The 1,153,433-nt window shown below is 40.4% G+C and overlaps 13 protein-coding genes and 2 long non-coding RNA genes across 54 annotated transcripts; 8 read left to right on the top strand and 7 right to left on the bottom strand.

Moving 5' to 3' along the window:
* Nucleotides 1-116,019: 116,019 nt before the first annotated feature.
* IFNGR1 (interferon gamma receptor 1) lies at nt 116,020-144,525 on the top strand. Of its 2 annotated transcripts, none has more exons than XM_075748259.1 (7): nt 116,020-116,235; nt 131,949-132,063; nt 132,478-132,650; nt 134,132-134,292; nt 135,506-135,704; nt 136,733-136,848; nt 143,364-144,525. In XM_075748259.1, the coding sequence occupies exons 1-7, from the start codon at nt 116,148-116,150 to the stop codon at nt 143,856-143,858; spliced, it is 1,347 nt and encodes a 448-aa protein (XP_075604374.1). In that variant the 5' UTR covers nt 116,020-116,147; the 3' UTR covers nt 143,859-144,525. The 2 variants fall into 2 exon arrangements, with proteins under 2 accessions (XP_075604374.1, XP_075604375.1); XM_075748260.1 differs by having other exon boundaries at nt 116,033-116,235; nt 135,506-135,683.
* Nucleotides 144,526-155,322: 10,797 nt separating this feature from the next.
* On the top strand, nt 155,323-161,687 carry IL22RA2 (interleukin 22 receptor subunit alpha 2). The gene is made up of 7 exons (XM_075748209.1): nt 155,323-155,580; nt 155,884-156,090; nt 157,022-157,172; nt 157,977-158,155; nt 159,415-159,584; nt 160,064-160,242; nt 161,331-161,687. Exons 2-6 carry the CDS (start codon nt 155,994-155,996, stop codon nt 160,217-160,219), a joined length of 753 nt encoding a protein of 250 aa, XP_075604324.1. The 5' UTR covers nt 155,323-155,580; nt 155,884-155,993; the 3' UTR covers nt 160,220-160,242; nt 161,331-161,687.
* Nucleotides 161,688-190,205: 28,518 nt separating this feature from the next.
* Nucleotides 190,206-214,968, top strand: IL20RA (interleukin 20 receptor subunit alpha). 3 transcript variants are annotated; one of them, XM_075748258.1, is made up of 7 exons: nt 190,206-190,512; nt 204,261-204,359; nt 206,214-206,392; nt 207,071-207,246; nt 208,670-208,814; nt 209,380-209,519; nt 212,091-214,968. In XM_075748258.1, the coding sequence occupies exons 2-7, from the start codon at nt 204,286-204,288 to the stop codon at nt 213,012-213,014; spliced, it is 1,638 nt and encodes a 545-aa protein (XP_075604373.1). In that variant the 5' UTR covers nt 190,206-190,512; nt 204,261-204,285; the 3' UTR covers nt 213,015-214,968. The 3 variants fall into 3 exon arrangements, with proteins under 3 accessions (XP_075604373.1, XP_075604371.1, XP_075604372.1); XM_075748256.1 differs by having other exon boundaries at nt 190,207-190,512; nt 204,230-204,359; XM_075748257.1 differs by lacking the exon at nt 190,206-190,512 and adding an exon at nt 203,267-203,487 and having other exon boundaries at nt 204,230-204,359.
* Nucleotides 214,969-243,213: 28,245 nt separating this feature from the next.
* SLC35D3 (solute carrier family 35 member D3) lies at nt 243,214-248,521 on the bottom strand. The gene is made up of 2 exons (XM_075748208.1): nt 247,973-248,521; nt 243,214-246,727 (listed from the first exon to the last, which is right to left on the bottom strand). Exons 1-2 carry the CDS (start codon nt 248,406-248,408, stop codon nt 245,898-245,900), a joined length of 1,266 nt encoding a protein of 421 aa, XP_075604323.1. The 5' UTR covers nt 248,409-248,521; the 3' UTR covers nt 243,214-245,897.
* Nucleotides 248,522-253,836: 5,315 nt separating this feature from the next.
* PEX7 (peroxisomal biogenesis factor 7) lies at nt 253,837-299,617 on the bottom strand. 3 transcript variants are annotated; one of them, XM_075748207.1, is made up of 10 exons: nt 299,419-299,617; nt 298,319-298,376; nt 296,682-296,832; nt 293,135-293,212; nt 292,698-292,806; nt 281,814-281,920; nt 281,303-281,416; nt 277,079-277,134; nt 268,295-268,394; nt 253,837-256,410 (listed from the first exon to the last, which is right to left on the bottom strand). In XM_075748207.1, the coding sequence occupies exons 1-10, from the start codon at nt 299,540-299,542 to the stop codon at nt 256,342-256,344; spliced, it is 966 nt and encodes a 321-aa protein (XP_075604322.1). In that variant the 5' UTR covers nt 299,543-299,617; the 3' UTR covers nt 253,837-256,341. The 3 variants fall into 3 exon arrangements, with proteins under 3 accessions (XP_075604322.1, XP_075604321.1, XP_075604320.1); XM_075748206.1 differs by lacking the exon at nt 253,837-256,410 and adding an exon at nt 256,462-257,639 and having other exon boundaries at nt 296,682-296,760; nt 299,419-299,615; XM_075748205.1 differs by lacking the exon at nt 253,837-256,410 and adding an exon at nt 256,469-257,639 and having other exon boundaries at nt 299,419-299,611.
* Nucleotides 299,618-306,066: 6,449 nt separating this feature from the next.
* On the top strand, nt 306,067-415,316 carry MAP3K5 (mitogen-activated protein kinase kinase kinase 5). Of its 2 annotated transcripts, XM_075748194.1 has the most exons (30): nt 306,067-306,916; nt 340,364-340,503; nt 343,493-343,516; nt 352,841-353,034; nt 353,300-353,468; nt 354,467-354,573; nt 358,015-358,185; nt 363,680-363,792; nt 370,171-370,330; nt 372,992-373,145; nt 375,820-375,927; nt 381,238-381,287; nt 386,288-386,383; nt 387,744-387,825; nt 389,792-389,925; nt 394,323-394,450; nt 395,263-395,399; nt 396,055-396,160; nt 397,047-397,204; nt 397,679-397,856; nt 398,656-398,676; nt 399,758-399,935; nt 400,036-400,204; nt 403,184-403,369; nt 406,993-407,098; nt 408,614-408,854; nt 411,668-411,780; nt 412,685-412,797; nt 413,678-413,754; nt 414,574-415,316. In XM_075748194.1, exons 1-30 carry the CDS (start codon nt 306,514-306,516, stop codon nt 414,632-414,634), a joined length of 4,077 nt encoding a protein of 1,358 aa, XP_075604309.1. In that variant the 5' UTR covers nt 306,067-306,513; the 3' UTR covers nt 414,635-415,316. The 2 variants fall into 2 exon arrangements, with proteins under 2 accessions (XP_075604309.1, XP_075604310.1); XM_075748195.1 differs by lacking the exon at nt 403,184-403,369 and having other exon boundaries at nt 306,070-306,916.
* Nucleotides 415,317-418,035: 2,719 nt separating this feature from the next.
* MAP7 (microtubule associated protein 7) lies at nt 418,036-539,489 on the top strand. 8 transcript variants are annotated; one of them, XM_075748204.1, is made up of 19 exons: nt 418,036-418,209; nt 432,054-432,203; nt 485,763-485,831; nt 491,128-491,205; nt 503,013-503,176; nt 503,981-504,092; nt 507,394-507,504; nt 512,878-512,991; nt 516,428-516,576; nt 519,162-519,277; nt 519,689-519,969; nt 523,744-523,927; nt 525,809-526,004; nt 527,550-527,651; nt 527,940-527,990; nt 528,087-528,144; nt 530,579-530,717; nt 536,139-536,365; nt 537,050-537,859. In XM_075748204.1, the coding sequence occupies exons 1-19, from the start codon at nt 418,164-418,166 to the stop codon at nt 537,058-537,060; spliced, it is 2,358 nt and encodes a 785-aa protein (XP_075604319.1). In that variant the 5' UTR covers nt 418,036-418,163; the 3' UTR covers nt 537,061-537,859. The 8 variants fall into 8 exon arrangements, with proteins under 8 accessions (XP_075604319.1, XP_075604312.1, XP_075604311.1 ...); XM_075748197.1 differs by having other exon boundaries at nt 418,055-418,209; nt 516,452-516,576; XM_075748196.1 differs by having other exon boundaries at nt 418,055-418,209; nt 523,747-523,927.
* A 287-nt stretch (nt 539,490-539,776) lies between these two features.
* On the bottom strand, nt 539,777-572,988 carry LOC104640013 (uncharacterized). The gene is made up of 16 exons (XM_075748189.1): nt 568,820-572,988; nt 568,176-568,471; nt 566,589-566,815; nt 563,680-563,799; nt 562,613-562,732; nt 561,370-561,489; nt 555,697-555,819; nt 554,566-554,648; nt 553,205-553,330; nt 552,308-552,353; nt 551,202-551,335; nt 546,903-547,031; nt 544,676-544,790; nt 543,627-543,761; nt 542,278-542,403; nt 539,777-541,444 (listed from the first exon to the last, which is right to left on the bottom strand). The coding sequence occupies exons 3-16, from the start codon at nt 566,812-566,814 to the stop codon at nt 541,323-541,325; spliced, it is 1,725 nt and encodes a 574-aa protein (XP_075604304.1). The 5' UTR covers nt 566,815; nt 568,176-568,471; nt 568,820-572,988; the 3' UTR covers nt 539,777-541,322.
* Nucleotides 572,989-573,037: 49 nt separating this feature from the next.
* Nucleotides 573,038-598,872, top strand: BCLAF1 (BCL2 associated transcription factor 1). Of its 14 annotated transcripts, none has more exons than XM_075748177.1 (14): nt 573,534-573,664; nt 579,138-579,276; nt 580,327-580,400; nt 582,465-582,588; nt 583,423-584,328; nt 585,788-586,459; nt 586,574-586,743; nt 589,466-589,571; nt 590,512-590,596; nt 591,310-591,485; nt 592,647-592,827; nt 596,329-596,475; nt 598,145-598,354; nt 598,502-598,872. In XM_075748177.1, the coding sequence occupies exons 4-14, from the start codon at nt 582,485-582,487 to the stop codon at nt 598,505-598,507; spliced, it is 2,763 nt and encodes a 920-aa protein (XP_075604292.1). In that variant the 5' UTR covers nt 573,534-573,664; nt 579,138-579,276; nt 580,327-580,400; nt 582,465-582,484; the 3' UTR covers nt 598,508-598,872. The 14 variants fall into 14 exon arrangements, with proteins under 14 accessions (XP_075604300.1, XP_075604290.1, XP_075604301.1 ...); XM_075748181.1 differs by having other exon boundaries at nt 582,462-582,588; XM_075748185.1 differs by lacking the exons at nt 573,534-573,664; nt 579,138-579,276 and adding an exon at nt 573,038-573,176 and having other exon boundaries at nt 586,313-586,459.
* A 4,487-nt stretch (nt 598,873-603,359) lies between these two features.
* On the top strand, nt 603,360-613,091 carry MTFR2 (mitochondrial fission regulator 2). 3 transcript variants are annotated; one of them, XM_075748173.1, is made up of 9 exons: nt 603,552-603,873; nt 604,410-604,541; nt 604,921-605,025; nt 605,260-605,384; nt 607,409-607,626; nt 608,733-609,033; nt 610,537-610,723; nt 612,256-612,385; nt 612,513-613,091. In XM_075748173.1, the coding sequence occupies exons 1-8, from the start codon at nt 603,811-603,813 to the stop codon at nt 612,352-612,354; spliced, it is 1,230 nt and encodes a 409-aa protein (XP_075604288.1). In that variant the 5' UTR covers nt 603,552-603,810; the 3' UTR covers nt 612,355-612,385; nt 612,513-613,091. The 3 variants fall into 3 exon arrangements, with proteins under 3 accessions (XP_075604286.1, XP_075604288.1, XP_075604287.1); XM_075748172.1 differs by having other exon boundaries at nt 603,553-603,873; nt 612,256-612,389; XM_075748171.1 differs by having other exon boundaries at nt 603,360-603,873; nt 612,256-613,091.
* Nucleotides 613,092-631,334: 18,243 nt separating this feature from the next.
* PDE7B (phosphodiesterase 7B) lies at nt 631,335-810,083 on the bottom strand. Of its 3 annotated transcripts, XM_075748191.1 has the most exons (14): nt 809,938-810,083; nt 809,706-809,820; nt 749,345-749,405; nt 667,545-667,628; nt 653,197-653,348; nt 651,871-651,934; nt 650,164-650,259; nt 648,385-648,485; nt 646,756-646,887; nt 640,791-640,882; nt 639,581-639,725; nt 637,505-637,601; nt 633,350-633,430; nt 631,335-632,797 (listed from the first exon to the last, which is right to left on the bottom strand). In XM_075748191.1, exons 2-14 carry the CDS (start codon nt 809,724-809,726, stop codon nt 632,580-632,582), a joined length of 1,344 nt encoding a protein of 447 aa, XP_075604306.1. In that variant the 5' UTR covers nt 809,727-809,820; nt 809,938-810,083; the 3' UTR covers nt 631,335-632,579. The 3 variants fall into 3 exon arrangements, with proteins under 3 accessions (XP_075604306.1, XP_075604307.1, XP_075604305.1); XM_075748192.1 differs by having other exon boundaries at nt 809,706-810,032; XM_075748190.1 differs by lacking the exons at nt 749,345-749,405; nt 809,706-809,820; nt 809,938-810,083 and adding an exon at nt 713,868-714,545.
* A 57,172-nt stretch (nt 810,084-867,255) lies between these two features.
* Nucleotides 867,256-869,839, bottom strand: LOC142601280 (uncharacterized). The gene is made up of 3 exons (XR_012834882.1): nt 869,680-869,839; nt 869,011-869,145; nt 867,256-867,746 (listed from the first exon to the last, which is right to left on the bottom strand). It is a non-coding gene; the product is annotated as an uncharacterized LOC142601280 (long non-coding RNA).
* Nucleotides 869,840-881,595: 11,756 nt separating this feature from the next.
* LOC142601000 (uncharacterized) lies at nt 881,596-914,276 on the bottom strand. Its single transcript, XR_012834545.1, has 5 exons — nt 913,922-914,276; nt 892,635-892,740; nt 892,422-892,506; nt 889,785-889,912; nt 881,596-889,163 (listed from the first exon to the last, which is right to left on the bottom strand). It is a non-coding gene; the product is annotated as an uncharacterized LOC142601000 (long non-coding RNA).
* Nucleotides 914,277-973,391: 59,115 nt separating this feature from the next.
* AHI1 (Abelson helper integration site 1) lies at nt 973,392-1,074,479 on the top strand. Of its 7 annotated transcripts, XM_075748167.1 has the most exons (26): nt 973,397-973,554; nt 979,316-979,383; nt 980,435-980,553; nt 987,340-987,950; nt 988,517-988,674; nt 989,732-989,933; nt 990,428-990,620; nt 992,204-992,299; nt 993,719-993,904; nt 995,666-995,818; nt 998,084-998,216; nt 999,192-999,315; nt 1,001,586-1,001,815; nt 1,003,826-1,003,929; nt 1,004,504-1,004,622; nt 1,007,682-1,007,812; nt 1,009,116-1,009,256; nt 1,011,244-1,011,446; nt 1,025,244-1,025,361; nt 1,050,170-1,050,228; nt 1,055,699-1,055,764; nt 1,058,076-1,058,238; nt 1,059,671-1,059,747; nt 1,060,696-1,060,799; nt 1,070,061-1,070,140; nt 1,073,281-1,074,479. In XM_075748167.1, exons 2-25 carry the CDS (start codon nt 979,374-979,376, stop codon nt 1,070,092-1,070,094), a joined length of 3,534 nt encoding a protein of 1,177 aa, XP_075604282.1. In that variant the 5' UTR covers nt 973,397-973,554; nt 979,316-979,373; the 3' UTR covers nt 1,070,095-1,070,140; nt 1,073,281-1,074,479. The 7 variants fall into 7 exon arrangements, with proteins under 7 accessions (XP_075604278.1, XP_075604282.1, XP_075604280.1 ...); XM_075748163.1 differs by lacking the exon at nt 1,060,696-1,060,799 and having other exon boundaries at nt 973,392-973,554; nt 1,059,671-1,059,771; XM_075748165.1 differs by lacking the exon at nt 1,060,696-1,060,799 and having other exon boundaries at nt 1,059,674-1,059,771.
* Nucleotides 1,074,480-1,101,024: 26,545 nt separating this feature from the next.
* Nucleotides 1,101,025-1,129,746, bottom strand: MYB (MYB proto-oncogene, transcription factor). 4 transcript variants are annotated; one of them, XM_075748160.1, is made up of 16 exons: nt 1,129,512-1,129,746; nt 1,125,584-1,125,701; nt 1,123,923-1,123,994; nt 1,123,176-1,123,268; nt 1,122,554-1,122,774; nt 1,120,790-1,121,024; nt 1,119,921-1,120,001; nt 1,119,422-1,119,526; nt 1,117,839-1,118,096; nt 1,116,419-1,116,784; nt 1,114,715-1,114,857; nt 1,114,200-1,114,314; nt 1,113,988-1,114,113; nt 1,113,191-1,113,301; nt 1,112,462-1,112,569; nt 1,101,025-1,102,466 (listed from the first exon to the last, which is right to left on the bottom strand). In XM_075748160.1, exons 1-16 carry the CDS (start codon nt 1,129,532-1,129,534, stop codon nt 1,102,350-1,102,352), a joined length of 2,292 nt encoding a protein of 763 aa, XP_075604275.1. In that variant the 5' UTR covers nt 1,129,535-1,129,746; the 3' UTR covers nt 1,101,025-1,102,349. The 4 variants fall into 4 exon arrangements, with proteins under 4 accessions (XP_075604275.1, XP_075604277.1, XP_075604274.1 ...); XM_075748162.1 differs by lacking the exon at nt 1,116,419-1,116,784; XM_075748159.1 differs by lacking the exon at nt 1,119,422-1,119,526 and having other exon boundaries at nt 1,129,512-1,129,677.
* Between the last annotated feature and the right edge of the window lie 23,687 nt (nt 1,129,747-1,153,433).

Genomic DNA, 1,153,433 nt, shown 5'->3' with positions numbered 1-1,153,433 from the left:
TCATCTGGCCACCGGCTCCATCCATCTCTCTCCATGAGCAGCCCTCTTCCTCCAGCTGCAGCATCTCCTATTCCAGCCTTCACTGCTGTGGTTGTCTCACCTTGCCATTGCATCTGCCTGACCATCTGTTGAATCATGTGCAATATAAATAACAGCTAGTGACAAATAATAGCTAAGGATACCCTCCTGTAGTAGTCTGGTGGCCTTACTGGACATCCGCCACTTCATAGCATTTTCTCATTTTACTTTGCAGGTCACAATTATATGGTAATATAAAAGGGGATTGTGATATTAAAGGGGATTGTAACGTTAAAGTAGTTTAAAGTCTTTGCGTTACTCTATGTATAATTTTTATATTTTTCCCCCGAAGTGTTTGCTGTTATTCAATTCCCCTTGTTCCTGGCTGTGATACTCTTCTGTGACTGGAGAGACCATAAAATAGGCCTTCATTCTATGCTTCATCACAGCATGAAAGATACCATACCAATTGCAATGGGTAACAGAAAATCAGGTTTTAAAACCAAACACGTTTAATAATTTACACCAGGAAAATGCCGAGAAGAAGTGAGAGCAGTAGATTTCTCTACACTCCCTTCAGCTAAGCCAAAAGCATTTTACCCTTCTCTGCACAGGAAAGCAAATTATTTTTAATGTAGATTATAGAGAAGGTGAAAACCTGTCTGAATGTATCTGGTCAGTAACAGGACTTTATCTTCACTGAGACCTCTAACCCACACTTAGATATGGACTCGGTCATTGAGGTGCTCAAAACACGTTGTAGGTAACGTAATGGGCTGATGTTTCATCCAGTAAAGCCGCGGACAGCTTTGCTTAGAGGCCAGTAGTGGAGCTGCAGCCTCGCAACAGGAATTTGTCCTCGGCTCGCATCTTTCTGGCTACATCTGAATGCCGAAAATGAATTACTCTAAACATAGCTCTGGAGCTAATTGATGGCACAGACGCATGCCAAAGTAATCTTTGAGCAGTTGTAATGGTCCTAATGGTGAGCATAGCTGAGTGGTATTAGAAAAGCTTTGTTTTTCACTTTCATTCCTGATTCGGTTCAGGGATGTTCACAAAGCTACTACATTTGACAAAGTGCTTGTTTTATTCCCCAGCTGCCTTGAACTAACAAGCTGATGACAGATTTTCGGTACAGATGGGATTGTTTGAGGAAAATATGCCTAGCAAGCAGGCTCACTTTTTAAGCAAAGTTATTTCAGTTTATCATGCTCGGCTCTCAAGGCATGTGAGCTTCTCCAGCAAGGGGAGCTGCTGGGCTCAGCTCAGGGGAAGGATGGAAGCAAGTGTCAGAGTTTTTCTGCCTTCTAAGGGGAATTTCCAGTTCTTTTTTTTTCTATTTAAGATGGCTTTGCACTCAGTGGCTGAAGGTGCTCATTTCTGCAGGTCAAAGATGGGCAGGTGTTTCCTAAACGCCATGTTTATTCATGCCCCCGCTCCGGCTGCAGAGCTGCCTGAGAGGATGCTGTCTGCCCCTCCTCTGCTCAGCTCACTCCTGTGGAGACCCTGTAGCCCACCAGCATTGAAGACCACAGTGACTGGCCACAAAGAGATGCCTGAGATGCCGTACAGCTGAAGCTGCCTGGCCACAGCTGCAAGTGAGCCTCCCAGGGGCTCTGCACCCTCTTCATCCGTGCTCGAAGCTGGGGTATCTGTGCAGCAGCCTGTAGTCAGCAGTCTGGGGGTATATGTGATCGAAACACCTCTAATCGCACTGCTGACACCAATTCAGTCCTTGACCTTTGATAGGGCTTTGCAGATATGTACAGGTGTGGAAGTTATAAATGATTGGCTACTCAGTTTATCTGGTCAACTGGAACTTGGAAAGGCACAGAAATTGGTGGCGTGGACCAAAATCCCAGTGCCAGAAGCTCCACAAATAGGTGGCATTGATCTGGAGGGGGGAAAAGCATCCCTGAAGATGCTCATCCTCCCTTCCTTCCGCACACTCCTCAACACACACAGCGCACATACAGTGAGTTTTCCTTCCCTCTTTTCCCTAAGCCATCAGGCCAGCTCCATGCGTTTCAGCATGACCGTGGACACCACTTGTCTGTTTTTGATGGGGATTTTCAGGAAAAAACCCCACCAAACTAGGTTGGGTTAAAACTGGTTAAATCCCTCAGGACCTCAGTAGTATTTTAAAACATATGTGAAGGGGAGGAACCATTTTTCACACGTCCTAAACAATATAGCTGACATATGGACCATTCAAAGGAAATTTTGTTCAGGCCGTTGGCCATGGATGAATGGCCTGGCTTATACAGTGGGGACCCAAGCTACGACAGGGATCTTCTCCCAGCAATTGGGTTTTCTAGGTAGCAAGAGCAGGTCCTGTAGATGTAAACCACGCTGCAGGCTCTTGAAGCCAGTACCAGACTCAGGAGCCAGCTGGAGGGGCAGGGGTGGGCTGGGGTGGCACAGTTGCACGGGGGCAGGCTTGGAGTGTGCGGGGGTGCGGGCTGCGGCACCCCCCCACCCTGAGCCTGCCCCAGCAGAACCAGCCCCACTTTTGCTCCTCTCCATCACAAGCTTTCTCCTGGCCATGTTCACTGGTGCTTGCTGTGCCAGCCACTGCTTTACAGTAATTGGGTGCCATTGCAATGCCGCAGGTAGATTCAGCATCTCAATCATCTTTCTACTAAATACTTCCAAGGCCCCAGAGAAACACCTCATAAATCTTTTTGCTCCCTCAGGAAAAAAAAACCCCAAACACAAAACAAAACCAAACCAACAACAAACCGCAAGGAAGTTCAGGGAAATAAACCCCTAAATCGAATTTCTTGCTTTAAAAGTGCTTTACATATATCACCACCAACCAGCATGTAAATTTTAGTCAGCTACTGGACTAGTCTTTTAAAGAAGTTGAAAAATGGCCCTGCGTCCTCAAAGGACACACCTGTTATCTGAAACAGTTTTTAACCAGCTTGTTAAGCAGCTTTGACAGATCAAAGACCCCGGACAATGGGCACAAACTTTAACAATAGTTTAGCCTTGAGCAAAAGCTTCTGTCAAAGCAAGGCTTGTGCCAGTAGTATTATGGCCTGCAATTGAAAATAAATTTTACTTGAATAAGTACCTCAGCCCGATCAGAGGCACTGCCGCCAGGGAGACAAAAGCAGTTGGGGATAAGTTATTGACTCCACTGACAGCATGAATGAAGTTCATTATGCCAGCCCACTCTTGGTAAATGTGTCAGGTTTTAAACTGAATTAGGTGGCAGGTGCACGGACCATTTTCCTGCCCCCCTTGAGACAGTAGAGGGCCAGCCATCACCTGATTCTACAGACAAATGTTTAGATTTGGTTTTCATATCGCACGGGCACAAGCGACAGCATATTTAAATCATAAATAAGGCTTCCTACGAGCCCTTGCCTATCCCCCTCTCCCTCTGTCCCCCATCACTGGCTGGCTGTGCTCCCGCCGTGTTGCTCACTGTTTGGTCCCCGCTTCGCAGCACCCACTACAGCCCCCGTTCTGGTCCCTCTTCCTGCCTGCCGCAGGAGCGTGCAGGATTTGGGGTTCCACAGCCCACCTCCGGGGTCCAGCCCCGAGCCAGAGGGAAGCTCAAACCCTTCTGCTCCCATTCAAGTGACACAGCACGCAGCTGGGCCTTTCTGCCTTCAACAGGGTCTGGATCAAGCCCTCCCGTAGCTGATATTATGTCATATAGATGAGCATAAAGAGATTGAATCCAGACTTCCAATATTAGCCTCCAGAAAGACTTTCTACAGTGAAACAGTATTTAATCCTTGCAAGCATCTGATGACAAACATCACTGCAATTTTGCAGAACTGCAGGCTGGATCAGAAGTGATATGAAACATATACATATATCTATGTGTGTATATATACATACAAAACCCCATATAACAATACAAATGCATCTGCATATTTATCAGTGTTTAAAAATTTCGCCAGAATTCAAAGAAACAAGGTGATAATGTGCCATGATAATTTGATATTCCTCTGCTTTAAGACTGAACTGCAGTTTTAAGGTATATCTTTTATTTATTTTTCATCTGCATATTTTGCTTGAAAACATTTTGGTTTATAGTCTGCCAGGGCCTACAAGGATAATGCAAGATCAGCTGAACTTCAGATACTTTGGATGCCAGCTCTCATTACTTAATCATGAGACACAGGACTATTAAGACTCTTAAAAATGAAAGCCTCGTTCTCTGACCAGGGAGGGAAGAGTTGGCATATGCCTTTGGCTGCATGCCTTATTTACGTTAATGAGCAAGTAAGATTCCTTCCCCCTGTGCCGGAGCTAAATATCCCTTCTCCTGAAACTTTTGGGATCTGCTGCCTGTTTGTTTACAAAGGGGAGCCTTTTGCTTTCAGACAGCATTTTGGGCACACTTGGGTATTTTTTTGCACTTGAGTTACTTAAATGACCTTAATTCACTTAAGAATGCCTTTGTAAGCCTGAAAATGTCCTTTTTTTCCCCCCTCTACATACTGAAGGTAAAGGCTTTATGGTTGTCTGCTTAATACCATACACCAGCCTCTGAACTTTAATAAAAAATGTTTATCCCCTTTCTCCAAGGGTCTCAAAGGGCTGAACAAACACTAGCTAGTCCTTGCAACATGCTCCTGAAGAAAAACATTATTGCTGTTCCTCAAAGCTGAGAACGAGTTCAAAAAAAAGAGTGATGAGACTTGCCCAATGTCACCAGCAAGTCAGTGGCAGATTCACACTCCAGCGGGTGCTTTCACCATCAGATAGTGCTTCAGCCCTCTAACAGGACATTGCTAAAGACACATTTGGCTCTGTTCACGGTTGAATTTAGTACACCTGTTAATATGGACATATCAAACCCTTTCTTTTTCTGGCTCCAATACAAATAGACCCAGGAAGTCTCACCCATGGACCCCCAATAAGACAAAATGTTTCTTTCCCCCTTACTCAAATCTGGAAAAACAAAGTAGGCTTATTCTTCAGGGCTATCTAAAGACTGCTGTGTGTCAACACACAAAATCATTTCTCACAGTGGTATCACTTGCTGGATATGTTCCTTCCCTCCAACTACAGCAGATGGTGTTTCATAGTTGGTCACAAATGGCTGTCAGCAAGCGTTTGTCTGCCTGCCAGTAACCTGTAGTTTGGGGACTCCCTCGGAGAGTGTACCAGCACTGACTCTGCTGATAGCAGCATCTGAGAAAATGATCCGTCCTTTCTTGTCAGGCACAAAATTAGCCATCTCACTTTCAAACTGTTGACAAGGGGGATATGAAAGAAATAAGGGCTGTGCCGGCCCAGATGATGTTTCTTCAGCTCTGGTTCGAGGCAGCTAGCGCTGACTACAGAGGAGAAGCTGCCTTTGCCATGGCGAATATTGACCTCTGGTGAAAGATGGAGATACGAGCGTGGCCCCCTCCTGGTATCAGAATTTTGCATGGCATTTCCACCACCACCTTTCCCAAGCTCGGTTTAGTTTCCCAAGCGTTCTCTTGGCCAGCATTAGCAAGGAGGAGGAGACAACCTTTAGCGACATTGTCCTGTAGCAGGAAAAAGCCTTCGACCGGCTAAAGGTCCCTGCGCACCAGCCAGGTTTGCTGCTGGCTTCACGTGCACGGGGAGAGGGCCGGCAGCCAGCCCAGCGTCCACCATGACTGCAGCCTTGCCCGGGCACCAGGGACAGGAGGGACAGGGGAAACAGGAGACAACAGTGACAGAGACCAAATACTTCTGTCTCTGTCACCTGAGATGATAGAAAACGGTTTTGGAAGCTGTGCAGCAGCTTGTAACGGCAGCCATTACCTTGCTGGTGCACACCCACATTTCAAGCACACGCGGCTACAACCCCAAATGATTTATTTCAACAGAAATCTTAAAGATGACCCTGTGCAACAGAGCCAAAAGCTCTTCATAGCAGCTATCTCAGGGTCTTCTGCCTGTAGAGCAATTTCCATTTAAAACCCCAGGTAGGGTCTTGGCTGGTAAGCTCAGCTGGCCTCACTTTCCACCTGGCTTAGCCAGGGCAGGGGTCCCCTCCAGGTACATCACCTGCCTGGTGGAGGGGATGCATGTTACTCACGACTGGATGGCACCACCATCAAAGGGGTCTGGCGACAGGGTGCATTCCCAGCTCTCCAGCTTTCACGTACGTTGGGAAGATGATGCATGTATCAATCCTGTGTAGTAAAAATCCTGCATTGGTCAGGGGAAAACCAGGTTGTATTGGCGCTGTAGTTACTACAGCTAGTAATTTCGCTGCTCCAGTTCTGTCCCGCTAGAAGAGATTTAGAGAAAATCCAGTTTCAGAATTTCCTTTTCACAAAGAATTTCTGCTATTGCAAAATTCCTATTCATCCTAAATGTAACCTCTGTGAGAGAAAGGTAGATTGAATAAAGATTTAAGTCTTCCAAAAGAGAAATTATAATTGCTTTGGAAAACATCAGAATGCTCCATCTGAAAAGAAATATCCTACAAAAAGCCTGAACTTCTTAGTTTCAACATCTTTATTTTTGTCACTGAACTCATGTTAAAAATAAAAAGTACTAAACAAGGCAATAGTTAAAAGTCAAAACGAAGAGCTTGGACCTTATTCAGATAAAACCTTCAAGTCTTCAAAAAAGGAAATATTGTGGTAATTTGATTTTATTACGATTGGCAGCTCCCCATAAATCCCCTTCTTCCAGTGCAAATTTTGTTTTCAAATGAACATTTTCAGCTGCTTTCTGGAATATTGATAAACAAACTCAAACTCATACAATAACTACACAACACCAATGATAACAATTACCCAGAAGAAAAAGGACATGAAAATTTTGCTTAGCTGGAATCAGGCTAGTAATGAAATTTCAACTACTTCAACAAAATACATTCTTGCAGGCTACTGAAGGTGGAATCTACAAGCAAAGCTGAAAATCAAGCCTCCAATCATAGTCCTGTTGCATATAATCTATAACTATATAGCAAGTTTCCATTTTCCCTGAGTTTCAGCCAGCAATGGATTTTTATTTTTCATTTTTGAACAAGTCTGTTTCTGTTCTTCTCCTTTGGCTACAGAGATGTTTCTGAGAAAACCAGAGACAGAATCTAGCTGAGGCAAGGCCATCTGCCTGAGAATGCGATGAGACTTTAACTCAGGTGCCCAGTGAGAATTATGGAAACGCCTGTTTCACTACTGGTCAGAATGAGTACAAAAGGAGAATGATGACTAGATTAAGCTTGATCCTCAGTAGGTGTCTTGTGCCCTGGCTAGCATCCAGCAACATGTTTGAGCATGCAGTCTGAGTAGGACAGCACAAACATCAAAAGTGAAGTACATGTACAAATATTCTCACCACATTTTGGTTGGGAAACTTTCTAGAATATGGCTAGGAACAGTTGACTGCCTCCTTACATGGGTATGTATAAACCCAGCTCAGCTACTCTACTCTGCTACCTGGTAGGCCATTAAGCCCTGTATTTGGTTTGCCCAGCTACATTATTGTGTTTGTGTGTGTGCTGGCCTTATGAACATGATGTTCATATCCTTGACCACTGAGAGATAGACTATCAATAACTTAATGACAGACAAGTCCAATATCTGCAGCTTCTTTTTTTTTAGGGCTAAAGTAGAGGGCATTACGCAATAAGTAGAGTAGTTGTTTCTTAGAGAGCACTGCTTCACACAAAAATCCAAAAAGAAAAGTCTGTTGAAATCCCCCCAGAGCCCAGCATCTTTCTAACAAGGGGCATCCCCTCTTGGGAAAATCCATGGGGGCAGAACTTGCTTTGTGGATGTTTTCAGAACATATTTTCCCCTCTGGAAGTACAAAAAGGGAGAGTAAAAGAAATGAGCGTCTGAAAGACTGGAGAATGCATGTGGCCAGGTGAGTCTACATCTTCCCAAACTGCCACCTTCTGCTGCAGTGTGCAAAGCACACACGCTTAGGGAAAAGTGCTCCCCGGAATCAGTATCTTCACTTTTTATGTTACCTTGTTGATTTGGCTAAGACCATTGGTGTCTGGAGACAACATAGTGGCCACTTCAGATCTGATTTAGTCAGAAAAAGAATTGAGCCACTTCAGAGCAGTGTGGTCCACTGTGCGGCCCGTCATTGGGACCATTTTCAACAGCAACTGCAATGGTCAACAGAGTTGGTTCCTCTAGCTCAGTGGAAGGCATACGCAGAGTTTTGCATGTCACTGATTTGATCAGGAGAGCTGCCCTGCACCAGGAAGATGACATGGCTGTTGAGGCAGTCTGTAATGCTCTCATGTGCTACCTCTGCTGCCACATGCAGTGAATCATGCGCTAGGCCAGGGCTCTGAAGGCAGGGATGGATCTGTGGGCTTACACGCATCAGGAAGTCCAGTAGTACCGCATCTGAGCATCTGGCTCATTTTGGGCACCTGAGCATTTGAGCATCTGCCTCAAATTGGCAGTGGCGGATGTACAGGATGAACAAGAGTAAGGCTGTCTCATGGATTTGGTTGGGACAAGAAGATGACGAAACAGTTAAAGTTAGTTCGGGAAGACTAGTGCATTTGTGAGTTTTACTACCACTCCATAAGCTGAATATTTTAAACATAGCTTCCTAGCTCTAGTATCTACTTTTTTTCCCCTGCATTTCTCACTTACTTTATTGGGTTTGTTATCTTTAGTCAAGCTGGAAAAAGTCTTTTTTTTTTTTGTATGGGAATTTCATTAGCTTTTTGATAAAGCTGTCAAGGAAAAATACTGGTACTCTGCCATATGGAAGCATTTATTCACTACCAAGTATGTAAATTAGATTACATCCTTGATGGCAGCTGTGTTAATTAGCATATCTTGGTCTCCTGCTTGCTAGAACTGGACCCAAAGTTTTGGGGGTTTTTTTTGGTTTTTTTTTTTCTTTTTCTCTAGCTACTCTTGAGGCCTTCACAAAACCCGTTAACCTGACCAGATCTGCCTCAGATCCCTGCAAGAGTCCCTCTGGGAATTAGAAATTCCTTGTAGCGTTTACCCTCTGCCAGGGTCTCTCCGGCTGAAGATCTCGGTGGGGCTGAGGGGATTAATGGGAACCCCTTTGGGGACTGAGGAGATCTGCTTCACAACATGGCTTTAAAAGTTGACTGGTGTCATTATGAAGCGCAGAAGCTCTGCAAAAGCCCTTGAGTTAATTAGGGGAACTTGCCAAGGCCTGTCAGGCACTTGGTGATCGGCATTGGATCCTTCAGACTTTTGGCAAAGCTTCAGGGACAGCAACATGCCAGTGAAAAGCTCTTGCTGTGCTAAGTAACCACAAGCACATTCCCCCAGATTTACCACCATTTCTTAAAAATAGTAAAAGCAACAGAGCAATTAATGAACTTCACAGCAAACTAGGTCTGATGCCTCTTGTCCTCTCTAAAACTTGACCCCAAGCCCCCCAAAATTAATCAAGTGGTAAACCACCCTATTTTTCCAAGGTCTTTGTTGCAGTTTTGATGGAATAATTTATATTGGTTAAAATAGAAGTCTCTTGCACCCTGACCTGACACATTCGGAAAGCTTTAGAAAGATATTTGAATATGCATCTTGAAAAATCCTTGGAGTGAAGATTGGTACTTTACAGCATAAAATAGGGATAATTTACCTCTGGAAAATCCATTAGTCTCAACATAACACCTTGTCAATCATTTACCAGCCAGGGCCTATAGATATTTCCAGGATAGCAGATGTTCACTTTTCATGTAGAGTGCCATGTTTTCATCAAAAAATATAGATATTGTTATCAGCAAGACAAAATAAACTTAGAAGTAGGATGTGGTTGACAGCAGCACCAATTCTTCTCAAGAACGGCACTTTGCAGAGGAGACATGAACCAGAAATGCCAACTGTTTGTCATCTTTAGTCATAACACCATTTACAAAACTGAGGATGATAATGTTATTATTGCAGCTAAATTTTTACCAGCTCCCATATGTTCAGTCAGGTTTGGCCTTGTGTGCAGCAAACAAAAGTTGACAACGTTGTTGATAGTGTTAGGTCTAAGGAACATGTCCCATTATGTGCAGATGTGTTACCCTCTGCTTTCATCAGCTCAGTTATAGGATGCTGGCTAACGATGCTCTGAGCTTTTAATTTGATGCCTCTTCCTTCACTGCAATATCTGATGTGTATGTCCAGTCTCATGATGGAATTGAACAGATACCCTCCCATCCACAGCCTTATTGCACCTTGCCCTGCTTTCACCTGTCCAACCAAGAGCAGCAGTAGAGGAGAAACTTGAAGGGAGTTTAGGAGATCATCAGCCTCATTCTGCAAACATTTCTATGGAAAGACTCCTGCAGGCAAACCACCCTCAGCAAACACAGTGCTCGGCAACAAAGTTTAAGGGCACTGAGAAAGAAAAGTAAGTCTCTCCTTTGCAGCCTCCACTCAGGACACTATGTCTTGGATTAGCATGTAAGGGATAAAAGTGCTTTCCAGCACTTTTGTTTTGCAGTCATTTTCTGAATATAGACATTATTATTATCCAGGTATTTGACCATCATAAAACATATTCTGGTGCTTTCAATTAATTTTAAATTGTGTTTCAGGGATTGTTTGCCTGATTTGGTATTTTCATGGAAATATTCTGCTTCATGCCCTACATTTCACTGACTGAAGACACTACTTGTGGGCGGTTTTGTACATGTCTAAGTACATACCTGCAAAAATGAAACTTCAGATGTGAGCTCAGTATGACATCCCCAATCTTTTCCTTATTTGACAACAGCATGAGGATCAAGACAGTTTGGGGCTTTTAGTATTATACAGGCCCAGACTGCTTCCTCTGTCACATGTGCGCTTGCCTATTGGCTGACCATGTCACACATGCCTACACATTTCAATACCTACAACTTGGCTGGCTTAAGATGTTCTTGCTCCATTCACCAAAACAGCAAATATCTGTTTTGGTCAGATACTCAAGCAAAGTAAACCCATAGTAAAGCCAGATATTGATACTTAACTTCAGTAGCCCAAGGTGTCACTTGATGTGAGGATGGATTAGGAGGTTGTAAGCAGGTGGTAGGCTTCCCTTGCTGCATGAGCCCACCTGCAGCCTTGCATTTGTACGGCATTGATGCCAAAGGTTTGTGGCCCATGATTCAGGCTCCTCAGTACTACTCTAAAATTGCTGTTACTGTTGATTAATGATGGTGAAGACGATTCTTACACTACTGTTAATGCTTCAGGAAACTGAAAGTCTTGCATGAGATGTATGCACAGGTCATAGTTAAAGGAATGAAACATCCATTTTCTTTATCTCAAACTTACTTTTCAAACTCAGTTCTCCACCAGTGCAAGAACATGTATTTCTTTCCTTCTGTGAAGATACGTTTGCTGCTTCCTCCTTGGTCCCCAGACTCCTTGAACATTCTTGTCTACTCTTCCCTAACTGGTTGTAATACTTGAGCTGACTGGTACAACTGGGAGTGAAACTATACTCCTTCATACTCTCTACCACATTTAATTAATGCTCTGCCTATGCAGAATGACTCATTAGATTGGTATAAAATTTATGGTAATACCAATGAGCATAAGTATTGATACTTAATGGCATTGCAGAACAGAAGTTAATGAGTATGGGGAAATCCTAACATACAGCAGAAATAGTTACTTCCTCAATTTATTGATGTGGATTCTGGGGACTGATTAGCTTAAGTATTAATTAAAAGGTTAACTATGACTCCTTCACCATACCATTTCTTCAGCTTTCTGCCTTGGGCCCATTTACTTACTCAGCTAAATACTTGTTTGATATCATTACAGTTCAGGACAGTATTTATGCCTGCCTTTAACTCCAAGTATATATCAAAGTACTCTTCTAAATACAGATGTCTTCTCAAATTGGGTTTTTAATTTCTATTTGATACAATTTTTTCCCTTCAGTTACTGTTCAAGAACTGTTTTCCTTCTTTAAAGATCTGTACAAATAGGAAATAACAATAATAAAAATTTGTGAGCCTTTTTCTTTCCAAACTAAAAAAAAAAAAAAAAAAAAAAAGTTACACGTCATTTTATTAGCACCAAAAGCCAGATGTTCTTTGCTGGTTTTAAGTACCCTGAGTTGTATCTGTTCACTGAAGTTTAATACTGGGAAGAGCAGTCAAGTAGTTCACAAGGTTTGCTCTTGCTGTTAATTTTTTGTATTAACCATAAACCAGTTTGCTCTCTTGAAAATAACAATTTGTACAGTGGTTAGAATCAATAAAGGGAAAGACATTTTGCAAAGCATTTCGAGGAGTTTTTCAGCTATAAACCACTCTCACAGAGACAACAGGGATTACTAAAATAAACTACTTTGAATTATACTACTAAATGAAACTCAATTTCTTTCCCGATCTATGCTATTTTACAGATTTTCATATTGCAACCTACCATTTAAAATTGTTTTCCAAATGCCAATGCCCATATGTAGAGCCTTGGAAGTTCTGGGCAGCGTAATGATGACAGCAGCACTTGTCTACCTGTATTTTGTCTGACAGTGTTTACCACAGGGCAGAAGCCAGACCAGAGGTTGCAAAGGCCTTTTCCATGTACTGCTGTGAGAAAACCAAAAAGACAACTGTTACTGACTGTTGAGTCAATCACTTCATTTTTTTTTTTTGCTCTTGCCATATATGCAATATTAGTAGCACAGGAAAATCAATTTGGAGAGAGTAGACCTGCCAAAATAAATCCAAGTTGTAACCCACACCTCCTTTAAAACAGAGAAATGGGAAATTGCAATTCCACTGAAAAATATTAGAAGTCAAACTCTTACACACTGAAACACACAAAAAGCATGTGGAGGGGGGGGGGCAGGGTTTGTATATACTAATTAGGTGCAAAAATTTATTTTAGTTCAGGTAAAAATTGTCATTGCAAAATTATGAAAGCTTTATTTTCATCAAAAGTGTGACCAGTAGTCATACTATGACGAACATCTTCTAAGAAATGTTCTAACAGAAGCCAGACGTAACAAAATCTCAAATTTCAAAGGCTTGAAATTTTGCTGGAAATATTTTCTGTAACACTCACGCTAATATGCATGCAAGCGTATATATGTGTGTAGTCAGGCGTGTGCATGGGAATGCACTCAGTTTCCATGCAGATGGGCACCAAATTTTGTGGTGAAACAACCCATCCGTTGAAGATGAGGCAATGCTTCTCCATCCCTAGTCGCTGCCTGGTCCCTGCCCAGGACTGTCTGCTTCTCCCCAGGGATTTGCCAATGGTGCCTCAAGCAAAACCACAAAAGTGGCTTTGAGAGGGATCTTTCTGGCTGATGTCTTTTCTGGCAAATCTTTCCACCTCTTAAAACCAGCTGTGTTCCCTGAAAGGCACAGTTAGTCAGGACCTCATGGACTTTGCAAACAGATCATCTTTGAATATCTGCTGTCCCCTTTCTCTCTTAAATGACATTGGACTGGGAAGGTCCTCCTGATTAAAGTCCATTCCCAATTATTACACATTATTTCACTGTGTGATTGGGACACTGGTGTTGCCTCCTGTTAGAACTGGAGATCTGCTGAAGAGCAGAGCAGGTCGTGCCATGGGCAGCCGTGGGCAGTGGGAAGCAGCGTGCCAGTGCAGGACATGTATCCTGTCTCGCCGGGGTCAGCTGGTTGCAGCTGAAAAGCTTCTGAGATTAAAGAAAAATCACTGCAGAGGTGCTCAGGAAGCACAGCGAGCATAAGCCTGGCTTTTTCTGGTTTCCCTTAAAGGTATCAGCCCTCAGCTCCAGGGAGGCAGCATCAGTTTTGTCAGTCAGGAAGCATCTTCCCCAGCAAAGATGTTGGTGAGCAGCGTGTGTGTTGGTAGAGCGTGCTGTGGGAGACTACCGCGGGCTGATATGAGAGATGATATCGGAGATTAGTTAACCGTATGGGCTGAGTCCCCGGGGAGGTGTGTGAAATGAATCAGATTAAACAAAATTGATAATGTGAATACTTAATCAAACAGACAAAGGTAGTCTGCACAGCTAATTAGGGGCAAATAGAGTGTCCCTCTTGTACCTCATTTAACTGACAAATTGTGCAGACAGTTTTAATGGGAGTCTGTTTAGCAAAGAGAAGGCTGTACAGTTGACAGCTTGGCAAAATGTGGTTTCTGTAACACCACATGATGCTTATGGAAATTAGCCTGGTGCAGCTGAGCTCCGAGTAGGTGAGAGCTGCCCAAACTCTAGTAAAATGGTAAAATGGACCTTTTGTAGGCCTCTGCTCCTGACTTCTTAAAGGGACCTAGCCACTTTTCTGCAAGCTGGCAAGCAACATTTCTGAAGAGATGTAAAGGATCCTTACAATACCAGAAAGGACCACTTTTGTAGCCAAGGTGGCAGATAAAAAACTCAGACTACATCACCTTAGCTTATTGCAATTTTCTGGTTGGATTCTTTGTAAAAATAAAGTCACTTGCACAGCTTCTTGGGAGGCGTGTAAATATGAATTACTGTCAGTGTTTTACATATGAAGAACATGCCAGTGCAAAGCTCTCAGCTGAGTCCTGCAATATGGGCCAACTCCCGGGCCAGGCTGAGGGCTGAGCAGTCAGCCAAGCCTGGGGCCACAGCCCATCTTCTCGTGCAGGAGGGTCTCTGCTGCATCATGGAGTGACGCTCAACAGATACAGGTCTCCACTCTGTTAAGCCCTGAGTAACACAGATGTCAATCTTTTCTCCATTTTCTGATAACCCCTTCCTCTGCATCTGTCTCCTATTCTTCTTCAAAATAATCATATCCCTTCATTGCCTCTCCTTGTGTGTCCCCAAGGCCCACATGTCTAGTCCTCTTCCAGGGAAGATGAAGATGTTTAGATGTGTTGTAAACTCTGATGACAGACTTTATAAACATGAGTTGGAGACTGAGTCCTTCAGGAAAGTGAGACAAATGGTCAACCCTGGCTAGTTCTCAGTGGCCTTCACCAGATCTTATGTGAGCAGTTGCTGTTGCAACTGCAAAGTGCCTTGCTGGTAGGGGGAGCACAGCTAAACACATCTTAAATTTGTGAAACTGTATTCAGGCTTCTTCTCGAGTTTTGCATCTGCATCTGTTTATAGGTCATAATTTCTAGCATGATAAATGGGAGACTTGCAAGAGGTTTAATAAGGGATTTTGAGCAAATCTGTGTTGGTTCTGCTCTAAAGACTGCTCTGTCTTACGCTGGGTGTAATCAGGAGCAAGGGCAGGGGGACGTCCTATCCTTACAAGACCAGCTAAGGATAATACAAGTTTTGCTGGGAGTAATTTTCTGGGACGTGGCACCTTCTGTGGTTAAGCCTCTCTTTTAGTTTCACTGGCCACTAACTATCACAAGAATTTCGTGAACGTGTATGAGTACATCCATGGGTGTGCACATCTGGGTGTGTACATCTGTAAGCACACACATGCTATGTTCACTCAGACAAGCTATACATTTTGATCATAAAATCAGCATGCTGTAATGCTCAGAGAGGGAGAAGTCTGAGGCTGTAATGTGAACAGTGACTATTCACTTGATGTTGGCCGTTTCATTTAACTCTTCTGTACCTCAGTTTCTACACCTACAAAACAGGATCACCCTTGCTACCTCAGGGGACTATTAGAAAGAAATGACATCTTCACCACGATCCTTGGTGGTAAAGCACAGGATCCAGCATAGGTCAAATTCCTTGCTAGTGAGAAGTGGATAGCGCAGCCACAATTGTGTGTTCAAAGTGTCCAGGAAGAAAGTGCAAAGCTCAGGGAATTTGTGGCTTCTGCTTTTGTGACTCATTTGGGAAGCATGTTAGTTTCCTTCCCTTCCGGCTGAGTGGCGCTTATCACCTCAGCACTGCAAGGACTTCAGCAGAAGAAAAATTGAGTGCCGTCATCTCTACAATAGCGTGGAGTGTTGTCACATTTGACATGTGACTCATGCTTAAACATCATCCACTGTTGAAAGGCATGAGTTTATGATGGAACATAAAGATGGTAAACGCATGCCCTGAACTGAACATTTCAGGAGTGAAGTGTATTATATGTGTAATAAAGCCGCAAAGATGAGGCACTGCCTGGAGCTAATGCTTCGGCTGAATTCACTTCTGGAGCTCTCCTTGTGAAGCTCTGTCCTTGCAAGGAAAATCCTAAATATGGAAATTATAGAGAAACTAATTAAAAGGTGGGGAAAAATGGAAATTATTTAATCAAACTAATATTACATGCCAGTTACAAAACTTAAAATTTGATCCTTGTATAATTGTGGATTATTTTGGCCTGTTTGTGCTAGGTTTTTCTTTCATATCTTCTCAAGAAACCTTCATAATATGTTAAGCCATTCATTTCATTTATTAAATAGTTTCACATAATTGGGCAGAAGTCTGTGTAAACCAGCAATTCCCATTCTGGTCCCTAGTGACGTGACTTACCTCCACTAATGTGAAATGGGGGTAATGGAAATTTCCTACAGTAATACAAGTGTTTGAGTGGGGCAGTTAGCATGTGGAGAACCAAAGAAGGAGGAAGGAAGGAAAGGATGAATGAGAGAATGAAGGAACGAACAGGCAAAGCAACAAAAGAGAAAGAAATAGAAATTTTATGGGGAAGCTTCTGTCTGAAGGCCCCAAATCACTCTCCTACACCTCTGAGGAGCAGCCTTACTGTCAGGTGGACACAATCCAGCTATAGTAGTGGCTGAAAAAGCCTTTGGGAAGCAGGAGGATTTCTTTTTTTAACCTCTTCTCCAACTTGTTAAAGCCTAGGTAAATCCCACCAGCTCCCTCACGAAACGCTTGCCTGAGCAAAAGTTTTTCCAGAGCATTTCATGAGTCTCACATAATTGAAATAGGAGGGGGTTTGAGCCTGCTTCAATAGAGCGGTTTGAGTTAATTGATAAACCTTCCCTTTTTATTATCAGTGCTACCCTTCTGTCTGAAAGGCAGGAAGATTTCCTTGTGGGATTTGAGCAAATATTGGAAATTGCAGTGGCAAATTAGCAGGGGCCACAAACCAGAAGTGACAGCTCAAGGAGGCTGGTGGAGGGAGTGGAGCAATCCCTTACCAGTAGCAATTGGCCAGACTTATCATATGGACTAATCACAACAGAGCTGGTGAAATAATGGGCACCAGATGTTAGCGCTTTGTAGACGTTTGCTCTCTGGAGACCAGCTCTGCCAAGCGAGCTCTCCGGGAGCAGGAGCATGGCTTTCTCATCTATTAATAGGACAGGGGGCTGCTGGTCAGTGCCTATTCCACATATCTAATTGGTGACGCTACAGCCCCTTTCCCCATCTTAAGGAATATTTGCATTCATGAGGAGCATTTCCATGGCTTGTATGCCTTAGATTCATGGCACTTTGTTTTGTTAAGAGATTCTCATGAACGAGTGAGTGAAAACTAGTCATGCAATAGATCAAATCATTAGTGCTTGCCTCCACAGAGATCTTTAATAGGGATGCTTCTTTGCAAAGTGCTGAATATGCCCCCACAAGTCTTCTACAGCTGCAAAGATTTTACTGGCACAGTGAGTAGGAGGGAATGGGGTGGTACTGTTTCCCCCAGGTGCTTTGCAGACAAAGCCCTAAACTGCTCCCCAGAGCCCAGGAGATGCAAATCTAGACAGGGAGCAAAGTAGACTCCTCTCTTGCTCTTACGTGTCGTGCTCCGAGACCAGGCCTGGCCATGATCTAGCCTTATAGGATTAGTTTACGCCTCTCTAATTATTTGTAGTAAGCTTGTTTGACAAGACAGAGATTTGCAGCTTTCTTCTGCTAAGAGCGCTGCCACCAGCGCTGCTGTCAGCTGCAGCACGCTGTGCCGTGCCGTGGCTGGGAGGGACGAAGAGGGTGTGGATTAGGTTTTGTGCAGGGGATCAAACCTAGCTAAGCAGTCAACCTGGTGGGTGGGCAAAAAGGGTTGGGGACCTTGCCTAAAGCAGAGGTGGCGCAGAAGACAGTCACAGAGTTAAATATTACTGCTACTTAAAATAGGATGAATATATCTGTAAGCCACATTTGCTGTGGTTTGTTCTAAGAGAGCCACATCTGCACTGTGGGCCCCATCGGTGCCAATGCAGGGCACAGAGCAGAGCTCCTCCTCCCCTCTCTCCAGCACCACAAACCAGCTCTGCTTTTCTCCCCTCCTTTTTCCCTTCCCCTGCAGTGGGGACTGACTGGTTTCAGTTGGACAGATGGGAGCTGCCTCTCCTACGTGATCTGCCCATCTCCCAGCACAGGGCTTCCTAGGCTTTTTCATGGGCAGAGACCCATCTCTGCAGAGGGAGTATAACGTGAATGGCCTTTTAGGATATTGAGCAAACCACAGAAGCTGTTTCCTGCAGTTTAACAATCTTCAACCAAAGCATCTTACAGGTCCTGACCACTGTGTCCAAAAATCTGAGGCGCAGGCAGTTCTGTCTCCACTTATCCATGTACTCCTTGGCTGAGAAGAAAGGTGCTCTGATGGGGAAGACCTATAATCCTAGCTTACATACTCATAAATTATATAAAAATTACAGAATTATAGGAACAACCTTAGATATTTTTAGTGGAAATATATACTATATGGTTCGAGAGACATCAATACATTTATGTGAGTAGGGTGAGTAGGACCACAGGGCTTCTGAGTCAGAATGGGCTTGTCTATGACAGGAGGGAATGGAGGTGCCACTGCCCCATTCCTACAGAAAGGACCTGTCATCTCTTCTCTGTGAGTTTCTGTAAGCAAAAGTGAGAGGGTAAAGCTTGGAGCTTATAGAGCAGCTTTCAAGAGTAAATGGCAACCATTAACTCTTCTGTGACTTCTAAGTGAGATTTCAGAGCTTCTTTCTTTGCTTATTTGATGCTCCTTGGCATCAGCAGGGTTGGCCAGAACTTCAGCACCTCCCTTTTGGGCATCATGAAGGCACCTGGGTTTCAGAAAACACTGAGTGCTTTCTTTTTGAAGACAAAGAGAACTTCACATTTTGCTTACTAAGGAGGCCAGGTCACGCCAGGCATTGGAAACCGTTTCTTACTTATGAGATCCCAGCCCCTGGGTTTTAAAGGGAATGGCAGCCCCAGAAGAGCTACCCTCCTGAAAGGGACACTGATGGTAGAGATTATTGGTCATGTGGCTCCACTCACTCATAGCTGGCAAGGACCTGGCATCTCATGGAAATTACATGTTACTAGATTTGTTATCGCAGCCATTAGAACTAAATTAATTTGGATATGCAACTCACTGTTCCTGAATAATGCACGCACTTACTTTTTACCATCACCTTTAATATTAAACTACATTCACTTCACTTTCTTTTTTTTCTGCATTAAGATTGCAGCGGTATTTATTTATAAAAGTATGAGTAATTTTTGTGTGTGTGAGAGAGCTTAGAAAAGCTGAATTGGTGGAGACAGCAAAACTGACAGTTTCCATTTAAATGCCAAATGTCTCTTAACTTCAATCTGCATTTAAAACAAAAAAACCCTGCAAGACACAGACATTCCTTGCAGTCATTGATGCTGTTCCTGTGGTCGCCCAAGAGTTGTAGTTTTTTCTGTTGACGCTTCAGCTCAAACGATCAAACACCAAATACTTCCCCCTGTATCTGGATTAGCGATCAGTTGCCATTCTCCGGCATATGCCAGGAACATCTTTCCCTCCCCTCTACAGGATGCTGCATTTCAACTTGAAACAGCGACTTAGCCTTTGCGATAGAAATCACCAGCCCGATGATGTCTGGTGGCCCGATGATGTCTGGTGGACATTGGCAGGAATGCCCCAACCAAAGAGCTGAGAAGGGAAAAAGTCAGAGGGTTTCTGTCAACTCCTGACAGTGGCAGGAATGTCCCCTTTTCCTGACGAGCCGCCTTTCAAGCATTGGCAGAGCCATTACCAATTCTATGGCTGCATTTCCCCGCATTTGGGGCCATCTGTCTTTACTCCTTCCATTCCAAAGTCAGAAAAGAAAATTATTTTCACATTAGCAACTCATTAAATGGCCTCAAACTTGTAGCACAATCACTGCTGGAGCCAAACCCATTGTTTTTACACTTCCAACTACCTACTTGGAGGCATTGTTCAGAGAGCGGGGTCTGGCTTGCAGGACCTTCTGTCATGCACATGGGCAAGTGGGTGGGGTGGAGCCCTGTCACCCTCATCCATCATTCTCCATCAATGTCACCACCACCTGCAGAGGTATTACCCCCAGTCAGTCACTCACACGATCGTTTATTTCTGTCCATCAACATGAGCAGAAGGAGAGGATACAAGCAGTCAGTATCAAAGCTGGTAAGATTCCTAAGGCTTGTTTAAGACACTAGAGATATGGAAGAGCGTCCAATGATGTAGGGAAGTTGCACTTTGAGCTTAGTTTCTCAGCACAAAGAAGCCCTCAGGAGGTCAGGTACCGTGTAGATACTCACCGTGAAAACGCTCAAGGCTATTGCTGATTAATCCATGCAAAAATACAGTGCCTTTGGCCAGGGAAAGACAGAAAAGCTGTTGTTTCAGCAAAGCTGTGTTTCAGCAGAGTATCACCACCCACTTTTGCATTTCTTTAGTTCATTCTCAGAATGGAAACAGACGTTTCTTTTGAAGATCTGGCTCAAACTCATCCTGACATCTCATTCAAAACTCCTCGGTTTCCCCTCCCTGGAGTGAACTACTTACTACCTCACTAACTGAAAGTGCCTGACAGGCGGGCGCAGGGGGAGCAGGATCCCCACCAAAACCTGTGTGCGATACTGCCCCACCAGCCCCTCAGCAGGCAGCCTTGCTGGGGAGGGCAGTGCTGACCTCGATGGCCAAAAAGTATTCAAAAGTATGCTGAAGAGCAGCAGTGGGAGAGCTGTTTGCGTGGGCCAAGCCACAAAAGAGCAACTACGTTTCTGTGCTGCTTGGGTAAGCCCATGCTAACATCTGAACAACTTTTAAAGCTTCAGCCTCTGAACCGGCAGCTGAAATCCTCTTTGCGAACAGCCCCGAGCTCCCTCAGCCTGCCCAGCAGCTTGAAGCAGATGGTGGATGTGGTACCCTCTCTCCACAACTTTTCCAAAGCGGTTGTGTTACTGCAGCTTTCCTGAGAGCTGAGGCAGGCCTTGGGAGATGCAGCTGCATTTCAGAGGCTGAGCAAAACATTTCCTGCATTGCATATGAAAAGCCTTCTGGGAATCAGAGGGTATTAATCAATTTTAAATGTACCATTCCTTGCCTTTAAAAATCAGAACTCCTTGCACATTGTGAAAGCCTCCCCGAGCCCTTTCTGTCCCTGGAGTCGATCACTGTGAAATGAGGACACGTCGCAGCATAGCTTATTAGGGGAACTGGGGTGTTTCCGTTTGTTTGGATTTGTACAGAAAAGGGTTTTTCACGGGGGCTGTGCTTTGACAGTCTCGTCCTCCCCCAGGCTGGTTAGCATTTAGCAAGGAGCGGCTGACAAAGCTCCTGGGCCACGGAGATCCACAAGGTGCTTGCAGCTGGCACAGATACCTCATTAGAAATTCATTTTTTCCTGTCATAATAACAAAGTGCAGAGCAGCGGTGGCAACATAGTTTCGTATGGGAAAGCACACAAAAGGGGACAGCTGAAAGAAGCTGTGCTTTTCTCCTGTATTTCCAGCCCGACAGAAGCATCTTCAAAGGGAGCAGCCTTGCCCGTCCGCCGCACCCTCTTGGCCTGAATCGCTTGAATGGCATTTTATACACCTACTGCACCCTGGGGCCAGCCAGCCTCTGGGAAACCCATTCACCCGGCCCCGCGCCTTCTCCCGGCGTTTTGTTGTTCCCTACCCCGCGGAAGCAGCGGGCAAATAAAAATGACACCCCCAGCTTGTGAGCATCAGCTCCCTCACGAGCATTTCTGAAACCGTGTTTCCAGGCAAGTGGAGCAGACTCGGTTTGTTTTGGGGAGGGTGGAAAGCCTCCCGAAGCAGAGAATGATTGCAGTCTAAAATCTCCTCTCTGTTTATTTGCACGGTGAAAGTGAAGAAGTAGATTTAGGAAGGCAGAAGTGAAAGGAGAGCAGCATTGCTGCTGTGACTGTCGCTGCTGGGATAACGCACAGGCGGGTGCTAGCGAGGAGCCTAAACGGTCACTGTGGAGATGGATTGTGGCAATGAGTGACCCTTGTCATGCACAAGCACCTTGATCCACCTCCCCAAAGCTAATGAAAGAGGTGAGTGGGTTTCTGAAGGACAGGAGATTTCATCTTCTTAAAAATGTAGAGGAGAAGCCTGACAAAGATCATGTTGCAAAATCTTGGCTTTATTTCTCTCCCCACCTTTTTCTTTTCCATCTTTCCCTCCTATTTTTTTCTTTTTTTTTTCTCCTCGCATCACCACATGTATTAGAAAAAATAATACATAAAAAATACAGGATGGAGGAGAGAGACAGAAAGTAAACAAGCAGCATGGAATAGGGAAGGCCTGAAAGCCAAGAACTGGAACTCTTCAAACTAAGTAGTTACAATTCAGAAACTTCCCTCTCATACATGGATCAAAACTGTATGTACAAATTTCCATTTTCAGAGAAGGGCTTTTTTCCTAAAAAGAAAAAAAAAGAAGACAATAACAGATCCTGATACAAAAATCTAGTCCGATTTGTGTCACGTATTAAACACTGGCACCTCACAGTCACGCCACTCCTCCCTAATGCGGCACCAAGAAGCCTTTGCAGAAGTACAGCAGATGAATCAATTTTAATCACTCAGCCTGGAAGAGAAGCTGCTGGGGGACAGCACCAGGCAGACCACCGGGGCAAGTGCAGTACTCGCAGTTTTCTGTCAGAAATGTGAATCCCCACTTTTCTTTATGTGGCAGCCCAGAGATGCCAGCATCAGAAATCCTGGGCGGTGGGAACATGAAGGGAACTGCAGACCGTGAGACAGTGACCACTAGGAAAACCTTTAACACATTCCAGGAATACTGTCATCCATGCAAGAAAAATCTATAAATGCCTTTTCTAGTCAAGAAACCAACTGCCAGATTAAACCATGAGGCATTTTTGCTATAGACATTGGCAATAAAGTTATGTTCAGCAAATGGGGATTCACTGTAGCTTGGATAAATGTTCGAAAGTGCCCAGATGTACTAACTCTAATTTTAGGCACTCTGAGAGCCATTATGTAGCCCTCCAGAGAGCTCTGGCTTTCTCCCCTGCCTAAGTGGATATGGACCAGGATGACTATCTTAACTTCAGGCTATTGTAAACTTAGACTCTTCCGTCCCTCAGTGTCACATTTCAGAAGTAATTTAGTCAAGGGTATGGAGCATCCTTCTAAAAATAGTCACTTATGGCACAACTAGTAATCAGTAAGCACAAAGATATTTGGGATATTCTGAAAGTGAGTTCCTGGGGAGGGCAGGGATGGGGGTACCGGGCTGAATGTGATGATGAAACTCGAAGAGATAAACAAAGCGAAGGCATCCACCACTTTAACCTGTGACAGAAATTTAAGAAGTGTGAGGGGTGGTGTAGAAGAGGGTGTCTACCAGGCTGAGCAGGATGCACAGTGAAGGGGAGGTGCTGACCTTAGCTAACTTGAGCTCTGCAAACATTTGGGTTTTGCTCTCAGCTCATCGCTGCGGCCCCATTTATTCTTTGTTTGTCAGGGGATTTCCAGAAGGTCCCTTGTTCTGTCTAGTAGTGGTATATCTTGGGGGGTCGTGAATTGCTGTCTGGGGAGGTATCCATATTGCCATCCATCTGCAATAAGAAGATTGGCTAGATGAGAGGAAACAAGACTAATCTGTTAAATTCTGGGTGGAATAATTTATCTGAGACATTGATCATCTGGGCAATTTCTATGGCTCCCCAGATTGAAACTGAACTATAGGTGGTTTACATGCAGCAGGCATAGAATATGCTTATGTGAGGGCTGCAGGTGACATCTATGCTAAATAAAATGCACCATCACCACGTTTTCTGGTTCCAGGGCTAAGTGGCACAATGACGCTCATGTCCAAACGACTGAACAGTTTTCATCCCAGGCCTGCATGACCTAGTTCACAGCACCCTCCAGGGACAATCCACGCTTCATACTGTCCTCCAAACTGAGGCATTAGCTAGGAAAGCACTGCCTGACTCAAACAGAGCTTTGCTGAGACAGGTACTAAATACTAACTGGTGGGGGTGACTATGGGTGAGTGCCTGAGCCCACACTCTGACCATAGTTAATAGTTTAGACATGGCCACCCGGTCTCTGATAGATAGCTATCACGCAGAGGAGCAAAATAAAGGGTGCTTGTATAGAGGCATGAAGGGATAACAATAGATGGTTGACCAAGAGAAGTCTTTCTCCTTGTAAAGTAATGTATTGGATCTATAGATGAATCTGCTGCATTTGAGAAGACTTCTTACAGAAACCGACAGGTCAATATACCAACAATTAGGAGATGGCAAATCATTCAGTTAAGCTAAAACAAAAGTGAGTGCAGGATTAATATCGGAAAACAAAGATTTAGCACATGACACACTTGTCATGAAAGGGTTGAAGTGACCATGAAAGTTCCTTTGTCAGATTGTCAGAAGCACAGAGGAGCTGGAGCATGAATTGGGTAATATTCCAGGTGTGAGACCATTTGGCTGCAATGGAAAAGACTCATTCAGAGCATGGATTTAAGCCTCTGTTCACTCCAGCCCCTAACAGGACACTGCTCAGTGAAGAGCTGGATGCTTGAGAGGGATGCCCACTTTTTCCAAGCAAGAATCAGAAGTGGTGTCCTGCTAGAAATATGAGAAATCTGAAAAAAGCATGTATTTCCACAATGAAAAACACTTACCTGCCCATTTCTAACTCATAGCATCCCTGCAGAAATTCAGAGGTATTGGGTAGGTGTTGGGTACATAACACTGGCTGGGATCAAGAGCTGCTTTACAGATGAGTGTAAAATTCCCCAGACCAACATAACACAAAATAAAATCCTGCTAGTTCCCAGTACCTCCTGGGCAGGAAGAGTTTCCTCTCATTGCTGGTCTGCATCCCTTGACTTGAGCTGTACTCTTGCTGATGAGGTGGATCTAGCGATTCCAGATGGGCTCAGAGACCCTCACTCTGCTCATACTTGCAAGTACATCGTGCTGAGTCTTTACTGCACCAGTTGCACTGGTTAGTTGTCAAGTCCATTTGCATCCTAAATAACATGGTAAATAACGTGGTAAATTCCATAATCTGCAGCAGTCAATAATGGCTTAGGGGTATCACATCCTACACTGAGCGCGGCCACCCAGCCCTATGTGCTTGTTTCCCTTGTTGTGTTTAGGATGGAATGAGTAGCGTACGCCTGCCTGGTGGTGCCTGCGTAACATGGGCAGAGCAGCAAGCAGAGACCGTGGGGAGGGACCATGTGGGCATGTAGGTAGTGATGTCGGGATGCTGTGGTTGCTAATGGATGTCCAATAAGCGGCATATAATCTTATTTGTCAGTGGTTTGACTGGTTTATTCTGCTCTCAGTCCTAGATGGCTCTGTTTTTGTGGTTAACTGCTAATATTCCTTTCTGCTGCTTCTTTCCCACACTGCATTAGACTTGCATGGGGAAAAGGGAAAAAGAAGAGGTGCAAATTGTCACAGGTAGAGCTCAAGGGCATTACTTCTCATATGGCATCTCGAGAAGATGTCCGAGTTAGGGGAGATGCTTCTCCTGTCCTTAACCCAGAGGGATGAGTACTCAGCTCACTTCCTTGGCATCTCCGACAACCTTTTTGAAGGTAGACTTTTACGTAGATTTGGAGACCTGCAGATGGAGGTCTTGTGCAGTACACCCAAGGCAGAACATAAGGATTGTAAAATTCAGCCTCAATGTAAAAATACATCTGTAACTTCATGGTCAAACATGCCTGCGAAAGCCTGCCATGCTCTCACATTGCTTTCGTCCTTCCCCAGCCACCACCTCCATTCTCAGCAAAGGCACCTGGGAACAGAGGCAGCTCATTGCCTGGCACCCAATTTGTGACCGAGCCTGGTGGGTGCTGTTTGCACAAAGTCCCACTCTGTGCTCCGTTTCTGCCAGCCTGGCGCTGCCGTGCACAAATAAAAGAGCATCAGAAAGTAATCTGGACCCTTGCCTAGTCGAAATCTGTATTGGCTTAGTCAGCTCAGGAGTGAGAAGAGGCTTTGAGTAACATTCGAAGGTTTCTGGAGTCTGCGGTGGACTCCAGCACCACTGAATGCAGTGAAGGTAATGGACCAGGAGGTAAGACTTGCAGTCCAGTCTTTGGCACCCCCGATCACCAGCAGCCACAATGTGTTCGTGCCCCCAGGGAATGGAGCAAATGACGTTATAGTAACGCGCGGCCCTTTGACATAGCGGGCTGCCTTTTAATCCTGGGTAATTGCAAGTGGGCGTCAGCCCTGAAGCAAATAATGTTGTGGGTTTTGTCCCTAACTGACTCCGCGCCAATGTAGTTCACAGTGATATGAAACACAAAATTCCTCTTGAAGAAAACAGGGCAGGATCAGGCCCAGGAGGAGGTGGGAAACTGCTGCCTGAATTGCACCACATTCCCCTTCAGCCCCTCTCCGGGCCCATTTCGGTAGCGCTGTGGAAGGGGTGCTCTCCTGCTGCTGTCAGCTGCGGGGGTTGTTTGTTTTCTTCGGCATTTTATTTTTGTACATTATTATTAATTAATTTTTTTGTGGCCTCGAGTGTAACTGTTTTGAAAGTAGCAGACCCCGAAATTCATTAAATGTGTGAAATGACGGGAGAAAAAGTGTGAAATTGTAACAGTCTGTTTGGGGTTGATTAATAGAAATGTCTCCTGACAATCCGCAGGCCCTTCCGGGGGTCACTGGAACGGAGCAGCTGTAAAGACAGCAGGAGCAATTTAGAGGCTGCCCGATGGGGGCCGTGCAGATTTCAGAACAAGTGGGGAGAGTCCCATGCCCTTATTCAGGCCAGTGGGAGACGACTGGCCACCACGGTGTCACGTTAACATGCAGATTAGCCCGAGAGGTGCTCCCACTGGCCTCGAAAGGGTTATTTTGCTGTGAGGGAGGTTATAGTTGTTACTACTGTTTTCAGTCCTCCAGCAATGTCACCTGCAAAGCTGTTTCTGCTGTATTGCCGCATCTCCCTGGCTGCACTTCTGCTAAACAGCAAAGCGCTAGCAAGGAAAAAGCCCTGCGGTAGAGAGCGTTCACCATCGTGGTGAGGCTGGGGGGAGACTGCTTTGCTTGCTTTCCTCCTCAGTGGCTGAAGAGTCACCAGCCAGGGCCCGAGCTGGGGCTGGGACCGGTGCTCCGGCTGATGCTGGGTGAAGTCCTCAGTGGCGAAGGCAGCCAGCACCGAGGACCAGGGAGGTTGGATGCCTGTGCCCGTGAGCAGAAATATTTCCCTGGCTCCCACCAGGCACCCCAACCTGAACTGCTGACTTTTTCTTCTTCTTCTTCTTCTTCTTTTTTTTTTTTTTTTTTTTTTTTTGGAGCAGTTCTATATAGCCAAATGCTTTCACCCTAAGAAAGATACAAAAGAAAACATCAAAGTAAATGTCCCCACACTGACATAAGGCTAGAATAATGGTGACCTAGTAGCTAAAGACTGGGACGAATACTGAAAGTAATTCACTCCCCTCCATAACAATGGGGCATGTGTGACAATGATATATACCAGGAGGCGAGGAGAGCCACTTTTGTTGGGTAGCGATACCCCACAAACCCAATTGTAGGGAGATCAATACTGTCATAGGACAATCATCAAAGACCATCAGCTCATCATATTTTCATACCATAAGCAGCTCAAGGCGCCGGGGCTGCCTCTCCGGCAGAAAGCCCCGCACGGAAATTTGAAGGGTGTGAAATCGACATGATTAATAATTATAGTTATTAGCACATGTACCAGCTGCTCATGTATGGCTTAGCCCGTGATTTATGGGGCCATAAATGCCCATATCTGCTTCTGACGAGGAAAGGAGAAGGGCACACAGTCATGGGCAGAAAGCCTCGTCCCCAGTGCCAGGAGCTTTCCTACCCCCACCCCTGACAAAATTAAAACAACAACAAAAATGGGCCAAAAAGTCACCCCTGCTCCACAGCAATGGAAGGAGCCCTTTTGTTCGCATGTCTGCCTTAACGGCGGCTGAAACCTGTCTGCTCAATGTCCCCAAAGCCTTTGAAGTTTGGATCCCAGTTAACAAGGGCTAGAGTTTTCCCTCCCCCATGCAACTTCACGCTGTTGCCAGGCTGCAAACAATCACCATACATATTACAGATGAAACCACGAGGACCAACAACAGAAGAAGCAAAAACTAATTGTCTAGGTGCCAGAAGTTAAAGCTTTTGTTTCCAAATGTAATTTGATTCCCCTCTCTCCCACCTCCCCCCCAGCCCCACCATCCAGTTACAATGTAGTTCATCATAGAAAATTATTTTACTTTGACACGATCTGAAAAAATGGTTTGAAACAGCCACATACACAATATCACCACCCTCCTCCAGTAGATATGACAGGGCATTAACTCTTCTGAGGTTATTCTTGACTTCTGAAGACTTATGATACTGGTTTTTTTCCCCTTTCCAGAACAAGAAAACCTGGTTAGTGCTGCAGAGAAGAATCACAACCTGCCACTGCCCGTAAATGTGCAGAAATGAAACAAAGAGAGCTGCAGACCTATTTTTCCGTAACGTTCATAGTGATGGACTAGCCATGTATTGTTCTCAAGCAGAAGCCGAAGTCGGTGCCCCATCCTAGGGGTGCTATTTCCAGCTGCATGGAAGTCAGTAGTAACACCGCACCCCTCCTCTGGATCAAGTGATAGCAGGGTGTATGGCAAACAGACCGACTGTGTCCCTGCTACATCCTGTGAAATCTTGTGAGCCATGCCATTTCATGAAGCCTGACCTGGTGGGCTAGAAACTTCAGTGAGATGAAGGATTCTCTGAATGATGAAGATGAGTACAACTAAGAAAATAACACAGCACAGCAATGCATCTCAGAGGCTAAAATGATATCAAGATACAGGAACAGCCTCCAGCCAACACTGGAGTTGGGATGTGAGAAGGGAGAGAAAGGGAGTTATGTCATATTTTCTATCTCTTCTGTTCTATAAAATGGTGACCAAACGGTGTATTGGCAAATGCATGGCGATGCCAAAAGGACTACTAAATTATTCTGCTTTTAAATGAACTCCATGTAGTTCCCGTAGCTCAAGGTGGAGGAAAGACCAATGTTAATAAAATAACTTAGTATAAATAATTTATTCAGTGAATCTCATAGAATGGATTTCTATTTCTTTTCCTTTGGGAAACAGTACTTTGGACCAAAAAGTTAGTCTGTGTTCATGTAAAAGTTTTTGTTAAAAAACTAACATATTCTAGGGGAAGAAAACACCTTTCATAAATATTTACTCAAAATCAGTGGTTTTCCATTGAAAAGCTGTTTTAGTGGGAAAAATTCACCAGTCTTCAAATGATGTTAGTTGACATGTTCGTAGCACGCTTACCTATTATACCGCTTTCCTTCAGTATTGAAATGCTCCCTTCAAAGAGCTTGTGAGTTTCTCCCTGTCTGTATTTGTTGGCCCTTTTGCGTGCTCAGGAAGGCCTGATTTTGAAGTGCAAGCTACCAGTGGTAACTTGGATGCCTAGTGTTGCCCATTTCCCCATGTATTGCTGGATCTGTATCCTAAACAAGAAGATATTAGTCTCAAATTTTTAGTGGCTGTGCTGGTTTTGGCTGGGATAGAGTTCATTTTCTTCACAGTAACTAGTATGGGGCTGTGTTTTGAATTTGTGCTGAAAACAGTGTTTATAACCCAGGGATGTTTTCGTTACTGCTGAGCAGTGCTTACACAGAGCCAAGGCCTTTGCTGCTCCTCACCCCACCCCACCAGCGAGGGGGCTGGGGGTGCACAAGGAGTTGGGAGGGGACAAAGCCGGGACAGCTGACCCCAAATGACGAAAGGGATATTCCACACCGTATGATGTCATATAAAGCATATAAAGCTGGGGGAAGAAGAAGGAAGGGGGGGATGTTCAGAGTGATGGCATTTGTCTTCCCAAGTCACCATTATGCATGCTGGAGCCCTGCTTTCCTGGGGATGGCTGAACACCTGCCTGCCATGGGGAGTGGGGAATGAATTCCTTGTCTTGCTTTGCTTGCGTGCGCGGCTTTTGCCTTCCCTGTTAAACTGTCTTTATCTCAGCCCACCAGTTTTCTCACTTCTACCCTTCTGATTCTCTCCCCCATCCCACCGGGGAGGAGTGAGCGAGTGACTGTGTGGTGCTTAGCTGCTGGCTGGGGTTAAACCATGACAGTGGCCTGCCATGACATTGGATAATGACCAAGCTATAGCCAAACACAAGCTGTGCTCAGCTCTGACACAGCCATTTGGTTGAGTACAAGAATAACTGGGTGAAATATGAGGGCCAGTGGGCAAGGGTCAGAGTAAACAATCTAATGCTTCTTTTTCATCTTCCATTGCATAAATGTGGGAGCCTCCCACAGTGACCCCACAGATGTGGGTGCTGCATCAGGTGGAGAAGCCAGCCTGGGTTCAGATGGAGAATCTCCAGTGTCTGCAGTGGGCCGAAGCCAGCAAGGGGGTGGCTGGTGCGTACCATCAGCAATGCCAGGTTCCAGCACAGCTGCATGCAGTGAGCCCACCAGCTTTTGGTTTCTTCATGGAGAAGCAGCATTTTCTCTGTGGACTCAAAACACTTGCAGTTGGTTCTGTTCTGATGTGATTTGTCGATTGACTTTTTACTCATCCCATTCTCCTGAAATAACCCTACAAAAAACCCTTTCCACAAAGTTATCTTGGTCTGTATGCACATGTGTATGTGTACATGTAAAACAGAAAGCTATGAAGATATAAGGTAGATTCTCAACTGCTTCATGTAAATCATCTCGCTGGGTTTTTGCAGAGATCAGCACCAGAGATTCTTTGTACTGTCCCCTTGGACATCCAAGGTAGATGGGCGTCACAGCTTCTTCAGCTTTCGTATTATATGAGTGTGTGGCAAGAAGCAATCAGATTTTTTTCTCCAGATATGTGAATATCTACCCATAAACATGGGCACATCTATGTATAGCTTTACCTACGTCTTAAGTATCAAAAAAATCTTAAATATCAGATTATAGTGGAATATTCCATCCCATCAGCCAGGCTTATTATATGGGGTGACAAAAGCCATCGGCAAGTATGAGTTTACTGACTTTTTTGATGAAGTTTATGTGTAGAAGCATGTAAATATGTATGTGAAAATCTGTGTGCATATATGTCTGCATTGTATGTGTGTATATATAGCACATACAATTTCTCCGCTGAAAAGCTGAGAGGAGAAGTAAATATAGTGACCAAGAAATATCCTATTTAGGTAAAGTAAGGTAAGCTAACTTATGTATTCACACAGAAACTGTGAAATCTGTACTATAGGTTTTATAGTTATTTGTTATATTTAGGATGTAACCCAAAGGGAATTATTGAGAAATGGTTAACTGTTGGTTGTATTCAATCACTAAATTAAAATATCACAAAAGCTTTTTTCCTGTTTTATTCATTTACATATGGCCTGTTTAGATTTAATTCTCAAGCAATATGACAATATATATTGCTTCACTGAAACAACACTAATTTTCATTGCTGAGATTGAAATAGACTGAAAAAAAATTTGTTCTTATGCAAAATAAGTGATTTTACAATACATTGATAATATCTATTTTACAGCCAAGGGAAGGAAATGGGAAAGAAACCTTGTTGCACTGTGGAAGAACAAGATCTCTCTCACTTCCTAACAAACAAGTTAAAAAAATAATGGAAAGGTCTCACAGTAGGTCTGTAACCTGGATGCATGGCAGGTGATAAATGGGGAGAGCCACCAATGGAGCAGAATAATGAAAGAAAGCCTGTGAAATAACTTTGGCTTCTGGTTATTTCATCTGATTTCATAACAGTGCTGTATGAGACAACTGGAAGATATTTTCTGAAGGTATGATTTTATCTAGTGTTTAGGAAAAAGAAAAGGAAGTATGTGACTACCTTAGCAAAAGCATTCAAAAAGAATACAGGAAGAGGGAATTAGATGACAGAATGGCCAAGGAAATCTTTGAGGTAGTTGTCTAGAAGAAACTATATCTGTTTATACGCAAATATGTATGTGTGCCTATGCATGTGTATGCATATTTGAGTATATGGAAATGATCTGCCCTCATTCAATAACCTCTTAGGTTACCTTTCAGATGAAATGAGTCATCTCTACCTGATGTTAGTATTTCTACTTTCTTGACTGTCTTATCTTGAGCTTTTGCTGTGCTCCATCCAGATGGCTGCACTGTGAAAGCTGTCCCCTTGCACCTCTCAATCCTGCCTCTTCCAGGCATAGGTTTTCTCAAATTCTTCAGTTTATTTCTCCTGGACTTATCAGGAGTCCAGAAAGAGATTAAGAAATGAAGCACTTATTTTAAGGTGGGCCAGGCAGGATTCAGAATTTGTAGAGGAAGGGAAATTTAGTAACAGATTTTAATAAAGATTTTTATTATCAGAAGATAAAGTCAATAAAAGTTCAAAACAATTTTAGTGGCCAGTTGGACCCTGGTTGCCTATGTGAAGGGATATGACAGAACATTTATTGGATTTAAAGAAAGTGGGGAGAACCCAGAGAAAGGGCTGGAGATCAACAGGTGCTGGCCTGACAGGGGGATACAGTTAGAAGTAGGCGCAAAATATCTAAACATCACTGCTGGAAAACAGAACTCTACAAGGAGCATTTATAGCAATTCAACACCAATCAATCATAACTATTTAACTAGTTCAATAATATGTTACCCAGCTAGTCTGCAATTTTCCTAAAGAACAGTTATGCAGAAATGGGCATCTGCTCAGATCACCCAATTCAAAACAAACCATTTGCATAGTAAATATTTGCAGAGGAGCAAGTGGGTGGGGTTTAGGCAAGTGCACAGATGAACATAAAAATCAAATATGGCTAGAAAGAAACTAGGCTTAATTACTGGAGGAAAACAAAACAAAGCAAAGCCCCCATATTTCTTCAACTACTTTAAAAAAATCAGTGCAAATATCTCCAATATATACATTTACTTCTTTCCAGGGTCATAATTTTTTTCCTGTTCCTCACTAATAAAAAGGAAATTGTGGGCTTGTTCCAGCACCCCGCACTATTTCATTTGCAAGCAAATAGTTTGAGAATATACATGTGTGCTTCTGTGGGTACGCAGGGAGGTGAGGGTGGATGGCAAAATGCCAGGGTCTACGGCACTGTTCCCAAGTAAAGTCTGTTGCACAATGACACTTAGTTTAAAAAATAGCTACAGCTTTTTTAATAGCAGACGTTCACCCAGACACCGCTCTTGCACCGAGCCTCAGCATGTATTGTGGGAAATTCAGTGGCACTTTTTATCTCCCATGGTCTCCTTCCAGCTGTAATTTGTCCATCACTAATGTGACCAACAACTTATTACATGAAATCATTCAAAAGAAATATCAGTTTCTGTGCTGTTTCCATAGAGTTCATGGTAGAGTGGCAATGGATGAAAATGTGTTAAAAATGGTTTGACTAGACTCACTTGTTGATTGTGGACAGCTCAGAAAAGCCTGTGAAAGGGAGAGAATTGACCAAAGAATGTCAAAATTATCAGAGAGAGGTCTAGAAAAGGGGAAAACCAAAACCCTAAACAACTCAAAACCAAAAAACCAGCCAACTTTCCTGGATCTCAAGACAAAGAAATTAAGTTGGAAGGTTGTAGGAGAGAAAAGGAGGACGAGTGGCATGGCAGCCTATCCAGGAAAAGTCATTGTAGCGAGATCCTTGGCATGTTCCCAGCATGAGGAAATGAGATGAACATTTAATCCAAGCACATTCTTCATGGGGCTTCTGCCTCTCTTAGCAGCACAGAAGCTCATCCATGGTGAGGAGAGTATAAGCGCAAGGTCTCTCTGCGTGACCTCTGCATGGCAATATGTAATGGTGACATATTAAATATGACTAATATTTTCTTCAGAACTGAGTTTACAAAAATACATGATCAGCTGTGGTCAGCAAACAAGACCATAATGTGGTGTCTATCACAGCACAAACAGTGTATTAATGGAGCCATTAATCACCATCAAAACTGTATTAGGAGTGAAGATAGCCAAAGAGAGCTTAACTGACAGCAAGTGGCCATAAACCTGTCCAAAACCTAATTTGATTACCATCATACCAGCATCTGTGCCACTTATGAGGGTTCATTTTTTTGATGAAATTAAGTAGACAAGTCATTCATGCGTATAATAGACATCTAAATCACGGTAAACATGTTGTTGGCAAGAGAAGTAGTTAAAGAAAGTGGGAGATTGTTTTGCAGGTGAAATTTCAGGCAAAATGCACTGCCAGTGTCACAACAGTTGGTTAGAAAACCGTTGTCAAACTCATCTTGCCAAGCCGTGAGTGAGAAATGTTTTGGATCCACGTTCAACAGAATAAACGCTGCTGAAAGTCAGGGGATGTCGGGAGCCTCTAGCTATTTACAAGAAGGACGGCTTTTGCCAGTATAAACTCTTGCTCTTTATCGGCAATAAATATTCCCTACAAACAATCTGTTTTATTCATAGACAGTTGGACCCATTATGTTTTGGTCTTGACAGACGGGACAGTAGGATGCTGCATTTAAATGACACAGACTGTATAGGAATGTATTTCCAGATGATGACTGAGCCTGGAGCTTCCACATAAATCAGGGGAGGAAAATTATTCTGTAAGAAATATGCTCAGATTTCAGCCTCATAAATACAGAGAGAAACGAAATTTTCAGGGCTTCTTAACTTTTATGTGAGCATTTTAATGATTATTTTAGGCAGCTACCAAGAAATTCACGTTTACTATTAGCAATGTTATGCACATGAGAAATCTCTCAGGAAAGTAAAATGTAAGGTTGTCCCGCCTACACATAACTAAGAGGCTCAAGTCTGAAAAGTTCGCCATTTTGGAGGTCAGGGATAACTGGATTTTCTGTCAGAATAAAGCTGTCTCATTGCCGAAATGAATATAGACTAAAAATCAGTTTTCCCACTTGCTTTACCATGCAGCCAATATAGGTAGGGGCAAATGTGTAGCTGTGGGCAGAGCCACCACTGGAAGGAAGGGAGGAGAGCTCATAGCTGAAACAAAAAAGTATTTGAGAGCCAAGCAGACGTGTGAAAATGTGTCTGCTTTAACTTGCCACCTTTAAATAGACTTAGCACGGCTGGCGATCTTAGGCCACTTCAAATGTATCCCACGTAGGTGCTGTACATATGCTGAATGCATAATATAATTGAATATGGAACAGGAAGGGGATCAGTCCCCAGAGAGGGAGATTGTTTCTTCAAACGAGACGTTAATGATAGAGTGAGTGACATTTATCTCCAGTCCTTTTATGAATCACTGAGATGCAAACAGTGAACACCTTGCCTTTGCTGTGAGCTATGCCTCAAGCCATGGGAAGCTGCCTGCCATTCACAAGCCAATGCCTTGTAGGCAGCTCCATCTTACCTGAGTTCGCAGATGGGCCATTCCCCAGGTGGGTCTGGCAAAACACTTCTCATTAATCATTGCTTAAAGCCCTCTCAGTGGGAAGACCTCAGGTTAGACATCATTTGGAAACAAATTGGGTGAAAAATAGCTCTGACAATAAGGAGGCCACACAGAATTCCCCTGTGAGAGCTTCAGCGGTGTGAAAACAGACTCTTCCAGGACACTAAATGATCTGTCAGTTAGCAAATGACATTATAATCCAGTTTTATGCCACAGACAAATCAAAGCCTTTGCTGCACTTCCTCATTTTCCCTCTATTTTTCCCCCTTTACGTCCTTTAAAGTGACTGAATATTTGAGTTAGAGGAGGAAAGAAAAGGATCTGCTACAGAATTTACAAAACACACCCTTTATTTTCAGTAAGGTGAAATAGTATCAGATTTTCCATGTTAAGTGGTACACAGAAAACAAAATATTGCAGAAAGGAGACAGAGTGTTTTGGTCTGTGGGTCAGAAAAGAGAGACTGAGATTTCTGTTTCTGCTGTGCCCCCTGACTGTGCTCCCAGTCTTCTTTCACTACCCCTTTCACTTTTATGGGCAGAAATCCTGATTCTGCACATACCTAACTTTCTGGAGACAATGGACTTAGTGACATGCTTAAACAAAAGCTGTGCTTATGCACCTTAATGTTTGAATAGCAACGATGCACTTGCTCACCTCACGGAAGTGGGACTCCTACCTGTACAGCACCCTGGAGACTTGAAGAACTATTTACAGTGAGACTAATCTTAGAGAAAAATTAAGGTAGAAGACAGTTGAAGGAAGTCATTTTACTTTGTCCAGAACACATTCACCAGACATAACTGTCCTGAAACTGAAAGAAGTGAACCCTGAATCCAAACCTACTTCCCAGACAGGTAGCCAAGTTGAAAACACTTCCAGGGGACAAACCTAAGTCTTGCAGTGTTGTCTTGTTGCCTCTCTTCTCCTTCTACCATAATTAACAGCAGAAACCCACCCACAATCTACCAGACACACCACAAGTCACCAGCAGGCTGCCCAAGTTCTCCATTGCTGCTGGTACTAGCCAAAGGGTGCAGATGTCCACAGCCCTTCCTGGCAGTGGGGTTCCCTCTTTTGCTCTGGTTTGGATGCATGCACTGAGGTCATGTTGGAGTCATTTTTAAAATGAAGCTTTAAAATGAAGCATGGACTCAAGTGCTTTTCTGAATGGAGGTTACAGTAACTATTTCAAAGCAAAATCCTTGTGCACTCAAACAGTGGTCCTGCACAGCCTGGTTATTCCCTGTTAAATCATAGCATTCATTCCCAAGTGCTGACCCTTCATGCCAGTGGTAATTCTGGGTCCCCAGGGGCATTAGGTGTTGACTAACTCAAGTAAACCTAAAATCTGTGTTTCTTCTCTGCCTCCAGCATTGCTTTTTTTCTCAAATACACACAAAGGTTCATAGAATCATAGAATCATAGAATATCCTGAGTTGGAAGGGACCCATGAGGATCATCGAGTCCAACTCCTGGCTCCACACAGGACCAGCCGAATCAGAGCATATGACTGAGAGCGTTATCCAGATGCTTCTTGAACTCAGTCAAGCTCGGGGCTGTGACCACTTCCCTGGGGAGCATGTTCCAGTGCCCAACCATGCTCTCGGGGAAGAACCTTTTCCTGATATCCAACCTAAACCTCCCCCCGTCGGAGCTTCATGCCATTCCCTCACGTTCTGTCACTGGTCACCAGTGACAGGGAGGAGATCAGTGCCTGCCCCTTCACTCCCCCTCATGAGGAAGCTGCAGGCTGCAATGAGGTGTCCCCTCAGTCTCCTCTTCTCTAGGCTGAACAAACCAAGGGACTTCAGCCTCTCCTCATATGTCTTCCCCTTTAGACCCTTCACCATCCTTGTTGCCCTCCTTTGGACACTCTCCAATAGTTTTATGTCCTTTTTGTAGCATGCAGTACTAGAGGTGAGGCCTCACCAGCGCAGTGTGAATTGATCCAGGGCATGGACAACAAAAAAGAGAGATGGCAAGTGTGCAGCATAATTCACCCAAACTGGATAGAGGAGCAAATTGTAATGTGAGGCAAGTCAGACATCCTTTACTGAAAGACATGGAGTCAGCTGTCACACACAGGCATGGACACAAGGGGCTGAAGCATAAATGGAAATTGTTAATAGGTTTTGCTTCTTGATGATGCCTCATACTGCTTTATCTACATGAACACCTAACATATTACACTAGAAAGGGTTAAGAGCTAATTTTTTAATGGATTCCAGCTATGAGCGCCAGTGTCATTGCATGATGTAAGAAAGTTTCTTTCAAGTGTCTCCATTCACAGTACTAACACGACAGGTCTTGGAGTCTGGATAACAGAAATTTCCAGCAGTCTGAATCCAGACAGGTCACTGTCAACTGGCGATCATCACCATGTTGCAGTCTTAACAAATATTTTAAGACTCAGGGGCTGTGCAAAAATCTGTTAAGATCTGATCCCTTGCTTTTGCCTTCCCACTGAAATGTTCCTAAGGTATTTAAGACTCCTTGCTCTCATGCTTTTGCCCAGAGACCTTTCTGTCAGCTTTTTGTCTGGAGTGAATCAGTGGCTTCTGCCACAGGTCTATCAATACTTATCATCCCTTTAGGCTGCCTCACCTTTCTTATCCAGGGCTTCAACGTAGACCTCAAAGAATGGTTGGCCCAGATACTGAGTTCATTTTTCTTTCAGTGTGGTTCAGCCAGAACATGGGTGAAGGACTCAGTGTGGTCCATACTGGAGTTCCTCTCTGTGCCCTGTCTGTTGGTACCCTCTGTCCAGAGCACACCAGAGTGTCCCCCAGCATGAATATTTGTGAAGAAGTGATAACAATGTCAATTATTTAGCAAACACACAGCCCATCTTCACCATTTCTTCCTGCTCTAGGCATCACCTTGCACCACAAACAGCCTTGCTGAAATAAAGCTTAAAATTGACAGTGTTTCCATGGCACATTGCTGTCAGATTTCCAATAATGGCCTCAAGGTGTGGAGAAAGGGACACTGATCCAGCTCTTGTCCCATCTCAATATGTTTGCACCTCTCTGCTGGCCTCTGGAAATGATGGGGATGCAGCCAGCCTCACTCATCACACAGAATTAGTGAGCATGTGAGTGTCTTCGCATGGCAGCCCCGCACAGCAGTCAGCAAGTAAGAAGATTTATTGCTTTATTTGACACTCTGTTATTCACTAACTGAGCATGACACATCTGGGACTAGGAACCATCTATTTGACATCAATGAGCCTTTTTTGCATTGATTGAGTTTATCCAGTTCATGTCCAGAATACAAGGAACGACTCCCAAAATGGGCTGGAATGGGAGCTGCTGGTTTTATTTTTTTTCCAGGAGAATGAATACGATGGGCAAGTGACCTCACATGTTATAGAGCAAGGAGAGGTGATGTCAGTCACTTCAGGACCATCCTTCTTGTCATGAGGCACCATAATGATGAGAAACCATTTCTTTAATGCTGATGGACTGGTGGGGAAGCACAGATCAAAATGCCATAAATAATAACAGCAGTGTCTGGGCTCTAAGTGAAATGAAATTACGTTGCCCAGCCCATAGATAAGACCATGCAGGACATGAGTTGCACCCCTCAGGACATGATTTTCCATGTGTGCTCGCTCTGCAGAGCTGGGAACAACGATCACCCATGATTGCTTTTTCCCTTCCCTAACTGGCTGGGCAAGCCAACCCGTGTGCACAGGACCCCAACTTGCTCTGAACTATAAATAAAATATGGAAAATCAGGAAAAACTTACCAATCTTACACAGAGCTTATATCGAGCCCTGAATGCAGTTTGGTTGCATAGGCAGCTTGGGCTATCGCTGGACTAATGAAGGAAGCAATCTTTTGTGCAACACCGACAAGCGAACCCCTCACTGTTTTGGCATTAAATCAGAACCCTTCCTAAATACTTCAAACACTTCTGTGAACCCCAAAGGGAGAGCTCATGCTTCCTAAATGGAACATTTTAATTTTTTTCTTACTTGTAATTACTCCCAAGTCTGTAATTAAACTGCCCCCTATGCTGATAAGTTCCAAGAAGTTTTTGTTGCTGCTATTTTGCAGATTTAAAAAGGGAATTTGCTCTGCAGGTAATTTTAACCTGTAGTTTTGGCTCTTTTTAGCTACTCCATCATGAAGAAGAACATTTTTCCCTCCTTTGTATGTACATGTTGATACGGCAATGCATATCCAAATTATTCTGCAGAGAAATTATAGACAGGAAAGGGAGAGAAAGAAGTGAGCTGTCAATAGTAAAATATGTCAGTAATCAATCTCCTGTTTTAAATCTACCCGTGCTGCCTTTTGGTTTGGAGTGCACTTAGCGCTCATCAAAGCCGACAGGGTGGCAGCACTGGCAGGCAGAGCTGTCCCGTGATGGTGCTTCAGGGACTGAAGGAGCAACCAACTTGGCATCTGAAAAAGTCAGTGGTCTCCTCTTCCATCATCTGATATGCTTTTCACTGGGGAGCCAGTCTCACCTCTTCATAAACCAGTTCCTCTCTCCAGCAGACCTGCCCCCTCCTAGCAGCTTGCAGAAATAACACTGGGCATTTCTAAAACACAAATCCCAGCCGTGGTTCAAAGCCATGCTGTGTCTCTAAGGCAGGTCTTACCAGAGCTACTCACTCGGGCTTTGCCACTCTGGAAATACCATGCCTGATCACACACCAGCTCCATCTAGTCTATTATTGGTTGTGGTTGGAATTTCCTACTTTTCCTTTTCCTTTATCAATTATCTTTCTAAAACAGGTAATCCCAGACTTGTCATTTGTTTTGCTATAAAAACAGGTCCCAGCACTGGTCTTGATACTATTCCTGTCAATTTTTCATTGTACCTTAATATTGTTTCATTCACTGCAGTTGCACATTGATATTTTTCCTTTAATATGTATAATATTTTTCCTTTAATAAACTTCTCAATTCTAGGCACCACAGTTCTTTTACCAATGTGCTATGTGTTGTCTTGCATGGGTCTTTAGTTTGAAATTATCTGCAAAGGAAAATTATAGAAGAAGAACCATTTGGTTTACCTAAAATACTTCATCTACGCAAATGTGACCAAGTTGCAATTTCAGATTTGTTTTTTCTAATTATAAGGTGTAATATGGCACAACAGAGCATTTGAAGACAATTTTTTTTTTTAAGAAAATCTATTCAAATGCAAGATAAAGATTTTATTTCCCAATGCTTCAAATGGAACAATGGCAGAATTTTCCTTTCTCCAGTTTTTTTTTTTTTCCATTTTCATCAATTTGAATTGATCAGATTTTGTGAGACAGTTTGTGGAGAACTATTTAGTCCCAGCACCAGTATTTCTCCAACTAGCTTTACAATGTGAAACCTAATGCAAGTAACCTTGGGAGAGCTCATCATTAGATTGTGTCACGATGACAAAATGCCATTTATTCTTTGTTTCCTGTCTCTCAGCAATATTTTTCATTCCTAATTCTCAGATTCTTTCATAACATTTTATGCTGGGCCATATGGAAAGGCTGACACTATTAGATGAAGGAGCTCTCCATTATTTTTTATGATGTTGACACATTCAAATGATGATTATGTGCTGGACCATTTTTGTATCTGTGAGTTGCCATCTCATAAAAGCTGAAACATTCTGAGAAGTAGAAGGTTTCAACAAACTTCTTCCATAAGCAGTTAGATTTCCAGTAAAGCTTCTCATACATACTACTTTGTATATGTGGTCAGTGGATTTCATTTCAGTGGAACATGCTGTCTCTTAGGCACATTGAGTATCTGTGCACTGGACCACTCCTAGGCTGGAGACCCCTAGTTCTTCCACTTTGGAAAGCTGTGAAGCTCCATTTTATTTCATGAAGTTCCACATCTATTTCCAAAGACAATATAAAAATTCTCATAGGCATGAATCCACTTTTATAAATGTCAAATTCCTCCACATTGTTTCCACCAGTTTACCAGATGCAGATGTAAGACAGATTACCTCAGTCATTTTGTAGATCCAACATCTGGTGCTCTATGGCTTTTGGATTAGCAACTGTTTTCAATGTTTTTCTTATGTCTTTCTTACTTAAGTTCCACTTAACTTATTAACCCACTCATCTTCTGGAAAGAATCACAGTAGCAGCAACATCTAGCATGCCAAGTCAACATGCCACAGTATTTGGGGGTCCCTTGTTTATCAACTGAGTCTGGTAAGCGACATTTTTTTTTATGATGAGGTGTCTCTGTTACTTCTACCAAGCTCCCAGTCTCTGAGATTCCTCAGCTTTGTCACTAGAAAACAGCACACCCAGGGCAGACCTTGTTGTGAAAAACTTCGGCAGTGAAGTTTGTTGGAAAGACAGCTTTCCTACCGGTTTGGGTAATCAAGGCAGTCAGTGAGGGCTGAACTGCTTCTGATTTTAGACTATTTCCAGAAGTTTGAGAAGTATCATAAACTAAATCCCAAATCCAGATCAGAAAGAAGGCAGGAGAATACCTCTGAAGAGAAAGGAGTTGCAGCCTGGAAGGACACAGATGTCCCACGGCAGGGAGTCTAGGCATCAAATGGAGGTATGGAGAGCATAGGGAGGCTCTTTGAGATACAGAAACCTGAGCAAGGCAGGCACTGAGATTACTGAGGAGCACAATAAGCTCTCACTGAAGGCTTCAAAGTGGAGAGAAGAAAAAGGTACTCATGATACACAGAGAAACACAGTTCCTAAAGGAAATTTAAATCCTGGCAAACTCTGGCACATATAACCACACACAAAGTCACACATACAACAACCTACCCCCAACACCCAATGCATGTATTTTTAGAGCACAAATGTAAAACAAGAAATATTTGTATGGAAGAGAGAAACAGATGTGGTAACCCTTCCCCGTTAGGGGAAGTGACTATTTACCCTAATGCTTTTGTCTGGTTGCACCTGTGATGAGGTGGGTTCTGTCCTGCTTTCATTAAGTGTGGAGAAGGTTGTTTCTTGAGCAATTATGGCACAACTTCACCTTTTTCATAGCTCACAACCAAACTCAAGTCACAAAGGACACTACTACCGGTCTTCACCTTCTGTTTCTGTTGCCCTTTTTGTGGTCAGTGGAGCAAAAACTAAAGCCAGACTTGCACAGCTCTGTGGCTAAGAGGCATTCAGAAGGACAGCAGAGAAAACACAGCATTGCAATCCCTCTGCTGCTTTCATGCTTCTGTTTGTTGGCTTGCATCAAGAAGACCCATAAGACTGGAGTTTGGTAAGTCACCACAGAAATAAAGATCGGAGAGAATGTGTGTCTCAGGGAAAGGAGATGACTTTTCTCAGAATGTTTTGCTGGAGTCAACAGAAAGACGGGACTCCCATAGGCTCTGCAGCACACGTCACGTTAGCAGAAGTTGTAAATCAGCAAAATCAGTGAAATTCTGGATTTGGAGTAAGTCCAGCACAGACCAAAAGTTGTTACACATGGACATGTAGCCAAACTGTGGGTTTTTTTAGTCCTCTCAGTTAATTTTTGCTGCTTTGGGTTCAAACTTGAAGTTTTCTGTCCTGCAGGGGATTCCTACCAGTTGCTTCTTAAACAAAACCAGCATAATGGTTACCACCTCTCACAGTCATATAAAGTTCTTAATCTAGCGTCACACCATCTATGTGAGGTAAAGCTCCACTTCAAGGAACTTGAAAGGTGGGATAGGTTAAAAATTCATCTTTGTCCATGCAAGCTGAAATAAATATGTAAATAAGTAGAAATATGGTCTTCACTGCCATTCAGCTGATGATTGCTTGAAACAAGAAGGAGCAAACTTGTTTGGACAATCTGATGAGCGTCCTTAGTCCTCTTCCACCAGTCACTTAGGAAACAGGGGAAAATATTTCAACACAAGACTCATTTGATTGCTTAGCACATTTTCTTGATTCAGAAGTTTCTGAACCACCAAAGTGGTAAGGACCCCCAACTTTTAAGATGCTTTTTCATTGTATGATCAAAGTAAGGTTCATAAAGAAGTATTGTGTGTTCTTGATGTCTAGTGCAATACAGAGTCTTCATGTCATCTCTATGCAGGACCTGAAATGCAAATTAGATAAAACATACTTCATGGTGTAGAATATACCCTGCAACGTAAGAAAACTCTGGAAAGCTTAATGAAAAACTAACAAAACAGCCTCTTAAGTATCTCATTCCCACATGACCATATGCAGAGAGGGCTGTTGCTGGGAATCACAGTGTGTGAGCGCCGTACAAAAAGCATATTCATTGGGTTGAGGAGAATGTATCTGTCTATCAATAAATGTCTGAATGTTTGAGCCTTCTGTGCTCATGCCTGAGACCTCTCTCTCTCTTACCGTACTGTCTCAAATCTTACATCAATCTGTCACAACAAAACTAAGTGATCTATTTTTGAGTTCAGGGAGGGATTAAATCAAATTGTAGTTCATACTGATCAAAACCCTAAAGCTACACTGCTGCTGTCATTAGGGTGATCCTGGGGTATGTGTATCCAGACAGACGTGCTCATGAGCTAAGGGATTATAAATAGGAAGCCCATGAAAGCAATTTTAGGTGGTAGAAGAGTCTCAGGAGATAAAATCTCAGGAGAGGCATTTCTTTTTCTTTGGAAAGAAAAGTCATTTCAGTTAGATTAGCTATTCCTGTTGCTCTCCACATCTTTTTTCTTTCTGGATATGAAAAAGGCTTTCAGAAGGCTTGCACGCAAGTGGCAGTCACTAGGAGTAAGGCAATCATTCCTATATTAGCTAGCAAGCAAAAACATTTTGGGTTATGGCTGGTGTGAAGCAAGGCTCACAAAACTGCCAGTGGGAGACAAAAGACTCACAGCTGTCCAAGGAACAGATCCTTAAGGTTCCTATGCGTTAAGCACGCTCCTGTAATTCCTTTTAAATTGCATGCATTTATGCTAAAAGTCTTCTACAGACTGTTTTCCATCAGACAAATGTCTTTAACTCTGGATATGCTACAAACAGTGATTTCAAGAGTGAGCTCAGAGTGTTAACACTATTAGGAATTAACCTCTCTTTTTTCATGATGTTACGTGATTAAAACATCAAACTAATTTCAATGCCAGAAATGTGTTAACTGCTGCTTTGTGCCTCCAGCTGTGCTGAGCCCAAATGCACTACGTAGGGTGTAAATCAGTCCTTTGAGAATAATGATTAAGGGTTTTTTTAAAGATTTTTTTTTCTTTCCTACCGCAGCGTGGAAAGCAAAAGGCAGCAAACAGCTAGGGAGAAAGGTTAATTCAGGATGGTGCTGGGCAGGGAAGGATGGAAGTATTTGCATAGAATAGCATCTGGAATCTATATGTCCTCAAATACTTTGAGAGGGGAAGCAGTTTTCCACATTCATTACAGCCTGGTAAGGAAGAGGAGAAAAGAAACAAGGGGGGATAGAAAAGAAACAGGGGGACTCCTTTTGTATCTGTGTCCAATATGGTTTCTTTTGATTTTTCATTCTCCATAGTCAAGAGCTCCCCATGGGTTCTCATCTGTTACTCAGGCTTTGCCATACCTGCCTGCCTGTGTGAAAATGGCTCAGCTGCTGGCGCTGGATGAGGCTAACAGATCACATCTATCTCTCTGGCGTCTACTGAGCACACAGGGCTCCAAGGATCAAGCCCTGGACAAGAGCACAAAAGCAGGTCTGTATAGAAGCAGCCAACCTTCTGCATCGTCCGCGGCTCATTGTGTGGACACCGGAGGTCAAAACTCGCCCGCATTCCTGCTTTCCCCACGCGGTTGTGTCTCTGTGTGTGTGTGTGTGCGCGCGCGCGCTCCTGTGTGTGTGTGCTCCTGTGTGTGTGTCAGAGTGTGAGCAAAAGGCACTGCAAGGTTACACCACGGTGTTGTTTTCCTTCATCATTTTGGGCAATAATTCATAGGATGAAAGACATTTCAAAAGCACTGGGAATGTGCATATGTATATTACATATAGGAATAGCGATAGCTAGCTAGCTAGCTATATGGATGGAGATAGAGACGGAAATAGAGATAGCAATAGAGATACATCCTTGCTTGCTTAAAATACAGCGATTCTGGACAGCAAGTGCAGATTAAATGGACTTTCACGTTCTGATAGGTAGGTAGTAAGAGCTGCCTGTCTTTCTGAACTTGCATTCAGAAAGGGAAGGAGAAGAATGAAGTAAAAAATGCAAATAAATGTATATGCTTACCCATGGGTGAGCACGGGTCTGCTGACAGTAAGAGGGATGGGATGAAAAAAGTCTGAGAAACTGGAGAAAAAATCCAAAGTAAGCACAGAAACAAGATTATTAGTGACAAGGATCAGGGAATGCATATTTGAAAGGGGAAGAGAAAACTTTCAGTTCTGTGGAATAGTAGCAGAAGGGGGGGAAATTAATAGCAAAACAATGAGAATATCTATTTTAGTAGTTCCCCCTTTTACATGAGTTTAGATGAGTTCAGTAAAACAACGAGTTTACAATAACCAGTCAACATCCCTCTGAGAATTTACGAGTCATTAATTTGCAATATTTTCCAAACATAAGCAAATCAGCTAAACTGGAAAAATTAGAGAGATTGAATGCCTGGCATTTCAGAGCTGGAATTTATACCTGCAAGTTTTCATGCTACACCATGGGCATCAGGGCTTCCCTCTTTCCTCTGAGCAGTTCCTGGGGAGATTTCACTTTTCCTCTTCCATCTGAGCTCCTGATCAGTGTCTTTTCCTGCAGTTGCTATTTCTGCAAGACATCCCTTTCCAGTCATCAGAGAGAGACGTATCAAGTAATCAAGGGAGCTTGCTTTCTCAGTTTGGTATATTTTTAAACTATATTTGATAATATTGTATTATCAAAGAACCTCAGAGCTCATATACATTTTTAACTTCTACTCTTCCTCCCTCCTTTCCACTCACCCTCTTTTCTTCCCTTCCTTTCCTTCTCTTTCTTTCTTCCTTTTTTCTTCCTTTTTCTCTTCCTTTTCTCTTTCTCTTTCTTTCTTTCTTTCTTTCTTTCTTTCTTTCTTTCTTTCTTTCTTTCTTTCTTTCTTTCTTTCTTTCCCTCTCTCCAACCCCTCCTTTTCCCTTCTTTTCCCACTGCCTCTATAGAGCTTTTCAGTCTCTGTAAACGAGCAACCGAAGAAAGATTTGCTGTCCCATTCGTTCCGCACTGCCCCCATAAAAAGCAAATATTTTCAGGTTGACTGAAAGTTTAACTTTGTTATTTTTTTTATTTTTAAAGAAAATCCAGCGTGACATGGCACGCGTTGGTGCCCTTGCCACTTAACAAATTACTTGTTTTTTTGACCTAAGTTAAATGCTGTGCAAATTTCCCTTGTCCATGTTTTCATTGTGTGCAGACTTCACTGATAAAGAATAAAGAGCTAACTTGTTGCGACTTTTTAGCCAGAGCTTCCTTCATTCACAACAGATTTTTTTCTACTATGTCTTTAACGACACAAAAGCCTGGATCCTCAGCTGATGTAAACTGGCCATTGCAGGATTGCCCTCCGAGAAGCCGTGCTGCTTTACACCAGTTGTCGGTGGCCTGGGACGTTCAGGCAGGGCTCCAAGGTGCAGCAGCGTCTTCTTGCCTGGCCCTTCGGTTCCCATCCCAGGGGACAAATGTGTTTTACCAAAGTAAATCATCACTGAATGCTTCCCCACAAGCCACCAAAATGCCAGTTGCGTAGGTATTGATGAAAATCTCAAAACTTTTGTTGTCTTTGTAAACACAAAACCCGCTTTTCCACCAATCCAGCCTCTTTCGCTGGTGAAGCCCAAGGGCTGGTGTCCCCGCAGGCAGCTGCCAGCTGAGCCCAGCGAAGCCGCTCCGAGGGCTGGAGCATCAGTGGGTGCAGGCTGCCATCCCTGCCCACGCTGCGGGCACCTGGGGGACAGGAGGGTCACAAATAGACCCGGCACACTGCCCTGTAGGTGACTCTGGCTTCGGGACAGGAGCTCCACCAGAGACCTGGAAGAGCTGGGTGTGCCCTTCATGGTGCAGCTCTGCCCCTCCACCACAATAACTTAATTGCTATACTTAAACCATTCGTCCACTCAGCCTTTGCAACTGAACTGGCCGTGCACGAGCTCACCCCCTCCTGTCAACCCTCTTTTATTTTCTCTAACATGCCATTTAATTTTCAAAAGAGAGAACTACTGGATAGTTATAAATCTCTGCTCTCTCCCCGCCCGACCCGCAGGCCCTCTCACCCTGCGTGCCACTCTACCTCTGCCAGTGATTTAGGGCGGGGGGTCAGCCTGCCCCACCACTGCTGGCGGGTGGTCCGGCACGGGGAGCAAGGTGAGGTAAAGTCTCCTTCTGCGATGCAGCGGCGGCGTTTCATTGCTGACCCCTTGGAGACTCCTGTGACAGCCCTGCCCGTGACAGATTGCTGGCCCAACAATGAACCCTTTGTGCCCTCCCATTTCTCCTGCAACCTCAGCTTCCACCAAAATTGCACCATCCTCAAAATTTTACTTCCTCAGGAGAAAGCAAAATAAATAAGCACCGCTCATCTTTCTTAGGAACTGGACTCCTTCAACTGGGAAAGACCAGGACTCTATACAGACTTTTTTCGTACTGCTGCATCACAGCAATGTCTCTGCAAAGCTGTTTTGGAATGGATAAATCACCTTGCTTTCCCTTTTTTTCTAATCCTCATACACGTTCCTTTCCAGAGATGTGTGAAATAGTTGTTGCTGCCGAACAGAAACAGGGTTTGGGGCCAGAACATCAGCAGCTGAAATGACATCTTATTTAGTAGCGTATCACTGCTTGTTTTTACGAAAAGAGACAAGGGTTCTCCCGGGGACACCTTCAAAGCCTGGGCATATGGGCAGTGACATTAGCCATGTGAGAAGTTCCCTGAGCATTCTGAATTAAAATTATTTTTGTAAATGTTGGGGAAGAAATTACATTTATAGCATTTAAATTCTGTGCCTGGTAATGTGAGCATGGGGGCCCTCAAGGAGGGTCTGTGGTCGCTGGAGGCAAAACGCCGCAGGAGCAAGCAGGTGGCAAGAGGCTTGCCTTGGCAGTAATCCCGGGGTCTCTTCTGCTGCCCTCTCCCCTAAGTCTATGTGCTGTACCCCTCACCGTTGTTTTCTTTCCCTTGGTCCTTTCTGGTGTTGGTCAGGGTGTCAAGTGTCTGCGCTGGGAGAAGGAATGGGTTACAGAGGAGGCTGTCCCAGAAGGGTGCTGTGAGCAGCAGTTAGGGCTGGCTGGAAACTGAACCCATGGGTCAGGGGAGGGAAAAGCTTTTGGGGGTGTTTTTGTGATTTTTTCACTCTTTTTTCCAACCAACTGTGGTTGCTCTGACCTCTGTTGTATAATGACACAGGCACTTCATTATCCCAAGTAATTGGATTATCACTTGGGGTAGTAATCAGTGTCCTCTTTTCCATAAGCAGTTAATGAGGTTCAAAGGGATGGGAGATGGAGTTAACAAAGGATGAGACAGCAGACAGAGCACATCTGTGTCCTGGTCACCGAGAAGGCAATGCAAGGAAACTTAGTTTGCTTCTGCTTTTCTTTTTCCTCTGGTCACTGCTGCCTTTCTCCATATATTATCCCACACTCCTGCTTACCATGCAGCAAGAGGAGCCCCGGGGAGCTCTGTGTGTGTGTGTGTGTGTGTGTGTGTGTGTATACAGGTGTGTCTGCATGCGTGTGTGTGTACATATGTTTGCTAAGCTTGAACTTGAGAGACAGCTTTCCCAGGAGACTTGGAGGTGCAATACTCTTGGAGAAGGCTCTGCATTTTCACCAGAATAAGCCAAACAGAAGGTCCTCTCTCCCCCTGGCTGATCCCTCATACGGGGAAGGCCAGGGCCACACGTGAGGAGACCAGGGCTCTGGCCCGGCAGCTACAAGGCTGCGCCTGTGCCAGCTCCTGCCCCACCTCTCCAGGCTCAGCCAGGCACTTCCAGGATTTCAGATGGCAATGGGGTTTTGGGACTGACATCACTAACTTTACGTTAATCTTCAATTTGATCAAGACATCAACCAGGTGCCTTTCCCTCATCTCAGAAGTTGGCTTTCCAGTCCTGCCATCTTAGTAGAGCTACTGGAGGGGAGTGAGGCTAACTATGTATAAGCAAATGGCTACATCAGGGCTTTCTCAGCAGGACTTCAGGAGCTCTGCTATGAAATTGCCGGTACCTGCCTGCTCTGTGACAGCTTCATTTGTGCATTTAGTTCCCTTGCATTGCAAAATCAGCCCATCCTCTCCTTCAACAGCCACGACTTTTCCTTATGAGTCTGCAAGGTACAATGATGGACACCTATGGAAACTATTCTCACCGGCAACTTTTCAGAAGCATCCGCCTATTTTAAAGTAAGGATTTATTTTGTTCAGGTGATTGCTTTTATCCTAAAAGATATTAAAATCCTTTTAAAATCTATAATTATATATACAGTGTCTATATACCTCTTACTGTTAATAAACATGGGAAATAAATAATTACTATGGACAAAGAAGTTAGGAACTATTCTCATTGTTTCTAGTCAGGCTGCTTTATATGTTGCACTGTGAAATCTGTAGTGGGATGATCAGAGACCTGCCGTGCTTGGGCTCCACATTTTTGTCTCATCCCAAATGTGTCATTTGTGTTGACAAAGAGTCTTTACTTATGTATAGGTTTAGCACACGCTTAATTTCAGAAGAAGAGTGACAGTGACCAAATCAATCAGATCACAAATCGCTTAAAATATCAGATTTTGTCCTTGAAAGGGATATGCTGTGCATTAGCAGAAAGTTGTGTATAATGGTAAAAGCAGTGAGGTGCCAGGGAAAGGTAGAGCCTCAACAAGACAGGCTTCCTAGCCAGACAGTGTTTTGATAGGATGTGCATGGTGGTATTTCTATAACACTTAAAGAAACATTAATTATGGTACTTGATATTTTCTTTCCTTCAAAGCCAACAGCAGAAAAATAAGGCACTTACTTATTTAAAACCAGAACAACAACAAAGAAAGAAAGAAAACCAGCCCTTCACAGGGCAGCCAGTCTGGGGGCTGTGTTGAGCTGGAAACAGCCTAAAGCCCCAGGCAAAGCCTTCCCTTTGTGACTCAAAAAACATGCAAAAGGACATCTTCCAAAACCACAGTTCTCAGCCTCTGCCGTGTAAGTTTGTTTCCGTCCTGGATTGTGTGGAAGAGATTGACAACTTGTAGTGTTGCATCCAGGCAGGGAGTGAAGCTCTTTATGTATTAACTACAGCTTGCAGTCACTTAAACCCACTGACCCAATCTGTGCCTGAGGACACAGCGCGGTCACACTCAGAGAGGTGCCCACAAGGCCAGGCAGGGTAAGGGAAGAGCCCTGAAAGGGACATGACAGCAAGCACTGAAGTGACAGCATCCCTCTCTTGGGCTGCCCGGGCTCTGTGCTGGTGCCAGGGGAGGCCTCTTACCTCCCTTATTAAGTGATTCGGGAGTTCACATCTTCGTGACAGCACCACTGGCACCTCTGCACTGGCATGCCAGCAGTTCACCTCCAGAGTGTGCCCCAAAAGATGGGCAATCTTTTGTTGACCACGTCAATTTTCAACACTCTGCCCCAATCTTCTTAATCAAAATCACTTCAAAGACCCAAACCAGATTGATTCACATGTGAACACTACCCAAACTGTCTTCCAAGGGGGCAAATACTTGTCTTGTGTTCCTTTGAACCTACTGTTGCCCGTTTACTTGTATTTACTTTGCGTGGCCTACGGCTGAACCATGGAAATTAGAAAACAAACTCCTATTCAGCAAGTCATGTCAAAGGTGACTGCTATGCCAGAGAGTCGACTGTGGGACAAACATTCCCCTGATCGGAGGCCTCTTCTGCAGCGCTGCTGTCTCCACAGTTACATACCTGTCTGCAGAAGCCTTTAGTTTATCTTGTCTATGCTGGAAGTCCTAGACGATGCCATCAATCTGAGAGATGAGAGGGATGCTCCTTTGACACTCGCACAATGGCTGCGGTGCAAAAGAAAGAAAATCAGGTCCCCTGCGAACCGCCTCCCTTTGAACCGCGCCGGGCGCGGCAGAGCGGTCGCCATCTTCACGCCCAGGTCTTGTGAACTGAGAGGCGAGCGGGAGAGGGTACCTCGCGCCTCTGCGGGGACTGTGGGAGCTGCAAGGTGCCATGAAAACACAAACTGGCTCCTAGTCTTCCATCTGCATGAGCCAGGGGGGCTGGCTGGAGCAGAGGGTGCAAACCTCCCATGGGTGCAGCAAGGTGAGGGAGTTTAAAATCTGTATCTTTAAAACTGTGTGTTTCCCAAGGGCAGATCACAGCCCTCTGGGCTCTGCCCTTCCGCCCCGTGGAGACAGGGGCAGGCATCTCGGCAGCTCTGCAGATGGTTAAACCCTGGTAATGAAATCTCGAAAGCACCTAATGGCCTTGGGAAACAAATGCTTATAATAATAATAATGGCTTCATTTAGATCTCATTTACCAAAGCTCCAAGACAGAAAAATAATCCAAATACACTTTATTGCAGAGCTCTCTAACCCACTTCCAATGGTCTTAGTTGTGTTGCTTTAGCAGTCAAGTGATTTTTGAGACTTGCTGGCAAGACCAAAAAAATACAGCAGTATAGCTTGTCAGCAAAACAGGATTTCCTGGGACTTTCTTAGTCTTCTAAGGCCCTTGGAGGAGCTTTAGAAGTATTACAGGGCCATAAAAGGGAACTGGATGATTTTCCAGCTAGCAAGCTACTGCTGAGGTTGCATGGAAGAATAGAAGGCAGTGATGCTGCACGGTATAATACAATCCCCAAACATATCTGAGCATCTCAGTGCACTTCAAGCCAAGATATTGCATTCGTGCCTCCTCGCCACAGCACTGATGAAAGCTCTCTGCTCCAACTTGCTAATCCTCCCAGCTCACAGCGGCTTGGCTGCCCTGTGCCCTGGCAAGCTGCAATTCAATAAACTTCACCCAGATCAGTCAACTACCTTTCACCAGTGCGGTAACAACCAGGACTGTTACAAAAATGGGGAGCCTGGGGACCATATGGTCACACTGTACTTTCCTCACGGAGTATGGTAGAGCATCCAGTGCCTCAGCCCAGTGAAGTTAACATGAGACTGGAGAAAAATGCTAACCAGGAACCAAAACACTACCACCAACTACTTTGTACTGATACAGTTCAAAGAGCAATCTGAATAGTAGAAGATATTTACATGTGAAAATTCATAAAGCAGATTTGGAAGGCCAGTTTGTCTGTCTATAGAGGAGTACATTTGGCTCAGGATAGTAATTTCCCCCTCTTTGGCTATAATATGTAGGTGAGTCCTTGTACCAGGAAACTACATCTTGAATGCAAAAAGCTTTTAAGAGCAGTGTCAAAATACGTATTTTAAATCCACATAAAATCTAACTCTTCTCACATAGACCAAACAACAAATATTCCTCCTGTGACACAGAGATGCTGAGGTGCAGATAGGCTAAACATGCATGAGGTTCCCTAACCCTTTCAGCTTTTATGCCCTAGACTCTAAAGCATATCAAACACCACAGAAGAAACGGTAGCAGGACACAGCACCACTCCAGCTCTGCCATTGTCCCATCTTTATATTGTTTTATGTGTGGAGAGAAAAAGAACAGTAGAGAGAAAGGAAGGGAGAAAGCTCAAATGAAATGGTAAAATATGAGGAGAGCTTTCAGAAAGAGTAGCTCTTTTTGACTCGGCTCCCTTTTTTTTCTCTTTCTTGAACAGAACAGAGTTGGTGCCACAATGGCTCTGCAGGTTTCCCTCCATGGAGCACAGCTAGCCACTGGCCCTGCTCCACGTTCCCCGTTGTGCCAATACCCGAAGAACGGCCACTTGCCCTGCGCTGGCACGCTTTGCTTTGAGCAAAGTCTGGTGGCCCCTCTCTGGTCCCGCAGCCAGCCTTTGCACTGATGGCCTTAGGACGTTAGAGGCTTGCAGTGAAACTGGAAAGGGAGCAAACATTATTGGGTTTCAAAGAGTCACATGTGCCCACTTACTGCTACACTGTGCTCTCTAGAAGTCTCCCCCAGATAGAGGAGCCCAGCCTAGGTCTGGGGTTTCTGCATAAAAAGCACATGTATTTGGAATTACAGCCATGAATTCTGTAATTGGTGGATCTCTGGGATTTCTACACAAAAGTGAGAATGTCAGTTTCCGGCTGACTTTGCTATATGAATTATGAACCAGCCCAGGCAGAGCCAGCCCTCCTTGCTCTGATGGTTTCAGACAGCACTGCTGCTTCTGGATGTCAGCACATAGTCCAGTCGGAATTCTAAATTGTGATGAAACTGCGAGAAAAGGGACAGGGTCCCAAGCGCAGTTCCTTGGAACAGCAGCTCACAGTTTTCATCCTCCAAAGTGGGCTGAGTTATCAATTCAAAACGTATAAGTTGCATCTGTAACCATAGCTAGAGAAAGGCAAACAGGTCGGACTGACAGCTTTTGTTGCTGCGTTTACCTGCGTGCTGACAGGCAGAGAGCTGGGTGGCTTACTTGAGGCAAGCAGCCCAGAGATGGGTTTGCAGCAGGCACTTGGCCTCTGGCCTGACATGACAGCCGCCAAGACCTGATGCAATGCAATGCAACGCTGCATTACTCCCTTACATTTTGAGGCTGAAAGTAGGCAGAACTGTTGGTTTCCTCCCTTCCCCCCCATTTCTCTATTTCTGGTTCTTTAAGCCTCTTGCTTTTCTGCTGCTCTGCCACCAGGAGAGTGAAGCTGTGGCCAAGATGAAAACCGAGCAGTAACTCTGGTGCTGGGGCTGTCCTCGCTGGCTTGCAGGCACAGCATCCTTCCTGATAGCAGCCTGCAGCACAGTAACCAGCTCCCTCTTCCCTAAACCTCCAAATAATTTCCTGAAGCTGAGCCCTGCAAAGCAGCATTCGGCCACACACAATAAACTCTTGCGTACCCTCTCCGTCCGGGGGGGGCGGTCCTGGGGCAATAGTGCAGCGCTTCAAAACCATGTGAGGCTGCCTCTCAGTTACCGGGAACGCTCAGCCCTCGTACGTGCTTCAGCATTTTAGAAATCGCAGGGTTTCATCGCTGCGCTGTGTTTAGCTTAGGGAGCGCAAATAAGTTCCCCGAGACCCATCGTATGGTTAGTGCGAGCCAATGAGCAGGCTCACGGAGGGCACCACTTGCCAAAAGAGCAGATGTGTCCGAAGCCTGTACCAGTTAATTTCGTGACCTACTGAAATCACTGAGAGATTTATACTGCTAATTACTGACTTTGTTTCTGGTTTAATCATCCTTTCCTTCACCTCTCTGTAAAGCCGAGAAAGGAAAAAACACTGATAAACATCTCATTTTAGTAGGATATTGTTACAAATATAAGCACATGAATTAAAAGATATTTGGGGTTTTTGGAAAAAAACATTTACAAAGAAAATATTTTAACTGAAGCTTTTAATTCAGCAGTGAGGCATATCTTTACTTCCTTTCCCAGCCAGAATCTTTCATGTGGTGAAAGCAAAATGATTTAAAAATACTTTTTTGTGTTCTGGACATGAACAAATGAGCTGCAATAGACTGAAATTTCTCATAAATGCCCAGGAAAATGAATGACAGGGATGAGAGGCTGTCAAAATGTTACAAAATACGCTAGGTCCTTGATTCTGAAAGTTTTACTCCCTTTGTAAATAAATATAGCACATAATTTCACTGAACCTGGTACAGTTTTTTATACATGCATAAAATCACCATGTGGCAGGTAGTCTCAGGGAGCGTGTCAACCTAATCCTATTTTCTGTCTAAATGGTTCGTTCTATGATTTGCTCGGGCTTTATATGCTTCACTCCCCCATGCACCCTGATCCTGGGTTCCCATATTTTCCACCAGTACTGGTGCTGGGGACACCGTGTAAATGTACATGCAAAAAGGCCTGACACTGAACAGTGGATTAATAGGCAGAACAGAAAATCTATGCCTTAATTTTTTGCATAGCAGATCTGGCTTTGAAACCGATTCTTCCAAAAGCCTTGGGCAAGTTGCTCAAACCTCTCTCTACCCCTCAGGAGGGGCAGCGGTTCTTACGGAGCCGCTCAGCAGCCTGGTAACGCCGACAAGCTGCCACCCCCATCACAGAACAAAGCCCCTCAGTGCCCATCTTCTTTCCCCCAGGAGAGATTCAGGTTGCTGGAAAGAACATGTAGTGGGCCAAAGGCTGTGTTTTGACCTTCTCACTGCAAAGGCTGCAGAGAGCAAATGGGGAAACCAAAGGCAACGCAACATGTCCCTCTGTGTGTTTTACTTCAGCAGCTGCATCACTTGGTGCGCTGAGCGGTTTAATGCCTCCAGGCCCCGAGGCAGCGCTGCTTTTTGTGGGTTAGGCTAAGGAAGGCAGGACTGGCACCTCCGGTTCCGATTTGTTCCTGGTAGACAGCAGATGCCATGCCTCCTGCTCCTATCAGTTCTCTTCCCACCCACTTTCTGGGCTTGCCTTGCACCTGAGGTTTGGGAAAATGAAGAACTCTCTAAGAAAACTTGAGTTTAAGGACCGAAAGGCCTCTGTTTCTCCTTCCTGCATATTCAAACCCTCCCGAGCTGATGGCCTGGACGTCAACACGCGAGTGGCACCAAAGCACCGAAGCAGCCAGTCCCGACTGCCTCTCCAATGAGGAGCAATGGAGATGTTTATGGCTCCCACGATCTCCTCCTGCCGTGCCCCTGCAGTTAACCGAGGCGCAGAGCACTCAGTCCCCAAACCAAACCAAACCAAACCAGTGCCGCAGACATCAGCGCACGGCGTAACCGGTTGTTTCCCCAATCCGGGAAAATTTGTTGTCAGGGACTTAACTCTCTATGAAAGGAATGTTGTTTCATTTCAGAACCAGAGATTTCCGACAAGACAGAGCATGAGCTTTCTGAAAGGCGAGAGCTTTTTGTTTTTTTCTCACAAACATGCTCAGACATAGCTTTCCTTTCAGCTAATTAAGCTGTTTTAAAGCAAACTGGTCAAACAGTGACATCGTGGTGGGGAGCCTTGGAATCAATTGCATGATATAGAAGGCAGGACATTTAAAGGGTGACTTCTGCCATTGTTTCCCCTGGCTGAATCTTTTCTACTTGGTCAATGCTGCCAGAGTGACCCTATACAATTGGGAGAATTCAAAGGCACTGACCTCAAGAGATGCCATTAAGAAGGCAACTGCAGAATAAGATTTCATGGTTGGGAGTCAAATTTACCTTCTCCTTCCATGTCTTGATGCTTGCAATATTTTATATGTATGTTTTCTTCCTGTCATTAGCATATTGCTAAACCAGCTAAATAAAAAGAGAAGGCAGAGGTAAGGCAGCATTGGCAATAAATGCAGCTTGGCTGTATGGGAGAGCGGCACCGTTTAAGCTGAAAGTGAGAACTACAAACAAATCATCTCCTGGCATTAGAGTGGTTCCTTCGGCTTCGTGACAGTGAGTGATTGGTAGGAGTAAGATTCACTTTGCTAGCACAGAAGATGGACTCTGCCTAGCATATATTTTGCTGAACAGAGTATGACATCCATTGTTTTTCCAAGCTGCTGGATATAAAATTGGTGAGTTTCAACATCTGCCAAATGACCATACAGTTTCCCATGTGCAAAGAATAGACAAATTTGAAACATTCTTCTAATAACCAGAAGTGCTGGCAAAAATGGGTTCCTCGCTCTTTTCTTTCCAAGGACATCAGGGAGGCCATTCAGTCGGGCAACTGACACACAAAGAAACCTTGGGAAATCTGCAAACTGGGGAGCCGCTGCTGCAGCCCCAAGCAAAGCCATGTGGAACACAGTGGCCACAGCTAGACAAAGTTTCCCATGCCACTGGAGACATGCTCCATCCAGCTGTTTTCAGCGTGGCCAAGGAAGCTGAGGCTGTGCCGAGATTTACAGCATCGGGCTCCCTTTCCACAAAGACATCAGACATGGTGGGTTTGCCCCGTGTGGTCAGCGCACACAGACAAAATGGAGGTGGTGCAGAACCATGTTGCAACGTGTGATGAACAACCCCTACATGTACATTGCTGCTCCTCAAGAATCTACCCGCAGCCCAGCCACCCCTCCTGGACGTACCCTGTGCCATTGCCCTCCTGCACACACCCCTTGCCACTGCGTGGAGAGTCTGCATCCCCTTGGCCAGAAGGTCTCCTGCAGGATCAGGGGGATCCACCACCTTGCCGTGCCGCATGAGGAGAGCAGTGCCCCTGCCAGCATTGAGGGGCTCAGGACAAGGTTGTTCTGGGGCTCCCATACGGTTACACAGAGCATCTCTGTGGGCGTGGGGCTGGCTTGCACCTGCATCCCATATTGCACATGATTTCAGCGGGTGCAAGGGGAATCTCTTTTAAACAGGATCACGACATCTAAATATCCTCGGGTTACATTGCGGGGGAAACCTACTTCAGCATGCCCCATGTGGAAACAATATGTGATTATTTGCTCCAAAACCCATCTGTGTCCAGCAGAGACGGTCTTAACTCTGGACCACGGCTGCTCCCAGCCCAGCCGGGTGGCAGGGCACATGTCTCTGCCCAGGGAGCCCTCTGCGCCAGGGCATCGCTCTGCCGAGTCAGCCCAGCCCAGCCGAAGAACAAAGCTGCAACCACAGCATCAGAAGAGGTGGAAGGTGATGGAGGCTGTCGAATCAGAGGGGGCTGGTGCCCCCACACACCCCACAGCCAGCAGCTCTCCTGGAAAGACATCGCAGCTGGCTTTAAGCCATTGGGATGGGCAGAGGGACCCGTCCACGGGAGCATGTCAGCACTGGGCCGCCCATTTCCCCCCGTGTGCACACGTGTGTGCTGGCACGCGTGGGCATCCTGCCCCTCTCCGCGGCGCCGAGCCCTGCCGTGCGCCCGTGCCTGCTGCCGCTGGCCCCCCGCTCCCCTTCCTGTGATGTCGCATGTTCAACATGATGACTTGCTCTATAGAAGCCATGTGTTGTCATAATGTAACATCATTAAACAAAGTGTTTAGAGCAGTTTTCGCAGAGCCAGAACATGAACAACAAAACCAGCCAATTACAGTGTCATTTCGTGTAGTTGTTAAGGTTTCAAATGTCTCCAACTTTCTCTGGTAGGCCATATTGAGCATGTCACAGCGAACATCTGAGATAACGATTTGCTAGGCAATGTGCAATTCTCGCCTTTTTTTTTTTTTAATATCCGAGAAGAAAGAGTTCTTTATAATAATTTGGCTCAAATGTCTACACACATTGCTCCAGCGTCTGTAGCAGCATGTGTTTCTAGGATTGTTCTGGAAGAGAAAATGCAGAAACAGCAGGGAGCAGAAGATAAACAGGCAATTCGTGACTCATTAAAACAAGCATTGGTAGCCAACATTGTGGAGTGTGTGAAGGCCCCAGATCCAACTCGCCTATAAACTTTTTTTACCAGCTGGACTTAGCATCTGTCAGAGTTTGGAAGGAGAGATAATCTGGTACAAATGATTTCAGTGTGTCGCATTTATTAACCTGCCACCTTACATAACACTGCTGATTGGGAACTGGGGGACCGGCTTGAGCAGTGACACAGCTTATTGTCCAAACGGTACGACTTCGCTATTAAAGATGCCGTCTTTCCTCTCTCTTTTTAAATTGTAATGAAGACAATAGAGCAACTGCAAAAGAGATAATGAAGCAAACTTAAAAAGCGGCGCAGTTTTTAGAAATGCGCGTGCCAAGACAATATCCTCAGTAGGTCTTTTTTGCTTTGCTTTTTTTTTTTCCCAGACCCCACTTTACTCCACATGCTCAGAAAACTTTTTAGCCTATTTGTCACAGGAGCTGGGACACACACCTCCGAACAAAACAAACACCCCATCTCACTGCCCCAGCTACTGCCCGCCGAGTGCAGTGTTATTTACTGCCCGAATGGCTCCGAGAGTGGAAAACATCGTGGACGTCATGGCAGGCTCAACACCCCACATAAAAATGCACATGATTTTTTTCAAAGCATTTTAGAGGATTGAAAATATGTTCTCCCTTTTTAATGCAGTTTCTCTCATTAAGGGCCTGATCCTTCTCTAATTAACGTAGATGGAAAAATTCCTTTTGATTCCAAAAGGGAAAAGGCTGGTGCCCGGTGCTCCGCAGGAACTGCTGGCTTGGCAAGAGGAAAAAAAATCCATCAAAAATAATATATATGTTTATCCTAGTTTGGGGTTCAGCTCTTTCCAGCTCGCTGAACACTTACTAGGGACTACTTGACAAATAGAAAACCGCAAAGCGGTGTTTTGCTTCTTTTCCAGATCAGATGCCATGAATTTCAAATTAATAGAGATGTTTACTTGCTAATACAAAATTTACATGTATTAGCTTATAAAATATGAATATGCCAGTTTCTTGTTGCAAAATACAGTGTTGCCATTTAAAAAACAAAAACTGCAGAGACTTTGGGAGGAAAAAAAACCAACACTCAGGCTTAGGAATACCTCACATTTCATTTCGGTTAGCCTATTATTTGTAGTTTTGAAACTTTATTGGTCCCCGATCTAATCTTTTCTGAGTATGAAAACATTAACATATGGTTTAACACAGCACAGGGCTGGAAAGTCCATATCCCAAATGCACATTGTATGCAGGGTGACATTCACACTAAATATCATCCCACAGGGTCTGTACTCCATTTTACCTGGGATTGGAGAGCCATGAAATCTCTGGAAAAGTTGTTCATGAGTCTGAACCAAATGGCGCGCAGTGTACTGAGATACTAGCAGCGTGTGCTGCTGCCAAAGGTTGTGGCTCAAATGTCTCTCTAAGTAACATTAAAAATCTGCTGCTTCATGCCTATGAATTTCAATATTTATAGCGTTCAATAAAATGGTCCACTGTCAGAGAGAGATGTGCCACTGTGCACTCTCTGAGCAGATGGGCTGCAATATGGCACATTTACATGGACCAGCTGTGGAGTGCAGAAATGAATGCTGGTCAGAGGCAGGCTGGAGGCACCACATCTGGAATGCAAACAGACCCGCCTCTGCAGCCGCCGGGATGTTTCCCGAGCAGGACGCGCTCTGATTTAGGGCCGCTCACCAGTGTACCTTAAACTGCATCAAGAGTCCTCATTAACACAAGAGACTACGGTGAGGTTTAGGGCCTGGAGCTTCTCTGCTGGGCATCTGTTAGAGCCCGGGGATGGCACTCTGTAGCCTGGCGTAGAGGCGCCCCGGGGAGACATTCTCTCCTGTACCACGTTACGGGCTAAATTTAACTTCCTTTTTTTTTTTAAGTCTCTCTTGTACAGTGTTGTATACTGAACGCCTTCCGATGCAAGCAGTAAACAAGCTTCTCTCGCCTCCCACCCCTCTCTGCACCCCCCTCAGCGACTGGGGAATCTGCTAATACTCTGAAACTTAATTGATTTTTTTTTTTTTAAAGCAGAAAACAGTGACTACTCCAGCACCACATAAAAAAAGAATGAAGTGCACGTCTGCTTTGTTTCTGCAGTAAAAGGGGATTTTTGAACCTTTAGATCACAATTTCTAGAAAAAAGGCTGGTGGCCACTTTTACATAAATCATTTTACACTGCGCTTGGGCAAAATCCTGGAGCCTCTGAAGTCAATGGCAGAATTCCCACTGATTTTCAGTAGAGTTAGGTTTTTGCTCAATTAGAATAAATAGACCTTAAAGTGGGTATAAAAAATAATTTGCTCACATATTAAGGCCCCTCTGTGCTTTCAGAGCGGTCTAATGTGTCCTTAGTGTATATAAAAATCGTATGTTTAAATCAAAAGGACAGAGGGAACGTATATCTTTGATTCAGCACCGAAATAATCAAAACCAAATTAACATATCTGATATTGCAAATCAGACCTTCCCATTTTTCCAAATTAACGTATTTCATCACTACATTTTACTTTTATGGAAGTGTTAGTGTGTGTTTGGGGGAGGGGGGTGGAATTCAGGTGTGAGAGATAAATTCCTTTTTGAAATCCAATATTCTTTGGCATTTCAGCCTTCCCAGAGCTAATACCGAGGACGCTGTGCCAGCTGAAGTGCAGTGCTGCCCAGCTCCTACTAGCCTGCTGCATAGCAGCTCCCCCCTTACCTGCCTTTGGAGTACGAACGAGTACGAGAACATGTCCCTGAGGCTGAACGTGCAAAGTCAGAGGGAAGAATCGGTGCTTTTCTCCTAGGGAGTTTTCTGCCCCTCCTCTCCCCCTCCTCTTACCTCCCGCCCTCTCGCCCCTGCCATTCACAGGTTTTTAGAGCATTTTTAAAGGCTTGGCTGGTTTTAATGAATAGGCACACAAAGGGGGAAATAAACTGCCCGGTTTATGATTGCTTCTGTCATCTCGCTGGAGGAAGGCATGACAAGAACTAACAGAAATATGGCTTTAAAAAGAGCATTGCCATGCATCTACCCTATTCTTTTTCATCATTCCTGGGTATCTGTGACACTGTGAAGCCGAAATATACTGACGAAATCCATTGCCAACACATACACAGCAAAGACTCCGTAATGTAGAGTACCAATGTGCATTTTAAAAATTATGGTAAGAAACAGATACCTGTACTTTGTGCCCAATTCTGCTCTCGGGGAAGTTAATGGCAGAGCTCCCTTCGACTGTTGGGGGGCTGCAGCTTGGAGCCATCTTTGTTCTTCGATTAATAATTCAGAGTACATCTGAAATCAACCATCCAGCATACTCTGAAGATGCTCAGGGCACAGCGTATCGCACATCAGCAATAATACCCCAAATCTGGTTGGGGCTGAATAGCTGTGGCCTCTTGGGGCAGGTCCTGGGGACTCTCCCGCTGCACAGCAGATGATACGCTGCAGCGCTGCTGCTCTTTGCTCTGCCAGGGGACAAAGCACACATTATATGGTGGGGTGGAGGGCACTGTCAGAGAAGCAGGGGATTAGGATGCCAGCCCAGGAGAGGAGAGCCCCTGCTCAGCCACTTAGCGAAAGCTAAGCTGGGGGAACCTGGGGATGCATGAGGATTTAATGCACACACATTCAAACCATTGAGGATGCGTGGACACGCATGGATATCAGGTAAAAGCCCTGAGCATCTCTTCCAGAGACCTTAGCAAGAGGGCAACCTGGGTCTGAGAGGAGGCTCAGCCTCGCAGCTAGCTGGTGGTGTAGGCATAGCCCTGGTTTCTCAGAAGGAAAAGTCCTGCCCCATCGCGGGGAAGCTGCAAGGATAATCATACAGCAGGTTGTGAGGTGCCTCGGGACCATGGCCACAGGGCCGTATTCACACCAAAAATACATGGAGGGCTTGATGCCCTTTAACTAATCAAAGAAAGCTTAGGTAATCGGAAGCAAGGCTCGCAGCATCTGTGTTATTGTAGCCTCTCAGATCTGTTAGGGCAATTTTAATCCAGATTTACAGGCATCACCTTCCTCCTCCGCCAGGCAAATCAGTGGGACCCACCTGAGGTGGAGGAGAGCCCTCAGGCCAAGTGAGCGTGGCTGAGCAGCTCCCAGCCGGTGAGAAATAAGTTACAGTGTTTGGAGCCACTATCTGTCTCTTGCTGCCTCTGCTCGAAGGCGACAGACAGAGCCGTTACCGTCACAAATCACTCCAACGCTGGATGTCCATCAGGCAAGCACTGTTCCATGCTGTCTGGCGCAACATGTGCCTGTCATGGACTGCTGCACATGCAAGTTTTCCCATCTTGTAGGAGATATTTTGACCATATCCTTCCTGACAAGAAACAAGTCTATTTATGGCTAGCTTCTTTTCATAAATAACCCAGCCCTTACGACACTGCACACACGTGTGTATTTGGCTTCTAGTGTTATTTATTATCCTTTTTTTTTTTCTTTTCTTTCTTTTCCTCTCATTGCAGAAGCAGCTCAGGGAACTCATAAGTTTATTAAAATTGCTGTAAGGAGTTTTACAAGGACTCAGACCTCACGGTCTATTTGACCTCAAGTATTTTCTGCCAATAGCAGCATTTGGTTGCTCAATAATAAACTACATAATCCTGGGTGCCTGCACGGTAAAGCGAGATTTTCTGTTCTGATCAAATTACACGCAGTGGGAAAAGACAGGTGTTAGGGAGTTACTGACAGATCTCAGATGTTCTTGCTGATCCCCAAGACTTGCTGAGTCCCAGTTCCGAGCTAAATGTAGAGTAGCCTGTGGGCTAATCTAACTTACGCTCTTCTGGCAGTGGTCGCTGGAGGGGCTTCTGCCCGCTGATGATGGGCTGGATGAGACGAAATCACGGGCTATATTCAGCCACAGACTGTACCTTCCCCATCTGACAGTAGCACGAGTACTAAGTACCCTTTTAGTAGTCTTGATTTTACTGAGAAGAAAGATCTGCTAATGCTTTCTCCCCACTCACGGTGCAGAACTAGCGCAGCCCAGGGAAAGGAGGTGGGATTCTGTGCATCCAACAGAGCTGCTCAGCAAAGTGGCTTGGAGGGACTTTTTTTTGTGGTACTGGTGGAAATCTGTCAGCAACTGTGAAATCAGCCTGACTTTAACGTTCCTCCATAGCTTGCAAAGGAAAAGGTACATTTTTTTTCTTATAAAGCAAGTACATCTCACCTGGAAATCAATGCAAGAGAAGTGCAGAACTCTATTCTTTCTTCCAAGCCCTTTCTGATGGGAAGGAAAGGAGGTACCATGGTGCGCTGCAGTGTTTGCTGCATGTTGGGAGAACACAAAAAAAAGGTTGCCGACGTTTAAAACAGATTTGTTGCACTAGTGTCTGCAATCCCATTTTTGGTGCAAACATTAGGGATCAAGTTGCTGCTTGACAAGTGGTTTGTGAAAAGCAAAAGCGTCACAAACCATAGCTTGAACCAAGACAGCGAGGAAGGCCAGCACGTGCTGGCCAGCAGAATCCGGCATGACCAAAGAAGCACCAGTGGAGCGTGGTCCATATGTTTGTCCTGCTCTTGCTGCTGAGCAGAATCCTGCTGCACCAGTTTCAGAGCTTTGAAGGCCAGAAGGGACCATTATATCACGCCGTCACCAGCCCTGGCTGGGGCTGCCCAGGCAACAGATGGCTGAAATGTAAGCGAAGCTCATCAGGAGAAAGAATTTCTGCTTTATAATAATTTTTCAGGGGGAAAAAAAAAAAAAAAAGGCAGCAACCCAACCCCAGGAAATCCTAAAACTCTATATAAAGCTTTAACGGTGGAGGGAAAAAAAGCCAACCCTGAAGTATTTTGTTCTGGAAGCATCAAAACATGATGTTTTTAAAACAAATCAGGCTCCTCTGGGCTCTTAGCAGCTGTCAGACTGTCTCATCCCCCTTTTAACAGTGGGAAGATTTTCAGCCGTAGGAAAGTGTAATGCTGGTAGCGGGGGGGGGGTACTTGAGTGGGTCAGGACATTGCTGAAGGCTCAGACCACGCTGCTGCAAAGCTGTGTCCCCTCAGAGGAGCTGTGGACTGCCGTCACTCACAGAGCTGCGCAGCACACCATACTCTCTCCAGGTGGCAGAGCTGGTGTTTAAGCTAGCAGGGAGGCAGCTGGGACGGTGGGGGAGATCACCCTGGACTGGAGGCCAAAATAGTCCCAGGCCAGCTGGGTTATCTGCCCTTTCGGCAAGGTGGCTTCCCAGTGCTGAGAGTGGAGCAACCTGGTGGAGACACCTCAGCTAGCGTGGGCATGACCAGCCCCAGCCATCGCTCCATCCATGCCGCTCAGCATGGCGGCCAGCCTCTGCTGTGCCATGCCCCACATGAGCACAGAGACCCTGTTGGAAATGTGCCTGCCAAGTCATGGTTAACCCCCAAGTGCAATTCTTGCAAGAAATGTCTCCCTGTAGCGCTCACGAGCACCGCAGCCCCCAGAGGCACCGCAAAGGTGGCCCACCCAGGGCGGAAGACCTGGCATCGAGCCGAGCCCCCACGCCTTGAACTGCTTTGGCAGCAGTCTGGCTGCAGCCTGCACAGCGTCCGGGATCTCACCCCGCAACGACGCAGCCCTCTGTGCCAGCATCTCGGTGAGGCAGCCCTCACCCCTCTCCTTTCTCTGCGGCACTGGGATGCTGCTTCTCCCAAAATCAGAGGTCGGAGCGAGGCTTCCACAACGGTCTGACGCTGTTTTCATTTTGCACTTGGCTGGATAATCTGAATAAAGCTGAGAGCGCTGTGGGGACAATGAGAGAAAATTCATTTCTAAAAAAATACGGCAGTGTCAGGAGTGTAGGGTAGAAAAACCTGCCCGGGTCTGCTGGCTGGTGGGGGGCATGTGGCACTCCCCGCTACCTAATACGTTAAGCCTGTCGTAAGCGAGGCACAGGACTTTAAAAGTTAAATAAAAGTCTAAAGGACTTCTGATGGGCAGCTGATTTCTGCAGTGACTCTTCATCTCTCGGTACCTGTACTCTTTACTTCCACATTTGGTTCTTCCTTCTTGACTTGCAGGGCAACAACCCTTCTGCTGTGCCACAGCAAATTCCCCTGCTGCTCACAAATCTTCCTGCAGGTAATCCCCTTCAAAGGAGGTGAGGAGCAGACCAGAGCCCCAGCACTGTGGTGCTTTACGCCATCAGCAGGGTCCTCCACACTTAGAAATTCATACCAGTCTCTGGATTTATCTTAGAGCTGGAAATGAATAATAGAACACAGTAAATACTCACTGGGGAAAATTCAAACAGACCATCATTCATGTGCTAAATTTTTCCCTAGTATCTATCGTGCTACTACTTACTGACCAGAAAGACTTTGCACAGCAGTAAAACTGTCTCCCTATGGTAAAATGAGAAAGAGGGTAGGAGGTATAGAGAATATTTGCATTTAACTTCATCTCATGGAGACAGAACATTAAATGCTATTTGATAACTTAGTCGTAGAGAAGAATAGTAGAGCCATAGGCCTTTTTTCTTTTTTTTTTTTTTTTTTTAAAGATGTAACTCTTTTAAGAGTCCCCTTAAGAGCGCTCAGTAGGGTGTGTCAATATTGCTCCCCATGGAAATCATATGGTTTGCCTATGCAGACAGTGAATTGTTTTGTGGCTGTGAAATATTGTGTGTTGCCCTGTGAGCAGTGGAGCCAGTGGCTCGAGGAACCGTTGTTGAGACTGACAGTTACATTGTGCCACTGAATAGTGAAACGGCAGAATCAAAAACTCAAGTGGACCCAGACAGAATGTCCTGACCTTTAAGTAAAAGGCTGATTGGATATGGTGGGAGCTCCCCTTCATCTTCCACCATAATCCATTACACCTTTCTTGGCAAACCCTCGTAATTCATGTAGCCGCGCAGATACATTTCCCATAGAATTTTTTTACATGCTTATCATTAAATTTATCTCTTATAACTTACTTGCCTTTGTATGGTCCAGTTGCGACGTGAAGTGTCAGCTCCCTATGTTGAAGCATTCATAGCGTCCTGCCTAAGGAGTAATTCTGCGCCTTGCAGTGTGAAAGCCCAGCAATAATAAATTTGTAGGAACCCAGTCAGAAGGAAAGTTTCTGCAGCACAGAAATAAATATGCACAAAGATAATATATAATGACCTGTAGTGGAAAAATAACACACCCCAGCCACATGAAAGCTGTGAACTTTATTACACTAGGTCCATATTTTACATTTGTCTGAACTAGACTGTGAAGTATTTTGGGCAGACACTTTTTATGTGTCTGTAATGTGCCATGCACAGTACGTTATAAGTAAGAAAGAAAATAATAATAACATTATTAATGCTTGCTGCTAACTCTACTTTAGAAAGGATCGATGTTACATAAACAAAAGAGAACAAAATCGTGTTATGTCAATCTTCATTTTTAGTTTCAGAATTGATTTTTACCAGTTTGAACAGTTTACTTAAATAACTGTTATGTGTGCTGATAATGAAATATAGCAGCATGGAAACATACTGATTAATTTTTAATAGAACATTACTAGCATGTGTGGGAAAATGAGTTTCCTTCTATAAATATATTGCCTTGACCCTGGAAGTCAGAACTAGTACAGTTTGTACCCAGCGCTTTTTTTAATGACAGAGTAAAATGCATATTCTATATCTCCATGTCAACTGTGTTTTTTCCTTAGAAACACATGAATTTGTGGACACATTTTTTCCCTTAAAAACATGTTTAAGGACTGACTGTCCCTTTTTCACTCCTTAAAATAAGCTAATGATCTTTATTTTTGTGGGTTTGAGTGTGAAAGCCTTCATGCGGGCCACCCTGCAGGTTTGCAACACAGTGTTTCTATTAAAGTCCCACACACCAATTTTGTATTATCATACATATAAAGGCATATTCCTCTGTATGAGGCGATATATACAGATACTTTATTTGCCTGGATGCTGTATCTTCTCTGCGGATGGGTTATCCTGTTATACGCACACTTTCCTCTTGCCGGATGGTATGCGCTTTACGCTTTTGCTTTGAATGAAATTGTACGACAGCTCCTGACATGTCTGAATGTGGCACTGGCATTTCTTGCATCCCTCTTCTGCGAGAGGCGAGAATCTTCAAACTCAATTAGCATTTTAAAGAATAGGTTCAGTTTTGTGGTCCATTAAAGTCAGCTAAATTGATGCACTGCATGTCTTTATTTCAAAAATAAAGCTGAACAATTAAAGCCCATGTCTCTTTGCTCAGCTTTTGATTCCTCACAAAGCTTTCCCACTTGCTGCCTTTGGATGTAATGTTAACAAAGTCAGTTAACATCAAGAGCAGCGCTAACAGGCATGGCACAATTCCTTGTTTTTGCTCAATCAGTCTGTGTTCAAACTATCAGTTTGATTTATTTGTCCATGCTGACCCTTATTCACCACTTAATTATCCCCGTATAATGTTTCAAGAGCCTCCTGACACAAAGAGAAAGACAATTGCCGATGTTCTGTGGAACAACTGTTGACCTGATGGCCAAAATGATGACTGCGGGTCGAAGGTTGGTCTCCTTTTGAAGGACCCACTCCATTCTTGAGGGCTCTGACCAAAGCCACTTAGCCCGGGTGCCGCTGGCACTGGCCAGTCTGCTAGCCCCCCGGTCCTCGCAGCGTGCCTGGGGTCAACCCAGCCGGCCCGGCCAAACTCGCCAGCGGACAGCCTCCTCCTAGCAGCAGATTATCTGCCCAGAGAGCCGGGGTGTTGAGCGGGCAGTCGGTGGGCTCGCTCTGATCCCCTCCGCCCCTGCTCTGCTCCAGCATCGGCACACGATTTAACTGGAACTAATCCTGACATCAAATTGCCAAAACCGAGATCAGTGCCACGTCCTCTAGCAAAACCAGATGCTGCAAGTACGATGGTCTCCATCATCGCCCCTGAGCAAAGGGGCTGGCCCTTCTTCTTACAGCAAAGGACGCTAGTTTAAGGTTCCCAATGTATATGCTCAGCCCCATGCCAGAGATCGTGCACAATGACCTCCATTCATCTGGAAAGCGTCCTTTCTGCCGCTCCAGCTTGGAAACGCTGAATGACATTCCTATTCGTTTCCCATTCAAAAGCGAATAATCAACTAATAGGTTAATTTTGACAGGACACTGGCATCTCATGGGGACAGAGGGCATGATCCGCATTTTCAGGGAAGCTGAAGCAGTGCTCGGGAGCTGGGGAAAGAAGGGGCTGAAGTGGCACGGTGTGAGTCTGGGCGTTAGCTGAGCAGCTTGCGCAGGCATTTCAGTTGTCGGCTGTCAGGGGCTGTGCAGGGATAAAATCTGGCCTTCTTTTTAAAAGCAGTAGCTATCCCAGGTGGAAGCAGTCAGGGCACATTTAGTTAAGGGGTTTTTTTTCAAATAACTGTCCTTCCCTGAGCATCTGGGGTTTATATTTTAGTGCATTTACACCATTTCAGACCTGTGTGTGAATTCTATCAGATGAAGATGTGCTCAGCTGTAAAGGTCTAGCATCTTCACCACCACCAGGTAACACCTGATTAATTAGCCCCATGCTCCCTGTGCCAGCAGGACCTTTCAGCCACACAGAGACAGTGAGCCAACTCCTCTGTCATCCCTCATCTCGTTCTCAGGTGTCATTGCTAAAAGAGAGTGTGAACACGTTTATTTCTGGCTCACTGATCCCTGCCCATCTTTACAGCCCCAAGGAGGACTGGCAGGCACCACAATTAGGAGCAGATTTTGGGCTGCTCCGGGTGGGATCAGCATGGTGCACAGCCAGCCCCAGCGCAGAGGAGTACACAGCCTAACTCGGGACCTCCCCACTCACTTACCAGTGCTTATAGCTCCCAGTTACCGCCAACCATCTGAGCCACGGCAAGGGTGAAACCACAGAGAAGTAACATGGCAGCCCGGGTGTTAGGCCACAGCGTTGGGTTTGCCAGCTCATGAGAGTCTGGGGCATAACACAGTTGATGCTTGGCCTGCCGCTTTCTTTCAAAACTCCTGTTTGAGGAGAAGTGGTCATACATTAGTATTATTGTCATCTGAAAGGCTTTTATGCTTAGTTGTCAGGCAACAACATTTGATGTTTTCACTTGTAATGAAAACTTAAAAGCTGTCAAAGAAATATTTTGGCAAGACAGAGAAAAATAATTTTCATTGGTCTTTTCCAGGAGAGAAATAAATAAAGAATTCCCAGCTGTCTTTATGAAATTCTAGACATCTAATTGTTAAGGCAGGATGCCGTCAGCTCTTCACTGGTTCTTCTCTTGATGTCCCTGGGAAATAACCCTCCATAATCCCCAGCGCTCGTATGTTCAAAACCCTGTTCGAGCAGGGACTGTTCCCGTACTGACGCTGCCCGCGTAGCTGGCCCTCCAGACAGTGGAAGAAAAAGCAGGTAGTTGCCATATTCCCTGTGCCACAGAGGTAGATTGGAGCAGAGGATGAAGTGTCCAGGCTCACAGAGCTCCAGCTGGCACCTTCGAAGACCTGGAGGCTGCTGGAGTATGAGGGGTTTTAAGAGACTTGCTCAGGCCACATGGCAAGTGTCTGTGCCAGGACGGGACCTTCTCCTCAAAGCCTTGTGTGCAACACACGGTGGCTGCTGGCTGTTCCCCATGGCAGGGACCACCAGGTCTCCTCCACCTGCTTCCCGCAGGTCAGCAGCAAGAGCTGGGTGCAGACCCCTGCCTCGGGTCCCTTCAAAAGCAACCGAACACCACGCAGTGCAGTTATTCATCCAGGTCTCCCCCTCGGCTCCAGATGAGGGGCTGGGCGGGATGGCCGAGCTGGGGCACGGGGTGGTGTGGGCAGAGGGGCTCGTGCGAGAGCTGGGAGCACAGGCAGGGCTGGACCGGGGGATGCTGTGCTCTGCCGAGCACGGGGCTGCCAGCAGACCGTGCCCAGCACACTCGGTTTCTTGGAGGCCGTGCCTCCGAGGAGGAGCTCGCCGTCTCTCCGTGCTGCAGCTGTGCTGGCGTGAGGCTCAGCACCAACCCGTTTCCACGTGATGGGCCTTGGTCTGAAATCCGCAACTTTTATCAGTGCTAGAAAAATCAAATTATGGCTATTTTATAGTACCTAGGAGAGGGCCAAGAGTTTCCCTGAAAGCTCATCTTTCATTTTGAAAAGAGCATCTAATCACTTAGGGGCAGAATAGCAGGACAGGGAAAGTCTCAAACCTTGTCTGAAAGATGGAAAATTTATGGCTGCAAAGGGCAGCGTATATCAAAGAGCTTTTGGCCAAGGCTCGCCAATAAAGCAATTCACCTACTGGGTGATGTGAGGACAGAGCAAGATGAAAGTAAAGTTCGATCATTTCTTCCCATCGCAACAAAAAGGTTGATAAAGAATATACTTGATATCAAACAGAGCTTCCTGCTGTCTCTAGTTACCTGGGAGTTTGGAGCCTGCAGTTTGAATAATGTTTCCTCCATAATAGGGTTGACAGCAGAAGTGTGGAGAGACTGATGGGCCTTCATGCAGGCTCAGCTTTTGTAGTTCAGGCTCATTCTTTATTCTCAGAGTGGAGCAGATAATAAATGTGTAAATAAATAGTTACCAATCTTCTGGCACGGTAAAATAACTAGTTGCTTTCTTGTGCTGCAAAAGAATTCAATCATACCGATAGTAAAACCACATGGCTCGCAATGTTTCACTCACTTTGCAAATAGCTGGGGAAAGTCGTTTGCATCGTTTGAGACAGAGTGTGGGTAATGCTAAAGGCATCTGCCAACGGGACTGAAACAAAACAGCCACCACTCTAATATGGGAAAGTTAAGTGCTTATAAAAAAATTACAAATTTTTTACTTCTTTCTCCCTTTTGTTTATAAAAACAAGTCCATGCTAAATTCTAACTCAGTCTATTAGCAGATTTCTTTGTTTAATATGAGCTCTGAGGAAATTATAACAGAACTGAATTTATGTTAAAAGCCATGGTCCTTTTTATAAAAGTACTGGGATTTCCACTTTCCTGCAATGGTTGTTGAGCTCTGGGTTTATCACACCAAGTTCTTACACCTGGGAGAGATTTCTGTCCCTTAGTTCCACAGCAAAGCAGAGTCACAGTGAAATATTTTAAATGTTTCTAACTGGTTTTTTTTTAGGGAGTTATACAGCATTTAAGCCAATGATTTTAATGGCAGGTACAAGCTAAAATAATGCACAAATGCTTTGGATGTGTCTGGGAAAATTTAGTATTTCAACAATTATTTTCCATTAAAATGTGAGCAGAAAGAGCACTGTTCATAATTTTTAACTGTTTGCTGCAGCTCAGTCCTATCTTTAAACAGGCTGCTGCGCGCTTCTCTGCTACACCGGGGCAGGTCAGGGTTGTACTAATGAAAAGATGCCGTCAGTGAGTACAGTACTATTTTCAGAGTGCAGTTAGATGAGATAGATAAACTGGGTAGTTTTAAGGAGATGTCCAAGAAGATGAGAGGGAATACACCCTGTGAAATTCTTCTAAATTAAAGCATAATCTCTGGGGAAGACCTTTAGAGACGACTGGAAGTGCCATTATTCCCCTCAGCTTGGTGCTTCAAAGGCATTTTTTTTTTTTCTTTTCCTTCTGTGGGGAACTTGTTCTCAGGCAGCTTGAAATGAGAGCTGGCTGAATTTTTCCTTTTTCAAAAAGTAATTCAAATGAGAACTGATTCTTAGACATAAAATTATTGCAGAAAAATCTCTTTATCAGTATTTATTTTAATGGAAGAAAATGCAAACTGATAAAATCTAAATACTTTCTGTAAGATTTTTCCTTTTTCTGGTCAACTGATTTTTTTTTAATCCACAGCCAAAATGTTTACCTGAAACTGCTTTTTTTGAAAACTGAAGCATTTACTGTTTCAGTTTTAGTTCCATAGTGACAACAAAAACATAAAACACTGTAAATTTTGACAGAAATAAGAAAAAAACCACCACAAACAAGGAAAAATAATGCCCATTTCCCACTCAGCTGTGCTGACCAATATCTATCTTAACTCATTTGTAAAATACAGCCCAAGATAATATGGGTCCAAATCTGCAAAACTGCTATGTCTTTTTCTTATCCTGGTGTTACACAAAATGCTTCTTGGTCTTCAAAGGGCAGTAGCCTGTGCGAACGCAATCAGAATTGCTCCCTACAATTTCAGGTGGCAACTCAGCATTAGCAGCATCCTCGACATCAAATGGCTGAAGCCCACGCTTAAAGTTAAATACAGCCTAAATGCAATGCTAAATAGCTGCAGTGACACTTCATTAATTAGTAAATGAATGCCTTTAGCAAATAGCCGGTCTGCACACCCGGTGTCTGTTTCCTCCACGGATCTCTCCAGGCAGTATTAGCAGCTAGAGGAGTAAATACACGCACAATGGGTGCGGATTTGACTGCCTGTGTCAGTGCCCATTTAGGTGATGCGGTAAAAATCTTCTGAAAGGCGTCGAGGAGTTGATCTGTGCAGTAGCGTCATAAGCTGCCATTACGCCGGTCTTACGAAGGAGCGAAGAGCTTGTGCTTAAGGTAGTGGTTTTCTTTAAACGCGTGTCTTTCTGACGGGGCGGCCACCAAACCCCCAAGCTCCAAAGCGGAGGCTGGAGTGAGGTCTTTGTCTCGGGAGTGCACCGGGGTGCAGCAGCCCCGGTGTGGGGAGCTCTGTGCCTGTGCGGGAACGGCTGGAGCGGAGCTGCAGGAGGAGGAACGCATCTTTTCTGCGAGGGAGAATTTCCCTGAGGGGGTTTGTAACGTCCGTGTTATAAGCAAAATTTTAAAACGCAAAAGTGAAAGTGGATAAATAGGATCTGTTTTACTCCAGCGACTAAATTTTTGCATTCTTTGGGGAAGAGGGAACAAACTTCCATGCTGCCATAAAAAAAAAAAAAAAAAAGTATCTTGCAGATCCAAAGCTGTGAACACTGATGGGAGCTGGAGTGAGAAAATGGGACTTACTGGAAAATCCACTTACAAGCAAACAGCGCTATGATCATTATGGAGACAGGATCGCACCCTGTTTGCAGAGAGACTCCCTGTCTCAGATAACACATGACCGCATGCTCAGTCTGCTTCCCTTATCTTCAAACACTGCCCAAAACCAGAGGTGGGGCACTTCGGTTCCAACATGAGAGTTCTTCCCACCAGTTTACTACATGCTCATGTCCACAGAGCCTGAGAGATACAGCCAGATTTTGGGCCGTTTGAAGTCTGAGGCTCAGATCCAGGACTTCTCTCCATTGTCCTGGCAGGTTATTTTCCCCTCATCAAGACTCCTAGTGAACTTTCTCCCAGGCTTTGTCTGATTTCAAAAATAATTCTTTGACTGTAAAGAATAGAAGTTTCACCATAAAAATCACTGTTATGGTCCCTCCAGCTCAGCAGCTGGGAAGCTGAAGGCACATGGGCACAGCATCCGTACAACAGAGAAGAGCTATTTTAGGGATTTGTTCCAACTTCTGCTTAATATAGATGTGCTGGCACAACCTTGTGCTGGCAGGTGAATGCTGGTGGAAGAGCCTGCAATTAGAACAGCAGAGCTCTGCTTCCCCTGGGAGGGCCACAGCAGCCCCCGAAGCTCCAGCAGAGACCTGGGCAGGATCCAGCAGCCTTTTCTTGCTAGGCTCTCTACCAGAAAACCTGCCAAGCACAAGCCCTTCTCTCAGGCTCTGCTTTCTAAAATCTGCCAGACAGGTCAGTATCTCTTTCTTTGATTCCTCAAGGCAGCAAGACAATACTTCACGGAGGTGGGCACTTGGGTGGACAGTCTCAGTTTGAGATCTAGTGATGCAAAGTACTAGACCACATTATCTTTTTTTTTTTTTTTTTCTGATCTTTTTCTGATTGTAATGAGGTGGCTCCCCCTTCAGCAGGATGCTGCCAGGTTGCAATCAAGAAAACATCCTTGAGCAAAGGGGGAGTGTTTTGATGCCCAACCTTGCTCATCCCCTCGCCCGGCTCAACGCACACCCCAGGCAATGCTGGCGTCTCCCCTGGGGCTGCGCCTGTGCTAGCACGGCATGTGGGGGGTCTGCTGGCCTGGGCGCTGGATGGCCCTGTATGGCAGTTCAGGCAGTGACACCACCCCAGGAGTGAGGATTTGGGGGTCTGGCTCCTGAGGGCGAGTGGCCAGGGCTGCCCATCCAACGCTTGCCGGGAGGACCGGGCACAGCGGGGGCTTCCCACCAGCCTGGGCTGCCAGCCGAATAGAGTGCTGCGCTGCGGTGCCTGCCTGCCCACCAGCCTGTCTGAAAGCAAGAACACTATAATTAAACATGAGATTTAGTGCCTCGCTGGATCGGGGCCTCAGTTATTACGAAGTCACGTATTTCTTGATGATTGGCAATAGTGGAAGGATGTTTATGCCATTTAATCATTCAGCGAGGAACAAATGTATTAGAGTCAGAACAAAGCAAATGGTTTCTAAGCCTTTACTAATACTTTTGTGTATTTTAACTGGAAGTAACTGGATAAAAATTATTATTTAACAACCCTAACTCTATCACATATCCTAAAACATATGCTTTATACATACTTTTTTACATATTATTGTCATGCTCAATGCAGCATGAATACTCTGTAAAAATCATATTCTTGTAATTAGAGGACATCATGACTGCTCCAGAGATATGAAAGACAAACTGCCTTATATAGCCTATGAAAGATATTTTTCTGCATACTGCTTTAGAGGAACCAAGCAGTTAAAACATGTGAGCTGCCGTCTGCCTTTCTGAAAGTGCACAAAATCAGTTTATTGTCAACACATGTCAATATATTTACTTGCACTGAGGAAATGGCTTCTGTTGATTGTTTTCAACCAGGCTGATGCCTGTATGCCAGATTTGCAAATCAAATGTTACCACTACTGTGTTTCTGGCAGAAGAAATCAGAGTTGTAAATGGAGTACTGAAAAACATCTTTCACAGTCACCTGACAGCATTTACAGACAGGGATATGAGAATGCAGCTTTTTTCCAGAGAAGCAATGGTGAAATTCAGGCTTATTTCCACTGGAGACATTTCAGGAGGCTGAGGGGCAGTGCTGGAGAAAGTACTCCCAGCTGACTGAGCCTTTTAGCTATAAATTGTCCTGGGATGCCTTTATGTTTAGCTTTTGGCAGTAAAGAGAGACGTGGTAAGAAAGCACCAAACTCAGCAGAACTTCCGAGCTGTTTACAAGTACCCTCTACTGGTTTAAGGGAATTGCACCTTACTGCAAATGTAAGCAGCACATACTTCCACCAGGCCAAGACTCATGGACTTATGGACTGGAGCAATGCTGGTTGGAAGGGATCCCTGGAGGTCAGGTTGTCCAGTCCCCCACTGAAAGCAGGACCATCACCAGCACTGGATCAGGTCAGCTGTGGCAGTTGTGCACTCATCAGAAGACTAGATGAAAGTCTAAATATAGCTCATCTGTAAGTCTTTAACCCACTTGTGTCTCTATGAATGTTTCCATTTGCCTTGCTTTCACGACATGCGATCCACCAGCATGTGGTTTGGAAGAGGAGCAATGACAGCGGCAGGCAGGGGTGACATTGAAGCTTAACTACCCGGAAGCAGTGGGATCCAGCATCAAATCTGGGAAGCACAAGGTTTCTCTACTAATTGCCTTTGCCCATTAGCAAATCCCAGAAGAATTAGCCTTCCAGAAAAACAAAATATCTCACCTTAAGCTTGAAGTTCAACGGAAGCTCCAAAAGCTTTTTCATGACAGCCACTTGATTCAGATTTTCCGTGAGTGAAGAGAAGGTGCATGTTTCCTCTGCCATTATCACTCCCATCTCAAACACTCTCTAACTTGTAATTATTCCACCTTAAAACACAGTGCAGCACAGCACAGTTTAAGTGCACACACATCCAGGCAAGTTGCATGTAAGCACCAGGAGCGGGGTGTGCAAAGCAGAGTGGAGCAAATACAAATAATTTCGTGTACGTTATACGAAACTCTGTACAAATACTTTGTTTCTTTAAGTCTACAGCATTCTACATGATGTTCAAAGACATTCAGCTTTTAATTATCCCAAATGGGTTTGATGCTCTTGAATTCGATGGGACTTTTCCCTGGGCGGACGGTCCATGTTCGGGACTGGAGCTTGTTACGGCAACAGAGTCTGGAAAACAGCATGTGGAATCAGTCAGTACCAGTGTCTAGAAGAAGAATAGGCTTGGTCTTGAATGTTCATGTTGGATATTGTCTGAAAAGTTGCCCATCATGTTACTGCTTGGAAGCTCTGGCAGTCGGGGATGACACGCTCCGGCTTCCCTATTAGCCCCCCTGCGCCGCCGGGACAAAGGGAACTGCAGGCTCCCAGCCAAGCACATACATTTGCAAACTGCCGCCAGTCAGTTCCCAAGGCCAGGGGCTGGATGCCATTGACAAAGAGATGTGAACCGCAGGCGTAGCCCGCTCTGCTCTCCCTGCCGAGCGAGTGGCGCTTCTCATGGAGATCTATAGGGCCTGCTCTCTCCCCCTCACTGACTGCAAAGGGCTGGCCAGGACCCACTTCTGATTTTTCAGGTTTTTAACCAGTCCCTTCCACACGGCACAGGAGTCACCAGAGCATCGTACACTCCTTGCCAGCATCCCCTTCAGCCACAGACCTGTGTGGGGATATTTGTCTGCCAGCACGCACAACGTTGCATTCTCTGATCCACAGCGTGGGAGATCAGACCTCGATAACCCTGCTGGAGACTCGGTCTGTTGGTGTGGGTAGATGTGAAGAGCAGCGGCACAGCAACAGATGATCTCAGGAAAAGATCACAGAGCTGTGTGAAAGGCAGGCACCTGGCTGACTTTTGCTCACTTGACTTTCACTTTGCTGCTTTCCTCCAGTAGCAGCCCGTAGGGCTGAAGGGATACGGAGAGGAAATTCTCTATGAACTGTAGTTTCCACCTGGAGATGCCCAGCATCCAAGCTCATCCTCCTATTATGCTGCTACCCCAAACCACCACAAATCCAAACAGAGGGGGTTTTTGACAGTGAAATTAGACCTGAAACTGGCCTGAGCTAATACAGGCCAAATTTTGGCTTGCAATGAGATGAATTACCTGGGCCTCAGCGTAGCCTGAGAAGTAAGGAAAGCCCTGCCTTTCCCAGGGAGGTGGCCCGGCCAGCCAGTACCTCTTTCTTTGGAGAGAACCTGATGGGTGTCCAGCACACGACACCAGCCCTGCAAAGGGCAGCCACCATGTCACCATGCCTCCCGCTCTAAGTTTAGTTGCTCAGTGCAAGCAGGTGGAAAATGACCTGACAAATGTTGCTACTGGGCCACATGAGAGCAAGATCCAGGGGAAAAAACACATCTCCAAATACCCTGTGAGATGACACGTGAAATTCCTGCTTGTCCTGTCCTTAGAGGGGTCCAGGGCACAGGGAAGGGTGATGCCCTGTGTTTAGAGAGCAACCAGAGCACAGGAAACCCTTGTCTCCAGCACTTAGCTGGCAGCACATGCTCTCCCCATCACCTCCACCCTTTCTCCCCACGTCTTCGTTTTTCCCATCTCTGTTCTGGGCCCTACTTCTTTCTGAGGTGCTCCAGAGGCACGAAGGGGACATGCTTTCTCAATCCAGCATCGGCACTAACTCCTGGGTGGCTTTTCACTAGCAATTTGCCTGTTAGCTGGGACACGAGTGCTAGGACCTGCCACACATGCTTGATCTTCCCAAGCAGGACACGCCACGACACTGTACCTAATGTCAGCTGGAGACAGAAAGGGTCTTTTTATTAGGAGGCTGAAAATACTAACCCCGCTTGGAGGTTGTGTTATTCATAGCATAATTACTTCCTTACCCAGTGACCTTGACTTGACAGGGCTTTACATGTGGTTTTTCTACAGTTTCAACCACACTTAGCTGAAACCATGAGAAAAACCATCCCAGACCACAGCTATTCCTGACCCAAGAACTCTTCTAGACTGCAGTTCTTGCCATGAATGCCTCCCACGCACTCACAGCACTCTTGCCTTTCCCTATCTGGTTATGAAATGGTGGGTTGCAACACATCCTCCTTCCCTGGTCATCAGTCAGGCCACCCCAGCATACGCAGCCCACTCTTGATGTACAGATGAAGCTCAGTCTGTTGCAGCAGCAATGGATTTGTCTCTTTTTTTTTTTTTTTTCCTTGCTGCAGAAATGGTGTGTGACAGTCAAAGCCTTCAGATCTCCCAAGCACAAGGATTGAGGACTCTGCTGGCTTGGGGACATTACATGTATCTACAAGATGAAGCAATGTCAGGAATAACCTGAGGGAAAAACCTGGCAGTTCATTATTGTTCTTTACCTAAGAGAATATATGTATACAATACATATGAAATAGACTGATTTTTTCCACCAGAATTTCATTCTTCCCATTATGCACCAAACCAAGGACCTGAGTAAGCTTTGAAAAGCACACTGGATCCCAGGAATCCACCAGGCTGAAGGATCACTGCATTGCTGTGACCCCCTCATACATACCCCACAGATTTTTGCAAAGCAGAGATACAGACCTCTCATTATCACCACCCTCAACTCACTCTCACGTACACATCTTTAGGCTGGGGCAGTGGCAGAAATAGTTTTCCCTTCATTTGCAAATCCCACTCCCAAGCACTCAGTAATCAGACTGTTTGTGGACACGTAGCAAACATTACGTTTTTGCCCTCCTCCTCCTTCTTCCCTCTGCCTAACACTTTTCCCTCTTCAGCAGTGACTTGGGAGTGTGTAACCTTCTGGCTACAGTAAATATCATTGGTTCAAAAGCATTTTTGCCATTTGTCTAGCTTGTAGCTAATGTCTCCAGAATCTTTTCTCCCAGTTTAAAGCCAAAACTTAAAGCAATGAGAAAGGCTTTACTTTTCAGCCAGACCTACGTCAAACCAGAAAAAGCAGCAAAATTCTTATTTGCATTGGGCGTTACATTCAGAGCCCAGAAGAATTCATACTGTTGTCATAACCAGGAGAAAAATCCCACGAGGCTGAATATGCACACACATGCGAATGCAACACATATGCAAACCCAGATTTTTATGAGCGGGGCTGTCAGCAGGGAGATTGTTTATAGTTACCAGTAATTTATAGCTTTTAAATGCAATGTTGGAATGCAAATAACTTTCCCCGTCCCCTTCCCTCAGTGATCTCCTCATGAATAAGGCTGAAAGGAGCCGGAGCAGGAGACACGACTGGGCAGGACGAGGAGACAGGGAATGACTCAGCCTGCCCCCGCTTTCTCCCAACCCCTGGAGATGTCATCCCCCGGCCATGGGATCCGCTCCCAGCCCAGCGTGAGGGCTCGCTCAGTGCACAGCTATGTGTGACACGATACTTAACAACTCCTATCCCAGGCAATGAAACGGGACTAGAGCTCAGCCTACCCTGCAGCAAGAACGTATGAAATGTCATTAAGCGAAAACCCCAAGCTGTCTGGCGCTTCTGACAGGAAGCCGAGGTTTTTCCTTTCCCTGCAGGATAAATGGCCATCCTAATGCTCCCCTCTTCTCTTTCTTCTATATTTTCAGATCAGTAGAGAAGGATGAGATATGGAAAACTGTCTTTCCGTGCCTTCGGTGTCATTCAGCATCAGAGCTGCTGAAGCGAGCTTTATCACTGGTTAGTGATAAATTCATTGGCACTGTTGGGAATGTGCTTTCTCTTCATGCAGTTACGAGTCCAATTAAAAGAACTTCACAAGGGTGCTCTCCCAGACAGTCGCCTTTGCCCAGCCTGCTCACAAGACCAGACTGAAACTAATTGCTTTGGCTGCTGATCTCTGCCAGGTTTGATTGCGAAAGCTTACAGGAAGATATGTAAAATAAGAAGGTCATCAAGTTACTGCAGTGTTCATACTCACAGTGCTAACAAATAAGGTTATCTGCAGAGCTTCTAACCTCCCTTCTCTGGTGTTTCCACTGTTTTTCTTCTCCCCACAACGACAGAGATTTCTATTTATTAATATCTATGATAAGTTATGATTTGGACTCCATGAATAGTTTTGGGGACCTGCAGGTGAAAAGGCAGGGGTTAGCCTGTCAGATATTTATGAATAAACACTGAGAACTACAAAATATCTGCCTCACCTCTCACACTGGTGAATAACAGAAAGCAAGGAAAGAGTTTATGGTACCAGGCAGATGTAAACAAAGCTATTGGACTGATCCCAAGCAAAGACAGGAACAGCTCATTAGCAAACACTTGAGTCCTCAGCGTTTTAGAGAATAATAAAGAAGAATCTTGGGCCACTAGCTGTAGAAAAAAAACCCCAAAAGAACCCAAAACGTAATGGATGTTTCCAAATGGTTAAAAATGAGCAGTATTACGAACTGCATTTAAAGTCCATTAAAACTCTGGGAGGTTTTTTTGGCAGGCAGAACTTAGGGGACAACTTTTCCACCTTCTTTTCACCACCTCTGCAGACAAGAAAATCCCGTCTCATTTTGAAGGGACTGCTGAGGCTTTGCCACGCTCACACGGTCCTGGAGTGAGGGTTTGGAAGAGAAGCGTTAATTAACATCACAGCAACTGGCTGTGCTGGGAAAAAGGACTGCGGAGTGAGTGAGAGGCAGCCGGGTGGGGAAGGGCATGGGCAAAGGCTGCCCGAGGTTGAAGAGGGACACAGATTTTATGATCATCGTGTGAGTTTGCAAATCTATATGGCAGCCTAGTGTTTGTAATGCACGCCAATACACACATACATAAGGTAGAAGAAGCAATCTCATGCTAGAGCTGGCAAGAGTGAGCCTTGGTCTGAAGAGCTTTGGTTTTGTCACGTGGCAATATAAATAACATTCTTGTCCCTTAAATTATTTTTATGCATAGATAACAAGTCCAGAGTTCTTAGCACTTTTAACAATTTGAGCTACCAAAGATGAACTATCTATATTGTTGCTTCAATTACGTAAGATAGATGAGTAGAAAATTAATTTTACTGGTTTTGTTTAACTGAAAATCTCTGCAGGAGTCATATTTTTCAGATAAGATTATCAAGATCATTATTATCATTTTTAAAACCTAGAAAGCAAATAAGGCAGACACTAAAAAACCCCAGCATCCAGGACATTAGTTTTCATCTGAAAACTGTAAATACTTTCCTACCAGTTAAAAATTTCAATTTGTTAGATGTAATTTTCCGTCTGTTTAGAGGTAATTTTCAATTTGCTCATTTTTTCTCATTTTCTTTCATTTTTTCCACAAGAGCCCCCAAATACATAAGGAAATATTCTTCCCTCTGCCCAACACTTTTTCCTCTTCAGCAGTGACTTGGGAGTGTGTAACCTTCCGGCTACAGTCAGTATCATTGGTTCAAAAGCATTTTTGCCATTTGTCTAGCTTTTAGACAGCTTTTAGCTTTAGCTAGACAAATCAAAGCAAAACATGGGTCTTTTGGGAGAAAAATCTCCCTGATGTTGCTTTGTCAGAAGTGTAACTATTCCCACCGCTGCCAGGGCTGTTGTCTCTGCAGTCACAGGTTACGCTGGTTGCTTAGTCCCTGGGAGACCAATCTCCAAATCTTCACCTAGTGAGCTTAATTAAGGTGAACAGGAGTTTTGTCCCTGGCTCCACCGGGTGCAGGATTACACCCTTTGACTGAGTCTTTACCTTACTAAAGTCTCAGGAAGAGATATCTGTCTGTTTTGGTAAGCAGCCCTCCTGCTAGATGGTGTAAAACTGGACTCTTGGTCTGACACAAGTATGCTAACAACGACACTGAGGGGCTAAGGCAGAAGGACACATTCCCTAGAAAAATGGGGGGTTGCCCTGTGCCTGGATGGGCTCAGGCGGCTTTCATTCCACTGTCCTAAAGCCCAGCCTGCCCTTTCTGAGAGGCTCAACATGGAGAAGCACCATCAGATTTCACATGCAAGTGAGCCTATCCGCAACATTTTACAAAGCAGGGTGGAGGGGAGCAAGGTAATTCCTGCTTCATGCATCGTACGCCACGAAGCAGTAGCATGAGCAGATGTTCTAGCAATGCCATGACAATGTTGGCCTCCTCAGGACACATCCATCCTCTGCCGAATTCAAGACACGCTTGCTCCTCTGAGTCCCAGGGAGGTGCTGCGGGCTGGGAGGTCCCTGTTGAGAGGCCACATTGGCCACCAGTCCCTGCATCAGGGTCAGGTCTCCTCTCCCCGTGGCAATGCTGAGCGGGCCAAAAGGACCAGCTGGAAACTGATGGCAGGTCTCCATTAGCACCCACAGACCTGTACTTTCCCAGGGCTCCCTGGGCTGCATTTCAGTCTCCTCCATTCTTATATGGCTGTAACAAGCCCAAAGCAGTGTCCTCACCCTTTTGGGACACTTCCCAGTTCTTAATTAATGAATCAATCCTTCTGCTTCCAGGCAGGGGTCACGTGAGGTGCTCTTCTCCTTGCAAAGAGGAGGGAGCAGCCGCATTGCTGCAGAGCAGCTCAGTGGTCACCCCAGAGGTGCCCCGGGGGGCATGTCCTGAGTGGGTGTTGCATATTTAGCTTTAAAAGTTCCTGAAATTTTATGCTAGGGAGTGTAACACAAGGAATTGGTTGCCCTTTATTAAATTATTACGACCTCAAATGTCCCCTAAAATCTAGTAACAATTTTCAGGTCAAATTAATGTCAGTGGTTTAACCCAGGAAGCATCACAGAAAAAAAGAGCAAAACATAATTACCTGGGATTTGGAGCAGTTTCATTGCCAGCTACTAGTCTCCAGGCTTTGTGCTGAAGACTCCTTCATGGTGTAATAGGTATCGGCAACATACAGTAAAATGTACTTGACCTAGCTCTTCACCTTCCAGGTCAGAGAGTGCTTCTGATGATGTTAAAGAGAAGTTTTTCTGTATTTACAGTAGTCACCAATTCATTAATTCCTTAAAGTTGTGTTTTATTGAACATTGAGTACTTTCTATCGAGCAAATAAAAAAATCAGTGCAACAATTACCTTGAAAAATGCTGTGATCCAGTTCATTTGAATAATTTTAAGCTGTCATCACTTGCTAAAAAGAGCCAAATGACCACATTTATAGTATAAACAATCCTAAATTACAGTTAATATAGTTTCTGCGACAGCACTTCTCAGAAAAGTGACTGCACATTTATGGAAGTTTATTGAAGGGTTTATCTTCATTTTAAAAATGCTCAAATTGAAAATGTCCACATTTGCTTGGACCCGTATTTCTTGGGAATATTTCAGATTCTTCAACTACTCCGCATTCAGGCTCTTTCTGAAATCCGCAAAAGTCTAAAGCGAGTCACAAATACTATATACCACCTCCATATATGTAATATATCAGAAGAGGGTTTGCTGTAGAAACAGACAGCATGTAGACTGGGGCTGGATTGAGCAGACAGAATGAAGGTAAATAAACCAAATGAAATGTGTCATTTGCCACAGTGGAAACTCTAAGTGTGCATTTGTTCATTTTTAATTATACCGCTAGTGAAATTATGCCATTCAGCAGAGACAAATTAGGCTTCAGATGGAAAGCATAATTCAGGTCAAGTAAGTAGCTGAAGGAAAAAATTGATATAATTAAATATTGCCATTTGTATTCTTAAGACTCAGGTCTACAGGAGCTGGATTGAGATCCTACCCAGGCAGGAGCAAAGCATAGCATTTTTCCTGAACAGCTACATGGGAAAGGTTTTCAGATTCCTCTAGAAGCTGTGGAAGCCTCCAGTCTGATGTCCTCCTGCACAGCACCGCAGGCTGTTGTACACTTGGAACACTGCAAAATGCCGGTGTCCTATTCTACGGTAAGTAAGAACATTTCTAGAAATATTCAAGGTAGAATCCTCTGGTTTCTTCCAGCATATTCTGCTGACAAGATCAGCGTTATGACAATCATTAAAGCTTCAGTGTTGAAAACAATTTCAAATAAATGAATCATTCCTAAACTAAAAATAAAGTTCATCTGAAAAGCAAATATATGCAAGGATATAATTATGTGATGATTATTGTTAAAAAGTTGGGGGGGGCTTGTGAGTTAAATGATTTTTTTAGTTATTATTTTTTACTTGTCATAAGTCTTAGGCAGAAGTACAATATATTGTCTATTCAGAATGACAAGGGCTGATGTGTATTTTTAAAGTTAGTTTCAAAATATCCCTTACAATTAATAGGCTAATGGCAGTAGCTTCATTCCTCGTCAGCATTTCACACCATCTTCACCCTTCTGATGAATGCTGTTAAACACCAATTGCCACAGCCTCTCTGGAACTGTCCGGAGAATTACAGCCTGCAACTGCAGCCTGCTCAGCATCAGTTCTGCATTCTGGTTCGATCCTTTGCTAAAGAAACTCAATATACGTTTGTCTCGTGGCTTAGGACATTGTTCAGAAGCAAATATGTCACCCTTGAAATAAGAATGCTTAGGACAAAAAGAGACGTAGCAACTAGGGCAGCGGTGGTACTGTAAACCTCTCATTCGATACTTTGGCATGGTCTAAATGTCTGGATTGTAAATGATAATGTGGATAAGGGACAGGGGATAGCAGAATATTTCATGATAGACATGACTAAGCCATTCCTGACCAGGGAAAACCATCCCGTCTCCGAAATACACAGGATTTCTTGACTGAAATGGATTCTTGTCCATTCAAGTCATTATTAGTCAATGAAACTGTCAGGTAATCATTTAATAGACTTTTAATACTGTTGCTTAGAGCTAGAATGCTTTTTTACCTCTCTGCCAACTGCACCACTGTAAATTACTTATTTTAATGTTGGCTTGTTATACGGCATGTCATCTTGTTAAATAGCACGCTAAAAATACTTTCTGCCAACTGAGACTGGTGTATAAAGTGCCTTGCAGTTTAATCTCATAACCATTGCAGCATCTGTGAGATTTTCCGTATAACAACAGTGGGGAAAAAAAAAAAAAGACGGGAGTTTTAAAACAAACAAAACACACCATTTGCTGGTTATCGCTTACAACCTGAGGCCAATACTTTTCTCAGTCGCTGTGCTCTCTCAAGCTCTGTCCGTTTTCGCAATCTTCACTTGACACGGAGAGAGTTGCTTTTTTTCCCCAAAGCGTCCCCAGCCCCGCCGCAGCTCCCCGCCACCCACGGGGTGAGTGTGCCAGAGCCCCGGCCCTTCCACGGCACGGCACGGCGCGCCTCGCACCAGCGCACACCTAACTGCACCAGCACCCATGAGATCATTTTCTTGGTTTTCTAACAAATGAGCGCTTTGCTTTCACACCGCTTTGCAAAGCGTAAAGATATTCCTCAAAGAGCTGGCAAAATACTCCATGTTACCGCCTGCTGTGCCCGCCGCCCCCCGGCCCCGGCCGCTGTGTTACACTGACTCCAAGCGGATTTGTAGAGCTACTGCCGTGCCCGAGAACAGCAGCTTTATTTTGGGGCAGTTTGATTAAATCGAACGAAAGTTCAGCGTTTACTGCCTCCTTAGGTTCGCGCACAGCTTCGTCCCGTGAGTAGTAACACTGATTTTATTGGCCTTACTTACCTGAGAAAGCTGTTTGCTTGCATGCCTGCGTCAGAATCTTTAGATACAGCATATATATAGATAGATATATAGATAGATACAGATATAAGAGGTCTGAAATCTAGTCTTGAAAACTTTTAAGCACATCCTTCTTGCTGGGTGGCCCTGCTGGCCATGGGAGGAGGTTGGCATAGGTATGCCCAGCTGCGGGATGAGTAAACTCCCCAAAATACTATATGGCCTCTGCAGTAACTAACTGCAAGTTGTGTAAGAATTTGCCCCTGTAATTCATCTAGGTATTTTCTTCCTGAGATTTTCTGAAAGGAATGGCCCGTGCACCATCCCTATAGATGTTATTGTCGGATCTCAGCCATTTTTCCTGGATAAATTTTGCTCCAGCATCTTACATGAATGACATCTTTATAGAAGATGCCCACATTTTAAAGCAGAAAGGAATACCTCTTACAGCCACCTCTGAGGGGAAATTCAGGTACTTCTCCATATCACTCATCGAATAAGTTTATTATCATAAACAAGCAGTAAGCCACCTAGAAATTTTTTGCTGTTCTTAACAAGGCTTCGTTGGGCACTGCCAATAAAGTATTTATAGACAGACTGAATTTTTGGAAGCGCTTATGCAGCCTGTTGGGATTTGCATATCCTCCTAGCCCTGGGAGGAGGGGCTCCCCAGTTCAAGAAAGACAGGGAACTACTGGAGAGAGTCCAGCGGAGGGCTACAGAGATGATGAGGGGACTGGAGCATCTCTCTCATGAGGAAAGGCTGTGAGAGCTGGGTCTGTTTAGCCTGGAGAAGAGAAGACTGAGAGGGGATGTCATCAACGCTTATAAATATCTGAAGGGCGGATGTCAAGAGGATGGGACCAGACTCTTTTCAGTGATGCCCAGTGACAGGACAAGAGGCAATGGGCACAAACTGGAACACAGGAAGTTCCATCTCAATGTGAGGAAAAACTTCTTCACTGTGAGGGTGACAGAGCACTGGAACAGGCTGCCCAGAAGGGTTGTGGAGTCTCCTGCTCTGGAGATATTCAAAACTCTCCTGGATGTGATCCTGTGCAACCTGCTCTAGGTGATCTCCACAGGTCCCTTCCAACCCCTACCGTTCAGTGTTCTGTATATTACTCACCTAGCAAGCACTGCCTCCATCAATATTTGTTAATGAAACTGCACATGTTTGTGTTAGGCAGCTGCCTGCCACCCTTTCACAGCCCAGCACCCACCTCTAGATCTGCAGAGCAGAGTTTTCTAAGGGGAATGTACATCTGGCAGCAGGAGGTCCCACTGGGGCTGCAGGCAGCACCACCAGCATGAATGGTTCCTGCCCAGCCTGGGGAACTGGGGCAGCTCTGGAGGCAGAGGCAGTGCTTCCCTGCGGTCCTGGTCCACCCGCCGCTGCCATCATGACAGCAGCGCTGGCCACCAAAAATCTCTCTGAGGTGCTCAGGTCATGGGTTAAGCAGAACTAAGCGGTGCATCTGCTTTCTCCACCTTTTGCCCTTGTGCAAAACAGGTGTAGATGATTTTAAGTGCCTGGAAAATTCTGATATGGCAGTGCTTTACATGCACTCCGCACAGGTGTGAAATACACCCTGCACAAGCACCCTGTCAGGCCCAGAATAACAGCCGTGCTACGCAGTCCGGGTTTCTTCTTCAGGTTTTTGCTTACAAACATGTTTCAGGAAGAATTTCAGGCACAGTCAACATCCACCTTCAGATCTCCCAAGGTAAGAGCCAGACTGTGTCTCCAGTAAATTGTCAGCACCGAATAAAAAGGCTAAATCATTCCGCAGAGCCCAGCTTGAGTCATTTAAAAAAGAAAACAACTCGCAAAGCCAATACTGCTCCATAGCAAGGAGCCATTATTAGACGAATCCTCAGGGGCAAACTCCGTTGCGGTTGGTCAGTCATTTAAATATTCTTATTCGGCTGCCTCCATGCTGTCCAGGACATGAAGCAAATGAAGCCTGGCTGTTACCCAGATGATCCACGATGTTGTGACCAGATGGAACTTCGCTTACAACATGTGTAGGTGCCTGCTGGACAATAAACAGGCTTTCGCTGTCTTTTGCTCTGATGAACTCAAGGGAGTTACTAGCAGGTTAAAACAATCACAGCCCCCAAAAGATTTATTTTTTTTTAAATTTATGCCAGATGAGCAGAACAACAATAACAAAAAAAGATTAAATGGCTGTTTATTTTTTGTATTAGTGCTGATTTCTGGTTTTGCCATTTAACTCGGGATCAGAAAAGAAAAACAGCTGTATTTTTGCCCATATGCTGGTGTTGGTTTTTTTTTTTTCTCTTGAAATTATTGTGATAGTTGCAAACACAGCTTACAGATAAAACAAAAATTATTTATAGCCTCATTTCTGTTCGGGGGGTGTGTGGGGTGGGTGGGGGTATGTATGTGCACCTATGAGTGGCCCCGCCATGACTGCAATCGCTTTCAAATTAATTGGACAATTTCAATTAAATACCATCTGAATTCTTACAAATATCACCAAAAAAAAAAAAAAAAAAAAAAAAAGCCAGAGATAGAAGAAAGATTCTAGCTCCTGCTGAAAGGAAAGCTGCAGTGCAGGCTCCAACCTTGCTATCCATCAGAAATTGGAGAAAAGGGAGACCCGTGCACACACACACACACATTCTGACTGTCTCAGTTGCAGGAAAAGCCTTATTAGACACAAGAGAAGATGCAGATCAATGGCCATTCAGGCTTCAATGGCCCTACTACGCTGTTTCTCAGAGCATGGGCATGTGAAACCTGGGTGTAGAATAGAAGAAGGAATGAGCGGAGGTTGAAGCTTATGCAGAAATCTCAGTTGTTGTCTGCATGCTCATTTGTTAATGAAATCTCTGGCTGTTTTCAACAGAAGAGCCATAACCAAACAGCCTTTAAACAAAATTTCCTCATTCATGGCAAAGGATGCAAAAGCTGATCCCAACACCCACATTTTAAGTGAAACTTTAAAGGAAAGTTGTTTGATCACCCCTCACTCAGATGTAATCCCCAGTTCCAGAAACTGAACACTGATGGGTTTTATGAACATCCCCAATCCCCTCCTGGAGAAATTCAGCCTGCTTAGTTGAAACCACTGTTGAGGCTTGCACTTAACGTGTCCAGTTTTACGATGTAGGGAACACCCATCAGATCTGTTCCAGCAGCTCAGCTGTGTGGGGAGCAACATCCAGATGAGAAGTCGTAATGAACAGCTGGCAGTTTTCTCAAATGCTTCATCTGGCTCTCAAACAATTTTGTAACAACGTCCCTGCAAGAAGAGAAATCTCTGCTTCTTTCACAGGAGGTAAGATGGAAAACAGGCACTGCTCGGTATGAATCATGTTATTTTCCTATAGTTCTACACAAAGGGTATGTTGCTTTCTGGAAATGCTACATTTGAACAATACGAAACAAATCACAGTTGCCAGAGCACAGGAACTTGGCAGCCTATGCCTTTTAGTGCGTACTCTGATGTTAAATGTTTTGGGTGCCTTTATCAATTTCATTTCCATATTTTCCTGCTGTTGAAATGTACTTATTCTGCTGGTGTTAATTTTTCTGCTCTTCCTCAAAAACAAGATATTTATTCTCAAGAGCTATCATGTGTTTGTGAGGTTGAGGAGGAACAACTTTCAAAGAGGGACTGGTACATTTGTATTTTCATTTCCTAGAGCCAGAAGGAGAAGCACAGGTCACAGGAAAAGCTTAAACAACAGTTGTATCTTTTTTTAATTAAGAAAACAAGACCTTTATAGGCAGACCAAACTTCTTGTTGCCATGGCTAGTTGGTGTCAGAATGCCACTTATGCCACAGAAAAGGAGGTGTGCTGAAGTGAGGGGCTGTGCTAGGGTTTCCTAAGGAAGGCAGCTGTGATGGATTCCCGATCATGAAGAAAGGGGGAAAGGTTTGTGTTTTATCCTGGTAAATTCAGGCACTTTTAATAAGAAATGGTAGACTAGAAACTAGTTTCTAAAACCAGAGAAATCCTGGCTCAAAGGTGTTTCCATGATCATACATTGAATGTTTAATCCAGAGTGAGAAACTATTCCAGACAAGTGAACATCCAGGAAGAATACTCATTGGAAATGCTCTTGCCATTTGTAAGTAGAGAAGAAATTTCAAGACGGCATGATTAGAGAGAGAGAGGCAAAAAGACGTATGGAGAAGAGGTATGCAGAGATGAAATTACCTGTCTCATGGCTGTGATGTCATGCCTTCTATATTGGACATAGCTTTGCAGCACTTTACAGCCGAGTCAATTGAGGTAAAACTGGGCAGTGAGTAGTAAAGCCATTGTGCGTGGCTGTGATGAGCACCATATCTACAGCCCTTTCATGCCAGACCTGCTTTCAGAAGCAATTTCTGACCAGGCTCCAGCACCAGCTCATGCCCTCCTAGTCCTGGGTGGGCAAAATTCCACTTTTAGTTCTGTGGGGTAGGAGCTGATGGTAAGGAAAGGTGATGAGAGAGGTCAGGCAGGCTTTGGGAAGCTGATGGGAACCTTTGGAGGACTGGGCTTGTAGGCCAGGAGGAGACATGGAGGTTTCAGTGGGCTGTGAATAAAGATATTTCCCTGTTCCTCCTGGTCCCTCACAAGCCCCTCATCCTTCTGGTTTATCTGGTTTATCCCAGGCTCTCTTTCCTGCCCTATCTCTATAATATAAATTCATATATATATATATAATTCATATATATATTATATATTATTCATATAAATAATTACAGTTGTTGCCTGAAAATTGATCACCTTAGAGATAACACCTGAGAAGATAATTTTCAAGACAAGCTGCAGTATCTCAAAGAGTTTCACTGGATCAATTGACTTAAATGGTCCTTGAACAGAGCCCACTGAGCTGAAAACCGGTGAACATTCCTACTCTTGGCTCTGACCCTGGCTTTGCTGAGAAGCTCAAGACTTTAGCTTGGAAAGGGGAATGTGCACAGATACTATTGCTCCTGATCTCCTCTCCAATTTTTTCTCATGCTGGATAACATCTCCAAAAACAGATCTTGCCTCCTGGCTGCCACCTCTTGTTTGTTATCCAGGGCTTGCTTCTGCCCAAGTATTTTCCAACTTTCCTCTGACTCTTGCTCGGCTCTTCTATTTAAACTGTGTATTTAAAGCACATAATGCTGACTAAAGTGGTTTAAGGCAGAATGAGAAACTGACTGACCAAGTTCATGAATCTAGGTGAAAATCTTTAATGCCACCAGGACTGCACCATGCATTCATTTCTACACAGACAAGTTTGGCTACAGTGATCATTTTTGAAACCTTTTTGTTGCAGATATAGTAGGTTAGTACAGCTAAACAAGTGTACTGCAGAGTGCAGCCAGCATCAGGAAAATAAGATCACAAGGCAGTGTTATTTCTCAGTTTGTGAATATTAGAAGATGTTACCTGAAATAGTCGTATGAAGTGAGGTTCTAGAAAATGACAACTGGCTAAGCAACTGAACCGCAAATTACTTTGTGCAGTTAGAATACAGGGAAAGTTCCTGTTTCTGAAGTGCAAGTATGGCTTCACTCATCAGCTCCAGATACTGATGTAGATCATTCAAAGCATGCATATTTACAAATCAACCATTCAAACACTACACACAAGAAAAAATATACAGCTGCGGGTAGAATCATACCTCACTGACTGTGCCTGTTCTGTATTTGGAAGCAACACTGGAAGGCAGGTTAAGTTTCACAACCCAGGTGCTACCCTTCAGCAGGAGCACGCTCAGGCTGTGCAGCTACCTATGGTGCTTTGCACCTCGTTGCACCAGACCTTTCCTAACCAACGCTATTTAGCACCACGGCCAGGCTGTAACTCCCCTGTCCGTGCTGCGGAAGGCTGTATGTTGGAGGCCACGCTCCTCTCAGAGCCTGCACTGGATGGGCAGGGAGCCTGGCCAGCAAGCTGCCTCCTCCGTGTCCTTGGGCAGAGACCTGCGCCCTTGGAGGAGGTGGGCAAAGCAACCCCTTGCTTCCTCGTCCAGCCCACGCAGCACCAGGGAGCCACTCCAGCCCGGGAACCCTCCGCTCCATGGACCTGTAGAGGGTCACCACCACCTGATTTTGCATAAGGATGTAACCATGTAGCCTGCATTAGGCTCTTGCCATTCCTAGTAAAAGGACATTTTTCTAAATTTTCTAGTTCACAGTTTGTCCATAGCTAGTATGTTTAAATTTTATTTCTCTTTCTCTGGTACTGCTGTGGTTTTACAAATCTAACGTAATGTGTGGTGTAGAGAAGTACAGGTTCAGTACGGCAACAGAGGCCTTGAGAAGTGGAGACACAGGATGCAGTATAGAGGGGTACAGCCCCAGGATTATAAGAGACTGGGCACAGGCCTGGCACTGGAGATGCCACAGGTATAAATGATTTACCATCATCAGTTAAAGAAATGCAGATCTGGACAAAACTGGTTTTAGGGCAACAAAGAGAACAAAGAAATATTACCTAACATGCATAAAAGGCGTGAGATACAGTGCATTCAGATGTAACTTGGATTTGCAGGTCAGCAGAGAAAGAGCAAGGTTTAAAAGCATGTTAGCAAGCACATAAAGTGGACCAAAAGTGGATCCTCAAGTGAGGAAGCAGAAACTATCATGATGAATGTCATATCCCCCCAGCAAAAGACTCCAGACACTGACAACTTTCCTTAACACCTGCTCCACCACCAGCAGTCAAACCACCAACCCTAGGAGCCAGAGGAGCAGGGCAAGGGTGAGGAAAACATTGGGGAAAGGGGGAGAAACTAAGTGGGTGTATAATGAGTTTAACTGTGTTATCATTATTGATACTTTTTCTGCAAGAGCATATTCTTTCCCTTTCTGTAATAGTTACTAATAATTCTTGGATTGGACTGCAGAGATTTGATTTATACTAACAACAGATTATTTGCTTTATATACAAGGTGAGTTTCCCCTCTGCCCACAAACAAGATGTTGTGCATAACAAGGAAGCCTAGCACGCTTTGGTGGGACCAGGACATTTTGTCATGTCTGATTGATAGATTTATAGCCACGTATGGGAGATGAGAGGCACTTTTGGCACCTGGCACCATCAGCAAGTGCCCCACCAGCGGTGATGGGACACCCCCTTTAGAGCAGTGCCTCCCAGACAGTCACTCCCTCCAGAGGCTGATCACACCCAGCTCCTCTCACTCTGTGAGAAGAGATTTGGAGTGCAAAATCCTGTCAGGGCAGCTGTGTCAGGAGCGAGCTGGGCCATCGATACCCCTTCAGCACAGTTCCCCCAGCTGTGCAAGGGCTGCAAATGGCGTTCATAGCCCCTGATATAACCATGCTAAGGGATCTCTAGCCAGCTTTCACTGAACGTTAGGTCCAGTTTATGGACTTGTGTGTTGGTTTTGCGTGGCAAGGTTTTGGTAGTGGGGGGGCTACAGGGGTGGCTTCTGTGAGAAGCTGCTAGAAGCTTCCCCTGTGTCTGATAGAGCCAATGCCAGCCAGATCCAAGACAGACCCGCTGCTGGCCAAGGCCAAGCCAATCAGCGCCTCTGTGATAACATATTTAAGAAGGAGAAGAACAGTCAGAGAGCTTTTGCAGATGGACAGAGGAGTGAGAAGATGTAAGAAACTCTGCAGACACCAAGGTCAGTGCAGAAGGAGGGGGAGGAGGTGCTCCAGGCACCGGAGCAGAGATCCCCCTGCAGCCTGTGGAGAAGACCATGGTGAAGCAGGCTGTCCCCCTGCAGCCCATGGAGGAAGGATGAGGGGGTGTAGCGATTCCACCTGCAGCCCGTGAAGGACCCCACGCCGGAGCAGGTGGAGACACCTGAAGGAGGCTGTGGCCTGTGGGAAACCCACGCTGGAGCAAGCTCCTGGCAGGACCTGTGGACCCATCGAGAGAGGAGCCCACACCAGAGCAGGTTTGCTGGCAGGACTTGTGACCCCGTGGGGGACCCACGCTGGAGCAGTTTGCTCCTGAAGGTCTGCACCCCGTGGGAGAGACCACGCTGGAGAAGGTCGTGAAGGACTGTAGCCCGTGGGAGAGACTCATGTTGCAGAAGTTCGTGAAGGACTGTCTCCCGTGAGAGGGACTCCATGCTGGACCAGGGGAACGATGAGAGGAGTCCTCCCCCTGAGGATGAAGAAGCGGCAGAAACAACGTATGATGAACTGACCACAACCCCCATTCCCTGTCCCCCTGTGCCACTGGGGGGGGCGGAGGTTGAAGCCGGGAGTGAAGTTGAGCCCGGGAAGATGGGAGGGGTGGGGGGAGGTGTTTTAAGAGTTGATTTTATTTCTCATTCCTCTGCTCTGCTTTGCTTAGTAATAAGTTAGATGAATTCCCTCTCTAAGTTCGGTCTGTTTTGCTCGTGATGATAATTAGAGAATGATCTCCCTCTGTCCTTATCTCGACCCATAAGCTTTTCGTTGCACTTTTTTCTCCCCTGTCTAGTGAACGAGGGGAGTGATAGAGTGGCTCTGGTGGGCACCTGGCCCCCAGCCAGGGTCAACCCACCACAACTTGCTGTCAACGGTTGTGAGCAAGTACACAGTGCCTGCTTGTGCTGTGATTCCAGGGCACCTGAGTAGGGAAAGAGCTGGTGCCACCTTCTGCAGACAGGCATGTCAGCAGCCTCATTATACCAGTCTCTGTCACAGCCAAAACTCCCCATAATCTGCTGCCAGAGCCATTCAGACCTGTCTGAACAACTCTGGGCCACATAGCCAGGTTAGTCAGGTGTTGAACTCCTGTTAGGCAGTGACACAGCCTAAGTGTGGTCTGCTAACAGCACAACAGCATCCTGAGGGACAGGTGTGATACTAGCATTTCAAATGCCATTAGTGTTTCCCACTGTTTCTGCAGAGCTAGCATGAGGACAAGGTCTCCTAAGCTACCTTCCCACAGTCCTGGGCAACGAGACACAGGTCCCAGCAGAAAAATAGTACGCAAGGTACACTTACACGGCATGAAAGCAAGTTGCATCATGGCAGTAATCTAAACCACCTGGGACTATTTGACTAACATCATCTCTCCATTGTCTCAATTGCAACTGCAATTTCTCTAAGAACAAATGGAAAAGAACACACACACAAAACCCCAACAACAAACAGGAGGGTTATCTCCAGCTTTTTATATCCCAAGTTAAGACCAAACCAAAACAAACAAGTTATGATATGTGCTTGCAAATAACGATGATTTTGTCAGGAAAATAACTTGCTTTGTCAGCAGTTTTCCTTCCTACTAGAAGCCATTGGCATTCAAAGTTCAGCATTTTGGGCCAAAAAGAGGCAGCACAACACAGTCAGCACTACCAGGGCAAGACATGGATTTAATGAAATCTCTGAGGGTTCTCTTGTTTTTTGCATGTTCTGTACTGTGTAATGTTAGCTTATTTAGGAACAGGCGTTCTCTTCTATTTTTATAGTTCAACCGATAACAGAGAAAAAGGATTTCAAAACTCTTTCAGGGAAGTGGCAGTTGAAACGTTCTGCATCATGTAGCACTCTTGCACAACGTGAGCCTTCTGCATTCCCTTACCAGCCACAGTTGGCAATTTTTGCAGACTCTTATACACTGTTGTACAATTGAATATCCAAGAGACCATCAGAATCACCTAGTCTGTGCACAGTGTAAGCACTTCTTAATTTCTGCATTACACTTCTTAGTTTCTGCATTAATCCTAGATCTTCTGTTAAGCTATGGCATATTTTTTAGAAAGATGCTTGCTCTTCATTTAATATCAAGTGCTAAAGATCCTATCAGTTCCCTGCATAATTTGTTCTGATGGGACATATTGTTAAAAAATACGTAGATACTCTTTTTGAATTGCATCTGTTTACAATGTTTCCCCTAGACTGAAGATCTATCTTCTATCAGAAACCTCTTCCACATCTAAGGAGAGCACAATTTGCCTTCTGTCAGATAAATGGTACTAACTGACCTGGTTTGGTTTCTTTTTACTGGGAAAAATCTCAATTTATATTTATATATATATATATATTTATATATATATCTCAATTTATATTTATATATATAGATCTCAAATTATTCTTTCCTGGATGCTCTGCAATTTTTAAGCAATCCAGGCATTATAAACAGTCACAACATTGAAGTATCTATCCCAATTATTTTATCTAGGGTTATAACATAGTATCCCTTCTATGCTCGTCCGATGTTCTTCTGCTTATGCATTCCAGAGTTGTATTAGCTGACATACAGCTTCCTATTGGCAGCTCGTAAGAAATAGCATCCTAAATAAAACCAAATGTCCATCCAGTCCTCATCCTAACAGTGGCACTTAGCACGGGGTATGCAGATGCTCAGAAGAAGGTATGTGCACTTATTTAGTACAGAGCGCATACAGAGAGATCCTCTCCTTGGTAATACAACCTAGTATCTGGGGAAGTACCTCACCAGCGAACTCAACAAAGCTTTCCACATTGATCCATTACCAGCACTGTGTGATCTAAACAGGTAGAATGTGTGACATCAACACTTTTTTTTCCCCCACAACTTGATACACACATTGCCAACTGTACTTGATTTGAAGGATAAACAAGAAAATATTTGATATCGTTACTTTAAACAGCATACTGGACATCTTCCTTGCAAACATGCTGTCCTTCTGACGTCAGGGTTTGACAGAGAGGAGTGCTTTTTCAATATTTTTTTTCCTAAATTTAAAAACTTTTTTTTCCCCCTGTAAAATAAAGGTATAATGACATTCGGGTATAATTTTGCTAGAAGTAGTACAAAGACCTCAATTAAATAAAAATCCTCACCACGAGCATATGTCCCAAACAATAAGTTCCGTGATAACACTTCTAGATTTTCCTAAATGCAAACTGCATCCAGCTGATGGCCTCAGACTGTTCCCATACCAAGTTTCATTTTGACTTTGGATGGAACAGATGTAACTAAATTTAAAGAGAAGTTAGCAAGGCAAAAAGTCAGACCTGCAAAGTTCATTTTGATCGGTGAGTGCTCACTGGCAGGATGGAAGACCTATGAATTTACCCACTGACTGTCTACTGCTCTCCTATAGAATTATCTTTATGTATCATAGAATCATAAAATCATAGAATGGTTTGGGTTGGAAGGGACCTTAAAGACCACCTAGTTCCAACCCCCCTGCCATGGGCAGGGACACCCTCCACTAGACCACGTTGCCCAAAGCCCCATCCAACCTGGCCTTAAACACTGCCAGGGAGGGGGCATCCACAGCTTCTCTGGGCAACCTGTTCCAGTACCTCACCACTCTAACAGCAAAGAATTTCTTTCTAACATCTAATCTAAATCGACCCTCCTTCAGCTTAAACCCATTACCCCTTGTCCTGTCACTACACTCCCTGATAAACAGTCCCTCACCATCTTTCCTGTAGGCCCCTTCAGGTACTGGAAAGCCGCAATTAGATCTCCCCAGAGCCTTCTTTTCTCCAGGCTGAACAACCCCAACTCTCTCAGCCTGTCCTCATAGGAGAGGTGCTCCAGCCCTCTGATCAGCTTTGTGGCCTCCTCCGGACTCGCTCCAACAGCTCCATGTCTTTCTTGCACTGGGGCCCCCAGAGCTGGACACAGTACTCCAGGTGGGGTGTCACCAGAGAGGAGTAGAGGGGCAGGATCACCTCCCTCGACCTGCTGGTCACACCTCTTTGGATGCAGCCCAGGACACGGTTGGCTATGTATGTTAATAATATTCTGACTTACACAAAACAGAAAGCAAGTGCAACAAAGTAAAAATAAAATAGTCTTGCTGTAATCCCAGCCAAACATATTTACCTACCTATATTTACCATATAGATGGTCCCTGTTTTGAGAATAGAAACTATTTCTTGAAAATGTTTATATGCCATTGAAGTAATGACACTGTACTCAGTCAACTTAAATGTGATGGAAAGCCTGTTTGCTAGATTTAGTAGCCCTTCAGTACTTTTAACTTGCAGATTTTACAATGTTAAAAATGTCTATTAAAGAAGTAGCTACATCCATTTCTCCCTGCATGTGTGCTTTTAGTGCAAACTTCAAGGGCACCTAGCTGCAGGCAGAAACGTAATTCATTGGTTTTTTCACTGCCTTTCCAACACAGATGTGTTTTCTTCCATAGTTATTGCATGACATATGTGCTAACAATAGCACCTATTAGTTTCCCTCATTAGAAAGAGGGAAAACTGAGGAAGTGCTGGAAGATGTCACTCGTAAAAAGTCATTTGATAAGGCCAGCAGCAGGACCAGAAACGGATCCCTAAGTTTTAGGCCAGTGCTTTCTTTTTTTCCTTCATTTGATTACCTCTTTTAGTCTCTAACTCAGGCTATTTCTTTTCTACTCGGACGTATTATCAATGCTACAACACTACAACTCCAGCTGTTAATACTCCCTCAATCCCACACGAAGTATGGTACGTAATACAAATGGCTCTCCAGTCCGATCTGACAGATGCCTCTGGGGGCATAGGATGATAATGGAAAAAACCCGCGTAATGATGCACTCGGTGCACGGTCGCTCTCAGCAGCAGCAGATTTCACAGCAGGGCTTACGAGTCTTTCTAAGACTAAAGGGAATAGACCACCGTAACACTCACAATCTTTCATGGTAATGCAGGAGGACGGCAGGTTAATTCATGGGGTCTGAGTGCTGAGAAGGGAGACAGCTTTCACTTCCCTGGGCATCGTACCTAGTTGTGTGTGGCCGGTTAGCAAAATGATGTTGAACAAACGGCTGTGGCAGCAAAGCAGCTCCAGAGAAAGAGTTACAGGTGGGGGAAAGATGCTTCGGCTGTACAGTTTCACACACCATGTCACAACCCTGACATTTCTTAGCACAGGTGACGTCTAAACAACTACAACAGGAGATTAAAAGTAAACGTGCTTCAGATGTCACCACCTGAGCTCCTCAGATGTGAGGAAACAAAAATGGGAGTACTGTGTTTGTCATGACTGCTGGGCTAGCTGCTCCAGTCTCGCTCCTGAAGGCTTTCCCCAGCGCACCTCCACAGGAGTCAGGCCTTGGGCAACTCCCACAGCAACTAACAAACGATGAAAGAGGGGCTTAAATTCCCCTTTCCCTTCCTGCAAGACATACCATGTGAAAGCAATGGGCTTTAGGAGCAGAACGGGAGAACCTCAGGGACTGGATGTAGCAGAAGCTGCTGTGCAGGCTGGTGGCTCTGGGGGGGCTGGAGGAAAGCTGGGGGGGTTGCAGAGCTGTGCTGTGAGGGTGAGTTGCCTGTACCACAACAGGGAGGAGGAGATCAAGTCAGATGAAATGATAGCTAATGAGCAAAGACTACTACCCTTGTAATCCTTGATGAATATGTGCCTGTTCTGGGATGTGGTCCCAAAGTCGCTGACTTTGAAGGTCCAAGAGCCAGCAGCCACCCCTTCACTTTGCGGTCAGACTCACCTAGGGATTTCCACATAAACCTTTGACACAGCTGTTCAGAGGGGCTTGCTATCCATTTCTCCAGACTAAAGCACTATTTTCTCACTTAAAGGTGCAAAGCATGCAAGACTGAAGTATGAAACCAACAAAAAGATCTACAGGTCTTTTCCCTTAAATTTTCTTACCACACTGTGGCTGACATTCCTCATCTCTGGGGAAAAAAACCCCACAACCAAACACAAAAAACCAACCAACCAAAAAACCCTTTACTGCTTGCAGCGTTATCTCTCTTTTTACAAGTCATACTGGCAAGTTAGCTTTTTTACTAACACATTTGGGCAGCTCTTGAAATCCCCATAAAAGTTTCTATTCTGCACTCTCGCCTCTAGAAGGGTGAAGTGTTTTAGTCAATACACTGCCAGCTGTTTTCATCTTAATTCTTCTGAAACTGTGCACCTGAGGCTGGCTTGGGCATTATTATCTTAGTAGTCCTTGTTGGTTTTCTCGCAGTCTCTTTACAGCTTTCTCTGATTTAATTCTATTCATCCTGAAGATCGTACATAAGCCTGGCAGCCACCCATTGGAAAATTAAGAGGAAATCTGACTCATTCGTCAAGCTCGCAAGGAAACAGTGCAGACATTTTGCCCAGTCATCACAACAGCCGCGCAGAGACACAGAGGAAAACACAGAGGCCCCCCTCTATCCGGCCAACCACTTCTGTTTATCTCCCCAAGATATATATATACATGTAGCAAAGCTTTTGTTATGCTCAGGTTGTGAGGAGCGTTTTGGCTGCAAACCGGATCACTCAGTCGTGCATTCAGACAGAAAAAGAAGAGCAGGTTTTATATTTATGTTAATTCTCCTCTGCAAATACATGTTAGTCTGTATGCTGTTTTTAATCATTAAATTCTACCTGCTTGCCTCCCTTTTCCAACAACAAATGTCAAGACCACAGCTCTTGGGGCATCAATCACAACCACTCATTTAAATATAGCACCCATTTAATAATAACATTCAGTTTCCTGACTCCATTTTGCCAGCCAAGTTACTGATCTTTCTGAACAGCAGCAAAATGGGTAGGCAAGTGCTATCATTTCCATCTCTTGAGGACAAAAACAATCTACTTCCTCTTTGGTCAAAATCAAAGACTTGGTAATGAATGCAGTCCTCTGGGACTACATCCCTGCCTTAAAAAAACTACGTAATTATTTCTGGTTTGCTTTTAGGCCCACTCCACCTTTCTGTAACCTCCAGCTTTATTCTTGTGTTATCAGGCAAAACCAATCCCCTCCCAGCCACAGCAGGCACAACACAAATGCCTCATGCCCCCCTCATCAAAACTCTGGTGTGTACAGTGCATTGACAGTATATCAACGCTGAGCTTGCAGCACATGGTGAAACATCTCAACACATGGTAGTTTGCCAAAAAAAAAAAAAATTATCAAAAAAAGACAGGCACATTTTTGCCGTCCATCCAGAAGCTAAAAAAGTTAACAAAAAGTACAGGAACTGCTTTGCAACCCAAAATTGCTGTTAAACTTCAGCCTTGGCCCAAGGTATCTGCACTGACAAAGAAGGTCAAGGAGTCTCTTCTTGGATATTTTTATGTCATGGTTTAACATCTGAGTGGGTTTGCACTACATGCCTTAACATTTATTAAATTTTGCTCAAAATGCATAGCATTAGGAGAAAAAGGAAGAAAATTAAAAAGAGCATTTTTTTCATCTTGTCATATTATTGGTGTTTTGACATCAATATGAAAATAAAGACTCCATCCTTGATCTGTAAATGAAACACAAAGTTCACATTTACTTTACATTAATGAGATCCACTGTGTATGAAGGGCTATCTCAGGTCTTCATTGTCTATCTCATATCTGCTGCTATTTACTGAACATACTATTATTCCTTTTGATTCTAACTTGTGGAAACTTATAGTGATTTTGGTTTCCTTTATGAGCAAAAATTGAGACCGAGTCATGATTTCTTTTCTAATAGAACCTGAACATTGAAAGAAACAAACAAACAAGAAGAAGAAATGTCTTTTCTAATATCTTCAAGTATTCTTCCCAAAATGTTCCTGTTTTTTGTTTTATTCCCTACTAATTCTTTTTTCTGCTCATAGCTTGGGGTTTTTTCTACTTTTCCTTCCTGTTCACCACATGCATCTCCGTATTGTTTCTGCTGAGGTATTTGCTCATAGCCACATGTCCCTTGCTACCACGTTCACAAAGCTCAAGCTTCTGACTTGCCCAGTGGCCTGTGCTGGGGCAGTAGCTCCTGCTGTTTCAGCTAAAAAAAGCATGCATGCCCTCAGTGCAGGACTGCAGTCGTGTTCACCAGCTGCGGTGAAGTTTCGCAGTCTCAGTAATTAAAATACCTTCTCTCTCAGTTCTGCCCATCTTCCTGCTGAAGTATAAAAGTGTGACATTCTGTATGGCCCGAAAAAGTGAAGGGAAAAGAAATAACGACAGACTGCAAATAGCACAAATGCAGCTATGTAGAGAGGCCAAAACCCAAAAAAGCCTTCCAGCAGGGAAATCCTGCCACACTTAGCCTTTCATTCTATGCTTTCCTGAGCAAAACTTTTGTTGTTGACCAAGGGGCTCCAGTCCAGTCAGAAATAGGGCATCTACATAGAAGGATTTGGGGGGGGTGGCACTCCCCATTCCCCGTTCCCCATGCTGAAGCTGCATCTGGTCGGGGGGAGAGGCAGCCTAGCTGTGGAGGCCAGTGATGAGGCTCCTTCAGGAAAAGGGGAGTCCTGGGCTCTGGTTCTTACTGGTAGCAGTGTTTCACACTTTATCCAGTTATTTGCAGACTGTCAGCACAGCAGTGTTGCAGCAACCTAGTCAGCCACCCATTTTGGCCAGCAATGATCAATGCTATTCCTTCTGTCTTTTAAATATCTGGAAACAGCGGATCCCCAAGAATGCCCTTCAAACTTTCTTGTTCTCCATTGTGTTTGCTACAAATCCTGTAGCCTACCCCAACATTGTCAGCCTCGTTCAAAAGACAGAAATGTACCTGTCCAAAGGTAGCCATCTGCCTAGATACCTTCATTTATTGCCAGTCCCATCTGGATGTCTTCATTTGTATGTGGTATCTCAGAAAAGCAAAATTCTCCACAGATCAACCACACTTCCAGGATATGCCTCTTCTTTTTCTTATTTCAGATTAATTTCTGGTTCCCATTAAAGTCTCATCCCAAACTGGATAAGCCAGATATAGTTTTCTGAGGTTAAATTCTCCTGGATCAGCTGACAGCTTGAATCTTCCTCTTTGTTTATCTGCACCATGAAGCTGAGTTGCACTGAATAAACCTCACACAGGAATCAGAGGAATCCTCTCAGTGTTAACAAACTTTCGTATTAATTAAATGTGGGAAACTGGCCCACCTTTGCTGGGAAACAGGGTGTTCACAGGCAAGAGTTCTTGAGAAACTGATCACATTTTCTGTTGGATGTTCTTAACTAATGTCTTTGGCTGGCCCGATTTCCTGTAAATATAGGTGGCACCTGCAGTGTTTTTTCATTCTCTGATCTTTTTCTCCACTTTCCAGCTCTGTAAGTCCTCGCTACAGCAAGCAGTCACCAACCCAAGTTATTAAAACGATACAAGGACCTTGCCTTTCCTGTGTAAGCTCAGCACATGTGGAATTATCTTTAAAGAGCGGGTCAAAGATATAACACAAAGAATATACAATTCTACCACATATTTTCAATATAAGACAATTGATGGGGAAAAAAAAGCAAACTGGGACATTGTTCCCTTTCACCCAGCTGGACCTAATGCTTTTCTATGACAGTACTTGATGACTCAGGCCACACTGGTTTTCTTTCAGTTTGTACTCAAAAAATAGTAATTGTGAAGATCACTCCAGAAAGACAACAAAATTTAGTTTGGAAGTGGATATACAATTATTTTCTATCTCCTGGAGATCTGCCAATGTATACTCTGATCCTTCTGTAAGGTTAAGTGGTAGGAGAGTGTCTGCTCCTTTAAGAGCATCTGGTCAAGGACCTTCTTCAATGAAGAAAAGGGATAATAAGAAAAGAATGAAGCCATAAACAAGGCATATGAGGACACAAATCTGAATGACAAACGGTAAAGGAGGCAGTGATGGGGAACAAACCTGGCCAATCACACTAACTGATGAGGGCAAGTAAGAGTGTGGGAAGGTTTATTCCAGTGAGGTTATCTGATCGGGGACCTTGCCAATTGGGAAACTAAGTGGAAAAGGAGGGAACCAGAGCCAAACAGAGACACAGATCTGGAAAAACAATGACAAAACCCAACCACACTAATTGATGGGCTATCAAGAAACTACCGGCATCACTTCCAGGAAGATCAACCCAGACTTTGCAATGGCTGAGGCTGTGAGCCAGGGGAGACCTGAACCAGAACGTGTGTGGGAATGGGCAGAGCTGTACAAATTCCTGAGGGACACAGAGGGGAAGGGGCACAGGGAGGAACAAAGAGGGGGGTAGGCAAAAAAGGGTATAAAGGGGGCTGGTCAGATGTAAAACAGGTGCAGTCACTGCGTTTGTCTGGCTGAGTCCTGTGCAAGTCTGTCCTTCTGTGGTGGGTTGACCCCAGCTGGACACCAGGTGCCCCTCAAGTTGGTCTATCACTCCCCTCCTCAGCAGGGCAAGGAAGAGAGAAAAAAAACATGGGGGAAAAAAACTTGTGGGTTAAGATAAAGTCAGTTTAATGAAGCAAAAGGCAGCGCAAGGAAGCAAAGGAAAAAGCCCAAAAGATTTATTCTCTACTTCCCATCAGCAGGTGATGTCCGGCCACTTCCTGGGAAGCAGGGCTTCAGTATGTGTAGCGGTTGCTCTGGAAGACAAACATCATAAATAATGAATGCCCCCACTTCCTCCTTCTTTCAGCTTTTATTGCTGAGCGGATGTTATATGGTATGGAATATCCCTTTGGTCAGTTTGGGTCAGCTGTCCTGGCCGTGTCCCCTCCCAAGATCTTGCCCCCCCCCCAGCCTACTAGTGATGGAAGGGGAGAAAATGTTGGAGAGAAGCCTTGGTGCTGAGCCAGCACTGCTCTGCCCTGGCCAAAGGTGTGTTACCAACACCTTCCTCCAATACACAGCACAGGCTGTGAGGGCTGCTATGGGGAAAGTTAACTCCACCTCAGCCAGACCCAATACACCTTCACAGGGGTGAGGGAGGCGAGCGAGGGCTCTGCCCCGGGGGCTGAAGCAGGGATGTGACTCACAGCCTGGGTGCCTGGTGCGGGCTGCTGGGGGACAGTGTCTGTATCTCTCCCAAACTGGGTGTGTGGGGTGTGTGTATGCTCAGCAGCAAACTTTAAGCTGGACCAGCCAGCAAGTAAGGGGGCCTTAGGTCTGGGGTACGTGTGAGTGTGTGAGTGCATGGGTGTTTGCCATGAGCCTCAAGCTGGACCAACCAGTGAGTGGGAGACCTGTGGGGCAGTTAAGGGGGGGCTGGGTTGCAGGCAGGGGTACTGCACTAGCAGAGGGGTCATGCTGGTGCTCAGGGGATCCACAAATGCATGTGTGCTTATGAACCCAGAGAGTGTGATGTGTGTGTCTGCACTAGTGACCTTCCACCTCTTCCAGCCCAAGAAGGGGGGACTCGGCTGTCTGTATTTTCTGTGAGTCCTATCTGTGGGTGCTTTTGAAGGCAGTGCATTATCTGGAGGAGGTGGCCACTCTCTTAACATCCCTTTACACCTTGCTTCCCTTCCAAACAGCAGGAGGAATTAGCAATTTGTGCATCTGACTTGCAGTTTTCCCTAGTTCATCTTGCCTTTTTTATTTAGAGGATGGTTACAGAGAGAGTGGAAAATAACTACCCTAAGTAAGATCATCAGGCCAAGAATGATTGCTTTCCTACAACCTGTTCTGTATGCCTGCGGACCTGCACATGTTTTTATGGATTCACATACCCATATACTGGATACTGGTACTGAAACAAAGAAGTTCAAAGGTGCATTTCTCATCTAAGATAACTAAGGATTTTGTGTTTTTTCCTGGTTGGCTTTCATAAAAATAAATGCCTTGGGTGAGAACAAAAAGCAGGACATGATTATCTGATGTGATTGTGGGTAGTTTTGTCTCCAATGCATTCACAGTGTAGGTTCAAAGATTTACCCAACAACAACGTCATGGTTTTGCCTCAGCCAGCAGCTCAGCACCACGTAGCCGTTCGCTCAGTCCCCCCATGGCAGGATGGGGGAGAGAATCAGAAGAGTGAAAATGAGAAAACTCATGGGTTGAGATAAAGGCAGTTTAATAAATAAAGGAAAAGCCACACACACAAGCAAAGTCCCCTCCCAACTCCTTGTGCACCCCCAGCCCCTCGCTGGTGCGGTGGGGTGAGGAGCAGAAAAGGCCTTGGTTCTGTGTAAGCACTGCTCAGCAGTAACGAAAACATCCCTAGGTTATCAACACTGTTTTCAGCACAAATCCAAACCATAGCCCTATATTAGCTACTATGAAGAAAATTAAGTCTATCCCAATCAAAACCAGCACATTCTCCACCCCTTATTCCATACCATTTACGTCATGCTCAGATACCACACTATCCAATATAACCTCATTAACCACCCCCTCCTTCTCATCCTTTGATACAATATGCAGATATCATTCCCTTAGTCTATGGATCACCCTTGTAAAATGTCCATAAAATGTCCACAAATATCTACAAAATGTCTGTTGAGTTCATTTAGCCCACTTGGGCTCCATCTGTTATGGTGGTCCCTCAGGACAGGGGAGTTCCATGGAGTTACTGGGCACCAAAACCAGCTCAGGTCAGGTCACTGCTGCACTTGCACTGCTTCTTGTAAGGCTTGTTCTCCATTGGTTCAGGTGTTTCCTGCTATAGTAATTCCTATAACATGCAACTCAAATCCTGGGTTACAACAATTTAAAGGTATTTCCATTACAATCTCCACCCCTGGTCCCTTTGGACCAGACCACTGGGTTTAACATTACAATGAACTCCTCCCCTTGCCCCTGCTCCAACTGGGACTTGTCCACCAACTGCAGTCCCTTAGGGGTGCACCTGCTCCAAGTGGAGCCTTATCCACGAGCCACAGTTTCTCCAGGGGTACACCTGCTGTGGCATAGGCTTATCCACAGCCACAGCCACTTCGAGGTGCACCTGTTCCTGTGTGGCCTTCTCCATGGGCCACAATGCCTTCAGAGATATAGCAGGGCTCCAGCATGGCCTTACCCACAGCCATAGTCCCCTCAGAAATAAACCTGCTCTGTCGTGGACTCGCCCATGGCCACACGCTTTGAGGTGCTCCAGCCACCATGCACAGCCACTGATGCTTCAACGTGTATCTATCTGCTGCAGCATGGATGTATCCTTGGGCGACAATCCCTTCAGAGGTGTACCTGCTGCAACACAGATGTAACCATGGCCACAGACCATCAAGATACACCTGCTTCGGCATGGACTTATTCACAGCCACAGACACTTCGGGATGTCCTGCTCCCACATGGACTCATCCACAGATCACAGTCCCTTTGACTCAAGTTCACGCTGGAGTTCCAGCCTGTCTAGTACAGCAGCACAGACAGAGCAGCGGTGGCCTGGATAGCTGCCAGCCCAGGCACATCGCCATTGCTGTTATCGGAATGTTCCCAGGCACAGCACAATCAGAAGATAAGCAGTACAGCACTACAGCGAGCAGCGAAAGCAAAAAGCAGCCACTAACGAGCACTACATTCTACTATACAGTAAGGCAAACAAGCCCCATGGCAAGTACAGGAACCTGCCAATTAATAGCTGAACAGCAATAACAGCTATAAATTCAATCTAGCACACCTGAATCAAATCTGTCGTTATCTCAAACCCGTCGAGTCCCATGTTGGGTGCCAAAAAAGACTGTTGGGGTTTTACCCCATGGTGGGATGGGGGAGAGAACTGGAAGAGTGAAAGTGAGAAAATTCGTGGGTTGAGATAAAGACAGTTTAATAAATAAAGGAAAAGACACACACACAAGCAAAGCAAGGAACTCATTTACCACTGCCCATGGGCAGGCAGGTGTTCAGCCACCTCCAGGAAAGCAGGGCTCCATCACACATAACGGTTACCTGGGAAGACAAATGCCATCACTTCAAACATCCCCCCTTCCTCCTTCTTCTCCCAGCTTTATATGCTGAGCATGACGTCATATGGTATGGAATATCCCTTTGGTCAGTTGGGGTCATCGGTCCCGGCTGTGTCCCCTCCCAACTCCTTGTGCACCCCCAGCCCCCTCACTGGTGCGGTGGGCTGAGGAGCAGAAAAAGCCTTGATGCTGTGTAAGCACTGCTCAGCGGTAACGAAAACATCCCTGGCTGGTCAACACAAATCCAAAACATAGCCCCATACTAGCTACTACAAAAAAAATTAACTCTATCCCAACGAAACCAGCAGAGACAGCATTCTGTTTTGCTTTGGGAACAGGATAGTTAGGGAACCAAATTGTGCAATAGTCTGTGTGTGTGGTCAGCTGCTCTCCAACATAGTTTTCAAGTCTGTTGTTCTATCTATAGAAGTTTGTTCTACAAAATAAAATGCACTGGAATGCAAACGTCGTGGTTTTGCCTATCACACCCTGGTGTTGTTAAGTCTGCAGTATACATATAGCCCTCTCTGATCTCTGTCTCCCACTGTCTTTGTTGAAAACTGGTTATTAGCTCTGCTACTGAACATCAGTAGTTCAGAGAAAAAGCACCAAAAAAACCTACATCTGTATATTCTGGAGAAACCCTACCTGTGTGTTCCTAACAGCTTTACACTTTTGAGTGGAGTGATTTTATCTGATTTTATCTTTACACATCATTTCAGAGATCCTCCCTGTTTCCTGGCATATGGGTGATTTTGAACTCCTTGGCTGTATATGGCCCTCCTCCCAGTAACAGAAAACCACCACAAGTTTCATGCTGTTTTTCAAGGAAAACATAAAGAATTGTAGAAAAATTTATTTTCTGCAAAAATTCAGGAAAACAGAATCACACAAACTACTAATTCTTTGGTTAACTGCCTGTTTGTTGCATATCATTATGTTTTACCCATGTTCTACGGTATTCTGTGTAAGTTTGTTACGGATCGGTCTGATGTACTATGGAAGTGCATTAATTTTCTCTTACAAAGTCTAAAACATTCTTGACATTCTTGTTCTTAACAACTAATTTCTTAGACTGAAATTGATACAGTGGATGTATGCATTCATTTATTAATCTTACTATGGTCAGTAGTGTCCAGTTCTCTGAATTGCCTAGTCTGTGTGCAGCTCTGCTGGGCATTTTGTTTTGATATGATTACAAATAAAACCCATGGCCAGCAGAAATCAGAATGATTCCTGATGAAATCAAGTGTTGTTTCTTTGGTTTTGTTTTGTTTTTTTCCTCCTTTCACTGGGTTTTATTCCCCTTTTGGCAGTACTATTTCAAAGGATTGTCAGAAGATTTTTTTTCTCTTATGGAGGTAAGGTTTGATTTTTGGCCTACAAAACCTTAAAAAAAAAAAAAGGTTGAGAGGATATCAGTAACATACTTTACAAGAAAAATATGCTCTAAAATAAAATGTTCTCAGCAGTTAGTATTTTTATACATTCTTTAGTTCACTGGTAATCCAGATAGGTTACCAGAGTACTTTTCACTGCTATGGCAGGTAGTCTTTTTAAGTAATTTCTTTCTTAAATGATCACATCCTTCATTAAAACTAACCACATTTTTGTTCCCATTAATCTTACCAGGAAACTGTTCCAAGCTCTAACCCTGTGAAAATTAGAAACCTTCTTCTAATTTTCAGCCTTAATTCAGGCAGGAACATTTTCTACTTTGTGATTTTGTGTAAAATTTATCTTTTGATTTAAAAAACCCGAGACTGCTTAAACTGTGAACATACTTACAGAGAGAAGTTCCCCTTTTGGCCTTTTCTTTTACCAGACTAGACAAGACAAGCATTTTTAGCTGCCTCTTAGAAGAGAGGATACCCACTTTCAATTGTTGATCGGAATAACTCCTGTCAGCACCTGTTCCTGGCTGTATTTGTCCTCTTGGGACAGAGGTGTGCAGTCCAGTGTGGTGCTGCAGAAGGCATCTGTCTGCTTCCTCAAAGGATGGAATTGATATTTCCCTCTTTCTGCTGGATTCAACACACTTCCAACTGATCAGCCTGATCAATCTGATACCATTGCCCACAGACTTGTTAATTATCACACAGCTCAATAACAGCAAGTTTCCCAACATAATAAATCATAGAATCATAGCGTTGATTTGGTTGGAAAAGACCTCTAAGATCATGAAGTCCAACTGTTAACTTAGCGCTGCCAAGTCCAACCACTAAACCATGTCCCTAAGCACCACATCTACACACCTTTTAAACACCTGCAGGGATGGTGACTCAACCGCTTCCCTGGGCAGCCTGTTCCAGTGCTTGACAGCCCTTTCCATGAAGAAAGTTTTCCTAATATCCACTCTAAAGACCAAGTGTTTGTTCTGGCTTCAACTCTTGTGCCAGTTTCCTGACCCACCACTAATTTATCAAATGTGCTGTAGTTCTTTTTAAATAGCAGAAGCATAAACCCAACAAATTTTATCTAACAAAGGGTTAAGTTAACAAAGGATTGTTGATAAATTTGGCAAGATGGGTGCAAATGTAAAACATTTTTAAAAAATAATTGAAAAATTAGTCTCTGTCATCTGAGATTCCTCTGAGATATCTCTCAGCAACACATGCCCATGGACAAGCCTAACAGTATCCTGGCTCAGGAATACTCACTCTCCCTGTGGGATCCTGAACTGAACCCTACCCCATCTTAAATCTATCTAAGGGTAACAGCATGACATTGTGTACCAAGCAGTACCTGGAAGTCCTCAGCTTCCTCTTCCTGTTGCTAATCAACTCTAGTTCTATTGCAATGGCTGTTTCATTCTCTTCAGATGTTTGTGAAAAAGAAACAAAAGCTTGGCAGGTATCAGTACACACACCGGCTCTTTACTATGTTGACTTTTCTATTTGACTCCACTTTCTTTGTCTGGTACTCATTTCAATTGCAGTTACTTTGGCCTCCTCCCTTCCCAGATAATAAAACTTGCTTCAGGAAACACATATTCACGTAACAACATGACATTGAGCAGCAGCACTAATGAAGCCTGGTTTCCTATGGGTTTATGTTGCTGATTCCCAAGTCCCATTCTCACATCATGTTCCCTACGATATCTTTGCTAGGCAAAACCAGCACTTTAGACAGCCAATATGAGTTATACATCAGTTGCTTGACTCAGCAGTCCACATACATTGCACAACCAGTCAGATATCATGGTCTTGTGGTTGTCACCAAAGAAAATAAATTGCATACCTTTCTCTCACTCGGAAATGTTTCTTAGATTACTTCAAAATGAAAATAAAAGGGCTTCTGATGAAGTAAGAGTATCAGTATAAGCACATCCAATATTATGAGCATACACAAATTTCAGTTAGAATCCATCCAATCATGAGGATTAAAAATACCTTAAATTTAGGTTCTTACTTTTTTTTCATAAAATATCTTATTCTGTATTACGTGTATTGTTGAAAGTATCTGTGCTCATTCTCACACCTCCTCATTATTTATAATTCCATTCTGCTTTTAAATAGTCCCTACATAGATTTACAAGAAACAATACTTAATTTGGGTTGAAATGATTAATGCTTATCCTGACTATACATGATGGTTCTGCCATGAATTTTTAATCACTGGGTACTATGCAGAACTGCAGTATCTTCCATTGTGATACTTTGTTCATGCTCTAAAAATGCTTTTTAAAAATTCATAACATTCAACAAAATAGGCAATTTCCATTCTTTAGTTTGTCCCCAATAGTCTGTCAAACAACAGTTTGGTCTGTGTAAGATCGATTTGCATAATAGAATAATTATGGGTCTTTGGACTTTCCACATCAGACAGAGGCATTGGATTACTAAAAGAGAACAAAGGACCCAACATTATTTCTTCTAAGACATATTATGGTGCTAGTCTGTTTTATGAGGTGGGACTCTTTATCAGAAAACATTTTTGCACCTGCATTAATGGCACCCTTTTCCAGAAAGTTATAGAAGATATAATCTTTCTGATCTACACTTTAACTCTTACAAGGTCTAGGCCAGATGTAAATACACAGAAGTTCACAACGGCATTGCACAGAGCTTTTGACTGCACCATGCTTTTGTCATGCTTGTCCTTCCCATGCTCAGGGAAGGACATGCTTAGATATCTCTTCCTCACCTCTTAACCAAAAGAGTAGATTAGTCTCATTTATGTAACAGTGCTATTTTTCCAAACGAGGTGGTTAGCCTTTTACTCAGACCTGTATCTGGGGATGGGACCAGCAACTACACTAACATGCAGTAAGGTTTGCACTATAACTTCATGCATAAAGCACAAAAGACTACAGTATAAGGAGAAAAAAAACCCAAAACAAACAACCAATCTCCCAAGTGCAGTAACTGTCTCCAGCTTTCTCTTAAGGGTCTCAGAATGTTCAAATATATTTAAGAAAGTGACAACCTCCTGGGTTTTCTTCTTTTACCTCATTCAGAGCTCCAACTAAACTTAGTCCCTTTTCTTTTACTGATGAAGGTTAATGACTCTCCTTTCTATCCAAAACCATCAGGTGTCCTGGTTTTGGCAGGGATAGAGTTAATTCTCTTCCTAGCAGCTAGTGTAGTGCTGTGTTTTGGATTTAGGATGAGAATAATGTTGATAACACACTGATGTTTTAGTTGTTGCCAAGCAGTCAAGGACTTTTCAGCTTCTCATACTGCCCTGCCAGCGAGAAGGCGGAGGGTGCACAAGAAGTTGGGAGGGGACACGGCCAGGGCACCTGACCCAAACTGACCAGAGGGATATTCCATACCATATGATGTCTTGCTCAGTATATAACTGGGGGCTGGGCGTGGGAGACAGGGCAGCTCGGCATCTTGCTGAGCATTGACTTCTGGTGGTGAGAAATTGTGCTGTTCACATCTTGTTTTGTTGGGTTTTATTATTATTATTGTTGTTGTTATCTTCCTTTTCTGTCCTATTAAACTGTCTATCTCAACCCACAGGTTTTACTTTTTTTTCATTTTTGATTCTCTCCCCCATCCCACTGGGAGCAGGGGAGTGAGTGAATGGCTGTGGGTTATTTTAGCTGCCGGCTGGGTTAAACCACAACATCAGGGTCCCTCTCCCAGCCTGAGAGCAGACCGGCTGTCATGAAGAAGCTGATCTTGCATTATTATCCATTAGGCTAGTTTTCTCTTGGGGTGCATACCAGATCACACGTGGATTAGACAAACACAAGTAACAGAGCATGAGAGGTCATCTGCCAACGCAGCAGCTACAGCAGAGCAGCTGTTACACTGAAAACACTGCAGCCTTTTAGAGACTTGCTCATCGGCTTACAACCCCATCTTCTTAATCTGTCCTTGCTACCTTTCTCTGTTTTCTTTCACCTTTCGATTCAGGCAGGTACATTCCCCAGCCTCAAATAAACCTGTTGTCTTTGTTTTGGTGGTTGACTTCTAAGTAGTGCTTATTGCTGCTGCTCTGTTGGAGAGGTGACCACCTTAGTCAGCTGCTGCTAGGACAATAACAGCATTTGGTGATATGCAAATTTGGTAATTACAGGATATGCAGCATGAGCATTTTAAAAGAGCTTTAATCCTAGGATACAGGTAACTTCCTGGGTAGTGGGAGATTTTCTTTCTCTTCTGGAACAAGGGATAGAAATCTCTGATAAGAGCTCAGCTTAGACTGCTTCAGATCTCGTTGCTTCAGTTCTCTGGTTCCTGGAACTGTGAATTTGGGAAGAATGGGTAGCCCAGGAGAATCAAAATGGGCAGAAATTTGAAATGACTGCTAAAGTTAAGAATGATGCTCCTGGAAGATCAAAATGTCTATTTTTACCCTCAGTCTGTATGAGAAGACCACTGAAATTCCCGACAGATGCATCGAAGCTAAATGATCACAAATGAACTTTTTTTTAAAATTTTTTTTTAGGAAGGGCATGTGTCTGATTACCTGTACCTTTTGAAGGTAAACACAGCTAGTGCTTTTAATCACTGGGGAAAAGTTCTGGTTAGAGATAACTTATTTGTGCGTGTAATTTATCTTTGTGATAGCATTTAAAGAAAAGGTGGCACTACCTTTGAAACATGCCTTTCCTAAGAGTATTCTTACACAGCCTCATACTAGCTCCAGACTTCTTCCCACACTGATACTGCATCTACCTTACTTTTTCAAAGGACCTGGGGCAGTATTTCAAAGTCAAAAGACTGAAGGTCCAGAACGTAGCCTGGTTTATGAGAAAGCATGTTGGTAACTGCAATGACTGTCATGATCATGAATCAGAGGAGTAGGCATTTCAGACTAAGCGAGGTGAAGATCCTGTATCTGCACATGAAGTCACAAGAACTCTATGACACAACTGACAAGTAAAAAACAAACAAGCAAACAAACAAGCAAGCAAAAGGCTGTGGAAACTTGTCCCACAATGTGAGAAGTTGTTTATCTTGTCAAGACCTTTCTCACAGAGAGGCATGTGACCGCCACTTCTTAAGCTCAGCACGGAAAAGAGTGCAAACGAGGAAGTTACAAGACGCTTTACATTATAGTGGCCAATATTTTTTTTTCTCTTTTCCAATGTGTAACAATTCAAGACAAGGAAAACTTTCAGCAAGTTTGTAACGTTTGGGTGGGGACAGACTCTGCTGGCCGCACAGTGAGAGCAGCCCATGCCAGGAGCCGTGTGCAAGGGTTCTGGTGACACAGGCAGACGGTGTGCCAAGGACAGCTCTTGTAACCAGAATTACATTTCCTTAATTTCTCTGCAGAGAGCTGACATAATTTTTATTCATTGTCTTCACCATTCGTAAGATTCTATCAAGTCTGTGCAGTTTCATAAAAAATCCAACTTTACCTACCTTAGGCACACTGCCAGCCCTTGACAAGCCTGTCAGAATACCTAACCTCTATCCAGGGCTGATGATTCCTTGTGCTCACTTACTTTTGTGTAAAATACCATTTCAATCATAGAATCGTTTAGGTTGGAAAAAACCCTTAATATCATCAAATCCAACTGTTAACTGCCAAGTTCGCCACTAAACCATGTCCCAAAGCGCCATGTCTGCACGTTTTTTAAATACCCGCAGGGATGGTGATTCAGCCACTTCCCTGTGGCAGCCTGTTCCAATGATTGACAGCCCTTTTGCTGAAGAAATTTTTCCTAATATCCAATCTAAACCTCCCCTGGCACAGCCTGAGGCTGCTTCCTGTCATCCTATTGTTATGTGCTAGAAAACGCGTTATGTGTTAGAAAATACCATGCAAAAATGGCACCATTCAGGAGGTTAAAATCCACGTGCCATCGAGCAGCCAATACTTCAACCAAGACAGTCAAGCACTTGTTGGTTGTGAAGCTCGTTACTGCACTCACATTAAGCACAAAGGTCATACTGCGAGCGTAGTATTGCTACATAAAGTGAGCATAGCTTCACAATCCATTTTTTTTCAGCCTTAGTGCAGCCGGGAGGAGATGCTGGCTGTCTAGCCAGCGCTGACCGTACACCCCACAGCACCACCTCATCACCTGTGGGGACACCTTCATTTCTGAGGTTGTACCAAGTGGGGCCTCTTCTTCAGCAGCAGTGCTGGCTTGCCATCTCCCCTCTCCTCGCTTCTCATTCCCTCCTGTGCAGCAAATTGTGCAGTCTTCTCAGTTTTGCAAATGCAGATGGCAGGTGGCAGGAAAAACAATTCCTCCACAACTTCCTCCAGGAAGTGGGCCAGACTTTGGGATAGGAAATAAAGGTGAGGGAGCAACTGAAGTCATTTTTTCCGAGAGGCGTGAGAAAGGAGAAGCATAACACTGGCCAGCAGCTCAGTTTCCTCCTTTCTGTCTCTCTGAAAGGCTGGGAAGAAGCGTGGGTGTCAACGATCCCTCAAGCTGCCTCCATTTCAGGTCTGGAAAAAAAAGAGTTATTTGCAGATTCTCTCTCAGGGGCTTAAAAAGCTGCTATATCCTCCTTACAGCTGGGGACGTGTGGCAGAAGAGGTTTCTTCTGTGCCCTTCTCCTCATCTGGCCCAGGGTGGCAGCGAGGTTGAGCAGTTAGGGAGCAAAAGTATCTGGCATTAGGACACGGGGCAGGAGACACAGAAACAGGAGGGTGGAAAAAGGTTCAATCTCCACCTTGCTTGGCAGCACTTCATTTAGTTTTTTGAAGTGCATATAAATTTAGGTCATTTGCAAGAAAGAAAAAAATCTCTCAGCATAAATTAGGATTCCTCTGCACATATAAATTCCAAGCACTGCTTCTGAAAAACTCCACAGCACGAACGCTTTGTTTTTTAAGAAATGGGGAGAGAGCTTAAGTCCCAACATGACAAGCGGGGGATGATGTTTTTTCAGCGGCTGAGGCTGACAGGTATGACACAGTATCGTCGGCATTTAAAATCCAAACACAAAATTAATAAAGCCAGGGCATCACGAAGGCTAACATCCCCCCCCGCCCCGCTGCAAGGCCGCAGCCCACCCCGGCTCCGTGGCTCCGGCCTCCTCCCCCACCCAAGTGACGCTCCCCTTGCCCGCAGGGCCCACAGCCAGCCAGCCCGCCAGCTCTCCCTCTCCTCCCGGCCCGGCCCGGCCCGGCCCGGCCCAGCAGTGACCCCTCCGCGCCACCGCCCACCCCCGCAGGGCCCGGCTTTCCGCTGGGGGCGGGGCCGCCCGCCCCTTCCCGGCCGTGCCTGCGGGGAGCGCAGCGCGCAGGCGCCGAGCCGAACCGAGCGCGGCGGGGGAGCACGAGCCGGGGCGTCCCCCGCGCGCGCCCCTAGGTGCCATGCGGGTGCCGCTGGCCTTCCTGGCGCTCGCGGCGCTGCTGGCGTCCCACCGGAGCGCGGCCTCCCGCGGGGAGCAGCCGCCCGCAGGTAACGAGCGGGGCCGGGCCGGGATGGGTATGCCGTCAGCACGGGCCCGGGGTCGTTCGTGACCGAGCGCCGCCGAGGCCGCGGTGGGGCCTCGGTACCCGCGTCCGTGCCGCCGCCCTTGGCGGGCGCGGGTAGCCGGTGGGGGAGCAGCGGGTCCCGCTTTGCCACCTGGAGAGCGATCAGCCGGGCGGCGGCGAGGGAACGGAGTCCAGCTTTGTTCAGCCTCGCCACCGCCGCCTCCCGGTGGCTGTGCCGTTTTGTCCCGGCGAGGTGACCCGGTACCAGGCGTGCAAATCCGTTCTGGCGACGCGGCGCCATCGGTGCGCTTTGGAACCTGCCTCTGCCGCCCAGTCGTTGTCACAGGCGTAACCCCTGACGCTGTGGCACCTGTGATAACGTGTATGCGCATTTCGTCACGTAGGAAGAGTAGGCCGTGCCTAGAACAGGTCTACTTCCCTTTGCTTGGCAAATGTGCGTTTCCAAAAAAAGGAGAGAAACTGGGAATTTCACAGCAAAGATGAGGAGTGCGAGATCAGGGAGTCCCAGCAAGGCATCGGCGTCGCGGCCTTGACCACAGGTGTGGGGGCCCCTTTCAGCCAAGCACTGACGGGAGGGAGAGGTGACCTGCCAGCAAAGAGTGGAGTTTTGTCTCTGTTTGGGCAGAGTTGTTGCAAGTAAATAGGGAAAGAAATACTCAATCTGGTTTACAAGTTCCACTTCAAACTGGAACAGCTCATTAAAACTGGAGATTGCTGTCTGGTAGCTCAGGTCAAAAGAGAAAATGCAGTTAATTTTTAACAATATGCATGAAAGGGCTTGAAATAGGAAGCATGTCCACACATTAAATAAATGCAGCAGTACTCTCCTGAGCTTTACCCACAAAGCAAGATCCATTTACCTAAAATGCTGCTTGCAGCTGGTCGCAGAAACCCTGATTACATGCCCAGGCTCCTTGGATTCTGCAAATGCATAATGCAGATTCACTGGGACTAAACTGGACAGTTTAGATCCATGCCCAGGTGGAGTGACTGAACTTGGTTGCTCCTGGGGATGTGCCACACCATATGGGACTTTGGAAGACTGCTTGTTTACCTGATGTGGACTAGTAGCAATAAAAAGGGCAATCTGCCTGCTGGCTTGTCCCTTGGTAGTTTACATCTTGAGTATCCAGTATTCAGCTTCGTGGCTGATTGTTAGCCAGTAAACCTTGCAAGGAAACTCCTTTTTTTCACATTTTAGCGGTAAGAAGGCTTGATACGTTAAATACTGTCTTTTGAGATCTGCCTTTGCGTTTTTTAATGGCATGCTTTTATTCCTAATAGAAGATGGTACTTTTAAATTGCATTAAGCAATTGTAAGGTAAAAACACAATACCAGTAAATAACTTGTAAAATAAACCTACCATATTCCAGCACAACAGTTACCTTGGTGTAAGACCACAGAACAATGCTGTTGATGCCGTTGATGTATAGAAAGCTGCCTAGAAGCAAAAAGCTCATTTTTCTGCATGTGAGTGCAGCAAACCCTCAGATGAAAGGAGCAGAATACATTTCTGAGTTAGGTTTTGAAAACACGAGAAGAATTTTCCTGGTGAGTAGCACTCGTGTTTGCCACAACCTCTATAGCCATACCCTTCAGAGACTTCATCATTTAAGCAAAAACTTAGGGGTTTAGTCAAGAAAAACATGATGAAGGGAGTTCTAATAGATGTGGCTGTGTATTAGCTGAATGAAAATGCTGGTTATATTGGTAATGATGAACTAATATCATGTCCTTACTTGGTTATTACGTTGATGCAAGCAGACGTGCTGGCCTGCAGTGGAAGAATGAAAGTAGAAGGGGAATTCTGAAGCGTGTTTATCATGCTTTCTTTTGCAATGTACAGTGATTTTTTTTTTTCTCAAGTCTTAGTAGGGCTTTCAGTGTGCCAGCAACATAGTGCATATTAAGGCTGAGTGTGTAATGGGGAGATGCCCAGTCATCTTCGTCTAACAACCTAACAGCAGTTGTCTGCATAGCTGAACACCCCCTGCATTTCCTACAGCTGGGTTCTTAACATGGCTGCATAGATAGGGCTGTGACTCATCAGCAGAGCTGAGTGCTGCTTGTCTGCGTTTAAGTATCCTGGAAGAGAAGTTCCCTGGTCAAGGTTATAGTAGTAGTAGAGAAAGATTTGGAGACTGTGATAGCAGTTGAAGTGCTTTTGCACATTGAAAGCCAGATTTCCAAGGCGATGTGTTGTCATAGTTTAGCCTGGCCGGCAGGTAAAACAACAATGCAGCCGTTCACTCATTCTCCCCCCTGCAGTGGGATGAGGGAGAGAATAAAAAAAAAAAAAGTAAAACCCATGCGTTGGGATAGACAGTTAATTAGGACAGAAAAGGAGGATGACAATAATGATAAAAGAATATACAAAACAAGTGATGCACAGTACAATTTCTCACCACCTGAAGCTAATACTCAGCTAATTCCTGAGCCGCAATCCTGTCTCGCTTCCCCAGTTATATGATGTCATGCTCAGCACGTAGTATGGAATATCCCTTTGGTCAGTTGGGGTCAGCTGTCCCGGCTGTGTCCCCTCCCAACTCCTTGTGCACCCCCAGCCCCTCGCTGGTGGGGTGGGGTGAGGAGCAGAAAAGGCCTTGGCTCTGTGTTAGGCACCGCTCAGCAGTAACGAAAACATCCCTGGGTTACCAACGCTGTTTTCAGAACAGATCTAAAACATAGCCCCTTACTAGCTACTATGAAGAAAATTAACTCTATTCCAGCCAAAACCAGTGCACGTGTGTACTTAATTTTTGTGGCTGACTCCCTGTTGTGTGTGATGATCTTGGTTGTCTTGACATTCTTTTATGGTTCAGATTATTAGCAGTCATAGCAGTTCATCTGGCTGGCTGCAAACAAAAGCAAATTAGATGAAAGTGCTGTGTTTAGATAGCATCTATTACAATGACTTCTCAGCTATAATAAAAGCGAAGAATAGTCATAAAACAGATAAACCAGTATTTAACGTCTGCTATTACAGCAGTTTTTTAAATGTCCATCTTGTGCAACTTACTGTGGGGTTTTTTTAAGATAGTGATCTCAGTCTGTCTGCTCTCAGTACAGCATACCACCTTGTGGAGATTTTTATCATAAACAAAGATTTTAAAAGCTCCATGAACCATGTGAAACCTCTGAGCCTTGAGGAAATAAAAACTTGTTGTAAATAGAAGCTGTAAAAATGCACTAAATACTGTGTATAGTATTTATTCCTGATTTCTGTGAAATCATTTGAGTTAATTTCACTAAATATTTAAAAAATTAATAGCTTTAAGTTTTACCCCTAGACTTTGTACTCGATTTGTAAATTGAATATGGTTTCCTTTTTGTATTAAAGATCTTTTAAGAACTTCTGATAGAACCTTCTGCACAGAACTGCTGTTACATGCACTAGTTTAAGCTTGTTTTAATAACCTTGTTAAGGAAGTACCATCAAGGAGCAACATTACAAGAGAAGCATATGTGCTGACTTTCTTTTGGAGGTACAAACAAAAGCGGGTGAAGGCAAGCACATTCAAACATCCGCACATACGCTATGCCGCTGCTGCCGCTTAGAAGAAGGCTGGGCAGGTAGCAGGAACAAAATTCTTCCACACCTTGCTGCTTGGTGTTTGCTGGTCTGTCGAGCTCCCTGCCAAAGCCAGCCTACAGGCAGTCTTCCCTCCAGCAGTCTGACAGGAGGAGGAACCGGGCTGTTTATCTCCAGTGCCTGGCCTGCCAGGAGCGCGCAGTAGACACGGATGCCTGCTGCCCTGCGGGGGAACGCGGCAGTGGACGGAGCCCCCTCTCCGACAGCAATTTCCCGTTTGTCCCCGTGGCCTGCGCTTGCTGCCCTTGCAGCCCGCGCTGGGTGCCGACCTCTGCCTGCTGAAATTCCTAGTCCTCTTCTAGCCCCCCCCGATGGCTGCACTCTGCTTTAGTACAGGCCAGTTTTGTTTGATTTGGAACAGATTGAAGTGAGGCTCTAAGTGATTCAAGAGGTCCATTCTAGAAGGAAATGCAGCTTTCGGAAACAGACTACATTCTTTTTATGTGCTATTTTTCACCCTTAGCACAGACTTGCTACTGTCTGAGTCCACATTCCAGGGTATAGGCTGCCTTTTTGCCACCTTTTTTTTTCATAGTGCAGATTTATCTGATCTTGTTTCCCTTGTTGTCTCCCTCAGTGGCGGTGAAAGCTAAGGAGAATCGGTTTTTTACATTTGTGAAATGACCAAAGCTGCTACCCTTTCTGGGTAGCTCAGATGGAGTGCAGGACTGTCATAAGGAAGGCACACCATCTTCCCAGTCAGGGGCCCAGAAGGGACTGGTTTGTTAGCATTGCGTCTGGCTGTCTTTTAACAGGGTAAATGAGTTACCCACTTGGCATGAATCCACAGCAAAGTTCAAACTGTTGTCCCTCTTGGCCTGCTGAAGTGGCTTAAAACTATTTTCCTATGAGGTATCACTTGGGGATTATAAGGATTTATTTGTTTTTGACTGACATAAAAAAAAAAAAAAGGAACAGATTATCAAAAGAGAGTTTTACTTGGTTTTTTTCCACAGTTTGTGTCTCTAAGCTTTCAATTTGTGCTTTCAATCTGTATTTCAGTGCCTAAATGATGTTTAGTAGACACATGTAGCTTGAATGATCTCTGTGGTTCTTTAAATTGCTGTTGTCTCAGCTGTACCATAGAGTCAGCAGCGTGGGCTCACCAGGCCCTGTTCTGTTGTATGCATTATTGCACTTCCAGTTAAATTCTGCTTCCTGGAACCGTGATATCTCTCGTACAGAGTAATGGCTCATGGCTTCTGGCACAATGAGAAGGAACTTTGATGTTGCACAAGATATGCACAAGGAGGTGATTGGTGACAGCCAACATGGCTTCACTAGGGGCAAATTGTGCCTGACAAATTTGGTGACCTTCTGTGAGGGGGTTACAGCGTCTGTGGATAAGGGAAGGGCAACTGACGTCGTCTACCTGGACTTGTGCAAGGCATTTGACACTGTCCCGCATGACATCCTTGTGTCTAAATTGGAGAGACATGGATTCAATGGATGGACGACACGGTCGATAAGGAATTGGCTGGACGGTCGCACTCAAAGAGTTGTGGTCAACGGCTCAATGTCCAAGTGGAGAACGGTGATGAGTGGCGTTCCTCAGGGGTCGGTACTGGGACCGGCATTGTTCAACATCTTTGTCGGTGACATGGACAGTGGGATCGAGTGCATCCTCAGCAAGTTTGCCAATGACACCAAGCTGTGTGGTGTGGTCGACACGTTGGAGGGAAGGGATGCCATCCAGAGGGACCTTGACAGGCTGGAGAGGTGGGCCCGTGCAAACCACATGAAGTTCAACAAGGTCCTGCACGTGGGTCGGCACAATCTGAAGCACAACTATAGGCTGGGCGAGGAATGGATTGAAAGCAGCCCTGAGGAGAAGGACTTGGGGGTATCAATTGATTGATGAGAAGCTCAACATGAGCCGGCAGCGTGCGCTTGTAGCCCAGAAAGCCAACCATGTCCTGGGCTGCATCCAAAGAGGTGTGACCAGCAGGTCGAGGGAGGTGATCCTGCCCCTCTACTCCTCTCTTGTGAGACCCCACCTGGAGTACTGCATCCAGCTCTGGGGGCCCCAGTGCAAGAAAGACATTGAGCTGTTGGAGCGAGTCCGGAGGAGGGCCACGAAGCTGATCAGAGGGCTGGAGCACCTCTCCTATGAGGACAGGCTGAGAGAGTTGGGGTTGTTCAGCCTGGAGAAAAGAAGGCTCTGGGGAGATCTAATTGCGGCTTTCCAGTACCTGAAGGGGGCCTACAGGAAAGATGGTGAGGGACTGTTTATGAGGGAGTGGACTGACAGGACAAGGGGTAATGGGTTGTGGTGGGTTGACCCTGGCTGGGGGCCAGGTGCCCACCAGAGCTGCTCTATTGCTCCCCTTGTTCACTAGATGGCAGAAAAAGTACAACGAAAACCTTGTAGGTCAAGATAAGGGCAGGGAGAGATCACTCACTAATTATCATTCACGAGCAAAACAGACTGAACTTAGAGAGGGAATTCATCTAATTTATTACTAAGCAAAGCAGAGCAGAGGAATGAGAAATAAAATCAACTCTTAAAACACCTCCCCCCACCCCTCCCATCTTCCCGGGCTCAACTTCACTCCTGGCTTCAACCTCCACTCCCCCCCCAGCGGCACAGGGGGACGGGGAGTGGGGGTTATGGTCAGTTCATCACACGGTGTTTCTGCCGCTTCTTCATCCTCAGGGGGAGGACTCCTCTCATGGTTCCCCTGCTCCAGCATGGAGTCCCTCTCCCAGGAGACAGTCCTTCACAAACTTCTCCAACATGGGTCTCTCCCATGGGCTATGGTCCTTCACGACCTTCTCCAGCGTGGTCTCTCCCACAGGGTGCAGACCTTCAGGAGCAAACTGCTCCAGCGTGGGTCCCCCACGGGATCACAAGTCCTGCCAGCAAACCTGCTCTGGTGTGGGCTCCTCTCTCGATGGGTCCACAGGTCCTGCCAGGAGCTTGCTCGAACGTGGGCTTCCCACAGGGCCACAGCCTCCTTCAGGTGCCTCCACCTGCTCTGGCGTGGGGTCCTTCACGGGCTGAAGGTGGAATCCCTACACCCCCTCATCCTCCCTCCATGGGCTGCAGGGGGACAGCCTGCTTCACCGTGGTCTTCACCATGGGCTGCAGGGGGATCTCTGCTCCAGTGCCTGGAGCACCTCCTCCCGCTCCTTCTGCACTGACCTTGGTGTCTGCAGAGCTTCTTACATCTTCTCACTCCTCTCTCTGGCTGCAAAAGCACTCCCTAACTGTTTTTTTCTCTTTCTTAAATATGTTATCACAGAGGCGCTGATTGGCTTGGCCTTGGCCAGCGGCGGGTCTGTCTTGGATCTGGCTGGCATTGGCTCTGTCAGACGCAGGGGAAGCTTCTAGCAGCTTCTCACAGAAGCCACCCCTGTAGCCCCCCCACTACCAAAACCTTGCCACGCAAACCCAACACATGGGCTCCAGCTGAAGGAGGGTCGATTTAGATTAGATGTTAGAAAGAAATTCTTTACTGTTAGAGTGGTGGGGCACTGGAACAGGTTGCCCAGAGAGGTTGTGGAGGCCCCATCCCTGGAAGTGTTTAAGACCAGGTTGGATGAGGCTTTGGGCAATGTGGTCTAGTGGAGGGTGTCCCTGCATGTGGCAGCAGGGGGGTTGGAACTAGATGATCTTTGAGGTCCCTTCCAACCCTAACTATTCTATGATTCTATATAAACATCACTTTAAAGGCTGACTTAATTTTTGTCTGTGAAATGTCCCCTTCTGCAGTTCATTGATTTAATTTTTGCTGTTGGACAGTGCATTGCTCAATGAACAGGTGGGACATCCGTATGTATAAAAAAATAAATCCTTCTGTACATGCTTTAAAAATAGGTTTTATTGAATATACGGCTGCTTCAAACTTGTATTTCATGAGTACTTTCCATAGGTAGCATTGTTCAGGAACATTTATATAGTGAAAAAGATAGCCTAGTTTGAAGCTAGTATACAAGTATTTCTCGATTTGCATGTGTCTGACCCTGCTGAGATTTGTGAAAGATGTGGTGTTTTTTGATTTGGGGAAGTGAATGTACAGAACAAGACAAGTTAGACGTGTAGATACGAGCAAGCATTTTCTGGTTAGGTTGATATTTTTGAAGCAGAACTATATCATATATTGTGTGCAACTAGTGGATTAGTTCTGTAAATTATCTTCCTTAGTCATAGAAGATGCAGCTAGGTACACTTGTTCCTGTTACTTTAAAAAAAAAAAAACAACCCCAAACACCAAAACACAAAACCCCCCTTATTTCTTAGCAGCCTGAAACCAAGCAGCAGCTAGTTGCAGTGAAACAAAAGTCTTCCAGTGGCGTTTGGTTTTTAATTTCCTCCCACATCTATTTCCTTCCTGTCCTCTGTATAAGTTTGCTGAAGATTTTGTCTCAAAAAACTTAAATACAATTAAAAAGATAATTGCACATTAAGGAGATATTTGATTTTATATAGATATATATACACACACACACACATATCCCCCTCTGTTGTAGTCACACCTACTGAGGTCTTTGTCACTAATATGGCAGCAATAGTTAGTCTGGACAGTTCATATATGAACAAACATATTCACATTTCTCTGACTTATGTATGTTTGTTATAAACCGATGAAGGTGTGGGTTTGCTGAGATAAACTGTACAGTTGCATTCCCGTGTCTGTTCTGTATTAAATGCTCAATTTCTAGGTCACCCTGTGGTCATGTTTGTGCTTGCTTTTACCCCTCCCTTACTCCTACCTTTGCTTTCTAACGTTCCAGTTCTTCATCCTCAAAATCCAGGCATGATTAGTTTCTTTTAATAATCTTAAAAAAAAAAAAAAAGTAAATCCGACTGGCCTACCTTCACTTTTTATTCCTTTATTCTCTGGACATAGAGCTGCTGTCTGAAGTTCCTCTTGTGTTGTTCCACAATGGACATACCCAATTCAATTTCTGTATTTCTGTGAAAAAAAATAAATTGTTCTTGCTAATGCTCTGTTGCCTTTCTGTCAGCCAGTGTCACTGTCTTACAAAGCAAGGTGAACGGGGCTAACTGCGGGTGGAAATCATGGCATCTGAACTGGAAGCAAACTAGAACTTGTTGAATGTCCTGTATCGTGCATCATGACATGATTTGCTGATCAATTTTCTTCTCACTTTTTCACACTTAGTTTCTCAATGTTTGAATTTGCAGCTTGAGTGTTAAATTAGAAGTAGTATTATGTTCAAAGATTATCATTGTGGCACTAGCCACTGTCACCTTTCTACAGTTGTGCTTGCGGAACAGCATAGAACAGTGTGTAATATGTTTTAAAAAATAATGCTTCATTATGAGTTAAGTAAAACAGTATTATAAGTATAAAAGTATTATGGTATTTTAACTGGCAGTATGCAGAAATAGCATCTATGAAGATTAAATGTTAGCACTTCGAAAATCTGCAATGTTCTCTATGGTCTGTAGTCTTGATGCTGGAGTGTTCCAAGGCTCTATCTCTGCACTGGCACAAGATGGGGCACTTGCCAGAGGAGAAATCGTTAGAAGCCAGATGAACAGCCTGAGTAAAGGGGCTGTGAGCTGGACCATGAAGACCATTTGGGGGTGGAGGCGGGGGGATAACAAACCTGAAGAAAAGGACTAGAATAGTTTGGCCAAGGCATTGAAAGTAGAATTTCCATGGGTGATCACAAGCTGATCCATTTTCCATGGCTGTTTTGAGGATCTTTGGTCTGAACTGTTGCAGTGCTGAGCACTCACTTCTGCATCTTAAGCTGCTGTGACTTGTGCTATGTTTCTGTGTATTACTGCTAAATGACTTCAAGAGTAAGGTCCTTGATGACCCAAATTGGTTAGGCAAGGTTTGCAGGTAGAGATAGTCTTTCATGAAAATAACCATTGTAATTAGGGAAAGGAGATGAGCTTTCAGGCTTTCTTTGGCTTTAAAGTACAACCAGCAAACCTCAAAATAAATACAAGCTGAGAACAATTTATTTTTGTCTTTTCTACATATGCATTAGACTACCTGACAGGCAATATGGCTGGTGCCTGTAGAGAACAAGGGAAGTGGTAGAAGGAGTAATAAGGTGTCATCCCTTAGAAAAAGAAGGGGAGATAATTCTTGGCCTGTGAAAAAAGGAGAGGTTAAGGAGGTGAGAGGTGTGCTTATAAACCTATTTATTTACTGTTCTTTGTTTGTAAGTAGAGTTATGGCTTTTAGCTTCTCAGCTTATGCTGAAAGGCATCCTGTATGTCTGTCTTGAGGATATGGAGTGAAAGATTAAAGCAGGACATAGTACTTGACTAAATGACTAAAAGCAAAGCTTTTAAAAGTGAGGATGAAAAGGATGAGCTGATGGTATGTGTAAACTCATTCCTGTAAGTGATAAAGGCTAACCTGTAGTGCCATTACCAAGGAAAACAGAGTAGAGGAATGAGAAATAAAATAAAAATCTTAAAACACCTCCCCCCACCCCTCCCATCTTCCCGGGCTCAACTTCACTCCTGGCTTCAACCTCCACTCCCCCCCCCCCTCCCAGCGGCACAGGGAATGGGGGTTATGGTCAGTTCATCACACGTTGTTTCTGCCGCTTCTTCATCCTCAGGGGGAGGACTCCTCTCATCGTTCCCCTGCTCCGGCATGGAGTCCCTCTCCCAGGAGACAGTCCTTCACAAACTTCTCCAACATGGGTCTCTCCCATGGGCTACGGTCCTTCACGACCTTCTCCAGCGTGGTCTCTCCCACAGGGTGCAGACCTTCAGGAGCAAACTGCTCCAGCGTGGGTCCCCCACGGGGTCACAAGTCCTGCCAGCAAACCTGCTCTGGTGTGGGCTCCTCTCTCGATGGGTCCACAGGTCCTGCCAGGAGCTTGCTCGAACGTGGGCTTCCCACAGGGCCACAGCCTCCTTCAGGTGCCTCCACCTGCTCTGGCGTGGGGTCCTTCACGGGCTGAAGGTGGAATCCCTACACCCCCTCATCCTCCCTCCATGGGCTGCAAGGGGACAGCCTGCTTCACCGTGGTCTTCACCACGGGCTGCAGGGGGATCTCTGCTCCAGTGCCTGGAGCACCTCCTCCCCCTCCTTCTGCACTGACCTTGGTGTCTGCAGAGTTTCTTACATCTTCTCACTCCTCCCTCCGACTGCAAAAGCTCTCCCTAACTGTTTTTTTCTCCTTCTTAAATATGTTATCACAGAGGCGCTGATTGGCTTGGCCTTGGCCAGCGGTGGGTCTGTCTTGGATCTGGCTGGCATTGGCTCTGTCAGACGCAGGGGAAGCTTCTAGCAGCTTCTCACAGAAGCCACCCCTGTAGCCCCCCCCCGCTACCAAAACCTTGCCATGCAAACCCGACGCATAGTTTGTAAAGAAAGTTGTCCTTTCATGAGGAAGGCTTGTTTTCTGCTAGTTTGTTTGTAGTCTCAAAGCTGGAGCATGTTAAAAATCATAGAATCATAGAATGGTTTGGGTTGGAAGGGACCTTAAAGACCATCTAGTTCCAACTCCCCTGCCCATGGGCAGGGACACCCTCCACTAGACCACGTTGCCCAAAGCCCCATCCAACCTGGCCTTAAACACTGCAGGGATGGGGCCTCCACAACCTCTCTGGGCAACCTGTTCCAGTACCTCACCACTCTCGCAGTAAAGAATTTCTTTCTAACATCTAATTTAAATCGACCCTCCTTCAGCTTAAACCCATTACCGCTTGTCCTGTCAGTCCATTCCCCGATAAACAGTCCCTCACCATCTTTCCTGTAGGCCCCCTTCAGGTACTGGAAAGCCGCAATTAGATCTCCCCAGAGCCTTCTCTTCTCTAGGCTGAACAACCCCAACTCTCTCAGCCTGTCCTCATAGGAGAGGTGCTGCAGCCCTCTGATCAGCTTCGTGGCCCTCCTCCGGACTCGCTCCAACAGCTCAATGTCTTTCTTGCACTGGGGCCCCCAGAGCTGGATGCAGTACTCCAGGTGGGGTCTCACAAGAGCGGAGTAGAGGGGCAGGATCACCTCCCTCGACCTGCTGGTCACACCTCTTTGGACACAGTTGGCTTTCTGGGCTGCAAGCGCACGCTGCCGGCTCATGTTGAGCTTCTCATCAATCAATTGATACCCCCAAGTCCTTCTCCTCAGGGCTGCTTTCAATCCATTCCTCGCCCAGCCTATAGTTGTGCTTCAGATTGTGCCGACCCACGTGCAGGACCTTGTTGAACTTCATGTGGTTTGCACGGGCCCACCTCTCCAGCCTGTCAGGGTCCCTCTGGATGGCATCCCTTCCCTCCAGCATGTCGACCACACCACACAGCTTGGTGTCATTGGCAAACTTGCTGAGGGTGCACTCGATCCCACTGTCCATGTTGCCGACAAAGATGTTGAACAATGCCGGTCCCAGTACCGACCCCTGAGGAACGCCACTCATCACCGTTCTCCACTTGGACATTGAGCTGTTGACCACAACTCTTTGAGTGCGACCGTCCAGCCAATTCCTTATCGACCGTGTCGTCCATCCATTGAATCCATGTCTCTCCAATTTAGACACAAGGATGTTGTGTGGGACAGTGTCAGAATCCAGCATTTGTTCTTGTTAATTTTCATGCCGTTGATGATTGCCCGGTGTTCCAGTTTATCCAGATCCCTCTGCAAGTCCTCTCATCCCTCAATATATTCAACAGCACTTCCCAGTTTAGCATCATCAGCAAGCTTACTAATGGTACGTTCAACTCATGTGTCCAGATCATTGGTAAAAATATTGAACAGCTCCTAGAATTGAGCCCAGAGGAACACCACTGGTGACCAGTTGCCAGCCACGTGCATCCCCATTCACTACAACCGTTTAAGCCCTGCCGTTCAGCTAGTTCTTCATCTAGTGCACCAGGTACCTCTTCATTTCACAGTAGGACAACTTGTCCAGGGACAGTGTCAACAGCCTTACTAAAATTCAGAAAAGCTACATCTACCACCTTCCCTTCATCCGCTAGATGGGTGACCTTATCGTAGATGCATATTAGTTAAACAAGACTTTCCCTTTGTCAACCCATGTTGACTGTGCCTGAGGATTGTATTGTTCTTTAAATGTCTTTCAGTAGCACCCAGGGTGATCTTCTCTATAATATTTCCAGGTACTGAGGTTAGACTAACAGGTCTGTAGTTTCCTGGGTCTTCCCTCATGCCCTTTTTGTAAATTGGAGTAACACTGGCTAACTTCCAGTCAGCAGTGACCTCCCCACACTCCCAAGATGGATCGAGAGGGGTCCTGCTGTAACATCTGTTAGCTCCTTCAGTACTCTGGGGTGGATCCTGTCAGGCCCTGTGGACTTAGGAACGTTCAGCTGATAGAAGCGGTCCCTTACAATTTCAGCATTCAGAAACAGGAAGTCAGTGTTCCTGCACTGGGGATCCTCTGACTCAGAGGACCGGGTAACTCAAGGTCAATCAGTATTATCAAAGCCTGAAGCAAAAAAAACATTGAATGCCTCATTTTTTAATTCATCCCTATTAGTCAAATGACCATCTTCAACAAGTATTAGTCCAATGTTTTCCTTGGACCTCCTCTTGCTGTTAACATACTTTAAAAAAGCCTTTCTTATTGTCTGATACAACACTGGCTAGATTCAGTGCTAGTTCAGCTTTGGCCCTTTGTGTCTACTCCCCGCATATGCGAACCATGGCTCTGTAATCTTCCTGCAAAGCCTGACCTTGCCACCAGAGATCATACAATTTCTTTTTTCCTCCTGAATTCCAAGAGGAGTTCCCTGTTCAGCCAAGCTGCTCTTTTGCCCCACTCACTTGATTATAACACTGTGGGATTGCCTGCTCCGGTGCTTCTAAAAGGTGCTTCTTAAAAACTGATTCATGGACCTCTGAGCCCTCAAAAGCAGATTCTCAGGGGATACTGCTATGTAGTTCCAAGTAGCCTAAAGTTTGTTCTCTTGAAATCCAGGTAGCAACTCTGTCTATGTACAAAATAAAACAAAAATGTGGGGATGGGAGGAGAAAGCAAAATGGTATATAATTGCATAATATGTAGCTTCTACTGGCAGTTCAAATATGTACTGGGATTTCATTTTCCACTCTTGTTAAGTATAATTTTGTTTGTATAATAGTAGACAACAGTAAAATTTTGTAAGACTTACTACACTGTACCTTAAAACTGAATACTTGAACTAATGTTTGTGTGCTTTGACACCTCTTCTGTCAACTTGTCACCTTTTTTTTTTCTTGTGGTTGAGAATTTGATGATTGTGTTCCTTTTTTCCAATAACTGAAATACCACTTCTGTACATATTAAAACATAACTAAACCACAGCACCGTTTGCAGAGTGACGTTTGTTACATGTATCAAATCTTCGTGGTTAATAGCATATCTCAGCCTCTGTGTGTTACTTTCTGTAGAGTGTTATCTCTGTGGTCTTGTATAAGATGTGAAAAATGTTTACTTTCCCTCAGTATGTCACAGAGTGATGTTGGAGCACTTGCTTTGTGAACAAGCAACAGACTAGAGCAGGTCAAGTATGAGTTACCTGTCAACATTTCACAAAAGCTGTATTACGAGAATATTAAAGATGCCAAACCAGACATTGACAAGCTAAGAAGTAACAATTAAAATCAGTTGAGTAACCTTCATCTTTTTCTCCTTCTGAATGCCTTTGCTCCTTCTGATGGCGACAGCCATCAACAGTTACAGATCGTGTAATTTTCCTTCCCCTGCAGCTCCTCACCTGATATCCCTGTTGCTGTTGGTGCTTAGAACAGAAGCTTTCTCTATGAGGAAACTACCATGCTGCTATTTATTTTTGGTTTGTTTACTACAGTACTTCTGATGTTGTTTACTAAATGCACTTCAAATGCTTTCCTGTATATGAAACTACATTACAGCTTCAGTGTTCAAATTCCTTACAAATGTTAGTAGTTTATTATCATCACAGCTTTCTGTGATGATAAACACTGCTGGAGTGGTAAAAAAGGCATTGTCAGAAATTCACGTATAATCCAGGCTTTCCCCAGGAGGCCTGGTGTCGTTTGGCAAGGCTGAAGCAGTAGGGTTCAGTAAGACCCCCCTGTTCTGGTTTCAGCTGAGAGGGTTAATTTTTTTCATAGTAGCTAGTATGGGGCTGTGTTTTGGATTTGTGCTGGAAACAGTGTTGATAATAGAGCAATGTGTTTGTTCTATGGACCTGTTGTTGTTGAGCAGTGCTCACACAGAGCCAAGGCCTTTTCTGCCTCTTGCACCGCCCTGCCAGTGGGATGGCTGGGGGTGCACAAGGAGTTGGGGGGGGACACAGCTGGGACAGCTGACCTAAGCTAGCCAAAGGGGGTATTCCATGCCATGTGACATCATGCTCAGCATAGAAGGGGAGCTAGTCAGGGAGGGGCAGCTCCAGGGTGCGTGGCTCGGGAACAGTCCGGCTTCGGGATGAGTCTGAGCATGCGGTCTGAGTTGTACGGTCGTTGGATGAGAAACTGCATTGTGTATCACCAGTTTTGTATATTCTAAGTACTGTTGTTGTTGTTTTTCCCTCTCCCTTTGCTGTCCCAGTAAACTGTCCTTATCCCAACCCACAAGGTTTTGCCTTTTCCTTCCCATTCTCCTCCCCATCCCATGGCAGGGGTGGGGGAGGGAAGAGTGAGCAAGCGGCTGCGTGGTGCTCAGCTGCCGGCTGGGGTAAAACCACAACACCCCCCCCCAGAGCACAGACCCTGATTCAGTTTCTGAAGAGCAAGAGAAATCTACAGGAGCTGGGCTAATCTCCTCTAACTTCAGTAAATTCATATTATCTGTCTTGCTGGTACATCTGTATAATACCAACATAGAGGTATAATCTTCACAGCTTGTGAACCCGATAGGGGCTATCTGATGGTCTTGCTTTCAATGGGCATGGGTTATCTGAGGTTCAGAGTTACAAACAGGAAGAAAGCTGGTCTCTGTAGGGGAGAAGAATAATAAATCAGCTTGCAGGGCTCATATGTGTTCGTACTGGTGACAAACTACTTCATTTGGGAGGAAGTATTTGTGATTTTTAGGTCTAATTTTTCCAGTCACATCTAGCATGTTGCCTTTTCCAAATAATTTAGAAACATTTGGCTGTTCTTATCTTTGACTAGGTCTGCTTATCAAAGTGCAATTGTTCTATTTCTTCTAGTGCCTTCACCAACGCAGATTGTGGTAACATCCAACAATTTCAAAAGTATCTTACATTGGCAGTACCCGCCTATGTCTGAAACTCCTCATTTTATTGTGGAAATCAAACCTTACAAGTAAGTTCTTATTCTTTTTGTCATTCACAGTACCTGATACTCCCTAGAAGTATATAAAAGCAATCAGTCCATGGTAAATTTTTTTGGTTTCTATGTGGTGAAGTCATGCAGGGTAAAAGTTGCCTAAGTGTAAATTAAGGCAAAATCTGTCAAGTAACAGGATGGTTGAGGTTGGCAGGGACCTCTTGACGTCATCTAGTCCAACCCCCTGCTCTAGCAGGATCACCTAGAGCAGTTTGCCCGGAACCGCGTCCAGGTGGCTTTTGAATATCTCCAGGGATGGAGACTCCATAACCTCCCTGGGCAACCTGTGCCAGTGCTTGGTCACCCTCACATGTGTTTTGTCACAGGCAGTGGATTGTACAATATCATGCAATTGAAATTGTATTAACTATTACTTGATCTGTTTTACAGTTTAGGTTACTATAAGATCATCTCATCTTGTGTGAACACTTCAGCTCATTTTTGTGACTTCTCAAGCGAAATATCTGAGCCTTTAACTTCTCACTGGCTTCGAGTTAAAGCTGTTGTTGGGTCACAACAGTCTGAGTATGTTGAGACAAATGAGTTTATTTTGCAAAAGCATGGTAAGTTTCATTGTAAACAAAACCTTGTAATTTTTCCCAAAATTTAAAACTTAGCCTTCTTGCTGTATTATTGTCTCATTTGGGAATATCATAAAGTCAGGAGTCAAGGATGAAATGAAGTATGATGGTTGTTCAGTAGGGACTTCCGTAGTTCTGCCTCTGTAGGGACTTGTTAGCCCTGTCACTGTGGTATCTGAATATTTTTTCAAAACTACTAAAGGCAAGAAAGTGATGCTGATGGTGCAGTCTGTGCATCCTTCCTTTTTTCTTACCTGGTGTCTCAGACGCCGCTTTAGGGTAGGAAACTGCCATTGGCAGCTGTGGACCTTTAGGCATCATTGAAATAGTATTCAGGTGGTTGGTGATACCTTGCTTGATACTATAATCCCATGTACTGACAGCTTTGGGTGTCTAGATGCTATCTAGAAGCTATGGGAGTCCACTGTACCTGGATAACTAACAGTTCCTCATTCTTCATGTAAATCCTTTGGGCAGCTTCAGGAGAAATCGCAGTTTTTCACATCGGTATTGTCAAAGTAAATTGTCTGTCTAGGCTCCAGGCCAACCTGTCCAAAACAGTGGGGCAGACCCCAGCATTAAACAGGTGGTGCAAAGCAGACACAACAGAGTGAGAAAAGACTGAGAGACTTCCTCTCATACTTGCTCCATTTTCAACGTATAGCTTTCAGGCAGGATGTTGCGCATGAGATTCTCCCTGACTTGCTCTGTGCTTTTACATAGAGCTGGATTTCTGCATTTCTGGAGCTGAAGAAAGTGGAGTCTCTCTTTGTTTTCTGCTATGATTCCCTCCCCACCTAATAGTCCCATGACTTGGAATCAGTGGCTGGTTTCTAGTGTTTGACAAAGAAGTCATGGTAATAATGCTGAGTTTGACAGTTTGCAGAAAATTGGTGACCATGTATGGAGGAGAGAGACAAAATTGTTTTCCCATTGAACAAGAAACTCATACGTTCAGTCAGATCATTAGACATCAAAAATTCATGTAGGCCATTGCCATGGGAAATCAGGCTTCCTAAGTACTGTTGCTCATGATGAGATTTGTGTAGATTTTCAGATAGCCTTTGTTTCACTACAGTATTGTTTTTAGCTGAGCGGGATTTATGGTGGCTTCTAGTCAACAGTATTTTGTGTTCTTTTCTCCTTCACATATATATGTTTAATTGCTTTGTTAGTTTTTTCTGTTGTCAGTGAGCTGAATTTTTATGGCCTTATATGTATAGGAAAGCTGGATTGCTTGACAGTGAAATTCTGCACAATCTCTGTTTCCATTTTAGAAGCAGATTCATGAATGCATCCAAATGCCTCTGTTACTTCTAAGTGTCACAGCTGTGTGATATTAACAGCATTGACATAAACATGTAATTCTTCTCAAATCTCTGATGAATTTGGAAAGCTAGCTATAAATAGCATATCTTATGTTCAAAGCTTTGGCCTAGTAGCAAAGGTGCAATGTGTTGCAGGAAAAATAGGACCACCAACACTGAATCTCTCAAGGCACGGTGATAAAATCGTGGTTGATATTTACCATCCTGCATTCCCATCTGCGGAGCTTCTTCCTCAGATCAGTGGCATTTATTCAGAGCCCATGTACTTGGTGACTTTTTGGGATCGTAAAAATCAGGTAAGTTCCAAAATGAAAAATTCAAATTAAAAATACCTGTTTATCTTAAACACATAGACAAGGGGTTCACTCCTATGACACACAGAGCCAACAGGTATCAAGAAAACAGTTGAATGTAACATAGGACTACTGAAGCCTTAAAATGTCATGTGCGTCACAGTGTGATACGTGACTGGAAGGTCTGAATTCTGGTTGTCCAAGTGGACTTCTTATAACAAAAATGAGATTATTGCATTAGCTGTATACAAGATAGGGTCACTGGATCCCATGCTACTCTTTCTGCATACGTGCTTGTGCCCATTTCACTTATCTAGATAGATATTTCATTTAAGAAGGTTACCTTTCAAGATATTGATACCACTTTATTTAGCAATCATGTAGGGTCAACTTGAGGAAAATGATAGTAGGTATGTTTATTCACAGTTACCTTTTCATGTGCATTCAGCTACAAGTTCTATAAGTGAATTAAAAATGTGAATCTTGACTATGAACAGCACAAATTTTAGATGAAAGCATCATGGTCTAATCAAATATAACATCTTAAGGTAGCTCATAAGCTGATAGCCAAAACTCACACAGCTTTTGCAAAGCATATAGATGATCTGGAGTACAATGTTCAGCTCTGAGGTCCTTTTGGAGTGAGTCCAGAGGAGGGCCGTGAAGGTAATCAGAGGGCTGGAGCACCTCTCCTATGAGGACAGGCTGAGAGAGTTGGGGTTGTTCAGCCTGGAGAAGAGAAGGCTCCAGGGAGACCTTATAGCAGCCTGCCAGTACCTGAAGGGGTCTACAGGAAAGCTGGAGAGGGACTGTTTATCAGGGAGTGTAGTGATAGGACAAGGGGTAATGGCTTTAAGCTGAAAAGAGGGTAGATTTAGATCAGATGTTAGAAAGAAATTCTTTACTGTGAGGGTGGTGAGGTACTGGAACAGGTTGCCCAGAGAGGTTGTGGATGCCCCCTCCCTGGAAGTGTTTAAGACCAGGTTGGATGAGGCTTTGGGCAACGTGGTCTAGTGGAGGGTGTCCCTGCCTGTGGCAGCAGGGGGGTTGGAACTAGATGATCTTTGAGGTCTCTTCCAACCCAAACAATTCTATGATTCTAAGTAGGAGCCACATCTAATAGTGTTTTAACATTTTTGGAAGTGTTGGAAGGTACTGTAATATTTATATTGTTGTATTGAGTCAAATGATATAATGTGACTTTCATTTTTTGCAGAGTAAAGAAGAGTTTGCTGAAGACAACTGTACGATGTATAAATGTAGCCTCAACATCCCAGTTCCTGCTGAAGGGTCCACTTACTGTGTTTCAGCGAAGGGAAGTTTTTATGGCGATCTGATGATTGGTGCCCCATCAGAAGAAAGCTGCATCCATGTTCCTCTCAAACAGACACTGAGTAAGAGGATTCTAAAACTTAGTAAGAACATATTGAGTCTGAGCAGAGATCTAAGTCTTCGAGCTCTGATACAGCTGTGGGATGACTTGGATGCCTATGGGAGAATATGAAAAAAGGGAAAGCATGGTCATTCTTTTCCAAATGCACTTTCCCAGTTCTAAAGATGTTTAAAGATCATGTATTATTTTCAAGTAATCTTGACTTTTTTGGGTGCTTTTCCTGCTTCATTGGTATTACAAAATCTGTTTCCGTTGCACCTGATCATTGGTGTAATTAACAAATGACAAATGGATCATTCACTGAGTTATATATCTGTGGTTTTCAGAAACATTGTGCCTCTCTCCTATCAAATGGCTTTTTACTTAGTCTCATCACTGAGGAAAATGTGATAGTTTGAAGAAACTATATTTGTGGTCATAAAATTGAGGTATCGACATCTTTTTCTTAATTAAAGAGAACAAAGGCTGCTCGTGACCCAAATTTATATACAAACTTTGTAATGTTATTTCATTAAGGCCCAAAACTTCGCGAGAGAAAAGAAATAAAATTGATAAAAGCAGTTGTGTTCATTCTTTTGTGCAGAAGAGCAACAGTATGACGGGGGGGGAAGGTTAAGGAGAGTCAGACTAGTGGAATCTTACTGCTAATAGTTAACAATTCTCTGTGTTGGAAGATTTCACGCTTTAATTTTATTGTACATAGACTACATGTAATTATTATGTTAGTTAATGTGCTGTCACATGGAAAACGTACAAAGCTGTTCATCCCCGTGTGTCATCTCTGAGGAACAAAAAATTAGTTATAAAATTCCTTTACCCATATAAAATCGTGGTTATATAAATTGAAAATATTCTGTTACTCTAATTTTTATTTAGTTAATATAATGCTTTATAAATTAAGTTTTCTTGAGTGAAAAAGGTGGTAAATTGATAAATTCACACATTACAGCTAAGCATTCTGAGTTATTACAGTTTCTGAAGTTATTCTGAATGATACAGCAGTGGTTTATTTTTCCAAACTTCCTAACAGATTTTGCTCTAACTTCTTAGGCATGCAGGATATTATCATTGTCTGTAGTGTCATTCTGAGCCTGAGTGTAATTTTGACAGTATGTTGTGGCTGCAGGAAGCTAAGGAAGAACAACATAAAGCTGCCTAAGTCTTTGGTAAGTTCAGACTTATCTATGTCAGATTTTTAATATCCAACTAGGTAACTTTTATAACTGTAACATCTTATGCCTGTCTCTCTCTCTTTTTTTTTTACCATGGTCTCATAGATGTTTAGGATTTATACCAGTCTAATATTCTGACAGCCTCTGCAGCCAGATGTCTTGTATTTTTTTAGGGTTAGACTTCAGTCTCTTTTTAACTGAAGTAACAGTAGTTGGTATAAGTTGAGCGCTTAGTTCTTAAAAACTCTGTGTGAGTGTACATAGACAGGTTTGTATTCCTTCTAGTAGCAGAGACATAGAACCACAGAATCGCTGAGACGAGAAGAGACTTTCTGAGATCGTCTAGTCCAGCCGTTTTGCTCAAAAAGTGTCAGCAAGAGTGGGTTGCCCAGGACTTTGTCCAGTTGGGTTTTGAATACCTCCAAGGAAGGAGACTCCACAGCCACTCTGGGCAACCTATTCCAGTGTTTATTCACCCTCAGAGTAAAAATTGTTTTCCTACAGTCAGATAAAATTCCATGTGTTTCAGTTTGTGCCCATTTCCTTTTGTCCTGTCACTGGACACCTGTGAGATTCCTTCATTACATGGTAATATTGTGATACTGCTAGGTAAAGTGATGTGCAGAGTAAGGGGAGGGGAGGAGTAATAGTGGTGTAGGAAGAGGGAAGAACAACTAGGGGAATTCTGTTCTCACAGTGAGCGCTCACAGGGAAGAGAGGTCAGCAGCTGTTCTACCTTAAAAGCTCCCTGTGGCCATCCTTAGGAAACAGAGTTGGATGGTCCTTAAAGAGCAGCAGCACTCCTTGCTTTCGCATCAGGCAAGAGCAGAGTATCTGACAAGTACTGCCATAATGTCCTCCCGGTGTCTCATAGTCACAGCAACTGAACAGTCAGCAGCGGTTGGAACAGCTTTCCAGAACTGCCACGTGAGGTGGCAGTAAACGGTAATCATATCAAGAGCGTATCTCCTCAGCAGATGCAGGAAGTCTTGTAAGACTTGTAGAGAGAAGGGGCAGTGATCTTCAATTTCATGTTCGTCAACTTCAAGACCCTTCAAAGTGACTCCTTCATAGTGCAGGGGTAGCTCAATGCCTAAGGTCCCCCTGGAGCCTGCTTTCTTTGGAATAGAATATTAGGAGGTGAGATTGCTCTGACTAAATGGAGATAGCCAGTGAAGCTAGCCAGGTCCCTTTGCAGTAAGCAGTAATCTAGTCCATCAACTTGTGCAGCACAAGGTAATTCATCTCATTCTAAAATAATATGCATGCTTGGTCAGACAAAACACTTCATATGGACTGTGATGAAGCCATGAGACTAGTTCAGAGATAGCTGTTCTGTTGACTTTAAAAAATCAGATGAGAGAAACCTGTCTGATGGAATCTGCAGCTAGACTTCGATATCAAAACACACAGGCCTGTGGAAAAAGCGAGACACTAGAGATTTTTTCATCTTCATACCATTATGTAACTGTCTGAATACATAACACTGTCCTACATGCACACACAGTAATTTTTGTGGAGACCATTGTTCTAGCAAAAGACAGCTCATCCAGAATGGCAATGCTGTGCTCAATGGATCCACAGTTATCCTGGCTTCCCAGTACCACTGCATCTAAGGGATCAGGAAAAAGAGTATTGCACAAATTAAATGTGTGCTCCCTAACTCCTGTGAGCTTCCTGATGTATTCCCCAAGTTCACACTTCAGCTCACCTTGTAGAAACTTATTTGTGCGCCCATATTCTCATTTTACTGGGCTACATGTTACCTTGTGATTCCTGGCTTCCAGTGTGCCACAGTCTGATTCACATTCCACATCATGCCTTCTTGCTAAGGAGCTGAATGAAACCTGTAACTATTTATAAAGATTGTTATCTGGGTGGTCAAGCACCCAGACAAGGTCCCCAGGGAAGTGGTCACGGCCCTGAGCCTGTAAATGTTCAAGAAGCATTTGAGCCGTGCTATTAGATGTATGGTTTAACTTCTAATTTGCCCTGAGTGGAGTCAGGAGTTGGACTCTATGATCCTCGTGGATCCCTTCCAACTCAGGGTATTCTGTGATTCTGTCCATTTCCATTGAAGTCTCTAGTGACGAATATAAATTGCAGAGCTCATAAGGACAGTTTCAATATAGGTGATATGAATAATGTGGGAATGTAAAATGAATAATAACTATTGATTATTTTTATAATTAAAATCAATAAAGTATGAATAAATAATGTAAATAATATGAATAATAAGCTTTATGATATGAAGTTATCTCTGCTGGCATCTTGGAGCTGAGAGCCTGTCACTGACCTTTGAATGTATACCAGACATTTCTTTCCATATAGGTTATGACCATTGTGCTTTACCTGAGCTTGTCTGAAAATGAAACATCTAGGGAGTTTTTCCATCTGTTAAAAGGCAAGGCAAGGCATCCTGCCTTAGGACTGCTGCCTTCCAGTGATCCACTTCCTGGCAGCTTTAAGTAGATGCTAAAACATCATCTGAGTGACTTTCAGCAAGTTGGAATTCTCCAACAGAAGGAAAAATAAGAAAGAGTAACCATCAAGCAGCTGCCTTTGCTCAGTCTCATATACCCAAAGACAAGAAAAAAAAATCCATTGCCATTTAGATCTCAGGAGCTTTTATATTGTCTTTTCTGTGCTGTTTGTGACTCCCAAGAATAACATGTCAGTCATGTACAGGTCCTACTTCCACTGTCCAGCTGTCTTTCAGTATGGGCATTGAATGATTACCTTCATTAGAGAAAATGTTGGTTTAAATGTTTTAAACTTCCTTATTCATAGTAGGATCCTACCAGGAATATGCATCTGGTGAAATGGGACAGATTCCTTTACAAGACTTTGTCATGCTAGTCTTCTGCTGGATCACAGGAATCTGATGTTTCAGCAGTCCAGCTGTAGTTAGAGCCATTCATTTCCTTTCATTTATCTCACAAGAAGTATTTCAAGAGGCCATCTCCTTCCACCCACCATCTTCAGGCATTCCAATTTGTCCTGTGCTAGATTTTTGTTGTAAAATTTGTAATAAGGGCTTATCCACTTTAAAAGGAGCCTGGCCTTAATTTACTGATATGCTGTGAGCATCTCCCTCTGCTTTAACTTCAGTGTCTTTTTTTCAGTGCCTCTTATCTTTAAATGGTGGCAAATATTTTAGTCAGTAGGAAACATCCACTTAGACTCATTGAAAAGCATCAGCTTTCATTTTTAGTTCATACTTAAGTCAACTTTTCTGCTATCTGCTGGTGCTTTTTCTGAGTCTGGCAGAAATGACAAGGCTGTGTTCTCTCACTGTATTTGTAGAACATGGGTATTCACAAAACGCTTGAGAATTTTCTTTGTGACTCTGGCTTTTTTTGGTTATACAACATACGTTTTTGATTTGGAGAAATTGTAATTATTCCTGTAAATTTTGACTGATACTTGCCACAAATGATTGTCATCTTACGAGTGAGAAACTGCTTCATGTGAAGCTTTTATGAAGCTTTTTTTTATCTCCTGTGAGTATCTATAGGGCAGTAACATAGTCTCCTGTTTATACATTGACCCAGCATTGCTTTGTTGTGGAACCATGCAAAGGCTGTGCAGATTTTGTCAAGGTCTTAATAAGATTTGAAATGGACTTCTCAAACTCCCCTCCAGAAAACGTGCATCTGAAAATCACTGGGAATTCATAGGTAGACGAGCCCTTAGAAAAGAAAGTTAAGAAATACTGTTGATTGATTACCTTAACTGTTACAGATTCCTTGGTATATGTTATTTATATGTATCCTTGAGCCTGACTTCCACAGGTGTATCTCCCTAGTCTGTTGAGACAGTGAAACACCTGACAGCTTAGGCGCTCTCAGAGGAAGATACCTGAGCACCTGCACGTGCCAGGAAATACTGCTGCCATCCAGCTTAAGCTTACTGGCTGTCAGTTTGCTAGTATTAAATAATGTGCATGGAAGATAAAATATTAACTTACCTAGAGTAAATACTTTTCTCTAAATGGCAGCTATATCTTAATTACGCTTGTTACTTGAGATGCTTTGAATGGCATTCCAGTTAGTGTAGTAAGCTGTGTTGATTCTTCTCTTTGAAGCTAGAAATAACTGCTTGAGTTGTTAAATTGTCTTACCGTCATGACTCAGTGGCTCTTACAGAACCTTTGGTACCAGGAAACTCACAAGGGTTTTTTCTTCTGATGGCTTCCTTCTTTGGATGGGAATGGGAGTGTCTTTGCACTGTCTTGCTTTGGTCAAAAACTCACTCAAGAGAAAAATGGATTTCCTTTTGAGAACAAAAAATCTTTGATGTAGTTGCACAGAGTACTTATTTTATCCTCAGGGTCTATTTCTAAGCATTGCCAGCCGGCAGCGTGAAATGCAGAACCTGTGTAGAGTACAAGGCATTTCCTTAATGCATTTTTAGGACTATGATTTTTAGAGCCGTGTGAAAATCCTAAAACTCATTGGTCTTTAACTTCAGTATAGCATGTACTGGTATGGGGAGAGATGGGAAGTTGTAAATGCAGCTTTTAGCTGCATATATATAGCATCTATAGCATCTCATTTTAATTCACATTCCTCAAGTATTGCAGCTTACATGGAGCATTATCTTCTCTTGTTGCTTACTGTGTGACTGTTAAGAGTCAGATTTTTGCTACCCTCAAAAAAAACTACAGATGCTGGTCCCTTTAAGGTCAGTGTCAGTATAGCATAAGTATCCAGTATTTTTTTCATATATTTGTATAAGCAGGTTTTCAAAAGGTACATTAATCCTGCCAGCTGTTCATAATGTTTTCAGTATGTATGCATGATTGATTGCATGCTGGTTTCTGCAACTATCTTTTAAGCATCTGCTTCTTATGGATGGGTGGTTTCCGTACTTACTCATGGAGATCACTCTGAATGTTCTTTATATAGTGTTCTGTTTCCACGTAACAGAAAATGAACATCCAGAGAGAATGATGGCTGAATGGCAGCTCGGTTGTAGTGTGTTACATTCTCAGTGTCAGGAGCCACCTTGTTGCTCTTTCTTACTAGTTTTCCAGTGGCAGTCCTTGATTCCCAAGGGGATCACCTCACCTTAGTGGTGCTAACACAGCTTATCTGTAAAAGTCACTTAGATTACGCATAACTGCACTCTAGTGGGGGTTTGGTTTTTTGTTTATTTGTTTTGGGGTTTGTTTGGTTTTTAAACTCCACTAGTTTCATTGATGGAGCATACACCACAGCACCATAAGCAGATTATTGGGGCAACTGAGGGGTAAGTTACGGGGCTGAAGTGGGAGGTAAATGCAAGTTCTAATGAAGTCAGCATGCTGTGGAGGTATGAACGTAAAGATAACAGCCTCACCACCTTCTGATCAAGGAAGATTCTTGAAAAGCACAGTCAGATTTGATCGTCTGGTTTTGATGGTGCTCTCAGTTCTTGCACAAATACAGACTCGGAGTTTCTTTTTACCTATTTGTAGCTTTTCTTAAACAACGTTATTTTTCTCCCCCTTTTCCCTACCTACATCCCTTTCTTCCAAATTTGCCTTAACCGATACTTCAATCAGAGTATTTGTTTACAAAGTATGTCAAAAAACAATGATTGTGTACATTTTATTAAGAGTTTAGTTTATCATAGTACTTGCTAGTCTGTGATACACTTACATAGTGAATTATGAAGTCTGGATAAGGACACTATTAATCGAGTAACCCCTTTTTCCCTATGCTTTCCGTTAACTTTAGGGAGCACCATCATCCAGCTGAAAATTTACCCTACTTTGTTTTTCATGTGTATTCTTGAGGACACCTTTAAAAACAAAATCAAATCATAAGAATCTAAACAGCCTGAAGGCATGTCATAATCATTTAAAACAAACTGGAGCCTGGCCATTGCAGGAATTAATATGTTCTTCCTGTGGAGGGGTTTCAAAGTGAAACATTAAAGTTTTGTCGCAGCATTGAGGGAGTGCTTAGTGGCACAGGAGAAATAACTAGGAAGACTTCAGCATAGATGTGACTACTGGGTATGCATAAAGGTCCTCATGTCATTTTAAAGATCTCTTTCCAAAGAGCTCTTCCCTGCCAGTTGAGACAGTTGCCACAAAATATTACGGTCATTACAAGTTATACTCATTAGCTATAAAGTATGAAAGGTTTCCCCAGCTAGTTGGAAGAGTATTACAGCTTTTCCTTCCTTTACTGTTTTCCTTTCCATTGCAAACTTCAAATGACTTAAAATACAGTGGGTGACATGAAATGGATTTGGTCCTTGCAATGTATTTGCACGTAGAAAGCATTTTTGAGAGCTTGCATAAAAGTGTTAATGAAACAGTTGAAGTCATAGATATAGGCTAATGACCTTGCCAGATTCTAATTTTGCTAATTTCTGTTGGGATTGATTGTAATGACATTAAATTTGTATTATGAACTTGTATCTTTTTTTTTAACCTCTAAACTTTCACAGAAGATAAAGACAATAAATTAGTAGATTATGTGGAACTAAAACTGGTTCTTATTTTTCCATTTAAGGTCAGTGTGATAAGAAACCTGAACACAGACAGCATTTTAGAAGCAAAATCAGAGGCAAAATACATTTCTGTAATAAGCTTCGTGCCAGGCCAGTCAGCGTTGCCCGTGAATGAAGGAGTAACCTTGCTGAAAGCAGAGCCAAAAGAAGAAACTCTTAGTCCTCAGAATTCCAGTGAAGAAGCATCTTCTGTTCCTCCCCCAGAGGCACCAGCCGAAGCAGAAGAGGTGTCTGTGCAGGAAAGCACAGAGGAGGTATCTTCGGATGATGAACAGAATCACAAAGTAAAAGAGAGTTATTTCATTTCTAACAGTAGCCAAATGGATATATGCAGTAACTCTTCGGGTCCAGAGGTTTCTGCGACAGAAATACAAGAAACAGTCATTCCAAGCAGCTGCCTCAAGTTTTCTGGCTATGACAAGCCTCATGTGCCATTAGATATGTTGATAGATGTTGGCGAGGAACAGCCTGTGGTTGCTTACAGGCTGACTGAGTAACCAGCATGGCTGAAGTGTTTAACCAGAACTCAGGAACAACAGCATTACTGAAGATTATGGAGAGCCTGGGTTATATTAGGAACATCTAGAAATTGTACTTGTTCTGATCCAACCAGAATAACCAGTACACAACTTAGCACAGTGGGATCCTGAAATGGGAGTGAAAGTAGTGCCTGAGAACAGCATAAAACCTGGGGGGGCACTTCATAATAACTACTTTTAGAAGTGTTCATGTATATGGCATAGCTCACTATTTACTAATAGCACTCTTTTTTTTTTTTTTAAACAGTACTCTATGGAGAACAAACTCCTTGAAGGAGTATAAAACAGCAGCTGTATCATTATTCCCTTCTGTTTCAAGTCCTTTTCAAAATTAATTTGATGTACATAATGCTTAAGAAATCCTTCACTTGCTTACGACAGGTGTGCAAGAAATATTTGAGAGTTTTTGCCTTTACTGTAGGTATTCTCTTGTTTTTGTTTTCTATTGAAGAGTATTTTTGTATTAAACAAAATGCTACTATTTCTTGTAAGCAAGCATATGCCTATAACCTTTTCCTGTATATCTTAAGAATTAGATTCTATGGCCAAGAACTATTATTGATAGTCTTTTCTGAAACTAGAAGTGTGTACTTCCAGGATCATTACTTTGTACACTTCGGTGACTGATAGACTTTTTGTTTTATAATGTAAGTCCTCTGACTAAAAAAACCTATTTTTAAAAGTGCTGTTACTTGTGTATAGCTGTATCCATTTGGATCACCTAGATACGTTGTGTAACCGTGTCACATTCTGGATTAACTTCTGTGTTAGCATGCTCGCTGATCCTCACTGGAAAAAAAAAAAAGCATGTAGTGGGTGGTTGCACAGATTCTTTAAAAAATGTTTTCAAAATTCAGCTTTCCTTCAGAACATTTTTATCCTCGTTCTTAGAACAATATGATTTTTTTTTAAATAATAATCAATAGGACATGTTTTCTAGCAGGTTGAAAAAGACTACCATTTTTTCACTTTTTAATGACATAACTCAGGAACTACACCAAATTACCTCCCTCTAAAAATATATCTCAAGAATACATCTCAAGACAATAGAGAAGTAGTGTGGTAAATTGTAGTTCATAAGTTATTGTCATCTGACAGCCCTCTGAATTTTGTAGCATGAGATTATAATTTTGAAATCTGAAGGAAGAGAATTTTATTTTTTATATTTAAAAGCTTTTTCAGTCTGCCTGCAATCCAGTTATTTGCCTTCAGTCAAGATCTGATGGATATTTTCTCTTTGTAGGAAATGTTTATGATAATTGTTAATGAAGCTTAGTTCAGAAAAAAAGGATGTTTTACAGATTCAAGGTGGTGTATCTATGCAAAAATTATATCTTTGTTTTAAAAGATAGTTTTTGTAGGATTATCAGAAATGTTTGCATGCTATAGGAGGTGGTTTTAAAGGAAACCAATATTGTAGTACTTCTGTCTTAACATTTCTCAGTAGCATGAATATTCCTAGGATAAAGTCAGTTTATACAACAGTTTCTGGACTGCTTGCATTCCTGCAGATATCAGACATTAACCACAATGGTATATACTCAGTTCCCAAAGATGTGAAGGCAATAGCTGTTCTTTCCTTCTCTACTCAGGGGAAGGTAACAGATCTGTCAGAAGGGTTTTGATAATTTTAGGAAAAGCTGAATCAAACAGGTGAATCTTGTAGTTACGCTATAATGGAAAGCTCAGCTAGAAGGATTTTGGTGATGTTAGCTGGCTTTGATGTGTTTCTGCATTATGTTCAAATGTAGTGAGACACCCCCCCCCCAGTAACTTTTTCAGTATCATGTTCTGAGTTATGTTCCTAGAAGGCATTGCTGGTGACCTACTGCTTAGGATCCACTAGCGTGTAGATCTCCCCATTGCAGAAGTGCAGAAAATAACTCTTGTGGTGTTACAAGTAGGCTTTGAAAATCAGAATTCACTTGCACTTGAAACTTCAACTGAACTGACTTTTCAGGTAATATGGTTCACCACTGAAGCATGCTTTTAGCAGTCTTGCTACTAAAGAGATGAGCAGCTGTGTCTTGTGCAGAGTTTGAAGCTGGTGTCATTTCTTTCAGGTTTTGTAGGTTGGTTGATAAGTACAAATGGCAATAAATACCTCAGGAATTTATAAATGTCAGGTAAGTGTTTAAGTTAAATTTGGCTCAGAAATAGGGTGTTAGAAACTGTGAGGTTAGCTTGGTTTTTTTGGAAAGAAATTTCTGATCAGAGAATTTGCTGAGGATTTCATCTTCTTGCTATTGGTAGCTTGTTTTTCTTCTGTAAGTTTTTTCCAAAAAAAATGTTGCTGTTCCCCAAGAAGATCAGGAATTAGCCACAGTAATCATTCCATTCGGTATGTCTGCCTCAAAACTATTCTGTCAGAAGTATGTAATTTCTTGGAAGTTGTTAGATTTACATTCTTAACAGTGCATGTTGAAACCCTGGCACTGTTAGGAAAATTATTAACTAAGACTCAGCCTCTTAGATACGTGCGAACATAAGAGATCACTGAGTGTTTTCTGTTCTGGAAGGTTTTCCTGTTAACCTTTGCTGCCACACTGGAAAGGGAACGGTATTTTTTGCCTGTGTGAGGGCAGATAGATGCATTTTAAAACCAAGTGACTGTCTCGGATTCTTTTTCTCTTCCCCCTGCAATATTACTACATTGTACATTGTCCTGAGTCTTTCAAGTCACATGGAGTCTACCAGCCAGGTGCTAGGATATAATTAAGGACAAGGATATAAAGACAGATCAGAAATGACACTGAAATATATCAGGAGCATATGGGAAAAATTTGGCATGGCGGGTAGTTACATATAATGGCAAGGCACTGTTATTCTCTAAGCTGAAAATCAAGCACTGGAGTATGAGTGCTTTGTGCTATACAACATATATATATATATCTATGTGTGCACAACTAGCCACCTCTTGTAACTATCACAAGGTTAAATTTTTTTTAATGAAAATTTCTGAACTGTAATTACAAATTATCATCCTCCTTGCAGGTATGTTTTCTGTGTGCTGTGTACTTAACAAGTAGCCAATAGCATGGGGAAAGTTTAGATGTTTACATTGGTCAGGCTATCTTGCAGTTTTATAATTGTGAAATAAAGAAGTTTAAGGATGCACAAAGCACCAGATTCTTTTATTAGCTGCGACTAGCTGAAAATGTGAAGCCACAATGAGACAAGAATGTGTTCCCAGGGTCAGTAATCTCTATTTCCCCCAGTCTTGTTTCCAGCAGTTGCTAGTAGTGGTATTAAGAGAGCGCCTAAAAACAGGGCAAGTGCATGACGGTGTTTGTGCTGGGATAGAGTCCAGCAGCCTTCAGTGGGAGGACCTCTTGGGATGGGGAACGTGGAAATGCCTTACCAGGTACAGCTAGTTAGCCTTGCTTTTGCAAGTAGTACCAAATATCTGAGCCATGTCGTTTGGAAGCTGTCAGGTAGTATTTATCTATGCATTTTCACTTAACCACTAAATTAGTTTAATAAATTAATATTCTTGTGGTGATGTAGTAGTTTGTTTAAGCATCTCATGCACAGCACCTTGACACAAGGTATCAAAGTTCGTAACATTTACAGGTTCAAGATCGTTTAATATTCATGCCTTTTCCAGACATACCAGCTATCCAGTATGACACACAGAGAAGGTTTCACCGCTTCAAGCTGTTTCAGGTGATTGTTTCACTCGTCATGGCTGCTCAGCTTTCCTCCCTTCCTGTCTCCTGAAGATGATTTGGGAGATGATGGAATATAAAAAATTGCATCGCAAAACTTTGGCCTAACACCTGACAACATTTCTAAGAAATTCTTTAGTTCTCATTTTTGCACAGACATTGTAACTTTTCATTATCAGATCTGCAATTAACAACAAAGTATTGTGGCAATACTGCGTGCTGGCACAGAAGCATCAAATGTTCAGCTTTTATGCTTTTTCCACATAAATCAATAATGTCATTTAAAAAAAATCATTCTTGTCAAATCTACTGACATCTGTGGAAACAAGACGTCTTGTAGCGTCCCAGTTGCTGAGAACAGACATGCATATTTGTTTGTAGTCCTTCACTAGTTAAGACTGCAGGAGAAGAAACTTGCATGAGAAGAGCTGTTTTTCTCAAGGCTAGAAATAACCGTTTGCTCTGAAGTGATGCCATATAAACCATTTAGTATTAATAAATAAGAGCTATTGTACTCAAATTAATAGTTTCAGCATATCTTAAAAAAACAACAAACACAAAGCGCCCTTCTTCTTATGTGACTTGCATAGATTTCTTTAGTGTGTTTTTTAAAAATTCAGTCCTTTAACTGCGAAGCCCTTGTTTATTAATACACTTTCTATATTCTCTAAATGGGTGCAATCACTGAGCTAGGTGGGACCTCCAGGGATCTTTGGTTCATTCTTCTCCCCAGAACTGCATCGTTCTTCCTACGCATTTGTTTAAAGACTCCATGACCCCATCAGGCAATTTATTCTAAGAGTTCTTTACCCCTAGAAAGTATTTTCTAAGGTCTAATGCAAGTCTTCCTGACTTTAGGAACTTAATTATCCACAGTGGGCCTGCTGAATATACCTTGGTTCTTGTCTGAAATTTGTAACTAAACTATTTGTACATACTGTAAATTTTAAATGTCTGTACATTGAATTAAAAAAACTGTCAGAATACAAATGTGTGTGCTTGCCTTTTTCTTACTGTTATCTTTTGTACTGACGACTAAATCTGCGTTTGAAGCTTGCGCAGTTCATGTTACGTATATAGCGTATGCTTGAACATTACTGAAAATGAATAGAAAACACCGTTTGTGGGAGATTTGTATTGCACGCGCACGTGTGTGTAATTAACATGTAGCTGGTTACTGTATTCTATTTACCGGAGGTATTAGCGTGTAGAAGAATTAAACTAAGGTCGTTTCTCTTTTGTCGAGATACCCTTTGGGTGGAATACCCCTCGCTCCAGGCAGCGGTGGCAGCCTGACTTTGAGGATGTGATTTCCATCCATTTGTTTTGAAAGAGGTCTGTCTCCTGTACAGATGTGAGGTTGTGCCTTTGCTGTACTTAGCAGTTGATCTTGGAGAGGGACGAGGGCTGACACACAGGCACTCTTTGATCCACTGATCCTGGTTATGTCATCAGCTTTGCAGTTTCTTTTTTGCCCTTTGACTCTGTTGATGCAGCCTGCAATAATGTCGGTTCTGTTGCGTGAGCCTGGGGACTCTCCTTATGTTCCTTTTAAAAGTTACGGACAAGGATTAAATGGTTGCACCATTTGAATGGGTTAATTGCTATAGAGCAAGGAAAGCTGGCCTTCCTTGAAACTCTTACTGATTACTTTATTTGAAGTTTAAATGATGAAAAAAGTCTTCTTTATGTGAGGTTTACTTCTTATTAGTAAGCATGCGCATTCTTACGTGTATCTTGGAAATCAACTATTTAAGCGTTGTGCTAATTTACCCAAAATAATGTAGGCTACTGTTAGACAAATGGTGGTTTCACTTGTTTGTCAAATCTAGAATGTGCAATTTAAAAACATTTTCTACTCCTGACCAACACGTTTACTCCTTTCACGTAACTTCTTAATATTATGAGTAGTGCCGTCTCTGGGTTGATTCTGGTAAGAACAGTCGTACCTTAAGAATTCGGATTCTCTTGGAAGTGACTCTGCAGATTGAGCAGAGTCAGAACAAATGGAGAAACTTGAATTTATAACATATCTGCATTAATGACTACATTTAAATTTGTAACACAGACTGAACTTTTATAATGGATTAGGGTTTTTTATTAACCCATTATGAATTACTTACAGGCTAAACAGTTTTCTTTCTTTAGGTTTTGGGGTTTTTTTACCTCATTTGTACACAGCTCTCACCCTCATGTTTTCTGACTTGCCCATTTGTGTAACTGGACAATGACGGGGTAGCTGATCAGGCTGAAAACTAATTTTTCATTTATTTGGGGGCAAAGAAGTTTTCTACTATCCAACCACAGCTTAAAAGAGGAAATGCATTGCATGCAGAGAAAACAAACAGCAGACAAATCAGTTCTGCCAGCCAGCTCGCTGTGTCTTCTGCAAAATCAATCCTGCAGTTGTCAAATATTTGCAACGTGTGCAGTAGAGCAGTGAGCAGCGATGTCAGGTCTGATCCAGCTTTTTCGTGCACTGACAGCCGAGTAGCACAGACTCGGGTTGTTTAAACAAGTTACGCCCCTTCAAAAATACCTTTCCACGAAGAGTATATAGAATCCTTTTGGATTGAAAATACAGAATGAAAAGAATAAAAATGTGATACGCTGTTTTCTTTCTAGGTATGACTTGTGTTATGTTTTGGGGTTTTGAGAGTTTGGGGGGGGATTGGGGTTTTGGGGTGGGGTTTTTTTGTTTGGGTTTTTGGGGGTTTTTTTGCAACTTAATAGCAGCTCAGTTAATTATAGGAAGAGTGGAAGGCATATGCCGTCCCTGCGGTCCCATCCCAGAAGATGGGAACCGTAGGTAGCGGTGTGTGCTTTCTGCTACTAGATTTCATACAGTTGAAGCTTGTGACAACAGCAGCCCCCATTGCGACCTGCTGCAGATGTGATGAAACGCAAGATCCGTTCTAACAGGTAAGGAAGGCTTGCAAACACTTGCCTGAATGGCCAGAGGGCAACTTTGCCATTCCTCAGCCTTCCTTCCATGTGGGTTCATCCCAGGCATCAGTCTGGCCTTAACAGGCATTAGTACAGTGCCTGTGTCCCCCCCGCCAAATCTGAATAGAAATTGGAACTAAACACTGTGGATTTGGGTGATGAATTACTGAGTGACTTTATCAGCTGCTTCCAGGGGGTGCAGCAAAACTAGCAATTTTATTTGAGACATGCCAAATTTCATTTCCTGTAAGAAAAAATATGGAACAAAGCTTTTTGGCAAATAAGTATCACAGCATGGTCTAAATTTTCTGGTTAAAAAAAAAACCCCGTTAACTCGAAACTAACACCTCTGAGAAGCGTGAAAACCAGTTATGCTGAGCGTGGAGGAGTGTCCTAAAAAGCTCAGCACACTGATTGCTGAATGCCAGGAGACTGTATCCACACAAGATCTGAGACACTATTTAAGAAACAAAAAAGGCTCATAAAATTACAATATGTTTACGAATGCAATAGTGATTAGGAGATGGTGGTGGTGAAAATTGCTGTTAGAATAGAGTCCTTTTCTAGTGTTCACACTCCTTGGATGATGCAGAGGTGATACTGAGATTTCAAAAGACAACCCCAGAACTGAGCCACAGGCTGGAAAGTGTGATGCTTGCAAATGAAACCTGCAGAAGAGATGAGTGAAAGGCACTTTCTTTTTTTTAAATTCTTTTTTTTTTTTTTGAAAGAGCATTTGCTCTTTCTGCAGCCCAAGCCTTGATGATAAATGTGGAGGCAGGCATCCCGGTTCCTTCCGTCTCTTCCCCCAGCGCATGCCTGCCAATCTCTCGCCGCCCTCATGGTGCGTGGTGATTCAGCCCGGCGTGGTCTGTGGTCTGGACGCAGGGTTTCGGTGATCAGGAACAGACGACTAATCGCTGCCTACAAAAAAAATGAATGCATGGGTTCTATCCTACCTGCCCTGGTAGTATTTCAGGGTATTTCAGGCGTGGCCTCAGCTGCTGCTGGTGGCAGCACATCAGAGAGAGCAAGCATCAGTGCTACCAGGTTTTGACCTTTCCTTTCTTTACTTTAGTAGGTGGACCAAGAAAGCATGACTAATATTTGTGTTGTACCTCTCTGGGCTTATCTGTGTTTTCTGCTGGCTAAGGGATCACTTGGCACCTTTCCTATACTATTAAGATTGCCTAAGCAAAACCAACAACCGTATTAATTCCACGTGTCTCTAAGCTGGTGGGTTTTTTGTCTGTAGATGATTTGGTGAGGGACTCACAGCCTAAAGAAAAGCAGGTCTTTTCTCAATGGGCTTAAACAAGCTTCGGCACTCCTTAGCAGTAGGGGGGGAAAAAAATCATAGGGTTTTTCAAATGAGAAAAAACCTGATAGTTTTAAAATAGCTTGTTATTATTTAAATAAAAGACTTTGAACTATTTTGGGGGTTGGTATTACTTACAGTTCCTAATGAACACTGATGCCGTTTACTAACATTCTGGTGCAATTCAGTGTCTTGTACATAGTTAAATAAATACCGTATGTGCAAATAATGATTTGCTACTCAGTAAGCCTTCAGCAGATCTTCATCTTTAATATGTTCAAATGTCTCACTATGAAGATGCAGCTATGGCATTGGGATTTTCTAACTCTAATCTTTAAAATGTTGACTCAAGCCTTTTAAGAGTGAGAGCTGAACAGTCTGTACCTATGGGCGGGAAGCAGTGAAGGGACACTGTGCAGTGAAAGTCAGCCTTGCTTCCTCAGAAACTTCTTTGTCAGAACCCTTGTGATGCAATCCCTCTTCCCTGAAGGGCAGGGAAAAAAAAAAAAATCCAAAAAGTCCCTCCTGCCTGACTGTGGGTGGTTTTGTTTTTTTTTTTTTTCTTTTCTTTTTTCTTTTCTTTTTCTGTTTTTTGGGGGTTTGTTTTGTTTTGTTTTGTTTGGGGGTGAGGGTGGGCTGTAGGGGAGTGCGTGTGTGTGTGTAGTGATTCATTTTCCTAGTTTCCAAGTTCCCCCTTGCTACATATGACACACCAGAAAAGGCTGAGGGAACCGGGTCCATTCAGCTGGGAGAGGCGACAGCTGGGGACGGGATCTAATGGCAGTTGACAAGTATATAAATGTTGCAGAAAAGACAGACTTTTCTCTGAGGCCCCTAATCAAAACACAAAAAGCAGCTGTCATAAGTTACGCTTAGATATATGGGGGGAAAACTCAGGCTGGCGGTGGTTAAGTGTGGGCTAATGCTGCCATTAGCCCCGCTCTGAGCATTGGGCTGGGACTGGATGACCTCCAGAGCCCCCTCCCAAGACGGGTTTGTCTGTGAGTCCGTGCTGGCTGCATGGAAGGGTAAAAGACTGAAAACTGTGGCCCCAATTGAGAATAGTCTTTGGGTCCGGAATAATCCAAACCACTCTTTTTTTTTTTTTTTATTGTCTGTTTGTGTGAAATGCCACAGATGAGAGAGACTTGTCCAGCCTCTGCCAGTTACTAGAAGTATTCTCGGTATGCTTTAGGAGCTTCTCCCTTTCCTTCATCTTCCTGCACCCTTACCCAGGCATGTAATCAAAACCCATCTTCACTGCAGATATGAGTGACTCGCATCTGAAAAGCCAAAGGTGGTGCTGCAGAAGCAGTTCCAGGGTTAAATTTTCTCCTCTAATGGATGAGAAACCACTCGCTCAAGGGAAAAAGAAAAAAAAACAAACAAAAAAACCCCAAACCAATGAGATGGTGCTATCAGGTTGTATGAGTCAGGCAGCTCCCAGCAAGAATGTACTTGACTTTTAGCTCTGTGTAGCAATATTCAATCCTCCAGAGAATGAAATCTGTTTGCCCAGCATTTGGATAGGTTTTTATTCCAGGAAAGGAAAAAATTCTCATGCCTCCAGTTCTGTGTCTGGTCACAGAAACATCAGTACTGATGTTTAACTAAGGTTTGGATCAAAAAGATGCTTCAGTGTAAGCTAGGGTGAGCTAGTAGCATAACTACTTCTGTGGAGTCTGCTGGGGAAAGTAATACATTTTTATTTTCCATTTCTTCATAAAGTACCATTCAGAGAATTCTTAAACAGTATTGTTTCTTAAAAGTTCTCATATTTTAAGTAGCACTGCAATGCATGTCATCCTATAATGTTCCTCAAATGTTTTAATTTTTAAATGTACTATATGTAACTGTACTCTGTTAAACTCAAGATGTGTGTGTATGTACACGTGTCTGTGTATGTGTGTGTGTGTAGCTGGTACTCATTTGACTATAGCTGTCTTTATCATGCAAAGCATGACTGAAGTTGATGAGGACAACGTCACAGATGCTAATAACCTGGGGATTACCAGTGGCTGTTTCAATAATCACAAAAAATTACGTGAAGAGTTACAGATTACATCAGACTACCAAGCCCAATCACAGATAAAGCGCTATCAGAGTGCAGCGTGTAGGAAACCCCGAGTTTTTCCACGTGGTAAGCGCTTCTTTCCCCGTTTCACCACGCCGCAGAGCAACCTTTTCGGAGCGAAACCCGTCGGCGCCGGGCAGGCTGGCCCTCAGCTCTGCATTTATAGGAGGAACCGCCATCAAAAGCAATTTTGGCAAAGCTCCACGCTTCAGCTCCTGGCAATAGGCTGTTACGTGGGGTACGGGAAGGTGTGTTGGTACAACTCAAGTAAGCAAATATGCAACCTGTGACTAAACTGATGACATTTCTGTCTGGCAATTATAAAAGTTCCCTATTCCCGCATTTGAGCTTATATAACATGATGAAATACTAATTGCATTTGGTGTGGGGAACTTCTTAAAGGTCATTGGATTTTGAAAATGTGCTTGGGAAATGGATAAACACCCAGCCAGTATTCTGGCGACCCCCCAGGTCGCCTTTCTGCCTTCTATCTCCATTTGGGTTTTTTTTTTCTTTTCTGCATTTCTTCTTAGTTCATTAATTCCCTTAAGTGGGTTGACTAGTTAATTATTTAAAGGTATACATCTAGAGTTTTAACATATCTGCTGCAGGTTTGGTGTTTGGCTCGTGAGGTAGAGGTGATCAGCTGAACTGAGAGCCTGCGCCCATGAATCTGACCAAGGCCAGCTTCTTCATTAGATGTTGTTGTTTGTTGAGGATAAGCGATTGCCTTTAAATAAAAAAATACCTTCATTTGAACCAGAACTTGCACTTTTCTGACCTGACAGGTGTTTTGCTTCTACCTTTTCCCAAAGTAAAGATGATTGTTAGGCAAATTTTTGTTTCTGCAGACAGGTAGTCTTCACAGCCATTATTTCTTTGGTGGGCGTCGTTACCTATGTCATACAAAATTTAGTTTTTTCTCTTCTTGCTTGTCGATGTGATCTTGCAGGAGGAGAATGCATCCTGACCTTTGCCCAGATGCAGTGGTGTGCAAGCACCGAAGCACACGTGGATGTCAGTGCCGGGGAGTTTTTGGAGAGGGAAGGGTGAGGAGCAAGGCTGGGCAGAGGGGCCAGCAGGCTCCCAGCTGCCTCCAGCGGCACCGCGTTTGCTGCCAGTGACTGACTCGGCTGAGCTTTCCATACATCCCAGGAGCATGACACCTGGCTCCCACCGGGCAGTTGTTGACGCGGCATTGAAATGTTTACAAACACAAAGCGAGATCGCTTTCGCCGGGGAGCCCCGGCATCCCCAGCCCTGGGGTCAGGCTCGCAGGGATGCGTGTATTGGAAAGGCAGGATTCGGAGGACAGCGGTGCCAAACGCCAATATTTGTGCAGACGGCGTCACGGCACACCCGCACCAGTCAGGGCCTGGCAGTCTGAAAGTCCAACGCAGAGTGGCACTTTGGCCGGATGGGCTGGGCTCGCCTCTCCGTTCCCTGTCTAGAGGCTGGCAGTGCTGCGGCTGCCCCAGCCTCCCAGCATCTCTCCAGCAGCCAGCGTGGTGGTGTGGACACGCCGCCCAGCAGCACGGCTAGCAGCGATTTCACAGCCCCTCCTTCCTCCCATGATATATGCCTAGATGACTTCCTGCCGCCAACACACCTGCAAACCTCATCTGCTTGCATTCGACCCGAGGACAGGCCACCAAATCAGATGACATCCCATGGGTATGTCTTTTACATCTTAGCAGCAAAATTTCTTGCATGTTTCAGCTCTGAGTGACAACTGAGCTGAAAAACAAACAAACAAACAAACAAAATCTTAGCATGGCAAGCAAGCAGGCTCATGTGACAAATTTAGGGGATATAAAGCAATATTGCCAGACATCATTTGGGAATTAATGGCTAAAAAAAAAGGACCTTTGTCATCCTGGTTTTCTTCATAATTACTTCCAAACTTCAGAGTGACCACAGCTGCCAAGTAAGAACAATTGCTTATGTTTAATTTAGAGCAACTCATATGTTTTTCAGCTAACTTAAACCAAAGCCAAACAGGGGATTTTGGAAACCGCTGAAAATAAGGGGAACTCTGGAGTGTTTAACAATTACTTCCTCATAAGACATGCCCAAGAGGAAGAGAGATGCTCTTCAGTCATGGAGCTACTCTCCTAAGCATGAGGGGGATCACGCTTTCCTCCCTCTGCTTACTGATGCACCTGCTTCAGGATGAGATAACCAGTAAGTAAAGGCTTTCTGCTCTTTTTCTGTGTGGGGAGGGGGACGCTGGGTCTGTTATTGAATCTCTAGGTGAGTCAATAAATCTCTAGATCTTTTGGTGGGTTTCAAAAGTCCTGTAATTTCCAAATTAGTCTGTTGTTTTGTCTTTGAAGGTTCTGAAATGCAGCTAAAGCAAGCACACTGCCCATTGAATTTATTCATAGCTGTGTTACCAGTTTCAGTTCAATTAGTACAAGTCTTAGTGGATTCTGTGATATGCCAGGGACAAAGTTGCAGTAATATAGAGTCATCTGGGTCAAAAAACCCAGAAAAATGTTAGCATTTGGATGCTTCAGAGAGGTGGTTAACTCATTGTCATTTGTAACCATTGCAGTTTGAAAACAAATTATCCTGAGCATTGCCAGGCAGCTTTTTCCAGTAATGCAGACTGGAAAAGCAGTGAAGCTCAGGTTTCTTTTTATTAGGCAAGAGCTGATAAATATGATTACATCAATTGTTAAAACAGCTATAATCCTTGTAGGTTAAAGTTGAGATGTGGAGGAAAGGGCACTCGGCTTGAGCTACTAACGTGGCTGCTTACTGCAGGCTCTGTAAATTGATCCGAAGGGTTTGTTTCCAGGGATGTCCATCAGGCATCTTTCACAGCAGTAAACTCATGAAGGAAAAATTAAAAAAAAAACAACCACAAAAATACCACAAAACCAAACCACATGAAAGCGTTCCTTTCATTATACTGTGCATGTTTGTTCTGTAACTGCTAGATTTGATCACTGTGACTTGGAAAGTTTTGAACATGAGATCCAGGAGGTTTAACTTCCCTGTGGTCTGCTAGCCTGAAACCAAATGAGCTGTAGCAGTACCCCTCCGATTTGAATACGGAGGAGTGTATCTGTGACAAACTCATTACATTATTGTTCCTTATTATTTGCAGCAATTTTAGTTTTGGAAAATCAAGACCTGAAAGATTCGATTAAGCCGCAGAACGTAGAGTTTCGTTCGTTAAACTTCAACAGCACTTTGCATTGGCAGCCTGGGAGGGCCAGAGAGGCAAGAGACACGGTCTACTTTGTGCAGTATAAAGTGTAAGTACCAGGGGCACTCCAGCCTCCCACCGGGCAGGAGGCTGTCCCTGCTTGGGATGTCAAAGGGATTTCTCAGGTGACACGAGATATTCTCTCCATACCTTGGGAACAGCCACATCCTGCTCAGCTGTCAGCTCTCGGTTGTTCCTGCACTTATCGACAGCCCATCAGGTGCAGCTGAACAGCCCGAGGCAGGGAACAAGCACCTCCAGCAATACGTTCTGCACCCTCATTGCACCGCAGAGTTGCAGAAAAATGTAGTTTGCAGGGGACTTCTGCCCAAAGCAGGTCTAGCTGCTTCTGGGTACGTCTGCAATAGGACGTTTAAGGTATTTTGGTGGCCCACCCTGCCCACGACAGTGCTGCAGGGCGCTTCGCATGGCAAACTTGAGGCAGCGCTAGGGGCTGGTCCTCAGAGGAGGTATGCTTGTGTTTCTGGCGCACCTGGTGAGCACCTGAAATCACCTTTGAGAAATCAGTTGGTAGAAACAAGCATTCTGCCCATCTTTAAACACACTCACCAAAGCTCACCCGCCTCTCCCGAGCAGCAAGCGTGCAGCAACTTCCTACAGGGCTGGTAACCCACGTCTCTGCTTTAGGTTTCTTTCAGAAAAGACAGAAACCTGTAGCTCCCAAACGCCCATGAAATCAATCTTCCCTGCCATCAAGCTGAAGAAGAAAGTTAATTTCCATGGCAAAACACTTGTCAGTACCGCCAAGTTAAAACAGATGGTTGGTTAAAAATCTGTACTTAGCCAGTTGGCGACAGCTAAAGCTTACATCCTTCCTCCTCGTTCTCCATAGGTATGGGCAGAGCACGTGGCAAAACAAAGACGAATGCTGGGGGATTCAAAACCATGTCTGTGACCTAACGAAAGAGACCTCTGACATCCAAGAGCCTTACTATGGCAGAGTGAAAGCCGCGTCGGCTGGCATCTATTCCGACTGGAGCCTCAGCTGCAGATTCACTCCCTGGCAAGAAAGTAAGTACAAACATATGGGTCTCTCTGAGAAAGGAATTGGATTTTCTGTGGCGTGGAATGCATCATTTTTGCTCACAATTTGCAAACATGAGTTATCCTTTTCTAGCTACAAAGCTGTACCAAGAGAAGTTGCGAGCCAATAGCTCTCAGGTGAAGGGTTGCAATAAAATAATTTTCCCCACACTTGGATGCCAGCCAATTATGGATAAGTTGCCACTTATCTATACTTAGGGGATCAGAAATGCCCAGCTCCCTTTAACGCAACCCCTTCCTCAAAGCATGGAACTACAAAAATGATTTCCAGCCGTTTTCGGTGCTGCTGGCAGGACTGGGCACAAGGTGGAAAAGAAGGAAACGTTCTCTGCTTGAGGGGAAAAGGCAGAAGAGAGCTGAGTGCTGTGTGGCCACCATTCTTCTTGCATTTATGTGTTTTCCTGACGGCAGTGTATTTAGAAAGGACATGGGCAAAGCTTTTAGTTAGTAGTCGTTATAATCCCATAGAATGTTAGAAATTGGCCTGTCAAAACACTGAACAGTACCAGTAAGTTCCCTGTGAATTAGCCAGTTTTCCCTCACTGGTCAATGCAAAATTGAATCGTGAATGTCAATGCAGGTCACTTGAGAACCCTGAAGTGCAAACCACCTTGAGCTTCTTGTACAGATGAAACCACAAGGTTTGACATAAAGCAGTACCTTGCAGCAGCAACAGCCCATCTTGCCTGGTGCCACCTCCTCCTGGAGAGATGCGTGGGGCAGCGGCTGTCCTGTCTCCCCACATCTCTGGGGCTGTACAGCTATGCAGACACTAGTTTGAACCCATAGCTGTGTTTGACCAAGCAGATTGCAAAAATGTTGAAAGTAATGATTGAAACTACATCCTTGACATAACTGGAATGGTTCAAATAGCTGTTTATGCAGGCCAAGCACACAGATAAATATGGGGGAGTAAAAAAAGTCAGGGTAAAGAATCCAAAGCATCTTGTTTGACCGGCCTGCAGTCAGCAACGTGTAGCTCTGAGAGATTTCAAAAAATTTGGCTCAAAAATAGGTTTACAAACATGGGAAATGTCATCCCCAAAAGGTCCCAAGAAATAACCACCAAGAAGTAAGGATTTGCAAAGTGGCAGTTCAACAGTAAATACAGCATAATATAATGTTGGTAACAAGAACAATAGATCATTGAACGAATTCAAATTGTGGTCTGAGAGACATTATTAATAAACTATAATTGTATTCATAGCTTTGGTGTTTTTCCTTAGCTATGATAGGACCTCCGATGGTAACTGTGGTTCATAGCAACAAATCCATAATACTAAAGCTCCAGGCTCCGCGTTCTCCTTATAAAAGGAAGAGAGGCAGCATGGTACCGATGACAAATTATTATGATCTGCTATATCAAGTCTTCATAATTAACAACTTGCTAGATGAGGTAAGTACATATTCAATATAAATCCTTTACCATTGAAAAGCCAGGAAACTACAGGCACACCATGCTTGTTCTATAGTCGAAATAGTCTTCTAGGATTGTGAGGGCATCCATGACTGGGTAAGTATTTGAAAACAAAGCAGGTTTATTTTTCAGGAGTTAAATTTGAATGAATTGAGTTGTAATTCCTCCCTTCATTCTTTTCCATCAACTTAGTATTTCATACTCTAAGGCCTAGATAAAAACAAAAACAAAACCACCCCCCACCCCCAAACAAGCAAACAAAAAAACCCAAACCAACCTGGGACAAGAGAGGAATTTTAGGGAGAATTTTCTTCAAAAATCATAAATAAATCATTAACATTGTCGAGTTCATGCAAGTCCATGTGCTGGTCTGCATCTGCTGGCCTTATCAAACATGAGTCACAGACACACTTGCTGGGGCAATGCGTTTGACTGGCTGTTTTTACTCTACTCTGAAGCAACACAGAGCCCTGGTGTACGAAGGAAAAGACAAGGTTATTAAAATAGAAGATTTGAGGCCCGGAGTCAGTTACTGCATTGTGGCTAAAACGTACGTGCCAATGCTGGACCGCAGCAGTGCCTACAGCAGCAGGCAATGCACCATGCTGCAGTGACAGGGCTGGCACCTCTGCAACAGGTAAGTCACCAGCTGAAACTGGAGATGACTCTGGGAGTCAAAAGCTATCCCCTCACCAAAGACAGATACTCTCCAAAAGGAGAATAAAAGGCGTGGCATAAAAACTGCCATCCCATATGACAATATTAGCCAGAGTTCTTATATCATCTCAGGTAGTTTCACATCAGGTAAGAATGATACATCTAAAAAGATTAGATGAATGGCATGGATAATTATTTGCATTCTGGCATGGTTCTCAGAAGCACCTCCCTCTTCCCTTTCTTTAAAGAGTTATATGTAGTAATGCTTTCATCAATTTTTATTGCTGTCAAGTAATAATTAACTAGGAAAATGAGTGACCTCCAACTTTATTAGCATGCAATTCTGCTGCAAGCTCTGCAATTCTGTTCAGGGATTTATCTGATGTATTTAATTCAAATGAGCAGGTCCTCTTTTCATGGCCACTCTTCAGGTGTAATGTGTTTAGAAATAAATCAGTTATCAAATATTTCATGCGTTTCCATGGGCCAAAATGCAAGAGCTAGCTCAATTAGCTGATCTGAAAAATCTGTTTATTTACTTACTTCCATCACTGGACTATCTTCACATATCGTATGCTCAGCAGAGAGATTTACTATCAGTCCTGACTTGCAGATGCTAAGGCACAGAGTGTATAAAGACCTAAGCCAAAGTTGACTTCACTGTCATTGGCCTTAGCAAGCTGAGATTTGGGTCCTTTCTAGAGGTAACGGGGAAAACTGGAAAAGCATCAAAGTTTGAACCTGTGCTTCTGTTCTTTGTTCAGTACCCTCACTGTGAAAGATTTTCTTTCTTCTGCTTCATAATAGAATGCATTATGTTGGTCTCTCTTGAGGCTTGGTCAGTGGATTTAGGCTAAAGAGGGAGCCAGTTTCTAGGTGATTTTCCTGCATTTTTGCTGGCTTTCCCAGTATTGTAAAAGGCTGGAAGCTCTGGTTAGAGCTGGACTGCTGAACAACCTGCAGAGGTACAGGAGAGCTGCAGGCAAATGACGTGTTGCATTTTCAGTTAAATTGAATACCATCCAGGTTAAATGTGCACTCCAGCAGCAATTCCCTTTCTCTTCTCAGTTACAGGGATAATGGCGGAAGATGCCTCCCATCACAGATCCAGCTGTAAATCGACATCTGTGGTCTGTGTCTGGAATACATACTTGGATGCTTTTTAAATTGACCTTTGCTACATTAAAGGATTTGATTCATCACAATGATTTTTATGCTACATAAAGGCCAAGAATTCTTTCTATGTCCTATATTACAATTTACAATGGTATATATTTGCATTTACAAAGAAAATAATCTTGTAATATAAAAAAAAACCAGCCCACAAACACAAAAAACCACAAAACATGCAAAAAGCACTTGTGAAAATATCCTTAAGATTGTTTCTAGTGTTTTTCTATTATAAGCCTTGGAATTAAAATACAATTTATAAAATAGAAGTTTCAGATATTTTATTTCTTCTAGAACAAAGCTTGAAACAGAAGATGAAAAAAAGTGTCCTTTCTTTAAAATAACAACTGTACAGTACAGGAGCATACCCCATGCTCACAATGTCTTCATAGTGCCCTCAACATAACGTTTGTGATAGTGAAACCAGAATGTGATTAGCCAAGAGCTCATTTAAACTGAAACAGAAAAGATCCTCACTTTCAGTCAATGACAGACAGTTAAAGGGAAGAGACCTCTATTTCAACCGTTTCACAGTAAATGACGAGCAAATCATAGAATCATAGAATCATAGAATATCCTGAGTTGGAAGGGACCCATGAGGATGTGACCACTTCCCTGGAGAGCCTGTTCCAGTGCCCGACCACCCTCTCAGGGAAGAACCTTTTCCTGATATCCAACCTAAACCTCCCTCGTCGGAGCTTCATGCCATTCCCTCGGGTTCTGTCACCGGTCACCAGAGGGAGATCAGTGCCTGCCCCTTCGCTCCCCCTCGTGAGGAAGCTGCAGGCCGTGATGAGGTCTCCCCTCAGTCTCCTCTTCTCTAGGCTGAACAAACCAAGGGACTTCAGCCTCTCCTCATACATCTTTCCCTTTAGACCCTTCACCATCTTTGTTGCCCTCCTTTGGACACTCCAATAGTTTTATGTCCTTTTTGTACTGTAGCCCTCAAAACTGCACACAGTACTCGAGGTGAGGCTGCACCAGCACAGTGTAGAGTGGGACAATCACTTCCCTAGACCGGCTAGCAATGCCGTGCTTGATGCACCCCAGGATACGGTTGGCCTTCCTGGGCAGCCTGGGCACAGTGTTGACTCATGTTCAACTTGCTGTCGACCAAGACCCCCAAGTCCCTTTCAGCATGGCTGGTCTCCAGCGTCTCATCGCCCAGTCTGTATGTATAGCCAAATGCTGACCATCATTTGTGATTTCTAATGATTTTACTCCTGCTAGTCTTCATCTCACAAGGGAAAAGATTTCTTGGGCAAGGTCTGGGTAGATATCACCCCGGGATGGAGAGGTGAAGTGGCTTTTCCACATCTGCAAGGTCTGTAACTAATGAGAATCTTAATACTTAACTGCATTCTGTTATTGCAAATTAAATGAGAGGAGGTGAGAGTGGGCCAGACACAAGAGACAAAGCAAGCCCTAGGAAAAACGGAGCTCCCTGCTGCATAATCACTACCCACTTTTCCCTTTGTTCACATACACAAAAGTGGAGTAGATCAGTTTAAACAGCAGACTTCTAGTTCACCTAAGCCGCATCCAAAGCATTGTTCATGGCCTGTCACTAACACCTCACCTGGAGGCAGCACCGCTGAGAGCTGCATCAGGACACTGGCAGTATGTGATTGAGAGGAGGCTGTGCTTAAGTAAGTGAAGGCTGGTCACTCTTCTCTTTACCAAAATAAAAAAGGGCATTACATATTAAATATTTTCACCATCCACTTCTAACACATGATAATTTGAATGACTGGATTTGCAGGAGTCTAGCTGTATCCTCAAATCTAGTCCATAAACCCAGGTTTCTTTCATCATGCTTCCCTTTTTGCTCCTTTCCCATTTCTTCCAATTGTTTTACCCACCCATATCCCACAGTTTCTTAATTTAGGTAAATTTTTTTGGGAAGCGAGGCTTATTAAATCTCTGTATAGTACCTAGAGCCATGACATCCAGCACTGCCCTGCCGGCCCTCTTGTGCTGGCAGAACCACAGTAAAACTGTGCAGGCAAACTATTAAGAAATCGCCTGTCTTTTATATTTCAACAGTGGTGACTTCATCCACTCGTGGATTATCACAGCCTGAAACAGTATCTGTAGTAATTCAAGTTCTTTCTCAAATTCACTTCTTTCCTCAGGGCAGCTCATGTTGCCATCGTTACACAAAGATAAAGCTTTAGTAAGGTAACATCTACTAATCCTAGTCAAGGAACAGGCTCCAACAATGCCGGGTACTGTACCTATGCCAGATGCAGAGGATGAAACTATTTAGGGCTCTCAAAACTTCAAGAAGACATTAAAAAAAAAAAAAAAAGAAGAAGAAGAAGAAGTAGAGTCATAGGGCTGCCTGAAGCATTCAGACCTGCTAGAAACATAGCAGCTGCCATGCTATGGATCTATGGAGATGTTGGAAACCTGAAAGTTTCTCAGTTTGATAAAATAATACAAAATATGCAGCACTTATACTGCAAAAAACAATGAAAGGTCTGAAGACATCTTGCACTATTATGTTTGCTAACCAGATTTCACTTCCTCAGCAACAACTCAGGCTTACAGAAAGCAGCCCAAGAGTTGCAGGAATGACCCACTTCCATTCTGACAGTACCAGGATTTATTATTGCTAACACCACGATGTTCTGCAAAAGGCAATTTTCGCTTTCCATTTGAAATGCAAATTTTCTGTCATCTCTGCTGTGACATGTAATTTTCCTGGGGAAGGGTTTGGTAAAATGACTGGTGCTGTATTTTTTCTCTGCAGTCAGCGGTAGTGGCATGCTCCCAAGACATGCTCCACTGGGCTCGCAGGAGGGGCCTCCTGCAGGGAAAAGTACTTTGCTATAGCATATACCAGTTGGGTGATCTACACTCACAGCTTCTAGATAGCATTGGTAATGTTGTTTTTTTTAAACAACTTCATTGGTGCCTTAGCCTATATGCTGCTGTTTACATCTCCGTGAAGGGGGGAACAGAGGAAGAGCTCACACAGGCTCTAAACTACAGCTGGGGCTTTCTTGCAGTTTGGGAACACCTGGAAAAGTGAGCTCCGGCCCTCCTCCTCCTTCCCCTTCCTCCTTGTGGACACAAAGACACCATCTGCTGTGGGTCCACCTCTCCAGAGCTGCCTGGGATGGCACATGGCTCCACGGTGGTTGGCGCAGATGCACACCACTCAGCGCAGGATGCTTTTACATTGTCAGCTTGACTCCTTCTCACCATAAGTTTGCAAGGTCCAGCTGAAAACACCCTTCTCTTAGGGTTTTTTAGTCACTTACAGAGCATTTTCTAACAATGCGCCAAATGCCAGTTTCTGTTTCAGGAAAGAGAGAAATAAGTGTTAGCTTCTAGGGCTATGGCATAGGGTGGGGAAGACTAAGCAGCGTAACAATAGCAGGACTTGTGCAACCCATTCTGTAAGCCCTCGCCTGCAGTGTCACCAGAGGATGTCTGCAGTCATAGGCACGGCCTGTCGCAGTGGCCTCGTCTGGCCAAGCAGCTGTGTCGCAGCTGAGGGTCCTGCTGATAAGACATAGATATTGTGCCTTTTAGAGTTTGCAGTTATTGGTATTCGTTTGAGGTGGAGCCCATCCCACAAAGGCCTACTCTTCTGTCTTTCGTGACCACCGCTGAACATTATCTTATCTGTTAGATGGAATAGCAGCTTATCTCCCACCGTAAATGGCTTTAACTTCCCGTTCCACCAGCACTCAGAAGAGCAGAATCCAACTACCAGAAATCCAAGAACGGAGCTCCGGGAAAAGCTGATAGAGCAACAGCGATGGACCAGATGCTCCAGCCTTATAAATTAGGAGAAGATTATGCATAGCCAGCTGTACCGTATAAATGCCCAGTTTTATACTATGCCATGATCCTCGGTGTTTATCATATGGTCTAGCATCTGGCCAGTCCTGTTCATACTTCCCATATATCTGCCCTCATCAGGTGTGGACTTGGGGTTTATTTATTTGCACGACTTGATCTCAGCTAAGAACCAATCTCATGGCCCAGGGGTGGGGTGCTGTTGTGAAATGACGTTGGCTTTTGCCACAGATCTATCAGACGTTATCACGTATTTCAAGCTGCAGGGAATTAATCATAAATAGGTGGGGTTTTCTGTGGATTTTCTATGGATTTCAACATTTTCTGCAACGATGAGAGATACTAACCTGTAAAATCTGTCTGATAAAAAGAAGAAAGAAGAAAATAAACTCCAAACTCCTGAGGGTTAGTTTGTCACAAAGGACACAAAACAAGGGTATTTCTGCAAAGAAGTGGAGATAAAGAAATGACACCAGTGTTGATGGTCAGGAAAGTTACAGTCTCCTTTGCAACTTGCTTTCAGAATCTTTTATAAAGTGCTTCCAAGGAAATGAAAAAACCTTGTCAATTTAATTCCCCAAACGATGATATCAGTGGCTGTTTTATTGCAAGTGTTACATGTTGAGTCCACTGAAGGCCCAGCTCAAGCAGTCATTGCTGCCAGAATTTTGGCTTGAGATGGGGAAAAAGGGAACGCTCAAGCCCTGATGCTTACGAGGGAAGTTCAAAAAAGGGAATTCCTGAAAAGGCTCCATCATCTGAGGTAGATACTGAAGACCCACTAACAACTTTAATTTCTTAAGTATTGTGCTCTTTTCTAAGGCAGTGGGCTCCTGATTGCTGAGTTGCCTTAATACCCTCAATGCTGACAAAATGCAGCCCAATAGTATCACACTCTGAGGACCAGGCTCTGCATCTTTTTGCTGTCTTTACTTTTAAACATAGAAACAGGATGACAATGAAGAGCCATTGTGTTAATTGCTATACCTACAAAAGAGCAATTGGAAAATTGTTATTAAATTCATTTATTTCGGGTAATGTTGTCTGACACAGCTTTTTTTTTTGCTTTTTTTTGGGGGGTAAGAAATCATACAAATCATAACAATTTCCAAGAAACAGCCATAAGCTCTTATTTTTCAGTTTGTAACAACAGATGAGTATTTTTTAACATTGCTTCTTATGGGACACTGGGTTTATTTAATAGCTGACAAGCACATGATTGTTATAGGACTGGGCTAACCTCTGATTTCTGGGTGTGGTGGGCTGACCCTGGCTGAGGGCCAGGTGCCCACCAGAGCCGCTCTATCACTCCCCTCTTTCATTAGACAGGGGAGAAAAGGTACAACGAAAAAAAACAACTTACGGGTCGAGATAAGGACAGGGAGAGTTCATTCTCTAATTATCATCACAAGCAAAACAGACTGAACTTAGAGAGGGAATTCATCTTATTTATTACTAAGCAAAACAGAGTAGAAGAATGAGAAATAAAACCAAATCTTAAAACACCTCCCCCCACCCCTCCCATCTTCCCGGGCTCAACTTCACTCCCGGCTTCAACCTCCGCCCCCCTCAGCGGCACAGGGGGACGGGGAATGGGGGTTACGGTCAGTTCATCACACGGTGTTTCTGCCTCTTCTTCATCCTCAGGGGGAGGACTCCTCTCATTGTTCCCCTGCTCCAGCGTGGGGTCCCTCTCATGGGAGACAGTCCTTCACGACCTTCTCCAACGTGAGTCTCCTCCACGGGGTGCAGACCTTCAGGAGCAAACTGCTCCAGCGTGGGTCCCCCACGGGGTCACAAGTCCTGCCAGCAAACCTGCTCTGGCGTGGGTTCCTGTCTCCATGGATCCACAGGTCCTGCCAGGAGCTTGCTCCAGCACGGGCTTCCCACAGGGCCACAGCCTCCTTCAGATGCCTCCACCTGTTCCGGCATGGGGTCCTCCACGGGCGGAATCCCCACACCCCCTCATCCTTCCTCCATGGGCTGCAGGGGGACAGCCTGCTTCACCATGGTCTTCACCACAGGCTGCAGGGGAATCTTGCTCCGGTGCCTGGAGCACCTCCTCCCCCTCCTTCTGCACTGACCTTGGTGTCTGCAGAGTTTCTTACATCTTCTCACTCCTCTCTCTGGCTGCAAAAGCGCTCTCTAACTGTTTTTTTCTCCTTCTTAAATATGTTATCACAGAGGCGCTGATTGGCTTGGCCTTGGCCAGCGGCAGGTCCGTCTTGGAGCCGGCTGGCATTGGCTCTGTCAGACACAGGGGAAGCTTCTAGCAGCTTCTCACAGAAGCCACCCCTGTAGCCCCCCCGCTACCAAAACCTTGCCACGTAAAACCAACACACCGGGCTAAATTCTCACTATACATTCTTATATTGGAAATAATAAAGTTCCTAAAAGTTATCAGCAAAAAGAAAAACAACAAAGTTGTCTCCATTAAATCAAACTTAAACACTATCAGAGTGCCTGTGAAGTCACTAATCATGCCCTGACTGGAATGAGAATCATAGAGACAAACCTGGGGGACAAACTGCTGGAAAGGGCTGATTTAAGCTCTGAAGAATTAGAAAGAGTCTGCAGAGCAGCACAGCAACTAATACAAGGAGAGAAGACAAACTACGCACAGAGAGGGGCTGGGAAGTAAAGAGCCTGCAGCATCAGAGCGGAAATGCAGGCTCCAAAATAGGAGCAAAGTGATTTGGCCAGCAACACAGTCTAGCTGCTGGCACAGACACGAAACAGTTTCTGCCTTGGAAAAGGACTGCTATGTATGTATGGAGCAAAACTATTTTATACGTGTCCATAGCCAAGAGAGGATATAGCTGTAAGGACACAATGTTTATGTATTCTGCTCAGAGAGGCTATTTCATCTATTTCAGCAGCAATCTTAGAGGGCAAACAGCCATTACCAAGAGGATTTCAAAAGCTGGAGAGAGAAATTTATCAGTGGAAGAAGCAGCATTCATTGCAACTGTTCAAGAAACCAGCATAGACACACAGTGGGACTCGATCACCTCAACATAGGTCCCTAGTGCCATTTAAGATATGTCTGAGCTTCCAGAACATTTGCATATGGTTGGCAGATACAGCAAGGGATCTGCAGGAGACCCTCACCTCCCTGGGGCAGTAGCTGAAGTCATGAGGGGACATCCCACAGACATGCACTAGACATCTACGCTGGGGTGACTGAAGCTCTACCCCATTTACTGAAATGCTACTGTAACGTACTAATGGGGTAGTTACCAGCTATAAGCTGGACCCTGAAGTCATGTGTATATGATTTCTAGGGTTACGTTAATAAATCTGAAGAGAAAACTTGGTTATAGGGATGAAACACTGATGAGAAAATCTTGGGATCTACATTGGAGTTGCAGGGTGCCTTGGGCGCATTAGTCTTTCTAATGCCAAGGGCCTTCCCTTTGCATTTGAATGATTATTTTTACATTTGAATGATCTTGTGGGAAATGGAGTAGGAAGATTGAAACTCTGAAAAGTGAATGTGAAGGGACTGCAGAAATTGAATGAGATCCCAGTTGTCTGGTACGGCTTTATGGCATGTTCCTTCTGAATACCTTCCTGAAGCTGATTCTCTCCCCTGGTGAAATATTGCTCCACGCTAACAAATACCGTGAAAAATTATGCCAAAAATACATAAAAGGATTAAATAAGTTAAATCCTTTCAGCTGCACAACAAGATGTATCATAATGCCATCTCTGAGTGCACAAGGCCACCATCTCTTGCCAAGTTGCTCTTTAATGGTGTTTGCCATAAAAAGATAGATTTCTAGAAATAACAGGAGACGCAATGAAATAAAGTGTAATGTACTTTGAGTCCTCAAGTTTTGAAACAGAAGAACCTGGGATCAAGCAGAAGCAATGGGAAGAGCTGAGCAGGACGTCCCCAAGACTAGGAAGTCCAGCATAGGGAGATCTATTATTGTATATGTTCCAGGCATGCACCTCCTTGCTCTGCAAGCTGTGCTACCACCTCAGAAAAGAAGCAGAGCCACAAACAAGCAAGAGCTACTGCAGCTGTGCACTCCTTTGGTGTAAGGAGTGTACTGCAAACACAGTACCTGTGATACACTGGAGTAAAACTGGCCAAAATGGCTTAGACTGGGAAAGATACTTTTTTCCTCTAATTTTTATACCTGCTGTGTATTAAAGACAGCTGAAAGCACCAACTCATATTACCAGCAGCCATCTAAAGGAACATTATGTTGGTCGTTTTACCATGACTGACCATTACAACAAAAACCATACTGCTACTTCCAGATGAAGTAGGAAAAGTAACGTTTTAGGGCTAGGCCATGAACATGTTCAAAGGAAAGAGCCATGCATTGGTGAACCCAGCACCTGGTGAGTTGTGGCCAGAAACATGACCTCTCAAGGTCCAGTGATAGCCAGTCACGTTATAGGATAAGATGGGGAAATGAGGCCAACAGGGGAGGGCAAACTGAATAGCAGACAAGCTTCAGTTCATTTTCCATAAGCCCCTGCACTGCATGTGAATAGAGTCAATGAAAACACTTCCAGACAAATATTTCTAATGAAAAATTGGAATTTTACTGAAAGAAAAAAACTCCACTTATTAAAATATCTTTCATAACATCACATTTTTCAAGTGAAAAAACGAAACAAATTTCTCTGTGGCCAAAACCCCATGTCCTTCATTTTCTGGGCTGTAATATTTCCAATACCATGACTAAATTTCCTGGAGTAGGACGGGAATGGAAGTTTTCCGTGACAGCTCTGATCAATTTTTATCAAACACATTCAGTCAGAGCTCATACTCCAATCAGTAACCTTTGGGAATGCTTTCAGTGAGGTGCTATTTCTCTGAAAGCAGAATAATTCAATAACCTTTCCTGGAATGCAGCATACACCCATGACCTGAGGCAGGAGGTAAGAAAGAGGACATTGCTCTGCACAGCCTTCAGTCCTAAGAAGGATGTTCTTATCAGAAGTTGAGGTTACTCTGATCATCCTCTGCTTCTTATTAATGACCCCCTATGATTTCACTAACCAGAGGCAGACGTATCAGCATTACATCGACATGAAACCAAAGAATCTCCCCCACCTCTGGTCAGGCCTCTTCCCTGCTGCAGGGGCTCTGCTGCTGCTCACTTTGTGCAAGTTTTGCAAGTTACAGCTCGCAACACCTCATTTCCTTGCTGTGCTGGCTAGAAAAGAAGAAAACAGCAGAAACAACACCCAAGAAACTTCTGCTATGTAAACATGGGGGTCCAGATATCTTACTGAGGCTTACACATAGCAAACTGAGTATTAACTCCCCTCTCTGCATTTCATTTTGGAATAGTGCAGAGCGGGGTGTACTGCTATAAGCAATCTACTATTAAAACCATCTATTTAATGTTTATAATCCAAGTGCCACTGCTAGTATTTCTAATGAATTTCAAGACTTGAGCAAGCCAAAGACTGAAGTGTGACCAGCCAGTGGGCCAAACCAAGGGACTGGAAATCATTAAATCCATATCCCTAGGGAAATCTGCAAGCAGGCACAACAGAACACAGAAACTAGCTGCTTGTATTAATGAATATGCTAAATTAATAGTAATATTTCTCAAGTAGAAATGGGTTTGAGGCACTTATCAAGGCCTTCTATGGCTTATGTCCCCTACCAGCCTTAAAGCATTTCAGTTACCTGGAGAGGAACATGAGCAAGTTCACCAAGAGAAGGTCAGCTAGTCCAGTGAGTGCAAGTCCTAGGACATCCTCGGGATATGAAGAACACAGAATTGCCCAGAGTTATTTACAGTTTCTTACTGGCCAAGTAGGAGAAAAGAGTGAGAGGTTCACTCTTCCCTCTTGGCATTCTTCATCTTGCATTGGCTGCCATTACTCAGGAGCCTGCATACATAATCCTCATGAGCAATTTACTCATGTGTCAAGAAGAGCTTTGAGGTAAGGACTGAGCAGGTACTACGCAGTGGTACCGGACATAATGGGTGTGGATGACCATAAGTTGGGGGTATTGTCGCAGCTATTGCAGAGAGGTTGTGGAGCACAAGTAGGGACAGACTCTTTGCTTGCTATAAGCTGTGCCAAAATCTGGACCAGCTTTCACAATTCGATGGCTAACTTCATACCATGACACAGGCCATCTGCATTCACTTGCTTAGAGACAGCATCTTAGCCACAGTCTGTGTAAAAACACCAGGTGTGAATGTTTCACTGCCACAGAAAAATAAGAATTACTTGGCAAAGAGAATCTTGATTTCAAAAATACGAGGAAAAAAAATCAAATCTCAGTCATAGGTATAATTTCTTTGTATTTGCTAAGCTTATCTAGCTTGGATGGGCTGTGCCTGGAAAAGTGCATTTCAGAACTGAGGCTTTAATGAACATTTGCACTCCCTTTATTTGTTTAAAGAAAAGCATAAAAAAACCTGAGAATGAAACAAAGTAGGTTTTTTGTTCCTGAAATGGGTCTGCTTTTATTTTCTTGGAAGAGGTACATTTCTACTCAGTGCACACAGCTATTTCTCCACAAATGGAAAAAAACAAAGCTGAAAAGAACAACAGCAAAATCCCAAATCCCAAGGCAACATTTTCTAAATAAACCAGGGAACTATAAAAAGTCTGGCTGAACCATACATGGGATTATACTGACATATTGTGGCAAGACAGCAGTAATGCAATGCCTTTACCACTTCTGTGACCGTAAGCTACTCTGCTACTCTCCTCCCTCTGCCTGAGGAGCAGAGAGAAGTCTGGGGTCCTCAGACCCAGACTGAGGACAGAGATAAGGAACTTGAGAAAATACATAAGCAAGAACTCGTGACTGGATCCTTCCAATGCTTCTAGCTGTGGTATGTGGAACGACTGAGTCGTTTCCACATCTTAGCATAGTGAAAAGTCTCATCCAGTTACGGAGAGGCAGAGCAGATTGCCTCCCTGTCTTTGAGTCCAGAGCTGAAAACCCTACACCCCACACAGCTGCAGCTGTGCCTTTGGAGGCCTCCAACCCCTGAGCTTTCAGCCAGCCAGAAAGCTCTTTGTTTTCCAAAAAATTATCCCTGAATGACTCAGTTGAATCATCTTTCCCATATCACTGATACTTTGGGGGAAAAAGTTCAGGCACAAGCTGTGCCCTGAGACATGACATTTTCAGAGGAAAAAAGAGCAGGCAGACAAAATAATTCCCAGAACTGTGGAAATGAATAAGCCGTCTGGACTGAAAGTCCCCTCTGCCATGGTGACAGGCAGTCAGGCAGGACCTCCCCAGCCTGCAGAGCTCAGAACCGCAGTTTTAACAGTTTCAGCTTTTTCAAATAAGAAAACATATTGTGAGCATGGTCACTGTGTACTGCTCTTTCCCAATGTAATTTCATCACCAGGTGGAACTCCCCCTTTGTCTTCCCAGCAAATGCCCTAGGCCATTCATAACAAAATATTGCCATCTCCCTCTAATGACTTCTAGTACTAATTTTTCTTCTAGCATGGACTTAGAAAGCCTTTCAATCCATGGAGTCAAAAGAATCAGACTTGCTGCCAGAGAGCTACAACGCACCCTAACCAGAGAACAGTTGTGGTAGGGGAGTAAAGAATGATGTGAACCAAGGTTGACCAACTACGGTGCCACCACACCACCAATTACACAAGCTGGAAGACTTCTGCAGAGTTACTTGGTGCACAGCAACAGTTGTAACCTTCTTTCTGGGCTATGAGAAAAGTTTCAAACACAAAGCCTCTTTGTGTGACCACACAGACTACAATCATTTAAACAGCAAGCCAGCTAGCAGAGCTCATGTATCCTAGGTAAAAGGAAACATGCTCCCGTGAAGAGCCCTATTCAGAGATCATTGACTTCAATGGGGATTACTCACCTAAATACCCCTAATTTCAGAGTGCCTTAAAACCTTTAATGTATTTATCTTTGCAGTATCCCTCTGAAAGGGAAGGGCTCTAATCTGGTCTATAAAGATATTCAGAGGTGTTTGTAAAGATATACAGGCACCCAATCACCTTTGAACTAAGAGATTTGCTAAGATTACATGGAAGGATTTCCTGCAGTGCAGGAAACTGGACGTTGTTTTCTCTGCTCTGAGAATCTCAAATACTAGACTGCTGTGACACTGCCTATCACTCAAAAATAATTATCACAGTAATACATGAATGCCAAATTTGAACAAAAGTCTTCCTTTGCAATAAAGATAACGACACAGTCAACTGACTCTGTGGTTAAAGGTCAGCCTGAATCATAAGCACCAAGTAATTTTAAGGGGAAATATCCATTCTGGCATGCTGCATTTCCAAAGGTGCAGAAATCTACAGAACAGCTGGCTCAGCAGCAGACGTGATGCTCCCTTCTCTGAGTCCACCCTGAATGACTAAAGACACATCCCTTTTTTTGCTACTTGGAAGAAAACACTAAATAAGCAGCAAATCATTTTCACTGAACAAAAAAGTATGCTTTCTGCTTCAGCAGAAAATGCCCCTCATTTACTTCTCAGGTCAACAAAAATGTGGATTCTCAATCTACAGCTTGAGATGTTTTAACCACTGCTATGTCCTGACCTTTTAGCCTCTGTTGTAATTAAAAACAGATTCCTACCAATGGCACTATTGTATAGTAAGTGAATTGCATGAAGCAGCAGCATTTTTGGCTCTGCTGAACTTTTTATGTTGAAATGAATTTAGGTTTGTTACTCACTGTTGCCTCACACAGTACTTGCCTCCTCAGGCGCAGGGGAGCGTACGGCTACAGAAGAGCTGTGACTAGTTCTGTAAGAAACCTGCAGTCTCCAGAAATGAGAAGGCAATGCCTGTTCTGCCTGCTGAAGGAATGTTTTGCCTTTTCTGCCTACTGAAGGAATGTTTTCTGGAAGTGAATCAAATGTGGTATTATTACCTATAGTAAAAGCAATAATTTTTCTATGGCTGCTGGCACCAGACAAAGTTCTTTCAGAGCCCTACCACTGTCTAGTGCGTAATTCTCCTTTCTGTCCTGATACAAATGTCAGTTGTCGGAAAAAATACAGATACAAATACAAAATGGCTTGAGGTTTTCTCACTAGAAAAATAAAAAGCATTACCTGTAAAACACTCAAAGTACACCTGATGTGAGAGGGTTTAAATCAGTGTTTCTTTCATATACTTACAACTTCCTTGGCCAGAGACGAAAAAGTTGAAGAAAGCTATTTCACAGCCCAATGCTTCTGCTGCTGCCTTGCACTAGTCATTATTTTGGTATTTTATATTACCACAGAGACTAGAGAAAGCCTCCCCAGGCAACGTACGGCTCCCTGGTTAGCACAGCCTAGTGTCACCCTCCTGCTCTGTACGAGTCGCTGCCCACGTCCCGGAGGAGCGCACTCAACCGCTGTGGGAGTGAGCTGCCCCTGGCCGGGGGGAGCCCAGCGAGGACTGGGGCAGCCCACCTGGCACACGCCGCGGGGCCAGTAGCCTGATTTTGGTGACACCCATCTTTATCTCCCAAGCAGGCAGGGAGGGGTCAGCAGGCAGCAGGGCAGCAGCTCCTCCAGGGCTGTGCTAGAGGGGGCACCCATAGGGGAGCAGCAGCATCCCTCCGGCACCTGTGGACTGCTGGCCCTGCAAACAGCAGGGGTGAGACGAAGGCCCTGCACTGCCTGCCACCTTTCACTTTCAACAGCTTGCTTCAGGGACAGCTTCAGGCTCTGTTCAGGCTCTCCAGCATGTCAGGAAGGCAAGGGCAGGGCAAGAAAGCAGCAGTCAGGGAGTACCAATAGGCCAGAACATAACAAGAAGCAAGACACAGAACAATTCCAGCGTGGGAGCATGGCAACACCAAAGAGACGGTAACGGTGGTGAGACCTTCCCAGCAAGTTAGGCCCTTCACCTGAGATCGTGCACTGCACTAGGCACGATGCCTAGAAATTAGATATTACAACGCTGAATGTTGCAATGCGTGAATCCTATTTGTCTCCCTACCCCATGGAGCCCTGGCAAAAGTGCAGAAGATTTTTTTAGATAAAGGCTTACACAAGCCATGTGCTGACTAGCAACCCTCTGCAGGAAGCAGACAGGAGGAGGCTAGGTGTACCCAGAGGAGACAACCCACCCACCCACCACTCCGAAGCAGACCACCTAAGAGCATCTCACAATTTGCAATATGGATACATATAAGCAGTAACTTGAAAAACCTATCACTTGAATTCTTAAAAATGAGAACCTGTTTTAAAAACTCTATGAGCATTTCCAATCTATTAAATACAGTATCAACCATCTTGCCAAAGAAACCTGAAGAGGCAGAAAGCCTCACTTTCCTCTTGAACTTCTGCATCTACTCAGAAGGGGGAGTGCAGCGGACATCCTGACTGCAAACCTCAGGGAGTGACAATGTGACAGTCCTCTGGTTTCTTCACACTCACACCTTGTCCATGCGAGGAAGTTTCAGTGGGTGACCTGTGAATTTTAAACCTATGGACTTTCCCCATATAGCTAAATCTACACTCTGACTTTTTTTTTTTTTCAGTTTTATTTGTGTGACAAGCTTAGGTCCTTGACTCCTTCCCACTACACTAACAGTCCACAAAGCAGATGTAGAAGCTGAAAATCTGATTTCCCAAGGCTAAAACCTCTTACACTGTGAGTACACATGCCTGTGACAGAAGATAACTGGTAGAAACTCAGATGCTTATGATACTTACTGCTACTTAAACGATTTGGGTTTACACTAGTAGTAAAACTGTTAAAAACTTTTCCACAGCAGCAAAACCAGATCAGTAAGGACATGACTTGAGCATAGTACAGAAATAGTACCTATTACTGAAGGTTTCTTGAGATTTGTCAGGTGATGGGCAAGTGACAGTATACCTGCTGTTTGATGATAACAAAGCTCAGGGGACCATATAAAGGCAATAATAATAACCAGGAGGGCAGGGTTGGATATGAATAAGCCAATTTTTAAGAGAAACCTCTATCTAATATATGCCCTGAGGTTTTTTACAGAGTTTTGTGTACAAGCACACAATCCAGGCAGCCAAGTAGCTGACTGGATACTTGATCATCTCTGAAGTTTGCAGTCGTGGCAACCCAGCCAGTCTCCAGCTTCGGTCTTTCCATAAATGCCCCACTTTGCCACGTGATTTGCTGGAAGGAGGTATCACTCCAGCTGGAAGCAAGTTTATGTCTGTTCTCAGTTCCTGTAAAGTCAGCCTGTCGCTCCTATCTCTTGTGCTATTGCTGCTTGTCGGTAATACGCAGTAAGGAGGAAGTACAAAATATCACAACGATGAAATATCCATGAGTTTGTGAATGTGAGGTGTAGGTCAGCTCAGACTGACACCCTCGCTACTGTTATCGTTATTTGAGAAACATCACGGCATCAACCAAGAGGAAAACTCCTCAGGTATTTTCTTACATTTTAGCAGAGTCCCAACGGTTTAATGCAATGGGGCTGTAATTTCTCTCTGTAGGCAGATGGCAAGGCGACACAGAAAGCATTGTAATGATCAGTGTGGGGTATTGCTAAGACATGAATTAAAGCTCCTGGACCATAAAGTCTAGGATTTTATAGAGATGAACTACATTATGGACACATGCTTTCAGTGTGGACTCATCAAAATTACCGGAAATGGGTATCATGCTTAGCTGGTGGGTACTTTTCGGGCTGATCTGATTATGTGTCACCCATCTAGCTTTGTCTACATCTGGCTGTTTTCTTTTGCGGGAAGCCCTGTCGAACTGAGTCCTCTGACACATGTTTTCAAGTGTTGAAACACATCCTATGAGATATGTTCACATCAAATGGAATTGAAGTTGTACCTTTGAGAAGCCTCTTTCAGAACAAGCATCACATGGGAGACTAGAAGTTTCATTTAATTCCAACATTTAATTCCAATTTTAATAGCACTCCACTGAAAACATACATCTGGGGCAGGATGTAGTTACCTAAATCAGGGCAGCAAGTACGTTTTAGGTGCAGAGGGTATCCTGTCTGGCCTCCAGCAGCCACTGCACAAGAGACTTCACGTCTCCCTGTAACATGTGTCATATCCTCCTGTACCTGGATACTCAAGGGCATGGTAACCTGAGTATCTAATATTAGCAGCTAACAGAGTGCTGCATATTAATACCTCTGTCCTCTCAGGTGGTGATGTAATTTTCCTCCTGGCTGAGGTACGGCAAACCGCACACCTGAAGCACATATCCTTGTTTCAATAAACCAAAGACTGCAGTCAACAGTGCAGTCAAAATGAGTGCAGGTTCTGCATCAGTGTTTAGGTGCCCACTCTTAAGCTGACCTTCAAACTAGCTATTTTGGATGCTGTTAGCAGGGTAGTCATGAAAAATGCAAAAAAACCCCCTAACAACCTGAGTATTGCAGCCCATACAGAGCTCCATATTCCTATAGGCACATTGCTATAAGTATCTCAGATACCTCAGATATAGGTCTAGATGCCACCATGGGATAGCAGAATTCTGATCACAGTGAGTGCATAGCTCTGGTCATGTGGTGTGGGGTAAACCACTGCATTGAGGACATGCACGTGCCATGTCCCTGTCTACATTGCTGAGGCCCGGGTACATTTTGCTGCTGTCCCACTGCAGCTGCAGACCACCCGGCCGCACAAACAACCCGTTCTCATGACTCCAGCCCAGCAAATCTTTCCCCTTCCCTGCACAACCCATCCCTGCTATGTATGGAGATTTTTGCTTACTTGAAGCAGCCATAGTAGGCCAGTGTAGAAGCCAGGATACCAAACTTAAAAGGTTAATGATCTATCCGTTATGCTAAATCCTATGCAGCAGCACTAATTCTTCGTATTCAATCATCCTTTTCGCAAGAGCTTGGGACAATACGAGACACATGGAAGGCTAGCTGATTTATTGCTTTCATGCAAAAGGTCAGACTAAGGAAGACCAGCCACCGGAGTCTGTTGCCCTATAAACTTAGTATCTGACTAGCCATTGGTTAGCTTGTCTTCAAAATATCCTTTGACATGGAGAAGTTACTATAAAAATAACACTTGGAGACTTCCAGTAACTTGTACTTCACTTACCTGTTTTTTTCCCCAAAACAAATGAGAAAATAGGTTTTATTACATTCCAGCATCACATATTCACTCTGAAAGGAAAGCTAAGACTTTCTGATTTACCGTATCAGCTACATCTCCATGTGGGGCAAATTGATGAAAGTTTTCACAGAAGATAACCCTACAGTAAGACTGTAGCCAAAATTTCTGGTATTGAGTGAGAATACTCTGTGTGGACAGAAATAAGCAGTAAACATTTTTTCCTTTGAAATAACCAGGCATATCTCTCACTTTTCATCTCAAAACTACAATTTAGGACTCTTGAGAACACACACATCAGTATACACACACCAGTACAAAAATGATACTGGTATGTGTATGGTGTATTTGTCTGCATATATACAAACATATATGCATGTAACATAGATATATATTTATTATATATGAGCATATATATTCTCTGCAAGCTGAGAGACACAAAAGACCCTGAGCCACCACTTCTGAGCTCCTCTCTGTAGGAGAGTTACCTTCTGACAGCAAGATAAATGAAGGGGCAGCTGTGTTCATTCTCTAGCGCTCATGCTTGTTTAGTATCCTGATTAATGATGAGTGCTATACTTAGTCTAATTTATCTCTCACAAGCCTTCATATGCTGTTCAGAACCCAATGTAAAGTTTATGTGCAGATGCACCCACACAATAAAACGAATCCATATTGAAACTTACTTTAGTTTAATTTCAAAGTGAGTCCCCGAGGACCTCATTGTGAGGGATGCAGTATCTCAGCCTGCCCGGGCTTTAAGCTCGCATTACGGGTTCTTGGGCAGTTCACGAGAGAGTTACAAAGGTACAACATTGCAGTAAAAAGGCGCAGTAGATATTGTGAGAAAACGGTGACATCCAGTTGCTACTTAGATAAAATTTTTAGTTCATTTGGACATTTCAGAAAGAGAGGGAAAGAAGCTGGGAGTACTGACAGAGAAAAAACCCTGTATACTAGAAGCCCATCCTGTGAAGACACAGCTATCTGAGGAAGGCAAAAGACTCTAACCTTTATTCTAAGACTCCTTCTGGCTGAGAAAGTGATTCCAGCCCAGAAGAAAGTACATGTGAAGAAAAAAGTCGTGGCATGAGCCTTCTAAAGAAAAAGCAAATGATGGAGTCCTGCTATGTCCTTATAAAAGATTTTAGACTACATTTCCACTTTCAGCTGACTAAATATTTTATGGGATTAAAGTAATTGATAAAACAGCATAATGAGGGATCATCAGGAGGAGTTTCATCACGTCTCCGTGGACTGGTTTATTGCAAACCTTTGCACCGAGAAAGAGCCATGTGAGCGAACTCCACATGAACTGAGCACCAAACAGCTGCAGAAGCTTAGAAATAGCCTGTGGTCGCAGAGTGGGTAACAGGAAAAAACCACTTTGTTATAAAGTCAAATGCACACAGTTAGGCAGATATGAACTCAACAACATTCACTGGCTTCCAGCAAGTCCAGCAGAAATCCAGGAATAATTCTCAAATTGGCGTGTAAGCTCTTAAGAGCAGAAGGCTTATTAGTCGCAAACCAAAGGATCCTTTATGTGGAAAGGCAAAAATGAAAATCAAATGAAAGGATAGTTCTTCACATCCTAACCGCAAAGAAGAGAAGTCAGCTTAGACAACAAATCCATGCTCTACGTTTAAGTAATTCTTGCTTTTCGGTGAGATGAATGTTGCCATCTATTTGGCAGGACACTACCAAGGTCTGCAAAGAGCTTGCACATCCTCATCAGTTGGCTATTTGGACGTTAATTTTGAGACTAATCTCAGAGTTGCGACTTCAACTTTGACTGTGTATTTCCTCTTTGCTTTGTATTTAATTTTAAATGTAAGCTGACGCCTTTTGAGTAACACTTCCCTAACTAACACTGCTGTAGGGCAATGAATACAGATATTCTATTATCTTTTTTAATTAGAGCTGGTATAGTAAGCAAACACAAATAAAATTTCTCTTTAAATTATTTGAGAATTTTGTATCAAATATACATTTAACACTTATTTTTCTAAAGCTAAAATGCTCTAATGTGTTTTACATGACATTGATGTTGATAAATGTAATGAAGAAGTTGCAGTTTCCTGCAGATAGTGAATTGTTGACAATTTAAAAACCAGATTTAATAGAATTTACAATGACTCAAGTATTCATGCTATCAAGCGTTTGTGTGGTCATATCAATTTCTTTACTATTGCATGGAAATCAAGTAGCAATAATGTTTGTTTCCTTCAGAAGTTAACAGACTGAGTCACAGCTAAAACTTCCCAAATTATACCATTATGGCTCCTTCATAGGCTATTTGTTTCTCTCTTTCATTTTCCTACAGCAACAAAAATACTTGTAAAAACTAGATTTTAAGGGTTAACGGTCTGATACTGGAGTTAAGCAGAGAAGATAAAATCAACAGAAACTTTATTCAGCAGCTATGAGATTTGCTCATTTTCTGAACAAGTATAATGGAAGCAAAATTTCTATTTAGGTTATTCCTGTTACTACTATAAATGCAAACTTATCCTCTAGCCTCTGAAAAACAAGGCTGTGATTCATAAACCTAATTTCTAATCAGTAGCCTCATTAAACTCTTGCAGGGTTAAACTTCTCCATATGCATACATTCACTATGTTGCTGCTTCTGTGAGCTTTAATATCACACTCCACTTGCATGGGTTTCAAGGAACTTGCTTGTATCATAGTAACAATTATTGCATGCAGTGGCAGCAGAATACAGACTATTAATTAATCTATTAATTTATTCTAATTCCCTTGTTTGTCCACAGTAAGATGCCTGTGGTGGCTGGCAATATCTTTGCAAATTAGCAGCTGTCTTCAAGCAGTAGCGTGTCATGTCCTGTTCCTAAGAAACATGGTCGTGGGTGTGACTGTCCTGAGACATCCAGCTGCAGGCTTCACGAGGGATTTCACTAGATGAAAGACGGCAAATCACCTCCTAAAACTGGATCCAAAGCATCACTGGAATATTGGAGGCAAAGCCTTATTGCAGTTGGGAAGTTTGACGGTAAAGAAAAATAATCATGAAAGAAAAGTTCAAGAAGTTATTTTATTAAAACTCTAGGCAAACTGCACTCATCCAGTTTAAATGCACTACCCTCCTATTACCTCCGTACACGAGAAATGCAGACTGGACTTAGGCATCAATCTCAGAAAGTCTACACTGCAGGAGAGGTAGCCACCAGGGTACTTGGCTTCATATCACACTTTGCAGGAATCAGCACAAAACACGTTGTTACTTGTTTTTTTACATCCTCCAGATGATGTGGTGACAGCTCAGAGTCTCCCCAGTTCCTTTTTGCTGCAGCAATGCAGGAAACCCTCTTCCTGGTAACGCTGTTCCAGTCAAGGACCATACTGCAACATCCTTTTTAATCTTTCCTTTTCACTGCTGTCCTCATGAATGACCTACCCCAACTTCCTCTGCACATGTTCATTAGTACTTACTTCCAACTACAGCTGTCCATGGGCCAGCCTCCACCTGGCGATCAAGGAGCAGCATAGATTCAGGAGAACAAGTAGAAAAACAAGTCAGCCTGACTTGTACAGAATGGCAAGATGTTTGAAGCTGTCCAGTTGTATCCCTGCCTTTGCTGAGAGGTGATGCCCAAGCACACGTTTCTTACCCAAGACTATTGGGAATGTGTCCTCAGGAGGAGTCCAGGCAACAAAGCATGTTCAAACCATGCCAGACCCTGGAAGGTGGACCATGCCAAGGCAGGAGGTTTGATTACATGGTTTAGTGGTGGACTTGGTAGTGTTAGGTTAACAGTTGGACTCAATGATCTTAAGGGTCTATTCCAACTTAAATGATTCTATGATTCTGTGATCTAATTCTTTCAACCAACACTTCTGATTCTGTGACACTCCACGCTGCGTTCAATTAAACGTGGAAACGGTGGCAATAACCACCTTTACCACTTGATGCTGGAATGACTGTATCCACTTAAGACATGGGGGACTTAAATTCCTTTACCCAGGAAGGAATGTCTGTGCTGGTGCCAAAGGCTCTCAGCAGGATGTGTATGTTTCAATGGTCAATAAAACGTTGAGGGTCTGGCCTCACTGTACCTGCAGAGTGGAGGTGTGCTGCTCATACCTAACACTGCAAGAGCCCAGATTCATGGTGCAGAGGCACTCAGCACCCATGGCAAACCCATCGGCCCACCTCCTAGGACCCTTTCCAGCTGCTGTGAACCTCACTTTGGGTACTTACCATTCTGCTGCTCACTCAGAAGGGACAGAGGGACTGAGGGGGAAGTCCGCCCTCTTGAACTGCTCTCTGTGGTATGGCATCCCTCAACATTGCAGTGCCAAAGCTCTCCTGCCTCCGCTGAGTTTCAGGCACCCTCAAACCTTTACCACAAAGGTAAGGTGCTGTGCAGCAGCCAGCCATGGCACCTCCTCTATCAAATAGCATCCAGCTACCCTTTAAGGCCAACAACTGCATTTCATGTGCATGCCACAGCTTGAAGCAGCTGATGGAAAGTACCATGTCAAATCAGCCGTGCGTGCTCCTGCTCCACTTGGAAACACTTTTTCCCACCGTTAGGACAAAACCCTGCCTTCAGGCATCTCTCCTTTCTTAACAAAACTCTGCTACAGTGACACGCTCCCTCTTACATACCTGCCATCTCTTTCAGGAGATCAATACAAGAGAAGCCATTCATTATTTATATGGAACTAAGCCTTCTCCATTCATTTGAATGACTGTTTCAACCGTCTCTCATAATTTATTAAGTATTTGCAATGTTTTTCTTTTTCTTTGTTATATTATCATAACACATCAGTATCACTTTGAATGGGGTGGTTTCCACTCTGTTCCCAAGGGGATGCAACAGAGCAATATAACATCTGCGTTGATTACATTATAGAGAAACCTTTAAACGTGTGGCTTCTTTATTCATGGTTTCTTGAGTATGCTCATATTTTTCCACATGTAATTCCTAGATGGCAGTGCTGCCTGGGCTAACCAGGCCGAGTTAGGCCATGATCTGAAAGGCGATGCCCACAGCAAGCACACTTTAAGTACAATTCTGGAGGTGCCGTGCCTACCTGTGTGATGGCCGTTCAACCTACACGTCTGCAGTGAACCCTGCTCTGTGTGTGGTGGCTCCAGTCTTATTGTACGTGTGATGAAGAGCCCTGACAATATAAGTTAGACAGATTCAGGCTTCTCCAGTTCTTAAGACATGACTGGCTCTGAGCTCCTACATTAATAATTATGTGTGGCTTTCAAGCTGCCTGAGCAAGGACACTAATCACAACAAAGTCTTCCAAAGTGAATTGGAGGCCTCCATTTTAGGAAGGCACCTAAAATAGATGTTGTTGTCAAAACATGAACATTTGAACAGGTGACTGAAAATCAGGCTTTTCAAAGCTCACACATGTTAGCCATCCAAATATGGTAGTGCCCCAAACAACTAGCTTTAAACAATCTGCAGCTGCTCAAAAATCATTTGTGAACATAAAACAAGCCCACAAATACAGATGTCTGACCTAAACCCAGCTGGGATTGCATCATTCTTCTCCTTCTCAGGCCAGGAACGATACATATAGCAGCAGGGGACATAGCTGAGACACCTGTCTGCAGTTTCTAGGCCAGGTGACATAGTATGAAGGGCACGTTGTACTCTGAGGACCCAGGCAGGAATACGTATCCCTCCTGTTTCAGATGTTTCCTAAACTCATTTCTGTTCTACAAGGCTGTATCTCAAAGTTATAAATGTTTCTGATAAACAAGTTAAGAAGTCTGTTTTGGAGGACAGGCACATTTTTTAGCATACCATGGTCCTGATTTTCTGAAGGTTCATGAGAGACCTCCTGGGAGTCATGCTAGATCCCTTCTACTTTGCACAGCAGGATTTCTCCTGCTATGTCTTGCCATACTGCTTAATTATCCAGAAAATTAATAAAGAGAAGAGGATGAAAAAAATAAAACGGCTTGACCAGCTCAGTGAGACCTATGCGTACAAATGACTTACTGAATCATTATTTTCCTCTACTAACCCGTCCCCAAGAGACAGCAGAGGGATATGCAATTCATAATCAATCCATTCTGGCTGCTCTTGGTCCTACTTAATCCTTGGGTGCAACTTTCTGATATACTGGGGCTTGTTTTCTGAGGACAGGATAATTTAAGTCTCTTCAGGAAGGATGTCAGTTGCTTTCCTCTTGAGGAGGATCTTGACTCAGAGGCATACTTCATATGGGACGCTGTTGGGCTCAAACATTTCTCAGAGCTCTTTGTGCTTCAATGAGTGTCCTGGGTCAAGCTCCGTCGGGGATGGTACTGTTATGATTATTACTTCTCTATCTAGGTTAGATTCTTCTGTCTCAGTGAACTCCCCTTGGATTTGGTTTTACAAAACAGGAGGAGCGCTCTTGGCTGTGGCCAGTGCTTGGGCCTGCTGCCTGGACTATGCAAATCAGGATTTGTAAATATACCGTTCAAAATAGCTCTGCAGCTGTGACTATGGAGGGTGGAAGAATGATTTTCACTTCCTTTATTAAAATTATTTAACTTTATGGGTTTTGGTAATATCAGTAGATGGAGTCAAATCAAGACCACATGCCGTATCCTCCTACATGTAACACCTGATGTAATATGATAGTGAATCCTAATTAGTTATCTTAGTTGAGTTAGAGATAGGGAACAACTCTGGTAAAGGTATTGACAAGTGTGGTCACTGGAAGGCTCACCATACTTTCCTGCTCTGTTAGTCCTTACAATAAGCAGTTTATTTTTATAGAGATGTGGTGGGTTGACCCTGGCTGGGGGCCAGGTGCCCACCAGAGCTGCTCTATCACTCCCCTCTTCAGTAAGGCAGGGAGGGGAGAAAGGAAGATGGAAAAAACAACCCCAAACTCGTGGGTCGAGATAAAGGCAATTTAATGTAGCTAAAGCAAAAAGCCGCGCACGGAAGCAAAGCAAAAAGCAAAGATTATTCTCTACTTCCCATCAGCAGGTGATGTCCGGCCACTTCCTGGGAAGTAGGGCTTCAGTATGCGTGCCCCTTACTCCGGAAGACAAACATTGTCAAAAAAAACCCCAATGAATGCCCCCGCCCTGTTCCTCCCCCTATTCTCAGTTTCTTATTGCTGAGCAGACGTCATATGGTATGGAATATCCCTTTGGTCAGTTTGGGTCAGCTGTCCTAGCTGTGTCCCCTCCCAAATGTTGGAAAGACAGCCTTGATGTGTGCTGGCGCAGCTCAGTAGTAGCCAAAACACTGGTGTGTTGTCAACACCTTGCTAGCTACCAATACACAGCACAGCACCATGAGGGCTGCTGTGGGGAGAATTGACTCCATCTCAGCCGGACCCAATACAAGAGATTATTGACAGCACGGTAGATTCAGTAGTCTGAGGCATTTTGCTGGGAGAAGACCATTTACCTTGGTATTTCCTTGTCCATAAAATCCAGAGCAGAGCACATAGCTACGTCTGCACTGACCTGCAACAGTCAAGAAGGTCTCCTGAGGAAGACTCACTTCAACTCAGCCATGATTGGGGGGAGGGAGGGGATGATGATGATGATGATGGTGAGGGTCAGCTGCAGGTGGGACCGTCTCATCTGGCACAGGCAGCACTGCCACTCTGGCTACTGTGGAAGGGGACAGGGGTGGACAAGGAGGTGTAGCTCTGTCTCCACCCTTTTCACTTAAGGGAGCCTGTGTGCAAAGCATGCACACACATGCTGGAGCTTGGATATCAGAACTTTCTCCTTGATCAAGTTTGCATTTATTAGCGACAGCTTGTAAGAGGCATGAGGCAAAGCATTTGCGAAAGATCCATAGTTTAATGACCTTCAGGGTTTAGAGCATGTACTAATCCCATTCGCCTGAGCTTGTGCTTTACAAAGTGCTCTGCAGAGGTGTACTTCTAATTACAGCTATGTGTAAGAATGACTTTTTATTGATGATGATTTGTTTTACTTATGAGTTTAAGATTATTTGTTTTGTTTAGTCAATTAATCTACAAAGAGCAAAGGAAGATGCAACAAGCAATTTTTAAGGTGTTTCAGTTCACTGTGAGCAACAGTAGGACTATCTGAGATGTTTCTTTTTCCAAAGTTCTGGAGAAGAACACTGTTTAAATGAGATCTGTTGATCTCTTACCCAAATTCTTAGAGAAATATAAACATCTGAACCTTTTGTTTCAGCCTACGACTGAAAGTAATTGTGCTATTTTGCATACCTTGGAAATCATGAACTTCTATATAAACTTTTATAGTAAATGACAAAAATATCTTAGGAAACAAGATGATGAAGAATCTCTTTCACAAGAGGTACTTTGTGGGGGAAGATGAATTACCATTGTCACACTGAAACTAGTAGCATGAGGAATAACCCGTAAACTCCGTCTGGCGCAACATGAGTCATGAATCAAAACTCTCTTCAGTAACACTCAGAGCAATTTTCTTTTGCCCTCCTCAGCTTTCTCTTTGAAAGCTCTGACAGATTCATGTATCAGGGAAGGAAAAAATGCTATTTAACTCATTGTTGTCTAAGTATACATTTCTTTTCAAAATGTGACTGAATTTCATAATCAAAAGGAAGAATCACAAATGAATGAGGTTTGTTTGTATTTTCCTTCGAATACTTTCTTGTTACAGTTTTTTAAATAACAGCATGGAGGGTAACAAACTAGCAGTTGAGCAGTCTTTCCACTGATGTGGACAGGATGCACTTATTTCCCATCTACCTTCTACCGAGCTGAACAGCAAGACCACTGCCTCTTGATTGAACCAGTAAAACGTAGTAGCCTGCACCTAAGTTTTAACCTGGCTGGCAGAATAAAGATTTGCAGCACAGTACTGATGGGCATGCAAAGGAAGTTACAAACATGAAAGGCATAAACCTGCACGTTATCAGAACAAAACCAAAAAAACCCTTGTAACTGTAAGGTGGCTGGCATTCAGGGATATACAAGGCACACAGGTCTGTTCTTGTAGTGAGCACAAAATGCAAACAATGTCTTTCTCTGCTCTACATCTGGATTTCAAAACATAAGTCTGATAACATCGTTTAATATTTTCAAGCATTTTTTCTTTTACGTTCCGCTGAAGAATACTAAGCTGCAAGTGTTCTATCAAATTAATGCAAAGGCAAACATTTCCTGAAATGTTTTCTGAGTAACAGTGTAAGTTTGTCTTTTCCATATATAATTTAAAAATTGGCCAGGGCAGCCTCTGCATATTTAATTATAACTGTTTAAATATTTCCATAGAAAGATCAGTGTTGCAAGGCTGGATTGGATCATGGCCACATCTCTGAACTTTCCCGTTCCCTTCTAATGCTCACATTGTTCTTTATTAATACATTCAGCAATATCTGATGCTATCTGTATTGAAATGAGTCTTTTATTTACACTCCTGATTAAACAATTTACAGAGTAAAGTGTAGGCTCTCATTTTCTGAGGCAATCTCTCTATTTGCCGGTGGGAGGAAAAGTCACATAAAAGTTTTTGTCTTCACTGTTCAACGGGCACACATTCGGGGGGGAGGGATGCATCAGCAGCCTGGTGTTCTAGACTAAAATCAAATTCTATTTTATCCAAACAAGTTGGGGGGTTTTTTTGTTGCTCGCGGACAATAAACATGATCTGTAGTAATATCTATGCAGTCCACCTACCTCACTTTTCATCCGTTAACACACCCAATAATAGTCACCACCCAAGTGTAGTCAATATATCACCATCATCTGGCATAAACACAAGGCCAGACACTGCATGCCTCACTCAGGCAAATTTCCAATGGAAGTCAACAGCAATTTAGACTGAGAAAGAAGCGTAGGATTAAAGATAGTGTTGAACCCAAAAGCTGTGGGTATTCGTGTATGCACTCATACATGTGCACTGTTCCATAAAATAAACATCTTTCTTAGAAACATGAGCAGTACTCAGAATGAGAGGCAGATTGCTGAAAAGCACAACTAGGACTTGATTTCAGTTGCATCTCTCCTCGCCAGGGAAAGCGGCGGGGGGGGGGGGGGGGGCACAGGAAGGGAAAAAAAGGACCCTCGCAGTCCCAGCTTGATGCATTGGAGCTGGGTAACACCCTCAACCCTGTCATGCTCAGCACCTCCTCCCTCCTGCTGGGCTTCTGGGGCTAAGGAGGTCAGGTGAAGAAGCAAAGTAACACCCCAAGCCTGCTGGCAAGTTCCTTGGAGAAGCAAGCTGCCCCTTAACACCACTCACACAGCATTTTATCAGCAAAGATTATCATCTCTTTCCCATGCTTGTTTGACAAAGGCGGGAGCTAATCCCAATCCCCTCATAGCCCCAGCAGCTAAAAAGGAGTATAAATCAACATATCTAGGATTGGAGGTTTTTGCAAAATTAACTGATACATAATCCTAAATGGACTTCTGACTTTTTCCATTGTATAAATAACTTCACTTTTTGAGCTATTGTAATAAAGAAAAAAATATTCAACCAGCTCAGTCTTTTAGCCACTTTGGATAGATGTTAAATTCTGCTCTTAACCACTCTCTTCTATAATCAATCTAGAGTAAATCTACAGAAGTTAAGGGCTAATCCAAATTTGCTGTCATGTAAATGAGAGAGACAATGTGCTGCTAAAATTAGTTAGATTCTTCTACCATTGATTTGTTACATATATCCTTCATTTTAGAAAAAATGGAGTTGGAGAAGAAAAAGACCAACTTAAAGTGGAAACAAAGCTCCACTTTCATGGGTGACAGAGGCAGTCAGAGGTGACAGCAGAGCATATGGGCAGTGCCAAACTTTGTCAGGAAGTAAAGATATACAAATACTTTTTTTTTTTTCTTCAAGAAAAAAAGGAAATTGGAAAAGGAGACACTGACATTGAGGGGCTAGTTTCACTCTTTGTAACACTGACAGATTTTAACCACTTGTGACAAGGTTTTCAGTCCAGAAGCCAGGCTGAAGTGTTCCTCAGGGTTTAAGCCAAGTCAGCTGGGCCATTTCCAAGAACAAGGCTAGAGGAATAAAAAACCACTCCTCCCACTTCTGCTTAAAACACCAGCAATGTTTATCCACAAGAATTCAAGAACTTTCAACTGAATGTGGAAAAATTTCCAGCAAGAAAAAGCAGTGTGATCTTTCATCAAAGTACCTTTTCAGTACCCAGGCTGACCATCACTTCAAAGTGAATTGACATGCAGCAGTCAGGTATTGGCTCTTGCTCGTAGAAAAGCCTGAGGGAAACGGCAGGGAGGTAACTGGTGATGAAAGGACTGAGAAACTGAAAACTGGCAAATGGGTGCCAGGATGGGGGGTGGGGGGGGGAAGAGAAGGTAAATGGAAGGGAGCAAAACAACCAGGAGGACAACAAATAGGTCAGTTGGCAGGAAAGGACCTGATGGGGTCCATCTGAGGGAAGGAGAAGGGCCCATATCATGGCACTTTCAACTTCTAGATCATCCCCAAGGATTCAGCCTGTAGTACCCCATGAGCAGAGCATGCTCCCTTTCAGGTTTCCTCACCTCTTTCTGCTCTCACTGACAGCTGCCCTGGGCAGCTCCACACAAACTCAGCAAGTGTTCTCTTTGCAACAAAAACATGTTATTTCTCATAATCCCAGAGTCGCTGAAGGGGGAATGCACCTCTGCGGACCCGCTAGTCCAACCCAGGTCAGGTGAAGCAGGGTGCTCAGCTCCATGACCAGCTGGATTTTGAACATCTCCAAGGATGGAGACACCATAGCCTCTTCCCATGTTCAAACGCATTATTTAATGTAAAGTAATGGGAAAAATCAGACAGCTGAATACCCAAAGATGTAGCATGTTGGCCTTCAGCTTCCGCTGCAAAAAAAAAAAGGGTACAACGTCTCATGGTGGCTTCGAGGGAGAGTTACTCATCACTGAAAGCGCCGAGGGGTGCGGCAGAAGACATCCCTCGGCTTGAAGACGGCTCCTCGGCGAGAAGCCGGGGTCGGCGGCAGGGCCACCCGCCCGGGCGGGACCCGCCGCCCCCGCACAGACCCCCGCCCGCCTCCACGGGCCCCCGTGGGAGCACCCCCGCCCCCGCGCAGCTCAGCGCTGCCCGCCCGGCTCCTCCTCCCGTCCCCTGCGCGCCCCACCCGCCGGCCGTCGGCTCCTTCCACCTGCGCGGCGGCGGCGGCGCTGGGGAACCGGAGCGCCCCCGGGCCGGGAGATGTGACCCCCTCATGGGCGCCGGCCGGCCGCGGCGGGGGGCGGCCTGGCTGCTGGTGCTGCCGCTGCTCCTGCCGCCGGCCCCCGCGGCGCACACAGGTAGGTGGCGGCGCTGCCCGCCCGTCCCCCCGCCCGCTCCTGCGGGGCGTCCCCTGTCCCACGGGGGATGCGCATCCCGCCCCGGGCCGGCGGTGGGAGCCGGGGCCCCCGCGCCGAGGGTCCTCGGGGGTCGTCTCCGCGCTCGGTTGTCCTGGCACGGCGGCCGGCAGGAGCGGGCAGAGCTGGCCCGGCCCCGCGGGCTCGTCTCGCCGTGCCGTGTCGGGCCGTGCTCCTGCTGCTGCCGCCGGCCGGGCCGGGGCTGGGGCTCTGTGTGCCGTTCGGGTTAGACAGCAGTGCCTGCCTTTAACGTTCGTGTTTCTGGCCCCCGGTACTTCAACGGAAGAAGAGGACTGGGTACTTCTCTAATGTTGTTTCATCTTTTTCTTTTCTCAATAGTCATGCTGGAATTAGGTTTTAGAAGCTGTATGTTAATTTACGTCCAGCTGTAAGTCGATAGTGTGCTCTTGAGACAGTCCTTGCTATACGAGTTGGGGTAATTCCCAAATATCTTTGGTGTTTGTCAAGGACAAAGGAAGATGCAGTTGCCAAACCCAGGAATCCTACCTGAGCAGTCAAGAGACAGATTAAAACAAAAGGCAGGATGGTTTTTTGGCAGAGGTATTCAGCTCATGTGTCAGTGTTTGGAGTGGCTCGATTCCCTTCTCCCACCTATAGACCAGAGCACTCCTCCGTGACAGTCACGCATCCAAGCACAAGGAGACAGAGGGAGTAGAGAAGGTGGCAGCTGGAGTGGGCTGTGGGAGCAGCTCTAATAACAGTCTAGGGCACGAGCAATGATGTTAGTAAGCGAGCATGAGCACATAAACCATAGCTGTTGAATGCGTGTGCGTGGTGAGTCCCCTGCTGCTGTTGAAAGCATCACACACGATTTCTTTTTTTTTTGAGTATAAAACTGCGGAAGGCATTGCAGACATCAGCAGATCTTCTGAGAAACCTACTCTGTCTTCGTGCTCTTGTTCTCTGCTGCAAATGTTGCCTCCAAAACTAAATACATAAAGACAGAGTCTGCTCCTATTTAAATCCACAGCAAAACTTCCAGATCCTGTGAGAGCTGGATGGTAGTAAGGACTGTTCTTCATCTCCTGAATGCTCTTGAGTAGCACTAAGTATTGTGTCTCAGTTAGCTCTTTTGACAAACTGCTCTGTTACGCATCAGTAATTTTGCGTGGCTTTCACAGGTGCCAATGCCAGCTTCTTTTTAGGTAGCTGACCGCATCATTTTCATCTTATTTAAGTCCGCTGATCATCAGCGCAAGTGTTTTGGAAAATCTGTATAACTGGCATTCAGTTGCCCTTTAAAAAAAATAAAATTTTATTAATACTGGGTTTACTTCCAAAGAAGGTTCAGAAAAATATCAAGGGAGTTATGTTGTTTTTATCTAGTGGTTCTTCAAGGCAGAAGGGAATTTGTTTGCACATTCCTGAGGTTTTAGCTGGACAGAATTTCAGGTTTTTGTTGACAGCAATACCAGCATGGAAGGGAGAGCTGTGCCGTTCACTAAAGGCTTCGAGCTTCCATTTTCATCTCTTCAGTGTGAGAGAGTAAAAGTTGTTTTAATTCAGCCTATCAGTAATTTTGCTGATAATGGAGAAAAATTCTATGAGGTGCAGAACTGTCATAGCAGTGCTCCTGCTCTTTCTCCAAAGTGAAGTGATAGGTAGAGAAGTCTCTTTTGGGTACTTTCTTCCAACAGAAGCAGCCTGGCTTGCCAGTTGCAAGTAGATGCAGTCCTGAAAATACTACAGTTGTCCTGAGGGCTTGATCTGATGCCGGAATACGAACAGACTGTACAGGAGCCCAAGTGCCATGGAAAGCGGTTTTAGAGCAGGACTTCGCAGACTCGAGCTCTTGCATCTTATGGGATCTGTGCTGTGCCTGTCCCTTTGCGCTCTCTTGTTGAGTATTTTTCTGAACTCTGTGCCAGCAGCAATTAAATACTAACTTAGAGCTGGACCTTTGCAAAACACCTTTTGTTTTCACTGTGGTGTGTTAGTGGGTACAATCTTATTCTTACAGGCTATCTGAGCATTACCTGGTTTTGCACAGGACAAAAATTTTACTTGCCACTGCGCTCCAGTGGGATTTTTGTAAACTGGTGTTTCACTCACTGTTTAAAAATCTGTACTCTAGAACAAATGAAAAAGCACAAAAAATGCAAAATGGAAAAGCAAATGGGAAAAAATGAAAAATTCAGTGTTTAATCAATAGGATCAAGAAATGTAGTGTGTTCTTCTTTACCACATGAGACAGTTTAGCAGTTTTTGCACACAAGTCATAAAGGTAGGAAGGATCATCCTGAATTTTGGAAGCAGTAGAATCTTATTCTATTAATTTACCCAGCTTCATCTTAAGTCCTTCCCCACACTCCTAGTGGAGATTTTCCTAACCTCATTATTCTGAAATTAGAGAAACCTTTAAATTTCTGGAGTCCAGTCTATCTTGTAGATCTATATAGAAGAAAAAAAAAAAAAAAGAAAGCAACAGGTACTACAATATATATTTATTCTGAGGAAAGAAAAATGAGCCTGAATGCTGTACTGCAAAAAGAGAAGTTTTTCTGATATATTTAAGGCAATCTTACTATTTCTGTTCAGGTAAGGCATGTGATTTTGAAGCAAATCTCTCAATCATTTCACTTACTTTGCTTTTGTCTATATTGTGATGCAGTCTTGGAACTGGACTTCTTCTGGATGAAGCTGCCCCAGAAGGTGTGCTCCATCAGCCTATCTAGTGCAATTAGAGGTAGTCCAATGTTAAAAAGAAAAAACCTGAAATGTGTATAGTGTAGACAAGATCTTCTCAATACCAGCATTTTCTTGTAACAGACCTGCTCATATTGGATTGCATTAGTCACTAAAGTAGACCTAGCCTTCGATCCCACTGGATTTGGTATGTGGCTATACCAACTGCATTTCTTATGATGGGACCTTGAAAACTTCTCCTTTTTAATGTTTTCTAATAGTTGCGTAAGTTGTTTGGCCTGCATTGAAACACCTGGTTTAATTTACTTGTCTTTCATCTTCTGCTTTATCATATTTTTACTAATAAATAGATCTAAATTTTGAGAAGCAACTTCAGGCTTCCCTTTAAGCAAATTTCAGTATGCTTTCTTTCACAGTTACTAGAGCATTGAAATGTACAAAACACCCCTTTTGATCAAGACGTTGTTCTGGAAAATACAGAATAAAAGGATAAAAGGGGTCACGGGCTTTGCAGTTAAGCCATTGAGCTGGAGTTCAGGGACCACATTGATGCCCAGATGTATTTTATCATGTTAAAACCATCCAAAAGGCAAGCAATATTTCAGTGCTAATAATCCACATCCTTCCTTCTCATATACCCACAGTAAATCCTTGAGAAGGCTTCCTGAGGTCAGCATACATGCAGTGCTTTAAAAACTGTGTGGATGCTGCTCCTGGACTTGAGAGGAGGGGAAAAACCACTTGCAATTCAATTTGTTTCTTTAGATAGAAACAAACCCTGTACAAACACTTTTATTCCTCCATGAATACATGGTCTTTAAGCCCCAGTCATAATTTGTGAAGGACACAAGTGAAATGCTTGGCTCCAGGTTGAACAGTGCTGAGATGTTTAGATATTGACGCAGGGTGATTTAAGATTCATTTTGGATCTGAGAAGAGGCTGATCTGTTGCATTGACACAGCCAGTAAGTATTAGCTAAACTATTAAATAGCGTACTGAAATGTCAGATTCTTTCTATATAAGGCATGCAGTGTGCACATAATAAATAGGCTAATCACCCTGTGGATATACTCTGTGATGTCTGTGTCCTGGGAAGTTTATAGATTCCACTTGAAGTGATGGCTGTATGTTACCCAAATGCAGTTAAGAACTCACAGAAAATTGTCGTCTTTGGTTAGTTAAATGATTTAAAGAAGAAAAAATATGTACGCACAACAGTAGAGACGAGAAAAGTAGTGGGGAAGAATATTGTAAAATATAATGATTTTCGAACCCTCAGAAAACTTGGCAATTTTTTGTGTATGCAGTATTTTGTATCACCTACTCTATGTCTGTGTACTCAGCAGGACTGAACTGCATTTGTGGTGGTGGTAATCTTTACTGGAGAGGGCATTAAGCTTCGGTAATAAGAGTGGAAGTATGTGGGAGGGCTGAGCTTGTGTATATATGTGATATTTCCAGGCTCTCTGCCAGTGTGAAGAAGAGAAGAATAAATGTAACATAGTAATAAATAAAAAGGGATATTGGCATAAGGAGAACTACAGTATATGAAGAAGGAGATGTTCATATAGTCGAAAGGCTCATCCTTATCTCCTTATCTCCAACTTCCAATCTCATGCCAGGCTGTTTCAGACAGTGCTGCGATCTGTGCCCTGGTGATTGGCTTTGCTTATGATTTCCCCAACTTGCCAAATTCTTATTGCCTGTTAATTAGGAATGGAAATGGTTAAAGGAGGTAGCTCATTCGATAGAGAAACTTCATACACAGTTGAGATTTGTGATTAAAGTCCAAAACTTAGATATGTGTCGCAGTTCCCCATGCGAACGTTCGGGTTCACCATTCTAGCTAACCTTACCCTTCCGTGGCTGTTGTTCTCTAGTGGCCTTTATAGTCTTAATTCCAAGAGAAGCAAGTGGTTAGGATTAGTCAAGTCATTTGTGCATGTGTGGTTCCAGTTTATGTTTGTTTTTATACTTGTGGCTTGTACAGATTGATTTCTGCTGATTGATTTCCCTCCAAGAAGTGGTGTTGATTATCTACAGCTACAGGATTAGTAGCTGAGAGAGAGAAAAATCACCCTTTATGAGCCAAACAAGAGCTCACATATTTTAGGAAGCTTAGCTTTGTAAGAGACAAAAATGAGGTTTTATTAGAGAGCTGTGTTTAAAAGATGTACAGATCTGTTTGTGCTTTATAGTTGGTGTACCAGTAACTTGCAGGTTTTTATCCACTGCTCATCCTATCTTGAAAAAAAGTACAGTAAAACTAGATAAATCAGAAAGAAATGGAAACAAGTTGTAAATCTGGAGGTATGAGGTAGTTTACATATGAAGAGATTAAATAAACTATATCTCTTTCTCATGGAAAATGGATGCCTGTCTGCCTGGCTACTACAAGAGTATTTTAAGGTCAATAAAAGGGCAGGAGGAAGATTGTAGTTCCTTCTTCCCTTCTTTATACCCCGGCACCTTGAGTTAAATTTCACCTGATAGCTTTGCTATTTTTCAGCCTTCCATTTTCCACTCCCACTTCTGTGATGGGAACAAGAATGCATCCAAAGAGAAGTAAGAGAAGAAGAATGTTGCTTCAGGAAGAGCAAGGATCTTGCATGCTGTTACCAAAATTTATGTGTTTGAGCTTAATCACACTCTATGCATAAAACCACACATGAGTGGGTATTGCAGCTCTTAGATGAAAGGGGTTTATTTCCCACTGGTTTCTTAAAGGCTGGAGGGAGCAGTTGAGCTAGTATTTATTATTGCATCTGCTTTGCACAAGACTTCACTTCTCTTGGCTTTCCTTGTCTTTTCCAAAAGTACATCAATATCCAGCTCTTACAAGCTACTGTAGTCAAAATAGTGAAGTACAGGATGTGGCTGAGAAGCGCTGACAACTGGCGGAGGCACGTGTAGTTGCTGCCAGGGCTTTTTGCTACTGTAAGAAGGTAGCAGACAGACACAGAAGTAAACCTGTTCAGCTCTCTGAGTCTAAATCAACTTGCAGTAGCTCAAACGTGACCAAGAGCTAGCTTCTCCACCAGCCCAGGCGATGGTCAGGCTCCTCCCGAGCTCATCAAAGTGTGTTGGCTGTTCCCCTGAACGTCAGTGACGCTGCACTGTCCCTTGGATCCAGCTGTGCATGTTACCACATTTAACGCCATTTCTGAGGCAGTCCTTCATAACTTACGTGTGAAAGATGTAGATGATTATGCTGAATAACTTCCTCTGTACAGCAGAATCGCTTTAAATCTATAGGTGGGTAAGTCATGAGTCTGAAAATCATGACTGGTGGTTTTAACAAAAAATGCTTGTTGAGTACAGGAAAGATAGTAAAAATACTACTATACCTATAATTAGATACTGACTTGTTCAACGTTTGAAATTACTATGGGATGCTCTGAACAGTCATACGGTGCCTCAAAACACTCCAGCCCACACCTGACAGGAGACCAACAGAAATGGGTGGGTATCCCAGGAAACCTTCATTTCTCGAGAGTTCTCTATAGGCAGTTGCTTCCCAAAGGCACTTATGTCCTTGATCATCTGGGGTCTCCAGCACTGTGCAAGAGATCAAACCTAGAGCTGTGCTGGCTGTTCCAGCTGTGGGGTGAACTTGAAATTGCCTCTTGCCATTTGCTGCGTACTGGCTGGGGACTGGAAATAGGATGTTTATGGTTGGTTGGACAAGAGTGGCTGTGTTACCCCATCAGCCTGATTGCCTGCAAGAGATGAGGCATTGCAAGCCTCAGAAAAACCCCAAACACCTAAACACAAAACACCTCTGATGGATTATGACTCTGAAAGCCTCAGAGGCATTGTAAGTAATTTTAGGCAAGCACACCTTGAAGTTCACTCACCTTGTTTCAAGCCAGTATTGATCAATCAGGATTAATAGAAAACATACATACAATAGCTTTCTCCTGTTGGAATGCATCAAGGAAAGGTTTTTGCAGCAAGACATGGTTAGGCGATACAAGCTCTACTCTTGCACTTGCAAAACTTCAACACAGTGGGAAGAAAATTCAGTTTATTTTGTTTCTGTCATGCAAGTTAGCAAAAAGGAGTGGCTGAAAGCTGTTCTGGCCCTCTCCTGCTGTCTCCTAGCAAGCCTTCAATGGACTGGGGAGACTTTCTCCTCCCTTCTGAAGTTGGGTCTTTCTGGACTAAGTCTGAAATGTTCTTTGACCAATATTCTCTGTAGGGGTGTTTTTATAAGTTAGGACATGGTTTGGATAAATAAACACAAGGCTTCACACAGAGGAGGAGAGCATGTCAGGGAAAGCCACAGGTTCAGTCCCCGTTCTGCATCTCTCCCATTCTTGTAGATTGTGAGTATTTCTGCTCACACTCTTTCCCCAAATGACCTCCTCAGGTTCATCTGTTTCCAACGGGAGCCCACTTATTTCTTCAGAAACAAACCCCACGTGCCCCAGTCTTATCTCACGTTTCTGCACCTCTTCTCTCGCGTTTTTCTGTCTGCTCCACCACCTGGTTTACATTTAGTCTTACGATGCCATTTCAGTCCCCCTCTTTCTCTCCCCTGTGCCCCTTCTGAACAGGGAGTGACGGGCTCCTGTTCTGGGAGGGCAAGTGTGTGCTTTGTGGTTAGCTCTCGAGCGCTGTTATGACTCGAACAGGAAATCACCTCCGTGCTCCTCCCCACATTCCCACCAGCGCTGCTCAAGTCAAAGGGTTTTGCTAGCCCAGCTTCATACCCGGCAGTCCCAGAGCTCCAGCAGCCCACCAGGAGAAAGGCAGCTAAGCTGTAATGATGACGCCGCTGCCTCCTCATCATCCAGCCTGCTGAGTTTGAGTCTAAAATAATCAGCATAGAGAAAAACTTTCAAGCCCACTTAATTTAAAAAAGTTAACTAATTTGTTTAAATTCTTGCTGAGATGACTAATCGCAGGTAATGACATTTGCTAACGTGTATTCCTGGCTTTGCTGGGTTTCCCTTCCTCTCTGTAACTTCTGATCTCCAATTTTGGCTCTGCTCCCCTGTTTACCACTAGGTGTACTCCCTTGCATTCCTGCATGGCCAGTGCTAGCTTGCTAGAGGCTGCAGATGTGCCAGAAAAGACAGCCCCAACCCTCTGCTAGCGAGTGCCACCAAACATGATGCTAAACAGACATTTGTTCTGCCTGAATATGACCATTTTGATGTTATGCTTAGGCATGCGATCGAGGGAATATTTTTCTCTGAGAACATCACCACCATTGAAACAGATGAGCTGGAGGAAGAAAAGAGAGCAAAAATTCCTCAAAAAATGAAGAGCAGCAGCAGAGAAGGAGCAAGCAAGATTTCACAAGAGTTTGGTGGAAGTCACCCAAAATTGAACCGAAGGACTAAAAGGGTAGTGGCCTACAGCATCACCAGAAGCGAATATTTGGTGTCCTAGATTGCTTGATGATTCACTGATGGGTCTATGCTCCCAGTGGGCAAAGGTGAATCGGGGACTCAGCCTGTTTGAGAGGCTGTCCTCTCACCGAGGTGTGTGAGCATGGATTAGATCCGTGGCCTTGAAGTGGCACCTCCAAATGGCGAGGCACAGGGAGTGCCTGCAGAGTGGCCCGTAAACTCGGTGCCCAGCACAAAGGAGACGCTTCCATCAGAGGTGCTCCCAAGGGTCACTTTTGTATAAGAAAATACAGCAGTAATTGAAGCTAAGGTCTCTGTCATTGTCAGAAGAGGAGTTCCTCATTTAAATTCTGAGATGATTGGAGGGGAGGAGTCCCTGGGTTTTACTGCTCTGGCTGTTGGGAAAAGCTGTGTTGCAGTAAGGCTCACTTTGCTGTCTTAATGCTTTCCACATCACTCACTGTCTTTAATTATATCTTGCAGTTGTCTAGAGACCTTCTTTGTTATTTTATTTTATTGGATAATTTGGTGTTTGCGCCCTTGTAGCCATGCCACAGTAAAATACAGCAGATGATTGCTCTACTTGAGAGCAGTACCGTCAACAACAGCACTTAAACAGGAGGCATTTCTGTGCCAACAGGTCAGCTTTCAGTGGGTCCTCTGCCTTCTCCCCACCCCAGAACTTGGGGTTCTACTATAGCCAGTGTGTGGGGAGGGGGGGGGGGAGATTTCTTTTTATGTATTTGTGTACTTCTACACTTTGCAGCTGCTAGGTTACCTAACTCAAGTGCAAAGTTAACAAATCTGTTTGTAGCGAGAGGGCACAGGCAGTCGCAGCTGTATTTGTTCCGTAGCGTTGCGATTTAACACGGCTGTTTGTCACTGAGTTAGGCAGTGGTGCCTCCTAGCAGATAAAAAGCAGATATGCTGAACGGCTAATAGTTGTAACATGGACATTATGTGTGCTTATATTTTTATTTGTATATATGCGTGTGTGTGTGTGCCCGTGTGGGTAGATAGTTTTCCGTATCTATCTAAGTTTTGAATGGACTCAAGCAAGGCACATTACCTGGCAGGGAGCTCTACGTGATTAAAGCTGACTATGTTTTTAAGCCCAGCAGACACTTTCACAAAGAGAAGATGAGGCACCTGCCATGCAGTCTTTTACTCATGTGAATAATTTCACTGACGTCAGTGGGTTTTTTTGCTCACACGTGAAGGTGTTTTCAGGCGAAGTCACGTCTATTTTGGAGAGTCTCGCAATACCTTATTCTAAGATCAGGACTGGCTCTCTGTTGCGGTGGTGAAGTTTGCAAGCCTATATTACTTTCTTTCCAGTCCGTGTGTGCAGAGTCATGAAGATGTAAGGAATGATATTACTCAAGGTTTGATTTACAGTGTTTCCAAAGACAGTAATAAGGGCTCCAAGTTTTTCCATGCAAGAAATAAATGAAGTGACTTGGTTATACTGGGAAGTGTTGACAGCCATTGCGGACTATCGATGAGACAGACTAAACCTAGCAAAACAACACGTGTGACTGATTGCTGTTCCCATGTAGGCCAGTACAAACTGAAAATACTCCATGTGAAACCCATGCCATTAATCCTGGCTAATGGAAATAAAATCAGAATATAACTGGATGTATTGTGTTTAAAGACAAGATACTGAAATAAGCAGCTGATGCACATACCCGAGTCCTTTCCTGACTGATAACCATGGAACACACAAGCTCTACGTATGATCTATTTTCTGCACATGCCTCCTGATACTACTGAGCATTGAATACACATGAAGGAGTTTATTCTTAACATTTCCTGGAGAAATAGGGGAGTATGGTAGTTTTATTCTTGTTTTACAGATGCAGAATCAAGGAATAAAAAAACTTGCATGATTTGTTGCAAGGTCAAACAGAAGCCTTTACTAAAGAGGCAAGACCAGAAATAGAAAGCAAATCTCTGCTTTTGCAGCAAATGGAAAGTTAACGGTCTCAGTCCCTCTGCCTTCCAAATCACACCGAGCTGGGGGCAGGTGGGGGCATGCCGGCAGTGTTGTAATGCTTTAGATCTTGTCAAGATACAGCCTGTGGGTTCTGCGTGCTGAGATTGGCTCATCTTCTGCAGTCAGTGTTTCTGTTTTGAAACTTCATTTACCACAGCAGAAACCACACTGGGAGGAGGGAAATTTAAAAAAAAGAAAATCTACAAAAAAACGCCTTTGCATGTTACTGGTTTAAAATATTTTAAATGTAACAGACAAATGCACGAGTCTTGCTACTTTAAAATGTGCTTGAGGAATATAAATGTTTTTATGCAAGGATGGACAAATGTTGAAAGGTACAGGCAAACAAAAACTATTCAGAAAACCAATGGAAGTAATTTCCCTTGTTGGTGATGAGCTAACTGCCCCCGGCCAGTTCAATTCGGTGACTACAGACTAGCCTGATAAGCACATTTTAAAAACTTTTAAACAAAAAATGTGTGAAAAGTGAGCTGTTAGGGATGTTTTTAGCTGTCCTGTACCTGATTCAGCAGTATCCCTGCCAAGTTTATTACCTGATTCAGCAGTACCCCTGTGAAGCCAGATTTCTCAGACAGTATAGAAGGCCTATCAAAATGGGGCTGGCAGTGACCTTAAGAGATCACCCAGTCTGTCCTACTATCCCTAGGCAGCATCAGCTAACTTAGTGTCCTTTCTGACACGTTTCTCTAATCTGCCCTTTGAAACATCCAGCAGCCCTCCCAGGTGACCCACCCTCACGTGTCACTCCTCTTCCCACAAGGAGTTACTCCCAGTGCCTCCTTTCTTGTTGAAACTGAACTCTGTTCCTTGTCTTCCTTGTTCATGGTGGACACGGGGGATAGATTATCCTTCTCATGTAAAGACTTACAGTGTTCCCTGCCACTCCTTCCCGGACAAGGTGCATCTCTGATAAGTTTAACTGCCGAGGAACAGAGATGAAGGCTGATGGGCTTGACCATCATCTCCACTGGAGGGAGAGAGATGCACCCAGTCTGGTCCATCCTAACTAAAGAGATGAACCAGCCTACGGAAGAATTTATCTCCCTCTGCTCCTTATGACCACTGCAAAGTAGGTGCCTCGCTCAGAGCCCAACTTACCAGAGACAAATCTCCTTATCATCTGCTGCTGTTTAAGGGCTAGAATTTTTTTAAACTTTCTTCTGGAGGTTTTGGGACCATGCGGTATATACTGTGTTCTCTTCCAGACTCTGTTTTATTGTTAAATCTCTCCTTGTTGGGCATTTTAGTTTTTCCTCATTGTTGTTTTTTGGGTTTTTTTTTTTGTTTTTTTTTTTTTTTTTTTAACGAGAAGCCTTTTATGGCTTTGATTCCCAGCAATCTAGGAAAATACCTATGTTGTATTTCCTCCTACTTGGGAATTTCAGCAGAAAGTTTGTTTCTCCCTCCCTCCCTCTCTCTCTACATGGATTGCCTGGTTGCCTTTCTCAGGGCTTGGGCAGGATTGTGTGACTCCTGATTTTTTTTAATTTTTTTTTTAATCTCTTATTCCCGGTTTTTGATTATGGAGTTGATGGGTTTTCTGAAGTCTCATACACTTTAGTGCTGGGATGTGCTACAAAGAATGAAACTTGATGCATGGATGATTTCTTGTAATCCATGTAATGCTGGTTTTGGTTTGTTCTTATTAGTAGCATGCACATCAGCCGTTTAGGAGCTTCTCTATTTTACTGAACAGACGTTGCAAGTTTTAGGCTGTTTTCATTGCTCTCTTGGGCAGCTTCATCTTTACATTTGGATTAGTTTCACCTAAAGCAGTTACAGAGGACATTTATTTGAGGGGGAAACAAAACCTTTTATTTTCTAGGTTCTATATCTCCCACTTGGAAGCAAATGCTAGAGTAAGGCAGATTTCTGGAGGTCTCTTTCTGCTGCTTTCTCATCCCCTGGCATCCTGAAATTTCTTTAATTTCATTATAACCGAGTCTATAGTTTGAGCTCTTGCAAGATGACTGTCACTGGGCATATCTGTGTCCAAGTGTTCAAGGAAATGGGACTTTCTACATACTTTTTGCAAATAAATAAGCTTACCCTAAGGACTAAAGCTGATGCAAATTGTTTTCCAACTAGAAAAAAAATTGAAAGCCACTGAACACTAGCTAATTGCTAGAGGTAAAAGAGAGCAACATTAGAAATACCCTCCACAAATAGCTTTATGATCTGAAGATACAGATGCAGGCATATACCAGAGTTTGTTTTGAACATTAACATACAGCTAGAGGCTTGGAAAACCCACAGTTTCCACCAAGACAGTTTAAAGTAATTGGTTTCTAGAGAATTGCAAGGAGGTTGTTTTAATAAATGTATTGAAAAGCTTTTACTGTTTGGCTCAAAGACAGCTAGAAGTCAGCAAGTTAATCAGGAAAATGGTGGTGACTTTTACTTACAGAAGCAACTATATGCTACATACACAGGAGGATGAACACTATTACTCTAGTAATAGTGAAATATACTATAAAAATCCTTAAGGTCTGCTTAAGGAAGTAACAAAGGTCAAGGACTATTGATTCAGACAGGTTCCCACTGTTTGTGTTAATATGTTTTATTTCCTCCTTTCTTTGTCTCTTTTTCTTATCTTAAGAACTAGAATTGCATCCCTGGAGGAAGAGCTTAAAGGGTTTTGAAAAGTCCTGAAGAACCACAGATTCGCTTTTTCTCTTCCCCATTATGCTCTCGTGGTCCCTCGTTATGAGAAGCTCCTTCCCAGCAGCTGCAGCTTGAGAGCTGGTCTCGGGGTTGCTCCCATGGGCGCAGCTCCCGTGGCTGGAGGTGCTGGGGATTGAGTCACAACGTGGAGCTTGGGATTCTGCCCCTGCGCCCACGGGCCTCTGTTTTGCAAGCAATTTAGCAATGTGAGCATTCCATTAAATCTATTAGATTAGGAGAGTGTATTAGGAAGACATGAAACTGGGTTCTTAAGAGCCCCAGTCTTGATTGTTTATTCATTTCAAAAGCTGGTGCAATGAACAGCAATTTAGAGGAGTGACCTAAGAGTAGGTGCTCACTTCTGACTTTCTGGAGAAACAACGTGGATGATCAAATGACGTTGGGGCTATTGTGATCATCCAGTCTGATTCTCCCATGTGCAGTCATACTTGTGTTTGTAAAGCTGTGTTCGCAGTAGACTCCATGTGTCTTTTTAAAAATAGCTGTTTGATTTTTAGAAGTCTACTCAGCTACAGCAAGAATTCTACTGAAGCATCAAGGATATTTTTACAATTGCCAGTGGAAAATTGTTCTGATATTCAAATACCTTTACAATTTTAAAAATGTATATCTCTTCTAGGCCAAACTTTTCTAGCTTTAGCTTCCAGTCCCTGGATATTTCCATGCCAATATCTGTCATAAATGGCAAAGCCATTTTTGCTAGAGAAAAACCACATACAAACAGGTGGAATTTGGGACTGCACTAGCTAGGGACACTTTTGAAAAAAATGTAATTTCCCTGGCCAGCAACCTTGTGCTTTTAATGATAAGAAAGGCAGTGTGTAGAATTTTATGGCTTACTTAAAAATGTCTCTTTTTGTTAACTTGGAAGCATATCTATTTGCAGATTCTTAGTCTATGTTGTTCCTTTCTTATTTTCTTTCTCAGGAGAGTTGTATTGTTCTTTGCCCAAACCTAGGAATGTCCATTTTGAATCTATAAACATGAAGAATGTCCTTCACTGGACAGCACCAGAAGGCGCAGGAGATGGAGTACTCTACAGGGTGAAGTATTCAGTGTACGTTGGCTTGTTTATTTTATCCCCCACTGACTTTTATTTTAGCATTTTAAATAATAATAAAAAAAATCTTTATGCAAGATAGGGCTGCTACAAAGTAAAGAAAGGAGAACTAAAATGAGGGTTAGACTTAAGCAATATGGTTTTTTAACTTTTACTTCTGGTACTGCTCACTTCAGTTAAAAAAATGATAAGGAGGTTTTCTTCCTGTTAAAGAGGTGTAGGATGCAACGGGATGCTTTTAGGGGCATTCCTGAGAAATGAGACAGAATGACAAGGAAGGACCGTGCTGTGGATTGGCATCTGTACACATTAGCCTTGTGTACACATTTAAATGGATCTGGAGATGCAGTATTTAATAGAATATTAACAGCATCCAGTGTTTCGTTGGTCTTATCTAACAGACCCATGGGTTCCTTCTGATCCCTCAAACCTGTCTAGTATAGGAGAAAATCCACTGAAGTTATCAGGTATTGTAGAAAACCAAGTAATGTGATTGGAATCAGGCCCTTTTATTTTCAAGGTCTGCACCTTTGTAGGACATCAAGGAATTTGAGTGAGGACCAGAATCCATTTCCTTTCTTCCCACCAAGAGAGCACTGGATCATTCTGCAGGACAGTGCTGGAACTTTAGCTTATAAATACACATAGCACTGTTGTCATGGATGATGTAATGCTCCCAATCTTTGCCTCTAATATGAAGAGGTCTAGTAATTTTTTCATGACACTAAAACAGACTTAGATCTCTGGAAATTTTCTGTAACTTGTACTGGCTACCAGAAAAAGCAAGGAGTTGCTTCCACTGTCAGAGACTGCAAACCTCTTTTACCCAGATCTTGCTTGCTGTGCTGGGGAACGACATAGTCCACCTCCTAGAAAAGGGGAGAGTGCTGAGTAATTATGGAATGAATGATAATTTTGTAGAAGGTAAAATGAAGTCAGCCCTAGCTATGCTGAGTCTGCAGGGTCAGCTGGTCCATGGAAGAGTCTGTAGTCATAAGTATGGCCATCTCTCACGCTGACGACAAAAATATTCATATGTGCATCTGCCCACCTAGGAGGGCAAGACCTTGAGCTAGGTGGAAAATGCTGGTGAATGATACTGTCCTGCAGTTGTGTAGAAGCTGCCACATGCCATTACTATTTAGCAGCCAAAAGGGAATTCTTCTCAGTATATTGTAAATTTGAGGAGCAGGAGCTTCTGTGCAAATCCAAGCAGGAATTTTCCAAGGAAACCTTGATTTATTCTACTAGTGTATATGAGTTGGTCTGTATTGGGACATTGCTGGTGGCACGTATATGCCCCTTTTTAAACTAGAAGGGTTTTGAAGTTCGTTGTATTCCAATGGAGTCTGTCTTTTAAACAAGAAAAAGTAGTAACAGTCAGTGATGAGTAGTCTGTCCACTCATCTTGGAGACCCTGAGCATCATCTGTTTCCATACACCAGGATAAGCCACTGACCATTCTGACAGAACTTTTTGTTTCTATATAAATAGTTATCCTGACTGTTATCCTGTGTTTAGAGTGGAAACTAAAGCTGTGGAGGCTGAAGCTGAGATATCTCTGGTCTGTGTGGGCAAAACTGGGCTTAGACTGGTATCAGCAACATCCCAGTTAGTTCCATGTGGCCTCTTTTTGATAGGGCCTACTCTGATTTATTTTACATTAGAAACTTGTGGAAATCTAGTGGTTTATCTCAGCTGGATTTGGCAATTGCTTGAAATTGCACATTTCTGCAAAGTAAGCCAACTGTTTTATCAGCCATAATATTAGTTTCTGTGCTATATTATCAGGTGACTAATATCATGGCAGTAGCTTTTGTACAGCTCCTTTCTCTTTCTTTTTCAATATAGATATGGTGTTGGCAAATGGATTAGAAAGCCAGAATGCAGGAATATCAACAGAACATGGTGTGACCTCTCCAGTGAGACCTCTGACTACGAAGAACAATACTATGCGAGCGTCAAAGCCTTCCTCGATGGGATGTGCTCTGACTGGATGGAGACCACACGATTCAACCCTCTTACAGACAGTAAGGAAAGCTAATCACACAGCCAGATGTTCAGTGGCCTTGGTTAATACTGTGTGCTCAGAATTGCATGTGCCTTCATAGCGTAGGATATTTTAATTTTAACATGAAGTTAGATTTTTTTTTTTGCAGTTGTTTCACGTTTATGTTTTTGGCAGAAGTAATTGAAATAATCCTATTAGAATTCGGATATATGTGTGTTATATGTACGATCTTACATATACTGAATACTCTTTTATGCTATGGTAAAGCATTACTCAAGGCAAATAAAAGCTGTGGCACATCCGCAGTATAAAGAACTCTGATTTTGAAAAGGCTTTATTAAACCAAGCAGTAATCATACTCTAGAGCACAATATGGCTTATCTGTGCCAGGTAATCTGAGAGCATACTGGTAATTTAGCTTGTTTTAGCAAACTGAGTTTCAAGGTTGTTTGTCCTGTGAAGTTGCAGGAATTCCTAGGCAAAATTCCAAGTCAGTGTTCACCTTCTCACTGTACAGGTCATCTTAGTTATCTGATAAAATAATTTTCTACCAATGTGAATGAATTGTTTGAAGTCCTTCTTAGACTCCCCAAAATATTAAAAGAAATTTAGTATCATCCACTTTAAGAAACTGCATGGTCAAATCTGTCTGCATCTGCTGCTTTTGACTACTGTTGGTACATGTTCATTTTTCCAGCTAAAATTGATCCACCCATGGTAAGTGTATCTTCTACCGAGAAATCTATTTCCATCATTCTGACTGCTCCTGAGAAGTGGAAGAGAAGTCCTGAAGGAGAATCCGTGTCTCTGCTTCAAGTGTATCCTGGCCTGCAATACAACGTGTCTGTCCTCAACAAAAAAACAAAGAAGCGGGTAAGCTTTGACGAGGCTGTGGAACTGCACCGGTTAAATCTGTGCTTACTGAAATGCATTTAGTCCGTAATAGCAAGGATTGAAATAGGATGCACAGCCTTATAGGAATTGTAGCATCATTCACGTTGGAAGGGAGCTCAGGAGGTCCAAAGTCCTGTTCAAAGCAGGATGAGCTGTGAGCTCAGACCAGGTCACTCAAGGTTTGTCCAGTTGCATCCTGAAAACCTTCAAGGACGGAGACTGCACAACCTGTTCCACTGCTTGACTTTAGTCTTAGGGAAGAAGTGTTTCTTTATATCCAATTTGAACATCTCTTTTTGAACTTCTGTCTGTTCTCTCTCATCCTCCCACCATTCCACACATTTGTACACTGACATGTATTGGGATGTACAAAACTGGACACGATATTCTAGATGTGGTCTGATGAGCGCCAAGTGGAGGGGGATTATCCCTCCCCTCCAGCTGCTGTCCCTTCTCCTGTTAACACAGCCCAGGGTGCTGTTGGCTTCGTGTGCTGTGAGGGCACGTCGCTGGCTCATGCTCAGCTTGCTGCCTGTCCCCAATCCTCTTCGGCAGAGCTGCTCCCCAGCCAGTCTGTCTACTGGCAATACTCAAAATACATCATGACAAAGTGCATCCTTTGTCACAACATCTGAACATCTTCATTTGTCTGTGTCTGCAGATTTACGTTTCATTATCAAGTAGTAGTTCCCAGCATAAACACAGTAGATGAGGAAGAGTTCAGTCATCAGTTACAAACCCATCAATTCTTCTGTTCCCGTCCTCCAGACACGATCTCTGTCTGGCAAATCTCTGAATTTCCTGAAAAGATACAGAAATTTTACTCCAAAAAGGTAACCTTTTGTCAAAGGAAATATTAAAATGCCAAGATTACCAATTAGAGGTATACAAAAGGTTGTTTTGGTTTGTTTTTCTTTTTTACTAAAGATACTTGACATAGAGCAATTACTTTACCTTGGATTCCAAGGTCTACATAACATCAGTTATTCTAAGGCTTCTGTCTTTACCAATTTACATCCCAATTTGAAAGATTTTGTGGAAGTGTACCTTGTGCCTTTTATTGGCCTAGGCGTCAGGACAGGGCTGGAGTCGTGCTTTAACTCTATTGCAATATCAGCATAAGAATGCAGACTAGTGGTAGTACCTGGTCCTACTTCATATAAAACATAGAATTGTTCAGTAGTGGCAGAAGAATGATTGGACGGAAGGTAAAATATTCAGAGAGGACATGACCTGATTGTATTCAGAAAAAAAAGGATGCAGCTGGCAGTTCTTACAGTATCATTATTCTTTTCAGAAAATTTGTGTGCTTGTGACACGATTTTTATATAAGAACTTTACCTTTCCGTAAGTGAGGAGTTAAAGGGGAAAAAAAAAAAAATCCTTTTTTTCTGTCTTCCAGTGGTTCTTCTCCATCAGCAACAATACCTTGGTTGTGCCCTGGTTAGAACCTGGAACTGCTTATTGTGTCAGTGCACAGATATATGTCACCACACCACTTTTGCACAGTGGTTTCTCTAAAGAATATTGCATTGCTACTTTGAAAGGTATGTGTAAGCTGGCAAATTACAAAAAGAAGATGCAAGTTAGAAAAAATAAAACACAGTGATTGAGTTTGTAAAGTTTTTATGTATCCATTCTGACAGTGAAAAGCTAGCAGTGTTTCTTCCCTCTCTGTGTGTTTGTACTGATGAAAAAAAATCTTTGCCTTTAATAAAACACAGCTGGGGTCTACTGACTGGAAGGTAGGACAGTACCTCTGAAGAAAAGGATCTGCGTTCTCTGAGTCTTAGTGAATGGAGAATTTTTCTTCCCTCCTTGAATGAGGTCTGGGAGTGGCAGAGCTGGGTCAGTCTCAGGGGGCATAAATTAGCAACAGGAGAACCTGAGGGGAGGGATTGTTACTTCTTCGTAGAATTTAATTTATAATTTAGATAATAATAAAAAAATTTCCTGTAGCTCAAATGTAATTTTTTAAAAATTCCTGCAAATTCCTTGTTTATTTAAAACATTTGCATCCCATATCCAAAAAAGGATACGGTGAATGCACATTACTATCTGATTACGTTAAAAAGTTGCTCAGTACAATGAAAACTTTTGTTTTGTTAACAGATAAAACGGCAGATGAGACTATAACCATCATATTTGGATATGTTCTACCTATCATGCTTGCTCTCCTTTTTATTTCAATGACATGCTATTGTGTGCACAGGTATATTCACGTCAGCAAACAGAAACATCCAACAAACCTGGTGAGTGTTCTCTGTTGCAAGAGGTCGCTGCCAACCTCGGCACTCACAGGAGAGCTGTGCGTTTTCCAGGGCTCAGTGTCAGCTGGGAGGAAACCATGGCTAGCTGCAAATCAAAGCTCTAGTTGCCACTCAAATCAAAAAAAGAACATCACATTGAGGGTTATTAAATGCAAGAAAAACAGAGTAATATCTCAAGTTAGAAACTGTGTCTAAAAAGACGCCCAGATCTGAAAAGATGACCAGAGCTAATGAGGATCAGAACAGAGCTGTTGGTTTTTGGAAGTCATTGCCCTAAGCAAGGACTGTGGTGCACTGAAGCAAGTTCTGTTAGGAAGTCAGCACTCCCTAAACTGATCTAGGAACAAGATATCTAGGTAGAGATTCAGTGAACAAAAGTTACTAATTGGTTAAAATCAGAAACAAGAAGAGATGGATAATTAAGCCGCGCAGAAACCCCATGATGTTTTCTTGGACTACTACTGAGTATTACCACATTTTACTGTTTAATTGTGATTCTGAAGGATTTAGTGCATGTGCATCATACAGATAATTTAATCTGGATTTCAAGAATGTTTTCAAATACTGCACCATTTCCTAATACCCAAACATGTACCAACACGTTCTGTTATTTACACAACTCAAATACACTTTCTATGTAAAAATGTTTCCAAGTTTCTTAGAGCTGCAAAGTTTGTTAATATTTAGAAAGAACATAAAAAGTCTAAAAAACGCTATTGGTTTCCAGTTCGTGAGCTCAACAGAGCTTTCTCACAGTTATCTCTAAACAAATTGCTCAAGCATAAACATGCAATTACAATAATGAATGAACACTTTGATGTTAATCCAATCTGCATGACACCGTGGGATGGGAGGTATAAGGGACTTGGTTTCAACATGCTGATCTTTCTGAAGAAATCTAGAGCAGCACTAAAGGGGATAGGAGAAAAGTTCACAGAGGGACTGTGGGTTTAGAAGGGTTCAGAAGGAGTAGAGCAGCTACTGCTGCAGAGTGTTCAGATGTGCACGGAGACATCTTCTGCACCTGATGAGACACCAGCTTTATCATAGAATTGTGGAATCACAGACTGGTTTGGGTTGGAAGGGACCTTCAAAGATCATCTAGTCCAACCCCCTGCCATGGGCATGGACATCTGTCACTAGCTCAGGTTGCTCAAAGCCCCATCCAACCTGACTTGGAACACTTGCACTGATAGGGCATCCACAACTTCTCTGGGCAACCTGTTCCAGTGCCTCACCACTCTCACTGTGTAGAGTTTCTTCCTTATATCCAATCTCAATCTACCCTCTTTCAATTTAAAACTGTTGCCTGTTGTAACCACAGACCTTGGTAAAAAGTCTTTTTCCATCTTCATTATTCTTTACTCTTCATCCTGGGACCCAGGGCATGGTAGGGGAAGATAAGCTTGGTCTCCCTTGGAGAGCTAGCAGGACAGAGCTCTTTACAGTCCAAGAACAGAAAGGGCTACTTAGGGAAAAATTCCCACTCGATAGCAGACTAAACTCCAACTCCAGGAGTTTTTTCTCTACTAAATGTATAAGTTGTATCTTGGGTGGGTTTTTTAATGTCCATTGCACTTTTTTATGATCACCTTGAAGCTTCAATTTTATTTCTCCACCTCTGGATTCAGTTGAATCAAAGTAACAAATGAATATAGACCTGGTATTTTAATGATGCTCTCTGGCTTTCTTAACCTACAGACTATTCCACATGGGCATTCCATGTGGTCAGGGGGAGCTGGAACAAGCAGTTTGGCTTGGTTCAGCACTTCTGACCTGGGGGAGCTTTCAGACTACCTGGTACATGGATCTAAGACTGGTGGTCTTAGTCTTCCGTTCAAGCTTGAAAGCACTGAAATGCAGCTTCTGGTTGTTGTTTTTCTATTGTACTTTCCTTTAGTGACTGCTCATACAGTATTTATTCCTTTTAGAAATATTACTCATTTCAGAAAGATTCCTATTTTTTAACTAGATGATTTAATCACAGTCACAAAAGCAGCCTGACAGACTGCACAATGCAGGCTCCATGCACTGCACTTCAACCTTCTCTGTGGCTTCCTCTCTGAAAGGAAACCTGATATTATTTAATTCTCTGTAAGCTATACCTTAACATGGTACCTGAATCTGTGCTTGTGAGATGTGGTTTGGACTGCACTTCCTCTTCACTGGTTAAAAATAGTGGAATAGCTTCTGTAATCTGTGACTCAAGGACAAGTTTGATGTTTTCTCCAGTCACCTGAGTTTTTGCTGGTTGAAAAAAAGCCCTGGAACTTGTCAAAACTGTTCTAACGATTAATTTGACATGGGGAAGATGAGAAAATGGATATTAGAGCTGGTCATAATACAGTTTTACTTCAGATGATAGAATAAAAAAAGTGGAGCATATTAACACTCCTGGAGGTTTATATGATTAACTTCCTTCTTCCCTAAATTGAAATAACCTCCTAATAAGGTCTAGCCTAGCCTTACATTTTAAAAATATATGACAGAGTAAGAAGCAGCAAGATGATATTTTTATTATACTTCACTTTAAAAATATTTTTTGCTTTCCAGGTATGGCACTACACTGACAAATGCAAGGAAAGAGTTTTCATACCATGTGAAAAAATAGTGGTCAACATTATCACTGTTAACGTGGATGAGTACAAGCCATCTCAGGAGTCCAGTCATCTGTCAGAAAGGAAAAGTCCCCATTATTACACGGTTTACAATGGCACCGAAGGGAAGGATTTGCCTTTAAAAGAAGTGCTGGAAACAAAACACTTGCTTGATATTTCACATGAAGAGGATATTTTAGCAGAAGGGGACCAAACTGGGAACTGGTCATCTTATGGCCAGCCTGGAACAAAGAATACTTTGAAACAGAAAAATGCAGGGACTGTAGAGTATGAACATGATGTAAGGGCTGAAGACTTCAGTCCTGGTCAGAAACTAGAAGACCTCAGTTTAAAAGAGAAGACCTCTTCCCCCAGGGGACTACTAGGGGAGCCACAGAATGCTTTGGGGGACTTTATTAATATGAAAACAGGACAGCCGTATTGCCCCCAACTAGAGGTGAGGGCAACAGACACTTGTTTGGGACAGAAAATAGAGGAACTTAATTTGAAGATGGTCGATGCAGCAGATGAATTGCCGGGTGAGACCCATATCAACTTGGTGGACTTGGATATTGCAAAATCTGGGCAGGCATCCTATCCTCAGCTGGAAAAAATAGCACAGGGCCTTATGGAGAAAGAGGGTGGACAGACCATATTAGTAGATTGGGATCCTCGCACTGGAAGACTGTATATTCCTACCTTGTCCAGTGTTGAAAACCAGGTGTGTGAAGAAGTACTCAAGTGTGATGATCCTGACAAAGAGGTAATTTTGTCCAGACTCTATGAGAAAGAGGTATCTGATGAATCATCAGAGGACCAAGAAATGTATCTCCTGCAATTCAAGGAACAATGGGGACTCCATGTAGAAATGGAAGACTGAACAGTAACTTTGTAAAATATTCTGAAATGGAAAATCTTGTTTCCTTTGCCAAAAGAGAGTGACGGACTCAGTGGAGCAAACGCTTCTTAATGTATTGAAGTTTTCGGAACCATCACAGTTGAACAACTTATTCATGATATGTTATTTATAACAGTTTCCAGATGCTATATGAGTGATTTCAACTCCCATCATAAACTCCTCAAGTAAAATATAATGGTTATGAGATTGTCTACTTTTTTTTAAAAAAATGCATATTTTTACAGAGGATGCTATTAGGATTTTCACATTGTAATTTCTATCAAAACAAATTATCAGCATTTGAAAGCAGTTATTTTTAGCAAATAAAAAGCAACAATATGACATTTTGCTGGGCCATTTCATGTATCTTGTCATAATGCAGTCTTTTCTAGGTCTCACTCTTGCTACAGTTAATGGTTTGAGCTGACTTTTGTGGAAGTTAAGGGCATTCTGGTATATTTTTTTTTTCCTGTTTTATAAACATTCTTCTACTTAATGAAGTTCTTATGTATTTCTCTTGAAAACCTTTGTGTGAGGCTGCAGGTTCCCGTCCATACTGTGTTGCACAGGTACGTGACCAGCAACAGTTCTTTGAGCAGGTATGCCCACAGGCTCCACAGACGTCAGGGAGAAGAAAGCAAGCATTAGTTGTATTTTAAACTAATATGGCACAGAGGGATTCAGTGAAATGCCTATAATCTTGCTGGGCAGACTGTGTCTCCCTCAGCCATAGACACTGGCTGTGCAGCATCTGCATGACTCATGTCCTGCAAGCGTCTGTTCTTCTGCAATGACTTTAGCGGCAGGCTGGCGTGAGTAGCTCAGACGGAGAAGTCTGCCCCAGACACAACCGCTGCTTCTTCACACGCGTCCCGCTTGCAGACCCAGAAAGTGTATCTGTGGGCTTTCTCTTACTATCTCATGTCCTCACCAGGACTTTTGATACAAGTTCACTTTTTCTCCATGTCACGTGATATTTATTTAGGATAGTAAAATTACGGGATATTCTATAAATTACTGACTAGGACAGATGACGTATTTCTTTTCAAAGCCTATCCGTTACTTTTCTACTTAATGGACCCTTTTTTTGAACACAAAAATAAATTAACAGTAGTGATTTGTTTGGTTTTGAAAAGGAGAAGAAAAAAAAGAAAACAAGAAAAAAACTTTTCTTTGGTGTTTAAAACTTGTACCCTCCAATGGTTAGGTGCATTTTTGAAGGAAGGCCGTTACCAATATCTTTTCTCTTGGGTAATGTGAGACCTTGGCATTTTCTGTGACTATTCATCCTCTGAAGTATTTCAATTGTAGTCATAGTCTTTAAAACTAGAAATGACAGTAAAATCATGCTGATTTCATGCTGATGACTCCTTTTCTGATGTAAAAAATGTCCTCAACTGCTTTTCTAATAAAGATATAGATTACGTAGCAATGTTATACCTAAATACTTACATTAATGCAGTTGTGCATCAGGAGGTTCACAGAGGAGGGTTATAGCTCAGTGTGCAAGATGAAAATAGTTGGAGATGTGAAAAGGTCAAAATTTCTACTACTACCAGCCTCATTTAAGCCATCCACAGTTTTTCCCAATGTTTCCTAAAGATTTCTTAAGTAATGACTTTGTGCATAATCTCCTAACTGCCTTTTGCAATGTGGTGGCTCTAACTCATAGGTAGGAAACAATTATTTACTTTTTTTCTGAAGTCCATTGAATTTGATACAGTTGCTGCTGCCCTAAGACCAACCACTTGCGTTTAGTGTATATCCTCCACATGGAAGGACGAGGATGCTCCAGCTCCCTCAATAGTTTGGTGCAGCTGCCAACCAGCCTTCCTTGAAGAGGAAGGTATCCCTTATTTTTGGTTTGTATTTTCCCTGGCCTTACAAACAGCAGGCACCAGCAGCTGGCAATTTTTTTTTTTTTTAGATAAACAAGCCTTGCCCCAACAGTTACTGTATGTAAGGACACTTAACATACTGTAATCGAGTAATTGCTGATTAAAATTTGAACACTTGGTAACTAAACCATAGAATCCCACTTCATTCAGTTCTTTGGTGATTGTAATCTCCTTTCTCTGCATCTTATCCTTTTTTTTTTTTTTTTTTTTTTTTTCACTTTTCAGTTACAATTAAGTTGTACAGCATTTATTTCCTCTTTTGCACTTGAAAAGGCACCACCTTCCAGGTTAGCATTACTTGTGATCAGGGCATGGGATACTGAGATTCTTGCAATGATGACAGACGTATTTTCATGATAAATTTATGCATTGAAATAATAGTTAATTTTTGGACCAAAACATTTGTAATAGAAGTTTGCAGCACTTTCAGTGTTGCTTTCTTTGATCTGAATTTGTGTTAAATTCAGAACTGATACTAGATTATGCAAACAGTCCTTCATATTTATAAGATATACTTTCATGGCAAAAAAAAAAAAGCTGGGGGAGGGAAAGTAAACAAAGCTAAGAACTTTGTTTTATATGCAAAAGAATTTTTCAGGTTAGCTAGTCAAGCTCTGGAATTGATGAGGCAGAAAAAATGGTGCCAATTTCCATCAATATAATACCAGTAAATTGTTGATGGTGTTTTTAATATCCTCAAAGTTACTTATATTTTGCCTTAAAATCTTCAAATTGTATTAAACAAATGAAACTGCTTAGACATGGTACCTTCAGCAAGCCAAACAGTCAGCAAAGAACAAAATATTTCCATGTAAAATTGTAATTCTACCTACAAGGTTTCAGACAAGAGGCAACTATTAATTACATGGCAAATCCAAGCAATAAGAGAACTGACATGTTCCTAGACTTTATTACACTTTATTAAACTTTGGTTAGCCACATTTAATAGACAATGAAGCCAAAAGCAAGGTCATATACCTAGAAGCAAAGACAACAGACTATACTCAAACATAAGGCAACTATGACTTTGAAAATGATGTGGGAGATTAATAGAACTAATAAGTAGAGGTATGTTGAGGACAAAAGGATGTATGTTTATTGACTACAATGGCAATGAAAATAGAATTTCGCCTGTGTTTGCAGGGCTGATGTGACCACTACTGGAAAAATATCATCCAGTTTACTGAATAAATCAAGCCATAAAGATAGAAGGCACATACTGCTATAAAAGGCTAAGGCAATGCTCTTTCAAGCTTGAAAAACAGGAAACCTAGCTATCAAAATGAGATCTAATGGTGATGAAACTGATAGCTAGGTGTGGGCACACACAGTTTTGGAAAAGGAACTATAATTTCTAAGTGTGGTTTTGCTGCCTACAACTTAGAGAGAGTGACAGGGTTCTTGAAGGAGAGGCTGAAACAGGCAGCTGAGTGCAGGATACCTGTGGTCTGACTTATGGCGGCCCTGGAAAATCTACTGCGCAATGCGACCGAGCAGATGGAAAAGTCCAAATACGGCAGGCAAAAACACGGTATGAGCTGTGTGCCTGGCACGGGAAGGACTGCAGCCAGAGTGCCTGCCAGTGCATGAAGTTAGCCAGGCAAGGAATACATGCTGACTGCCTAACACATGATGTAAGATAACCTGTAATGTGAAGCATAAGGGAAATGATCAAATTGTTAGGTGGAAAACCAAGCCATTGGATGCAAGCAGCTGGATTGCCTGGACTTCACGGGGCTCTCTGATCACCTCACCAGAGGACCACTAGAGGAGCGTGGGGGGCTGGACAAGGCTGAGATGAGGAAGTTCTTTGCAAAAGTGGGATCAGAAAGAGTTCTTGGAGTGGCCTGCTGTGGGTAGAGGGTAAGCGGGTGCATTTTGGAGCTGCCAGCAGCGCATTAGCATCTGTGATGGTCCAGTAATTTGCAACACGCTGGTAGTTCAGGTTAGAAGGAGAGGTGGGCTCTGGAAAGAGTAGCTAACGCTGTTAATCAGATAGCACAGATTTTCCTATGGATATTAAAGCAGGTCCAGCAAGAGCTCTGAAAAACATTCTCAGGGTCTAGAAAATGCACAATATGAAAACATCCTGAGCAAGTAAGTACTTCAAATTGCATTATTAATAAATGGCTGCATAGAAACATGCTCAATTTCTACTGATTTCGAAGTAAATTTTAAGTTAAGCTTATGCTTCAGCACTTCCCGAAAGAGGAATGAATTCCTGAATTTGGGACTGACAAAATCTATCAAAGTTTATCAGAAGAGACTACCATAAGGTCTAACCTGCAAGTACAGGCTTAAGCAGAGGAAATGATTGGAATGTGAAGCAAATGAAACTTAAAATAGAATGGCATCATTGGTTGAATATTTTAAAACAAGGACAACTGACTATTTACCAAGGGCTGTGAAAATTCTCCAGTGCCCATAGGTCTTTCAAACAAGTTTGTCCTACTTCAACAATAACGCTAACAGATGGGTGACATTTCTTCCCTGGAATGTGCTGAATGGTATAATGATGCTCATATGCTGTCATGTCTTAAAACTGATTAATCTTTTTTTCCCTCTTTAAATAAGAAATGTTGTCTTATCTATACAGTGTAGTTAAAAAGTTATTCCAAGCACCATATTTTTGAACAATTGCAGCATCTATGTCTGACGTGGTTCATTCTTGTAAAGTCAAAGATTTAAACCTGTTCAGCTATCTCCCATTGTCCATTGAAAATACCGATGTTCTCCATAAAAGGAAGACACAGCAACAAGTCAAAATTTTTCTACTTTGGTTTTGCATGTAAGTTTCAAGCTTCATCAGCCCACAATCACATAGCAGTAAGTGTAGGAAGTCATTTTCATGTTTAGCGTCACCTAAAAACCATAAAGCTTTTTGGTAATTTGTACTGGCAATAACACTAAGCTGGTCTCCTTAATTTCTCACTGTCTTTTCTCTTTCTGGTTAAAAAAAAAAAAAAAGAGAGAACAAAAAGTACAGACTTCTGTTTTTTTAAAACCTCCAGAATCAGTTTAGCTGAGACAGATTTTCCTGGACTACGTTAGGTTTTAAGAAGAGGCCTTGCATCTTAGCACCACATAGCTATGAAAACCCTTGCTCGCTGAGAGAAGGCACACGTTCCACTGGTGCTTCTTCAGCTCTCAGCTTTTGCATCCATTCTGCTGGGGGAACAATATCCTGCATTACGACAATGTTTTCCAATCACACTGTTCCTGCTCTGAATGCATGCTCCTTGCCACTGCCCTTTAAAACACTGTCAGGTTTTCTGCAGGCTGAGAAACCTGTGGAAAGGGAGCAGTCCTAATTCTGGACCACTTGCAAGATAGCCTCCTAGATCTCACTCTGCCTTACTCATTACTGGTCAAAGTTACAAGGAGTTATTCATCCAAGTATAAAGCTAACACTGCTCCTCATGTCTGACAACAGCTTCAGCAAAGGCTGTCTGCTGGCATCCGAAATTGCTGCAGTGACTCCTGTAGTGCCAGAAACCGTTCCCATTTCACGGTAACGGGCCCAGGTACTGGCTTTAGCAGCAGCAGCTTGTGCCGTAAAGCTGCATTGTCAGCTCTGCCTTCCAAAAACTGGCATTAAGAAACGTCTTCCAGCTGTCCAAAGTAAGTCAGCATGCTGACAGCAGCGTGGCTCGGCATCAGGGCAGAAAATTGCTTTGGCTTTCTAAATTCTCAACAACCGTGTCATTGCAAGCTGGGAGTGGAGAAAAACGTTCAGCAGGACCCTCTACTGAAATCAAAAGGGAACTCTAAAAAATACCTGGACTGTTTCAGTATGACAGAAAGGGATCAAAAGATGTAAGCATTTTTGACTGTTATGGATTAGGAAAGTTAGCACTTCAATACATCATTTGTGTATTTTAATTTTGGCCTTGATTTTTATTTCTGTTCGTATTTCAGGCCCTCCAAGCATTTTACAATCATTAAATACAAAGAAAGAGAAATTGCTCTTCCAGGTTTACAGACAGGGAAACTGGTACATGGAAAGGCTAAAATGGCTTGAAAACCAACACACAGTAAGTGTGGGGTGTAGGGCAGGAGAGGACAAAACACAGTTTCCCCTTCCCCAGTGCCATGCATTAACCACTAAGGTCACAGTTCCCCTCACCAGTACGTCACCATAGTGCAGGTTAGAGTTGTTGGATGTATAAGGCTATACACACACAGAGTTTGGCTTGAATTAAAAAAGTGAAAATTTAAGGTGAAAATTTAGTATGTGAACCAGCTGCAGAGTTCAGAGATGACCAACAAGAAGATCAGAGGTCTGGCAAACCTGACCCACAGGACAAAGTCAGCCCAACTGATCTAGGAAAACTACTCTTTAAGAAAGACAAGGTAACAAGCGATGCCATGCAGCCATCTGAATGTGGCATTAATCTCCGCTGTGCGGAGTGGGGTGAGCTCCCCACTGACCCCGGTGCAGGGCCGTTCTGTCCCACCACCTCATTAAGGCTGACATTAATGGTGTTTCGCTGGGTGCTGTCTGTTTTCTTGTTTGTTTTATAGCACTGCTTTCTTCCAAGAAGGACAGTAGACAGTGGGATAGATAGCCTGGGAAGAGCGGACAGTCCTTAAGAATTTAAAAAAAAAAAAAAAAAAAAGAGAAAAATCAGTCAAGAGTGGTTTAGATACAGTTGATCTTGCCAGGGAGCAGGGTAAGAATCAAATTAACTGCTCTTGTTTTATATCAGTGAGCGCTACCAACCAAAGCAATGATCCATAGCAAGCTGCATCAACCCAAACAGCAAAGAAAAATCCCACTGTGCAGTCAAGCTATCAATGGGAGACATGCTTCTACACCTCTCCTTCACTCTTGGCCTCAGGTGAGGCATGGGTTGAGGGAAGCGGTATTCAGTTTTCTCAGTCATGCTCTTCACTACCTGTGCCATCTTCCAGGCTTCTGGTCTTTTAAGCCCTGAATAACCATTTCATGTTTAGGCCAGTGTTCCTCATCCTGTCTCTGGGAAATGATGTTCCTTAGACTACGCCTTGCTCCTGGTAATGTAAGCACCGTCACATCTACAAGAAGATCGCAGGGACTCGGCTTGTGCAACGTAATTTAGAGACTGTTTACTCTTCTCCCACTGGACTTAAAAACACAGTGTAGTCTATTTGTCTCCTGACTTACATAAACACCCCAAAATAATTCTCATTCTAAACTGAATGTGCTTATGTTCTCCAGTGTGGTCACAAAGATATTTTCTTTTTAAGCAGTTACCACAGATTATATGCATCCTAACAGAAAACAAAACTCTGGTTTTATGATTAAATAGGTTTTAAAGATAGATCTCAAAAAGTCTTGGGGTAACTTTTCCCTAGTGTGCAAGATTGAACTTGCTTAGCTCACAGGCTGATGGAATAAGATGTTTCTTATTTCCCCAGCAGCCCAAGAGTAGGGCAGCAGTTATCAGTCAGAAAGGGATAGTCAGTAATACCAGCAAAATTAATGTCAAGCAGTGCAGTTGGTTGCGGTAAAGATGGTATTTGTTGCCAAAGAGCAAAGGAAAATAGTAAAAGCTATTTAAGGGTTGTTTTCATTTCTACTGAATGAGAAATTTAATCATGCCAGAGATGAGCAGAGAAGCCCTGCGCCTGCCCTGGGGCAATGGCAGCAGCTTTCTACCCTCTTCTTTTTGGCAGGGCTGGAAATAGGAGTGCCTACATCCCAGCACTGACCTACTGGGATTCTCAATATGCAGTAATGAAAGCATTTGGCAGAGGGCTCCAAATTAATTATAGCTACAAATTTAGCCTCTCCCTGAAGCTGGCACTCAAACAGCTTCTGTAAGGATTACAAGCAAAGATACTTCTAGGGAACAATAGGGGTAGTGATAGTACCTGAAGGGGCCTACAGGAAAGCTGGAGAGGGACTGTTTATCAGGGAGTGTAGTGACAGGACAAGGGGTAATGGGTTTAAGCTGAAGGAGGGTCGATTTAGATTAGATGTTAGAAAGAAATTCTTTACTGTGAGGGTGGTGAGGCACTGGAAGAGGTTGCCCAGAGAGGTTGTGGAGGCCCCATCCCTGGAAGTGTTCAAGGCCAGGTTGGATGGGGCTTTGGGCAACCTGGTCTAGTGGAGGGTGTCCCTGCCCGTGGCAGGGGGGGTTGGAACTAGATGGTCTTTAAGGTGCCTTCCAACCCAAACCATTCTATGATTCTATGGTTCTATGCTTATGGACTAAAAAATACTCCTGTTTCCAAGATTGTGTCAATATCATTAATAAAAACAAGCTGACCCAAGATTAAGTGACACAGAGCAGCCAACCCACAACCTCTCTCTAGAGCAGAATGGCTGTGCAATATTACACTATATGCACAATACTATATGCTCTATTTTTTTCCATTCTCCTGGCAGTGGGCACACTATTATAGCTGTAGATGTTTTACCCTGTTGTTTGTGCCATGCTATGTTTCATCAGTTCTGTTAAGGTTAATACCAGTTTTCTTTTCCTAGTTAACCTCAAAGGAAATCTTGGCAAAATCTTGACATTTTAGTGCCTCTCTCAAATCCAGTGTGCACCCTGGACAGCTGAGCAAGCAGGACACTTAGAAGCCATTGCCAAATTTCCAGCTTCCTTCTCAACATCACATGAAAAGTAAGAGGGAGATAGCCATCACTTCTGCCAGGGCTGGAAAGTCTGAAAAGCAGCATGGTTAACACTCGAAATCTTGTCATTGCACTGAGCACTGGACACTCCTGCCAGGGACTGGCGTATTTGGAACAGAAACTCCACTTTCTCCCACGAAAGAGGGCTCAGTCCTACGTTTGATGGAAGATGCAATGAAGATAGAAAATGGGAACTGCAGATTTTATTCTGAATGCCTGGAGCACTCTGTAACATCTATAATGTTAAGAAATTTATAATTTCCTGACTTTTCTGTGACATTCAGCAATGCAGAATCTCCCATTACTAGGTGTTGTCTTAATACCATCTCAGCTATCAACTGTAGTTTGTGCAGTGATCAGGTCATGTTACCACTGGCTCCCTTAGAAATAAGCAGTTGAAGTGCCCAACAGAGATGAAACATGCATCTTCAAGGCTCCTGACTCATCCAAAGCCAAATATTCCAGTAAATGGAAATAATCAAAATCCATTAAGTGGATGGACCAGTTGTGGCTTGCTTTCCCTGCTTTTTACTGTTATGTTTTTCATTAGTAAGAAGGCAGATCTGTTCCTCATAACTTCGTTAGCATTTATCAGAAAGCTATCTGCAATAGTGAGGCCATCAGAGTTCGTGGGAAATGTATATAAAGACCAAAACAAGCAACCTCATTGAGACTAGGTTTGTAAATTTGCTTATCTTCTAACTTCTGGTCACCATCACACAGGGCAGATGGCTAGACTTCTTTCAGTCTGATTTGATTACTACTTGTTTTTGTCTCTTCTGCAAGAGAACACATGAGACTCCACACGGAGTTAACTGGGAAGGACCTCATCCTGACAGTCTCACCAAGGTAATCTTGTTATTCCACGATCCAGTGCTCTCTCCAGTGCTCCTAGTAGTAAAGAAACATCAAACATCAGTGTAGTCAGTTGAAATTTAGTTAAACGAAGCACCTGAACTAGGTAGTCTGAATTTTATCTATTAAAAATAGAAATCTCATAGCAACAAGCACGGTAGAAATACCAGCAAGTAGCTTCAGTTGGGGATGGAAAACTGTTACCAGTTCAGATCCAGGACAGGGACTTAGCATTTAATCCTCAGGCTTGCAACAGACTTCATTAGGACTTCAGGCAAACCAAATTATTTCTTCCTGTTTTCTATTTCTGCCTCTATGATTCTGTGTTTATTATTTAGAAAGTTCCCCAAACCTTTCTCAACTTTTGTCTGCCTAGTGCAAAACATGTAGAGACTCAGTTTCTGCCTTGGGCAGTTTTCATTCAGCTGGAGCAGAACAGAAGGAAACAGGAGCGTTTTGGCTGCTAAGACAGATTGCAACTTCTTATGACGAACACCAGGAGCTGCAGGGGAAATCCTTTGATTCATTCTCTAAGCCATGAAAGCTGCTTGGCAGAAATGTGTCACACTACTGAGCGGGGAGGCCAGGGCAGTGCCTGAGAGCCTGGCTCCAGCTCCGTGAACGCCCCGAGATGAGGAGGCATCCCCACTTTTCCAAAGCTCTCGCTTTCTTAGAGGGAGGGAGGGAGGATGTCCAAGCGCTTTGTACGTTAAAGAAACCAAGGATGCCTAAGTCTTCCAACAAGACAGCTGCCAAGCAGTGCCAGCACACCCAGGGAAGTTACCCATTGAATGAAAAGCTCTTCACAAACAGAATAGGAAGTTAAAATCTCAAAATGGATGGACTAAATCCACTGCAGCTTTTTGACATTTTAAAGCTGTTGCCAGCAGTGCAGGAGGAAGTAGAGAGCCAGACACTTGTTAGTCTCAGAGTTTCAAGGAGAACAGACGACTGAGAATTTGGTCACACTGGCTTATGATCAACTCCACTGTTCACTCCCTTTTTTCTCAGCTACTCCATTTCTGTGTTACTTGCCCAGATTGTAAGAGCTTCAGAGTACAGTTCAGGCCCATCTCATCTCCTCTGCCTCTTTTCAGTAGTATTAAAAAGGACAAAAATGGCAGAGTAGCAGATTCAACATGAACCTTCTGGTGTGTAATAAGCACATCTACAGAGCCAAAAACCTGCAGTGGGTGAAATACATGTGCTATTTTGGTATCTAAAAGTGTAAATCAAGTGGATATCTCCCAGATGAATACATTACAATATACAGTAATGTCAGAAGGCAAAACCAGGCAGGCTGCTCTGAAGGAGCATGAGTGTGATATGTAACTGAGGCTACTGCATAAACCTGGGGCAGTCTTGGCTCTGCAACTAACCACAAATGAGCACACACACACTGCTCAGACTCACTTTCATCTGTACATTTGTATTCATTTCCAAATGAGACCTCTTTGGGAAGGCTAGCTCATGATTTTGCATCTAATCTCAAGGACTGCTTATAATCTTGTCTAATTTCTGTCCATCAAAATTAATGTCTCTAGCTAAATAGTTCAACTAGCTGGGCAGTTTCATCTATGAGGCATCTAACATTGCCAGGAATTTTCCTCTACAGGAAACATTGCATCAGCACAGCTGAGGCAAACCTCAGACATATTCATCCAGCTGTACATCCAGAAGTTCATCCATCCGCAAGCAGGCCAGCAGAAACTGGAGATCGAAGACAGACGTTCGTATTCAGCGAGGAGAGTCACCTTTTGGTGGGTTGGGGGGGGAGAGAAGTGTACGAGCACCTGCCAGTTCGGCCGCAGTACTGAGCCGGGGGCTCTGGTCACACTGCCACATGCAGAACAAGGGTGGTCTTGGATCTCAGGGGAAGTGAAGGTAAAGAAAAGTTTTGTTTCTCACCTACTCTGTGTTTCAGTGTTTCAAAAGCAGAAAGCAGAGCAGCCAAGGCATGTTCTGTGACATTTTCCTAAATATATTTGTTTCTATGTGTTTTTTCTTTTCCTTTTTATTTTTTTTCTCTGTGCCATCTGAGGTTTTGTGCTTATGAGACCCTGCTGTGGGCTAACCCCAGCCAGCAGCTCAGCCCCACCCAGCGGCACACTCTGCACCCCCCAAGCAGGATGGAGGGAGAATCTGAAGGGTGAGAGTGGGAAAACTTGTGAGCCGAGATAAAGGCAGTTTAACAGGGAAAGCAAAGCTGTGTGCACAAGCAAAGCAAGACAAGGAATCCATTCCCCACTTCCCATTGCCAGGCAGGGGTTCAGCCATCTCCAGGAAAGCAGGGCTCCATCACGTGTAATGGTGACTTGGGAGGACAAACATCATAACTATGACTGTCCCCTCTTCCTCCTCCTTTCCCTGAGCTTTTATTGCTGAACACAATGTCATACGGTATGGGATATCCCTTTGGTCAGTTGGGGTCAGCTGTCCCGGCTGTGTCTCCTCCCAATCTCTTGTGCACCTCCAGCCTAATTGCTGGGGTGGTGGTGTAAAACAGAGAAGGCCTTGACCCTGTTTGGCAAGAACTAGAACATCACTGTGTTATCAACACTGTTTTGGTCGCAAATCAAAAAACACAGCAACATCCCAGCTACTATGAAGAAAATTAACCCCATCCCACCCAAAACCAGTACAAACCTGCTAGAAACTCTTCCAGGGACAAACACCAAACACCACAGCTCGAAGCATGGTTGCAGATCCAGGACAGGCAGCTCACCTGCCCTACCTACATCCTTTCTGCAAGACTAGCTAGTCCAACAGCTTGCTACAACAGTTTTACTGGTCCTAGTAACCAAACAGCCATGTCTTTGGCATGAGTGTCTCTGAAATGCATTTTGCTTGGTAACTTATACATTCAGAACTGGCAGGACTATTTCTGCACTTGCAGGAAAGGTAACACCAATGGACCGAAAGACGGGCTTCTCTGTACACAAGGTTTTATACCTTTCCCTATTCTGCTCATCAGTGTAATAAAGATATGACCTCAGCTACAAAACTTTCCCTTGGTGTAAAGGCAAATCATGTCACCCAGGAGTTCTTGAAGAGATCTTTTCATGAGAATGCCTGCTAAGTGTGCCACAGCACACAGAGACGTGCAGATCGAGGGTTCTGGAAACTTTCAGGACTCATTACTGCCATATTAGCAGTTTTACAGGGAAGCCTGAAAACCTCAGAAGAGCATATGTCTAATATACACTTGGACTCAAACACCACAGACTTGGCATACATGACCACAAGGCTCCACAAGAACTCCTCACAAACCTTGTTCCCTCTCCTTTTTGGTCCCTAGGTGAGAAGCTGCCTCCAGGCTTGTCAGCACCTTCCCCCATCACATTCAAGAGAAGTTTTAAACCAGGTAATTGGCAGCTGAACTGTCCTTGGGACCCACACCCCTGCAATCCAGGCTGTTAACAAGCTTTTAGGTGGGGTCACAGCTTTTTCCATTGCAGTACTCTGTGTGTGGCAGTTACTTTGAAGTGGGTTACCATACTGAAACCCATGGGGCTCCTGGAGCCCGTTGTCCCCTCCACGCGTCAGCCGTGACGCTCAGAAATGCCTGCTGGATGGCTCCCACAGTGCTGTGCTGTCAGAGCTCCTGCTGGTGGGTGGGAAATGATCAGGAGTTTCCTTTGTAAATTTTATTTTTGAAGACACCTACAAAAGTTTCAATATATTTTCTGCTGAAGTACTTGGTGCCTATTTGGAGAACGTTATCCTTGATGAAATTTTGAAATTTATGGTGATATTTTAGCATTTACCCAAAATTGGTTTATATTTAGCTTGCTTAGGATGCCCAGGCAGAGACATCCACAGCCTCCAGTGCCTAAAATGTTTGTCATTGCCACCTCTTTGCCATTGGTTTACTTAAACCAATAAGCTTCCTTATTCCTTTACATTTTTAAGACACAAGGATTTTGAAAAAGACTATTCCACCCAGAAGCACGGATTTCCTCGAATGCCCCCGGAGCACATCCCTTTATCACACATCCCTGAGAGGCTGGTTATTGGCGTGTGACACTCCTGCCCCAGCCCCCAGCACAGCCCGCCATGCTGGGGATGCACAAGGAGTTGGGAGGGGACACAGCCGGGACAGCTGACCCCAGCTGACCAAAGGGATATTCCACACCATATGACGTCATGCTCAGCATATAAAGCTGGGGGAAGAAGAAGGAAGGGGGGGATGTTCAGAGTGATGGCATTTGTCTTCCCAAGTCACTGTTATGTGTGATGGAGCCCTGCTGTCCTGGGGATGGCTGAACACCTGCCTGCCCATGGGGAGTGGGGAATGAATTCCCGGTCTTGCTTTGCTTGCGTGCACGGCTTTTGCTTTTCCTATTAAACTGTCTTTATCACAACCCACCAGTTTTCTCACTTTCACTCTTCCAGTTCTCTCCCCCATCCTGTTGGGGAGAGTGAGTGAGAGGCTGCGTGGTTGTTTCAGCTGCCTGCTGGATTAAATCACAACAGCTACCTACAATGGAAAGGACGGCGACTCCTCTGGATGTTCTGTAGGAGAACACAGCAGCCAGCACACAACTTGTGGGGAGACCAGACTTGTCAGTGTGTATGAAACATTCTTAGAATAGACAAATTGATAAAGCTCTTAGGGAGATTTAGAGGAAAAAAAAAAACAAAACATTGATTTCTGGATCCCAGTCAGGCTGAGACATAATTGAAGCATATCTCCTGCCAAGACTCAGATGCTGCCAAATCTGAACCTATGTATCTTTTTCACCATTTAAATATCCCAGTTCCACAGATCACATACCTCCAGCCACTGAAGAAGTATTTTCAACACAGAATTTTTTTTCTTTCGACAAAGGAATAGGAACCATAGAAGGCAGAGGCTTTACACAGCAAAAGTTGTCTCAAGGAAGAGCAGAATTCGTAGCAACCATGTAAGAATAAAACCCATACTATTACAGTTTGAGAGAGTAGGACTTGAACAATCAGTCATAAACTCAGGGATAATCCAAGGATGGTAGAAAACCTTTGCTTTAGCTGTTACCAGTGAAGATGATGTAGAACATGATGAGTAGGAGGACATAGCCAAAATGGCTCAGAGGGATGGATAAGCTAAACTGTAAATTGCTATCCACGATTTGGAAACGGACCATGTAATCACAGAGAGAAAAATTGGCTAGAAAAGAGAACAAAGTTTCTCATTATTGGAGAATTAACCCTCTGGAAAGCCCTTTCAATAGCTGCAAAAGGCCCAAACCTGGCCATTTTTAAGAGCTTCATAAATTAGCAAAGGGCATTTTATTAAAGACTGGACCAAAATGACCCTAGATATCCTTAGCAGTTATAGGTTCACGTTTATAAACCAGGGACCAGAGACTCAACAAAGTCCTTGAGAGGCTGATCATAACCACCCTTCTGTGGGATCAAAAAACACTGTTAGAATAGAATAAAATTTCAGCCAGATCAAATAATAGTGCAGACAAAGCCACATTTTGCTTCCAGTTCTTCAGATTTTACATTACGTATGGGTGAAGTTCCCGTTCTTTGCTGTGGTCTGTAATTAATATGTTTTATGCAAATTTTGGACCATCTCCTTCTATCCTGCATGGTCACATGCAGGCACAAGTCCTCAAAATGAGTGGGAACATTTTGTTGCCATTGTACTGAAAAATGGATGCTGGCAGCAATCCTCCACGTCCTGCTGCCCTTACAACGAGGAGGACATAGTGCCCAGCCATGAGGCTGTGACGCCAGGGAAGCAGCAATGCCTCATACGGTGATGGGTAGGATACCTCTCCTACAACAAGTGTTTCCTCCTTCTGCTAGAACAACGCCACAAAAGTGCATTTGAGGCCGAGAAACTGTGTTCACCTTGCGCTAGCACTTGGCCATGTAGCCACAATACATTTCTCTTAGCTTTTGTGCTGGTGCATCAGAAAGGCTGAATTATGGTGCTTGCACCTTTTTCTTCATGGAGCTGCTAGAAAATGGGGGCTCTGTCCCTGGAAGGACAAGCTACAAACAAGTGCCCTGGAAGATAAAGCTGATACTGCCTAGGCTCCCTGGAACAATTTCAGATCACTGTAAAAAGCCTGATCTTACTTCGAATCAACGCGTCAAGATTCACAATTTTCAGAAGGTATAAACACTATAGGTAGGCTGAGGATGCGGACCTGGTAGCAAACCTGCAGAGATAATAATACCAGTAATTTGTATTTTGCTTTGAGTTTGCTTTCTTTTTGAAATTTCTTTAAATAAAAGCAATCCCTTTTTCAGAGAAAGCCACATAATCAAGAGATCTGTCACGATCTCAAGTGGTTTACTCTTTGAAGATAAACAGAGTGCTTTTATGTCCATACGCTGAGTCTACTGGTACGTAACTTCGGCCCATCAGAGACACTGGCAGTCTCTGAAAAACAACCGAAGGGGCAGGAGGCCAGCTTTAATCATTTATAGCTAATACACTGTGCATCATAGAGAGACTGAGGAGAATAATTCTACATAGGAAGTCAAAAGTACTGTATTCCTTACGATTACCCATCTTCAAAGGAAAGAAAGGCTTTGGTGGTATAAAAAAATAATCGTGGTGCTGTAGTTATGCCATATTTGCTGCATCCTGTGTGAATTAGTTTCATTCAAGTATGAACTGTGTTGGTGGCTTTCTAATTTACATTATGCCTCTGAACGGTTTTCTATAGCGCCTTTTGAGAAGAACTTGGGGGTTTAGACAAATTGAATATTGTTCTCTCTTTCATGTAGATCATCCGGATCCAGTCAATGACTCAGTTTTTTATAGCCCTTTTAAAATTTCATTTTATTTTTAGAATGCAGAACTTTTTTTGATTTGTTGGAGCCTATTCTTTTGCAGAGACACATTGTTCGAGAAACCACAAGTGATTTCACATAAACAGTCAGGAAGGATCAGAGACTGGAAAAGCTGTAGCGGCCGTAGGAAAATCTGAGGCTGGAGCACAGCACTGTAATGTGATGCAATGTATTACAGCAAATATCAGATAAAGTGGAAGAGCTACTGGCTGTTCTACATATTTCAAGCCTTTGCCACGCTTGTTACTTTGGGAAGGGATGGGGGGAGCCGGGAGCTGCATTTGCTGCACAACTCGGCAGTGACAGCATGATCTGAAGAAAAGAATTTGCTATGCTCGGCCGTGACAGAGCAATGCTGCTGCTGCTTTCCCGGGCATGGGGCAACCATCTGCTGCCTCTCACAAAACGCAAGCCCTCCCATGAGGGCTCCAGCTCCAGACTTCAAATTCCCGAATCCTCCAGCTCTCAGGACAGGGAAACAGTAGCCTGAAGCCTGAATCCTGACCCCACTGAGGGTTTTTTCCTCTCTCATGGACAGCCCCAGACTGAGTATCACATAAGGAGTCTCTGGGGAAGACGAACTTGATTTTCCCCATTCTTCTGCATGGGGTAATGACAATCAACTTTCTGATTGTCATTACCCCATCACTCTCCATCTACAGCATATGATGCTCACATCCTTTTTCACTTGTTTCTGGAGGCTACGTTGTTCCCCACTGTAGAAGCAGTTGTCTGTGACAGGGACAGCAGGTATGCTGTCACAGATGTCTGGGTAGCTACTTCTATAGGTCCCGCAGAATGCTCTCTGTTATCAGGAATAGTAGATTGCCTGGTTAAAAAAAAAAAAAAAAAAAAGACAAAATAAAACATTATGGAGGCACAGAAAGCTGCCTCGCCAGGTCTTTCGGGGCTAGGCATGTGAGTCGGGCAGCTCAGGAGCAGTGCAGCTTGTTCACATGGTGCTACACCCATGTAAATTAGTCGAGGTAATCCCATGCTGTCACACAGGAGCTACCTCAGATGTCTCTGCACCTGGGGCAATCTATGCCTTAGATAATCTTCCCAGGAATAATAAGGAGTTATTGAGAGTAACTAACTTGTACACTAATCCCCAGAGCGGACCAGCCCAGGAGTGTCACAACCCATTTTACAGAGGAGGAATGAGAACTTCAAAGCCGTGCAAAAGGCTTTCAGAACGGCAGTGCCGGGTTTGGAGGCTGCCTGTTGCCTGGTGGAGTTCTCTGGAGTTCTTGCCCCTGCGGAGGGACACGGACCTGCAGGTGGCTCGGGGCAGGGGTGGGTGCCAAAGCGTGGGAGTTGGAGACTCGCGCTGCCAACCGGGACCTGCTAACATAGGAAATGCTAAACAAGGTGGTGCATCTGAAGATGACTGTTGGCAAGGTATTTCAGTTCTTTTGTTCACTCGGTGCCCATGGTAATTTGTCTAAAGCTTGAAGTTTTCCATTTGGTAATTTTTGCATAGCTAATGAGGACTAACCTGTGTCCTCTACATCTTGCAACTGCTCTTTCTTTGTTACATTAACACAGAAATACCATATTCAAAATGTAGTTAGTAGAGAGCATCCAAAACATGAGAGATTCATAGTGCACAAGTATAGCATAGACTAATACTTACTAGTGAATTGCATTAAACATCTTTTATCACAATACAAAATTCAGCAGGAGTTTTTCAAACAACCGCTCATTGTTGGTCTGTTTGGTCCCATTGGAGTCATCTGTGAAACTCCCATTAACTAAACAAAAAGCACATAAGAAAAGCTGTTTACCACTCACACTCCATTTATCTTCTGAAGTGATGCTTATACATGCCCAAGTCTATGCGATCAGTAACTCAACAGGCAGGAATATTTCTCTGAAGCAAGAAATGGTGTTAGAAAAAAAACCAACCCACTACACTCTGTTTTATTCGAGTCAGATATTTGAGTCAGAGGCAGAATTTTTTTTCTTCTACTGAAGGGTGAAAAGTGTTTTCAGAGTTAGCAGCAACATTTCCCATCTGCATTATATGTGCTCAGCTCGCTGCTGCATGACTCCCGACAGCACAAACCCAAGCGACAGCTTGGCTGAGCCTTTCACCGCAAACAATACACCGTGGGCTCAGAGAACTTTTCTGTAAAGAGGGAAAGAGCAGCTGGGCCACTGCTCTACAGGAGGACTCACTGCACCTTCTTTATCTCACTTCTACACCTGTGAGCTCTCTTCATTGGTTCATCTTCCTCTCTTTAGATACAAGCTATTATGAACTGTTAAAGAATATTTCATAATGTATTTTACTAATAAGATGTTACCCACAGGTGCATACCTATATTAGATGAGGCAATACTATCTATCTGCCCTGACAGGTTTGTGAACTGTGAGCAATTTCATTATGCACTTGATGCAGTTTTATCTTCTACTAGCACATACAATCCCAGTGTATCACAACATTTTATCTTGATTGCAAAGTCTTTGGGCAGAGACCATCTCTTGTATAAGCAGAGCCTAACACAACAGGAACCTGATTTTGTCTGTGTCCTGCAGATACTTCTGGGATGCAAATTCTCAGTATCATCAGTCCACAAGACTGAATTATCCCTGCACCCTTCTTCTACTGCATAAAGTTGGTGTAATCCACTCAGTGTTGTGTCAATTGTTTTACAAAATTAAACCTTTGAGCACTTAGTGCAAAAACACAAGGAAAAAAAAAAGCTACATGCCCAAGGAGAAACCCACGCACACAAGTCCATGTGTTTATAGAAATACTCCTCAGCTGCTGCCTGTCTCTGTAGTCCATAGTCATTGAATCTTCTGCCACTAGGCAAACACAAAACCACTTCAGTCAGACCACCAATCACCTGTAGCACTTCAGTCCTATGAGTTTCCACCTCTATATCCAACCATTGCCAGTAAGACCCAGACCAGGTCCCCCCATCACCTTGCTCTTTGGTGAGCACTGTAGTAGCATATTTAATTTGGGCAGACATGGACAGATGAGGACCTGAACCAGCTGAGATCCTTGGCCCCAAGGAAGGGATCAGAATGAAGAGGCCCAGTGGGGAGAGGTATCTACTCAGCTGCTGAAACAACTGCAACCCTTCCTGCTCCCCGCACCAAGGGAGCCTGTGTTGGCATGTTCCTGGGTGGGCTCTGCTCTCCTTGCTGCAGCAGTTAGAAAATTACCATGGTGAATGCAACTGTTTCATCTCTCTCCAAGGCACAGGAGACAACTGGTGAGCTCTGGTGCAGCCACAGTGTGCAGGGTGTAGCTCCTGAGATCAAGCCTTAGGTGCAACACATCACTGCCCCCATCCTGCTTTTTGCAGGCCCTGTTGGCTATCCATAGCTCAGGAAAACCTGCATCTCATCTACTCAGCACATATAGGTACGTAGCTGTGGCTCCCTGGGAGTGGCTGGTCACCTTAATGTGGGGGTGGAGAGCTCCACAGGGGGAAGAGCAATTATAATCAGGTTTTGCCATCCATGGCCACACGTCTCTGTACTACTGTTTGTTTTGTGCCTTTGGAAAGTTCAGTCCTGCACGTGTTCAGCTTTTAGTGCTTTAACAGATCTTCCAGCCATGTGAATCAAATTGTCATTGAATCCAGTCACTTCAAATCAGATCAAATGTTAGTTTTCAAATTAAAATGTTAAATATAAAAATCAATGGAAGCATTTTACTATTGCACTCTTGGGATTGTTTTAGAGATGCAGTTACAGATTTCAGTCAGTTGTGGTTGCCTGCAGAGCCCAGAAGTATCCCTCATTCTAGAGCCATGCCTCCACTTAACTTCTGCGCACAGACGGCGTGCAGTTGCTCAACCGGATGACATACTGCTGGACTGAGCACACACATCATAAATCTGATGCCTGAACATTCATCTGCAGCCCATGGCATGTACAGGTTTTCTGCTGCTGGGTCAGCAAACAGGCCTCACCAGCTGGGAAATTTTTGAAAACAAAGTACTTGTAGATTGTTACTGGGCTGTGTGTGTCTTACTGGGGACCAAACCATCCTTGAGTCATCAGGTGTAGGTTCATCACTAGGGAAAACCAGAGCAGAAGGACAACAAAGGGGATTTTGATTTAGTATAGCCTTACGCCTGGCTAGATCGAGGTTCTTGTCTGGTGACTTTAGGCCTTAAGAGGTCTGGGCATTGGGACTTAGAGAGTGTTGGAGAGGTTTGGCTCTGGGCGTACTGTCATTAAAAGCTTCCGGATGTAAAATTTGCTATAGGAATATGCTGTTTTAAAACTGTCCTTTGCTGCCACATGTAAGATCCAGCTAGATCCATCATCCTGACAATGATTTTGAGCATCTTTTGAGTATTCTTTGTGTCACAGAGTACCCCAAAGCCCCAGCGCATCTCTTCCAAACTGCAGTGCAGAGAGTTGGTGCCTGCAAAGGTCATGGGAGCAGAAAACAAATGATGGATATGACAAAGGGGAAGCACATAAGACCGTTACCTCCTACAGCTGCAAGCCACTGCTCAGTGTTGCACGGCAAGTCACGAGCTCAATTCCAGTTAAGTGTTTTGTAGCCATGATGGGTGGGAGTAGTAAAATGGAGATTTTTGTGATTATCTATTGACACAGCTCCACGTTGTGCTTGTAAACTGAGGATTGTCTAGTAGTTCCTTGAGGAAGTTGGAGCACGTATGTCATTCACTTACAGGGTATTCTTTTAGGAACATGGTGTAAGTAGGCACTACCCATCATAATGATAGATATTATATGTCTGTTTGTGATTACTATGGTGTTTAATAGCTGAGGAGATGGGCAATTCCAGCAGAGCATACACTCAAAAGCAATCAATGCTGGTCAACTTTTTCACCAGAACTCAGTGGCCCTTTACAAGGACCTTCCTTTACTTCTAACCATGCCGAGTCACTATTATGGCACAGCAGAGGATTAAAACCCAGCCAGAGAGTGCAACAAAGAAATTAACTGCAGGTAAGCACAGTTGTTAAAATAAGGATCAGGGGCAGAAGGGAGTAAGTAAATTGCTGAAGGACAGGTTTTCTAAGACCTTTGAAGAATGGAGGATATCTTGAGGAAACTTTTACAAGTTTTCTTCCTAGAGAAGACTTTAGAGAAAACATAAAAATTACCATACTGGGTCAAACCAAAGGTCCATCTTCCCTGGTGTCCCATCCTCAGCAGCACCATAAGCAGGTGCCTGGAATGACAACAGGAGGCTGTGCATGGTACATCCTCTGAATACTCCCCCAGATTCAACATATTTCCATCTCAAAGGACTTCCTTTTTCTATGTGTGGTTTTCTATATTTATTAACCCTCTGTGGAATTCTCATCCATCGACCTATGTCACAAAGTAAACTTTTATCTTCCACTACATTCTTTGGCAGCAAGTGCCACCAGCCTACTGCCTCCTCTGTGCAGGGCATTTCTGTTTGTTTTGAACCCAGAGCTGCAGCACAATTCTTTATGTTATGTCAGCTCATTTAAGTGATAGTTACACCTGAGGGCAATGAGACCCAGAGAAAACGCTGGGCCAAATTTGGACAAGGCCAGTCTGCCCTTGATGGCACTGAATAGTCATATAACACGGACACAATCACTTTGCACCGCTTGCAGTGTCGATATGGCCATAAGAGCCAATGGTGCAAGACAAGCCCGAGATTTAACAGTGTGAAGTGCAGCAGAACAGTAAAGAATAGAAGAATGCCACTTTTAGCTGAACTAAAGATTAACCATTTCAGATCTTCAATTAACACTCATTTTAATTTGAGATGCTCCTACTCAGTGCTAATTAATTCCAGTTAATGCCAATATTAATGCTCTGCTTTTAGCCTGTTAGCTTTCCCATGTCCTGTCACTCTGAAGGTGCCAAACCACCAAGTCAAAATTAATTCAATGGACAGTTCTGTACCACTGGACTTTCTTAGCAGGGGTCAGACAAGTAAAAGAAGAAGCCCTTAAAGACAGTCCATGGATTGCATTACTTAGTGGTTTTAGCCCCTTGCTGTTTCAGATGGAGTTGACAGCTCATGCAGTCACCCAAGGGGCCATTTGGATAACTGAAGCAAACATTGTTGTACAAAACCATGCTACCCATGGTCTGCTGAGCAGATTTATTGATCTAAGGTCTAATGGGAATAATAGATTTCTATAATTTCTGTAACCACAAACATTTCTAGAATTACTGAAACGTGATCATCATCTTCCTTCTGCCAATGCAGGATGGGTCCTTTCTGCATCCTTTTACCTACGTGTGTTTTATTTGTTATTGATCACCACGAACGGTAACAGACAGTACAATTAAATGCATAGCTATACGGTGTGTCAGAGAACATTGAAAGCTGAGCAGTTCAGGCCTGGTTGCAGCTCAGGGTCTAATGGTCACATTGCTTCTGCCAGTGTCCCGGAATTCACATACATACATCTTCTAGCACAGTAGAGAGCCATCAGGATGTCTAGGCATAGCTGCAGTGCAAAAGGGAAGCTAATTTTGCTGCGTAAGCAATTGCTTATTTTACTAAATAATTAAAAATTAATAAAAGAAATGGAAAAAATATTTAAATTACAGTCTTTCTCCCCCCAGCCCCCTACACTGTCTGTTCAGGACCTGTTACGAGGAAGCGGGAGGAAATCTGCGACTGAGGTGGGGAGCCTGCCCATGGACAGTTGGAAGGAGAAGGGCAATTATCACCTCAAGTGGATCTGTCATTGATGGAGGAACTTTTTAGTCCCCACTGAGCTCACCCTTTTCTTGTTTCCTCCACCAGAAGTTGTTCCTCCTGAATTTTGCCAATGAACAGACCCACAACTTGTGGATCTGTAGGCTGCATCCGAACTCAAGGGACAGATACGTCCCAGAATAGAGTTTGTGGCTGCACACAGGGAGTAGGGTGAAAACCTTAACTAACAGCAAAATGACAGCAAACTGTGTAGCACTTGGAGAAACAATAGTCAGCTAAAAGGTCTCTGTTCAACATCCCTAAATGCAAGTACACAATGATTCCCTCAGGAAACTGCTCCACAACAGGGAAAATTGTAACGAGACAAAAATATCCTGTGCAACACCTCAGCAGCCCCTGTGACAGGTATGCCAAATCACACTCCCCTCACAGCAGCTTTTTTACGCTCCTCTCTGCTGCCACAGCAGAGAACTCTGCAGCTTTATATGTGCAACGTTTCCTGACCGGGAGAGATGCTTACAGCTCATGGGGGACCTATTTGTCCTGAACCAACTTCTTCCCAATCAATTTCATTGGCATTATGGGACCGTGCCAGGGTAGCAGAATGGAACAGGCTCTTTACTTTTTCTTTTTTTTTTTTTTTTTGAAGCATATTGATCTCACTAAATCTACAGAATTAACCCACAGTAAAAATCAATGGATGAAGCCCCCAAATACTCCTGCCTCCTCTTGCAAAAGCAAGTGACAGCACAATTTCAGAGGGAGTGCAATTCTGTTTACAGTCAAAAAGAGCCCAGCAATGAAAGATCTGGCTATAGTCCAAGTCTAATGGACTTTATTTAAACATACACACCAGCCCTGGAACACAGCAAATCCTGTCACAGCTGGTGTAACAAAAAAAAGCAGCTTTGATGGATCATCTAATCTTTATCTCACATATCAGACCAAAAGCGAATAAAGCAGTTCACCCAAACCTGCTCCAATCTTTAAGAAAGCAAGTTAGCGAAACAAAGATGGCTAAATTAGCCTGAAGGCTGTGGTCCAAAAAAATTAAATATGTCTGGCATTTATCGTTTTTTTCCTGTCAATACCGCAGTGTGAATGCCAGTTTAGGCATTGCTGTAAAAAATGAGTGGGGAGAGATTTGCCCCTGAAGGACAGAGGGCAGCAAGAAGGAAAAGGACCGTTGACCTGAATTGGTTGGGAAGTTTTAAATTTTGGCTGGGTACACAAAGACACCCTAGGACAGAAAGAGGCAGCAGATCTTTTTATTTCCAGCCTCCCAGGTCCCTGCGTGCCGTGGATGGGGGCTGCTCCAGCCAGCTGCAGGCTCCTAAAAGTGCCATGGTGCACTAGGATGCTGATGGCTCAAACCCAGGTAGCTCCTGATGAAGCACCTCGTGGGCTCCCTGCACCTACATTTGGATCAGATGACAGCGACACTGGAGTTAAAATAATCCAAATTGTCTATGTCTATCTTGTTAGTACTGAAATATTTATTCATTATTCTGACTGAAAAATACAGAGGAACAGCACTGTAAATCTTTGGAAATGTGTCCATAGGACTCTAGGTTTTTTGCTTCCCTTGGCTTTCCTTCTTTCTTGATAGCTTGTAAGACTCTCATATTATTACTCAAGCTTAGAATTTTAGTTAAAAAGAGAGCAGTTTTCTGTGTGAATCTGCAAAATTGATCTTGTGTGTCTCTACTGGTAGCCACCCGCAGTCAGACTTCATGTGCCCTAATGCTGGAAATGCACTTACCTAAATTAGATATCCCATTGCAGCAGTGCGCTGATAGCGGGGGCATATCAGTGCCACCTGCACCCTGGGAATCAGCTGGCTACTCCTTACCTTGCAGGAGATATTGAATCTGTGGCATTTTTCATTCTAAGGCTCAATTGTAAAGATGCCAAATTTGTTTGTCAAGTCAGCTCAAGAATAATGCTAAATCCCTGACGTTCTCAAATGGGTTTGAAGGTTCGCTGTAGCAAAGCTGCTTCACAGAGCTCATTCTTTATTAAAGTCCTTACCTTCACATCTTCGTTTTCCCAGCCACTTGGAAGGCAATGAAAATAAGGCAGCCACCAACCTAATCCATTCCATACATTGAATTATTTTGCAAGCTCAGCCAGCACTGTATTGCCTGCAGGAACTTGCATCTTAAATAAATCTTTTCTTCTACAAAAACTATTACTGGATTTGCATTTTTCCTTTCAGAAATAGAGAGTGAGCTGTGACTGGTAAAGAAAAAGTAATAAAGGAACCATTTCTGCTTCAGTAATAGCTCTGCCTGGACTGCACAGGTAAAATCTGTACCATTCTCCCCCTCGCTGCGATGCTCCTGAACACCCAAGCTGACCTGTTACCCTGCGCGGGGAGGGGGCTGAGCGAGCTGCTGCGTGCCAGCTCCCTCTGAGCTGCTTTGGGAAAGGGGCAAACCCCTGACCCCACAGGACAACACTCACCCATGCAGTATTAGTGGCAAGAGCTGCTCCCCAAAGCCTCTGCCATTACAGCTGTGCTTGTTCAAGGGTGCTGGCGCAGCCCCAGCGGCTGGTGACCCTTCCGTGGTGGCACGGCTGTGCCACCCAACCCAACGGCACACGTTGAGACGGCAAAATCTCCCTTCTCCTGCAGCAGGTGCTTTTACCATCAGCTGTCCTACCACAGCAACGTGAGTAAATAGATTCGGGGCAAAGAGGGTGTTTCTTGGACTTTGCACGGCTGGAATTGTAAGCATTAGCTCCTCAAGCACAGACCTCTGCTTGGTAGAATAAAGAAGTAAATCCAAAATCCACTTCTGATGCTCTCCTCCGGTTGGGGAGGTAAAACATCAGCCACTACTGAGCCCTAATGTAGCAAAATGCTTTCATTTAGATTTGTGTCCTACTGAATGAAAGCTCAGTGAAGGCACAAAATAAACATACGCTTAAATGTTTTGGTACAAAGGCGAGGACTACTGAATGAGAGCATCCACGATGGTAACCAGGAAGGTGTTTCAGTGACTGCTCTATATTGCCACCTAGGAATCTGCGTTCACACAGCAGCCCAAGACTTTGAAGTTTGCCAATTTATGTGCCAGCACGTTGGATCTATACAATGCACCAAGAGGAGCCCCACCAAGAAATAACCTCCAGTTTCAACCCATGCTTTAAACGCAGGGATGCAGTGAAGCCTCCTTGGCTCTGAAGGCCTTACTCACTGTGTTCATGATGAGTATAAATCAGTATAAATCAGTAATGAAGTTCAATCACAGAACAGCGTGTCCTTGTTTTTGTCCAGGAGAGCGAGATCTGATGCTTTTTGTCTGCTGACTGCTGCTTTGATCTCCCTGAAGAGGACTCACAGGGTGCCCTGCCTGACCAGCCACAGGGGAACAGGCAGAGGGGAAGTTTGCAGAAAAAGAATAAAAAAAAGAATGGTACCAAAGCTCAATCGAGACCAAAATTTGCAAGTTTTGTGGAAAGGTACTGAAGCAGATAAAGCTATAGAAAGTCTAACGCTCGGATAGCAAATAACCCAAACACCTCCTGCAAAATCTTTTGTCGAAAAGCCAGCTCTGTCTGTCATTTTCATCTTCCACATCGTAAAGGAAAACATGATAAACCAGAGGGAACAAATTTCGGGTGATACATAAACATGAAACCAAGACTGCTTTATGGCAGCTATTGCTCAGTATCTTTCCTGAACTGTAGCGATGAATACTTGGAGCAGCTGATTCTACAAAAGACCTTTAAAAGCATCCAAGTACACTTAATCACTGTTAAGTAGATTCTCCAAAGGGAAAAAGAAACTGCGCTCATTGCGGTGGCTGACAGAGCTGGATACAGCATGATTAGCCCTGGTTCGATCACGCCAGTGCAAATTCAAATGGTTCAGAAGGATTCAGCACCCAGAAGGCACCCCAGGACATGATCAGATATTACATGAGCTTGGGTCTTGCTTAACTGTTATTAATAAAAAACCCTCAAAACAGCTGAGCAATTTTGAAAGTCCAGCCCTGTCTCAGGAATCCTTGAAATGTGCTGCTGGCTTGGCAGTGATGCTTCTTTGGAGAGGAGCTCTTCACAGAGACCTGCACTCCAATTTTCCTGCATTAAGCAATTTCTTCCATGATGCCAGGCAAATGTATCAGAAAATATTGTAAAGCCCAGGTCCAAAATTGGGTGACTGTGCACTGTCAGTTGTGGTGTGTTGTGTGTGCATCAGCCTCCTGGTGTTCAATGAATATTCAGACCCAGTGGCCTGTCAATCACTAAGCTTGAGGAAATGCGATTCTTTTTCCTGTAAAATTGTGATAAGGACATATTTAGCCACTTTTCATATGTTTGTAATAACGTATGTTGTTGGACCTTTTCTGTGCCACTGAATGTTCACTCACTCAAGAAGGCGCATTGACAGAGGGAACCTCTCTCCCCTTCACAGCCTGGATTGGCTAGTGATGTGATAATCTGAAGAGAAAATCCACATTTTACGTTTTAACCACGCATACATGGTTTGGAATTGGACAGACTATAAGGACAGATTTGCAGAGATACTCTGAGGACCAAAAATTCACTTAAGAGAATTAAGCCAATTCAAGATGCAAGGAGTTAATGGTGATATACACAGCACTTTGTAGCTGGTTTTATTTATTGATGATACTCAATATTTACAGCAGCTGGTAAACCTGACTGGTTTACTATCATGACCAGTCATTATTCTCTCTCATTTGACCCCCCCTCCCATGGCAGGTAGGAAACAGTCTGTGACTTTAGCAATTATTGCTTTTTTTCAGAGAAATCCTGAATTCTGTTAAAGAACTGTTGAAATCTGTCTTGTTTTGTCAGGAACAAAATCAATAGCACCTAATTAAAAAAAAAAGGTGTAATTTTGAGAACAGAACTGACATTGCTTTTATTTGCTAAGGGACAAAGTTATCAACAAAATTAATGTGCCCAGAGCAGAATTTCTTACATCTGTCCAGTAAGAAAAAATCCCAGAACCACAAAGAGCAAACCCACTCATTCTCCCCTCAGCCAGGTGATTCGCTTTGCCTCTCTCCTTCATGTGTAACACTCTTCCAGGGACTGAAATTCAAGTGCGCTCGCTGCAGATTCAGTGCACTGTTTGGCCCTGGGTTTCTGATGCTTTCACTATTTCTTTCCATGTAAAAGCAGTGACAAACTGCAATTTGGTGGAGGGGCTGGCTTCCAGCTCCCCAGGGATGTGGTCTACGAGAGGGATACGAACTGAAACATTTTGCTTTTCAGCAAACTTTCACAATTTCCCCATCTGTCCTGATTTGTAACTCATATTTTCCCCATCCATCCTAATCCCAGTCTCATGTACCTCTCTGAGCAGTGTTTTCATGTTCTCTACCCAGGCTTTCATCTCAGGCACAGCCTTTCTCCTATTCAAACACAATCTCTAGGGTTAAAGCGTGTCTGGCTTTCCTAGTCTCCACCTGCAATGAAAATGAGCTTGGCTTATCAGCAGTAATAATGGCAATCCCTTTTCAGGTTTATAGCTTTACTACTCAAAATGCTCTTACTGTGGAAAAAAAACCCTCCTTCTGGTTTTACATGTATAATAAATACCCACACCAGCATGCACAACCAGGAGATTTCGGTACTGGCTGGCGGTGAGGGCCCCTTGCTCCTGCATCGCCCCTGCGCACAGCCCAGCTCCGCAGGATACTGGTACGCAGCCCCAGCCCGGCTCCACAAGAAGCTGGTACGCAGCCATGGCTGAGCTATATACAGAGCTGGTAAGCGGGGAGCTGGTGTGCAGAAACATGCACAAAGGTAGGAAGAAGCAATCTGGACATACGAGATCCCGCTGATCCATCCCCTCCCTGCCCTTCTAGAGAAAAAGAAAAAAAATAACAGCATGGCAGAAGCCTCTGTGGCAAGTCCTCCGCCACTGGCAGGGGTTTTCAGGCTGGACACTGGAAATAAGATTTGGGAAATGCAGAGGGAACAAGGGAAGAGAAAAGAGGGCATGTTCATCAATTCCCGACAGGAGCGAGGTTGAAGTGAAAAGCTTCCTGACGACCTCCGACAAGCTGCTGAAGCCGGAATACAGCAGCTAACCGAGAGGCCGAGTTGTTTGCCTGCACCGCACTTCAGGTTAAAAAAACACAGAAGAAACCTCAAAGCCATATGTGAAATTATACAGGGCGCAGGCAGAGAGGCCAAGGAGACGGGACTCTGTGGTGTTAAACCTTAACCACTACAAGCAGCAAAATGTTCAAATGTTAATTGAGAGCCCAGAGCTGAAGGGCTTGCACCCTTCTGCCTACCGAAACCTTTGCCTGAAGCAAACAGATGTAATCAAATTACTGCAGGCTGTTAAGCACTGGCAATAAACTATCCCTGGACATACACAGGGCTGTGGAGTGTTGCTTAATAAACTGCAGAATTTTTTTCACCTGTTTTTTTTTCGTAGGTTGATGTTAATTTTCCTTCTGGAAGCAATGGTAAATGCAGGATCAGTTTGTCAGTGATGTATGCAAATTTTTCATTTATCCTTTGAAATTTTAACTGCCCCTGCCTCCAAATACTCTGACCTCTCTATTTTTTTTTGAGAAAAGAATATATTTTAGAAAAGATAGCCAGTCTGGCTTTCATTTACCTGTTGCACATGTACTTGCGTGCGTGCATGTGCGTGCGTATATAGTAGTGCTAGGGCAGGTGTTACTTGATGATGTGTTGACATTGAAATTAATGTTTATTCACAAAGAAGTCATTGTGCATCAGGCTCATTCATTATCCTGGAACAAGGGCAGTTTCTTTCTCTAAACTGTCCTGCAGGCACATTTGTGTGGAGCCCTAAGATGAATTCTGCAATAATCACCAGCCCCAGTGTCTGGCACAACCCAGTTTCAGCCACAGGCACATTACACACCTTTCGTCTGAAGCAAACAGGCAAAAATTAACGTTTAAGTCATCTCTTAGGGTTGCCATGTGGCAGTTGGTCTGACAAATACATAACATTGTAAAATAAAATCAATGTTAAGTCCTTCAATAATGCAATAGTTATAACTGTTAATAAAGACCATCATCTTATTTTTATGTATTCTAAAGTTACAGCAGTTACACTAGTGACACTAAATCATCTTAAATATGTAACCAAAGAAACCACTGCTGAGAACCACAGATACTTCAAGCTGTACAGAGGACTCGGCCACATCATATTCTTGTGTTCCTTTGTCTGTCCTCAGTCCCTCTGTCCGTGACAGTATTTATAGCTTGCGGTCACATGTTGAGGAAACTTGGATGGTACAGGAATAACTATAAATGAACCAAAAATGAGCACCCCAGAGTAGCAACAATAAGAAAACCAGAAGGCTTTTGGAAAGCAGTGCATTTTATTCCCACATCTCATTCTGCAGTCTTCCGCTGATGCTATTAAAATACCTCAGCACGAGGCAGTATTTTTATTTTATTGTGCGACAGTCTCTGTTACTGAAAAAGAGGATTGCATTTGCCAAATTCCCATTTTTAATTTAGGGAATTTACAGGTATAAACAGAATACAATATAATCACATTTCGACTATACATGCAAACGTACAACATCGTAACAGCAGCTTTTTTAACAGTCAAAACTGTTCGAATTTCCGCAAGTTTCTACTAATACTTCAACAACAGTAAGCGGCAAAACACTGAACTCCCCCAGGAAAAAGTCCTGCAACAAGAGTCCAGGGGGAGAGCTTTCTACAGCACGTGCCAAACACGGAGTCTACGCTACGGGATGTAAGACAGGCATCCAGGTGGTAAAAAGTTCCACGTTTCTTGTGGATGGAAAACACTGAGCACAGTGAGGACAGATCAGAAATGTGGGATTCTCTTCAGCCGTCTGTACGATTACAATGCAGTTCAATATTGTAATGAGTTCAGTAATACAGCAACCATAAGTCATAGGCACAAACTTCTTTAGACTAGGACGCATTTGAAAAACTAACAAAAGCCCTATCATATTAGCCTATAAACAACAAATAGTGCTTTTATTGAAAAAGATGCCATATGGAGCTTGAACAGAAAGTAAACATATTTTGGCATACAGCCAGTACCTCTTGACTCTTAAACACAAGCTATACATAACATCTGATGTACGGATCTCCGTGCCCTGTCCCCCAGCTCAGCACCAACAGGCTTTTAGCCTCTATGTCTTTATGGCCATCTCTTTCAAAATCCATGGGTGATGCCAGGTCACCTAACTTCTGCACTCACTCCAAAAACATACTGTCACACCCCATGTTTCTGCCTGCATTTATTGACAAGAATCTAAAGCTCCCCCAGAGATCAGTTTTGCAAACATTCCCTGCTGGGTAAATTGCTCATTTCGCGTTTCAGTGCTGAACATGCTGTGAGGCTAATGCTGCCTGCTTGACTTGAGAAGGCATTGGGCTAGGCACTCATTAATTAGGGCTGTGGGAATAATTGCTATTCAGTTCAGTGGCTTAATAAATAATAATAATAATAATAATAATAATAATAATAATAATAATAATAAAAACCAAACTTGGTTCATTTTTTCAGGAGATGATAACAACTTGTTTCAGCCTGTGGTCAAGATGGCCTGATGGTTGGGGCACCCTTTTGGGATGAGGAAGACTCAGAGTCAAATCTTTTCTCTGCCTGGTTCTGAGCAAAGGTTTGACCCAAGGACTCCTGCCTCCCAAAAGGGTACCCCAGGCTAAGAAATACTCAAAAGCTGGTTTCCCCAGACTGGTACAAAATATTAGCATGTTCAATAGAGGTCCCACTGGAACACCTGCTTCCCGCTTCCCACAGGAGTGCTGGAAGGGCCAGGCTGGAGAGGCACCGCTGCCCCTCGCGGCCCGCAGGGACAGTCTGGGCACAGGGGAGCAGCTTCCGCCAAAGCCACGGATGTCCCTGTGCCGAGTGCACCGAGCATCCCGGCCCACGAGCGCTCAGCCGTGCGATCTGCCGGAGCACGCTGCAACTCCCGCCTGCCTGCCCGCACCTTCTGCCACTGGACACCACAAACTGCCCTGCAAAAGCTCTCCTGGGAACCCCAGCAGAGGCGGTGTCCCCAGGTCTCCTATCAGCCTGTACTTCTCAGAGAGGGAGACGGAGAGGACACCTGGGTTCCAGGCCAGGCTCTGGTTCACCCAACTTTAGGGTACAAGGAGGACAGAGCACAAGGCACACACTGTCTCCCTATTTTTTTTATAGCCCTCCCAAATCAAATCAATACAGTCCAACATTTCTAACCCCTTTTATTTGGGTCAAACTAGTATTACCAATGCTACATGTAGTTAAAGCTCATAGAAAAACATTCTTCTTTTGCTGACCATGGCTTCTTAAAAGTTCAGATCTGGTTCTGCTCTCATGTACACCACCGCAAGACAAAAGTATTTCTACTGAAGACGCACACCACTCAACATAAACTAGATCCAAGGCCCAGCCTGGTCACAGAATTGGGGAGAGTTTCAGTTCTTCAGTGAAGAAGGTGATTGTACACCAAGATAATCGAAGTGGCACGACCTCTAGCTCTGTTGCAATTGGATTGACACAGAGGAGCACATAAAAGTACAGTTAATAGGAGCTTATATATTGCAGGAATGTATTTATATTGAGTACTTATAATTGGAGGGATTCAGTTACGGAAGCACATCGACAGAGCCTCCCAATGCTGTTAAAACCACAAGGCTCCAGACACAAGCTAAGCTACAGGCCACCGCCGTGTCACTGGCACTGCCGACTGTAACACTACTGGTGTCCCCCATGGCCCAGGCTGCTGGGCAAGCGCCCCGTGACTTGCTGTACCCAACTCTCTCTGTACCCACAGCAGAGGCCTCGGCACCTTTAGCTGTGGTGGGTCTAAATTGATGTACTGAAAGCAGCTGAAAGCAAGCCCAAAGCATGAGCAAACTCTGACCTTTTGCTTTTGACAATGAGGTAAAGTCATCCTACATGATTTGGCTTTGTCAGCATTGATGTGGAAATGTATGCTCTGCCTTTCCCCCTCTACAGAGAACCAGGTGTCTGTCCTCAAGGAACAGGTTTTCAACCCTGCTTTTTAAGGGTTTGGTAGCTCTTCATTTTCTATCAAATAATCCTTCTTTATATAATTAGCACCCCTCACCAACCTCCATACTCCAAGATAGGCATCCTTTAACGAGCTCCTGTTCACTTCTTGTGTGCCAGTGGCTTTTCCCTGGACCGCCGGTCCCTTGGCAGGTTTCTCAGTGCTGTCCTTCTCTTCCTCTCTGCTCTGCCTGTCCCCTGTGGCTGATCCTTCCACTGCTGCTTCCTCAGCCCCCTTCTCCCGGGAAATCGCCTCCATCGCAAACAGTGCTTGGTCCCCAGCCTGCCTTTTCCCCTCCTCTTCTCCAGCTTCTTTCTCCAGGTCCTCGTAATTGCTTTGCCGTCTGGTCTCAATGTACTTGGCCACGCAGTAAATGACAGACCCCAAGGTGTTGACCACAACACCAGCTATAAATAACTTTGTGGGCTCCACATCATTGAATGCCACCATGCCCACCGTGATGGTTGCTATGCTCTTCACCACCCCTACAAAGCTGGTGGTCACAGCTGAGTTAATGTAAGTGCAGTGAAGGGTGGTAAAGTTCATGGCACAGCTAATCAGGACGCAAGCAATAAAGATGCATACCATGGCAGGGTCCTTCCACCCTGGGAACGACCAGACATTGATGGAGTCCATGCTGGCAAAGGAGAAGATGATGAGAAAAGGGGTGGCCGAAACAGCGATGGCGTACTGAGCTGTCAGGGGTCCGTATTCACTGTCTACACTGGTCTTCTGAATGAGCACCAGGTAGGCAGCGTGTATCAGCACAGCCAGCACGCCTGTCACATAGCCCATAGCATCCCCGGTCAGGTCACCAGCTCCTGTCGGGAGAGTCACAGAAAGAAACAAGCATGGTTTTTGCATGTGAGAGGGAAAGAGAACAACATTTGGGGCCAGGAGGAGATTTAGGAAATAGACACCAGTGCCCTTTCCGTAACTCCTAAGATTGTCATGCTTTTCCCAAGGCTGGACACACTTACTTCTCAACAGATATATCTCTTTTTCTGTGTGTGTGTGTGTGTTTGCATGTGCTGCAAACGTACTGACTGTCATCCACTCTCCCCCTAAATCATGCAGCCAAAATCAGATTGTGTTCTCCCTTTTGTGAAGACACTACAGGAGATTTGCAGCTGAAATTGCACATACTCACAGCAATGCTGGGCATCCTCCTGCCAGTGCGGGCCCATGTCAGCTCTGGCTGGCCAGGCTGCCTGCCCTCCAGCCCCCCCCCGGCCCTCCTTCTGCCCTCCTGCTCCCCCCCAGCAAGGCCAAGCTGTGTGAGGTCCTCACAGCCAGAACCTCCCTGCTGAGCCCCTAGTCAGGCTTCTTTGCAGATTCAGCTCTTTGCCATGTGTGTGTGCTCTGTTCCCGGGGGTGTTGCCAGGCCACACAGAGCCAGCCTTGCCTCCCACTCCATCTACATCAACACAGGTAGAGCCCCTGGCCTCACAGGGTTGCAGCTGACCCTAAGGTCGCAGCTACGCCTGTAAGATTGCATTTACCCCAGCAGGGCTGCAGTCGCCCCCAGAAGATTACATCTACCCCTGTCAGATTGCACCCCCCCCCATAAGACCACACCTCCCTCTACCGGGTTGCACCTTCCCTAACAGGGTTGCAGTAAGGTTGCACCTACTCCCATAAGCTTGCACCTACTCCCATAGGTTTACACCGGCCCCTACGGGGCTGCTCCGACTCCCATAAGGATGCACCTATCTCCCTAAGGTCGGACTGCGCCCTGTAAGATTGTACCTGTCACAGCGGGGCTGCATCCACTCCCGCAAGGTCGCACCTGCTCCCGTAAGGCTGCATCTGCCACCGTAAGGTTGCGCCTGCCACAGCGGGGTTGCAGCTGCCCCCCCGGGGTTGCACGACCCCCGTACCCTCGCACCTTTCCCTCCGGGCTGCCGCCGCCCGCCCCCTCCCGCCCCGAAGCCCATCCGGAGCGGCGGGGGCCGCCGGTGCAGAGGCGGCGCCGCCGTCGGGGCGCCCCGCGACGCGGCCGCCCGCCCCGTCCCGCTCCGCCCCGTCCCGTCTCGTCCCTGCGGTGCGGTCGCGGTCGCACTCACCGGCCAGCGCGGCGCCGCAGGTGGTGATGAGGACGGCGACGAGGACGCCGGGCGAGGGCATGCCGTCGCGGAGCACCAAGGCGCCGGTGAGAAGGGTGACGAGGGGCAGGCAGCGCTTGAAGACGACGTACATGGGGAGGCTGAGGCCGCGCAGCGACCAGAGGGTGAGGGTGGACTGCAGCGTGGCCAGGGCGGCCACGGCGGCGAAGGGGCGCGCCAGGCGGGGCCCGAAGGGCGGCAGCGCCGCCAGCCCCCGCCGCCGCAGCGCCTCCAGCCCCAGCGCCGCCGCCGCGCTGCTGAGGCACTGCAGCAGCGTCAGGAAGGCGAAGTGGTAGCGGGCCAGCAGGAACTTCAGCAGGATGTTCAGCGAGCCCGAGCACAGCCCGTGCGCCACCGCCACCGCGACGCCCCGCGCCCGGCCCCGCCAGCGGCCCATCCTCCCCGCGCACGGCCCCGCCGCCGGGGCCCGCGGCACTGCCGCCTGCCCGGCCACCCGCCGTGGCGGCGGCGGGGGGGGGCGACAGGGACGAGCGGAGGCAGGGGGCGGGCGGAGGCAGGACGCGCTCCCGGCAGGGCGGCCGCCGCCCCCGACGTGTCCCCCCTCCTCCCGTGCCCCCGCCCCTCCTGTCCCCTCCCCGCCGCCGTCTTCGGCGTGTCCCCCCGCCATCCCCAATGTGTCTCCGCCGCCCCTTTCCGCGTCCCCCTCCATCCCGCCTCGCCGTCCCCGGTGTCCCTCCAGCTTCGCCCCGCGGTGTCCCCCGGCTCAGCGAGGGGAAGAGGGCGGGAAGTCGCCCCCGCCGCCCGCAAGCCCTCCCAAACCCGACCGGGGATAAACGCGGGGCGCCCGCGGCATCGTGGCGAAGCGCGACCGACCCGACAATAACGTGGGAGACCCCACGTAGGGAACCCCACGTCTCCCGCAGCGGGGAGGTCTGCGCAAGCCCCCCTCACATGTGCACAAGCAGGGCAGTACCGCTTTTCTCTCCCCAAAAGCGTACGGCCTCCCAGGAAGAAGCATCCATCGAGCCTACCGGCGGCATCCCGCCTGCAGCCCCCTGCTTCCCCACGTTGGGGTCCCGGCCTCCCACGGCCGCCCCCCGGCTCGCCGTCCTGCTCGCTAAAGGGAGCCCCGGGAACCGCTGCTAAGAAAGCAGAGAGAACCTGTTTCTAGCAGGGGGACTTTCCTTGAAAAGTCACTAAAAATTGGTAACCACACAGAGTCTTTGAAAACGATGTTTTAAAGCCTGGTGAAGTTTAACTAAGCTCATCCCTACTCTCGACTTGCTAGATGAAGGTTTTAGTAGGATACTGTAGTAGATCACCTCGACGCTAAGGAAAAGCATATGCAGTTCTCTTCGACAGCCAGTCCTCTACCAGTCTTCTGCAGTGTCAGGCAACGGAAGGGAATGAAAAACTATACTTTATCTCAGAGTTGCCTTATAATCTTGAGCCTTCTTTTAACATCATCCATGTTAGGTCTCTCTCATTAGCAGTAAGACTACCTTTCACCCATCAGTATGAGATTAGTAGCGTTATTCTTTATTTTAAACAAAACCAGCCTCCCCCCTCTCCACAGGAACGGTATTAGAAAGAACCAGCTTGGGGGAAAATGACACCCTTGACACCTGAAGCTTGTTTTTGGAAGACTTACCATAAAAAGAGTGGCCCAGATCCTGCTAAGGATTGCCAGTTCTGGTGGGCTTGTACAGAATTTGGCACAAGCACAGCATGCATTTCAGCAGTATCAAAAAGACAGCTATCTTCTGCGAGATTTCTGCAGGGAAATGTTACATTTCAGTCTTAGTTCAGTTCATAGACCTCACTAGACATACCGAGCTTCAAAAGCCAGCTACACTCTTCCCAGTCATTACACTGGAAACTCTTGTACAGCTCAGCGTTCGGGTGAGACCCATAGCGCTCGCAGGAAAGGGATGCTGATGCCAACAGCTCTCAACAAGGAGCAGGGCAGGTGTTAGGGCTGCCAGGCAAGCAAGTGTGCATGAAATGGCCACGCTAGCATGGAGGAGTGCAGGAAAAACACACCGGACCCGCAGCGCTGGGCTCTTCATCTGAACCAAGAGAAGCTGTGTGCTCCCAGGATTACTGCTGGGTGCAGTAAGGGGCTCTCAGTGGTCACGGGGATCAGTCACACCAAAGAGGATGCCTTCTAAATTTCCTGGGTTACAACTAACAGTGGAGCTGGTAGAGGCAGGGAGAGGAGGCAGGGCAAGGTTTATAAAATGAAATGACAGAGGTACACATTAAGGTATGAGTGTTTGAAGATGAAAATTGGTAACGAGGGAAAAGAAACCATGGGTACCGTTGAAATTAAACAACAGAGGTAAACCACAAGAGAAATAATATTCTCTAAGCAAAAACTAAAGGAACTTCTTTTTTTTCAGCCTTTGGGGTAAACATGTGGATGGAGACAGAAGCAATGTTTGCAAATCTAACCTGCAGTCTGCTGCCAGAAGCTGGGAGCTAAGTGCAAGCCCACCTTGCACTTCATGCCCCCAGCCACGCTTGTGCCACAGCCTCTGCCTGTGACTGATGCAGACATAGCAGTGCCTCCTTCTGCTTTTTGACATGTGTTCCTGGATAAATATTCTTTCTCACCAGAGGCTGTCTCCAGCTTGCCTGCATCTTATTTTTCAATCTTCAATTTATTCATTTTTTTATCAAGGTGCTGTTCTCACTCCCTTTTTCTTGCCTGGTGTTTTCTTACCTTCCTTCCTTTCCCCATTCCTATCACAGAGCCTGATATTAATGCAAGAACAAGACTGACTTTGTGAGGACCACTGTAATACTCACCTGACTCAGAACTGCAGCCTCTCTTTTCCCCCTTCACATTTTCTCTTCTTCATCTTTACAGAATCTATGGGAGGATCCTCCTGATATCTGTAATTCTAAACTGGCTTTTTCCCTTTTGAGTTTAAGCGTTCCCTAATTATTTTCCATGACAGTTTATTTTCCATTTTGTTCTCTCTGCTTCTTACCAAGGCAGTTGTATTTTCATCTTCTTTTTACATGCAAATCTTTACTTTTAATAATACTTGAGTACTTACATTTCCATTAATTAAAACCTCCACTGATTGAAATATTACAACACTGGGGGAAAAAAACAACCCAGGAGACTGTGTGTATGCCTCCTTTAAAAGGTGAGGGTAATACCTATCTGAATTTGTCAGGTCACCTCGGTCACAAAAGCCATGGATGCAGTCAGGATACTTGGAAGTTTAATCTTTGCTAACTCAGGGTGGGAGGAAAGCATGCACTGAAACCCAGAAGTTTTCAGGCAAAATTACATCAACAGCGGTCATCTCCTTGCTATCATGGGGTGCTCTACCTTGGGGGCCTTCACCCACTTCAGCAGCAGCACTGCAGCATAAAATGTAAATTCACAGTTAAATGGCCTGAAATATTAAGGCGTGTAAAAGTAGAAACAGTCATTTAAACTTACTGGAGACCAAGTCTGGCTTCAAAACCCACTGAAGAACCGTGCCAAAGCATTTACACCAGCCTCCATTTGGACTCTTCCCAAGCCCGCACGCAGCACAATTTAAAGGAACGTGTGGATCACTGACAGCGTTTGCACACGGGAGGAAAAACCTCCTTCTGCACAATAAGTGCAGATGGAGAAAAATCTAATTGTGCTTTCTGGAAATACTGTAGTAATTGGGAGTCCACTTAAATGTAACCCCTGGAAGAAACAAATTTGTCCCCTCACCAGTGAAATTATCCCCAGAGAAGAGATTCTCTGACATTGCAGAGGATCAGGCTGTGAATCTGCATTGGAGGCTAAATACTTCCCCAACTGAAACAGCAAAACAAGTGTATCAGAAGGATAAAAATTGGAATGGAATAGTTCAGTTGGAAAGGACCTACAATGATCGTCTGGTCCAACTGCCTCACCACTTCAGAGCTGACCAAAAGTTAAAGCATGTTGTTTAGGGCATTGTTCAAATGCCTCTTAAACACTGACAGGCTTGGGGCATCAACCACCTCCCTAGGAAGCCTGTTCCAGGGTTTGACCACCCTCTCAGTAAAGAAATGGTTCATGTCCAGTCTAAATGCCCCCTGGTGCAGCTTTGAGCTGTTCCCACGCGTCCTATTGCTGGATCCCAGGGAGAAGAGCTCAGCACCTCCCTCTCCACATCCCCTCCTCAGGAAGCTGTGGAGAGCAATGAGGTTGCCCTCAGCCTCCTTCTCTCCAAACTAGACAAACCTAGAGTCCTCTGCTGCTCCTCACAGGACATGCCTTCCAGTCCTTTCACCAGATTTATTGTCCTCTTCTGGACACATTCCAGTACCTTCACATCGTTCTTAAATTGTGGGGCCGAGAACTGCACACAGTACTCAAAGTGAGGTCACACTAATGCTAAATTTGGGAGCTCAAGTGCCCGTGTCCCAAGTACTGTATCCTATCTTTTGGGACTCAGCTGCATTGCAAGGCCAGCTTCTCTTGCAACACCTCTCATGGTGCTCCTAGTCTTGTCTATACACAGCAACAGGGGGCGGAGGAGAAGGTGCTGTCTCTTGCCAAACCACCCCTCTCTCGACATGGATTCAGGCCATGCCCAGTACGAGTCTCCCACTGCCACTCCACACCAAGAAAAGACGAGTTCTCCTGCGCTTTGCTGGGAAGGCATTAGATCAAGCAACAGAGGGACCTCATTTGAGATAACAGTGCAGTGAAGGTACTTCCCTCACACTAGCTTTCTTGTGTCCAGAGGCAGCAGTAGGTTCTCAGTTCATAAATTGACTCTTACAAAATTTTGACCTAGCAATGGGGCACAGATGATAATGAATAGCTCTGTGGTTCATTACAGTAATGAGATGATTATGATGCCTTAACTCTAATCCTTTGATGCAAATTATGCTCAGCTCTGCATTTTCACCTAGGTATAATGACATGGGTGAGAGAAAAAACACATGGGGAGCAAACTGGTGTCAAATTCCTAAGGGCATCTTTTTTAAAATGGTTTCTTGGATGGAAATGGTAAAGATCTATGTAAAACATTTAATGGACAGTTTGCGTTAATTAGGGTCTAATGCAACCATAAGGTATATAGAGGAAGCGTTGTGCAGAGCTGTATCTATTCCCCACCATACGACCCTGACCACATTCAAAACTGAGCAGTACGACCAAAAGGCTTAGTACACCCGCACCTATGCAGCAAAATTTGAGGGCAGCACCGTACTTGGCTAGAAGAAAGAGATCATCACTGACATGTGGTCTCCACAAAAAGACACAATCATTTCAAATAGCTTTCCTTTATCAAAATGCAGACCTGACGGGACATACAGCTAGGCAAAGTTGCATAAAGTAAGGTCTCTAACAGTAAAGAGGAAAAATGTGACTGTCAGGCAGTATTCATACAATATATAAACCACAATTATGATACTCAGACTCTCGGTATCTTTCACTGCATTTACTTTTTGATCAACGTTTCTTAATCGGGGAAGTGAATACAAGAGCATAGCCAAAGATACTATGTGCCATTAATTTAATAGCATTGTATGACAGCAAATCCACTCCTTTAGAACATGATTAATCAATGTGTTTCTTGAACCAATGAGAAACCTATGGGGTCCTGTAAAACAAAATCTTCCACAGTAGCAAGCTTAAAGTAGAACACATTACATCTTTAAGATTGTTGTCATTAAAGGTCTGTTTCAGTAAATAAAAAAAAAGATTCGAAACTACTATCATGGTCATAAAATAAAAAGTATTTCTTTAAAACAATGATAGCAAACATTCCCTGAGAATTAAGAATCAGCAACAACTATCGCCAGTTGTTTTTTCTGTTACAGTGCAGAAATGTTACAGCACATTTTCTCCATTCAAAGATCACATAGGAGGACTAAAGGCCACAGGTTTTATTTACCATGTACATCTTCTGGTCATTTTTCAAGAGAATTAAGTCCGGACGCAGCAACCCTCAGCACTGAAGCTAACCAGGACATGAGAAGGCAGTTAAGAAAAAGTTTAATCCACATGTTGAGAATGTGTGTGTGTATCTTTTTGGTTGAGAATTCCTTTTTTCCCCCGCCCTGTGCTAGGTTTTCTAAATTTGCCCTTCTAACTGATACGCTATGGCAGCATTCTGGAATATCTCCCCCTCCCTCCCCCAGAAACACACATATAAAATACATACCCACTACCACAATGTTCCACTCGCTCAGACAAGTAACTTGTAGTCTAAGCAGAAAAGGGAGATAAAGCAGAAGAGTGGAGTAACTATTAACATTGAAATAATCAATTTTAATACCTAAAATTAGATTTTATGGCCCATGGTATTGCTGACAGCTGTATGCAGCACAGCTTTATCATTGCATCATTCCCCAGCAATCAAAATTAAAGTGCAGTAAACATTTGGAATTTGGTGCAACTCATTGTCACCAAAAAAAGAAAATCTACTTTTTGTTATTAATTCAGCTCGAGAAGATGGCATTCTGGGGTCAGCTTGCACTGACCCAGAAAAATATAATATCCTATCAGGATCCAAATTCTCATGCTGTAGAAAAAGGTTTCTTTCTTTCTTGCTCTAACACCAAATCAATATATGCCTATCTCCCCACGGCTACCTGCAAGTTCTCTGGCTCTTTCTCCAAGAGAGCACAAACATTAATCATTCTTTCCTTGCAACTTGTGAGTTCTTAGCTCCGCTGATTTCTTTCTTTCATTTCTCCAAAGCATCCAGCAGATCTGGCAGTGTCTGCTATTGCTTGATGTATGAGTGGTGCAACCCAGAAGTGTACAGCATTCATTAACAGGAGACTATGAAAACCCGACCAAAGATCTGCAAAGAGTCTGTTGATGGTAAAGATTGATAGGGTAACAGCAGATAGGAGACAGCTTTAAAAAGGTTAAAAACCCCCCCATCTAGCAGGAAACTGGGAGAGAAGTCTAATATGCACCAATAAGAACTGCAGGAGTATCACAGTTGGATCCTAAAAGTGTAGTCAGAGGAGACTGGAGAAGCATACAAACTGAACATCTCTACTTGCTCCAGAAAAATTCAGATGAAAGTATCAGCATGTGGTCTGAGGGGTCAAAGTAGGCACGCAAAATACTCAAGATACCTATAACATGTTGGGGATATTCTCATAGCTTGGCCACGCTGGATCTGCTATACTTATGTCATGCAGTTAATCTGCACCTATGTAGGTTCACAGAATCAGAGAATGGTAGGGGTTGGAAGGAACCTCTGAAGATCATCTAGTCCAACCCTGCTGCTGAAGCAGGATCACCTAGAGCAGGCTGCACAGGATCGCATCCAGGCGGGTTTTGAGTATCTCCAGAGCAGGCGACTCCACAACCTCTCTGGGCAGCCTGTTCCAGTGCTCTGTCACCTTCAAAGTGAAGAAGTTTTTCCTCGTGTTCAGGTGGAACTTCCTGTGTTCCAGTTTGTGCCCGTTGCCCCTTATCCTGTTGCTGGGCACCACTGAAAAGAGTCTGGCCCCATCCTCTTGACTGGTCTGGACATCAGCTTTCACTTTGGCCAGGCTGTCAGAGGTCCAGAAACACTGAATATATGGTCACATTCCTCTTCTATCTCTTGGAAAAACTTTCTAAGTGAAAATAGAAGACAAGTCTAATAGAACAGATGGTTTTCCTATCTCTAGATCTTGAGGATTGTGATACAATTAGTGTAGTATATATTTCATTTTTTCCTAAGCATTTTCTCTATCATCAGAGTATCTTTCTGCATGACTTCATCAACTGCTTTACTCAAGGAGATCTAACAGAAAAAATGTATGAAAATAATCTTTACCATCTTTGTGAAGCAGCAATCAAAAAGGTCAAACAAATCAGCTGGCTATAAACTATGACATTTACTGTCTATCAAGAGCACTCATCATATTGCACAAGAAAATAATGCAATGTGAGTCACAGCAAAACATTTAAGTATAAATGCATCCAAGCGATACAAACCTCAGGTTGACAGTACTTTACAGTGAAAAGATGCTCTTTTCTCTTTTCTACAGTAACACTATTTCAAAATACACTGCCAGTTACTTTTAGTCTTTATAAGGTTCAAGAAGATTCAGGCCTCTGCTCTCATTATTAGCCAGACATCACAAAATTGTGTTGGTGATTCTACTCTAAAGAGACCAGTTCCTATGTGCCACGGCCACCCTTCGGCTGTTCAGCAGCTGTTGAAGGTTTTGCTGGCTCAAGTACTACCTGTACAGTAAACCGGGTCCTAAAATCTCCACATGCTTAAGTGCACAACAATTCCGTTCAAACAGAGTTTTACTTAAAAACAGACACTAAGGTTAGTGACACAGTTGACACTTTAGCACAAGTCTGGTTGTGACGGAAGAGAGAAAGGTTCCTGGTGTGCCAGATCTTCACTTTTTCTCTATGCAGGAACTGCCAGACATGATGGAGTATAGATCTTGACTAGTTCGTCCCAAGAACAGTCCACTACCTACAAAGCAAACAAAAGCTATTTAGATCCTTCATAAGTGTCATTTTTACAAAAAACAGAAGGAACTTAGAAGAAATTAAAGCATATTGTGGAGTTAATGCTGGTTGGTACTCTGATTTACAATGCTGCAAAATTATACAATAATGCAGTTGGCTTTGTTTTGTTTTTTTAAAACTCTGTTTTAACTTTACTGAAATGCATGCAAATTAACAATCTCCTATTTTTCATACTCCCCATGAGGAAAGCGGGGAAACCTTTGGGTTTCAACTGATTGTTCCAAATAGGCTAAAGAACCTAAGTGAGAATGAAATGAAGGAAGGACGCACAAAAGTCCAGAACTTGTGGTGTTTCTTCTCTTTACAGGGTCTCAGGACCCTTTACCATGATATCTAACCACTTCATGATCAAATCTGAACAAATTTCTTACACTTGCAGGTATGGAAAATTGTTATAGACATTTTCCTAATGGAGAGCTGAAGAATGGAAAAACAAAGAAGTTGACCAAAATGATGCAGGAAGTTTCTTGAAGAATTAAGCCAGAACTCCAGTCTCATACTGGTAAGCTATGAGATCACTGTATTGTCTTGTTGAGAAGAGAAATGTCTATTTGCTGAGCACTGAGAATTGGGGGGTGGTGTTGCTTCAAGCACTGCCTAGATCCCACTTGTCTGATAAGAAGTGATGCCGCTTGTGCCGATGGCATCTTAGAAACACAGCAACTAATTCCAATATAACTGAAACTTTTCTGAATTGCAGGTCCCAAGCTCTATTCTAGATGCAGGCTTGAACCTAAAATCACAAAACATGAAGGTTAACCCAATTCTATAGCATTAAAAGATTTTAATAAATAATAAGATTGCACAGAATAGGACTATAGAATGCTTTAGGTTTGAAAATTATTTGATAATGCACTTCAAAGTCTGTAACAAAGTTAACCACGCTTACAATTACTCAAGTAGATGACCTATAATATATATTCACAGAATATTGTGGAAGACAAGAAATAAGGCAAAGGGAAGAAGAAAGAGAAGAGCTAAAGGGGAAAAGCTGATGAGCCCCACAAATACATGCCAGTAAATTTGGCTGAATCCATCTTGCATTATCTTTACAATGTTCTTTCCAGTTGGGATCACAAAGGATACAGTATTGGATCCTCTGCACAACAAGCTTCCTTCTGCTGCAGACTGCAATTCCTGTTCTCTTCTAGAGCCAGAATGAACAGCTGCACACTAAAAATTTGGAAATCCAACTTCAATATTTGATTTCAGACTATAATTAGCCCATTTTGTGTTTACTACATTGCACTATTATTCATTTTTATAGCTTCCTTAGCTGGTTCTACTTAGTTATTTGAAGTGCTTTCCATATACATCTAAATGGATCAAAAATCTCTTGACAATGTGTCTTTCTATTCATACAACATAATAGAGCTTTGTGTAATATAATGTTCTGCTGCATTGCAGTCCCTCAAATCACACCAAAAAGAGAATTTGAGTTCTCCACTAAACGCTATGTAGAAACTGGCAATCACATAAAACACAGGTTTTTTTAATATTTTCCACAGCTCTGGATCAAAATCTGTAGTTCTATAGGCAACACTTTCTACTTTCATAAACAAGAAACAGAGATAACATTTGGAAAAAATCCCATGAGAATTCCCACCTGCTATCAATGTAATTAGCATCCTTAAAGCAGCCTCTGAACAAATATAGTTACAGAACCATTTATTCTAGCAACACTAAAAATAAACAGGGGATATTAAAAGGGAGTTTGAAAAGGATCACTTGCAGTAATTTACTGGACTCATTGCCTTAATGATAACACATGAAAGATGAAAACATAACCAGCAAACAAAAGGAAAATAAAAGCTACTGCAAATAAAAGTGTATGAAGTTCTCCTGTGCAGCAAGAGGTCTATAATGGAATACTGATATCAGAAACCTTGATGAAAATACACATGCGAAGAACAGCAAACAGGTATGTATGGGAAACTGGGACACTACAGCATGGAACAGCATTACAAAATGCAATAGTGTTTCCATTTCTCCAAGATACAGCCAAGACTGTAAGAGAAAGGGGACAAGTGTAAGCTAACAGAGCGGCAGCCAGCATTAACTGATGGACAGTTGCTACATGCCCCTTTGGGGTATCTCAGAGAGAATCACTGCTTCAAATACAAATGACTGAAAAGAACTCTGGGACAAAGAGAAGTGCGTGTTCATGCAGCTACTGCATCAGTTTACAAAACGCCTTCTCCTTTCATTTTGCTTTTTTTCTTATGACCTGTCTTATACAAGGGTCTTATGACCATTGTATGACTCTCCTCAGAAGAGGGGAACATAGGATATTGAATATAAGTGCTTTAAAATTATTTAGAAATGTCAGTTGTCATGTGACATAGGAACATTTTTAATACATACTATAAAGCTTTATCCATTTTTTTAAAAATAAACTAAATGCTACTTAATTTAAATATTAAAATAGCAGCAGGAATGCCATTGGGATGAGGGCTGATCCAGCACATCACAGTAAATAAATATGGCATAAAAACCCCTGCAAGTTCCTAGAGTTTATATTTTGATCAATGAGATGATGTAACTAACAAGCAGAGAAAATCCTCCTGTGGTAGGGTAAAGGACAAAGGAAAATTGAAAATGGACTCACACGTTATTTGCATACCTGATAAAAGTCCTCACCATTAGGAACACGAAGGCATGGAGTCTTTGTGTGAAAATGTCCACTCTTGGGGACAAATTTTACTCTCAGATTGAAACAAATCCCACTGATTTCAGTATCTAGAGGGTGCATGAGTTACACCTTTTTTTTTTTTTTAAGCTGACATGTAAACAGAGTAGAAGACAGTTTATTTCAGTTGCAAAGAACTATAAATAATATCTTTATATTATTATTTTGGACACCCATATGCCATACAATATTCATTATCATTTATGAATACTAAATTGTCCTTGTAAGTATACAATAAAATTCTACTATAGCAACTTTTAACTATCAGAAATTGCAGAGAAAAGGAGAATAACTAGAGCTTAATTGTAAAACAAGAATATTCTACCTTACACTGACTGGTACGTTACATCAAGAAATAATGCAAATAGAAAAAGCATTCTAAAGCTGGTAATTTTAATTATAACTAAAGCTATATGGGATAAAGGGAGTCTAACAAAATGACATTTACTACTTGTCTCTAATGCTTGTATTTCAGTAGCAAAGTGGCAGTACTGGTGTATATGCTGAGGTACTGTACTGTTATTACTGCAGAATAAACATTATGCCAAGTTATCTGCCAGCAGAGATTTAAGCAAGTCTATTTGAAGCACATAAAATGGGGATCGCTGTATTTCCCTTCGAGTAACACCAAAAAGCAAGCAAACAAATGAAAAACTGCATTCATCACAGGAAGCTGATTGCTTGACTAGAAAATCATAGTTTAACTCAAATGAAACAGCTATCCTATACTTTATTAAGTGTTTATCCTTGTCCCAGAGTATAACAATGTTTCCCAACAATTGATTTAATATTGACATCCATTCATTTATCAAAGCCATTTCCATTGACTCACTGGCCTGGTTTCAGCTGGGGTAGACCTAATTTTCTTCCCAGTAGCAGGTACAGTGCTGTGTTTTGGATTTAGGATGAGAATAATGTTGATAACACACTGATGTTTTGGTTGTTGCCAGGCAATGTTTACATTAAGTCAAGGACTTCTCAGCTTCTCACCCCACCAGTGAGTAGGCTGGGTGTGCACAAGAAGTTGGCACGTGGCTGGGACAGCTGGCCCCAACTGACCAAAGGGATATCCCGTACTTTATGACATCACGCTCAGTATACAACTTGGGGGAAGCTGGCCAGGGGCTGGGACCACAGCTCAGGAAGTAGCTGGGCACTGGTGGTCTGCGGATGGTGAGCATTTGTGCTGTGCACCACTTGGTTTGTATATTCCTTTATTATTATTATTACTACTATTATTATTATTCTCTTCCTTTTCTGTCATATTAAATTGTCTTTATCTCAATGCATGAGTTTTACCTTTTTTTCCCCCATTCTCTCACCCACCTCACTGGGGGGGGACTGAGCGAACGGCTGTGTAGTTGTTTCAGCTGTCTGCTGCATTAAACCACAACACTCGCTAACTGATTTACTCCTCTGACAGGCCCTCTGTTTCCTATTCATCACAATCATCTTGCTTTGCAATAGACTCAGACCTTTTCGAGCACTCAGGAGCAATCCATACAGTCTAGTGTAATTACCTACATGACATTCTGCCTCTCTACAGTTCAGAAGAAGCAAGAAAACAAGAAAAATCTCCCAAGTTAGTAGCTAACTGTTTTTCAGTATCTGAAGGCATAATAAACCCCAAGCCCTAACCAAGATAAAATACATTCAAAAGAACAACTATAAACTTTGAGTTCAGTAACCCCTTTTTGAAGGGGTTTAATCAGAAGAAAGTACAGCCCTCTCTAGATGAGTATTTCCAGAAGTGTCTTGGTGCCACTCAGATTCCAAAGTGCTCATAATAAATCACAGAATAATACGCAAACGTGTCTGAGAGTGACCCATTTCTCATCTTGGCTTTTCTCCATCCCATCCCATTTTCAAATAAAACTAATAAGGTCTGTCTTTTTTCCGTAGAAGAGACAGCGGCAAAAGTATTCAGTTCTTCACTTCCATTAATGCCGTGTTTCCCTTCCTCTTTTAGTCCCTTATCTTCTGTGTCTTTTCATACAGAATTTAATGGTCTATTTATATCATTATTACGTATTTTTGAGGGGTCCTGAGCATCCTCTGTAAGCGTGTGGGATGGAGATTAAGGGGAGATAAAGCAAGCTATTAGGTCTGCTACTCATCAAATTACTTTCACAGGTGATCATTAAAACTGTTTGGTTAAGTACGTAATGGATCATGCATAAGTTTAAATGCATTGAGTACCTATTTTGTACTAGAAAATCCACACCACTACCGTGGCCTTTTGTTTGGTCAACAGTTGCCAAGGTGAACTACACACGATGCCTACTTTTACACAAGAGTGAAAGTGATAGGAGTTTGTAAATTAAAACAATGTAAAAACCAATCTTTTTTTTTAATTTACTTTTGAAAAAAACACACATTGATTTAGTTATTATTTCCAGTAAAGACATAATAAAACAAACCCTGGACCAAAAGTTCTTATAAAGAACTAGGTTCAAACTACAGCTATCAGAAAAAAGATGTTCCAAATACAGCTTAAGAAATCCATTTCTTACTTAAGGAGAGAAAAGATAAAAGACTTTTGGGGTATTATTTTTCAGATTGCAAAGATACGTCACAAAAAGCTGATCTAAAAACCAGGGAGCTGTCTCAACATTTGTTTCGTTGCTCTGACATGGGCGACAAAAAGATGATTTGGTAGTCGTGCTACATATTTCTAAATGCCATTCTTCTGAGTATGCATTTCATCAGTCAGATGTAAAGGAAATTGAAATGTGAGTTGCAGGTTAGAAAACTTCCACAGAATTTGTAGCAAGTCCTCTGTACTCTACAGGTAAGGGGAAGGGTATCTCCTCAATCTTTCAAGAACTATTTTTGATTGGCAAAGTCAATCATAAGTTCCTTAGAAGATACACTGGAACTGGAAAATGCCTTTCTGTGCTTATACTGACCACACTGACCCCAAATGCGGTCAATTTACATGCAGTGAAACTGTGTTTTCTAATGACCCTATCTAATCTTCAAACTCATCCTTCAGCTCAGAGTTAAGCTAAGTTCCTTCCTTTTGGGATATAATCACAGATAATCATAAGCCAAACAATGGTTTTAGTAACAGCTGCAAAATCCTGTTATCCTCCATTGAGTTTCACTAGTGCAATTCACTGGGACTTCTCAAACAGATTTATTGATCATGCAGAAAAGAAACAAAAATCTAGTACATTGACTAAAAGATGAGGCTCACAGAAGTAGCAACTATTTGTAAGCCATTGAATCAAGTACAACAAACAAGCAACACATTTATTGAGTAAGAAACTCCTGCCTCCCACCCCTTCAGAGTCCTTCAGAATCTAAATTGAAGCGCATTTTCATCTCCACATACTTGTGGTTTTTACAGAATTGTGATGCCTGACAGCAACTTTCCAAACACCTTAGGATGAGACTTCTGCTGATAATGGCAAAGAGTGACCATTACTCATGAATGGCTAGCTTTGACTTATGCAGAGAAAGTTTAGTTTTAATGATTTGGGAAAGACATACAATAAGGACCAGTAAGAAATGTCACCTCCCTTTCTCCCCTCCAACTCTGTAAAGGAGTTCAAATTGGTTTAACATTTGCATCTAGTTAAATTTGATCTTTCCACACAAAAATCCACTCTGAAATTAAGTAAAAGAACAGATGCTGTAGGATCTTTTTATCTCAAAGGATCACTAACTGCGTAACTTTAGTAGCATCCTGGAGAAGGACCGTAAGGAGAGATTAAAATGAAGTACAGATAGCAATATAATTATAGCAGTGTGACAGCCACAACAGCTGGGTGGAAGCTATCAGTTCCTTGGCAATTAAGTGTAAAAGATAAGAGGAAGCGATCAAAAGAAAAAGCAGAGAAAGTCTCTGTTTTTCTGTACATTTCCACAAGATGTAATTCCACTGTTCTGAGCCTGTTGAGGGTGCACAATTAATTTAAATGAACAGCAAAATGCATAGCAAAACAGCCTCACTAAAGACATCTTCTGCATTTATAGTTGGCTGTACTGCTTAAAAGCCAACTTCGGCAGCCCCTCTCCTGTCCATTCTCCTGCTTGCTGTGTTGGCATAGCTAATGGCACATTGCACGAGCTGCACATAGAAAACAGGTAGCAGAACAAACCTGTACACCAAAACTTGACAGATGATCAACAATCTCTCCATCAAGCTGGAAGAATTTAGAACTAAACTTCAGTTACCTTCAGGGGATGCAGCTCAAGGGTGTATAGTTTGATATGACCTCCCTCCAAGACTAGTAAGAAACTACAGCTTTTAAAATTTTAGTGATACTGATGCCGTAAGAAAAGTTGTATCATCAGTACAGCAACGTTTCAAGGGATCAACAGACTGATGCGACAAAGCAGACACCTCTGCTCAGTTCTAAGTGCCCCTGGCAAGGGGGAAGGAAGGAGCAGACTGCGGTATGGCACAACCCCGCACCTTTAGGGAGAAGAAAGTGGAAATTCAGGGAAGCTGGATCACAAGGACAGCGTAACACAGAGCACGAGACTAGTTTCATGGGTACTGCACTGATACTATCACTGTCTCCATATTATTTGGTATCATGTGTGCCTATTGTATCTTCAAACGCAATACAGACAAATTGGGGCCAGGCCCTTTCTTGCATCGATACATCCCAGAGCTCCAGGTGCTTTGAAGAAGTAAGAGAAACCAGTTTTACGTGAAGTAATCTACTCTGAGGGAATATTTACAAAAGGAGGTGCAGCCACATGGGGGGCTGGAGAATACAAGTTTGCCTCCCAAACTATGTTGACACAAACAGCTGTTTAGATAGCTAGCTGCCCATTTGTAGTATAATTACCATCCAAACACACACAATCACAGTAAAAGAAAATGGTAAGTGATCATATTTGTGTTGTACATAAATTATTGTAAAACCTAGACTTTAACATGCATTCAGATAACAGATGATTTTGGACTAGAAAACTGACATTTAGTATATCCCCACTTGGTGCAGAACAATTTTAATTTCCAAAGGGAGCACCTCAGTCTTGTACATCGTTGAAGTCCCGTTCTGATTTGGCATGTCGCAGATGTCTAATGGGTTCTAAGTCACTACACCACTTGCCATTATTTCCATTGAAAATCATGTATTCTTGCAAGTTAGGAATGTCATTGTTCATAGCATAGAAGTACAGAGAAAGATTCCTCTCCTGTTCCCATTAGATACTTAATCCTGTTCTCCTCAGCAAGATAGAAAGCCTGGCACAATGGAAAGCATTAATTTATACTTTCCACTGGCTGCTTTACAGAGTTCAGAACAGATGTGAGGTATAGGCTGAGAAAGGTTTTCACACAAAATTCAGAGCTTCAGTTTTTCTTATGTTTGTGTTAAGCAAAATACAGCTTTAGAACTATGACAAAAAGGCTTATATATTTTTTTGTCTATGATTTAAATAAATTCATAGTACATATGTATTTTCTATTGTTTATATACTTATTGAAAGTATTTCAGAATCAAGACAAGAAGTGAATGTTCACAGTATCTGTACTTTGTGTCATTGATGGATTGCCTAAAAGACATTTAAAATTAATTCATTACTTCCATATCCCATTAAACCTACAACAGAAGAAAAAGGCTGCTTTTAAATAAAGGTGCTCAAATAATACCAGAAGAAGTTACATTCACACTTACATGCTGTAGGGTAAGCACAGCCAAATCCCAGTAAGAGCTAGGCTTAAAGGAGTATTAAATTTTAATTCATCAGAACATTCACAGATCACAGATCGTGGTCTAGTGGAGGGTGTACCTGCCTGTAGCAGGGGGGTTGGAACTAGATGATCTTTGAGGTCCCTTTCAACCCAAACCATTCTGTGATTCTATGATCACATACAGAGAAAGTAAGTATCAGGAGTGAAATAAATCCAATGAGCTACAGAGTACAATTCCAATCTATGGTCTAGCATTATCAGCCCCTAGTGAGGAACAGTATGTAGCTGATTACCATTTTCATATTCTACATACATCTTATGCCTATCTAGTGTATATAGAAAGGAGCAAACTTTAATTGTTTTTCTTATCCTCAAACTTTGGAAAGAACTATCACATCTGGTTTAAAAAACTGCATACTCTTAATACTGCTAACAAGGTACATGGATTTGTTCAGTTCTTAATACTGTACACCATTACAAGTTTAAAAGATTTTTGGTGCGTAGGGTCTTGTGCATGCCAAAGCTACTTTGGCTGAAAGCTGGAGTTGGGAGAATTTTCTCCTGGGCAATCTGCCTTGCAAGCTCTCACATCAGCACTTGCAGTTCAGCAGAGAAATACCCTGAATATCATGAGGATCATTTCTGTTAATGCTTTGCACTGTAAAATGGACACTGTTCTACGCACCTGAAAGCTTTAGTTGTCTGAAATTGCTATGAACCTGACACCAATGTTATGGTGGAAAAAATCCAAACCAAATGACCGTTGATTTTATTAAAATTCAAAGTTTTCAACAAATGCTTACTTTATGGAGAGGCAGATATCCCAAAATAGATATCAGAATCTATCAGAATTAAGCACAAAGGAGTTTTCTGTTTCATCTAGCTAATACTCATCTTCACAACCTGGGACTCATCCCTTATGACCAGATCTATGTCCCACATGTTGCCTCCTCTTAACAGGATACTGTCTAAGAACCAGCTTGCCTGCATGTACCTACTCGCTGCCTGTGGATTCTGTTCAAAGCTCAATCAGTTCCACAGAAACACTGTGTAATTCCTAGATCAGATACTTAATCGCAATACCTATTTTGAACACTTTTTCAAAAGTACAGACTGGGTTTTCCTTGACATGTAAAATATACTTCAAAAATGCTGAAGTTCATTGGGCAAAGCCAAAGAAAATATCATCTGGCTAGACAACAAAAATATCATTAAGAATGAAAGCAAAGGTTAATGACCAGAATGGTACTTAATTTGACTATAAATGAATAGCTTGTCCATTATGAATACAGTACCCTGCACGCATGGAGGAGAGAAGCAGTTCAAATCTCAAGTCGTAACTCCTTATAAAGCACACAGTGAAAATCACAAATCATACAAATGCACAAAGAACAAGAATGAATGGGGCTCATTATCAGGTCTTGATGGAGAGCAGACATGAAGGCAACCTACATGTTCGGAACAGCGGCATAAATTTAAGCAAATAATCTTCGCTGGATTGATGTAGAAGCCAGGGAAAGGCTGCAAGTGCTCATACTGGAAGAAGCTATTCAGTAACTGTTCATTCTTTATCTTGTAGTTACAGTTTAATTCTATCACAGGTTTTTAAACTTCTTTTAAAAACCAGAATATTTACATTTTGCATTGCTGTGATATCCAACCCTCACAATACATTAAATCAACTCAACAGAAAAAAACCAGAGAAATATTAAAGCCATTGCAGATGCCAGACTTTGGTCTGGAAGGCACACTGGCATGCAGTGTATATGCATATATACCTCAGATTTACGGATTTTGTGTATTAAGCCCAACATCAGACTTGTAGAATTTCTGTGTGGAAAAATAATACCTGGACGCACAAATGCCCTAATGTAGATGGGTATGCACACCATCATTTTCCTTTTTCCAACACAGAAGTCCATGTGCAGTTGTTTGCTTTCAATTCATTATCTATCATCAATGAGCATTTACTTGGCCTTGTTCCAAGACGGCTATTCCATACACTGCAGTTACAAAAGAAAGAATATCCACAGAGCAGCAACTCCAAGTTTGACAGATAAATCATACAAGAAGAAGTCACATGTAGCCAGACAGCGAGAAACACCATGTACTGAGACCCATTCTGTAACACACAGGACTCTTTGCAACATGCTTGTAATCAAGATGTAATCACGTCCTCAATACGAAATGAAGAAACATCTTCTCACCTCATTCAGATCCATGGCAAAACCCACACCAACTTCATGGAAAGCTGAACTGGGCTCGGAGCATGCAGTGACGTAGCACTGTAAGGCTCTAATGCACTACTATATGCTTGCTGCTCCCTCTGGCCCCAATTCAGCCAGGCTTGTACCTATGCACTCACCTGGGATGGAGTTTTAATTCCCAGCAACTGGCCTTCAAGCTATTCTTACCCTCCTCTGATGAAAAATAACCTGAAACTTGAGAGGTTTTTTTTCAGCCTTACAAATTCCTTTATGTGGTTCACAGCATGGCCTCGTGAACTGTTACTGCAGCACCTCTGAGGCAACAGAATTAAGGGAACAAGCAACCAGGCAGGAAACTCTTCAAGCTGGCATTTGGCTAGAATGGTTCCACATGCATTAAGCTAAGTATTTTATCAAACTTATATCTTTCTCCTGTGCCCTTTTACCAGTGGCAGAAATTACAATGGTTTTATTTGCTTTGTCCAATCAGAACTTCAAACACAGAAGTTACAAGTAATTTTTAGCTGGGGTAAAAAATTAATTTCACTGTGAATTAGAAAGGAATCTAGATGCAAATGATATCTGTGGTGCATTAAATACTGCATTAGTTATAGTTAACTCAGTGACAGTAATTTCTGTGTGAAAACTATAGGCTTTCTTCTTTAAAAGCAAATAATTAGCTTTAGTTTTTCTGCCTTTCTTACCTAAAAAAACCAGTTCATACTACAAACAGCAATCCTCTGTTTACAAAACAGAAACCAGAAGCAGAGGAGAATCCTACCACAACCAGTACATGCCCCTGATAAAATCTGTTCCACTCATTCACGTCAGCAGCTGAGGGTTTTAGAATTCTAACTACATATTAAGCCTCTTCTAGTACTCCAACTATTACGACAAACCAGGTGTAGGTATTCTGTGTGACACTACCAATGTTTAACTTGACATTCTAAGTAGATGCAAGAAGGCTTTGTATCCCAGCTTGGCATTCTAGGCCCTTCTCTATTACTCTTCCTTCTGAAACAAAACTACCTCATTTGCCCTGAGCTCAGCGTGGCTTTCAGCTATCTGATTTTGCAATTCTGTCTGTCCTACCCAATGTTAAGTAACAGCTTTATAAATAAAAATGGAAGTGAAGTGAGGTTTATTTAATAAGCATTCAGCCAGACTCACTTCCAGAAGCCTTCTGCAATCTGGTGGCTCTTATTCAGGATCCGAGTCCTGCAGTCCAGTCATGACCACAGTGAGTGGCTGTAATAGGCAACAGGTCAGCTCTTACCTGACCACGATTGTGAAGACTTAAATCCAGTCCACATGTAAACTCAGTATGATGCTCGACTGTTTCCAGCAAAGGGTTACGCTTGGAAAAGTCCCAGAATCTATAGAGAGAGGGAAGGGGGGAGGGGAGGAATAAAAAAATCAAACAAACCACAATTAAAGTAATTGAAAGGCCATTTCAAAAATATAATGCAAGATATTGACAAATCTGTTGCTGCCAGGGTATTTAAAAAAGCAAACTCATCCACTTAGGAAACATACAAATCATATTCCTGCAAAGCCATCTGCTGATTTGCATAAATTAAACCCCACTGGGCAAAACTATCTTTCTCTCCTGTTGCAGAAACTGAGATCAAAGTGGGCACCAAAGAGCAGTGATTGGGACATTATTAAAACAGAACAAAATGTAGGCTAGAATACTCTTATATTTCTTGATGGCTGGGGAATTTTATCCCTGAAAGACATTAGCACAATTTATAATTTTTCTCAGTTTTTGGTATTGTTCATTATGGGGTCTTTATTTACTGAAAATTACATGTTAATTTAGAGATATTGGTCATTCCCAGTCTCAAATTTGAGACTGTATTCCTGTAAAACAGAATTTAATATTGTAATTTAATAACAAATTCGTTCTACAAAGATCAGTTGCATTACGCAGTTAATTCTACTAATTCATATTTCAAAAAGCAATTTTTTTTCCAGCCTTGGTTGATAAAAATGCTTAGAGAATAAATTTTTGAAGTGCTCTACTTCTCCCAGCTACTGCCCCATTAGATGCAATGTCCATCACTGCATTAACAGCAAGGATAAGAGCGGTACAAGATAAAATGGGATGAAAGCATAAGTACAAGAAATCTTAGTCATGAAAAAAGGATTCAGGAATAGAACTTTCAGATAATAACATACTGCCAAGACACCATATGACAGCACAAAAGAAAGACTTGTTTTTCTTTTTTATGTTGTAGATACTACTTAGATAAGTCCACAGGCTGCAAAGTACAGCACATTTTGTGGGCTGGCAGCTGTAATCAAATTTTCTACTGCTCAAATTTTCTCACAGTGGTCAATGATATGCTTTACTACTTCTCTAACAACCACAGAAGTGTCTCTGCCTTGCTCCTACCAGGTAAAGTGACAATACTTAATAAGAACAGTTCATTATCAGACCAACTACACTGAAAGCACTGTATGTTCAAACCAATTCAAGTAAAATAGCAAACACTGGAGCCAGCAGGGTCAGTTTGTTTAATGTGTAGATGTTACTTCCTTCATAAACGAGCAGAGCGGTATCAGCACAATGGCTCTGCCGTAGCAACAACCCTCTTAACTTTCTCCTAGTACCTGAGATCTAAGATAAACAACTTATTTTGCAGGAGAGAGGAGCAAAAGACCATCTCAGCATTTTCATCCTTCCACATTTGTTCATAAGAAGATAAGGAAACAAATCTTGTTGTTCCTAAGTAATAGTGGTAGCCTTCCTTACCACATTAACGCTCTACTGACTTGACAGATGCTCATAACTGAAAACTAAAACTAAAGGAGACAAGTTCAGATCTACATGAACAAAATCTTAGAAAAGATTTTCTGATCAATTTTAAAAATAGTAGGACAATTTGGGGTTTGTTGTATGGAGTCAGGTTTGCAAAAAGTCAGAAGCAGTATAGAGTTTAAGAGTACTGCAACTTAGTTCTAAGTTCCACAGACTGTCTGGGACCTTTGTGGTTTTTGATATAAAAATGATTACTAGTGAAAGTCCAAGTATGATAATTGTAGACTGGAGCTTCAGTTCACTTTGACACATGCTCCACTCTTCATCAAGCACTGGGAAAGGTCGGTTGGCTAAAAACGGCTAAGTCAGATGCCTGAGAAATACAGAAGTGGTTGTCACTAACTTGCAGATAATACTGTAGGTATGTGTGGTCTCTGTCAATACTTCCGTTTCCTCATCTGTCCACAAAAAAAAACCCAAACCAACCTAACTTTGCCTTTCAGACAGACAGGATACATTTTGTAGAGAAAGATTAAAATATATTCACAACCAAAAATTAAAAAGGGATTATTTCGAAGAAAAAAGATGCACTTCCCATAACAAAAAAATATTCAGATGCTACCATAGTTAAACATTCAAGTATAAATATTTGAAGGTTTTAATTATGAATATTAACACTTATACAGACCTGTTTATTAACAGAAATTAAAAAAACCCAACCAAATATTCCTTTGCGGAATTCTTCAACAATATTATAGTGCTATTCATAGTACCAGAAAAAATTTTTTTCATAGCTAAAATATATTAATCTATTTATGAGGTTGCATCATTTGATGATTAGCTCCTGCGGCCAACACTTTCCGAGTTTTAAGAGAAATTCCATCTTATAATACTTATTTCAAAGAAAACTAGCCTGTGCAGGCAGGCAAATGCCAGTGAATTAAAAAAAAAAAACAAAACAAAACCTGGGCATTCATTTATATGTCAAAATATTTACCATGAAATTGTAATTCTTGTTTTAATCCAAAAAGGAAACATGTAAGAGAACAGATATGTTTCACACCGGTGTATAAGTGATTTTGACTAACTCTGCAGTTGCAACAGTTAAGTTGTAATCGAAAAGTACAATCAGTTTTGAATTTTGTTAGTTTCATCAGATGTAATGCCCAAAGCTCTGACTACCACTAGCAACTCTGCCAGCAAGGAAGCTTTTTATAATGATGCAAGAGCTATCATCAACTGAGACATTCAAATTAACAGGTTCTTCTACTGCAGAGTTTTCAGTTTCACACTGGAAACCACCAGCCTTTTGATCAGCAGGAAGAAATTTTCCACTTAAAAAAAAAAAAAAAAGAGAGAGCAAATGAGCAAACACTCACCTTTTCACCTTGAAGAAAAAAAAAAAAAGAAACATAAAAAGACAACAAGGATAACTAACTGAAGTGAAAACCAGCATCTTTTATGAGCAGCATTATTCCAGAAGTTCAAGATATCTTCGTGATCCAAGTCACTGAACTCAGACACAATGATGGAGATAGTGGTTTACCTTAAAGCATCTTGCAGAGATGATGTCCGATATAGTACAACTTTCAACAAAAATTGCCTTTTTGCCTCAGAGGCAAGCTTCTGTGAATATATTTCAAGATCTGGCCTGATACCAGCTTAATGAAATTCTATAATTTATCAGATCTTCTGTTTAGATTTTGGTGAGCACTGTCTGTGCCTAATGCACCAAGATATTTTTTTTTTCAGACTGAAGAGAGTCCAAAAATATAAAACAGTGATTCCAGTAAGAGATGACACTGATGTTCTTTCAAACTGAATTTTGATACAGATAAGGCTTAAGAACATGCATGCAGACCTAAATAAGACCTGGAAATGTTACAGTACTTTGTGCATTTCCTGGCATTTTAATGATTCATTTGTATTAAAACTGCTCTTTGCTTCACCTACATTTTTCCTGAACTCTTCCACAGAGTAAGGAAATAGTACAGAAAAAAAATTGTCTCAATTAGGCATTTACTTATTAGACAGAAGTTAAATCCAAATCATTATACCAACATATGAAAAAACTCAAGTTCAAATCTACACTCTCTTTTTCTTAGCCCCCAGTATGAAGTTGTCATGTGAACTAGTTTTCTTTTTACTAGTTTGACTATAATGCACACATGCAATCATTATACTATTTGCAAAGGATGAAGCTAAGAGTTGTTAATTTTGCTTTCAACCTACTGTTTTTTGCTTTTAAATAGCCAGTTGTGATTATGTGCCAAACTAGCTGTTCTAACTGAAACAAACAAAAACTCTGCCTCTTACATGGCAGTTTGTAATCTTATCCAAGATTTGAGTTTGGTTGTTGAACTATAAAGCTTCAGTAACATTTCAGATCAGAGAGCTTAAACAGTAAGATATGCTATATCCAGTTACCTACTATATGTTAATGCTTACAGACAATACTGAGCTTCAAACAGAAATGTGAAAGAAAATAAAAGAACAATATCATAACTAAGTTGCTATTAAAATAACACTGCTTGTATCAGTGAATGCATTTTTAAAGGACTGCCACACCATACCGCTCTATGAATTACTGTCAAATATGGCTAAAAAGTCACAGGCCTTGAGTACATTTAACCAGATCTGAAATTAATACCATGTACTGGAATCCTTACTTCTCTTCCACCTTTTATATATTCATGAAGTTTTTTTGTTCTGAACTGAAATGTATGTATATGTGTGTATATAGTCATGTCCACATGTACATATGTGTGTGTGTATGCGTATGCATACATGACAGCACGTGTGCACATATGGTGCATCCAGTCAAAATCTAAACATTCCTAAGTGAACTCTACTTCCTACCATGAGCTATATTCCTTCCTGTAAATGACAGTACAGGATATGTGGCAAAGGTACAACAGTGTTATCATATTACATTCTTTAAAAGCATTGTGGTAACAAGTTTCCACCATTATACAGAATATTTTACTTGTGACACCTTTTCCAAAGACTTTTACCTTCTCTGTTGTTTGTTGACTCATACCAAGCCAGCAACTAATAGTTTTAGAGAACTGCTAAAAATCTGTATTTCATCTCTTCAACTTTGCACTCTGTCCCTGGTCACAACAAGTAATTGTTTGGACAGAAAAATTATACCTAGATTGGCATTTTGTGGAAAGGTCCCCAAGCTCTGCATTTACAGACACCCTAGTATATGAGCTAGGAGCTCATCTTTATTGACAGTTTCCACGTAAGAAAATGTCAGAGCTGAAATTGCACTAGATTTCGGTACTGCATGAAGCACTTTTAGTGCCAAACCTGAAGGATATATAGTTGGTGTCAAAAATGGGAAAAGCATGACAACACAATCAAGTCACTTCAATGCATCAGCATGCTGATTATTAGTCTTACTGCTCAGACAGGGCCACTGGAAGAAACCAATTACTACTTTTTATTTTAGACCTAGAAGCCTTTTGAGAAATGATATGCTGCAAACCAGCTGGCACTACATCAGTAAAGGCTGTTAAGTAAGATCCCATAAATAACCTTCCACAGACCACTGCATAGTATTCTATGAGAAGTTCATTTTACACATAAATAAAATTAAGCGCTTTATATAAAGACAGAATGCTGGTACAGCAGTCTAGAAAGTTATATACATATGGACATCACAGCACTTACACCATCAGGCTCCTGGCACCAACTACATGACAGTGGGTATCACTGGCAAGGCACTACCTCTTATTACAGTAAGCAAAGGAATAACAATTAACATAAACTTAGGAAAGGTTCTCAAGCACTTAAGTCCTTTACTGAAATAATGACATGCCTATGAGTGACAGGAGTATTATATAAGCTCACCATACAGTTCTAATCTACATGAGAAAGGAACAAGCCCATGTATGGGCTGAAAATTTAAGGGAGTGACTGGACCACTAAACTCCCAGATTCACCATTATCAACACCTCACCTTCCTAGCCTCTCTTTCCAGAGAAGCCTTCATCCATTGCAGCACTCCAGTCCTGTGAGTGGTCCCATCATCTCTCTATAATCCCCCAAGAGGCCACAGCTCTGCTGCTGCACATGGACATCTAATTCCCCATTTGTCTCCTCTGCTGCATACAGGCGTCAGGCCGCTGTCACAGGAAAAGTGCAAAAGCCTCTGACACGATGCTATTCCCCACACTCTTCTCTGACCCTCATGCTTTCACTTCAGTTTATGGTCCCTCTGCTCCTGGTACCTGTAGTTTAAAACACTCCTCACTGGGTTAGCAAGCCTTTGGCACAGATGCTGTGGCCCTACTTTGTCAGATGGACCTTACACCTGCCTCGCAGTACCCAATCGCTTAAAAGAGGACCCTGTGATTGTAGAAGACTCTGAGATGTCGGACTTGTCCAGGCTTGTTGGTGCCGAATACAGGGCCATTATGAGCCAGCAGAAGGGGCCCTGGGGGACTCCAGCTTGGGCGAGAGCAGGGATTGAACAACTTGCTTATCTTGCACTGATAAGCACTGGACCCGAACAGGGGCAGGAGATGAGCAATTTGTTCATCTTAACAAGATGCGGTGCCTGATGGGTCTACTCCTCAATCAACTAAGTGACGCCTGGGGTGAGGGGGAGCCTTCACAGCTTGACGTTACTTTGGTAAAACTAAACAGACCACCGCTCCTCTGTACCGAACACCTTTGTTCTCCGCCACTTCCCCCCCCAGCCCTGATCAACTGCACAACAAGCCTTGTTAAGGGCCAATCGGCACACAATACCTGACTTAGTCCCACCTCGCCAAAAGTATAAATCTGGCATTTAGAATCCTCTTTTTTGAGGACGAGAACTCCAACTATCCGTCAGGTTGACGGGCCTGGACCTCTCTCCTCCCCAAGCAGGGACGCCTCTTTGGTAAGACTTGCACTTCTGATTTTGTCAGATGTTACCCTGGGAAAACTATCATTAACAAAAGCGCTGAACTATTAACTTGAGCTCAAAATTGCTGCAGTAAGTGCATTTATCAACGGCAATTCCGAACTTTTATATCTGTCGCCTCAATAAATTACCTATTTTTCTTTTCAATTTTGCAAAACTGTTTCAGTGAAAGTACTTAGTGGGGCTCTGACAGGCAAACGTTGACTCTGATAAGTGGCTACACGCATAATCCTTTAGACATAAACCGTTGACCAAGTCTGGGACTAAGACTGGACCTAGCCGCACCTAGGCTCCTCTCTGAGAAGGAGTTTAGAAAGCAAGGGGATCCTTTCTGAACCCCGTGACTCAACGGGAGGGCCTCCCTCAGCCACACATCAGACTTGCACCCTTTTACGCGACAAAGACAAAGCCCTGCTTGTGACACCAGCTATGCAGCCAAGCGTTGACTTGCTGGAGATGTCTTTTCCTACCTGAACCTTTCTTCTTCACTGCCAGGATCAAGGAAAACACCACCTGGGCCCCCAGTGCCACATAGCCACTCTTGATATATTCATGGTCACCTCTTTCAGTAACATGAGAATCCATACAGGTACGCAGGAAAAGGCAGAGTTCTGAATTTGGACAAACCCTAGCAGTCTCTCCACAAGCTCCGGACCTCAACCCAAGGGAGGCAACAAAATCTTCCAAGACATCAAGTTGGGCTGGCAGACAGATACTTCAAGAGGGAACGCAACAGGAGGCAGTCTCCAGTGATTATGCACATTCTTCTTTTGGTGCAGACACCTGATTCAGGCTCAGCTGACTTACACCTCTCCAGACTGAGCTTGTTCTTGCTCACTCATTTCCAGGGTGCTAAATGTGTTCTCTAGCTCCAACTTGTGTTGCCAGAAGTCACAAGTTTCCAGCCACCCCCCATCATGAGAATCTTCATCCTCTGTTGCTTGAAGCATAGTCTCTAACTGTCCCTCCTTCCTTGTGCTGTGGAATTTGGGCTCTCACCTCTGAAGGGTATCTGTGAAGACCCTGTCCATCTTGAGTTCACTATCCTCAATGGTATGCAGTCTGCTCATCTACTCCTGCAGCTCCTTCACCTCGGTACCTCAAAGAAAATGCATCTCCCACAGGTGAGGCCACCATCACCTCCAGCCCCAGGAAGAGGCACGACACACTCCCTGCAGCCTCAGACCTGGAAGGCAACATCCTCTCTAGTGCTATCAAGGATGAGGACTCACATGTGCCAAGGACAACTGCTCTGGCAACTCTCCCAGTGGAACACCACCACTGTCACCGTACAATCTCAAGCAGTCCCACACCATCTATAGCAGAGCTTCGGAGCCCCTTTGTAGCCCTGCATGTTTCTGTTAGCTGTGTTCTGGGAGCTGCAACCAAGAGCTTGGATGAAAACAGAGTATGCCAGCTATACCACTCTTCCAGTAAGATTTTTGAAAATATACAAAATTCCTACAATGCTTAACACACTAACTTCATGATGCCACTTTGATGTTACGATGTTATGACACAGGACTATTTAGATTTATGATTTAGAAACATGTACAGGTGCCGAGAGTTAGCAAGGTTTCCCTTAGGAAACAGAACCTTTCTATGTCTGGTATCAGACCACTTAGGACACAACCAGAAGCATCATTAATAGGGATGATTTGGGCAAGTGGGATAACTTTACAGTCACTTGTTGCAGGCAAGAGGGCTTCTTCCATTTGTCAATGTACTGCCTACTATATTCAGTCCAAGTTATAGAATTGAAATGTAGATCAACGAATGTGACTGAAATATTCAGGAATGTACTTCATAGTGTATTGACTTATGACACTGTGTATCTTGGAGAAGTCCTAATATGAAGTCAAAATTCTTCAGGACTTTTAATCAGCTTTGAATCAGCTGTACTATAAAATCCTCAGCAGTATCAAATATACTGGGCAGCCAGGAGAAGTTGCAGAAGTACTGTCAGAAGAACTTCAGCATACACACTTCCTCAGATATGGGTAGGACAAAAACTTTGTTCTTAAAAAGCTTAAATAAAATTATGTCACGGAAACATATGAAGTCATTCACCTACATTCATGTAAGAGGTTATTACCTTCTTATCAGACACTATGACAGCCGGACACAACTGTGTTCAGCAGAATGATGTGAAAAGGATTACAGAAAGCATCTGTCAAAGCAGGTATAATTTAGAAGAGTGAGCCAGCTAGCCTTTTAGTGAAGAGCCCATGCATTTTCAACATCACTTATGAAGAGAGAAAACATCCAATAGCAACATTAACTGCACTTCAGTATGTCCACTCTAGAACTGTTTTCTGTTGCAAGCCACATTAAAATAGATTATCTTTCCATTTTTATCTAATAAAAAAATACTGTACCTCACAGTAAAATCATAGGAGCAAGAAGCCAATAAGGTTGCATGGAATGGTGAAAACTGCAAGAAAACAAACCAGAACAACTTTTAAAGTAAAAACATTGTGAACATATACAGACTTACTATACCTAGAAAGTTACCAAAGTTTAACTATTTAAACTGTCTTGGTAGGTATCACATCATGATGCAACAAAACAGGCGACATCAACAAATTTCCCTGCCATGCTTCTAATTACAAAGAATGTTCTATGGGATCCTGGTTTGGTTTTATTTCATTACAGCAGTGCCAAACAACCCTGCTATAAAGTTAAGAAGTTTTAGGACAGTCATATAAACAGTCATTAAATTCTGCTCATGGCTGACAAGCTGAGTATCATCTCATTATATAAAGCCAGTTTCAGAAAAGCTATGTGACCAGTTTATTATTTGCAGAGAGAGAAAATTTGTGCCATACTGCAGAGAACGTAAGATATATTACTGTCATCAACTCCATGTCCTAAAACTTTGAAATTATTTACAGAAATGGGAAAATTGGAGATAAGTTGAAAACCTGAAGGCAGTAAAACATCAATTCATAACTTCCCCCTCTCCTGCAGGGCATTTTATGGGACACATTCTTGTATGGACTCTTGCAGACAGGTCTCAGAACTGCAGCAATAAGGAAATTGTTCACCTCAGTTCCAGCTTTTTGGCAACTCTCAGTTTCCAACTACTTTAAGGCCTGCGTTTCTCAATAGGAAATACACAAGTCATTGTCATAACTTCAGTTTGAAATGCAGGTCCCCCACATCATGGTTCATAGATAAGATTCTTCCTGCAAGACTTCCAATATTATTCACAGTGACTACAAAGTCCAAAATTAAGCCTGGGCTATTGCCACAACTGCCCAAGTTGCCAAGAGAGGAGCATATGCTGTTGCCTGCTGAACTCTGCTGACAGAGTTCCCTTTACTATAGCAGAATTGAGGGATGTGCATGCTTGAACTTTAACATCCCCAGATTTCCTACAATTTTTCTGGAGGGAAAAAAAAATCACAACAAAACATCTTTTTCTTCTGCACCTCGGGAATATGAATAATAAAGGGGAAGAAGTCGGATGGGCAGCAAAAACCAGTGGCCCATTTCCCACATACCCCCTTTACATCTTTGTCCATAAAGTTTCAGATGAAGCAAAAACATCTTGTCAAAGCTGAAAAGCTGTCATTAACCTTAAGTATCCTAGAAATTTACCTAAGCAAACTCTACCAAAACACTTAGCAGAGTGCTACACATATAAGTTGAAAGAATTTGTGTAAAGTCTTGCTGCTACAAAGAGAAGAGAATATTTTAAAATTGTTTCACTTAACTGTAAGATACTGCAATTTTATCACCTGAACAGTGTATATAGACAGAAGAGACCAACCTATCATCCAGCCTGACCTCCAATATTTCACAGATCATTCATCCAAATATCTCTTTGGGTAAACTCAAAAAACCATAACTACATTTCAGTATAAGAGACTGAAGCCAGCTAAGAATACGAGACAGCCAAATGCACCAATGTCAAAATCTCCTGAAAGGAGCTCCAGATGACCTCAGTGTGCTGACAATGCCCTGTACTGCAGTGAAAGACCACAAGAAATCCGCAGGAATCCTGACAGTATCGCGTTGGGTAGAATTTCTTGCCAGCCTCAGATCTGACAGTCAACAAAACCCTTGAACAAGTGAACAGAATACAAAAGACAGACAACTGAAGAGTGTGATTTCATGGTTGGTTTAAGCTAATTTGAGTGCACTGCTGTCAAGACTCATGGTCTTCTCTTTCCTTTCCACTTCAGGCTGTGTGCTCCTGCCCCTCTCTGCTCTGTCAGGGCTTGCAATTGTGCGGTTGAGTGACAAACTGAGACAGCTTAGTGATCCAGAAAGAAACTAGTCACTTTTAGGGACAGGATTTTCAGTCAGAGCAATCAGCTGAGCCAGCTTGCTGCACAGCTTTATAATTGCTAGTGTCAGTATAATGTAGAGGAAGGGACATCAGTAGGGACAGCTGCCTCTATTTAGGTAGCATACTGGTCTCTCTCCATTTAGTGTGACTGGTGAGTTACACCACACAAGTGTAGATACGCTGCACCACCTCTAAGTGCTGGCCCACATTCTCCTATCTTATGTCCACAAGGACCATGTCTATCTTAAAATGGAAGCTATGAAAGCCTGATAAGACAGAAGTCACGTACTCTCACATACTTCTCCTTTGCACATGTATGCATATACAGCCTCTCCACCATCTCCTTAAAGACACTTAGTGAACTGATCTGAGAGGTTGGTACAAAGAAAGATGTACTGCTGGCCAACACCTAATAATCATTTCAAGGCATTTTAAGCAAATAAGGGAACATGATGGGCCATAAAATGGAAATTCAAATGAGATGGTATAAAGAATATAAAATATACCCTACCTGGTCAGGTCAACAGACTTGAAGCCCAGTGCTCCATGTTTACATGGCATCTTCTCTATTTTAGTTTGTAGCAGTCACCTCTGGTCCTCTCACTAGATACTACTAAGAAGAGCCAGGCTTTGTCTTCTCTATTTCCCGCAATCGTTCAGTGATAAGATCTTCCCTAAGCCTTCTCTTCTCCACAGTAAACAAATCCCAGCTCTCTCAGCCTCTCCTGGTAGGACAGAGGCTCCAGTCTCTCCATCTTCTTTGTGGCACTTTGCTGGATTTACTCCAGTACGTCCATGTCTCCCTTGTGCTGGGAAGCCCAGAACCGGACCCAGCACTCCACACGTGGTCTCTCTGGTGTGGTGACTAGTGGGGAAGAATCACTTCCCTCAACATGCTGGCAATGCTCTTCCTAATGCAGGCCAGCATGACAGAGAGTAATGACACTGCCTGCCTATGCAACCTCTTGTGCAGACAACCATTCAAGAAATTTATCATCTGATGTGTAAAAGAAGTACTTCCATCTGTTTGTAAATCCATCTTCTACTAGTTTCATCAAGTGTCCTTTCATTCTATTATCACAGGTTATGATGAGTAACAATTCTGCATTCACTTTCTCCATTTTATCATGAAGGCAATGTGCTATGAATCCCTTAATGGCAGAGCTGTTTTTAGAAGATCCTACTAACTGTCAGAGAGTAAGAACATGACAGTTGGTATTGATTGATAATGTATTGTTTCATCTGTCTTAACGGGTGTGAAACTGGAGTTGCAAAATGATCTTGTTTAAAAAACAAGAAAAAACAAATGCAAACACCACTGCTAAATGTTCTGTAACGAAGAACATTTCACAGAGCCAGATTAGAGCATGGTGATGCAGGAATTAAATTAGAAAAAAAGACTGAACAGTCACCACCAGTGGGGATAGCAGGCAAGGGTTAAGGAGGAGGAGGAGCTTCTCAGGCTGTCTGGCCACAAACAGCATTTGTGGTATGGAACCACTCCCCGAGTCACATCCTTTCTGACAAATTACACAGTAACTTTTAAAGTTGTTAGAAATACATCAAAAATTCCAAGGGCGTATGAAGCAAAATACTGACCCAGGATAATTTTTTTCTGCCAGCTCAGACATCCTAGAAAATATTAATAAACATACTTGTTCCTGAAAGGCTTTAAAAGGATCAGGTATTACCTGACTAATATAAAAAAAATAACAAGCACTGACTAATATGAAGAAAAAAATCATTGTGCATCTAGAACAAATTCCTATCAGTGGGTGATCTAGTAGTACACAGATCGAGTATAGTCATCTGTAGCCTTTCGTGCATAAAATGTGGAAATCTCTTTGAACATACTAACATTTTCTTTGTATATAAAAAAATACATACTCACAACAAGTTATATACCTTGCTTTATCTGAATATCGACCCTTTGCATGGAAAGAAAAAGACACAGCACCATTTGAAAACAAATAAGGGAAGGTATTTTCTCTATCTCAAATTTCCCATATGACTTAGCTGAAGTAAACCCCCCAACTCTCTCTCAAGCTCTCAGACACTCCTCATGGAAATAAATTGACTTTGAAGATGACATTTACTTTGAAATCCCAGCAATCTGCTAAACGTCAAAATGTTTTACAGTGTTAAACTGAAGGTTTCCAAGAACAGTCAAAGCAGTATCTAAAATCTTAAACACCTATTGTTTTCTTCCTAGTTATTAGATAATATAAAATATTACTGCTTTCCAGAAAAAAAAAAAAAGTGTAACAATTCAGTGGTGGTCAACGGGGAATTAAATACAACTTACTTTTACTCTTCTGATAGCATAGGTATGACCAAGCAAGATGAACACTGGTTGCCGGATGTTTCGTAAATCCCAGCCTTTCAAGCTACAGTCAACTGCACCAGTTACCAGCAAGTTCTGATGATTGGATAAAACAGAGATGTATCAGCACAATTTAATTACTAAATTGCAGTGATGCGTATGTTGGCTACAAAAGTTTGATAAATCAAACAATACAGATGAATAAATCATAAATGAGGTCTCCAGTGTGTAAATAAAGAGAACAGCGAAATACAAACTGTTTCTCCACTATGGACTATGCTATCCACTATACAAAAGAATAAGCAATCTGATCTATTTGGGCCGTCTATCTGTTGGAACAATGGTCTTTTGAAGATGTAGTGGGTAATGACAGCAACAAAGCAGCTAGACACATTTTTATAAAGAGAAGATGCATTAAAGTCACAGTAAAAAAAACCTGCTACTTAATGAGAGTGGTTCCATTAGGAAAACAGTTGGATATACAGGTTTATACCTCATCATATTTGCACCAGTCACAGCTCAAGATCTCAGTCTGGTGGGCAGGTATCACAAGTTTGACTCCTGGGGCTTTCACATCCCAAACTCGTAAAGTCTGGTCACCTGAAACAAAGAGAAATTGATTCAATATTGTTGCATCAGTTATGGGATACAGTTAATCCACAAATGCTTAGCAGACAACTGTTTCTTAGCTATATGAAATACCAACTATTACACGAGGACGCTCATGCCATATAAAGCAAGAACATTATAGACACAGAGGTCAGACTGTTGCACAAAAGAATCAGAACTTACTATTGCTCTTTCATTAGAAAAAAAAACCCACAAAACATTCATTTTATTACTAACACTTTCATTATTTTTTAAACTCTAATTTAATTAAAAGGAGATAGGGTAAAATACTTAAATAACATGTAATTAAAATAGGAGCTTAAGGTCCATTTAAAAATAGATTTAGACAACCAAAACCATGAAAGAACTTTCCCTGCAAGCCAGCTGAGAAAAAGTACCTAGACATATGCTTTTGGTGTGCAGAAAAGTGAACAGTATTTAAAATGCAACTTATCTCCAGATTCTTTCAATGAAAGGAAAACTTAAGACGCATTACCTGTATTCATCATGTGCAAAACCTGCACAGTTACTCTCATTTATTGAAATATCAGAAGATAAAGTCATTCACTGGAACTGTTACACGTTAAAGGCAACGCCTGCTTTAACCTCAGAGGACATACGCGCACCTGCACACACAGCCATAGAGCTCTTCAGAGAACAACGAAGGGAGTTCAGCTTAAGAGCTGTGAATCACCTGAACCTCTCTACCTCCAGCCATAAATTGTCTTCTACCCCTAAAGATCTTTAGCATTTGTGTATACCGTTCTTACAAATTCAGTTCCTAATGGCTTACAAAGACATGGAAACTGCATCAGCTGACAAGACAACCATGCTTTTCAATTTTTTTAATCGGGATTCTCTCATTAACCCTGAATATTCAGCTTTGTATAAGCAAAAATGGATTCTCCAGCTCATTTGTTTACAAATTAATTAGAATTCATTATTATGCATGTATTCAAGACACAAATGAAATTACTAGAAGCTGTATCCAAACACCCGTGATTTCCAAAGAAAGCATGTATCAATACTACCTAAATTAAAAAAAAAATTGTTTTACCTTGCTACTGAAGAAATTACTAATGTTTCTTCACCAGAAACACTTCTGGAAATCCTCAAATTGGTTATCATCAATAATTTTATTTTTATGCTGTTTAGATACAAGCATTTTGATGGTTTTAGTGCCCAGTTGGTCACTGGCCTTAAAATACACAGCTGGGCACACAAAATCATAGCTCTTTTCAAGAACCTGGCTACAGTTCAAACAAAAGCATCCCTAGAGTCACAACAATATTCCTATTGCATAAACTACCAGGCCTCGTAGACTTTGCAAAAAGACATAAAACATTTGGAAAGTTTGAATACAAAAATGAAGCTAGGGAGAGCTTGGTTCCACTCCATGACACAAGACGGGCCTTGTGACTATGGTACTCCACAGATCATGGGAAGCTTTGTTCTGATGGTTGGCTTTTCCTCAGACTCCATGACTGTGAGAGATGCTGTCCTCTTGGTGGATAAATTCCCTACGTGTAAGGTGGGAACAACACTGGATTTCTTATGGTTTTCACTCCGCTTGTCTATTTTAATACTGTCAAGAGCAATACTGCTGCTCAGTATATGTATAGCACTCCTGACAATGACACCCTGCAGTCAGCTGAAGCCCCAAACATCACTACAGTGCTTATAAAAACAGGGCAACATATGGAGAGGAAGAAACATAACCAGCAGGGGCTTGGCAAAAAAAAGAAGGTCGTATACCCAGCCACCCACCATTAGTCTTGCTAATCTGTTTGCCTGCAGAGGACAGATTTCAGTTTGAGTCTTAAGTCGTTCAGAGATATTAGAATGGACTTCTTAAAAAGCTTTTATTTTCATTTCATCAGATAACATAGATTTGAAGGGAAAAACATTTCACTGCAGACAGGATCATTTTTCCCAAGCAAATATATAGACCCAGGTGAACTAGAACGAACTGTTATAGAGATGGACCACAGTAGCATTATGAGGGCCAAAAACATTTGGAAAAGTAAGTTACTCAGCCAATAACAATTTTGACACTAAATATACAATTGCCCCAATTATTTCTTTTTTAATAGAAAATGCTGATGCACGAGAAAAAGAGTTGGTTTTCTTTTTTTTTTTTTATTTCTTTGAAAATGCTAGACTTAGCTGCTATTAATTCTGGTTGGCACTATCTGTGAAATGTTTTTAACGGAATAATATGACATGGAAGCAAACCTTACTGTGAATAGAACAGACTGAATGAAAGCCAAAGGCAAATCCAATTTTTCCATTTAAGCTGTAAGTGGAAGAATCAGATTAATAAAAAAAAAAGTTGACGAACAGTGTAATCCTGACAAATTACACATTTTAACAAACTATTTTTTTGACCTCAAACATCTTTCCATGGCCTCACAATACATACTTTTTGACATTTCAATAAAAATTGCTGTTAAAAAATTTTGGAATTTCCACATTTCCATGATTCCTTCAAATCTGCATTACAAAGGATGCATTTCTTCCATATGGTAAAGCAGAAGCAGGATAATAATAAAAAAAAGTACAAGAAAAGCACACATAGTACAATCATATTCACTAACAACCACTTCCAGGTGGCATCCCAAAGTAAGCAACCACAAAAGTGGCCAACATTTCCCCCACAAAATATTTCTATTTTTGTAAGGAGCAATTTTTCCATGGCAACAGATTTTTGCTGGTCTGTTAGATAATTATGATTCCAGATTTATTTGTATATTGTACTTGCTTTCTTTCATTTTAATGAATATTTGTGAAATCTTGGACGAATCAATACAGCTACACAATATATACTCATCTATTCAAAATTTTTGAAAGAGATGCTAATCTACAAGTACATCATCTCCACACATGGGATAAAGACTGCTAATGTGAATGACAATGTATGATAGTGAAAAGACAGAATTTATTTAAGATTTAAATTTCATGTAGGTTTTCTACTGGCTTTTTACTCACAGATGTATTGTACCCAAATCCATAAATCATAATCTCCTGAGTCCTGTGACACCAACCAGCTAAGCAATCATTGCCAGACAGTGCAGTGGTACAACATTAACTATAAAAAAATAGGTAGGTAGTTTGGAGATTAATAACAACCCAAAGAAACCTTAAACACTATCTGAAGGCCAAAAAGATTCTAACCAGGACAGACACAATGAACCAAACTATTGTTAGCTTGAAATTTTACTTAAAAAAATGAATCTGATTTTTTTTTTTTAGTTCTAAAGCAAGAAGTCTGACCTTCTGACACTGTTCTCTCACTAACAAGGAAAAAATCCACAAAAATAAATCTCTAATTTACTGTAGAAAAAGAATTTAGCATAAAAGAAACAAGTATCAGCATATGTGATGTAACATCAAAGAAATCTCAATTAAAGTACTTCTGCAGTGCCATTGAATGATTACAAGTTAACATTACTTGCTTACTTATAGAATCATAGAATACCAGGTTGGAAAGGGACCTCAAGGATCCAACTCAAAGGTCTAACCTTTCTTAGTAAAAGCTCTGTCTAGACAAAAGCACAGTCTAGACAAGATGGCCCAGCATCCTGTCCAGCTGAATCTTAGAAGTGTCCAATGTTGGGGAATTGACCACTTCCCTGGGGACATTATTCCAATGGCTGACTGTTCTCAGTGTGAAAAATTTTCCTCTTGCGTCCAATCAGAATCTCCCCAGGAGTAACTTGCACACACTACCCATCCTCTTTTCCATGTGACTCCTTGTAAAAAAGGAAGTCTCCATCTTCTCTGTAGACACCCTTTAAGTACTGGAACATGGTGATGAGGTCTCCCCTAAGCTCCTCTTTTCTCTGTTAGGCTGAACAAACCCAATTCTCTCAGCTTTTCCTCATACGGCAGGCTTCCCAGTCCTTTGATCATCTAGCTGGCCTGATCTCTGGACCCTCTCCAGCCTGTCCACATCTTTTTTGTAGGGCAAGGACCAAAACTGAATCCAGTATTCCAGGTGTGGCCTGACCAGCACTGAGTGGGACAATGACTTCTTTATCTGGTGATGCTCTTGCTGGTACAGCCCAGCATCCTGTTGGCTTTCTTTGCCGCTGCAGCACACTAGTGACTCATATTGAGCTTGTTGCCCACTGGGACCTCTAGGTCCATTTCCACAGAGCTGCTCTCCAGCCAGGTGGATCCCAGCCTGTGCTGCACTCCTGGATTATGTTTTCCCAGGTGCAAGACCTTACACTTGTCCTTGTTGAACTTCATAAGGTTCTTGTTAGCCCACCTTCCAGCCTATCCAGGTCTTCCTGCAGGGTGGCTCTCCCTTCTGAAGTGAGAACTTCCCCACTCGGTTTGGTATCATCCGCAAACTTCATCAGCACTTGATTCCACCATCCAGCTCTTGTACGTATTTTTAAAATACTAAACCAGATTAAATTATTTAGCCTGTGGGAGAATAAAGAGCAGAACCCAAATCTCCTGACTCTCAAAACCAATCTTTTTAAGCATGTTAAAATGATCATGCTGTCCATTCCTATCACAGATAATAGAAGTGAACCTAGAACAGGATTAATAAAGCTCATGAGATTTCATACACAGAGACAGATGTAGTTACACAAATAGCAGCTTTATTTAAATCATCCACAGGACTCCACTGAATGCACAAAATCTATTTTCATGTAACACAACCTAGATAGCAAGTAAACATAATTACTAGTGGAAAAGTACTTTCCAACTGGTAATTTTTTTGTCTGATACAAAATGTTGCAAAGCTAAAAACTGAAAGAGCTTCAAGTTATTTCAGAGAAGATCTCAACAGAGTCTTTTTCTGAAAAGAGTAAATTGTTTAAAAAAAAAAAATCAGTGAAAACTTTTATTTGTTTTCCAATATAATTAAACATAAGTCTTGGGGAAAAAAATTATTTCAAAATTGACCTAACTTCTTATTAAACCATTCTTCAGCAAATGGCAATGTTGGCTAGATATCTAACTCTAACCCAAATGACCCAAAACATATTAATTCACTGTAAAAAACTGTTACTGCATTTTTCTTTACAACACTAAACAACTGTTTTACAATATGAGATTCTAATATATAATAGATTCTAATATTATAACCTGAAAATGCTTTATATTCTAGCATAGGCTGCATACAATACTTTACTATCGTTAGCACGTACTGTAAATTGAGGATCAAACTCATTTCCTGAGAAATATTTCAGTTTGCACATTAGAGGTTGACTTAGTAAAGCTTACTGAGCACAAGGCTCAGATGGATTCAATACTGAGCTGGTATGTCTTGAAGCAATCGACCGCAAATGAAAACACCCACCTCACTTCATTACATAGATCTGATACAACAAAGTAAGCCAGTAAAGTATATTTTAATAGCTTGGAGCATGAACAGCAGTTTAGCTAAAGTGCAATGAAACATAGTAACTCTGTAGCCAGTTTGCTCTCTAGATGCTCAATTTGTACAAGGTACATGGAGTAAATTGAAGCCTTTTATTCTTTTATCCCTTGAGGATCTGGATTACAAAAATGATCAAGTTTAAGGAAGCCTTGAACGTTGTTCATGATGGCATTTCTTCTAGCACATTCAACAAGCAAATTACCAGGAAATAACATAAAAAAACAAAGAGTGGACCCACAGCACACACAGTCTAATGGAATATAAACCTCTAGTAAACTGTTTTGGAACTCGTAACAGACCACTGTCATAGCAGAACAGAACATTATTTCCTTCAGTTTTTTCAGAACCAGAATAAACACAAACATCTTTGTAATTAGTTGTCTGCAAGCCCCACTCAACAGCTCTTTGTTTTGCCCTGTGCTACTTCTGAAGCAGAAATGTAAGCTGAAGCTTCAGAAAGCTGAAGTCAAAGACTTGACAACTCCAGTTTTGGTCCAGGAACTTACACATGGAAAACACCTCTTTATTGAGGAGTTGCATTCAAGGCTATTCCTTCCCACCTAATTCAGCAACCACCTTCTTAGTAGATGTACACCTTCCCCATCTCATTATTTCCTGCAAAATAGTTTGTTCATTTTTAGTTTTCTTTCACAATTTGGACCCCAAACACAGAAAGGTGTGTCAAGACTACATGCCAGCCCGATTTATGAAACTACAGCTTGACAATCCCTTGACTACATTCATTTGTCACTAAGAGACCAGTAGCAAGAAGACAAACTTTCTGAAAGGCAACTCACCATGTCAGGGCTGGCAATAAAAGAAAATATGAGATAAATAATGGTTTTTAATTTCAACCTCAAAGCCCAGCACTGAATGCAAGGGCTTACAAAGCATGGAGGCTGGATTTACAAGTTCATTTGTAAACCAGCAAAGCTACAATTCCCTAACATCTTTGTCAACATAATAAAAATTTCTCAGAAATGATCACACCTTGTTGTGGTATGAGAAAATTTTTTGATCTGGGCTTTCAGTCTGAAAAGTCTTTGAGCAAAGAATACAAACAATTGATCTAAATACTGATGAACACAGACATTATCTTGCAGATTTAAGAAACACCTCTTTCCCTTATTCATGATTTAAGATGTTATGAAAACTATGTATCTGCCCTGATCAGTAAACTTAAGGAGTGTAGTTATGACTTAAAAATGAATGCATCATTAAAACTGAGATCCCAGTAGCTAAGATAAAAGCTAGGAGTCATTCTAAATCTGGGCTTTGTTGAATGCAAAACATTCATATTTTCATTTGCCAGTGTCATATCTGTATCAAAGACTACAGTTATGCAGATAAGGGTAAACTAGTACTCATTAATTACTTCCCACTGTTAAATTTAAAGGGCAATAAAAACAGTTGATACTATAAAGCATGCTTTCTTTATAAACCACAGGACTGTGCAAGGCCTATCACTCTGCAGTTATGGTGAATCATTTAGTAGAACTGACTTACATTTGACTATATACTAATGCTGTGTGCATTTGGCACTTTATGTGCTTCCCACCAATTTGGTCTCTGGGTGAAAAAAAAAAAAAGGGAGACCTTCTGGGCAAATGACGCAATGACTCATTAAACCCTTTTAGCTATGAAGATGCTGTTAAACATTTATGTCACTTCATTAATGCCATTTTCCACATCGCTGTTTTTTCAGTGTAAGGCAGACATTTACCAGGGCTCTGGTTTGGTGCCGCATGTACACCTGAATATCCTGCTTATCGGCTCAGAAATCGTTACTGACATCACAGTTATTTACATATACAAAATTAACAGTTTGTTCTGTTAGTATTAACTCCCAATTTCAAACAAAAAAAAAGATAAGCCATTTACTTGCTTTTTGAGACTACAAATGATTGTACATGAAGACAACAACATTGTAAAGTACCTCACACGTCTCTGTAAATGTTAAATGGAAGTGTATTAGATGCTGAATAAAAGCTAATTTAACTAAAGCATCAGACATATTTATCTTCTGTAATCCAACTGCATTTTATTATCCACAGCAGACAGACTTAGTTTTCCTGTATATATTCAGATCAGAGACTTAATGAAGTAAAATAACCATACTTAGTACCAAATTCTTTTTCAATTGATCTATATTGCAGTCTTCGGTTTCTCATTTTCTTCACCTGTATTCATTTCCTAGCCTCATAATAGTTTGAGAAAAAGTCAGATTCCAAAAGCAAAGATTTAACCTTATTAGCTTCAGGCAAAAGTTGTCTAGGCACATAATGGTCCTTCTGAGCAGCTATTTAACTGTGGCTTGCAGTTGTGTTTGGTTTTCTGTTTTCAGTGTTCATAAACTAATTAGTTAACTGGAAATTAAACTTCTGCTGGCATCTATGTGGATTCAAATAAAGGCAGAAAAAAGGCAGAGGTGAGGCATGCAAACGCTTCCCAAACCTCCTTCTCTCGTATTTTCTTTAAAATAAAAAAGTGCATTGCTTTACTTAAATTTAGTTAAATCAGAAGCATTTAAAGACCAACATTTTTTCCAATCTATGGTTAACAATATACCTAACTTATTATACTAACACATGTAAAATTAAAGATGCTGCTGCAACATGAAACAGTTCACTTCTGGTCTGAAGTGCTAAGACTTTATACTACCAAGATTTAACTATGCGGTTGTGAGTAGGTATGTGTGAGGTGGGATGAGAGGGGACAGGAGGGGCAAGAGAGAAAAAGAACACACACACATACTACAATTCTAAAGCAGTGCAGCCTCCTTCCGAAAGGGAATGTCTCAACACCCTTCAACAATACCCTGCAAAAAGCTATTGTTTTAAAAAGCTAAAAAACCAAGGGAGATGAAGTACAAAAAATTTCCCTCCAGACACATTTTCAGTTACTAATTTGCAAGATAACACAAAGTTGCAAGAGAAGAGACCACAAAAGTTCAGGCGAACCCTTCCAGTAAGTGTATCAAAGAAAGGAACAGCTGTAAATTCAACACAGTACTGTAATATTTTTCTCCAGCTCCAACTTTAGCTCAATAGAAGATCAGTCATCAGTGAAATTAACCTTCTGTCCCATAATTTTCTGTCATCCTTACAAAGTGCATGGATCATAACAAGTTTCAAATGAGGAGGTCCAGCCTCCTGAACAGTTCCACTTGACTTTCATCACATATCTTGACTGACAGAGTAGAATGCCATTAAACACTGAACAGTGAAGTAAACTCTCTGAACATAACCTGTCTGATATGCCTTTCTTTCAATAAGGAAATGGCATTTATACCTAGAGCGAGAGGGTCATGAGTACTTCTACTACCCACAGTCCTGCTGACTAAAGAAAAAACTCCCAGTATGTATTTTCTGTAGTGAAGTAATCTAATCAAACCACGGGAAAATTCCAATTCTAAAACCAAATGCAAAGAAACCTTTTTTCACATTGGTATGTCATGATTTCCATACAAGATCTTTGATTTGAAGTTATTTCATTTAGAAGCACACCAGATGTTTTATTTTGGAAACCATAAGAAAGTTCACCATCATTTTGAAGACTTAGTTTTCTCTTACCAAATTATTTTACATCTAGCATTACACAATAAGATTTTTACTTCACACCTGAGTAGTACTTACAGAACAAAAACATTGTGTCTTTTGTGTGTGGTTTTTCCCCTATAAAATACTACAGAGCCATCAATTGGTGAAAACTGACTGTAATTAGATTCAGGCTCCAGCAGTATACGTTAGTTCCTTTCAAGAGTCAAAATAAAATTCACAGAAGAATAGGAACTCTTCAGTGTTTTAGTCAAAACTTTCAACAGCTGCACCCACTGAGTCACTCAAAGAACAGATCAATTGTATGCTGCTGTACCCAAGTTAAGTATGACCACATACAGCATCTAATAATCAATGTTTCCCAAAATTGTTCAAGTGGCAATGTATTAGAAGGGAGTTTGGCTTCGTAGACTAGAGACTCAAATGTGAAATAACTAGCTGGACCATTAAAGCCCTTTTGTTCATCTAGAATGTCAGAAATTTTGTATGAGTGAGACTACTATGGAGGAGAGGCTTCTGAGCAGGAATTTAAAGAGATCATAACATCCCCTAGAATTTGCAAAAACCACTAAGCACTGTTTTCTCCACTTAGCTTTAACCAAATGGTACTTCACTAGTATTTTGTAGTATACTCAGTAGAACTGTTCATACAGCGCACAGGGCTCAATCCTATAAGTTTCTGCATGTCTTATTAGATGGGTACTTCATTAAGTGTTACCTCAATGAACCTTCAAATAAGTTGGAAATATCTGTGCACCAGCATCTGGCTTCCAAGCACTGCTACGTTAGAACAAATACATGTAACTTGTTAGTCCTTCTAGTTCAACTCTGCAAGCTGAGTCGGATGGAAATAGTCAGACTGAAATTTTATTAAAACCATGTGCACTTTTTCATCAAACTTCCCACAGAATAGGGAAGACCAGTATCTGTGTGTACTTACTGTCTGTCTTTAATTTCAGTAACAGGAAAACATATTTATACTTGCTTACCCTCTTGATACAAGAGCTAAACAATTTCCATTTAAATCAGTACAGAAGTCCAACAGACTTGAAATCAGAGAAATTTAAGCCACTGGAGTTAATCTACCTATATTTGTATTAAGGCAGCGTCTTACTGCCCCTCTATTTCCCAAGCAAACTGCACAGCTCACAGGACCCCTCACCCAGTTAGTCAGCAGTTAGGGTCCAGGTCCCTCTCCAAAGCTCTCCTTGTGCCTCTGGAGCAGGAGCAGTGTTTAGAAAACGCTGCCACCTCACCATACAGTCTCTTTGCCTCTAAGTACACCCAACTCAATTATGACTGTATTGACCAGCAAGATTCATAGCACTACCCAAAGCAGAAAAGTAAAACTGATTATTACCTTTCCCAAAGAACAAGGCACAGAGATCTCCAACAGTACTTAAAACAGTTCAAGGGGAATTGACTATGTTTCTCAGAGCTAACAGTCTGCTGACACTTGAGATAATTTGAACAAAAATGTAAGCCAGAACACAAAATAAAGCATATAACATGATTTAGTGGTCAATAACAAGAGTGAGGTGAATGGAAGACAGCTACATAAAGTAACAGAAAAAATTGCCACAAGGTCACTGAAGTGACTGCTAGAAAACTGCTGATCCCTGTTTAAATGGCCAAGAGGATGATTTACAGATTGTAACAGAACCTACAAATCCAGCAGCAGCAACACATTCATCTTTCTTTCTTCCATTTTTATGGATCACACACTACCATCTGCTGGACAAAGTGTCAAACTAATCCAACAGCATACAAGGATTTTTTGTTGTGAGAATCCCTTTACCATCATGTTTACCTGAGACAGATGCAAAACAACCTGGGATGTGTGGAGACCATATAGTGCTGTAAATGACCCCTTCGTGGCCTTTAAAAGTGCATAATGACTTCCCCACAGCTGGATCCCACTGAATGGAGCAAAAAAAAAAACAACAACAAAACACCAAAAACTGTTGAGGTACACATTCAATAAGAAAGGAAAGGGTTTTATACATAAAAAAGATTTATACATACAGAAATGAATAAATGAACTTCTTTTTACCATGTATCATGAAAAGCATTTGTATACTTAGACTGATATCAACTGAAGGACAAAGCAACATCTCAGTTAAAACAGAATTTCAGCCTCATTGTAAAAATAAAGAGGAAAAGTGAATCAATGCTGTTTCTTAACACAAAGAACTATCAGGTCCAAAACAAATGACATTTTTCACCTTCAGCAGAAAACCAACATACCAGCTTGGCTGTTTGATCCCATGAACCAGAGACCACTAGCTGCTCTCCTCTAGTTTGGCTCCAGTCAACACTATATGCCTATAAATGATATAACAGCCTAGTTTAGAAAGAGCATTAGAATACAAGTTTGAGACTCTAGTTAGCCAAAGTTTCATGAAATAGACTTGGATTTGCAGATAGCATCATAATCAGCTAAAACCCCACATGAGTCAAGTACCACAAAGCTGCCAACAATGTCATTCACCTGAACAAAAATTAAACATCTCAGTCTAGCATTGAAGGAACATATAGGCTCAGAAAAGTATCCAAAGTAAAGATGAGTCAAAATGGGAAAAAAAAAAAAAAGATAAAAAAAAGTTCTAACAAAATCCACATAGAACCACCATCACTAGAAGTTTCTACCACTGTAAAAAGCCATAATTCAGACTGATTTCTTATCTCTGATCTAATTTTATTCAAGTATCTACAGTTTCTAATTGCTAGCAATGTAAATGCCATCTCTCTTCAGAGCTGACTGTGGACTTGACTTTGAGGTTTTAGCTGACTAATAATAAATGCTTTTTTTATTTAATTCTCATAAGAAATACATGCCATAAAATACTCCTGATTTTCCTATCTTCCAGGTTCTATGACACACTTTTTTAACATTCATATCCTCAAACAACTATCCTTCCCCTTGAATCTGTGTGATGGCCCGTGTTCAACTTCTAAGCTGTTGCTGTTTGGAAATGCAATGTATCAGTACACAGAATGCCTCTTTCGCACAAGAGCTCTACGAAGTCAGCTCAATTGAAGTGTTTGGCTTTCATATTCACGTCCAAGATTTTCCATAAAGAAATCAGTCTCAGAAATATGCACCTGCATCACACAATTCACTTAGCCCCACGTATTTGGGATGTATCAGATCTACTGCACAGATAACGCAAAGCGCGCCTACGGCTCACAGATCACTCGCAAGCTATCAGCACGTAGATCTGTTGAACGCGTGTTGTGACATGGATCCACATACATACGGCAGACGTGGTTGGGACTGCCCAGCACTCTGCAGCTGCATTGGAGGCAATGGGACCTGGGCAAATTCTCCTTCGAGCAAGAATTACAAACAGAACAGACAAACAGGCTCAGAAAAAGCAAAAGCTTTTTCAGTACCTGAAGGGGGCCTACAGGAAAGATGGTGAGGGACTGTTTATGAGGGAGTGTAGTGACAGGACAAGGGGTAATGGGTTTAAACTAAAAGAGGGTCGATTTAGATTAGATGTTAGAAAGAAATTCTTTACTGTTAGAGTGGTGAGGCACTGGAACAGGTTGCCCAGAGAGGTTGTGGAGGCCCCATGCCTGGCAGTGTTTAAGACCAGGTTGGATGAGGCTTTGGGCAACGTGGTCTAGCGGAGGGTGTCCCTGCCCATGGCAGGGGGGGTTGGAACTAGATGGTCTTTGAGGTGCCTTCAAACCCAAACCATTCTATGATTCTGATTCTATTTTCCATTTGGCATGTGACGGGTTCAGGTAATGGTAAAAGATGAAAAGAAGAAGGTGTGGAGAACCAAGTAAGGTCCTCTTTTATTATTCTTTCCTATCATTCATGCTATCATCCAACATAAATTTACAGACGCTTCAACAGAAGCTGTGTTGCGCAACTGGGAAAGACTAACAACACAGCATAAACTTTACTTATTAATCTTTTAGTGTTTTATCTTCAATCATAAAATACATTAATACTAGTTTACGCCTAAACAGCAGCAAGAAATGCCTCAGGCAAGATGAAAATATGATGAAAAAAAAGATGTAAAAACATAAAAAAATAGCTCAAAATAGATGTTCAGGCTCACTTTACGAGACAAATATAATTCAAGCTTTCTATTGTCTCGCATTCCAGTGAGACTTCATCAAACCCAAAGTAAATTAGACTAATTTATTCATGAGATTCAGCAGTTGGTTAGTGCTGAAATAAAACTCATTGTCCTTTGATAATAAAAAATGCACATTCTTTTTGAGGAGGGACAATGATCTCCTTTAGAAAACAAGAAACAGGTCCCCGTCAATCTTGCATTAGAAATAGTATAAAACGCAGTGACAAAATTGTCATTAGAAATGTCAGACAGGGATTAAGGATTAGGAAGGTAGTCAATCATTTTAAAGAGCACTGTCTGCCAGTGCTTACCAGAAACTATTAAGTATATTCCCTCTGAGATCTATCCTCTTAATGCATGTTTATAAAGAATCAATACAAACCTTTCATATCTTGCAATAAACACTCTGCTCGTGTTTCCTATACTGTCTTTCTAACTCATGGTTGAACGCATCCACCTCCCCATGCTACCTGCTAAACTAAGTCTTGGACACAGAAATGTTTACTTCACAAACAACAGATGGTGTAGGAGAACCAAAATAAATTTATGGACAGAATTTCAATGAGAAAATGATAGAGAAAAAAAAAAGTATTATGCTTTGCCTACATCTTTCTGTTACTACCATCTTTGGTAGTGAACACTATTATAAAATCCTGATCACAACTACAAACTTATCTCTCAAAATTCTTTATTTACATAGTATATGTATTAAACAAAAGTAGCAAAATTACAAAGAAATAAGGTACAGAAGATGGACTGTCATGTAACTGCAGTCACTCAGGATTTTAGCTTTGTGCTTTGTATCTGAAAAAATCTTCAGGTCTTTGTGAATACAAAACTGGATTTCCTCCATAATTTTTATTGACTACGCATCCACTAGGTTATTTTATTCAGATTTATGTCATTTAGATAAAGCGTCAGTAATCCAGGCTAAAACTGATTGCATCTAAAGTTCAAAGATTTGACAGAAGTGAGTGGAGAGTTAGAAGGAAAGCATGGGGGGGGAGGGGGGAGAAGGTGGAAAACTCACTCAGAGGAAGATAAATACACTAAAGCATAAATGTCCTTGAAAATATGCAAACATATTTATGAACATGATTATAACATTTTTTTCTACCCACTTGCATAAAGAAACTGAGATTTCAACAAAATCTAATGCAACGGTATCAAACCAAGGCTAAAAAAATACTGCTGTCCCAATATTTGACTACTGTTATTTGAGTAAGATCTTACAGATGCTAGGATGGAAGAGGGTAAGTAGTTCCTAGGTACAACAGAAGTCCTAAGGATCTCATAATGTGTATCATTCTATATCCTCAAGGATAACACTGTTATATGTATCAGTTGTCTGATTTAGACCTATCCAATAATGCTCTCTCAAAAAATCAAAAGACTGCAGTACTTTCATACAACACAATGATTACCTAGCCTGTAAGAAATCACAAACACTATTTCCGAATATATTAGATTTATGCAATTAAATGGTACCTACTACAGCATATGAGTGTACATACAAATATGTACAACAGGTAATTCACTTCATATTCAAAATAATGTTAAGTTATAAATTCAAACAACGGACCCAAACAAAGTTAAAAAATAGCAAAACTCAGTTTTTATTTTAAGTCCACAAATAAATCTTTTGATAATTCCAACATTAGATCATCCATTAAATTTTTCAAGTTTGCCTGGTTTACCTCCTGAGTGTGCTCTTTATAGACTTGCAGTGGACCTCTGGTTTTAGCTGTATCCCAGATCTGCAGAGATCCATCTCCGCTAGAAGTGATCAACACATGTTCATTATTCTCACTCCAGGTCACATCAAATAGGCCATCATTCCAGTCAAAACTAAATCAGAACAATGAAGATATTTGTCCGTGAGAAAGCACAACACAAAAGTCTGCACTAGTGACATGCAAAGACAGTATTTCTTTAAATCACCCTCTTTACTATTCTAAACAGCATTTTTATATATTTGAGTTTCCAGTAATTCTCCTTACAACTTACTTGTTATAATGTCAACTTTTACAACTATATGCCAGAATAGGTTGATTAAGTTAAAGCATGAATGAGCCAAGGACCTTACACACACAGAGAATGAAATCTGATTTCAGTCTTAAACCTGCCAGGCAAACAGAGACAGGGTTACCACGTCTCAGTCTGATCTACGGTTTCTCCAGGATGTTGCTACAGAGGTAGGAGCCCTCTGTCTTTAACAACAGCGGTAAACAAAGAAATACAACTGTTTGTGTTGGGAAAGCTCTATCCAATTCACAACACCATTAGGATGCTGAGTCACAATGGAAAACCAACAGAAAGACAGTGATGAACACATTAAAGATCTCTACACTCCCTTAAAAGGGCTTTCAACACACGAACAACTCATCATATGGGATCCGATACCATATATTAGTTGCTCTGCAACAACTATCAATGACCATGCTGTTATCTGACGGTAAATATGAATTTATTTACCCCCTTTTCACTGAAAGTTCATCTAAGCTAAGGTTAAACTTCATGGCACCCTGCAGCAATGATGAGGGAAAGGCACGCACGCAGAACGTTTCAATAGAGAAAATGACACAGCTTATGGCTCAGGAAGTTACAGACTTTCTAGCACAAAATAAGTCGAGTCACTGGAAACATAGAAATGAACCGTACTAAAACCAGAGCATTTGGAGCACTTTTCAGAACTAAGAGTTCTGAACAGCTTCAAAGACTCTTGCTTTATAATTATGAATTTAAAAGCTCCTCTGAATATGATTAACTATTTGTTAAGCATTTCTATTTCAGTCCTCTTAATCTAAACAACTGCTGTTTCAAAACTTTCTTTTAAAAAATTCAGGTCAACAATGGTCAAGTATTAAACCCCCTCCTTCCTAACCTTTCTCCTCCTCCCATCCAGAACACAAACCAAATTCCTCTCAAACCCTTAGAAATTTGGATCTCTTAGGAAGAGCCTCCATGACTTTATACTGAAAATAGAGCAGGAAGCTGTGTAAGTCAAGCATAAGAACATAAATTTAGGTAGCAATGCACTGTTCCTAAAAAGTTAAAAACTTTAATTTCAAGCTAGGGCAGAGAGGCTGCTTTTAATTTACACTATCAGTTTTCTATAAAATGGTTTCTACTACAGAAAGAGTGCAATCCAGATTACTTCCTATAACAAAATCTATGCATTTGTACATGAACACAAAGACATGTATTCAGTAGCTACTATAGCATAGATACTTTTTATCACCAACAATAACCCAAAATATTTGGGTTGTATCTTGTACTCTCAGGTACATAGTAAGTTTTTTTCTTGCAAAAATAAAACATAAACTTATGTTACCTCCTGAGCAGAGCAATCCCAGCTTCATTTTGTTCCAGCACTGCCAGAGTTCCACAACCTAAACCAGCAAAATAAAACAAAACATCACAACTAGTTCTCCTATGCCAAAGGGAACTACCGTGGTTCTGAGGTAGCTCCAGTATGCAAACACAAAGGGCATCTGAACTTTAAGAGGCCAAACAATTAGTTGCATAAATAAATATATTCTTGTCTTGTGTTGTCTAAAACAATTCTCTAAAGTAATTCATTTACACAAGATTGTTTTGCTGGTTGGTGGTGAGGTTGAAAAAGAAACAACTCGTTTATAAAACATAAAAGTGCATTTTCCCTGTGAGCCTCATGTTGCAGACATACCAGGACGGGGTTCCTTTTTATGTTTTTGGTAACACAGCAGACATAACACTTTCCCCCTCACCCCCTTAATCTTGTAATACAAACACAGCTCACCACAAATGAAACAAATAATTCAATTCTGAGAAACCAGAGACGGGTACTGCTCTCCCATACGACAGGGATACTGTCAAAGTAATTCCGCATTTAGAAGCTTTATTTAAAATTACTGCTTTCAGGAGCAGTACACCCACTAGAAGCGGAAAAGGCCCCCACGCCGAGAGCAGCTCAGCTCGCCTCTCCGGCGGGACCGCGGAGTCGCCAGGGCCTGCCCGGGCGCTCAGGGATTGAGACTACAACAGTCACAATTTTAAGGAGAAAGTATTTTCAGACCTTGCATTCACACGGTGTTTTTCTCTACTACTGCATTTATTCTCGACCCTATAAAATTAGTACTCCTCTGAGAATACAAACCGCGGGTTTGTATTTCGCAAAGGCGGAGAGCCCGGCGGGTGGGGGACCTCAGAGGCGAGCACCGGGCTCCAAGTCTGCTCCCACACTAACCCCAGCCGGGACACAGAAAACGTACGTTGTACCAAAACGAAACCAACGGAAAGGGAAACCCCAAAACGCTTTTACAGACACTGACTGTCGTTCCGGGCACCCAGGCTTCCAGCCACCAGCGAGCCCCCGTGAGGAGCCGCCGCCGGGAACGTTCGTTAACGGTTACCCCCCCTCTCCACCCCCCGCCGCGGAGGCCTCGCCCGCACCTGCGATGCCGTAGTACTGCGCGGCGGCACAGGCCACACGCCCCGGCCAGTAAGGCGAGAACTCCGCCGCGTATCCGTGCAGCCCCGGCAGCCGCAGGACCCCGCCGCCGCCCGCCGTGCCCATAGCCCCCGCCTGGGCCTCGGCCGAAGCGCGGAGGAGTCTCCGTGCCCTCGCCTCGGGCACAGCCCCACCGGAAGCGCCCCGCCTGCCGGGCGGTGCTGAAGCTGTAGCGTCGCCGCCATCTTTGGGGTTGGCAGGGGATGGCCCGGGACGTTCTCAGCGTGGCGGGCCGCGCCGCGCCCCCCGCCTACCCCGGCTCTGCACCGGCCGGCCCGGCTGGAGAGGGCACCGCTGCCACCTCAGGGTCCCCCCGGGACTCCAGGGGGAGTGCCGCTGGCCCTAGGTGGCCGTTCCTTTCTGTGGGACTCTGCAAAGGTGGTAGCTGCTGCCTTAGGCCTCTGTGGCTTATCCCTCCGGTACGGCCTTGTCCTCTGACCCCTTCAGAGGAAAGCTGTAAGCTTCGGAGGGCCTGCTGAGAAATTCGTCACTTGGTACTGTTAGGCTTTCATACATACCCCAGGGTGATGCGCAATTAAAGCTCTTCTGGCCCAGACTAGGCCTCAGACCACTCGCTGCCTGTGTTGCAAGATAAACAATTGTGCAAAATCACCACCTGGTGAGGGGATAACTTCCAAACTTCAAAGACAATGCATTCTTTTATATGCCACGTAAGACACATCAGCTCATTGTGGGCACACCAGCTTGAATACATGAGGTGTTTCAATCCTAGTAGTATGTTACCTGTCATTTTTCCTTTTAAAAAGCCCTTCTAAGCTATTTCATCCTCTAATTTCTTGAATAGATCTGCATATTATAGCATTGTGATGCAATTATGCTTTGTGGAAGTCCTTTTATGAACTTTTATGAACAAAGTTTTTTTTTTTATGAACAAACTTTTATGAACAAAATTTTGTTACACTCGTGACAACTTCTATTTAAGTCAGTGGGAATTTTGCCTTTGAAAGGAAGCAGGGGGAGTTCAGGCTTCGGAAATTAATACTTCCGCAGAACAGTACCTGCAGCTTTTGTTATATTCTATCCTGTGTGTGATATTCAGGACTTTAAAATACAGAGACAGATTATTCCAGTTGGACTACTCCAATTAGTTATAATGACCCATCTACGTGTGTAGAGATAAAAATACAAAAGTATTATTTTACACATTAGGAAGGTAGAGCAAAGGCAGATTAGATTATTGAGATAAGGTTACATCATGTAGCTTGGAGGATAGTTACGGACTCCTGCTACTCAGCCTTATATTTAAAACTAAACCTTGACTACAAAATCTATTGTAAAGCCACACAAATGTCTAATTGCTTAAACTGGCATACAAATGCAGATCACTGAATTAGATCACTGAATTAGGCAGTCCTACTAATTCTTTCATCTCATGGTAAAAATGAAAACATATTTATCAAACATCCTCCAGGATTTTAGAATAAAATCAATCCAAATTCAGTGCAAGTGAAGCTCAATCCAACATATCTTTGGGATTATCATAGCATCTCCCAAAGCTTCACAACTGGCAATTTATAGGCTTAATTTATTGACAGACATCATAGGAGAACAGATTTTTTAACCCTGGGGCAAAGGAATACCTTACTGAATTGACTGCTCCAGGCTACATTCCACCAATTTTAGCCTCTGTGGAATCTTTTTAAATCAATGTATCTTTTCAAAACACAAGTTACAAGACAATTTTCTGAGCAAGTGTTTTAAAGTAATTGCCCTTTGTGACTGGGATGCCAATAACAACATTTGTAAAGAGACATAGCCACCGCAAAGGTGCAGTAAGTAAATTTGGACACGGCCATTTGCGAGGTGGGACTTGGGAATCAAGTGCTCAATGGTGTAAAGCCTAGTTACTCTATGGACAATTTATTACTGACATTTTGAGTATTGGAAAGGTTTAATCAAGTGCATTTTGAAATCTAGTTCATTTTTTGTAATGAGCGAAATTCTGCAAAGAGGTTACGCAGACAGGAAGCAGTTCTTAGCAGCAGCCCAGCTTTGTTTTAAAGACGGATTAAAATAATTTTTGTAGATATAAAGATTAAGAAGTGGATAAAAGGCTACAAGGAAGTCCTGAGAGAAAGACTAGTTCACAAAACAATTTTTAAACAGAGAAGCTTGTGAATTCACGTTTTGAAGATCCTTAGAAGTAGGAGGCAAAATAATACGGCGAATTAAAGTATTTGCATAGGAAGATTTTAAGGCAGACACACTGACAACTAAAGAAATGAGAGCTATTTTACAAGCAAAGAGAGAAGGGCCCAACAAACAAAGCTGCTAAACGTGACTCTGTTTCCTCCTCAGCCCCTGGGCAGCTGAGTAAATTCAGGAAACTTGAAGGACCACCGGCCACAGTAGCATTTTTATAGGCAGCGATTGAAACGGGACGGCCCACCGGCCAGCTCTTTTTTTCCCGGCTGACGCCAACCAGCCGTATCCTGCACACAGCTGTAGATGGCAGCCACGTTCCACGCAAAAGCTGACCGCCTTCTTCTAAGGAAAAAAAAATCCCCAACTACAGTGAAATTATTTGTTTCCTAACCCAACATCACTTCAATGAATAAAAAAAAACCCCCAAGCCCCAAACCAACCAACCAACCAAAACCAAAAGACCCCAAAACAAAACAACCCAACCCAAAAGTTGCTTAGAATATAACTTTTAGGCTATATTTACACTGCAGTCATTTTTTTGAGCTCAGCTCACAATCATATCCCTCGTTAGCATTACAATAGGTAGTTGAGACGCTTACAGCACTATCTCCACCCCCCCGTTCACTACCCTTTCTGTCCAGTGAGCTCTGCTCTGTTACACACACACGTCCCTCATTTCCTCAGCTTGCTAGCTGACAGCTTGCTTAGGTGTAAGTTGAGCTGGGAACCATCACTGCTGTTTACACAAATCCTGAAAAAAAAAAAAAAATCGTACTGGTCAGCGGAAACAGTTATCAGGATGGCTCTAGTCCAAGTATTTAAAGAAGTTATGAAAAAAGCTTTTCTAGCAGAGAAAGTAGGTAGTGAGCTATTTCCTCCTGTGCAAGGACAGTTAGCTTAAAACACTGAAAATGCTCAGCGACTGCAGTAAGCTTTTTTTCTGTCTTGTAGTTATTGAGCCATTCATTAGGCTTCGTGCTATCAAGATTTTCTTCTACAACAGTGAATGTTTATTGACTAATAGAAATGTAGAGTTGTTTCCAGCTGAAATTCCCGTACAGTCATAAAGCTGTATGAGTTGAAGCTTTAAGAAAAGCGTTGAGTGTCCCAAGGTTCAGGTTGGAAAACTGGCAACACTGAAAATAAACAAATGAAAGTAACCAAGGGAGTTGCAGGAATGAATGCAGAGGGAAAAGGCTCCCCTCATATGGGGAAAGTGAGGGTTGTGGAAGCTGGAAGGAAGAGGCAGCAGAAAGACTTTTCTGGCAGTTTAAAAGATCAAAAGAAGCAATAGGTGGGAAAGATGCTGGAGCAGTGGAAGATTTACATGAGAAGATTTAGAAAAAAGCATGAGAGTTGTTGTGGGGAAAAGGGGTATGAAGCAAGAACAGTGCACATTCTTCACCGTGCTGCAAGGACAGTCCTGACTGATGAAATATCCACCCCCAAGATGTATCCACATTGCTCTGTCAGTTTTTGCTCACTGCCATTTATGTGCACCATGCCATAATGTGGTAAGCGGATTCCTCATGTTATTACTATTACATGATCAGCGGCATCCCTACACAATGGCCACCAGTCTCTATTTACCTGCCCCTTTGTACTTAAATAGTGCTTTTAATGTTCAGTGTAATCATAGATTTACCTCATCTTAAAGACTGGCAGCTGCCTGCCTCATAAGAAAATATTGCCCTCTCTCTATTGAACATAAAGGCTACTTCTGATTGTCTACAGTGATACACTTAGTCTAACTTTTTAGGAACTTTTTTTTTTATTTGAGTTTAATAATTTCTACTGCTTGTGAGAGTTCTGGTCTAAAGCTTACAGAAAATACATTAGTTTACGTACTTTCAATATCTCCTTTGGATTTCTGTGTCTGCAAATGTCTTTAATTTTTATTTTTACACCCATAATTGAAGCATACTAGATTTTACTCCTGCAAACTTCTTTGTCCTGCTTATCAGCAAGGAGTTTATGGTGTATCTCCAATCTCTTATTCCTATATACTATCCTGTAGTTAAATAAGAGGGCCTTAGAGTATGGATGAAATTTAGCATCCATTTTAAACCCAGTATCTGTAGCAATGTATTTTAATCCCTTCTATCAGTTCTGTCAGCACCACCATAAACAAATTACAAAATGCAGATTAGTCTAGAATCATTTTACTCCCTCTACTGGTCACTGATGGCCATAATACATGAAAAATGTAATTTGGACACAGTTTTGTCAAAAGCACATATGTTTTAAATTTCATCTCTATAAATCAGGATACATTGGAACTAACTTTTTTGGTCTTGCATCTTGTTTAGACTAGTTTGAGTCACTAAATCAAGCCTATGGCATCTGTCATGTGCTGTTTGTCACTCATCAAAAATCAGATTTATATTTGCAACTGATAAAGTTGGCAAATTCTCCGATGTTAAAATTATAATTATGGTTAAACCTAGAGGCCAATGATGTATAGCTGTAAAAACATATAATGAAGAGAGGGTCATTATTTCAACAAATTTACAGCTTGTTACAAGTTTTTGTTGTTAAAAAAACCCCAGAGCTGGAACAGGGTGATACTGAATCATGACTATATGCAAACCACCTGGTGCTAAAGATGTTCATTTGACAGCACTTGAGAAACAAGTGAACAAGGTAAGTTTACTTCTGATAACAAATGAGGTGTTATTTTGGTTTTAAAAAAATCCTTGGAATTATTATCTCCTAATCAAACATTAAAACACAAGTGCTCCTAAATATCTGATTGCTCAGTTCAAAGAGTTAACAGATTAAAAGATATGTTTTCCCTTTATGAAACCGTGGGCAACTTGTGTTTACTATTCAATGGCATTTTGACACCCACCTCCCCACCCCCCCAGTTTAGGGCCCAACCTCACTCCCAGCCAGGTCAATAGAAAAACTAACTTTAATTTGGAATAGACACGGTGCTACTAATGAAGCAAGCCTCACAAGTTAGTAACGCTAAGTGGAATAGCATGCTGCTTCCCTCTCCTTTCAGCCCATGACTTCCTTCTGCGCTTGACAAACACGGGCTGTTCTTGAGAACAACAGAGACATATTGTTCTTGCTTCCTGTAAGGTGATGTAACTGCAATGCTGAATGGATTAACACTGATTCTGCATTTTGTGGAAAACGACATTATTTAGAAAAAAACACTGATTGCCATTCAGACTGTAGCAAGAAACAACAACCTACTGTATCTGGCAGATTAGCAAATATTAACTTTTCCCTGTAAATTAGTCTTTAGTTTGCTTGTCATCTTCCCACCCCATTTACCCATTTCTTATCAGCAGAAGCAAATGCCAGGCATATCTCATCGAAAAAAGGGGACTGCTCAACGCAAAAGCAAACAGAGCTACTGAAGGTACTGCAGTGACTAATTTTTCTAATTATTCCAGAATTAATCCTCTGTCTACAGAAGTAATGGACAACAATGATACAGGAGCAGGCTTTGCGCCAACAAGTTGATTAGTCTTAACAAGATCAATTTTAACAGGATGGATCTATTGATACAACATATAAACATAAATATAAATATGTAGAGTACTATTTTCATCCTTTTCTCTTGTACCTATTTAATAGGAACAACTAATAAAATAATTTAAAAAAAAAAGAATCATCCAATTTCAGAGTATTTATGTTCAAAAACAGACTGCAGAAGTCTCAGCATAATTTCCTTTTCCAATCCATTTTGAATTCCTTAGAGATTCACTCTTGGCCTGCAAATAATCTGAGAGTTTGGGGTGTTTACCCTTCACATTATGTATTACTTCAAATGTCAAAGGATCTTTTCCTCAACTGGGTGGCCTACCACACAAAGTTAGCACAGCTTTTGGCTAGAAGCTAATTATTCCAACTAGTTTCCTTTTACATTAAGAAATACGTTTGTGAATTATCAAGCGTTTGGGTGTTCTCAACAGGTAAATTCCAGGTGACTGTAAGAAACCGACATAGTCAGTCAACATACAGGGGTAGTTCCCCAGTTTCCAGGCAGAGCACTTAAAAGGCATGAGGCTGGTACTTGTGACAGCAGCCACAAACCCTTCCTTCAGCGTTTGGGAACACGGAGAGAGGGAGAAACACCCAAAGCACTTACTCATGACGAGCTAGTTAGGACACGCGTATCATTAAAAAAGAAAAAAAAAAAAAAAGGCAGTAAATAGTAAAAATGCCTTTCACAGGACCAGGTTTCACGCCGAGCCGTCACAGACGAGCTCGCCGTCTGCTCACTCACAGGGCGGAGCGCGGGTTGCAGGTAGGGGGCTGCCGCCAGGCGGACAAGCCCCGTGCAGACACGCCGTGGCTCATTCGCCCACCCCGAGAGCTGCCACCCGGGACGCGGGGCAGCCGGGGGCGGTTATTTGTGCCCGGAGGCGGGGCCGGAGGGAGGTGCCCGGCGCTGGGGCCGCCTCAGACCGCGCCGCCAGGGGCTCCGCAGCTGTCGCTCGGCTAAAGCGGGGGCGCCGGAGAGCGATCCCACAAGTGGTTCCTTTTCGCGCCCGAGTAATTTCGCTCCGGGAGCGAAGCGGCCGGAGGAAGAGCGAGGTCCCAGAGGCGGCAGGAGAAAGAGGCCGAGCTGCCGGGGGTTGGCTCGCCGGTTAGTCCCTGCAGGTGTGGGGGAGAAGGGAGCGGCGCGTCATGGTGCCCGCGGCAGACACCGAAGGAGGCTGTGCTCGTCTCCCCGCCTCCGGCCGCCTTCGCTAGCGCCCGAGGGGGAGCCTCTCGCTTCAGCCCGGTAGCCTTTTCCCCTCCAGCAGCTCTGTGGGACCGTTCCGGGGCGGACGGCGCAGTATGGCATCCGCCTAACCCCGGCCAGCGCAGCAGAGCCCGGGACGCGCCGCGGCGGCTGCTCCTCCGCCGGGATGAGTGACAGTAGCGAGGGGATCATCAGCTTGCCGGTGCCCAGCCCTCCCGGCGGCGGCGGCCCCCCCTGCGAGGAGGCGCTCGGCAGACGAGCGCAAGGGGCCGACGCCGGCGCCCGCAGCCTCCTGCCCGACTTGGCCGCGCCGGCGCCCGGCACCCTCTGGGCTGAGGACGGCGCCGCCGGCCCGGGCATCGCGGTGCGGGCCAAGGGTGGCGGCAGGCGGACCGCCGTCACCTACGTGATCAACGAGGCGAGCCAGGGGCCGCTGCTGGCGGCGGAGAGCGGCGCCCTGCAGAGCCTGCGGGAAGCGTGCGAGGTGGTGGGGGCCGCGCTGGAGACCCTGCACTTCGGCAAGCTGGACTTCGGCGAGACGGCGGTGCTGGACCGCTTCTACAACGCAGGTGAGAGCGACCTGCCGGGGCTGATCGCCGCCGCGGGAGCGGCTCGGCCCGGGCTCGCCGTCACCTCCGTGGCCCGGGCCGCCCTGGGTTCACCGCGGGGGGGGCGGGAGCAGGCGTGGCCCTCTCCTGCTGCGGGGTCAGCTCCGGCCCCGGAGCCCTCCGGGGGCTGAGCCCCGGCGTGCCCCCGCCACCCCCGGGCTTCGGTGACACCGTTCGGGCGGCCACGGCGGTTACGTGGGGAGGCAGCAGCGCGTCCGGACCTGTTTTTGTCCGTTCTCCCTCCCCCCGCAACGTGTTTTGGAGAAGAAACTCTCTGACAGCAAGCGTGCTTGTGAATCAGCACTTGTCAGCGCTTAGGATTTTTACCCGTGGGTTAAACATGACCTGGCTTTTTTCTCCAGTCTCCCAACAGAGTGCAGGGATGCAAGTTTTGACTAACACGCTGAGCTCTGGCTGCAATAGGCAGGAGCTGCGAGGCCCCGGGAGCTTTGAAAAGGAGATTTGGCACCAGCCACGTAGCTGGACAGTTTCTTTGTGCTGACTCAGTACCTGGGACACTGTGTGTTTGTGCTTGGAATTTGGTGATTCGGATATTGGTTGCATAAAACATTTATGATGGATGGGCTTGAACAAAAAGTTTTGTGCCCCGATCCAGTTAGTTGGTGGGAATACCCTGTGCTGCATCCTCTCACCCCAGTTTGCCAGGTTTCCCAGAGATAAAATTTTAACACCTTCATTTGAAGGTGTGGTGACCCGAGGTTGTGTGTTACGATTTGCTTGGCCCCATTTTTAAAAATAACAACACAAGTTCCCTGTCTCTTTTTATTTTATTGACAGATATATGGCATGAACGTAGAATAAAAAAGCCTGCTTACTAGACTTGTAAAGACTTCATACAACTAAAATTATAGTACTGAATTAATGTCTCTTTGCCTTAAAAAAAATCGGAAGCAGGAAATTGACCTGACCCACAATTTTAAGCTTAATGTGCGGTATGGTTTTTGCATGTGTGAAATACATGCAAAAAAAAGTTTTGGCTGATATTGTAGTTTCCCCCTTCCCAGGGGAGGGGGGGGAAGAGAAAGAAAAAAAACCAAAACCAACGAAACAAAACCCCCCTGCTCTGGTAGTATTGTAGCCAGTTTCCACAAAAGACTTTTCAGCACGGACATGTTTAGCGGGTCATTTCTTTGAAACTCCGCAAGCTTTGCCTTATGGACTGCTGCTTTCAGTTCAGTGAGGTGGGTGATGCTGAAGCGTGCAGTCACAGTGTCTTCCTTGTGCCTCTTGCAGAGCTGTGTCCTTAGAGATAAAGTTCTCAGAAGTCAGAGGAGCTGTCCTCACAGGTGGAAGTAGGAAGGCCATAGAGCTTCCTTATAGAACCTGTACTCTCCACACACAGATAAGAGAGACTTCAGATTTCAAGCACCCTGAGACTTCTTCGTTCCAGGGCGGGTGAAACTGCAAAGTCTCTTTTGCTTCTGTTGTGGAAGCTGTTGCGTAGTGAGGCTCATGGTGTTGAGTTATCCGTGATGTTTTTCTGCCTCTTACGTTGGTTAATTTTTAGACTCTGAGCAGGGTCTCGGTAGTTCACGGAGGCTTTTCTTGTAATGGGAGATTTGACTTGACGTGGGCCCCTTTTAATTCTGGCAGTAGGCGTCTGGCATATAGTGCTACATAACTGCACACTTATGTAATATAATTTGCTTATTCCAATGGCTTTTGAGCAAACTGTGTAAATGTGAAAACATTACTTTTTCTTTCAGTACTGTTTGGCTGCAGAAATTTAATAAAAATATTGCAAAACAGGAAAAATACTTTGCTTTAGTAGCAAAGCCCATAAAACATGTAAAGAACTAGGAGAGTTCAGCATATCCAGCTCCTGGAGTGAAGAAAGCAGGACGTAGAAGTTTGTGTCTGCTCCGCATATGCTCTGTACTGTCTGAGCTGGCGAGTCATACACCAGCTGCGATCCCCAAACTGTGTTGTGCTGCTGACCCTAGGGCTGAACTCAAGTCTAGAAGGATCTGTGAGTTTTTGTACTTGTTTCTTTATTCCTGTTGCATTTTGTATGCTTGCCCTATATATAATCTTTAAGAACTAGTTCTTCTCCAGAAACTTTAAGCTAGTGAAAAAATGTCTCTCGGGTTAGGAACAGAACAGCATTTAAGAGTAGAAGCTGTGTAAGCTGAAGAATGCAGATGGGGACCAGTGTAGGGAACAAAACCAAAATGGTCATGGAGGGTGTAACTATTGCACAGATTATTTGGTTTTAACTGCTTTAACAGGGTGATGGGATGGAGCACGTGTAGGTGACTGAAACTCCTTCCCTATTCCCCTTCTCGTCCTTTCTCTTGCTGCGCGCTTTCAGTGATCAGACATGATAGTAGTAGTATTGATAAATAATGTAGTGTGCAGGCATTCTTTAAAAAAATGTAGTGTATGAAGATAGTACAGCATGATTGAATGTCAAATAAGAATTCAGCAGCAAAAGTACTTTCAAATTAAGAAATAGTTAATTGACCTTAATCAAGGTATCAAGTCTTACTGGACTCGTAAAGGCCAACTAAGTTACCAGAGTAAGAAATAACGTGATTTCATGAAGGTTTGGAAAAGCTTATAACTGTGTTTGAATGAAGTAAACCAATAAACCTCTCAACTCTTGTAATGCATATAAATCTACTCGGATTTGGAGGGAGGGGAAAGAGCTACAGTATAACATAGCCGCCCATCATCAAGCCTCCCCTTTTAAATATCTTGTTTCTGCTTTGTATAACATAGTCTGAACTCTTGGTGATCTCTGTAGGTTCACTTCATGCCTTTCACTGCTTCAAAGAGAACTTCAAGGAGTATTAAATAAAATCTAATCTCAGATGTAAATACTCATCATCCGCTCTAAATGTAGATTAGCCTACTAATAATCTTCTTCTGTCAGTTTCAGTCAACTGATGGTCCTTAAATGCTGAGACATAATTAGCAGTGCATATGATTAGTGAGTAGGTCTCAGCTATCTATAATTGAACCATTCAAGCACCGAATATTAAGAATGAGCTTATTCTAGCATTTCTGCTTGCATGGTTTAAATTTTGCTTGATTTCAGAAAAAAAAAAAAATGCTTCTTGAGAAGCAAGTGTCAAATCAGCCCTAGAAACTGTTGGAAAAGTGTCTGACAGAAATAGAGATTTTGACATTTATCACATTTTCCTCCACTTAAAGGGACAGTAAGGTGAGGAGAGGAAAATCAAGTCCGGTTTCTTGCGCAAGTTGATGTATCTGGGTTTGATCAGGTGTCTCAAGGGCTTTTTTCCTTCATGAAGAGGATCCTTAGAGGTTGTGGTGTTTTGTTTTGTTTGTTTTTCCTTCAGTTGTATTAAGCTGCTGCGGGTGAATTTCAGGTTTCTCTTAAACTCAGCTTTACTTCTGAACAGTTCAGGAATGTTTAAAGAGTCAGGCAATTAGAAATGTCACAATATAGCAGGGAAACCTTTCTACAATGCGGTAGTCAGTCATGGTGTTTTAGAAGTTACTATAGCCATTGATATTTCTAATTAAATGGTATTTTTTTCTACATTATAATGACTGAATCTGCATATCCTGTTGATTTTTTTTCTTTCAATTGCTCAGTTCCTTTTGAAAACTGAGCCATAAATGAGTCTAGAGTACTTTAGAGTTTATTTGGCTTAGGTAAGCATTCTTTTTTTTTTTTTCTTCTTATCTTTTTCAGGCAATTGAAATTAGCATGGTTTGCGTTCTGTGTGGATCTTTACACAGTCATTTTGTATTACACAAATGCATCAAGTATTAGCTGAACAGAGTGTTTTAGAAAAAGAAAAAAAAAGTACCATAAAAGGAAAAAATAGCATGAATTGGTAATCTGGGTCACCTCTTCATGGGAGGGAGGTGCTCTAAGTCAAGGTAATTTCTTTACATAGGCTTTTAGGATTAGGCAGGTTTTCCTCGATTAAAGAAACGTCTCATTTGACTTCTAATCTGGCATTTGCTTTTAAATTGTATTGATTTTAAAGGGCAGGGTAAGTTAGAGGTGAGTGTCCAGTTGACTGGTAAGACAAGTAGCATGCAAGTGTCAAAACCAGGATAATTATTAAAAAGAGGTTTTTGGAATGACCTGTAGACTACAGTACTGTGAAGGTGAAAGTTGTGCTCTTTCTTCTTGAAGGGGTTAGTAATCCCATATTTTGAGGGAGATACACCTTAAGGAGTTAGAGAAACCTTATGTGAAATTTGCCTTATTCTGGAGTACCTTGCACCCTCTTTTGGGGAAACTTGCGTTGACTTACAGTGCATGGGTAGAGGGATCATTTGTTTAGTGTTTTCAAGTGTGTGTTCCTCCTGTTGGTCTGCCTTGCAAGATTAAGCTACAGAACATCTTTACCTTGTGAAGATCTAAAATTAAGTTTTTTGAAGAATGGTAATTTGTCAGAAACACAGTATCAAGCTTTCTGACTTTTTTGTACAACCTTGGAGGGGCAGGTAGAAGACAAGAAAGATCACACAGAGATTGAGGAGGATCTGGGTTTTCTAATCTGTACAATCACTCATTTTAGGATGATTCTCAAGCTAAACAGCTTGACTGATGTGCTTGTCAGACAAATCTATTCCTTGTAACTTTAATGTTGTCTTATATTGGGGAATTTCCTTTCCTTCAGCTTCTTATGCTCAAGTTTCACAAATCAATGGCCCTGGTCGTATGGGGCTGTTGAGATAATTCCTCAGAACAGCAATGATCAACTAAAACAGAGTTCATCAAATAACAGATACCAAATTAGGTTTAGTCTCTTATCTTTGTTTCTGGAATTCAGCATTGTTGCTTTTAGAATTCATGTGGGCTTGGGCTAGAAATTGTCAGTGTCAGCTTACTGGGCTTAGAAATGTACTGTGCAGTGCCCTTGCGGAGAATCTCGGCATACAAAATGACAAGATTTTCAGAGAGCCAGTACAGTCGCTTGTGTGACAGTGAACTTTGCTTGGAAGATGTTCTACATCTGAATTGTTTCTGCAGACTTCACAGAACAGTTGTGGATTGTGCATTTATAAACATTTACAGGCACACAGACATGCAGTAAAGCAGTACCAGGGTTTAACTGCATTCTTGCAGTTTTTTCCTATTTTTCTCTAAATACGCAAAGTTCTATAATGCTGAATTGTTTTTTGAAGTTATGCTTTTATATAAGTTTCCTGGAAGTTCTGTGATTGTGACATGCTAATGCAGACTCTCCTCTTAAACCCAAAAGAGGTGATGTCCTTTTCAAAACTGATGTTCTTGATTCTAGCAGTTGGCATAAATGGCATGCTTCCTACCACGTAACCTGTTTGTAGGAGCGAAAAACTACTACCAGAGAGAGAACAGCTACGAACTTTATTCCACGTTGTCTCTCGGAACAATACGGTTTTTTTCACCACCTTTTTTCTCTGTACTTCTTGATGATTTTTTTTTTTAATTTCACTAACAGTTTTGTCACACACTTGCAGTACTGCACATGCTTTCTGTGATTATGTAGCACTTGCATCCATCACTTATTTTACCTTTTTGACACACCTCACCCCACCCTGCTGTCCCCAAAGGTGCTACTGAATGTTTCTGTAGCATCATGACTGGAGAATCTCTGTTCCGAATGATAGTTGTTCTTAGGTAACAGAAGAAGTTATTCTTGTCCAGTTTCAGAGTCAAGGGCAACTACTAAAAAAAAGTCCAGTTTCAATGTCAGTGGAACTCATGTTGAAAGAGAATGCATTTCAGCAGCACTATGTTGCAAGTGATGAGTTGGAGCAAGAAATGCCGAGTAATTTAATAATGCAGATGGTATGTAGAATAGAGTTGATGTTTATAGCCATGCTCTCAAGATAGATGCGTCAGGGATGTGAGGTATTATGAGTACAGCATCTTTTGTGTCTGAATGTGTAGTGTATATTGTAACATTTAAATGAGGTGGATTATAAAGCTCCTTTTGACTCTGGATATTGATTCCGGACTCTATTAGAAGGCAGTGTTAGAAACATTAAAAAAAAATGCACGGCACATCTTCAACATAAACCAGTATTTCATTCTGAAGCACCTGAATGTGATCTACATCTACAACAAAAATTATGATGATGAGTCATTAAAAATATATATTCCAATATAAAGTTTATTTTGTTCATAGTTAGTGCTAGTGGAGAACTTCTGAATCTTTAGAGAAATTATGGGATTTGAAACAACATATTCACAAATACTCCCATTGCTGGACCAGCTGTACATTTTATAACCAGATTCCACTATTGGTACTGTATGCATAACTTCCATCAGGCTACCTGTCAAGAGATGACTGGAAGACTAATATCCCATCGGTGTCTGTATGAAGTAGGAGGAGCACAGCTGTTACATGGAGGGCAGACACAGAGTGGATGTATGTGGGCTGTGAGACCTGGGTTCTGTTTCGGGCTTAGTCACTGGCCTGTCACAGCAGTTTGTAGCTCTGCTGTGCAGCAAGAGCTTCCTCAGGCCTCTTCCACAGCCGAGGTGCGTCGAGCATCTCGCATGGGGTGCCCTGGGCACAGAAGCCCTGATTCCAGTGTGAATTTCCAACCATTTCTATAATGTAAATAATATTAAGGGTACATTCTTGCAGCGCTTATTTACTAAATCTCCCAGCGATATCAGTGAGACACCTGGGTAGACAGTCCACATCCAGGCTTTTGTTGGATTGTTAGAAGTTACAGGCTTTCGAAATGCTGCCTTCTCTGTTAAGTGCATCAGAGTGTTCGAATGCTATGTGCTGCATAGTATTTGAAGTGGCAGGAGAAATGCAGGTTATGAAATTATTAGGGTCTCTTAAAATACAGTAAAGGTATAAAACTCATCGCGAGGCATCCGTATGAGCAGACATCATGCAAGTATATTCCCCAGGGGAGAAAAGGCTGAATGGAGCGAGATAAGTGCTTTTTGAGAGTAATGCAGAAGGTGGCCTGTGACTGATTTTTCTGCAGTTTGCATTTCTGTACCTCTGAACAGGATGTGTCATACAGAAATGACTCCTGAATTTACCACAGCCATGATAAGAATTCGACTTCTCTTTTTAGTTGCTTTCTAAAGTAAAGAAGCACAACACAAAAAGCTATATATGTAGCAAGTGACAACAGAATGAAACAAATTGTATTAAAGCCTAAAAGATCAAGTGAAAAATAAAGACCTTAATATATCATTTAGCACCATTATCCTCAGTAAATTTTCCTGTTTATTATAGTCCTAAATAAAATTAAGTGACTGAAAGTTTCAGTTTTATGGCAGTTCACTTTCTTTTGTCTCTCAGAAGAGCTGAGTTTTAAGCATATTCTGTAGTGCTAGTAATTTAAAACTGGTTCCTTTTTTTCCCAGCCCTTTGGAACAGTTGCTATTTAGAACTGCTGTATTTTCTTGCAAAGCAAACCTGCAAGTTGTATTTGTAAGTTATACCCAAAGAAACTAAAAAAACCTCAGTGGCTCAACAATGATAGGGCTTTTGCACGTTTGTGATTAATAAAATGGAAGTTATTGCTGGGATTCTCATTGTTCATCATATGCTCCCTCCTTCACCTTGTCCCTGAACATCCACTGTCCACATTAGTCTCCTACTGCTTACGTTGTATGGCTTCTCTGGGGGTTTATATTCAGTGATACAGACACACTCAGAAGTACAGCATTTTGTTGGAATGAGAGAGACATATGAAGCAGTCAGTGAAGTCATCTTGTACAGCAGGATGTGTTTGTGACACATGACAGCAGAATCTGTTTTGACAATTGGGGAATTTTCTGGTAATCACTGGTGGGTAAATTTCTGTAAGAAGTTTGTAATTGTTTGTATTCCAAGAGAAAATGAACCTCAGGCTGAGCTTGACACACAAGCACAGGCTGCTTCTTTTTAGTGTATATTACTTTTTTTTTTCCCTCTGAGACCAAATTTATTCCTTGACTGGAGCAGATATAATACTACTTTCAGTTATTAAGAGCTGCTGATGAACTACTAACAATGGCACGCCAGAGTTGAATTCTCTGCTAAATCGTGTCCACCTTTATTCATAACCTTTGGGATGCATTTAGGTGCAGTATGGGGCTTAAAGATTTCCCTCAGACTGACTCATTAGAAGTCAGTGGGAATCAGCATTCTTTCAAATCCCACCAGAAACGTACGTTTTGATTTAGGAACTAGATACCCTTGTAAAAAATTGGCTCTGTTTCTCCCTTACTGTAATAAAGTAAATGAGTTGCTCTGGGACTTGCCGATGGCATCACTGAATGTCTCTTGCAGAGTGCACTCTGGGTGAGTAAGCAGCTGGTGCTTTCAGTGGTGAATATAGCTTTACAGTGATGTCTTCACAGAAGTTATCCACAGCTTTTGCAGAGAGTTTTATCTGATCTTCTTTCCCTTTGCACAATACCTGTCTGGTACAAGTATAATGCTGCTTTCAGTACAACCTTTCAGGCTTATTAGGGACCATAGACTGAAGCCTGCAGTTTGTGAAGTGTGAAGAGGCAGGTTAAATAATTATCAAGAGTTGAAAGTCCTCCAGCACCTTCCCACTGACTTACGGGCTTCCAACAGAAGCGTGTTCTGCAGTGTGCAAGAGTGCCCAAGTTGTTGTCTGACTGTAGTACAGAAGCCCTGGGTGTGAACAAGGAAGACTCGGTGATGTACCAAGAGGACAGGAACACTTGTGCTGCTGTAGGTATTCATTTATGGTTCTGAAGTGGGGCCTCTCGTGCTTGGGATAAATTTATCCAGTTAAGTTGACACGGTAGCAAAGTGCTTCATTTAACTCCACCATAGAGGCACACCCATATGATTAAAAGCTCCTACTTCCACTGCTCCACCTTCAATATGATTTTTACAGCTACACACGCTTAAAAGCATGACAGTACTGTTTTTTCCCCTCTAGAAAAATATCTGAGGGAGAACATGCTAGATGTAGGCCATAATTTTGTGGTTTATTGGTTTATTACTGCTTTTCAATGCAGTATCTAAGATAAGGTTTCTCAGCCTTCCTCCTGGAACCATACGGGTGATTCATATGAAAATGGATTGACTTTAATCTGAATGTATGCATGCCAACCACTGGTTCTGCTTCCATGTGCTGGCAATAACATGGCATGCTGGTGAAAGCCAGGTTTTTGGTTATGTGCTGCATCCTGTCTTCATTCGTTCCTTGCAGTTCGTGGCATCTGCGGAGAAGGGCAGAAGCTATTTGCCTCTTGAACATAACCCTGTCTTCCAGATCACAGTTGGAAATGAGAAGTTTTTGCCAGGTGGTTGGTGTGATGAACTGGGAATCCTTCCAAGTCTCCATGGGAGCGGAATTTGGTCAGTTCTGAACACCATCACCATTCCTGGGTCAAGTGCAATTGCAAAAGGCTCAGTGCCACTGTCCTGATTGCTTTCCCTAGGAAAGAAGTGGTTGTTCCCTGTGTAAATAAACTGAACTCCTGTTCGTTTATGTTCTCTGTTTCCCTGAGGTCAGTTTCAATTTTTGTTTTCTGCAGAGCTGAACTCCGCTGGTGGTACTTTTTATTTCTTTATTTTGAGACTGTGTAACTCAAAATCGTGGTAGTTCCAGTTTCATTTTATTTCTGCTGGAGTTTTTTTACTCCCTTTATGTCTTTCAGGGTTGTCATTGAATTTGGGAATTTTCCCGATTTATTAACCAGGCGTAACAACTCTGGGTATAGTGAGAGTTGCGCATATGAAGTGTAGGAGATATTGCAGGGTAAACCAGAAAAAAATGACACTTTCAAAATATCCTGGACAGTTATAGCATTGCTGTACAAAGCAGGAATTTTTTTTTTTTTTTTTTTTTTTTTTTCCAAAAAGGTGCCAGTAGAGGGGGGAAAGAGCAGGTCCCCTGGTGCTGCAGCTTGAAAGGGGAGAAAAGGCATTACCCTTGTCATGAGAGCAGGCTGGTGCAGCCAGTGCTGTTACCTTTGAGGAAGTGCTGGGATCTTGCAGCACTGCCTGCTTCTGATCTGTTTGTTAGGGATTATGTTCTTTCCTACCCCTAGATCAGAGTGAGCAGGTGACTGGTTTCTTTGTTTGTTTTCCCCTCTTCTACTTGCTCTCACAGACCAAGGGCAGCACATAGGTACCCTGACTTACTGCAGCCATAGAAGGCCATCTCTGGTGGTGAATTTTGAACTTCACATGGATTTCTCAGAACCACAGAACGGTAGGGGTTGGAAGGGACCTCTGGAGATCATCTGGTCCAACTCCCCTGCTAAAGCAGGATCACCTAAAGCATGTTGCACAGGATCGCATCCAGGTGGGTTTTGAATATCTCCAGAGCAGGAGACTCCACAACCTCTCTGGGCAGCCTGTTCCAGTGATCTGTCACCCTCAAAGTTAAGTTTTTCCTCATGTTCAGGTGGAACTTCCTGTGTTCCGGTTTGTGCCCATTGCCCCTTGTCTTCTTGCTTGAAAAGAGTCTGGCCCCATCCTCTTGACATCCGCCCTTCAGATATTTATAAGCATTGATGAGATCCCCTCTCAGTCTTCTCTTCTCCAGGCTAACCAGACCCAGCTCTCTCAGCCTTCCCTCATACAAGAGGTGTTCCAGTCCCCTCATAATCTCTGTGGCCCTCCACTGGACTGTCTCCAGTAGTTCCCTGTCCTCCTTGAACTGGGGAGCCCAGAACAGGACACAGAACTGCAGATGTGGCCTCACCAGGGCAGAGTAGAGGGGGAGGATAACCTCCCTTGACCCGCTGGCCATGGTCGTCTTAATGCACCCCAGGATACCACTGGCCTTCCTGGCCACAAGGGCACACTGCTGGCTCATGGTTAACTTGTTGTCCACCAGGACTCCCAGGTCCTTCTCTACAGTGCTGCTTCCCAGCAGGTCAACCCCTAACCTCAGCATTGCTGAGTCCAGGTCTTTAGCTGAAGAGCAAGTACTTCCTGAACCTCTCAGCATGAGGGAGGAAGCCCTGGCACTTGGGTTAGAGCTGGGGATGGGTGGTGTACGCTGGGTCCTGGACAAGCCTTCTCCTAGGCTGGACCATATGTAGGCAGCACTGTCCAGGGTTGAGACTGCATGATGCAGCCCAGCTGTGCTAGTAACTTTTTGCTGGACCACTCTTGGGGTGTATAGCAGAACTCTCTGTTTGCAAATGAGTTGTCAAACGTCTCATGGGCAGGATTCATCTGCCACTCGGAGTTTGTATTGAAGCTTTACTCGGATGCACTTACTTCTTTGAGGTTTAATAGCAGTAAAGGTTTGTGGAGGTCATTAAATGCGAAGCAGTTTTGTTTAAATACCTCAGTGCACTTGGGTGTATTTCACAATTTTGAGGAAAATTGAGAAAGTGTTAAAAGTATGCATTCTAAAAGTGTTCCACAAAAGAAGCAAGAGAATAAGGATTCTTGCCAGTAATTCTGTTACCAGAACCTGTGATCTCCCTTTTCCAGCTGATGCAAGAGGGCCAAAATGCAGTAAAAGCACTAGGAAAATGGACTAATCTAAAGCAAGAGCTTCTGTAACGAACCCTGCCAGATGGGTGGGTAACTGGAAAACTTCCAGTCCCTTTTGTTGCTTAACTGCTTGCATTTTGGTGTGTTCTCTGCAGTGTCCCAGAAGTGTCCCTGTTTTGAATGATCAGTGTGTTGACAACTTGATATTTTGTCTCAGTTTCTTCTCTGTTCAAGTACTTTAATAGTAGCTCCAGTGGAAAAAATTTCCTGGTAGGCAGACTTCCCAAGCCTGAGTGGATTTCAGTTATGCTGTGACTGTCAGGTGCCTGTCTTCAGGATTTAATTCAGTTCATAATAGATAAGGAATAAATAATTTCTTATGAATTGAAGCTATTGATTTAGAGCTACTGCCATAGAAATTTCGAGCTGTACTTTTGCAGTAGAACTGTCTCAGACTTCCAACACTAAAAGGCCTAGTTGACATGGTATATTTTCAAATAATCTTTAATGCTGAGAAATAAATAAAAGTAAGGTGACAGTTACTGCAATATGCATATCAATATCAGGAAAGATAATTATCCTCCTGATAACAGTATCCTACTGCCTCCCTCTAGCTGCACTGCTCAGTAGGGAAAGAGGATCCTAAAATCCATTTTTGTGTGCACTTACTCTCAAGCAGTAGGACTGCTGGAAGAGTTGCGTATATTGTATTCCTTTTGAGGTGCAGTCCCATGGCATCTTAAGTGGATCAAAAACTGGACTAACACACTTCTCCTTGGTGCTCCTTTCAGTGTCCAGAGAGTTATGTGATGAGGTAGGTCAGGGAGCCAACCTGCTTGCTATCTCACGCAACTTTATTTTCTGGTTAGCTTTCTTTTGAGTAAGTTCTCAGAGCTAAGCACACATTCCAGAGGACAGACCAAAAGCAGGACTGCAGCAACCTGAGTTGAGATTGCCTAAAGGTGTGGTTTCATGTTATTCTTGATCCTGTCTCGTTCTGGGTTGCCTCATATCCTTTCCTCTTCCGGTAAGGGTGGCTAAGGAGTGTATTTCATGTTGGCTGTGCTAGCTGTTTGTGCTCTCAGCCTAATGTTTTTCAGAAACGTTCAGTTTACAGGAAGCTTTGAAAACATTTGGGTTTTGCTCTGGATTGGAACAAAAACTTCAGGACATCTGTCAGCTGAAAGTTCAAAGATTGTGCCACTCAAATTGAAATTTGTGACTGCATATCTGCTAGTAAATGAGAGCATTCGTGGATACCAAGCTGAGTTGCACGTGCTGCTAAGTTGTTCCCACTTCTGGCGTGCTTTTGGCCTGGGCCAACTAGTGCAGTCCCAGTAGCCAGCATGAAAGGCAGCAACCCGAGGCTAGAAGAATTTAAGATGGATGTAAGCATTCCATGCCACTTGGTCCTCGTGCAGAAGTGGGGGCACGTTTAATCAATCAGCATTGCTTTACTGGTTTCCTGGTTTAAGTGTAACAAGTGTGCTCCTTTGAAGAGGTTTGAAGCTTCCATTGACAGCTGCGGACATGCAGAGTTGCAGGGAAGTGGGTTAAAGATATCGTGTCTGTGAATGCACAACTCCAACAGCTATTTTAGCTTCCAAATTCACAGTCTTGGTGCGCTTAAACTGAATGAAGGGCAGTGGGTAGCTATTGCAAGTCTAGGGCCTCAGTAGTCATCAAGCAAATAATCTGCTAATACATGCTGTCTGTTGAAAAAGAATCTTTCCCAAAAATGCCTTGTAGATCTAGATTGCAAGTACAGCATTTGTGTGTCTTTTCCAGCATGGACCATCAGTTCCTTTGTATCTGCACATAACATGCAAGAAGTCATGACTGAATGTGATGTAAAAATTTTATTTTCCATCTTAGTAAACTTGAACTTTCAGTCCAACTGTAAGGCATAACTGAGAGAGCACCTCTCAGTTCCCTTTTTGATAAAAGATATAATATTTTTCAGTGATTAATTTCATCATGTTATGATGAAGCAGCCTGACTGTGAAAGAAACAAAGTTTCAGGAGCTTAATTTGGACTTAGGCTATTGTAAATAATTTGTTCAATGCTGGCAGAATTGGTTCTTAGGTTTCGTGGTTTAATGTGCTGGCCTTTGTATCCAGGCATTTCTGGACAAATCTCAGTATTCTACAAAGTGAAAGAGTGGTTACTGTGCTCAAAATGAATGTGTGAGTAGGTGGTGGTTGGTGTCACTATTTTTTTTTCAGTGTCTCTAATGTTTCTTAATCCTAAGTGACTCTCTCTTCTCTGCTTTAGAAGTTGAAGAAGAGGCTGAAGCATGAGAATTCAAACGTTAATACTGTGCAAATGCAAGCTGAGATGCATTTCTTACCAGCTGTGTTGGTTATTTAGTTTGTCTAAAGCTGAATATCTATTTTGCCGGCAATTATTCAAAGACTTGCATCTGCGTAGCTTTCCTATTCACATCAGTAATTGTTGTAGGAAAAAAAGAATTCTATTTTTAGCATAAATGGCTGTTATCTTACCAGTTCATCACTTCAGCTTGAATGGAGCTTGAAGCCTATGTTGAATCTTGCAGTTAGCTCTTGCATACTGAGTTATTTTAGTTAATTGGTACCAGGCCACTTGGAATACTAATTGAATTCCAGAAATTATTTGGAATGAAAACATTTCTACCCGTACATAGAATACAGAAGGAATAGAAATATAAGATTAAATAATTCATCTGTTAAATATGCAAACGGTCATTCCTACCATTCCAGCTCTACTAACCTATGCCAGTCATCAAACTTTCTCTTGGACCACTGATTTGGCAGTTGGAATTGATGAATTTATTAGCTTCTTCTAATATCATTTCTTTGGTTCAGTTGTGGTCTAGCTAGCGTGGGTTTTTGCTGTCTGCTGTGATTCAAGCAATCTAGGTGATAGGCTACAAACTAATCTATTTTTTTCAAATAACAGTTCCTATTCTTTTGGTCCTTGTTCTCACTCAAAAATATGATGCTATGCGAGACACTTAATGTATAGCCTCATTTGTAGTTATGGTGCTAAACACTATTCAAAACCTGCTACCGGAACAATAATATTTTTTTCTAAACATGGAGTTTGACACTGTGCTAAGTTGGTGAATGTCCATGTAGAATTACTTCAGAATCCAATTCAACACTTCCAGTGCTTCAAGTGTTTTATCTCAAAGTTGCTTCTACCAGCTATGATGCTGGCCATTCCCGTTTGTGGGTAGTATGCCTACTTGTGGATTTCATCTATAGATCCTAATGGACTTTACAGAGGGAACAAATAGCAAGGTCATCATTTAGGGATAGTGAAACAAGAGGGATAGGGAGTAAAGTGACTTGCCTGAGGTTTGGCAGTGGACTGTACCTAGAGCTGAGGAGAGAACTAAGGTTTCCTGAATTTGTGGCTAGATCCGATGTGCTGCTGCTGTGATCACTGGGGATGTAGATATGATTAATTTCTGTTAAGGACACAAGAACATCTATGATCCTTGACATCAAATCAGAAGACAAGTTTCAAAAAGCTCTTACACAGTTGTTGGATATTGGATTTTAGTGCAGTAATTCTGAATCGGTGTTATAGCAAAATAAAAGCAGCTTTTGGCACTGGGATCATATGCAAAGATGGTTTGCCTTTGGAAGTAAAGTTTGAGCATTTGTATATTCTTACAGAGAGCGAGGAAGCAACAGTAAGCCAAGGCTATTCTTTTTGCTGTAAAACTGAATTGAATGAGAATGAAATCATAGCTGTTGCAGCCACCTGGAGTTACCATTGACAAAGCCAAATGCAGACCTGCTTATCAGACCTGTTTAATCTCGTTTTGCAGCAATTAGCAGCCATCATGTCAAGCGTTAAGAATTTAACTCAGATGAGTCATATCCGTTTTCTGTTGTGGGATGCAATAGCGCAGTTACTTGTGAGGCTGGGCAGATGGTGTGGTGCTGCAAGCAGTAGTAATTTTAGGTATATAGTATTTTCTGTATTGGTTTGCAAATTAATGGTTGCTTCTCAGGAAATCTGAGTGTGAAAATCCGGGACCTTAAATACTAAATAACTTCTTATGTGCACACGCAGAGTTATTTTGGTAGAGCAACCAGTGTAAAGTTTTGACCTTCTCAATAAGAATGAGGCATGCATCTCCTCCTCTCCCGTTCACTGATACTCTCACCCTGAGAGGCTTGAAACATTGAGGGGTAGCTATGTGATCTGTAGATCTGTGCTCTGCTTGGCTAAAGCAGAGTCCTATCTCAAATTCTGAAATTAATTTCAAACTTGATATATTTCAAAAGGAGGTGAACTTAAACTGAATAAAGCAGCCTGGATGAATCTGTGAGCTTCAAGATGTTCTGGTTCTAATAAAACTGCTTTGCCACCGGTTCCAAACACCCAGAGATTGTGCACTGTGTGCCTAAATTAAGAAGTTGGATCAGAATCACAACTTGCAGGAAAAACTAGTATACTTCAGCTTCGAGTATGTCTTCTAAATTAATTTAAATTTTGTAAGCCTGACGTTCTCAAAACTTCAGGTTTTGCAGTTTTTCCTAGGTGAGGGCTACATTTTATTTTATTTGATCCAAAACTTTTGTCATTGTCCTTGGGAACTTGTGAGAGATGAGGTTTATGAAAGGACAGTCATTCCAAACTTTCTTGTAGCTAGCAATAATACTTGCACTGTAATCAAACTTGCACGTCTGCAGCTATGTACAAGGCTGCAGATTTCCTCCTTTCTGCTGGAGATAAACTCGTCTTTGTTAGCTTCTAACAAGGCCCTTTAAATTTTTAAAAGGATTCCAGGCTTTTGTGTCACAGGGCAAGATTACTTAAACCTACACCATGGAGCACTTTGCAAAGCAGGACACTGATTCCAACTAGATCTTTTGTGGATTGTTGTGATAGAACTAAGTCGTAGTGCCTTATGCCGCATTAGTGACGTATATCAGGTTCTGATGGAGGGTTGGTTTTTTAATTTCGGAATACTCCGAACTATAGTCTCATCTTTAAATTTGAGAATTTATTTGGTTTTGGTGTGGCCTACGGGATCTTTCAAGTCAAGTTTAATCAGGTCTGGAATGTTTACTCTGCACTTTCTCTGTGTTGACCGAAGTAAATCGATTTGTGTGGCTGAGTGCTGCAGGTGGTACCATGGCTTCAGATTTTTCCCTGCTAAATTGCAAGGAGGGCTGCATGCAAAACTCATGCTTATGTCTTACGGATCAATAAGATCTGACCAAATCCTGGGAGGCATGTCCTGCCTGCTTTCAAATCATGTTTGTGAAGCCTTAGTACTAATGTTAAGTGGAAAAAGCAACTTAACTGTAATTTTGTAGCTTGCCTTTGTTGATGAAAGAAAGTGGTGGTGGTTTCTCTCTTTTTTTTTTTTTTTAATTTTTACTTTTTCAAAGATGAGATATGGGAGCAGAGACTGTTACATCTTTCTGTTTTTCAAGGATTTTTTTGAAATCAGACATAAAGGCTTTGTAAGGTGCAGATGAGTAGGAAAATTTAGAAATCATCTTTTGAATTTAAATAATGAATATTTAGGACATTGCACATAGACAATAAATCATAATAAATTCATGTGCTACAGACAGTGAATTTAATGTTGTGCCTGTAGGGAAAGAACGTGCTTTGCTACCTGGAAACCTGTGAACAATGAAGCAATTGCTAAACTAGTGTTTATATGGGTTTATTTTGAGAAATATTGGTCATTGTGGTCAGTAGACTGATTTTAAAAGCAAATGAATAGACAGATACACAAAAGGACTAAATGCTGCTGGGCGTGCTTACTTTCTAATCTATTAGGATGCCTAACAGAGGTTAGAGCTATTGTGAGTAAATTTCTGAAAACCTCATGGGAGTAATAAATAAATAAATATGTCAGGAGTTACTAAGAAAGAAATAGAGGAAAAACTAGAAAAGTCACTTGCTGTATAAATCTGTGATGTGTCATATCTTTATTATTGCATGCATCTCTGCTCATCTCATTTCAACGTTTGAATTTGTGACTTGGTGGAAGACACAGACAAGGGAAAAAAGGATTATCAGAAGCATTCATGGAATTGTTTCCATGCAGACGGAGATTAACAAAATATGGTCTCTTCAGGAGGAAAACAAAGGGAAAGGTGATGTAATTTAAAATCAGGAATGGGAAGGAAAGAATGATTAGGGAACAATTACTCATTTTTAATTTTTGGCCTTCTAGCTCTCATCTGCAAGCAACTTTAAAAGAAGCTAAAGGAAGGACATTTCCATACAAGGACATAGTTCAACAGTCTTCAAAGGGACTAAAATTCATAAGAGATGGGTTTACTGAGACCTGTTATGTGTGGTGGACACATGAAATGACTCAGGAATTCTTCAGGCTGTTGAATTTCCAGAAGCTTTAAGGATGTACCAGCTGGCTCTGCAGTTGCTCTGTTTCTTTTCTTTTCCCTAATAACTGCTGTTGGCAGAGCAGAGATAAGGCACTGGACTAGATGGACTTTTTGATCTGACTTAATGCTGCTACCCTTAAGACCAAACTGACACAGTTCACTGACAGATGATGTAAATTTTCTGTCTAATTTGTTAGACAAATGAAATTGTAAATGTGCTCCAGAAGTAGATGTAAACGATGATGATGAACAAGGCTGACCTATTTAATGCCAGGTGTGGGCAGATTGTTAGCTAATATATAATAATATATATTATTAATATATAATAATATTCACAGAAGCACACTGGTTTATGCTGGGTGAGGATCTGGCATCAGTCTGGCATGTGAAATAGGAGCAAAACTGTCCGTAAGCGTAGCCCCAGATTGGCTTTGGGATGTGTTTTCTATACGCTGTTGCGTGGCCACCTGGCTGGCCTCCTTCGCTTCATCGCAGCAGAGCTCTAGGAGCTCTCCTGTCAGGATGCTTTTCTCTGGCGGTAGCTCTGCATCTTTAATTTGTGGGTCACCTTCAAAGTGAAGCCAGAGAATTCAGTGTTTGAGCTCATGTTTTTTTGGAGCATGAATTCCAGCAACCTGGGACTGAGACCTGTAGAGCAGAATTGGGAGGAGGGAGACCAGGCTCCACTGATGAGAGTATCCGAGAGGATCTTCCCTAGGATACGCTGAGATCTTGTAGGTACTTGAGGTAACCTGGGTTCTGGTGAAATGAAGCTCATCTTAGCTTGATTTCCTCCTGGTGACTAGGCTCTGTAATGGTGGGGATATCCCTAGGGATGCTTTAGCACACACTTCTCACAGTCCAGTTTCTGACAACTATGTTTTTGTGGTTAAAGTGCTGCCTGTAGATATGTTGGAGGGGAATAAAAGCAGTGAAAAAGGATTTCTGTTGATGTAGCTGTTGTTAGTAAAGGATACAAACTAATCATGGCTCTTAGAATAGCAATAAGTCTCTGGATATTTTACCCCAGGACAATTTTCTACTAGTGGGAGAGTTTGGGGTTTTTTTTGTTTAAAAAGTTCTTATCAGTAACTTAATGCCTTTACCCTTCAGTAACTACCTTTGACTTAAGTGGAAGAAAGTTTAGTTAATATGGAGTACTTCTGAAGGCAACATTGTTCATTACACCTCCTAGAGTATAAGTGTCCTGTAACTAAGACACACCAGGAAGGTTTTGTAGAAGGTGCCTCTAGAACTTCTTTTGGTTGGAGGGGGGTGTTTGTGTGTGAGTATTACGCAACTCTTAATTTCTGAAAAAACACGGAAAGTACATCAGAGACATCTAGAACATGCTGGAGTAAAAGGAGCACTTTGCATGGGACATCTTGTTTTAGTCTTGTGCCATTTGCTTTCTGTGCTGAAACAAATTACAGTGTGGTTGAGCGTGGTCTGAGCAAATCTTCCATTTTGTCTTTTCATTTCACAGAAATTTGAAAGGGGGGGTTCTCTACCTGTTTTCATTCAGCTAATCCAGATAAGAGTAAATAAAAAGATCTTCAGGTTCCTGGAGGTATTTGTTGTGTGCTAGATCAGACCTGTGTGCAAAGACTGTTGGGAATACCTGCAGTATAGATATTGGCATAAAAGCATTCCTATTTTATTTGATTTAAGCATCATTTAATTGCTATTAATGCATTTTTAAACATGAAGAAAACTGACAAAGTTAGCGTCCTAATCGTGTGAAGTCAGAGCAGCAGTGCAGTATGGGTTTTGTTAAATGAGAATAGTGTAGTTTGCAAATACAAAAAGGGCAATGCAAATCATAGAAGAATGTAGGTTTGACAGGGAGTTCATGGGGTCACTAATCCACCTTGAACTCCAGGGATGGATCAAGTATTGGTGCCTCCACCCCACCATAAGGAATCCGATCTGCTACTGGAAATTTCCAGCAGCAAGGAGTCTTCAGCCTCTCCTAAAGCCTGTGTGGACCCAGTTGCTTTTAAAGATAAACTGTTTTTCCCAAAAACCTGTTCTCAATCTCCTTTACTTTGGAAGCAAATGTATTATAAGAGATGTTTCTAAAAAACCCTATGATGTTATTCTGTGTTTGAATTTAAAGTAATTTTTTATTTAGTGCTATTGTTCTGTTGTTCACAAACACAGGGAAGTTTCATTGCTCTTCTGCTTGGCAGCAACTTTTTTGTGCAGCGAGGAGTTATATGACATGTCCAGCAATATTTTTTTTTTTTCCCCTCATAGATGAAACAGCGCTAGTGTGTTTAGTCATTCCTCCTTAATCACACATCTTTAAATCTCTTATCATTCTCATGTTTTGTTTCTTCCTTCTGGATACTTTGCCAGCTTAACTTTCTTCCTTCAGTTATGTCTTAGATTGTGCACAGTATTTCATTTGATGCCTCACGCGTGCCAGGTAGAGGAGGATAATGACGTCTTGTGTTTTTCATATGAAACTCCCCTTCACACGGTACAGAATGTGGGGGTTTTTTGCAGTAGCCTACAGTACTGGCTCATTCATTCTGTGACAGCTAGTATGTGCAAAATTTGTATTTTTTTTTTCTTCTTCTTTCCTGTGTGCTGTTTAACCCGGCTGGCAGCTAAAACAACCATACAGCCATTCGCTCACTCCCTGCCCTGGGATGGGAGAGAGAATTGAAAACAAAGAAAGAAAAAAAATAAAAGTAAAACTTGTGGGTTGAGATAAAGACAGATTAATAGGACAGAAAAAGAAGAGAATAATAATAATAATGATGATAAAAGAATATACACAAAAGTGATGACCAGCACAATTGCTCACCCCCTGAAACCAATGCCCAGCTAGTTCTTGAATCAAACTGCCTCCTGGCCCACCCCCCAGTTATATGCTGAGCATGATGTCATATGGTATGTCATATCCCTTTGGTCTGTCTGGGTCAGCTGTCCTGGCTGTGCCCCCTCCCAGCTTCTTGGGCACCCCCATCTTCTTGTTGGCAGGGCAGTATGAGAAGCTGAAAAGTCCTTGACTGCTTGGCAACAACTAAAACATCAGTGTGTTATCAACATTATTCTCATCCTCAATCCCTAACACAGCACTGCACCAGCTGCTAGGAAGAAAATTAAGTCTATTCCCACTGAAACCAGGACAGCTGTCTAGACAGTTTTACCTTTTATTTCAGCACCCCTAAGCATAGGAGATAATAAAAAATTTTGTCAGTCTCACTGCAGAACAAGTTCCCCTCCTGTCCTTCAGCGTACTTCCAAAATGGGTGCCATAGACAAATCCTGGGCATATTAACATACAAGTCGGGAATGCAAGTATGATTTTGCACAGTTCCTTGCGATACTGTGCAGCAGTTCGGCAGTGAATCATGGGTAAATACTCTCATCCTACAAAGGAAAAAATGTGTGTTTTTTACAGAACTTGGAGTATATCTTAAAATGTTCAAGAGCAAACTGCTAAAAGTAGGAGTGAGCAGTTTAAATTCCTGAATCCTAGATCCAGCCTTAAGTTTAAGCAACACAGCATATTGCCAGCTTAATTGTTATGTTCACATACTTTAGATGAGACTTCTCGTATCAGTTTTTTAACAGAATATAAGTTGTTATGATTACTTTGCAGCAGAGCCACTGAGAATGTACTTCTTTCTGGATCAAGCCTAATGAATAAAGAGTTGGGCCCTTCTTAAGAGATGATGGTGTTTCCTATCAGAGAACATGGCACAGGAGACTTATAAGCCCTTGGGCATTTAGTTTTCTCAGTCTCTTTCTATTCCTGGGAAAACATTGGACACAGCAGTGAAAATGCTGCAATATAGAGATTTTTGTGGAGAGGGTGGTGAGAACCAGAGATGGTAGATATATTTTGTACCTTTGGTTATGATGAGACTTGGAACCTAAAATTCACAAATATTGTATTTATGAGAGCAATTTTCTTCTTAGGTTAGAAATATTTTTCTTGACCAAGTGAAGACATTTAACAAATGTGTTTGTTTACATCTCTTAGAACACTTCTGCTTCCAAATTTTCAGAAGCCTGGTAAGATCCCCATTTTGCATAGGCATTCCAGCTGCTGTTCATCATATTCTTGAAATATGATGTATTTATTTTTCAGCCTGTACTTGCTGCTCGTGAATCTTCTATGTTTAAACCATTTTTGGTATCACTGGATTGGGAAATGTTAACTCCCGTGACTTGAAAATAATGTTGTAAGAAATAATTCTACATCTTCAGATTAGAAACACTTCCGGATAATTCTTTTTTTTCAACAGCTTCATGGGCATGGCTCTGGCCTCCTTCAGAAGGATCTACATGCTCTGCTTCAGTCTGTCTTAGCCTGTTAGTTTGACTTGGTGCAGATTACATTTCTACTAGAACCTGTGTAAAAATGAGCAAGCTTCTTAACAAGAAATTGAAAGGAGTAACTAAAAAGAGGAAAAGCTTTCAGATAGCATGAAGAGATGTTAAGGAAAATTGCTTCCGGAAAATGCATGCTGCTACTTAAAAAAAATTTTAAAGTAACCCACAGAAGGTGGCATTGCCAAGAGGATGAAGTAATGGAATGATGCCCTTTGAAAGGAGAACTTTTGTCTAGATGAGGAAACAAGTTAAAAAAACATGAACCATGGCAAAATAAATGTAAGCCTTAGTAAGACAGTTTCCAGAAGAGTTTGAGCAATACTTGCTGAAGACAGACTACAAAAAAAAAGAAGGCATTCTTGAATGAGTCGCCAGTAAGGAGCAAGGTAGGGATCCTATGCAGTCAAGATGGAAAAGGAGAACTTGAGAAAGATGCAGTTTTCCTGCTATGATCTTAAGAAAGACTTTTTTAAAAGAGATAAGGCTGAGGACCTGCCTCAGATTTAAATTGCCAGGAAAAGAGCTTTTAAAATAAGCAGATAAGATGAATAGTATCAACTCATAGGAACTATGTGATGATGACTCAAAAGTTCTGAAGGAGCTCTGACTGAAAGAAGCTGAGTTGTTAATTATGGCACCTGACTTCCAACTTCAGTTGATGTTGGCAGCATGGGAAAGGGAGGTGATAATGTAATACCAATAGGACAAATGGGCTGAAAATATAAATAAACAATACATCACATAGACATGTGGATAAAATCTGGCAGTAGGGAAGAGTTGACATGGGGGTTTTTTGTAGAGGGAAATCACACTTTTTTGTGAGCCTGTACTTAGGGGTGATCCATTTAAGAGAGTATGTCAAAAAGCTTTTGATGGGATACCTTACCAAAGACTTTCTTACCAGAGGCAAAATAACTGAAGATGACATCTTTACTCCCTTCAGATTAATGGATTCTTAAATGAATGGAACAGAAGATCAGTTTTGCAATGAAGCAAGGCTGCCAGTAGAAAAATGTGCTGGTGAAAGGATTACTCTGTACTTTCTTTTTGAATTGGTCTTTTCAGAGGATTCATGGCTGATCTGGAAACTTCCTGCTGGTGAACAGCATGATGACAATGTTTGCTGATGCACAGGCTAGTCAAAACTATAAAGAATTGCAGAAAGTCTTATGGTACCAGGTAAATAGGCAGGTAAAGGACAGCTGCAATTCAGTCATAGCAAATGCAAAGTAACACATATAAAGAAAAGCAGCTCTAATTATTCACACAATAATAAAGACTAAAGTAGTTGTTGCTATTCAGCTTTCTAGTTAGCTCAAGAGTTTTCTGAAAATGTCTCTGGATTGCTGACTGAGAAAGGTCAGTCTTCATTTGCCACATTCTTACAATCTCTGCAACATTGACTGTTGGCTTCTGGCAGAGAGGAGCTATTGAGCTTAACAGAGCTTTGATCTGATCCCTCTAGCTGTTGCGATGAAACCCAGAGTTGGTTTTTGAAGCTTGGAGGTAGATCTGCCCAGACATTCTTGTCATAGCGAGCTGCTCAAAGAAGCCAAATATATCACCATGTTATAAATGAAAATAGCCAGGTTTTATTAGAATAAAAATTAGAATAGTTCTTAGGTGGAGAAAACTTCACGTCACTACGGCAGGAATAAACAGAACAGAATACACAGAAATAAAAAGAACTTTTGATCAACTTTCCTCGTGCCCATCCTGTCATTGAGGTGGATTGTCGTTTCCTGCCTCAGTTTTAATGAACACTGCATCTTTGGAGCTGTAGCAAACTCTCTACGGTTCCTTTAGACTTTAGGAAATCTTTCCATCACCTCTCAGGCCTGGCTGTTTGCTTTTTGTAGGACTCTTCTTTCTTCCCTGAGCTCTTCTGTTGGCATACCTGTGGTCTCGCAAGTACTTTCTCCTTGGGTAGTCTCAGTCACTTCTCCAGAGAATGAGTAGTTGCTCCTTCATCTCATGCCTTAAAGGCACATAATTTGAAAACATAAACCAAAATAATCAAACAGATACCATTGTGTCTCTTGTTTGTTTGTTTGGGGTTTTTTGTCTGCTTAAGATCCTCTCTAGGCCAATGGAGTGCTTGGTCTTCATTGGAAAAAAATTGCAGTGATGTAGATCCTCTGGACAAAACTTCTACATTTAGAAGTACTGAATTGCTACAGGTTGCCTTGTTTTCCTTGACTTTTTCTGCTGTTGTGTTTGTAGATGGTTTAAAAACACATTAACATTTGGTACAGGTCCGAACACTTACTAGCCCTGCAATGTGCTCAAGCCTTCAGCTGAGCCTCATTAGTTACCTCTTTGAGCTCTGAGTATTTTTTCTGATGCAAAGTTTGGAGTTGAGGTAATATTTAGTATTTGGTGTTCTTGGCACGAGGGAGCCTGTTTCACTGGGTTCGATACAGATGCATTGAGCCTGAACGTATTGAGGTTATTTTTAAATAAATGGCTCTTTGTTTGCTTGTCATCTTTTATTCTTGCCTAATCCTGCATTCCTCCCACATGCATCAAGCTGAGAGTAGGTTTTTTTCACTTGTTGGGGGCTGGAATCATGTGATAACATTGCAGTCCTTTGTCTTGGGCCCGGAGAGAGCGAATTTTTTGAATCTCGAACTTTCTTCTTTTTTTTTGTCTTCAGCAGAAAAGCCTTTCTATATTGTTCCAATTGTCTTCAAATCATTGATACAGTCATTTAGATTTTGCCATGTAGTTTGCTATGTTAATTCCTACACACTCACCTTTTATGTTTGTCATCTACATCTTTTCTCCCTCTCATTCCTTTTCGAACATCTGCATGAACTTTGTGTTACCAGTTAGATGCCAGCTTCTGCTGTTTTATTTTGGTAAGTGGCCTCTGCTTTGCTCCCGTCAGCCTTGGGTCACAGAAGCAAGAAGTTCTTTTCCCTTCACATCATTGAAGCATAGTGCAGTCAACAAGGCCAGGGTTTCACTCAGAGGCTCTCAGTCTAGAATACTGTTGTTGTAAAAAAACAAAACAAAACCCCCAAACAATCAATCAGTTGTTTTTGCTCTCCTCCTTGTCTGGATGGTTCTGCTTGGTGAAGTCTTGCACTTGCTTTTACGAGAACTATCTGTGCCAATTAGCTACAAAAGTTGGCAGGAATTGATTCGCACTGTTTTTTCCTAGAAGCACCTTGATATATTGTGGGAGAGGGTGCAAGTTTTGCAATGCTCCTGTGTGACAGCAGACCAAACACCAACCAATCAGTTAAACATTTGGGCAGGTGCTCCAGAACATCGTGATTTCTGGTTATGAACTTTCTTATGATTTCTGGTTTAAATTTATACAGGGCAGCTTATATTTACTCTTGTGCCACACTCTCATCCTTTAGCTTAAGTAGTTCTTCTTTCTTACCTTATCTATCAAGAAATCAGAAACTATCAATGTTTTAAAAAGAGGAAAGGTTGCTTTTTAAGTGATTAGCTAATTTATTTTTGTTACTGTGCAGATTCCCAGAGATCTAAATTGAGTCACATACAGAGTCTGTCAGTATGGGTATAGATGCTTAATTTATGTCTGTAATGATATTGGGGTATGTGTGTGTTTATCTTCTGTATTGTGCCCCAAGGAGCTCTTTCTCCTGTGATGATGTTGTATCTGGGGTTCCTGAACAAGTGGATGTTGCATCCATGTCTGTATGGAGGATGAAATTTCCTTACCCACTGAAACAATATGTGACTCTCAATCTTAAGCAGAAGTAGGGAGGTATTCAGTTGCATCCATGTAGATACTGTGGTGTCTGGTGCCGCCTTTGTATAGGACATAGTGATTGTGTGGGAGGAAAGCGAGATCATCTAACTGATCCAGGAGGGAACCGATTCTGCACGCTCACCCTGCCTCTCCAAGCCAACAGATGGATTTACGTAGTTGTCTCATTGGGTATTAACCACACTAGATCTGATACAAACATGTGGGGGAGAGTCAGGACCATGCCTAACAGTAACAGATAGCTGTTCGAAGAGTTTATCTGAAGTGAAATCATACCTTTTCCTTATGTGTCTAGGTGTAGAAATTCACTTTGAAATTCAGGAGAAGTTCAACTCAGTTTAGATATTCAGGGAGCGGTGGGCTTAATACCAGTGTTGAAAGCGACATAGTACTGTTGTATTTAAAGGTAACTTATTCCTTTTTGGGTAAATATTAGGTGTTCTAATTATTTCTGTCTCTACTTTGTGGTATGCAGCATCCAGAAAGGGACACTCACTAGACTGCTGGGCTTGGGTTGCATCTGCTGGGAATGTGTGCTCAGAAATTCCCCTTTGAGTAGATTGTGGGACTGGCTCTGGTTTGTACTTCAGTGGTGCAGGATCTCTGCTTCCATTTCATAAAAATGAAACTGCTTGAGCCAGGATTACTATAAGGATCCTGAACCATAATGCTTTATGGTAGATAATAACTAGCACATATCCATCATGTCTCTGTCTCGGTGCCCTTGAGCGTACTTTGCACGTCACTTGGAGCTTCTGCAAATACTGTGCTTTTCCTCTAGTTTATGGCATACTTGAATCACCTCTACAGTCATTACCTGCTTTTCCTTCCCCATATCCAAGCCTCAGGCACCTTTTATAAAGTTATTTTCTGGCTAGCTGCTCCCAACAGACTGGCTCAGCTGGATGGGTTTCCTGGGAGGTCAGCCATTCCCCTGTGTTTAGGTGTTCTCACCCCAGTGGTTCCCATCAATTGTTTCCGGTCTTGGAGATGAATGAGACACTCTTGACAGGAAATGTTTGATTCCAGTGGTGCTCACAAGTCAGTGACGCTGTGGTTTGCACGGTTGAACCAGAAATACCAAGCTGTACTGACATGCTGTGATTTCCAAAGCAGGTTTCCTACCTCATGCAGGCAGTCTTTGGGTAAAGAGGAAGATATCTGTGCCAAGCATAGAGAACCATGAAATTGAAGTAGATAAAGATGTTGTTTGCTTGTTTCTGGAAACTTACCCAATAGTAAATGTCATCATGGCTTGTCAAAACCATTGTTCTGATGCTGAATGGAGAGCTGCTACTGCAGTATGAGAAGCATTTAGTGTTCAGACTTGCACTGAAATAAATTTTGTCGCTAAGCCCTTTTCTTCCTATATCTCTCTCAGAAGAGCATCTTACTGTCTTTTGACCCCCAAATGGAAAAGAACCCTAAATATTGGTCTGTCTCAGAAATTGCCGTTATCAGCTTTCCTTTTGCCCTAATTAATTGTGGGACAATGAATGTAAGGCAATGGCCATGTGTTTAATACCAATTAATCAGAAGATAATAGCAAACATAAACATTCATTAGTTTTATAGCTGCTCTGTTTGTATTCGTTATTTTTCCTGGCAGCAGTGTATTAAGCAGGTAGTATCAAAAAGTAGGGTGTACGTGTGTGATATCTCAGAGCATTTGTTTAAACATTCTTCTTTGCCCTGTTATATTTTAAACAATGAGTAGGAGATGAACTTTGACCACTGCATTTCATTTATCGCTTTCTTGGTGACTAAAGGCATTGCTAATAGCCAAGAGCAAAGGGCTTCATATCCACTAATGGACATTTACCCTTTTTGACCATATTATTGTGTATAATCTTAAGTTTTTACCATTTCTTAAGAAAGGTTAATTAGTAGAGATTTTATATGTGACGTTCTCAGTCTTTGCACAGATTGCTTAAAAGAGCTAAGTGGATTTACACTGCAGGTGAGAATTGTTGGTAACGCAGTTGTAATATATGCCAAGCTTCAGAGATGTGTCCTTTTCCCATGCTTCTCAGGCAAGAAGGGTCAAGTTGACTGTCTCCAATTCCATCACATGAATCTGGTTTCCCAGGGTAACAAGAAACCGACTCCCAGTGCAGTGGTATTTTGTTCTCTTGAATGTGTGACGGTGTGTTTCAAGCTATTGTTGGTATAGATGCTAGTTAGCCTAATAACATAGAGTGTGACTGCTCTGTGGTGGTTGCTGTATCTGCAGCTCAGCGTGTGGTTACCCAGCTAATGTGTAGGTAGGCAGCTTCACTACAAGCGCCTTGGTTGCTGTCACCAGGCAGGTGGAGCTCAGGGTGGTTTAGGAAATGGACACCAAGAGCTTACTAAACTGCCTGCTGCTGCATTTATGCTGCTTCTGCTACCTAGGCTGGAGCTAGCTCTAGTCTCGTGCTTATGATACTCTCTGGTCACATCCATGTAGGCATGCCAGTTGTTTAAGGAGATGGGAGGGAAGGCTATGGCTAGACTTGCTTTATTGTTCATAATCTATCAAGGCATAATAATGTACTGTAAGATTTGTTACAAGACTTTGTAGCCGTAATGTCGAAGATGACTAGCAAAGGCAAAGACCATACTGTCCTTGGTTTTCTTTAAATACTATCACTGATCTGTTACCAGGTCTGTTTTCATGAGGTAGAGAAAGCAAAGTTTAATCTTGTGCCCAAAACCAAAGTAAGGGATAAAATTTATTCTTTCCTGCAATCTGTGTGGTTGCAAGAATTACAGTTCTTCCACTTCCCTGTCTCTTGCTGCTGCTTTGCGCGGTGTGCTTCCATAGCCGCCCTCCCCATTAGTCTGCGGGAGCCTGAGCAGACTTCCTTTGCTGTTACATAGAAGATGTGCAACAGCATTTGGAGTGAATTGCCAGTCCCTCGTCTTCAGAGTGCTTCATCCTGAGGGCTTAGGTGTTGAGAGGGCTCTACTGACTCCTGTGCTTGGTCAATTCTTGTTTTACTTTCCTTGAAACTGAAACCACAAATACTTTAAGTGGGGTTTATTCTAGTGTAACGGTAGAGATCATTCTTCCACTATTATTGAAATACCATTTTACCACTTGGAAAATACAATTTCAGTGAACAGAAAACATATCTTTCATTGCAGCAGGCTGTTCGATTCATTTTGTCTTGGGAAATGAGAGTGAGAGTCTGATAAAAGGGATTCTGGCAGTTAATGTATTGATGACCAAACAGTTCTTTTGGGTTTAGCTAAATCCTGGCTCTGCTGAACTAGTGAGAATTTTGATGTATGTTTACTTGACTGATGGTTTTCAAGACAAATCTAAGTCTTGCTCAGCTTTGCTAAACTTCTAATCATACTTTATGGAACTAAACATAGTTAAGGTTTTTTTTGTTTGTTTTTTTTTAATGAGCTTCCATTTGGTGCTTTGTATTCGACTTCTGACTGGTGCTCCACGCACTGTTCCCTCCTTTGGTCAGGGGAGTTTCTGTCCTGATGTTGTGAAAGAAGATAGTCAGTAATGGGTCTGTCAGAAGAGCTGATTTAGGGTATAGGGGTTTTTATTAGGTAGACATGTGGTCCCAAAAGTGCACATAAGTTTGATGGCGTGTTGGAATTGCAGGTAAGAATTTGGCTGTACCCCTTGGAAACTGTGATACCAGCCCTGAGGGCTAACCTGGATTTCAGAACTCTGATCTCTTTGTCATGAATAATAACTTCATCTTTGTCGTGGTTTAACCCCAGCCGGCAGCTCAGCCCCACGCAGCCGTTCACTCACTCCCCCTTGGCAGGATGGGCAGAGAATCAGAAGAGTGAAAGTGAGAAAACTGGTGGGTTGAGATAAAGACAGTTAACTAGGTTCAAGACAGTTCAAAAGCCGTGTGCGCAAGCAAAGCAAGACAGGGAATTCATTCACCACTTCCCATGGGCAGGCAGGTGTTCAGCCATCCCCAGGACAGCAGGGCTCCATCATGCATAACGGTTACTTGGGAGGACAAAGCCATCACTCCAAACATATATGTTGCGTGTCCCCCCACCTCCCCCCCCCCCTTTCCTTTCTCTTCCCCCAGCCCCTCATATGCTGAGCATGACGTCATATGGTATGGAATATCCCTTTGGTCAGTTGGGGTCAGCTGTCCTGGCTGTGTCCCCTCCCAACTCCTTGTGCACCCTCAGCCCATCGCTGGTGCGGTGGGGTGAGGAGCAGAAGAGGCCTTGGCTCTGTGTTAGGCACCGCTCAGCGGTAACAGAAACATCCCTGGGTTATCAACACTGTTTTCAGCACGAATCCAAAACACAGCCCCATACCAGCTCCAATGAAGAAAATTAACTCTTATCTCAACCAAACCCAGCACATTTTCCACCCCTTATTCCATACCATTTACGTCATGCTCAGGTACCAATATAACCTCATTAACCACCCCCTCCTTCTCATCCTTTGATATAATATGCAGATATCATTCCCTTAGTCTATGGATCACCCTTGTAAAATGTCCATAAAATGTCCACAAATATCTACAAAATGTCTGTTGAGTTCATTTAGCCCACTTGGGCTCCATCTGTTATGGTGGTCCCTCAGGACAGGGGAGTTCCATGGAGTTACTGGGCACCAAAACCAGCTCAGGTCAGGTCACTGCTGCACTTGCACTGCTTCTTGTAAGGCTTGTTCTCCATTGGTTCAGGTGTTTCCTGCTATAGTAATTCCTATAACATGCAACTCAAATCCTGGGTTACAACAATTTAAAGGTATTTCCATTACAATCTCCACCCCTGGTCCCTTCGGACCAGACCATTGGGTTTAACATTACAATGAACTCCTCCCCTTGCCCCTGCTCCAACTGGGACTTGTCCACCAACTGCAGTCCTTTAGGGGTGTACCTGCTCCAAGTGGACCCTTATCCATGAGCCACAGTCTCTCCAGGGGTACACCTGCTGTGGCATAGGCTTATCCACAGCCACAGCCACTTCGAGGTGCACCTGTTCCACTGCTCTATCCCAGCCAAACCCAGCCCAATCTTAAAATACATAGCTGCTAGAGCAACGAGGAAAACTTTGTAGAAGTTGGACTATTCTAAGGAAGATACTGCTTTATCAAATGAGGCTATTCAAAAGGCCTGAATTTCTCAGAAGTCTTAACATGTGAAGGAAAGAGATCCTCTTTAGTTACATCAGAAATACAAGCATCACAACAGAGTTTTATATCAGTATCTTAGTGTAATTTTTCTTACAAATGTTTCCTTATTCTTGTGGTCCTTCCCTCCTCTGTTTAAGCAACTCAAGGCGTTTGTTTGTTTGTTTGTTTGTTTTTATTGCTATGATAAGAATAGGACAAGACCCAAGAACATTTTTAACAGTGTGGCCCTGAGTCAGCTGTGTTAAATAGATTTGGCCAGCTGATCTTAACAGTAATATATATATACACACACACACATATGTATATAATTTTTTTTAAGAGTTATTCTTTCCTTCTTCATGGTCCTGGGAACTTCGCATTTTAACAGAACATTTCTCGAGTATTTTCTGTATTCTGACTTTGATCAGGGTCTATCACTTTATTTTTCTTTAAGTAATATTTCTCTTTTAATCTTAGTTTTGCAACTCTAATGAGAGTGTGTTATCTTGCAAGATTTAAGAATTAAATCATGGCAAGTTGCGCAAATTTTCCTTCTGCTCAGTGTACTATAGACCTACAGTTGCTCAAGATTAGAATTTCGTATGAATAAGTGTAGTTAAAAATAGAGCTCGTATTATGTCAACTTCCTAAAGAAAATAAACAAACAAGCCCTAATCTCACCCAAACAAGATATAGTAGCAATATTGTCATTCATGTTTGGCTTTTGTAACATCTCAGTTTCCTAAAATTAAGGAAAGTCAGCATATGTATGGTCTTAGCAATGCACTGCCTTTTTTACTTCGATTTGATGATATTTGATGGAATCTACACTGAAATATTTATATGAAATTGGACAGAGGGAGATTCTTAGAACACAAATTACAAAATTTGTAGAAAACATAATTTAAAATTATATTTGATGGGGAAAATTTCCCTTTTTTTATACCATGTTGGTCACCTCTCTTTCAATTTTGTTTCTTGAAGAGCCTAAGCTTGTATAGGTAAATGTTGTCTGTTCATGCCCCTGTGTGTATCTATCCTTTTTTCAGCTTTTTAATAATTTCTAAGCCTGTAGGCCAGTAACAGTAAAGTATGACTGAAGAGTACATGTCTCAGAGATGATACTTTTCAACAAGTTGGAGAGACACCCTTGCTGCCTTCCCAGTTGAGAGCATGGCCACAAGGCTTATCTTTTATTGAATATCTTCATTACGGTTGTGATGATCTAATTAAATCGGCAAGGTGAAAACTTGTGGTTAGAGGTAGAATCTCTTATTAGATCCATTAGAGTGGAACAACTTGAGGGTATGTAAGCTTTCTGCCTGCAGAGCTTGTCTTGCTATCTCTTTTCTGTCATAAAAGCATCCACAGGAAGGGGAGAGCAGGGAGAGACACTGGAAACCAGGCTGCTTTTTTTTGTTCCGCTCTTAACAGAAGTACATTTCTTGGGGAAAAACAAAAAAAATCTGAAAGAAAAGAAAAAACTGAATTGGGTGAGGAGACAGACAGATGTTTGCAGTCGAGGTGGAGATGAGTCAGTTTTCTTTTGCTCTCTTAATCCCACAAGTCTTTTTGCAGTGGAAATATGCTGCCTGTTATAATAGAAGCCTTTACTATTTTTTGCTGACACTTTGTAATTGCCTCTTGTTTTACTTTGGTGTGAATCTGGGCAAGTGAAACACACATTTTAAGAGAAATTGTGGACTACATTCCCTGTTCTGTAAACATTTGTGCACATGCTTAATTGTATTCACGCAGGTAGAGCTTATTATGAACAGAATTCTCCGCACAATAAAGTTCTTACTTATATGGGGGGTTTCTCTGGCTTTACTTATTCACTCGCTCTTTCCTTCTCTTGTCCTTTTCTCTCTCATCTTTCTATATGAATCAAAATAGATCTGAATGGTAATTTATATTGGAAATTTACTTTTGCCTTTCTCTCAACTTACAGCTGTTTCCTTCCAAAGTTCTAATACAGAATCTATACAGTATGTTCTGCATTGATGTAAATATATTGCATGAATTTTTTATTGCATCTGGCACAGAGGTTGAAAATACATATCCAATGTAATTTTTTCTTTTTTTTCATTCCATAAGGTCATCAATAATCATGTGTAGATTAACCAAACAGATTTTATTCTCCAAGGCACCAAATGAACTTTTTGCCTTTTCTTGATTAGTGATGTTTTTACCTGAGGAAATGAAGGTCTCATTTAAAGAAAAAAAGGGGGAGGACGGAAGGAAGAAAGAAATGAGAAAAAGATTAAACCACATCCTGCTGACTATATTCAAAATTCAGACATAACAGCTAAAATGGGGAAATCCCTCTAGATATCTCATTTCCTACTTAAAATTGGGCTTTCTTATCAAAGCAAATTGTGTGAAGAGACATGGCATAGAAGCATTTAGCTGTCAGAAAAGTTGACAATTTTTCATTTATTTCTACAGATATTGCTGTCGTAGAGATGAGTGACGCCTTCCGTCAGCCTTCCCTGTTCTACCACCTGGGAGTCAGGGAGAGCTTCAGCATGGCTAACAACATTATCCTCTACTGTGATACAAATGCAGACTCTCTGCAGTCACTGAAGGTACCTTTGAATGGAAAAATGGGGTGTTTTGAGGTGAAGTCCTGGCTTCTCTGTTTCCATAGGAAATACAGACACCACTTGTGGTTCACAAAAGAATAGCAAAAATATTACGAGGCCTGAAAACCGTGGCCACATTGAAATGCTGAAAAACTCAGTTCAGTTTTCCTAAGAGAAGGATTTACATGACTTTATCACAATCTGTTAAAATACCTCAGTATATGGCTTTTTATGGAAACAGAAGTTTGACAAATTTCAGATGAGAAATTAATGGTTTTCTGTTATTAATGGTTTAAATACATGGTTTTGTCATTCAAGGGAATTACTGGTGTTTGGGGTAATAACAGTTGGGTGAGAATGGATGTGTAGGGAACAGCAAATAATTCTTAAGTTTTAGCTCTTCTGTAAAGTAGCAATTTTCTGGCCAAACCTGATGAGGCCTCTGGTACGTCTTGCTGAGTTACAGCAATTTACATCAGGTACCTGCAGGATTGCTGTGCTGGAGATGTGCCCCCTCCCTGGAAGTGTTCAAGGCCAGGTTTGATGGGGTTTTAGGCAACCTGGTCTAGTGGAGGGTGTCCCTGCCCATGGCAGGGGGGTTGGAACTAGATGGTCTTTGGGGTCCCTTCCAACCCAAACCATTCTGTGATTCTGTGAGATTACCAGCAGTGTAGCAGAGTTAGTAAAAACAAAACTTGTGCCTGGTCCTGAGGGCCACAGTTCACAGTATGGTAGGTTGGTTTACAGCAAGGTGGTGGTTTAAGATAATCTAAGAGCCTGTGAATTTTGTCAGTCAAGGGGTTGATACTTCTTCCTCCTGCTAACTCTACTAAAGGTTTAGTAACTTTCATGGGGATGTGGGAGGGCAGACAACTTGGATGGCAGTCTTTTCAGTTACTTCCCCTCCCTCACATTCATTGGCTCTGATCAGGAGATGTTTTATGCTATTGCGCTTCCATTCTAGGCATTGCTGAAAAGAAGCATTTTAGTAAGCAGCTTGGTGAGTCAGACTGCAATCTGGGCACCGTCGCCTCTCATGAAGGGTTTGCTTCCACTGCTTCTGGCTAGTGCAGGATATTTGGTTTTGATTCTGTCCCGTTATTTGCAGCTTGGCCCTCTATTGGGAGGGACATACCTTGAGTAAGTCAGTTTCTTCCCTCTGTTCTTCCCTCCAACTTTTCTTGGCCAACTGGACTGGTTGCAATCCAGTTCTTTCCATTCTGTTTGCAAGACAAAGAGTATACAGATAAAAGCCCTAAAAATAAAACTGCTAATGACAAAAGACCTATCTGTGGCTTGAATTCAATTATGCAAGTACAATGATCTACAGTATAAGCAGAGCAGAATTTTGTTGTACTGGGTGAGGAGCCAAAAACCCGGCTCCCACTGAAAATCACTTGGAATGAGGCACCAGGCGTCCTTGGGCACTTGGGAGAACTTTTTACTAGTTTAGGAGCTGGACTTTTCAAACAGATCATGTGGAGGGTTCCCACTGATGTCAGTGGAAGCCCAGTTCTGCAAAGAGAGACTTGGATGTCCCAGTCGTCACCGGTATAGTGCCCACTGAAAGACTTCCTTGAGTTTCCTTTAGCTTTGAGCTGAGCCCATGTTTCTGCTTTTGATAGTTTGCAGGAAAGTCTTCAGAGAGCAAGACTCTTTCGGTATTATTTAGTGGCTGCCTGAAAAAAATAGTTGTGGGCATGCCTGGGCATCTTCTGAGGCGATGTTTGTTACAGCCACCAGATAAAGTAGAAGCAATGCAGGAGTGCGTATGCTGGTTTAGTCTTGTATAGAAGGTGGTGAATTCAAAAACTGAAAATGATCGTGGAAACACAGGAGATACAAAACTGCAGCACATGATTTAACTGGGGTGCAAAGCAATGTAGGTAAACTTCTGCTAGTGGAATATTCCTCTATATGAACATTCAGATCAGGGTGGATGGGGCTTTGAGAAACCTGATCTAGTGAAAGCTGTCCCTGCTCGTGCCAGGGGGTTCAACTAGATGATCTGTAAAGGTTCGTCCACCCCAAACCGTTCTAGTCTATATACATACATGTATAGGTTTGTATATTTATGTATATAAACGTATTTATGTCCCACACTTCAAAAGCTTGCATGATACATGTCCCCTCAACAGGGGGAAGAGCAGTTTTATGGAAGCCTGACTTCCATGGAAAGTACGAGGTGCCTTGGTTTGACGCTGTTTGTTATTAATGCTGTGGTGTAGATGAAGCTGCTTAGCAGTCCCAGTGGCAGAGATGTAGCGTAGCTGTCTGATAAATCTGGCAGGGTTACCAGTTGCTGGGATCAGAACTTGCTGACCAATTTTCCTGAAAGCAAGATCCCTGTCCACAAGTGGTTTGCACATGGGCTGTACCACCCAGATTAGAGTGCAAGAACCAGCTCTTTCCATGCGAGTGTGCTCTGGCTTCTTGTTCTCTGGGACTTTACATTTAAAATGTGAAGATACATTCTTTGCATCAGATTTATTAGAGCAACGTGAATTTCAACTAGTTTTTGGAGTATTTTAAAACCTCATAGAAATACTTCCACTATTTCTATTACGTAGAAATGTTTTACTATTCTTCACAGTTTCTTCTGCTGGCAGCAAAATGTTGCTTATGATATTTAACTTCTCAAATACAAGTGCATGTGTCTTAATAGTCAACTTTTGGACAGCATCCCTCTAGAAAAATTTATATACGGAGGAGTATGTACATGTGTGCGTGTGTATATACAGATGCACACACTACATATGCTCCTGTGTAAATATAGGATGTATGTATCTACTTGGTTCCATAGCTGTTTTGTGTCTCCTGAGACAATACTTGATTTATATTGATTTGACAGGCATAGAAAACATCTACTAACCAGCCTTTTTCCTGTCATGTGTCTGTAAATGTTAATATTAGCAAGTCATACTGATCAGGTATCTTTCCTTGTAGTTGTTCAGTGCTATCAACATAATTTTTTTCTTCTTTTTTATTCCAGGAAATTATTTGCCAGAAGAATAATGTAAGTATGATTTCTGGGTGCCATTTGAACCCTAGGCATTCCAAACTTATGTTCCATTTAATGTTGTTTATCTTATGTTTTCCACTTGAATCATTTAACACTCTCCTACTGTATTTTACAGAGTTAGATGCAGAATTCTGGAAATCCTAGCAGCAAATCTGTGTATATCACTTTGTTGCTAGGTACCAGGCTCACTTCTTACCTTGTCTCCATCTATCAGTGGTATTTTCCTTGCTGCCTTTACTTGTCTGTCATATTTTTTCACACACCATTTACATCTGTCATCTTGTGGGTTTTTTTTCTGTTGCCTTTTTCTGTACAGTGTTCTTCAGTGTTTTTTAAAAAAATACTCTATTGAAAAGGAGAGTTATTTGGAAACTGATGCTCATTTTAGAAACCCATAGCTGCAGCTATGAAAATATATATATTTATAAAGAGAGAGAGTGTGTGTGTATTTATTTCTGGAATTTGAGTCCTGGAGCCTGTTAGTCTTCATGCAGTGCAGATCCCAGCAGTCTGTCTGTGACTGCCAGTCATTAGACTGTAGGTTTCTGCACCTTGGCATCCCTCTGGTTTCTGAGGTTGGCCTTGCAAATCCCCCTTCCCTTTTTCGCTCCAAGTTCAAGGGAGGCAGACCTGTGACTGCGAGAACACTGCCTTCTCACTGTGGTCTGTGCTGGAGCAGCAGGGCCAGTCATGTCAGAATATATATCTGGCATGTTGAGTTGTTCTTGGCTTTACTTTGGGACTTACTGGTAGCCATATATGCTAAGATATAATTTTATAGTGGTTAGTCAGTGGTGTGCAGATATCCTGAGGTGCTATGTGTATTCTGTACAACTCCATATGTTTGAATAAACTGTTCTAAGGGGCATATGAAGTATTTTACTTTAGAAAATGGTCAGGTTTTATTTCCCACACTGTTAAAACTGCTATAAAAATGGGCTTGACTTTTTTTATTTAACAGTGAGATCTGTGGATTAAGTACTGACTTCTGCCAGTATGAAACATGATTCTTTGAAAAGGATGCAGTCATCCATTATAGCTGATAGAGTTTCTAAAAGATGGTTTCAAAACCAGTGCAAACTTTGGCCCTAACGCTGCATTTTAAGTTACTTTTTTTTTTTTAACTAAAAAAAAACAAGCAAAGAGGGTTCCATATAGAGTTATAACTCTTAACCAAAAAGTGCTTTTCAGACACTCATAGAATGCTGTCAGTGATGTGCTAGACTAAAAATCTCTCGCGTTTTTCTAATGAAAGCGGGGTAAATGATCAGTTCGGCCTGTACACAAAAGGGAAGAGAACAGGTAAGGCCTTTCTTGTAAATGGATGTATTGTATTCTGTATTTTTGTTCTGGTGGACCAGGATCTAGGGAAAATGATGTGTGACTAATGTAATGTCCCTGGGAGGGTAGGGAGAAGAGCTCTGTTAGCAGGAAACCAGCAGGAGATGACTTGTACAGTAGGATAAAGGCGAGATGTTGTCATCTTGTCCTAATTTTAAATGACAGTCCCTGAAGCTCAAGGAGAGGTATGATGACTTGACCTTCATCTGTTTGAGAAAGGATTATTCTGTTATCCATTTAAATTTGGATAGGTGGCTATGAAACTGTCATTTATCACTTTTAGAAATGTTTCAACGTATGCCACACAAAGAATGTGTTCCTTGAGAGTCTCAGATGTTTCCAAGCACACCCACATAACATCTTTTCTGGGAGGAAGTATTTTCCCAGGGATTAGAACAGGGAAGTCAGTAAAACCGGCTTAGCAACTCTGCAACTGATTTATATTTTTTTTCTCCTTTTTCCTTGTTTTTTGGCGCGATGTCAGCCAAATTACCTGGAAATAGACTTTTCACAGTGTTGGTGTATGCCTAGCTATTGAACGGAAATCCTGCTTTATGAAAATCATGTTTCTTTGTAAATTGTAAGACTCTTGGATAAATTGGTAGGACAAAGGTGCTGTTCTTCAGAGGCTGTGATTGTGATGCCCGCCTGTCCCAAAAATAGTCATATGATTGATTAGGTGAGGTTGCAAATATGAAAAAATGAAGTTCAGATACGAATAAACCTGCTGTTCTAGAACATGTCTTTTAATAGCGTGCAAACATCAGCCGTAACAGGACAATGGTATCCCTGGCACCAGGGGATTAAAAAAGCTGCAAAACAAGTGCATGTGTATCTATATATATCTGTCTAACTGAAGTGCCTTGTGTTTGCTTTTCCTGAACCTTGTATCCCTAAAACTAGTGGGGAGAAAAAAAAAAAAAAAAATCCATTACCAACTGTTTTGTTCTTTGTTCTGACTGGATTTTTGTGCTTCCTAATAATAGTCAATACAATGTTGCATAGCTAGGATAAGCTGCCTGGAGCCTGTCAGGGCAGAGCGGTGCAAGATAACATAGGCTCATTTCCTGTTATATGTGGCTTTATAGCTATTTAGTTGGACCTTTTCCAAATGTTGCAGTAATACCTAAAACATACGTTTTTTTCAGGGAGCGATACTTTGACAGGAGGCAGTTACTTTCATATTTGAAAGCTTAAGTTTAGTTTTTGTTTTTATCTGATTTCTGAGGTCAACCAAGCAGCAGAGGCATTCTAGAAATTACTAGTAAAGAGTTTCAGTCACAAGGAGATGTTGGTATAAAGGTTACAGTTCAGGGCTGTGCTTTGCTTGTTTTAGCTCACCAGTTATTTCATCCGAATTCTCCCCAGTTTAACTGTAACCAACTTTGGAGAAAAGCTGCAGGTCTGGTTCCAAATGGCCGTTTATTAATTTTATTTTTTTTTAAATTTCACTTCTTGCTGAATCTGAGGAAGTTTAATGTACACGTATTATACGTATGGTTTGCAACCAATTGCAGTAAGTAACACCTTCACACAATGCTCACGTTTCAGTTCAGGCTTCTTGCTTGCACCAGGTTGGAGGGATAGGTGGCCTTGGGAGCTGCCCTGGGGTGTGAGACTGGGTACAGCTTCCGGACAGATCGGAGGGGTAATGGGGAGGCAATGGGAACCGTTCTGCCGGGCAGCTGACTCACAGGCATTACTGATTAAGCAACAGGGCTAATGTTGCACGGCTGGGGACTGATTAGGGTTTTTTCCTTTTCTGACACTTGGAGGGATCAGAGATTGTAATTTTTACTGGTTTTCCACAGCCCTTCCTAACTGCCTCCTGCTTAAGGAGTAGCTGGGGAGACAGTGTGGTGTAGCGCTCCTTCAGCGGGAGTGGGAGCCACCCTGGATGAGGCATGCCGGAGGCGTCTGCAAGCTTGGAGCCTCCGTACAGGGTGCTGCTAGAAGACTGTAGATCCCTTAGGATATGTTTAGCTGTTGGTCTCTTTCACTGTGGAAATAGGGGGAAATATTTTTAATACTCCTCACCTAGCTGACAAATTATTTGGGAGCAGTTGAATTTTTGGTATCCAAGTATGTAAAAATGCTATGTGGTGACCTTCAGTGAATGTTTTGTTGATAATGACAGCTGTGATATTTATTGTTGTTTATGATACATCACTATCTCTTGCTTGTTCTTTCATTTTTTGAATTCTTTGACTAATATTTTTGGCACATACTTGCCTTGGAAAAAGTTAGAACTTTTTTCCCATGTGAATACGATGAAAGGACCATATACATTGTATCCTGATTGTTAACATGCATTTAGGATGTGATGTGGCTGCAATAGAACATTATTGCTAGGCATATAAAGAAAGAATATATTCCCACAGAAAATGGGAAGTGTTTAAGGGTATACCCAGTCTCTGTGCTTCAGTTCATTTGAGGTGTGAGGCTTACTTATGCTCCTTTTCAAATCAATAGCAAGGCTGTCATTTGTGTGAGTGGGATTTGAAGTAAACCCAGACTGAGTCTGTATTCATTAAAACATTAGCATGTGTTGATTTACTGTGTGTTTGGGGGATGGAGGGAATAGATTTAATAACTTGGTTTAGGATTTTGCCATCTGCTACATGTACCAGCATGTGCAGTGAGAATTATCTCTAAGAAAAATCTCATCAGAAGAGTTGAAATAAGAGCAGATATTTCTCAAAAGAACTAGTAGGAGAAATGCAGAAAAGCTGATCTTAGAGAAGAGCAAGCAGGAAGAACAGTTCCTACTGTGAGAGACACTGGCTATTTTTATTACCTCAGCTGATTTTATTTATTAAAAAAAAAAAAAGTTATATTGCATGCTGACCTGAAGCTTAGGCAAGTAGATGGGATTCTGCTAGATTCTCCCATCCATGAGTAAAGCAGCATGGGTTTGTTTTGGGGGATTTTTGTTTTCTTTGACACTTGTCTTGGAAAGCACCTTTCTTCTGTTTGTGGATATTTGCTCTGTTGGAATCATTTAACAGTCAATGCTAGTAAAGAGCCTCAGGGAACTGAGAGGACTGCACAGCACTGACTCCCTGGGACTCTGCAGATTCTCTCCCTCCTTTTCAAGTAAAATTCAAGATCTGAGAATTAATTGGGCAGAACTCAAATGCTCATTTGTATATCACTATGTCTTCTTCATCTGTACAACTTTCAGAGAAAAATCTTCTGTACTATGTCAGATGTATTTGTAGGGAAGAGAATAGTGTTTGCCTTAGTGCATGATGATCTTTCTAAGAAGACATAGTCTCCAAATTGAATTCCCAGAAGGCTGCCCCTTTTACAAGTAACAGTATTAGAGGGGGATATTGAAAGAAGGGCTGTTTTATGCTCTTATCATGCTCATTAAGATATAACTGTATGCTATGCATTTTTATTATCTCTTAAATACAAATAGGTGCTATATCAATTTCTTTTCGGAAGCTGAGAAGGGATATCAAACAAGAAGGAAGTGCTTAATGTTCCAGTGACCAGTAGGTCTAGCTAGGAGCAGCATAGTCTTAAGTTCTGTAACTGTAGAATTATTAAGACAGTGTTACAGCTGTATTTAAACTGCAATTACACACACTCTGCAATCGTTTAATTTTGCACGGTGAGGAAGGGACATTAGCAAAACACAAAACCAATTAAAACATTTGCAAAAATGAATCACAGATTTTGTCACTTTGTGGTAAGCATCCATGCATGTGTAGCTGGCTCCAGCCGGTACTTCTACCTTCTGATTAGTCTGACTGATTTGATGAAATGGGCTATGACACAGCCAGGCTTTCAGAAGGTGGCCTGATGTTGCCAGGTAGTGAGTGTGCTGGCCTGAAGCCTTCAAAGATAGGTATGTTCCTATCTCCTAGATATAACTAGCGCAGCTGACCTGAGAGCTCAGGCCAAGTTTACCTTATCTAATGTCCCGAGTTCTTGTGCATCAGGCTGAACCATAGTAACTATCTATATGCACACTCACGGCCTGTCCCAGCCCCTGATGGTTTCAGTAATGCCTTTCAGCTTACAACTCCAGTGACCTGCAAGCACTTGGTAACTTTCGTTAGTGTAATTTGAGCTTTTGAACTGTAAATAATGAGGGATTTATAAAGAAAGAGGGTTGGAAAATGAAACCTCTAGCACCTGTTGTCGATTTGAGGGGGGGGTCTATTCCCACCCACTTTGGAAGCCCCTTTATGCTACGTGTGTTTTTTTAAAGGGTGTTGACGTAACTGAGAATAATGCAATTGGATTTAAGGTGTTACTCCTTCAAAAATTGCCCATTTTTCTTGAATGGCTTGATTCTGTTACTTTCATTGTACATGATATGACAAGTCAGAGGAATGGAGCAAGGAAAACAACAATTTTGGCTTGGGTACTCAGCAAACATAGAATATAGAATGAAGTTACTTAGGGTTAGGAAAGAGTATCAGAGTTTGAGAGAGAAGAGCTGAGATGGAGTGTTATAGGGCACGTTTTAATAGGATAAGTGGAATGTATTTCAACTTTCTAGTGGAATAATGTACACTAAGTCAAAATGTAAAGCAGCACGTGAGCAGATAGGAAGTGGGTGTCAGAAGGACCACCTGATCCTTTCTGACTTGTTAGTGTAGCTTATATTTTGGCAAATAAAGTTGAGAAAGGAAGTAAAAGTGGCTGAACCAGAGGTTGCATGGCCTTGGAATAAGGAAAGAAGGAAGCCATGCACTCTGCTTTGGGGAAGAAGGTTTAGAGCTGTCTGATGTCGGAGCAGTTCCTCAGCTGCTGCCCTCCCAGCCTGGTCCTTTTGGGCTCCCATCCCAATCCTTGCCCAAATGCAGTCAGGGTTGGGCTCTTTGTAGTTAGAACTTGTGATGGTAACAAAGTATGTTTCTCCATAGAGGGAGACCATAGATTTTATTATATAAGAGCAGTCTTGCTGTCACTGTTATCTTTCTTTCACCACCACCTTTAGCAAATAATATATAATGTTTCATTCTGCTTTTTTTTTTCCTTTTGTCACCAGAGCTACTGCATGTCTGCCTTTATCAGGTTCAGCTGTTAGATATCTAATGTACTCTTTAGCTAGGAAAGTGAAATTGAGGTCAATATTTCTTGTGTTTCTTAACTTCACTGCATGTGGGTTTTTTTTTTTAAAAAGCCTACTTCCTAAGGAAATGAAACTTAAGAGCTTGTACTGTTTTTTCATCCTCCACCCTCTTTCTGTATCTGCCTGTTTGTCTGTCTGATGAATTTCAGCCAAATTTGAGACGTTTCAGAGATACAGAGCTCCCCACAAAACTGCCTAGGTTAACAACAAATTAATGCCCTGGCTGAGGGAAAGGCCACTGTGTTCCCACACTATTTGCCACCGAGGATCAAAGAGAGATTCTACCTTGAGACAATTCCCTGAGAACCCTGGGGGCCCTCTGAACAACTGCAAATTGATTTTTTCTTCCCATGTAGCGGTTTCTCCTGTCTTTCACTGTTAAATTCTTAAATGGCTGCTGCTTCCAAAGGCTGCTGCGTCTGCGTGTCTTTTATAGCAGGCTCTGTGATAAAACCAGCTTTTTTTTCCCTGTAAGGTAGCAGGGAAAATGCATGTAAACTAATTTTTGCTGTCTCTCTTGTTCCACTGAAATAGATACCAGCTTGCTACAGAAGGTGCATTTGGGATCAGTTTATAAGAGCTCTTGCTCAGTAGTGGACTCAGGCACTTGGCCTCTACAGGGAGAGTAGTTTTCCTCCTTGTAGGATTATTTATGAAGACTCCAGTACTGTCTCTGTAGGTGGCCTGGCCATTATGCCAGGATAAATTTTGGGTTCTGTGGATTTCAAAAGCTGAAAACATCCTTTTTCAGACTTCTTTTTTTAAGTAAGACCTGAGCTTTAGAAACAGTGTGCCAGAGGTCTGAGAAGGCCTTCCTGCAAGCAGTCTTGAATTTATTTTTAATGCACTGAATAAACATTAGGAAATAAAATGCTTGCCCCAGGATATCTGTAGCTACTTCACCCTTTCTCTTGGCTCTGACTTACCGAACTTTTTTCTTCTTTAAATAAAGAAGAAAAGTTGGAGAATAGTCTACCTATGCTTAATAGTGGCTCCTGTGCCAGTCACTGCCCACCCTTGTCCTGTAATTGCTGAAACCAGTTCCAGCAAATTCATCATTTCCTCTCTGCTTTTGACTGTGGGACTTACCAGGTTTTAGCAGGGTCAAAGGTTCATCCATTCACTCTTGAAAGTGTGGGATTGCCTTACACGCTAGCATATTCTTTAGCAGAAGTGTCCATGCAGTTCTCCATCATAAAGAATAAGCAGTCTGGGTTCTAGCATCACAATCCTTAATTGCTTGTTAAAAATATTATCATACACTTCCCAGTTTTCAATTTTCCTTTGGAATTGCTACGCTCATGCACAGGAAAATGAGTCCCAGCTTTTCAGCTCTAATAGTTTGCAGTTGTTGGGGGCAGAAGACTAAACTCATCCCTGTGCAAGTCTGTATATGCAATAATCTCCAACCACATTGTGGATTAGTTGAGCTCAATGGACCTCATGTAAATGCCTGCATCCATTACTTTTAAATTTTACAGAGTTTGTCTATATCCCTCAGAAGTGGGGATGGGATCGCCTTTATAGCGAGGTCTTATAGTTTCAAAGTATAATAGGGGTAATTTAAAAAAAAAAAAGTAATTCCTGTACTCTTCATAGCTAATCTCTGATCTGTACACAAACGTATGTTTACTGACATATCTGTACACATACATTTATACGGACTAGAGTACCTCAAGCCTTTCATGTTTTAAAAATCTAATAATACATGTTAAAATGCGTGTTTTAAGCACACAGCTGGTATTGTGCGTTTGAAAGCTGTTCAGTCATTACTCTCTCAATGCATGGAGCTAAGCTTGCCAAGGGAGTCTCTGAAGTGATGTCCTCATTGCTGTGTTGACTTCTGGGAGAGCAGGAGCAGCTTACCAGAAAGCAATTAACCTTGGAAGTAATTTAGGGGTACCACAATGATGGGTCTCAAGAATTGCTTCCTTAAGGCTTTTCTTGCTGGCTTGCTGGTGACTTCAGTAGTGGAGTCTGAGCTTTGAGAGCCAAATGGCAGAACTCCTGATTTTGGTGGTGTGCGGTCTCATAGTTAAGACCGTTCAGAACCACAAATATTCAGCAAGCTTTCTATGTGCGTAGATCGTAGTCACACACATACCACAAGGCACCAGACATCTTGCCTCCTTCTTCCCTGGAAGATAAACTTAAATGATTTTTTGTGTGTGTGTGAAGTATCTGTCATACATTGATATATAGAAATTGATGCAGTTTAGAAATGCTAAGACGTTTCATAAGTGATTATTCTGAAATATGTATGAGTTTAAGTCTCACTGCCCAAGAAGGTTTGCTACATAGCAGAGAATTTAATTTGTCTTTGCTAAACTATTTGAATCATTTTGCCTATGCTTAATTTGTCTATACTAAACTATTTGAATAATTTTGCAGTTCATATGAGGATTAGGGGTTTTTTGCAGTTTTCCTGTTGTGAGGCAGCTAGCTTGTGTTACTATTTCCAATATCTCTGAGGCTAACTATACTAAATTGCAGAGTGTTTGCTTTCTTCTGAACATCAGTCACCTTGAAAAGAGTGCATGTCAGCCTCATCTGAGTCTGCCTGCCGCTTTGGGGTGCCTAGGGTGTGCCCTCAGGATTGTTTCACTGTTGACTGTTTTAAGGTCAATGTGATGCTTCTAAAAAGACTCATCTTACCAGAAGCAGTTCAGAAATCTGAAAGAATACATTTCAGGTGTATATCATATTTGAGATGAAAACTGAATGGTATGCAATCCTAGGCTTTGTAGTTAAAATGTTGGTCTTGCTGAAGTAAGCAGCAGATCTCCCTTTAGCAGGTGAAATTCTGTGTGTAGTATATGCAGTTTTTTATGCTTAGGTTTCTCAAACCATAACTGCCCTAAATGTTGTACCTTGTTTCCCTACAGATGTGTACTGGTAACTACATATTTGTTCCTTATATGATAACTCCACATAACAAGGTGTACTGCTGTGATAGCAGTTTTATGAAGGGACTAACAGAACTGATGCAGCCCAGCTTTGAGTCGCTGCTTGGCCCTATATGCTTACCTCTGGTGGATCGATTTATCCAGCTCTTGAAGGTGGCACAGGCCAGTTCAAGGTGAGTTGTCTTCTTGTACCCCTGTGTAAAACTCCTATGTTCCTGCTGGCAATATAAATGTCAGACTCTTGCTTCAGGGTGATGTGACGTTTTGCCTTCTGTTGAGACAAATTGATAATGAATAATTTAGCTTGGCCCAATCTCTCCATTGACACTGCTCTATCAATGAATGTTCCACATATACATTGTGGGAGAGCTGCCAGGTCAGAAAAATAGATGCAAGGGACCCGTCCCAAATTACTGATGTGAGGTTGTTCCTCTCCAGCCGGTATTTCCGGGAATCCATTCTGAATGACATCAGGAAGGCCCGTACACTCTACACAGGCAAAGAGCTTGCAGCAGAGCTGGCAAGGATTCGACAGCGAGTGGATAATGTTGAAGTCTTGTCTGCTGATATTGTAATAAACTTGCTGCTGTCCTACAGAGACATCCAGGTATGAACGCTATGGTCTAAGATCATCTAAAACAGTAAATTAAATTACATTCTCAGTGAATTTATTAGTGTGTTTTGCACAGATATGCTAACAAACTATGTGAATTATGCACACTAGTAAAAATCTTATGGAGTGTCATAACTGATGCTTTTTACTTTATTTTGTAGTTACACTGTTTGTAGTGTGCCTTTACATAGCAGAAAGGTGCTGTTATAACAAAACTAAAAAGTACACAACCTATAATAACTCTTCTCCACCTCATCATTACTATGTGATGAACAGCCCGTAGCGTGACCTACTTAAAGGCCATAGTAGCATTCTGCTATTGATTTGTAGATGTATTCTCTGTCACCGTGCTTGTGACATTTCTCATGGAAGCATAACATATTCATATGCATTTCAGTTTCTGGAATGGTGCTAGTAATTACTTTGTTCTACATAATTGCAACTGTTGTTCCTTAAACATTTTGAAGTGGTTTGGTTTGGGTTTGGTTTTTTGGGGTGGGGAGTGTGTGCGTGTGTTTTGTTTTGTTTGATTTTTTTTAAATATGTCAGGGAGTAAGCTACTTTAAAAAAGGTGGTATTGAAAGATTCTTTTATTTTGGTTTTGTGGCTCATGCCTCCTTCAGAGTTTCAGGATGCCTTAATTCAGATGCAGTTAGCATTGTAACGTCTGTACAATATGAACTCTGATATGTGTTCAGCCCCTGAAGCTGATTTTAATCATGAAATAGATGCACTAAAATTTCCACAGGTCCATGTTGAGACAGTACAGGAGACCAAATCGTGTTTCCCTGCTGAATACTGTGCATATTCACATTTCTGAGGAGTGCCAGGCTATTTACAGTTAAGACTGAAGAAACTGAAATCCATAAAACTTACAATGAACTGCAAATACTTCTTAGTATGAAATAATAAGTGCTTAGTTCAAAGAGGAGTTTATATAGGCATACCTCAGTACAGCCACCTAAAACTTCATTATTCCCTCCTTTTGGAAGGATTATGATTCCATCGTGAAACTGGTGAAAACTTTAGAAAAACTGCCTACTTTTGACTTGGCTTCCCACCACCATGTGAGGTTTCATTATGCGTTTGCGCTAAACAGGTAAGAATCTACCCTTCCCTCCTTCCTTCCTTCCACTGTTGAACAGTAAATCAGAACTGCAAACTTCACACAGGGTTGGTAATCCCGGGTGAAGTTCCCTGCTGGAATCTTCAAATGCAGGTCTAGAGTTTTCACTGAAGCAACTTCGGGGACTCTGAGCTTCGTGATCAATCTAAGCTTTCTTTTTTCTCTCTTATTGTCAAATTCCGTTCCTTTTCCTTTAGTGTGAGTGTTCAATTTGTCTTTCCATAGATTTGCATCATTTTTTCATTTCAGTAACTAAATCAGAGCAAATAAATACCTAGCAGTATTTTACCTCTGTAAAATACACTTTTAACATTGCTGTATGAGTGGCAGTGCTGCAGCATTTGTGTTAACTTAGACATCACCTCATTCAAGTCTGAGTTCTGGTAGCATCAGGAGAACTTTCATCAAATGTCCATCAGAAGATTTTATTATATTATAATAATAAACCAATTTTCGTGTTCTGTGATAACATGCACAAAATGTGCCACATGAAGCAGCACGCACTACGTTCTTGGGTTAAATGAAAGCTAAGCCTAGATTTTTTTCCTAGCAATTGGGCAAGGCACTAAAAGGGGAGTTTTTCCAGAAGAAATCACAGAGGTTTTCTCCTCCCTTGCTGTTATCACAATGAACATTTTGCTGTTGATGTTTAGAGGAGTAGACCAGGTGTCAGCAGGCATTGAAATTCTCAAATATAGAAAATGTCTACAGATCTTTCTGCTTCTCACAGATTTGAATGCAGGTTCGCTGAGGAGCCTCAGGAATGCATATCATGTCAAAGTGATGTCAAAATATGTCACAAGTAATTAGTTGAAAAAATAATGTGGTTTTTGAAACAAAAACCCCACTAAAATTAAAAACAGATATCTGGCATTGTTTTGTCTGAATAAAATGTCCAGATCCTTTCTTGCTCCTTTATACCAGGTATATGAAGGTATAAATATTGTGCCCTTTTTGTTCCTACTTTGCTATAAATATGTGGAGCTTTGCATGTTAAATAATCCAGCGTGTTTCTGCCACTTCTACATAGCTTTCATAAAGGTCTCTAGAAGTACCTTGGAGTTTAAACAAGTTACTTGGAACTTGAGGTCACAACTTTCTAAAACAATGTCACCTTTGAAAACAGGACTTGAGTAGTTCATTGGGGCGCTAAAAGATGTGCAAAACTGCAGTATAATCTTTTCAGGCAAATCCTTATACTTCATTGGTTCTGTTGGGACGTCTTGCAGACTGAAAGGTCTGGTTTTATACATGTGACTGTAAATTGTAGCCTTTGAGGGTATCTGTCAAAGGAGAGGGTACCTCCAAAGGAGATCAGATCAGATTTCCCTCTCCTTCCCTTCTCCAGATTGTACATTCAACTGGAATCCATGACAGCCATGATAATGTTCATGCTTTGGTGTATGCCAAGAAGGAACTGCTTGGGTTAATTGTAGCTTTCTCCTTATGGGGAACATTGACGATGTTTCCTGAGCGATGGCAGATCTGGAATACTCTGCACATCTGAATGTTTGCTGTGGAAGAAGCTGTCCTTCTTGCTTCTAATCCAGGTCACTAGTACGGAAGGATGGAGCAGCTCAATTAATCAGGATTAGTCTGACCTAAATCAAGAAAGTGTATGAGGGCATTGATGATGGAAGAGTAAACAGAAAGAAAAGTAGGGACCTTTGGAGACCAGGAAAGTGTATATGGCTCATATTACAAAACACTGTTGTGCCTTACTGGTTTTGTTCTCATTAAGTTCAGCTAGTTATTGGTTTGATCTGGATTAGTGATAGTTGATACATGATGTGGAAGAGTTATTCACCTGAAAATTGCCCTTCTGTAATGAAAGTCAGCTGAAAAACATAAGCTGCAGACTTATCGTTGTTGCTTTACTTGAGTGGTCAGTATGAGAAACCAAAAGGAAGCAAACCTTCAACAACTGGGCAAGTGGGGAACTAAAATAACACAGACCTGAGGGACACTGTTATTTGCTCAGCCACTTGATTTCTCTCCCTGGGGCTTCGGCTTGGGAGCATTTGTCGATCTCAAATGAGAACACCAGCCTTGCTGTGCCACTCTGGAAGTACTTGGGGAGCCTACTGCAGCTCTGTGGTCTGAGGGGACTTTTCTTAATTTCTTAGAATACGACTAGTCTGAAGCTTGGGAAGAGATGGCACTGGGTTTCATTTGTCTTTCTCATTAGGCTGAGACATCAATATAGGTTGGCCCAGCATGTAGATTTGCAAACTTTTTTTTTTTGCTCAGGAAAGAAATTTATACTGTGTGCTCAAACAAGTGTTTTTGCTCTGTTTTTTTAACTCTCTTTGTTATGATGTAAGTACTCGTTCGTCCTCTGTTACCTATTCTGCTTGATTTAAACCTTTTCTTCCACATTGCTTCCTTCTGGAGCAGCATACGTGAGCTCAGAGCTCATGAGCTCAGGTATCACTTAGAGTACATGTGCTCTGATGTCTCAGGCTTGGCATTGACGTTGCCTGTGCAGATGCACCAAAACTTTGATATGTTCTTGTAGGGGGGGAAGAAAAAAATTCATTACTGAACCTCTAATCAAGTAGTATCTGCTTTAAGATGGCTGTGACTTTTGATGTGGGTTTTTTTTTTCTGAGGTGCAAAGATTGCAAGACACATACAAACCCACTTCTATGTACTCCCCCTATTTCAAATTGTAGCCACTCAAATATTACAAGCAATTTCTCCAAAAGAATATAATGCTCTCCCCAAACCACCAAATAATAGTTTTTTGCTGAGAAAGGTGTCATTTGCTTGTTCAGTATACAAATACATAAAAAATTCTAAACTCCTGATACTGAATGATGTATGTATCCAAACTGTGAGTCACCAGGAAGTGTCTAACGCTTGCAATTATGTGGTTTATTTGTCTGAAGTACTTTCGTTAATATTACCTTATTGGCTTCACTTCCTAACCTTCCTTATCATGGGAATTCAGTCTGTGTGTGTTAGGGTTTTTTTGCTTCACATTCAAAATGTATGTAAAAAAATAATCACAAACACAAGATGGAATCTTTTTTCCTTTAAAGCATGAATTACTATGAAAGAAATATTAGATATGAAACGGAGATCCCTGTCTTTCTGTTTTGTAAGAAAGTAACACATGATCTTTCTAAGAATTGCTCTTGAGGGTCTTGTTGCTGTTGTCAGTGCTGTCCTCTGGCTGATGCATCATGAGAGAGAGAAAACATGTTTGGGGGATTTTATAAATGTGTCCCATGATATTAAGAAAAGAGGAAAAAAAAAAAAGAAGGGGGAAGTGTGTATATATAATATAGTCCTTTGTGTCTAGAAGCACATTTTACATGGATGGTGTCATACATTTTCATGACCATGTTTGAATGTATAAGTATTTCTTAACTTTATTGGGTTTTTAATAAAAAATTTTATTTTTAATAGGCGAAATCTGCCTGGAGACAGAGAGAAAGCTCTAGAAATTATGATTCCCCTGGTAGAACAGGAAGACCAAGTAGCTTCAGATATGTACTGCCTGGTTGGTCGAATTTACAAGGACATGTTTTTGGAATCTGGGTTCATAGATACAGAAAGCAGGGACAAGGGGACGTTCTGGTGAGTACTGTTTTCCTGGTCTCTGTCCTTTTGTTAGCTTTGGGAAAATATTCCTTAAATGAGAATATATTTCAACTGTTTTACATTCCAAATATTTGGCATTCTTAAGGGATACATTGAATCTTCTAATCTTCTTTGCTTATTTGTTAAGAATGAGATTTATGTTGCTCACAGATCTGGTTCCACGAAGCTCTTGAAGTGCCTTAGAGACTTGGAAGTTTAGGTAGCCCTCATCAGAGTGTATTTTCCTCCTTTTTCCCAAATGTGAACTCTCCTGTTTACTACATTATTCTCAGGAATCTGGGCCAGACAGTAATCAGCCATGAATCAATTAGCATATCTGAAATCTGATAGATATTAGCTAACTAGGCTTAAAGGTGCTGAGGTTTAAGTCTGCACTGATGCTTAGGATGTATCATTCTGTCTTTTTTTTTTTTTTGCTTCTGTGCTCATAAGCAATATGACTGTTCCAAACTCATGCTAACAAAAGTTTTATCATCCCATCATCACCATACAGTATATGCATATTACAGTGGACTACAGTACCATTGATAGGCAAAGAAGCACACAACAGGTTAGACGAATTCTTATCTTAATTTTAGAGGCAAGTATAATTTTTTTATTGCTTTTGAAATGCAATAAAACGCTGTTATGTGGAAGAGGTTAAAAAATGGAGGCACTGGACACCATCCTAGACATCCTAGCAGGATGAGCTGCTTTTAGAATCATAGAATCATTTAGGTTGGAAAAGACCTTTAAGATCATCAAGCCCAACTGTTAACCTAGCACTGCCAAGTCCACAATGAAACCATGTCCCTAAGCACCACATCTACAAATCTTTTAAATACCTCCACGGATGGTGACTCAACCACTTCCCTGGGCAGTCTGTTCCAATGCTTGACAGCCAGTGAAGAAATTTTTCCTAATATCCAATCTAAACCTCCCCTGGTGCAACTTGAGGCCATTTCCTCTTGTCCTATCACTTGTTACTTGGGAGAAGAGACCAACACCCACCTGGCTACAGCCTCCTTTCAGGTAGTTGTAGAGAGCAATAAGGTCTCCCCTCAGTCTCCTTTTCTCCAGGCTAAACAACCCCAGTTCCCTCAGCTGCTCCTCATGAGACGTGTTCTCTAGACCCTTCACCAGCTTTGTTGCCCTTCTCTGGACACGCTCCAGCACCTCAATGTCTTTCTTGTATTGAGGGGCCCAAAACTGAACACAGGACTCGAGGTGTGGCCTTACCAGTGCCCAGTACAGGGGGACGATCACTTCCCTAGTCCTGCTGGCCTCACTATTCCTGATACAAAATTTCTATTTTCTCCATTATGATTCAGATGAGGAAACAAACAATCTGTGTTTATGTATCCTGCACATCAGATCCTAGTTCTGGTCTTGTGCTCATCAGCTGCCTGTTGAAGTAAATGCTTAGAATGGAAAGCTTTGTCATTTATCTCTTGTTTTCGGTAAACTTCAGATTAGAACTGTCTTTGGTAAAAGATAAGATATAATTGTTTACCATTTATGGCCTCAGAATACAAGTACAGTTTATAATTGCTGGTCATGCTTTACAGTTTTGCAATGCTTACTGGATTTTGTAAAGATGTTGAAATAACAGGAATGCAGTGTGTTGTCATTGTCCCCCCCCTTCATAATTCTGGATTAAAGAAAAATTTTTGCCTCTAAGGCAAAGTCCATAACAAACTTTTTCAAGATTCTGTTTTTAAAAAAATATTTTGCTAATGTCATGAACTAATATAAAAAGAAAACTTAGTCCTATATACAAATACTAGGCATTATCACAGGGTAAATATAATAAATAGAAATTACTTTTGCTATTGTACATCTTGTTTTTTCCTCCTTCATAGTGCCTTATGAACAGGTAAACTTTGAGATTTTCAAATATAATTGAACTCAGAACGATTATATGTATAATAGTGTTAGTTACTTCTAGGATATTTCATGCAGCCATTTTAACACGTTTAATAGATGCATCTTAGCAATCATGATATTCATATATTTGATGAGGGGAAGTGATTGCAGACAGGCATACCAGTTTGGGAAAGGCTGGCAGCTCCTGCAGCAAGGTGGGATGCTGACCGGCCAGCCCCTAAATAATCCTTGAAGTCTTTGGCGAGTAGGACCCAACGCAGACCGTGCCCGCTGCCGTAGAGCAAGGCGATCTCTGTTCAGTCAAGCTGGACTTTGGCCAGAAGCTCTACCAGATGGGCCACTTGCTTTTGGTTTGTGCTTTATGCTGGATATGGATTTGACTTCTAGTGTTAGTCATACAGCAGGATTGACGTGGCTGAAGGGTTGACTCATAACTCAGTGGAAGGCTCTTGGGAAGGAGCAGACCTACTCTAGAGCTGCAGCAGGCCACAATGGGGGAAGATGTGTGCAGGAACAATGCCTCCGTGATTGTGTTACTTTATGTTGAGAGAAAGGTTATTATCTCAGTCTTAGAGAAATGAGGATGTAGGAGAAGTATAGTGAATTGCATGAGATAATGACAATTTGGCAGCAGAACCAAAGCATTGGTTTTGCAAGGTACTTTGGTCTATTAAAAAAAAAAAAAAGTGTGCTTTCCTGACAATTAAAAAGCAGAATAAAAGACATCTTTCATATAAATATGAGAGAAGAGATGAAAGATTAATTATTAACTGTCACTTTCTTGTTGCATGGTGACAGTGTAAATCAGACTTAGCAAAGCTAGCAAGTCTTTATTAGAATCTTTTCACTGCTACCTCCCTAATTCAGTGTCTGCAGTGCAATGTTTTCCCAAATGTCACCTTCCAGTTTCTTGATGGCATTTATAATTGCATCAGCTAAGCCAGCCTCTACTTTGTAGGCAGACTTTTAAGCCTTACCGCTTTTCTAGGATACTGCACACATTCCTCCAGTGATACTTGGGGCATGACAGTGTACAGCAATTGCACCAGTTGAATTTAAATGACTTCAACAGATGTGACTTGTGAGTTGTTTGGGAAAATGTGAATATTTTCATTTGTTCAAAATTAATTATTACAGGTTATTTTTTTAAATTTTAATTTGTTGTCTGTAAATTTTTGCTGACCAGGCTATGTGGATATAAGGCAGGTTTAAGAATGTCGGCACAGGATTGCACCAAATATAAAATTATACTTTTGGTTGTAACGATTTAGGAGAGGTAAATAGGACTACAGAGGTCCAAGATACTAGTATTTCTTGGTGTGAGTAGCATGTAAAGACGGCTGGAAGAATGAATTTCTGCTGTGGGGAAGGGAGATTTGAAAGCAATTTGGAAAGAAAAGGCAGAACCCAGGAACAGAAATTCCCAGGATGTTTCTTCTGGTCTCCTGGGAGTAGGTGGCCAGGTCCTGGCAGCAGAGCATGGCAGGGGTGGCCTCTGACGAGAGACAAGGAGCTGCCCTATGTCAGACGCAGCCAGTTCCACCCAGCTCCAATGGGCTCATCAGTGGTCAAAACTGAGCACATCAGCAATGCTGGTGGTGCTTCTGTGGTAACATATTTAAGAAAGGTTTTTTTTCAGGCTGTTTCACCAATGCTTCTGCAAGCAGTAACTATTTTGCAAACTTTAGCTCATGTCCACCTCCTTTGCCTGTATGATTAACATCGGTTACAGCACAAATGTACCCACCTGTTGATATGCATGAAAGATGCTTGTTTTATCTTTAAATTTTGAGGTTTTGTATGTATCTGTCCAAGAACTAAAGAAATTTTGATAGTCATGCCAGAAATGAGGCATTTTGGGGCAAAACAAAAAAATGGAAGTACAGAGGCTCTTGTATTGGAACAAAAATACTTATTTTCAAGGATTTTTTTGTTCTTCTGTCAATCTTTCCTCTCTCCTTCTCCTGATATTGCATGAGAATTGCAGCATGAAAGATCTTTAGGGCAAAAAAGGGAATCCAGTTCCCAACATTGCTGTCTCCAACAGATTATACCAGCCAACAGTTCTCTTCTAGCTATATATGTTTAAGAGTCAACGAGAGTGTCATCCTGTTTGGTTGTTGGGTTTTTATGGGGTTTGGTTTTTTGTTGTGGGTTTGGTTGGGTTTTTAAGTGAGCAAAAATGTTTTGTATGTACTTTCTTCGTTGTTCTGTTGTAACTCAGTACAAGAGGAAAGGCAGACAATGAAAGAAAATTAATTGAGACTTCTCTGCTCATCATGGGTTTTTTTGAGGACTAGACTCTTGTGTAATGATTAAGTTCTTTGGAGGTGGGCAGCTGGAGTACAGAAAGAGTATATATGTAGCAGATTGAAAAGGACCCTGTCTTGCAGTTTTGCAAAGCAGAGCTTACGTTAAAGGATGTGAAGTCCTGAATCATTAGAGCAGGGAAAACAACAAACAAAAATAAAAAATTTTTTAAACCTACCATATTTTTGACCTGCCAGGGTCAAAATGCTTTAGTTTTGCTTACAAGTGTGGTCTGGAAGCCAAATCCTCAGTTTTTGCATAGATTATTTTTCTTTCTTTCCTTATGTATTAATCTTAAAACCTGCTTAATTTTTTTTATATAATCCGTTCGTTTGTCTGGATTTTTCCCATCCTTTTGAAATTCTTTTAAACTCTGTTGCTTTTACTGTAGCAGAGTTGTGCTAACTGAATCTGCTGTGCTCGTTAACTCACATATGATAGTCATCTTTGCCTCCTCCTTACAGAGGGGTGTGTGTGTATATGTGTGTATATATATGTGCAACCAAACATGTTCTTATTCTGTAGAACAAGTTTAAGGCACCGTAGATCTGCTGTCACTGTTGTCACCACAACTTGCATTGCTAGCATGAGGATGGTGTGTGCTGTGTTTGTGTGCAACCCCTGGACTTCTTTTAAGACAATATTTGGGCTAGGGGAATACCACTGCCCTTTCTCTTGCTCACTCACTTCCTCTTAAGGAGAATAAAATGTGATATAGTCCTTTTTTAGGTGAATATACTCATAAGGACAATGTCAATGAGACACACAATAAAGAATAAAATTTGCAGTAGCTGAAATCATAGCTAAATGTGAAACGTGTTCTTGCATCACTTGCTTTTGTGCTTAGGCGTTTTGATGTGCTAGTATGTCACTGTAGCAAATCCACAGTCGAATCTTAGGTTTCCAGTCAGTGAAAAGTCATATATTTAAGAGTAAATTAATGTGTTTATTAATAAATACAACTGTGAAACACATGTCTTCCAAGCTGATAGTATTATTTTTTCTTTAATGTCAAAGAAAATTGGAAATCCAGTAAGATACTATAACTTTGCTGGGGTGGATGAGTAGGGTCTATGCTTGTTGTGTGAGGGGAAAGGAAATGGGAGGAGGATGTATAAATAACGGACTCCTAAAAATAACCACAAAGCTGTGTGGAAAACAGTAAAATGTTTTTGCTTCCATGGATTCTTGCTGTGTAAACAGAAGATAAGCACTTAAAGTACCTAAAAGTATAATTATGTCCCTATTAAATCGCATTATTTAGAAAGTAAACTTGTATGTTTGTTTTTTCTAGGTACAAGAAGGCGTTTGAGTCGGAGCCAACATTACAGTCAGGAATTAATTATGCAGTACTCCTCCTGGCAGCTGGACATTGCTTTGATACTTCTTTTGAGCTGCGGAAAGTTGGTAATTATAGCTTGCAACTTCACAGTGAAATCGCATTCTAGTGAAAGTATGAACCACCCACTGTCACAGGGGGAAAAACCTGATGGTTGTATACAAATGCTTTGATAGTGAGCATGTGAATATATAAGTTGGTCTCCCCTACCACAACTGATGGCACCTGATTGCGAGTGAGCACTGTCATGAAGACCTGGTTCCAGTTTCAAGGTCTTAACTGATTACCAGAGCTTAGTGAAAACTGACAGCCCTTCTTTGCAATGGCATCATTTGTGTGGAAACAGGAACACCTGAAGGGGGAATCTGGTTCCAGCTACCATTCTTTAAAACAAATAAACAAAAATTCCTGTAGAACTGTAGGGAACGTGAACAAAAAGTCCATCTTAAGAGTGGGGAAAATGCACTTGACTTGAATGTGGAATGGGCTGAGAGAAGAATGTTTCTCTTCTGATGCTTTCTTTGAGCTTTCCTGAATGTCTGTATTCATAGAATCAGAGAATCACAGAGTGTTTTGGGTTGGAAGGGACCTTTTAAAGACCATCTAGTCCAACCCCCCTGCCATGGGCAAGGACATCTTTCACTATATCAGGTTGCTCAACCTGATCTTGAACACTTCCAGAGATGGGGCATTCACAACTTCCCTGGGCAACCTGGTCCAATGTCTTACCACCCTTGTCGTAAAAAAATTCTTGCTTAAGAAGGAAGAATTAAGGTGTCCGCTTTGTTTGTCATTTTGTTTGTGATTTTGCTGGATTTGAGGAGAGTGCAAAGTCAAGATTAGTCAGTAATACTTTCAGGGAAGGTATAGGAGAAAGCACTGAATGTTGTAATATGTAATAGCATATCCTTTGCAACTGGCAATCTTCTCTATGAATTGGTATAATTCTTGACTGACTGTAAAGTCTTTTTTTATCATTTTGTCTCCTGAGGAGGTTGTCAAGTGAGAAAGAAACAATGTTCTTCACAGAATGTATCTGTAATTAGCCACTGCTCTGGTTTAGAAGTTAGATCTACACAGTATCTCTGGGAGTAATTCTCTATATAGAGAAGTTTTTTTGAGTGTGAAGGTCACAGTGAGATGGTTACTTTCACATAGATAATGGCAGTGAAATTGAAATTCTCTGGTGTGAATGAAGATATCCATTTGGATGTGATAGGCTGTGTAGAGCTGCCCCAACTACTGTGTTTGCCCTTCTGTGAGTGGGTGAGATTTTGCTTTTTGGGTCGGATAGAATACTTTCATCTCCTACACAGAAATTTGAATTCTTGTGCCAGTGTAGGAGGTAAAAATATATGTTTTGCTTTCTACATAGCATTTGCAAATATTCACTCAGCTGGCCTAATTTTAAATCAGATAGTTAAGCAAAGCTGGGCTATGTTTATTGTGTAGTTTAATTTGAATCCTTCCATTTTAAAGAAACCTTTCAACTATACACAGGCTACAGCCAAGCCAACTAGATTTGGACAAATTAAGATGTTTGGTATCATCTTCTCCTGAGTTTTTCCAGTGTTGTTTTCCCTTTTGTTTATATGGAGAATGTTACAGAAATTAAGGTTCCTTATTACTTCAGGTTCTATCCACAGCTGATGAATGTTTTAGTGGAGAAATATCCAGTAGCTATTTGGTGGAAAGGGTTTTATTTGAGCTGTTGGTGTGCCTCTCTCATGTAAATATTTGCTTAATGTCTGCCGAAAACCCTTGATACACCAACCTCTCTTGTTATCTAGTAGTGTCTGTCTTTTTATTTTGTTATGGGAAATATTGTCAAAATACTTTAAGCCTCAGACTGACTTACCTATTTTGAAGCAAGTTTTCAAATACTTATATTATATAGACTCTATGTGTGTCATTGGTCATTGATTTCTTATTGATAAGACTGTGGTCACTGTTTATAGAATCATAGAATACCAGGTTGGAAAGGGACCTCAAGGATCATCTGGTCCAACCTTTCATGGCAAAAGCACAGTCTAGACAAGATGGCCCAGCACCCCGTCCAGCTGAATCTTAGAAGTGTCCAATGTTGGGGAATTGACCACTTCCCTGGGGACATTATTCCAATGGCTGACTGTTCTCAGTGTGAAAAATTTTCCTCTTGCGTCCAATCAGAATCTCCCCAGGAGTAACTTGCGCCCCTTACCCCTCCTCTTTTCCATGTGACTCCTTGTAAAAAAGGAAGTCTCCATCTTCTCTGTAGACACCCTTTAAGTACTGGAACATGGTGATGAGGTCTCCCCTAAGCTCCTCTTTTCTCTGTTAGGCTGAACAAACCCAATTCTCTCAGCTTTTCCTCATACGGCAGGCTTCCCAGTCCTTTGATCATCTAGCTGGCCTGATCTCTGGACCCTCTCCAGCCTGTCCACATTTTTTTTTTGTAGGGCAAGGACCAAAACTGAATCCAGTATTCCAGGTGTGGCCTGACCAGCACTGAGTAGAGTGGGACAATGACTTCTTTATCTCCACTGGTGATGCTCTTGCTGGTGCAGCCCGGCATCCTGTTGGCTTTCTTTGCCGCTGCAGCACACTAGTCACTCATATTGAGCTTGTTGTCCATCAGGACCGCCAGGTCCATTTCCACAGAGCTGCTCGCCAGCCAGGTAGATCCCAGCCTGTGCTGCACTCCTGGATTATGTTTTCCCAGGTGCAAGACCTTATGTTTGTCTTTGTACAATGAAGTTTGTCAGCTGGCTTGTGTTGGGCTAGATTCTGAGGATAATTTAGTATTTTCTTTGTCTTGGGCTAAGGTGAGTGTTTTAAACAAAAATAAGCAAACCCACAAAGGTTGTGTGGGAAAATTGTGTTGATTTTTTTCCTGTCCCAAGAATCTCTTACATGTGTGCCATTCTTTGATGTCACCTCTTTTTAGCTCTGTGTGTACAGGACCATTCGTTAGCAGTAGTTAGATTTGCATGGCAGTGCTTTCAGTTTGCTGTCCACCCACAGCATTATCTGAAACACATAGAAATTAGGGGGAGTCTGTTTTCTGGTGGGAGATGATGAGCGGCGAGAGCAAGCTGGTTGAAGTTCAGTCCAGGTTATAGAGAAATTATATTGGTAGGTTGGGAAAGGCTAAGGAAGGATACGGTCCCTAACAGCACTTCAGAGGGTGCATGAGGCTATAATTAGAAGATGCATGTCTGATTACATTGGCAAAAATGTAGTAACTCCAGCAGAACTAAGTCCAGTATCCAAGAGAATTTTTAACAATCTGCATCAGATCAAAAAATTTGCCTTCTAAAAGTTCCTACCTCTACTTGTCAGATAACAGTTCACAACTAAATGATCATGTGAAGCGTTAATGAAAATCCTCCTTCTATTTTCTGAATAGTATTGCTTTCTTAACTGTACAAAATTGCAGAAATCATTTTGAGACCAAACCAGAAATGCAGCACTTTGCATTGACAATAGTGATCTCTGCAGGCTGCGCAACTGAGACACACAAAGGATCTTGTAATATGAATTGTTCTGTCAATATTTGAGCAAGGAAAGCAGTTTATGAAGCCTTCATAGTAATATTTAACTGGTAATATCTACTTACTGTATCTTATTTTCTTCACAAGCTGTGGGTATATTCTTGGCATTATAAAAACAATGACTTTTCTGGCATTAATGGTTCCTCTATTTTGGCTCACTTATTTTTAAGGCAAAATATTTTTGATGAAATATACTGGAATTCAGCTGCTGCTTTTTTTTTCTCCCCCTGTGAATGCCAAGTTTATCATGGAAAGAGAGAATGTTTTGACTTTGCCTGGATTTTCTTATACTCTGAAAAACTTAAAGATGGTGAAATCAAAATAAACTAGAGATGAGAAATTATGGAAGGAGACCACAAACTCAGAGTGAAGTTCATGAAGGTGTTCACTTTGCATGTTTGCATAGAAAGCTGTTTTTGTTCCCCCACTCCCCAAAAAAGACCAAACCCACTGGAAAACAAACCAAAACAAACCCTACCTCTTTAAATTAGAGTTATAGTATTTTGAACCTATTGCTAATGTCTCCACACTGCAACTGCATTTTGCCAACTTGCCTACTTTCAGGCAAGTAGGTTTGTAGATGAGCTTTGTAAAGGAAGGTCATCGAACTAGAGTGAGTTTTCATAGAGTACCTCATCTTTCTCAAAAGAATTTGATGAGAGGCTGATGTTGCCGCCTTTAAGGTAGTAAGATCCACTTCACAGAATGCTTGGGTAAAACTTCGAGTTCATCCAGGCTACGTAACAGTAACGATTCCCAAATATCATTGCTGCTACACATCCATCCTTTCTCCCACCATCTTCCTATAGCTCTCCCTTATTCCCTGAGGTGGGACTCCTTGCCATCATCAGTCTTACCCACCTAAGAGACACTTCTCCCTGCCATGCTGTGCCAGCAATCCCAGTCCCCATAGGAGTTGTATTTTTTGACAAAACCACGCACTCAGTTCGTACTTTGCTTTCGCTCTGTTCCCATGTCTGGAGCACTGGAGGGTGGCGATGGGTAGGTTCCCGCAGGTGCAATGAAGCATGGCAGAGTGTGTAAGCCTGTGAACCAGACACCAGTGCAGCTGCTCGCTGAGACAAATAGCTTGTGATGGCTTCTCAGTGGTCACTGCAACTGTGCGTGCCATTGCCCAGGACTCAGCACAGACCCTCTGCACAGCTGAATTGCTCCCTTTCCTCTTCCTCCCAGCAGAGGTGTACCCGTCAGAAATTATTCGTTACCCCTGTGATACCAATTCCTTACTTCCCTTGTGATGAGGTCACATTCAAAGCCTATGGAAGTTAGTAGGTGTCTATCTGCTCTTGTATGTTGCTGTCATGTGCATGCAAATGTTTTAGACGTTCTAGCAGAGCCCTTCGGCCTTTGAGGCTATTGCTGAGTAGTGTTACTGTGGGGTCCTGGGGGAGATGAATGTTTTCTGTTTAGTGTGTTGTGCGGGTAGCATGTAGGTTTTGCTTTCTAGAATCCAACAGAAGTTGAACACATTTAACACAAATTCCCCTCTTCTTATCCTGCACCGACAAGTGTTGGTGTACATCCTCAAGTAGTCTCTTGAAAACATCCATGTATATAGTACCCTGGAGAGATGGTCACTGCTGTACATTGTGGAGGTGATGTATGTTGCATCGTCTTGGGTAGATCTGAGATATTTTGTAAAATCCATTGCATTTTTTTCTCTTCAGGAATAACTAAACAAATTTCTTTCCTAAGAAGCGAACAAATAATGTTTTTAATGATATTATTTTGTTCTGTATGTTTCTCAAGCATGACAATTTCTTCTTAGCAAGAGAGCACAAAGTGTGAAATACAGACATGAAATAGTCTATAGACCACGTGGATACAATTTCACATTTTAAAAACATTTGTTGTCTGATGTTGATAACATAAAAATGTGAACAATGTGAGAAAACAAGATGAATTTTGTAGACTGAAATGTAGCTAATGCAATGATATCCATTTTGATAAGATGTGTTGCAGCTTGTAGCATAAAGTTTAGCCTGCAGGCTACTTAAGGATGGTTAAAGAAAAAACAAAGATCAACAGTTGCATTGAAATTTCTTGTGAATACTCAGCCTGAATATCAAGGACAATGGAAGGTGATGTGGGAGGGAAACCGTCATAGTGGAGTAGTGTGGGAAAAGTGAATAAAAGACTACGGTGGTGAAGAGGCTTGTCTTGTAAGCTGCAAATTGTTTTATTTGCAGGGAATGGTGTAGCATATCTCATGTTAGCTATAAATACGTAGCAGCTCAGATGAACTAAAAATCATCCTGAAGGCCACAGAAAAACTTGTAGTCCTCAGAAAACTTAGCAAGTCAAAATAAAACCTGAGGCTCTCCATAGTCTTGAGTTGCTGAGGGACTTATGAATATTAATAGATGTCTTTCATTGGGGTAGGACTTGCGGCAATTAAAAGAACATCACTGCTGGAAGAAGCCCAGTGGATCATCTGTTCCTTCTGCATGGGACCTTGTCTAGAAAGGTAAGTTTGGGGCTTGGGGCTTGTAAGTCAAAAAAACAAAGCAGAAAAAAACATAATAGGTGCCTTATTCAGCATCTGTTAAGTTTTTACAGCTGTGTTGTGTAGCCTAAGACCCCAATTTACCTTTACAGATGAGGTCCATGCAAGAACGTAGGTAATCTGACTGTGGCCTTGTCCTGACAGTGATGTCTTAAAGTTCCTTTCTTGAGAAGTCTTTAGGAAGAGGGGGAGGGAAAAACAATCTGCTACCGCTTAGGGTGTTTGGAAGGCATATAACATTAAACGGTAAGTATGATTTCTGTCTTACTTCATTGAAATGGAGAGGCTACAGTAATTTAAGTAATTAATAGATTTCAAATCAGGGAAATGGTTATTTTAAAACTACATTAATACATTCTTGTCACCTGTTATTCTTTTTACTACAGGAGTAAAGATCAGCAGCCTGCTTGGTAAAAAGGGGAGCTTGGAGAAACTGCAGAGCTATTGGGAAGTGGGATCTTTCTTGGGGGCCAGTATGTTGGCTAATGACCATATAAGAGTGATCCAGGCTTCAGAAAAGCTGTTTAAACTAAAGGCACCAGCATGGTAAGGTGATAAACGAGATCATGTACATTGCTATGTATTAAAACATTGGACTCCTTCAGCTTTCACATTCAGCATCATATTTAGCTGACAGGAGATTGGTTTTGGTTTTTTTAACAGATTTTACTGTGTATTGTTTCACCGCACTTTTACCCAGAAAAGGGACTCTCTTCCTCTTTTGCCCTTATTCAGGAAAAGATGTGATTTGGGTCTTTAATTTGGTGTCTGAGAAGGGCAGATTCACCATTGGCTCCAGGTTCTTCTGAGGGCCAGGGGGGAAAGGAGGAATTGTGCGTAGGCACCGTACCTGAGTCGTTACATTGCTGAAGTGGTAGTGGCACATGGCTTTAGTCATAACTGCCTGAAAGGTTTTGGAAATGCGGAGAGCTTGGCTAGAGAGGCACGGATATACCTTGGAATACTGCGATGGTTATTGCACATACCAGCTGTTTTAGGAACTTGAACACGAGTGAGCTATGACGGTGCAAGTTGGATCTCATTATGATTGAGAAGAATGCAGATTAAAGTCTGGTTATGAAAGGTTATAAATCTAGGGTTAAAGACAGCCCTGTAGACTCAAGATCTGTTATGCAAAGGTCAAGAGAGGTGTGCTCTGACAGCAGGCTCCTGGCACCTGTCCTGCTTTGGAAATAGGCAGCAAAGTAAGAACCAGTCGCCTACTGGGATCCTGTTAGCTGGGGAGAACTAAGACTCCTTTCTGACTAAAAAAGTCATCACTGCCAATTGAAAGAGTGCTTATGTCACAGCCTATGTATTTTTGTCTTCCTTTAAAGGCTAGAAAGTGTCTCTAAAAGCTGATCAGAGGGTGCAGTGGTATAACCCCAGCCAGTAACTAAGCACCACGCAGCCACTCGCTCACCCCTCCCCCTGCAAGGGGATGGGAAGGAGAATGGAAGAAGACCCGTGGCTTGAGATAAAGACAGTTTAATAGGATAACAAAGGAAGAGAATAATAATATTAATATATAAAACAAGTGATGCACAAATGCAATTGCTCACCATGTGTGGAAAGGCCAAAAAAAAAAAGATCCATATACCCAGCCTGTTTCTGAGCAGTGATCCCACCTCCCAGCGAGCTTCTCCCCAGTTCTATCCAGAGCATGACATTCTATGGTAGGGAATATCCCTTTGGCCACCCTGGGTCAGCTGTCCTGGTTGTGCTTTCCCAGCTTCTTCTGCACCTGGCAGGGCGTGAGAAGCTGAAAAGTCCTTGACTTAGTGTAGACACTACAACTACTTAGCAACAGCTGAAAACATCAGTGTGTTATCAACATTATTCTCATCCTAAATCCAAAACACAGCACTATACCAGCTACTAGAAGGAAAATTAACTCTATCCCAGCTGAAACCAGGACAGAAGGGAATGTATGTATCTGTGCTAAAATATGGAAGTGCTAAAACTTCTATATTGACATAACATAGGAAACTGTCAAAATTAAGAACTCTAATTTTCTAACCAAATATTTTATAAATGCTGTTTACAGTGTATTTATCTGCAAGGTTTTCCATTTTTACTATGTGCATGTTTTACTGAGAAGCTGGATAGCACTCTCTGGAAGTGTCCTGGTAGAGTTTTCTGGAGTCTATCAATGCCTGGTTGTCGAGATTTTATGTACCAGTGCCTTCGGGATTTAAGTCTGTGGATTAAACTCTGAAAATACAGTACATTCATTTGTGCTTCAGGAAGGATTTTTCCTGTGAGCAATTCCTTCCCAGTCTGTTGCGTGCTGTGCAGCAGGGCCCACCTGGTGCAAAGGGGAGAAGATACGGTACTTTAAGCCGGATATCCTCATGGCCTAAGAAGGATGATTGGAAAACGCACAGCTATGGAACCATTCCCAAAAGGCCCTCTGAGTTTACATTATACCTTCTTGTCATAAGCCTGGAACAAAGTTTCCATGAATAGTCTAATTGCAATAAGATGATAGGTATGATAAATCCTTTTTAAGCACGTTTATCATTGCTGTAGTATTCATAAAAATTGCATAAGATTACATGTACAACTGTTTTTCAAAAATGCCAAGAGAAAGGAGTGTTATGAGGAGCCCTAGAAAGGAGAAGAGCAGAGAGAGGGATGAGCTGCATTTAGGGGAGGCATTCAGCGCTGTTCCTCTCCTTCCCTAGCAATGCCAAAAGACTGCTTAGCATAGCTGTTGTCGTCTTTATAGGAGAATCAATTCCAGAAGTGTCATGTTTTAGAAATCCGGGTCAAACAACTGCCAGTGCAGATACAATGCAGAAGACAGAACAGTGTAGAAAGTTAAACTAGTGGATTTTTCACCTGAGTTTTTATTTGAGGTTGGTCACTACTGAAACAAGTTTGCCATGGGCTCAGTTTGGCCCATAGGTGGAAGATTTAGCTATTTCAGGAAGCTTTCATGGTTTAGGATAGGAGACAGTATATGGCATCAGGAATATATGCAGGAAGGAATGTCCCAGAATTAATCAGGTTACTAATATAGCAGCTACATTTTCAGTTCTAAATGGGGAATTGCTATTATCCAAAGCAGTCCTGGAGAACCAAAATCTTACCGGCTGCCTTGGTATTGCAGTGGTGAATGCTTCAGTTGTGATTAAAGGTAGAGAAATTGTTATTTACAAACTGTATTAAATTTACTATCTGTGTATGCTTGGATGATCACAGGTACCTGAAGTCTATTGTAGAGACTATTTTGATATATCAGCATTTTAAGAAACTGACTCCAGAACAACATACGGCCAAACAGGAACTGGTGGACTTCTGGATGGACTTCCTTGTTGAAGCCACAAAGACAGATGTGTCTGTAGTTCGATTTCCAGTAAGTGGTTGTTCTGCTATTTGGGCTTGTTTGGGTTTTTTTGTTAATAAATTGTGACATGAAGGAAGTGAACACAAAGCACCGCTTGTTTATAGATTGCCAGACAATGAACTGCTTGTCCAGAAGAAGTGTATTTGGCCCGCATATTAGGTTGGTTTTAATTGATTGGACGTGGCTACAATATGAAAGTAGTGTGTTCCATATGAAAGTAATGAGGAAAAAGTTAAGATACTGACTTTGCTATTCAGTGTTTGCTACCAATGGGTATACTTCTAAAGCAAACCTTTGCAGTGTATTCCAGGTGATACTATATTGACTGTATTATGTTTTGAAGAAAGGATATTTAATTTCAGTCTCTTTCTAGCTCAGCAGGCTTTGCATACCGTAGAGCAAATTAAGTCTGTGCTCAGTTAGAGGTTAAAAATCAGCCTAAACAGTCAGAAATCTATTGTTCCAGCTACTAGACAATGTATTTCAACAACATTGTACTATAAGTATATACATACTTTTCTGATTTCTTCCACAAATGTTTTGCTGAAAATTTTGACTGGATACCCTGGTTTTGTACAATGTCCCAAAAGAATACTGTAAAAAGATCTTTGTTCCCTGTACATATTAACTGTGTATGTACGGGAAATAATGTCTTGTGTATTCCTTCTAGCTAACCATAAGCAAATACAGCTTTTTGTTTTAAATAGCAATTCTATTGCCTCCCAGATAGTTGAAGTGCCTACTGGTTGTTTTCTACAGTTCTTTTGGCTTCCATGTGTAGCTGGGATAATAAACCATAAGGAAGACTCTGGTGTTGAACAGCAACAGCTTGAGGCAGTAAAGTAAAAGCGACGTGAGACTCTCTAGGGAGTCTGGTTCTCCGGGTGTAAAGTTTTGCAAGGAAGCAAAAAGTATTTTGAATCCTCTGTTTTTTGTAAAAGACAAGATCACGTTCTTTTTAGATTTTTTGATGATGAAATGGCGCAATTAGATACTTAAAATAGGCTCTGACTTACAAAACTGTCCAAGTCAAATGATTTGGATTTTTATTAATATTAAGAGACAAACCAAAACTGATCATTGCAATAGCATGAGCCAAAAGATAAACCCAGTGACCACAAAGATTGATTCTGTTGTTCAGGAGACTATTCTGGTGTTGCAGACCGACATACGTGATCTCTCATAATACAAAAATTCAGAAGGAAAATCACACTGTTCAACAAGTCAACAAAATGAAACATAGTAACTTTCTTTTTCCTCCCTTCTCTCAGATTCTTGCAAATAATTTATTCCAAAAGAAGTTTTTTGCAGATTTCCTTGTGAATTGTTCTCAGAGCTTGAACATGAGGACTTTACTGTAAATGATGACCAGAGTTAAGTGCCTAGGTGCTCCTCAAAGTACCTCATTTGTACATCAGATGTGCCTATTGACTCTGTAGGAGGTGGCATGGCTTAGGTTTGACTCTAAGCCATGGCTCTTTCCAAGGCATTCTGTTTATGTGTTTATATATGGGTTTTTTTTAAAAAAAAAAGATGTAGACCAAGTTGCCTCAGTCATTATTTCTGAAAGCAATTCTTTGAACTCCAAAATTTTTGAAATGAGAAATTCTTTATCTTTGGGTGTTTTGAAGGTGATGTTTGATTGGAGCTTTTATGGGAGAGCGAAGGGCAAAAGAAAGGAAGGAGATTGTCAGTTTGTTAACCATCTTTAACTTAGTCCTTTAGACATTTATAAATGTCTTTCAGCTAAACACTGAGGGCTTGAAATCTTCCTATGTATGCTGCAGTGGAAGAGAGTAGCTTTTTCTTGAATTAATAACCAATACTTTACATTCTGAAGAATGAGAACACCTTCAACACAGGCAATATGGATTTGGTGTTTTAGACGGATTTTAACCACTGAAAATCTAAAACAAATAAACATTTCTAATGAGAAACCACACTTGTTCAAATAGCAAACTTTGTTGACTTTTTCCTTTAAAGCATTCTGGAAGCTTTAAAGATCTGGAAGTAATTCTGGCAGAACATTGTTAAAGCGGCAGAGTGGCTGGCTTCATTTACTAGGTGGTTATGTTTGACTAAATCTTGCTGTGTTGCATCCCATCTTTTTTTTACATGATGTTTCTAGGTTTTGTTTCACTTATTCTAGGAAATTTTCTCTAATCTTTTCCGAGTGGTGCTTGTTGCTTTTGAGAAAATCCTTTGATCTGGTGGCTACAGTTCACAGTGGTCTAAATCAAAACCAGTTCAGTCTAGCTCTAAGTTGTTGTGTTTTTCTCATTTACCCAAATGCACTTCAAAGGGGTGATAAAGGTAGACCATCAATCCTGTCCACACGGGAGATGGATGTTCTTGAATGGCATTGCAAGACAATGATTTGTGACAGGTTTCAAAGTCTGATAGTTGGCAGAGAAATTGTTTGGAAAAATATGACATGTGCCACCAATTGACACATAGTAGTCTTATATAAAAAAATAAATGTAAAATGGCTTTTTTTTTTTTAATCTTAAGTTACTGTCAGCCATACTAAACTAGGACAGTACCTAAAATTTTACCTTTCATTCTGTTTCCCATGTTTTTCATGCTATAGTATGACTACAGAAATAGTTTTAACAGGTTTTAATACTTTTTAAAGTTCTACATATTTTGTACTAACTCTTAAAAATTATTTTTTTTCTACAAGGTTTTAATATTGGAACCAACAAAAATCTATCAGCCCTCATATCTCTCCATCAACAGTGAAGCTGAGGAGAAGACTGTATCTATCTGGCATGTGCTGCCTGATGACAAGGTATACCATGATGTTGTCTGTAGTTGTAACTTGTTTCACAATTTAAAAATATGCATGGTACATAAGGCATGTAACATGTAAACAGTTGCATCTAATGCTGGATTCTGCAAAGGAGAAAAGGGTTTCAGTAACACGCAGGAACATGCTGTGGACATGTTGCCGTGTGGGGTTTTTTTTATTATTTTTTATTTAATATGGCACTCAAGTTTTTCTTTAAGTTCGTCCTGTTGTTCAATGCATCTTTTGTCTCCATCATGTTTTAAAATAAATTGCATCTTCTTTCAGGTTGTTTTAAACCACTGTATAATATACAACAAATCTGTTGCTTAAGATTGCATAAGTAATTTCCAATATACTGTCATCATACAAATAATGTAGCATAAAATTACTTGTACAAACAGAACTATCTTCTTCCTGTACTTGCAGTATTGCTTTAATATGAAAGTAATAGAGGCTGGTGTCTTAAAATAGGAGCGGAATCAATCAAAAGCCAAAGAAGTATTTGGCAGAAGGATAGATAAATGCTCAGAAACTGAAAAAGCTGGGAAGTCCATATCTCAAGGTGTGAGATAGCCAGACGTATTTGGAAAGCAGCTTAGAAAATCTGGAGATGCAAGAGAGGAAAACCTAGAATGGTTATTGCATTCTGGGATGTTTAGGAAGGAAAATGTTGGTAAGAGTGAAGACAGGGAGGACAAAGTAGAACCTCTGAGGAGGACAGGAGCATGGAAACTTGGAGGGTGTATGTGAAGAGTGAATGGAGGCTGAGTCAGCCGGAGGCACAACGCTGGAGATGGTGTGAAGGAATAGCACTGTCCATTCTTCCGTGGCAGCATTTTGTTTGCCTGCAGGATAGGACAGTGAAGACCTATTTTTCAGGTAATCCATCCTTCAACTTTCATACTTGCAGTCTGTTAAAGGAGAAATATTTTTGCATGCAGAATATATAAGGCCATACTGCTTAAAATTTTTGTTGTGAGCTCATGAGAAAATATAAATGGACAGTGGCCGCAACATTTAGAGCGTAATCTGAAATGTTTGTCTAGACCAATGAATTTCTGTTTATTTGTGGTTTATTCTGACTGACATTTTTCCAAGTAGGCTCAGCCTCTGAGAATAGTATAACAAATAAATGTATGCAATTCTTGGACAAAACCAAATTTTACCATGCAGTACATAATGAGTTGTCAGTACTGCAGACTAAACCTTGCTATTGTGAAATATCTGTTCTGAAAGTATTTCTGTATGCAGAATTTAGTCTATTTAGAAACTACTTGTACATGCATATTTATTTGATTTTTGTAGGGTTTTTTGTGTGTGTATGCAGTTCACCTCCAAACAATACTTGCGTTCTGTTGAGTGGCTTATCTATAAGAAGGAACATAGGACTAGAAGGAATTTTCTGGACTATTGAGTCCTGCTCGCCTCTGTTGCAGACACTCTTGCCGTATCATGTTTTGCATAAAGTGATCAAGCTCTGTCTGAAAACTAGTGTAGGTTTCACAGGTGACCGTTTGGGCTGGAAAGTGGTTTGAGAATGGCACTGCACCTCTAGAAGAGCCTGGAGTGGAACACTGGTGGTGAAGTAGAAGAGCATTACTTTGTCTTCTAGCTTTCAGTCTGAATTTGTTTGTTGCCGTTTCACACTCATTTGTTCTTTTGCTAACGCAGCATTTATGTTAAGTAGTTCCTTTCTCTCTCTGATAGAGAGAAACTTACAGTATTTTTAAGGAGAATCCTAATATCTTATAGTCGTTTGGGGTTTTTTAGGCAAAACACATAGGCTTGGTGTACTGACTGCACATGACATCTCGTTGCTATGATTTCTTATGTTCCAGTTTGAGTTAACCTTACTTGAACATGTGCACTCATATTCCAAAAATAGTATTTCATGGTGCATTCATGTATTGTTTAGCTACTGGGATATTTTACTTAATAGTTTCAGCAATGGCCTTTTTCATAGCTGTGTCACTTGACTGCCCAGTCATCCTGTGACTGGGAGAAGGATTTGGATGTGTTAGTCTGTACCTGTTTGGTATTCAGTAGATAAGTATTTTGGCTTTGCAGAGTTTGTAACCTTTGCTTTGTAACGTTTTCCGTTATTGTAATTCTGTTATTCCATTTTTAAAGTTTCTTTAAAGTATGTTCTACCTTTTTTCTTTTTTTTTTTTCTTTTTTCTTTTTTTTCTCCTCCTTCCTGATTTGGGGAGTGTATCTCTGTATTTTTCTGCAGATTAGTGTTTTCCTATTTTTGCTGCCCTAGTGTTTATCAGTGGCATTAGACAAGGTCAGTTTTAAGTGCACTCCCTAGTACTTTTGCTCTGGCCAGAATCCTTACTGTGGTGAGCTTATTCAGTAGCCCGGGATCTGTTTGATACTCAATGCAGCCATCCTTGCCCTGCGAGACTTAATACCAATCAAAAGAACGCAACGGGCAATTTGGTAGTTACCCCCTGGGCTGTACAACTATAGTCGGTTGTTGCAAGTTTGTCAAAGTCCTTAGAATCCATCCAAAACCTTACAGGGAGAAAAGGGACTAGAAAATTTGGAGACATCAGCTTTCTGTTCAGTTGAATGTAGCCACTATGATATTTGTCTTTGATACGAGATTTTGTGAAGGAAATAGATGTATTATATATGTCAGCCCACTGCAAAGAGGAACATTCTTACTTTGATCCTTACAAGACTGAAAACAAGCATTTTAGGGGCTGATTAACAAGGAAAGACTGCCTATCGCTGCTGCAAGGGCAGATTAGATAGCTGGGTTTAGAAACTTCCTCAACTATCCTGATTTCAGTCTACCTACCATAGGTTTGTCAGAGCTTTATCAGCTCACGCTTCAGATTTCGGTTCACTTTGGCCCATAAATTAATGGTTCTGTTTATTTTTCAAAATTCAGTCAGTGCTCTAAGAATTGAGAGTTACAAAGTATATGAACTTCCCTTCATGCACAAAGAAACTGAATTTCTGTCTCAAATCCAAACTGGAAGTCAGTGGAGCCTGCAGCTGGCAATTTTGTAATGAATAGACAGATGACAGTCAATACCAGGATAAATAATGTGGCCTCTTCCTTTTCCATGGCTTTTTTTAGCAGCCTATCTTAACATTTATGCCTTTAATAATACCAAGTTTAACATTAAAAAGTGCCTAAAAATCAGATAGCATTGTATTTTGTAGAATGCACGTTACCTTTGCCTTGCAGTTCCCTGATTTTAGCAGCCCTTTCTGCACGGGGTTAGAGGAATGCAGCAGCACTGTTTGCAAGTTTGAAATAGAACAGCCTGTCTTTGTTTCACGTTGGCTTCTGAATCCATTTTGAGTTTTGTTTTGGGTGGTTGGTGGTTTTTTTGCCTAACCGAAGAACAGATGCTGAATTTGGATAGCATGCCTGATATATTTACTCCAATGTATTCACAACTTGGCAAGATCCTGTGGGACATAACTCTTATATTATTTCATTGCCTGAGAACTTCGTGTGGTAAATAAAAGATGTATGAATCTGTGAGAGATTAGTTGCACATAGATGACAGGTAAACCCCACAATACTTATCCTTGTTGAGCTTCTTGAGCATTTCTGCCTGTGAGGATGTATATTTTAACTTATTTAGATTTTAGATTATTCCCAATGGTGGGACTTGGACACGCACCAATAGCTAAGCTGCGAAGAGAGTTTCCAAGCGTGGAAAACTGGAAAGTGGCAGAGTTTGTATATGGAGGGAGGAGTAAAAGACAGTGCAGATCCACCCTCCTTATTAGCTGAGAGATTGAGCTGGTGATCTTTCTTCACGCAAGAGAACAGACAACTTGAATAGTAGTTTCACACACACTTCATACTAGCATCAGTTAGTACCTCCACTTCAAGATGCAATCCCATCTTTTCTTAATATCAGACTATTCTTCTGTCCCTGTACCCCACTAGAGAAACCCTTTCCCCCATTTAACATCGAAGAGATACTGGAGTTACTGCTTGCACTTTACAGTTATGATAGTGTGAAGCTTGTCCTTCAAGAAAGATGTTCGCTTGTATTTTTGGTACGTTGTGTTAGGCATTTTATATTAGCATCATAACCTTTAATGTGATTTGAGCAGAAAGGAAAGAATTACAGGGGAGGAGAAAATTGATGTAGAAAGTCTTTTAGAAAGCTGTTCTAGCTGGGAGAATAATTTCCTCTATCACTTGCTGCACATCGTGCAAGTATTTTGTCAGTGTATCTGTTCTGACTTCTCTATATTTCACTATTCATGAATTTTTTTATAAGCTACACATTTTCGTGTCTTCTTTTGGGATACATTTGATTATGTTTGTGTTTGACACTATACTATAAATTACGTCTCGGCATGAAATGTCTCTGTGCTGCTCAGGTCACTAAAATGCCAAATGAAATACAGGTCTAGAAAGCAGAGGTTCTTCAAACATGTTGCTCATTGTGGTGGGATCTTAAGGTTGCCAGGACTTTGAGGTGGTGTAGTTCCACCTTTTCCTGAAAGGAGAATGTTTTCATTAGAAGATACAAAAGGGTTCTGTTTCCTACAGTAAAGTTGTATTAGAGCATAAACATAGAGCAATATGACTGTCTACAGAGAGGACTCAGTTCTGCTGGATCTGACACATGTAAATTTAAAAGATCTGAAAATAAGTGAGGCCTGGCCCTTTGTGTTTTCATAGGGCAGCTTCTTTCTTCCAGCCTTGTTTAGTACTCCAGCAGCTTTTAGGGGTGTTGGTACATTCTTACTGCTCTCTTCTGGATTCCTAGGGAAATAGTCTCCTTTTCTGTTTCTGACACTCAGCCTTCAGATTTGCTCCTTCCCTGAGCAATTCCTCCTACTTTCCAAGGATGTCCTACTTTGCTTTCCAGTGTCAGGCTTCCTGCTTGCAGCTCTCTCTGCCTGGGCTTCCCACATGGTGGGGCATTGAGCATGCAGAGCAGGCTCTTGTTATTCTCAGAGGTGGAATTTGTTTCCCCCACTTTTCACAGCATCGCATGTGACCCCAAGTTCAGCATCCCAACCAGATGATACTGGCAGCCCTTCTGATCTGCTGTTTTGCATGCTTTCTGAAATACTTTATGGTGTTTGCAGAGTGAATGGTGAAGAAACAAACAACCCAAAACTTCTGTCTAGAACTTCTGTTGCTTTGGTTTTGGGTGGGAAAAAAAAATGCCCTGAAAACTAACTGTTTAAAAGGTAATAGGCTATTGTAATTCAAGTGTTTCACTTTTTATTTCTTGAGTTTCAATCTAGGAGATGCCTACTGGTGCTTCATTCATAAAAAGGAATGTTTGTTTATTTATTTTCTTCCGCATGTTACAGAAAGGTATCCACGAGTGGAACTTCAGTGGTGCTTCTATCAGGGGAGTAAGGTAAGTTGTTTCCCTTTCACGTTTTGAAATGAAGAGAGTAATCGAATGAGTGTTGTATTAAGCTGCTGCTGTGCACCTTGGTAACAGACACAGAATTGGAGTGGAGTATTACAGGCACTTTGACAGGTGCCCTGCTCTAAGTGAACCCCAAGAGTCTTATTCTGTATTCAGAAATGATGGCTTGCAGAGTTCATTATGTAAAAACTAGCAATATAGCTCGATGAATTAAATAACTAATATTTTCTAAAATTCGATAGTCACTTTATGCTAATTAAGATTAAATTAAAATAACTGCCAGTGTTTCACATCATTTTACCTGAGGAGTTCTGCCACAGCCAGGAGCTGCCTGGTGCACAGAATATATAAGCCAGGAAATAACGTGTGGACACAGAGCAGGAGGAACTGACAAGATCAGGGTGTGTGTGTATATATATATAGATCTCCTAATTGCTTACCTGTTATTGGGTTTTGGTGTGAGTGTGTATGTTTGAGGGTTTTTTTGTTTCTGTGTGTGTTTATGGATATGGCAGCAAAACTGTTTCAGAGAAGGCCTGTAAAGAGAGGAGTCTGTCAACACAGAGTGGTAGTTAGACCACGAAGAGAAAACTTGAAGATTGAGAGAACAGAAAAGGGAGTCAGAAGAAGAAAAAAAAAAAGAGGGGAAAACCAATACAACTAACAACCCCTAACCTCCCAAAGATTCATGTGGAATTCATTAGGTTAACATGGATTAATAAAGCATAGGATCAGGAATGACACGTGCAAGACTGACTTGACTGGATTAGAAGAGAATGATGTTACTTGTTCAAGATCACCTCTCTTTTCTTCAGCACACTTCCCTCTTTGAGACAGGGCCTGTGAGATAATGACAAAGGAGAAAACTTTGCCATCTATTTGCTTGATTTCAGCAAAATGTTTTCTGTCTACTAGGGACACTTCTTCTAGGGAGAATTCTTTACTGGATTGTGTGCCATATTGTCAGTAGAGAACAGCTGAATCTGAGCTAGTGGGTCTGCTCTGCTAGCCCAGCGTGCAACTTGTTTGGCAGAGTGCAGCCTTGCAATTCGTATCTTCTGATAGTAAGAAAGTAGTGTTCTACCACTGCCGTGACCTCTTCAGATCAATTTTTTGTCTTAGTCTCTTTTTTTTTCCCCTAGGATTTATCTGTACTTTGGCATCCTGCAACTTTCCACTTTGGTGTTTGCTTTTAGTATAATTAAAAAAAAAAAGTCCAGAAATCTTACTTTTTTTTTTTTAAAAAATAGTCATTGCTCTGTTCTAATAATAACTGTTCCATACACATAAAACTGTTGCTATGTCTGCAGGACTTTTTTGCACAGATGGATGATTCTTTTTCCTTCCAAAAAGTAACTTAAAAAACCCAAACTATCAATAGGCACAAAAATTCAATCCTGTGGGATTCAGCTTATTTTAGGCAAAAATTGCAATGATACGCTCAGTTCAGTCTGGTTTGGGTTTTGGTTACAGTATGTTTTTGTATGCTTCTAAAAAAAGAAAGTATTTATTTATTGTCCTTTCCCCCCCCCTGCTTCCCCTCCCCCTTACTAAGTAAACCATGCTGTGGTCAGTACTGTTTCTGGTGTACCCTTCTGCATTTGTTACTTAAACTGTCAATTATCATTTAATTTGTCATTTAAATTTCCAATCTGTTCATCTGGACAGATGTCCAAAACAACTTGGAAGACTTTACAGTGAGCCAAGAGTCACTGTGAATTCTTAGAAAACTCTCTGGCTGCCTCCCTGAGGAGCTGCAGGGGAAATCTTTATCTTATGCAAGTAAAAAACTGAATAAGTCTGTCTTCTTTTTTTTTTCTCCTCCTTCCAAATATATGCAAGTTTATGATCACTTAATTCTTCAGTGTTTTTCAGATTTTTTTCTTAGTTTTATGAATGCAGGTATTCTTTGGAGTGGGACAGCTTCTAATCTATTTTTGTATCAAGACTATTTTTGGCTCCTTTGAAGCTCCTAGACTTCAAGCAGTCAAGGAAGGGGCAGTTCCCAGCATTATGAGGATTGTCAGCCTTTCTACACTAGGAAGAGCCAGCTTCAGAAGTGCAGCCTTAAGGTACAAGGCAGGTCTTTGTACATGATCTTGGAGGCTTTTTCGACAAAGACCTCTGTAAATATTTGCTGCATTACATAGGAAGACAGCAGGTCTGAAGAGACATCTAGCATTGAAATGGCGAATGGTTTTGATAAATACTTCAAAGGAAGTGACTGGGGGATCACTTCTTCTGTGTGCTGTGTATCAGCCAGTGTAATCAGCATCTTATTTCATGAGTAATAGAGTTCAGCTCTCAAGAAGTGCAAAGGGACTTGGAAAGTGCATAGAGCTCTCTGAGCAGCATGGTGCTAACAACTCATGAGCTCAACAAACTCATTGATTAGCAGTTTGTGCGCTGATGTAAATAACTCTGCTTTTGTCATATGCCTTCTTGACCTCTTAAACTCAAATGTTTTTTTATTGAATGGGGCCAGAAAGTACTATTAATCTTAAAGGCTTCATCAGAGCTTTTGGAACATGGCTGCTACCCTAAGGTGCTTTGCATCTTAGGTTATCCAGAAAAGTCCCTAGAGTTCTGCAGAGCTGACATCATGTGAGCAAGAAGATGCCATCTTTATTTTTCCAATTTAAAAATAAAAAATAAAGTAGCAGACTGAAGTTGCTAAACTAGAAGTTGGCTTTTTCTCAGTGTTCGGAACAAGCCCTGGATCATGAAATAACTGCTACTTGTGTTGTTTCTGTGGGAGAGTGCCTCAGAGGTCACGCTGATGAATGTAGTGTAGGAAACAGTGAAAAGTTGGATTCAGATCTGCATCCAGTTTTCTTCGTAGCTTAAGAAATGACAACAAGGATGTTCGTCTGCCATCCCAAGTTCTTGGAGCTTGGAATCTCGTCAGGCTACTTAATTACAACAGTGGGAGGTGTCTGTACTGCTACACATCTAGAAAACAGACAAAAGTTCCATGGAGCTGCTTTTCTGTGGTTGCTGCCAATGCTCAACTGTTTTATCTGCTGCTTCATCTGGAAGTGTTAGTAAGCAGTAGTTACAACATTTGCAGCATGTCTCACTGACTAAGGGGAGTTCTGGAGGCACACAACCCGGGCACGAGGCCACGCTACATCACGCTTCCCTGTTTGTCTTCAGAGTTTCGCTAATTCAGCCCCAGTTCTGCTGTGGTAGAAGTCAGAGGGTATTACGTGTGCTCGGGACCTGTCAGAATGAGGCATTTCCTGAGCAAATTATCCTGTCTCTTTTTATAACTTGGTACTTTTTAGTCGTCTTTTTTTCATTTTAAGGACTTTTTTTTTCACAGAGGAAAGCAACATATTAGCAATGTAAACACTCACTTAAAGGCCTTAAATATTTATGAATTCGCCTGCCCTCTGTGTACACTCCGCATTCTTATCCTTTCATTCACTGCTGTGTTGCACGTCAGGTTTAAACTGACAATTTACTCAGTAAAATGTTTAAACTCATATGGAACTTGAAATGAATAAGTAATTCTGTTAATATCAGTTACTCCATATCTGGAGAGTTTGAATTAAAAGTTAGATTATAAACTGGGGACAGTGACTGTCTTCCCAGATGTGTATATTACTTAGCACTTATGAATTTTTCCTAACGTAAAAATAAATGAGTCACCACACCCAAAGACAAATATTCTTATAATGAAGCTCACTCTGCTCATCAGTAGCTTTATGAAAGGCTGGCCCCCCCAGCTTGTCTAAAGAGGCGTTTATCAAAAGTCACAGGGCTCTACAATAGAGGAATCCTAAAAGGAAGCAAGAATCAGACAGCCTTAGATACCCATTGAAGGTTGACAATTACAAGTATTTCCTGATATTTAAAGAAAAACTGTTACATGAATCAAATCATCAATCCTTTGGCACAATATAGAACACAATTCTACTTTATTGTGCTGTAAATTAATTAAAAACATGATGACCATCTTGATCCAGCTAAAATAGATTGATTTCACTAGGATTGTGGAATTTGTCCAGTATCTTAAGAATGTTGGTAAGGAGATTTAATTCATCTTGTTTCTCAAATACTGTATTATATTCCCTTGTAACACTGCTAGCCATCTTTTTTTTTTTTTTTTTAATATAGTAACAATCAATTATACTTCATCAGCTTGATACCTGGCACTTAGCATGTGACAAAGTTACAGAAAGAGCTATTTCAAATAATGTTTAATATTTCCTATAAGGAGGACAGTAATGACATGCATATAAAACCGTTCTGGTGAATGAATATATTGGCAAGAGCTGCAGCCTACTTGGGGTAGAAAACTTACAACTGTACCAGAGTTTGCACCTCTTCTGCTGAGACATCCATGCATCCATAAGAAAATGGCATACATGGTTCTTCATTATCTTTGTTCGCCTGTTAAAGCAGATAAAACCAAAACTGAGGAAAGGCGTGGGTGGGCAAGGGTGGTAAAATCATTCACCTTATTTTTTGATGCTGACTTAATTTTAAAATATTTTTCCAACATACTATTAATGTACCAATTCATAAGGAACCGATCAGAAATTTTTGTGTTCAGGATTGAGCTGTGGCTGATTTCTAAAGCAGGAGGAACTCATGATTCGAGTTCAAAGTCTAGCTTTCTAATGTGATCCTGAAAGGATGTTTCATCCTGGCTGCAGGAGTGGAAATTAAGGGCCTTACCTAAATGCACCGAAGACAAAAATGACTCAGGTCAATCGAAATAATCCTATTAACTTCTTTGCTCCTACTCTTTTTTGGGCAATGTGTGGACTGGGGGGGGCAAGCTGAATGAGAGCAAATGGCAAAATGTGAACTTTGGAGGATACAGAACTGTAATTTTACAATAAGGAAAATCTGTGGCTGCTTAGATTTAATCTGGTCCTTTCCCATATTAAATGGGTTGGTCTGTATGGTTTGACAGCTGCTACAAGTCCAAGTGCATCCTTCCAATAACATGTTCCGCTTGGCTGTTCTTTCAGCATTTCGAAGTTTGAAGAACGGTGCTGTTTCCTATACGTGCTGCACAACTCAGATGACTTTCAGATCTATTTCTGCACAGAACTTCATTGCAGAAGGTGTGTCACTGTTGTTGTTTCAGAAAAAAAGGTGGCCTGTGACGAGGTAGATGGTGTCTGCATGCATAGCAGGGCCTGACTGTTTCAGAACTATGGTGAAAGTTATCTGAGCATCTTCAGTGATCACCATCTTTCGTGCGAAAGCTTAGTACTACAGTACTCTGAAGATGTATGAGGTTTGAAAGGTCAAAGTGCAAGCTCAGACAAACATCGGAAACAAATATGATTACAAATTTAATTATTTTTTTTACACATTTTGTGGGATTATTTTTCTAATACTTGTCATATTAAGGCTTACTACAAGTGATTGTTGCCCCAATCCAACAAAGTACCCTAAACTTAAAATGGACTTTCTGAAGCGGGAACATCTGGGATAACAACAAGGTCTGGTCGAGATTTCTCTTTTACTGTAACTAAAATTTTATTTACAATTACAAAGAAGCACACTGGATTTCCTATTCATTACCATCATGTTTATAGAAATAAGATTGTACCAATATCCCTACAGGAAACTTGATAATGGTTTGTTGCACAAAATTAGGGGTGCCTCAGATTCTCTAAACTGTGTTTCTGCTCCATAAGCTTGAGGGCTGCGGTCTTGAATTGATCCAAAAGGCATTCGCAGAGGAAACTTCATTTCTTTTTGTGCTAAAAAAGGCTGCAACTTTACCAAAAATGACAGTGGTATTCCATATTAATGGCTGTGACCACTTCCCAGCCCAATCCCTAGCTTGTCCTCTCATCCATTCTAGCTCACATAGGTTCTTTTACCATGTTCATTCCCCTTCGTATCTGAGCACTAAGCAATACCTTAACATGACACGGTATTTTTACTTGCATTCTTTCAAAGGGGTAGAAGTCATATGTAATAGTACATTTTTTTAAATAGGAAGTTGTAAAATAGACCCCCTTTTCATTCAAGCAAAAACTTGAAGCTAGCCTTTCCGCACTACAGAAATTCCTCCAGATGTAGGCAGGAGTTCTAGGCACTTCTCGTGACGATTCAGTGCTTTCATTGGACATAAAGAAACAGTGGTATAGGATGAGAATTTCACCTGATACATAGATTTTGAAATATGAATTCCATTAATAATTTCTGATGTCATGTCTGCCTTGCACATATAAAAGGAATACATAAAAGAAGTAGGAAAACTGCAGATTTTGACTGTTGAGTGTTAATTCTCCATGTAAACAAAAATGTATCTTTTCTTTTTGCCAACAAAAAAGTTATACTGAGTTTATATTTACTATACTTAAGTCCTCTTTTGGTTCTTTCATTACTTCAGAGAGAAGCATTCTCGTTGTCCCCATACTGTCTCAAGAGTGTATTTTCTTTTCTTTTTTTTTTCCCTTTTAACAGGTTTTTTGACATGGTGAACAGTATTACTGAAGAAATAGGGAAGACTACAGAGGAAGGGGAATGTGAAGGAGACTCTCTAGAGGTACTTCTGCTTTTTTTTTTTTTTTTTCCTTCCCCCCCCAGCATACTAAGAATTTTGGGCTTCTAGTGTAGCATTTCATTGATGGGAATAAATTGCTCATCCCTTCTCTGGAAGAAGTTAGACAAGTTATTGTTTAAAAAAATTTATCTTCTTCTGCTTATAAATTAATGATTCTTGTTAATAATCCCCATGTAGTTCTTGTAACCAGCGTAGCTACATCTCTCGTATTTCAGTTAGCATGCTCACTTGAGAAGGTACTCAATTCTGGAATTCTCCAGTTGTGCTTATGACAAAGTGATTCTTGTAACAGTTACCTCCAGAGTGTAATTGTAGTCAGGCAGAATTAGCATCTGTTTAAATTTTAAAGACTGTTTGTTGTCTGTTTCATGCATCACTGGAATCATGTATGCTTACATGATTGGCAGATCGTCTGCACAACAATTAAGGGTGTAATTGTAGTAGGGGAAGGCTTGTCCTTGCTAGTTGCTATCTGTAGGCAAGCACAGCAGTGAACAGCAAACTCAAACTGGATGGTGACGGTGATGTTGGTGCTGCTGGGAGTCTGTTTATACCCTTAGCCTACTAACTCACACTGAAGCTCAGGATGCCCTACTTCTGCTGCCACCCGTTAGCTAAGTTACAGCTTGCCTGGGCATGCCGCTACGCACTGTATTCTCACTTTGGGTTTCTATTTGAATATACACACAGTTGAAAAGTGAGTACAGGGCCACTGAGTGCAATGCAGTACTTAAGGTGTGCAGGCTTTCTTTTAGGCGGCAGGGAACAGGATAGAATATCTAAGCCCATGTGCTATCACGTGAAAATCTGGTGTCCCGAAGCTCTAGAGATATCCAGAACTAACTGAAAGAGTCAGTACTGGGTAATGAATACAGCCCTCTGTCCCAGTTTTGATGTTGACATTTTATAATACATCTGAAATTGGAGATGGGACAAACAGAAACCACTGGAGTGACTTGTGAGATAGAAAAATACCCTATAATGAGAACCTTAGGCTGCCTAATTTGTTTATTTTGGCAAAAAGAAAAGCGGTGGGTTACTTGTAAGTATTTTTACAGGGAAAATTACTATGCACTAATGGTCTCTTTAATCTATTGAAGTAAATTGAACTGAAATACAGTGGCACCAAAGTAATTTGAATTAAGATGTATGACTTCACCATGAGAGTAATTAATTGTTGAAACAAAGTACTCAAAGAAGTAGTGGATTCTCTCTTTTATTAAAAAAGATAGCAGTCTTTATTTGGAGGAAAAGAAAAAATGTTTTATCTAGGCGTGAGCTACTGGGCTTAACATGGGAGTGACCGTGTGAAATTACATGTCTGTGTTACACAAGAGGACAGATCAGATTATCTAACGACTGTTTCTGGACTGGCCTTAAACTCTTTGAAATTCAAATTCAGCCAAAACCAAGCTTAATACACTGCAATCCTGACTAACCTCCATCGGCACACTCTGCTGGCTGACCTGGCACTGGCAAAATTGAGGTCGTGCTGTTTATGGAAGATGTGGTCAGGTCAGGAGAGCATCTGAAACAAATTAAGTGCATCCTGCCTTGCTTTCGCTGTCTGTGTGGGAGCCAAAGTTCTCCGTTTGGCACAGACTGCCCTCTGTTGTCTTCTCTTGTTTTTACAGCACCTGCCAGCAGAATTGCAGATGCTGTTGAATAAGACATAAAATTGTAACTGCACGGAACAGATAAAGGCTAGCTTAGCTTTATGTGCTTACCTGAAATGACTACCTTGGAAGCCTGTGCTTCCTGTACAGTCAGTGCAGAAATATAGGCATGTCTGCACTGTATCCAAATTGTCATCTTGAAGTGCTTTTCTTTGCTTCTCCATAGTCTGCAGAAAGCAACTAGCGCCCTGTATGCCTGAGTTATGAGCACAGTGTCAGATAGAATAAATCTTATGCCTCTGTTTCATTTCATGTTGTTGTTTGCTTTGCAGTATGATTACGAATATGATGAAAATGGTGAACGAGTCATTCTGGGGAAAGGAACTTATGGCATTGTATATGCAGGACGAGATTTGAGCAATCAAGTCAGAATTGCTATTAAAGAAATCCCCGAGAGAGACAGCAGGTATAGTAACTGTGGCTGATTCCAAATTTTGTGCATTACATAATTTCATCAGTAACGTGATCAACCAGTTTGCTGATCAAGGAGTACCTCTTCTACAGAGCAGCCAGTAAATTACTTGTCTGTGGTATGTAGTGGTGTTCCCTGTCTTTGTAACTAGACGTTTCCAAGTTGTAGACTAGATTATGATTGCAACTGAGAATTTAGATGTTGACTGGGTTTGGTACTAGTAGTTTATAATACTTCTTCTTTCCAAAAGAAATATTGCTGAAGTACAGAATCTCACTCAAACACCTAGTGATAAGCCCTATCTACGTGTCCTCATGAAAGAGCTATTGAAATTCATGATTTGCAGAGTCCTTTAAAATTCTGAGCCTGAATTGTTGATAAAGACATTTTCCTTTCCTGTTTGTGCATCATTTATTATGAAGCCCCTTAACATTAGAATAAATCCTGTGGAATGCTTTTTTTTGTCCATTTTTTTTTAATGTAGTGTCTCTTTATATATGTCTTGCCTCCTCTCATTTATAAAGGTTGCCATGTAAAGATCAGACACTTGATGTCCTTTGTACTTGTATATCTGGAGGCTTGCAGTGTATCCTATATTGAACACATAGATTTCCACAAATATTGTGATAAAGTGATAGCAAGTCTAAAGATTTTTTGAAAAGAAACTGACTGTATTAAATTGCCAAGTAATTCTTATTCCTAATTTCTACATTAGCCTTTGGTTTTTGTAGTGAAGTGTTGTACAAGCTGCTGCTTAACAGGTGACTTGAATGCCTAAATCTTGAAAGTGCCTCTCAGACTATCAAATATTATCAAAGACTGTAACTCAGGCTTATGTTCAGGAAAGCTGTGGAAAGTAGGAAATAGTAATTGCCATGGTTGGTAACAGAAAGATAAATCCCTCTTTTTCCAATGGATGGAATAATCCCAATAAATCATTTTTATGAAGGAAGCTCTTCTGATAAAGACAGAACACTGCTTGGTGGCAGGAGGGATCACATAAATGAATGGAGGTAAAATACCGAGTGTACCAACTGGTGAATGTTTGTCCATCGTTTCAGTCGGGAATGGAATATGTATTTCCAAGTTTCTTGTCTTTTGCTCATTTGGCTTTTTTGGTTTACTACTATGATAGCTTGTCCTTCAGCAGGAATTCCCGTATCTTGGCATACTGCATTTCCTCTGTAGGAGGAAATAACTGTATCCTTGTTTGTGCAGTGTTCAATCTACAACTAATATCGGGAAGGAAGCTGGTTTTACCTGTCCCTACGCAGCAGTTGCCTTAGAGAGTGCTGGTATTCAAAACAGTAGCTAGACAAGGCTATTCTAACCCAGCACAGTGGCTGTTACTCTTCTCACTTTTCTCTAGAATGTATGTCCCTGGGGGTAAAACCACAGAGAAAGAGCATTATTCTCTACAACCGATCTAGCATCAAATACTGTTATTTAAATTGTATTGGAGCCTAGATGTTGACAGGACACTGTGTGATAACTCTTATAAAAAGTTTTCTTTGTGTAATTTACAGAAGGTCAGTAAGGCCACCTGGTGTCCTAGCTCAGTTTCTTTTTCATGGGTCTCTCTTGTGGGCCTTCCTTCTGTTATTCTCCCCTCACTTCAGTTGTTCTTTTCCTTGACATTTAAAACATGAATCCTTCTAAATCTTTTTGAATCTGTGTGTATATTGGCTGTTCAATATGAATGTGTGTGTGGTCTAATAATTTTTCCATATTCATAATATTTTAAAGATACTAGAACTGAGATTATGGAAAGGGGAATCCTTCCATCCTCTTCATTGTTACTGTAAATTTAACTTCAAGGTGTGTTAACAATTTCTCAGAAAGTATGACCTCATTACATAAAACAATCTCTTGACTCAAAATAAAGTTGCAAGTTTTGTACGTGCTAAGAATTTTGTTGTTCGTAACAACTGTGGTTAATAGAAAGATAGCCTGAATAGAGCAGTAATTAAAGGAAAAAAAAAATTTCCAGATTTTTCTTCTCCGATAAACATTTAAAAAACCAAAATTCAATGGAAGATTTTCACATTCAATGTGTAAAGCATAGTGGAAAAGAGATTATTAAGAAGCTGTTAGTCTTTCATCTAGACTTTCAAAAATATTTACAGACTTTCAGGACAAATTTCAAGTGTTACTCTTTTAATGGCAAAGTAAGAAAAAAATATTAATTCATTTATAATTACTTATAACCTGATCTTTTAGCACTTTGAAAAGAAATCTATAGAAAGAAAAATATTAATCTCTGAAGTTAATTCTTACCATTTTCAAAGTAAAAATTACCATCTTTTGGATTCATAAGAAAAAATTAAGTTCTGAGTCAGAGCATGGCCAGAAATGCAATGATTTCTATGCAACCAGTGTGTCTTCAATACTGCTATATGTTATATATAAGCTACTGCCTAATTTACTTAATCGTTAGGAAATGTTAGACTACAGAGTCATAGTCTGAAAGAAAAGGAAACATCCTGCAATGCTCTTGCCCTCAGTACTACAAAATAGTACCTGTGGCCATATCAACTTTCCAAGTTAAATTAAAATCATGTTGGGTAGATAGTAAGATCGAGCTTTTTTAGGATTTAGAATTTTTCTTTCTTCATGTCATTTAAAGTCTCCTAATGCGACTACATTCTAAAGTAACAAATGCTTCATCCTGCAGGAGAATTGTCTTATGGCTTTATTTTATTTGCTAAGTTATTTTAGTTGCTCAAGACTCAATTAACTCTGCAGTTTAAAAGTGCAGGGGGAAGAATTATAATGGTCTTGCTGTTGCTGCTCTGAATGAATATCCCATTAGTAGAACTCAGGACTATAATCTCTGATGATTTTGCATGTCTGAATGACTAACGGTGTAGTCAGAATCTTTATAGTCATGTGTGAAGAGGAGGCAAGCCAAAACTCAAATTAGTCTTTAGTAAATAGACTCGGGGTTGCACAATCACGTTTTTCGTTAACCATATACTTGCCTTGCTTTCTGCAACAGTCATATTCCAGAGGGCTTTCCAGATGCCCACTCTTTTTTTCTTTTTTCTTTTCCCTCCAGTTTTTAAAGAGTTCAGCCTCCACTTGTAGCTTGATGCCACTGTTAGGGTGAGGTGATAACTAACTGCCCCAGAAGGGAGTGGAGCTCACAGGCACTTTTCCCCTAACAACTTCAATTGCATTTGTGCTTTGATTGCATTCCTGGCACTGGCACTCTGCTGGCTCCAGGGAGAACTAACCCTGGGCTTGAGGCAGCGGGACGCTACCCCTCCTCCAAAGAAATAAAGCAAAAGTTTTCTGCCAGTTTGTTAGGGGATGAGAATGTACCAGTGCTGGTGCAGAGTCTATGCCGAGAGCAACCTGGTGAAGGTGGCGGTAAAACTATTCCTTCTGGTGGCCAGTAGCTGCAAGGTTGAGTTTGCAGTTATATTTATTGCTCCCTCAGTATAAGCATCTGAATATGTCTTCCATTTGCTCAAGATTCTGCAGCTCCTTCTTGCATCTGGATTGATGGAGGGAGGTCTGTGTCCTTCATCTATTCCAGCTACCCTGAAGTCTGACTGCAGATTTTAGTGTTTGAGTGAAAATAGCCACCAGCCTCTCAGCATTTTGCCAGACAGATAAAACACAGAATCTGGAGCTGACCTACCAGGATGTGTGCGACTCACCCATGGTTGGAAGAAGAGTGTTAGGGCTGGCCCAGGAAGCACATCAGCTGCTGAGCTCTGGTACTGTTCCATACTAGGGAAGGATCTGGACTCCAGAAACCTTCTTGGCAAAAAAGACTGCTGAAAAGCTTACATCTCTGAAAAATATTTTACCTTGGACTAAATTATATTTGATGAAATTGTTTTGATCAGTTCTTCTGAATATCTCCCAATGAAATGATTCCTGTTTTCTTACTCTCATAGCTATCTACTCTTGTTTTCAGATAAGACTTCTACTTTAATTAATTGAAATTTAAATGATCATTTGTTTTCATTATTGAGGTGACTTTAATTATACACTAACTTTCTGGTTTACTAGTTCACTTTGGCACTAGTCTGAATCCAACCGCTTGCCCACCTGTTGATTCTCTTTCAGTTAGGCTGGAGAGGAGTTCTTTTTCCACAAATTTTATTTTGTTCAGTCTATCTGTGTACATTTATAACATTTTTATGTGTATGTATACACAGTATTATATATATTTTATATATGTTATGTGTATTTATATATGATTACATAATTTTTAGTATGTGGTAGTCACACCCACTGTTGTTAAATGCATCTAACACACATTCATTTTCAGTGTAAACATGTTTCATGGGACCTAAAATAGAACTTCAGCTACTACAGTAAAGGCAAGACTTTTTTCCCAGAGGTCAATATTGAATAAACTGCTTCGCTTCTTTCAGATACTCCCAACCTTTGCATGAAGAAATAGCTTTGCATAAGCATCTCAAACATAAGAACATTGTCCAGTATTTAGGTTCTCTTAGTGAGAATGGCTTCATTAAGATATTCATGGAACAGGTGCCAGGCGGTAAGTTGTGGGAGAGACTGGTTTGGATGTTGGTTGGTTTGTTTATTTTTTAACCTCTTAAAAGTATAAAACCTGTAGCACTGCAACAAGATACATTGCATGCAAATGTAATATTCTCTAGTATCTCTTTCCTAAATTAGTGGGAAGTCTTAGTCTTCAAAGTGCTTGAGTCCTCTCATTCAGTATGTGGATAGGATGTGCTACAGATACAGCTCAGCTCATTGCTGTGGCAGGAGAGCTCCTTTTACCTACAGATCAGAGATGATCTGTGGTTATCCTACTAGAAAGACTGTAGCTAGTCTCAGGTGGCTGAGCAATCCTCAGGTACCTAACACAAGAGAATGGTGATTGATTGATTGTTGCTTCTATTTGAGACCCAAGAACTCACAGCAGCCAGACACAACAAAAACCCCACTTCCTGAGCTTAGCTTAGCTTTTCGAGAAACTGTGGAGTTGGTGTGTGCACCAAGACCAACCCTTTTTCACTCTTTCATAGCATTCCTCTGGGGAAACTTCAGGCATAGGAGAGAGATGAGCACATTGATTTAAATGCGTTCTGACCTGCCTGCTTGAGGAGGCTCATGCTCCTCTGCTGCAGCTGAGGCCAGAGGAGATACTGAGACTCGCCTTTTAATTACTCAGGCGAGCGATGATGCAAGTTAGCATTCTCCTGGAGAGGTCTTTGGTTATAGAAGAGGTGCTTACACTTGGTTTGGGATTGATGTTCGTTGTTACTTTTTTTTTTCCTTTGGGGGAGAAGGCAGAATTTAATTAGATTTTTACTCTCACTTTTTTGCTCTCCCAAATTGTAGGCAGCCTTTCTGCTCTTCTACGATCAAAATGGGGACCATTAAAAAATAATGAGCAGACAATTGGCTTTTACACAAAGCAGATTCTAGAAGGATTAAAATACCTCCATGATAATCAAATAGTGCATCGAGACATAAAGGTAAGAATTTGCAGAGAATTAAGCCTGATAGTAGTGTTATGTAACTGCATAACTATTTATTTGTCCTGTAATTTTAAAATTTTTTCCAAAAGTTCTTCATTGCTACATGCCACCTCTGCTATTCTGAACTGTGGGTTAGATAAGTGAACCATTGTTAATTTGAATTTGCACCAACAAAATATGTTGGGTTTTTATTTTAGAAGAATTGACATATAGCCACTTAAGATGGGGCTATTTTTTTAAAGTGGATATTTTTATTCCTGTTATCAATGACATGATCAAACTTTCATAAAAGCTTATTAGAAGTGAAGATGATTGTGGATGGGATATTAGCGGGTTCTTTTCCAAGGAGATTGCAGATTAAAAAGTTCCCTTTAAAAAAAAAAAGAGAAAAAAAAGGCAGCCTTTTCCCCCTCTCTCTGTATTCTGTAACTGAATTCCTGTAGTAGGGGAAGTTCACTTTGAGATAGAGTTTCTGATAATGGGATTACGTAAGGCAGGAACACTATTGATTCCTTTTTCATCTCCCCTCTTAAGAGCCTTAGGAAGCAATTGTTACTTACTAAAGAGTGCATTGTAGAAACAGGCTATGCAAGAAGTCTTAGATGAAGAGTCAGCAGAGAAAAATAATCGCTCTGAATGTTCTGTTCCTCAGGGTGATAACGTGCTTATCAACACGTACAGTGGAGTGTTAAAGATTTCGGACTTTGGAACTTCAAAGAGACTTGCAGGAATCAACCCATGTACTGAAACTTTCACTGGTATGTACCCAGAGGAGACTCTCTTTCCTCGCTCCAACTGTGCATGTAGGGTCAGAATCCAGAGTTGCTGAACTTTCGTTGACTTCAAATCAATAGAACAGGTTGCTGCAAGACTAACTTTTTGTATACCTAATCTTAAGCAATGCTGGTTTGTAAGTTCCACTTGAGACATGAAAGTCCTCTACAACAGAAGAGGTGTGTCTTTCCTATGTTGTATTTGAATCTGCCTCTTCTATGCGCACGGCTTTTTCGTCTTGCTGATTGAAGGCTAACTTTTACACAGCCTGTCATTAACTTGATCCTTATTCTGCTTGTTAATTTGGTTTGGATGTTAAATCATGCAGTGGCACTGCATTAAATAATTATGCAGAATGAGAAGTGACTTATTTTAATTCCATCCTCGGCTCTTCCATTTCTGCTCTAAATGGAACAGAATGCAGACTTATGCGTCAGGCTCTTCAGAAAAAGTGTTCATATCACCTGCTGTTCTAGGTTCAGATTTCAGGTTTCACTTCCTTTTCCTCTCTGGATGCAATTCAGAGTGATCTTCCTTATTTTAATCTTAATCTATAATCCAGTAAATGAAAATTATGTCTGCTCCAAAGCTCATTGAAACCTCTTAATAATTGTCACTGACTTTGAAGAGTAATATTGTCAGATCAGTAAGTGATATCAGGTGCTTTTAGCACAACTAATATTTTGAATAGTGTTTTGACTTTGAAGTAGATTGCATGTGGAAATTTTTGAATTTTGAATAATAGTTTGTTGGGTTTTTTTAACTCTCCCGATATTGCTCACTCCTCAGTGATTTTGTTCCTCTTGTCCTTTAGCTATCTATTTGCATCACTAGTGCACCTAAGTGAAAACATAAGTATGTTTTCAACAGGTACCCTTCAGTATATGGCACCAGAAATCATAGACAAAGGGCCACGTGGCTATGGGAAGGCTGCAGACATCTGGTCTTTGGGATGCACGATCATTGAGATGGCTACAGGGAAGCCCCCATTTTATGAACTGGGAGAACCACAAGCAGCTATGTTTAAGGTCAGACATCTTCCTTATACAACTCAGACTGGTATTTGTAAACATAAGAAATCTATGACTGTTTTGGAGAAGCTAGAATTAGAGATTGCAGGAAAAGAAGATAAAGGAAATGCATGGTTAGTGAGGATGTTCAGAAGAATGAGCTGATTCAGCTGAGTGGGAGTGTTGTGTAGTTTTTAAGAGAGTAATGGAGCAATAGCAGCTATTCAGGAGCCTGGGTGTTTAAAAAAAACCACAACAACCAACAAACTGAGAAAAGCAGTTTTCTGCTTTGCGAGAGCCTCTAGTTGCAATTGTGTGAGGGGGGGTTTAATATAATTGTTTATACAGTTTGTAATCGGGTGGTGTTTTTCCTCTCTCAATTAATAAAATAGTTTCAGAAAGATAATATCCAAACCTGAGAGCAATATGCCACTTTTACTATCTAAATACTTTTTTTATGCTATTTAGTGTTTCTCTCTTCATTTGTCTCAGGTGGGAATGTTTAAAATACACCCAGAGATTCCTGAATCCATGTCTGCAGAAGCCAAGGCTTTCATATTGCGTTGCTTTGAACCAGATCCTGATAAACGAGCTTTTGCTCATGACCTACTTATAGATGAATTCTTGAAGGTTTCAAGCAAAAAAAGAAAGTCCCCATCAAAGCTGTCAGGTAAGTGTTGCTAAACTCAATCTGGAATTTTTCTCGTGATGATACTGTTTCCTGAAACTGCCAATTTAGTCTTTAAGATGAACACGGCAGATCTCCATCCCTGGTGAATGTTCGGTTGTAACCTCCTGTTCCAGCAGCTTGCTCCACTGTTGTAGCAGAATTCTGTTATGTTGTCACAGAGATGATTTATGTAAATATTTTTAATAAGGTTTCTAAAAGTCTATTTATGGCTTTGTGCAGCTTTTGTGGTTTTTGTTTGTTTGGGGTTTGGTTTTTTAATTTGCATGTGCTTTCATTCAAAGAATGTTTGCATAGAGTACATTTTGTGTAAGGTTACACCATGCGATTGAGCCTCAGGGGAGTTTTCTACGTGAGCAAAATAATCTTTGTCCCATAGCAAATATGCGTGTGCTCCATTATTTTTGTTTCACGTACTCATTTCCTGTAGTATTCTAAATTATGGAAAGTAATAAAAGGAGTTTTGCGAGTATGAATAACATATTCTATGCATGTGCATATATACCTATGAAAATATCTTCTGTGTATATTTTTAGCATGATACCTAAAAGAAATAAAAATACTAGGTAGAGGAGATGGTGTTGGATGATCGCTTTTAACGTGGTTTCCACACCTCCCAGATTAAAACTAACTTTAAATTGCAATAAATTACATTTTTAGAGATTGCAGACAAGAGAGTCCAGATAGCCCACAAAAAGGGGAAGAGAGTTATCCTTTAGACTGCTTATTTTCTCAGTTAACGTCCACACATTTAACTTTTTTCTTTGCTTTTCTCCCACAGTTCTTTCAGCTAACACAAATGGTGAGTTTTAACATACTTCAAAACATTACTACTGTGTGAATACTGTGGTTATCACTTATTCTGATATAATTTGTCACACTAAAATGTTGCAAAGAGAATTGAGCACAATAATGAAAATAAGTGACCTTTCTCTGTTAGGAACCTCTTATTCATTGTGCAAATTTTAATTACTGTTTGTAATCCTATCAGACCATGTCTTAAATGTCTAGGCAGGTGGGTAATACAGGCTTGAAGAGCTGCGTTGTTATAGGACCATTTAGTGGAAATCTGAACAGGAAACCAAATGGCTGATTTCTAGTAGCAATAGAGCCAAGGTTTGTAGAGAAAGATAACATAGATTTTTATTAGGCTAAATTCTATACTTGAAGAAAGCAGAATGCATTTGAGACCCCTTCTCAGGCCTGGGTACAGGATACTCATCTCTTTCAAGAAGTGAACTAGTGAAAAGGGAGGGGGGGTGAACAAACACATAGTTGCCTTCATGCTGAGTTGCTGTCAAAGTACATTTTGAAATGTGCACATGTGAAATAGGTATGACTAGTTTCTTGCAGCAGTAATGCGAGCTCTGGATTTAAAAACAAAAGTTCTGGCTTAACATGCATGTTTATTATTAATTAGACTATGAACTAATTAAACTTCTACAAAATAACCTGATAAAGAAATGTAACTTACATGTGTTATAGCATATATAAATATATGTATTGTATACTTAAATATATTTATATACACACATAAAATTAAGATTTTGGAAGGTGCTTGGATGACTTACCCTGTGGAAACATTTTCTTACTGCTGCAAGTGCATGCTTCTGATAGGATATGCATGTTCACTGCAGTGAAGTTCTGTAAGTGAACTTGCAAAGATTTCCATATCTCAGGAAGCTTTTGAACAAAAATGTAACTGAAAGATAATCCTATTCCAGAAGAGTAAGCTTTAGGAGTGTTTTGTCAATTTTGTTTTTACTATTTTGTATTGGTGTGGGGGAAGACTACAGTCTCTTTCCTCTGAAAGAATAACCTTTCACTTCAGAACTGTGATGGCACTATGAAATTCTAATTTCTGAATATTCCTATATGAATAGAGTATCTTCGGAGTATATCCTTACCTGTCCCTGTTCTGGTGGAAGATACAAGTAGCAGCAGTGAATATGGTTCTGTCTCACCTGATACAGAATTAAAAATCGATCCATTCTCTTTCAAAACAAGAGCGAAATCCTGTGGAGAAAAAGATGGGAAGGGAATTCGGTCCCTTTTTCTGAGGTAAAGAGCTATCTGGCATTTATGTTATGCAGTAGATTAGGAATGTGTGCATTGGGGTGGTTTTTATAAAGCTTCTTCTTGCTGACTGTCTTTCATTCAGCATCCCAGATGAAAATTTTGAGGATCACAGTGCACCTCCTTCACCCGAAGAGAAGGATTCTGGGTTTTTCATGCTGAAGAAGGATAGTGAAAGGAGAGCCACGCTTCACAGGATATTAACTGAGGACCAAGAGAAGGTGGTGAGGAACTTGATGGAAGCTTTGGCTCAGGTAAAGTAATTTGAGAAGGCAGCAAAAATTTGATGGAATTTGAAAACTTATCTGCAATTACCTGGAACTTTTAACATTACACATAGTAAAGCAATTAAAAAATAAAGTTTGATTAAACTAGAAAGCATACACTATGTAAGCTTTCAAGGTTTATTGTTTTATTGGGGCTATTTAAAATAGGCTTTAAAATTGTTTATGGTGCACTGCCTATGCCTTTTGTGTTGTTTGTAAATACTATATGTATACATTGATATTAGTGCTGACCAGACAACAGAAAAACATGTTGTCATGATACTGTATTTCGCCAGTGATTTTCAAATGTGACTAACCGAGGCTGTCGAGTCAACTTATGCAAGATATATCATCCCCAGGAGGTGATTACCGTGCCCCCTTTTTTAGAGTTCTGTCTTCTGCCTGACTGGTTTGATAGAGGGAGGTTTAGGTCATTTGGCCTGCTCTGCCCTTATGTTAGGTTATTGCGTAGAAAAAATGGGGCTGACTTGTGCACTGTTGCCTTCTAGCCAACAGCCATAAAAGGGGAAAGAGGGGGCTAGGGAGAAAATAAACTGCAGCTATTCCTAACAGCAGCTGGGAAGCACATATGGAGGGGAGGGAAGATGGAGTAACAGTGGGAGCTACAGCAAACAACAAAATAATTGCAGAATGACCTTTTGGCACACCTTTGTGGGGATGATTCATGATGATGTATGAGTTCAGGATGACACTGAATAAATTAGAGGTCATGACCACACTGCTAAATGTTGCAACACCGTAATTGGATGACATGATTTTTTTTGTTCTTGTTTGTAATGTGTGCATTAGTAGTTAATTGCCTCACTTCATTTTCAAGGTTAAGTATTGCTGGTCTAAAACATATTTGTATAAAATGTGACAACTCATCTTCTGAAGATAATACTGTTTAGAAACTGATGCAAACCAATATGATTCTTATGCAGGTACTACAGTTTAATGTAATTGGAAACTGCTGCCATACCAATAAAAAGAGCTTCTAACTCTTGGTGGGGGGTAGGGGAGAACACACAGTTGTCCTGGTAACTGCAGAAAGTGTTAAAATAGCAGGCAGCAAGAGAGATGCCTGTGATCTGTGCTTTGCTAGAGTGTTGCTATAACAGGCACAGTTGTTCGCATGTGTATGAAAGGAATAATCAGTGATTGTGAGAGGCTGAAACTCAATCACAAGATCCAGAGAGGGTGCTTGGTGTTTCATGCTTTCTTTGGCTGGGGCTGGAGCAGCCCAAGATAGGAGCAGAGACACGGAGCTGTAGAGCCAAAGAGTTCAAAGCACACGTGCGTGGGGCTATCTGCCCTTCAATAGGATGCAGAACTCTGACTCCTGAACACCATTTTCTCCCTTGAGAGAGGGACCCTGGTCAAAGAGTAGGAAACTTATCAAACCACCTGGAAGTGGTGGTAACTCCAGTTAAGGGCAAGTTGAGTTGGCTTCTTGTTATAGCCTGCTTAAATGCAAAAAGTTACCAATAGATGGAAGCTTGGCTTGCTTGTTAGGCCTCATCAGGATTTAGGCTTTGATAGTGCTTTTCCTTTCATGAAAACTTTCCATAAGAACAATTTCAACAAAGTCATTAAGTGTGGGGGCTAGGGGAGGAGAATGACCCTCCCAAAATAGGTCACTGTTCCTTATTAGGGAGCCATACTGGTTGCCCTGTCCCAGGCATGCCTTGATGGACAGTGTGCTGTGTCCACCTGTCTGCTTTACTGGCTTTTTAATTATTTACGCAAAAAGGAGATCAGCTACTGCAGGACAGAGTGAGGGATCCACTTCAGTATAGTTAACCATCAGGTAAATTCTCCAAATCCAAGCGTATCAGGATCAGAAGCTAGGATCTTTTATCTCAGAGATGGGTGCTTTAGTGTAGTGTTTGACCGCTCTAGAGCTTTCTTTTCTTTTCTTTCTTTTTTTTTTTAGTTTCTCTCAAATAATCAAATTGTCTTTGTTTCATCCTGATCAGATTTAATTAACTGTAGTTAAAACCCCAATGTTATTGGCAAACAGTTCTTGATGTCTGGCCAGCTGTAACATTCATGGCCTAAAACTGGCAAATACAACAGAACCAAACACCGTATGTCCTTCTGTTACAGAAATCAATGTTAAATATCTTTAGTCTATATAAATAATTACTTAACTTCCTTCAGAATAAGTGTCTAATATTTCATGTTGAACAACTAGTATGTTTTTCTATCTCTAGCTTAACTTTAAGTTTTGGAATTGAAATTTGTATTCAGTTGGCATAATTTTGCTTTAGAGAGTAAATACAGTTCTCTGCGTTCTAGTTACTTATGCTGGTTATTCTGATGAATGCTTTTGAGCTTTTTGCTACTTTGGTAGCTCATGTAAAAACACAAAAGCTTTTAAAAACAGGCATCTGAATATTCATAATAGAAAGGTGAGAGATGTGTAGACCTGCTCTAAGAATAGGTAAGTGTAGAAGTTCCATATCGAGGGAAATTATGTAGGAAATAACTAGTCTCTTTCTGAGCCTTCTGTGTAACTTTGACTAATACCTTCTTTTAAATACTACTGTGGGACTTTGCATGTTGTTTCTCAGAGGCACTCTGAAATTACAGGCACTGCAAAGTACAGGTTGGTTTGCAATTAAGAGTAATCTGTAGCATTCAGTGCACAGAATATTTATTCATATCTTTTTACTCCTATACAAGGAGACATACAGACTGTAGTGTGCACATATACTTCAGCAACTGATAGAAAATGAAGTTGGCTACTTGCTCGTCAAGTAATCTGCGTTACCAGGGAGCTCAGTGGTAGAGCTCTGTGCTGCCGTAGTTATGCTGCTATCATTATCTGACCTGCAGCTGCACCTTTCCCTTAACCATAGCAGCAGAGTTTCTGAAAATCCATCTGATATTGTCTAAAATCCCTCTGAGTATACATTTCAAAAGATGGCTATCAAAACTCTCTTTCTCTATCTCTTCTACCAGGGAGCTGAAGAACCCAAGCTAAAATGGGAACATATCACAACGCTCGTTTCCAGCCTCAGAGAGTTTGTACGGTCCACTGATCGAAAAATCATCGCAAGCACTCTTTCAAAACTGAAACTGGAGTTAGACTTTGACAGCCATGGTATCAGTCAAGTGCAGCTCGTGCTGTTTGGTTTTCAAGATGCTGTAAGTTGTCATTTTTACTAAGAACTTGCACCAAAACTGCCAAAAAAAAAAAAAAGCTAGAAGCCAGAAGCAAACAGAACTTCATTAACTTCCACCCAGAGTTACTGAAACAATAATATTTGGGGGCTTTGAACAAAACCAAGCCTACAGCCATGACTTGGTTTGGTTGCCATGTGATCCTTTTGGCAGGACACAGACCCTGAACACAACAACTGTTGAGATTTTGCTGATTAATGATCTAGAAGGTTCAGCATAGTTGCATAAACATTATGACATAATACTAAAGCAGGAAAGCCTTTTCAAAAAATCTCATTTTGGAGAGTTTTCTGGTAAATAGGACCAACACTGAATGTCAAGCTTATCCTACATAAATGCAGATCTCTTGAACTTGAGTTTTCTTATAAACTGATACATTAAACCACTCTATGCCCCCAGTAGTAGTCTGTCTGCCTTGTAATACTGTATTTAGTTCTTATTCTAGTATTTTTGGTAAGCAGCAGATTTCTGCCAAACTAGACATTTTCATTTAAATTTACAATAAGCAGGATAAGAAGGAAGGAAAAAAGGTTACTTTCTGTCAATAATTAATGCAAAATTAATGATCTCCTACAGTGAGTAACCACACACATATGGATACCCTTTAAATAGCTAGTTTACCAAAAGCAATTTTTTTTTTCTTCTTAAGCTATGTATTTAAATGTTAGTTCACAAGCAATTAGGCTTAATGCTCAAGATGAATAACCAACATAGGAGGGTGCAGCTGTACTGGGCATCACTTGTCCAGACTGAAGTCGTGTAATAAAAATGAAATGACAATCCAAGTAGGCATTTGAGGTGGATGATTCTGTAAGTGTTTAAAGCTGGAGCACTCTGACAAGTAAAAGAGCTGTCAGGAAGGACTGCATAGCATGTAAACTGTTTGTCACATAGACTACACTGACAGGAATTAGATAGCGTGTAGAAAAAAATAACAAAACTAATGTGTGAAAGGAATCTGTAAAAGAGAGGTTTCCACAAATCGAAGTTTTCTCTCAGTACACTTTAGCTCTCTGTTCTACTTAGCCTCATATTAATACCGTTTTGACACTTGGAAGAAAAAAAGCCAAATATACAAGATCAAGAAAAAAATCGAGGGGGGAAAAATACAAATATCTGGGTTGGTTTTCTGACAGAGATGTTGCAGGGCATCAGTTGTTCAGTAGTAATTGCCTGGGTTGTGTTCTTTTCAATAAAAATTTTACCCTCTTCTGTTAACTTCATCATTATAAGTTGCTGGTTTTTAACTGATGTATGTTTCTTTCATTACTATCTGTCTCTTATTTTACTAAGACAGCCCACAGAAATTTCAAAGAAAAGCTTTGCTTTATATGTGCCCAGTCTTAGTTCTTTTGGACATACGCTAGGTTTCTATAGTAGAACACCGAAATCCAGATCAGTATCAAGATCTCAGATACTGCAGAGACCTGGGATATTGCTAACAGTGAGGGAAGGTAGCTCCCGTGTTCTCAGGACTGTATAAGGTAGTCTCGGGTAATGAGGTTTAATAATCACAATATCCTCATCAGAGCAACCAAGAAAAAGTAGTTTTGTGGAATGTAAATAGCTAAATCGCATTACTGTGGATTGTTGTGGTCTTGATAAAGTTGTATTGTGCTTCTTCGGTATGTAGATAGGCTGCACTGAGGTAAACACGTCAATGTTTTGGTGCAAACTGCTTGCCGAGGGGAGTTGCGCTGCCGCCGAGGGCTGCGGGCCAAGCCCTTGGGGCCCTCGGGCACCGCCGCGCAGGTGCGGGCAGGCGCAGGGCAGGCTCCCCGGCTGCTGACGGCTGGCCGAGCCCAAGCGCGGTGCCCAGGTGCCACCTCGTGGCCGTTGCCAGCAGCACTGAGGAGACACAGGTACCGTGGGGGGTTGAGCCTGGAGGGCAGGTACAGGAAAGCCGCTTCCCAGTCGCTTGTTCATTCCCTCCCAGAGGGATGGGGGAGAGAATCGGAAGGGCAAAAAGTGAGAAAACTTGTGGGTCAAGATAAAGGCTGTTTAATAACTGAAGTGAGGGGGACGGGGACGACCCAACCCAAACTCACCGATGTTGCAAAAGCAATCGCTCACCACTAATACACTAATGCTAGCCAGTCCCTGAGCAAGGGCTCCTTTGGAAAAACTACCCCCCTAGTTTTATTGCCGAGCAGGATATTCTAGGGAAGGGAGTATTTCTTAGGTCAGTTTGAGTTAGCTGTGCTGGACGTGTCCCCTTCCCGCCTTTAGTCCTGCCCCAGCCTACTTGCTGGTGGGACAGCGTAAGAAACAGAGGCGGCCTTGACGCTGTGTAGGCTCTGCTCAGCAATAACTAAAACATGGGTGTGTTATCAAGGCTGTTTTAGTCACCAGTCTGAAACACGGCACCACATGGGCTGCTGTGAAGAAAATTAACTCCATCCCAGCCAAACCCAGTACAGGTACCTAACATAAATTACTGCATTACTGAATACTGTTGCTTTGGGGCAGTGAAAATAATATGATAAATAATATTTATTAACTTTTACACATCGTCTGAAGGCATCATTTGTGTAACTTCAGTCATTTTTTTATGGAGAGGTTACCCCAATGTGAAAGAATTAAATTAATCCCTTTTTTAGGAAGACCTAAGAGTGAAGTATCTTCTTGCCACATTTTTTAGTAAGCAATAGTTGCTACTTTTATTAATAAGGCTTTGAATAACTTCATAATTTTCTAAATACAGTTGTATTTGTTTTTTCCTGCAACTTCTTGAGTTCTGCTCCTATAGAATCTGTTGATTTGGGCTGCTTCCACGCCTGGAAAACAGCGCCAAGGCTGTTTTGTGCTGTTGCTGCTTACCGTGGCTAGGCATTTTGTTGTAGCATTGTCACCCCACCTGCTTTTTCCCTGTCATTTGGGTGTTGGATAACAATTCCCCCAAGGTAGAGACATTCTTGTGAGTGGCATGGAGCGTCCATACGGGCACCTGGCAATATGGCTAAAAGCGGTTTGAAAGCAGGCCTGTAGGGAATTAGGAGCAACCCAGTGTAAAAAACTATCTGATTGTATGAAATGAAAAGCAGAAGGAAAGAGAAAATACCACAGCATACAAATGAAGTCCCCTGACTATTTAAACTAACTTTAACTATTTTCTGAATCAAGAAGGAGCAGCATTACATTAGTTCTTTGATATTTCCTACAATTGTACTTTAGGTAAGTATTGCTCAGAACAAGCAGTGAAAACAATGCCAAAAAAATAACAAGATTAATTAGCTTCAGTTACAAGCCTTTCATAATGTGGTCCTTGGTATTTGTCTTGCTTGCATTTTTTTAAGTTTCTCTCCACACCCATGAAGGTTAAATAAACTTCAGTATCGCAGCGATCAAAAATCGCCTAACACAGGAACTAGTACTTGATAAAAAATACAAAATATTGGATGACTTGTAATAAAATGGTGGAAGTTGGCAATGTTGCTCCTTTCTTCATTTAATGACACATAAAATAGTTTCAATCACCTGCTTTGATACAGCATCTATAATTTCAAACACTTTATATAATGCTGACATATGTTATGGTTTTAAGTTGTAGGGGGATATAATATCTGAACTGAATTCTCTGTTGCTAGGTCAATAAAGTTCTCCGAAATCATAACATCAAGCCACATTGGATGTTTGCATTGGACAGCATAATCAGAAAAGCTGTGCAGACAGCTATTACTATTCTGGTCCCAGGTGAGTTGTTACTTAATACTCAGCAAATATTTATTAGCTGTCTCTTTAAACATGCTTTAGAGCTGTGATTATGACGCTTCGCTTCAAGATTTTGAAATGAGCAGTGGCCTTTTTCCTGTTTTGCAACTCAAAAACTAATCAGTGTATTGTCCAAGTTATTTTGGAAAGCAGCTTTCCAAGATGCGTAATCAAAACGATTCTACAATGCTGAGCAGTAGTAGGCTAAAGTGCTCTGGGGCCTAATTTTTTGAGGTGCACAATGCTGCCTCTTGAAATCCAAAAGACAGACCACTTGCCAGCACATGCTGATTTTGGAAGATGTTTTACAAAGTGCAGATTAATTATGTGCTTTTTGGAGCACTCAGAAGTCTCTTTGGCTCCTGGTCAGAAGCTGTCTAAATAAATAAAAAATTCAAAGAAAATTCAGACATATTTGCCTAGCAATATTTGGGTAACTGCTATATAATAAATCTGCTTTCTTTAATTTAGAGGAAGCACAGCTCTGTTGATCTTAGTATGTTCAGCCTTGAAAAAGGTATGTCGGATTGAAATGAAGAGACAAAATGGATCAAGGAACAAATGTCCCTTTTGTAAAGATGAGAAATGTACTTGTTAGTTCTTCAGCAGAAAGGACAAAACCCAAGTGTGATTCAGAATAAAAGTATTTTTTGCTGAGGAGACTAAAAGGAGTGCTCAGCAGTAAGAAGCCACAATTGAAGGAAGGAAGGAAGGAAGATTTATATTAAATGGTTAGAATTAACAAACAGATGTTGCGATAGTGAGTTTTATAGGAGTATAAGATCTTGTGTACATATCCTGCATACCTGGAAAGCTCTGGTAGGTAATTTAAACATGGAATAACAGAAACTAAAGTACACATATAGCTTTGTGTCCACAGTTTTATGGATGTATATCATTACCAAATAGACAGTGTTCTCCCTGATATGTAGAAGGGGGAAGTGTGCTACTTTTAATTGTCAGGAAGGGGGTCTATTTGTTATTTCCTCTCTATGTCTCTGGATAAAATTTTTTGGTATACGCAGTATTCTTATAATGAGAGAATGCTAAATATGCCAGGATAACAACAACAGGAATAGCTGGATATAAGAGAAATAATGGTTGTTTGTTTAATAAAACATTTCAGGTCAGACACATAAGGAATTACAAACCACTGAGAATGGAATAAAGCAAAAGAAAGCACTTCTGCTGCACACAGTGCTTCGGCACAGTTTGGCATGAAATGCTAGCCAAATCTGGAATCCTATTCATCCAGATTTATTTTTTTTAAGAGCTTTTGAACATTCGATGAGTTGAATTCGATGACCTAAGATGCTGTTATGGTATGAGTGGTCTTAAACGTCTAGAAAATATCATCTGTTCTTTTGCACAGAAATTTCAAAATTTCCTGCCAAAGCTGTAGGATGATCTGTAAATAGTCACTTAGGTCTGCTTCTGTTTTAATGTTGAAGATCTTTAATATTTTTTCTTTTGCTTGTATTTTAATGTTACTAATAGAATTGAGGCCACATTTTAGTCTTGCATCTGAAAGTGATACAGCAGATCAAGATGATATAGAAGTTGAAGATCAAGATGAACAGCCTCAGAATCAAACTATCCAACAGCCTTGCATTGTCATGGAAGATGCAGTAGCTACCTCAGGTGTAAGCACACTCAGCTCTACGGTATCCCATGACTCCCAGGCTGCTCACAGATCACTGAGCGTCCAGCTGGGCAGGCTAAAATTAGAGACAAACAGGTAAGTATGGACATCAGGGGACACTAGCTTACTTGTGACAGTATGTATTGTTTCACTTTTAAAATATATGTGCTAGAATACTAGTGACAGTATCAAAATTCCGTAGTACTGCAAGTTGTTCATTTAAATGATAGTCATTGTTTAGCTGTGACTGATCACTTATATTAGTTTTATTCATTTCAGAACAATAGTGATGCAAGTTAAGGTCAGTCTTGATTTCGGGTGTCCTTTCAAGGAAGGTCTGAAAAAATTGAGCTTGCTGCCAAGCTTCTGCTTTTTCTCTCCTTCGTATGCTGTGTATGGCTGATGAATGGTGTTATGTTTTATTTCCATTAAGGCAGAACTTGCTGTTCTTTTCTATAGTTATTCTTGGGGGATGAATTCAAGCTAGTCGACAGCCACACATGAGCTCTACAAGGAAACTGCTTCAGACTTGTTTTGTGCACAGAATTCACTGCAGCAGGATCTGTGCTTACCGACAAGCATTACCTTTTTATTAAATTCTGTTCATCAGAGAAAGATAGGAAAAATAGGTGTGTTCTTTAAAAGAAGAAATAAGCCAGAAATTTGGATGTTGGATTTTTTCAGAAATATACATATTCAGTCCACTTTAAACCTGAGCAGTGGTTCTTCTGGGGTTTTAGTTTGTTTAAGAAATGTCAGAAACAAATCTGTCTCCATTATTTTATCCAAATAATTTTCTATATAATTTTGCTTTCTTTTCATTAAAATATACCAGATAGTCTGTTTAAAGTAGATATTTTAGTTTTTGCAGCATCTGATTTATGACACTGGATTTCCTACAGACGTAAGTTTTTAATGACATTCATAGAAAGAGAACATGTCTTCAGTAAGACAGTTGTTATGCTGCTAGAACATTCTTTGCAGTTATTGTTCCAATTTAAATTAAAATGTTAAATTGCACTTTACTTTTAAATGTGTCCAAGAATTTTGCTATAGCGTAATTTGTTAGACTCTATTGTTTATTATAAACAATAAAGTATCAGTATTTTTGAGGTTTTATGTTACAATTAATTCTTTTCCTTGTGATGACCACTGAGAAATATTTTGATCTCCATATTGATACACTTTAAATAAATAAATACATAAAGAATTTAGATTGGCTCATTTTACTTCCAGAGTTGATGATGGGGAGTAGCATCAGAAGTGATCAACTTGTATGGGTACTGTTTTCTACCATTTTGCTTTTGTAAATTTCTCAAAAGTAAAGCCTTTGGCCAAATAATCACATCCTGTCATTCATGCAGAAATTTTGAGGTAAATAATAGGGACAGTTGTTTAAGTATTAATTAAAGCTTTATTGGCATAAGCAGCAAGCAGTTATCAAGAGAAAATAGTTGATTATTTTATTGGCCCTGAAGGCCTTTTTCAACCAGAATGGATAGAGAAGGAATAAATTAACTGAAAGGTGACTGCCCACCTGTCTGGACAGAATATCAATCTGCACTGAGATTAGCCAAGGTGTGGGTGTGTGTAGAGGCACAAAGCAGCTCTGTTCACGTGCAGGGTGGACTTGTTAAGAATTTGTCGCTCAGGTGTGGAAGGACTCAAATGCAACTATGCTGCTGGTAAGCCTGCATGCAAGCTAAAAGTACGGCTAGATGTTTTACAAATCGGTCATATGAGATGCAGTTTACTTCTGGGTAAAGACAGGCAAGGTGCTTTTGTGGCACATTCTCTAGCTGAATGCCAGAATGTCCCTTTCTTTCAGTGTCCCAGAAAAAAAAGTTGCAGTTCTCAACTGGTATAAATAAAGTAAAAAACCCTGTACTAAAATGGAACAGTTACTGCATAGTTCTCAGGCTGACAAAGGCTTCAAGGAAGGGACAAAGGTGCTACAATTCTTTCAAGGCAGAACTTCCTAAGACTTGGAAGTCAGTGATAGATTTATGAGTTTGTTCTCCATGTCCAATTTCTCTGACCAAGTTCCTGAATACATATTGTTCATAAGTCCTCCTTTTTACTAAAATGCTTTTCTAAAATATCAAACTGCAGCAGTTCCACATACTAATTTTCCATTGTATTCTGATTATTTTCCTTTGATCAGTTTGAAAGGTGCTGACCACTGAATCTCTCTGGGTTTCTCTGTGTGTTTGTGTTATGGAGGTAGTCAAACAAGGGTTCCAATTTGTTTTTGCTTGACATTCTCAAAAGTAATTGCTTAGGAGAGGACAGAAGGTGTTTTCTCCCTCTTCATATAACATAGGATGGTAGGCACAAAGTGCCTAGTATGTGAGGGTCAGCCCCTTTGTGGATGAGAACGTATCTTCCCCATTTAAGAAATGCAACCATAAGTTTTCACCGCATTTTCATTGCAGGTCCACCCTTGCCATACCTTTGAAAATGTCTGCTGGAGATGTGAACTGGCATTTTTCCTTAAAGGATCATGTCATGAAGTTTAGCCCTTGGTTTATGAAACACTTTGATGTTTGTTCTTCTCAATGACACAGTTTTGTTTAAAACAGAATGCTGGCTGTAGAAATGTCACTGAAATTTTGTACCATACCACCTGTTTAGTGGGTGGATGTGTATATGGAGGCTGGTGTGTTTGGTTTTGTGTTGCTGGTGTGTTTGGGTTTTTTTAAGAGCTATAGCTTTAGGAACCAGTAAATGTTTATGTCTTGATATAGGTCATAATAAATCTTAGCAAGAGGATATGCCTATGAAAGCTGAAGAAGTCTGTCCCTGTCTCTGTCAAGAAAGTTTCTAGTTTAAGTGTATTAAGATCTTTGCTTTCCTGAAAATTTGAAACTACTTAAGGAAATGTGCGCTTCCTTCCCATTACTTCACAGGTTATTGGAGGAGTTGGTTCAAAAGGAGAGAGAATTTCAAGTCCTCTTACATCAAGCTATAGAAGAAAAAGATCAAGAGATCAGAAACCTACGGCTTAGGTCACAGCCAATAGGTAAGTGAGAAGACTTTTCAAAGAAAAGTTTCATACTGGCTACAGATGAAGACAGTGGCAGCTAAACTTCTGTTCTTTTTATTGAGCTAGTGTCAGCAAAGATGCTTTATTATGCGGCTTCTGGTAGGGTTTGCTTTGAAGTGAGAATGGATATTGTGGAAACAAATTACCGAATTTGTTAATCACAGTACAAGGAATGATATGATTTAAATATTTGATTGTGATTATATGGAAGAGTACAAGGCTCATATCCTACAGAATAAATATTATTTCCAAAGAGGGAAATGATAATGTTTAGGTATGAGTTCTTTGAATTACAGACTGTTCCAACCGTTACACTGAAAGTTCAAGAGGATTTAGTCGGTGAGATGTGAATACACCTTAAAGCTTACTGAGGGAAGCTGAGTTTGATATGTGTCTGCCCTGAAGAAGGTGGAAGTGCTAATGCAGTTTGATGTTTTGGTGTAGTGTGCTTCAGAGAAGCGTTGCTTTCCAAAAGCAGATGATCCTCAATCTAAGGCGTTGCCTACGCACCAATTGTATGAGTTGCACTGAACGGTTTAGTTAAATTGATGCAACAGCCTTAGTGTAGAAACAGTTACAGTGAAATTGATGTGCCTTGTACTAGTAAAGTTATGTTCTGAAGACGACAGAAAACGTCTCTCTATCAATGTTCACAGTGCTTTAACTGTGTACCCCTAACCAAGTACAGTGATGGGTGTATAACTGTCTGTAAACTGTAATGAAGTGTGCGCTTTGGGAATTGACAGTTATCTTTATTTATGAGGATACTGGTATTCTAAGCTTGAAGGGAAAGCTCACTGAAGGAAGTGCTTCAGCAGTCAAAAATTACAAGAGGTTGCTTTGGCAACACAAAACCTTTTCTCAAAAATGCTTGTTCTAGATATTCCTGGATTGTCTGTCTGTCATCGTCATTCCACTGGCACAGGGACTGAACACCCTGACCTCATAAACTGGCTGAGCATTCAAGGAGCTGATGAGGCCACGATAAACAAGGTAGCAATCATTCTGTGTCTCTCTGACACAGTTGCAGCGCTGTTTTGTGACTCAATGCAAGAACACACCAAACCTTTTCAATTACTTCAGTGCATTTTGAGAGATGAATTTGTTTTCAGAGGACAGGAAAAAGCCATGAATATGAAAGCCTTCATAAAAACACAGTATTGTTAATAATTCCTATATCTCATTAGGAATAAGAGAATAAAATGTCCTGGTAAATAGACAGTATTGCTTTGGTTCATAATTTTTCAGTGTCTTTACACATTGGAGGAGTTCCTGCTGATTATAACCTGGGTACAGGGTACATGTTCACCCTTAGCTAACTGTGTTGAAGCGAAATCTGAAGTAGATTGGTCTGCTCTGCAGCAGATTATGTAATTTTAGAGGTGTTGAGCATCTCAGAATTTCAGCTGACTTCGGAAAACCCGCATGTAGTTATCACTCCTACAGATCAGATCAAAGATTCCTTGAAATTCAAGTACATCAAATTTAGATGCTGTTTTTGAAAAGGTAGATCTTAACTGTTGATTTTAATTTCCTCATGGGTGAAATGTGGTAATAATTATGCTCTAATTTATGTTCATTGAAGTTTGTGACTCTGAGATACCAGTGATAACAATAGAAATGCCAGTTGACAATGGTTTTGAGTAGCTATAAAAGCATTACACCTTTCAAGTTGTGCTTGGTATGCTAATGAAGTAGTTTCCCTGTATTTCTAGAAACAATGTGGATTAATCTGTTGCGTGTACCACATTTTGGCCCAATTTTAAGTTTCTTATAAACTTAAACTTTTATTTTTAAGGGCAGATGGTATATAAAACTTAGAAAGTTAGATTATATTTCTAACAAAATGTTCATTTAAACTTCTTTTTTGTAGTTCTTGGCTGAAGACTATACATTAACGGATGTTCTCTGCTATGTTACACGAGATGATCTGAAATGTTTGAGACTGAGGTAATTCTTCACAGTTGAAGCTGAACTGTGCTGAGCAGGAGTTGTGTTTTGTTACAAGAGAAAATAGCTGATACTAAGCCTCTATTTTTTTTGATCGTGCAGTATTAATTTAAAATAGGTCATACTTTCCAGTATGTCTTTGTTTACTGATGCATTCCTGATAAACACCTGCTACTGGCTAAATTTGAAAATAAGCTTTTCTTTTAAAGGAAAGAAAAGGGAAAATTTTAAAGTAAAGCTTTTACCTTACACTTGGAGACACTGGATATCCCACTAGAGCCTTGCTTTTATTTTAAAAGGTAGTGATAGCAAAACGTTCTGTAGTTTATCATAATCATCAGACTTCAGAAATACTACTCATAGACTGCAACTAACACTAGGTTTCACCTAATCATGCCAGGTGTGTGGGTCACTGCAGAACCAAGTTTAGGTAGAAACAATAGAAGTTATCAAACACTGTGTGTGTGCCCAGTCAGTTTAAAAATAAATAAATTTTTTTTTTTTTTTAAAAGGCAGGTGTTAAGGTTTTTTTCATAATGTTGGAAGTCTGCTGTGGGTTATGCAGGTCCTTTGGACCAGAAGTCTGAATTCCAGAAAGCAGGCATCTGAAAAGTGGAAAGATTGCCCTGTACTTTAATCAGAAAAGGACTCTGTTCTCTATTTGAGTATCACATGTTGAATTTCACCTTTGATCAGCCTTCCCACTGAATTTCATTGGTCAAAACCAGAGCAAGAATATCTGAAGGCACCTACATGGAATGCTTTCAGGCTAGAGAGTATCTTTGTACCTGAGCATCTTTGATTTTTTTTTCTTTACAGAGGAGGAATGCTATGCACGCTCTGGAAGGCCATCACTGACTTTCGAGAGAAACACGCCTGACACTGAAATTTTTCTTCGCTTCTCTGCAGAGAGGAAAAGATTTCCTTTCAGCACAGAGCAGGTGTGCTGTCAGAAGGACTCTTGCACTTTAATCCAGTATTTGTTTACCAATGTTAAAAACACTGCAGCTTCCTGACTGCTTTTACTCTTATAATCCATAATGAATCTGTAAACAACCTGCAACATTATTTTACTTTAAATGTTTTTACATGCATTTTTTTCAAAAATTAAACCACCACAAACCACCAAAACCCATTATAAACTCATGAAATATTGTAGTTAAAGTAACCACATGTTAATTTCATGAAAAACTGATGTAAGTTTTCATGTGACTGTACATCACTGGAACAAAACCAAAATGTGACAACAACTTCGCAAGTTTCTTTTTCTTTGTAATGTACTTCAATAATCTGTAGTAGAACATCATAATTTCAATCATAATTAGATATTTTTCTTTTAGTATGCAAGACCTAAAGGTAATTGTTTTCACCTACTGCCCTACATAGTTTAATATTGTTTATTTTTGGTAATTTAAGTAAGTTCTATGGTGCATTTGTTTTAGAGTTGTTTATGTACTACTGAACTGTACCAGTTGCATACACCTGAACCACAGTACTGTTAGCTTGTTCTAAAGCTATCTCTGACATACACAGTTGAAAATAAAAAAGAACCTAAGACTTACTTTTTCCTATATTTTTGGACTTTTAAAATAATAAAGGTGTAGAACTGGAAAATATTGGAATAAAAAAGAGGAAAAAAAATCATACTGAGTATCAAGGGAACCTTTCTCACACGTTAAAATTACTGTACTTTGAGTCTGATAATCATAGCATTGAATATTTTCTCCGTTCTCCTGTTCAGTCTAATTCCTATACTGACAATCCAGGGGCAAACAAAATTCTTCTCTGGGTGCTCTACTTGAAAAATTAATATCCTGCTTCCATGCACTGAATAGTTATTGTGGCCTCTTGTTTTCTTCTGCTTTTGTTAATGCAATATGTCTTTTCTCACACATAACGAAAAAGTATGGTGGATATTCCCTGTCCATCCACTCTCATTGTCACTCCAGCATTCTAGCACTCAGATTCTTATGCAGCAGCTGCAAAAAAATTCCATTGTAAGACTTGCCTGAACAGAAGCTGCTTCTTTTTTTCATAAGCCTTGGTAATCAGTGAACAGCTTATACCCTGAATTTTTCAGGTCTAACAAGTATTTTTCAAGGTAAATTAAATATTTTTTTCTAAACATATTGTCCTAACATGTATGTAGTAATTTTTGCTGACTAAACCCCAACAATTATATATTAAAAAATAGGCTAAATAAAGAGCAGTAGATTAAATAATTTTAGTTAGATTGTTAGATTTTATTTTTTTTTTTACTCTGAAGATGGTTCCACTGATGTTTGTTTTCAACTCATTCCAAAACATGACTACATTTTCAGGAGAAACATAGCTACTGTTTAACAATTCATACTGCTATTAGAGCAGAAAACAGTACAATTTTAAGATAGTTTTCAGCACTGGAAAGACCAATGGTGGGAGTTGACTTGCAAAACCCAAAGCAACTAAAAAACTCTGTCCATGGAAAAGTTGACCCTAGGACAATGAACTCCCCTAATTTTGTGTGAAACATGATCCTGTACCAGTCCATGACTACAGTTTGAAAACCTCTGATTTCATGCAGCATGAATAGACCAGAATGTAATTGCACTGCTTTATTTGTGTGTTATACTTTAAAAGCATGCAGCCTGTTCTCTATTATCTATGACTCAGGGTGCTCAGCAATTCCAGCTATGCGTAAGAGAAGGGAGTGTGATCGAGGAATCATTTTAATGTCTCCATGAGACCTAGCCTGGTACCAGATGGGACTTAATTCCTGTAGTTCACTACTGGCCTCACCAGACCTAAGGTGGCTTCTGCAGAGCTGCTCAGCAATCAGTTCTGTATTCTCCACTGTGAGACTGTATCAAGTATATCCCTGAACAGCACAGCTTACCTATCTATGTGCTAGATCTGTGCACAAAAGCTTATGTAATAATATCCTCACTGCAGGCTACTTCATATAGATTGTGCCAGACACATTACTTTTTATATCCTTGGACAGAATGTGAAGAAACATTTTGGGACAGGGTATATCGGACAGGTCAGCCTGGGATTCCTCAGCCTGGCTCCCTGAATATGCTGGTGGATGCCTACATGGACCATAAGCGAGGGACTTGAGATTACATTGTAAGGACACCTGAAGTTTTAGTGCAGGATTTTGCCAAGGGCAACCTTTTGACTACAGGACATACCACTCCCTTTAAGCTTGGATAGCTTCTTGGTCCTTGACTAGTGCTGTTGTAATCCAGGGCTCAGGTTGACTGAGAGACCTTTCCACCTCTGTTAAGAGAGCCAGGCAGAATGCAGAAGTGAAAACTTGACATAGACAATGCTGGTTTTGGAGTGTCTTGCACCTTTCGGCACAGAGCCCATCCTGTTCTTGTATCACGCTTTCCTGCCCGCAAACCACAGGGCACATTTATCACCTGAGCCCCAGCTCCTTCTGTTTTAGAGCACAGATGAAGTGCAATAAAACATGCATCCTCCCTTCCCCTGGAAGAAGATCTCACGCCCTGAACTTTAGCTGTTTGTGAAAAAAAGGACATTCAGCACGGTGGTGGAAGTTTGTTTTCTCCAGTGTGCCAGACTGAGGGAGCTGCATCTCTCCATCTGCTTGCCTGCATGCGTGCCATGGCTGTGTACTGCGAGTACCCCATTTCATTCACCCTGTTTCAACCGTGGTTTTGATGATTGGTACTATCTGCAAGCAGATGCAAAATGAAATGATGTTTTAATCCAGACCTAGAACATTTTTAAGAGAAACACTCTATGACTTTGGAAAGCAGTTTAGGGAAACTCACAGGAAAAGGTAACAAGACCATGACCTTTACAGCAAGGACTGATACTGGCTTCACAGAGCCATTTATTGGAAGCAAGACATTGCAGGCAGCCTAGGGTACGTACCCGGCTGTTTAAAAGTGCATGCCATAATAACGAGACTACAGCAGTACAGTTCTTTCCCAAACGATGCGGCACACAGCCTGGGCTTGTGAGGCGGCCACCACACCTCCCACCTACCCTCGAGACACCGGCGGGGAATTGGTAATCATCCCAGAAACCTGTTGTTTCTCTCCGAGCCGGTACCTAATGAGCTGTGCCAATGCGGCGGGAGCCCCTCTGAGGGAAGAAAAAACCAAAAAACACCCCTAGGGAAACACCGGTATATCGCCTAGAGCAGGGCTGCCGAGGAAGCCGGCCGTGCGGACTGGGTGGTCGCCGCCCACCGCCGCCCCCTTAGAACCGCCGGGTCTCGTGCCTGTGAGGGGCGGCCGTTACCCGCCCGCGGGTGCTGCTCGCGCTGGGCCCGCCCTCACCTGCTGCCGGGCAGATCCTGCCGCCACCGGCGGGGGAGGGGGGACGTGGCGTTCTCACCTGCCCGGGGCTGTAGATCCGCGGGGCGGAGCAGCTGCGCTCGGCGAAGAGGAGACATGGCGGAGGCCGCGGGCAGGAGCGGCCGGTGCCGGCGCCCCGCAGGTGAGGCGCCGCCGGCGTTTGGGGTGGTGGGGGGAGCGGCTCGGCTCGACTGCTGCGGGCGCCCCTGCGCACCCGGCCAGCTGCAGGCCGGCCGTGAGGGGAGGGAGTGCAGTGCAGCCCGGCGGCGGCCTCCTCTCGCAACAGGTGCGGGGCCGCCCCGCGGCTGCCCGTGCCCGCCGTGCGCCGGGCTGTGAGGGGGCTTTTCCCCGGGTGTCGCCCACTATGAATCGCCGCCTGCAGACCCACGACGGAGCCAGCCGTAGGGGCGGCCCCACGCAAGGGCGCTGCGGCCCGGTGGGGGCGGCGCGTCCGGCCCCTTGCCCGGCCGTAAGGGCGAGACCCCCCTCCAGGTCCGTGGAGGGGCGCCGGCGGGTGCGCGCCGTCGTGCTGAGGGCACGGTTTGTTGTTCTGAAACCCTTCGCTGTTAGGGCTTGGTGTGCTGCGAGGCGCCTTCACCGCGACGGGGCTAACGCGGGGGTGCCGAGCCGCGCGGGGCAGGCCCGGCCCGGCCCAGCCGGCGGGGAAGGGGCCCTCGAGGGCGGCCGCCGGGCTGCGGCGCTGGAGCCCGGGCGTGCGGGGCAGCGGGTTTTGAACAGGGCTTGAGGTAGCGGCGATCTCCCGCAGTTAGGGTGAATACCTGCAACATCTAGCTAACGGGAACGGGGGCGAGGTGAGCCCTGGCGAGGGAGAAGGGACGTCTCAGTGGGGTTAAGGTACCTGGGTAGCGGCGGCGGGTGTCTCTCCGAGCGAGGCCCGGGGCCTGCGCCCCGCAGGAGGACGGTCTGCAGGAACCGGGGTTTAGACTGCGCCTTAAAAGCATGCAAGCGACAGGCTTCTGTGAGCCCGTGCTTCCTATGGAGAAAGCAGGGAGGTGTCTTTACATCTCCTCTGATGAGGGATGTACGCTGCAAGAGCATTTTAAAACTCTTTTATTTTGCCCTAAGGGCGAGGAGGGTGCAGGGAGGAGATTTTGGCTTACGCAAGCGGATCGACCGTTGTATCACTGTTGTAGGCACAGATGCTGTTTGCTTTTGCACGCGATGGAGGGGTTGCCTTTCTGGCATGTTCACTGGGAGTGCTGCTTGCTGGACTGTGAAGTCTGACTCCAGCTTTTAGTCGTCTTTTTTCTTTTTTTTTCCTTCCTTCCCCAGTACAATTCCACTCACCCTTTGCCAGTACTTCACTTCTTTAACATATGTCCAAGTTTATCAGAGTAAGGTTTTTCATCTAAACAACATATGAATAGGCCATATGGCTGTTGGTTAATTAAATGTGTTTCCACAGTATAATATTTTTAATACATATCTTATATAACATGGGCATGCAGTCACAAGCAACAACTGTGGGCAGACCCATCCGAATGCTATCTTTTTAAAATAAAGTTAGAAGTGTAGTGCTTTTGCTCAGAAATCCTTTTTACAAATCACTCCCAGCCATGACTCTAAAGTTCAGCTTCAGAAAGGATGTGCATCTGTTATCCTATGTGTTTCAGAGTTTGCAAACACATTAACTTCACTCTCCACAGGAAGAACAGGCTGTCAGTGTATTTTTCAAGCTGCATTTAGCAAACTCTTTTCAAGTTCTCTACCTTACATTGTTGATGTGATTATTTTTTTAAACTGTATTATCAGTCCTTTTTTAATCACTTAGTAAAACTAGAGATGAGCTGCCAGGTGATACATAGTTTACGTATGTATGGTTTTAAAAAGACTTACCTGCCTGTATTTATTCTGAATTGCTTTGTAGTTTAATGTTTCTGTGCTGAATTTTTATTCATTAAGGCATATTTGTAGACAGGAGGTAGATCTGCTTGCATGAGTTGTTTGAGTATTTTGAGTTTAAATTGCTTTGTGCTGTCAAAGTTCATTCAAAACTGCCTCAACTGTGAAATACCAGAGTTAAACTACTGTGAAGCTGCTTGTTGTCTGTTGAGGTTCTTTTAGGTCTCTGAGTTATCACAGGGGCTTCCTTCCAGATGTTCACAAACAGGAACACCTTCGTAGTGTATCAGGGAGCTGTTCCACAGCTGTTTGGTCCGTCTGTGAGCGAGCAGATGTGTATGCCCAGGGAGGGCCGTGGGGATGGCTTTGGCTTCAGTCTGCTCTGCAAGCGGAACGCCCATATCTGGATCCGGCTCCTCAGGAAGGTCAACCTCCCATTCTGGTTTGGTGAAATTACCTATTCGTTGACTTACTGCTCTTGTTTAAAAACCAAAACAAACTAGCTAAATAGCTCTGTGTGTTGTGGTGTATGTTTGATATTTTTTTCCCCTCTTGTGGCTAGATATACAGACTTTCCTGGGGAAAGCTTTAACAGCACTGTGAGGACTTTGCAGAGAGGTGTTACAAATGGATCCCTTTATTGCTGCACTTAACTAGCTTTCTTCAGTTGAATGGCTTAATTACCAGGGTGAGGATTTTTTACTCTGCCATTCATAAATGTGTAGATGGAAAAATGAATACAGTGCTAAGGGGGTACACTAACTTACACCAGTTAGAGTTTTTTAATCATAGCTACTTGAGCATCTTCTAGCGCTGACAAGCTTTTCAGTGATTCCCGCGATGAGAGGGGCCCTCTTGTGGAGAACACCGAACAGGGAAGCTTCTCAGGCGGCTCTCTCCATGGCTACCCAGCCGTAAACACAGGCGTGCCTCTGCCGGAGAGACCTCCCTACGCGTGCTGTGGGCCGCCTCGGCCAGCTCCGTGCGCCGGTGACAATTTGCATAGGCGCTGGGAGACTAGAGAGAGCAATGTGCTTGGTTTGTTGCAGGAAAACTTTAATGTAATGATGTTGCATGCTCTTCTAGTTAGCATTCTCTTCTGAGCGAGCTCAATGTTATTCTGTTCTTTTTGCAGCACTGTAAATGATGTCAGTGCCGGGTAGCTTGTTAAAGCCAAACACCGAGGTGTTCTCTGTGTAACAGCTGGTGAGAGTTTTTCATCTGTCGCTTGTTTATCCTGGTATTTTCTCCATCTGAGAATAAATCAAGTTTTAGCTTATTGTGTTATATTTAATTTTTTTTCTTAGCAAATAGATGCATTACAGGGGAAACCACAAAGGTTCAGAAGGAACACGGTGGGAGCTTAAAATACTCTCCGGTTCCCCATGGTTCCTTCCCAGCGGTGCTGAAGTATTCTGCTGGGGAGGATTTGTACAGTGTTTGTTCCCGTTGCCTCCACGGAGAGCTGCCGGCCCCGCTGGGCACAGGCCGCTGGCGGTACCGTATGGGCGCGAGCAGCCGGGGCGGGGGGGGGCGGGGGTGTTCTTCCCCCGGCGCCCCAGGGCCGCGCGCCGCCGCCAGGCGGGTCCCGCGCGCTTGGCTCGCCTGCGGGTGCCGCTCCCGCCGCGGCCGGTGCTTGGCTACCGGCGGCAGGGGGGCAGGAACGGCCCGGCTCTCCGCTCCGTGCGATACACGGCCCCGGAGTTACCCGTGCTTCGTCAAACGCCCGTAACTTCAACCTCGGTTATCAGAGACCAAGGCGTCGAGAGGGTAACGGCGGTTTGAAGCAAAATGTTGTATTGCCGTGATAGTATATGCTTACACACCTTCAACGCTTTCAGCGTTTGTATGTTGTTAGAGTACTCTAATTTCCGTCCATAATTGTTTAAATGTTAGCCCTATTGTGAGTATTTCCTATCTTTTAATATATAAAGTGAGGATCTGTGATTCTTCTGTTGCCACCCCTCTCTGATTAAAGCCCATTCAAACTTTGAAATTCTCTGCCAGACCTTACCATTACTTAATCGGTCCTACATGAATAGTTTCGTGAGTCAGTACTGTAGCTCTGAACACATAGACTCTGATTTATCAGTAGCTTGTAGAATGAAAATGATACAATTAAATTTAAAAGTGTAGATGAGAGGATTAAAATCCTTATAGAAGCCATCCCTCACCTTTAGAAAGCTTCTAAAGTACTGTCTCTTGGTATCTTTTATTGGTCAAGTAATGTTTGTGCAAGGACTACATACTGTGGAAAAGTTTGAACAAGCCTTTTTACATGCATATTGTGTAATGTGAGTCAGGCTGTCTTTCTCCACCCACCTACTCTCAGCACTGTTAGTGTAAAAAAAAAAAAAAAAAAAAAAAGAGGGGAGGAAACCAACAAACACAAAACCAACTAAAAAAACCAAACCTCACAAAAAATAAAAAACCAAACCCAACAAATAAACCCCAAACCAAACACTGCCACAAAACCTCTGGAGTTCATAGAAAAAATGAGGCCTATTAAAGGATGCTGGAGCAGCTGGCTTATGTGCTAGTTTCTCTGTAGGAAGAGAACCTCTGCTAATCTAGCTAAAGTAGTATGCATTGTGATTTTACTTGGGCTTCGTTATGGGTGTTCTTTTGTATGTGCTTTTTCACATTGTAAAAATTGTAAATTTGCAGTAATCTGAGATGGCTACAATTTTATTTGTATGATGGCTGGTTTATTACTATCACTGATAAACAAGTTTAATACTTTACAGCTGAAAATTATCTGTGGTATTAAAGGTAATTAAATATGATCAGTGAAATAATTGCTTCAATTATGTAAATACTGTATAATCTTGCAACATATTTTCTTTTCCACTTGAAAAAGTGTGCATAAGCCTAGACCCGCAATGCAAGCCACAGCGTGCTGCTAATGTTGTTGTGGTAACTGTCTTTGCACACCCACCTTTCCTCCAGGAAGGAGATCCTCTGTATGAGAGTTCTGTTAAACCAGAAAGCTGGAGAAGGACTGTTTACACAGGCATGTAGTGATAGGATGAGGGATGATAGCTTTAAGCTGAAGGAGGGTCGGTTTAGATTAGCTATTAGGAAGAAATTCTTCACTGTGAGGGTGGTGAGGCACTGGAACAGGTTGCCCAGAGAAGCTGTGGATGCCCCATCCCTGGAAGGGTTCAAGGCCAGGTTGGATGGGGCTTTGGGCAACCTGGTCTAGTGGAGGGTGTCCCTGCCCATGGCAGGGGGGTTGGAACTAGATGGTCTTTGAGGTCCCTTTCAACCCAAACTGTTCTATGATAAATAGTGGCCTGCTAGGTACTGTTTCAGAACAGGCTACGTGCATATTACACATTTAGGGTGAAAAAGACTATGAGAAGATGATGCATTTGTTAAACTAGTTCAGATTTAATTCTGCAGATTAAATTGATTGAGTATTGATTCTGGAGTCACACTATCTTTGCTTTCATTAAAATCAATCTTTGCTTTCATTAAAATAAGTAGAAGGTATATCTATATCCTCTGTGGCTTTGGAGAAAAAAAAATCTTGAAAATATGTATCCTAGGCAATCTGTCAGATTTCAAGGAAAATGACCCTAAGTTGTCTGTTAAGATGACATATGGGGAGCAGGCTGCCTTACTATCCAAATGGATGGAGTTAGCAACCCTGACTCCTGTTGATTTTGAGATTCTTCAGAGATATAAGTGATGGTGTGATTCATACTCCAGATTGATAGTGCCTGTGAGACTAGATTATGGAGGGAAGAAGTAGAGTACTGATGTCTCTAAATATTTCTTGTGTCGGTAACTTTAAGGGAAAACACTTTAGAGTATATGGAATCCAAAAATCCAGATTTCCTGGTCACCTGTTGTTGTTTGAGCTGCCAGCTGGGTTAAACCACCACGCAGCCATTTGTTTACTCCCCCCTGTCTCCTCCACAGTGGGATGGAGGAGAGAATTGAAAAGGGGGGGGGGAAGTAGAACTCATGGGTTGAGATAAAGACAGTTTAATAGGACAGAAAAGGAAGATGATAATAATGATAAAAGAATATATAAAACAAGTGATGAATAACACAGTTTCTTACCACCTGAAACCAAATGCTCAGCTAATTCCTGAGTCCCTCTGCCTCTTGACCCACCCCCTGGTAATATACTGAGCATGATGTCATAAGGTATGGAATATCTCTCTGGTTAGTTTGGGTCAGCTGTCCCCTCCCAGCTTCTAGAGTGCCCACCTGCATTCTTGTTTGCAGGCCAGTATGAGAAGCTGAAAAGTCCTTGACTGCTTGGCAATAACTAAAAACATCAGTGTGTTATCAACATTGTTCTCATCTTAAATCCAAAACACAGCACTACACCAGCTGCTAGGAAGAACATTAACTCTATTCCTGCCAAAACCAGGACACCTAAGAAATGTGTTGGGAAGTAAGATGTCAGGAGAGTACTGGTAATTAACATAGCACAAAGTAGTTCACAGGATTCCATGCATCGGATATTCTCAGTAATACAACAATGGAGAAAACTTTAATTTGGTCTTGGCATATTGCCTTTTCTTTAAAGTACGTTCACATTTCTATGGAAAAGCTTAGTACGTACATAAGTGCTCTTAATTTTGAGTGCTTTACCAGTGCTTGGTTCTCTTCAACATTGCCCAGGCTGTTAGTAGAGTAACTGGCATTGATGACTTCTGTCTTCTACTGAATTCCTGTTTCCTATTGCCTTGTGAAGTCTCCATTCCCCACTGCCTTTCCTTATTTGACTGAGTATTGGCTGAAGTTACATGGTATGTTCTACTATAGGGTCTGATCCAATATCATTCTGTTACATAGAAATAAAAAGTGTTGGCTAAGAATGATCTAATATGTTTCTATTCATCATGGTACACATTGTGCAATTTTTATAATTAGTCATACTATGCAAATCCATTTAATTAAAAAATTTAACAAGACTTGTATATCTTGTATTTGATTGTTTTATTGGGGGGTGTGTGTGTGCACGTTCAAAGTGTTTATGGATGATGAGACTCTTACCTCCGTGTTCATGTGTCTCTTGCTCTGATGAGGGAGTTTGAGTCAGAACAGGGCTGGGCTCCCAGCCGCCTTCTTGATTTTTCTGTACATGGGAATGCACACAGGTTGAGTTTTAATTGACAGAAGGGAAAATAGTAAACACTTACCTTCTGTCTAGTTGCTTTTGAGGACTTCTTAACATCCCTTGGTCCAGTGTGTGGCACTGCCCATGTCAGAGGAACAGCTGAAACTCGGAAGGGGTCACTTCCAAGAGAAGTCTTCTGTGGCTGAGCAAGTGCGTGGAGATGTGTTTCCTGGTGGAGCTGCTTCCTACTCCAGGGTTGTGCAGGCAGCGAGGTTGCTGGCACAGCTGTCTGCCTGTGATTCATCAGGACTGCAGTGGGTAGGGATGAGGTGGAAGCCTTCCACATCACGTGAGAAGATTGCCATGGCTGCTCTTAGCATCTGCAGTTCTGCAGCTGAAGAATATGTCATCTTACTGTTTTGATCAAAGTAGTATCTAGAATGTGCACAGTCTTTGCAGCACTTATGATGGGACCCATAAACAGATGTGTAAGGTAAAGGAGCCAAAGTAGTCAGGATAGTTGATAAGAAGATAAAGACCTGGTGTCTGCTTTTTGTTTCCAGACCTAGCTTATTTAAAATTCATGCTCTCTTAGATATGGATAATAATTCTGAATTCAATTTATTGGAAAAGGAGATACTGAGATATGAAACCAGAATAAAGATGTTTGTTCAAACTCAGGAGAGAAAGGAGAAAAGAGCTGAAACTGCCTTTCTAAGTTTGCTTTCTGAAGAATCTTAATAATCCACTGCTGCTCCCCTCTGTTTCTACAGCACATATTCAAGTGGATGTTTGCTTAGGAAGGCTGAATAGTTCTGCTCTTTCTTGAGTTGAAGCACCTAATTCAATGGATGAATGAAGAATAAGTTCATGAAACTGCTGTGGGTTTATGGCCTCGACTTTTAGAAGTGAGTTGACTCATTGCTTATTTAAAGCTATTCAGAGTGCATCTATGCTCTTGACAGCAGGCTTCTCATTAGTCAAAAAGATGAAGGTTTCCCTTCTTAATCTCTAGCATTTTATATTCAATCTTACTGATTAATGGAAGGGGCCTTTTTTCCTTCCAAGAAGGTGGAAAGAAATCAATTATTATATCAGATGTTTATATACTAAATACTGAAGTTGTTTTAAAAAAATTAAGGTACTGCTGTAAAAATAATCTGCCAGTCCTTTATTATCTTGTAATAAAAGTGAGTCCTTAGACTTAAAAATCTCTGTAAAGACAAGGTTATTCTCTGTCCTTTTTTAACAATAAGAACTAGAAGGAAGAGAGAATACAAGAGCAGCAGTGGAAAAAAATTAGGTGTGCATGATGTTTGAGACAGTGGTTGGCTTAATGGAAGCTAGTATTTTTTTCCTCATATTGTGGCTCTATCTGTTCTTTACAACTTAACTTTTCTGTCTTTCAGCTGGGGGGGGAAATTCCTGTCTGTCTTTTCAAGGCTATTTTGCTCTGTCCTAGATTTACATGGCATTGAAAAGAAGGTTTCCAGTCCTTTGATGCTGAGTAAATAGCTGTTTTCTCACATGGAGGGGGGGGGGAAGCTCTACTTTCTTGGTTGTTCTTGCCTGATTTAAAACCTAGTGAAGTATAAAGTAAATGCAAAGAGATGAGTCTCCTGAAGGAAATTAGAGAGAGATTGAGTTTGGAATTTGGTTAGTGTCCATATATTCCAACATTGTCCTGTGAGGAATAGAGAGTTAGACTTGATTATCCTTATGGGTCCCTTCCAACTCGAGATACTCTATGATCTAGCACAGTCTATATTATGTATTTTTAAGTGAGTTCTTTAAAAAAAGCTTTTGACATAGATTATTAATGTTGAAAATGTCCATATGAAATATGATTGTGTGTTTTGATGGGTAGGTACATTTAAATTTTTTTGGTGTACTGTTTTTGCAGAACAGGATGGGAGTTTTTAACTCTACCTTGATTTTCCTGATCTTTCTTCCCAAGAAAGAAACACTTGGAACCCAGTTCCCAATGGAACCTTATTGTTTCATGCTGGGAAAACATGTCTATAAACTCAAAATGCTATATTCTTTCTTGATGTTGCTATATAGGATAGATACCTACCTAAGAAAATCAGAAGACACAATGAAATATTGGCAATCTGGAAGGAAGCATATGTTAAAATATTTACTTGATCTGATTCTTGATATAAAATGCACTTAAGTTGAGGGGAAGCTTTCCTTTTATGTTAAAAGGCCTTGAATCAGCATCTAAAAGCAGTAGAAACAGAACAACAGTGTTTATTTTGCTTTACAAATGCAGTGATCCAGACCTGTCTCAAGTTTGTGGGGTTTTTTGATTGGTGTATTTTTTTGGTACCCTACAAGAAAATGATCTTCACCTGTTAGCAGTTTTAGATAAACAAGATAAAAGAGAAAAGTGTTTTATAAGAATCAATGAGTTCTTTCAGAAGAAGAATTCTTCTGAAGGTTTCATTCCATCTTATAACTGGAGAAACTGAGGCTAGAGGTTGTAACTTACCTCAGGTTTTGGACAACTTAAGTGTCAGAAAGAAGAGCAGTGGTGAGAAGGCTGCCCTGCCTTCTGAAACTGGCTTGAAGCATCTGTGCCTCGAACTTTTTTTTAATCCCTCTGGCTGGCAATGCGGAGGAGGGAGAGCTTGAAGGCTGGAGACTAACTAGTGGTCTATTCAATGGATGGTTATATCTGGGTTTCACAATAATGGCAGACAGTAGATTTTTGTGTGCTAAGATTGAGAGCTTATTACACTTGGAAGTGTTGAGGAGTTTTTTTGCTTTTGTGGGGGGGGAGGAGTGGGTGGGAGGGAGGTTCCCCTGTCAAACTCTGACTTCTTGGTTGCTTTCTCTTTGGGTATGGTGTTCTTTTAAAACAGTATTTTAACTGCACTTATCCTAAGAAAATAGCAGGAGAAAGAAATTCCTATGAAATGTAGCTTGATGAACATACAATAGTGTCTCATGGAATGGGAGGAAAAATCTGTGTATCGTGATACAGGAATGTCTTATGAGTACTTCTGTTTGCAGGGCTTTTCATAGGCAATTAGTCTGTAAATTTCTTTTGCCCCTTTTGCAATAGTACGTGATCTTCCATTCAGTTGGTTTGATTTTCAGTATTGCAACCTGACGTAGCCAATGATAGAAGATGACTTCCAGTTAGTGTTACATCAAGTGGGTTTTTTTTCTTGAAAACATACACAGTCCTAGTTATCACAGCCTGCCAGCTCTGATGGAAGATACAAATTGTCTTGTCTTCACACAGTTTTTCCTTTCTGTTAGTTAGCTGACTTGTGTTGAATACTGCCTTTTGTGTTCCCTCCCATGAAAGCAAAAAGGTTCACTTCAGTAAGTTCGGACTGGCAGAGTGCTTCACAAGGCAGTGGCTGTAGAACATGAACTTACTATGTGCAACTCATACTCTGAATGACAGTAATGGGCTTCATGTAGTGTTTGGATAGTTTACAGGGACTGAAGCAATTCTGTGAATGAAATAAGATAGCAAAACTAGAGTTCAGCCATTGAATGTTATCAGATTACCCATAGTAGACTGCACGTAGATATCATGGTGACTGTTCTGGTGACTGGCTTCAACTTGCTTTTCATTTCATAGGTAGCGATTATCGAGCCTTAATACCTGATGTTAAAGCAGAAACATCAATTAACATGTTGTTATCAATATTTACATTTCCCAGATCACAATATAATTATCCTAATAGTCTTTGTTCAAACTGCTGCTTAAGACTGTTGCGATCAGATAATGTACTGTGTAGGTAATTACACCTATAGAATCCAGTGGGTGAAAGTGGGTGTCTTTAAGTGTGTTGGTTTAACTGATAATGAGTTTGAAAGTGGTGTAAAAAGGAAAACCAAAAATTATCCAGTGCCCTAAAGATACACAGTTGCCCTCATTCCATCTCAAGAGAGTCTCACCCCATCAGTAAGAGCTCAGCTGTGACTGTATTGGTACACAGTATGACGAATGGTTAGAGGAGGAAAAAAGTCACTAATAGGGACTATGTAAGCAATTTTATTTTTTTTTCAAGAATTTAATAGCCTTGCTACTACAATTATCCACCACTTTGTTCCTTCAAGGGAATGTTACTTTCATCCCAGTTTTCATATAGAAGCTCCCACATAGCTGAGACAGGGCTGAAATAAGTAGAGCTTTCCTGCTAGGGATACTTCAGAAAATTCTTTTTCTGCCCTAAACAAATGGATGGAGGGAATTTGTCAATACAGTCTAGTTTTATGCAGCATTAGTATCTTTTTATGGATGTTTAATAGTGTTATTAGGGAGAGTTTTTACAAACCCCCAAGTACCTAAAGTTATGTGGTATCTTCTATTGTAATAGGTGTCTTTTATTTATAATAGGTTGCAAGTGGCTAGGGTGCCATTTTATTAGGCATTTCAAAACATGTTGTGGGCTGGCATAGTTTTTAACCAAAGGAACCTTGAAATAAAATCATGCTGCATAAGCTGAATGTGGTGTTGATTCTTTTCCTCTGTCACAATTCACCTCTGCATTAGTAAGTCAACAAAAAGAAATATGCACCAACGCCTCAGTTGCCGGTGTGTCATAGCTCAAATCCATCTTCACCAGCCCCTGAAGCATTGAACTTAGTCATTACTGTGTTTTGTACTCAGAGCAAGTCACTCTTATGGGTGCAGGGGATCCTGCAAGGACCAAGGAAGGCATTCTCAGTCTTGTAGCTGTTCTCCATGACTCCTCAGACAATAGGGAAATGGAGATGCTGTGAAACAGTTATCATACCTGTAAGCTTGGAAGCCCCTACAGTCAGGTGTATTTTTGTGTGTTAGATACTTCTTACGTGTTTTTTAAATGCCTGTTTAAGTAGTTTAGCAATTAAAGGTGATTGATTGATTGAACAGAATGTTTAAAAGGGCAGGAATCCTTTCTTAGTGGCTTATAAAAGGAGAGTGGAATGATATTTAACTAAGCTGCCATTTCAGTGTTGTTTTCTGTTACTTTTCTGTTGGCAACAGTCTTGGGCATGCATGAAAAGTATCTGTGGTACTAACTACTGTCCTCTTTTTGTGGCTGTGTGTGTAGTTATGTAGTATTTGTGGTAGGCATTAAGTGGATGAGATTTGAGGAATGGAGCTGTTCGTCTTACAGGACAAAGTAGTAGCCTGTATAAACTCCGGAAGGCAAATTGCTGAGCTAAAGAACAGCTTGTGTTACAGCTTTTTTTCTTAGTCTTTTTTTTTTTTTTTGTCCACGCCCTTTAGCACAAAGTGTTTTTAACTGTAGACAAATGTCATCATGTATAGCTTCCGTGCACGTGCAGAGAGTCCAAGGTGTAACCAAGCAGCAGGACGTAGCCAGGAGGAGATATGTACTGGAGGTGGGCTGTGGGCTTGGTTCAGAACTAGTGCCCTCCTGCAGAATACTTCTGTTTTGGTTGGGTGTTTTGTGCCTGTGCTGGAGAAGAAGGAAGAATGGTCCAGCTGAGCCTTCAGGTGGTGCTGTGTTCTTCTCCATCCACTGGGTTCCTGGCTGCTGAGCCTGAGGTGTGTGAGAACAGAGCTGTCCTGCCAGCTGAGCACGATCCAGGATTCCTCTGTAAAGAGCATCCCAGGCCACTGTGATACATACCATGTTGGCTATCATAAACTCTGAGCTTTCTTCTTCAGTATTGTTACCCATGTCATTGAGTGATCATATATGTCTGTATAATCTTGCATTTTCAATATGAGCCACCTGCAGACTTGTCAACTAATACATGTGCTGTCTTGTAGTGGGTGATCATGTTACATGAAGTTTCTCTTAAAAAAAAAAATCTGATGGGGAAAATCCTGTCATTTTGACATTATAGAGATGTTCTAGCTTGCAGTAGTATTTTGAAATGGTGAGCACACATTGAATTACAGAGGTGGAAGTGGTTGAAAATAAAGGTCTCACAGGTAAAACATCCAGCATGTTGCATAGAGACGTTTGGAGCCGTGAAGGATGAAACATGCAGATTGCAAAACTTGTGAGCAAGTATTCAGTTGTAAATGGCTGAAGAAAATCCAGAATGCCAGCACATAAAGGAAATCCAACTAATTAAAACCACCCAGGCTGTTTGTATTTTGTTCATTTTGCAAAGAGAATGATAATGGTTGGTGCTATAAAACTAATGGTGAGGTACAAAATATTCACTCTGAAAGTCCTTTCATTGTCCTATGTTGTCTGTACAAGCTAGAAATCCTGATTTTTGAGTTTTCATACAGGGAGAAGAATGTTCCAACACCTGGCTGTAATTGTGGGTGTACGCATTCCTAATACAAAAGGCATGCGCTGCATAGGAAGGTGATTACGTTAAGGGGTGGGGGAGGACACCCAACACATGCATATATGGAAGAAGACTCATCCTCATTGTTTTAGTTTAGATTAGGCTAAAATTTCTAAACATGAATAAACAGAGCAGCTGGCAAAATGTAGGTTCATGCCTGGAGCCTTCCAGGCTTCTTTTCACTCAGTGCTCATCTGCTTGTGCAAGCACAGCTCCATCCTCCCACCGCCCTGCGAGGAGGAAGGAGCAGCCCCTGCTGCCGAGGTGCTTCCAGCTCTCCGCAAGCGTATGGGAGACGGCGTTCCCGAGGCCAGCTTGCTGCAGCTGAGGAGACAACACTCATAGACCCCCTTTGATTAGGATGTGTCAGTGTTGTCAGGGCAACTGTTAACAGCGGCGTATCATATTTTCTCCTCTTGTGTTGCGTGCTGAATATTTTAGTGTGCTGTAGCTGGAAGAGGGTTGCAGGGAAAAAGGTGCTGCAGCAAGGAACCCGGAGCTCTGGGCTGGAATCCACTTGAACAGGTTAAGACAGCGACGAGCAGCATCCAAACCAATGTGCCTTTAATTAGGGCTTTCTTGAAGGTGGGGAAAGGCTGCAAGCCTTTCACTGCCAAGTGGATGTTGGTATTTGTCAGCTGTTTGCATACTGCTTATCCATAGGGGATCTATTACAAGTGCTCAAATGAACAGGCAGTGTTGCAGCTAGCTGCTAAGCAGGGGCTGCAGTTTCTTACTTTTTTTTTTTTAATAAGCGAGAGGCAACAGCAATATGCCTGGTTCAACTACTGCTCTCCGACAAGAGAGATTGAAGAAGACAAGTGCCAGGCCAAATCCCCTGGGTTTATTCACCATTAACGAAGAGGATGAGCAGCAAAAGAACGGGAATTCCAAAAGACTGAAAGGTATGTCACGGTTCTGCAGCGCGATCAGGGCTATATGTGGATTACACTGCATGGCAGGCAGAACGTTTTATTAGCTCTTCTGTGTGCTATGGAGAGTCTAAAGTAACTGGTGCAGTTTGGCAATGCATATTGGCACCCACAAATGCACTGTGCGTGATAGGTGTCTGTATCTGATTCCCCTGGATTGTTATGCAATCGTCTGCTTGGATATGAAGAAAAAAATACTTTTTAGTTATTAACCTCATTTTTTTTCTGGTACGGATGAGGGTCCTGCATTAGAAATGTATCAGTGACTTTCTGTGTGTTTTATCTGATTTCTGTGGACAGTCTGGATAAATACCTGTTTAAAAAAAAAAAAAAAAGGTGATTGTAAGCTTGGAGAATAGAGAATGCAATACCAGTCTGTTATAGAAGACAGTTTTCCCAAAGACAATGTAAAATTAGCTATACTTCCATTCCTGTGCATAAGGGGCAATGTGTCTTTGGCAGAGTACAGAAAAATATACATTGTTCAAATATGCTGACTTTGATAAGTCTGAGGGGAAAAAAACCCCCAAACAAATTGTAACTACTAAAGAAAAATATTTGTGGTGCTTAATGTAGGTGAGCGGTGGTGGCAGAGGGATGCTGATGGCTGTTGATTTAGAACAGAGGTCTGTCAAGCCTGTGTGGTCACTGTCTATCTTGTAATTAATGTTTTCCACATGGATCCTAGTGTTTAAATTCTGTTGGTCTGGCAGGGATCCTGCACCTTACAATTGTGACTGGAATGTTAAGTTTGATCATTAGAATTTTAATTCTTTTCTGTGATCAAGTGATTCCATTTATTCGAACACTCCTTTTTGTGGTCTTATTGGGGGGGGGGGGGGGAATTGTACCAGACTTTTTTGTTTACAAAACAAATGTTAGCTTGTAGCCTCAAGAGAGTGTTTCAATTTTCAGATGTTACCATTCTACTCTGTAAGGGGAGAGGCTAGCAAGCATTTAAATAGCAAATTTTTAATATGTATATTTATTAGAGTTGAATAATTTACAGCTAACTGGTTATTTTCTTTCTCTTGAAGGAAAAAGGTAGCTTGGTAGCTGTTAGAAACAAATTCTGTAGTCGGGATTTTTTCTGGAGTTTGCAGCTTGTACTGTTTTTTTTGTTTTCTCTCGGAATAGTAAAGAACCTGACAAATTTGAGTGTTCTGGTAAAATATATATTGCTAGTCACTGTTAATGTGCCTACTGTGTTAGGGTCTTGTGTACATAGTTACTTGCTCTTCTGTATTTTTGAAACTGCCCATATAAAATGGGGATACAAACTCTAGTGTGAGGCTGAGTTTTTAATGTTTTAAGAAGCATATTACTTTCCTTTATCACCCACTGGATGACTTCCAGAGTCAACAGTCCGCAAAGCTAAGAATCAGTAATCTTCCTGAGTTTGTTCAATGACACTGATAGTTTCCCAGGGTAAAAGTTCTTGTTGGCTTAGCTTGCAGCAGTTATACAGATGTGCTTATCCTTTGCCTCTCATTATAACTGAGGTTCAATTTTTGATTATTGCTTTTTTCTCTTGCTGCTGTGAAGTATAAGTAGACAAATGTGCACAGGAGCACAGACAGCAAACTAAGAAGTGTATGTGGCTTTAACATAAAAAAAAATTGTGGGTTACCTTGAATGCTCCTAGTGAGAAATAGCATAGGAGGCTGTACGAAATATTTTGGCAGTATACTTGTTTGTTTTTCTTTTACTAAATACTTAAAATGTCTCATAGTGTCTCTAGAACACTATTTGCATGCTGCTGGATGTAGTTATTTACCCTTCTGTACATTTGAATGCATTATCAGTGGTTAGGTGGTTAGAGCTGGAATGTCTGGTTGTGGGGAGTGCATATATTCAGGGTTGTGTTCTCCCTTCCCTACCCAGTACCAAGCAAGGTGACTACAGTGCAGTTCTGAGCAGAAACATATGTGTGATGGGCCCATGTGAGGCTTTCTTGAGTCTTTAGAGTCTGTTGTTATATTGCTACTTTACAGTGTTTGTTTCATCTTAGTTCTTAGTTGTCTGCAGCTGCTGAGATTTTTCTTTTTTCTTTTTTCCCTCTCTAGCACATACTAAGTCAGTGTCATCTTCATGGGAGGTGGGCTACATGTCATTTTCATCTGCAGGTTCTGTAGTCATGCTGGACCTGTCTTTGTACAGCAGTTCAAAATCCCAGAGGTCTTTAATGGATCTGTTACTCCAAAGTAATAAAGCATCTCATTCCTCTGTTAAGGATATTTGAATATCATCACAAGTTTTAAAATAATCATAATTTTGGTAGTTCAGGTCTTTTCAGAATACTAAGGCTTGATTAGAGTTTGTATGAGAATTGTTTTTGTCATCTGGGAAAAAATATTAATGTGGATCATAAAGTGGTTAACATTTGTGAGATTTTCTGTAAGTTGATTTTGATATCAGCCATTTCTTTTCTTGTCTTTGGTTGTCTGTTGTAATCTCAGAAGTCTGGTAGGCAATGAATTTGTTCCTCCAGTGTAAACAAATAATGAACTGAAAATGTTTGTCAAGGATTTTTTTTTTTTAATCTGGCAGTGATCTTTGTAGCCATGTGCTCCTGATACTTCCTTTCCTGTGATATGAATTGTATTCACTGCTTTTTCACCAAATATTTTAACTTCCTTTCCTTTTCTCCACCCCCGCCCCCTTCCTCCCTAATAGCTAAATGCATGTTTTAGGAGGATGGGAAGAGGCAGCCATTGACTTCTGGATTCTGAATAATGTTGCTACTTGCCTCTGTATATCAATTAGCTAAATGGTAGTTAGAAAGGTAAGAGAATTTTTTTTGATCAGTCTATGCCTTAGAATTTTCTACAAGCCTGAATGTGAATTTCATATGAGCCTGTGTCTGTTCAGACTTTTTTAATACTCACTAGATTTCACAGGATTGTTGGCTGAAATTGTTGGTCACAATTGGGTGGGAGTATGCAGGGGGTGGGGGTATTCCCTTGGTATTTTTTAGTAGAGAACTAATTGTTCTTCTGCTACATATGTTCCTTGAAAGTCCTGAAAGTTGTTGGTTGTTTTCACAGATAATGCTTATATCAAGAAATGAGTCTTATCTCACGGACATTCATATGAGTTTGTTCCTTGTTTTGGGTTTGGTGTTTTTCCATTTGTTCTAATGAATTTGACAGTTTCTTTTAGCTTGGGAGTGTTGGGTTTTGTTTTCTGGTTTTGGGGAGTTTTGCTCAAGTTTTATTGCCTCCCTTTGTCATTTTGCCAAAATACTAGTTCAACCAAGCAAGCTTTACTAAGATGCTTGAAACTTAAATTAGTGAGCTCAAGTGCATAAATGACTGGACATCTACAAAATAACAATTTAGGATTGTTATTGCCTGATTCTTTAAAGAGGTGTTTTTATCATTGAATGTTAATGGAGGTAAAATTAATGTCTTGTTTGTAAGCTAAGAGCAAGGAGAATTGGCACAGGTATCCAAGCTGTGTGGTACTTAGACAGATTTGTGATTATCCAGAAGACTTCCAGGTAATAAATCCTGGTTGGTTGAAGTCTGAATGTGAATTGAGGATGAACTTCCTATGGGGATCAGCATCTAAAGAAAACCAATCTTGCAGGCATATCTGGTTTTGTTCTGTTAAGCAGCCTTAGAAATCAGTTCACAGCAAAGTAATAGACTAGTGTTTCCAAAGGGAGATTTTTGACAGCTTAACATTGGCACTTGCATTTTCAATAGGTAGAGCTGTGCTTCTGGATGCAGTATCGGTGTTTAGAGCACACTTTTCATTCAGTGGTATTTCATAAACACTATTTGCTGAAAGATCTGGATGTATGGCTGCAAAAGCCTCAGTTTTGCAGCCATCCCAAGTCTCCATTTAAAGCAATGTGCTTTTAAAATCTATTTGCCTTTCAAAACTTAGGACATATAGTCATGCATGAAATATATGCCATATGTTTTATTTAGGTTACATATTTACATCCCAAGTGTGCTACTGCGGCAAGTACTGTGTTGGGACAAGGCCTGTGTTTTTGTTACATGTCTGTATAGCACCCACTATTGCAGGGTCTTGAGGTCCAACTGTTGCATGGCAGAACAGTGCAAATAAGAATTGCTTTGAATTGCCTTTTTTACTTTTATTAACAGCCTCTCTTCTCCTCTCCTGTTATAACATACAAGAATTTTGCTACATAGTGCACTCTTCAAATACCATTTGTATAGGTTTACAGGAGCTTATTTTGCACTTGAATTGTTTTTGGGTTTAGTCACCAGCTTTCCATCAGTTCTGCAACTATAGCCACAAAGAAACCAGACAAAACAGGCACAGAACCACACGGTCTAACAGCTTCACTGTGCCCTTAAAGCTTGTGTTGTAAAACAAATACTGTTTCTGTGACTGAAGATAGTGTGAGAATGTGGTTCTCTATGTAAATCACAAAGATATGTCCAGGTAGATTAGTGTTTAAAGGTATCCATTCTGTGCGTGTGAACTTTGGCCTCAGCCATTCTTTGAATTCAGGCACAAGCAATTCAATTTACCTTAGTATTTCCCTCCTCTGTCCTGTTGGTTTTGTGCACCTTCAATGTAGTCTTAACTCTTACTCAATTTTATGAAATTTTTAAGTGATGCCTCTTCTCCTTCCCCTTAGGGGAGGGCACACCTTTCCAGACTATTGATAATGTTAAGTTTCTAAAATTATCATTTGAAGAGTGTAGAAAAGTAATGCTCATATTTCTGGATTATAAATGTGAATAATAATTGAAATAGCGACCTTACAAGATTTATGGCAAATGAATGAAAAGATTAGCAATGGACTCCTTCACCTGCCTGCTTATTTAAAATGCATCAAGGGACTATACCTCTAATCTGCTGAGCCTTGCTGCTAATAAAAGCTAGACATATGTGCTTTAGGTCTCTGAACAGTAACACTGATTCTTTGTCATCCTGAAAACAAACAAGAGAAGGGTTTTTTCAAGTCCTTTGGTGCATGGCAGTGATGTCTGTAATTACCAGCAGATTTTGCTGCCGTTGTGTGGATGGTAATTTTTGTGTAATGCTTGTTTCAGATGTAAGCTTTGTTCATCCAGAGATGAGGGAGCTTTCTTCTAACATGACTGTTTATGTGCTTAGTCTTAATGTTCTGTATGTATTGGGGAAATACATATTCCTTGTTAAACTCAGATTGGCTAACTTTGAATTCAGTTGTTATTTTGTTGCTGTGTGTCTACACCCAAACACAAACTTAAGATACCTGAAAGAAAGGAAATTTGGCATCCTTTAAACTGATAGTCCTGGAAACTGAAACTATATACCTACAAAACAGGTACTGCATGGGGTGTGGAAGTGTAATCTTATCCCATGCTGCGGAGTCTGTGCCTCAGGCTGGATGCAAAATGCCAGCTTGGTTTCTGGCTTCCACCACACTTTAAACCAGCAAAACTGCCTGGGATGGTGGTTCTCCCAACAGGGCCTCTTAACACTAGTTTGTAGGCTGACCTCCAGTTTGGTTTGCACAGAACAGTGAGCAGCTGTTAAAGGCTGGTGAACTGGCTCACCAAAATCAACTACTGGAGGTCTTCATGACAGTTTGTAGCCTTATCTTGCCCATCTGCATTTGAGGCAAAGTTAGGGGAAAGAGTGGGTGGAAGGCAGGAAGGAAAGGTGCCAGTTCTTATTACAGTGCTGGTTGTGTAAAGGGGCAGGGCTGAGAGCCTGGACAATGTGGTTTGTCATCCTGCACTATTCAGTGAGTTTTGCTTATGTTTCTCTCTACACTTCTTTCTTTCTGGTAGCCAAGGCCAGAAGAAGGGTCCAAAAGTATTTGTGACTTTTCTGGACATTGATTTATAAACAACTCTTAAGGTATCTGGGAGGTACATTCTTAAAACCCCTCTATATTCATTACCTAATTAGCAGCTGTTGGGCGTACAGAAGGAAGTAGTGTTTTTTTCAGGAAGCTACTACAAAGCAATCTCCTTTGTAGGATTTCACTGTTCATAGCTGTAGGTGCTAGGTAGCATGAAACAACTTATTTGTAATAAAGACAAAGAGATCCTAACATTAAGTAATTTATTTGCAATAAAGTGAGGAGACAGTGCTGGAAGTCTCAGGGAATATGTCTGCAGACCAGTAGAGCAAATCTGATTTGTTCATTCCCTCTGGCTTTCGGAGTGAAAGTCCCAGGTCTGAGGACTTGGCTTGTGTTGTAACACAGTCTGTTCATCAAAGTGTGTGCTGGGATTACTGAGAGCTTATCTCTGCTGGGTAAGAATCATCTTACACTTCTAGCTCAGCTCTGTGACAAGAGGCTTCCACTGCTGATTCTGTAGGATTGTGTTTATATATTTTGTCAACTGTTTTTGTGAGGGGAAGCAGCCTGTGATCTATTCATGTGCTCAGAGAGCACACTTGACATTATGTGGATGGCAAAAGTGGGGAAAAAAAAAACAACCCAACAAACCAATGCTGGAAGTCTTTAAAGTTTACGACTTTAAAGTTTAATTCCTTGTTAAAAGGAATTCAGGTTAACTTGGCATGTGAGCTGAGGATAATCCTAATTAGGGAAAGGCTGAATTTTGCAAAGTAACTTTTGTTAGTAAACAGGATTATTTCAACCAAGATATAAACGATAACATAGTATTCAACAGAGCTGTCCATGTGAGAATGGGGTGCAGTATTTGGTTACTGTTCTTGCTTGACAGAATGCTTGTTGAAGTTGCAAAAAGATTTGAGTTCAATTTAATTTAGATAACTCTCAGAAAACTTTATGTAATAAGAAACACCACTTGTGAAAGATTGATAGCAAGCAGTGGAGTTTCTTCCTTATTCACTGTTACCACTGTAAAAGCAGTGGCTTTAAGAACCTTGAATTGGGAATATGATTACAACTGTGGAGAAAATACATGTAAAAAGAATGTAGGCTTATGGTCATTTCTTATGGGAGAGAGAGAGAAACCTGGAAAGTGGTAGATCTGACCAAGGATCTTGACATTTTCTGAGGTGTTGTTGCATTCTTCCCCCTTTTCCTGAAAATATGAAAACAGTTGTCTTGCAAGGGGTTTATACAGTAACATGCCATTGGAATAAGAGGACAGCAAGAAGAAATGGACCTTTATACCCTATCTGTACCACACTACACATGCCTTGGAAGTACTATGTATTTATTTTGCAGTGGAAAAGTGAGGCAATAGCTAAGCATGTATTTTAAAAAGAAATATGTTGCAGTTAAATTCCCTGATGTTTTTGTGATTGTGGTGTTGTCAAGAGTCTTGGCAATCTTGCTGCTGTTAGCAAGCTTACTCAGAAACTGCTGTATCCATTCACTCCTTTGAAGTTGCCTTTATATCCAGGTATGTAGAAGTCTGGCTTTATGTTTAAGAGAAAACCTTTTGCTTGTCGTATTGAACTCCAGAGAAATTAATGAGCACCGACCGGCCTAGAGTGTTGCTTCTGGCCGTGAGCAAGTGATGATGGAACTCTACTCATTACTGGCCTCAGCTGAATCGGTGGGAATACATAATTTTTCTTCTTGCACAAACTCACACATGTGCATTCTTTGCTTACTCAGCTATACACAGAGTACTTTTTGTGCGCTTTTTTCCCCCCCCTGCTTCTTAAAATTCAGTCTGTACTTTACAACTGGACAACTTGTTTTTCTGGTATTTGAGAATTAAGAGTTCTAAGTGAAAGCATCTCAAAAGAATTTTGTATTATTATCAGAAGTCTCTTCAGAAGTGATTCGTGGGTGTTTTTTTAAGGCACGTTAAGGAATTATTTAACCTAGTGTATCCAACCTCAGGCCACAACAGTAATGTGCCAGGAGAAAAATGCCACAATGATTGATGCAATTTGCTCTATTGTAATGAACCACCTTCACTCACTGAAGGTGCATCTCACAGCACACTGTTTTTGCAGCCAAGCATTTATTGAAACTCATACATGAGTTTCACCTGCACTGAATTGAAGTATGATATAAGTGGATGCTGATGTCTGTGGGTCAGATCTATATAATGAAGGTGAGGGAGGTTATGGACAATGTTTAGTAAGCAAATAAAAATGCAGATGAAACATCAGAAGTGAAATTAGGGAGTACTCTAAAACTTGGGCTTTCATACCTTGTTGCTTGAGGTAAAATGTTTTTCAGAGGAGTGGAATCACATTTACCAAATTCTACACTCAACTCCCATCTCACTGATTTATAGGTTTGACTATGACAGCCACAGTGAATAGCCAAATTGTCCCAGACACCATCTTGGGGAATCTGTAGGTATAGATGTAGCATAACTGCTTAGTCGAGCTCAAGGCAGGAATGAATACGGATAGCATGTAGATTGTTTAAATTTTCTTTTTGTACTAGCGGTTTCAGCAGAGAAACACTTGAATGTTAGCCTCGCTTTCTTAATTAAATTATTAACTTGCAGGTAATGGCTAGAATAAACAAAATTCCAGTAGGCAGATCGCTGCAGCTGAACCTAGATGCAGGTTTCTCCAGAAAGTAGAACTTGTGTCCCCATACCAGAGGAGGAGACAAGGGGTTTGGGGCAGGCTATGTTGATGGAAAGCTGAACTGCTGTGTCAGTACTGACACAGACCTGTAGCTGCCTTGTGTGTGTTTGTGCTGGGCAACTGTTCAGTTGTTTTCAACTAGAATAATACCTTCTGTAGCTTCAATGGGATGATGGTACAAGATTCTCTGTGTCTAATTGTTTGCCAAATTATAAGTCCATTGAAGTTTTTGTTCCTTTTTATTAATGCTGGACAAATAGATTGTCTTCTAGTTGTTTCAGATCTGTTGAAGCCTACCTAGTTTTGCTCTTTAGCTCTGTAAAGGCAACACAGTTTTTCTCAGGGATTAGCTATGCTTCTGTAGACTTGAGTTCATGTCTAATTTATAGAGTTTATCTGTGCAGATGTCAACAAGAGGAAACTGGATTTGGAATCAAGAGTCTGAGCAAATCAAGCACAGGTATCTGCTGAGACTGGTGGAAGCAAAAGTGGAAAGTAGCAGAGATTCCACATTATAGAAATCTTCCAGTTGATGTCCTTCACTTAGGAATAAAAATTTAGTTAGCTGAAGCACTCTCTGGTACTAGTGTCTATACAGCTGGCTTCAGAGAAAGCAGGAATTTTCTGTTAGAAGTCATAGTTGTGGATTTACAATTGACCCTCAATCTCAGTAAGGGGTTTTCAGTAGTGTGTGTTGGAGGCCAGATTACAATCAACTTGGAAGATGCAGTCAGTTTGCTTAGGAGTTGAGAGTTACCCAAAAACCTCAACAACCCAGGAGAAATACTCAAGGTACCGGAAGTCCCAGAAGGGACTTGATGTACTTACAGACTGAATTTGTAGTTTGGTTTCTGGCCACCTGCTCTCCAGTCTTTATTCTCTTGTTTAATGCTGCTACAGTCTGAACATCAGTCATGCCTACTAATTGGCCTAGTCCTTCACATGGAGGTTGACTTCCTCCCCCCTCCCCCCCCCCCCCCCAACTTTCTTCTGGTCTTCCTCTTACATCTGAAGCAGATGTAGGAACAACTGTCCTTCCACAATCTGGCATGCCAGGTACAACTACTGACAGATCTCTTCTGGCTGATGGAGTTTTGCCTTCAGAAGAGCCTTGCTGCAGCCTAGTGCCATAGCCACCTCCTATTGCATGGTATGCTGTACTAGAAATGTGCTCTTTTTCCTTATCAGGAATGGGGATGCCTCCCTGAAGGATCTGAGGATAGTGGGTGACACAGAAAACATTAAGAAGAATTTTTAGTCTGTGTGCTGGGAGACAAAGAGGAAAAGGAAAAACGTTATTTCAAAAATAACGTTTCTACAGGATGCCTGAATTCTAATTTAATTGGTGGGAATATGATTGTTGTGTTGATGTCTTGGGCAGAAACAATCTGACTAGTTGAAAATCCAGTAAAAGATCCTGGACCTAAAATCTCATAACATCCTAAAACATACTGTTAAGTGTGCCGAATAGGCTTGGGGTTGCCATTCTTGAATTCCAGATCTTTTTCAGTTCATTTTAAACTCCTGTACAGACAAGATTTATTATAGAAGTGCTGACAGAACTTGATTCACACTGTTGTACGTCAGTGTACACAGCTATCTCATTTCTCAATTCTGCTTCGGAGAGCTTTTCAGAAAGCTGTTTTGGAAATGCAGGTTTGTCCAGTTACCCGCCCTTGACATGAAAAGTCATCCTTTTATGCAGCCATTCTAGCTTTGTTTTTTTCCTTTTTCAGAGTCAGTTTCCTCATTGCCTGCATGCTGACTAATGCACTGATGAAGACTACAATACTAAGTTTTGGCTTGTATGCCAAGACATCATGAATGACATCAAATGGTTCTGAGCTGTTTTTGAAGACGCAGAGGTAGCACGTCAGTGGAGTTCACACTTGTTTATACTTCTGAGTGCAGCAGTGGCAGTGTGGTGGAAAACAAACTACTGAACCTTCTTGCCTGTCATTCCTTCTTAATTGTAATAGCTATTTCATTGAGGAATGTGCACCTCATCTTGGACATGCAGTGCGCACAAACTCTAGACAATGCTACTTTCACATTTTGTGTGCATTCCCTTTCACTAGAAAAACCAAAACATGTTTACCTCACTGTCTTATTCCCTGCAGCAAAGGAAGAAAAAGTAGGTTGTGGTTAAACAAACAAACAAAAAAAATAGAACAAAAACCCAAACCATAAACCAACAACCAACAACTTTCTCCAGCCAGCTAGCTGTGTTAAAGTGCTCTGTTTAGTTGCAGTCTGAACTGCAAAATAAGAGGGTAAAGGAGCAAAGGAAAAGCAGATGGCAGTTGCTGTCTGTAAATCAGAAAAGGACAGCAGCAACCAGCTGCTGAGTGAGGTATTTGCAATAAAACCAGGCTGCAGACCAAGCAGCTACTGCTTGTCATTGTGCCTGGGTTATCAGCATTTTAGTATGTTCTTACAGTTCCAATCTGAAATATTCCGTAATGTATTTATTTACTTTTGTGCCAGGATTTTTCTTCACCAGGTTATTCTCAAGTTTAAGAAACACAACTGTCAACTAGTTTGTGTTCAGGGAGTTTCTGTGAGCCTCACTGTCCCTGTGAGTTACCTGGATTGCTGCTGTAAAGCACATCTCAGATGCTCTAGTCATTGAAGACTGTATGCACAGTAGCTTGGCTTTTCACTGCAATATGTTTAACATAAATCTTTGTAGTCAATAACTGATGCAGAGCAGAAGAAAGCAGTATAGGCAAGATTGTGATGATCACACCGTGGTGATGCTTATGGATGCCTCCTTTTTCTGTTAGACTTTTGTTTAATCACCGTCCTTACAAATTTCCCTTGTTTGTGGCATCTACATCATGAGCAACATTCTGAGGCTGAAATATTTAAGGTGACAGTATGACGGTTTGATCATCCTCTCCTGAGAAATGAGACAGTGTCTCCTTGATTACAGTGTGTTGGAGTTATGAATACATTCCTGTGTTGGTTTTGCGTGGCAAGGTTTTTGGTAGCAGGGGGGGCTACAGGGGTGGCTTCTGTGAGAAGCTGCTAGAAGCTTCCCCTGTGTCTGATGATAGAGCCAATGCCAGCCGGCTCCAAGACGGACCCGCTGCTGGCCAAGGCCAAGCCAATCAGCGCCTCTGTGATAACATATTTAAGAAAGAGAAAAAAACAGTTAGAGAGCGCTTTTGCAGCCAGAGAGAGGAGTGAGAAGGATGTAAGAAACTCTGCAGACACCAAGGTCAGTGCAGAAGGAGGGGGAGGAGGTGCTCAGGCGCCGGAGCAGAGATCCCCCTGCAGCCTGTGGTGAAGACCATGGTGAAGCAGGCTGTCCCCCTGCAGCCATGGAGAAGGATGAGGGGGTGTGGGGATTCACCTGCAGCCCGTGGAGGACCCCAAGCCGGAGCAGGTGGAGGCACCTGAAGGAGGCTGTGACCCCGTGGGAAGCCCGTGCTGGAGCAAGCTCCTGGCAGGACCTGTGGACCCATGGAGACAGGAACCCAGGCCAGAGCAGGTTTGCTGGCAGGACTTGTGACCCCGTGGGGGACCCACGCTGGAGCAGTTTGCTCCTGAAGGTCTGCACCCCGTGGAGGAGACTCACGTTGGAGAAGGTCGTGAAGGACTGTCTCCCGTGAGAGGGACCCCCACGCTGGAGCAGGGGAACAATGAGAGGAGTCCTCCCCTGAGGATGAAGAAGCGGCAGAAACACCGTGTGATGAACCTGACCATAACCCCCACTCCCTGTCCCCCTGTGCCGCTGGGGGGGTGCGGAGGTTGAAGCCGGGAGTGAAGTTGAGCCCGGGAAGATGGGAGGGGTGGGGGGAGGTGTTTTAAGATTGGTTTTATTTCTTATTCCTCTACTCTGTTTTGCTTAGTAATAAATAAGATGAATTCCCTCTCTAAGTTCGGTCTGTTTTGCTCGTGATGATAATTAGAGAATGAACTCTCCCTGTCCTTATCTCGACCCGTAAGTTGTTTTTTTTCCTTGTACCTTTTCTCCCCTGTCTAATGAAAGAGGGGAGTGATAGAGCGGCTCTGGTGGGCACATGGCCCTCAGCAGGGTCAGCCCACCACAGTTCCTGACCCCAAGGCTTGCAGAGGCAATTTATGCTCATCCTTAGCACTGCAAACAGGCCCTGCTATTGTCTGGCTGTAAACAGGAGTTCAGTGTGTTTTGCTGCTGCTAGCAGTTCCCTTTTAACACTCAGTGAAGATTTAGCTTAAATTTTGAGAAAGTGCTGTTCTTTGATCCTTCTCTTTATACTTCAGGCTTTGACTATGGAGTTTTCTTAAACTTGTCCTAGGATTTCTTTTCAAAAAGATCTAGATAATTGCCAGTAGCAAGCTCTTATCACTGATCTAGTCCCAAATGGTGAGGCTGTAGCTTTTTTTTTTTTTTGCTATAAATCAAGGCAAGAAAGTTCTGCTGATGAAACCTGGAAGTCTGCAGGCCAGTTTTCAGTGGAGTGCTCAAGCAGGAGTACTTTAAGATGTCTTTGACCTCTTTTGTGTTTTTTTTTTTTTTTTAAGTAGGGGAAACAACAGTATGGCCTTGTAAACTTGACATGATAAGTTACCAAAAGCTTTAAGAAGGGAATCTCTGTTAGTGAGAGAGGTTACCCCTCTTCTGTTTGTTACCTGAGTGTTGCCTGCCCTTGTGGTGGGTCCCAGGAGTGTCATTTGACACATTACAGCTAGTGAGTCACATAAGCAGACACCTGTTCTTGAAACAATGTAAGCTAACATAGCTTTGTAAAGAAACAAGGTAGGGATCACCCTGATGAGAAGGTTTACTTTTGTGTTTGTGATGTTGGTAACATCTGTTTTATCAGTCCCTAAAAAGAGCCAAGATACTTCTTACAATGATGCTGTAGAATAATTGAAGTGGGTTGGTAGAGTTACTGCATACTAATAAACGGAATGTTCTGTGAAGTAAGTGGTATCCAACAGCTATAATTCAAAGTAAGGTTTTGAATTTTTCTCCTTGGTTATAAAACCTTTTGTAATGTGTGTCTGTAGGGAGCCATTTACTTATTTTTGAAAGCCTTTGTCCTTCCTCATTCTCACCCAATTCTCTGCCACAGAATATCCAACCTGACCTGCTTGCTGTGGTGGACTAAAGTACTGTGAAAGTACACCAAGACAGGAGGCTGGAAGTGAGCAAGAGTCACAAAAGTCAAGAGGAGACATAATGATATAAATACGGAGGCATGTTCTTCACTTGAGGAAGGCTTGGTTTTAGTTTTTAAAGCAAATGTCTTCTGAGACTGGTTATTGGAAACTAGTTATTGATTAACAGTCCTTCTGAGACCTGTGTTGCAAAGACTGTCTTATTCATATGAAAATTCTTGTGACTTAGAGAATAACTGGTGATAAATATAATGTCTAGGAACATTTACAGGAACAATCTCTGTTTCCCTCTCTGGGAGGGGAAACTTCTTTTTGCAGGACATCCCTTGACAATAGTCATTATAATGAGAGCTTTCCCATCTGACTCAAATATTTCAGGTGGTGTAGGGATTATTGAATATTACTCTGTGTGAAAAACAGCCAGCCAGTGAGACTCTAATTACTTTTGACTAAGCAACAGTGCACCTACTTCCCATTCTTTGCACAGTGTTTTCTCCCTTTCTTTTGTCACAACTTCTTTGATCTACCTTTTGCTTAAATGTTCTTTAAATTAAACCAGCATTAATTAAATACTCCAAAAGGATTTCATATGTAGTATAACATATATATGTGTTTGTGATATATATGTGTGTGTATATATATACACACCTAATAAAGTTCCTTTTTACAAAATGTTTTGCCTGTAAACCTTTTGAGAAGACTTTAGTACTTGCAGGTATTAAAAGATGTTGTAAAATCACTGTCTGCATATGCTTAACTTTCACTCTCTGTTGTGCTCTTGGATCTTTCAATGGGAAAATCCAATGAGATCTGGCTTTCCTGTTGTATAACACTATTGTGCAACTCTAAATGCTGAAGCCACCTTCCAGATACCCTTATTTTGTGCTGCTGTAAAGTAGTGCAACAATGGATTATGTTTTATGCTTTGCTTTTTAAAGGGAAAAAAATACAATGAGGAAAATAAGAAGGGCTATGTTGGTGTCCTGCATGCCTTCAAGATTAATTGGAACTTTCTGCTGAAAGAGAAGGTAATTTGTGTTGAATACAACTCACTGCTGAGTAAGTGGAGCATTGAGGTTTATGCTAATCTGCTGTTTCCCCTGTGCTGTAGTCTGTGACCAGGTTGGGCAGGGCTAGCATGGATTGTAGCTGGTCAAAGCTGCTCAGGCACTAATCCTTGCAGAATAGGGCTGTTTTAATGGTCCACTTGCACAGCATGTTGGTTGTGGTCCACTGAGCTCTGCCTTTCACGTGCTACTAGAGCCAAAAGCTGTGTGCTGAGGTGCTGATGGCCAAGCAGATGGCAATGGAGATTGCCTGCCAAGGTGATTTGCTGAGCAGATCTGCTGCCACTGCGTAGGATTGCCTATTTGTGGACTTGAGGAGCTGTAGATACATCAGTCGTTACAGTCTTTTAACAGTTTGAATTTCTTTTAGTAAATGTTGTAGATACAGTGCTGCCCAGTCAGCCTAGGAAATCACAAATAACGGATGATAAATTTTAAAGTATTTCTATTCCCTGTCCTGCCCAGGTAAGGTGTTATAACATGTTATAGTGTGGTTAGTGATTTTTGGTGAAGTATAGTGGCTAAACTTTATTCAGCAGTGGTGTTTGGGTAAGTGTTTCAGCTGTCTGTGGGTCCGTTTTGGGGGATGACTTAACGTCAGCTGATCCCCAAAGCTTTCTGCATGCAAGGATTGCTACTGCACCAGTGTTTCTAATCCTAGCCTCTGTGGCAAAGTAGAAAGCAATGCTGTGGTAAAGTGCTTAGGATGAAAGTTGACTTTTTGACATGGAGAAACCTTTGTTCCTACATCTGCCCTCATGCAAGTAGGGTACTACCCTTCACCCATGTACTATAATAGGGGTGTGTTGCAAGGCATCATTGACAAATATTCCAGTACTGTAAATCTGATTATTTGAGAAAGAAAATAGATAAGTATTACTAAGGCATTCCCCCAACTCAGGTAAACAAAGTAGGAACACTCATCTATGGGGGACATGGGGGTGTCTTTTTTTTAAAGGGCCATTGTCTTTAAAAAATACAGATGTAGGCAGATTACTAATGCCAGCTAGAGTGTGGGAAAAGGTTATGCTATAGAATTGCATCACAAGCTTTAGCAGAATTAAACATAAAGCTTGCAGACAGTGATTCTAGATCCTGTTCTTGCTCTGCTAAGTACTTTCCTTCTAAGAGAGTGTGAAAAACCCTGGCAGACTGTTGCCTGCTGTAGTTAACTCTAAAAATAGCTGAACGTTGAATTGTGTAGTCTGCTGTCACAACTGGGAAGATGTCCCATGGTATCAGTTGGAGCCCACCTATTGAAGGACTTAAGTACTTCAGTTTGAGCACTGAAAAGCTAGACTTCACATGTGCTCCTTTCCCATAGTCTTTAAAACCTCTTCCAAAGGTCTTTAATAAAGCCCTCTCTGAATAGGAGTTGAAACTAAGAATTAAAAAAGTGTATGAGCAAAAAAAGAAGGCTTACTGACCTTGAAGTATTTAAAATATTGCGTGGGATAGTTGCAACTCAATGGTTTGCTCTTTTGAGCTGCCGATGTTTTGCACAACTGTAATCCTGTCCTTGTAACTCATGGGTAGCGCAGAGCTATGTCTGTCATAAGAAATGCTGTATGTGGGGAATGTTAAAGAAGTCTGTCTGGCAAGAAGATGCACAATAAGACTTGTGCAAAACCATTAAAAAGGCTGGGCCTGCTTTCTCCCTGTTGTAATTCTTCTGAAGCAAAGTAAAGTGAAAAAGTAGTGAATTTGACCTCCTGTTTTCAGGCTTAGAGCACTTATCTTTTTCCCTTAGTAATGGACTGAAAACACTTATTGCCCTGTTCTGGATCTCCCTGGCTTTATTGAACTGAACCGCATTTTGCAAGTAAACAATTAATGGTCTAATTCTTGCTTGAAAGAAATAACCATACAGTATTCCATTTCGAAGAATGAGAAAACTTCCAAGGACAGGTATAGCTGTAGTACCTGGAAGCTGTCCTTGAAGAAACTGGTGCAAGTTTCTCGCAGCCTTTGAATCCCAAATTTGTTTATCTTCTGAATTTAATGATGGGTCTGTACCTCCTGCTATCACATTCAGTCATATCTCAAAATAGTAGAACTATAAAAAGCTTTATAATTTGCACTGGAGTAATTATTTGAAAAAATGCTTTCTTGGAAGTGGGGAACTATTATGTTATTAGGCAACTTGCAGAAATGGAGTTTGGAGCAGGGCACTTGTAAAATGTCTGAATCATCCCTCTTCTCAGGGCTAAGGCATGCTGGCAGGACTGCAGGCAGTGGCTGCTCCTGCACAGCCCTGGTCAACACTTGTGTGGAAAAACAAAGGGCTTCAGTCCTGGAGTACCCAGTCTGCTACTCATCAGAGAACAGGCCTCCATAGGATTTAATGGGAAGATAAGAGTGTCTGACACAAGGAAGAAAGGCATTATGAAGAAGAGTTATTTCTCCTTAATTGTATTTTTTTTATTCCTGAAATCTGGCTTTTTCACACTTCATGTTTCTTTGTTGAAAAGGTACTTACCAGGCCTTCCCAGAAGATCGCACTGTCTGTTTACTTAGAGTAGCATCTATTCACGTGCCACTAGCTCTTCTGACTTTTCTTGTGCTTCAGAGTTTTCCAGAGATCAAAGCTGCATTTATGAGAACTGGAGAGATACCATGCTGGACTAGGTCCAGATTCCTTGGGTTTGTTCTTATGCTATTGGCAGTAAATGAATCTAGATTGTTTTGCAGCATACTATCAATTTGCTGTACTGCTGAAGCTGTGGGGACCTGGCACTGGATTCAACTCTACTGCATTATTTTATTGCAAACCAATGCATCATGTGTCAGAGAGAGAGAAGTGTTTAAAATGATGGATTGCAAATGTAATCCAGTATGTATAAAGTCAGCACTTCTAAACACAAAAGCTAGAAGCGACTGTACTGATGCAGTTAGCTTGTGCCTTAGAGATAGTATCACAAAAAAGTGGTACACTCAGTTCTTTCATGTGTAGTCTCTGAAGTCTGCATTATTTAATAGTGAACTGGTCCCAAAAGTTATTGGCTAGCTTTGAGGCTTGGGAGGCTTTCTCAGGTTTCTTTTTTTTCTTTTTTTGTTCAGTGGCAAGTACTTCAATTTGTACTAATGAGGCTGCTGCTTTAAGACTAGGCTTTGGCTGCAGCTTACAAACTGCCTAAAATAACACTTTGGGGAGTAATAAGGCTACCTACTCTCACCACTGAATCAAATACTTAACTGCTGCATGGTTGTTCAGGCTCTATTCACTCTTCAGTAATTGCTGTGTTTGATGGTGTTACTCTGTTTTCAAAATCTGTTCACCAAATTCCTCAGTTCAGAGCTGTTTCCTCAGAGTGCCAAACATACAGCTTAGCTAAATGCAGAAGAAACTGTTCATTCCACAGCATTTTGTTTGCTAGGAGAAAGGGGAGTAGCTTGGATGAAAGGTGCACCAGCACGCAAGGTGCAATTCCTGACAGTTTGCACAGAAAAGATGTGTAGGCGTGTAGTCCCATCTAGATACAGATGTGCTTAAACAAAAGTGAATTGATAGTGTTTCAAAAGGGTACATGCATACCAGGGATACCGTACAGTAGTTACAGGTATAATACCTTCTGACACTACACTAAAGCATTATTTTGGAAAATGTGTGTGTTTCCTAAGGAAAATGGCCCACTCTCTGAACTGTTAGCTGAAGTTCCCATGTCTTTCCAGTAATAACATCCTAGTGAAACCAACTTTGGCTGCTGTAGCCTGCATTTGTAGGAATTTCAGAATGATGATAATAAATATTTATATCTTTTTGTAACACTACTTAACTGCAAATTATGGCACTTCTAGATCCTGCCCGTTTTCATTCTTATTAATGAAGCCTACATATACTTCTGCTTAGTGCTAACTTCTTGTAACTGAAACTTGCCTATTTTTGCTCAACAGTCAAAGCTGTGACTCTCCTGACAGCCTCCTACTGAAGAGTATATCAGACATCATTGCTTAGGTACATAAATGTGTGGAATAACTCTCTAAGTTCTCTCCTCCTCTAGCACACAGGGTAGGAGAGAAGCAAATCTGACTCAAGTGAATTCCCTCATAACCATATTATTAATCTAAATAGCTGATTTATTTATTTTTTAAATATGAATTCTGTGGATATAGGCCTAACTGAAATCTAAATGTGTACAATTATATAAACTTTACTGTAGAAATGCTTGAAACCAAATTGCCATCCTAAGGCTTACAACAGCATAGTTGAAGAAAGTTCCTTTGCTAAAACTGTGTAATCAAATGTGTGATTATAGGTTAAAAAAAATCCCTATGCTGCACATTTGGATCACATTGTTGGGCACAGAGGGCTTTCTTCAGCATCTAATGAAACTTCTCGGACTACTTGGGTCATGTACAGGCCTTGTTCCTGGCAAATGGCTCATGAGGACTCAAAGAAAGATGTGTTGTTTGTTCCTCTTCCTGGAATGGGAACCACAGAGCCCTTCTGGTATCTATCAGTTGCCAGCCAATTACCCTGCTGTTCTCGTCTTCTGGCTATACTTTGCCTTATGCAGGTTGTTCCAGGACAGCCATGAAGTGATTAAACTTTCAAAAAGGGCAGAAGGGATCTTTACATTGTTCTTTTTGGTCTTAAGCCATCGCACTCAGCTGTTCTCAGCAAATGCTCTTTGGAGTTTGGGGAGTGTTTTGAACATGAGAGCTGGTGTCAGAGTACCAGTGCTGTTATTGAATTGTTCTCTTTGGTGTTCATATACTAGCTTGTTCTCGAGTTGCAGGCCTGCGTGATACAGGGAAAGGAGGCTTTTACCAAAGCATTAACACCCCCCCCCCACACACACACACCTATTAAGATTTGCAAATATTTTATTTGATGAAACAAATTTTTTAGTTAAGGAGCCCTGACTTCCACTTATTCTCATGCCACCGTGAATATTGACTTCTACAGAAAAAAATTCAGATTCAGGTTGTGTTATTACTGTTGGGGGGGAAGGAAGTGACTACTTGTTCAGATTTTCAAGAGCTTTTTCTGTTAATGTACTAAAATAATTTCGTGAGGACACTGAATCTACAGTAGAAGCTTGTGTCTTGTCAGGAGACTTTTCAGTCCCATAAATGTGATTGCCTTCTGGTTACCAAAAAGGAAGCAATGTTTTTATATGTAAAGAAAGGGAAGAAAGTTGAATAAATCTGTACATGTATGATAACTGATGGGCTAATTTATTGTGGAGACGCTTATTGCCACAAAGCAAAGTGTGACACTTCTATTTGCAGTTAATTCCACAGGATTATACAGTTCTCACAAATGTGTTAGAGACTCAGGCTGGGGAGACCAAGTTCCTAAATACTAAACTATATATAGTAGCTATATATATGTATATATCAGTGTCTTCTGATTTAGTATTAGTAGATCAAAATATGCAAAAAACTTAACACAGACAAACACTTTCCTACATAAACAGTTTATTTAAGATATTGTTTGTAGATTCTTTTATATTCCTTTAAAAGGAGATGGAATGAAAGTCTTTGTTAAGACTTGGAAAAACTGTGGTAGCAGTGGATTTCACTTTTAATATTTAAATCTAGGGTCATATTCCCTGACAGTGGTCAGTGTAATGAAAGCCACAATTAAGCAGATGTAGTCCAGGGAATGCAACTGATGATGAAATCTCCCCCAAAACTGTTTTTCTACTGCTGTTTGACAATACTGACTGAATTAAACTCTTTTCAGGCAATTTTAAAATTAAGTGCCAACCTGCTTAAGTTTTCCTCCTTAGGATAGGCAGCAGAGTATGTCCTTGAATTTTTCAGGCTGCCTTTGGTTTTCTGGCACTTGTATTTTTCACCAAGCTCTCTTGCTCTTTGTGAAGACAGGTTAGAGCAGAAACAGCTTGCTGCTTTTATATATGTTATCCCCTAGGCATACAACAGCCTTGTCAGAAATGCAGAATGACAGGAGCACCAAGTCTTGCCTGCCACTTGAATAATTTCCCTTTCTTTTTATTTTTCTCCTTTTCTGTTCAATGCTTTCTGTGCTGAACCTTCAGAGAAATAGGTCTAGAAAGTTAAGCATCAAGCTGTAACAGTAGCTTGCTCACTAAATACTGTACTGCTATCATGTTACTTGTTTTATAAGGACTGTGATGATGTAGGCTAATATTTACACTTTAAAGGTTGATGACTGAATTTTAACATGTGGGATCCTAAGACTGTCTTAGCTAAAGAGAAGTCTCCATCCCTTCTGCTCTCCATTGCATTGATTTCAGGGGGAAAAAAAAAAGAAGGATGTAGTCTGCAGTGATAAGAACAAGCTGGTAGTATGTGTGATTTTTTTTTTTTTTATTTTTTAATGCCAGGTGTTTCACCGGCAATGTAACAAGGCCCACCTGCACAGTCAAGCCAGTTAATGGGTGGAGGTTGCGCTTGTCTTTCTACTGCTCATCTGGCTAAAGGTGAAGCTTGCCTGCCAGTGTAGGGCAATCCTCTGCTAATCTGGGGAAATCCATTTTGTCTTGGTCAGTTGATATAGGCAATGATCACTAAAGCTCACTTAGACTGAGCTTTCTTCCTCAGAGGTAAATTGGAGGATAGCATTAGAAAGACAGACCACTGTCCTCTCCATTGCAGAGATTACAATACGTTAGCTCTGGCTGCACTCAGTATTTTACTGAGAAACGTACACTTGTTGTTGTCAAAGTGCATCAAAAATCTGTTGAAAGGAAATGACTGAAATTTACAAAGATGACTCTCGGATGTCACTAGCTTGTTAGTTCGTTTAACACCTTACATTACCTACTGCTACCTACTTTATCGTGGATAAGTGTGTATTGTGTTTGTTATTCCAGCGTTGTAACACTCATCTCCTTTGGTTCAAGATGCTGCATTCTAACATGCCGAATGGAGTATTGGTATGGTGGAGAAAGATAAATTGCGAATTAGCCTGAAATTTGACAAGAGATTTGAGGGGGCCTGTCTGGCATGCTGAGCTGTGATCAACCTTTGATCCCTCTAAACACTTAGCATACTGATCTTTACTTGTTTAGCTCTTCCAGCTTACAGTATTTTACCTGATCTAGAAAAAAACATCAACTGTTAGCTTTTCTAATCTTCAGAAAGACAACAGTAGGAAGAAACCATATTTAAAAAAAAACAATTGAGAAACCAAATAGGGGAAACATCTGTCAAAGTTTGGGACTATACTCTTGTAAAGTCAACTCTGTATATATTTTTTTTTTTTTTAAAAGCACCTTTTTCTTTACCTGACCTTTCACAGAAAGCCTGTACCAAGTATTTTAATCCATCCTTTTCCTGTTACGTTTTGTGTACATACACATGCATTGCAGCTCTGCATGGAAATAGCTTTCAGATGACTCTCCCTTTTAAACTCTGCTAAATAATGTTCGTTAAAAATTAACTTCAAGGGTGGAAATTCCTCCCTGTTTTCAGCTCTGGCCCATTATGAAGGTTAGTGCCTAACCCTTCCTTGCAGCAGAGCTGCTCAATCTTCATGGCCTAAATGTATCTAGGGCATTCTGCAGCAGCTCTAGCACACTGTGCGGCTATTTTTGGTGATGTAGCTTTGTCTGGCAGTGCTAGAGAAGGATGGCATATGCTCAGTGCTGTGCATGTGACTGATTTAAGGGTGAATGATGTGGTTTGGTTTAAAAAAAAAAAGTATATGTATTTATCAGTATTTAAAAAACCCAACACCTCTGTATAATATTATAACCCATACAAATGTAATATGCTTGACTGCATGAGTTGTCATTTTCCTTTTTTATGTAATTGTATGCTCAGCGGACTGTGTGTTAGAAAGTGAATTAGCAAGTTAATTTATCCTACATGTCAGTGATAGAATTGCTTTTACCTCCTCAGGCCGTGTGATCTGAACTGCAATGTGAATGTACCAGAATACACAAACACTGCTTTTTATTTTTAGAAACATTGTAGGAGGGGGGTTAGTTTAACCTGTTCTCCTCTTAGGTTTTTAGTTCTGTTTTATAATTAGTGTCAATGGGGTGTTTTTGGACATTTTCTGAATCAGCTTGTTTTTGTTTACGTGTTTACCATACTTTGTGCTGTACCTCAGGGGGGCCAATTACAGAGCAAGTTACCTGCTCATCATCTCAACAAGGATGGTAAAAGTAATGATAATTAATCTTTAATATTCATAATCAAATATAATTAATGCTTACACTCTGTTTTGAGTTTGCAACTCAAACTAAACAGTGTTTAGCAATTTACCTCCCTAATATTCCATAAAACCTAGCTGCTTCAGGCTCACAATTTCACAGGAAGCGCTCTAGAGCCTTAGTTATTGTTTCTACCACAGGATAGCCGGGTCTTCCAGCAAAAATTTGGGCCCAGTTGTGGGGCTGAAGGAGAATGTTTGCATTAGAACCAATAATTTGAATAAATGAGATGCCAAAAAGAGTGGAGAACAGAAATGTTTTCATCTAAAGATATAGATCCAAGTTGTGAGAGGCTAAGTGGCGTTAGTGATCCTGGGTTTATTGTAGCTACGGTTATATGGGAAGGCTCTGGCAGGACCAGAAGCCCAATCCCACTCTTCCAGGCTCCCTGATCATATCATAGCCATAAGGCTGCTTTTCATATTGCAGCCCAGGTTTGACAGTGGTGACAGGACAGAGCTTTGACTTCTGTGGGCCTTTTTAAGCTCTTGTGAGGTCAGCATGTAGAGTGGGTGGGAGATGCCCTTGTGCCACACATGAGTACAGTAGTTGTTATGGCTTAATAAATGATTATTGTAGAACCAAAATGTTTATAAACTGTTAGTATTGAAATGGAAGGTCTAATGATGTCATGTTGTGACAAATCCGATTTTAATTATTTTGTAACAAACTTATAATGAGGGCATTTCAGAGGAGGATTATGTTTGGTCATATTACATAGATCTGGTTTATATCTTATAGTGCAAATAAAACATGCCATAGAAAATGTGACACTGTAGCACAGGTACTTCTTAAAATCTGGATTGAAAGTGCTATTAGCAATATTTTTGAAGATAGGGTATGGAATATAGCAGTTAAGCTGCTATCAAGCTGCTAGTAACTGATTTGCCATAATATTGGGCAAAGTGTTGATGTTATTGATTGTACTGTGGTTGTTGAAAGGGCTTATTTGTTATCAGGCCAGTAGAAATATGTCAAGAAATACCTGGTGGCCAAGAAATGCTAAAGTGCTGAATAGTATACCTGATACTAAAATTTTGAAATACCTAATAAAGCAATGTGCTTATGTACATGTGCAGAAGTCCTTCACTAAAACCAAGGTCCCATGTCTATTTATTTTTTTATCTTGAAATGCATGTTGGGTTTTTTAGTATTGTTGTAACTGACCTTTGCACTAAGCTGTTTGAAAAGGGGGGCGGGAAGACAGTACAGGACATGGTATTTTAAACTATTGAAGGACTGTCCAAGGCAAACATGGAGGCTCTACCATCCTACTTCTTTGTTTTATTTGGAGGCAGGTTGGAGCTGACTGACCAAGGCCTCTGTGCCAGGTTGTGTGTTTTGAAATAGGAAGTGGGGCAGTGCGGTAGACAGCTGCCAGCACCAATAACCGGTGGCTTGAGCTGCTTAACAGAGGCTAAGCCCAAATCTACTGACGCAGAGCACAGGGAAGTGCTCGGCAGACTTCTCCCCCCTCCCTATCCTTACATATAATCTCATGATGCTGTGGATGTGACAAACTCCATTTTGATCAGATGTTGGGCCAGAAATGGTGAGAGCGGGTCAGATTTGACCTCAAAAGGCTATTTTGATGGCATGCATCTTTGACACTTTCTGAAGCTGCACCTTTTCCTTCCATGACACCTCCTCTTTTCTACTCTGGGTTTGCATAATTGCTGGCCTGAATTTTTCAAATGTAGGATGGGAGACTGAAGTCATGCCTATGGGGCACATGGATCATGGTATGGATTCACAGTAGACCTCTGCAGTACAAATGAGCGTACAGTACTGAATATAATGGATGAAATAGGTAAGCACCTGGCTCTTCATATTTCCAGAAATAATCCTTTTAAATGGCTTCCCAATTAAAATTTGTAAATGGAAAACACTATTATCTCTAGCTGTGGGATGCATGTAGTGTTTTTCCTTTGTACTTTCTAATTAATTGTAAGGAGTCTGACGTGATGCAAGGGGTTATAGAAGAGTAATCTGTGAGTACACTGATCTTTTGATTTTTTTTAAGATACATTATCAAATTGAAGGGTTCGTCTTTCTTCAGTATCTGCTGCTAATAACTAAGTAATTCACTACTGATTGTTTTCCAAACCCACCAAATATTTAAGTTGACTTCTTGGTTGCAAGTAGTCATACTCTTGATATACAGTGTAGTTATCTACTTGCTGACAACATCATTCAATCTAATTAGTTTTAACTTAAAATTTGCAAGACCGATGGACACTGAGGATGGTAATATGCAGAACAGGAAGGGGCCTGTTTGTCTGTAATGAAGTCTTATATATAAGCTAGGGACTGCAGTTGCTAAAACAGCTACAATGCAACAGCCCAATTTCTAAAGTAGTTGCAACTTTGGTGTCAGAGTATTTCCTTTCCTTTGTCTGCCCTAGGCCAGATAATGGGAGAAAGATGTTCTGTGGTGTGGAATTTCTGTGTGAGGAGTTATTCCTTGAATGGGGAATTAATGGAGCTTTTTGTAACTCTTAATCTCTTTAGTTATTCAAGTTTGTACATGCAGAGCATGAACACAAGAGTATTATTTTGTGTTTGTCCTTCTATCTCCACTTAGTTTATTTTCTGGTAATTAAACCAGTCAAAAATTATTTTTTAAAAAAATCTTTCTGATGAAGATGGTTTTTTTGCTCTCTCGTTTTGTCATTCAGCATGTCTGTTTTTCTCTTTAGTAATTGCCTGCTGTGTTTACTCTGTAAACCTTGGGTTATGCCATCTGGGTGTCCTTTTTGTTTGCTGCAAACTCTCTCTGAAGTAATAAATGATTGCACCTTTCTTTTACTGTAAGTGCTACTTAACATACCTGGAAGTAGCCTGATACCGAATACTAGCTTGATGCTATCGTGCTTTCTATGTGCACCTGACCCTTATTTCCCCTTACAGTGCTGGCAGCTCACAGTCCCTGTACAGAGATGTTGCTTTTCTTCATCTTCTGTATCTCAGGTGCCACCTTGCAGCAGTTTGTTTGGTTTTTTGGTTGGGGGGGGGGGGGGAGGCTGGTTTGTTTTGGGGGTTTTTTGACATCTGGTGTCTGGCATGTCAGGCTCCAGAGCTAACATGTAGGGGTGGAAGGCAGCATATATCCTGCAAACTGAGGGGTCAGCACCTCCACATTGCCTTATATTGTGGGGCCTGCCCTGGCACACAGCAGTGATTGGTTAAGTGCTTGCCCATCTAATTCCAGACAGCACAGCCCCAGCACAATGTAAATTCATTGCATGATTAGAGGTCCTAGTACATGTTGCCTCATTTGATGTTTGCAACTTGAATTTGCTTAAATCGCGGCTGTTGTCCTGGGATTGTTCTGAAAGTGAATTGAGTGGAAGGTTCTTTAATTTCCAAATCATGTTGTGAAGTTATGAGAATGAAGTATCTGGGTTCTTTTGAATGTATTAGTTAAGTGGGGCAAGTGAAATGTGGTGCTCCTGGAAATAAAGGATTGCTAGCACTACCTGATGGCTTACTACTGTACATGCACACTTAACTATTTTCACTGATGATTACAAGAATTTCTCCCCTTTTTTTATTCTTGAGCTTAGATTGCAGGCTTTTTCTCTTGGGAGTGGAGAATTTAGGGAGGGGAAGGAAGGGGATGCTGAACTGTGGAGTAATCATGAGGGGAACAAGGAGTGGAAGTATGCTAAGACCGCCTGTTTCATTTTAATTTCAAACATAATTGGGAACTTCAGATGTGAAAGGCTGTTAATCTGTTGTATCATTGCCAAAATCTTTGGAAATTGAATTGATCTGAAATATTAATATTGGTTGCAAAAGCAGTAGAATTCTGCAGCTGTCAGATAATATTGCAAAGTAGAAATGGAAGTATAATATAATAAAAAACATTATTGGAGGATGTGAACAGAGACAGCATTTCGTTATGAGGCCTTGATTGAAAGAACTGATAGAAAACAAGGCAAACCTTTAGGCTGCTATAATTTATATTGATTATAATTGGTTATTTTTAAAAATAAACAAACATAATGGAATTACTAAATTAAACAGGAATTTCCTATATTTTGGGTCTGTTTTATTATAAAAGAAAAATATACAGCTGGTATAAAATTTTTCAGTATTTATAATGAGAAAATACTACAAAGCGAAGTTTTTAGACTTATCTTGCTATTATCCAGTGCCGTCACGTACTTGTAAGCAGTGTTAGAAAATCAGAGCTGCTACTGTGTTTTTTTAAAAACACGTGTACAGTGACCAACATTTGTTAATGGGAAACAAAAGCAGAGGTCAAGGCTGTGTAAAATGACGTAACGTGAGGGGGTGGAGGAGGCTTGGAGTAGCTTTACATTCACAGGCACATTTCTATATGCATTTCCTAAGTACTTGTTTTCCCTGCCCCCTTGGCCTAGTTGCAAAGCAGAGCTGTATTAACAGAAAGATGGCATTGAATAGGGGCAAGTGAAAGTGCCGTTACTATGAAATAGAAGGTTTGGCTCTTTGTCATCACTTTTCCAAAACTAGGGGTCAGGTAATGGAGTATGACTTCCCTTGTGTCCTTCCTGTTTGTGGTTAGAGGTGTGATATTACTAGGATGAGAAGCCCATCATACATCTTCAATAACTGAACAACATACTTGATCAGATAGGAATGATAATGCTGCTTTCCTTTGGTCTCCTTTTTTTTTTCTTTTTTTTTTTTTTTTTTTTGCCTACAGAAACATGTGCAGATTCCTTGGTCAAAAAGAAAAAAAAAATAATCCATGGATCAGAATACAGATGGAGTAGTCACTGAATTGCTGCTTGCTCTCTGTGGAGATAGGATGGAAGCAGTTTTTTTCTCATGTATGCAGAGCAAGTCCCCGCTCAGGCAGAAAGCAGATCTGTTTCAGGTATCTGAAGCTGTAAGAACCACAATTATTGTGTGTTTTTTCTAAGTAAAAGATTTGGAATACTTATGCTGCCCAGCAACAAAACATCTTGGAAAAAGACATTTATTTACCTCCACTAAATAAGTATACAGCTTGTTCTTTGAAAGCATGCAGTTAATGCATGAAGCAAAATGAGACTTTCAAATTTGGTAACAAATGTTCTTTGGAAAACTTTAACATTGGGTTGTCAATAAAAAAAAGCACAGTGTTTTAAGTTGTACCATTTTGGAAATTATAATTATGCTATTAAATGAAAACCTGAGGATAGCTGAGACTTAGCTAGTGACAACACATGCTTCCTTTAGTCGTGAAAAACAAATGTGGAGATGTTAATAAATGGCTGCTACTTCTACTTTTACAATATTGTTTTGTTTTGATTTTAAGATGTCAGTGGACATCAATAGGCATGGCAAATTTACAGTGTCATGTAGCTTTGACTTTCAAGGTTAGGTGATATTTTTAACACAAGGTAGCTGAAAAAGCATTTGAAATGACTCTCTGCTATTTTTAATGTGGCTAGCACTTTAAAAAAATCCATATAATCCTCTTGAAACAGATGGCTACAGTGAGTTAAAATCCCACGCTAGGATTTGGGCTTTTACCTGGTGCCAAAACCAATGTCATGACACAGGGATACATCACTGAATTTGCAGGTGTAAACTTATTTCAAAGCTATGTTTAAAAAAAAAAAAAAAAAAAAAAAACAAACAAAAAAAAAACACCTAACAGGAGGCTGCAGGAACTGTGGAGTCCCTCTGGATGTTGTCTGTTAGTTTTATTTCTTTTAGTTTGTGTTGTATCCTATCTTTTTCCAGGCTATATTGGAATATGGAAGTTGGTGTTAACTAATTGTTCCCAAACTTTTCTTCTGTGAGGGAAGAAAGATAGGAAGCTAAATTCTTTAACTTCAAATCCTGTAAATACTTGAGCTGCCTAACTAAAGGCAGTATTCAACCTGAAGTTTTTGTTTTAACTGCATGTAAGGATAACCCAGGAACACTTTGGCGGACATGGCTGAGGTGAGGAGGAAGATGTTGGCATTAGTCTTACCTAGCCTTAAAGCATGCTTGCTTTTTTTTTTTTCTCTTTAAAGCAGGACAGCTGGTGCTCTTATCTATAGAACTACAGTAGTGTCTCTAGAGATGGTGACAAAGCAGTGGTGTTCTTGTCTATATAACTGGAAATAATTTAATATAGCTGGTGATTAATGGAAAAAAGGCATGCTATTTCAGTGTGCTTGTTTCCTGCACTATTTTAATTGTAAAAGGAGGCAAATGAGGGGAATGTTAGTGTTGACACACATTTAAGTTTTTACAGTTAAGTCAATTAGTAGCTAAAACTTATCCCCGGTGCATTCCAGCAGTTAACCAAAGATTAATTTGAGCCAACTAGACACAGAAGTAACAGTCTGTCCTCAGAATAACATCTGAATTGCACCAAAATGTATTTAAACTTAGCAAATACAAAAAACCTGTTCTGACTCTTCTACTATCTGTTTATAAAATACATACATTTCAAGTGAAGATACTGTGGTCAGCAGTGACAGGAAGAGTGCAGCCCAAGCATAGCCTCAGTGGGTACTACCCAACTACTCCAAGGATGCACATGCTCCACTGTTGTTCTCTGCCATCAGTTCTCTGCAGGAGTCCTCAAGAATTTGCGCCTGCCTTCTCACTCCATTTTGTTACCAACTGCAGCACTCAAGAGGCTGAAATTATGTGAATATTGACATGTAGAGAAATCATAAGTAGCTTGGTAGCAGGTATAAAAAAAGGACCTGAACTGTGGGGAGGTGAAGGCTCTTTTTTGAACATAAAATTTTAATGTGATATCTTGAGATACATTGGAAACTTCTTTATGCTCCCCTCATTATCATAACTCAGTGTAGGTCCTTCCTAGCAAGTTCAAGGACAAAATGTGTACTAGAATATAGAAGACTTTCAAGCGATGTCAGAGAGATTCTTTACCGAAAGCTGACGAAGTCCTTGAAGCTGGTAGCTCACAGTATCTAGTATTTCTAAGGTTCTTAGTGCAAAGCCTACTTAAGCGTTCTTAGTTTATTGCTCTAATACCTGCAAATAGCACTTGGAAAAGAGCAAGCATATAAATAACTAGCTTATTTCTGACACATTAAACTTTGGTGTCTTCTTAGCGAGACCATATACATATGAAAATATTTCTTAGTATTCTGGGAGCGTTTCTGCTTCCTGATAAAATTTAGACTAACTGGGCAATTCTTAAGAGGGCATATAGGAGGTGAGAGCTGATCTTGTAGATGCAGTCACTCGAGAAGCTGAGTTTCTCTGGACTTCAGTGACAGGTTGCTGTTAGGTATGTTGGCACGTGCTAGATTTAATCTTTAAAAAGTTGGTGGTGTGACACAGTCAGATTTTTCACCCCGCTCTACTCACTTTACTGAGAGAGCTTTTCAGCTTGATGACGGGCTCCTATTCTCAATTTCTTAATGTTGCTTCAGCTAGACTGCTGCATTGAACTGCAGAGCAAGCAAAGAGCGCATTAAGAGGAATATTGGGACAGGGAGTAGGAGGTTTGAATGTGTTACATCTATTGGGAATGTCCTGAACGAGAAGTATTGCTGCTGGGCCTGCCAGATGAGTAGTTCAGAAATTAGGTTATTGTGAAATAACTTGGTACTGTTGCAGCCACAGATTGTGTGCTTTTAGCTGAGGAAAATAGTGTATTTGTGCTGAAGTGTGCTATTGTTTTGTGCCATGATAAATACAACATTTCTGGTACTTTAATCTATACTTATACAAAGGCAGAGGGGTACTGGTAGTCTCATGAGGACAGATTTGGAGGGGGCACTCTAGCAACTTTGCCTAATTAAATCATAACCAAGTCTTTCCCTCAGCTGTATGAAATGCAAATGTAGCTCTTAATCCTGCAGACTTAAATAGCCTGAATGCATACATGGAAGCAAAGTTGCTATTCCATAGGACTACAGCAGACCAAAATGATACCGTGACATGTAAATGAAGCTGTGACACTCCAAGTGGTCAGTAAGTCTTAGGCCCTTTCTGTACTTTCTGCAGCTTTCACACAGTGGCCAAGTGAGACCTCATCCCCCAAGCCTTGCAGCCAGTGTTAGCAAGCTCTTTTTGCTTAATGAAGCTGTGCCCCCAGACTCCCAGGGGCTTGTAAACTTGTGCATGATGTAGAGCATTCTGTGTGCTATAGTGACCTTGTTCAGTTTGTCAGCCTCAAGCAGGTGGTGTACGCATGATTTATGAAGCCTATTCATCTGTCCTGGAAAAAAAAACCAAACCCCAAACAACATTTTACCTATTCTGCCTAGTCATAGTGAAATACGTATATTTACAATAATAGAAGCATCTGTAAAATATAAAAAAGACAGGGAAATAGAAGTTATGTTTATTGGGATCTTTCCTCACTGCTTCAGCCTTGCAGCTGGCTGATACAATGGCCACAGAGCCTCTCAGGGCTGATGTAGTGTAGAGTGTGTGTTAGCAGCAACTTCTACCCCTTTTTTAGAAACTGCTACTCCTGTCTCCTGGGCATGAAGAAGGATGTGGAAAGGGTGAGGACAGGAAACAACCCAAAGAAAATTGTCCCTCTCTTTTCCCCTTCCCAAGCCTGACCTCTGCTTTCTGCTTGTTTTTCCCTTAGAAAGGCATTCCCTTGCCACGTGGTGACTGGGCCCAGGGCTCCACATGTTAATGCAGAGTGATTGCATGATTTCCTTTCTCTTCTCCAGCTCTCTTAATTCACATTTACATTGCTTAATCTACACAGCTCTGCCTGCCTGCATGTCTTCTCTTGTTACAGACTCTGAAATAAGTGATTTAAGAGTTTGATAATTATATACCTTGAAAAACTCATTGGTATAATCATCTTGCTAGATTCAAAGCTCTCTTATTTGCTCTCTAGTTAGTTTTGTGGAAAGACAGAATATGATATTATTGATGGCAAAACTAGGAATGGATTCAGTGCTAGCTTTTGGGACTTTGGGAACTCTGATAGTGGAGCTGAAACTTTTTCACAGTAAGTTTTCTCTACCTTGTGGAAATAAGGGGAATCATTTTTGAATAGGATAATGAAATATTTCTTGTTTGTTGGTTGAAATGTTAGAATTTTCTGATTTAACTCAGTGTTTCCTTAGTCTGTCCTCATTGGGTTTCATCTTCAGCTAGTCCACAATCAGCATAACATGAAGCGCTTCTGGAAAACATACACTGTAGGTTTGCCTACACTTCAATAGTAAACAAATACAGCAATCATGTCACAGAAAGCATTAAAATCATATTTCTAAAATGTAGGCTCAGATTAAACCATTTTGGGATGGTTGCTGCTAGTTGTTACATCTCTGGCCTCATACCTGGTAGTGTACTAACAACATCTGTGGCAATCAATAAGAGAAGATGTAGTTGCACATGTCCACAAACAAACTTGTAAAGGCAAGTACACTGTTGCAGATGGTTTTATGAAGACCAGGGGAAAAAAATCAACCAAAACAAACAAAAACCCCCCAGTCACAGATGAGAGCTGCCAACTGTTATGTAAATGTAGAGAAATCCTTAGAAATCGGCACTAAGATATCTAAATTTTTAATATGCCGTTAAGCGCTTAACCTTGGGGAGGGAGGCCCACATAAGGCTTTTTCTCCATCTTCTGAGTTAGTAGTTCAGCAACTGTTTCTCAGCTGGTCCATTTAAGCCTGAGCGCATGTAGTGAAAAGAACTCTTTCTTGGTTTGTGTGTGGTTCATTGAACAAGGTGGCTGCTTAAAAACAGGAGTGTTTAGTATTGTACATCATGTCACCCTCGCTTTTACCCCAACTGACCTTTCAGCTCTGCAGAAGAGAGCACATACAGCGATTAATCAGCCCATGCTTATTACTTCAGGTCACTTGTATGGCTTAGACAAAAGAAGGGAGAGGAATATAAATGCAAATATTTTCAACCATTTGTTTTTAAGGGTAGGATGGAGCATGACAACCTGGGCTGCCTACTGTGTTACAGTGAGTTTTGGTGGTGTGTTGCGTTTTGGTGGTGTTGAATTAAATGCAGTTGGCTGGTTGGCCACCTCTTAGCAGGAACAGCCAGAGCTGCCTCTGGCTGCCGCAGCTGTAGAGGAAGGGGCTGTCATATCTTCATGGAAGGATTAGGGCGACTTGAGGTAGGGGGTGGGATGGAGTATCTTGGGCACGTCTTTGTATCCAGAATGTTTTGTGGTATGAATTGTTAATAGTTAATGATCCATGGAATGCAGTGAGCTTCAGATCTTGTCAGGCATGCAAAATATCTGTTAAAAACAATACAGGAAAACTTTTGAAAGTAGTTTTATGAATAAATATGAAAAATGTACATGTTACACTATAGTTGATTATTTGTCCGGTGTTTCATGTTCTTAGAAAACTAAGCTCTCATAAGACCTGTTTTGAAAGCTTTTCTGGTGCAAAACTGTAACTGCTCCTATAGTAGCACTTACACACTAGTGAATTTGGGACATATTCAAGACTTTCTAGATGATATTATTGAAATTGGAGGGGCATTTTGTTTCCATTCAACTACTATAGTTCCTTCTGATTTGTAACTAGCTCAGAGGAGGCTATACTTGTTATCTGTTCTGTCTGTCCCTGTGACTTACCTTACTTTCCTGTTTCATCAGGCAGACCTAGAATAAGAGTCTGTTCTGTAGTAATTCTGGATTCCCCAGTCAGCTCAGATCCAGCTCTGATGAAGAGACTGCATGGGCTTGAGTTTATGCATAATGGTCTCTTGGCTTCAAGAAGGGCCACAGATCTGAGCTTATGTATAGGAGGAAGTGCTTGCAGGGTCGGAGCTTTGATTGCTTCTACTATGCAGAGAAGTTTTTAACATATGCAAATATATAAGCTATTTAGCTTCGTACTGAATATGTCATATAGCCTGACTCACAGTAGCACTGTGTGATGTGTGGACTACTTGGAGTACAGTGTCCTTCTCCTAGGTTGCTTATAGTCTCTTAATCATTACAATATCTAATCCCTGATTAGATGTTGAGGAAGAACAACAGTTTCCAAAGCCAGTCATAGTGTTCATTAGCTCTGGAGCAGATGACTCACTAGCAAGTCTTTAAGAGATTTCCTTGGAACATCCATAGAAGATTATTGTTCTAGCACAGATCTGAGAGCATCACAGACAAATTAATGTCATCTAAATATAACATTAATTCTTCCAAGGGGAAGATCATGTAAACCCCTAGAATGTTTTTTTATTTTTATTATTTTTACAGTATTACCAGAGTTGTCTTCTCAAATAGTCATATACACTGGCACCTGTGACTCAGCATATTACCTGAAATTCTTTCAAACAAGGAATTAACAAGTGATCTGTGCTCTTCACAAGATCTGATATTCTTTTGATGTAGTATGATACTGTTTTGCCCTTAAAAATATATTACTTTGTTCCAGCATACACTGACCACAGCTGTGGGGAGAACAACAAAGTGATGCACATCCTGCAAGTGGAAACAAATTACATAAATTTAGCAACGTCTAATTGCATAGGTCTAGCCTTCTACTGAAATTAAAATAAGCTTACTAATTTCTGGTAATGGACTACCTTAATTTGTATTATTATTTCACATTATTTATCAACAGAAATCAGAGAGACTTCTATTCAGGTAAAAAAGGTCTCAAAATTAACTCCCAACTCAGGATCAAATCTTAGTGATTTGAGGTTGTCCACATTTGAATTTGATGACAGTAACAAAATAAAGTTTTTATATAGGGTGTAAATTAGTCTATTTTCTCCCTACAACCTCAAATTAATTAAGTTAATATTACTTATTTATAGTTGCTTTCTTATCTAGATGTAGCAATAGCAGGAGGTTTAACTGGTATAGCTAAATTTAGACTGCTCTTAAGTTACAGATGGTTAGAAGGAGTTGACATCTAGGACTACCTACCACTAATTATGCAGGTATGAGTATCAGTTCACTGTGACATTAATTACTATTAATTTTATATAGTTTGAAAATGCATGGGTTTGGGGTTGGTTTTTGTTAGTTGCTTTTGGAACTTCAGAAATGAAGGGTAATTCAGCCCTTTCTGTCTGGCTTAGCATGATGGCACTGATGTGGCCCTACCTTGAATCAGGTGCTGTTGTTCAAGGCAATGTGGAAGTGTCAGACAAAGATCTCCGTGCCCAAAGATCTGACAGTTTTTAAATTTGTGTGAATGTTCAGCAGTTGGCAAAAGATTGTGTTTCTCTTGATAAATAATTTTAAAAGTAGTCTGCTGGAGAGCTGTGTTGGCTAGGATACTTCATATTCTTTACAGGCAGCATAATTCTGGTCCAAAAGTCTGTATAGTGTGAGAGCATTGAAAAGAATCATAATTTAGCAAGGAAGGCCTCTACTTTGTCTTACAGTGATGGCTACAACCAGTTCCTCAATCATTTGTTTCCTGAGACCTCACTGAAGATCATGAGTCTGTTCTTAATGTTAACAATTCATATTCAGCCTTACAGTGATGTTAGACCAAGAAGTCAGAAGACATTGCATATTTGTTGCTTTATTTTTTTCATAATCTATTTTTCTACTTTCTAGGCCCTGAAATAAAACTGTTCCTGATCTCTTCCTAACCTACTCAAAACCAAAACTATTTAAAAGGAATGATAGCAGTTTTCCCGCTCATCTTTCATGATGTGGGTTTGTGAAGCTGAGCATGGACAGCAAAGTAAACACCATGGGAGGGAATCCATCCCTGGACTTCTTGTCAGGCCGTGCATAGCATGGGGCTTGTCAGCTGAAGAGCCCCGAGAGGCATCTCAGGCCTAAATTTACTGGGTGAAAAGAGGAAAAAATAGGGTGGACAGGTAAAGAGAAGAGGTTGTGCTCTGTATAAAGGAATGGCTTGAATGATTGGAGCTTTGCCTTGGGCAGGTGACAAGCCAGTAGAGATCTTGTGGGTAAGGAGCACTGATGATGCTGTAGTCAATGTCTGCTGCAGACCTCCTGATGAAGAAGGAGGAGCTGATGCTGCTGCCTTTAGGCAGTTGGAGAGAAACTCACAGTCTCATGTTGTAGTACTCATGGGTGTCTCTTAATCACTTTTCTGGAAAGGTAATGCAGCTGGGTGCTAGAAACCAGGAGATGAGTTCAGTGCATTCCAGAACAATTCTTGATGCAGGTGATAAATGAACTGACTGGGCGATACTGATAAAAACTGGTGGATGGTGTAAAGGTTGAGGGCACCTTTAAACTGCTGTCTTGCAAACCCTGGGTTTGCAGAGTGCTTGTCTCTAGTTGCATCAGCTTCTGGCATTGATATTCTATTAAAAGCAAGAGAAATGCTTGTTTGGAAGTAAAAAGTGCTGACAAGTTTGTTTTGGTCTTTTTTTTTTTAATTGCAAAGCTGGCACAGCAGTAGGTAAGCACTAATGAAAGTAAGTTAGCTAGCACTTCAGGTTTTGGAACTAATGTTTTAAAGTGTCTTGGTCAGAAACAGAGTGCATCTTGTTATTGTGTCCTCTGTTGTATAGCTGTGATGTGAATTCTAATTGTTCAGAGCATGAACAAGCATGTTCTGGAGTTGCCTGGCTGTGCTGATCAAGGGACTGTGGGGCAAGGTGATACCTCTTATACAGCAGCATCCTGTGTGATTGTTTCAAAGTCACTTATCCATTGTGTGAATGAAGACAAACCAATAAGGTGGATGTGCATTATGTTATTTTAGTCACATTCCATAGGGAATTTTTTTTTGTAGCCTGGAATGTCACTAGTGGTGAGCTACTGACTGCCCAGACATGTGGAAAATACTGGGCTCTGAATAGATGAAATGGATGAGACATGAGTTTACCAAGAAGGAATGTCCTGAGATAAAGTGGCAACATATGATGTCTGCTCTGGAAGAAATAATTTTTTACTTGCAGCACAAGTGTCCCAAGTCTGGTTGGATAGTGCAAGAGCTATGCATACAGAAATAGGAGTTTAACTGGAAGATAGGCAGGTACAGGATATGAGCAAGTACAACCCAATGGTTATCTGGACCAACAGGAAGACAGGGACTGTATAAGTAGATTTATGGAGCATGGTTAGTGAGGAACTAATGCTCTGCTCTCAAGTGAAACTCAGGATAGCAAATTATTCTAGTTCTCCTTCACTGTGGAAGACCAGCAGAATGATGGAAAGCAAAGCACAAATGCCCTGGTCTGGAGCTGTTTGCAATTGGTGAGACTCCATTAATTACAAAATCCTTGTCTGATATCCTAGTGGGAGTTTGCTAGTGTTTAATCACTGTGAGTTGGTCATTTTGAGTCTGTATTATAGTCTTTTGTGATAAAAATAGTTTTATGAAGGATTGAAGCAGGCTTGATGAGTCTCTGTCTCCCTGTGGAATAGCAATCAAAAGGGCAAGGCTCAAAGAATAGCCTTGTAGGTAAGGCCACTTGCATCCTTAAAAATAATGTCCACTAGTGCAATACAAGGAGCCCAGGAAGCAGTTAATACCGGGCCTGGTACCAGCAGTAACTGATCTGCATGGCCCCAAGTTTTGTGTAACCAAACCTGGTGTCTGTCTCCCATATAAGCAAAAAACTTTATCGTATTTAGTCAAGCCGGGAAATTGTCTGTGTGGGGATACTGAAGGTAATTTGGGAGAACCATTGCATTGTTGGTATGGAGCCAGTTCCGTTCAGTGGTAGTGCACAAGAAAACTTCGTGGCTCTGCCAACCAGCCTCTCAGCCACTGTCTCTGTGAGCAAAGGGAAGAAAGAGCTGGAGGACAGTGCTTGAGTGACTTGCCTGAAGGTGAACAGGCTTGAGCACTTTTCCTTCCTCTATTAAGGGCAAAGAGGGGAAGCCTCATCACCATCTGAAGTTACTGGACCTGTTACCACTGGCTATCAGGTGTTGGCGCAGGCTGCTTGGGCTTTCAGAAATATGACTCAATCACGGTGAATGATGCATTGCTGTGTGGAGTCAGATACTATGATTTCAGCATTATGTTGCTCATCCCTTTTCTCTTTTTTTTTTTTTTGCACCATTTCTGTAATGTATATATTTTTATATGATGCTTTTTTCCTGTGCTGAAGTGGAATATTTAATGCACATTACAAAGCAATAGATTGTATTTTGAAATATTGCAGTGACATAGTGAAGTCACTTGCAACACCTGACAGTCCAGTTTTTCTCTATTTCTGTTGACCAAACAAAAGAATTGGCACCAAGAACATGTTCTATAAAAAGTTCTAGAGGTATGCATGGTATACTATAGTTTAGTCTAGCGATCCTTGTAAAACACTTAATCTCTAAAGGCAGGGACTCAACTACTATGTAAAATATTGTTAACATGTTATTATTGTTTCTGGGGTTGAATTCAAACTCTCTTTGTGAAATTGAATGTTTAGTTCTGCTATCACAGAGAGTGGTATGTGTTTCAGTTTTGTTGGTACCAGTCTGTCATGGTTAGGCTGCTGCAATGAAGTTTGTGGCTTAGAGGTCTAAATTCTTTGTTTTCTCCATCCACAATAAAGAGGAAGCCAGTGTGAATTAAAGAGCTGTAATTCCATGAAGCATTTCAGTGATGATGTTGTAAAACCAAGATGTTTTGCATAATAAAATAACCCCAAGTGAGAATTTTATCCCTCTCATGCTTGATTTGAATTTTACAAGGCAGATGGCAAATAATTAAGGTTGCATAACATTTCCCTGCATAACAGTCTCTTTATAACTTTGCTAGATTTAAATGGTTTGGCCTCTGTTTCTCTTTTGGCAGTTTCTCTCCCTCCTTTTTTATTTTGTTCATCTTCAGCAAATGGACCAATTGCTGAAGAATGAGATGTTGAAAAGTAATGGGGACTTTTTCTTCCTGAAGAAAAATCTTGATAGCAGTCTCATAGGGGTGGCTTAAGGCCACCATGCTTTAGTGGAAAGATTTGAAACTGGGAACTTTATGAATTTGGTTTTAGAGCTACACCTCCTCCTGTCCCTATGAAAAGCCATCCAAATTAGCCACATAAAAAGTCACAGTTAGCTCATGCCTGATAGGGATGCTATATTTCTGTCCAGGTTTTTTGGCTGAACTGAGGCAGTAGCCTTTCTTTTCAAACACTTTGGGCTCATCAGTGTTCACATGATTCACCATCCCCATGGAATGAATGAGCACGCTCCTCGCTGGAGCTCCTGGGACTGAGCGGGACTTTCTTTCCCTGGCTGCTTCCAGTCTCTGTAGGCTGCTTCGGCACCAGGTGCACCGACTACGAGCACAGAGGCTTACTCTTCTTCAGTGCTGCCCAGGTACCTGCTGCTTGCTGAGTGTTCAGGAAAAGTGATCTGATGCCACTTGAGAGAGGTGGGGAGGAGAAGGTGTTTGGATTGCAACAAGGCTAGCCAGAAAACTACAAGGGTGAGAAGTAGAAAGGCAGGAGAAGAGAGTTGCAAGGTAGTACATTCAGGAACAAAAGGAGGAGTTTGAGGCAATGCCTGATGTGTGGAAGCTGGTGGAAAGGAATGGAAAATATTGGCAAAACATGTTGTTCTCCCCATCTAGTGGCAGGGTGGTAAGTCTGCCAGATCAATTTCTGTTATCCCAGAGAATACAGCATCGTGATTTCCTGAACTAATTTGATAATTGGGGGGGTGGGGGAGATGGTGGTATGGAAAGGTACCTATTTTTTTTATACTTGTATGTTTTTAATTTTAGGTGACTGATATATGTCAGTACATAATGCAAGCTTTTTGTTAACTTTTAAGGTTCAAAGGTCAAGCACTGAAAAGTTAGGAAACCTCAGAGTGAAACTTGCCCATGCAACTTAGTTTAATATACCCTATGCGTGTACATTCTGTTGAATAGTTAAGCATGTGATTGTGCTCTTGGAAGTTAATAGACCTCTCATCAGGAAGGCTAAACAATTGTGAATGAAGTCAGGCTTTGATCTATCTCAGCAGTACTGCATACCTAAAGTTGTGGAGATACAGCTTAATGGAAATTTCATTGTAACTTTTTTCTAGGTCAGTGTCTAAAAACCTTCTTGGATTTGAAACAGTTTGTAGTTTAGTTACTAGAAACACTAATCCAAATACAAAAATTTGTGCAAGTCTTCATGTCAAGAATGAGAGGCATTTGTTGCAAAATACTGAACACTTGAGGGTTTTGTTTTAAAGTAACCTCCAGGTTTGATTTTTATTCTTGAATACTTAAAATTTGGTGTTAAATAGATTTCTTTTGATTACAGTATGATGCAGTGCCTAGTCAGATGTTTTCCATATTCTGTCATGTCATCCTTATAAAATAATACAAAATTAGATCTGAAGAACAAAGCAACAAGTTTAACGCTTATTGTATGCTTTGTTCTGTCTGTGTTAGACACGATCCAACCAGCACCATGGTGGATTTTCCCAGGTAACTAAGGCACCAAATGCAATGACAATTATACTTTTTTTAACAAGCTCTGATTTGGTGGATAGACAGACTACCTATGTATATCAGACTAAAAGCAATGGGATGAGGCAAGGTAAGATTTTTGTTGCTTCTGTTAAGAAAGTAGACTAAGAAATGTGAGGTTTTATTTATTTTCTGTAGCAACTCATTCTTACATATGTTATTTCTCTAGAATACTTAATTTTCAGGGATTGTTAAAGCCTGAATATGGCTGGATCCTCTCAGACTGTTTTTGAAATCATGGAATGTGCTTAAAATAAAAGCTAGTCAGTCAGAGACAAAAGGTTTCCCTGAAGACTGGAGGGGAAAACAAGTGAAATTGATGTCTCTGAAGGGTAGGAGCTGCAAATTATGGCAGTCAGGCAATGCAATCACCAAGATAGCTAACAAGCAAGTGCTTGGAAAGCCAGTGACACCAGTGCTTAAGGAACTAAAAGAAAACCTGCATGGATTTGGAATGATTTATGTTTTTATGATGTATAAAGAGCTGTCATAGTACTGGACTTAGAGCAAATGTTTGTGCTGCCATTAGAGTAGTCTGTGGCTGTGTCTAAGAGAAATCAACTGCCCATGGAGAGTCTATAGAGAGAAACAAGTTATGCATTTGGAGGGGAGTGGCAACATATAAAGATAAGCTCCGCTTTAGTGGTGGAGAGTCAGCCTGAGATCCCAGAAAGAACCTGGGGAAAAATGTACTTTGTTTTTGCTAGTGTACCTGAAGTGATGAATTATTCTTTTAACACTAAGGTCAAACAGCTCTAATAACCATTTGACATATTCATATTAAAGAGACTTTAAAAGTAAATGTTAGTGTTATTTAAAGTATGCAAGTAGCTTCCTGTTCAAATATGTAACTTTGCCCTTCTAAGCACATACTCATTTATATAGTTTTTCCAAAGACATGGAGCTCAGAAATAATTAAGGCTGTTTGTGCAGCCTCAGTTCTGTGTATGCAGTTTTAGAATTATCTGTCAGAGTCTGCTGCCCTTACCCCCAGCAATACCTTACTCCTCAGGAAGTCCTGTTTCCTGGCAGCTTTATATCAGTAAAGATTGCAATAAAGATTACAGTAAAGAACTGGTACCTGAAATGAAAATAGAATTTTCCAGTTTCCTGTGATGTTCACTTTGAAAGACAAGTTTTCCAGTAAATGGTGTCTTGAGAATTTAGTTGAGCTCTTGGCTAGTAGTAGCTGTATTTGTCTTGTGCCTTCTTAAATATAACAGTGTAGTCCTGGCACAGCTTTTATTTTTGACAGTGATTGAAGTGATTAAGGATAAGTCAGAAATATATTTTCTTAAGTTAGTGTGTCAGCCCAGCAATGGTAGGAAACATTGCTTTTTGCTTCACTGTTTCTGAATATATGCATTTTGTACCGCATTAAATGTTTGTCTTATTTAGCTTACAGTAATAGGATATATCTTTTGTATAAAGAACGGGAGAAAAAATAGAAAATGGAGTGTTGTACTTGCTGTAAGTAGTTACAGCATCCCTTCTAGCAAGGTAGAGGAAGCCTAGCATAAAACTGCCTGTTTTCCTCAGGCAAGTGTACTCTTGATTAGAGTAATGGCTTGAATGCGTGCATCCAGGAACTTAACTGCTAAATAACAGCACGCAGTCTTTGTAGTTTTAACTGTCAGAAATAATTGTCTGCACAGAGTGGGTTATATAAACAAAGTGCAGCTTCTGTGAATCTTCCTGCTGCCTTTTGTTGAGAAGTTGTTGTTGATATAGTGACTGGCAGGCATTATTCATGTTTTATTTGTCTAAGGCTGGAAGGAAGACTCTGAACATCTCCATAAAATTTGTGAGCTGTAGAGCTTTGCCCAGGAAGCTCTGCAGCAGTGAAACGGTCACCTATGTTACTTGTATTGGTCCCACTACCTTGTAGGTGGTCTAGAATTTAACTCTCTGGAAGAGAAATCCCAGCAGATGTCCCAGGCATAAATCTAAGTGGCCTAATGTGGTATTGTGTGAAGATAACTAGGTACCAGGAGCAGTGTAGCTATCTCAGTGTAATGCTTAACTTAGCTTTTTAGTCAAGCTTTTAGCTCCTGTGTTGGACTCTAGTGTTGACAAGACTCTCCTACTTTCAGTACCTGAGTTAGCTGGGGGTGTTGAGTCAGGAGATGAAACCCACATGGAAATGAACTTTTTTCCTTAGTAAACAAGGTAATAGTACTTATTATTTAAGAAGCTGAATCTTGCAGAAATCTCTGCAGCTTCTATAGCCAATCGTAGTCTGTTTTACCCCATGCTCCTTTGCATGGAGCACTAAATGCCTTAACTGTTAGTGTTAAACAATGCTACTACTGTTTTTCCCTGCATCCTCCCTTCTTGCATTTTGAACATCCTTATTCTTACTGATTCTTTTGTAAAAGATTTGATACGATCTCACTCAAGGCAGTTGTCAGGGACTCTGCAGAGCAGTTTCTTTGGGAGTAAAACACTCTGTCTCAAGTCACTTGTCTGTTTTTGCAAATATATTTCCGTTATTGCTGACTGTAAGATGAAAATAGCCACTAAATCTATAGACTAGGTTGAAGTTACCTGATTGCTCTTCTCTTCTGGATGAGTCTCCATTTATTCTCTCACAAATGAGGTAATTCAACAGAGTTTCTCATGCAACCCAATTTTCTTCATATAAGCAATAGGATGAGACTGAAGATGGCTTAAAGCAATTATGGGATGAAGGCCAGGAGTCCACTTATTTCAGTGGATACAGTGATTCTGAGGTTAAAATAATTGAAAGCAGAGGAGGGGAACTCTTGGATAATGGAAATCTCTTAAGCTTTATTGTAGGTGTCTTTTAATAGGGATGGGAAGTGAGGGAATTGTCCTTCATATGGCAGGCTAGTAACCCGGGATCCAGTGAGAGCTGCTGTACTGCTAGTAGAAGTTCTGTACAAAGAAAGTGGTTGGAAGTACCCAGAAGGTCAAGGAGCTGGTGAATGTGCCCTAAATGTAATGCAGTGGGAGAGTTGTGTTGTAGGTCTCCCTTGCATAATTGTGTAAGGTAGCAATGCAGAGTAACCTCTCTGCAAAGAAGGCTTTGAAGGGGAATAGTCCTATTTTGACGTAACTTTCTTCTGCTCATAAAGTTCGTATCACTTCATTTTTGCAGTGTTTCATGCCAATTTAAAACACTTGCAGTTCTTTGTGTCGGGGGGGGGGGGGGGGAATGCTAGAAGCACCCTAGTATTTAGAGTACGCCTGCAGTTACACATGCAGCAGAGAGAGATCATTAAAGCAGAAGAATAAGCTGCTGAAAACTGTCTCTTCTATATAATATCCAGAAAGCCAGTATCTATCTGAATTTGCTCCCCATAGAAGAAGAAGTGGTTCCAAAGCCTCACCTTGCTTCCATGGTCTAAACCTCACATGTCAAGAGCAAAGCTCAGCAGACTGAGATGTCAGTGAAGATAACAAGTGTTTGTTCTTATGCAGGGCATACTCAGCCTGCACCTGAATATGGTATGCGTATATGCGGATGTCCTCATATGGCAACAGGATCACTCTGTTACTGTGGAAAGGGATTAATTACGGTGAGACAAGCAGTTGTGCTTTGTATTTACTGCCATTATACACCTGCTCTGTATCTTAAATGTGAAGTCATTAGGATGGTAGCTGTGAACCTCTGTGCACGTGGCACTAAGTCCTGTCAGACTAGTACAGCCTGAACAAATTTGGGAAGAGTTGAAAGCATAGAGGAAAACATGGATATACGCTGGGTTCAGTAGGGATGTAATGGCTTGTGTATGTCAGTGGGCTGGCAAGAAGAAAGCACTGTGGTGGTCTTGGGAGCTTGTATGAGTCTCCTAAATTAATCAGTAGATATTGTTCACTTTGTGACATTCATTTTAGTTAAAAATACATATTGCATGAAAAGAATGTTCTATTTTACTTCTTACTTTTGAGGGGAGAAATCATTACCTTCTCTTATTGCAAAACTGAGACTGAAGAGATTGCTTTGTTTTTTAAAATGTTTAGATCTCAAGATCAAATTGCTTAATAGAGCAATGTAGAGCAAAGTACCCATTTTCCCCTTCTTTCCATCCCCATATTCACTTTACTGTACTGCAGTTACTATCCATGTTTTTGTATAACTCAAAGGCTGCAATATGCTTTGATCATTGTGCCCTCCGAACAAGGATATCAAATAATGAATACTCAAGTTGCTCTCCTCGCTCAAGCAATCTGACCTTGGGATCAGTGTGATACTGAAAGGCTGGTCTGTGCCTAATTCTCCAGTTCTCAGTGGTAGGTGTAAGCTTCATCGTGACTTGGAAATACTCACAGGAATTACCTCATCGTTTGGAGCAAGCTCTCTAGTTGAAGTCCAGAAAAGTTTTTCATGTAGAAAAATGTAGAGGTGCTCCATTTCATTATCTCTGAGGTGACCTTGCATGTACAACTACTACAACAATACACTGACACAGATCCTGGATGTGGGGATCTGTCTGACATCGTGATAGCAAATGCTGCCTGCAGCAGTCAGTCTGAGGAGGAAAGGCAGCTGTTACTCTTGTACCTTGGCTGAAAGTGTTTTGCCCTTGAGCAATAGGCTCAGAAATAAAACTGCAGGTAGCATTTTTCCCAGTCTTGGTGTTTGAAGAGCACATGGCCTAAGACAGGCTGCACAGCACAAAATGCTGGGTGTCTGGAACTGAGGTCCTGCATGCCCTCAGGTGGTGACATTTCAGTTTTTATTTTGGTGATGTGTAATTAAAAAGCTTCCATTGGTGTATCTCATCTGTATCTGGATGGGCTTGCCAGCCTTCTGGTCAGCTGCAGAACCACTGCTTCACAGCACAGGCTTTTTCAGCAGATAACAGGGACATTTTACCAGTGGTCTTTCTGTGTTAATATTGTTGTTTCATATTGCAGTAAGATGATGCAATCTAATTATCCAGAGGAAATACTGTGAACATCAGCTTTTTAATAAATGCTGTTACAGTTATTGCGTTTCTTTTATCATCTTTAAGAGACTAAGCAGCATAAGAGCTGTCCCTACAAAGGCACTCAATTTGGTATGTTCGAAGTTATGTAATATTTTAGGATGCAATGCTTTTTAAAGCCAACACAGTCAGCCAAAAGTAATCTTTTATAAATATGCATCTCCCAATAGAGCAGTTACACAGTTTTAATCTAAAAAGTGTCCCTTTCCCTGTAGTTATTTGCATCATCCGGTTTTATGTCTGTGGATTGTTTCCAAAGAAATCTATTTATGCTTCTGTTGTTAGTGTTTTACAATTTAGCGCTGAATTAGCTGTGCCAGTTTTAAATCATCTGTTTATCTTTCTAGTCTACAACATGATGAAAACAATGGCAACTTCTATACTAGTCCATGAAAAGCAAAGTGGTCTACAGTCTGCAAGTACTCTTTGCTTCACCCTAGTTCCTTCAACAGTTCCTTTGACCTACTTCCCTTAACAAGAGAATCTTTGACATCTAACCAAAATTAGGCACATCTCTTTATTCTTTCATAATAGAAGTCTAGATGTTAATTTTAAATCACTGGAGTGCATTAGATCTAAGTCTATTAGAGAATTCACACGTCGCAGGTCTTACTGCCTCACAGCTATAGTAATGGGCAGAACCTTGTGAATATTTTCAAAAATAATTTTATTAGTGTTGCTTTTTAAAACATTTTGTTACAAAAGGATTTTAATTGGAGCTCTACTGGTATAACTATACTCATTCTGCTAACAGTTTTCTGAAGCATTTAAATTAAGAAGCCTGAGGTGATTGTTTTGGATGTGTTCCTAGTTTTCTTCTGAAGTGGTAGCTCTGATAAGGAAATCTTTCTAGTGTCTCTTTATGAACGGTCTACACCAGGGCTTTTAAGAGGGCTTGGGGCTTTTTTGGGTGCAGTAGAGGGGGCTTGACAGTAAGTGTGCTGAGTGTAGACTTGTCCTCCTGATGCTTCAGTTCTGCTACTCCCCAAAGCACTAACCTGAAGGACAGCCAGTGCACCATCAGTGTCTTGGTTCTTCTTTCCCTAAAAAGCTCACATCTCTTGTGACCTAGCCGCTGCAAAATGCGTGTTAGTGTCCTGCAGGCTTTCCTTCCTATCGGAATCCTCTGATTCTCTCCTTGTCCCTTCTGCAACCTATTGCTGGGTCCTACAGTCCTCCCATCCCCAGATATTTCCCTCGCTTTCCCATTCTGTTGTGCTAAAAAATTCTTGATTTCTGAGCTTACCCCCAGTGCTCTTCCGAGCCTCCCAGCTGAACCAGCCTCTGAGCCTTCATGGAGACACCAGTCTGTAGTGACTGAGAGCAGGGGCTTCTTCCTGTGCTGGTTTGCTGCTGTTCTTAGCAACTGATCAGGAAGCATCTGCTGGCTACCAAGACAGCACATCTGCTGCAGAGGAAGGGCTCTGCAGCAAGATTTTTAAAGAATGAAGTTTGCTTCAGAATGTATCCGCAAGCCACCATTTATTACTTTCTGCAGGGAAGGGAAGTTTTAAATTGTTGTTGCAGAGGAGAAAAGGAGATGTTTTATATGAATGAAATGCTGATGCCTAGTTCCTGTGTTCCTGCACAGTTCAAGTGTGAGAGTAAACATCTTGGACACAGCTGTTCTGAGCAGTATGTACAAATGAATTTCAGTGATGAGAGAAGGAGATGGTTTGGTTTTGTGCTCAGGCTTTTGGGTGTCTCTGCTTGATCCATCGCCATGCATCCCAGCAGGGTCATATTGTAGCATGTGTTAGCTGAAAATAAGAATTTTCTTACTATCTTGTTTTGAAGGACTTTAACTGTTATGTATGTGTGCATGAGACCTTACAAAAGCAAAACTAGCTCTGGTTGCAGTGTAATTTTGGTACACTCAAAACACTGTTTTATAATAATCTTGTGAAAAAGCATATTGGGTACTGAACAAGATTAGGGCTCCAGAGTGTGCTTATACAGTGAATAAATGAAAGCAAGGAGTAGCCTTGACTCAGTGGTCAGCTCAGACACAGCTGGTAGAAGCAGCAGCGTAAGGAAGTTGGTCAGTCCAACTTCCAGCACAGTGCAGCAATACCAGAAAACATTGTGTCCAGCTGTGCTGGAACAGATTGCCAGGCTCCTTCTCCCCAAGCTGTTCTGGAGGGGTAGTTTCAGAGTTGTTATTATCAAGTGGATTTTGTGAAAGCTATAGTCTTTAACAAGTGTGTATGTGGGTTTTTTCTTGTGTAAAGAACCCCCACATTTCTGAAGAGTAGATTGTAACTTTGTCCTGACTTACTCTAAAGATTTGAATATTAGACATCCAGCTGCTGGTTTTATCTTTTTATCTATCAGCTGAGCTGCGTGCATCTTGGTACTTTTTGGCCAGCCACAGGACTTTCAGATCTATTTATCTCTGGACAGATCGCTGTCCTTTGTTCCCAAGCTTTTAAAATACAAGTAAAAGGTAAGTATGGAGAATAGCTTTTACATGTGTACATATTACCAAAGTCTTATTCATAAGCTGAGGATGTAAGAAGAGGCAAAAGTCACAAGCAGTGGGAAAGCTTTTATTCACGTTGAAGTTTGTTCTCCCTGTATCCAGCCCCTGGATCATGGCTCACATGAATTTATTAGTAGGATAAACATTTCAGTTGTACCATTAGAGAGAATTTCATATCCAAACTTACTCTTTAGTCTTAAAGTTCAGTGCTGTTGCTTTAGAACAGCCAGTTGCTGAATGCTCAGGCTCTTATTCCATGTCAGGTACTCAGTATTTCAGTCTTAATGTAGTTCTGCTTTTTAAGCTAATAAACTTTGTCAGCTCTGACCTGTATCTGTGGTTTCAACACGCGCCACCCAGCACAACAATACCTATGATTTGATTGATGTGCTAGCCAGCCGCTGTTCCCAGTGGCTACATACAACTGCCTAGAGTAGCCCCACTTCTTCGTTCTTGCTTTATACAGTCCTAGGAGGCTCTGTTCTCCACTTAATTCTGACTAGTTCAAACTATGCATTTTTACATTGTGCATATCAGGCATAAGATGCTATATAAAATAAGCATGTGAACTAGAGAGTGGGATTTTTGTTTGTTTTTGGAGGAATGTTCCTAAGGAAGTAGTTGGAGGTAGCAGAATTGGATGCTAAGGAGTAAAGAATTATAGCAGTTCTCAGTTAACTCTGTTCTAAATTTCCCAGTTTAATGCCAGATTTCCTCTGCTATATATTGACAGCACTCTTTGAACGAGGCACTAGTTTGTTCCAGTTGTCACTTCTGATGCCTTCTCTATCTCCCAGCACGCACCCCCCGGCTCTCTTTCACATTCGGGACCTGTTCAGTCTAACTGGGGGATTAGCTGACAAGCAGCAGCAACAGAATAGCTAGATTTGTTTTCTTCTTCTTTTTTCCCCTTTAGTCCCTCCTTCTCTGTTCTAGCTATGTTTTTCTTTCTTCTGGCTGTTTTTAAGTACTTCTGTCTCTCACTTCTGGAATTAGAGCAAGAAACTGGAAGGCGGTATTTTGTCTTGACTGCTCAGTGCACCCTTTACCCAGAGGTGTATCTGAACTGTCAGGCACACGTAGCTCGCTGCATGCATGCATCGGGCTTGCCTATACTCTCATCCACGGTTGTGCAGCCCTTGTATGGTTCCCTTTTTGAGATGTTTGTGAGGGTGCAGTTCTGTGGGGGCTGCTGTGCATGTCCTGACCCTAACATAGGTCTGAGCACCATCTTTTGCCTGTGGTCCCCAAGTGCCCCCCCCCCCCCCCTGCATTTCATCTGTTGAAGATTCCACTTCTGGAAGTAGAGACCTGTAGCTGATGTCCTTCCTCAACTGAACAGAGCTTTAACATCATCTTTCCACGTCTCCAGCCTTGCTGTGGGAGCTTCCAACCATAATAATACAGTGTTCCACTGATGTCTTTAGAAAGAAAACAAGGTTTTGATTCTGCCAGTGCTTCAGTCAGTGGGTGATTTCTATGCAGTTTCTGAAATCCATGCACTGGATAGGTAGGTAAAGTCACATATTTTTAAGCCCTTGTAGACCCTGCTTAGACAAAGCTTTCATCTGACTTTCTTATCTGAAAGCGTAATCCCAGAAGACGGATGCTAGATAACATCTCACCTGGCGAGGAAGGCCAAAGAGAAGAGTTTAATAACTGACCAGAACATCCTGGTTTGAAGAGTTCATTTGTGGATAGCTATTGGAAGACGGTTTACTGAAATAGGTCCTTGCAAAGTGAAGGTGAGCTCTGGGCAAATCGCTTAGTGTTTTGGTTCAATGTCAAAAACACTGGAAGGAAAAAAATTAAAATAACAAACAACAAAACCTAAAACAAACCCCAAACAAACTAGGAGAACCACATATCAGAAAATACCTGATGGAGTGGAATAAAAGACAGAGCCAGATTCCGTGGCACACAGTGACAAGACAGGATATGATGGGCACAAAATTGCAATACAGGAAATACTGTTCACACATATGAAAAACTTGTCCACTGTGAAGAGTGGTCAAAGACTGGCACAGGTTGCTCAGAGCAGTTGTGGAGCCTCTGTCCCTAGAGATATTCAAAACCAACTAGGCATGGCCTGCTCAAGGCATCCCCACTTTGAACAGAGGGGATGGACTAGATGATCTCCAGAGATCTCTTCCAGCCTCAACAACTCAGATTCTGTGATTGTCTTCCCCAATATATCTGCACTATTACCCAGGCTATCTTCAGCAGTTTCCAGAATGCTTCACAGAAAAATATCCTCTTATTTCCAACACCTCTTTATGCAATTTTTATTCCCTCCATGTAAAGACAGTGGTGCAAGATAAGCAGCAGAGCAAGTATTAGGTAGTTGAATGATGTCTCTCCTGGCACGTGTTATGAGTCTTGCTGGAACCAGTGTCATCAATTTTTAGGTTTGGATTGTAGATATTTAGTTGTCTGATTAATCTGTTTATATTTTAAAGCAAGAGTTATATTCTATGTGGGAGCACACCTACACTAGTTACTAAATACTTGTGCGAATTCTTATTTGATATCCAGCATCATTAAAACTCATGCTTGTGCCATCTTTTCTTCATCACTTGTCATGTGAGTGGTCATATGAATGTGTACTCAAACTGTGTCACAATATATTCCAAGGAAATGTCAGACAAGGAAATGTAGAAAAAAATATTACTCTGTGTACCTAGGCTCTGTTACAAGTGTATTTTCTGGATGGCATTTAAACCATTGTTTTGAATTTAATAGAGTATTGCATAAGCCCATGGCACAATGCTTGAAGAAAATAATGCACATGCACTGTATAAGATATGCAAAGAAACTTATGCTGAAGCTATTAGAACATCAGTGGTCTCACTAATGCTCAGAAACAATATTTTTACTCTTTTATAACAGTTTCCTCTTCTATATGATGCCCTAGGCCAGGCCGATGGGAATCATGGTGTAGGTTCCCCATGCATTACAGCAGGACTTTTTCTGAGAATGTTCTAAATGACTGATTCAAGCAGGAGGAAAGTCTATTTTACCTACCCTCCCCCTCAAGTTAAGGTAGTAGGAAGATATAAAGAGTTTGTAAGGTATAAAGAATTTAAATGCACTTACTCTGGTGAATAAAACACCTTTTTCTAGGTTTATTACCACCAATTTGGACCACTGAGAGGAAAAGGTATGGGTTTTGATAATGATAGATTCTACAAAGCCTGGAGGTGCAAGTGTTCAGTGTTGCTCAGATTATCTTGCCAAAAACCAATCCATCTATCTATAGGTCAAACTAATCCTTTGTATGAGGCCTTTAAAATGGTAAAATACTAAAATCTTTTCTTGGGCTGCCTTTAAGGTGTGACAATTCTTATTGTGATTTGGAATCAATTATTTGTTAGGTTCAACATTTCTGTTGATCAAAAGAGACTTTAATAATTGTCAGGGAGGGGAGTGTCTTTTTGACAATTATTTAAAATTTCACACTTTTTTTTTTGTGAAATGATGTGATTTTTTTTTTTTTTTAATGTTGCTCTCAGCAAAAGATTGCTTATGAACAGTAAACATTTGATCAATGCTTTTTTTCCATTCTCTCACCTGCCTCCCCACACTGTCCTGGTTTCAGCTGGGATAGAGTTAATTTTCTTCCTAGTAGCTGGCATAGTGCTGTGTTTTGGACTTAGTATGAAAATAATGTTGATAACATTATTGAAGTCCCTTGGTTTGTTCAGCCTAGAGAAGAGGAGACTGAGGGGAGACCTCATCGTGGCCTACAGCTTCCTCACGAGGGGGAGCGAAGGGCAGGGGCTGATCTCCTCCCTCTGGTGACCAGTGATAGAACCCGAGGGAATGGCATGAAGCTTTGACGAGGGAGGTTTAGGTTGGATATCAGGAGAAGGTTCTTCCCTGAGAGGGTGGTCGGGCACTGGAACATGCTCCCCAGGGAAGTGGTCACAGCCCCGAGCTTGACCAAGTTCAGGAAGTGTCCGGACAACGCTCTCAGTCATATGCTTTGATTCGGCTGGTCCTGGGTGGAGCCAGGAGTTGGACTTGATGATCCTCATGGGTCCCTTCCAACTCAGGATATGCTATGATTCTATAAACACACAGATGCTTTAGTTGTTGCCGAGCAGGGTTTACAGTTAAATCAAGGACTTTTCAGCTTCCCAGGCCCTGCCAGTGAGGAGGCATGAGCCTGCTGCAGGAGGTGCACAAGAAGCTGGGAGAGCACAGCCAGGACAGCTGGCCCAAACTGGCCAAAGGGGTATTCCCTGCCATATGATGTCATGCTCAGTATATAGGCTGAGGGCAATTGGCCGGGGGGGGGCCATGGCTTGGGAACTAGCTGGGCATCAGTCAGTGGGTAGTGAGCAATTGTACTGTGCATCACTTGTATATTCTATTATTACTGTTGTTGTTCTCTTCCTTTTCTGCCCTATTAAACTGTTTTTATCTCAACCCATTAGCTTTACTTTTTTTGCTTCTTTCCCCCATCCCGGGGGGGGGGGGGGGGGCAGGAGAGAGTGAATGGCTGTGTGGTGGTTTTAGCTGCTGGCCAGGTTAAATCACAACACCTGCAAAAAGGGTGCAGTAAGTGTCCCATAGGCTCCTCCTGCTACCTTTTATCCTTTATGTTCATCCTGAAACATTCCTGTGGAAGGAGGTAGAGGAGAAACAAAGACTTTTGTCAGGCCATGAAGGGAATGAACTCACTAAGGCAGTAAGGCCTGAGTGTGTATTGTTAAAACTGACAAGTGTAGGAAATTGTGTGGAGCCTTCTGAAAAAAATTTTTTAAATTATGTTTTCTAAAGTGGGTCTAATACAGTAATGCCTGTTTAGCTTTTAAAGCTGGCGTAATCAGGGTTTTTCCAACTTTCATTTCTTAATTTAAATGAATGGGTTCAGTTTTTTCCCTCCCCTAAGTTTTATTGATATAATTGTCTCTTTATCCTTGCTTGCAAATACTTCCAAGCTGTTTGTGGAAGGGTTCTTAGAATTTTTACAGTCTATCATTAGACTTTTCCCAGATTGCTGCATTCTGGGCTCAAACACTCCTATAGTGGAGCTGCTGGACATGAAAATGAGTAGTAAGCTGAGAAAATCATGTCATCTAATTTCCTGGCTTGGCTTTTAATTGTAAACAGATGCTGAGCCAAGGATATGGTTGTGATTTGAAGTATCATAATGATTGTTTTGGTGTTTCTTTATAAAGGTTTGTTGAAAGGGCATTCAGAGCCCCAGAATTACCTCTTTCTAGACTGACAGGACCTGATCAAAAGTCTATTGAAAATAATGGGAATAACTCATCTGTTAGACTTCATTCAGGTCATAAATTATCCTCTCTTCAATTCTGCATAATGACATGTTAGCAATTTGTGAAGCATCTAAGAAGTTTTTACCAGTATCTGGTATCATACTTTGAGAAACCTAGGATCTGCAAGTCACCTTTAGCAACAGGTTCCTCATTGCATCCAATTATTGCAACATGTTTGAATGTTTGCCTCTTCAAAGTCACTCTGCAGTTACATTCTGTTATTTCCACTAATTTGCTTTTATCAGTGTGATTAATTCAGCTTCCTCCAAGGGAAATAAAATTTTAAAAAATTTAAAAATTAAAGGCTGCTGTTCTTTGGAAGTAGTGGTTTCCAAAGTATCACTGAGAAGAAAGAGGAAAAATTAGCTGCATGTACAGCATTAGCATAGCATGGAAAAAAAAAATCATACACCTTATTAGAAACACCATTGTTAAAATGGAATCTTCTTGTGGTTTTCCCCTCAACTTGAATAGAGAACTTGTATTGCGGCTTCAGTGTTTTCTGTGTAACCTTCAGGTTTTTTCTATGCAAAATGGTGTAGAATGGTATTAAAGTGGTATTTCAGAATGGTCTGGTTTTGAAGGGAATTTGGCAATGTTTAAGTTGCATTATAATAGAGTGGTTGAGCTGTTGTTAAGTAATATGGTTAATTAATCTCTTTCCTTTTGCTCCTTATTTTAGCAACTGAAGGGTCTAAAATACAAGACAAGAAAGTCACTTCAGGACAAAGCAACACCGGAACTAAACCAGGTATGCCACTCCACATGCTTCGTTTTATAAGGCTATTTGCCTCAACGGTATATGAAAAACTGCTGTAATCGTAGAAACTTTTAAAATGTTTGATGCTGTTATACCTCTCTCACTGTTTCAGTCAAAACTGGTATCAGTGACTGTTCATATTTAGTTAGGCTGGAATCTCTGATTGTTTGCAAGCAAGTAAAGCTGAAAAAAAAAAAAGCACTACTTTTATTTTAGTACAGCTTAGAAATGAGGGCTGGGAAGTGAGATAAGGCAACAGAAGCCACTGTACCTGCATCTGTACTTGCATGAGAATTATCTGTTGTAGGCAAGGATTTACAGCGTTATATGAATGTGCTTCTGTTCAGACATTTCTTCACTTATTACAAAGCATGCGATATTCTGTGATGTACTCCATGCAGTGAGCAGATGTTTGTCATTACTTCACCATACCTGATTGGTATATTGTATGAATTTAATTCACTGTTAGCTTACACAGTTGAAAACCTATGTACTAAAATGCTTAATGTAGTCCTTGATGCCATGAGTCTGTTCCATTTGCATACTTAGACCAAGATCCAGAAGAGCACTTAAATATCTAAATTCTGCCTGTTTTGCAATTCAGGTACCCAAGCTTAAAATAGTGATCTTGTATAGATGCCTGAGAAAGCGTAGGTGCTTGTGTTGCTGAGGACTAGGCACGCTGTAAGAGCTCCTGTTTCACCTCCTTGACAGCCTGTCAGCTCAGTGGCTGTTTTGTACTGACAGACTCTTCTCTATCCCCAAACTGGGTACCTTTGGTCTGAGTGCCCAGCGGGAAGCAATCCCAGTGCTGTCTGTGTTCAGATCATACCTTGTTTGCTCGCCCAGGCAGTGCTGGGTCCCGCACAAATCACAGCATTTATGGCTGCTCTCAATCAGAAAGGCGATGGGAAAAAGAGAAGAGAATGGAGATAACAACATTAACCACTTCCACAGCAAAACCAGAACTCTTGGTGTTGGACAGTGATCAATATCCTGCAGTAGTTTAATCCCAGTTTTCATTTCTTGGAGGGTGTCCTAGTTGTTTCTATGTTCCCCTCATCTATGCTGGTGTGTAGAAAGGAACGTAAAATTGCTGGAGCTGGAGTGGGGAAGAGCACAGGCACATGTACAGGGTTTAGCTTTGCACCCAGCTGGTGAGAGTCCATGCTGGAGAGAGTTCCTGAGAGCTGGGGGTTGGTTTTGGTGTGTTTGGGGTTTGATGATTTTTTTTTTCTTTAGACTGCATAGAAATTTTATGTCAAACATTGTTTTGGTTAAAAAAGAAACCAGAGTTTGCAGCAGGAGCGACAGCTGTCACGATGAACAATGTCATTATTGTCTAGAAGGTGTTTGCTGGCTGAACAAATATTAGGAGTCCAAGACCACTCTTGAGTGTGTGCGTGGGAGCGCAAAGGGAGCTAGACAAAGGGAAGAGAGTTTGAGATCCAAGCAATGCATCTTTTCAAATAATGCTGTGTCTTACATTTCTTTCTCCCCAGAGCACCCCTGTGAACTAACACACAAACTGGCTGTTGTTTTTCACTTGATATCCCTTTTAGTTTCTTTAGTGCAAGAAATTAGCACCCTAGGAGTTAAGGGCAGAATGGAAGCAGATTTGAGGGGATTATAAATGGAAATGAATAATAGTAGTAGTCTGACTTTTGAACTCACTCTGAGCACAGCTAATAGTTATCTGAGCCACAGAAACTGGCCATATGTAGTAAGCATATGTGACAATAACTAATTTTGCAAAATTACAACCTAATTTCTGCAAATGTCAACTGTACTTAAGAGTTCAGTGAATATTAATTATATAGAAGATTTGAATTTGAAAAGCTTCCATTTTCCTTTTGTTAATATAATTAGGGACCAAAAACAACTGGCATCTCAGTGCTGCAAAACACTGTTCATGTCTTCTGAGCTTTTCTAAATGAACTAGTAAATTCTTAAAAATAATTTTAAACTCACAAGTGTTGTAAGTTTATGAAAAATACTGTTTTCATATGTAGTTTAAAGGCTGACTTTCCAGCAATAGGTACAAAATTAATTTTCCCTTTATAGAACTATGGCTTATTTAATCTACAAACATCCCTCTCAGGCATAATATTAAGTATTTGTATGTTATGTAAGTATAGTGAAATAGGTTGCTGAGCCGAAGTCCACACGCATTGCATCATAATCAGACTGCAACTTCTACAGCAGCGTGTTGGGTCTTCCTGGAGTGTTCTCTGTAAGGCTTTGTATATGCCCAGTTTTCAATTATTTCTGTAGGAATTGAGGAATTCTTGCAGGATTTGTTGTAAATGACGTGTTTCCCATCTCCCTTGTGCAGCAACTTAAAGCTGTTGCCTGATGATGAATACAAGCAAGAGGGAGTACAAAGTACCTTGTGTGTATGTTCTGGTATTCCTATTGAATAAGAAGAAACGCCAGTCCCCCAGGTATTTGCCTGGCAGGGGTTGTTAATGAGCAGAGACATGAGAAATAAAATGGGGAGCAGGCCCAGTGAACTTTCTTGTTTTGCCACAATTTGAAGCTATTTAAGCTGTGTACTGGGGCTGTCAGCAGATCAGCTGGATTCAGAACACAATTGTACGAGATTGGGCTTGTAGCCAAACTATGAAGGATCATTTTCAAGGCTTAGAAAAGACATTTTAATTAACAGTGTAAAATTTGCACCACTAATGTATGCTCCAGCATCTAGTAGAGCAAAGGCAATGCTGGTCTGCCACAAACGTGTTATCCACGTCTTTGTGCCAATATTGATTTAGTTCTTTGTGCTCCCAAATATATGCAAAACAGCTTGTTACTGAAGACATACTTACACTTTGCATAGCCTGCAACTTATTGTGAATTCTTTAGGGTTGTTCTAACATCCTGGGTTGTTGGGAGAGGGGCCGTGTGTGTGAACACTATCAGGTGTGTGATAGAGAAAAAATAATTGGATATCTTCAAAAAGAATCGCAGAGAGCAGCTTTAAAAATTTATTTTATTCCTTCCATTGCTTATAATTAGGAATTCTTAAGGGAGACCTTTTCAGTTTGCCTGTCCATGTATCCCTCCTGCCTCTTTGAAGAATTGCTGCTTCTCCCTGATAGGGAAAGTCTGTCCTCTCAAGAAAGGAAAAAAAAACCTGGAAGGAGAATAGTACATTCTGAAAGAAGAAGGATTTTATGTTATTCCCCAGTGTCTCATCATTCTCTGTCAACTCGATGTTACATTGACTTTGCTGACAGCCCTTGAAGGGGAATCCTTGTTTTCCAGGGAAATTCAGATTGGGTGTGCATTATTCCACTAGCACTAATTACTCATGCTACAGAAATTCATGTTTTGTGAATCTCGTGTGCCAGCCACTGGAGAGAAGGAATATTATTACCCTTTTGACCTCTGCCCGCATGCTGTAGAGACTGCATGCAAGTCAGCACACTTCTTAACATCAGCCAGATGTTAATCTACACCATACATTGGACAAATCTATGCAATGGCATGGCTAGGCATTGTTTCATAAATGGCAACACTGTGTGCTATTCAACCCACGTTAAAGGTTCGATCTGTAACTGGGTGATAGATTTTTTGTCTTTGCTGGTGACTTGCTTACTTGTTGCACCTTTCATTGGGGCTATGGTATTTGAATGTTCTTCCTACCAACTATGTAATGGGTTTTCTCCTTGCAGCTCTTATTTTGCATCACTGTTAAGGCCATTAATTGGGGCTGTAGTCTCTGACCATTGTTGAGATGATAGTTTTTCACTGATGAGAGTTCAAGAATAATTAAACTGAAGCTAGTCATCCGTGAACTCTTTCATCCAAGAAATCCTGTCATCCTGATGCAGAAACTTGTGTTAGGATATGAAATGTGCATTACTGATTTTTTTCATTTAATTGAAATAACTATTCAAAATCTGTCTAGCACATCCTCACTTCAGGAATTTTTGCAAATATCTTTAACCTCTTCTTTACAACCCATTGTATTTTTTTGCTGGTACCTTTTTTTATAGGTATGGAGTCTATACACAAAGGCTGACTTTACATGTTTTACAAATTGCTTGCTTGTGTATTAGCACTGAATAATGAAAAGGATCTCTTGTCTTGTTTTTACGTCCACTTCCATGGTGACAGTATTCTAGCTAGTTCTTTTTCTTAAAATACTTAAAAACTGAGTTCCCCTCAATAGTAAAATAAATCAGACCATTTCTTTATACCCAGAAATCTTTTTGATTTTTTCTGTGGTGTTTCTTTTCTCTTGTTCTCAAAGCAGACTTTTTCAGTGCTGGTGAAAAAGCATAAAATGAACGGTTTTCCAGGTTTAACAGAACAGGCTAAGGATGAGTAGGAAATTAGGTTTGGCAGCATGCTGAGATGAATTGGTAACTTGGATTTTGTTCCCTTTTTGTCTGGAACAGCTCCACTGGTGAGGCTGGATGTAGGATGCTAGCTATTTAGCATTTTGTTGTTTTCTGGAGAACTCTGAACAAGTGATGTTTTTCCAACCAAACCTGAGATTTTTATAGTCAAGCCTGGGCTTTACACAGATTTTTTCGTGTTATTCTTACTCTTATTGCTGTGATCCAAGTGGCCAGTTGCAGATATTTTTAAAGAAATCATGTAGCTAACTTTAAATCTACAAGCATAGTTGAGGAAACTATTATCTTTACTGGTATTGTACCAGTCCATGCATGCGATGCACTGTCTTAACTTGTTCACCAGAGCTTTTAACAAGTGTATGCAAACATCTGTGGAGATCAGTATCATGCTATCTTCAGAAGCTCAACCAGAACTGCAACAGTGTTTTGATCCAACCTTTGTTTGGGTGCTAAGCTGCTTCAGTCTTGTGAAATAGAGGTTACTGGCGGGGTTTTTTAGGCAGTACTGGTAGAAAGAGGGTGCTGCGTTGTAATAGAATTTCCTGTAGATGCATTTTGGAGGGAGGTTATGGAATAATAGACAGTATTTTGATCAGAATGTTCTTAAGCAATTGAGTTGTTATAGGCTTGGAAACAAAACAAAACTTCCTGGGTTTTCACAGGCAGTAGCCTTGCTTGGAATTCAGAGTTACAATTTATGTCATTCTTTGGGAGTGTTTTACACCTTGATAATTAGCATACACTCTTTTTTTTTTTTAATGTTTCTATCTTTTTTTTAATAAGATGGATTTCTGGAAATGTGATGTATTTTGAAAGTAGAATAACTAGAGTTGTTTGGTCATTCCCCTAAAAGCTTGTTTATGGTACTATTTGATTTTATGCTATACGCCTAATATTTTTCCCCCTCCCTCCATTTGCAGATCAACCAACAATACTAAAGGTTGATGACAGGCAACGGCTTGCTAGAGAACGGAGAGAAGAACGAGAAAAACAGCTAGGTAAGGACTACTCTATATTGATTTTTTTCTTTAATTGTTTGGAGTTTTTTATGGACTATCATCTGCATGCAGTGTTTTTGCCAATTTGCTTTTAGAAGCATTCAACAAACTAATTGTGCTAGATATGCAATAACATCATTCTAGTTATGCTATTACATCTTTAAAGTAGATCCTTTAATTTGTGTCATTGCTATACCTGTCACATACCTATTACTTACCTTTGTGAACCTGAATGCAAAATGAGTTGATTTCTGAAATCGTGCAAGGAAGCTTCACATGTAAATGGAATTTTCAAGTTTTAGAATATTTTTACCAATTAAGATTAGACTTCTTAATATGTTGAATGCATCTTTTAGTGCCATAGAACAGAATTGCAGAATATGTTGCCAATGTATGGTTTGAATTTTTCTACATAAACTTGGATTTTTGTCAGGTAAAACCTTTAGTAGGTGTCAAATAGATGTGCTCAATATCTTATACAATGTGCATGAGCGTGCATAAACACTATTCAAGTGAATAGGCAAGGTGACAGTTACTTAACAAGCGGCTAGTGATGGGCAGTATACTGACTGATGGTGGGAGAATTCTAGAATTATGTGAAGACAAATTGATGGTTTTCTGAAAACTATATGTTTGGCTGCCACAACATTCTGTGGCAATAGGGAGGCTGGGGAGCACAAGTATTTCCTCTTATTTTTCACACGTTTACCTCGATTTCTTTGGATGCTGCGTTGTTTTTATGGCTGGACAAACAGAAGTTCTTTATTTCCATTTTCTAGCTTCTGTAAGTTTATAGAACTATATCATAACTACAGCCAGAGTTACGCTGCTTTTTGTAACCTGGAGAGCCATGATTTATTGCCACCTAGGTCTTAATAGCATTAATAATCTTCCTTCTTTACAACACCTTATAACATTGTACTTAGCCACGCATGAATCACTAGGGTTGTTTTGGAGGGGAAAAAGAAAGCTCTGGTTTTGGCTTACTAAAGGGGATAACATGACAGGATGTTTGCCAATCCCTGAAAAGCTGCTCCTGGAGGTGAGGTTGATGGTATGCATAGACTTAGTTTCTTCAGGTTCTAAAGCAAATGGAGATTACCGGCCCATTTTAATTAATTTGTCATGTCTTCCGTGTCTTGAATTTATTCTTTTTTTTTCAGGTTCAATCCTTGTGTAGTAACAATGCTTTAGTCAAGTACAGAGAGAGATGCTTTCCTTAAGTTTCCTGAACTCTGATTTTTCTAGCTATTTATAAATGAATATCTGTTACTGGCAGGGCATGACTTCTGTTGAGAAACATGTCATTTTGTGTGACATATTTTAAAAGCAACATCAAACTGTAGGGGGTTTTTTTATGTTGAATCCTTCATTCCTACATGGGAGAGTTCTGCATGTCCCTCTGATGTATGAGTGTATTGTGTGTTCTTACGTGAAGAATTACTTTGAACTAACAAAAAAAATTGAAAGTTGTGTTGTACTTTCATCTGTATACTTGTCTTCTAACACTATGATTTAGGAGTGTCTCTTGAGATTTGTGTTCTAGTACAGCAAAGCAATGCGTTTTACAATGGCATGCAAGCTGCTTTTTTTTTTTAAGTGCAGAACCTAGATAATCAGTCACTCAGGTCATGTGAACCATAGCAAAGAAATGCCTAAGCTGTCTATCTTAAACTTCAAGTTGTATAATGTTGTTACATAAATGTGTCTCGCTGAAAATTAGAGTTGGATTTTGTTAAAACTGGGACATCAGTCATGCCACGGTAAAGCAACTGAAGGAAGGAATTTTTTTAATAGAATTAAGTTGGATTTAAACTTAATTCCTCCCCTTTTGATTCAGGGGATCTGTCAAGTTTGGCAAAGGCTTCTTTTTAAGCAGAAGTGGAGAATTTCAGTCATACCTCCAGTGAAATTATTCTCTGCTGCCAAAAACCTCAGTATTCAGTTCTGTAAGTGTAGAGCTGGTAGTAATCTGTAACAATTTTGTTTCGTACTTTCAGCAACTTGAACTGCATGAGGTCACATTATCTATCTTTTCATGACAGTTAAGTTGTTCCTCACTTCTGTTAAGATCATGTGGAGTACCAGTTTATTAACGATTATTTTTCTTTATTGGGTAATATTCTGATATTACAGGAGGGTTGATTTGAGACCTATTTTTCCCTCCCTTTGTTCACTATCAAGCTTTATTATTTTTTTTTTTCCAAGTTCCACTGCACTGTGATAGATGTGGCTTTCACTGTGGTATAATGGGTCAATATACACTCTGCACTGTTGAGGATTTGCTTGCACCTGGCAGTGGTATCTTGGCAGTCTTATTTTACTTAGCATACTTGGGTGTCTACCTCTTCTCTTTTTAATGAAGGTTTAGAGAGTAGAAGAGATGAGTGCTGTCATTTTTGTTGTCTGCATACATATAGCATGTGTGTGGTAGGACTGGCAGCATCTGCTGTTTCTTGAGGATCATATTTATGCTACCTAATTGAAAAGAATAAAATTACTTCTACAACAATGCCCCTTTCATGTTAGTATTTTCATGTCTAATTTTGGAACTTTCTTTAGAGAATGTAGAAGGCACACAGGAACATGTATGCTATTTCGGCTAATCACCCCATCAAGAAGGAAGAATTTTTTTAGTTCCTTCACTGTAGGAAAGGCATTGCTTTTGAAATGCCATCCCAACACTTCTGTAAGATTAATTCTTTGGCTTTTTTCTGTCCAACTTATATTTTCCATGACTAATAAGTTGTTATCTTTTTTGGGATTTTTAGCTTTATTCTCTTAGGCTTGCCTTTTCATGAAATAAAGGAATTGCTGAGCAGCCATGCTTCAAGTTTTTTATTCCCCTGACCATTTGGTAATGTGTGTATTAACTGTTGATATGCAAAATTCAAACCTTTAAAGGATTATTAGGGTAATCTCTACTTGATTCTATAAATAATGCTTCCAATGTGTCATTTGCTCTTTAGTAATCATTTTTTCATTTTGTGCTGTTTCTGCTAGCACTCTTTCCTCTAGTGCTTATGCATGAAGTTAACATCTGTCCTTTAAACTACGAATATCAGATCTCTCTGTGTGAGAACAACCCTCTTGGGTCGTGCAAGATGGGAATCCAAGACAGGTGGTGGTAGGTCAAATGGGGCTGTTCTTAGAGGACAGAGGGAAGGGAGCTGTCACACTTTTCTTGGCTCCAGCTAGGCATTATGGTTCCTTCACGTGTGTCAGGCTGACCGGCTGTGTTTGGTACTGGAGGCTGTAAGACACGCACATCGGAAATTAGTTGTTTGTGCAGGCAAACATGGTAGATGGCCTGGTCAAACTGGAAAAGTGTAATAAAAACTTCTGCTTTTTCAGTAGCAGGGCTTCACCTTTAACTCTGCCATATTGGTTGTATAAGTACTGGCAAATTAAACAGCACTGAAGAGCATTCCCTGGTGCCGAAACCCAATTGTTCTTCCTATTAACTGTTATGATGGATTCTGGCAGGGTTTTGGCTCCAGCCAACTAGCTGTCTCCTCGCTGATTTCCAGACAAGTTCAGGAATTGGCAGCAGTGGCCCATGGGCTTTTCTGCATGTGTAAGTACTGTTGCCGTTTTGGAGGGTAGAAGTTTAGTAGTACAGGTGAAAGTTGTTCCATGCCAGTTGATCTCTGGGCATATTCCATTTATTAGCAGAGACCTGGTTCTCCATAACTGGAAGGAAAAAATCAAAATGTGTTTTTTCAAGGGAAAGTTACTGGAATTTTAAAATGGGTTTCATTCTGATAACCTTAGGTACTGGCCTAGCAAAGAGGAAGAGTTGCGCATTTCTTGTTTTTATTTTGCAGTATTTCAGTCCCTGATTCTTGAGAAAACCATTTTAAGTCTTCCATCTGTGCATGTTTTATCTACAGTAATCCTGCCTGAAGACTGACCTTTTTTTATCACAGTTATGATCCTGACAAGGACACATGGCTCACTTAGTTGCTGGCATTGGGAACAAAAGATGGTAATCCTGCCATCTGACTTAACTCGTCATTTAGGGAAATATAGTATTAATCTTAGTTCTTACAATATGTCTAAGTTCCAGGTTGGCTAAGTCCATTAAACTCTCAAGACTTACAATGCATAAGCATTAAAATAATATTTTAAAGATCACATTTGAAAGTGATCATTGGCAAAACATCACATTAATAAAAATTACAACTTTTTTCTGTCCATTGATTCCTTCTGGCTTACTCTGTTCTCTGGCAGTTGGGTATAGAACTTTATCTGACATTTCTGCAGTCAGAAGCCTCACAGAAACTGGGAATCAGTGACCCTAGCATATGAATCATTTTGGGATATTCTCAGAGGACTTGAGTGTCAGAAGGGTTTATAAGACAAGAAAACAATTTTTAAGGAAGATTAGTTTAAAAATTTCTGTGTTGAATGTCCCTCAGAGCATGGTTACTGGGGAAAGGTTGGCTTAGAGAATCTAACGTTAACTTCAGCTTTAATTACAGCTCTGAAGTTCACCTTTTAATTCATTCAGTCAGCCTCTTCCATGGCCTTATGGAACATTCCCTGTTTTTAGGTACAGTTAAAGCATCACTGATCCATTTTTCTGCTAATGCAGCAAGGAGATGATCACAGTCTCAGACAGTGTGGGCCTGGCAGCGAGGAAAGGTGAAACAGCGGTCAGAGGAGAAAGGTATTGCTGAGCTCAGTGCTGTAAAGTCAGAAACGATAAAGGCTGGAATGACTGACAAAGACGATAGGATCTTTAGTCAGGTAAGCTGTGTGTCCAAGGTGGATGCAAAAGGCAGATTGAGAAAGGGCAGTGCTAGACTGATCTGCCTTTATATAGGCAGTAAACCAGAAGAAAAAGGACTAAAATGAGAGACAGCAGAAGGGACAGCAAAAGAGGAGCTGGAGGGGACCACCCTTTGCTTTACATGGATAAACAGATAATAGAGGCTCTGACATTTAATGCGTGCTCCCCCTTCCCTTACATCCTAAAACCCCTGCAAAGAATGGCGCTCTTTCTGTGTGCATGATTGGGGAAAGAAACAACAAAACTGTTTCCACGAAAGAAATGTGCATGGTTTGCAGTTAACATGTCCCATGTTAAATTAGTTAATTTGAGTGTAAAATCAATTGGTTTCAAGTCTTATGTGTCTCTTAATGTTGGAATGTTTCTTTTTTTGATTGACCTTGTTTTCTTTTACTCTGTTATTCACTTCAGAGGTGCCAGAAGTATAGCCTTATTTATTTTGCTTTGTAATCTAATCCAGCATTACTAGTTTGCAAACAAGCAGAAAGTATTAACAGCATATCCAATGCTCAATTTCTAAATCTTGGGTTTATGCTCTAATTTTGTGCCCTTGTGTCATATGACTGTGTTCAAATTTATAGATTGTACTAAGTAATGGATAAAACAAGGATCAGGTTGTGACTTTTCTTTGGTTTTCAGCTTTAATTTAAATGTTCCTATGCTATTTTAAGCTTTCAGCATATAGGTACCATTTGAACGACAACCGAGCTTTCTGTGAATGATGCTTGCATGTTGTCAGACAATGTGTGTTGTTATGAGGGAGAGAAGTATCATCAAGTTGTTAAAGTTCAGCCCCAAGAAAAAGCCTTTTCATTGAACTGTACCCATACTGGTGTCCAGCATTGGCTCAGTACTGGGCACAGCTCTTAGCATAGCTTCTGGAGGAGCCATCATAGAAGTGGGTATTTTCCCCTTCTACACCCTGCAAATTGGCTGCTCTTCCAAGTTCATCGGACCTTTTAGAGCTATCTTCTATTTCCTGTAGTCTCATCTGCTGATTCCTTCTATCAGCAAGGCATTTGATGTGTGTATCTCTATGAAACAAAGCTTGTTGTGCTTCTAGAAGCACACCTATGTACGTGTAGGGCTTATTATCTCTGATTTTTACTGTAGAGTAGGCTTTTTTAACCCTTGAGTAAACTTCAATTTTTATTCTTGACTACAATGTGTTAATTTCTGTCTGGGATAGCAGGAAAAAAAGCTTCTGCAAACTCATAAACAGGGACATGAGAGTGAAATAAAAAGATGCTATTTTAAACTTTTTGTTTTTCCTGAAGGATATCATCATATATCTAAGGACACTAACTGATGTCACTGTATGTACCTACCTGTAGATGTCAAAAACTGAGCCCTTAAGTTCATGCAAGAATGTCAGTAGTGCAGGAAGTGCTTCACAGGAAGCAGTGAAAAAAAGGAAATATTCTCCTTTGATTCTCTAATAAGAGAAAGTGTAGGAATTAATACTTACAAAATTAAAGCTGGAAAGATTATTTCTCTATCTGTGGAAAAAATTAACTCCATTAAAATAGATATTATACTTTTTCTCAGAAAACAGATGTATCATAAATCATGCTCTTATGTACCAGTTAAATACTAGTAAATAGCCCATGCATAAAATTAGTAGCTTCCTCATATTAAGATGGGTGTATATTTTCTCCTGCCTTTTGCTGTAACTTAAAGGTTACAGAAAGGATGGAAAGACATAGATTTTATATTTGGTTAAAATCAGACCTATTTCTTTTGTTATAATGTATTGCAGTCTAACACTTCCATTTGCCTTGGTAATCCATCACTAATGTGTGTTTCTGTTACTGAGTTGTCTTTCCTTATCAAAAAATATGATTTTATCATCCTTTCTCTGAGGAGCAGAAAGTTGAAGATTAGTGTTCTATCCAGAGGTTTAGCATTCTGATTGTCTTCCCAGTAGTGAAAGCGTATGTAAAAGTTAACTCTTTCACTTACCAAAACATTAAAATGTTTTCAGCCTTTCTCTTCCTGAATTTGATCTTGAAAGTTCAAATATATTATTTTCATTAATTTTTTTAAACATGACAGGCTGAAGCCTATGAAAACCACCACAAATAATGCCCAAAGGACGTCTAACCATTTACATTAATGACAAAAGGAACAAACAATATCCATGTCTTTTACAGGCATCCATGTCCAGTGACATCAGTTAAGAAAGTGAGGGATTTTTTTTTTTATTCTTTGCTTTTCTTAATTTCTCATATCCTTCAGGAAGTGCTTTATTTTCCGTAGAAAACCAAAGAGCGTTTTCATGCTGAGTTGCCATTGTAAGCAGATTCCAGGCACAAAAGATGCAGATGATCTCAAGATCTGTGGAAATGTTTTGGCTCACAGCAGCAGCTTGTCTTGATATGATCATTAGAGTAGGTACGTAAGTGACTATTGAGTAAAAGCCAACATGCTGCAGCTAGATGAACTTTCATGACACATGTGCTGCTAAGCTCCTTAGGTGCTCTTGGCTTTTTCAAAGAGAATGGATGTTTCAAAACTTGAGCAAAATTGTTTGATTGAATTCTAGTTTTGAACAACTACACTGTATGGGTTACTTAGTGTGTTCGGGGCCTATGTGACAGGGTGTGGGCATTTTTAAATTTTATTATTTTTTTAATTAATTTGTATAACACCATGGTGACAGGATGCTGTAAGACTCTTAACTAGAGCATTTCCTAAGTGAAGGTAGATCTAACTTAGATTGCAAACATATGCCCTTACATAAGGGAACAATCTAGTTCCACTCTTGAATGGTTAGCTAGGGAAGCTAAAGCTTTTAACAAAGATCAAATTATGCAAATTTTGCATGCAATAAATGAAATGGACTCTAGATTTCCTTTTAAGAGGAGGACAGGGAATGATTCTTATTTTTGTCCAGGATCCATTTGTGTGATATCTGCAGATAGACAAATAATAAAGATTAAATAATTAAAACTAATTGTTACAGTTTGTGCATGTTATAATAAAATAAGTCCATAAAATCATATACCTTTTTAAAGTTGAAGTATTACAAGCTCTGCATCTATATGTATCTGTGCAATGCTGTCCTCAGAACTGAAACAAAGCCGCTTTACATTTATGTATCAGAAATGAAACATAACAGTAGACTTAAATAGAAAACGATTCTGAAGATGAAAACTAGCAGAAGCTTCACAGGAAGTAATTATACAGAAAGAACAGGAGGAGAGAGTAATACCACATCCTCCAGGAATGATATTTAACAGTTATTTCACATTACTGTAGTGTAGCACTACTGAACAATTATTTGAGGAAAAAGAGGAAGATAAAAACTTAGGCTTGAAATGGGAAAAATTATTAAAAGTATTATGTTGTTCACAGTATATTATTAGTTAAGTTCTGTTGAAGTTTGGTTTTATGAAGTAAAATATTTTACCTGTTCAGCCCCATAAACTCAAGCTCGGAGTGTCTCTTTCCTTCCTTTTGTGTCCTCATGAGTAATAGGCATGATTTCCCAGCCTCACTGTGCCTTTTGTGAAACTTTCGTCTTCAGACAGCATCCAGTATATAGTCATTGGTTCTATTGATGGAGGAGAAAGAATTAACTTTTGGACAAAATATATCCTAAGCTAGGAGTGTGACTTGTCAGAGAAACAGGAATGTGATACTACTCAAAACAGAACTGCAGAGGTCTTTGAGACAAAAACTTTTGAATTTAATGTATGTGGAATTAGGCAATGACTGAGAGCTTGGGGCAGAGGCTTTCATAAATCCGTGAAATACAGAGAAGCTACATTCTGTAACCTTCCTTTTAGGTGTAGGGTGGGTTTGAATTAGTCTGGTGTCAACAAGGTGTAATCAGCTTCTCTGCATGTATTGCATTGACCTGCTGTCAAATTCAGCAAACCATTGAGCCCTGCCTCGCTTCAGGAGAGCTCAGGCAGGCTGTGCTGCACTGCCCAGCGCTCCCGTTTCTGCCCCAAGGCTTCCTCTGGTTTCAGAACCCCCAAACCCACTCGGCAGCATGTCTGCTTACCCATCTGCCTAGGCAGACCAATCTCCATTTGGACCAGCTGCAACTAAGAGTGTTGGAAGAAAAAAGGCAGGGAAGCAACCTGATTTTAACCAGATTGTTTCCTTGGTCCATCTGATCTCAGTCCCATGAACAACATTATCAGTGTGGGGAGGAGGAATACAAACTGAGGGCCTAGAAGAGGGCAAATGCTGCCTCTTGGTGCCAGCCAGCACTTTGATTAAAATGGTCATGAAACCTCACCAAAATGGGTAAAAGTTAATACAATTTTTAAGTGTGCATGTTTTGAATAGGGAGATCTGAAGTGATCCTGTCCTGTAATAGTAAGTGTTGACTTTCTCTGAAATTTTCATCAAAGATTCAGGAGAAAGAAAGAGTTAACATGAAATGTTTGCAGTGCAGAATTCAAAGATTAATGATACTCTTCATTCTTTTTCCCTTTAAGTGTAAGAACTTTAGAAATGTCTTTTGACAGTTTTTAGATGGTGTTAAAGACAATACATATTTTTTTCTTTTTTTTGAAAAAGTGGTTGGTTGAAATTAACTGGGTTGCTGCTTTTAGAGAATGTTGTCTTCATTTGCTGAAGAAAACAAGATAAATGCATGTGGAGTAAGTGGAAAGAACAGTACTGTTTACTGATGTGGTTGCCTATTCTTGCACTGACCCTATTCTACAATCCAGCTGTGCAGAAGCTAATAGGAAGAGCAAGCTTTTGCAAAAATCACTACCTTTCTGGTGACAGGCTGACAGCGGTTCTGCCCAAGGCATTGGTTAACCAGAAGGCAAAGACAAAAAAAGGTGACGGTACCTCAGAGGTGATATGTCTTACACTTCAGTTGTTCAGGATGTAACATAAATTGTTGGAAAAGGTGGGCTCAATCTGAGGGCTCAGACTGAGCCCTTTGCTCCGTCTTCTCTGGACCTGGGCTACAGGAAGACAACATCATGAGGGCTCAAGTTCTCCCAGGAGAAGGGTAGACCATAGTGAGAGTAATCTCTCTGTCTGTCCGTTCTCTTGGTGAGCTATTGGCTCCCAAGAAGGGGCAGCAGATGCACATTTCTGGTTTACAAATTAGTCTTGTGTTTGAAACACCAATTTTGGCTCTATTTTGTTATGTTGTAAGGCTTTAATACAGAAGAAAGGAGCCTTTGCAGATTTCAGTTGGCCTGGAAGCTGCTTTTTGTGCCGGATTCTGCTATTTTCTGCCACAGTCTGCAGTTCGCATTTCTTCTTCAAGTCACTTAACTAAATTAGCGTAGAAGAGCATTTCTATAAATCTTCCAGTGGCTCTTGCATTAGTATTTCACACTTGCATGTGTCACTTCTCACACCTATTGTTAGTAATTATCTAAACAACTGTACTATCCCTTGTTGTTGTAATTATTCTAGCTATGATTGTTAAATTTCCTGCAAACATCTTACTGAACTTTCACCCACTTTGCCAAGAGGGTGTCTTATGGTTGCTCGTAGCTGTGGAACAAACATCTCTCTACTAGTTTGCATATGACAGCAAAGCTAAACATGCTATCTGCATTTTTCAGCAAAGTATTTGACATCTGAAATGGTAGAGAGCTGTTTCCCTAAGGGAGATACTCTACATATGAACTGGTTGACTCAGGGTCGATATTTTTCATGAGATTGCATATGCGAGTACATAAGATTTAGAGGGCAATCTAAGTTCTTTATTGGGTGAGGTGGGATTTGTTTGAATTAGGCAGGAAAGTACAGAAGAGTAGTTTGGTGAAGATAAGTCCTAGCGTTATAAGAAGCAATTGCAATGTCTGCTCTGAGCACCTAGAAGCATTTGGGTGTTTTGGTATGTGGTTGTGTCAACACAAGTATCTCTGCTAAGGAAGGCTGAAGTTGCTGTTCTAGAGTATGTGATTATAACAATAGCCTCTTTTTTTACACCCCCAACCCACCCCGATTGAATTAAAAAATACTGTCTCAGACTTAGGCAGAGCACTTCCTTACATTGCTGGCCTTGGAAATCAAAAGTCTTTTTGACACTTGGCTGTCCTGGTTCCCTGTTGCTCCTGTGTTATCAATGACCTCCTTCTGTGTATGGTTTTCTAATGTGGTTCTCGGTGATGTTTGCCTCATGACCTTCATGTGCATCTCTTCCTACGCTCCCATCTGTCAGTTCATGAAGATCCAGAGGTATCAAATGCCTGGGTTTTTTAAAAAGCAAGTAACAGAGTTTTTTAGAACACAAAAATTTCTGGGACCTGAAGCTTTCAAGGCAGCAGTGGTGAGAGGTCCAGAGCATCATGTGTAAATGGTTTCACGTGGACTACAGTTTGAGTCAGATTGTACCAGATAGTTCCTTCATGAAAATTCAGACCCTGAAGAGAAGCAAAATCTCTCTCGTGTAGTGCTTCTTGATTTGTCTTGATTAGCGTTTCTGAAACATGTTGTTCAGAGCTCTGCGGCAGTGGAGTTACATGACAGATTAAAGTTCACCTTTAGACCAACTTCTTAGGTGGGTAACTTCCTTCTGGTCAGCTGTTGGTATGGCTACCCAGTCCAGGCGCTAGAATTGTCATCCCAACCACTTCTATGATGAGAGATCAGTATTGATCACTGAAGGTATATAGTGGTGATAGCCTTATCTTTCTTTTTATTAGATTTCTTGTTACAGTAAAAGATTACAGAAAATTATCATGGTTTGTACAACAGAAGTGTGTTCACATACATCTGACTTAAGTATTTAGATATTTTAAACTAACAAAAAATCCTTTCTTCCACACAGAAATTATATGCTCAAATAATTTAACTATTTCTGGTGGTAATTATATTAAGTAAATTGAGATGAAATGAAATGAATGTGTGACCGGAGTACATGATATTTTAATACATGAAGGAGACATTAGGATATTACATATGTCCTCTTAAGAAAATGAGTTCAAAAGTTTTTCCATTTAGCTTGGTTATTCAAATTACATTAAAGACTTCATCACATATAGCATGTTAATACTTTTATTTCTGATTTTTCTCACAGCTGCAAGAGAATCCATCTGGTTAGAAAGAGAGGAGAGAGCCCGGCAACACTATGAAAAACACCTAGAGGAACGCAGAAAGAAGCTAGAGGAGCAGAGATTAAAAGAAGAGAGAAGGCGAGCTGCCGTAGAGGAAAAGCGAAGGCAAAGAATAGAAGAAGATAAGGTAAGAATAAATGTCATGAAAACACTTCTCAGCTTGCTTTTACCATAAGATGTGGTACTACCAAACTTTAAGAGTTGATGAAAAGAATGCAGCATGGTCACTATGAGAGAGCATGCGAGAGATGATTTTAAGCCTTACTTGCATGGATACTTCTTAAAGTGTCCTTTATGAATCAAATGCAGCTAAGTTGGGCATTTCTGGGTTACAGTGTATGACACTATACAAACTCATGCAGAAAAATATAAATTGGGTCAGTTTTGTATAGTTATCTGTTAATTCTTAGCCATTCAGTATAAGGGTAGCTAAATATTAGTTACCCTAACAAAACCTTTAAGCAAGTGAGTGTGTAATGAAATATGCTCTTAGCTGATTTGTCTTGGTTAAGATGGGAACTACGTGCCACGTAATCCTACACAAGTCAGCTCATTCTCATGGGTTTTTTTTGTTTCCTATCTCTTCCACTGTTCTAGTATTTAGTCGGAGGAAGATACAAGGTAGGAAGTAGCCCTAGGGTGTGTTTGTGTAGTGGCTGCCATGACAGGGCCACTGTTGTGGTTTTTTTTCTGCAGGTCTCAAACAGATCTTACCTTTTCAAAATTACAGTTAATATTTTAACTTATTTATGGCTTAATTGCTGCTTAATCCTGTTCTAGTGTGTGTCTTAGTAGGCAGGACATAAACTTGAACACAACTCCAGGATGCCTGCTAGGTTTTGTCCATGTGGAGGGTAGCAGGGCTTGCTGAGAAGATTAAGTTAAAAAAACACCCAATAGTATCCAAATGTATTATCCTGTTGTACTTAAGGAACGACATGAAGCTGTTGTACGTCGCACAATTGAAAGAAGCCAGAAGCCAAAACAAAAGCAAAACAGGTGGTCCTGGGGAGGAGCACTACATAACCGCATTAATAACACAGGTAAAGAGGGAGGCTTGGTTTGCTAGCCAGTTTTCCTGCCCTGCCAGTTAACTGGAATTTACTTTGCTTCTGTTAGAAGGAAGGATGATTCAGTGTATGCTGGTTTAAATTCTTTGCTCTTGATCTTATTATTGCTAGCAATAGCATGTTCATGACATTCCCGTGTAGCAGCAAGATAACAAGGAGAAATCTGAACAAAAGTTGTTGTCTCAGGAGTTGACTAATTCTGTAACTCTATCCTGCTACAGCTTCTTGCTTCTGCTGCTTTGCTGTTGTTTATGTGTGTATGTGTGGGTGTGCTTATGCTGTGTCAATCTTGTGATAAAAGCTGCTGTGTGCAAATGCTAAATATCATGACTCAAAAAATAGGTCTGGTGGAAATGACCAAATACTGAGATTAAAACAGACAAAAGGAAGAAAATTTTTTCTTTGTAATAAGCTGTTTGTACTTTTGTACAGATATTTTTGGGAGACAAAAATCTTTTTTCCCCTAGAAAGACTTAAAAGATGGGCAAATTAAGTTTAAGTGAATTTTCACTATATGCTTTTTTCCCCAATTATCTTCTCTAACTTAATCTGCCAATCATTAATGTGTATATGCCCTGTTAAATATGACTCGAACCCAAAAAAGAGACCTTGTCTTTATTTCTTTCAGCAGAAAGTGATACTTAGAATTCTTCTCTTCCTACTCTAATGTATACGTTTCAGTGTGTTTAACCTCATCAAGAAGGAAAAAAAAAAAGTTGAGAAGGAATGTTCTGAAATCTTTGTCATATATAAGTTCAATAAACAGTTATTTTTCATAAAAGGTTCCTTTTTTGCTTAACTCTGTATAACTTATTTGATTTTTATTTTCTTTACTGTGAAAAATCATTGTCTTGCATTCTGTCCCTAGGTTATTTTTTTGAATCATCATTCACCTTTCTCGATTTAGCAGGCCTGGAGCACCACTTCAGATCTCTGGGTGGTGCTAGAAAACCTGGTACATAATTGCTGTGGTTTGTTGATTCCTTTACCCATAGCTAGTTCTCAGGAAATGAGATCATCAGTAACTAAACCACCCTCATGTAGTTGCAATGCATGCTTAACATCATGCTGATAGATTAGAACTGTTGTTAGTACCAGATTTTTTCATTATTGTTTATTTTTACTATGGAGAGTTACTACTGGCTGACTGTAAGGATTTGGCACAATTCACTGAAATGAAGCATAATATTTGGTCTACTGGAATTCAAGGAGACCCAAATTGAATACTTTGGTCTTTTCTAAAACCCTTTTGGCATACTACACATGGGATTTACAATTATTTTGCACATGTAACCAGCTGCATTGGCTGATGTGTTGCTCATGGATATTTTTATTTATTTATTTATTTTAGAACAAAGAAACCAGCAATCTTCGATTGCATTTGGCCTATCCCACATTTATAGGATTCACATAATCATTTGTCATCTTCAGAAAGCTGTTTTATGCAGTACATCCTTTATACCAACTGTAGAAACTTTTTGGCTGTACTGGTACACTATACATTTTCTTAGCTATAGATTAGATATAAGAGATCAAAATCCCCATCCCATTCCTACAAATAGTGTTCTGACAAAGATCTGTGACATGTGAAACCTGAGTGTCCTGTCTCCAGTACTGACTCGCACACAGCAATCTATATGGGATAATGTTGCCAGCCTACAGAGATCTTGTTCTTAGCTATAACACTTAGATTTCTCCTTTTAAAACCCATTTCTGAGTTTTATCCCCCTTCCAGTACCCAGTTTGCTGGCTTTATACCCTCACTGAGTCATTTTAACATTAGGCAAAGTGAGCAAATAATTGCAGAGGGTACGGGAGAATCTTTCTTCCCCTCAACCAGTTACAGTGAATGCTATATTTCATAGATCTGGGGAGAGTAAAGGCATTTTTCATGCATTGTATTTCTATGAAAATTGTTTATACACAGTGAGTATACTTTAATCCACTAGGTCAGAGCAGGTAAATACAATGTTGATGCACTTGTAATAAACAATTGCAGATAATATTTCAGCAACGTCCTCCTTAATGTTGTCAGTGTCCTGAGTTTGTATCTCCTTCCAAAACAGTATGTGGACATATTTTTACACACACAGAATATGAATCAGCAGAGCATTTAGGCATATGCTCAAGCCTCCTTGCATTTCAGCACGGTTGAATGCTTTGCTGAGTAGTGCTGAGGTTCAGTACATGCTAAAATGTAAGTAAAAGGAGAATTGACTCTCCCAGCATCTTCCAAATGTCAGATTTCGAAATGGAAATTTGCAATGGAGGACATATAGTTGATGCAGGTGGCTCTTTTTTTGAGAGACAGAGAGAACAGAAAGCATATAGCTAGCCTGTTTCGCTCATTCCTCCTCTTCTGCCATTACTAGCAACCTTCACGTGACACATTTGGGTACAAAGTGTGTGCATGATCTGTATTCTTGAAATAGCCATCACCCCCTCAGTAGGATGCAGATGCTGACTCTGCAGCAGTTGTGCTGGCAGATGATGTATTACTGCTCTAAAATGTACAGACCTTAAAGCAAAATAAACCCCTTTAGTATTATATACCAACCGTGTGCATTACAAGTAGTGCCTAGCTTTCCACACAGACTCATTTTCTTTATCTGCTAAGCTGTGTGCTGTTTTGGATTGACTAACTACAACTTCATTCACAGCAGGTAGAAAATGACTCTGTGGTGGGAAGTTTAGACTTATACATAACTATGAGATTTTTAACTAAATCTTTTAATTCCTTTTGTGCTTACTCTTGCTTCCTTTGTAACCTAGTCTCCCTTTAATCTTCCAACATTGTATTGTCCCGATATTGACCTTCTGCCTAGTAACAGTGCCTTGACAAGTGACAAAGCCCTTTTATTCAGGTGCTAAGGGTTTTTTTTATGAATAACCCCACATTTCCAAGCATGTTGGTCCTTCCCTGAAGCTTTCTATTGTAAGTAATGAGCAAGCTTTATCTGAGAATATTGAAAGAAATGAGGAAATATCATCTTGTCTACTAGTATCCACTTAGGTCCTCCATTAAGTCCTTGGATTGCAGCCTGATTGAATGATAATCAATAAACAGCATAATTTAGGCATGTGAAACTTAAATGGTTTTGTGCCCAGTCTTTGAGTCACCCGTACAATGTCTGCTGAGAAGTCCATTATATTTTGAAAGTTCTTGTGGTAGAGCAGGAGTGACCTAGTCTTGTTTTCCTCCACCCACTAGTGAGCTAGGAACTTGCACTACTGCATGTGGGCTGTCAATTAGCATTATCTCCATTTGTTTTAGATCCAGACAGGCGGTCTGTTTCAACAATGAACCTTTCGAAACATGTTGATCCAGTCATTAACAAGCGGCTCTCCTCCTCATCTGCAACATTACTAAATTCTCCAGACAGAGGTACAGTTTCAAAGAAAAAAAAAAAAAAGTGCAAGAAAGAATGTTCTATATCGATGTATTACTTTGCACATAGAACAAGCTTCTGAAGTCATTTTCTGTACTTCATCTAAGTGAGAGTGAAAACACTTCAAATATAAAAAGTAAATGATTGAACACTTTTTCCTGTGAGAAGAAATATATATTTCTTGTTTTTTTAAAAACAAGAGACCTTACCTAAACAATCTTACATTAGCAAATGATAAAAGCAGTGCTTCTGTCAGGTTTTTAGTAAATGAGGTACAACTATTGAAAGAATACATCGCTCCATAGTGCATGCAATCATATATGACCTTTTATTTGCATTAGGCCATTTTGTCATTATTTTGTTTTCCTTTCTTCTTTGGTAGTAGTTCTTGAATATCTAAGAACGTGTTGCATGAAGCTTTCAAGCGGTTATTTTATTACCATTTCTGATTATTTTTATTGAAGAGGTATGGGTGGTTTTCATATGGTCTGTTTATTGACTTTTTGTGTCCAATTACTTTTTAAAGATTGCTTTATTTCAGTGTATTTTTTAATGTTTACAACTCTGCACAAATGATAAACCACAAAGCTTTTAAAAATTAACATAGCTGAATCACTGCCTCTGTTCTGAGGATTTACGAGATTGAAGCATTGAGCTTAGAGGAGTTTTATAGAAGAAAGTCTCTTGTATAACTTGTACAAAGAGCTTTACAGAAAAGTACTTGGTAGGGATTTTTTGTCCTCTACTGAGAATGAGAAGTTCTGACCCATTTCAGTCCAGATCAATGCATGTTTTCAAAAACAATTTTTAGAGTGGAATTGTGGTTGTGTTGCAAAACTGATCGGTAGACATCATTATTTGTGTGTCTTAATGAAGTGCCATGTGTTATGTACATGCTTGTACGTGTGTAGCCGGTTGTTAATCCTAGTGTAGAGTCTGGTAACTTGTGAAAAATACAGCATTATATTAGGAAATAATTTATTCCAAAACTCCAATAATTTTTTGCCCTAAGTGTTGAAATCCAGTCAGTTTTAATAGCTTTTCAGGTGTATATATATTTTTCCAGATGGTTGCTGTTCTTTGCCGGAGGATGCTTGTTTGAGGAAGGATCTTGGCAGGGGAAGAGCAGCACGCATTAAATATGAAGGATAGTCTCTTATGGACTGTAACTTGTCATGTTATAGTTTCTGCCACCCAATTCAAATTCAGAAGTTAGACTGAGTAGTAGGCAACCTAGTGGTGGGGAAAGGGAAGGAATATGGAAGGAATGGCCATATGTTAAAAACTTTAAGTGTTGAGGCATTCTTTGCTTACCATTTTCGTTAAAACAGCACAGAACTCTTCAGAAGTCTGTCTTTCACACGCTCCAAGACAGGAAGCACATCCAAACATTATAAATATCCTTTTTCTTGTGCAAAGTCATATACTTAAATCTAGTTGAGCATGTATCTGGAGAAGTGCCACTGGTCTCTCTGGTGGCCTCAACATCTTAAGGCAAATGCTTAAAGGAAGGCTCTAACTGACTGCTCCCCATTTCATCTTCCAGAGGGCACCAATCACACTTTGTCTGTAATGCATACTCCTACCTGCAAAACAGCGAGTTGGAGGTGAGAATGATAAGCTTACCCTAAGTGGCTTATAGCTGTCATCAAGAACATGTCTTCTGTTGAGCAGCACCTTTTTACCATTTGAAGGACAGGATTTCCCCCCTCCAGCAAAAGACAAAAGTTTTCATGAACTAATTGCCTAAAAGACTGGTTAATTCCTTTTCAAGTATAGTATTGCTATATAGCTCTTTATCACAATTTTACAGTCAGGCAGCTAGAACAGGCTTCTCATTATGCTTTTATGTTAATGGTAGAGGTCTGAGTAGTTGACACTGTAACAAAACACGAACACACATATTCAGGTGGAGAAAGCTGCTGTTGACCAATACATTTTGGTAATTGTGCTCTTTAAGGAAAACTTAGCACGACGATAACACTTTGGATGGGTATGAGCTACACACTTTCCTAGTTTTGAAAAGCAAAACTTGCACCATAGTTGTGTTCCTCTTCCTCTCTGCAGTGCTTTTTCTTTCAAACCGAGTGATGGTCTCAATCACTGCATCACCTTTGTCTGCCAGCTTTATAGAAGAAATTGAGGCACTCCAGTATTGTTTCCTGTTGAAAGAGAATCTAAGCATAGAATAGTTTTCATCCATCTATTCCTCACCATGTTCATGGGTCTGTATGAGCAAACACCACTGTTATCAGTGAGTCCCTCCTTCGTGGTGCTGATCAGGAGACCTGTTAAATCACTGTCTCCCATCTGTTCCTAGAACTAATCAGATGCTGCTGTTTGCTTACTTGCAGTTTATTCTGCTGCTGCTAAGACAACTTTCCAGTATTCAGTTTGTGTGTCCTGAAGACAAATACAGAAGACTCTACTCAATTCACTGTTGCCAGCTCCCTGGGACTTTGTGTGGTTTTAAGTTACAAGTTAGGCTATCTTCTTTAATCTGCTTAAACTAACCTGCTTGTAGCAGGGGTAGGGGTACTTGCATCAGTTGCCCTATCATGAATGTGCTTCCTGTGTGGAAATAAGGAGCAATCAGCCATAAAAGTGATAGTCTACCACTGCGTGAGAACAAAAAATATCACTTCTCCTTGTCTTTCAGATGGTTTGAAAGAGCAAATCTTGAAAACGTCACCCCAAGGCATTAAAAACAAAAATAATAACAACAATAAAAAAAACCCCTGACCTCATTGTCTTTAAGTTGATCTTATTACTTTGGGATGTTCTTTGTTTTGTATTCAATTTGCTTCAGTGTGAATTGGACACCAAAGTTAAGTTGTTCAACGCACTTAGGTGTTAGTACTCTTGTAACTTAGTGGACAAAAGTTTATTTGGCTGTTCTAGGTTAATGGTGATGCTAATGACTGTTAGAATATGTATTGGAAGTGTCAAATAAGATGCTTTCAGGGAGCTATGTTTGGAAAACTCAGTATGTGATGATCTTGATCCACAAAACCAAGATGTATTTAAATGAACTCTTATCTAAAGCAATTTTAGAGATTTAGGGAGACTTCAAGTTCCTGGCTAAAATTATTTTGGCACCTCTGAATCAGGCCTGTTACCAACTTTTTGTTGGTCTCTCTTACCTCAGTGTTGGTGTGCATCAGCTAGCTCACTCCCAAACACTGCTTCAGCACTCTGAGTTGGATGCTGTGGGCACACAATTGCTTCCAGTAGGTGATGTGGATATATGCTCCCCTGTGTTAGGGGCAAAGAGAAAAGAGAATTAAACCATACTCACCTTTAGGGCAAGTGATAGGTGAGACATGGCAATTTAGTGTTCTAAGTCATCGATCTCTTAGCTGTGTCCTCTTGAGGCTACTTCATCTCTGGGGCCTCACATGTAAGGTCTGCTGCTGCCCCACAGGGCCATATTATGTTGTGACATTTACTTATTAGCGGTTTGCAGCTGTACAGATGAACTCCAGGAAATCAATAGTATACATAGTACTGATTTATTGGCCTAAAATTTCAGGGATTGCTTTTTGAAGTTGTACGATCTTTGTGTTAAAACTACAGTAGAAGAGTTTCTCCAGACTCATCCATGCTCATGTCTGTGAGCCTCACCTAGTAAAGCCTGAGACCATTCTGTTTCAAGAATCTGTTGTCTTGAAACAGTAGCTTTAAACAGTGATCATACTGAGCATGGTGCCTGGAGAAGAAGGGAAGCAGAGATTTTACCATTATTGCATCCAGCTTAATGGTAGATTTTTCTTCATTGTTAAATTACAAGCTTAATGATAATGTGTGTGCTGTAATGGAGGTCTCCGTAGGGTATTTTGTGTCTCTGTATAATGTGTACCAATGCAGAATGGAACCATTAATCACAAAGAGCTCTGGCAGTAGTACATTGTGTAAGGACACTTATTCAGAGAGCCTGCTGTGTTTGAGAGTCCTATATTTCTATAGTAATGCCCCTTATTGAGTTAGCAGAATTTAGGGGAGCAATTTGAGAAGTGAAAAACAGCACTGAGGGAAGATTAGGCAATTATGTTTTCATAGGATGAGATTGAGATCGGCCCCTCTTTTCATGGGGCTCAGCGTGGAGTAGATTAAAGACAGATTCAGAGTTTATGGCTATTAAAAGTGATGGATCTCTACCTTTAAAAATGCAAATTAATCTCAAGTTTATTACAGCCAGTCACTCCAATGAATGTTTTAGAGACTGAGCCTCATAAATTCAAGCTGCAGTTTTGTTGCCATAAACACCAAAGTCAAGTCAATGAATGCTGAGATGTAAGAAGACCTGATTTCACTTGCAACATCAAGATTATTGTTATGGTCTAAGCTTATTATAATGAACTACTATGGGAACTAGTTGAACGTTTTGTTTTGTGATGCTCATTACAATAAAATTTGTTGCATTAGAGTATCAAAGAAACATCTAGTTCAATTTCAAAAGTAATTTATAGGGCTCTTTTGGTGACTATTTCACCATGATCAATGTTTAAATAATATTTTTTTAAAAGAAATAAAGAAATTTTACAAGGCAAAAGGAATATATTGACAAGCTAAATTTGCATTAGGCAATATTGGGAAAAGCATGATGAGTGAGCTATGGCAACCAGGTCAGAGTGTAGTGTGTTTTCTAAACAGACTAACAGTGCAAAAAGTTGGCTCTTGTTACTGTTCTAAAGTGAAAATTATCATTAGCAGGATTTTTTTGACAGAGAATTAATGATCAAGTGTACTGACTGTATTCTGTGGCTTCCTCTGCTACTGAGACAACCGTAGCTGCTGAGCTTGGTATCTGCAGTTGAGGTGCATTGTATCCTTTTGCAATGCTTTGATAAAACCTCTTTCTTTGACACAATTCTCTCTATAGTAGTAAGCAACCTTCTTTGCTTTTTCTAGCTAGGCTGGCAGACTTCAGAAGGTGTTTTATTAATTGGTCTTTTTTGTGACTAGAAGACTATATACCTTATGTGTAGAGAGAGACTGGGACACAAATATCTGTCATCTATATTTAGGAGTGGCGACTGCTCTCCTAGTACGAACGTTATCCTATCATTCCTAATAGGGACTGTGGCATATGTGCAAAATATCAGTATTAATTTGATAAGAATTTGCCATAATGCCACAGGCAGTAACAGAAATGTTCAGATATATGTGTTCCTGTAGGAATTCCTCTACTAAAATGGAGTAAGAATAAAATGCAAAACACTGAATGATTGTACGCTTCTGATCTCTGAAGGACAATTTCAAGATTTTCATGGTATGTAGTAGTGAGGAAATAATACTTCTACTTTTGCAACAGGTAGTTCTTTGTAAAGTGTTTGATCTAACATCTTGCTTGTGTGGTGCATGTTCAGCTCGCCGTCTACAGCTCAGTCCATGGGAGAGCAGCATCGTTAGCAGGCTTCTGACGCCCACTCACTCATTCCTGGCCCGAAGTAAAAGCACAGCTGCATTGTCTGGAGATGCAGGTAAACCTATAAGAACAGAGGCTTCGTGGCTCAGCCACTTATTTTTCCAGCTTCCCTGTGGGATGTTGTAAAGTTACTGATCTAATTATGAGTGTATGGTAGCATCCCATAATGAGCTTGAATGTTACATTGCGCAACAGCACGAAAGCTTGTTTGTACAGTTGTTTGCTATGGCTCTTTCTCCTACCACCTCTTTCTTAATTTCTCTTGCCTCTTGATCAATGCAATAAATGAATACAACACACGCAGGTTAACAATGTCTTGCTGTCCATGGCTGTTTAATGAAATGTGCACAATGTTGCAAAGAGCTGATTCAGCACACTCACTGCTAAGGCTGTGAGCTGCTTGCTGCAAAAAATAGTTTCACTCTCCACCAGGGCATTTCACACATTGAACAAAGTTCAAGTTAGTTACTTCTACAAGTTAGACTTGTAGAAAGATAGGCCCAAGTTGCAATGGATTTAATACATATGAAATTAAATGTGGAGGTTTAGTGAAGTTATAACAATTGTAAAGTTTTCTGCCAACCTCAGAACAGCTCTCTGTTGTACTTACTGAGGAGAAAATTAACATGGAGAAATGTGAAAATGTTGCTAGGTGGTAACTTAAAACCCAGGCAAAACTGTATTCCAAAGACAAGCAGGGCATACTTGCTTATCATGTATTTTAGGCAGGTGACGGCTGCCTCTTCTTTAATCATATGATATTTTATGATCATGCACTGGGGGCTTAACCGTTACAATAGTATGTTGCTGCACATGCTGAATTTTTAAGCCTAGGTAGGTCTTTCCTGTCTGAAATGGACAGGATTTTTATTCTAATTAAATGACGTAGAAGGTAAGAAGGAATAGAGATCTACTAAGATTACTTTTAAAGAAGCTTTCATTTAAGAACTCTTATAACTAATTAGGCTGCAGTACATTTCCACAGGGGTAGCACTGTAGGAGCAAAAACGTGGATGATATTCTGCAAACAGTGGAATGAACAAGTAGATAATTCCTTTTCACTCTTCACAAACAACAGCTTTTAAAAAGAATACTTAATGCCGTCTTCCAAGCAGGATATTGGAAAATCAGCTCCTCATTAGGGAATAGTTGAGAAAGCAGTGTCTCAATTTTATAAGTGGTTACTTTACTGGAGCAAGCTTGAAGATTTATTTTTTTTGGTGACTGCTATTGTTTATACTGCACAATAAGCTCTAAACTGAGTAGAATATTGACAAAGATTGCAAATAGCAGGAATGACTGATTTGTCAGTCATCAGTCTGAGGTAATTCCCTGAAATGCCTTCCCTATGCTATCTGGAACTGTACCACCCAGAAGAATAATCCATCTGCTCATTGTTTTCCAGGTATTATTCTCTAGAGCAATAACTGCAGCCCCTTCATGCGGGATGCTTCCTGGAGATTAATGATCAGGTGGTGGTAATGGCTCACAGCTGTGCTCTGAGCACTCAGCTCATCCCAGCCTGTCATTATTCCCTAGAAAATTACCCTGCCCTTTGGCTGTAAAGATAAATTACAATGCAAAAGATCAAAATCAAATTAAATATGGATTCATGTTCTTAAATTTTAAGTGAGCTATTAGGGACATCCAGCATAAGACTATGTCTGGATTTTTTTAAAATAACCCTCCAAAACCAAAACATGTTTAAAATAACTCTCCAAAAGCTCCTCTGAATAGATGTAATCCTGTTGGTACAGGATTCACTGGGAGTGCTTCCTAAAGCATTGTTTGGCAACATCACAAATGAAAATGAACTGCTTGCCTTTTAATACTTATGATGTCATCCTTGGTGGTAACTTCAGGTAATTGGCATGCAACAAGAGAATTGATTCACAAAGGGTGGGAACTGCATACGTTATAAGTTGTTTAAAACATATGTTTTGCCACTGCCTCCTATCTGGTTTAGATACACTCAACCAAAAAACCCTACAAACAAAACCCCCTGTTTTCTTGTTTCTTGATTTTTATTTATTTTTTAAGTCAGTCACCTTATAATACCTCATTAAACTTAAATCCCTATAAATGGTAACACAAGCATGAGTGCTGGTTGCTATAATGCTTACATGAGACTTGCTTTATTCATAATGTTAATCTCTCAGTGCAGGAGAATTTGCAGCTTTAGTACTGTTAAGTCTATGAGCTCTTCCTGTAACAGCAGCTGTACTATTGTAAGACTGGAAGAATTAACTGTATGTGGAACTGCATTCCTTCAGGTGTGCTCAGAGAGGGATCTAGAGGCAAGAAATGTTGGATATTTTATTACCAAGGAAACTGAGGATGTAATTCTCTTTTACTTTTTTTACAAAAAAAAAAAAAAAAAAGGGATAGGGAAGATACCATGTAGAAGCTCTAGTTTTTCTTCAAGTAACATGCTGAATAATAATTATTCTAAGACTATATTAAATAACCGGGAAAGACAAACAAGACCAGACAAATAAAACTCTGCAGTAATAACATAGTTTTCCCTAGTCGTCGTCTTCAGTTAAATCAAGAGAAAGTTCAAGAATACTTTGCTGCAGGAAGTTCCCCGTGATACGTTTTGCAGTGTTACAATTCTCTTTGAATATGTAATCAGAAGACTGTATATCTGATAAACTGCCATTGGCAGGAGATCTTTTGGTAATAGTCTTTGTCCTTATGCAAGCCAACAAAAATGGCCATCCTGGTTACTCAAATATTAATTTCCAAGTTGATTTGTTGTTGTTAGCATGCTTTTTGTAATGTATAAAACAGTTTGCTGTCGAGAATGTATTTGAGCCAGCTGTTATTCTAGTATTATCAAGAAATAATAAAAGTTCTTAAATGGATGGATTTCAAATATTCCTAAAAAAGAGACTGTTAAAAACACATCACTTGCTAAAAATTGTAGACAGCAATTTCATTGATTTCCTAGGTGAAACTGTTTTGTATTGTTCATGTGTTTTGATCTTTGTGTGTATGTCTCCTTTTATTTTTGTCCACTTCCAAGAACAATTAATAGGCATTCTGATTTTAGTTTGATAGTTTTCTGTTCTGAATGTAATTGAAACTTATGTCAATGTATATACTAAGCTAGTCAGTCAGACCAGTCATTATGTCCATTGCTTTTTCAGAACCACCAGTTGTATAAAAAACTAAACAGAAAAACATTGTTACTTTCTACTACCCAGTTATGTGGCATACTTCTTAATTTATTTAAAATAAATTATTAGTTTACAAATGGACAAGTACATGAGTGCCTATTGTAATTGTATCATTACTATATGTGTGGCCAAGCTAATGTATCAAATGTTGGTTCTGACTTGAGAATTAGTCATTCCTCTATGTATTAATACCTTCTTTCTTTTCTGTCTTTCTCGGTTGTTTCTGTTCCTGCTGGCTTTCCTCTGTCAATTCTCTAATGCTGCTCTCTAATTAAAATTAATAAATAACAAAACCAACCAACACCGTAGTTATCCCCATTTGTCCCCGTTCAGCATCTTGCAGCCCCATCAGTCCTCTGTCCTACAAGGCCATGAACTGTAGGAATACAGGAGACCGAGCAAAACTTTATGCCTCTACTGATGCTGTTGGACGCAGGAGAACACCACATCATGCTGGGGTAAGCATGCCAGTTGTATGTAAGCTAGTGTCTCATGCCATGACCACCTGACTGCATTGCTTGTTAGGACAGGAATAGTTGCATGGATACTCAACTAAGTCTGATCCTCTCCTCTGTGCTGTCCCCACCCCCTCCAATTTGTTTCATAGTTGGCTGGGTTTTAACTGAAATATTGTTATGTGGTGGCATATTACGATTGTGCACCAAAGAATCCGTGCTGAAAAACACCTGTGCTGGCAGAGTGGCTACCTTAGCTTCTCATGAGGCACAGCGGCAGTCAGAGTGTGTGCCCTCTTCTCAGGTGGATTCTTTACTGCCTTTTAAGGCCTAAGCTGGTGTTGCAGCTTTTCCCTCAGTGGGAAATCTGGTTTTCCCAGCAATCTGATTTCAAAAAGCATGTAGAACTTCGTGTCTTCTGAGGCCTCTAGCAAATTCATCTGAGCCTCTGGGATAAAGGGGGGAAGTCATGCACTCACACGTGTCCATATACTTAAGCACTGTCACTTCAGCTTTACTTTCTTGGGAGACCAGGCTAGTAAACTTTACCTTGTTGAGAAGGAAGACTTGGCTTAAGAGCAGGGTTTGTAAGCGAGGCTTTCCACAGATCATTGCTCATTCTGAATGATTTGGTAGCAGTACTGTGACTGATCTGAGCTTTCAGGGAAAATCAGAAGAGTGTAATACAGGCAAACCAAATTCATGTTGACTGTGCTTCAAGCCAATGGGATGCAGTCAGCTCCAGTTGGATATCATTTGCTGAACCTGAGCAGTTATATTTTCCTTGTACTCTACAGCCTGAGTTTGTTTTAGAGCATGAGAAGAATGAAGTCATCTCTGCAAATGGTTGTGTAAGAGGTGCTTGCATTTTCATTTGGCCTGATGGACAAAATATCAAGAGGCAGTGCTGCTATTGACATCTTTGTTGGAAGCAGTGTTAATGAAAGTCTCATGAATCATACCCAGTACGTAATCTTTCAGGCAGGTGGTAGTATATTGATGTTTAAATTAAGGCACAGCGTTGAGATGTATCTGTAGAGAAGTCTCATAGTATGTGCATAGTACACTGCAATCAGTTTAGCACCTCTTGGGTCTTTCTCATTGCAAGTGTGTTGGGGTTTGGTTTGGGGTTTTGGGGGGGTTGTTTTGTTGTGGTTTTTTTCTTTTTTTAATTAAAAAGAAGAAAGGTTGATACGTTTTGGTGGAGGAGACAATGTAAAGACATTGTTAATAGAAAATGACTGAGTTAAGAGCTGTTTTAAATAACCTGAGCGGTATTTTCAAGACTAATGAAGTAGATCCAGTATACAGAGTTATTGCTAGTGAACCAAAATTGTTCTTCATTTTAATGTGTTTATTCTGGCTATGTATGCTTTGATAACTCAGGTGATTATCATCATATTAATCAGCAGATATCTGGTAAATTATGCTGCCAAAGAACTGGCTAATTACTCTTGAGTAATGACTTCAGGATCAAGACCATCTATTGCTAAAATTAAGCTATGTTTTTGGCAATTTAAAATAACTCATTTTGACCATAATGACAAAAAAAACCCCTCTTGGATTTATGAAAATAAAGGGTTATGTGCTTATGCACTTGTCTTCAGTTTTTCTTTTCCACTTGTTAACTTGGTTTTCAGTTCAGGAGTTGAGCACTGCGGAGCTCTCAGCTAGTGAGGTTCTAAGGCAGCACAGTACACATGCTGCAGGGGTTGCGCTTAAGCCCCAGCCAAGGTGGTGAGTAGCAGCCCCTCTGCATTGTGTTAGCTGAGTGGCAGCTCAGCGTACTCTCCAGTATTCCCATTCTTCAGACTACCAGAGTCCAAGCTCATTATTCCAAAAACCTGAAGTTTTTCATCTATAGTGAAATGGAGGAAGTATATAGTTGTTTCAATTCTGATATATTCCTTTAAACCAGTGGTTCTATTAATACAAACCAGAAATATATACAGAAATATTTACAAAAATAAAATCCTGAGATGAGAAATAAAGAAGAAAAAAGAGGAAATTGCTACTCTCTATAAGAATCAATGGCAAAAATGTATATGCTGTGGAGTCATCCAAGAAAAAAACCAAACAGGATAACTGTTGTACCACATTCGAGGCATTTGAGGCCATCTGTGGTGTTCACATATAAGCATGAAAGCAAAAAGTTTGTGCTCTGTAGGGACTGTGACTAAGTGTGAGCCTTGGGCGGGGGGGGGGGAGTGTTTTGCTCTTTCTTCAAGTGAAATCCAGAGTTTATGGGGAGTAGTGGAAGGTACTGTGTGGCAATCAGCAAAGATCAAACCTTAAAAGGTAATTTTTCACCTGTGTAAAAGTAAGCCTCTGCAAATTAGCCCATTATGTCTTAAGACAGTAGAAAGCATGGTTAAGGATTCCTGTTGTCAAATGCATATTTACTGACAAAGATGGTGGCACATTACAGGAGGTATATTAATGAACTTGTTGAACAGGCTGTAGAAACTACTGACTCAGCACTGCTTTTTCTGAGCCCCCCAGCCCCTCAGCCTTAACTGAGCTTGCTTTGCTTTCTTTAGCCATGTGAACTCTGGCTTGACTTTGTCTTTTTGTTTGCTGAACTATAGACTGACAAAAAAGAAAAGGAGAGAGACCATTTGTCATCCAGCTTCTCAGCCAGCTTTAAAGGAGGTCATTTTTCTTCCAACCCTAAAGCTAGATCACCAGCTCCCTCTCCAGTTTGGTAAGCCAAGTACACACTTAGCTGGAGGTGGAGCTATGGGCAGCTCTGATTGTTCTATTAATTAAATGTGAAACAGCACAAACTTATTTGGTGATGTAGATGTTTTCTCTCTGCAACAAAGAAAGTCAGTCCTGCTTTTAGAAAAATACTACTACTGTTTTGATGAAGGGGAAGGAGGAGGAAGTTACCTGGTTTCTTCCCTCTTGACTGGGCTCAGTGCTTACACATCTGGGGAGTTGCAAAGAGAAGCATTCTGCGTGAAAGCTAATCGGTTGCTCCAGCAGTCCTGCTTGATAGCAGAGAAATAGAGAAGTTGTTTTATTTTCAGCTATTGTAGTTGTAGAGGTGATATATAGGTGGTGTCCAGCAGGGTATGTCTGATAGCAATTGTCATTCTTTGTGGTTACACAGGCACGCGTCAAAGTCTTTGCCTTTTTTGCCTGGCACACCCAAGCAGATAAATTCCCCACCTGGTTCCTCCAAAGTTTCATCTTCTCAGGCTCGTCCTCCTTCTCCTGGCAACATCCGGCCAGTCAAAAAAGAGGTGAAATCAGAGAGTGAGAAGAAAAAAACAGAAAAGGAAGCTGAAAAGGCCAATGAGGAGAAGACAGAAGACAGTAAAGGAACTTCAGCAGGTGCTGGAGAATCTGCAAGTCGGGAAGAACTCACTGTCCAGGCAGAGCTTGCTCAAGGTAAGGAGAGATTCTCCTTTAGGATAAGGAATGTCTGAGAGTCTCTTATGTTCTTCTCTCCCTTTCTCTGAAACAATGTGGCTTTCAGTAGTTTTCTGTCAAGTGTTAATCTAAATTCTTCAGAACGTTCCTCCAGATATGGGCAACGTGGTCTAGTGGAGGGTGTCCCTGCCCGCAGCAGGGGGATTGGAACTAGATGATTTTTAAGGTACCTTCCAACCCAAACCATTCTGTGATTCTATGATATACGTTCATTGATGAAAGTGTAAAGAGGTTGAAGCCCTGCTGTTTGTAACAATCAAAAACCAGGTAGGCCTGCATTGCACAGTGTGGCTTCACAGTCCTCTGCCCTTTTGGACCATACTTTTGTCACTCACATCATGGTACAGCTTCTTTTAAAACTGTTGAAGTAGAATAATGATGATCTGAAGACTAATGGTACAGAAAGCCACTGCACAAGGTGAGCAGTGAGAATGTCCAGCTCTGCTAGGCACTCAGTACAGTTGTGCTGATAACACTACCAGCTTACCTATAATGTTGCAAGAGTACCACATCATGGGAGATATTAGCAGGATAAAGTAGAATGCAGAGGAGAACCAAGGACAAGAGCAAAGAGGAATAGACAGAATTTTTCAGGGAAAATAAGTTATTTTAAAAAAATTACACAGCAAACCAAAAAACCCCACACCAAACCACACCAACCATGGAAAGCAGCAAGGCAGAAAAGGATGTACATATAAATAAAATAATGATTATAAAGTGTAGGAAAGGCAAAAGGTAAATCTGAAAATGAAAAATGTAGGTTTGTTCTAGCAGACGTTTTAGTCCATGGTAAATACGGCATAAGCTGGCTGTCTTGTGGATGGGATAGAATGGCCATTGTGACTCCACGGACAAGTTACTTAGGATTCTGAATTTAAAATTCATAGATTCCCCTGTGATTGTCCTTCAGAAAACACTTTTAAGTATTAATAATCCTGCATTTAACTGCAGGATGTGTAGCTGGGGATTGTTCTTCTGCAAGAAGACCTGATGTGAATTGATTTCTTGTGTTAGTAAGTTCCATTACAGTAGTTCCAGTCTGATACACAGGTCCTACCACACAAGGTGCAACCCCACAGAAAGCTTAGAGATTTACAGTAATAAAGGGATGCATCTGTTGTCCGTGGGCATGTAAAGAAGATATAATTGCCATGTTAGCGTGGGCTTTCACTGCTCTTCTGATAACCTTTTGCGTGCTTCCTTTTAAGAAGAAAGCTTCCTTTTTAAGAGGATTTCAGGGTTACCACTGAGATAACTTAGCAAATGTTTACAAGCTGTAGTTCCCCAGTACAAGGTGCAGACCAGAGAAACATTGTCATGCTTGTTTGACAGTTTAGCTCCGGAGGAAGAGAGTCCCAACTTCTTTGCAAAGTCAGTCAATATTTGAGTTTGTGACAAGGTTGCTTAGTAACAGGTCACTTAGGAAACAGGTTATGTGTGATAAAGATATTCAGAAGTGAAGTAGTTTGTATTCACAGCAGAGAAACATGTAGTAGAGAGAGGCAAAAGAGAAGGCTACTGTAGGTCAAAGTGGTGAGCAGCACTTCACATTGGATGTCTTTTGCCAAAGCCAGAGGAAGTGGTGGGTAGGACCAAAGACTGAGACCTCAGGCTAAGCATTTTACATGTGAGGTTGGAGGACAGGCTTTGTTCTGCAGATGGAGTCCCAAACTGCCACAACTTAGCCACTGGTAGAATGCAAGAATCTAGAGAGGGACAAATACAGCATTTGGGGCTACAGGGCCATTGCTGATTCTCCTAGGTCTGTGTCGCAGGTGAATGTAGCTGATTTCTGCCAGTTACCTGAACTGGCCTTTAACCTGTCTGGCTCAGCTACCTGCTAGCACTGTAGTTATAGGAGCCTGGAGGTCAGCAGGTAGTGATCACTCATGGAGCTATTCAAGCTTTTGCAGGCAAATCTCACATGACTTTACTAATACCAATGAAGTTTTAAAGGTATTTTGGGTGTGCCTGTGCAAGCTGTTTTCCTCTTTTCTCACAGCAGGGCAGGTGTGCATTAAGCAGGCTACTTGTTACACTGCCAGCTTCAGCACCTGAGGCAAGGAGTGAGCCCCAAGCAGCACAAAGGTGTGCTCCCTTCAGGAGTGACAGCCCCGCCTTGATCTGTGTTAGTAAATTACAAAGGGGCGAGGTACAAGAACTCTGTCATTTATACTGTTTGACTATTACAACCAGGCTTTCTGGTATATTTCTGATCCAGATTGTAATTACAGCCCCACATTTTCTTACCTTCTGTCGCCAAGGCTACTAAGACCACAGCTCTAAAAGGCTCTCAAGCTTGAGAGTAATCAAATTATGTAACTTTTTATATTTGACCATCCCAGAGTTTTCTGAGTTCCCAGCTACATCTTGGAGGTTAGCCCAGGCCTGGACTGTTCCCTAGGGGTGGAACATTCACATTACCTGTTTTGGTAATGTGAAAGTATGCTGTTCTGGCTGAGGCTGAAGTGTGCCAGCTCACCTCAGAGCTAGAGAACAGGTCCTGCCACTCTTTAAATTACTGGTGTACATTTATCGTTTGAATTCAGGATGAAAGCCCTGAAGCAGTTATAGAAAGACCTGCAGAGTTTTTACTTGATAGAAGATGAGAGCAGAGAGGTCACAGATGTGAGCATTCAGCACAGAGAAAACAGCTGAAATTGTGTATTTGACAAGGTGTAGGAGGGGGGAATCAGGGAGGAAACCAGTCTTGAAATTGTTAATGAGGTGAGGAAAATGCTATGACATCCCAAAGGATAGTTAGAAATGTAGATTTAAAATCATTGCCTGGCTGTTCCTGATAACTTATTTTACATGTATCTTCCCAGGATCAGAATCTAATCCCATTGCAAGTTCAAAGTCTTCCCTATCCATGTTTGTCTGCATTACCAGAAGTGATTACCCTGGGAATGCTTCCTTCAGTTAGGTGGTGTGTTGGTAACGGTCCCTGGCCTCTAGAGAAAAAATGCTGTTGAAGTGCTCTATACCTGTGCTAGAGAATGCCAGGCAAACTTCCAGACATGTGCACTAGTGTTTTACTTGAGAAGACAAACCTGTGACACCTTCTCTACCAGGTGGCCAAGGCTGGTACTGGGTAAAGAATTTATATGAAGGCACTGTTAAGATTTGAACACACGCCTTAGTTCACCAATAGTGGCAAAGCTTGTTAAGAAGCTGTGTTCTGGTCACAGGAGTTGCCTCAGGTTGGAGTAACTGCAAAACTGATGATAGTTTGTGTCCTACCCTCATTGCAGATCACTTCAGACAGTTGATGTTTGAGATCACCAAGTCACCAAAAGTGATTGGCCTGTCACCAAAAAGTCTGGCTCTGCTCTTCAGATGTAGACTATCAGACAGAAGAAAATACAATACCACAATGTTTTATTTCTGCTCTCTGAACAGAATTGGGCAAACTTAAGAAATGTGATGGTGGGGACTTGCTGAGTCAGCATAACTCGTCTTGAGCTGTTGTTGGCATTTATTCTTCTAACAGAAAAGTTGGCTTAACCTTTCAACTGCAGCTGCTTTCACATACCCTGTAAGAACAAATTTCTTAAGGGAATATGAACCTCTAGCATCTAGAAACTTCTTTCTCCTTGGAATAATTTATAAAACCATGTAAGCTTGAAAATACTTTACAGAGTATTTGAAGCTATTTTCTGTTCCTTTCAAAAAAGTGTCATCTTGGCTACTGTGTCTGTACAAACTAGTTTTCCTTCCCATCTGTTTCAGCAGCCAGCCCATCCCTACCTCCTGCTCTGCCAGCTCTTTCTCCACCGCCAGCCCCCACCAAGACCTCTGCAGGTACAACTGACCCTGAAGAAGCAGCAAGGCTGCTGACTGAGAAGAGGCGTCTTGCCCGTGAGCAGCGGGAACGGGAGGAGCAAGAAAGGAGAGAGAGAGAAGAACTTGAAAGGTGATTCTAGACCTCTGCAGTGGAGAAGACATGTTTTTAGCAGCCTCCTAGCAGCTTCTTGTGTATATTCTGTTGTTACGATATATGAAGCACAGTACTGAAGTGCAGGAGACACGAGTTTGGTTCCCCCACCCTGAAAAAGAATTTTCCTGTTGGGGTTTTTCATAGGCACAATATATACCTAAGCAGATCTGTAAGGTTAAAACTTATCCCAAATAGTGCTTTAAAATAGGACAAGAGGAGAGAGCAGATCCTTGCTGTAGTGATTCATTATTTCCTCAGAGATTAACAAAGCTATACTTATTTATTCTAGCTAGGAAACTCTGCACAGCTGTGACAATGTGGGACAATGTCTCCTTAGGTGTCCAACGGCTGTGACTTAAAGGTCTTTGTTTTCTCATTTGAAATCAAGACCCTCAACGGTTTTGGAGAGGAATTGATGTTGCATCTCGTTTTCTACTAGCAAATGAGTAGCCCGTCTGGATACTTATGACTCTGGCTATGACACAAGTTGAGTGCCTTTGTAGAGGGATGCCATGCCTCTGGATTTTGTTGGAGTTCTTTAGCAACATTGCTGAACATAGGAACAAGGCAGGGCCAGTTAAAATAGCCTGGCTTTTAAAAGGCTCACAACATGGTCCCTCTCAAAAAGGGTTTCAAAGAAAATAAGCTGCTGTGCCGTAAGAGTAATATGGTAAATAAATACTAAGGCTGAAAGATTGAAAACAAAAGGTAAAGAACAATCTGCTTTCACAGTGAAAGGAGTTTTCAGTCTCTGTTCAGTGCCTTCATAAATTAACTTGAAAAGAGTTGTGGCCAGTGAGATAATGCTGGTCTTCAGTGGTATAAAGCAGTTGTAAAGAGTTTTGAGACGTATCTTATATTGCTGAGACATAAAATGGAAGCTGAATTGCAATATTGCTAAGCATAAAGGAATGCATATAGGGAAATAATCCTAACAACTCATGTGGTAGTGGTCTCTAGGCTAATTATTTCTGAGGGAACAGGTCTTGTTTGGAATTGAGTATATGAAAGTATCAGCTGAGTCAATGGTCAACAGAATAAATGAACTCTTATGAGTTACTAAAAGAGGAGAACAAAATGAAAATGTCATTCTGAACTATCCAAGGTGAATCCACATCTTGAATGTTGAGTTTTATATTTTTTGAGATAATAAAATCAGTAAAACTAGGAAAATAAGTGAAGACAAACGTCAAAGAAGATCACAAGTATAGAACAACTCTCACATGAAAATCTACCAAACCAGTGAGGATTCTTCGGCTGGGAAGACCATCTGCCCTCTACTACTGAGTGGAGATATGATGAGCTACAAAGTCCGGAATAATTTGGGTAACATCAAAAGTGAAGGGGAAAAGTTACTGACTCCCATAATACAAGGATGAAGGGGCATTAAGTGAGGTTAGGAGGAACGTTAAAAATCAGCAGAATTGTATGCTTTTTCAAAATTCAGGAGTCGTTGCCACAGGATAAGATGGGTGCCAAAAATGTATACTATTTCAAAGTATGATTAAGTGAAATTACAGAAAGAAGTGTTTTGCAGGATGTATTAAAGTCAATGATACTGTTTCCGATTCAGAAAGTACCCGAGTCATAGACCAGTGGAAGCCAGGCATATGCTGGAGAAGTGGTGGTGTTGTCTTGCAAAGTTTTCATGTTCCACGGGGCTTCATCTTTGAAGCTGGAAGCAGAACAGACAACTTGGCTCGACCCAGTTCAGGTGTTTTGATGCTCTTATAAAACGAGACAGCAGTGCAACCTTTATCCAGCTGTTCTGCAGTGCTGGTGTCTTGGGTCAGGAATCTGGTGGTTTGGGGTTTTTCCCTCCTTTACTTATGTTTCTTGATTGTTTTGTGATTGCAGGCAAAAGAAGGAGGAGCTGTCACAGAGGATAGCTGAAGAAAGAGCTCGCCGAGAAGAAGAAGAAGCTCGCAGACAGGACGCGGAGAAAAAACGAAAGGATGCAGAGGAGGAGCGGGAAAAGGAAGAACGGCTGCGCCGACAGGCAGAAGAGAGAGAACAGAAGGAGAAAGAAGAGATGGAGCGCATTCAGAAACAAGTATGCTCCCCTCCTGGAATTTGTGTGCCAGTCTGGTTGGCAGCAAAGTGGATGAAACAAGACCTCTTATGCAGCACCTAGATAAAAGGGATATCTAAAATTTAAATGCTATATGTGAAGTGAATAGGGTTGTGGCAGATTTCATTCCATAGAGTGGTTCAAAGAGTAAAGATATTTCTTCTTGACAAAACATGTGGTAGGGAGTTGAATTTTGGTTTGGTTTTTTTTTGTTTTGTTTTGTTTTTTTTTTTTCCCTGTAGAATTTATTTATTTAGAACAAATCTTTTCTTATTCCTGATAAATTGTGATGGAAAAAACCAATAGAGTTGTATTGGGGAATTTTAATGAATGGTATTATACCACAGAACTTTGTCCCCACAGTTATAGAAAGTCTAGATGCCAAGATAATTAACTATTCAGAGTGTTGGAGACATAGCACTGCTGAGTTCTAATCCTATGGCCAATGTCGCTTTTGTGCTGGGCTAGTGGGAAGGGGTTAGGTTTTGATCACTTTAATCAAGCCAAGGAGAACCTTTACCTGGTGCAGTCCTCCTGAAATCAGAGCAGCTACTCAAAAGACATAAGAGTAAATAAATCAAAATACAATTTTTCTAGTGCTCTCAGTTTTGGTGGGCATAATATTGGTGACTGACTTCAGGAGAGGCTGTGGTAAGCACTTTGGATAGGATTCTTCTTGCATGTGCTTTTACTTGTTGCCTGTGCTTTCTCACCCCCAAAATTCAGCACTTCAATCTGCCTCGTAGACATTAGGGTTTTTTTCTTCTGGTATATAATTAAATGTATGCTTCTGAAAATAAATGTTTAACGGATTGCGTCAGTGAATATAGCTTAGAAACTGCAGTTTTCTTTTTCAGAAGACGTGCTTCTTTCTTTGAAATGCTAAACTGAGGTACATCCCCAGTTTAGCACTCAGACATAATGCATGGCCAAATGTTTTTTGGATGTTACAGCTGTAACAAATGAACTATTGTAGTAGTTGACACTGTCACTGTCAGGGAGCAACCTCTCTACAGTATGTTCCAGGCAAGTTTTACATTTAATTAAAAAAGCAGGAAAGGAAAGTTTGTGCGAATGTACCTGTGGCTATGTGTCCTTGGTCTCACTAAGTGATGACTCTGTTGGCCAAATAAAACATTCTACTGCTTTTGTTTGACTCTCAAAACCATCCACCACTCAAAAAACGAATCTTTTTAATACTTTCCTGGCTGCTATGTTAGTGCTGAGGGTTAGGAAATGTATTCCTTATTTGTCAGCTGGTGTGCTTTCATGCTTACATGTCCCAGAACAGGCACAGAACCAAGTATGATGTCCATTGTTTAGTTACACATCTCTTAATGCTATGCAAAACATGGAGATTAATCAAGAAGCGTGCAATTCAGTCTGAAAAGATTGCTGGTTACTTATCAACCCCAAAAGTGTCTTTTCAGGGTGTTGCAAATATGCGTAGTTAAGCAGATATCAGTGTAAATCTGTCCGTAAATAGTAAATTATTCCTTGCTGATTTTTCTTTTACCATCAACTCAGAAAGAAGAGGAAGCTCGTCTACGGGAAGAGGCAGAGCGAATTCGATTAGAACGTGAAAAGCATTTCCAAAGAGAAGAGCAAGAGCGCTTGGAAAGGAAGAAGGTAACTTGGCACATGCAGAGAAACGGTAATTCATTTTGTCTTAGCAGTTGGCTCCCACCTCCACTGTGGAAAGTTACCTATGATATAAACGTGCCCTCAGAAAAGCTGCGGTCCTCAGCTGCGTAGCCTGATGTGAAAGTGGAGGGAATATTGCCAAAAGTAATAAATAATTCATCTTTTTGCAATAAACAGATGCAACTGATAAATGACAAGCAGTTGTGGTTTGGGAGAGAGATTTTTAAATTGATGCCAGCAAACATTATTTTACCCCTTTACATTTCATTGTAGAGGCTTGAGGAGATCATGAAGAGAACTAGGCGTGTAGAAGCTGTAGATAAGGTCAGTGCTGCTACTTAACACGTGTAAATATTGGACACATTTCACTTCTTTTTCCTTGTGCCATTTTTAATTTACAAAACTGTCCTTCCTTTGTAGAAACCCAATGACCAGCAAAATGGACATATATCAAAGGCAAACATTACTGGAGAAGCAGGTATTGTGTTTAACTGTGCCCTGAGCACAACAGGTGAATAAATGCTTACTAAGCACAGTGATTTGAGATACAGTTGTGAAACTTGGCACGCTAATTGCAATAAAGAAAACCACGAATCTGAAGAAACATTGTTTATTTAACCTTTCTGTATAGGAGTTTAGCCATTACTGAGTCAGCTGTTTCAGCAACTGTGTCACATTGGTGTATAATGAGATGGAGTTGCTTACCAAGTTTAATTATTTACAAAGTGAAAAGAAACAAATTATTTTCTGATCCTGATCACAAAAGAAACTGATTCTACAGTTTCTTTTGCACAGTACTACAGATGTGGTTGTTGCAGACTTAGTCCATTTTCTTAAAGGATTACTTCATCTCAGTCATCAAAACAAACTGTTCATTATTCTAAACATCTCCCTGTGACTTCTTTCTTCCACACCTGCTGCCTTATTCGCTTGGTCTTAATTTCTTTGTTTCTTTCTTTGTTTTCCCCAAAATTCAGGTCCTACAAAAGCTTAGTCTCCCTGTCACACCCACACTCTTAGTCTTTCCTTGTGTTCTGTTCCCTCTATCTTTTTTTTTCCTGGTCATTTTAGGTAAAGTCTTATATAAGGCTTTAATGTTTACAATAAAGGAAGAAAAATAAAATGTAGCTCATATTCAACAATCACCAAATATGAATTAGCACTATTTAAAGATACTGAAGTAAAGGTATCAAATGGCTTATCCTATTGTAGCATAACATATTAAATGGCATTATTCATTTTCTCCTTTGTACTTGAGTAACAGGGAGGACAAATAACAGCACTGGCTGATGTACGACTTTTTTTCTTAATGTTTAAAATGAATGTTATAATTAGCACTACCAGGAGACTTTTTGACACAGATTTCATTACGTGTGTTTGGAAGTTATTATCTTAGGGGGGAAAAGACTTTGTGAACTGCTAATACAACAAAATGCATATGGGATGCCATCTTTTGCTGCAGGCAGTGTTGAAGGTGCTATAAACCATTATTGAAACTACAAATGGCTCTATAATCTGTGGCTAGTGCTTTCCCTCCAGAGGTAGAAGACAAGCAGTTTCCTAAGGCAGAGGAGAATTTGGGCCTCCACTTCCCCAGGCCCAAGGGAAGGCTGGAGTCCTTGCGTGACTGAATAGAGAAAACTGCCATCACCCTCGGGGTTGCTCTATTGTTTGGCTTTGCTCTATCTAGATATGCTATTGAGTTCAATGTATGAATTCATGGACGTATTTCAGCCAACTAACTTTCCATACTATGCTTTTAACAGACTTCTGACCATACAGAAATGGTAATGATTTTTTTTTGCAGGGGTTTTTTTGTTTGTTTGTGGTTATTTTAATTTTACTCTTTGGCAAAGCCTGAGGAGACCTTTATGGGAATGGCCATATCACACAATGAAACAAAATCCATCACCTTTTTGTCACTTGTTTGGTCTCTGCTTCAAAACAGGAGATAGCTCTGCGTTTCCAAAGCAGAACTTTTTCATCTGCTTTTTCTTTTTAAAAGTTAAAGCCAATTTATTTTCCTCTTACTCCATTTGTAGAAGCACCAAAACCCGTATTTGTAAACTTGCCAAAGATCAGACTAAGACATTCAGTATAGAAGATTTCAGCTCAAGCATTTAGTGGTTGAAGGCGTGGCTTATCAGATGAGGTTTTGGATAACTGAGATAAATGTGTCCAAGCCTACAAATACTAAATTGTCCTTGCAATTATTGTAACAGATGCTGGTATGGGTGGGGTGCAATCGCCTCCTTTTACTGACCTGTATGTGAATTAGTGTGACTGCAGACACAATGCAGAAGGCTGTAGTTGTGCTTTAAAAGAACATCCTGAGGCAGGCTAATAACATCTGTCATATGGCCTCTGTAGGAGGCACAAGGATGGTCTAGTTTTATGTTGCTCTCTACAGCATTTTCTAGTAGTAATTTGGTACTTGTTGAAAGAAGCATCCTTCCTATGGAGATTTTTTCCCTCTTGATTTCCTTTTGGGTTACAGTCAGCAATCAACACTGAAGCCAAGAAATACCAGTGTATGGAACTGATGATGTCCCAGTGTTCTCCTATTCCATTCTCTATTGCTGCTTGAAATGTTCTGTCAGATATCAGCCTGTTTTGACCATTGATTTATGTGTTGGAATTGTGTATGTCATTGTAAAATGTTTATTCTTGTCCATAAAGCTATAGCTTTGAAATCTGTGGCATTTACTTCAGACCTGAAACAGGGCTCGTGTGCCCAGAAACTTGATTAAGGAGGAGCAGGAATGGGGGAGGAAGGGCTGTGGGAACTCCCATTTTTTTAAAACTGTAGCTCGCCTTGACTGTGCTGCTGTCTTTTGTAGCAAATATTCTATCCTAACCTGCAGGTAGACGGACTTTGTTTGGTTTTATGAAAACCTGTTTTCTCTTTCTAGTTGTAACCAGTCCTGCATCGCCCTTGGAACCTGCAGGAGGACCTCAGCTTCAGCATGCAACGCAATCTCCGCACAACGGGAAACCCGCCACCTGCACACGTGTGATTGTTTCACATCAACCCCCCGTAAACATGGACACGTAAGAACATTCCTAAGTATTGGAGGGTATTTAGAGGATGAGGGCTACCAGACTAATAAATTATTTTCAGATCCATGTATTCATTAACTAAATAAGAGACAGCTGTTCAATCTGCCTTGTTTCCTGTTTATTTTTATCTTTCCCTGTGTTCAGAAAAGAACTTTATCGTCTCTCACTTAGCAGTAACCCATTTTTTGCCAACTTACAGGGAAGAATTTTGTACAAATAGAGCATGTTCTTTGCAGTGTGTTGTTTGCCAGCAATTATTCCATAAACTGAAACTTAGTGGAAAGGGTAATTTTTTTTCTGTTCCTTTCCATGAATTCAGTTTCATAAAAACCACTGTGGATTTGCAGTGCTAGTTTTCTTGATTGGAATAATGAACGCTGTGCTTTCAACCTAGATGTTTCAATTTCTGAACTGCTTGAAGTATTAGCAAATTTTACTTAGTAAGCCAAAGTCTCTCATGTGAGACACAGCACTAGTCATTTTGGCTTTGCATTTTAAAAAAAAACCAACCCACCTTTGTCCTCTATAAGGAGAATTTGGGGAAGCAGATATTTAACACTGGGAGTTCTCTGTAACCATGAAGCAAATCACTCAGACTTTGAGAAATTGTTGACATGCTTGAAACCTTGGTGTTAAACCAAGTGGAATCTGTTACATAAGCATGAGCTGTCAGTTATTTCAATTTTAGTAATGCAGAAAGCCAAGTGATCCCTTAGTCTTTTCATGTTTTATGCAGGTAGTGCCAGAATATGCATGGAAAACCTTGAATGTGGGAAGCCATCACACAGACTGTAATGGGCGGTGTGCTTCAGGGTGTGATTGGCACTAATTGAAGGAGGAATTTGCTCTCTCTTGGTCCCCCCCATATGCCTGGGGGATCTTAGCCTGCTGTCATGCTGACAAGGATGCTCCTGCTGAGAGAAGTTCTGTCAGTGACTCTGAGCACTGAGCTGCATTGGATGAGCTGCACAGAGCTGCCTCATAATTGTCGGGGGCAGCTATTAAATGTTAATCACTCCCAGCCTTATATGCACCTTGATGTTTGTAATATAAAAAGTGCCATGCTAATGAAGGCTGTCATGTAGCATTATAATGTGTGTGGAAGGAACCTCTGAATGGCCAGGGTGAAGAATGAATCTGTGAGGTGGAAGAATAGCCACAAAAGTAGGAAGTGTGTCTAAGGCTGTGGAAGGGGAAACTGGCATGCCAGTTAGGGTACAGAAGGACTCTGGGGGTACATCCACGCTGACTGGGAAGGCAATGGCTGAAGCGCTTGGGAGCATCCCAGTGTCAGCTTCGCCCAGGTAGCCTGAAAAGCTGTTGTAAGGAATACGTAGCAGCATAGGTTTATCACATGGTCAAAGCCACAGGTGCCAACACCACTGCTACTATATCTCATGTGCTGCGGTTGTCTGGCACCTAGATGTACCTGACATCCTAGCACAAACAATAGCAACGGGTGGAGATGGTCTCTTGTGGCAGCACCTCACTGCAGCCCCAAGAAAGATTTGGCTTTAGTCTGGAAAAGACTTGAGCATGTTTTAAGGGTAAGATAGCTCAGATTTCTGAGCAGAACTTAAAAAGGCTTTGCCTGGGGGACTTGTGGTGTGTGTATGGGTGAGAGGAGGGAGTGACGGAGAGGAGTCATCTTAAGGCCTAGAGCAACAGTCAGTCTCATTCTCCTCCTACAGTGTAGGAAGCGTGAGAAGTTTCACTAGGTCCAGCACAGAAGTCTAAGTGTCGCTGGGTTTGTTTTGGACAGCACCGGGGTCTGGCCTGAATGCATGTCTTTGAACAGGACTGGTGGTTGGTGGTCAGGGACCAAACCCAGAGTACCCATGTTTGGGGCCATTCCCCAGACAGTGCAGGTGCTCTGTCCCTTGCACCAGTAGTGTTGAAGGAGGGGGACGTGGAAGGCTACTAGAGGTTTGTGTGAAGATGAGCAGTTAGTTCTACTGTGGGGCATAACGGCCAGTTGCCTGACTGCTTACTGTGCTGAACCCTCATCCCTATTCCCCCCTATCATGTCATCCATCCTGTGTCAGCTCTGTGGCTGGGATTCAGGTGGAAATAGCTTCCATGATCAGGAGTACAACGCAACTGAGAAAATTTAAAAGAATTCTGGCACAGTGAGGCAATCAATTTCAGTATTTCACCATTCTCTGTTGCTGCTTTTGATCAGCAATGCAGATCTCATTGTACTGGAACTTCATTAGCTTTCCAAGACAATTCATTCAAAAACCCTAATGAAAATGCTGTGATTTGATGAATTATTTACTATATATCTCTTGTCAATAATCATTAGCTTTATTAATAAATGTTTATTGCAGATGATAGATTGGCACTATCATCTGTCCCACCTAATAGTTTGTCACAATTTTTATTGATATTCCTACTCCTGTGTTTTAAACAGATGAACGAGAATCACTTTTCCAAGGCCTAAGGCTTCTTCACTTTGCAGCGTGAAAGAAAAAAGCAGATAATACTTGCTTGTGAATTGAGCTGTTTTACTGCGGTAAAGGTTTTCGAGTGGATCTTACATGAGTTCTCAGTTTATAGAAACAATTTCTTTAATGAAATTGGCTGCTCTTCTCTCCGCTGCCTCTAATCTGTCCTGTTAATATTGATCTGTCCAGTTCCAAATGCGAAGCTGCACAGATGCTTTTTTTTTTTTTTCAGCTCCCATGAAGCTGTCCTTCAGAGGCTTGTTATGTTTGGAAATGCACTCTCAATAACTCAGGCAACTCTATTACACAGGCGTCTTGCTACAAGCACACTTACGGAATATGTTACAATGCCATAATTATCCGGTTCTTAGAAACATACGTGCAATATTGTATGCCTGAAAAGAGTATCTCCAGTGTTGCGCTGGACACTGAGACATCGCTAAGAATGTAACGTAAGAGTAAGAACAGCTGTAGCAGGTCAAAAATCCATTACTTTTTTGTGTTCTTTGCTTTAATGGCCTGTAGCGGTCACTTAGGGGAGAGAGTGTAAAGGAAAAAGGTAAGTACCAGGAGATCCTCTGGTCAATGAAGGGTTACTAAGCATTGTGGTCAAAACACAACCATAGGCTCAAGCAGTCCCTAAGCTGCTAATTACCAGAAGCTGGAGGGCATACCAGTCTCCTAGGAATTTCTCTAATCTCCTTTTGAGTTTATGGCCTGGAAGATGTCAGTGGAATTAATTCCACAGTTCTGTTTTTTCCCTTTGTTTCTTCTAAGCTTGCTCCCCTAGTAATCTGGTAGAGCAAACAGCATAAAATAGAGAAGATGTTATAGCATAAAATATAGGAATTCATAGTCATGGTTTTTTCTGTACCCCCTTTGTGAAGTCACATATAGACTCCCTGATCTCAAAAGACATCTTTCAAGTCTGTGATTCCTGGTCTAACTCGGTATGTAATACTGGCAGTGCAATGACAAATAAATATGAAGAACTATTTATCTATGAAATCAGCTGATCAATCAGATAGAAACATTACTATCTGTTTGCAGAAGGAAGAGTCTTCTTCATTGTCCCAATGCTTCTTGAAGTACTATGCTGTTTAATTTATCTGAATGAGCAGTTGCTCTCTTCCCCTCCTTCCCCCCCCTTCTTACCCCATTCATCAAACTTGCCATGTTTTCCCAGCTCTGGTAAGGTTATTGGCAGTAGATGGGGATGAAATAAGTAATAGGATAAGTTATACTAAATCATAACCTAATAACCATACATTGTAGACCAGGTTTTATTAGTCCTAAAGCATTTCACAGCTTCTGCTCCTCGTCTTACATATGCGGCTCTCTGGCAGAAAAGGGTGATGTGATTTGTGATGTCTCCCAGGCGGTCAGCAGCATTTCTGTGTCTGCTCTCAAACTCAGTGCAGTGAAATGTATTTTTCACTCTGAAATTTGCTCAGGATATCCACAGATGAAAAAAAGGGGAATGCCTTTCAGAAAAAGAACTGGTGATGGTTTGAAAAACTGGGAAAGGCTTGATATGAAAACCAGCATGTTGTTCTCACAGGAAATCTGGGCTTTGGTTGAAGTGTTGCTACTTTCAAAAGAGCAACAGTTATTTTCTTTCTCTTGGAAAGTGCTGTAAAACAATTCTGTAATTGTGAAGTTGGACACCCAAGGAAGCCAGCAAATGAAAATAAGCCGTATGCCAATTACAAGCAGGTTGGTTTTTTTTTTAAAGACTAGTAAATGTACTGTCAGGAAAAAATTAGCCTGTGAAACCAAGCCGCCTGCTCAAAAATGGCCTGAGGAAATTGATAACCTAGTTTAAATCTAGGAAAATTGCATCTGAGCCTTTAGGTCTGAAGGATTTCCAACCAACCTGAACAGTTGTGACGTGGTCTGAATAGGGAATAGGTACCTAAGATTGCCAGGATCTAACTGTTGGGTGCCTTAAGAAGCACCTGTGAAAGATCACATGGGTTTTGAGTCTCAGTTGAGTACTTGCTCTTTCTCAAGGAGCTTATGGTCCCTTTACTGTCATCCTGTTCGCTAAAGCAGCACCTTGGTTTCTCCCGTCTGGCAGGACAGCGCGTCCCGTCTGCAAAGGCAGCAGGATTTGACAACGCAGGGCCTAATACAAGGGTGGGGAGCGGACCGGCAAGGCGGTGACCGAGACGTGATCGTGTGTCTTCTCAGGAGAGTGTGTGGAACTGGAGAGTGTGTCTGTGCATGCACTGCTCCTGACTGGGGGAGGCGTACAAGAGCTTGCTCATAAGGCATCTCTCTGAAGTGGGAGATGGAAAAAGAGTGCAGATTGACGTGAGGGATGCTGGGAGGTGTTTATTTTGGCTTGGGCATGTTCAGCAGGAGGAGTGCAGAGTCAGGCAGTGCCTTGGAAATAAGCCCCAAGAACTTGGAGGGGAGGAGGGACTGAAAGAGAAGCGCATTGGTAAAAGAGTTTTTTCTCTGGGTGTGTGGCAGGTAGAAGAGGCTGCTCCGAAACTGGAGGCAGGAGGTGATCCAAGGAATAACAAAAATGACAGTGATCTTATCTAAGGGCAATTACATTGACTTGCAATAAAAGTAAGGGTATGGCAAAGGTTATGAGAGCTGGAAAAGATGTCAGAGGCTGTAAATTGCATTAGGTGGGTGGCTTGAGATAGCAGTGGTGGTGCTGTAGGGCTTTTCTTACTGCTTCCCATTGCAGACACCTCTCGGAACTGCAGTGGCCATGAGGCTCTCTACGGTTCTGGGTGTCGTGTGGCCACACCTAACGACTCCCCGGTGTGTTCGAGGGAAGGCATATCTAGTGCTTGGCTGCAAAAACAGGTTTTCTACTGTGGTAGAAGCATTGTTTTGGTTTTGCTGTCTAAAAGAATGCTCTGGATTAATGCATATTTTTCCATTTATAATATTGTTTTGAGGTTCTAGATGAAGGTAGGAGGAAATACTGATGTTTCTCTTTCAGCAATCTCAATCCTGAGAAAAACGCAAATGAAAATGGAACCTCTATGCAGAATGATAACTTTGAAGAGATCATAAACCTGCCTATTGGTTCTAAACCTTCCCGGCTGGATGCCATGAACAATGATGGAAGCAATAGTCCTGAAATTCCTTTGAATCCAATTCTAGCCTTTGAAGATAAGGGGACTCTCTTGCCTCAGGTAGATAGCGTTCAAACACATCAAACAGCAGGTAGGTTTGCCTTGGTTCATTAACGCTTGCAATGTGTTATAAGTGACAGAGGACCTAGAGCTCTTAATTGATTAAGTTGATAAATTAAAGCGTTTTTAAGCCCCTTATTTTTTGGGGAAAGGAGCAGATCTCCTCTTTGTAAAGCAATGAATGCATGCCAAGTACGTACAGATGCTGTGTAAATGGTGAGGCCTTATCTTTTGGGTGAGAGGGTTCTCAGTCACATGGCACACTCTGCCACCTGAGGTTGCTTGAAAATGTTTGCCCTGTGCTTTCACACAGAAAGGGTAACAGTGACAACTGCCGTTCCTCGCTTATGATTGGCAACTGTGTTCCAGTTCTGCAAGTGTGATACCTGATACACACATGTAGAAGGGGAGCCAGTACCCACCTTCTGTGTAGAATTCTGGATCTACTTCCCTCATCGAGTTCTTGCTGCCATCAATATTGAGGGATGGTTTGCAGCACACTGGATTTTTCTGAATTACATCACAACTTTTAAAGGATGTTAGGTAAACACATACTAACTTAGCAAACTCAATTGGACTACTGTTTTCTTTTTCTGTGGCTAGAAAATGTAAGGAAAATCATCTTACAATAAAATAATTGCATAAATGAATAGCACTTTGAAGTAAGCATTGTCACAATTCGCTGACCGGTCATTTTTGATACCTTTTGTTGTAGAAGTGATCTGATCGTTTCGTCTGAAGAACCAAAGGTGATTATGAGCATCTCTGCAGTCAGAGGAGTTTCTTCCATGCAATGAAGGAGTGTTTTATTTTTTTCCTCTCCGTTTTTTAAAAGATTTATTGAATATCTTTTTTGGAAGGACTTTAGTGAAACCAGCAGAAGAAATGATGGGAATAGACTTGGATCACCTTTCTAATAGCTTTCATCACTAGAAAAATCATGCTTCACGTGCATTACTTAATACGGCTTTTTCCAACAAGCTTTTTCTGTTAGTAAATGGATATTTCTGCATTCCTTAAGACACAAGACACTGGAATCTGAAAGCAATGGGCTGATTTGGGTGGTGGGACTGATTCTTTTTTTTAAAAAGGTGGATGTTGGTTGAAAAGGCATAATTGTAAAATTGGCAAAGAATCTTTTACACTTTGTGGTTCTAATACTTGAAAAATAAATACCTCATTGCTCTACAAGTAGAGTTAATGGGGTGTTTTATTTAAACCTGTTGGTTTAAATATTATTGCAGAGAACTCTAATTATGGGGGCAAAGTATCGGCTTCTGTATCAGGTTCTTGTAAATGTAATTCCTACAGGGACATTCTGTAAATTGAGACGTCGCTACGATCTTCTCACATTTTCTCTAAAACACAAAACAAGGCAGGTTTTAAAATGTGAAAATTTGAAAGCGTTATTTTTTCATGGACAAGCGGAAAACCTATTGTTCTCCTAGATGATGTATTTATGAATTTTGTTCAGTACAGAAATAAATCATTTAATTGAATAAATTAGAGTAATGTGGTAAAATGATACTGCAAATTTGATTTTTTTTTGTTACATCCATGTTCATGATTCTATAAAAATTGTGTACACATGCACGCACACGTGCACACGCACACAAGGAAATACCTTTTCCAAGTCCCGTAAATTGCTGCTGTTCCAGGGATGGGAGACTTTCCCTTTGCCTTATCAGACTATTGAAGACTGTGTGAAACCTGACACATTTGATTTTTGGATGATGAAGCAGGTTTGGGGATTTTTTGGTTTTGCTCGTTTCAGAGCAAATGGGAAATGGTCATTGCTTGTGCTTTTTATGTAGTGTGTGGTTTTTATAAAGCAGTACAGTTTGAGTGCTAAGAGGAGCACTGCCGGTTGCTTTCTCTATAGTTTGATGCCGATTTCTACTGTCATTCCATCCCTCACTTTTGGTTGCTGTTGGGCAGTACTGTAAAATCCTGCACTTTCTTGCGCTTTGATAAACAGTGCTGTTACAGGTAGAGCTCACTCTAGGAATCTGAGTTTGAAGCACCAACCAGGGCTTAATGGATTACTGGCTGAATTCAGCAAGTAGACCCTTGGCTAGTGGGAACAGGTGTATGGGGTTTCGGTTCACGCTGCCAGAGACTGTACCGTTAAGAGTCCTGCGCTTGCCTTTAGTGAGCAATGAGCTGGGCCTGTAGGAAGCTGTGTGGAAAGTCTGTGCTAGCAGAAGAAATCCTCTGAGATACAAGCCGAAGAATTTTGAAGAACTGACTTTCTGCTGCTGCCAAGTGTTCATCTTACACGGGAGTTGGGATAAAAGCAATGGAAATGCAATGAAAGAGACTTCATCTGCCAGAATATATACGGAAGGGAAAAAACTGCCAGTCAGTCAGAACGCTTTCAATAGTAGCTCGTGACAGTGAAATGAATTTGGTTTCTTTCTTGCTTTCTTTAGTTTTCCATGTACATAGCCACAATATTTTGAAGTGTCCAAGGTATGTAGTTTTTCTTGAAGTCTATATATAGCATGTAAGTACCAAATAAAACTTGTTTGAAATATTTACTTCTATTTTCATTTTCTTGCACAGTTGAAACAGGTATCAATCTGTGATGGAAAACTCTTCTTGCTACTCCTGGTCTGCTGACAAGTTTTCTTCAGGTTTCCTCTAATCTCTTTACTACAAAATCAGTACAGGGTCACTTACAGCTAGAAACAGAGCAAAGAAATAGCCAGTAAGATTTAGCTTCAATTTTAAGGTTGAGGATTCATTTAGGTTCAGGTTTAAATTATGTTGCTCTTGATCTATTAGGGTCAGGTTTAAATTATGCTGATTGGTTTTTGTGAGACTTCAGAATGCCTGCTTCACTGTTTGCAGCAGAGAGATGAAGAGCCTGCTTCATTTCTCATGTGTGGTTTGTTGTTTTTTTAACAGGACTGCAGTAAAAACAATTTCTAAGTGTATTCATTCCAGGTTTGCTTCAAATGAGAGAGAAAATTTCTTCTCTTTCAGGGGTCCAACATACAAACTAAAAGCTAGTTCCATACGTGTCAACTACTGGGTTGTTTACAATTAGCTTTGCTTGTTACACATGTCTCTCCTCTCCTCATTCCTGATGAAGAATACTTTGTTATTTTCCTCCTTCCTAAGACCTTGAAGTAATGTTTACAAATAAATACTCAAGAAAGAGAGATGGATTTTCATGTCATTACTTCATATTGCACCGATTCTCTTTTTGGAAAATGACCTAAAGTCACCCAACGAGGTGGCGCACAGTTTGAGATTTTCTGCTCTTATTCCTAGCTGTGACATTCAGCTCTCTGTAGCCCTCTGTTTTAATAAGCCCAACTGCCCACAGTGGAGCACGTGGGTCTTTTGCCTGAGCTTCAAAAGACAATTCCTGCTACATGTAAATATTGAAAATGCTGTGCACAGCTTTATCTGCATTCTCTGCCTTGTTCTTTAACAGGTCTTTTCACTGTGCTATAGAGAGACTTTCGAGTGTGGTTTTGGTTGGGTTTGTTTTGTTTTGTTTTTTTAAATATTACTATTGGAGACAACTCACAGTTATTAAAAGGCATCAAGAACAGAAATGCCTCCCCCAAGCACCTAAGCTTAGAGATTTGGGCCACAGTAAAATATAACGTTGAGCTCTTAGTTGACAGAATGTTTATTTATTTGAATCTCACTTTTATTCCACATTTGAGGCCAGTAGCAGCTCTAAAGGTCTACACGCATGTCAGAGTTATACCTTGGTCAGAAGTACCTCAAAAGACGGGAAACTCTTGTGAAATGTTTTCATAAGAAACCGTGCCATCTGGGAGCAGATGTTTGCCAGAGGAGCGGTTCCAAAATCTCAATATTCCAGCCAGTTCAACATGATCTCCAGCCACATTCTTGTATTTAAAAACAAGTGTATTGATCAAAGGTAGAATTGGATTAGTAATAGATGATGCTTATTAATTCTCTTACAAATTAAAACCTACATTAAAAAACTAGTGCTCTGTAATTTCAAGGATCTGTGCTACGTTTTTTTTTCCTAAAAAATACTGGTTTGATTGGCTAAAAGGTCTGTGAGACAGATTCCCTCTGGAGGAGAGGGAGGGGGAGGTTGTTCAGTATCCGGTATGCACATAAGAAAATTAGCTGAATTTTAAAATATTGCAACTTTTTTTTTGTTAGCTCCTTTTAAAACGAAATACCAATATCAAAATATAAGATCAATTCCTAATTTTGCCAGATTTGTTCACTTTTTCGCTGTTGCAAGTACCTTTGGAAATAACTTCCCATTTGCAGAACAGATTTCTGTATTCAAAGACCTCTTACCAAATCTTTCATGGTCGCAGCTATATTCTGAACATGCTCTATGCAACATTTACCTGCCTCAAAGTGCCTTTGCTCTTCTGATGGAGAGTAGTGCCTACAGCATACACAAGGATCAGTCTTAAGGCTTGTCCTATTCTTGTTTCTTACAGTTTTTGAGTTGTCCCTCAGCAGTTATATTGTGTAGTAACCTGTTTGTTAGTAGTGTGCTATCTTTATACTATGTGTTAATTCAATTATTTTCTAAAGTCAAGTCCCTGGAGTGTGCTCTGAAATAAGAGACATGGAGCAGAAATAAAATGAATGCAGAGGAACCTGTGTACTTCAGAGATGCCTCTGCAATAGAATCAGTCTGTTTCGTGAACAAAACCTCATGACTACAGCACTGGGCTTTTGGAGGTGGGGTGAGGAAACCAAAAACAAACCATGGAAGATTACCCAAGCATAACAGGTGTTTTCCAAACCACTGGAAGGAGCGTAGCCATAGTCGTCAAGCACACCTAAGCAGCCAGCTAAAGCGTCCAAGGGATTGTCTTTTGACCTGCTCCGATTCTTCTGATCGGAACATCTCTTCCGTATGATGAAACTGCAAGTTACTTTAGCTACAGGAACTAATGAAAAGAATTGTCTTCTCTGAAAGTTCAGGCTCTTGGACCTGGGAAGTTTTCATAAGCCATCCGGCTTAAATATTAACTGTCTTTGCGGTAAATAGCTGCCCTAAGGAGCTCTTGAGTTTCCTCTGTTTGTTGACGGATTTGCTCAAGGAGTTTGGCCATTTGGCTTTTTCTGAATGCTAACGAAAATTCTGGATCTGAAGAGGAAAAACAAGTGTTAGGCTTTCCCTCTATTTTAATGCAGATGCTTAGAAAGCAGCTACTTCAGGTTAGATACAGTTGATGGTCCTTATTACAGCGTGAAGAATAGAGAAGGTAGAACGATATTCTTCTACCACACAAAGCAGATACTAAGTCAGTTTTCATCCCTATGACAATTCAAGATTGTTCACTGCTAAATTCCGCTGATCCAGATGTCTAAAGCTCAGTTGCCAGATTCAGCCTTATGCAACAGGTGCGTATCAAGACGTAGCAGGGTCTTGGCTCTGGCTTTATGTATGTACGCTATACACATTTATCACCATATTGTAACTCTCATCTGTATCAACTTCTACCCCCAAAAAAAAACCCTAATAAAAAGCAGAAAAAAATCAAGGAACAGAATTTAAAGTATGAAAAAGACACGAGCTTTAGTACCAGCTAATCATTTTACTTGCTCGTTTGCTTGTTTTATCAAACCAAACTAAATCCATCTTTGAAAATTTTTTAGGCTGTGTCTAGTGCCAAACATTCTTATATTGGATAAAGACACCTGTAGCTGAAGTCCTGTTTCCTTGCTGATCACAAAGCCCTTAGTTTTAAAGCAAACAAACAAAACCCCCTGCCTTTATTGTAAGATATTCTTAGTTACTTAAAAACAGGTAAAAGCTACCCTTGAGATTATTCTGTTTGCTCAATTGAGCAGAGCTAGTCCCCAGAGGAAGTTACCCAGCAGTGTCATTTCTGTTACAAAGCAGTGTCTGCCTGCCACTGATAAGAGCAGGCAGCGTCTGGCAGCACCCAGGGGCTCGGCCCAGTGGGAAGGACATACCTTCTTGCAGTCTGCAGAACGTAGAGATGCCCAGCTGCTGAAAGCGGACCTCTTGGTGGGTAAGAAAATTCTTGAGGTAGGCCTGAATCTCTCCAATGTGACGCTTCACCAAAAGCATCATTTTTTCTGCACAAACAGGAGAACCACTGGAGATCAGTAGGAGCCTTTAAAACACTGAAAAGTGATTTTCGTAACAACATTTAAGATCATTAATGACTCATCTACCTTCAGCTACAACCAATGTTTAATGCAAGGAATGGCAAAGGACTCCCACGTACTACAGCCTCTAACAGTATCTTCAGATAACTAAAATGCCAGGGGGGCTGCTGTGGTAGGGAGACGGTCCTGGCATAAGGTACGTCCTGGCTGATCAGCCTGTCGTCCTAACCCATCCACGTTGGTCTCTGTTCACTGCTTCAGAGTCTGCTCTGTTGCAAATCCCCAATGGCAGAGGTGAAACAGGCTTGCATTTTTCCCTTATTGGAAACTCATTATGGACTCAAGTTTTTCTCACATCTTAGCATTAAAATTTAACCGTGATTTTCTAGAGAACGTGACAAGAATCATCTGAATGCTTTTTTCTTGCAAGTTTTAAAGGCTCTCAGCTGCATGGGACAAGTATATTCAGCATAAAGCTGTTTGTTTTCTGCAGGTAAAAATAATGCTCTTTTCCTTCTCTCTCACTGAAACCTAAAAAGATACCGGCTACATTCTTAAAAGTCACTTTACTTCCCAGCTTCTGGTAATCTAGTCTAGAATTACAACAGCAGTGTTTGGTTCAGTAAGATGCTTTCCTCTTGCTGGTCAGGGAGCAGAGTTGATCTAAAATTTTGGAACGTACCCATCCTGTTGTAATTGTCTCTACTGACCTCTGCTTCTATCTGTGGGGTACACCATCACGTTGTATATATGGAGAAGGAGGGCCAAACAGGAAGATAAAACAATGCCTCTTGTCTGAAACATGTTCTCATCTTTCCTTTGGTAAGGAGTACTTTACATTATCCCACCTTACTAGCTCAGTTGTTTTTAAGGACCTCAGAACTGGCTACAGACCAGCCCTGCAGAACGGTGGTGCTTGCAGAAGGCAACACACACCTGCATCAGATCTTTATATATGGTCCATTTTCATCCCTGAGCTTCCTCATGCACTTGAGCACTTTTATGTATATTTCAAAGGTGACTGTAGGTGCTTTTATGCTAATAAATTTGTAGAGACCACATGGAGGATGCTATAGGAATGTTAAAGGTTGTTTGGTGCCTGACAGTTAACTCCTTTGGGAAAAGGTTCGTTTTACTCCAGCCAGCTATAAATATCTTTGAAATCACAGTTAATGCTGTGTGACAGTTACCGTGACCTATAACATGCTGGATGATGGAGGCAGCTTGAAAGGATGGCTCAGTATGTTCCAGTTGGCCAGCCAGTCTCACCAAGCACTTTGTCAAGGGTTCGTCCATCCATTGGACCATGTGTAATGTGGCTCCTTCTGGAAGACAGAAAGATAAGGGAGTAGTCTGTAAACAGAAACTCCAGTGCTGAAGAAATGGTGAGGTCTGCCAGAAACCACACCGCCTAAATAAGAAATCCTTCATGCAGCCTGAGAAGCAAAGTAAGTGCTGAATGTGTGCAATAACTATGCTTAGGTTGTAAAAAAGGATCATGTCCTGAGGTAATGCTCTCAGGTAGGGCCATCAATTTGATTCATAGAAAGGCTGGTGGATTTTTATTTTGTTGGTTTTGTGTTCTGAAAGAACGAATCATTTTATGTATGAGATCCACTCTTGCCTAGTGGGCTCAGTTTGTCCAGCAGCTGCCAGGTACCTCTTGCAAAATGAAATGTGACATGTCACCAGTTGCAGGGCAGTTACACCAGATACAAGAGATGAAATGTTTGACAGACAATATCCAGTGCTGGGCAGGCTGGGAGAATTTACACTGATCTTCTCTGCCATGAGGAGTGCTGTACCTTCCACGGGTGCTAATTTGGGATCTCTTATAAAATCTGTGTGCATAAAAACTAAAGAGAAAGAGCCCCTTTGTATTTTAGTCTTTTCCTCTTCTTGTATTGGTTTCTGCTATTGTGAAATTAATTCAGCTGGAGAAACTGGATGACGTTAGAAATAAAAGTAGACAGGCCATGTACAGCAGTAAAGTTCAGCACAAAGAATTTTGAGTAAAAAATTTTAAGCAGTTCAACGGAAAAAAGTGCAATCAACAGAGCCCATGCATCCTGCCAGTGAGTCGAATCTTGCTCTTCTTGAAGCTTATGGCAAAACTCCTAGTGGATTTAAAGGGAAAGAACGGGCTGTATGCCCACCCGTGCTTCATCCCCCATTGGGATTAATAAAGGATTGGTACCCTTCTTGGATTAAGCCATTTATTGGGGGGTTGCTTCCCTACCTTGCTTTGCCAACTCAGCAAGGCAAGATGTCACATAATGAAGAGAGTCTTCTTGAATGTCAGTAGAAAGCATGGTCTGGAGGAGACCTTCAACACACGGGCTCTCAAGAATCCTCTGCAACAAAGAAGAGATTCCTTTTCAGCACTGCCATTATCTTTTGGTGGTGTTCGAGGACTCTGGAAATACTGTATAACTCTTAGCAATACTGAGAGCTAAAACATCAATAACAGGAATGTCTCCTCCCAGATGTACCACAACCAGGTGGCAAATACCTTGGGTTGTTCAGAGATCACCTGATTTCAGACATTTCCCTGGGCTTGCTCTGTCTGTGGGATGTTCTCATGATCACAGATCACTCTGAGCTCAAAGAATTCCCTGACCTATTGCTGTTGTACCAGGCTGTATGTTAGTATTAAGCTGTCTTTTGCTCAAGTCTTGCTGCAGAGGCGAATAAGCTGAGTGCTCCAGGGCAAAGGACTGGGAAATGTGGAAGTTTATCAGTTTCTTTTATTTACCTCCAGGGCTTTGAAAACTTTCTGGTGTTGAAAAGCTCTGATCTGCAGAAATATGAGATGACCTCTCACTAGCAAAGGTGAGTTCTGTTTCTGGAAAGAAATGTTATGAATTAAACACTTCTGTGTATCCCTCATCTTTTAGGTTGAATCTGCTATGCTAGAAGTGGTGTTGGGGAGCATGTCTCTGTGCTGGGATATATGTTTTAGAAACCGAGTTGTAAATAGATAGGAGACTGTCAGATAGCCTGTGCTGACCTGGATTAAAAGCACGTGAGACCAAGGAATGAGTCCTGAATGAGTCACCTGGAGGTGACTGGTTACTAGTGAGGTAGAATCACAAAGTCATCAGCTCTCTGGGAGGTCCTAATGATGGAAGCTGCTCACACTTCTATAAGGGAGCTCAGGTGTCTATCAACAAAAGGGAGTATCTTTTTTTGTGTGCTCATTTTACGTTGCAGTTTTTAACTTGTTGCTTAGAGGGTGAAGCTGGATTCAAGACTGCTCCCTTTCAAGCTCCGTTTGTGTCCTGTTGGCATAAAACCACCACTTTTTTCCTCTTGTGACAAGGACTCTTAGGTAGTTTAGGGATGGTTCCTTAGAGTTGACACTGGAAACCTGGCACTCCCATTCATGTCTGTGGATTCACTTGTGCAGTGAGAGCTAAACGCATTATGAGAGGCACATTATAAAGCTTTTATGAAGGTGAACAAGCTCTCTGCTGATAACAGAATAGTCACAGAATTGAAGAGACAAATATGGTAATTTTTTTAAAAGCAAACTTTGAAAAGATGGTCCATTTTTACTCTTACTGTGGGCCTTGAATTTGAAGGAATCTATTTCCCTGCAAAAATTTATTTCACAACTATCAAAATCGCATAGAATTCTTATCTTAGTATAAGTGAAAAAAATTATTGGAAATAGTTTTCTTTTTGGCTAGTTTAAGTCTCTGGAACTAGTGGTAACTGGATCATGAACAAAGGAAAAGAAAAAAGGAACTGAGTCTCAAAAGGTGTGTATTAGTGCACCTAGCAGGTGGGGCAAAGCAGAGACAAGGATTTAGGTGGTTTTTTCGCCCAATGTTGATTGTTACCAGTGGCACCCTTTGGTCAAGGTACCCTTAAAAAGCAAGGAGAAGGGAAATGCATCTGTGGATATGGGTTTCATTAGAATCAAAGTAAGTGATAGAGATCTTTATAGCATCTTGGCACAGGTTGTATCTTGCCAAACAGGCAAAATGTACGTCAATAGCTGGGGTTATATTTTACAAACTGGGACTGAAATTAGATCAGTGTTGAACCCCATAAATGGATAACTAAGGGCAGCCAAAGAGTGAGAGTTAGGAAATAGATTTAGTTTTTAACAAACCTCAGATTTTCCTGGATGGTTCCTTTAATTAATGAAAAGCCCTTGCTAGAAATATGTTTTATACCTCTGATGCAGTCCTTCAAATTAGGTAACCACATCAGTCATAGGAAAAATTAGACATTTCTTATTTTTATTAGCATTTTTGTATTGTATTGGAAAAATATGAATAAACCCACCTTTCATTATGCCACATCAGGTCCTTTTATTCATACACAGAATTTTGTGTAGAGTATCCTTGGTGTATGTTTCATTAAAAAAAAAATCTTTCTGTGGGTAATACTGATTTGATATGAACATAACTGCACCGTCCCAGGGTATAGTTCAGTGAAAACTACTGGGTACCCACCTGTCTGTTTTTGGAAAGGCTCAGGTTTTTGATGATACAAGCAGCATGGCCAACAATCACAGGGTCTGTTTTATGCACTGACAGCAGCATCCCCAGGCTCTGTAGTAGCTCGGCACCTGCCAGAATGTCCTGAAAAGAGCAACCAGTATCTCCATTACATCCAGTACGGACAACACAATGCAACTTTGCAGCAAACTAGAGATCTTAGCTCTGAAAGAAGAGCATTACTTAGCAAATTTAAACCAATGGTGTAGCGGCTGGGTCCAGTGCTGCTTCTCTCAAAATATGGCCTACTGACTGGAACTGGTCTACAGAGCACTTGCTATGGAAAGCTGCAGTCTTGAAGGTCTGGTACTTCATTTTTGTTTGCATCAAACGCTTCCCAGAGGTTGCTGGTAGCCAGGGGAAGGACGTGTGATCCTGACTGGAGGGAGAAGTGGTCAGGAGAGGTGTGAAAGGCAAAAGTACGTGGTGAAGTAGCAGCAGCAGTGTGTCCTTGCGTGCCTCAGCAATTTACCTCGCCTACAATAAGGGACTGTGTGTTGAGATCAGTTTGTGATCGGGCACCACTTGACTATCGTGTTCTGAACAGCATCTTCTGAGTTTACACATGCATTTCCCTGCTGTAGGATGGACATTTTAGAGGGACTTTACTGAGTCCTCGTCTCCCCGAATGTAGTCTTTCTCCAATTACCACTAATGTTAATTGAATCAGATGTTCTGAACTTGGATTACTGCCCAGGTAGTTTCCTCAATAACAGTATGGATTAAGGGGGCGCAGCTGTTTATAGGAGAAACCTGATCTCAGCAGGCTTTGGGTTAGGTTTTAGGTTAGGTCTACTGTTAAAAGCAACAAAGATTTCCTCTTGGGAGAAGTTTTTCTTTCAGTCTCTTTCCCTTAGGAGTTTGAGTTCTTTATGCAGTCCTTATGTTTGTTAGTAATGAACTATGTTTTTTGTGTTACTTAGAAACTGAAATACATTAGCAAGAGTGTTCAATACAAAACAAATCATCAGTCCTATATACAGTTGAGAAAAATCACATAATGCTGAAACCTGCGAAATACCAGGATCACTGAAGCAGCGTGAAAGGCAGATGTCTTTAAAAATTAGTTTAACTTGCATCTTACTTTTACTTAGGTTAAATTACAAAAGTATATTTTCTTTTAATATTAGCTGACATCTTAAGTTCGTTTTAAGCACTGTCGCAAACAGCAATCCTAAAATAAAACATGAAAACAGATGGAAAGGGCAGTGCTATGGTGAAACTCCAGGCACTGAGAGAATCCTGTATGCAGGTATGGCTGTAAATTTTCTCTAGTTTTAGTTTTTCTCCTCTTCAAAGGCTGAAATCATATACTTTTAGATAACCCAATTATATTACCTTTAATGACTGTTTTCTGTGCTTTTGTCCTGAGCGTCCTCTTTTCTATGTAATCCCATCAACTATGGTACCCTTATTTGATTTGCTACAGCCTGAGAGGAGGAAATTGTCTGTGGACTATAAATGAACTTTCTAATACATAACGACTTCCCTGCCAAGCTCTTCTGTTTATTTAGGACCTACATTAGCAAGTGACAGTACTCCAAATTTTGCTGAACCTCTTTTTTGGCTGGCATATGGCTAGGATCCAGATTTTGTTTCCTGGCTCAGTCCTGTGCAGCATGAGGGAATCACGAGAAAACTCTGAGTAAAAATGGATTGAGTGGTTCAGATGGATATTGATCTAAAAAAAAAAAAGGCAAGAAAAACCATTCTAGCAGCAACTGTGCTTACAATTGCAATGCTGCACTCACATCCTTTCTCCAGGGACTTCTTGACAATATAAATATTATCCCCTGTTTACCAACCAGGTAGCAAGATGGGAAGGCAAAGTTATTTTGTACCTGGAGTGGAAAGTGAGTGGCATCATCTGGAGTAGGCAGACCCCTGCCATCCTGACTTCCAGGTCTTTGTTCAAGGGAAGGTGATTTAAAAGGCTGTTTTCTCACAAAGCCTGACTCTTTAGTGTTTCAGGGTTGGGCTGTCCTTGGGAGAACTGAATAAAATTCCCCTTGCAAGAGGGAAGTTCTCCAGCACTTGCTGGGAATCGCTGTCAACAGCCCGGCCAGGGATTGCAAAAAAGGGGTTTAAGCAGGGAGAGCTGCTCCTGTGAAGCATTCCCAGGGGTTTGCTTCATGGTAACGCAAGGGCAAATGCATTCTGCCCTATTGTATCCTGGGTAGCATTTGTAATAATTCAAGCATCACTTGACTTGGTTGTAAAGGTTAGCTTTGTTCGGTGGTTTGTTTTCCAACAGCTGTTCCCATGGAGAAGTCCCTCTTTCACTCACTGGGAATTCAGTCTGGGTTAGAGAAAGAAACCTTGAAAAGATTTGAAAAACAGGCCAGAAAAGGCATGGAGGTGGGGAGGCAGGATATGAGTAAGGAGAGGTCAGCCTCTTCTCAGCGTGCCCAGGGCTCAGTTGCACAAAGCAGCAACGTTCAGTAGTCAGGGACAGCCATGTTTGCTCACTAAAACAAATTTTTGACATGTAGATACTTCTCACTGCAGAATAAACCCCCGAGGGTGATGCTTTGCTTTCCAGCCTCCTGCCGCTGACCCTTTTCCCCCACGAAGGATGGGCTGTTTCCCTGCTGGTGTAACAAGCGTGAGCTCCTGGTGCTTTTCTCTGTTCCCACTCACACTGCGCCCTGCCCGTTGTAGCTGGGGGTTTGAGGCACTGGTAAAGACACGTTTCAGGATCAGGCAGGAAAGGAGCTGCAGATACTCTTTTCTGGGAGAACAAAAAGTGTAAATGGTGTTTGGGGGCAAGAAAAGCAAATAAGAGGACAATGTTCCAGCATAATGCCTCATACCAAGAAACATTTTTACCATAAATAGGCTCCAACTAACCAAATGTATTTCAATTGTAAGCTTGTTGAGAGCAAATTGTGTTTTGATTGCATGAGGCAGTTTGACAAGCAATGAGGATGCTTGGTGCTAATGCAGCCAGCACAAAACCTAGGAAGCCACAGTGCCTCTGAAAAGCTCTATGCTCTAGTTGCTGCTTCCCAGACATTGAGCTTACCCATTTTTTCCATCATGTCCCAGAATTAGAGGCGGTCCAGTTTGGTTCGTACTGTGCTGTGTACATGGTGTACGACCGAGGTGTAAGACACCAGGCTTCTAGTACTGGGAGGACGTTTCAAATCAGAGTGTATTTCAGCCACGAGAAGCACCTAAGCCCAGCTGTGGTTACTCAGATTGTCTGTCACTATTGCTTAAAGCAAGGGGGCAGGAAATGTTCTCACATTTTTTTTTGCTTCATCTGTCTAAACTGACTTTCTTAAAAGGTTACTGTTAGCTTAAGACACCTATCAAAAGCCTTTTCATATCCATGTTCCTAAGGATTCCTGTAATTCCTGTAATGGAAAAGCACATTTAAAAATAATGTCGATCGCTACTTACTGGTTTTATGTGGAGGATTAAAGTACAGCAGGAGTGCCTTTTTTATTTGCTATAGTTTATTTCTAGTCAGACTTCTTCATGTATTTGCATAGTGTTGCACTGTTAAGGGTGGTGTTTACCCTGAATGTGGGCAAAAGAACTGTTCTGTAACTAAGGACATGAGGAGACACAGGAAAGTCCTGGTGAATTAGCTATAGATAGATAGGATTTCAAATTTTATGAGCCCCTCTTGCTGTCTTGATCCTAATTCAAAAGGTGTTAAATTTATGCAAATGGACTTTGAATAACTGTCCATAGGGGGAAGTATTTTTGTACTTTATTTTGCACTGATGCACTTTAAATGCACACTCTAAAAATGTTTGCTTTTCAATGTGTGGGGAAGCTCTGTAGCTGAGGAATAATTTTCTCAGCTGCCTCCATGGCTGCAGTCTTTCATGGTGCTAAATGTGTCCTGTCCCTTGTTACACCCACCTGGAGACCTGTGGTCTGGGGACCAAGAGGACCATAGAGAATTGCAGGGAGCGCAGGGTAGCATCGAAGGAATCTGACACCCATCTTCCCCTTTACCCTCCCCTTGGTCCCATCACAGGTAATTGATTAACTATGGGATCCTTTGGACCCCGCTCACCACAACAGATATAGGTTCCTTGGGTGGTTGGTGACGGTGCAGATGCAGTAGACAAAAACCTTGTCTATTTGTATGGGAAGGAGAAGGGTTGGGAAGCCTCACAGAGTCAATCGGTCATTAACAAAATGCATTCCATTTCCAGTTTTGAGTAACAGAGCATTACCCCAGGCAAGGGCCAGAGCTACTATTTCCCTCTGGTCTCGGGAAATGACCTCCCCTACCTGGTTGTGCGGGTGCTGGGACAGGATCCAGAGCAGAGCAATGGAGGCGTGACGCACGTCCTCGCTGCAAGACGCCAGGAGAGAGCACAACTTGGGCAGGACATCCTCAGCAACCATCTCAGCCTGGACATCCACTGGTTTGGGAGAATGATGAGGTCAGGGAGCTTCAGAGCACCGTGAGGAGACATTCAGGCCCTGACTCATAAGCGTTTGACTGCCTCAGTGATGGAATTAGAGGGGACGTCACCATCTCTGTGGGATGGGACAATGCTGGATGTTTGGTTATAAAAAGAAACCCTTATTTGTTCTGGCTCCTATCTCCTAGAGTTACAGTCAGGCAGGGGAGAGATGAGCCATCCTGGCTGAATCCTTATACCCCACTTGTCCCCAACAGCTCAGTGAGTGCTTTTGGCACTACAGGTCACGCCAGAGCAGCCAGCAGATGGAGTGGCAAGTCCTAAAAGGCCAAGCAGACCAGGGCTTCTCAACTACACCAAGGAGCAGCGCAGCAGTTCCTTTACTTCCAGCTCCACTATCATTGTGATTGCCTGAAAATGAAGCATCTCTGCGTTTTCCAGATGAACAACTCTACCCTGGACCCTAGGGCTCTAGCGTTGAGCATGCCAGTCCTCTGCTTTCATCTCCCAAGTCTGCTGTAGAAACAGATCTTGGGCATTTAATAGGGTAGGATTTTTTTAAGAGGATGACAAAAGCTTGGGAGAAAATTGTATTTAATGACAGACAGATTCATGCCTTGGGAGAAGGCAGGTCCCCACTCAAGCAGCAATTTCATTCTGTCCTAATCAGGTTTAATGCTTAGGAAAATGGAAGGGAGAAAAACTTAATACAGTTGCAAAGGCTCTGCATTAGATGACCTCTGCTCTCTCTTGCTTTGTCCAGATACCTCCCTGCACTACCTGGGAGCTCTGAGACTGGTTTAGTGTATGCACTGCACCTCCTCTTCCCTTAACATTCAATTAAAATGTAGAAAAGAGTATCTCTTTGCTTTTATTATGAAAGGTTCTCAGCACACTGTGCTCACTGAAAGGCAGAGAGAGAAAGAAAAATAAATAGCACGGTTTGTTTATCTCCAAGATATTGCTTACCACTGGTAGCCAAATTTCTTAGGCAAACACATGCCTGGCTTGAAACCTGCTTGTGCCAAAGAGGAAAGGGAAGAGAGGGGAAAAAAAAAAAAGGAAAAAAAAAAGAGCAGGTTTCAGTAATGCATGTTCTTGCCTACTGGACACAAAATAAACATGACAACACTAGCAAGTCATTACATTATCTTCAGAGAATAAATTTTGGGTCATCTTTTTTTTTTTTTCTCCAAAGTTTTGATGAATTTTTTTTCAGTCTCCTGTAGTATCAGTCATCATGTTGATGAGGAAAAGCTGATGGGGTTTAGATGTTGGCTTATTTTAGGAATGTCAGATAAGTTATAGGAAAATGAAGGCAGTAAATTTGTTTCATTTGCTTTGCCTTTTTTTCACCTCCCTCCTACACAGAATTTAAGGTTCCACCTTTTAAATCCTGAACTGTGGCTTACTGAAGTTTCTTTAGTGTGGCTCCCAACAAAGCAAAATTTTCAAGGTGTTATTCTCTGAAGCCATATAGTCAAAGTTATGGATACCAAAAAGAGTAGCATAATAGATGCTCCAGATACCTTCTGTGGCAGACACAATGATCAAAGATAGCTGAGCACCTGGACAGAGCAGTTCATACATGTAGTTTGAAGTTTAAAGAACACAGACCATTCTAGTCTAAAGGAGGTGTCCAGGACTGTGGAACAACTTTAATGATTTTCCCTTCTCTTTCTCTATACATTGACCTTGGAGAACCTATTTATCTTCTAATATATATGTCTTTTCTCATGGGAAAAATGCCACATAGGCACCTGTACAGTAGACGAGCAGAATTGTCCAAGACTGAAAGTGGAAGACCAAGTTTATAGCTCTACTCTGATGCTAAGGCTTGACACAAAGTGAAAGCCACAGCTTTACCTTGTCCACAGAAGAGGATAGGAGAGAGATGAGTGTCCGCAACAGGAATCTGTTGCCAGGTCTCAGCATGGCTTCATGGTGCTGAGCATTAGCTGCCACATTGCTTAGGGCAGCACAGCTGTAATACTGCAGAGAACCAAAAAAAGTCGAGAGAGAGGAGGTCACAGTGGTGACACGTTTAGAGACAAAGTAAATTGGAGAAATGGTCAGATTTAGAGCTGATGAAAATAAAGTGCTTTTTCATCTTAAGAGTGTTTTATTGGGTAGACATGAAAACAGCCTCAGTGGGCTTCCTCCAGGAAAAGCAATGCAATCTGCCGTCACTACAACAGCAGTCATGCTGTGGCACTGCATGTTGCACAAACCCATTAGGACCCCAAGTATTTGGGAATGTACTGTGCTGCTGCAATGACACTGCTGCTGGCACCTAAGTTAGCTCATCTGCATCTGCTGTACTACATGTTTACATTAATTTACTCAAGCCAGATGTAGTCATTGCCCTACCATGCCAAGGGATCATTTGCAAAGGATTTAAACATTAACATTAGTGAGGATTTTATATATATAAGAGTATCTATTATGAGAGAGGTATAATTAGAAGAAACGGGCTGAACTGCAGAGAAGGAAATTTTGAGATGAATCTCAGAGAAAGCTCATGACGCTGAAACAGTTTGCAGAAAGCAATTCCAGAGGCTCCATCATTTCAGAAATTTAAAAGTGAACTGAATAGAAATAATAAAACCAATGGAGGAAACAATCCTGTTCTGCTCAGAGGACCAAATGAATGAACTAGTGGATTTTAAGGTTTACAACTCTGATTCATAGTTTTTCATCAGCATACTTTTGAACCAACACTGGCTGTCTGTTAAGTGTGTAGAATCACAAAGAAGCATCTGTGGTAGGCATAAAATAGGAAGATTTCCCTGACATTTACAATAATGGGGAAAAAAATTTTGCAAGCTGTGCCTTCTCAGAACACTTGGTAAAACTGCTTAGAGTGGAAGACCAAAATTAGGATGCAAAAAAAAAAAATGGAAAGAGGCTTATCTGCAACTTGTCTGATGATCTGAAAGACACAGGAAGGTAATCACATAACGACTGTGTGCACAAGTTACTGTGTGCTGGCAGATGCATTTCTGTGTCATAAACTTATAAACTTTCTCCTGTGGAACCAAATTGAGTGGTTTATATATACATTATCCGACTGAGCTGAGTTTCACCAAGATGCTCTCACGTGTTTCCCATCTTCTCTAGAGAAACCTTCCCTTCTCTCCACCTTTTAATTTCCGCATGCATGTGGTTTGTATTCTCCTCACAGTCACACTGTTACTGTTTAAAAATCTGACCTGTTTGAGCCATACCTGCACTTCTGAGTCAGGAGATTCCAGCAGCAAGGCAAGAACTGGTAGGGCTCCTTCCTTGCATAGGACCTGTTGGATTTTCTCTGTCATTTAAAAAAAAAAAGGTGCTGTTAGTCTGTCTTTCCCCTTCCCTCCCTCTCATCTGGGGGCACCATTCAAAAGGGATATGCACAATCACTGGATTTTAGAGAGTGGTGAAGTTGTCTAAATATATGCCAATCAGTGTGGCTAGAGAGTATATAATTTAGAGCTTATGCAATATAGCTGTATGCAGACATTTTAGCAAAATGACTAGCAGGCTGTTTGACTAAGCCTTTGCTGGTTTTATGCTAAAGATGTCTGAGAATCTGAATTGCTGGAGAAGTTGAAAAACCTCAGGTATGATACTCACCATGATTAGTGTGTTTAAAAAAACCCCAAATTCTTTCAAAAGTTCTGAATAATAACAGAAATTAATAGCCAACTGTAGAAGTCCTTGCCAACCATTCCCTTCCACCATATAGAGATAAGAGACATTACTCATGACTATCATTTAGCTGTGTGGGATAATGGTATCATCTAGATAGGTGAGATTTAATGCTGGTTTGTTTCAGAGTTAATCTATGGTAACATGTATATTATTGCAGAGGACTAAATACCACTTTTGCTAGAGCTGCTGGCAGATATCCCAGGAGACTTTAACATCTGGCCCATAATAGTTATATTTTGCATCTTTCAACATCAAGTTAGGGATATAAGTAAGTCACATGTTCCTAGAGCTTGACCTTGTTGGATAAGCTTCTGCGATTGCTTCAAAGTACCACCAAATGTGCTGCTAACTTTTTAGATCGTTTCTTTAACAAATTATTTTTTTTTTTTTTTAATTTCTTTGAATGATTATTCAAGTGCTTGTACATCAGCCCCTTGGGGTTGAAAATCAAGGCCTTCTATTTTGGTACTAGGCAAAAAAGGGTCTGTATCAGCTAAAGAGAGGCCAAACTGAAATCATCAGCCTATGGTATGAACATGAATACTATACACAAAGGAAATCATTTGTTGCTTTTATTCTTGCCTTAACTGTTGTGAATTATTTTTCTGTCAGTGAGAAATTTTCCTTCAGCAATTTTAGATAAATCATTAGCCAGAAAGTACCTGATTGTGTAAGGTTGAAAATACCACCAACTGCATTTTGTTGGACTCTAGGATCGTAGGAATTGGCAAGAGACAGTAGGGGTGTAACTCCTCCAGCAGCGCCAATAGCCTCTCGGTTGGACTCTGGAGAAAAGAATCAGAGAAAGAAAAAGTGAGCCACGAGCAGGACAACCAGCAGGACTAGATTTCTTTGGCATTCGCTTCTCTGATTCTTTGGTATATATCAAAATTTCTCTGTATGCTCAAAGGAACCTGTTTAAAATTCCAGGAGCTCAATGGGAAAGAAACTACCTAACTCATGACTTCCAGATTAGCCACAGATCACAGCTGGTTCAATGCTTTTGGTTTACAACCAGGATGATCAAAATAAAAGGACTGTGACTCCCCTTTAACAGGCTAGCACTGTATCATACTTGCCTTGTACCCCTGGTATGTCTGATCAAGGTATTCACAGTGTGCCAAACAAAAACTACATAATTAACTGCAGGTAAGACTGGATTAATTTAGCAGGGTATATTTAGGGCCAATTTCTCTCTTCGAATGTGCCTGTGTCACTCCTTTGACAGCTACAAACAATGCAGAGGTTTCTAATGACAGGATTTGACTTTTAACCACTGGAATTTGAAAAGATGTGTCTTCTCTGAAGTGGTGATGCTTCCTTGCGTGGCAGTGTATTAAGTTGTACAGTTGTATTCAACATCCTGGACTACAAGGAAAATTCAAAAATGATATGCAGAGTCCTTTGAGGCTCCTGGATGAAAAACTGGGGAAAAAATAACTGTAATACTTATATAATGCTATAAAGTTAAGTATATACTATAAAATACTATATAACATTTTTACATACTGTGTATATATGACAAAGTTATACTATGCTATGAAATATGATACAATTTAGGGGAAAAAAAATCTGCTTTTAGTTCTACTCCTTTTGTTTTGGACTTACTGAAGGTAGCCTCAAGCTGCACCGTGTGGAAAAGAACCCTTCCATTATGCTCTTTCCTACCCCTCTACCATGAGGCCATCAAAAGATTTCCAACAAATAGCCTGCTGCTGCACTTGGATAGTTATGGTCATCTCCCCTTTACTGTTTTATTTATAGCTGTACATTATCTGTATTTGTATCTTATAAGCATTCTAGTGGCATAATTTTGAAAAAAAATAAGGTGTTAGCAGTGGTGTTCTTTGAAGTTGATGAGATTTAAATGGGAATTAGACCAATGAAGAATTCTCTTAATGTCATAGTATTCTGCAGATTATTTTAGAAAAGGAAAAAAGAAAAATCTATAGTCTACATCTTTCATTGTTTATATGAACCAAACTGCCACTGAAGACCACAGGAGTTTTAGTGGAGTATCACTTCATGTATACACATTTCCAGACAGTTTAAAAAATGGCCAGTCTCTGGAAGTTTGCTGAGAGAAACATGAAGCAGAAAAAAGCAAGAAATATGAGCGTATTTGGATGAGATCAACTCTTCAGGTGCCAACTAACTTAGAGGGTTAAGAGAACAAAGCCATTATTTCTATACCTGGAGCCTATTCATACTAGGGAACTGACAGATAATCCAAGATATCTGTTCAAGTATAGTTCAGCCAGTATCAGTTTAGTATTCCAGGACAAGTCCCTTTCTGCCCTCATATCAATACTTTATACTCAAGGAAATACCTTTTATTTAAAAAAAAAAACAAAAACTTTTTGAGCAAAATAATTGTTCTTGGAAGAGTCATGTATTTAAAAATAGCTTTTCCATGTGGGAAGCTATTATTCTGGTGAACTTTTCTGGCCAATTTTGTAGACAAGCCTTTCTCCAATCTAACCTGCCTGCACATTGTTCTTTTGTTTTCCTCAGTAGAAGCAGAAATTCTTTTGTGTGGCTCCAACTGATGGAAACCAGTCTGGTGTGGTATAAACTCTAATTAGTCGAGTAAAGAAGAGAGGTAAAAAGATGGAGAATTCAGATATTGCTACTTCCTTCATTCTTTCACACAATACACTCCATGATTGCTTGTGAATGTGGAAGAGAACCTCATATTTGGCCAAAGGGATTACAAACATTCAGACAAAACTTGGGCGAAATATGACAGAATATGAGCCACTAGGTGCTTCAAAGGTTTTTCTTCCTTAAAGAAACATAATTGACTTGATTTGGAAAGGTTTCACATCCATGACAGCTTAAACAATTTTTCTGCCTGAAGGCTCAGAGGTCGTGGTCAACACTGGAAGCCTACAGTGGCAGGACGAGCTCTCAGCCTGCTCCAGAGGGAGGTGCACAGGGAGACCCAGGCACCCCACTCCTGCCTGGGAAGGACTAGAGTGCCCACTCTCATCGTGGGGGAGTGGAGAAACCACAACAGGTACCCACACAATGGAAACCTCTGTGACCAAAGTAAATTATTTTTTTTTCTTTTCCCTTGGATCATTCACTAGCTGACAAGTTCTCTGCTGCAGTTTTTGTTAGTGACCATTACTGCGGGTTTGCTGGATTTATTTTTACATACATCATTTTCCTTTATCCTTCTCTCCATTCTCATTCTAGTTTCGGTCAGATAATGTGGCTGAACACTATCCGTTTTGTCAACTTATGTCAGAATGGATGGAGATATCTATCTCACCAAGATGTGTAACTGCACCACCATCTCTGTAAGAGATGTGGAAGGCTAGATTATGTTTCTCTCCTGGACCACTTGTTTAAGTAATGCAGTCCCTCCACTGATGCCACTGCAACCACTGATGCCCCTTCGAATCTTTTTAGATGGGAACCACGTATTGAGATGCTACTCTAAAGTGAGAAAATCAATAACATCTACTCAAGATGTATTTGAATAACTCACCTTGAAACACGCATTTGTAAGTTCTTTCTTTTCACTCTCTGCCATTTGTGTGCTTGAAAATTCTCCTGTTGGTACAACACTGAATGTGCTCCACACTCAGTGCATCCTCCTTGTTTAGCTGAATGCAGATGTTCAGGACTCCCTAAGCCCTTGCTGCGAATGTTTAGTTCTGTTCCTTTGTACTCTGAGAAGAGTTCTTATCCTAGAACTGATTACTTTCACCCACAGATTGAAAAGCTGTAGATAGTTGCAAATGCGCGTGTCCTCTTGCTGTGTAGACAAATGCTAGTGTTGGAACAAACTGACCTTCAAAATGTTTTCCTCTGAATGGGTTTGTTTGCTGGTTTTATTTTTGGCTACCTATTGCAGCAGGTAAGTACCAGACAACTCAGCCTACGTATAACTTGCAGTAACATTGGTAAACAGCTTCACTCTGTACACAGTCTTGTGTGCTTATTGCAGCAGAATTAAGACACATTACCATTCTTGGATTTAGAATTTTAGTCACCTTAAAGCTATCTAAAGGATCTTCCTAATTTGATTGTGCTTCCATATTTATCTTTTTTAAATCACTCAGAAGCATGAATGCCTTACTTGAAGGACATGATCGAACAGACTTTTCTCAAGTAGGCTCTTTAAGACATCAGAGTCTGCAAGTTAAAATTAACATAAACTCTAGAGAATTGCCTCTTGCTTTAGTCTCATTGCTGTGGCAGCTAAACATAGTCTGAAAAAGAAATAAATGGATCCAGTCTGTCTAAATGCTAGTTAAACTGGGACAGAGGTCCTCAAAACTGATGTAAATCCCAGACAGCAACCCAGCCTATGTACTCGCAGGGCTGCTTATCTCTATGTTCAGCAGGTGCCTTCCTATCTAGTCTGAAAGCTCCTTGAGTGCTTAATTTGAACTAGTTGTGCTTGGAAGTACACTGACACTTAGGGGAACGTGCAATGGCATTAGGTGACCACCCTCAACAGAGAGTGAAGGGTGATTGGATCTGGAGTGGCTGAGGGTTCCCTATACTCTGGGTTAAAGACAAAGACATCTAGGAGGGCCAGAGTGCCTTCAGGAATAAGGAATATCCTTCGGTGCCCAAAGAAGTTGCTTTCTCTGTGGACTGCTTAAAACAGGTGAAGGCACATCCCTCTGTAGATCTTCAGGTGCATAACTCCACTGACCACACATAAAAAAGCCCTTCTAGTGCCAAGCACCTAAAACTTTAGGGATGCCATGCCTAATTTCGACATTTAAATGAGGCGATTTGCATTGTACACAAAGTAATGTAATATACAGAGTTCTTAACCTAATCATAATAGTATGCAACACTTTTAAAAAAGTTTCAAAGGGAAAAATATTTTAAAACCTGCAGATAAATAAAAGATGGGATAAAATGCAAATCAGCACTTTTATGTTGTTGGATCCTGCTTTTCCACTCCTCCTTTACAACATAAATACTTAAGAGAGGAAGTAACACTTTTGCCATGCTTCTCAGCATTCTGGAAGATTTGATTGCAACTTCCCATACTGGAGAGGGAAGCTGAGGAATAAACTCTGGAGAAAGGGAACTACATATTATTCATGGCTTTTATACAGGGCTTTACACAATTTGGATGATAGAATTACACAATTTGCAAAAAGTGGAATAAACCAACTAACCTGAAAACCTTTCTTTTTGTAACTGTGGTTGAACTTATCTGTCTGGATGCCAGGAAAATATCTATACAATAATATGAAATATGCATAGTTAAGCAAGAGAAGATAGTGACAAATGCAAGCAGTGCATGGTGGATAAGGAACTGACTAAAAGCAAGCTAGCAGCAAGTTTTGCCGAGTAGGAATGGCCACCTGGAAGAAGGCTACAAGTGGAATTCCACAGGGACTAGTCTGTTGTTGGTTTTGAACCAGAAAGTTAATACAAAGGTGTGAGTGCAGCACTGTCAACATGGTGGAGGACTGGAATATTTTACAAGTAACAAACAAGTTAGAAGACTGAAGGAACAGAAACAGAATGAAACCTTATAGTACAAAACACAGGGGCATGCACTTGGAAACCTTTCTTGCAGACCCTTAACTAATTGGTGTCTGCTGGAAACAGCAGCAGAGGAGGAGAAAGACTAAGCGATTAAGTCAGCTGCAGGATGACAACATCACCATGATGCAATCACAAAAAAAAAAAAAAAAAGCAAGTGTTATCATGAGATGTACCACAAAACATATTTACCTGGATGACACAATAAAAGATACAGGTGAGACCCCAGCTGAAATATGGCACATTTCTGGTGACCTCCCTTTCAGAAGAGATGAATTCAAAGTGGAACTCCTGCAGTATTTATGCACATCTCAAGACTGTAAAAATGCCTGAGGTCTGTGGTATCACAAAACAGCAGATGCAATTGCTATGTTCCATTTCTGGAACATAACATTTACACCCAGAAGGGTGATGAAAATGAATGGAGAGCCTTGCTTACAAGAGGAGTCTTAAATGAGCTTGGCTTTTTCAGTCTAGTAAAATGAAGGAGCCTCATCAGCACAGACATCAGAAAGGGAGAACTACTGAAAAAAGCCAATGTACACACTAATTAAGATAAGCTGGTCATGAATTAGGTGGGAACTCAGACAAAGGTTTGTAATCATAGGAGAATGAAGGTCAGAAAGACTGAGAAAAAGATCTTAACTGGAATCTCAAGAGGTTGAATTTATGATGTGGGAATACCAAAATTTGCTGCTGCATCTTATGACTCTTACAGCAATTGCAAATAGGTTGATTTGCCTTGAAATATGACATAAGAGTTGAATGAATTCACTGCAGAGGATAAAGGAAAAGAACAGCACACTCACCTGAAACAGCCAAAGTCATGGTGCAGGCACAGGAATTACACTGGACAGTGGGATCCTCTGACTCAAGCAGATCCAGAATTGGCTCAAGTAAACCCATTTGGACAACTAATTCTTTGTCAACTATTCATAAATTCAAGAAAAAATGGACAAACAGAAAAGGAAGCAGTTAATGCCTTTGTCAAAAGAATATATCTTCCTTCGATTGCTATGGGGGTTTATATTATGATTATGCAATATAGACCTAAGATGGAAACAGCCTGAAAGGCACTCACAGTCCCTAGCTTGGTTTGCTTGATTCCTTTTCAGACTCATGAAAGAGTGTAAGAGATGTTCAGAGGTTCTAGTTCAGTCCCAAATATTTCTGCTGGCAATTCTGTTTTCAAACATAAGGTTCATTTTGGAAACTGCAAATGCAGCCTTCCAATTCACAATTTACTCAACCTCAGCTCCCTCTCTTTTTCTTCTGAGGTCTAGTCTTTACATACTATTTTTTAATTATAAATAGTGACACGATACTATTTTCAGCAAGATCCTTAAAAAAAGAAAAAACAGCTTAATTGAAGATTGACCCTGTCTTCTGCTATTATGGGATAGCGTGATTCACCTGTTGTGGCCCAAGTGACAGGCAGTGCAGTAGTAGATGCAACAATGACTCTGTCGATGAGGTTTGGAGTGTTTGTGCCCTGTCTATGAACATAAACTTTATTGGGAAGTTTTCATCTGCAGCTCCTAGATCCTATCTCAATTATATTTGTCCTATTAGTCACAGAAGAAAGTGAATTCTATTAAAAAATTTTTGTTTTTTTAAATCTGCAAGCAATTTAAGACCAAAGTCCAGTTAATCCCTAACAAGAAAATAAGCACTGTCTCATAGGCAGAGTTTATTTCTAAGAGCTGTATCTGTTGCTTGGAAGGGTAAGTGGTGGGCTCTCGATCCAAGAATGAGAATAATATAGCTGTTCCCACACCAGTCTGGGAATAATTTACCAGCCTTTGCACACAGATCCAAGATCTCTTGCCATGTGACATAATCTAGCTGGAGGGATCTGATATATCCTGGTGCCACCAGAATCCATGTAGCGTGCACACAGAAACAGACTCACACCTGTCCTATCAGGTGTGAACACAAAAAAAGGACTTTGGATTTGTGTAGACCTAGTGTGTAGATGTGCCCTCCTTCTGCCTGAGTCTGGCTGAAGAGACACTTTTTCACCTGAGCAGAGATGTGTGGTTAATTACTCACTATTTCCTTCCAGCAAAAAGTTGACAAGGGACAAGGAAGACATCTGCTGCACCTCCAGGTCAGCAGACCGTAGTAAGGCATAGAAAGGTTCCAGATGCTCCACAGGCAGGGGGACGTTCACTGCAGGAATGAGAGGAAATATTCAGGAGTCTCATCGTTCAATGCAGTCACATTTTTCTCTTGTTGGTCTTAAGCCTCGGGTGCTACCATACACAGGCTACGTGGTATTCCCCTTCATTTAAATTCTACTGCTGCTAGCAAAACAAGGCAACTTTCCTGAAAAGGTTTTGAATAATCAAAAACATCATGGGAAAGGAAGCAATATGCCTCACTACCAAAGAAGTCATTCCACCTCATAGCAGGTCCTCATGTTGTGGCTATCTGCACTTTTTATCCAGCAAAAAATACATGGGATAAAGCTATCAAGCCAAGTACTAGAATATTCTCCTTGAAGTGAATTTAAAACAAATAAATAAATTCCAGCCTGCTTGTTGCTGGTATTTCTACCTTTTTTTAGGACCCAAACTCTTGCTGGAATCTTATTTGGCATATCTAGGCTGACTTCTAACCATTTACAAATTACCTCAACAGCCAAGTGCTCCCATGGAATAGTTGGGACAAAGAAGAATGTTTCTTTCATAAATTCCCACTACAATCTGGCCTCTAGAACTTTGTCCTCTTCCAAAAATTATATTATATAAAACCTTAAATGATCACTATGTCCATTTCCTCCCATCATCTTTTGACTGTGTTGCTCTCAGGAGATTCAGTATATACTAACTTTAACTACTTTGAGTTCTGCTGAGTTTTACAGAAGTATTACAATTACATAAATGACAGTCTTTTATAATTATGAGAGATATCTCCCCATTGCAAAACCCAGAAAGACTCTGCCACACGGCAATGACAGCATTTCCATTTTCCTTAGCTAACAGTGTAGCATGAAAGAAAAAAAAAAAAAAACAACTTTGATTAATGAATCAAAGAATCAAAGGGAGTTTCACAGTTGGAAAAAATACTTTATTTATAATTATGTGAAAATTTTCTAATGCACTGAGATAACTTACTGTGCTGACTCATATGCAAGTAATAGAGGGCAGCAGACTGCTGTAAACTTGGGTTTTCTGAAAAGGCTAAGGTCCTCAAGGCTTCCACAGAGTCCTTTCCAAGTGGTGACATTTCAAAACCTAAAGATGTACAATGACAACACAGACTCAATTATACCTGAAAAGGATCAGTTTACAAAAAGAAATTAAAATTTACAGCCAACCAAACACATGAGGATTTTTGTACTGCAACAACTCCATAGAGCCCATCTATCCTTATTCAAGTTTCCATAAGCAGAAGCAATAAATGAAACTGGAATAACCTGTCCTTGACAATGCCTCTTGAGAAGCTTACGAAGCTAGTGACTGGAAGCAAGATAAATAATAAACTTTAGATACTTTATATGCTATCCAATATACACACAGGTGTTCCTCTTCTCCATAAAAATTTTTATCTTTTCTTGAATCATAGAAAATCTTTGTTAAAATATATTGACTGAACATGGTATTCTTAGTTATGAGCTATAGAAAGAGTATATATTTTTAATTTACTACAATTTACATTCGCTGTGTTTCCTATCCTGGGTATTACAATAAAGGATTTCAGAAAATAACAACATCGATTGTAAATGGGCTTGCCTCAGGCTCAAATTTCTAGCATGAATCTACCTGTTCTCGAGTATATAGTTCCCCATGAATAAACCAGATGTACAGCAACAGCAGTCATGTGTGACTTCTGTAAGTCACTGTGTAATGTGCTTATAATGTGTGGAATAGAGCAGCAGAAAGGAAAAAAAAAAAAAAAGGGCCATTGAACCCATGCTCAATAGTATAAAGTTGAAAAGGTAATGTAGTATAAACTGCCTGGTGGAGCACACAATTATAAGATATATTTTCAGACAAAAGATTAAAGAAGTGCATTAAAGATTGAACTGTCTCTATGAACAAGATCTAGCTACTTTACCTCCCATGGGATAAAGAGATGTGAGGGGTGTGAGCTTTCATGCCTCACTGCAAAACTCAGCCAATATCTCAACCCATTAGAAGCTGCTGACATGTCAAGAGTAACAAACTGCTACCTTCAAGTTTAGGTAAGTGGATTTCACAGAAGAACTGCTTCATATAAATATCAATTTTGTTTAATAATTAACAATAAACACAAAAGAAAGGACTAGCCAATGTGTGCAAGGTTTTAGAGAAAAAACAATAATCTCTGTATGTGATTTAATTCTGATCCTTACATACTGACTATCTGAATCTCCCACATATCTGTGTGTTTTTGTTTGGGAGAGTGATAAAGCAGAAGCAACTCAAAATCTTAACCTGCTTATAGTATCAAGCATTTGCTGCCATAGCTAACAGCTGAGTGTGATGATCAACAAATGGAGTCTCTCCTTGCACCCAAACTGTCCAAAGGTTGGCTCTCTGCTCATTATAATTTGTCCAGAACCGAGGATCAGCTTGCTCCATCTCAGAATAAAATACACAGGCAAGCACTAAAGTAAGAGGTATGTGTCTTGGTTCTCTTTGTGAGGCTTCCCTGCCTCCATCTGTCTTGGCAGCAGAATCTGGCCACTCAGAAAATTAACCTTGATTCTTCTTCCTGAGTGCTGTGTATCTCCTATCATGGACATTAAGCCAAAAGGTCTGGTCCTGTTCTGGATACGGACTTCAGGATTTAGCCAGTGCTTAATGTGCAGCAATTAGTGAACCGTATCAGCGGCACAGGACCCCCCACATTCATAGGATAATGACACCAGCTAGTACCAGCTGAGGCTAATTCACACATGTTCCCAACAACCAGCGTCAGAGCAATTACTCCAAAGGTTGTTCCACGATAGATCATTTCAAACAGCATTAACTGTGTCACACCAAGGAAAAATGTCTCTCCTGGTCCCCTTCACAACATGGTTTTATGTCCCCAAAAATGCAAGTAAAGAAATAGTAGTTTGTGTTCCACACCCTTCACACAAATGAAAGTAGAAGGCTATGCAATTTTGTGTAGTAGCTTTAGCCATAGGTTGTTAAACCTAAAGCAATATATCCAAGTAGCTGTGAGACCACGCAAAACCAAACAAGCAATGGCCCCTGTCTAAGCTTGAGACAAGAAATGTTTTTAGGTTGGACTGACAAAACACACTTATCCAAGAAGTTATTCTGTGGCTGCAGGAGTGAAATAAAAAAAGTTTTTCTGTTGATATTGCTGTGTCCTAGGACAGGATAGAGAGGACATCACAAGCAGATAAGCAGGGGAATTAGGCAGGTAGCCTGTAAAGCAGAGGAGATACACGAAGAGTTATGGATCTACTTTGATTCAAGCAGAATCCCATGATTGCGTTCAAGCCTAAACTTGTGTCTAAAATGTTTGCACAAAAGCACTTAGACAGACGAGTTGCTTGGAATCTGAGGAAGTCCTGGGAGCCCTGCTTGTCCCAGGGCGACTTTGACCTTCCTCATGTATAGCGCAAACACCCTCAGCGCCAGTCCAGGTGTTCTACAGCCAGCCAACATGGATGTGCACAACTCAGCCAGGCCCACACTGTGATTTGCCTGCTCACAGCTTGGCACTCACATAGCATCCAGTGTTCGTACAGCCTGTTTCCAGTTTTGTGACCTCAGTGGCTGACTTCAAAAAAATAAATTCAGTTACTAGAAGGACTCACTTTTATGAAACATATTTACATGAGTGGTGGCAGAGCAAGACAGTGACTGACCATTTCTACCTAGATCCAACTGTTACACCACTTGAGCCCTTGGTGTCCCGTACGCAAAGAAAATGCTCTCTAGTTCTGGCCTCTCCTACATCATCACCAAGCTGTTCCATGCTGTGCCAGAGCAATTCAACCAGCAATCTGTTTTCCCAGAAAAACCCACAAAATTAATTTCCTTGTTCTTTCACAACCCTTTAGAAAAAAATCATGCCCTCTTACCTGTTTCAATATGCTGCAGAAATTCCTGTGCTGTCACCCTCTCATGAGGCTGCAGGATGGGCTTGTACAACTGTCTGGTTTTAGAGCTGTTTTGGTTTAAGCAGGAGCATTTGCTTATCAGAGTTAAGCATTCCTTCATGCTGTGTACCAAGTCGGAGGACATCCTCTGAACAAAAGCCACGACGTCTCGCAGCAGCTGCATGCATCTTCCACACAGTTGACCCATTCTTGTTCCAACAGCAACACAAAGCAAGGCGAAAAGGAAGGAGAAGGAAAGAAGTTTCTTCTCAACTTCTCTACTTTTTGCACTAACTTGCTGCCTCAGTGTTCGTCCTGTCTTACAGATGTTAACACTACACCGTCTGCAGCTGCTGTAAAGCAGACAAGCTTCTGCATCCAAAAAGCTACATTGCACCACAAGACTGATTTCTGCAGATGTCCCAGTGTCTACAAAATATTATTTAAAAGGCTGGACTGGAGCCATACTCAAACACCCTGCCTTTGATTGGAGCAAAATAAAATGATGACCTAAACACATTTCATAGAGAACAGAGTTTAACTCATAGAGCATCCACCAAAGCCTTCATGAAACAAAAAAAGCTCTGGGATAATGGAAAAAGCAACCTGAGTTTTTGTAAGGCAGCTTTCCACATGAAAGGTAGGCACCACCTCTTCTGCATGTGTACAAGCTGCAACTGCCAATGGGAGAGGAAGATCAAAAAAAAAAAAAAAAAAGGAAAATGAGAACAGGTTTTTCCAGTTTTTGCTGAAGCACAGACCAGAACAAAGGTGCTGTTGGGCAAACAGCTCATAACTCAGTCAGCTGAGACTTTGCAAATCAACAAGAATAGAAAACCGAAAAAAAAAAATACAGTGGCCAAATGAATTTAGAACTACGTTTTCCTCCCGTCAAGCATATCCTGTAGAGTGGGCTGGATAAGCTACAATGGGAGAATGTAAAAATAATTTGCAGTCTTCACGCAGAAAAAAGTAGCAAGAGGAAAAAGATCGGTTCTCCTTTTGCTCCATCCTTTTGCTTAATTCACCAGTCTGGTGCATGTGCCCACCCTTGGTTGAACAGTTTTACAAACTACCTTGATCTAATTAATGTAGCATGAAGGGACATTTGTCATATTCTTGAGATTTCCAGTAAAATCTAGTTTGATTCAAGATCAGCTTCATTAGGGAACCAGTAGATACTGGTCTGCTGAGTGTTGATCACTTTTAGTAACTTCTCTTTATCCACGGATTTGATGGATTTATTCCAACTGTTGCATTTGATACACTTACTGGTAAGTTTTAGCCTCACTGTCCTGTAATAGAGCTTAAGTTTCTAAATAAATCATGTTTGAAAATCAACCCTTTGTTCTGCAACCATCTCCAAACACTGATGAAGAGGGTCCCCCAAATCTCACTGGTCTGTCCAGCTACTGCTACTGCTATTTCTCTTTTGTCATTTTCCTAAACACAAATAACCCATGGCACAGATCAACCCACCTACACCTGTAAACCAAAAGGTGTGAGACCTCTACTACACATGCAATCCATTACAAAGAATCAAGACTTTGATTTTCTTTGGCTACTTACTTGATCAGCTCTGCAAGCCCACTGAGTTCTGATCTCTGTCTGGCTTCTTAATATTATTACAAGTGAGGCTAATATGCCTATTTTATCACCACGCTTTCCGGACTCTTTCAGTAGGGATCTTCTAAAGTATAGGGAACCCAGGTGATTGCCAGGTTCTGCTTCTGCCACCACTTGCTCTTCATCCTTTGCTCATGATCTTCCACCCTTCAGCTTCCATTCTAAAAGCAGTGAGGTGGCAGATCCCTGAGAACCCATCACATGCACCTTCTGTCTCTTGCCCTGTCCTGTCTACAGAACTGTAAGATTTAATTGTTGTGAGATTTTTTTTTAAGGTAATTTGAACTAGTACTGCACTGAGATGAGAAAAAACAGGACTGTTTCAATGAGATGCTTGTTAGTAGTGACTGCATTTCTGTAACACATAGGCTTACCGCACTTCAGAATGTATTACAAATACTAAAACACTAAAACAGCTTTCCAATGTATCTGTAAGGAATATATTTCCAAAATGGTTTAAAAACAACTTTCAGAGGTGCCAAGCTCTTGTAACTCCATTTGAAATAAATGAGAGTTAAAGAAATGCACCAGACCTGGAAATTAGGCTATAATTTGCCTAAAGGCATAAAACTCAGGTGTCCCAATACCTAGTTTGATGATTCAGCCAGGAAATTGTTCTTCTTTGATTTGAAACCACAACTTGAGAGCCAGTGTAGAAGCCTGGTTTGTGGATCTTCAAACCTCCTCTGAATTCACAATAGCTGCTGTAAAGATGGCAACCATAAACCAAATGTTTTTGATTAGTTTCATGACCTAGATATGTTTTCTTATCTGACTGAACAAAATGTCAGCTCAAGACTGCAGCAGTAGAAGGGGAAAAAATTATTAGTACCCTAATAGTGTTATACTATTTTGGTTCTATTCTTCTAAAGAATTTGTTCCAATAGTAGAAGCCCCACACCCCCACATCCTGGTTTGTTGGTTTGTTTCCCCCCAAAGGAAAAAATCACTTCCTTTGAAAAGTGTTAAAAAAAAGCCTCTCCAAACCATTTCCACTCAGTTGTGTGCAAAGGAGACTTCCAAGTGGTAACCTTACTGTATGAAGACTATTTGGAATTCTGTATAAAATGCATTTGGAAGTTTAAATCTATTTGCCAAATAATAGATGAATGCTTGCTAAATGGCACTTTCAACAGAGAGCTTCCACTGGTCCAGCATTTTACCTGCTGTGTTGTTTCTCTGCAAAGGACAGAAAATACTGCTTTTGGGCACAGTCCCTTAAGCATCCAACACTCAGAGCAGGTTGGTTTTGTTGTGACTTAATAATAGAAAATCTAAAAATATATTTATTCATCACTAAATTAATCCAGCATTTCACTCATGCAGCATGTCACTGCTTGAACTACTTCTTGTAATAGAAATTCCTTTCTCTAGTTTGCAATGGTGCATAACTTTTGACTGCTAAAAAGTTGACTGGCACTGGAGAGATGTACACAAATACTCTTTATACTCCTCTTTCATACATTACCCAGGGCCTCTTCATTCTAACAGGCCAAAAAAACCCTCAGGCTCTGACATGAATATTGGACAAAACAGGTCAACAGCTTTATTTGAGCTATGGTAGCAAATGCTTCCCTCTTAAACGAAGAAAATGATAGCTCCAGGTTCCAGATTTTAGAAATACTGTTATCACTGTGATTTTAACCAGTGGAAAAAGGATTTTGGGGGAACTGTAGGAGAAGGGCAGGGACTGAGAATGTATGGAGTCTTATTCGACCTGTGTGCCAGTCAAAAAAGAAAACAGATACTTAAGGGAATGCTTAAAAAGCAGTAAATTGAAAGAATATACTTATATGACTCAAGAATTCAGAACTTTAAAAAAATTCAGCTAATTAAAATTGCATTTTAAGATTTTGTCCCATGTAATTTTTTATTGCAACCTTTGTCTTATATACATGTCTTTCACTTTCCTCTCTCACTCTTCTGTTCAGGGGTAAGGAAAACACTGTACAGTTTAGAAAGCCGTAAGGTGATAGCTGTGCATTACTGCTTGGTTAGCAAGAGATTTAAAAGGCAATAGTTCCCCTAATGCCTAGCAGGTCTTTATTGACCCCATACCTGCAGTTAAAGCCTCCTTGCTTGTACTAATTCAGTGTGACTGCTCTTTAAACTGGATCTATGTAATTTTGTGGCTTCAAAATAACAAGAAGAAACAATCAACAAACCAAAGGTATTAAGTTCTTAAACTGGATCTACTATTGACAGAATAGTAATGTAAAATCATGAATTAGGGAAAATGGCTGAGAAAGCAGAACAGTTCTAAACCCAATGTCTGATGTGTATAACTTACATTACTACTCAGCTGTTCTAAATACATATATATCTTTTATATATATAATTTAAAAAGTACCTTTTAAATATATGTGTGTGTGTGTGTGTATGCATATATTCACCACTAAGATTTCAGGAGGAATTCAGGTTGAACAGAAATAGATTATAGTCATTTAAGCAAGGAGAAAGCCAGATGTGAGGACTTGATAGATCCAGAATTGCGAAAAACTGCCATGGGTTATTTCATTGCATAGTTAGGCAGAGCTTAGGCAGAGCTTTGTTTGCATTCATTGCAATTTCTGTAGAGTATAAAAGAAATTGCTTGTACTGCATCGAATTCCTTTGCTCATCCTCGTTCAGAGGGAGAGTGCCATCTACTGAAGCATCATCCCCTTTACATAGCACCCTTGAGCCTTGTCCCACTCATGGATTGGCAAAATTTACCCAACCGGGTTGTAAAACTGAGCAAGGTTTTAAAAGAAGGAGAAGCTGCTTTAGGTGTGAATCTCTGTTGCAAAGTAACAGCTGCATGTAAAGGACCAGGCCAAAAATGTAAGTACCACCACTGACTTGTGCAAGCCTACGCTCCAGTTTTATGAAGAGATTAAAACCAACCTCACTTTAGGTTTCTTCATTCTTAATAAATCTTTGGAATTGAGGTTACATTATCATTTTATAACACTTAAGAACAGCATTCCCTGATGGGACAATCTGACTTCACTGCTGACTATTAACCATGGACTTACCTACTCATTTCCCCTTTCTACATCAGTGCTCAGATGTACAAGTACTCGGCCAACTCACTGAATAGCGAGGACATCTGCTAACAGTCAGCAAGAGTTTAGCTTGGGCCAGTGATGACACAGTATTATTGTGCCACTTTGTCTACATGTAACTTCCTGTTGCCTTGAACCTCATAGTTTATTGTAAATTTTCGGGACTGTTGCTGTATTCAAATAAAGTGGCACTTTGTGTCATGCCCAGAGCTACTATCTCCTATGATAATAATAAACACATAAATTAATATTTTTTGGCAATTTTTTTTTTTTTTGCTTTTTAGCAAATGATAGTGCCTTTAAACCATCAAAGGTAGGTCAGAGGTGCCTATGTACCTTAGAACTTTGAACAAACTGTTTGAACCACCCAATCTAAAATGTTATGAAGTAAATTACCACACAAAGACAGGACATCAAGTATTTGAAGGAGTATACCAGCTCACACAACAGAGGTGAAGGGAGACCTGTCAGGTTGTGTTTCATAGACAATACCCTTAGAAAACAACTGGTATTATGTGTTTCAAGGCACAGGTGCACATCCTGATGTTTTTGCTAGCAAGGGGCTGTACCGAAACATCATACAGCCCATAGCTCAAGTGTCAAATTCTTGATTAAATGAGTGAACAAAACTTGAAATGACTTGCGCTATTTGCCATTAGGCAAATATATTTGAAATAATTAAAATGTATTTGCATTATAAGTTTGTTCTGGTTTTTTTCTTCTAGGCCCATAGTATGCTGTCTTAAATACAATGGAGAACTGAAAGACTAGAAGTGAACACCCTTTCTGTCACAGTAAGATACATCCCACACATCAGAAAATAGAGAACTTTCCATCACCGAAGGGAAATGACATAAGCATCCCACAGGTCTTCAGAACCATTAAGAAATATAGGTGGTGGTGTGTGCAGCCAAATCCCAACAATTCTGGAAACCTTACCAGCCTTAGCAAGCTGGCTTCCTCCCACAAGTGCATTATCGAGCAGCCTCCACATTAATAGCGTCTTACTGTTGGTTGCAGCAAAAGCTGTAGCACATGAGCTGCACCTGAGCTACAGGTTAGGTACCCCTGCTTAAAGGAAAAAGATTAAAGGAAGAGATGGAATTGCACATTTCTCTAGGCCAGGCTGCTCATCAGTTAACCACAGCTGGTCAGAACACTTTCACTGGGTTTGAGCATCAGTTATTCGTTGGCTGCTGCCTTCATAGGTGATGTTTTAAAGAACTTAGTAGCCAAAAAAAATGTATATACTATATAATTAAAACATCACCAAAAGCTAGACAGATCTAAGCAGTGCATTACTTTCCCTAAGCAGGAAACAGCAAACCAGCATTTGGGGATTATGTTTGCTTCCCATCTTCCAAGTATTTTTCCTACATCAGTTGTTTTTGGCTGCCTTCCAGTCCTTGTCCCCTGAATTTAAAAACTCAGCTAAAATTGTGCACGTGCATCTTTTCCTTGTTTTTCTTTCCTTGCCTCAGAAATTATCTGCAATAGCCTTTAAGAAAAATAAAATAAAAATCAGCTGTGTAAGATTTGAGTAGTGCAAATTTTAGGACCTACTCAGCTGACACATATTTTTGTGCCTCAGTCACTAACTGTTCACTCACAGCCCTTTGCTGCACTTTCTCGGTGGTACAGACACCCCTCGGGCAATTTCCACAGGTACGCTTTTGCCAAACGTTGCGTTGCTGTTACTGCATTGAAACCAAGCGATACGCACACATCTGCTGCAAAAGCTGCTGCAGTAAAGTGCCGCTACTACGCGATCTCCTTCCTGGCGCAGGGGAGCATCGGATGCAAATGCCGCTTGATGGTGATCTGCTGGCTGGCCTCCGCTTTACAGACAAGCCCTTCCAAGCAATTCTTGTGGATGGATGCGCACCCCGCCCGACAGGTAACCAGGCAGCAGCTCGGCCGGGGGACGGCGACCCCTCGGGGTCTCCTTCAGGGAAGGAGAGGATAAAAGATGACAAGTTTTAGTCACGGCGGTGTGGGAGGAGATAAGGGCTGCCGCCGCCGGAGCACAGAGCCCCCGGCTGTGGTACAGGGTGGGGAGACGGATGGACGTAGGGCCGGGCCACGCCACTCCCCTCCCCCAAGACACAGGCCCAGGGCCGGCCTGCAGACAGCCCCCAGCGCCGCGGGCCGCCATCTTCCTTGCGGACGGCTACCCAAAACCAAGATGGCGCTCAGGCTGTGAGGGGTGCCGGCGTTTCCCCGCCCAGGTCGGAAGTGACGCACCTGCGACGGCGGCCGCCCCCCGCTCTCTATGGTGGTTTTTTCTTTTTCCCTTTGGGCCCCGCGTCTCTTCCTCCGGCGAGACGGGAAATGGCCGCCAAGCTGCCATAAGGGAGCGGGGCCGCCGGGAGTTCCGCCCGCCAGGTGAGGAAGGGGCGGAGGTGAAGGGGCCGCGGGGAGGTTTTGCGGGACGGTGGCGTGCGTAGCCGCGGCCGAGCCAGCCCCGGAGTGGGGAGGAGGGAAGCGATGGCGGGGGGAGATGGCGGAGGGAGGCTGAGGGGGAGCAGCTCCCCCCCTCCCCATCGCGGCGCTCGCGCCCCCCGCGCGCGGCCGCACCTCCCGCCTCCCCTCCCCCCGCGGCCGCGCGGTGCCCGCGCGCCGCGCCGTCCCGCCCTTCCCCGCCGCGTGACCTCGCGTTCCGCAGCCATTATCCTCCGCGTCCCCCTCCCCGCGCTCGCCGCGCCAGCCCCCGGGGCGACGGGCCCAGCCGCTCCGCTGGGGAGGGGCCGGGCGGCCGCCGTCACCGCCCTGACGCGGGCTGCTGCCGCCGCCGCCGCCGCTTCTTGCGGGAGTCGGGCCGAGCCGACGTCGCTCCTCCCCGGGCCTGGACGGCGCCCTGGGGCGCGAAGGTAGAGAGGGAAGAGGGGGGCGGGAGGCGGCCGCGCAGCTGTCTCGAGCTGGTTCGCGGCTTCTGGAAGCCCGTCGGGGGGGCGGGGGGGACGCGCAATGGGCGGCCTGCCGCGTTGGGCCTCCACCCCGGCCGACCTGGGTTTGCAGCCTTTCCGCCCTCGCCGTGGGAGATAGGCCCAAGGGGATCGCCATGCAGCACTGGTTACAGGAATATAAAATCTCCCCGTTATCCTCGCGGGTGTGACTCTTAAGGAGGGAAACGGTGCTGAGGTGAAAGGATGCTTCCCGGTATTGGATCAGCCTTTACGCACGTTGGAGGAACTTCCCTTCGGGCATGACTGCGGTTCAAGTGCTTGTGCCTTAAATACTCTGCTCCTGCTTGTCTCCCTGCGCGTTAACTGCCCTGTTTAGAAGTGCCCGCAAAAGCTGGTGAGGGGCTGGGGGTGGGTTTTACTCCCCTTGCTGAAAGGGGCTATTTTATTCTTGATGTTGATCATACTGTAGTATACAACCTTTGCAGGATCTTGTCCTTTATTTCTCGTTTGCTTTGTAGGCCCTCTACTTTCTGCCTTTAATTTTATTGTAAAAATCAAATTCTTGTTTTGTGTGTCATGGTGCTCCTTTACTAAATCGATATAACTTGTTTATCTTAGAGATCAAAGTTTTATCTTAACAGTAGCAGTTACATTTTACTACAGAAAGACCCGGGGGCATGCAAAACAAATGAGACACTGCAAGTAGTCACTCTTTGAGTAATGGTTGGTTTATTGTAAATGTATAAAAACATCGCTTAGAATAGTTGTTCTCAGTGTGGGAAGGATTGATTAAAGAGCGTGGGGTTCCAGGAAAATGCTGTCTAGATGTTGTCTTCCTCGTCCTTGCTCCTCTTTCTCCTCTATGATAATCTCACTGTTTTAGACAAAAGTGGGCAAAATAAGAAGGGGTAAAAGCTCTGGCTCCGAGGCGTACTCCAAACATGCAGCTTCTTGTGGCAGGGAGGGCAAGGAATTGCTTCCTCCAACTCGTCCCTTTTGATGTTGAGTGACAGGCTGTGCTGAACGGCAGGAAGAGGTTTAGTGTGTTACATGTATCAGTACTTGGGGTGTGCCTGCCTTTCTCCTGAGCTTTGGCTCCATGGCTTAAGCAAGGCTTTAGTGGGCCTGGCTCTAAGGAGCAGTTCCTCAGGTGAAGGCTGGGGCTGAGGGAATCTTTCATGGGGGAAGGGGGAAATGGGGGAGAGGGCAGAATGTGCCGTGGGGAAGGGCCTGTTGCCATTGGGAATGCAGAAAACTTGGAGTGGTTGTAGGAATTTAGAAAGAGTCAGCAGGGAGCTGTTGTTTGGAGCTCGGGTGCAGGTGTTTGGATGGATTAGATTTGGGCTGGTTGTCAAGGAGAGATTGTGGTGTAGGAGTTTGAGGAATGCCAGAGAACATTTGAGGTTTGTTTACAAGTGGTGGAGATCAGTGAAGGAAACTACAGAAGAAAATAAGTCTTTAGGTTACAACTGTATTCAGTTTATCTGCAGGAGCATTTTTCCCAAAGGTATTGTGAAAAAGTGCATCGCTGTATTGTTCATTGTGCTGGCACTGGCATCCATGCGGTCTTGTGGTAAATGGGATCTGGGAGGTGATAGTGGCTGAAAAGTCAGCTTTGTCTTTTTTGTCCAGAGTAGTTTTCTTCTGGATCAGTTCACTGCTGCAGCTCACCAAGCCACCTATATGAATATCAGTCTTGGAACAAACAAGGGAGGGAAGATGGCCTTTTCTGTGGCAGCGTGCTCAGAGTTTATTGCAAAGAGATTGTGGAAACCACTTTGTAGTGGCATATGGAAACACAGTGTTTAAAACACAACCAAAAAAAAAAACAAACCCCAAGAATGGCTATCCAAAACAATGTGTTTCTCAAAGCATGCTAATTCCTTTTTGTGTATTGGCAAAGTTCTTAGAAATTGTCACTTTGATTTCTGTGTTTTTAGTTAGAGGAGAAACATGCCTTTGTTTGCCAATAGTATTACATAAAAGAACAGCTACCAATCATATGACTGTTTTGCAGAGTTGATTTTATTGTTACTAGGATGCTGGGGTTTTTTCTTTATAGAAAACAATATAAAATATTTGAAAATTAAGAAATGAATGAATTAGGGAAAAAGGCCTTTATGTTTTACATTTCCAGTTGACTTTTCATGTTGTGATTCTTACATGGGTCTGTGTTGTCTTTGTAACTGTGTGGATATTACAAAGATGATATAAAGCAAGGATATAAAATAGGGGGGAAATAGGCTTCCCAACTCTATTTGTACATTTCAAGATAGTATGGGCAAATTTGCTATGGTATTCTAGTATTTGTAGGATTCTAGTCATTGATGATCTGAATGATGTGGGTTTACAGTCATTAACGAAATGCATTCTATTCTTATTTGTGATGTGCCACTGTTAAGTTTGTGGGCATTTAAAAAAAGAGAGGGGGAGGGGAGGTAAAGAATGGATAAGAAAGCATGGCAGATGTACAGGCACTGAATAGATGCTTTACACTACTGTCTCAATAAGACTTTCTTTAATTCAGCGTATGTATTATGAGAGAATATTACAAATTCTGTGGGATTTCTTGAAGATCCTCTTTTGTTTTGTCCTGATTGTATAATCCTCATTGCTTTTGAAACTTGAATCTCTGAATGAAAATGTGTTTTGGCAACAGCTTGTCAACTACTTCAACAAGATTTTTTTACTTGAAAGCTGTCAGGAAGATTTAAGTAATGCTTAAACAAGAGAAATGTAGACTAATAAATAACTAAAAATGAAGGATAGCTAAAATGAATCTAAGAGGAAGCAGTGTTTTGCTAGTGTAAGTGGGGATAACTGTCCTAAAATGTCTTCAAAACCTTCCATGTGGTGTGGAACTTTTAAAATAGCTTAACAGTCTGTGTACTCTGAGAAAACGTCAATATTAGTGGTGTAGTAAAGACTCTTAAAAAGAATGTTTAAAAGGAATTGGAAACAATTTTATTTGTGCTTTGTTTTTATTGCTAACAGTGACATTTACTTCCTCATTATTGTGTTGCTTGTGGTGAGATAAGCCTGATTCTGTTATGTATCTTGTTTTTGCTTGATGGTCACTTGCTGGCTGAGACTGATCTAAGATGCCTAAAGATCCTGCTGTTGTGTCATTAAGAAACTTTTCTTGGCTTCCTCTTTGGTCATTAATGTGACTCAGCAGCTGACAGGTAGTGGACTATCCATCTTTTAAAAATGTCTGGGTCCATCTTTTAAAAATGTCTAGGTTTCTGTGTTAAGGTTTGGCTGTTTGGGGGTGGGGTTTTTTCGTGGGTTTTTTTTTGGTGTGTCTTTTTAATTTTTTTAAAGCTGCTTCCAAGTACTGCTAAAAAGCTTAACTTCCAAGTTTGTTGCTGCTGATGACTTTGCCAAGCTAGTTTCAGGGAAGCTTTAAGATTGCAGTGCTGCCAAAAGAAGCAGTCCTGTCTGGCTGCTATTGCAGCCTCCTGTGTTGGCCCAAATGTTTGTGGGACTGTGTGATTAACCATATCAGAAAAACCATTTGTATTGAAACTAACCCAGGTGGTCCCTACATTTCCTGATCTAATTCAGGATGTGGCTGCAGAAATACTTGTGCTGGCATAAGGGACATCATCAGGAATGTGAAGAAACAAAGGATAGGAGAGTTGAGACTGTTCCTTTGAACTGGCAGTGCCAGCTTATTCTGGTTGAAAGTACTGTGGAGATACAGCAGCTTCCTTTGTAGTACCCAGATTTTCTAACACAGGAGTTGAAATGGTTGAGAGCCAAGCGAGCATCTCTTCTTTTTTTCTTTTTTTTTTTTTTCCTCTTCTCCCCTATATTTAGGGCAGAAAGCAAGAGAAAAAGAAATTTGAGTTGCAAAAAACCATGTGGATTACAGCCCTGGTGTTTCAGGCATAGACGATGTTCCTAGCAGTCATGGTCCTTCCTTAAAAATGCTTAGTGCTAGTGATGACGCCTCGTGTCACATTCTTAATACGCACCTTTGGCAGACTGTGTATCTTCAGTGCATGAAGCTTATCTCTGGACTAGTCTCAGAAGTGAGAGGGGCAACTAGTCTTTTGATTTAGTGACCTTGTGTAACAGCATATGATACTTAGCACCTTTTTTTCATTGCCCTTTACTAGTCCTGCCCTTACTTGACATGGTGCAATCACTGCAGACTGACAGTGAGCATGATAGTGTACAGGAAGAGGCTGCGAGTGATTTTATTTGGTACTGTAAAACAGTATTTTGTAGTTGCGATGCTTTCAGAGGAACGTGTACTTTTTCTGTGAAAGTGTAAAGCATGTAGAAGCTAACTGTTACAAAGGACCTGTTTTCCTATGTATTTCTATATCTACCACTGTTCATCTCTAAATTAGCTTTAATAGAGGTTAATAAAATTTTAGATTCTTGCATATTGTGAGAATACTGCAAATACTTGGAAGATTTTTTTATTTATTCAATATTTAAGGTTTTCTATTCAAAACTCTTTTCTTTTAAAATGTTATATCCATACCCTTAAAAAAATTAGGAAGAAGGGTAGCAAATAAGTTTTAGCTGCCAGGGTTGGACATGGTGTATCTAATGTCTGGGTTGTTTTTTAAAGTGTGGCAGCTACTCACTTTTGCCAGTTGGTAGAAAAGATTCCTAAAAGTGTGTGGAAGTGACTGCCAGAGTTTGAGCTGTAGTAATTTAAGATCCTGCATTCTGCCTAGAGGTTTTAAAGGTGAAATAACTATCTTCTTCTATATCCCCAGGATCTAAAGACTTGTCTAAATCAGGATTTTTGGATTTCAGCTAGCACCAACATTGTTTTTAAAAGTCAGAAGTAGAGATGATTTAAGTATTGATTTAAAATCTCAGACCGAACTTCAACCATTTAGCTGAAGTTTGTATTTCTTTTTCTGTACTAGACTTCTGAATGCCTTAATTAACCTCTGCTAGCTAATACCATCTCGCCTTTTGTCTAGACAAGATCTGAAATGGTCCGATACACTACTGTGCTCCTTCAGAGAGTCATGCTTGCTGATGATGAGAAGTAAAAACTTAATCTTATTAAAGCATGTATTTTATAGAAATTGGAAATATCTTGGTCCCTACTAGTGAATGGTAAGTGGACATTTGACAGCAGTGTTTATGAACACAAGTGCTACATTTCTTCTTTTAGATGAAGAAAACATCTGTGAACAAGTGTGAAAGTGTCATTTAGGAGCAATGGATGTCTTACAGCTTTGGCTTTAATAAATAAATTGTTGAGATGCAGAATTTCTGGGAGATCCATCTCGTCTGTATTGAATTTGGACAAAGTTCCGAGTTGCTTGAGTGGAATTGGCAAGCTTGCTTAATGTTGAGTCAGACTACAAATGTATACATAGTCTTAAGGTTTTGAGGCAATTAAAAGCTGAGGCCAGTGAAAAATTCATACTTCTGAGACTGGTTGCATTATTGCAGTTATGCATTGTTTCTGTATACCTGTAAAAGAGCTTATTTTTGGAGGAGATGTTGGTTATTTAGGTAAGCTCATATACATATGCATTTTAGACAAGAAAGTATAACAGAGTAATGCTTGTTTAAATGTAGCAAAAGAAACCTAAAGACAAAGTTTTTACTGTTGTCCTAAGTCCTCATCCCATTTTTTCCCCCAAAAAAAGTAGCTCCAGTTAAGTGTAAAGCTGTATGTTAGAGTTCAAACTGGTCAAACACTTTGCCACTGTCCTTTTTGCCCCCTCCTCCTGGCTGCATGCTGTTCTTTCCCCCATAATCCAGCTCTGGCACTTGTCTGGCCCTTCATTAAGCCAGTTCTATAACCCAGCCATATGAAAGTGTTTTCTGGGTATCAAGAACCTGCTCACTGAAGGACCCAAAGGGTGTCGGGGCTGTTGTGAAGGTGAGGATAATGCATTGTACAGCCATGTAAGCAAGGCTGAAGGAGTGATCGTGTATGGGAAGGGGAGTAGGATTTGCCCCTTGGCAGTGGCTAGCCCTGAGTTGCACCAGTTCTAACATTCAACTTCACTGAGTCCAGGAGTAAATTTGCCATTTCTTAAGTGCAGTCTTTTAGTGATAAACAGATTAATGTTTTACCCATTTAAGCAAAAGGTATTACCTGCCCTTTAGTAAAAGTTCATGTCTTTGACAGTCCCTTTTTCTGTTCTATAGGGATCAGTATTGCTGAAAGCACAAATAGAGAGTTTTGAAATAATTGCTTCATTGGCACCAGCTAACGGTTTGAGGTAAGAGTAACTTAATTCTATTTTTAAATGTTCTGATTGAACCCAACCATTTGAAGTGAGAATTGATTTTGTTTTCCTAAAATTCATGCTTGCAATAAGAAACTAAAATATACACAACTTTCTGAAACTAGTGTATCTCTTGTAAAGGTCAACTATTGTACAGTATATATGTACTTGTCGTGCATAGAATGCAAATGTATAAATGTTATTGTTAAATACAGGGAAAATGAAACAGATTTCCTTTAAAGCTGAGATTGGATTGTATTACAAACTTCTCGTGCATCTGAAGTTTGATCTGAAAATTACTTGTATTAGCAAAAAAAACACTCTTGGAAAATTGGTATGCTTCATGTCTTACAACAGTTTAAATTTAGAGATTTAATGTTGCCTGTGAGTAGATGAGAATAAGAGATGATAAATCATTTTCTGTGGGTTTAATTGAACACAATGAATTAGAAACCATCTTCTGAGTATAGGTTATGTAAATTTGCTTTTTAATGGAAGGAGCCAATAAAAAACAGCATTCAACATATTCTTCTCCAAGGTAAATAATTTTTTCATGGTTAAATGGAAAGCTAGTTTAGGTTAAAATTAAAATTAACTTTTTGTTGGGTTGGTTTCAGGTGAGGTTACCTCTCTTTGGGGCCATGCAAACTCTTGTGCTACTGTGGTGAGGGAAGTCATATGGGGCAGGAGGGACCAGTTGATAGGGGAATGGTCGGTCTGCTTTTTCTTCTGGATTCTTTTCTATAAGTCTAAAATCTCTGCAATTTTGTTAACTTTAAATTAAGCTCTAACGCTGTGTATTTCTCTTTACATAATTGAAATATCACCCAGGAAACAAGAAAAATACTATCAAGTCCCTTGTGACAGAAAGTGCTTATTGTGTTGAGCTTGTATTTTCAGTACAATAATTTTAGGCTTTTGTGCTTGTTTGCAATACAAAACCTAAGTGTTTTTTCTATTTTTGTTTTAATAATTATTAAACGATGATTATAGATACTGAGCATATAAAGGCTTGAAAACGTGTAGTTACTTGTCAACAGTCTTATATTCAGGTTGTCTTATGTGACCCTTTTTGGCTTTTTTTAAAGCTGGGCAATTTCAAAAGAGAATGGTAATGGGTCAAAGTTTTTAACAATTAAATTGGGTATTTTTAGCCACTGATCTGAAAAGAAAAGGAAAAGGTGTGTAATTTTTTTTATGGTTAGCAGTAATTAATTCTAAATATTTATTATGACTGTATGTAAGAAATGATACTTTATTATCAGTTTATTTTCCTGTAGGACTCATTGCTTTATAATCAATTGTAGCTTTCATAGCTTAATTTGAGCTGAAAAATGTTGAATTCTGTTACAAGCCATATTATTTAACTAGTTGTTAAAATCTTTAAGAAGTTGGCCATGCATTTTACATGTTGTTTAAAAAGCAACGTTAACCTAGAAAGATGCAGGGTGGGCATATTGACCAGTGGAAAATTGGATCAGAGTGATTAGCCTTAGTACATGTGGTTAAGAGAAATAATACCCCTGGCTCAAACCAACAACTGCTGGACAGAATACTTCAGGGCTTTATCTTTGATGAAGAAGGTACGTTGTAGGGGACTATGAAGTCCTTCCAGAGAAGCATCGGCATATTGGAAATGCAAGGAAACTATAAACTACAGAAGTAGCAAGAATTTTGTTTAAAATATATTTAAATGTGTATTTGTCCAGACTCACATTATTTCTTGCGTTAATTTGCAGAAATATTTTTTTCTCTTGCTTCCTCTGCTTCTACAGGTTTGGTTTGCAGTTAAACCTGGAAAACCTTTTACACTTTATCTTTTCAGACAAACTGCATGCACTGTACTTTCGTTAAATTCTTTAAAATGTGGTTGAGCTTTTAATTTACTAATAAATGTACTCATATCCTCCTCAAAGTTATTTTATTTAGGAAATGTTATAGCTCTTCTGAATATTATCATTTTGTTCATTTATATGATATACACGGACTCTAAATAGTTGCTTCTCTCTTTTTTTTTTTTTTCCCCCCTTCCTTCCCCTCGCTGCTTTTCCTAAGCAGGAGTATATCTACTGGGAAAAATGGGTCGATCTAACTCTAGATCACATTCTTCAAGATCAAAGTCTAGATCTCAGTCCAGCTCTAGGTCAAGATCCAGATCACATTCTAGAAAAAAGAGATACAGGTAAATTTATGCCTTACTGTATGAAAAATTGGTTTAATATATTAGATTTTGTCTGGAAGTTATTTTTCACTTGCATGATGCTGTGGCAAAAGTGAGCCTGGGATCTGCATTTTAGGCAGTAGGTAACTTCTGCTTTGAATGTAATTTCAGTTACTTTGTTTAATACTTGACTGTTTCAGAATGCTAATGGTTCTTTTTGATTTGTGGCTTGTTTGATTCTTCCCTCCCCCTTCACATGATGTTTTCTGTGTTTAGTCTTTCCTTGTAATTTGTTCTGTATTTCTCATGCAGCTTTTCAGATCTGGAGTAACTTAAGGCTTCAGCAGATAAGCTTTGCGCTATCTTTTCTCAGTTGGCTCCAACCTTTTCCTCATCTTTCTTACTAGTGGACATTACCATCTCCCATAAAAGAAGTGGCTGAATTGAATGTTTACTGCCTCATCAGCTGCTGTCCACAGGCTGGCGTATTAAACTGGGGGTCATGTAACTTCGTGTTCCAGGCTGTGAACCATGGTGGCTGAGGAACTGAATGCTATGTTCCAGAGTGGTGGTGATCTCTAATAAAATGGCAGGGCAGGCCACTGAGGCTGGTAATGTCTTAATCATGTGATGCTGAAGTCTAAGTTTCACAGTCCTTAGGAGTATAGGCATGTTTATTACAATCCTTTGAGGCAGAAATAATATGTAAAGATAGGTTGTAGAACTTACTTTAAAGACTGTTAGTCTGTTTCCTTTACCATTCTGACTGCATTTGATAAATCTAGCACTTAGTGTCAAGGCACTTTTTTTCAATTCTCCAATTGTCAAATGTTAATGTTTTCTTTTTAATTTTAGTTCTAGGTCTCGGTCAAGGACATATTCACGGTCTCGCAGCAGGGATCGTGTTTATTCTAGAGATTATCGCAGAGATTACAGAAATAATAGAGGAATGAGACGTCCCTATGGTTACAGAGGAAGAGGTAGAGGGTATTATCAAGGAGGAGGTGGTAGATACCATCGTGGAGGTTATAGGCCTGTCTGGAACCGAAGACACTCCCGAAGCCCTAGGCGTGGCCGTTCACGTTCCAGAAGTCCAAAACGAAGGTCTGTGTCTTCCCAGAGGTCCCGGAGCAGATCTCGTCGATCTTACAGATCTTCCAGGTCTCCAAGGTCCTCTTCATCTCGTTCTTCATCCCCATACAGCAAATCACCTGTCTCTTCCAAAAGACGTGCGTCTCTGGAAAAGCAGGCAAAGAAAACTGAAGGGGCTCCTTTGCAAGATAGCCCTTTGAAAAATAAATCACAAGATGAACAGAAAGATACATTTGAACATGACCCATCAGAGTCTCTTGACGATTTTAACAAATCATCAGCAGCTTCTGGCGACATTTGGCCTGGCCTTTCAGCGTATGATAACAGTCCAAGGTCACCCCATAGTCCTTCTATTGCCACCCCACCTAGTCAGAGTTCATCTTGCTCTGATGCCCCTTTGCTTAGTACAGCCCACTCAGCAAAGGACACACCTCAACATTCCCATTCCATTCAGCATAGTCCTGAGAGGTCTGGCTCTGGTTCTCTTGGAAATGGTTCTAGCCGCTATAGTCCTTCTCAGAATAGCCCATTGCATCACATCCCTTCGAGGAGAAGCCCTGCAAAGACAATCCCATCACAGAGTGCTCCCCGTGAGGAGGCTCGAGTGAGGTCGTTTTATCCTGAGGGTGGTGAACAGGAAACTGCAAAAGGTGGAAAGTTTATGAAAAGGTAAGAATTAAATTATAAGCCTAATGTTGCCTTTTAAAATGCTATCTATCACAGAGTTTTGACAAGATCATCACCGTGCCTTGAAAAACGCAATATGGAATAAATATTACTAATTTAGTCTGGTTGGAATTGAGCTTGAAACGTATGCCTTCATAGGTTTCCTCCTAAGACGCTTCAAGTTCTTGGCCATTGGCTAGTGGAGATGGGGACATGTGTCCTTGAGGAAAAATTGGTTTTCCTTTATGGTGTGCTTTCTTATACTTCATTTACTGCTAAGAAAAATATTAATTGGAATAGTGTATTAGACTTCCTTTTTTGGTAGCGAATTCTGTTCAAGTATTTTAAGATTTTAATGCTTCATGTAATTTGAAATGCAAATCTTCTGGAAGTCTAAAAATGCAGATGTTGTACAATGATTTCTTTGTTAACATAAACAGCATCCATTGCTAATTGTGTGGTGCAATATGACAACTTTGATGCCTTGACTTGCATTACTTGTGAAAGAGGGTAGGTCTTGGTATTCTTGGAACATAATTCTATTGATGTGAAGGACAACATATTTAAAGTTGAATGTATAATTTCCAGTTAACATAAAATTCTTAAATTTGCTCTTAATGTTTGATATAGTAGTAATTTTTAAAAGTTATCAATATCTCACATTAGTCTGTTCCTTTCTAATGTGACTAGTACTTCAATGGATTTCTTATAAAATTAATTACACAGCAAAGCTATGACTGTGCAATATAGGTTTGATTGTAAGCTTTTAAATGAATTTGTCCAGTCAGTGATTTACTATGTAAAAATATATTGCTTAGAAGATCAAAAATAGAACTTCCCTTGGGTTAGATGTATTGGAGTTGGTGAACATAATAGGACCTATGTGAAAATAGTGCACAGACAAGGCAGTGGCTGAAATAATTAATTGGTAAGTGTGTTTCTGTGTTTGAGAGAGCTGCCTCCTAAAGGTTTCCTGCTTGAATATAGTGAATGCATTAAGCCTGTGTCACATTTTGGAATTCTCTTAGAAATGTACAGAATCTTGAAAATCACTCGCTTTTGGTACTCCTTTAACCTTTTCACTGAAAGAAGTAGAAAAATGAATTGCAGTCTGAATTATCCAATTTCATGTGAATTTGATGGAGAAATGACTGATGTAAGAGAATGTGAAAGTGGGTACCAATTAAGAAAGAACAGACAAACTACTAGCTTTTTTATAAACTCAAGCAGAGAATTTCTAGGTGTTCTACAGAAAGGCATTATAATCTTCAGATGCCTCTAGTAGTACATAAATGACAGTGGGTACAGCATTAATGGTGTGCGAAGAGTTGCATGCTAAAGTTGAATTGCTCAGAGGAATGTATTTTCTTCTTCTTGGTGTGGGATTGACACAAAAGAGGAATGCAAGTGAACTGGAATGAATGCAATCCAGAGTTACCAGTCTCTTCTTTGCTATCCACAGGTACACAGATGAAGAGTCTAGAGTATACCTGCTTGATAGGGGTAATACCAGGGAGAAGGAGGCCCAGAAGGAGAGAGGATCAGAAAAAGGGAGGACAGAGGGAGAAAGGGAATGGGAGGAACAGGAAACTTTAGATTTTTTCGTTGATAAAGAGACTGGGAAAGAAAAGTTTAATGACTCTGAAGGGGAGGACACAGAGGAGACAGAGGATTACAGACAGTTCAGAAAGTCTGTCCTGGCAGATCAGGGTAAAAATTTTCCTACTGCATCTCACCGGAATGCTGAGGAGGAAGGAACCAAATACAAATCTAAAATATCAATCAAGGGCAATAGAGAGAGCGATGGATTTAGAGATGAGAAAAGTTATAAGCTTAAAGAGACTGGCTATGTAGTGGAAAGGCCTAGTGCAACAAAAGATAAGCACAAGGAAGAAGACAAGAGTTCTGAGAGACTAATGATGAAGAAAGAAACTCAGTCACCTGAGCAGGTAAAGTCTGAAAAGCTCAAAGAACTCTTTGATTACAGTCCCCCTCTACACAAGAATCTGGATGCGAGAGAAAAATCCACCTTCAGAGAGGAGAGCCCACTTAGGATCAAAATGATAGCCAGTGACTCCCATCGTCCTGAAGTTAAACTCAAAATGGCACCGGTACCTCTTGATGATTCAAATAGGTAAATTATTCCGTTTTACAGTGTGGTTCTCCACCTGCCTGCAGTGTCATTCATCTTTATTTAAACTAGTGGTTTCTTTTTGTGTGTCTTTGTTTTGTTGTTGATGCATTTTAGACCTGCTTCCTTGACTAAAGACAGGCTGCTTGCTAGCACACTTGTCCATTCCGTCAAGAAGGAGCAAGAGTTCCGATCCATCTTTGACCACATTAAGTTGCCACAGGCCAGCAAAAGCACGTCAGAGTCATTTATTCAGCACATTGTGTCCTTGGTTCATCATGTCAAAGGTATGTATTCAGTTTATCGTACCGAATACACATCTGGCAACTTTAAGCCTGTTTGCTGTCTCTAGTACAGGAAGATTTCAGCCCTCTTTCAATGTTGGTTTAGTCAGACTTTCTTCCTTTTGAGGTACACATAAAAATAATTAGAAAAATAACAGCCATAGAAGCTAGTATCAAAATACTCCATGCAATGTAGAGCATAATAGCAGGTTTACTATGTTTCTGGATAAATTTTTGAGCCTAAGTAGTGTATAAAGTTTGATTTTTTTTTTTTTTTTTAGTGTCGTTTAAACATACTGCGTTGATCAACCTTATTTAGTTGCATTTTAATAGCTCTAACATACAATTTTATAGTAAGTGGTGCAGTGTGGGTTGACATGTGTCTTTTGTACTGTAAATACAATGGCATTCCTTTTGGAGCACCCCAGAGCTCGTTTCCAGGTTCTTATTAGAAGGCGTTGTTTTGTCTCAAGATTTAAAAAAAAAAGTGCTCTAAATAATCCTAAATTACACTGTGATATTTCATTTTATTCCCATTTGACAGTATTGCAGTGCTGGAGCCAGGAATTTCACATACAGGAATTTGGCAGTGGCTACATAAACCTCCTTTAAATTAATTGTATGCTAACTATTTCCTGATTTAACAGTAGTGGCTATTGCTTATTATAAACACCGCAAACCCCCCAACTAAACAAACACCCCCTCACATGCCCCCCTGCCCCAACCAAACCCAGACTATCAAACTAGATGTATTTTGTTTAGGTCACAAAACCTGTCAAAGTTTTTTGATGCAAAAATAGGTAATTCCTTAAAATTGAGTAAGGATATCTGGAGAGTTCTTTAAAAGCCTTTTTTTTTTTTTTTCAATAACATTTACTTTATTTCACTGGGTTGTTGTCTTGTTCTTGTGTTTAATGTACTGAGATAATATGGAAGAATTTATTGGTGAAAATAATTTTGCCGTATCATCATACAAAGGGGAAATGTGGAAATAATTAGGTGACCAGTTTCAGTGTATCTGTAAGCATTGTTTTTTACAATACTTTAGCTTCTGATGCTTTAGCTTCTAAAATTGCAAAGATTTGCGTGCTATGTGCTAGGGTTCCCTTAAAAGTCATCTTTTGTTGGCAAAATTCAGATTACTAAGGCCAAATGATTTCCTGCATTTTGAATTACTTACAAAAAAGAAAGTAATAGTCAACAATAATAAACTATGATAATGTATTAGATTAAAAAAATCTTAGACCTGTTTAGAGTATAATGATCTCTGTTGTCAAAGTATCTATTTTATTGATATGTAAAGAGGTTTAAGGCTCAATCCAACAAGAGTTTCTGTAAGTTTTTGCTTATATGGTACATATGTAGACTGCAGGTGAAATAATGTTCCTGAAACTCTCACATGTTGATCACAGAATAGACTGTTTTTCAGTAAACTTTTGTATGTTAAACAAATACTTGGTAAATGTAACAGCTTAACAGCCTGTCTGGTGAAGTTATTAGAATATGTACAGTTATGGTTGGTTTTGAAAGCAGAACCTCTCTTTAAGTTTCAAATTTACTGTGGTCTGTGATCAGATTTTAGTAACTTTTGACAAATTGAAGTTATGTTCATTATTGGTGTGATGCGACCAGTCTGAACAGCTCTTTATTAATGTAGAGCTGAAAATGCCCAGTGATGTTTTCTTTTTCATTGTAACTAGGTCCTGGAATGTGTTTTGAAATGGCAAAATCCATGTTACAAAAGTAAAATAGCTGTTGAAAGATACAGATGCCAAACAGGCAAAGTTGAACCTTCTGTCTTCCTGGCAAAAATGGCATAAAAACAGAGTTGCTAGCTCAAATTCCTGTGTTTGATGGAATTATGATTGAGGCACTACCCTTGTAGTGGCCGTTTCAAGTTTTAATGGTTGGTTATGAGACAAATACTGGATGCCGGGCGGTAAGTTGATACAGATGTATGTTGACCTGTTAAGCAGATAGCTTGCTTCATATGTAACATTTCATAGCTCATGACTTTATGTATTTCTATATTACATTTAAACACATTTGTTGAGCTGGTTTAAAATCTGACTTTTGCTGTTGCTAATTTAAATGTCTCTGAAGGGAAGAGAAAATTTGTCAGAGAAGCTGTCAAGTTTGCCAAGATGCCAGATGCTTAAATGAATTTATTTATGTATAGGTGTGTTAATTGTCTTGGATTGTTTATCATCACAACTTCAAATCAAGAAATCGTATTCCTTTAAGAAATGACTTGTTAGGTCATTCATGTAGTTATTGAAGCATACATTACTTAAGTGTTTTCACTGAATTAACTTTTATTTTAAGTTAAAGATGAGATGAATAGTAAAACGTACTTAATTGCAAGTATTCATGACTAAAAGTAACTTCATTTTCTCTTGTGGGCAAAGTATAACATAACTGTTAAGAAATTGCTCCTTTCTATTTCATTAGGGGAAAATGAGCAAGTCCAATCAGTAAATGATGCTTGAATTAGATGTAATACAGTCATGGCATAGTTATACATAGACTTGCAGTGATGCTGTGCACTGTTATTTTGTTTGGGTTACAAAATGTGTAAAAATAGGGAAAATGCCACATTTGCTTGTTCTGATAGATTTATTGAAAATACTGTGTTTTTGCCTGCTACTTGCCTTTCTGTCAGGAGTAAAATAGCTGTCAGTTGAATTAAACTAATGAAACAGTGTTTTTCTATTGTAACCAACAGAGCAATACTTCAAGTCAGCTGGAATGACCCTAAATGAGAGGTTCACTGCATATCAAAAAGCTACTGAAGAACACTGCACCCGGCAAAAGAGCCCAGAAATACATAGGTATATGTTAAATGTAAATGCTTTGTGTTTCAAATAATGTCTGCTAATACTTCTTCTGAGAACCCAAAATATTTTTTTTCTAATCTGCATGGAGTAATTTGTCAATTTCTGTGTAAATACAAAATACTTTAAAAACCCCACCAAACCCTCTTTCTGTAAAAGAGAACTCACCTGAGCCAAGTCCGGCTTCATCTGTGGTTTTGTAGCAGATGTCTTCTCTACCTCTGTACCTCATTTGGGATATATTTACTTTTCTCACATGCAGTGCTCAAATATTGAGGGGCATATGTCTTGAAGATGAAAAGAAGCCCTGTACATGCATCTTTATTCTTCAGTGTGAAATGTTCCATCTCATACTCCTTTAGTTTTTGTGTGTGTTAATTTACAGCAGTTTTTTGAAAAATCTGAGGGCCTGAAAGGTAAGAAATAGGCATGCAGATGTAATTTCTGTTCATGTGCTATAGTTTTAAGATGCACTGTACTATATTTGTGTTGCATGTGAGGATATATTATCCCCATAGTCAGTGTCCAACTTTATAAGTTTTCTTAATTGTTAAGTATTTTTGACTTTACAGCAAACTATTGTAGTGTTGATGATTTCTTGGGGGGGTGGGGTGGATTTTCAACTGGCTACATACTGATCTTTTGAAATAACTCATTAAACATTTTTTGTTTCTTCAGACCTGTGCTTAAAATGTGAAAAATCAAACTACCTATTTTTCTGTATTTGTGTCTTTAGCATGCGTCACAGTCACAGAGCAGAACCAAGGTTTTTAATTTTTAGTCTGCTGCTGTATTCTGATGGTGGGGTTTTATATGCAAGAAGTTTGTTCTACTGCAAAAATGCCTTGTTTTTTCATTTTCTGTTGAAAATAAATGTCTGAGGCCATTAACAGTCACATACGCATATGGCAAGACACTGCTTTTATTTTACATCTAGGAGGATTGACATCTCTCCAAGTACCCTGAGGAAGCATACCCGTTTAGCAGGTGAAGAGAGAGTATTTAAAGAAGAAAGTCAAAAAGTAGGTTCCTAGTAAACGTCCTATCTGTATTTCTAAACTTAATTTATTTTGTTTCCCTTTAAATCTGAACTTTAGTTTTGGCTTTGTGTTTGTGTATAAAAATACAAAAATAATTTGTATTTATTGTATCTGCAGTATTTGCATTTAGAATTTTTTTTTTTGAGTAATACATTTTACCAAGAGGCCAGTTTACGTAGCATCGATTTTGCTATATTGATAACGTGGCATAGAAGGTCAAGTTTTCTCCCACCCTTCCTTTCTTCTTGGACATTTCTTGACCAATTTTGTGGCACTAAGCTGCCCAGGGACAAAGAATAGAAGAGGGGGGAAAAAAACCTACTAAGGTGGTCAGTGAGTAGTACGGTTGAATCGCAAAGGTGCTTATGCTCTGCTAAAAGCAATTCACCAGAAGAAATAAATACTTAAATGTCCTCCCAAACCATGTCTGTTTGCATCAAAAAATAGATAACCCATTGGCTTGATGGGAATGCTTGTTTGAAACTGAAATTCTTAGCTGTTCTTTTTTTAGATCTAGCCATTGCATGTAAAGGGCATTCACTTAAAGTCAATTTTTGTGCTGAAGAATTTGTTGAAAAATAGGTAAATTCTATCTCGTTTTTTTGAAAATTGGTGTACAACTTCCCTTTTTGTTCAGATTCTGTTCTGGATGTTTTATTTCAAAATTTTGTTCCAAAATATGTATTTGTTTACAGGGAGATAAAAAATTAAGGTGTGATTCTGCTGATCTTCGGCATGACATTGACCGACGTAGAAAAGAGCGAAGTAAAGAGCGAGGAGACTCAAAGGGTTCCAGGGAATCCAGTGGGTCAAGAAAGCAGGAGAAAACTTCAAAAGATTACAAGGATTACAAATCTTACAAAGATGACAGGTAAATATTTCAAGTCCCTATATAGGTTTTTAGCTTCTAATTAGCCTTTTGTAATTGTAAGCTTAATTGCTTTCAATTTTCATTGTATAATGGAACATTTAAATTTAAACAATTAAAATTATTTGTTTTACAGCAAATATGTATTATCTGTCTTTTACACGGCTTATGGTGGATGAGGACAAAAACTTTGGAATAGCAAGCTAACACTGAAAAAAAAAATGACAAATTAATCTGTCCTATTATCCAGGCTACATCAGGAGGTTGGACTTCAATGCAGTACATTTCTATAAACAGTTTGTGTAAGAACTTTGGTTCGTTATGCTTGATTCCGCACTTTTTCAACTCATAACACCCAGAGTATGAGAATCTTACTGATACTTAGGTTTTAACATGGGTGAGAAGGGGAATTTTTATTTTTGTCTAAAGCCAGTGGGCTGTTTTTTAAGGAAAAAAAAAATTAGCATATCTCAGTGGATACTGTGTAGCAGTGGTAAGAGTTACTTTCAGGTATGACCTTCCTTTGAATAGAATATTAAAATCTTGTAAATTGGGTCAAATTAGTGCCACTATGGGGTTACTAAAAGCCTTGCTGTAGGATTTTTTTTTTTTTTCCCCTGCTTTGTACTGGATATACAATGAATTTTTACTTATGCTTTCTGTTTCCCATTTACTTTCTGACTTTGGTATCCACGTTACCTTCCACTGGCTAATTCCATACAGGCATCTACATAGGTTAGCCCACACCGTACCTTGTCAACAGTGTGCAAACTGAACTATGTAAAGTTACTGTAAAATTTTGCCTTGAGGGTTTTCTTCCCTTCAATTTCTGTTTTTCTGCCTTAGAAGAAAGGCAGACCTTAAAAGTAGCAATCTCTCTGTGGCATCAAAACATAGAAAAACTGTATTTGCAGTTTGCAGACTGCTGCTTTCCAACTCAGTAGCAATAATATACATTTAGTGCTTTTAAATGTGTAAGAGGAGGCTGGAAAGTGGAACTATACTTCACCTTAACATCTGAAATATGTAACATATATGTGACTTTATAAGCAGAAGGGGGATAGCTTTTCATAAAATATAAAGAGACCCCTCTTAGTATAGCATGTTACAGACTGTCTAGTACTTTTAAAATAGCACACAGTGTATCTTTTTTTTATTTTTCAGTAAGCAAAAAAGAGATCAAGACCGTGCTCGGTCCTCCCCATCATCTTCCCCATCTTCCTCCTCATCCAGTTCTCGGGAAGAAAAGGATTGCAAGAAAGAAAGAGATGAAGAGTTCAAAACCCACCATGAACAGAAAGAATACTCTGGTTTTGCAGGAGTCAGCAGGCCAAGAGGCACCTTTGTAAGTTGCTCTTATTTTTCCCCCAAATTCTGAACACTTCACAAATAGTGATAGTATAACAAATAAAATGAGGAAGCACTGCAGCGATTAATGTTAGGCTAAACTTCTTTTGTAGCAGTGATTCTTGAATTCTTGTGTAATGTGCTAAATTAGAAAAGTTGAGGGTTTTTTTCCCCAGCATTGCCCAGTAGCAGTTAATTGGTGTGTAAATAAGCATTAGCATGCCATTAGAGACCTTAGTGTAATGGTGGGGAAAATGATTTCTTGTGTATTCCTTACTCTTTTGTAATTATGTTGTTTCCTAACAGGGTCTGAAAATTTACCTTTCTGTAAAGATTAAATCTTGTGATCTGCTACCTCTTAACTCCCTGCAGGTTCTGTTTTCCCCTGTCATTTTCAGTTTGGTTTTGCCCTCCTTTGTGTGTGATGCCTGCAACTTGTTAAATAGAGAATGGCACATAATTAAAAATACACATCAACCTTAAAACAGCTGTATTAAGGAGAGGAGATGGTATACTTGTTATTTTTCAGTGTTTCTTTGGCCTGGACTAGCCACAGTGAGCATGAAAGCTCATTAATTTATTTCTGGAATATGTTTTAGCATTGTGATTTGGAAAGTGACAAACTGACCACTATAGTCTTCAGAAAAGTTAAAAATTGCATGTTAATGTAATTACTGATAAATAATTGGGAAATGTAGAAGCATTATGAAAGACTAGGAATCAATTAAAGAGGCCTTGAAAAGATAAGGAATACTTTAAAAAAACCCCACCAAACTCAACACAGCAAAAAAAACCCCAACCCAAAATAAAACACACAAAACCCTCTAAGTGTCCCCTGTTTAGGTGGGGGAAAAATTGTCAAATAGACTTACATAATGGGTAGGAGTAATTTCATACTTTCACAGTAAGACTAAATAATGCTAAAAGACATTGTTTGGTTTAAATGTACATTGAATTATTTATAGTAGTGTAAAAGAAGTTTTGAACTACACACGTGGGGTGTGTTTCGAGGTAAGGTTTGAACCTTCCGTATGTAGAAGAAAATTCAAAATTCAAAATTTCTAACACTAAAAATGCATAATTTCCTTCTTTCTTGTTTTTTATGTAAGTATACCAAGGAATAGCTATGTGGGCATACCCTTGAATGTCGTAGGCATCAAATATAACAGTTTTAGCACTATTTCTTGCTGTATAAGCTAGTGGCACTGAGTTAAACAAAAACAGAAATTTAAAGCCCCTCTCCTCTCAAAGATAATCACTTGAAGGAAACTGAACTAGTGGAAGCCGTACTGCTTTATAAAACTGGATTGTGAAAGAGAGGCTTCTTTACATTAAACTTAAGTAGATGTGAATTGGAAATTTAATAGACATCTACTTATTTAACTCCTGGTGACTGCTAGTTCTGACTATGCTGTAATAACTGGTTAATGTTCCCTAACAACATACATAGTCACACACAAGCTTATTGAACAAACTGTGTCTGAACAGCAGAATCTAAATAGGCGAACCTGTTGACTCAAATCTTCTCTTAGGGATACAGCTTGGATAGTATTGAAATATACAGACTGGAGGAATGTCTTCATAATGCAGGCTCATAGTGGCTGCATTCCAGTAAATACTGCTTTGCTTTTGAAGTAAATAAAATGTTTTGGTTGTGAATCCTTTGCAAAGCAAGAAGTCTGTATACACGGGAGAGCATAGCTTGCTGCATAGGGGAGACTTTAATGTAAGCTAAGCTGTTGATTTCACATTAAATCAGCAATGGTTTTGCACTAACACTTGATGATAGACTGTCATATTTAATTCTAGGCTTCTTGTACATAAACATGAATAGTTTTGGAGTAGGAACACAGAAATAAGGATAAGTAGACTCTTTTAATGACAGTGTCATTAGTATCTAGCTCCTAAAGAATTCTGTGGGTAACAGTTCTGATCTAAAAGGAGTTTTCTCTTTCTGTAGAAAATACACTCTGTCCTTTTTGTGATGGTCTTTGCAGTGAGTAAGCCCATAAAGATTATCCACAGTGGATTTCACCTCCCATATGTCTTTACCTGAAAGATGACCTGGAGGCAAGAAGGGGTGGGGAGAGTGTTAATGTAGTGTTGAGGAAAGCTCTAGATATTTTTCTTAAAGGGAGTCTGATCCCATGACCTAATGCCAGGAAATGCTGATGTCTCTTTGTTGTGGGTTTTTTTGTTTGGTTGGTTTTTTAAAAATCCTGTCATCATTTTGTCTCTACATCCTTTCCCCCCCATTATGATACTGCTTGTGCCCTAATTTTTGCAAAGGTTTGAAAACTATTGGAAATAAAGCATGTAATATTTCCTTTCTTGTACAGTTTTCTTCAAGTGATAGTCTGTTTCCAAGTTGATTCTCCGAGAATTTTTTTTTTTCCTACAGTGTATTGGATAGGTCTTAAGAGCCTTTTACGGATTGTTTTTCAGTCTGATTTCAAAGTAGTTTTAAAACTGTCCAGCATAAATTCTGTTGGAGCTTTGTGGAACTAAGTGTGCATAATACTCCTCTTTCAAGTTAGTCATTTATATCTTTTTTAATCTATGTTTATGGACCATACTTATTTTTAACACATTAAATTAATTTTTAGTCAGGTTTTTTGTACATTTAATCAGAAGACCTAGTTCTGTGTGTTTAACTAGGCTGTTTATGGAAGTTGTGTTCTGTAGTAACTGCAGGTTTTAGCAGTCTGTCTTCCCAGCCTAACTTTTCTTCCCCCCTTGAATGGAGGATATAAACATATATGGAAATAATGTTTTCTACATGCTAAAAATTTACATGCTGAGGGAACTGTATGTATTACTACTTAGTATATTCTGAGTTAAATATTTTCTTTTGTTGCTCTGAGACTTTTTAGCCTAACATTTTTAAATTCTGTTAATTCATTATAAAGAATATAAGACACTTCAAGTGTTGCTACTCTGTACGGTACATATTGTGGCTTTTTCTGAGTAAAGAATTTACTCATTAAAACTTAATTTGGCCTAAAATACATTTCTGAATCTCAATTGAAAATGTTTGAGTAACACCAAGTGAATATACTTATGTGGAAACTGCATTGTTTGTGTGTATTCTGGAATAATTTTCTCATAACCAATATGACTGACTCCATAAATGACCTTTCTTTCCTCCTGACAGTTTTTTCCTTCTTTCAATCTAGTTTTTCTGTTTGTGGTTTTTTTTTTTTTGTCTGTGAATAGCTTCTTCTGACCTCTTGTTGCAACACCCTGGTTTACCAGCAAAGGAAATTTCTTTGTAGTAGTTGTGGATGAATTTATGCCAAAAACTGTATGTGTTTCAATTAAGTTTAATAGAATCATTACTTCAAAGTGAATGCTTGAATATATTACTTAAGGTAATATGTGAATTTTCTGAAACTTGCAGATACTGTAATTAAGCACAGAAAGCATTTTCAATAATAGAGAACTTGAATTCTCTTTGTGGTTTTATGTAAATGGATTAAATGACGTTTTGGTTAATCAGTTTCGAATTAGGGGCAGAGGAAGAGCCAGAGGAGTCTTTGCTGGAACAAATACTGGTCCCAGCAACTCAAATACTACTTTTCAGAAGAGACCGAAGGAAGAGGAATGGGATCCTGAATATACCCCAAAAAGCAAGAAATACTTCTTGGTGGGTGTGGAGAACTCGATATCTTATGCATGCTTTTGTTTTTTCAAAATTTCTACAAGCGTAGAAGTAGCATGCATGTAGGGACAGGGAATTTAGTTACATAACCATGAGAATATCGGGGCTCTTGTAGTGCCTGGTTCTTCTCTCGTGTCTTTCTGCAGCAGGCTGGCAATAACTGAGGCCTAACAGGGAATAAATCTCCAAAACTTTCATCAGTGGGTGGGGAAGAAGGCAGATTCAGACTGAAGTAATTAAAAACAAAATTTTAAACCAAAAAGGCTTGTGCTGTGATTTCCTGGATTTATGTCTGTATGGCATTTGAGCTTTCTCTTAGATTTTGTCTAGAACTCTGCAAAACTGGAAGATTAGGAAAAGTTGTCAGTATTTGTGGATGTGTGTAGGCTGACTGTTATTAGCAGTCCTTCTGTTCTTAGTTGAGTAGTGTGATAGTCATAAGAAAGTCACCTTAGTTTTGATGCTTTTTTCCCATCTGGATTATGAAAGAATGACTGTTGATGTAACCACCCAGTAAGTAGCGTATACTGACTATGTAGTCTCTGCTCCAGTTGATTTCTTTAACAATGCAAACTTCTAAGGGTATTGTTTCACCAAGTAGTGAAGATTAGGCTTTCTCCTATGGCATTATAGTTTGTCATAAATATGTTAGCAGGTAATCCAAGAAATAATACAATTACAATTTTGATGTTTGTACAAGGAGTTCTCCTCCATCTCCCCACACATATATGAACTCTTGAGACCTGTAAACCTAGAGCTGTGATAATGTATTCATTAAGAAATTCTATGAGGGCTAGAACAAATAACTAACTGTAGTGGTTAAACTTTTTTCTCATATCTAAAGATGTTTTTTAATTTAAAAAATAGTGCCACCCTTTCACTTTTTTGTAATATATAATTGTTAATAAACTGCTTTATATAGGTGTGGTATGTGTTTAATAGTTCAGATTTCTTTCCAAATCACAAGTAAAAAAAGTAGATGTTGAAGCAAGTGTACCTCACTCTTCTAAATATAAACCCTTTTTACATTAAGTAATTGTCTATAGTGTTAATGCAGTACACGGAATGATTATCAGAAGACTTACCAAACTGTCTAAGGCTATATATTTGGTAGCAAGATAGCTGAGCTTATTAATCAGAGAAACTCAACTGTTGTTTGCTAATGTCAGATTTAAACAGTTTAAACTTCCTTTGCCCTATGTTGTGCAGGGGAAGCAGTGTTTCTGAAAACTGCCTTCAATGACTTTTCCTTAATAAGTCTAAAAACCTCTATCTCTGCATTGAAGTAAAATTTAAAAAAAAATCCTAGCATATTCTTAGACCTTCTTCCTTTAAAATCAGATTTTTTTCCCCTCAAAACTAGTAATTCTTTCTTCTGACTGAAGATAAGTGACAGAACTGATTTATTAGAAACATTTGAGCAGACCCACAGCTAATAAGGGCTCTTAAAACAATTTTATTGCTGTGGTTTTAGTTACGGCATCATGAATTGTAAGGGTATACTTCATAATGTATTCTGTAGATTATGATCTGAACTGTTAGAAAGTTCTCGGTTTTTTTTTTCCTATGTATAGTATAAATTTGATATAGAGTACCAACATTGTAGGGGTATATTTAAGAGGTGTTCTAACCATATTCTTTGGTATTATTGTAGCATGATGACAGAGACGATGGTGTGGATTATTGGGCCAAAAGAGGAAGAGGCCGTGGTACTTTCCAGCGTGGCAGAGGGCGTTTTAACTTCAAAAAGTCAGGTAGCAGTCCTAAGTGGACACACGACAAATATCAAGGGGATGGGATTGTGGAAGATGAAGAAGAAACAATTGAGAATAATGAAGAAAAGGACAGACGCAAAGAGGAAAAGGTAAACAGTTTAGTAAATTGCAAATTAGACAATTTATCTTGCAATATCTCAAGTAGTTGTGTGTATGCGGGGGGAGGATCACTTTAAAAGGTGTGGGAGTTTGGTTATTAACAGTTTACAACAAGACTGTTTTCTTTCTTTCCACAGGAATAACCTTGGAAGAAAGTTATAGCTGAAAGAGCAGCTCTTGCACCACCCACACAACATTTTTAATATGTTTTTTTGTTGTCAAATGAATGTAAGCATTTTACTTAAATTTTACTGTTGGAAAGTAGTTTAGAGGGATTGTTTTTGTTTTAAGCCTTTAGAAAAAATCTTGATATAGTAAACTATGTTAATGATCGTACAGGTAGAAAGTAAAATATTTGTAACAACTTTTAAGAAATTTTACTGTTTGTTATATGCAGTGTAATTCTGCTTTGTCCAAATATATGGTCAAGTACAACTCTAAAAGTTTTGATTCTCCCCTATGTCTGTGTTTTATTCTGAAGTAAACTTACAGCTCTGCACACCTGAAATCTTGGAGCAGCATTTTTTATAAAATGATTACTACTTCTGTGTTGCCTTTTTATAAGAAGTGTATTTAAGGGTAGTTATCCACTTGTAGTGTAAGTACAAACAGTTGTGCAAAATGCTCATTATAAGTTAGTTCACAAGAACCACATTTACGTAGCGTGTCAGTGATAAACCTGGATTCTTATTTCACTGTGCTAGAGAGTGCAGCAAGAATTTTATCTTAGAGAGTGAAATTTTTCACTCTTCTTTAGAAGCCTGAGAAATACATATGTATATAAATACTCAAGTGAGTTTCAAGTGTATTATTTCCTTTGTGGGATGTGAGTTTTTGAAACCTATTTCCAAGTCACTGCTGCCAGAAACTTTTGAACAGATCTGAAAACTGGAGTTCCCTCCCTCATCTCTGTAGTTAGTGCAGAACTACCTACACCTAACTTACTTCCTGTAGCTTGTGTTTAGAACAGATGAGTCATGTATTATGAATACCTAGTGATTTGCTCTTAAAGGCAAAGATGCTTCTCTTGTCAAGGGTAACTTAGTACAATTTTCAAGGTTTTATAAACCTAGGGTTTAAACTCACTGCAAGAAAAATGTGCTGTCCGTAAAGTTTGAAGTACAAGTGGTGTTTTCAGGGCCACTAGTGATTATAGTTTCAGCTTTCTGTTGATAGCTTAATCATCAATAGAACACTTTACTTAAGGAATTGGTGGCAATATCAATCTAGCTTTTTTAATCAATTTTTGTTCCAGTTTATTAAAATGCCTCATTAATTTCTCTATGTAGACTTGCCTCTCTGGGTATGTAATCTGGCAAGAGTAAGTCTTTAGATCTTCTATCATGTTTACAGCCTTAAGTGAAATTAGATTGATGAGGAGGTGGGGAGGGAGGAAGACAAAAAAACCCCACAGAAATCCCTGAAAAAGTAAAGCAAGATGTGTTAAAACTGGAATCAGTAAAGATAGTTCAGATATACTAAAACATTTCTATAAAGTGTGAATTCCATTACAGTGCCCTTGAAGTACATTTCTTAGGTATTCCACTTTATACAAGGTGTAAATCTGAAGTTACAACTCGATGGTAAAAGTTAAGTTAGCAAAAGGTGTGAGAAATTAGTCTTAACTTTCTTTGCCACCGATTTCTAAATAGTTGTGCTTCTAGTATTTTTGTAGCCAAAGTGCAGAAGTTAGTTGACAGGTTTTTGTTTGGTTTTGTTTTGGTTTTTAAACCCAAAAACAACAAACCCACAAATTTAATTTAATGGTAGGTACACTTTTAACCTACAGAATGTTAAGGATGACAGTAACATGCTTGAATTAGCAGAACAAGGACATTCTGATACAAGACTGCTTAGGCTTTCTTTTTCACACTGTTGTAGATACAGTAAATCTTAATGTTCTATGGAGTTAATAGTGTAGTATTGTTCTTATTTTGCCCCTTAGAAGGACATAATGTCTTAAAAAAAAAAAAGCTTTGGTAGAGGTGTTTGTATTAAATACATATATAATGTACGCCCTCTTACTGGCTTTATTGTTGGGGAGTAGTTAATCATCTGCCTATCCAAATTAAACACCACAAGGCATAATAGTGTAGTACCGTCACTAATCCTAAATGTATTTGAGGAAATTGTGTTTCAGATTGTACTAGTTCACCAGCATCTGTGGAGAAGGGGAAATAGACTTAATAGTTGCCCTCTAGTGGTAGTCACTAAAGGGTCATTCCTGCCTTACGTTTGAGGAAGTTTAGGCAAACTATGTGGTTGTTGCAAGATCTACATTTACGTGTACAGTGCATCTTTTAATAGCTGTTTGAAATGTAAAACTGCTTATTCCTTGGACTTTTTAGCAAAGCTCACACAGATTTTAGTGTATCAGAAGAAGCAAGAATAAGAACAAAACAATAAACTTGGCAGCAGTGTCAAAGTCTGTCCTAATGAAGTTAAATTTAACATCAGTCTGAAACTAACAACTAGGACCAAGATATACTTGACCTATAACCTTAGAATAGATAATCTGTATCACCTTGGTCCAGTTGGAAAGTGGATTGTTGTGGTCTGTGTGTCATAAGGCAAGATAGTTCCTGCATGATGAGAGGCAGATTTAAGTTTTCTGCTTCAGTTGCATGTCCAAGGAAATATGGTTAGAGATTGCTTTGATAATGGCATTTGATCCTACAAACCTATCTGTAGGTTAGGTCATAAAAATTCTTTCATTATCCTTAATTTCATTGTAGTTTATTAAAAATGTCATTTGTTGATTATAGAAGACATGGTGACAGACATAAGTTTGTTTATTTAAAAAACTGCCTTAAATAAGATAATCTAATAGAAGATGCAAGTTGCAGTCTATCAGAGATCTATAAGAAAAAGAAACTAAATGGGAGTTGTCTTGGGTTTTTTTAAATCCAGAAGTAAGGCTTCAGTACTTACTAGTCCTTCACTGTGAATACTGAATTTTCACTGTCATGATAACGAAAAACATACTTGAGGTTATCATTAGGTGCTCCTGACATAGTTGTATGACTGTTGTGAATGGAAGTTCAGTGCATTTTGCACATCTTGTGTTAGATGGTAAAGATCATCATTGATGGATGTGTAGGAAAAAGAAAATCCAAGTATCCTACTGGTATAAAATGTTTAACTATGTTTTGAGTTCAGTAATTAATTCTGACTCATTGCTCTCCAGCAATGCAGCAGTTTCTGAATCCGCTTCATTTCTGTGTGGTGTCATTATGAAGTTTCAGGTTATCCTTGGAGTTCAGAGAAAATCAGACCTTCATTTCACTAAGAAGAAAAAAAAAAATCTAGTAGTTATACTGTTAGTCTAGACTCTCTGCACTCATTCAGTGTCTTGGTTTGGGATTAAATCTCTCATCGTCTTACTTCCCAGGAACAATCGGTACCATTAGTGTAACAGTGGGCAGCTACACGTGATGAAAGCTTTCCTACATTAGTTGTGCTGTGCTGGTGCTTCAAAAGCAGAGCTGTTACGTAGCTTTGATTTATCTCCAGAGGTAAAGGCTGCAGCATTTAAGTCTGAAGCCCCGTGTCACTTCTCCTCGTTTCTTGAAGCTTGCCATTCACAAAATCCTTTTGTTTAAGAGATCCTGCAGGTCCTATCTGTGCTGTTCAGGGTTGTACGCGCTGATGACTTGAAGCGTTTCTGTATGAGTTCCCAACTGGCACATCCAGTTGCAAAGCAGCTGCTTGGTGGTGGTGATGCTGTCAAACTAAATTGCCTCAGTTTTGCTGTTGCTTTTGAGACCTTGCTGTTTCCTAGCTTTGTGGTAGAACCATGTGCAGTTGTTTCCATCTGCTCGTGCCTACACTTCCTGTTCCTTACTAAGAAGGTGTTGGAGAAGTGGGTGAGCAGTACATTTTGTTAAGGCAAGTACTGTAGCTCAGTTTTTCAAAATACCCATTAAAAAGCCCTACCCTTCCTCTTCTCAAGCTTATAAACCCTCCTAGGCCCCTAATAGGCCCTTAAAACAGCTTTATACTGTTAGTACAAGCTGTAATTATTTCCTCCTTTGTGTTTGGCCTTAGAGAATCAATCCACATGACAATATAGGGATAATAGTGACTACAAGAACAGGCAGTAACAGTTGTGTTGCAGCTATGTGTTGCAGTTACAGGATTTTGTTTAGGAACTGTTGCTAACACATACCTGTAAACATGAATAAAGAAAATGTCTGATAATCCCATTTATCTTAATTTCTTGAAAGCTTTGGTGAAATTACTGCTATTTGGAACAGTACAACTAGGTCTTTGAAAGAATTTGTAGTTACATGCAGGTAACACTGCATAGCTGGAGGGAGATGATCTCTATGTTTCTTCTCCTTTAAGTAGAAGCACTGTCTTTATTTTGTTATGCTTTCTTGGCTTGCTTGCAGATTTCAGAGTTTAAGCAAAACAGCAGAAATGGTGACAAGATAAAAATCAAAAAGCCTCTGTTAAGAGCAAGTACAGTATCCAAAGCCAGATTTCTTAGGTGAAGTGAATTTAGTGGCATCTGCATTTGAGGGTACTTTGTGTATTGAAACTCTGCTGCTATCTTGCTTTTTAATTTTTAGAACAAATGAGTTAGTTTACTATGTAGAGGACCTAAAGCATCTCATTTCAGTTTAGCTCCTTACTATGGCCCCATCATGAATTCACTCATCTCTTGCTCTAGTGTGCTTCTTCTGTTGCTGTGTACTCTGGTTCTGCTGTTGCACACACTGAAGTTTCATTTTCTCACCACTAGAATAACACGCATCATTCCAGCACATGAAATTGCCTCAGTGGTATGTGCAGGAATATCCGTCCCATCCCTGTGCAGCAAACCCCAATGTTACTCAACGGAAACCACTGGTTGGTCGGTCGGTCGGTCAGTCAGGCGTGAGGTGCTGGTGCTCAGTCGGGGTTGTGGTGGGAGCTCTAGCAGGACCGTGGGCCCGACTCGGCAGACAGGCTGCCATGACGAGCCGGCAGCGGCCCCGGGCCAGGCCCCGCGGGAGCGGTGCTGCCCCTGGAGCTGCGCGGGGCGGCCGCTGAGCGCCGCGCCCGGCTGGCCTGGCGGCGGCATTCAAACGTGCCCCCCTCCCGACATCCCCCGCGAGGGTGGCCCGCCCTTGCCCCCTTATTGGCTCCGCGCTAAGCACCGGCTACTTCCTATTGGCGTGATTTCCTTTCTCACCTGCCCCTACCCCTCGATTGGTGTTGCTGGCCAAGGCGGCCTAGCTGGGCTACGGGCCGGCTTCTGCGCCCGTCGGCCGCGGCCTGAGACGGGGGATTAGCGGAAACGTGCGGGCTCTTTTCTGCCCGCTGGAGGCTTCCGCGGAAGAAAGAGGGCACCGGGTACTTCCGCTGAGGTGGGAGTGGCGCGGAGGCTGGACGCTGCTCGGCGCGGTGTCCCCGCTTGCGAGGTGGGCGACGACCTCTCCGTGCAGCGGGCGCGGTGGCCATGGCGCTGGTGCTGGATCTCCTCAGGCGGGTACTGGAGTACTTCGGCTGGCCGCCCGACCAGGTGAGAGACCCTGAGGCGAGGGAGGGGGGATGCCTCCTGCCGGGCGGTGCCTGGAGGCTCGCTAGTGCGGGGCGTCTTCTCTGCAGCCGTTGTGGTTAAGGGGAGGAAGGGTCTTCACCTCGGAGCCGCCGCCTGCTTGCGGCAGGACGGGTTTTGCTCCTTAAGTACGGTTGGGTTTGCCGATGTGGGAAAGCTTGTGGGCACGCTGCCCCCATGTGGGATTTCGTGGGCTCACAGTTCTGATACAGCCATGCAAGGGGTTCTTTTTCTCTGAGCAGGGGAGGAAGCAGTCACTCTAGTTGTTAACGTTTTGCTATTTTAAATGAAAGGCTACATGACAATTTCCAGGTGTTTTCTGAGACCTGGGAAAGGGCAGCTCTTTAGTGATGGATGTCAGTAGTGAGGCATAGCTGCAACTTGTAGTTCTGGTTTATTTACGTGAAACTACTAAAGTATCTCCAGGAGTGCTAGTTTGACTGAGCTATCCTGGTTATTTCTGGTTTCATTGTTGGGAGTTCTTGGGGTTTCTTTGACAGGCCATATATTTGGAAACTCGCGTATTCAGCAGCAATATCAGTCGAACAATCAGAACGTGCCTTCTTTCAGCAATCTCCTCAAGAAGGCATTTCCAGCAGTTATATGGAGTTATAAGGAGCTATCAGGTCAAGGTACATTAAACTTATTTCACTTATTTACTACTATTTTCCCTAAGACTTTTACAGATGCATATGGTTACTCAAATACATACTTTTTCTTTTGTCAGTATTGGAATATTGCTAGCTGCATGACATAGCTGCTGTGTTCTTTGTTGGTCTTTGTGTTACTCTAAAACATACTGGGTACAGGCTGTATCGTGGTGGTGTTTTGGAAACAGTCTGTTAAAACCAGTGTAGGCCTCTTTGGACTTTCAGCTCGAGAAGAGCATTGAAAGGTTAGGTTAACCTACCTGCATTATTTTTAATTACATATAACATTAAATTATTTACTAACTTTGTAAGAATGGAAGGCTTTGATTTTGCTCAAATTAAAAGGTATTCTTATTTTTAGGTCATATCTGTTTGCCAAAAAAAGGAATATGGATCTACTCGAAGTGTTGTCCGTAGACTTGGGACAATTCTTTCCTTAGAGCCCTACCCAAGACCTTACTTTCAAGTAAGTGATTTGTTGTTATACACATGCTTCAACTATTTAAGTTTTCTAGTTTCTTAATGTAGTCATAGCTTTCCTGTTCTTTTTAGCTTGTGTAACTCTTCTGTTGCATCTGTTATGCTCACTGTTTTTAACTTGCTTACAGCACTATTTAAAAGTTCCTTTTGCTGAGGCAGAACTCTTAGTATGTGCTGAATCTGGTTTCTTTTCATACTTTTTTGTTTGTTTTGTTTTTAGCTTGTTCAAGACCCAAGTCCGTTGGGTAATGATGAACAAAGCACAACTCCAACTCCTGTAGCTCCGTCACTTGCTGATGTCCTGTGGGTGGCAAATGATGAGGGACAAGCATTTACTAGACTTAGGTAAGTAAAAGTGGAATATATGCATAAAAAAATGAGTAATAAAAGTAACTTATGTCTTTTCTTCTTTGTGGTGTGTTGTTTTTTGGGGGGGTTGGTGGGGTTTTTTTCCTTCTTCTTGTTCCTACCCCTTTCAGGGTTCCAGCTAAACCAACCACGGAAGCTTTCTGGTTTTTCAGGGGGGCAGTTCCTGCTTACCTGAAAATTCTTACTATGTAGAGTATTCTTATCTGAAAGACTGCTGAAATTGAGCCCCCTCTTTTCTCTGACTAATAGCATATCAGATGCATTACTGGTATTTTAATTTGTTTTCACTCACAAAGTACTTTGTGAGAGAGGGAGTTAAAGGAAAACTTGTGTATTGCAATATACAATAAGATTATTCTTATCTTTATAATTTTACTTTACAAGCATTTTGATGAATGTTATAAAGGGGAGAACAAGAAAAATATTTAAATGTCTCCTTTTGATGTTGATTACTACAGTGCTATGTGTGTAAACCTTGATGGTTGCTTTGATGGAAAGAAAAACATGATTTATTTATTGTAAGAATTTACCTTGAATATAGTTTTTAGAATTCTTTCTAGCTTTTACAGATTGTTAAAGGAAAATAGTTTTACAATTATAAAATATTACAGGTACTGTGAAATGACAGATTCTCCACCCTCCTCCCCCAACCCCCCCCCCCCGAGAAGGAACAGAAAGTTGGCTTACTGTTCCTCTAAAGGCACTGTTCAAAATCAGAGGATGAGTCAGCCAGAACCAAGATTAAAACTAGGACTCTTGTATAGTCTTGTACTACGTCTATATTGGAAAATGTAATTCTACTTCATATTGGCATGTGTTTGTCTGTGATCTTTGTGCTGCTTGCTGGTAATGAAACTACAAGAAACTGGTGAAATAACACACTTTTTATTAGAGAATTTTTGATAAAGTTGTCTTTCATCTTGTGATTCCTGAGATGTTACTGTTGAATTATGGAAGGTTTTTTTTCAGCAGCTGTAAAAGACTGGAAGAGTAAGAATATTGTTGAAAGGAACTGTGGCCTCTTTTATCTTGCTTGTGCTGTTCTTCAGTCAGTAATTCATGAAAGTTCATTCTTTTGTTTTCATTCTTTCTTCCTCTTCCTTCTCTTGTGGCTCTGTAGGATGTTTTTCAAGAACAAGTATTGTAACTGATATCTTTTTCTTCTGAGCCAGTGGGAAGAGCCAGGGTTTTTGGCAAATCGGGAGGCAATGCTGCAGGTCTGATTTGAAGTAAAAGGTTGATTAATGTAAGGGAAAAGGTCTAGTTTTGTTTCAATCAAAACTTAGTACATCTTGAATAAATAAAGTAAACTTAATTTCTTTCTCTGTTTCATAATTTGTTTGCGCTCATTCTGTATTTTAGGGTTATTTCTATAGGCACAGACTTGAAACAATTTTTAAAATTAAAACCTGAGACTTGTAGCACAGTTTTCTAATGCAGTCTGTATTCATATGTAGTTTACAGAAGATGAAGTTCTTATTCTGTGTGTATTAAAATTCATGATTATTCTCCAATATATTTTCTGAAAGACTGAAACTTCTTTGCTGCTTGCAGTGTTCATCTTGTGGAGTTTGATAAATTACTAAAATGTGTGAAACCTAATTAAGAGATCATTATTATTTGACTCTCCCTGCCTTTCATATCTACTGTTTCAAGTAGGGAGGAGATACACCTTTATGATGTCAGTCTAATAGTTATTGAATAATAACAACTTAATCCTATCTTATGACCATATGATGTATATAATCTGTCCTCGAGTAAATTATCTGACTATTTTTTTATGATGTCTCTTTATGATGTCTCTCTCTGCATCAGACTTGAGTAAAGGGAGGCTTAACTACACATGACATTAAAAATATTTTAAAGTGTAAAGTTTTCTTAAATAGTTTGCAAATTTATGTCTTGCTGAACGATGATAACTTGTTTGAACAGACAATGAGTAAGTTTTGAGATTTCCATTGCTGGCTGAGCCTTTTGAAACTGTCCTTTGTGCTTTCTAGGACTGAATTATGGAGAAAAGAAAAAGGTACAGCTTATCGTGACCTACATCCATCTATAGATTCAACACAAAGTGTTCCAAAACACAATATACAAAAAGACAGTCTTGTTGATCAAGCAGCACTCCAGAAAATTTCTGCGCTTGAAGATGAGCTAACCTTTCTTCGTGCTCAGATTGCTGCGATTGTTTCAGCGCAGACATCGGGAAGCATTCCGTCACGTAAGCCCTTCTCATTTGAAGAAAACCAAGTTTTCCTTTTTTTGCTTTAGAGTTCCTGTTCACAGCTGGCCATGTCTGATATTGACAAAGAACATCTCTAACTTCTGTAACTGAAGTTATACCAAGTAAATGTACAGAATATAGTATTTTGTTTCTCTTTTAGTTTTTGGTGTTGCTTTTCCCTTCCTCTCTTCTATTTTGTAGCCTGTTTACCAATTTCGAATGCAGTTGATCCTAAGTGATCTTTATACTCATTTCCATGTTTGTGAAAGAACTTAGTAGCAACACTATTCATAGGCTAAAAAAGTTACAGACTAGAAATTATCCCTTTTGGGTTTTGGCCTGTTTCTGGCAAGTTATCAAAATAATGAATAGAAAAAGTAGTCTAAGTCATTCAGGTTCAGGCTTTGACAAAAACAAATGCTGCAAATAAATGTGTCACTAGCATATCAAAGATAAAAGTTCATACTGGACACCAACTATCTCGTGACTTTTTTTTCTCACCCCCTTTAAAAGTTTCGAGTTCTTGATTGTCTTACTTGTAGACTAACCCTGCTGTGGTTGTTGAAATATTTGGACTGGTGTGAGGTAGTTACCTTTGCATGGTATTGTGAGTCACCTCTGTGCTACAGTTAGCTTTTCTTTTGACTCTTCCTTTGCTGCTTCTCCATTGCACTCAGTGTTGTAGTCTGTTTTACATGGTTTGTGGTTATCTTTGCTTTTGCTTCATGTGGGTTATTCTGACCTTCAGACCACTGAGAATGAACTGTATGTAGTAGTAGTAGCAGGCTGCTTTGCTGTTGGAGGGCTGCTTTGCTGATTTATCTAGCGCTTAAGATTGAAGACACAAATGGAGACAATTGGAACAGCACAAGACACTTCAGTTTAATTATTTTACATGTTCTGAATCTGTGGCTTTGAAATAAAAGAAGTTCTTTAAGTATAATTTTTGTGTGGTATAATGTGTGAGGTGTGTAAGAAAGTCCTTTCAAGATAAGACAGCCCTCTTAAAACAGAGTCATTCTAGATGTTGCTTAATATTGTTAATTGTGAAGATATAAAGACTAAAAATAAAATCACTGTTTTTCTTTTCTAACTGTGTCCAGAAACCTTTAAAACATTCAGCATTCCAGATGGATTTTACCCAGTGCCAGCCATGACTTCTACGCCATTGTCCGTCTCTCACAATCACTTTGTAATTCCCTCGCCTCCTCCACTTCCTTCTGGTGTACCATCTGGTGTCGATGCTAGTAATTCGGCAATTGAACTTATAAAAAAGCGTCGTGCTTCGAGAAACAGTGGTTCAACTGCAGCTGATAGTGCTGATCACCAAAGGACAAAGAATATTCCTAGTATGATGGATGTTTTGAAAGACCTAAACAAGGTTCAGTTGCGAGCTATTGAGAGGTAGGTTGAATTGAATGTGTATCTGAGTAAGCCAAGACTCTGTAAGCATCACAGCACTTCAGTAGCACCAGAGAGCACCAATGTGAAACATCATTTAATGTGCAGCTACTGCTAACAAACTTAAGTTGGCAAGTTCTAAGTTCACAGCTTGGAATGTAAGATACTTGTGACGTGACTTTTAGATGCATTTAAAACACGCCAAGTATCACAGCATTTAAAACTGGTCATCTGCTTCAGTATACAAATCTCAGGTTGGTGCGGGGAGGTGGGTGTGTTGCTATCTGGAGATCGTTTACAGAGTTGCCTACACAGTCACAGGAAATTGATCTGAACAAATAAACTTTGGATTCACTGTGAAAGGATAAATCCTTGGGGAAGCACTGGAAAACTACAGTTAACATACACAAAGTATTCTGGTTCTAGCTTTAAAGTGTTAAAGAAAATACATGCTGTATCTTTCATTGAAAATGTTTTGTAAATTTGTATTTCAAAAGTGCAGTTGGATTATAAATATTTAAGATGTTCTGCTGTTTTGATGGTAAGCACAGTTGACATGTAACAATAATGCATTACTGAAGACTGCAATACCTCTTCAGGTCAGTGTTGCTCTACAATGCTAGGTGTGATGGAGGTTGTTGGATGTCTTTCCTGAACTTCTCGAGTATCTAAGAACAGCTGAGTCTATAATGAATATTCAGAGCTCTTAATGTGGGAATAATGTCACTTGCCAAAACTTACTGCATTCTTATTTCAGCATTTTCTTAACTGTGAGGTTTATCCCTGAAAATAACTAGCAAAAGTCTTGGGCAAATTATCTATATGCAATTCTAAAGCATACCCTTACACTTTTGATGACATTTTCACAGTAACTAAAGCAAATACAAAATGCACTTAGGTAAGCCTATGTGTTTCCTTAGATCTGTTTTCTTCCACATAATTCCATGTACAGTGAATGAAGAAAGTGAAATGTTGAGGTTGACAATTTCAACAACTATCATCTTGAGCAGGGGCATAATTAGTGGGAAATGGTAGGTGTGCAGCCAAAATGCTTTCTGGATTTAGATATCTACCTGTATTCTGAAGGTAGAACTTAACTGAATAATGAATTTATGTTATTGGAGGGAGTAATGATCAAAATTGCTATGATCTTTCAGGCAGCTGACATATCTTAATATAACTTAGGAGACCTGCTATGAAAACTGCACATTTTGCTTTTTTCCTCATTATTTATTTGCAATACTTTAATACTTCGTGCTGATTAACTGCCATTTTTCTATATGGAACAGCATCAAGTTGTATTGTCAAGCTAAGAATCTATCTGTCAAGTTGTTGGGTGTACTTGTATTAGTCATGTTTGGTGAACTGCTGTAAAATAACATTAGCAGCATTATTTGTGTACTCAGGGATTTATAGGATAGAGTGTATACAGAAGTTCTCTCTCTAGATTTTGGGTCACTCAGCACAGGATTAGTGGCAGGAGACAATAATTCTCATTCTTTGTAGGTCACCTGGAGGTACTCCTCTTTCTAAACCCAAAAAGAGGCAAAGTTCAGATTGGGATCCAGTTGCTCTACTAACTCATGCACTGAAGCAGAAATTTGCACATAAAAATGATGATGAAGATGATTCCCTGGACAAAGAAAACCGATCTTTTGATAGCTCTCCATTTTCTAGTCCAGAGATCCCACTGGTATGTTTTTATATAAGAATGTGTTTTTATATTCTTGAAGTGACTGCTGTTTTCCTGGATAGTTTTTTTACAAGTCTACAACTTCTCTACAATGTTTTTAAGCCATCAGCCTAGGTGGTTGCTCTTTTTCAAGTATAATCAAGGCAGAGAATCTCAAAGAATAATTATTTTGGGTGGATGTAGACTAGTAAATATACTTCTAGATGTGCCAAGAGACAAAACTTAGAAGACTGACTTTAAAAATTCAGCTCATAGTTGGTTGATCTATGGTTGTTTGCTTGATGGTTACAGCAGGTATCGAAGCATAGAAATTGTGTGTCTAGTTAGTAATACTACTTATTGACTAATTTTACAAATAAAGATGCTAGGAAGGTACAGAAGGTCTGACTAATACATGCTATGCCTTCAGAAATGAAAATGGAAGCATTGTCTATAATATTTTTCTTTGAGGTAGCATCATTTTCACACAGTTTACTTCATCCAGCGTGAGATGTGATTCTGAATGCTGTTGCAAAGCCCATGAAAAATACAGTTTTCGCTACAAACAAGAAAAGTGCGGTAGACAGAGCCATCTGACTAAGATGATCCTGAGCACTGGTCTCTGTAGAGCAGCCTGTGCAAGCTCAGTGCAGTCCAGCAGTAGTTGGCTAATTGTTAAGAGACATCCACAAACATCAGAACTGCTTAGATGAGATGGATAGAAATAGGTGGCAGTAATTTAAACTGCGTCTCTGCTTAGCAATTCTAACTTTATTTCTTAAGAGTGAGAGAAAGATTTGGACTGTGGCATTTGTTAGCCTAATGGAGGGAAATAATAATGCAAAACATGTCATGGAAATCCAGACGCTCTTTGAAGACTGCTGCTTATATGTGCGGCTAGCTGCTTGGCTGAAAACCACACATCTAGGTTTTCCTTAAGTTTTATTTCCAGCTGTAATGATTTGGTTTGTTTTGTCTTTTTTAATTTCACTTGCCACAAGGATTCTGCAAGAGAAATGTAGCATACAGACTGTAGTGAGTCAAAAGCTCTGGTGCAGCCTTAGTAAATTTCCTTGTTGGCTTTTTTTTTCCCCAAAGGAAAAATTAGAAACTTGTTAAAAACAGCCAGGCTTGTATTTTGGATGCTACAGACTCTTGCATTGCATAGCTGACATACCTGATTCTAGATACAAAGATCAAAGTTAGATCCTGAAACATCTTGTTTATGAAATAGCTTTTGTTCCAGGATCTAATGGCTGAATTATAAAGTCCTGGAAGGGAGATTGTTTAAGGCCAGCATATTCAGAAGTAGACACAGAAAGATGGACTTTTTCTGGTTAAAGCAGAATAATCTTATGAGCTTGTGATCAAGCTTCTAATTATTTAGCCTTGAGTGTTTTGAGGAATAAATGTACATAAAGCAATTGCACAGGCGTACTATTTTATTCTTCCTACGTTAAGTGCAAAAACTCTTCCAAACTGTCTTTATTGTAAACATCTTCTATTCAGTTGCCTTTGATATAATTTTGTTTAACTCCATCTCTGCTCCCCAGGTTGGACGTTGCAGTCTGAAGTCAAATGCAAAATCTAGTCTTATGAGAACTGATGAAGTTAAACAGGTACCAACGTGGAAGGTGAAAGCTCATATTTAACAGATGGAGACTTCTGAGGAAACTTCATAGTGTGTGTAAGTGGCAGGTCCACTTTGAAACTGCTGTAAGGTGCTGTAATGTGTTGTAGAACATCTCTTCAATGCAATTGTGGTTTGGGAGTTGCAGGGTTTGTAAAATTTCTGCCTCTTTCTCCTTAGTTTCACAGCAAACTTGTGAATGTGATGTGATGAGAAGCACAGAACCAAAAGAAGGCTTCTGTTGCTATGGAGCAGTATGTTTGAAACCTGGGAAATGCAGGAAGGAAGTGTGTGTGAAAGAAAAATAATTATTGGTGTGGCAGCTGTGTGCTCTGTTTGCACTCCAGTGTAAATAACGAGGAAGTGTAATCTTCTTGTTAGTGTGTTACATGTAACTGACTGTATATAATGGTAACAAATACTGTTCATTAGAATGGTAGAGTTGCCTCAGTTTTCTTTGCAGTTTGCTGATGCAACTTCATAGTCCATGTGCAAGCAGTATTCTAATTTATTTTGGGTCAGTAGATGAACTTCTATGTTTGTGAAACTTTGTTATGCTGTAAGTGAACTGTAGGCTGTCTGTTAAACGCCTATAATATGGGGCAGTTGTGTTCCGAGATAAAGACGACCTTGTAGAGAGATCTGCTAGCACATAGTCTAAATTCCGTATGTAAATAAACAGTAACTCCCTCCTTGGCTTCTCCATATGAAGTCTGTTTTGTTCACAAGGGTTTATAAAATAAAACTTCCTTTACCTCATAGATGTGTGTGGTAGTGGTATTTTGTGTTGCAGACTAACTCTTCTGTATCTTAAGAGCTAACCATATTAGACAACTTCTTAATTAATTTTAGATAATACAATTTATTTAAAATAGAGCTTACATTTTTCCTGACAGAGTAACTCCTGATGGAGTCCCTTGTTTACAAATTTGTTACGATCCACTGCTTACAGTAGCTGCCTTCACTTAATCTTTTGGCTAATTATCTTGATGTATCAAACCAAAATCCTATCGATTAGACTATTGAATGTGTCCCTTGTATATCCTGTGTGTCTTCTATTTCCTGGCTCACACAGAGTAGACTAGCAGCTGGATTCCCTCTTACTGCTCAGTCTTATTTACACAGTTGTAAGAAATTTCTGTGCAAATCCCATACTTCTGTTTTAATTTTCAAATTTATCTTTGACTAAAATTGGAGCTTAAGTGAGTTGTTACTTTATGCTTCTAAAATCATGTCTCCTAGATGTTTTTTTTTTCTGAATTTAGTAATTATTGAACTTCATCACATTCACCCATTCCTCTCACAGTCCATAACAGTTTGACCTTCCCTTTCTTTCCACCTTCAAAATTTGTCACATTCCCTCCCTTAACTCTACAACTGCTAGGAAATTGATGCAGAATAGCCAGCTTGGCCCTGTACTTACCAAACTTACCCTCTTCTATCAAAGCTCCCTGTCATCTTTTGCCTGATGCTCTGGTTTCTGATGCGCTAGGGCAGCAGGGAGCAATAGTGAAGGGAGCCTGTGCAGTGCCTGCAGAAGGGCATATGAGGGCAGCTGAGTCCTGTGGAGTGTAAAGCCTATGAATCGGCTTCCTTTTGCTCAATATCTGCAGGGTGATGAGGTGGAGCAAGTTATCTCTTGTGTTACATCAGCACTTGTAGATCCAGAGGATCTTGGCGCTTGTGGCCCTTCTGTTGTGACTGAAAATGTGAAGGTGGAATTCTTGCTGTGAGAGATTGAATTAGTCTGTAGAGCCCTGAGTACACTAGACTTTTCTTTCTCCTACTTCTGTTGCTTTATGTGATCAGCAGTTTCTTCTCTTCAGGAAGAACTACCGGTTTGGACTCCTTTTGTATGTGATTTTTTTTTTTTTGTTCTGTTCTCTCCAGAGTTCATCATTTAACTACAAGTTTGGCCTACAGGAGCATTTTGCAGTGAGAATTTTGAATTTCAAAGTGTCTTTTCATTTTGGAAGGGAATTCTCTCAGATATTTCTTTAAACTAAGGATCTAGTGTCAGACTTAAGATGGATCTGCACATTTTAGTGAGCTGTGTGACCCTTTAGGTCGTTGGGTCTCTGATCTCTGATTTTTGTGTCAGTCTGATGTGAACTGAGTGGTCATGTAGTTTGTGTAGCTGATCCGCTTCCTTAGGGAAAAGAGTAAGTCATGGGCCATGTGATTTTTTTCAACTACATACCACCTACACATGTCATGAGAACAGATTCTTTGGTTTATGTAGTTCCAGATATAAATTAGGTTAGGCATTGAGCCTTGGTATACCTTGAGAAGTCTGTGGGTGGCATCTGGTAACATCTGACAGTTTTCAATATCAAGAAGATGAAAAAATAGTGGTGTTTAGTGATGAAAAAGTTAGCACCCATTGCAGAGATTTCTCCTTTTCAGAACTAATGGAAATGTGGCTTTGTCATCTTATTTTCTTTGACAAAAACATCTATCGACAACTTGGAAGCAACTTGAGGTTCTCTAAGATTGTCCATGCCCTGTTTACATACAAATAACCTTGTTTATATATGGTCCCTGACTGAATTGCTCAGTGACCATGCAACACTTAGAGATGGGGTAGTGATATGGGGGAGGAGGAAGAGACACAGGAACGTGAGCGCTCTATTGGTCTACTGGAACAATTTTGTGAAATGTTGTGTCTTCTTATTTTTATCACTGAAGAAGTCTGGAAAAGTTATTCTGCTATCACTCCTGATGAATTTTTGGGCAGGATGTCTTGCTTCAGGAGTTGTTGGGGAATGAAAGTTGGTTTTGTTTTTCCACTAGAAAGACTAAGAAATATGTATAGTATATCCAGTTTTTCAATTGATAAAATTGAAACAAGAATAAAAATTTTCCCTTAATTTGAGTAAATAGGGCTAGAAGGAAAAATACAATGCAGTTGTTTAAAAGCACTCTTAAGATTTTTTCTCTTGGAAATCCTAGGACATCTGAGTTCTCTATCAGTGAGTTTCTCATTACAAGAATATAAATACAATTACCTGAACAGCCAGAATGTCACTATTTGCTGATAAACTCCTATAATACACCAGACTTACTCATTACTTGTAAGGGACAATTAATGTATAATCTGTCATCTCTCTGGATGTGTAGGTACAGAGTTTGGCAGGGAAAGGCACAGCAGAGAATATGCAACAGTATTCACTGCCCTCAGTCTATTCCTTTTTTCAGGAATTAATTACAGTGCTCTTTAGTCCTACCTAAATAGTGAAATTATTTGTGGGGCTCTTGCAAAAGCCTAATTGATAAAGGGATCCTGCTAAACATGTTAGCCTTTGAGTTACTGATCAGAAGCCTTGGGGAAAAATCAATCCTGCAGGCAAGACTATGGAAACCACAGGTGTCCTGCTGTTGGTAAGTCTGCAGCCAGATTTCACTTCTGCTTTCTCTGAAATCTCTTTGCCAGGGATTGCAGGTATCTGGGAGATGTTCACGATCCTGGTTTGCTGTAGCAGGTTCTCAGAACAGACCTCCAGGTAATCTGCTAATACATTTTTTCATAGTGATACCTACTTCAACTACATCTGTATTACCTTCCAGGTCTATCTGAATAATCTATGAATTAATTGTGTATGATACTTTAGAGCATTGGCATTGCATATCTGTGAAATATGAATAGTTTGCACATTCTGTTCCAATGCTTAACATACTGCTGTGACTTGGCTGGAAGACACATAGAAAAACTGAAGTTTTCCAGTGGTCAAAATGGGCAGTGTCAGCCCACTGTGATGAGAGAAACAAGTGAAAATTTGACATTCGTATTGCCCTCAGTCAATGGCATGATTTGATTTTATAACTTCCAGTTGTTTTAAGATACAAGTCTATATTATTACAATTCTAAGTGAGAAAATGTAGTTTGGGTTTTTTTTGAACAGCATTGTCCTCAATATTAGTATAAGTATTTTTTTTTTCTCAGGCATGTGTATTCATCATACTTAAAGCATTTGGCATTGAGAATGTACTGCTATGTAAAAGATCTGTCTTGCATATAGTTTCCCGTGTATTAGTGAAGAATAATTTGATAATTATTTTATTTGTTTAGACATTAAGATTATATAATCTCTTTTATAAATTTAAACAATTTCTGTTATTCTTCAGTGTAACATATTAGCAGCTTATTTTAAAATCACAATTAGACTCTTACCTGCTCTATAAAAGCAGCTAGCTTCAGGTGGAATGTCTTGGCAATTGTGCTACGGGGTTTTTTTTAAGAGAACTGATGCAAGCACCAGTAGTTTCTTTAGGAATTTGATGCGGCTTTGAAGGCTTGCTGATTCTCTTAAAGTTTTAATGACAAACCTCTAGAATTTGAAAACTGATGGTGACCAAAACTGTAAAACCAAGCAGATTTTTACACGTATGTATTTATTTTATCCTGCTTTCTATTCTTTATTTTTCAGTGCTAGTGCCTGCAATCTCATAAACTTCTGTTCACATGTCAGCCCACAGGCCATTCTTTTGCCTTTTATCTTGTTTGGGAGAATTATTGCCAGACACAGAAAATGGTTCTTGAAACTTCTTTGAAGTGTAAGTCTAGGCATTAATTACCAAATTCTTTCAAAGTACCTGTAAAGTAAACTTTCATAATTTAGACTTTGTAGAGTCTAAGTAGTAGTTAAAAGATTTACAAGGCAGTTAATAGCTATCAGGATACTAACTCCTGATAAAATACTCGCTTTTGTGATTTTGTGTGAGGTTTTAAAATACTGAACTGATTTCTGTCTCTGGAGGTGTTTTGAAAGGACATACTATCCTTTCTCAGTTTCCTTTCACAGCTTACACTTTTGTTAATTTTTCCTTGCAAGACTGTTTTGAAAATCTTTGTTCATGGATAAAATCTACACAAGGTGGATGTGTGCTTTTTATTTGGTTATATCTTTGCAGTACTTATGTAATTTAGTATAACTTAATAGCTAAGCTATTGTAGTATTTCTTCGATAAATGTACTGATTTTTTTCCCTTTCTTGCCTTATTGCTTGTATGCAGCATCATATTTTCTGTACAATATATGTATTGCAGTTCTATTCCATTAGTTGTTTCATTATCCTTTTTTGTCTCAATACTTCTTCCTGCGTTGGCGTAGTCAGACTCTTTCGGTCACTGTCTCCTTCAAAATTTTCTCTTTTCAACGTGTAAAGATTATTAAGAGAGAATAGTAATCTTCAGGGGATAAAAGAAACAGGTTAAAAAGAAGAGAGGAGCTATTACAAAAAAGCACGTTTGAACCATCTGGTTCGTCAGCAAGTGTACTGGCCTTGGTTAACAAATATAGTTCTGCCACTGAGAAACTGGAAGTAGGTAAATACTATAGTGGTAGGTACAGGAGCTTCCCACAGACAAACTCAGTGTACTTTAAATTGTCCCTTTAATTTCAATGATTTGGACGTGAAGCATGTAGCTTAACTAGAAGGAAAAGGATACCAGTTGTAACTCACCCATGTATAAAGGGATTTTTTTCATTATTTTTCAAAATACTCTGTTGAAGTATGAAGCTGAAGTTACTATAAACAGTATAGCAAAAAAGGACAGGTATTGGATAGTAAGTATAGAAGGGATTTTGTAAGAAAAGGAAAAAATCTTCTAAGGTCATTAAAAGTAATGCATGTGTTGTGAGAGAATAACTCTAGTTACGTAAAAAGAAGCAAGACATGGATTAATGCTTGTATCTGTTTGTATAAATCTGCTTTTGTTTCTTGCAGTTTGACTAATGTGAAAGGCACAATCTGGACGGGTCTTTGCAAGCTTTTTCCTCTCTTGCTGTTCGGAAATGTTTCAGTGGTTTATGACGATGTACATCATGCTCTGTAGTTACACCTTGAAACTTTTTGTTTAGGAGCCCAATGTCTAACTGCTTAGACATTATGTTAACAATAACTAAAATTATGTTGTGGGTAAAGGCTAAAGACGACAGCTGCCCTTCAATTACAAATTCTTGTGCTCTAGAAATATTTTCTCTTTTTAATAGCAGTCACCGACAGAACAGAACTAATTTCTGTTTACTATCAGTTTTCAATGTACTTTTTGTATCTCTAATTATTCAGCAAAGAAATGTTTTGCCTGTCCATCTGTGGGTGTTTGTTAATAAAATAGCTATCTCGTATAAGATAACTAATATTAACCCAAATGTCTGTGTTATTTAATTTATATTAGGACAGCTCAAAATTATGTTACAGATAAATGATCTTGGCCCGTGTTTAACAGAAAAAGAAATGACTGAAAACCACTTCATTGTGACTATGAATCCTATATATTTATATATGGAAGCACCTACAATAGGTATTTGAACTTGCCATCCTAGCAAAAAATAGAAGATTCTAAAACCTTCTGTGTTGCTAAAGGGATCTTTTTCTTTAAATTAAAATGTCATGTTTTGTACTAGGAGATTGAAATAGTAGTTTCATTTGCAATATCATAACTTTACTCTGTTTTATCTAGCTATAATTTAGCTATTTAGCTGAAGGACATTAATGATTGTGCTAGACATTAGTTTCCACAGTATTCTTTATTTAGAGAATTAGTTCTAATAGCTAATTATAATAATAAAAAGGCCCTTCTTTTGATATTCAGTATTTTCCCCAATAATCCTGTCAGCAATATCTCTCCTTCTGCAATGGGAATTTGACTTTTTTTTTTTGCATGTTGAAAGGAAAACAATGTGGTGCTTTTGTTCCAGCTATGTTTCTAGTCCTCTTTACATTTTAATTTCTGCTTATATTTTCCTTCAGGCTATTTGCCTGGAAGACTGAAGGAGGCTTTAAAAGCAGATTATTTCTCTGTGTGAGCAGGAATGTTCAGACTCTCATTTGGTTGTTATTGGGATGGAAGTATTCATACCTTTTGTTTAAGGCTAATTTAGGCATTTAATTTCAATGGATCAGAGAACCAAAAGCAGGAGCTTAAATTCCCTCTTTAGGTAATGGAGAGAGAGCAGCACAGTGTGCAGAGCTGGAGTTGGCACTGGTTGCAGTAGACGCCTAATCAGTAAAAAATGTCTTAGAATAAAATATATTTGAAAATGTTGAAAATAATTGATGTAAACAGTAGATACATTCAGCAGTTGAACTGCAGGTATTTAACCACAAGAGAGCAGTGTTCCACCAGTTCTACACTGCAAGTCTTAAATTTAGAAGTAATTCTGCTTTGTCAGTAATACATCTAACAGCAAAATTTTAATGCCTTCATATTTTTACCTTTTTAGTGGTATTCACTAAATTGTAGAGGTACAAGCTTCTAACTTACTAGTGTTATGGTGAACTCTATTTATGTGTATTTGGATTAGTAAAAATCACCAGGCTGGTTTATTCTCTCATTCACAAAACAAATCTGCTACTTCTTTTTCTAGGAGAACAGACAGAAGATTTTATGTGATGAGTTAGAAAAGAGCTTCATCTGAAAGTAATCCTTTCCTGAAGAAACAGCCTCTCATATCCCATGTAAAATGGCTATTGGAGAAAATTTCTGTTTGTGGTGCAGTACACACATAATGAGCGTTGCCATGGAATTGCAGGGATTCGTGTAAATAACTTTTAGGTTATACAAGTGATAATATGCTGGTACTTACTGATTAAAAGTCAAAGTGACCATCTGGCATAAAAAAATTACACTTTTCTTTCGGATGAAAGATTGTTCTCTGCTCCTGTAAGCAGACACATTCTTTGCTTGTCACATGTAAACAATGACTTGAATGAGTTCAGGTGCCCTCATAAAGCTGAGCAAGTGTATGTTTGCAGGGTTGGGCAAAGTTTAACCTTCCGTAATGTTTCTGCATTGCTATCGACTTCATTAGAGCTGCTAGAGTGGAACTAAAGGTAGTATTTAGCTACATTTTTTTAAATAAGAAATACTTTACCTATCCTATCACCTTGAACAGTGGAGAACTTGTACATTTAAGTTCTCTATTCTTGCCATCTGTGCTTCCCCTTTAGTACTCTGCAGTTTACTTAACGGGGAAAGTTAAACTAGATTGATTGTTCCCACTTCTCTGTTTTACTTTTTTGTAAAAGTAAAAACTCTGTAAAAACTCTGTTTTTATGCTGTACCACAGCAGCTGTATTTGCTGGGATGCAGTTGCCACTGAGCAACAGCTGCTGGTATAAAGGAGGAGTAGGAAGAAATTCGAAGTAAGATTGGTTTTAGCTTCTTCACATGTTATTGTTGCCTTATGGTTGTCTGGCTGGTATTTTAGTCATCTTTTTCCATTACACTTTTTCTAGTAGGTGTATTGCTTGACTTATATACCATGTTTGACTGCCATCTACTTGATAAGCCAGGCTGTTTTTGTTATGCTCTTTCCTTGCTTGTGAGGAAGTGTTTCTGAATAGAGGTCAAGCTCAATGTTCTTGTTTTTAATTTTCTTAAGTTAGGAACTGCCTTACCAGCATGTACAGTGGTAAAGTAATCTAAAAAAAGTCAGGACTTTGTGATAGGAAAAATAGCTAGTTTGAGGTTGTACTTTGATTTGACTCAGGCAAAATGTGGGCTTTATCAACAACCCCTGTTCCTTATCTGCCAGTTTGATCACTCAGATGTTTTTCATCTGGTTGTGTTTGCTTCTTATGTCTTCTCTTCCTCTCATGTGCACTGTCTGTGTGTATCTGAATTATATTAAGGTTTTATTTGTTATGTTTCTGCAGGGTCTTGTTTTTCAAAACTTCTAGTAAATCTTCAGCCCCCTTTATTATTTCTCAGTAGTGACTTAGTCTTTTCTTTAAGATTCGAAGAGGATATTTTGTATTTAGTATGTTAGAACAATGAGGCTGCTAGCAAGACTGATCTCTACCAAATACTCTATAACATAGTTTGTCACTGATACCATGATTTTTGATGTTGAGTTAGAATTTTGAGGTCACAAATGAAAGAGAGAAATATTAACATGTGGTAAGCTACATAAACAGAATTCGGGAGGTTCCGCTTTGTGCCTTGTAAGCCTTTGGTGCTGTTGCTAGGAGAAGAGCATGTTAACAGTTCTCTAGGCTAGTAGTTGCCTGGGGAACCCACAGAAACTCGTGCTATTTCTACACATCTGTACAAACTCACGGACAATCTTTTTCTTCTGTGTGCTCCCCTTTCCCCCACTTTCTAGTGTAATAAAAGCCATGGATGAAGGACGTTGTGTCTTGATGACAGGACTCAGTTCTTTCTCATTCTCCAGCATACAGGTCTGCCTTACAGAAAAGACCCAGTAGCTTTGAAGAAAATGGTATATGGCCAGACCTTGACTGAGCACAGTAATCCTGAATAGTTGACCTGATACGAGTTGAGGATCATGAACATTGCACCTGATAATGTTACTGGCACAGGTGAACTTTCATTTGGAAGTTGTTGCCATTCCGTTGCTTAAACAAGAATCAAAGTTTCACTTATGAATTGCATACATTTTTAAGAAAAGTGAAAAGTATTTACTTCAAAAAAAGCAGGATCACTAATTACTATAAAGTAATTTTCTAATGGAAGAATAAGTTAAACTCTGCTTGCTAGAAAAAAGCTTTAAACTGTGGATGGTTAAGCAATTTGAATCTGCAATTCTAAAGAAGTTGGCTGACAGACATATCTGGCCTTTTATGTTCACTTTGAATAAACCTTGGAGTAATACAGAAATTCAGAAAAGTATTGTAGCATCTAAGTTTTCTTTTTAAGAAAAGTGGGGTGAACCAGGTGACTACAGGCCAATTAGCATGTATCAATTCTAGGCAAAAAATCTGTATGATGGGTTCCTGTTGCAGATTTGGAAATTCTTCTATAACAGGAGTGGTCTCATACGACTTTATTGGAAAACAGATCTTTTAAATCATCTTTAACAAAAATAGCTGTCATAGAATAGTGTAAATTAAAATATAGCATTCATATTATCCACAAAGTATATGTTAAATGGATGTAGAACTGATTAACTGGCAGATAATAGTAATCACTGAGAGGAAGTATTTGTACTAGAGTTATAGAGAATGGTTCTAGGTTAATGCAGTTTCATATTTTCAGTAATGAAATAAGTAATAAAATTTGTGGATAATTAAAACCAGAAATTACATTGTGAGAAATAATGAAGATGGGAACAATGGCACAAAGCCATAATGATAATGCCATATTATGTTAGGTCTTGAGAAACAAAGTATGTTCTAGTACAGTCAGTTGGAAAACTCTAAAGGAGTTTTATTCAAATTTACAGGTTTTGCTGCTGTATTATTTCAGAAACAGAAAATCTGTTTGCAGTAACCTGATTTGTCTGTGAATGCATGAAGAGGAAAAAAAAAAGGTACTAAAAGCCTCTTTCTCTGACAGAGAGAAACATAACACTAACTGGTAGCAGGAAGTGAAAACTAGAATAATTTGAGAGTGTATTTCAGTGATGAGCAGTGAGAAGTGGTGACTCTTATTTCTTCTCTGTAGCAGAAACCAAAGCTAGTTCTACAGTGAACCAACTATGGAGTGAAACAAACAAAACCAACAAAGAAGCCCTACAGCTTCTGATATCTAGATGATCGAGGCTTATTGGGTGTAAAAGCTCAGGTCTCACATGAATTGGGTGAACTTTCTAAGAGATTTTTCTTGGCTGAGTCACCTTTTGACAACGGGCCTTCCTTCTCTCCCCCCTACGTTATTTTCTGCAGAGAAGTTTTGAAGTATGTTTATTTTCTAATGTATTTATCATAGGTTGTCTTACAAAGAGATCAGCTCTTACTGAAGATACTTGTTTTAAATTCAAAAGTACTTTGTTTCACAGAGGGAGGAGCCTGTGCTACTCTTGAAGGCGCAAACTCTTTGCTGATATTCAGAGCTTTAAGAAGCCTCCATACTAGCATAGTTCTCAGTAAAATTTAAGTTTGTAGATGTGCTGTGCCAGCTGAAAAAAGGCATCTGCATTATTATATAAGATGTCCCTGAAAGCAATGTAACACCCACAGGCAAAACTTGAAGCTGTCAAGCAACTCAAGAGTGATGATGTAAGCTCTTCCTTTAAATTAATGACACTGAGGTACCAGAAAGAAAGAACTGCACTTGGATTGGTGAAGGAATAAACTCTTTCCTCAAAAAACCCAGCAAAATGTACTTTTTCTTTTAAGGTACTTAGAGGTGATCAATTCACTTTTTCCACAAAACCATAGAAGTTTAGTAAATAAACTCCACCTTTATCTAGCATTTCACGTACAATATGACTGTCGAGCTGTAATAATAATTTCATTAGTGGTTTATATTTCAAAGCCTGCAAACGTGGGCCTAAGTAGTGGGACTATCCAGAAGAAAATGAAGTCTGTTGGTAACATGAAGTTTTATCATGGTATGTTTAGGTCTTGGGCAGATAGAGGATTTGGCAAAAGACAGCTGAAGTCCAGATGCTTTTCCTACACTCCTTCCTAAGCAAACAGTAATACTAATATTTTTAACTATGAATCCTTAAAACTGGGAAACTGAAATGTATACAATAATGTCTTAAACAAAACTAGGTTTCACACTGCAGTAAAATGTACTTAAGTGTGATAGGAATTGAAGCTGACCTGAGCCTCAGGAAAATGTTTCTCTTGAAATCAGAAACCCAGGTTTTCTTGCAATAAAACCTCCATAGTTTTAACTAGGGAGAACTTGGAAATGACTGAGGAAGACAGAAAATAAAAAGGGGGTTGGAAGTAACTCTTCTTCTGCTTATCGTGCCCTTGCGTGTGAGTCCTTGCATCCACTTACTCAGAACCTTTCTGAGTTGCAGCAAAGTCTCTTAGGCCCCTCTTGTGTAGGTGACAGCAAAGCCTCACAAGAATTTTGTTTACTTGCTGCGTTCTCCAAGTGAGCTGTGAGCTTCTTGCTGTGGCTCTCTTACATGAAATACGCTGCGGTGTCTGACTTTTCTCTCTTCCAGCCCAATCCAGAGCATCTCAGAGAAGGACCCAATCCAGAGCATCTCAGAGAAGGAAGAATTCCTTCTCTCTTTTGAGGGTGAGGGGAAGTCACTGTGCTCTTTAAGAGAACATAACGTATGATTTGGAACATAACAAATACCGTATTTTCCCAAAGCAAATTTTTTTTTTGTCTTGCTTGTGACTAGTTGGTGTCTTCAAGAAGCTGACTGTAATTAGGTGTGCATGGGGGGCAAGAGATCCAAGAAGGCAAAAATGGGGGCTTGATAATCAGTTTTAGTCATCCCGAGATGGGACTTCTGCTACAGCGAGCACAGAGGAATTGTGAAGGTTGAGTGCAGAAGGAAGTAAATTACACAGCCTCTTACCCAGGTTTCTTCACTTTCGTTCACTAATACCCTCAGATAATATAATTTGTGTGTTATCTTTATAGCTACAGTGAAGGTAAATGCAGGAAGTGTATTTGCTATTTTAAAACTTTTGTATGCACCTTTATGCACCTAAAGCATGTGCATACTCACCTGCTTTGAGTAGCTGAAGTACCCATCCAACATCACCACTGATTTATTTAATTTATGTTTCTTAGTTTGTTTAATGTCTGTCTTTACATAGGCAATCTTCAGGTAGCAGCATTATTGAGAAAGGTTTCCCTTTAATGTGGGAGTTGGGGCAGTTACTATACATATGTATATGCATCTTAATTAGGCCTTAGTGCTGATAACAGGTACTTCAAAGCACACAGTGCAAATGGCCACTCTGTCATGTTTCTTGCAGTAATGCTAGAACTGGTGGTGTGTTGACGCTTTTGATACATTAGAGGGGAAACCTGCTGGGCATAGGTACCATAGAGGGCAGTGCCAATGTCCCGAAGTACTTGCTATATACATGGAACCTCATCCCAACAAAACTATAGGTTTTAAAGTAATTCCACTTATGTTTTGATGTCTCAGTTGATGATACTAATATATATATATATTTTCCTTCTCCCTCTAAAGATTGAATTGAAATATATTTATCCAATGCAAAACAGGAAAGATACAAAAGAGTGGTCTTTGGGACAATATTTTATCTTTCTTGTTGAATCGTGTTTCAGTACTTCCTATTTTCTTTGGATTTTGATTGCCTGAAGTGACTAGCCCCAAGTTTGTCTCCAGTTGTTGGTTGGTCCTGCTACAGAAATGAGCCTGGGCATCAAATACATGTGTAGCTCTAAATTTTTCTTTTTGGTGGCTAGAATTCTTCCATAAATATGTTTATGTATGAGGTAAACTCATAGGAATCCTCTGCAAATATGAATGAAAACTCTGGATTTGAAATGTAAAAGCTGCTGACCTGCACAAGTAGGTCATGACAGCATCATTCTAAACTAAAGGTTGGTTTAAGTCCCAAAGTATGCTTTCTCCAAGATTATGATTTTAGTAATACTTATTTGTAACCGTGAATTTTGGTTTTGTTCATACAAATGTTCAATCGTCTTTTAAGTTTTGCAATGTGGTTAAAAGTTAATGTATTCTTGTGGCAGCAACTTCCACGCTTTACTTTGTTTTACCTATGTTTTGATTTGGAGTGAAATAGAAGCTCTCCATCTGCCTAAATGTTCACTTTTTTTCTAGGTGGTACTAATGAAGCTATAGTCTTTTCTGGAGATTTTTTGTGATCCAAATTGGTTTTTGCCACCCTTCTTTGCCTTTCCCACTCTTGGACTTTCTAGAGAGGGGTGATTAGTATGAAAATGATGGCATAGAATTTATCTCCGGGTGGTAGGAGAGGTGGAGATAATAGTACAACTCCTCTTTATCCCTGTTTGTATGAATTCCAATATTCCATTTTAGTTACAATTTCTTATAACACTCAGCTCCCCTTCCTAATCTAGTACAATATATTTAGAGCCCTGTAGGGTATAGGATTCAACTCCTCTCTCTAGTGTATTACCATAAAATTGTCTGGCATGAAATTCATCTGCTGTTGGGATTCTCATTTCCTTGTGTGTTTAGGTCTATGTGACCCTGCATAGACACCCAAGGTAGCTTTTAGGAAGTGGTGCTGCTGGTAGCAACATTCAGTTGTCACGGATGGAGCTGTTGCATGATGTTTAGTAAAACTCTGCCTGAGACCCAAACTAGGCTAGGCTATAGGAAGGTCATGCATTGGTTTTAGTGGCAGAGCCAATTTAAGCCCTCTTTCCCTTTATCCTGTGATTCATTTTCTGTCTGTCCCTAAACAGCTGTTTGAGACTGCACTGTACACGTCACTGAAAGATTGAGAGGTTTAGGAGTGGGAGCACCAGAAGCCTGCCTTGTTGCTAAAACCAGCATATTTTATAACTACACCCATGTTAGCTTGGAGAGGATGGGACTGTGTTGGAGACTGGACAGACCCTGCCTTCCTCAACGGAAAAGGAGTGTCTGTCACTTAAATAATTGTTTGTCACATGCATGTTGTATTGCTGCTTTTCTTAATGAATAGTTACATTTCCTGAACTTCCACAGTTAAGTCTTTGGCCAGGACAAAAAAATTGCCCTATTATGAATTTTTCTTTTGCTATTGAGTAATCATTTCAATTTGCTAGTCTACATTATTTGTTTTGAACCATTAAACATCAGCATCCACAGAGACAGTGCCTGTGCAAAGTAGGAAGATGTATTGACTTAGCTGTGCTTGAAAATAACACTGCTAAATCTGTTGTGGAAAACTGGGAGTGGTTTTCCAATGCTAACTATGTAAAACTTCTGGAGAAACCGTCACAACTCCATCTATATACAGGACAGATCTCTAAGCGGCTTCATTCTAGAATTTATTCTGCAGTTCAGCTTGCATTGGGAGGAGACATGAAAACACTTTTGATTATGATTCGGAAGGGTTTTTTTTTTTAAGAAAGTAAATTTAAAATGTTGGCTAATTAACACTGAACCCAAATATATTTCCACCTCCTATATTCAATTCAATTGTAGGACTTGCACTGCACAAACTATATGAGTATTGCTGCTGAAGACTTTGAGGTACAAATGAAGTCTGGCTTTAGAAATGTTTCAAAATCAAGAAGAGTCCCTGCAGTGACAAACATCCATCAGCGATGACAAGTATTTCTCACTGAGAAATATTTATCAGTGTGGAACGTCAATACTTCCCATATTTTCAGTTAAACTTCACAAGCCTTTGTCATGTTGCACATAACACATACAACATGGTCTGCAACTGAGAAATGAGAAAATGGAAATTAAAACTGACCAATGATATTAAGAACTAATTACTGGAACGGAAACAATAGTAGAAGACAACTCCCTCTTTAAATATTGGAATAGGGAAACATTTCCCCTGTGGTTTGAAAATCCTTCTACTATATGCTTAGGAGAAATATATGGAAAGGCTTTCCTTGCTGGTAACTCCATATAAATTCCTGCAGCAAGGCTAAGGCTAAATTTAGAGAAAAGTTCTTCTCAGCAGCAGTGCACTAGGGCAGTGATCATCCTGTTGGCAGGAAGGGAGAGGCAGTGGAAAGATGGATGCAGCACAACTTTTGCTGCCTTGTCAAACCAGAATGTCTTCTGCAAACTAAGGAGATGCTTTCAATCAACTGGCTCTACCAAAGAACTTTGGACACTTATTTTTTTTTTATTTATTTTTTATTAGTTGTCATTCTTTGACATGATGAATACTTACAGCAGTATGTTAAAAAAGATACAGTTAAGTCTCTTGGCATCACTGCATAGCAGTCACAGCATTTTCACACAATCTAGTGCTTCCTTTCAGAATGATGCATATGGCATATATACGCACATATGGGGGCTGATTCTTGGTCCCAGTGAAGTTGGTGGGACCAGTGTTTGGCCCATAGAGTTGTATAAGATATGTGAATATGTATATATAAAATGCTTTACAATAAACATGACATATACAATCTTGAATTCAAAGATAAGCAGAATATATTTTACATCCAAGTCAAACTTATGCTCTGCACTTAATGTTTATGTACCTAAAATATTGGATGGATTATAGAAACAAATAATAGAATAGTTTGCACCAAACAAAGAAATTTGGATACATATTCATGGCATGAAGCTTGCCGTGGGTTTTTGTTTTGTTTTGTTTATGTTTTGAGGTGGCTTTTTTTGGATTTGCAGGATCTTAATTTAAATTGAAGTATTGATTTTTGTGGGCCAGGAATGGGGGATGTTGGCATCAGGAGGGGAATGGGAGTACTTCATGGACAACTCAGCTGAGTGACTTAAAATATAAGGCTATAAATTATGGCTGGTACCCTGACTGATACCTGAAAATAAAATTATAACTACTTGAGTGTTTCTCCTTTCCAAGGAGAGCCCATTCAGGAGGGCTAGTATACGTTCTGTCTCTGCTTTGTTGGAAATTTTTTAACAGAAATTTCAACCACAGATTGGAAAAGCTGGTGAGATGGCTATGCAGTGTGAAAACAGGCTTATCTAATTTACTGTGGTAACAGCCTTCTCACTGATCATTTGGGTAGACTTTGGTTTTCTTCAAGAAAACCAATAGCTTGAACAAAAGTAATTGACCCACGTTGTAGATTAGGTTAGATGATATACTGCAGATCATGTGGAGGTTTTTTCCTCCATAGAGTCTACTTAATTTCAGCTACTCCTCTGTGTCTGTATTTCAAAGGTACACATTTTCAGTAGTCCCATTTTTCCTCTTTTGGCTGGTGGCTGGAATGTTGACCCTTAAAAACCCAAAGGTAGGTAAAATCTTTACTTAACATATGCATTATTTTAACCAGCCTAAAAGTTTAACTTATCACCACTTTCTTTTATCATCATTATTATTGTTGTTATTTATACAGGATTTGCCTCTTTGATGGTATGAAATCTGCATTTAAAGAAATTAGGTTTTAATCAAATGAATTGCATTTGTGGGGCATAAAAGCATTTTGAACTCCTGCTTTTAGCACTTTTCTGCTTGTTTCCTTACATGAAAAACCTAACCCAGTTTTAAAACTTCGAAATCTTTTAGCTGCACTGGCCCAATAAGAAATAAAAATAATTTACAAGGGCTTTCTGTAAAGTGGCTAATAGGGCTGTCAAGACAGAAACCTGTATTACCTGCAGTAGATGTTTTTCTGTTCTGTGCATCTAGCATTCTGTTGGCATCCTGGGGAGAAATCCCAGTACAGAAATGTCCTCCGAACTAGAGGACACCAAATGTGTATCACAACTGCATATACTGAGCACTGGTGCTGCTGGATTGGCTGTATCGGGTACGGTTTGGTGGCTTCTACAGGGAATCCAACGGCAGCATTTTGCATTACAGACCCCAGAGAAATCTGGCTGCCGGGCATCTGCTGCCAGAGCCTAAATCTCAGCGCGCTTTTCTCAGGAGCACCTGAGGCAATCTGGCCCGGACCCAAACTTGTGTAACGGGTTTGACTTACAAGTACAGAAGCATTTCTGGAGCCACCCTGAACCTATTTCAAGTGCTTCATTAGACAAAGTGATTGAAATCTAGCAAGTATGTTCAGTGCACCAAAACAACCCACAACCTGTTCATTTTAAGAGCAGCTTTCTGAAGTTGGGAAGTTTTACCTTGGTAAGAGCAGACTTATAATGGACCCCGTAGGCTCTAATTACAGAAAAGGACTTGGTTTTATTGTAGCTATTACAGAACTTGATTTGTACCTAAGCTTTCCTGTTGGGCCTATTTTCTGGAAGCTCCTCAGAAACAGCTCAACAATGTTATCTGTCAAGAGCTTTTTATGCTGCTAGACACCGGGTTTGTTTAACTAAACTTCAGAACATTTTGAAAAAATCTTTGAACTAGATGGAAAATGGCTTCCATTTCTTAGTAAAAAGACAAAACAAGGGAAATTATAGCCTTTTGTATGTACTTAAGTGCTTCTAAGTAGCACATTACACTGCTTGTGTAATGTCCTAATAATTGTCCTAAATCTGTCAGGAGTAGGAAAGATACACCTAAAAATCTGCAAAGTGGTGATGCTCCCGCCCCCACCATCAGGTGGTTAAAAAGACATTTATGTCCTGTAGTTAGAAATAATTTTATTCTATTACAACTCTCTCTCTCTCCCTGCTTGTTATGGTACTTCTAATATGTGAGGCCCATTTAGAAGAGGGAGGAAGAAGAATGTTTTCTACTACTTTTAGCTTACAAAATAGTAGAGAAGAAAATCATTATTCTCAGGATGCTTTGTGCTCTCACAATGAGAACAAAGTTCCACCTTCCTTCTTCACTGGGTTTCAGTCTCCTTCTCTGAAGATACAGGCCCAATGAGTTAGTAGAGTAAAGCATCCTTTACTAAAACTTAAGCTTTTTATTTTCCTTTAAACATATTAGTTACCTTATGAGCCTGAACACTTTGACTATCAAGTCAATATTCCCTATAATTGAGGAAAAAAATCTATTGTATTTCCTCTTGCACTTTTATGAATAAATATTATCTTTCTCAAACACCAACTTAAATAGCTCTTTCTTTGTTGGTCTCTCTAAGATATTCTCATCCCAATGTGATTATAGGGCCATATCTGCTGGTCCTTCTGGAAAACAGCTACACAGATTTGATGTACTGGGGCTTTACAACAACACTACACTTCACCTGAATGCAATTAATTTTTTCTAAGGGCAGAGGAGAAGGGGACAATTGCTTTGGTGCAATGCAGGATTGTGTCCGACAACACAATCTCCTTGAAATGATGGAAGCTTAAGGAAAGTTTTATGAAGACTATCCAAACTGAGGTTGTTTATGGCATAGATAAGGCCATGTATCTTTCACAAACAGGAGACCACAGAAAATTCCTCGGCTACTATGGTAGTTAAGAGGATTTTTCTTAACAGTCCGACTCCAACGCATTTTTTTCCTTCACTGAGTCAGACTGATCTAGTTGAAGGGGGTTTTTTTTTGTTTGTTTTTGGTTTTTTTAATGAAAAGAAAAATACAAATGCATTTCGATGCTGGCTATCTAAGGAGGGAATGTGGGGAAAAAATCAGCTACACTGCAACATCACTCGAGAAAACAACTGGACTCCAATACTACTAGAATGTCGTGCTTTGTAGATCACTAAGCTATTTAATAAAAATTCACACTCTTGAATAAATGGTAATCGGGTTGAACTGTCAAATTATGTGGTGTTGCTGTGGGTTTTGGTGTTTGTCTTAAACTTCAGGCTCTGTGAAGCGTTTACCTAGACCGAATGTGCAAGGTGCCATGGATTAACAAGACGGACCCATATGGAATGTGTTTGAAGTTTTCAAGAAGTTATCCTGCCAGACTTCATTCCTTAATGACCTTTGATACACCTTGGGTCGTGGAAAGGCAGTTCAGAATCCTATCTTGTGATCATATGATTTTGGCAGCTATCAGAAGATGAAGGATGCTAAAGTTAAGGCTTTTATCCACAAACAATGGTGTATATTAATAAACTCTCTACCATATTTACAAATGCTTTCTCTTGTATTAAAACTAACAGTATTCTGTTCACAGTGCCAATGTTTTTACAGGTAGCAATCCCACAGTACTCCAGTATTTTGGCATGGGAATCAGTAGCGCTTTGTATTTACAGAAAATGTACACATATGAATATAAACATGTTACTTGAAACAGTACTCAAAAGATAGATCTGTTCGTGTTTCAAAGGTTTAGACTGTACAACACCTTCCCTTTTGGTTGTGAGGGAATACTGTTCCTTGCAATGAGAAGATGCCCGTCTTTTATCCAAAGTGGCATAAAAATGATTACCAAAATGAGCCTTGTTACACTGGAGTTGTGTATACGGAGAGTAACTTCAGTCCAGGTTTATAGATCTGTTGTTTAGTGCACAGAATACAAAAGTTAAAAAGGTTTTTGTTTTAATTACTAAAATAACCAGACTCGCTCTGCCCTCTGTAAGCGCTGTCTCACTCAGCCAACGTCCTCTGGATGCTGGAGATGCTGGTGGTTTCACGTGCAGCCCAGCTGCCAGCCTGGAAAGCCTATGGCGCTCTGGGCCTATATACATGTGTCACAGTATGACTCGTGGTAAGTGAACATATAACCAAGAGTGCCTCTATCATCTCCCCTGTTCTCTCAGTAATCCTCCCTGCTTCGTGGCAGCCGTAACCAGCCCGGCTTCAGTACTGCTGACTGGGACTCCGCGTTCGGGCAGTTCATGGTCAGAAGTGATGAATGGCGTCAGGCATGCGCAGAATGAAGAGAGGGGAGAGGAACGCGAAAGAGATCCAGAAAGGAACCCAGAAGAACCGTGGGCTTGTTTGTGAGGACCCTTGAAGCTTCTACTTTGCCATTTCTTCGTTTTCCACGGTCTTGACAACAGGCTCCTAGCTCCCCAGGATTTTGTTTGCTGCTGTGATCAAGACGGAGATAGCAGTGCTCTAAGGAAAAGTGCAAAGCTGCCACTAAGGAGTCTCTTCTTCATTTAAAGTCTGTTCTTGGCTGCCAGTCACTTGACCTGAGTGGTCATTGCTCCTACTACTGCTGTGTTGCTTGTGGAGCAAACTCCTCCACTTGGCCTTGTTCCTCCTGAGATGGTTTAGCATATTTTCAGATAGGGGGGTATCGCCTGTAAACTGGGCCCACCTCTCAAAGAGTGGCTCTACGATGTACGTCATGAACCCTGGGGAAACACACAGAGGACAGCAGGTGAGGCACAAATTCATTCCCTGAGTGCACTTGCCCCATAGAGTGCCTCGAGAGAATACAGCAATATAAATGGCAAAAACCCTGAAAAGAAGTATCAAGAAACCCTCAAGCAGCCATCAACTCTTTTTGAAACGCACAGCTTTTGACCAGTGCACATGACAAGATGTGGCTCCATCTGTGTATGTAACAGTAACATCTGTGAGAGAGAGCATCCTTCTCTGAGGAGATTCCAGACTAGGAAGTAACCGGTGTGTAATCACTGTGTTGGCTGTGATTTTTCTCTGCAGGTATTAGAATGACCCCTTTTTTCCCTAAGCAATGACTCCTTTGTCTTTCTAGTGAATATTTGGTTTGGATAGGTTTCTTTTTGAACATTTTTATTTGGAATGTGAATCATGACTCTTGCGGTACCTACAGTTCTTACTGTTAAACCAACTAGATTGGGAAAGAAAAAAAAAAAAAAGAAAAAGAAAAGTCTCTCTTTGAGGTTGTGCCATAAACATGGGGAGAAGAAACTAATACTTACCGATCTGTATGCTTGGTATTGTATCCTTCTGCTGATTACAAAGGGGGCTTATTTCCAGTTCAAATTTTTGTTCCAGATCACCTGGGAAAAAAAAAAAAAAGATAAAATAACTTAGGGCCACTTATATCTCTTCTCCATACCTGTGTCAGACTCTTACAGTGACTGCAACTGTGATTTGAGCAACTGGAATCTTGCACCAATGATGACCATGTTAAATGTCTAAATACCTTCATTTTTTTGGACTTTAAGTATCATAGAAACTGAGTATGCATACAAAGAAAAATCTTTCTAAGGAAAGGTGACTTTTGCATGAACATTACATTTGTGAGCACTTACATTTTCTGAAGACGTTAGTTTTTAAAATAGATTCTCTCACATGAAAGATTTTTAGCACATGCTAGTTCATTTACTCAGTGTTCAAATGTCTTCCTACAAGAAAAATGCAATATATATTTTTTTAGAAGAAATACATCTCCATTAGTACTGTCGTGTGAGTTGCTACCGTGTGATTGTGGAAACTGCTGTTAAAGGACAGCGTGATGGATCCAATAAGGGCCAGAGCATGGGCTCAGGCAACAAATGTTCATGTGTCAAGAGCTATGGAATTCATGTTATAAATGTGGAAAAAGGATGAAATTAAAAGTTTGTCTTTCTTATAATTGTGGTGTAGCTGCTATGCCTGTGCTGTTGCACTGAACTTGCATCACCAGTTCCCTGGGTGGTCCAGGAAACCCTGGACTGCATGGGACTGATTTGAGACAGCGGACAGACTTGAAACAAAGCGGCTGACTGAACTCCTAGCTGCCTCCATAGCACGGTATTGGACTAACTGGAGCAGGAGGTCTCCAGGTGCAAATCTGGGACTGCCCTGAAGACTCGTACAAGGCAGTGCCTACTCTGACTGGCGCCGGAGTCTTTCAAATTGTTGAAGAACAGCCTGGCCTGCCCACTCCGGATGCCACCCTAGACCACTCCTGCTGCAGAACTGATCAGATTTGGCATCGAGAAGATGCTTATAAACAGTCAGTAGAAACTAGTCCTGCAGATGCAGACATGGTCACACAAAACAGTCTTCCATACATAGCTAAGACAGGAGATAGTTTTAATATAGTTGAAGGTAACCAATAGCAATGGTCATACGTATGCTGGAGTGGTCACAGAGGACCACAGGCCAGCTGGATATGAGAATCCAGCAGAAAACGAGCTCAGGGAGTCTCATTTGCTCCAGCTGAAGCTGCTGTTGCCAACCAAACAGCAACCACCTGTCGTGCTGGAGAGACTGCATGTCCCCATGCAATCAGTACTCCACGCAAAGACTGCTGTAAATGAGTTAAGGTTGGTTGGTGTTTTTTTAAACAAACACTCTGTGAGTGCAACATGTTGATCCTTTGTGCTCGTTAGCCTCCTCCGAGCCGCTGCCAGGGTACGCTCTTGGGTGTTACTGCCTGAGGTACAGGCCCTTTCCGATGTACAGTACGGGAGGGAAGGGAGACGAACTGCGCTCAAGCTAAGTTGTGCCACTTGCCCGCAGGCAATAATACTTTGTTCATTTGATTTACTAATAAGGATGCAGTGAGGGGTTGTTACAAGAAATTTTGCCATAAATAAGACTGACCTGCTAGATCAGGCAAAACGCTGTATTCAACCCAGAAAGCGTATGCTTTAAATCCACTGCTTTTGTTTAGAACTTCTTTTCTCCCCGTTAACAGACAGTTTTGACTTAAATGGTATTGTGCCACTCGGGCTCTAATAGCCCCATATGAAATACCTTGTGCAGTTTTAAGCCTTGCCTTTCTTCTCTCTGTGGCATACAATGGCTTCTTAAATGTGAGGGGAGTATTTTCAGTTCTAATTAGATATTTACAACAACCCAGGGAAATGTTTTTAGCTTCACAAACAATCAAAAGGAACAACTGGGCAAAATTGAGACAAAATAAGAGTTTCATCATGTTTCTAAATGTGTGATTTGTCTGTCCTCTTCTTCCCCTCTATCCCCTCCAAAAACCTTTGGCCAAAAAAAAAGAGTATCTAACTCTAGTGATGTCCCCTCTGCAGGTATTCTGGGTTCAAAATGGTTGATCTGTCTGGCTTGAAGTGTATCAACGTCTTCTTGTCTTTGACAAGTCATTTAATTGACAAAGACAAGATTTGCCTTTGCGCACATGGTAACAACTTAAATGATGGTCAAGTTTCATATGTTTCAAGTTGCTATAAAAGTAACTGCATGAATTAGATGCTGAGAACTTTCACGCTGGGAAAAACTTTCCAAGCAATTTAAAAACCCCTCCAGAGAAACCCATCATTAATGTTACTTAAACATTAGCCATTTTCCTGAAACTTGTTTCTTTCCAGTTCCAGTTTTATACAAACAAATCAAGTTGCATTATTTACCCTGTGTTCCTATTTGACTTTTAAAATGCTCATTTGAGAACAAGTTAAAGTTTTTTGCTAGGAAAAGTTTGTGTTAGGAGTTGCTGTAGGCATCAGGTGGTCCCTGAAGTGTACCTGATTGTATATTTTATTTGCTAATAGATGTAGTGTAGATACACCAGATGACTAGAAGGATCAAGATCTGAGTCTACTGAAATGGCATTAGAAACATTTGGTACAAAAATGTTCAGACTTTGTATGTTTTACAGGAGGAAGATTAAACATGGCACTAATTGTGCTATAATCTGCCTCATCTGTAGTTAAAAATAAAAGCATAAGAGCCATGGTTTTCAAAAGCTAACCTTAGCAAGAAAAAAATACCTTCAAGCCTCAGCACCGTGTGTAAGGAGGTAGAGAGGGCTACAATAACATTCTTAAGTAATAATTGTATCTAAGTACATGGTAGTTAATGTTGGGTTTTGTATCACTTACCAGGACTATACAGCCACCAGTGACAGTCAAACCAGAGTTTCTGTATATTCTCCCACATGAAATACTCTTTTTTTTCTCCCTGTTACGCCTCTAACTGGTCTTATGTGGTCTGGTGTCCCCTTTCAGAGGTGTATTTTAGATGTTAATAAATCTTGAGTCTCAGGGAAAAAGCCTACATTTGTAGGAGTTGAGAGTGCTGTCTTTCTCAGCGTGGTCTCTCAATACACTAAAGGTGAGGTACTGCACAACTGCGGCCCTGTCCTCATGTGCTGAATATTGATTATGCCTTAACTATACATCTGATTAAATAAACCTGCATCTGACAAGCTGCTTATGTCCCTTCAAAAGCATCAAAGTCAAAGACATTTCACCGGCTTAAGCTGACACTGGCTGAAAATTAACTTGCTGACCTATTTGTCCTTGTTCGCTAATGTTATGGACTAACGGTACTAGGTACCAGCTTGAATGTGGCTTGATTTTATAGTGCAGAATTTTAAATGAATTGAGAGCTTCATTGCACGCTCTTCCAATGTTTGTACCACTTGCCTTTGGCTCTCAGGATGCTCCGAACAAAGAATTTAGCAGTGATTAAACTCTGCTGCACCCTGTGTTGTAGCACAGCATGACCTTGCCTATGCAGATAGAGCCAAATGGTGTAATTACTGTGTTTAAAAAAAAAAACCCCTGCCTGACTGCGGTCTCTGCAGGGGTTTGAAAACATTTGCAATAGGTCCTAGCTGAGCTTTGGCTTGCCTGCTTTGGCCCTTTCAACAGCGCTGGAAGAGCTCGACGTGTGCTGGGAACTGCGTTTGAACCCTTTCTCCGCATTCGTGGGCAGAAGAATGTGTCATATTTGGGAAACAGCGAGGGTAAGGCTCCCATCGGAGTCGTAACAGGAGCGTGAGAAGTGAGGTAAAACACAGTGGGCAGCGGTAGGATTTTGGTGCAGCGTAGCCCTGGTGCCGTTCCAGCTCAGAAGAGCTAATGGTGACCGGAGGGCTCTCAGAGAAGAATCCAGCCGTGGGCTCTCCTGCCGAATTCAAGCGCGGAGGCGCAGCAGAGCCCTCCCTCCCTCCTGCCTGATGCTGTTCCAGGAGCAGCGAGGGCAAAGAAAGGCTTGCTGCTCTTGTATCCCTTCCCACTTTTCAAACGGGGCAGAGTATCTCTTCAACAGCTCCTTCTTGAGGGAGATTTCAAGGCAACCTGGGTAGGCTGAATGCTACCTCTGTCTCGCCACGCAAAAAGCCTGGAAAGCTGAGGTGAAAGGGGACCACCCTGCGCAAAGGGGCTGACCTTGCCGGTAAAACTCTTCGCAGACCCGTTCACTCCACTGTTTGCTCAGATCCCAGAGCCGGCAAGGGTTGCAAATGTCAGCACACTTGAGTGCAATCTGAAAGCAAAGAAGAAAAGTAGCAGTAAGAAAAGAAACTATTGTCTAGCCGTGCTTCAGCAGTAAATCTGCAGCCATGAAACTCCCAGTGATGTTGGGAAGGGTTAAGATCACCTTTTAGAGACTCAGGCTCACCCAAATACGCCTTTTGAGGAAAGAGCATTTACTTAAGCCGCAAACAGAACTTTCATTCAGTCCTCCGCTTTACCGTAGTGAGAACAAGAGGAGGGCCAAATTCCAAGGCTGCAAAGTCTTTTGGATATTCCTTGCAAGGAATAAGCCAACAAAAGCCTCAGGCTGGCTCCTGCTGACTGCCTGGCTCAGCATCCACAGCTGATGACAAGGAAGGGAAGAGCCAAGCTGGTGTATTTAGGCATCATTTCTCTGCGGTCTCAGTGAGTGACCTTGCATCTCACTTCAATTACACTTCATCTTAATGTCTGCATATTTTTGTTTACAAAGCTAAGCACAGGGCTCTCCGCACTGCCCTGGCTTGGTTTCACTTAGTTAACTAGTACTTTTAAGTGCTTTGCAGGGGAATGAGTACAGGAGGGCAAGAGGTTTTTAAAATCAAGTAACTGCTTCAGAAAAGTAAACCATGTAATAGTCTGCCTTACTGCCTTGGAACAAGTTGTCATGTGCCTCATTTCTTCACAGATTGAACACAGTCAGTTAGCCTGACAGAGGTCAGAAATCATTCTGGCAGCCGGGAGGAAAACATAAGAAATATTTCCTGTATAAATTCAGACCTGTGAACTGGAGAAAGGAAGTCTCCAAGTCGCTTTTCTCTCTGGATTAAATTGATTAGCCTTAATGTTACTATTACAAAGACCTTTCAAACATTCTATAACTTATCCCAATCAATCAAGATTTCTTGATAATTTTTCTTTTCTTATTCCACAACTAATCCACCAGATAAGTAAATCTCACCGTGTCTATGCCCTAATTACTATCTTCAAGAAAATGCATAAGAAACTTTTTGCCATAGTTGAGATCTGTAATCCCTCTGCGTTTGGCATTTGCACAACTTTCTTGCCTAATCTGTCCAGAAATATGATAAGCCCATCATCCTGCCTTGCATGGTCCATGCAGGAATCTGACAAAAGACCATGTCTGATGGAGGACAGGCGAGCAGATTACTACATTTCCCATGCTGCTGGAGGGGGAAGAAATAACAGATCAGCACATCTTTCCTTGCAGCTGTCACCTTTCCTCTAACCTCAATGAAGTGGTAACATGTAGATGTTTGATTTATAAATCACAACGATTACTTAAACTCCGTTATGTATTTAAGAATGAAACTAATATCATTTCTCCACAGAAGCATGTATATGCAGCTACTTTAATCACAATAATGCTTTAATAGGTAGAGGTTTATTCTGAAGAGCCTGTTAATGACTGCAGCTTAGCTGGAAGAACCAGTCTGAATCTATTTGATTTTTAAATAAAGCATGGATTCTTCATTAGCTGGCCAGATCCACTAGAGAAGCACCTGCTGCCATGGCAACAGCTGTCTCTGCAGAGGCAGTTTCTGAACATCCATCACAGGAATGGGACTTGGGCACCTGATGTCAGGCTATCTTGGAAAGAACACTGGCAAGGGAGGGTCTCCTGCACGGTGACAGAAAATAACACCAGTGATGTGACGTTTGCCAGAAGAGAGACTATAATCGAATCATTACCTGGCAAGAGAAGCCACAGTCGAGAAATAAAATAATTAATGGCTTATCTTCATTTCTCAGCATTTGACACTCTCCTGTATCTGTTGCATTCACAGCTTTTTAACTCAAGGAAATTACATAAGGAAATACTGGAGGCACCTTACGCTTGCCTGACATGCCAGGTGGCAGAAGGCGATAGGTAAGGAAATGCTGATGTCCAGACACACTATCATATGCTATTCTAACATATACTAGGAAATACTGTGACTTGAAAAACGAATAAAAAACAACAGTGGAAAACGATTTTTTTAAAGTTACCTGAAGCATAAAATGTCTGTCTTGTGCATCCTCCAGCCTCAAATCTTGATTGTCAAGGTGAGACTTCAGACGGATCAAAAACTCATTCTGCCTGTTGATGTCTGTTGCCAAGATCAGGGAGCCCAGCTGCTGCTCGATGTCCTGTCTGCGATAAAGGAAAATAAGCCCCTTCAATCATGGAACCATCGAACATTAATAGCTCAAGACAACCTGCTACAGATCATAGCTAGCATAAAGCTTCCTCTTTCCTTATGGATCCAGTCTGACCTGTTTGGTCAGTCTCTGCTGCGGTTTGCAGGGTACAACTCTTCTAGCTGCCTAAATGGGTTCAGGAGGAATAGATAATATAGAAGAAAAATGCTTGTTGGCATAGGTGGTTCTGAAAAGTGCTAGGAAAGTAAAAAAAAAAAAACAAAACCCAAACCATAGCATGATGCATACAGAAAAATGCTCACATCTTACTTCAGCTGCTCAGAGCTGGGTGGTGAATACTGCAACTTTGAAGTTGCAGTTGAAGTTGTGAAGAACTGAAGTCCTTTAAAGTATGACTGAAGTTGGTGGCCTCAACCAAAGGATTTCTGGAGGGATATGGAGCTTATTGCTTACAGGTAACTTGTTTATATTCTTGGTAAGGCGATCTATGATTAAAACTTAGTATTGCAGGTTGTTCGTTGGCTCAATCTCCATTCCCTGGTGGGAGTAAAACTGCACAAAACCAGCAGGTGAAAAGTTAGCATCAACTTGGCCAAGGTGCTCATGTTGCTGTGGTTTTTTTCCTTTACCCAAAAAGATGGCAAAGACTGAACTACACCTCCTAAGTCAAGTGTGGAAGTCCTGAGCAGTCTTGAAGCTACTTGACCAACTCCTCCATTTTTCTATGTCATGCTTTTTAACCACTAGATCTTTCCATATTTGGTTGGTGCTATGTGAAATGAAAATTGCCAACAATGGATCTGAAAAGGTCCATTCCTGCTGGGACTCCCAATGTTCCCGGCACTGACAGCAGCCATTCCTGTGCTACAGAAGTGACAAAGTCTTAGAAAACACTTTTGCTGTATAACTTTGTCTCATAATTCCATATTGGCACCAAGTAAGGTCAGGGAGTTCAGCCTACTCTGAAGCCTATGCCTCTTTGCCAGTCTCTTTTTAAGAATGGTGATGGAAGCCATGGACTAGTTTCAGTGATGCATTTCCTCCAGCAGACACTTACGTCACCTCCTTGGGCAGATGTGCGAGGAGCCGTGACTCTCGAAGCATGCCTATTGTAGATCGCCAGTGATGATTTTCTAGCACGGAAACATTCTAGGGAGGAATAAAAGGAATAAATTCAAGGATTAGGCAGGTATCCATGGTACAGATTTGCCGTATCACATGATGCCTAGAGCTGGTCGGAACTGCTGTAACATGAGCCTAAAATATGTGCTTTTTAGCCACCTTTTGGATTTGAGGAATTGGTCTGGATTTCTAGAGTTAAGGGCCTTGTGCTTCTAGGTTTCCTAGCTAAGGTCAGCCCTAGAGTCCTGTTGTTCTACAGATTTTGAGTCCTGCTGTGAACAGAGGAGCTAATCTCATCTGAGTGGGAGGTAGCTTGCATTCTAACAGATTTATTAACAAATGAATTAAAGTATGAGTGCAAAATCATATTTTTACCTCCTACTGATCCCAGGTTAACTTCTCAGCTTCTACAGTTTGAATGCAGAGCAGACAAGAAAAAGAAAACTAAACTGCCCAATTTCCTTTGGAGTCAGGGAACTGGAAGCTGCCTGCAGCTGCTCAGTGAAAGCAAGAGGGGTATCAGTACAACTGAGCATCTGCAGCCTGCAGCAACTTACTTTGCAACAAATTTTGAGTCCTTTTCATTTGTTTGCTTCCAACTAAGTGGAACCAAAGTTAAACTGGAAAAAATTCCTAGGGAACACAAACCTAGCTTTCTAGGTTGTCTGTAAATTACAACAAATTAGGTATCTTGTGTCTAATGACTTTATATTACTATCCTGACACACAATGCATTTGCCGGTCATCACTCATTTTGTTCACAGAGTACTTTTTCTACCACTGAACGCCTCAGAAATGCCACTTGTTTAGAAACCTCTAACACAGTTATTCTAATTCACAAAAGCATCTGCTTGCTGCACAGAAGCAGCCCAGCAGAGCACCCCTCCAGTGAACAGCACAGTCCTCAGTTACCCACGACACCGCGCACAGCGTGAATGAGACGACTGTCACCTAGCAATAGGGACGCTCTCAGGGGAGTTACGGCATCTGATCCCTGTTTTGGGCAGTCTACGGCTTTTGCAGTGGAAAAGCACTGGATTAAAAAAAAAAACCCAACACAACCAAACCTTCTAAACAGGTAGCAGAGACTCTACCCCGTCACTGCCAGCTGGGAAATCAGAGTCCCTCTCTCCAGCCACTGTTGATCTCTGGCTCCTTTCTGCACGGTCCCACAGCTCTGAGGCGCAGCGGCATTAGTGCTGCCCTTCCTGTTGGATGTGACACGCAGGTTCCGCTTCTCCAATAGGGACCAAACAGTATTTTCTCCTTCAGGCTTCCCCATCCTCTTTTGTAATCCTGACATACCTAATGACTGTTGAAACACTAAACATTGCCAGTAACCAAGACCCAATTTGCATTTTGATCATCTTGTCTGTATTTTTCTTGAAATTTTGTGCTCAAAATTAGTGCAAAGGTGAGACTGCAAATTGGATTGGTTGCCTATTACGATATTTGCTGCAGTACATTCTGTTGCTTTTAAATTCACACAATCACTGATATGTTGCTTTGGTATTTTTTTTTGTTCTTTTTTTCCCCCTAATAGAAATCACAGATACTGGGGGGGGGGGGGGGGGGGGGGGTGGCGGGCAGAGGGGAAACAAAACAAAACCAACCCCAAGACCTTCCAACCATGCAAAGACTAAATCCTTTTCCTTGGAAGAGCTGACAGACTCAGAATCAGGATCAGCTATGCAATATCTAAATTACTTTCAACAGCAATTCTGTTCATTAGCCAACTTAAATATCCCTCTTCTCCTTTTGCCTTAATACATCAGGATGGACTTTTGCAATCCTGCACTCTGACCAAGAAAAATAAGGGAATGTAATAGGACATAATTTTTTTTTTTTTTTTTTTTTTTTTGCTTCTTTCACCTCCCTAATCTCAGAGCTGAATCCTCATCCCAACAGTCACCCCAAATCCACAGGCTGCCATCTTCCCACCCTAAGGTAAACCAGACAAACCCTGCCTGCCTGTCACCTTTGGCTTTTGAGAAGGCTTACGCTCATTTAAGACAGAGCCTGTGCGCAGTTCCTGTAGCCCCAGTCTGATGCACCCTTGACGCATCCCAGCTGGGGAGATCCCCCTCAGAGCACCCTGTGCCCCCACGTCCCTTCCAGCACGGCAGCACTACTTGCCGGGAGGAGCTGCCTCAGCTGGGGCATGACGCTCCGTGTATGCAGTTGCACTTTGGCCAGGCTGAAGGCCAGCTAGGACAGGGCTGAGTGTGTAGGTATCCAAGAACTTCTTGCACCCAACTAATAGCTACTCAAAGGAAAAAGCAATCATCTCAGGTATCCACCCCAGAGCATTTCTGCTTCTAAGTGTCTGCTCTTTGCCTGCTGCTATAGGGCAAACTTAAACCACAGCTGCTGCACTGTCTAGCTTCCCACACTTAAGGCACATGGAAGAGCAAAAAGGAAAGGTCAAGTTAACAAGCGACAACTGAGCATGAAGTCACATGGCTCCCCTGTTAAATGCAAGCAGCCAGAACCCCTGAAGCTGCTGCCAACAATTAGTAGAGTCAGCTATTCCACCTTATTAAGACTAATTGCCATGAGCGATCTGATTGCCTAGGCTGGTGGGGAGATAACCTATGCAGGGAAAAGGCTATATGCTGCCTTGTAGACTGGGGTGCTCTGCTCTCATCTCCAGAGAGCTTGCTTCCCCAAAGTTTTTATTTTTTTAAAGAACTTAGTAGTACGGGTTTGTTTTAAAGGCTGTATGCTAGGAAGCCTCTATCATGTGTATTGCCTAAAATGAGTGGATTGCTGTAACACGGACTTGAGGACTATAAGGAAAAAAAATGGTTTTTCACTTAGACTATCACAAAATCTCCAATCCGTGGCTTTCCCTGAGCTGTTCAAACCACCACACTTGACATATGCATTTGGAAAAGAGTAATAACTTGAAAAGAGGAAGACTTGCTATTAGGTGTGTGCAGAGAAAACTTCAATTTTAATTCAGAATGGAAGGCAATCTAAATTTCCTTAAACCTGATCATCCGTTCTTAGTCATTGAGCAATTACACAATGTTAAATACCTGAAACTCATACTTGAAATGGTGCTTTTAAGGAAGGCTGCAAAACATGTTTTCCTATTTCTTGTTTGTATGTATCTATATTACAGTTGTAAAGCGTTCTTTCATAGTTTCTGTTTTGTCCTACAGATGTTGTGTGTAATCACTGCAGACTTCTAATCTATTACCCTTCATTTAAAAGCCAAAGATAGATCTCAACTCTATTACTGAAGTTATAAAACAACATTTTATTTACATTAATGCTATTTGTTTTTTTAGGAAATTAATAAATATTTTTCAGCAAAATACAGTTTCTTTTTTTTTTAAAAAAAAAGCAGTATGACTTTTTCTGGTGTTAGCTTTGATGTGGAGTTTTTGGATAAATACAAGGCAGCAACCTTGAATTCTATACTGCTTTCAGTCAAAAGAAGCAGAAATAATGTTGGATAAGCCAAATGTATCAACCAGAATTTGAGTTATTTGTGACTTTTAAGGCTACAGAGACCTAAGACAATGATTATCAAGCAAGAATAAAACTTTTATTTTTCATTTTAATGGCCAATGAAAGTTAGAATTGAATCTGCGTCACAAAACAAGGACTACTGTTATGCTCCTCACAAGAGGTTAAGTGACCTCCGGGTCCCTACTGTCACCTTTCATACTCTCAACTGTCTTTGTAATGCTAGAGACATGGATGAGGCCCTTTTATTTTTGTGGAAAATTACAGTGCCTCACATGCAATAGACTCTTGTAGAAATTACCCTATAGATTACAAAAAAAAAAAAGTCTTGCATCATAAAATATGGATTTCATTTGAAAATGAATATCGAAAGCTCTGAGCTCCTTGCTGATGACACCTATCTTCCTGAAACATGATTCTGCTCATATATGCCCTTCAGAAGCTGTCAAACACTTTGCATCTTAGTCAAATACTGACCGACCTCATTTTGCAAAACCTTTTTTCCCAGATGATTCAAATATAAAGTTCTAATTTAAATTTACAATCAAGAGCAAAGAGATGTCATAGACAGATAACTCTAAGTCTCAGTTACTACTGTCTCAGTGACAGATGACTGCCAACTATATTAAAAACTTACTTTTTGTTTGATTATTTTTCTGATTAGTCCCAGGAGTTCTGTGGCTCTACTATTTAAAAGCAGAAAACCCTTGAATGTTTTTTGTTTGTTTCAAGCACATGTTAAAGTACTAATCTTGAGAAGTATATAATTTATTGTTTTAAATCTCAAATCTAAATTTTTGACTAAAAATGTTTTCAGCAAAACTTTTTTTCCAGCATTGTTATTTTTATTGGCATTCATGTACTGTATGCTACTAAAATCTTCGGAAACAATCTGGGCTGAATTTCAGGTAAAATAATATAAGTGAAACTTGCCAGTGAACATCCCTAAACAGGATACTTAAAAATCACATTTGCTGTTGAAAGATTGCATTTGCCGTATTGTCACTGCCTTTTCTAACCAACATTTGAAATTATATTCAAGCCCAGTTAGCTGAGCAGAAACCATCTCTCCAGGATAGTAAGATCTTATTTTAGCTACACTTCTTTCAGATTAGCCTGAATTTTCAACCTAATTATATATTACTGTTTCCCACTATTAATTTGAGAAGGAGATGTTTAAGGGTCATAGGGTCAGGCTTTTTGTGGAATGGCTCTACCCACTCTTCAAAGGATCCTTAACATAACCTTCCCAAAGTCCCCTGGCTTAGTCCCCTGGCTTTCCTCCCTCCCCACTCAGCTGGCCTGACATTTAGAAAAGTCTGGAGCAAAACGCACCACACACGTACGGGTATGAAAAGGCTCCATTTGCTAAGTATATGTAGAAAGGTACATAGCTATCAGTGAGTCTTCTTCAGTTTGATAAATTTTTAACTTGGGATATTCTGTTTCTGGTACCTTATTACAAAGGCTGAAGTTGTCTCTTCCGAAGGCTACAAAACAATACCATCTCCATTTATTAGCTATGCATTACGGTTAGTGCAACCAAAATCATGTGCATACATAATCATGTATACATTTATGCAAAAATTATACGCACGGGACAGTGGTAGATAAAGTCCAGAGCTACAGTGATTGCCATGGGCCAAAACTACAAATATATTCAAAAAGGACCACAAAAGTCAGGGCAGGGTAAGTTCATTGACAGTTATTGAACAAGAGGGTCTGTGTTTTTGTCTCAGGAAGTCTTCTACTACTGCTTGCCAGAGCTGGGAGGATGTATTCCAGGTGAAGGACAGCTCTGTACTTATCCCAGGCTTATGTTTCTCTCTGAGATCTTTTGCTGGCTGCTCTTAGCAACAGGATACTGGTCTAGACAGCCTGTGGTGTGACCTACAGTGGCTGTTTTAACTTCTTTCTTTATATCTCTAGGCATGTTTGGGTAAATATCTACAACTTTTCCCTCGGTCTCCTCTATAAATTTTTTTTTAAATTGCAGTATCCATTAAGTGTTTAATTTTACTAGACTCATAAGAAGCAAAACTTTCTTTTAATACAACACCGATTTAGAACATGCTTGCTTGCTCACTGAAGGAAGATGAAGTACAAATTGCCTCTCCGTGATTTGAAATCTCCTACCCGCAGTTCCTTACCCTAGATGATCTACAGCAGAAATAACCCAGGCAACTGATTTGGCTTAAGTGTCCTCAATAAAATCTGACATTTCTACTTTCTTTCTCATGTGTATCATTACCTTTGCTGAAGAAGAGACACCCAGTGAGGAGCTCAGCTGAAATTGTCCAGACTCGAAAGCGCAGGTTGATTTGACCAACATCCCCAGATTTCAGCATGAAAGTTCCCTGCAAATTGCTTAGACCCTCCTTGACACCATTTTACATATTACCAACTTGATGAGCAGTTTTTACCTGGTACAGGCTGGCAAGGTGGTGTTTAGTTTTGATTAGAAAGGGCTGGTTGACCCCTGGATGATCCACGTCATGAGCTGCAGCAGCTAGCAGTCCGAGCATGACGTCCGACGGGGTGAGGAAGTTGGCAAGCTGAATCACACGCATTAGTCACAACAAGAACGTGAACAGTAAACTCTTTTTTTTTTTTGGCAAATAAAGGAATCAGCTAACATCATGGCATTGCTCAGTTTTGCAGGACAATACACAAATGTCAAATATAAAAAAAATTTTGTGAGCAATGTTTTTAAGGTGACTGTTGAACAAACATCTATAAAGATATCAGACTATACAGTGATATTTTATTACAGTTTGTACTTATCTCTTTATCATTTATGGTAATATAAGGATTGTTGTATAGAAGTGCTTAGACTAAAAGATTCAGTTTTAAAAATTAAGTAAGTATACTAGCAGGTTGGCATAAATGCCAACAGCATACATGATAAGGGCTCTGCCTCACACAGTATTTAGTAATACAAACAATACATTAGGCTTCATTTTTCTAGCACAGCACTGTGCTGTAAAATGCAGAGTTTATAAACTTTTGAAATTACAAACTTGGCTGTTAGATATCTCAGTTCAAATATAAGTATTTTATTAGAGAACATAATTTACCTTTCTAACTTCAGACATCCAAATTTGAAAACCTGCCCAGATTTTTTTTCTACTATACAGCTTATCATTCAGAAGCAAATTTTGTTATCACTGGGGAATAAAAAATCAAGTCTTAGCATTTTCTGTTTCAGAGCGTGCGATAGTTATTACCGGCCCGACGAGTCTGTACAGAGTACAGGTCTATGAGCTGAAAGAAGCATCCTGTGATGAGAAATGAAGAGCAGTATGGTACAGATTCTGGACATGGGCTGTCCTCTGCACTTTTTCACAGGAGGGACTTGCAGATCTTACAAGAGATGGAAATACAGGAAAGCTGGGTCCTGCTCCTGTCCTCGCTTACCATTACTGTATTCTGGTCTAACAATTTGCTAATTCTAGCAGAACTTCCCTTCATTTAAATCAAGCCAGGAAAGATTAGTTATATTCTTACACTGTGGCTCCGCATTACAGTATTACAGTGCCTTCCAGTAACACATAAAGCATGTCGTGAGGGCTTGCTGCAGCAGCCAAAAGCTGCCGTTCAGTCATGCAGAGGACACCCTTGCAGCAGACCCAGTCAAAGGGAACGGTTTCCCCTTTTACTGGTGTTGCTCTGCCAAACCTGGTATTTTGAAACATCGATGCGAAGGGCTTATGCCCTGAAGGGACCGAGGCGCGGGCACGCGCTGCCTGCTGCTGGCTCTGCTGGGAGGGCTGCGGCCACTCGCGGGTGGCTGGTACGCACGGTCGCGGGAAAACTTGGTGGAACTCATACGACCGCACTTTGATACGTCACCTGCGTGATGACAAGTGACTCTAGTAGCTTGTTTAAAGTGTCGGTAATCTGTAGCTGACTCCGCTACTGCCTTGTTGCTGATTTCAAGTACACAATTGTTTTCTGCTATCTAAAAATGGTTTTTGGTGTTGTTTTCCAGTCCTGGGGAAAAAAATTGAGAATTATCTGAAAACAACATCAGTGCGAAAGGTTGTCATTACCTTGGGCTCCCTCAGATAGCAGTGCATAGCTTGTGTGACATCAGCAGCATGGACCGCATTGTGGTACGGGTTTTGGCTATGGTAATCTTCTTGAACCATAACTGGGAACCAAAACAGAAAATAAAGATCCTTTTGTCTCTGAATGCCATGGCCACAAGTGGGAACTCGATTTAAAATACAATTTGAGGTTTTACAGTCAGCTGCCTAAGGAGTTTCTTCAAATATCTGTAGCTTACTTAGACTGGTGCTCTCATTGGGATACCTTTAGAGAAAAAATGCATGAAAGGATTTGTGAGGCCCAAGGGGATATACCGGGTCTAGTTCATAAATCAGCTCTTTCTTGCCTTAGTGAAGGCTCTCATTCAGGAGTAAAATAAATAAGGAAGAGAGGCAAATTTATCCACAACGGAGTGTAATTATTTATGCTGCTGTCACAGAGGAGTAATGCCATTAAGGCAGCAGCACCTATTTTACAGTGGCAGGGGGGAGGCCCCGAGTATCCTGGCATCATTTGTTATTCGAGTGACTAGCGATGGTCAAAGGCATTCCTGCATCCTCCAGACAGAGAATGAAAAAATAAAGCATTGGGGTATTCGGAGCAAAATCTTATCTTCTGTGATAATTTTAGTCACATTTTAAAATACTAGTCCCTCTTGTTTTAGTGTGCAATGCTGGAACTGGTCCAGCTGGAAGACCAAGCGACAGCCTTTTAAGTCTCAGCTTTCACTCACACAGAAGATCACGGAGGTGCGTGCTTCACGCTCACCTCTTCCTTGCAGCAGTGCCTGCGCCATTGGGTGGTCTCAGGGGGACACCACGTGAGCAGTGGAAGCTGCACGTGATCTTGCCCAACGCGCCCTCCTAGACACTATCAAATTCATCAAACAGAGAGCTAACGGGCAAATTTCCCATGGCGCTCGTCTCCAGCATGGGGAACGCCAAAGAAAGCCCTAGCCTTCGGTCTGTTTCCAGCTCCACAAGCATTTGAAGCTACAGTGGGTAATCCTTTAAACCCTGAACACCACTAGCTCTAATTATCCGAGCGTCCACTTCGCGGCCGCCCACAGGAGTCAGAAGCAGCAGGGAGATTTTGTCTGTCTCCACCGGAGGAATGCTTTCCAGAAGTGACAATTACGCAGTCTTAAACAAGAGACCTTGCCTTTGAAACTCCGTCTGACAGCCGGCATTCAGCCGCATTCAAAACATGATGCAAAAAGTAATTGATTTTGGCCAATTTCTTCTTTTGGTTCGCTGACAGCATGGGGCTAATATTTCTGTTGGCAGTAACAGCAGCAGGGGCTTTCATCAACACTATTCAGTCCAGACAGCTTGATATAATTTGTTAAATTTTGAACATAAGCTTTTAACTGCCCTGGGTCTCAGTGGTCTATTAGTCACTAAAATAATGACACTGCACCACAATTGTACTGTGCACGGGTACACACTGCAATGTCTGTCTGTCTGTCTGTGTGGGCCTACTCGGCCGGCCACATCTCTGCATGACATACTTTTTTTAAGTCACCAGTGCAATTGTGGTACTAGGACGCTTCAGCCCAACGGAGAGCCTTTTGAAGTCCCTCCACTGACTTAATAGGTACTGAACCAAGTACCTGAGTGCCTGTAAATTGTATGCTAATATATATCACAGAAAGGTTTTACTGGAATATTTGCAACAACATCATGATTTTACATAGACAGGCAGAGCAAGCCAGTGCTGCCTTTGACGCCCTTCTTAAGCTGTAAACTGGACTTAAAGACGGCTTCGAGGGGAGCACTTACCTAAAAACCTGTGTAATGTAACCATATCTAGCTGGAAATGGTGAATAAGTCCATGCACGTTGAAAAGGTGACAAAGCAGTGTTACAAGACTGTTACCTAAAAGCAGAAAGGAACAACTCTTAGATTCCCTTCATGTGTTGTTACAAACCAAGCAAGACTAAAAGTCTTGGTAATTTCCTAACTAATAGCTCCTATCCCCTTAGCTCCTAACCTATGAGCTTAGATGACACTCATATACTCAAAAGTAGTTTATATAAATTACTCCTACATATAATCAAGATTTGATGGTACAGGTACCAGTGGAGTGCCATTCTTGTGACTAGATGCCATAAAGTCACGTTTGCTGTTTCAACATGACACAGAAGGCAAATCGACATGGTTTTAACTGGAAATCTTTTGACAGGCTTGTTTGAGAACCACATCGTCGTCATAATCCAGGTCTGCCTCCAGAAACAACAGAAGGGAGAATGGCTTTTCTGCCACTTCAGTTTGCCATACTGTACTAATTTATTAATTACTGAGAATTCAGCAGTTTTTCATTATTTTTTTTTATTTGGCTGTACAAACAGGTAATTAATCCATGTACCTAGCTCAGCTACAATTGCACCTGATAATGATGATGCAGACAGGAAAAAATGAATTGCAGCACTTATGGTCTCAAGTCCCACTGTAATGTTACGCTGGCCATACTGTGAATCCAATACTGGGAAAACTGGCAAAATTGAGCCTTACTAGTATTATACAATCAACTATACATATACACAGGATTTTAAAAAGTTTGCACTGCATAATTCAGCAGCAATGTTTCCAGAAAAGTTTGAAAGCCGCCCCCCAAGACCAACCAACCCATACAACATATAAACAATGTTTGAAGGGAGTCTTCTTACTTAATGTAACTCAGGAAAGAAAATGAATAGATGTACGAAGAGGACATGGAAACTTATTTGGCCTCGACTACTGAGCAGAGGCGCAGAAAGGTAATTTAGAAGAATTATGCTTTTGCTTCCCTTGCCGTTTGCAGTCCTTTCCATTCTTCACTGCCAGTCACTCAGCTAAAGTACCCTCTAAACCAACTCTTTTCTACACCGTCTACCCCAGCCAAGCCTAATTAGACTGGGGGAGAGGAATGAGGGATCTCATTTCTATGAGCAATACTGAAAGCAGAAAGGTGCGATCGTGACCCTCTTCAGCAGCTACCTGATCAAGAGGTATTGCGGAGACATTGGGGGGGGGCTGGTGTTACTGGCATGTATTTAGACAAAACATTTCACAGATTTTTACTGTCTTAATTAATTTCCTAATTTTGCTGCTGAACAGAAGGATATTTTCAGTTAAAGGTACTTCATGTTGATAGAAATCGACTGATTATGGAGGTCTGGACTTATCAACCAATGTATCTAATAGGTATATTTAAAGTACTTTGAATTTCCCAGGTAAAGGAAACTGAAACACTTCCTTGAAAAGGGGACCATAACAAATGTAGGAGATTAGGTTAATACAAAAACACACTTTAAACATTATCCTACAGTTGTGAATATTCTGAGAAAAGCCTGAAAAAGTTCAAGGATATGATTTTAAGAGAAGTTAACTGTGTCCAGTTTCTCTTCAGTAATCTAAACTGGAAATGTTTAGTAATTATTTAATTAGGGATTTTTAGAATAGTCATATATGAGAGATTAAAATTAAAACTTTTAAAAAATTACTTACCATTTGTCAAGCGGTCAAACAAGAAAATGTCAAAATCCCACATTCCCACTTTGGATAGCATATGCTAGAAAAAAAATATAAAAAGGCAAATGACTGGTATGTCAAAGTGTCAAGCAGATTTAAATCATTATTCCACATTAATCAATCACAGGATTGGTTGCTGCAGCTTTAAAGTTTTGTTCGGGAAACCTATAGAGATGTATTTGAAATATCAGACATCAGGAACCAAATTTAGCTATAATGCATAAAATATCACTTGCATTTTTAATGGAGGAGGTTTTGAACTTGACACTAAAAATATCTTCTAACAAAACATGGAATAATATAGACCAAAACATTACGAAAAGATTCCCTTTTACTGCACAACTTCTTTATTGTTCTTTCATGTCCCCAAATCAATTCAGCACAAATTCTCCTAGGTTTTTATTACAGTAAAACACAATCATAGCTCTCATGGTGAACATGAATTACATTTTGCCAAACAAACCAATACACAGGAATAGCTTTTATGAACCGAGATACAGTGCTTCTGTGAAGCCCACTTGGCCACGCAGAAGAACCCATCATTACCACCACATACAGTGTTTTTACAGCTACGTCAGTTCAGTCAAGAGACTGAGTTGGGACTAACTGTATGACCTACCATGGCATATGCGCGAATCGAATGTGCATTCACTCCCATCGCTTAGCCTATATTCAAACCAGTTCTAGATTCTTAATTACTTTCTAACACCTGGCACATAACCTTCTCTTACAGAGAATAAAAATTGCCTAGGCACATAATCTCAATGTCATCAGTTGTGCAAGTTTTGTTAGAAAGTATCATTCAAAGCAAGCATAAGAGCTGCAAAATAAGAGAATCACGTGTTGATTATTGTGAAGTTCTTTGCAGTGAATGTTCCCTGTTTTCTAGCCTTTGCCATTACGGAGAGCTATTGTGGGTTGCCTAATAGCTGCTCCATACCAGCTGAGAGACAGCTGTCTTTTTTCAAGCGGATGAACTAAATCCTGTGTCAAGACTGCGCTTACTTAAATCAGTAACTCAGCCAGGGATCTCTCATCCTTTGATAAATCCAGATTATAATTTCAGTTGACAGAATCTGAAAATGCTGAATAAATTTAGACTTTTTCTTGTTGCTTTGAGACTAAGCCTTTAAAGCTGTAACCATAAAGGAGGAATGGGCAGTCTGTTTGCTGTGAGGCAGGCAAGTAATGTGGGTCATTTAAGACAGATCAGCCATATAGCTGTTTATCTGAACACTGAAACAAAACTGACACTCTCTGGAATATTGTTAAAAGAAATGGAGATCTAGAGACCCGTCTTACCCTTGCTTGCCCAAGGTAGTCCTCATCCAGTAGGTACAGAGAGGTTTGTGGTACAATTCCACGTAGTAACCGGGATGCATGGAAATATCTCTGGAAACTTAACAGTCTTTTCACTTTTTTCTTGGTGCCGATTTCCCCTGAGAGTGTAGTATCTACGAAAAGCCGTAAGTACAGAAACCATGAAACCCAAGATGAAGGATGACATTCTCAATTATTTAATGAGACAGAAAAACTTTCAAATAGTGATACAAAAACCATACAGTTCACGCTTCTTGCCAATCCAAACTGAGGAGCAGTATTCAAATCCCTATACCTGAGCGTAATGTATCTGTTTATTTCAGAAAGGAAATACCTTCCAGCAAAAAGAGTACTAACGTAGGACTTGGAAGATCTGAGTTCAGCGCACGGCCCGCCACAGACTTTCACGTGATCCAGGCTAAGTCAGTGGAGAGGTGATAGATCACCTAACCGTGGATGTCTAGAGGGAGCCTAAATGGCTGGGCAGAGTTAGGTATGGGAAGGCTGCTCTTAGGCTTCTGCGCCTCTGGTCCCTACCTATACAATTAGGTAGTGCTATACAAATAGCACTACCTTGCTGCCTCATAGGAGTGTCACTGGAATACATTAAAATAGCATAGCACTAGCATACAGCGTGATCTTGGATATAAAACCAAAAAAGTGGCCTCAAAATACAGCTGGAAAGCACAATTGCATGACCTGCTTTTGGAAAATGAGAAAGAGAGAAAGAAGTAAGAACAGGTTAATAATCCTATTGTATTGTCTGCTGTCCCTCCTACATCTTAAGGCAAATTATAAATGAAGAAAATATTTTAGTTCCACAATTAGGAAAGCAAGTATATTCAGGCAATACGTGCATTTCTGGTTACACAACATAGTATGTTCTTTTCACTCAGTACCAGGATAATTCTAATTCCCTAATGCTGTATTAGGAGATTTTCATATAGGGCTAAACGTGCCACAAAAACCAAGGCAATTTTTATACAGTGATTAAATCAGTAATTAGAGTAATTAAATTACCTTATTGTTAGTAAGGCTTCCTAAAACTGATAATGACTGAGGTAATTTCATTTGAGTGTTTAACAGAGCCTCACTTACAGTGGTGATGTTTTCATTCTGCAGTCTGGTATAAGTTTTGGAAAAAGGGAGGGCAGAAACTGGACAGTTGTTCGAGGGTATATGATTCAACACAGTTTTATTCATAAGAGGAACCTTGTAAGAAACTGAAGATTAAGCACTCCTTTTAGAGAACAGAAATGATTGCTTGAGATAAGAAGCTGCATCGCAATTCACTGGATTTCAGGCTTAAATAAGAGCTCAGGAAAAATATCTATGGACTGAAGATGACTCTCTCTATTCTGCTATTTCTTTTCATGCAAAAATGCTTAGCATTGTTCTGCTGTGAAATTAAAATATGACTTTTTATGCTGCTTTTATGAGTATTATTATCCTGAGAGGTTTTTCAGATAAGTCATTAAGGTTTTTTTTTGGATCATGTATGGTTCAGTATTTGATCAGCAGATGTGCGAGCACCTTCTGTAGCAAGTTTCTTCCTTAAGCAATCCAACAGCTATTGAGCAACACAATGTCAGTAACAACAACAACAGACACATACTTACATCCTGAGTATCAATAATTAATATATTTTCTTACACCTGTACGTCTCCCACTTCTCGTGGGCAGCCCAAAAGCCCCACCAAGTTTTAACAGTATAAAAGCACAAAATAATTCTATTGCAACTTGACAAGCCATGTGTTTTCAAGAACGCAAACAGCAACAATGTCACTACTGTACCAGCCTTAAGGTTAGATTTTCATTTATGATGTGCCAGCACCTGCCTTAATTCTCTCACACATTTTAAAAGCTGGAACAATTTCATGGCCCGTTGAAGGAGTGACTAAGGTAGGTGTTAACAGTTACCCAGTGACAGCAACATGTGGAGGAACTGGCAGGCTTGTTTTCACATTTCTTTTCATTTATATAGTGCTGCTAAGAAAGGGCTGGCATTCAGTTTAATTCCTGGATAACAAAACACTCTTAAAATTAATTCAGTTTTTAAACTTTTGTCAGCTGCTTCTCGAATTCCCAACTTTCCTAATTCCAGCTTTGCCCCCAAACTGTCACTGCTTTCAGGTAATAAGTTTAAATTTTAAAGTACAGAAAACTTCCCTTTTGTACAAAAAAAATGAGTAGTTGCTCCAACTATTTTTTTATCGAAGTTCATATCTGGTTTTCCAGTTAAAGACAGATGATTGAAATTACAAGCTATGTTCCCCTAAACTGTCTTTAAAACTCACATGTAGAGTTGCGGTGGATGATCTGAAGGTGAAGGTTTGGCCCCAGTCCCAACATCAGCCGTACGTTGGATTATGAAGAAGTGGTTATTTTATCCTTCGGATTATCAGATTATTTCAGTAGGACAAATAATACTTACAAAACCCCCAAACCACCAGGTTGAAATAAATAAGTTATTGTTGTGAAACATATTTTCTGAATTGAACCGTCAAACTTGTTGCCACTGCTTTGTCACATTGCTCCATAGGGCTGTCACGGATCTCAACTGGAATTTAATCATCGGCAGACAGCGCTGAAACATGACTTGCTGCTTCAGATGAGCAGAAAAGACTACCCGCAATAATCTGCTGCCCTGTATTTTCATTCATAAGGGAAGGAGTTCATAATACTGATAAAGAATGGTAGGAAATGTATTCTCAAAATTGGGCTCTTGACAGAACAGCCCAAATCCCGCACTGCAGTCTATCCACATGCAAAGTCTGCATGTCATGTTAAAATCACGTCCTTTAGGTCATTTCAGTAATAATTGATTTGTCCATGAATCACAGGACTTGTAAGATGATTGCTGTGTCCCTTAACAGATTACTATGCTATCCGCAATAATGTACCTTATTATGATGGTGTCTTGCATAAAATTGGACTAAGACTATGCCCAGCTCTGCGCACAACACACCCCAAACTATTATAATCTCATCAGCATTTTCTCTTTCCCCTCTAAAGATCAGTGTCAAACAAAAAAGAAAAGCACGGCCATATGAAATTGAGAGAAAAAGGACATTTAAAAAGAAGAGCAAAAAGTGAAGCAGCTGAGAGTGAATGCTGAAATTCTGTCCTCAGCTCAGCAGTTGCACCTGAATCTCCCAGCAGCAAAGAGCCGTTCCTAGGATATGGGATCCATCAGCTGGCACAAAATCAAGATGCAGTTTTAAGATGAAATTAAGGGTTTATGCGAATGACTTATAGTAACATGCTGAACATACCCCTTCTTTACTGACAATTGTAAATTTCAACTTAAATTGTAAATAAAAAATTTTCTTGATGACACCTCATGTAAGTCATATAATGACTGAAACATAAAGAGTTATTGTTAGCTATTTCTAATTAGGTGAAATTGAATTACAAGTAAATGAATCAAAAATATCATTGCAGATATCACTGAACTTCAGTTGTGGAACTTATGGGTACTAAAACATATGCTATATTATCTAGTTACAGAACACAAGCTGCAAGGCTCACATGGGAAGGATTTAGTAATTATGTGCAATTTGGAAACGGACGTGAAAGACGAAGAAGAATGTCTTTTGTTTATAGCCATAAAACTTCCCTTGAGAACTGTGTTTATCTTTAATCATTGTGGGAACTTCTGAATGTTTCATTTACCTAAAAAAGCCTCATCTGTATCTCTTAAAAGACGCACATTCTCATATCCTGTGGAGTTACTCCTGGCACAGTGGTTGGAGAATCCCTTCTTTGTATACTGCACAAAGTTACTGTATGAATTACATACACATATTGTATGAATTACATGCACATTTACAGAAGCGTCCATCTAAGCATTCCTCACAAAGCTTAACTTCTGCCTTCAAAAACACAGGCGGCCTGACCTCACAGCCTATCTCCTGACGCGTTTCAGCAGGCAGAGAAAGTGGTTGCCTTTTTCCTTGGGTCACTTGATACCCACATCACATATACACACTAGCAGATCACGGGTGATGTCTGGATACCGCACGTGGCCCTCAAGAGGTTAATAAGCTACAGGAATCAATGGTCGCCTTCTCTTCTGCTAACAAAGTTCCTCCAGTTACACAGATCGGCTCGCCTTAACATGATCTACAGCTCACTACACCCCAACCTCTGTTATTTCAGGGAAAGAGGTTTCCGGCGCTAGGAACTGCTACCAGTTTTCTTTCAGATTTCTTTCACATTGCTGCGCTAGCATGTGCCTGCAGGCAGCGTGAATGTAAAAATGACGGAGGTTATGTTAACAATGGTTGAGTTAACATCCAGAAACGATCACATAAATCAAATTTGGACAAGGATGTACTTAACTCTGCACCAGACATTCATTACACTGTTATTGTTCTTTCAAAGTAAACAAACTTGGTTATGCATTCAAATAAAGCCTGTGAGTTTTCCTTCACAGAATTGCCTTTTTTATTTTATTGCACCTCAGTGTACAATAAAAACAGGTCATCCAGCAGCATAAGTGGGTAACAACAGGTTTATTAATTTTCAAAAGCCAACTGATTCAGAAACAGAAAGTGGTTTTCCTCTTCTTTCCAAAAGGATGCAGAATAAAACCAACATATAGAAATCAAGCACCTGTCTTTCTTTGACTCATACGGTTCACAATACCCTTTCCCCTCTTCCGAGGATGCAAAGACATTCTGTACTCAGTCACTGCTCTACAACTGCACGCCCAAAAAGTCAGGCAGGATTGGTAGAAAAGTGCTGGAGTATCTGAAAGATAAGGTGAGAGGATCAGACCAGCAATTTACTGTCCAGTTCGCAAACAGCAAGGACTCTGGGAAACAATTTGTCTCTGGTCCTATACATTATGGAGGTAGTTTCCTGCACTGGTTCCTGGCTGGACAGACAATTAGAATGTTTTTATTTGAGAGCCCAAGAGATATGTAATTGACTTATGAGGAATAATTGGTGTTTGTCCATTTTTGTGTGTGTCAAATCATGCCAGGCATTTAGATCACCTTTACTGAAATCTTGTTTGGCAAACTCATTGCATGACTTTTGGTTGCTAAATTTTTCTTATTAGGAAGAGTGCATAGCATTGCTGATGGAAAAAAAATTGCTATGCCTTCTTAATATCTTCTTACATTATGGATTTATCATATGATCCAAAAGACAACAGCAACATGAGTAGGGATTGCTGAACTAGTGCAGGTAATTTAAAAATATATTCCAAACTTAATACTTCAAATCTGAATATTGGAGAAGGACTGCTAAACTAGAAAAACGGGTAACATCATCTCTCCGCACTGTCTAGGCTTTCCTGTTACCTTGCACCTTGCAGTCCAAAAACTCTTCGGAAAGGAAACATTACAGTTTTCAAGAAACCATATGGGAATCCAAAAAGTTTGTGTTACAAACATTTTTTTTTTATCTGCTTCCCTAATGTCTAAAAAATTCTCTGTTCCTTGACTTTTGATAAAATTCAATTTTCCAAGTCAAATGCTTTCTGTTAGCTGCCATTGTTCATATGGGTTACAACCACATTATTTGTCTTTAAATGGGTAAACATTTTTTTCAATTAGGAAGAGGCTGTGAGAAAGAGAGGAGGACTCTAAAGACATCAGAGAGAAGCAGAAAATTAAAAGTAAAACAAAAGATCGTTAAAATCTTCCACTTTGAGTCAAGATTCCATTCTTCAATCACCTGCATAAGTGCACAAAAATCAATGCAGAGCCCTGTTTACAGAATAGGCACTCGTGTGCTTCTTTGGCTAATGTTGTTAATGAAATGTGAGAGGTTCTGGGATGCCAACTTTCTAGGTCACCTTACTGTGGCGTTTGCTCTTCTTTCAGCATCACTTGAGGTGATGGTGGCTTGTAACAGCTCAGTTTCCAAATCATAAAGTTCCTGCACAATTGTTGGCAACTTGAGGAACACAAGTTGTGCAGTTTCCCCCCCATCCCAAAATATATTCCTTTTGATACTGTTTGAAAGAGACTACAGAACTTAAGAATTACATAGATTATCCCACTCTATATACAAATTATCCCATTACACCAAGTTCTGGAGAAACTAGGGTTTCAAAGACTAGTTAACAGAATATTAGCCTTAATAACAGGAAGACGAATAGATTAAATCCAAATTTAAGATAAATTTAGATATGTTTCTGTGTTGGTTTTGCGTGGCAAGGTTTTGGTAGCGGGGGGGCTACAGGGGTGGCTTCTGTGAGAAGCTGCTAGAAGCTTCCCCTGTGTCTGACAGAGCCAATGCCAGCCGGCTCCAAGACGGACCCGCCGCTGGCCAAGGCCAAGCCAATCAGTGCCTCTATAACAACATATTTAAGAAAGAGAAAAACAGTTAGAGAGCGCTTTTGCAGCCAGAGAGAGGAGTGAGAAGATGTAAGAACATCTGCAGACACCAAGGTCAGTGCAGAAGGAGGGGGAGGAGGTGCTCCAGGCACCGGAGCAAGATTCCCCTGCAGCCTGTGATGAAGACCATGGTGAAGCAGGCTGTCCCCCTGCAGCCCATGGAGGAAGGATGAGGGGGTGTAGAGATTCCACCTGCAGCCCGTGGAGGACCCCACGCCGGAGCAGGTGGAGGCACCTGAAGGAGGCTGTGACCCCGTGGGAAGCCCACGTTTGAGCAAGCTCCTGGCAGGACCTGTGGATCCGTGGAGAGAGGAGCCCAGGCCAGAGCAGGTTTGCTGGCAGGACTTGTGACCCCGTGGGGGACCCACACTGGAGCAGGTTGCTCCTGAAGGTCTGCACCCCGTGGAAGAGACCCATGCTGGAGCAGTTTGTGAAGGACTGTAGCCCATAGGAAGGACTCACGTTGGAGAAGTTCATGAAGGACTGCCTCCTGGGAGAGGGACCCCACGCTGGAGCAGGGGAACGATGAGAGGAGTCCTCCCCCTGAGGATGAAGAAGCAGCAGAAACACCGTGTGATGAACTGACCGTAACCCCTATTCCCCATCCCCCTGTGCCGCTGGGGGGGGAGTGGAGGTTGAAGCCAGGAGTGAAGTTGAGCCCGGAAAGATGGGAGGGGTGGGGGGAGGTGTTTTAAGATTTGGTTTTATTTCTCATTCCTCTACTCTGTTTTGCTTAGTAATAAATTAGATGAATTCCCTCTCTAAGTTCGGTCTGTTTTGCTCGTGATGATAATTAGAGAATGATCTCCCTCTGTCCTTATCTCGACCCATAAGCTTTTCGTTGTACATTTTCTCCCCTGTCTAATGAAAGAGGGGAGTGATAGAGCGGCTCTGGTGGGCACCTGGCCCCCAGCCAGGGTCAACCCACCACAGTCCTTTTTGGCGCCCAATGTGGGGCTTGAGAAAATCAAGATAAGGATAGTAATTGGAAGAGGTAACAGGCAAAACATGGACTGAACGTAGCTTGAGAGTGAAATAGTGGTGAAGAGACTAGAGGTAGATTTTGTGTGTAGATTGTCCACTCTTGTTTGGTGTTGTGATAGTGTTGTTTTGATTTTGGTGTGGGGAATTCTTTTTTTCTTTTTCTTTGTTGATGTGATTAGTATTCATGAAGTTTTTGTGTTGAATGTGTATTTTAATGATAGTCCTTAAATATGTGATTCACAGAGGCGAGGGGTGGAAAATGTGTTGGGTTTGCGTGGCAAGGTTTTGGTAGCGGGGGGGCTACAGGGGTTGTGGTAGCAGAGGATGGTTACGATCCATCGACCTCTGGGTTATGGGTTTCTCTTCACAATTTGCAGCCTTTATTGGGGTCATCAATCATCTTTATGCAAACATACATCTTGGCATCTTTTATTAAGCCTCCTACAAGTTCTTAGGAAATGGCATGTTGCGTCGTTATCATTTCAATATGAACCTTCACTTTGCCACTTCAATCTTCGTACAGTAGCACAGTCAGGACCTTTTTTTCCCTAAAACTGCAAATGTTCTATAGCTGATTATAGTTCCTCCAGCAGGAAATGGTACATCCCCTCCCCCTTCACTCCCCTTGAGAAAAAGCAACATAACCTGTAATAACAGCAAACCCAACTTTCATTTATCATCTTAATGATCCCTTCTCCTTGTTCTTTCTTTTCCTCTGGTAATTTGGAAAGTATCCTCAGTGTTATCTTCAGTACACCCTTTCCCTTTTCTAATCAGGAAAAAGAAGGTGGGGTGGCAGAATGGGTCACGCATCATTCGGAAACTTTTAAAGGGACATCCTCAGTTGAACTGAATCCCAAATCTGTATAAAAAAATAAGCTACAAACCTGTATAATCAGGTCACTGTTCACTAAGACTTTGTGTGTGAAGCACATCTAGTTTTTTGTTTGCTCTGTTTGCAAGTTCTCCTGAAGCAATCATAACCCAAACTACTGCATTTTGTTAGCATCTGAGGGCACATGCGTCAATCAGTTTTACATTCTGGCTGTCACTTTCTACAAATGTAGCATAAAAGCTAAACAAGGAGCATGAATGGCAAGAAGAAGTATATACTTTCAATCTACCTTGTTATTAAATTTTGCAGACAACAACTCTTAAAAACACCCCCCCCCCCAAAAAAAAAAGGAAGAAGAAACCCAACAAAAACCAACGCCCTGAACCAAAAAAAATCTTGCTGATATTTGAGGTAAAGGGGAAAGGGGGGAATCAGACTGACTTCCAACAACAGAAAGAATTTCTGAATATAGTGAAGTGTTACTAGAAAACAGAACAAGCTTTGTGCTGAAACATTATTAAGAGAATCCCAATTCCTCTTCCTTGAATAGGAAACCGAAAGCAAGGCCATCGGCCAGTTCTGGAAATGTTCTTTCCATTCAAACCAGACATAAGCTAACCAGATTAAGAAGCCCATGTGCCTTCAGGATGTTGATGAGTATCTTTTGGGCATGCTTATCCATGAGGAACTAAGGGAGGTATTATGTAGAAATGATGCAGAGCTCATAAGATCTCTCCCTTTCTAATTTAATAACCATCCGGAACTTTGGGCTCATCTCCATGGGCTGGGTAGGGATCCGAGTAATCCAATCAGCCCTTGAAACCTCCTCACAAGACTTCTAGTGTCCTAATTTAACCTGGGTCAGAAACATCTAAAAAGGCATCTCTCACTCCCACTTCTTTTTCTAGCCAAAGGCAACAAAACAAGACAGTTAACCAAACTCCTTTTAACCTCACTCATTTGGATTCAGGTTTCTTGATGGTTCAGTTTTGGGTTGGTGGCTGTGGTTAAGTTTTATTTTCCCTGGAGATGGGCCCTACCTAAAAGCCCCGGAGTTGTTCAAAAACCAAAACCAAAAATGAATGTAAATTTTGCAAATGGACCCTTCTGTAGACAGGCAGAAACCACAGATTCAAACACCCACAGACTTGGGTTCTTTGAGATGGAGACCTTTTCATGAGTTCCTATCTTCCCTTACTAACCCTGACAACACTTTTCATTTCTGTAGTGCCTAATACATCACATGCCTGCAAAGCATCACTTTATTCACAAACAAACTGAAACCCAGAGGATTTTGCTTGACTCAAATCAGACAGCAAATCAAGGACACAGACCGAATAGTACCTAATATCACTGTTTATCACCATCTGGTACTAAAAGTATATCATCTATACTAACTTAATTTGCTAAGCTAAGCTTAACACTGGTGGGGTTCTTTTGACTCAACTTCTGCCTGTATGACTACACCAAGACCCTAGGTAATATGCAGATATACCTTTGAAGTGTTGACACACAAGTTTTGACCTTTTAGATATTCTCAGATCCCACTCTATGTTCCTGTCGAGCAAGGGCTAAGGAAACAGAAATCTCTTTGGGTATCATCATTTTTGTACAGAGATCCCACGTTGCATAGTACATACTTTCCCCTTCCTTGTTATCCCTCCTAGATCAATACATAGAGAAATTAATTCTATCAGACACTGTGGATGGTTTACTGAAAACAAGTGGGTGCAAGGTAACGAAAGCAATGGCATGACGGATATGGTGACAAAAACAAAGTGTCCCTAATAGAGAATTTTTCAGGAAAAGTTAAAAATGCAAGCAGAAATAACTTTAATTATATCCCTCCATGACACGCCTATTTAAATATAGTCAATTAGACACTAATAATTTTGTCATTTGGAAGCAAAAATTCAATCCAGAGAAAAGCTTGGCATAAACAAGATGGGAAATGGGAGAACCACTCTTTAAGTCTTAAGAATGTTCTTGTCTTCTGACTTAAAGCTTGACAAGCAAATCTGTAAACAAAAACTTAGATGTAAACTATGTTATTTTGTTACTCCACTCAATTTTTTTATGGGAGTAAAACAAAGTATCTAATATAACTGGAGCAGGGTGGGGTCTTCTTGGTTATTCCTGGATACCTACCTACAATTCTAGATTTGTCACAAGGAATTCCCTCCAACTTTTGGTTAATGCAATGAAGAAATGTACCATCACAGTCACCGGCACAACTCATCATGGGATAATGAAATCTATTTTATTCAATGCATATTAGTGGAGGGATCTGGTTCAATGACTCACTGAGCAACTTTGTCAATCAGAGAACTAAATTACTGCTGCCTTACCCCACGGTCCTTTATTTCTCAAATCTTAACTATGCTTCACTTAAAGGAAAATTGGATCAAGTTAATTTTCACTGCAGAAGTGTTTCAAATTCTAAAGTATTACACTGCACATATTCAGTTTAACTCCTTCTCTGTCCCGTGAACACAGAAAGGTTCATTTAATTCACAGAAATGCAGAAGTGCCAATAAACTGCCATCATTAATTACAACCTCCGTTAGGTTCAGTTACAAGCTAGAGCTACCAAGTTCAGAGTCAAACTTTCCTAAAATTTGTGAGGTTTGCTTTGGAATCAATCTTACATCATTTATACATTGCATTCAGCTGCTCGATGGCACCTAACACTTCCCTGTTCCATCCCATTACTCCTTCTGGAAAATAAGTTTCTAACGCTGTGTCTTTTTTAATTCCACTGCTCCCATGTTAAGGAACGCCTTATTTGCATGAAGAGGAAACCCTTTCCCCATTTTCCTGTAAACCTACAGGCTATGCAAAACTTGCATCTTTCAGGTTGGGAGTTTGTAAAGTCTGAGTATTTGTTCCTAAGCGCCCTAGTGAACGTGGAGCCTCAGGTCTGCCATGTCCAGTTTATTTTTTATTGCGGCATATCTGCGGCTATCAGGAGCAGGTGGTCTCCTTGCTTTATTACGGCAGGATGGGAAAAGGGACGGTCGGCTTGCCACCGTCTTCACACCAGGCTGGCTAACAAGCATCGGCTGCCGCAGCTTCCCTGGGGAGAGGAGCCACCACGTAGCCTCCCCTGAAGCTTCAGGCTCGATACTGCCAACGCAAGCGAGTATCTGGTGTGTCATGCAGGTCTCTGCAAGTTGCAGGGACTGACTCAAGAGGCCGAGGCAAACATACGCTCCTCACAATAGAGAACCGAGGAGTTCTTGGTGAAATGGGGATATTTTACACTCAGTTTTGTATCCCAGAGTCATCCTAAGAGTCCCAAAACCCACCAGTGCAACTACGCCTCAAGGGAAGCTTGCAACTAGGCAGAGAAAAGACAGGAAGATGCTAAAGCCTTGCATCTCCTCCAGACAGGATCCTGCAAAATCCTCATGGTCCTGACAGCCTGGCACTGACAAGGTGAAATAACACTCACTAAGTTTCTATATATTGCAGAGAGGCACCGGAGGAATGTGTAGATGGCATCACAGACGTTAGCTCAAACAGCAAGAAGCCAACATTAATCCCATTGGCTTTGATTAGGGCTACAGAAGATCCCATTTGCAGAGCGCAGGAAGTTTTCCTATCCAAGAAGACGTAACGGTGTCTTAAGTTACACAGCGACTTTACTGCAGAACTCCAGAAAAAACAGAAGATACGGTCTATGCAGTGTTAACCCTTAATAGCCATAGGAGGGAAAAATCTGCTCGTTTGACTGAATCTTTAAGTATGTTAAAAAAGTTACATTTAAGAACCTTGAGTCTGGCATTAAATAGCAATGCCCTGAACTTTTTTTTTAAAATGCCAATTTGCAAAATGAATGTCAACTCTGTTCAAGAATGAGCTTCAATGTTTTCCCTTACTTTAAAACAAGGGTGGTACTGTTATTTGGAATAATATTTCAGATAGTAGAGGGAACAATCACTATTTAAGCTCAGTTTGTCTGAATTAGTGGGAAGCTAGAGTAATGTTTATGCTGCATTTCTTCATAACTACTTCTGAGGATATTTACCATAAAATTTTCTTGACCTCATCCCTCTCTTACTGTAACAGCTTTCAGTATACAGTTGCTGCCTGTCAGTTATTGCCCCCAAACAAATGTAACATGGTGCCAAAATTTTACTGCATGTATTAGTTAGTCACTTTTCAAAAAAGTTTGCAGTAGTGACATTTATATGCGTTTCTTTTTGACAGGGTGTGCAGCACCATGGGTTTTGCTGCTGAAATGGTATGCACAGCAGAAATGGATTTGACAGATAGCTGTATATGAATAATATAAAAGTCTGTGTACTTCCTGGCAAAACACACGTCTGCGTGCTCTGACACTGAGCATCTTCATTTACCTGCAGGTCACCGAGTAAGCCAGACCCAGTGCACTTGCTGTCTACAAAATTAGTAGTCAAGTGCCTAGAAATCTCACTTAAGTTTGCACCAAAAAATTAAGCCAACACCACAAAAAGCAGTAAATACATAAAACCCTGAAAACAATGGGAAATCCAAAATCTCCTTAGACAGCCCATGGACAGCACCAGTACTTCCCAGAAGCTGGCAGGATCTGAAGGATGGCAGGATTCATCTACAGGGGATAAAAGGAAAAGCCCTATTGCCAAAAAAAAAAAGAGCTGAAAAGTTTTTGGTTTCTATAACCAGGGAGAGGAAAGAACATATAATGAGGATTTTAAATAACGTCTATATATTCAAAATAAAAAGGAAAGAATTAATTTAGTCACATTCAAATGTACTTCTGCTTCATGAATGAAAAGAAGTGTTTTATTTTCTCTCAGTCTTTATACAGGCAGCAACGGTAATATTTCCAGCTAGTCTAAACCAGTTTTTTCTTCACATTTTGCATTGGCAAGCTGGGAGTAAATTATCCTCAGAGTTCTGCTCAACCAGTGCATTATTCTGTATTTGTCCCAGGAAAATTGCCGGACCCAACTCACCCCTTATGTCTCTCTACCTCAGCCATAGCAAGCACTCTGATGGACTTAGGACCTAGAAAATACCTTTTATCAGCAAGACCGAAAGCAAGCACTTCGCCAGCCCGGAGCCGCTCAGAGCCCGAGTCCTCCCCTTCCTATTAGCCCTTCTTTTCTCCTGACTCCCAGCCAGACCTCCCCCCTTGCAGCTGGGCTTCTTCCCCCTCTCCCAGCCCCCTACCTCCCTTCCCCTTCCCCAGGCACTCAGGCAAGCAGCTACAAAAAGGAAAACTTTTGTAAGTTTTTTTTATGAAAAACTTTTGGTTTGAGAATTGCTTTTTAATGAAAAGCATAATCGCTAGAAGCTTAAAAGCGTCATCACTAAACGAACTGTTGGAATTTCGGTCTGTTTGGGTGAAGACAGTGAATAACTTTTGCTTCAAAGGTTACACAGAGCGGTCTGTGCAGTACGCAGGGACACATCTCGATCTGCCTGTGCCTGAACACCGGAGTTGACGCGGCATCCAGACGGAATGCCACAGGGCCCAAGACTAAGTGTTCTCTGTTATTTTACTTTTAACACACTGGCTAATAGGTCTGCATCTGTATAGAGAATCCATCAGGTAAAAAAAAAAAACCAATGAGATCTCAATTTTTTTCTTTTAGATTTGCCCTCCTTTATTTACAACAGTGGCAAAATAACTTCAATCAAAATGAGGTTAAGATTATTTTTAACAGATGTTCACTGCTGGCCTGACCCAAAATCCATTGACGTCAATGAGAAGACTCCATGGGGCTTTGGATTGGGTTCTAATTGTTGGAAAAATTAATGTTATTGTAAACCACTGGTCAGTGCTGTCACATGCTCCCCTTCTGTGCCAATTCTATATGACCGGATAACAGACTCACATAAATCTGTTCCAACTGTTGGTTAAGAGGCTAAAGGACACAGAGGTTTATCTTTTTAATCCTGAAGCACCCCCTGTCTCCCCCAGCACACCCCATGGCACTACTGTATTTACTTGACAGACTCAGCATTATGGATAGTATACATACAATCAAAATATTTCACAGCCAAACACTGGGTGGGAATAACAGAATTATTAATGCTGACAGCTGAACTACAGATATGTATGAAATGAGATGATACTTTGGTTTGTATACTTTCAATACAGATTTTTTTTTTTTTAAATACAGACCTGAAGGAAGGGTTGCACTTACTGTTAAGAAGACGGAAGTCTATAAATGGGTAGGAGCCACGGCGCTCGGAGAGAACCCCTGTCTGACCTCTCACCCGTGCATCTCCTGCAAAACACAAAATCCCGAGAGACGTTAGAAGGGACAGCTGCCTTTCTCTGCTGTTTCAATCTAGATCTATCTTCTGTTCAACATGATGACGTTATGCTGCTCCAGTGGGAAAACTAAGGTCCAAAAAATCATCTCCCATGACATCTCTGGGTAATTGGGTAAAGCAGTACAGCGGATCCTTTTACCAGAACAAAGGCACAACCCCCCCCCCCCCCGCCTCCATGTATATCCTATTGAACAGCTTCTCACCCAGTAAATAGACTCTCGCTGCTTCAGGAGTAGTGTAGAAGTCCAATTTTCTGCCCAGACAAGACCAGTTGTATTCTGACTGCCATGGCATCACCCACAAAGGCCTCAACCTTGGACTAGGCTCACAGTCCAACTGACTTCCAAAGCTGTGGGACTGGTCTCAAAATCATGAGTTGATGAAAAAATCCCCCCCAAAAATATGAAGATTTTATAAAGTTTTTTTTTGTTTGATTGATTAATTGTTTGGTTTTGTTTTACTGTCTGCTCTTCTGGAGCATTCTGGAAAATGTCAGCCTTCTCCTCAAACACCGAAGCTGCTTTATGTAAGCGAAACCTGATGTTCTCAGATGAGCATTACTCCAGAGCTTTAGAATGTCTATTTAAATACTGTAAAGTCAACACACGATACTAAGAATTAGTATCGCTGTGTAATTGACATATTGATTTAGTACCTGACTTTCTATGTAATATTGATGCAATAGGCAAAACTCATTTAAGGATAAAAATGCTACTCAGGATGAGTAAGAGCTACAAAACATCTCTCCAAGTAGATAGGAAGTAGTGGGAAGCAGGTGTCATTTTTCCATTTCCATAACTTTAAATATCTTGTGCTATAATATACTCATTTCTTTACAGGCAAATAACAAGACCAAAACATTAAACATTCTTAAATAAGATGAAGTTTGGAGATTTTAGAGGTTCGGGTTAGAGTACTCTGGTTCTCCACAAAACCAATTCCTTCTCTACAGAAACACAGGCCATAGTGCTGAAAGCATACCCACTGCACTTCCCGAAACAGGTCATGCTGTAGGCCTCTTAAAGTTTGCAATAAAATTATGAATTATTAGTTAGTTTGAATTGTGCTTCCTCTGGGATACGAAAATAGCATCTGACTAATCTAAACAAAAATAATTGGAAGAATTTGGCTCTAGTACTAGCTTCTACTGCTTGTGTTTAAAAACAAGAAAACATCTTGCAGCATAAAAGAAGGATCTAGTTAGATGCTGTTATTTTTTTTCTATCTTATGTTCACTTCAAATGTGCTTACAATCATGTTTAAGGGAAGGAAGCCAAGTAGAACTATTAAGTTAAATATTCGAGGCAGAAAAAAACTTCCGTGCCCTCTAGGGGTCCTTAGAGGTCCAAAAGACACAGGAGTGTGCACTCAAATTAAGAATATTTCAAACACAGTCACTTTTGATTATAAATATAAATCTATTTTCTCTCATCCTTACTTTCGCTTTGCTTTTTTGTTTCCAGCCACAGAGCACATGTTCCCTGTACTCGGCTCCCGCTCGCCAACCGCTCGCTCAAAGGAACCAGCCCAAAACAACTCAAGCCGCTGTTGACCCCACTTACCCCTCCCGATAGCAGGGCCAGGAGGTGCAAACCTCTGCCTGCTCCTCAGCTGCTGCACTTCAAAAGTATGGCAACAGCGTGGGTCTACCTTCACCAGCGGTTTAAAATCACGTGCAACTTGTGGCAGAGGAGGGAGATAAACCTATTCCCCTGCGGTCCTTCTGTTAAAGGGCAAAAGGGTGGAGCAATTAGCCGGAGAGTTCATCAAACACCGAAGCAAGATTCATCAGCGCTCATGAGTCAGAGCTCAAAAGGCAGCACCCGCACTTAAAAGCATTGCTCTCTGCCACAGGTAGACCCATCAGATTGGCTGATTCGTGCAGAAAGAGTAAGAATGGCGAGCATATGGTACACATTATATAAACCCAAAAAAATCAGACAGGCTTGAGCCTGTCACTAACACAAGCATCAGCAAATTAAGAACGGGTGTAAATGCAGAGCATGCCTTGATTGAAGCTTTTGGTTTTCTGTATGAATTAATAGGAAACTGCAAATAGTTCCCTGCATTAAAACACTGATAAACATGTCACTTGTGACTAAATCAACAGATACTTTGAAAAAAGAGAGAGAAATTCAAACCCTAAAAATCTGAAAATAAAAAAAAAAGCCCCAAGACATACGATACTGTAAATGCAGTAAGACTGATTTTCTTTCTGGACATGAAAGCATAAATCAGATCAAGAGCGGTACCACAGTACTAGACAATAACAAAATCATACACTGTTACATATGGAAAAAATTGCCTCACTCTGATCTTAACAGTATGACCCCAAATTTTGACGAAGGGAATGCTAAAAGTAGGTAGACAACTGAAACACAGAAGAAAATACAACATGTGCTTACCAAAAGTAGACCATACAAGATAACACCTGATACTGAATGACCTCAAATAAAGGTAAGAAGACAAGGTGCACTGGAAGGAAACTTTTGCTTGGGAACAATTACTGCACGATCTTTAAAAGATTCATATTGGGAATGGTCTTACAATTTTTTATTGATTATCTTGGCATAGAATTAGGAGAGCACTAGTGAAATTTGATGATAGCACAAAGCTGGGAGATACATACAACTACACCTATTTTAAATAAACTTCACTGCTACTGTTGCCTTCTCTGCCTCAACTACTCTATGGCCTAGCTACCTTTAACTTCTGCTTTCGTTTTACTGGTAGTCCAGCTTTCTCCCATGGTGCTGCTGATGTCTCCTACAGAACTAAAGACCAGCTAACTCAGATGTGTCTATTCAGGCAAGGAAATTCCAGTAAAGAGAGGGAAATCGAGGGAGGTATTGATGCCATTAGTCAAAACACCTGGGGTAAGTTCATCTGAAACACTGTCTACTGAGAAAGCTGAATTCCTCCTGGAAAAATTGAAAAGAAGGGCTTCTAGGAAGATGACCAGGGCACTAAAGAGCCATTTCATAAAAGGAAAATCACCCTGGAGTAATGCCCGCTGTTGATAAGCAGCGGAGTGGGAAAAGAACCGTTCAGGTGATCAGAAGAATATCATTCTGAAGGAGAGATGAAAGCAACCAAAGCAGCTGATGGCACTAAAAGATTACCTCAAATAGTTAAGGACTATGCATGATGATCAATAAACTTACTACCAGTTCTATGTTCTTCAAACTAAGAAAATGTGAATGAGTTTTACTTAACCAGCAAAACCGAGGACATGAAGTCATGGAAGATTACTGATGATTCCAATCAGCTGTTTGAATCATTTTACATTTTCTACAGGTAACAAAAGTTCGGGCTGTCTCTAGCGCTATTGGAATCTATATGCAGCATAAATTTGCATCCCCGTTGACTTAGTAAAAGCCACTAAAATCCTTATGTTCAAGGATTATTAAATTTACCCTCAGGGAAGGCAAGTTTCTGATGAGTCAAAGATGTTATCAAGTAGCTCTACCTCGTGAATCTGTTATTTCGGAATATTTCGCCAGGTGCCACCTAGTCTCTTTCTACATCATTAGAGAAAGATTAGTTAGGAAGTGGTGGTGGGTTAAAACAACCACACCTGCCTTCCTCTATTTTTTCTTGGCTCACTTATTTGGAAAACATTTATATTCTTGCCTATTACTTTTAATTACCTCTAAGTACACTCAACAGAGATACTAAAAATAGGGACTGTACCAGCTGTACACCGTACCACATGATTTTTAATTTCTGTGAGACAAGGGTTGTTCATGGCAACTCACCAGACTTTTTCGCTTTGACAGAGGACTTTGAGGGTGACTTTCATCAGTCCACCAGACCTGTACATCTCTTTGCTCTCCACCTTAAAATCAAGCTCAACAATTGTTCTGACAATATATGCAATTAGCAGTTTTAGATAAATAATCCTTTTTGGAGCAAAAGGAAGGATTCTGTGGAAACAGGGCAGGAAATTTTGACAGCTCATTGTGTTCCCAAGTGAAACAAACAGGGTGAAGGGAAACGGCAAGGGTACAGGTTCTCCTTGGCTGCTTCGGGCCGAAGATGCGAGGCTGGAACATTCGCAGCCACAAACACGAAGGGCTACACTCTCTCCAGAGCCAAGTCGCCACAAGAGCTTCCAGCGGGGACATCTCCCAGGGGATGCGGCGCGAGTGAGTTTTACTTTGTCCTTGTTAAAACAAACAGTCAAGAAAAGAAACCAAACAAACCAAAGAAACCTACATTAGGTAACAGGAGCCTGTGCACAATGCGTGGCAGCTCATAGTCGCGGGAAAATCGGAAATGGGGTAAGAACTACGGTACTACTGCAGCCATAGTGTCAGCGTGATTTCGAGATGGGGAGAAGGGTTAAGAAAAGACCGAGGCAGCTCTTAGCTGCCTGACACATCTGGAGGAAAGAGCCATCTGCACTGAGGAAAAACAACTTCTCCAAGACTTGCCTGAAATGACGTGGGATTCAATTTCACTGAGCAAGCACAACAAATTAGGAGGGAAAACAGGGCTATAGCTGTGACAAAACAACAGAGCAGCTTCACGCAGCAGAAGTTAGGACCAGCCACCAAATTATTGATTTTATTTAGTACACAGCTCCATGTGGTAAGTCAGGAATACCACAGCAAATTCACAAGAGGTTACAAGTATTTATTCTAGTCAAGCTTTTCTTCAATTTTCATCCAAGTATTTCTTAAGCTGACTGTTTTAGGACACATACTGCAGTGGCTAAGTACTTTCCATGGAAAACCAAGTGGCAGTAGTAAGGCCTCTTGCGGACTCCAGGGAGCCCCTGGTTCCTTCGCTATTTCAGTTATGAAAAGGCTTGGGATTTCTGAGATGAAGGAAGATGAGTCGTTGATGTGTTAAGCATCATTCTGGTTTTGGTGGAAAGCTTTCTAAAAGAGGTAAGTGTTGCTGTGTAAAAGCAGCAAACAGATGAAAAGTTAGGTTAAAAACACGTAGCAGAATTATTGGGATTACTTTTGATTTGAAGACATCTAATGCTTGTTCACGGTGATTTGTACTTGTTTGGATTATTTTCATTTGGTTGTATTAGTGTTATAAAGATTATGGTTGTAAATTCTTGCCTGCAGAAAGCATTTTATGCAGATAGCATCATAGCATGGTTTGGGTTGGAAGGAACCTCAAAGACCATCTAGTTCCAACCCCCCTGCCATGGGCAGGGACACCTTTCACTAGACCACGTTGCCCAAAGCCTCATCCAACCCGGTCTTAAACACTGCCAGGGATGGGGCAGCCACAATGTCTCTGGGCAATTTGAGATTTCCTCATGTGCGTAAGATTTTCAGTGAACATTTCCTCTGAGCAGACATTGTGAAACTGATGTTAGAGGTTACAGAGACAGGATGACTCTGCTTTCCAGCAGGAGAAACTGGGGCAGCCACCTCACTTCATCCACTTGTAAGGACCGAATTTTTAAGCATGTAAATAGTTCAAAACATGAGGTTTTCTGTGCCATATGACACACGGTTCTACTATTTCTGATAACAGCCCTAATAAGTAGTGTTCCATCCAATGCCTTCTGCAGTTTCATTTCAGAATGTTCTGCAAAGGTAAGATGCTGTTGGTACTCCCTTTTTACAAAAAGGGGATAAAATTATAGTGTAGTAACCATCATTTGGTTTTGTAGATGTTTTTTACACAGAAAATCACCTAATTCCCTCTGCAGTGGTCCTACCTCACAAATGAGGCGAACCTATTACAATGTGCAGACTTTGGAAAAAGTGCTTGCAGACAACTGAAATCCAAGAGGATGAGAAAACCGCCATAGAGAACCAGGTAACAGCAGTCATCAGAAATTCAGATACTGAAGCAATACCCACGCTGCCCTCTTCACAGACCTGTTTATTCTTGCATGAGCAAACGTAGAGCCTGCAAAAAACCTAGGTAGCTACTGCCGACTGAAAAAATAGTCAGTTGATTAGGATAGACAATCCTGCAAGTGCTAAAGAAGGGAGCTTTCCAAAATATCAATACATTACACTGCACTGGAAAAGCTTTCAATTGTTTCTGAGTTTGACAATGGGCTACGAATTACTGCCTTAAGCTCACATGCGTTTCATGTACTCGTAGGTGTAAGTCAGTGGAGAGGAGTAGGTGCTTCCGCCCAGTGACTAATGCTTAACGAGACTGAATTGCCTTTCAGAGTTGCATGTTTTTGACTTTGCAGATGGAGTCTAAGACACTACTGTTCCTAAATTAGGTGCCACGATTATGAGCACAGCATACTGGGGGAAGAATCCAAGACCTTGGCTGTGAAGACTGTATTCAGATAGCTGAGACCACACTAAACCTCTTATCTATAAGTATGCTTTTCACTGTGATTATCCCTGTGACTGTTACTATTTATTTTGTAATAAATATAATAGACACACACACCTTCAGTTCACACCAATGTGGGCACACCCTCAAAACATGAACTGTGTACGCTCGTACAGTGTAGCATTATCCCATGGCTCAGTTAAACAAAAATCAGCACTTGTTATGCAATAGTCATTGGAGTACTGTTCTCTAAAAAGAAATAACTTGCTCTTTGGTACTACTGTGTGATACTTACTTAACTATCAGTATTTTCTAGACAAAAATACAAAAGTTTATATAAAAATTTACATGAAGTGCTAAACCACAGGACACAAATGAAGCATAAGAACATGGACAAGTTACACAGACTGCTTATTCACATACAAACTTTTCATTCTGGAGACATGAGAAATTCAGATGTAGAAGTTTGCCAGCAAGAATTTTGCAAAATTCAGCCAATGGCTTTCATAGGCAGAAGAAAAGATAAGACAAATGTTGGTATCTAGCAGCAAAGAACAGGGAGTTACTAACCTAAAAGCAGGAGACAGGTCTTGGAAAAAAGAATCCAATGAGAAAGCATGGAAACTTGTATAAATACAGCATTAAAAGTGCCCAAGACAGAAGTCATCTATCACCACCTCCATTCCTGAAAGGAACAGTTTAGAAAAACATCTTGACTTTGATACTTGAACTATAACGTAACGAGCTAGCCATCTACTATCTAGGGGGCTGAACTCACTAGTAAAAGATGAAAATGAAAACCTGGGAGAACAGGCAGCTAGGAGGAGACATGATTCTGCTTTTTTTTTTTTTTGAGTGATCCATTTATAATTCCGATCCTTGCCTGCAGTTGACAGTACTCACAAGCAGCAGCATACGAGTGATGGCATCTTGAGAGTCTCACTGCTGCTGTGGTCCTGAATGGCAGCACTTTGGCTGAGCTGAGGCTTACTATACTGCTGCTGCTCAGCAGGGTTCAGGGTAGTAAAAGAGGTCCCTGGGCACTTTGCTGCATCGGGAGACCAGACTTGCCAGGATCCTCTTAGTAAATTGGGTAATACCATTTCTAGTGCTAAGAACTACCCGTCTGTATTTTGAAGTTTTTTATGCTGCATTATTGTCGGGGCTTTAGTCTTTTCTGTCTCCAAATATTGATCACTGACTTTCCAGGGAAAGCAGATATTAATATAGATAAGGCACTGAACTGTCTTGGTAATTCGTGTCTTCCTAAATGGTTAGATAGCTTGTAAATTACTCTGCATTAGAGGGTGGGAGCTATGTTCGCAGAATCAGGTTCTTGCATTTCTATCATTGCTCTAGAGCCCTGCTGGGAAGTGGCAAAACTTACTGGTTTTCTCACATATGAAACTGAATCTAAAATAACACCTAAAAACATCCTGAAATGTTAAGAGCTGTAATAAAAGTAATAACAACAGCTCCAGCATGTTCTTAGCAACAGGTAGGAGGCTGCATTACCATGGCAACTTTGAAGATAATATCTTACTGTCTTGCTAGTCCCATCCCTTTCCCAAATAAATTACAGCATAAATAAAAAGACATTATTAGTTATTTAAATTATACTTTTTGGATTCTAGTATTCTGCTAAATACCCAACTATTAAAAGAAATGTATTTATAAAAATATAAATGTATTTAATAACAAAATTATAAGACTTGTTCACTTCCAATTCCATTACACAAATTTCCAAAAGAGGTTAAGTAGTTTAATATCACGGCTTTCATTTTGTGTAAAAGAAAAAGCACAAAGAATCTGTGTTTTGTCCAAGACCAATGCCAAAAAGAGGTAGAGAGTTCAGATCTCTATGCATAGTGCATTATGCCAAGCTACTTCTATTGCCAGTGCACAAAAGATATGATTTTCTTCATTCATAGTTACACCTAAACCCTAAGTTATCCAAAATATAAATTATATTTTCTTAATTGTAATAATGTTCTAGATATAGCTGCTCTTTCAGAGACCCCTTTGCATTTGCCTATGTATTGCAACTTCAAACTGAATTCTCTCAAACATCTGCATCTTATTCTATTACATGGATTTCTGATTTGAACACTATCAACACTTTAATTGTTTCCACTGTGAGAACACAACCGGACTCTTTGAATCCACCAGTGAGGGTTTTGCAGTAAAAGAACAGATTCTTCTTCTGCAGAAAGTTGAGGTAATTGTCAAGCATTTATTCAACCAAGTTTTCTTTACTGTTCTGCATTTTCATTTCTCATCTTCCTATAATATTTGTCACGTGATATTTTAATTAAATTTTTATTTTTTATTCTATAATTTCCTCAAGAACCATTGTTTGCAAGTATACACATTTTATGGGTTGGATTGATGAGTTACCTGAGCAACAAGGTCATTTTCTGCTAAAGCACTATTATGTAGACAAGCAGAAACTGGTTGATACTACGATCCATGTTTATCTAACATAGCCATTGATTGAAATTTGATATATATACTTAATTTATGTAAAATACCAACTGATACAATGACATAAACATTAATAGCAAAATGTTGATAATTCCAAAGTGGAATAGAACAAATGGAGCTTGTTTTCTGGAAATGTTCAATAATTTGAGATTAACATTTTTTATTTCTGAGAGAGAAAGAGAGGGCACTCTTGGAATGAAAGTGCAGGACGGCAATCATAAGCCCTGAGCTCATTTCCTGGTTTCTTATGGAATAAATGGTTTCCTTTCCATGCCTCAGTTTTCCACGTCTGTGTTTTGTTTGTTCTGTGTAGACAGCGAGTTCTCTAATGCAGGGCTTCAGTGGTTCAACAGCACTTTCTATGTGCTGTCCTGGTCATGGTTTCTACATTGCCACAATGCAAACACTAATTATCTCTGCTTTTTGTACCAGCTACATTAAAATTAGACAACATTCAAAGAAAATGAATGGAGAGGGATTTACTTATGCCATTAGACCAAAATTTGCTTTCAACTCTTTAACAGGACACTTAAGAAAATTTCCCTCTATTTCCACAGCTTTGCCTACAAGATTTCTACACCCTCCCTTTCCAATGAAACTACAAAAGAGACATGTTCAAAACTGATACAGAAATTGCCATTATAGCAACACATCGCCTACTGCTGAAACGCCTAGCAGCAGCCAAAACCTAAAGTCTGTCCATAGTTTTTACAGAATGGCAGTTTTGCCTGTGGAGGAGCCGAGTTGGAAAAGTGCAAGACCTTTGGGATTTGCTCCCTTCTCCTTTCATGCTAGAACTGCATGGCTGCCATTCGCCTCGCACAGAAGGAGAGTCAGTCTTTGCTGATTCAGCATGTCTCCCCGTACCCAACGCTTCTGTCTAAAGATTGTATGGTGCTTGCACAACCCTTCAAGGTACATCAGTACAGAGTCAACCTTAGAGTTGAGTGAGACACAACAAAGTAAATGAGTCTCAGTCTTGTGCATTAACCACAGGATGATCCTTCCTCATCAGCCTCTGCATGTTCTTCACCTCCTCTTTTCCAACTCCCCTCTGCACTCTGTATGTATATACGTACCTATTCCTAACTCAAGTGTGACCCTTCTTCTTCCTCCCCTTCTCTTTGATTCACCGGTAATTCAGCCTCCCCTCTACTCACTGCCTTCTCCCAAGGCTGGAGTACTACGCAGCTTTGTAGCCGCAAGCCCAGCAGTGCTGGCCACTTACTCCTCCCGATGGGGCTGCCCCAGGAGTCTTCATGGCTGGAGAGACCAATGGAAGGGTGAAGGAGGAGAAGGAAGCGCTGAGCGTTGGCTCGGCAGCACAAGAAGGTGCCTGTAATATTACAGAATCACAGAATGGTTTGGGTTGGAAGGGACCTTTAAGACCATCTAGTTCCAACCCCCCCTGCCATGGGCAGGGACACCCTCCACTAGACCAGGTTGCCCAAAGCCTCATCCAACCTGGCCTTGAACACTTCCAGGGATATCTTGCAGGAGAAAACTTTACTCACCACCTGAAGCTTTTCTCTGATTAAGAGCTTTATCTACACATGAGACTGCAGGAACAAATGTTTGAGATCAATGACTTTTGTTTGTACATCGTACATTGCAAGAAATTCTTTTTTTGTATTAAAAAGGAGTATCTACGGCAAATAGCTGGAAACCTTCTTTCTTATTGGTTTTAAATTTGGTTTAGTTTCTCTGTGGAACATAGAAATACCTCCATAACTCAGCGAATTACTGAACAATAAGGCAAGAGAACTTTGTCCAAAATAAGCACAGATAACTTTAATATTATTTGCTTATTCAAGATGAGTATTTCCTGAGCTAGCCCACATTTTATCATGTAATATTTCTTCATCAGAAAATATTGTTTTGATTAAAAAAACTTCTCATAAGAATGTTTTTCTGTTTAGAAAAAAATAAAAATAGCGTATGTATGTAGATAATACAACTATTTGGAGTGGAACCTTTTTCATTTTGATGCTAGACACAGGAATAAACCTGCATAAAGTGGAAGCTGAGCTTGACTGTTCTACCACTTGGAAAATACTTTTCTCTTCCTGTTTTTTGCACTGTATTTTTTGAACAACTAATTAGATCTCAAAAAAAAAAAAAAAGAAAAAAGAAAAAAAAGACAAATCATCAAATCCAGCACCCTAACCTGGCTAGAATTTAGCAACTATGCTACCTTTTGCACATAAACAGTTCACTGATCTGGACCATCTTTGCTATGTACTATGCATTTAAAATTTAACACTTTAGAAAACGGCAGAACAAGAGAAAGTTTTGTTACTCAAACAGTAGCCCCATCCACTGTTATGGTTCAGTTGCATTAAACTTTTACTCTCTAAAGCACAGTTAAATAGCAGTTTACCTTTTTTATTCATGGCACATCCTCAAGAGAGGTAAGCATGAGCTGGCTCAAAGAAAAATAATTAGCTACATATTTCTGTGATTACAAAACAGTTGATAAACACATCTAATTAGGTGCTTGCCATTGGCAAAGACTGGTATTTCCCCAGAACCTGGTTTTGTGTTTGATGGCTGAGCCCCGACCGGGACGCCAAGCAGCGGCAGGAGCAGCTGGCGCTTGGGCTTCTTCCCCAGCAGATGTGCTGGCAGCCGTGGCTTCGCTCAGCCCATCAAATGTGCAAGCTGCTGCCAGGTAGCCTCTGCCTGACTTGTTCTGGTGAATATGGGGTTCTACCCCAGCTCCTTATTCCAGAAACTGAAAATCCTTAATATCTGAAAGGAAGAGCAACTCACAAGATACGCAGAGAGGGATAAACACAGCTCACTGTAACCAGAGCTCCTTTCAACGATCCTTTACATCTTCTTCCCTCGCCCCATAATTATGTACACCTAGTCTTGATTTCATTTTGATGCTGAAGTTATGAATAGCAATGGCACACAAGGGGCCTGCCCCAAACAGTACCCTTTGGGAGGAAAGGGCACACCTGAAGGGAGGGAAACCCCGTCTTGCCCTGGAGACAGAAATGGATCATGCTTGGTCCCTCGCTGAGGAGGATGGACAGAGCAGGGGAGGGAAAGTATTTTTCTCCTTCCTCCTACACTGTACCTCCTTCCACAAGAAGTGGGGAAGAAAAACTGGTTTTCAGACAGTGAACTACTTGCTGCTCAACATTTGCATCAATACGTATTTGTTTAATAACCTTCCAAAACCACCACGAATGGGCAGAAACACAAATCAACATTGTAAAAATCGTACTAATAATTGTCAACTAACTGGCCTAACCCAGGAAGTCTCCATTCATGACCCACTACACTGGACCTATACCTAGAGGCCAGGTCTGCAATTCAGGCCCATCACTGGCATAAACAGTGCTAAATCTTTATCTATTGTGTCAGTGCCAAGAACGCTACCGGGAGGCACGTGCAGGCACCCCATGCCCCAGGGAGCCAACGAGGCAGCTTCCCGGGGACGCTGGGGCGGTCCAGAGTGTGCCAGCATCATACCCCTTCTGGAGGCCAAGACACCCTGTAAGAACTTCTCACTTAATGTCATCCAATTACTTCATCATTTAAGAAGTACCACTGGTAAAGATCTTTAATTGTGCTACCTATATTACTTTATATTTGAAGTTAACCAAAAGCCCTGTGCATTTTATCCTTGTTTTTTGTTAATACAGAAAAACACCAAAACCAAACCAGCAACAAAAATATTATGAATATTTCAAACTATTTTACATTAGAAGTGCCCGGTCCTCTCACTGGCTGTGTATGCTGCAACACCGCCTCTCTCCACAACTAGAGCTGAAAACAGAAGCTGAGGCTTTTGTCTCCTGTGTTTTAACATGTTCTTAGGGAATTCAAATAATTGCTAAAGTCTTTCAGAAAGAGGAGAAAACTGCAATTTAAAACTTCTAATACAACAAACAAACTTTTTTGGGTGGAGGCAAAAAATACTGGAGATGTTTTTATAAATCCCAAAGGAACAATAAACTGTACAAACAAGAGTTTAATTTTGTTTTGTCTCAAAATTTACCTTTAAATTACAGCTTAGCAACTCAAGAGTTCTTAGATATTCATTGAACAGATCCTTTTCTGAGCAATCCAGCTCCTCAGGCTCCTCCTCAAATAGTATTTTAAAGGAGAAAGAGCAAGACAGCACTTCAGTATTTGCTCTTCACAAACCCCTGTAAATTCCAATAGAGAATTATTCTGGCAGAGACTTTTTGGCATGTGTGTGTGAAGGCATATAAAAAGTATTTCTTGAGTCACCATACCCTTGTGCAAGTCATACTAAGCAGAGATTGGTTTTCTTTCTGTTTGTTTGTTTGTTCTGGGAATTGCAAGATATAACACAGTAAAAGCAGTAAGATTATTGTCTTTTTCTTCAAAACAGATCAGCTAGAATAAACATTGAGGATATCTTAAAGTAACATCTAGAAAAAAGTTGTGTTTCTCCTAGACTCTACCTTAACAGTCTATTCAGTAGCTAAGAAAAATCAAGAGTTATATGAAAAATAATCTCAACTAGTTAGACTCTTCTTACAAATGATATCTAATACAAAGTTTCTGCAAAATAGTTTTTGAATTTATTACAGAAAAGCAATTCAGGAACTCTGCTAGAAAACTCAGAAGAACCTTCTCTCCCCAAATATTTGGCTAGGTCTCAATGAACCAGTGAAAGAGCTAAACAAGTGAAACTTCTGAAAAAGTTAAATTTTAATTTGGTTACACACTGAAGAGAAAGTCCATGAATATTTGTAAAAACCAGCTCATCGTTATCACATTACTGAAGAATGTTACAAAAGTCTGTCTAGAGCTGTAAAACTGACTAATATTTTGGACCGGGCTCTAATACCAGATGTATATTACCGGGAAAAATGCTGTACTCTGTTAGTTCCCACACAAGTGTAGCAAGGTAATGTACACTGTATTCACAGCTATTCAAACACAGATCCTACGTCAACTACATGGAGGAAAACACTGATTAAAATTCTACCAGCAGACAAAAGTGTGCCTAAAATCCTAATGAAGAACGTATATTCCAGTTCACCTTACATTAAGCTTCCTGTTTTATTCCTCCCCCAAACCTAATGGCTGAGTATTCTCTCTCCACAATGCAACAGGATCCATCGCAGCACAAAGGCATAAATAAATCACTCCTTCCAGCACCATCTTATTTGTGTGGCAAGTATACCGCAGCTGTGAGCTCATACTTCAGGTTTGTTGTTTCACTATGAGATGTTCCTGTTCTGGTTTTTTATGAACTAAAGCTCAGCAAATGTTTTTTCCTGAATTCTAGGAAGAACAGTTTTTCCAGGATCACAAGTATCAAGTACTGGGGCATTCAGTCCTTGTGTTGGCTCCTGCGGTTGCTCTGAGATCCGCTGGCCCATCTCCAGGTGTCTCAGCAGCCTTGGACGCAGGTGGCTGCTGGGCAGAGAGATCTCATGTGTGCAAGGGCCAGTGGAAGTGGCTACAAGTGGTTTACTCCCCACAAGGGAGTTGAACAGCCTGTACTGCTTTTTCACCCGAAAAGACAAATCACATTTACCTGAAGTGACTTTCCATTTGTATACAAAAGGGAAAAAGATTTCAACTCTATGGAAACTAGAATGGGTTTCTGGAGGTCACCCAGCTGCCTTCCCATTGCTTGATCTTCTCTGTGACTTCATTTACCTTTCTCAGTAACTGACATCATCACTGGGGCTCCTGGAAAAGTAAATGTGTTGGTCTGGGGTGGTGGTGTGAATAACAAGAAGAAAGGGACAGGTTGCCCTGAGCCTTCCATGGAAGGAGCAGCCCAACCAGTGGTCCCCAGGCCCCTGAGACAGGGCCAGCAATCGCTGTTCCCAAATCTTTCTTTTTCAGAAACGGACGGGCTGCATCTGCATTCGGATGCTGCAGAGTCTGCAGATGCTGCAGGAACCACTGGGGTCAGCGAAAGAACAAAAGTTGCTGGGTGGGGGTGTGTGCGTGGAAACAACTTCAGGCAAACAAAGTCCTATCATAATTATAAAGACACACTATTCTGTTTGCACATTACTGAGGAGTCTTTGCATTTCAGATCAGAAACTGAGTTGGAAATTACAACTTGAAAAAAATCACATGTATTCAAGACCTTGATCCAGCAGCCACAGAACTCCATCTCCTGAAAACAAGCGGTGACACCCTACACTCCTAGGGCAGTCATGTCAGGCTGCATGGACAATTCAGCAGAGACTCAATATGGTTTTCAAAAAATAGATCCAAAATTCACTTATTTTTTTCCCAGTCAGGTAAAAAAATTAGAGTGGAACAGACAGAAATTACAAGAAAACGAGGTTAGTATTTGCTTTCTAAAATGGAATATATGTTACTGTTAGTAAGAAGTAAGCCTTGTATCCATCCTCAACATACTAACACATACAAAGGAAAAATACGTTATTATACAGTAATATCTATTGGAATTCAGAAGATGCCGGCTACAGAATGTTTGACCTTCAGCTATGCACACACTCCCTTTTTTTTTATCAGTCTAATAAGATGAGATACATTATGGAGAAACTGAACTATGTTTCAGCAAATCACGGGATTTGGTAAGGTAGGAAATTATTGCTTTGAGCAATCCCCTGTCTAGCAGTTGTAAAAGGTAGGATATTGGATTTTCTCTCTTTATAAAATGAGCTTCTCAGAGAAAAGCATAGGTAGCTAAACCAGTACAGAGCCTGTTATTTGAGCTTCTTCCACAACTACAAGGTACCGGAAAAAGAAGCACCTTTGCCAACAACCTCTGTAGCACTACATCATCAGAAAATGTGCATGATTATAAAGAGAAATAGTAGCCATAGAGTACAAATGTTTTCTTTGCACTACATTCAGGAAAGGGTTGAGGGAGTGGGGAGAGACCTAAGGCAACTATTTTACATCCTTCCCCACTGTTTAGGTAAAACTTCTTTCCTTGATTTTTTTCTCCAAGATTTTACATGCTACATCTTACCATATTTTCTTTTGAAATCAAGTAAGACTTTAGCTCTCATGAGATTCTATGTCATCTAATCAATAGTGGAGCACATAATGTTATGAGAACTTTTCTATAAATATTACCATCATATACAGTAAAAATAAACATACTGAAAAACCCCTCCTACACCATAGGGTATCTTCAAGTATCTAGAAGATTTCATATCCTGCTCCTTGCAGGGCAATATATTCCCTGACCAAAACAGGCTTACATGTTTGATAGATTCTGAGAAGAAATTATTTAACCATCTTAATTCTTTAATCTTAACAAAAGTAATAAATAGGAAAAGTGGCAGAAATATATTCATTTTACTGAAAGCTATTCCGCACATCCGAGAAAGCTTCATCTCTGCCCATTCTTCAAAGGCTTTTATTATTTTATACAGTACAATAAACTTGCAATAAGACCTTGTGTTTTTCTGTCACATTAGTATGAATTCTTACCCTATTTAATGAATCTGAGGGTTTTTTCCCCTCCTAGTGTAATTTTTTCAAAATAGCAGGCACTTAGCATTTCAGATTTATCATAATTAATTTTATACCCTATGACTGCCAACGATATGTGTTTGCTATTCTATTGCTTTTAAGAGGAAAAGTGGGTTTGTATAAACAGCCCTATATCATCTGCTTGGCAAGCTATCCGCTCCATCTGTGAGCGGCCCTTTAGTTTGGAAGTTCCTGCCTAATTGCTGCAGACAGATGTTCTCCTGCTGTAGCTGTAGATACCGCAGAGGCTCCTGCCACGTTAATTAACCAGCTTAAAGATGTTCCTTTCCCTACTTCAAAAGCCTAAACACCCTTATACACAGCAGAAACACAAGGTCTCACCTTAACTCCAAAGCCACATTTTCCTAAATGCAGTATTTCTAAATATCCCCTCTAGATCCCCAGATAACTTACCTGTTATTCTGTGTTGTATAGCTCATAGTAGAGCTTTTCTATTATTACTTGAAATTTTTCCCGCTCCCATGAGTCCATACTGCTCTAGGCATACATACCTCACACGTTACTAGTCTGTCAATACGGGGGAGCGAGAACTAGTCACTTTGCCTGAATGAAATACGTACAGATGACAAGCAGTCTCTTCTTTTCTTCAATGGTATTACAAACACCTTTGCTTTCTTCCCGGAGGAAGGAGTTTCTCCTCCTTAAAAGCATTGATTAAACAAGCCTTGTAAAGAGTTTGCTAACTTTTCTGTATGCTACTTTGCGTAGCTATCAGTCGTCTCGATCGATCAAGGGCTAGACTTGCAACCTGCCTACTGCTTTTCCCCCCCAACACCGACTGCTCAGGAAATAGTTCCCCCAATACTGGGTGGAGAGGGGACTGAGCACAGCAGCGGTCTGCATGTTGTCAGGTATCTCCTTCAGACCACTCTATAAATGCATGCCTAATAGTGGCACCATAATACATCTGTCTGTCTTTGCTTCATATAAAAAATCGCTTTTCATCCGTTTAACAGTTAGTGAAATAATTTTTATTGGCTGATCTTTTCCACCATAACTCACTAAGCCTCTACTCTTTTATAGTCTTTGTCTTCGGGACATATATCTACTCCTCTCATAAACATAAACCCATCCAATGCCTTTATAAACCTGTTGAATATCATCAACTATAGTAGGAAGTTCATCGATGAAAACTGCCTTTATTTCTCTGACATAAGGGGGAATCATCACCCAGGTCACTTTTCCAGTCTCTTTAATAAGGTCTCATCTTCTTTTACCCCTCCTTTATGTTTTCACCTTAAAACGTACCATAGCAAGGAAGGCCCAGTCAGCTCCCATCTTTGTTAACCATTCAGTTGTACATCCCAGCCACCTGATCCTTTCCTCTTTTCTTTTTTGCCCTTTCTTCCCCTAACATGTGGAAATTCAGCCTAGCTTGGCATCAAAGATGTTTAACCTCTCCTCACCCAAGCAGTGGTCTCCTTTTCAGATGTTTTTTGGCAACTACTCCGACAGACCAGCATCGTACTATCCTTGTCAGAGACGGCTTCTCACTGAAGTAGCCTGGGACAGTGCCTGAAACACTCTTACGTCCTCCCACACAAGTACGAAGACTCTAGATCTCTCTTGAATTTTCTCAAGTTCAAGAAGAGATTGCCCACTGAGGCTGTGCGGTCTCCGTGCTCAGAGATTCCTAAGACCTGGCTGGGTAATGTCCTGAGCAACTGAGCTCCCAGCTGAGCCCGCTTGGAGCAGCAGGTTGGACTGGAGGCCTGCAAAAGACCCTTCAACCTGTGTGGTCCTGTGAATTTTGACTCCATGTTGTGACTCTGGGCTTGTTTGAGAGTTGAGGATGGCAAGAGTTGCAGGCAGCTCTGTGTGATTCTTTACTGCTGCAGCTGTTTCTGCTTCTGGAAAGGAAGAAATGTCTTGCTTTAAACATTTAATGGGATCTTCCTTCTCCACTTTGGGAGATTTTTAAGTTAGTACTTTCTTTCATGAATCTGAGAGTTCTGCTCCCTGCATTTATCCACATTCTCCAGGTCACTTGGCACCAACTAATCATTCTTTCTACATCACATTTAATCCCACGAAATCTCATTTCTGCTGAAGATTTCGAGAGAGTCCATTTCTGAGATTAACCTATCAAGTCTATCTCTGGTAGTGATGACAATTTATTTTTCATCTTTGCTTTGCCAGGAAACAGAACAACATCTTGAACCCTATAAACCTCGCCTGCTGTAAAATCATGTTCTGAATTTCTTTTGGGGAAGAAAAACTTTTCAAACTGTCCCCTCCTCCCCCGGTTGTCATTCCACGCACACGGGCAGCGCAGGCAGCGTGCAGGCTGCAGACAGCCCAGGCAGGCACAGCGCTGTGCACCATCTGATCCAGCGTAGGAAGTCTGGGTCCAGGCAGCCATTTGCGACCTGTCATAGCTTTTCTCCACATCAAACAATTCAATACCCCTCTCCTCCTCCTCCACCATTCATTTTTTTGTTCATTGATGCTTCCTCATAGGTTCTGGGTTCAGACAGTACCAAGAAACGCCATTTTAATATTGATCCAGCTGCATCAGGAACAGAATAGGCCAGAAATCCTGTAAGAAAGCTTGCTTGAACTTCTGTTCAGAGCCAATGAATGGTTAGGCTGCCAAATTCCTGATGAGAATATGGTTGTTATTAAAACTCCACCTTCTCATCCACAAGTCCTTACTTGAAGTTCTGTAGTTGTTAGTTCCTTGCTATATAGGATGCGTATATCTTGTTTCCCAGATATTTCTCACCTAGAAGTGTCTGAAGAGCAACTAGTCACCAGTGGGACAAAGTTTTGAGCAACAGTTTCCTTAACCAACACAACTACTGAAATTCACTACATATGTTTGCAGAAATAATTCAAATCTTGTGAGAAAAGTTCCTTCTCCTAGTCCATCTCAGTTGCATGAATCAATACTTTGTAACTGGAGCTATTCAGCTAGGCAGATTCATGCCAGTAATTTATAAGACTTTGAAAAATAAAACATTCTCAGGTTCCACTTGGGTATTTGGCATCTTTCAGACAACATGCCATCATAAGACATTACACCATGCTTTGATCTGTGAAGTTTCCCATGCATTAAGTGATTTTTAGAATGCAATTGCTTCAGAGCACATGATCTTTTTTTTCAACTCCCACAGTTAAAAATACATGCTTTTAAACCCTGAAATAGATAATACGTGTGATGTATCAGATAGCAAGACCAGTAAAGATGAGTAGGCTGGTCTCATCATAGGCTAGAAGTCAAAGACAACTCAAGATAGCAGCTGGAGAGAACGGTACTGAACTAATGTGTATTTTACTCAGCTTGGCCAAGTCATCTCTATTCTTCTCTATATTATCCAGAAGTTCCTGTCCCCGAACTGCCTCCAGTGTTTTACTGCTGCAAATATTTGCGTGACAGCCATGATGAAAGCTGACTCGTCTGAAAAGGAACAAAAAGCAGTCCAGTACAAATTTGGTTCTCTCAGCCACATCAGTTGCCCAATTATCACTTGGCATCAGCACAGCGATGAGAACCGGTGAAGTGAACATCGCCACTAGAAATATTTACATGGCAATTCTGCCCAGGAGTAAAACCCAAATGCTTTGTCCTTGGTTTGTCTGAGGGTTTTTTAAAACCACAGGATAGATCGCACACATTAATTATTGTAACGACAAACTATTAATGCACAGCAACGATCCAGGACTTCTCTAAAGGCCGTATTGGCAAAGGAACAAGTGGTAAAGCTGGCCATGAATTAAATCAGACTGATAGAGCATTTGAGCAGCCAGGTGCCTGAACAATCTCCCAGTGGGAAGAAAAGCAAAGCACATAGAAAAATAAAATATAAATATATATTTACATACATTTAAAATACATATTTATATATAGACACATATATTTAAACACATTTTAAAGACTTTTAAGACATTACAACTCCCACAGCAGTGAACTGAGGAGGTAGTCAAATGGTTTCAGTGTAAATTTTTTTATCAAGGGAAACAAAGGTTTAAACACTGTAAATATTTCAGGAACATGTCCCTTTCCCAAAATTTTATTTAACAGTGCGATTCTAAGATGAAAGAGTTTGACAGAAAGATTGAAATCAGGAAAATAAACTGTCCTCTCACTCTCCTGTTTATTCTTTTATTCACTGGGAAAACAGATGTTTGGGGATAAACTGAAAGAAAACACATATGCCCTGACCCTGTTATGTTTTCAAGAAACACTGAAGATTTTTTATTGTGACTAGTGATTAAGATCACAAAATATGCAGGTTTTTTCAACTAGTCTTGTTAGGGGTTGCTTTCCTTCGCAAAGTTTTCTGCAAATGGTCAGATGGATCCTGGCCAGTCCAAAATACAGGAAGAACACCAGCCTCTTCCAGTTAATGCAAGCAAGGCATGAATGTAATCTAGGCTCAGTCCATTCTCATGTAACTGTTAAATATAAAATCCATTTCACAGATGGGAAGCTGATGCTGGAAACAGAAACTGACTTCTGAGAATCCAAGGTTTTTAAACCATCAAGTCCAAACTCCTTCCTATCAAACACTTCTCATCCTTTACCTGACTATTAATTAAAAGATTTAGTTTAAGCTAAGTGCTTTTAGTTCTGCACTTTAGGACACAGGTAGAAAACGGGGTGTCACCTCAGGTTTTCAGTACCCATCATCCCTACAACAGGCAGGTAAGTGATGCGCCCAAATGATTGCAACAGACAAATGAAAACCATCATGATCTCCAAATGTGACTTGTGCTACAGTAAATTAATGTTGAAATTGAAAAAGGTCCTGTATTTATACTCAGGTCACTAAATGATTCTATAACATAGATCTGAGTTTCTACAACACAAAATGTCACTACAACGTACAGAGCAAGATGGAGGGCTGGACCCGAGTTTTGGGATTCTCCTAATGCAGCCCAATGGCAGGGCGGCTCCTGGTTCTGAGCTCCGGTCCACAAATGGGCAAAGTAAATGCCATGTCCTAGTGCCACTTTCTTTTTCCACTTGGATGCAATAAAAGGTGAGTCTAATTGCAGGTGCAATTGAAGCCTTCCATCTATCAGGTCAATGCACACTGCCCTACAGTCATTTTTCACCATCTGTAAGGCAGAGGCAGGAGACAAGTGGCATTAACTAAAATCCACTCCTAACTAAAGTGCTGATACAGAGAACTGAAAAATCAGATGAAAATTAACAGAATAGCCAGAAGCAAACGGCATTATGTCCTTGAAGCAATGGAGCATTCCATTGCTATTCCAAATAGCATCTATTCCATCTTCATAAGCTATGGATAATTATCTCTCACTAGAGTTTTGAACCTCAAATTACTACATTTCATTAAACCTTCTCAGACCTCAGTATAAATACCACTGTAGAAATAGGATGTCTTTCCTCTACGGGAGACATTAGTCCTGACGAGGTCACATTGCTAAATAGAAAGGAAGTCACTTTGAAAAAGAACTTGCAGGTTGGCTGAGGCAAGACAACAGACAGCAGTCAGTATATACAGCACGGATCCTAAATGGCTGCGACGTACCCACTAACAGGTTACCGAACAACTGCACAAAATGAATATGATAACGTACACGCACACCCAAAATACGTAGCAGGCATACAAATGCTGCAGTACAGATGGCTGCTCTAAAAGATGCAAACGCAAACAAAACACCTTACTGCCTAGAACATGATGTTCTTGAGCGTGTCACGGCTAGTGTAACATCTTTAAAAATATCTCATTTGTTAGGTATGAAAGATGATATGTAATTACTTCTTCACAGCTCTGCAGTAGGTCCAACATCTTTCCTCCTTTGTGTAAGAAATCTATTACAGTCGACTCTGAGCCTCCATAATTGTTCGCCATTAGTAATGATTTACATGACATTACAGCTGTCACTGAATGTCAAGGTAATTTCCCTGTTTTCTTTCTTTGAATCCTTTTAGAAATTCTAGTTTAAGAGAGTACCTACTGTAAACATGTTGTAACAGAGGAGACTGCTAAAGAGAAAAAGAACTCTAAAACTCTAAAGGACATGAGACAGTAATTTTGAAATATCTTGTCATTACAGAATTGACATTAATCAGTTCTAGCTATGGAAACTTTGTATTTCTTTTTGCATCCAAGGAAACATCGTGAGGAGTGAAGAATTCAATTTTCTTATCTGACAATGGCACCAGGACAGGGTGGAACAATCTGTCACTCCACTTGGAAAGTCAGTAACGTGATGTTTTTAATTCATGTGGCTTCAGTGCTTCTCAAAAAACCCAAAGTTTATTTTCATAAAAGGCACTTCTGAGGATTACGTGCCAAAACTGGCTTTAAGTTCTGCAGGCCTGAAAACTGCCAGAAAGAGAATAGGCCACGAGTTGCCTCCAATTTCCATCTGCAAGCCTGGAGAAGCAGCAGGCGCTGGAAATGTCGGCTGCCTCCCACACCAGTCCCATGGTCAGAGGAGCGAGGCGCGCTGGTCCATGACACGGTAAGCTGGCAGAGCAGTGTGGAGCTAAAATGTCCTGGCCACACACGTGCCTGTGAGACACCGCACCCAAAAAAGATGTAGCATAAGCGTCCTCTCATCAAAGGGGCTGTTCTGGATTACACGGGATGGACCTGAACTTGGTGGGTACAATAACCCAGGCTGCAGGTACAGCTTCTCGCTGGGTGTGACTGATGCAGTTGATTATGATGGTGTTTGCCACAGATTTGTTCAAGAGTGTCTTCTCAAACCCTAGAAACACACCTTATCATCTCCTGCCTTTCTTACTGACAAATGTAGTGAAAGGCAGCGCTGACTTCTAATCAGAAAGATTACAATTCTGAAATAAATACATATGACAGTGCTTTAAAATGGCATTTAGATATGGAAACTGAACAGTTTGGAAAGACATAAAAGGCAAGAAGAATGTATTGGCTGACACAATTGGACCACTGCTTTTAAAATTGTTCCTAAAGCAAATTTAGACCTTGGCTGATTTTGTTAGTATGGGTGGCTCTTTAATTTACATTTACTAAAGATTATTCAGGAACTACTTATGAAAGCATAAGTGAACTTAAAAAGGAGTAAGATCCATTGGAAATCTGCCCTGGGCAGATTTGGTTTCATTTTGAATAATCCATCTTTCTTCCAAACACAAGTCCCATTGATTATCACTATGGAGGAAATCTGCTTTCCTTTAAAAAATAATTAAGAATAAGCTGGTTTGCATTCACTTCTCTGGAGCCAAGTCTCCATGTCATAAAGCAACAGCTACCATTTACATTACTGAGCGAACTTCTCAGGGAGATTATTAGGGAGTTTTGAGGGCTCTGCTGGCCCAGAGGATGACGCTCCCTGTTATTCCCAAGGATCGCACTGCGGATCAGGGCAGAACCACAAAGAGGGAGCTAAAAGGGAATAGCTGCAGCCACCACTGGCCATGCTGTGACCAAACAGAGAAATTCACTCCTAACGGCTCCATGCTGTCCATAACGACCTATCATAGAATCATAGAATGGTTAGGGTTGGAAGGGACCTCCAAGATCATCTAGTTCCAACCCCCCTGCCATGGGCAGGGACACCCTCCGCTAGACCACGTTGCCCAAAGCCTCATCCAACCTGGTCTTAAACACTGCCAGGCATGGGGCCTCCACAACCTCTCTGGGCAACCTGGTCCAGTGCCTCACCACTCTAACAGTAAAGAATTTCTTTCTAATATCTAATCTAAATCGACCCTCCTCCAGCTTAAACCCATTACCCCTTGTCCTGTCACTACACTCCCTGATAAACAGTCCCTCTCCATCTTTCCTGTAGGGTCCCTTCAGAAACTGGTGTGAGAGATTGAATTAGTCTGTAGAGCCCTGAATACACTAGACTTTTCTCTCTCCTACCTCAATTGCTTTATGTGATCAGCAGTTTCAAGAGCAGCACATCCTACTTGGAAAAAATAATTATCTGCCAACTAGTAATTTTTCAAGTAAAATTAAAGAAGCACTTTTTCAGACTACCTCAAACATTTTTGTCCCTAACAACCACAGTAAATGGGGAAAATACTGCGATATTATTCTGTGCTGAGGAGGGAGACCAAGAGAAAATCAGAAGGCTATAATTGTTTTAAGCTGTAATTCATTAGAGATTTTAAAAAAATCCACTACCCCCCAACTCACAAAAAATAAAAACTATAAACCTCCAACATGGTAGAGATGTTTCCTTTATGCTTTATTACGTGGAAGGAGAATACCACTTATCCAGAATCAGGAAACTGTCCAAAATTGTGCTCAACAGTTACACACTGTATTTAAGAGACATCAAAATCATGCTTGACTTGCTAACAATTACTTCATGAGAAGTTACGTGACAGACAGACACAACTCAGGTGTGAGGAAATTTCCTTTTGTTCTTTCTTTTACTTTTTCCTATTCTTTTAACATCGCACCAAAGGAAGGACAGTTGCACTGGCCAAACAGCAAACCTTCAGATCCTGTGAGCTTTACCAAAAACTATTTTGGCCAAAATCCTGAAAAAAACCCCTTCGTAAGCTTTTAGGCAGAAGTGGGGCAACCCACTTAAGGCCCATTCAGGCCAAGCAGCTGTGTAGTCTACTGGGTCCCACTGAGTGTTGGGTCCTGCTGCACCGACTTCTCTAGGACTCAGGCGGGAGAAGGATGAAGGAGGGAGGGAGGACTGTTCCCTCTCTCCGTGATTGCAGTGGGATGGGGTTGGGGTAAGCAGCAAGAGCTGTACTTGCTTGCCCTCTGCCTGGTTTGTTTATGCTTTCGGAGCTGCTGGGCGCTGGCAGCAGAGCAGGCGGGCAGGCTGAGGGCCAAGCCTGCCATGCACGCTGCGTCTGGGGGTATGAGAGCGCTCCTGGCTGCTCTTACTCTGGCAACGTAAGAAATAAAGGCAGCTTTGGGAAGGGAGTGGAATTAGAAGCTAAGATGTAGGTTCCTCTTGTGCGTCTGATCCAGGCCTCGTACTGCCACTGAGGTGAGAGTCCCCAGGGACCCACGCCAGCCTTCCAGTAAAATCTCTGGGGAGGTCAATTTGGGGAACAGAGAAACTCCCACTCACAGCCCCTACATCCCTCTGAGCTCTCCCAGACTGTTTCTCCACACACCGATCTGCTTCTCCCTGCCTGGCAAGTCCCACCAGCCTTTCTCAGCCTTCTCTGTCCTAAATTTCTTTTACTGGTACCAAAATACTGAGCTCTGTGGCCAACAAAGGTAAAGAGAAAATACGTATTCCTGTACCTTTGTTCCTGGAGTGGTCAAATCCCATTTTGCTTTCTACGAGAAACCTTGAGCTGGCTCTAGATCAGACCATCACAAACTAACCTCACCAGAGTACAGCAGAACCTAAAGGCTGAGAGAAACTTATTTCCCTAATTCAAATACTTAAATGTAAGCATTTGCATGTGAGCTACATGTCTCAGCTCCCATTACAGTCAAAGCCGTAACTCAGTGGAGCCTAAGAAGCATTCAGTTGCCTCGATTTCCACTGGCTGCAGCGGGAACTTGGGTACCCAACTACAATACCTCGAAGCACCTTAACATGGAGCTGAATCACTGACCCCTAGTGACCAAGAACAATAATCTCTAGAAGGACTGCAACTCCAGGACAAGCTGTATAGAAAAGAGATAACTATGTTAAATGCTGGGGGTAATTTAGAATAATGTGTAAAATTCTGTTACAGCCACCTTATTTTTTGTGGCAGGGATGCGATGAAATATTTTCAAATGTTATCTGACACAAAACTAATTGGATTTAAAGGCTATTAGTTCAATAGTACCAACAGAAAAAAAGACAGCTAAATAGGTTTTCAGCAGAAACCTATTTTCTGGATATTACCCAAGAACACTGTAGTTTGCACTATGCTTTCTCACTGTAAATTCATAGTTTCCCAGTCTTAACTCAAGAAAACCATAACATACTAAAACACTTGCTTTTCATAGCAAGCTATGTTTAAACTTGACTAATTAAACTAAACCCATAGCAACCAACTACTAACAGTACACAACTACGCTTTGTTAATTCAAAAATCAGAAACCAGTCATGACCACAGTAATTATGTAATAATTGTGGTCAAATTCATCAAGCTACATAGTATGGTGCCCATATCTGAATATTTACTAACTTACAGCTTACCACAGTTCATTAACTACCACCTTATACATTCTTGAGTAGCAGTACGTGAGATGCTTTCAGGCTGTACAAACCCATTACAAGACAGGACAACATCCTTTGTCAGCTAGCCTAAATCTATAAATCTTTGCTATCTGAAATTAGTGAATACTAATTTAAAGGCTCTTGTTGTCTTCCCAAATGCAGTCCTACCATATGAATGTAAAAATCACCAGTCTCGTCAAGTATTTAATACTCCTACTGCAGTGCACTGCACAACAGCTATATGTAACAAGAGAAAATGAGAATTTTCAACAATAGGGGAGTGAAAAAAGGACACACTTCTCTATGAGCACACAAATTAACATCTACGGCTATGACTATTCCACGTATGTAAGGTAGACCGCTAAGGCAGACCACTTATTTTGGTCCAAATCAGTCAAGGATCACGTAAACAGGCCTTGTATGATTCAGAGCCTTCATGTCCTCAAAATAATATTGAGATAAGACTTCTTTGTACACTTTTGTGTAAGCATAAATTTCAACTAGTGTGGGCCAAACCCAGAAACTGTAGGGGAAACAAGTAAAGTGCTAGAAAAAACAAAAAGCAAAGAAAACTTTCTTCCAGGTCTCAGAAGACACTGTTCTCAGTGTGTGGTTTATCTGTCTTTTGGGGTCCCCCTCTGCAATTTCTAAGAAGTGGGTCTAAAATAAACACTAGAACAGCGTATATTTGAACCATGAGTGGGTGTGCCTGCAACAGGAAACTGTATTTCAATACAAATTTTGCAAAGGCACCTCTTATGACAGCAAACAATTACATTCCTCTGCTTTTCTAAATTTTTCTGAAACTATGACAGAAATGGTACTTTTTAAAAAGCGCTGACATACTGATATATTATCTCCAGTTAATTACAATCACTAGCATCTCTGCTCTTTGTAATTCTGAGTGGATCAATTTCTACAGAAATAGTAAGCGAATGAACAAAAGTACTTTAACTCATGAGTATTTTTATTACATATTTCGTTCTTTACAGTGTCATATCAGGATGAGAGAAAATAAGACAGACCTGTAAAGAAGAAAAGCTTGAGTCGTTATGTGACTATTTGCTGTGATTCTCACCTTCACACTCACAAGAATTGTATGGAGAGGATGATGATATTCTCATCACTGCTGCAAAGAGAGACGGGTGCATGCTGTGCTCTTCTGGAGAGACTTTTTTTAGTCGTCCTGCTCTTGTTTTCAATCTAAAGCAAATTCTACACTTAGTAGGTACCTATGACCACTCATCATTATTTTCTGAACTTTGTGGCGCAGTCACAAAACCTTGCATTAGAAGAAGGAATTTTTTTCTCTCATCAGGATGTTTTTCCACCTCCGGCCTCCTGCATTTCCTTCATTTACTTGACTGTCTTTCCAACAGAGATGTATAAAGTTAAAAATATACAGCACTAGACACTCTTTCTTTCTGTGACCTCTGTAGAGCTGCCAGCCACTTTTGTGCACGAACTCTGCACCCCAGCATTAGCAGCACGATGGAGCCCATGAGGCACCACAGGAGAGGGCAGAGAGCTTCCCCCACCCAACAGGTTGTGTAAACCTGAATTTACTGCGCAGGTGACGAAGTTTTCGACAGCTCAGGGATGATTAAAATCTCCAAGAATCTGGAATGTATCTCTGTTTAAGCAGAAGGAAAAAGGTGGGTAAATAACGCAAATTCATGCTTACCATTTAGCAACAGCTTTTCTCTCTTCATGACTTCAGTTTTTGTAATCTACCTGTCAAAAGTTGTTTATTTCATACATAGGCACTGCTGCACAAAGCCCTGCTAATCTGCCCTTGCCGCCTCCTCCTGTGCTTCAAATATAACAAAAGGTAATTTTCTTTCCTTATTTCTGTGTAATTGATTAACGTGAAGGACGTGTACTTTTCATTTAAAGCCTTTATAAAAGCCTGAAATAGCATGTCTTTGATATAAGCATTAGATATATATTAGATACAAACAAAAGTACTGTCAAACCTGACGCTCAGAAGAAAAAAATTCTCCCTTCCCCGACACCTCTCTGCTCTTTAAGCTACAGTATTATTTGCTGTACTCAGCTTCTGACCATAAGAGACTGTTCTCGTTGGTAAATACAGTGGAAGTTTCCAACTCTATTAGCACCCAGTACATGTGCTTGCCTAAAAGCTTTCCTTTTGCTGTATTTCATTAAGCACAGAATCATGCAGTGAGATGAAGCAGATCTGGAAATATCATCTTCATGCTTTCAGGCTGGGTACGTCACCCAGAGTGTGATGAGATGTTACAACTGCACTTTCAGAATTTCAGGACAGAAATAAGAGTTAATTGGATAGGACTGGCGCTCTCATGCACCCAGCCACTCTTTGGCGATGCTCTGAGAGTGGCTTTTTCCAGCTTTTCCTTTGTAAGAGTTGCTACTCACGTCCAGTCATGAAAAGTTGTTGGACACTTAAGAAACAACCAAAACCAGCCTGCTTGGACTGACGTTTCGAGAATTCAAAGCCATGAAAAGGATTCACAGCTCACAGTATCCTAATGGTTAGAAAGGACAAAAGTAGAGAATGCAGCCTAATGCTTTCCTGTGCCAGCCCTGGTTTGATCCCGCTCTACCCTAAAAACACCTTCAGGCCAAACCCAGTACAGCTTTAGATCTGCAGGAGGGACAGGCCTGAAATGCATGTAAACTCACCAGCCAAAGAGCAGAATAAGTCTGAATTTTGGCCAAGTAAGTGTATTTCTCTAATTAAAAAAAGATTTTTTTTGATCCTGCCCCAGTCCCTATAGGGTAAGTCAGATTTACAACAGGGTGTTATAATGAAGAATTTGGACCTTGAGCTATTAAATTTCATAACTTTTTCATTTGCACATCTGTGCCTAAGTAACTATCCCTCACTCCTGCTCCCAACAACTTACTGTTGTGTTCAGTGACAAAATACATAACCTTGAAAAGCCTCACCAACCCTGCATTTCAAAGGCATTTCATAATTGTTTACCTCTTGGCCTGAACAGTAGTACTGTATGTACAAGGCCCCCTTGAACTGGTGTAACTGAAAACTGCTTAGAAACTTTTCCTCAAATGATTCTGATTTCTTCAGGAAAAAAAAGCAAACAATAATTAGAACATATTCAAACAAAGGATTTTTGTTAAGGCTTTTTGTTAAAAATAAAAAATTCCTTTTTATTTTACCCCAGAAAAGCAGTTTTCATTCCTACTTATTTCAAAGGAATGCCTGCAATTTTGCGGTATTATGCAAACCCCAATTAGCAGTCCACAAGGTGTTTTGAAAAACAGTGCCTAATGTGTTACAGACACATTTAGTGGCCAACTTCCAACAGCCTGAAAAAACGCCTTTTTTGAAAGAAAGTTTGGGAATTAAGTCACTTCAATGTTACTGGGAAATGCTGATAGAAATAATTCTTCCAACAGTTAATAATTTTTTTTTTTATTAGTTGTTGGTTTATGTTCTCTTACAGGAACAGAGCAGGATATTTGTGGCAGTTGAGCAATTTGGTTTCCTTCAGTCTTTCTTTAAAGTCCAGTTCTACAACTACTTACTGCTGAGCAAAGTGGTTAGTCTTACAAATCGTAGCTCTTATTTGAGAACAGTTCCAAACACATCCATTGATCATGTTTGTTTATTTAGATTTTCTTTTCAATTTTCTGGAACCTAACAACTGTTTTGGTTTTTTTAACCTGTACAGTGCCTAGCATAATACGATATGGGTATCTGGGTTGCACAATAGGCAAACCTCCATGATCAGCTTTTACAAACAGCATGAACAGTAAAGGATGGGGAGCGCTGTTTGTTTTGGGAGTTATCCTGAGCTATCAAAGACTGTCACTGAGCAGAACGTCCTGTCTGACACAGCTTACCAGCACCTCAGAAACAAAACCTCATAGATTTAAACGCCCAAAGCAGCACTGAGGTACACGAGTGACAGTGAAGTTGCCGCTCGTTTGCAGCGCTGAGGTTTTATTCCTCCCTTCCTCGCCAGAACTGCGGAAATGTTTTAAGAACGCAAAAGTCAGGAGGACATTATACATATGTGCATTTCAAATGCTCGTGACTATATTATGCCGTGTATTTTATATTCCTTAATTTCTCTTCCCTGCAGAGGAAAAAAACCCTCATCCTGTTGTTAGTAATCCTTTACAAGTGATCACACCCTAGCCAGCTCCAATAAGCACGTTTTATTGCTCAATTAGCTCTTTATTTCTATCATGCCTAGGAACAGAAGCTAGATCTTCAAAAGTTTAAACTCTTTTTATTTATTTTTTGGCTCATGTTCCACACACACAGTTTGTAAAACTCCTATCCTTTCTCACTGACACATAGAAGTTCCTGGTCTCCTTTTTCCAGCTTCTAGTCATGCCTCAGCTCCTCATGAAACTCCGAGAGGCCCTGGCAGGCTCAGCTCCTCTCTCCCATTCATTTGCGAGCACAAAGTGGGGCAGAGTGGGCCTTACTGGACAGAAGATGGGAGGGAAAAAGCTTTATTAAAGTCACACTTTTAAGATTTTAATTATCATCAGGATAATCACAAAGGGAACAAGTATCTTAAACTTTGATCAGTTTTTTCTGAACACAGAATAACATGCATCTCTAGAAATGTCATAAATTACAGATCAGCAGCCCAGACATAGTGTAAATCAGTATCGATTGGTTGAATTAGACATACTTACGATCTTGTGGGGATGACTACCATTTAATTCCTTCAATAGCATGTCAAAACTGATTTCTGTGTTGGTTTACCTGAGAAGTCAGCTTTGCTGGCCAACTGCCATTTTACTTTTCCTTGTTTTAAAATTTGCAAAAGGAAAACATGTATTTTAAAAAATGAAAACCATAAATCAGTACATTAAATGTTTCTGAAGAAGGATCAGAGCTTCAACTGAGTGATTCTTACAACGTTGGCTTTACTTTATGATTTAGTGGGCCTCAAGCAGCCAAAATGGGGTCAGACTGTGAAAAACTTTCCCTTCTGGTTCACTCTGGTTCCTTCTGGGAAATCGGGAATGGTTGAGTCAGTTACAAAATACGGGGCCCAATCTGTTCTGTTACAACAACCATACTGGTAGCTGGTCTTGCTAACAGGCCACTGCCCTCAATAATGCAAAGTCTTCTAGGCAGTCACCAGCCTTCAAGTATAGAGAAGATTAAGTGATGGTACTCGAAGCGTACATTGTTTTGTGAAGTAACCGCCATGCTGCTGAAGGTACCATCCCTCTAGCTCTGTTAGGTTAGAGGAGCACGCAAACACCCCTAGCCTCCCTCAATGCCAGATAAAGTCTTTAACCTAACGAACCTGACTAATGTGGGGAAGTAACTTGAACCTACCACTGTGGTTTCCAAAGTTATCATCCATCTGTACCCACATTCTGCGGGCTGGTTTTAGAGGTGAACTGTATAGGATGCTGTGAGACAAACTCTGTTTTCACCTCGTTGGCAGGCATAATAATCTCTGTACCGGAGATTACCAGCACTGATGGCAAAGTAAATCCAGAATGAGAAGAGGGTTTGGCCCTCATCTTACCTGTTAACTAACACAAAGGCTCTCTAAGTCCATCCAGTTTCAAAGCTAGAAACTCAAAGACAAGATTATGAGATTTTTTTCTTGTTGAATTACAGCAGTAAGAAAAGCTGCCACTCTGAGCCTAAATAAAGTGCATTTAGGGCTTGGGCTCTATTTCAAGTTCTTATTAGCTCCTGGAAAGGTGCCACAGCAGCTCAAAATCTCTCCTGCCTGAAGTTGCTTAACTCTGCTGTACAAAGAGGTCTGCATCTGCATGGAAAGTAGACCGTTCCTTTTGATTCCCCATTTGTGGCGCTGCTTAGCTCTGTACAACTATATTCTTGATGTGCTGAGCAGCCCGAGCCAGAGACGCAGGCCTGCTTTCAATCTCCACGTCCTCCTGCATCCCAGGAAACATAACCCCCTGCCACACAGCAAGAAAGCACCACCAGACCACCGCTGATCCGATGCACAATCACCTGTGACATGTCAACACCCTTAGCCCTGAGCAACTTTGGAGTGCCTCATGCATAATTCATGCTTCCTTAAAGTGGTTTCTGTGTGTATTTTGATGGCTGACACTCCAAGCTCATTTCTGATCTGTTGCACACTGGAATCTAAGAGCTTTAAATGCTAGCTGACTTCCCCCAGAAGGCATTAAGTTACACACAGAGTCTTTGTTCGTCACCCCCCCCAAAAAAAACCCTAGCACCTTTCCTGTAAACCAGTTCATGCCTTCGCTAGCTAAAAAGGAAATAGAAGAAAGTCAGTTCCCTCCCCCGCCCTGCATCTTATAACAGATTCGTATAGAAAACTCATCACAGTGGTCACCCATCCTCCTCCCACCTCTCCTAGGTATCTTTTCAAGCAGTGGAGACCGCTCTTGGAAAGCCATCTCTTGTGGTAACAGTTTGCAGGTTGCATTTTCAGAGCCTGTCACTGGTGATTTAGGATAATCACAATCTGCGGCTCCACCAGCTTGACTTCTTGCCTCTCTCAGCCGGTCATGCTTTCAGGTGCGGCTTTCCAGTCAAAGCAAGCAGGAAGGTACACCATTTGAGGTGCAAGAACACGAGCTGGCAGGCAGCTCTTTTTTTTTTTTTCCCTGCTTTTTTTTTTTTACATAATTTCTCCCATGTTTCTTAATTTGTGGAAACATCCTGTAAACAGAGACAGCAAAATTAAATATTTGCCCAACTCTTCACTGGTTCCACTGTAACTCCTGTGTTTGCAGATTTACATTTGATAACAGAGGGAGAAAAGTAACAGAGAAAACAGTTTTAATTCTTCACCTTTCTTCCCCCCCCCCCCCCCCAAACAAGTACTCTTACCCCCAAAGGACAGAATGCTACCTCATTTGTGCATTGCTGCCTCTGTTCACTGGCCACCTTCCACCATCCCCTGTTTCTATAAGAAGTTCATCCACAGACATCGATTCACCCATATGAAGCCTTAAAGAAAGCATTTTCTTATTTTATCAAGGATGACAGCCTACAGTTGAGGCGATATACACCCTTGCTTTCAAAAAAAGTTTTTGATTTATACAGCACTCAAGTAAAATGGGCTAGTTAGATTTGTGATTTCCTACAGCACTACATAAGTAATGTCTGGGAAGCCATTCTTTCCTCATTTTAGTGCGGCTTATCTTTGCTTTCTCCTTATCCGGTCTGGTTAAATTGCTGTTTTCCCCCTTTAAAAGATTTTAAAACAGTCATCCATAAAAGATTTTTAAAAAGTCATCCAACTGTTCTGATTTCCCATGGATTAGTTGCACTTCCCCCCCAACCATCTGTCTGGCATTCATATTTTTACATGCTTTTCTTTTTACTATCATGCTGCTTCATATTATTTGATCTCTGCTCCTTCCACTTCTGCCTCTGTGTGTGGCTCAGACGGTCCTGTGTTATTTTATCAGCCTCCAACTGCAAGAGCAACATGGGACGGATAGAGTTTTGCCTTTGTATTTCCCACTTGTGCTCGCTCACAAGAGGCTGAGGCCCTTCTCTTGATAAAAAGATGTTTCTGCGAAAAGAAACAGAACTTTTGAGCAACAGTATTAAAGCCAAACAAGCTTCTGCTGGCACCATCTTACCCGTTCACCTGGGAAAGCTGCTGACTCCTACAAGCCATATGGTTTTGGTGGTTGCAGTGTTCGAGATCCTGAATATAATGAGGTTTTCACAGAAAATTAAGTTTCGGTACCTACTCTCTCCTTCTGGACAAAGGTGAAACAGAAGCTTCCCCAGGGCAAAGAATATATACGTCCTGGCTGAGATACATCATTTAAATAGTTGCTGGTTGGAAGCAGGCGCACCTTTGCATGGTGACAGTTGTCCCAGTAACTTCATCTACCCTAACTAAAAGAAGGTGTGGGGTGATATCTGGGGAAAAACAGGAGTTCTATATTGACTTGAGCTGGGGACTAGATATTTATGAGGCATTTCACAAGCCGTTCATACAGTGACAGTGACGGTGAAAGCTGTATTTGTAGGGGAGATGAAGTGTCTGCAGAGTCCAACAGGACAGTCTTCTCTACCATGTGCTGTCCTTTGGTAAAGGAAAAGAGCAGTAAATAAAATTCTGCCTGTAACAAGGAGGAAGGGGGTGGGGGATAGGGGATGTCAATCTTCTGTTGAAAGAAGCATCAGTGAAAATCTGTGGTGCAGAGAGGTGGAGGCTGCAGGAGGGGAAGATGTAAAAGGCTATCTAAAATAGAGAAGAGGCAAATAAGACTGCAGGTATGGGAGTCAGTTAAATCAAAGACAGAGGTGTGCTTTGCAACAGAAGAGAATTAATTTGTAGTGAGGTAGTCAGCCTGGTCATAGTCATTTGAAAGATGCTTAAAGGCATGGCACCTGAGAAATACGCCAGGACAGACTTTGCAGGAGGAAAGGAGAACAAATGACTGTTAAGAGAAAAGGAGGACTTGACAGTGATGGTGAAAAAGAAATCCTGTATCAAACTGGTGCTCTGCCTTTCTAACATGGAGGAGAACTGGACAAGGAGGCTGGGTCTTCTAGCTCTCTACCATTTTCTCACTCTCATCTCTTCATCTGATTTAGAGTCAGCATGGAAATGGAAGTCACTAAGTCTAAATGGGAGAACGGGGGGGGGGGGGGGAAGTTCAGCAGGTGACCAGAAAAACACAGATTCTCAATTACGATCTAAGCTTCAGTAGCTCTGCCTCTACTTTGTAGTGTTGCTCTTAACTCATGCTGTTAACAAGGTCACATGCAAAACATTTTTCTGTATGTATGACAAGACAGCTAAGTATAGAGTGCTTTCCCCTTCTAGTCATTTGATCCTATTCGAAACATATAATCTTCCAGGTCTCCAGTCTGTGCAAAGCCAGACATCAGCACATTTTTGGCTACAGGGCACCTACAAAAAGATTAGTGACAGTCTTGTGAGGCTTGTGTTGCAGATTCTGTCAAGGGGCCAACATTTAAATAAGGTACCTTGCATTTTCATTATGAGAACTCCAGCCCATTATTAGCAGAGTTAGTTTAACTTTTAGTCTGTTTTGCCAACTACTAAGTACATATTTAATGATGTGCACTGCTGGCAGTGGGGGAAGGGAAGATCTATTCTACTGCTATTCCACTGGGAAATTAAATGAGCTTGCAGAGTCTGCATAGTTAGAGGTTATAACTTTATTCAGAATTCCATCTCTTTAATGTAATTATGATTTAATAGCTACGCACCTTCAGTAGATGATCACATTTTACAGATCCCATCTCACAACTCAGAAAACCAGAACACTGGATGCTGTAGGTAATTTAAGTATTTATTTGACATTGATCAGGTAGCTTCTTAGACACTTAAAGTCAGACTAGTACCTTAATGAAACAGAACTTCAGTCCTAATTATTAGTGAAGATCTGAGCATCCAGGTCCTACCAAGGACCTGTGAAATCTTGTCAAAGATCACACATTTCTCATGAGTACACCAAGTGGGCAAGCCATGTGGGCCACCCAGTGAACACACCCCATTCTAGTTAAGACAGGAAAATCCCTTCCTCCTGATTCTTTTATTTTCTCCCCAGGCAAAATAGGGTCTTTAAGCACACTTCTGTCTTAAGCTACTTAATATTATTTTCTGCACTTCATCTTGCATGCAGTATGTTATCTGCACTAGCCAGTTAAGTCCCACTATCCCTTTCACTTCTACCGTGGGTGAGTTATCTAGCATTGAGGAAGAAACAGTAGATATCATATTGAAACCTTCTGATTACTCATGAAGCTGAGCTAATGTAGTACTGTAACAGCTTCTCTACCTTCATGCCTGCAGCATGTCTTCAACATGAGCCCCCTACACTGCCATAACTTGAGTTGCTACCCTTGCTATTTTCTGTCACATAGGCTGAGAAGCATGAAGGTAGGAAAAGCTGGTAATTCATAATTCACAAGATGCTCCTTAAAAAAAAAAGCTTCCGAGAGTCAACGCACACTGCATGAAGCCCAGTTTATCTGTGTCACCATGCCCTTGATCCACAGCTGCAATTATGGTTTCCAATAAAAGAGCAGGACTACTTGACAGAAAAAAGGTGGGGAAAAAGCTGTGTCAGTGCTGATACACAGCTGTGATCATTGCCTTTTTCATGACTGATGGGGAGGGAACTTGGGATGAAACTTAAGTGAGACATGCCAGTGCACCGAACAGCACTAAAGAAATTCCTCTTCTCTCCTTCCAACTCCTATCCTTTGCTAGTCTCCTGTAAGTGCCTGCTGCTCCTCTCTGCTCTGCTTTCTTCAGAGCTTTCAGCTTGCTGAATCTAAGCAGGATGTTCAAACTGACCCTGCCTGGAAGCGTATGCTACACTGCCTCACCTAAAAGCTTCGCTCCTCTGCCATTTTAGGGCTGTAGTTCTCAGCTGTGCAGTAAATTCTTCTCTGCTTAGTCTCTTTTCCAGTGGTCACGGAAAGCAACACACCTCTTTTACACACACTGAACTGGAGTTCAAGAAAGGCCTGAGCTATTGCCAGTACTAATTTATTCAGTTAGCTTTAGTTCCCAAATGAGAGCATGAAATGTATGCTCACTAGTGCTTCCAGAAAGAAGAGGAAACAAGTGTAATAGCTGTGCAGCATGTATAAAGTTCAGGATCTCACACGCGGTTTTCTGTTTCTTGCTGTTAACGTGCTTGAACATCATCTGAATCGTTACAGTAATCTGCAAGCAAGGCACACAGAATTCTTCCCTCCCTGCCCTCTCCTTTTAATGAGACAAACCTGCATGCACAACCCAAGCTGGATCAAATCACTCTCTTCGGCATCTCACAGAAGCTCGGCCCCTCTCACCCCTTTATTCTCCCAGTTGCATTTGGAAGTGGAAATGCAATTGCCGAATTACTGTGAAGGCAGCTGTTCCTGCAGTATATCCACTCAGGCTGGAAGCAGGAAATAAGAAATCTTCCATGAAAGCCTATAATTACGAGATTTCCAGCTTAAGTTTTGCACACATGAACTGTTTGGAAGATGTTTGGATAAGCAAAGTTTGGAACACACAGCTATTTGGAAAAACACCTGGGTGCTTCACTGAACCAGGTCTCCTGATAGTCAAGAGACACCTCCCCAGGGACTAATTGCTGCTAACCTTAACTAACGGCAAGCTTGTTCAGAGAAGCACTACTTCTTAGACAAGGAAGAACTTAGCCAACAGCTATTAAAAACAGACTAGTGGACTGTGTACTTAAGATGCTTTCTGCACCTGTCAAAGTTTTGGTGGCTTAAGAAATGTCCTGTGCTTGCATCTTCCAATTGTTCTGTATGATTTTTAATTGAATATTCACCTGGCACATCTGTGCAACACACTAGTTTTTGACTATTTCGGAACTATTTTGGAACACAGTTCCATCAAGCTTAAAACTAATTCCTTCTACTTACATGAACCTACTTTACAACTTAACTTTCAAGAGCAGTGTTCAAATACTACTTTGTAGTACTTAGTTTATAGTTATTCTGGTTGATCTGTAATTCCAGCAGCTGAAAACAAAACATTCAATCTCAAGGCAGTGCTTAAGCAATGGGGAATGAAGCAATGCCCGCCACAGCACAGTGCGTTCTGAAAACCCTCCAGGATACTGCTTCATTTCTAACTGCACCTGCACAGAGCATCTGGTAAGTAGGCCATAGAGTTAACACTTTGCCCTTATCTTAGGTCAGGGATAGCAGGAGAACACTGAGATAACAGTATCTGAAGGGCATTACTTCCACACAAGCTAGAGCTGGCTACAGAGGAAAGGATTTCATACTCTCCCAAGGGAAGTGGAGCTTTACACGCTTCCCTTTCAAAAGGGATCAGGCTGGAGGAGTTTACAGCAATTTCTCCAAATGGTCTCCTGCGCATAAAGAGACACTTAAGAGTACATCTTCCACAGGGTTTCACCTACAAGTACCACTGAGCATCCCGGCTTAGAACAAAGCCCAATCACGTCCATGGAAAGCCTCTCCCTGGCTTCAGTGCAGCCCGAATCAGGTTCTCGGCTCCCCAGACTGGGGAGCGCTCCCACAGGGCAGCACTCATGAGGATTGCCAGCAACCTCTGCTCTGCCAGCTGATTTAAAAAATTCCATTTTCTGAGAGAACTTTGAAGGATACCTGGATTTCAGGATATTCTGTTCAAAGAGCAATGGAAGGGTTTTGCCCCTTTATTGCTACTGTAATACGGGACAGATCTGACAGCAATACTCTTGATGATGAGCCTGCTAAACCCTTGTTGTGTTTGACCTTCCCCTTTGTATACACCTCAGACCACACTACGTTCAGCTTTGCAGCATCAGGAACCTTCACAGGACGATGCCTCTTCCTAGCAGGTGACAGGTTAAAACAAGGAACTTTTATGATCTTACAGTGATTTCAGGAGGGGAGAGGGAAAACCACAGTTTGCTATCCACCGAAGAGCCGAAAGAATGCTTTATCTAGGAGGTTACTAAGAAGGATTTATTCCTTCTCTCATACAGAGTTTGTTTGTAGCCATAACAGTGACAGAAGAGATTTCATGTTGCAAGCTGAGGAAAAAATGAAGAGCTGAGACATTTTTGTCTTGCATTTGCAAGTCTACACCAAGTACCAGCCAAGTACTTAAAAGTTACTGTGATTTATCCCATAATTAAGCAGGCTAAAATGCTCTTTTTGAACAAGGTTAGGATGACTTACAAAAAGATTTTAACAAGTGTCAAAGCATGTTTCAAGCTGGAATTCTCAAGAAGATTTCTTTAAAGTATTTGCACTTTTTAGTCCAGACCAAGGGAACACGGGAGGACTAGCATGTTTTACAGCATCATGGCCAGAACCAGGCACATAACTACTGGGAAGAAACAGCCTGAGGTCAATTGAATTTTTTCAGTCAACCTAAAGAAGCTGACACTGGGGAGTTCCTGCAGTATGACTCCAATTCACACAAGTTTGCCCATTCGTAAAGATGCCCCTTGGAAATGTGGCAGTAGTTAAGTAGCATGTGAGTGATCGTAACTAACACGGTTTATCATATTCTGAATGCAGAGCTCTGGGGAGGGGGTCAGAATAGATCATAGTGGAGAAAATGTTGACACAGGCACCCTTTTCCTTGAGTTGCCTGGAAAGCCAAACTCACACTTCATAAAGCAGGATGACAGAAAGTTGCCTGGGATGCACGTCTCCAAGCAAACAGTTTTAAGAAGTCTGATAGACCACAAGCTGTAAGTTTGTTATGAGCGCTGAAATAGCAAACACGTTGCATACAATGCTCTACTCCCGCTTCAGAAAGGTTGGAAGTTAGATGTAGTATCAAGCCTCCCACAGTGCATTTTAAACATTTCTCTCACAACATTTAAGCAATACAGAAAATTATCACTACTAGGCAGGCATGGCTAATATCACTACTGCTCTCTATTGGTAGCCGTTTATCAATTTAATTCTTCACAGAGTATAAAGCACTTAAGAGTCAATTTACCAAAGATAAAAGAAAACTATCAGCTTTAACCTTAATGAAGCAAACAAGCATACAAAAAACCCCAAACCATCAAAAAGCCTGTTTGTATTATAGTGCAGTAGCTTTTCCTTTAGAAACACTATTTTTATATATAAAGCCCCATCTCTGGCTCCTGATATTTAGAAGAGCTTCACTGAAAGCAACAGATCTCGCCACCATTTTACAACTCACCAGAATTTGCTCTATTTGTGTTTATAGTTTTTAGCAGACTGCTGATTTGTCTCGGAGTTGACATATCAATAAAACCTCTGTCGCTTTTCTAGCACACGGGCAGCATTACCTTCTGCATGCTGGCCAACACCCAACCTGGACGATTACATTTTATCTGCTAACGTTATCCTGAAGTCTTAACTCCATATTGTAATCTTTTTCTTTCTGTTGTGGCTGTACATAGTTGAACAGCTGCTGGAAGAGCTTCTCCAAGTATTTCTGCAAACAAATTTTGTTTTCCAACATTCACAATAAAGCAAACAAAAAATGTGCCAGCAAGGCTGAACTGAAAGACCATTCAGAAATTGTTGAGATTTTCAGATAATTTATTTCTAATGTTTATCCCTGCTCTACCTCTTATTTCCAAATATCCCAAAACCCTAACAAATCCACAACAGAAAATTTACATAAGAACGAAGTAAGAGAGAGATGTTAAACACTTAAAGGTAGAGTTGAGTGAAAATTTCCCCCCCCAAAATAAACAGAGAATTTCGTTGACAAACACATCAGCTCATTTTGACATGTTCAAAACCAAAGACTTTTAATATCAGTTCCACTTCTCACTCTACATGACATTTTAAAAATATTTCTAAAGCGTTAGGTGCTAAAAAAGGACCAGAATTTGAACAGTGACCACAATTTAATGTCTCAAAATTATTTTTTGGACCTTTGAAGCCAATTCTCTAATTAGCAAAGTATTTCAGAAAGAAATAACTCCAAATCACATGTATTGCTAACCTGTGTTCAGCCAGTAACCTGGAGTTATGTTTGAACAGCACTACCCGCAGATGTGATCTGAATTCTAAGTCTTATCAACGCTCTACATACACACACTATAGAAGTGGTACTGCATGCAATCTAATTTCACTGTTCTTGATGAGACCATCACACACAGTTCCACTGATTTAACCAGCTCTTCACAAGAATATAGAAGGCATGTTTCCTATTCTCAGGGGCCGGAGTTTCAACACAACAGTCAGAGAGCAATCAAGGTTGCCACAGGTAGCCTTGATTCTATCAAATTCACATTCTCTGTCCCTAGTAAGTGTAATGAATTTAACAAGTCTCAACATAAACCATAACATAAACCATAACATAAAAAATAAAAATAAAAATAAACCTAACTTCAGGAAGATACACCAAGCTGCCCTTCTGCCTGCTGTGCATCTCTCAGCAGGACACAAATGAAGCTGTTTTCAATGTGAGGAATAACACAAGAGACTGGTCAGATCCTAAGACAATGCCATTTGATAGCTCCTGTGTTTTATTTATTGCTGCGATTTACATCTGTGGCATTTACATGCTCAACATCAACTACACAAAATTATGAGCTTGCTAAGCTATTAGCCAAACCCCCATTTGGTTGTCAGTAATTCACAGATTCAGATTTTATGCATTTTATGATTATTAATTATTGCAGTGGAACTACAAAAGCATGCATGAGTTTCAAGATGTCACAGCCAAATATGATTCAGCAAGTACACAGTGAAACAGGTTGCCCAGAGAAGTTGTGGATGCCCCCTCCCTGGCAGTGTTCAAGGCCAGGTTGGATGGGACTTTGGGCAACCTGGTCTAGTGGAGGGTGTCCCTGCCCATGGCAGGGGGGTTGGAACTAGATGGGCTGTGAGGCCCTTTCCAACCCAAACCATTCCACAATTCTATAAGTAATGATGGGAAGGGGAAGCATGAAGTTTATTTTAACATGCGCAGCAAAGCTACTGCACAGTGTGATAAAAGTTGTTTATCACAAAAGAAAAATGAAGCTGAAGGCACGTTTCCTTGGACATCGTGGAAGAACTGAGTCTTTGGGAGGTCTTGTGAGTAACTTTAGGGAAGACCTTCAAGTAACCATTGAAGAAGCACACAGATTATTTAACTCTGACCTCTCCAACAGGTATATCACAAGATTGCTCAGCATGCAGCTGTAAGGTTTGAAAGAGCAAGGTCAGTTTGGGCAATTGCAAGAACTTTGAATAAATTACTGAGTTGGAAAGGAGACAGTTGATTGAAGAGGAGAATTAAATGGACACATTGATAACTGGGGGAAATCTTCCCAGCAGCAAACTGTAACAGGAGTGATGTGTGGTACTGCTTATTTTTCCTCCTCATGGCAAAGGGACTCATCAGCTAACAATGAGCGTGATGCATGCATGAATCAGAACCAACATTTCTGAGAAAACATCTACAGAAAGAAAGAGATAGGTGGAGAAAAACATTCAGAGTTATTTCAAAAAACCCACAGAGATCAGTGTCTCGAAGGACCTCGATAATTCTAAGTACCACTGCACCTTCTCTGAAAGTCTCGCGTGTCTGCACATGTGCAAGACTCAAATAGTACAGACAGTTTCACTGGAGTTATCTGGGATGATCACTGTAAATTTAAGAGGTTGCTAATGCTTATAAGGAAGACTCTTCGAGGCAGACCTATACCCATTCCCTGATCAGGTTTGTTTAATCTGCCAAGCTGCTGCTGAATTCTAGGAGAGAGTGATAAGAAAGTTAGGGTCATAAAGAGAACACAGTTCCCTCCTAGAGATCAAGATGGTTTCAATTAAGAATTATTTGAATAATTCAATTGTCATAATATCAACACATGCTGTTATTTTATTCAAGTTAGAAGCGCTGGCTTGCGAATAATCTATTTGAAACACTGTAAGGAATGACACTGAATGACACCCATTTCCCACCCAACGCTTTTCAAATTAATTATCTTCCATTATTGCACTTTTTGCTATCACATGTCCAGTTTGAGTATGTGAAATGGCTTCTGGCAGAGAGTCTTCACCAAACCACAGTTTTGTGCTGCTTTGGTCAGGGATTGAGACAGGGAAAAAAGAGTTACTAAGCAACAGCAGGCCAGGAGCAGGAGAAAGGTCTGCAGTCTTAATTGACACTAACTTTAAAACGCAGTGCAGCAATAAGAGAGGGCTCAAGATGTGAATTTTACTGCTTTAGAAGGAAAACAAAATAGTTAGAAACCCCAGGCATGAGATCTGGGTTCTTCGTTCATCCCAACTATATGCTGCATGATATATTGCAAATGCTTTTTGCCGGGGAGATTGAGTAGCTTATTCTCAGTACTGAACGAGAAGATGAAAGACCCAGATACAGCTCTTTCATTTGAGAGCCCAAGACACATAGACAGCTTTAGTCTGTAGCAGCTCTCTACTCCTACCTCAGGAAAGAGGAATGCGGTATGAATTACAGCTATATGGGTCCCCAAGACATTGCCGTCCACAGAACTGACATCATGTCCAGATATAGCTGTCATTCCCCCTCACTACCCATGGTTAAGAGGGTTGTTCCTTTCTAGAAAGCCAACCCAAAGCCAAGTCCCATCACTCAGGCTAGGACAAGGGAATTTGCTTAGCTAAATCTCTATTAACATGATCAAGCAAGGCAGAAATCCTGAGAGTTTCCTTCCAGAATCCATATCTATTTCCTCCTCTTCTACTGTAAGCAAAGTAGTTTCATGAGGATGTGATAACAGAACATGAGTTATCACATGAACACTTACAAATTTAAATGAACAAGCCCTTGATGTGGAAAGTGCTGTGAACTCTACTACTGAACAATCAACCTTTATTTGCCTAGCTAGCAGTACCTTGAGCAGAAGTTATTTGCTTTAGCTTCACCTGAAGAAAACCTGATTTCCTACTGAAGTACTGCCTTTTTATAAGATGTAGGTCATATGGGTTTTTTTTTAAAGGAGCCAAATGTGTACAAAACACCATAAAAACACAAAGCCAAGTACCTCATACTACTGATCCTTCCAAACTATTATCTTTTCTTCCCATTTCTGCATTCTTTGATTTTGCACTTATTTAAGTATACTAGATTTCAGCATTTACTGGTTTTCCCACATACTACCATGTACTTTAAGTGACTAAAATGAAACCACAAGAGGGAAAACTACTAGGATGACTGTTGCTGAGGAGGAAAAACCAGCAACCCAGGTCTGGTTCACTCAAACTGTCTGATGATTCGTATTTAAAGTGTTGAGAGTTAGAGTCATCTCCTGCTCTGATTTGTACTGGTGCAAGTCAACTGAGCTTATGAAATAGGATCTGGCACCATGAAGAGGACTGTCCTTTCACAGGATACGAGTAATAGACACTTGAGTAAATGCAAGTTACTCATATCCTGCTAGTGGACTGATCTGTCTCTGTACATTCATGCACATTTTTAGTTGCCTCCAGGAATCTGAAGGCGAATCTCATTTGTTACCTAATGAAACTAATTTCCCCAGATACAACACGAGCATACTGAAAAACCACTATTACTCATACATGAGGTGTAACCAATGCAGCATTTTTAAGTTCTGTTTGATTAGGGTCCATCTCTGAACACTCACCATTCACCACACAAACCTCAATCTCCCTGGTTGGCTACGGTACATTCCCAGCTGATTTAATCCAAGTCTTAAAGAGCAATCTGACCTCCCATTTCTTTATCCACAACACTCTTACTATTCTTTTAAATTGAAGTGACTCCCAAAGAGTGGGATGGCAGGTTGTACACCTTCCTTGGAGCCTGAGAGCTTACCTTCCCTTTTTCAAAACAGAAGTGAACCATACATTTCTTAGCTTAATTGCAAACATCTGAAACAATGGACATACAATGACCAACCGGCCAACCATGATGGGCATTCAAAAGTCATACATAGACACTTACTTATTATTCAAGTTTATATATACAGTTACGCACACACACTACATCATACACACACATGCACTTTGAAATACCTGCAACATGGTGATGCTACATAAGAAATTACATTACTCTGTTACAAAATACTGTAAATTATAGTCTCAATAAAGGGTACAGCAAAGGAAGATGAAGGCATAATCTTTGAAGACTGAAAGCACCGGAAGACTTTAGTGACCAGGTTGCAGAGATGAGATAATCGAGTTCTGAAGAAACAAGCCACACAGTTTCAGCAAGGCTATTTAGTCACGGTAGTACGATGACAGGAGAATAAAAAAATATCAACTGATACTGAGACAATCATAGGCCTATGAGCCTTCAACAGAATTCAAGAGGTTTTGAAGGAGACAAGAGGTTGCCTCCAACAGAAGGCAAGAGGTTTTGAACCGTAAGTGACATGCAGCATAAGATAAGATGCAGTATCAACTAATCAGAAGTAAGAAGCACCATGCTAACATGACAACTCATTTCTACATAATGAAAATGCAAGAAGTCTAACCTGGACTTCAATAAAGCATTTGATATGGTGCCATATGGCTTCATGACTGTGAGTTGGGAAAAAAACCTGACATGCAAGATTTATACAGTTAATAAAAACCGCATGTGCTCTTTAGCCAGTAATATACGACGTTCAAAGAGAAAGTAGTGGGATGGGGCAGCGTTACTCCAACAATGGGTCTCAAGTTTTTAACACTGGTAGCTAACACAAGTCATAAGGGTGTCGCTCCGCTTTGCAGATGGGAAGCACGGGAAGATCATGTGAAACGCGCCAAGCACACTCAAAGAGGAGAGTGAAGTTTGGCGGCGTATGATGAGAGGCCACGCGCTTAGAAAGCCACAGCTAAGACAACCGGGGAAGCCCTCGGCGCTGGGGCGAGCGCAGCCACCCCCGCTCCTGCAGCGGCCGAGCTGCCCGGCGGCCCCGGGGCGCCCCGCGGCCGCCCCCCTCACCCCTCCCTTGACCGCGGGGCTGCCGCTGCGGAGCTCCGTGCGGGCTGGGTTAGAGGCTCCCCCGCGCCGGCACCAAGCCCAGTTGCCCTCGCTTAGGGTCACCCTCAAAGCCGCGGAGCTACTTGCTCTAGTTCTGAGCTTTTATCGCTCCGCTTATAAAAGCACGCAACAGATTGCAGGGGAGAGCGCCATCAGTAAATGGACCTGGCTTCCAGCTCCGGCACAAAGTGTGTGTGTGTGTGTGTGTGTGTGTGTGTGTATGTCCGCGGGGGGAGAGGGCGAGAGCCGCAAAAGCACGTTTTTAAACCCGGACGCCCCTGGGGCAGCGCTCCCCAGCCCCGCGCCTTTCCAACCCGCCCCGCTCCGGCGGCAGCAGCCCCGTGCTCCAGCGGCTCTGCCCCACGACGGGCCGGGACGGCTTCGGCCGCGGCTCCCCGCCATCCCCGGCCCCCAGCCGCGTTTACCCGCCCCTCCCCCCCGGCTTCCCCCAGCAGCAGGTCGGGGGAAACTTACCTGCCGAACCACTCAGGGCATCCTCGCTCTCCAAAACCCCTCTGTGCTTCGCCCCGCGGAGCTCCCCCTTGGATTTCCACACGAGCTTTACCATCTTGATCATCTCGGGCAAGTCCCAGGCCAGGGTCCCCTGCTGATAACCGGGCAGACTGCCCATGGGAAAGGGCATCGGCTCTTCCCCCGTCCTCCTCCGCCTGCCCGGCTCTGCCGCGGGGAAGAAGCGCTCCAGCACCGGCATCCTGGCCCGCGCCCCCCGCCGGGGAGCCGCAGCCACCCCCCGGCCCGAGCAGCCGCGATGGGCATCCAGAGCGGGGCGGGGGCGCCCGGCCGCCCACCGCCGCCGCCCCGCACAGGGGGCGCGCCCCGCCGCCGCCCGGCCCTGGCTCCGCGCTGCGGGCGCGGAAGGAAGGAGCGCTGGGCTCGGACCGCCACGCTCGCCGGCCGCCCTCTGCGCGCCCTCAGCCCGCCGCCAGGCGCCGGCAGCCGGGACGAAGCGGCTGGCGGGCAGGCGCGGAGCCGCCGCTCATGCCGGCGCGGCGCAGCGCCGAGCCCCGGGGGCAGGGGCGGGGGCTCGGGCCGCTGCTGCCGGCGGCGGCGGCGCGGCGCGGGGGCTGGCGCAGCCCGGCAGCGGCAGTCGGGGGCAGCGGGGCTGGGCGGGCAGAGCCACCCCTCACGCCCCTCAGTGCACTAAGGAGGAGGGTAGGGAGGAGGCGGTTTGACTTTATCCGCGCCGTGATGCCATGGGGGAGCCCCCACCCCCCCCCCCGCCTTCCTCCTCGCCCTCGCCGGGCTGACTGCGGAGCCGGTGGGGGTTTTGGCTTCTTAGTCAAACCCCGCGGTAACCTCGGCCGCCCTTCGGCCGGGAGTACAGGCGGTGATTCACGTCCCGCCGCTCGCTGCGAGGGCCGGGAGCGGAGCACGAGTCCGCTGGCGGCGTGCGGTGTCCCCCGCCTGCTCCGCTTTGGGACGCCAACCCGAGGGAAAGTACCCCAAACGGGTATGCAAAGGGTAGCGAAGGTGCCGGCGCTTGACGGGTCCGAGAGGAACGAGTTTCATTTCAGCCGGTTTTGGGGAGGGTGCGGGGTCTGACCCGCGTCCTCATCCCTTTGGCTGCAAAGCTCCACCTGAATGGGTTCACGTTAGGACAACTGCCTGGTGGCAGCGATCACTCGCAGACACCAACGAGAAGACAATTATTCACCGCTAATCTTTAAAAACAAGGCAAAGCCGCCCGGGCGAGTGCTGTGTCTCATGCAGAAATGAAGTGGCTTGCTGGGCTCCGCAGCCGTCAGCAGCGCTCAGGGCCCGGCCAGCGCTTCCCCGGGCTTCTTCGCTGCCTTTGGGCAGGCACCGCAGCAGCACCCGTCCCTTCCCTGGGGTCCCTGGCCGGGAGGGGCCTTGCGCTTTGCAGACGTGTTATTTTGCCTTTATACGCTATATCCCTTTTAGCTTGCTGCTGGTAATGGTCTGTGCTTTAGCCCTTGGTTTACCGAGTGTACAGCAGAGGAGTGGAGGGTGGGCTCGCACCAGCACTTACTTTTCAGTAAAATTGCAGAAGAGTTATTCAATAGGATTTTCATGGGCATTATAATATTTTCTAGCAGGCGTAGTTAATGCGTTTGTTATATTCGGGTTACATTCAATGTTCTGCCTTTCCTCCAGATGGAAAAATAAACTGGCAAACAAGCAGGATCTTCCTTCACAGAGGAAGAGGAGCCAAGAGAATGGACTGGAAGTTAACAAACACCCTTACTTGCGGAAACCAGGGTGCACAAACCTTTCCTCCTCATGCCAACATCAGCAGGGGCAGTGTGTTGCCCAGCTTTAGGATCCTCTGCCATGCTTAATGTTCCCACCTCAAACTGATGACCTGAATGCTTGTCAAAAACTAGCCCTATTTTGACTGCAGGCTGTAGTGCCGTACGATTAATATACTACACTTTTGGGTGGCTCTGTCTTGAAAATCATGAAGTGCTTCCAAAGCATTATACTATTGTTGTTGTACTGTTATTTTGCAGAGTCCTTAGCGTCAGGATATCCTGACGCTTGGAACAAAGGGGTTAAGAACAAAGAAAACAAATAGATGATGTGCAGTACCACAAGCATTAACACATTAATACAGTGTATGGTTGTAATTTTGTGAAAAGGCAATTTTTATTGGTTTTAAGTTCATATGGTTTCTTGTGATATTTTAGGTTTTTCATATTAGAGCATGTTGTGCAATTACTTTATAAAGCAATGTTGTTCCTGTTAGAGAGGGATAAACTAAGCAACTCAGTCCAAGAGACTTAGAAGATGAAGACTTGCCTACTGGGCGAGTTAAACCTCACACCCCAATTACTTCATTTTGGTTTTGAGCTACAAGGAGTTGCAGTAACTTTTTTTTTTTTCTCAGTTTTTGTTTTTCCTCTTTATTTACCTCTGCACTTCCTGCTCCCCGCACAGCAAAAAGCAGAAGTGCCAGTGGTGTGAAAAAAGGGCTATCCTTATGGCACTTCCAGCTTCACTGGATGCAAAAAGTACCAGATATCTTGGAAGAGAATATATTCACAGATGTCCAGCCCAATTTTTAGATGAATATCTGAATATTTAAGTGCTTAACAGAACTTAGTACCCAGCCTCTTGATAGCAGCAATAGCTATCTTCTGAGTTTTCAAAATCTATGCTACCTTTTTATATCCTTAAAACTGTGAAAAGTTTTGTGCCAGCTGTAGTTGGGTCACTTGGATACGTACCTGCCTTGGGGATAGGATCAGGCGCTCAGAATCGAAGCATTAATTGTTGTGTTTGTTTTCACTTGCAGCTCTACCGGTGCAAAGCAGGAGGCCAGTCAAAACCAAACTGAAACTGTGATCTGTTGTTGTTACAGTTCTCGTGTTTTAGGAAGCTGTGTAATAAACCTAACAGACAGTATGTTGTGTCAAATGAAATCAACTGCGCTAGGCAGCCTGGAGTTTCTTTTTTTCCCTGCTTTCTGGCCAGTTTAAGGATCAGCAGTTGTGAATGAAAAAAATAAATTGTGTAAAAAATGTTACTTGGCATTCATGGCTATGTCTGTAAATTAATACATCTTATTCTCACTAAACTTGTGCTTCACAGTTGTAGTACAATTCAGTGATTACTTATGCTTAATGCTTCCAAGATTTTGCTATTACTGATTGCTTTTCCTTTTTTGTTATAAGAATGGAGCCAGATAAGAGCTGCTTACAAGAAAGCCCGGAAGATATATATTTGATTATGAGGTTTTCAGCATCAAAAATCAGCTGTAGCTTCACTCTCAGAGACTTTTAAGAGACAAAATACTCGGATTTTGCAAGTTCTCTGTTTCTCTGACTTCAGTTGTGCTATGAAGATTTACCCAACTTAAAGAAGTGACCTCAACATAACACTTTTCATTGCGCTTGAGAAAAGCCATCAGAATTAAAACCTAACATACTCCTACGCAGCAATGGACCCAGCCATTTGTGACTGCATTTTAAACAGCCCTTGAGCAAGCTCAGCTCACCTGAAACTTCTCTTTTGCATTCTCACTTCCAGGCGGACTTGAAGGAAATCTTTCAACAGAGATGGACGGCTTTATTGCTACTAACTGCGTTTCTCTCCAACTCAAAGAAGCTTAAGTGATTACAAGAGAAATATAAATGTATTAGCTCTGGCCCCAGTTCATCCTGAGAAGCAATGCCAAAGAAAAGGTGAACGGAGTTGGATCTGAAAACCTGACAAGGCAGTGCGTATTTTCACAGGTAGACGCGAGAACTGGAAAAGACTTGAGAAAGGAATACTGTGGTGGGAGAAAAGGGAAGGGAGTAAGCTGACAGATTAATAGCTGGTGTTTCATAATTGATGTCTCTTAAAAAGTTTTACTTGTTTGCTTATTCACTCCAAAGTTATGTACTAAGAGCAGCAGCAGCAGAATTGCATGCCAGATGGTAGAGCAAGCGCCTCGTGTATCTTCCTGTTCTACTGAAGCCTGCAGGGCCGTCGTTAACCCACTGCTCTGGTTTTCATTGCAAGTCCCTTTCTTCCCCTTTTTTCTTTTCCTTCCTTCAAAGAAAAAGGAGGGAGGAAGAAAGAAGAAAAAAAAAAAAAAAAGAAAAGCCATGGTTTAAACTGGCAATAGCACCATCCTTTTGGCTTTGAGCTACCCTGTCCTGTGCCAAATATACTGTCTCCAGCAGCTCTCCCACAACAAATCAGTCCAGACACACAAAAGCTGTAAAAAAAGAATGGTGAAGAAAGATCCTTGATTCTTCCCCTCCACCCCCCCCCAGCCTTTTCCTTTTGCTTCTTTCCCCAAGCTTCATTCCCCAGCAATGACCCCCTGCTTGCCAGTACTGTAAGTGATACTGGGACCTCCAGCCTGCAACTTTGCTGACAGCTTCCTCAGAGTACAGGCGTCTTTGCCTTTCTGTATTAACAGGATTGTAAAGGAGAAGTTATATTCTATTATGTCACTTCTGTCTGATAGCAGATGTTTGAAAAAAATGGCATATAAATTAGTTGAGTGGCAGATTCATTACTATTGGAAATTTAGTCTGTTCTTTGAGCTGATCCACACCACTGTGTCATGTCACAACTTACTAAGAGTACATTCCCAAACAGGTACCTGAAAAGATTTGATATTGTCTATTTATACAGTATATTATTTAAAAAAATGGAAAAAGACTACCAGATTTTTCAAAAGTTGTTAGCAAACGTTAAATATTCCAAATGTAAAGACCAGTTACAAAGACTATCAAATACGGATTTTTAGAAAGCACTTGCCTTGAGATGACACTTATTAGCTGAATCATCTTATATCAGTAATCACTTATGAAAACGATGCCTTTCCTCTGTCCTAGGGGTCGCAGAGTCCTACAGAGACAATAGGCTAGGCCATGGCCTAGGATCAGAACCAAGTGATGGCACCATCAATGGGATCAAGTTTTAGAAGGCTTCAGGGGTGAGATGTGAGTTTAAGATAAAAGAGAAGACTGCGAATGCTGGGACACAGTCCTTACACATAAAATAAAAAATAAATAAATAAAAAAGGTGCTGCACATTTGCAGGGCAGCCCAAAAGGAGCAATAGAGAAAACAAAAATGTGAGTGGGTAACTTTCAGAAGGGACAAGGGAAGAGAGTGCCTAAGAGGCTTGGAGAATATGACAGAAGAAACATAAGCAGGCAGAGTTATGCAGAGCTTGCAAGAATTTTTCTAATGAACTCCTGGAAGGATTCTTTCATTGCTTTAAAAATCTTAGTATACTTTTCTTATTTTTTGCCCCACATTTGTCTCATTCCAGATGTCTATTATTTTTAATTTTATTCTTACTAATAAGAACAATTGCTCTTAGTTACCACTATCATTGCCATTACTTTATTAAATATGAATAATTTTGCATTTATTTGGAGACAGTTACTATGTCTTTGCTCTAGACTGGACATACTAAAGTCTGTAAGCTCTATCTCAGAACTTTTTTCCCAACCCTGACATTATTTTACTATTTTAATATTATTTTACTATTTTACTATTTTAATTTTTACTATGAATTCTTAACAATTTACTAACTTTTTCTTTGGATGCATACTCAAGGTATGTAGTAGGAGATTTTTTTTATCTGCTACCATTTCACTGTCAAGAGTAGGATGCACTATTTGTTATTGCCTGAGCTGCACACAGCATCACTCCTTGAGAACCTCATCTACTGGGAAATGTTGAAGACAGGCAGTGGTGCTCTACGGGTTCACAGTAATCTTTTGCTTGTTGTTGTCAGTCAATCAGACTCCTCGGAAAAAAGGTTCTGGAAACGGACGAGTGAGGATTGCTTGAGTTCTGGAGGGCAAGGAGCCAATCCCTGTTTCATTCTCAGCATATGTGCGATAGCACATTTTTATGATTAACAATTTGTACTACTAACTAAGCAAAAATGCTTGTGGTAAAGGAATAAACAGAAGTCCATAACTAATTGGAAACAGTGAGGTTGTGTAATTTTTCCATTGCCAGCTTTGGAAAATTCAAAGTTCAGCATGCTGAGTCTGATGCTTCAAATCTCCCACAGTACACAGTGAAACTATGTGGCTTTAAAGGAAATTACAGATAACAGATAATAGAGTCATCTCATCTTAATAAACTATAATAAGAAAATAATAATGATAAGCTGAAGGATGAGTACGAAAGGAACTGCCGGCACTATATTTAACTGTGTTACACAATGTATCTGATGGACTCCATTAGTTTATCTCCTCCCCTCAATTCCTACATGCAAGCGAGATTTACCTGACCCAAAGTAAATTCAAGAGATTTAAGAAAAACTCATTGCCATCCCAAAAGGCAGCTGTTACGCAGTGATCATTGCAATGGTTTTGCAACGGATGCTTAATGAACTAGGGTAATGGAGCGGGAGGTTAAGAACACTGCATCTAATTGAAAATGTAGGTAGAAATCAGGTAGGCAGAAAATAATAACCTATTATACGAGACAGTGGAAATGCTAGTCATCATCTTTATGTAATAACCCTATGACAAGAATAACTGCAGAATCCTGCAGGATTCCTTTTGCAAATAGGTAAAAAAAAGCCTGAGTAGAAAAAGGGACTTACCGGATCAGAGATGCATATCCCTTAAATAAATAACTAGTATTAAGTGGATAGTCTCAATGAATTCAAAAGGATTACTGCCATCTTTAAAGCTGAGCATGTACATACATATCTTCTCAGTTGGGACATAAGTATCTAAAAATTATGGCAGCGGTTTGAAAGATGAGAGATGTGCCACATTTGAAATGTTTCTTCTTTTACCTATAACCTTAATGAGACAGCATTAGTGGCTGTATAGTATCCTTGCCCCTTATGGTATATAGAAAAAACTCGCAACTATGATTTTGTCTTTTCCTGTCTTTTGAAATTATAAAAATAAAGTGAGTAGCCGAAAAATCTGCATTAAGCGATCTCTAGCTTAAATTTTTGTCAAAGAAACCATAGTACAGTAAAAATAAATGGGACATAAATGTAATGATAAATATAGAGGAATAATAGGGCTTGCTCGTTCACTTGTAAATCACATATCATAAGATCCGATAACTTAATTTTTCCTTTTAGCTTTCAAAATGGAGAGGAAATAATATTGACTAGGAAAAGAAGCACTATTTAAAATAAAATTAATACATATTTCTTAACTTTTTAAACTTGTTAGATATTTGATGGCTGCACATATTAGTATTGCAGAGTATCTACTCCTTGTTATTCTTCATTTTTTGTCTAGTGACTTTAATAATTAAAGGTGAATTTATCTCTATGCCTAATCCCATTTAGACCCTATAATGAGCAGGAGGATGGCACAGGTTAGGGATAGGCCTTGTGCAGACATCTCCCAAATATATTCCTATTTGCAATGCAAGAGTAAAGCAACACAACTGAATTGGATTTTGCCCAATGCCATGTACATTCTGATTGCAGACTTGTTACTAGCAGTGACTAAATAAGCTTGATACTTTGGTCAGGTTGAATACCTAGGCCACTAAATTATAGCCAAATAATTACAGATATGTATTTCAGATGAAATATCTATGGTACTCGAGAACCATTTCTATATTTATGCTTGTGCTGTAATCACACTTTGTCTTTATTCTGTCTGCACATCAGCTTTCTGATGATGTGCATACCTCAAAGCTGAGGTGATTTGCCCTCTCACAGAAGTGGTACGGCTTCATTTCCCTCTTTGCATCTTGCATGACAGCAGCGAGTGCAGTTTGCTGTGGGGATGGACAGGAGATACAGCTGGGAAGCCGTGGGAAAGGTCTCACAATGATGCACAAACATCCTAGTGATAAACTAAGCTCCCTCTGACCTAGTTTCTCATGACTGCAAAATCAGGCCATATTTACTGTAATCAAGCTCTTTGCATTTCTTACAAATGCATTTGTGTAAATGTAGCTCCACCAGTGTCAGCAGCTTTGGAGCTCCGCTGTCACCCCTGTGCTGGCATTTCATTACCATGCTATCAAACCCCATTGATAATCACATGTCGGTTCTTTTTCTTCACTGCAGCTTCCACTCCAAATGTAGTCTTGATGATAATGCTGCGGAAAGAAAAAGACTCTGAGTAGAGAGCCTAGGAGGAAAAGCTATCTATAACTGGTTAAAGGCATCCACTAGATCTGCAGATGGAGGGGAAGCTTTCTGGAAAAAGCTGTTTCTCTCAGACTTATTTGGGATTTGGGCAGGCTGCTCTCAGTAATGCAGTTCCAGCTGCAGTATGCTTTCCAAGATATCCTGACCATATGTAAAACCATAAATGTTTTCCAATGTTTCCTAAGATATCTGTTACTTTTTTTTTTTTTTTTCAATCCAGGCAATCACACGTCATTTTGCAGGGCTCTGCACAGCTCTTGTGATAACAATATTCATTTAGATACACAGTAATTTTAAGATACATTATTTTAAAAAATCCATAATTGATCTAAAGTTTAGTAAAAGAGGAAAGCATTCAGGTTATTTTGATAAGACGGTCATGTAAATACTGTACTTTATACAGATTTTTTCCCAGACCTTAGCCACACATCGAAATGTGAACTTTGGTCATGGAATTGGCATCTGTAAACATCTCTTTCCATCAGTAGCAATGTGATTTCAGAATTTTTCAGGTGGCATGGTCAGGACAAAATTTCTGTCTCCCTTTCACTCTCTGTTCAATACTTTTTGGCCCAGGGACTGTATTTGCCTGTGCTTGATCTATTTTGCTGAGGTCTGCAATATCACATGCCAGGTCAATTACAAGACATCACCAGTTACTTAATCTCACAATGTAAAGACATTTGGGTTACTGTCTTCAGCTTGCCTTCTGCTGATGGAGTTCCTCTAGAAACAACAACAAACGCCCCCTTTTCAGCCACCTTTGGGTGGGATGAGAGAGAGCGAGCTAAACATAAGAGTAATTGCTCCCACAAATATTTTCTGCTACCTGCAGTTGCGGTCTGAAGATGTCTAATTCAGAAACCAAGCTCAGATCACTAGAATGACAGGCACCGTCTTCTTTCTATAAGCATGAGTTTGGCAAAGTATCACCCTTTTTTTGGAGTCTGCAGAATCATAGAATCATAGAATGGTTTGGGTTGGAAGGGACCTTAAAGATCATCTAGTTCCAGTCCCCCTGCTGCCATGGGCAGGGACACCCTCCACTAGACCACGTTGCCCAAAGCCTCATCCAACCTGGTCTTAAACACTGCCAGGGATGGGGCCTCCACAACCTCTCTGGGCAACCTGTTCCAGTGCCTCACCACCCTCACAGTAAATAATTTCTTTCTAACATCTAATCTAAATTGACCCTCCTTCAACTTGAACCCATTACCCCTTGTCCTGTCACTACACTCCCTGATAAACAGTCCCTCTCCATCTTTCCTGTAGGCCCCCTCCTTTAGGTACTGGAAGGCTGCAATAAGGTCTCCCCGGAGCCGTGTTTTCTCCAGGCGGAACAATCCCAACTCTCTCAGCCTGTCCTCATAGGAGAGGTGCTCCAGCCCTCTGATCAGCTTCGTGGCCTTCCTCTGGACTCTCTCGAGCAGCTCCATGTCTCTCTTGTACTGGGGCCCCCAGAGCTGGACGCAGTACTCCAGGTGGGGTCTCACAGGAGCAGAGTAGAGGGGCAGGATCACCTCCCTCGACCTGCTGGTCACACCTCTCTTGATGCAGCCCATTGGCTTTCTGGGCTGGAGGCGCGCATTGCCAGCTCATGTTGAGCTTTTCATCAGCCAACACTCCCAAATACTGATCACACTTAAAGACAGCGGACTGAGGGAGATTCCTCTGTGTCTCTGTTAGCCAAGGAAAGAAAATTTTGGTGCTGAAGGGATCACTGAACTGCCAGGGACAACTGTGCTCCCCAGTTCTGTATTCACTTTCCATACAGCTCTCTTCATGCTCTTGAGTGCTTTGAAAAGTGGAGATGTTACAGAGTGTTTGTTACTGTGTCCTAAAATCAGAGTTAAAAAAAAAAGTTTATACGATGGTCTAGTCTATCATCTTCTTCATAATGCTGGCTTGTTTTTAATGGAATATTATGTATATACTAAATAAGTAAAATGGTTTCTGTTCTTTTTATCAGGAACTTATGCACTTCAATGAAACCCATTACATAGTTTTTGCTGTTATTTTTAAAGTATAATATCAATGTTCAAGTAATACCAGATGAAACTGGTTTCAGCCACCATTAACATTAGCTTTTAGGAAAGGGAAAGAAATCCTCCAGTATTTCCAACTTCAGCTGGAACATTGGCACAGGAAACAATTTAGTGGGGCTAGCGTGCAAGGAAGTGATGTAACTTTTACCAGATTGTGTGACTGTGTGGAAAAAAAATCAAACATCTGTTGGCCTATCACCCTATTAAACCACTAGTTTCCTATGCCAATGAATTGGAAAATGAACTGCATCTCCTTTGCTGACATTTGCCATCTACATCAGCTGGTATTTTAATGGCTAAATCTCAGGTTTCCAACTATGCCATCACATGTGCTTGTATAAGTCCAGTAGGAAATACTTATTTAAGTCTCATTTTTGCATGAACATAAACTTCCTTTTCTAGTCCCAGCATAAGCAGAAGTGCGTGCTCGTCTAGGACTTCCTGCTGGTTCCTTACTATTTTCTTTTAAAAAACATGGTTCCTTAGTTCAGAGTACAATTGCTAACATAATAAAACCAATGTTAACAGTAGCAAGTTGGAAAGCAGAATTTATTTTATGAAAATGTCAGACTTTGTTTTTATTAGAAATTAGAAGTTAAAACCAAATGTCCGTCAGGCAAAATTTAAAAATTTGCAGTAAATTACTTCTGAGAAAATAATTTTTTCCTTTTGATGTAGCGAGTATTCTGTTGAGATAACTTCAAAACATTGCATTAGAATAGCAGATCCTATAACCTGGTATTTGAATAACATTTAACCTGGTATTTGAATAGCATTTGAATAAACATGTTAGAATATTAAAGTCTAAATAAATTAGCAAAACAATAGCGAAAGAAAATTACCAGAAAAGGTCAGAACGTAATGCTGGTTGTTTTCTTAACAAATGAGAAATTAGAAGCAACTTTCCCTCATAGAAAAAAAAGTTAATAAAATTATTTTTTTAAGGAAAAAAAAATAACACTGCCTTTTCTGAGGCAAAATTACTCCTCTGAAAAAAAATCAGCTTGCTGTAGCTACCTTATTGAACATTTTCTATCTGAAAGTGTGTGGAAGCCAGAGCAAGCACTGGACAATGTGAATGCAAGAATGGGAGTGCATTTGGGTAAAGAGCTCAATGACTTGCAGGTGTCTTGTGTGTGGCACAGAAAAGAGAGGAAGACCTGATAGCATCTCTGTAGCACTCAAATGTCTTTGAACCGACAGCGATAAAAACCCAGCTTTAGCAGCTCTGCAGTTAATGCCCTTTCCTGTGGTTGGGGCCAATGGGACATGAAGTACCATGGTGAGAGAAATTTCCCTGTTGAAGCAGTGCTAAACTGTGGAGAGATAAACAGGAGAGAATGAATGGTAAAAGAGAACTACATACATCCAGTGATGGGTAGCTATTTACTATGGTTAATTAGTTTATTTTATAAAAAAGATAATGAAAGGAGCAGACCTTTATTAAGCAGGCGATAGTTGGTCTAGGTAAGATGAAAAATACTGACTTCATAGATCATATATTTAAATCTTAAAGGCAAACAGAAGTTTTATTTAACATGTACATCAATTTTAGGTTATTTCTGTCATTTCCCTGAAGCATAAAGCCAAATATAACTTTCCTAATTGCTTTTTTTTTCTTTATTACTGAATGCCAATATACCTCAGTGTGTATGTGGGCGTACAGATCATTTTGGATTAGATCAATTTGGTAACAGATGTCTGTGTGGTTGGAGCCTTGTTTTACTAGATGTTATACAGACAGGTCCTAATTATCATTCAAAGGTCAATGTAACAAAACAGGGAGACTTTTACAATACCAACTTTAGAGACCCAGCTTGGCCACTAGCTTAAATAGGAATGAGACAGTCACCAGGGGTACAATTGAAAGTACCCAAATTAGCCTTCTACTCTGAATCACTGTATCACAGAGGCTGTGTCTTCCCTTTGACGCCAAGAGGAGCCATGGGAAAACAGCTAGGTAATTTAGCTAGCCAAGTTTTGTGATGATATTTGGGTAGGCTGCTTGCACCCTAAGCTACAATAGTGCAGAGTGGAATAGCATTTGGCACAGACCAAACGCCCTAAATTATAACAATTGTTGTTTAACAATTATTTAGGAGAATTCATCACATCTTTGGCAGAAATTCAAACAACCAAACTTTCCTTCTTTTTGTTTTGTGGTTCAAAATGTTCCGTTGCTTTCTAAATAAATAAATATTGGAGTCAGCTGTGCACCTCAGTTTCTGCTGAGATCAGAAGTGGAAGGATGAGAATGATGAGGAAGGTGCTACGTTTCGGTTGTTGCCAGGGAGGAGAATCTCCTGAGAAAATTCTGATCTTAGGTTTTCTGTCTGAATTCCAAGATGCTAAGATAAAATGAGACAAACATTCAGAATTTTAAGTTGTTTTTTTTTTTTTGATATAAAATGGACTCACCAAAGCTTTTGAGATTTGCCTGTTACCTACTTAAACATATCAGAAGTATTGCTTGAAAAGTATAGATTTTTCAAATTCAGACTTTGAAGGTCTAGAAAACAGCAATGGTAATGGCTGTATGAATATTCCTAAGTTAAGAGAATAACTAAACCAGTCTTGTTTTCAGCAGTTTTCACAATATCTATTCTTATTTACGAGTTTTCACTATATTAATGGCATTCACTCCCTTCTCCTCTCCTTTATACAGTCCTTATGGGAAAATAAAGGAAAATGAACTGTGCTTTTGTAATGGCCTTACATCCCTACAGATGTCAGCTCAAGAGCATCCAAAAGATTTGTCACACATTACACACACTGTTGACAAGCAGTGTACTTCTTTTCTGAGCAGATTCAAATTCAGCTCCCTGATCTATCACATTTCCTGCGTGCTACTAAGAAATTATTTTCATCACTTTGGCTATATCTAAGCCGCTCAAACTCAGGAGTTCCTCCCGGTTCCAGGGTTGGTGATGTGAGACAACTCAGTGCTGGGATAAGATCTGGAGCCTACTTCTCCTTTCCCTCTTGCCCCCTGGTTTCTCTGGGAAGAAGTCCAGGGATGTAAGCTGCAAAAGCATCATGCTGCACTGGATGATGTTGGTTGATTAGGAAACCAGAACTAAGTGGCTTGTAGTGTCTTATACCTGCCACACTGTACAGCTGTTAACTGTTTTCTTATGGCTAATATGGGAATAGTGTTACCTTTCTTCAAAGGAAGAAAGCAAACATAAATGTTATGTATAATGAACCTTTAGCATACTGTAGTAACAGAAGCCTTATACCTCTTCTTAGATACTTACATGTATTTTTCAGGATCTGGTCTCAAACATAGTTATTCTGAACTGTCAAGATTTATAGATATCTGGTCACCCTCAGGGTTCAAGTGCAATTGGCAAGACAGTACAAATAACAAATACATGTTGAAATGTAATATTGTTAGCCAGGTTCAGAAATGGTGGTGGTTTTTTTTCAGGGAGTCGAGTAGGAGTTCACCACTTTGCAACGCCTATGAGTCATGCCAGGTAGCACTGGCAGCCCTGCATGACCTTGCAAAGTGCTGTCTCCCCATCTAACCTCCAGGCCTGAGCGTCTGTCTCGCTTGGCAGGATGTGAGAGCAGCCTTCCCCTGGGCCAGGCCTGGGCAGGGACAGAGTCTTTGCAACTACCCCTGAAGTCCTCAGCAGGTGCAGTGTTCAAAAGGTGTTAGATAAGTCAGCTATCTTATTGCCCAGTCCACTTATTATTGACCAAAAGTGTCTTGCATTTGTAGTTGCTTTTATTCTGAAGAAGTATTTAAAAGATTTTTTTTGTCCATCCACGTTTGAACATGATTTTTTCTTTTATTATTTATGTTGTCTTGCCAATAACATCTGGGCTGTTAGGTGAGGGGACAGTTGCCAACTATCGTAATAGCTATACGCTCTGCTGTTCCCCCATGGCTGAAGTGTGAACAAACGCTGCTGAAAAGGGCTGGATATAAACGCTAGTTGTATCTATGTAACTTCAATACATTATTAGGGAAAATGTGAAATAGTGGTGTGGCCAAAGCAATATTTTCATCAGATAAGTGGGATAAGGACCAATTCTGGTCAGAAAAGTGGGATAAGGACCAATTCTAAGAATCATCTTTCATAGACACAAGTAACAAAGGCCTCAGTTCCTTTATCCCCTATATTGTTTGGGACAAGTAATTTCCCTTAATTTAACACAGGGAAGAGTGCTTACCTAATTCATCTTTAATTCAGCCCCGCTGTGACTGATGGATCAACTGCCTGCTTACAGCTGGCAGCCACAGCCCACACTTGCAGCCTGGCCCATGTTGGGCAAAGCTGTGGGCCCGGCTGGAGGTGGAGATGCTCTGGAAACGAGATATGCTCAGAAATTGCCCTGTCTGGCCTATCGCCAGCACTGCGTGCTGCGGGACTGAAATCAGCTGCAACAGATCCTTGCCTTTCCACCTAAATACCGAAAAAGTGCTGTTGGCTTGGAGGCAAGTCCGTTTGCTCTGTGTGCTAAGTGAAGGGCTGTGCATCTCTAAGAGGAGCTAGCACTTAAATGCTTTTCAACATGAGCTAAACTGTATGAAGAGCTGTGAAACAAAAGTAAAGGCAGGCAGAAATTCCTGTGTGTGATACTTCTGCCTCAGCTGTGTGTGGCCTTGGGTGGGAAGAAGATCTTCCCATCCTATCTGAAAGCAATGATGTCTCATTCCTGAGCAGAACTGACATGCAGTAATAGAATTTGGAAAGTTGTCATTCTGGATATCTGTGAGCAATTTCCATGCATTTCTTTCAAATATGCTATTTTCCATATTACAGAAGATACTTGTTTCATTTTGTTGTTGAATTTTGCCAAGAATTTACATAAAAAACTCCTCCATTTGCGTTTTACACTAAAAGCATTTAAATATATCAAATTCCTTTTCATTATGAATCAGTAGATTTTAAAACCTAGAAGCATCGGGTTTCTAAGAGGACTACTGATTTGAGTGTCCTGATTCCAGACAATCCAGTTAGAAGCATCTAAAATGAATTGATTTTCAGGAACTAATGAATAAGTATCGTCTGACTTAGAAGGATATCTTTTTAATATGTTGCATGTTGGTATCATAAAATCATAGCCTGAGGTTTTGAGTTATGCTGGAAAAGATATAAAAGCTGAGTAAAAGGTATCATCGTTCCTTAAAGAGCCAAGTTTCCTTTTTTAAATATGTCGTATCATGTTTCTTGGCTGGACTAATTCCTCCCATGTCATGGAATATTCTCTGCATTCACGGACCATGTCCAATTTAGCAATTTTTCTCTATCATACAATGTAAAATGCCTTTTACGTACACAACATAGCACTTTCCATTTGCTTAATACGGTACAATGAACGTTATATGTTTTCTAGAAAACATCCACTCCCACGAATGTTCATGTATGTGTGCAGACATAGACAAGGTGAACGTACTGACTGCCACACATGCACATGCGGGATATTGAGAATTAAAACCATAAATATCAGGCAATATGCAAACCCCTCTCTACACCTCTGGCTGAATTACCTGTGATAATTTAAAAAAAATAAAGATTGGATACCAGTTGCAATCAAATGTTTTAAATTTCCCTTAATTATTCTATAATCAGAATCTGCTGTTTTTAAACGACTCCTCAGTGGAAGGGCATCGGAAGATTTTGGGCAGACAAGTGATAAGTGTCTTGCACGTCTGATTCTGCATACATATGAGCCCTCTCAAAGTCTTATTACCCTCTCTTATTACCTTCTTTTATTACTGTTCCTCCTCACACAGGAGGAAATTCTTGAGCTTGTTATCCTCGGGTCCCCTCTAGTTAACCAACAGAAAGAGTTAATTTGATTCATGTGAGGTATTTATGTTGCTATACTATGAGCTGAAACGAGCTCTCAAAATGCCTGTGTCTGTTGACTGGCAGAAAGCCTCAGATATAAACATTCTTATTGTGGACGTAAAATGGTACAAAAGAGGTAAAGAGAAAGCATGCTGCTCCCCTGGCGATGCTGTGTGCTATCTGTGAAGAGAATTTACCACTTTCAGTATTGTACAATATAAATTCCTCGCTTAGAGCTGAGATCCCTCTTCAACTGCTTCTTCCAAGGCCTTTCTATTACTGCCTTCTACCTTCTTTCCTTTTCCTAGATGAAGTTCTTTCTTAAGCAGTAATTTAATGGGGTAAGATAATATAGTCAAAGGCTTCAGATCTAGGAGATTTTTTATTATCAGATTCCATAATTTCTTTTGTAAATTTATTTGATACGTTGTATCTATGCATGAAAAAATATGCAAGAAAACATGTTGGATCTATGCATAAAACATGACTAAACAAGCCTAGTATCTATATGAGTCTTGATATTTTGGCTCAGTACCAGTCTCTTACAAACTTTTCCCCACTTCACGCACCAAAAACAATCTAGAACTTCAGCCAGGGTTATCTATTTCCATATGCAGCCTATGTTGGGAAAAGAGCTTACAAACATTAACAGCTATTCCATAATGATAAGACAACAAAATTAAATATCTCCAAATAACTCCAGTAGAATTTTTTTCCCTATATAAGCCTAAGGAATTGCATCAAATGCCATTTAGATAGCCCAGTTTCCAGGGGACAATGAATGACAGAAACAGTAATTACAGGAAGGGCTACCTCAAAGAGCCTGAGTTCCACATCAGTAATGAACTGTTACTGATGGATCAAGAAGATAAGGCTACCTTTACGGAAAACCGGAAAGGGTCTAAAAACAGATATTCCTGTTAACAATGGGAAAATATCTGGAGAAAAGCCAAAGCCTCATTTATTTGTGCAGCTTTTAGGGAAGAAAGTATTGTAATGTATGGTTGCCATGCTAAGACTATGAAAAAGCAAATGAGGAACCAACAGGCTGTTCAAACAGAAATCTGTCTTTAAAGGTAGCACATAGCATTTGCATGAAAGTTTTGTAATGCTTATACGGACAGTTTGTGGATGTTTACAATGAGAAACACAAAAGTGTGCGTTAGCACATGAAAGAGAGAGTGAGCAGGGTAGGGAACCTGACTTCCTATCACATCATTCAGCAAAGCAACGAAGGAGGAGACATATATCGATTTTCTAGTGCCAGGAGATGTGAGGGAGAAGGCTGCTGGGATCTGCAGCTGGCCCGAGCCAGAGGAATTACTTTGTTTGGTATAACTTTGTGAGCTTTCATGTGTTTGTTTCCCTGGGGGCAAGAGCTAAAACCTGTTGTGATGTGATAGTCTTTGACTTCCTGGAAGCAGCAGATAGCCCACCAGATGACTTAATTGTCTCAGCATGCTGGAGCAGCTGAGCCAGCTACTTCCTAGAATCTCCTGGGTCAGTCAATGGGTGATGCGATAAAAACTCCCACTACAGTTCCAGGGGAAGATCAGGACTGCTGGGACCCAGCTCTAACACAGTTTCTGCAGAGGGACAGCTAAGCAGCTAGTGAGCAGAAATGGCGACAAGAGGTAGGTGTGGACAGGAGTAGCAGACTCTCTAGGTCTTGTGAGGTTTCCCATCATTTGGGCAGCCCAGGGTCAGCTGAAAGAGGCAAATTCAGGCAAAGTTGATGAAGGACCCCACCTGTACATCAGCTGGAATTTTTTTATTGCACTTGTAGGGTGAAATAGGCCATCATGTAGGCAGAACTTGATGGCAATAGCAGTGATTCACCACAGCTGCTCTCTGCTGGCTGGAGCTGAAGCTAGAGCTAGACCTCTGCATCTGCCAGGGGATGTACGTTTTCCTTACTTTTGTCAACTGATAACTTCCTGGACTTCTGAATTAAGAGAGTCTAAGTTTTACTCTACCACAACAATGAAATTCCAAGAGCACCAGCTCTGTAATTTAACAATAATCATGAAGCCAGTAAGTCACAGCTTTGTTTAAGTAAGACCTGGTTAGGTCACATCTCTTAAAAGTAAATGAACAGGAAAGATTAAAGTGGATTCAGTAGCGAATGATTATCTTTGACCACATATTATCAACTAGATGGCCTTATGTCTTTAAATCTGGGATAATTATGGTTTTCTCCAACAATATCCAATTACATGACAAATAACCTTGGCGTCTAAGGCAGGAACCTCTGATATGCATCACTTCTTACCTCAAGAAGACTGCTTATCAGAGTTATCAGTGCTGGCTGCTGAAAAATCAGCCTGCTATTGTTACATTCCCATTCAGAGCACGCTGTCTTCCAAAACATCCGAGCAGACCTGACAGACTGATGGCTGGGAGTACTTTGACATACTCTACCAGAGGGAACTCCTAGGGGGAATAAACCAACTGCATTCATTGCACTTCCTTCTTTATAGTGTGTGATAATGTAGCTGGGGAATGCAGGGACAGTCTGTCCTGTGAGACAAAGCAGCAAACATATATAGGAAATCATCAGTGCATATTTCTGATTTGCACTGATTTAATTCCAGGTTCTTGTTAATACCAGTAGTTGCAAAGTACAAAGACACAAATGTCTTGCACTGGGGAAAAAAAAAAAAGTCTTTGATATACTGAGATCAATCACTCTCAAATATAGCGAAGCATTGCATTTCTGATTAGCCTTAGATCCCATAAGCAATAAAGACTGAAAATTGTTATTTCAGTTGCTAATGATAACAACAGGTGTTATCATTAAAATGCTTCCTAAGAATAGATTAGAAGGTAACATGAATGAAGTTTGTACAGTAACATCTTGTACTGTGTTAGAATAAGAACAGTCTCTATAAAGCAGTAAAAGAAGGAATGAATTTCATTACAGAATTGTTTGTGATATTCTTCATTATAAATGGCTATGTGACATATTATGTATTTAGCAACTAGCTATATAGTGTGCTAATTATCCAGGGATTTGCATTTAATATATTTAAATCTGGTTTAAATTTTGGGTTATTGCTTTAAAAACATCTACTGTCAGAGAGAAAAATTATCTTCCCAGCCCTTTGCCAGAAAAAGAGAAGCTTTTGACTCATAGCTAATAAAAATTTTATTAATAATTAAAGAATGTTGATGATTAGAAGCAGCCTACAGCTACTATGCATGGATATTGTAGATGAGACCTATCAATCTCTTTCTTACTGAATGTGAGAACATGGCATAGGTCATCAAGATGTTAAGAACTAGGTCCAAAAAATGTTCCTGAAATGGGATTTAGGAATTCCAAATAGGATTTTCTGCTTAGTTCCAAGGGTAAGACCCCAAAACGTCCCACTTAGCTTTTGTTTGACATTGAAAATGCTTCAACACTCTGCCTGTTGCAAATTTCTTGCTTTGCTTTCTTGCTTGCTTGCTTTTTAACCTTAAAACCCAGTAGGTATCTGAAAGATCTGAGTGTGAGCGTGCTCAAAAGCACCTCAGATTGGGGCAGAGCTCTGAAGCCACTGCTGCTTTCATGTTTTCATCGTATTTGCATCCAGATATGAAGCGTTCATCTGCCAGAGTCCCCTTGTGTTCACTCCAGTCGTCATTCTCAGCATGTGCCGGGTACAGAGTGTGGCTCATTACAAGCCCCAGTGGTGACCATTACAACAACAAGGAGAAAAAGAGGTGCCTTTTCTTTATATAACAATAAAACTGTGCATGGAATTTATATAGCAGTTTAGCATTTACATGGGTTGTCCATAAAATGGGGTGGGGAGGATGGACAGATTCAATTTCATTGTCTGCCTGGGGGAATGCTCCTTCCCCAGCTTGTAGGTCCCAGCAGAACGCTTTGCCTGCAGCATTAGGTGTGCTCAGCAGAAACAGCCTGTCTATGTAGAAAAGAAACCAAGGTTCGTTGTGTATGTGTGTGCAAGAGTGAAATGACTTTGTAATGTAATGGTTATAACATTCACCCAGGATGAGGGAGAATGGGGATCTTGTCTATGCTTCACAGTTTGTTCTTGGGTTTTGTTACACAACTTTCATGGGAACTCCTGGTTCACAGACCACAGGGTAGGAACAATTCTTCAGTAGCGTGCGATTTTAATTGGAGCAGATTGTGCTGTAATTTTAAAAATTAATTTATTTTTGCTTTTTAAGGTCAGTTTTTTTTTTCTTTTTTCTTTTTTTTTTTTTCTAAATTTAAACTAGATTTACAGTAGCTCTCTGTGGTTTAACAGTTGGTCAGGTGCTTGTGAGCCAAATGAAATGCAGGAGTGAGAGTCCTCAAGTGAACAGGGACTGTTTGTCATTAGTTGGTTCGTATCCTTTTTCTAATTGGCTGATAAGCTGTATCCAGATGCTTTCAAACCCCCACTGCGAATGGAGTGACTGTTTCAATACTTCATAACTATAGAAGACAGAACCTGCCAATTCCCTGTTCCAGCATTGCTACTTTATTTAGTGGATACTTATTTGAGTTCTCCCTTTGAATTGATATTTGCACTTCTCAGGTGCTCTGAAACTCAGACACAAATTGCTGTGATATTTTGCCTAGGAGAATTACAAATAACTTGCCACAAGGCCTTGCATTACACACCAGCCAACGCTTTAGGGTAGCTTTATGACGATAGGGAAAATGTAGGCAAAAACCTGTTCTACCAAGACAAATGCACTCATTTTGATGGCCTGGGTTTGGGAAACCTGATTAAAAAAACATTATTTTTTTTTTTATTATAGTCAAGGAGTAACTGGCAGGTGATTGTGCATCAGCACTCATGGGAAAAAGCAGCCTGGAACATGGGAGCAGGTGTTGCATTGGCCAACCTGAAATGGAGGGAGGATGACTAAACCCCTCCTTCATTCTTGTCCCTTGCCCAATTAAATCCAATTTAGAACAATGTGTTGCTACACATTGCGCCAACAGTGAAAGAGAATAAAAGACCAGCTTACTTATTTTACAACTGAAGAAGTCCTTCTTTAGAGTACTGTAATAACTGCTCTTACGAAAGAGATGCCACAGGATCATCAGTGAGCAGAGGGTGTTAAGAGCAGCATTTTATATCTTGTTGAGCAGACGGCTCCTCTGTCAGCAGGACACTCTCACAAGCTACACAACAGCACTGATCTACAGTTGACGTAGGCATTTTCTACACCAGGTCCATCACTCTCATTATGTCATCCATGTCCATATGTTAACCTAACTCTGCCTTTCTTTATGTTAAGTAAATTACTACCACAAAGCAGGGTCACTGTGTTTGGGTAAAGTAACTCTGAGTGACTAAGCTCAATTCAGAAACATGGTAAACTGGAATTTTGCCTACAAAATATTTTTATCAAAAAGTTTCTGAATTCCATAGGTATTGTTTCTACTTGTCAGAGCAATTTAGTGGTCATCTTGTCCCACAAACAAAATTTCTGTTTCCATCTGGAAATACTTGATTCAGAGATGCCATAGAAATTCCTCAGGTGAGCCTTAGCATGTCTGTGTCATTATCCCATTTTCCTCTGTGACAGAGGTTACTCAGCCAAGCTGTACCTGCCGTGGGGTGTCACCAGGGACTCCTGTCATATGCTGGAAGAACTCAGATGCACAGTGATGCACATCCCACAAAAAAGACTGAAGTGTACAGACTTTCAATGACCCTGCCTATAAAATGCCATGGCAGCTTTTCTGAATCTAAAGCTTGTTACTGGCCAATGGAATCCCACTAAAAATTATTGGATTTGGGTCTCAAGTTTTCATCTTTTAGAATCATAGAATCATAGTATCATAGAATATCCTGAGTTGGAAGGGACCCATGAGGATCATCAAGTCCAACTCCTGGCCCCACACAGGACCAGCCGAATCAAAGCATATGACTGAGAGCATTATCCAGAGGCTTCTTGAACTTGGTCAAGCTCGGGCCTGTGACCTGGACCTGAACAGGACCCTGGGGATCCTGTTCCAGTGCCCGACCACCCTCTCAGGGAAGAACCTTTTCCTGATATCCAGCCTAAACCTCCCCCATTGCAGCTTCCTGCTGTTCCCTCGGGTTCTATCACTGGTCACAAGAGGGAGGAGATCAGCACGTGCCCCTCGTGAGGAAGCTGTAGGCCACGATGAGGTCTCCCCTCAGTCTCCTCTTCTCTAGGCTGAACAAACCAAGGGACTTCAGCCTCTCCTCATACGTCTTCCCCTTTAGACCCTTCGCCATCTTTCTTGCCCTCCTTTGGACACTCTCCAATAGTTTTATGTCCTTTTTGTACTGTGGCCCCCAAAACTGCACGCAGTACTTGAGGTGAGGCTGCACCAGCACAGCGTAGATTGGGACAATCACTTCCCTAGACCGGCTAGCAATGCCGTGCTTGATGCACCCCAGGATACGGTTGGCCTTCCTGGCAGCCTGGGCACGCTGTTGATTCATGTTCAACTTGCTGTTGACCAAGACCCCCAAGTCCCTTTCAGCATGGCTGGTCTCCAGCGTCTCATCGCCCAGTCTGTATGTATAGCCAGGGTTGCCCCTTCCCAGGTGCAGAATCTGGCACTTGCCCTTATTAAACCTCATGTGGTTGGTGATTGCCCAGTTCTCCAATCTGTCCAGATCTCTCTCAAGGCCTCTCCACCCTTGACAGAATCAAGAGCTCCTCCTAATTTGGTGTCATCTGCAAACTTGCTCACGACACCTAGTCCTACATCCAAGTCATTTATGAAAACATTAAAAAGAACTGGCCCTAAAATGGAGCCCTGGGGAACCCCACTAGTGACTGGCTGCCAGCCTGATGTAACCCCGTTTACCATAACTCTTTGGGCCTGACCCGTCAGCCAGTTGCTCACCCATCGCACTATGTTTTTGTCAAGCTGTATGCTGGACATTTTGTCCAGGGGGATACTGTGAGAGACAGTATCGAAAGCTTTACTGAAATATAAAAAAATGAAATCAACTGGCTTCCCTTGGTCAACTAGATGGGTGACCTTGTCATAAAAGGAAACTAAGTTTGTTAAACAGGCCCTTCCTCTCACAAACCTGTGTTGGCTGTGACCAATGACTGAAACATAATTACAGGATCTAATTTCAGGAAGACAATTTTTGTCAAACATTTCTGAAGAAACTCTTCCTCCAGCCAGCTTAGATGCATGCTTGATATCAGCGACAGGCAAGTTTTTGAGTAGAAGAGAAGCAGGCATAGTGGCAGGAAAAATAAAGACAGGAGCCAAATGATGGGCCCTGCCTATGTGAACCTGTACTTCTGGTGTTGCTCCTACCGAGGGAGTTAAATATGTCCATAATATGAGGTCCTGCAGCACATCTTGTTACTCTTGAGGCAGCTTCAGCAAGAATATAAAAAACAGATGGGCAAAGGTGCTAGTAGCTTAGTAATTCCTGCAGATGATCTTTCCACGTAGAGGAAGAAGCTTTCTGGCAGGATAGTGTTAGAGGGATTTATGCTGTTCCCTCTTCAGGGCCTGTTTTGCAGAGGGAGAGCTTGAGGCTGCACAGCTGCCAGCCTAAAACCTTTCTAGATTTACTACTGGAAATTCACTTAAAATTAAACATCAGCGACACCCTCCCCCAATGAAGATTAAGAACAAAAAATGTCAAGTAGGAAATGTTCAGGGTGAAAAGAGAATTGTCATGCTTCTGATTAAAATCAAACTCTCCCCCATCCCATCCTAGGATTTCAGAAAGCTTTCCAGCACACATCTGCCTCCAGTTTCCTCTTTGTTTATTCAGTCATCAATTATCAAGAGACTTTTTGTTTTGTCTCAATGAGCTGCACAATTTGAAGCAACTGTGGTATCTAAGATGGTTCTGACTAAACCAAACACAGATTTCTTCATGGCACAGAGAAACTGGATTGGATTAAAATAAAAATATCCAAAACCAACAGAATTTTCTCTCTAAGCTGTTCTGAGGGTTATTATAATGTCATTTTTTCCCTATGAAACAAATAATAAATGAACTTCAAAAGCCCTGAGTGTTGTTCTCAAACAACAGAAAATAAATGAGCTTAGACATCATGATTTATGATGCTTCCATTCCTTCTTTTTAAGAAAAGGGAAATATGTTAATAATTAAAGTCACGTGAACTCAGATTCTTTTGGCTCCTAAAATATTATGACATGCACTTGCCTAAAGAGCCCTCTAGGACAAATGTACAATGACAGCAATTGCACTTGCGCCTTGGAAGTGGTAGCTCCCTGGACATATTATTATCTCTGATTAAACCGGTGGATTAATGCCTGTTGTTACACTCTCTGCTGATAGCAAGAAATTACAATGAAGCATCTGCCATTCATCTTCCCTTTCCAGCAGAGCTCTGTCAGTGACTGCTATTGTTACTACATCATGTAGCTACTAACCGGGGACTCAATTTATGCTACCCCTTAGCTTACTTTCACATTCTCACAACTCCTTCCATAGGAGCAGTCTCGTGGCAATTTTAATTGACTATGCACAGAATGACTGGGTGTATTGGCAGCTTTATTCGAGGTTTCCAAAGCAAAGCAAAATACTACCAGTTTAACAAAGATTTTGTTGTATGGCAGATACTGACCCGAGTCTGTAAATTAAAAATGCTGGAAACCAATAGGTAAAGAAGTTAGGTTCCATTAGAAAATCTTTGCCGGGCAGTTAGAGCTGAGGGAGGTAAAATTTCTGTCTTTTTTTCTTAGACAAGCAGTGACCTGTCTCTTGACAAACGCCTGTCTTAATGATCAAAGTGCCAGAGCACATTCTGGGCCTTGACAAAGTGCCCAGTCATGTACCTTAACTACAAATTTATCTTCCTCCTTTTGTATAAACCTGAAATACAGCTCATGAAGTGAAAATGCACAGGCTTCTTTTTAAGATGATGTTCAAGATTTCATACAGTATTTAGTAACAAAACCAACAAGAAGACAAAAGTACTTATATCTGTATGGGCTGTCTTTACATACTGTTATCTAACTGGCTGAAAGGCACTGAAAATAACTCACTCTTCTTCTGTCAGCATGGTAATATGTTTCTTGTTATGATAACGTTATACAATTCTGACATTGGTTTATTACACTATTTTAGAGTCAGTCGAAGAGTCAACTCTAGGCCACTAGCCCTTGCTTTCTTCTAAGAAATGTCCACTAATAAAGTGCACGATGCAAGCATTTCTGAGTTCCTTTCATCAGCACCCTCTGTTATAAAATGAAAAGATATTACAATATTAAGTGGTCTTGTATACGCGTGAATAAAATGTGAGGATCTCACCATTGTATGCCAATAAACAAAGCTCTGGAATGTTAATAATTCCTTTGAATTAGCTGTTAGATTAAATTTGCTCTGTATTAATCTATAAACTCAGTGTGGAATCCTGACCTAGAGTTAAAAGGCATTTTACCTTACGTTTCAGAAAGGATAGTATTTCATATTGGACTAAATCACATTTGCTATTCCCCATAAACAAGTCCTCATTTCACAGTATACGACAAACACCTGATGAAGTTTTAGGTTGCGTACACAAATTGATGGCATGTGTACTGGGAGTAGGCAAACAATATCCAGGAAAACACACGCTTACAACCAGTCATAAATTACAATTTATCTGCATCCTATGCATCCTCAGTTAAACCTTAACTGAGCTGAATGGTCCTGAAGGCAGTGTGTGGGTACAGAAATCTGTGTGTTAGAGCAGCTGTTGGGTTGAAGTCACAACCGGTGTTGACTCTCTGGCATGGTTCACAGATTGGTTGAGTTAGCCACAGCTGAGGCCCCAGTGTCTGCACTGGGTATGCTTTGGAAGATTTGGTTTGGACTACCAATATATTTCCATGGACTAAATGTCTAGTAGCAGCTAGAATGCACTAGAGGTGCTCCCAAAGCACATGGCTTGCTCTATTTCATATGAAAGTAATCTAATTTGCCTGTTCTGAGGCTGCTCCATAATGCAAACCCAAGTTTGCAGTAACTTGGGATAGCATCTCAAATCACACTCCTGATCTGACCTAAACCACTAGCGTAGACATAATCTTTACAAGGAGAAGCTATAGAGTACCCTCCTTAAAAATTTTACCATGGGATGAAATGTGCATTTAAAACGTTAGGAAAATCAAAACCATATTTCACCTATTAATGGCTGAACTTAGTCTTCATATTCAAACATTTCATGATACAGTCAAATTTTCTACCCACATGACAGTGTGATCATCAGTCCAATCTGGACCCCTTAAGCATATGAAAAAACTTTTAGGCATATGAAAAATGCTTTCAATTTATTCAGCTAAAATTCAGGAGCTATCAGATGTCGGAAAAGGTCCTATAGCTATGTCACAGGGCAAGAGAGAGAGAGAGAGAGAAATTAAGACTTCATAAAGGCAATGAGGAAAAGAATTCAATTAATAAAACCAATTTGCTATCTACATTACTACAAATATGCTGAAAACTCAGCAATTGCTCTTATATTAAAACGCAATAAATTATCTTACAGATGAGGTTGATTAGCCTGATTTTCTGCTATCCCCCATACTTTAAAGTTTAGAGATGTGAACACCATGAAAAACAATATCTGTACTCCAGGAGTAGGATTAATCTCCTCCAACTGCTCACATCCACACTTCAGCTTCCTTAGCAGTCAGCAGGGAGAAACAGGGACTCTCTGAGCAGCGTTCCTCGATCCAGTTGTAGATGTCTATTTTGCAATGAGCTGACTCTTAAGGAAGTATCTCATTCTTTTCAACTACAAAAGGGAAGACTAGATGATGGCTGTAGACTTTAAAAAAAAAAATTTAACAGATGTTTACAGACATTCTGTCAGATGAATTGCATCCCAACTATCTTCAGCATTATTTCATCTGCAGAGTGAGAGGATTTCCTATAAGGGAAATCCAGTAGGAGCACTCTCTGAACTTTTCTGTAAGAAATACAGTAATCTCTTGACATGGGTGTTTGAGATTCAGAAATTCCATTTCTTGTTGCTAAATTGAGTTCCTGTAATTTACTACCAATATTCATAGTCACACTCCATGATTTCATAAGTCCAGAGCCTCAAGTATTTGGATCAGATCAGGGTTTGAGCATGCACAGTGTTAGACAGTGTGACTGACCCTGGCACAGGAAGGTATTTCAGCCTACGCACTTTTTGGCTTTAGTGAGAATATGCTTAAGTAGTTTGATGATCAAGGGATGATTTACAAGATCAACTTAATGCTTTAAGAAGTATGAGACATACAAGAAAACAGTAGATTATAATTAGAAATTATAATTTATTAAAAAAAAAAAAGGAAGCTAAATTCATCAAGGAAATCTAGCTACCCAGCTAGTAAGGCCAAAGAACAGCAGGTGTTTGATTTTGTGGGTTTTTCTTTTTTATACTAAAGATGAAAAAAAAGTATCTTACAAATAATATACTCCCAGCTCTCAGTAAGAATAGTAAAATTATTGACAGCATTTCAGAAGAGCAAAACTTTTTAGGTCCAGAATACAATGAGACATCTTTTACAACACGGGGCAGAGAAGAATATAGGAAAATGCATTCTTAAGCTGAGAAGTTTATGAACATTTACAGCCAGGTACTGAGTGCTTGAAAGCACAGGAAATCCATGGCTTTCTCAGACATAAATCACTCTTAGTAAGGGTAGCTACACAGTAATCTATAGGAAATTGTGGAGACTGTGAAATTGCAAGGTATCACCAAGTAATAATTAAAGAAAGAAAGATTAATTGCTAGAGATAAGCTCAAACCACAAAATATGAACTTGAACCACTTAAATCTAAGTTTGGAAATTTTAACATCTGGAGATTTTATGCTATCATGTAGGGATGTCTGGCTGTAAAACTGTGCATAAGTGTTTTCTTCTCCAGTTTGGTCCCATTAATAGATCTAATAATTGCTCCTTTCCCCCATTTCCCATTACAGCAGTATGGTTAGTCACAGCAATTTTCTGTACAGCAAGTATTTTGGGTGAACACATCCCACTCACAACAGTTTGGACAAAGAACATAGGAAATTTCGTGAGTGTAGTAGATGTTTAGGCATGAGGTTAGGCACGAGGAAAAATCAAACTGTGAGGAAGCAGACTGAATGGGCACTTGAAATCATTTTTCCAACAGGGATCAGCAATAACTCATGTGACAAATACCATGAAATGAGATATGAGATCATCTTCAGTAAATCAATCAAGCGACTGTTTCTCTGCTTTATCTAAGAAGTGCCTAGTTAAAAAAATAAAAAGGAAAGGTCTGGGAAAAAAACCTCAGAGCTGTCCTTGTCTTACACATGTGTACTCCCCCAGATGAGGTGCAAGGCCTATTTGTTATCTTCCTGGAGCCATACCCAGCATTTTTCCTTGTGCGGGGTCAATAGGTGGAACAGAGAGAACGTAATCCCAACCTGTGTTGCCTTTAATTTGGTGGATGAGAAAAAAATGTTTGCTGTGGGCTTTAACTACTTAAAGGCGATGAAAGGACTTACAAATCTGTGCTTTTTCTAAATGTGATATGTGGTGAGAGTCTCAGCCAAGTCAAAAAGTCTTTCTGATAGTAAGAGAAGCTGAAGAGTCAGGGGTTTGGGGTATTTTTAGTTGGGAGAGAGGGGACTTTTTAATAATCTCTTGACCTTTGGTATCTCAACTGGATCCCATGGTCCCAATGTATGGCACTTGTAGATGTGGGCAATACGGTAACTCTCCCTTCTAGAGAAAGCTATCATGGTGTGTTTAAATCATACAGATGGGGTCAAATTCTCCCTCCAAGTCCTCTGACACCCCAATTTCTTTCCTGCACCAAGCTCAGACATAGGATAAAACTATATATGGTTCAATTTGACATTTAAGCAATAGAAAAAAAAAAAAAAAACCAACAAGAAATTACATTTATAAAAGTGGTTTATATGCCTACTCAAATGCCAAGGCTAGTTTTTGTCTCCTTCAGCACCCTTCTGAAAGGTAGAATACTGCAAGACAAGTGGTTTCAGTCTGACCTGATTTACAGGACAGAACAGGATAAACAGGTGGTCACTGTCACTCAGATACCAGTCTATATAATTACCTAAAATAGTAATTAAATAAAAATTACTGCAATAATAAGATAGTATTAGAGAACTGCTCTTTAAAATATACTAAGGGCACCAGAATTTTCAATTTATTTTATCTTTCTTATAGTTTCTTAACCAAATTAATCAAATAGTCATGAAGCTAGAAGATGGATTTGATATTTACATTCTTTGTGGGTTTAGGCACAAATTTCATGATAAAGACAAAGAGTTCCTACTTATTTAGCATGAAACCATAACACAGTGACAAAGTGGCACAATGACAGCGTGTGTACACTGTAAACTCCTTGACAAAGGAGTCTGTGTCGCAGCCTCGTGGCCACCAATTTGCCACTTTCTGTCTCCAAGCTACGCTCAAACGTAGGCAGCCTGGCATCTCGACTGGGGCCTTCCAGATAAAGCATGGGGCGATGCACCAAGTCTTTAGCCTTCTCTGTACCACTACCGCAAACAAATCATGAGCGTTCTTGGAGAAAACAGGTGAGAAAGTATTGCATTTCAGGAAGAGACAGTAAACAGGGGGAGGAGGTCTTAAGTGACATGAAGGAGCAATAAGTCTCTATTTTGATGGTGGTAAGGTCACAGAGATACCACTTTTTTAATGTGTTTACAAGCATAGTTGCTGTATCAGGAGTTAAGTCTTATTTTTAAATTGTGTTAATATACTGGAATGACATTTTAGCAAAAAAAAAAGGAAAAAGTATTAGAAGTTATTTGAAAATCTCTACCTTTTGTGTACTCAACTGCGTAGAAGAACTACAGTTCCAGAAATCTTATCTACATCATACTGTTCTCACCAAAATAAATTGTTGGTAGAGAGACTTTCATTGGCACTTACAGTATGAAACATAAGTGAAAAGCTTGTAGCGTGGGCTTATATGTTTAGATTTGAATTTATCTACATTAACAAGATATCAAAAACAGATATAGTGTTTATCTTTCTGTATGTATTCACACCAATGCTTTATAGTGGGAGAAACCCTGCTTCCCTTCATCCTGTGTTGCAAGCTGCTGATGGAATAGAAGCCTATCTTTTTGTAGCAGACATGCTAAACCTCCTCCCTGCCACCGTTATAAAGTTCTGAGTAATCCTGACAGGCAGCATAGCGATGAGTGAGATTTCTAGTCACTGTAAATTTTAGGCCTTTTACCCATAAACATATTGCTTAATTTTACAAAGATTAATTCATGTGCTTATTTTCATGTCATTTGCACAGATAGAATATTTAGTCTGCATAAGGTCAAGTGCTCGTGTAAGACTTCGAACGACTGCGATATAAATAGTTCGTATATTTGGCTATTTAGAACACCATTGCTCATGCATGCCTATCAGTTTCAGTAGAAGTTTTGCGTGTGCAAGAGATATAGGGTCACATTTCAAATGATGTCAGTGAGGGCTCCAGAAAGCTTTGCAAAGCTGCAAAACTTGACTAGTGCGGAACCATTTGACTAGCTGCCTCATTTCTTTTTCTCCCTCCACTTCAGGGCAAATTGACACATTTAGCTATTCTTCAACATTCATCTTTCCTACTAAGTTATATGGTTATTTACCTGATTAGGTTTCTCAAAGTAAAGTTTAATAGATTTTTTTTTTTTTCCTTCCCCAGTGAAGGTGAGTTCAACGGTTATGTAAGGCAGAGGCCAGCCAGGCAGAGCCCTGCCAGTACCCCTCAGTCCTGGCTTTCAACACAGTTGTTATTCCAGTAATGTCTCCCTCTCCTAAGCTGCGGCTGCCAACTCTGTTCAAATGTGCGGTGGTTTTCTGCTGTGGGCAAAGAGCCACCAAGACTGAAGCTGGATCCACGAAACTCATTTCATGGCTAAATGCCGATTCCCTTAACCATAACTCTCCATAGGTAATAAATGGTGGAAGTATGCCACAAAGCAGCTTGCTTTTTGGGGGGAAGTAGGCAAGCACCTCACTGTGCTGGAATATGAAAAAGTTTGTTGCCCCAAAGCAACAAAGTTATGTTCTAATAGTCTGGGGAAGGAAAAAAAAAAAGTGCCACCCCCCACCTTTATTTTTTTTAATTCCTTTTTTCTTGGATGAATTTTAAATGGCTATTTGTGAGGAAACTACTTTTATTCCAAACAAGGATTCATCTGTCTGCTTTTGCAAGAATTAAGTCTACACCAAAAGGGAAACAAAACTCACCCACATTATTCCTGTCTGTGTGGAATTTACCATAATGAAAAGAAAGCACCTCAGCCATTCGCCATGGGGCGTCTGGAAGGCTTGTGTTTTCATCTTACTAACTAGCTCCTTAAGGAGGGCAATTCACATTTCCCCTGGAAAAATCTCTGCAGACAGCAGAGTTGGCCAGCAAGAGATGTGACCTCTTCAAAATCCACCCAGCATTTCAGTAAGGACTAAAGACCAAATCCAGTGGTGGAAGACTGGCTACTAGAGTAACCAGCCAGATAATTTGCTTTTAGCATCCCTCCCCCTTACTCCACTGTTATCAGTAAGGTTGAACAGATTAAAACTGATGGGATCATTTAATTTTGTATGTGTGAGGATGAGTGCAGCTGCCTACTTTCTATACAGCAAATGATAACCGTATCTATTCTGTATAAACCAGTATTTATTTATACACTGAAGTTTCTCTTCTAGTTGGCAGGCCTTTTTCCTTCTGTGCTAATCCTAGACCCTGATATGGGAATGTTATTCTTTCCAGGATAAATTCATAAAACTCGGTACTCTGCCATGTAGAGGTTACCGAGTTAGCTTTGGATGAGCTTAACTAAGTTGTGAGAACCGGTTAAGTTGCCTTAACTTTGGACTCTTCCAAGCTAGTATGCAATTCTTCCCAGCAGAATTAATTATCTTAGGCATCCAACCAGCAATTTTCACAGCAAACTAACCCAATTATCTCTGCATGATACGACATTGTGTCATGTCTAAGCCCAGAATATGTCTGTCTACATATGGGAAAAATTAACCACAGGTTGTGCCATTGAAAATAGCAGTGGGTGCTCTAGGGAGAGGGATAGTTCCCTTCTGCCCTGAATAATATGAATATCTGGACTAATACCCACATATTGAGTACCAGCTATATGCTCAATTTTTGTGCCAACTATCTTTTTTTTTAAGTCAAAATCATTATAAGTAAAGGGCATGAGAAGCCCAGTGTTCTAACTTCCAGAATGGAGCATAAAGCAAAAGCTTTTTGACATCCATTTCAGCATTATCTAGCAATTTTGTCACGGTCGAGTGCCCTTACTAACTTGATAACAGCTCCAATTTAAGCAGAACAGTGCAGATTTTCTACGTTGCTCTGAAAGTGCTGATGAGCTACCGGTGGCTCTGGAGAGACTTGGAAATTCAAGGCAAACCTCTGACAACACACTTTTATTGACAGTGTGGTATTTTTATGACCTGCATTACTGTAGTACTTCAGCTTCTCATTATACTTATAAATTTATTCTTGTTGTTCCTAAGAAGTGAGGAAGCACTCCTCTTCCCGTTTTTTAAAGACCAGTGTATGTGCAGGGATGTTTAAAGCCTTAGCTAATGCCAGGCTCAAGAAATCTGTGATAGATTTAAGCACTGGTCTTCAAAAGGCTAAGGTGGGCCACTGGCTGACTTTCTTCTGTGACAGTTTCAAAAGATGTATTGCTTTAACTAATATAATATATAGAAATGTAAAGAAACAAGCACAATATAAAATGTAAGAGGGAGAACATCACTTTCTGTAAGAACTTTAGTACACATAATTACACTGATACTAAACATATCTTGGGCAGAGCACATCATAGTTATTATCTATCATATCCTCAGGAAGCACGGCTAAGTGACCATGTACTTTAGTTGTTCAAGTTCTTTTTCACACTTGGATTATAAATATCCATTACTCCAATGCTGAAAGATGAGGGTGTTATGCTCTTAACCTCAAGTTGAGTGACATCTAGTCAGTCCATTGAAAACCTACCTACTTTCACTATAGCCATTGCAAGTGTTTAGGCATTTATTTGTTATTTTCTATTATTTTCTGTTTTCCAGCAGAAAGATAGGAATAAGATTTTCACTGCAAACCTCTCTTCCTCAACCTTTATAGAAAAAGAACCTCATCCACATAATCCATGTTACCTCAAGGAATGTGAACTCACAGTAGCAAGTCCAGTGTTACTTCTAAAAACTTTTAAGCTAACCCAGAACCAGTAGTATAGCCCAGATACAGACCTTGTCTCACAAAAGCAGCTGTTACCGTTTTAGAATACTGCTCAATAATGTACAGTTCCAAGTACGGACAGGTCTTGCGTCAAAGATCCCTGAAGAAATACAGTCAGTACTCCAGGCTCCTGTGTTTCTTTTCTTACTAAGTAATTGCAGTTGCTGAGACTTGCCCTCTAGATTTCTGTCAGTGCTGGGTCACTGCTACAGTAAATGACAGCATGACTGTTTCAGCATATTTCAAAGACTGTGCAGTAAAAAAAGATGTCCCTCTCTGAAGGCACATGGTGCTTTGTTCACTAGTTACATGCACAGATGTTATAACATCAGCTTTGCATTGATCAGTGACAAACTTTGTCTTTCATTCTCTTGGAAATTCAATTCCCTTGTAAAGCCTGAAATTGGACACTACATGACGCATTCAGCACAAAGTCTTAGACCTTTTAGGTTGCACGATTTCTGGCTCTTGCTCTTCTGTACAGAGCTCAGTATGAAAGGAGACGTACTGGAATGGGCATCCTCTGGCTTTATAGCACTACCAGAACTGCACACATTTCTGTGATAAATTAAGCCAGTGGAGTTTGTCTCCAGCAGTTGACCTCAGAGCAACCATATAATGTGAGTTTCTACTTCCCATGCCTCTTACAGAGCCAGTTGTGGGATATCTGCTTGCACTTAGAATGATCTCAGCTCTGTACGTGATTTGGGATACCTTGGGCTGAAATGTAACATCCTATATTATATATGACACTACAGTCCTTAATTTGTTAGAGACACTGTAGAATAATAATAGCAGGGAAAATATCTTTAAATACAAGAGATGTAACTTCTGAGAGCCAGTCACACCTTTGGCATGTACCCTTGGAGTCATTTTTACATTCCTAGCAGTTTCCTTACAGAGCACAGCATATGTTCTCATTCTTGCACATGCATATACTACAGGACATAGATAATGCATGTAATGGAAACAAGATCTTGTTCTGCTCACTGCTCCTAAAGAATCATTTGCATTAAGGATGATGCCAAACTCCCAGTTTTGGACTGACTTGTTATAAAAATGCTAAACCAAATGGTGACCAACCTGTGCAGAAGACTTTCATCTTCAGGTCATTTCTTTGTTCTCCCCTCTGCCACCCCCCCTTTTTTTTCCTTAATGAGAATTTGCATGGATATAACTTTCTTCATGGATATAACTTAGAACTAGAGCATTACGAACTTGATGGTATTTAAGCTGTAGATTATAATTGGCATGATAAAGGATCACAAGTGTATCTTTTCTGTCAGCTTGTTCCATTAAGAACCTCTAACCATGGATCATTGATGTAACAGATCATTACGGCCCATTGTGTCAGTTCATCTGTTGGGATCTGTGCGCTATAAGCATGACAGATTTCCTCTGCAGCAATTATAGTCTATTGTGACAATAGGATTTAATGAATATAAACAACAAACCACATAATCTGTTATTACAGAACACAGCTATGCACCCAGATGGGAATTAAGTTCCTAGACATTGCCAGTTGCAGTTTTTAAAATTGTGACTATTTCAGTCTTCAAGTTATTAGATGCAGTGCCCTAATTTACAGCATAGATTTATCTCAACCCTGGCAGGTGAAACGTCTTCAGAATTTAAAGCCTAATCCTGCAAGTGTCCCGTGATTTTATTTTTTCTGAGTAAATATTATCTTTTAGGTTTTTAGACACTTACTCCCTATCTTTCATTGTGATACTAGCCATGCTGTTAATGTTTCAGTACTAGCATTGTAGATGAAACAAGTAAATGCAATAAAATTGGTCACAGAAATTAAAGAAACATAGCAGAACATTCCTGTATTGTTTCCAAAGAATAGACACTTCTACTTAATATCAATTTTTACAAATGATGGGCAAAGTGCTATATGAGCACAAATCTGTAAAATCACAGTGATTGAAATTCTGCTGATTGATGCAGCTGAAGGTCTGACCTAGAGGCTTTTGATACATATTTGTGAAATTAATACTCCTTTTCAAAGTACAGATTTTCACCTTTCAAATAGAGTTCTGGACTTGAGTACATCAGAGTTTTTTATTATAGTGTTGGTACAGCTATATTTTCATCTATGCAGATGAGCACTACTGGACTATACATACACTTTGTTTCAATAACTGAAAATTCACTATAAAGAATATATTAATGAGGACTACATGTGGATGAGCTATGTAAATGCCATTGGGAATCATCACAGCCATTATCATGTACTTTTGAGAAGAAATCCCCAATTAAACATACTTTCACACACTTCTTGTATCAAAAGGGGAAAAGACGCTTACCCTTACCTAGCATGCGAACGCATTTGGCATTCTGGTCAGGACTATCAAATGAGATTTCCCCGCACCTCTGAAAAAAAAAAAAAGCATATATTTAGTTAAAAAGTCTGTGATAGTATCCCTGGCCTTGTCCTCTGATACCTCTATGTTTTGGAACTAGAGATGTTCAAAGACACATTGTAAAAATGTCAAAATCAAAAGATTTTCCAGTAACCAAAGTTTGAGGAAGAATGGACATTGCTAATGTGCAAGGATGGGTCAACACGGTATTCCAGGGTGTTCACCAAGAAAAACTCAAGGTAACACCTATTACCTTTGTATCTATGGCTTAAGCTACTGCCTGATACACGTTACTGTTTGTCACCATCAGACCCAGTTATACAGGCGGCCTCATTTTACCACTGGTACACATGGCAGCCCTCCCCAGTATACTGATTTAGTTGTCACGTGGCTGCACCCTAAACTGGATCTGTGAAATGACCCAGTTGAAAACAAAACAAACAGCTATGCTGATCCAACAATTTGTATTTCTTTAAAACAAAATTATTTTTAAAAATCCCACAAATTTTAAATATTTATTAAGGAAAGCTGTCATTTCACAGAATTTGAACTCTCCATAACACCTTGAGTAAAATTGGTTTTTGTAAGGTGCAAATAATTTATGTCTCTATGCTAACATGTTTTGTTAATGAAAAATAATATTCACATGTACAGATATATTATCAGGACTGATGTTCTGTCCCTATACAAACCCAGTGAAGGAATATCATTACAGTTAGGATCAGAATACAGAATTGTTGGGTTGTTTTCAAAGATAAGACATAATTTTTGAGTCAGTTTAGCTGCCAGGAGAAACATAATTGGTGTAGCTCATGGGTCTGATCCAGCTCCGATTAAAGTCAGTTAGCATACAGATCCCACTCACTTCAGTGGTGTTTGCTTCAGGTGCTACAAAAATGTTAAATATTCTGTCACTACACTCAAAGCGTAGGGGCTTAAGGATGGCCTCATATTTTATAGGTAAAAGTGGTCCATACTTCCTTAACTACATATTTATGGTTTTGGTATCCATGACCAAACTGGAATAAAAGCACAGTGATTCAAGTTTGGAAAAATCACTGAGAGCTATCAATTTCCCTTCCTCTTCCTTTCTCTCTCTCTCTTACGCAGTTTCCCCTTTTCAGCACCTATGGCTTTGTCTGGTATGTAAGACAAAGTGGTTAGTACTGTCTTTTTCTTTCTTTCTTTCTTTCTTTTTTTTTTAATAAAAGTGACATTTGCAGCAAATATTAAAACGTACAAAGAATCAGGTAAGTAAAAAAACCGCAGAGCTTCAAAGAAGGTGAAACACAGCAACAGTTTCATAAATGAACAACACATTTGGAACTCACTATTTTTAAAATAGCCTTCACCTCCCTCACACCAAAATAAACACAAACAAACAAACAAAAGCCCATCTCCCACACAGAGTCTTTTCATGTATCAGTACATCTAAAAAGAGCAAACAAACGCCTGTATTAATGTGCCTAGGTGGGAGCACACACTACTGAAAGATTGTAAAAGAAAAACAACACCCAGCATTTCACAGTTAATTTTATGAATGCCCTTATACCAGCTCCCTGCCAGGAGATGCAGAAGCAGAAGTTTGCTGTTTATTCTTCTAGGAAGAATGTTAAGATATGGGCGTCTTTTCAGAGAAATCTCACAGCTGCTTCTTCTAAGTATACTTAGACAAACACAAATGTAAGAAAGCATGTCAAAATTTACTGCACACCTCACTCCTGAATTTACGCTGCTCTTTGAAAACCTTTGGTTATTTTTGATTTAGTCCCTCAGACATACTGTGTGTTCCAGACATATTTATATAAACATCACATTTCAGGCAGACAAGTGATGTCGTACAATATCTAACAATACTCACCAGTCCTGGTGTTATGAAATTGGGAAAATAGCTAATGTTCCCCAGAGTCCACTAACATCCCACAGGATCCATTATGATGATGGATGAACTTTCAAAAGTTTGCAAGTAAGATTCAGCTAACTGTATACAAGTTCATAGCCTTATCTGAATTCCCTTAACCCCTTCAACCCACAGAACTGTCTGAAAATCATGCTACAACAGTCAGCCTAGGAGATTTATCACTACTGGAAATATCAGGAGAAAAAGCTTCTGCAGCAATTTAATTTCTGATGCCAGTAAAAGCTCATAGGTGCACGTCAATGGGATGAAAAATAAGGTGTTGCCAAACTGCTCAGAGCATCTGAAAAAGATGTTGTTGGATCCTGGATGTGTAAAGTGGCACAGAAATGCAGCAGGCACTCATTTTTGCTCATCAAAAATATAAAGTTGTTTGGGCATTTTTGCTGTTAGCAAATGTTTTCCATGAATAAGAAGTAAGGAATGACTTGAGGATTTAATCTTTAGGATTAAACTGAGACTTTGCCACCATTGCTATGAATTCCTGCCAGGGCTGGATAAGCTTCTTGTGCCCTTTTCCTGGCCTGACTTACTTCCCTTTCAGGTTTGGGTTTGTTCCGTCCGCTTCTATATCTGAGCTGGTACTGAGAGATGAGACCAAGTGTCTCTCCAGTCCCAGTCCATTTCCAAACGAGTCCCAGAGTAGCTGCTCATTCTCTCCTGAAAGTTTCTAAGTTGGCTACAGAGTCAGTAGTGGATCCATCAGACAGCAGGAATAGGGATTTGACATTAGATGCTGGTTCTTCAAATTTTTCAGTTCAACCAGTCAGAAAGCAGAGAGAGGAGGAAGAATAAGCCCAGACATATCTGCTGTACATATGTAGACGTACACACACATATGTACAGCACCATATAAGTCTGTGGGGGAAGCTGAGAGAGAAATATGGCATCTCTTTTAAAGACTGGCTAAACAGCCTCTAGAAGCTGCGGCTTATAAACAGTACTAGCTGTATTCATAGGAGTCAGGTCTGGAAGAAGAAATGTTCCCATTTTAGAAGTAAGAGTATCGACGGTGAGCTGTAAACACCAAACAGATCCAGTTAGGAAAAGCAATGAACTCAAACAGGAGAGCTGCCTCTGAACTTCATTTCTTGAAATCTATGGTGAGGTTGGATTCATAGTCCTGACCTGTATTTGAAGCTCATTAAAGTTCCAAGATTTTGCTCTCTAAAAATATGATGAATCATATTCTTTGATCTAAATGATCCCTGAGTTTGGGATATTTTAGATCTCAGTTTGGGCTTCATGGTTAGGACAGCTACAGCACTGGTAGGTCTGGCTCCGCTATATGTAGTCCTGGATGTTGGACTGGTCAGTTTACAGGGGCACCCCTGCTGAAAATAAAACCACCGGTTTTCACTTCTCTGAAGTGAGACAGGATTTATTGTTGAAAATCTTAAAACACTGTTGTGTTTGGACATGGTCAGATTTAACAAAGAATTGGGTAAAACCAAGAAAAAAATCACCCCTCCAAATCTTCATTATACCATCATATCTCTTGAATCACGAAATTCTGGACTAGACTGTGGTTTGGTTTTTTTTTTTTTTTCCTCTTTCTGGAGAAGAGGAAAGTATACTTACTTTCAGTTAATAGTATTTTCAGTAATATAGATGTATTTCCACATAGCATTGCAGCCTGCAATTCATTATGTGTGTGAGCAAGTTCTTATATTCCTATAAGAAAATAAATTAATAAATTCTCTACTCTCAACTCCTTTTTTTGAGATCAGATGCATGCCATGATGTTAAGTCTGGAGCTGTTGAAGCTGAAACATAGTAAAGTAGAATGGGACTGACAAGTCCCCCATGGAAAAAGAGACCGAATCACGGAACAGCTGAAAGTGGAGCTTAAAAAAAACAAAGAGAAAAAAACAAAAAGAGAGAGTTGCTATTACACAATAGGGACAAAAGGACATGATATTCAGAAGAAATGTGACATGAACTCAGGTCCTTTGATGAGGTAAGTAAATTGGAGAGCTTGGCTGGCTACGACGGCCCCGTACCACCTGTCGGAAAAGGGAGATACCATATTACGCAGGCACCATCCTCCATAGCAAAAGACTCTGCTGGAACAGGGTGCTGTCAGGCAAGATGATGCTCTCTTTGCAAGATACTATGAGGAGTACACAGGAAAACAGGAAGTCTTCTGCAAGGAGCCCTATGTCAGAACAGTGTAAGTAAAACTGCACAGAAGTAGGGCACGACTGGCAGAAAAAAAGTTCATGCAGAGAGTGGACGGAAAATCTACCCTAGTTAGTTGCACTAATGCAGCAATGCATCTCCTATTACTTCTCCGGTATTACGTGATCATTCATAGGTTGGGTTTCCATTTTGCAGCATGCCTGGACTCACACCACCTGCATTTGAGGATTTGAGATATGTAGCAATAAACAGGGTGTATATACCCCAGACAGAATATACCCTTAGTTTTTGTTAGTTTTTTTTTTTTTTTTTACTTCTTGGAGAAAAATTTATCTATGAAAAAATGTTTTGAAGTTATTCTATTCAACTTCTATCTATATAGTAAATTAAAGCATTACACATTTTAAGAAGAGAGATGCAAATCATGTAATTGATATAAATAGGGCTAAATTCTTACCTATGACAAAATTCAGCAAGTAAAGATCTGAAAGTGTTTGTCATTCTGTCAGAATTGCAGTAAGTGGCATGTTAATTTTCTACTTATTAAATGCATATAATTAGCATTTAACCATTTTAATAATTTTAGAGTGTATAGCATTTTAAAAATATAGTAAGATTTTTTCTGGCATGAAATTTGAACATGCACAATTCTGACCTTTTTAAGCTGCAGACAACCAAGTTTTGAAAAGCCAGCTTAGTCAGTTAAAAGGTTATTGGAGTAGGAACCATATTTATAGAGTTCTTCACTCTGTTCTGTTCTGCATGTCCTGAGTACAGTGTTCAACACATATGTCTCTTCCAACATTGCAATAATCAGTGAGGTATTTGATTACATGATCAGCCAAATATGACAATAAAGATTGGATAATTTTCTTTGCAGTAGGTTACAGGAATTATTATACCTCCAAATAGAGGAGATGGTGTGTTAATTGCACATTGATTGCATGCCAAATATTTTTTAAGAATCCATCTGATTTCTTTTTTTAGAGGAACCTTAAGTTAATATGCTTTGCTTTTACCAATAGTAGAGAGATGTGGATCCTACATAACAACATTCTTTGGTAAAAGAGTTTTTTCTTTTCTTTCCTTCTTTTTTTTTTTTTTTTCCAGAGTACTGCATATAATTTCTCATTCCTTTAGAAATCAGAGTTAAAAGATGCACTCATAGACACAGCTGATTAAAAGAATTTAAGGCTGAGCAAACAGCTTCTATGCTTCTATGAAAAATGGATGATCTCAGAGGCAAAAAAATGCTACTGTTATTCATATTTCTGTTTTCCTATTATGTTCATTTCTCCATCACTTTTAGAAAGTGCTTGAATAAAGTCCCCTATTATGTAAAACATCATTCTAATTGCATAAGGATTTATAGATATAAAGTCTGTTAGTGTGAAAAGCAACACTACTTCGTAAGTCTTAGCAATGTTTTATAAAAACAACTGGCCACTCTTATAAATAGCTGAAAACTAAGGGCAATATTTCACAAGGAGTCGGGCCACATGCTCTTCATCTTCAGGCTGCCTGGGAGGAGATTTAAGGTGGATTCATCCCAGTGCTGATGAAATATCTGTGTAGGAACAGTAGGATTTCCAATGCCTTGTTACACTTGTGGTATTTCCAGTTCTGTGTCTCCTCTCTGACAGGGACAAAAGAAAGTACAGGAACTACCTGTACTGACACATGTGATCTGTCCTGCCTGCAGCCTTTTCACAAGCACCTCCCCCAAAAGGAAAGCCTTGTAATAATATCTGTTAGTGATTAAATCAATGTTTATGTAAAACAAGGAAGTTCCCTACCAATACTCTGCGTAATCGTGAGATGCACTTAAATGTCAAATACTTCTGGATTTTGCTGAATCTTTACCCATGGCCTTTGTTGGTCTCAGCAAAGGAAATTAAGCCATTGTTTTTATTTGTTTAGGGACAAAAGCTTCTTTTATCTATATCACACCTTATTTTAAATTTAACAGGCCTGCATTTGATCAATTTTCTCTGGAGTGAATGATTGTAAAAAGCTCACCCTATTCATATGACCTTGAATTGCCAACTATGAATTCTGCAAGAACTTTACTTAGCCTTTCTTATATGAAAATATGTGTATAATGAATACAACTTGAGAATCGCATATATAATCCTTCCCATTGGTAGCGAATACCACTTGAATCTTTCAGCTAATGAAATTGCCCAAGATCTAAAAAATTGTGACTGTTTAAATATTATGTCCCTGGGCCTTATTAACAGTTCCCATAATGACTATAGATAAAATCTTATACTTACCTGAAAATTTAGACCTACATTTGGCAAGTTAAGTGTTCCCCTAAATTGAGCTGCAAAAAAAGTACACTTACCTTGAGCTAGTATGTACTGTGTGTATGCCCACCCATTTATAAATGTGATGGAATCACAGCATACTGACAATTGCCTTAAAATACTATTAGCGGCCAGAACGCTGCCTTTGCTGCTCTTCAGATTACTGCTACTACATTGCAACTACTATATTGTAGCTATACCATATTTCACGGGTAAAGTTTCCAGCTTCCCTTTTGTGTATCAGAATTGAGGCATACTTAAACTGAAAATTCAAGTTCTATTAACATCTGGATGATTTTCTGCAGAGCAGAATAGCTATGTCTGGGCAGACTTGTTTTGAGAGTTCCTCCCTTTCCAAGCTTTCCCAGTGAAAGAGAAGGTTTCTTTTCCCTCCAGGAAGTTAAAACACATTGCTCAAGTAACCTTTCAACACTGTCAGTGTCAATCTCCAGCAGCACCTTGGCAATGCATTTCATTCTGGAATTTATCATGCTGTAGACCCTCAGCAGTCTGAGCGGAAGACACAGCAAAGTAAGTAATTACCACTAAATTGAGCAATAACTCCCAACCAACCATTGTTGCCAGTAGTCAGCAACTTGTTTGTGGGCTAAATAGCCCGAGGTGAACCTTTAGGCAGTTCATTTTCTCACAAACCTGTGATTTACTATGGTTAAGAGTGGTTTGAAATGGATTAATGTTGCTGGAAAATGGATATAGCAGTTTAACTGCTTTGTTTTCTTCTTCAGTTAAGGAAAAAAAAGTTTAACAGTGTGTGACTTCATTAGGGAGGCGCCAGTAGCCCTGACCCCCCTGAGAATCTGTCAGTGTTTCAATATGGCATCCCTAACTTTAAGTGTTTATAACATGGGAACTGGGAGCCAAATCTAGAATTACTAAGCAATAAAAATGTTGGGCTTTAATAAGCAGTAAGTCACAGTCGACTGTGCATTAACAGGCGAGGCACAACTTGTATTCGTGTTCTGAGGGGGTGCCATCATCCAAGAAATGTTAAAGAGCAGGCTAATTTTTACCCTCATGGGATGAATCTGTATTACAGTTCATTTTCTAGTTTACATTTTGAAGAATGTAAAACATCTGTAGATTACGTAATGGATCCTCCCACCACAAAACCAGTTCTAAGTGGGAGGGAAGATGGGAGCAAAATATCAATACTAGGGAGAAGGCAAATTCGTTGTCTCTATTTATTGTTGCTCTGATGTGAAACATCAAAGTTCTCTGTATTTAAATATCTTCTGGACCACATAATTGTGTTTCCTCCTCTGAGTTGCAGAGCTGGGCTGTTCTCATAGCTGCTTTCTATGGTCACTGCCATTTTAACTTTCACTTTCTATTGATGTATCTAATGGGAGGAAAATATAAGATTAATTTGTGAAAATTTAGGTCTCAGCATTTTATTGTCACGTATTTTCCACTGATCTACTGGATCGAAGGAAGGGTCAAAGCCTCAGAAGTACCAACTGACACACCACTCTTTCCAAGAAGCAAATCAAAGGTCTGTGGGAGAACGAATCTCCTGAAGAGTCTCTCAGGCTGTTCAGAGCAGCGTGGGATGAATCTTGGCACCCGCTTATTTGTGCGTGCGCACTGCACACCGTACGCTTTGCATACAAAAGCACAGTCTCAGGAAGGACAAGAAGACTGAGCGCTGGTAAGTCGACACAGGCATCGCGTTCCTCCTGTCTAATAAGTCTGTCACACCTTCTGAGTGGTACCAAGCTCCAGTGGCCACCTGCTTCTCAAGAGCTGGGTGCTCTCGGTTCCCTAAAACATTGGCATGCACTGAGGCAGTCCTGTTTCATCCTTTCTGGGACATCATTTTTAAGGAATGGGATTTGGTGAGAACAACCCAGCCGAAAGCATGCCAATGACTAGGTAACGTGTTCATGAGTCCACTGCTTTCGCTCACCTTCTGGCAGAGATGCAGACATACGTAACAGAAGTAGCACTGGACCAACAAAGCAGGTAGGAGGGAGTTAGAAGTCATCAAACAAAACTCAAAACACACATGTGGAAGGTCTATTCAAGCAGACAGCTTCAGCAGAAGTGAAAATAGAGCACTCAGAGGCAGAAGGCAGGAAACCACTTTTCCCTAGTTCCTCTCTTGTGCACCACACATTGCTTGGGTCTGAAGGTACCAGGGTCCCATGGATAGCTATACACTGACTGCAAAATTGGTTATCCTGTTAAAAGCGAGCTGCTTCCTTTCTCTTTTCTCACTCCCTTTCTCTCCTTGCTCTTTCCCTGAGGTAACATTGTGTTTGATGTCTGCCATCCATGAGGGACTCTGCAAATAAAACTCTGTATGAAGAAAATCCTTTCTGCAGCACTGTGTCATCACACGATGCCCTAAGGAAACCAGGGCCCAACTGCTGTGCAGGGAGGACACAACCAAAGAGTGGCCTCAGGCCTTGTTTTCATTAGCTGCGTAGATGATTTCAATGCGTCACAACATGAAATCCTCACTTCAGACTTTATCTCCTCAGCTTAACGCTAACCACTTACAGCTTTACTCCCAAATTTGATTCTGTTCATCCCTCTCAAACATTTTGAACTCTCCTGCCTCATACTTATTTTGAAACTCTTTTGCCACTATAAGCTATCTTAATACATAAGCACTGTCTTCAGTTGTTCTGTACCAATGGTCTGTTATAAAATTTTGTAGGCATCTGTCCAGCATGTTACCAAACACATACTGTAAAAATGGGCATCTATAGTGGTATTTTAGCCTGTTAACATATGCTTCCACAGTCATAACTATCAATTATAAGTACTCTTATATTAGTGCAGTTTCAAAAAGGAAATCAAACCAAAAAAGTAAGTAAACTTAGCACTGCAAAAGTTACTTTCAGAACTTCAAGTACAGACAGCATATATCACGTTTCTACATGCAGAACATATGGAGCTAAAAACCAGCAAGTATTGCTTTGACAGGAAAAAATTGCATTTCAAAAATTATCATATTAGACGTTGGGGAAGAGCATTAAAAGAAAGTGTCATTGATACTAACATTTCTTTTTGACAACTTTCAAAGTGGGATTAATGACATATCTTGGGCCATACAAATGCCATTATTGTCAGGAAACGTTTAGATGCTACTGCAATAATCACCATGAACATATTTCAGATACAGGGAAATCCATGGTTTTTTGACATATTAGTTACAGTTTCCAAGCATTGCAGCAATGCTAAAAAGACTCATTTTTTCCCTGAAAATAATTCCCAGAATCAGAGACTTTCTTTTAGAGTCCTTTTTCTTTTTTTAAAATGTGTGAAAGCATCAGTTCAGAACAGGTGTATGGTTGGCAAGTGCTGCACAAAGCTGCTCTTTTCTCTCACTTTTCAACTGATTCTGGTTATAATCTCTTAGCCAAGACTACATCTATGCCTATCCTTGAGACAGTAAAAGAATAGGACAAAGCTCCTGCAAATGTTTCTTTTACTTGTGGTAAAACTCATCATAGGAGTTTACACAAGGAATGAATTGCCCAGGTAGCTTCCTTCTTCTCTTGCAGGCCCAAGGCCTTCCCAAATGACATGCATCTTGATTCCCCATACAAAAGTCGTAAAAGCGTTTCATTCTAAAGAGGCTTATTTTAGACTGCAGAAACAACTGGAATAAAAACCAGCAAAAAGACTCCATGGGAACAAAATGTTCCCTAGGTCTGCACTCAAAGGCTTCTTGAGCCATCAATCAGCAGTCTACAGAAAATAAAGCCATCACAGTTTCATAGCTATCTGCGACTGACATAATCCTGTTTTGCGAACAGGTATTCAAACAAGTCTGGAATGATATTATAGAGTTCACTTCCATGTGTAATCCAAATAAGATCCTGAGCATATCGGAAGGTAACAGACCTTTTAAGTCACCCTACCGCAAACACTGGGTACCTGCCACACTTCGTTTTCTTAGTAAGTTTTCATCAGTAAGGAACGTGAAAGTATTTTAGACTTGATTATGAAGAACTGTATTTTTCAGAAGAAAAAAAGATCATGTACCCCACACTTTATGACATACAGTAAAGCGCATTATATAAGAAAGGTAATTTTTAGTAAAAAAGCAGGGTACAAATTAATTTCATAGAATGCCTCTGTACTAAACCAGCTTGCTTTGTAATAGAAACAAGAAAAAGGAAATAGTTACTATTCTTTCAGGCATTGCTAAGAAGAGACACCACCTATTATTTATGCAAGCAAAATGACAGTTAGAAAAGGATTTGGCTGAATGTGGTTCCCTCCCTTCCTCTGGATTCACCTTCTGAAGATAAATTCTCTTAAGAGACATGTCCTCCTGTTGTATGTAGTAAAACTCAAGTATTTTGCAAAAATGGCAAAGCCATGTTTTCTGTTACTCCCTATTCAACTACATATACTGCTTTTTTGGGGGGAAACTAAGAATTGTACTTCATCTGCAGATGAAAAAAATGTTAACCTGTTAACCTGTTGTTGTCATGGGAATAATCTTACATTGCCTTTTGGCCTGGTTTTGCTCCTATCTTCTACTCTTAGCTGCCAAAGTCAACACGGTGAACATATTACTGGGGCATTTTCTATCATATATCCCCTACCCCTCTGTACAAAACCAGAAAATGCCTTTGATTTTTAGTGTTAACCAATTTGATTCTGACTAATATGCATGGCATCATTTCTATTCAGTGTCTGTTACAAACCTTATCACCATACGTCTGAATTGGTTGCAGCAGGCATATTAAGTAATGTGACTAGTATCTGCCATATATAGTTCGTTCTTTATCTGGTCCCCCAAGGGGAAAACTGGGTGTACAGTGTAGCATTTTCTTTCCAAACGATTTTATTTTTAGATGTGTTTGTTTTTGTCTTATGTTATTTAAGTGTGGCTGTTATTATGTATTTATGTTAAAGATGGGATTGAAAACCAACTCCTAATATCTATTGGTTTTCAATTTTTTTCCTGAATTCCCAATTTTTACATGAGAGGTTTCAAGAAAAATAATTTTCCCTGTGTATTTTCAGACAATTGCTGAGATACTGAATGTCTTACCTAGTTATTTCTTTATATTAAGTCCCTGTTTTGGTAGAACATCTGTTTTATAAAACTCCCAAACAATTAAAATCTGTATCATATTTAAAACTATGGTGGACTTTTGAATCTCACTTGAGGGAGCGGGCCTCAAGATTAAGTTCATAAAGGAAGAGAGATGGAAATTTTCAGAGACTGATTTAGCCCACCTGATTACAGAGAAAGCCTGGATGCCTAACTTTTCATCAATTAAAGTTAGAAGGATTTAGCTGACTCTGAGTGTAAACATCTGCAGTATATTTGGACCCTAAAATCAGTGTTCATCCTGAATGTTAGAGGCTGGATTTGCACAACAGAAGAAATGTTCTCCCAGTTGCCACACACCAGCAAGTGGCTGGCAGGTAAGCCGAAATGAGGGAAATGCAAACAGTCTCACCAGGACACATGGGATATCCAGAATGTTTGGTTATAGAGGGAAGCCAGCATGGATTGTTTAACAACTCTAGATTCATTGCATTTTTTGTGAAGGAATTAAAAAGATGTTTTTAATACTGCTTTGGCTATAGTTATTAGGACTAATTGACCACTTGGGAAGAGTACAAGGAGAGTTGCACAGCACAGCTGTGAGACTCAGAAACAACTAAAGGAAAATATGCCATTTTCTTCACAGTATACAGAACACCTTTTCTGAAGCTATGGGTACATCCTGTTATTTCCTCTTAGCTTTAAAGAAATGATAAAGCAGTAGGAAAAATAATCTTTCCAGTTTTCCTATTTTATTTATCATATGCCTTTGTATATAACATATAATGCTTATAATGAAGTGTAAAAATACAGTTATAATTTATTGGGGGTAAAGATTGCTGAGTGAATTATACTTCGTGAGAAGCAGTGGTACATTTAGAAGTTGTGCAGTGCAATGATCAAGAGAAAGGAGCAGAAGCACTTGTCAGAATCTGAAAGCACCTCTTATTAATTCTGTCTTTAAAACATTGATACATTATTATGGTGTCTTTAGTATTTACATATGGCACTTGTCATTCTTCACAAATGAATTGTGGTTTCCCATATATTGCAATTCTGAGCCACATGAGTCTGATAAAACTGCACATATTACAAATGGTACATCCGTATCATTTTACAAAGAAAGAACAATGAAGTTTTTTACAGCAGCAATTAGAAACTTTGTTTAAACTAATTTTCCTAGTATTTCCAAAAATTCTTTTGAAACAGAATTTACATAATACATAAATAATGAAGTTATATCTACTTATCTTGGCTGACTTTATTTTCAAACTGAAAGGTACTGTTCATTTTATGCCGCACGATCCTAATTAATAAACAGTTCAGTGTTTGTTCAGTGCAAACAAGTTTTTCAGTGAAAATGTGCTGGGTTCCAATTAAAAGAGGTTTTGAAGTACATCCTGTTTATATGAAAACATGAAATTTGCATTTGGATCTAAACTCCTGTTGCTCAGACACATCTGTATTATGGGTGCAGATGCATTTCTATTACTTGAATGCTGGCCACGCAGTGCTAACCTAGTGACTGAAGCGACTGCAGCAGATCTCATGCTGAGACTGATACAAACAATGTAATGAGTTTTTAACAGGTCTCTGCATGTGGAAAACATTTGGTGTCTCTATGATTTTTTTTTTTTAAATTTATTTCCATTTTAATGTTAGTTATTTTTTACAATATTCTTTAACATTACCCTTGAGGCAGGCTAATTTTTACAGTTAGATACCGTAGAGATGGGAAATGGAGGAAAGGACTGATTACACAAACTTGTTAAAGGTCGCCAAGCCACTGAAAGAGCAGGGCAACATTCCAGTTGCCTTTAATTCTGTGTACTATTTCTTACATTAACAGTATGACTACATTTATCTTGTTGAGTAATGGATGAGTAAATACAGGAACTAATACAGTGCAGACTGATGAGCGCTCTCACCTCATAAAGTCAACTGAGCAACTTAGGCCAGAAGAATCAGCTTTGAGGGGAGATATTTTGAAAATAAGTGTCATGTTAGATCAGAAACACTGTAAAGATTTATTTCCAAAAGTCACCTCGGTGACTTAAGAGCACGGTTATTAAATCAGCCCTGTGCTTGTTGACCATTTGGTTTTTCCTTATGAACCTGTACGTAAGTAAATCCAGCACGTACAGGTAACACATTGGTGAGCATATGCAAGGCTCCATTTGTCTCTGATCTGCAAAGGGAGTAAAAACCCTGGCTGGTACAACAGTGATTCTTTAGCTAAACTGATCACCACCACCCCCGCTTCTCCATCCCTGTCTGGAAGCCACTGGAGGAATCCCTGGAGTATCAGTGGACAGCAACAGGACAGCGCCGTGACAGCAACAGGAGCCATGAGGACACATCTAAGGGAGAGGGCGAGCATTGCCAGCTCTGCTTATCAGATGGTCTGTTCTGTGTTTAGTATTGACACATTCGTCTTGCATGAAGCTATTTGGACTTGTACAAAAATGTGAATGAGGATAGAATGAAAACTGCCTTCTCAGGACTTCCCTTCAAGGAGAAACATAGAAGGGTTTGTCCTAATGAAATGTCTGTTTCAGAATAATCAAACTTGGTGAAATACCATAAAACTGAAACCAAAGAGATTCTAATTTTGAAAACAATCACCAAACAAAAACTCCTTAGGTTGAAAAATCTCTAAGTAAGACTAATCTTCCCATCTGGATATACAGTGATCCAAGAGAAGGATAACAAAGTTATTGTGTGGGTTTTTCAATGTTTTTCTTGTGTGCAGTGTGGTATTTCACAACTGACTGGGGCCTCCTTCCTCAGTACATTGGGAAACATCCATTGCAGTATTAGATTCCATAAATGAAAAAAAAATAATAGTTTGCCAGAAATCTAACTCCTGTAACACAAGAAGTTGGCTCTTTGAGTAGCTCAGTTTCTAGCCATTGCTAAATTAATTTACAGATGACAGACAGCCCTCTCTGGCCACTGGAAATCATGTTCCAGCTGAACTGGGAGGTCTACTGACACTGGGCTAGTGCTGCTTAGAAATTCCAGCTTCCACAGACAGTAACTGGCCCGGGGACCGACGTGGACAACACTCAGCATCCCCCATGTGCAGATAAATCAGGTAGCAGCCATCAACCCAGATTCTGAAGAGCAGAAAGGCAGCTTTCCTCTCTATGCCTAGTTCCTAAACCACTATCACTGAATAAAACTACTGTCTTCTATTGTTTTAACCACATACAAGTTAAAAAACAGGTCCTGTTCATCACTGAATGTCCACCAAAAAACTAATCCATCACATATCACTGGCATTCTGGACATTATTGTGCTGGCATAACCCTTCAAGGCTGCCTATTCACGTCTACTAGACAGTAGCTGTGTAGTTACTACTGAACTGCTCTGGTGGTACTCACTAACAGCAGCATCTTTAAATATGGCATGGGCCAGCCTGGTTAGTATTTTGAAGTATATTGGTTTACCCACAAGCTATATTACTTTATGAGAGAAAGGTCTGTCCTAAGTCCAGCACCCTTTCTCAACATGGAGATTCAACATTGCTTGATCGCACATTTATTTTTATGTGGAGACTATATAGAAGGGATTAAAAAAGCCTATTGTAATAACACAGAAGCCTGGAAAAAAGATTAAAAATGTGTCTTTCCCATGGAAAGGATGTTAATCCAGTATCAAAAAGTGTTTAGGCTGTGATATCTTTGGAAGCTTACGGATGTCACCTTACAATGGTGTGATAACTATGAAGGGTCTGACTGGAACCAAACAAAGCTGAAATTCAATGTCGTCCTGCTTATCCTTTACACATTACACCACACTAAAGCAGGGAATTTCAAAACAGTAAATTGCTATAATCCCAATGGGAAATCAAGGATGGAGAATTTCCTGTCCTTTGATATTTAAAATCAGAAATGCTGATGTTTTCTTTCAACTTACTTTTATTGGTTTTGCATAATACTTGAAACAATACATAAAATAAATATTTTACAATTTTGTTCCTGAACATTTTCACAAAACAAACACAAAATACTGCAACCTTGTCTACTCTGTTGACCTTCGCCACAAGTGTCCAGGACGTGGGTGTCTCCACCCACCAGCAAGCTACATAAAGAATTAATATGGTATTTTTAATGGGAAAATCAGGAGGTGCAAGGACTGCTTAAGAACCCATAAGAGATAATGTGGAAAGCATGCCATTGGGAGGTTCTCCAACAATCTTGTCCAAAAACACAGGACACAGTGAGAACTCAAGGCTTTTCTTACAAAGAAGAGCAGTTATTAAAAAGTTCTCAGCCCTCGGTAGCTAGACCACGCACAGTGCAGTAGTCACAAAAGTATATCTCTAAAGCTTTTTCTAACTGTCTTCGAAAATTTTGTCTAACCGTAGTTTTGAATCCTGGCAGCCTGTATCTTACATCTGACATCTGGGGGATCTGATATCTGTCACTCAGCAAAAAGAAATGAACTATCTTACCTCGCCTACTGCAGAGAAAACAAAAAACACCAATAACCTTCATACCAAAATCCTGATACTTTAAAAGTCTGCCCAAAACCACTCTTCATCCCATGCAATATCACAACAAAGCAGCATTACTCCCAGAGAAGAGAGCATCAGCAAATCTTTGAAGAAACACTTCTCATTGACCAGTCCACATCAATGGACTGAGCTTCCAGAACACTTAAATTACTAGATATGTTGACTTTCTTCCAAATCATAAAAGCGTTAACATATTTTCAAACCTCATTGCACCTCATTCAAAATGAAATGAAAATGTTTTAGCCTGGTAGACAGAACGTACACGAACAAGTGCAAATTTACACGTGAACACATGAACAAGTTACAGCCTCAGTTCTTCAGCTCATTACGTGTAACCATCCTTCTGAAGAGCAAAACAAGGGATTGATAGAACCAGAGAATTTAGAATAAGGAACTGAAACAGGAATTCAAATTCATGCTTTTGTGAAAAGTACTTTCAAATCTCTCATAATCGCAAATAATTAATACTTTGCTATATAGTCTTTTTACATCAGTTTCTAGGAGCTGATCAGTGTTTTCAGCAGAGACAAAGTATTATCTGGAAAACCGTTTTTCTCACATATTTTAGTAAAAGATCATTATTTTCTGAACTTTCCAGTTTAGACATAAAGGCTTCGTCTATACTAGCAAATTAAATATATTAGGGACTTTCAGGTTCTTTAAGGCCAACTGGCACAGAACAGTTCACATCCATCATGTTAAATTCTGTTAGGCTTCAAACCAGGGGCTGCAACCAAAATGCTACTGGGTCCCTGGCCAGTGCGAACTCCTCAAACCACACCATGAACTCTTTGGAAAAGTCCTAGTCAGCCCTGGCCAAAACTGCACCCAGTTATTGCTAAGTATTTAATGATATAGTTGACAAATCCCAGGACTTTTTCCAGCACTGCTTGATTTATTAGTATGGGCATAGCCAAAGAGTGGGGTTTATCTCACCCAGCTGTAGGTGCCTGCAGCTGAGTAGTTACTGCAGTCTGGCTTTATTGGAGCCAGTGGCAGTTTTGTTTGTAGCGTGTGCTTCGGGGGGTCCGTTCAAGGATGAAGTGGAGCACCCTACAAGTGTCTGTCTCTCTCTGTGGATTCAAAGCAGCCCACAGTGACAAACTGAGCGAGACCAACCCCACCTGAAATTACACTGCTGTGAATCAAATCAAACCCCATGGATTAGCACAGTCCTCACAACTGCTAAAATAAAGAACTAATAAGCAATGCCTGAAACTGTCTGAAATACCATGAGACTGCTTTTCCCTGTAAGCCTGGCAAGAAAGCCAAGTTCTGAGCCTCCCTTTCCCTGCTTGCAGTGTGAGGTTTGTGTGTTTAATTACCTCACAGAGATGTTGTGAGGCCCACCTACATAATGTTTGCAAAGTAATGTTTGTAGAGCACTGTATGGTACATGAAAAGTAGGAAGGCGAGCCAGGCACCGAGGTGGAGACAGAACAGGCGATCAAGCTCTGGATTCCTATGTTTTTGTTTCCTCCTCTGGCAGCTTTTGCACCTTGGCTGCAGACATTTAGATAGCTCAGCCTTGCAATTAATTAATTATTTTTCTCGGTATAAACTGTATTGAGAGCCCCTGTATAAGACTACTGTTTACAGATAGCTTAGAAGTTGCTGCTGTTTTCTATTGCACGTTACGTCCTGGCATAGCTACTGCATTTGTACACACAGAGCGGCATGAATTTTCCAGTCAGCGCTGACTCTGGTTTCAGCTCCCAAGGAGACTGCTTAGGAAATATGTGTGAAAACAGCACTATTAAGGGAAAGAATACCTATCTGAATTGTAACAATCCTTACCGGTGACTACTATAGTGATATTTATGCACGCGTGCGGAGGAATTCACTGTGGGCTCCCAGCAATCGGGGAAAGCCAGAGCATCTAGCATGAATGGTGGCTGTTTAAGCAGGGCACAATATTGCTACTGTTACAGACAGCTGGGAGGAAGTTTTAGAGGGGCATCATGGTCCACTGACCACACACTTCTGTCTGACAGCTTTGAAAGAGGCCGGCAAGAAAAATCTATGCCTATTAAGCAGTGGCAAACCCTGCTCCTCCCTGGAGAACAGTGAGAGCTGGGAGACAAAAATTCAGTTGCCTTAACCATTCCCTCCAGAAAAATATCCTACAATTTAAAGCTCCTTCTCTGTGTTGGCTCAAGTGCATTAAAAGAGCTGGACTTGCAGAAAGCTGGTCTTTGGATTTTGAATCCTGAGAGTCTAAGCAGGCAGACATGTAGTTAGAATCTCTGTGTATCTCCCATTTAGGCCATTTTGCCTCAGAATAAGCTAGCCCATGGCTGGCATTTCAGCCCTTGCAAAATGCTATCAGCACAGGAACATAGACTGGTCCAAATCCAATCTGAAAGTAAGCAGTCCAGAAGGCATGAGCTCTCCTCCCTCATTTTATTAATACTCACGCTAGGCAGCCTTCTCTGTTATTCCTTGTTTCTGTTACTTCTTGTTTCACGTGCTGTTAGGATACGACTTCTGTGTTTTAAAGCCAGTGAGCATGGCCAGGTGACTCTCCAGGAGATGGCCGACTCTTGTTGTTTAAATCCACTGTACCATTTCCATTGGCAAAGACTCATGAAAGCCAAAGTGGTTTTAGCTGGTGGGAGAGCAGTGCCTCATAGCCAAGTGTCAAGGTGGAAATCGGTGTGGAATTACACTCAGGGTTACAGCGAGGGCCAAGAGGGAGAAGCCTCCCTGCATTGCCAAGTGCTTCAAAGAAGAAGGATTTATGACTCCTTTGAGAGCTTAGGATGGTGCCAGCTGTTGATGGCAGCTAATATGGCACAAAAGAGAGGCTAAATTCACACTCACCAATATGAATTTAGTTTGACTTTCTATGAATAGTGTCTATAAAAGTTGATGCAAACTCTAGAAAGCATTTAATTTACCCAGCTCACTTTCTCCTTATCTGTTCTTGGGTTATAGTGTTAACCATCTCACTTGTCACATACATCCCACTTCTACTCTGAAAAGCCATCAAGGCTGCTTGAACACTCATTATTTTTACTGGCTATAGATATCACAGTTTTTAAGGTTAAGACGGTGTTATTAAAATTTTTGTGTAATTACTGAAATCTGCAAAGATGTCTATGTTACTATCTCATATTTACAGTTAGAATGAACTGTCCATAATGAAGGCATAGATATTAATGTGACAGAATGATGTGAGAGGAAGGCATAAGGAGTAAAAATAAAGATAAAACATTTCTGAAAAGCTTGAAAGCATGAAAAAATAGATTGATCCTAGACAACATAAATTTTAAAAAATTAAAAGATATGCAGAATTTCTATTTTCAAAACTGAATTTTGTTTTAAGAAGAAGAAAAGTATTATGATGAATACGTTTAGCATAAAGGAAACATTGCTGTAAAGAGCATTGAAAAAAAAGTAGTAAAATCTTTACTTTTGACTAACAAAAAAATATAATTTCAGAAATAGATCTGTGCCTAAATAGATGTTTGCTTGTTTATTTCTTTTTAATTTGGGGAAATTTAAATTATTGAAAATAGAAATCTCAGTATTCTTCGCTTGTATGCAACAAAGGGAAGTTGTATCTGCAGGTATCAAAAATAGTATATCATGGCATGAAAGCTGGTGAAGGTGTGACCAGCACTCCAGGCAGCAGCATTGCACACCTCAGAGTTGAGGACATTGCACAAGCAAGGTCACCGTTTAAGCTCTGGCATTTCACCAGTTTAGTGTAAGAGCAGACTTAATGCAGAGTTAGCCAGGAAGACACTTTCTTAGAGCTTCCAGTTGGAGGCAAATCCAAGATGTTTCCCTGAATGCTATTCCTTTTGAGAAGGGAAGACTGCAGCATGTGTTTGGCAATCCAACCTATAAACATGAGGGTAGTGTCAAGCTGAAATCCTCAATGAGGTGAGGTTTTTACATTATTTTATTGAGGAAAAGGGGATGATACAGGAGAATAGCCCCATTCCTACAAAACGTGGCACATATAGAGTCTGCCAAACAAGCTTGAACCTCCCAAACCTTCCTAGGTAAGAAGATAACCGCTGGAAAGGCCACTATCACTGAGAAGAAGTGGGAGAATGACTGGACATTGTATAGGTGGGGACACAGCCTGAGTTCTGTAGAGGAGAAATTGTGTGGCAGGAGGAACAGGCATGAAATCCTACAGAAACCTTATGGTATCAGTAAGGAAGAACACTGAAAAATTCTTCCTGCTGTTCACAGCCAGGTACTCTGCAAGTGGAGCAAATGAGAGCCCTCTTCTCCCAGTTCAAGCAAGAAATCTGGGAGAGAAAATGGAGAAGGGAAATTCAGGCAGTGAATCCAGTTTTTTGGTTCATTACTGATCAGGCAGAAGAGTTCTTGAAAGTGCGTATCAACCTCTGGACAAGACAAGAAGTGTATGACATGGGAACTGAGGTAGTGGTATAAGCTTCACAGCTCTTGAAACTCAGTCCAAGGAAGTATTTTTTTTCATGAACTAAATATGCTGACAGGACTAAATCATCATTCTTACCTTTGGGTAGGCAGAAACTGGGTCCAAAGCTTTGGGAAATATTATGAATGCTGAAGAAAGTGAATAGCAGAATCTGATACTGGGAGTGGTCTTAATTCCCGCATAGATCCTTCCAATACAAAAACTGGATTTAGACATGGAGGTTAATGGCTTGTAGACTGAGATGTGCACATTATTTGCGAGTGACTTGTGATAGCATCCTGAATTTGGGACTTGAGAAAAAAAATACATACACCTTTCCAAGCTCATCACAGACGTCCAGTTATGATTTTTATTTGTGAAGTGTTAGAGTCTAAGGCCTAAAGCAAATGCAAAAACCCCGTCAACTCACTTGCTTCTTTGCCAAGTAATTCCAGGATCGGATGAGAGACCAAAACAGAAACACTCTGTTAATATCTTGGAGAGACATGGGGAGTGCTTGTGATGAGTGGTCACCCTTATCTAAGATAATAACCGTTAGCCTTAGGAAACAAAACTTATGCAACAGAAAATAAAGAACAATAAAATTTAAGAGTAAGAAAAATTTAATAAAACCCCTCCTATCCTTAGTGTTCCAGAGGACATCCAGCGTTGTTGGAAGAAGGTGATAATCCTAGTTAAGTGTCGTGGCACTAGTCAGTACTTTTAGAATCAACAGAAAAGCTGAGGTGAACGTTTGAAGGCTTGTCTTCATGTGTTACCTCCTGCTTGTGGGATGTTACAGTGGTATTGATACTGCTGTCTTGTTGCTCTGATGATCTGCTTCTTGTCAAAAAAACAGTGGTTTTTGTTTTGTCTGGAAAAAGAGGTGTTGAATGAATCAGAAGATGCACCAACAGAATAAAATAGGCCTTTTACATTCTGTCAGAGCCTGAGAAGCTCATGGACTTTTTCAATATGAAATTCCAGGGATAACACTGCCATTCAGGAACAATATAGCGCTTAAAGTCATTGTAAACAGAGCACTTCCTAGAACATGCTCCTCTTCCTCTATAGATAGTGAGTGTGGAAATCACTGGTGGTGAAAGAATTACACATAATATACCATTTGAAACCTGTCCAAGAGGCAGAAACAGCAAAGAATTCTTTGAAAGAAGGATCACTCAGCACCTGTAGGTTAAAAAAAATCCCTTGGTAGAAGCCTTTGAAGGTAGGTAGGTAGGTAGGTAATTCTGAGATGTTCAGGGAAGCTCTGACTTGACAAGAGACTAGTGATGCAGATCAGGATTCACTAAAATATCAGATGTTGTTCTGATTTCTCTACTGCCAGGCAGCAGAGAAAATAATCTTTTATGGCTGCACCCATTGCATCAGAGCTTGACGAGTTGGACAAGACAATAATGAGGTGAAAAATCTCTGGCTAACAGTATTTTGTTGCGTATATCCATACATAAATAAGCACTTGAAGAAAGACTGATGAAAGAGCTAAAAAACAAATCTGAAAATGCTGTAGGAAGTCATTAGAATATAGTTAAGTTTGAATAATGAATCACAGTAAATTTAGCTCGTAATACATGGACAATATTTTATCCAATACTATAAGTAGCTTAATTTGAAGAACTTATTTGCAATTTATAGAAACCATTTTGTAGGGTCCAAATATAAAAGAAAGATTTTAAACATTGCTCCATAATGCTTTCACAATCATTGAGATAAAATATTTCAGATGCAAAGATTTTATTTTCAGTGTTTCTTAATTTTGCCATAACAGGCCTTAGAGAAAAATCTGGGGAAAATGAATATTTTATTTTGAAAATGTCCAGACTTTTTTCCCCAAGCATTCTCATTTTTAACATTGCTCCTGTGTTGTAGTGCCTAACTTATTAGTTTCTTGCTTAGACTCAATTTGCTATTACATCATCTTGCCTCTGATTTAAAAGGTCAGTTAAATTAACCTCATAAATTTACTATGCAGAAGAGGCAAATCAGGTCCTTCATCTCTATAATAATTTTTCTAGGAATTTAATATTTTTTAAAAATATATTACTGTTATTTAGTATAATGTTACATGCTTATGCTTGTTCAGGGCCATATTTCTTCTCCTATTGTTCCACAGCTTTGCAGCCATTTCCCAGCTCTCTCTGTCGAATTGTTTCCATTCAGTCTCCTTTGTGTATAGTCTGCTATACTTTCTCCTGTCACCCTACATCCTTTCCTTAATTTGTTTTTCTTGTATCTCCTCTACCTGAATCTCCTATTTATCTTTTACCAACTTGGATATAAATTAACAGAAATTGCTCCAAAACTGATGTCTTGTCATTTACAGTTCAAAGAAATTGCAGCAGACCACAAAAGTACAGAAGGTGCTAAGGTAGAACAGCTGAAATTCAGATATTTGAATGTGTCATCATCAAAACCCCTGCTCCATAATTTTTTGACAGCAACTTTTCCTCTCTGCTTAAAGATGCCCTTCTGGGGATACTTATCATTGCTAAGCAGTCTGCTACCTGTCTCCAAGGGTGTGCTGACAAATGCACATCAACCCGACGTGAACTTGGATCTTCCTCAAAGAAGAGATTTCTAGGACTGAACATGGAAGGGAAGGAGGAGAGAAATTATTTGCTGAGCCAGGTTTGAACAGAGGTATTCCTGAGAGATGACAGTGGTGACAAAGTATGAAACTTGCTGAAAGTAACTTTTTAGAGCTTGTGCACAAACCGGCTGTGATTTTAACAGCTGGTGTTACTGGACTAGATGGAGTAATCTGCAGAAAAGCCCTGCCTGTCTCATGTGGGAGTATCTCATCTGAGAACTGGGATGGGCTTTAAGGCCATATTCCCACACCTGCCCTGAAAGGTCTGTGCTTAGGCCATATCTAAATATACTTGCATACCTTGTCCAAAACCAATGTAGCTGCCTGGTGTGTCACAAAAGGGGAGGAAAAGATGTGAGTGCACCCTCTTCTACTGCAGTTAACGGCCAGCTCAGGGTATCAAAGACAGTTCAACTACTGAGGTAGACTGATCATGAAGTAAAGGGTCAAGGACTTATTTGCAATAGGGAGACGGCAAGTGTGCAACGTTTGGCAGTCATGGTACTCTCACCCAGGAAAGGAAAGGCTGGGGTTTGGATTCCTGACTCTGCTCTGTATTTTGCATTAAATAGCTATTGACCAATAAACATAAGCAGTCCAGAGAGCAAAGACCACAGATCCTTTGGCCTTTCCTTTTCTAACACCATTGTCCAAACCGTAAAGAAAGAGGACTGTGCTCACTCTCACTCATGGCCCTGGTCCACTCAACCTTTAATGGTACCGGGCAAAGAACAACAACTTCAAGAGGTCATATGGAGCTTATCCATACTTCAAACAGCACGCGGTCTGGTGGGTGGGAAGGGAGATGTCAGTGTGTCACACACCAAATCACTGCTCTTAGCGGTAGGCCCTTAGCACTATATCATATAGCATTGTTTACAATATAGCAGCGATGTTGTTCTATTGCCTTTCACTGCTTATACAAAAATACGGTTATTCAGTTTCTCAACAGAGGCAGGACCAACTGACAAGTAAAAGGGGTTGCACTATGCACCCTGGACAGAGGTATGTACTTGAGCCTATGAAAAAGGTGATATTCAAGAGACATTTTTATTGCTACCTGTCCTATTTGCTATCTGGAAGTGCTGTTGTCTGTTTACATAATTGGCTCAGTTTATGTAAACCTCAAAAAATATTTAAAGAGAATCAGCCCTTTTTACTAGCATACTGTAATGCTTTCAGATATTTTTCTGCTAGAATTCCATGCTCTGGAAAGATCCAGATGCAAAATTATGATATAGGTTAAAGAGAAGGCAGAAGTAGTCATTAGAGCTATGGGCAGCACAGGCATTTTAACAGCTACTTCGCAACTTTAAAGCAGCCACATTTAGGGAAATGGTTTAAGGAAGAGTTTGGTGGGGCAGATAGATACATAATTTAGAGAGAAATAAACAAGAGGTCACTAGAATATAAAAGCCCAGAATGTTAGTTCATTAGTAATGGGAAAGAACAGTTGCACAATACATGGGTGCTCAGTTCCTATAAGCAACACAATCCATATGAAATAAATTTTGTAAAAACCAACTGTAGAGTAATGGTGAATGCTGATATTTTGAAGCAATCAGCAGATGATCCTGTTGATCAAATCAACCCTATTATTCTCTGGAAAGATGCTGTAAGGAACTCTCTTCAATAAAAATAAAATGTTACTGCTAAAACATTATTTTACTTGCATTTCCCATACTGCGTATGTGTTACTGGGTAAAGCATGTGAGAATATGTTTGCATGGCAGATGCTCCACAAAATAAAGCTGTACTGTACTTTTGTTTGCTGCTAACAACATCTTGGAAGTTGGGAGATATGCCAATAACCATGAGGCAGTTATGTTGTTGGGATAAACCACAAAGACTTTGCAAGCTTCTGCTATGTAATTCTTCTGCAATTGTACTTAACAGTTTCACTCCCGTAGCAGTGTTTGCTGATTCTTACTACAACAGTTGACCTGATTTATTGATCAAAAGAAATGAACACAAATAAGTAACAGTTAAGTGAAAGCTGTGGAGTTCCAAGCAAGCTGTGGGGAAGGGATAAACTGCTTTTGGTCACCATTGAGATTTCATAAAAAACAGGACCTAGTTAGGACCAGTGCTTCCTGCTCAGCACTTGTTCTTTTTTCTGTGAAAATCATTGGAGCTTTTAAAATTATTTCTCAGTTGGATGCAAACTTATGCTGTGCTCATTTCATCCACTGTTTGGCATCAAAGCCTAACAATGGAAGAGTAGTTACATGGGCCATTTATGATAATGTTTTTTAGAAAAAACTCTTGTCCTGTGGCAACTGGCACCACAGATTTGTTTATTAGAACGTAAAGTTCAACCGAAATCTCACATCTCATCAGACTCTTGCTGGTGGAAGTTTCTTGCTGTGACTTTCTGGGATGGTTTAAAACACCATGCATGATTTTCTTAGAGAAAGGCAGTGAAAGAGATGCTCATCTCAAGGACACGTGGTATTCTTGGACTGGTAAATTTTAGCTACTTCTTTAATAAGTAAATAAAGGCTTTCTTTTTCCCCATAGAAATGTCAGTTGCTCAGGTGTAATGTGTTTATATGTGTCCATAAAGAAATCATCCAGGTAGAAGTGAGCATATTGCAGAGGACAAGGAAGAAGCAACCTAATTTGCTTCATTACAAAGGGATTATAAAGAGGTGGAAGAAAGACAGAGGGAAGACACGGATACTTAGAATCAGATTCAACTTATTTAAGTTGTACACAGTAGGAACAAATGCAGGTCAAGAACAATCTAGGAAGAGCAATACATTCCCTTTTAAGCATTGACTTGGAAGCCCTCCCTAAAATGTAAGCAAAATAGCTGTAAAAATCTTTGGAAAAAAATTTCATACACTTTTTGTGGCTATTTTGCATTGATGATGAAAGTTCACCAGTGTTACTTTTACCCCAACTAATTACAGGTCCCAGCCCTGCCAGCAGACCATACAGATTCCAATTTAGGCTGGAATTTTTGTTTCTTCTATAAAAGTTGAGATAAAAGTATACAATAAATCTTTGCTAAAATAATGTCCAAAAGTATGTAGTGCCATTAAAGACTGTGTAATACATATCCATGATGGAGTGGCATTAAGGCAACCTTAAACATTTTTTTAAGGAAATGTCATTGCTTTCAAGCTTGTCAAGTTTGTCATTGCCACCAAGTTTGAATCTCTGCCTTTATGACTTAAATGTTTCTTAACCTCATCCAAAAAACATCTAATGACACAATGGAAGTTAAAAATATGGTTACAGGAAGAATGTAAAAAAGATATATATATGGGTGTATAGATGTGTATGTTGCTTCTGGACTCAGCTGATGGCAATGTTAATTGGAGTTGTGGTGCTGCAACTATTTACATATAATCGGAATACATAAGAGTAAAGGAAACACAGTGTATATACTTCTAAATCTAAGACCAGGAGGCTCTGCTAATTATTGATCCTATCCTCATGTCTACACATTTAGGATGAAACTTATTTCTCCCAGAAATGTTCTCAGAATTAATTATTGATATACAAGCATCACAAATCTTAGATGAAAGATAATTTGTAGGCTCAAAAAGCCTTATTTGCTTCATCATCAGGGACTTCTAACCACTGATGGTTTACTACAACAGTATATAGAAGAAATGCACACGACATCATTGGATCAACCGAAAAGACAGTACACATGATATGATTGGAGAAGTGCCTCTAGATGTAAATTTACCAGTTGCAAGTCTTATGGCTGTTTTGTTTTGTTCAGACTGCTATATACTATTGCTACGGCCTGGACTGTTTTACAGTGAGCTCTTTATGACAGGGAATCACATCTCTATCCACATAGTATGATGTGGTCAGTAATTTTTCTTCTGCATATGACTTCATGCTTGCTACCATATATCTGTCTTTTACTTACAGATGAAGCAAAAACCAGATGAAGACATTGGGTCTTGAGCCAGATCCTCCTTTTTCTGTCTGGACTGAAGCACAAATGGACTTCAAGATTCAAAATCAAAATGCAACTTCAGGGAAAAAAAAAAAAAAAAGGTGTGGCAAAGAGGCTAACTTTCACTGAAATCACACCTGGATTGCTGAAAACATTTTAGTTTGCATTTTAGTTTACTATTGATCTCATGGTATTTGAATTAATCAAGAAGAAATTTTCCTTGAGAGATAAACTCTGTCCAAAGAAGGCATGATTTTTGTGAATCACAAACCATTCACCCCTATCCTCCAAAGTGCACCTCAGTGAGGTATTTGTTATCATCTGCTAAAATAAACTGATCTCCTCAGCTGTGATGGTGTCATCACCAATCTCCAAACTAGGTTTTACACTGCAGTATGAGGCCCATGACACCACTCCAGAACCCTCCAAAGTATGTGTAGGCTGTATATTTCTCTGCTTGTTTATAACTTGTAAGAACAAATTGCACTATGGGTGTAACAGCTTCAGATCATGACCACACTGATTATTAGTCAAAGTTATAAGATAAACAATTAATTTACTTTATCACAGTGAAGGTAAAGAACTTTTGTTATCTTTAAACAAGCTACACCAGATAAAATAACATGCACTGTACATCTGATACTTGTATTCTATCTCTAGCAGATCCTCCAGATTCCTTCTTGCAAGACCTCACCCGTCTAGGAGAACCAGAGATTTCCTTATCTGGCTGGCCAAGTTGACAGAGTGATGCTTTGTAAAAGAAATCATCAGGATATTGCACAGCACGTGGCTGTGGACTTAATTACCACAGCATACCTTATCTGCCACACATTCTTTTTAAAATAGCAGTCCTAATCTTGACTTGTGGTCCTACGATTATACCTTCCCCATTGTCCCTAATAAAACTCTCTTTGCTTGGTGTAGATGATGGCATTGAAAACTGTCAATAAAATGTAAAGAAAATCCTATTCATTCAATTAAAAAAAAAAAAAGTGATACCAGAGAACCCAATTTTCAGAAGAACATCTTCCCTGAATATTCAGTTTATAAACGCACTATTTTATCCATCTGCCATTCACAAACTAATCCATTCTCCAACATTGTGCCTTAAGAGAAACAACTCGCGTAATTTACATATATTTTAAATATGAATAGATGTATACAGTATATGATTTTAAAATTTTCTAAACCTAGATAATCTCAAAAGTTTATAGAGCCCAACAGTAAAATAACTAGGGTGAACTTGTAAGTGGAATATTATGTCTATCAGTATCAGGTAACCCCATTACTTAGCATGGTTTCATTTCTGGTGAAAGAATAAATTATTATTCTGCTCTTTGTTATGAAAATCTGTGACAGCTAAAATATGACAGAGGCAGAAAGGTGATCTAGAGGAGTAAGTTTTGTCCTCACAATCTTTTCAGAAGAGTTTTTCCAGGAAGTGGTTTCCAATAACCTTACAAAAATGACTTTTCCTAGTCTTGCCTTACAAGGACTACTCCCATGGAAGGCTGTCCTTTATGTTTTCTAATTCTAGTGTTTTCTTGTTGTCAGAGGAATACTTTTGGTTAGTTATAAATTGGCCAATGTTGCTTTTTCAGCTCTAAAAAGTTTCTATAGTAAATATTTGCAAAGAAAGTGCAAAGCCTGCCAGAAAAAATTATTAAACATTTCAACGTATCCACTTCCCACCTAAACGTAATATGACTTGGTCATACCCCATCTACTTTCAAGCAGAAGCAATCATAGCATATGATTTCAAATCTGATCTGTCATTTTTTCTTGGCTATGAACCTTGACATAGACTATTTTCTCCTTCTAATAGCAGAAATAGTATGCTAGAGAGCTGGTGTTTCCATGTTAAAGAAAGAACATGGGGAGGGATTGGTAAGTGTATAGTACTTACATTTTACACGTGGGAACTGAGGGTTTACCACAAAGTGCAATCTTAATAGAAAAATAAAATATTGATGAAGAATCTTATTAACTTGCACATAGACAGATTAAAACTTGTAAAGCATCATGCAAAAAAGAGCACTGTCTGTGCAGAAGACAACCACTAAGTATAAAACTTTGGTAAAGAGTTACTAAGCATTTCTTTTAGGCATCTTCTTAGGCAAGTGTCTAAATATAGCAGAAGTCCTCAAGCATCATAACTGGTATGCTATAAAATGTGAACTGTGCAGTTAATTTTGAAATGTGTAAGTTGAGAAATAGTAGAAACCTGTTTATTGTCCATTTAACACTAGATTGTTTGCTACAAGACATGGTCCAGTGTATTTTCCATTTTTAATGTCTGATGCAAGACTTTCCTTCTTCATGATGAATGTTCTGACAAAGAAGTGGTGGTAACAAAGATATGTGTATTCTAGGTATTTCTGATGCTAACATTTTTCAGCCAAGCAAGACTGCCCATTTTTCTCACTATTGCACCACAGACATGCTGGATGGAAGTAGGTCTGCGCAAAACATTTCTTAGGGATGAAGTGCCCAAAAATATGTGCCTGCCCACTATGACAATGGCAGTAAAATCTTGTTTGGTATTCCTAAATAATGCTGCTGAGTGCCTATTTATGAGAGGCATAAAATGGTGCTTATTCCATTCATCTAACGACATTTACTTTATGCAATGGAACCACAGTAAGGGAAACACTTAATAGCATCAGATCTCTGCCAAATCCCTGAAGTCAGGGGAAACTGGCTCCACGCAGAACCCCTCTGTTTACAGCAGCTGAGAAAAGTAGGGTACCAGCAGAAAGAAGTGCTCTGCAGTCAAAAGACCTGCCAGTCAAACAGAATTCCAGGGAAGGCAGTTGTAGGTGCTGTTACCAGATATTCCAGGACAGGTTAGGTAGGCATGAGAGAAAATCATCCATACTCTAACAGGCCAAGTGATTCAAGAGCTTTCATGTAACTACTTGCCGTTTAAGAGTTTGTATGAAAAGAATTCAGCTGCGCATATCTATGGATGGAGAACTTTCTCTAATTAAAACCACCGGAATTTATAAACTCCAAGTCAGTGGCAGAAAAGTCAATGCAAAATATATTCCACAAAATACTATGGGGGGGGGGGGGGGGGGGACGGACAGACGGGGACGGACGGGACCAAAAAGAGGAAACAATTGGAGCTCTTGTGCAAAACAGCAGTATTCTTTGGTGTCATTATTTCTTTGTTAATCAGGAAAATAGCAAAATGACCCCACTTAACTTCACTCCAGAAAAAGGTGAAAACACAGTCTAGCTGACAGCTGTCCAGTCAGGCCTATAAACAAAGATCGCATTTGTGATCACATTTGTGTACCATCTTCAGACATGTATTTGCCTGTGTCTATATTACAAATGCATGCCATCTTTTTGTATAGATATACAACAACTCATTGTTAGTTTGAATATGACAATATATGGCAAATCTATAAAGTAAACCAAAAAGTGTATAGAATTTTTAAAGTACTACAATTGAGATAAAAACACAATCAATGCTGCTCTTTAGTTTAAAATGTAAATAATTGTTATTACTGTAACCTCCAGGATTTTTTTTATATTACAGAAGTTTTATCCGAAAGTGCCACGCTAAGCTTTGATACTTAAGCAACTGTAACTAAGTGGTACTGGTTTCTATTTTGGATCTTTGACATTCTGGTTCTGCTCCAGTAGCACAAAGTGTTACCCTTGGTTTCATCACTGTAAAAATCTACTGAATTGTTAAAAATCAAAATGATTAAATAAAATGTAATATTTCAATGTTAATTGATAAATAGAAAAACAAGCTGTGTTAGCAACCTAACTTGTCAAACTATTAAGATTTTTTCTGTCTATTCCACCAACAAATTATAAATGAAGACAATTCAAATGTGATAAAATTATTCCTCCCTCCTCAAACAAAATTATTTCTTTTCTTGAAGAAAATAACTTCATATCAAAATGTGGTTTGCATTTTTTGATCTATCATCTATTTTGTTACATGTTACTTATTGACAAAAGACTAAAATCTTTTCTCAATTTAAAAAAAAAAAGATTTTTTAAGAAGTGCCATTGGTATTTCTTTTACAAATTTAAACAAGCAGAAAACCTATTTTTCCCATCTTCTTCCAAACAGAACTATGCACGAGACCATTATTTAAATATTTTTTTTCTTGTTTTATCACACTTTGTTTTTTTCTCCTGTCTTTTCCAGATAGCAAAGTGGCAAAGGGGAGAGATTAAGAAAAAGAAATAAAGTCTTGAAAATGTACAAACATCTTTACAGGCAATGTTTTTTTCCAAAATAGCAGATTTTTTTCTAGAACGAGTCTTGTGTGAAAAACATCATTGACCAAAATTGTGATTTTGAAAGAAATATTGGAAAACATCAGCCACTCTTAGTAAGATCTCTTTACAGTTGTCTCCTTTTCTGATTTGGAAATAATAGCTATACATTATTTCACACCTTTTTTCTTTTTTTTTTTTTACCTGATTTCTTCTTAGTAAATCTGGTGACCAAAGAGTTAATGAGTTTTTGGAAGGCATGGGTAGGCTATTCTGAAGGGCACTGACGGCTCAGAACTGCTCCAAGCAGCTGTGGCTCCATGGAGTTCCAAGGAATTGCAACCACTTACGCCAGATCTAAATATATCTGCATCTGAAGAGTTCCTATTAACTAAAATAATCAGGCTTCAAACAAAGGTGGGAGTTTGAAATGATTTCTGTATCTGGACAGTTCAATTACAGCACTCCTCTGTGCTTTCCTTGAGAAGAGCCAAAACTAGTTTGGTCCCCACCTGTGACAGAAAATATTTTAGTTTTTAGATTTCTGATGAAGAAAAAAAGAAACAGTCAAAGAAAACAGACCCTTTCCAGTAAAATCGTTCATCAAAATGTAACAGTGAGCAGTTGTGCTGTGTGAAAATTATATATTTCTATTGAAAGTTCCTTCAGCAACTTTTTTGTGTGTTACATAAAGTTAACTATTTAGCTATACAAATAAATATGAACATTTAGAACATTCAGTGACTATCTGTAGCATGTCATTATATGAAGTTCTGCAAACTAGCAGCTAATCACTTGGTCTGCTTCTAGACCGAGCCATGACTGTGCTACTCATGGGCCACAGCCAGGATCCTTTGCCGCCTTCTTCTACCCACCTTCTTCATGTAGACCACACAAAAAATAACAAAAGAAGGTGGTGGTTTTTTTTTTAAAAGAGATTGCCTTTTGGTAAAAAACAGTTATGAAAAATTCTTGAAATAATGCCATGTATGTAAAGTGTCGACGCAAGCAGATATGTGACCAGTCATAGGATATTAACATATTCTTCTGGGCCACCTCTATAAAAAAACAAAAGCCAGGAAGGGCTTTAGGAAAGGAAAGTTAAAGTTGTTCCCAACACGTTCCCTCAGACGCTGGGTTTAGTTAAGGGCAGAACGTGACGGTACCAGGGCTGCTCTGCATGGGAGTTTAGGGCCAAGCTAATAAGCCAGGCGTGTTTGGGGGGGCCCTGGACTTTACAATTGCTCTGCATGGCAGTTCATCCCTGCCTGCCTCTGTGTCTGAAGGTATAGCAGTATCTGAATCAGGTTCTGTTCACGATTCTCAGAAATAAAACCAAATGGGATCAGGTTAGAGATCCTTCTGTTTTATAACCTATTTTAACAATGACTAGCAACAGATATTTAGGTAAAGGCCGTAAGAAACAGAGAGAACAGGGAGACCAAACCTCCCCCAGTAAGTAGCTGTCCTGTTTCTGGAATTCAGTAGTACTGGGATTTCCTGAGCAGGTTGCAGCTGGGCCATCTTGTTTAGCAGCATTTAATAGAGCTATTCAGCATGAATTTGCGTCGTCCCTTTTTGAACTCATTTGTACTTTTGGCCTCCTCAACATCCTGTGGAAATGAGTTCCACGATTTAATTATGCATTGTTTGAAAAAGTACTTCCCTTTCACTTAACTCTGCTGCCTGACATTCTCATTTTGTGTTCACTAATTCCTATGATATGAAAAATAGTGAATTTCCATACCTTTTGAAACATCTAGATCTCTGTTGAATCCTTCCCTTTCTTACTACTCCTCTCCCCCTCCATCGCTTTTTCCAAACTGGAATCTGAATCCATTTACGCAGTAATGGTCAACATACTCTACTGCGACCAGAGAAGGCTGGCTGCCTTCTGGCTGGACTGGCTGCCCGACCTTGTTGTGGCCATAAGGAATGTGGCAAGGATGGATGTATTACTTAACAGGCTTTTCTCTGAGATACTAGAATGCCAACATCCATCGCCATTTCTCTCCACAAAGGAGGGTTCATACAGAAGGGGTTTCACATTTCAGTACTGGAGTGCAGTTTGGCCCTTGGAAACTACTTCAACTTTATTTTTACTGTACAACTGGGGGGTGTGTGGAACTGAGCATCACCATTCCCTCTCTTTCTTTAACATGTTAGAAATTCTAATATAGGGAAGACAACCTCTAAAAATCCAAGGCCAAATTCCATGCTCAGTTATACTTTAATAATATCTTTCAATGTCCACAAAGTTAAAAACTCATAGCTGGTGCCTAATTTGGTGCTTGGTGAAAGGGAAGTCTTTTCCCTTTTTATTTTGGGGAAAAGAAGTCTTCCTGGTAAGTCACTGTTTTAGCTTTGACTATTTGGAGTTACCATGACAGTTCATTTATATAGGCTTGAAATGATTTTCTGTAAGCGATATTTGTCTCTGGATTTACATGACATTTCTGGCATCAGCTATACAAGTGCACCATAAAACCAGTTTATTTACAGAACTTTCACACCCCCACCCCCCCCCACACACACCCCCCCGCCCCCGTCAACACACAGCTGCAACAGAATGGAAGACAGATGAATACGGCCTATTTGTGAGTCCCTTGAGAGAAATGCATTAATCACTAAGCCTGATATGAAAAGGTACAACCGACTTCTTAAGCACTTTCTCTGCTACGGTCCATGCTTCATTTCTATTACTGGCATCTCTGAAACACATGTTCTTGGGAGAGAGGGTGAAATTGTCAGCAAGTACAAATCTTGAAGCCATTTCTTTCTGGTTGCACAAAAACTGGGCTGAGTAATTATCAACTGTTTCTGTCATCAACTTTAAAGAAAGCTTCACTAAAGTAGATATAGATGTGGAAACTAAATATTTTCCTGGAACTAATCCTAGCACTACTTAGGGTTGAGAGACAGGCTGCAGTAAGCCAAGCTTTAGGAACTTTCTGCTGTGGAGAAACCTGGAAGAGCAGCAGACGAAACTCCCCACCTTCTGCTTGAAACACCCAGCATCAGCTTGTACACTGCAAAATACATGGCCATGATATCTCACTGATGTAGAATGCAGAAAAAGAAGAGAAAGAAGAGAATACCGAGATCAGGAAACAAAATTTAGTACAAGAAGTGAAGATATGGAAGAAACGTTAACAAGAATTAGTGTGAAGGGGAAATGCTGCCAAACAAATGGAAGGAGCTGTGTCAAAAGCTTAGGCACAATTATCTGTTGAAACTGGCTGAACTTGAGAATACCAATCTAACAGAGAGAAAAGCCCAATGAACAGCAAGAACACATACTGACTATAACAAAACAGATAAGGTTGGTATTTGACACAGAAAATGGGAAACAGCAATGTGGGTAAATTTGAGGCAGCTGCAGAATCATCATAAATTCTACATGAAAGGAAGTAAAAGAGGAGGTAGTTCTTAGAAGAGAATTGGAAAACAGGAATCAGAAAAGAGGAACTCCCTGCATTTCTCAGAAAATATGATTGGCAGTCACCTGTAGCTGCTGAAAAGTAGAAGATGATGAATCAGTGAAGAAACACAACAAACCTAAGACGATCTGTAGTGCAGCCATAGAAATACTGGCCTTGAAAACAACAGAAGAGAGATGAACAAAAGGGAAAGGCAACTTTACAGGGAAATTAAAAAGTGGTGGTGATTAACCTTACAATTATCATAAACTATACTGCTAAACACATACCCAGAATTTATGTTTCATTCCTCTGTTGCTGAGTACTTCAATTAGAGCACCTCAAGATTATTTAGAAAAAAAATCTTTTAACTTACTTTCTTGTCATTTTTTACCTCCTTTTTTTTGTCTTTTTTCATCACAGGAATTTAGCTCCAGAAATCTGTCCCCTTGAAATAGTTTAATTACCATTTTAATTAATTAGTGTGATGAAATTTATAATTTGAGGTTGGTTCAGAAATTCTAATTTAACTGTCTGAAGATGCAGTATAGCCACTGTTGAACATCAATTTCAGTCAGAAACTTCATGGTGCAATTCCTTAAATTCAGTGGATGTGAATGTTCATGCTATGTGGAATGAATTGTTTGTCCCTGTTAAAAAAAACAAAACAAAAACCAAACAAAAACCAAACAAAAACCCCACAAAACCCACCAACTCCAAAAGTTTCAGCTTAATCACTGGAAAAATGAGATAAATTTCAGATATCCAAAGACAAATCTCACACTTAAACTAGAATGAAAATAATTCCTTAGTGTAAATTAGAGTTTCTTTCATGTTTAAATTCTGTAGACAGTGGAGGCAATATGTTTACATGAAAAAAAGATAAAAATGAAGACCTAAGAATTTAATCCTGCTAAAATAATTTGAAGTTACATCAACTTCAAAGCAAATTTATGGCAAAACATAAATTCATACCCTTCTATGCTACTTTCACTATTTAAATTGTCCTTAGAGTGTAGTCTTGGAGTGGCAAAATATCAGTCATGGGAATCAGATCAACACATCAAAAGAGAAGTCATAAATATCTGGTCATACACAGATGGCAAAAGATTTCTTTCAACCCACATCAGTAAGGGAGGACTCAATATCCCTGATTTGTGAACATGTGTGTAACAACTACATGCACTGCCTGAGTGAGAAAATGTTAGCTTCACCTTATCGCCTGCATCTGTCCCCCATATCCTGCACCAACATCACTTCAGCCTCACTCATCTGTGCTTCAGTCGACTAGTTCTCATGAAGACCTTAAGCACTAGGCTAGACAACCAAGATGTAAGCTGGCTAAGATGACAAAGTAGACATACAGTGCTGGATATCACTCACACTTCAGACTACCTTCTCAAACACCCCCCTTAAGCATCCCAGCACACGCTGAACAGAAAGGATGACAAGATGGACCTTGAATAGCTTTACATTATAATGTCCCTCACAGAAGAAAAAAATCCTCCTATGACTCTCTGAAGGTATTTTGGCAAGAAGAAACATATCTTCTCTAATATAGAAACTGGTCATAATCGAAGACATTTAGACCTTCTGTCAAATCAGTTTAGGAAATGAGACTCAGTTTTCATCATTGCTAGGAGAAGCTTATCTGCTAATGCAATCAATGCCATTTCAGTTCCAAATATGAGTGCAAAACTTCCGTATGCTGCAAGAAGTTGACATTTCAGCTACCTGTTCGCTTGCTATCATCTTTGCTGCCTCATTCAATGACAAATCATTTCTGAATTATGCAGATGCAAAATTACATTGAACAAAGAGGCTCTTCAAAACCTTCATGCTGCTGTGTTTCCCATCACATGTCATTTCAATCTTAAAGTAAGCAAGGATTATGCTATATTATAATCCTTTCTAATTTGAAATGACTGAGTGGCATGTAGGACATGATTTCCTTTTAGTTATAGCCTGACTGTTCTCCTGAAACAGTGCATTAGGATCTCAGAGGATAAATGGAGAAGAGCAGGGTAATGAAATAATTTTTTTGATTGTTGTTAATCTTTTTTTTTTTTTTTCTTTTGGTGAGGAGAGAATTGTCTTTCTGATGTGGTGCTTAGAGACATGGTTTAGTCATGGACTTGGCAGTGCTAGGTTAACAGTTGGACTTGATGATCTTAGCGGTCTTTTCCAAACTAAATGATTCTATGATTCTATGATGTTGTGAAGACCTCCAAGCTTTTAGCCACAAAACATTGAGTACCTTTTAATGGCCAAAAAATGTTGAGTACCTACTAATGGCATAGGCAGCTGAGGTCACCATGAAGGGCAGTACAGATGCTCTGTCTTTGAGTAGATACACTCCTGCATGGTTAATGACAGTCAACTTCAGCATGGCTAAGGCTGAGCAGGCAGAACAGAATTGCTCTCAGCTGTAGCAAGTGTTATAGTCTGAGATGTTAGGAAACAAAACAAATTCTCCAATGCTTCTTCCAATTAAGTTTGCCTTCTAATTAAGAATGTTGTGATATATACACAGATTTTTTTCAGAGGAATTTGTTTCCAGTTCTCTAGTTGATTTCCAATGGAAAAGGTGTCTTTGTCCCCAGTCGAACAATGAATAATGCATGTCTTCCCAGATTATTCCACCTTGTTCTGTGTTATTTCTTTCCCCTAAAAGAGCAGGGGAAAGTTACTCATTATTAAGTCTCTTTGTGTCACTTAGAGATATGGTTAAACTGCAGTACCTGACTTTCCACTCCTGTGTCCAAGTACCCCGTCTCTTCACTCTGTCACAAACAATGAAGGTGACAACATTTCCTTCAACAGACAAGAGCAAAGTACATTTAATGTATAGTTAAGGTTGCCAGTCACACTGATTGACATAGTGGGCTGCTAGAAGTGTTAACTTATACCTTTTAAAGGTGTACATTTCATTCTGTTTGTTCAATCTACAGTGGGACAAGTAGCACAGAACATGAATCATTTATGCTTGCCAGGATCTTGCAAATCAATAGTAACGTTCTCTGATCTCCTACTTTGAACCGGGTGAGTTCATAAAGCTGTACTCAGTCTAAATCCACAGCGGACTTTGTTTAGAGGCTACTTAAAACAGCCATACAGCATTAAAAAAATCAAGAAAGAAATGTTTTCCCTGGCATCTGAAGAAGCATTGCCTGCCACTCATCCTAAAGGGTTTCTTTACTTCTTCAGAAATTTCATGCTGGAAGACCTTTAGGGAACATCCTACTAGCACTGAAACTGTTTTAGTAAAATATTATTAACAGAGTTCTCCAACAAGCATTGCAGACTGCATGTACTTTGTCCCATTGCTACAACAAAAATTTGTAAAGAAAAAACCTGTCAGATTTGAGGAAGACAACCATTTCTTTAGTTGAAATAAAACCACAGTAGTCTGAGAGACATGATTCTGCACTGGATTTGTAAATACACCACAGTAAAGAGTACCACAGCTCGAAAGAATGAAAAGTCCAACCATCCTCTAGAGTAATTATGTGCTTAGATAGCAGCAGTGGATGAACGAATTAAATAAAAGTGAATTAGACTGGAGCCATTCTTGGAAAAATACTTGGCTAATGACTTTGATGAGAAAATGTCAACATACATTTTCAAAGTGTTTCCAGCTGAAAAAAATCAGGTACTATTAGAAAATCCTATTCCCTTGAGAAATTTCCAGACCAGTTCTTCAGATGGCAAAGACAGCAAACAAGATCCTCTACGTCAGAGTTCATAACAAAGCTTAGCTACAAGTATTTTCAGATTCTGCTTTCTTTGTGTACATTCCTTAATGATAATATACAAGCATTAGTACACACTCATAGCATCCAATTCTGATTCTGCAGTCTCTTTCCTAATTAATGGATACCACTAGGCAACATAGGAAGAAGATAACCTTATGAAGAGAATCATGTAGACCCAACAATGTCAGTAAAACTCTACCTGGATTTGCTGGAATGGTTCTTTTTGCACGATCCCCTCTTCCATTTGCAACATGCATGATCAAATTATGGGAGCTGTATTATCTTTACCCCTTTAAACTAAACAGTACACACTTTCTCTACAGTAAGATCTTAGATTCTAATTTATTCCCACACATTAAAGGAAAAAAAATAAGTATTGTGTGCAAACACTGTGTGTGTATGTATGTGTGGGAGGTATTTTGCAATGTAGATGCAGCTGTTGCTTTGCGAGCTGCAGCTAGTAAAACTAGAATTATGAGCTGAAGGTGTCCACTTTCAGGTTCCCCTTGTGGAATTATGAGGCCCCCTTACATTTTTCATCCTGCTATCAACAAATATCTTCGAAGCCTTCTGAAAATTACTTTTGTCTGGAGGTGATTTCCATGCAAGATGAGGAGCTATACTATTGGCTGTATTGGAAACCTGGATACTGCTGTCGTGCTGAATTGCATCCATAACAGATAGAAACACTCTTTCTTAAGTTTGTTGGGGTTTTTTTTTTGTTGGGTTTTTTTCCCCTTTAAAAATCCAGGAATCTGTCCTCCTTTCTCTGTTAAAAAACATTAAGACTGTACTACCAAGCATTTAAAAGAGAAAAAAAAAAAAGGTCAGTTTACTTCAGTCAAAACAAGACTAAAAACCCCCACACTCTCCTGTGAGTTTGTATTCTGAGAAAAATCTAAGTTCAAGAACCTCCTGTCTTTTTCCCACTGGACCTCTGCCTGATTTTTCAGGTAAGTGACGGCACTGAGGATTAACCATCATTCAGTTCCCGCTGCTCCCGCAGCATTCCTGGGTTACGCTTCCTAATTTAGGGACAAATTGTTTGCTTCATAAAGATGCAAATAGGCACCAATGGAGATTTCAAGATGTGATATATAGCTTTACAAGTGCCTCAAACATATTTTTTAAAGTTGGTTATGAATTTATATTTGTTACTTTATCAGGGTCCAAATTCAACTGATGGGCCCTCATTTAAGAAATCTGAATATTTTCTTCTGGAGTAGAAATCAACAGTGATTTTTTTTAACATATAAATTTCTAAATCATGCAAGTAATTTGGAAATATAAGTCCCGGGCATTTAAAATTGGGAAAACCAGACTAGAAGATGCTCAAATTTAGGGAACATGATTACTTGTCATCTGTGAAGATTATGTCTCTTGAACCTTAGAAAGATTCAGCTTTGATTCAGATTTTACAAATGATGTTACACTACTGCTCAGCTGACCTGTTTACCCTTGCGCACCTAACCTGACTCAGGAAGCTACAAGCCAGGTTAGGTGAGTAAAAACTGACTACTTACATAGCTCAGAAATGGGAGAGGAAGTACGAGAACAGCAATTTCACTATAAAAACCAGGACGACAAAGAAATCTTGCCTGCCCAACAAACAAAATACAATGGTAACGATACTGAACACAAATTGAAATCTCAGAGAAAATACAGGAGAATGCTTTCGGAAAATCCAAAAAGAGGATAAGTTATTAAATATTGCAGACATATACGAAGGAGATGGACATGGACAGCTGGCATGTACTGATTGCCACGTAGAAGTATTTGTTATACAGAACAAGAACTCACAGTACTATCTCACATTTGAATGTGTCTGGACATATATCAAGGCAACAGCCCTGCTGTTAGCATTAAGTAGCTAGTAAATGTATATAAATACCACATTCTCAAAGAACTCTCAAACACACAGAAACGGAGAAATATGAGAGGCTGAAACAATGAATCCTGATAAAATGTGAGACCATAAACCTCTACCAGACAAAGTTCTTGTTCCTGTTTAAGGCAAGGTATATAAACATACACCCAAAACTTCAGACATTGCCAAGTACTTATGATATAGCAATAGAGATCCTTCCTTCTGCAAGTCTTACTTCAAATAAACGCTGATATTGAAATGTGACCGAAGGAAGAATGTGCAACAAAGCTGGTAACAAATACCAAACAATAGGTAAAGGGCCCATTTGTTTTTGTGTGGGCACTCTTGACACTTCTTACATGGAAATATAAAAACGTTACGTGGCAACCATCAGCGTTAATGCAGCCACATGTGGTAAATGAAATGGGTGTGCCTCGCACAAAATATTATTACTAGGTTGTGCAAATATGGTAAATGACAATATTTACACGTCATTTACAAATGACAACTATTAGTAAGAAGCAAAATAAACATTAAGCAGGTACTTTTTTCCTACCAGGAACCTGTGAGAAATGTTCAGGCAAGACACTTAATTCAAAGTTTACTGAAGTCGAAGAGAGACTTCCCTTATTTTAATAGGCTTTGGATCTGCTCTTAAATTACAAATGACATTGCAGCTGAGAATAAGAAACTTACCCTAAAGAAATAAGAACAGTTCATAGAATAATGCACTAAAACTATGAACTTGAAAATTACAAAATGCATTTTCTTATTACGGAATGATTTTGTCTGTTTTGTAGCATTACTGTATTCTCCTCTTGTCTCTGGCAAACAAAGGGGATACTGCTACGCTCTGTATTCATCACAGCAGACTTCTCTATGTCAATGAACTAACCAGGAGCCAAATAAGAGTTTACCAGTGTAGTATAATGAGAGATTCTTCAAGATGACACACACAGCTGTGCAAGGACCGCAAATACGACACGTAGGACTTAAAAGCTTTTTACAGCACTAGTATTAAAAGTCTGGCTCATCAAGAACTAGTAAGTCTATCACTTAGTGTCAAGTCTGACATCAAATAGTCACTGAATTCTCTTTTCCCAACCTAATATGACTGCAGGCCTGCTGCTACTGTGTTATTGCAACAACTAATATTTGCAAAACAGAGGCAAATATAGGAAAACAGAGAAAAAAATTTCCGTCATACACGTGTACTGAGAGGCTTGATCATCACATTTAGAGTATTTTGAGTTCGTCAAACTGAAACACTTCACAAAATCAGCATCCAACTAATCTGTTGACTATTTCAGAAAACACTGTTTCAATGGAACCTTGTACAAACAACACAGCCTTGTGATTTATTAATTATTTTATGACTAGAATATGCAGTCACAGCTGGAAGGATCAAATATTCTACTGCTATAAACACTCTGTAAAAACTTGGACAGAAAATGTAAGCAAGCCATGTAACTTTATAACAAAAATCTCAATTGTTGCTGATCTTTATGTAATGAAATTAAAATTTCAGCAGACTATATATATACGGACAACTTATGAATCAAAACATACTCATTCACTTCCACTATATTGAATGCTGAACCAATTTTGGCTGCTAAACAGAACAGAAACATGTTTACAGCTCCTGACGGGCTCCATGCCCTACAGTGACACAAACAAAAAAATACTCCTTACCTTCAACACCAAACCCAAGATAATTATTGCCAGCAGGTGGCCAAGAATTGACAAATGCAATTAATCTGTATCTAGTGATGAAGTTTAAGAAGTGAAGAAGTCAGTTCATCACCTAGATGTGTGATTTCCTTCAGATGTTTCATGTAGGTATATTTTTAGTGTATAGCTACCAAAAATGATTATGCCACAACACAGAAGTGTGAGAATGCCACATTTTGCCAATTTCCGCAGACCTATTTGTAGTTGTGCACCCAGATTCTCAATTTCTTATGCTGATAAGCAGTTTCTCAGCTGACTAGTCACACAGACAGAAGTCAAATGAAGAGGTTCCTAACAATGGGAATAAGCACAGTATAGCAATCAGCTTAGAAAAGAGAAACTGTCTAAATAGGAAAATAATTTTGACTTGAGAACAGACCAAATCCCACTCAGATAAATTGAGATCATAGATGTAGAGCTCCATATTACCAGAGTGTAAAATAATCTTGTTGCAAGATTCCTTGCCCTTTCTTGATCAAGATAAATCACATGGGTGACTCTATTAATCAAACAGGGCAGATTGGGACTTGTCAGATTTAATAAGTTCTGTGGAGTTTTGGTTCCTATTGTTGTGCTAGTTCCTCATGGTATTGTGATATTCTGGCTCTGTTATAGTCCACAGGAGATTTATTACAAAGCTCATTACATTAATTTGCTACACTTTAATTAAAATATTAATTAAAGATAGCTGTAACAAGGGACCTGGAATGTGTTGCGTGAGATCAGTTTCACAGAATGATATGTTGCTTCTCATCTTCAAACGCAGACTTTTAAGCGGGGCTGCCACAGAAAAGTAGGCTTTCTACTTTACCTGTTGATGGAGACAACACACTGAGTTTTCCAAGGTTGTTCATAAACCAAGAACTACTTGGACTTTTAGCGTTACTTGTAGTAAATTTCAAATTGTATTGGTTAGGAGTCCTAGAAGTTTTCAGGGATGTAAATCTCTGAATTATAAGTTATGATTCATTATTAGTTATAAAAAAATTTGTGGCAGTAGGCTATTAGAGCAGAGAACATGCAGCTGACGCTTCTCTATCTCTCTTTTATATAACCCTGTCCCTCTAATACAAGACATTAATCAATGTGTTCAGAAATATTCTCCCTTGTGAATAAATCTAGCAAACACAGGCAGCAGACGTGCTCAAAAAAATTAGAAGTTGTAAAGGTAAATGATGTGCAAATTACAGTGTGGCTTCCCTGTGGATTTCACCAGCTTTGGAAGAGGTACAAGTAGCAATGCCTGGGCATGTGCACACACATACATACACATAAACAAAATCAGGCCTTCAAATTACCTGTAGTAGAAATTCTTTGGAACATCATAAGAAATGGAGCTCCTATTCATCTTCTAAAAGAATAAATACTGAATGAAAGCATATGTTAGATTTGAAACATTTATTACCGTGTTCCTTTTGAACTCTAATAGTATACTAATGGATGTGCCAGAAAAATATCAAAGCACAGACAACCTGGAAAGCCCACTAGCAAAAGGGTACCTTATTGAATGTGAATTAATGGATAAGATGCACTGAAACAGAATTTGATCTGACTAATAAAAGCAGCAACAGCCATACCACAGAATATCCTGAAAATATTCCGAAGCACAATGGAAACAAAATTTAAATTATCTGCATTGTTTTTCTAAAGAACTAAAGATATTAATTTCTGCATTTCCTTGAAATCACTTGTCAACTTGGCCCTCCCTGTTACAGAAAACTTGTTAACAGGGGGACATTCCCTGCCCTCTTCCTAAATGATATTACTGGCATTTACGTTTACAGCTGGTGCCTGGTAGCAGTCCTATCACATCTGCAGGGCTTGGCACTCTTCTGATCTGATGTGCACCATGCCTACTGCTGAGTCGCAGGATGGTTGAGTTTGGAAGGGGCCTCTGGAGATCGCTGGGTCCATGGTCTGGCTCTGTCTTCCTAACACCTTCCATCAGCTATTCATACAAAGATCTTTGCCGAGCTTTCTCTTCTCCAGGCTGAACAATCCCAGCTCTCTCAACCTCCCTGCATGATGGATCCTCCAAGTCCTTATTCAGCCTTGTGGTGCTTCACTAGACTCACTCCAGTAAATCCATGTCTGTCTTATACTGGGGAGCCCAAAACTGGATGCAGTGCTCCAGATGTGGCTTCATAGCATGGATCATTAATAAACTATTAACCTCTAAAGATCTCAGTAGAAGTTGTCATTAAGGCTTGTGCAAGAAGCTTGTGAATTAAGAAGGCCTACAAAGTTTTTGTTAAATCAGATCAAGACTGATTCAAAGGTAGGCTTACGACTTAATCTAACCCAGCAAGCATGCACCAAAAAGAGTAACTTCTAATCAAGGTACCGTTTGAATTCCTCAAAAAGACCAATAATTTCAGTTGTATTTTTGCTATGAAGTAATATAAAGGATAACACCTAAATCACTGATAAAAATGTGACATCTGAAAAAGTTCTGCACTTCCTTAGCTCATTTTAACATTCAAAAAATGAGATATCAACTTATGCAACAGTTAACCAATGTAAATATCTAATTTTATTTTTGTATGCTTACATTGCTTCTCCTCTTTCATTTGCTACACTTGACTGTTGTTTCAAATTAAATGACCAAACTGGTGTCTTTGTGTGACATCTTGGTTACACAGCAGTGAGCACAATGGAGATGGCAGAGGGAAACACTTAAGCATAACTGTAATGCAAATAAATACATAGAGAGTAAAAACATAGGAAAAAAATGTTTAATGAAAACAAATATTCCCTTGTCTTTCCTCCAGGTCTGTCTTTAGTTTTGTATTTTAAAGGAAAGCCAGACTTAGTTATGATATCATGAAACAATTTAGAGATCATCTTTGACAAAATTTGGTGTAGAAAAAAGGCAAAAACATTTTGTCACAATAGAAAGGTCCACTGGTCTACAAAAGTGTTGATCAGATTATTTCTGTTATTTGATTTTTACTGATGAATATAGGACTAGAATAAGTTTATCTGACAAGTAGCGCTATATGTCAGAATTAAGCTGTCCACTAGAGAAATAATTTTGCATTAAGAGAAGCCATACCAGATGAGAAAAACATCAAAACCATCTGATCAGATTGCCAGGAATAGGTAATTTTGACTTATTCACATGCAGATATAAAACATCTGTTTATATCTTGATGCCATACATGTTGGTGCTGGTGATGGAAAATTTCTTCCTGATCCTGTGGAACACAAATTCCTGCCTTCAAATGTGAATATACTACCCTTAGCTTTTGCAAACATCACAAAGTTCGCAAAAGGGAAGGGCTCACTCCTTTCCATTAGCAAATATGCCTTCAGATGATAATTATTTGGGATTTATACCCTTTTCTGCTAATTCCCAAGTCCATCCTTCACTAAAAGGAACACTATATTAAAAAAAATAGTTTGTTCACAGTAAGATGAACTTCCTCACCTTAAAGATAATGAAGCAAATGAAGCAAGACAAAAACACTCTCTGCAGAACTCAGATACTACAGGGAAGCATTGCGGCTTTGAAATAGATTGTGCCCGTACTCTGATCTTGTAGCGAGCTGCTGCTAACTGCAGTGTGGCCATCTGACATTTGTATTCAAATGAAGAGAAACTGTTCTCAAGTAGCTATGGGAAATGCTAATTTGACATGATTGTGATGTACACGGAAAACTATAGGTAAATAGATATTATGGATACATTTGATTTTGTAAGCTGTTTTTACTCTGTACTTGAAAATCAGCACTTTAGGCTTCCTACGTGTTGTACTAGAAAAGCACGTTATGGATCAGTGATTTTCTGCTTGTAGTATTGAACCTATGCCTAGTGATACTCATTTTTACAAGAGTTCTGCTCAGTTCATTCATGTAAAAATTCCCATTCGCATTCTAAATTATCTTTCTGCTGTAAGTAACAAATCCATTCATAAAGATCTAATTAAAAAGATGTCTAAGTAGGTCTGGAAGGCTAGCTGAGCTAATCATAGTATTGACTTGAATATATTTTTTTTAAATGACAGTATTTTTATATTAATGTACTCGCTCTAAATCTTTACTTCTTACAGATAGTTTTGTACAAATTTTGGAAAACCTTATATTTTAGGGAACAAACTCCTTTCCAGATATTGTTGTGAAATGAGAGGAGCATAATTTTTTTCCTCATTTAAAATAGAGAAAACTAAGATTGTGATCTGTGCTTTTCCACCTATCTATATTAAGCGTCAATATGGAAGGATCAAATACGATCAGATATTAGAACAGCAAAGGCCTGGAAATGTCTGAGAATACAAATATCCTAATCCTATTGAGTTTGTTTCCTAGTAGTTAAACTGTTTCGTGGCTTTTAAACTATTCTGTGTCAAACTGCATCTTTTATCAAGACCTCCTACATCGTAGGGTGATAGTACAAGAATAATGCACAGGTAATATTTGAACGTGTTTGGTGTGAGTGGAGGTACAAGAATAGGGAAAATAAAGAATGAGACAGACCGCAAAGCCTAGAGGCCTCGTGCATTGTTTCCTGTCAAACACCAGTAGTCTAGTTTGATGTTTCTGAGAGTGATGTAAAACGCGGGGTAAGCTTTGCCCATTCCTTACTCTGGAATTCCCGTGTACCAAATGCCACCGAGGCAGAGCAGCTTCCCTGGGACGGCTGCCAGCACTGTTGAGCACAGCTTGCTGAAAATAACTTGGTGCCAAGAAGATGCAAAGGGCAATCACTTAAAGGGAACGATGCCATCAGAGCATTTAGCACAAGCACAAAAGGACTACAGCAACATGTATTTCAAGGGAGAGTGAAGAGACAATTGCAAAGCAACCACTGCAGTTTCTAGAACTTATTTCATTAATTACAATAATTTCAGGTGCCTGTAGGCAAAGTTATTTTACATTTGTACTGATTTCTTCAGAATGATTAAGAAGCTGGAACCTAGACAGAGGTGTAGCCTGGTTTGCTGATCTGCTAGCGACAAGAAGATGAGATAATTTTGCCAAACTCATTTTTTTATGAACAAATGTTTGTTGGGAGATACGGTGAAGGCTACGTAACTGCAGTGATAATTTTGATATATCAGAATAAAAGATAGCAAGGGAAGACATTAAGAATGAGGCAGGTCCCAGAAAGACTCGCACTGTTAGATGGTTGGGCTCTCCAAAATAAAATGCAGTAGAGACTAGTTGCCAGAACATTAACATAGAACTTACGTAAAACACATAAACCAGCAAGGCCAGGTTGATAAAACAGGAGAGGAGGATTTTTCTTGTTATCAGACTCAGATATAAACTGAATGCAAAACCTGGAAACAATATTGCTTTTTTATGTAATGCATACAACCCTCTTCCATACATGGAAGATTACCAGAAAGTCAGGCAGACTTCTCCTTGCATGTATAAGAAGGGAATTTGGTTTATATCTACTAAGTTTTCTGTACTGTGCAGTTTTTCAGGACCCCTTGAGAGGTTAAAAACAACCAGTCATAGATCTGATCTTTCATCTTGTGAGTTTCTGTTAAAACCTAATTTTTTTTCCCCACATCTGTATTTAGTAACTCACAAACAATTCATAATTAGAATTTTGCATACTGTTATAAAATTTAGAATGATGTACAAATATTTCAAATCCACAGATATATTCTGTCAGTTTTCCAAAACCTCCATTGAATAAACATTTTATAGAATTTCTAAAAATGTTATCATTATTGATACATTGTTGAAGATCTAAAACATTCAGGGTTTTTAAAATCACTATTCTCCACATGAAAAAAACCAACATGGCCATATCGTTATTGTTGTGGAACACGTTATTTGCAGGTACTGCCATCATGATTTTTCTTTCACAAATTAAGTAGAATTGCCATAAGAAATTCTCGAAGAATGTGTGAATGGTCCAGATATTCACACATAATGAGATGTCACAGGGTGAACCAGTGAGGTTAATAAATGTTCTGGAGTAAACAAATAATGATCCTCATTGCTTCTTGTTTCTAAAAGTCTAATTTTTACATTTCCAATCCTCTTAGATTTTTTTTCTATTTTATCCCTCATCCTCAAGGGTGAATACTTTCCAGTACTGCATAAACTAGGACTATTGTATCTCTTATATATGATTTGTTGTCTTGATTATTCTCTTTTAAACATGTGATGATTTCTTTGAAAAATTGGAAGAAATGTATCTTGCACTTGGAAAGGGAAACGTTGAGGAACATGATAATCCTCAGTTTCTTAGCAGCTCATTTTGAAATTTCAGAGATGTCTCCTATACAAACAATCTTTATCCTGATGCTGGAGACAGCCTTTATGTCACCACAACTGTGCGGTCAACCATCATAAAGAAATCTGTGTAAAGCTGGACCCAAGAGGTACCATGATGTTGAACAGATTAATTATTTCTATGGGCAGCCAGCGTAGAAATACTGGCGGTCAAAAGAACAAGACTTCATGGAACCAAGGAGAAACAGTGATGAAATAGTCCTAATATCAGCAATTTTATAGTCAGTATTGGATGGAGGAAGGTGTGTTACTACAGATGTTTAAGATAGCAAGACACAGTGCAATTTTCCCCCATCGTTCTCTGTAGCCACCCTTTCCCATTTCTTCCTCCTCCACCCTTTCACTCACTATCTGCCCAAGCCCTGCCCACACAATCCGAAGCAGAGCCGGGGCTTTTGGGTCAGAGATGACAAACTCTCTGAGAGAGATTCTGGTGGGAGCCACGCAGCCTTGGATGCGGGCGGTGACGCTGAGGAAAGGTGCACCGTTAGCAGAGCTACGGGATCAGACACTTCAGGAGTCTGTGCCGTGGGGGTGCCCACAGGGAAGGCGGCTCCAGGGAATGTACGGTTTCCAGCCAGTCTGTGCCTTGGCTTCAGCGGGAGGCAGGTACAGTTTGCACTCAGTGTGCATATGGTAGGTGAACTGAACCCTTCATTTTTATAATTAAAAAAAAAATTTAAAAAATCAAATAGATGCTTGAAGTCATTCTATCCTCCATTTAGGAAGAACTCCAAATCCTTAGGATACAGAACAATTTTCCATAATATGTTATTTATTTTATGAAATGGCAAATTTATATAGCAGAAGACTCTGTCAACATAAACTGCTTATACAAATGTTTGGTTGTTCTGCAGCCAAATAATTAGATTCATACACAGAGAATAGAAGACCTAAATATTATATTTAAACACTACATAATTTCTGAGTTAATAAAAAATAATTTTCTGAGTTAGAGAATTTGGAGTGACAAAAGCTTGAATCTCCAACTCTATGCACAGATAGGGAAGCCATTTCCAAAAGGTGGCCTTTAATATATTTGTGTTTCCTGCATTTCTATCTGTGTGAAATAGAGATGTCTGTCTTCTTAAATGAATCTTACTGATCTGACTAACGTGTTACATACATTTTCATACTCTGCTGGTACTGCAACACACTTTGCAACATAGAGCAACAGCCTTAAATAATCTCTTAGCTCAATACAATTTTTCCTAGGTTAGCATTTCATTTGGTATGAGTCTGAACATGATCTCATGTTCTTATTTGGGATCCAAAGTCTCTGAGACCATCTCTGCTTGCCTTTCTCCCTTTCACTCTGTTATCAATCATAATCAGAAATGTTTCTGATGTTTCGTGATAGCTGAGGATATACCTTCCCCTTATGCCTGCCTGCACTCTGCCTTAAGATAACGCATCGACTTCCTGTAAGGATCTGCTCAGAGTTCAGAAGGACAATGGAGTTGTAATGGTCCACAATCAGAAGACAAAAGAGTCTCTTTCGTTTGATATTTTGATTTTTTTTTTTTAAATTAGCTAGGTATAAAATTCTTTATCCTTAAATGTAGTAATAAGTCAATTTTCTGGTCTTTAGTTTTCTACTCTCTAAAGAAAAAGGGAGAATTTCAAAAAAACAGAAAAGAAAAAAATGGGAAGTTTTTAGAAGTAACAAGTAGATGCTGTGAATGTAATATAAAATATGGACAGAAGAGGAAATATTGCTTAAGCAAAAGCTCAAGAGTTTAAGGAAAAAGAAAACACATCATATGCTTATGAGTTAGAGAAAATTATTTTATATTTCTGAACAGTGGTCGATGTAAAATGTTTGCCCTAGCATGCATCCTCCAGTTCTTCTACAGAGCAGAGGGTTAGCTGCAGAAAACTCTGCTTCTCCTAGTGAAGTGCAAATAACATTAATTTTACTTTAAATAGAAATTAATATTATAATAAAATTATAATCAGTAACCATTTGGCTATTTTTGGTATTACAATGTCCAAAAAACCTGGAAACTCTGGCCTACCATTTTGTTGAAGTCCATCACAGCATGGCTGATGTGACATATTTGACATTTTGGTTTTAAAAAATTCTGAGGATCTCACAAATACAGCAAAACCAATGGGAGCATTAGGTGCTCCAACAAGGCACAGGTTTCAAAATGATCTCCCCAAAATATTTTAAAGTGGATAATTTTTCAAATTCTGAGTTTGGTCCTTAAAAGAATCTTCTTTTAAAGGAAAAGATTTGGAGTGATGAAGTCAAACTAAAACTTTGTTTCTATGCCTGTATTTGTAAAAATAAGAATTGTAAAGCCTCTCTTAAAAACCCCCAACTTTTTCTTCATTCATCAGCTTGTTCAGAAATGTTCTCTTTCTGAATGATAGTCTTCATGAACGTACCCTTCTAAACTAGGCTCTTCTAGAACAGTGAATGCCATTGCATGAATGAAGCATGAAACATGTCTTAGTATTTCTTATACCATAGTGGTAGTTTCACAACTGAGGTTGACTCAATTTCCTATCTGCCTGGGCTAAAACCAAGGCTGTTCAGTTCTACATGACTGACTTTCCAATGAGTTCCTCTTCTAGCCTGGAGAAACAGCAGGAACACTGCCTCAGGTTCATGGGCAAGATGCAGAGAAACATTAATTAGTAAACCACTTGTGTGCTCAGCAGGTACCTGAAAGGCAGTGAGGGCAATTTAAGGGACCAGCTGAAAATTACACCACCACTGGTGATTTTGGTAGAAACATCCAGTGGTGGACTGACTTCATAAAAGCTTTCCTGATCAACTTGTTGCTGAAATCTACAGGTATCCTATACCTCAGCACCAACCTGTTGCTCTCTACAGTGCAGATGATTATTTGTTGCCAGCACAAACAAATCTGTAGTGTGTCACATGTGAGGGTAGAACATGTTGAATCTCATCTCCCAACAGGATCCACAAAAGCAACTGTGTTGACAGTGTTCTTCATATTTGACTTTTTAATGTAAATTAGCTAAAACAATTTTTTCTCTCTGCTGCACTCAAGTGGCACTTCTCTGCAGAAGTCAGTGGTATCACAGTTCAGATCCCAGTTTGCCACAGAGGCTGACTTATAATAGTGACTTTATAAATTAATTATTGTCTGGTATATTTGCAACATGGACAAAAACTCCTTGGTTTGTTCAAAGGGATTAGATTTGCTTGTGTTGAACTTACTAAAGTGTAAAACAGTTTAGGTAATGAAGAAGTTGTTAACATCAGATTGTGACTAATTTTCTGTCTGCTACTAGGAGAAACAGCATTAGTACCCATGCCAGAACCTATAAATCAGTGTGGTGAAAAGGCAATTTTTAGACAAGTGTTCTCAGGAGAAAATGAGGGTAACAGAGAGACAAAAAGAAGAAACGCCCCTTTAATACAATCTTTCAAAAAATGGCTCTAGAAATTGAGAAAGTAGCCCAGAGGTTTTTGAAGTTCTCCTAAAATCAGAGCTGAAGAAGGTCAGCTGTCAAAGTACTGTCAACAGATGACAATTAAAGGGTGGCTACATAGCACTGAGACCTCTCTGATAATTCTTTTCTACATTTTAAAGATCTGGACCTTTTGAGAATTTTTTAGAGAATGGTTTGTTTATTTGCAAGCTAATTTTCATCAGCTATCATAAAAAGGTGCAATGCCAAACACAGACTGACATTAAAAGCTTTTTGCCTTATTCTTTTATGAAACATGAAATAGTTTCTGCTAATACTTAGAAAACAACAGAAGTCAGCTCAGGCTTGTTCACATTAGTAGTAAACATGATTAAAAGTTAAAAAAGAATTAGCGAAGTGATGCTTTGCGGGTTTTTAAACTAAACTGTGAATACCGGTTTAAAAATTCTAATGTAGTGAAACCAAGCTGCAGTCACATATTAGGTGGTCCAGATGAACGTGAGGCTGCCCCCCAAGAGGCTTTCTGACCAGCTGACGTGTTTAAACATTATAATCCTCCCTTTCTCACATTATTGGATTTAAAATAATGTTTGCTATGGTGTTTGAGCAAAAAATAAAAAAAACAAACCAAACAGAATCCACACTCCTTCACTCTGCTAAATTTGGGGGGAGGATGAGAAGAAGAATACATCTGTGGTGCATGTGCAAGCCTCTCCTTAAAGCAAGTGCGTTTTACAGACAAAAAGCTGTAACCACTACAAGGAAATTTTAACATGAAGAAATAATCTCTTCAGCACGATATAGTTATCACATAAATGAAGCACGGAGTGTTGTTATTTTTCCCCACTTATTTTCAAAATAAGAAATAATAGCAGTACTAGGTCTATTGGGAGGAGGGTTAGAAGAGGATTGCTGAAAGACGTGGAAATTCAAGACTTCGGTGACCTTTGAGTATTCAATTCAAGCACTATAAAATAAAAAGATCTAAGCAGACTTTTCAAAATGGTCACTAGATTGGAACCAGATTTTCAGTCACTCTCCCCACTAGCAGGCACCCAAAGCAAGCAGTCTCTGAGCCCCTCAGTCCTCACAAGCAAGGTGGGGATTCTGTAGCAGCGGTGATTTTTTTTCCCTCAAAATATATCCGTACTTTCCTCTTAAAATCAACAATTTGTTGGAAAAAAAAGCTGTTGAGGAGGAGGTGCTCATCTGGAGAAAACACCCATTAGAAAGGTTTCTTGGGTTCAGGACAGAACTCCTGGAGCTGCAGATGGAGATCTGCCTGAAACAACCTTCATGTGCCTCTTCAGCAGTGGAGAAGCTCTGGTTCCACGCCGGGGCTCAGCGTGGAGCTGTGGGCTCCATTTGCCCGGCCCCGTGAAACCAGAGTTCAGCCCTTGGGGGACACTGCAGTGGTAATCCACCCTAGGAAAGCCAACACAAGCAGAGAGGGAACTTGAATATTTTTCTCCCCTAGCCTCTTGGGACCACTAACCACAGGCTGTTGGCTACTTCTGTCTGAGGTAGAATGGGAAAACATTTCCCAGGCAAGTTCTCGTGCACAGCAGTTTTTCAGATCTGGCCATTTCATTTGGATACTAAAGTGAATTCGAGCTTTTTTGAAAGCTTGACCAATTCTATCAGCTTTGATGATAATATATAGCACGAACTTCATTCAACATCTTCATGTTGCACTGTTTTTTGTTACCATACTATTACGGAAGTTATATTCTGGTAGTGGATATTGTTATTATAGATATAGTTTCGTGGTTCAAAGAGACAGGATGTTACAGCCTTACTACATGAAAAATATCTTGTGGTACAGTGCAGTACGTGTTGGTCCCTAAACAAAATTACTATTTCCCTGTTATTCCTCAGCTTTTAAAATTGTTGCTTACATAGCTGTGTCATTGAAGCAGATCATGGTCTATACCGAAAACAAGCGAGATCAGTCCCCTCTGTATTACAAATATATACACTTTTGCAGATGCTAGCACATAAGCTAAAAGTTAACTGTGAGGATGTGATTTCAAATAAAATATGGTAAACTCTTTTTTTTTTTTTTTTTTTTTTTTTTTTTTTTTGCTATGAGAAAGGGAAGGAGAGAAAGGAGGTTTAGAGGATGATGGTAGGGAGAAAATGCATCACAGCTTCTGCGGAGCCATCAAAGGCAGCCCGACAGTACCGCAATGCTGAGGAAGTTGTGGAAAACTGGTATGAAACAGGTATAGTGGAAGGCTAATGAGCTTAAAATTTGATCTAACTGGCAAAGAGAAGGAGTGCTTATAAGACCTGAAAGCTCAGCAGGTCTGATCTTTCACAGTTATAAATTGAGGGAGTCCTATTAATCTCAGTGGAACCATGCCATTTTACACTCTCACGCACCGATCCAGTTTGAGGCTTCTTTTTATCTTTCAGTTATTCTGCTTTTTAAAGCAGTCCTACAAAAACAAAGCAACTGTGCCCATGAGGAATTTGTTTGGTGAAGAAATACATTCCAGTTTTATCTTTCTAGCTGGCACTTTGAGTTTGTTCAAGAAAATGAAGGGGTTTTTAAGAACAGAATTTTAGAATTTGGAAAATATACTTTCAGTATAGTAGTTCTCTCTCTACAGTGTATTATTTTCTACTTTATTTAGAATTTTAAGGGCATTTTCAAGAGGGTTTTTTAATAATAGTGTCCTCAGATCTGCTAAAGCAGAAAGCAACTCACTGTCCTTCCAAGCCTTGAACAGACAAAGCTCCCTCCTCTCCTTTGCTGATGTGTGCAAGTTCTCCTTTATTAATCAGGACTAATTATTGTTTTCCTGGCTGTCTTACAGTCTTCTAATGACCATATTGATTAAACTGGAGATACACTGCCTAATTAAATTTATGATGGCCATTCTGATGCCACTTGAACATTGTTATTAATAGACACTCAGATATTATGGCAATGTGTGAAACAGAATTGCCTATGAATAAGTAATACAGAGCCAAGTCATATCCCAACATTTGAAACAGAAAGGGGCAGTAGCCTATTTCAACATGGTTGTCAGTGAACACAAAGCCAGAAGTGTGCTTTCTCCATGAAGACCTCATGCATCTGCTTTCATCTCTCTCTGGGTGTCTATGTGAGGTTTTCTCCTCCTTCCCAGCAGCCTGGTACGCAGCAAGTCCTCATTCTATCTAACCTTCTCAGAGATTTATGTTTTCCCAGGTGCAAGACCTTACACTTGTCCTTTTTGAATTTCATAGGGTTCTTGTTAGCCCACTCTTCTAGCCTACCTAGGTCTTCCTGCAGGGTGGTTCTCCCTTCTGAAGTGAGAACTTCCCCACTCAGTTTGGTATCATCCGCAAACTTCATCAGTGTACATTTGATCCCATCATCCAGATCATGTCCAGAGGTACCAGTTCGTGTTCTATACCTGGGTCATCATGCATAAAGGGGAAAATAGCTACACCCTCTGGATGACAGCTGAATTCTTGGGAAAGTACGAAAGCATTTCGTGTCAATATGTGTTCATTTCTAAAGCACAGCAACCACCTGGGATCGGCATCTCTCTTTCCAAGGGATGAGTCCTTGCACACTAATGCTAGCTCTGCCATCACATATTATGACAAGTCCCAAGCTTAGCCAGTCTACACAAGCACTGTAGGAAGTCTGCTATGGGAAAAAGGTTGGGTGGGGGGAAAGAAAGGGAATAAGAACATGAGACTACAGACTCTTTCTTTCAGAAGGAATAAAGGGCAATTTCCAAAGGGAGCAGAAGTGGTTACACGGTAGCTCAGTATCATCCTCCAGGAGTTCTCCAGTTGAAGTTGAGGTTTCTTAATTTCATTTTTTTAGATGTATATTTCTCTGAGCCATCTCTGGGTTGCTGCATATTCAGTCAAAACATGCCTACCTCCCACTTCATTCTTGGAAAGGTAATGATCATCTTTTCCAAAACATCTTTCCTATGTACAGATGGGTTAGTATCATAGACTGCCATGAACAACCATGTAGAAAATTGTATACAGGTCCTGACAGCAGTTGCCCCACAAGTGTGTTTTTATGCCTCCATGACAATTAGCTAAACTTAGTTTGACAGGAGATTCTGTGCTCTACTTTTAAAAACCTTACACTGCCAGCATTAACACACGCCATAGTGAGATATTAGTTGGTGAGTTTTCTCATACCAGAAATTTTTGTGGGTAACTAGTATAAACCTACCAGCTAGAGAAAAAAAAAACCTCTGCAACTATCTTCTTCTAAATATTAGTGTTTTATTTTTAAAATAACCTACTAAAAAATAATTAAGTCTTGCTGTTTGTGTCTGCGTGCAATTCTTCTTTAGCTAAACTACAACAAATTTGTCTCTGTGTGTGTCTGGGAGAATCTGAACTGCTCATCCCCACCTATTAAGAGGGAGAGATCATCAGCTATGTTTATCCATCCAGGCAACCTGGATGTCTTATTTGGCTGGATAGTAAGCTAGCAGAAGCATATCATATACCACCATAAGACTATGTGGCTTAAATAAGTAGCTAAACTGAGTTCTCACCCATCCTCACTCACAGCTCCCACTGGGAGGAAGAACAGAATTAGAAAATCAAACTTAATAGGGCTCTTTCATTAGTTTAATTTCTATAGTTCAACACTGTTTACATAACAAAATGATAGGTGTAGGTATTTCACTTTCTAAGAACAGAACAAGTGAAAAATGTTTATCAAAATTACAGCATTAATGGACTGTTGATGCCACACTATAAAATGTGGGCAAAAGAAATGCTTAAATCATTTGCCTGTTGTTTTTTGAAAATTGTGTCTGCCCCAAATTTTTTCACTAACAGTTTTGCCACTGAAGTCCGGCTTCTGGAATGGTTCTCGCTTCTGTCTGATCTGGCTGGGATTTGTTAATTTTCTACTTTAAAACTGGAGGTTTTAAAACAGATAGCTAACGCTAGCCCAGATCTGAGCACTGTGAACCCCAGCAATATATCTCCTGGATCCCACAGTCTGTTACAGAAAAACAGAAATGATAAGTTCAGAGGTTCAAATATTGTTTTCTAATGCAATTTTCTTGGAATGGTGCTGTAGTAAGAATAATAATAATTCAAAAAAGAATTAAAGAGTGCTCTAAACAATTTTCAGAAAGATACAGAAGAATTCTTTTTGCTAAAAAGTTGAGTTTGCATTTTAATTTCTATAAATTAATTAAATAAATTGTCTTAAATACAACAAATACGTTCTATCTCTCTAGTATTTGCACAGAGCTAATTCTTCAGACATGACAAATTCCTATTACTATCAGAAGACACATAATTAGATTTCCACTCATTTACTGTGAAACCACAGAAAAAGGTTACCAGTCGCCCTCATCCGATTGCATATGTGGTGCCTGGCTTTGTGGCCCAGCTTTTCAGCTACCATTGTTCATCTTTAGCTGCCTAAATTGATGCACCTTGTGTTGGCCAGAGAAAGAAAATGCATCAGAAGTTCCGAACTGCTTTTGGACACGTAGGCTGCACGTCTGTGCCCCAATGCCCCCAGGGTATAAACTCTAAATAACATCAGTTCCACATCCTGAAGCTTGTGACTGAAAAGCGCAATTTTCACACTAGATGTAAAGCCAACGTTTCACTGAAAGTGTAAAAACTGATGTCCCTGCAAGGGTAAGCCTGCTTTCTGGCTGAGGAACAAGAAAAATGAATGCTGTAATTCCAACATAGAGAGTCCCATCTTCCACCCAATATGGATGTGGGAGGAGGAATACTGAGCCATCATTTCATTACAAAACAGTTAATTTTATTCTGGCAGCTGGTAGGACCCCAGCTGTCCCTTTCACTTTCACCCTGTGACAAACACATGGAGCGCTGCAATAATTTCGAGCACGAAAATGGAGAAAAGATGAACAATAGCGAGTCGCTAAGAATGCTCATTTACATGGCATGTCTTCCTGGCTGTCTGAAATGACTTGTTTTTCTGTTAGCCCAACTGCATCAAGAGCTTTTTTTTTTTTTTGGTCGTACATCTAGCTTGATTACAGGACAGATTAGGTCTTAAACATTTCTTATGATTAATTAAAGAGGTGTTAGGTTTTAGTCTATTGACAGTAATGGCTTGGTTAGTAGCTGGTATTTCTGCTTCATACAACTCCTGTAAAGAAAATTAACAGTGCCAGAGAAGTTTCTTCCCTATGAGACTGAAAATTTACAAGAAAACCATACATCATAAAATACCAATTTTCAGACTGCTTCTCATTAAAATATGCTTTAACGATTGGTAGAAGCACCATGGGGTGAGTGAAAAAGGATTATGTATGATTGAATGTCTCAATTGTACTTGATGATTGCAGTGAAGACACTGGAAAATCAGTCTGCTTCAGTGACCTACCTAGAGGTCTGGTAAGGGCAAGCAGAGGGCCGGATTTCAGAAGGGAAAAGCACATAAACAGGAGGAAGGGGAGGAAACAGCTGAAGTTATAATGGTATATTTATATACTAGTTAACAGAATTAAACATTTCATAATTTAAAAAATTGATCTGCAATACTTTGGATCAGACTCAGCAGAGTTTGCCTTACTCTGCTGGAATCACTACAACTTCACTGGTGACAACTCTTGTCTACCCTACGGAAATAAACTCAGAATGAGCAGCCATTCATATCACATGAAACTTCTGCAATACAGACTTTATTTTTGAGACAATGTGACTGCAAATGTCAGTAATCATTGCATCCACTGTAGAGAGGCCAACCTTAAATTGTATTTTGCTCTTGATGCTGAATTGAGAATGTTCCGAGAAAGCATTACAGATAAACTTTTCTTACTAAAGTAGAAAAACAGTGTCATTTCCCCAGCTGAAGTCCACTTAGCATATTTACTATTAGTATCACCAGTAGTAGTTGCTACAAAACACAGATGCAGCAAAATGTAGATTACAGAGCTTAAAAACTAAGCTTGTCTAAAAATGTTTATCAAAAGAAGTGAATAATTTAATTCTAGGAAATTATTATAAACAGATATCTTATGGATTGTCTATCGGAAACTTGGATGTCTTCATATAGTTACAGGGTTGTTCCTTACAGAACAGGCTATAGTCCCTATAGACTGAGGCTTCCCCTTAGTCAAATTTACTAATTAATCATCTAACAAATACTATATTAACCCTGCTAAATTCGAGGCTAGAGAAGCAATACTTTAGTTTTTGAAAACAGCTGGCAGTTTAAGTAATCAGACTTAGAGGAGGGCTGGGGAGGACAGAATGGCATGGAGATTACAGAATAACAGTTCAACTAACGAAGCTGGACTTTGGGTTGTTGGATGATATGAAAAAAAGTATCCTCAAGTATCTCAAAAGAGATGGGGCACTAAAGAGTCTATCTGTGACAAGCCTTTTTTTTTTCTGCAGTCATCAGTGAAGATACAGCAGAGGAAATGGAGGAGCTGCAGCTATGCATTTGCAATACACAAAGTCCTTGTTTTCCCACTAGGCACTGCAGAATAGCAATTGTCCATTCACAGCACATATCACATCCTCTGCATTTCAGAGCTAATATTTTTGCAGTCCTTAAGCTAGCATGCTTCAGCCTAGTGTGATTAATTTTTGTAACCCCTTGAGGAGCATCGCATGAGGTGGGTGTGCTCATGTTCTGTTCCTTGTTATAGGAATTGTTTTTTCAGGTATAATTTTTAAAGTTAAACTAAAAGATTTTCAAATTGCAGAGGGTTAATATCTACAGCAACACCTCAAACAGAGCTTTAAAAAGTCTCGTTTCACAGACTGGGAAAATATGAAGATTGCTAGTCATTGAGCATACCTGTATATTAATCCAATTAAGAATAGAAATCGGCTGTGTTGGCTGAAATTATTTTTAAGGCCACTCATACACACACACACACACACGAGCTCTGACAAGTGGCTCCTCCTCTTGTATTTTAGAATCACACTCCTGAAAACAATGTTAGTTTTATGCTAGCAGTTGTTTTCATTTCCTGCAGCACACTGTCCACTGTAATGCTGCAATACTCATTCAAGGCAGATCGCTAGCTCGACTATGAATCGAACCTATATGCCATCAAACAGACGTCAGGCTACATTACTTCAACTTCCAAGCAAATTTCCACTTTTCTCTGTTTAAGTAGCAAAAGGTATCTGAATACTGGTGTTGATATAAGACGATCAGCTCCCTCCCTTCCCACTGAGGATCTGCTTATAAGTCAAAGTGCAGGCTGCTTCTTCATTTTGAACTTCTGAACCCAAATCAAGTAAAGCAATCTTAGCGTGTAGTAAAAAAAAAATTGAAATGTTGTGGTACGTGTACTCCTAAAAATGAGGCTGATATTGTTTTCTGCTTGATCTGTTTATTTCCAACTCTTTCTCTCTCTGCTCTGTCAGACAAACTCGCAGCCCCCTCAGGATAAGAACGAGTTTCTGCTTTCTTCTCCCTTCATCTAAGCCAGCCAAGTCGCAGGTCTCCTCTCCTGCCACAGAGCAGTAGGAAAACATATAGAAAAAGCAATCACACTTCCCTCAGTGGGATCAGAAAGGACCACAATAACAGATTCTTTCCGCAATCTTCTCTCGCCATCAAATGGTTAAATCAACAGAAGTTAAAATTTTCATCTAGTTTGAATAAAGAGAAAAAGGGAGGAAATTCAAAAACCGGTTGCTGTAGTAACAATCACCAGTACAAATCTTTTCCACTAAATAATAGTATTATCTCCCTCTCCCCCTCACAATTTTAGTTCCCCTTCAAAAATAATCATGCTGCCTCTTTTAGATTTGCTGTACATACCTCAACCATTAAACAAGACATTTAACCATAGTGGCAGTTCTGTGACCTTTGAATGCCGTGAAATCTCTAAGCGGTGCAGCTTGTTCATGAAGACTTGTACTGCAGAATCCAGTAACTGCATCCAGGATTAGGAATAGAATTAAATAACAACAGCAAACAAAAATAAAAAAAAAATTAAAAAAAAAAGGAAAGAAAACCTCCCCAAGTCCCCCAACCCAGCCAATAAAACCACCTTAAGAAGCAAAAAGACTCGGGAAGAGAGTGCACTTTTCTGCCAGTGTAAGGGCTGGGGTAGAGCTGAGCTTGCTGCAGTCTGCCCGCCCGTGCTCGCGAGCCGAAGGCCGTGCCGGGCTGGGAGGTGCTGTCAACTGCCACGGGCGCGGGAGAGCAGACCAATCCGCGCCCGCACTGTCAGCTCCGTGGAGTGAAGCCTTTTCTGTTTATGTTTCCTCATTTCAGGAGTGACGTCAAAGGGTTTAGTTTTTCCTCTGCATGTGCTATTAATTTTAAACGACTACTATGGGAAGAATGTGGCAGTGATTTAGGCAGGCTACCCCGCTCGAAAGAAACCAGAGCAGTGATTTATCTGTCCTGGATTTAGCTTAGACAGATTTTATAATGAAAGGTACCAGAAAGATCCAAAATATCCTCATAAAATGGGAAAAGGCTATAAATATGCTTATATATATTGAAGTGTTCTTAAATATACCCGATATGTTTCCCAGTGAGAGCTGTTATCTGTATGGGTTGCGGTACAAAATCAGACCTGATTCTGCCCTTGCCCCGAAGTAAATCAGGAACTACCTCTCTAAATTCAGTGGTGTCACGCCAGTGTAAACCTAGCGAAAGAGATAAAACTGAGACTACTGTACACATCCCTTTATCAGACAGCACCGCCAAGATCGCAAATTAGCAAACGTCTTTTATTACCGTGTCAGTCACGGATGCAGTCACCCTTAAGGTTTGCTGCTCTGGGCAAACACCCGTTCCACCGGCAGATCGCAGCCCAGCCCTGGTCGCCTACGAGCTCTGCTGCGGACCACCACACAGGGCTTTATTTCATACCGAATTCCGTGTCAAAAGGCAAGAGGCAATGGCAAAGAAGCCTGTTGTCCTGTGGCACCGCATCTTTGTCAACAGAGAAGCCACGCAGCTGAAGGTTCAAAAAAACAAGTAACATATGTCAAGGTCAATTAGCATGGGTAACAGAGGCCACAACAGCACGAGATAATTAATAGGAGGTCAGTTGGCAATGGTAACTCTTTAGTTATCGTCATCGTTTTAATTTTACTGATTTGCTCTTCTAAGGATTCCTTTCAAAGAGATTGGTTTATGAGGCACGGTTCATTCCTAAAAAAGTCTTAACATTCTAACATTGAATTGTAAAACACATTGTAAGTGCTTTTGAAAGTGGATAGGCTGACAGCTCTTGAGAGAGAAATTTCTCAATGATTCACAAAACAGGTACAAAAATAGTAGAAGTACTAGGAGCTTCTCCATGACCACCAACTGATGCTACTGAAATGTTACTTTGGAGAGGCCAACATATTTAATGATTTTTTTCTCACTGAAAAGTCTGCCTGTGCTATCACTGCTAATGTAACCAGCTTCAGCAACAAATGCAAAGGGTTACAGTGCTGCAAATGTTGGAATAACATATTTAAAAGTATTAAATAAGTTAGAGATTTACAAAATCAATTAAAGCTCATTAAGTTCATCCAACTGTACTTAGAGAACTGTATGAAGCAATCTGGAATGCATAAATAGGAATATTACTTGTAGTACACAGAAAATCATCATGTTCATCTTCACTCAGCATTGGTGAGGGGGCAGCTGAGTATTGTACTTTGGGAATTACACTTCAGGGATCAGTTTTGGGAATGTCATTTGAGAATGATGTGGGCTCCAGTGAGAATGACCTGGATTCTATGAAGAAAGGCTGAGATTGACATTGTTTAGTCCAAAAAAGGATAAGAATTATTAACTATATAAAGGTCACATTTATCTAACACACACCCCCACATCCCCACATCCCCCCACACATCCCCACACCCCACACACACCCCCCCTTTCAATACTAGAGTTTATTCTTTGGACTGGAGACATTATCTGGCCTTTAAACTCTTACAGCCTTCATGACGACACAGCTGCATTTGAGCTGGTAATAAGTCTCAAACTGTGTTTGGGAAGTGATTAGGGCAAAGCCCCAACTCTGCGAGGGCCCATTCTAGGAACATGACATTGTAGATAATCAAGGTCTACTGTTCGGGCCTCTGTTCTGGCTCTGGTTTTTTTGTCAGTATAGATATAGGCAATTTGTGAAGAAGTGAATGATATTTTTCTCTGTATTCATTGTGGTTAGAACAAGTAAACTGCAGCAGAGGAAAGTTGTTGATATAGGAAAAACTAAAGAGAGAGTGAAGTACTGAAATAGATAGGCTGTGATAGTCCTCAGTGTCCTGTTACTGGCTATTTTTAAAAGTATGGTTAGGCAACCATCACTCATGAGCAGTTTTGATATAGGTGATCCCGCTTTGGAGTATAGAGGTAAGAGTAGGGGATTTATGAATATCTATTCTGATCCCATTTTTTCCATTTTCTGCATTTTAGCATCAATCTTAATAATAATATTACACTGTGTTTCATGAATTAGGGTACCAGTAAGTTCAAGTTCTGTACAAACTCTTAGATAGGTATTGCGTGTCTCCTAAAGAAGTTAGAGGTTACTTCAGGAATCATGTGGTCCTCTGACAATAAGTGGTCACTGGTTTTTGTGATGTAGATGCTTCTTGGGTGAAAAGATGGAGAGGTCTAGAAGTGTTTATGATTGCAGTTTCTACTTAGACAATCTCAAATGAGTACGTGTATGTAAGGATGGGAAAGGGAATGCATGGCTGTGCACGGTGTTGCAAGGAAGACCTTGGTTTCCTCACCATAACCACATGCTTCCATGATGGGATGGGAAGGACTTCTGAGAAGAAATGGGCTCCATCTAACAAAGAAAGAAGGAAAAACTTTAGCATGGATTTGCTGATCTGATCAGATATGTGCTAAATTATCCTCTCAGGTTGGTCACATGAGTGTCCAAATAAACAGGACCCACAATGGCCTAGACAAAAAAAGCTGAAAAAATGAAACCACTATGATTCTGTAAAAAGTATCATTGGAGGAAGAAGAAGAAGAAAGCAAGCCAACTGATGGTCAGCCTAGGTGCCTCTATACTGATGTAAAATGTATCAAAACTAATAGAAGGAGCTGGGAAACTTAATGCAAGAGCAAAATTACAACTTAATTGACATAACAGAAACTTGGTAGGGTACAGTCATGTGAGTATGTGACTGGAATACTAATACCAAAGAGCACAGCTTGTTCAGGAACAACAGGAGGGAAAAAGGTGAAGGAGATTATGCCACATATCTCACTCAGATGTTCAGAATGCAGCAGAAAACACGTATTGAAAGTCTGAATGATAATACAAAGGAAAAGAATATAGGCATTGTTGGGGGATCTGCTGCAGATCCAGGCAGATCAAGTGGATAACTGTTTTTGTTAGCAATTAGTGGGATTGTCTGAAGCACAGAACTTGGCCATAATGGGAGATTTTACTCTTGCAGCTCTTGGAAAAAGAGCTGAGCTGGACTCAGACACTTTGGTTCATTCTCTCCAGAATAAGCATTCAGAGTACATTTGGGAATCCCTCAAGTTTATGAGCCTGCCTTTTTGAGCAGTCCTGCTTGATTAAGTAATTCATTTGACTTCCTTTTATAGACCTGGCTCAGCACTGGAGGCACTTTAATATTTGTCTTTAGCTATTCTCCCTTCTCGACATAGGTGGCACACCAAGACACGCTATCTCCTACCATAGGATGGCATTCCTCTTCTCAAATCTTCAACTCTTCCATTGTTGTCTTTGGAAAGGAGCTTGGATATTAGACTGCTTAATCTGCCTCACCCAAACCACACTCCTTATACCCAGACATACTGCCTGGAACCTAAAAAAAAATATAAAAAATTATCCGAGTGCCAGTAAAAATTGATAGAATGGCAGGCACTGTGCATGGACAGGCAAAAAGATGCCTCCTTCCTAAGGCACCTTCCACTTTCCTCCCACCTCTTTATTTCTACCCTGGCCATCTTTAGGAAGGACTCTAGCATGGGAGCACATGTTGCTCTTCATATTGCTGTCAATGACATCTGAGGCAGTATAGTATTTTTAGAGTGTGGGAATGAAGAGTGGAAAAAGATGCATCCTTTGTAGGCTGCTGCCACTGCTGAATGAGTTCATGCCTGACTCTTCCTTTCCACATCCCTCACCTCCTCCTGAAAGTGCTCTGAAATGCAAGATTGTAGATGTTACAGTAATTCCCAAAGGTTCCTACTTTTCCCTACTTTTCCTTAGGGCATGAACATGTAAGTCTGAGGATGCTGAAGACTGTGATGAAACTTGTCCTTTGCTAAGTCTGTTGCAACTTTCATTGTTGGGGGACAATAAAGGTGAAGAACTAGTGCAGAGGCAAAGTCTTCTGTAGTCAGGAAAAGAAAGGAAGGAGAGAGTGGAAAACCACAGTCAAAGAAACAGTGTCAAGGAAGTTTATGCTTATCTCACCCCAGTGTGTGTAAAAAGTATACTTCAGCTACTCCTGAAGGTGAGTTTATATGTTACACTGGATATATTCCTGTTGGGAAACTTTTTGAAGGCAGATTTCTCCAGGCTGAATCATGTGAAATGCCTGGATAGTGACTAGATGTGGATGTCCTATGCCTGTTTATTTACAAATTAATGCTGTCAGTTAGCTTTTAAATCTTGTTACAGATGCAATGAATGGCTGAAAGCACCACTGGTGCACCGTCTGTGGAACAGACTCCCTTATGGTTCTCTTCTTCACCTGGGATCTGTGCAACGTTTTCTGTGTATTTACAGACAGCCTGTGTGAACTCTCAGAAGATACGGTTGGCTGGCAATTAGCTGAGGTTCAGGGTTGCCCAGAATGACCCAGGGCCAGGATGCAGAGGGCAGTATGACTCAGTCAAGCAAGGAGATAGGTAAAGGCATGATGTTATTCAGAGCAAAGTGGTCCCAAAAGGAGGACACAGATTGCTGATATGACTGTAGACCTCATTTATCTGAGCCAAAAAAGCTGGTGTGTTCGTCCAGCATCTGCTCTAATCTGAAAAGGTGAGTTAAAAAAAAAAAGTCTTTCTATATATTACTCTGTTTCTCTTTGCTTTCTCTCTCCCTGGACAGTGCAAAGCCAAGGACATATATGCAAGGGAGAAAGGTCCCACTAATAATATTTGTTGCAACTGTGTGGTTTATAAAGATTTAATTTAATACATCACATTACTGCTCTGTAAAATTTATATTAGCCAGTACATTAAAATCTGTAGAAAAGGAGTAAAGTTTCAGTACTTTAATTTGGAGTAATATAATGTGACCAGATTTTTAGAAAACATCTCTACTTACTTCTATATACTTATTCATAGATTTTAGTGATGGGAAAGATCCCTAATAAAATGGATATTTTTTTTCTATCATAAGAGCATAGAAGTAATTTCTCATCTATGGATTAGGTAGTTCATATAAACAGCATTGGATAAGCTCAACAAGCATCCTATACGATGATAAAAGCATCAGGAATAGAGTTTCAAATACTCATTAACTTGGGGCACTGGTCTAGAATATAGTGTGGACCTTGATTTTCAGTAGACATGACTCTTGAATTAATGAAAAAATAACTGCATACATGCATATTATGAACTAATTTAGGGTCCATACATAGTCTGGTTTCTGTTTTATGGCATTTACATGAGTTTCAAAGGGTGCCAGTTGGATTACAACTGAAAAGGACCACAGCATGTCTTGCTCTAAGAGTCAGGCTTCTGGCCAGGAGCGCACAGAGCAGTGGTAAGCCCCCCAAAGTCAGAGTAGAGCCATATGGGCAGACGTGTAGTTTGTGCTGCTACTGCAAATGCTGTATATAGGCACAAAGGACTTCACTATCTGGAACGAAGCAGCTGACATGCAGTTCACAGGCATGCAAAAAGAAGGATGAGAAAACATCACGGTGAATGACTCATATTTCTTTTGGTGATCAGACCATATGAAAACACATTTGTTTGCTTCCTAATATGACATTTGATTTCAAACCCAGGAAAATTCAGAACAGAAAGGTGAGAAGTTTAGTGCTCTCCCTTACCTGAAAGATGACAAACTTTCTTTTATTTTGGCCAGTGCTGAGTACTTTTGACTTCACTCTGATCACTCATAGGTGGGTAGCACAACTTCCCTCTAAAATCCAAACATGTTCAGAGAAAAATTTCAGTCTTAAAAAGCAGCAAGATCAGCAAATCCAAAACTTTATCTTTCTTATACTACTGTTGCTGATACTTCTCCGAATTCATCCAGCCCTAATTTGTGCAAACAATCTTTTTGTTTATCTGCTTGTTTTCAGCCAGTGGCTTCTTTTATTGGGCTCCTGGTGTTTAAGAGAGTTGAAAGAGAAAAGATAAACTAAAAGCAGTTTTTCTATTCCACAAAGGAAGTTTAAACAACAGAAGAAAACCCGGATGCAATTCTGCATTGAAGGGTTAAAAGCAGTACCAGACAGGTTAGTACATCCACTGGAGAAACTTTAAAAGTGAAAAAGTATTGCAAGTAAAAAAAAAAATCCTTGTTTGTTCAACTAAGTATTTATATTCTATGGTCAACAAGTAAGGAGAGATAGGAAAAATAATGATATGGTGGTTTCCAATTCAAAGCCTCTTTTTTAATATTTAAAAATTTGTACCACATCACTGATTTATACAGATAAACACACAGGTAAATGTTTTCTTGAAAAATACTCAGGAAAATTGTACACAATTCCTAGATTTTCATTTCAACATACATAAACTACAAAGAGCTTCATTCTTGCTTTTTCTGGGTTTTTTTCCCTGCCTTCTGTAAAATGTTAGATGTGGAAGGACTTGATTGTTGCTTAAGAAAATCTTTGAGCAAAAGTTGTAATTAGATTGTAGAGTGGATTTTGTAGAATAAAGTGAATTTAAATCTATTTTAACAATTTAACTTAGGCATTTCACTGTTTTTCAGAATTTGAAGATTTTTTTCTTATTTCCATTTTATTTTCTGTGAAATAGGCATTACTTGAAATGAAACTGAGGCTAACATTTTTGAAAGTAGATTATTTAATCTATCAAAGGGAATGTAAGCTTTTGCATGAAGCTAATAATTATTTGCTTTCTTATCCTGTTGAATGGAAATGTGGTAGAGTGAGCCAGCAGCTATAGGCCTTTAAGATGAAAAGTACATTGAGAGGTGCAAATGAAAATTAGTGAAAATCATCTGGTTTTGCTCACCAAGTAGTTCTTGCACATGAATGATGATTTGGCCAGTCAGTTGTACAGCTGTCCGCCTATTTTCTTCCTCCGCACCTCCTTACTCCACAGCCTGCATCACCCCTGTGTTTTGGAATTCCCACAGAGTCTGCAGACATTAAATGGGCTCCTTTCGAACAACCTGCGTACTCCACAGAGTTGTACTTATTTCATGATATGTTATATCGTTAATATACAGAATGAACACAAATCATTCCTCTGTTTAGTGCGCTTATCAGGAAAAGTGAAAGAAGAGTAAGGGTACAGTAAAAAGCGCCACTGCCGTGGCAGGTGCCCCTCCCCAGCTCTGCGACTACACAGACTGAGTAGTAATCCTAACTCACTGAAGACTTCAACCTTTTCATTATTTTGTTTAATTACTTGAAATTAGCCAATGTGGTGTTTAGTCAGATGAAAGAGAAAAACAGTCCCAAGCCAAGCAAAATGGACAAATTCTCTTACAAACATAAAGGTTGTAAATTCTCAGCAGATCTAAGGTCTCAATGTTAATCTCTTCCAGACTGCAAGGTTTGAGTCTCAATTTTTCCCTTTTTTTTTTTAACCTATCTTGTTTAAATCATCTCAGTCCTATGCTGTCTGAAATGCAAGCCAAAACATAATTTCTTTTCACAGAAGAGGAAGAACATTGTTGGGGGTCACAAAATTCCATTTCCTTAGCATCTTACACAAAAACAACCCTAATTACTCTAACATCACATACATGTAAAACAGTCTGCAAAGTTAAAGCATATGTAGCAATGCACTATCAATAACATTTATGCAGTAATCAATTGGTTGCTTTAGGAGAACAGTGATGATTTGCTGTGGTTTTCTAGGCAGTTTGAACTTTTAAAAGGAATCATAATTATAAACTTTTTAAAAGAGGAAGTTGAAACTGGTATGAATTAATTCAAATGCTAAAGGCGTGAATGGGAGGTAAGGTAGGTAAGCACAATGAAAACACTGGAAATGTATTAAAGATAAATAATGGATGAAATCTTTGACTGAAGTCAATGGGAGTTCAACATTCACTTTAATGTAATATACCTGCTATACTTTATGATGATGTACTACTTATGGAGAATCTATTCAGTGTTAACAGTGTAGAGATACTTCAATCACGTTAACCTTCAAATTTTCTTTACATAGATTCAGAATCTTGATAAACAGGCAAAATAGTTAAGTACCACACAAAACATGCACATGCTCAGCTCCTTCTGTGAAGGCAGACCCATTAAGGACAAATACAGGTTGCTTCATTGTTGTGCCAAGCATCTGCAATTTTGTAAATTATGGAATACAGTAACATTTTGAGACAACTTGCCTTGGCAACATTGACAGAGGACAAACCACTGATTTTCTGTCACCTGCCTTCCTGCTTTTTCAGTCTTCTAATTCCAAGCATCTCTGATCCACATCTTCACAGACCTTAAACAAGACCGTTGTTTCCCTCTGACTTTGTAGGCAATAAATGAAGTTGGGCGATGGAAGTCATTATTCCCTCAGCTCCTCTGCCTACTGTCTTCTGGAGGCTGCTTCCCTTGCACTGATGTGCTTTTTGGAGCTGCTTCATGTACAGTTCAGTTGCTTTTGATGTGACAACAGTGACCTCCAGGAGAAGCATCTTTCCAGCAGTCTGACTTCATTTATTCAATGTATCAATACATTATGCTAATTTAAAACTCAGAATATATAAGAACCTAGATTACTGGAAATTATGGGGGACTGGATATAGAAATACTTGTTTTAATGTGTCAATGTTCTTTTGTAGGCACAGATTAGCTTATGTAATGCTTGTATATTATTTATGTTTAATGCTGTCATATTTATACATTTATTCCAGACTTGCAAACACGTGTAAATGATGATTTGAAAAGCTGGTTCCTATAAATCTTAGGACCCACCTTTTCCATTTTTTCATGTAGAAATGTTATCAGTGGATAATTCTGGTAGGGCTTTAGAAAAGTGAACAATAATTTAAAGGCAGTATATAGCATTAGATATAAGAAGTAATGAGTATTCTTTCTCCTGAACTATATGTGGTGCACTATGCATTCAGTAAAAACTTCTGATGACTCAAATGTTGTCCCAAAGAGGGTAGAATGACAACTACTACAGTAACACACTGATCCGACAATATGAACATTTCTGTTAACCAGCATTAGAGGCATTTTTTAGCACACTAATAATAAAAAAGTTACTGTGGTATCCAGCCACTGAACTACCTTAAAGATAGGGCATAGCTACCAAGGCCCCCTTGATTTTGGAGTAAAGGGCTCTCTCCTTTAGAGTGATTTAGGCTGAATTTTTAATGGCATCAAACAGGACCTCAATTAACGGTCCCTGTTCCTGCATCTGACCCACCCTCCTCCTGCACACACACTTTTGTTTTATGAGCGGAACTCTTTCCCTGTGACCTCTGCAGATCCAGCCCACAAACCAGGCGGTTGGTGTCCCTGCTTTGCGCTCTTAAAATATGCAATCCCCTTCCCAGATGCTTGCAATGCCGACGTACATACAGTGTAGCTCTCTTTGATTTCTGTCTTTCATGGTCCTTCTGTCTGAATTTCATGTTCAGAGTCACGAGGTTTGTTAAACACATGGAAATATGTTTTTCTGACTATTATCCAGGAGTAACTATTAGGAATCAAGTCAAGCCAAGCTAGGGGATTGAATCCATCTCCCGAAGGTCAATAAATACATATGAAAAGAATAGCTAAACAAAGACTATTGAAAGTAATTTCTGTTCTATGCAATTGTCAAGTATGGCTACATATCCTGTGCTTCTACAGTTTGGTTTGCATCTGAAACTCCAGCTTATTGTGTAGCTAAGAGAAAACACAGAATCAAAATGCTAGGACTTGCAGCTGTCATGCTTAAAGAACCCCAGCCACTCGCACTGAAGTGCAATTGCCCTTTATCTAAGGTATTTTTCTAAGTGATATTTTTCTGTGATGCCTAAGATCACTCAGAACTGTGAAACAAACCAATCTCTAATAAGGGAAAAACTGAAGTTAATGGAAACTACTAAAGAACAAAAATGAGCAGAAAAGAGAAAATTTTACCAACAACAAGCATGAAGGAGAAGAGAGACATATTTTTACATGGTCCTAAATCTTTCTGGTGTGCCTAACTCTAAACCCTAAAGGCAAAATGTCTCGCCCATGCGATACATAACTGGCTAAACACGACCCAGATTAAGGGCAAAGGCGAGCACGTGGCCTGCACTGGCACAGAGAAGGAGACAAGCTCAGTGATGCTCAGAGATTAACTCAGCTACACAATGAGGATCAGGAGAGATTTGATAGCCGATGTCTTGTTAAAACAGCAGCAGCGTTACAGACCACACTCACACACTGAGATACCCGGTTGTCTGATTAGGATTGTGAAGCACACTTCGGTCTAATCAATCTGGTTGATCTCTTGACATGAACAGTGATTTTTATTTCTGAAGTCCCAAGTTAGACTTCCCTACCTACACACAAATCAGACACACAAACGCATACATCCATGTATTTCTTACTCTTGTTCAAAATGACATTATTCACCATTATGAAATCCAAGGGATCTTTACATATTCCAAAGAGAGGACAGTAAGTTAGGCATGATAAAAGTACCTTTTCTTTTTTACAGTGGTTAGTCACCCTGTGGAAACATTGTTTTGTGAAAGTCTGCTTGTTTAGTTTCCAGTCAGCTACACCATCCCGCCCCTGGAATGTCAAGGTCAGAGGACAGCAGGATAATTTCTTACAAAGTTAGTACATGTTTAAAGATAATTAGTTCAAAACTAAACTTCCTTTAAAAATATTTGACATTGACTGAAGGAGCGATTCTTTAAAATAAGGCGCTGTTATACTTTGTATGACAACGTGTCTTTATCTGCACCTTCTGTTTTCACTGCTGTCTTGTTTAGATTCATTTGTAATTACCAGATGAACATTGATAGAGGCAATAAGCAATTGCAATTGTTCTTCGAACTAGTATTAAGGAAAGGAAGTGGTACTGGATGAAACACTGACATTAGAAAAGACAGCTGAAGATTGGGTTGGTATAAAAAATAGGAATTCTGACTCAGGGCCTTACATTTTAGTCACAACATGAAGTAAAACCAGACAGTTTGTGTTTATTATTTGTCGGTACTGAAAAGTTATGAGGAAGATTTTCTGCTGTGACTGGGTGTGGAAGCACTAGAAATCTCCTGAGAAAGCATCTTCTGCCCAAACATGAAAGCCCAAGAGACTTGCCTTGCTGAACTCGGATGTGGCATTATAAATAATGAGCAAGTGTCCAAGAAACAATGCTGAATTCTGAGGTTTGCTGCATGTCATTCATCTCTACCCCACTAAAGAGCTACAGGAGCAAAAGAACCTGTCCAGGGTTTGTGGCCATCCCTGTATCAGAAGTTGTGTTCATGTATTGTACTTGAACTTTTTAGTGGCATTGGATACAACGAATCTCTTAGGTAGGTGCTGTTCTTGGAGAATATGAGTGTCTTTGCTTATTGTAGTGAGTGGAGGAAGGAGAGTAGAAATAAGAGCAATCAGGAGGCAGAAGAGGAGGAATCTGGCTTGTGTGTTGGATTCAGCCTAGGACTTAGTTTTTTCCCTTACACGACTACAGGAAGATCCCACCTGGCTGGCTTACAGTGCTGCTCTTCCCCTACTCTTACCAGACATACCTATTCATACCACTGCTTGGTTCTCTTTCTTCGGATGCTATGGTGCTTTCCCAGGTTTCCCTCACATTGTGGAACAACTGGTAGGATGCTTCCCAAGCCCTCAGGGGCCTGCTGATCATATTTGTCTGTATCACCTTGTAATTGCCTTTCCACCTGCAGAGCTAGAGCTCTATAGGGAATGGATTTGAGTGGAAAGGAGTTCTAGGATGAACAGTAAATTACGGTTGGAAGAAGTGGACAGTCAGGTCTCCCTGATTTCTGTATAGATCTGAAATTAGAGCTATCCTCTGCTATCTGAAATACAAGTAGTTCCTGGAGGTCTCTCAAGAACCAGAGGTAAGGTTTCCAAATCATCATGACACGGTGCCTGCCGTCTCCTTCTCCAACAGAGACATAATGTTTTCTGGTTCTCCCAGGCTCCCCATCTAGAGAAAAGAGGAATTTGCAGGTCCCCACAGTTTGGAAAGGGGATGCTGTGATGTACGCTAGGCCACGTAAACACAGACAGATTCAGACTGCCCACCTTGGTTTTGCCCATGTTTTGTGGTGCTGCTGAATAAGCCAGCTTAGACATAAGCTATATGCAATACCTGAAGTGGGACTTTATGACTTGCTCTAGTAAGTCATAAAGCCACTTAGATCTTTGAACAGCACTTATAGGTGCTTATAGAGTGAGCGGCTGTTTTTCTGAATGATAGCACTAGCCACAGCTCACCAGGAGCCACCCTCTTGCAGAGAGGCAGGATTCAGCCGGCAGCTGGTCCTGCGGAATCGGTGGCTCCTTTGAAGTTCTTGCAGACAATGTGCCCGTATTGCTGTAGACAACTGCTTTCCAGAAAGAACCATTGGACCCAGCAATAACTACACTCAGTGTGTACTAATAATGACAAAAGGCTGGAACTGAGTTATAATTTTGTCTATAATACTGAAAAATAGTTTCAAACCAAAAGTATGTCCCATTAGCACTACCAACAACATGAAACTGTTTGCTGTCTCAAAAAAAGACTCACACATTTTATTTGTGTTTGCTCAGCACCTATCACTGTAAAATCCTGGTCCATGACTCACAAAACAGCAGCATAAACAAGCAGACATTTCTTCTTGCACTTCCCTACTGCAGTGTCTTATTGCACTATGAACTTTCTGAGACGATGAGGATTTCTTCCACAATTAGTAGTTTGCATTTGAAAGTGTAATAGGCATGCATATTCAACACAATTAATTCTTTTGCTGTTGAACATTTTACTGAATCTACCTATTAAGTAAAGCAGAGGTGCTCATGAAATTAAGTGGCTGCAAGGCACAGAGAAATTCCTTATACATCAGCTCAATGAAAGTATGAACCACTTTGATGGTAAGACGTACTTCACTTTGGCTGATGTGCTGAGTTCAGCTGAGTCATTTCCATCAGGTCAACCGTAAGTTTATTCAGGACCATTGAAGAAAGCTACTGATTTATGAGGAGATGTGTGCAAGCATTACTTGGGAAGAGAGGAAGTATTTAAGCTTTTGCTAGTATAACACATGTTTTATAAATCTGAAACTCACTAAAGTGGGTATTGCTCTGGAAAAATAGAACAAGATGATGATAATTACCACAGACACTCATTACAGTAATCAAGAGTGGTAGAGGTCATGCAAATGAACATTGTTCAGAGAACAGGATATGAGACACTCTGACTTCTCTGGACGGAGGACAGGGATACAGAAAGAGACGGGAGAAAATGTTAGAAGAGTGCAAAGGAAGGAAATGTGAGACGGAGTGAAAAGAAGGCAAGTCCATATCATTTACGTCAAAACTGCCTTAAATAAGAGCAGCCAGGAAGGTATTTCTGACTTTTTCCATTTCAATGGTACTGAAATAATTTATGTACGAAGTTTGTAAGGAATCTTACAATCCTTTGGTTTGAGAGTAAACCACAGATGTTTGAGATCAAACACACAGGACTTGATCATGAAGATGACAGAATGGGAAACTGATGGTAACAAAATGAAATTAACAGATCTGATTTTGTCACTACAAATCCCTCTGAATGGATATGCACATTATATCTCTCAGTCCTTCCAGGGACTTTGCATTATCTGGCTATAAAGAAGCATGCTCGGCAGTTAGAAGAATCTTCCTTGTCATGCTCCAACAAAACCTTGCTCAGTCCTCCCCCTAGGCTCAAAGGGAATCCTTTTATTCCCGGCTCTCCCAAACAGACCTGAAGGTGTCCCTCCTCCTGCGGCTCCTCAGCAGTTTTGGATCAGCAGAGCACAGCAGAAGCTCAGTACAACGCTGAGCCCGACGTACCGAGATTCTCCTCAACTCACCCGCTGCTGCGTCTGGCTGGAAATTGCCAGAGAGGCCAGGGGAGTGGATGCGTGTTTTGATACACCCTGAAAACAGTATTCACTAGATTCATTCATACGTAGCAATGATTTGCTGCTGGCATATGTATTAAAGAAACTTCCTTGAAGTTTTCTTCATGGAATTCTGTTTCCTTCTCTGAGCTGCAAATCAGAGGTGTGTGGGCAATATGTCATGATTTAGCAGGCGATTTCTCAAGCATGAAGTCACAATCATGATTTTTGTTTCATTTATTCAATTCAGTTCAGTCTCAGGAAAATAAAAAGCAGGAGGTTTTTTGTTTGGGGTTTTTTGTTTGTTTGTTTGTTTTCCAGTTAGATATTTGTTGGAAGACACTTCTACAGGCTGAATTCTACACTGTAAATGAGGCTTAAACAACAATTATTTTCTTTAATGTTACTCTGTAAAGATTTGATTGATTGATCCAGCCTTCCTCTTAGTTAAGTGACAAGTGAAGGAAATCAGTGTCATCCTTTATAAAGAGCCAAAGGCTGTCACACTAACCATGGTTTTGCTAGATGTGAAGCTAAAGCCATTAAAATTAGATGCAGAAGTTAGGCAAAGAGTGTGTGTAGGAGTTATCATGATGTCCTAATAATCCCTCAGTGTCAGAACGCATCTTGGGGAACTACTGGCTCAGAAACAGAGAGAATATGCATGCACACAGAAATGGCTATATTCTTACTATCTTCAGTGGGAGCACTAAGATGTCAGGTAGAGGTAAGTTCCTGTTAGTTTTCTTGTGGTAACGCCAATTCTTTCTATCTGTGCACCCAGCAAATTATTTGTAGATTATCTCTACCATTCTGCACACTAGTGCTTACTGCGCTGCTTACCACGTTCCTTTTTCCTTGCAACTCATCAACAGACCATTCTTGGAGAAAAGCTTATGAAAAAACCAATGTACAAGTTCAGCTCTGAGTATAGTTCAGCTCTGAATCAGTTGAGAAAAGCTACTACTGTGCGCAGTCATATATATTTTAAAGATTGAATATTTCACCTGAATTCTGTTTTACCTACCCATAAATACACATGAAAATAAACTGATGATAAAACATCTACAGAAATTCATGTTCCAATGTTCTATTTTAATGGATTCTCAAGATATACAATTCCTCTTAAAACAACAAGAGTTAATAATTTGTTAGTATTGTTTTCCACAACAGGAAACATCTGATTTGCTGTAATTAGGCAAGGCAGCAATACATGCCATCACTTAGCAAGCTGAACAGCAATTGACTTTCATGATCGTTTGCCAATCGTCAGGCATTAATAGGAAGCAACATCATTTCTTTTGACATAATCTCTGCACAGTAAATAGGGCACTTGTGCAAATTTGATGGGCTTCATTAAAGCTTGCGCAGCAAGAGGAAAGGAAAAGACGGTGCAGTGTAATGGAGTGTAGCCTTGCGACATTGTATTCTGTGATAGTAGAGAGTTGCCAGGGGAAACTGCAAGATGCAGATTCCAAACATATTTTGTAAGGGAAGAAACACAGATAGTGGAATGGTGTCCTTTCTCTCTCCCTTTTCTACGTCTGACTGCAGTATGTTCATGGAGCACATATCGAGTGCTCACATTGCGCCTTCTGTACCGTTAGGTCTTGAAAGACTGTCCAGCTTTCAATCAGCTGCTGTATGAACGATTAGCAGAAGTTTGTTAGTACCAAGCTAGTGCATGCGTTACCTGGCAGCAGCTTAATTTTCAAATGCAATGCACCCAGCTTCATGGGTGCCATGACTCACACTTGGCAGCCTCTAAACAGAGCAAGTAGAGGACAGTCAACCAACCTTCCTTCCTGTTGGTTTTGGTTGTTGGTTGGTTTTGGGGTTTTTTACACTATCTGATTTGATCAGCTGTTTTTCTCCAAGAAATGCAATCAGATTTCTGAGATGGACTCGTTAATATAAACTCTAAACTCCATTTTTTATTATGTATTACACTAAAGGTAGGATTTTCAAGCTAACTAGAAACAGAACTATTTCCCCTGTGCTTTGTACCCGAATCAGGTACCTTTCTTAACAAAAGTACATATCACATATTAGGAATGCAACTGAAAGCTCCAAGTAGATCGATCAACAAGATAATAACCACAGTTCTTCTTTCTGTCCCTTCCTTATGACATTTCTGACCAGATCTAATAATTGCACATGTGCAAAGCAAATTCCTCCCTTGTACAGGTGAGCAAGCCAGAGAGCACAGGGAGATCTTCCCATGCCCCTCATAAACCCTATATCTGGGTCACTCATCATGGCAGTTACTGATATTATCTGAGCATGAAACCTGCTTTCTGTGAGCATCCTGAGTAGTCATTTCGAAGAAAGCAGGAAGACCGTAGCCGAGAAATTAAATAATTTTTTTTTTTTTTTTCCCCCAAATGAGGCAGCAGAAAGCTTGCTGCCTTTGCATATAACACTTTCTCTGAACATAATACCATACATACCATACACTGGGCAGGGCAGACTGGCATTGCCTAAGTGTTGTCCAACAGTTAATACGTGTAACTAAGCCAAACAGTAAAACCTCTGGAAAAGAAAAATCCCACCCACTCCCCTTAAGGCAAAGTGAATAAACCATTCCGTTTATATCTAATGCACTGGCTGCCCTAACATACAGCAATCACCCCTGGGTCACCGAAACAAAGTCTGGAGTTTTTTATACAAATGTTTTTAATTTAGAGTTGCATTTGTGAATATTCCCACAGCACCAGAGGAATCCTTCCTTGTAATTAGCAACTCTCAACATAGCTTGTAGAATACAGCTGCGAACCTTGTGATTTTATCCTGTCTCTGAGGAAAATCATGAGGGAAATTTTTCTTTTCTTTATCTCACAGCCTAAGCCATCTAGTCAGCCTGCAATTCTTCAGGTTATGGCTCCTGATGATGTGACGTGCTCTTATGTAGAAATTAGATTTATCAGGTGCTGAACTAAGCTGATGTTTGCAATGAGAAATAGTTAATCCATTTTCATTAAATTAGCAAAGCTCCCAGTGAAAAACAACTAGCATATTAGAGAGATAACTACAAAAAGAATAGATTCTTAATGCCAAAAGTGCCAGTTTCAACTTTGTTATAGAAAGCAAGCCAGTTCAACTAGTAATTCATGGATGCTCCTAGATCATCCCTAAATTTGAGGCGCCCTGTGGTGTTTTGACTACCATGGTCCTGTTTTAAATCTGTTTTTAAATAGATCTTAAAGGTCTTTTCCAATCAATATGATTCTGTGATTCTATGTCTATGCTCTTTTCCCCGATGCACATCATACCTCGTTTTTATACACTGCTTTTATTCCAAGCTATTCAGAGATGCTTCTATCTAAACACTATCTTTCGTACTGTCTTTGTGTTTTACAGATTGGGGAAGAGGAAGAGTCCTACAGTGATTTATCCTAAACAGTGATGGAGGTGAGACATACAGATGAGCGTTCTGTCCAGGAAATTACCTTGTTTGCAACATACAGGCACAAATTGATACATTTCACAAACAAAGAAATACTGAAATCAGGAGTCAATCTGTCTACAAAATACTGACACAAAGCCAAAACACCATGATTAAAAAACTGAGACTAACACATACGAAAATGAACAAAACCCCAAAACATCTGAATACAAGGCCTACCCCTAAATACAGTGTAAATGTTTTGCTAAATTGGAATCTTTGGGGAGACTGGGGAAAAACTAGTTCAAATGAAATACAAAATTTATCAACTTTCAACCATTTCACCAATTGCACTATCAGATGAATAGAAATAAAAATTATTTGTAGTGATTGAGGTAGCATATATCATTCAAACCCCTCTGAAGGGGGCCTACAGGAAAGATGGAGAGGGACTGTTTATGAGGGAGTGTAGTGACAGGACAAGGGGTAATGGGTTTAAGCTGGAGGAGGGTCGATTTAGATTAGATATTAGAAAGAAATTCTTTACTGTTAGAGTGGTGAGGCACTGGAACAGGTTGCCCAGAGAGGTTGTGGAGGCCCCATCCCTGGAAGTGTTCAAGGCCAGGTTGGATGGGGCTTTGGGCAATGTGGTCTAGTGGAGGGTGTCCCTGCCCATGGCAGCAGGGGGGTTAGAACTAGATGATCTTTAAGGTCCCTTCCAACCCTAACCATTCTATGATTCTATGATTCTATGATTTACTCAGATATTTTGAGAATGCATTTAATCTCTTGGATTGTCTTGTTATTGTATATTACATGAAGGCTTTCAGCCTTTAACTGAAATAAAAGGCTCACAAATTGAAAAGAATTCAGAATAGTTCGACAAGAATTATTTCAGGTTTGGAAGTCATGGCTCAAAAAGCCTGGTCTTCCCTATATAAACTAACTGGGTTAAGATGCCAATTGTTCTTGATTGGTAAGTACCTTCACAGGAGAGAGTTTTCTGAAAGTAAATGCCTGAACTACATCAGAGGAAATTAAATTTATTGATTATCTGGATTCAGCTTCCAATCTAGATGTGGAATAGTTAGTTGGCTAAGTAAATACAAGGTTCTTATCACCAGGAGTCTTCAAGAGGTATTAGATGGGTTTTCTCAAAGAAATACCATCGGTCAGACAGAAGTGAGGGACGAGTGCTACCTCAGCTTCTGTTGCCCTGTTGTGCAGCCCGTAGTAGATCATGAGCACAGTGCTAAAATGTAGCTCTATGACGGAGAAACCATCTTTATACTCAACATGTAAAGATACTGGTTTAAGATGAAAGCACCTGGGCTACTAGTATGCCTGTAGCTCGAGCAAGGCCAGCAGAGTCCATTCGGTGGTGCAGGCAGCCATCCCAGCATCTGCTGATAGCAGCCCTCTGCCCCCTTCTTTGCCCTGTTAAATACCAGACTGCGGTAGTACGCTTGCTTCATGGAAACAAGCTGTGGTCTGTGCTGTCACCTTAGCTCTGTGTGTGTGTTGTCAATGACGGCAGGAGCTGTCGTGGGTCAAATCATGCTGGGGGAGGAGCATGTGCTCAGGTAAATAGCACAGATGTTCCTGGGCTTGAGCCCTGCCCCTGTTAAATTTATTAGAACAGCTTTAGCCCTGCATTCTGTAAAAGTACAAGTTGTAATATGAACCAGTGAAAAATACTTTAAAATGAAAACTTCCCTTATGGCTGATGGTAGGATCAAGACATGATGATTTTAAGGTAGGTTTAATAGCAAGAGTTAAAATAGTCTACTCCATGCTGTGTATCATGCTCATCTTTGAGAGTTTTCCCTTTATCTCTCTATCAGTTTCACTTGGGAAGACCTCTTTAACTGTCAAAGTGACTTTTGATCATATATTGGCCTTTACAGGACACAGTGCAAACACCAAACTGTAATTTCAGGAAGAAAATATTTATTTCCCTCTTTAGAGTTAAAAATCTAACACGTCTCCAGTAACATGTTTTTCTGAACAAATGGAGCCTCTGAATATATCTATGGACAAAATTGAAGAGTAAGGAACTAGGTTTATGCCTATTTTGAAAGGAATATAGGATTGGCCTTTACTTCTTATTGCATGGTGAATATTTGCTAGGTGGGACTTGATGCTGTCTGGGAGAAAATCAGTGATGCTCCTCCTCATGACCTTCCAAATGTCTCAAATTCTTACAGATATACTGGCTCACTGTCTGGATATATGTTGGGCTATACATATTTTCTGTGCCCCAGATCAATAGAATTTTGGACAGAGGAAAACTGTGACTTTTTTCTTACACACAAAAGTGATTTAAGTGGAGCTCATTGGGCAATGCCAGTGACCTCAAACGGGGATGGCCCGTCCTTACTCATCAGAAAAGCAACAATGGAGAAGTTCCAGAGAAGAGGAACTAGCTAGGCTTTGTTCTTAAAAAACAACACTCCTCCCTCAAAAAACCCCCCCAAAACAAAACAAAAACAAAGAAAAGGAAGAAGTCTTGGCTTCCTGATGGCTTTTTTGATTATGAGGCTTGTTAGTAGCTCCATAGTGGCCCTCAGCCATGCTGTGACACAAGGTTAAACAAGATGCATCCTGGCTGGTCACTGATTAGTGGGAGCACAGCTCTGAATAATATTCGGTCTGCACAAAAAAATAACCTTGGGCAGTTGGAAAGTCCATCAACGTTCAAGTGTTTTATCTTGGAAGTTAACCTTGTTTTCAGCCAGGTATCATTTTCTGGAGACTGAAACGTCAAGAGATATGGTAACTGTCCTCTGTACCATCAGAATTCAGTTTTTAATTTTTTCCAATGTTGTATAAATGGACATATGCTCTGAAAAAAATCCTCTTATTGATAGTGCATGAAACCCTTAGTATGTATTAATGTATGGCATTTAAACAACAGTTTATAAATATCCAAGCAGCTTTAGATGAACATGCTAGTTGTTGAAAAGACCACACACCTGTATATTGGGAGTGACTATATCATGTTCAGCTGTGATGATCAAGCCAAAAAGCAGTTTGAAAAACAGCTTGCAAAAGACATACAGTTAATAAAAATTACTTTTTTGTAAAGCTTCCTAAAGTGCTTACAGAAAATGAAGCCATAGCAAAAAAAGCTTAAGTAAATTTTTATTTCTGGTTTCACTATGGAGGAGATTGAGTTCCCATACTGCAGGGCTTCTATATGGCAAACACGTAAGATTATCTGATGCAAATTGAAAAAATCATTAAAAAGAGATTACAGAAAAAAATATTAATGTTTATTTTGTCAAATCAAAAGACCCAGGAGGTACTGCTTGAGAGTTTTAGAGAAACTCAAGAAACAGCCGAAACTAACTGATATGTAATCTCCTGCTTAGGACGGCTTTGTGCCTGATGACTGGAAGGTAACCAGCAAGGCAGATATTTAATGAAGTGGGTTAGGGGTGGTTTGGGGGGAAGTTTACAAATTAGTGAGTTTATGTCTGTGTTGGGTAAATCAGTAGACGTCATTTTAAAGATGTAAGTAACTTGATACTTGAAGGAATATGATATGTGTGCTGCTGGGTATTGGCTTTGGGTTTTGTTTTCTTAACAAAAAAGATTTGGACTGTGCAAAATCTATACCGCTGTTCAAGTGATGGAGAACTTTTATGTCTCCTAATGTCTACAGCCCCACTGCATAATTTGGTCACTGTTTCTCCTGCATCAGTAAACAGGCTACTTTTTGCTATATTTCAAGATATTAATTTAGATGGATGGCCTTTTAGTCTAACCTAGAACAGTTGTACTTAGTTAAAAAAAAAGCAAACTTGTTTTCCTTATGTCTCCTATTTGCATATTGAATGAAACAAAATATATCATCTTAATTAAACCAGATTTTTTTCCTTAATTTTGTGTACTTTAGTATATTGTCAAATATCTAGTACATCACAATATAGACAGAACAATGCTCTTAATTCTGACTGCAACTTAGGGCCTTTGTATGTTAATTAACTAAATGGCACATAAATAGATTACTTAGCATAGAGACTGAGAATAATCTGTTATTCTGGGGACTAGTACGAATATAAAACTGTTTATAGAAAAGGACATACAAGAAATTCTTGGACTGCTTTATATGGCTTAATGCACCTTTAAATTTATTAATTTGCTAATTGGCCATAAACAATTTTTTAAAGAAAATTTCTGTAGGCTGATTTTTGTATTTTGCTTTTGTGTAGCATAAGTTACTACTTGTGCAGCATGAAGTTACTACTTATCTTGCTTAATTCTTTGTTTTGAATATTTCTATTCAGATATCAACATTCCAGAGATGTGGTCTCATAGGAGAAATAATAAGGCTACTTTCTGCCTGCATAATGCCATTTCTTCCCCTAAACCTTCCCCCTGTACTCCCATTATATCATAATGCTAGATACTGTTATTTCTCAGAGGAAAGTCAAATTCTACTATTATTGCTTCTTTTAATAACTGTGTAAGTTCCAGAAACTTTCAGTTATGAAGTGCTTAATAACACCTTATCAAACAACAAACCTATCTTATTCTTCTTATACTCTTTACAGGCAAAAGATTTTTTTCCATTGTTTATTACTGTAAACAAGTTGTGATTAAAGGATATAATATTTTGGCAATACATATTATGTTAATTGTTTTGGAAGATATTCTGCTAGAAGTAATAGCTCTAATATGCTGTTCCATGCCAAGTATGTCACTTCAGCCACAGATTCAGGCTTGAACAAAATTTATGGGTTATATGCTTATCTTTAAAAAAAGATTTGCACCAAAAAAGTAATTATTTCTTTCAATCTGTCTGACTAATCATCCATGCTGCTTAAGACCACAAACTCTTAGTAACAGTACTACCCTATTTTTAAAGCTTTTTTTCCCTGTTTTGTATTAGCTGGAAATTTATTCTGACAAATATTTCAGAACAGCTCTAGTTAGACATCCTCAATATGAAGTTCATGATACTTTTTTATGGGTCCGCCTCTGTTGGTAATGCTTTCCAACATAACCAGCAGGGGTATCCCAGCACTGGTTTTATCTTTCTGTTCGGTCTGGCAACTACACTATAAATATTGTCAACGGCGTTAAGTCATTCTGATGGAGAAACTAACTGTTTTCTGAACTGAAAATTAACCTTGCTTACTTAAGAGCAGAGCCAGCAATACTAAGACAAGCTTATGAGTTGAGTGAATGTCTTTGATTACCTTTGAACATTGCCTGTCTACCAGATAAAATCTCGATATACGTAACTTGGCTGGGCATCAGAGCGCTTCTCTGCTTCCTGGAGGAGAGGTAAGGATTTAGTGTTCCTGTTGTTTTGATTTGGCAGATAGGATTGCTCTTCAGCTTTCCCTATGAACTGTAGCTGAAAATGATGACTTTTGGACTAGTTGCTAAATTGTAATTGATAGAAATCAAGTGCATAAGATGACTGGTTAACAATTTGCAGATGCTCTTCTGGCATCTATGAATATATTTCTGTATCAGCAAAATGTATAGATAGCCTTCACTTCATTTCTTATTTGTTTTGTTGGGTTTGGGTTTTTGGTTGTTGGGTTTTTTGGGGTTTTTTTTTAACATACTTTTCTCAACTTGCAGTATTTTCCCAGTACCCCATGTAAGGGGTGAGGAAGGTTGTTTGGCAAAGGAGAGAAGGATTATATATACAGGCCTCTTCATTATTCTCTATTGTCTCAGGTTTTACTAATAAAAAGTTTTTAGCTCTTGGGTTTTCAAATGAAATGCTTCCAGTGCGATCCAAGTGTGTCCAACATAACTAATTTCTTGAATAGGCAGAGAGATTAAAAAAGAAACCATGGTCTGAGGCGTGAACAGCCCCATTCATTGCAATACTCTTACCTCATGTAAATAGTATTTTAAAATATCAGCACTCTTAACTATTTTGTTACAGAAAGCATGTAAGAACAGACAGGAGGTACAATAAGAAGACTTATGCTATGTGCTCTAAGAACTTCTCATTTGAGAGAGGCTTTTGACAAAATGTAGTAAGAATAAAAGAAGTTGGGTTGTTTTTAAATACTCCTAAAGAAATAAGACCCAGCTTTCAAAATGTGCTAACTGCTGCTGGTATATTGCCCATTTTTGATAGGCAGCAAAAGCAGACTGGGCACAAGTTCCCCGTGCCACCTTCTCAGGAGCTCAGGCAGTGGGGTGGCAGGCACCACGGGAGGTGCTGTGCCTGCTCCCAGCTCTGCGACGGGAACTCGGTGCCTTTCCAGCTCCTCCGTCCCCTGAGCGGAGCAGCCAGGCCCGCCTGGCCAGCTGAAAACACTGCACCAGCTACCCCTTCCCGTGCTCCTGGGTAAGGACTGTGAGAGACCTCGCGTTGCAAAGTAAACAGATGAGATCAGATGTGAATTACGTAGGGGATTGCTCAGCGGTCTGAGACCTGGAACTGGCTTAGCCAGACCAAAAGAAGAGGGAGTCCATCACTATCCTGACAGCTTCATTCCCCACCTCAATTGCTTTTCCTGTCCAATACCTTTCAGTGCCAGATCGAGCTGGGGGCAGATGAATCTAGAACAACTACACGCTCGCTGTCTTGGGAGAAATACAGGATTACTTCCCTTAGTTACGTGCTAGGTGGCATGTCAACATATTCAAGGCTATAGACATGCACTGAAGGCAAACTGGGAATTTTGCAGCCCCTTCTATTTAAGCAATTCAGAACAAAGGAATGTATTTCATCTCTTTATATTTGAACTTCTCTACCCTTCATAAATTTGGGCCTTTCTGACTAGGGAGCTACATTTTAAAGTCCTTAACTGATAGCTCTTCAAATAACATCTGGCAGTCTGTGGTGGGCGTTATATTCTTGTTCTGAATAAATCAGCAATGTAATTATTAACATTAGGGTTGTTTTACTTATTTCTAGTTTTTATAATTTGATGGACTTCAAACTCTCTAGTGTGACTTCTACATCATAGCTTAGTTTTATCTGTATCATTTAAACGGGTCTTGTTTCCATAAAGACAAACATCTGTAATGGTTAGAATATGGATGTTAATCCCCCTTCTATATATATGAAGTAGACCTTTTTTCTGTAAATAAACCCCACAAAATCCCCCAACAAACAAACAAAAAAACCCACCACCCCAAAAAAACCCCAAAACAACAAAAACCACAAGAACAAAGCCCCCTAACCTTTCAAGTTGATCTATAATTTGGTTTATACACAAAATGGAACCATCGTAAGTACTGGTACAGAGATGTTCACTCCTACAAGATCTTTACAGGTCAGCCATGTATATGTCATGACAGAACCACAGCCAATCCTTGCACCTTCACTGTGGCTCGAGTGCCTTCTTTCACACTTGTCCCAGCAACAGTTACAGGCTGCCACTTTAGAAGTTGCCGTCCCCTTAGTGCACGTCAGCTACCTGAGCAGAGCAATGACAATCTGTAGCCAATTAAACCAAAGAGCGAGCTCAAGCAAGGGTCTGGCTTGGCTGAACTATAAGGCATGAAAAAGGCAAATCCAGCCCAATGGAACCAACTGCACATATAAGAAAAAGAAAATATGCAATGTGATACATAAAGTTACTTGCTGCAACTGCCAAGCAGTAATGCCAGAACAATCTTATTGCTTCACAAACACAGCCTTAATACAAAGCCAGGCACTGTGCAAAGCCTGGCTTAGATCTGGCATGATTTACCTTTGGCTTCATCACTGTCACTGGCTAAATATCAGTATTTGCTGCATTCTGTGCTGTGCAATGTGTAAATCTTTTTAAATATCATGCTATGCAAGGCACAGTCAAGTCAGTCTCATTGTGGAATACAGAAACCGCTGTGCTGATGTACTTGCGCACAGGCATCTTAAAACTGATTTTACATGTATGTTTTCTACTATCATGACTTCTGCTGCTGCTATATAATCAAAAGGATTTTGACATAAGGTCCTTTTGCTCTTTGAATTCATGCACAGTTTTTGAATCAGATTTTTTTTTAGATCGATATATGAAAAAGAGAGGTTTTACAACTCCATTTTAACACACACCTAATTAGTCAGTTTTAATGCATTTAACAAGTAAAACATTAATTTTATATCATCCTAACTTCTTAGCAGAAAGTACTATTCTACATCAAGTCTCATGTTTCACAGAAACCTAAGCGTACTCAATCAACAGCATTACCTTTTGAGCTAAACTTAACAGTTCATTAAAAGACATAATTTGACAAGTCTTATTGTCCAGATATTCTTTTTATAAATTTTATATCGCTTATATACTCTATAAATTTTATTTCATATAAATTAATATCATTTATACAAGCCTCTTTCAATTGAGTTTTGTATCAATTTTTTCCACTGTTTTTCCCAGGATTGACGTTAGTCTGCCAGACCTATTATTGCCTGAATTAGTTTTGTCTCTCCTGTAAATGCTGGCTTCAGTTTTCTTCCTGTCTTGTTGGGGTTCTGTAACATTCCAAGACAAGTTCTAGATCTTCTTGGCTGGTGTCTGCAAGGGCCTCTTGCAGCCTCTGACCAGCCTTTCTGATTCTGGTTGTTGTCTGTTTTGTCAGGATACTAACGGAGACCGCTGGAAATGACCATCAACAACAGAAATGAAAAAGCTGGATGCTTCCATTCCATCAGCAGTGCAAAGTAACATAAAAGGTTCGGGGTCCCTTCCCCACTGGTGAAAATATTGTTCTTTTCCTTAACACTTCTTTCTCTTTTTCTTCTGCTGCCATCAATATCAGCTTTCATAAGCACAGAAATGAGTCACTGCCTGTGTCCCTACCTCTTTATTCTAACACTAAATACAGAAGTTGCTCTGGATGTTCTAGGAACCAGGTATTGGTCCACACATCCAAACATTTAGTAAACACTTCAGGGAAGGAAACACAGCAGCTGCTGTTCTTGGAAATCAGAAGGTCCTATGAAAGTGATATTTTTTTGGTGTAACATGCAAACATTTTTTGTCTCTGAGGTAAAACTAGACAGAAAAAATGTATGTACCAGATAACTTTGTAGTTTATTGTGTCTCTTCAGACTTAGTCTCACAGTGTCATTAATAACCACAGTATTCTACAAAGCAGAGATTACTCTAATGCTCCAGTCCTGCGAACTGTTCATCTTCAGTAGACTCCTGAGCCACGTCTACCAAACAGTCGCTTTTTGACGGGGATCACATCCTGGAATGGCCTATTAGCTCTGAAGACTGACTGTCAGAATATCCCTGTAAACCATGTACTATGAGAGATGCTTAATAAAGGGAATAATAAAAATAAATCACCTCAAATATTAGAAGTGACTGCAGTCCAGTTAGGTTGCAGTATTCATTTATTGTGGCTGGAGAGCCACAAATTCTTCTATAGAAATTTTTGCAATGTTGCTTTGATGTTTGAATTCATGCTATTCCCATCTGTCTATAATGCCTCTTTTTTTTTTTTTTTTTTTTTTTAATTTTTGGTGAATGTACCTTATTTGTCTCTAACACTCTACCTTGCATTTAACTGGTTATCCAATGAATAAAATTCTGGCCTCTGAATTAAGTGGCCAAGGAACAGGGAGCAAGGATTTTATCTCCATTGTAACTGAAAATTATAAAGGTGCATTTCCAAAACTATTAAAAAGGAAGTATGACAAAAAACTGCAAGTGTCAGTTTGCAATGGAAATGCCAACAGGCTACACAATTACCAAAGGGTTGATATGCTGCTATGTTTACAACGTACACCAAACAAACTGTAACAGTAATGATCAGGAATGCATATAGAATTGTAGAGTGCCTGTAAAACTGGTTTATGAACTATAAATGCTAGGCTTTGTAAATAAAGTCCCATTAATGAAGTGTCAAGAGATGACAGGATTATATTGTAAAATATATGAAATCTGAAATCTGATTATTTTGACACAACACCAGATTAAATGAGCATATAATGGCAGAATCTATAATGGAAGGACTGCAGAAATTATTTTAAATGTCAAAAATATACAGAATAGTTGCCTTTTTTCCTGTTCTACATGCTGTGAGATTTCAATTCCCTTTGCCATTTGAATTCTTTACATGAGTGTAAAGGCTGGATCATTTTTAAAAGCTGGAGAAGGAACACACATATGTTGATGATTTTAAAATTTACTGGTTAATAATCTAATTAGATTGAGACTTTAACAATGGAGTGAGTCTTGAAACAAGGCAAGACTGTTATTAATAATATACTTTGGCTAGTCATGCTGGTATTATTTAAAGTCTCATGCTCACATAATCACTCTTCAAACTCACTATGGTTCTGCTTTTGTGAGAACTTACTTCATATTTTTTGATATCACTGTTTGTCTCTGTTGTTGTAATTAACGTCAAGATAGCTTTCATATGTAAGGACCAAATATTACTTGTTACTCATTGGGATCCTGCGTAAAGTGGAATAATGTCTCTTCTGATCAAATCCGCAAGATTGAAGCCAACAGTAAATCACAGATTTATGCTTTTCTTACAAGATCAAGTAGCAAACAACACGTATTTCAAGATGCCACATAATCAGGTTGCAGAGGCAGACACTTTCAGCATGTATAAGAAAGGATTAGACAAATTCATGGACAACAGGCCTATAAAAAATATCAGAAAGAGGCAAAGTTGTGCCCTCTAACATCCCTAATTCAACAACAGAGGGTAATGGTGGAGTAGAAGGGGAGTGGATGACTGAAAGCAGCCCGGCTCAGATGCTCTCCCTAAGCAGCACCTCCTACTGCCATTAGAGTATTAGGATAGACAGATCATTGATTTGACCCAGAAGGGCAATTGTTATGTTCTTATTTTTTTAAACTCAAACAAGGATGTCTAAAATGGATAAGGCATGTTAAAATAAAATTAGCATAAAAATAAATCAAGAGTGATTTTGGCGACAGAGAAGATAGATGAAGCAAAATTTCTTACAGTGGACACTCAACTACTATGATTTTTGCATGGACAGATTAATAATATACAGGGGCAGAGTAATTAGAAATACATAAATGCAAAGAAGAGAATACAATAAAATTTTGAGAAGAAAAAAGCAACTTGCCACATAGAGCAGAGGGAGAAACATGAAATATAACTGTTGAGAATAGTAATCTCAGTACAGTAGAAATTAATATAGAAATGAACAACAAGGACAGTATGGCTTCAGATTTCTGTGCTATTTATCATAAGTGCACAGATGATCTAGATTAATTGACAGATAATGTGAAACTGGACTTATTAAAAATCTCCAGCTTGACTTCACATGTTAGGTACTGGGTTCAAGGATATAACAAAGTAGCTGAATCCAGTGGGCCAATAGATAGAAGTGTTGAGGATTTTATTTTCCAATAACTTCCATACTACTAATACTCAGCATTCCTTTAAAATAATCATTCATGCAAAGTCAAACGATCTAACACACTGGGCTACTTAAACACTGCTTCATTTTAAGTATATGAATAATTCCACACAGTTTAATTCATTCAGTTGCATTTAAAATTAGTAATATTCCACCCATTAATTTTGCTTTAAGTATAGTTCTGGATACTTCAATAAACAGAGCGGTGAGGATTAGCGAAAGAGGATTTGAAAAACAGTGATTATTTATGAACGTGGAAGTTTGTTATAATGAAAGACTGAATGAACTAGATACAGATCCAAGTTCTGTTCTCAGTTATACTGCTGTAAATCCAGAACAATTCTACTGATGTTACTGGGCTCTGGGGTGAGACAGACAAAAAAGCATGTGTTTCAGTACAAAAAGCTAAAAGAAGACTTAGGTTAACACAGGATATAACTGGACGAAGTCACTGAATGCTTTTGCTCTAAAAAGCAAATACTTTTCTCTCCTTCCAAGTTTGCTCTAATACAAAAACACTAGTCAAATTACAGATCCAACCAGCAAATATCCAAACAAGAAAACATGTGTGCATGTGTCTACAGCCCATCTCCACCCTTTGGAAAGAAATCGTACAACTTTTGCATGCAAAGGATTAATGCAAATGCCACCACCCCCACCCCCCCACCCCAAAATCTGATGGCAAACGTAACAGGATGAGAAGGAAAGCTGCACAGTACCTGATGCATCTCTTCAATCTTGTCAGTCTTCCTGACAATTGCATGCATCAGGTTAGCCTGCTCTTGGGTGAGAATTTAGACTATACATAAAGTTAGTGAAGCTATCCCAAATTTATATTGCTGCTATCAAAACCTTTCTAGACTTTGAGAAAACTATGAAGTCTGCTATGACAAGAACTTAGAAAGTATAGGCAGAGCTATCAAGGAAGATGTAGGACTTAGGGCAAATAATAAGGCTAAGTGCCAACTCTTTGGAAACAGAGCTGGAGAGGACTAGTGCTACCCTTGTTTTGGTCTAGACTGATCTGGTAGATCTGCCTCAAGTTAACTTCAGAAGTTTTTAATTTCACATATGTGTCACTCTCTCTCAAACTGATTTTTAGTCAGTGAGTAAGCCTTGCTGCAGTATTTTTCATCCATTGGAGAGACTTTACAGATGAAATATGGTCTGTAGCTTCACCTTCTGTTCCTAACATGATTTAAAATAATTTTTTAACATTTAATTTGCATATTTTAATAAGCAATGACTAATTAACTTGTAACATCAGAGACTTTCCAAAAGCTTTCCAAACACTTTTTGTTTAAGTATATTTGTGGGATGATTATAACTTCCTTCCTTATCTCTTACTATATTATACTAATAATGAGTTAATTTTTTGTTTATTTGACTACAATCAATAAGTTATGCTGAAGCCAAATCACCTAAGGACTTTTTCAGTTATCTTCTCTTTTCCCAAGCTTCTTACAGAAGTTATGTCTCCGTGACCTATTGTCAAGCCAATGTGTTAAGTATATTGCAGACTTAGATGTGAGAACCTACTGCTGTATTATCAAATTAGACATTAGGGACAGATTCCCAGTGAGTTGAGGAGCTAAAATGCCATTTTAGGGGTCTGAAGTCGTAGAATCATAGAATCATAGAACATCTTGAGTTGGAAGGGACCCATAAGGATCACTGAGTGCAACTCCCTGCTCCTTGCAGGACTGCCTAAAACTAAACTATATGAGTAATAGCGTCGTCGAGAGGAGCAGGTCAGAAAAGCTGCCTTAGATGCTAAGAATTTCAGGCAAAAATCTCTGGTCAGTCAAAAAACCCCCGGCGTTTCCCTGCCCAAGTTTCCTACAGAGTTCAATTTGCTGACTATGCTCAGAACATGCCTCAGTCTAGCACTGAATCCAGTTAAAAACGTGTGATGACTGTGATGGAGGAGGAGCGAGGATCCCCGGACTCTTTCCTTGCCTGCTGCGTGCTCAGACTGTGAGGCTGGAGTCAGGCTGATATTGGCCGCTTCCCTCCCAGACCCAGTGTTTTCGCATTCTGGCTGCACCACAGCGCAATTCAGAAGGAGTAGCGAGCTACCCCATAGCCTGGGCATGAAGGTGTTCTCCTGGAAAGCAGGATCTGTGAGTCAGGACCACAAAGAGCAAGATCCAGCCAGAATCCAGCTCTCTCACTGCTGCTTACTACATGGAAATTGCTTCTGTTTGCCCCAGGAATCAGACTGCCACTGTCATACGACCAACCATTTTAATTGGTGTCACCGAAACCTAATACTCGGAATATAGAAAATGACTGGTGTCGTAGATAGATGGTATTTACAGATGTTTTTCCATAATCTAAAAAAAATGCAAATATATGAACTGTATTTACCATTGAGAAAAAAATTAGTATTTTGCCATATTCTGTTGTTCTATAAGCTTGATTAGTTTCAACTCCTGCAAACTTACAGAGCATTAAGAAATTTCATTTATCCATTTAATGAACACCACTGACTTAAACATTCAGAGACATACCTGTACATCCAAAGATCTCTTCCACTAGGTGTAAGCCTTTTGTTTTGTGGACAGGTGGGCAGAACACCTCCTGAACACAAGTACCTGCTACTCAGTCAGCTTGTTTAAATGCCTGACTATTTAGACATCCTCTGGAAAACAAAGGGGATTATGCTTCACCAGATAGCCACATCGTCTGGTTTTTTTACCTGGAAGTCTGTGGTGCTACAGATATCACTGAACCTTTCTGACTTTGCTAAGTGGAGACACAATACTCGAAGACAAAACTGGCTCCTGATGCTACGGAGCGAGGACATGTTGATTCTTGTCTTTGTATGAAATGTTTGTTTCTGCAGAGGGAGTGAAGTCCCATCTGGGCTGTCCCCAAACCACATGATGGCAAGGGGCAGAACTGTCAGCATTTACAGTGTTCAAGAGGACTGAGGTGGACTTCAGAGCAGAACTTGACATGTCACTCTTCAATATGAGCCACTTCTCCATCCTTGTCCTTGCGCTGCTGATAGGAAAGCCCTGGCTTTTTGACCTAGCTAAAATATTAGTTAAGACCTTTAGGTAATTTATCTTACTTTTCTTAAAAAAAAGGTTCTCACTTTGGCATGTTCTTAATTTTCATTAAAAGTAAAAAACATTACAGCTAACATCATTGTACTGTACCATCAAACCGTAAAAATCCAGTGAATCACGACGTCAATAAATTGGCAGAATGATACCAAAAAAAGCCTAGTGAATATGTTATGAATAACACTAAAAGCCTGACCTCAGTGAAATCAGTGAGAGTTTTACCATTCAATGTGACACACTTTCAATGAAACAGAATATTTTGTTGTTATTTATTTAGTATTTGTTATTTATTTATAGAGTAGTGCTATTCTGAGGCTTGGTAGTTTATTCGTATTGTGAGTCCCAAAACTAATTGAAAAGTTTACACAAATGAGCATTGGTTGCATTTTGTCTTCTTATTCATTATTTATTAAGCCTGTCTTGTAGCAATGTCATATATCAACTACGAGGACAAAAACAATAACGTGACTCAGTGAGTGATACCATATTTCGTGCAAAGAAGCACAGCAAAAGCTATCCAAAAGCTGAAATTTGTTTGCATAAATTATTTGGTGAATAATTATGACTAACCAAGAACATTAAAACAAAATCTGGATCATTGCAGAAGATGGCAAAGAAAAAAGCAGCCAAGAACAAGATAAATCAGCCCGTGCAGAGCACTGTGGTGCCACAGCCGAGCCGCCACTGGTCTTAAAGCTACGCCACATCAAGCTGGCCTGGGGACTTCTCCATGTTGCTGCTGTCTTGTCTTTTTCAACAAATCATTCAAGCAATTCTAAATCTCAAACCACTCAGTTTAATGATAGGTACTGACTCTAGTGGTTTCCAAATGTCGGCCACCCCTTACTATGCACTTTAAAATTATTTTTTAATTAACATGTTTAATTATAGTAATAACATAGAGACAAACAATGTTTTTCAAATGTTTGAAAACATAGAAAAAACCCAACTAAACGGGAATGCGTGAGTTATTTTTTTCTTTGTGGTACTCTTGTTTGAAACATGCAAAGAAAGATCAGCTTTAGTTTGCTGCTAGCAATTCCTCCGTTGCTCTTTTCTCATTCTGCCTAGGTTTCCCTATGGCTGAACGGGAGTAGTATAAACTAGCTTCAAGAGGAAGTACCAGGATATGCTGCTGGGTTTTCTACGTGGAATTGCTGTTCAACCAAATAAATCAAATACAGTCTAATACGTCCAAATGCATTCTAAATATTCAGTCTGATTTCCATATTATTGGAGAGAAACACTGCCGTTTGCTTCTTCTGACTGAACTTAATTTTAAAGAGGAAGCAACATCTGCAGAAAATGAAGGCTCTTGCTGGGTGCTACAGAGAGCACCAACCCCCCTCTATTTCTGCCACTGGATATCACCAGATGTTTAACAGAAAGCAAACTCAGAAAACAGAAATCTTTATATTAATATCTAGAACCACGTGAAGTAGAGATAGAAACTAAACTCTGTGGACGATGTTTCCTTAAATGGAACACAAAGCCAGAACATACTAGCCTTTTTCTCTTACATTACTTAACTTTTCCTTTCATGGAACATAAGCTTAACACAGCCTTAGGTCAGGATAAAAATATTAAAGACTACATCTTGTGTTGGGTGTCTGCTTCCACTTGAGAAGGCCTCCTTGCCAGGAACAAATGCTGACAATTTGATCTGCTTTGGGATCTACTCAAAAAAAGCTGCTTGCCCAGCTTTTGCTCTGAATTGTAACATTCTGGATGACCAATTTATACTACTAAAGTGGTGATTTATGTTTGAGCTATAGTTTTTAGTTGTGGTTTTTTCGTGGGGTTTGTTTGTTTGTTTTGTTGTTGTTTTTTACTACAAAATCATAGTAGCTTTTACCAAACAATGTTTAGAATGAGAAAGTTTTGTGTATTCCTGAAAAAAACAGGACTTTTTCCTTAAATTACCCTAAATGGTACAATGTTTGACTGACTCCATTTGGGATTTAGTTGATGTTGAGTGAACTTGCTGATCTACTACAAAACATTGTAAAAACTCAGCAAGTAGCCTGGCTCTACAATGATTCTGTTGTCTTATAATGAGATTATGAAAGTATTTCTTTATCTCACAAGGGTTTCATAAAAATCAACACATCAAAGAATGAGCGTAATGTAAATTACAGTAGAGAGAAGATAGACAACAGCTTGGACAAAAAGTAGAGGAGAAAAAAAATATTTCTGTGATAGCGCCAAAGGGCCTCAGTGAATTACATTCAGAAGTAAGCTGAACTTAATTTCCTTGTTTTAAAAGCCACACTGAGGATTTATGTAGCTTGCAGTGCTTGTTGTCAATAGTTTCAAGTGGCCATGTCCACCCAAACTGCAAGAAGGTTTTAGTCATGCAAACATCTTTTTCACAGTCTAAAGCATATTCCCGGCCTCCATATATATATTATTTTAAAAGGACAGAAAAGTTCATATGTACTTCAGGATTTTGTAAAAGTAAACTTTTGAAAAACTTGAAATCATTATAAAATATTTCCAAGATTTGTGTTTGTTTTTTCAAACACCAGTGTGGGTCTGTATACATTATAGAAATATATATAATGTAATAAAATGGGGGAAAAACCTTAATCCAAATGCACTGAAAATTACACATTTTTCTATGGCAAGTTTGTACAGCTGCTGTCAATAAGGTCATTATTTAACTGTTTTCTAGATGGAGACAGTTTATCTTATGAAAAGGTTTTATTTTGTTTTTTAGAAGACGTAGTTCAACTTTGGCTTGGCTTTTGCAGTGGAGTACAGCAAATCCTTTTTCTACAAACAAAATGTTCTAATTTACTGCCCTCGATAAGATCCCCAGGCTTGCTTAAATTGTTCAAAGTGTTAGAGGCGTAAAGTATGCCAAAAACTATACTAGAATAAATATTGCATATATTTTCAATTTGCGGGTGAATGTAATGCAAAGCAATTTTGGTTGTTAGGCACATTGCAGTCAGGCTCTGTGCAGGCTTCCCACACACATTGCTACCAAAGCACTTCACCCTGACAGTTAACACCGTATGATATTCCACTCTGCGATTGCCTTATGAGCAACAACTGCCAACTCGGTCTGCAAGTTTTGGAATGTTTGAACCCTATAGACCTGATGACTTGTTGGTTTTTTTGTTTGTTTTCCTTAGCACCATGCTTTTTACATACAAATACTATGAATATCGGCTCACTGTGAAGGATTTCTACTGCATACTTAACTTTGCCTCCTAGAAAGCCAGTTTTCCTCAATGTAGTTTCGTTTAAAGTCATGGACCACCTTCTTTCTAAATGAAGCTACTGGATTTTTTTCTCCACTTTCTGTTAGTATAACAACCTTGTGTTTATTGAGAATATGAATAGGTAAATTTGTCTTCAGTGTCTTTCTAAAATTTCTTAGAGCATAAGAAAAGGGTTAACTGTCTGTATAAGTTGACTCATTTGACTATTAAAAAAGATACACTCAGTACTTTGAAATGGGAATGGCCCAAAAAGTGTCTCAGATGAACAAAAAATATTCTTCCTCCAGCAGTACTGGAAAGAAAAAGCAGCAGGTTGTGGGGAGAGAAAGGACAGCATGCCTGGTTTTATGCATTAACTTACATTTATATTGGCTCATTTTGTATTACTCACCAGACATTTTCCAGTTTTGTTCCACAGTGGTCAGATGAAGAAATCTTAGAGGATGGAGAAAACAGGCAAAGTGAGGGTAGGCTGCTTTGGAAAGACGCTGAAGACCAATAAACACTGCCTTCATTTTATTCAACTGTGCCCTCTATCATTTGTACTATGAGAGCTCAGCATCACATGTGGCTTTGGAGCATTTGTCATAGCAACCAAACAAATTTGTACATGCCTAACAAGACAAAGTGTTGTCCAGTCATACTACCTTCAGACCCCTGCTGTCAAAAAAGATTTGTAATAAAGACAGCTATGACTATAGTCCATCCACACATATTTCAGAGAGAAACTTTAAAAAGTCACAATTAGCGCACACATATAGAAATACTTTCCTTGTTTTAGAAATGTAACCTGTACACCTGTAGAACTAGAGAAAGCCATTGAATTAATGGTGCCAGAAAGCCTACCTACCACCTACACACCAGTAAAATAAAAGAATACAGAAAAACATATCCAGCTAAAGCAGCACAGAGAATCCTAATTTTATTCAGTAGTCTAAGTATTTTTTATGATTGTAGGACCCTTTATATTGAACTCAGAGTCAAATCAAACTCACTGGAGATGAAGGGCATTTTCAGAAACAAATCCTGCCGCAAGGTACTGCCAAGGGCATGCTGACTTTTGGATGGGCATTCAAATAAAATTTAAGTTCATGATCCTCTTTAAAATGTAACGGCTATAGAACTCATCCATTTAGTTCATCTGCTATGGGTGTAGCTTTTCCTCCCTCCTATGTCTGGTCTCTCTATGAGAACCTTTCTGTTTTCCAGCCTTATGCCTCCTCCCAGAGCTGGAATAGTGTGGTTCTTGTACAGCGTAAGGTTAGACCGCAGCACCTGTCCACTATGCTTAACTAGCACACCTGCTCGGTTCTGCTCTTTCCATCTGGTTTTGGGAGGTCGGAAAGAGGTGAACATGGCAATTTGACAGTCTTGTTGTTCCACATTGCTCAAATATGGTTCATTTCTAAAATTAAAACCGATGTATTTACAGGAAGACAATAAACTAATAGCATGCTGGTTTTATCCCATCTACAAACACCCTACTTAAATTTATTTGTTAGATTTCTCTGAGCAGTTCCTTAGTAAGAGAGATTATATTCACCCAGCCCAAATTTCACTGCTCTGGTTCATTCTCAGGTTTTGCCCCTGTTTGTCTAAACCCGTTCATCGGGCTCACCACGACACTGAGCCCAACCTCTTCAGTCCAACAATTATGTTGTTTAACTAAGAGAGTTTATTTGTAAAATAAACACCTCATAAACCCAGTCAACTCTGCTGCTTTGTTGCTGCTTTGCTGACATATTTTAATGTAAGAAATTCCTGCATGCAGCTGCACTCAGACAGACAGCTGGCCACCAGCATCAATTGCCTGTGCTGCCTCTTCGGAGCAGCAAGAGAAATGAAGTGAAATGGCAGAGATTCTTCTCACTTTCTTGAACACTCCTGGACTCATTATAGGTCTGTGAAATTTCATCTTTACCTTACCTCATTCTTGTCCTTCAGTCACAAATACTGATGGGAGACACAGAAAAATTGTGCCACTCACACATTCACCACAAGTAGATACAGTAAGATAAGTGTTCAATTATCCGGAGAAAATCATCCCGATGCACCTTGTTAAAGGCACCAAAGGGAAGCAGCAGACATCTTAGCTGAGCAGACAGTGCTGCCTTAAATGGCCGTCAGAAAAGGAAGAGAGGACTGGGAGAATATTGATTATGTGGCAATTTAGGAGGCAGGAGGACTGACGTACTGTTCATGTTGACATAGTTCAGCAATCTTTTCTACCCGGTGTGGCAGCCATGCTAATCCTCTGTGAGAGCCTGACAGGTTTATACACCACAGCCCGGCTTCCCACGTGAAAAAACCTGCATAAAGATCCTGTGTGAAATAATGTTTTGTTACAGAGTTGCTGTTTCAGGGGTGCATCATACCTAGCCAGCCTTTCATAGGAAAATAAGGTAATATTCAAAGACAACAACTTGCCAAAGGGAGTAGAACAAAGTATTCCTGTGGCAATTCCCATGTTAGGCTATCAGGATAAAACAGTGTTGTCGTATGTATAGGAAAGAAATTAAAAGTTCTGTTTAAGTGTAAGATTTTTTTTTCATTCACCACTCAGGGAAAAGAGCTTTCACACGGGGGGGGGGGGGGGGGAAGGTTTTTCTGTGCTGATCCGATTATATGTGGCAAGAGAATCCTACTTTTTCTTGGGACGGAGTGAAAAAGCAATGATGTAATTCAACTGCAGACAATAAATGAACAGGAGAAAAAGAGTTGAAAAACAGAGTGATGCACTACAGGAATCCTGTTGTAATAAGAGAAAAACTCCTTTACTCGTTATTAAGCATTTTGATTTAGGTGAATGGATGAAATGTAATTTAGCTGTAACAAGATTCAGTACGTAAATTCCTCAGGGCAAAGATCATGTGGGGCTTTTTGGGTATTTACACATATCTCAACCCCCACCAGAGTTTCTGGGTACTAGGATACAAATATTATTGCTGCTAGTACTACTTCAATGGTAGTAAATGCTACAAAAACATTTAGAAGAAACAGAAAACAGATAAAAATCTTCTGTAAAGAAAAATAAAATTTAAAAATGGCTGTAAATTACATGGAATATACTGAGATTACAGCACTTGGCAGTTTATGGTTCCTCTCTCCTTTGGACCATTCCTGAATTAAGCTCAGAATGGCAGCTAAGGCCGCTGGCATAAAATTTTGATTCTGTTAACATGAGAGCTCTAACATCTATTTTTTTATGGGAAGAGGTTAAATGACGGCCAGTAGAGATCTATTCAGCCCGGGCTAACATGCTACGTCTGGCATAGACGGCATATCCATCTCACAATTGCCAAAGCAATCCTGGTGTCTTCCCCTAAGCCTTGCATGCAGCCTTGGGAGTGTGAAGGGAAAAGGTGCTCCAGCTTTGGGATTGTATGGATCTCTGCTCTCAGCATGGCATCGTTCTACTTCTTGGGGTTTCAGCATCTCCATGTGGCTCAGCCTTGCAGCCCGTCATTGATCACTCATGCCACAAGTGACAGAGCAGAGTCCCAACCAGTCACAAAATTGGGGTAACCTTTTGGCCCTCCAAAGTTGAGTTTCCAACATGCTGGCAGTGGTCTCATCATTCAAACCAGGCTGAGCCTGGACACAAACGTCAGCACCTATTTCTGTACTAGGGGACATTTCCTAGGCCAGGTCTGGAGTCACACCCTTTCTTATGATAATCTTCCCTACCTGAGGCATGAGGTCCCTCCCGGTCTCTATGCTCTAGCAGGTCTTCTTGGCAATTGCTAGACCCAAACTCTAACAGCTTCTCTCTTATATGTGGCATTGTGTCTTACTCCTTCCTGCTCCCTTCCGGACCAGTTACCCCCTCCAAATGTCAAGCGACACAGTTCCCTCCAGGCACTGGTTTCCCTCCTCTGTTGCATCTGATGTTCATCCCGTTCCCCATGTTATCCTAGAAAGGGGGTGAGGTATTTGTAACGTGCACTATTCTCCCAAACTTTCTTCTGGATTAACAACATGCCAAATTTCCCCTCCTCCAGTCTGCTTTTATATCTTTCCCTTTTCTTCCCCCTCAAATAACCCAGCTACTTGAAGATCCCCTGGTTAGAATGCTGACATGAAACTTGCATGTCATGCTGACATGCGGCTATCTTGCAGAGGAGAAATGAAACTCCATTTTACTATTTAGAAATTAAAAAGCATATTTTATTCCATTTCCCCCTCTATATTTCCTTGCCAGCTTCCAATTTGATTGCTAGCTTGGGGTTTTTGTCCTTCTTGCACACAGCATTCTGCCGAAAGCTTCTGTGTACCTTTTTGGATGCGGAAAGCTGTAATGTTCCACCCACTGCATTGCAGCTGTGATTGAGAAATAGTCTATAAAATACAGTGGGACTCCCAGAAGATCTGAGACACTGTTATAAATATATTTAATGTTAATAACCTATGTTTGTTTAAGAATCATATCAGACATTAAATAGGGGCATTATTTCTCCCCATAAAGACTGTACTCTCCTCCTTTATTTGAAGAAGTTCACTATTTTTTTATTTCATTTCCATTTGATTTTCATGAAAACAGCTAGCTGCTTATTCCTTAGCGACCACTCTCTTACCGAAGAAATTGTTGTGTAACAATATGCTTTATGCCTGAAAGGCAAAGCTTGTCTTCAGTCCGAGCCCAAGTGAGAGAAATGCCTGCCTTAGAGCGGTCCTCTTCCTTTCTGGCAAGTCTGGTCGGTGAGCCATCAATACACGTGGTGTGGTGGAGCTCACAACAAACCTTCTCAGAAACAACTACCCTCAAGCATTCTCAATGGGCATGAAGAGTAAAGCCCAGGCCATTACAACAGGTCAAGAGGTAGATGTAGATAGATACTGTAATGAATATAATCTCACACTGTCAGATTTTCTCCAAAATGTGGGCTACAATCACAGAAACCACCAAAGCAACCATCTAACTTAACAGTCTTGCCAACAGATGAGATTTTCACATTTCATATGTTACATTTCATATGTTACATTTGATATGTTACTTCAAAATTATATTTCTAAGAATATGTGTATTATCCTAACAACTTATTGAGCTAGCCATTCTATGTTATTTTAAAATGGATTTTCTTAATTGTTTTGCAGTAGTACAAAATGAAGGAGCCACAGTACACAGAGGAACAGGACTAGGCAGGTGTTTTGCGAGAAGGGAAGGGAAGGGAAGGAGGAAACAAAACTCTCTCTCTTCATTTCTGTCTCTATCCACCCCAACTGAAGCAGAAAGTGATTTGAAATAGATTTTGCTTCCAAAAACTCGTATACCTGCTATACAGGGAACAGTGTTATCATAACAACAGAATTCATGACATACTCTTCTTTCTATACTGTCTATTTGAAAAACTAGCTCTGCCAAGAACTAGTTTATTATGTGAAGAAAGTGCTCACTTTATTTTCTGGCTAGACACAATTCATTGTTTTCCTCTGGGTGATGACAGGTCTCCTCCCTGTTACAGTTGAGATCTGGCAAACAGCTATTTGATGCTGTTAGAAAAAAATCTTTACGAGAAGTAAAGGAAATGTAAGTCTGATTTAGAAACTCCTTTAGAAGGTGAAAGGCAGAGACATGTCTGTTTACAGGTTAGTGGGGGACAACAAATCAAGGTTAAGTGAAGAGTATTTCAACATTCACCTTTTTGCTATTTATACTAATAATTCGGGATGTGTCTTTGCACATGTCTGTTATGAAGATATTTCTAAATGCAAAGCATAGGTTGGGCTTTGGTCTCTTGGGACTTATATTCCCTGCCTGAAAGAAGAAGATAATTATAACTACATATATCATAGCAGTATTTTATGTTAATTTGTTATGGCACATTTTACATTAATTTTATATTTATATATGTGCATCTATGTAAAAGCCTCTAGGGAAGACTAAGTATTACATTTCATGCTCTATATTATGTTTCATAATCCTTAACACTACATTCCTTCTCATTATATGATGAGCCGTTCCTAAAAACTTGAAAAATCAGGAAACAATTACTGGGGGACTGAGTAATGGTAACTCAGTTGTCATTCAAATTCAGAAAGCCTTTTAGTCTCCTATTTCTGTCCAAAACTATCTATGAGGTAAGATGACTATATAGAAAAAAGAAAGGTGAGTCTTTGGTCTATGCAAAAGATTATTTATTTTGAGTTAGTATTATGAAAAATGCTTCTTCAGTGAAGTGAAGGTATTCTGTAGTTAACAGATAAAGCAGAATTCTAGGACTTACTGTCTTTGGTACAAAAGCTGATGAAGGATTCACAAATAAATTGGCAATACCTTGCAGAAGATATACCAAACATTCTTCATCAGGAATAATCTACTCATTGAATCCAGTAGCTTCCTCCCTGAAAGAGAGGTGGTGGTGACACCACCTTGATAGATGCTGACAAATCTGCCTTTAGCAGTTGTTCTCATTTTAAGAATTATGGAGTGATTCTAATAACAGCAGTGAAATTACAACAGGCTTCCCTCACTTTGTATTCAGACGGCGAAGCCAACATTCAACAGTGATTTGAAACAGATTTCCCATAATACTTGGAAATCTTGTCAGGTATTTATCATCTTGACCACACCCAGTACAGTAAATCAGAAAAAATAAATTGATTTGAGCTTTTGATTCTCCTCCTCTTGAAGAAGGATTCTGGTCTGGGTGGCTTGACGCTCCCTTTTCTGATGTCTGTTGGGCCATGTTCTGCAGTTGTATGCTACTTAAAAACACAGTATACATCAATGAAGCAAACCAAAACCACCTGGGATCTGAGAAAGTCAAAAGTGTGGAGGTTTTGATTGTGCAAGCAAACAAATAAAGCAGGTATATATATTTTTTCCAGAAAATATTTCGGCCTATAAATTAACGTGTATAAAAAACCCCATTCGTACTATCTGCTACATGTAACTGGAGCTGTAAATCCTGTGGGAAAAGATGTTGTTAGACAAAAGAAAACAATATTGCTAACCTGATCTTTTGCAAGGATTATGGCATAAAAATGAAACAACCACGCCCCCTCCCCTTGCTTTCTTTTCCCCTATCTTGAGCACAAAGTTGTTATATAAACAAAATATGACATCTACAACTGAACAAAAATAAAGTTAAACTCTGTACCCAGATAATAAACACTTCAGGAGACTTTTTTAGGAATGATGATTTGGGCAATATTTGCACTTCCAGAAACTGAGAAGAAAACTTGTCTGAACACTTGTTCTTAGTTATTCTGTCATTTACCATTCTGAAATTATTATTGTAACAAAGTGGATAGGAAAAAGCCCTTCCTTACATTCCATCCTGATTTATATCTAAACTCTAAAGAGAGACTCTAAGCTCTCCTCCCTTGCCCTACCTCATCCATGCTCATATCTCAGCCTCTTAAACCCTAACTTTAGTATGCAATCTGGCTTTTTAACACTTTCATTGTCATAATCTCTCCAGCTTTAGGTGTTTGGGCTAAAATTTTCCCAGTGGAGTATCATCTCTGGGCTGACGTTTTAAGTAACAAAATTATGTGGGAAACCAAGTGGTCTATTATTTCCCATATTTTATACTACTTAGAACAGTTTTGTTCAGAATCTTTTTGGCCTCCACGCTTTGAAGTGAAGATGGTAGATTTATTCTCTTGGTGTCTTTTTATTCCTTAAGAAAGACCACTTCAGCTGGACAAGCTGTAAAAAGTCTGAAAAATTGCAATTCATGTATGTTTAAAATAGACTTGACAGAGCTCTTTAGCTTAATTTTCTAAAACTTCTGTCTGTGCTGAGCATACTCAAAGCAACACAGACTTTTCCTCTATTTCTGCAGACTGTTGTAGGACCAGACTCTAGGACTGGAACCAAGGAAAATAGCTGCCACCTTAGACTGTGCCCTTTGCTGAGGTCCAGGCAGATTGGAGGAAAAATTAACCACTTTGGAGGAGAAGGAAAAAAAAAGAGGAATCATGTGATCCTATAATTAAAGACTTACTGTAAACCATATGCAGAAGTAAGCCAAATTATGGGAAATCTCTACTTCAGTGTTGCTCCTTAGCTTTGAGCGTCTTTTCTGAAATCTTATATTCTTTTGACATTTTTTGAATAGATGTTATTGATCAGATTTATTTTCCTTCTTCAGTTGTCTACCAGCAAAATTCTTACCAGTTTCAGCATGGAAGCCTTATGGAGTAAGGCCCTCTTCTGTTGATCGGTTAATGATTCATATATATGAGCAGCTTAAAAAGTAAAGTATATCGATTTGAGCGCACTTCACCTCAAACCATCTGTAAATACTTTCTCAGCACAGGCTACCTATGGCATCTTTTCTGTGACTCTGTATATCCCTATAAGCAATGGGTGATGATCGGTGGCTAAGCCAAGGCCTAGAAGGCACTGATACTAACTTGTGTCACCCTTTTGTTTCCTGCTACAACCCCAGTGCTAATCTCCCTGTTCACATATTGTTTGCTCTTAGCCTTCCCATCTTCGCCCTACAAAATGGCAGCACCTATTTATGTTCTCCCTTTACGTGAAAGTATCAGTATAGCTCGACACTATACTATAAGCTTTAATAAACCCTCAAAATATTTGAACTTTTCATGGTGCTAATTTCATTAATATGAAACAAATCCAGGGTCTCACATCAAGATAATTAATAGGCTGAACTCTTGGTCCCGTCCAGAGTCACAGCTCCGTTCAGACACATTATGGATAATTTTTTTGAAACCAATTGCTTCAAATTCAATTACAAAAACTTAACAGAAAGCACTGACACCAAGGAAAAAACTCCTATTGTTTTCTAAAAACCCAGTTTCCTGCACACGTACACAAAGGCTGCAGATGTCCATTTTTTCGATCACAAATATAGGCAGCAAATTTAAAAAATAATTTCATATTTTAATAAAGTGGTTGAAGTGTGGCTTTCCAATTGCAGCCTCTTTAGGAACATCAGCTGTAGCATACTTTCACAAAGCATGCATTAAAAAAAAAAAAAAAAAAATCAGCTCTGAGCTTAAAACAGTCTTCCGGAAAATACATTTGCAATTCAGTTATCAATATCTGGTAACAAATACATGACGAGAGCACATAAGAAAAACACTGAACATGGTCAGATGTTGAGTTACTATTTATCTTGATTAACTATAAAATTGACAGTGTCTTCTGTGTTATTTTTAGAGCCTTGATTTAATACAGAGGAAGAGAGTGTGAGAGGGAAGAACTTGGTGCAGGATAAAAAACAGTTTTATACTAAATTCATCATTCAATGCTAAAAAATATGCCATATTAATGCCGCAATAAAAAACTAGCACGTAATGCTTCCCCATGCAAAAAGCAGCAGGCCAGCTTTCCATGGCTGTTGCTCTTCGCCTTTCACACCCGCCTCATTGACCAACTGGATCTATCTTGAAGGAGAGACCTTAAATTCCTGCAAGCAGACTGTAAGGCACATGCAGTAGCAGCAGTGTACTGACATTTGCTAAGCACCAGAGTCCCTCAAGTGACTGGGAGCGAAGCCATTGACGTCACCGAACAATAGGCAAAATATTTCCTCCTCCTCCATAGTCCTGAACTGTAAACACTCAGCTTGCACACAGCAGGCTGAACATTTGGGGAGAGGCGGAGAAGGAGAATGTGAAAAACTCTCAAGTGATGCTGCTGAAAACAAGCAGCTGTTCCTGCATAACCAGTCTCTCCTTATTCCTTCCATTTTGCTGTGAAGATTGCTGGTGTCCCCTTAGTGTGGGTCACATGGTATAGAAAATAAAGCTAAAATAAGCTATAAATAAAACTGTGTCTACCGAATTCACAAGGAATTTTTGGAAGTAAAATGCCTAACATTCATTACAAGAAAAAAGCGCCCTCTCTCCCTCTTTCTGTCTCCGTTATGGATAGCTACAGTGTTGTAACAGTCATCCATGCATTTTGGGCAAGGTGTCGTGGACTGAATGTAAGAAAATTTCCATCTCAGTCACACTCTCTCTATGCACCTACATTATTGCAAGCCAGAGAGAAAAAAAATAATTCAGAATTATAATTACAAAATCACATAGGTCAGTATATGCTCTAGATTCACTGTAAAGACTGGTTTAACTCCTTGAGTTGGAACATTATGCTTACGGCACAGGCAGAAAACCAAAAGGCAGAGTTAATCCTGGAAATGGAAACCTAACCACAGCTTCTTGTGACTATATCTTAAAAATACTAATGCATGGATTCGTTAGGATCTAACAATTGTTGAACAGAATATTTCACACCGGTATAAACAGTTAAACAGTGCTGGCAAATAGTAAATTTGGGAAACCTAATTCAGCTCTTTTTTCTGCAGCCTCTTGGAAGCAGCTGCAATCCTACAAATAGTAAATCTTCCCTGCTTCCAGAGCATCCCTGGGAAGATCCCTGGAGTGGAGGAAAGGAGACCACTAGAAACAGGGAGTCGTGCAGGGCTGAAAAGTGCTCAGAAATGTTATACTTCTAAAAAAGCTCAAGGAAACCACTGAATCGGGGAGCCATGAAAGCTGCTGTAGGCTGCCTCAGAGAATATACTGGCTTATTTCATCCATCAGTGTAAGCTAGAGAAATGAATCTCTCTTGGACTCCATAGCCTTTGATTTGAAAGCCAGCATTGGAAGAAACCCTAAGAAAGAGCTCCATAAAGAGATAAATTTTGTTTTTAAAGGCTTGTCTGAAAACATCAGCTCAATGTGCCTGGAGAGAGCCTTGGAGTGCCAAAGAAAATACTTGTGTAACCCGATTGCTAACTAAATAGTCATCTCCATGGAAGTCAAAGTGATCCAGGCAACCATAATTTCTATTTTTCCTCTTGCTTCATTTAGTTTAGCTCACTTTGTCCACAGAAGGTGGTCAGTAAGACCCCTTGCATATTTGTTCTCAAAACAAAGACCAAGGAATCACCCCCTTTACCACGTTCTGCAGAGGGCAGCATGTAAGAGCCAGAGAGAGACATCTTATTTTCCTGTCCAATGCTGCTCTCTGTTGAATGTAGCTGTAGGTGGCACATCACATTTGCAGCATTATTGATTTATGATTTCAAAGTGCTGAACAAACAACTCATTTTTTCCAAACAGACCACAACTAATTACTCATTATCCTCCATTTAATAGGCAGGAAAAGTAGGTGGGCAAATAACCTAGTTTGCTGTGCAATTAATCTACTAGGCCACAGTGCACTAATGATGTTGCCTCATGTTCAGCTGCTCCGCTCATGCTGAATTAGCTCTATGGTTGGAAGCATCCAAGTGAAGAAGAATGAACCTCATCATGCACTGAAGACAGTGCGTGCAGCAACAGCACACGCGATTGATTGCTCTTCTGGGGTTTGACACCTACTGTTGCACGTGCTTCGCCCCGTTAGTCGATGTGCCGGCACTGAACCTCTGCACCCTGCTTGTGTTTTCTCTGCAGCAAGCAATGTCTGAAAGGCAGCTTCTCAGCTTCTCAGAGAAAGGGCATGCTGCAAAGTAACACTTTGCTGGATTGTTTTCCCTTTCTTCTTTCTTTGTCATTTTTGTCTTCGGATAGGCTGCCCTAGGTCAAATACTTCCTTTTTGCTGCGCTAGGTGGCAAAATCAAAATGTGGGAAATAAAATAACTAGATTAAGTGAATAAATGGCTGCCTGGCATGACCAGGTATAGTCAGACAAGTACGTGTAAAACTAGCACAAAATGCTATATTTCTGAGCTGATCGAATCTCACCCTTGCTTTACTTATACGTGAACAACCACCTACAATGCAAAGCGTGCGCTTTCTTCAATCGTGTACATCTTGTTGGAGACTGGGAAAGCCTTGTACTGCTTTGGGAAGCCAAATATACTGAGGTAAATTTGGAAACCTGTGCTTTACTAGACGTGCGCTATCAGAGATCAAGTGCCAAAGCCAAGGCAGAAATGTGAATGGAGGCCTGAGCGTAGCCTGCGCTGCCCAGCTGAGAAGATCTCAGATCTTGGCGTATGTCCTAGTCGTATCCTGGTCCCAGAGTGGTGTGACAGTAAGGTGTTCAGCTACTGTCTTTAGCAGTATTGTTTTCTGCAGGAGGAAAACTGAGGTATCTGGATTTGAATGGGACCAAGATCCTAGGACCACCTGTGAAAATCTTTGCCACTCAGTCTAATGTCTGTCTTGGCATCTTCCTTGAGTAGCGCTATTGCTGGGAGCCAAGTGCAAACTAAGAGTGAGCTACGTACTCTTTGGGGAACAGCCTAAAAGAACAGCCTGAAATGTTAAGTACATTTACTTCATTCAGAGTAATGCCCTTTTTAAGCATACCTTTAGGCAAACATTTGTGCATTTAAGTTTTACTAGTACAAATACTCACAGAAAATACATCTTCTCTTGGTTGCTTGCCCACACAGATATGACTACCATCTGATACATTCTTATTCTTGGTAACTTCCAAGGTTTTCCACCTTTTCTCTTTCACAGAGCTGAAAACATATCTTTCTCAGTAAATGTTGTGTATAGGACACACAAACATTTCAAGTTAGTCCCTGAACATGTGTGTTGAAGGAGTAAGGAATGGGGGAAGTAGTGACAGAAAGAAAAGCAAAGGAAAACTTCCCTCATTGAAGGAAACATGCTTTTTGCATTTTGATTACTCAGAGTGTGTATAGCTGAATGGATTCTACACAAATTCACCTTCAGGCAGAGCCTGAGAAAAGAAAATGTGGTGAAAGTACTGGAAAAGTGTGCACTGTAATGAAGTCTCCTGCAATTTTAACTTCAGTGAATTTGCATTACATTAAAAGATAACGGAACATAATATTTTCTCTGGTTCCCATCTGAGCTAAAATGGTAGAAAGTGTAATATATTGAAAAGAATACAAGGAGCATTTTCCCTTCCATTAACTGGACCTATGACAATCAGAAAAAACAAAGGTAAAGCTAAAACACGTATGTAATTCAAAACATAAGCAGGTTCTTTAGCTTATGCACATAGTGTCAGAAAATACTTTAGTAAATAGCATCATTGTGCTCCCAGGAAACACTGCATGGCTAAATTTTCAGAGCCTAATGTATCTTTACACAACAGTCTATAGAAATTTGTTCTGTAGATCTTGCTTTAGGATCTATCACGTTATAGGCATGTCAATCATGTTGAATTAAGGCTTCTCTTTCTTTAGTAAGTCCTTCAGCAGTCATGAGAGGGAAGTTTACTAAAACCAGGTATCTCCATGTCCATAAGTTCTTAGCATCCACAGGTTAATTATGTAGGTAAGTACCCCTATTAGGATTTAGAAATATAAACTTGAGACTCAGATTGTGAATTTTGGCAAAGAGGTCTAGACTGAAATGCAATATGTGAAACAGGTATTGCTACTTAAAGTAACTGGAGGAAAAAGGATCCTCTTCACAAGACAGAGTTTTGACATGGAAACCAAAGCATGCTCTGCATAGCTTCTTGAACTTCTCTGGATGTCACCTTGAATTCATACTGCTGTTGACACACAAGACTGTGATGACTGGGCAGTATTTCCAGTCCTTATGTAACAGCTAGGTATTTATTCCCAGCAAGAGTACCCATGCAAGCAAGTAAAAAACCCTTATATACTATCAGAAGTGACAGAAATTAGATCAACAATGATAAAAATCAAAGACAGAATGATGTTATATACTTCTTAGCTGGTGGGGTTTTTTTAATTTTACTGATATACTTGCCTAAAAAATTAGTGCCTTTGTTCAGAAAAACCTCAAGAGCTGTAAAATTGAAGCAGTGTGATTTCTACTACTTGGAATAATTGAACCCAGTAGTGATATTGGGAGAAGCATCTTGGAGCTGCTAGCCCAGTTTTTAAGAAAGTCCAACGGCAACGTGAGTGAACACATAGCTAATAAAAGGAATACAGAGAACCTTAGTGAACTGTAAAGAAAAGTTGAATTCAGACTTTCATTGAGGATCCAAGTTAGCTTTTATCCAGTAACTGCTGAGCTGTAGAAACTTGATTGTACTTCTGATGACGTCAGTACAGCTTTGACATGTTAAGGAAATTAAGCACAGGTAGGTCTATTGTTCTCAGTCTGACTAATTGCATGCTTAAAATTAGACATTCATTAAAGAACACTTAATTGAAGTACAGAACTGCAGTGGGAAGAGGATTAGTTCCTGCAAAACTGTCATTATTCACTGCTCTGCATATAAGCAAAACTTCTTCTCTGGCTCTGTGTCCTATGTGGTAGGTCAGAGAAGATAAACTTTTGTAGTGAGCACAGTGGCTTCAGCTCACGGAAGCTTACAATATGGCTACAGTGTTTATCTTGTACCAGAGTAAATTGGTGTAATTCTCTTTATTATGAATTATCCGTCAGAGACCTACCAAGCAAACCCCCTAGGAAACCTTATGCAGCTGGAAATATTTCCTATTTTTTAAATTTTCCTTATATGTAGCAAAAAGAAATAAAGTTAAAATAATATAAACCCCAAGAAATTCCATGTTGTACGCAAATCAAACACTGATAAAGGCTAAGATGCTGACATGCAAGGTCATAGCAACTGTGCTAAGACTTGGCTTACCCCCAAGGTTGCCCTGACATTCCTCATGTTATTTATAATTGTGGAAGTTAAGAGCAGATTTATTTACTTAATAGGAGACTCAATCCATTGCTCTAGAGCTACCTTAGTAGAAAGGCTGATATATATCAAAGGGTGATGTTTACGGACAGCTGAAAATACAAGGCAAGCAAACCAAAACAGACTGAAAACTCACCGAGAGTTTTGAGATGTACTGGTAAAGAACAACATACTTCTTTTGGCTAGATATTCACTGTAGATTTAGATGAAAAAACATGATTTCATCCAACATTTTTGTGGTCAATTTGCAGCCAGGATGTTTATATAAAGTAAATAGCTGGAATTGGAAATTTGATTCTTTGCTTACCGGTAATATCTCAAATCTGAAATGCACTTCATGAGTTTAGCTCAGAACCTGGGTTATACACAGCTAAAATTTTACATTCACATCTAGAACACACTTAGCATCTTCCTCCTGACCCTGATTATTCGTTGCCATTCATCTCTTTCACACAAGTGCAAAGGGAATAGAAAAGGGTTATAAAATATTATGAAAATGTAAAATACATTTTAAAATGCACTTTAAAAACGTGCAAAAGACAACCATGCAAAAACATGAAAAGCAGGTTCATGTTGGTTAATTCTAGAGGAAATTATAGCGTGAAATGACATCATAGCATATTTAGAAAGTAGTCTTTGGAGTTATTCTACCTTAGGAATAGACCAACACTGTGTATCACCCTAAACTAGCAACTGATTCAGCTGAGCAGTAATGAAGATGTGGAATACAGTTATTCTGTATGATACTGACCTAAGGAAAAACCAGATAATCCAATGTCATGCCAATATATCTTTTTACTTCATATTAAAGGTTCTCATTTTTTCCTAGTCCTCTTTTTTCAGGTTTTGGGGGGGGGTTTGTTTGTTCGTGGTTTTTTTGTTGTTGTTGTTTTGTTTTGTTGGTTTTTGTGTTGTGGGGTTTTTTTGGGTTTTGGTTTGGTTTGGTTTGGTTTGGTTTTTTTGGTTTTTTGGTGGTTTGGGTTTTTTTGTTTGTTTGTTTTTTGTTTTTTTTTTAGGATGACTGTATTGTCTAGAAGATTTTACTGCACAAACTGCCTGGATTAAATTTAGTCAATAAAAAGTGTTTCAGAAAAGCAGATTATGGTTTTCAGAAACGATGGTCATTAAATCAGGCACCTGCAATCTAGAAGAGAGACCAGAAAATGAGGATTCAATCAGCTATTACATTTATTTTCTTCTCAAGCATTCCCATCAAATACTGGTATTGGTTGCCGCACTGCTTTACTTGAATGCTTCTCTCAATTGCACTGAAAATTCTGCTGTTCTTTTGCTTAAAATGAAGGTAGCTATGAGAAGGAGCAGTTTCATTTGACAGATTTCTAGACGAAGCTCTGAGAGAACAGAAGCTCAGCCTGCATGAAAGTAAGAAGCATGTTCATTTAGCATTTGCCTCTGGCTTTAGGCATATGCCGCTAAAGCTGCTAAGCTTCAGACGTTGAGCATCAGGCTCTGAGAGTGGATATTCTAGATGAAAATGCAATGAGAAAAGCTAATTCATAGCTATCAATAAAGGCTATGAGTCTTACTTATGCACAACCATTCCATTGCAGTCTCCATCCATGTGATTGCCAACCTGCCACAGCGTCTTACAATTTTGAGAGCATTTCCAACTTTGCAAAGGTCAGAAATCTGAAATGGACCATCATATCTCACAAAGAGTATTTAAAGACACTGCTCCTTTATGTGTCTGCATAGGTTTTTTACTAGAAACAATGCTGTGGCCAATATCTTAATGAGTTCTAGTCTTTTGACAGAAAATACTTATGTAATCTTCTCCTCAAGAGAAAAAATATTTGGCAAAAAGATGCACCTTAAACCAGACCATGCAAAAATGAGACTTTTTGTGATTAAGGTGTTCAGAATACATTTTTTTCTAGTTCAGAAATTCACATTTTATTAATCCTTAAGCACTAGAGGGTTTTTCATAATGGCATACCATTGTTAATCAAAAGGTCTCCTCTGTGTTTCTCAGAATAAAGCCAAAGCAAAATCACATTATGCCTGAAGGGCAATGCGAATGATATCTCTTGTTTATCGTCTATTTAATTTCTTTTTTTCTATGAATACTTGCATTTTCTCTCTGAAATTACATTAAGATACTGTTTTATACACCTACATCTACCATTCCACTGCCCTCTGCTGGAAGGAATATATCCTAGAGCCTATTCATGAAAAAGTAGACGGTGTGGTTGAGTAGGGGCTGGTGTTTCTGGACCCAAAAACTGTGTGTTCCTCCCCTGGTGAAGCCTGCAAGCAGTTGGCTGGTACACGTTGTGTGTATCCACAGGCAGATGTTTGATCATTATCTGTCTCCAGCACAAATAAACATTCCATTCAAAAAAGTAAAAACACCGAGTTAAGAAAACATGAAGACTGCACATTTAAGTACCCAAAAGTCAGGAAATGCCAGAGGTAAAGTTTCACGTGGAAATGTGTCTCTAATCCCATGTGCATATGCATTTACAGTGCAGATTTTAATTAGATGGAGGAAAACCTAACTCTTTTTTCTTCATAGTTTGGGGACGCTCTCAAATTCAGGTAGTGTTCAGTACGGTTAGCCATAGGTAGGGATTTGTCTGAACCTATTCTCTATACTAAGCTCCCCAAAATAATTTCAGATGCTTTTCTGCTTTTTGTTATTGAAACCAGCCCATCTACAAACATAAGATGCAAATTAAATTCATTCATAAACAGACTGAACACACAAAGTCAATTTGAATTGTTTGTCTACTCTGATCTTTAATTAATAAATTATTTTGTAGAATAATACATTTAGCCACTCTTACCAAGCCAAATAACTATTCATAGCTAGCATTTTGCATAAGCAAAAGACAATTAAATCAAGAATTGCCTCACTTCGTTACCACCTAACTGCCTGAAGTGAATGAAGGATAAGTTAAAATCAGTCATACAAACACAAAACATTACATGAAAATGAGCAGATCTCTCTAACACACTATCATTGTCAAAAAATAATCAATAAGGCAATGCTGATTAAACATTTGTCTTGCTGCATTTCAAAATTTCTCCATGTCTTTGGTGCAGCTTCTCCCTGGAAACTAAATTACTTTCAGGTCAAGAGGAGCATTGGTACATTAAAAAAAGGCTTCTAAGAGAGACTGGGAAACAAACAGTATGCAGAAAGGAAAGGGTTCCTATATTTCTTACTTCTGGTTTTGATTTAGCTTGCAATGACAGATCTGGAAACCACTTCTCCTATTCTGAATTCATTCTGCCGAACAGAGAGGAAAATGAGAATCAAAGAGCTTACTTGTTTCACTTGAGATATTCTCACTAATTAAGATCTATTTACAGATTAACAACAAAAAATGGTACGTGTGCTGCTAGGCTCAAGGTAGTACATACCCTGTAAGTGACACAGATATAAAATCTACTTGTAAAATCATTTATGTTTATTTCGTCTACAGTTTTGCTGTAAGAGAACTGAGGCTAGTCACAAGCTACACACAAGAAATATTTTTTTTTTAAAAAAATCATACCCAGCATACAATCCAGTCATTCAAATTTTCATCAGAAACCGGTATTGTTGTTCACTTGCAGCTGCTTTTTGTCAGACTAAATTTTATTTTACAGAGCATTACAGTAACATGAGTAAACCCCTTTCTGGCAGGAGTTTGTTACAGATTGGAGAAGCCCTTCTCCTCTATTACCTGGAGGCAGTGCAATGTTCAGCAAGTCCCTTGGATCCAAGTGGATGTGGTGGGAAAATCTAATTAAACAGATTTTTTTTTCTGGGGTCAGTGGTTTTGCATTGCTCTGGAGCAGAAATGCTAAGAAAGCAGGGACAGACCCGGTTGTGTTTTGCTGCTGAGGAGTCAGAGTACAGAGAGTACAAACACAACATGCTCCCAGACCTCGGACGGGGAGACGTGTCTAACCTGGTGTTACCAGCACAGTTGGGTGGTGTAACTTCTCCGCTCGAAGGCTTCAGTCACAGACCTTTAAGGTTTGTTCCTATAATTTAAACCCATGAAGGAAAACAAAACCATCCTGACTTCCTTTGCCGAGGGAAATTCGTGATTTGGGTACGTCTGTTTGACACATGCTTACCCGTTCTTCCAGGTCCCAGAGCTTTCCAGCAAACGAGCCACAGAGCTGTTCCCTGCCTGTTCAGGCAAGAAAATCTCCTGGTACAAGACCATATTTTTCTTTCCCTTCAGTTGAACCTTTGCCCATCTTCACGTAGTGGGCCCCACTTTAATAGAGGGATTATTCCCTGTGTATTTAAATACATAGGAAAAAGGAAATTGTCTAGAAGTACAGAGTGATCTCATGGCTGTATCATTTTTCCCACCAGTCTATTTTGGAGTTGAAGGCAGGATCCTGGGGCTTGCAGCTCAAAGCCACCCGACCTAAGAGACTCATCGTCCTTGTGTTCCCTCTCTTGGTTCTCAGCACAGTGCAAACGAATCAAGAAGCCTGTAAATGTTTTGAGTAACATAATACTTGAATGCTAACACACGCAATGTTGCCTTAATTAGTGATTTTGTCGTCAATTTGGTGACATCAGGGAATGCAGTGGAGTGCAGTGACAACTGATGAAATGGAACAATCTCGGTCTTAAATCTAAATGAAGTTATTATTATGTGTGTCTGTACAGAACTAGCATGAAAATTAAGTTTAAAAACAAGACAAAAACCCCAAACAAAACCTCAAGCTAACTAGAATGACTGGGGAAGGAATGATTTAAAAGGAGATTTTTATTTCCAGAACAAATTTAAATCTTCAATGGCTAAACCCAGGCATGATAATATTAGGTACCACTAGTCTTACAATAGCACCTCACAAGCACTGACAGGTGTAATAATAAATAAAATTTCTCACATTTCTGTCTTACAATACAAGAAAAATGCATTGATTTCTAGAAGCTTTGGGAAAGACATGGGATTATTCTTGTATGCATTCTTGCATTCTTATGTAAGTTATTAAGGGGAGCTATGTTAAAGAAATGAGTTTCAGTATTAAAATATTTTGTTCTACGGTCATGAGGCAGGGGATAGGGAGGAGGAAAGGAATAAGTTGCTCAGTCTTCTGCCATGAAAATTCTCTTTTTTTCAGAAGCACCTGTTGGTTCATTGCTTATATATTTCAGTGAACTATAGCTTTTATGACACTGTCTGCAGAAGAATCTCCCTCACCAGTAGCTTGAGCTGCTCTAAGGGAAGTTCTGAATCCTAAACCAAAAATCTTACAGTTGACTTGGAAGCTTGCACATGCGGCAGAACACCAGGCTGGTGAGCTCTTTGCAGTCTGTGTTGCTAAGGAGACGAGGGGCTGATTTTGGAGAGCACTGTAAGTACATTTATATAACAAGGAGATGCAGGTTTCAGTGCCGCAAGTGTATGGATTTCTCCAGTAACATGTATTGGATATATTTGAGAGGGTTGTTTTTTCCCCCCCAAAAAAACATATCTGGGAGAATAAATGGAGAAAAATTCGAGACAAATTTAAGGGTGTTTTTCATTTATTTATATTTATTTGTTCTTGCTCTCACACTATTTAGGTAATCAATAGTATCAGTGGAGTGAAAAGATTCTGAAGAATAGACTTTATCTAAGTCAGGATCATGCAAAATAGTGCCTAAAGGTTGTACACGGTTCCAGACTCATTTGTGTGGCCAGCCATCAGCTGGCAGGCAGCAACCAGCTGTCCAGTGAGGACTCATAGCTCTGATCCACGAGCATGCCTCCTTCCTCACCCAGCAAGTAAAGAGAGGTAGGGCTGGCTGGGATAGAATACCTGCAACCTACTGTTGACCAGCTGAACTGTTTTCTTGCCTATCCTTAATTTTCAGGTACATTGGATGACTGGGGGTGTTCAGGATGAAACATTTTTTCTAAAGTATTCTCTCTCTCTTGCCCTAGTTCAATTTTATCTATCTTTTTCCATTTCAGCTGTACATTATGACAAGATATTGAAAAGGCTATAATTCTCACATTTGGTTGAAAGGAGCTGTAGAGTTTTGTAGGTTATATTAACTGATTTCGTATTCAGTAAAAAAAAAGAAACAACCCTAGCATACTAATAACTTCTATTTTGATTAATAATTTCAACACAATTTATTAAGAGAATGACATTGAAACAGATTATTCTTTTTTGTTTGGCATTTCACATGGAAACATACAGACATGTTTGTATATTGGGAAACATGTTTGTATATTGGGAAATTACTCACTTTTACCACCAATATGTTGTCTCATCAGTTTTGTAGTTAAATAGAGACCTTTGTTAAGATACTTATTGAAGGGAAGTTAATTTAAAGAAATTATTTTTGCATTTAGTTCCAAAAATTACTGGCATTATGGGATCACAAAACTGCTGCTCTAAGAGCTTTTGTGAGCACTTATTTCATATTGGAATGTACTAGTAGTCATATTAATATATCCACTACAGAAATAGATGTGAATAGTTCAATTTATTCACTTCTTTACAGACATACATAAGAATCTGCTTAAATACATGAGACACAAATTTCTTACAACTGGCTACTAAAGTTAAAATTATTAACAACAGCTGCACACACTTTCCTGCTTCCCAGGTTGGTTGGGAGAAACAAACATTATTTTCTGCTCCCTAAAATCCAGATTTGCAAACAAAAGAAATCATAGTCGTTCTGTCAAGATTCTGCAGTTGCAGAATAAGATACTTCAGATTATATTAACTTCATATAGTATTATCTTGGTGTTTAAACAACCCAATGAAAGCAGGAGCCAGTTACTGTAGAAGCACATGCAAAGTGACAGAATGTGAGTCAAAGAACTTACAGACTAGCGGAGAGTAGACACAGACAAAGACTGGAAGAATAATTTCCCTAATATCTTATTTGTCCAGTGGCAGGAATAGGAATTACTTAGGCTTTATAATCCTCAAGTGATTAAAAATAATTAGAGAAGCATTATTATAGAAAAATTGTGCAGCTGTATATTACTAGTTCTGTGTTCAAGGAGTTGCCCACACTAGAAAACAGGTTTAGCCCAACTCATATAAAATAAGACATATGATGCCTTGTTGAAGACCAGTGGTGCTGTAGTGAATCTAAATGGAAGGGCTTTTATTTAATAATAATCTCTGTCCATTGTGAAACCCAAGAAGAATGTATTTAGATATGAGAATAAGTGTCCTGCATGCCGAGAAGCACAAACCAATCTTTCCCAGAACAGATGAAACAGTGGACAAAACTCAACTTCTATATAATGCAATAAAATCTTCTTAAATCCAAGTTGTTACTAAAAAGTGCCTTACTTTGGTGCACTTTGCTACTATAGTGTTGTAGTTACAAATGACAGATTGTTTCCAGTTTATTGGATAAATCCAGTGTGTATTTCTTGTTATGTTAAAGAGGTTCAATGGGTGGTGACCAAGAAGAAAGCTGTATGTTTACCTCACTCTGGCTCGTGTACTCTGAGTCAGATTGAAACTTCTGGAAAAGAGAAGGGGGAATTGCTCCTTTCCTCAAGGGCAAGCTCAGCTCTACACAACTTTTTGAATGCAGAGTGGAGAAAGCAGTGAGAGAAACAGCAAGCAGCATGAGTACAGACTGGGATATTCCTGAGAGGACCAAGCTGCTTGCCTATGGTGTGGTGCTGACTCAAAGCTGAGGTCTGGAGGAAACAGAAGAGAGAACCATTCCTAAGAATGTAGAGAATACTTCAATGTTTATTTCAACTCACAAAGTCACTGCCGGCTGCTAACCTTGATAGGACTTGGAGAAAGGACACCCATCCTGCAAGAAACATTGGTTGGGATTCATTTTTCCATGCTTCCTTCACGCAATAGGTCTGATATTCCCTACTTCCTGAGTCACCTTCTTCAACTGTGTTTGCTTTTGTGCTAACGTCACAATTAGCTTAGAGTTTGGAGTCTTTTGTAGCTTGCATAAAGGTGTGACAGGAAGATAGCGGAGTGGTTCTGTTTCAAGAATTTGGCAAATTCAACGTGCAGAGAGCAGAGAGACGTAAGTACCAGGTAACCCCAGGCTGGAATGTCAGGACCCAGATATCCACTGTCTTCTGCTAACGCATTTGTTATTAAGCTGCTCTTCACCTGACAAGGATTAGAGGATTAGAGGAACACGAAACGATGACACTAAGCAGTTCAAAGGGCAACTGCATCAAACAGCAAGTATCACAGGCTCTGCTGAAGAGTACCTATCATTGAAAGGCTTGAAATCTGAAATTCTTATGACTAACTCATCTGTACAGTGCTCAAAGCCATTTTTGTCATATTCAGTGTCACAAATAACAATGTTGTAGTGGCTTACTGGACCTTGGCAAGAGTTCTTGAAAATAGAATATTTTCCACTAAAATTTCTGGGTTGCCCAATATTTAGTATCTGTGCATGATCAAGCTGCTAGGTTACAAGCATTCCATTCCAATGGATCATTAGCCTAAATTTTAGAAGATGCCAGATTTACATTTGTTTCCTTAGGGAAAGAGGTAAAAGAGAAAAGTTGATTTTTTTTTTTATTAGCTCTTTTTTATTTTCACCAGCTACTCCATTTTTTGTTCCTATCAGGTGATAGACAAAACTACTAAATTAAGGATTTTCAGCCTGTTTTGCTGAATTTAAATTAGTCTGTATGTGTCAACCAAGAGAACGAAGTTAGACATCAGGTCTGCATTATCAAGCAAATTGAAAAATCCTGTGTAACAAACGTTAATGAACATGCACAACACTTTCATAGATTTCTGAAGTAGCCTATGAGGAAAGAGATTTGATCCCTGCTCTTCAAGCTGATATTTAATTTGGTGGTCATAGGAATCAGATCACTTATGACCTCAGTCTAGCAAAATGTTTCCTCCTAATAAGAGTATAGGAACAAATCCTAATCATAGTAGTAATGCATTTACAGCTATATGTTCTACTACATTCTGTCTTGAAGGACCATAGAACCTAAGAAGAAATTAAAATTTGTTATTCAGCTCATTTGCATTCCTGATGACAGATGATCTTAGGAAGAGCGGTAGTGAGATAATACTGGAGTTGTGAAGGAAAACAAACCATTCAACAATTAACAAACAAGACCAGGACTTGTTACCAAGGCATTTTTCAGAATAACTACGTAATCTTTCTGGTAAATCATAGTCTGATTCTAAATTTCATTACTGTTTTCCAAAACATAAGGTTTAACAGATTTTGTCTTTTAGAATTAATGAAGATTTGGGGTGAAGTTTTCAACAGCATCTAAGTTATTTAATTTTAAAAATTATCATGTTGATAATCTGAGGTGTACATGCAGCTGTAAATGATCTTTCTGACATTAAACTTTAATACTTGCTCACAACACTTTCAAACTAGTCCTTATACCTGGCAAAAGACATATCTCAGCTTCTAGCAGGGAGGAAGGCTGTTGCCTGCACAGTTTAACAGGATTACTTACTCCCCAGACAAGTCCTTTCTTTGAATCTTCTTTATCCAGATTCAGTCTTTCTACCAGACATGCTTAAAAGAGAAACCAAAAGTTTAATCAAGGAAAGCAAAAGATTAAGTTCTTAATTTCAAGACTGGAAAAGTTACAAAAGTGAAGGAAACCAACAAAATATAATTATAAACTATACTGGGCAGTATTATACCTCGTGCCTTAAGGGATGACATCAAACATTCTTACTGAAGGAACAGCTTCAGCTCATACCACTCCATGCCTATCCATGCTACTGCTAATCGTATGGATTAGCACTAGTTTGAAGATCTGAACAGTTCCCAGATGTTCATCAAAGACTTTTGTGATTTATTTTCTCCCTTTACTCAGAACAGAATCCTGTCCCTCTTTCTCTTCTCTGGCATTGTTACTGCGTAGGCATCAGTTCTGGATCTACACAATAGTGACTGTGTTGACTCCACTCCTCCCACCCTGTCTTTCAGAAGAAGCTATATCAGGAGTTTTAACTTTAGGTAATTGGTGAGTATATGAAGTGCATGGGATCACCCACAGTGTTAATGCATATGGATGAGTATTGAAAGAGAAAGAAAAGTTACTTCCAATGACTGTAGTTCTTCTGCATTCTTCTTCTGCACTCTGTCCAAGACCCTCCTGGACGCACTCCTGTGGTCAACCGGAACTGCCCTTTTACCTACCTGGCAAACAGAAGGAGAGGGAATATGTGTGCCCTCCCAGCACTGTGAGGACAAAAAGTATGTGCCGCTTTAATAAAAGATATTATCCCTCACTACAAAACTTTTTTGTCTTATACTCTTGTTTCATCATATCTGAAACAACACTAATACAAGCTTGTAGTTTCTAGACAACTTCACTGTACATGCACTGTGGATGTTGCAAGTGCAATTGATGTTGCAATTGTTGCTTAAACTCTGGTGGTGCACATCTTTATCTCCTATAGAAAGAAACTATTTTGATGGGCTCATAACTATTCCTAACATAACATATTATCCATCTGGGCAATCTCTTCACTGAGGTGGGTATTGCCATTTAATTTCCTGGTAGTTGAAACACAGATATTAGAAAATACCAAAGTGGACTTGTTCTATGATTAAACAAAACTAGAACTTGAGGATCCTGGCTTTATTGAGCCTTTCTAGTGACTGTCAGGGACCAAAGATCTCAACATTTTCAACTCAACATAGTGAAGGTGCAAGAGTATTTTAAATGTCAGTTTAGAAGACGTGATGCCCTCAGAGCTGGGTTTATCAATCTCCTCCAGCATTGACAATAAAGATAGATTAGTAGTCAGTATGAGTTGCAATGCCTCTTGACTACCTAGATTCAAAAAGAAGTCACTGTCTAGCCAAGAAATACTTATGCAAGTATAGTTCGCACTCTGCTTGTGCCTAGAATTAAAAGAACAGCAACTCCAATATCTGTTCAAAACCGAACCATAGGTGTCTCTGGCAAACATATGCTTGCTGAAAGATGGGCAGGCTATGAAACTACCTGCAGAAAATGGCAAGGTCATGATAGAAATATGATCTTAGCTAACTTCTTAGTTAACTGGAATGGAAAATCCAAGGTAACGTGGGGAAAAAGGGCACAAAAGGTACTGTGTGGTCAGAGCTGAGTGCAATCTTCATATTATTTTACAGAGCTGGAGAAATGAACATGAAACAGAACAAAACAAAGGAACTCACCCCCAAAAGCTGTGAATAAAATAATATACAAAGACTTTTGTTTTGGCAAAAATGTTTCATTTCACTGGGTAAGTGTTCTGATTCAGCTGAGCAGCTGAGACAATGTAAAGGACATGGGCATGTGGAGGAAGAACAGCTTCCAGGTGTATCTAAGGCAAAATAGAGTCTGGCTTAGGCATCCTCAACATAAAAACACATGATAATGTGAATATGCATGTAGACAACACTCAAAAGAGAAGTGCTTTTCTTTGCATGTTTCAGCTGAGGAGGCTTATGGAACACTTCCAATTTGACTGACAAAACATGTCCATCTAAGCCTAACTTTCAGCACGACTTAGACTTTTATGTGCTGAAGTCTGTTCTAAAAATGACACATACTTAAAGAAGAGTCTTAGTAACTATTTCTTAATGCAAATGTTGTTGGCCAAAGTCTTGCTCCAATAGGATTTAAAGCTTTGCTAATTCAGATCTCCAGCAGTAATTGCTTCCCACTCAGCAGGAATTACCACACAACTGAATCCCTTCTTCTTCTGAAAATTCAAAGCAAAGAGAAGGTTGAGGGCAGTCCACAGCACTGATCAGAAAAACACAAATTAAGTAACTGAATGAGAAAAAGAGGAGGCATCTGGCAAAATTTTTCTTTCACAATAACCCACACAGAAACTTGATTTCATTTTTACACCAAACATTCAAAGGTTTTAAAATCTAGGTTATTTAAAATGAGAAACAGGTCCTGAAGAAAGTTTGTTCAATCATTCTGGGCCAATATTTAATAGGACCAATGCTGAAAGGCAAAGCTGGAAGACCTCCAGGTTCCAGATAAGAGATGAAAGAGCAAAACCTCTTTTGTTTAGGGTTTTTCATTGCAATTGCCCTTCACTGTATCTAAAATGTCATTTTCTTTGATTGTATACACTTGAAGGCCAGAAAGTAGAAAAAAAACCCCTCAAAACCCCTCAGACCTGCTGCACCAAACAGCAGGAGGGGACCCAAATGCTGGAAGTTCTGCAGGTGTGCAAGTCTAGCATGCCTCGGGAGTCAAACAATAACTCCAGAGAGTACATGCAATATCCTTGTTTTGCTTGCCTATAGATGCTTGTGTTTGTATGTTGGCCTATGAATGCTGGATGCTGCTCAGTGTAGGATGTTGGATTGGATGACCTCTTGATGTCCTTTCCAGCTTTATGTTTTCATGGTTCCAGGATTATGCAACAACTACAACAGACAGTTTTACTTAGAATTGTTTACAAGAATTGAGCTATAATTAAATACTACCATTATATGCCTGGCTACTTGAAAATGTTTAACTGAAAACCTGTCATTGTATCTTAAGGAAATAATCTGGAGAACAAACTGGTCCACGCCATGTTTTTTTCTGGCAAAGGCATGATGTCATACATTTCAGTGTGAGGTTAAGCAGTAACAAATCTTATTTAGTTATTTGACAGCAAAATAAAACTCTTCTCTGTGCCACTGATAGTCCTGGAAACTACCCCCTGCCTACTGTTCTATTAAGGAGGTAGGAGATATTTCAAAGCACTGTTCTTATGCTTGTGCTTGGCCACATTATTGATCAAATCAATTTCTCTTGTGTCTATCACTGGAACTTGCTCATAAAGTTGCTGCTGTTCTCCGGTCAGTTGCCACTGACCTACGCTGTCAGGCAGAGCTGAGCTGGAGGCTGACATTCTTTTAAAACTTAGTATTTCATAAGCTTCACTTCTAACATATTTTTCTAGCATCTCAAGCTCACTAGAAATCTTGTAAGGATTTCTTATTTTTCTCTTTGGCAAACTTATCACAAGCAAGATGCTTCATGCAAAGATAAGAATCCTGAAAGAAGAAAAATAAAATGGTTGCTCCTTTCAGGTTCTCCTGTTTGGTTTGTTGATTTTTTTGGGTTTTTTTGTTTTGTTTTGTTTTGGGTTTGGTTTTTTTTTAGCCTTTATACAAAACCACAGAAGCTGAAATCAGAAAATTTCAGTTTTGTCTAAAGGAAATGGCCTAATCAATCAAAAATTTTTACAATTTTCCTTCAGAAGAAATTCTGAATTTTGCTTATTTAATTCTGTTTTGTAGTGGAAAATACCGAACTTGTGAAAATCTGCTAAAAATTTGGTTTGTTCCCAATTCATGTAAAGCTCTCATTTTACCTAGGTAATACATACATTTCTCTTTAAAACTTTAATAACAGAGTGTAGTCTAAGTATTTATTTTATTAATTCTCCCAAGAGCAAATTAGTCTTCTTTGCCTCATTCAAAATGATACCAACCTATTTTTGCCTATGAAAATCCTCCCAGTATTTTTTAAAGTTATAAAGAAAGTCTATCATTCCTACAAACTCTGCTTTTCACCATAGTCTTACCTCCATTTGCAAAAGCTAATATAATAGTCATGAAATAACTCACATACGTAGCCATGAAGTCAGACCTGAGAAATATCAACAGCAGATGAGTGGGCTGTGGCTGACTGTATATTCAAAATACAGAGTTTGTTGTGGAGAAAAGGTAAAAGTGCTACTAGTGTACAATGTATGCGCGTTGAAATGTGAACAAAATATTGAACAAAGGAAATGTACATTGCTGCTTTGTTTGATTTTCTCTTTTCTTCCACTTATACACCCCTCTGTCCCCCATCCAAACACAGACACATTCTATGCCAAAGAACTCGAAAGTGATTTTTAAGTGTTACTGTTGGCACTGTCTGGTTGAACTGCACACTTAACTCATTAGCTTTTATTCATCAGCAACACAACCATCTATATCCATTCTTCTGAATCCTTTAAAAAATCAGGCTCTGCAGGCCCAGATGTAGAAGCACATCTGCAGAAAGGTATCCCCATATTACAGTTTGGTTTACCCAAAATGTGATCTGTAACTCTGGACAAAACTTATTATACCAGTGTGGTTAATAAGAGCTTTTCCACAGCAATTTGACAAGAAAATAACAAATTACTAATACTTGAATGTGTGGAGTAAATAAAGAGAAGTAAGTCAGTCCAGCAAGAGAGCCTGCAAGGGAATTCAGAGTTGATTTGGATAGGAGTCTGGCCAAAAGAAAGGGATTAACACTTCTTTGAATAATCACGTAGACTGGCAACTCATCCTGTCTTTTTGTTCTACGTGCCTGTGAAACTTGGCATAATGAGGTCTGAGTCCAGGCCAAAAATTCATTGGTATTACAGTAACCCAAACCATAAACATTTTAAATTACTGAATCATTCTGCAACAAACTACAACTGAAAGTAATTGAATAGCTCTCTTGATGTCTTCAAATTGTATCTGAGTGTCTTTTTAAGAACATGTGCTTTACCATAACACCAACTGAATGTTAGAGAATGAAATTGCGTGGCTTATGCAGGAAGTCCAGCAAAACGACTTAATGCCACTAGCTGGTTTAAAAATTTGTTAAATGCAAGTCAGAGGTAAAAGAAACCTATGGGCTACATTTTATCAGAAGGTAGTAATTTGCTATAATGTGATGATATGAAAACCAGCTTTGTTCAGAGCCTAGAAAATGCTCTCATGCTTTGTCAGTCTTTTGATAAGCCAGTGATTATATGCAAAAAATAAATTCAGCTGTTTCTAAAAATCTATACACTTCTCCATCATCCTAACAAAATTAATTATAGACACATGTCTGTGTCTTTTGGAATAGCATGCACTTTGTCCTGGACTTAACACTGCTTTTTAGATGTGATTATCCATTCACTTGAAATGAAAGAGTACTGCACAAACACAGCCAAAGGGGAAGCGAGGGCTACAGAAATGTGCATTAATCCCAAATACCAGGAGAACCAGGAACAGAAATATCCCCTTGAGAATATCATTAATGGTGACTCCACCTCTCCTTCAGTCAAAATGGCTGCTGTGCTGATGCCAAAGCTTCCTTTGGGTGATGAAGGGAAGGCAAGGGAAAGGGTGATTCACAGTTTCCTTCCAGCTCGCGTGAGCTGCGGCAGGAGGGAGCATTACATTCTAGCACAGCGCCTCTGGTGCAGCATCTGAATGGAGTGGTAAACCAAAGTATTGCCAGATAGCATCAGTTCCGTACTCTGTTGCCTTTTCAGAGTTTAATAACTGAAATAAGGAAAAGTTTTCATGGCTTAGAGAGAGTCAAAGTAATGAAGGGATGTAGCATGCATCGCTGAGACCAAACAAGCACAGGGAGAACAGCTGGTGAAATAAAGGAGATGGGCTGAGATGGTACGACTCTTCTGTCTAAGGAAATAAGCGTGTATTTGGTTTGGGAAACAGGAAGATTTCATAGCATCAACTACCAAACTCACCCAATTCAAATCTCTTCTTCACTGAGGAATCCTGACCTTTCATTTGCTGATTTACTTCCACAGGTAACCCGAAACACAGTCCTCATCTGCAGCTTCAGGGTTTCCCCCTAAGAATTTTTGGTCAGAAGGCAATGAGACTTTCTAGCAAAATGCGGGACCACGTTTCTAAGAAGTGCACCATTGCAGTAGGTCACCTCAGGGAATTCAGATATATAACCTGATTTAAGGACTGTTTCAGAGTAAATGACGCAGCTCAAAAATAACCATAGGCTTGATGAGAATTGTGATTAACGGCATCCCAGGGTCATTTGGCACTGCCCTTGCCACATTCCGGTTGCAGTTTCAGTGATTTACAGAATGTGTGCCTCTATGATTACACAGTAAACAGTAAAACACTTTCTTACAGCTGTTTTTCTATTCTGATAATGCATCAAATGTTTTTGAAGGCTCAGATAGGTTTATTTGAACTGTGGTTTTCTGCCTTTTTTTTTTTTTTTTTTTGCCAAAGCTAAAGTCAATTCATTTCAGAGAGTGATGAAGGATGGTAAAAATTCATAACAATGGAAATAATGCTGGAAGAATGTGCTCGTGAAGTAGGAGTGGCTACCCAGCAGCACAGGCAATGTGGACAAAGCAGTCAGGTGTTGTTCCAGTGAGACGGAAACTCTTGCTATTGATATTTCCTTTCCATCTCAGAGAAGTCTGCCTCAGCTGGATTATGAAAAAAATAAGAGGAAAATAAAGCAGACTAGGTAGCTTGGCAAACACTGAAAAGAACGTGTGCATGCAGATGCTGTTTGTGCACGAGTGTGCGCGGGCACGTGTGTGCAAGTACATGGGTGGATGTCTTTTTTTCCACCGCATTGTGAAAGTGGAGTGAAAGGGCACTGCCTACGCTCCCCTCCCAGGACTTGACCCGGTGGTGACGGCCTTGCATTCCTCAGCTGAGAAGCACGTCTGTTTGCTTGAGCTGAATGAGATGAAAGCAGTACTACCAGGCTCTCGCTTTGCCTCAGGCCCTTGCTTTTGAAGGAGCCAACCCGGCTTTGGGACTTATTCCTTGTTTGAGAAGACTTGGCTAAAAGGAAAACCTTCACTTTTCAGTTGTCTTTGTAGCTTAGTAAGGAGAGAACATGTATTTTTCATTTGCAACTTCATTTATTTTAAATATAGCAATAGTTTGAATTTTATGCCTGAAAATCATAGTTAAACCCCCCAAGCCAAATCAATGCTTTCATAAACTGAAATATGTTTCAAGTAAGACAGCTTCTTACAATTTCATTAATAAGTAAGAACACATTTTAGCTCTACCATTGGTCCAGCATTTCGGCCGCCAGGGCATTAAGAGAGTGGCATTAGGGAGTTGTATCCTTGGTGGCATCACTGACCAGCTGCTTGGGCAAGTCTTTTCATTTCATTGTGCATCCACCTTCCAAGAAGTAGGCATTTCTGTCCAAAGTTATACTGCGGATTGGGCAGGGCAGATGCTTTCTCTTGCATCTACAGTTTGCACTGTGTTCAGCATGGCTATAGTTAAAATGCATCAATATTTTTGTACTAAATGATGGTATCATTTCTCTGAAGAGGCTATCACTGAAATATTGAACATACTAATATCTTTCTTGATATGATCACCCTCTCACAAAGAAGCCCATTTAGTGGAAGCCTCATGTCAGGTCCTGTGCACAGAGTATGAGATTCTCACAATGGTCTCCCACAAATGCTCTCCCAACCAGATCTATATGTTACCATAATGCTGTGTAGTTCTGAAGCATCTCTGGAGTGTTCTGACTCACATCTGCTAGAAAGAGTTGGCCAAGCAACCTGTTAACCAGATGAATCTAGTATTTTAGGCCATGGCAGGAAGAAGCCAAGGGACAGTAATGCAGCAGGGAGATGTGCAGCCCTTCCCCTATTACTTGTTTTGGTACATTCATTACATGATCTAATGATGCTCTGATGCACTTTGTTTGTTTTTCAACACAGAGCTGCCAACACACATCATATGAAGAGAGAATTGTGGGAGATATTAATAGAGCTCTTCACATACAGAAGAGTGTACCACCATAGTACTGTTTTTCTATAGTTCTTTTATAAGAGCTGATTGTAAAAACTTATTAAAAACCCAACAAAACCCACAACTTTTTGCTTCCCAAGGTGGGAATATTCCATTGGAACACCTCTATTTTTCACATGTATGCACACAAACAAATCTTTTTCATTTAGCCTGTATTTTACTCTTCACAATCTCTGTTCATTCTGAAGTTTAATCCTTCTGGTTCTGAGACCAGCTGGATCTTTTCTTTTTTTTTTTTTTTCATTGGAAGAAACCAAGGCTGACTCAAATGGTTTCAGTGGCTTTTTGTTCTTTTCTAGTGTTGTCTGGAAGCAATTTTCTCAAGCTTTGTAATTTATTTGTCATCTTCCTCAAAATCCCCACGCAAGAAAGAATGAGAGCCTTTCTTTGGAATTAAAAACAAACAGAAGAAACCTTGACTTTTGATTTTTATACATATCTTTCATATCCTGAGTGTAATAAATATAAGTTTTAAGTACTGATGGCTGGGATCTTGAGGAAAAGAAGTCATGACTGAAGTAATATCTTCTGGAGAACAGAAGTGATAGTTGGTGTCTCCAGTGTTTCAGTCATGCATTACCTAATGAATTGCAAGCAACTACATGTTTTTATGTTGTAAAAACTAACATAGAAAAGGAGAGTACGTGTCCCAATCTTTAACCTGATCTTCAAAGGTTGCTTCTATACTCTCATACCCACAAAACAATTCTACAATAAAAATAAAATCCAACGACATTGTCCTCTCTTACAAATGTCATTTTCTTCTGTTTTGCTTTTTTTGACACCTGGGTAAAGAGGTTAACGGTCTCTGGAGCACACAAGAAGATTAAATTTTGGTAATATAAGACCAAACAAGAGACAGAAAAAACTAGATTCAAAGCTGGAGGTCCCTAAAAGAAAAAATCCTTATCTTTGATTGTTCTTTCTCTTACTTTTTTACTCATTTCTTCTTCTAATTTCTTGATCCAGCTCAAATGCTTCCACTGAGCAGAGCTGTGGCAGAACGACACAGGGAATAAAACTGTTTCTGAAACATGTAGGTTCTAAATCATTCTTGCAAAATGATTCCACCTGCATCTGGAAACTCGCACGGACATTTGTGAGAATTCAGTTTGGCCTGTATGCTGCCAAAATGCAGTGTTTAAGTGTCAGGTGTCACATTCTGTACCAGCTATGGTTTCTGGATTGATTTAAAGTTCAATCCCTCATAATACGTGCAAATGATCTAATCTCAGAATGGAAAAAGCCCTGGTCTGTGCTCAAAGCAGACTGAAGCTGTTTGCAAACCAAAGATGGGGAATAGCTTTCCTCAGCAACACTGGAGTGTGATTATTTTACAGCAGCCTGGCGTCAACACTACAGTATTTGGTAAACATGAGATGAAAACCAGAAACATTCAATAAGAGGAACAGGTATGGCCTCTACACATACCCAGTTACCTCCGATAGCTGACCAAGATTACCTCAGGCTTACTGGACTGAATGCTAGTCAATTAGCGAATATCCATGCACAACTTCTTTGCAAGGATGGACACAATCGCTCTCAAATATTATAAACAAATTGCGGCATTGAGCTGATTTTGTCCTACCTTAAATCCAATTCCAGACAAATCCTAGACAAAACAATGATCGTGGTCTTCGGACAGTTTTGAATTTTCCTCCATTACCCAAGCACGGATATTCTTGTCTCTCACTAAAAAGTCATTTTTATAGCTGAAACCTAGGTGGAATTATAATGTTGAATTTACATATCTGACAACATAAAAGCCTATCAATCTCTTGGTGTTCCATGTCACATAGTCCTTTTCATGAGGGAATCAAAAAGCAGCGAAGATGCCTACCTACACTACTCCTACTGGGATCCTCTTTTAGAGTCTCGTACCTTCGGTGGTTAGAAACATTATTCTAATCTCCCGCCTAAGTTTATTTATGACAAGTTTAATAGTTACTCTCTTTTCCTGGTATAAATGTACCTTCTCAGTGCATTTATAGAGAACAACTGTTATTTCTTCTCAGCCTTCACTTTGCTAGGGTAAACAAACCAAGTTCTTTTTCTCATTTAGTATAACAATGTCTCCATTTCCTTGATTGCCACCACAGGCATCCTTTAGATCTGTATTTCATTTCAACAAATGCACCTAAAAAATAAGCCAGTAGAACTGCATGTAATTTTCTAGATGAAGGCTTTCACGAGCTACCTGATCTTTTCTAGAAAATACCTCTCTAGATACATCTTGAGATTGTGTTTGCCTTTTCTTCACAGCAAAAGTAGGGGACTTGTGGTCATTTTCCAATTAACTAATCTATACGGATTTTTTTTCTCTCCTTTCTTACTACCAGCTACTGAATATCCATCTTACAGAGGACATTCCCATTACTAACAAGATTAGTACTTTCTACTACTAAATTTCATTCCATTTTAAATTTATCTAATTCTTCCTCAATGGTGCCTCAAAAACTCTGCATTAATAAGACTAAGTTTACAGAGAAACTGAAGTAGGGAAGTTGAGTGGCCTGACATCAAGGATAGTATTAGAAACATGATTCAGGATTTAAAACTTGCTGTTTCTTGTACTTAAATCATATTATGTTTGCATTTTTCAAATATTCACATTTTTAAATTTCTTGGGCTGACAGAGAATATTCTTCATAAAGCTGGACATGAGGGAAAATTCAGGTCTCATTTGTCTAGTTCCTACATTAAAATGTGGAACTCTCCACAAGTTTTTTCCTTGCTTTTGACTCCCATGTAAATATGTGTATAACCCAAAACCCACGGAAGTGAAATGGCTTTAAGTAACAAATTAGTTACTGACTGAGAATTGCTGCAAGCTGTCCGAGGACATTATTCTCTAATGAGTTACTGCACTTCTGGCTGCGAGATCTGAAATGAATGTTGATCAGCATGTTGGTGTATCTTAGTAAGAAGACTGATTCCAGGAATTAAAGTTTGGAGAAAAGGAACATTTTTAATATTGCAGAATATTGTTCATACCATTGAGCGAGAAATATATAACACAACCCACATTGGATGAGTTTACATCAACATCTTGCACTGGTGACTCTGATATTATTTTCTGTAAGCGAATTGAAGTTCTTATTCTGAACTGAAAATCGTGTGCTTACAAATCGTGATTCATTGGTGCTATTCTGCAAAATAATCATGCTAAATACAGGTTGCTATAAAATTTTGCATCCTTTTCTCTGAAAGCTCTGTGTAACTTTGACAGTTTTTTTCTCTTGTTTAGATGAAGGGACTGCAGAACCCAGTAGTTACACGTAGAAGCCTCTACTTCACTACAGACCATTTAATGTCATGGCATACTGCATACATGTCTGTCAGAGTTTACTATGCCAGATGTGGATATAAAAAAAAAGTAGGTTTTTTTTCAGTATAAGCCACTGTGCATGTTAGAACTTCCTTAAGGAAATGTGGATAATTTTGAAAACATAGGATGTTTCTTCTCTCAAGCTTATATTTTTAGCAATCATAAACAAATCTATGTCTAATTTGCAAGAGGGCCACTTTTTCCTGTGCCACCAACAGGACATGTCTCCTGATTATTCATTCTGCATGTGTGATAAATCAAGCTTCTGCAATATTGCTGTTTGAGGCCCCTAGAAAGTTGAGGGGGGGTGGTGGTGGTGGTTGTCCTTATCATGGATTCTTAATTCTTAGAAAAATCCTCACATATGCTTTTCTTATGTTTTATTGTAGAGCATGTGGATTTCATGAGAGCCTTTAATAAAATTCCAGGAAGTACTAAGAACTCCTTCTTAAATTTGTTGTATTTTCCTATGAAAACCCTTGGGCCCAGAAAAAAAATTAAATGGTAGTAAGATGAAATATTATCTCCCTACAAAAGATTTTAGTTGTACATAAATGTGCATTTTGTTTGTTTGTTACTTTTAAGGGTACATTCCTGAGAAATTGTAAAATATTTATCTGTATAAAAATTTATCTTTTTGTAGATGGAGGAAATTTTTTACAAAGCCACTTATATCATTTTTGTTCACATAAAGTTCAGCATTATCCAGCACTTTCTCCTATACAACAAGAACTTTCCAGGGGCATGAACTTGGGACAGTTGGCTCTTCATGTAAATAAGACATTTTAGTCTGATAAAATCTATATTTTGCCCTTGTTCTACTGAATCTATTCCAGTTTGCTATTTATCTATATATTTAGTTCAAATAATCCCTTAATGGAAAACTGCTATATCTGTGTGCCCTAGGTTTTAATCATTTACCTTCTACAACCTGTTGCTTCACTTTCTTTAATAAATCATTGTTTCATTTATAATGTTGGCTCATACCCCAGTGTCAAGTTTAAAATTAATGATTCCTGGTTGTTTAGGCTGATAACATCCTCGTCTTCTGCTTCAGTGTTGGCCATTGACCACTAAAGAGTTCCTGTGGTAGGCAAACTAGTTTTGGCCTATATCTTGTGGACTGGGACACAGAGCTCACTACACCATTCTGATCAAGTACTCTGCGCTTGCAGTATTTCGCATTTTCTGTAACACATCAAGCACTGTCCATCATGTTTAATCTTCATTCACTTCTGTTCCAAACTTCTTTACCTAAGCATATTTCTATCTTTTTTTGTTGTTGTTCAGAATTCTCTGGTAATTATTCTCGTTGATATCTACCAGTGCAACAGAGCCTTTACTTCCATGCGTTTAAAGTTAACTTACAATTTTTCATATTAGCGTATTGTGCATGACTTTTTCCCATTAGATGAAACCCTTTATTCTTTCACCAGTGCTTCTGTTGCCAATATAGTATGAGCGTGTTTCAAGCTTACGAAGTGCTGTAGTCCCCAGGTTTCCTTCTGAAGTGACTGAATGAGCGTGTCAAGAACAAACTAGGATAAAAAGTAAGACTATTTTATTACTGTTTTCATTTTTTAATGATTGCTATATGAAGAGTGAAGTGATACTTAATTTTTCTCTAGTTGTCCTCTACATTTCTAGACAACTTTGTATCTGCCTTGCACTCCAGTCTATGCAGTCGAGAGGTGACCTGAATGAATTGCAGTGTATTACATATTTGAAATTATTAGTTAAAATCTATTTTTATGTCTCATCAATACAGCTAAGACACTATTCTTTTTCATTCTGCTTCCTCCATAGGTTAATTAACAATTGAGATAAGAAGGAGAAGGAAAGACAACTCATCTTTTAGTGCTTTATAAGAAGTTGCAAGGAAGACCAGGATCCTCCTCTCACAGTGGATGATCACTTGAAAGTACGTGATTCTAATGAGGAGAGAAAGTAGGTAGTAATGAATAAGGAAGCAAGAAAGCTTGCAATAATGGCATGGCTATTTTGAAAAAGACAGACACCCATTTTGCATTCACAGAAGAAATCACTTGTGAGAATCATAAGTAATTTCTTAGTATAATTGTTTATTCACAAAATGTTTCTTCATACACAAAGTGTCAGGAACTACACAGAAACTTCAGCTAAAGAGCTACCATTCTTCAAACAAGAACCAATTGTGTTTGGTTTTGTTCCTCTTTGAGACTCTCCCTAATCTGCTCCAGACCTGCTCCAGACCCTGAGTTTTAAACCTGACAAACACTTTAGCCTCGGGCTCTCAGTGGGAGAAGAGAAATTATTTGTTTTAAGAAGTAAGTCTTCTTTTGTTTCATTTCTCTGTCATATGGAGTTATCTGATGGATTTAATCATGAGAAAAAAGAAAAATCTTCTATCAAGACAGAGTTCTTACTGTTATGAACATTCATATATATATTAGTGACTTCAAACATGAATCCTAACAAAGATGAACACTCTAAGGTTTAAACATTCTACAGCAAAGATTATGTGCAAATACAGTGAACAAAAATCAAGAGGCAATTGCTTAAATATATAACTATTTTTTCATGTATAATATATTGTTTTTATCTGCAAATACCTAAACTTGAGTCATTTTTCTGTGGTACAAAGTTCTTGTAAGTAGAAAATTCAAAACACCACCTCTATTTTATCACATTCCACAACAAAAAAATAATGAAGTGTTAAACTAACGCAGCTCTCTGAAATCAGATCATGGTAGGAGGTCTTAAGCTTTCAGCAGCTTTCTAGCCTGTAAGACGCTGTGCCAGAAATTCTAGATCTAGGTCTACTGTGACCTGAAATTTAATTGTATAACTATAGCAAAAGCACTTCTCACTCATTCAGACAACCTTCCCACTCTAAGTTTCTTCTGCAGTAAGCAAGATAACAGTCATATATCACTAATATGAAAACATTCTGCTTTTGGTAGTGACCTTTCCCATAATGATTTAAGGACTATATTAATTCTGAGCCATTTCAGAAGTTTAATTCTCCTCCAGGAGTCTACATTACATTGTAGTATAATGTCTTTAGGAATTTTTTTTCAAGTTCAGAAATCTTTCATGATTGAATCTTGTTAAAATGCACAAACAAGGTATAAAACAAACAATTAATGTAGAAAAATATTTCCTCTAGTTTATTTTCAATAACAATTATAAGCCAGGACACTATATAGTATACTGTACAGTACTGACAATGAAGTTAAGTCTTCATACCAAATACAATGAACTATGTCAACAAAGAATGAAACTTTGGAAATGGTCAACCAGGAAAGAAAAAAATAAAATTAATTTGAATAATCAGTTTCCATGTGTTACACAACTTCCTTCTGGAAAATTATTCAGAATTTTTAAGGGTGTTTAAAAAGGCCAATCTCCCAAGCATACTGGAATTATACTGCTGTATTAGAATTGAGCCACCTCTGTCTCCAGCATTTTTCATCTGTGTTATCTCAAGTGTTAAGACAATTGTTGATAGTTTGATTTTTTTCCATTTTAAAGGTGGGGAAACTGAGGCATGGAACAATTAAACCTTCTCCCCAGCTTCACAAGAGTCAGTGCTGAAGGTGGAGATACAGTCTGTTTCCCAGGGCCAGGTCTTACCCTCCAGAACCCTGCTTTGTTACCAAAGGCTGGACATCATTGATAAGGTTTGTTCAACAGTATTTGAAAGATCTAGACAGGCAAAGTAAGTATTGTAACAATAGCTCTAAAACAAATGGGGAAAAAATTGCTTGTCTGCCAGAGGCTCAAATTTTGACCATTTTCAGGAATGAATACTCTCACCAGATATTTTTCTGTCAGATATTTGTGTCAGAATGTTGTAATGAAACAAGGAGTAAAAATATAAACAAACTGGGAATGGAAATGGAATCCTGAGGGTAAGGAGAAGAAAAAAGAAATTGCTGCAAGATTAACAGCATAACAAGATGGAAAGAAAAATGGTCATTGAATTACCATTTGAATTGGTAATTGGAGCTTGACTCCACACCTCCCTTCAGACCCTTCCCAGGCAAGACTGTGTAGGGAACAAACTCCTCCTCAAAACTGTCACCACCCCAGCTTGTAAGAGTCCTCATATAGAACTGTAGTAAAAGCCACATCTTTTATTGCTATCACAAAGTAACAAGAGTGTGTCAGAGGAGTGAAGGGTGTGAAGAAAGGAGTGAAGAAACTGCAGTTACAGAAATTTTAAGCAAGGGAAAACTATCCAGATTATGGAAACCAGTGAATAAAAAACCCAGTACATTTTAATATAAGTTAACTCCACTCTTCTCTCTTGGTTATACCTTGTGATGTAAAGGTACAGTAGACACTGTAGTAGTTTGTGAATTTACAGAACATGAGCTTCTTTGCATTAAGTTCTCAATTGAAGAGACTTAGATTTTTATTCATGTTAACTTTCATTTACTATTAGGATTCTCATCTGACTCAATCAGGTTACATTTATTCATCTTTGGAATAGGCAGAAGTGCCCTCTGGAAGAGCTCATTGCTATCCATTGATAGGAAAGGAACCTAGCTTAGACTAGGTGACTAACATTCAGATATTTCCCATAAAGTGAGAACATTGTCAGCATCACTACTCAGTAAAGATAAGTTAGTTTCCTCCTGATTACAGAGTAAACTTTCAAGAAGAGTGAACAAAGGTAGTGAAAGCACTGTAAATCCCATCCAAACTTACTGTGTAGTACCATCCCATTTTAAATATATTCAAATATGGTAATTTTAGACATGACAAAATTATTTAGACTTCAAAATCCAACCTCTGTCCTCACTGGCACCAGATCACCACCCTTTACCACACTCAAAAAATATAATTTTTAAATTTTAGGATCTAACTTAGAACTTTATTTCATCTATTCATGTTTTTGTATTTATAAAAACTACAAAAAAATTGCAACTCATGCATAAACTAAAACAATCTGTAACTTTAGTGTTACAAATTCCCATCCCTTTACATTCTCTGGCAAAGCAATCTAGTATATTCCTGTGATGATGAATCTAAATTAGAACTTTACTTCATCTCTAACTTGCTTTGTACTTATAGAAGTTACAGAAAATTGCAACTCATATATAAAGCAAAGCAATCTATAAGCAATTAAGGAAAAGTATTTAGCAGTTGAAATGTGATAATGATAATGTGTTATGATATAATTTTACTGTTATGATTTCCCATCTCTTTATAATTTATGGCAAAGGAATCTAATATATTTCTCTGCTGATGTGGTGGTACTTATACTTCTGCTTCTGTTTGATACCTATACCTCTGCTGATGTGTTAATACCTACAGAGTTTGCAAAGCAAAATCTATTACTGCACAGTTCATCTGTTCCTGTGGTCCCTCTGATTCAGTATCTTTCACATGCTTGTTACAAGTGTCATTCAATTGCTTTGTTCATCAACTCATTAGACTTAGTTGGTGTAGTGAGTTATATATCAGTTTCACGAAGAATTTTACCCTGTTCAGTACGCTTGGCACCCATTATGTTTTATTTATTCTACTGAACATGGTACCATTTGGTAAATTTATTCAGTGTATTATGTCAACTCAATTATATGTTTAATCTACTTCTTTGTGAGTTATATCCTTCTTGGAACATGTCATATAAAAGCCTGGTATTTTCCCACTTACTGCTTGTATAACTTGCAATATGTTACGCATCTTACAGCATGTTAATCTGTAGCTTGCCACTTACTCTACTGTGAATGCATTTTATCAGCTTTCCATCTAAAAGGAAACTAAATAGCCTTTTGATGAACGAGTCATTGTGCATATTTTAAACAGCTGTGAAGTCTGAATTAAAAGTTTTTCATCTCTTTTTAAAAGAAGCAATTTATTAATGTGGCTCTAGTGCCAAGACTGCTTTCTTTTAATGTTACATTTACCACATAAAAGAAGTAGAGGACTGGGATAGTGAGACAAGAGTACTTGCAATGTGTAAAATTCAAGAGCCCAAAGGGGTACTGTCACTCTGGGGTCAGTAGCCATTCCATCAAGAATGCTCAAGAGTTGAAAGTCTTAAATGCCTCCTAGGTTTGTCTATCATACAGAATAACTTCCTTGCAATAATCTCATAAATGTTAATTTAATATTTATGACCCTTGTCCTGAAATACCTGTGCTTCCTGAACTTTCTAGAAGATGCCTTCAGGGAGGAAGATTAGCAGATTAACCAGTAACCTTGATTTTCCTTAGGCTGTTCAGATTTCAGGAGGGCTGCCTAAACAAGGAAGATACCCTCTCCAGACAGTAGCATCTGGTATGAATTAGGTGAATCAGGATCTTGTATGAGAGATTCCACAGAGGTTTTTACTGCTGATAAACAGATTCATGGTAATTGCCTGGAGAGAGTTACCTTGTTTGCTTAAGCACAGTCTCCATGTCAAATGCAGAGGGAATTTGCTGGGTTTTGATATATAGACTGACACTAAAAAAGCGCACCAATTAATTGTCACAACAGATCAAGATGCTAAATTTTAAGCCAGAATTGATGACCTTATTAATCTTATTCAAGTTGATTTTCTTTTCCTTACCATGTCAGCCTTGACTGTTTTTCCCATTTGAAAAAAAAAAAAAAAAAAAAAACCAAACAAAATTTAGCTTTTTCTTTCAGCATGGTTGAAGAAATACAACTTTTCTTCCCTTACGAAACTCTTGCAAATGTTTCACTGATGAATTCTAGTGTCTCCAAACTGTGTAGCACAAACATAAAATTTGGCAGAAGCATCTTCCAGGTGCCAGGTAGTCATATACTGCTTCCATCATCAAAATTATCCAAACTGTAATTCAGTCAAATCTTCTAGCCAGCAAATGCTCAGTAGAACACTTCTAGACTTCAGAAGAAAAAGATATCTAAAGATTCTCTCATGATTTGGACTGATGCTGCAACTGCTCTTTCTAGTTCATAAAGAACCCTGTCACTCAGGTGCTCATGTCCTTCCTACTAGTGTCCAGGCTGCAGGAAGAAGGAAAAAAGCCTGTACAGGGATGAGGAAAAAGCAGGAAGAGGAGAATGACTGAAAATCATGAGATAGTAAGGGAAAGTAGTGGCAAAGGGTAAAGTAAATATATACAAAAAGCCTCCAAGTCATTTGAATGTATCACCTGCAGACCATGCAATGAACTCCAGCATTCATGAATCACAGGACTGTGTAGAGATGTGATATAATGATTTGTAGACATTTCCATGTATGTTTGCTTTAGCCTGTCAACTTCTCTCTCTCTCCTACCGCCTCCCTCACTCTACTATCTCGAATCCTAAGCCCTCCAGTTAAGTGTGGAAGGCTGCCATTTTAGTGTCTTGCTTTTTTTTAATATGCTAGTTACCTGTAACACACACATATAAAATGGAACTTAAAAAAATATAAGTAACATATTATATCCATCTGATTTCACAGCTGTGAGTAACGACTTCTTTGTACTGCTGATGCAGCACATGTATGCACTCACTGCTGATACACACACACACACACACACATGCACTCATACACAGAGGTATACGTATATATGCCTATATATGACTATTTCAAACACCATGAGTATGTACTCACATTTGGACTCCTGCATTGTATTGATGTTCTTCTAATGCAGATCACAAAATATAGCACTCACAACTTAGATGGGTTTTGGCGTTTCTGTGAGTATGAACACAGCAGTTTATTGCCATAACCATATAGTATAAGAACATTAGTTGTCCTGTGGGAATAAAAATGACTTGTGCTCTTAATAAGTTGTATGAAGTATCGCCCTCATACTCGTTTCTAAGAGAGAGAAAACAAAATAAATGAGTCAGAGCAAGAAGAAAAAGCAACTGTAATGAATGAACACTACCTTGGAAAAGTGAATTCTGTCCTTATTTGTGTCTCAAATTTCCTGCTATAGTGTTTCAGCAAGTCAGTTAAGCTATTTTCATACTACGCTTCAGCAAAATAAATTAACCTGCCAAGGCACCTCACACCATCACAGCTACGCTGCTTTGGGTGCTCATGCTCATTCACAGCCACTGCTAATACCACCCCCATCCCCCACCCCCCAATGTGTGCCCATGGGGGACAATCTGCTTTTCACAAGGGTACCCCACTCTAGCAAACTTGATCCTACTAGTTCTTAACTTTTGAGATCCTAGCTTGCAATTTTGGTGCTCTTTTTATCCAGATAAAAAAACCCTGAAGTTATCTAGAAGTGTTCTTCAGTGAAAGGCCATGGTGCAGTGAGGGCCGGGGCTGCCCAGGGTATGGGAAGGCAGGAGGTGAGCGCAATGAGATGGCCAGCAGCTACAGGGCCTCACCAGCCCTGCGGTGCCTGAGCGAGACACCTGGGCCAGCTTCATCTGGGACTGCTGCTCATCAGCCCAGTTCATGGTGGTGAGGCAGGTCCAAGGTCAAGCTGGATGGTCAGTCCTGCTGGGCAGGGCCAAGTCTGGTGAGGGTAGATGGGGATCACTGGCCAGGTCAGCAGCGACAGAACAAGTCTGACGCCAGTCCACAGGGTCCATGGCTGAGCTGGAGGCTGCTCCTGCACCAGAGAGGCAGTAGGACTGAAGGCCCAAGGTTACTTGAAAGGGACCTCCTGGGACCACAGGCAGGGGTGGGGTGGAGTCCTCTGTGCAGCTTGTCAGGGCCAGGAAGGCCCCTTAGTGCACTCAGATGACATTCATGAAATCCAAGCTTCTACATTAAAATAAAATTAAAAAAAAAATTGGAAGAGGCTTTATATTTATCATTTTTAATGGCAGATACTGCAGCAATTGGTGGTTTAAATGGATGCAAAGTCTAAAAGCATGTGCAGAGCTGGCTCGCATTGCCCTTGAGGTTTTGATATTGTTGGCTCATTTAAAAGAGTGCCCTTGAGGAAGTACAGCATGTCCCACACAGCTGTAGTCCAATCTGATGGGATAAACTAGGGAATGCATATTGCCAAAGTACTTTATGAAAGTTAGTCCCTCTTGTATTTGGGTTTCTAAGAAAAGGAGAGCAAGAATATATTTTGGGTTTCATTAAGGTTGGCAATTAATTATGACACCCACAGACTGACGGTGATGGCCAGAGTCCAGTGCCGCAAGCCCTCCCACCAGCAGAGCACCTATTGAATTCAGGGTCACATACTTTGGGCTGGTGGAGTTTCCGTCATGCTTTGAGCAGAGCTTGCAAAGGCAAAGTTCTGCTTATTGTGTCAGCTCATGACAAATGGAAATTGCCTCCTCCAAAAGAGCACTTGGACCCTCATCACAAAACCCAAATCTTACTTTTTTGTTTCACTGAATTCACAGTGGATAGAACTACAACACATACCAGGGAAAGCTGCCTGCCTTTCAGGCTCTTCTTGTAATTTTGCTGGAGACTGTATTCAGGATTAACTTCCTCATACTAGAGGAAAGCTACCACCTCTCCTGCGTCCTGTAGGAACTGAAGAGCCACATCTGCCAGAATGAGCATGCAGAAGTAGTCAGCATCCTTTTGCAAGTTTTTCTGATTGCCTAAAGAGACCTCCTACACCATAAGGAGGGATTTGCACATTTTGTCTAATATATTCTATAGTCTTTACAGAAATTCAGAAACTGTGACTTTGGGCCAGGATTGTGATTAGGTAACCCTGAATTTAAGGCTGTCCTTCCTTCTCAAGGAGCAGGAATAAACACCAGCACAGTATTCAGTAGCTATATTTATACTTCTGAAGGTGTCATGGTTTAACCCAGCAGGCAGCTAAAACAACCACACAGCCGTTCACTCACTCCCCCCTCCCAGTGGAAAAGGGAAAAAAACCTCGTAGGCTGAGAGAAAGACAGTTTAATAGGAAAAAACCAACCAAACAAAAAAGGATGATGATGATGATGATAGTAAGAATAATAACACAAAACAAGTGATGAGCAGCACAATTTCTTACCACCCAAAGTTGATGCTCAGCAAGACCCCGAGTTGCCCCGCCTGCCAGCCCACCCCTCAGTTATATACTGAGCATGATGTTGTATGGTATGGAATATCCCTTTGGCCAGTTTGGATCAGGTGTCCTGGCTGTGTCCCCTCCCAGCTTCTTGGGCGCCCCCCACCTTCTTGTTGGCAGGGCAGTATAAGAAGCTGAAAAGTCCTTGACTGCTTGGCAACAACTAAAACATCAGTGTGTCATCAACATTATCCTCATCCTAAATCCAAAACATAGCACTGCACCAGCTGCTAGGAAGAAAATGAACTCTCTCCCTGCCAAAACCAGGATAGAAGGCCACTTTCTGACCTCACCCACAGCCCTATCATTCCTCTTCTCCTGACCAGGTTTGCTGTCCCACAACTTCTCTGTTCCATGGTTCACCTGTTAGAACCTCTGCATGTCCCAGCTCAGCCACTGTAAGGCCAGCTGTGCAACATAGGAACCCTTCAAACAGCAGAGGCTCCTGCCTAAAGCTGGCTCTAGAATTAGGCGGCATTCACAGACATCCTTTAAAGCCCACTATCCTTCCCCAAGCACTCACAGATTTGTTGGAAAACTGAAGAGATGGTAGCCCTCATTTGCATTTCTGTGCTGACAGCAGTGTGACCTACAGTAGGTCCCCAGGCCCCTGCCCTTGTATGTGCCACCTGTGCCTAACTTGGGAGCTCAGAAAGCAACCATGTGCCTGTAACAGGCAAAGAGAGCCTGCTGGAGCTCTTATAAATCTGCTCCTGCAGATTTATGCACTTATAAGTGCAGTTTTTCAGGTCCTACTTTCTGAAAAGCACCTTCCTAAAGTGGGTACTAAACATAGACAATAACTCCAAGTAGAGGTGCCATTGTTTTACCTTATACCCCCTCAAGTTATGGAGGGTACAGTTTGCATACATCTGCTCCAGGATGAACTGTGCTACACTCTTTAAGTATATTACTGCGAATGGGTACAAACCAGCAGAAAGTCAATGCTGACCCATCCACTCTTATGAGAAGTTTGAAAGTTGCACTTCATATCTACCATCGGTGTGCAGGTTGCTCATCTATGCAGTTTTTAACTTTTAATGGCTAGCTCTCTCCTTCAGTTGATTGCAGTGCAGGGAAATATATAAGAATCAACACATACATGCAATTTTGCTCCCTGTGGATGCTATGGGCTGGGGCAAATCTTTCCCCGCAAACATGCACCAATACAGGACTTAACATTGCAATTTGTAGTGAATGTGGTTTGCAAACACTCCTCTAACACAGCCTTTGGTTAATGGCAAAGTAAATGGTGGCAGAATCTGAGTTTGTATACAAAATACTCCCATGAAGCACTGGAAAAATAAAATTCCGCAAGTGACCCATAGAAATGGGAAATTTTACAGACTTGCAACTTCATAAGACCTGTGAAAGGATACTTCAAGGGAGTCAAATGAGATATTCTGTGGGATAACAGATGGCTATCTGAAAGTAAGTAAGAGACACTAACTGGGAAAATGTGCTAACTTCAGGTTAGGATCGTTATTTCTAAATTGTCACCAATTGTAGAAGCTTCTGGGAGAAAAGAACATAGGGCAGGAAAGGCACAAAATCTAAATTCTAACTATCAGGATGTTTTCACACAGAACACAGACTGTAGTGACATTTTTTGCTAAAATGACGAACAAAAGATTAAATCAAACAACCCAGCAGAGAAAACTGAATACTACAAAATAGTCTGCAATAATTCACTGACACTGGTTCTACAATAATTCCCATTACAGGCTTTATTCATGTTTGTGCCCCTTGTTTTTGATGCTATCCATGGATATCAAACTCAGGATGATGTGGTTTATACATTCATTGGAAACAAAATATTACATTAAATGTGCTAGTGTTGACAGCTGTTGGGTTTTAAAATCACATAGCACAATATTTTTTGCAATAAATTGTTTTTATACTTAACCCATTTGAAAATGAAAATGAATCCATATGACATCTGACATTAACAATGAACCAACATACTGAAATAAATACCACATGCTTACATAAAATTTAGAGTTGACTTGTATCATAGAATGCTCGCATACTTCTGAAAAGCAGTTGAGGAAAGCAGGATATGTTTTGGTTATCCTGTGAGGAGAAAAAGAAGCAACGTTCAAATTATTCAAAATGCATTATTCACTTGGGTTTCATTTCAAGGCTAACAGCCCGACCAATTTATTAGAGCTGAAATCTTTAAGAAAATATTTTTAACATACTTTATAGCTCTATTCAGACTGACGGTGTTTTTGATAAATCAAGTACTTTTGCTCAGTCATACTGCATACACCAACTTTTCACAAGGTTTATCCAAGCAATCAGTGCCTAGAACAAATAGCAAATTTCATGAGAACATTTCAAATGATGCCACATACCGTCTAGCAGCTGCTGTACTAGTAATACCATAAAATAAATACCAACATCTTTTATAGTGATCTTCTTTCATGGATTTGAAAGCGTCCTGCAATGAAAGGCAAGCACTGGCTGCCAAATTTGCCCCCTGCTCATGTGCATATACACTTCAGTGGTGGCTTATCTTGTCATTGCAGGAGACAGAGCAAACAGCAGGTGGAGGGAGCCAGCGCTGCAAGCAACCAGGCTCTCGAATTCTGCTTAGCAATTTCAGGCATCAATATGAACTGAATGCTTGAGCCACCCTCACCCAGCTTACTATTGGAGTGCTGACTGGGAAAGGCATGTGAACTGTAAAGCTTGCCTGTTTTTCTCAGCTATCCAAGGAAACTACGTGTATTTCCCTATTAGCTTGGCCTCTCACATATCCCTGCACCATCATGGCTACTGCAATGCTAATACCACGACAGCTTTGATTCTGGTAAAGAAGAACGCTAACTTTGCCTCTTCAGTTCTGCTAACGTTAACAACCTGGTGGGACAGGTGTCAGTAATTTCAAAGAAAATTGGTCAGTGCTGAAGGTTGCAAAAGTAGCAAGTATTAACAATCTAGTTTGATGATCAGAGCTTCCTCTCAGTTTTAGGGAAACCTTGATATTCTTATTAAATCTTAATCTTCATCCCATATAAATATTAATGTTCATAATAAGTCAATGTTTCTTTTTTTAAACATACTTACTAGTTTGTTGGTCTTTTATTCACCTGATAAATCTTTCTCTCTCTCTTCCTTGGAAAGTTATTCTCATCAGCTTCTTGTACAGCAGGTGGCCAGCACATGGAGGCTGTTCCTTCTATTCAACCATAATATGTCCTGTGCAGTGTGTTCCTGGATTTGATTCCTTAGAGTGATCGTACTAGTCTCAGCTGCATCCTGCCCCCTTGGTAGAGAAGGCCTCTTAATCATCCCCTTCATCTTTACTGCAAGCAGTTCCCCCTTTTCCATTCCCCTTCCCATCCCTGTGGTTTATCTTTCCTGAAGGTTATAGCATTCTCCAGAGATTTAGTCAGACAGTGGTAATGAAGACCGGTTTTAGGAAATTAGGTCAGATATCTGTAACTTTCAGGATTAGCATCACAGATGCCATCATGTGAGTTCATGCATAGGTACATGGCAGCTGATGATCTGCAAATCAGTATTGGGTTTCCTGATATTAATATTCTCTTCTTGTTCGCTGGTGTCCCAAGAATGCTGGTCCACGTATAGTCCTCTTCTGAACCCCTGTGCCCTTGAGCAATTTGATAACCAGGGAGGTGGATAAGCAGCACGTCCCCAGCAACTTCCTCAGGTTTCTGGAGGGCGAGGGCCGGCGACTGCCTGTGAAGGCTCACACTCATTCTGAAACTGCCCTGAATTCAGAGGCTTGATCACAGGATATGATCACCAGCATGACACACTCAAGGGAGAACTTGCCAAAAGGTTATGTGCTGAGTCCCTTTATGGAAGAAATGTTGCTTAGAAAGACCTCACAAATGAGATGTGTAAAGCCAGTGCATGGGTAGAATACATCCAGCTCAAGGACTTGGCAGCCATTTCTTGTACCTACCTTTCCATACAGTGGTGTGTGAAGACACAGCTACTGTCAAACACAGTTAGCAGAACAACCCACTCTCTGAACGCCTGCAACAATCTTTCCTGTTCATCTAACCACTTTTGCAGCCTTTTGAAAGTCTTTTCTTACTTCCCCCAAATGCCCCTATCAACGTACTTACGTTCCCATAGCACTTTCATTATACCTGCTGTTGTCCCAGTTCAATGTCTCCTAACAGCTAATCTAATTCCAGTTGCTCTGAGTAAATAATTTTTCTACTGTGCCTGCATCTTGGCTCATTCCTACCTGGTTAACAAGAAAGTTAAGAGCTGAATAAATGGAAGCCCTGTGGCTTTTGTATCGATGGATGAGCCTTTGTTCTCACTCCTAAATGAGTCTCATTTTCGATTTATGTGCACAGCTGAACTGGGTCTGTAAACTATAAGGAATGACTCCTCAGGTGCCTAGGCTGTGGATTATGAATTTGCAGGGTAAGAACAACTGAAGCATGAACAGAGGTAGCAAACTGGACTCGACGTGTATACAGCACATACACGAGAGGTAACTTAAACAGATGTGTTATAAACATTTTTCTGTGTTGAAGTCCTGATAAATACAGAATTCAGTTGTTTGGGGTCATGGGAGTCAAGGGTGAGGAGTAAGACAAAGGAAGATGAATCTGTGAGACTTAGGGTTTGGTTCCAGGTACATTTTTTCTTATGATGAAGCTATTTTAAGAGTTTATCTACTTGATTCCTTCCTTTGCGTAGCAATCCGTAACTACTGCAATAGTACTGATACACAACTTGTTTTGGTGTCAATTCATAAACCGCATCATAGAAACGGTGAGCATAAACAAAAAACAACTTCAGTCATTTATTGCCTTCTGCCACCCTTAGCCATGTAGATCTTGCCTTGCCATGTACCCTAGGAGATATGAACTTGTTGGCCAAGTTTTGCAGTTCCTGTCAGCCAGCTCAGTTCCACCACCTGGTGATAGATTGAAAAAACAGAACTTGGGGGCGATGACCAGACTCTACCGCATTTCTGTTTCTGATAAACTACTTTGGCACTATTTTCACCAGTACTCTCTTCAGTAACAGGAACAGAAGAAAACTTTTCCTTCTAAATATCCTAACTCTACGGGCTTAGTAACAATCCAGATGAAGATGGCAAAATCAAAGTGAAAAACACTGTTTTAGTAATGCACATCCAGCCATTGGCATGATGTGCCAGCAGCATAAATGAAAAGTACAAAGGACAGAGGTTTGTAAATTAAGAAATCCTTAAACTACATGAACCATGTATCCAGTTTGGCTAACCACAGACAGACAAGGGCCTATTCTGAGAAAAGGCAGGAAAGATGCTCAGCATGTACGCAGCAAACAAATATTTTCATAGTATATATAAACTGAGAGATTTGCTTTTCCTTTCGTATATAAAAAGAATTTCTACTGATATCATGTATGTTTGTATCAAGCACAGACTAGACTAATTTTGTGCATTGGCTATATCAAATCTTCCTTGCTTTTAAGGACACCACACTATTAAAGAACTGAAAGTAACCTTAATCTCCAATTATTTTTTTAGTTCTTTAGCTAATGTGCTTTTTATTATTTGTGAAAACAAAACTTCAACTGAAGAAAAAAATCAGACAGCCCTATCTTCCTTCCTCCAGATGAAAAATCAAATACTGAATTACGCAGATGAAGGCTTTTGCCAACAATTTCAACATCATGAAAACAACAGTCATCGCAGTTAGCATGGCTGTGAGGTATGCTATCCAAAATACCAAGGGTGGAACAAAGAATCAGCATTTTCCCCCTTAGAAGGGACTCCTCTATTGTCAGATTTTGAATCCCTCAAACAATAGGTAGCCCCATGACTTCAAAAGGATTACCTGACAAACAGAATATTTGTCAAAAGAAGGACAACAGATTCTGACTATGGAGCCTAAGTAGGGCACTATGAAGAATTTTGGTCTCTTGCTGCCCTTGAGGTATTTTTGCTGGGAGTAGATCTCCTTCGTGCCCTGGAGGTCAAGCCAGCATATTTCCCAAATGCTATGCTAATACACACATTTTTGAGAAAAAAGAAATAAGTGACACAAAGCAAATTATGTCAAATGTTGGTCCTATTGAAATCACTGGGAAAAAAATGTCCCACGATTTGAATCAGGCTTTCACTCTCTTATTGTGTGCTTAGCCTAGCATTCACCTCACCCTAAATTAACTCTCCTCGTTCTACTGCCCAGACCTACAGTATTATCCTTGTTGGGAGGCAGCTGCCCACTATGAACATAGTTCTTAGTTGCTTTGAAGCTGAATTATCTGAGACTGTTTGAGATGCTTCATCACTTTTTTCAAGCTTGGTTCTTTGAAAGAGCCTTTATTGAACATCTTTTGATTTAATTGTCTGCTTTCCAGCGGCGAGCAATGCAAAACTGAACAGGGCAGAAACTTAGGCAGCATTGACATCTTCTTTGGGCACTTTTACAGTTTCCACTACTTTAAAGATCATGCCTAATACTTTAGTTGCCCATTGCTCCCTCCCTCCCAATATATACGATAAGAATCACACCCCTGGCACATTCCATCTTTTTTCTTATTAGGACACTATTCCCTTTTAATTTTTTAGTCACATTACCACCCTCCTTCCTCCTTCCCAGCTGGACCCCCCTGTCCCAACACAGGAAAGGAAGAGCTCTCTGCTCCTACTTCCCCCCGTTCTTTCTCTTACACAGAAATGCTGATGCCAACCTCCTCCTCTCCCTCCACATGCAGCCATGGCTTTCCAGACAGGGTGGCAGCATGGGAGCCAGCCCCCAGTCTTACAGGGCAATGTGTGACTGCACCCTTAGCTGTCTGGTCATGCCTGCAGCTCCCATCCCTTCTCTGTTTCTGCATCGAAGGTGACACACAGATTTAGTGAAAACAGAACCCACAAACTAAGACATTGTAGAAGAAAAGGAAGCTGCCAAGAAATTCAGGATGAGCAGTCTTGGGGGAAGATAACCTCTTCCAGTTTAACACTTTCCACACCCAAGCCCCAATGGTTGCGGGCTCCAGGTCAACTCTAGAGATGGCTGGAGGCAGCATCCACTATGATTCACAGCCTGCTTTCAGTCCCTGCTGTGCAAAAGGAAGGATGGACTTTGTCCTGGTGTGAGCACAGTGGTGCCTTCTCTCTGCCAGGACATTCATTCTTCCCTTTTACTTTGAGGGTGCCCTCTCTGTTTGAGGACCTTTTCTTTGGGATGCTCTGGGTCAACGCTATGTGTTCAGCATTGTTTCCTAAACTGGTCTTTTCCTCGTGCTTCTGAAATGCCTCACAGTACACAGAGGGAATTCACACTCGCAGAGTGGAAGTCCTCAGTTCTACAGCCAGCCTCCTCATATTGGTGTAGCTCCAAACTGAGAAAGGATACTCTGCACTGCTTCGGATGAATGTTAGGTTATAACATCTAGCCAACAAAGTCAGACAGTATATGAAACACTAAAGCACTACCCTGACTAACACTAGTTAGTGAAGATACAATGGCATTTCTTTATGCAATTTTTACTGGAATTATAATCCAGATCAATAATTAACAAAAACTTAAGGATACATGATGTTCTTCTGCATTTTTGAGCAGTTAATGTGTCCTAAGCCATGTTTCAGTAGCCACAGACAACGGTGGTGAATTGTAGCATCTGAACAACATCTTGCTTTTTAAGGCTGTCAAAAATGTGGACTGTATCATGTTACGCTAGATAATTTACAAACATTGAAATAATACAGTCCTTATCCTGAAGCCCTTATGAAAAATGAAAAACAGAAAAAAGAAACAGAACAAAATAAGAGAGAGAATGTTAGATTCCTTGCAAGATTCAAGTTAGCTCAGCCATCTCTGGCTTTACAAAATGTTTTCAATGGGGTTAGTTTAGAAGGAGATAAGTTAGAAAAACACAAGGGAAAGGAGAGCCAGGAAAGGTGGAAGCAGTGGAGAAGGAGGTGTGGGAGCTGGAACAAGCAGTCAGGTATCAAAGACTGGCACTGTCAGGTGAGTGCTCCAGAAAGAAGGATTATCTGCAGCTGCTTGGCCACACTGAGTCGCCAGTAGGTTCCAACTGCATTTTTTCCCCATGGAAAATCTACCTGTTTGTGCAGCACTGAGTAAATACCACATGGGCCTTAATGTCTCCAGTGCAAATTTGCCCCCTGCCCTGCCCCGCCAACCCCCAGCCTGAGTACAGCAGTAACCATATAAGCAGTTTTCATTCTGCAGATGTTGAGGCAGCCTCAGTCTCCAAATCAAATAGGAAATCAGTATGTGGATACAGAAGATCACTATAGTAAGAGCACTTCCCCTGTGTTCTGCTTCATATTTGCATGACACTAAGGAATGCAGATGTAGTGTAAAGTACTATCATTGTGATTCAGTGATATTCAACACTTGCTAAGCAGAAAGATTCATAACTAACATTTGTAAAAATTGTCAGGATAAAGGCACAACAAAATCTTAGACTTATATTGATTAACATGATATGATGTACATATTTACCACTAGGTATTTCATTTACAGCTTGGTACAATACTTCAGTTCCTAAGACTTTAAGAGACTCAGTGTGGGTGTAAAATATTGGACTTGTGCAAGAAGGTTTCAAAGCTTCCAGAACAGAAGGGGGTTGTGCACTGATGGCAGGCAAGGACCATTTTTCTTTTAAACCAAGGGACATAAACTAAACATTAAATATTAGTGCAAAACAAGTAGCAAAGAGACACCATATTTTGCTTCTCTATCATCACATTCATAACTAAAACACGTTGATTTCTGTATTCGGCCTGATTTTTCTTTTGCTGCCTTCAGTCTTAATGCTAGAATGTTGTTCAAGACACACTTTCCTTCAAAAAAGAAATATTGCTAGTTTTATTCACCATTGAATGAAATCTCTTCTTTATTAAGTTAATCTTCTTTGAACTGCTGACCTTAGCGGTTCTCTTTTACATTAAACAAATATGAATCACTGTAGAGCTGGCATACATAGCTAGCTGCTTAACCTGAACTTTGCTTCCAAATTGTGGTGTGGGGAATGGAATATGAATGAAGTAATTACCTAGGACATGCAATCAGCCTGGGATTCATGCCACCAAGTATCATTAAGGTCAAGAGTCCAGCAGGACTCAGAGTGAGTCTTGGATGTATGTGGATAATAAGAACATCCAAACCAAGCACTTCTGAAAGCCCACAGGGAGTTAGGCTTTAATGCAGATATCAACATCTAACTAACATGGGTTAAGAAGAATATTTCTGTGGCCAGTTGATTCTGTAACATTTTCTGAGGCAGCTGATAGAGGTCCCTGTCAGAGACAGCATGCTGACCTACCGGCTATAGGCACAACTGTATATGCCACTCTCAGATTTCTTGCTGCAAAGGGGAGATCTGTTTTCAAATGCCCCAAAATCTGAGGTAAACATTTCTGATGGTATCGAAGCTGGGAAAAGTATTTCTAAAGGGCTACTTGGTGAATGTTAGTATTTCTCTTTGCAAATTAACTGTTATCTTTGTTTTCCCCTGCTATATTACATTAAAAAAAATAATCATAGAATCATAGAATGGTTTGGGTTGGAAGGGACCTTAAAGATCATCTAGTTCCAACCCCCCTGCTGTGGGAGGGTATTGTATCCTACAGTACAGGAGATGTTTCCCACGTAAACAACTTCATTCCTTCCAGAGGAATGTTACATGATGACAGGGTATGTGAAATGGTTGCAGTGCTCATGTGGTAAGTGAGATCATGGGGCACTCTCTGCATTAGGGTTGAATGTAGTCTACCCAAATGTTTTGGGGATCCCTGTGATGGAATATTGATGGAAAGCAAAACCATCACCACTGGGCAAACAGGACCTTCCCAACCACCTGACACCATCATGACCTAAAGCTTTGGTATACAAAGTATACAAAGTCCTTGTTGTTACTAACACTAATTTAGCTGATAATTAAGCTAGCTTTAAATGGTTTAAGAATGGCAGAATCTGGGTAGTATGCCCCTTTTTCTGCAGTTCTGGCAAATTCTCTTGGGATGCAAATAAATTCTGTGCTGATGTCAGAAATCTTTGCCTCTGTTTACACACTTCAAGGACCATTTCTGTCCAGCACTTCATGGGGAGAGGTGACACAGGAAATGTCAATACTGAGCCACAGCGGCTGATATTTCAACGCTTTTTTGCAGAGGCAGACAATGTTCCTTCAGAGTTAAGAAAATCTTGGGCCACTTTTGTTTGTTTTGCTAACAAAGGAAATGGACTAGTGTTTAAACTTCAGTATCTTTTTTTCATTTCTCAAAAAAAGTAATGTAACCATGACATATATACAGATGGCCATTCTGCTGGGAAAAAACACCAAAATTACAAAACCAAACAAAAATTAATCCTGTGCAGTAATTTTGAGATACCAACTGTGCTAACTAAGGCAAATCAAAAAATGGTATGGATCCTGTCTTAAAGAAATTGAGTGAATGTGAACGCCCTGTGAACTCTGAAGGAGCAGTTCATTTACATCTGGATTCTCTGGTTTAATTGGAATAGCACATGCTGGAGTCCCATGAGCAAATGATAATTTCCCATGTCCATGAATTTCTCAAAAACAAATGTAATATGATTTTGCACAATGAAAATACTGTAATTGTATTTCAAAGGACAGATCAAGTTCTGCTCCTAATACACTGGCGCAGCTTCCCTTCCACTAAAGTAACTGAGACTAGAATCTGATTGTTTTTTTCTTGGAAATAATGGTTTTGTTTATTCTTTCTTCTTCTTCTTCTTCTTCTTCTTCTTCTTCTTCTTCTTCTTCTTCTTCTTCTTCTTCTTCTTCTTCTTCTTCTTCTTCTTTCTTCTTCTTCTTCTTTCTTCTTCTTCTTCTTCTTCTTTCTTCTTCTTCTTTCTTCTTCTTCTTGTTAAACTTTTGAATGAAAAATGATCCTTCCAGTGTTTTTGGAAACATTTTGGAAAGAACCATTCAAAAGGTGTTCGAAGCCTGAAAGATCTGAAATTAGGCAATAACTGCAGAACTGTGACATGTAACATGGGCAATACTAAGTTAAAATTCAGTGGCTTAAACTCAGCACTGACGAGTTCCACTGATCTTACTGGATTTTAACCCTTCACGCCATATTTTGGACCAAGGGATGTCCGAAAAACCCACCTCCATAGATCTGAATCTGTTCAAGATCATTATCAGCAGCACATAGGGTCTCTTCTTATTAGTGAACTTCAGTGACAAGAAGAGGCACTTTTGATTGCTCTGCCTATGCCTTCTACTTCTTTGCCATCTGGCCAACTTAACAAGCTAACTAAGCATTTGAGCAGTAAAAATTCAGTTCACCATAGACTTCCTAGACTCTTCTAGGATCATGTGGGTCATCAAAGCATATGAATAGTGCTGGGCTTCTTACAGAGAACTAGAAGACCAAAGCAGGCTCTGTTTTAGCACCTATATTTAATCACCATTGCCTGTTACACAACTGCTGCCTAGGTTACTGTATTTGTAGACAGCTGGGAAGGAAAATTAATGCATTTGATTAACACCTTGGGAACTGTAAAATAATGGTTTTAATACATACTTTAAAGATCAAGTTAATAGTAAAATCTATTTAGATTCTCTGACACCTCCCATTTAATGGTCCTTTTTCAGGTACTTGTACCATTGCCAAGCTTCAATCATTTGGGATAAAATTGTCCATTTTAGGTGTCTCCACTGGGCAGTTTTGATTTTTTTTGTTTGCTTGTTTGTGGAATATTACAGCAAAAATAGCTCAGCTGCTTTCAGGGACAAGACTATGGAAAAAATAAGTTTTGTCCATGTGAACTAAGTCCAATGACCTTAAACTGAGTGTTTCAAATTTCAGATTAAAAGCTGGGATGGAGGGAGGCAGGGAGGGAGGGATAAGCACACTTTGTATCAAGGATGTGCCTTTTGCCCTCCCTCTGAAATCTGACCCCAGTTGATTAAATTTCATACTGCTGGGGGAGGGGGGGAAGGAAGTTCACACATGTTCAATAGATTAAGATTTAAACAGCTTAATTCCCCAAAGATGTCATCCCCAAAGGTCTGAACATGATGTTCTCATGACTCGTGCTCTGAGTGCCGAGTCTGAGCACCTAAACCGAGGTGAGCAAACGCTTCTTTGGGTGTCCCAGAGATACCTCTGAGTTAGGTAGTTAAAAGTAGAAAGGAAAAGAGCTTGGGAAGACGGAAGGGAGTAAACTGTGATGGGAGTAAGTCACGGAGTACTACTGAGTGGAATGGAAATGAGAGATTAGATAGATAGGGTATGAAAGTAGGGTGCAGAGGGGAAGGATTGTCAGTGTAATCATACCTGATGAAGTAAAGACAGGCTTGGACAAGGAACTTGAGAGATTTGAGATGACACTAACTGCTAACATTTCATAGGCTCATCTCATAGTTTTCATTTTTTAATATATCTTTGTTGTATATATTGCTTGAAGAGATGAGACAATATTACATATAGCTCTATTTCACTCTCCTTCATCCTAAACCTCAATTTAATTATCTGCTGAAGGAAATGTTGATAAGAAAATATGAATAGGTTCCAGTTGACTTCTAAGAGAAATTTCTCTCTCTCAGAAACTACAAGAAATGTTACCTTGTAAACAAATGTCCAAACATTTCAATCATTGTAAATGAGAAAGTATTGTCAATAATATAAATGACTTCTAAACCTGAGCACTTCAGGTTTCGAGAATGGAAACACTTCAATGCTTTGTACGCAGTTTGAATGAATTCAGGTTCAGACTGTGACCTCACCAAGAAGTACCCCATACCTCAGTAAAAAGGAACTGCATGCCCCTGATTTAAAATCTCCATGGCTGTTTGGTCCTCAGTTACTCATCACAGAGAAGTATGTGCCAAAACTGGTTCAAGTGTTCAAACTGGCATCTGCTCTGAGGACAAAGGTATCTATCAGTCAGTCAGCCCAGTGTCGATCATCCCTTCTGTTCTCAGAGACATCTTTAAATTCTATCTTTCTAATAATTTCTCTTTTCTGATCTTGACCTCAGCAAGATCAGGTTTTGGAGACTGACTGTGACCTGCCAAGCAACTTGGCCATGATTATATCTTCTCACACTCAGCTTCAGAAACTGCTATTGGACATGTTCAGTGATTGCCTCATCAAATGATGTGCAGTATCATTTCGATCTTTCACAACATTGATACCAAAAAAGTATGATACCACCAAGTATTCTGATATTATTAAATGCTGTTATTAAAGTGATTGCTAGAATTCCAGAAGAATGTAGATGCCTTCCTTCTCTTGTTAGCATCCCTGACCTCCTGAATATCTCATGGAGGCCTAGGACATGTCCTTGAAGGACGTCATACCATCACACAAATTGAAGACTTAAGTGGTATTGGACCATATCTTCCACTCCAAGTCCTCCCTAAGGTACCACAATTATATGGTGTCTTATCCCTTTAGAATATTGCTTATCATTGCCTATGCCCTATTGGTAGATGTTTCTGGGTTTTCCTTTCTACTAAGTTGTCCTGCTCCTTGTATTTGCAGAAATAAAGAACATTGCAGCTAGAATCCATATTTCTTCCCCACTGCTTATGTCTTGTACTGTTAAATACTGCCTTGCAAAACATCACATAGCTTTCTCCCCCACCTCATCTTCTCCCAAACTCTCCTATTACTATTGCCAGCATCCTAGCAGATGACCTGCTGCTATGTTGAGAGGTGAAACACTGGAGAAAAAGGATCAGGCATACCGAAACAAGATATTTTCTTCCGGAACTAGATTACTGTGTCTTGAGTAGAGCCGGTAAAACTATATTTTATCTTCTACAGGCAATTCTGACAAAACTTATGGCAGAATTTCAATACTGAAAAATTCAAATGAAAACCAGATTTATTTCTATTTCAAAATAATAATTATTGGGAGCTGAAGTTTGCATGCCTCATGCCTTCATTTTTCTCTATGGGATGGACTCAGAGATAAACGTTGGGCCAGACAATTATTCCACCATATCTTGCTGTGTCCCCTTCTGGAGAGTTCAAAGATGTTAAAAAGAAAAATTTTGTGCAAGTAGAAGTTCTAATAACCTACTTCAATAAAGTAAATTTTTTAATTAAATGATTATTTATTTTTCTTCCCAATGTGTATCACCTAAGACAACTGGAGGACAAGGAAAAGTAAATAATCTTGCTTTTCAGTATTTTCAAACTGAAACTCAGCAACATTTGAAGAAAATATAAAAGCAGTGAATAACAATGAACTAGTTTTACACAATCTTGTGATCACTCTCTTCACTCCTTGCTATGTCTGAAAAAACATGGTTAGCATAAATCAGAGACACCATGCCTGGCATCAGTGCTGGCTACCAAAGTGGATGACCGTGCGAGTGCCATTTCCAAAATGGATAGTGTCCAGGGGGTGAGCAAAGATGTCACCTGGTGCAGTGGCACCAGATAAAATAAACATTATCTTAAGATAAACTGCTTGTTATGGAAAAGTAATGGCTATGATAGTATTTACGTGATCTAGATTTTAAGAGACTGAAAGCAATGTTTTTGTCTGTGATCTGTTTTTTATGAGAGTAAACCCACTAAACCTCTAAAAATTCTAGTTTAAAAACTCGTCATAGTACCAACTCAGCTGTTTCCTTTTTTTATCTAGCCATAAGATAACTTGCCATTGGTAGCATATTCTATATGCTTTATTGACTGTAGTGCTCAGAAGAATAACAGTGAAGCCAAATATAATGGTGAAAAATTACCTTCAAATATAAAAATGAGTGATAAGGCTACTGAAAATCAAAACAAAACAAAGCAAAACAAAACCCCTAGCATTCAAAAGGAATGAACTGAAGTTAACAGGAAATGCAGAGCATTGAAGCAGATGACCTACCTGAAGATTGCCAAAAATCAATCTACTTCTCCTGCTCTTTCATAATATGTAAGCCAAGATGTGATCAAAAAAAAATATCCACGTTTATGTTTTTCAGAAATCCAGATACTGACATTGCTACCAGTTTGTCATGAATTCTGTAGCGGAGTATCAGCAAAGTCCATAAAATTAGGGCTAACACAGAAAACACAAACTAAACAATGGAAAGGCAGATACATTTGTTATTTGCACTGCAGATCAATCCATAGTTTATAACCTCAACTCCTTAAGAAAATTTGCATTAAAAGCTCTTGCTGTCAATTTAGTGTTTGGAGGGTTTTTTTATTTTATTGTCAGTGATAAGTAACTCCACTTGGAAATTGTTTATATAAAAAATGTTTTCATGTTATTGACACAGTTTTGCCAAGGCTGGAAAATTCATAAGAAAATGAATGTATCTTAGTGCATGTCCCACAGTCAGAGAGAGAATCACTGCACAACTGGTAACAGTGGGATGTTCTTCCAGTGTAGGATGCAGACCAGGACAGCATGTGTATGGATGTGGTCACATGGATCTTGGTTGATATGGCTCTTTGCTAACCTACCTGGACTAACTAAAAAGCTGTCTTCTGACAAGATAAACTGTCTGAGGAAGTATTTAAATAGTAGGAATAGCTCTTGTTGAATACACCACCTCCAAGTTAGTTTAAACAGATCTGCTGTTTCTATACTCAGTACAGAGAGACATTTCACCTTCCTACACTTTCTGGGCAAAAGGCTTACATACTGCAAGCCAGCACATTATAAATTAATTTTACAATATTATGATGATTTACACCAACTGGTATAGGGACCAAGGCCAATCAGAAAATAAAGAAAAAGAGACAGATTTAATATACAGGAAACAGGTTTCAAGCAGTTTCTGGAGGCACTGCACCTAATTCAGAGGAGTATCATTCCAGAAGAGGAAGGCTTTAAGGCTATCAACTTGTCTGGCACTTTTCATAAGCATTAAATTACCTTAAACAATCAGTAAAAGCTTCTTCTTCTGAGGTGATATGCGAGTGATACAACCCTGACTGATCTAAGTCCAGAAACGTATCATAAGATACATTTAAGAAAGAAAGCGGAAACAAGAATCAAGAATCTCTAAACCTTTAAACCCTCTAATCTTCTTTGTTTTGGGGCTGTGGATATGGTTTTAGTTATACAATTAATTATACACAGGAATGAAAATTGCTTTCCAGCAGGACAACAAAAAGCTTCACTCTGAGAGGTCACCAAATCCTGTCTCACTTAGCACATTTGCTTTTACTGGCTGTCCTGCTCTCCGTGTCACCTCCAGCACCAGGAAGCAGATGGGACTTCCTTTCCATCCGGCTGCCGAGCAGGAAATGTTTGACTCTTCGACAGCCAAGAGCTGCGGTGGAAGAGCACGACAGGAACTGACAAGTTCTCAGACACCGCAGCAACTTCCAACTGGCGGGCCATCAAGACTGCATATGCACTCTCCCATCCTACCCAAAACTGAGCATTCTTGAAAAATTAGAAATGTTGACCTCAGGTACAAATGCTGGAAATGGGACTAATTAGTCTGGAAATCTAGCTTGAGAAAAATCACTTGTTCATATTATCCAGACACCCGCTATGCCAAGACCATACTTGCTCTAGACTACGTGCTTCCTGTCCCCTTTGTTCTACAGTATTTTTTGATGCAAGTACATACTACATTTTTATTTTGTAGCCATCCCTAGTTACATTTGAAATTTGATTTTGCTTTCTTGCCACTTCAATACAAAGGAGAGATTTCTCATCAAGGTACAAAATAGACTAGGCCTCATTAATGTATAAATCCGTAACGCATTCAAATTCAGAATGACCTACTGTGAGTACTGCAATATGGGATATTTCTGGAGTCTAACATGAAATTGCATTATCTTGAGTTTCCACCTTTCTTGCGATTAATTCTAAGCAAATCTATAAATACAAATACAACTCCTCCATAATATTAATACTAGTATCAACTACACATTGTCAGAGAATAGTTCACAGATTAGCTGAAATGGGAAGGCACCTGCAGAGATCATGTGGTACAACCCCCCTACTCAAAGCAAGGACAACTAGAGCAGGTTGCTCAGAGGCATGTCCAGATGGGTTTTGAATATCTCCAAAGATGGAGACTCCACAGCCTCTCTGGGCAACCTCTTTCAGTGTCTGAGCACCCTTACCGTAAAAAAAGTTTTTTCTTATGTTTAAATGGAATTTCTCATGTTTCAATATGTGCCCATTGCCATTTGTGCAATCACTGGATACCGCTGAAATAACAATAATAAATACAAATAAAGCTAATATAAATACATAAAATATTAAGATCAAAAGGGATAAAGAAACAAGCCATGAGCCAAACAAAATGGGAGATATTATAGCTAATGAAATTTATGACATTCTTTGATTAAGGACATAAGAGATTATTTCATATGATCCTTCATATGAATCACAAGCTAAGAATTCTTATCTGGATATTCCTTTCCTGGGACTGTAAATTTTATGTTGTTGAAAAGGGCATCTGGTCTTGATAGCACAGAAAACAAAAATACTTGCTATTGAATAAATTAGGAATATAAAAGCATTTCTTTTTGCACTCTAAATGTCCTTCTCTTTTGCTCTATATGAATGGAAACAGGTCCACCTGGTTTAGGTACTTAATCTGTTTATTCACACATTTATTTGCTAGTATATGTTCTCAGGTTTGTTTTTTAAATTCCTGGACCCTGCATTGCATATTGAAAATGAGATAACAGTCCTGCAGGAGCATCCAGCTTAGTTAGATCTCTGTCAAGGTGGTTGGAAGTCTGACCACCATACAGAGATCCTGCTGAAATTATGTTTTAAAGCTTGACTGACTTTTACACTTCTGACTCTGCTAACTTCTTTGCCATTCACACTGTCTGCCTTCTTTACATTTCTTTGTCATGGGTTCTGCTTTCATTTCAGCCTTTGTGACTGTTAGTGAGATCATACACAATCTGTTTTACCACTAAGTATCTGGTCTCTAGCTTTGTGTAGACCAAGAAACAAGTGGCTGTCCATTCTCTCCCAGTACGGATATCTATATTTTGGGTGTATAATGAAGCAGTCTTTGTAAAGGAAGCACTTAATTTTCTCTACAATCAGGACAAGAAGGTGTTTTTCAGCATCACTGGAAGCAATTTGCTAGTCTAAGTCTCGTATGTGATTTAAGCTAACTGGATCACACCAGTTATCTTCTAGGAAGGCTATGATTACTTTGTGCCTGTGCATGATTTCTTCTGTATCTCCAGACTACTGATTTACAATTCTGCATTCTGTGGCTTAGTGACAACATTGATTTTATGATAAATTTTTCAGTCTGAAAAGTGTTCTCAGAACATTAAAATCAGCTATGCTGTACCACGATCTTATCTCTTTGCATGTGACTTTTAATTGCTGAAAAATAAATTGCCACAGACATACCTAGCAGCAGAAACTCATCAGTATAATGCAAGCCATAGCAGAATACAAAAATGGGCTTTAGAGCATATTTTTCCTTAATTTAAAAAAATACCTTGGATCACTTACTGACCTGGTAACTGAGATGAAAGTACTGGGAAATAAATAGCCTCTATTTAGCCATATCACAACTATTTATGTCTTTCCATGTTGCTAAAATATTCCCAACAGAGCTGACAGCCCTTAACAAAACCAGAACAATCACAGATTATTGTCAATTCCTTTCTTGGCATTTGGCAAAAATTAAATCATATCATGACTGCTGAGGAGGCAAGCAGTTACATCTGACATTCAGTTCTACCATTATATGAAGCACTTAGAAGTTATTCCAGTTTTCAAAAATACATTTACAGGTATTGTTAAAGTGACATATTAACAAATATCTGCCCTGAGGTGCTGATAAGCAGTAACTATTCATTTTATGTGAATTATTGTTTATCTCCTTTTAAATCCCAAATTAATATCTGAAATATTTCAAGCTGTCCAGTCCTAGAGAGGTAAATAATGAGAAATGAATTCACCTATTCATATTCCAATTTCCTTTTCTATTACATAAACACAGATATTTGCCAAAGAAATGTCTAAACAGTGTGTGAATCCAACTCTGTCTTTGTGACTATTGGCAAAGAGTGGGTAAAAGATTTTAACACTGTCCAGCACTATAGCAATTCAGAGCTCCTGTGATTTTGATTTTGCCATGTTTGACTTGCATTAACTATGATGTCATTTTTGTAATGTGGACTCACGCCTAGTAATAACTAACTTGAAGAAAGGTGTTAAATCTGATTGCATACCATCACTAGCTCTCTTCCATTATTATTTTGAAGAACTCGTACTGAGAGCTGATGATGGAAACCTGCAGGCAGGGTCACCAGTTTGTGGATGTAAAATATCTGATATTGACTGGATCAGATTCTGGCAAATCGAGGTGAAAAAATTGTCTCGATGCAGTGGTAGAAAAAAATGCAATTAGGTCAAAGATATTCCATCAAATGACAACAACACGGATGACATCTAAGATGTTTTTATCTAAATATATTATAAGAGTGGAATATTAGAAGCACTTGAGATATCTCTGCTGCAAGTACCTAAAGTAAAAGGCATACTAGCCACCTCCTAGAAGCTGAGCATTGAGCTGAGCTCTTAATTTCTGGTATTGTAAGATTCAGTCACATCTGAAGAATAGGAGGTTTTCCAATGCAACTGAAATTGAAACTTCACCAGTCACTTGCTGTCAGCTTTTTAATGTATGTGTGGTAGATGTGCTTTAAAGAAACAGAACATTAAGAAGCCTTATACTTTTCAGTGAAAACGCTTCAGAAAACTGCTGCATTTTAGTTCTGTCTCAAATATGAGTATGAATGCAAGTGCCCAAATTTACAGCCTAATCAGGGTGACAGTTGATATCATCATACTTAATATAAGGTGAAAGTTTTAGTTTAGAGATCATATGGTCATTGATGAGCTGAGGAAGATCAATGTTAAGTCTTGCAGGGGCTAATTCTAGGAAGGGAGGGCTACCCAAGACTTTAAATGGCCTATGGTTTCATAGCCCAGTCTTCCTAAGGAATAATGCAAAATATAGAGGAAGATTGTTGGGCTATGGTTATATATTCTGCTCAGTATGACAGAACTTGGTGCTGCATGGTGTAAGGTTAAGAAAATTACCAATTTCCTGAAAGAACAGTAGACATCGTTACTTATAATTTTCTTGTTTAGGTGAGAATCACTTCTGTTTCCATTGACAAGACAATCTGATGGTTGATTACGAACAATTTGTATTCCATTATATTCTAATGGAAGTACATGTAACATTAGGAGATGATTGAAAAATAGTCTTCAGGTCACTTAACTGTCTTTTAGTACTCAATATAATTAAGATTTAATTTTATATGAGTTGGCCCAGAATGCTGAACAGTTATAGTGGATCTCTATTTCTGTCTCTTCAGTGAAGATATTTTATGTGATGATTTTGTGATTTAAGTGACACTATGTCTAAAATGTTTCCAATTTAATTAATTATTCTGTGTTACCAACAAGTCACAGCAAAATTAAGCATTCTGGAACTGCACCTTGTTTGTCTGTTATAGAAACACCATGCAATCAAGTATATATATACCAATAAAAAAGCCAAAGCCTCTTGAGTGATTCAATTAATTACAGTTCAGTATCATTTCTGGTAAAACCATTTTTAAATCGGCTAAAAATGAACACACAAATTATATTTTAAAATTAGTTTGTATATGTATATAAGAATAATCTTTTCTTCATTGTTCTCTTCCTTGGCCTCTACCTACCCATCTCTCTGATGTAGTTACTGTCCTGATTGTTTAAAATATTCATCAGGAAGCAGGCATCATGAAAAATGAATAATATAGTAAGTATTTTTGAAACAAAATGTTATTATTCTGATGAATTGCATGCTAATTTTAAAAGCAACCGTTCAACATAATCTAGAAATTACACAATACTTTGGGCATAAAGTAGGTATTATACAATACTTCGTGGGGTAGAGAGTGTTACAGAAAAATGTTGAGCTGAACCATTGACTGTAGCTCTAGCTGAACATTTAGTCACTGAGAGATATAACTAAGACAGATTAAGTATTTCCATTTAAAATTCATTCTGTCAATCATTTATAATTCTCTGAAAATTTCAATTTGTGACCTGAAATTATCCATACATGTTCTCTCTTCCTAGGACAAATAGAAATACTGGAAAGTTTGAGAGCAAATGGTTAATCTTATTCTCATCTCATAGCGAAGCAGCTAGCTACACATAAAGTAATTATTTTGATTTTAAGAATAAAAGCCCTATGGTTGAAGATTGAAAAATTAAACTTGTGCTTGTACCTTTGAATATTCAGGAGAACACTTTTTCCATTTCACCTCACCATGAGTTTTTGAAAATTGATGTGAGACTTCATGACAAATGTTACAATAATCATACTCCCAAAAAATTTGGGACACTACTTAGAAGAAGAAAGAAGAGAAATTGGTTGTTGTGCACATTCCACTATGTATATTCATGTGAAGAATAAATTACACATATGGTCAAAAGTATATTAATAATCTCAACTAAATGATGTAGGTTTCATCACAAGCTTCAGTTCAGACACAAATTAGTCCTTCTACTTCAGAAATCAACATTCATTACAATAAAGTATCATCATCTCATTGAAGAGCCCTCTCCGAGTATCTGCAAATGTTTTAGATTTCATTTCACTCAGTCTTTGGGTACTACAGAGAGAGATCCGTGCTCTGTGTTGTTGAATATTTACTGATAAGAAACAATAATAAAATGTATAATACTGAATCTGCTACATTACTTCTGCTTTTAGGTATAGATTAATACTACATAATCTTCAGTTCTGTGATCACATATCTGATTCTACACAATGCTCGTCAGTCTAGGCAGATACACAGCCAAGATCAGCAAGGCTTCCTTTCAGGGGTTCCTGACTGCAGACTGTAAAGCTCTGTACAACAGAGACACAGACAAAATCCTGTATGTGTGTAAGGACACAGGCAAACAAAACCGTACCCAGACAGGAGGGCTGCAGAGGTACATCAGGTGACATAAGCGATGGTGCACAAAACAAATCAGTGCTCAAGAGCTTTCTACAAACCCCTATGTCTACCCTGGTATATCTGACTTTGCTTAAAATTTTGGAAATATTACAGTATTACCATACTAGTTGCTGTGGACATCTTAATTTCAGCATTTTGTGCCCAGGGTATTAACCGTGACCTCGTAAGATCTTTCAGGACATTTTTTGCATGTTTAGTTGCACACAAAAAATGGGTAGGATCGTGAAAAGTTTACAAGTTACATCACAAAACAGCTTCCCTTCTGCTTCTTGCCACACCAACACCATATTTAAGGAAATGTGAAACAATAAGGCTGAAAAAAAGACTCTCTCATTGAGTCAATTAGCAATTTGGTCCAAATAATCAGTATGCATCTGAACGTAAGAACTTGGGTTGTTTCCCATTGGTAATGCATACACTGAGAAGAAAAAACAGACTAGAAGTTTTCAGAACTACTGCTTTGGTGTCCAATTACTATTTATAGAGATTGCTGTTTTCTTTGTATGATGTTAACATTTGGGCAGGGTAAAAAAACCAAGCCAAACAACTGGAAATAACAAAAGTGGGACATGGCTGCTGTTTGTTTAATTCACTGCACCCATGCCCAATCTGAATGTGCAAATGAAAAGCTTGAATGAGTTAATGTGAGCCTCTCCGTTCTGCATAAGGTCAGTCAATTAAAAACATGACTTTATGGTTTTGTACTCTTCACTCTGAAGTTATAGCCTCAGCCAGATTTCAAATCAGATAAAAGCCCAAGCCTCAATATTACTGATCTCACAGTAAGCTATGAATTCTACCACTAAAGCATATGATTTGTGTGTATCTTACCTAGCCAACTGATAGCATGTGGAAGTCTGTAGTTACAGGAGAGAGGAACATATTTAACTATTTTTTCAGTGTTTATACCTATGAAAACATCTTCAAAATTTTCATGACATAAAAGGTCATTTATACATATTGATCAATGTAGAAGTACAATCACATATTATTTCCATAGATAGCAATAGGTCCATTTATCTCTTAAATCTCCCCTTTTTATAATACGTGATGAACATACAGATTGATGTGAAAGTAAAAAATAATGATTTTCATGTAACTGATTTTTAATGAAAAGGGCAGCATCTTTGAGCTCATCTTTGAGCTCATCTTTGACATTCTTTATAATGAGTTTTTCTGAGCATTGGCCAAATCATCTATCACCAGCGGTTATTAAAATAAAAGACCAATTTCTTTAATTGCTGCAAATTGCAGAGTTGCATATATAACTGCTGTGAATTACTCATCATCCCAGACTCATCTTGCTTCTATGAACAATCCTAATGACATCTATGGGAGGGCAGTTAACAGAGATAAAAATCTATTTAACAGGAGCCTAATTTAACACAGTTTAACTATTCCCTGTGATCTGTACAAGGTATGACTGTCAAAATGAAGCAGCCCATTCAGCAATCTATTTCACAGTGGTTTTGTGAGTAGCAATAACTTTCTTTGCTATTTTGGAAAGTGTCCTTTTCATTCCGGTATTTTTTTCTGAAGTAGTAAACAATAACATACCTCAGTCTGTGAGGCTTTCTGGTCTGGCATCCTGAATGCCTTGAAGTAAACTCCTTGGGGAAGTCAAGGTGACCTTTCAAGGTAGTACATTTGAGTGTCAGGCATAATCCTTCTGCAGGCCAAATTAAGATTATTTATGTAAAAACACAGCTGTCTTGATAAAGGAAGCCATGCAGTTTTGTCAGGCCGCAACATTTAGCAGCGTGCTTGGATCTCTCATCCTGTTGCTTCAACCCTATCACCCTAGGAAAGAAAAAGAAAACAAATATAAAAGAATGGAACTCAACATCAGCAAAATAAACAAACACCTTTCGCATAGCAAGGCTGCTAACAGTGCTGCCAAGCTACATAGATGTAAAACCTTCCATTCTTGCACTGGAAACAGAGGTAAAAATACTCTCCTTACTATCTTTGCAAAAGATGAAAAGCTTTTGAGCCTGGGGAGGAATTTTGTGGTTCTTTCTTTGTTTTCTATAACCAGTTTAACCACTTCTTGTCTGTGAGAACATGCAATTTTTTTGAAGACTGATTCTCCTAAAAAGTATTCTTGAATCAATAAACCACTGAAACACCTGTTAAAGTATTTTCCTCTTCAAGACAGCATATGTTTAAGTGTTATCCAGAGAAAGGTTTACTAAACTGAAGCCCAAAATGAGTATCATTGGTTCCTACATAAAGTCCACATATGTCTATGAACTCCACTGACATTTCAGACAGATAAAATCCTTATATCTGGCATTAATTTAATGCTGCCATATAGAAATTGTCAGTATCCAAAGCATGGGGGTTTTTTGTACTCACAATAGCAATTTTTCTCTTTCAATATGCTATGGCCTATAATGAAATATTAAAATCAGTACTTAACAGGTGTTTTGTTATTTTAGATATTAAAATATCCCTTAACATCGTTCCTTGGTTATTCTATTTAAACCACTTGAAAAATGCTTACTTCATGACCTACCAGTATATACTCCAAAAGTCCAAGATTAAAGCTTGTAATTAAAAGGCTAGTTAACAGTCAGAAGTTGCAGTCACCTTCTGTTAACCCAGCAGCTACATGTTTAGAATACCCTGGTAGCATCTACCTATATTTTGATAATGAACAGCAATTTACCTCTAGTAATTGCACCTAAAAACTGGAAAGCAATAACGTTTTAGAATTACTATGGTGGGAGTGGAGGTAGAAATTAAAAATATTATCAATTTTATATAAAAATATTTTATATTTAAATATGAATATATTAATGCTGATTTCACGGTCAACATTTAAGCACAAACATGGTTCAAAATCATCCTAGGTAAAGTTCTAAAAAGTAATTTCCTTTTCATTTCCTGAAGTCATATCAGGACCTCATATGCCCCAAAAGAGGGCATTCAGGCATGACGACGGATCTATGTATAGCAATGGCAAATCAAATTTAAGAAGATCATAGGAGCAACATTAATCACAAGCAGAAGAACATAGAAGAATATAGAAAATGTGCAAAAACTACAACAGTCGTTGTTTCCAGAAAAAACAAAGGAAATGTGGGAATCTAACAAGATTAAGTCTAAGAGAAATGACCAGTGTAATAGATATGCAAGCAAACCAAAAAACTATGCATGAGAACAACACAGTCTGACATAGCAGCAGCAAAATAGCTAAAAATTGCCAAGGTGTTTTTGAAGGACTCAATCCCCAGGTATAGTGTATCTCAAACTGAATAAACTGACTGACTCACAACATCAGCTGCCTTCAGTACTATTTCCTAAGGAAATGAATTTACGGAATATGTATACAATAGGAGTAGCTAATGAATATAATGAATATAATAGGAGTTAATGAATATAATGAATATAATATGAGTAGTTAAGCACATGAAAAAAGACTTCCTCTCTAGAGTAACAAACCTCCAAAATGGTTTGTCATCCAGTGAAGCAAGGCAAAGCCCAAACAGTGTAAACAAAAGTACTAAAGAGATATGAACATCACATGCCCATAACTGAAGGGTATTACAGATGTGGTAAAAATAGTATTTTCCAATGTCATAGACAAGTACTGTCAAATACTAGTGGATGAGGAAATCATTCTTCATCTCATTTCAGTAGACAGACAAGGGTTCTAGAATCCTGAGTTACAAGCCCATATTAACAGCACAACTGGGAAGAACTGAAAAGCAATGACATACTAACAGAAATGGAGAGCTGCATAGCCTCTGTTGAGATGGTCAGAAAACAGCGGAGGTGTCACACAGGCCTTGCAAGAATGCTGGAATTATGAAAATGAGATAAGTATATGCACTGTCAGAAGCAAAAAGACTCAAGACCCAGAGCACTGAGAACAAAATTACCTCTGAAGTAGAAGCCTGTAGCTAGAATTTGAGAAGTGATAAACTACCCCAAAATTATAACTGAGATCTGCAAGTAGGTGAACAACTGTTATATATGTGCAAACATACGTCTAGCTACAAAGAGAGTGAAAATTTGCTGCATTTTTTTTCCAAATCTTTCAGCAAAGTAGGGATGGGCTTCTCATTATAGCTAAACAAAATTACAATTTCGCCGCAGAACACTGTTCACACTTGTGGATGCTAGCCAAGGTATAAAATACTGCTGCAGTGCACATTATAGCAAAACCAATGAAACATTTCAATAAATGCAAGCGTTATCTGATTTCAGATGACAAAATCTGAGAGGAGATAGACCATTTTCTATTTGCTGTCTTGCCACACAGCAAGCCACTACTGAACCCAGATAAACTGATTATTCAGGTGCACAGTATTTTTCTCTGTCTTTGACTCAATTCTTTTTAATCAAAATGGAGTCAGAATTGATCCATTCCTGCAAAAAGTTTGAATCATAACTAATTAATTAGTCTTTATGATGGAACATCATCGAGCCAAAGTATTTTCAACTGGTTCTGTAAAATGACTAAGTTGTGTATATATTCTGCCTTATAAATCATCTTTCTTTACTGGCAGTGGTAATAACAAAGAGAAAAGAATACATACAAAGGTCAAAGCCTATTCTGGCAGGCAAGCTAATGACTGCCCAGACAAGCTCTACTGTCAAGCCAGACACAACCAGAGAATTTCCTGAGCATAAACCAAACACCTGCCATCAGGCTTTATAACTCCTAGTGATAGGTATAGAATCTGAGCTAGTCTGCAAAAAGAGGAGCTTGCCTTTTCTTACATAATTTGATGGCACTGACTGATTTGGGCCCTTACAGTATCCTACCAGGATGTCTGATGGACCGGTACCCTTCATGACTATATTGTAACCATCCAAATGGGGATGCATGTTGTGACACAGCACTGGAATGTGATGCTTGTATCTTGGGTATTTCAGATGAGGATACGCATGAAATGGAGTGGAGGAGAGACAGCCATGAAGATGGACTCATCAATACTGAAATACTATCCCACTGAACTATGACTGGCAATCAGCAGCATGTTTGGAGCGTGATATGTGACGTTAGCAAAGCCCATGATACCTGCTCAAAACAAGAATCAGCGAGACTGAGCCCACCGACAACACCCTCCAAAATCTCCAGCCATTGTCTGAGTCTCCCAGGGTCATCCTATGGAGTTACAGGAGTGCGTCTCCTGTCAGAGGGTGTCCAGCTGGCCTTGCAAAGAACATCACGGTCTTCCCCGCCAGAGGAGCAGAATAGTCTTTCATGTCTCCTGCTCTCTTCCTGGCACTCACTAATCATAATGTGTTACAACATACTGCTTCACAGTACTAGCACAGACAGGATTTTCCTTCAGATGGTGATAGAACTAAAAGAAACAGATTTGTTGATTCTCTCAAAAAGAAGTACCCAGAAATAGGTTTGAAATTGCTCTGCAAACAGGCAATACACTATGTGTGAGTCTCTGCAAAGAGAAGAGTAGCATCAAGCAGCACTGTTTGAATTCATTTACCTGGTTTAGCTTCTAGATAAAATGGATCTAGGGAAACAATCATGAGGAACTGTACTAAAAAAGCCTAAGAAAAAGGCAAAAAGGGTATTTTGGCAGTAAACATGCAAGGAAGTAGGCTTAATGGAACACTAAATACAGACAGACTAGATGACTTACAGCTTAAAGAACTATCACATTAACGAGGTTGTCAGCTGTAGTGAGTCATGAAAGGCTAAGACGACTCATAAGACATGGAAAATCTCATGTTTAAGACATGATATAAAGAAATTATTTAGAAATCTTGGCCCTTCACTCCTCCATACACCCTTCAAGGTCAAGTATTCGCTATGAGTCCTTCAAAACACAAACAGAAGTTAGAGAACTGCGATTTAATTGAAATACCTGCTTTAGAAGGATGAGTACAAAAAAAATGTAGAGAGTCAGAAAGCTTTTTGTGATTTGAAAAAAGATTAGTAGCCTGTAAAGGTGGAGAAAAGATGGATTAAAATGCTGCAAATAAAACATGGATTCCCCTTTCTTTCACTAGGGCTTTGTGGTTCTTGTAACTAAGATATGGATAGAACATGGATAAACACATCTCACAAGATCAAGATTATGTAAGGCTGCAAGCTAAAGAAGACAAATAATTGTTTGATTTTGCCTTGAGACTCTTGCTTACCTGAAAGAGGCAGCCTTTTTTAAAGCCAGTGACGCATATGAAATTAAAGTCATAGGAAAGACTGATACTAGAGTAACAAAGTCACTCCTCAAACTACTAATTCGCTCATTAGGTACAACTTCATAAAAGGTTTTAGCTATAACTATTGCCTCAATAATTTGAAAGCCCTCAGTGCTCCTAGCAATTTGCAGTAAAGGACAGCTTTCACTGAACCCTTTCATGTTGAATTAAGTCCGAGATGTCCAGTGGAACGAACAAGTTAGAAAAGTGAGAAAGGCTAAAGGAGATGCCAAAAAAAAAGTGTTATACAACTTCCATTACCATACTGTGTCAGAACAGAGAGTCTAAAAAAAGAAATTCGCATTATAGAAAATGTTGTGTGGCTTTTTAAAAAGAAAAGCCATACATTTATATGGTTTTATTCTTATTTTGTTTGCTCTAATAATCTATTCTTCAGTATAAAACTATGCATGTGGCACATTATAAAGATAATTTTCCAAAGAGCCACAAAATCTCTCCTGCATTATCCCAGAAGAATGCTCAAATTTAGGAGGAGTTGTAGTAATTTCTTTATAGCCAGCAGTGAGTAACCTCATTCGAAAGTGTATATTATTCTGATGTTAGCTTTCAGAGATGTGACTTAGAATTAGTACCACTGTGTTAGACGCTGCCTGAGAAATACAGGAAGATGTGATTTTGGCCTACTGTCTCAATAGTGGCAGCTATTTGATATAAGACTGAAGATGCCCCTCCAGAGACTCTGATACAGTACTTGAAAAAGAATAACTGATAAGATATTATCAATCACTCTAAAGACTTCTAGACTGTGTGGCAAACTATATACCAGAGTTTTATAACGAAAAAATGATTCAGAACATAACATGCCCTAAGGATGTATCATTTAAGTTTAAAGAATTATAATTTCACTGGCCAACAGAGGAAAATCTTTTAGTCACTTTGTTCCAATGAATAATGTTGTGGGAGGTTTCTTTTTAAGCTATAAAGTAAAATGTCAAACAAATATCTCAAAATATACCTTAAAAATGATCCAAGCTGGTCTAGTAGCTACTGGTTTGTTGTAAAAACAGATATATAAATAAACTGTACAGCAAAACACTACTTATACCTCCTGATGACTGCTAAAATCAATTATTGTATGCTAAGAACCTACTGATATTTTTATTTCTGCTGTAATCATATGAAGTATTAAAAATTGTTTTAATTACTGTACAAATTAAAATATTTCCACAACTTTGCCTTATTTGCAGATCAGAACAGCAAGCTGACACAGAGAGGTCATGGGTAATGCAAGACGCTTCACTGTTTCTGGTCTATATATTTTCTTTACAGTTCTAAGGAAAACAAGCAGCTCCTAGCATACAAGAAAAAGTAAGTAAGTACCAAGGAAGAAATTTCCACATCGGAGTAATTACGTCTGATACAATTGCATATTTTTTTCTTTCTAGAATATAAGAAAGAAAACATTCACAGACCAAAAATGCAAAGAATTCTTTGAAAAGATCCTAGGATCCTATGTAAATAGTTGAGACACTGAGATGTGGTCTGATGAGCCGTATTGCCCTTAGACACCTGTAAATGATATTCCAGTTCAGTCCATTGTTAACCTATAAAACTCTTTAATCAACTTTCCTGAGAAACACCATACCAGGAGGACTTTGCTGAAAAGCCAATAGCACAGAGAGACCTTAAAATAGGAATGCATCAGCTGCCGACCAGATTAATCAACTGGTAACCAGCCCAGCACCTGTTCAGGGGTTTTTATGATCCACTGGCCACATACGTGTTTCTATTAACCCTGCCTTTTTTCCTGCTGCCTCCCAGGGATGATATCACACAATACTCAGCACTTTTTTTCTCTGGCGGGGAAGGCATTTGATGCTCAATACACTCTGATAGAAAGCAAAGGAAGATTTACTGATACTGCCAGTTGAAATGCTTGGCTAATCTACAGGATATCTTTCAGATGATGGGTATTTCCCCATCAAAAGTAATATAAATGTCAATACCATAAACTGTAGAAGTGACAGCCACATGGACTACAAATGAAATCTACCTTTTAAAAGGAAATACTCTGTAGCCTTAAAACTATTGCTCTAGTGCAGCTGAACTCTAATTATGTGGACTGACTAATCATTATTAATGCTTAAAGTTTCTTATAGAAGACCAGACACTCTTACTATATTTTTTTATTTAAATTATTATTTAAATCAGTGTTTAGTCTACCATCCTATCAGCCAGTAACCATAGCCTTACAGGTCAGCATTTAAATATGATTGCTCAGTGCAAAGGAGTTCTGATCAAAGTCCCAGGACACCTAAAGAGAAGTGTCAGATGCATTTCAGTTTAGAAGTGTCAAGACAGTAAAATTCCTATGTTACGTAAGGTTTGCTCAGTGATACAGCAATTGCAAAAGGATTAAAAGTGTATCTCTAGCATGTGATAGAGCCCTGTCAATGCTGGTGCTAACCTGATCTAAATCATCCACATGACATAAAACCAGGCAGAGCTAAGGTCCTGAAACAATCTGGTAGTGGTAAGTTACGTTCCAGAAATAGTACATTCGTGAGATAGCAGAGGCATCTCTGTGCTATGCTCCGCTGTGCTGTATAGATACACTCCTAAATCTGACAAGCCCTCAGAATTAAATTGTCTTACTTCTGTTCTTAATATCTGGTGCGGATGAAATTCAACTGCTACAAAAGTCAAAGTCACATTCATCTTTAGAACGCCCTATTTGAGGCCTCTATCTCCAAGCCTATTTACCATTAATTTACAAACCAAAATGCTCTTTATTAACAAAAGAATCTCTGAATCCCACACCACAAATTCAGAAATAAGTTTTGCAGCTAGTCCTAGAATTGAATAGATCAAAGCTCAGTTAGAGAAACCTGAAGATGACAGTGATAAGTAAATTGCTGATGCGAAGACAGTGAATTTAGAAAGCCCTTCTGTTAAATGAGAAGACATTTAAATACTTCCATTTATCATAATTACTATCTTATACTCCAGGGGAAAGGATGGTCTCTGAAGTTGACAGAAGCTAAACCATGTAAACTTTTTTGGGCAAAAGTGTTTGAAATATAAACACATCGGAAATGCAAGAAGTTAATGTTAACAGGGGCACATATTTAAGACAATAGTTACGTAAGTAAACAAAAATGTTTCCTTCAAAGTGAAAACATAATTGTTAAGTGAATCTATTCTTAAGTTATTGTAATGTGTTATTTACTACAGAAGGGATGAAGTCATATGCTGTTGCTGTATGCAGCTGCTATTGATAAAACACATTTTCTGTATGACTTAGCAAGCCAACAATCACCCTCTACATCAGTAAAATTTCTGCTTCATCTTCAGCTGTAATATAAACCTTGATGTTGCAGTAGCAAGGAGGACTATGGCAAGCTGGGGAAAAGCCTGTGTCTAACATGATGGACTGCATCTTCTTGCCTATGAACAGACTACAAAAAACAACAATAAAAGCTATGAAATAAATATCAGTATTAATCACTACTTGCAGATGGTTACTTGAAAGCAAGAGAAAGTCCAAGGTGACCTCTTAATTGCAAACGTCAGGGGTGTAAATAATAACCGCCATTACATCTCTGGATACTTCCCACAGCTTGTAAACATTGTTGCTCTCCCCTCAGGGAGAGAACTAAAGAGTAATTTTCTTATACCCAGGAAATACAGGAATATAAACAAACCTAAAAATGCTAGTATAAAGTTGCTTTACAGGAAGAGGAGACTCTTCCTTATTCTGGGATGGACCTTGGTCCTGCAAGTAATACAAAGGGAATAAATGCAAGTGAAGAAGGTACTGGCTTTACATCCTTATTGCTTTCCTAACTCCCTTCTTACCAGTATGTAAACTCATATTTCTTTTGTCCATTCACAGTAATGACAAATCACCGTTATCTGTGCTAGCTGACTGGTGAGCTTACCTTATTAGTGAATTAACTAACGATAGCTGAGGTACCTACTGATCTGAAACTAAATTGGTTGAGTTTGGCCTGTGTCTTCTCAGGTGTTACACTGGACTGCAAGCTACCAGTATTAGACAGTTTTTCATTCTAGTTACTTTATTACCCTTCACATGCATCACTAAACTGTTACTGAAGTCACTTGACTCGGTTCTAAAATGACCAACTTCCAGATTTAAGACTTCATCCAGATTTAAAGCTTCATCCAGATTTAAAGCTTCAAAAGGACCAGACTTGTCTCTAGTTGCCACAGATTTTAGCATTTCTTTGTAAATCTTATTTGCACTTGGGCTTTGAGCCTTCCTTTCAGAGCATTGCTGCTGATCTTCAACCACATAGCATTGCTGGAGGTTGGACAACAATAAAATGGATCATCAGCTGTTACTCCCTGGCATAACGACTGACATCTTGTGGGAACGCAGGTGTACTTAGAAGAAAACATATGTCACAATCACAAAACTTTACATGCTTGTGACATTAGACACCCGCAGGACTTGTGCATAAAGAGGCTTTCACTGACTCACACGGTGCTCGTGGGACACTGACTTTTGTTATATTAGTGGAAATTGATATAATATAGGGAAGAGTGAGATATAGCTTCTATAGCTGATACATGTCAGATCTTCCTTCCATCACACTGTCATAGTTTTAAGAGATGCTACTGTCAATTCCAGCTAATGTAAATACTTAAATAATGAGGCACTTCTCTTTATTTCACTCCAGATGTAAAAACCCCTATGTTCTCTACAGTAGGAACACATATCACAGATATTTTTGTTAGAGATCCTAAAAATTAAAATGAAATTCTGGGTTAAAACTTGGTCTGTAGTACTGAATTTTATACATGCTAAGCTCAGACATGGTATTAGTTCCTAACAAAGCCTACTCATTACAAAAAGCTGAGGTTACAAAATGCAATCAAAGCATTTATTTGTAAAACCATTTAAAGAAAATACCAAACTAAAAAAGCAAGGCCAAAATTATTTACACATTTCCAAAGAGACTACTCATTAAAATGCTGTTTTGGTGCTTAAATGTTACTCTGATGAGTGTTTAGGAGAAAACCCACATCTAAAAACCCCTGTGCTTGTTAATTGTTTTCACATAAAAGCTATTTTATGTTGTATGACTTAAAGTACTTTTAGAAAAGAGATTATGTTCAGCTTGGTTTTACATCAGCATGGGCATAGATGCTAAAAGCAATTAGCAAGAAGGCACTGAGACTTCCTGGGTAACACAAAGGTTTATTGCTTCAGAGATTAAGATTCTGTTCTTTTCTCTTTCACTCACTTTTGAGATGCTGAAACTCAATTATTAACCTTTCAAACTTTCCACACAGTTTCATTTCTTGAACAATTACAGTCTCATTATATGTAAAGAAAATACGTAACAATTAAACAGAGCTTTTGTCCTCAAGACTCCTCCACCTTTAAGTTCAAATTCTGATTCTGTTAATTTTAATGTGCTCTTCTTTTGGTATTAACTTTAATGGGAGTTCAGCTGGGGGATTTTTTCATGTTTCTCACTATTGGTTGACTTCAGCCTTCAGAATACGTCCTTTTGAAACCGACGGTTTACCAAAGCATGGCATTTACCCGGAGTGGTAGAAACCTATGTTTTGGAGATGCAAGATCAAGGGCTAATCCTTGCCCTAGTATTTGTATGACATTGTTACAGAGACATTACTTTTCTCTACACCCATTCCTGCTCCATACTAATTACACTTTAAATCCTATTATAAGAGTGAATAAACTAAATCCTATTGTAAAGATGAGTTTAATCTCACCTTAAGACATCCATTTATCTATTCAATACTCAGAACATTGAAAAAATTTCAGAAGGACTTATGAAGAAGGTGATTTTCAAGGACAAGCACAACAGGAGTTTTATGAATTTAAAAGCATCTGAGAACGGTTCAAGACCCAAATTTCTATCGGTTAGCGAGTGGAGGGAAAAAATGGATGATTGTTGATTTTCTTTACCTTCTTTCTGTATTAATATATCCCTTGAATCAATTCAAACTATTTTCCAAGTATGGTATTATCTAACCTGAGGCCTATAGGTGCTGGAAAAATTTGGACCTGATGCTCAAAACCAACAACGTTTTGCAAGAATGCCATCTTTAGCATTGCAGGAAATCCTGCAATTTAAAGGTAAATAAACCCTAACTATAATTACAGGATCAGTAGTTTCAGATTTAAAATTACTTTAAAAATTCGATTTAATTGAAAGCAAAAAAGACTCTAATTCAGAAAAATACGCGTAATATTTTTGTTAAGTGATCTATTCTGTGAAAAATAAGTTAGTTTTTGTGTCCAAAACTACAACTTTAAGATTTGATGTCTCTCTTTTTCAAAGTAAGTATGCTTTATACAATGGGAGACAGATGTTTCCATGTTTTTGTATCATTTAGTTTACTAATTTAGATCTCAGTTTATTATTCAGATGTTTGATCTTGTAACTGTGCTATATTTAACTACTGATCATTAAAAGAAAGGAAACTTGATGTAGTGCATTTTAACAACTAGGTTGTTAACAACTAGATTTAACAAATAGGTTTTAACAAACAGGTTTGAAGATTATAAAGTGTTTATGACTTTGTATGTGACTACACTGAGACATATAAAAGTACTTAGAAATATGTTCTGCTTTATGCAGTGTAAATTGTGGGTTAAAAAATGGAAAGCAAAATGCGTTAAAACAAGACAGCAAAAGCAAAACCAAAACAATCCTGTGCAGTGAAGCAGAAGGGGGTTCTATTACATGGTATCTCCCAAGATTTATTGATTCGATTTTTTCATTCTACTTTTACTAGGAATCTGCTGAACAATCAAAGTAATCTATTTTCTAATAGTGCAGCCTACAACTAAAAGTCCAAGACTTCAGTTGATGAAACACAGAAGAATCATAGCTCATGATTAATTTTGCTGGTCGTAGGAAATACATTTCAGGAGGAGGGGAGAACTGATACACTCCCAGCCTCTTTTTCCAAGCTCAGTTATTCATCTTGCAAAGATTTCCCACTCCCATCTTCCCACTGTCTTCCTGAGGTGCTTTTCTGCAAGAGGATTGAGGAACATATTTGGGATCCCTGCTCAAATTCCCCGATGGACCCAACCTCGGATTCTCCATAACAAATAAGCCAACCTCTTGGAATTGCTTCTAAAAAGGTTTTCAAAAGTTCATTACGTAAGTTACCATCTATCTCACATTACTCTAACCCCGTGATACAAATGTCAGCATGCTGATGAATAGGTCACATCCAACCCTCTCCTTCATCATATGGCTGTGCAAGAAGGGCCTTACACAATCATGCACTGTAAAGGTTTCTGCTACAGCTGAAGCAACCAGAAGACTAACAACTTGGGTACTCTATTTATAGTGTTTCTAATTATGTGTGTATTAAGTAGCGGTGGCACTTAAGATGTGCTTTAGAATAACTTCCTGACAGTGTTTTTTTCCAAGCTGGCCCCAATTATCTCATGGAGCTGGGCTCGCATACTAACATACCACTCACACATCCACTTAGGACAGACTTGGGATCGTAATGCCACTCTGCCTAGAGACTAGCAACTTTAGAAGAGATGTTCAGATACCAGTTCAGGTAACCTAGAGAAGTCACGATCATATGCAATGTAAATTCAACATGATTGTGGTCTTCTCTTTTTTCCTAGTTGTTCCGCTGTAGGAGAGCTACAGTGCTCTGATCGCTATTAATAGTGCTGCTAGTAGTCCTTCAGTCTTTCGAAATACAATTTTGATATTCACTTATATGTTTCCATTCAGACTCACTGCCACAAAATTCTGTGGATCATTACAGTCCTTGGTTTTTCAAATATCATCTTACAGAATAATATGAAAATGTTTTGACATAACTATTACAATCCAGACTGAATTTTGGTAAGAGATCAAGGGAACAAAAGCAGCTTCAAATTATGGAGGCAGGAGATAAAAACCAAAAATCTCCTTGCTAGAGGTAATAGTTACAAGGCCTGATATATTACTTCTTATTTAAATTTATTATCAGAATTCGAGTAGCCAGAATGAACCAGTAATTGCACAAAGTGTGTTGAATTCTTTCATGTTACATTATTATATCCATTGATTGAAATGGGATTGTAAAATCCCACTTGATTAATAATTCAAGCTTTAATCCTCTGAATCCACTATTTTTTCATACATGTTTTGAAATTCTTTCAGTACCAATAGCAGCACTGTTGGTGCCATGTTACCTCTTCCAGAAAGAAATCATGAGAAGCTAATTTTGCTTTGAAAAACTGGGGATGGAAAGGAAAGAAAGCAGAGAAGAAAGGTGCAACCTTCCCTTTCATAGTCAGCAATAGCAAAAACAATTTAGTTCATATTTAACTATTTGCTAACTGTACTTTTAAACATTCCAGTGACCTTGTTTGAACAGAGGGTTCCTTTCATAGCACTGAAGTGGAAAAATGTGTATTTAAGTTTTGAGCCCTAAGGAAGAGTCTCAGTGTTTTCTTAAGGAAACACTTTTTGATGGCATCATTCTTCATGTTGTTTCATTATTTCACATAGACTTGCTCCCACCGTACAAAAGACTCATCAGCATCTGGTAAAGTTATTTTGCTATTTTTGTGGAAACAGGCCAAGACGTGCAATAACAGCTAGTAACTCTGTAGTAATGAAGTAATCATTTCCTGGAAATTTACAAGTTTAAAAATATTTTTAAATAAATATCTGAAAAGCAATATTACAATGTAGAAACCAGAGTGCATTCCCTTACTCCTTTAAAAGATTAGAAATGTGTGTACTGAAAGAAACATTATTATGCAGTGTATTATCATTTAATAGATACAGTCATACTGCCTGCTTGCTCCCTGCGTTGCTAGTCCATATGGCTATATCTAAACTGCACCCCAGGTAAAGGGCTGGGTCCATGGTCATTTATAGGCCTGCCTTGCACACCTTTTAGTATGAACTGCTGAGCAAAGTTGGGTTATTTCAGGGAACACCCCCAAAGCAGGGAAATCAGGCTTATGCCACCCCTTCCTGAGGACGCTGGCACGCAATTTGAGGCGTGGATTGGGCAGACGTGCTGTGCCGTGCCATGCCCTGCTGCCTTTCTGGATTTCGGCTGCGCTGCAGAGAGGCCACGCTGTCGTAGGGTCCCTCCTCGAAGGGCCACAAGGCCATCTGCTGCAGGGGGTGACCAGACCCATTGGGCAGCATGACTCAAGGCTGCTTCTGGGCTTACAGGCATACCGGCAGCTGAGCGGGGTCAGGGCGAGCGCACACACTTGCTGACCGCTGTAACAGCAGCGCGGATATAATTTAGTGTGAACTGCAGACAAGATGCAATAACTAGATGTGACAAAAACGTCAGCAGGGAAAGCGGGAAAATGTTTTTACTTCTTAGTTATTATTGTCAAGCAAAAGCTAATGAGAGAGATGGGAACAGAAACCTGATCTATATCCCTGCCCCATGCCAGACCCCCCCTCTCCTCCTCTCTACTTTTTCTTTTTTCATCTGCTTGTAGATGGATTTGTTGATTTAGAAATACCTTCAGCATTATTGCAGAACAAGCTGAGGCTAACAGACTACACTGAAATATTTTGTTTGAACTCTAGACCTTACTCTGGCACACCTTCCTTTTATTGTATTACCGTCTCCTCACTTACCAAAAAAAGAATGAAAATGTATACTAACCATTTTAATCAGCTTTCAGGGCTCATGATGACTTTGACAACTGATGTATGTTTGATAACTATGTGGCAGTCATTTATTAATGTTTTGGTCAACATTTCTCCACATTTCATTCCAGGAAATCCTTCTATTCAATCCCAGTCTCCAGAGGTGGATGAGCTGGGTGTGGGTACAGCTTGCTGATCTTACCAAAGTTTTGCTTATGCTGCAAACTGATGATCTGGGAGAAAACTCTTATAAGAACACTAAAAATATCACTCATCCTGTGTTTTTTAGCTTCACCAGTGACTTGATGTTCTTGCTTCTCTCTCTGCATTCATCTTTTTCTCTCTAATCCCCTCTCTAAATATACACATAAATGCACAAACGCTACTACCCACACTCATCCCATGTTTCCTTCTGCCCTCAACACTCCTGTATTTTACTCCAGGAATCATCTTTGACTTCACTGTGCCCACTCACTAAGATCAGTACCTACCTGGGTCTATCTCCCATGAAGGCCAGTCCCTCTGTCTCTGGATGTCTACACAGAGGAGCAGTGAAGAGCTGACAGGACATAAAAAGCAAAGCCTTCCACGCTGCATAGATTTTAAGGGTAGCTGATGCAGTCTAGACAGATGTTGCAATCTTTCTCACCAGTGCCAGCCCTACATTCAGATGGAAGAATACTGGGGCATCATTTCAGGGGATCATTGTGAGATTCCTTCTCATAAAACTCATGGTAAGGAACACTAGAAATGAAGGAATAATCTATCTGGACCTATATCCCAGTGTATATAATGCTGAATCACATACTCTCTTTAGGCTGGAATTCTGGATCAGGGGTGAGAAAACTTTATGACAAAATAAGATCTTGTAAAACTTTTCACCTTTCCTGTAAAACTTTTCACCTTGAATTTAACATGGACAGTGATTTACAAATTTCAGGCCAAAAAATTAAAGTTATAGTATTTGGTTTGCTGGTTTCTTTTCATCCATCTGGACTTACAGTTCTAGCCAGGAACAGAAAAAAAGGCGCTATATAGGATCAGGAAGAATAAAACAAAATAGGAAGTTTTCATTTTCCCACAGCTTATGGCATATTTTTTCATCACAGAGGATCCTCATTTCTCTCCCACTTACGGAAATCACTGATTTACAAACATTCACCATGGGATTGGTGGGAACATGGAGCACAGGGAGTTATACTTCTATTTAAAAAGCAGACACCTTTTTTGGACTCTGTACGGAGTAAGTAGTGTTCTGCTGACACAGCAAAACAAACAAACTACCTAACCTCCTGCCACACGCTGCACTGGCTAAAAGTCGCTTCCAAGGTTCATGTCTGTATAACTCTTAGAGCTGTTTAAAAAAATGTTGATGTTCTCTTTGATAAAAATTTTTGTAACTCAGAAATATTAAATGTCCTTTGTGTGACTGGATAGTTGCCAGATACAAAATCTTTAATCCTGCTGAAAATTTCATGTAGCTATGTCTTGAGAGGAATTATGAACAATAAGAATTACACTTAACTGAGGGTAAGCAAAGAGAATTTTCTGCAAAGGCAGATATTTGCAAGTTTAATTTCCTTTGAAAAACTTTAAATAAAGGAATGGCAATCTGAGAGTTTAGTAAAAAGAAGTCATGTGTCATGTAGTGATTAATACAGGTTGTCCTTGCATATGGCCTACCTGCTGCATTGTCTTTCTACAACAATCAAGACACTTCACTAGAACAGGTTATATTGGGACTGGTGCTGTTTAACATCTTTGTCGGCGACATGGACAGTGGGATCAAGTGCACCCTCAGCAAGTTTGCCGACGACACCAAGCTGTGTGGTGTGGTCGACATGCTGGAGGGAAGGGATGCCATCCAGAGGGACCTTGGCAGGCTGGAGAGGTGGGCCCATGCGAACTGCATGAAGTTCAACAAGGCCAAGTGCAAGGTCCTGCACGTGGGTCGGCACAATCCCAAGCACGACTACAGGCTGAGTGAGGAATGGATTGAAAGCAGCCCTGGGGAGAAGGACTTGGGGGTATTGATTGATGAGAAGCTCAACATGAGCCAGCAGTGTGTGCTTGCAGCCCAGAAAGCCAACCATGTCCTGGGCTGCATCCAAAGAGGTGTGACCAGCAGGTCGAGGGAGGTGATCCTGCCCCTCTACTCTGCTCTTGTGAGACCCCACCTGGAGTACTGCATCCAGCTCTGGGGGCCCCAGTACAGGAGAGACATGGAGCTGTTGGAGAGAGTCCAGAGGAGGCCATGAAGCTGATCAGAGGGCTGGAGCACTTCTCCTGTGAGGACAGGCTGAGAGAGGAGTTGGGATTGTTCAGCCTGGAGAAAAGGTGGCTCCGGGGAGATCTAATTGCAGCTTACCAGTACCTGAAGGGGCCTACAGGAAAGATGGTGAGGGACCATTTATGAGGGAGTGTAGTGACAGGAGAAGGGGTAATGGCCTTAAGCTGAAGGAGGGTAGATTCAGATTAGATATTAGGAAGAAATTCTTCTCCATGAGGGTGGCGAGGTACTGGAACAGGTTGCCCAGGGAAGTTGTGGATGCCCCATCCCTGAAAGTGTTCAAGGCCAGGTTGGATGGGGCTTTGGGCAACCTGGTCTAGTGAAGGGTGTCCCTGCCTGTGGCAGGGGGGTTGGAACTAGATGATCTTTAAGGTGCCTTCCAACCCAAACCATTCTATGATCCTATGATTCTATATTATGTAGTTTAAAGAAGACATCAAAGGCAGGGTTATTGAGGTGAAAGCTAAGAGTCTGCAAAGGATTATCATGTAACCAGCAATGTATTACCTGTTTTAGAGCAGCTGGATTCACATGAGAAAACTTACAGAGAAGTCTAAATTTTAGTTTGATTAGATACCTTATGACTTCATATGGCTCAAACCTGTTGAGAATTCCCCCTCTAAAAGTGTCTAAAAGTAGTATTGCAACAAATGAAACCATCTTAAAATCACTAAGAGTGAAAGTACTGTTCAGCAGTGCACTCATGTTATGTTGATATAACAATTTAACCTATGGCACATGTATTCTAACTAATAAATTTGAAGTGATGAAGTAAAATTAATACAATGTAGAGATCTAGTTCTGCAGGAACATACAGACATCTTTGATTTCAAATAGTGACTTAACGTGTGCACAGAGCTAAGGATTTGCCTAAGTCCTTGCAGTATTCCATCCTAAATGGAAAGAACAGAGGTGGAACAGATCAGACTGAAGAAAAAAAGCAAAGCAGCAAGTCAAAATGGCTTTGTGGGCCAGATGCAACAGACAACTTAGGTTCCTAGCATGCACCTAAGATTTAGATGGTGCTAATGTATTTAAATCTGATTCTCAAACCCAGACACACTCCACTCTTTCTTCATGCTTTCCATCAGAGTCCTCTGCATTCTTCTAACGATGATGAGAATTTTCCAAGTTTCAATGAACTGGACTATGCAATGCCTGGATCAATTCCAGGATGCAGAAGATACATATTTCTGCTAAAATATGTGAGATGACCAGTCTGATAGGTATTCTTAAACCATTCATAAACCACATCTGGCGCACTGGAGTCCCTACAAATGTGGTAGCAATGCTGCTTTCTATTCAAAGAGGAGACCTGAAGAGGAGCTCCTGCCCGTGCTCTGTACATTATACCCTATAAGTTAGCACACTCACCATTTTGCCTTCTATTCAGGACCGCCCTTACTACCACCTGAGACTGCTTTAGTATTTTCCTAAATAAATCTTCCATGTGAAACACAAGAGCAATGCTCAGAACAGGCATTAGAGACCACAAGTTTTCGCTCCTAAAGAAATGCAGTAAGTAATAAGCTACAAGATTTCTGATTCCTCAAAGATTTTCTTCCTGATTGATTGAGTGATTCTTGAATTTTTCCTGCATGCTTTCAATAAATGCAATGAAAAATATTCTCCTTTGCTATTCTTTAGTCTCTCATTAGGACTTTATTACAGGTGGTGAAAGCTGTCGGTATAAAAACCTGTAAGCAGAGAAAATCACTGACCCAAACCTTGTATTTCCTGTATAAGTGCTCTAAATAGTAACCTATAGTACAAAAGATGGGCACCACCAGCTGTGCCTCTGGCCATATTTTAAAAGAATGAGCCCTGCCCAGGTGTTTTTTAACACAGAGCTGTGCTCCGAGTTTTGCGCCTCTGCAGAATAGAGAGATTCGTTTTAAAGCCCCGGGGCAGATCATCCCTAGGCTCCAGAAAGGGGAAACATTCAATATGGGTGTTTACCCTCAGCAGTTCCTTTCCTAGCATTCCTAGCATTTTGTTAGTCTTAGGCAGCTGGCTGTTGATTTTAGGCAGTCACATTCTCAAAGTACTGCCAGTTTTGAATCTCATTTTGACACACTCCATTCCCAGAAGCACTGCTGAAGGAACCCTGATGCTAATTCAGTGGTTTGAATTCACCAAGAGAAATGGACTGAAAAAAGATCAGGTAACAGATGGGTCTAACCTGGGCCAGTGCAGATCCCATATTCAACAGAGCACCAGCTTAAAGCAGTGGTGGGACCACCTCCAGATGCTGAAGTACCTTCAATCCAATCTTGTAAAACTAGTGAAAAAAATTTAGAAATTTGAGGACAGGTATAAATCACTTAGGTTTTCTTTAGTAAAAGATCTTGAGTGGAGTTTCTAAAATTTCTCAAATTAGTGGTAGTGGTAACAGTTTGCTTCTGTTACTGATTTATTCACAGGAAATGGTTTCACAGCATAGCAATACACCACAGATAGGATAATTAGGTACTGTGTTTTGGGCACTCACAGTAGGTTTTCCTCTAATATACCAAAAGAGGAATATTTTAAACAAAACATTTCAAAAGCCTTCTACATCTCTTAACATCCGGAATAATAAACTGTCTTGCTACCTTTGCATAATCTGCAACTCCGCAGTATCTGCAGGAAATCCACAAGAAAAACCTCACTTACGCACATATTCACCACAGCAAAATCACGTGGTCAGCAAGGTGAAAATAACAGCCGAAGCTTGATGCAGCTGGAATACATTTGAAATATAAAAGACAAAACCACCTACTCATCATCATTATTTTATATAAATAGAGAGTTATATTGTATTATATTATAAATACTAATGAAATCCACACACGCAAACACACCATTAAAACATACAAATACTAAAAAATAAAAAAAAATTACAAATATTTTAATGTGAATTTTTTTAATTGTTAAAATGTAAAATGTGTATGCATATGTACTGGAAGGACACAAATACACACTTAGTCATTCTATGTTACTATAATCCTCTATGTCAATAGAAATCTGTGCTGGTTCTAACTTGTCTACTTTGGAACCACCTGAAATCGAAGTTTGACCTTTTGGGTTTAAAATCTACATATATATCAATTTATATCCACAATTGCACATTTTATGAAAGAAATCACTAGATAGATTTCAGAAAAATCAGTGTGACCCTATTTTAATTTAATGCATATCTCATTAAGAGCTAATTTTATACAAGCATTTTTAGTCCTACAAGGAAGTGTTACATTATGATTAGTTTGTTGAGTGCCACTGTACAATACCTCTGCCTTTACAAAGTAAAATACTTATGTCAGAGCTTTATAGCAGACAGATTTACGAAAAGCATGTAGTTAACTTCACAAAATGGCACATCAGTCCTTAATTCTGAAGAAAAATATATCACAAGACTAGGGAGGGGTGAACCGCTGCTGTCCAAACACAAGCCAAATATGAACCTTTTCTGGGCTTTGAAAAGGTTATACTAAATTTGCTTGTTTGTTTTCTTTCAGTTTTATGCACCATGGCTCTTCCTAGATTCAGGCAGAAGCTCAAGTATCATACAGTGCTAAGAGAAATGCTCTTCCTCTGCTACTGTATTTCTGGTTTGATGAGAAACAGGAAATACCAGGAGTCTCACGAGAGTGCCGGTTCTCTGAAGAGCTCCAGCTCAAATGGGGATCATTACACAAAACCATCTGAGCCTGAAAACTTTTTGAAATTGGCCTATTTCTAAGCAGGACACAAAAAATCCTAGCAGAATTCAGTACCTTCATCACTTGAAGAGGAAGTGAAACAATACTGTTTGTCCAACACGGCGACAACAGGCATTAACTATTGATAAACACTGAATGGAAACCTTTCCAACTCTATACACAGATCTCTACATGTAAAACATGCTTTAACAAGCAAATAAAAGCAAACTTTTTTAAACAGGGGGTCATGTCTTCACTTTGCGATAGCTTAAAGGGACTGATTTTTCCACGCTGCATGGTCATTTTTTCTGAGAAGCAGAAGCCTTCAAGTTTTATCATTAAGTATACAAAACCTTAGCCACTCTGAGCTGTAGTTTTTAAATCCTTGATTAGAAGTTTTAAAACTCAAAAGGTATTCAATTTTGATTAACAACAAGAGAATACATTAGCAGAGTGGCTACACTGGTGCCAAAAGTATTGCTGACAACAGCCAACAGCAGATGCTTAGAGAAAGAGTATAAAACAGACAGACAGAGTGAGCCCTTCTCCAGGAAGGATTTTGCCAACATGGTAAGGGACCTTCTGAGACAGAAGCCATATTTGGGCCATTATGTTTACTGGCAATATGAATCTATCCTATGTATATTTTTAAATTTCGTTTTGAAAACAATCATATTTTTGTCCTCAAGGTCTTGGGGCAATGAATCCAACAACTTAACTATGCATTGTATGAAAAAGTGCTTCCTTTGTTTTGCTTTTAGAGTTCCTGGGTTACAAAGTGCATAATCATTCCTTACTTGCCTTCTCCATGATTTTATTATACTTTTTCCTCTCAAGCCACCTCTGGTCTTTTTCCACACCAGACGGGTCTCTCCCGATCTATTAACTCCCTCTGTTCCGTGCTTCTGACCAGTATTTTTGTCCTTTATATCCTAATATTTACTTTCTGGAAGGAGGTAACCAGAACTGCACTTAATGTTCAAGATGTGAGCATATCCTGGATTTATTTAGTGGTGTAATGACTCTGTTTATTTTGCTCTCTGTTCCTTTCCTCATTCTTTTCATGGTTTTGGCTGGTAATATGTGAACTGATGTTTTCAGAGGCCTGCCCAAGGAGTCCAAGATGTCTTTCCTTAAAAATAACAGCTCACTTAAAGTCCATTGCTTTGCAGACATAATTAAAGTTTCCGCCCCTCCCCCCCCCCCGTACATAATTGATATTAAGACGCAAGCATCGTGTTTTTACCCACTTACTAAGGACTACAAAGTCCTTTGGCAACTAGCTGTAGTTTTGGCCATCCTGAACAATTTTTGATTATTGGAAAATTTCTTCATATCCTTGTTCCATCACTTTTTTCAGTCCCTTTATGAGTAGCTGAACACATTTCCCAGCATGTACCCTCGTGAGACTCCAATGGAAACCTCCCAGCATCATGAAAACTTACTCATTTTTAGTCAGTAATCTTTCCTTGAAAGGATATTTTTTCTTTTGTCCTGCAGAAGTTTGGCCTCTTCACAAACCATTGTGAAGGACTTTGTGAAAAGTTTTTGGAAATCCAAGTATGGTTGACTCACTAGACCACCCTCATCCACACGCTGTTGACTCTTTCTAAGAACCGCAATACATGAGTGAGAGTGGCTTCGCTCTACAAAAGCCATGTTAAATTTTAATCTATGTATTTGACTATTAGTTCTATTCATTACTATCTTTTATAAAGATTTGGCTGGTAATGGAGTCAGAGTCTGCAGGTTGCCAGAGCACCCACGGACTTCTAAAGTCACCTTTACCTCCTTCAGCTCCTCAGACTCAGCAACTGCTATACAAGAGGCATGTTACATACATTTCTTAGTTCACTATTTTCATAGCTGAGCTCTTTTAAAACTCCAGGGTGGCTCTGGTCATTTGATGATTCTTATCCATCACTCTACAAGGCATTTTATTTTTTTTTTAAAATACAGTGACAGCTTGATATTAAAAAAATGAAGGAATATATCCTGCAGGTTTCCTATGTAATCCTATAGATACCTGTACTATCCTCCAACAGAGCTGCATCTTCCTATGGCTTCTTGATGGCACCCATGCTAGGGACTGGATTTGATACGGGTAGCTTAGTAAAGTTGTTTTCTAAGACTGTAAAATGTGAACATGAAACCTCTCAGAAAAGCAGCTAGGCTATGTCTTAAGAGAACTATGAATCTTTAAGAAAAAGACTAAGCTGAGCTTGAGTCACTGACTAAAGAAGCTAGCACAGGCTGTGGAGAACTGCAGAGAAGCGGCAAGTACAGGCAAAAGCTTCTGTCCTGTCCACATCCCACTGAAAGTGAAGGAACTGCTAAGGATAGACAGTTTTAAAGGCAGTTTCTTAAAATTCTTAAGAGCTTTGCCATCGTAGCTAATGTTCAAACAATTTGATACGATTTTTTTCAGCCTTAAAGAGGTTTTGCAGGAGGAACGTAGAACACGGGAACCGACATACCAGTCAGACAAGGTGATCAGTCTAGGAGCTGTGATTACTATCCTATTTGCAATAGTGTTCAGCAGATCTCCTACAGATTCAGTTAAAGATTACAGCAAAGTGCAAAAATTATATCTCTTCTTAACTCTCCAAATCTCATATAGGTTTAGGTTTTTTTATATCTTCATTTTATACTGTCTTGAATCCTCATTATTTCTAGACTCTTATGCCCTGTGGAAATCCATTCCGCATGTTAAATTTTAATTCTGTGATTATTTTTAATCTATTTTAAATGTACTACCTTAAAATGCCATTAGCATATCCTGGGGTTTGCATCATGAGAGAAGATATACACATATATAGCTATCTCACTTTTTATCTAAAATGTCTTAAATCTAACGAGTTTGCACCCTAAATTCCACTCAATCATTATATGTTTCATATAATTTTAATTTCACTCATATTTTTTTAGTTCTGGTCAGAACAAAACATGTCAATACAGCAGAAATGTTGTTCTACAGTAACTTGTATTCCCCAGAAATACTAACGAGTATAGATTAGTATCGATTACAAGAAAGCCTCTAAACACTTCTACCTCAAGGTTTCAGGGTCCATAGATATTTTTGACCAGATTTAGAAAAATATAGGATCTGGATGATGATTTTCAGGTTAAATTTCTCAGATGTTCACCACTCTATTTCCATGTAGCACCTCTCCCCTTCTCTCTACTCTCCCCCTGGCCTATTTCCTTCATTTCTCTCTTGTTCGTGTTCACATTTGACATTGTTTTCACTCCACAAGCACGCATTCAGATTTTTACAATGCACTTTTCTTCTGTCACTTTGTAAAAGTCCTAGGCAAAAATACAAATATAAAGACTTTTTTTATAACACTGTTACGGACTGCCATTTTAACAGCATCATCTGTCATCTTAATAACGTCCCTGGAGCAAGATCGTAGCAGCGCATATCGCAGCCTGTAACAAATCCTATCAGACAGTCCTGATAAGGTCTTTTCAGCTGGAGACTATTCAGATTGTATTTAGACACAGTCACACTAGGCCTGCATACTGTCAGTTTTCCCTGGCCCCTGTAGGCTGTGGAACTGCAGGCAAGGGAATATTTCCTGTGCATAGCTTTTCTATCTGTCCCCCAGGCCAGTTTTCCCAGGTCTTCTTCCAGACAAGGGCTGACTCTACACCCATCCTCCCTTTGCCCTCTGGGGACTCTGGTGTTACAATTCATCCCTCAAGGACATGTGAGGTTGAGGCATTACCTGCATGCATCTCCTTGTTGTAGATTATTTTTAAATAAATTTTGGGCATTCTTTCAGGTGAGGTCACAGGACTCTCAGGAGACAAGAATGCAGTTTGAACCCATCCTGAATTCTGCCAAGGGCTTCTCCTCCAAGTCAGGGGATCTGCCTTCCATGCAGCATGCTCTCCTCTTTCTCGGCAGGCGCCGCAATGAGTTCCTATCACAACAAAAATATTATCTGTTTTTCTGCTTTTCCTGAGCTTCCTGCACGAGAGCTTCACTGGATAAGTCAACACAAGGTGTGACATGCTTCTGCAATTATGGCCTCAATCATGACACGCTCTGCAGCGCGTCCACCTTCTACTTACACAGCTGTTTGCAGGTGGTCTGTTGGTTGTGCCAGTTAATGCAGGGAGGTATCTAACAGCCTACTGTACCTCCACTGAATTTAGAATTGCATTTGGAGGTCTGCTGTCCTTAATGACCAAATGTACCATTTGAAGGCAACTGTCAAAAGGCAGTGTAGATAAAACCTCCCCTCCACCCATCTACTGGAGCCTGCCAGCAGTGCGGTTTTCAAGATTCAGCATTAGACTGTCATTTCTTTGTCTTCCTTTCTGGGGGATTTCCACATTCAAACCACCATCCCCAGCAGAGCTGCTGGAGAAGACTGACTTCATGAAGGATGTGGCTATCTCATTGTTACAAGTCAGGACAACTCAAGCTTTTTCATCACTGTAGGCAAAATTGAACATAGAGGAGGCAGCGCAACTGCCCTAGGCTCCATACCCCACCCCATCACCACTCTGTTAGTCCACTAGCACCACAACCTTTCCTTTCAGTTGCAAGACTGGAGATGGAGACCACACAGAATGGGGCTGAGCATGCATATTGCAGGGCTACTGGCACCCATTAATGTGGATTTTGCTCGAGCTGCTCAGTGAGAACCTTCTCTGTGAGAACTGCTCTGCTGCTATTACCACTTAAAAGTAACACGGTTTCAGAATTGAACAGCAACTGCCGCCCAAGAAGATAAGAATTCCTCTCCATCTCTTCTTTCAGGACATGATTTGGCTAGTCCTCTTAGTTTATCTCTGCAGACACCAACTTTAGTTTGACCATGCTTATACCCAGCCAGAGTTTCAACATCCTCCCATCTGCATCTGAGGGATCGAAGCCTGCGCTGTCTACATCTGACACAGGAGCCTGACAGCATCTGGCTGACTCCACACACATGGAAATGTTCCCTTACACAGTGATTCACAAACGGTAGTTCCCCAAATTGCAACAGCACTTCTTACAACAGGCAAAATGTAAAATCCAGAGCTAAAAGCAACAAGACAGTGAAGATGATGTTATTTATTATTTTATACAGCACACATATGGTACTGTACTGTGTATTATTAATACTGCAATGCACTGAGCAGTAGGCAGAATATGTGCCTAGGCAGAAAAAAGTAGGGTTTGGAACTTAAATACATAATCTTTAAATCTGAATTTAAATCCCAAGAACCTTTTCATAAAACTGAACAGAGCTAGGAACAGCAGTCCCAGGTTTTAGGTTTTTGCGTTCTTTTTTTTTTTAAGTTGATAACAAACCAGTAAAAGCTGGGTGGCAAAGAAAAAATGTCAAGTCTCACTCTACAGACCCTCTCAACACTCCACATGTTTGCCTCTAAAAATACCTATTTATCATCTTCTAAATTACATCGAGATCAAGGGATGATAATGACAGAAGACTAGAAAAATGCAGGCAATATTATCTGTAATTTATTTGGTGGATAAAAGATTATCAGAAAAAAGACATACGAACTGCATTTTCCTTATCTTTTGTATATCAACCCACTTTCTGTCAGAAGGCTAAATTTTGTGGAAAGTGCATTAAAAGCAATTTTGCAAAAGGTCATAATTGCAACCACAGCTAGCATTTCCTAACTAACCTTGGGGACTCTTCAGTAAATTATAATATCCAGTAGATGACATCTCTCTACTAATAGATACAAAAAATGTCCTGTTCTTCATAACACGTGTATACCACATATGGAAGTAATTTCCTCTTACAGTATTATCTGGACTAAGAAAAAGAAGACATTCACTTCCAGGAGGCCTGACTGACAGCTTTTCTTGTATTTTCCAGCAGGCCTGGATACATGATATGAAAGCTCTGAGGAACTGAGCTTTTGCATCCTATTTTTTTATCCCTTTAATAGGAAAAGATTTGTAGCATGATGAGATGTATTAGCATGGTCATATACACATTTCCCTAGCAGAAGACAAACATTATTTTCCACTGCAACTACATATGTACGAGCCAACATTTTCATTCTTCAAAAGAATTTTTGTTAGTTGAATGTTAATTAATATATGTACAGTCTTTATGTTTTGTAAATACAATTATTCTAGTTTGCAAACAAAGATTAATCAATTAAACTGAGGTCATTTAAAGCAGAGTGTCAGTCAGAAAGAGATTGGGGAGTCTTAATATATCTCATGCTGCCACTACTTTAAATGCTGTCAGCCTTTAGGATCAGGTTGTGTCTGCTGTTTTGCTCGTGCCATACTCTTTAAAAGAAACCAAAATCTGGAGATGAATAAAATAAAGTAAGTTCAGAGTATTGAGCTTTCAGACATAAATATGTAGAAGAAAAACCACAGCTTTCCAGGAGGAAACTTACATAGTACAAGCCATAAGCTGGTTGGAAACAGTGCTATAATCACATTTAATAAGGATTTCTTTATAGAGAATAAGGTACTTGAATGACTGTATAGAAATGCACAACAGAACAAACAGTAACTATTCTGAGAAAAGAAAGGAGGTGGATAGTTCTGACCAGGTCTCCGCTGCACCCCTGCCAGCCCGGCTGTACCTCTCCAGTGGGTGGTTTGCAACGCTACAGCTGCACCAGGCGACAGTCTCTCTGCAGGTGCTGCTACACGGGCAAACCCGGGCCCGGGCTGGAAAACCTTCCTTGCCCGGAATGAGGAGGAAAGCACGACAGGGCGCCACGTGGAACAAAGCAGTTCTGCTACTCCGAGCTGCATTCACACTTAGCACTACTCACAGAATATGTAGCTGCAGTAAATACTCTAACAAAGCAAAGTGTAAATCCGGGCGAGGTGATGCCTGGGCTTAGAAGGAGTGTGAACTAAACAGTAACAATAAACTACATATACCCTTAAAAGAAGGACACAGTTTGGAAAGAAGGAAACTGAGAGAGAGATTTCTAACCGTAAAGAAAGTGATTATATGGATTTAATCATCTAATAGTAAGGAGATGAAGAAAAAAATTACAGGACTTCAATGGTCTCTTCTGTGAGTACTCTTATGGATTATTAAATGGCATATAAATAGGAAAAGAGGTCATCAGGGTACTTTTAAAAATGAACAAACACGCTAAGTCTAGGACACACAGTCTGTCTATAAAACTAATTGCAAGCAGGCTGTATCACATTTTCTCTCATAAACTTGCACATTACAGAGCCAAATTTAGGTTAATTGTGAAGTTGGAGGCAAATGCAAAAGCATTTCAGTTGCTGAGAAATGTTTCCCTTTATTAAAAAAAAAAAAAAAAGAAGAGAAGAGAAAAGAAAAAAAAGAAACATCTCCGGAGGTTCACTGCTAGCTTAGTTTCTGGTTTGTGTCAACTTGTTTATATCAGCTGCTGATTTGCGTCACTGGCTTGGCTTTGTGGTTGTATCTGGGGCCTGATGGACACCCTGGTGCATTAAGAAATTCACCACAACAGTACAGCATGTTAAGATCAGATAGCACAACCTAATGTTGTTTTCTTAAGCACACACACCACACACAACCCTACTGAAAAATTACTGGAGGCAGCTAAGAGAGGCAGACTATCAGTTTGATGCAAACCAGGTTTAAATTCAGCTAATGAGGAAAATGTCCATGTAGCACCAAAAAAGTGCACATCAAATATTTTTAAGGGTACAAAAAAGTTGTACATACATTTTTAAAAGTGTTTGTATTTCTAGGAATCAAGACACAAAACATCTCTTCACTTCCTCTAAGTTTTTAGTAAAAACATCTCGAACCACTGCAGATTCACTGTGTTGTGCAAGGAAATTTTTTACTTTGAGATGTAAAACATTATTTTAGCTATGGCTTTAATTAGCTCCTTGGAAATTAAAAAAAACAAATCCAGGATATTTAAGCTCGAACATCTGATCTGATAATTTGGAATACTGAGCTCAGCTTAACTTAGATGATCTGCTTAAAACATGCATATTTTATAATATATTCACAGTATACAGGGTGGCCATCCAGAAGCCAAAATTACATTTTAAGCTTTGTGCCCATCATTAGAGGACACGTGTTCTCACATATAGAACTGCCTAATGAAAGCGCCTATCTAACTGTGCCCATATAGCTGAAAATGCCGAGCAGGGACTACCGCAGTTCAGAGGGCAGACTTCAATAAAGCTAACAACTTTTTACTTCAGCTAATGTTCTGCTTCACGTTTTCTGTCCAAGCTTCCACAACTAAGCCTTACAATTCTTTCTAGTTTTGTGATAGCTCATAGGAGGTCTAGTGAATAAACAAAGAGAATATGTGTCTATAATCTTAACACAGATATTTCATAAGAGAAAATAAAATGTTTTCAAAATCATGTCTGCTTTATGCAAACTTCCTTCAGAAAATGCTGAAAGTCATTCCAAGAGCCTCAAAATATTCCATGAAGATGGTCCTGAAATAAAACATGGATTTTCTGTTTAAAATTTACAAATTTGATAAAATTTGTGTTAAGATATTAAATGTCTTTTAAGATATACATTACAGTTGAAATGTTTTGATCAATCTGTTTTACTTCTCTTTTTCTTTCTGAGAATTTCAAAATATTTGGCCGTTGCCCAATTTGAAATGAAGTCAGATTTTGAAATCTCAAATCCTTGAGTAAAGTAGAATGATTATCCCCTAGGTTGTTCTGATAATATACTATCTTTTAGATGGAGGAGCTGAAGTTCTAGAGATTAAACAATGAGTTCAGGAAGGCCCAGCAAAGCAAAAAATCTTACAAAGAACAATAACCCTATTTTTAAGTACTTGGTCCAGGAATAATCCAGGAAAAAGCACGTCCCAGTCTGTACAGTCTAGAGCTGGTTTTCAGATGTGGTTCCTTCCAGCAGAACGTGGTAACAGCTTACCTACATCTTCTTTTTCTTGTCTTGATCCTCACCAGGAGAAACAAAAATGGTGCTGTTGCCTGCACAGGAAATGGAAGTGAAGGTCACGAGAGCTGCTATAGCAGCTTTACACTTCCCAAAAGATTCTACAATGCAGGAGCAAGTCCTTTAGTAGTGAGTAAAAATTCGGGGGGGGGGGGGGGGGGTGGTGGTGGTGCAGTGTTGCCCTGTGAAGTAGAAAAGCTGACCTCCATATCTGTCCAAACACACAATGCTCATTCTCATCCCAAGGATCTTCCCTCTTTTTCCCCTCTTCTATGTGTTAATACTAATGCAAAGCATCATATAGCATCCTGACTGGAAGGTATTCGCCTACACTCACCACTCTTAATGGATACCGAGAGCTTCAAGAGGAGCTGGAACATGTGGTGTCAAAGAGAAATGTATGGCTGGCAGCTTGGTTTGCTGTGTTTCACCTGCATTTTGAAGTAAACAGCAGATTCTGTGGAGGGTTGTTATGATTCACTCCTCCAGAAGTATAATAAAAAAGCAAATATTAGAGACTTTTTTCGTTTTCTCTTTCTCTTTCTTTTCTTTCTTTCTTTCTTTCTTTCTTTCTTTCTTTCTTTCTTTCTTTCTTTCTTTCTTTCTTTCTTTCTTTCTTTCCTTTCTCTCTCTCTTTCTCTCTTTCTCTCTTTCTCTCTCTCTTTTCTCTCTCCCTCTCTCTCTCTCTTTCTTTCTCTCTTTCTCTTTTCCTTTCCTTCATCCCTGGAATTCTGATTTCATTCAACACCTTTTGTAAACATTTCCACATCTCCATCTATATCAGGACTCCTCAGCTCTGGAACTGGGAACTTCTGAAAACATTGTGAAGTGTTAACACAGCTGGTGGAGTCTGCCACACCAGCTGGAAGAGGAACACTGAGGATCTGGTGAGTACCAGTGAGCCAGAAAACAGAGCTGGAGTAGCTCTGTGGTTTCAGGGCTGTGGCACAGACCTTGGGCTTTAAGGTATTCTGGTCTTGCCGGCTCCAGCGTAGGTGGGAAGGACCCAGCTACAAAGGCACAATGAGGAGCAGTTTGCCCATAGCTCGGAGTGTGAAGACGGTACTGAGGATAACAGCACTCCCTGGATGCCCAGCTCCAGCATGGGGAGGCTGGGAAGAACACAGAAGGGATGAGCAGTGCTCTCCAGTGTCAATCTCACTAGATTTGTGCACCAAAGAGCACCATCACCTCATCCACATGGGAACCACTTCCCTTGGGGGCTCCTCTGCTCTACAGCACTACAATAAGTCAGGAGTTTTGACTTCCCCATGTTCTCAGGTCTCTTGCTCCTCACTCAGCCATCCCAAAATGCTTCCCTGGTTCCCCAGTTCCATCCTTTCAGGCCTCCTTAAAAATTGCAGAAGGGCCATGAAGTATGCTATTATGACAGTCAGAGAAACTTGGAAAGGAGAGTTTGCAAAAATATTTACTATGTGAACTCCCTTCTGCTTGTCTTCATAGGAACTGAACTAAGTGACCAAGGGGGAAATTTGAAACCAAAGCTTCTAACTGAACCCACAATTAAATAGAAAATCAACATGCCCTGAAATGACAACTAAAAAGCTATGTCAAAAGCACAAGTCTTCACTGCCTTTATAGCTTTACAACAATTTTTTCCAATTTGTTTAAGTATGTACTAATTGGATAAGAAACACAGGAAGATGACTCTCTGGTGCTTTGCTGACAGCTTGAACTACTTCTATTTAGTTCAGAGGTTTGACTAACTGCTCATTGTCAATTCTGACTGTTAGTCACTTACTTTGATGTAGCAGTCAGAAAATAAGAAGTTAAGTCAGTTCTTTAGTCCAACAATCCTCTCTAGCTGAGATCATAAGAATATGCAATTTTGGCTGTAATACTTACATTTTATTTCTTCAGCCATTTCAGTATTGGGAGATAATTGTTTTATTGTAGGAAGAAGGTGTATATGATTTAAAAACAAAACAAAACAAAACAAACAGACAAGTAACCATTTCTGAAATAAACAACTGTGAATTGAAAAGTGTACATAATATTGTTCAAGTATTTTCACTTAGTTTTTCATACTCCTACTTCATTTTATGTAACTGACATGATAAGAATGACACCATGGGTGAGGCAGAGTTAGTACAGTTAGATAATGTCATAGAAATGGTATCGAATGGCAACTATTCCTCTTAAAAATGCCATGCTTAGTTACAGGTTTATATACCAATAAATAGACAATTTTGTTCCCAAGGTCATCTTTTTTTTCCTTCAGTGTTTTTTATAAGGTGTTCAGACAACTTGACCTTCCCAGCACACTGGTCGAAAAGGAAGAGATAAATCCCACGCCCACTGTGCTTCTCAGCCTCAGAACTACAAAACTTCCAAATAATCTGAGGGAGAGGGCTAGAAAGGTGGTTGCGAGTGTACATATAGAGAAAATACCTTCAAGAAGAACTGAAGATGGACATCTTTCTCCCATGAGTACTTGTTTATAAGAATTTTCACACTGTGTGACTCTATGAAAGACACCTAAACAAATTACTATTGACCTCAAGAATGATCCTGGACTTTGAAGCTGAATAGAATGTCTTCTGAAGACAAACCTTAGAGATGGAGATACTTTGCAGAGGTCAGTGATGGTCACTTCAAGTCTAACAGAAAAGGCCTTGATGGTTACAGGCGTAATAAAACACAATTAACTTCTTTACGTTGATATACCTATCCCATCTTTCTGCCACTAGTGTGCGTGGGGTAGATACTTTTTAAACATCTTGGCCTATCAACAGAAAAAGTTGAAAGCTTGCCCAGCAACAAAGTTATAGAGGGAAAGCTTGGTCATGACAGGCTGTAGCTTAGAAAATAATTACAAATTAATCTATGATTAATCTTCTGACTCAAGTAAAATTGAAGATGACCTCAGGAAGAAATTCAGAATGGGTCTGAACTGTGCCTTTGTCCTGAAAAATGTATCAGTAGAGGTCTGCGTGAAGGACAGCATTTCTTACTGAGGCCTTGGGAAGCTGTCTTCATCAACACATGAAAGAAGGATTAAGTAACTGCCCTCACAGTGAGGTCTTTCCCCTGATACTGAAGCTTCACAATATCTCATCAAGCCTGTCCAAAGGTTGAACCCAAGAGACACTTTCAAACACCACTCCAAATGGCAGGACATGTACTGCAGTGTTCAATGAAGTTTGAAGTGTTGAGGGGGACAGCCTTTGCCTACAGCAAAATAACAACTTGGTGACATTTGTCCAGCTGCATCCCAATAAACACCACCAGATGATAAAGTACTTTGTGCCAGATATGGCAAAAAGGGCCAAGTATTTCAATATGCATAACTACACCGACACCAACAAGAAGAAGCAAGAATATTAGACTGATGCCAATGTGTGCATTGCCGATCCTGACTTCTTTGGTGATGTTTCTGTAATGTAAATCATACTCAAGAAAGAGTAATTCGGGCTAAGGAAGTATAGTGTCTGTGGAGCTTTGCCCTACCATGACAGAGGTAGTTACAGCAATAAGGAGAAAGTCATTCTCAGCGCAAGAGTCACTGCTCAGCACCAGCAAAAGCTGCTCTGATGATAACTGAAAGGCCACTTCAGTGGTTACAGGCATGTGGATGAGAAGGAATGTTAGGTATTGTTCAGAAGAGACTCCTGAGGCCAAACACTAGAAGGAGAATCAGATAACTTCAAAGAGGACTAAAAAAATCTTTCACCCAAAACAATGAATGATACAGATTTAAAAGGTCAGATTTAAAAGACTGAGGAGAGTCAAAAATATGGAGTATTTACTCCTTTACTCCAAAGACTGGGAAGTGGGCAAAGAGCCCAAAGAGCTTGTGGGCAACCCTCATCAAACAAAAAGTTCTCCCATAGCAAATGTTTGGCCATATGAACAGGGACAGTGTGAATGTAGATGAGAGAGGGAGAACATGAAGGAAAATATAGTTTTGCTAAATGGCCTGCCAAAGGCCTTGCTTTCTCCAGGGATATTTGTCCAAATTTTCATGATTTTAAGCTGTTACAAATCAGAGAGAATAGTTTTGTGAGAAATATGTAAACAGGTCAGTATGACACTCATCATATGAATGGATAACTGACTTTAAGACAGAGTCAAAAGCTGTAATACAGTTATTGCTCAATTTACGTGTTTAACTGGTGCCAGTATCACAGAATGAAAACACAGTTTAATATATTACAATATCCAACTACTGGCTGGGTGACCACTTCAGGTCAAAGATTCAGTCTGCTTTCTCCCTACAGTTTAACAGAACACATGTTTGGGGCTCAGAAGAGCAGAATTCTTTTCCTCAGCCTGCCAAGTGACCTTCAACAAATCACCCCAGTGGGCCACAATTTCCCTACAAATTAAATAAAGCACAATACTTGTGATTCTTAGAAAAGTACATTCAAAGCAACTGATCAAAGTTCTAGAAATTGTTCAAGTGCCATTACATATGCATGTTAATTTGAATGTACCACTTGGCATGTTAATATTATTAAGCCCATTATTTTTGTGTAAATACATACATGCATTCACCCAATTTCTTAATTTAATGAATACATTAATGTAAGTTACCATAGTTGTCTTCCTGGTAACTTTTTAAACTCGTGCATGACGCACATTGGGACTGCTCTTCCCCATCGTTGTTTTTCAAGCAATCTGTATTTCTCGATTTAATCTTCATTTAAGCTAGTTTTCCTCACACAGAGGGAAGGAGTCTAACAGAGAAATACTGGTACATCTAAAACAGTCCATTTAAGATGTTAACCCTTTCACCCATCCCTCTCACATCCCCACTGGAAGCCTAACAGACTTGGTAAATTGGAAGAGGCATGCATTTTTCAACTATTGCTGTAAACAATCCCCCAACTCGGAGCAAATTCCCCCTCCCTGTTGTTAAAGCCAAGGCTCTAGGCTGAATCTGAACAGCTAATACCTTCATGTCTTCTTCTGTTAACTCTGCAACAAGAAGTTCAGAGAAAGCTAAGGCACAACGTGTAACTACTCTGGTGTTCATCAGTGAGTTTACTGGCAAATTCTTTTTAAATTTATTGGATCATAGGACACTCATACTATCACAGGATAACTCAGGCTGGAATGGACCTCAGGAGATTTCTACTCCAACCTCCTGCTCAAAGCAGGATCAGCTGTGATGCCAGACAAGGTTTCTCAGGGCTTTGTCTATTCAGGTTATGGAGAACACACAGCCCTACAGGGCAAATTGTTCCAGTGTTTGATTGTCCTCATGGCAAAAAAGTTTCTCCTTACATCCAGTCTGAACCTCTCTTGCTTTTGCTTAAACCTGCTGTCTTTTGTCCTCCACCACACAGCACTGTGAAAGAGTCTGGATCCATTTTCTTGATAACCTCTTCATGGCCAGGGCGAGGCTGCTGTCAGGTGTCCCCAAAATGTTCTCTCTTGCAGGCTGAACGAGTCCAGTTCCTTCAGCCTCCCTTTGCAAGGCAAGTGCTCCAGGCTCCTGACCATTTTGGTTATCCTCTGCTGAATTCATTCCAGTTTATCAATGTCTTTCCGAAAAAGGAGGGGCTTGAAACTGGACACAGCCTTCCATGAGTAGAGATCTCATGAGTAATGAGCAAAGGGAGATAGTTCCTTCTTCTGATCCTGTTAGTATAGCCCAGAAAGCTGTTGGTTTTCTTTACTGCCAGGGCATGCTGATGGCTCATGCTCAACTTCTGCCTGCCAAGACTCCCATGCCCTTTTTTTGCAGAGCCCTTTCAACATCTCTGTCTAGCAGTTCCTAACATCCAAAGTGGATCTTATGCACATAAAAGCCAAATTCCTGCCAACAACATCAGCTTTGCAAGCAGACATTGACCCGCAGAATCTGACTGCTCCTCCCCAAGTCTTTCCTCTCCACTGGCAGGACTTGAGGGAACACCACCTGGGCCTCCAAGCCTTTGACCCTCATTCTCAAAGCCATCCAGTCACTCTTGATATGCTCAAGGTCCATCCTCCACCCCCAGACATATTAATGCTGCCAATGTGATTAAGCAGCAAGATAAATAGTACAAGGGCCACACAAGCCTTGGCAGTTTCTTTGCAACATGCTGGATCCAAGTTCCCAGCAAGCAAAAGACCTCCCTAGACAGCAAGTCACATTCAGCAAACTGGGCCTTCTGTACCCCCCAAGGGGTGTCCCCCACTACTATCACTCACGACTTCCTCTTGGTGCTAATGCACAGCTCATCAGGTGGCTCTGTTGCTTCCCCGGGGACGGCTTTCTCTCCCTTGCCTCTACCAGCACACTGAATCAGTTCTGCAACTGCAGATCTGCCATCCTTCTCTTGCCAGGAGTCACAAGTTTCCTGCCTTTCCCAGCCTGGGACTCTCTGTTTGCCCCGCAACAGACCATGGTCTCAGGCTGCCCTCCCTCTGTGCAGTTACAGGGTCAGGCTTTCGCCTCTGCAGGATCTCTATGAAGATGCCATCAATGTCTTTTTTATGTTCCCTGACGCTGTGCAGTTTGCCCTCTTGCTCCTGCAGCTCCTTGTCTTGGCAAAATATCTCATCTAGTGCACACTTTCTGCAGACAAGGACACTGTTTTCTCCTGTGCCAGCCTTTGAGAGAGGCACCAGGTACTCCTGCAGCCTGAGATCTGGAGAGCTTTATCCTCCCACTGGAGCCATGACTTGAGTAGAGGCCTCTGCTGTGCCAGGGATAGTTGCTCCACTTGGTGCTGGGAACTGTGCCCTGTAGTGCAACACTACTGTTGATGAGTCCCACATGGCCTTCAGCAGATTTCTGGCCCCCTTCCATGTGCTTTTCTGAGAAACTGCTGCTTCTGAGAGCTGTGCCCTGGGACCTATGCTCTGGGACTGCTAACACTAGCTGAATGGGTACCTGACTCTCCCTGATCAGGATCAGCCTTTCCTAGCAGTAGAGGCTGGGTCTGAGAATGTCAGAAAAGAACTTCCCAGAAGATCTAGAAGCAAAGCCTGGAGCTGCTCAGCAAGCAGCGAGCACTGGCAGCAAACAGGAGCCTGAGAAGCACCCCAGCTCCTTGGCACGTGCCCAGGCCCATGAATTGCCAGTCTGAGTGCCGAGTCCCTCTTCGCAGCTCCTAGTCACTGCATTCCCTAAGGAACACTGCTACTCCAGGATCAGGCCAGCTCCACTGCAGGGTCCCTTCTCATGAGGCTAGAAGCACACTTCAACACCAACACCTCCTGACACCAGTTCAGTGGGCTTGTGAACTCAATCCCACTGCCTGCCCTGCCCTCACAGCAGCCAGGAGCCTGGCACAGGCAACAGCCACTCCAGGATGACACTGTCCCCTCAACCTCACCAGTTGTGTCCCTTCTTGCACGACTACAAACCTGCCAGAGAGCACTCATCACTGGTGAGGCCATCACCACTCACCCATGTCACCTTCACAGCAACTGGAAACCCACCGCAGGCATCATCTGCACCTTACTAAGGTCCCTCCCCAAAAGTCTCTTCTCCCGAGACCACAAGAGTGCCCAAATGCCCTCTGAGCAGGGCTCACTTAGCTCATGACTGCGGCTGCCGCCACACACTCCTGCCACCGGCTTTGCCCTCATAACATCTGAAAGCCAATGAGATTCCTAGAGAAGTCATCTCTTGATTTTTAAGACAGATTAGTATTTTCTACTTTCCAACTGCAGTTGGTTTTGAAGAGACTAACGTAGTTTTGCTAGCATCTCAGGCATTTCATTCTTAAATGCCTCAGACCCCTTGGGTGGAGAGTATAAGGGTCTAGATACTGCTCATTTTTAATAATTATTTTATTCCAGTACTTAATTTTGGATGCTTCATTCACTGACAAATGCTTTATCTTACTTAAATGAAAAGTGGACAGAAAGTCCCTTAAAATGTCATTTCCCTTTCTCTGGACTTAAAAAAATTTCAGCCACCCAAAGAAGAAACTATGTTATAAAAGCAGATTAGTTACACATATAAGGTCATGCCGTGTCCTTCAATATGCATATACTCCCACTGAAATGAAAAGGTTGCATGCACACTGAAGGGTAGGCTTTAGGTTAAAAGACTGATATCCTGTTTAGACTAAGACAGATATCGTCAGAAGTGATAGGGTAAAAATGTAACCAAATATTTTTCTTGTATCTTTTTACAGTGTCCATGTAATTCTCTGGGCAGAAGGGTCAAAACAAAATAAAATTCAACATTTCAAAGCTCTACATAGGCTAATAAAATAAAATAAATGCCAAAACTCATAAGTTGCAACAAACTACTATGAGATGGAGAAAATATTGGTAAGAAAAATATTTCTAATCCAGAATGCTGAATAGATTCTTATAGATGACAATAAGGAAAAAAAAGACTTCAAATACAAGAATGTGCTTTAAAATAAAGTAGAATAATAAACTGAAATTTAATAATAAAGCAAGTAAGGATTGATTAACTAAACTATACCATGTGAAAGGTTATGGAAACTGTGAAGGAGGAAGAGTCTTTGACAGGGGCATGTGTAGTTCTCACTGCTACTGATAGAATTTGTCCATATCTATCAGACACAGTGTGGTTCATTGTATATAGCAGGATTCGTAAATAATGAGAAAAGCTCCACAAAAATGAGGAGCAATGATTTACCATTACCATCCCTTCAGCCTTCTGACTTTGCCGGTAGGCATTCCCTTATCCAGTTTACATGGGACTGAAGATCTGTGTGATGAGACTGAACTCATATTCTTCACATACCGCCGGGAGGTCTGGAGACACGAATTTCCCACCACAGATGAAACTAGTGCCACCACCTCCTCTCAGGTTTCAGAATTAACTAGGGATTTGCATAAAAAGTGCTTCCTTAAAATGGGATGGTTGTCCCAGACAACAGAAGCAATGAGTATCCACTATCTACTTCTTGCCATTAAAGGATTGAAAACATGAATTTAAATATCCAACAGTTTTGAATACACCATTCTGATGTATTGTGTTCAAAACAAAGTATTTCAGGATTTTAGCGGGCTTTTAGTTCTTCACAGATCGGTACCTTCTTGACATTTTGTCCCAATGTGGGATGAAAAATATTTCCAAATCTTGAAAATTTTCACAAGACTGAAATTAGGTTTGCCAGCTTGCAAACCTAATTTGTTACATAGCACAAAAGCCATTTCAAAGGAAAATGCAACTATTTTATGTAAGTACAGATATTTTAGAACACAAAGGGCTAAAGTAAACCTAAGCTGTTGTTTTTAACAACAAACAAATATTTCTGTAGTTGCAGGGAGTGAGCTCGAGAGGCCTGGACACCATGTGCATGTACTGAGCTCAGAAGCACACCAGGATGCAGTGCTTGGAATCGCTCCTGCTTGCAGGCTTGTTGCATAAAGGAAGGAAGGAAGGAAGGAAGGAAGGAAGGAAGGAAGGAAGGAAGGAAGGAAGGAAGGAAGGAAGGAAGGAAGGAAGGAAGGAAGGAAGGAAGGAAGGAAGGAAGGAAGGAAGGAAGGAAGGAAGGAAGGAAGGAAGGAAGGAAGGAAGGAAGGAGCTCTGTGGCAGCCCCTGATGTCTTACATCTCCAAAGTCGCTCTCATGCAAAGCTAAAACCTTTACCCCACAGCTTACAAGAGGTTTCTCAAAACCTGAGTGAAGGGGTAAAAAAATCTTGGTTTTCCATCGAAGCTGAGCTACTTGTTTAGTTTAGGGAGTTATAGTTGCTTATTAAGTCAATCTGAAAGAATTCACTGTAAAACTAGAAAATGGCAGTCTTGTAATGCATCACACTCTATTAGCCTTTTAGGATGATTTTGTCAAGAAGCAAGTTATGTGTGTAATAATACATTTGTGCTGATAAAGGTCACTATGTTAACAGAGACATGGAGTAATATAGTATCATGGAATTGCAGTGCAATCCACCAAGTTTTTCTATTTTGTGACTTGTATAGTTTCTTAGTAAGTCAGCATATTAGCATTAGTACTAGAAGAGGTCATTTGATACTGCTACCATGTCTGGTTATTAAAGGCACGTTACAAAATATTAATGACCAGCTTTTTCATTCATGTAGTGAAATTGCTTCTGCATTTAGCACTACTTAGAAGATGACAATAACTTACTAAAAAAAGAGAAAGTAACCTTAGTAACTGGTTTTAAAGTGATTTGATCTATTTGGGATCCTGGAAGTGTAGCAGAACAGTTTAACTGCAGGCGACAAAATATGAGGCAAAATACTTTATGGTGTCAATTTCCCTCCCAAAATCATTGGAAATAAGAAGTACTAATAATTAAAAATTCAAATTCAAGTATCACTGTAACTGTTTTCAGTTCCTGAGTTACAATTGTATCATCACTATGGACAGACAGTCATGACTAATCTTGTGGTTCTAGCAAGCATCAGTCGACACAAAAGATGACCTTCAATTGTTCTTCTACAACAGTATTTTTCCAATTAGCAACTCAGAGTAAGCTATATAGCTTAGTCCTATGTGTACATAGCTAAAATTTAGTGCCTGGTTGTCAAATTTGAGAATGCAATTTTGCAGAAAAGCAACTTAGCAACTGATCATGACAACAAAATATGGAGCAAGTATTAACAGCATGCATCCTTTTCTGCTTCTGTTTACTTTAAATGGGCAATACTATAGCTCAGTTAGTTAACAAAAATGTACTCCAGCTACCCTATGGAGGTATGAAATAATTTTGCTTTATTGGCAGTATTTGAAATGAGACTTCTATTGTATTTTGGAAATTCTAAGAGTTACTCTAACCTTCCTCACAGTTCCTTGAGAACAAGAAATCCCAAAAACTACATGAAATTTTCTCTGAAAGTCAGATTTAGGATATAGCCAAAGACATTTCTTGCAGTAAAACTCAGGGTTGAAAAGCTAGGCTTACTGCCAGATCCTGTAAGGCCTGCAAGGCTGGGCAGAAGGCTGGGCCTGGCAAGTGGGCTTTGGGTCACAGTTCATCTGGCATGGCGTATGGGTTGTTAGCCTGCAGCTAAGGCCAGGGTTCAGGTCTGATTGTGTCAGGTTTTGAATTAAGGACAGTAGGGACTGAAGACCTGTGTTTATCCTGAAAATTGCAAGGACTGTGGTGCTGACGCAAGCAGCAGCAATGAAAGAGTCACGACAGATTATTGGGCATCTGGCGGTCACTGGGCTGTAGCTGGCTGAGCTGAGAATTACACTTAGGATTTAAGACAGCAGAGCTGTAAGAGCTTGCTTTGCTGCTGCACTGTGTCAGGTTAAGAGATGTAGTGTAAGAGCCAACAGTGGCAAGAGTCAGTGGGGCCAGCTTAGCATTGCATCAGAGTCATTTGGCAATGATTATGCCTGGTTTGAATTGTGTTTAAGGTTATGGCTTGGTAGAGCACAGGTTGGAAGTTGGTTTTAATGATGGATCCTTTACGGCCTAGAGTGAGAGCCGATGCTGCGAATGTTGGAAACACTGAGTTGTTTATGGAAGCTCCTAGGGGAATGTGGATCCCACAGTTATGGTTGATTTTCATACTGGAGTTTAAGTTTAAACAGCACTGTGCACTGGGGGCTCATCCCCGGCTTGCTGGGAGACGGCTTTTGCCTGTATTTGGGTTGGGAAGTATTGGTGGGTCTTACAGTACAAGCAGTGTTTAATTCTGCAAGCCCTACAGCAGCAGAAAATGGCTAATTCTGGGAGAAACAATGGCTTATGATAGGACAATTATGGACTGCTTAGCTATTATTACATCTAGGGAAAAAAATCTTAAATGATTTGCATTGGAGTCACAACTGACATAAATACTTGGACTGGCAGTGCCAATGACTTACAAATCTTTTAACTTAAATTTGTTACAAAACACTCAGTAGCTTTGCCATCACTGGCATAATCATCTTCTTCCTACCATCATCCTAGAAAAAACGATTTGCTTCAGGAAATCAGTATTTAACATTTGTAAGAGAATAAGCAAGACCCAAGTTTTCTATGCTAGGAAACTCTGAGTGGCAAAATGGTATGATAGACGTTACTTGTATGTAGATTAATTTCTCTACTCAGTGTGTCCAGATATTAACATCCCCATCTCTTTAATAATGCCTTTGTTCTTCTAGTATCTAGCACTGCCTTAAAAAAGGTGCTTAATGAAGCCAGACAACTGGCTTCTCCCCATTTTTGTAATTTCAGAACATCTGACTGTGCTCATTGCATGAGGATATTTCAGAGGATAGATAATACTACATCTGTCACATGCATCTGTGCAAATGCTAAATATTTTTAGTGCTTTTTAAGTCTCTTTAGCATTTTTCCCATTTTCTTTTAAGAAAAAAACCCAGAGAGTTGGTCTTTGTGTTCCAGTCAGTAGGACTACAAAATTGTCCAAATTTGAAGACCATGGGAGCAAATACATCTCTAGTGCATCTTGGGAGACAGAAAACCTATTTATGAAGTTTTTGCAAAATCAAACAACAGATGAACTTGCACCTACTTGATTTACTATTCAGGATATAAAGTGGAACTTAAAGATGTAAGCAGCTGAACAGTTTTATGATAGGCAATTAGACAGTAATATTAATGTCAACTAATAAGTACTATCCCCACAAGTGTCTCTGGCAAGGAAGTCTACTAAAATACTTAAAAAGAGGTGATTTCCTAACATTTAAACAGGTACATTATTTCATTATACGAGTGTGATAAAGTCCTTTGTGTTTCAATTTGTTTCCAAATGGTAGCTCAGAAAGGATTTTTACTAAAAAAAACCCACCAAAAAACCCCAGCAAATTAATTATTTTTTTGCCCTGTTTAAGTACCAAAGGCCTGAAATATGGAATATTATTTTCTCTTTAATGATTCACCACATATTTAACTTAAATATCTAGTTATATAGCAAGACTATTAACAATGAATTTATTCAAGTATGCCAAGAGTCACAATGTAAAGTGAGAATTTCAGCATGAAATTGCAACTTTCTTGAATAAAACTATACAAAGTACCCAACAGGGAATGAAAACTTCAAATATTGGTTGTATTATAGTCAACTACTTTAGTGTGAAATAATAAGGTCTACAAAAAGTTAAAAATCCTCAGCAGTTTCTCGTAAGTTATGACCTTGCACCTAACCTCTTAAAAAAAAAAAAAAAAAAGTGCAAGGTGACAAAGCCGACATAAATTTAACAAGTAATTGCAGCAGGCAGGATAGTATTGGATTGATTCATCACTGCTCATTAGTCTTCAGTATCAATTAAGACACAGTCCCATTTCATTTTCCAAGTGTGCAGAAACAAAGTCATTATGACTATTTTTAAGCTGGAAATATTTGATCTGGGTGTTAAATGTGCAATGCTTTCCCCAAGTTGCTAGGTTTCCTTACGCTGCCCCAGAAAAAAGGAGGAAAAAACCCCCAAACAACCCAAAACCCAGAAAAAAACACAGAAAATCAGCCAGCTTTCATTACCTTGTAAAATCTCTGCTAGCTTCTCTCTACAGTATTTTCTCTATTTTCTCTCTTTCCATACAGTACGGTGTAGAAGTCCATCATAAGACACTTTAAAAGATCAAAGTTTTGCTTAAACTCTTATTCAATTTTTCTATTTAGTGCATTGGGAAAGCAGTAAATGGAAATTAATATGATAATCATGAGAAAACAGGAAACAAATTTATTCAGGAACATACTAAACTTTTGTTCAGAAAAGAATAATGTAGCACTTTATGAGAAGGGCTGGCATTAAAAAAAAAGCTGGATACATATGAAGCAATGTTTTAAATTTATAAAACAGTGGCAATCCTTTTAGTTTGATTGCCACACATGGAAGTTGGAAATAATTATTTAATACAAAAAAGGCATTGTATTTTTGGTTATTTCTCATACAGAACTCTAGGTACACAAGAGAAGCAATGTTGTTTTCTTAACTTAGACTATTGCCTACTCCTTTGAAAAGTAGCACTTTAAAGATTTTTTAGCTTCCATTCAGAGTATAACATTCAGATAGGATGTTTGTTTTAAAATAAAGATAGGTGCTTTCCCCCCCCCCCCCCCCCCAGTGCCTCATGCATTTCAGTACTGGATAGAGCTGTACAAAGTTGTCATAAAGTCAAAATAAAACTCTTGGCCTCATTCTCTTGAGAAAAGGAACGTGCAGAAGATCCAAAGTATAGATGAGAACAAAGCTCTAGAAACAGTAAATTTGAGCATATCTTATTCAGTTTCTGTTCAAAACTGCAGCAGTTTTAAACAAAAACCACATAAGAAATATTGGCTTTGCATTCTCCTCACCCAAGAGGAAACTTGGTATCTTTATGGTTTAATATTTTTGTGAAGGTGTAGCTCAGTTTACATCCCCATGTTTGCATTACATGCCAAAGCTGAAAGCTGAGGCTCCTGCAAAGCAAGCAAAAGAGACGAAGTTAATAGCCTTTGTAGGATCCTCACGTGCGGAGGGACAATGAGCTACCCGCAAAACGTTCAGGTGAAAACTCCCCTCATCTCCCCAGTACCAGGTGGACATTGAAATTAGGACCAAATGAAAATTATTCTTCCTCCCGTTAGTCCATTCTTGTATCTCTCCATTCCTCAGGCAGGTCCTGAAGTTCTAACAAACAATTTTCAGACAGTAACAACACCCACGTAGCTGATTTCTAGACCATTCCTAGCCTCACAGCAACCTACATGAATACCCTGACTTTTGCTTTCAGAAAGCAATCACTCCTTCCCTGTTTGGCAAAGAAAGTTTCTCTTCTCCAATCCCTAAAATGCCATTCTTCCCAAGGAAAAGTGAGCAGATTCTTTCCATCAAGCAAGCCATCTCAAGCTCTTTTGTATACGTTATCCAGATCCATAAATGGTTCTTAACTTGATGATTTCACCATAATCACTGTTTTCACCAAGAACATTTTTCAAAGCTTATGGACAACAGAAGTGCTCCAATATTACAAGAGAAAAAAATTCTTTTTTTATAAAGAACATTTACTGTATTCTGATTTTGGGGGATCTGTCTTTTGATGAAGGTGTTGGGGTTTTTTTCTCCCCAGTTCTCTTGTCCCTGACGAATGTACGTAATAGCTCATTAACTTGCCAGCTTTGCCCAAAGTATGAACAGGACAGTCTAAGGCAATCTCTGGACATCAGACTCTCTCTCCCTAGAGAAAGACTTTTACTTGTACTCATTAAAAAAGGCTTCTTTCCCCAAATCTGGCACCCAAGTTGCCAGCCAGAGCCGCCATTTCAGTTCACTTGAGATGTTCCCACCAGATTCTTCAGGACTTCCCAATCTCTATAATGGCATGACGCTCCAAGAGGAGTCAAGACATGCTAACGATGTTCCCAGCCATGGGGGAAATGGAACATCTACTATTTCCCACCAGGAAATCAGATGTACGACCAGAAAAGCTGTAGGAGAAAAGTAAAAATAAGTTTATTTCAATACATTATGAAGACTATTTTACTACATTTAGAGAAAAAAACAAAGAGAAATGACAAAAATACACCGAATGTCCTTTGGCTGCTCTGTCTGGAATGTCTCCATTCTGCCTAGTTGGCAAAACCAAGACTTGAAACTAGTGGAAAATTTTTGCAGTGGTTAAAAGTGTGACCCAGTTCTTGGAAGAACTGCACCCCCAGGCATGGCCTTCCTGAGTAAGAACTACTATTTGGAGTAGGGGTAAGGAAACCCCCCTGAGTGGAAATATACCCTTGCATATTTCCTGTAAATCTTTAATCTTGGTAGTTATTTTAATAGACATAACAAATTTCAACTTCTCTGCTAATGAAATACAGTTTGTTGCTTAAAAAGCAGCCTGTTGCTGGATAGTTCTAGAGACATTTAATACTTCATTTATCAACAAAGAAACACTCTTATACTGGCTTTTCTGTGTAAACTGAGCATGGCAGGTAATTTTTTTAGGACTCGTGCACACAATCCCATTTCACTATGCAATTTTTCTGTAATACATACATTTGAGGACTAGTTATTGTATAATATTTGCATGACAATTAACAAATTCATTCTGATCTTCTCTGTCTCACCTCTGCTGTCTCTAACCTATCAACTGAGAGCATTTCCAACTCCTACACCAAGAGGAAAAAGAAAGATGAAGAAAATTATTCTATCAGTCACAGATTAAAAAAAAAGCAGAACTCCCTCAAGCAGCTGGACTTTCTTCTTCCTTTCTGGCTTTGAGACCAATCCAGACTCCTGAAGTGGCAAGGAGAAAGCAAGGCTTGTCTCCCGAGGCAGCGCTGCCACCACGGGGACGTGCAGGAGAAGCCTGGCTGGGGGCTAAGGTTGCTCTTTCAAACAGCTTGGGAAGACAGTGGAATGGGAACCACAGTTTTAGCTGAAACCCACCAATTCATGAAAACCTTGTGGCAGTCAGTGGTGCGGATAGCGGCCAGTTAAACTGTGATCCCTCTCTGGCCTTGGACCAGCGGGAGGTTTGTATGCTCAAGCACAAAGCCTATGAAACGCCTGACTAAATGTGAGAATATTGCCAGTGAAATTAGTCTGACACAAGGACACAAGACATCAATGCCTCTGTCATCCAAGTTGCCTTATATCATAGCTGAGTAAAGTGGGAAAAAAAAAAGTGTAAGAAAAATAGAAATTCTTTAAAGTCTTTTAATTGAAAAGAGATTAATATGTAAAGATACAACCAAAGCAAAGTTTAAAAGAACAAGGTGTTTTTCAGTGAACAACCCCCCCCCCCTTATTTCCAATATATGTTTACATCTCCGTTACTAAAATATAAGCAGTGCATTTATTCATAATATCATAGAATCGTTTGGGTTGGAAAGGACCTTAAAGGTCATCCAGTTCCAACCCCCCTGCTGCCACAGGCAGGGACACCCTCCACTAGACCATGTTGCCCAAAGCCTCATCCAACCTGGTCTTAAACACTTCCAGGGAGGGGGCATCCACAGCTTCTCTGGGCAGCCTGTTCCAGTACCTCACCACCCTCACAGTGAAGAATTTCTTTCTAACATCTAATCTAAATCGACCCTCCTTCAGGTTAAACCCATTACCCCTTGTCCTGTCACTACACTCCCTCATAAATGGTCCCTCACCATCTTTCCTGTAGGCCCCTTCAGGTACTGGTAAGCTGCAATTAGATCTCCCCGGAGCCACCTTTTCTCCAGGCTGAACAATCCCAACTCCTCTCTCAGCCTGTCCTCACAGGAGAAGTGCTCCAGCCCTCTGATCAGCTTCGTGGCCTCCTCTGGACTCTCTCCAACAGCTCCATGTCTCTCCTGTACTGGGGCCCCCAGAGCTGGACGCAGTACTCCAGGTGGGGTCTCACAGGAGCGGAGTAGAGGGGCAGGATCACCTCCCTCGACCTGCTGGTCACACCTCTTTGGATGCAGCCCAGGACATGGTTGGCTTTCTGGGCTGCAAGCGCACACTGCCGGCTCACATTGAGCTTCTCATCAATCAACACCCCCAAGTCCTTCTCCTCAGGGCTGCTTTCAATCCATTCCTCACTCAGCCTGTAGTCGTGCTTGGGATTGTGCCGACCCACGTGCAGGACCTTGCACTTGGCCTTGTTGAACTTCATGCAGTTCGCACGGGCCCACCTCTCCAGCCTGCCAAGGTCCCTCTGGATGGCAAAAAGATGGATTCAAAAAGAAAAGTTCTGACTTTTTTTTTTTTTTTAATCAGAAAGAGAAACTTAAGTCGGAAGTAAGCAAATGCTGTCAGCTGCAAACCACTTGAGAGATGATTACATTCCACAGCACGTGTGGGTCGCCGGAACAATGGCATATACTGAGGGACAATTTAGTCCTCTATGGCTGAAAAACATGGTGATATTTTGAGTATGCACTGATCATTTTCCTTAAAGTGCAAAGAGGACTGTGAAATTGAAGTGCCTTATCTTCAGTTATTTAGGGTTGACAGCTAAAATTCACGAGGAAGATACAAAATTCAATACATTTTTCTATTTTTATGTAAGTGATGTGACAAATTTTCCTTTTCAGGATACCTCTAAAAGAGATGAGGCTAACTCTCTTACTCTACAAACAGGGCTTTGTGTAGTTGCAGTGCAGTGGTTACAAGAAGGCGAAGTATGCCTTTGGACTTCATTTTCCAGCAATTCTTACCAGACTGTCTATCGCATAGTAAAAATGAGAATAGTACTCAGCTACCTTGAAAATATCACAGCATTCAGACTTTTTTTGTCTGAAACACTATTTTCTGAGTTTAATATTACAATCAAGTCTATAATTGTGATTCAGCTATATGTAAAAATTGATGCTTTTTAAGAAGTGAACACATAAAAGACTAATTTTGTAAAACAAGCAAGAAAGTCTCTCAGTTGACTTGAACCAACAGAAATCGATCTAAATTATTATTTGCTTCTAACAGGGATCTTGTGTTGCTGAAGTGTATGAAAAAAAATTCCAAATCAGCAACCCACAACCATCACCTGCCAATGTGGCTTCCTATCAGAGGCTGCAATGAAGTGGTTGCTTTTATTCTGTGAAATATGGACTTCTCCCACCAAACAAAGAATTGCACATTAATATAAACCTGGAGTAAAATAATCAAAAGGAGCATACTTGTTAGTGCCAGAAAACAAAACAAAACAGAAAATGCGAAGAATTTTTCTTTGATAGATTACTCTTAAATTTCATGATATTTAAGAGCTGAAAGGACCGTTAAATCATCTAATCAACCTATGGAGGTAAGAGACCATTAGATTTTATCCAGGTACCTGTACATAAATCTTAAAGACTTCAGTAAAATGTTGCCATTCTCAGAAGATTAAGCCGTCTGTCCCAAGCAAAGACAAGAGTTTGGCTCTCAGTAGTGACAGATGCTGGCTAAGCCAAGATGAATGGTATCAGCAGGCAAACTATATCAGTAACTGCTGAAGGAATCAAAAGGTCTTGTCAACCTAAGCCAGAGGAAAAAACTCCTTCCCAGTTCCAAAGGTAAGGATTAGTATGAGCCTAGTAACCACCTCAGCCTTGAAAGTACCTCGGCACAGGCAATTATGTCACCTCAGCTTTCTTTCTAATGAACACAATTAGTCCTACATCGTAACTCTTCTGCAGTTCTGTTTTTATGATCCTTCTTTGGACCATCTCTAGGAACTTCCAAGGCTGGGCAAGGGCAAATGTAAAAGGGCAGGGGAAAGATTACAAGTATTTCTTGGAAATTACCTAACAATCAATTTAGCAGCAGTTCCTCTCAAAAAAAGAAAAAAAATAAATAAATCATGGAATGAATAATCAAACCACTACATGACTGAATAACACTCATCATAGTTCTGTTGAAAATAAATTGTGTCAGATCATAGTTTCTTCCTGTGAGAGAGTAACAAGCTTTGTGCATAAGGAAGAGACAACAGATGCCATATATCCATCTTTTGTAGAGTTTTTGACAGTCTCAGGTATCTCTATCTTGCTTATGCAAACGTTACCTACTCTAGCAGAAATAAGCACATAGATAGTACAAAACTGGAGAAAAACTTATTTAGAAATAGCTATCATTAATTTGCTATCAATAAAGAAGGCCATATCAATGTGACACTTGCAGGAGTCTGCCCTGGGTCTGATACTATTTGATGCACTAGTTATTGGACTGGGTTGTATAATAAAGAGGAAGGTTTTTAAACTGTCAGTTACATCAGTCTGTGAAGAACTGCAAGCGTTTTGGACAGGAGGGCCATAATTCAAAGTGATCTTGACAAACAGGAAATAAATCTGAAAAAGGAGACTGCAATTCAGTAAGGGCATGTGCAAGACTTACACGCAGAGCGATAGCATGCATACAGGCTGGGGAATGCTTAGCTGGCAGGTCTCCTGAACAGGATCTGAAACTATAGGGTTCACAAGCTGTATGTGAGTCAACCATATCGATGGTCTTAGGGAAAAAGCATGCAGGACTACCATCCAGAAGACTGGTAAAGCTGTTATTTTACCTTTTTCAACACTGAGGCCTTACCTGCAATACTGTGTTTAATTCAAGCACGTTTTAAAATAGATTTGGACCAGTTCCAGAGTCTAACAAAGAGCAACAGGCATGGCTGAAGTTCTCTAATACACCATCTATGAGGAAAGACTGAAAGCACTGAGATTGTTCAAGCTGGAGGAAAGACTGAGGGGAACAAATAACTGCTCAAATTCTGAAGAATGTTTGACTGATGCAAAGAGGAAGGCAATAAGCTACTCTCTTTGGAAGGAACAAGAGTAATAGGCCTAAATAGCAGCAAAAGGGGCATTATTAGCGGAGATAGACATGTGACTGTCCCGCTCTACTCAGCGCTTGTCAGGTCGCACCTGCAGTATTGTGTACAGTTCTGGTCCCCACAATTCAAGAAAGACACGGACAGCCTGGAGAGGCTCCAAAGAAGGGCCACAAAGATGATCAAAGGGCAGGAGAACCTGCCCCATGAGGAAAGACTGGAGGAGTTAGGCCTGTTCTCCCTGGAGAAAAGAAGGCTCGGGGGGACCTCATCACAGTATTCCAGTACTTGAAGGGTGGCTACAAAGAGGACAGAGGCTCTCTCTTCACAAGGAGCCACATGGAGAAGACAAGGGGCAACAGGTACGAGTTGCACTGTGAGAGGTTTCATCTCAATACATGAAAGAAATTGTGAAAACAATCAATCACTGGAACAACCTCCCCAGGGATATGGTAGATTCCCCATCCCTGGAGGTTTTCAAGACAGGACTGGGCAGGGTGCTAGACAAACTTAACTAGGCTCCCTTTCAGCTGAAAAGTTGGACCAAATGATCTTTTGAGGTCTTTTCAAACATGGGTTGTTCTATGGTTCTATGACCTTTCTAAGAGCAAGGGTAACAACACATCAGGGCACAGTGGGTGAAGAGGCTGTGGAAACTCCAGCTCTGGAAGATTTTTAAGAAGTCTGCAATGATATGAGTATAGTTTACCTTGCCTTAAAAAGGACAAATACACTGCAAGTCACCTGAGAGTCCTGTATTCTATGATTCTAGGGCAAGTACGTAAAATAGACTTTTCCCTGCACAGCTCATTTGATTAGTATCAGTTGCTGTGACTACTAAAAGGGATAAGTAGAATTAATTCAATGAGCTAGCCTGAGATAGGCAGGTTCTATTGGGTCATAGAAGAATTTAAGTGTGTGCAGTGCAAACAAAAGGTGAGAGCTATGAAACATCAAAATTACACAGTAATGCAAAGTACACTGAAAAGCATAGTGAGAAAGTAAGTTCATATTCATTCACTAGTAACTGGATTTACATATGTTATATAGGAGTGAGGATTCAAGTGTTCTCCAGCTTTATCCAATAACACAGAGAAGAAGTGGGCTGCAGTGTAGACATAGAAAACCAACCATTTAGACAAGAGAAGGTGATACAATAAGCAGTATAAGAAAGCTTCAGAGAGTTGGGGTAATAAAAAAAATTTTAATCCTGCAAGGATCTGTAGGACAGAATCAGAGAAATGATCAAGTGACCAGAGACATGTAAAAATAGACTAACTGAACCAAGAGGTATAATGCTGAAGTGGAGAATGATGGAAAATTACTGTATCTGACAGGTATGACTACATATGATCTCAGGAAAAGACTGCTAAAATATAATGACCATAGGCAAGAAAAAGTTTGCAAAATCATAAGAACACCTAGCAAGAAACCTTGCCCATCAAAATACCAAAGAGATGAGAGTAGTAAAAGTATCTAGTATTTCAGGAGTAAATCAGTAACATTGATACTGTTATTTTCCAATACTTTGGCATTAAGCAAAACAGGTTTTCCATCTGACTGATTTATGTACATGCATCTGGTATCATTGTCCCTGATATGGTCAGGTTGCTATGTCCTTGTTTTACAAGGCTTTTTTGCAGTGACAGGAAACCAGTAGTAAAACACATGGGTATTAAGTTCTATGTCCTGAAGCAAAAGATTTAGCTCTATTCTCTTGCAGCAACAAGAAAGAGTAGCTGCCTTTAGATTACCTAGCTTAACAGAGAGAAGATATAGAAAGACCCTAAAAAGAAGCTGTATCAGGCAAGAAAAAAATGATACAAACACAGAAAAAGAAGGCAATATCATATTAAGTACAAATTCTGACTGCATTCCAAGAGCAGACAGAGAAAGCCTGAGAGAAAACCAGAGTGTAGAAGGAAAAGAGAGAGGATCAAGGACAATTCCTAGATTTCTGATCTCAGAAACAAAACTTAAGAACCAAGTATTGTAACCGTAGGATAGGGGGCCGTAGATTGTAACCAAAGTAATAGGTAATGAAGCTAACTAACCATGGCAAGTGGCAAGATGACCGTGTCAAGATACAATGCTGCTATGTTTTTTTGTACAGTCCCTACCCAACCGGACAATAGGCCCGGGAATATCAATCTTATAAAGTAAGGACAGGTGCAGATGTACCTGCACAACAAGGGTACTGCGCATGCCTGCACGAAGGGGGTCATCCAGCGGACACAGGTGCAAGACCACTGACGACCACCAGAGACCCCTGAGGACCACCGACTCAAATCACTGAGCATGCGTGATGGGGAGGAGAATATGGAAATGAATCCTAGAAATGATTATCATAGAATCACCTTTTCTCGGGAAAAATGATGAATATGTATGTTTTGATCCTACATAACCTGTGTGTTGGTGATCACCTGGCATGCACGTTGGGTGGAGCTATCCCCCGTGCATCCAGCGCTGCAATAAAGAATGCCTGCCTTTTAACACTACATTGGTGTTACGAGGTTTATTCCCGGATTTCGGTGACAGTATATAACTGCATACTGAAATCAGAAACTGGTAAAAGTGAAACTGTTTGCCAGTAACTTCTTTCTAAATGAAGTCAAGTCTGTACTCAGGAGGTAACAGAATCAAGACAGGCATGTAAGTAGGAGTTAGAAAATTTAGAATTGATAAAATGTACATAGAAACAATGGTTAAAACAGATACTCATTATGCATTGTGACAGGGTAAAAATATATTAAAAAAACCTGCCAAGAAAGGATTCTTAAAGATCTCTAGAGATCTGGAGAGAAGGTGGCAGTAGAGCTAGCCAACACTGAAAATTGAACAGGTATGAAAGTATCTTCAGTCAATTCCTGGTTTCTTGCTCGACAGAACAGGCAGAAATGGGAGAACAGAGACTTAGATCTTGTCTCTGTTGAGTATCTGAACGGCAGGATTTTTTTTAAACTACAAGTATCTTTACAAGTAATTTGTGTTCTTGCTTTGCACATTACTTAAGGAGGAACATTTTATGAAAAAATAATGTGTTCTGTTTGTTTTGCTCTCAATCATCAAACTATTTGGACATTTAATTAGTCATTTTCATCACTAAGTTTCATTCTGAGTTCATTTTACTCAGCAATGAATCTGAAATGTCAACTTACACTGACTTCTAAAGCATCTTTATAAACCTCACATGTAACTTTGACAGAAGGTGCATTTAAGTAAGACAAATTAAAGCTGAAGTTTTTATTTTTGCTGGGCAGATACCAAAATCTGCCACAGCACCAGCACATCACCCTAATAAAGGCAGAATTGCCTAATAAGTCAATGCCCATGACTGTAAAAATAAACTGCATGTTAGGTTGAATGCAGAAGTTCAGTTCAAAACTAAGCTGAGACTTCTCATGTTATTTGGTCCCAGACTGTTTCACCACAAAGGGAAACCCTGTCAAAACTTATCCCATCTTTCCTGGAGTTTGAGTAAATTTTAAAAGTCACTGCAAGATATCTCACTTTTGACCGCTACTTAGACATGCTCAAGCCCAAGCTGCTCTCTACAAAAACCAGCTCCTTCACATGCATTGGCCAAGTGCAACACAGTCAACTGGATCACCTAGAGTCCAGCTAGAAAGGCAGACTCTTGCACTTCAGTACAAGTCCAAAGTTTCGTTATCCCTTTGCTAATCACAAAATGGTGAAAAAATTTAGTGGCTTTGATATAAAGTGCAGAAAACAGTAATGCTTTTGATAAATATGGCTTGCAAAATTGCCATGAAGGCAAACAAATTCACATTGTTTTGTTTACCTCTCGGATAACTTCAGTGAAGCTCTAGCAAGACTCCACAGATTGATTAGAAACAAATAACAAGGATGCACAACAGCATATTTGCAATGGAACTATTAAAATATTTCCCAAGTTAAAAAATTGCAATTTTTTTGCTGACAAGAAGAGTGATTCTTACTCAAGAAACCACTGGAAGCATGGAAAAAGATGAGCCTTAATAAAATACTGAAGGATAAAATATCCCAGTAAGGTAAACAATAATGATTTAAAAAAAAAAAGAAAGGCTTGAAAGCTTTGAAAATAGAGTTATGAAAACCTGCCACAGGACAATAAACTAAAATCTCTGAGCTGACCTGCTAAAAAAATAAAATCCTTTAAAAGAAAGAAAAGCTACTTAAAGCATATTGTATAGCTAATAAACAGCAGAAAAGGAAAACAATTTAATAAAAATGAATCCAGAGATGTACTAACCGTACAAGGTAAACAACGGTATTTTGAAAAATTAAAAAACAATAAAGCTGCACTTAGTTGCAAGCAATTTCTAGCTCCAATATGCAATGTTTCCAGAATACTTCAGAAAACTTAGACTTAATAACATATGCTGTTACACTGCCATCCTGTGGCAAGGTACCTGCAGCTTTCTGTCAACATAATACAATTTTCCTGATGATAACTTGCTTTCAAAAAGACATGAGAGCACTCTTGTTCTGAAGACATGAAAACATCAGCAGGGTTTTAGCTATACCTCAGGAAATGTTGCTGAAAAAAAAAACCCCTACTGAAATTGCAATCAAAATTTTGCTTAGAGGGCTCACAACCTCATTGTCTGGAAAGACAATTTGAACCTATGGCTTCTGAAACATATTTTTCTGGCAGTTAAACAAAATGAGTTTATCTTATTCTTTTTCTCATGTTATAAAAAATTATCACATTGTTATAAATAGATAATCTAGCATGTTGAACATACTGGTACATAATCGGAGAGATGAGGGAGTGTTGATGTGATTCTCTATTAACGTCAGCCCATGTAAAATGAAAAATATTCATTAAAAATTTAGGAATCTTACATTTCCTATTAATACTAGACCCTAGGATTGTGCTACTTCATAGATCTAGCCTTGCTCAAGTCTCTGCATTAATACAACTAAGGCTTGAGTTTCTCAGAACATTTCAAAGTCCTATGCTAGAAACATGTTCAAATAGGAAAAAAGTATATTTCTTTAGATGTTTTGCTGAATTTTAATACAAGAATTTTTTGCTCTTGGCCTAAAAGTAAAAGCTGTAGTAAACCGTTAAATAAATCTTCTTCATTACAGAATTTTAGCTTTCAGAAAACTGTCACCCACAATAAGGTAAACAGAAGAAAAAAATCCCATGGCAATAATTGTTTCTCTACTCAAGAAAACCGTCAATTCAAGACAACAACTATGGCTCAACAAAGTCAATGAGGATCCAGGACATTCTTAAACACATGCAAAAGCTCTCTTCTGAGAAGAGACTGAGTACATTACATGCATATGTGTCCCTCTGAACTAAAAGCACTAACTTTAGGAATAGTGGGTGAGTCAAGAACTGAACTAACATGGAAATCTTTTCATCTCAAAGAGCTGAAGCTCTCTGAGAAAAGGCCACAAACGTACACTGCCAGATAAGCATTTACCGACATTTATACTGCCAATATCTGCACATATAGGGAACACCAGCTTTCCAAAATAGACCTTATGACTTGCTTCCAAAGCATTAGAAATTTGGCATGAGATATACAATCCTAGGATGCAGAGCATCTTGCACAACTGGTCTCTAAGTTTATTAAAGAAGTTGGTAATTGCCTTTAAAGTCACTTTTGTGATGTCTCTTTTTCTTATCAATATAATTCTCCTATGAGTTCCCCATACATTACTCAAGCTTCAATTTATGTCAAACAGATCATTTGCACGACAGAAACTGAATTATATTTGACTATCAAGAGAAAATAGCCCACTGATGAGTTCAACAATTAACTTCTGCTAGAGTATCACTGCATCTCTACAACTGAGCTGCCCAACCCCAAATCCTGTTTCTATTTTGTACACTCAAGTGACACCTACAGATTGTTCCCTGCATGTGATAGATTTTACCCTTCTGTTGAATATTAGGCTCTGACGTGAACCTTGATCCATTCTTCATCATTCTGGAATTCCTGCGAGATTTTCAGAATACATGTGGTAACTACAACCTGCACACTACAATATGTCATCATTGTGCATGTCCCTTTCTACTTCCCACACACAGCAAATATAAGATAAGTAATGGGAAGCCGCCTATGTACAAGCCCCTGCACTGAAAAATCAGGTGTACACAGTTAGCACATGCTTTTCAATCCACTGAAAAACTCCATGCATGCATATAACTGTTCTTTTTCAAAAGACTTTTTTTTCTCCTTCCAGCAGAACAAGATTTGCAAACTTGTGTATGCTTTTGGGCAGGTTGTGTTGTGTTTAGAATATGCTTTCTTTTCTTTGGTCTGTTCCACAGGCCATCAAAGTACAAACAAAACTCATCTCACTATTTTTGGAGCTGTCAAAGTTCCCAGGCCGGATTTCTCAGATGCTGCTCCTGACTTCCATTGCCTTTGCAATAATGAGCAAAGTATATTTTTTAAAAAAATCACTGCCAGGAAATGGAACATTTGTGACATTGATGTTGGAATACATATTGCAACATTTTTAGCTGTAGTGAAAGAGTGATTAGTAACCTTAAGCACTGCTTAATATCAGCAGATCATGTTATGCACTATGCAAAGTACATAGGAAGAACTGTAAGACATAGGACCTCATAGGAAGAAACACGGAGGGGCAAAAATCTTTAGATCAGCATGTCAAACTTTGGCTTACAGTAGCTTTGTATCTGGAATATTCTTAACTCCAGAATAGTGATTTTTAACTATGCCAGGCCGAAGGTACCAAATTTAACGTAGATTTATATTCTTGGTTTTATCACAGAATCTATTCTTTATGACTGAGAGCTGCAGTGTTTTCCTTCTGCCTCTTCCCTCAAAAAATCCAACTAAACAAGTGAGGTGAAGAGGTGAGATGGAGTTCTCCTCCGACATGGAAAATGGGCCTGACCACTACTTGCTTATAGAACTCACGACTGCAAAAATACCTTGCGTCTTTCATGGGTGTAATGGCCACATAACTCTGTAAGACGTTCTCATGAAACAAGTATTCCTAGAATCTTGACAGAAGTTTGTACTAGTAATAGGAAAACTTGTTGATGTCTAGTGCCAGGTTTATTTAGGCGGCCTTGGAGCCCATTACTGCTGCTGACATATCAAATCTTCAGAGAATATCAAACCTGCTTTCTATGTCAATGATTAAAAAGGAATGAGTTTGAATTAACCATGACTGAGCCTCCCAGCTGCCATATGCCACTCACTCTGCCAGGTTCAGCTTTCATCCAAGCCCTGGGGGACTTACATGATCTTACCTTTGAACAGATTTGAAAAGTAAGATCTTTCTTCAGTGTTGCTCTCAGAAAAGCTATCTGACAATAGAACCAACGCTTACCCTGCTAAGAATTACAACCCTACATACCCTGGGATTTTACACAGGGGGCACCAACCCCCATCTTAGTTCTGTGAGCCATGAAAGATTCTCATTTAACCCCAATCCTAATCCTCACAGGAAGCATAATTTCAAGACTGGCAGCACTCTTCAGAATGTACCATAAAAGATTAATCAGTTTTCATTTCAACCTGCCTCCCTTTCCACAAGCCTATTGGTTTGCCATATCCAGCAATATATTCTACAGTTCCTGCTGTCTCAACTATTGTAAGAACTTTAATCATAACCTAAAAGCTTCACTACAGTGAAGGGAACTCCATCTCCCATTTAAGCAGCTATAAGCCTGCCCCAGAAAGCTTTCTTCCTAAATTACTGGAATACAGGGTCCAGCAATACCATTAACTTTACAGTCCCTTCCATCTCAAACATATGCTAACCACAACACAAACGAAACCAAGCAACTCTCAGCTTCTAAAAATCCTGCCTCAAATTCCCCTTGCCTCAGTTGTTATCTGCACTAGCCTCCAAGGATACAGGATTGCCTCTTCAACCCTTACTCTTGAAAAACCTGTCTAATCCTATTCCCTCATCTGTAAGCAAGTGATTCTATTGTATGGTAGATACACCACATTTACAAAGGAAGGTATTGAAGAGGTTGCATGCTAAACAACTCGCAGAGGTAACATAAGGCCAGTCAAACAGAGATAACATATCACAATAATCATTAACCAGTATTCTCTTGGGGAACCATTCTGTTATTTTCTCTGCATTGAAAGTTGGGGCTCGGGCTTTAATCTGGATTAGAGTTACAGTGTACAAATAGATGTGGGATTTTTTTCTGACTCCTGCTAGGCTACAGACATAGAGTGTGCTATAATTAGGAATAATGTCCCTATTAATGATTAGATCAGAATCCATTATAGTTATCCTACCTATACTGAAAATTTGGATAAAGCTTCAACTCTTCGCTGTAACTTGCTGGGACCACACCACTAAAATAAAGGTGGCCTTTGACTAGCGTGTCACTTATGACTAGCCCTGAGACCATTTTAAGTGTATTGGCTACTGCAAAAGCTAGCACTAGAACTGTCATATAATTATGTTAATTATAAACATAACAAATAATGTCATAATCATACAACTTAGTAAGGGACATGTGGATTTCCGGTTATCTGTTCAATGCAAGGCCAACTTCGAAGTGAGAACAGGTTGCTCTAGGCTATTATTTAATTGAGTTTTGGGTACTACCAAGGCCAGATATACGCAAGAACGCAGATGTATTAAGGACAGAAAGCAGCAAAAGAAATGCTGCAGAGCTATCTTTTTTTGTTTAATTGTGCTATGCCAAAGCAATGCAGGATACCTGCCTTACGAAAAAAGAAATATCCCTGTCAGTTGAGTGCATGTAAGCATTTGAGAAAGCAGAGGACAAGTAAGTACCAGAAAGAGATAATAGCATCTGTCACTAATGCTTGATAAACAAGAAAACAAGGTTTCAGAACGTGTATTCTTCTGGCAGCCAGTGTACCTCTTGACAGAACTTGAGGGACACTATGCTTGGGAACGTGAATGGCACGATCACAGTATCGCAAGCACTAACTCACCTGTAGGTTAGGTTGTACAAATAGCACACGGTCAGCTGAAGGCTAATTTTACCCAACTTCGCTTCTGAAAAGATACATCCACGTTCATCCAAAACCTGCATTGTCTTCATCTGTTCAAAAGAACTTTGATACGTGATTTTTATTAATTTTTACACAGAACAAACGAATAGTTCTTCCATCACAGTAATGATGAGGAATTATTCCTAGAGAAAAAAAACCACTGCTTAAATTAGCTACCAAATCAGAAAACAGGTTTCTGCAGCATCTGCACAGCTTCTGGACATCCATTCATGCTGCCATTTGTTGCTGCTGTTCATTGCAAACATTTGACAGACACCTTCCTGACTCCAACTGAGGCCATTACCCAGAGACTTTATTCTTCTGCAAGCAACTTTGTTACTGAACTCAAGAGCTATTCTGTACTTTTGATTATTTTTTAAATGGATGATAGAGTATCCCTGAAGGGCTCCCGTTTCTAAAGCTTTTCAGAGTCCCTCTTTTTTACTGAATTCCAATGTCCTAAGTTTTTTGTAATCAGCTTATCATCCCTGAGAAAAAAGCAACACTATAACAGACCTGGAACACGGGAGGAGGTATTGCTGAGCTACTGAGATTTTTCTCTTTTGTAAAACACGTTGCCCGGGTCTAACACCACCTTTGCAACACGCATCACTTTTCTATCAGTAGGCCTCTCCCGTTTCCCGCGTGCAGTCACCTAAGGAGAGCGGGAGAAGGCGGGCACAACCCGCCCAGCAAACCCCTTCTGCGGGGACGGTTACTCCGGGGAGCTTCTTCCTGGATCACGTCCGTCCCCCCCGCCCCCAGCTCCGCCAGACACCTGCGGCGGGCCTGGCGGCGGGCAGTACTGCTGCGCCTCCGGGCCCCCCTGACAGGCCGCCGCGAAGGAAGGGCGGCATGGCCAGGAATCGGCGCCACCAGGCCGGCAGACGCGCGGCAGGAGCGCCCGCGCAGGCAGCCCGGGAGGCTCACAGCCGGCTTCCCTCCTTTCACCGCCAGGCCCGGGCCCAGCCCCGCTCCCGCCGCCTCAGGGCGCCAAGGCTAGACAGAGCCGCCGGCCGTCCCGCCAGCCCGAGCCTCGCCGGGGCCGCGCATGCGCACAAGGACGAGCGGCAGCCGCCGCTCCCGCACGCCTTCCTCGTCCCCACGAGACTGCCCCTATTGCGCAGGCGCGGTCCCTCACGCCGCTGGGCCGTATCACGCATGCGCATCACTGCCGCCGCGACTTTCCAGCGGGAAAATACACGCGGGCGCTCTGTCTAAAGCGTCCCGGCGTGAAACGCAGGCCTTGCGGGTTCTTCGTTCCGCCCTCTCCTCACCCCGCTCTCCTGCGCGCATGCGCCACGTACGCTGTTTCCTTGGCAGCCGCGATTGTTTTCGGCAAAACCACCTGCGCGGAGCTGCGGGGGGGGAGGGGGAGCACGGGGAGACCACTGGCGGGGGGAGGCAGGGCAGCCACAGCTACCGGCTCGCCGCGGCGCTGCCACGGAAGCGGACGGAGCTGACGTGAGTGATGCCGTCGCGCTGCGGAGGCGCGGCGGGCGTGGGGGGGAGCGGGGCCGCGGTCGTTAGGCAGGGCCTGCGCCGCGGGCGGGGAGGTCGCGTGCGGCCGGGGTCCCGCCGGGCGCTGCCGCCGCTCGTCCTAGTGCGCGGTTCCAGAGGCGGGTAGGCTGGGGCACGCCTCCCCGCCGCTGTTCCCTCCCCGGGCTCCCTCTTCCCGCGTACCGGCCCTCCCCTCTCCCGCCGCCGGCCCCTTCCCTCCCGCCCGGGGCGGGGGGCTCAGCCGGGGGCTTGGCAGCCGTTACGGAGCGCGCTGTGGCGCGGCCGTTGGCGCGCGCGGGCGGCATTAGGCGCCCGGGGACCGGCCGGTGGCGGGTCCGGGGGGCGGCTGGCAGCCTGCCCTGCCTTGCCTAGGGACCGGGGATGCGCGGGCGGCCTCGCCGCGCTCCGGGAAACAGGAGGAGTTGGGCCTCGCCCCTCGCGTGGCTACTCAGGCTAACGCCGGGGGCTCCGGTACGGGCAAGCGGAACAGGCGGCCGAGGGAGGCCAGCGTGTCTGTCGTCTTCGGGGCTCGGCGCAGCGTGGCGGCATGAAGCGATGCCGCGTGAAGCCGTAATCCCTTGATTAGTTCCTCCCCACCCCCCCGCCTCGGTACGAGCTGTGTAGCTGAGATTACATGGTCAGTTTCTGCCCCGCAGCACGTGAAGACACGGTGTTTCTCTGTACCTCACACGTTAAGTCCCAAAGCGGTGATGCCTACCTCGCACGAGGAATGTGCGTCTGTACATTAAATGCAGTTAACCCCATCGGTTAGCCCGGTTGTGGCGTGTACTGGGAATGTGCCTTTGTTATTTACCGCTATTCCTCTATGCAAAGCAAAATGCCACTTTGAAAATTAAAATATTTAGGGTGGTCTCTTGATGAGAACCCATTTTCATAATTATGATCTAAGATAAGGCAGAGACTTAAAATGTAGTAAACAATGAAAGTCATCTGTATTTCCTTACAGAAAACTGAAGTTTAGCCATCAGGGCGGACAGACTGTTTTCAACCTTCTGACCAACAAAAGGTGCCAAATCCACTAGGAAAAAAGCAGCAGTTACTCTATATGTTAGTATTAGAAAACTCTGATGGTTAGCACCAGCTTTTTTAAACATCCTTTAAATTAGCATGACCAGAAAGTTTTCACAGGCCCATCTAATGTGGTAGAAAGCTACTGCACTTCTAGTAGTGTTTATCTGATATGCAAGTACCTAGGTATTTACATGGTAATAATAAAGCTGTCTGTCAGTTTTCTGGACTTAAATACTGAATTTTTATGAATAAAACCAGATTGGTTTTTGATGTCACAGTTATCATTAGTGGAGAGGAACTGATTCGACTCAGTGTTGTTTTGCTGTATAATTCTGAGTTAAAGCTTCTTCAGATATCGAAGTAGTACCTACAGATAGCTGAATTAGAACCCCTCTAGTAAAACCCAAGATTTCCCACTATGATAACTGATCTCATCTAAAAGATGAACAGTAAACAAGGCCTGATGTTCTGCTTGTTTTCAGCCACTGAAGATTGCATTCACTTTTTGTGATAAAAGAAAAACAAGGGATTTAGTTCATGAAAGTCCTGAAGTGTGCAATTGTATTTTGTCAACTCAGTTTCCTAAATGGTCCTAATTAGGTAGGAAATTTGTCACTTCCCATTGTGTAGTACAGATTCTGTGTATTCTGCTCCATTATAGCACGGGTTTGATTTTTTTTTTTTTAAGTGATCAGTAAAAGTGGGTTTTTGTGAATAGTGGGCTTTGCGGCATGTTTTGCATTGAGAATACCTGTATTATGGATGCAGAATATAGCAACTCAGTGAGTATTGTAAAATATTGTGAAAAGAGCAAGAATTTAATGTAGAATCACATTTATAAATACAGATGGACTATTAAGAGCAAATTAGATAATTTTCGGGAAAATATATAGTAATTCTTGGAAGTTTGGGCTTTGTGATTTTGTTTTCCTGGTTATTCCTGATGGCTGGAATGTGCCACTGTTCCAAATATGTATTTTTGTCATTCCTGGATTGCCTTATATTAACTAACATGGAAGAGTGCAAATCTGATTGGGCAAAAATGCATCTTACAAGATTAATCTTAATGATAACTGAGTTTATTCAGATTGGGACACTGGGGTTGCTGAACTTTGATATACGATTAAATCTTTCCTATTTTAAGGTGAGATTACATTGAGTAAACTTTTGTTGATTAATGATCTATATTTACACAAGTCTAATAGTTGCTTTAATGCACCATGTTGAAGGTGATGTAATTCTAAATTGGAAATGTCTATAAAATAATAACACTATCATTAGAGGACTTTCCTCCTGTGGCAATAAAATTAAGAGATACAGACTTTTACTGAATAAATAGAGGTAAATGGAAAGTGATGCACTCACCGGTGAATTTGGCAAGACTATGCATTTTACAGAGAGTGCTGGTAGATATGAAGTGAATCTAGCCTTTGGAAAGCTGTTTGTTCCTTTATAAGCAAAATTAATTTACCTGTAGTTTTTTGTGGTGTGATTTATTTAACCTTTGACCTTAAATTTATTTCCATACTTGGAACAGGTATTTTGCTGTTGTGTTCTGTATTGTCTCTCATACTTTTTGTTTTAAATTTTTGAGCATTTTTTTTTAAATTTAAGAGCATTTCAGCATTTCATTTATTGTTTGTAATTAGTTTTTCCGAGGGATGGTTAGAATCACTCAACTAATCATAAGAGACTTTTACATGTTCCTGCAATCTTCAGTGAAGGATTAAAGTGATAGAATCTGCTGTATTTTATAAGTGTTTTCTAGCCAATTGTGAATGAACTACTTGAACAGCAGCACTTAATGACTGTAGTACTTTTAAAATGGTCTTTTGGTATAACTAAGTATACATTGCAAAAGCAGGTTTATTTTTCAATAATATTTTCTGTTTTCATTTCTTGTAAGAAGTGTTATTTTTAACTGTTATCATTTTAGTTGTGACAGTAAAGCTTTGCTTTAGGAGTCAAAACATAGTTAGTGAAAATATTGCTGCCTCGTGAGTGACATGATGAAGCACATTACAGGACAAAGCATTTTTTTTTTTTATATGAACTCCCTTCTCATCATCCTTGCTCATTTCAAACATCCTTAAATTGTTGGATACTTAGTATAATGCTTTGCTTATGTGGTGGGTTGACCCTGGCTGGGGGCCAGGTGCCCACCAGAGCTGCTCTATCACTCCCCTCCTTCATTAGACAGGGGAGAAAAGGTGCAACGAAAAAAAAACTTATGGGTCGAGATAAGGACAGGGAGAGATCACTCACTAATCATCATCACGAGCAAAACAGACCGAACTTAGAGAGGGAATTCATCTAATTTATTACTAAGCAAAACAGAGTAGAGGAGTGAGAAATGAAATCAAATCTTAAAACACCTCCCCCCACCCCTCCCATCTTCCCGGGCTCAACTTCACTCCCGGCTTCAACCTCCGCCCCCCCCCCAGCGGCACAGGGGGACGGGGAGTGGGGGTTATGGTCAGTTCATCACGCGGTGTTTCTGCCGCTTCTTCATCCTCAGGGGGAGGACTCCTCTCATCGTTGCCCTGCTCCAGTGTGGGGTCCCTCTCACAGGAAACAGTCCTTCATGAACTTCTCCAACATGAGTCTCTCCCACGGGCTACAGCCCTTCACAAACTGCCCCAGCGTGGGTCTCTTCCACGAGGTGCAGACCTTCAGGAGCAGACTGCTCCAGCGTGGGTCCGCCATGGGGTCACAAGTCCTGCCAGCAAACCTGCTCTGGCCTGGGCTCCTCTCTCCACGGATCCACAGGTCCTGCCAGGAGCTTGCTCCAGCGTGGGCTTCCCACGGGGTCACAGCCTCCTTCAGGTGTCTCCACCTGCTCCGGCATGGGGTCCTCCACGGGCTGCAGGTGGAATCGTTACACCCCCTCATCCTTCCTCCATGGGCTGCAGGGGGACAGCCTGCTTCACCATGGTCTTCATCACAGGCTGCAGGGGAATCTTGCTCCGGTGCCTGGAGCACCTCCTCCCCCTCCTTCTGCACTGACCTTGGTGTCTGCAGAGTTTCTTACATCTTCTCACTCCTCTCTCTGGCTGCAAAAGCTCTCTCACTGTTTTTCTCTTTCTTCAATATGTTATCACAGAGGCGCTGATTGGCTCGGCCTTGGCCAGCGGTGGGTCCGTCTTGGAGCTGGCTGGCATTGGCTCTATCAGACACAGGGGAAGCTTCTAGCAGCTTCTCACAGAAGCCACCCCTGTAGCCCCCCCGCCACCAAAACCTTGCCACGCAAACCCAACACAGCTTACTATGTGAAATAAACTAGTGACACATGGCAACTGACTAATCAGCACTTCTATAATCCAAAACCAATGCTAACACTTTGCTTGTTTTTGGGATTTTGGGGGGTTTTGGGTTTTTTTTCTTAAGTTTGGCTAGCCAGTGGACCAAACTACTCTAAGTAACCAATGTGAAAGTATGTAACCTGTGGGGGACAGGGAAGAGGTAAGCAACACTGAGAGAGATATGAGAGGGATCTGAGGGTACAGTAGTGCAGATGCTTGGGGATGTTAAGTGTAGCCTCAGCTCTTGCCTATACTGATGTGTGTGCCCAGCAGTGATTTTTAGTCTTGAGGTGTGTTTAGCCCACTTTAATGCTATTAAACTCTGTTAGCCCCAAATCAGAGCGACGACATATGCATATTGTCTATTAATAATAATCCATACTAACTCGTAAACTGTACCCAGGAATTGCTTGGGTGAGTGTTAGGTGGCTTGGACTAAAATGGTGCCAGGGACAATGTGACCATATAGTCTGGCAGTATTTAATGCTATGTCGTAATTTATTAGGATAGATGTAGTCTGGGTGTCCAGTGACTGTGAGTTAGTAGTGTCTAACAGGAGGCATTACCTTGGGAGAACTTGGAGCTGTTGCCTGATGGGCGATTATGGAGATAGGTACGATAGTTCATTGCATGGAAGGCTAAGGGGAACATAACACATTCATAGAAAGCTAGGTTTCATTAGTTCCACTGTTTACAAAACAGCTTTTGTATTCAAGTTTTTTGTAAAACATTCTGAATTTTCTTGATGAAAAGATAAAGCTGTGTAATATTTTTATTTGCCCTCAAGCTTTGTTTGGATTATATTTGTAGGCTTTTATCTGCAACCAGGAGGGCCTAACATTTGTTGTTTAGAGAAATGAGTTTCATGTAATTGCTTGTCTGCTTTGCATAAAATACTAATGTTTTATGTAAACATAAATATTTAGAGATTTGTAATAATGTTAGATTTGCTGGCAGGTACTACTCTTTGCATTGAAAGCTATCAGCTGGCTACAATGTGACTTCCTTGATGATGCCATCAGGATAGGAACCTGATTAGAAAGGTTTCAATATAAATGTCTTCATGAGATATTATTATTTAAATAAACTGTAGGGTTTTTTGGAAGACTGGAGAGCTACAGTACTGCAGTATTTGGCTATTGCCCAGAAATGTATTAAACTGCTGTAGTGTTGGTTTTCATTTACTCTCAAATAACAAGTATCAGATGGATGCTGAGAATCCTGAGCTTGGATGGCAGAGAACTTCTAATAATTTAGACAAATAGTCTAGAAATAAATATTTCCTTAAAAGACTTGTACTCATCCTTGATATTTACTAGCATGCATTCAATTGTTACCTTCAAGTCTCTGGACCAGTTATGTGAATGAAAGTTGTTAATTACTTTAAATAGAATGGTGACTTCTGAGGAAGAAGCAGTTGGTGTGTTGAGCCACTTCTGAGGACTGAAAATGCCAGCAGGTAAGAATACTTTGTGTTTGGTTTCCAACAGATATTTTATAGTAAAATGATAACAGTTACTTCTGTCTATAAATTTTTAGTGTTTATAACTGATTTTCAAAGTGTTGCTTTTTTTTTTTAAGACCCCCTAAATTTAAAATTAAAAAAAACAAAAGTAATTACAATGGTAGAATCATAGAATGGTTAGGGTTGGGAGGGACCTCAAAGATCATCTAGTTTCAACCCCCCTGCTGCCACGGGCAGGGACACCCTCCACTAGACCACGTTGCCCAAAGCCTCATCCAACCTGGCCTTGAACACTGCCAGGGATGGGGCCTCCACAACCTCTCTGGGCAACCTATTCCAGTGCCTCACCACTCTAACAGTAAAGAATTTCTTTCTAATATCTATAGAATCGTAAATATGCCATAGTGGAGGATTCAGCAGCCTTTTTCAGTGGTGTGCCAGATCGCATTTTTAATTACTTAGCTACAAATTAAGCATTACCTCGGGGGGGGGCTAAACCACCTCCTTCTTCAAGGGTTGAAATGCTGCTGGTAGCAGTATAATGTTTCACAGAAAGGCAGGGATTCTTAGCTCCAGCTGATTTTGGATCTGTGCATGCTCCTGTCTCTTAGAGATCTGTCTCAAGGTGGTGCTCCTCTGGGTTCCAGACTCCATAAGAACCCAGAGCTGCTGCTTCTCCTGGGGACAGCGTATCACCTCCATTATTAGTGTGCTACTGTTCATAAACAGCAAGGGCAATAATCTGTCCTCCGCTTTGGCTAGCGCAGGTTTTGTGCTGATCCTGATGGGTGTGCTCTTCAAAATGTGCTTTCTTCAGAAAGCAGAGTAGATGGTGCTGAATTCAGCAACAGTGATAGTCTGGTGTGTTTTTACAGTGTTGCTGAGTTATCCTTGTGTGGTTTACGGTGTCAGTGGAAATAATTCTTGGTAAACTTTCCCTGATAAAATAATTCTTGTCCTTTGCAATTTTTAAAGCATGATTATGCATTTTTTTTAGCAATGGTGATTATTGAGCTAGTGAATTGTACTAGATTTCTTTTTGCAGTTGAAAGTGAGGCAAAGGCAAAAACCAAAGTCCGCTTTGAGGAGATCTTCAGACGTCATGCTGGCCTAACAGACACAAAGAAATCAAAGAAGAAGTTTCACTCTCAGGAGAATATTGTGGTGAGTTTGAACACATGCAAACTTTGTTCGGTTGCCTTTCTTAATGGAAAAAAAATCAGGAAAATATATTCTAGAAAGGACATGTAAGCATTTTAAAAAAATAAAGTATAAAGTATATTTCTGCATGTGTGTGGCTTTTATTTTTTGTTTTGTGTACCAGTAATGCGTCCTTGTAATTTGGAGGTATGCCAAAATTATATAGAATATAATACTGGTAAAAAGAAAGTGGCACATGCGAGCATGCACCCATTTAAAACCTGCCAGTCATGTTTTTCCATTCATATTTTTCCAGAAAAGTTTTAAGATTTTCAAATTCAGTATTGACTTTAGTGGGAGTTTGAGTGTTTGACTAGTAGATTTATAGCTGTAAAAGTATTTAATTTTGAGAGTACAAATGTAATATAGATACATCTGTGTTATGTATTTGTGAATCGATAACTGAGGAGCATTTATAAACATTAACATTTATAAATGTTATTTATTAACATTTATAAAAATATTAACTTTAGTCCATTTTCTAAAAATTACAAGAATTTACAAACAATATTAAGCAACATGTGAAACCTTTTTTTTTTTCGATTTGATCTCAGTAATGAGCGTATTTCTGCATATGCTGTGCTCAGCTTTATGTCTGAGTGGTCCTGTGTTTACAGGTCTACTTAGGCAGTACACACATACAAAGATTTGTTTTAAAGATTTTGGCCTTAGCTTGTGACTTGCAGCTGAGGAATGATTCTATCACCCTGACCTTATGGTTAGATGACATTTTTGTTTGTGGCATATCTCATTAAGAGAGCCTTGGAGATTCCTCTAATTTACGGGTCATATTGTAGCTTTTTTCCTGAACAGAAGAATAAATGTTTAATATGAATCCTATATATACTGATTATTGACTTACAATGTTTGGAATTTCAAAAGAAAGCAATTTGCTTAAAAGACAAATGTTCTGGTTTTTTATTTTCCTCCTATTAGGTTTCATACTTTCAGTCTTTTTTCTTAGAATTCTATCCATACCAGATGCTGGAAGTGAATGTTCATTCTTTAATACTCGCTTAAGACAAAGACATATCTTATATAATATCAGAATGTTACATGTATTTATTATATATAAGTATATTTGGAATAGTTGTATTAAACTTAGTTATGCTGAAACATAATTTTGTCTTTAGATTGACAATTTGAAGTTGATATTTGTGTGGATTTTTTTTTTATTTTACATTCCTTGAAGTATATGGTATCTAGTCAATAGTCTATACAAAGAATCAATGTGATATCTAAAATAGAGCATAGAAGAGTTAAGCGTGGGTTTTTTCCTTTTTTTGCTGGCATATGTGTAAATACGATTCTTCCTTGGTTACGTTTACTTTTTTGATGAAACATGAGTTTTTAAATCTGTACTTTATAAGTATTTTTAAGCACATGATTGTATGTTCATATGCAACTAGTCATAAATATTTTAAGCTTAATTTGTTTTTAAAATTTGTTTCCATTCCAGAAGTCTCTGATGTAAAACACTAGTGTTTTGGAGTTACCTAGAAACACTTAAAATCACAGTGAACTGAATCAAAAGTTAGTGGTATATACACAAATTAAAAAGTGTTTTTAGGATCCACGTGGAAGCCTAACGTAATGGTTTTGTTGAAGCCATAGATTTTTACCAATCAAAGCACTAAAAAAACTAAGAACTTGAGGAGAACGTGCATTGAAACCTGATACGGACCATTTTTAATATTTCCTTAAAGTGTGGCAAAGTTGCAAGAGCTCAGATTGGTATTTTCTGCACTGGTTGCATTCAAGTAGAAATTTCTGTAAGAGCTTCAGCAAATAACCAATCATGTCTTTGTAAGAAATAAAAGTGTGTGGGAGGGGAAAAGGATGTAGATGGAGGAGGTTGGCTGGTTTTGTTCCAGTTTTCTTCAGTTTATGTAATTTAACTGTATAGTTTCACATAACTTGAAATAATGTGAAATTTATCAGTGATGGTTGTGTTTGTGTCACACGCTTGCCATAAATGGTCTCCCAGGTTTTTTGATCAGAAACAGGTCATGGTTGAGAGCATATTTCCACTGGAAGTGTTCCAGTCTACTTCTTTCTTTTGTCTTTACTGAACCTAGGCTTTCTTAGGTGAATAAAACCTCTTCCATCATAGTTCATTGTTTCCTTGAAACCTGAGTTCTGGAGCTGCAGGAGGTTGCGGTGATGTTAAAAGACAGAAGTGAGGGTAAGGAGACTGCTTGCCTGCTCTGCTCTGCATGTCCGTTGCCTGGGGAGAAGGGAAGCAGCCTGACTGGAAGAGGAAAAGCTGATGTCAGTAGGGCAGGATGAGTTTGAAGTCACAACTGATAGGAATGAGTGGCTTGTAATGGAGATGGACGTCAGTTGTGGCCAGTGCAAGGTCAGCTTTGTTGTTTGGTAGCCACAGGTGCAATGGGTATGAGGCCAGAAGGCATAGCTGAAAAAGCAAGCAATTGGGACACAGTCAGAAAGTGAATTTGCTAGTATTCCTTCCAGGGCTAACAGTCACCATATTTATTACCAGTTGTGCCTCCTATTACAAGTTGTTAGAATGAGACAAGCTTCAGACCAGGCAATGCTTAGACTATTTTGCCCAGGTAGATTAATCTGTATAAAGCCAGTGTGAAAATTATTGAGTTTATTTGGTTCAATCTAAATTGGTGGAAAGGAGTATGTTTAACTCAGAAAATGTCAGTGAAGTTTTCTTCCAGGTGAAAAGCAAGATCCCTTTATGGAGGCAAGAACTTCTTCCCTAGACTGTAGTCTGACCAGCTTGCTATATTGGGATGGGCACGTGTCAATAACTAAGGTTTTGTATTCAAGGCAAGACTGCAACAGATTTATCCATTTGAAGCTTTTTACTTCCTGCCTCACTGAGTCCTCTCCTTCCCTTTCTTCATAAGGCCTTGGATGACAGGTTGGAGTCTGGATTTTTCATGAGGGTACAGGTAATAGGAGTCTATCTCTAGGCTTGAAAATTCTTGTATTCTGTTGGGTAATACAGATGTCTTACAGTTTTCTTCTGAGTAATTCAGTACTTTAGGTTCTGTCTTAAATATAAAACACAACCTGCAGAACTCTGAGGTTGCAGAATTTTCCCAGGGTCTATTTCATAGCCTATTTTTTTCCATAAGCTGACAGGCACTGAATAATTGTTGAGATTTCCACTGGGTTTTAGCCCTTTGTTTCTTGTATTTAAAATAGGAGAACTGCTAATAGTTGACTATGTATTTGACCTAAACATTTTCTCAATATTTTCTGTTAAAATTTGGTGAAACTTCTCCAAGCCCATCCTATCTGTAAATTAAAGTTCTTCTAGCTTTGAGCATCTACATTTTGTAGTCTTACATGAGCAGTGGCAGTAAAATTGGTTCCCTAGTGCATTAAAATTTCTTAAACATCCCACCCAACTAGCCAGCATCACAAATACATTCGTTACCAATTCAGTTGTAAGTAAATGGGCTTTTACAACCAGTACATGTCAGGCCTTCAGTGGGCTGGCAATGTTCATTCCTAATTTTTCAAGGTGTGTCTGGATTATGGGAAGAAGTTCAGGTGCCTCTGTAAGTCCGGTTATCTGAGTTTCCAGATACCTTGCCAAAATCACTTGATGTGTTTCCAGGTTACACTCACGTGTATTTGAGCAGCCTTTTTAAAAAGGAGAAGGATTATTAGGTGTTGTCCCTGCTGTCAGCTCTGGAACACAAACAGCAAGTGATGTGACCTGGGGTTGGCTCATTGTGGTATGAGCCTTGTGTGTTAGCCCTTTGGCTGGTGCCCATCTCTTGCTCCTATCAAGCCAGTAGTGCAAGTAGGTCTGCTCTTAGGGAAGAGTGCTGCCCTGGCGTCCTAAGGTGGCCATGGAGCTGTTTTGGGGAAAGAAAAAAAAAAAAGAAAAAAAATGCCTTCTCATTTGTTCCATGCTTTATCTGAGGAGGTCAGGTTCAGGTCAGCAACCCTCTGGAGTTATTCCAGAGACAAGCCTATCCTCTGAGCTGCTTTTCCAGCCTAACTGCTTTTTCTGACTCAGTTCAAATGTGTTTATATATAGACGACTGCTCTTAGTTGATCTCTTTCAGTCCTGCATTTCAAATGGAGAATCTATACCGGTATCCCTGCCTCTGCCTGAGAGCTAATCTGATGATTTTTGTGAACCTGTTGGGTTTTAATTTATCTTTTTGTGACTCCCTTCCATCTTTCCTGTTTAATTACATCATGTAATTACAACATGTGGGAAAAGTGGCCTGAGTTAAGATTGTAAAGGTTGTGTATCTGAGGAATTTGTTTGAACTGCTGAAGCAGTCTTGTGCTACCTGCAGTATCTCTTAACGTTCCTGGAATTTGCTGTAGTTTGAGATTGTTTTATTTCAGTATGAGGATATTCTGTGGTTTTTTCCCATTATGAGTAAATTTGCTATAATTAAGTGACTATGTGCTGCTCCTGTTCATGACACATTTATGGATGTGTGTTTTGGTTTGTAGACCTAGTAAATAACAAGTTCTAGTAAATATTTAAAGCAAGTTTTTGCAACAGCTAGATTTCTTTGAGGAAATGATTCTTGAATATCAGAGTTATTTTAGAAACTTGAGCAGGTCAAACACACAGGCTTTTTGTTTAGGAATTCTCAAAGAATTTTACTTCTTGGGCTTAATGGATTAATGTTCTATCAAAGGCAAGAATCAGCATGACCTTAGCTATTGGTCACTGTTCAGTCTTAACTGCCAGTGTGTTTTAACCTTCATTCCTAGTACTCTGCAGTTAAAGCTGTCTGTAGAAATGCAGATAAGGAAGCGGACAACCTATTAGAAAGCGTTGTTTTGGTTTTTTAGTTTATACAAAGCTTGCTTTATTTTGTTTTTTTAGTTTATACAAAACATTGCAATTTTTTTTTTATTTCCCTTACTCTATTCTGTATTTCAAATTAGCTATATGAAATCTTCCACATCCTCTGAAATCATTGATTCATGAATCAAGAGGATGTTGCTGGTCTATTTAAGCAAGTGAAAGATGAAGGTACAAAGACAGGTTTTTTTCATGATTTGATATTAAGATAATTTAAACTATTTTTAGACATAGGATGCTAAAAATAAAGTTACTTACTGGAAAGATATATGAATGGCTTTAGGTTTTTCTGATGTATTGGATAAGCGTACTTGCATGAAATTCTAGATGCTTTCTTTTTTTAACTCCTACTTTATTAGGACAGTGTTGTTTAATGTGTAGCGTTAGTAAGTCTGGTTAGTGCATTTTGTAAACTTTGCCTAGTTTCAGACATCAGCTTTTATTTCTGTGTTGTCTTGGTGTATTTTTCTTGTCCCACTGCTTTTATTTGACAACTTTCTTGTACAAATACAAACTTGATTTTTTTTTCCCCCCTCTTCTGTGCTTTTACTCACATACTTCAAACTTTCCTTTCTTTTTCCTGCCTTTTCTTCAATACTTTCCTTGCTCTCCATGTTCTCTTTTCAAATGTCAGATGTGAGTAAAACAAGATGGTGATGAAGGTTTCCAGGTTACATAATTGAGGGCATACAGTACGGAGACAGATGACTGAACACTGAATGTTCTCTTCTTTCTAGTCATGCACTGTTATTCTCACAGGTGGGCATTTTTAAGTCAGGATCCATCCCCAAAAGCATGATTGCCATTGCAACTTCATTCTCTGTTTTTTCTTCTTGTAAGCTTGTACATTTTGGTGATCACTTATTACACATACTGTCCCTTTTTAAAAATGTATGAGGCAAACCTGATTCTGTAACTGGGAGAAGTATCCCAGCTAGAAGGGGAAGATGTCTGTGTTTATTGAGGGAGGAAGATGGTCTTGGCAAAGAAAAGATAGTATGCAGATACTTGGAGAAAAATATTTCTCCAACTTTTTTTTTATTTGCTTTCTTGTGTTTTAAAGTCCTTTCTAATGTTTCATGTGGACACTCCAGAGATTTTTATGTAAGACAACAGTAAATGAACCTCACTGACTTTACAGAAGTTCCATCAAGGAACAGAGATCTGTGTGTTGAGCTCCTTACAGAATTAGGCCTTAGTTACTTGCTGTGTTGTTTGCAGTTATCATAGAATAGTTTGAGTTGGAAGACACCTTTAAAGGTCGTCTAGTCTAACCTCACTGCAATGAGCAGGGACATCTTCAACTAGATGAAGTTGCTCAGAGCCCCGTCCAGCCTGGCGTTGAATGTTTCCAGGGATGGAGCATTATAACTTTTAGTAACCAGGAATAGAAACCTGAAGGAGGAGGCAAAGTTTTTACAAGGTGTTTTCTAAAAAACACCAAAAATTGGCAGAAGGAGTGCACAGACAAGTGCATTAGCCAAAATTTATCTTAGCTGTTTTTACTAGACTGGTCATAGATTAACTCTTTGTCATTTTACTAAGAATAATATGGATTTTTTTTTCATCTTTACACTTTAAAAAAAAAAATCTTAATGGAAATTTGGTTTTCAGTTTTAGCACTTTCTAATATAATTTCATTATCAAACTTTGGCAAGCAACTTTGAGTAAAAGAGACTGAAAACACCTGAGACTACATAGTGAAACAAAATTGAGGATGAACTTCCCAAACACAAAATGTTTTTTTCACTGTGAATTTTCTTTTGCCTTTCAATCTGTCACTTGTTAATTTTAAACAAGAAAATAACTAGATCTTTGATTTCATTTTAATTTGTATAATGTTGCAAAAGAAACAATATAATGTACTATGTTTATCCTTAGAACATAATTTTTAGTACAAGTATGTTTTATGTTCTTTTCATTTATAGCTTGACACCTTTAGAAGTAATATTGATCTAGTTAAGGAGAGTGTGAATGATGAAGCAATTATAAACAACACATATAATCCTGAAGAAGAGAGTCCCCGATTTACAAAAAATAAACTGAGAGAGAAAGCCTCAATTGCAGAGAAAATAAATAATGATATTGTTAGTGGAGAGGACAGCAAGCAACCAAAGTCTAACAAGAAGAAAAAGAAATCACTGTTACAAGAACAATTTAATGAGGAGGAAAATTTATATGAAGCTAAATTGGAGAATTTTGAGAAAAAGACTAATGATTTTCCAAAGAAGAAAACAAAAAGTAAATCACAAACAGATGTACCTCATCAAGAAGGTGATAGAAAGATTAAAAATTCCTTGACTGAAGCGAGAAATCTAACTGAATTAGAAGAGGAAGAAGAGCTAATTCGAGCCTATCAACTGCATGTGGCTCAGGATGAGGCAAATGCAATTAAAAAGAAAATAAGAATGAAACTTAAAGAACAGATGTCTGAATTTACCTCCACTGTTCAAAGCCATGAAGATGTATTGAACAATGAAGTGGGCAAAAAGAAGAAAAAGAAGAAAGAAAAAGCAGTTTTAAGTGAAGCTGAAACAAGGTACCATGCTAAACTGTATGCCATGTAACTGTGAATCTTAAGCAAAATGTTTCATTTTGGTTTAATATAGGCAGAATCTTTCTGATAAATTGTACATATTTTCTAACTGATGAACTGGATGATTCTGTTATGAAAAAATATTACCAAATAGTTTTTCAAAATGCTGCCAGGATTAATACTTAACTCACAGATTCTGTTTAACTTTTTAAAAAATATTCCTCCATTACTATCTGATGTTTATTTTCTGTGGAACTCACTCTTAACTAACTTGAGATAATTTTGTGCATGGTTATTTAGTGATGAGTGACGGCCTTGATGCAGCAGAATAGCTCTGTTCACATGAATGGTTCTGCAATTATCTGAAAATAAGGAGGCAATGAAGGAGGGAAATAAAAGAAAAAGGCAAGACACTAATGTTGGGGGTGTGTGTTGCATTTTTGAGATACACAGATAATGAGTTCCAGAACTAAAGGGGAAATTTGAAGTGGATTAATAATGGTAATGAACAATCATATCCATATTATGCAATCGAATGCAATTGCTGACAGTAATCCATTACATTGCAGTGCAATGTCCCTTTCTGAGCTACAGCATCATCCAGCAGAGGATGGCAATGAAAATCAGGTATTGGAAAGGCTATTGACATCAGAAGGACAGAAATTGGAGGAAAGCGTGGAAAAACAGAAGCCTAAAGCAAAGAAGGTTAAAAAGAAAATCAGAAAAGGTCTGCCAACAGAATGGGTGTGCTGCATTGCTGCTTTATCCAAGTCTTTTTTCTTTTCTTTTCTTTTCTTTCTTTTTTTTTTTTTTGCGCTGCTGCAGAAGTATTTGTCCATAGTAGTAACACAGAAGTGATTGAGCTGTTGAAATTACTTACGTTTCTTTAGTTACTTAATAGTGGTTTTGTTCTCCCAGTTCTGAGGCTAATTTGTAAGGAAATTTGTTTGATGTATCAATCTAGAATTTTGAGAATCATTTATCAATTTCACAACTATTTACAGTAAATAGTTAAAAATGTTTTTTAAGCTTAATATTTTAATTTATATATCACTTTTACAGTGTTTACTTAGATGCATATTCTAATTGTCTTTATTATTTTATAATATTTTATCATTTTTATTTACTTTATGCTATAAATGGTGTATCACCACTGTTTTAACCTAATGCTCAATTCCAATACAAAGAATACTTTTTCATGCAATGCAGAGTCAGATTGGAGGGTTCGTTTCCTCAAACGTTATGGAGGCCAAAATAAGAAATTAGTTAAAGAATGGAGATTACAAAAATTGATGAGGAGTAGGTAGTTTGATATCTGTTAAGTATGGTGGTCTCACTGTAACCTGTAAATGAGGAAGTTCTGAAAACAGCGCTTGGTAAATTCAGGGAAAACGCACATGGAGAAAGCATCAGTTTCTGCTTACCTTGTTTTTTATGTTTTTCTTAAAACAAGCAAAAAGAACCCTACTACAGGCTGTAGTCCAGAGCAAGATGTTGAACTGTATGGATTCTAAGTCATTGTGGCACAGAAGAACCTACGTCAATCAAGAGGAAGACCTCTGGTTTTAAATAAAAATGTTTATTAATAGGAATAAATTATATTCATTAATATATATTCATGTGTATGTTCATACATGTTTAAATGCTGCAAAACTTTATTACATAAAGAACATGTTAAATATTATTACTTTACTATTGATTACTAAGTACAGAGCATTTTTACTCCTGTAAACTGTTAACTAGTGGAACTTTGTAACCTCTATTTACTTTGTTCCTATTTCTAGAAGAAAACACAGAAGTTGTTGAGGAAGTGAAGAATTCTGAAATTTCAACTCAGTCTAAATTTGGTTTTGATGATAAACTTGTGTTGGGAGTTTATATCCATCGGTCTGATCGACTTAAAACTGATCTCCTAGTATCTCATCCTATGGTTAAAATCCATGTTGTTGATCAGAGAAGTGGCTTATACGTCAAGAAAGATCATAGGTGATTTCTAATAAACTGTTTCTATTATCAATGATTACTATAAATACATAGATTCTTCCCTAGAAATTAAATATGATAATGAAAATAATGGTGAATTTTAAGTTTGTGGGGTCATTCATTAGTTTCTACATCTATGATAATACATATGTATACCTACAGTAAATTAGGTTGGTATTTTTTTTTCATCACTTTCAAATGCTCTGCACTGCTGTATTGCTCTCAAGGTCCTTGTATTTACAGCACAGTTCATTCTGTATTCTTTTTAGAGAGAAAATTTCCTATATCTCAAAAATGTGTAGATTGCAAGTACATAATTAAATAGGTATTGCAAATTGTCCTAAATTTTGAGTGGTTTTAGAAATTATTTTTCTAAAGTCAAACAAATGGTACCTTGTATGTTTCTTTGCATTCAGCAATTGAAAATACTGTTTTGTTTGAGTTGGTTTCTTTTAAGGCACTATAACAATTGTAACTATTTGGAAATTTTCAAACAGCGAGAGGAAAGTTTCATCTTATTATGAACAAGAACAAATAGAGCATGTTCTTCCTATTATGACACAACCATATGACTTCAGACAGTCTAAATCAACAGTTCCAGAGTGGGAGGAGCAAGTCATATTTAATGAGCGTTTTAGTTATTTTATTCAAAACACTGAAGAAAGCCCTCGGGTAATCCTGTTTTTCGAGGTAAGGTTAAATATTTTTACATCCATTTTATGCACATTATGATTTTCTGGTTTTCTTCAACCGTATGTATTTGATTCAGGTGTTTTATTTCAGTTATATTAGATTAATAGCATAGCCTTAAGATGCAGAATTAAGTGGAGATACCAAAAGTGGTATTGATATTGCTAATACTAATAAACATTTTTTTTTTAATACCGAAAATCCCCTGTTTTGATAGTAGTAGTGAGGACAAAGCTTTCTTATTAAATCAACTGTCAGACTTCTGGAAAAGGCTGGTAAGATCATTCCGGATCAGGAGAGGATGGCACCATGTGTAAAGGATCTCACTTTTTCCCTTTTCAAGTTCTTGAAATCTGAAAAGAAACTTCAGTACCAGAAACTCAAAGATGGAGTTTACCTGCTTGTAGAAACACCTTTTTTCCCTTGTACCAATGAGCAAGCTATTGCATTGATTTCTATTAACATTTTAGACGTCTACTTATTCTGTCCTTCACAAAGTAAATATTAATTCATCCTCCAATACAATTATGTTTAAAAAAAAAAAAATTGTAAGGTGTATATTCCACATGATTTTGAGCTTAAGTATTTCAATATTTGTAAAGCGAGATTCTGTAGTATTAACCTGAAAATGGGAACCTAATACAATAAATATTTTCCATTCCTTGTTTTTATATTTCAAATAGATTGTATATACAAAATCACCATATGGGTTTTTTATGTTCTATGATACTCATAAGTGAACACATTTATAGAACTAAGAGTCATAGTTGCTTAACACAAAAGTAATTACATTTGTATGTAAAGATTCTTCATGGAAATTGTGTTAAGTGTTGGGACCAAAAGTATAACTACACTGAAAGCATGCTGTTCAGTATGATTTTTGAAATATCAGTTTGAAGAAAGCATGATTCCAAGGGGGTTTTTTATATACCAGATAAACCTCCAGGAGTGGCTAAACATTACAAGACTCTGGTCACTGACCAGAAAATTGAAGAATCTTGTGGACATAATTGGAAGCGTTTGAAGTCAGGTTGGACAGGACTTCGAGCAACCTGATCTAGTGGAAGATATTCCTGCCCGTGGCAGAGGGGTTGGACTAGGTGATTTTTGAAGGTCTCTTCCAACCCAAACCATTCTATGATTGATTCTATGACATAAGTGATAAAGCTTGGAAAGGAAAATGTGACTTTTTGACTGCCATTTTCCAGCTAGATTAACATACAGCTGGTCTGGGCTGTCAGATTTGTGATCTGTAAGGTTTGTGAACTATATAGGATTTATGAAAATTACACATGAATGTTTTCCTCTTTTCTTGAGACAGACAGGAAGCAAGAATAATTTTTTAAGACCAGACTTACATTCTTTTTTTAAAGCAGGTCATAAATAGTCATCAGATAAATGCATAAGGGTCTGTTATTTCTAATTGCATACTTGTGTGGAAGAAGTACTGTTTTAGTAATTGCTTAAAATTGAAATCTGCTTAATTTCGTGAATTGCATCTAGCATGTTTTCAGCAGTATCTTTAATTACCATGAAGTATATATTCATTAGAAATATATTTATATTCCTACCAATACTTTCAGATCCTTGATTTTCTAAGTATGGATGAAGTGAGAGCCAACTCTGATGTACAAATTCAGGAATGTGGTTTCCGAAAAATTTGTTGGGCATTTCTAAAGGTATTGTAAATATTTAGATGAAGAAACAAAATTTATAAATAATTTTACTCAGTTATCTAAAAGATATTAACCATACTAATTGGAAAACATTATTAATATTTCCAGGCAGCAGAGCTGGAAAAACAAATCCTTGCTTGCTTGGCTGTTCTCTCCTTTCCCTCTTCCTTCAGCCCATAAAATTGACAGTAACAAGCTTGACAGTAAAGAATATGTATTTTTCAAGAAAGCATAGAATGTGTAAGAAATTTTTTTGTTCATAAAACACAGAAGGGGGTTTTCCTTGAGGGTTTTCTGTGTGTTCATGAGACTTGTCTCTGCAAAGAAAATTACAAACCCACTAATTCTATACCTCAGCTATTCTGTATTCTAGTAGCATTTTCAGTTGGCCAGTCTTTGAAAATACTCCCTAGCCTAATTATAAAATGCCTGTCATTTTTAGTTGCAGACTTTGAAATGCTGCAGCAGTGAGCTACAGGTGATTTAGCCAGCATGTCATTGCCTTTTTACTCTTTTAGGAGAGACTTCAATGTGCCAATTTGGCCTTTGAGAGCCGACAAGCTTTAATTTGCCTGAGGATAGTTCATTTATACCTGCCCCTGTGGACGGTAGATCTTGACAGCCATTGAGCAGTCCACAACATGAGAAATACAGAAGACAACTGACTGCAAGTTTAGAGGAAGGGAGAGGGACCTCCATAGCATTCCATAGAGTGTCTTCTCAGCTCTGCCCAAGATGAATCTGTTGGAATCAGAGGTCTGGTATCCTGTGTCTGGGTGTATGGTTAGCTGGTGGGAACTGTACATCCAGACGTTCAGTATACCCTACTCCTGAACAAAGGGAAGGATGAATTCCATCCCATAAATACAAATAAAATTGTGGCCTGTTCTTCATTCCTGTTGCCTCTGTCTGCATTATCCTTTGATCTGTATCAGAGTAGAAATGTCCTCATAAACAGTGGTCAGTGTTAATGGCAGTAGTTAGACTTGTTCTTTAGTTCAATAGAGAGAACTCTTGTCTCCTCTGAGGTTGGAAAGGTGTACTGCTTTGTTGCATCTTATGCTCTGAGTCAAAGCCTTACGAATGCCCTTTGCTCCAGCGTGCAAAGGGAGCAGATCTGTAAGAGGCTCTTTGTAGATTGACAGTCCTTTGAGATTTGGGTGATTCCAGCAAGTAGTACTTTAAAAAGAAAAGAAAAAACCTCTAGGCTGCCATCTAAGCTTTAATCTTAGTGATTTGATCCTGGGGGTCTTTAATACATGCTTACTTTGTCACCACTTTTAGGGATAGTGTACTTCCCCAATGGGAAGTGGATTTCAGAGTATACTGTAGTTGTTTAAGATATTAGAAATGATCAATGACTTTTATTGATCATTTATGTTAATATAACCTATTTTTTCCTCTTTTTAATCACCCTTCCAGCTTGTAGGTGCAAATGGAGTTCAAAACATTGATGGAAAACTTCGTCTGCAATTATATTACCCACCTCCAAGGACCAGGTCACATTCGAATGTTGTTGAGGTTTATGACTGGTGGGAAAAATGTCCTAGAAATCGTTACCCATCAACCTTATATGTAACCGTAAGAGGCATAAAATTACCAGATCATGTAAGTTAAATATATAAAATATAAATATATTTACAAATATGCAGACTTTTCTGTAGGAGCTAGTAGCTTGCTAGAGTGTGTGTGTTTGTATGCATGTATATAAAAGCTGTACTTACATGCAGTGTATAAAATAGCTAGTATATAACTAGCTATAATAAGAACTTTGCATCTTAAGATATGTGTTCCAAACTCAGTCCTTCATAGCCATCTTTGAAAAATAGGTGTACTTTCCCATCTGCAGCTTTGCATATTTTAACGTTGACAGTCGGAAAACTTTCAGGGTACCTTCCTGAAGATTGATATTCCTCCTTATTAGGAGAAATACTATTTTACACTCATGTAGGTGTGTAAATTCTGTAAGTGAGAGAAGTAGTAAAGCACTTAACTCTGATTCCCCGCACCCTCAAGCTATAGTGAGTCATATTTTTTTCTCAAATGAAAACTCCTTTAAAGACAGGGTTACATTGATATGTTCTGAGATGTGCATTCAAGATAAATACAGCATTTATTGTTTTACAATGCAGGCACAATACTGTTCTATTACATAATTTTTCATATGTATTTACAGTTGTCTTAAGTCTTCTGCTCACTGTTCTTACTATTAAGGGTGATCTGTGGAAGCCTGGTGAGATGTGGTCCAAAACCAAGCTAATCTCTGGGATTAGTTCATGTGGTTTTTGGGACGTTTTTCTGGTCTGTGTGCTGGAATGACATCTGCAGTTCTTTTGTTCAGTCAGCTGCTGAGATTGTTAGGAATTCTATGCACTTTGCTTGAGTAGCTGTGCTTCATCCTTCTGGAAGTGTTCTGAGCCTGTCTTCTCCATGGTCTGAATGTTTTCGTGGTATGTTTAGGTGCTATCACTGGTTTACAGGTGTCCCTACTTTACAGTCCTCTGTGAAGCTCAAGCAATGTGATGAATTTGCATAGGCTTTCTGAGCTGTACTTGACTTGGATCCATTGGCTACTGATACTATTTAATTCTTGTTCTGTAAATGCCACATTTGCCAAGGCCGGGATTGAGCTCCACATAAGAGCCATGGCATGATACAGTTTTCTATACATAGGTTTCTGCTTTCATTTAAGATGTGTTACAGGTCCTGCCTAGTCTTCCTTTTACTCAAAAGGGCCCAGATCCCTTTTTTGTCTCGTATTCAGATGTGTGTCTGTAGAGACTTGTCTTAGTGAAATCTAAGCTTGGTGTAACTTGTAGGTAAAGTTCAGTAAGTGTACTTAGAGAAGTTTGGAAAGTATATGCGCTTTACCTACAATTAAAATCACAAATGTGGTCAGTCCTCCTTTTTCCTTTGAAACACTTGAACATGGTTTGTTCAATAGACAATGCTTGTAATATCTTTTCGTATCATGAACGGATTTTGTTGCTGAAGGTGGTAGGTTAATGTCGCTGGAACTATTTACATGCTGAAATGTTTGAGTTTTTGTTATATACCACCTTCACTATGTAGTAATTACTAATTTTCACTGTCCTGTATAGTTGCTAAAAATGGAAATCGATTATTTAAAAAATCTTTGATTACAATCTGATTGACATAACTTTGGAAGCTCAGATTTACTTTCTGACTTGCTGGTTACTTTAAATGAAATTTTTGCTATGCAGTTTTCATGTATGAAGCTTTTTCCAATCTCTGTTCTTCAGATGTAAAAATGTGATGCATTTGAAAAGTACATTTTAATCTTTTCAGATATTACACTGTTCATCTTTAAAATGTTTTTTCCTGATACTTAGTTTTGTTTGCCTTAAGGTTGCTCCTTCTTTCCGCTCTATGATAGCTGTTCAGCAGGAACAAAGTAGTACAACACTCTGTGAGCTCCAGAGGGAGGGATCTAAAAAATCATGTGAACCTCTTCCAGAGGAGAAAAAGGAGCCATGTAAATGGACAAGATTGCCTGGACAGGTGAAGTGTTTGGGGTTTTTTTTTTGCTTTTTGAAGAAAAATAATTTAAAGATTTACTATCTTTTTATAATTTTATTTTTATGATGCAAGTATTCTGAAGCAAGTCATTAAAGCAAATTAAAAAATACTAAACAAAATACAAAACATAAGGAACTGTCAGAAATAGTAGAGGATGCTTAGCTTCTTATCAAATAAGTTGATTTAGCCATTTTTTCCCAGAACAGTCAGGTATTTCTATCTCCAGAATTCTTTAGGAATTTGAAAGAGTAGGGTAAGGCTATCAGGTAGTGGTAGTAAGACAGGAAACCAGTTCTCAAATTTCAGCTTGATTGGAAATACATTTTCTTGTTTGTTTGTTTGATTCCCTCCGTTAAAGTTATTTTTACAGTATAACAGAATTATGAAGGAATTTTCATTGAAGAACCTTATTAAGAAGGTTCTTGCTGACTTCATCCTAACTCTTAGATCACTGTAGCTGATGGAAATTAGCAATTGTGAAAAGGAAATATTTTTAAAACTTATGTAGAATGTCCATGCAATGATTTCATATTTTTCTGTAGAATGGCATTAGTGTGAGTTCATGGTTCTATAATAAAAGATTTGTTAACAAAGAATGTTGATTTTTATTTGATTCTGTACTGTAGTCTTTATACAGATCCTTTCAAAAAGAACACTTAAATACACACAGACTTAATTTTATTTCCCAGTAATGCTTGATAATAATAATAATAAAATAGTAAAGACTAGACAAGTCTGTTTTTACAATGGAAATTTTCTTACCAAAAATAGCAGGGTACCTAAAAGGTGTAATTTCTTACCAAAAATAGCAGGGTACCTAAAAGGTGTAATTTCTGTTAATGTTTGTTACTTTTTAGAAAGCTGCCATTCTGAAAATAAGCATGTAATCAAAAAACAAGAGAAATATGAACCTAAGAATATTTGTCTGCCATCATAGAAATAAAATTTGGCAGCTTATTTATTCTTAGACTAGTCCATGTCCATACTGAAGAAGTTTAGTAGCAGCAATGATGTATTTTGTGATGTGCTGGCTTGTGAAAAAGTTTCAGTAAGGTTAGCATGATGTGGCATGTTTGTTTGCCAAAGAATGTTAAAGCAGATCTGCTTGTTTAAAAATGAATAATCACTCGAAATTACCATTTCCTTTTTATACATTTAAATTACTGTTTTAGCTTTAAAACTAAATTATCTTTTTAAAGAACCACAATATATTTGTGTTTGTCTCTATAGATATAGATGGATGGATGACATTATTTTTGCAAAATGTTCCATAGAATTATGAATTATTTGATATATGAATTAAATATGAAATGAATTTTATATGCGAATTGTAGCTATATGACCTGTAAATAAAAGAAGCTTGTTCTGAGCTGAACTATTGATTCAGCATTGTAATGTTTTATTTTAGAGAGGAGTTAAAAAGCATAAGAAGGCTTAATTGCATATATAGTTTCTAACAAGATATGTTTACCTGTATTCTAAAGTGAATAGTGTATATTCAATTATTTCATTAGTAGATCTATTTGTATACTTTTAAATGTATAGGAATCTGTTCATATTCATTTTTCATTCATAAAGGTAAATCATGTTTAGGTTAAATAATCACATAACTACTTGGGATATTTTAATTACTCTTAAACTTTGAATTTAGTTCTGGAGAAAAAGCTCTTGGGTGAAAAAGAGGGAATATTTTGGGAGAGAGGAAGAGGGAGTGTAATACCTGTGCAATTTTTTTGCAATGTTTTATCTCCAGTTATGTTTAAAAAAATCAGGAATTGAAGTACAGATGAGGAATGCGAAAGGTGATTTGGTAGACCAAAGGTTTGAGTGCCTGTAGTCGGTCTTATGAGTTCACACTGCAATCATTAAGTTACTAAAAGCTGTGCTTAAATTCCTTAAACAAGCTTGACTTAGTCTAACTCTACAGCTTATATTATTGACAATAGTCATCATTAAGCATTTCTTAATCTTAATTAAAAATTGAAACAGCTTCCTTTTCTTAGGTTTTCAAAACTTGCTAGTTGTCTGTAATAATGGAGAACAAACAAACTAGATGAACATACAAACATGTGGCCTAAGTTATGCAGCAGAACTGTCTCTGTTTACAAGGTTGCATTTTTCTTTTAAATTCTCTTAAAATCTTAGCAGCTTTTTAAAACTTACACGTGACAGGAATTAAGAATGTGTCTTAAATGTTGTGTAGTTAATATTCATAACTGTAATCCCAGTTCTTACCTGAAAAGCTAGGTTTGCCGCATACCGAACAAGCATCTGTTTTCCCTGCGAAGTGGAGATATGGGCTGTTTCTGTATTCGTTTTTCTCATGATGGGAAAATGCTGGCAGCAGCATGTGCAGGAAGGAATGGCTATCCCATTGTTTGTAAGTTTAAAATATGTTGGTTTGGTTTTTCTTTCTTACATAGTTTGAAACTAAAGGGCAAAAGATGTATTTTTAATATTTTTTTTAGAGGTTTTGTTTTATAATTGTGCTTTGTAAATTATTCTATGCATTAAAGAGCATTGAGGAAAACGCTCTTTCTTTATCAGTAAGGCTGGAACTGGCTTTTTGTACATGGTAATGTATATACAGTTTAATGGTATGAAATCATACTATTTCTGCGCAGAGGTCTAATGGAAATGCTAAATCAATTTGCACAAGGAGCATATTTTCTAATAATAAGGCTTTAAGTGAAAAAGCTTTTCCAGCCCCCACCATATGTTTTTTCTGTAATTTTTTCCTCCTAACCTGTCATGAAAGTTAGATACCTGGAATGCTGTCATCTCCAGACAGACTGCTGGAGGCTGCTGTCTTCCATGATCCATTTCAGTTGGAACTACAAATATTCCTTATTCCTCAAACTTGGGGCTGCTGCTTCACAGTAGCCTCAACTGCATAGTTCTTAAGCCCTGCATAAGAACTTTGAGATTTAGAGAGATCAGTGTATTAAGCGTATACAAAGTAAATGTGTAAATGCAAGGAACAGTAAGTCTAGATTCCTTCATTACACAGCCCCACAAAATGATCTCTGTGTTATCTATTTCAAAGATTTGTTGGGTAGCTGTCAAAATTGAAAAAAAAAAAAAATTTCCTATCTGGTTCTAATAATTTAAAGTAGGATGTTCTTAAGACATTCATGACATCCATGGACCACTAGATGGGGCTATATGCTTTCTGTCCATGCACATCAAGCAACTATTTGATCTTGTTCTCCAAAAAAGAGAAGAAAAAGAAAATGAGTTGACTTATGCTAGCTGAAACTCAGCCCAAGATTAGACTAAACCTTGCACTAATAATTGCATATAATTGATTGTAAATACTTACAAAATCTTTATTTTTCTATTTAAACTTCACTAGTGTATGAAATTCCTTCTGGAGAGTTCCTGAGAGAATTTTATGGTCATCTCAACATAGTGTATGATCTTTGTTGGTCAAAAGACAATCAATACCTTCTTACTGCATCCTCTGATGGCACTGTCAGGTCAGTATGATGAAGATGTTCTGGCATAAAATAAAGTGGTCCAGTTTCATTTCTTACTAAAAACTGTGTTACAATGTTTTAAATGAAGAATTTATTGCAGTGTGACTTACTCTATAATATTATAAAAATCATGATGGATTTAATCACTCTGTATTTCCTATATTAATTTCTAATATATATCAGAGACCAAAGGTTTTCAAAAACTGTAGTGTCTAAATCTACAGTGCAGCAAAAAAACCAAAAGACTTTATATTTCCAGAAGTCACTGAGACAGTTGGAATATTCTATCTTTGGAGAAATAGCCATATTATGAATGTAGTATTTGCAAATTTGAACACGAGGTAGGAAATTGAAAATTTAAGACTCAAGTTACATGTATAAATAGGCTACACTGTACATATATATGTAATTTCTTATATTCTTGGACACAAAGTTAAATCATTCAACTTAAATTGTTGTAAATGTAATTTGATAGTATTATTTCTGAGACTGTGTACACATTTTCCTCTACAGTTTAAAAGTGTACTTCAACACTGTTAATATTAAAATACTAATCTGTTCAAGTTTTAAAAGCAAGACCCTCAAAACTGTAAAAACCCCATGAAAGTATAGCTGTGACACTGCATAATTTTATTATGAGCAACTTCATAGGTTTTCATAGGACATTTTTAGCTCTTCAGATCCGTATCTCTTGTTTCTGTTATGCAACTCAGTAATGCTACAGGCAATTGCATAATTAAAACGCCAGAAGAATTGTTAAATGATATATTGTATGTGTGGAACTGTTCTGCATTTTTTTTTTTTTTTTGCAATCCTTGTATGTAGGCATAAAAAGACTATTTTGAGACCTTTGCTCAGGTTTTTATTTTTTATTTGTGGATTAAATAATAATTTATGTTGAAGTAAATATCAATTTCAGTCATTTATGTTACCTATAAGAAGGCCCAGCTGTTCTTCAATTCTTGAATTTGTGGCAGCAAGTTGAAACTGTAGTGGTCTGCCTCCTTTTCTGTGTACTGTGCATAGTCACAGTAAGAGTTGTTAGTTCCTGTATTTATTGTCCGTTGCCTTAAGCTCCTTAAAAACTCTCATTTGAGGCAAGGAGTTTCTTCTTTTTCCCTTTCATATTGGGAGCATTTTGCCATTGAAACATGGTAGAATTGAAGGATGAGGACCAAACGGCACCATTGCTTTAAAGGTATTATCAGTTTATTATCCGGATCATCTCTCGAACTGAGTTCTAAGGCAACTTGAAGGGAAATTTGGGAACTTATGTGAATCCTTCTTTATATAGTGTTTTGTATGTAACCCTGAGCCTTCCCAAGCTTTAGTCCCACGTTATTTGTGAGCAGTAAATTAACAACTTAGTTGTTAGAGCAACACCATTCTAAAAGATAGGTAGGCTCCTTGTAACCTTTGCACATGAAGTTGCAAGTTAATTGCTATACTCTAAGGGATTGCAATTTTGTAATGAACTCACTTCAGAGTAAGCTTAGAATTCTTCAGTAGCCACCAGAAGTAGTTACCCCACCTGGAAGGGTGACACTCAAACAATTCAATTCCATATTGTAACTAAGCACGCTCTGAAAAGTGCTGCCCACCTGTATTTCATGACCCAGTTACCATTCCATTCTTTATGGACCCATCTTTGGAGAAGGCTCAATCATCAAATGTATAACATCAAACAAAAACACTTCCTAAGAAAAATCTTACACCTATGGGTAGTGAAGGATAGGAAATAGATGAATAGTAAGAACTGAATTTATGTGAAGAAAACATCCTTGAGATCATAATCACTGTGTGGTAGGTAATTGTTTTATTAAAACTTCCAGGGATTTTATTTCTATTTAGTGGTCCTAACTGTTCCTTTGTGGGGTTTTTTTGTTTTTTGGTTTTGTTTTTTTTTAAGAGCGATGCCTCAGAAGGTCTTAATTTGTTTGTAACTTCTGAACGAAAGAAACTTATTCCATTCTATGGCATTCTTTATGTATATTTTTAAATTTGCAAAGTATCCATTAAATGAGTAAGTAGTGAGGAATTTACTTTGAAGACAGAGTACCACATAAAGTAGTAAATGTGTCTTAATTCTTGTTAGAAAGTACCACATTAAAGGATTAAATATAGGTGGAACAAATTGGTAGGATAAACAGGTGGTGCTAAGTGTTTGCAAGCATTTGCTTCTAGAACCACTAGGACAAAACATGGCATTAGTTATACCTGTGTATGTGATTGCTTTATACAGTAGATATCCTAACATCCTTTCCTTTTAGAATGTGGAAAATAGAAATCCAGGCAGCATCTGCAGTGAGAGTTTTCCCTCATCCTTCATTTGTTTACACTGCAAAGTACCACCCAATTGCTGACTCGTTGGTCGCGACAGGATGTTATGACTCAGTGATTAGAATCTGGAATGCAAACGTGAAAGAAATCAATGGGCAACTGCTACAGGAGCTTGATGGTCACAAAAGTTTCATCAACACACTTTGTTTTGATGCAGAAGGTATGTACTTAGTATTACTTTTTCAAATAGTCATCTTTTCAGTTGAAGACCAATTTGAGTGTTACTAGTTAGCATTTCACATTGCCTTTTTGAAATAAAGCAATAATAGAATAGAATAGTTTTAGCTGTGTTTGCAATTAATACATTAGTATGATGCCTTACTTGGATGAACACAAGGGGACACATAGTCCCTGATGTAAATTGACAGTAATCAGAAAAGGCAAGTGTAGAAAGGACAGGCAAACAAATGTGTAGTGATCAGGCAATGATGACTGGGCAAATTTTCGTCATAGTTTGGTTTCATTGTCCCTATAACTGGCTGCTATTAGTTAGCTAATGTTTTGTACATACTGCAGCAAAAACTAGCAGAACATAAAGCACAGATGCTACTGTTCAGAGATGACAAACGCATCAGGATGCAGGTGGAAAGCCTAGCAGTTAGAGAGGTAAGTTGGAAAAAAGGCAGGTTTGGCTAGAATTCTTCTAGGTGGAAGAATTATGCGCAAACTAGAAAGCAGAAGCAGGAAATCTGAAACCAGCTTCTAGAGAACTCTCAGAACTGAACTTCAGAACAGGAGAGTGCATGATCGGGACAGTAGCAAAGACAGCTCCACCATCTTCTCATTCAAAGTTATCGACTCAGTACAAAGATAAAGAAAATGAGGTAGCAGTAGTTAGACTGTGAGAATTTTAATGCTAGACTGAAGAAGTGGGAAGGTGATGAACTTTTCAACGTTGACAGACAATGTGAAAAACTGAGAAAAGGACAGAGATTTGACCATTGTGAATAATGTTAACTGGTAGATTAACAGCTGAAAGTGAGTCAGAGATATATACTGACATGTACTAGTTGGAGGGTGTGAAGAGTTGCAGATGGGTGAGTGAATAAGATACTTAGAAGTGTTAGACTTTTTCTGCTATTAGTGATATCATTAGTAATTAGCTGGTTCATTTTTGGAGGTATTCACTGGAGATACTACGAAGAGGAAAGAGTTGCATTTTTATAAAGAATAAGTATTTGTGCTTAATTTAAGAACCCCTGTTGGAAAACAGTATTTGTTCTTGTTCAGGATGCTCTCAGGGAATGTATAGGTAAGCATTCAGTTATCGTGTGATGCTCATTGAGCTGTAGATGCTCATTTTTTGCTGGTTCCAGAATATGAGTAAAAATGAAAAAATATTTGGCACCCCAGTATCTGACTTATGAGCTGAATCCAAATTTATGGTATCAATTTATGTCATGCAGTATGAGTGAAATGTATTTGCAGTGAGCATACGTCCTGGTTTCAGCTGGGGGGGTTAATTTTCTTCATAGTAGCTAGTTTTGGATTTGTGCTGGAAACAGTGTTGATAATAGAGATGTGTTTGTTATATGGACCTGTTGTTGTTGAGCAGTGCTCACACAGAGCCAAGGCTTTTTTTGCCTCTCCCACCGCCCTGCCAGTGGGATGGCTGCAGGTGTACAAGAAGTTGGGAGGGGACACAGACAGGATAGCTGACCCAAACTGAAGAAAGGAATATTCCATACCATGACATCATGCTCAGTTTATAAGGAGTTTGGGAATAGGAATGGGGGGGTGTGGCATCGATGTTCAGAGTGATGGCGTTTGTCTTCCCAAGTAACTGTTACATGTGACAGAGCCCTGCTTTCCTAGAGATGGCTGAACACCTGCCTGCCCATGGGGAGTGCTGAATGCATTCCTTATTTTGCTTTGCTTGTGCGCATGGCTTTTGCTTTTCCTATTAAACTGTCTCAACACAAGTTTTCTCACTTTTACTCTTTCAATTCTCTCCCCCACCCCGGTAGGGGGAGTGAGTGAGTGAGTGGCTGTGTGGTCCTCAGCTGCCAGCTGGGGTAGAACCATGACAGCATATCGTAGCAAAAGAGAAGGAAGAACCAGTGTTCACCTATTTACAAAAATAATAGAAAAAAGTTGTTTCTTGTTCATACATCCTTTTCTATATTAGTTCTTTTGTGGAGTATTCTACTTATAAGACATTATTTCACAGGGCTCCACATGTTCTCAGGAGATAGTTCAGGACTGATAATAGTTTGGGATACATCTGTCAAAGGAAGTTCTCAACACCTGTTTCAACACTGGAGGATTAATAAGGTATACAGGTTTCTTAAACTAGCATTGTAATTTTTATGTGAACTGTTCTAAATCTAGTAATTTGATTGAATTCAAATTTTTTATGCGTTAACTTTTGTTTAACTGAAAAAGTGTATTTTGTTTAAATAGCAGTACAAAAGAGCTGATAGAACATGCTGTGATTCACTGACAAATTGTTTTGCAACTTCAATTTTTTGTATGTAAAACATGAAAATTCTTGAGGTTTAATAGCATTGTATCAACAGATAAATGCTAATACATTAAGTTTGTTCTTGAGAGACAACAATAACTAGACCACAGGCTTTACAAGTCACCTTAGAGGCCTAATGTTCAGTCAGCATTTCCATCATCAACCATATTTCAGAAATTCAGAGTCACAGTAGAATCTGCCTTGTGGTTGTGAAAAGTTGATTGCCTAGGATGTAGTGCCTTAATAGAGGAACAAACTTCTTCCCTAACCAGATAGAATGAAGGGGGCAGAAAAAGAGTAATGCGAGAGAAAAATTAATAATAACGTGTAAAAACATGAGTTTTAAAACACAAAGTTATATCTTTATTTTCTTTCTTTCTGTAGGAAATAAAAGAAAATGATATTAAAGGAACACCAATAAATCATTTGGAGGTGCATCCAAATGGAAGGCGTTTATTAATCCACGCCAAAGACAGTACCCTGAGAATCATGGATCTCAGAATGTAAGTAGCTTTTTGGTGACAAGTACGTATTTTCTTTTTATTTTAAAATTTATTTGGGGAAATAAATTACCATAAACTATTAAATGTATAGTTGTGGAGAAGAAAGATGTCCTAATAATCAAGGATAGCAATATTAGGGTTAGGAAATTATTTCAAAACACTGCTGTATTACAGACCTTTCATGTGATGTTGGGTAAGTCTTTTAGAGTAGAATATCCAAAAATTACTAGATTACTTGGGATCTTAAGGTGGCATGAAGAAGACGCTAGTCTCATAAAGATTGAATTCACTTTTAAAAATGTAATCTGTGCATGAAAATAACTTTGAAATTATAACATTTATTTGTGTGTTAGTTTCTCATTGTTAAGTCTCTGGGAAGAGTATTTTGATGGTAAAATGGAGAGAAGATTGTCATCATAAATGCTGAAAAATGTAGTGATGTACGTATTACAGTATATTAAGTAGACTGTGAGGTATTTTTAATTTAGTTTTTGATTATTTTCTTATTTTTAATAGTTATGAATGATTCTTTAATAATAAACTACAATAAAAAACAAGCGAACCTCAGAATTACTTGAGCCATTGAGGCTGGAGAGTGTCTAGTCCAATCCCAATAATCAAAGCATGACAGCATCTTATTCAGGGCTTTGACCAGTTGGGTTTTGAATATCTTGAAAGAGGGAGAGTTTACAGCTTCTGTGAGCAACATGTTCTAGAGCTCCTTCACCCTCAACATTTTTTTTTTCTTAATTTAAAATGGAATTTCTTATATTTCAATTTGTATCCATTCCCTCTTGGCCTTTCACTGGGTGAAACTGAGAAGAGTCTCACTCCTATCAGTTACACACATTGATAAGATGTACCTGAACGTTCTTTTCTGGAAAGTCACGTTAAGATACAAATGCTCAAAGTGATTCATCCGTAACTTCATGGATTCTCTTCCTCCCCTCACCATGCAAAAAATGAAAGGTCCCTGGTGTTCTACATGAAATTTCCTGGGAGAAATACCTTTATGCTCTCATAGCACGAGAAACTATGTGCTTTTAGAACATACTTTTGTACATGCATATAGATAATCTCTCAGGAAATCTCACTCTTAAATAATATATTGGGTTGAATGTTTGAACTAGCTGAAGACTTTCCAGTCTTATAGTGCATTCTTAATTTATAATTTACAGTAAAAAATTATAATGATCATGCTAGAAGGCTAAACTACCCACTCAGTTGAAGCATGAAATTGGTGAATTAACAGAAGGAACCTGTAGTTTTTGAAGCAGATGGTGTTCTTCTATCACCACCATTCCTAAAAAGTTCAGAGAGTTTTAGTTTGAGAGAGAAAAATGGACACGTATATTAATCTCTAAGAAAGGGTTAATATGGTATGCAATTTCACAATTATTTTAAGCCAGTTTATCCATAGGACACACCGTCTCCTATCTCCCGCACCTTTGGCCATGTATTCCTAGCATTTCCTTTTTATCAGCTTTAGAGATCTTTTGATGCAGGGTAAGTCAGATCAGTGAACTGATTCTACTAAAAATCAGCCTACAAATACAAATGATTAATTTTCATTTTAATCAACTATGTGATCTAACTCATCTGATAGTTGCCCAAACACTAGAGAAGAAATGAAGGAGAGCCTGGGAAAATAAGGGTGGAGAAGACAGCAGCAGGACTGCTGCTTTGACCGCAGCCCACAGTTACATTGGCTTCAGTCTATCAATAAACCACAGGGTCAGATACCCAGCAGTGATAATTTTACACGTCAGCATTAACTGTTCGTTCCCTGCATGAGAAAAGAGGGGGTGGAGGTCACAGATGAACACAATTCACTTTGGTTGACAGCTAGTTGTTCTTAACTTTCCTCTTTCAACTTGCTTTTTTGATCTTTTTGGATAAAGCTGCTGTCCTGTCACTCAGGTATGTGATCAGGGATTTAGTTTTGGTTCAGACCTCTCCTTAGGGTTTCATATGCAGGTTAGTTTTACATCTTGCAGAGCTCTTCTTCATGACATCTCAGAGATACTATCTTTCTTATTCACACAGCTAAAACTCTTATTTGAGCTAATATGGTATTGCACTGTGATCATTAAAGCATCCTTTTCTCTTGCTTGCCAAATAGAATTGTATCTAAGGTATATTTATGCAAAATATTGTTAAAAATAATTTTCCTGTCATATTAACTGCACTACACTTCCAGCATACGTCCACCATTTCTGCAGTAACACATTTTAAAAATCACTGTCTTCTGTCTTTGAGGGCTGTCATGGCCTATTGCTGTTCTTCTTGCCTCAAATTCTGCATTGTACTATTACTGCTGTATTAGTCTCTATTTTGAACTTTCATATCTCTTTCCAAGCTGTATCTCATGTTTGTGATGGCCTCTTACAAGCTGGCTTAGCTTCTTTAAATCCATTTGTAGATTCTCTCTTACTTGACGCCTACTGTTTGACAGTAGTTCATTGGTAGGTCATTATTACTATGCTGACCAGTAGTGTTTCAGTGAAAACAGATTAGGATACCTAAGTTGCAAGATAATTTTAAAAATATTAATGCTAATAGTATATCAACATCGATGTCTGAAATTTGTTGATTCTACTGCTGGTTTTCTAACCAAGGAGACATCAGTCTGAGGAGCTAAAAAGAGCTGCTGGATAAATTTAAGCACTACTAGGATGTAATCAAGTTCAGGAAGCATAATGAAAACTTTTTTGGCAGAGCTTAGAGTAATAGTGCCAATTTCCCCATTTTGTGCAAAGCCTAGGATCAAGAAAATGCAAATTACAACATCTATATCCATTCTCTAGATCTGAGTATTTCCATTTTCTATTGAAAGACAAGGATGTACACTTTCATCTATAATTTTGTATGCATTATGAAAGCTAGGGAAAAGAAAGGATAAACACTGCACTCTGCAAAAGGTGAGTGCTTGCATATCTATTTGCGATGCAAGGTGTATTGATTTTTCTGAGGAATAGAGGAAGGGACTGACACATAAAAAGTTAAATTGTCTGTTCTGAAAGCATCTGCTACATTTGCAAACTATTCTTTATCTTTAGCTTGGCTACAAAGAAATACATAGGTGCCACAAATTACAGAGAAAAGATTCACAGCACCTTAACACCATGTGGTACATTCCTGTTTTCTGGAAGTGAAGATGGAAAGGCTTATGTTTGGAACCCAGAAACAGGTAACTAATTATTTTATGGTCTTAAGCCAGGTTGTCAAGGCTGAGGTGGAAAGGGTTTTGTCAGCTTTATTGAAACACTTTTGATATGGAATGAAAGTTCAGTAGAATGTTCTTAAATCCTGAAGCCTTTGCTCCACCTTTTTAATAGCTATTATTAATCTCCAAGATGTAATTCTCTAGGGGAAATTAATAGGCAGAGGTAGCATTTGTAATATCCAGCAGGAATGGAGAACTTGAAGCTCAGCTTTTTATGTACTGCAATTCTTTACATGTGGATGAGGGTCTTGGAATGCACAGAAATGTTTTAAGTCAAATCAGTCTTTCTGTTGTGTTTTTTGAAATTGGGAATTAGACTTTTGTTGAGAAACACTTAATCTGTTTCCCAGGGTGGTCAGAGACTCAGTATTTTTGGCCTTTGGAATATAAGGTTTCTTCACTGATTATTCCCCAAATCGAGTACTTTGAAAATAGCTGCCAAAATCTTCCTGGAAAAAGGCTAAGCAAATGTAAGATAAAGAGTTTGTCATCTTCATTGTACAGTGAGGTAAAAGGGACAAAAATCACAGAAGAAGGTAGCAGAATGGTTAATGGTTGGTTTTGATGACATTATATTCTCTCTCCAATTATGATCTAAATACTTTTTAAAAAGGAAAAAGTAAATATTTTAAAACTGGCAGCTAACCAACAGTTCTGTTTTTAATTTCTTTCCGTGTTTCCAACTATATTAGTTTACATCTATGCCACTACATAATTTGTCTGAAAACTTTAAAAAAGAATAAACGTAAAAGGGAGGAACTTTGTTATTAGTATGTTTTCACCAGGCTTCGACTCTTCCTTATACACTGCACTTGCATTCATAATGCCATCAGCTGAAGAGCTAATTTTATTTATTTTTTAATAATTTTGTGCTCAACTTTCCCTCCTATTGTTAGTATTATATAATTGAAATCCACAACTAAGATAGCTATCTCTGGCAAAATGCAAGCACAAACAAATACTATGGAACGCCACCTTTCCAGAAGTTGCTTATCAGAACAAGAGAACTCAGCTAACCTGATGCATCTTCTGGGATTTCCTGCAGCTGTTGCAACAGCACTAACTTTTCTGACTTATTGAATAATTTACAAGCATGGAATATTTTTTGTCTTATGCCAAATATTACTTTTCAATAAGGAAATTGACTGAAGAATATTTATTTATGGTGGCAGTCCCTGCACTCTAGTAATACAGGCTTTAACCAGCTGTTATTTTGCTGTATCAAATATGTTTCTGTGGTATTAATACACATATTTGACTTCTATAGGAGATCAGGTGGCCATATATTCTGAACTCTCCTTCACATATCCACTTCGTGATGTTGCCTTTCATCCACATGAACACATGGTGTCTTTTTGTGCCTTTGGTCAAAACCAGCCAATACTTGTATACATTTATGATTATAAAGGTACAGTACAAATTTTCTTGATAGACACTTGTAAATATTTTATTTTTAGAAGTGATTTGCTAGTATTTGTACTTCTTTTGAAGGAAAAAGAAAACAGTCATTTGATGATAATACATATCTTTATCCTGGGAGGTATCAAAACCAAACTGCGTGACCCTGAGCAACCTGCTCTTGGTGACCCTGCTTTGAGCAAGGTCTTTGGCCTTGCCGAATCACCAGAGGTCCCTTGCAACCTCAAATTTAAATGTGGTGTTGTATGTCATCCCGTGTGATTCTTACAGCAATTTATGATATATAGGCAGCGTTGTACAAATATGTAAAAGCCCCTTTTCAGTATCAAGGGGGATCATTGAGCCAGAAAATACTATCATTCCGAAAATTAATGAATAGCTTAATAGAAATCTCAGTAGTTCGTGCTGGCATTACAAAATAATATTGAGGAGCTGTAGAGAAATGAATTGATATGAGAGAGTATAGATTGTTTTAATAAACAGGTGTTAGATCTGTGGTGTGATTATGTGAGAGAGATGTTTATTCCCCATGTTATATTAAAGGGAAGATAGTGATAAATGCTAACTTTGAATTCAGTCTGTCCTTTACGGGCTTTTCTGATAGTTGTTATTTGAGGCTAGCTTTAGCAGTGTCATTGTTTCAATTAAGAATATAGTTTCAGATGTCATATTGCATGTAGAAAGTAGATAATGTTAATAGGAATTATGCAATAAATTTTGCTTATCTCTAACAGAGTTTTATTTGAATTATATTTGCAGTTACCATAGATTTATAAAGCTAATCTTGTCTTTATACATTTGCTTTTTAAATAACATCTAGTAATGAGATTACTCATATGAAATCTCACAGTTTAGGTTATTTGTCTGTTGAACTGGTTGACTTTTACAGGAAAATAAAGTGGAACAACGTTACCATCAGTATTCAGTGCTAAACTTCAACCCAATAAGATATCTGCATTCTAGAGAGCAATGGAAAATTTTTTGGGTGAAGAATTTTTTTAGAACTTTTTTGACTGTTCAGCAGGCAGTGAGTCTTGAAAAAGCTAGCATGGTAGTTTAATATATGTATATGTGTGTGTATATATTTAGAGGTCGCACACATATCACACTAGTAGTTATCTGACTGCTTAACTAGAGTCACTGGTGACAGTAGGATTTTTGCATAGCTTGTGGTCTTTTCTACATTGTCTGTTACTAACTTTTTGTTCCTTTTTTGGTTAAAAGCGCACACTTTGCTTTCAGGAGATAGTCTTACTGCCTTAGTGTTGAAAGAGTTAATCATATAGTAATACTAATTTTAGTCACTGACACAGTTCTTAAGACTCCAACAGTATGTGTTTTACATACACCAACAGTTTTATGAATATACTGGACAAAACTTTACTGAGGAATTCTTTTAATCTTTGTTGGCTTGAGACCACAGTATAAAAAATTGCAAAAGTCAAACCATTTGTTTAAATGCCAGTGAGCACAACTTTTTGATCAAAAGTATCCTAGAGCAAGCTTCCTCCTGTGCCTGTATATATGTCTACCAACTTCTGAAATTTTACTCAAGTATAATAAGCTCACTTGAACTAGGCTGGAAAAAATGTGAAATGTACCTAGTAAAACAGCTGACTACAACTCAGTGCAAGCTATGAGTTTCTTGCCTTTGAAAACATTCCTTTCTCTTTTTTTCCTCCCTAATATTTCTGCATGGAGAACACTATTGTTTATAAGCAATAGAAAAATATCAGTTCTGTGTGAGAGGTTACTGAACACAGATAACAGAAGGGAGATGTGATCATGAAGAGTTAGGGGATATTATGGGGAAAATTTCCTGTAATTTTCAGGTTTTCCCTATAGCAGTATTAGTACAGATTCTGATGGTGTTTCACTGAAGACATGGCTGGCAAAATGGCAGTGATCATTTAATTATTTTTTTTGCATGGCAATGTAGGATTCACCTGACACATTAATATTGGTTATTTCTACAGTTGCACAGCAGGAAGCTGAACTCGTAAAAGATCTCAGTTCATCACTTACTACAGCTGCACTGAGAGGGCCACAGTTCTTTAGCAGTTTTTCTGAAATTCCCATACAAAAAAGTTCAGTGATGTCTCCAGCAGATCAGTTTGTCAGTGTTGCAAGAGCATCAATGAGAATGCAGAAGGTGAAACAAAAACTTGATTCTGTTATGGTAAGTCAAATTTAATTAATTTCTGGAAGTATATAGTCTTTCAGCCAAAGTTTGTATTCTGGGACTGATATATGTTACAAAACATATATATGTAGTTTTGGGATCTGTTCTTCAGAAATTAATACATCTCTCACTAATGCACTTGTAAGTAGCTCTTTAGAAGAGATTAATTGCATGAAACTAAGTTATTTTTGTTATCAAGTATTTGATGGCAAGGGATGTTTTCTGTCAATACCTATTGCTATTCATATGATTTACTCCATAAGAGGCACAAAGATGATGCAGGAGGCACAAAATGATGCACAAATTGAGATATGGGGGGAGATAAAGGAGTAGGCATGAAGGGAAAGACAGGAATGAGGTTTGTGAGGACACACAAAAGAAAACACGGGAGTTGGTATGCTTCTGAAGAGACTGCAACCCACGGAGAAGTCCACACTGGACAGATACAATGCCCGAGGGGATTTCAGCTGGTGGAGGACCCACATTAAAGCAGTTGAATGGAGTAAGAAGCGAGGAGAGTCAGAAAGAGCAAGCCACTATGCATTAACCCCACTCTCTTGCACCACCCATCGCCTTACCAAAGGAAGTGTGTGACATAATGGCAAAAGCAAAGATACTGGAGACTAGGAAGGAGGAGATAGCTGTCTGAAGTGAAGTTGAGACAAAGAGGGAGGAAAAGTGTTTTCTTTGGGTGTTTGACTATTTGTCTTGTTTCTCAATACCTAAATCAGTAATTAAACCTTTTGTAATTGTCAATAAGTTTAAGTGAAATTCCCCAACTTGAGACAATTTTGCATGCAACATGAATGCAGAATATTCCTGAATAGCTCTGTGCAGTTATAATTACTGTTCACAGTGGCATGAACTGCATTTCGGTTAGTGCTTATTATTTTTCATTTTTAAGTATTTTTGAGTACATATACATATTTTTTAATGTAGTTTTAGAGTTCATCTGCATTAATAAGTAGTGAAGCACAAAGGAAGCAGATGAGTAGGTGAAAGCAGTTGTCGCTGCAGATGCTGTAGCTACTCTCATCATGCTTTAGGGGTTTTGCTTTGGATTGGATCTAGTCTGGTTCTATAGCCTTGACATCCCCATTAGGCCTGTGCTTTGAAACTATCCAAAAGAAAGCTATCCCACAGTCTTTTGCTTCCCAGTGGACCTTTTCCTTGCTTTATGAAATACCACACTGTAGCTCACATGGACAATGGTAGCATGTTGCTGCTGCCTCCACAATTACATGTGGCCTCACGTAAGGAAGCAAGCCTTGTTTCTGTTTTCTGCTTATTTTGTTCCTGCTCATCTACACGTGAGCCCTGGTAGCTTCAAGTTGTTTATCAGTCAGAGAGAGACGCAATATGGAGAGACTGGAGCATGCAACCTTGTGTCTGGGAAGACATTCCAGAAGAAATTACTTTTATTCTTCTGGATGTCTTGTCATCTGAGGAAGACGGGGATAATGAATTTCTGGGAGTCTTTATCATTGCAACTGGATCCAGTGTCCTGGATTAGCCGGGGATTCTGGGTTGTGAGAGGCAAATCTGGTTTAGCAGAGCCATGTAGTGTTTCCATGGAATCATGTAGCTAGGTGAAATAGATATGCCTACAATTGTGTTTGAGATGATAACTTTCAGCTACTGGTATTTTGCAACCCTAGAGTCCCATTACTCGATGACCAATTTGGGGTAAGTCCACTATGAGCAGAATCATCATCAAGGTTTTGGACAGCATCCTCCAAACCCTTTACTATGGACCATAAATATGGGAGATGTCAGAAAGGTCATCTGAGCCTTCTCATAATGTTGGTTTCCAAACAGTACAGGATGGCAGTTGAAGGAGTCTGTATCCAGTCTGGTGTCTGTCACAGAGCAGCAATGATTATTAAAAACTGAGAGTGCTTCCTTGCAGGGCTTTCTGAATCACTGAGATGCTGGGAGGAGATTTGTTTTCATTGAAAGGACTCTTGGTGCTCATCTCTTCAGTGATCCAGCATGAGACTCGGGGGACAGTGATACCTCCTTTCCAAGCAGGGATAGGATCAGTTCTTGCACATGAGTGCAGTATTGCCTGCCTGCATTATCAGATTCTTGTCAGCCCCAGAGTATAATATATCAACACTAAAACTTAAAATTTCTACTAATTTGTAATTGGGAATTACAATTTTAGATGCATATGCATTCACATGTGTGCAGCTCCCCTTTCCATGTGAAAAATTATACATGTATGTAAGTGCAGGCTTTGCTGGAAGGCTTATTAGAATGTGTACTCACATAAATGCTTTGCTAAAGTGTTTGTCAAAGCAGACGGCATAAAAGTTGCCACTCGGCCGCATATGTGAGAGTGTGCCAGTATGTCTGGATGAAGACAAGTAAAAACAGAGAGAGGAGTCTTTATTAAGCCACATGTAGGGTGGCAGGCTGCTCTGTGATCAGGTTGGAATATGAAAATCCAAATGAGAATTCAGGTGCTATCTTGTATGTATTTGTCTGACAGGAAAAATAAAAGTGGAACTCGAAACCTGTGTAGCCTTTTTACTGGTCTTTTGGTCTTATTTACATGCCAGTGCCTTGTCACAGACACATAGGGATTACCATGTTGGGATAAGCATGTTGGCAACATACCTTGTAGACAATAAACCTGGCCTGAGGTCATGCCTGGGTTCGTGTTTTGTGAAACAAAGATGCTGGAACCTCTGAACAGCGGATCTGTGTCTGGGTTCAATGTGTGTGAACTTAATAACAGTTACTAATGGATATAAGATTAACTTGTAAGTGCGAAGTTTGGAGGTCTGCAACTTGGATATGTGATTTGAAAATGTAATGTGAATACATTAAAATTTGGTTTAAGCTAGATAGAAATAAAAGATATTCTAATCCTGTATGAGCTTGGGGTTTTTGTGTTGTGACCAGTGCCTCCTTTCCAGGTCCCTTTAGAACCAATGCTTTTTTCTTTTTTTTTTTGTTTTTCTTCTTTGCTACCTAAACAGGAACCTTAATGAATGATAGAGGAAGTTTCTTTTCTTCTGCTCTGCAACATGACCATTCTTGTTAGCCCAGAAAATGTATAATTAGAACCAAGAGTTGAATACTGGGCTAAAACTTTAGTAATTCACAAAAGCTAGGACACTTTGTTACAAAGGGTCAATATGAATTTTTCTGTGCAACCAGCATGCAGAATTGGCTGCTTTACCACGTAGAGAAATTACGGTATAGTGAATCTTGGCAGCAATTATTATTTATCTCTGCTTCATGGAACTAATGCTAATGTATGTTTCTATTCACAGAAGTTTTTGATAGGAAAACACTTAACCCATCTCTAGTCATTGAAAGAACTCATAAGTGCATTTCCTTCAGTGTTACTATTTACGTGTTTAAAACTTCACTTCCATCTAGCAATCAAAATACCTGTTTATAACTTCGCATAACAAGAAGGTGATATATGTTACACAGATATGAGGAGAAGGGCTTCTTTTAAAGGTATAATATCCCAGCTCTGAAATTGTGAATTTCAGATGTCAGAACTTTCATGCTATAATTTGAAGGAGGAAAAAACCCTTTGTAACACTTAAGTACAGCATCTATATATATTCTGTAGTACTAGTTCTGGAATGAATTATATGTTGGCTGCCTCATCTCTTAATACGGGAATACTTCTAAATTAATTAAAAGTATGTTTGACTTTTGAAAAGTCTTTGCCATGTATTTCTGAAAAATGTTATAAAAAGGTTATCAAAGTGATTACAAAAATTCTGATACTCAGAGGGTTCTAAGTGCAATATTAGATAAGTAGAATGTAAAAGTGTTTTTTTCTATATACAGAACTACTTACAACTGTTTGAAATTTTTTTGTACTTTGAACGTAGTTATTGCTATGCTGGAATTCATTAAGGGAGTAGGTGCTGTGAGAATCCAGAAGCTTCTGCCTCAGACTGCATCAAATGTACTGAACTTTCATCATTAAGCTGTATGACTATAAAGTATGATCATATATGATGCTTTGGTAGAGTATACATCAAATACTAAACTGTGTAGTCCTTCCAGATGGTTGTCTTTCAGAATTTAGTTGAGATACAAAATATATCTTGTTGTGTGAAAACAGAACAGAATTTTAAGCCACTGTTCTGAGAAAAAACATGCAACCTTTTTAGTGAACACATAAACATGATACTGATAGTATCTAAGCCATAAGTGGACTAAGCTGGAAACTTGTCCTTTTGTCTGCAACAAAGACTGACAGGCAGAGCTGGACGCCAAAGTGGTGTGTATTTTTTATGCTACTTTTGTCAAGTCTTGTAAGAATCTGTCCTGCAGGTCATCTTGGTTTTGGTAGATTCTGAAATACCATGCTGGCTTCTGGGTTTTAGTGCAGATTGGGAAGAGAACAGTTCTATAGTAACTTACTATAACTTCTACCTGAAGATGGACAACTGGAGGGTTGTAATATATTAAGTATTGAGGACTCTTGCTAAAACATTGCCAAGTCTGTGAATGTTTTTGGCCAAGTACAAGGCGATGCCCCAATGTGTCTGCAGGCTGAAAGAGCTTTTTCACTTGATCATGCCTGCAATACAAAATTTTTATCTACAGACTATCAGAGGAGGTACTGATGTTCTTTAATCTTTCATATGTGTAAGAAATTTGCAGTATTTTAAAGCCTCTTTTTCACTAAGTTCATAGAATTGCCTTAAGTTTTTCCAAAAGAAAACTTGCAAATGAATTGGAAGCCATTTTTTTTATACTGTGCACACCATGGTTCAAAAAAAGTATTAAAAAAGGCAAAACCACTTAATTTTATTTCTTATTAAAAACAAAACTGTAGCTGAATAGTTCTTAGGAAACCATAAATAAGATCTGTTTCAAACTGAATATGAGGAGGATGCTTGTGTGTTTCTACTTACGAAATCCAGGATGAGCCCAAATCTTCAACACTAATTAGTTCTGGACACTCGTTCTGAAAAAGAATATATTAAAATGAGAAGCTTAAACGAGTAACACAAATACAAAGAGCTATTGAAGAGCTTGCATGTAACGATTAAATTGACTAGAGCTCCTCAGCTTTGCAGGTTGTGCAGGTGGAGATGAGTGAGAGGAAGGTTGTGACAAATATATGAAATCATGAACAGTATTGGAAAAAACATTGTTTCTCACATCTGAAGTGGGGACCTGCAGTGAAGTTACATACACAGAGTGCTGTGAAGGCCAGAAGTGTACATGGGTTCGCAGAGCTTTTGGGCAAATTCATGAAGGAGAGATTCAGCAAAAGCTGTTGGCCCAATGAACCAGTGTTACTACCAGCTGATGCTGAAGAAGTTCATAAACTGTTGAGTGATGAAGGTGGAAGGGCCCACAGTTGAAAAATTGCTCTAAACTTATGCACCTTATCTGCTACAGTTTACTGTTGAAAAAACCTGAGGATGGATCTTTGCTCTAACACAGCATAATTATTCTTATGGAGTATATATACACAGTATATATAAAAGTTACACTGACAAGTGTGTGGTACTGTCATGTTATTTATGAGTGGGTTGTGTGGTAATTCTCTGTAAGAGTTACTAATATTTCTTTTCATTATGTCAGATTAGTCAATAATTTTAAAAATCCATTAAAGTTCAGTTCAATTTTAAAATTTTTATTAGGGTTACTTTTTTTCCAGTTTTGCTTTTACAGCAATATCAATTCAGAATCATATGGCCTGCTGCCTGATAGATTTTGGTTTTAGTTTATTAGTTATCGTATTAGTGGAGAACATGATCCTGTAATGTAGGCAATCACTTTTCTGAGGACCTGTGCAGTACATTCCACTGGAGTGAGGGCTTTTAAATTAAATAGGTGCTTTTGAATAGTGCTGTATACTTTTTTTGGATTCCTCTTCCAGTATACCTCTTCAGAATGCTAGGATAATGCTTTTCTTACTCTAGGAAATTCTGTTGCAATTATTACTTTAAACATAGCTACTCCCAGCTGCACTTTAAGGGTGTGTTTTATGAGCCATGGTAGAACCACTTTTGGATCTGAAATCCTATTACTCTGTGTATTTCATTTACTGGATACAAACTTTTCTTATACACCTTTTTTTCCATTTGCCAAGCAGATACTGTTGAATCATGATTGCATAAAGTGATTGTTGATATGAAATGCCTGAAGCGTTACTAGAAGCTTTGTGTAGGTAAAATAATAACATATGAAAGTTTTGCCAGAATTTTACTTTGTATGTCTTCGAGAAATAGTTTGTTATAAGGTTTTGGAAATTATAATGAATTTTGTTGTCAATTCATTATATTTGTCAGTTTTAATTAGGTTGCCTGTGTTAGAAAAAGTTGAACATGTAGCTGTTTTTTCTGTGGTTTGTTGGCTGTTTGTTTTTGTGGTGGGTTTTCTTTTTTTCCCCCTGAAAATCTTACAAAGCAGGTCAGATCCTTAAAATCTGTATTTTCCTACATTAGAATATTCTTTGCATAGTAAGAATTTTTTTTCTATGCATTCCTCATTTTTAGCAAACATCAGATGAATTTTAAAACAACACAGTCAAAGTAGATGTAAAAGAAAGGAAACTATTGTCTGTATTTTGTAGATGAAGGAACTTTTTGGCACGGATGTGACATGAGTAGTTTCACAAACACTGATCTGCAGTTGGTTACTCTTCAGTAATTCCTAGTCTTCTCACACTTACCCAGCCAATGAAAGAAAATAAGTAAAATATCTTGCTTTTACTATTAAGTAAAGGTCATTGTCTAGTTAGACAATGTTACCTTAGAAATAGGTAGAGCATTATAAATACGCCTTCCAGCTTGGCAGCAATGCTGCCTGAGCCTCCTCCACAGTGACATCTGGTACCAAAACTCTAAAATTCTTCACTAGAGCGGTAGCTAACATGGAACATAAAGAGACTCTGAAATGGCTCTTTGTGGTAAGACTGTACTTTCAAATTTGTATTGAATTCCCTGTGTATGTAATTTAGTTATATTAAGGACTTTCTTCTCTCTCCAAGCTTCTATTTAGCATGAGCAATTGTCCTTGTTTTGGCAGGGATAGAGTTAATTTTCTTCCTAGCAGCTGGTGCAGTGCTGTGTTAGGGATTGAGGATGAGAATAATGTTGATAACACACTGTTTTAGTTGTTGCCAAGCAGTCCAGGACTTTTCAGCTTCTCATACTGCCCTGCCAACGAGAAGGCAGGGGGTGCCCAAGAAGCTGGGAGGGGGCACAACCAGGACAGCTGATCCAAACTGGCCAAAGGAATATGCAATATGATATGATGTCATGTTCAGTATATAAGTGAGGGGTGGGCTGGGAGGCAGGGTAGCTTGGGGTCTTGCTGAGTGTTGACTTCAGGTAGTGAGAAATTGTGCTGTTCATCGCTTGTTTTGTTTGGGTTTTTTTACTGTTGTTGTTGTTATTATTATCTTCCCTTGTTTTGTTTTGTCCTATTAAATTGTATTTATCTCAATCCACTTTTTTTTTGTTTTCCCTTTTCCATTTTCAATTCTCTCCCCCATCCCACTGGGAGGAGGGGGAGTGAGCAAACGGCTGTGTGGTTGTTGTAGTTGCCTGCCAGGTTAAACCACAACAGCAACAGATGTGAGGAATTTCTATTTCAAACTATTTCTCTACTATTTTTTATACTTTCAATTATAAAAGTTAATGAGGACTTGTGTACATCTTTTGTTGGATACACAGATTCCTGTTATCATAGGGAGTCGTTACAAATTTTACTGTGAATATGGAATTTAAATCTTCATGCTTTCAGCCTTTTACTCAAGTGAAGTGACATGTATGAATCTCATTAGAGTATCAGGGCAGTAATACCTACATAGCAATGATCTTTCATCAGTGCTGTAAGCACAGATAGCTGTCTTTAATTCTTGCACAATATTTGCTGACATTACTATTTGAATAGAGGTCTAAAGTAGCTGCATTCAGATGTGATGGAAGATTTTTTTCCACTATTGACCTTTTTCAGCATTCTATTTCTCTCAATGGCTTATGTTTTATATAAAAGATATGTCAGACACAAGAAATGAATGGCATTCGTTTTTTAGCATGAAACTATACCCATCATAGTAATTTTACCAGAGGGTAAAATAAGATGGTGTTAAGCATTTATAATGTGTGTGGATTTTACTGATTGGTCCTTTAATTTTATTTCCAGTTTTACACTCTTACGTTTTCTTGCCATAAACATTTGTACGCTGTTAAGGAGAAGTTACTCACTGTTAGTTTTCTCCCTGCTGAACAAAGTAAACAGGGACATCTGAGTAGTACTATGTTTATTCAAATAGTATTTTAGAGCAGTGAAATCAAGATTCACTCATGCAGGTAAAAACCAGCAAATTATATCTCCTGCCAGCTGGCTTATTGTCACTAAGGTGTGGAGAAAGCAACTTTTAAGAACTTCTTATGAAAGAAAATGCCATAAATCTGCACTGAGTCAATTAATAACATTATTGACAACTTTTTTTATTAATGGTTATTGGGGCTGTGATAGAGTTTCTTGCAACATCGGGTGCAGAAAGGAACATTGATCATGGCTGAAATACTGAGATGCTTTAAACTGAGAGTTAAATAAGGATATACAAGATTAAAACTCTAATAATGTTTTAATAAAGTTTCACAGATTCCTTTTATTTTTTGTTAGCTGAGGAAAGAAATTTGGTTTTCATTCAGATAAAAGATACAGAAAATAATTTTATATCTTTGCATCCAAAAGTCCTGCTTATTCTGGGGAAATTGTCTTTTTTTTTTTTACCTTTCTGTCTTTATGGTTACATTACAGTTAATCTTTGGAATAAGCAAGTGAGGGCTTGTCAACATAAGAAATGAGATTATACTTTTTGTTTGAATGCATAATTTTAAAAACAATTTAGTGAAGTGCAAGCCTGGTTATACTTTTTTTTAGAATAATAGGAATGATAAGGAAATTTTCACAGAACTGTATCTTTTCTTTTTTAACATATCTGTGAAAAACAAGCAAACAAAAAATAATAATAATTAAAAAAAAAATCTACCAAAAAAGGATTTCATATATGATTGAAAAAGCCTAGATTCTAACCAAATACTTGAGGAGGGATGGAGTCTGTGTGGTTACGTGATTACTTGAAACTGTACTGGTACTGTATTTAGAGTCATGTCCTAATGTCTTTTACCAGCAGGTACAGAGGAAGAGGTTTCTATATGTATTTGACAAGCTTTGAGTCAGAATTATTTCTGGTGTCTGTTTTCCTTAGTAGGAAGAGAAATAAGATTGTAGGACAAGTATCTTTGGGTGTGTTTTGTATGCGACATGGATTACATCCACTTTTCATTTGCACAAAAAAAGAAATTTTTAAAATTTAACTACTAAAGTAATTAATTTTTTTAATTTTTTTTCCTGGTCATATATTTTTTTCATGGCAAGAATCATAACCAGCTGCAGAAGAGGTCACGGTTTACATAGTAGTCTACTTGGCTCTTACTAAGCAAGACAAATCTATTTTTTTACTGTTATTGGTGATGATATTGGCCAATTCTGCTAAAATATGTATATCCAGGCACGTTCTTAACCTGAAATGCCAGTTTTATCCAATCCAATAAAAGTCATACTCTCTGTGCTTAATGGCTGAGTGAGTGAGTCTACACAACCTGTGTATAACTGAGCCTGTATTTAACTGTTTTGTCGTGTACAAAGAATTTGTATTTCCTTGTGGCTGGCTGACAGATACTTACTATTCCAAATGTTTATAGTAATCTTAATTTCTTCTTAACTTTTTTCTTAAAGACCAAAAAAAAAAAAAAAAGAAAGCTTTTGTGGTAAGCCTGTAATTGAAATGCTGGAACGCTCTGGCAGAACTAAGGAATTGGTTATATATAATTACTGTGTGATGAGACATATGATCTGTAGACAATGGCTATTTCTAAACTGTAGCATCAAGCACTTTCTAGCTTCAATTTTCATATGTATGCCCTGGTCACTTCTGGGCTTCAATGCGGAAAAACAGTGGAGCACCCAAGTTATGAGGGAACTATATTGCCGTCTAGATGAGTTTCTGATCTGGATAATCAGAGTAAGAGGATTGTAGGGAGCATCAGGGGAACACACTTGCTTCAGACAAGCAAAGTATGTCTGTAGGTTTTGCCTATGTGTAATGGGATGATATTTTATTTTAGCTGTCTGGTTTCCCCATGTAGTCTAGAAGTTACTGAAGAGCAGAATAGATTAGCCTCTTAAGTGACTGCAGGACACCTACTGCAATAGAATCCCAGCCTTCGTTGGAGGAGTCCTAATGCTACTGTCACAGAAATGATTGCATTTTTGCATAGATGTAAACTTGATTCAAACTTTCATTGCAAATTTAAAAACTGTAGTACTGTACTCCTACTTTAAGCATTATTGCTGATGTATTTTATTCTAGCATTGAGAGAAATAGCAGAAGTTGTGTTTTGTTTTTATTTCAAATTTAGTTGTCAGCTTTGAATTCTGTGTAATCGTAGTTTAGTAATGTTTTTAAACTAGTTTTAAAAACAGTATCCTAGAGGCCTAAAGTTTCAAAAGGGAAGCCTAAAACTAAAAGAATAAGAGTTAGTATAGAACTGGCCAACTTGATTTGACTTGCAAGTATGTATGGAAATGTCGATTATATTGGTGGGTAAGGTCATCAAATTGCATTCTCAGGAAAAAAGAGAAATTGTTATTGTCAGCTTGTCAAGTCTTGCAGTATTCTGTTTTTTGTCTCATGCAATTCACTTTTAATGTGAAAACTAGTTCCACTGAAAATGTATATTTGCATAATTTGCATAGAGCTACCCTAACACAAAAAAAGAAAATGCAAATCAGCTTCATTAAACTTGGCAAAAATTAGGTAGGTATCCTTTTTCTAATAAATGAATGTTATAACTCTTAGTTTTCGTCAATTCGGGATAGTAGTAAACTGCGTCTTTGATAAAGCTGCGGTTTGTGCATGAAGCAAGCGGAGCCTGTTGTGAAAAATAAGAAGATTGATGGTTGGCTATCTTAGCCAACTTTACTCGTTGTAAAAGTATTTAGCAATGCCTTCCCACAGCATGCATTTCAAAAAAAAAGATTGCTTCACTCTGTTCTGTAGGTAGTCTTACGTCTGTCTGCTGTAGAAAGTAATTATTCTTCGTAGGACAGTGTACTTCACCTGGAAACAGTTCTGCTGAATCGTTACTCCTCACTTATTAACTGAGTGGTTTCTTCTGCTGTTACAATGTTGTGAGACTTTTTCCTCTTTGGGCCTTTTAGAAATTTAAATAATACCTAAGAGCTAGTGGCAGAAAGGTCATTAAAACACTGATTTTGTGTTTACTTTGGATGGGCAGTCTTTTATAGCTCACCTGCACGGAGCTTCACTGCCATTAAGGGGAGGAATGAATCATTCCTGTAAGACTGCTTAAATTTAAAACTTTCTTTTTAATATCACTTTTATTAAAATAGTTTTTTATCTTGTTTTTAAGGAACTGGAGAGGAGGGAAGAGTTGTAAGATAGAACTTTGCATTTTAAAAAGGCCGATTTTCTTAAATCTTCGGGAGTGTACATTCAGTTTTCTAATGTACATGTCTATTGCATTTGATTTCAAAGCATGCTGTTTGGCATGTGTAATTGGGAGTATTTGGGTAGTACAGCAGGAAAATAAAGTGAAGTGAATTAAATGCTGTACAGGGATAATTTACATACAGAGTTCCATATCTCTCATATAATTCCTTCAAGCACCACAATCAAGGCAAGTTTCTCCTGATATTTTTTTCCCTCCAGGATGAACGAGGAAAGTGTCTGTTAAGTGCTAGTTTTGAATAGTTTGCTGTGTTTAGTTTGATTTCTATAGGCTGACATATTCAACCTGTCTTAATTCCCTGATATTGTCTGAAAACAACTTTTTGATAGCAAATTCAAAAGAGAATTCCATGAGAATACTTGACTGGAAAACTTAAGTTTGTATCACTGATGGTGTAGTGTGCACTCAGCAAGAATTTCATGCAGGGAGGAGATAATCTCATTTGTCTTACTGCAGAAAGGCTCTCCCTAGAGCCAACAGCGGATAAAAGATGATGCAAGACTGGAAAGCTGAGCTCGTCACCTTTGCAGAACACATTATATGTCTGCGTTTAGGTAAACACACATGCTAATGGCTTTCCACTATATTTGTGTGTATCAGAGAAAACTCTGTGTTAATGAAACTTAGTCACTTGCATGTGTGAGTGTAAGAAAAGTAGATTGATTTTTGTTGTTGAGGAAGAACAGGCCTCTCCATTCTGCTTACATTTCACAACTACTGTTTACTAACAACCAGCTAAATTTGTACACTGCAGTACAATCTAGCTAATTTAATGTGGGGTTTTTTTAACATGTTCAGCGGTTGATCTGATTTTCTGTGTTGCTTTCTGGTCGGTTTTGGAGTACGGTAATAACAATTGCGCGCAGTTGCTGAGAGACTATTTGACTAGCTTTTATTATAAACTTCTTTCAGTAGAATTACATCCCTATTACTATACAAAAACCAGCTACATGAAGATGAAGATCTAGTGTAGTAATACAGAGATCATAGCAGATATCCTCTATGGCCCAATCAAGTTACTCGACACATGTTTTTAGTGCTACACTACCTGCATCCCAGTACACCTGCCAACGCCCAAATATTCTGCATTATTGAAACCTGTTGAATTGTTTAATATTTATTAAATGACAGAAATAGTAGTTAATAAATGATATCACTTCTGGAAATAAGCCACTGACTTTAAGATGTCTCCTTTCTTTGAACAGAATTTACAAGCCAATTGAAAATTTGCAAAATGTCATTGTTCTGTTTTGGCCCACAACTAAAGGATCTGATCTAGAGTTTACTGAGGCCAAAGGAAGTGCTCCTCTGAGTGAGGGCCTTTTAGTGGGATTAAGTGACCATTTGCACTTATTCTAGATTGTGAAATAGGCTTGACTTTTGAAAGGGTCAAGAATTATGGTTTTATGTAAATAGCTCTCAAAATTTTAGCATAGAAATCAATTTTGTTTGAAGAAAGTTACAAATACTTTATTTAAGATCTGTTTTCCCTCCCCTTTGCCTGTATTATCAAGGCAGCCAGTGAAAATAGGTTTAACAAACAGTAAAATTCTCAGTCGGATCACATAGAAACCCCTAAGATTGTCGTATCTTTTACATAGGCTGTATTGGATAATATGTCAAGAGTAAAGTTTGGGAAAGGTTTTTGCTTTGTGACAACTGCTTGTATATCAAGAAACTCCACAGCAAACCAAATTTTAACATTATCTTTGTTGCTATGGAAATTAGGACTGCAGATACTTCTTGTTTAGCTTACATAAAGGAGGTGACTGGTGTGGTTTGTGTTAGGACTGATTTAAGAATTTTTTTGTCTCTTATTCTAATATTGAGTAATCTCTTCATAGATGTAGTGTAGTTTCAGTACTCAAAAATGAGAAGTTATGTTTATAAGTTTATAACCATATATAAATGTAATTTTATTTTTATACACTAAGATGCAACGAAATGCCAGTTCAAACAGTTCTATTCCATTGTTTGCACTGCTAGAGTTTGTGTCCATATGTAAACATGCAATTGGATTTATAGCTGTGTCAATAATTTTTCCAAGACTCTGTCTCCAGTTATTCTAAAAAACCCCAAACCCACCCCTCATTGAAATTGTTATTTATCATTGAGTTGAGTCTTAATTTTTTTCCTGGAATTTAATAGTTATTAACAGTAAGCAAATATTTCTCTTATAACTATTGCATCAGTAAGTAACCCAGGAAATTACACTTCACTTTCTGATTTGTCTTTCCTATTACAGGCGAGCTCAAATCTCTTGCTTCCTGCACCATCATTACTGTCACCACACTCTAAGCTAAGACTGCCAGGCACTCTAAGCACTCCAGTGAATCCTCTGTATTCTTTCACTACTAAAAGTGGTAAGTTTCTTTTTTTTATTTCTCCACTCTCTGCAGGGAATGGGTAATGACTTTCATGAGGATTTTTTCTGCCTATATAAATTTTGCTGTGCAGCTCTTTCAGGGAGTGTCCTGGTTGCTATATGTGATATTGTTTATAAAGTGCAGTGTGATACTGATACATGTTCCCTTGTAATGCGTTTTTTCTTTAAGCCATAGACTTATTTATAAGTGCTGTAAGTTCCTAGTATGAGATTGCTAGCTTTTCTTAACTTAATATTCTGATAATATTTTAATACTTACTGTAGTATCTTAGACACTACAAACCAGTCATATTTTTAAAAGCATATGCATGGATATAAGAAAACAGTAATAAGAAAAGCTGTTTACTTAAGAACCATAGTGTTCAGTAGTCTGTTTGCAGTTATGTTTAATGTATTTTTGGGCATTTGTTTCTAAAGACATTTTGTATTGAAAGATTTTGAGAAAAAGATAAGCAATGAAATTATGCATTTTTGTGATGCTTTGCTCGTAATATCTGTTGCATTGCTAATCACAATATTTAATAATAAAATTGATAATTTTCTCTTTTTTTGGGCACCTGTAAAATAAGACTGACAATTGGAACCTTAGTTTTGAAGTGGATTTTTTTTGTTGTTCTTTTATATTGAGAGTAAAAAGAAATCCAGTGGGAGGGTGGAATATATCATAAACTAAAAACAGATAATAGAGATTTATCATAGAATGGTTTGGGTTGTAAGGGACCTCAAAGACCATCTAGTTCCAACCCCCTTGCCATGGGCAGGGACACCCTCCACTAGACCACGTTGCCCAAAGTCCCATCCAACCTGGCCTGAACACTTCCAGGGAGGGGACAGCCACAGCTTCTCTGGGCATCCTGTTCCAGTGCCTCACCACCCTCACAGTAAAGAATTTCTTCCTAATATCTAACCTAAATCTACCCTCCTTCAGCTTAAACCCATTACCCTTTGTCCTATCACTACATGCCCTTGTAAAAAAGTCCCTTTCCAGCTTTCATTTAAAATGTAGATAGTAAAGATAGGAGTAGTCTCTATAATTATATAGAATTATCTCCTAAGGGCAGACAATTTTCTTCACAAATCAAGTTACAATTACTTTTTCTGAGCGGTGGGGGAAAGAGTCCTTAGCGTGGTCTAAAAATTTGACCACTAGTTTCAAGATTGCTTTTAGTCATTAATGCAGATGGCCATACACCAATAACTTCTGTATTTCCATTTTTCTACCTTAATGGAAGAGTTTAGAGCCATAATAATATTCATCCACCGCACAGCAGATGCTTACTGTTTCCAGAGTATGTAAATTTTACAGAAACAGTAAAATACATATGCTGTTTTACATATTGTGAATATTTAAAATAAGTGGGCTAATCCTTTAAAGAACGCTAACATATACTTTAAGTTGTTTTAAATGGCTATACCTAATATTGCTCAAACCAGTGCATTTTCTTGTCTCGAATTTTACTTTATGCAGAAGCACAGATAAATGTGGTGATGGAGACTTCTTAAATAGCATGAAGAAACATAGATATATGTTATAGCTGTTCATGTGTGCCCCCAGTGTAGTTGTCTCCAAAACTGACTAATACTTCAAGATGATCCTCAGGTACCGGATATTATTTATGCAAGGGAAGTATAATAAAGAAGAGATACATTTTAATGGCCGTTCAACAGTCAATGAAAGCAATGAGAAAATTAAGATTTTTAGGGGAAAAAGACCATAAAAATACTAGTGGACCACAATTGAAATAGATTTTTCTGTAAGAAAATCTTTTAAAATCCTAAATTACTTTGTCATTTTAGAGGCCTCCGAGTTCTTCCACTGAGATAGAGTTGTCTTCAGTGAAACATATGAGAAAGATGTACTCATCTATTTCATCTTTCCCCATTAGTTATAAAGTGCGAAGATAGGTTCTCATGTTTGTAGCTCCTAACTACCAGTTTAATTTTACTTTTGAATTATAGAAAATCTGTACTTAAATCTATTCATTTATGAATTGTGCTGGAAGCACAAAACCTTTTTTTTTTCCCCTGTGTTGATTTCATATACACAATAGATAAGCTTTTCTGTACTTATGTTATTGGGATGTTGCATTGTTAACAACTGCCTGTAATACAGAGATCCTTCATTTTTGTCCAGCAGATGGTTACGTATTCCTGGGGGTTATGTTGACAGTTATTCAGTCTTCTCATTCTCACACTTTACTGTCACTTTTTGCTGTGTATTTAGGGCTTCTTAAAGCAAAATGCGGAGTTCCCATTACAGTGAAGTCCCTACAGGCAGCATGTGTAAAGCTCTGTTAGCAATCATCTTAACCATGTAACTGGTGTATGTGCATGCTGTATTAACTTGATAAGGTTGCAGATGATGTCTTGTGATATGGACAGTGTAGTAGCCTGGATACATGCAACACTGTCTTCTTTTAAGAAGACAGTTATCTAGGTCTTGTGTTAGGTAGAAACAGTGGAAAAACGGTGTATCCAACCTTGTGATTTATGGGCAGTAGTAGTAATACTGCACGTCTTCCCTGACTTTTAAATCTTTTTGTATCCAGATACAAAAATTTTACAGCAGAAATAGCTGTAAATGATTTTGTAATACTTCAAATTCGCTACTGTGCTTTGTAAACATGCTTGTTCATTTTAACAGATGGTTTCTGTATGGTCTCAAACATACAATATGTTTTGGCTTTTCTTCCAGTGCACACTTCCACATGTATATAGACTTTCAGAAAGCCCCAGTCCATGTTCTGCTATTTACCTTCCTCACTTCCCATAAGATAGTTATCTCATGGTCACTGAGGCAGGACTGCCTTTGTCTCCAACCAGTTCTGCCTTATTCATTCTTAGCGTGCTAAGGGGTACAGCCCCCTTAGTCAGCCTGTCCAGCATCTGCATCAGAAAGTTGTCCCCGGTGCATTCCAGAAGTCTGAATTGCTTGTAGCCCGTGGTTTTGTCTCGTGAGCAGATGTTGAGGTGGTTAAAAACCTCCATAAGAGGCAGAGCCTGTGATTGTGAGGCTCCTTGCTCTGTTTAAGGAAGGCTTTCTCCACTTCCTCTTTTTGATCAGGCAGTCTGTAGCAGATGCCCCCTACTATGTCCATATTTTTGGCCTTTCTTCCAATTCTGACTCATATACTCTTGACAAACTTGTCACCTGCTCTGTAGCTCTGTGCATTTAAGCCTCTCCTCTCTTCCCTACAGCACTCTCCATTCTTGTCTTCCCTGTCACTCCTTCCTCAAGAGCCTGCGTCTGCAGGCTCTCACAACACTCCAGTTAAATTGTAAGAAACATCACTTTATAAATACTTTATGTGAAGGAAAAATTCACGAAACACTGAAAATACGGTTCAATGCCATTTAGCATTCTAATATAGCCCCTTCCCTCAGCAACACTATTTTGTGAAAGCAAACTTGAGTTACTTGGAAACCACTTGGGTTTATGCATCCTTGAATATTTCATGGTGTGATAGCAAAGATGCCGCTTCTTATTTCAGTCTTCCCTCTGTTCTATTTTTAAAGACTTACATTGAGCACTCCTTTCTGATTATTTCATTAATTTTTTAAAAAGGTGAACTGTTACCTTTATGAAGTGACTCCATATAGAGTGAAACAATCTGCTAGTGATCTGCATGCTCAGCTGCTGTAAGTTCTAGTTTTAAACTGATGTATTTCCATATCAGATCCTTGTCTCCTTAAAGAATTTGTTCAGTTATGTTTTTTATCCCTGATCTTGAGTTTTACATGTGATGCTTAGATACCCTAACTTTCTTTGTTCTAAATCATAGTCATGGAGTGGTTTGGGTTGGAAGGGACCTCGAAGACCATCTAGTTCCAACCCCCCTGCCATGGGCCGAGACACCCTCCACTAGACCAGGTTGCCCAAAGCCCCATCCAACCTGGCCTTGAACACTTCCAGGGAGGGGGCAGCCACAGCTTCTCTGGGCAACCTGCTCCAGTGCCTCACCACCCTCACAGTAAAGAATTTCTTTCTAATATCTAATCTAAATCGACCCTCTTTCAGTTTAAAACCATTACCCCTCATCCTATCACTACATGCCCTTGTAAAAAGTCCCTCTTCAGCTTTTAATTTAAATTAAATAATTAATTGTGTAATCATCAAATAGAGAGTTTCAGCACCTTTCTCAAGCACAGAATGTTCTTTATATGAGATGAGTAAAGACAATATCACACTATCATCGAGGTGGGAAGGCACCTCTGGAGACCGTGTAGCCCAACTGTCCTGCTCAAAGCAGGTTCACCTAGAGCAGGGTGCTCAGGACCATCTCCAGCTGGGTTTTAAATATCTGTAAGGATGGAGACTCCACAACATCTCTGGACAACCTATTTCAATGTTTGACCATTCTCACAGTAAAGGGTTTTTTCCCTTATGTTTAAACGGTATTTTGTGTATCTCAGTCTGCATTGGTGCATGGGATTATTCCTCCCTGAATGCAGGACTTTGCATTTCCTTTTGTTGAACTTTGTGAGGTTCTTGTTGGCCCATTTCTGCAGCATGTCCCTCTGATGTATCAGCCACTCCTCCCAGTTTTTTATCATATGCAAACTTGCTGAGGATGCACTCAGTTCCATCATCCAGGTCGTTAGTGGAGATGTTAAACAGTGTGGGCCCCAGTATCGACCCCTGGAGTGCACCACTAGCAACTGGTCTCCCGTTAGATTTCATACAAATTGTTACAAATCTCTGTTCCCTGCAGCTCAGCCAATTTTCGGTCTGCTGCGCTGTCCGCTTGCACAGTCTATCTTTCATCAGTTTGACTGTGAGAATGTTGTGGGAGACAGTGTTGAAAGTCTGGCTAAATTCAAGGTTAACAACATCACATCTACTGCTTTCCCATCAATGCTATAAGTTGCTGTGCAAGAGATATATTTAAAGTTTTGTCGAGAGTATGGTTAGAATTACTAGAAAAAATTCATTTTGACAAATAGTAATTAATGAAGTAGGTACCACAAAGCAGATACAAGACATGGAGGAACTTGTTTCTTATGCATTATGTATAAAGCACTTCATTAGAGAGATTTCTTGAAATTTAGCAAAATTAAGTTAAATTTAAGAAAACGTATTGTGTGCCTTCCTCTCACAAAGTTCATGTTAAATTTGAGAGGAAGGCATGTCACTTAGGTTTTCTTACTGCACATTCTGATAGCCTGTCAGTTGGAATTTTTCATCAAGAGTGTAACTCACTTTGCCATATCAGGCGGGTTTTTTGTGTCTGCAGCTGTGCTGATAGCTATTGCAGTTGTTTGAAAAGTTTGCTACATGTCTGTCTTTGGAGAAAGTCATCCCCTTTGAGTTTTACTTTTGTAATTTGGATTCATGAAGTCTTATGGCTGGTCCTATTATTCTGTTATTTGCTCTACTCAAATTTCTTCATGATGTGTATATATATCAGATAATTTTATTGTTACTTGATTATTGTTTAGTACACATTAGGAAATCTGTCCCTAAAAGTATGTAATGTTTAAGCTTGCTGAACTTCTTTTCTCTCTTTTTGGTAATAAGAAAATTTGTCCAAGACCTTTGATAGTCAGAACTGACGTTTTGCCTTCCTTGTCTTGTATAGCTCTGCTTATGCTCATGCTTCAGTGCTAATTTTATCATACCCATCCTGTAGTACTACTCTGCAGCACTGCACTGTAGCGTTATCCAGGACTTTGTCTTAGAAGTTCCTATCTTTTCCTTGTCATGTTTTCATCTTTGTACCATCTTCCAGGATAATCCATTTCCTAGTTTTTATTTTTAAAGAAATAAGGAAGTAGCAAAAGCTCCAGCTATCAATTACCCATTCTCTGAGACACCTGAAAACCCCTCTGGTTTTGTTTGCCTTCCCTCCTTAAGATTGTGAGCATCTGTGGATGGTGAAATCACCTTCCTATACTTTCAGACACTGTTTTGCAGATCTGTGGCATACCATGAAAGAAATGGCCCACATTTTTAGGCTTTATTCAACAGTGACTCTTCAGTCACTCCCACTGCGTTCAGGGCATGTTTTCTAAAATAAGTTTTAGGTTTCAAGTAATTGTAATTAGCAGTGACCCTAACTGTTAACTATGTGGGAGATAGAAGCTCAACTATAAATATGGCACAGATCTTTTCACTAAAATTTTGACTTCAATAAAACCAGTTAATTAAACTTGCCCTTAAAAATTAATTACGTATGTGCTAGAAACGTGATGGTTCTTGTATCTTTAAAAAATGTCAAAAACAAAAAACACAATGCTTTGGCAGGGTTGAGAACAATTGGAAATTTTCTCTCCATTAACACAACTGACAGTCAAAGGTGTTTTCCACCTATATAAAATGAAAGCTTCAAAGCATTTTTTCTCACTCTCTGAAGATACTAACAAAGCTGACTTTGCATTTAAGTTCTCTGTTATATTTGATAGACTATTCAAACCTTTTTTCAGTCTCAAGCAAACAGTAAAATAGGTTTCTACATCAAAGATATAAAAAATATTTATGTATCAACTAAATGCTCTTAAAATAGTATTTTGATTCTTGGTTTTTCAGAAGCAGAAAAAGGAGGTACGTGAAGTAGCAAAAGTCACATTTTTTTAGAGATACCGCAGAAACACTGTCCAAAGTTACATCCTCATATGTATGTTGGTATCATTGATTACTTTTTTCCAATATTTCATACTTTGTCCCCAACTCTATAACATCTGTCTTCAGTATTACCATATTCCTGGAGGACTTTGATGGTTTTGTTTGTTTGTTTTGAGGGTATTTATCTTGCTTCTGACATAGTTTTGTGTCACTCAAGGAAGAATATGTGTAGAAAGCTAGTTCAGTGTGGCCTTACTCTTTTCATCTCTTTTTACCCCTAACAGTTTCTTATAAGACTCATGCAAACTATTATTGAAAATGTCTCAAATGAACAATTGAAGTTTTACAGAATAGCTCAGTTTTCTAACTTGAGAATAAACAGTAATAAAATATCCTGAAGAGACTGAAGAGATATTAAAAAAGATGACAGAGTATATATTAATTGAAGGTTGTGTGCTATATAGTCCAAGTATAACATGAAATACAGTATTTGTAGTATATCTGTGGCTATGTTTGGATACAGGTTGATGGCATTTTCAAAGAGGACTGAAAGAGCCGATTGACAGAGAGAAGGTGACTGGGAGAAAGCATGTGGTACAATCACCAGCCTTGCCGGGTGTCCCACGCTACTGTGCTGAAGTTAGATAATGCTGACCTTGGGAGACCATTTTTGTTTAGTGAGAGTGCCAGTAGGAGTGCCAGTTGGAGAAATCCGTTTACTGGGATCCAATCATGCAGGCAAATTGAATGGCACACAGATCACTTAATGTGTACTTTTTTTTTTTAATCCTAATATATTACTGTAAATACTGTATTTCATCAAATATTAAAATAGGAGTGAAATCTCTTATTCATTTTTTAAGAGAAATAGCTTAAGTGTGTGTAAAAGACTTTTTGTGGAAAATGTAAACATAAGGAAAGAACTTTCAGGTTTTGTCTTGAAAGAATCTGTGTATATCCATTCCCTGTTAAACTGTAATGTGTGTTGCCTCATTAGCTCACCCAACAGCTTCATTTAGATTTGCTGTGATGGGGAAAGCAATTAAGTCTGCAGGGCTGCACAGATCAGAGCTATGGAAATGGTGTAACAATTTGCCATAATGTGTAAGTCACTTTGAGATATTTCTTTTTAGCCCTGCATCTTCTTAAAAGTGGGGCAGGAGCATATTGTGGTGAAGAGTACCAAATACACACCTAAAAGTGGTTCAGTGCCTATGCTGTTAGTTGAAAGTGATTTGAGTGTAATACAAGCTGCTAGAAGCAATAGGTGATGATGAAAACTAATTTTCATTACTTTTATACATGAGAATGTCCTTGTGAGATTATTAAATGTTAGCTACTTCTCTTTTGTAAGCAATCTTTCAAGTTCATTAGTATCGATGAGTTGTCTGGGCTTTTTTTTTTTTTTTGGTGCTATTGATTAAGAAAATAATGAGGTGACATTATGAGGCCTGCGCAAAAGGGTTTTAATAGTGTTTTCCCCAGTGGCCTAATAACGTTTATCTTTTCCTATTTATCCTTTCTACTACAGAGGGAGAAACTCAAGTTTCCTGTTCACCACAGGATAGTCATAACGGCCTCAATGCGATGAGGCAGTCCAGTGGGGGAAATATCCTTGACTGGTACTCTACTACCAGTTGTCTTTATGTCTTAAAACCTGTAGAAATACAGAACACTATTAATATCTCCTGTAGAAGTGCTGCCAAAATACAAAGTGGTTTAAGAATACATGAGAACAAATGCTTGCAGGATCGTTAGCTTCCTACAAGCTACAATCTGCTTATAGTAGATTCTCTTATGTATTTGAAAAGGGTAAATGTGCATTAAGATGAAAGAAATATGTGCCCAATTCTTGTGTCTTACTTCTCAGTTATGTTTCGATGCTTTTATGCAATTTGCTGTTTTCTTGCTCTGTCATATATCTGAAGAACTGATCCTGCCTGACACATTTTTCAGAAATTCAACCTTTTAAAATTTTCAAGAAAATTATTCTCACATTTTTATGGGGATGGATTTTTTTGAAATGCAGCTTTTTAATTTAATTTTTTAATTGGGCAGTGGTTCTAAAAATTTGAAATTTTTGCCTATAATTTTCTCTTGCATTCCTAAATGTAGAAATATTAATTGCTTTTTTGTTATTATAACAGGTATCTAATTGCAACTTTTCAGAATTCTCACATTTTGCTGCAATTTGTAGAACTCAATTGCTTCTAACTTTGATTGCATCAAGTATGTATGTTTTCCGTCTTTTAGAAACTGAATTACTTTAAACACCCCACCACCCCCCAGTTTGGATAACAATAACATTTGAAATCTGTTATGAGGAAGTGCAGAAAACTAGCACTTTTTAAGGTAATAAACTTGGGTTATTTTAGTCCCTGTTTTTTGAGTATATTATTCCAGTTTTTTATTTTCTCCTGTTAACCAAAGATAATACCTTTACATTCATTATAAGGCTTTATTTTAACTATAAAGCACTGCGTAGACACAGAGAAATTAAGATAACACATTAAGGTTTATGTCAAATTACCAGAATTTATCTTTATTTTTCAAAAGAGGGTAAGGGAACTGAGTAGACACAAAGTACCATCTAAACACCACAGATCAGTTCTTCAGCAAGTGTGAACTGACTTAACTACACTGAAGTTAGGTAAAAATATTTTTACCAAAAGCAGAAGAACATTAGGTCTAAAATGTTTTTTATATATGTCTGTGTGTTAATTTGAATGGGAACTCCCCTGGGGAAAAGGGTCATTCATTTTACGATATTTGTATCTTTCTCTTTTACTTAGGGGAAAATTAGAAGAGAGAAGGGAGACAAAAAACCCCCAAAAGACATTTTTTTAATTATTATTATCATCATCATCATAGCAGAATGGAAGAACTGAAAAATTCAACTTTTCAATATTTTTCTCAAAGTTGATTTTCTTTTAAAACAATAGAAACATTCATCACAAGTTTTTTGTTTGTTTTTTTTTATGCCCCTCTGGTTCTTTTATAAGCTATTTTGCTATACCATTTACATTGTGAAGGCAAGGCACTTGAATATTGTGTCCAGTTTCTTCAGTGTAAATAGGTAATGGAGGCTTAGTTGTCACCTGCAGCCAACCTTTGCACAAACTTCCCTGATCTTATTCCTTCTGCTAAGTCATTAGAGCCACCTCTGGGATGTTCCACCTTGCAGCTGACTTTGGCAGTAAATAAAAATTAAGTGTACCAGGACACAGCTGCACCCTCACTGTGGCTTATAGGCAGCTCAGGCAATTCTGCAGGGGAAAAACTTCCTTAGAGCTCTGTGGCCCTATTGTGCCGCCAACATCAGTTACCAGTGTCAGAGTTTTGGCTCAAGGCACAAATACAGGACCTTGTTTTTAAGGTAGAAGAGCTGAGTGTTTACATTTATAAAATGAATAGTAAAAATGAATTTTTAATTTGAAAACAAAAGGTGTATAAATAGATCCATCTAACCACAAAAATGTTCCAACAGAATAGTAAAGACATAGAGACAAAACCATGAACATTAATGACAATCTGGTTCTTCTGTTTGAAAAGGCTGGTTATGCAGTTTCCTCTATCTGATTGATAAGATGTTATAAATGTCAGAAGAGTTTGTATTTTCTAGCTAAACTTGCTGGAATTGTTTATACTGAGATCAAAGATACACATGTTCCTTTATTATATGTTCTTTTTCATGTTTCTTCTAGGCAAGTTAATTAAAATATTTCACTAAAAATTACACTAAATACAGAGCACAATAACAGCAATCTTTGAAGATTCCAAAAGAACACCATTTATATTTACTTGAAATTGGTGTATGTTGGGGTAATTACTCCTGTGCCTTCAGGGTAAAGGAAGTACTCTCAGCCAAATTATACAAGGGTGTGGATTAAATGAAGCATTACTCTCTGTTTGGCAGCAGTGGATATAGATTGCAAAATCAGGGTGTGACGTAGCACTGTGGAAAGACTCTGCCAAAAGTGATTTGGCCTGAGTGTGCCCTTACTTTCTCAATTATGTGGATCCTAAACCAACCAAATCTAATTAATTCCTAACTAGAGAGGTCCTGTTAACTGTTTTCAGTCTGAGCTTGTCTGTACTTTCAAAGAGAGCAATTTTGGAGCTATTGAGCCACAAGACGGCAAGTGTTGACAAAGTGCATGCTTAAGTGCAGTTCTAGCTGGTTTCAAAGGTGGAAACAGTTCTTCCACCCAAGGACTGTGCAGTAGAGTATCAATACTCTGTCCAGCAGAAAGTTCAGGTCAGCAAGAATGCTGCCTGTACAGCAATAAGCATGAGTGAATAAGATGAGCAAATTGATACCTCCTTGTATTGCTCCAATCCTCCTGTTCCAGAGGAGCTGGGAGGATTGTGCAAAAGACCCAGTAGCGGCCATGGCGCACAAGAAGGAGGCATCTCCATCTCCCAAGGGGAGACCTAGGTCCTTTGACTTCATGCCTGGTTTTGACCAGGTACGTTAAAAAAAAAAATCCGTATTTTTAAGATACACTATCCATCCTTTTTATAGTATGCATACTTTTACAACTATTTTAAAAACCCTTTGCTAATTTTGTAGATAGATTTTTATCTGTGTGAAACAACTAAACTTTCATGGATTTGTACGCTGCTGCTGTTACCCTCATTGCTGAAGTACCAAGTTCAGTGAGAGCAAGCTTCCCTCACATGATTCATTGTACTAATAAAATGCCTTTTAAATTAACTTTGGGTATCTGTGGTCCGTATTATGCTCCGCAATAGACTGAGGTACCAACGTAGCTTGATACTGATCGTGTTGGTCCTATAGAAACTAATGATAGAGGATGGTGTCTTGGGAAAGCATTAAGAAAGCAGAAGGCACATACAGAGAAGTGAAAGGCTCTGTGGGTGTGTAACTTACACATTGCTATTGTCACACAACCTAGTGACTCGGTATTATTTACAGACCTGGCCTCAACGTGCTGGTTCGATCAATCCAGATGAAATGAGAGCTTCACTAGAGCCTGCCTCCTCACTGTTAGCTTGCTTTCTTGCTCACCGGAGGTTGTAAGGAACAGTGACTTATTGCTTGTTGGCTTCAAATGAGGTGGTAGAATTGCCTTACAAGTTTTCAGGAGTAGTGTTTTATTTGGTGTTTTCCGCAACCTTATGGCATACTCCAGTGAAGCAACAGATTGCACAGGTTCCTTCCTCATCTTTTTCCCCTTTACAAGTAGGGCTCAGTCTCTTCAGTTTTTATTTCCTTGACTAGAGAAAAAAGATCCAAATGACACATAGGCAAATTTAAAAAACTCTTTAGTTTTTCCTGCTCACCTGACCGCAGGCTTTGCTCTCTTGTGCTGGGCAATCCTTCTGCAGAAGGACTCAGACTGTATAACAGATAGTATTTGAAACTGTATATCTCTTCTGAAGATTGATTCTAGCATATGTCATGCCAATATGCTTCTAGATATTACATCCCCTTTTCCTATCCTGTCAATATCTCCTGTTTTCAGTAGAGGGCCACTGTCTCTACTTCAACTATGCTTATGCTTATGTCTATGCTTATGGTGCCTCATCGATTGTTTTGAGTTTTTTTCCAGATTAACTGAAGGGTGTTCCAGTGAGGTATGTTGATATAGGTCTTTCTGGAATCCATTCAGAGCCTGACCGGTCAAAGGAAGCAGACTGCTGCAGCTAATATGCCAAAGAATAAAATACAGAAAATTGGAGCTTAATAATATTTGTTGAACATCTTTTGGTGTGATAAATTGCCTAGTAGCAGAAAATGTTTTGAGAATTCTTTCACCAAACTTCTGGTTGTCACTATGTACCAATAGAGCATAAGAGACAATTCCCCTAGACTTTTTTTTTCTAGCAAGGACTGTAACTGCTAAGATTCAGTTTGTACGCTGTCATTTTCTACTGTGTTCAGGTAAAGATCATAAATAGGCTCTGTTTTCTTACTCCTTGCATCTTTGAATTTTTGATTTTGGATAACCACATTTAAGCAGAGTTCGCCTCTAATAAAAAAAGGATTGTCTTGTCCTTGAAGTTTGTTTTTTTTTTAGGCTGTCTTGCTTCAGAGTAGGTATCAATGAGGTCTGTTACCTCTACTTGTTCAGGAGAATATGTTGTAGCTGAGCTCTTGGTAACTCCTGTATAGTGCACATTGCTAGTTGAAGAACTTCTCTTGTGAGCCAGGTACAAGCTAAAACTGAGTTGGTATTTATCTCCTTTAAGGACTCCAAGTCACATTCTTGGAATTTTTCATTTTAGAAATATATTCAGAACTTGTGTTTTGAACTATATATTGATTAATTAGTGGTAACATTTCATCTTTTGTGACCAGCAGTTCAATCTAACAATATGTTCAGCCCAATTGCATTTGCTTCAGATTTGGCTGCTGCTGTATAAAAAGCAGATACAGGAGAAGAAAGGTAATTGTGCTACTGTTATTTGGAAAATCTGGAGTGCAGTGCCCACTTAGTACATACCTTGATAACAGTACTTTACTGGAAAGTTGTTTTCCTTGTGCTAAAGAGCATAAAGGACACATCCATTTTTTTTTTTATTTTTTTTTCCTACTCATACATGTAAAGGATCTTCAGCAATTGAAATTGTGGTTCGGATTAAGAATCTTCCTGCAAATCAGCTTTTCTTACCAAAACAAATTATTTTCAGGGTAAGTTCCAGGAATCCCTCAAAGAGAACAAGGTGTGTCCAGGGTTGTCTGTATCACCAGTGCTTGAGTTAATAATTTGACACATGTGAATGTGCAAAAACCATCTAGGAAGATGTAACAAACAAGTGTGTGCTTTTATGTGAACAAGGTTATTAAGGCATATATTTTGAGAGTCTCAAACTTCTAAAGTGTTACTACAGTGTTCTGTGTTTTGTACAGTTGTTTGGTCCTTTTGAAGAACCACTGTTTGTGTAGCAGTTAGCAATTAAGTCAGTTTTAAAGAAACCTAGATATCTTTCACAATGCATAATGTATAGAAATGTGTTGCTTTCATAATAAGCTATGGAGAAGAATTTCCTGTCCTTGAATATTCAGACCTCAGTAATGCCCTTTCTCTTACTGATGAGTATGAAAACTTTGGAGTTGCTGCTTTGTGTGGATTTTGGGTTATTGGAGATGCAGTATGAGCATAGTCAGTAGCGATTTTAGCTGCTGCTGTTAGTCAAACCAGGGAGGATGGGTTATGTAATTAAGCTTGTATGTTAAAGTACTGCAGTTTTTATCAGTTTGGCACTACCTGTGTGATGATGTGAAAAAAGCTCTCATGTTGTTACAGTAACTACTTAATCAAATTGTATTTCATGATACTATAGAAAATATTTAGTCAAATGGTATTTCTGTATTCATGCTGAACTTAATTTTCATCAATATTTTTGTTTACATCTTTCGATGTGCCAATACTCTTGTTTGTAAAATTCCCGTACAAATAAGATACAAATTCACTCATTAGGACTGTAACTTTTACTTGTTGGCTTGATACTGAGATAGTGTAAAGTCTTACTTTCTTCTAATATCAGCTGCAGTGATTTGGGTTGCTGATTGGACCTTGGAGAGAAGTCTGTTCTCTCCAGGATATCAGGAGTTCTCAAAGTATGGTCTTAGCCCAAAGCTGGGCACAGTCCCTCTTTATGAACCTGCCTGTCTTGGGTTTCTGTCTTTTACCTCTCCTCAGATCAGATACCACTTTGTAAATGAAAGGGAGTATTGCCTCCTAATGATGTTCTTTTCAAACAGTTTTCTTTCCATGAGTATTTTTTTGCATACCTTTCACCAAAGACCCAAGGAAAAATCTGTCTAGAACAGATTGCTGTCTAGAACAGATCAGCTCTTTGTCAAGTGCTAATTCAAGCTTTCTACCTGGGTCTCCTGTACTTGAAGGCAGCCAAGTCATCATTTTTACTTTCTCCAAAGTAACATAACATTTGTTATCTACATATTTGTATAACCAGTGTAACTTTTGCTGGAGTACTTGCACGGCGGCTGAAGGCTGAGTGTGTAGCAATAATGATACTTCCTAAAAATCATTCTAAAAATCTACTGCTGTAAAAGTACTAGCGGGTTGCTGTTACATTCTAGAAAACTCTGTGGACCTTATAGGTGAAGACGACTGAAAAATCAACATCATTGAATCTGTGCCCAACTGGATTTGCAATGTGTTGCTTTAATGTTGGACTTAACTTTTCAGTATATTTTTCCCTGTAATGGATAATACCAATATTAGTGTCAAGTGCTTTGTCATATATTATTGTTGTGGTGTAACCAGTAACTAAGCACCACGCAGCTGCTTGCTTGCCTACGCCCAAGGGGACAGCGGGAAGAATGGAAAAAAAAAAAAAACCTCGTGGGTTGAGGTAAAGACAGTCTAATAGGATAACAAGGGAAGAAAATAATAATAACACTAATACAAGTGATGCACAAATGCAATTGCTCACCACGTGTGAAAGGAGAGGGGAAAAAAACCCAAAACCCAATCCAATGTCCAGCCTGTTTCCAAGCAGCGATCCTGCAGATCATGCTGTTCTGTGGTAGGGAATATCCCTTTGGCCAGCCTGGGTCAGCTGTCCTGGCTGTGCTCTCCCAGCTTCTTCTGCACCTGGCAGGGCGTGGGGAGCTGAAAAGCCCTTGACTTAGTGTAGACATTGAACCTACCTGGCAACAACTAAAAACATCAGTGTGTTATCATCATTGTTCTCATACTAAATCCAAAACACAGCACTATATACCGGCTACTAGAAAGAAAATTAACTCTATCTCAGCTGAAACCAGGACAATTATTTACAAGGAAGTGTATTCCAATTTTGTTACCAAAGTTGCTACAGGCCATTATTTTATTTCCATATACAGGTGGAAACAAATTAGAAAAGACTTAATTATTCATACGTGTTCTAATCACTGATATGTAGAAAAACTCTTCTTAGAGTAGTTTGTTCATAAATTGTCTGAAAACTTGAAAGTGTGCATGCACGAAAACTCACATGTGGTAGGTTGGTTTCACCACACACAGGTTCTCATGAAATATCTGACCAATCTAGTTTCTGAACTACAAAATGGAAAGTAAACTTGGGAATATATTTTAACGACATAGCCTTCTATTTCTGAAAATACAATAATCACTGTATCTGCTATGAACTTTTTTCCTTACTGTTCTGATTTTAGACCATATTAAAATTCTTATGTAATTCTTTCCTGATTTAATGTCTGCCAATGGTCCTGCACTTTTCAGGTTTAGAAATGTATTAATTGTTTGGCAATGGCATGGAATTTCTGGTAATATTTTATCAAAAGTAATATTCAGTACTGGTTGAAAGTACTAATTTAATGGAGAAAGTAGGCTAGGTACAAACTAGGGGCTATTTTGGTCGTGATAAAGACCTGAAATATCGAGCTTACTTTTTTCCCCAGCATTTTGCATCTGATGTTGCTGATACTTTTTTTCCTTGAATGTAAATGTCAGAAAAAATGCTACGTATGTTCTTCAAGCAGTTACAACATATCTTTTTCTTTTTTTTTTTTTTTTTTTTCTCCTCAGTCAAGACTTGATTTGACATTGTGAGGCTACTGGGTAATATAGAAACTCAGTAGTTCATGCAGTAACTGGCTATTTTTTCTTAACTGAGAAGACTTTGCATTGCAAAAACATTAGTGGCTGATTTTGAAAAGTATTTGTGGTATTCTAAGCATATTTTCTAACTTACAGGTTTCCATTTGTAGAGTAACAGGCTAATTTGGTTTAAGTAACTAGATAACTAGCCATTGCTGAATTTTAGTTGTGGGAGGAACTATGCAAAGTAAATGACTTTGTTTTCCTTCCTTGCATAATATTCATTCTTTGTCTTTTATCCCTAGTCAAGTATGGGTTTTAAAGACATGAGTAGACCTCCTGAGGTCAGTAGATACTTGACTTCAAGAGTTACAGGTAGAGTCAAATTCTGTTTAGCTGTATTACATAGAAATTAACTGCATTAATAAATAGAATTTAACTGTACTACGTATTTTTAGGAAATAGATAAGCATAAATACTTAAGAGCTCCATTTCCTGTGATTCAAGGAGGGTAAGTTAATGCAGAAGCAAAAATATTACCAACCCCAAAAGCAAAGGTTGGGCATCCACAACTCTAAGGGACTGCAGTTTCTATATTTCATGAAATAGTTTTTGATAGAGTAAGACCACAAGCTTTATTTAATATAATACAAAGTAAGGCAGGTTTTTTCAAATTTAATTTAGTTTGTTTGCTTTTAAATAGTTCTGGTGAGCTTAGCAAAACTAATAATGACTTTCTCAAGATATCTGCAGCACTAGAAGAAAAATAACTCTTATTAATACAAAGTATGCGTCATAGTCTGCATTTTCCTTACATCTTTTTTATCTGCTATCTAGAACTTGTAAATAATATTGCCGATCTGATTTCAGAATGCTGATGATATCTGTGCAGGCTTATTGCTGTTTGCTGTAGAGTCACTTTCTGTTGTCTACATTGTAGAAAGAAACAGCTGGATACTATAACCCCTGCTCATTTTCAGTTGTATCTACTGCCATTATGATGTTACATTAGAGGTTGTCATAAATTAGCACGTTCCTGATTAGCATGAATTCAATAAATGTTCTTTACTTCAAAAGAATGCTTGGGACATGTGCTACTACTTGCATTGTTTATATATGGTACTGTAGAAACTTAACATTTGGAAGAAAAATGTAAGATGATGATTTGATAAGATTACTCAGAAGTAATTAGGTGGGTGTGTAAGCTACTAAATGTATTTGATTTTAATCTCTAATTAAAAAGTTGGATTTTTTAATTGTTTTGTGATGCAATAGTTTTTACTTCATTATACCTTTTGTAAATAGGGGCCAGATTCTGCCTGTTCATTGTGCCTAAGTATAGGATAAATGTATTGGTAGGAAACAGCATTCTCCTCAAAGCCAGTGACAGACTATCTCCAGAGTTCCTTCTGGAGGACTGCGCTAAGATTCAGAGCAAAGACATGTTTGTGCCTTTGTACACCTTGACCCGGGAATGAAAATGATGGCTAACCCTGAATGAATATCTCTATGCATTCTTTTGGCTGATGATAGATATGATTATGTTGTGGGATATGGCACTGCCAGAAGCATAGTGTTTTTTCGTGTTAGTGCACTCTGATTCTGAGGCCTCTTATATGACGATTGGAATTAGTGGATGTTAGAGGGAAAGTATCTTTTGTGGATCTACAGGTGTGAATTCAAGCCTTGCTCCATTCCACTGCTCCACTGTTACTTAGCACTGCTGGTAAGGGCATACTTGGTTATTTGGGTTGGGGAATCAGAGACAACCAGATGCAGTAGCTACAGATAACTGTACCAGTCCGTGGATAAGAAAGTTACTGTTTTTAAGCACACTAGACCAGTTGTCTTTCTCAGTTTAGGAAGAATGTGACTGACTCATTGTTTGAGAAGCCAGAGTTCCTCTCGTACCTGGAAGCTGGGGCATCTACTGGAAAATCACGTGCTGGTGTGAAAGAAGCTGCAGCGGTATGTGTGGAGCTGCATGATGCTGAGTTGTGTAACTCCCTAGAGTTACTTTTCTAGATAACTGGTTTTAATATCAGCGTTTAGTAAACAGTTAAAAAGGTAAATACTACATACTTTTTTATTGAAAGCTTATCCTTCTGTGCAGACTTTTCTGTCTAGTCTAGTATAGTATTTTGAATGGCAACCACAGCCTGGTCTATTGACATAAGTTCCCAAGTTTCTTTTATTGTGTTTGTTTACAAGTTTTTGTTGTGTTAATGGGGACAAAAAGAAGCTATGCTTTTCTATCAGCACAGCTCTGTTTTGGCTTAATTTTGGGGGTTGGGTGGTGGGGATTTTTTTTTGTTTTGGGGTTTTTTTTGTCATTTCTGTCTAGTTCAATCTCTACACTAAGTGGAGAAGTGACATCTGGCAGCAGTAGAGCTAAGGCTTCTGTCTCTCATTTCTTTAAGTGTATATAGCAGGAAAACAGCTCTCATCTCAGACTGCTAAAATAAACTGAAGTTTCTCTATATAACTTACAGAAAGTAAGGACAGGATTTTATTTGTCCTTTAGATTTTTTGGTTTGGTTTGAAGTGGATAGATTTAGGTTAACAAATTGGAACCCCATTTAGAAAATGAGAACAACATTGAGGAGATAGTTCAGTCTTTTTCAGATGCTCTGATAGAAGAAAAATGTGGGAATAGTGCTAGTAACAGCATGGGCTCACCTGACATTGAGTAGACTTCAGTGAGTGCAGAATACATTGCAAGAATCTTATGAGTGTTTGTTGAAGTCCTTTGCATTCAGTAGTGATGCCATCACAGCGCTTTTGTATATACACTTAAATGTAGCATGTGAGAACTGTCTATTTTGAGAACACACATTTTAAGTGGCTTGCAAGATATGGGCTCTCAGGAGAATTAACCATTTCCTTTGGTGTCGTATTAGTTACAAAGAGAACACTATTTTAGAAAGAATGCTAAAAATACTCTGTTCCTTGTCTCACTTTGAACTGCTTTTTGTTTTCTTGCTCTACAGCTTCAGCCAAATGTATTCCAAAGTAGTTGTAAAAACTATGATACAGATTAAACTTCATTGAAACAGTTTTCAATACACTGTGGTCCTATCCGTTCTCCTTTTCAATTTGGAGTATGTTCAAAATTACAGGTGCGAGACTAAGTTATGTACAGCAGAATTTGAAGTGGGGTTTCACCTACGGCATTGGATGTTAGTAAAACATCTGTTTTGCTGGTAAAACAAAAGGGTACATATGTGTTAAGTGGGTTGCATCCATTCCTTTAATTTTATGTGAACTGCATCTGAAAATGTTTGCGATGGGTTTTGAAAGTATTTGTGATCCTGTGTTTAAGTAAAGGAAAACAGGTTATTATCCAATATATAAACAATCTTTTTATTTAATGAATTCTGTTTGATCTATTAAAACATAACGGCTGTGAGGATAAAGCCTTTGAGGGAAGATTAATATATATTTAGATCATAACAAAATTATCTTCTTTTTCTTATATTATACCTAGCTCGAAAAATAAAATTAGGGAAAGAACTGAGAAATACTGCTGTGAAAGCTTTTACTTTTTTAAAAAAGTCAAAACTTTCTTTTGAAGCCTAAAGTAGAGATTATACTGCATACTAAAAGATCTTTTAGTCACAAAGGTCATGCTTTTGAATAGGTGACTGTGCTGAAAACATCATTCTATTTACTGGGAACAGTTTTAAAGCCACAGAAGACTAGTAGGGAGAGGACTGAGCTGATATACATACATTCATCTTGTCTCTGAGCTGATTTTTTTTCCAGTGCCTGTTGTTTATTTGGGTGTACTTTAACTATGCCATGTTGCAAGAGGCCACAATATAAATTATAAGAAGAATGTCTGTAATAAGAAATACCATTTCCTAGAGGCATAGTTTATTTTCATGCCTTTCAGCAGTTGTTTGTGGGGTTTTTAGACATTAATAATTAGTATAAACTTAAAAGTAAAACTCAAAAATAGAATAATGTGCAACTGAAGTAGGTGAGAGGGTTTTTTCCTCTCTCTGTATGCTTTAGAGGGGTTCATTGCAGAAATGTCCGAATATTAACTTTTTTTTTCAGTTTTCTTATTTGGTCATTGGTGTTCTGTGATTTTCTGGGATAAACTTCAGGATGATTTCATTAACTAGATTCCATGAGACTGAATTCCTTGGAGATTGATGATGCACAAATACCTTTATTAATTAACAGAATTAATTTATCAAGAACATTTCACGAAGGCAGAAAAAGCCTTCTTTTGAAAAGTTAATTAACACAAAAATTCTGTAATTAATTTTCTCTCAGCTGCTATTAAAAGAGGAATTTTTCACATAAACATTTAATATTAAGTGATCGTAGACACTCCAGTAGGATTATAGTGGACCCCCTAGACTTTCTTCCCTGTTCTGGCTCTTTTACTATTAATTTAAAACAAATATAATAGCTAAAGATGCTGTTATTTAATGGGAAATGTTATTAATATATGGTATTTTGGGGCTTGTTGCTCTTTTATAAATTTCTGTATAAGTCTAATCTGTTTGGAACAAACTCATCTACTTCTTGTGTATTTCAGCCCAACTACGTAGAATTTGATCAATTCACACTAATGTGCTTATCTGGAGCAGAGGGTAATTTTGCAGTGAAAGCATGCAATAAAACTGGGAACTTGGTAGTACAGACGTGTTTCGGGCAGGAGGATAACTGCTTGGTTTCTGACCTCTTCTTTTCTCTTTAGTGGCAATTGTACTGAAGAGAATATTTTGCCAGAAGTGACTCAGGGGAGCTACAGATAGCCTTTCAGTTCACTGATCAAATTGTACAGGAAACTAACACCATTTCAGACTCCCTCTCAAGGCAGACAGCTACATTGTTTTTCAAAAGATACCAGTTCTTTGGCAGGCATTTACCTAAATCAGCACGTGCTTGGACTCAAAAATAATCATAGCGAGAGGATTACGTGGACCTTAAAGAAGAGCTGTCCTGATGTTAAATTGTGTCAGTGTAAAAATTCTGATCATTTGAGAAAAAATAATAGTGTCTATAATTTTGAGACATCCAACATCACGTTTAGACTTTAGCAGTAGGTTATTCTAGAAATAAATTCTTCTTCTCTTGTAAAATTCCATGTAAAGGAGACCACTGAAGAATCAATGCAGAGTAATAGGGAATACAGTAGTTCAAATGTTAATACATTCATAGGGAAGATTAGCTTCTCAAGACGTACAGGGTTTTGAAGGTGAAGACAGGAAACCTTGTTAAGAAAGAAGATTGTTGGAGAGTTCAGGTAAACCCTCTGAATCAAAGAAATGCTTCTCCATTTCTGATTCTGAAGCATCCTTAAGACAAGACAGTTTGGATTAACCTGGGTGTTGGGGTTTTTTTCAGGATTGACTTTACGAGGGATTTAATGACCTTTATATAAGCTCAGGCTAAGTGAGAGTCCCAGCAGGTCACCGTGTCCTGTAAACTTCATTTTTTGGGAGAAGTGAAAATGTCCTTCTGCAGTCCTGACCTCAATTTCAACACCTCACTATAGTAGTTGAAAAGTTTGCACAGCCTTGATCAGAGATAACCAAAGCAAGTGTTGCTGAGGCTGTCAGGCACACCTGCTTGGTGTCATTGACGTGCTTCATCAAGCATGGAACCACGTCAAGCCAATAGCTGTGTAAAATTGCTTTAAAAATCTGCTGCATCGTTTGAGAAAGAAGAGATGGATATTCCCTTGCTTGCTGAATGGAACTTGTTTTGTGAATGAGGAAAATTTTAACAGTTCTTTTTGGTTTGGTTTTTTTTTTTTCAGTTTGACTGTTCTGAATGTAGGAGCTACTAAAGGAATGCTTGATAATTGAAAACAACTAACAGATAACAGTAAAGACTACTTTGGGGTAACCAGTAGGTAGGATCAGTATGAACAAACAGCATTGGTTCTGTGGCACATAGAATATTTGGACCCAAGCGTACTGTGGTCTATTTAGTGTTTACACATCAAGCGAAGTAATAATTTCCTGCGTGCTTCAGAAGAAGGCTCTAGTCTACGGAAAACGCCAAGTCAAAACCAGTGTCAGCTGCTAGAATTCAGTACAGCACTCCCTATAACTGTGAGTTATACGTCTGTCTCTTTCCTATCCTTGCGGCAGAACAGGTCTCCACTGCCCTTTATTCAGGCTTAACTGGGGGTATCTTTCTAACTATAAAGTTTTCATCTCACAAGCAGCTAAATATAGAGACTACACAGGAGTACTCACATATGTAAACACATAGTTCAGAAGTACATGGAGGTAATAAATCTTCTCCTTATGAGAACGAGAAAGTCAATGACATTACTGATAAAAATACAGATTTTTTTTTTTAATTAAAGTTTGAAGATTTTCCCAAACAAGCACTGTTTTTCATCATGTATTTTATACAGCTTTTAACTTAGAATGTTTGTGTGAAATGGCACAACACTACAATGCTCAAATTGAAAATCCTATGGTAGAATACATAACTGTCTAAAAAAAGTTGTTTTGTATCATGCAGACATTGGTTTTGAGTTTGTTATGTTTTTTTAATCAAAGAGTTGATATGACACTTGTAATGCAATAGTATAACCATATGTAGTATTGTATCTGTAGCAGCTCGTTTTGTACTTGTATGAGTATGTAGATAACAGTATTAAGAGGAGTAATATGTCAACTGTATCCTGGGGTGCATCAAGCACAGCATTGCTAGCCGGTCTAGGGAAGTGATTGTCCCACTCTACACTGCGCTGGTGCGGCCTCACCTCAAGTACTGCGTGCAGTTTTGGGGCCCACAGTACAAAAAGGACATAAAACTATTGGAGAGTGTCCAAAGGAGGGCAACAAAGATGGTGAAGGGTCTAAAGGGGAAGACATATGAGGAGAGGCTGAAGTCCCTTGGTTTGTTCAGCCTAGAGAAGAGGAGACTGAGGGGAGACCTCATCATGGCCTACGGCTTCCTCACGAGGGGGAGCGAAGGGGCAGGGGCTGATCTCCTCCCTCTGGTGACCGATGACAGAACCCGAGGCAACAGCGTGAAGCTCCGACGGGGGAGGTTTAGGCTGGATATCAGGAAAAGGTTCTTCCCTGAGAGGGTGGTCGGGCACTGGAACATGCTCCCCAGGGAAGTGGTCACAGCCCCGAGCTTGACTGAGTTCAAGAAGCCTCTGGATAACGCTCTCAGTCATATGCTCTGATTCGGCTGGTCCTGTGTGGAGCCAGGAGTTGGACTCGATGATCCTTATGGGTCCTTTCCAACTCAGGATATCCTGTGATCCTACGAATATCCCTACTGATTTTTGGTGCTAGTGCTGAACAAATGTTTTAGCAAATAGCTTATTTTTTAAAAAGGTAAACTTCAGGTCTACCATCTCTCAGTATGGGTTGAATTCAGAAAACTGTTTCTATTCTCATATCTTTCCTCTTCTGAAAAGAGATGGGAAAAAGTAATAAAAATCAAAGTAAGCCTTTCAAAATGAAGTATTTCAGAATTTATACAAGCTTTTTTGAAATTATTAAGATCACAAGAATTGTAATTCATACAGAAAATTGGAAAATCAATTATTGCATTTATTTAGGATTTCTCACAAGTATAAAATTATTCACATGCAGAAGACCTGCAGGAGCATGGTTTAACTATGACTGTTTGAGCTTGCAGCTTTTCTTATATTTAGAAATATCTAAATATCTTAATGATTAAACATTTATGAGTAAATCTCCTGTGAAAGTCTCAACCACTAGGCTTTAGAAAGTGTACTGTAGGTGGAGTTGTGCAAGCTTCCTTGTGGAGCTGTGCCAGTACATGGGAATCTGAATCTGAAAAGTCCTCTTTATCCAGATACTGGACTCCTGAAGAGTAGGCTTTTAGAGTGGCAAATGAAAATGAGTTTTCAGAACTTTTTCTTCTTTGAAAACAAAACTTGTTTCAAATCTAGCATTTCACAGAGAAAATCCAGTGAGCTTAACTCTGTGTTGTCTGGCATCTCTATGCTTGACAAACCCTTCTCCAGCAAAGGAGTAGCGTCTTTCACTGCCGTATGCAACAATTTTCAGATTTTTGTATCGTTTCTTTTTAAGATGTTTTCTTAAGTATACAGCTGAGGAGACCAATAACAAAAAAGATAAATCCATAGATGATGAAAGGATTTTCCTGAGCTTAGTAGTTAACATAATAGTTTGAAAAGAAATGAATTTACAAGTACTTGTTCAAATGCACTATGTAGAGAGTGAATAAAATAAACAGCAAGATGTGTTGTGATAGGGACTCAGATGATCAAAGGGAACTACTCAATAGACATAGTTATTCTTTCAGATAAAATAAGGAATTCCTTTGAGAGTTTTTGTGATCATTTCTGTTGGAAAACTTTGTATGCATTACTCAGAAATTCAATGAAGAGAAAAGCAATACAGCCTAGATAATAGTGTCAGCTTTGAGCACGAGGTGGCATGTGGACATAGCTTGAGCTATTTCTCCAAGTCATTTGAATGGAAATATTGGATTAGTTAACCTTATGTCAGGTCTGTTAGTTAAATAAACCCTCCAACTGTTCCTGACTGAAGGATGCATAGTTGTGACTGAAAGATGCTGCTGCTTTTCATTAGAATTTTGTCAAACATATCCTGCTAACATAATGATTTTAAAATAAAATGGTTTATTCGATGGAAAAGGATAACAAGCAGAAAATTCACAGCCTTTTCTTTTCACAGGGTATTTCAGCCCAGTAGGAAATCCTCTTAGCCGAACACTATTGGGTAGACTACAGACGGTAAGGAATTCTATCTTTGCATTTTTTTTTTTTTAAATCAATGTTTAACTATAAAATGTCATTATTCACAAGTTCTCATTGTAGAAAGAGGGTGTGTTGTTTTTTTTATCCTGTCTTTATTCACAAAAGAGGTATCTTCAAGCAAATTGTCTGCATGGGCAAATAACCTTTTTCTGCAGCCAGCTGGTAGTGAGATCAGATATCTGCAAATTAAAAGCTTTCTATTTTTTCATGATTTACTTTTTGTTGTTTAGAAATAAATAAGCTAAAGTCACAGTCCTGTGTTTTTGATTATGACTAAGAATACAGACATTGATGTAAGTAGGGAGAGAAAGCTGGGACAATAACTTGAAATTTAATCCTATTTGCAGCACCATGTTTTCATTGTTTACTCATTCTTCACCTTTGTAACAAGTGAAATCACAGCTATCCTCTGTTTATTTAATTGTTTATCTGTTAAATATTGATTGGAAACTTCTAGTAATTATATTTGTTGCTTTCTTTATTTCTGGTTCCTGATCACCATAGTAAAAATCTGACAGAATCTGTAAATGCCATTAATTCCAACTATACACTTAATAAACCTGGATTAAACACCAAACGTATGGAGAGACTAGCGAAGGAAGAACGAGTAGTGCTTCTGAACACTGAATATTTGTGTGGCTCTAGAAGGCTGGGCCTGTTGTGCTGGAGATGTTAATTCTCCTGCACCCATGGATGGAATGCCATGATTTAATATTCTTTCTTAATTGCATGCTAATTGTAATTTTTCAGAGAACATAAATTAACTTGGATCATTTATAGCTGTTTTACAGATTGGATTTGGGGTTTTGGTTTGGGTCAGTTTAGTGTTAGGTTTTTTTGGTTTTGGGGGTTTTTTTTTTGTTTTGTTGTTTGGTGTTTTTTTTTTACCTACCTTATTTAGCAGAATCTGTTAATAGAGTTGTGGAAGGCTCATAAGATACATAAGATTCACCAAGAAATTTTGAAAGTATGGTTTTAACATTGCTGCTTTGTTAGTGGCTAAATGGTTCTTGTTTTCACATTTTTCAGGTTTTTTAGCCATCAATATGTAATTTTTAGAAAAAACTATGAATTGTTCAATCACTATTTTAGTGTTCTCCATCACAGCAAGCTCTATAAACGTTTACAGGAACAACTGTTTTGAAAAATACTAAATAGCAACTAATTTAAAACATTTTTTTCTGAGAGGGTTAAATTAAGGTTTTGAATATTTTTGTTACTTTTTCTGTTACAAATGCAGTAATATATATAAGTGCAGGTACACTGAGTAGTTTATATCAAGAAAGTAGCACATGTACAAATGACGAAATAATTTAGCTTTTGAATAATTTCAGGAGCTGGAGTATTTCACATGCTTCTGAATCGATCTTTTTTCCTTTTTTTCCTTTTCTTCCTTTTTTTTTTTTTTTAATCCCTGTAGGGTTTACAGCAGCAGCTGTGTTTGCATTTCTGTTTTCTGTTTGTACATTGCAGGTTTCAATAAAGTGCAGCCTGGCACAGTTTTGGTTTTTTACCTCTAGGCAGATTATAGATTCCCATGCTCATTAAATATTGAAGGGCTGTAATCAAATAAGGATTGTAGTAATGTGAAGCCTAAGGAAGTAACTTTACAGTGTCTACAGACAGATTCATTAAGACCAAAGAAGAGTACATACTCTTAGCAATTAATACTTTTAGAATCATTTTAATTTAGCTGTTAATACTGTCCTTGTACTTCTGTTTCCTGTAGACTAAATCTGTACAGTTAGGTGTCCCAAGCTAGGAGTGTACTGACAATTAATTGGATTAGAGAACAAGAACAGAAATATGACAATGCTAACAATATTCAGTTATTTTATGCTAAGTCTCAGCTTATTTAGCGTATCATTTAAAACGTCAATTACTGGGCTAAAGAGATGCATGACATTCTTAGGGAAGGAGAGGATTAAGTAAATTTCTAACTCTCGGGTTTATATGGAAAAAATAAAACAATGGGGCAACTGTAAAAGCTCAGATTGATTCTGTAAAATTTTTAAATCTTTTAAATATTATCTCATTTTTAAGCCAGTCATGGGTTTTTTGAGCACTATAAGGTCATTTCATACTTTTTATTTAAAAAAGCCAACCCCCCCAAAATAAACTAGAAAACAAACAAACAAAAAAACCTAACAACAAAACCCCCAAAAGGTAACAGTCTCGAAACCTAAGTTATTACACACTGAGGCACAGATTTACCAAACAGAAAAGAGAAGCTTTAACCCTTATTCCCTGGGTCTTTACTGGAGTGTTTGCATGAGCAACGCTCTCGGTTTCTCTTCCATTCTGGCAGATAGCAGGTGTAGGGAGGTGGAGTGGAGAGAAGCCGTGGCACTGGGCAGCATCCAAGAAACAGACTTTTGTCCTTCTTCATGTCACCTGAGTCTGTCACTCTTGATGGGAAAAGGAGGGTGGCTTTGACCCTGTATGCACATGCATTGAGGTTCACCCTGGTATGTGTAGTGTCTGCCTAAGACTAATACTTAGAAAACCTTGTTTTCCCAGTGTAGTTATTAAGAGATAATGACTAGTTAGAAGTGGGACTTAATCTGCATGTTTATTCTGTTACAATAAAGAATTTGTTTACGTATAAGGAAGAAGCATATGAAACCACCAGTAAACTTTAATTTTTTTCTGTGTTTTTTCCTTAAAACTTTGATATTGTGGTATTGGAAATATATTTGTTCAGTAGTAGAAACGAAATGCTGAATTTTTTATAGAAAAGGCAGTAATAACGTATCACTTGTTCTTACTCAGTATTGCTTCTCCTAAGGGAATATGTGCTATCAAATGCCCAAATCCTGTTGGCCACTAAATATCTGCATGAATAAAAGCAAACCCTCCATTACCACAATCACTGAAGCTGCCCAATTAAGAAGTAGTCTTAAACAGTTTAATTAGTGCCATTATCAGGAATCGGTGACACTTGATACAGCAACTTATTTATCAGTTTGCACTTACCTGCAATGCTCTTTTTTGTATTAGCGTACTAAAACATTTTTTGTTTGGTTTTGTGTTAGAAAGGTCAAGGCTATCTAAGTGGGTTAGTTGTGGATAACCAGCGTGATATCCTGGGGTCTAGAAATCTGCATCAACTGCTGGATCTATTTATCATCTTCTGAGGATGTTCCTTATGCTGAAAGCTCCCAACAGCTTTGGTCAATCAAAATCAGTGTGGCATGGTGGGCTTTTTCAGCAAGCGTTTTCTTCCTGTTTCCCACAGATGGTCTGCCTCCCAAAAAGACCAACTCCTCAGAACATAAAGATAGCCCCATATCTGCTCTGACGCAAGAAAAGGATTAATTAGTTTCCATCTTGCATTAAAAAAGGAGATGTTAATATTGTATTAAGAACTATATATTTATACATTTCTGTAAGTCTGTTGTTTTTTTGGAAGCCTGAAAACATGGCTTAATCTTGTGATGCAACACACAAAAAAAAAATTGTAGTTTTTGCTGGGAGTGTAACTGGTAGTTGGCACTACTTGAGAAATCACATGGCAGGCCAGAGGCAGCTCTGCTGCCTTGCAGGAGCCATGTTTGTGGTAGGCAGACGTGGTGATTCCCACTGGAGGTAGGGTGTGTGTGCAGCCCCTGACGTGCTCAGTGTATCTCTTTAAGAGGGAACTCTTTGGATTGTTGTTCTTTAAAAATTTAACACAATGTCTGAGAACATTCAGCATAGTCTCAGGATGACTCATGGATTTTAGCTTGTTATTTCCAAACAGCTCACTCTCTTCAAGCTCTTACGTTGAGTGTTTGAGAGCACACAAATACTTTATTAAAGAGAGAGAGAGACAGATTGAGACACAATAATGGGGCAATATGAGTACCTGAAGTAGATACCCAAATAATACTGCTAATAATTCTGATGAATCATTTTTGAGCAACAGGAGGCACTCCCATCCCACAGGCTAAGCACATTGCCTGCACAGTTCTCTTAACCTTGAGAATGGAAAATGAGAATTAGCTGAAACCTGTAAGGCAGTGCTAACTAGCAGTAGACCACTGAACAAGCCACATACTCTGAACTGCAGCTCCATCAGTCTTTGTTCAAAATTTGTTTATCAAATCAGGCAGTTACACATGTATTATATATCCCCACCCCACCCCCACCCCCCCCACCCCGTGTATGTACATAATTATTCAGAACTCTTTAGGTGGTAGGCCTAGATGCTTTGATATATGACGAGAGCTGAGTGCAACTGTTCACTTTTATACTGTGTTCATCTGTACATAGTGCATGTGTCTAACTACTGTGGCAATACTGAAACAATCTGGAGACTGGATGGAACCTTTCTGTTCAGGAGCGTCTGTGATTTCTTTCCCTTACGGGATAATCCTAGCTAAGTTAGGAAAACAATGTTGAGGGCAAGAATCTCAGTTCTGGAGAACGCCATTTATTCTGCTGAGGATTGAAGTAATGATGTTCCTTGGATCACTCTAATAAAAAAAAAAAAAAAAATTAAAAAAAAACCCAAACAGAAAATAAAAGAAGCAATACATTTTAGATATATGTTTTACAAAAGCAATAGAAGAGAAAAAAGTTCATGCAAAAGACAGTTAAAAGAGAGGCTGTAAAATATGAAAAAGGTGAAGAATGTTGGATAGAAATTCTGAAATGTTAATGTCGTTTATAATGTGGTACAATCTGTTATGGGTGGAAATATTTACTTCACAAAGCTTACATTTGATTCTTCTAAAATACTTTAATTGCTGTGTAGTATTTCTATTCTATATTGTAGTTTGTATCCTTTGATGCACACAAAATCTAGGGCAAACTGGTTTCCCCTTTCAAAATAAGCCATTGAAAAAATTATGTAACTCCAGCAAAGCACTTCCATCTCTTCCTTGGTTCTAATTTGTTGTTCCTCTGCTAATTTTCATAATTTTTCTGTTTTAAATCTTTCAACTGAAGAATTCTATTGTTTGACAGAAACCCAATTTTGTAGGTACAGGCACATCCTAATTGTTGCATTATGTACCTGCTATTCCTTTGACTTTATTGGAAGTCTAAAGAGTAAGTGATAAAAATGGAACAATTACAATTAAATGGAAAGTACTGGTTATTAAAACCAACCTGAAATTCTCCATTATGTGTAAGTGATATCTTTTGCATGCTGGTTCAGAGGTAAAGTTCACTGCAACAACTTCTTAAACATCTACTGTGGTGTTTGCAATGCAAATAAGCTGAGACTGCATAGTCTTCAATCCTCTCTCTTCCCCCATGTTGTCTTTAGTGTAGTGTACATACTTGAAAAACTTAATTTCTTGTTCTAAATATCTGCATGGCCAATATTACTCGGTGTTGCTTAACATCACTTCTGCTTTTTCTTTTTTAAAAAAGTATTTTATTACAGATAATTCTTACTCAAAATGATAGTTTATCAAAATATTTCATATTAAAGTTGTAAAATAATTTCTGCTTCTAGAATGATGACCACATGACTGCACTCGGGGGGAGAGGAGGAAGCAGTTGTCCACTCGAGCAAGAGACAGTAAGTATTGTGTAATTTTTTGCAGTATATTGTATACCTGTTACACTGTATCTGTGCTTTTGAAAGCACATGCTTCTTTTTAGCATGATCCCAAGGATTCTTTTTGCTACACCAGATTTTGTAATTCTCACAAACATGTTCATAACCTCCATAACCACATTACTGCTGGGTTTATATCACTCTTGATAAATAATTTTGTAAAATTTTGATTAATATAGATTTATTTTTTTTCCTTGAACCTGGACCCAGACAGAATTTTAACACATGTCTGAATGTCACACCAGAAGAAATTCCATTGCTTTAGGCATATTTGTGAGAGATTTACATACTACTTTGGTCCTGGGGTGCATTTCCTGTATCCCCTTATGCTCATTTTCTGATCATATGTCTCCAGAGAATATAATGGCAATTTCCACATTTATTTTAAATTATCAGGCTTGCTCAACCAATTGTATTACAGGACACATTGGTATTTTAATTTTTTATTTCCGGGAGACAGACAGAGGGACTTGCTTGGTTGGTTTGAACTGTTTGTTGGCAGTGTTTTCACGTTACTAAATTTTTGTGATTTTTTCCAAAACCCAAAACATTTACACTAGAACTATCTTACAAAAGACGTTGCAGAAAGAAGCATTTGTTGCTCTGCCTTTCATTGTTTTTCATGCTGCCAAGTAATTAGTATTACATTCCTTTTTTTCTTTTTTTTTTTTTTTTTACCTTAAGTGACCTCATGATTTTTCATAGTGCTATCACTAAGGAACTGTTGCCACTTAAGTGGGGACTGTTAGAGCACCCCTTACTTTACATGATCATGCAAGCTTCCAGTTCTTTATTATATATCTATGTAGTGTGTTTTAGTTTGGTTCTAGTCTGAAGTTCATATTTTTATATTGTCAACATCACCTGTAATTACTGTACTAGCTTTCCTAACGCAGGGAGGAGAGTTATGATAAAGGATGTTACTTCATTGTTTAGCTTCTCTATGTAAGTTCAGGATTACTGAATGCATAGTTAGATAAATTTCCCATCTACTGAGAACTACGCTGCTGGTAGTTCTTTGCTGACCAGCTCACAAATCACCACATAGAATTTACAATAGTAGAATAATTTCCATCTTTTCCCATTCATAACTGATTTAATCTGTTTAATTGGTGACGTGGAAGTATGAAAATACAAGTGACATTGGCTACAGTTTTACGCACATAACTCGTAAGTGATCTTACTCAAAATGGAAATAGAAATATAAAAAGCACTGCACAGTTCAGCAGTCTTAGGATTTAAATGCATGCATGAGTAATAAAAAAAGGAAGTTTTTTCTCCAAATCGCTATCTTCATAATAACTTTGCTGTTTCCTTCAATCCCCTATAACCTCCTATCACTCCTAATGATCCCTGTTTCTGACCTCTTATAATTTTGTAGAGGAATCTGAAGTGAAGATTATATGTAGGGAAGCAGTGTTCTTTGTGTAAAATAGGTCATAACTTTGCTCTTCACTTCTGATGAGGGAAGTGAGCAATTCCCTTATTCTTTCACTTCACTTGTTTTCAGTCTTTTCTGCTCTGAATTCATCAGGATGGGTTTTTGTTCATAAGGCACAGGAAATAAATAAGAACTTATACTTGATATTTTCATATTCAGGCTTCTGGTCATGTATTCTATCTAGTATGCATGGCGCTGACCACTATTAGTACTTTTCTCCAGAAGAGCGTAGATGGTACTGTATTTCCCTGGCAAATGGATTTGTTATGTGAAATGGAATATAAATGTATTTTTGGCAGATATTTGTACAATTGCATATGCAAATACTTATTTCTAAACAAAAAAAAGAAAAAGTGGAGTGATCAAAGCAAAACTTTGCAATGACATTTTTGTACTAAATTTTTCCTTCGGTAAAACTGTCGTACTGTTGAAGTATTTATTCAAACACATATGCTTCATGAGCACACACAGAATGGGATCTGAAGGTGGTGTAACAATTCTGAGAAAGTAAATGTATGAAGTGGGTTTTTTTTTTTTTTTCCTTTTGCTTCACAAGTAAATTGCTTATAAAACTAACAGCTGCTGTTTTGAAGCTAATCTTAGTGAATTGAATGTTCTTAACCATTTCTACAATCCCACAGTCCTTTATCTTGCCTCTCCTGCTGCTTTCCCACCACCCCTGATCCCATTAGCAAAACTTGAGACAGCCTCAGCTTTTACCAAAGTGCAGCTTTGGTTTCAGCTGCCTTTCTGCAAGAGGAAGTGAATGTTGCGCTTTTTTCTCTGTGGCATGGTTGTGATAAAGCTGTGGTGCTCTTATCTCTCTTTTAGGTAGTGGCTCTTTATGACTACACAGCGCATCGATCAGATGAGCTAACCATCCATCGCAGTGACATTATCCAAGTGTTATACAAAGATAATGATAACTGGTGGTTTGGCAGCCTAGCAAATGGACAGCAAGGCTATTTTCCAGCTAATTATGTGGCTGGTGAAAGTAAGTTTACTGCTGTCTTCCTGGTATACCGGTGTGGGTTTAACTGATGGTCCAAGATTTTACCATGCTGTACTGCTTATTCTTCTGAAGATACAAATTTATGCAGCATACAGATGGCATAATGATGACTTATTGTGATGCAGAAATTGTATAAAGTTAGCTAACCACTTAGCAAGTTGGCATACCTGACTTACAAAGATATTGGCACGGAGTTAAACATTCCAGCTTATATAGTACTGGTTTAATTATCAGTCAACTGGATCAATTCTTTGTCTCTTCTTACATATGTTCACCTGGTTCATGGCTTACCTTGGCGACATTTTAGGACACATCAAAGCATTTTACAGACATCTTAGGTTTTTCGTAGGTAATATCTGTTAGATCTAACCACTTACTTTTGTAAAAACTCTCTATTTTCCCCTTACTCTAATGGAGAATGCTCAGTTCCCAAATAAGTGGATTTTGGTATGAAGTTTTATAAGAACAGTAATGGTTAACTCTCATATCTGAACTTGCTACCGGGTCCTTGTCATTAAAACTGTTTTGATTAAAGTAATACAATCAAACCTAAATGAATCTGAAAAAATAATATAAGCAGCATCTTACTGAGTCAACTGATGTAAAGATGCTCAGTGTCCTGACAGTTGTTAGTATTTAATTTATGGACATAACGTGTGGTCAGAGGCTACAAGAAATTCATTTGCCTGCCTAAACTATCAAACTATCAGTTATACTGGTGTTTAGAAATCTTTTAACCCAACATTTCTCAAGATGTTTTCCCCCATTTTCTAGTTCCTCCCTGTCTTTCAAGTGAAGTCTAGTATTTATGCCTCTTCCCTAAAAAAAACTTGGATATAACACTGTGCTAACTTGATGATGGTAATTAAAGTTAGCTTAACTACTGCTCTTTGCCTTTGTCATCCCCTTGCACATCCTGTGCATTTTCTCCTTCCTTTCTTCCTTGCAAAATAAGCCAAAGAGCAGTCTGTAGGAAGACTCTTCAGCGATGGCCTGTTGTTCAAAAAGAAAAAAAAAAAAGAGGCAGTTGTCCAGCTGTGCAAAAAAACCCCTGGTATATAATTTGCTACCTCAGTTGGTGACTCTCTTTTTATTGAATCACAAGATACATTTGTTCAGTATCAGCCGCATTGCTGTCAGTATGGACTTTGTTCTTAGTCATGTAAATGTTTGATTGTTTTTATTTAATACAATTGCCTATACATTTAAATCTAAGCTTGCTAATATAAATAAAAATTAATGGGTGAATTTTGATAAATTCTTGTGCAAAGTTTGGCTTCAAATATTTTTCACCTATTTCAGTTCACATCCTGTTATTGGCTATATCATAATGTCATGATTGTTCACATAAAATAGATACTTTCATAATTCTTTCATGGCTCTCACAATGGTGAATTGTGGATCCTGTTTTCAGAAGAATATGAAGAACAACCTCCAGAATTAGTACCAGATTCTGCTCCTCTCCTACCTGAAGGAATAACAGAAGCAGAGGTAGGCTCACTGACAATACATAAGGTAATAATTTGAGAAGGAAGGATTCTGTAAGTAATGTTGGACTATGTCCTTTGTGTGCCAGGTGGACTGTATTAATTTTCCATCCTTTTTGGAAAAATGTCTTATGTATAGACCCCATTCCAGGCAAGCAGGTAGATTTTCAGCAGATGTCTAACGTTTATCTTGTGTGGAACCAGCTGTTCCATCATCTGGCAATTAAATATTCTGCCTACTCTTGCAGCATTGTAATGAGTGGCAAATCTCCCATTGACCCCAAGGTTGACAGAAGTATCTCTCAGAGCTACCTGATATAAGTAATGGATGAAGAAACAACACTGATCTGTCAAAACCTGACATACTTTTGGGCACTTGACTGTCTTGGAATGTGCACTGCCCACAGATTCTTCAAATTTTCTGCCATGAAACTTCCATATCTATCAGGTTGCTTAGGAAAAAGCTGTGATGTTTTTCTCTCAAGAGTTTTTTCAGTCTGTGTAATAGTATCCTAATTAAAGATATACAGTGTGGTCATAAAGCCTTATTACCAGACCATGAGATACACTGCATCTAAATGTGCTTACTTGTCAATGAATATTTCTGTTTAAAAGCTGCTGATGGTTCTCTGATGTGAATGACTGCACCCATCCTGTAGGTTTCTCAAGGGGATGGACTATGGAGACTTTCATAGTTTGGAGGAGCAAAGGAAAGGGCTTTTGTCTGGACTGTATCTAATACCTCTCCACTCCTACCTGTATACTTATATTGTGTTGCGATTGCATATGGCATTGTGTTGTTTACGTATCACAGACTATGCATCAGCATTCCTGTGTCTATGACTTTAGTTAGCAGTCAGAATACAGTATGTACAGAAGAACAAAGAAACAGCAGCCAGTTTTTAGTCAAGGAAAAAAATAGGGGTTTGACTTTATTTTATTTTTTTTTCAGATCTTTAGAGATACTGCTGTGTGCAAAGCAGGCCGAATGACTCTCACTTCTCTAGACAAACAGAGATTAGAAACTTTGCATAGCTTATGTTCCCCTTCTGTGAAGTAAGGCTGATGCTTGTCTTAAAACATGGGATACTTTGTAAGGGGAGGAAAAAAAAAAGTTATAGAATTTAGTTCAATAACTGTTAAAATTGAAGATTTTTTTTTTTGTTCCAAAATGGTTGTATCCTTCAGTGTGCTTTCCACAGCAATTCATTTAGTCAAAGGTACTAACATAACTACTTTAAAAGTGACTTTTGTTCAGATTACTTTCAAATGACTTGACTTTTCCATGTAGTTTTCTAAAATTTAATCTAATATTTTGCATCTGATTTGAAAGACTCAAAAAGTATGGTATGTTGCTTAGTTATGGGTCGGTTTTTTTCTTTTTTCAGGTGATTTATCTAATCTTTGCTGCATTAATACATATTGCAATGTTCAAGGTTAAAACACTCAAAGCTACTTCTATTAACCTTTTTTTTGTGTAGCTTTTGTTTTTAATAGGTGAATAGAGAGAGGTAGCATTTCATGAATTATTGAGTACAGATTACTCATTTGGCAGTCTTGCTGAAGCCAACTGCTATAAATTGAATTACTAAGTGTTTTGTTTCTAACTATACTTTAAAAATTGAATTAATCACCACACCAAGTAGTAATAATTTATCAGAAGTATCTTTTACCTCTTTGTAGCTGAGAAACTCATAGCCAAACTATTGTCCAAGACAGACAAGGGTGCATTACTTCCAGATACTCCTGTAAAGGCATAGTGGAACAAATACAGGAAAAATTACAACATTACTGGAAAGCATGAAGATTTCTTTTATCTGTTGTCTACATTGCTGTAGGCAAGAGAGGTATCCAGAAGGATATCGCTATAGTCACCCAGTTTCACTCATACCCAAATTAGAACAGGGAGAAGTGCTGAGATACTTAGTGTCATTAAAGACTTGATCATTTTTATCCACATCTTTTTTTTCTGTTTTAAGCTAGTAGAAATCTAGTTGGTTTACTGGATCAAAAAAATTTTATGTGCTCTAAGTAGTATTTCTAATGTTTATAATCAGTATTTATTATTCAACTCTGTGAGAAGTAACATTTGATGGGTTTTGATAGCTTATATTTTCTTACGTGTCTACAGTTGACATATTATTCTAACAATAGTTTTTGTTACTTTTTGTAACAGTTATAGTAATATTTCATCAAAATATTCTTTAGTTTGATTCTACTGGCACATTGAATTAAATTGACTGTATATTTAATAATTAGTTGGAATTTTGTAGTAAAGTCTATCTAGTACATACAGGTATTCAAAAGACATAATGAATAGTGTATGGAAACAGTCCAAAACCAAGCAAATATGCTGCTTTTTATCTTGCACAGCCTCCAAGGGCACTACAGAATCATAAAGGATCCAGAGAAAAGTAATGAAACATTTACAAGTCCTGGAAAAAAATTACATGAGAGGATATACTTACAAGATTAAACTAGCAGAGGATGAGCAGTGAAGAGAATGTATAAAATGATACATAGCGTAGAGAGGTGAATTGGATGCGCTCTTTTTCCTTTTTTTTTTTTTTCCCCCCCCTTCCTGCTGTTAAACAAGATCAGGAAACATGAAGCTGGAATGGAGCACATCTAATATTGGTAGAAGAAAATTTTTGCTTATGCCATGCTTAGTTAACCTGGTGAACCTAACTACCACAAGACACTATTAAACTTAGGCGCTCAGGGATTATTTTTTTTAATAACGCATTTTAGGTAACAGCTGAGATTCCAAAGCGTCTAAATGACTGGGAAACACAAATCTGGTTGATTATTTTTTTAAATTATTTTTTAAGTTACATAAGCACCGTATTAATCACCAAGAAGATAATGAGTTGAATCGAATGATGAATCAAATCTCTGTGTAAGACTTGTGATGCCTTGAAGTATAATGGTTTTACAAAAGCTGCAGAGTGCTCCATAGAAGAAAAAAGCTGTCATTCAACTGTTTGTCATAATGAAGGAGAGTTCTACAGTGCTTCGGCTTTAGGCAATACCAGATACTTCTGAGACAAAACTGCTAAGACGACCACTGAGGGGGCTGATCGGTTATGGCAGTTCCTGTGTTGCAGCAGTGACACAGCAACTTTTCTTCCTATTACTTTCATTTTTTTTTCAGTATTAGAGCTGTTGGTGAATTGGAAATGCCAATTTCTTTTACATGGGAAATATGAAAAATCATTATTTTGTAATACCCTATGATATTTTTTTTGCTTTGGCAGAAAATTAAGCTGCTTTTTTTTTTTTTTTTAGTCCAAAAATATTTATCAAATAATTAAGTTGTTGCTTAAGTTGTTACCACAAGCAGGAAAATATAACTGAATTTTTAGTTGTGTTTGTTTTTTGGTCACAAGCATGTTTTCCCCAATACTTAGTTATATCCAGGTTAGCTATATCTATTGTTCTTTCTGGTTTTTTTGAGGAATACTTAAATATTTAGCTCTGTTAAGACTGCAAAAACACAGTTACTGTGAAAATCATCATAGCAGTTACTTCTGAGATTTTGCTACCATACAAGATTAAATAGGTCACTTAAAATGTGGAAGAATGCTATGGTTTTAATTACTGAGAATATCAGATAGTCTAATTAAAAATAGTTTTCTAACTGCACATATTATAAATGCATATCTAGCTAATCTTAAGAACTTTATGATGAGTGAATAAAAGGGAATCATTAACATTAGAAGAGGGTGTAATACTCAAGATTCAATATTAATCTTTGCAAATAATAAAAAAAAGTTGTAGCTCAAAGAACCTGCTTTCAAAATGCTTTCTACCATCAGCTTTGCATTCATAACATAATAATTTTATGCAAACCTTGTTTTCCTGCCTTATGAGTTACTTAACTCCTGAGCCACAAAATTAGGTCATAATCATCTTTAATTACAACATACATCTAAACTGCCAATAGAAATTTCATGGAGTGCAGGTCTCACTGCACCGATGAAGAATCCCAAGAAATAGAGACAGACTTGTCATCTGGCTTCTCCAGTAAATGTGCTATTTTCATGTTCCTTAAGATGAAGGCAGAAAAGACAGGAATTCAGATAGAGTTCTAATAGAAACCAGAATTTGGGTTTTGCAAAATTTTGGCAAATCAGAGACATTTCAAAGTCAATAGAGTGCCTTGGGGGGGGGGGGGGGGGGGGGGGGGGGGGGGCAGAAATGTTCTGCTGTCTACAAAACCTTGTGAATATTTTTTATAATTTAAGATGGCCTACCACTCACTATATAAAATGCATTTAATTGGATTTTGAATGTTTAGTTCTCAATTCTAGGCTATGTGAGAATAGTGGGAAGTAGTAATGGACAAAAACAAAACAAATTTAAAATTTCATTACAATTGTAAGAAAATATTCTAGTGTATTTATCTTTGAAAAATGATGTTAAAGTGTAATATAATGGTCATAAGCATGAAGAGAAAAGGGTTACCTTCAAGAACCACATTATTATTGCACAATTTGGATAATGTACCCAGAGATCATGAAAACTTGATTCCATGTATATTTAAACAAAGTTTGGGTTTATCACTGTTTACATAAATAATTCATATTCTCACTCTTCTTTCCCCAGAGTACGTTGTTGTCAGACTTTGTGAATACTTAGCCTAGTGTGTCTGAAACTAACCTGCAAAGCAATTGATGCTTTTCCCCTAGGCTTGAGCTTTTTTGATGTGGGTGTTTTTGTGGGCTTAAAATTTATTTATTAGATCTAAAAATTTAAAAAGCATAGAAAACTTGCTCAAAAATATTTCAAAAAATACTAGCTAGATATTTCTAGTAGCTTCATCAAAAACTTTTGGTTTTTAGTTCATGCTGTTTCTGTTTTCTACTTTAATAATGCTTTTCTTCAGGTTACTGGGGAACACTTCAGTGACTGGTTATCTTTTATGAGGAGGAGGGACTAGGAAGACGTGATGATACTCATGAGGGAAACATGAAAGAATGAATACGATAGAACCCTTGCAGTGAATAGAGCAGAAGACTTTCAACACCTGATGAAGTGTGTTCATTTTGAAGTTGAGAGGTTGCAAACCCACAAAAATGTGATATTCAGTTGAATTATATGTATTATAGTGAAGTTTATCATTCTGGCCTTCATTCATCCCTCGTGTGATTACATATCTCCCTTTGTAAAGGCATTGACATCTGGGCTGAAAGAAACTATGCTTTTCTAGAATCAGTCTGCAAAGCTGCTGTGTACTCTTCCACATGAACTGCTGAAGAGGCATTATAGAATAGATACATCTTTGCAAATCCTACTTTCAAAGTAGTAACTACATTGAATATTCTTGAAGAAATCCTTCTGAAGGAAATGTTACTATGGTACCATCTACTAGGAATGGATCATTTTCCTTAAACTTTACCCAATGTTAATGTATTTCAGCTTTTTAGTTGTGTTGTTTCCTATTTTAGGTATTCTGTTTTCCCTTTAAAATGCAGTTTGTACTGCTCAAATTGAATTACTCTCTCTTAAGTATGTGTGGTGCTACATTATTCATAAGCTGGTAGCTCCTTTCTCAAATCCAAACCCACCTCTGTGGTTCCTAATGCATTCTGTCTCAAAAAATGTTTATGCCTGTGTCCGTAGTATTATTTGAGCCATTTAAAGAAAAGGTATCTCATTTATAAGCAAATTAATATCTATGGGAAAAAGAAAAGATGAAATCACATCCATAATCATTTGCTGTAAGTGACTGGGTCTGTTTAAAGATAGGAAGAATCAGGCTTAGCTACTGAACTGGTCAAGCAGAACCAAAAATACTATTGAGGGGCATTTATATTATTAGGATAGCTTGCTCCTGATAGCTAACTTCTCTCTTCCCCACTGTTTTCTCCTTGGGTCCTGAACAGGATTGAATTATTTTTATGCAAATTTTAATGCAAAACTGTAACCACAGATAAATTCCCAGAGGCCAAGACTTCAAGACTGAAAACAGCTGTTCTAAACCATAGTGCTTCAGTCTGAAATATCTTGTCTCTATTCTTCCTCCTCTTTCTTTTGTTGTCCCTCAAATGGTCATCTAGTTGATTAGGTTTCTGAGATGCAGTGTTTGTCAGTGTTGAGCCGTGACTACAGTTTTCACCCATCAGGTTTCCTGCTGGTCTCTCCTAGCCCTGAACAAGCCCAGGATTTTGCGTTTCAAAGACTAGACGAGGCAAAGTCCTCTCTGCCTGTGGCTCTGGCATTCACGGATAGAGAAGCTAGTGGGTATTGGCTTAGTCCTAAACACTTCAGTGGTTTAGCTGTTTTTTCTGGGGAAAGAGAGAAATTCATGCCAATGTCTCTGTCGTATACAGAGCCCCAGTTCGATGAGGTAATTCGCAACCAAGTCATACTGTTAGACTTAAGGGTTACAAAATGGTGAATCTGAATAAGCTTGTTCTTTAAAAACACTACAGCGGGGAAAAAAAAAAAACCAATGATAAGTTAATTGCATTTTAAATAGGAAGGTCATGGCAAAAGAAATCCATGTAATTCCACTAGCAAAGCTGCCTGCTAGTTGTTCATTTAATGGGGAAATGTGTGGAGGGGTACAGAATAGCAGGAAAGAAAATGATGAGTGTGGTGTCACAGCATTTCTCCCAAACTTGACTTGTTAGAACAGTTTTGACAGGAGGCATCAATGTGGTTCTGGGGAGTTAAGTACATTGCTATAATTTTTTTATCCATGGACTGTGTAATAGAAAGCAGTACAAACTTAATACTGAGTTTAACGTCCTAAAGTCTAGTTTGAAAAGACACAGAGTCATGTTCATTCTTGCTGTCTGTAATCCAATGAATAATTAGATCAAGTTCTGTAGAAACATCTTCTATGGAAGAGTTCCCCTGTGCAGAGTAGCTATAGAGCAAGTGCATTTACTTGCATGGCTTGAGTCACCTAAACAGACTGCCTGCACCACTCCATTCTGTCCATCTGCCTCTTAGTCTGTCAGAGTACCTCTGCAGACCATCACTCTTAGAGACAGCTCTGCACAGCCTAGAGTAAAGCACTGCCAAAGATGGAGACATGGGACGAGGCTTTGTCCCTGGTATTTCCTTTAGATGTCCTCTGCTTCAGGTTTTGCTATGAATAGTGTTCTGATACGTATGATTGTTTCCATGAGTTGCACAGGGATGGTTTAGTGCTTGACTTAACTGCTGTGGCTTCTACAGCAGGGATCAGGAACTGAAATGCTTTTCTGTATTTAGCCTTTAATTGTTTTGCCTTGGTTGCTTGTTATGTGGCAGCACTGAGACAATATTATCAAAAAATTGAGGCCAAATTAGCTATAAAGCAAGTCTTCTAGAAAAGAAAAGTATATCTTTTATTACAATTTTTATTTTTATGATAGTAGACAAAGCAAAAGAAACTTCTGAAAATCTAAGCTTCTACAGTTGATACCAACTTTGAAAGAGTGGAGAATTAGAATATGAAAACAAAATTGAACACCATTAGTGGCACTGTACAAGGTTTTTAAAACAGATCATTAGAACCTTCAGTTCAGCAGCTTAATTTAGTGGATACTTTAATTGTCTACCTGTAAACCAAGGATAATTTTCTGTGTTTTGATATCTGTACATATTAAAAAACTTAGTCTGTCTTTTATAAGAGAAGTCAGTCTTCTCAGTGGCACTTAAAGGAATTCTACCAGACTATGCTTTGGAAAGGTCCATAATTGATTATAGTATTAATACAATGTAGATATTCTATTTACTCAGAAAGGAAGGTAAAAAACCCTAGTTCGACATCATTCACATAGGATTTTCAGAAAACAATTTTGTTTTGATTGCAAGCTCATGATTGTGTATTACAAGGAACAAAAAGATTATGAATGGTGAAGGAAGTATTAATTACTTAGAATCATTCAGTTTACAGCATTCCTGTGTATATTCATATCAGTGGCATTATGTTTCCTTCTTTTGTGTTTACTTTTACCATTGACTTAGTCTCAGGTTTGTTGCTGTATTAACAAGGACTTGGTGCATGAAGTAGAAGATTTTTCTTCCTAGCCCTGCCAATGCTACTTATTATATTCTAATAGGCTGGCTTTTGTCTAAACTAATCCAACAATCTGTGTTATTTCAGCAGACTAATGACTAATGTTTGAACATCGTTGATGTGGGCAGTGTGCTTATGTGAACTCAATAAGTCAATGGGAGCTTTCTTCTAAGTCAGCAGAAAAATAATATTAAACTAATAAAATACCAGGGAGCAGGACCAAGACAAAAAAAAGTTCAAATTTTGTTCAACTGCTAGCATTCAGTAGATATTTTTTAATTAATTCCATTTAGAGTTTAAGAAGGTAATTAAACTGTTCAAGGTGTAAAACTGAGGTTTGGGGGATATGAGTTCTGGTTCCAATGCAGTCTTAATTTGGGTGTACCAAGATGATTTTCATCTATGTCTCACTTTACCCCAAATTAAAATTGGACAATAGTACTTGACAGGGAAGTGTTAAGTTTTATTCATTAGGGCTTTGAAATCTGTGATGGATTAATTCAGTGTCTGAAAACAAAGTATTTTCATTCCATTTTAAAATACCGAAACTAATGCTTAAGTGATAAAAAGAACTGCTGTGAAGCAGCCCTCTATTTTCTCTCTAAGTTAAATACAGAGGGACCATGGCACACCTTGCCTGTGAGGTCACGCAAAATGAAATGAATAGTTGGCAGAACTAAGGGTCAGGAACTGTAATGTTTTTCTTCTCTCTTGCTTCCAGAAAGCTCTTGTTGACTTTGTGGTTACTTTTTTAGATGCTGTGGTGGTGTTGGGCACTCCAGCGCTGCTGAATGATACTCCCTTCCTAATACTGCTCGTTTTTAATGGGGGTTTTAGAGACAGTAATGTCGTGGGTAACTGGCTGTTTCCTGGAGCAATTCAGGCTGATAGCAGAACGTTAACATCTTACTTACAAGCATGTGAGTACCTCTGTGCTTGGCAGAACTGGATGGGCTGATCTCTTTAAAACTAAGGCTATGTGAGAAATTCAGAAACAATGTAGGTTTTGCTTTAGGCTGGCTATGAATACAAAAATCAACAGTCTTAAAAAAATCATAAATGGGGGCCAAGTTTTGAGGATTGATTTAGTTTCAAGCCCAGTCTTCTCCTTTACTCCCTGAAAAAAAATCTTGATTTTTGGAAAGTGCCAAATCTAATCTCTCCCTCCCTTCTCTGGCGTAGGGCTCCAACTGAGAGAGACTTTTTCTCCAGCTTTCCAGGGCCTTCATAGGAACCAGTACCCTCTCACAATGCCTGTCTGGATATGACTTCTGGTTTTCTTTCATGTATACCATACCAAACAGGCACTTACAGAACATAGCTGTCCTGTCAACCTGAAGTAGAGGTGCACAACAGTTTTTCAGGGACAGCGTTGTGATAGTGGGTCTGAACCTACAGTGTGCTGCGCTGCTTGCTGCAGCTTTTTGCCTTGGTTGTGGTGCTCTGGAGGCCTGAAGTTCCTGGCTGGATGTGTAGTGTATGCCTGGCTCCAAATGAGTAAATTTTGAGTGAGACGTAAGGCCTATCAGTTGTGTTGGCTTTTGCCCTTCGTGAAAATGAAACTACATGGGTAGTTACCAGATATCTGTGAACAGCCTGGAAGAAAATAGAATAATCTGTCCCTGAAGACAGTAAACTCAGGAAAGGCACTCACATTTCCTTATGGGAATTCTTGCAGTGAGTATGACACCTGTTAAGAGTTACAAGAGGTTTGTTTATACAGGGAGCAAGTTGCAGAGACACACACTAATTCCATTGGAAATTTGAGATTTTATTTAAACTCTTCCAAGTTTGGTTCATTGGTTTTAGCCCTGACTTATAAAGTAACCTGGAGTGATTTGAACTGGTTTTGACTGGAACTTGCAGGGTTAAAAAATAGACAGGTTTCTCTTGTTAAAACTGTGCAATAAGATGGCTTTTTAGCATTCTGTCTTTACTAATGCAGTAGCAGAAATAACGTAATTCATTACAGATCATGTGTATTTTAAGCTTACTTCAAGCAGATTCATAACCTCTTGTTTCTACCTATACCAGAAAACTGTCTTTTATTTGCAAGTAGTTTTTGTTGGTTTGTTGTTTTTGTTTGTTTTTTTTTATTTTAAAGCAGGGTACTGTTTCCTTGTTTGTAACCACATAGGAGTTAACATTTTATGGCTGATAGACATTCTTTTTCAAACAAGGTATATTCTCTCCTTATTCAGGAAGCTGGTGGGTTTTCTATGTACATGTGTTGGCCCCATTGTCTGTCTTCTTTTTATCTTCCTGCTTTTTGCTTATTTTTATTTTTTTTTCTTTTACAGATGTCACCAGTCATCAGTAAGTCAGGGGACCTAAAAGTTAGCTCGGAGCGTGACACAGATAGAGACTCACCTGCAACACAGTAAGCAAAAAATACTTAAAACAATGTTCAATGTTATTTCTACAACTGCTGTTAGAAAACTGTGAGAAATGTTGAAAGGGTTATTTTGTTTTAGCGAGCAAAATAAAAAGTTAGCTTTAGGATAATAGTTCAAAAAGTGCTTCACACCTGAAACACGAAGGAAATAACAGTTTGTGTATATGTACACACACACTTATATGCATACACATGCTCTCTCTCCTGAAAAGAGCAAGGACTGTAATGTACACAAGAATCAAAACTCAGGAATATGGGATTGCCCTGTGGCATGCCTTAGCTATGTGTTAGGCTTTATTGCTCCCTCATGGAGATGCCCGTCTGAAGTCATGCTTCATGTCATTGCTATCCAATCTGGGCAAAGAGCAGTGTTGCAGAGCCTTATTTGCAAGCTTTCAGGGTACTGGGCCATTTATACCTGATCATCAGTGAAAGATGCCATGAGGTAGCGTTGGATACTATACCTTGTCAGGGGAGAACTAATTTGAAAGGGAGGAATGTAGACATGTCAGTACTACACAGTGCTGTATTTTCCTTCCATGGACAGGCCATTCTAGGCTTTACTACATTTTTGTTGCATTTTTCCCCAGTGCTTGTGTTTTGTCTGACGTGAAGAGGGCAGTTTTCACTGCATGTTTTAAGATAAGAATGCAAATCTGAGTGTCTATTCCTGATTAAAGCTTGAATCTGAAAGTATGTACTTTGCAAGCTCTCCCATGAACTAGTACATAACGAAATGTGATTCACTTGTCTTTGTAATTATAGCAGTGACTGCACATACCAAGTTTTTTTTGGGAAAGACTACAAGTTCTTGCCTTATTTTGAGATCTAGAAGAGAGAAGGATCTTCTGGCATTTCTGATACCACTAGTTTGAAAGACTGATCCATGTTTCTGTTTATAGGCTCTCTATATAGTACAGACTAGATAATAAAACATCTCAGAAACATAACTGCATATTTTTCATGAAAACTGTCACTTCTTTGTACCTGAAACCATGAGCTGCAGGGGCAGTGAGAGGACTATAGTTTTCTTGTTCACCGCAGTGATGTGTCTTGAAATATCCTTAAAAAAAATTACACTCATGCAAGAGTTGTGACCTTCGCTGGAAAAGTTTTCTATTTTAGAATCTGAAAGGAACATCAACATGACTTGAGATCTAGTCCAATCTGTACTTAAATAGTTGCTCCACCTAAAACATTCTATTACCTCCCTGTTTTCTGTGAAAATACACTTAATATCCATGTCACATGCTAGTATATAATAGCAATTATGCAGTAAATAAAGTTCATAAGAATCAAGTGAGACGTGATTGCCAAGTACGCACTTTCACTATGGAGAAGTGAAACTGTCAGCACCTGCACAACTCACTATACCTTTCTTTCAGCCTCCAAGTGAATGTTTGCCCTTTTGCCTGTTAGAACAGTATTCATTATGGCCACAATACCGGCTGTAAAAGAAAGTGAATGGCAAGCCCTTCGGACAAGTTTATCTTTCAGAATTTCTGGATGGAAAATACTGTTTTGCAATAGGAAAACAAATTTTATCTAAGATGGTAGTAGATTTTTATCTTAGCCAAGCAGTTAACCTATCTTCTGCAGACTCTAGAAGAAACAGAGAAATGTCCACATAAATAGATGCTAAGTGAACTAAGGTTTTTATCTCAGTATCTCGAAAAGCTAATACATCATCACATCTGATGTTCAAATATTAAAAAGATGAAAACTACTTCTCAAAATTTGAGTAGCTTTTATAGTGAAAATCTGCATAGTAGCCTCAGCCTTCAGATATTAATGATTAGGTACTGCTTGTCAGTACAGACATTTTCTCCTTAGATATATTCCCATTGAACAGTTTTGTTGAGCTACACTAGGTAGTGCTCTCTGCATAAATTTACAAGTGATTATGCATCAGACCCAGATGAACACTCAGTTTGGTAGATTGGTACTTATGTTACTGATTAATTATGATTTGTACCCTGGTTTCCTCATGCAGCAGTACTTCTCAAATTGTTCCAGGAATCCTAACACAGAGGGTCTTAAACTCCGGAACCTTTTCCTTCAGGATGTTCCAGTATGAGAGCTGTGTATTCATGAATACACAATTTAGCTTAAAAAAAAAAAAAGTATAGGCAGATAGTCTTCAGTCCATTAGAAAGGCTGATGTATAAACATTTTCATCTATAAAATATGATTACATTAGGACAGTATCACCAACAGTAATGCTCTCGCAGCACCCTTTTTGGGGAAACTGCACACATCTCATTATGTTCTTTGGTCTTGATTCATTCACTCATGTGTTTCAGCAGCATTCAGCATAAGAGATCTGGTCACAAACCAAGACCTCTTTGTGCTATGCACAATACAAATTTTGAACAAAGACAGTGCCTACTCTTGAAAGTTTACAATCAAAGTATTACTACATATTTATAGCTGAATAAAGTTACAGCTTCTTCCAAGAGTGGGAATTCATGGTAGAAGTGGTGTAGTATCTGCAAAATCCCTGGTATCATCTGCAAGACCAGTTGAATTCCCTTGTTAAAGGCACTACCTGGGAAAGATACTGGAGCTTGACTGATGCTTTTGGCACTGTATAAAGTCTGATAAGCATAAATAGACATTAAAGTGATTTCTGATTCTGTAAATCTGTCATAGTTCAGGTAAATTAAAATGGAAAAACTAATCTTAGGCACTTTGTCTGCCTGTCTTGTTGAATAAATAAACCAGGAATCTCTCTTTAATTGCAAGTATTGTGGTATTTGAGCTTAGGAAAGAAAAAAAAAGTGCAATGGCTTTTATGAGAGGAGGAGACTGGTAATTTGTATTTTTTAATTACATCTGTTGACTATTGATCAAGACTAGCTGATTTTTAAGATCACAAGCGGTTCTTTTCAAAGCAATGCTATGATATGTTAAAAAGTAGACTAGTGGAATGGTCTCGTACTTTGTCTTCATGGTTTTTCTGCCTTTTTTCTGCTGCAGAACAGTAGTTTTTGTCACTGTTTCAGCATTGTATTCAAGGGGCACAGGCAGACAATTGCTCTAATGCATCAGCTGTGGGTGGAAAAAGCTCTAAATTTGGCTAACTTTGTGTTTCTTTTACTCTTTTTATATCCACCTTCCTCTAGAGGTGCAAAGAAAAAGAAGAAAAGGATACAGAGGAACGAGAGAGAAAATCTGCACAACTTAATGGGTCTTGATACTCCCGTATCATCGGTTACAGCTAATGGTGTTGAAAATGAACCTACAGCCCGTGGGGTGGAATTGAAGAAGAAGAAGAAGAAGAAGGAGGCAGCAGCGAGAGGCTCAAACTTAAGCACAAATGGAAAGACAAATACTGCCTTTGAGCCTGAATGCTATGATGTATAGTCATACTTTAATTCCAAGTAGTGGTGTGCAATTCAGTATACGCACTGAAGGCTGCAACTACGATCTCCCTTCTAGGATTAACAACAAAGAAATTAAAATACTCAAATATGCAAAATGGCACCAGTTGTGACTTACCAATGGTGTAAACCCATTTTAGAAGACTTTTGCCGTGGGTTTCTTGAAATCAACAGAACTTGAATGTTCAGCTTCTCACTGGACTGGTAAAATCTGAAACTGTCTTTCATAACTCATGAGAACCCCACTGACAGATACAATGTAAACCAATTTAATATCTGATTACACTGTAACATAGGCATTTCTCCAGACTGTAGATCAATCCATTGGGAGCAGAGAATGAAGTGAAAAAGTGTGATCTAGAGCAAAGCAAGCCCAACCACTACATAAGTTACTAAATTAGCATTTTAAAATGTGTTGTAAGTAAAATAGCGGAGCGTTCAGAATGATAAAACTCCAAAGGAACGCTGACATTACAGTGTACCTGAAAACATAAGTGTTTTAAAAATATTTTCCTGACATCAGATACGCACTTGGACTGCATTTTTTTGCAGCTCTGAAGTTGTTGAGTAACTACCTATGCAACTACACTGTCTTCAGTGGGACTACTCATGCTTCCCAATGTAAACAAGTGTTGCACATTCCAGCCAGTTATATTTTTCAGATGAGATTTTTCTGCACGTAATAAAGATGCATTGCAGTTTTGTCAGGGTTCCTGGCTGCTTTGGCAGCAGTCTTGCCAAATATACTTTCTTTTGTCTGAATGAAATATTTCATATCCAACTGTGCTGTTTGTTTTACTTGTAGTCCTTATTCACTTGTAAGTGTCATTAATCTACTTTTTTACTTGAGTATTATGTTGTGAACTTTTACTAATAACTTCACTAATTATCTACAGTGCTAAATAATTTATGGTTTATATTAAACGAAACACTTTCTATCAGTTAGTGTTGGTATATGTCCAGTTTATTTTTACTCTGCTAGGAAATTCTTCCTCCTCCCCCTCTGAAGCAATAAATAACATAAAATTAGAAAGCCCTTATTTAGTAGACAGGGCACTTGATTCCATTAAAAAAAGAAGTGAGAATAACAGTGTTGGGCACTGATGTGTGAAATGCACCCAGATGCGGAGGACTAGTTGCTATATATTGTAATATCTTCCCTGCACATGTTTTAAAGCCAGAAAAATCTGTAAACTTGTTTCGTTTGAGTAAAGCGTGGCAGCAAATACTCTTTTGTTTTGTCCCACTGGTAATTGTTCTTTGCTAACAGTCCTAGCTTTGCTTTGCCTAGAGCGTATGTATGGAGTTCTCCTCTAAATGGGACTTGCGTATGTGTCCTGGAAACTTATTAACATCTCTTTCCCCAGTTAGAGGTAGTGTAAAATTATCTTCGTCCTGGGACTGTCTAATTCTAGTGAGGCTCCTAGCCTCTTATCTCTCTGCTTTGCAATATATTCCACCCCATCACTCTGTGTGACATGTGGGATTGAAAGATTTTATAAAAGGGAAAAATCTCAACATCCTACGTTTCTTACAATATTCTGGATAACATTAAAATAAGGGCAGAGCATGACATCAGGCTCCACGTCAGGGAGAGCTGAGCAGTAGCCAAGATCTGGGAGCTCATTGGAAAGCATTGTAAAATGTTAATTTGGCATTGTGGACAGGGAAGGCAGAAATAACACTTCAGATAAACACCACAGAGAGATGGTAGTTCTAATCAAAGGCACAGCACCTCCTTTCATGCTTGCGAACTAGGGCTCCAATTATGTTCACTGCTCTGAAGCTGAATAGAGCTGCTTTGCCACACTTTCCAAATTGAGAGGAGAGGCAGCAGCAGTGTCTTCCAAGGCACAGTTCCAAATCACAATTAAGCAGAAGGAATCAGATAAGAGCCAAACATGAAAACGCAGGGAGTTGAAAATAAACTTTTCATAATGTCTTCTTGTAATTGCAGTAGCGTTTGGGTTGGTTTTATAATTTATTTTTTTCCTTTCTACTGCATGGTTGGTTAGAGACTCCTATTGCTTTATACCATGCCATTGTGATACTAGAGTTTTCTGCATTCATTTTACAGAAGATGAAAAAAGAGATCTGAAATTAGACTTTTTTTGTTTAAGTGACCCTTCAGTATTAAAATTAGAACCTTCAGACTAAAATGTCTTAATAATTTGTTAACAGGGTGTAATAGCAAAGACTGTTTTTACCCTTAGTTCAGAAATATGGCAGATGCATTCATTTTAAGAAAAACTGCTTTTCTCTTCAGTGTTAGTAGATTCTTTATTCTTCAGACACTGCTGTTGGGATTTTAAACTTATAAGAAAGGATAAAACTTCTAAGCCATTTGGATTGGGGTAATGGTTTAAAAGAATAAGTTTTTAAATTTTACATAAAGCTTATTGTTTCTGCATTAATGCAACCTACGTGTTTTTTAAAATCACTTTAAAATTGCGTACATTTCCTGAAAATTGTCCAAGTATTTAAAGGACTTAAATTTCAGCAGAAGAAAAGAATTCCAGAAGGATTCAGATTGCCTACTGAAAATTTTCCTCCTTTTTTTTTTTTTTTTTATTTTTAAGTTGAAGAACTACATTTAGTATCCTAAAACATAAGTGCCCTCCAAAATTACTCCCTGAGGCATGAATTAAAATACAAGTTATAAAAGTCTATTTGAAGATTTTTTAGAGGGTGATACAAGTTCATTGCTGGAACAAAGCAGGTAAAACCCTGTTTAAAAAGGGTGAATATTAGATATTTACAACTGCCTGGTGACGAAGGCATAGTAGGTCTTTCATTGTTCTGGTGGTTTTAGGTTTTGTGTGTGTGGTTACAATGTACAGTTCCTATTACATTTTTATGATATGGCAGAGACATTGAGATCAATGCATAAATTAACAAAATAGAAGGATGGCACATTTTTCCCATGTTTCCCAATAGCCGTTAGATTGCATTCATTTTTTTTCCTTAAAATAATTTGAGGAACAGACATCATAAAACACAATAAGTGTATTTGTAGCATCACTTAATTCAGAAGGCAGTAGGGGATGGATCACACTCTAACAAGGGCTAATGAGAACACAGAGGAACATGACAACTGAAAGTCTCTGTTGACTAGTGAACTAAATCTGCCGGCTGGACCCGATTGTCTGACGGAGAATTGAATGTCAGGATCATTTAGGGTTAACAATGGCCCATTACAAGCAAAAGCAGACAGCTATGAAAAATAGCCGGCATGGTAGCCATTCTGCAGGGACCGTGGCTACAAACTTGATAATGAGGCACTTCATTCACTACATCCTTCTGCTCTAATTACTAAGGTGAATAGGAAATACTTCATTTAAGGCGGGAACAGACTAAAGCAAAAACACTTGTTTGGTAAACACAAAGAGGGGGGGGGGGGGGTAATGATCCTTTTCTAGCACATATGAAATTAGTATGTATGCAGTGCAACCTATTTTATGGATATGGAAATTGGGAGGGGATAGAAGTCTTTTCTGAATAGTGGAGGGAGGCTAGAAAGATTCATGTACAAGTTTGTACTGTGGGGTTTTTCCCTTCGCATTTGGTCCAATGACTATCCAGAATGCTTTGGACAGGTTAATTTATGGATGTACACCTGCACTTGTGAAAACATACTGTGTTAGTTCAAGGACTTTTATTGCTTGGAGTATAAAATATGTACATTTGGAACAAAACTGCTACACGTAAGGAATAGAAACAAGAGGAGGTCTGAGAGAGGGAAATAAGCAACTTGAGAAGAAAACTGCTTCTCTGGGGGAGACTTGCAAGAATGTGGCAATTAGAAATTGGAACTTGAGAAGAAGGAACAGAAGATAGTGAGAAGGCGTGTTATAGCAGAGCTTTGGTGGCTTCACTCATGTTTTTTAGACTTTAGAGATGAACATATTTAACCCCTTCACTCTTTAATACATTTAAGTTTTGTGCCATTTACAGGAGCTTTTTGGATGAACTCTTAGAACCCATGAGGAATATTCTCCGTATGTGTCTCTCCATAACTCATAACTCAGCACTGTCCTAACTCTGAGGTACAGCCCAGAAAGGTCCACATCATCTGTGGCTTGCACTGCTGTTGGGGTAGCTGAAGCCCCAGTTCTGTCATTTCTGGAACAGGTCTTCAGAGGGCACCTTTCTAAGTGTGGTCTGTTGCAATATGTACCTCTGCCTTGATGTGGTCCACTCCAGCATCTTCATCCTGCTCACAACAGCTGGACCAGAGATGAGGATTTCACACCAAGCATCTAGCTGCTGTTTTGAACATTAAATATGGTATGATCCTTTTCTTACACGTAGATGTGCTCTACTCACAGTGGGCTTGGACAGAGTTTTGTCCTCTGCTCAGTCTGTTGTGTGCCAGTTGCTTGCTGCCTTCCCCTTCGGAAGGGTCTGTTCTCCAGCAGTGACTTGTATACATAGAGTCTGCGTCCTGCAAAGCTGCTCAGAGTAAACGGACCCCTATACTCAAAGCTCCAGCAAAGTCAGTAAGGATTAGGCTTTCAGCAGCAGCGTCATGGCTGTAGTTTATACATTAATGTACGCTAACCTTAAAGACCGGAAAAATATTTTCTAGCTTGCACTCACAAATGAAAATGATAGCTCTGCATTTCATCTAAAACTCTAGCCACCTGATTTTTTGTGAGGACTGTGTGAGACCAAATGAATTTGCACTATGTTTGGCTGTGGCAAGCAAGTTTACAAGTCCTCTCTAATGCTCAAATGCAAATATTCGGAAGAAACTGCAGATGCCACTTTTAGCGGATAAATGTTTCCACACCGGTAAAGCAATATCAGTAAAATCTATGCTCTGAGCAGACATCACATTTTTGTTGCACTTATGTCGCCTGCACAGGCAGGGAGTATAATAAACTAGTGTGTAGCAGCTGTAAATTTTCTGAGGATTTATCTAACCACAAATACATCGAAATGGGGAAATAGGGCTATATTAAACTGTGCAAGATGCTGCTGGAACTCAGCCATTTCTGCAACATCCTGTAATTAATTTATTATGACAGGTCTGGCAAACTGAAACACCCAATACACTTGCGACAGACTGTTATGATATAGCTGTTTGAAAACTCTGTAGTCACATAAAATGCAGGTATAGCTGGAACAGAAAAGAAAAAAAAAAAAAAAAAAGAAAAAAGACAGAGAGCCCAATATTGCCCTTATTTGTCTGAATCTAGAATTTTTTCCCAGACTCACATTCACCAACATCATGGGGTGTCCATAGCACAGGCAGTGCAGGCAGAGGTACTAGCTGGAAAGGAAATTGTTGCAGAATATATTGGCTTATATCCTACTCTTCTGGGAGTCAGAAGGAGAGTTAATGAAGTTCTGTGGACATGTTTAACTGAGGAACCTCTTTTCACACATTTTGTGAGTCAGTCCAGGCCCTTAGCCATGTGTTTTGGTGATGAAGTTACTAAGTGGAGCTGAGACACTCAGTGCAGGTTTAACTTTCTCCTTGATCAGTCCATTTTTTTGTTTCTCTGCCCATATTAAAGACACTTGTTTGGTTTTTTTTTTTAATAACAGTGAGAGAGTTCCAATGAAATTGTCTGTGAGTCAAGTACAAATTTCTCGCAAATCAATTTTTTAATGTCTCTTGCTGCTTAGTTCTTACAAAGGTGACTACAGTAGGTCATCCCCAAAATTCAGCGGCTTATCCTAAATTTGTTGCCTCGTCTCTCAGTTAAAATGAAGAAATACTGAATTTCATCTTTTTTCTGGGGATGCCTTCAGTCCTGAATACCCTCTATTAACCCACAGCAAAATATAACCAATTCAGCACTGCACAACTGTATAATTTGAAGAAAAGTTCTCTTTCTCCCCTCCCAAATTTTGACAAGTAGAAGGGGTTGCTTTGCTTCCTTGCTTGCACTGCTTGTTTTGATGTGCACCAGTTGAGCCTTTGCGTATCCACTGCTGCAGGTGAGTGGTGCAGAGTAAATGCAATTAGTTATCATCACCAAGTGTTACTCACTTGGCAGTGTTTTTTTGTTATGGACTGTACTTGTTCCCTGAGTTCCACTTCAACATTTTTATTTTGCCATTGCATCATCAGCCATTTTTTCTATGTGTGTCATCAGGATTTTGACACCTTTGTATAGACACTGTATAGAGCAACTTAATTTTATGGTCTGAATTAATTTTAGCGCTTAATGGGGATATACACTCATGAGTGTAGTAGTGACATCAGCCTGGGGCTCATTAAAATAAATGCCAAGCTCTAGCAGCCTGCATAAGCCTATAACAAGCTTATATAGGGGTGGTTAATCCCCATTGTGATTTCATATAATGTCATAATGAGAAAGTGACATCAGGGAAGGGGCAGGAGGGGCAGTAAATGTGTTCTGCAGTGTGGCCAAGGGCTCCTGCCATCCCTCCTGCTTAACCAACAGCATGACAGGAGCTCATCAGGTCCGAGTTACAACTGAGGGTGACTAGAAACGGCACGGACGTGTGCAGGCAGACAGAAGGTGTGGAGCAACACGTGGTCCTCGGCCGCCTTGCTGCCCAACAAAGGGTACGGCCTTGCAGGTCCCATTCACCGAAGGAAGCATCCCGGAATCACGACTCCTGATTTAGACCCCAAAGCTGCTAATTTGTTGCCTGCATCCAAAGGTTTGGATGAGAACCTGGTGGGCTGCCCCGAGGGCAGGTCAGTAGGCAGCAAGGGATGCTCCCCAGAGAGGGGGGCACCCAGGACACACTCCCCAGACCGGGGGGGCACCCAGGGCACGCTCCCCAGAGAGGGGGGCACCCAGGGCACACTCCCCAGAGCGGGGAGGCTGCAGTTTCGCACTGAGCAGGGCAGGGCTCAGGCTTCCTGCCTCCCAGGGACAGCCTCCGGGGAAGGGGGGTGGAAGCTCTAGATGGTGCTTTTTACCACATGCTTGGGTGAAGCAGTAGCTACAGCTGTTTTTTTTTTCTTGCTGTGCTTTTAGTCAGGGTTAGGTTTTCTCTCTGAAAGTGGAAAAAGCCCTCAATGGCAGCTCATCGAGTTCAGCGTCTCTGGCATTTTGCCCTTTCTGGTCTTTGGCAACAAAATATTGTAGGCTTTCAGGTCACGTTTGCAAACCTGGGCACCTGACTCTTGCTGAGACTCACTTGACGCAGTGGTTTTTACATCAGGTTCATAGGCGAAGAGGTACAGACTGGGCTGCCTCCAGTTAGGTCCCCAAGTAGCCTGAATTCGTATTGAGAAAAGCTGCCTGGTAATTCCCAGGTGTTGGTTGTTGGTCAGGTTCTGTGTTGAAGGACAGGGACCCATGTAGACATGGTCTAAGGTACAATTTCCCAATTGGTTTGTGCTATCATCTAGCAACAGCTCGATTCAGTTTGGTTCATCAGGAAAGCTAATATTTTTGACAATCCTTAGCATTTGCTGGTGTTTTTTCGTGTCAGTGAAACAGGAGGCAATACAGGACTAGTAATGCTGATGGTCAGGTGATACCACTACCGACAAAGATTTCTCCTGAGCCATGAAAAACTGGGAGGTTTGGAGGAGAAAGACTCAAATCACTGCCTGCCTAAGTGTATTTAGACTGGGCCTGCTACCAAAGACAATAAACCTAATGTTTAGTTCAGATTGCTTATTCTAGGAACAAATTTTGTATGGAGGGGAAAGAGTAACTAGTTCAGCACATTGGGGTTGACACACCGGCCAAACACTGTCAAGGTTTGGTCTTTTTGTAGGCTGAGGTTGCTTCACTGAGTCATTTGAACTCCACTAGTTTCCCACGCTAACAGCAGCGCTGTAACATCTGTGAATGTTTTGGGGTATCTTTTTTTTTTTTTTTTTTTCTGGTTTTGTTCCTTTTTTGAATGTGTGGTGATACATATTGGAAACTTATCTCTGTATCATTGAAGAAACTTGTTCCTAATTTGTGTGAACTGTTGGTATCTTTTTCTGGAACGGGGATGTCTTTTCCTAGAGCTAGAAGCAGCTAAGTTTAGATACCTAATTTCTTAGGACCTGACAATGGACCAGCATGGCTTCCAAATTTGAAGACACGTGTTATTTGTGCCTGAAACTGTATCTGAACGGTGGTTAACCTCACTTGCAGATTTCCCTTGTGACTTGGAGTGTCTTGGCATGAGTACATCTTGCAGGGTCAGGTTGAATCCTCCGAGTTGAGTAAGAATTTAGTGAAAAAGAGACAAAGAGAATTTGCTTGTCATTAGAATCTGTGCAAAGGCAGCGGAGAAGTGCTTGAGCAGTGCGCTGGTAGTCTCTTCACCGCACGGTGCAGCAGCGTGGAAAACAGGCCCTGCTATACACGGATTTGTAAGCAGTGGCAAATGTCACACGAGATTAAGGGCTCCTGGAAGAACATGCAATTTGTGGTGCTGCTCCCATTCTGCCTCCCAGCCACCCTCAGTTCCCCGCTGGCCTCCTGCCTCCTCTGTAAAAGTCCAGCTGAAATGGAGAAATGGGATGGGTGGCAGCGCGCCAGATGCCCTGGCATCAAACAGCGCTTATCTCTCTGATGGACACCCTGCCATCCTTCCCCAGGGTGACTCATTTCTCCATGCACTCGTGCCTCGTGTAACTCAAAGAACTTATTCACTCCTGGTCAAATTTGTGCAAATATTGATATAGCTGCCTTGTTTTGTACCGGCCTTTTTGAAGGTTGGCTTTTTTTTTTTCCCCCCAAGTTGGTCGGCAGGTTATTTGCCACTGTCATTATAACTTTCTTTGACTAGAAAGGTGTGAGTAGAGCTGGGTTTTGCTGCTTCTGTGCTAGGGCGCTGAAGTATCTGCTCTAGGGTGAAAAGCACTTGGCGATGTCAAATTTAAAGCTGTGATATGGAGTCTTATTACTGTCTGAAAACCAAGAAAACAATTTGTGAAAAGACATCAAAGTGATTATTTGTGTCCATTTTGTTGGGTTTCATTTACATCTGGTTTTGTGACTTTTAACTGAAATCAGATTAATTAACTTTAACCTGAAACTCTTGTCTAAATACTCAATGACCTAATTCATTATTCTAAGTTATGATTTATCAATATTTATTTAAAAAATACCAGCAGCGATTTTACAATAATTTTGAAAAAAAATAGTAATTACATTGGCACAGGAAATGTTGACAATATTGGCAATTTTTCACAGAGAAATTCTGTACTTATATCAAGATAATTTTTTAGGAAAAATCTTTGTTTGAAAAACACTGATGTTGAATACTTGAATGAATTTGCTCCTTTGGCAGCATAACTGGTCTAACTGAATAATACTTGCATATTAAGTGTGTCAAATTTTGATTTTGGTAAGACTTTTGATAGTCTCATATGATATTTTTTATAAACAAAGGGGGGAAATATTGTCTAGATGAAACTATCATGAGGAATTGATGCATAACTAATTAAAAAAGAAAAGCTGCATTCAAAAAAGAGTTGCCCAAGTTTGGTTATCGTACCAGGGAGATATTGCAAGTGAGGTCCGTGAGGTCAGTTCTCTGTCACTTCTATTCACTATTTCCATTAATGAGTTGGACGATGTAGTAGTATTTATAAAACTTGTGCGTGACACCAGGAGTTTGCTAGCTCTTTTCAGGACATAATCAGAATTTAAAATTATTCTGGAAAATGGAAGTAATGGTGCAAATCAGTAAAATAACAGCCAGTAGGATTTGTGCAAAGTAAAGGAGGAACCAAAGGCAAAAAAATATAAAATGCCTTTTCAGTTTTATTGAAAAAAAATGTTGAAAGCGATAGGTTCAAACACGAACTAAACGAATCAACAACAAATTATGTCTGGTTGAAAAAAAAAAAGTCATCTGAGTGTTAATATTAGCAGGGATGAAATGCTTAAGATCAGAAGATGATTATTGCTTTCTGAATTATGCTGGTGAAGCTTCAGCAGGAATACTTTGCTCTCGTTTTGGGCACTGCGTACTGAAACCTGCAGACAAACTGAAGAGGGTCCAGGGAACAGCAGTGGGGGTGCCAAGAGATTTAGAAACCTATGAGGAATGTGCAAGGAATTGGATTTGTTAGCGTAGAAACGAGATAAAGAATGGGAGACACGATAGCAGTGCTTAGCCGTGCATAGGTTTTTACAGAACACAAGAGGTTAGGCAGCCCTGTTTGATAGGATCTATGTCCGTGTGATTTTGTTACAAAGCATGTCTATTATTTTCCTCTGTCTCTTTTGTGGACAAGCTTAGTTTTATCTGACAGCAGTGTGACAGAGCAAAAAGAAGTATTTCTGGGGCCATTTAAATTAGACGGTCATATATATTTTCTTTCTCTGTGTTATGCGTACTATTGTTAGTTGCCTTTTCCTTCCTCTAAAATAGCATCCGTAAGACCCACTAGATCAGTGTCAGTGCTTAACAACCGTTCTTTAAGAAAAAATGACAGTGAAAGTGTTTTATTCATTATCTCCTCAGTCATAAATATCTAACTGGAGCAAAAATCCTGACCCTGAATCTTTCTCCAGAACTCATGAGCCCATGGCCATGAGTTTTAATCGTGCTGTTCCGATGATTTATGGCATGGCCTTGGGTAAAATGAACCTCCACCTCAATTTCCCTGTCTTTAGCTGAAGATACTATTTCTCCTGCGGACAGCCTGAGAGCTAATCTGCGCAAGACTGCCTTGACAATGTACTGTCCTCAAGCCCTTGTCTAGCAGAATCTTAAAAGTTTAGCTGTCACGTACCTGTATGACTCAGTAAGTAGTTGGCAAATAGTCCATATTTACGGTGGGACTAAGTTTTCAGGGTTTTTTTTAAAGTACTTCTGTAAACTCAAGTTCTTCAGTCTTATGGCCTGGATAGGCAATTTTGATTGTCTTATTTTTGGGGGCTGGCAATATCAGACATGAGATGAAATAGGTCTGAAAAAGGCCTTTGTTTGTAAGAGTGGATTATTCAGCTCTAGCTGGAGACTATAACTTATTACAATACACTCTCCCCTGGCAGCTGAAATAAATAGACTGTAGAGCAAGCCCCACTGGAGCTCCAAAAATCTGGGATGGGAGTCTGGCCAGAAAACCTCAAAGCCTTGAAGTATGTTCCATGGCAAGGAAAGAGAGGTTACTTTTCCCCTCAGGTTTCTTGCATTCATAAGTGATAATTACCATCAAAACAGAGAGAGAAGATAAACGCTGGATAAGCTGGCAAGGAAAGGACCCAAGTTGCTGTCCCCCACAAACAGGAATGCCTGCCTAGCACAGAGGATGGTGTGCTCATTCGATACCCAAACAGAATTGGGTTAAGAAGTAGTTGAGGAGCCCGTGCTTACTTTACAGTACGTGAAATAATAATGCCGCCTCAAAAGATCGGAGGGTCACGCTGCAATTCCAGTGTTCATCTCAATTGTAAGAGCGCCCTCATTAAGGAGGGGAAGTATCTACAGGACTAATAAAGGCTGTAACCACTTAGGCTTTTGAAAAATATGCAGCCTAAAGACTATGATAGGAGAGGAGGGTATTCCTGGCGGGTCCTGACCTATGCACCTTCCTTTCATTTATTCACTGAGCAATATGTTTAAACTAAAATAAGTGCCACAGTCCAATTGGAAATGTCTCATTGTTGGAAAACTTGGCCTTTTTTCATGTCCATTTTTCTTCTTTTGTGATCTCGGTCAGTGAACAGTTTGTAATGATCTCACATTTTTTCTCGATGGGGGAATCTTTCTCTGTAATTCAGAATTAACACTGTTTCTGTTCAGGAAATAATGCAGTCAGTGAATGCAACCATTTGGCAGAAAGGAGGGAAATAATAGTCAGGAAATTAGCTACACCACGTTTTGGTTGGGTTATTTTCCCCACCCTTTCCCATTCCCACAACCCGCTGAAAGCACCAGAACTACTCCAAGTATCAGTCTGAGAAATCACTTTTTGCTTGCAAGTAAAATGTATTGGCTCCAGCTGTAATTTAGTTTTATGCTACACAGAGTACATATGGATTTTATGGCATGTATGTTGAATAATCCCACCAGCCATTAAAATAATTTGGGTTTTGGTGGCAAACAACGGAAGCTGGACATTTCTTCGAAAGGGGCTGCTGATGTACAGCTGAATGCACTCAATCAACATATTTTATTGTCCATAGTGTGCTGCACATGTAGCCCTGAGAAAGCTCCTCTACTGTCTGCTCCAAAATGCTGGAACAGCTTTAGGGATAACTTCCATCCCACACCCCTTACCCAGACCGAGCCCCTGTTAACTTTAAAATGTGGAAGTTCTGCAAGCGTAAATATTTGCACGCTTCATTGCTGGACAAGTCCCGCTGAAGTCAGTGGGAGCTGCTGGGCTTAATTGCTCTGGAATATCCTAACAAGGGCTCTGATGCACCTCTGGGAGAATTTTAGCAGCGGCTTCGATGGCGGCCAGATTTTAGAGCGTGTAACTAAGACAGAGGAGCACAAATCGGCTGGGCCTGCGTGGCGCCGGCCCCTCGCCCAGCTTTCTGCACGCACGCACGCTGCCCACGGCGGCAGAGGGAAAGCGTAACTTCAGACTCTGGTTTCGCAGTTGCTGGTACCTCGTGTAGGTCGTGTTGACAGCACCTATTGTTCTGAAGCATTTGAAGGGCATCCAAGTTTTGGCATCATTAGATTATTGCCATGGTGCTCAGGCTGCAGATCCTGTACAATCAAGGTGTTTTACTTTATGTTCAATCACTATGAGCTGTTATCTGCAGCTTTCATCTAGTCTCCATTAATGAAAGAACAAATCATTCCAGGGACTAAATAGATGTTTGACCATTCAAATATATGCAAAGTGATATGATTTATGAATGGGAGGAAGTCGTTTTGCAAGCCCAGAATTCCATTTGCTGTGGAATTTCAATTTAACAGTGTGAATCCAGTTAAATCCTGAAATATTAGGCTTAAGAGCCCTTTACAGCCAGAGAGCAGGTTTTGTCATACTACATTACCGAGCTGTACTGCCTTTCAGCTGAAGGGTCCTAATGACTGATATTTCTAAATCTCATCCCATTTTGTTACAGGATGATTATTTATTAATACTATTAACATTGCTGCAAAGAGAAAAATAACAAACTATTCTCCATGATTTTGCTGATCAAAAAAGAAGGAATGGGCTTGAAATGCAGCAAGGAAGATTCAGGTAAGACTTTGACAAAGCATTGTGTTAAGAACAAAGAGGCCTGAAGAAACTGGGCAGCTCCACCACTGTAGACATCCAAGGAGAGGTTAAACAAATCTATTGCAGAAATGCTTTCTTAGGCTTGATGCTGCCTAAAAGCATGAGGATGAACATAATGACCTCCTGAGATGCCTTCCAACGGTATTTTCTATTTTTATAGCCAATAAAATCTCCAAGACTTGCTGTTGAAGTGTTTTGGCAAGCGAAATGTTTTCCCTTTCACCGAGTCTGCACATGGCATCCTTCAAAGTGAGGGCTGTGGAAGGCACAACTGGCACAACCATGCAAGCTTAACTGCAGCACAGCCGACAATTGCCAAAGCATTGCATCACGGCCCGGCTTTCCAGCAGTTCCAGCCCTGTGGCAGGCTTCCACCTCTCGGGTCTGGAGGCATCGCTTTCCTTGATGCTGCTCCCGAGAAGCGGAGTGGGCGGTTTCGCTGAGGGCCAGAAATGTGACTGCAGTTCAAGAATCCCCAACTCTGGGCTGGAGAGGTGTTTTGAACTGGCTTGTTGAAGTGCATCAGGTAGGGCTCAGCAGCTCTGACACCAGCGCTGAACTCCTGCCGTACCAGCACGACTGAGCATTTCCCTCTCTTGCAGCCTGCCTTGTCCTTTTCATCCCAAACCTGTGCGTTACTCTCTGTTTACTAAAACTGCCTTATTTACAGCTACAGAGGTTTTGGCAGATCTGAGTTTGGGTTTTGTCACAGCTGGAGAGCAGCTGCAGAGCGTCCTTCCAGACTCTCCACCCTGGAAACTGAGGCACAGAAATCATGAAAGCGGAAAGCTTGGCAGAAACACAGAGCAAGGCTGCGAGCATCTCCCTTATTTTTAATTCCTGCTCCTGTCTCTCCTCCTAACGTGGTCACAGCAAAGAATGAGGGTAAAAACAAGCCCAGATGTTGCCTGCCTGTTTGACCTTTCTGTCCTGCTTTTGGTGGTGGGTAGGAAGCTGTCAGTGTTTGTGACAAAACAGAGTGTGGTTAGGTCTAATTCAAGTTGCTATGGAAAAACTGATGTTAGGGGAAAAAGTAACCTGGACCAAATATACTTTACACAAGGGAAGAAACTTCTCTGCTAGTGAAGTTAGACATGTGCTCATCATGTGATTAGAGAAGGAAAAAAAAAAAAAAAAGAAAAAAAGCCAGTGCATTTTGAAAGGGTCATGTTGAGGTATGACAGCGGCCAGAGCAAGGACCTTTCCCCCTCTGTGGCCGCAGTGGCCCTGGAGGGCTGGAGGGATTCAGAACAGCTCTGCCGACACCGGTGGGTGGCTTCACCGAGGCTGTCAGAGAACTAAATATACCTTGGTTAATGACAGCTATTTAGCTAGAGAGGATGTGAAAACGAGTAAAATATTTGGAACACACAAATAATAATGATGTACATTTTCTTTTTAATGGAGGAAGTATAAATAGCAGGAATGGGATGAAAATGAGAAGCAAAACTTAGGCCACATGTAAATGGAAAAATCCTAACATTGGGATTGTGGGATCATCTCCTCAGGGTAGTACTGGAAGCCCGTAGTTTAGGACTTGAACAACCAGACAGAGAAGGAGCATGAGGCACCGCATCGCAGGGAACGGTCCTACCTTTTGCACGGGTCATTTGGATTTCCCCTGGCTTCTTTGAGGAAGAAAGTCAAAAGTCATAAGGCTCCTTGGCCACCACTTCTCCTTGAGGATCTGAAGGAATGTTTAATGTTGACGGCTCAGCCGAACTGCAGCTTTGGGAATTCTTATCTATCCTCAAATTCTTATCTTTAGTTTCAGTTGTTTATATTTCCTGACTTCCTGTCTACAGTGCTTATCCAAGTTTATTGTTCAGTTTTACTATTCCTTGTTTAACAACTGCTCCTTTACGCTCAGGAGTTGGCGGTGCTTCAGCAGTGGCTGATTTCTCTGTTTATCTTTACCACCTCATTCAGGTGTTAGAAGTAACATGCTAACCTTGGAACAGTCTCAACAATCCCAAGATGCAAAGTTTCCCCATACTTCTGCTGTTTATTTTTTACTTTTGTAGCAACCCTTTTGTTTGTGGCACAGTTCCGGGCTAGGCACGATTATTGCATTTCTCTACTTGTCTAACATTACGCTTGGGCGGCAGGTTGGTGGGGTTTTGGGTGGGTTTTTTTCTCTGATCCATCCTAGGGGAAAAAAGGGTTAATTAGCCTCAGTAAAACATTGACAGTCACTGGGGACTGCTGGGACTGAGATGAAAAACAAGACTGCACCTGTATGCTGGCAATTTCAGATTCTGGTCAACTATTTTTCTCTAGCGCTTTGTTCTGCCAGCTGCCTCAGTGCTTTGGATGCAGGTGGAAGGATGGACTTTGCTATCTATAAAAAAATTTAATGGTGAAGACCAACTTCCGCCTCACCTCCCTGGGGATCAAAGTTATTGCATTGCCACATAGTATGGCAGAGCACAAAGCAGGCTGCAGATGCCTAGCCACCACGTGGAGGTCTCGACTCGAAAGCAATAGCTTCAGATTTTTTTCCCTCCCTCCCCCCCTTCCACCCTCCCTTCTTTCTTTCCTTTTTTTTTTTTTTTTCATTTTGAAAGAGATGATGAATGCATGGAAGGAATCCCAAACTGAGCGACTGTACGCAGAGGGGACAAGCCGCCACTGTGTAACACGTACCGTGCAATATCCGTAGAGTAGTTCCTCGACAGAGGGGCTGTTGTAGCTCTTCCAATGCAAATCTAATGCAAAGCAAAGGATCGCTCGGGAGCTCTAACCGTACGGCTTGATGTGTGCTCACAAAAGAAGTTCTGACAGAGACCCTATAGATTTATGTCATAATGTGCTAGTGTATGATGAAAATAGATAGTCCCACTTGCCCGTGAGGGTTCCTTCATTGCCTGTTGCGGAGCAGCAGATATCGCACGGACTCTTTGAAGGGGTGAGATCTACTCTCACGACAATACAATACTACTAAATAAATCTTGTAACGGCAAATTCTGCTTGATGCAATGGGAACTTTCTGGGGTTGTGTTACACTGTGTCATACAATAAGGCTCTCCTTGACATTTTTGACTGCTGTTGTGGTAGAAATAAACAATTTTTAATAGCAGTATCAAGAGCTGAAATATTTAAATGTGAGTGGAACGCAAGACTTATAGGATAACAGTCTCCATGAAAGTATTTTTAGCAGGGGGAAACCCCCAAAATATCCAACGGAAAAGTTAAAGAGCTATGCACTGTTTGTGTGGGCTTTGAAAATACTATCAGAAGCAAAAGAAATCTGTTTTTTCCCCTCTTTTTTTTTCAATGATATGAACAGATGCTTAATTTAGGTTGTTTTCTAAGGTGGTTGTTTTACAACACTGCTCTGCAAACCCATGCCTTCAAAGTGTCATAAAAAGAGGAAAAAATACAGAAGTTGCTAAATGGAGATCAGCAAGTTATGGCAGCTGAAAATAACCTGCATGCATATTGCAATGAAGCATGGGGGACTTGGAGGAGGTAGCTGGGTGGTTGGTTTTTTTTTTATTTTATTTTGAGCTGCCTATGACCTTCGAACGCTAATCTGTCTTTAAGCAATGTAAATTTATGTGCATAACGTGGGTAGCTGGCTACGAAAGAACATTTGGTATTAAGAAAGATTAAAAAAATCTCACATGTTAAGACATGCAGTACCCCAAAAAGAACGGCTTTCCCTCTTCGCCACCACTGCAGAAAATACTTAGCTGCTTTGCAGACAAATCTCACCTGTCTCTACAGCAACAGGTACCACCATGTGCTGTGAAAGGCAAAATAGGGTAAGAGTTGGAGCGAGGATCTTACCTGGTGTAGTATATATACAGTGTGCTCCTACATGTGGTGTTAATGCCACCTTTAACTTTGTGTAGGAGGATCTTGCCAATACTCATTTTGCACCACTAGTTTCATATGTAGTCATGGGACATCACTTTGTCCCGTGTGTGTCATGTAATTAATGAACGCTCCTGTAGCTGTGATTGCCTAAGGGTGCAAGTGAGATTCTGTTATCTGCTACGGAGAAAATCAAAGTCTGTAATATCTTTGCATTAGTTCAACCATTGATCTAAGAAGCTGTATCAGGTAGTCTAATAAAAATATTGCTCTCCCTATAAACCTTGTCTTACTCTGTTGTAAATGAGTCACTTCTTTTTGTGATAGCTGATGAGAACTTGCATACTGCATAGTGCTTGAATGGGTTTCTGAACTTTCTATCCACACTTTGCAGTTTCATCTTATGTTTGGCAGAATATTGACATCATTAAGATAAAAGACTCACTATTCCGCTTTGGTTTGGAGAGTTACACGAAGCAGTTACAATGCTATTCATATGCCTCATTTTACATCCAGACGTATTAGTAATAGTTATTTATTGTCTTACAGACAGGTTGAATTTAATGTAACTTTTACAGTCTGTACTTTTTACCATAGGTGCTATTTCTAAATAGGCGATTTTATGTTGTGATGAGTTCATATTTGACATAATTTCAAATTGTTCTCCAATGCAGACATGCATTTAGTCTAAGTGGTATAGTCTGTTTAAAACAACGAAGCTGAGACCCGAAATACTCTAATCTGTCAGCAAATAATGGTAGCTGAGGAAAGTGAATGCTGATCGCTTTTACAAATGAGCGAGTTTTTACCTGAAATGGACTGAGCCTGAAAGGCAAGTGTGATTTTCTGAAGGGAACTTCCTTTTTAGATGTACAAACTCTGGACGGGCCAGGTTAGCGGAGAGGGCCTGAGTTAAATGCTATGCTGCTTTGCTGTTTTGCTGTTAGCGTTTTGCTTGGTAAAGCTTTGGTTTTAGCCCGTATTGAATGGGCTTGTAGGTGAGGGTGTGCTGGGAACAGCATCTAATGACATGTGTTTTGTAGTGTGAATGCAGAAATATTCTTGATAGACAGGTGGTACCGGACGTGTCTGATGATGAGGAGGGGTTTGGGACTCCGCTTATTGAGCGTGTTAATGGATTCCCTAGTTCATCCCTTTGTGCTCTACACATTTTGATCTCTCCTGTGAAATATTAAGATTTTTTCTAGAGAGAAATCCCAGGGCTACTAATGTCATCCTTGCCATATTGAAAGATCAAAAATATCCATTCAGTTCTGGATGCCTGTGTAAACCTATGCAAGACTCTTTGTTTAACGAACTAGCTAGTTAACTCATTGCAATAGAACTGTGTTCAGTAATAACCAAATCTATGGGAGTGTATGAGTAGCACAATGCTGATTTCTAAAAGTAAAAATTACATAATGACTTAAGATAAAGGCACTGCCATAGTTCTTGGAATACCTAAAATAAGATCAAATGAAGGTGTTATATCATTTTCCTTGGCAAAGGTTGATTTTGACTATCAGAAGACAGTACTGCTCACCCATTGCATTTTTTTCTTTCCACAGCACTCACCTCTGAGGCTTTCCTTGGCATGGGAAATGTATGTGAGTCTAAAAGTGATATGAAGCTGTGTTTTCTTTCAGTCCCAAAGTATAGGGGTTTCTGAAGTATTGAAACAGTATAGAAGTGCTGAAACAGCATAGGTGTTTCTGAAGAAGTTTCACAGATCTCATCCCTATCTTTGCTCTATCTGCAGTTCTCTTGTAATGATATCGAACTATTCCAGTAGCCTTAATATGTTCAGATATGAGTATGAGGAAAGAATGCTAATCCTCATGATGAACTAAGTGCCTAAAATATAAATAACAGTGTGGTTAGTGAAGCTTTGCCTATATTAATATGCTTATTCATGTTACCTGTGCCCAAGTCAGAAGGGCATTCTGCATATCTGTTCAGCAAAGGCATTTGCATCTTTTCAATTACTTTGCTTGAATGTAAAGTGTTGGTGTAAAATGAATAATCAAAAGATAAATTATCATTTAAAGTATAAATTAAAAGACCATTAAGGCTTGGGAGTGCACTACTTCAAAGTTAGGAGTCAGAATCGAGGTTCTCCATGCAATTAATTCACCCTCCCCTTGCTCCCCACTTTTCTGTATATGCATTATAATACTAATCTTAATTACACATATTTATGTGTGTGCACGCAATCATGCACACATTTACATCTGGATCCTAGCCAGTAGTTCCCATCGCTTCCAACCTGTCTTTGCACCCACCTTGCCCTGTATCCCTCCACATTCGTGCCGGGTAACCTCCTCCTTCCCGCGGTGGCTCAGCAAGGGGCAGCGGGACGTCCCCTTATGGAGGGAGGCAGCTGAGCTGGGCTGCTGCGGGGCACCGCACCGGCCCCCGAGGGCGAGGAGCAGGGTCACAGGTGGCCAGCCGCGGCCCCCGAGCCTCGAATGGAGGGTGCGTGCTGCCCAGGGGGTCTGCAAGGAGTGGAGCTGCCAGAGCGGAGTCAGCCTCTGGGACTCCTGTGCCAAATGAAATGCTCAGAGGGCATGACTTGGACACATTTATGTGGATCTTCATGGGAATAGGAGTCACTCCCGTGTAAAATTTCAAGTCGCTGATCCACAGCGTGGAGGCAGGAGAGTTTCTTAATTGAAAGCAATGTAAAAATATTTTAACTGGGTGTCATGGTTTAAGACCAAACAACAGTGGGGAGCTTAAATGGATTTTTAATAATAGGTATATGCAATGCAAAACAAAAAGTCAGTTAAAGTTCACGGACTTATGCTAGCAGCTATGCTAACTAGGTCTACCAGCGCAAGGAGAAACTAGTTTTCCTCAACCTCATTCTCAGAAAGGGCTGAACCGTTTTTGCTACAACATTTTTTTTTCTTCGATATTTCTCTTTATTTGTTTTCCAGTCTAGATTGTCTGCTCTAGTCATTCTCCTACCTGTGGTTAGTGTTATTCAAAGAAGACACACTCTAACTGAAACTCTGTGTTCCCTGTAGCTAATCCAGTACCACCTTGCTTGTCTGAGAATCCTGAAAATATTTAAAATAAACATGCTTTTCAAGGTGGACAACGCTGTCTTTCTAAAACAAATGAAAACAAGAAAAAGAAATCTTAGCTAAGAAGAGTCTGGTTTTTCATCAGAGCTTTGCATATGGCCAACTGCCTTGAAATGTGTTGATAATTTAGGTAAATATTTTTGGCTGAATATCAGCAATTTTGCAGCGGGGGGTGATTGTGCAAGGCTTCAAGACGAAGATGAAAATGGTCCACTCCTCCCTGTGCATAGAAGGAACACGTGGCTGAAGTGTCATGTCTGGAGTACAAGTTCCGATTTTTTTTCAAATCTGAGCAGTAATTCTCGCAAGCCTAAAATAACCAGGGCTCAGACTGCCCATGTTTTGTAATATTCTTGACAGCTAATAAGTAATCTGTGTGTGCTTTCTCGCACAACCTTGATGAACAATTCTGAAAAATAAAGCTGTGTGATAAATTACATCCGTCCCAATGAAAATGCAACAGTTGTGCAGCTCTGAAAGCCGTGGATTCCCAGATAGCTGAACCATGACAGGAGGCCAAACATTCACAGGATGTCCTGGAGCCCATGATTTTTCCAGTCAAACTTTCTAAATCCTTCTGTAGAAGATGGCTGCGGCACAAGTTGACCAAGCACGTTGTCCGATCAGCATGGACAGCTGTGGCTTTAAACAATGACAGCCATTGTTAGGTCAATTTTAAAGTAGGTCCTTAAAGTTAATGTGATTATGCAAATATTGCCCTAACTACTGTGGCTGTCTTATATCCTTCACAAATGACTGCATTGTCACTTTTCATTATGTGCATACAGTCCTGGTGGTTTGGTGGTATCATTATATCTCTCGGAAATGGACCATGTAAAGGCCATTCACTGTTGGCACCACATTGTGCTTTTCTCCAAGCAGACCAACCTTGACCCACAAATGAGGGTGGCAGGGATTTTCAGGCTGAAACCTGCGTATGTTATTCACATGATTACTTCCATTGACTTGGCTGGAAACTCTTGCATCAGGAATGGAAGAATTAGGTTAAAACGTGGTTGTGAAATTAAAGCCAGTCCACTCTAAACTGCAGTGTATGTGGACAAACCTCTGACAACCTAACTTCTAACATAAATGGCTCTGTGTGAAAACACTTGCAAAATAAATTAGAAAGTTAATCTGTTATTCATTGGGGAAAAGAAAATGCCTCAGACAACTTCAGTGTATGTTTTTTCTCCATGGTGTCTTTATTATTATTATTGATATTATTATTATTAATAATAATAATAATAATTTGATTTTAATAATGAAATGCCCTTTTACAGAAATCTGTGATCACAAATGAGGAAGCTGAGAGATCTCAGGATCCATGTGTTCTGGAAGGTGGCAGATTTCCGACGACTCATCAGTTGGGGGACATGACTGATTTCAGACTCTTGGTTGCATTGCTTTCAATGAAAACCAGTGACTTGCAGTTTCAGTTCTCATCGCAGAAGATGTTCTCACAGCAACCTCTTGTTTGGATTGTTGTCTCTTATTCTGAGCACAGAGTCTGATGTTTGTCTGAATTCTGTCCTTTACGATTTCTGTTCTGGTGGCCAAGAGTCTCCATGACCCAAGCACACCATATGCAGCCTGTGACAGATTCGGACTGCTGGTTGGGATTTGGGCCTCCACAATGAAACATCCTTACTTTTTTTTTAATACAGTAAGTAAGTGTATATATAGAGAGACACATGGATATATTTGCATGCACTTAATATAAGTAAACATAAAGGAAAATCATCACCTCCCAGGGAAATCAATGCTTCTCCTCTGCTGACTTGTAGCAGCTCTCTAACGAACGTAAAGTTCCTCAAAGACATGGAAACTGCAAGGGCAACATGTTGTGTTGCTCGGTTGTGTTATTCTACATGCAACTTCTCATAACATCCCCATCACTGTAACACCTGAATGTTGCTCCAGAACTAGGGTGACCTTTGCCAGCCTGTGGGCAGAGACAATAGAAATCTGGTAAGTCCAAACCTACCCGCGTAGCAGTCGGGCTCTCCGTCCTCCACAAAGCCTGGTTCTCCTGGGAAGTTTGGATTAGGGTATGAAAACCCACCTTGGCATAGCAAGGCCAAAGTCGTAGCACCCTCAGCATCAGCTTCGAGAGTGCAGGAGCATGTTTGGGACTTTGAGCCTTCTGGACAACTTCCTGTGCTCTAGCCAAAAGCTGATTTCTGTTATTGGAAATCCTTTGAAAAAAAGTCAGTTATGAGTGTTAAAGAGGAAGGAAGAAAAGCTTGTACCACTCTGACAGTTAGGAAGGCAAACCAAGGTATCATTTAAAATTTCACATTCAATCCATTCAATCTGTCACATAAAAGCCTAGTTGCTCCATTGATCAATTGCCAGAGAGGAAGGTAACAGGTATTTTTTGGATGTCAGACAGACAGCATAACAAACCTCAGAAGTGACAACTTAACAATGCTGGGGGGGGGAGGCGAGAATCCAGCAGCTTATTTTAATCATCATGTAAGCGAGTTTGCTGCTTTGCAATGCCTGTGGCAAAATCGCGGGGCAGGTGTGTGTCAGGTTGACTCCTCTCTTGCGGCAGTGGCGCGCTTTTTTTGAGATCCGAACAGTAGCTATGCCAACGGGATGCAATGAAAGTCTGTGCTAGGAAGTGATGGTTTTTAGAGCGGTGATGGAGGGGTGACTATCGCATTGGTTCTGTAGCTTATCACCGTACGAACTGTGTTTGTATTTGTTATGGGTTTTCTGTTAGAGGATGTGGCCACAAATCAGAGGTTGGTGAGGAAAGGATTACTCTAACATCTTTGATTACAGAAAGTTAAGGGTGTGTCTGAGTCGGCGCTAGCTCAAGAGGTCTCCCCGTGAGTTGCTGCTCCTGGGGTGCCACCACGGGACCTTCACGGAGCAGCAGGAGAACTCGTCCCCATCCTGGGCAGGTGGGCAGATGCTGAGAGGGTGCCGAAGCTGAGTGTTATGTGGCAGGGCGGGCAGGCAGCCCATCCTGCCCCTTCCTGGTGGGCCCCCCAGCCTGGTGCAAATCACCCCCAGTGAAAGGCTTTTGTGCATGGATGGGGCTTGACCAAAGGCAGGTACTCAACATATGATCAAAGCTCACTTTTTGGTGAAGGTGATCCTGAACCTGGGGGTAACAGGAGCACGCCATGAGTGTGTGGGGGTGGCAGGGGCACATCAGCCATGGGCAGGGAAATGATCCACGTTCTCCACCATCATAAAGCCTGGCCTTGAGCCCGCTGAGGTCACAGACATCAGCGACTTTTTTCAATCCATTTTCAGCGGGGTTTGGTCCAGATCCCATCAGGGGTGTGTGCCTTGGTGGAACAGAGCTGAGCCCGCCAGAAGCAGCTATGGGAGCAGAGGGGCTGGCCAGGGAGATGAGCAGAGCTGAAAAGAAGAGCAAAGTATCATCTGTTTTGTCTATTATTTCACTGAATGATATTTTAGGTCTTTGACTGCAGCAGACCATGGCTGTTTCTTTATTTTATTCTTAGGTGGAGCAAGGCTTGGCCGAGCAGGTAGGAGCTATAACCCCGTGCAGATTTCCATTTCCTTGCCAGCAGCGCAGGCTAGCAGCACCTTTATCTGCACAGGAAGGCTGAGCCGGCGCCTCTGAGGTCTCCGCCTTGAGCTCGTAGGAACACAGATACCGAAAAACCCATCGCTTAAATAGTCACAGCCTCCCTTCGCCTTCAGATAACTCCTATGCTGATGTACGCTGATGAGAGAGTTAATGAAACATTAGAGGCAGCGGGGAGAGATAGGCGCGGGCAGGAAAGCACACCTGCAGGCACCCTTTCAAGACTCTCTCGGGGCTGACTTTATCGGGAGGGCCACGGCAGGCTCGCAGCTGGGCCGGCAGGAACCGGGAGCTGCAGAGGTGGTCTCTATGGTTAGCGTAGAAACCTGTCTGGGGAGAGCTTCCTGAAACTTTCTTCTTCGCTGTTTGCGAGGGCTCCTCTGACAGATGTGTGCGCAGAGCGCATCTTGGAGTTGTAGCCGGGAGTAGTAATTTAATATCAAGTTGTTTCCCATGAAACGAAATTTCCTCGGGCATAAGTTGAGCCAGTCTGTAAATGCGGGTCCATGCTGTCTGAGAGGAGGAGGAGGCTTGTTTTAAAAAAAAAACCAAACAACAAAATCTGCAATTGTTTGGATAATCAAGTGGATTGGAAAAATGCCTTGTAGAAATGTCATGCATTGAAAGGGATTGCAAAAAAACCAACCACCTGATCACAAATAATTTATGGAAAAATAATTGCAGAGTGAATACTTTTTACAGCCCCATAATCACTGCCAGCTTGCAAACACGGCTCAAGGCAGAATTTGGACCTCTATGGTTTGTCTTCATTATCTTACCCTCATCAGTCACCGACAGCAAAAAAGTCACAGACAAGTTTATGCTGGTACCAGGGTCTTCAGAGAAAACTGCTGAGACATCGAAGCCAAGTTCAAAAAAAAGAGTCAAACAAAGGGAACAAGTGCATTTGGTCAGCAAATACAACATGAGAGATTAGCCTGGTGATTGAATGTTGTGGGTAGTGTCTTTCCTTGGCCACCCAGGCAAAACACCACCATTGCTCCTGAGCAATACCTGGGCCATCGACTGACTCCACCCGTGCTTGGGAACAAGGAAACAAGCAAGATGCAGACCAGCGCCTCAAAATCAGTCTTTCCGGAACTGAAATATTTTTAACGTGCTCTTTAAAAAGCAAACAATCAAACAAAATAAATTTTAAATAGATTTCTAGAAACAAGGTTTTTTTCTGTCCTTTGCCAGAGTAAGAGGAGGTGATGATTATGATGCTACAGTCACAACCCTACAGAAACACCCTTCGCTGATGTGCCTGACCGTGTGGACTTGAGGGAGCATTGGTAGCCATTGACTTAGCTGGCCTGGATAAGGATCAAGATTGCAAATACTGAGAAAAACTCCTTTTCTTCCAGCTCTTTTGAAGGATCACTCTGTGCTACAGAATATTCAGTGCTGTGCTCTGTGCTTTACCCTCAGCAGACTTGTTATTTTGGCTCCTAACTACAAAGTCTGGCTCTTTCATTCAAGCTGTAATGTTTTTTCCCAAACCAGTCCAAGCTCTGGCACTCTCTCAGTTTAGGCTGATAGCTGCCACATAGGTCAGACCTGTGAGATTTGAACCCCCTGGGACTCTCTGCATAGAGTATACTTTATTGGGGAGAACTGGAGAATTACAGGGTCTAGCTGGGAAACACCTCACACTCTGGTATTTTCCTTTATTTTTGCTCTGGCTCCTTTGCCTCTTCATTTTTAATTAGTGGCACATGCTGAAATGATAATTTAAATTCTTTTCAGAAATCAAAAGAATTCCCACTGACAACATTATTAAGTTATAATTACAGTGAAGAAAAAGGTTAATAGGAATTTGAGCCAAATATCTACTCTCCATTAAATGAGAACTTGACTGAACCTGTTTTCCCTTCGTTTTGGTAGGTTACTCTAGGTTTAAATGGGTCTGGGATGGCTATACACCTGTGCAAAGAGCCACTGCAAGGCCAAATAGCCATCGCCAAGACCTACACGGACCTGTCTCAGGATAGGTCTTGCCTGACTAGTGATCTAGGTGGAATATAACAGACAGGTAGGACTTCTCTCGGACCTCTGAGAGAAAGACGTGTATTTCTGATGGTAAACAGAACACGGTCATGTGGAGATATTTGTGTGAGAAAGACATGTAGGAGGTGGCACTTTATTGCAAAGGAAACTTAGCAAGTATTGGTGGGGGAAAAATAATCAGGTTCCTGGGCTACGGCATTCACACAAAGCCTCTTCCTTCGCTCATGCTGAGTGCCACACGCATGCAGAAACATATGCAAATCAGCCTTAATCTACTGAGTGTTTTGCATTTTCAATGAAATGAGAGAGGGGAAAAAGAAACATTTTCCTCTGTATTAGCTCTAAGTGTGCCCATGAACAACAGAATTATTGCAATGGTTTTGCATGTTAAAAATGGGTTTTAAAGCAACTGAAGGTGTAGGGGAAAAAACACCAGTCCTTTTGCTGGGCACCTGCACGGTGAGCCTCCATGTTTCCCAGTACTGCTCCGCACTGGGTGCTAGATAATGATCTGTTTAGACTCAGCCACGCTTGGTGCAGTTGCAGCTGAAGCCCTACAAGGCAGGAGCTTTGCCTCGCAGACCTGTTGTAAGCTTGGTGCTTCTTTTTCCCCTTTTTTCTTTTGAGCTGTAACGCGTTGCTTAAGCTGTGGCATGCCTCAAAGGCAGACCTTTCCCTCTTCCCAAGTTGCACACCATCGAGTCCCGCAGTCCTCTCTCACATCTTGCACAAGCGTTTTTTACGGCGTGAGCCCGCAGCCTTTGCACAGGCAAGTGCTCCCGCTGACTTCCCCTTCTCTGTAATCCATACCCAGCGCCGGGGTCCTGCCTGCGGTAACCCCTGCAAAAATACCTCGGGGCTGGCTCTCCTCCGGCCCAGGTGGGGGCAGGTGGGAAACACAGGCAAAACTTGGAGGGGGCTGCTGCTGAAAGCCAAAAGCACACGAGAAGGGACCTCGCAGAGGCTGGAAAAGGCCTTTTTGCTTCTCCTTTTCTGTGCATGGCATGGCGTGAGGGCCACTGCATGGCTTGGGCTGGGAGGACTGGGCAGGCTGGTGGGGAAAGAGTAAAATGGACTGGAAGGCGCTTCTGGGGGGTTCTCAGCCCATATGGGGTGGCTAACACGAGCTTGGAAATCAAAATTATTTTCTTCACGGAGCTGAAGTCTGCTTTCAAGAATATCAGTCTGACTTTAAAGTGCTTGCATCAACTTAAATTTCATCAAACATTTTATTTTCAAGCTACTAAGTAAAATGCTTTTTATTTTTCCTGGCAGGTTGCATCTTTTTTTCTCTTTGTTTGTTTTGTTAGCAATTGCTTTTGCTCTGTAGTGTTCCTGGGGCTGAATGTCCGCAGCGCTTATGCTGCATGAGGCTCTGCAGGTCTGCCCAATTATTTGCTGTGCAGCTAACACACCAGGTTTCAAAGTGTATCCTCACCTCTGGTTTCTTAAGACAAGCGTAAAAAAAATCTGTTCTACAGTATAGGAACTCCAGAATATTTTGCTCTTATTCAGTGGGCTCCTGATCTGATGGTCTCAGATGAAGAAATAAATTATCCAGTATTTTGGGAGAACAGTTTTACACAAAAGGTGCAGCAAGCCTCCCGCCAGCACTTTGGTGTCACTAGAGATGTGCCTCGAGTCCACAACATGCTCAATACGTACTGTTTTGTTCTGTGCTCCTTCCACTTCCTTAACAATCAATGAGAACCGAGGATGTTGAGGCTACCTATGGTGTGCAAAACTCTATTCCTTACTTATCTAAGTGTGCTGGAAAAAGCCTTCTTGGCTTGATTGTTGCCTATAACAACACCGCCAAAACACTAAAGACAAACAAGATTAGGAGACCATGCAGGTTTAAGTAAAAAAGAACACACTTTATTTATCTACAAGGCAGTACATTGTGGTATAAAAAAATTAAGTGCAGGTGAAGCTGCACCAAATGCTATTAAGGCAGCAAAGTCAGAGGCTGTTATAAAAAACCCAAACAATAAAAAAATAAAATAAAATCAGTGTTTTGCCATATCGATACAGATTTGGTATGGCAGTACAAAGAACCATGTATTTCTAAGAATCTGATTCAGTACACAAGACCCAAGTTAGGGAACAATTAGCTATACATGGAACAAAACAGACAACATGAACAAGACAGTGTTCTCCCAAACATATGAAGGTGCAATGCATGCTGTTACGAACCAATGAGAAACAAAACAATACATCCAGACAAAAAAAAAATCTCCCAAGAACAGTGTTCAAAAATATTGCTTATAAAAAAAAAGGGGAAAAATATAAATGATGTAAAAAAAAAATTCAAATAAAAAGGTCTGAAATGCTGGTGCATAGTCAATTAGCTAACATCAACATTTGTTTTCTTTCCATATAAAGCTCTACTGCTCCTCTTACACTAGCAGCATGTCTACACGCTAAGGTCTGTAGCAGCAAAACACAGTATTCATTTGGCATTTACAAAATTAAATTACTGAATAAAAATATAATTTTTCTCATAAATCTATTTCATACAGTAATATTTTTTTAAAGCAAGCTAATTACCCCCCCCAACAGAAACACACAATGTATAACGGTCTAGAACCATAACAGAATGAAAGAGTATTTCAAGAGGCATGGATGTTTGAGCATTCACAATCTTGATCAGTTTTCCCCCTTTGCACAGACTAACGTTTGTAGTAATGCTTTTCACTTCAGTATTTTACACCAATGCATTTTGTTCAGTGATTTAAAATATATCTGTTTGAGTACCTGCTCTTTTATTATTTAAAAAAAAAAAAAAAAGAAACAAACAAAACCCCACCCCTGGCTAGCACATCACTGAAATAACAATACTGGTGTATTAAGTCTGCTTGATCTCAATAAGTACAAAAAAAATTATCTTTATTATAAGTCTGCACTTAAGATCATTAATTACTGATTCAAACTCAATACCTAATAATTTAGGCAAGTATCATTTATTAAAAAAAAAAAAATCCTCTTAAGTTGGGTGAAATCCAACAAGAATATATATGCTGAGTGACTAAATGCACTTTGTGCTGCTCCCAACTGTTGTACCACAACAAAGATAGACTCTTCTCCCATTCATGAAAAGTCTTCATGCAGAGGAACAGGAATTTCCCAGTGGAGGTGAAGTGTTCTCAAAACCATAATGCTTCTCTGTCCGTCGACCCTTTCACATCACCAGAGTCCGGGTGGGGAAGGCGGCCATGTACTTGCGTGCCTGATCCGTCAGGGCCATCTGATCCTCGATCTTCCCGCAGGACGCTGACTCCCAGGCGTTGTTCAGATGCTAAATTAGAAGCAGGCAGAGAGATTTGGGGTGAACATCACGTGATTTATTTGCAGCCCCAGCCAAAGCCGGGCCCGCTTGTGATTAAGTGTTGCATGAACATGCAGTAGGATATTGTCTCATCTCCGGAGAAACCGAAATCTCAACACAACAGGGGAAAAAAAAAAAAAATCACCCCCACTTTCAGTCGGTGGCCGGAGGGGTGGGCAGGCCAGATGACCTGCAGAGGGGCACGCAACAAGAGCCAGGATCCAAAACTCCCCACTTATCTCTCCAACAGCGTCTTCTCTATGAGGCCACATCTACAGCCTTGCCTTTAATCCTTCCTTTCCGCGCAAGGTCTAAAAAGGGAATTTACTTGCAGGTGGACTTTGCAGTCAACAGGGCACAGACAGGCTAAAGCTCATGGTTATAATGGTCAGCACTATGACCACGTACAAATTCCTGCTGAACCTCCATTCTAGAAATACAGCTGCTCTGCCCCTGCTCCCCAGAGGAACCTGACCACCGTGGCCGCCCGACCATGGCTAACAAGAAGTCCCGAGCTCGAGGCTGCTTTCACCTGTGCGCGGGGAAGAGCACGTGCCCATTAGCAGAGCTCCTCCGGCAAAGGAGAAAGGGGGATGGATGACTCTCAGCAGAAACAGCATTTTAATTATCGTGTAAGCCATTTCACTTCTTGTGGTATTTATGGAGGTTACAGACACCATTTAGTATAATGTTAAAGTGAGATAAACATATCTGCAGAGGGCTGTGTGCCCTGTATTTATTTACTCACTATACATGCGAGATGTTTCTCATTGCCTTGAGCTATAAACAGTAATGAAATTTCAAAGCTCCTGGAATTTACCAGTACACACACACATTTGCACACTCTTTTTTTTTTTTTCTATTGAACTCTTTCATTTACTCAGTGCATCTGCTTTTCCACGTTGAGATATTCACTAAGGCCTGACTAAAAACTCTATTATTATATGGAGCTAGTTGCACGAATACCCTGCGCTCCAAAAATGCAAACGACTGTGATTAACAGAAAGCTGCCTGCCAGCAAGGAGATCCCAGTACTGTTGAACATTGAGAAGGTCTATGCCCAAGATCCACCAACGAAGACAATCCAGGAGAAACCTTTTTCTATTTTGTTCTGCTTTCAACAAGGATCATCTTTGCAGTTCAAGATCTAGATTGCTCAATGAGATGGCCAAAACCTTCCCAACATCTGGAACACTGGGTGAAGCATAATTTAGTGGACTGCAAACCATCTGCTAAGAGCAGAACTGTCCCGGCGTGCCAGTGGCTCTTCATGCTCCTCCTCCTAGTTGCTAACTGTGCAAGAGGATCCTTAAATTATTCTCTGGCCTAAATGTTTAGAGAATGCTCTTCTGACTGTAAACAGTGTTACCTGAGACATATGGATAGCAAAAGGCTGGGCAACATATGAAATACAGATAATTTCTCCTAACGTGCCCTAATCAGGGCACTGGTACCGACACAGGGACCGAGGTTCCCTGCCTTGGGACAAAACCAATGAGTAAGTAAGCAGTGTGATGAAGATGAGGGCAAGTATGTTAGTCCTCTGTAAACTGCTGGGCTTCCCTAGGCACGGCTTTTCTCTTCTCTTCTCTCTTCTCTCTTCTCTTCTCTTCTCACAAGTTCCAAATGTTGTTTCTGCTCCTGATGCCTTTTTGCAGGCAAAACTCCTGCCGAGCTTCCGTGGGAGTTCCCCACGTGAAGGAGAACCAGGTCAGGCCTCAAATCATTGAAGTTTCTGCAGCTTTTTGTGGGAAAGCTGCATCTGTGAAGGCAACAAACATGCCCTGCACCTCTTTTCTAGCATGATTCAACCTGGGCTGGCTGTGTACCTTGTGCTGTGGCTCAGCCTAGGGCACACGCCACAGCCAAAAAGCAGGTGTGACATACTTTCTGCATGCCACAGACATGCATGCGACACGCCACAGCTTCTTTTATGTTTTGGTTCAACAGCTTCCAGGGTAGCTTTTTCAAATGTACCTACATCAGCCAGGAGCCTACAGCCTCCTGTTGATCTTCAGTGGGACTCAGGCACCTGTGAGCATTTTACCCTATTATCTGAGAGGTATTTGCATCAGGGAGCACATTAATGCCTGGTACACTGCCACTGGATTTACTTAGAAGTCAGATTTGGTTTGCACACCTCAAAAGCAGCTGGTAGTTCCAGAATATCGATCATTTCAAAGGACAAAAATACGTGTGCAACCCCTATTTCCCCGTGATCTCCCAAAGCTCAAATATGCTGCTCTAGAAAAGGGAGATAAGCAGTCCCCTAAAAACTGAAAACATGTACGGAAAAGTCCATCTGTCATGGTATGTCAATTTTTGAAAAATAGAAGTAACTTCAGGCAAGGAGTGTCCCGATTTCATAAATTAGGCTTAATTGTTAGTATCTTCACTGAGTTCTTTGTATTAACAGCCATGTGCTTAGAAAAGAAAAAATAATAAATCTGTATCCTGATATCTCCAACATCTCAGCAGGCTGCTACATGTCACCCATTCCACTGAAAGCCTGGTCTTCGTTTAACCTGATGTCAGCGCAGCAGAAGTGGGGCAGGCAGGCAGTAACCCTCTGCCCTCCCGCCCGGCTCGGCTGCCCCAGGGAAGCCCTGGGCAGGAGGATCAGCTTAGACCCCTGACTCCAGCCTGCTTCAAACAACTTTAACTCAAGCTTTGTCGTAGAGGCAGCGTGGGAAAACCTCCCCCACAGAGTTTTGACCCTTGTATTATTTTCCCAGAAATGCATTACACTATTTTTTTTTTTCCTCTTGTGGCAAATTTATAAAAAGAGACTAACTTTGCAGTCTCACTGACGATGGCGAGAACTTTGTCTGAGTAAAGAAAGCAGAATTTGACCCAAAGCAGCATATTTTCTGAAGCAGCATATTAATTTACTAAGCCAGTTTTCAATTCTATCTTGGGGAACCCTGATAATATTTAAAGCGGGTATTTTTAAAAAAACATTTTCTGTCTGAAGCCTTGGCTCTCGGCAGCCAACACAAAACAAAGCACAATGCGCTTGCCTTGCCAGCCCTGCAGCGCGGTGCCGGAGGCACGTGTGAAAGTCATCCCGACGTGAGAAGTTTTACTTCCCTCCTTGGCAGGGAGCGCCGGGTCCCACGACCCAGGCAGAGCGCTTTGCTGGCGCTGGGCACGCACAGCTACGGGAGCGCTTGGTAAAAAAGGAAAAGCACAACGCCTCCTTCCACGCCTGCACCGCAGCCAGTATCGACAGGGCCGTGTTACGGGGACGTGGCAGCGCCCGGCAGAAAACAGCGCTTAGCAAATGTTTCAAAAGAGAAGGGAGCTGGGCAGAAAGCTAGAGGCGTGCAGGAAAACAGCACAGAAACCCAGGTCAGACCACTCCTTTTGCAGAATGCTCATTGCATCTCCCCTATCATATTTAAAGGTCCAACTCTGTAAATCAACAGATGCAAACACAAAAGCTTTGTAACTAGAAGGCAAAAGGCCTGACCCAAAACCCACGGAAATTGATGGGCATGTTTTCATTGATTCAGTAGATTCATCCTACTTAACTTCAGCCATCTCAAAGTGAGGTGTTTGTTTTGGCACCTAAATCCCTAGCCAGTGGGGAAAGAAAGGGATTTCCGCAGTACTATTCATGCCATATTTTATTTTTTTTATTGCCTCAAAGAGCGGGAGACTACTCTTAATTTTGCTGTCAATTAAAAGAATTTAAGCCTTTTCAGCCAGTACTTCCAGCTGTATTTTTCTCTTCTACACAGAGCAGTTTTCTCTTTTTAAGTTAAGACAAGGAGTGGGGCCAGGGGGGGAGAAGACGGTATACTACTATGAGTTCCCATAGGATAAAATTACAGATCCATGGTACAATTCCAGCTATGTCATTCTCCCTGCCTCATTTTTTTTTCTTCACCCCAGTAATCCTACCAGCACATCCTTCTCCTGGCAGCAAAACTACCTCACTTATCCTGTGCCTTCAACTGCCCTCAGGCAGATGCAAACTGTAAACAAAATGTCAAAGCTGTAACTGGGATATCCAGTTAAAGCACTTTAAATAAAAACTTGGACCATCTAGAGAAAACAGACCAGAGTAAGGAAAGACAAGACTGTGGAAAGGTGCTTTTCTAACAGAACTAGTACTTCTGCACTCAGAGCCCGGACCGCCTTTACATGTGCTGTCTGCGTGGCTCCTGCGTTACGGACAGGAGTTTGCGTGGTAGGAGTGGGTGCCAAAACCAAAGGCTGCTGCAGCCCTGTAGAACTGAGCTCCCAAACCGATGGAAGTGTAGTAAAAAATCTTTGGGCAAAGAACTGTATCTTCAGCAACTCCAACAAAGTTATTGGTGTTACGTACATTCCCATTAATTCAGCCAAGTTGTGCTGGCATTTAAAACAAAACAAAACAAAAAGCGAAACTGTTTAATATTCAAAAGGCTCAGACTATTAGAAGGTATGTTATCGTGTTTCTCTACTGCAAAAAGCTGGATTTCCTGCCAGTTTTCCCTTAGATTACACGGTATGGATAATTCGCAGAACATGCCACTGAAAAGAAGGTTTGCAACAGAAATGCAGTACTCCTTCCAAAACAGTAAAACAATCAACGCCTTAAAGCAAGCAATTTCCTAGCACAATACGATGCGTATCATGTAGAATAGTATGGCTTTCTATTCTGTAAGGATGCAGAACCAAGAGAAACCCTTTTGCTTATCAAGACCATAAAGTAAAGACTAATTAAAAACTCAAGTGACCATAAATTAATTCTACTTCATTTGCTACGGCAGAGCACTATTTCTGCTCATGTTGCTAGTTCTCCTCTGGGGCACACGACAGCCTTCTCCTCAACTCTGGGGCTTCCCCAGTTGCTCAGAAATACAGCTTGCTCAATGTGAGAAAGTAAGATGATTTTCAGCTTTTATTGTAAGCCTGATACCAGTGCTAGAAAGAGCTATTCGGTGGTGCTTTTAAGAGCTTAACTCTGAAGCCCTTACTCAGACAAAACTCCTGTTTGAGATATATGAGCTTTCCGAGTAAGATTAATGGGGGAGATACGGAAATGAGCTAAGCACCTGCAAACTCACATTAGGATATTCACTCCCTTTCTAGTTTTGTCCTTGAGTAATTTTTTTTTATTCATGGTTCAGAATACATTGCTGCAAATGGCTGAGAATTAACAGCTGTCCACTTTTCTTCTTTCTGAGAGACCATCGCCTGCTTGGGGCAGCTATAACTCCTGCTCTGTTTGCAACCTAAATTGTGCTGCCCTGGGAGGAAAACATGCGATGACTGACCTGTCCCTTCCAACCTCCTTGTGCTTCCCTCACCCGTGCCAAGCACAGCTCCTGGTCACATCAGCCGCTGGGGAGAGAAGGGCAGCACCAGCGAGGGAAAGCCGCAGGGCTACCTTTCCTTGCTGTGCAAATCTTAAACCTCCTGGGACTTGAGCGCAGCGTGCTTCCCCCACTCCCTTGACTAAACAAAAAAGAGTGTGCAACTTTGGGATCTTCTTGCCTCAAAAAAGCCATGGAGGAAAAGCAGAGAAAGCCTGCCACTGCCGGAGAGCATGCTGCCTCGCCTATACGCTTTGTCTGACAACCAGCTGCAAATGAAATTCCCCATTTCGCTTTTTAAATGGAGAAAATTAAGCTTAATGACAGCTCACACTCTTGAAAAGGTTAACCAAGTAACTGTTTTAAAATCCTTTAAACTTACTCTTTAAAGAAAATGGTTACACAAACCGCTGAAAGTCAGGAAATTCGAGCTGAAACGTGTCAGTCTGTGGTTAAAAAATGGAAAGTGACAGGAGCTAGAGGTTGAAGAACATTCTCTTTAGCTTGCAGGGCTTCTACCTTGTGTTGTTTCCTTTGTTACTGGGGGAAGAAGATATCAAAGCAGCGCTATTTTCTTAAAAGGTTCCATTTTATGGTGTCTTTCGATAGCCTGCAGGGTTAGGTGGATGGTCTATGATTTAGCCTACTTTTCTATCTGTTAAAATGTCTGTGTTAGGATAGTTCGTATTATGTACTGCTACTTGTCTGATTGGAACATAATGTGAAATAAAACATAACTTTTACACAGGGACGGCCAGAAACAGAGTTTTTACGTAACCTCTTACAAGGCACTATTCAAGCAAATGCTCAGTACAGATCATCAGCCTGCCTCAATAAGGGCTTCATATATTATCCCAAAATCTCAACCCTTGAAAAGTTCTTAGCGAGGCCAGAATCTCCCTGCAGTGAAACTAAGTATCGTCTGAGTGACAAAAATATAGGATGCAAAAATATAGGTTGTAACTAACTCCACCAATATAAAGCAAAAGTATTTGGGATCCACGCAAATGCAATGTAAGAGTAATTGCACTCCCAAGTAGGTTTGGTGAGACATCTCCTGTTCCTGCCAGGAGGAGAACACCCAATGCACAACCGTGAGATTTGCCATGCAGGATAAAAAAGCCGGCTGAACCTTCATACCTTACCAGAAAGATCCTACACACAGATACCTTTACATCCAACATCTTACAGAGACTTAACCAGGGGATCAAATGAGGATGAAGCCTAAACTCTTCCCAGATCTAAGGGGACCAATAACTCCACATTCCCAGTGCAGTTATATGCAGCTACCTGGCCTCACATGCCAAATGACGCAACATGCTGTTCCTCCTGAGTGATGGTGAATCATATCATGCTATCTGATATGGTCATCAACTATTATTTACTAAGTTGTTTATGATCAGTCATGTGTCCAGAATGCAGTAAAAAATATCTTTACAGATTGCTTTGAACATTTGTTACTCTTGCCTTCTTTGGAACTTAACAGCAAAACAGTAAGTAGTCAGGCACTTTGGTGAGCCTATTGCTAGCCAAATAATCTTTTTCTTTATGTAAATGCAGTGCAAATTATTAAAGCAATGAAAAATACTGCGGGCTGGTAAGCATGCTACCTCCCTCTTACGTAAGTTCAAATTTAAAACAAAATGGAATTTTAAGAACCAAGCATATTAAAAGCATATTGGGGAAAAAAAAAAAGTTTAGTTCTCTCTTTCTTTGTCTCTTCCCTCTCTGTGCACGCATCCCAAGGTGCAGAGAGTGCTATAATTCTTACTTGGACTGAAGTCAGTGAGAATTTGCCTAAGTGAGAACAGTTGGATCAGGCTCAAAATATTAACAGTAGCAATGTAAACATATGCAGACACAATTAAATTTCACCCAGATGCATTCCCTGATGTTTCATGTCTACCTGCATACAATCAGTGGACTCAGTCCAGTGTTCGTGTGTGCGTCCGTGCATGTGTACATGTCTGCGGGGAATATACCGAATTATAAACTACAAAGAATAACACGCTAAAGACAGGTCATGTACAAAACACCGCCAGTCAAAATCAATCGCAAACGCTAACGTTTTCAATTGCTTTGCACCCTTTAGACACCCCGTGTCCTCATCGCAGACATCTGGCTCCACTGGGACAGAGGGGAAGAAGCATTAGGGCAGAGCAGCAGCAATTTTTGGTGTGAAACAGCCAGACTGCGTGTCCTTCCTGAGCTGTACGGAGCCACGTTCCCCTCCGACATGAAGCCAAGCAGCCTTACCAGGGATGGAGCAGATTCTCCCTTTTAACCGTGACACTAAGTCCAAATCAGAGAGCGCAGCAATCGGCAGACAGGACCGCATTGTTATAAAAAGTCTGTATTTCATTCTGAAAAAGCTAATCGTGCCACCATCACAGAAACCCTTAGCCTCGTTCTTCATTTAGGATTACATTTCAGCTGAAACACTCAACATTTCTTCATTGGCAAAGAGAATAATTTTATCTTCATACTGGTTCACCAAGAAGCTGAATACTAAATATTTATTTGGGGGCTTTTTACAACTGCTTTTTCTTTCAGTTCAGCATGTTTTAACTGCTGAGATGAGTTGGAAAGTAATTTTTAACTCAGCTTCTACTTAAGGAAAAGTCCTCTTTATCCAAACAAGGAGAATACATGACTTTTAACATGCAAAATGAAAGGCTTTTCCTGACCAAGGACTGAAGAATGGGACCCAGAATGGGCCACAAATTGACTCATGTAAACTTCATCAACAAAATCAGCATGAATGAGGAGAGAAGATTAAACAAGCCCTTTCATTTACAGCAGCTTGTAAAGAAATTATTTTTAGATAGCAGGAAACATAACACTGTTATGCCAAAGATCAAAAGATCTTATTTTACAGGCACCTCAGATGCTTCGTTTTTATTACAGGCAGAGTGCAGGCAGCTACCACTTACCAGGACAACCCACAACATACTCTGTTTAGCTACCTGAAAATTTTGCTCTAAAGCTACGGAGGAGCCTGGAGTTTGGCCGGGGGACGTGGCCTGGCACGGCAGCGGGGCTGAGCATGTGGGCACCCACAGCCTCCCCCCACGCACCAGCAGCCGGGGAGCTCTGGCGAGCCTCTGCAAAGCTGCAGCCCTGGGCTCCGTTGCCATGACATGGTCTCAATTCAGTCCCTACATAACTGCCCTAACCCAGGGGCAGTGGATCTTCAAACCCTCCTCTTAGCCATCTACCATGGTGCAGCTAAGAAAGACAAAGAGACATGAGAAAAAAAGCAAATAAGCAATAAGGAGAGTGAGTCTTTGGTCCCTACGGACACCCCTGTGCAGAGGGGAGAAACAGTACCTGCTCTCCAAAGCTGCTTTCCATCAGATGATTCTGCAATATGCAAAACACAAACCTACTCCACGACAAACTGTGCCAAACAGGGACATGTGTGTAATTTTAATATCTCACTTTATAAGACCAGGCTGGAGATGCTTAATCAAAACCCGGTTTTGTTCATTCCTTCCTACTGTAAATAACTCCTAATGTAAATTCTGGAAAGAGGGAGGAAAGAAAGGATTAGCCATGTGGACTATCTGTCTGAAAGTAAGAAACTATGGAGTTGTACTTCCTTTCTGACAGTGACTCACCCTGGGGAACGATACACTTTCCCTCAATTTGCTCGTGTGGAGAAGGGATATAAAATCACTTATTCATCTACCTCAAAAATACAGACTGTGGTGGAAGGATAATTGATCACTATCTACACTGCGTTTTGTTCTCTGAATGACTTCTGTCCACAAGAGTTGACATCGAGGCTGTTAATGGCTTCGGTGGGCTTTAGATCAGGCCCGATGTAATAGGTATCCAAGTATTCTGAAGTACAGCAAATGCGTATGTACAAAGCATAAATATGTAAACCCCAGCCTCACATCTGGCTTACATTAAAACAGTTGCAAGTTTAACTCAGTTCAGGGATCCCAAGATAAACAACTGGCCATACGGGTTACAAGGCCCCTTCAGACCACCATTTACAACCACGTTTCTGGTGTGACCTCAGCCTGTGCTCAGGGAAAGGCCATCCTGGTGCTTGGCTGGATGGGTGATACCGGCCACATCTGTGCCGGCCAGCCGGGCAGTACCAGAGTCTCTCCTCTCGCCCTGAGGCCAGTGACAAGTTCTGGCCACCACCACGCCATTCAGCTATCCTGCTCTCCAAAACAGCAAGAGACACTTCCATGAAGTCTACAGGAAAAAGCCTGTGGCCCGTGCTGATGCTTGATCCTACCAACTTAACGGTGGGTTACAATGCCCCACACTGAGCTACAATGCCCCACGCGCAGGCCTTTTAGAATCATAGAATGGTTTGGGTTGGAAAGGACCTTAAAGACCATCTAGTTCCAACCCCCTTGCCATGGGCAGAGACACCCTCCACTAGACCAGGTTGCCCAAAGCCCCATCCAACCTGGCCTTGGACTCTTCCCGGGAGGGGGCATCCACACCCTGTTTAGCTTCCTGGAACAGCTGTAGCCACCATGTCCTCATGCTCCACAGGTAAAGTGAGATCCTCAACCACATTCACCTGAACGTTTCATTCTTCCATACCCAAAACTTAAAATCAGTCTGTGAGAAAGCAATATTTATATGTATTTTTATATACAAAGGGTATTTTTATCAAAGAATAGTTACCTGCAGTGGACTAGCTAGTTGCCTGTTCCTAGGTACTGCAAATGTTTTGTGAAAACTACCGTCCTCTTCTGACACAGGCATCTTTAAAATGGAGCTGGTAAGAAGATTCTGAATAGGAACAACAACAAAAAAAAATTCAGTAACTCAACAACCTGAATTCAAATGCATTAAAAGCAAACCCAGTCTGACTGCAGAGGGTGCAACACTGGGCACAGCCACAGATGGAGTGCTCAGCCTGGGAGCAGACCTCAGCCTGGGGTTCCTGGGACTTGGCTTTGGAGGATGCAAAGGTTTTTCATCCAGCGAAACCCCCAAGTGCAAGAATATCAGTAACATTGAACAGTGCTGGCGAAGCAAAGGGAACCATGCTCATGCAAGGTCTCCTTTGCACAAAACAAAACACATTCTCTCTCTTTCTTTTACCAGTTTTAACTCTGTGACCTAGTCATTTCCATACCCAGGTGCAAGCATCCTCCAAGTGCAGCCTCATTACAAAGACTGTGGGCTGCACAATGACTGCAACTTCTGCTACCTTCTGTAGGCATTGCAGTGAGCTAATTACGAGTGGGATTATGCTTCTTATGCTTAATACAGGAAAACGGTACAGAAATAATGAATAATGCCTACTCGTGAGGAAGGTCAGACAAAACATTTTCTCTCTTGCATTTAAGAACTAAACAGGAATGTACAACAGAAAAATCATTCAGTGGTGTGAAAACTTGCACTTACTGGCACATCTTCCATAGTAGATGCATGTGTAAAGAGCTGAGTGTTCAGGTTTTCTCCTTCCCAGTGATTTGAGCAAAAAAAATTTCCAGCTTTATCTGTTGGAGACTCCACCTGAAAACAGAAAAAGTACCGTGATAAAAACCAGTACCTATCTGACCAGAAGGAGATTTATCTGCCAGTTGCTTAATAAATTGAATAAATATTCTTCACAGCCATGCATAATACACGTTTGCAGCACTTTTACAGGACCCTTGCTCTTTGCAGAAAAATAAAAAAAGTTCAAGGTTTTCCAAAAAAATCCCCACCCAGTAAAACTCTGAATACTTGCACTCAGTGCTCTGTCAGTATTCAGGAGTTTAATCCCCTAGAAAGGATTGAGCATATATGTATTTTTAGAACTTTAGTGACAAAGTAATATAATGCAATGTCCTCAAATGTTCAGGTTTCTAAGTCACTCCATGGAGCTTGGTCCCTGTGGGATTCTTCTATAGTTTTCACCAATATTAGAAAGATTCAATCCAAATTCCTGTCTAATTTTTTTTTTCTTTTTAAGTTTCAAACGAAAACTGCATTAGAACGGCCCAAGCAAACCCCTGCTGAAAACAGCAGAAAGACTTCTATGGAAATCAATGGGAGATGAATTAGGCATGCCTAGTATACTATATAGAACCGACACTAAGATCTTGGGGCTCACATGAAAGAAAAACAGACACAGCTATTTAACAGAAAAGGTATTGGTATAAGTTTCTCAGCAAAGAGTGCTGAATTAAATTGCCTCAGGTAAGTTCAAGATTTACCTCTTGTTTGATTTTCTTCAGCAAAGGGGGTCCACTTTCATGTAGCCCAGCCACTATTGCAGATTCCTCCGACTCCTGCTTGATAACGTCCTGCAGATCTTCTACAAGATGAGTCGGAGTTTGAGGCTGAAAGGAAGAAACGTTATATCCAAGTCCCAGAACATCCCTCTGCACTAATATCAAAGCAACTTTTACCATTGTTTCCTTCTTACCAGCATCTTCAAAGGACCATATTTGATTTCCTGAGCTGCAAGTGCGTTTTTGAATGGAGTGGGTGTCCTTGGAGAGCTCTCTAATATCGACCTCTTGATTGCTGGAGTTCTGAAACTTTAAAAAGAGGGAGAAAAACTTTAAAGGAACATGCCTAGAAATATTACCTCTTTACAGAAATATGTGCATACAGGCAGTGGCTGCTGTAAGACTCGGACAAACATTTTCCTGCAATCCTGTAATCCATTTTGTTCTTCTGGCAGAATATCTGCCTAACTGTGATATGGTGGAATGGCTTCATTTACAGAAACTGGTGAGTCTATATGCAAGATTGTTCTTGCATATAGAAGACCTCTGCAGTTATACATTGGAAATTTTACTGCAAACTGAGAAAAATCTGAATATAGTAGCAAATAACTCTGCAGGAAGCACACAGTGACCCAGCACTTTGGTTGTGTGCAAACCTGAAGAAATGAACCCTTGTGAATTTGACAAGACAATGTGATAACAGACTTACACATGATTTTCCTTCTGAGCTTTGAAAGTCTGGTCCCTGTGGAATGGTGTGGCAACAGCCATCTTATGGCCACACACCGGTGTGGAAGTTAGCGCAGGGTTGTCCAGGTTCAGGTTTTCGTGACTGGATGAGGTGTTTAAGAACTGCAGGGAGCGAAAGGAAAAATCAACATCCAGATTAGAAGGTTGACTTCTGAAGTTGACGGTATAGAACAAAAGAAAAAGAAATTATTTCCTTCTCATTGACATACATGATTCTCCTGACCCTAGGATACACGCAGGTGTATGTGGGGTACCTGACTATGTGGCAAAACACTATTCAGCAGTGTGGCTGGAGCACTCATGAAGCCGAAATGAGCATTTTGAGAGAGGGAAGTTATAAAGAAAATGACACTCCATTATTAACATTCTACACCACTTCAAGAGCCAAATCTTAAAAGCCCAATTTGGATTTTCTGCAAATAAATTTTAATTAAGAGCAGTGTGCCCAATAAGAACTGGGTGAAAATGAGTAAGGGATGTTTCAGGAATAAACTCACAGGAAATGGGGCTAAATTCCACAAAGATTTATATGGGAAATCTAGGCACTTTTATGGCAGTAAATAAAGTGTTTAATAGAGGAAAATAAATTTCCCATCATCTCTCTCAAAACAAAGTGCTCCATTTTCACAGCATAAAATGAAAACTGCCACCTGTGATGGGTGCATGGAGTGTTTTGGAATAGAAGCAGCTGACCGAAAAGGAGGCAGCAGTATTAGTTTGGAGAAAATTGCTTTTGCATGAGTTCTACTGAGTAGCCTAAAATATTGTTTCCATTTCTAGTGTCTACAAATCTGTGAGCGTAGTGGTATCCTTTATTCTGACAACGATTCACCTTATTACCTTCTAGGCTCAACTTCCATCAGATTAAAAAATACTTTAGCAAAATATGGCATGTAAGAAAATACAGATTTCACTGGATCAGTGATATATGGTAACTGGAGATACAGTGGGAGATCATTACATGCAATCTTTCACTATCCTTCATGAAATAGTGTTTCTCTGACTTCAAGGACTAAAGCCAAACCAAGGCAAAACCAACACAAACAGACAAACAACAAAAAACCAAAACACCTTTAAATAGTGCTACAGCTGTGAAACAAAGCAACCATAGACAGGAATTTGGAAATGCACGCCAGGCCATTTTAACAGGCCATTTTCCTCCTCATTCCTATTCTGCTCCACCCCACATGGCCCAGTTTGAGGATGGCGAGCCGATTTGAATTTTCTGGTTGTTGTCAGTTTGTCTCACAACCTGAATGCTATTTAAATGCAGTTTGGGGTTTTCTAGGTCAATGAATCATACTGTAAGTGGACAGATATGGAAAGTATTACAAATGATCAGAAATGTTAAACTCTAGTAGCTGAAGGAGCTAACAGCAAGAGCAAAGCAAGCAATTGTATTCCCCTACAAAAAGGATCCAGATAAAAAACCAAAACCACCCAAGTCCCACAGATGAATTTAAAAGAAGAGAATCAACAGTTAGCTTGCCGATGATCTAAACTCAGCGGTGAAGACTAAGAGCAGTGAGAAGATTCAAACACGGAATGAAATCAACAAGCGCAACGGTAATTAGTCATTTGTTCCAAAGGATTAGTTTCTAAATTGTTAAGGCTGGGGTGACTTTTGAGAATTAGTAACATCTGTGCAGAAGTCTTGATCTACCTGCGAGGGAGAGAAGGGCAGGCTTTTGACAGGGGAGCGCTTAGGAGGACTTGAGCTGCTGACGTCAGCTAGGACCAAGGTGCTACCGTGGCCACTGGCTAAGGGGCTGGAGTGCCCTCTCCTTTTGCGAAGAAGGACCCACGGAGCTGCGCTGCCCTGTGAGGCAGATAAGGACTTTGGTGAGCCAGGAGAGCCCTGACTCGACATGAGTTTGCTCAAGTTTGTGATGGGCCGTCCTTGAGGTCTACAAGCACTGGCCCCTCTTTGCTGAAGCTGCGCGACTCTGCCTGAGGGAGCTTTGCTAGCCGAAGTGTCTGTGTCTTCAAAGAATTCAAAAGTGCTGAGATCACCCCATGATGAAGGATCCTGAAACAATGTGGGAGGCACGGAGCTATAAGACAGTGTATAGTGCCACCTCATGAAAATACAGCGCTAGGATATGCCCGTAACCAACAACAACAACAAAGTCTTTCCCAGTTCAGTTCAGCTTGACCGTCTTTATTTAGTAGTAACACTGTGAATGCTTATTTGTGATTTCAGTATATACCTTGATCACACCAAACTGCCTAACATCCTAGTAGTGATGCTGGCAACTGAGGCCCTGAAGAAACAATGAGTGAAATGATGTCATTACTATCTGCTTGCACAGGGTTTTCTGCTTGGTATGATGACAGTGCCTTTCGCTACCAGAAAAATGCGTGCCTTGGGCTCTAAATCAAAACTTGGATCCTCCTAACCTGCATGCCTACTCTGGACATGGTGAATGGGACGTGATGCCCCGTGAAGGAGACACCTCTGCTGCTGAAGGAGGGTGCCACCAACAAATGTATTTCAACGTGCCGCTTCTGTTACATGTAGTATCGCAGAGACCACAATGATAAAAGGCCCATGTCAATGTCAGTCAGCTAAACGGCATTTAAAATGCGTGCTTCCAGTTCTTCACATATGCCAGGGCAAGGTCCTGAAACTTTTAAGAAGCAGCTATTGAAGCTACAGCAAAAACTTTTAGACAATGATGCAGATACATGAGCAGCCACACATAAACCTATGGCATGTGTCACTTCAAAGATAAATATAATTTCATTGCTTAAATCTTTCACAGTGTCTCTGATTTTCTTTTAAGGAGACTTAATATCGAGAGATTGTTTCAAGCTCCTATTGCGCAGTTTGCTAAAAATCACACTCCCATACCAAGATGTAGCAGGAAAGGGAGACAACCACAAAAAACATACGTATCCACACTCAAGGGCTTCATTTATGAGCAGCCACGTTTTGTTATGTCAGAAGCTAAGCTTCGGATCTTTTAGCAATCAGAAGTTACTCGGAAAAAAAAAAAGAAACACGTTTAGGACTGTCCCGGTTCCTCTCCCCTTACTCCTTGACCACACACGAATCCACCTGAAGCGGCAAGTCTACTTACGGAGTCTATTAACTGGAGTGTTTCTGCAAATTCTAAGAGATTCTTAACATTATCCAGGATGTTGCTCTGGTGAACAATCATGCACCGTGCAGGGGATGCACTTTCCTCAGGTAAGCAACCGTGATCCACCGGTGGAGATGGAGTACAGTGGTGATGTTCCCCCAAACAGGAAACAGGTGCATTGTCACCACTGGTCCTGGTACTGTCAGCAATCGTGGTGCTGTGCCAGCCGGGGTAGTTTGATGTGTGGTTCTGTGTCTAAAGGAAGAAGAAAAAAAAAAAGAAAAGGGGGGGGAAAAAAGGCAGAAGGAACTTAGCAAAGAAATTGCACAAGGTGTCAGATGCCACTGGGGGGAAAGATAAAAGTAGTTGCATCATCATCTAAAAGCTTATGCCTATGAAACAATTGTCAAGATGTTTCCTTTCATCAGTGCAAGATCTTGTTTTAAGTAATATTGGCATTGTATTTGTTATCCCAAAGTTACCTCATAATTTACTTCCAGGATTATGAGCATATATCGTTACTAACACATAATCAATTCATACTGTGTTACTCCAAAAGCTCAAAAAGTGTCTGCAAGTCATTTTCTGTGAGAAGCAAGAAACGGCAGGATTTCCCTACTGAGCGCTCAGCACTGTAGAAGGCTAAAGGGTTTAAGAGTTAGAGTTGCTTTTGTTTGCTTATCTCCTTTTCTTCTTCTATCCCTGTCTAATGCTACAGCTTACACCAATGCAATGAAGAGGCTGTCAAATCAACGTGGTTAGGAAAGCAGAAGAACAAATTAACAGAAGTTTCTTTCCAGTGTGATCATGCAACAGAAGAAATTGCAAAACATTAACTAAAGTTAAAAAGTGGCCAAACTAACGTATCATGCATGCAGTTGTTTTACTATTAATTTAAATATTACCCAAAAAAAGAATCTGCTGGCTATCACCTATCTTCAAAAACAATTTGGGGATTCTTGTCTTTGGTGACGGTGTTAAGTAATTACGTAAGGGTTTTCACACATTAACATCCAACGGCATGTACAACAAAGTGTGAGAATTCAGTAATAGCCAGCATTTGCTCCACACATGCAGTTATAAAGAATCTAACACATTCGGAGAAGTAAAACAAACTGTCAAACATGCACCAAGTCTGAAGCTTACAAAGTGTATAAAACACAGCTGAAGGAAAGAATACAACAGAGAAGAAAAAAAAATCTAATGTACAGGCACTACATTTTCATCACATGAACCATTGCACACTTTCAGAAATGCAGATCCCATTGGTTTAAGATCTGTGGAATTTTTCATTTTCGTACAATCATCATGTTTCAAATATTACATCACATTACAGAGCCCAGCCCTGCTCCCACTTTGCGAAGTAAAATACCTGCAAATTGTTTGCTGCTTTTTTTTTTTCAATAAAAGAATTTACAAAGCAAATACAGATAATATATATGTGCTATGTTTCATCCTTTTAAAACGGAAATATAGAGCCTTGATTAGTATCGAAGGCAGAGGGGGAGTAAAAAGTTAAAAAGACAAGCACTGGGGTAATGCTGCTATCCCTCCATCCAAGCACACAGTGACAATCTTACTGGTAATGCCTGCTGCCCTTTCAGTTCATTCTCAGTCGACATTAGTAGCAACTCTAATTCCTTTATTCGTTTTTCTTTCTCAGGGTCTTCATCATTATAGTGTCTCTGAAATTAAGAGTTAAGGGAAAAGAAAAGATAAAGGTCTGATAGGATGTAGCAACTAAAATGCTTATGGCTTGCCGTCCTGTGGTTATAATAGCCAAATTAGACTCAAAGGTGAAACAAACGTCAATTGTGTTTTCCACTACCAAAGTCCCTGCTGAATTTCAGTATAGACATTTGAAATGGAGAAAGTGAAAGCTATCACACCAGATGTCAACTACTGTGTTTTAAATCCACTTCAGAAGAAGCAATTATTAGCCATGTTAGAACTCCCCCAACCTTCCCCATTTTCTCTCTTCACCACACTTATTACATTAAACTGTTTCCTTAATGTCTGCATTTTGACTTATCAAATGTTTTACAAATTGACTCTTGAAATGATGTTCAAGTTATCTACCTGAATAGCTGCAGCAGCTGGCTGAGGAACATTGACAATATTTACATGCAGTGCTACTGGATATGGGATCTGACCAGGGACCTAGGCCAAAAAAGCAAAAGACACTACAAGTTATTATTTCTATCACATTATCTGCCTGCATTGTGAATTTGTGTTAAACATACTACGGTTTTAGGTACTTAATATTTATAATCTACGGAGATGAAACGGCAACAACCCCAACGTTTACAAGAAAAGTAAACAGGTTTTTTAGGAATATGACGGTGAACATTACAGAGGAAGAAAGAAAATTCATATATGAAATATCTACCCTTCCTGAATGAGAGAAGATGAATAATTTATAGATGCATTTGTAAGATTTTTCTAAATTGAAGTGAAAATGCAAAAGATGCAATTTATTGTCATCTGAACTCTGCAATGTAACTGTCTGAAGCAGCAGCCTGTTTCATTATTAATCATTGATAGAAAAAGAATCAGATTAAAAACAATACTTATTTACTTGGTTCCAACAGGCGACCCAGCAACAGAATATTACTGAAGGGAACATGGGAGATTTTGACATAGAACACAGAATTAACCAGATTCAACTGATTTTCAACAAGTGTATATTCACCACTGTAAGAAACAGTGCTGGAAACATGTTTACTGCTTCCAAAACGCTAAAAACGCTGAACCCAATTCCACCACCTGAATGCTGGCAATCAATTTGAAATGTACATATTTCATCACTGAATGAAGTCAAAGTCAAGGTCAAAGCGCTCCTCGCCTGACATCAAACCCATACAAGCCCACCGAGACTGAGAGAAAACCCTTCGTGCTTCCTGAAATCAGGAAAACAAAAAAAACAGCCCACATTTTCAGGCGCTTACGTTTTGTGGCTCAGAGATGTGGTAGTAGGGGTAGTCACTGCTCAGCGGGGGCTGGCCAGCTACTGGCAGCTGTGCAGAAGGTGGGTTGTGAGCAAAGGCCATCAAGGGGTTGCTCTTCTGAAAGCCAGCGGTTGCTGAGGAGTGACAGGCTTTGGAGGAATCCTGCAGGTAGCCCTCCTGCTCAACCTTTCGGCGCATGGTGGAATTCCAGTGGTTCTTGATAGCATTATCAGTTCTGCAACGGAAATACATGCGTTTTAGGAGTTTTAAAAAGGAGCGTTTCCAATCCAGACCAAGATTAATGGGCAGGAAACTGCTGTTGGCATTTCTGTTTAAACCTCAAGCTGTTTTCTGACCTTCCTCCTGCCCCCACCTTTAGAAATGCTACTCTCAACTTCTCAGGAAAGATGCTCAGTATAAAAGGTAGGGAAAAAAACCAATGGGCTACAGTTGTTTGTGTACTTTTTGAAGCAATCCCTAAGCCTTAGGTCCTTGAACTGTACGAAATGAGTATCTTCAGCTTCACCTCCTTCTCATGAGGTGAGGTGACAGCAAAGGCTAACACTCCTTTGAGGCCACCCTAAAGGACTGCCAACATCATCTTCCTATGTCTGGAGTTTTATTGTATCTCACTGCTGGAAAGACAGACTGTGGAGAACAGCTGTGAAAAGACTAACTTCCAAGTGACTTTCCAACTGGCCACCTAGACAATGACAACATCATGCTATACACACAAATTCTGTGAACAAAGCTGCCGGCATTTTTTCTTAGCTGCAGAAAAACTGAGGTTCAAATTCTCACATACATGAGTCAGAAAAATCAAACTTATCAAGTCTGTGAGATTTTAGGAGTATGATTAGGAACAGCTCCTCAATTTGAGAAACATCACCACCACACAGTATCGTTGAAAGCGTTATCTGTGATGTGCGGGAGCCACAAAAAGAACACTTTCCAAGGGGCAATTCCTTTCTTGTTTTCTTCTAGAAGGTGAAAGCAGCCTAGGGAATGCCCACTTAAAAGGATATTATGGTCTTAGGCATTATATTTAGATCTTGAAGATGTTTCACCAAATAGCAGGAATAAAAATGGGAAGAGAAACCTCTCCCTTGCTTACATTATTTGCTTGACTACACTTTATGTTGAGTCAGTTTTACTACAGAGTGTATAAGACACTGAATCTCTGAAATTAGATGCAAGCTGTGCATAAGCTTTCAATGAGACAAGTATTTCCAGGACCAGAGTTTGAGGAAGTCCGTTTCTCCTTGGAATGGATTTTTAACAGGTTAAAAACATCTGGATGATTCAGGGGCAATTACAAATGTTGAAGCAGCCTTCTCTTAAATCATTTTGAATAAACAGACTGGATTTCATGTTGAAGGTATACCCTTAGCTGAATGTAAATTATGTTCCACTTGCAGAGCCTGATTCTTCACTGTTAAATCAATTCGAATTTTGACAGTTTGTACAAGCACAAATAAAATTGCAGACATTTAGGAAACTGTTACCGTCTTGCTCTAGTTACTGGGGTTTTTTTACGTATGGCAAACATTAAAAGCATGTAAAAATAGCATAATGTTCCATGTACTGACCAAACAGCACAGTACCCCACTGAGAAAAATGCACACCAATGTCACTGGCTTTCCAGGTTTTGATTCCAAAATTTTTTGATTTATAATGTGCAGCCTGAGGCAACTGAAACAAGCTGCTCAGACCTGCAGCTTTTTCCTTGATTCCTATTTAAGAGCTAAAGGTATATGTCATTACCGTCCAGGCAGCAACTTTGCAATTTCTGCCCATCTGTTTCCCAGCCTCTTGTGTGCCTGGTAAATAATTCTATCTTCCTCTTCTGTCCAGGAGGTTTTCTTCACTTCTGGATTCAAATGGTTGTGCCACCTCTCCCTGCACTGTTTTCCAATCCTTCCCTTCAAATGCTTAGCAATGACAGACCAGCGCTTTGGACCGTATTTCTGCACGAGTTCTATTACCTTCAAAGAAGGACATAAAAACTGCCTGTATTTAATGAAGCATAATGAATCAATGAAATTTTTCTGTGGTGGAGCAATATTTTCAACGACATATCTCAAAATCGCCACAGTAAAACTAACGCACAATTAAGGTTCCCCACTTCCCACTTACACTTTTACCCAAAAGGAAAAATCTGGTAATAGTTAAGACATTTCTAGACTGCACTTCTATATTACAGTGCTGTAAAGGAACATTAATTAATTTGCGTAGAAAATGACAGAAATACTAAGCACTGAAACTATAGGATCAGTCTGCTTCTGGCCACATTAGTGTTGAGACCACCTAAGTCTCTAAGAGTTTTGCCCCAACACATGAAATCCGCTAGTAAGGCATTAATCAGACGGAAAGGAAAACTGATTACCCTTTGATCCTCCTCTTTAGTCCACGGACCTTTGATAAGTTCTGGGTTTAGTACCTTCTGCCATCGGTGCTGGCACTGAACATCTGTTCGATTCTAGTGAAATGTAAAATATGCAAAGTAGATCATTCTTTAGACAAAATGAACGTAGAGTGATAAAGCTCTTATCTAGGTACGCTTGTTCCCGATATATTTCAGCTATGACTACTAAACAATATGGAGTGATATAGTAGGTCTGATGAGAAGGTGCTCAACTATCACTTTGCTCACTGAACTACATAATATTTCCTTCATTCCCGCAGCGATGACTGTATCACCAAAACTACACAAACTGTATCTTCACCATCTGGCACAATAGCTGTCATGTTTTCACATGCAGTATTTCTACAACAGCCAAAGTGTTCACCAAACAATTATCTTCTAAACCACACTTACAATTCATCAAAGCTATTTTTTCTCTGTGCTGAGACATTTTGTTTCAGTGTCACATTGACCATCTACTGTGCAACCCGCCTCCAACCCCCATTTTTGCTTGTTTGATTTGTTCCAACCCTTTCTGAGTAACGAAATGAAAATAAAGGTAAGAGTTTCCACAATATTCTAACTAAATTTCTGAGGTCTCCATCTGTGGAGGTTTTATATCTCCCGCAAAAATGTAACTATAAAGCAACCACTCCCCTTTCCCTTACTTGGAAACCTCTGATAAAGAGCTGTCACTAGAACTGGAAACAGAAACCAATATCCACCTACAGGAAGGAAATTGGCAATGACTTTCCAGTCTTCTGTGCCATTCTGCTCCACAAGCTTCTTCAGTTTCTCATCCTGAATCATTAAAAAAACCAGACATAATTAATATCGCAATCTGTTATAATGCAAATTAAATACATTCTATTCTAGCTTTTTATGCATCTATTTCTGCATCTTGAGTGTAAGGGGAGGTGGTCTGTAGTCCTCTCATATTTTTAATTGCCTAAATCAGGAGATTCTTCTACTCCTGTGGATTTTGGTTGGTTCTTTACTGTGCTGCAGGAGAAAGACCGACTTTTTCTGTGCTGTTCTTTGACTCGCATTATACATTCCCATTTTACTGCTCAGAGCAATGTAACTCTTATTCTTGTGCTGGATTTACAGGAGGCCATGGATGTTTAGATGCCAGGCATCAGAACAACAATGCAATTCAGTAATACTCAGGCACCCAGCTGTTTGGGGACCTCCGAAAATCACAGCCTTAAGCTTTGTATGTCTTGCAAGTAATAGGAGTTCCAGTAATTTGCTCATTGCCTACACATCGAAAGCACAACAAAATTAATGGCTCCTTTTTGCTCCTGATCACTGTAAAGGAGTTTTGCATACTTGCAGTAGCAAGAAATTTGGCCCAGTATTTTTAATGATAAGGCCAGAAATATAGACCCTAAAGACAAAAGAAACCAATCTCATGCACTGGGAAACACTGAGATAGTGTTAAGACAAGCAAGAACTGTCCCAAAAGATAAGAGGAGGGGAGCAACCCTCCTCTTCCCTGATTAGCGCCTCCCAGTATGCTCCCAGTTCATGTGACAGGAAAGTGGCCATTGGGCTCCACGGCCATCCCTTCCTCCCAGGCCACATCACAACCACATCCATCTCTGTAAGAGCAGACTGGTTTAAAAAAAATAAAAAATTCTTGCAAGAGGTGACCTGCCACTGTTTATATATCAATATACATTGTTAGAGAGAAGAAAGTCAAAACATAACTTAAGAACTGCATTAATGTATTTCACAATAAACTCAAACCAGTTAAATGGCCACAGGATATCCACCTGGCAAAGGAGTTTGATACCACAATTTATCCGGAAAGTCAGCACAAGGGTACTGTGACTAAACACAATCTGACCTTCAAAACCAAAATCCATCTTGAATGCTCAATTTTGGTACTGCTAGATTTTTTTCTTCCAGCTTTTATCTCCACTCAGAATCATAATGCTGCAATTAAAGTGCAAATTTCAAATGGCACAAAAGGACTGCAGCAGTTTCTGTCACAGTTGTTTGCTGCTGTGGGACACTAAACACACGTCAGTTCTCGCTTAGCAACCGTTTTCAAACAAAAAGAGGCAGCAATAACAATCAAGCATTGCTGCAGGTGACTTTTAATCTGTTTCTCCAACAGGGACTACACGGAGACTCACATATCTGTAACGTAGACCTTGGTGGACATAAAAAAATGGTGTTGATACATTTTATTTAAAAGAGAAGAATGACCCTAAAAGTTGAATGAAACACTGAACACAGCTAAAGGGTCAAAAACTTTGTCATCATTCAATATACACAGGGCTGTCACTGAAGTTAGTTTGCAGACAAGCAACTCGGAAAAGAACATGATCCGTGCTCTCTCCATCTTTTTACATGCAGGAGATGAATGAACTCGGATTTACCTCTTCACGGGTCCACCTGGTTTTTCCTAAGTGACGTTTTCCAGTCTTAGGAAGCAGACCATCATAATCATGATCATACATCTCAACATCTTCTTCGTCATCATCACTACTATATATACTGCAGAAGGAAACACAGTGAGACAGAGTGGAACATGAGGACTTGAGCTACTTAATTACAAAGCACAAAAACCCCACTACAATCCTCACAAAGGTTACACAGATAAAAGTTTTAAAACTTGCACAACAAGATTTTGTTCTGCATTCTGTTGTTCTAGTATTCTGAACTGGTTCTGCTGTTTTTGGTATCCACAGATACAAGCAAAGGGCTGGCAACCTTCATATTACTGTGCATGTTTAGACCTGCTCTTACTGTTAGATCAGTGGTGAATTACACATTTGGCAAACTTTCAACCAATGAAGGTTTCAAATTAAAATACAATGTTTGGGACAATAAAGAGAACTAGAGGCTGTGTCTATTACACAAGCACACATTCAAAATCTTTAACTCATGCCATACATTCTGAAAAATATTAGCATTTTCATATGTTTAATGGAACAGATAGCAGATATTATTCCCAAATACAACAGACTGTGTATAAATACAAAAAGTTAACCAATAATAACCTTGTTTGAGAATATGGTTATGGACCCTATATACGAAGGCAAAAGCTTCTGTAATTAACTAAAGCCAGTAAGTGGTAGCATTAACATGCAATAAGCTCTAATATAAAATGTGCCTGCCATTTATGGGTCTGGACAGACAAGGGCTGAGGACAAGTATATTTAATATCCTGTAACCAACAAATGAATGACTGAACCCTTTTATACTCTCCATTTCCCTAACTTAAGACTTTATTACCTCTACTCCATTTCTAAATACCTCATACTGTTTTTGAAATACTCTGCTACTCACCTAATTCATGACTAAGGGATTTCCCCAGAGGCTATCTATGGGTAAAAAGGACTCTATTACTCTTTTCATAAACAGTACTTGCTCTACCCAGTTAACTAAAACTAGAAGAGAGTGTTTTGCAACAAGAGCTGTCTCTCTGGTGGGCAGTATTTTATTTCCAACTTTTAAGACGTAAGCAGCAGTTCTGACACTTCAGCTAATACATGATAACCGCAAGTGCTAGAAAGGAGACAATGTCATGCTACGAGACTAAAAACTGTGATATATCTGATGGTACGGTATGCCGTGGTATGTTAAGGTGTGACTAAGACATTAAAATAAAGTTATTTTGTAATAGAATTATCAGGCGTTGTTTATCCCGTTAACCTGTTTTCAGGAGATCACTTTTTAAATTAAGCTGCAGTGAAGCACAGAGACTGCTAGTCAAGATGCAAACACCTCCAAAATGCAAGCTGTTAAACATATAATCTTCTAAAGTACACTGGCCTAATCACACCTTACATCTTCAACCCTGTTTTCTGGCCTGTGACATGTGCCATGAAAACTATGCTACACGTAGGAAGTTTTCCACAGCCTGCCGTGATGTGTGTGGCCTTCCCCGAGTCACTGCTGGGTGGCCCCTGACTCACCCACCCAGCCCATCGCTGCCACCCTCAACTCACCCCCACAGTGGCGCAGTCCTCCAGCCTGCCCGGCCCCACCATTCACTCCCTGTTCCCCAGCCCGCGCAACCATTTGGGGCAAGCACTGGCCGAAGCTCCAACGCTGCGTGCCAAGGCGAACGTGCACCCCTCGCTCCTGGCTGGAGCCTCCTTTGCACACTTGAGCAAAGCTCACACGCTCCAGCTGCTACGAACGCGGCTCCTTCCCCAACCACCGCTCAAAGTAGATTCACTTTTCTAAGTGACACTCAGAGACAGCTGTGCGACTGCCCATATGCCAAAGGAAGTTTTGTGGCTCAATTTCCAAGTATCATTCTGAAAATGAATTTCGCAGATAGTAAAAGCACGAGGTATGCATCCATCGGTGACGCTTTCTGCGCGGGGACATGTTTTGGGCACAGCAGAGAAATGCCGCTCTGCAACGGCAGCAGAACATCAGTGGCGAACAGGTTAAAATGATTTAAGTGCGGTGCCAGTAATGTAACCGGTTTATTTAAATAACCGGGGCCTTGCTGGCACCGCAGAACTGAGCCAAGCCCGCTGCATTACCTGCCTTCTCCAGCAGGAGAAAAGGGCCCTGGGATTTCGGGACGCTCGGTGGCTGCTTTAGCCAACCGGGCTCTCAGCGCTGCTCTAAAACTTTTTATTATTTTGCACCTCCGGCCGCAGCGCCGCAGCCTCCCCCCGAGCGGCACGGCAGGGGGTTGGAGCCCCCCGCCCGCCCTCGCCGGCGCCGCTTCAGCGCTCCCCCGGCAGCAGCGCTGCGCTTTTCGCCCGGGCAACCAACTTGTGCAACGATACACGGGGAAAGAAAAAAATAAGGAGGGAGGGGGGTGGGAAAAGGAGGGGGTGGAGAGGAAATGACTCGCTGCTGCTACCGTGATTGAAGGAATTCGGGCACCAGCCCCGCGGGACACAGCCCGCTCCCGCGGCACATCCCGCTCCCATTCCCGCCGGGGCGGCCCCGCTGGCCCCGCTCCGCGCCGCGCCCCGCGGGGCAGGCGGCCACCGCGCCGCCCCTGCAGCCCACGCCGCCGTGGCGGAGCTGCCGGCCGAGCCCGGGGCGGCGGAGCGCCGTGTCCCTGCGGGAGGCGCCCGCGAGGCAGGCGGCGGCTGTCCCTCTCTTTCGGGAGAGCCGGGCCGGGTGATTCATCGCCAGCCCCAGCGACACTGACACTGAAAGTACGGCCCGACGCTCGCTCAGCGGCCCGCTGCCTCCTCCCGCACCGCAAGCCCCTCTTCCTTAAAAACAGAGCCCCCCCTCCCCCGCGCCCCCAAGTCCCCGATCCCGCCGGACGGGGCCGGCAGCCGGGCAGGGCAAGGCAGGGCTGCCACTTTCTCCTCTGTCAGAGCCCAGCCAAAGGGGAGGGGAAGAGGGGAGGATGCCGGGCTGCAAAGAGAAAGAGAAAAAAGCCTCCACGTGTCCGACCCGCCGTCCCCGGCTAATTAGACAACAACCCCGCTCTGTGCGACAGCCCGGCAGCGGCGGCACGGACCCGACCACGCGGCGCCGCCGTCCCGTCCCGTCCCGTCCCGTCCCGTCCAGCCCGCCGCCGCCGGGGCGCCGCCGCCCCCGGCCCCTGGCGCGGCACGGCGAGGAAGGGATGGCTCTCGCCCGGGAGCGCGGCGGGCGGGCAGGGGGTGACAGCTCCGGCCGAGCGCCCCGTCGGACCCGCAGCCCCCGCAGCTGCCCGCCCGCGCTCCCGCGCTCCGGCATGTGCCGAGCGGCGTGTGCGGGAAAAAGCCAAGCCCCGCAGGCGGGAGCTATCCACGCCGGGGAGAGCCGCGCTCCCGAGGGCAAAAGGGCCGCCACTCCAGGAATAAACATAAAAAACGCGAGGGAGCGAGCCCAGCCCCCGCGCCCGCCGCCCACCTGCCGTCCCACCCCGCCGGGAATGAATGAATGAATGAGACGGGACGCGCTACCTGCCGCCGCCGAGCCAGCCCGACATTGTCCCGCCCTGCAGCTGCGGGGCGCGGAGCCCCGCCGGTCTCCGCGCTGGCCCCTGCGGGCAGCAAGCCCCGGCCCCCCGCGGCCCCACCGCGTCGTCCGGCAGGCGTGCGGTGCGGAGCCCGGGCGCCCCGTCAGCGGCCGCTCTGCGGTGCGTCCCGCTGGGCTGCCGCTCCCCCGGCGTCTCCGGAGGAGGGGGGAGCTTCCCGCTGTGCTGCGGGGCCGGGGGCGGAGTAGCCCAGGTGCGCGGAGGACGGGGGGCTGCCCGTCCTCCCGCCGCCCCGTCCGCCGGGCAAGCCCTTCTCCCGCTGCTGCCTTCCCTCTCCCCCGCCCCGCGCCCCGTCTGACAGGCGCGGAGCGGAGCGGGGCCGGCCGCCCCCCCGCCCGCAGACAGCGGGTTACCTGTGCCGGGGTCTCCGGGCCATCCTCGCACCGGCCGCTGGGGGAGGAGGACGGGGGAGCCCGCGCCCGCCGCCGCGCCCTGCTGCCGGGCTGCGCCCAGGCGCTCCGCCGCCGCGCACGGGAGTGCCGAGGAGCCGCGGGAGGAGGAGGAGGAAACAGGTTGAGATTAAAGAGTAAACTCTGTAAACAGAGATGCCATCAAACAAAGGGCCCTTGGACACTCCCCCTCCCGCCAAATCTGGCGCCCCTGCAGTGCGCAGGCGCCTGGCGCCGCGCGGCGGGCCCGTGCCGCGGCGGCGGGGCGCGGGGCGGGCGGACCGGGGCCGCGCGCCCGACGGGGCACTCCCGCCCCTCCCGGGCCCGCCACGGCGGGACACCCCCCCCCCGCGCGCCAGCGCCGCCGCCACCCCCGCGCCGCGGCCCCTCGACGACACGACCGCAGCCCCCCATGCCCGTGGCGTGGGGCTTTCATTGATGAAGCCGTCGGGGCGGGGGGCAGCCCTCCCCCCCCCCCCCCCCCCCGTGCACGGCAGGTGGGGAAGAGGAGTCCCGCCGTGGAGCGGCGCGGCCACCCCCGGGGGTCTCGGCGACCACCACCGGGCCATGTACGTGCCTCCCGCCGACGGGGGTGGTCCTTCGCGGGTGCACCTGCTCCGCTCCCTGCGTGGCGTGCGGGCTGCAGCGGCAGCAGCCCTCGGGGGGGCGAGCAATACCCCCGCGGGAAATACGAAATAAAAGGGACTTCGAGGGGACTCTGGGGGGGACGGGGACGGGGACGGGAGCTGCCCGGTGCCTGCGGTGACTGCGGCTGCCGCGCCGCGGGGGATTTTTGCTATAGTTCCCCTTGCTGCTGCCAGGCGGTGGATGGTGCCTGCAGCCGCCGCTGCGGCGGGAGAGGCGGTGGGTGTCCGATGAGCTCCAGAGAACACGGTTTTTGATACAGAAATGAGTCAGGATGTGAAAAATGGCGAAACATGCAAAGTTCTCAGGCTGCGCTGCTGCTTGAAAAATAGGGGTTTTGCAGCGGTTTCGGCGCACTCGCCCTTTCCTCAAAGGGCCGCGGCTCATCAATGAGCCGCCGACAGGGCGGGGCCGGGCCGTGGGGCGCTCCCGAGCCCGCGGCGCTGCTCCCGGAGGGCCGGGGCGGGCTCAGGGCCCGCTGCCCACCGAGGCGGAGCGTCCCGCGGGGCCGGAGACCGTGCGTGGGGTACAGCGCAGCCAACGGGCAGTCCCCACCACCGACCCCGGTCTTTTATGTCGCGTAGTCTCCGTATGTCCTGTAACGGGATTCACCGGCGCAGGGTGAATGGGCCGGGGCTGCCTCCCGGAGCTCTGTGGCTACATCACTTCTTGGGACCACACCTTGTCCCAAATTAGCCGGAGGGTGCACGTCATTCCTGCTTTGCCCTACCCATGCCTCCAACAGAGCTGCCGTCCCTCCCGGCCTCCATTTGCCTACCTGTGAAATGGGTCAGCTGCACCAGGAGACCAGCATTAGTGCAGGATGGTGACATCTTCGCATTTTTGCAAAGCATTTCTTTGCTGGGGGAGGGCGAGGGGAGAGCTTTACTGCCAATGGCAGTGAGAGAACTGGAAAAACAAAGACTAATTCATCTCTGTTCTACACCCGGTCAACTTTATATAAAGTGCATAGTGGCACCAGCAGAGAAGAAGGCTCCTCAAATCCATTAGATTTTTGATTTATTTTTTTTTCTGGTAAAGATGTATCTGGGGAATGAAGGAAATCAGAAGGCCAGAGAAACTATGGGAAGACACCTCTGTGTCCACACTGTAACTAGCCACTGTTGCTGGGTATTGGGGACATTACAGTTCATTCCTTCAGCAGAATCAAAGCTGATAATAATCTACAAGAGTACAATTTTCTGTGTGTAAAATGTTGCTTTTGTTAGGGATAACGGGAATGATACTTCTACAGCTCTGTTAGGATATAACCCTGATTCCTTTACAGAAAGTTATATAAAAATAAGAGAGATTTGTGAATGCTGCTCCAGCGGTGAGTATTGCTTATGTACACAGGAGGCCTGGAGCTGTGCCTGTGATCAATGCAGCGGTAAGGCTATCACAGGATTCACTGGATCCGCTGTTAGGGTAGGTGCCTCTTATTCTGTGACTGAAAATGTACATTTCAATGAAACAGTGTGGTCATGTTGCCTATAGTTTCCCACAGAGGTACAAACAAAACTGTGCAAGGTTATCTCTTCCTGCTTCTGCGGAAAACATTTTCCCTTGTTGATTTTTGCAAATATTTCAGCGTTAACTGAGACAAATCCAACATCTTCCTGATTTGGATGTAAATTTGCTGAATAAATGCAAAGAATGTCTATTATTGCTCTCAAGAGAACTGTTAATATGCACAATTTTCTTCTGAAGGTTTTGTGTAAGACTACATTTCTTCTCCAGTGACTCTGAATAAATACTTTTTTCTTCCTAGATTGAAAAAAACCCCACATTTGGTTTATAAGAATACTTCAAATTGCAAATAAAATATATATTTACTGGGTTCAAAATAAAGAGGGAAATGACACCTCCGCTCCAGGTTTAAAGATCAATCTTCCCCAAGTCTGCATATATAAATCCCACTAAAATCAGTAAGGTGTGTGCATACACTCCACTGGTGTTGCTTCATTCATAATGTTTAAAATTTAGCTAAAACTGAGCCACAACTCTACTATTTTATGTTCTTTCCCAAGCATCTGTAGCCTGAGGCAATTTGGGGTGTGAGGGTTCTTTATAATATATCCTTGCCAAAGCCCTAAAGAAAAAGAAATCACCCTTCTACATCTGAACTTAGAGATCATATGCCCTAGATGTGCAGTAGCAGTTTTCTTATATTACCCTTCCAATTTCATTAATTAGTGATGTCTCTGAGCCTATTTATAGTAATTGCATCAACTGACAGAGTAATTGTAAACAGTGTAACTGCATGTTCTGGTGATCTTTTACTTACTTACACAAATTATATAAGTAATTTAATAAAAGTAATTATATAATGGTAAATACATGCTGAATTACTTGCTTTCCGGCACCTCCACTACAAACACAAACCTCAAAATGGAGTTAAAAGCATGTGAAGAAAGTTTCAAGAATCCTAGTTAAACGTCAAACCTAAGACATGTTGTCTTCATCGTTAAAAGTTTTCCTGTTGTGATCTGCTGTTTAGCTGGCATGACTTGGTTTGAGTATTGCCAGTGTTAGCTAACCAGGCACGACCAAATAGGAAGAGGAATTGTAAAGGAAATTAAGCTGGGAGAAGAAGAGTAGCAAGCCCGAACACTGGGATTTTCCAAAGGGATGGGAGGTAGTTGCATGAATTTTTCCTAGACTTTGGAAAATCCCAGCAGCAATCTCTACCTATGTGTTGTTTTGCTGAGTTTGTCACGGAATCTGCAAGGAATACTGTGAAATCAGTGTCTAACTACTTATGTGATCTCTCTTACGCACACACATGTTTTTTTCTATCAATCACAAGTGTTATAAATAGCCACCTTTCTTTCCCTCCAGTCCGAAGGCATCTTAGAATACAAGAAGCACTTTTATAAATGCATGTTAATATGTGCTTTTTTGTTTACTTTCTGCATTTGTCTCAGCTTGTGCAGCGAAAAGCAACAAGCAACTTTCACTTTTTTAGTTTCACTTTTAGACTGTAGTTACTGTAAAGTTTCAAATGCAATTGTGGTATTTTTATCATTGAAAATCAGATGTTTTTTGATATTTTTGCCAGAAATATTTTCAATGACTATTGTTAACACACTTGAAGCAAAATAAAAAAGGTATGTTTGCCTTTAATGTAGACTTCTTAACATAGGTTCCTCATAAAAGAAGATAAGAAGGTTGATTAAAAAGTGTGGCCAGGGAGGCAGGAGAGTGGGGTTTAGCGCCGCTTGTATCACATACCAAGTCATTTAGAGCCACATATTTAGCCAGATTCCCCTACCCACGGATATTAATTGTGTCCAGCAATGTGCATTAACATTTGTGTTCCAGTAAACTGCGTAGTGCACGAGGGCCAGCCTGGTGGCTGCACCCCTGCCTGCCTGAGGGGTACCTGCCTCAAAGGTAGCTGCAAGTGTCGCCACCCAGATTTGCATGTGCGCTGGGACTCCGAGAACAGCAAACATGTAGGTATGAGTGGCAACCACCTGCCCTACTGAAAATGGGTGTTGTGTGGACCTGGATAGGGCCAAAACTGTGGGCCAGCAGGAGATGTGGCTACCTCCACACTATCATACCCATGTTTTCTTGCAGCCAGACTGAAAAGCCAGAAAAAGGGAGCTGAGAGGCCACTGTTTCAGTGGCTGGAAACAAGTTCTCCCCCCTAGGCTACACATCCATGTGCTTAGAAAAAGAAGGAGGTGCTCTGCAGGCTTCTACTCCAGCTGTGTAGATGGCATAGCCTAGATCTTCAGGTTTGCACATCTGGTTTCAGCACATGCAGTTTTAGAGCCCACTAGACCACTGTTACCCTGTGATTACACCAGAGCACCTACACTGAAAATCCGCAGTGTGTTCTGGTATAGAACTGGAATAAGACAGCAACAATTCAGACTTACCCGCTGACTGCATTATTTCTTTCTGTTTATTTATTTTTAAAATATAGCTGGCCTTAGCCCAGGTCAGGTAGCACTAAGAATTCAGTATAAGGTTAGACTGAATCAACTGAAATTTTATATGAAAAGGATTACTAACAGAACGACAGATCCATTTCCTTTCTGGTGTAACATCTAGATTTTCCTGATGGCAAAGTCTTGGATGATCCTGTCTATTTAAAATGTAAGGGAAAATCAAGAGGGACCTGTGCTGCTGCTGGGAGAAAACTTTGGGTTGTAGCTATATAATATAGAATGAAAGGAAGGGACATAACTCGATGAAATTAGGATCTTGAGTGAGGGAGCAAAGGTAAACCTTACACTCTTCAGCAGAGGCTCTTTTTTTGTGGTAAACCTTCTTTGTTTGTGTATGGCTTGGAAGGAGAGCAATGCCTGAGGCCTTCCAACTGCAAAAATAGCATACTATAGGAACTGAACATATGTTGTACAAAAGCTGTTACTTCATTTGTTCTGAAACAGCATGGTATAGTAGGTGCAAAATGAGGCTTGGGGCAAGTGGCACCAGTTCCTTGGACAGCAGCAGAACCGCGCGTCAAGATGGCTGCACAAGTGCGGTGGGCTCGGTGGTGTTTTGAGTGCGGTGCCCCGCCCCGCCCCCCCAAAAAAACCCCCTAGCCCCTTTCTATGTAAAAACTTACATCATCACACAGAATGATTTAATTTCTCTTTTTAAAACACAGTAGTAACAATAAGAGGCATTCATTGCATATGCAGGTCCATCTTTTTAACCTATAGCAGAGCACTGACATTCAAAGCAATAGAAAATTAGCAATATGGTAGGGTATTGGCATTGTATATTATCAGCATACCTGGAGCACTACATCCTTTCCACCTACTCTCATCACGCTGGAGACTGTGTGATTTCTTGCCTTTATTTTATTGCTATCAACTAGTATTTCAAAGGCAATTGTGGTGTTTGTTTATTTATTTATTTATTTAAAACATGAGGTGATAAAAATATTAGACAAATTTGATTAATAACAGAGGAGAGGACAAATAAGTGTAAACATAGGCAAATAAGTTTATTTTCTTAAGTGATTCATTTAAGCATACTAATATGTCAAGAAATAGCAATATGCCTTTCAAAATGATAAAGTAAACCTTATTCACAAAAGAAGTGATTTGCTCTATGTACATGTTTACCTAGAAGGGTGTGGTTACTATAATGTATGCCCGGCTGGCAAGCAGAGAGGCTTTTGTTCTGTAGTTGCTTTTAAAAGTGTCCTCTGAGGGAGGTGCACCTTTGCACCGGTTTAACAGAGATTTCGGCCTGCTGCTTCTCTCCTGTTTTTGCTGTTGGAAATGCAAAGCGACTCCAGTGATGTTTCTTGAGGTACTGTAAATATACCTGGCTGTACCTGAAAGCAGAGCTTAATCTATAAACCATAGTGGTGTAGTTGAGGGTAAACACGTGTAAATGAGTTTAGCCACTTACTTGTGTGATGCAGAACATAGCAACATCCCATAGACACCAAGTGCTTACGTTTACCCTTTTTTCACTGTGACACCGCTGTGTGTTCCCTCTTACAGCAGTCTTTCTGCCCTCTTGTTCTATTGACTTGGTACATTGGAAGGAAATACATTTGATTTACACCAGTTTAAATAAAAGGATAGGCAGACTCTTGTCAAGCCCATTGTCTGTAAAATTCATTAATTTCTCCTTGTACTGGAAGATATGTAAAGGAGATGTGTCATCTTCTGTGGTCCTAACTCACTGGTTGCAGTCTTTTCTTACATGTTTCCTTTTATAGGTTAACCCGTTATTAATCCCATGTTGTAGAATTGTCATGGACACTTACACTTCACACACACAACCCTATTTCCCATATAGGCCATTATCATCTTATTAAATGCAATATTTTACATGCTTATAACCTTCCCTCTCTCAAACCTTCTCCCAGCATTGGACTTACTGAATATTGTGCGAAGTATTGTGAAGTGGAATCAATCCCTCCATTCTTTTTTCCACTTTCCTTCACACTTACCCTACCACTGTGGTAGCCTGATGTAGGCTAGATGGTAAAGCTTTTCATTTCTCAGCCAGAACCAGGACAATTTGTTTTACATCTTCTGGCCCCATGTCACTCCTTTCTGCATTAGTCAGTAGGAGGTGCCGAAAGATTGGCATGAAAAGTAATTTTTTCAGGCTAAGACAGAATTAATCACCTCCATTTTTATACCTTGCAACCCTTGTTACCCACTGCTGTTCAAGAGCGAGTCATATTATGTTTGCAGTAACGCTGTGTATACAAATAAGGCTGTGCTCCTTCCTCTCTTCCTTGTGCCCATAAGTGCTGCCATTTAATTCGATTAAGCTACTCCTACTTCACACCATTAGTTTTGAAAGAAGGTTGCTGGATCCTAAGTAGAAGCAAGACTAAGTGGTGAAGTAGGTGGGTGACTGCTATCACTTAAACAACTCTGAAGCAATTGCTAGGTTATGACTGAGTATTTGTGTCCAATAAACTTTGTGTATCCTGTTTGAAAACCTGTTCACCAAATGTTTTTTAGCAATAACTCTTCAAATTGCGTGTAAGATTGCATCTGCATTCATTTACATGCACCGGTTTTCCAGGGTTGGAAATGCTTCAGGGACCTGCAAAAATATTTCCTGAGGTACCTTGTAAATGTCAACTGACAACATTCAGAAACTTGTGGTTTGAGAGCTCAACCAGATAGGAAAAGGATAATCAAAAGTATTGAAAAGGCTTATGCTCAGCTTCTGGGGCAGAGGGTGCCTCAACAGGGGCTGGTGCTTAGTTTACTTGAGGGATTTGAGTCTGTGTTGGGTTTACATGGCAAGGTTAGCCTGAAAATCAGCCCTGGGAGCTAATTATAAAAAGGAGTTGGTCCGGTGAACCGGTGACACAAGTGAGTAGAAAACCAGGTCTGTGGCCAGAGTGACTTGCTGGCAGCCTCGGCTCTGGGAGCTCTGCTGTGCAGGAACTGCAAAGATAAATAGTGAAAATGAAAACAGCTTTAAAAGACAGGTGTCAAAGTGGAATTTTCTGTGCTTTCCTTTACTTCTGCCTTTAGTGAAGGCTGGTGAGTTATATTGAAAATGATACTTGGAAGACTCTTTCATACATTTCTTATTTAGATACCCTGGTCTTTTGCTGTGCACTCTCTCATATGTGCAAAAGAAGCCATTAACTTTTGCATTCACGCTTCCAGTGCTTTCATTACGTTCATTACTAATGATTGCATTTTCTGGACATGCTGGTGTTTGTATCCCTATTCTTTAATGTTTTATTACTTCTGTTTTGTGCTTCCCATATGTTTCCAGGGAGAATTCCCTTCTTTCTTTTACTAGTCTTGTTTCTGCTTGCTCTTTCTGTGTATGTCAATTAATAATGAAGGCTATGCCCGTGCTTCCCCTCCCTATGGCACAACGTGGTTTTCTCTAGCTGTCACTTTTTGTGAAAAGTAGGCCATCTACTGTTGCTTTCTAGTATGGATTACAGATCGCCCAGCAAATGGCCATATTACACATATAGCTTCAAAGGTGGACTTCACAAGCGCCTATTCTCGTGTTTATAGGCACTTCTTATTTTGCAGGCAAATTGTGATGCAAAAGTCTCCATAGCAAACTGAAATCTTACTTCTTTTTCTCCTTCTTTGGAACAGTAACCAACATGTTTGGCTCGTGTGTTCAGCTGCCATAAACTTACAGTTTTTCATTTTGTAAAATAGTGTTCAGTGTTCAGGTTTGTTAATCTAAGAGTTTTCCCCAAATGGATGTTTTTCATAGTTATACATCAAGCACCTTTCCCTTTTCCCATCCTCACTGAAGTTAGAGGGCAGGACATGACCAGCTAATGATTTAGACAACTACTAGTGACAGTTTTTGTCAGTTTAGCACATTTTTGTTGTATGGTGGTTGTTGGTTTGTTTTTTGGGTTTGTTTTTTTTTTTTGCAATGTGGTTATGAACAGAAAAGTGACTTTAAAAATTGAATCTTTGTAGTACACATTATCTATTCTCCATATGTCTTCTGAGTCATATCTGGATAGTGTACTGACGAAAACAAGCTCTAGCGTTGTCAGCACTGTAAAACACAAAGAGCCCTGAAAAGGGAGCTGGCCCATCATCTGCCTGTTGTACCACCAGGTCAGCAGTTGGGTTCTGATTCCCCAGTTATTTTTGGAGATGCTACAGAAACTGAGCATTGAGAGTGCTTAACTTCTTGTCGGAGGTGAACTTGCTATGGGCACAATTGTCTGGACTTCAGTTTGATGGGGATATTACTGCTAGATTAGAATCAGATGCAGCCAAACACAACTTTTCTGGTCTGTACTTTTAGGTCAAAGTTGAATATTTCTTTCTTCCCTTCCTGTGAAAACTGGCTGAGGGCCTTGTCATGCAACATTATTATTGGAAAAAATTTCCTTTACTTAGTCACCTATTAGTCTTAAGTCTGTAATAACATATTTACTGCTTGGTTCATTAAGAATAAAGCATGAATATAATAATTTTATTGTGCTCAGTTAATTTTTTGTTCAATTGCAATCGTATATGATTTCTTAGTGCCTTGCCTCTCTTTATGTTTTCACATGGAACTTTCATTAAAATTTTTTATTCCAGTTTTAGGTAAATTGAAATTTTCAGGGATATTCCCTTTTCTCAATTAGAAATACAGGTATGATCATAGTTCCTCTGGGGAGTGATTTTTTTAAATACACCTACTTTACATAAGCAAAATTACAGAACAATTCCGTCTTCTTGAGTATTTGACTCTTTACATCAGTCACTAACAGAGAGGTAGTCTTGCGCTGGGTGTGATTGCTGTACAAAAGGAAAAAGAAAGTAGGTAAAAGTACCTTTAGTAGCTTTGAGAATGATAAAACAAGGTGGATCCTTAGTGCTTGGTGGGTAAAAATATAAGACAAGTAGAGGCAACTCACTTTTCTTAAATGAGACAATTAGAGAACCAGCTAAATTGCTGGGGGGTGCATATGAATAAGTAAAGCACCCATCCTTACAGATCTATCACTTGTCAGATGCTGTTTTAATTTGATGAGGAGGCCAATATCTGCTTATGCTCCCACTCTCTGCCCAAACATAACTGGAGAGCAGGACTCAGCTCTCAGGGTGAACTACTAGAAGTCAACAGTGGCAACACACCAGCTAAGTGCCATTATGGAGCTGTGACAAATGACTTCTTCACAGACATGTAGGAGCTATCTGATTACATGGGAAGAGGCATTAAAATTCACCTCAGATGCCCTAAATCTCAATATAGTAAGCTAACACACATACACAAATTCTCTCCTCTGAGGTGTCAGTGCCTTCTAGAGGTCAAGAGTGAAGCTTAAGGCATTTACTGTGAGTTAGAAGAAATGTAATTCTGGAGGAGTTTGGACAGAATATAAATGATGAAGTAGTCAATGACAATATCTAAATGCTCTATCTCTGGTTTTCAGACTTAGTCAAATGAATGTCACGAGCTGGTTACAGGAGCTGCTTCTTCAGGCTGCTTTAGCTCAACATGAGCCAGCACTGTGCGCTTGCAGCCCAGAAAGCCAACCATGTCCTGGGCTGCATCCAAAGAGGTGTGACCAGCAGGACGAGGGAGGTGATCCTGCCCCTCTACTCCACTCTGGTGAGACCCCACCTGGAGTACTGTGTCCAGCTCTGGGGGCCCCAGTACAGGAGAGACATGGAGCTGTTGGAGAGAGTCCAGAGGAGGCCACGAAGCTGATCAGAGGGCTGGAGCACCTCTCCTATGAGGACAGGCTGAGAGAGTTGGGGTTGTTCAGCCTGGAGAAAAGAAGGCTCCGGGGAGATCTTATTGCGGCTTACCAATACCTGAAGGGGCCTACAGGAAAGATGGTGAGGGACCATTTATGAGGGAGTGTAGTGACAGGACAAGGGGTAATGTGTTTAAGCTGAAGGAGGGTCGATTTAGATTAGATGTTAGAAAGAAATTCTTTACTGTGAGGGTGGTGAGGCACTGGAACAGGCTGCCCAGAGAGGTTGTGGAGGCCCCATCCCTGGAAGTGTTTAAGACCAGGTTGGATGAGGCTTTGGGCAACGTGGTCTAGTGGAGGGTGTCCCTGCCCATGGCAGCAGGGGGGTTGGAACTAGATGATCTTGGAGGTCCCTTCCAACCCAGACCATTCTATGATTCTAAACGTGGGCATAAATTCTGTACCAGTTCATACTGCACAAGTTCCTTTGACTATGCAGCTGCAGGGAATAAAGACATGCAACTGAAGGAGATATGTATTAAACCTATTTTCACACTACCAGAGGCTGCTTCTGTGGCAAAACATGATTTTTTAACCTCAGATACTTCTCAGCTTTGCAAGCAATAGAGGCAACATTGCTGTTTCAGGTTAAAAGCACAGTTTTAGGTACTCCTGATAATACTTTGGCATCTTTTGTAGAAAAGTACTCACATGATTTAGCTGAGACAAATTTTCCTGTGATTTTGCAGACAGTGTTCACTTTTGCTCCTCACCTAAATTCCCACTTAAATCTAAATGTTTCAGAGACAGCTGGACATTGTCATAATATAGTCTGTACAACCTCTATGTTCTGTAAATAGGTAGGTAGGTACGTAGGTAGGTAGGTAGGTAGACAGACAGACAGAGCTTCTTCTAGTGTCAGTCACTGAGATGGCAAGTGCTTTGCAAAGTCTGTTTTATTTAGCTGACATAACAGGAGCTGATCTGTACGTAACTGTGCCAAAGAAGGATCATCTTGTCTGCACATTTCTTCCAGTCTCTGCCTTTGCTTGAGGATATTGAGGGTTGGTGATAATGTGGTAGAAGTTATATCTTGCCAAAAAAGCTTTGAAACCTTGTCCTATAAACCATGGTCCATTTTTTTTTTTTTTTTTTTTTTCATAATAGTTCCTCTGGAATTCCCCAGTAAGAAAACACACTCTTAACCTTCCCAGTGACATTTTAGTTGTACTTGGCAACCACACAGTTCTTAAGTATTTTGGCTAATATCCTAGCCCAGCTGGCTATTTCTCTCCCTCTATTGCACAAAGATTGATATCCACTCTTCTGGTCTTCCTCAGACAAAGCTGGTATTATCAGAAAATTATCCTTTTTTTTTTTTTACTACCTTTCTAAAGTGTCAGAATTCAGAGATTCTCTGGCTTTTTTACATGCTGTAGGCTACTCTAGAAATAGTGGGTTTTTTTCATCAGTTTCTAAAAGCCTCAGGGCCATCCTGTCTTCTATTTTCAGTTTCCTCTCCAGGTTTTAGGGATTACCCTAAACCTACAAAAGAATATGCTTTTTTTTTTGCTTGTAGCTAGTGATTCACTACTGTTTGAAAAGGCAGGGGGTATTTTATGACTATTTACTCTGCGTTGTAAGGTTCTGGTCAGGCAAATGTGGTTTTGTTTGTTTTGACTTTCCCAAAGAGCAATGGCTTGTAGATTTCTCTGACCCTGTGGTGTCTGTGCTTTCTTCCACAGGATAAATATATTGAGATTTTTGTATTTGTAAATGGATGACAGGTTGGGATATCCATTGTTATCAAAACTTTCCATAGGACAAGGTCATGCCTGACTTTGAAGTAATTTAGACCAATACTCTATTAGCAGAAATCTTGTGTAAGGAACGAGTCATAAAAGCTTCACACGGTTTCATATAAGAGAAGAAAGAATGAGAATTGTTTTACTCTTATGTGGAAAGTAGCAATACCAAGAATATTCTTTGCTTTACAAGAAACATTTTCAGGCAATTTGGTACACTACACAATATTTTTTTTATGGGTGCTGGAAAGGCCCTGTCACTCTCTATTCCTTTCCTTTCTGATACAGATAAGCTGACTGTGGAGAATGACCTCAGGGTTACTATAGGCACCAGTGAAACACAAAAGATTCATTTGTAGAGTAAGTGTCTTCCACTGGTCTCATTTCACAGGAGAACAGCACGAAACACACCAACTACTTCCCTTTGCATGAGGAAGATGCTCTTCACTTGCAGTTATCTCCTGCGCTCTCTGAATTAGTAACGGTGATGTAGGCCCTGATTCAGGGAAACACTTGTGCACTTATGAACCTTAAGAAAACACTCAAACCTTCTTGACCTCCTTTTGATTAAGCACATGTGCTGAGTACAGACATAGGAAAGGCTCAGGCCTTCCTAGATTAGCCTTTTGTGTTGGAAGGTAGGAAATACTGCCAGTACCGAAAGATTAATTTAAAAATTAAAAGCATTGGCCAAATGGAGAAATCTGAAAATAAGCGCTATTTGCAAGAAGGAAGCTCTGCCCAAGTCCATGTGAAATACCATATCTTGGGGAAACATATCTGCCTGCCTGATGGCTTTGGGAGAGCAGTTACCTGAACATATTGCTGTCCTACCAGGATTTTGTTAGTTTGGTTTTGGTCTAGACGTATGCCGTGTTTCATCCCGCAGCATCTCTTACGTGGCACTTGGATCTCCTGGCTAGATCTTCCAGACCTTGTCGAGAAATGAGATTTGAAGCTCTGCATCATTGCTACAAGGGAATTGTCCCTCCACGTTTTCATCCTTGCCTCACATTTCAAGAGACCCACATTCTTCAGATGCTCCCTTTGAACTTCTGTATGAGCTGCATTTATGATGCTGCAGCTCAGCAGACTGCTAACCTGTACCCTTCCTATACACAGCCGCTGTGTGTTGTCTCCTCTGTAAACTGCCCTTTCAAGCCCAGTTCTCCTGCTGAGCTACCAAGGGTAACACCGGTTTATTTTAGTTGGGATTGGTAATGAAGATTGTTGTATACTAGCTCTGACAATAGAAACACCAGGCCTGTTTTAAAGCTTGTATGCTTATCGTGAAGTAGGAAATCCACTTTCCAGGGTTCATCAGACTTACCGACAGAAGTAATAGAGCCTGCAAAGAATGGCTCTGCATGCTCCTCCTGGGTGCCTTTTGTTCAGCACATGTCTGAAAAATGACCCTTCCTCTGGCTTTTTCCTACATTTTGCATATCTAGCATGTCTGTGATCAAGATCAGTTTTTAAGTACTGCCTACTGCTTTGATCACATACGCTTCTATGCTTTTCTGTGTCCTTTCATTAGTTGGAAATACTTTCACAATATCTGTCTCAAATACTTTGGCTGACTTCTTATTTTCTTAGGGTCGTCTCAGTGGTAATCTTTAGAATGCCAGTGGTATATGACTAGAAAGTCATTCATCAATCCTTTTCAGAAATAACAATTACCAGGTTGTCTCAAATTTAATTATTCTCATACAGTTACATCTTGGCAAATACTTCGCCGTCTCCTTTTGGCTGTATTACCATCTCATAAAGCTTTATTTGGACATAAATTTATAGTTAAGTTTCCTGAGGCTTTCAAGGCTTTAATCTTTTTTTCTTTTTCTTTTTTTTTTTTTACCTCCTTGATTAGGAAACCTGTGACTGACAAACCAATGTTCTCCCCTTCCTACCCTATTGCAAACTGAGAGATCTCTTTCCTAACTTTAACTATCCTTGCATTAAAACTTGGTAGCCACCTGTAAGAATTCCTTCTATTATGGCTATTCTGTAACTTTGTCAGCATTTTAGTGCTTTGGAGTACTAAGGCCAGACTTAGGTTTTCGTCTTTACCAAAGTTAAAGTTGTTTAGCTTGAAATCACACTGGAAAGCAATTAGTGGAAACTGCAAAAGATGGTATAAAGTATATTTTTTTTTTTCAGCCTGACTTGTATTAATTTAGTTTTCACTATCCGTTTGAGATAAAATTCATATGAATCACACATTTGAATTAATTTTATTGCATCAGTTTAACTGAAAATGTAATTTTAAAACCATATAACTTTTAATGCAGACAAATCTCACTGGTGATATATAAATAATACTATTTATATTCATTTAAACTCCCTAGTTACATACACTTCTCAATTTACTGAGTTAGTAAAATCTACAAGCCAAAGTACTTCGAGAAGTTACCAGATACTTCTTAGAGATAAGAAGTGGCTGACTTAAGTGTTTATTTATAGTCGCTTCATTCCTGTATTGAGGTTTGGGCATACAAAATACAATTTTGATATCTCTCCTAAACTTTAGAGTGGCAGAGATGGTGGGTGAGGGTATGTAACAAATCAGGGAGAGGAGGTAAAAGAGTAAAGTGGTGTAAGAAACAAGTTGTTAGAAACTGATAGAAGAAGACATGTACATACGTGTATATGTAAGTATATGTGTCGGTTTAGACAGAATTCAGCTCAGATGCAACCCTGAATTTAGTTGTTAGTTCTTGAACAGACTCCTTGCATGATGTCATATGCCTGCTTCTGTTTATAGCAGAGTCAAAAGGATTTTTCTAATCATCTAAATGAGAGTGGGACAAAGCCCAGAACATAACACATGAAGCTCAGTCCTAGATGTGATGACTTCAAGAGCAACAGCCAGCAGCAAACCACACAGGTAGAGCTTCCTCAGGTGTGATCTTGGAGTTGCTGAGCTCACTTGTCAGGCTGAGCTTAAAAGAAGAGGACTGCATGCTGCCACTGATCTGTTGTGTGACCCAAAGCATATCATTTAGCTTCAGCAGGTCCAGCTTAAGGACTGTTACAAGGGGTAATAATATTGCCGTTCCTTAGAGGACACTGCAAAAGTTAATCCACAGAAGTTCATGAGAGTGACTGAAACGATCGTGATATAAATCAAATGGAAAGTTACTGAAGCAAAAAAATTTCTGAGAGATATCTTTCTTTTAGACGTTTCTCCTGCTCCACTTCCTTCTTTCCACACAGTGGAGGTCAACAGGGGCAGAGACTGCCCTATTATTTTTCTGATCTCTACAGATTTTTATTACACAAGATTTAGGCAATTTTATGAAAGGGGAGCGATATTTATGCCTTTTTTAAAGCCTTCAACATCTCTGGCTTGAGAAAGTTCAGCTTGGGTTTTTATATCAGATATTTAGGTCTGTTTCTTCCTGGAACACAATGCAACATGAAGGATAATGGTATCAGTGTCACCCATACAAGTGAGACCCGATTAAATAAGGTGGGACTTCTTTCATCTCAATTATTCCAAAGTCTTTTTTCTTTAACACTTAATAACCGCAAGTGCCTTAACTATTTGTGAGAAAAACTTCCTTGTTGATTTTAAATCTTCTTATCTTTCTGTTGAGGCTTGAGAGATCTGAAAACACATGGAGGACAAGGGAACATCTGATATATAAAAGCAGCAAAGAAAACAAAGCAAGCAAAAATTTGCATGAAATTAATGTTCTTTTAAAACAGCAGAGAGAAACATACCATCCTGTGCTTGTTTCTTATTCTTACAAAACATACCATCCAGCAATGCTCAGAGCCTCCGTTACAAATGATAGTAGTAGTAATATTAATGTGGGTCCTTATCTGAGACCTGCTGAAGTCAGTTAAAGGCCTTCCATTGATTGCAGGGGATATTAGATCAGACCCTTTCAGAACGTATTTTGGTCAACTCTTGTCCAACCGTTATTTCATATAGGAGAAATGAGTTTTATCTCCCTTCTGCACTCCGGGCTTCTATCGGCAGAGTGACATCCAAGCGAGTGATCCAAACATGAGAAAAGCCCAGGCTGTCCCAATGGTGAAGTACGGAGTGTGTGGCAGCTTTTAAAGAGCCTCAACACAATGACACATGGGAGGGAAAGACAGAGTGAGGGAAAATAAATCACAGGCAAGACTGGAAGGTAAAAAAATAGGGAGGTATAAAAGCAGTTCTTTGGTTTTTCTAAACCAAAAATAGTCCAGTCACGTTAAGACGTGAGCAGGTGGGAAAGTACAGCTTCGCAGTTTTAAAATTGTATATTGTTTTTCAGCTGTAACACAAAAGAGAGTTTGAAAAAAGTGAAAAATGTTCCAGCAAGTTTCAGAGCAGGAAGGAGGCCATGCCAAATTATTGCTGATGTTCAGTCTTTACAGGTGTGCTTGCTCCTTCACCTTGATGGGAAATCCCCTCATTTAATCTCATAAAATGTAGCAGAATGATTGTAAGCAACTTCCTACCTGGTGTCCTTTTCTTCTGCTTTTCAAGCCACGGTGAGGCAACAGGAATTAAGACCCTGCAGGTTTCGGCACATGGATGGAGTGGCATCAGCTTGCACAGCATCACTGGCAGTGGGGATGCTGGAGGGACGCCGGCAGCCCTGCGCAAGGAAACATTTTGCAGAGCAGGGTCCAGCTTAAGCTGTTCACTGTGGCTTGGTCTTCCTCTGAATACTTTCTCTCAACCTTTTCAAGAAAGCTTGCTTTACTCTTAAAGTAAGAACCATGTTACACAGTGTTGAGTTTTAGTAGGGAAGTGCTGACTATAAGTGAGATAGGCATTTGTTTTATATTATTTTAGAATAAAGATGATTCACAGGGAAAAATACCTTTAAAACTATCATATCCTTTCTCCATCATACAAAAAGAACTAGAGACTAGTATCTCCAGTTGCACATCTTATTGACCAAAACCTGAAATGACCCAAAAAATTGGAAAGGACAAGCATGACCCTAATGTATCACTTCCTTATGATATTAATTACCAGATTCCTTAAAAATATTGGATTTTTTAAATCAGAAAATGCCATTCTGCTGTCCAAATGCAAATATTTTAAAATATATTTAATTTTTAAAATATTTTGAATCTTACTGGAAATATCAGCTTCTATGTGTTATTTTAGTTTTCTTGTGCTGTTTCATTTTTATTTAGTTCATGTTTTTATTTTTTAAAACCTTTACACTGGTGCTAATATGATGTCTGTATTCTGTTTAACATTAGAAAGAAGAATAAGAGTTTGTACTGCCAAACTGACATAACGAAGCAGAAACATTCCAATATTTTAGTGTTTCTATACAGTTGTTTTAATGTTTCCCCAGAAACCTTTTGGAATTTGTTTTATGCAGCAAATCTCAATATTTTGACTCTTTGCCCCAAATTTTGAAATGCAATTTCTTCTTACCTGGCATTAAGCTGATAATCTGCACCGTTTTCTTCTCAGTTTTCGTGGGGTGCATACGATATTAGACATTCTTCTTGCCTTGCTTTCATTAGTCTTACTCCACTCATTCCCAAACTAATCCTACAGCCATAAACCCAAGACTAGTCCTCTTCCCTGTGCACTCACCCAACTGCCTGCGACTAGGCTTGAGACATTTTTCCCCTCCTGTAAGAGCTCAGACTCTGGGATACTGATAAAAAACCCTAGAGAGTTGGAAAAAACCCAGGGCCACATCTTACTCCATATATTTCGGTGAGATAGATACTGTCTATTTTTTCATAATTTATTAGTATAAGGGACAGAATGGGAGATGAATAATTCAATGAGAGCTTGTATTACTCTCCCAAACATACCACAAGAAAATGTATACAGCATAATATTTGGTAGCAATTCACATATACATTGCTACTTGTGCACATATAATGAAAACATACAGTATAGTCCTCTGGCACTCTAATTAGAAAATCTGAATTGTTGAAGACCTTATTACAAATACAGAGAAAAATACTCCAGTAATTTTAATTTATTTTTCATTGTTATTGTCACTGTTTTTTACACCCAGTAAATAAAGTATTACAAATGAAATATTTGACTAAAAAGTGAACTGAACAAGTTAGAACAATCCTTGAGAAAAAAATCTATTAATTTTTTTCATTAATTTCCATCTCTTTAGATTTTTACTGTGATGAAATATATAATTAAAGATTTTTCACCAAAGGCCTGATCCAAATCTTGTGAAAGGTAATAGGTGCTATCACAGCTTCATTAAAACTTAGCAAGGCTCCTGCATGAGGAGGAACAAGATTTTGAGCATTGTAACTTGCCTGAAATTTGTAAATTCCTGTTCATGCAAGTACAGCCTGTAAAAAGTAATGAACAGAAAGTTGGGTGGAAATCTTGAACTGCTTGTTCAATTAAATGAAAATATTTTCATGTGAATGTACTCATTTTTGCAAAGATTTTGCAAGAAATTACCAAAATGGTCTATAATTTCAATTTTCATATTCTATATATTGATGTACTAAATATGCAGGGCATTCTGTACTTAATATTTTAGCTTTTCCTATTGTAGTGTTAGCCAAAACCTCAAGGCCTAAAATAAATGTTGTGACTTAATCAAAACAGGTATTTACAGTGCATTTAAATCTGAAAAAAATAAATCTAATATTTAAATTTTCCCACTGATTTGGAATGAAACAAAGTCCTTTCATGCTGCCGTCACCATACTCGCTACACCCCTGCGGGCTCTGTGCAGCTTGTTACGTGCCATGTGGCTTTTTCTTTTGTCATCGGAGTGTCTCTCTTTCAGTGAGAAATGTCTTACAGCAATGCCTCTGAAGGGCCTATCTCTCTGTGAGCAAAATATCTTCCTGCTATGTGAATTGAAGCCGATTCTGACCAGTCTGCAGGAAGGAGAAAAGAGGAAGGACGCTGGTGCGGTTATGGTGTTAGCCAGAGCCTCTGGGGATGAAGGTGCATTTCCCCGCTCTGCCACAAATGGCTGTGGTGGCCTCAGGCAAATTACTTACGGTGCTATACGGGTCCCTAAAATGTTACTTAGGCAGCAAAATAATACTTTAAAAAACACTGAAACCACTGCCGGTCGTGGCCTGAAATTCATCAGACCCTTAACCTTTTGTTTCTCTCTGCCCGTGCAAGAAATGCTTCAGCGTGGACATGACCGAACAGCTCAGTGCCTGGCTCGTGCCTGAGCTTGCCTGGCCAAAAAGCCTTGGCACTTCTCCACCTACCTCCCGCTGGGGACAGGGCCCGGCTGGCGGGCTCACCCAGCTGGGTCCTGGGCAAGGGGACAGTCAGTGTCTTCACTGTAGATTATGGCCGCACCTTCGAAGTGACTCCCACGATCATCCCGCCCCGCTTGCTGTGCTCCGGCCTGCGTGGCAGAGCGGCCGGGGAGTGCACAGGCTGGGTGTTCTCTCAGGTGGAAGTGAGCTGGCAGGGCACGGCAGGAGCACACCTCGGGCGCTCCTGGCGCTCCTGTGCTCGCCGGCTTTCGGAACCTACTGCCAGGCTACAGCTACTCACAGTTAAAACCTCCTGAAACGCCCAGTGGGTAGGCATGGGGTCCTCAGCATCAACCATGTCATGCAGTGAGTCCATGCCGGGCGAGCTGCTCTACTTGCTAACGTAGACCGAGAGTGGGAATTAAGTGCGGAGATGCCCATCCGTGTCCCTTTCGTACCTAACCTTCAACTGCTCTGTAGCTCAGGTCCCCACCCAGGAATGAGGATGTGAGTGCTCTTCTGCCCATCCTATGCGTAGTTACTGGTTCGTAAGTCAGGTGTTATCTTGCTTGAGTAAAAATTTCACAAAAAGAAAAAATAAATTCTCTCTTACAAAGATAAATGTTAGACCAAATTCTGTACTTAAATACATGTAATAACCAAGATCTTAGAATTTTCTTCCTCTACTTAAACCTTTATAAAAAGAGTCAGAAAGCTTGCGAATCTGCCCTGATTTCCTTTAGTTAAAGGCTGGCAAATACTGCCCTGTCTTTTCCAACAAAATGGCTGGGGAAAGATGGAAGCTCTACAATCTGTTTTCAGTGTCTTATGGATATTTACATTTCCTTGTTTTTTCTTAAGTGAAGTCTTCTCCACACCTACTTTCTCCCAGGTGTATTTAACTAACTGATGTACGTTTGACCTCCTTTCTCACCTCTGTTTGCACTCTGCCACTGTCAGGCAGTTAGTCTGACTTCTCCAAAACTGTCTTTCTGTCTATATTGTTACAATCTTTTATTTTTGTATCCTGACTCTCCTGGTGGTAACTTTAAAAAAAAACCCAAAAAACCAGCCTTTCTTTTATTAAGAAAAGGGATGCAGTTCAAGCCATGTTACTTAATCTTTGATAAAATCTTGAGGAAGATGACAACTGGAGTTTTTAAGTCCTGTTAGCCAGTGAGGGGGAGCTAAGGATTTTAACAGAGCTGTAAATATATATATAAAAAAAAAGGTTAAGATATTTTGAGTTTTTAAATATTATGCAATAAGTCTTTGAGGGAGATGAAAACTGAGGTAGAGGTCTGGCATCAGAATACTTGAATGGCTGGTATCCAAGTGACACTGACTTTCCAGGTTAGTTTTTAGCTCCGGAAAGTCCAAGAAAATTAAAAAACCCCCCTAGGTATACTTTCTAAATACCAGTCCAAATGATTATAGTAGGTTCCTTGGGCACTCCTTGACTAGCTGAGAAAGATTAAAGATTGTTTTTCCCTTGGTATCAGAATTGCAGCATAGATCATAAATGAACTGGATTAAACCCAGCCTTCGCTTACTTTTTTCTCCTCTTCTCCTTTTTAGAGAAGACAAGATCTATATACCAAGTATCTAGCCAGGTGCATAGAAAAGCAATATATAGTTTCAATATGAAAATGACCACCTCTCTGCCTCAGAACTCTGTAACATATGCATTATACTACACAATCTGGTGCACGTTGTGATTGCCACTTCCAGAGATGTGAAAGTCATACAAGCCGACCGTGTCCTTCAGTCAATTTTGGATCAGGCCTTGGTTACCTTTTCTGAATTGAGCACTGGCTCACCCAAAATCCTTGAACAAGTCACTTGGGGAAATCTTTTCTAAAAAGTCCCCCACATTTTGGGTTCTTCTTTTTTTAGATAGCCTAATTTAGACACCTGCTGGTAAGTGTTTAAAGCCAGACAAGCGTAAACAGAGGCATGCAAAGTCAGTGAATACTTTTGAGCCCTTTCAGCCTTACCTCTGTATGGCTGATTAATTTCTGGTGTGATTTGGGAGGCCCAGATGAGTTACATCAGGGCTAAATTGTGAAATTTAAGCTTATATATACAAACTTTGTTGATTTTTTTTTTCCCCAGAAAAGCTGATCAAGATCTTCAAACTGTAAGAACTAAAGGTAAGTAAGTCCTCAATCTACTCGTTTATCTGTCTGTGAATTACAGACTGCTTTGACAAGGTTTTGGGTCTCTTGACCAAAGATGAAAAAGATGTGCATTTGTTAGCTTCCATACCTCAGGCACTTAAGACTGACCTGAACCACTCACTTCAGACTGTTATTAGCAACAAGTCCTGAACTGCAACTTAGTTAAAAAATACTAAGGAAGATAGGATGAGGAGAAAGCACATTTGGTGGTCACCTTTTTACTGCTAAGCTTATCAAGAAACAAAACATTGAAAACAGAGAAATCCACAAGAAAAAAAAGAATCTGACTCATGAGAGGGATGCCCTTACTTTCCCTATTGGTAAAAATGAATCACTTCTGTGTGTGTGAGCTAAGTGAAAAAAAGAGCAACTGTAAATATTGCTTTCTTTTTCCTCCCTTTTATCCTGTTCTTGCACCTACCGGCTGTGGTTGCTATGAAAAATAAATGACATTTTCTGAAGTGATATCCACAGAGGCAGAGTCCCCACAACACTGAGCCAGCTAACCTGGAAGTTAATCTAGGTTCCCTTATTTTGTTCAGTTGTCCAGGCTTTGGGCCAAATAGCATGAGATTAATTTGTAAGATTCAGGTGATCTGCCCTTGTACTTAAAGCCAATATCTTGCTGCCTGGGAAGCTCTTGTACTCAGCTAAGATGTAGGGGTGGTGTTTTGCCTAAGCAGGATTTTGAGCTTTGTGCTTGCTGTTTTAGTTCACTAAGTTTGTTGAAAACTTCTCATGCCCTGGTGCCTGTGAATAAGCCCAGTCTGTTCTCTGTGCAGTCTGTGATAGTAAAATAAAGAGATGGAGAAAGGTAATTTGACTCTGAAGTTAACAAAAAGCATAGGTATGATTCAGTGACTAAAGAAAATCCTACCCCTAAGCTTGACTTCAGTGGTCATACTTGACTTCAGGCCTAAGTATGGGATATGTACCAATGTTTGCTAAAAACAAAAGCAAACCCAACTCTATTGATTAATAGATTTTTTTTTTCAATAAAAGATGCCATATAAACCAGAAATGTATAAATATATTTTTCTTATTTAAGAGGCTGCTATAAAACTCAGAAATACTCCCAAATAAAATAGCACCAATTCATTAATGGCTTTAAACTAAAAGAGGGTAGATTTAGATTAGATATAAGGAAAAAATTCTTCACTGTGAAGGTGGTGAGGCAGTGGAACAGGTTGCCCAGAGAAGTTGTGGATGCCCCATCACTGGAAGTGTTTAAGGCCAGGTTGGATGGGGCTTTGGGCAACCTGCTGTAGTGGAGGGTGTCCCTGCCCATGGCAGGGGGGTTGGAACTAGATGGTCTTTAAGGTCCCTTCCAACTCAAACCATTCTATGGTTCTATGATTCACATAATACAGACTGACATATTAACATTTGAACAGTTGGGGCCAGATCCACAACCTCTTACAAATCAGGCAAACTTACTTTTTCCAAGCAGAGCCATAGCCAGTCGTGTCTGGACTACTGTTTTCAAATTACCTGAGTGTAAATTAATGATGGAAGTGTGGAGCCAACCCCAAAACACTATCGCCACTAAAGTAAAAACAAGTGTAATTGTCAGATTATTATCCAACCTGTTCTTGAAATACTTAAGTCACTCTGCTAGGGACGTGAGTAAAGTCTTCCAGAATCTGTTCGGAAGACTTTATCACCCATCTGCATACCATTACCACTTGTATTAACTGAAGTGATCTTCAAGTTAGTTCCATGGATCCATTTATCAACTTCACAACATGTCTCTTCAAACTCCCCAGTACAAGCAATATCCTTCAACCTCTTATTTAACAGGAGAACCAGGATAGCTCCCAGGGTTTGCAAGAGGGTTAAGAAGCAGAATACATCTAGTATGCAATATGGATGTGACTAGGATACTTTTGGGGGCCCATAGCATCAGCACAGATAGGGAGAGCACTGTAAGAAATCTCCCCAGCACAGAATACACCAATATTTGCTTTTTTTCCTAGCCACGTGATGTTGTTGTCTCTCATCCAGTTTGTGAGGCACTCTAGTTGTTGGTCTGCCACACTGCCCTGATCATTTCTCCTGTGTTTGTGGCATTCTGCTCCTGTGCAGCATTGTGCAGGTTTCTTCTTCAAATTTCAGTGCAGTCAATTTTGACCATTCTTCCCATTTAAAAATATTAGTGTGAACTGTGATCCTTTTCACCAAAGTATTTGTGGCTGCCCACGAGTTTTTAAAGTATGATTTCTATTGTACTGAGCAAGCCATTATGGAATCATTAAATATAACTGGATTCAGAAGACCCATGGCAGAATCGCATCCACTTGAGATATTTTCTTTGGTGGGGAATCACTGATAAGTAGATTTGAAACCGATGTTTTCAGCCAACCTTATCTACCTGATGGTGGCTATATCAAGATTCTGCTTCCCTCTGACAATGCCACGTGGACAATGACAAAGGTTT

Source organism: Balearica regulorum, chromosome 3, assembly GCF_011004875.1.
Source record: "Balearica regulorum gibbericeps isolate bBalReg1 chromosome 3, bBalReg1.pri, whole genome shotgun sequence".
Lineage (NCBI taxonomy): Eukaryota > Metazoa > Chordata > Aves > Gruiformes > Gruidae > Balearica > Balearica regulorum.
The sequence above is the reverse complement of the archived record's forward strand: the minus strand, read 5'-3'. Positions and strand labels throughout refer to the sequence as shown.

Excerpts from the sequence above, each read along its gene's own strand:
- IFNGR1 (XM_075748259.1), top strand. The coding sequence starts at position 116,148 with ATGCGGGTGCCGCTGGCCTTCCTGGCGCTCGCGGCGCTGCTGGCGTCC. Across the intron at positions 132,651-134,131 it reads GTTTATTTTGCAAAAGCATG|GAAAAATAGGACCACCAACA; the intron begins GTAAGTTTCATT and ends AATGTGTTGCAG. Across the intron at positions 134,293-135,505 it reads TTTGGGATCGTAAAAATCAG|AGTAAAGAAGAGTTTGCTGA; the intron begins GTAAGTTCCAAA and ends CATTTTTTGCAG.
- IL22RA2 (XM_075748209.1), top strand. The coding sequence starts at position 155,994 with ATGCTCTTCAGTCATGGAGCTACTCTCCTAAGCATGAGGGGGATCACG. Across the intron at positions 156,091-157,021 it reads GCTTCAGGATGAGATAACCA|CAATTTTAGTTTTGGAAAAT; the intron begins GTAAGTAAAGGC and ends TATTATTTGCAG. Across the intron at positions 159,585-160,063 it reads TTAACAACTTGCTAGATGAG|CAACACAGAGCCCTGGTGTA; the intron begins GTAAGTACATAT and ends TCTACTCTGAAG.
- IL20RA (XM_075748256.1), top strand. The coding sequence starts at position 190,428 with ATGGGCGCCGGCCGGCCGCGGCGGGGGGCGGCCTGGCTGCTGGTGCTG. Across the intron at positions 204,360-206,213 it reads TACAGGGTGAAGTATTCAGT|ATATGGTGTTGGCAAATGGA; the intron begins GTACGTTGGCTT and ends TTTTCAATATAG. Across the intron at positions 207,247-208,669 it reads ACAAAAAAACAAAGAAGCGG|TGGTTCTTCTCCATCAGCAA; the intron begins GTAAGCTTTGAC and ends TCTGTCTTCCAG.
- SLC35D3 (XM_075748208.1), bottom strand. The coding sequence starts at position 248,408 with ATGGGCCGCTGGCGGGGCCGGGCGCGGGGCGTCGCGGTGGCGGTGGCG. Across the intron at positions 246,728-247,972 it reads CTGCGGCGCCGCGCTGGCCG|GAGCTGGTGACCTGACCGGG; the intron begins GTGAGTGCGACC and ends CTCTCCCGACAG.
- PEX7 (XM_075748205.1), bottom strand. The coding sequence starts at position 299,542 with ATGGGCACGGCGGGCGGCGGCGGGGTCCTGCGGCTGCCGGGGCTGCAC. Across the intron at positions 296,833-298,318 it reads GGGATTGCTCTGCTCAGGAG|TTTTGACTGGAATGATGGCC; the intron begins GTAACATAAGTT and ends GTTCTGATTTAG. Across the intron at positions 281,921-292,697 it reads TTGTTTTGCATCTGTCTCAG|GTGACCAGACTTTACGAGTT; the intron begins GTAAACATGATG and ends TCTTTGTTTCAG.
- MAP3K5 (XM_075748194.1), top strand. The coding sequence starts at position 306,514 with ATGAGTGACAGTAGCGAGGGGATCATCAGCTTGCCGGTGCCCAGCCCT. Across the intron at positions 340,504-343,492 it reads ACTCTCTGCAGTCACTGAAG|GAAATTATTTGCCAGAAGAA; the intron begins GTACCTTTGAAT and ends TTTTTATTCCAG. Across the intron at positions 353,469-354,466 it reads TGTCCTACAGAGACATCCAG|GATTATGATTCCATCGTGAA; the intron begins GTATGAACGCTA and ends TCCTTTTGGAAG.
- MAP7 (XM_075748204.1), top strand. The coding sequence starts at position 418,164 with ATGGCGGAGGCCGCGGGCAGGAGCGGCCGGTGCCGGCGCCCCGCAG. Across the intron at positions 504,093-507,393 it reads TAACCGCATTAATAACACAG|ATCCAGACAGGCGGTCTGTT; the intron begins GTAAAGAGGGAG and ends CATTTGTTTTAG. Across the intron at positions 526,005-527,549 it reads TGGAGCGCATTCAGAAACAA|AAAGAAGAGGAAGCTCGTCT; the intron begins GTATGCTCCCCT and ends CCATCAACTCAG.
- LOC104640013 (XM_075748189.1), bottom strand. The coding sequence starts at position 566,814 with ATGGGTCAACTGTGTGGAAGATGCATGCAGCTGCTGCGAGACGTCGTG. Across the intron at positions 562,733-563,679 it reads CTTGCATATGAGTCAGCACA|TGAACGTCCCCCTGCCTGTG; the intron begins GTAAGTTATCTC and ends TCATTCCTGCAG. Across the intron at positions 544,791-546,902 it reads GCCTTTCCAAAAACAGACAG|AGGATTCTTGAGAGCCCGTG; the intron begins GTGGGTACCCAG and ends TCTTTGTTGCAG.
- BCLAF1 (XM_075748175.1), top strand. The coding sequence starts at position 582,485 with ATGGGTCGATCTAACTCTAGATCACATTCTTCAAGATCAAAGTCTAGA. Across the intron at positions 586,744-589,465 it reads CTTGGTTCATCATGTCAAAG|AGCAATACTTCAAGTCAGCT; the intron begins GTATGTATTCAG and ends TGTAACCAACAG. Across the intron at positions 596,476-598,144 it reads AAAGCAAGAAATACTTCTTG|CATGATGACAGAGACGATGG; the intron begins GTGGGTGTGGAG and ends GTATTATTGTAG.
- MTFR2 (XM_075748171.1), top strand. The coding sequence starts at position 603,811 with ATGGCGCTGGTGCTGGATCTCCTCAGGCGGGTACTGGAGTACTTCGGC. Across the intron at positions 604,542-604,920 it reads TAAGGAGCTATCAGGTCAAG|GTCATATCTGTTTGCCAAAA; the intron begins GTACATTAAACT and ends TCTTATTTTTAG. Across the intron at positions 605,385-607,408 it reads CAAGCATTTACTAGACTTAG|GACTGAATTATGGAGAAAAG; the intron begins GTAAGTAAAAGT and ends TGTGCTTTCTAG.
- PDE7B (XM_075748190.1), bottom strand. The coding sequence starts at position 714,105 with ATGCCGGTGCTGGAGCGCTTCTTCCCCGCGGCAGAGCCGGGCAGGCGG. Across the intron at positions 653,349-667,544 it reads AGACTTCCGTCTTCTTAACA|ATACTACACTCTCAGGGGAA; the intron begins GTAAGTGCAACC and ends GGCTTTTCGTAG. Across the intron at positions 650,260-651,870 it reads GTTTGACCGCTTGACAAATG|GTAACAGTCTTGTAACACTG; the intron begins GTAAGTAATTTT and ends TTCTGCTTTTAG.
- AHI1 (XM_075748163.1), top strand. Across the intron at positions 980,554-987,339 it reads ACTCTCAGGAGAATATTGTG|CTTGACACCTTTAGAAGTAA; the intron begins GTGAGTTTGAAC and ends TTTCATTTATAG. Across the intron at positions 1,009,257-1,011,243 it reads ATACATTTATGATTATAAAG|TTGCACAGCAGGAAGCTGAA; the intron begins GTACAGTACAAA and ends TTATTTCTACAG.
- MYB (XM_075748160.1), bottom strand. The coding sequence starts at position 1,129,534 with ATGGCCCGGAGACCCCGGCACAG. Across the intron at positions 1,116,785-1,117,838 it reads CACTCCAGTTAATAGACTCC|GATCCTTCATCATGGGGTGA; the intron begins GTAAGTAGACTT and ends ACATTGTTTCAG. Across the intron at positions 1,113,302-1,113,987 it reads TGAAGAAAATCAAACAAGAG|GTGGAGTCTCCAACAGATAA; the intron begins GTAAATCTTGAA and ends TTCTGTTTTCAG.